This window comes from Homo sapiens, chromosome 19 (genome assembly GCF_000001405.40).
Source record: "Homo sapiens chromosome 19, GRCh38.p14 Primary Assembly".
NCBI classification, from domain to species: Eukaryota; Metazoa; Chordata; class Mammalia; order Primates; family Hominidae; genus Homo; species Homo sapiens.
The window spans coordinates 3,308,422-4,140,712 of record NC_000019.10 but is presented as its reverse complement, the minus strand read 5'-3'; the positions used below and the strand labels follow the sequence as shown (position 1 = coordinate 4,140,712).

Here is an 832,291-nt window from a genome sequence, read left to right as displayed (position 1 = left end):
CCCCTCTCCTCCAAGCCCCCAACTCTGGAAGGGTAGACAGGGCCTTCCCTGTTGCAAAGACAAAGACCACCCCTGCTGACCCCACCACTTTTCCCACCCAGGCCCATCCTGCTGGGGGATGGGGGATACGAGGAGGACTCCGGATAAGAGGCTGGACCTGCGTCCTAGCTCCCGGCTCCCTCTAGAGGATCTTATGAGAAACTCACATTCTCTACTGCAGCCGGAACTACCTAACCTCCCAGTCTTTCTTCTGCCATGGGGAAAGTTTCTTTTTTTTTTTTTTCTTTTGAGATGGAGTCTCGATCTGTTGCCCAGGCTGGAGTTCAGTGGTGCCATCTCAACTCCGCCTCCCAGGTTCGAGCAATTCTCCCACCTCTGCCTCCCGAGTAGCTGGGATGACAGGCGTCCGCCACCACGCCCACCTATTTTTTTTCTATTTTTAGTAGAGAAGGGGTTTCACCATGTTGGCTAGGCTGGTCTCGAACTCTTGACCTCTGGTGATCTGCCCACCTCGGCCTCCCGAAGTGCTGGGATTACAGGTGTGAGCCATCGCGCCTGGTCTGTCGTTCCCATTTTACAAACAGAAGCACCATCCTTCCAGAGGGGTCAGGTCCAAATTTCTTATCCCTGAGTTTTTCTCTCATACCTGCAAAACTCTACACCAGGAAAGTCTTGTCTGCTCCATGTTCAAAATGCATCCTTCTACCTGGCGCAGCCTCTCCTTAGCCGGCCTGGACCAGCCCACTCTCCTCCACCCTGGTTTCTCAGCTCCCATTCTCGTCCTGCAAACTTGTCTTCCCTGCAGCAGACACCAGAGGGCGCCCGTGAGCACCGGAGTCAGAGCCTGTCCCTCCTCTGCCGGAAATCTTCTATGGCTCCCACCTCCTTGGAGGTCAATGCCCAAGTCCTCCCTATGGTCCACAATGTGCTGCATGATCTGCCCTGTCCTCTACCCCTACCCCCTCCCCATCTTCCCCTCCTCCTTCTCTCCCCCTTGCTCACTCTGCTATAGCTACACAGGCCTCCTTACTGCTCCTCCAACACCAAGCGTGCTCCTGCCTCAGGGCCTTTGCATGGGCTGTGCCCTCTGCTTCAAAACCTTTCCCTGATATCTGTGGGGTACACTCCCGCCTCTGCCCAAATGTCACCTTTTCAATGAGACTCACCCCAACAGACTTCTTAAAACTGCAACCTTGGCCAGGCACAGTGGCTCACGCCTCCCATCCCAGCACTTTAGGAGGCTGAGGTGGGCAGACTGCTTGAGCTCATGAGTTCGAGACCAGCCTTGGCAACATGATGAAACCCTGTCTCTACTAAAAATACAAAAATTAGCTGGGCGTGGTGGTGCACACCTGTAGTCCCAGCTACTCGGGAGGCTGAGGCAGGAGAATCACTTGAGCCCAGGAGGTGGAGGTTGCAGTGAGCCGAGATCGAGCCACTACACTCCAGCCTAAGTGACAGAGTAAGATTGTCTCAAAAAAAACAAAACAAAAACTAAAACTCCAACCTTTCCTCAACTCTCTGCTTCCACAGTTCTATCCCCTTCCTTCCCTTTTCTTTTTTCTTTTTTCTTGAGACAGAGTTTCGCTCTTGTCGCCCAGGCAGGAGTCCAGTGGTGCGATCTTGGCTCACTGCAACCTCCGCCTCCTGGGTTCAAGCAATTTTCCTGCCTCAGCCTCCCGAGTAGCTGAGATTACACGCACCTGCCACCACGCCCGGCTAATTTTTGTAACTTTTAGTAGAGACTGGGTTTCACCATGTTGGGCAGGCTGATCTCGAACTTCTGACTCAGGTGATCCGCCTGTCTTGGCCTCCCAAAGTGCTGGGATTACAGGCGTGAGCCATCATGCCCGGCCTTTATTTTTAATTTTTAGACAAGGTTTCACTATGTTGCCTTGGCTAGCCTGGAACTCCTGGACTCAAGTGATCCTCCCACCTCAGCCTCCCAAAGTGCTGGGATTACAGGCATGAACCACTGCACCTAAGCTCCTTCCCCACTTTTTTCATCTCTGTGGCTCTTCCTGGCATCTTATCTGTGGCCTATTTCTCCCCCAGACTGTAAACTCTGTGAGGGCAGGGGTTTTGTCTCATCCAATGCCTGGCACTTAGTAGGGTTTCAATAAAAATGTGTCAAATCAATGAACCTTAAGAAAAGTGACTCACAGTAGTTTGATAATAAAGAACATGGCTGGCCGGGTGCGGTGGCTCACGACTGTAATTCCAGCACTTTGGGAGGCCGAGGGGGGGCGGATCACAAGGTCAGGAGATTGAAACCATCCTGGCTAACACGGTGAAACCCCGTCTCTACTAAAAATACAAAAAAAAATTAGCCAGGCGTGGTGGCAGGTGCCTGTAGTCCCAGCTACCTGGGAGGCTGAGGCAGGAGAATGGCGTGAACCCAGGAGGCGGAGCTTGCAGTGAGCCGTGATCTCGCCACTGCACTCCAGTCTGGGTGACAGAGCGAGACTCTCTGAAAAAACAAAACAAAACAAAACAAAACAAAACAAAAAAAGAACAAGGCCAAAAGCAAAACAAAACAAAACAAACAAACATGACCATGTTTCATGTCCCAAATGCCTCCCAATATAATCACAGCCTGTATTGCGGTGGGCAAATTAGAGCCCACAGCTCACTGCCTATTGTTGTACAGCCTGAGTTAAAAACTGATTTTATGGCCGGGGCATGGTGGCTCCCGCCTGTAATCCCAGCACTTTGAGGGGCTGAGGTGAGAGGATTGCTTGAGCACAGGAGTTCAAGATCAGCCTAGGCAACACAGGGAGTCCCTGTCTCTACAAAAAATTTAAAAATTAGCCAGGCATGGTGGGAAGTGCCCGTAGTCCAGGCTACTCAGGGGCTTGAGGTGGGAGGATCACCAGAGCCAAGGAGTTGGAAGCTGCGGTGAGCTATGACTGCACCACCGCACTCCAGCCTGGGTGCCAGGTGAGATCCTGTCTCTAAAAAATTTGTTTTAAATTATTTTATTGCCAGCATAATAGGTCACGCCTATAACCTCAGCACTTTAGGAGGCCAAGGTGACAAGATAGCTTGAGCCCAGGAGTTTGAGATCAGCCTGGGAAACAAAGTGAAACCTGTCTCTACAAAAAGTTTAAAAATTAGCAGGGCATGGTGGCACATGCCTGTGGTCTCAGCTACTTGGGAGGCTAAGGTGAGAGGATCACTTAAGCCCAGGAATTAGAGGCCGTGGTGAGCTATGATCATGCCACTGCACTCCAATTTGAGTGACAGACACCCTGTCTTTCTAAAAAAAGAAAAGTGAAGGCCGGGCGCGGTGGCTCATGCCTGTAATCCCAGCACTTGGGAGGCCGAGGTGGGCAGATCACGAGGTCAGGAGATCGAGACCATCCTGGTTAACATGGTGAAACCCCGTCTCTACTAAAAACACAAAAAATTAGCCGGGCGTGGTGGCGGATGCCTGTAGTCCCAGCTACTCGGGAGGCTGAGGCAGAAGAATGGCGTGAACCCGGGAGGCGGAGCTTGCAGTGAGCCGAGATTGCACCACTGCACTCCAGCCTGGGTGACAGAGTGAGACTCCGTCTCAAAAAAAAAAAAAAAAAGAAAAGAAAAGAAAAAAAGAAAAGTGGAAACTGAGGCTCAGAGGGTTGAAATGAGTTTCTCAAGACCCCATGTTTCTGCGAGATTCCCTATTTACCAAATTCTCCAAACAGGACCTCAAATTCCTCACAGGAAGTGCAGAGATCACATTGACAAATCAATAATTCCATAAATTGCATGTCAGAGAGAGCGCTGCACACACCCATTTGATCTTGCTAAGCCTGGGAAATTTTTAATTGCCCCTGTTTAAAAAAAAAAAAGTCATTGCACTTTCTAGAACCTTGGGTTTGGAACTTTGCTCAGAGTGATTTCGACATGTTGTGAAAACCTCATTTTAACTTTATCTTTCTTCCAGGCATTTCACTTCAATCAGAACTTGGTAAGGCCGGGCGCGGTGGCTCACGCCTGTAATCCTAGCAATTTGGGAGGTGGAGGTGGGCGGATCACCTGAGGTCAGGAGTTTGAGACCAGCCTGGCCAACATGGCGAAACCCCATCTCTACTAAAAATACAAAGATTAGCCGGGTTTGGTGGCACATGCCTGTAATCTCAGCTGCTCGGGAGGCTGAGGCAGGAGAATCGCTTGAACCCAGGAGGCAGAGGTTGCAATGAGCCGAGATCATGCCACTGCACTCCAGCCTGGGCAACAGAGCGAGACTCTATCTCAAAATATAATAATAATAAAAATAAATAAATAAATCATGGGAAAGCGAAAAAATACATTTTATGTGTTTTCCTTCCCTCCCGCAATTAAACCCCTTTCATTTTCCCATGTTCTCTCGCAGTTCCCATTCATCTGCACAAATCTTTGATTGCAGAGCGATAAAATAAATGTCATCATGAGCATCCATCGGCCAGGACGTGGCACAAAGTCATAAAACAACTCTAGGCTGGGCACAGTGGCTCACTCCTGTAATCCCAGCACTTTAGGAGGCCGAGGCAGGTGCATCACAAGGTCAAGAGATCAAGACCATCCTGGCCAACATGGTGAAACCCTGTCTCTACTAAAAATACAAAAAATTAGCCAGGCGTGGTGGCATGTGCCTGTAGTCCCAGCTACTCGGGAGGCTGAGGCAGGAGAATCACTTGAACCCAGGAGGCGGAGGTTGCAGTGAGCCGAGATTGCGCCACTGCACTCCAGCCTGGCGACAGAGTGAGACTCCATCTCAAAAAAAAAAAAAAAAAGAAAGAAACTCTAGAAACCAGCTGGGTGTGGTGGCTCATGCCTGTCATCCCAGCACTTTGGGAGGCCAAGGCGGGCAGATCACCTGAGGTCAGGAGTTCGAGACAAGCCTGGCCAACATGGTGAAACCCCGTCTCTACTAAAAAAAAAATACAAAAATTAACCGGTTGTGATGGCAGGTGCCTGTAATCCCAGCTACTTGGGAGGCTGAGGCAGGGAGAATCACTCGAACCTGGGAGGCAGAAGTTGCAGTGAGCCGAGATGGCACCACTGCGCTCCAGCCTGAGAGACAGAGTGAGACTCCATCTCAAATTAAAAAAAAAAAAAAAAAGAACTTCACTTGGTCATCAAAAATGTGGATGACTTCTGTGATGAATCACATAATCATTTCTGAATACTGGAAAATATTTCCTTATTCCTTTTTTTTTTTTTTTAAGAGTTTCACTCTTGTTGCCCAGGCTGGAGTGCAATGGCGCTAACTCCGCTCACTGTAACCTCCGCCTCCCGGGTTCAAACCATCCTCCCGTCTCAGCCTCCCGAGTAGCTGGGATTACAGGTGCCCAACACCACTCCCAGCTAATTTTTCTATTTTTAGTAGAGACGAGGTTTCACCATGTTGACCAGGCTGGTCTCAAACTCCTAACCTCAAATGATCCTCCCGCCTCGGCCTCCCAAAGTGCTGGGATTACAGGGGCGAGCCACTGCTCCTGGCCTAATTTTTGCTTGTTTGTTTGTTTGAGACAGAGTCCCGGTCTGTCCCAGGCTGGAGTACAGTGGTGCAATCTCGGCTCACTGCAACCTCCACCTCTCGGGTTCAAGGAACTCCTCTGCCTCAGCCTTCCCAGTAGCTGGGATTACAGGCACCTGCCACCACGCCTAGCTAAATTTTGTATTTTTAGTAGAGACGGGATTTCACCATGTTGCCCAGGCTGGTCTCAAACTCCTGACCTTGTGATCTGCCTGCCTCAACCTCCCAAAGCGCCGGGATTACAGGCGTGAGCCACTGCGCCTGGCCTAATTTGAAATCGTAGCTATTAACCAGCAGTTCCCAAATTTCCCAAAACTTGAACAAATCGGCTCTTGCCCACCAGAAGGAGCTGGCTTTGGCACAGCACTGCTAAGCTTCTCTCAGAGCATCCTGTTTTCCTCCTTGAACACTGCACCCCAGGTTGTTAAGTTAATCAGCTGCAGCTCTGGAAGAAAGCTCAGATTGGTTTCTTCCAAAGTTTCAGATTAGAACTACCCTGGGAGCTCCACCACAGGCTGAGAGCAAGAGAGGTTTCATCGGGAACTCACTGGAATAGGATGAGAACATCCAGTGATCCAAGGCACCAGGCTTTGAGCCAGGTATGTTTGCCCCAAACCCCTGCAGGTTGCACACTGCCACCATGCCACGAGGTCCCCAAGGCAGCCACATTCATTGCTCACATCTGTGCTCACCAAACACCTCCCGTGTGTCAGGCTTGGTGCTGGCAGCCAGGGATGCCAAGATGGATGAGTTCCCGGCATTCCAGGAACTCACAGACTTCACGAAATTCAATTAATCATGTGTTCATATCCCTAAACGTTATAAGGTGCACTTTTCCTTTTCTATAATTTATGTATAATCTTTCTTTTCTTTTTTCTTTTTTTTTTTTTGAGACGGAATCTCTATTGCCCAGGCTGGAGCGCAGTGGCGCAATCTTGGCTGACTGCAACCTCCGCCTCCTGAGTTCAAGCGATTCTCCTGCCTCTGCCTCTCGAGTGTCTGGAACTACAGGCATGAGCCACCATGCCTAGCTAGTTTTTGTATTTTTAGTAGAGATGGGGATTCACCGTATTGGCCAGGCTGGTCTTGAACTCCCGACCTCGTGATTCCCCCACCTCGGCCTCCCAAAGTGGTAGAATTACAGGCGTGAGCCACCGCGCCCAGCCCTAATCTTTTTAAAATTGTGGTAAATACATGTATATCAAAAAATTTACCATCTTAATCTTTTCGTTGCTGGTTTTTTTTTGTTTTTGTTTTTTCTCTTTGAGATAGGGTTTTGCTCTCCTGCTCAGGCTGGAGTACAGTGGTGTCATTATAGCTCTCTGCAGCCTTGACCTCACAGGCTTAAGTGATCCTCCTGCCTCAGCCTCCTGAGTAGCTGAGACAACAGGCATGCACCACCACACACAAATAATTTTTTTTTTCTAGAGACGGGTTTTTGTTGTTGTTGTTGTTTTTTGAGATGGAGTCTCACTCTGTCACCCAGGCTGGAGTGTAGTGGCGCGATCTCGGCTCACTGCAACCTCCACCTCCTGGGGTCATGCCATTCTCCTGCCTCAGCCTCCCAAGTAGCTGGGACTACAGGCGCCCGCCACCACGCCCGGCTAATTTTTTGTATTTTTAGTAGAGACGGGGTTTCACCGTGTTAGCCAGGATGGGCTCGATTTCCTGACCTTGTGATCCACCCTCCTTGGCCTCCCAAACTGTTGGGATTACAGGCGTGAGCCACCGCGCCCGGCTGAGACGGGGTTTTGCCATGTTGCCCAGGCTGGTCTCCAACTCCCGAGCTCAAGCGATCTGCCTACTTGTGCTCCCAAAATGTTGGGATTACAGGTGCAAGCCACTGTGCCCGGCCAAATTTTGTTTTTGTTTTTGAGACGGAGTTTTGTTCTTGTCGTCCAGGCTGGGGTGCAGTGGCACAATCTCGGCTCACTGCAACCTCTGCCTACTGGGTTCAAGAGATTTTCCTGTCTCAGCCTCCCGAGTAGCTCTGATTGCGGGCGTTTGGCACCACACCTGGCTAATTTTGTATTTTTGGTAGAGATGGGGTTTCACCATGTTGGCCAGGCTGGTCTCGAACTCCTGACCTCAGGTGATCCACCCACCTCAGCCTCCCAAAGTGCTGGGATTACAGGCGTGAGCCACCTCACACAGCCTCTTTTGCCTTTTGAGACAGGGTCTTGCTCTGTCACCCAGGCTGGAGTGCAGTGGCACTATCATAGCTCATTGCAGCCTTGAATTCCTGGGCCTAAGCGATCCTCTCACCTCAGCCTCCCAAGTAGCTGGGACTACAGGTGTGCACCTAGCTAAGTTTTTTTTTGTTTGTTTTCATAGAAACAAGGATCTCACTATGTTGCCCAGGCTGGTCTGGAACTCCTGACCTCAAGCCATCTTCCCGCCTCAGCCTACCATAGTGTTGGGATTATAGGCAAGAGCTACTATGCCTGGTCAGTATTTTTATTTTAGCCATTCTAATAGGCGTATGGAAGTATCTCATCATGGTTTTAATTTGCATTTCTCTAATGGCTAATAACACTGAGCCATTTTCATTTTATAAAAATGGTGTCATAAGGCCAGGCGTGGTGGCTCACTTGATTACACTTGTAATCCCAGCCCTTTTGGAGGCCGAGGCGGGCAGATCACTTGAGGCCAGGAGTTCAAGACCAGTCTGGCCAACATGGTGAAACCCCATCTCTACTAAAAATACAAAAACATTAGCTGGGCGTGGTGGCACATGCCTGTAATCCCAGCTACTCAGGAGGCTGAGGCATGAGAATCGCTTGAACCCAGGAGGCGGAGGTTGCAGTGAGCCGAGATTGCACCACTGCACTCCAGCCTGGGCAAAAGAGCAAGACTCCATCTCAAAAATAAATAAATTAATTTAAAAAAAAAAGGTTGTCATAAGGCCAGGTGGGGTGGCTCATGCCTGTAATCCCAGCATTCTGGAAGGTCCCGGTGGGAGGATGGCTTGAGGCTTGGAGGTCAAGCTTATACTGGCCAACACAGCAAGACTCTGTCTCTTTAAAAAAAATTAATTAAAAAATAAAAATGGCATTATAGTCTTTTATAACCTTTCTTTTTCTTTTTTTTTTAAATTGAGTCTCACTGTGTCTCCCAGGCTGGAGTGGTGCTATCTTGGCTCACTGCAACCTCCGCCTCCCCAGTTTAAGCAATTCTCCTGCCTCAGCCTTCTGAGTAGCTGGGACTGCAAATGTGCATCACCACACCTGGCTAATTTTTGTATTTTTAGTAGAGACAGGGTTTTACCATGTTGCCCAGGCTTGTCACGAACTCTTGACCTCAGGCGATCTGCCTGCCTCGCCCTCCCAAAGTGCTAGAATTAGAGGCGTGAGCTACCACATCCAGCCTTTTTCTTTCTTTCTTTTTTTTTTTTTTTTCTTGAGACGGAGTCTCGCTCTGTCACCCAGGCTGGAGTGCAGTGGCGTGATCTTGGCTCACTGCAAGCTCCGCCTCCTGGGTTCATGCCATTCTCCTGCCTCAGCCTCCTGAGTAGCTGGGACTACAGGCGCCCACCACCACCCACGACTAATTTTTTTATTATTTTATTTTATTTTATTTTATTTTTTCAGTAGAGACGGGGTTTCACTGTGTTAGCCAGAATGGTCTCAATCTCCTGACCTGGTGATCCGCCCATCTCAGCCTCCCAAAGTCTTGGGATTACAGGCGTGAGCCACCGCGCCCAGCCCGCCTTTTTCTTTTCTTTAGAGAAGGGGGGTCTCCCTATGTTGCCCAGGTCTTCCTGGAACCCCTGGGCTCAAATAATCCTCAAGCCTCAGCCTTCCAAGTAGCTGAGACTAACTAAGATTCTTTTATGCTGTTGTCACTTAGGAATTTTCTGCTGTATCATATTTCTCTGTGGGACTGCACTAGGACGTATTTTTCCATTCTCCCATCAATGGACTCTGTGTACTTTCCAAATTTTTGCCATTGAGAACATTATTGTGTGAGTCTCCCGTTTGCACACAGGCAAGAGTCTCTCTAAGTCACATGCCCACGATCCCAACTGCTGAGTCACAGCGCGCTCACGATAGGGTTAAATTGCTTTCCAAAGGGTTCAGTTCGCTGTTCTGTCAGTTAATCCATTGCACAGGTGACAGAGATAAAGTTCACAGGACATTGCTAGTTGGAAACAATGTACACATGTGATATTAACACCAGCATATGCCTCTACAAGATAAATGTCACCTTGGATTGAATCTATCAAGAAAGCTATTAGAAATTTATTTCCTGGGAGGAGCAATTTAGGAGACACCCACGTCTCTGGGACCAAGAGACAGATGTACTCAGAAAAAGTGTTATTGGAAGCAATGATAAGTAGAAAATATATCACAGAGAGAGGTCACAGGGCAAACTATGCTTGGTAGTAAAGATAGAGAATGGGTGGAGGGGGTGAGGCTGCACTGTAACCTCAGCAATTAAAGCTCCTGTTTTATCATAAGTGCTGCGAATGGTTGCCTTGTAATAAGGCAACCTGTCTCCTTGAGAACAAGAACACCCAGGACATTCCTTCAAGTAACACATATGTATCCAGCATCCATTATGTCCGGGGAGGTAAAGTGGGAGAGAAGGAGATACATCCAACATCTTCTTTGGCCTCAAAAAATTCATAACAGACCCGGCACAGTGGCTCACGCCTGTAATCCCAGCACTTTGGGAGGCTGAGGCAGGCAGGTCACGAGGTCAAGGGTTCGAGACCAGCCTGACCAAAACAGTGAAACCCCATCTCTACAAAAAATACAAAAATTAGCCGGGGGTGGTGGCACGCGCACCTGTAATCCCAGCTACTCAGGAGGCTGAGGCAGGAGAATCGCTTGAACCCAGGAGGCGGAGGTTGCAGTGAGCCGAGATTGCGCCACTGCACTCCAGCCCAGGTGACAGAGCAAGACTCCCTGTCAAAAAAAAAAAAAAAGTTCATAACAGGCTGGGCTTGGTGGCTCACACTTGTAATCCCAGCACTTTGGGAGGCTGAGGCAGGAGGATCGCTTGAGCCCATGGGTTTGAGACCAGCCTGGGTAAGATGGTGAGACTCCCCTTGCCCATTTCTACAAAAAATAAAAAATTAGCTGGGCATGGTGGTGTGCACCTGTCATCCCGGCTACTCAGGAGGCTGAGGCAGGAGGATCACCTGATCCCGGGAGGTAGAGGCTGCAGTGAGCAGTGATTACACCACTGCACTCCAGCCTGGGTAACAGAGTGAGATCGTCTCCAAAAAAAAGAAGGAGAATTTATATATTTATTTATTTACTTACTTACTTATTGAGACAGACCGTCTTGCTCAATCACCCAGGCTGGAGTGCAGTGGCGCGATCTCGGCTCACTGCAAGCTCCGCCTCCTGGGTTCACGGCATTCTCCTGCCTCAGCCTCCCAAGTAGCTGGGACTACAGGCGCCTGCCCCCACGCCCTGCTAATTTTTTTTGTATTTTTAGTAGAGACGGGGTTTCACCATGTTAGTCAGGATGGTCTTGATCTCCTGACCTCGTGATCCACCCGCCTCGGCTTCCCAAAGTGCTGGGATTAGAGGCGTGAGCCACCGCGCCCGGCCAGAAGGATGATTCATTTACTGTTCTATGTCAAGGGCAATGCCCACAGTACATACAATGGGATATCATCTAGCAAGGAAACCGAACTAATTATCGTTATGTGAAATAATATAAATGAATCTCAAAAATATTGTCTCAGGACCTGGTACAGTGACTGACGCCTGTAATCCCAGCACTTTGGGAGGCCAAGTCACTGGGGTCATTTGAGCCTAGGAGTTTGAGACCAGCATGGGCAACATGATGAGACCCCCCCATCTCCACAAAAAATATAAAATTAGTTGGGCATGGCGGTGGGAGCCTGTAGTCCCAGCTACTCCGGAGGCTGAGGTGGGAGGATGGCTTGAGCCCAGAAAGTGGAGGCTGTAGTGAGCTGAGATCACACCACTACACTCCAGCCTGTGCAATAAAGGAAAATCCTGTCTAAAACAAAACCAAAACCAAAAACAAAACATTGTCCTAAAGCAGAAAGAGCTGACACCAGGCCGGGTGCGGTGGCTCACGCCTGTAATCCCAGCCTATAATTCCAGCACTCTGGGAGGCCGAGGCAGGTGGATCACGAGATCAGGAGTTCAAGACCAGCCTGGCCAATATGGTGAAACCCCATCTCTACTAAAAATACAAAAATTAGCTGGGTGTGGTAGCACACGCCTATAATCCCAGCTACTCCGGAGGCTGAGGCACGGGAATCGCTTGAACCTCGGAGGTGGAAGTTGCAGTGAGCCGAGATCGTGCCACTGCACTCCAGCCTGGGTGACAGAGTGAGACTCTGTCTCAAAAAAAAAAAAAAAAAAAAAGAACTGACACCATGAGTGCAATTCCATTTACATGAAACTCTTGAACAGGCAAAAACTAATCTATGGGGATAGAACGCAGAATCTGGGGGGGTTTTGGGAGTAGTAGTGGACTGCAGCTGGCTTACAGCCACTCGTAAGCATCTTTGATACCATTGTCAACTTTATTTTTTTTGAGACTGACTTTCACTCTCGTTGCCCAGGCTGGAGTACAGTGGCACCATCTCGGCTCACCACAACCTCCACCTCCTGGGTTCAAGCGATTCTCCTGCCTCAGCCTCCCTCGTAGCTGGGATTACAGGCATGTGCCACCACACCTGGCTAGTTTTGTATTTTTATTTTTATTTATTTATTTTTTTAGACAGAGTCTTGCTCTCTTGCCCAGGCTGGAGTGCAGTGGCGAAATCTCAGCTCACTGCAAGCTCCACCTCCCGGGTTCACACCATTCTCCTGCCTCAGCCTCCTGAGTAGCTGGAACTACAGGTGCCCGCCACCACGCCTGGCTAATTTTTTTGTATTTTTAGTAGAGACAGGGTTTCACTGTGTTAGCCAGGATGGTCTCTGGTCTCGATCTCCTGACCTCGTGATCTGCCTGCCTCAGCCTCCCAAAGTGCTGGGATTACAGGCGTGAGCCACCGCGCCCGGCCTTGTATTTTTAGTAGAGACAGGGTTTGTCCATGTTGGTCAGGCTGGTATCGAACTCCCGACCTCAGGTGATCCACCCGCCTCGGCCTCCCAAAGTGCAGGGATTATAGGCATGAGCCACCACATCTGGTCTTCTTCTTTTTTTTTTTTTTTTTGAGACAGAGTCTCCCTCAGGCTGGAGTGCGGTGGCACGATCTTGGCTCACTGCAACCTCCACCTCTCAGGTTCAAGTAATTCTCGTGCCTCAGCCTCCCAAGTAGCTGAGACTACAGGCACCTGCCACCATGCCCAGCTAATTTTTTTTTTTTTTCCGAGATGGAGCCTTACTCTGTTGCCCAGGCTGGAGTGCAGGGGCACAATCTTGGCTCACTGCAACCTCCACCTCCGGGGTTCAAGCAGTTCTCCTGCCTCAGCCTCCCGAGTAGCTGGGATTACAGGTGCCCACCACCATGCCCGGCTAATTTTTGTGTGTTTTTAGTAGAGACGGGGTTTCACCATGTTGGTCAGGCTGGTCTTGAACTCTTGACCTCAGGTGATCTGCCCACCTCGGCTTGCCAAAGTGCTGTGATTACACCCGTGACCAGCCTAATTTTTGTATATTTAGTAGAGATGGGGTTTCACCATGTTGGCCAGGCTGGACTCGAACTCCTGACCTCAAGTGATCACCTGCTTTGGCCTCCCAAAGTGCTGGGATTGCAGGTGTGAGCCACCACACCCGGCCTCTCCTTATTTTAATGGCTCATTGTTAAACATTTACCAGCTCACTACTGCTGGGTGCAGAGGAAGAGAATGAACTAAAAAGGCAGTGAACAGACTTTCTGGAGTAAGGGGAAGTGTTACATGGATGTATAGAGTTGTAATAATCCAAGAAATTGAACTTCAGAAACTTGTGCATTAATAGGTGAGTGCAGTGGCTCACGGCTCTAGTCCCAGCACTGCTGAGGACGAGGCAGGAGGATCGCTTGAGCCTAGGAGTGTGAGACCAGCCTGAGTGACATGGAGAAACCCTGTCTGGACAAAAAATACAAAAATTAGCCGAGTGTGGTGGCGTATGTTTGTAGCCAGGGCTACTAGGGAGGCTGAGGTGGGAGAATCGCTTGAGCCAGGGAGGTGGAGGCTGCAGAGAGTTATGATCGTGCCACTGCACTCCAGCCTGAGGCCTGGGTGACAGAGTCAGAACTTGTCTTAAAAAGAAAAAAAAAGCCTAAAATAGGATAAAATGGGAGAAAGATTGCTAGGCAAAACAGAAGGAACATGGAAATAGCCCTGTCTCTGAAAGGGCCTGTCCTTATTTGAGGCCACATATGCATCCATCTGAATTTTGGACAAGCGGGTGGGAGCGATGAGAAGTAAAACTGAAAGGCCCAGATTGTAAAAACCCAGGAGCAGGCTTCCCCAGGAGCAGTGTTTTGTTTGTTGTTTTGTTTTGTTTTGTTTTTTTCGAGATGGAGTCTCGGTCGGTCGCCCAGGCTGGAGTGCAATGGCGTGATCTCGGCTCACTGCAACCTCCACCTCCCGGGTTTAAGCGATTCTCCTGCCTCAGCCTCCCGAGTAGCTGGGACTACAGGCACGCATCACCACACCCAGTTAATTTTTGTATTTTTAGTAGAGACGGGGTTTCACCATGTTGGCCAGGATAGTCTCAATCTCTTGACCTCATGATCCACCTGCCTTGGCTTCCCAAAGTGCTGGGATTACAGGCGTGAGCCACCGCGCCCGGCCAGTTGGTTGGTTTTGTTTTTTGAGCGTGAGTCTGGCTCTGTCGCCCAGGCTGGAATGCGATGGCACAATCTCGGCTCACTGCAACCTCCGCCTCCGGGGTTCAGTTATCCCACCTCAGCCTCCCTAGTAGCTGGAATTACAGCCACCCGCCACCACACCTGTGTAATTTTTGTATTTTTAGTAGAGACGAGGTTTCACCATGTTGGCCAGGTTGGTCTCGAACTCCTGACCTCAAGTGATCAGCCCACCTCAGCTTCCCAGGGTCCTGGGATTACAGGTGTGAGCCACGGCACCTGGCAAAAAATTAAATTTTTTTTTGTTCTGTTTTATTGGAGACGGAGTCTTACTTTGTCGCCCAGGCTGGAGGGCAGTGGTGCAATCTTGGCTCACTGCAACGTCTGCCCCCCGGGTTCAAGCGATTCTCCTGCCTCAGCCGCCTGAGTAGCTGAGACTATAGGCACACACCGCCAGGCCTGGCTAATTTTTGTATTTTATTTATTTATTTGTTTGTTTGTTTGTTTGTTTGATTTTTTTGAGACGAAGTCTCGCTCTTGTCTCCCAAGCTGGAGTGCAATGGCGTGATCTTGGCTCACTGCAACCTCTGCCTCCCGGGTTCAAGCAATTCTTCTGCCTCAACCTCGCGAGTAGCTGGGATTACAGGCACGCGCCACCATGCCCGGCTAATTTTTGTATTTTTTTGTTTTAGTAGAGACGGGGTTTCACCATGTTGGCCAGACTCGTCTTCAACTCCTGACCTCAGGTGATCCACCCGCCTCGACCTCCCAAAGTGCTGGGATTACAGGCGTGAGCCACCGCGCCCAGCCTATGACCTTTCTTATAAAGTGGTACGGCTATTGTATTAAATAGTAAGGTGGTGCTTCAAAAAGTTCAACATAGAATTACCATATAATCCAGTAATTCCTCTTCAGAACATATACCCAAAAGAACTCAAGGCAAGGACTCAAACAGATATTTGTACATCTGTGTTCATAGCGGCACGATTCACCGAAGTGTCTAGTGGCAGATAAATGGATAAGCAAAATATAGTCCATGCACACAATAGAATATTATTCAGCCTTAAAAAGGAGGAAAATCCTGACTGGGTGCGGTGGCTCACGCCTGTAATCCCAGCACTTTGGGAGATCGAGGCGGGTGGATCACGAGGTCAGGAGATGGAGACCATCCTGGCTAACACGGTGAAACCCCGTCTCTACTAAAAATACAAAAAAATTAGCCGGGCATGGTGGTGGGCACCTGTAGTCCCAGCTACTCGGGAGGCTGAGGCAGGAGAATGGCGTGAACCCGGGAGGCAGAGTTTGCAGTGGGCCGAGATCGCACCACTGCACTCCAGCCTGGGTGACAGAGCGAGACTCCGTCTCAAAAAAAAAAAAAGGGAAATTTTTCTTTTTTTTTTTTTTTCTGCTCTTTTTTGGAGCAGGGCTACCCGATTGGAAGTATGCCCGGAGTAGTCAAGTGGGTAAATTCTAACACAGGTTACAACGTGGATCTAACACAGCTACAACAGGCACCTTGAGGACGTGGCCCTCAGTGAAATATGCCAGCCACAAAGGGACAAAACCTGTGTGATCCTACTCATATGAAGTCCCTAGAATCATCAGATTCACAGGAAGTACGACGTTGGGTTCCAGGGGCTGGGGAGGGGGATAGGGAGTGAGGTTTCATAGGGGACAGTGTTTCAGTTTCGGAAGATGAGAAAATTCTGGAGATGGTGGTGGTGGTGGTTGCTTAATGCCGCTGAGCTGTGCATTTAGAAATGGTTAAAATGACAAGTTTTATGTTATGTGTATTTTATAATAAAAATGTTTCAACATGCGCATAGTAATATATGCAATTTTATTTGTCAATTAAAATAAATTTTAAAAATGTTTTAGAGTGGCCTTGTTCTGATGAAGGAGGGGGAGTAACTGACACTCTAAGGCGGTGGGGGCTAGGGGCGTGTGTCCACGCTTGCCAAAAAGATTAAATGGACTCTGGGTGGGTCTCGTCCACTGTTCTGGGGTCTTACGGGTTCTCTCAGCCCCAGCCTGGGGCACCACAGGCTCTCAGGAGTCTGGCTACCCTGCCCACCTGTGCACGACCATCACCCCAGCCTTCATCCCTCCGTCTCCTCCCCTGCTCCCGCGCCTCATGCCCCAAGCGCTTGGGCACACGCGCCGTGGTAAGGCAAGCGAGGGCGCCCGGTCCCGGCACCGCCTCGCGTCGGTCTCCGCCCCTTTCCCCTCCGAAAGGCGGCCTTGTGCTGCTGCGCAGGCGCGGCGGCTGGGGGTGGGGTCCATCGCGGCTCCCGATCCCGTTATCGCGAGAAGCCGGTCCGCGATCTTGTGGCCGCCCCTCCCCTCCCCCTGCCTCTCGGACTCGGGCTGCGGCGTCAGCCTTCTTCGGGCCTCGGCAGCGGTAGCGGCTCGCTCGCCTCAGCCCCAGCGCCCCTCGGCTACCCTCGGCCCAGGCCCGCAGCGCCGCCCGCCCTCGGCCGCCCCGACGCCGGCCTGGGCCGCGGCCGCAGCCCCGGGCTCGCGTAGGCGCCGACCGCTCCCGGCCCGCCCCCTATGGGCCCCGGCTAGAGGCGCCGCCGCCGCCGGCCCGCGGAGCCCCGATGCTGGCCCGGAGGAAGCCGGTGCTGCCGGCGCTCACCATCAACCCTACCATCGCCGAGGGCCCATCCCCTACCAGCGAGGGCGCCTCCGAGTGAGTGGGCAGGGGTCAGCCGGAGGCTTGGGGTGCACGGGGCAGGGAGCCCTCGGGGAAGGACGGGGCGAGGGGACGGGGGTTCGCGAGGAGTGCACGAGGCAGGGGGGTCACGGGGGAGGACGGGGTGAGTGGTGCACGGGGCAGGGGGTTCTCGAGGGGAGGACAGGGCAGGGGACCCTCGGGGGAGGACGGGGCAGGGGGCCCTCGGGGGAGGACGGGGCAGGGGGCCCTCGGAGGACGGGGCGAAGGGTGCACGGGGCAGGGGGGTCTTTGAGCAGTGAGATTGGGCGAGGGGAGGTCCTTGTGGTGGAAAAGATGGGGTGTGGGGTTCCTGAAGAGTGGAATTGGGATAACGGGAGTCTCTGAGTAGTGAAGTTGGGGTGAAGGATGTCTCTAAGAGGAGAGGATGGGGACAGGGGTCCCTGAGCAGCGAGGTTGAGTGAGGGGAGGTCCCTGCAGTGCAGAAGATGGGGTGTGGGGCTTCTGAAAAGTGAAGCTGGGGTGAGGGGAGTCCCTCAGTAGGAAAATCGGAATGAGGGGTGTCCCCAAGGAGAGAACAGGATGAGGCTCCCCAAGCAGTGAGATCGGGGTGAGGGGTATCTCTAAGAGGAGAGAACACAGTGTGGGGTCCTTGAGTAGTGAAATGAGGGTGAAGAGTTCCTAAGAGGAAAGGACGGAGTAAAGGTTGCCGTAGTCATGAGATGAGGGTGAGGGGAGACCCTGAGTAGGGAAATCGGGGTGCAGGGCATTCCTGAGAGGAGAGGATGGGGTGTGGGGAGGTCAGGCAGCCCCTGAGGAGGAAATCTGGGCAAGGGGGCTCCAGAGGGGAGAGGATGGGGTGAGGGGTCCCTGAGTAATGAGACTGAGATGGGGTAGGGTCCCTGGTAGGAAAAGACGGGGTAAGGGTCCCTCAATAATGAGATAGGGCCAAGGGAGGTCCCTGTGGGAAAAGACAGGGCATGGAGTCACTGAGTAGCAGAATGGTGGTAGGTCTCTGAGTAGTGAAATGGGGTGAACGGTCCCTGAATAGTGAAATCGGGGAGATGGTGGGGTCCCTGAGTAATGAGATTGGAGTGAGGGGAGATCCCTTTGGGGAAAAGATGGGGTTTGGAATCCCTAAGTCGTGAGATCAGGCCAAGGAGATGTCCTTGCAGAGAGAAGATGGGGTGCAGGGCCCCTGAATTGTGAGATGGGGTTGAGGGGGTCCCTGGGAGGAGAGGATGTGTCGGTGGGGGCCTGTGGGGGAAGGATAGGCAAGGGGTGTTCTGCATATTGAAATGATAGTGAAGCGAGTCCCTTGGGGGAGAGATGGGGTGAGGGGGTCCCTATGGGGGAAAGATGGGGTGGGAGGGTTCCTATGGGGGAGAGATGGGGTGAGGGGGTCCCTATGGGGGAGAGATGGGGTGGGAGGGTCCCTATGGGGGAGAGATGGGGTGAGGGGGTCCCTATGGGGGAGAGATGGGGTGAGGGGGTCCCTGTGGGGGAGAGATGGGGTGGGAGGGTCCCTATGGGGGAGAGATGGGGTGGGAGGGTCCCTATGGGGGAGAGATGGGGTGGGAGGGTCCCTATGGGGGAGAGATGGGGTGGGAGGGTTCCTATGGGGGAGAGATGGGGTGGGAGGGTGCCTGAGCCACAGGTTGAGAGTGCAGCACCTGGGTGGGGAGGACAGGCTGAGAGGTCTTGGGGGGGCGGGGAGCGGTCCTTTTGGGGAATGAGTCCCTGAGTAATGAGGTTGGCATGGGATGAAGAGGGCACCTAGGGTGCCAAGGTGGGGCAGGGGGGTCCCTTAGGGGAGAGGATGGGGTGAGGAGGTCCATAGACAACCAGGGAAAAGGGAAGAGAGGGGAGGACAGGGGGCTCCCAGAAGGGTCAGGATGTGGGAGAGGGGTGTCCTAGGGGGTCACGATGGGGTGGGAGACCCTAGAAAGGTCAGGATCGGGGGACTTTGGGGGGGTCAGGGTGGGAGTTCTGGGGTATCTGAGGACAAGGGGGTGTCTTAGGGGTGTCAGGACATGGGGGGGCTTTAGCGGGGTCAGGATGGGAGTTCTAGCGGGTTCCAGATGGAGGGGTTTCTGCTGGGGGAGGTCTAGTGGGATCAGGACAGGGGTTCCAGGGGGTTCATGTTGTGGGGGGGGTCAGGTTGGGTCCTCGGGGGTCATGTTGGGGGATTCTGGGGGGGTCAGGTTAGGGGGTCCTCGGGGGGTCATGTTGTGGGGGTTCTGGGAGGGCAGAGCAGGGGGTCCTAGGGGTCTCATGTTGGGGTTCTGAGGGGGTCAGGATGGGGTCCCAGGGAGGTCAAGATGTCAAGATGGGCATCTCTGAGAGGGCATCTCCTGCTTGTGGCGGTGCCCAGTGTGTGGAGTCCCTGAAGCTGGAAGTGTGAGGAGACAGGGAAGCCAGAGTGTGAGGAACGAGGAGGCGTGGGGATCAGGGGACCCTGCTGGCCCCTGAAAGCAGAGGTGCAGATTCTGAAGTGAGTGGACCGGAAAACCCTTGTGAGGGGCTGACCCAGTGCAGAAGCTTTGAGGAGGTGGAGGGCGACCAGAGGCCTGGGTGAAGGGATCTGAGAAAGGGGTATGCTGGGGTCCGGGTGGCGTGCTGGCAGAATCGCACTGCTCCAGGACGAGGGAGGGGACTGGGTGTTGGGGGCACACACTGGTGGGGTCATGCCAGGGTGATCTCTGCACTCCCGTTCTGCAGGCCGAGGCAGGGCAGGGCGATCCCCGGGGCCCTTGGCTGGGGTCCGGGTGCCGTGCCTGCGGTGTGACCCCTCAAGAACCAGGTGTCAGGGACTGTGGCATGTCTGGTGGCCTCTCCCGCTTGGGGGTCGGCCTTCTGTGACCCAGATGAAGACTCTTGATGCCAATGTGTGCAAGTCAACACGGGCACAGCCAGACACGGGGACCCGTTCCTCATTCTCTGCACAGAACTCGCCCTTCACATTTCTCTTCCGTGTGGGGTTTGATTCCCATCTCTTGAAGGATTCCCCCAGGAGAGGAAGCTGGCTGTAGGGACGCCAAGGTTTTGTTTTGTTTTGTTTAATAACCACAGTTGGGTTGCCAGTAAATTTAAGATGGATTAGTCAGCTGACTCCAGAATGCATTTTCAATGTTTTGAGCAGTACTTGAGACCTTCCAAGTCTGCCATCAGAAGTGTTCATTCATGGCTGGGTGTGGTGGCTCACGCCTGTAATCCCAGCCCTTTGGGAGGCCAAGGTGGGTGGATTACTTGAGGCCCAGAGTTCAAGACCAACCTGGCCAACATGGCAAAACCCCGTCTCTATTAAAAATGCCAAAAAAATTAGCTGAGCGCGGTGATGCACACCTGTAATCCCAGCTACTCAGGAGGCTGAGGCAGGAGAATCGCTTGGACCCAGGAGGCAGAGGTTGCAGTGAGCTGAGATCGTGCCAGTGCACTCCAGCCTGGGCGACAGAGCAAGACTGTCTCAAAAAAAATAAATATTCATTTATTCATTGATGTTATTCATTCATTCATTCATGTTCCCCTCCTTACCTTCTGTCCCACTCCCAGGGTCTCGCCATTTCTGCTTCTTCTGGGTCCTTGTTCAGCAGCTCCTCAGTGAGCACCTACTAGGGCCCTGTTTCCCCTCATGGGGGACACTAAGATGAGCAGGGGTTGTCCTGACCTCAGGCAGGTGTTGTTACCTCGGGCAGGTTCCCCCACCCCTGTGAGTCTGTTCCCTCCTGCCTGGGCCTCCGGGGACGATGGTGAGAATGGAATGAGATGGTGTTTGTCCAGCCCAGGAAGCGGTGCCCAGGCCCCTGCCTTCCAGCGAGCTCTTTGCAGCACCAGCTCCAGCGCCATCGCCTCGGTTCTGGCCTGTGTGCCCCGTGGCTTACGCCACTTCCAGCTGTAGGCGAACAGTGGTCGAACTTTGGGATTGGAAATTTCCAGATGGAAGGAGCAGTCCACGCCTTCATTCCCTGCTTCAGTCCCCTCTCTGGCTGTCCACCTTGGCTTTAGCTCCTTCCTGAATTGGGACCTCTGGAGGTGGCCTGTTCTTCCAGAGAGCCATTTAAAGCTGCACTGCCTGGTTGAGTAGCCCCTGGCTACAGGCAACACATAAAACAAGAATTGCCCAAACCCACGAGAGCATAGGCGCAATAATGCCATTGTAGATTTCAAAGGCTTAAGACGGAAACAGTGTGAAACATTCATTCATTTTTCATACTGGTTGTACGTTGAAAATGATAACATTTTTGATGGGTTAAATCAAATGTGTTATTAAAATTAATTTCAGCCAGGTGCAGTGGCTTATGTCTGTAATCCCAGCACTTTGGGAGGCCAAGGTGGGCAGGTGGCTTGAACCCAGGAATTCAAGAGCAGCCTGACCAACATGGCGAAACCTTGTCTCTACTAAAAATACAAAAATTAGCTGGGCGTGGTGGCGGGTGCTTGTAATTCCAGCTACTTCGGAGGCTGAGGCAGGAGAATTGCTTGAACCCGTGAGGTGGAGGTTGCAGTGAGCCAAGATCACACCACTGTACTCCAGCCTGGGCGACAGAATGAGACTTTGTCTCAGAAAATAATAATAATAATAAAAATTAATTAATTAAAAAGAGCCAGACATGATGGCTCACACCTGTGATCCTAGCTACTAGGAAGGCTGAGGTGGGAGGATCACTTGAGGACAGGAGTTGGAGGCTGCAGTGAGCTGTAATCGTGCCGCTGCACCCCAGCTTGGGAGGTAGAGCAGGACCCTGTCTCTAAATAAATGAAGTGAGTTCACCTGTTCTTTTTAAACATGGGTACTAGAAGATTTTAATTTGTGCGCATGGTTTACATTCCATTGCTTGTGCACAGCAATGGGTTCCTGTGTGCATTGCGCTTAGTTGTCTGTTACTCCAGGATCTGGTTCTGAGTCAAGGCATTTGTGAAAATAGCTTACTGTCGAAATTTCCTCTGAAGATTCCTTGAATCACCCAATAAAGTGCAATGTACTTGCTTGTTTAAATTGTTAGAAATTTTTTATTGTGTAGAAACAAGGTCTTGCTCTGTCACCCAGGCTGGAGTACATTGTCACGATCATGGCTCACTGCAGTCTCGACCTCCTGGGCTCAGCCTCCTGAGTAACTAGAACTACAGGCATGAGCCACTGTGCTCGGCTATAGGTCTCACTTTGTTGCCCAGGCTGGTCATGCTTATTTTTTGTTTTTTTTGTTTTTTGGTTTGTTTTGTTTTGAGACAGAGCCTCCCTCTGCTGCCCAGGCTGGAGTGCAGTGGCAAGATCTCAGTTCACTGCAATCTCCCCCTCCCGGGTTCAAGCAGTTCTCGTGTCTCAGCCTCCCAAGTAGCTGGGACTGCAAACGTGCACCACCGTGCCTACCTGATGCAGCTTTTGTGCTGAGCCTTCTGCCCTCTACTCTTGGTTCTCATTCTGTGCTCTGAGGCTGCTCAGAACGCTTGTTCCTCTATCTCCTGCAAAGACAGACATCTTGGCCCGGGCTCCGTTCACCCGATCCCAGCTTCCTCGTCTCCTCCCGACATGGTCCGGAGCTCGTGCGTTAGGAAGGAGGTCTCCCGGCCGCGTGCAATGGCTCACGCCTATAATCCCAGCACTTTGAGAGGCTGAGGCAGGCGGATCACTCAATGTCAGGAGTTGGAGACCAGCCTGACCAACATGGCGAAACCCTGTCTCTACTGAAAATACAAAAATTAGCCGGGCATGGTGGCGGGAGCCTGTAATCTCAGCTACTTGGGAGGCTGAGGCAGGAGAATCTCTTGAACCCGGGAGGCCAAGGTTGCAGGGAGCCGAGATCGCGCCACTGCATTCCAGCCTGAGCAACAGAGGGAGACTCCGTCTCAAAAAAAAAAGAAAAAGAAAAGAAAAAGACGGAGGCTTCCTGGGTCCTTTGAGCTGCAGCTTATCCTTGAGGTCCTGAGGTCTGCTAGACTTGTTGAGACAGGATCAAGGCAGCGTCCTCAGTTCCCGGGGAGCCGCCCTGGATTCTGGTCATTGGTGTGTCTATGGGGGTACACAGCATGGATCCTTTCCTTCTACACCATGAACCCCTCAAGTGCAGGAATCCAGTCTGTGTCCTCCTGGGGGCCGATGCACCACGGCCACATAGCAAACGGCCAGATGGAGTCTCCCTAGGTAGCTAACCCCTACCCTGGGGGGTCTCTGCAGGGCAAACCTGGTGGACCTGCAGAAGAAGCTGGAGGAGCTGGAACTTGACGAGCAGCAGAAGAAGCGGCTGGAAGCCTTTCTCACCCAGAAAGCCAAGGTCGGCGAACTCAAAGACGATGACTTCGAAAGGATCTCAGAGCTGGGCGCGGGCAACGGCGGGGTGGTCACCAAAGTCCAGCACAGACCCTCGGGCCTCATCATGGCCAGGAAGGTGAGCACTGCGGGGTCGGGGAGGTCGGGGAGTGGTGGGGAAGGTCCCCCTGGAAACAGGAGGCAGGTTGGGAAGGCAGCCGGGTCTCTGCATTCTGATTAGCTCCAGGCTCTGTCCCTCATCCCCACCAGGGACTCTAGGTCCTGAGAAAGGGCCCAGCTTCTGGGCAGATGGGAGCCGTGCCAGCCACACCAGCCACACACAGCTGTGCCCTCCAGTGACTACTTTCTGCCCTGGAGGGCACTTGAAATCCATATTCCCAGAAAGCTAGCACGTGGGGGTTTCAGAAATGCGAGTGTGTTATGGTTCTCCAGAGAAACAAGCGATGAAGACGAAGCGTGTGTGTGTTTGCGCCTATGTGTACAGCCACCTCAGGGCGATGGCTCAGCCAGTGACAGACCGCCTACGCAGCGGTGGCGACGTAAGATGATCAGGCCATGTTTTTGCTGTGCCTTCTGTATGTTTATTTTTATTTTTATTTTTACTTTTTGAGACGGGGTCTTGCTCTGTTGCCCAGGCTGGAGTGCAGTGGCATGATCTTGGCTCACTTCAACCTCCGCCTCCTGGGTTCAAGGATTCTCTTGCCTCAGCCTCCCGAGTAGCTGGGATTACAGGCACACACCACCAGGCCCAGCTCATTTTTTTGTGTTTTTAGTAGAGGCAGGGTTTCGCCATGTTGGCCAGGCTGGTCTGGAACTCTTGACCCCAGGTGATCCGCCTGCCTCGGTTCTCTATATTTAAATAAACAGACAGCAGCTCAGCACTGCGCTGTACAGAGCATGGGAGCCTGGGTGTGGAATGGGCTTTCCAGTGTTTGCACAGTGACGACATCGCCCAGAGAGGGATTTCTCAGTGTATCCCTGTCCTTAATGATACTTGAGTGTATGTGTAGAGAGAGATTTATTCTAAGGAATTGGCTGGAGTGCAGTGGTGCGATCTTGGCTCACTGCAACCTCTACCTCCTGGGTTCAAGGGATTCTCCTGCCTCAGCCTCCCGAGTAGCTGGGATTACAGGTGCATGCCACCACACCCAGTTAATTTTTGTTTTTTTAGTAGAGATGGGGTTCACCGTGTTGGCCAGGCTGGTCTCGAACTCCTGACCTCAAGTGATCCTCTTGCCTCGGCCTCCCAAAGTGCTAGGATTACAGGCATGAGCCACCGCGCCTGGGCAGGCTTTTCCCTGAAGGCCTTCAGCTGATTGGCTGAGACTCACCCACCCTGGGGTGGAGTAATCTGCTTTGCTCAGAGTCTGCCAATTTAAAGGTTAATCACATCTTAAAAACATACCTTCCCAGCAACCTCTAGACTGGCGTTTGACAACTGGGCACCGTGGTCTCACCGAGGAGACACACAAAGCTGACTGTCACCCACCCTTTGAAAGTCTGCAAGCCCTGGTGCTGACGGCCCCCGTGCTTAGTCATCCCGGGCTCCTGGGCCATGATGCAGCCTCTGTGCTCTGTGTTTGAGAATAGTGCCCAGGGGATACAGGGAGGATGTGACCACTTGGGGACAGTGGCTCTTAAACACAGAAGTAGGGGACTTAGTGTTGACAGGGTGTTCAGCTCCTCACCGGTGTTCTTTCAGACCTAGAACGCTGCCTCTTCCTGGAAGCCCACCATCCTGTAGTTCCCCAAACTGGGGGAACGTGACTGCACCTAGTCCCGTGGGTCTGCGCAGGTGGCAGCAGTGCTTGAGGGCCCTGCCTTCCTCGGGAGCAGCGGCTCAACTCCTGCGGGGATTTAGCTCTGCAGCTCTGTCTTCTGGCCTCTAGAGTGCTGCCCTCCCTCCCTCCTGAAGTGTGCAGCCGCGGACTTGCTATTTCTGTCCCCGTACTGCAGGCAGCCTCTTCCAAACCGGAGCAGCCTTGGAAAGCTCAGGTCCGCCTCCGCCCGAAGCACTGGGTGGAAAAAGGCAAGCGTGTGGTTCACACAGCCACAGCAGGGCCTTGAGACAGTGCCAGTCCTCGTGTGTGCCAGGGACCCTCAGGCTTCTGGGGGAGCCTCCAGTGGTCCCTGATGGGCTGGGCAGTGGACATGAACCCAATGCTTGCTGTATCAGCAGCTCCTGCTCCTGCTGACAGGCGCAGGTGAAGCCGGGCCCACCTGCAGCTTTACTGTAGCGGGGAAAGGGAGATCGGGGCCTTTGAACCTGAGGGCAGGCGTGGCTGGGCAGGTTCTGTGGTCTGGTGGGTGGAGATGTCCCAGCATCAGCTCTGGGTGTCAGTACTGTCCTTCCGTCATGTAAGATGTCAGTCATCTTGGGGGAGGCGGGGAAAGGGCGCACGGGACTCTCGTTACTATTTTTGCAACTTCCTGTGCTTCTATAATTCTTTCAAAATTAGGTTTTCTTTAAAGTGCCCGAAAACTCGGGTGGGAGAGGATGCATTGAGCTCGTGGGCTCAGCGGCTCTGGCTGCTATGCAGGTAGGGCTGCAAGGGCTCCTTTCATTTCATCTTATTTATTTACTTATTTTTATTTATTTATTTTTTTGAGACAGAGTCTCGCTCTGTCACCCAGACTGGAGTGCAGTGGCACAATCTCGGCTCACTGCAACCTCCACCTCACAGGTTCAAGCGATTCTCCTCCCTTAGCCTCCTGAGTGGCTGGCATGCCTGGCTAATGTTTGTATTTTTAGTAGAGACGGGGTTTCACCATGTTGGCCAGGCTGGTCTCAAACATCTGACCTCAAGGAATCCATGCATCTTGGCCTCCCAGATTGCTGGGATTACAGGCGTGAGCCACCGCGCCTGGCCCAGTCTCGGTATTTGAGGTCATGCTGGTTTGTAAATGTCTTTTTGGCTTGACCGTGGCCTCTGACCCCTCTCCCATTGGAGCAGCGTCCCCGCGTTACCTGGGCCAGGGAGATAGGTGAAGAACTTGCTGCTTGTTACGCGTGTGGGGCTTCTTTGAATTGTCCATGCTCATAGCAGAGATGAGAGTGTTTGTTCTCGCCTCTGAGTTCCTCCACTCCGCTGTAGCTTACTTCCAGGGTGGCGGTCACACGGCCTGCCCAAGGCCACCTCACAGTACCAGCTGCTGTCTCACAAGTGACGACCTGAGTCGAAGCCGCTGCCAACACCTTTGACGCGTGTTCTCATTAAAATTGAACAGCAGCCTCGTTTTACAGTTGAAGAAACCGAGGCTGTGTGGGGTCAGTGCCTGAATCGGATTCGAACCCTCTTGGATCTGCTCGGACTTGGGAGCAGCTGCCGGGGCTGAGCCTCCAGATCCACTGCACTGCGGTCCCCTAGCTGGCCACCGCTCCCAGCCTGTGTGTTAATTTTTAAAATCTCTTGTAGAGATGAAGGCTTGCTACGCTGCCCAGTGTTGAACTCCTGGCCTGAAGCGATCCTCCCGCCTCAGCCTCCCAAAGCACTGGAATTACAGATGTGAGCCACTGCCCCGGCTCTCTTCCAATTTTTGACAACACCTAATTCAGGATGTTTGGAAGCGCAGTGTGGGCTGCACGTGACTCTTGGCTACATCCAGCTTGGGAGCTGTCAGTTTCTGATCCATGATTTACGAGGTTGCTGAGATCATTCCAGGCCTGCGGGGTGGCGGCCGGGGGGCGGCTCGGTCCTCCTCTTCCCCTCCTGCTCTCGCTGACACTCAGTGAAGCTCTTTCCTCTCTTTTCCTACTCCGAATCCCCCAACCCCACCCCTGGCTCAAATTCCTCATTCTTCTGTAGCAACCGTCTCCACCTCCGAGCCAGGTCTGGCATTTAGTTTTAACACCCTGACACCATCCACATTTAATCAGCTATTAGAGCTGGCACGGCCTGGGCTGTGGTGTCCTGGAAAGAATACGGGCTCCAGTGTTCCCCGAGGCAGCCCCAGTCCTGACTTAGCAGCTAATGCCACTGGGAACATGGCTCCGAGGCTCCGAACCTGAGCTTGCTCAGTCAGCACCAGTGGGGCAGTACACCCATCCCCCGGGCTTGTCAGGGTGAACTTTAGAGGGTGCAGGTGCTCAGGAACGCCCCCTCCCCTCCTGTCCATCTGTCTGTCTGTCTGCCTTTCCCCTTGCACACCCTCAGTGGTGGCTGCCCGTTTATCTGGAATGCTCGCTCGACAGGCCCCAGGTATTACAGAACCATTAAAACTGAGATCACGCCGCAGCCGCCCTGTGCAGACTGGCCTCCCTCGCCTCTGCTATTTACTACAGCCTTCCAGAAGGCCTCTCGCTTCCGACGGCCTCATTTCACGTTCGGAGCTCCTGGGTTCCAAGGCCTCTGGGATTCCTCCCAGTAGCCCATCCGCCACTTCCTCTCCTAAATTACGACTTGCGACGGCCAGCCGAACGCGCGCTCTTTCCTGCTTCTTGTCACCCATCTGTGGCTCCTTTGAAGTTTTTGGTCAGGAACTGAGCCGTCCAAGACAGCAGCCCCCGTTCAGATGTGGCTACCGGGCTCTTAAAATGCGGTCAGTCCGGACGTGCTGAACATGGAAAACACGCACCAAGCTTCAAGGGCTCGGTGTGAAAACAAATGTGGCCTTTTCCAGTAAATCTCCCAACCTCCACGTGAACATCCAAGCTTCAGTACCAGGCCCTTGTGCAACGGGAGTGAGCACCAGCACCTCTCAGTTACAGCCTGGCTGGAGGGGAGAGCATCCTGGGGTGCTGGGGTGGCCCTGGGGCCTGTGGGGTCACCATGAGGGAGTGGAGTAGCCCAGGGGCCACCGTCTGGAGCTGGATTCTGCAGGCTGGCCTGAGGGGAGAAGCCAGCGCTACAGGGGCAGGCAGGGGCGGGCAGGCAGGGGCAGGCAGCGCCAGGGCTGCGGTCAAGGTGGGAGACGCTTAGCCTGAGGAGCGGCCGGGCGGGGGGAGGTGGGCACCGTGCCCCGGGCCCTGCCATGCTTCTCAAGGTCACAGGCCTAGAGCAGGGGCCACTCCCCACACACGCCCTGTGCTGTGGCCACGGTCAGCCTCCTGCTGCCCTGAACACAGCGAGGGCTCCTTCATGCCTCCGTGCCCGCTGACAGGCGGCTCTTTGTCCCTCTGCCTGGAACACCCTCCCCCATCTCCTCCTCATGGTGACTCTGTCCTTCCTCAAGGCCCGGCCCCAGTGTCACCTCCTTGTTGCTGCTCCCCAGGCACCTGGGTTGATTCTCCTTGGTGGACTTTTTGCCACATTGAGGTGGTCTTACCCATTCCTGTTCCCGTCCTGACCCCAGGTCTCCTCCAGGAAGGAGCTGTCTCCGTGCTTGGCCGCCCCTTCACTGACTGCACCTGGGCCTGGCTTTGCCTCTGTGGCGGATGAGTGGAAACCATGTCTTTTTCTTGTCTTATTGCAGTGGCTGGAGCGGGATGCTGTGATTCTCCAGGGTGCCGTCCCAAAGCCTCAGGCTGCTCCTTGCCATGCTGGGGGTCCTGGCTCTTCTGGGGCTTGTCCATGGGGTTAGGGGTTGCCCGTGGTGTTTTTGTTGTTGTTGTTGTTGTTGTTTTGTTTTTTTGGGGGTTTTTTTGAGACAAAGTCTCGCTCTTGTCCCCCAGGCTGGAGTGCAATGGTGCGATCTCGGCTCACTGCAACCTCTGCCTCCTGGGTTCAAGTGATTCTCCTGCCTCAGCCTCCCGAGTAGCTGGGATTACAGGCGCCTGCCACCACACCCGGCTAAATTTGTATTTTTAGTAGAGACGGGGTTTCACCATGTTGGTCCGGCTGGTCTTGAACTCCTGACCTCAAGCAGTCCGCCCACCTCAGCCTCCCGGAGTGCGGGATTACAGGCGTGAGCCACACACCAGGCCTCCTTTCTGCATCTCTTGAGCGGATCTTTGGCTTCTTGCCTTTTTAAAGTGGCACCGGGGTCAACTTGATGAAAATTTCCCCTGCCGTCTTGAACTTGGGTTGAAGGAGAGGGAGAATTCTCAGGGGCGCCCGCGGCTCTGTGTGGCTAACGTCTCCACGGGGTGTCTCCAGCTTGAGGGTGGGAAGGGGCTCGGGATAGACCCACCCCAAGTGGAGAGAGGCCTGGAGGGGAGCCATTGCCCTGCCTCCCTCCTGGGAAAGGCAAGCACTTTGTCAAAGTCTGATTTGATGGGGAAAAATGCTTTCACACAGCTCCCACTACAACTGAGTGGGAATTAAGTGTTTGCTTAATTGGTCTTTTTTGAAAACAGGTTTATTGAGGTGTAATTCACATACCTTACAGTGTCCCCTTTGAAAGTATGTGACTCAGTGGATTGTAGGATATTCACGGCATCGTCCTCATCACCACAGTCAATTTTACAGTATTCCATCACCCCAAAAAGAACCCTGTCCACATCAGCAGTCACCCCCATCCCCTCCTCCAGCCCCCGGCACCCACACATCCCCTTCCTGTCTCTGGATCAGCCTGTCCTGGACATTTCACAGAAATGGGATCACATATTATGTGGCCTTTTGTGTCTGGCATCTCGCACTAAGCATGACATCCTCAGGGTTCACCCACGCTGTGGCCGGGGTCTTGGCCTGGTTCCTCTTTACGGCTGAGTCCTGTTTCAGTGAGGGGTGGGCTGCGCTGGGTTGGCCTGTTCTGCCCTGGGTGGACGCCTGGGTTCTTTCCACCCTTGCCTGCTGTGAGTCGTGCTGCTGTGAGCACTTGGGACACGTTTCTGTGTGGACGTATGTGTCCACTTCTAGGCAGACACCTAGGGGTGGAATTGCGGAGGGGGTACTGAGTTGGTCTTGACCACTGTTGGGAACGCCTGCAGAGCAGAGGCCCCAAATGCCTTCATCCCGTTTTCGGGCACCCCCCAAGCCAGTCTCGCCCCTCTCCCCTTGCAGCTGATCCACCTTGAGATCAAGCCGGCCATCCGGAACCAGATCATCCGCGAGCTGCAGGTCCTGCACGAATGCAACTCGCCGTACATCGTGGGCTTCTACGGGGCCTTCTACAGTGACGGGGAGATCAGCATTTGCATGGAACACATGGTGAGTGCGTCCGGGGCAGGGGCAGGGGCAGGGCCTCCACGGAACAGAGCATGTTGGGGAGAAGGAAGACCCCCTCACGGCCCCTTTCCTCAGAGGCAACAGTGCGCTGGCTTCCAGGGGATCCTTCTCAAGGCAGTCGATGCCATACAAGTATGTATATGTAGATGCCTTTGGTTTTGTTTTGTTTTCTTTTTGTTTTTTTGAGAGGCAGTCTCACTCTGTCACTCAGGCTAGAATCTAGTAGTGGCACAATCTCGGCTCACTGCAACCTCCACCTCCCAGATTCAAGTGATACTTCTGACTCAGCCTCCCGAGTAGCTGGGATTACAGGCGCCCGCCACCACTCCTGGCTAATTTTTGTATTTTTAGTAGAGACAGGGTTTCACCATCTTGGCCAGGCTGGTCTCAAACTCCTGACCTCAGGTGATCCACCTGCCTCGACTTCCCAAAGTGCTGGGATTACAGGTGTGAGCCACCGCGCCCAGCCAATGATTTTGTTTTTTAAGCACTCATGTCTTCCTCCCAGCTTTGCTTTTTCTCTTGCTGTATCCCGGGCGTCCTTATGACAGCAGAGAGGGAAAACACTCCCGTTTTGGGGGGTACGTAGGTTGTTTCCAGTCTCTGCCCTATCTCAAATAACATGGCACTGACTCGCAGGCACACCTGTGAGGTAAGCTGTGTGAGGGAATTGCTGGGTTCCAGGGTAGATGCAATTAAAAACTGATCCCTATTAGGCCGGGCACGGTGGCTCATGCCTGTAATCCTACCATTTTGGGAGGCTGAGGTGGGAGGATCATTTAAGCCCAGGAGTTCGATACCAGGCTGGGCAACATAGTGAGAAACCATCTCTATAATTTAAAATATTAGGTGAGTGTGGTGGCACGTGCCTGTTTTAAAATTGTTAACAACATTTAAAAATGGGGATAAAAATAGCACCAGCTACATGAGAGGCTGAGGTGGGAAGATCACTTGAGCCCAGGAGGTTGAGGCTACAGTGAGCTTTGGTCACGCCACTGCACTCCAGCCCGGGCAGCAGAGCGAGATGCTGTCTCAAAACATAACAAAGCTGATGACTGTTTTTAAATGGCCTTCTCAGGAAAGTGTGGCAGTCTGAGCTTGTCAAGGCAGGCCTGTGCCTCCCCCAGCTCAGATCTGTGGGACCACAGTCTCTAGGGTGGGGTACAGGCACCCCCTTCATTGACTCTGACGTGCCCCCTTGTTAAGACACTCTGGCCTCGAAGCCCAGAAGTGGGTGAGATTGGGTGGAACAAAAGGAGAAGTGGCCAGAGCTCAAAACCCCGGAGGAAATGCTGCCGACCCCGCCACACCGAGCTCATCAGGTATCAGACCGCCTGCCGCACAGCGTCGTTTGCAAAACCAGAATGCTTGGGTGACACCCTGCAAACGTGCGATCCCCTTTGACAGTTTTGTAATGAAGGCAGGAAGTGAATTTGAGCAAGGCCCCCACGTAGCCATGTGACCCGAGCAAGGCAGCACCCGCCTTGGAGCCCCTTTCCCGCCTGCGAGGGAGACCTGGCGTCTGCCCCGCTGCTCGCAGAGTCACGTTGCCGGCGGCATCAAAGGGCGAGGAAAGGATGAGGAAGCGCTTTGTGGTCTGAGGCAGCCCCTCTGTCATGTGGTGCTCCCTATTCCTCCTCCTCGTCTTCCTCGTCTTCCCCCTCCTCCTCGCGCCCGGCAGGCACCCTCGCTACTCAGGAGTTCTGTCCATCCTCGTTTTGTGTGGCTGACTCAGTTCTCGAGCCCCCTTCCTCCCATGCAGAAAGGGGACAGTGTGGCAACCCGCCCCCAACCTCTATTCTTGGTGAATTTAAAATGGGGGTTCCCAGAGTGGGTGCTGGCACCCCAGGGGACACCACACAGACCACCAGGCTGCAGGAGGGAGACACAGGCCGTGCTGTCTGTGTTATGGAGTGCACCCTTTAAAAGTTCCGAGGTGGTCTAGCCAGGGGCGGTGGCTCACACCTGTAATCCCAGCACTTTGGGAGGCCGAGGCGAGTTCAGGAGATCGAGACTATTCTGGCTTGGCTAACGTGGTGAAACCCCGTCTCTACTAAAAAAAAAAAAAAAAATACAAAAAAAATTAGCCAGGCATGGTGGCGGGTGCCTGTAGTCCCAGCTACTTGGGAGGCTGAGGCAGGGGAATGGCGTGAACCCTGGAGGCAGAGCTTTCAGTGAGCTGAGATCGTGCCACTGCACTCCAGCCTGGGCCACAGAGCGAGACTCCATCTCAAAACAAACAAACAAACAAAAACAACGTGGAGCACGTTGATTTTTAAAGCATTGGGTGAGCCCTGACAGGGCAGCATCCGTGGAAGTAAAGTCATCCAAGGGGGCCATCCCTGCCATCCTCGCCGGCCCTGTGAATTCTCTCCATGCTGAACGATGCTCTCGGAATTCACCTGAGTGCCCATAGGTTTCCATGGAAGGGCCTGCCCAGCACCTGATTCATTCCCTCCCAGGCCACCCCAGTGAGGCAAAGGGGCAGCTTAGCACCGGGGCTGAGGATGGGCGTCCGGGTCAGGTCTCGGCCCCACCGCTCACCCTTACCACGGGTTCGGGACAGGACTCTTGCCGCTTCTGCTGTGAAGCTGAGGGAGGTCGTAGTCCCTGCTGGGGTGAGGACTGTGTGAGCTCCTCCCAGGATGGCACCCGGCACGCACAGGTGTTGCATCCATGTCCTGGCTGCTGCAGCCATTTCCCTGTATTTCTACGCTGTTTCCTCATATTTCTATGTCATCTTTATTTTGCATTTTTTTCCTTCTTTTTTTGTGGGGGGTAGGGGGTACAAGGTCTCTCTCTGTCACCCAGGTTGGAGTGCAGTGGCATGATCCTAGCTCACTGCAGCCTCCACCTCTTGGGCTCAAACGATCCTCCTGCCTCAACCTTCCAGGTAGCCGGGACTACAGGTGCACCAGCACGCTTGAGTAGCTTTTTAAGTTTGTTTTTTTTTTTTTTTTTTTTTTTGAGACGGAGTCTAGCTCTGTCGCCCAGGCTGGAGTGCAGTGGCACAATCTTGGCTCACTGCAAGCTCCACCTCCCAGGTTCACGCCATTCTCCCGCCTCAGCCTCCCGAGTAGCTGGGACTACAGGCGCCCGCCACCACAGCCGGCTAATTTTTTGTATTTTTAGTAGAGACGGGGTTTCGCTGTGTTAGCCAGGATGGTCTCGATCTCCTGACCTCGTGATCCGCCTGCCTCTGCCTCCCAAAAGTGCTGGGATTACAGGCGTGAGCCACCGCGCCCGGCAAGTTTTTTTGTAGATATGGGATGGCACTATGTTTCCCAGGCTAATCTTGAACTCCTGGGCTCAAACGATTCTCCCGCCTCAGCCTCCCAAAGTGCTGGGATTACAGGGGTGAGCCACCGTGCCCAGTGATGTATTTATATAAAATGGCAAGCACTTGTTGGTGACTGGAACTTAGGAACAGTGGGGCTGGCTGCTTCCCTGGGGTCTGAACCTATTACTGGATAACTCGGGGCAAGAACCCAGTGGACAGTGGGGCCTCATGGGATGGGGAAAGGAGAGCCAGTGGCTTACGGACCTCGTAGAGGTGCCCCTTGGCCTTTCTGGGGGTCTCGTCCTATCTGCTGAAGAATGCCCGTCTTGTTCTACTGTAATGGAAACTGGACATGTCCATCAGTAAGGGAGTGATTAAAGAATGATATTTGGCTGCTTTGCAGTGGCAAAGTGAAATCCACAATGGTGTACTGAATGGGAGTATCCCCACAGTACAACACTATTCATGTAGTGGAGGGGTGGTTGTAGAAAATAAACATAGCATGGGCTGGGTGCAGTGGCTCACGTTTGTAATCCTAGCACTTTGGGAGGCCAAGGCAGGCGGATCACGAGGTCAAGAGTTCAAGACCATCCTGGCCAACATGGTGAAACCCCATCTATACTAAAAATACAAAATTAGCTGGGCATGGTGGCGCACGCCTGTAGTCCCAGCTCCTCAGGAGGCTGAGGCAGGAGAATCACATGCACCCGGGAGGCGGAGGTTGCAGTGAGCCGAGATCATGCCACTGCACTCCAGCCTGGCGACAGCAAGACTCCATTTCAAAATAAAAGAAAAATAAAATAAACATAGCATTGGCCCATTCATTTGTTTATTGTATTTTCAAGTCAGGGTCTTGCTCAGTTGTCCAGCCTGGAGTGTACTGGTGCTGTCCTCCCACGTCAGCCTCCCGAGTAGTTGAGACCACAGGCGTGAGCCACCATGCACAGCTAATTTATTTGCTTATTTGTGTAGAGATAGGGTCTCTCCATATTGCCCAGACTGGTCTTGAACTCCTGGCCACAAGTGACCCTCCTGCCTCGGCCTCCCAAAGTGCTGGGATTACAGACATGAGCCCATTTCGATGTTGTTTTAAACTCTGGCTGGGCAAGCATGCTTTAATCCCAGTGCTTTGGGAGAATCCCATGAGCCCAGTAGGTCGAGGCTGCAGTGAGCTATGATTGAGCCACTGCTCTACAGCCTGGGCAAGAGAGTGAGTCCCGAGTCTGTGTTTCCAAATACACAGCAAGATGCGGGGGCCAGGTGCTCACTCCTGTGATCCCAGCACTTTGGGAGGCTGAAGTGGGAGGACCTCTTCAGCCAGGACTTCGAGAGCAGCCTGGGCAACATGAGGAACCCCCGTCTCTACAAAAAATTAGCAGGACATGGTGGCGCGCCTGTACTCCCAGCTACTTGGGAAGCTGAGGTGGGAGGACTGCCTGAACCAAGGAGGTGGAGGCTGCAGTGAGCCAAGATCACAGCACTATGCTGCAGTCTGGGCGACCCCTGCCTGAAAGAAAGAAAGAGAGAGATGAAGAAAGATCTGGAACAATATAAGTCACACTTGAGGGGGGAATGGTGGAAGTGATGCGGCGTCCAGGTTATTTATCCTCATTTGAATTTTTTATAAGAAAAATGTGTTTGCCGGGTGCGGTGGCTCAAGCCTGTAATCCCAGCACTTTGGGAGGCCGAGGCGGGCGGATCACGAGGTCAGGAGATCGAGACCATCCTGGCTAACACCAGTAGTGAAACCCCATCTCTACTAAAAATACAAAAAATTAGCCGAGTGTGGTGGCGGGCACCTGTAGTCCCAGCTACTCAGGAGGCTGAGGCAGGAGAATGGCGTGAACCCGGGAGGCGGAGCTTGCAGTGAGCCGAGATGGTGCCACTGCACCCCCGCCTGGGCAACAGAGCGAGACTCCGCCTCAGGAAAAAAAAAAAAAGAAAGAAAAATGTGTTCACCTACTACCTACGTAACAAAATTACAGTTACAAGACCATTTTAAACATCACACACACACACACACACACACACACACACACACACACACACACACACGGTAGACGTGTATGGTCATGCACAGAGTGAGATTTGGGGTCAGCAGTACACAGCTGCAATACCCCCTGCACCACATCCTGTCTCTGTGACTCAGACAAATTGCTTACCCTGCCAGACTTTGGTCTTTATAGCTGGAGATCAGCCCTTCTCAACCAGGGGCAGTTCTCCCTCCCAGGAGACACCTGGCACTGTCTGGGGATGTGTGTGGTTGTCACAACTGGGGGATGCTCCTGGCGTGGAGTGGATGGAGGCCAGGGACGCTACTCAGCGCCCTGCAGTGCCCAGGTCGGCCCCACCCCAGAGAGTGACCTGGCCCCGATGTCACAGTGGAGAAAGGCGGCTGCAGAGAGAGCGATGCTCCTGTGAGGCGTCTTCCACCAGCTCCTGAGGCTGCAGCACAGCGCTCCGCCCGCCCTCATCTCCGGGGAGAGGCTCTTTGAATTTTCTCACTAAACAAACATTGATTGCGGCCCCAGGAGAAACGAAGACGGAAGGAGCTGTGCTGGGGAGCAGGGGTTTTAGGGTTGCGTTTGGTGCGTCTGTTTGGTTTTCGCCACCCTGCCTCTTTCGAGTCGTTGGTCTCTTTCTGGTTTTTGTTTTTTTGAGACAGGGTCTTGCTCTGTCACCCAGGCTGGAGTGCAGTGGTGTGATCTCGGCTCACTGCAACCTTGACCTCCCAGGTTCAAGGGATCCTCCCACCTCAGCCTTCTGAGTAGCTGGGACTACAGGCGTGCACCACCACGCCCGGCTGATTTTGGTATGGGGTCTCACTGTGTGGCTCGGGATGGTCTCAAACTCCTCAGCTCAAGCATTCTTTTTGCTTTGGCCTCCCAAAGTGGTAGGATTATAGGTGTGCGCCACCACGTGCGGCTTTTTTTTTTTTTTTTTTTAATTGAGGAGTCTTGCTCTCTCGCCCAGGCGAGAGAGAAGTGGCACGATCTCGACTCACAGCAACCTCTGCCTCCCAGGTTCAAGTGATCTTCCTGCCTCAGCCTCCCGAGTAGCTGAGATTACAGGCATCCACCACCACGCCCAGCTAATTTTTTTTATTTTTAGTGGAGATGGGGTTTTACCATATTGGCCAGGCTGGTCTCAAACTCCTGACCTCAAGTGATCCGCCTGCCTCAGCCTCCCAAAGTCCTGGCATTACAGGCGTGAGTCACCGCTCCCAGCCCATGTCCGGCCTCATTTTAAGTAATTCTTTTAAGGTAGATTGATAAAAACTGAGAATAGAAGCAGCTTCCACCTGGCCCTGGCTCACTGGAGCTCCCGTCCTGGCACCTCCTCCTGGGCTGTCTGAGCCCTGGCCATACCTGCCCTCTCACCCTGTGTGTCTGCGTCTTCAGCCTGGAGCTGGTGGATGGAGTCACGTGTATGCTTTAGAGGTCTCAAAGCGTGTTGGGTTTTCTAGAACTGCCTTCGGCCTTTCTCTCCAAGCCTAGCTGGGCAGAAGTGGCCAGAGAGCGGCAACCCGGGCACCCCTGAGTCCCAGGATTTCTCCCCCGGCTCCTCCCACCCATGTGAATGAAAGCCATCCCAGGGAAGGCTGGGCTTTTGCAGGAGTCCTGGAGCAGCATGGTGGGGAAATCCAGGCTCCCCAGCCAGCCTCTCCAGGCTCCTCCAGCCCGCCCTCTCTAGCCTCAGTTCCACTTTCCTCTCTGCTGAGCACAGAAGAGACGCACGCCAGACGGTGGCAGTGGGAACTTGGCCTGTCACCCCTGCTGTCCTGGGGGTGGCCTGGCAGGTGTGTCCGGAGCCTCTGCCTCTGAAGAGGCACCTTGGGTGGCTCCCAGTGCCTGGGGTTTTGGCATTTGGGGGTTTTGGTCCCCAGGTTTGTTGCCAGGCAGCCTTGGGCAAGACATGGAATTTCTGTTTCATCATTTATGACATGGATGTGGGGCCACACCCGGGGACCAGCCTACCCATGATGACTCGTTTCCAGGCCCTCCGCAGGATGCCCGGCACAGTGGCGAGGAGACCACAGGCTGTGGGGAGGGGCCGAGGTTACCGTCACCTGGGCTGGCGTCACTGGGATCCCTCCTGCAGTCCATGCACCCCCTGGCCCCTGGTCCTACTCGGCCTGGCCTTTCTGCCCTAGGTGGCAGGGACAGGCGCAGGGCAGACGCCCAGCAGTGGAGCCGCAGGGCTTGGCGAGGGAGCCCCCTGGGGGTCTGGACGGGCACACAGCGACCCGCCGCCTCCTCCCACGCGGGGCAGCACCCGCGTCTCCTCCGCGCCCTCACCCTCCCCTTCCCTTCGTGTGCTGGGAAGAGGACGCAGGCCCAAGACGCTGGTCTCCAGCCTGGCCGCCTCCCGTGGCGCACAGACAAGCCCACCACGTAGGCTGCAGGGAGTGCGGGCCCCACAGCTGCCTGAGCCCCCGGCCGCGGCTTGGGCTGGCCCGGAGCAGAGCCTCTGCCGTGGCGACCTCAGGAGGGCCGAGTCACGCAACTGATTCGAGGATGGGACGGGAGGCGGGGGAACCCTGGGCCCTGTTCCTTCCCCACCTTGTGGGTGGGTGTTCAGACCCAAAGGCAGAACTGTCAGAAGACGCCCTGCCCTTGGCCCGTGGGTGGAGTTGGGCTCCGGCCCCTGCTTCCCGTCAGGAGGCAGACCACCCCCTCGCCGGGAGTGGGGGGACGCATCCGTGGCTTCCCGGCCACCTGCGCAGAGCCTGCACTCACTCCTTGTGTGCCCTCTAGGACGGCGGCTCCCTGGACCAGGTGCTGAAAGAGGCCAAGAGGATTCCCGAGGAGATCCTGGGGAAAGTCAGCATCGCGGTGAGTCCACCGCAGACCCACATCGCGCCCCCACCGCACTCTGCACGGACCTCTTCCACACGGCCAGGGTTCCGGGAGCCACTCACAGTGTGGTGGGGGTTAGGGTGGCCCCTGCAGAAAGAGAGTGGCCAAGGCTGTGCCCACCTGCTGTGGAGCTTGAACAAGTGACGTCCCTTTTGGGGCCTGAGGTCACCATCTGCCAAGTGAAGACGTTATAGGTCCCTCTTCACTCTTAGTATCCTCTGTTTGCCACACTGGTCCCCTCTGCCCCTCGTGGCAGGGGGATGTTGGCAGCTGGCACGTTGCAGGGGACAGGAGCTTGTTGAAAGGGAGACTCTGGGGTGGGATGTGGGACGCCAGGACCTCCAGACACACTCACCATTGCTGTTAGAAATGTCACCGGGGCCAAGGGCGTCTCTGCTGCCCGGTCTCCAGCACAGCTGCTCCGTAGAGCCGTGTGGTTTCAGCAGACCGTGCGTGTTGCTTCTTGGAGCTTGCACCTTGTCCATAGCAGGGGCCGAGTCCCGCCTGCCCATACCAGTGTTGGATTAAGACACAGGACGCATGCTGCCAGACACGCGTTTCCGAGTTGAAAGCTGCCGTCACACTGCCTGTGCTGCTTGCTTCACTTCTCGGGATGCTGCTTCCAGGGCGGGCCTGGGGGAAACATCGTCCTTCCCAGGCACCCTTAGCCCGTCCCATCTGGGGGCCCTTAGCACAGTCCCTGGGACCCCAGATGCTGCCTTTCAGGCTGATGTGGGCAAACTCGGCAGCCCAGCCTACTCCCGGGCCATGGGCCACCATCTCAGCTTCCCTGGGGCTAAGCCGTGTGCTCTGAATCAAAGGCAGTAGTGGCATCGGCGGCACTGCGGCCATGGGAACCGGGGTTGACTTGCACACGCCAGCACAGGGCTGTCAGCACTGTCTCGTCTCTGGCCTCGCTTGCTCCACCCCAGCGAGCTCCTCACAGCCTGAAATGGTTCCTGCCGCAGCTCCCTCGCTCCAGCTCTGACTGCTCAGCTCTGACCCCCGGGCTCGGTCAGGAGCTAAGCCCTGGTGGCCTTGTCCCGTGACTCCCTCCGCGCTCCCCTGCAGGTTCTCCGGGGCTTGGCGTACCTCCGAGAGAAGCACCAGATCATGCACCGAGGTAAGGCCCAGCCCGCCCTCCCCAGAGCCCCGGGGGCCGGCAGGCAACTGTTGGGCGCCCCTCACCCGCAGCCTGCCGCCTCCAGATGTGAAGCCCTCCAACATCCTCGTGAACTCTAGAGGGGAGATCAAGCTGTGTGACTTCGGGGTGAGCGGCCAGCTCATCGACTCCATGGCCAACTCCTTCGTGGGCACGCGCTCCTACATGGCTGTGAGTCCCCGCTGGCTCTCCCCTCCAGCTCTCCTCCCTGCTGCTCTCCCCCAAGCTCTCCCCACCCAGCTCTGCCAGCCAGCTCTCCCCCTCAGCTCTCACCCCCATGTCTCCTGCGCAGCTGTCCCTCCCAGTTCTCCTGCGCAGCTCTCCCCGCCTCCCACGAGGCTTTCCCAACTATTTCGTGGGCACACACTCCTACATGGCTGTTAGCACCCCCGGGACAGTCCCACCCCAGCTGCACCCTCCCCTTCATCAGCTCTCCCCACTTGCCACAAGGCACGTCTAAAGCTGGTGCCTCCTGGGAGCCTGCTTTTCGGATTCCCCTTGCTCTTTATTTTTTATTTGTTAATTTACTAATCTTTTGTAGACACGGGGTCTCGCTGTATTGCCCAGGCTGCTCATGAACTCCTGGACTCAAGTGACCTTCTTTCCTCAGCCTCCCAAAGTGCTGGGATTCCACTAGCAGTGAGCCTGAGCCACCACGCCCGGCCAGATCTCCCCTTCCTGTTGGAATTCTCTCTTAGGTTTTTGTCTCTAGCAGTGCCTACCAGGTTTCTTTCTTTTTTTTTTTTTTTTTTTTTTTTTTGAGACAGAGTCTTGCTCTGTCACCCAGGCTGGAGTGCAATGGCACAATCTTGGCTCATTGCAACCTCCGCCTCCCACCCGGGAGCAATTCTCCTGCCTCAGCCTTCCAAGCAGCTGGGGCTACAGGCATGTGCCACCACAGCTGGGTAATTTGGTTTTTGTTTTTGTTGTTGTTGTTGTTTTTTGAGACACAGTCTCACACTCTCACCCAGGCTGGAGTGCAGTGGCGCCATCTCCGCTCACTGCAAGCTCCGCCTCCCGGATTCACACCATTCTCCTGCCTCAGCCTCCCGAGTAGCTGGGACTACAGGCGCTCGCCACCACGCCCGGCTAATTTTTTGTGTTTTTAGTAGAGACAGGGTTTCACCATGTCAGCCAGGATGGTCTCAATCTGACCTTGTGATCCGCCCGCCTCGGCCTCCCAAAGTGCTGGGATTACAGGCGTGAGCCACCGTGCCCGGCAGCCTTGGCTAACTTTTAAAAAAATGTTTTTAGTAGAGATGGGGTCTCGCCATATTGGCTAGCCTAGTCTTAACTCCTGGGCTTCCACCTCAACCTCCCAAAGTGCTGGGATTACAGGCATGGGCCACTGCACCCGGCCCTTAGTTAATTTCTGGACCAAGGAATTGGAATCTGGGGTCTTTCAGGAAACGACTGGGGATTCAGCAACCTGCCAAATTGAGCCTTGGAGCAGCCTCTGAGATGTTAGCTGTGGAGGAGGAGGCCCCTGCTTCCTGGGGCCCATCATCCATTCCCAAAAGTGCTGAGCATTGCAGGCTCTTCAAGAGCTGCGGTCAACACCAGCTCCAGGCCTCGGGCTGGAAGCCTCTTCAGCAAGTGCCGCAGGGAGGCCCTGGGTGGGTGAGCCGGGAGGTAGAATTGCGTAACAGCTCTCTATCCATTGCTGCGGTCATTAGCCATGGAGAGGGTGACGGGGGCTGTAACGGGGCAAGCCTCCCGGGTTCCAGCTGCCATCCTCGCCCCTCTGGGCTCTTTCCTCCCTGGCTCTGCTGCAGCCGGAGCGGTTGCAGGGCACACATTACTCGGTGCAGTCGGACATCTGGAGCATGGGCCTGTCCCTGGTGGAGCTGGCCGTCGGAAGGTACCCCATCCCCCCGCCCGACGCCAAAGAGCTGGAGGCCATCTTTGGCCGGCCCGTGGTCGACGGGGAAGAAGGAGAGCCTCACAGCATCTCGCCTCGGCCGAGGCCCCCCGGGCGCCCCGTCAGCGGTACGGCCTGAATCTGCAACTTCCGGTCTGGACGCGCAGTGCCCTGCGCGGGGCCTGCTGTGCCAGGGTCAGCAGCTGCCTCCCCTCTGCCCCTGGCGCACCACCTGTCCCCCTGGATGGTGCCGACTGTGGTCAGCAGTCCTCCCATGGTCCTGGGGTTTCCGGGGACAGAGCTGGAAGCAGTGAGCACCCCAAACCTGTTCTGTCCGGGGCAGCTGCACCTGTTGTTGCCAGCTGGAGGGATCTGGGAGCGCAGCTTTGCCACCAAGCCCCTGGGCAGTTGGATTTTCCAACATTTTATCCCGAAAGCATTCAAACGCACAGAAAAGTGGAAGGAATTGGCCGCCACAGAGCCTGCATTCTGCAGGTGACACGCTCCTGTGCTGCGGGCCAAGCCTTCCAGGGAGTCCTGAAGTGGAGATTGGACTTGGCATGGCCCTCAGTGGCCTGTTGGCTCCGGCCCCAACACACACAGGAGGGGACACAGCCCGGGAGGGGGCGGGAGGGCTCAGGCCCCAGGGACAGCTGGGCTCGCAGAGGACAATCCGGCACTTAGGGCGGGCACCTCGGGAGCGGGAGCTCCCTGACGCCAGTCAGAGAGGGCCGAGCGGACACTTCCACCGCCTGAGGGAAGAGCCGGGGGCGGACCCTGCTTGGTGCAGAATCACAGGAGGGTCCTGTGATTTTTTTTAAAGTCAGACATCAGGGAGAGTTGGTGGCGTCAGACCCCAAAGGACCCTGTAGCGGACTGTGGTTGGTTTTAAAACCATGTTTCCGAACTACAAAGCACACACCCCACAACTCATTTCAGGTGAGCAGTTCAGTGGTTTTCAGTCACAGTGCTGCGCCCCATCACCTCTAATTCCAGAACCTTCTCAGCTCCCCAAGAGGAAACCCTGTCCCCATCAGCTGTCACTCTCCATCCCCTTCCTGCCTCTGGACTGGCCTGTCCTGGGCATTTCACAGAAATGGGGTCACACACTTGTGTGGCCTTCTGTGTTTTGTGTGTGGCTTCTCTCCTGGAGCGCAGTGTCCTCAAGGGTCATCCACGCCATGGTGCGTGTCAGAGCCTGGGTCCTTTTGAAAGGCTGAGTAGTATTTTATGACACGAACAGGCCACGTTTTGTGGTCCTACCCGGATGGATTGGGGCTGTGAGAAGGAGATTTTCATAGCACTGGCAAGCCCACCTCCTCCTCTCCAGCCAGACTGCTGGGATGTCTTGATCTCATCCCAGGGAGAGGCCCCCAAGTCCTTATCCTCAGGCCTAGCCTCAGCCTCTCCCAGTCCCAACTCTCAGGTGGTATACCATCCCCAGCCCAGGGCCCCAGCCCACCTGCCCATTTCAGGACGGGCAGAAGGCGAAAGTCCAGCTGCCAAGCCCAGGCCTGGCCAGCTGGTTCTCAGACAGGGGTCAGCCACCCCTAGCCAGTCTCCCGTCCTGAGTGGCACTTGGGGCCTGCCCCCATCACCGCCAGCAGCTCCATGCAAGGTCACGCGGCTGTCCTTGCCTGCGGTCAGCACCGTCCCTCCCCCTGCCCTCCAGAGAGGAGGGGTGATGACTTTGGCACGTCCGGCAAGCCTCACCGAGCCAAATGTGTGACTTCTCAAAAAATGTTCTTGTTCCTTTTGCCTTTTTTTTAATTCACTAGAGGCTCAGGCAAGGAGTAGCTGTCCCAGGGAATGGAACCCAGAGTCAGGCAGGGGAGCTTTGTCCAGTGCCTCTGCACACCCGCCTCCAATTTAGGCTGGCATGTGGAGGAGGGCGCCTGGTGGTGATCAGCCCCCTGGGAGCCCAACCCCCAGCAGAAGTGAGGTGGCCATCGGCCCATCTCACCTCCATCTCTCTCCCTGTGCAGGTCACGGGATGGATAGCCGGCCTGCCATGGCCATCTTTGAACTCCTGGACTATATTGTGAACGAGGTTTGTGCTTGATGCCTTTTGGCTTTTCTTTTCCTTTTCTTTCTTCTTTCTTTTTTTTTTTTTTTTTTTTTTTAGGCAGAGTCTCTCTCTGACCAGAGCAAGAGTCACCAAGGCTGGAGTACAGTGGTGCCTTCTCGGCTCACTGAAACCTCCACTTTCCAAGCTCATGTGATTCTCGTGCCTCAGCCTCCCGAGTAGCTGGGATTACAGGTGCGCACCACCACACCCAGCTAATTTTTTTTTTTTTTTTTGAGACATTGTCTAGCTTTGTAGTGCAGTGGCTTGATCTCAGCTCACTGCAACCTCCGCCTCCCAGGTTCAAGCAATTCTTGAACCAATTCCACGTGTGTCGCGTCTCCCATCTTCTACTGTGCTGCACAAGCCCAGCTCCTTCCCAAGGGCATTGTTTTTTTATGAAGACGAACCCAGAATTCCCACCGCAGCCTCTCACCCTGAGTCCAGAGGGAGGTGTGTGCCAGCAGCCCTGGGCTCAGGCCGAGGAGCCAGCCTGCCCCTTGAGCAGTGGCCCAGTGTCTCTGCATCAGAGCGTCCTGGCGCCCGTGGGCGTGGACTCATAAATCACCCCGCTTCCACGGAGAAAGGTACAGGAATGGCCCTTGCCTCTTGGAAGGAGGCCCAGAGAGCCTAGAAGGACCTGTAGGTCCCGGGGTGGCTCCTGCTCCGTCAGTCCCCATAACAACCCAGTGAGCCACAGTATGAGGGTTTCCACCGCCCAGATGAGTAAAACAAGGCACAAGGAGGGACGCGGCCTCCTTCCAGGCCTGCAGCTGTCAGGGAGGCACAGGACTGCACCCCAAGGTCCTGTTGGCCACGTGACCAGGCCGGGCCACCTCCCTGGGCCTTCTGTGGGTTTCTGTGTCTTTGGTGGCCCTTTGGAGCTGGGGCAGAGAAACGGGCATTTGAGCTGCCTGCAGACTGGGCTAGGCCTGGGGTTGGGTGGCGAGATGATGACGGAGCCAGGTGGGGTGGCCCTGGTGACCCAGCTCTCCCTGCACCTAGCAGCCACACCCATGCCCAGTGAGCACATCCCCCGACCTCTCCCCCGCCTCTTCCCGCCCCTGCCCCTGCGCGGGAAAGGCCTGCCCCTGCCCTGCTGGCACCGCTTACACGGCCACTCCCGCTCCGGGGACGTGTGTCAGGCCAGGCTCCCCAGTGCTTGGGCTTAAAACTGTGGACCCAGTTTGGCCGGGCACGGTGGCTCAGGTGTGTAATTCCAGCACTTTGGGAGGCCACAGTGGGTGGATCACCTGAGGTCAGGAGTTCGAGACCAGCCTGGCCAACCTGGTGAAATACCGTCTCTACTAAAAATATAAAAATTAGCCAGGCGCAGTGGTGGGCACCTGTCATCCCAGCTACTCAGGAGGCTGAGGCTGGAGAATCCCTTGAACCCCGGAGGTGGAGGCTGCAGTGAGCCAAGATCACGCCATTGCACTCCAGCCTGGGCAACAGAGCGAGACTGTCTCAAAACAAAATAACTTTGGATCCAGATGTCCCTCTGTGGGGCCCAGTCCCAAAGCTCATCCTTCAGCCAGTGACACTGGGGAAGGAAGCAAGTGACGACACTCGAGAGGTTGTCCTGTTGATAAAAGGGGGACGCACCCCACTCTTTCCCTCTAAGCAGCCGTGACTCTCAAACGAGAGCTTTCGGGAGAAGGCCACCTCTGACAGGGTGCAGCCCAGTTGGCATGTGGTGTCGGCCAGGCCTGCAGGGTGGGTGACCGGACAGGACAGTGAGGGGTAGAGAGGGCTGCAGCCGAGGGTCCCTGACGATGCCCAGGGCTGACCCCACCCTCTGTTCTCCTCCACAGCCACCTCCTAAGCTGCCCAACGGTGTGTTCACCCCCGACTTCCAGGAGTTTGTCAATAAATGGTAGGTGGAGCCGGGCTGCCCACACCCCTGGCCGGGACCCAGATGTGCCACTCCTTCCGGGTCCTGGGTGGGGCCCGTGGCCCAGCCTGCCCATCCAGAATCCCAGTGCAGCGTTAGGCAGGACTCAGCCCAACGGGAAGCCAGATTCCTTTTCCCAGAGCTGTGGGGCTGCAGCTCCCGGCTGCCATGCCATCCTGTCCGTGAGCCCAGGGGTGAAGCAGGATTGCAGGCCCTGTGCACATGACGGTGTCCCCAGCTCACTGTCTGCAGCAGGAGAAGCCTCTGTCTGGTCCCCGGACCCCTGGTGTGCTGACTGTGGGCTCCCCGGGATCCGCCCGCAGGTTCTGGGAGGGTCGCCAGCCCCACTCCATTCTCCTGCCCCCAAGCACCCAGCAGCACCTGTGGCGTGGGCTTCACAGGCATGTGCCGCAGACCACGGGGAAGGAGCTGCGGACACCCCGCTGCCCACAGGGCCGGTCCATGTGTGTGAGCTCGGGACGCCGTGGAACGGCACCGCACTCCTGGTGCCGGAGTTGCCCCGGGCCCTTGGCGTGCGCTCCGGCGATGTTGCCCCGGGCCTGGGGTTTTATTAGACAGTTAGCTGGGGTTGCGTCCAGGCTTCTGACCCACCAGGCGGGGTTTCCCACCCTCTTTCCCTCTCACCCTCCCGCTGGGGGGTGTCCTGCCCCTGGCACCAAAGTGCAGAGGTGGATCCCTCGTCCTCTGCCAGGAGGCAGAACAGAGCAGCCACTCTGTGCCACTCTCTCTGGTCGGAGAGATCCAGGCCCCCTCCGACCACGGCCCACACGCGGGTGCCCCGGGGCCACCAGCTGACTGCCCTGTCTTGTCTCCTCCACCGCCTCCCGGTCCTGCCTCTTGGAACCCCCAGCCTCATCAAGAACCCAGCGGAGCGGGCGGACCTGAAGATGCTCACAGTGAGTGATGCCAGCGGGTTCTGGGACCGGGAGGGTGCAGGCTGCCACCCAGGCCCCAGGAAATAAGGCTGCTGGGCCTGGCCCTGCCCGGGGAGCCAGCACCTGCGACCAGGATGTGGGCAGGCCGGGTGTGCCAGGCCACGCCGAGGACCCTCTGTGGGTCTCTCTCATCCATGAGAGAAGCCATCCTGGGCTGGCTGCGGGGAGCAGAGGGTGTGTGCGTGGGAACAGCTCTGGGCTCTGAGCTCCGCCGCTCCTGCCTGGTGCTGGTCCCGCACCCACAGGATGAGACCCCGGGCTTCTTTGCCCTCATGAGAGGCTGGAGGCAGCTCTCAGCCCCCCAGGCTCCTTTCCCTGCAAACTAGAGGGTGACCATCCCTGTTCTGCACACTGGCAAGCAGGTCCCCCGAGGCCGTGCGTACTTCGGTGTCCCCTTAAACCCCCATCCTCTGATATCCTCGGAAGCCCAGCTGTTCACCAAAACTCGCCTCCCCAGCGGGGACTACACCCTCAGAGGAGGGCCCCGGGCATCATCCTCCTGCCCTCAGCCCAGCCTGCATCCCGAGTGCTTTCCCATACCACAGCCACCGTCAGCGACCTTCAAACCCCTCGACAGCTGATTGGCGGATTGGAGATGCCACCCCCCTAGACAGCCCGTTACTTTCTGTGCCTGTAAGAAAAGAAGAGATGCCAGCTACAGACACCCAACCGGGTGCCTTCTAATACTGGAATGTGGCTTTCAGTTTTGTTTTTTTCTTGAGAGTCGGACAGAGTCTCACTCTGTCGCCCAGACTGGAGTGCAGTGAAGCAATCTCAGCTCACTGCAGTCTCAGCCTCCCAGGCTCACACAATTCTCCAGTCAGCCTCCCAGGTAGCTACGATTACAGGCACCCGCCACCACACCCGGCTAATTTTTGTATTTTTAGTAGAAACAGGCTTTCACCATGTTGTCCAGGCTGGCCTCAAACTCCTGACCTCAGGTGATCCACCTGCCTCAGCCTCCCAAAGTGCAGAGATTACAGATGTGAGCCACCGCACCTGGTCAAAAAAATTTTTGAGATACAGCCTTGCTCTGTCCCCCAGGCTGGAATGCAGTGGTGCGATTGTAGCTCACTGTAGCCCCAACTCCCGTGCTCAAGTGATCCTCCCACTCAGCCTCCTGAGCAGCTGGGGCTACCGATGTGTGCCACCAAGCCCAGCTAGTTTTTGTGTGTGGGTTTTGTTTTTCCCCGCAAAGATGAAGTCTCACTCTTGTCACCCAGGTTGGAGTGCAGTGGTACGATCTCGGCTCACTGCAACCTCCGCCTCCCAGGTTCAGGGAATTCTCCTGTCTTAGCCTCCTCAGCCTCCTAAGTAGCTGGGATTACAGGTGGCTGCCACCACGCCCAGCTAATTTTTGTATTTTTAGTAGAGATGGGGTTTCCCCGTGTTGGCCAGGCTGGTCTCGAACTCCTGACCTCAGGTGATCTGCCTGCCTCAGCCTCGCAAAGTGCTGGGATTACAGGCGTGAGCCACCGTGCCCGACCTGCCCAGCTAGTTTTTTTTATAGAGACAGGGTCTTGCTAATTGTCCAGGCTGGTCTCAAACTCCTGGGCTCAAATGATTCTCCCACCTTGGCCTCCCAGAGGGCTGGGATTACAGGTGTGAGCCACTGCACCTGGCATGTGTGACTTTTTTTCTTTTTTAATGAGGCAGGCTGGGCATTGTGGTGGGCACTTGGAATCCTAGTGCCATAGGGGGATGGCTCTCTGAGGCCAGGAGTTCAAGGCCAGCCTGGGCAACATGGTGAGACTGTGCCTCTCCAAAATAAATAAATAACTAAAAAGAGAGGGGTACTAATGTTGAAATAACTTTTTTTTTCCCTCAGACGGAGTCTTGCTCTGTTGCCCAGGCTGGAGTGCAGTGGCGCAATCTCGGCTCACTGCAAACTCCATCTTCCAGGTTCAAGCGGTTCTCCTGCCTCAGCCTCTCGAGTAGCTGGGATTACAGGCTCGTGCCACCACACCCGGCTAATTTTTGTGTTTTTAGTAGAGATGGGGTTTCACCATGTTGACCAGGCCAGTCTCGAACTTGTGATCCACCCACCTAGGTCTCCCAGAGTGCTGAGATTATAAGCATGAGCCACTGGGCCTGGCTGAAATAGCCATTTTTGAACCAGCTTCTTAAAAATGCTCCCCTGTTGGGTATCCTGGACCTAGCCAAGATGTGTCCTATCAAGTTGGTTGGTTTTTCACCCATACCTACACCGACTTTTAGGAAGATAGGCACCTTGGCCTGCCTCCAGCTGCAAAAGAGGCAGCATTCAGGGGCCCAAGGTCCTGGACACCACCCTCCTGGGAACCCCAAAGGCCTCTACTCACCCACTGTGGGGTGGCCCAGCACAGCCTCTTCCCCAAGGGCACCCGCCCTCCTCCCCCAGCCCTTCCAACCAAGAGGCTTCTCATGTTGTGCTGTCCTGTACAGGAACCGCTGGTCACACGTGGCTGTTGAAGTGTGTTCAGTGGGGCCGGGCACAGTGGCTCACACCTGTAATCCCGGTACTTTGGGAGGCCGAGGTGAGCGGATCATTTGAGGACAGGATTTCGAGACCAGCCTGGGCAACATGGAAAAACCCGGTCTCAACTAAAAATACAAAAATTAGCTGGGCATGGTAGCACGCACCTGTAATCCCAGCTACTTGGGAGGCTGAGGCGGGAGAATTGCTTGAACCTGGGAGGCAGAGGTTACAGTGAGCTGAGATCATACCACTGCACTCCAGCCTGTGCGACAGAGCAAGACTGTCTCAAAAAATAAAAATTAAGGCCAGTTGCGGTGGCTCACACCTATAATCCCAGCACTTCGGGAAGCTGAGGCAGGAGGATCATTTGAGTTCAGGAGTTCGAGACCAACCTGGCCAACATGGTGAATCCCCGTCTCTACTAAAAATACAAAAATTAGCTGGGTGTGGTGGCACATGCCTGTAATCCCAGCTACTGGGGAGGGTGAGGCAGGAGAATCGCTTGAACCCGGGAGGCGGAGGTTGCAGTGAGCTAAGATCACACCACTGCACTCCAGCCTGGGCAACAAGAGTGAAACTCCATCTAAAAAAAAAAAAAATTAAAGTAAAAGTATTTAATTAATTTGTTAAACTGAAATAAAATTGAGGCTTTTGTTCTCAAGCCATGGGAGCCACAGTCCAGGGGCTCTGGAGCCTCATGTGCTGGCGAGTGGGACGGTGCCTGTACAATGCTCTTCGCGGAGTTCTGTGGAACAGCCCGTTCTTGCCTGGGCTGTCCTGCTCCGGGGGACCCTGGCAATGGCTGAGGACATTGTGGTGTCACGACTTGGGGAAGCCCCTGGCATGGAGTGGGTGGAGGCCAGGGACGCTGCTCAGTACCCTGCAGTACCCAGGATGGCCCCACGCCAGAGAATGATCCGGCCCCGGTGTCCACAGCGGCCGGAGGACCCTGGGCTTGCGCGAGCGTAGACCCTCCCCTGGGAGCGCAGGCTGCCGTGCTGGTGGTGTCCCCGCCCCAGGTGGAGTGCAGCATCCTGAGACCCCTCCCAGGCCTGGCACACGCCGCTGCCCCTTTCTGGGTTTCTTTCCCTCTCCTACCCCGAGTGCGTCTTCCTGTGGGGAAGGGAGGGTCTCCTCTGTTTTTTGCTTTCTGTCCCGTACCATCTGCCAGGGCTGGGCAGACGCTGGCCCTCCCCGTCCTACTGTGACTCCAGGCCCGGGTGCTCACGGCTCCCCTTTCCTTGCAGAACCACACCTTCATCAAGCGGTCCGAGGTGGAAGAAGTGGATTTTGCCGGCTGGTTGTGTAAAACCCTGCGGCTGAACCAGCCCGGCACACCCACGCGCACCGCCGTGTGACAGTGGCCGGGCTCCCTGCGTCCCGCTGGTGACCTGCCCACCGTCCCTGTCCATGCCCCGCCCTTCCAGCTGAGGACAGGCTGGCGCCTCCACCCACCCTCCTGCCTCACCCCTGCGGAGAGCACCGTGGCGGGGCGACAGCGCATGCAGGAACGGGGGTCTCCTCTCCTGCCCGTCCTGGCCGGGGTGCCTCTGGGGACGGGCGACGCTGCTGTGTGTGGTCTCAGAGGCTCTGCTTCCTTAGGTTACAAAACAAAACAGGGAGAGAAAAAGCAAACCGCGCCATCCTGCTTCTTTCTTCCGTTCGGCGTTGGGTGCTGGGCTTTGCTTCAGCCCAGCACGGAGAGGACATCCCTGAGCTGACCCGCATCGCCGGGCGCCGAGGCTGGAGGGCGCAGGGCCCTCCCTTAGGGAGAGCTCGCCTCTCCCTTTGGGTCAAGGGATGAAGACCTGCAGTGAGCCCCCAGGCGATGGCGGCTCTCACCAAAAGGAAGGAGAGTGAGGCTGGGGGCGGCGGCTCATGCCTGTCATTCCAGTGCTTTGGGAGCCTAAGGCGGGAGGATCGCTTGAACCCAGGGGATTGAGGCTGCAGTGAACCTCGATGGTGCCAGTGCGCTCCGGCATGGGTGACAGAGCAAGGCTACTGAAAAAAAAGAAGGGAAATGCCACCTGGTTTCCCTCTGTGTCCTCCCCGCCACCATCTCTGCCCCTGTGGAAGGCAGAGCTTCGGCCTTCCGTGATGGAAACCACTTCCTCTACACTGCTCCTGTCACGTAGCCTCCGCGGGAAGGCCGCCCCTGCCTCTTCCCCAGCGTGGCACCATCCTCTCCCTGTCCCCCCGCTTCAGGGAGTGGGGGCTCCCAGCAGTGGCAGCTGAGCTGAGACTCAGCCCCACAGAAAGGAAGCGCTGGCTTTCCAAGCTGTCGGTTTGGTTGGAAACCCCAGCAGGTCCCGAGACACGCCCTGCACTCCCCCTGCGTCCGCAGCAGGCCCAGCCCAGGGCGGGTGGTTCTGTCACCTCTCCTCGCCCAACAAATCAGAAGTGACCACCAGGGCATGTGACACTTTCGGGCCTTTGAACTGTTCCGCCGCAGTGGGCTGCAGATGAAACGGTGAGGGCTTGTCCTGGGGTCTTCGGGGTTCCCGGAGGCCCATCGCCTGCTTCTCCGGTTGTCCGAGATCCAAAGCCCAGCCTTTCTACCTTCGGGACTGTGTGCTCGGATAGAGGAGGCCACCTCTGGGCTAGGTGTGGTGGGCAGCTGGGCTGTTCTAGGGTCCCTCTGAGCTCTCTAAAGCTCTTGAGGCTGTGAGCCTCCCCCTTCAGTACTTCCTGGAGACTACCAGCAAGCTGATATTATCTGCGGGCGAATTGTAGGGGAAGGGTGGCTGGCAACTGTGTTTCTGGAGGAAACAAAGCAGAAGGTGGGGGCTTGTGGTTCTGTGGGAACTGCTGGATTGTCCTTTTCTTCTTAGGGTGACCCTTCTAGTCTTGTGTGGCTTTTTTTTTTTTTTTTTTTCTGCAGACACCAAAGAAGAGATGAGTTGACACCTCCTGCAAACAGCTCCCCAGGCTGCTCTCCTTTATGTTTTGCCCTAAAGTCTCACATGACTTAAAAAAAAAAAAAAAAAAGCCAGGCTTGGTGGCTTACACCTGTAATCTAAACACTTCGGGAGTCCGAGGCAAGAAGATCACTTGAGCCCAGGAGTTCAAGACCAGCCCGAGCAACATAGTAAAACCCTATCTCTACAAAAAAAAAAAAAAAAAAAAAAAAAAATTGGCCGGGCATGGTAGTGCACAACTGTAGTCCCAGCTACTCAGGAGGCTGAGGCAGGAGAATCACCTGAGCCTGGGGAGGTGGAGGTTGCAGTGAGCCAAGATCTCACCATCACACTCCAGCCTGGGCGACGGAGTGTGGCCCCAAAAAATAAAAAATAGGAGAAAAAAAAAAGTGTTGAAGGTGCCGCCCTGTGGGTAACCAGGACCCTCAGGATTGCCGGGAGGGCCGGGGGGAATGTGTTGGCTGCCTGTGCTCCAAACCGGCGGGACCTCGGCCGGTCCTGGAAACCCCAGGGTCCCGGCCACCCCCTGCCATTGGCAAGGAATGAAAGGACACGGAGTCCCAGGGGAGCAGGGGCAGTCTGGGCTAGGTGGGGATGGACCCCGCGCCAGGATCCCTGCGGTGTGCGCAGCCATCCTGCAGCTTCATTGGAGCCCCACGGCACCCCAGAGGGAAGGACGGGAGAGAAGCCGTGGTCTTGCCTATCTTCCCTGCCTCGCTTCAGGGTCAGACTTCTAGAAACTACTTTGTAGATGTGGCAAGAGTGCGTCCACCCTGGCGGTTTCTAGATCTCTCAACTCCTGCTCCCCCAAGAAACCTCCCAGACCCAGCCGCCGCCTCATCCGAGATCCCCCTCCTGCCTGCTGTCCTTTGGACTCGTTGCCTCATTTTCTCCACTGTGGAGGCCTGGGAAGGGATCCCGGGTGCTCCCAAAGGTGGCTACACACCTGGGGATGCCCCTTTTTGCCCTGGCCACGGACATGCTGCAGTCCAGGGGGTAGGATTTCCCTGCCTCCCGGGGCCAGACCCTTTCCTGTAAAACATGCAGCATTTTAAAATTTGCAGGGCATGGGCTGGGTGGCTCACGCCTATAATCCCAGGACTTTGAGACCAAGGTGGGCAGATCACCTGAGGTCAGGAGTTCAAGACCAGCCCGGCCAACACGGCGAAACCCTGTCTCTACTAAAAATACAAAAAAAAGTTAGTCGAGCTTGGTGGTGGATGCCAGTAGTCCCAGCTACTGGGGAGGGTGAGGCAGGAGAATGGCGTGAACCTGGGAGGCGGAGCTTACAGTGAGCTGAGACTGTGTCAGTGCACTCCAGGCTGGGCGAGACAGCGAGACTCCGTCTCAAAAAAATAATAAAAAATAAATAATAAATAACGTTTGCGGGGCTTTAGGGTGAAGGGAGTGTCACTGAAAGCCAGGCCTTGGGGGGCCCTGGGGCAGCTCACTCCTTGACATTGGAAGGTTTTACACAGACGTGTTGAGGTTTTCTGTGGTTATTAAAAACCTCCAGATAGGCCGGAAGCGGTGGCTTATGCCTGTAATCCCAGCACTTTGGGAGGCCAAGAGGGGCGGATCACGAGGTCAGAAGTTCGAGACCAGCCTGGCCAACATGGTGAAACCCTGTCTCTACTAAAAATACAAAAATTAGCCAGGCATGGTAGCACGCCTGTGGTCCCAGCTACTCAGGATGCTGAGGCAGGAGAATCGCTTGAACCCGGGAGGCGGAGGTTGCAGTGAGCCGAGATCGCGCCACTGCACTCCAGCCTGGGCGACAGAGCAAGACTCTGTCTCAAAAAAAAAAAAAAAAACTTCTCGACAACATGATAGCCCTGCCCCCATGTCTGAGGCCCACGTGGACCTGGGGCACACCACCTGTGGCCCCAAGAAGACTCCTACAGTGTTTTGTCGGCTGTTTTCCCAGCTCGGTATTTTTTTTTCCAGACAGAGTATTGCTCTGTCGCCCAGCCTGGAGTGCAGTGGCATAATCTCAGCTCACTGCAACCTTCACCTCCCGGTTCAACTGATTCTTGTGTGTCAGCCTCCCGAGTAGCTGGGACTACAGGTGCCCACCACACCCAGCTAATTTTTGTGTTTTAGTAGAGACAGGGTTTCACCATGTTGCCCAGGCTGGTCTCAAACTCCTGACCTCAAGCCGTCCACCCGCCTCGGCCTCCCAAAGTGCTGAGGTTACAGGCGTGAGCCACCACGCCCACCCCCCAGCTTGGTATTTTCATCGTAAATAAACAGCGCTTGACTTGCTCATATGTGCTGGCTTCTGCCTCCGGAGAGCATGGGCAGCCCTGACATCCCTCTCCATAGTGCAGTCTGTCCCCGGACACACCAAAAAGTCACTGGCTCCATGCAAGTGCCCCAGGCTGTGTGCCGGGCAGGATTTGCTAACATATTTGATTTATGAAGCTGGGGTCACAGGCGACTGCCTGCTCGCTTCATCCTGTGGAATTCTCCCCAGGTGGGACCCAGGCCGGCCCTGGGACAGGCACATACTTCCTTCTCCTCCTGCAACAACCGCCTCGGGGTGGGGCAAGTGGAAAGGTCATCAAATGAAATGAGGCCGGAGAAGCAACCAGCCGCCCAGAGGGTGAGATTCCACGCGGGGCACCACGCCATAGCGTCCCCGTCCTGTCCCCATCCCTGCCACCCCAACCCAATGTGCACATTGCACCCCAGACGAAATGTACATTTCCCAGTTTTAGCAGGATTTCCCTGTTAAAACATTTTAAATAGAAAGGGCTGGGCACAGTGGCCCACGCCTATAATCCCAGCACATTGGGAGGCCAAGGCGGGAGGATCACTTGAGGTCAGGAGTTCGAGACCAGCCTGGGCAACATGGTGAAATCCCATCTCTACTAAAAATACAAAAATTAGCCAGGCATGGTGGCGGGCGCCTGTAATCCCAGCTACTAGGGAGGCTGAGGCAGGAGAATCCCTTGAACCTGGGAGGTGGAGCTTGCAGTGAGCTGAGATCATGCCACTGCACTCCAGCCTGGGCAACAGAGCGAGACTCCATCTCAAGCAAACATAAATTAGCCAGCGTGTTCACTTAAACCCAGGAGAGGAAGGCTGCAGTGAGCCAAGATCGTGCCACTGCCCTCCAGCTTGGGCGACAGAGCAACACTCTGTCTCAAAACAAACAAACAAACAAAAATTAGCCGGCCTGTTCACTTAAACCCAGGAGACGGAGGCTGCAGTGAGCCAATATCATGCCACTGCCCTCCAGCCTGGGTGACAGAGCGAGACTCTGTCTCAAAAAAAATAAATACCGTTCTGGTGCAGGGGCTCATGCCTGTAATCCCAGCACTTTGGGAGGCCAAGGTGGGTGATCACCTGAGGTTAAGAGTTCAAGACCAGCCTGGCCAACATGATGAAAGCCCATCTCTACAAAAAATACAAAAATTAGCTGGGCATGGTTGTGGGCACCTGTAATCCCAACTACTTGGGAGGCTGAGGCAGGGGCGCAGGAGTTACCTGTTCCACCCCGCGCCCCTGCATTCCAGCCTGGCAACAGAGGGAGACAGACTCCATCTCAATAAATAAATAAATAAATAAATATTAATAAACAAAATAGAGGAAAAGAACAGATGATTTGATAGTATATTTCACCCAGCAGAGCCAAAATATTCCCGTTTCACCTTGGAATCAATATGAAATATTTAGGTTTTTCTCTCTTTTTTTTTTTTTTTTTGAGATGGAGTCTCGCTTTGCTGCCCAGGCTGGAGTGCAGTGGCGTGATCTCGGCTCACCACAACCTCCACCTCCCGGGTTCAAGCGATTCTCCTGCCTCAGTCTCCCGAGTAGCTGGGATTACAGGCATGTGCCACCACACCCGGCTAATTTTTGTATTTTTAGTAGAGACAGGGTTTCACCATGTTGGCCAGGCTGGTCTCGAACCCCTGACTTCAATGATCTGACCGCCTTGGCCTCCCAAAGTGCTAGGATGACAGGTGTGAGCCACCACGCTGGGTGGTTTTGTTTTGTTTTGTTTTGTTTTGTTTTTTTGGATGCAAATACTTGGGAATTTTGTCTGCCAGGGACTGCCTGACCGGCCGGCACAAAACTCAGTCATTTCTGTCCCCTCACAGATGTCTTTTAATCCACTGGATCTTAGCAGGAACAATTCTGTCCCCCCACCCAGGGGAGGCTTGGAAACTCCCAGACGTCTGTGGTTGTCGAGACAGGGGGTGCCCCTGCCATGGAATGGATGGAGGCCAGAGATGTCACCCAGCACCCTGCAGTGCCCAAGGCAGCCCCACCTCCCGAGGACCATCCAGCCCAGATGTCCCCAGTGCAGGTTGGAGGCGGGGGTCTCAGGCAGCCCTCCCTGGGGCCAGGGCGGTTTCCTGTGTGCAGAGTCTGGGACACAGGGTGGAGGGGGTGCAGGCAGGGGACAGCTGCACCCGGGGTGGGGACATGATGGGGCAGCACATAAAGAAGCTTCTAGAAGGTGGGCGGTCTAGGGCCACGTGGCCAGGGGTGGAGGTGTGTGACCTGCAGGAAGCCTCAGGTCCCGCAGGCGGAACTCAGCCTCCTGGAGGCCCTGGGCTCCAGGGCAGGTTAAGGAGAGTTCAGAGGAAGTTGTCACAGCCTTTCCCAGAATGCAGGGGTCTGGCGAGGAGTGGGAGGGAGGGAGGAAGAAGGGGCCCGGCTCAAAACGAAACCAGCAGCGGCCGGCGGCCCCACCCCTCCCTCCGCTCCTCTTCCTGGCCTCTGAGCTGACCAGGTGTGCAGGCCCCGGGGCCTCCAGGCCGCACCTGGAGCAACAGGCCAGGTGGGTTTAGGGTGGCGCAGGAGTTACCTGTTCCGCAGTCCCTGGCAGGCGGACAGGAGAGGCCTGGGCCCAGTGGCGACCTGGAACTGGAGGCCCAGTCTCAGGTTTCTGCCAGGCTTCCCAGGGGAGGGACAGAGGCCTGGAGAGAGGCCCCCTGGAGGGTAGCACAGGTGAGGACCCACCCCCCCAGCTGGGACCCTGACCCCAGCTCTCTCCCATCTACCAGTGACTCACCACCAGCCCCTCAGGAGAGCAGGGCCTCCTGTTTTGTTTACGTTTTTGTTTGAGGCAGGGTCTCACTCTGTTGCCCAGGCTGGAGGGCAGTGGCGCGCCATCATAGCTCACTTCAGCCTCCGCCTCCCAGGTTCCAGCGATCCTCCTGCCTCAGCCTCCTGAGTAACTGGGACTGCAGGCGCGCGCCACCATGCCCAGCTCATTTTTTGAAACTTTCTCGTAGAGATGGGGTCTCACCGTATTGCCCAGGCTGGCCTGAAACTCCTGGAACTCCTGGCCCCAAGCAATCCTTCTGATCCCAGTGTGCTGGGATTATAGGCGTGAGTCGCTGCGGCCAGCCAGGGCCTCCTGTTTGAACATCAGGACCACAGGCCTGACGATATTTCTGCTGTCCTTGGGCCTGTGACCTTGGGGAAGATAGAATCCCCTCTGAGAGCCTCAGTTTCCCTATTTGCAAAGGAACTCATCACAGGCTCAAGAAAAGAGAGAAGCGTCCACGGAGGAGCGAATCCTCTCTGCAGACTTCCGAGGAGGCCCACATCCCTTCTGTTTGCACCCCACAAAATAGGCTGACCAGGTTTGCCTCTCCCCACACAACCTCTGCGGCAGCGGAGTCCCTGCAAGTTAGGTGACCTTCTGAAGGTGACTCGAACCTCCCCCAGGGAAGACATGGACGATCCTGTGGTCCCACCATCCTGCTGTCTCCCCTGACAGGACACTGCCTTCGTGACCCACAAATATTTGGGGCTTTTCTGCAGTGCTCTGTGGGATCCTAAAAGATAAGAGCCCCTGTCCATCGCTGGGGAGCCTGCAGCCTCCCCACGGCGCTCGCTCGGGCCCAGAAATTAGAATTTATAGCCGCCCTAAGGGCTAAAGGCAAATTTAGCCAGCACCTAGAGGAGAAGTCCTGGGAAGGAGGGGAATCCACAGCTGAGGGCTGGAGAGGACATTCCCAACAGTGGCGGGGCCAACATGGGCAACGGTGTCAGCAAAGGCTGGGTGGCAGGACTGGGTGACAGGGGCCCTTGGAGAGGCCCAGCCTGGCTGGGGGCGCGGGCTGGGAGCAACGAGGTTCAAAATATGGCCATGAAGCTGAGATCCCTTCCTCCCTCCAGGCAAGAAAGGGGGGCAGCTTTTTTTTTTTTTTTTTTTTTTTTTTGAGATGGAGTCTCGCTCTGTCACCCAGGCTGGAGTGCAGTGGCGCAATCTCGGCTCACTGCAAGCTCTGCCTCCCAGGTTCATGCCAATCTCCTGCCTCAGCCTCCCCAGTAGGTGGGACTACAAGTGCCTGCCGCCACACCCGGCTAATTTTTTTGTATTTTTTAGTAGAGACGGGTTTTCACCGTGTTAGCCAGGATGGTCTCGATCTCCTGACCTCGTGATCCGCCCGCCTCGGCCTCCCAAAGTGCTGGGATTACTGGCGTGAGCCACTGCTCCTGGCCAAGGGGGGCAGCTTTGAAAGCCCCTGGCACAACCTCCTGAGCTGTGGCATCGCTGCCAAGATGGCACTGAGGGCCCTCCAAGGCACGGGGTCCCTACTGGGCCCCCTGAGTGTGGCTGGTGGCTGGTGGCTGGTTGCCTCTTGGAGTAAGGCTCACTGCACACAAAGGTTAAAGGCTGGAGGTCACCAGGCCTGGAGCAGTGGCAGGTTCAAATGCAGATGTTGCCGCAACTTCCGTCAGTATCTAGAACTATCTGGAACTCGCACTCCCAGGAACACCGCCGTCCAGGTCGCCTTCCCTTCCTCCCTCAAGCCAGTTTGAGCTCTGTGCAGAGACAAAGGCTGGGCCCTGAGTGGCTGTCCTGGGTCCCCCTTCCTCCCGGAATACCAAGCTCACACCGTTTCTCAGGCCTCGGGAGACCCTTCCTGTCAGGCCTTTGCAGCTCTGTCCCCACGGACACTGGGCTCCCTGGGCTCTTGGAGGAGGAAGGAGGGAGGAGGGGCATGGAGGAGGAGGGAGGAGGGGCAGAGAGGAGGAAGGAGGAGGAACAGGGAAGAGTAGGGGGAGGGAGGAGGAGTAGGGAAGAGGAGAGAGGAGGAGCAGGGGTGAGTAGGGAGGAAGAAGGAGCAAGAAGGAGGAGGAGGGAGGAAGGAAGAGCAGGGAGGAGGGGCAGGGAGGAGGGAGCAGAGGCAAAGAGGAGGAGGGAGGAGTAGGAGGGAGGAAGGAGGAGCAGGGGGGAGGAGGGAGGAGAGGAAAGGAGGAGGGAGGAGAGGCAAAGAGGAGAAGGGGGAGTAGGAGGGAGGAAGGAGGAGCAGAGAAGAGCAGGGAGGAGGGAGGAGAGGCAAGGAGGAGGAGGGGGGAGTAGGAGGGAGGAAGGAAGAGCAGGGAGGAGGGAGGAGGGGCAGGGAGGAGGAGGGAGGAGGGGCAAGAAGGAGGCGGGAGGGAGGAGGAGGAGCATCTAGGAGGAGGGAGAAGGGAGGAGGAGCATCAAGGAGAAGGGAGGAGGAGCAATGATCACAGACACAGGAGGGAGCTCCCTGGGATTTCATAAGATCCTAGTGCCAGAGCCAGGTGGGCTGAGGAAAGAGGAGATCCTGAATGTGGAACCCTGCAAGGGAGATTAGACTGGAGTCCTAGCTGACACTTGCAGGTATCCACTCTACACTCCCCATACCTTTTTTTTTTTTTTTTTTTCTGAGACAGAGTCTAGCTTTGTCACCCAGGCTGGAGTGCAGTGGCACAATCTCAGCTCACTAAAACCTCCACCTCCCAGGTTCAAGCGATTCTTCCGCCTCAGCCTCCCGAGTAGCTGGGATTACAGGTGCGCACCACCACGCCCAGCTAACTTTTGTACTTTTAGTAGAGACGGGGTTTCACTGTGTTAGCCAGGATGGTCTCGATCTCCTGACCTTGTGATCTGCCTGCCTCAGCCTCCCAAAGTGCTGGGATTACAGGCGTGAGCCACCATGCCCGGCCCCCTCCTCCCCTCTTTTCCCTTTCCCCTTCCCGTCCCCACCCCTCCCTCTCTCCCTCCCCTTCCCTTCATCTCCCCTCCCTGTCTTCCCCTCCCTACTCTTTCCCTCCCACCTCTTCCCCTCCCCCTCTCCTTTCCTCCTGCCCTCCCCATCCCCTCCCCCTTCTCCTCCTCCTCTCTTCCCCCTCCCCCTTCCCCTCCCCACCCCTCCCTCTCTCCCTCCACCTCCTCCCTCCTTTCCCCTCCCCATCCCCTCTCCCTTTCCCCTTCTCTCCCCATAATTTGTTTGTTTGTTTTTTTGAGACAGGATCTCACTCTGTCACCCAGGCTGGAGGGCAGTGGCGGCACGATCACCTCTCACTGCAGCCTCCTGCTCAGGTGAACCTCCTGTCTCAGCCTCCTGAGTAGCTGGGATGACAGGCACACACCACCATGCCTGACTAGTTTTTTTTTTTTTTTTGTAGAGTCAGGGTTTCGTCATGTGGCCAGGCTGGTCTCCAAGTCCTGGGCTCAAGGTATCCTCCATCCTCCTGCCTCGGTCTCCCAAAGTGCTGGGGTTACAAGTGTCAGTCACCGCGCCATGCCCCCTCTCCCCATCATTAAAGGGGAGGGGCCATTGTGTACCCAGCCCACTTGTCTCTGTACCTCTCTGGGCCTCCGCAGGGCGCCACCTGTAAATGCTAACGTGGGTTTCCCTTTTTATTTATTTATTTTTTGTTTTTGAGACAAGAGTCTCTGTTGCCCAGGCTGGAGTGCAGTGGCGCAATCTCGGCTCGCTGCAAGCTCCGCCTCCCGGTTTCACGCCATTCTCCTGCCTCAGCCTCCCGAGTAGCTGGGACTACAGGCGCCTGCCACCACGCCCGGCTAATTTTTGTATTTTCAGTAGAGCTGGGGTTGCACCATGTTGGCCAGGCTAGTCTTGAACTCCTGACCTCATGATCCACCTGCCTCGGCCTCCCAAATTGCTGGGATGACAGGTGTGAGCCACTGCACTGGACTGCTAATGTGGGTTTCTAAGGTTCCAGCAGCCTCCCTAAGCCTCCTGTTTGGAAGTCCTGGGTTCCTGCCCTGTGTGGGGTGGAGAAGGGGCTTTTCCAGGAGCACAGAGCTGCCAGCCCAGGTGGATCCCCTCAGCACCTCAGCCAGCTGGTGCTGCCTTTCTATCCATTTTTTTATTATTATTATTATTATTTTAGACGGGGTCTCAGTCTGTTGCCCAGGCTGGAGTGCAGTGGTGTGATCTCAGCTCACTGCAACCTCCACTTCCCAGATTCAAGTGATTCTCCTGCCTCAGCCTCCCAACTAGCTGGAATTACAGGCGCCTGCCACCACGGCTGGTTAATATTTATTTATTTATTTTCTCTCTTTTTATTATTCCCGTTTTACAATGAAGAGGCTAATTTTTATTTTTCTTAATTTTTAATGTTTATATTTTGAGATGGAGTCTGGCTCTCTTGCCCAGGCTGGAGTGCAGTGGCACGATCTTGGCTCACTGCAACCTCTGCCTCCCGGATTCAAGCAATTCTCCCACCTCAGCCTCCAGAGTAGCTGGGATTACAGGTGCAAGCCACCATGCCTGGCTAAGTTTTATATTTTTAGTAGAGACGGAGTTTCACCACGTTGGCCAGGCTGGTCTTGAACTCCTGACCTCAAGTGATCTGCCCCTCTTCGCCTCCTAAGGTGCTGCAATTATAGGTGTGAGCCATCCAGCCCAGCCAAGTGACTATACTAAAAACCACTGAGGCTGGGTGAGGTGACTCATGCCTGTAATCCCAGCACTTTGGGAGGCCGAGGCGGGCAGACTGCCTGAACGCAGGAGTTCAAGACCAGCCTGGGCAACATGGTGAAACACTGTCTCTACTAAAATGCAAAAATTAGCCGGGCATGGTGGTGGGCGCCTGTAGTCCCAGCTACTCTGGAGGCTGAGACACGAGAATCAGTTGAACCTGGGAGGTGGAGGCTGCAGTGAGCCGAGACTGCTCTGCTGTACTCCAGAGTGAGACTGTGTCTCCAAAAAAAGAAAAAAGAAAAACAAAAAACCACTGAACTCTATACTCTAAATGGGTGAATTGCATGGCATGTGAATTATATCTCAATAAAGCTGTTAAAAAAAAAAAAAAAGAAAACTACCGCCCTCTCACATTTTGACACAGACTAACCGCCTATCTCTACCGAGATATGTTATTGATATTGACATGCAAATGGTCACTCCCCTATCCTGTCTGACCAGCACCAAGCACCTGCCCCACCTTGACTGGGCCCTGTGGGGGTGCTGGGGACAGGGAGGTCAGTGGGTCCCAGTCCCTGCTCTTGAGTGAGTGGCTCAAGCCCCAGGCCCCCACCAAGCAGGAAGGACCTGAGGGTGGGGTGGGGATGGAGGTGGGGTGGGACAAGGCCATGCCCAACTGAATTTCCAGCCTGGATCTGCTAGCGGACAGAGCTCCAGCCTCCGCTGGGGGTTCTGGGGGACAGTGGCTCATCCCGGGCTCGGGACTCGGGCAGCCCGGAGCCTCCTTCCCGGTGGTTTCTGGGCCAAGGGTCTCTCCCTGGCCAAAGGAGCGGCCGACATCCTGTTCTGCCTGGGAGTTGGCCCCGCCCCCTCCCACGGGGACATTATGGGATGGTCCGCGGTGCTGGAGGAATCTTTGAACTTCCCAGCGCCGGGTGGGGTGTACGTGATTCTTAGCCCCACTTTTGGGTAACTGAGGGGTTCAGGAAAGGAGGCTCAGGGATAGTGGGAAGTTGCTTCTCCCACCCAAGGTCACACAGGGAGAACTTGACCTTGACCCCATGACCTTGACTTCCAGGACCCCCCCCCCCCCCCCCGCCCCGGCCAGGCCAGAAGAAGGTCAGGAAGGTCAGGAAAAGGAGCGGCAGGTGGTGGACCCCTCCCCGGCCCCCGACTTAACAAGGCCACCCTCCCCGGCTCTGTCCATCTCTCTGTCCCTCTTCTCCTCTCTCTGTCCCCAGCCCTGAAAGTGAAACCGGTGATACCAAAGTGAAACGGAAGCTCCGGCCCCCGCAGCCCAAGCCCGGCAGGCAGAGACGGAGAGAAGGAGAGGGGAACAGGGGCCAGCCCACGTGGCAGGTGGGCTGCAGGGAGGGAGGACTCCGCTCTTTAAATTGCGGTGGTTCTTAAAAAAAGAACAAACCCAGGAGGTCTGGCTGGACCAGAACCGCAGCCATGATCTCCCCTCCCACAGCCCCGCCCCCACCCCTGAAGTCTGGAGTCTTCAGCTCCACACTGGGGGTGCCATGTTGAGGATTCTGCACAACTGGGGGCTGGGGGAGAGGACAGACTGGCCTTGTCCATTGTTGGGAGGTCCCGTGGGGTGAGGGTGACCCTTGGGGTCCATCTCCAGGGTCCAGGAATCACCCCAAAGTGGGTAAAGCCTGGGGCCAGGGTCCCCCCCTTATCCCAGAGTAGAGACTGTCTGCTTTGGACAAGGGGGTGCCCAGGGGTGGTGGTGGAGGGCAGTGGATGGCTGAAGTCCTGCCTTGTCCAGGGGTCACTGGCCAGTGGCTTTTCTTCTCTGCAGAGCACAGAGAGGAGAGAAGTGTGTGGGTGCCTTCTACAGCGAGCAAGACTGAAGTTAGACCCAGGCTAGAATTTCAGCCCCTCGGTGTGGTGGACACTATGGGACCTGATCAACCTCTGGGGTGGGTCCGTCCTGGGCACTGCAGGGTGCTGAGCTGTGTCCCTGGCCTCCACCCACCCCCTCCCCAATCACAACACCTAAAAATGTCTCCAGATATCACCCAGTATCGCCTGGAAGGAGGCAGAGTCACTCCAGATGAGACCTCCTGAGCTAAAGGGTACTGGGCCACAGAGAGAGGTAGAGACTGGGCCCTGAGCCATGACCCAAAAGGCAGCAGGCCCTGGGCTTTGGAGCTCTGTGGCCAGGTCCTGAGAGGTGCCTGGGAGGCAGCCATCCAGTCTGGAAGAGAGGGGGTGGGGCAAGAGGCTGCCTCTCAGTTGCAGAGAGGGAACTGGGCTTGGTAAAAACGGGGCAGAAGGGACCCATTGCAGATGGGAATTCTGAGTGGTGTGGTGGACACGGATCCAGTCCCAGCATAGCTACCAAGGCTTCTGTCTTCTGGAACAAATAGAAGTCACCTCTTAGCAGCTGCCCAGGTGAAAATACCCAGGCACCATCTCCCCAACCGCTATGAATTCAGAAGCCATGGAGAAATCAGCAGCTCAGAAAGTATTTCTCCCAGGCCGGGCACGGTGGCTCACGCCTGTGATCTCAGCACTTTGGGAGGCCGAAGCGGGTGGATCACCTGAGCTCAGGAGTTCGAAACCAGTATGGTCAACACGGTAAGACCACATCTGTAGTAAAAATACAAAAGTTAGCCAGGTGTGGTGGCACACACCTGTAATGCCAGTTACTCAGGAGGCTGAGGCAGGAGAATCACCTGAACCCGGGAGGTGGAGGTTGCAGTGAGCCGAGATCACACCACTGCACTCCAGCCTGGGTGACAGAATGAGACTCAGTCTCAAAAAATAAAATAATAAATAAATAAATAAATTGAGATATAATTCACATACCAGAATATGTACCTTTTATTATTTATTTATTTATTTATTTATTTATTATTTTTTTGAAACAGAGTTTTGCTCTTGTTGCCCAGGCTGGAGTGCAATGGCACGATCTTGGCTCACTCCAACCTCTGCCTCCCAGGTTCAAGTGATTCTCCTGCCTCAGCCTCCCAAGTAGCTGGGATTACAGGCACCCACCACCATGCCTGGCTGATTTTTGTATTTTTAGTGGAGATGGGGTGTCGTCATGTTGGTCAGGCTGGTCTTGAACTCCTGACGTCAGGTGATCTGGCTGCCTCGACTTCCCAAAGTGCTGGGATTCCAGGCATGAGCCACCATGCCCGGCTAATTTTGTATTTTTAGTGGAGATGGGTGTCGTCATGTTGGCCAGGCTGGTCTTGAACTTCTGACCTCAGGTGATCCAGCCGCCTCGGCTTCCCAAAGTGCTGGGGTTCCAGGCATGAGTTTGTCCTTTTTTTTTTTTTTTTTTTTTGAGACAGAGTCTCACTCTGTTGCCCAGGCTGGAGTGCAGTGGCGCAATCTCGGCTCACTGCAACCTCCGCCTCCCAGGTTCAAGCCATTCTCCTGCCTCAGCCTCCTGAGTAGCTGGGATTACAGGCCCACGTCACCACACCCGGCTAATTTTTTTTTTGTATTTTTAGTAGAGATGGGGTTTCATGATGTTGGTCAGGCTGATCTCGAACTCCTGACCTCATGATCCGCCCGCCTCAGCCTCCCAAAGTGCTGGGATTACAGGCGTGAGCCACCGCGCCCAGCCTTGAGCCTGCCCTTTTTAAAGGGTGCGATTCAGTCATTCTCAATACATTCACAGACTTGTGCAACTATCACCACTATCTAGTTGCAGAACCTATCACCCCAGAAAGGAAGCCCCATCCCCATCGGCAGTCACTACCCATGCCCCTCCCGACCCCGGCACCCACGCATCCCCTTCCTGCCTCTGTGGCTTGGCCTGTCCTGGACATTTCATAGAAATGGGATCACACGCTGTGTGGCTTTTTGTGTCTGACTTCCCTCACTGAGTGTGAGGTCCTCAGGGTTCATCCACGCGGTGGCCTGAGTCAGAGCCTCCTTCCTTTTCATGGCTGAATTCAGAACACTTTAAATAAAGTCCACAGCCTGCACCACGGCCACAAGTCCCCACTGGGTGCCCTCTGGCTCCCAACTGCAGCCACTCTGGGCACCTTGGCTGTTCCTCTCACCTAGGAAACATACGGAGGTCTTCAGCTAATTCTATCTTCATTAAGATGTCTGCTCATGGCCGGGCGCAGTGGCTCACCCCTGTAATCCTAGCACTTTGGGAGGCCAACATGGGTGGATCACATGAGGTCAGGAGTTCGAGACCAGCCTGACCAACATGGTGAAACCCTGTCTCTACTAAAAATACAAAGAGTAGCCAGGCGTGGTGGCAGGAGCCTGCAATCCCAGCTACTCGGGAGGCTGAGGCAAGAGAATCTCTTGAACCCAGGAGGCGGAGGTTGGAGTGAGCTGAGATCGTGCCACTGCCCTCCAGCCTGGTGACAGAGCAAGACTCTGTCTCCAAAATAAAAGAAAGAAAGAAAGAAAGAAAGAAAGAAAGAAAGAAAGAAAGAAAGAAAGAAAGAAAGAAAGAAAGAAAGAAAGGAGAGAAAAGATCTCTGCTCAAACATCACTTCCTTTGAAGAAATCATCTTCATGATCTTTTTTTTTTTTTTTGGTAGAGACAGGGTCTCACTATGTTGCCCAGGCTGATCTTGACCTCCTGGGCTCAAGCGATCCTTTAGCTTTGGCCTCCCAAGATGCTGGGATTACAGACGTGAGCCACCGTGTAGGCCCTTCAGGACTATTTAAAAAATGAAATAGCCTCTAGGCACAAGTCGGTTTTGTCTGATTCTGTGGGATCTCTGTGTCTTTTGCTATCTTTGAGTTATTTCACAACCCCGTAAGTTGTAGAAAACTGATAATAATTGCAACGATTCCTGTCCACAAGAAAACAAATTCATTGTGTATCGTCACGTCGTCTTCCTTCTATTTGTAGATCCATTCTAGCATTTCTTTTTTTTGAGACGGAGTCTCGCTCTGTCGCCCAGGCTGGAGTGCGGTGGGGTGATCTTGGCTTACTGCAAGCTCCGCCCCCTGGGTTCACACCATTCTCCTGCCTCAGCCTCCTGAGTAGCTGGGACTACAGGCACCCACCACTATGTGTAGCTAATTTTTTGTATATTTAGTAGAGACGGGGTTTCACCGTGTTAGCCAGGATGGTCTCGATCTCCTGACCTCGTGATCCACCCGCCTCGGCCTCCCAAAGTGCTGGGATTACAGGCTTGAGCCACCGTGCCCGGCCCTTTTTTTTTTTTTTTTTTTTTTTTGAGACAGAGTTTTGCTCTTGTTGCCCAGGCTGGAGTGCAATGGCACGATCATGGCTCACCACCTCCCGGGTTCAAGTGATTCTCCTGCCCCAGCCTCCTGAGTAGCTGGGATTACAGGCGTGCGCCACCACGTTCGGCTAATTTTGTGTTTTTAGTAGAAATGGGGTTTCACCATGTTGGTCAGGCTGGTCTCAAACTCCTGACCTCAGGTGATCCACCCGCCTCAGCCTCCCAAAATGCTGGGATTACAGGTGGGAGCCAGCATGCCCGGCCTATTATTATTATTTTAAATTTTAGAGATGGAGTCTTGCTCTGTTGCCCAGGCTGGAGTGCAGAGGATACTGACGGACACAATCATAGCTCACTGCAGCCACCAATTCCTGGGCTCAAGTGATCCTCCTGCCTCAGCCTCCCACATAGCTGGGACTATAGGCATGCACCACTGCGCTTGGTTCCTAATTATGCAAAAAAAAAAAAAAAAGAAATTCCCTGGCTAGGTATGGTGGCTCACGCTTGTAATCCCAGCACTCTGGGAGGCCAAGGCAGTGGATCACCTGAGGTCAAAAGTTCGAGACCAGCATGGCCAACATGGTGAAACCCCGTCTCTACGAAAAATACAAAAATTTGCTGGGGGTGGTGGCATGCACCTGTAATCCCAGCTACTCAGAGGCTGAGACAGGAGAATCACTTGAACCCGGGAGGTGGAGGTTGCAGTGAGCTGAGATAAGGTTGCACCATTGCACTCCAGGCTGGGCGACAGAGCGAGACTCCGTCTCAAAAACAAACAAACAAACAAAAAACAATTCTCCAGGACTGGTCCTGGTATTTCCATTCCTATGGCTTGCTTTTCTCATTGCACTCATGATGTCTGGAATCCTTGTATTCATTTGTCTTCTTTCTTACTATCTTTAGCCTCCTCTAGCCTGTACGCTGGAGAGCAGGGACTTGGCCCATGGAAAGCACATGGTCCATTTTTGTCCAGTGAATAAATGAGACAGGAAGGCATGGCCGGGCACGGTGGCTCATGCCTACAATCCCAGCACATTGGGAGGCCAAGGCTGGTGGATCACTTGAGCCCAGGAGTTTGAGACCAGCCTAGGCAACATAGCCAGACTCTGTCTCTATCTACAAAATAAAAAGAAAAGTAATTAGGTCGGGCACGGTGGCTCACGCCTGTAATCCCAGCACTTTGAGAGGCTGAGGTAGGTGGAACATCTGTGGTCAGAAGTTCGAGACTAGCCTGACCAACAGGGAGAAACCCCGTCTCTACTAAAAATACAAAATGAGCCCGGTGTAGTGGTGGGTGCCTGTAATCCCAGCTACTCGGAGGTTGAGGCAGGAGAATGGCTTGAACCCGGGAGGTGGAGGTTGCGGTGAGCCAAGATCGCGCCATTGTACTCTAGCCTGGGTGACAAAATCAAAACTCTGTCTCTAAATAAATAAGTAAATAATAGGTCAGGCGCGGCAGCTCACACTTGTAATCCTAGCACTTTGGAAGGCCAAGGCGGATGGATCACAAGGTCAGAAGTTCAAGACCAGCCTGACCAACATGGTAATACCTCATCTCTACTAAAAATACAAAAATTAGCCGGGCATGATGGTGTGTGCCTGTAGTCCCAGCTACTTGGGAGGCTGAGGCAGAATTGCTTGAACCTGGGAGGCAGAGGTTGCAGTGAGCCAAGATTGCGCCACTGCACTCCAGCCTGGGAGACAGAGTCATACTCTGTCTCTAAATAAATAAATAAATAAATAAAGCACAAGGCCGGGCACGGTGGCTCACGCCTGTAATCCCAGCACTTTGGGAAGCCGAGGTGGGCGGTTCCCAAGGTCAAGAGTTCGAGACCAGTCTGGCCAATATAGTGAAATCTCGTCTCTACTAAAAATACAAAAAATTAGTGGGACGTTGTGGCGGGCACCCGTAATCCCAGCTACTCAGGACGCTGAGGCAGGAGAATTGCTTGAACCCGGGAGGCGGAGGTTGCGGTGAGCCAAGATCGTGCCATTGCACTCCAGCCCAGGCAACAGTGCGAGACTCCGTCAGAAAGAAAATAAATAAAAATAAAAATGAAAAATAAAAAGCACAGTTGTTTCTAGAATATTGAAAGAGTTATGGAACCATTACTTCTATATAACTTCAGAACATTCTCATCATCACCAAAATAAACCTCATGTCCAATAGCAGTCACCCCCATTCCCCTCCCCAGCCTCTGACAACCACGCATCCACTTTGTATCTCCATGGATTGGCCTGTTCAGCACATTTCAGAGAAATGGGATCACACAGTTTGGACTTTTGTGTCTTGCTTCTCTCACTGAGTATGATGTCCTCAAGGTGCATCCACACTGTGGCCTGCATCAGAGCTTTGCTCCTCTTCATGGCTGAGTCATATTCCGCTGTGTGGATGTCCTATGCTGTGTTTATCCATTGATCTAATAATGGAAGCTGGGCGCAGTGGCTCATGCCTGTAGTCCTAGCACTTAGGGAAGCTGAGATGGGTGGATCACCTGAGGTCAGGAGTTTGAGACCAGCCTGGCCAACATGGTGAAACCTCTTCTGTACTAAAAATACAAAAATTAGCCAGGCATGGTGGCAGGTGCCTGTAATCCCAGCCACTTGGGAGGCTGAGGCAGGAGAATCGCTTGAACCTGGGAGATGGAGGTTGCAGTGAGCTGAGATTGTGCCACTGCACTTCAGCCTGGGTGACACAGGAGACTCTGTCTCAAAAAAAAAAAAAAAGAAAGAAAGAAAAGAATAATAGCAATGGACACTGGAATTGTTTCCACCTTTTGGCTGTTGTGAATTATGCTGTTATAAACATTCTATTTCGGCCGGGCGCGATGGCTCACGCCTGTAATCCCAGCACTTTGGGAGGCCGAGGTGGGTGGATCACGAGGTCAGGAGATCGAGACCATCCTGGCTAACACAGTGAAACCCCGTCTCTACTAAAAATACAAAAAAAATTAGCCGGGCGTGGTGGCGGATGCCTGTAGTCCCAGCTACACGGGAGGCTGAGGCAGGAGAATGGCGTGAACCCTGGAGGCGGAGCTTGCAGTGAGCCGAGATCGCGCCACTGCACTCCAGCCTGGGCGACAGAGCGAGACTCCACCTCAAAAAAATAAAATAAAATAAAATAAACATTCTATTTCATTATTATTATTATTCATTTATTTTTAAAAAATGGAGATGGGGCCAGGCGCGGTGGCTCATGCCTGTAATCCCAGCAATTTGGGAGGCCAAGGTGGGTGGATCACAAGGTCAGGGATTTGAGACCAGCTTGGCCAATATGGTGAAACTCCATCTCCAGTAAAAATACAAAAATTAGCTGTGCATGGTGGCGTGCACCTGTAGTCCCAGCTACTTGGGAGGCTGAGGCACAAGAATTGCTTGAACCCGGGAGGTGAAGGTTGCAGTGAGCTGAGATCGCGGCACTGCACTCCAGCCTGGGCAACAGAGGGAGACTCCGTATCAAAATAAATAAATAAATAAAAATAAAATAAAATATTACATGACTTCACAGCACAGTCTAGTCAACGTAACTGAAACTCAAGTCCCCCCAGCCACTCCCTTTGTGTCTTTGCTAAGTTACTCCTCCTCCCTGGTCCCCTGTCTACATCTATCCACCAAGGATAATAACCCTGGCTACGGCCGGGCCCGGTGGCTCACGCCTGTAATCCCAGCACTTTGGGAGGCCGAGGTGGGCGGATCATCTGAGGTCGGGAGTTCAAGACCAGCCTGAATAACATGGAGAAACCCCGTCTCTACTAAAAATACAAAATTAGAGGCCGGGCACGGTGGCTTATGCCTGTAATCCCAGCACTTTGGGAGGCCGAGGCGGGCGGATCATGAGGTCAGGAGTTTGAGACTAGCCTTGCCCACATAGTGAAACCCCATCTCTATAAAAACGCAAAATTAGCTGGGCATGGTGGTGCGCGGCTGTAATCCCAGCTACTCAGGAGGCTGAGGCAGGAGAATCGCTTGAACCAGGGAGGCGGAGGTTGCAGTGAGCCGAGATCGTGCCATTGCACTCCAGCCTGGGCAATAGTGTGAGACTTGTCTCAAAAAAAAAAAAAAAAAAAATTAGCCGGATGTGGTGGCGTATGCCTGTAATCCCAGCTACTTGGGAGGTTGAGGCAGGAAAATCGCTTGAACCTGAGAGGCAGAGGTTGTGGTGAGCCGAGATCGTGCCATTACACTCCAGCCTGGGCAATAAGAGTGAACCTCTGTCTCACAAACAAATAAACAAACAAACAAACAGACAAACAGAAAACCCCTGGCTACACAGAGACAAAAATAATAGGCGTGACTCAAACATTAATAATATAATCACACCTATCATGTAATGAAGACCTCCCTGGTGCAGGGGTTGTGCTGTCTCAGCGTTCCATGCACCGTCTCATTTCTCCCTTGTCACAACACTAGGAAGTTGCATCGATTCTTCTCTCCAAAGGAGTCTGAGGATCAGAGAGGTTAAGCAACCTGCCCAAGATCACACAGCAACCCAATCTTTTATACTTTATTAGGTTTTCAATAGTATCAACTCGGGTTTTTTTTTTTTTTTTTTTTTTTTGGTTGGGGGAGGAAAAAGGAAGTGAAGGGCAGAGGTCAGGAGGAAGCTTTGGGTCCCCTTCGTTCTGTTTTCATGACAGGGGCGGGGGGCGTGGTTTGGGGTGTGCCACATCCTGGCACTTCCTGAAGGACCTCCCTTTGGTCCCCCTGGCAGCGTCCAGAGACACGCGAATGCTGGACTTAACATCCTTGCTCCTTGTCCATCTCTGGGCCTCAGTTTCCCCAACTGTATGGTGGAAATTGTAGTCTCTGCTTCTTCTCAGGGCTGCGATGAGGATTAGGGTCCATGCCCGTCTCACAGAGGAGCCCCTGCCCCTCTGAGTCAGGTTCTCACCATGGAGAATCCGAGTGGGGCTTTCTCGATCCTTTTCCTGCAGGATCGGATCTGAGGCTGGTGGTACAAGAGGGGAAACTGAGTCACCTGCTGCTCCTGGTGTGGGGGAAGTTAGACCATGTAGAGCTTAGAGCCTGGGCGTCTCGCTGGCACGATGGTTCATTCCTGTCATCTCAGCACTGTGGGAGGCTCAGGTGGGAGGAACACTGAAGCCCAGGAGTTTGAGACCTGGGAAACATAGCAAGACCCCCCCACGGCCCCACCAAATCTCTATTAAAAAAACAAAAAACAAAACAAACAAACAAAAAAAACCAAGGCCAGCCACGGTGGCTCACGCCTGTAATCCCAGCCCTTTGGGAGGCCAAGGTGGTTGGATCACCTGAAGTCAAGAGTTTGAGACCAGGCTTGCCAACATGGCAAAACTCTGTATCTACTAAAAATACAAAAAAAAAAAAAAAAATTAGCCGGGCGTGGTGGCAGGTGCCTGTAATCCCAGCTACTCAGGAGGCTGAGGCAGGGGAATCGCTTGAACCCGGGAGGCGGAGATTGCAGTAAGCCAAGATCGTGCCATTGCACTCCAGGCTGGGCGACAGAGCAAGTCTGTCTAAAACAAAAAACAAAAAAACAAAACAAAAAAAAACGTCTGGGCATCATTTGCAGAAATCCAAACACAACAGTGGGATCTGGGAAGAATCGTGCTTCAGCGTGGCCTCCTGGTCCCGAGGCTGATGGCCGGTGGTTGAAGGAAGAAGGATTTCTATCCCAGGCAGGGTCCTTGGAGCAAAGTCCCTGGATGACACCCTCGCCCTAGATCCACGCGGCCCCTCCCTGGGTCCCTTCCCACCTACCCGGCTGGTTTCAGGCTGCGAGTCCTGAGACAGTCCACTTCCCCTCCGGGGGGCCCTCCCGGGTTTCCCCTCGTAGCCAGATTATTATTACAAAAGCCAATCCAACCCGTTTGGGTGTTGAAAGGCGCTTTTAATAAATTGTGCGAAGAAGCCATAAACTGTGTCTCTCGCAGGAGAGGCTTTGAAGTCAGAGGACAGGCTGGGTACACTACACCCAGGCCGGTGGTGGTTCCCGCTGTCAGGTGGTGTTGGTACTAAGAATGCCAGATAATAATAAAACATAATAATGACCCTGGGATTAGGTGTTAGAATGAAGGCACAGTGAGCCCCGGAACAGGGTCACCCACTGGATAAGCGCTCACTAAACGGCAGCTAAAGCAGCTGTCAGTACTCTCTCTGTCTGGAGGAATGAGGAAGGGGAAACTGAGTCCTGGAGCCCTCCCCCCCCCCCCCAGGCGCGCGGTCGCACCAGCCAGCCCTCCCCGGGCCGGGCCAGGACGTTCTCACCACTCGTGCCCTGCTCCCCCTTCCCTGTCCCCCGCCGGACCTCTCCCACGACCGGGGAGGAAGTGGGAGAAACGGACAGGGGAAAAAAAAAAGTCGCGCTGAACCAACGCCTCCCCACTCCCCACCTCCGCCCCTCGCGAGCCATGCAGACCCCCTTGTGCCAAGGAGCGGCCCGCGCGGACCAGGCGTCCAGGGCCCGGTCCCCGTCCCGCCCCGCGGCCCGCAGCCGGGTGGGGGAACTCGCGAAGCCGGGAAAACAACCGCCCTCCCCGCCCCTCGCCAACCCCTTCCCCCGCTGACGCCCCTAGCGCAGCGGGGTGGAGGCGACTCCTTTATATAATCGCGGGAGGGCAGGTTGGTGGTTTCATTTAGGGACCCGGGAGCCCCGCGGACCCGGGCTGTCCTTGGCAAGGCCACCCCCCGGGGTCCCTGGCGCGGCAAGTCCCACTGAGGCCCGGGGAGGCCCAGGGCCTGGCCTTGCGGGGGGATCCCCACCGCCTCACCCCCAACCCACCCCCGGCAGCCCAGGCCGCGCGACCCACACGCCCGCGTCGCTCCTCGCTGTGCGCACCGCGCTCCCCGCCCCCGCTGCCATCCTGCCACGCCCCGGGCGTCGGGGGCACAGCCCGCGCCCCCCCGCACCCCGCCCCTGCGCAGAGGCTGGGGGCCTGTTTATCTGGAGGCCCCCACCCCCCCTCCACCCCGGGGGGCCCGCTCCCCCCGCGCCCCGGGGAGCTCTGGGGCCAGATAAGCTGGCAAGCTGGCACGGCGCCGCGCGGCGGGGCGGAGAGGTCAGAGGCGGGGGGGCGCGCCGGGGCGGGCCGGACCCCCCCCCCCGACTTGACAAAACCTAATAACAGCCCGGTCTCCCCGGCGCAGCGGGCGAAGCCCCACGGGAGGGCAGAGACGTGGCAAGAGGGGACCTGCCGAGCCTGTTCTGGCCTCCGAGGCCAGGCTGGGGGGGGCGGGCTGGGCGTGGGGGGGCCGGCGGCTGCGGCACCTTTAAGACAAGGGAGGACCCCTCTTGCCCTCGGAGAAACCAGGAAGGGAGTCGCGAGCATCATACGGGGCTTTGGCTGTACTGTACAGTTACTGTAGGGGCAGTGACGCCGCCGCCGCCGCGCGAGGGAGCGACCAGGGCAGCGCGACGCGGGCAGAGCGAGCGCCGCGGACCCCGGAGGCGAGCGGCCGAGGGAGCCCAGTCCCAACTTCGGGCCCCGGCCCCGCGCGCCCCGGCCCGGCCCCGCGAGGTAAGTCAGCGCCCGGCGCGGCCCCCGGCACGGGGTGCAGGGCGGGGACGGGCGGGGGTCGCTGCGGCCACCGCTGCCCCCTCGGGAAGGGGAGATCCGGGGAGCCGGGGACGTTCCCCCAAGTTTCAGAGGAAGGGGTGGTTGGCAGCTGCCCGGAGGCTGGAGGCGCCCTGGATCCCGAGCGCGGGGAGGGGGCGCCGCCCGGGAAGGGGGGATTGGGGGCTAAGTGCATGAGCTTGTGCGCCAGCCCCCCCCAACCCGGGTGCATGGCTTTTCGGGGCTCCCAGGCGCGCGGGGAGCGGGGGAGGGGAAGCAGGGCTGCATTGAGGGTGGGGGGAGCCGGCGTGGGGAGATAGGGGGGCGCGTCGCCTGCTAAGTTTCCAGCTGAAGACGAGGGGCGCTCTCGCCCCCCGGGGGCCTATTCGGTGCTGCGTGCATACGTTGGAGTTGGCCAGGATTGAGCTCCATGGGGGATGGGGGGGAGGGGGCTGAAAAAACAGGGAGGGGGGCTTCGGAAAGGAGGGGGAAGGGGTGGGGTGTCCGGGTGGGCGGGCAGGGCCGCAGGGACCTCTGGGCTTCGTAGTCCCTCCGCCGTTTGCAGCCGGCAGGTGGCAAGCGGCTTGGACTACAAGTCCCAGGGTGCCCCGCGCCGACAGCCCGCCGCGGCCTGCGGGTAGGGGCGGTGCGGAGGAGGGGCGGTGAGCGGCGGGCCGGAGAGCCAATGGGCGCGGGCCGATCGCGCGGCGCGGCGCGGGGGCGGGGCCAGCCCGCCAGGGGGCGGGGCCTGGAGCCGGGCTCCCCTCGCCGGGGGCCGGTGGCGGTCCCGGCTTCCGGCTGCGCGGCCCGCGGGCCGGCCCCCTCCCCGCCCCGGGGCCCCTCCCCGCCTGGTTGTGTAACCGTCCCCAGCCCCCCTCCCCTCGGCCCCCCGCCCGTGGGGGGGGGGTCACCCTCCCCGCGCTCCCCGGGGAGGGCGGCGGCCCGGGCGGCCGCGCGGTGCAGGCGAGCCCGGGGATGCGCGGCCTAGCGCAGGCCGGGCCCGGGCGTGGGGGAGGCGGGCGGGCGGACCCAGATCCGGGGTAATTTGCATCGCCCTCCCCCCAGCCCGGGTGGGGATTGGCCGCCGGCGGCGGGGGGTGGCGCGGGGCCAGGCTCACTGCCGCCTCCCGGCCCCTCGGAGGGAGCCAGCCCAGCCGCAGCCGCCGCCACCGCCGCCGCCGGGGCCGGGCCCCCTCGCCGCTGCCCCGGGAAGGAGGTAGGAGCCCCCCGCGCGGGCGAGGCGGCGGGGGACCGCGGGCCGGGCGGGGGCCGCGCGCTGCGGCCGGGGCGGGGGAGGGGGCCGCTTCCTGCCCCCGCCCGGGCCTGACTCAGCCCCGGGTGGGGGGCCTGGCCTGGCCCCTCGCCCTGCCCGGACGGCCGTCCGGCTCCGACCCGCGGGAGGGGGCGGAGAGAGCACCCCAGTCCCCGCCGTCCGCGCCCCCAAAGCGCGTGACCCCGTCTCCTCTGGCCCGGACCCCCCCTCCTTTCCCTTGACGCCACCACCACGTGCGAAGCCTGAGCCCGGGCAGGGGAGGGGGGAGCTGGTGGGATCCAGCCCCCTCCCTCCCGCTCCCTACCTCCCGGGCGGGAGACCCAGCCCCCCCGGCCTGGGAGCCTGGCTGGGGGCTGAGCGGAGCGGAGGAGCGGGTGCCCCCCCAGGGACCGGGCCTCTGCGGGTTCTGGGAGGCGCTGCCCGGGCTGGCTGGCGGGGGCGCACGGTGGGCCGCGGCGGGAGGTTGCTGTCCACCCGGGCCCGGACACCCAGTCGGCGCCCACTAAATGTTGGCGGAATGCAGCCAGGAGTTGGCGGCGAGGCGGGGGGAGGCAGCAACTCCTCTCCCCCCAGTCAGGCGGCGGAAGTCACAGAGGTGCTGGTGCCCCTGCCACCCGCGGCACCCACCTGGCTCACCCATGGGTGGCGGGCTCGGTGGGCCCCCCCACCTCCCTGCCAGCTGCCTCCGGAGAGGGCGTGGGGATTCCGTGTCAGTGCCCCCCGCCCCAACCTCAGAACTGGACCAGGGCGTAACCCTGAGCGTGCCGCTCCCACACTGGGGGTGCCTCCCCACCACCGGCCGATCACTTCCTATTGGCAAACTGGTCTGGGAGAGGTCCCGGGGAGGCCAGGCTGGGGCAGGGGCCCAGGCCAGGCCAGGCCTAAGCCCAGCCCTGCTGCTGCCAGGGCCTGAGGGCTTCAGGCCGGGGGCGTTTGTCCGCGAGGGCCACCCGCCATGGGGCCCCGAGAGCACCTATCGGCGGGGCCGGGGCCTCTGTTTACCACCAGCCATCGCTGTGGAGACAGAGCTTGGGGGAGAAGGGGGGGCAGGAGCCGGCCGCTGGAAAAGCGAAGTCTAAGGAAGGAAAGAAGAGCCAACCGGGACACTGAAATTTTAATTCGTGGGTCAGTCCGGGGGGTATTTATTATTCAGTTCCGATTGGCTGCGTGGCGGCCAGTCAGCACCTGGGCCCGGGCGGGCAGCCACGCATCGGCAGAGGCCCGCGGGCGGCCGCAGGCAGTGGATGGGTCCTTTGCTCTGTGCGGGAGACTGAGGCGCGGCCGAGGCAGAGCCCAGCCTGGGGCCTGGTCGGAAAGGTTCCTGGGGCGATCACAAATCCCTGCTGGGTGTTTGTTTGTTTGTTTGTTTTTTCCTTTTCTTTCCTTGAGTCCCTCTGACCTATAGCTGGGTCCACCTGGTGGCAGATCCCCGTTGCCATATGAGGAGGAAACCAAGGCCGGGAGGGGAGGTCAAATGTGAGCCTGGAAACTCCGGAGGTTAGAGCAAGCCTCGGAGCAGGTGCCGGTACTAGGCAGGGGAGACTGAAGCGTAGGGGGAAGCAGAGAGCGGCCCAAGGTCACTCAGGTGGGGTCAGAGCTGCCCCCTGTGCTCCATCCTTCCAGCTCGGGGCCTGTCCAAAGTCCCCTCCCACTGTGTGGTGGCCCAGGGGCGCCTGCCCACCTGTCTTTAAGCAGGGCCGGAGGTTGGCAGTAGAGGCTCAACTGCAGGCACCTGCCTGCAAATGGAGTGTCACCGAGGCTTATTAAACCCTGTGTCCGAAGATGACATTGAGGCTCAGAGAGGGCCAGCATGGCTCCCAAGGTCACACAGCACGAGCCACAGCCCTCTCGCCTCCCTGCCTCACCGGGCAGGCCCTGGCTGGCGCACGTGCATACGAGGCCCCTCTGCAATCCTGCCGAGCCACAAACTCGTCTCACCTTGGTCCTCAGAGGCGGGCAGGGCTCTGGGTTTTATGACCAGAGGAGACCGAGGTCACCTCCCCAGAGCCAGCCCACTGCAGCCCAGATGCTCCAAGGAGGGCTCCTCAAGGGTTGGAATGCTGGCACGCTTGCTCTGCGACCTTGGATGAGCCCCGTGACCCCTGCAGCCGGGGCGCGCTGTGTTCCTGGGGCTGTGGAGGGTCCCCCAGCTGCTGCCTGCAAAGCCACCCGTGGTGTCTTTTCTCCTCCGCGGCGGAAACTCCCAGGTCAGCTCAGGGCATGGCAGAGACCTGAGTGTGGGGTGTGGGTCAGAACTGCGTGAGACACCTGCACCCCCACCTGTCACCTGCCAGACCATAAACTGCCCTGCAGTAGCCCTGGGCAACAAGGACAAGAGGAACGAGCTTGGGTGGGGGTGAGCCTTGGGTGGGGGTGAGCATGGTCCAGTCCTAGCCCAGCCCTTGGGTCCACCCCAGCAGTCACTCCCCCTCTGCCAGCCTCAGTCTTCCCATCCAGACAGTGGGGAGATGGTCATCAGCCCTAGAGTGTTGTCTCGAGGGTTCGCTCAGCGGCTCATTGGGAATGCTTGTTGAGCGACTACTGTGCACTGTGTCAGGCCCCTGCGGAGCTGTCTTGAGAGCTGGAGGGGCAGAGGCCCCTCCCTGAGCCACCCATGTCAGCTGGACTCCAGCCCTGCCCCAGGCTCCTGTGTGAGAGCTCCCTTGCAAGGCAGCTCTGAGGGTATGAGGATAAGCCGTCCTTCCTCTCAGCCCCCAGGGTAGGGGGATTTCATCTCCTGCTGGTATCCGGGGGCCAGGAAAGGGGATGGAAGGAGCCGTGGGAGGACTAGTTAGGCAGGCCAGAGCCAGACAGACGGCCCGTGCTCAAATTCCAGTTCTGCTGCGCGACCCTGGCCAAGCTGCTCCCCCTCTCTGATCCCGTTCCCCGTTTGCAAAATGGGGCACAGACACAGATCCTGCCTTCCAGCGCTGTGGGTGCCGTCACGTACCGTGGGTCTCTGGGGCGATTATCAAGGCCCAGCCTCCCCCAGCTGCTCCGAGGAGCGGCTCTGGCCCTTGGGCCCCGAGCGCCGAGTCCAGAGCCCCAAAGCGCAGAAGGCGCCCCTCAGAGAATCCGGCGCTCGGGAGGAGCGTGGCCAAAGGACCAGCCCCTCCATCTGTCCCCCCAGCAGGCTGTGGACGGCCACTCGGTGGAAGTGTCGCCACCCACGCCTTTCTGGTTTGACTGGAAAACAAGGCCCATCCCACCTATCAGGATGCCTGAGAGAAGGATCTGGCCGGATTCTGCAGGCCGCCAGGCTCCCAGGCTGAGCCTTCCACCTGCTCAGGCGAGAGTGGGGGTGGGGCAGGTATCTCCAGGTGACAAGCAGGCCTCCCTCAGGGGAGGGAGAGAGAGGTCACCTCGGCCTCTCACAGGCATCTCAGCTAAGCAGGTGCAGCCTGGGCTGATGGCAGGGTGGACAAGGATGGGCTTCCGAGAGTCTGGCCTTGCTTGCCCCCAGTGACGGGAAGCTCAGCCCCTCCACTGTCGTCATGAAGCTTCCTCTTGGAACCTGGGCTCGGGCTGTAGTCTGGGCTTCCTGGCCCATGACATCTCAGAGTGTGGGAACAGGGTGGGCCTCAGTCCCGCCCATGAGTTGGGCGTCAGATGGGATCCCCCTGGCCTCCTCATCGCTGCCCCCATCCCCGCTGTCACACTTCCCACTGGGTCCCCACGGCCTTCCTGCCTCTGGCCCTTTAAGGCCCAGGCAGGAAGCCCCTCCCCATTTAGGGCAATAAATGGACACGTAAAATGGCCGAGGGCCTGTTTGCTCCATGTCTGGCCCAGAGGGAGGCCTGCGGGCGAGGGCAGGCGGGCAGGGGGCGGGCTGGCAGCTGGCAGCCACCCCAGGCCGTTGGTGCCCCCCGATCGGGACACTGCATTCCTGTCCCATTAAACCCAGGCCGAGGACTGGGCCAGGCGGGGCTTGGCACCAGGTCAGGGCGGGGTTACCCGTCGGGACCAACCTTGCAACACAGGCCGCTGGGCGGGGAGGGGGCGGGGGCTGCCGGGTGCGGGCCTGGCAGCCGCACCTGCACACCAGGCTTACAGTGTGACCTTGGGCCGGCCGCCCACCCTCTCTGGGCCTGATCTCCCCTTCCAGCTTCCTCCTCAGGCCCCACCACTCACTCCCTTGGTAGGTGAGGAGGGGACTGAATTCCCGGAATAGCATTCAGGAGCAAAGTTCCCATCCGTGAGGGGTGGTGAACAGCCTGGCAATGTGTTTTGGGGACTGGCTCTGGCGCACATTAGGTCCCTGGGCTAAGTTTGCTGAATGGATGTGAGCGGGACCCTGACCACAGTGGGGGGCCCCTTTCCACTGTTACGACCCCCATCCCCCAGGAGACAGAGGCTCAGAGAGGTCTCGCATCTTGCCCAAGGTCACACAGCTTGGAGGTGGGGGAGCCGAGGCTTGAACCCGAGCTGCTCTGCACAGCACATGAGGGGTGAGAGGTCCCTTTGGCCTCCTTCCCTGCTCTCCCTGGGCAGAGGGTTGGGTGGGGGCCCTGATCCCCTCATTAGACGGCCCCCTGCTCCAGGAAGTGACCTTCGGGAAGGTGGCGGGTGGCAGTTACCTGCCCAGCCCTCACCTTGTCGTGTGACCTTGGGGAGGCCCCTGGCTCCCACACCCTGCACTAGCGATGCAGCCTCCTCTCTGCCGGTCCCCCTTCCCCGGTCGCCCACCTCCAGGCCTCAGTTCCTGATGCTCCCCGTGCTGGGGTGCCCTTCTTGGGATGCCGGGGTCCTTCCTAGGCGACATCTGCTGCTCCCTGAGCCACGTCAGGGTGCTTCCGAGCTCACGACACATCCCCCGCAGCTGGGAAGTGGCAGCTGCCCAGATCAGAGGGCTGCTGTGTGACCTCGACTGGGCCGCCTCACCTCTCTGAGCCTCTCAGGGACCTGGGGAAGACGAAGTGAAGGTGCCCAGTTAGTTTGGGAGCACAGAGGGGGCCGAAATGCGGCCCGGGTGCCGTGGCTCTCGACAAACACTACAGCAAGTGACCCTTAGGTTAGATGGGAGGTGGGACCGGCAGGCTGCACAGCCCCCTGCTTCTGGGTATGCCTGGCAGCCAGCTGGGTGGGCCGGGGCGTGGGCTGTCTCTGGTTTATCCGGCGGTTTGCTGCGCCCCTACTATGCGCCACCCTGGGAGGGTTGGGCTTAGGGGCCTGGGAGTGGCCCGGGGGGAGGAGGGCGCCCCACCTCCAGCCCAGGAGGGGCCTGCCAGGGCCTGCCCCTCGGCCGCCGAGTCAGCACCAAGCAGCCCCGGAAATCCCACGGAGGCCAGCGCGGGGGAGGAGCTGTGATGAAAGATGGGGCCCCGGGTGGGTGTGGGCCGAGCCCAGGGGACCCTGGCCGGCAGGGGTGGGGACCTGGCTGGCGTGGGGCCGGGGCTTCCTGGAGGAGGGGAACGAAACCGCCACCTCCGGAGGCGTGTACCGTGTGTCGGGCGCACAGTGGGGCTTCAGCACTCGGGGACTTTTTATTGCCAAGACTTTGTGGCCCCCGCCGGGGGTGCTCTGGCTGGGCCCGGCCTCCCCTCTCCCACCTCGGAGGCAGGGTCTTCGGCCCTTTCCTTAGGGGAGGCCTCCAGGAGGCCTAGGTGGGGGCATTGGCGCAGGGCGTGGCCGGCAGGTGGCTTGTGTTCCTGGAGTGAGGGCGTGGGTCAGTTGTCTCAGAGCGAGTTTAGTTTCCAGGGCGAGGGCAGGGCCTTGCCCTGGGTGGGTGGGGGGACCGGCCCCTCCATCATTTCCTGGCCCCCAGCCCCTGGGAGTCAGCCCTGCCGGGCATCCTTAGGCCAGGACTGCAGCCCTCTCTGGGCCCCGGCATTCTCATCTGTAAAACGCGGCCACAGTCCTCTCACGGGGGCTTTCCTTGGCTGACATCACCCCGGGCCTCGCTGCTTTGAGGGAGGGCCTCAGTGATATTTAGGGGGGAACAGGGGCCCAAGAGAGGGTCCCAGGCTGGAGAGGGCAGAGACTGGGACCCCCGGACCCAACCTGGAACTGGGATCTTCACACTGGCGGGGACCTGCAGGAGGTCGCTGAGCCACCTGGATTATTTTGGGCCCATCCTCCAGGCCCCAGGAAAGACACCTCCCAGCCACTCCAGAGCGGGGACCCTGGTCACCCGAGGGGAGGAACGGCCCAGCAGGCCAGGGATAGCCATCTTGGGGCGTTGGTGGCCTGGGTCAGAGGTCTCCCCCCATGCTGGGGTGGGTAGGAGGGCCCGGGCCCGTCTGATCCGGAGCTCCATCTGCTCACACGCTCCCCGCGGCCCAGGGCCAGACGGCAGATGGTGGCAGGGGGTGGACACCACCAAAGGGGACTCCTCGGAGGCTTCCCAGGGCCGAGCCTTGGGTGGGGTCGCTCCCCTCCTACCCTCCCTGCTCCCAGCAGCCACATCTGAGCCCACCGCCCCACCACAGGCCTTAGAGTAGACGGGGGTGCTGAGCAGCTGGGCCCTGGGCCGAGGCTGGAAGGAGGGAAGGAAGGCGGGTGGAGGGGCCTGGGGAGCGTGGTGGCACTGAGCAAGCTCACAAAGGCCTCTGTGTCGCCTGGCAGCTCAGGCCCCGCGCTGAGGGCCCTGGGCTTTGGGTCCGGCTGGACCGACACCATGCCTCCCTTGTGGGGCCTGGCTCAAGCCCGTCGGCGTCAGAGCCTGCCTGAGCTGCTGGGCTGGGGGACAGGAGGGTCTGGTGGCCCGGAGGAGGCCATGAAAGGCCCAGCTCAGGCCCTCTCCCCAGGGGCCTTGCCCAGGGGCTCTGGCCCGAGAGCCACCGGCCGGCCTGGAGGAATGTGAGCTGTGCTGGGTGACTCGGGGCCGCCAGGGGCTCCCAGGAGAGGGCGGAGGGGTGGGGACAGGGGCCAGAGGGTTGCACAAGCTCCGAGTGGGTGGATGAGTCACAGCCGAGGGGAAGGCGGAAAAAAGGGAGGGGGAGAAAGGGGTGGGACAGACACAGTCCCCCCAGGGCCCGGCGCTGCCCGAAACCTCTGCCCATTTGACAGATAGGGAGACTGAGGCCCAGAGAGGGCCAAGGCCTTGGCTGGGGCTGAACAGCTCAGCTGGGGTGGCTGAGAGTTGGGGAGGGGCTGCCAGGCAGTCCTGTGGGCAGGCAGGAGGTGGACAGGGGTTCCCCCGGCTCCCTGCTCCTCCTGGGCTGTAGCCCGGTCTCTGTTACTCACAGCCAGGGCTGAGCCCTATGCTGGGGGCTCTGAGGGGCAGGAAGGGGTTTAGCCTGCGGAGTCACTGGCCCTGTCCGGACGGGGCACACCCACGGTGGCCTTGACCTCAGCTGGGTTTCGGCACTGGGTCCCCGTGCCTGGGCTGCCACACCCCTTCCTGCTGACTCAGAGCCCCCCTGAAAAGAACCAGGCCTGACCAGGAGGCAGGAGTCAGGGTTGGGGAGGCCAAGGGGTCGGCTCTTAGGTCCACTCTGGGTTTGAGTTTGGACGCAACTGTGTCCTCATGGTGGGGCCTCGGGCAAGTGGCCTCAGCTCACGACGGAGTGGGTGCTGCCGGTGGGGTTCGGGTGGAACTGGCGGGAAGTAGGTGTTATGTGTTGTTGTTATTGTTTTTTTTTTTTTTTTTGGAGACGAGTCTCGCTCTGTCACCAGACTGGAGTGCTGTGGCGTGATCTAGGTGGCTCACTGCAGCCTCCACCTCCTGGTTCAAGTGATTCTCCTGCCTCAGCCTCCCGAGTAGCTGGGACTATAGGCCCGCGCCACCAGGCCCAGCTAATTTTTTGTTAGAAATGGGGTTTCACCATGTTGCCCAGGATGGTCTCAATCTCTTGACCTCATGATCCACCCACCTTGGCCTCTCAAAGTGCTGGGATTACCGGCGTGAGCCACCGCGTCTGGCCATAGTAGGTGTTTTGTAAAGGTCACTGCGTGGCCTCCCCTCTGTATCGGCCGAAGCCCGTGCTCAGATCAACAGGAAAATGGCTCAGATCAGGGCACTTCTCTCGAGCTACTGCGTCCTCCTGTAGCGCCTCAGAGTGCCCTTTCCTTATTTATTTATTTTTCCAACACGGAGTTTCGCTCTTGTTGCCCAGGCTGGAGTACAATGGCGCAATCTCACCGCAACCCCCGCCTCCCGGGTTCAAGCGATTCTCCTGCCTCAGCCTCCCGAGTAGCTGGGATTACAGGCACGCGCCACCACACCTGGCTAATTTTGTATTTTTAGTAGAGACGAGATTTCACCATGTTGGTCAGGCTGGTCTTGAACTCCAGACCTTAGGTGATCCGCCTGCCTTGGCTTCCCAAAGTGCTGGGATTATAGATGTGAGCCACAGTGCCCAGCCCTTTTTTTTTTTCTTTTTCTTTTTCTTTTTTTTTTTTTTTCAGACCGAGTCTCGCTGTGTTGCCCAGGCTGGAGTACGGTGGCTCCATCCAGGTTCACCACAACCTTCGCCTCCCGGGTTCAAGCGATTCTTCTGCCTCAGCGTCCTGAGTAGCTGGGATTACAGGCACGCGCCACCACGCCTGGCTGATTTTTTTTTTTAAGACGGAGTCTCGCTCTGTGGCCCAGGCAGGAGTGCAGTGGTGCAATCTCGGCTCACTGCAACCTCCACCCCCCAGGTTCAAGCGATTCTCCCGCCTCAGCCTCCCGAGTAGCTGGGATTACAGGCACGTGCCATCACGCCCATCTATTTTTGTATTTTTAGTAGAGACAGAGTTTCACTGTGTCAGCCAGGATGGTCTCGATCTCCTGACCTGGTGATCTGCCCGCCTCGGCCTCCCAAAGTGCTGGGATTACAGGTGTGAGCCACCACACCCAGCCTAATTTTTGTATTTTTAGTAGAGACAGGGTTTCACCATGTTGGCCAGGCTGGTCGCTGGTCTTGAACTCCTGACCTCAAGTGATCTGCCCACCTCAGCCTCCCCAAAATGCTAGAATTACAGGCGTGAGCACCGAGCCGGGCCTCAAAGTGCCCTTTCAACAGGCATTCCCGGGGGCCCTCCTCGGAGGGGTGGTGCCAGTGTGCTTGTGAAATTTAAGCGTCCAGTGTGGGTTTTGCCAGCCTCATCTCACGCTGATGAGACAGAACAGGGCATCTGACTGCTCTTGGGCACAGCTAGGGAAACTGAGGCTGATGGGGGGCAGGAAACCTGACTGTCCTCATGCACAGCTGGGGAAATTGAGGCTGGGGGCAGGACAGCTGGCCGCCCTTGTGTACAGATGGGAAACAGGTTGGGAGTGGGACACCTGATTGCCTTCCTGTACAGCTGGGGAAACTGAGGCTGGGGACATGACGTCTGATTGCTTTTGTGTACAGCTGGGGAAACAGGCTGGGGGAGGCAGGACATCTGACCATTCTCATGCACAGCTGGGGAAACTGAGGCTAGAGGATAGGACATTTGACTGCACTTGGGAACAGCTGGGGAAACTGAGGCTGGGGAGCCGGGACATCTGGCTATCCTCATGCACAGATGGAAAACAGTCTTGGCCGGGTGCCGTGGTTCATGCCTGTAATCTTAGCACCTTGGGAGGCAGGGGCGGTTGGATCATTTGAGGCCAGGGTTTTTTGATTTGTTTTGTTTTTTTGAGATGGAGTCTTGCTCTGTTGCCCAGGCTGGAGTGCAGTGGCGTGATCTCAGCTCACTGCAAGCTCTGCCTCCTGGGTTCATGCCATTCTCCTGCCTCAGCCTCCCGAGTAGCTGGAACTACAGGCCCCCGCCAACACGCCCGGCTAATTTTTTGTATTTTTTAGTAGAGACGGGGTTTCACTGTGTTAGCCAGGATGGTCTCCATCCCCTGACCTCATGATCTGCCTGTCTCGGCCTCCCAAAGTGCTGGGATTACAGGCGTGAGCCACCGCGCCAGGCCGAGGCCAGGGGTTTGAGACCAGCCTGGCCAACATGGTGATAGCCTGTCTCTGTATTAAAGACACACAAAAAAGAAAAGAGGCTGGAGGCAGGGCATGTATCGCTTTGGTGCACAGCTGGGGAAGCTGGGGCTGGAAAGGCGCGACATCTGACCGCCTTCACGTGCAGGTGGGAATGTGAGGCTGGGGGAGCAGGGTGGAACGCTGCTTCTCAAGGGCCTCGGGCCCTTGTCAGTGGGCACAGGAACCCCCGCACCCCCACTCACGAGCGCCCTCTCCTTCCCCACTGCTGCAGGTCTCGGCGCGGAAGATGGCCGGCGGCGTGGACGGCCCCATCGGGATCCCGTTCCCCGACCACAGCAGCGACATCCTGAGTGGGCTGAACGAGCAGCGGACGCAGGGCCTGCTGTGCGACGTGGTGATCCTGGTGGAGGGCCGCGAGTTCCCCACGCACCGCTCGGTGCTGGCCGCCTGCAGCCAGTACTTCAAGAAGCTGTTCACGTCGGGCGCCGTGGTGGACCAGCAGAACGTGTACGAGATCGACTTCGTCAGCGCCGAGGCGCTCACCGCGCTCATGGACTTCGCCTACACGGCCACGCTCACCGTCAGCACAGCCAACGTGGGTGACATCCTCAGCGCCGCCCGCCTGCTGGAGATCCCCGCCGTGAGCCACGTGTGCGCCGACCTCCTGGACCGGCAGATCCTGGCGGCCGACGCGGGCGCCGACGCCGGGCAGCTGGACCTTGTAGATCAAATTGATCAGCGCAACCTCCTCCGCGCCAAGGAGTACCTCGAGTTCTTCCAGAGCAACCCCATGAACAGCCTGCCCCCCGCGGCCGCCGCCGCCGCTGCCAGCTTCCCGTGGTCCGCCTTTGGGGCGTCCGATGATGACCTGGATGCCACCAAGGAGGCCGTGGCCGCCGCTGTGGCCGCCGTGGCCGCGGGCGACTGCAACGGCTTAGACTTCTATGGGCCGGGCCCCCCGGCCGAGCGGCCCCCGACGGGGGACGGGGACGAGGGCGACAGCAACCCGGGTCTGTGGCCAGAGCGGGATGAGGACGCCCCCACCGGGGGTCTCTTTCCGCCGCCGGTGGCCCCGCCGGCCGCCACGCAGAACGGCCACTACGGCCGCGGCGGAGAGGAGGAGGCCGCCTCGCTGTCGGAGGCGGCCCCCGAGCCGGGCGACTCTCCGGGCTTCCTGTCGGGAGCGGCCGAGGGCGAGGACGGGGACGGGCCCGACGTGGACGGGCTGGCGGCCAGCACGCTGCTGCAGCAGATGATGTCATCGGTGGGCCGGGCGGGGGCCGCGGCGGGGGACAGCGACGAGGAGTCGCGGGCCGACGACAAGGGCGTCATGGACTACTACCTGAAGTACTTCAGCGGCGCCCACGACGGCGACGTCTACCCGGCCTGGTCGCAGAAGGTGGAGAAGAAGATCCGAGCCAAGGCCTTCCAGAAGTGCCCCATCTGCGAGAAGGTCATCCAGGGCGCCGGCAAGCTGCCGCGACACATCCGCACCCACACGGGCGAGAAGCCCTACGAGTGCAACATCTGCAAGGTCCGCTTCACCAGGTGAGCTGCCCGCCGCGGGGGAGGCGCCGTCCTGCTCTCTGCCCCAGCATCCGCCGCTCACGACCCCTCCCGCCTCTCTCCCTGCACCGCACGCACACATGCACGCAGACGCACACATACACGCACGTGCACACAGACACGTACACGCACAGACACATGCACGTCACCTACACATCCACACACACGCAGACACACATACACGCACTTGCACATATATACGCACATGCACACACATGCACAGACGCGTATGCCACGTACACATGCACACACACAGACGCACACACGCACACGCACACCACATACACATACAGACATGCTACACAGACACATGCAGACACAGATGCACACCACATACACATCACATACACATGCACGCACACACACGCACACCGACATGCGCGCACACACACGCACACCACATACACATCACATACACATGCACGCACGCACGCACGCACACACGCACACCCAGGCACGCACACAGATGCACACGCACCCCCAGACATGCATGCAGGCACATGCACACAGACACGTACATGCGCACACATACATGCACATGCATGCAAACATGCACCCACAGACACACATATATGCACACACACGCAAACAGACACACCCCACCTCTTGGGCCCAAAGCCAACGAACGCTTCCCTGACCCACGTGGCTGTTAAGAACAGCCTAGACCAGGCCCTGCCCTTGTGGGTGGACATCCCGGTGGGTGACAGCACAGGCCAGACATAAGATGACAGCCACATCATATGCAAAGCGTGCCGGACAGGGTTGAGCTGCGGGAGGTGGGCGGGAAGGCACAGTCGTTCTTCCTTCCTGGAGGGCTGGTTCTTCTCTTCTGCACTTTTGGATTTTTTTCTTTTTCTGCTTTGGGAGAGGGTGACAGGCCCTCAGGCTTAGGGAGGGACAGCCCAGGCCGTGGAGCGGCTTCTGAGTTTCCCGTGAGCCTGGGTCATTTGCTTCAATCAGCCAACATTTATGAAGCGTCTGCTGGTGCCAGGCCTGTTCTAGGCGCCGGGGACAGGCCTTGCCGGAACCTGAAGGAGGGGAGGAGCAGCTGTGGGAAAGGGCGTTCCAGGCAGAGGGAACAGCCAGTGCAGAGGCCCTGAGGCCAGCTCAGCTTGAGAGATCACTGTGCCCCCCTGGGAGCCACAGGACTTGGTCCCTAAACAGCAGGAGTTCAAGGCCAGGCCCGGGCAGTTTGCAATTCGGTCTCAGGAGTCCAGAGGTGGCTGGCTGGGCCTCGTAGATCCGGGGCGGGCTGTAGCGGTGGGGGCAGGGGGCTGGCAGGCAGGGACCTGGCCAGGCTGGGTGACTCAGCACCACCCCCTGCCCCCCGCCCGCCCTGGGGTTCCCCCAGCCACGCCCACCGAGGCTGAAGAAAGAGGCCATTGTCCCAGCTTCCCAACCCCACCCCGTGGGGACAGGAACTGGGACTGACCCCTCCCCAGCACCCCGGCCCCCTCCCCAGCAGGCCAGGAGAGGAAGGTGCGGCCTGGACTCCGGCGCCCAGGAGTGCCAGGCAGGGGGCAAAGGGCACTTTGGGAGGCAGGCAGTGTAGCTGGTGGTTTGTCCCTCCTTGGTGAGGTTGGGGTACTGGAGGTCTTGGGGGGCTCCTCTTCCTCCAGGCAGGGGTCACTGTGGGTTCGTCTCTGAGCTCAGGAAGAGCAGCTTGGTGGGGTGCAGAGAACTGGGGTCTGCAGAGGGGACCAGGCTGAGCGAAGGTGGTGACCCCCACCCTGCCTCCCTGGCCGCAGGCCACAGGCCCGGTTTCATTCTGACTCGGGCACTGCTGGCTATCCCACCCGACCCGGGGCTGATCCCCTCAGTCAGAGAAACTGAGGCTTAGAGAGGGACAATTGTGGAGACCTCTTCCTCCCACCCCAATTTAGACCCACCTGCTTCCTCTTTTCCCCCACCCCGTGCTCTGGTCCCCCCTCCCCAGGACACCAGCACCTCCACCCTCCAAAAGCCTGGGAGCCCGAGGCCCCTCTGAGTCACAGCAGGGCGTTGAGTAAGTGGGGCCTGTGGTGGCCGGGGCTATAATTACCCAGGCTGGGGCTCGGGGTGATGAAACTAGGGATACCTCCGCCCCCACCCCGCCTCTGCGTGGCCCTCTGGCCTGCTGTGCAGCTCCAGGCAAGTCCCTTCCTCTCTCTGGGCCTCCCAGGCTCATCTGGGGAGTCTCTGCACGGTTCTAGAAAAACCTAGTGGCTGCCATCCCCTCTGTGACCCCGGCCCTGTGCCAGATCTGGGCAAGGCAGCCCGGAGACCTTGCCGTGGGCTTTGCAGAAGGTGATCAGTAAACCAGAGGCCTGGAGGCTGGTAACAGACCTGGTTAGGCCAGGGTTCTGTTAGCAAGTTACCACGTTCTGTTGGCTTCAGTGGGGCAGCAAGGCTAGAGATAAGGTAGGGGTCTGGTTGCCAAGGGCCAGGCCTTGACCCTCAGGGCAACAGAGCCAAGGAGGGGTTAAAGTTAGGGACACCAGCTCTGTAGCTGGTGCCAGAGGGAGGGACTTAGGGCTGGAGGAACCCAGAGGGGAGCCAGGTCTTTGGGAATTAGGAAAGGTAGAGGGGCATTCAAGGTAGGGCTTTGAGGGATGAGTAGGAGTTTGCCAGTCCCCACACTAAAGAAGTCTTCAGTCTATTGAGTGTGAGAAGGAAGAAACCCGAGGTGGCTCAGATGTGGGGCACAACAGGCAGCAGCAAGGAGTAGGTCAGGTTCTAGCCAGGGCTCTTGAGACCCAGGGCTCCCTCCTGCCCTCCGGATCCCAGGAAGGAGTACACTTTATTACTATAGATTGGCATCACTCAATGGGAATAGGCAAGACACCTACTTTTTTTTTTTTTTTTTTTTTTTTTTTTGAGACGAGTCTTGCTCTGTCGCCCAGGCTGGAGTGCAGTGGCACGATCTCAGCTCACTGCAACCTCCACCTCCCAGGTTCAAGCGATTCTCCTGCCTCAGCTTCCCAAGTAGCTGGGATTATAGGCGCCCACCACCATGCCGGCTAATTTTTGTATTTTTAGTAGAGACGGGGTTTCACCACGTTGGCCAGGCTGGTCTCGAACTCCTGACCTCAGGTGATCTGCCCGCCTTAGCCTCCCAAAGCGCTGGGGTTACAGGTGTGAGCCACCATGCCCGGCCAGCAAGCCACTTACATATTTTTACATTTTCTGACAGCCCCGTTCAAAAAAAGTCAAAGAGAGTTGGTGAAAGTGACTTGAAACATTTTACCTAACCCAGTAGATGCATTTCCATGTGTAGTCAATGTGCACGATCCTCATTGAGCCATTTTACATCACCTTTTGCATATCAAGTCTTCAAAAGCTGGGGTACCTTTTGCACTTCCAGCGCACATCAGTTCAGAGTGGCCACATTCCAAGGGTTCAGGAGCCACCTAGGCCACAGGCACCCCACTGATATGGTGACCGGCTTTGTAGGCTAGAGGCTCCAGGCTAAGCTGGGTCCACGCTGCCCCCATGGGGCGAGACAGGCAGGGAGGGGCCCTCAAGTCACACCCAACCCCTGCCTTCTCGGGGCTCACAATCCAATCAGGGAGACAGAGGAGAAACAAGGAAATCAACAGAAACAAGAGAGACCGGCCGGGCGCGGTGGCTCACGCCTGTAATCCCAGCACTTTGGGAGGCCGAGGCAGGCGGATCACTTGAGGTCAGGAGTTCAAGACCAGCCCAGCCAACATGGTGAAAACCCTGTCTCCATTAAAAATACAAAAATCAGCCAGGTGTGGTGGCGCACGCCTGTAATCCCAGCGTTTGGGGAGGCCGAGGCGGGTGGATCACCTGAGGTCAGGAGTCCGAGACCAGCCCGGCCAACATGGTGAAACCCCGTCTCTACTAAAAATACAAAAATGAGCCAGGTGTGGTGGCAGAGGGCCTGTAATCCCAGCTACTTGGGAGGCTGAGGCAGAAGAATTGCTTGAACCCGGGAGACGGAAGTTGCAGTGAGCGGAGACCACACCACTGCGCTCAAGCCTGGAAGATAGAGCGAGACTCGGTCTCAGAAAAAAAAACAATAGAAGAGTCAGGTGGTGATGACAGGAGGATGGAGACAGGGCTGGGGAAGGAGGTGACATTTGAGCCCAAATTTGACTGTGAAGATCCAGGAGGAAAAAAGAAAGTACCCCGGACTGCGGGAGCAGCACATGCAAAGGCCCCAGCGTAGCTTGTGCTTTGCACCTTTGCACGTCAGGGTGGAGCCCAGATAGGGGAGTGACGCTGAAGTGAGGGGAGAGTGGGCAGTCCTGGGTGTCGTGGGGTGGGGACTTGGTTACTAGGGTGACCAACTGCCCCACTTTGTCCCGGACAGAGGGGTTTCCCAGGATGCAGGACTTTCAGTGCTAAAACCAGAACAGTTGGTCACCCTATCTGTCACCAAACACCTCGGCCGCCGCCAGCCTCGAGAGGGCAGGGATGTTTGCCTGTCTTGTTCCTTGCGGTATTTTCAGCACCTGGAACAGGGCCTGGCCCTCAGCGGGCGCTCGGCAAAGGTCTGTGGCATGAATGAAGGCACCAGGCACTGGCTGGCCTCATCCTACCCCAGGGGTAGGGGCAGGATGGAGTGGCAGAAGCCCACTGTCTCCTTCTGTGGTAGGGAAAGGGGTTCATGGCGGGCGCAGTGGCTCACACCTGTAATCCTAGAGCTTTGAGAGGCCGAGGCAAGAGGATCACTTGAGCCCAGGAGTTTGAGATTAGCCTGGGTAACGTAGCTCAACCCCCATCTCTCAAACTTACATATATATATATATATATATATATATATATATATATATATACACACACACACACACACACATATAGTTTAATAGCTATTTAATAGGGTGTGGTGGTGCGTGTGCTACTCTGGAGGATGAGGCAGGACGATGGCTTGAGCCCAGGAGTTCGAGGCTGCAGGGAACCGTGATCACGCCACTGCCCTCCAGCCTGGGGGACAAAGCCAGACCCTGCCTCTCTTTTTTTTTTTTTTTGGAGACAGTCTCATTCTGTCACCGAGGTTGGAGGGCAGTGGCGTGATCTGGGCTCACTGCAACCTCCACCTCCCAAGTAGCTGGGATTATAGGCCTGCGCCACCACGCCTGGCAGATTTGTTTTTTGAGACGGAGTTTCGCTCTTAAAAAGTGAAATTTTTTTTTTTGAGACGGAGTTTCACTGCAACCTCCACCTCCCAGATACAAGTGATCCTCCTGCCTCAGCCTTCCTAATAGCTGGCATTACGGGCGCCTGCTACCATGCCCGGCTGATTTTTGTTTTTTGTTTTTTTGTTTTTTGTTTTTTTAGTAGAGACAGGGTTTCACCGTGTCGATCAGGCTGGTCTCGAACTCCTGGCCTCAAGTGATCCGCCCGCCTCGGCCTCCCAAAGTGCTGGGATTTCAGGCCTGAGCCTCCGCGCCTGGCCTAGACTTTGTCTCTTAAAAAGTTAAAAAAGGAAAGGAAACGGGGTTCAGAGAGGCATAGCGTTTTCCCAAGGCCACACAGCACTCAGGGTCCGAGGCCCTCTTTAGATGTTCAGAATGCGAAATCGCCCCCACTCGTCTCGTTTTTCGAGGGACCGTCCCCATCGGGGCACCGAAACCTCTGGTGCACGGTCCGTGTTCTGCAAGGGTGATGATCCAGGGCCTGCCGTGTCCGTGAGGGTCCCTGGGCGGGGATCGGGGGTCCCCGGCCCCACTGACCGTGCCCGCCCCGTGCCCCGTCCACAGGCAGGACAAGCTGAAGGTGCACATGCGGAAGCACACGGGCGAGAAGCCGTACCTGTGCCAGCAGTGCGGCGCCGCCTTTGCCCACAACTACGACCTGAAGAACCACATGCGCGTGCACACGGGCCTGCGCCCCTACCAGTGCGACAGCTGCTGCAAGACCTTCGTCCGCTCCGACCACCTGCACAGACACCTCAAGAAAGACGGCTGCAACGGCGTCCCCTCGCGCCGCGGCCGCAAGCCCCGCGTCCGGGGCGGGGCGCCCGACCCCAGCCCGGGGGCCACCGCGACCCCCGGCGCCCCCGCCCAGCCCAGCTCCCCCGACGCCCGGCGCAACGGCCAGGAGAAGCACTTTAAGGACGAGGACGAGGACGAGGACGTGGCCAGCCCCGACGGCTTGGGCCGGTTGAATGTAGCGGGCGCCGGTGGAGGAGGTGACAGCGGAGGTGGCCCCGGGGCCGCCACCGACGGTAACTTCACAGCCGGACTCGCCTAAAAACCAAAAAGAGAAAACAGAAACCCGAGAAAGAGAGAGACAGAGAGAGAGAAAAAAAATCACCCACCACCCCCCCAAAAACACAAAAAAAGAAAATCTATCTATATACAGATATCTATATCTATATATATATATACAGATATATATATATGACGCGTCACAGAATCTAGGGTAGCGCTTTCTCAGATTTCCCTCCTTTCTGACGTTTTTCTCCCTCCGCAGGGGCCCCGGCCCTCCCTGGCTCCCCTTCCCCCCACCACCCCATCGCTGGGTTTCGGGGCTTGGTTTGGGGTTTTTTGTAGGACACAAGGAATCCGAGACCCCGCACAGCCCCCTGGGCACCCGGCATGGGGCCTGGGGCCCGATCCGAGGCCCTGGGCTGGGGGGAGGGTAGACGTGGGGGCGCTGGGGGGGGACTGGGGTGGGCTTTTAATTTCCTCCCCTCGCTGGTTTCTATGAGTCTTTCAGACAAGACCTTAAATGATTTCTGTCTGCTCTGAGCGGACGTTAAAATGGGCCCCCGTCCCCCGACCCGCACCCTCCTTCCTCAGGGCACTTACTAAGGGAGGGGTCTCCCTCTCCATCTCCCCAGTGGCCTCCCCGCCTCCAACCCTGCCTGCGGCCTCCCCCCGTCGCCCACCCCACGTCTCCTGGCCACTGAGACACAAACCTATTTATTTCTAGGCCTGGAGAAAGGAGATCGGACTGGGGTTCCCGGTGGGGCGCCAGGATGGCTCCTGGGGGTGCTCCTGCCGCCTTCCTTCACGGCACTTACAACCGGCGGGACCCCCAGGGACCACCCCTCAGGGCGCCCCCCCACCCCCGCCCGGTCCACCTAGACCCCCACGTTTGGAGATTCAAAACTTCTGTCTTCGTCCTCTCCCCCGAGCCCCCTCTCCCAAATTTTTAAAGCACTTTTTAGATTTTTTTTTCTCTTTCCTCCTTAAAAACAAAATTTATATATAGATATATATATATATATAAATAATATACTTTTCCTCAGAGGAGCAGGCAACAGTGTGGGATAAACAGAGTCACGATCAGAGGAACCCCAGGGTCTGGTGATGGCAGGGATGGGGGGAGAGAGAGAAAATCCACAAATTCCAATGTCACAAAAGCAATAAAACAAACTAGAAAAAAAAAAGGTTTTACAAAATGAAAGGAAGGAAAAAAAAAAAGGCAACCAACCACATTAGAAGTCTTGGCACTTTGTAACGGAACGGGTACTACACTTTATCTTAATTCTTAATTTAAAAACATGTTTACAAGTTACAACCAACTTCTATGAAAAGTTGAAAAGACAAAAAAAAAAAAAAAAAGCGAGCGAGAGAGAGAGCGAGAGAGAGAGCGAGAGCAGAAGAAATTCCTAAAAGTCGATTTATTTTTGTACAAAATAATAAAAAAAAAAACCCACCACAAACGTAGAATCCACTTCTGTTCCCCAAAAAGCGAGAAGGGGGGTTCAGGAGGAAGCCATCGCAGGGGACCTGGGAGACGCCCCGAGGTGTTTGTGCTTCACCCCCAGACGTCAGCCTCGAAGGCAGGACTGTGGGGTGTTCGTGCTGTGTTCCCCCCGCTCCCCCTTTCTGTCCCCTTTTTTGGTTCTGACGTGAAGAGGTCTTAGCGCCCGCTTCTGTCCACGGGGTCTCTCCTTCCTCCTCCCTAGCTCAGGGATGGGCCTTCCAGCCGGAGCACCCCGATCCCCATCCGGCACCCCCCAATCCCCCAACACGCCTGTCCCTCCCGCATGGCCACCAAGGAGCTGGACCTTGGATGCGCCTACCCTGCTGAGGTGGGTGACAGGGGCCCCCCACCTCCAGGGCCTTAGAACCACCGCCCCTCTCCCCACCCCAGGCACCCCTCTTTTTACTCAAAGGCACTGACTGTAATCCAGGGGGACTGGGACCTGCCTCCCCCCAACCTCTGGCTCCCACAAGGCCCGGTGTTGACCGAGCCACAGGCCACGGACAGGGGCCGGGGTTGGGGAGACTATGTCGCCAGATGCCAGGACGCCCTCACCCCGTTTGCATATGCAATGCTAGCATGGGACCCCGAAAATAGACGCTCTGCTGCACTGAGACTTCTTGTCAATGCCCAACCGGCGGGGGGGTGTCTCCCTGCCCCCGACCCCCCCATACCCCCTTCTCTGTGACACACACATCTTCTCGTCTCTTTTTCTTTCATTGTTAAAGGGAAGCTTTTTAAGAAGGCAATTTTCATATTGTTTCTACAGGATGGTTTTGGTTCCCTTCCCTTCCCACCCCCCCTTAAGCCTGTCAGCCCCCTCCAAATGTCTCAGGATCCCCCCTCTCCCCTGGGGCTGGGTGACAGCACCCCGGCTGCGTTCACACCCCAGTGTCACAGGGCGAGCTGTTCTGGAGAGAAAACCATCTGTCGTGGCTGAGCGGGGAGCTTGAACACCCAGGCCAGGGACACCCCTCCCCAGCTCCCAGAGAGGCCCCCTGAGGGGTGAGCCCTCTTTCCACCTTCCCCTATCCATGCACCCCCTCGCAATAAAACCAACTCTAAAATCACAGCTGTCGTCCTAGCCAGTGGGGGCGACCGGACTTGGGGGGTGGAGCCCTCTGGGACTTCCGTAGGAACAAGGGCTGCGGCCCACCGCGACACTTACACAGACCTCGGGGATTGCACTAAACCCTCGTTCCTAGCTCCGCACTCAGCTTCGCCTGTCCTGCCCGCCCACTTTGCCTTAACTACCCGCCCGTCCTGGGGGCCACAGCCTCTGCATGGGCCCAGAGCCGGGACCCCCCCAGCCCAGCCCCGCCCTCCCCAGACTCCGCGCAATCACATACTGTATATAGACGTGAATCGATTTTATTTTTATTCTTTAAATTAAGGTCGTGATAAAGTGTTGCCAAAGATACCTGCTGAATTCTCGCGTTTCAGGAAACAAACAAACAAAAAAAAATGATATTTGAGGAGGGTCGTGTTGACTCCATATGAAAGGACACAGCTCAAAGCTTTTTTGTTTGGTTGTTTGGGGTTTTTTGTGTTTTCTTTTTTTGGGGTGTTTTTTTTTTAACTGCCTGGTACAAAAAAAAAAAGAGAAAAAAAAAAAAGAAAAACAATGCGAAATTGTTATTTCCATTCTCATGGTGAAGTTGCGTGGACGCGTGTGTGCGTGTGTGCAAGAGAGCGGGAGTGAGGTCCAGGCTGGGGTTGGGGGGCTTCAGGCGGGGGCGCCCGGGGGCCGGGGAGGTGGCCGGGCCGGAGCCCCCGTCTGCAGTGCCCCCCAGCCTGCCGGGCCCAGGAGAGAGAGAGAAGCATCTTTGCTACTAGCTGTTGCTGCTACCTGCCTCTGCCCCCCGACGCCCCCCGCCTTTTGAGATTAAGGAAAAAAAAAAAAAGTCAAAAAAGTTTTTAAAAATGAAAAAAAAAAATTATAAACCAGTGAATGTAAAATGCCGGAGCAGGCCCGGCCTGGCATGGGTGTGGACCTGCAGCCAGGCAGGCTCGAGCGGGCGATACCAAAGTCTGCCCCCCCACCATTGTGGCCATGCAGTCCTGTCACTGTCTTTTTGCTTCCTTCCGAGGGGGGTCCCCCAGCCTCTTCCAGGGTCTTCCCCTGGAAGTGGGCGGCTGCAGGGAAGGTGGGGGACAGGGGTCTTTGCACGATTCAGACCCCGGGGCCGTGGCAGGAGCGGTCACCTCACAGGTGGTGACACTGAGGCAGGGGCCTCGGGGTGCCCCCTCCCGCCCGGCAACCAGAATGGTTGGAGGCAAGACAGAGAGAATGAAAGGAAAAACAGAAGAAAAAAAAATATTAAAAACCAACAAAAAAAGCAAAAATCCTATTTTTTGAGAAAGAAAGATATTTATATTTGCAGTTTTATTTTAAAAAGTTATTTAAGTTGAAGCAGCCTTCCTGGAGGTGGGGGGGGGGGGGTGGTGGGTGGCTGGCGCAGGACGGGTCAGGGGCCTGGAGGCTGGGGGTGCCCCAGGAGCTACAACCTCAGAGTTAAGACTAGCTCGCATTAAATACATAGATTTACGGGGGGGGGGGGGGGGGGCCGGGCCCAGGGGGTGGAGGGGGCCAGGGAGACCCCCATCCCTCGCCGGGGCTGCCTGGAGGCTGTGGACCAGGATCCGATGCCCAGGTCCCGCCCCCCACCCCACCCCAGGCCCAGAATCGAGGTGCCTTGGACTTTGGAGGGGCCAGGCCTGGTGAATGGGGGGCGGGGCGGCGCCCTCAGGGTACAGAGCACAGACAGATAGACATTCCAGAGACTGTATTGAGAGTCTTTATAAAGTGTGGGAGATTTAAAAAAAAAAAAAACTGATAAAAATGCACTTTTTGGGAGTGGGGAGGGAGAAGCTTTAAAAGTAATAAAAAACAAACAAAAACACAAAAGATGAAAAAACAAAAAAATTCATTTTTCTTGTACATAAAAAAAAAAAAAGAACCACTAAACGCAGCCTGTTACGACCGCTGCCGCCTCAGTCGCCTCATTTGATGTTCTCTGTGTTTTGTTCGGGGGAGGCTGGGGAGCGGGGATGGGGGGCTTGGGGGGGGTCCCCCTTTTCCCCTTTTGGCCCTGAAGAGACTGGGTGGGTTGAGCACCTCGTCCACACCACACCTTTGGGCCCAGGGTGACCGGATCCTGGGTCCCAAGGAGAGAAGCCCCAGGTCCCCGACCCTTCCTGCTCTTCCTGCCCGGCCTTGGAAGCCAGGCCCATCTCTCTGGGGTCCGTCTGTCGCGTGGCAGAGAGGCTGGGTGTGGATGGTGACCCAGAGCACCGGGGTGGGGGTGAGTGTCCGAGGAGTACCCAGGTCCAGAGGCCCCTCTTGCGGGGAAGGTGACCCATAGCCCCTGGCGCGGGCAGGCAGCTGGCACAGGATAAGGCCAGAGGGGCAGCAGGGAGAACCGGCCGGGCGAGTTGTCAGCAGAATCCAGGGCTGGGCCCTGGGCACCACTGGCTCCAGGCTTTCCCGAGGCCCCAGGCGGGGTAGCCTCACCTGGGGGCCACCTGACTCTGCTAGAGGACCCCAGGGTGCTGCCCCATGCCAGGCCCCAGGGACATGAGCCAGGATCTGGAGCCGGAAGCCTCAGCTAGCTGCAGCCCCTACCTCTGGGTAGGGTCTCTGAGGGAGGGCCTCCTCCTTCCTCCTGTCCTCCAACCAGACTCGGCCCATGTCCAAGGAATCTGTCCAGGCCAGCAAAGGTGGGGATGGGGCCAGCCCCAAGGGATGGATGAGGCACTCATGGAAGCAGATGGCACAGTGAGGCAGCAATGGCTGCACTGAGCCGGGCACTGGGTCCACTCAGAACCCCAGCTCCTCCTCTGTGGATTGGGCTCTTCCTAGTAGCCACAGGAAGTCAACAAAGCCTGGCCCAGCCCTTGCCAGGAAACACCACAGAGGCCACACCACGAAGTCTGAGGGCCTCCGGGTCCTTGTGTGGACCCCATGCTAAAGCACCATACCTGTGCGAGGCCACCCATGAACCTGCTGCAGCCAGGATTCGTGCCCAAGTCCCCGACACGCGCTGGAGCAGGGTTGGGGGTCAGCGGTTCTACAGCCGTGTCCTGAGCCCCCTGCACCGTGGACCCTCAGGGCACACTGAGGCCTCTGCTCAGAGGTCCCACATGGGGAAGCTGAAGGAGCCGCAGCCTCAGGACCACAAGCCAGGGTTAGGTGCTTCCTAACCTCTGTGCTTCAGAGAGGGCCGGGAGTGGTGGCTCATGCCTGTAATCCCAGCACATTGGGAGGCTGAGGAGGGAGGATTGCTTGAGCCCAGGAGTTCGAGACCAGCCAGAAAAACAAGGTGAAACCACGTCTCTGCAAAAAATACAAAAATTAGCCAGGTGTGGTGGTGCACGCCTGTGGTCTCAGCTACTCTGGAGGCTGAGGCAGAAGGATTGCTTGAGCCCAGGAGGTCGAGGCTGCAGTGAGCTATGATTACACCACTGCACTCCAGCCTGGGCGATAGAGTGAGACCCTGTCTCAAAAATAAAAATACAAAAATATAATTCACATACCATACAATTTCCCTTCAAGGCCAGGCGCGGTGGCTCATGCCTGAAATCCCAGCACTTTGGGAGGCCAAGAAGGGAGGATCACTTAAGCCCAGGAGTTCAAGACCAGCCAGAAAAACAAGGTGAAGCCACGTCTATGCAAGAAATACAAAAATTAGCCGAGTGTGATGGTGCACACCTGTGGTCCCAGCTACTCTGGAGGCTGAGGTGGAAGTATTGCTTGAGCCCAGGAGGTCGAGGCTGCCGTGAGCTATGATTGCACCACTGCACTCCAGCCTGGGTGACAGAGTGAGACCCTTTCTCAGAAATGAAAATAAATGTAATTCACACACCATATAATTGCTCTTCAAAGCCAGGTGCGGCAGCTCATGCCTGTAATGCTCCCAGCATTTTGGGAGGCCAAGGCAGGTGGATCACGAGGTCAAGAGATTGAGACCATCCTGGCCAACATGGTGACTAGTAAAAATACAAAAATTAGCTGGGCGTGGTGGTGCACGCCTATAGTCCCAGCTACTCAGGAAGCTGTAGCAGGAGAATCACTTAAACCTGGGGGGAGGTGAAGGTTGCAGTAAGCCGAGATGGTGCCACTGCACTCCAGCCTGGGCAACAGGGCAAGACTCCATGTCAAAAGAAAAAAAAAAAAAAAAAGGCTGGGCACGGTGGCTCATGCCTGTAATCCCAACACTTTGGGAGGCCGAGGTGGGCAGATCAGGAGGTCAGGAGATTGAGACCATCCTGGCTAACACGGTGAAACCCCCGTCTCTCCTAAAAACACAAAAAATTAGCCGGGCGTGGTGGCGGGCGCCTGTAGTCCCAGCTACTTGGGAGGCTGAGGCAGGAGAATGGCGTGAACCCGGGAGGCAGAGCTTGCAGTGAGCTGAGATCACGCCACTGCACTCCAGCCTGGGCGACAGAGCGAGACTGTCTCAAACAAACAAACAAAAAATTCCCTTAAAAAAATTATGCACCTGTCACCACTAATTCCAGAACATTCTATCCAGCCCAAAGGATGCCCCATATCCATTTGTGATCACTCTCAATCCCCTTCTCCACTCTCCAGCACCCGTGAATCCCCTTCCTGTCTCTGTGGATTGGCCTGTTCTGGACATTTCACAGAAATGGGATCACACGCCTCGTGGCCTTTGGTGTCTGATGTCTCTCACTAAGCATGGCATCCTCAGAGTTCGTCTGGGCTGGGGGCCTGTGTTAGAGCCTCGCTCCTTTCCATGGCTGTCATTCTGCAGTGTGGATGGCCACACTGCACTGATTCACTCCCCGGCTGGACATGGGTCATTGCCACATTTGGCTGCTGTGCACGTCCGTGAGCACATTTGTGTGGACGGACGTGTTCACTTACCTTGGGGACACGTCTAGGGCTGGCATTGCAGGTCCCACGCTAACTCCACATTTAGCCTCAACTGTTTCCAAGGGGCTGCACCACGTTATCTTCCCCAGCCATGTGGACTGCAGCTTCCCTGACCCTCGCTGCTGTTTTTGATGCTAGCTGTCCTGGTGGGGGTGACAGGTATCTCACCGTGCATTTGACTCACATCCCTAACATCTCTTCATGTGCTCATTGGTTGTCTGTATATATATTTTTTTGAGACGGAGTCTCGCTCTGTCGCCCAGGCTGGAGTGCAGTGGCGTGATCTCAGCTCACTGCAACCTCCGCCTCCTGGGTTCAAGCAATTCTCCTGCCTCAGCCTCCCGAGTAGCTGGGACTACAGGCGCCCGCCACCACGCCCAGCTTTTTGTATTTTTAGTAGAGATGGGGTTTCACTGTGTTAGCCAGGATGGTCTCGATCTCCTGACCTCAGGTGATCCACCCGCCTCGGCCTCCCAAAGTGCTGGGATTACAAGCGTGAGCCACTGCACCCGGCCCTTTTTTTTCACCTTACAAAAGCAAAACATTTGTGTATCGTCTTGGCCACCCAGAGACATGGACGATCCTGGGACCTGAATTCCATGTACAGCCCAAGTCCCTTCTCCCATTCTCCCAGCGTGGTGGACACCAGGCCCAGGCAGTACAGTACACAGTAAAACTGGCCTCATTCAGGTCGGGCATGGTGGCTCATGCCTGTAATCCTAGCACTTTGGGAGGCTGAGGCAGGAGGATCACTTGAGGCCCAGAGTTCAAGACCAGCTTGGGCAACACAGCAAGACTCCCTGTCTCTATTAAAAATAAGTAAATAAATAAAAATCTGCCTCATTTGACCACGAGCAGCACCTTTTGAATTCTGAAGCTGAGGCAATAACCAAGAAAGAGAGATGTGGGTGAGGCTGAGTTTCTGTCCTTCCCCCAACTCCGCCCCCCGACTACAGGGTACACACTTAAGAGACACAGGGCACAGAAAAGCGGACGCCTGGATGGCTTCACCTCGACCTTTTTTATTTGCATTTTTTAAAAACAATTAAATTAGAATACAAATATTAGAAAACAGCGGCCTTCAGCTGCCCGTGCGGGCGGGAGGGGCCGAGCTGCGCAGCGGGCTGCGGGCTCTGCAGTGAGACTGAACTGCCCTCGGCCAGATGCACGTCCCTTTCTTTAGACCTGAAATGATATTGCTTCCTGACTAGGAGTTCTGTTTATACAAAGGAAAATTCTGGGCTGGGGAGGACAAAAGCAAAACAGACCGCAGGCAGCGGTGTTGGAGAACCAGGTGAGGCCGGTGCCCCGCCTGCGCCCCGGTCTCCTGCGGGGCAAGGGGGGTGCCCAGCTGTGGGCTCCTGAAGGCAGAGCCCTGGTAGCTCCCCCAGTTGTTGGACCCTGAGGCCAAGGGCATGGGTGGGGCCTGCGAGGGGCCGGGAACGCCTGGGGACAGGAAGGAGGCCCCTGGTCTGGTCCTGCTGGAAGAGTGAGGCTCCCGGGGGACAGGGTGCCGGGCCAGCCTCGTACCCGTCGGAAAACCAAGAGCAAAAAGGAGAGGAATCAACCCAAACCGAGAGCCGGGGTGGCCGGGGTCCCTGCTGCCCCTTGGGAAGCGACCGCAACCCATGCCCCAAGGACCGGGGTATGGTGGCGGCGGCGGCGGCGGCAGCTGTGGACATCTGTGGACATCTGTGCTGTTCCGTAGGGAAGTTAACCTGAATTGGAATTACCGAGGTAGCTGGCTAGAAAACTGAGACCCCCCCACGCCACACGGTGCCGCACCCTGGGCCCCCGCCTTCCCCGGGGGTTCCTGACCACACGCCGGGTCTTCAAAATACCAAATTATTGCACTTTCAAAAAATACAACACATCTGTGGCTAAACCCTCCCCAGCCGCCCACTGTACCCCCATCCTGCCCACCCATCCCCCCACCCTACTGCCCCTCCCCGCCCCAACCCACTCCATGGCTTCTCGGCTAAAACGCTCGCTGCTCGGCGCGTGAGGGTCTCTGGGCGAGGATGCATTTGCAGAGAAAAAGCAAAGGAAGAGACAAACGTCAAAGTGGTCGCCAGAGAGGGGCTGCGCCCCACCGCCCGCCGCCCGGGTCCCCGCGCACTGGCTGGAATGGTCGTGGGCAGAGGGCGGCGGGCGGCGGGGCATCCGGAGGGGAGGGCGCGGGGCGGCGTCCTGGTCCCTCCCGCCCACTACCCCTTCCCGGCTCGGACTCCAGCCGGGGAGGCGGCTGTGTGGGTGGCCGGCCTTGTTTTTAAGAGTTTGACTTTTTTGTTTCATTTTTCTTTTTTGTATCTTTTTTTGTCATTTTACTTTTTTTTTTAATCCCCCGATAGGAGAGTCCAGAGGTACAGGTGCCAGGAGCCAGGCAAAAGGGTGGAAAAACAAAACGAACGACAATAAAAAGAAAAAGAAAGGTCACTCCTCCCTCTGCGCCCGAGGCTGGCCCGTGCCCCTCTGCGTGGTGAGCACCAGGAAAGTCGAGTGTGCGGCCGGGGTCAGCAGGCCGGCACCAGGCCCTTCTGGAAGGGGCAGCGGCGCTTGGGCCGGGGCCCCTCTTCGTCCTCGTCTTCCTCCTCCTCTTCCTCCTCCTCCTCATCCTCCGAGGACGATGAGCTGTCCAGCGTGAGGTCCACCACATCGGCGCCCGGCTTCCCATTCTCCATGCTGCCCACCGGGCCGCCGCCACCCGTGCTGCCCAGGGCACCGCTCCCGTTGACGCTGGGGGCGGGCAGGAGCCCATTGGCGTCCGAGGGGCCTACGGGCAACAGGGACAGGGTGCAGGTACTTAGGATGCAACCACTGATAAATGGGGAAACTGAGGCGGCCCTGGCTGCGGACTGCGCGGCTGGTGGGGTGAGGCACTCACCCAGCACGAGGATGGCGCCCTGCGGGCTGCAGCTGCGCTCCTTTTCGGCGCGGATCGGGCACCACGAGCCGTCCACCAGGTACTCGATCTCGTCGGCGTCCTCACACTCGCTCAGGATCTTCGAGAGGAGCCTGGGGCGAGGCGGACAGCTGACGCCGGGGCTGGAGGTGCCCCACCCCCCCAACTCCCCAGCCCTCCATCCCTCCCGGATGCAGCCAGGCACTCCCCACTTCTCTCTGCAAGAGCAGCCTCACCACCCCGACCGCAGGGGTCCAGGGACCCCGCATTCCCTCCCCCGCCCTCAGGCCCCTGCAGGTGCTGAGCCCCAGGCAGGTCTGCAGTGCACGGCACTGCCGGGGGGACGGGGCATGGACACACATACCCAGTGGCCCCCAACTACCCACAAGAGCAGGGAGTGTGGCAGCTGCAGGGGTCCTCCCCACCCTGCCCCTCTGGGCACCTCCGGGTGTGCACGCATGTTTGAGCGTGTGTGGACGTGAGTGTATCTGTGCATGTGTGCGAGCATGTGCGTGTGTGTGCACGTGTGCATGTGTGGAGTCTATGAATGTGTGTGTGTGAGCATGTGTACACACGTGTGAATGGATGCATATGGGCATACGTGAATGTGGACTGTATGGATGTGTGGCATGCGGGTGTGGGCGTGTGTGTGTGACGGTGTGGACTGTACAGATATGTGACGGTGTGGACTGTATAGATGTGTGTGTGTGTGTGACGGTGTAGACCATATAGATGTGTGTGTGCATGTGATGGTGTGGACTGTAGAGATGTGTGTGTGTATGATGGTGTGGACTATATGGATGTGTGACGGTGTGGACTGTATAGATGTGTGTGTATGACAGTGTGGACTGTATAGATGTGAGACGGTGTGGACTGTATAGATGTGTGTGTGTATGACGGTGTGGACTGTATGGATGTGTGACGGTGTGGACTGTATAGATGTGTGCATGTAACAGGTGTGGACTGTATAGATGTGTGTGTGTTTGTATGACGGTGTGGACTGTATGGATGTGTGACGGTGTGGACCGTATAGATGTGTGTGTGTTTGTATGACAGTGTGGACTGTACGGATGTGTGACAGTGTGGACTGTATAGACGTGTGTGTGTATGACGGTGTGGACTGTATAGATGTGTGACGGTGTGGACTGTATAGATGTGTGCATGTAACAGGTGTGGACTGTATAGATGTGTGTGTGTGTGACGGTGTAGACCATATAGATGTGTGTGCATGTGATGGTGTGGACTGTATAGATGTGTGTGTGTATGACAGTGTGGACTGTATGGATGTGTGACGGTGTGGACTGTATAGATGTGTGTGTGTTTGTATGACGGTGTGGACTGTACGGATGTGTGACGGTGTGGACTGTATAGATGTGTGTGTGTTTGTATGACGGTGTGGACTGTACGGATGTGTGACAGTGTGGACTGTATAGATGTGTGTGTGTATGACGGTGTGGACTGTATGGATGTGTGAAGGTGTGGACTGTACAGATGTGTGTGTGTGTGTATGACGGTGTGGACTGTATGTGTGTGTTATGGTGTGGACTGTATGGATGTGTGCAGGTGTGTGTGTGAGACGGTGTGGACTGTATGGATGTGTGCGGGTGTGTGTGTGAGACGGTGTGGACTGTATGGATGTGTGCGGGTGTGTGTGTGATGGTGTGGACTGTATGGATGTGTGCGGGTGTGTGTGATGGTATGGACTGTATGGATGTGTGTGGGTGTGTGTGTGTGATGGTGTGGACTGTATGGATGTGTGGGCATGCGGGTGTGGGTGTGCACGCACACCTGCTTTCACATTGCACTGTGTGCCCGCCAGATCAGGAAACAGGCTGGAGTGAAGGTGCTGGCTGCTCAAAGCCCCTGCAGAGGCTGTGAGGGTAGCAATGGGAGCAGAGTGCGGGCTCCCCACGCCCATGCCAGCCACAGCCTCTCCAGAGCACCCCCACTGTGTCCGGCCTTTTTACTCGGAGGTCCTACCAGCCCCATTTTACAAATGCAGAAACAGAGGCTCGGGAAGGGAACGAGTTCCCTGAGGCCACAAGGCCAACTGGAGGCAGGCCCTGGTTCTGCTCCCCAACCCGTCTTAGCCAAAGGGCCTCAGTCTCCCCACCCGCAGGAAGGGAAAGGTGCAGTGGCTGGGGGGCGTCTGAGGAGAGGCCCCCTGCCCCACGGGTCCATGCAGGGCCCAGGCTGGCCTGTTACTGTCAAGGCTACAGCTGCTCCCAGGCACCCGCAGTGGCATCGTTCTCATCACACAGGAGAGCCCTCGTCCCACTCTGGGCCACCCTTTCTGAGGCTCTCACCCAGGCCAGCCCCTCCGCCCCGCCGAGCTCTCTCTGAGGCGATGCTCGGAGCCCACCGTGCCAGGGCCGCCCCAGGCGTAGCACAGCCCTGCCTGCCCACTTCCCTGCTTGCAAAACTGCTTTTCACCCTCCAAAGCCCCACCCCACAGCTTCTCTTCCTCCTCCCCAAGACACACACAGCAACGGGAACGTTTATGTCTGGCTCTGCTCCTCTATCCGCTCCCCTGGCCAAGAACAAGACTCTGAAGGCAGGGTCTGGGACGGGGCTCTTTTGGGGACCCTGGGGTCACCCAGCTCAGAGCCAGGGACAGAGAGGTGATAGGGCTCATGGAACAAAGTATGAACCAAGGACCCCTCCTCCAGGAAGCCTCCCTGGCTACACCGAGTCCCATGGGCTGCTGAGGCCAAGGCCTGCATGGGACACAGCTGCCTGCCCCAGCCCTGGTGGCCCTGGAGCTGTGAGAGCTGCCGCCACCCCAAGCCCAAGCCCCACTCCGGGCCTGTGGGGGAAGGCGGGCACCCGGCTGCACAGCTGTCAGGCTGGGAACAGAGCAGCCATTCAGGCAGCCCACGTGCCCGGCCCAAAGGACTCCTCTCTCTACCCGAAGCTGGGATGCAAGGGGGTGGCCACCCAGCCCTCCACAGAGGGGACCCAGACTCAGGCTGGGTTCAAGTCTCAGCCTGGCCCCGTGAGCCGGGGTAGCTCCAGCTGCTGGTTGCCTCCTCTGAGCCTGTTTCCTCGTCTGTAAACTGAGGACGCTCACAGGTCTGTCTCCTGGGATGGGGACAAGTGCATGAACCGGAGGTCCACCTGGGGATGAAATCTACAACCCCAGAGGCAGGCCAGCCCTGCCTTCACCTGCACAGTCCGCTGAGGCCATGCCTGAGGGCTGGGGACCCGGCCCACCCCCACAGGCAGGGCCTGCTCCCGCCTGTGAGGGCGCCAGCTTGTGCCGCTGTGGCCTCGCGCCCTGCCGGCGGCTCTGGGGACGAGGTGGGCGCGGTCGGCGCCGGGCAGGAGCCGCATCAGGCACCACAGACAACGGGGCTCAGTTTCTGGAAACTTAAGCCCTGGGCAGAGCCTTCCACCAGGGAGAAAGGTCTTGTCCTCCTGTCCCCTGTGGCCTGGGGAATGCCTGGCCACAGCTGTGCCACCTAGGAAGGGAAGGGCATGGCGTAGCCAGAGTGCTCCAGGAGGCGCCACCTCCTTTGCCTTTCTGTGAGGAGGTCACCCCCAAGGCTGCGCGTCCTGGGGTGAACGCCGTGTGAAAGCACGACCTGGCTCAGTTTTTTGTGGCACAAACCACACTCCTGGAGCTCAGGGTCACACTTGCCTGAGGTCACGTGGGAGCGGGGTGGACCGGAGCCCACCTTCTGCAACCTAAGCTACGTGGCTGTCACCTGCATAGCAAAGGCTCTGAGAAGTTCCGCGAGAAAGAAACCGGCTCTTTTCGCAGCCCGGGGTTTCCAAAGCTCCAGGACCATGTGCCCCCACTGCTGTGTCTTGCTGGGGCACCATGTGGTCTGCAGGAAGCGGGGTGCCACCGAGACCTCCACGGATGTCCGGCTCCGGCCGCCCTCCCCGGGGCCCCGGGCTCACCCGTCGATGATGAGCTGGTCGTAGGGGGCTGGCTTGTCGCACACGGGGCACATCCAGGTGGGCTTCTTCTCGTTCATCTGCAGGTAGAAGACGGCGTCGAAGCACTGCAGGTGGGCACAGGTCTCTGCCCGGCAGGGCACGGAGAGCCGCATCTTCACCAGCTGTGGGGGAGGGGCTGCGTGAGCAGGGCACCCCTCCTGTTGTGCCCGCCTGCCCGGTGCCCCTCACCCCCAGCTCCATCCTGTGGCTCGCTCCAATCACTCATGCCTCAGGAACACGGAGGGGACGAAGACCAGCCTCGCCCCCGCAGGCTCACGGCCCAGCCAAGCCGCCCCGGGCCCAGGGCCGCCAGGGGGGAAGGCCGGCCGCAGGAGAGGCCTCGAGGAGGGGACCGCGCCCCGACTCACCGGACAGATGAGGGACACCCGCACACCGGTGGTGGCGATCTCGCTGTCAGGATCAAGGCGCAGCTTCTCCTTGACTGTGGGGAGGGAACGGAAGACACCGTCAGGAGGGTGGGAACAGCAGGGCGCGGGGCTGTGATTCGAGTTCTCTCCGGCACTGACGTCCACCTCCCAGAACAGGCCCCTGACGATGAGTCCCAAGCTTCGCTGTGTGGCTCGGGGCCGTGAGGGATTGGAGAAAGCCGGGTGGCAACCACCATTAGATTTGACCACAACCTGGGCACAGCACAGACCCAGCCGAAGCCCCCACACGGAGGTGGCCTATGTGGCCTCCCCCACCCTGCGTGGACTATGACCCATGGGACTTTTCTGGCAAGTTTCATGCAACACAGCCACCGAAAGAGTCATTGCTGTGACTTCATTCTGTCACCGAAGCACCATCCCCAAGGCCACAGCGGGGAATGAGGCAGGGACTCTTTGGGAGACGGATCCTGGGGCTTCCTGGCTGTGAGCCAGCAAGCGGCTGCCGCCCAGCCCCAGCACCGCCCCAAGGCAGCCTGCAGACAGGAGTGTAGCTGCTTCTTTAAAGGAAAAGACGGTGCCCGCCAGCAAGCTGCACGGAACATGGGGAAACATATGTGAAACATGAAGTCTTGGAGGCAGGCGCCGCCCTCCCCTCGACGGGCAGCAGGCCCACAGCCAGAAGGAAACTCACGCAGGGACCCTGGCTGCCCTCCTGAGGCTTCTGGGATGTGGCTCCATCCCAGGGTAAACTCCATCCATGGGTAGCTCAGGAGAGACCCCAGCCCTGGGCCATGGGGGGCAGGCCACCCTGGCCCACAACCCACAGGGCCTCTCCATCCACCACCTGGCCCTCAGCTGCCTGGTGGACCAGTGTTGCTTCCTCCAGGAAGCCACCTGCCCAAGTGACTTGGGGTCCAGAGTGATGGTGCCAGCCTGCCCCCCCACTCCCCCCAGCTGTCCTGACGTTCCTCCGCCTGGAAATGCCCCTACCACCCCTTATTGGCCTGAAACACCACTTATCTCTGCCCGCTTGGGAGCCACTTCCTCCTTCCTGACCCCCACCCAGACCCCCAGCCGGGGTGTGGAGCAGTGGGCTCTTCCTTCTCCCGTGGGGACGTGGTGGCAGCCACGTGCTGGCTCCCAGCAGCTCCCCTGCTTGAGCCAAGGCTGCCCCAGCCGCTCACTCCTCAGCTGAGTTTCCATCCTTGGATCCCAGCTCTGGCTACCCGGTGCCCGGGTGGACCCTCAAGCCTGGCAAAGGGGCAGCTAGGAGGGGATGCAGGTGCCCATCTGATTTTAAAGCAAACTCTCCCTCCTTTGTGTATGGAGAGACGTGCGCAGCAGGAAGGGTTCAAGTGAGGCAAAGGTGAGGACTTCCTAGGTGCAGCAAGAAAGAAATCCAGTGACAGAGAGGCTGAGCCTGGGGCCGGCTGTGGGAAGCAGCAGGAGACCCCTTCGGAGAGGAAGCCTGACCCCACAGCCCCCAGCACTGCGGGCTCTGGTCACTGAGGAGTTAAGCCCGGCCCCCACCCCGTGGGCCTAGAAGAGGCCTGCCCGGCCCCAGCCTCCTCCCTCAAGTTGGCCATGTCCCCACAGGCAGGGAAGGTCGGGGGCGGTTGAAAAAAGGGCCCTTTGAGGGAAGAGGGAGGTGGGGCGGGGTAACCCAGGACACAGAACCCTAACTTTGCCACTCTGTGCCTCAGTGTCCCCACTGGTCACACGGGTACATAGCCAGGCCCTCCATCCCCGAGCCTGGAGGAGGCTGGCCAAGGATGCCGGACTCCGTGGAGGGACCCCTCACCCTCCACGTCCTGCTCTGCAGAGGGGGTGCTGCCGGCTATCTTTCCTGACTTGGGGGGCTGGAGTGCACAGGAGGCTTCAACACGATGGGGCTCGCAGGCCCCTGGCAGTGCCAGCACTGCTCCAGGCTTCTGGACACCCAGGCAAGGAGGTGCCCTTTGGTGGTCAGGAACAGGGACCAGAGGCCTGGGCCTGGCTGTGCCAGGAGGGCAGTGCTCATGGGGAACTCTCTGGCCTGGGCACAGGGGCCTGGGCAGCTAGGAGGGGCAGCTGGAAGACCCTCTGGCCCACATTCTGCCAAGGGGCTGGGGTGGTGCCCAGATTCCACCTGAAAACAGCCACCATTCGGGAAGGGGGTGCGAGCAAACCCGGCTGGCCCAGAACCGCCCTCTCGTCAGCCTGGCAGGTGGTCCCAGTCCTCACCCACCTGCCTGACTCCCACTCCCAGCTCCAAATGACTCCAGGTTAGGCCTAGCCTCTCCATAAGACAGGCCTGCAGAGCCCACTGAGGCCTGGGCCCCAAGCATGTGGGGTCCAGAGAGATGTCCAGGTGCCCTCAAGATGGCTCAGATCTATTCTCCTGAAGACAGTGGCCACCAGAGAAGGCCAGCGACTTTCTGAGGCCACACAGCCGCCAGGCAGGGCTAACTGCTGTACGCTGGCTTTGTGCTGCGTGGCTGCTTGGGGTGAGGACTGATTTGCCTACCAGGCTTGGCAGGCTTTTTTTTTTTTTTGAGATGGAGTCTCACACTCTCACCCAGGCTGGAGTGCAGTGGCACGATCTCCGCTCACTGCAAGCTCTGCCTCCTGGGTTCACGCCATTCTCCTGCCTCAGCCTCCCGAGTAGCTGGGACTACAGGTGCCTGCCACCACGCCTGGCTAATTTTTTGTATTTTTAGTAGAGATGGGGTTTCACCATATTAGCCAGGATGGTGTTGCTCTCCTGACCCCATGATCTGCCCGCCTCGGCCTCCCAAAGTGCTGGGATTACAGGTGTGAGCCACTGCGCCTTGCCGGCAGGCTTTCTTTTAAAATTGCTCTGCGTGTCACTTAAAAAAAATTGTTTTCATTGTTACAAGGACAAAAGAGACCAGGTGCGAAAGTGGCCAAGACTGTAATCCCAGCACTTTGGGAGATTGAGGCAGGTGCACTGCTTGAGCTCAGGAGTTTACGACCAGCCTGGGCAACACAGCAAGATTCCATCTCTACGAAACATTAAAAAATTAGTTGGGGCCGGGCGTGGTGGCTCACGCCTGTAATCCCAGCACTTTGGGAGGCCGAGGCAAGCGGATCACGAGGTCAGGAGCTTAAGACCATCCTGGCTAACAAGGTGAAACCCCGTCTCTACTGAAAATACAAAAAATTAGCCGGGCATGGTGGCACATGCCTGTAGTCCCAGCTACTCAGGAGGCTGAGGCAGAAGAATCGCTTGAACCCAGGAGGTAGAGGTTTCAGTGAGCCGAGATCGTGCCATTGCACTCCAGCCTGGGCAACAGAGTGAGACTCTGTCTCAAAAAAAAAAAAAAAAAAAAAAAAAAAAATTAGTTGGGTGTGGTGGTGAACACATGTGGTCCCAAGCTACTCAGGAGGCTGAGGCAGGAGGATGGCTTGAGCCCGAGTTAGAGGCTACAGTGAGCCACGATCCCACCACTGCACTGTAGCCTGGGCGATACACCGAGACACTTTTTTTTTTGAGGTGGAGTCTCGCTCTGCAGCCCAGGCTGGAGTGCAGCGATGCAGTCTCAGCTCACTGCAACCTCTACCTCCCAGAGACCCTGACTCTCTAAAAAAAAAAGAAAAAGAAAAAGAAAAAAGATTAAACGGGGCCTCACCAACGTGAGGTCAGACCGCCGCCGCCCGTCTTCCTCCCACAGCAACTGCCTCCACGACCCTGGCCGTCCGTGACCCGCCAGGTCCCGCAGCACCCTCGGCCCCGCTGAGGCAACGAGAAGGGGCTGCTTAGACCACAGCTCCCTCTGTGCTCCTCTCACCCCTCCCGGCCTCTGTGCTGTCCCGGAATGAGGCTCCAGCTCTTCTGCTGCTTAGACCCCTGTGGGCTGGAGCACCTGGGGCCAGCAACACGAGGTGTGACCCCACAGGCCTCCGCACAGCAGCTCCCACTGCCAAGTGCCCCCTCTGCCATCCGTATCCTCCAGAGACCTCCCCAGCCACAGCCGGGGGGCCATGGACCCCCAGAGTGACAGGCGGCCCCTGATCGATCTCCTCCGGGTGCAGGGCCCCCCGCTTCACCCAGCACAGGGCGGGTTTCCAGGGTGGACTTGGCACCCCTCGGCCGAGGTGGCCTGAGCTGCTCACCCAGTGCCTTGCACAGCTCCGGGTGCTTTACCCCAATGGTCTTCAGCCTCTGCAGCAGCTCCGATGAGGTCAGCTGCCGCACCAGGTACAGGGCCACCGAGTAGCTCTGGGGACAGAAGGAAGGGGTCAGGGCTGGCAGGACGGGGCCGGGGTTGGGGGGCAGGGTGGGCACCCGGGCACGCACTCACCTTGCCGTAGTTCCCCCAGGTGACAGTGATGCGGTTGGTGGCCGAGGACAGGTACATGAGGTGGGTGAGGTTGATGGGGCGGCACGGCCTCTTGGGCTCCACCCCGGGCTTATTGGAGGGGTAGTAGCCCTGCAAGCAGATGGGCCGCTCAGCCTCGAGCCAAGAGCGGCTGGGAAATCCGACGGCCCCCACCCTCCCTCCACGCCCCCCAAACCCGTGCAGCCGACGCGGGGGCGGGGCATGCTCACCGGGACGGAGCAGTAGCTGTGGTTGACCTTCACAGCGATGTTGGGCGGGTACTGGTCCTCCTGAGGGCAGCTGGTGTCTGAGTAACAGATTCTGCAACGACAACAGGGACCATGGGGCGGGGAGGGGGCGCACAGGAGGGACTAGGCTGCTGCGGGGGTACACGAGTGGTAGCCAGGCGGCAGTGATGGGGGCACCGGAGAATGTGACACGGGGGGTATCAGGGCCCCCGGGTGTGGCCTGAGTGGGGGTCGGATGGTGATGTATCCCCAGACAGGGATAGACAGCAGGTGAGGAGAGCTGGGCTCTGCTGTTAGCAGGGGAGACTGAGAAGGGCCTGGGCCAGGACTGGGGGGCGGGGAGGGGCGGGTGGCTGGGGGTCCAGCCCTGGGGTCGCGGGCACACCTGGGCATACCTCAGGACGACCTGCACGGCTTTAACTCCGGGCTGCAGTTCCCTGTGGGTGTGGAGCAAACCAGAGGAAAGGAAAGGAGAGCTGAGTGAGGAGGGCGTGACCCCAGCCCACCCGACAAGGTGGAGACCGCCACACCACAAGGCTCCCTCCCCCAGAGCTGGGAAACTGAGGCCCAGGACTCTTTTGTACGGGCTGGGTGAGAGGAGTGGCTGTGAGGTCAGGAGAGGGGCTGGCCTCCCTGGAAAATGCAACAGAATCCACAGCAAAACCCTGAACCAGAGAGGGCAGCCAGGTGCCTCTCCCTGCGAAGAAACATAGCTAAAACGTGCATGCGGGAATCTAGCAGCTGGCTCACAATGGCAAGAAAACACCCAGTTTGGGAGGTCAAGGCTGGCGGAGCTCTTGAGCCCAGGAATTTGAGACGAGCCTGCGCAACATGGTGAAACTGTCTCCACAAAAAATTACCCAGGCGTGGTGGTGCACACCTGTGGTCCCAGCTGCTTGGAGGCTGAGGCAGGGGGATCGTCTGAACCCATGGAGGCACAGGCTGCAAGCTATGATTGCACCACTGCACTCCAGCCTGGGTAACAAAGAGAAACACTCTCCAAAAAAAAAAAAACAAAAACCAGTAACACCTGAGGATAAACTTTAACAAGAAACGCCCCCAGAAGAAGAGGAAAAAGTCTATCTACCCAAAGACGCATCCGTGGATGTTCACAGCAGAACTGACCACAACAGCCACAAACTAGCAGCATCCTGAGTGTCCTTCCGTAGACCGAAGGACCAACACGCACGGGACGCGACCCAGCCATGGAAAGGAGCCAGGCTCAGACCCAGGCCTCAGCACAGGTGCACCGTGAGGATGTCCCACCCAGTGAGAGACGCCAGACACGAAAGGACACACAAGGCAGGTGGCTCACGCCAGTAACCCTGGCACTTTGGGAGGCGGAGGTGGGTGGGTCACTTGAGGTCAGGAGTTCGAGACAAGCCTGGGCAATATGGTGAAACCTCGTCTCTACTAAAAATACAAAAATTAGGCCAGGTGCAGTGGCTCACGCCTGTAATCCCAGCACTTTGGGAGGCCGAGGCGGGCGGATAACAAGGTCAGGAGATCGAGACCCTCCTGGCTATCATGGTGAAACCCCGTCTCTACTAAAAATACAAAAAAAAAAATCAGCCAGGCGTGGTGGCGGGTGCCTGTAGTCCCAGCTACTTGGGAGGCTGAGGCAGGAGAATGGCGTGAACCCAGGAGGCAGAGCTTGCAGTGAGCCAAGATCGTGCCACTGCACTCCAGCCTGGGCCTCGGAGTGTGACTCTGTCTCAAAAAAAATACAAATATTAGCTGAGTGTGGTGGTGCACGCCTGTAATCCTAGCTAGTCAGAAGTCTGGGGCAAGAGAATCACTTGAACCTGGGAGGCGGAGATTGCAGTGAACTGAGATCGCGACACTGCACTCCAGCCTGGGCGACAGAGTGAGATTCTGTCTTAAATAATAATAATAAACGAAAGCCACATAGTATGTGATTCCACTTCTATGAAATGTCCAGGACAGACCCATTTACAGACAGGAGGGGATGCGTGGGGGCCAGTGGATGAAGGGTGGCAGCTGCTGGGGATGGACATGACTGCCCTGAGACTAGGCAGTGGTGGGAGCTGCGATACCTACTGATCCACGAGAACCCACTCGATGACACCCTTAAAAACTGTATATTCTATGGTATGCAAATCATATCTCGACATAAGAAAAAGAAATGTGGGATGGGCAGGGTGGCTCACGCCTGTAATCCCAGCACTTTGGGAGGCAGATGTGGGGTGGATCACGAGGTCAAGAGATTGAGATCATCTTGGCCAACATGGTGAAACCCTGTCTCTACTAAAAATACAAAAATTAGCCAGGCGTGGTGGTGCGCACCTGTAGTCCCAGCTACTCGGGAGGCTGAGTCAGGAGAATCGCTTGAACCTGGGAGGCAGAAGTTGCAGTGAGCCGACATCACGCCACTGCACTCCAGCCTGGCGACAGAGCGACTTCATTTCAAAAAAAAAAAAGAAAAAGAAAAAGAAATGTCCAGAAGCTTTCTGAGGAGAAAACCAAACTTTTTTTTTTTTTTTTTTTTGAGACGGAGTCTCCCTTTGTTGCCCAGGCTGGAGTGCAGTGGCAGGATCTCGGCTCACTGCAAGCTCCGCCTCCCGGGTTCACGCCATTCTCCTGCCTCAGCCTCCCGAGTAGCTGGGACTACAGGCGCCCGTCACCACACCCGGCTAATTTTTTTGTATGTTTGGTAGAGACGGGGTTTCACTGTGTTAGCCAAGATGGTCTCGATCTTCTGACCTCGTGATCCACCTGCCTTGGCCTCCCAAAGGGCTGCGATTACAGTTGTGAGCCACCGTGCCCAGCCCAAACTGATTTTTTTATACTGTGTGGCTGGCTCTGAGCACTCTGCAGCAGGGACCCAGTGCAGGTGGAGGCTGTGCTGACCCAGGTACATAGACAAGGAAGACGAGGCTGAGAAAGACGAGGTCGCCACCTTGGGTCACCCAGGCAGAGAGGCCTCCATGGCCAAGCCTGGCTCGGCTGGATCTGAACCCTTACTAGGTGTGAGGGCCAGGCTGGGAGGCCCCAGGAACCTGGCCCCACAGCAGGTGGGGGCGGTGGGTCTGAAGCGGCTGGGCACGAGAAGCTAGGCATTAAATGGGGGCGCCCGGCCCAGCCCTGCCATGGACTCAGGGGTGACCTGGGCAAATGGCCTCCCCTGTCCTAAGGGCCCAGCACCTACCATTAGCCTGCCCAGCAGGAATCTGTCTCAGCTGGAGGCAGTACAGCCTCGGAGAGACTGAGGGAGGAGCAGAGCGCAGGGCAGCCACACTGGCCCCTCACCTGCCACAGTTCAACCGTCCTCATCTGAGGACGACCCTGCCCCAGGCGACACCGAGCTGTGTCTGGGGACATCTGTGGTTGTCAGAGTTAGGGGTGTTCCTGGCACAGAGCAGGTGGAGGCCAGGGATGCTGCTCAGCAGCCTGCAGTGCCCAGGACGGCCCCACCGAGGGAACCATCCCACCTCACTATCCACGGTATGGAGGGGGAAACCCCGTATTCATTATATAACTGGGAAAAAACCTGACTTCCGCCAGGCGCAGTGGCTCACGCCTGTAATCCCAGCATTCTGGGAGGCTGAGGTGGGTGAATCACCTGAGTCAGGAATTCGAGACCAGCCTGATCAACATGGCAAAACCCTATCTCTACTAAAAATACAAGATTAGCCGGGCGTGGTAGTGAGCGCCTGTAATCCCAGCTACTTGGGAGGCTGAGGCAGGAGAATTGCTTGAATCCAGCAGGTGGAGGTTGCAGGAAGCCAAAATCGCGCCACTGCACTCCAGCCTGGAAGCCTGGATAACAAGAGCTACACTCAGTCTCAAAAAAAAAAAACAAAAAAACACCTGACTTAACTTCCTGCTCATGCTGGACACCAGAATAAATTCCTAAGGCGGGCGGTGTAAACCGGGGACCCCCAGCTCCTGGGATTCACCTACTTTCTCCCCCTCCAATTCAGGGTGTGGATTTCAATGTATGCAGCCTTCTGGGACCTCAGCAGGGCAGAGGATCATGGGACACAGAGTCTCTTGGGGATACGTGGAATCCCCTAACCCAGGGAGGTCTCGCCCGGGTTATCCTGCCCTAGGGGACACTGGACAATGTCTGGGGACATCTGTGGTTGTCACAACAGGGGTGTGTTCTTGTCATGGCGTGGGTGGAGGCGAGGAATGCTCCTCCGCTCCCTGCAATGCCCAGGATGGGCCCAGGAGGGCAAGACCGTGTTAAAAGGGCACAGTCAGTCCGCCTCTCTCTAGCAGGCTGCAGGGCACAGGCAGTGGGCACACAGGCCAGCACCTGAGACCCAGGATGGGGTTTTCTGGAAGGAAGCAAACCCGGCCACTGCCTTGCAGCACGGTTCTGGACTGAGCCCGAGCGAGGCCTGCAGTGGACGTGGCTGCCGGCTCTCCCCAGTGAGCCCAGGAGAAAGTGGGTGGGCGGGCGGTGGGGTGCTGGGCTGGGGGAGGTGCCGCACACCTGGAGTTCCGGATCAACTCCACCTGTCTTGGCGTCAATGCGAAGATGCACGGGCTCTCCTGAAGCTTCTCGTTGTTCTGTGGGACTGAAGACAAACACGGGGTCAGGGGCATGTCTGGTCCCTGGCAGGTCCCCCGAGCCCAGTCGCTTTTCCCAGCCTGCGCCTCTTCAGACCAGGAAACAGGAAATGGGAAGTTGGCTGGACAGATATGTGGGGCAGAGGTGGGGGCCGCCCAGGAAGGAGGATGAGGGAGGACTCCCGCCCATCCCCTTCTCGGGGCCGCTCACCATGGCCTGTGTCCTGTTGACGGCCACTCAGATTGCTGGGTGACCTTCGCAGCCTGTGGGATGCAGGCGTCTACTTAGGAAACCGAAAAGTGCCGAGCTGCCTGGCGGGGAGAGCTGGACCCAGCCAGGCCAGCAGGACACTGCCATACCTCCTCTCTCCTGAGCACAAACCGGACCCGGCCCTTGCTCTCCTCCTGCCTGCAGGGTGGCCACGTCACCCGGACAGAGGTGGTGCGGGGGGTACTGACGGGATGAAGGCCATGGTGCTCACAAGCCTGGGCCCTACCCTCTTACTTACAACTGGACTGACAGGCAGAGGCGCAGTCAGAAAACATTGGTTTTTGTTTGTTTTGTTTTGTTTTGTTTTGTTTTGGAGATGGAGTTTTACCCTGTCGCCCAGGCTGGAGTGCAATGGCACGATCTCGGCTGACTGCAACCTCCGTCTCCCGGGTTTAAGCGATTCTCCTGCCTCAACCTCCCGAATAGCCACCAAGCCTGGCTAATTTTTGTATTTTTAGTAGAGATGGGATTTCGCCATGTTGGCCAGGCTGGTTTCGAACTCGTGACCTCAGGTGATCCGCCCATCTCAAACTCTCAAAATGCTGGGATTACAGGCGTGAGCCACTGTGCCCAGCCAGCCCCATTTTTTTTTTTTTTTTTGAGACTTTGTTTCACTCTTGTTGCCCAGGCTGGACTGCAATAGCACAATCTCAGCTCACTGCAACCTCCACCTCCTGGGTTCAAGTGATCCTCCTGCCTCAGCCTCCCAAAACAGCTGGGATTACAGGCATGAGCCACCACGCCCGGCTAATTTTCTATTTTTAGTAGAGGTAGGGTTTCTCCATGTTGGCCAGGCTGCTCTCGAACTCCCGACCTCAGGTGATCTGCCCACCTCGGCCTCCCAATGTGCTGGAATTACAGGCATGAGCTACGGCGCCTGGCTGCCGCATCTCTTAAAAAAACAGCAGGGTGTGGTGTCTCAAAAAAAAAAAAAATAGCCAGGCCTGGTTCGGGCGCCTGTAATCCCAGCTACTTGGGAGGCTGAGGCAGGAGAATTGTCTGAAGCTGAGAGGCAAAGGTTGCAGTGAGTGGAGATCACACCACTGCCTGGGCGACAGAGTGAGACTGTTTCCAAAAAAACCCAAAAAAACAAAAACAAAAACAAACGGCCAGGCGCGGTGGCTCACGCCTGTAATCCCAGCATTTTGGGAGGCCGAGGGGGGTGGATCACGAGGTCAGGAGATCGAGACCATCCTGGCTAACACGGTGAAACCCCATCTCTACTAAAAATACAAAAAATTAGCTGGGTGTAGTGGCAGGCGCCTGCAGTCCCAGCTACTAGGGAGGCTGAGGCAGGAGAATGGCGCGAACCTGGGAGGCGGAGCTTGCAGGGAGGCGAAGCTTGCAGTGAGCCAAGATCGTGCCACTGCACTCCAGCCTGGGCTACAGAGCGAGACTCTGTCTCAAAAAAAACCACCAAAAACAACAACAACAACAAAAAAAACAAAACTCTAGCTGAACAACAAAAAGACAGTGAGAACACAAACTACCAATATCAGAAATGAAAGAACAATAGTACAGACCCTACAGCTTTTCGGTTCAATAGGGGAATAAAAGGTGAAACTTTATGCCAATGAATCTGACAACTTAGTGACATGGACAAATCCTCCCAAAGATGCAAATTACCAAAACGGGTACCAAAAGATACAGGAAGTTTGAAAAGCTCTTTACCTGTTAAGGAAGTTGGATCCATAATTAAAACCTTTTCTGAAAACTGCAGGTCCAGATTGGGCATGGTGGCTCATGCCTGTAATCCCAGCACTTTGGGGGCTGAGGTGGGTGGATTGCTTGAGCCCAGGAGTTTGAGGCCAGCCTGGGCAACAAAGTGAGACCTTGTCTCTACAAAAAATTTTTAAATTAGCCAGGTGTGGAGGTGCACACCACCTGTAGTCCCAGCTACTTTGGAGGCTGAGGCAGGAGGATTGCTTGAACCCAGGAAGTGGAGGCTGCAGTGAGCCATGATCGTACCACTGCACTCCAGCCTGGGCAACAGAATCAGACCCCATCTCAAAAAAAAAAAAAAAAAAAAAGAAAAAGAAAATGCAGGTCCATATCGGTGAATTCTATAAAACATTTTGGAAAGAAACCACATAAACCGTACATAAACTCTTTCAAAAAACAGAGAAGGAAAGCATACTTCTTATTTTACAAGGCCAGCATAACTCTGATACCAAAACCTCACAACTCAGCATCAAGGAAGGAAAATTCCCGATGAATACCCCTCATGAACACAGATGTAAAATCCTCCACAAAATATCAGCCAGTATTTCAGGCCCCTGCGATTTGTGTAGAAATCCAAGACCGGTTTAAATCCTCTCTACACACCCAGGCCAGGTGCGGTGGCTCATGCCTGGAATCCCAGCACTGTGGAGGCGAGGCAGGTGGATCACTTGAGGTCAGGAGTTCAAGACCAGCCTGGACAATATGGTAACCCCATCTCTACTAAAAATACAAAAATTAGCCAGGCATGGTGACACACGCCTCTAATCCCAGCTACTCGGGAGGCTGAGGAGAATCGCTTAAACCCAGAAGGCGGAGGTTGCAGTGAGCCGAGATTGTGTAACTGCACTCCAGCCTGGGTGACAGAGTGAGGCTCTGTATCAATAATATAAAATGAGGTAAAATAAAATAAAATACCTCTCTACACACCCACTAGCATGGCTAAAATGAAAGGACTGGCAACTCTAAGAGATGGCAAAGGTGTAGAGCAATCAGAACTCTCTGCTGGTGGGGTTATAAGACAGTACCATCACTCTGGGAAACTACCCTTATAAAGGTAAGCACAGACCTACCCTATCACCCAGGAATCAGGAATCCCACTCCAAAGTATTTTCCCTCAATACATGGAAACATGCGTTCAAAGAAACTTGCAGGCTGGGCACAGCGGCTCATGCCTGTAACCCCAACCCTTCAGGAGGCCAAGGTGGGAGGATCGCTGTAGCACAGGAGTTGGAGCCCAGCCCAGGCAACACAGTGAGACCTTGTCTCTAAAAAAAGTTTTTAAATAAGCCTGAGCCAGGTGTGCTGGTGTGCAGCTGTCATTCCCGCTACTCAGGAGGCTGAGGTGAGAGGACTGCTTGGGCTCAGAAGTTCGAGACCAGCCTGGGCAACATAGCAAGACTGTGTCTACATTAAAAAATATATTTAGATACAAAGCAAAAACGCTGAGCAGCGTGCACGTCCTGCTATCACTTGTGTAATGAAAATGGAGAGAAGGCATCTGAGTAAACACCTATTTGTTTATAAGTGTAAAAAATATCGGAAGAGCGTGGGGGAGCGAGAATCTGGCCACAATGGCAGCCTTGCAGTGGCCGGGAGACGAGACAACGAGATGACAGGCAAGCCCTTTAGAACAGGGATGGCGAACTGCCCCTGGTAAAGGCTGGAGCTCATCAGCTTCGCAGGCTATGTCTGTGCTCCCAGGTGCTCCCAGGACGGCAGTGCACACAGTGGTGTGGCCTGCACCCACGACAGGGCCTTTACAAGAACCGGAGCCATGGGATCGCACCTCAACTACCAGCACTGTCTTGGAACTTTCTCAATTAAAACCCACGAGAAGCCGGGTGCAGTGGCTCACGCCTGTAATCCCAGCACTTTGGGAGGCCGAGGCAGTCGGATCATGAGGTCAGGAGATAGAGACCATCCTGGCTAACATGGTGAAACCCCGTCTCTACTAAAAATACAAAAAATTAGCCGGGCGTGGTGGCAGGCGCCTGTGGTCCCAGCTACTCGGGAGGCTGAGGCAGGAGAATGGCGTGAACCTGGGAGGCGGAGCTTGCAGTGAGCTGAGATCCTGCCGCTGCACTCCAGCCCGGGCGACAGCGAGACTCCATTTCAAAAAAAAAAAAAAGAAAAAAGCCAGACTCCCTGGGCTCGGCTCCCAGCCCTGCCAGGGCCTCTGTGGCCTCAGCCTGCACGTCCCGCCCATGTTGACCTGTTTCTTCGGGGACCGGTGCCGGGTCTGTGGCTGGCCCTCAGGAAGAGGGGGCTGCCACAGCCGGTTCCCGTTTATATGCTCAGGGCACAGCCAGTCTCTGCAGAGGTGATGGGCTGTGGAGTCCCGGCTGGGCCCTTGAGGAAGGCCGCCTAATTGGGAGGGGGGCACACAGGCCACCTGCAGACGCGCCCAGGTCTGCCCTGAGTGCCAGGGGAGCAATGGTTCAGGGGCAGGGAGGCTGCACGGGAGCCTACACCTGAGCTGGGCCTTGAGCTTCCAGGCTGGGTCGGAGGTGAAAACACAGACACCCCACCCCTCAGTGTCTCAGAAGGAGGTAGGGGAGAAGGGTGGGTCCCCAGCAGGCAGCAAGGGAGCCACCCAGCTGGCCAGGGATTGTTGCCAGCCCATGCCTGGGGCAGACAGGGCCCAGTCATTGAAGAACAAGACTCTGGGGTCCCTGCCCTGGGAGGGCTCCTCCCTCTGGGGGAGACCGGGCTGTGCTTCTCTGCTGGGGGCCTGGGAGGTGCCCTGTGCTCTCACTGCTGTGCCACTGGCCCCGGGCCGCTGACGGTTCCCCCCAAACACCCGGCCCCCCTATGCTGGGGAAGGGGCTGTGGGGTCTCCCTCAAACCTGCCCTTCTGCCCTCGGGGTCAGCTGTTTGGGGCCAGAAACCCAGGTGGCATCCATGAAGCCCCCGTCTCTGCTGTCCTGCAAACATCCACTCCCTCAGCCAGTCCTGTCAGCTCTGTTTTCAAATCCCGCCCGGTGCAGACGACTGCCCCCAGCTCTGCCGGTCTCAGCAGCCAGAGCCCGCCCCCTGGGATGGCTCCGCAGGAGACCCCTGACCCTCAGTACCCCTGCTCAGGGCCACACACACCCCGGCGCACACACGGCCACCACCCTGGCCTCCTGCTTGGGCCCCACCAGCCATGCTGCATCAGGGCCTCCGCACCTGCCATTCCCTCTTCTGGAACCTTCCTCCCCCGACCAGCCTCATGGCCCTATATTTGTCTTTGTACAAATGTCACCAGAAGGAAAGCCTTCGCTGAGCACCCCATTTAAAAACCGCACCCCCCGCCACCTCACTTTTCTCCAAACCTTCTCCTCCTAAGGAGCGACTCAGTTTCCCTACATCACTCTGCTGCTCCTTCTTGTTGGGCCACTGAAGCATGAAGTTCCCCAAGGGGGAGATGGTTTCGTGGGCTGCCCAGCATCCAAGGCCACGGGACCAAGGCAAGGGCACCACTGAACCAGATGCACCTTTGGGGCCAGGTGCAAGATCAGGTGACCACGGGGGCCCTGCCAGGCAGAGCCGGTTCTGGGGTGAGGTGCTCAGCCAGGCCCTCCGGCCCGGGCACGAAAAGCAGCCCCTGGGCCCGATCCGAGAGCCCAACAAGAAGGGCCCAGCCGTTGGCTCCACCCAAGGCTGCCAGGGAGCCTCACGAGATGCTGCTGACGATGAATATTTAACGCTGTGAGCAGATGCTCACAGTATGGGGGGTGGTTATAAAATAGCAGCCAGGACACAGCCACACATTCCTACAATCACACATGCAAAGGGAGAAGGCGGCAAGCACCGGCCCGGTGTACCGAGGCGGCCCACTCGGGCAGCAGGGCGCCGGCCGGACTGCTCTGCTGTTGACTCCAGTTTTCTAGGACAAGCGCATAATTGTACAAGTTTAAATAGAAATGAAACACAGGGAGTTTTTAAAAGGCTGACTGGGGCCGGGCCTGGTGGCTCACGCCTATAATCCCAGCACTTTGGGAGGCCGAGGCAGGTGGATCACTTGAGGTTAGGAATTCAAGACAAGCCTGGTCAACATGACGAAACCCCGTCTCCATTAAAAATACAAAAAATGAGACTGGGCGCAGTGGCTCACGCCTGTAACCCCAGCACTTTGGGAGGCCAAGGTAGGTGGATCACCTGAAGTCAGGAGTTCAAGACTAGCCTGGTCAAGATGGTGAAACCTCGTCTCTACTAAAAGTACATAAAATTAGCTGGGTGTGGTGGTGCGTGCCTGTAATCTCAGTTACTTGGGAGGCTGAGGCAGGAGAATCGCTTGAAGCCAGGAGGCTGTAGTAAGCCAAGATCGCGCCACTGCACTCCAGCACGGGCGACAGTCAGACTCCATCTCAAAAAAAAAAAAAAAAAAAGCTGATCGGATGGGACCATTCCCCCTCCAGCTGGCCCATGTGCTGGCCCCCTCCCCAGGCTGTCCCCTCCCCGGCACATACAAGTTCTCTAACTCCCGGACCCACCCTGTCCAGCTAAGAGCTACCAGCACTGATTCCCCAACCCAGGTCCCCCAGATCAAGAGTAGAGGCAGCACAGTCAGGTATGAGGGACACAGGGGGCACTGTCCTGGAGGGGCGGGGAACAGGTGCCCCTGGCTAGGCACAGGGGTGATGCCGACCACTCTACCCATCAGTGAAAACATTCACAGGCTGCCATGGGAGGGGGACCAGTGGGCAGGAAGCAGAGCAGGAGGCTGCAGCCAGCGGGCAGGTTGGGGAGCTGGGCTGGGCAGGGCAGGGGGCCACAGGGGATGGGAGAAGGACTAGCGGGACATGGGGGTGGCTGCTGGCAGCCCCCCATCTGGTAGCAGTGGGCCCATCCCTCCTCTTCAACCTGAAGGCCAAGACCTGGGGCAGAGCTGGCGGAGTCCCCCTGTTCCCCAACCACAGGTATGGGAAGTGCCAGCGGGCTGAGTGGGTCAGACTACCCCACATGTGGGACAGTGACACAGGACGCTCCGTGCCCATCCAGGCCCCCAGTGTGCAGACGGACAGATGGTGGGCCTGGGCGGGCAGCAGGCCTGGCTGTGGAAGGCAGACGGCCACTTGCCTCCTGCACTTCAGTTTCCTCACTGACCCCAAAAATCATACCAGAACCTCAGGGGCGCTGAAGCCCTCGGGGCAAGCAGGGTAGCCCCCAGCCTTCCCCGGGCCCACCATTCTCGGGTTCCAGCCTCTGCCGCCCGCGCCCAGGCTACTGCGTCCCTCCTCCTGGGCGCACCATGTTCTGGCCACAATGAACTCCATTCAGCCCCATGAATGAGCCCTCTCTGGCCATCGGCCTCTGCCCTCACTGCCCTCTGCCTGGAATACGCTCCCCTGCCCCCTCCTCTCTGCCTGGCTTCTTGAGAGTCACCCTCGGGTCTGGACTGAAACGCTGCTGCCTCCAGGAGGCCTTCCTGACTGCTACCTCCTCACAAATGTAGAGTAAATGGCTCCTGCTACTGACAGCTGCCCCTGAAAGCCCTCCGTGTGCCATGAGACTTATCACCTGGCACTTCTGTGCTGCACCTGAGCAGGGACCACGCTACCTTGCTGTGGCCTGGGCAATGCTGGCCCAAGGGCTTCAGAGGCTGAAGGGCACAGGTGCCTACACACAGCACAGCACATGCCAGACCGGCGGCTCTTGGCTGGTACCAGGGCTATCTGCCTCTGGGGGCATCTGGAGTCGTGGTGACAGGGGCTCCACTCTGCACAGCAGGCGGGTGGGCAGGCAGATTCCTCGGGGTGCCCGCTGCGGGCCAAGACCCTGGAGGAGCAGCTCTGTGCCCGGCCAGCATGTATCCTTCCTTCTGCCCCACATTTCCTGACAGCCTCTCTTCCCAAGTACCCTGACAGGAGGGTCAGGCTCCCTAGCCGGACTCCCCAGGTGGCGCAGGCTGGAAAGGGGTGGCGCCGGCTTCCTTGCCGACAGGCAGGACAGGGTTCCCAGCCTGCAGAGGTCCAGGCCAGAGCCTCTGCTCAGGAGCAGGAGCCAGTCGGCTCGGGAGGAGGGAAGGCAGGCCGCTGTGCGACCTTGGGCCGTTCTCCGCACTGTTCTGGGTGCCAGCCCCGTCCCCACACACGGCACCTCCCACTGGAGCCGATCACCTACAGCCTGAGGCCCCTGCAGCCTGCTCTGTGGCTCTGTCACCCCCTCCCCCAGCCCAGCATTCCGCACCGCGTGATTTATGGCTCCTGTCCGCCTGGCGCGGTCTCCATCCTGGAGCCGGCCGGCGGCTATTCCGGGGAAACAGACCAGAGCGGTGGGCCTCACGCTGGACGGTGGGTCACAGCCAGAGGAGGGAGTGAGGGAGAAGCCGGTGGAACTGGGTCCTCCGGAGGCGGCCCCCGGGCAAGGCCAGCACCACAGAGTGCACCCTGGGGAGGGACACAGCCCAGGGTCAGGGCGGACAGATGGCATCTCAGGTCCTAAAACCATGGGGACCACTGCTTCGGGGCCAGGGGCTATGCTCCAGGAAACTTCTGAGGACCGAGGTGGCCCCCAGGGAGTCCCCCAAGAGCACGGAATCCAGGAAAGGAGGTTCACCTGGCGGCCTGAGATGGAGAGAGAGCCAGTGGGAGAGAGAGGCAGGGTGGGGATGGCCTCTTTGTTCTGAGCCGCCAGCACAGGCACACTGGTGTAGACAGGGGAGCAGGCTCTCCCGGAGATCAGGTGACCGGGGTCCCTGGTGGCTCAGGGCACAGCGATGTATTGTGGGACGGAGCTACTGGTCCCCGTGCAGGAAGGAAGCTGGTCAGCCCCGTCCCCCGCCCTGGACCAAGCCTGCCCTGCCGCTCCCAGGAAAGCCCAGCCTCCCTGTGATGCAGGTCCTTCCCAAGGCCCAACCTTCAGAGACAGCCAGCTCTGCCCAAGAACCTGGCAGGGGGAACAGCTTCCCTCATGAGAGAGCAAAGGCTGGGAAAGTCAGTCCGATGGAACTCAGGCCAAGACCCTGAGTCCCCCAGGACAGGTGCCACTGGGCCAACCTGCTCCCCAGGAGGCTGCTGCTAGACACCTCCTGCAAGAGAAAAAAGGTGGAGGCGGAGCCTCACTTGGAAGGCGGAGCCTCAGGCTGGAGGGAGGAGCCTCGGCTGCCGCAGGAACCACCGACAGCACCTTCCTCCCTCCTCCACTTCCTCCATCCTCACCTGGAAGCACAGCCCCTCCAGCCTAACCTCACTAAGTCCCAGGGCTGCAGATGGGAGGGGAAAAGCAGCCAGTTCCCCTTCCCCCTACCCCCATCAACGCTGCCTCCCTGGGCAGGGGAGCGGGGGCCAGCTGGCACCCAATGGACTGAAGCGTGCCAGAGAAGGGCCCTCAGGCCACAGCAGGGGCCAGGCAGGTTGCTGGGTCAGCAGGGTGGGAGGGGGCATGCACAGGGTTCTGAACCTCGTGGCCTTGGTCCTGTTCCCTGCTGCGTGCCCACGCCTGGTGCCCATCACGCACCCACCCAGCAGGCGCTCCGATGTTTACTGTGCGAAGGAAAGAGTGGGGGCAGGGGAGGGGAGGCAGGAAGAAGAGACGGAGAGACCTCCAGGCACACAGAGGACTTGGTGAAATCTGAGCGCCTCAAGGCACAGGTCCGCAAAGGCCCAGGACGTTCCGCTCCCTATCTGGGAGTCCCAGAGGCTGCACACTCTCTCTGCCCTGGGGGCTGGGGCTGCGGAGGCCTCCCTGGCCCTGAGCTCAGGGCTATGGCTGAGGCAGAGACTGGGCTCAATGCCCACCTGCAGCCTGAATGGCCACGGCTGCTGGGGAGGCACCAGGGGCCTGTCCACACTGCTGTGGGCTATGAGGTCCTGACACACAGTTCCTGCTCAGTCAGTGCTTGCAGACAAAGACACGAGAGAGAGAAGCGTGGAGCCCAGCACCTCTCCTCCGCCTGGGATCGCCCTGAACCCCCAGCACGCCCGGTGCACACAGCCTGGCAGTGACCTGAGCCCACTGACCAAGGACACTCCTGCAGGCTGCCAGCGAGGAACCAGAGCCCGGGGGAAGGATGCCACTGGCCAGCCCCCTTTCCAAGGGGAATAAGCAGGGAAACCAGGCTCCCAGGTGGCCCTGGTCACCCCTGGCCCTGGCAGTCACAGCCTGGTGTGGTCCCTGCATGCGCCACAGAGTCTGTGTGAGCAACGGACTCTGTGGGGGAGATGGCGAGGCGTGTCCGAGGTTGGGTTATAAAAAGGGCTCCAGCTCCCAGCTTGGAGGTGCACACTCGCTACCCTAGGGTGAGGGAGCCACCAGGCTGAGGACGCCCAGGCAATCCGTGCAGGAGTCCGCACCATGAGGACCTGGGGACTGTGGCCAAGAGCTGGCGAGGAGCTGAGGCCTGCCAGCCACCACACAAGGATGTGCCTGCTCCAGCCCTGGTCGAGCCTCCAGATGAGGTGGCTCCAGCCTGACTGAGCCTCATGAGAGCCCCCAAGCCCCAATGCCCCGCAACACAGCTCACAGGTTCCTGAGAGCTAACAGACGCCCCCTGCTTCCAGTGGCTCCATTTCGGGGTAACTTGTAACACAGCAAGGGGTGACCAATATCAAAGATGGTCCCTTTGCTTCCGAGGAAGGACACCCCTGGCCACTGTGGCTCCCCGCCCTGGCTGCGCCACAGAGAACATCACTCGAAGTCGGCTGTGTGGCTGGGCTGGGCTGGGCGACGGGGCCTAGGTGAAGCCTCCAGTCGCAGCCTCCCCAGGGTGACCACTCACCTAATTCGGTGGGCTTCAGCAGCTCATCCAGCATATTAAAGAACGGCAGCTTCACCAGGCGGACTTCTGGCTTGAGGGTCTTGGCGGGCAACCGTCCCAGTCCGTTTAAGTACTTTCCGTAGAGCACGGGGTAGTCAATATTGGGGCCTGCCAGCGGAGTCCTGGGCACAGCGCCGGCCCGGTCGTAGGTGGAGTGCATGGTCAGGGGGTCCAGGGGCCGGTGCGGCTGTGGGGCAGGCTCCGAGTTCTTCTTGGCGTAGCGGGTCTCGTACAGCTCCTTGATCTTCTTGAACAGCTCAGGGCTACAGTCAAACTGCACCAGCTGGAGGGCCCTGGTGACGAGCTCGTGCTTCAGTCCACTCTTACTCCGGCCCACGAAACCCAGGAGCATCTGAAGGTCGGAGACTCGAAAACTCATCACCATGTTCTGAGGAGGAGCAAGCACACACACACTCAGAGGACACAGCTGCGAGGCAGGGGACTCCATGGAGGCCAGGCCCCGATGTGGGGGCCGTGAAAGACACCCACTCGCCAGGAAGCGCCAGCCTTGGCTGGGGCTGGTGGAGTGCCCTGCCCCTACGGTGCCCCCTCCCAGCAAAGCCCTGCCCCCTCCCTCCTCCTCATCAAACTTTCCCCAGCATCGCCAACGCAGCAAAAGCGCCTCTGACTAGGCCCCCCCTTCTATTTTAGGTTCTCTTTCCCTGTCTTCAGCCTGAAAGCATCCCCAGGGCAGGAACTGACAATTGTGCTTTACTTGTAAACAGCCTCTGCCAGTGCCTTACCGGCAAACACCAAATGCCTCTCTGACCCTCAGTCTCTACGTCGGGAGGATAATGACATAAAGCACTGGCTGGGCGGGCGCTCAACCCATGTCAGCCACAGATATGTTTTCCCTTCGGTCTCGCCAACGGTAGCCACAGTTTACTTAGTACTAATCACCTGCCGGGAACCAAGCCGGTCATGTGATTATATATTTAACTCTGATCCTTAAAACACCCCTGCTAGGCTGGTGTGTGAGCTCTGTCACAAATGAGGAACTGTCGGCTCAGAGGTGGCAGCGCCAAGATTCGAACCCAGGCCTGGCTCTGAAGCCAGGGGCGGTTCTTGCTGCCACACTACCCTCTGGATGTCAACACAGGGCTGGGCCTGTGGGGGCCTCCGAAACATCTGCTGATCATCCCAGGCAGGGTTTCTCCTCCTTGGCCCTGTGGACACTGGGGCCATCCTGGGCTCTGTGTGGTGCTAAATACCCACAGCTCACGACAACCAAACACACCTCCACACCCCACACACCTCCACACCCCACACACCTCCACACCCCACACACCTCCACACCCCACACACCTCCACACCCCACACACCTCCACACCCCACACACCTCCACACCCCACACACCTCCACACCCCACACACCTCCACACCCCACACACCTCCACACCCCACACACCTCCACACCCCCCACACCTCCACACCCCACAGCTCCACACCAAACACACCTCCACACCCCACACACCTCCACACCCCACACACCTCCACACCCCACACACCTCCACACCCCACACACCTCCACACCCCACACACCTCCACACCCCACACACCTCCACACCCCACACACCTCCACACCCCACACACCTCCACACCCCACACACCTCCACACCCCACACACCTCCACACCCCCCACACCTCCACACCAAACACACCTCCACACCAAACACACCTCCACACGTTGCCCTGAGTCCCTGGGGGACCGGTCCAAGGGGAAGATAGCAGCCACAGGGGCTGTTGCAGGACCTGGGTCAAAGCGACAAATGAGGCTTGGCAGGACCTGGCCCTCATCGCCTGGCCGGGCCTCTCCAGCGAAATAAAAACCAAACAGCAGAGCCCAGCTGACCCTGGTGTTTGAGGTGGGGTAGACTGGCAGTGGCCTGACCTCCATGAGGGGTAGGACCCTGAAGGGGAAGGAAGGCTCCTCAACAGGCTGCAGAAGCCAGGTGTCCTCGAGGGATGGGCTGGCAGGGTTTCAGGGCCACCCACCCTTAGCCCTGAAGCTGGCCTGGGATGAATGAGATGTGGTGGGAAACAGTAGCTTCCAGGAGGAATGGGGAGAAAGCTCAAGCGTCAAGGGTGTTAAGGAAAGCTGGCGGGTACCCGAAGAAACCAATAAACCATTCAAACTCCACTCGAAAGACCCTGAGGGTCGAAGCCAGAGGCAGTCCCAGTGGGGTATGTAAACTGCAGCCTCCGTGCCAGGAGGCGCTGAGGTTTCCGGCTCCTGGCTGCCCCAGGGTGAGACCAGGAGCCTAGCCGCACATTTCAGCACCAAAGCTGCAGCAGCCGGGGCCCACTGTCGGGTCCTCATCTGTCAGCTCTGATTTCTTCCAGCTGTATCGGGCCAGGGTCCTGTTGGAGACGGAGAGGCTGTCCAGGCTCAAAATGACAGGGACACACGTGCAGGCGGCCCAGCCCTGCCCAAAGAGCCTCGGGAGAAGCCTCTTCCCATATCAGGGCTGCGGGGCCCCGTGACTGTAAAGAATCGGGATGCCAGCGTCTTGCTCCCTACCAGGCACCAGCAAGGCCTGTGTCGCTAATTTCACAATGAGGACACCCATCGTGTAGGTGAGGAAACCGAGGCTCACAGAGGGAAGAGGCTGGCCCAGAGCCTCCCTAGTACATGCGTGGGACTGGCATCGGCCCCTCGGCCTCTGGCCTCCCAAGGGTGTTCCCGTCTGCTGCCCGGGGGACCCTCACTCACCAGCACACTGGCTATGGGGACCTGCATGGTCTGCTGGGCCTGAGAGTCAGGGATGCTTTGAAAACAAAAATGCCTCATCTCCCTTGGCCTGACTTCCTACCTTGTGCAGAAAACAAAAAGGCTTGCAGACAAGATGTTTCTTCTGGAAGTGGCCCAAAGCCTTAGCAGGGAGAGACGATGTCATGTGGACACTTCACACTGGCAGACTGGCCGAAGGCAGGTGGGCTGGGGAACCTGCTGACATCCTCGCACCCCGGGAGCCCCTGCCCCACCCAGGCTGGACAGTGGAGCCGCAGCTCCCGCTTCCCGGAGCACACCCCTTAGGTGGCCATATGTTCACGACTCAGATTTCCCAGCAGCTGCCACCTCGGAGGAGCCTGCCCTTGACACTGGAGGGAGTGCGGGGGGGACAAGCATTCAGGAAGAAGCCCCAAATGCCCCAAGATCACTTCCTGCCCTGGCTTCAAGCTGACCTGCTTGCCGTCAGAGCTGTGTTTATAAACAGTGCCAGGCCCCGGCAGCTTCCAGAGTTTCAACTCCAGGCTTGCCTGGAAGTCGCATGGGGAGACATCAGCCGAGACACAGCAGCTGCGCTGAACCTTTCCTCCAGCATAGGCCCCTCAGAGCACCGGGGGTAGCTCAGGAAGGCGCCTCTCTCCAGGAAAGCGGAGATCTGTGCGAAACGCTGTGGACTATTTCAGGGAGCTCACAGACACCCCTGCCCCAAACCCGCCTGCAGGCCTCAAGCTGAGAGTCTCAGATTTCAAAGTTCACCAACAAACCCCCAACATTCGCCCCTCCGAGCAGTCTGTGATGCACCCCAAAAGACAGAATCTGCAGCCATGAATATGACAGGCTGGGGAAGGCCCCTGTAAAGAAGGGGATGTTTCAATGACATTTAAGGTACTTGGAGAGGTAGCAACAGACTCAAGGAGAAAGAAGGTTCCCCAGGGTCCAGGCCCCCTTGAATGGAGGCTCACGGTTTAGAGAACCTGAAAGAAGGGTCAACTTGATTTAATTGGGGTGGGGGGGGGCCCAGCCACCAGAGGGTTAAGGAAAGTTCATCAGATCATATTTCAAGGCCTGGATGGTACAAAAGAGTGCAGACCCTGCCCTCAGCCAGGGTGGGGGTTGGGGTCCAGGGTCACAGCTCCAAGCCCCGAAACGGGAGGTTACATTTCAGGACTCCAGGACACTTCAAGCCCAGAGCCTGCCACTTTGGGTTTACAGAGTTCAGGCCTCCACATCTCCAGGGCGAGTCTCCACTTTTCAAAACTCTAGAGAGGAGCAGAAGTGTGCGCAGGGGTGTAGGGTTGGGAGGCGAAGAGAGGTATATGCTATAATCACAGAGCCCTGAGTGCTGTGTTTTCAGATCCCAGGGGGTAATGTGAGAGGACCGAGAAGAAGATACGTACAGGTCAGGACCGTGGGGAGGGAAGATGTGAAAGGGGATGGGGGAGGGAGAGGTCCCCTAACCTCCCCGGAAGCCGTGGCCTTGCGGGCACTTCTAAGGGTTTTAGACCCTCAGCTCTAGGTAGGCACCTACAAGAAGGTACATCCCCTGGAATGGGGATACTCTGAGCTCAATCCCAGGATGATTAAAAGTGGTTCCAAGCTAGGAGATGGTATCTATGGGACATGGGACCTGGACAGGACCCAAAGTATAATAGAGCAGCAGCAACAGTTGTTCTAAAGAGGCCAGCCTTGGACCCAGTGGGGACCCTCCAGAGATCAACAAAAGAGAATAGGCAGAAAGAGAGGGGACCTTAGAAACCAAAGTTGGGGTGCATAAAAGTTCTGGGGGCTGTGTAGGGGGAGGGTGGGTGTCTGACCTAAGAAGTAGACTCGCTCAAGAGCAGAAAATAGGAGAAGCAGCCAAGGTTTGAGGACAGTATCTGATGCTGCACAGGTGAGGTTTAGAGCCCCCTGAAGCAGAATCAGTAGCCTCAGATTCTGTCCCGAGAGGAACGAGGTAGGACCAAAGCACAGTCCAGGATTTAAGATTAAAAAAAGGAGAATAAAGAAGGTCTGTGACCAAGAAGAGTGGTCCGAACTCCATCCTATGGGGAGGGAAAGGGAGGGCCCAGCCTTCCCCCAAGCGCCCACTCCGGCGTGTGAGAGACGGTGTCGGGAAGGGGGCGGGGTTCTGGGACCAATGCAGGAGCTGAAGAGGGGCTCAAGACCGAGCCTGAACTCCAGACCCCAAGAGGACGTGCCGTGTCTTGGGGGTGGTCTCAGGGCCCTGACTCCTCCACCTGGACGGTGGCAGGACACTATCCAGGACTCGGGGGACCCTTCCGAGCAGGAGACTCGCAAACCCCAGCCTGGCCTGTTGGGCGGGGACGAGACCCAGATAGCAGTCCTGGGAGCCCTGTGGGCGGGGAGGCGCAGACACTCCCCCCAACACACCAGCCAAAAAGCAAGGACCCCGGCTCGGAACCAAGAGGGCAACGAGTAGCTCAACACGTCCCGCATCCCGGCGGGACGGTGCCTCAACCGGGAGGCGCGGCCCTGGCCTGGCGCTCAGGGACCGGGACCCTAAGGGCTCGGGCTGGGTGGGGGGACCCTGCCTGAAGCCGGGGGAGCGACCCCCGGCGCGAAGACCTGGGTGAGGCAGGAGGGCCCCGCCCCCGGCCTCCCCGCCCCCCGCCCTCACCCTGAGACCGGGGGTCGGGGTCTGGGGGCCGGGACGGCGAGCCGCGGGCCGGCCGCGCTGTGGGGCCCCGGACAGAAGGCGCAGACCTCGACCTGCGGCCCGGCCCCCGCCCTCTCGCCCACTTGCCCCGGCCGGCGCCGCCACCGCTCACTCACTTTGGCCTCCACCAGCTCCGCCGCCATCTTGGTCACCAGCGTCCCCCGCGCCGGGAGCCCCCAGCCGTCGCGTCACGTGACCGCTCACCACTCGCGGGCGGGGCCGCCGCCCGGGCCAATTAGCACCCGCGCGCGCTCCTCCCGCCGCCGGTGCGCGCTGCTGCCTCCTGCGCAGGCGCGCGCGGCCACCGCCCGGGCCTCCGGCCAATCAGGTCCGTCCTACACCAGCGCCCCCCCCCCCGCTCGCGGCGACCACGCCTACCCCGGCGGCGCCTGACTCCTTAAAGTGGTACTAGCCCTGCGCAGGTGGGGACGGGTGCTCGGTTTCCTCTAGGGAGGGAAGGCGAGAGGGGGCGGTGGCAGCGACAACAATGCAGCTAGGTGCCGTGGCTTCCTGCGCGCGGCGGCCGCCAGGTGCGTCTCCAGACTCCCGGCGGCGTCGGGCAGGGGATGGTTGCTCCGCCGCAACGGCCGCCAGTGCGTACAGTGAGGCGCCTTGCAGCGCAGCGCGGTGCAGGCTCCACGGGCCCAGACACCCCGCGCGCTGCACATCCGGGTCCTGGTGTGCAGATGGGGCGTGGGCTCGGCAACCAGCTGGCTGGGGGCGCCCGGCGGAGAAAAGCGGGACCCCTGCTCCCAAATTCCTTGGAGATCGTACAGCCCTCACCTCTTTGCAGGCGCCCCCCCCATCCTGCCTCCCCACCCATGGGAAACCTTGGATCTGCACCAGTTGGGACCTCTTCTCCAAAGCGCTCCTTGGCTTTGGAGCTAAGTGGCTTCGTGCCCGTAGAAGTGGATTTCAAACTTCAATAATCAAGTATTTTAGTGCAATTTATTTTTTATTTTTATTTTTGTAGAGACGAGGATCTCATTATGTTATCCAGGGTGGTCTCGAATGTCTGGGCTTAAATGATCCTTCTGTCTGGGCCTCCCACAGTGCTGGGATTACAGGCGCGAGTCACCACACCTGGCTAGTCCAACACTTTAAACATAAAAAAATCAGTGCAAAAGAGTCCATGATGGATGAAATACCAAATTGTTATTTATTTATTTATTTTCGAGACGGAGTTTTACTCTTGTTGCCCAGGCTGGAGTGCAATGGCGCGATCTCAGCTCACTGCAACCTCCATCTCCCGGGTTCAAGGGATTCTCCTGCCTCAGCCTCCCAAGTAGGTGGGATTACAGGCGACTGCCACCACGCCCAGCTAATTTTTTTTTTGGCCAGGCTTTTCTGCAACCCCTGACCTCAAGTGATCTGCCCGCTTCAACCTCCCAAAGTACTAGGATTACAGGCATGAGCCATCATGCCCAGCCTTTTTTTTTTTTTTTTTTGAGAGCCTTGCTGTGTTGCCCAGGCTGGAGTGCAATGGAGCGATCTCCACTCACTGCAACCTCTGCCTCCTGGGTTCAAGCGATTCCCCTGCCTCAGCCTCCCGAGTAGCTGGGATTACAGGTATGCACCACCATACCCAGCTAATTTTTTTTTTTTTAGACGGAGTCTTGCTTTGTCACCAGGCTGGAGTGCAGTGGCGCCAGGCTGGAGTGCAGTGGCGCAATTTCGGCTCAGTGCATCCTCTGCCTCCCGGGTTCAAGTGATTCTCCTGCCTCAGCCTCCCGAGTAGCTGGGACTACAGGTGGGCACCACCACGCTCAGCTGATTTTTGTATTTTTAGTAGAGATGGAGTTTCACTGTGTTGGTCAGGTTGGTCTATGAACTCCTGACCTCAGGTGATCCACCGGCCTCGGCCTCGCAAAGTGCTGGGATCATGGGTGTTAGCCACCGCACCCGGCCTGAAATACCAAAATTTTAAGTAAAGAGCCAGACGTAGGAGTGTGCGCCTGTGGTCCCAGCTACTTAGGAGGCTGAGGCAGGAGGATCGCTTGAGCCCAGGAGTTGGAGGCTGCAGTGAGCTTTGATCATGCCACTACACTCCAGCCTGGGCGACAAAATTATAGGAGGCGGTTGTTTTAGACTAAACTCTTGTGCTAGGCACCAAGACACAGGAATAAACAAAATGCAGCTAGTCACACTCAGATTCTAAGTCACAATGACGAAGCTAAGTTGTTATCTGACCTTTGGGAAAACCAGGAGGGAGCCCTATCAGCCCATTTTCTCTTTTATTTTATTTTCTCTCTTTCTTTCTCTCTCTCTCTCTCTCTCTCTCTCCCTTTCTTTCCAGGAGGAGTCTCACATTTGTCGCCTAGGCTGGAATGCAATGGCGCAATCTCGGCTCACTGCAACCTCTGCCTTCCAGGTTCAAGCGATTCTCCTGCCTCAGCCTCCTGAGTAGCTGGAATTACAGGTGCCCGCCACCACACCCGGCTAATTTTTTTGTATTTTTAGTAGAGACGGGGTTTCGCCATGTTGGCCAGACTAGTCGAGAACTACTGACCTTAGATGATCCGGCCAACCAATTTTCCAAACAGGCCAGTTTCAGCCTTCAGTGGCCAATGTCCTAAAATTCCCTCTGCTTAATTTCTTTAATCCTTACACAAAAAAACTAGCCTGGCCGGGTGTGGTGGCTCACGCCTGTAATCCCAGCACTTTGGGAGGCCAGGGCGGGTGGATCACGAGGTCAGGAGATCGAGACCACCCTGGCTAACACGGTGAAACCCCGTCTCTACTAAAAATACAAAAAATTAGCCGGGCTTGGTGGCGGGCGCCTCTAGTCCCAGCTACTTGGGAGGCTGAGGCAGGAGAATGGCATGAACACGGAAGTCGGAGCTTGCAGTGAGCCGAGATCGCGCCACTGCACTCCAGCCTAGGCGACAGAGGGAGACTCCGTCTCAAAAAAAAAAAAAAAAAAAAAAACTAGCCTGAAACAACCTGATGGTAACACTAATGAGTTAACACATTCTTTGCTGTTGGGTTTTTGTTGTTGTTGTTGCTGTTGGTTTTGAGATAGGTTTCTGTCTCCCAGGTTGTTGTGCAGTGGCTCAGTCATGGCTCACTACAGCCTCAACCGCCCGGGCTCAGGTGATCTTCCCACCTCAGCCTCCTGAGTAGCTGGGACTACAGGTGCACACCACCACGCCTGGCTAATTCTTGTATTTTTTGTCGAGATGGGGTTTTGCCAAGTTGCCCAGGCTGCTCTCAAACTTCCGAGTTCGGGGATCCTCCCAAAGTGCTGGGATTACAGACATGAGCCACCCCGCCCAGCCTGTTCTTTGATTTTGCTCTCTACAACCCCTCTCTTCCTGTAGAGCCAACCTCCTCTGCCCAACTGATTGGAACAGTTATCCTATTTTATGGAATGAAGTGTAGCAAATTGCAATGAAGCCGGTTAAGGTCCTTAGATTTGTTGAAATGTTGTCCATTGACAGCAAAACCCCAGCTCTGCCATTGCACGTATGAGTCTTACCTTCATTCCGGCCCTGCTGATTCTGCGGGGGATTGGGTTTTTTTGTTTTTGTTTTGTTTTGTTTTGTTTTAGACAGGGTCTTGCTCTGTCACCCAGGCTGGAGTGTGGTGGTGCCAATCTCGACTCACCGCAACCTCGGCCTCTCAGGTTCAACTGATTCTTGTGCTTCAGCCTCCCGAATAGCTGGGATTACAGGTGTGTGCCACCATACCTGGCTCATTTTTGTAATTTTATTTAATTTATTAATTTTCTTGAGACAGGGTCTCTCTCTGTCACTCAGGCTGGAGTGCAGTGGTGGGATCTTGGCTCACTTCAACCTCCACCTATCAGGATCAAGTGATTCTCCTGCCTCAGCCTCCCGGGCAGTGGGGACTACAGGTGCACATCATCACACCGGCTAATTTTTGGTATTTTTAGTAGAGACGAGGTTTGACCGTGTTGGCCAGGCTGGTCTCGAACTCCTGACCTTAAGGGATCTGCCAGCCTCAGCCTCCCAAAGTGCTGGGATTACAGGTGTGAGCCACCACACCTGGCCAGGTTTTGTTTTTAAGTATAATTTGTATTTGTTTTGGTGAAGATTCAGATTCACAAGAAGTTGCAAAAATAGTACAGAGAGATTTGTGCACCTTTCTCCCAGCTTTCCCCAGTGATAGTATTTTTATAACTGGCTGGGCTCCATGGCTCACACCTGTAATCCCTGCACTTTGGGAGGCCAAGGCGGGCGGGTCAACTGAGGTCAGGAGTTTGAGACCAGCCTGGCCAACATGGTGAAACTCCTGTCTCTACTAAAAATACAAAAATTAGCTGGGCATGGTGGCGGGAGCCTGTAAGCTCAGCTACTCAGGAGGCTGAGGCAGGAGAATCGCTTGACCCCAGGAGACAGAGGTTGCAATGAGCCGAGATTGTGCCATCACACTCCAGCCCAGACAACAAGAGCAACGCTCCATGTAAAACAAACAAACAAACAAAAAGCTTGAACCCAGGAGGCGGAGGTTGCAGTTAACTGAGATTGCGCCATTGCACTCCAGCCTGGGTGACAGAGCGAGACTCCATCTCAAAAAAAAAAAAAAAAAAAAGATTCAAAAAAAGTTTTACATAGCCATGTTATGTTGTCAAAACCTGGGCGTTGATGTTAGTATAATGGAATCAACTCGAGTGCAGACATTATTTCGATTGCACCCGTTTTTACATGTACCTTCCTCTGTGTGTGTTTGGTTCTATTATTTATTATTATTATTTTTTGAGACAGAGTCTCTATTGCCGAGTTTGGAGTGCAGTGGCGCGATCTCAGCTCACTACAACCTCCGCTTCCCAGGTTCAAGCAATTCTCGTGCCTCAGCCTCCTGAGTAGCTGCGATTACAGGCGGGCGCCACCACACTCAGCTAATTTTGGTATTTTTAGTAGAGACGGGGTGTCGCCATGTTGCCCAGGCTGGTCTTGAACTCCTGACCTTAAATGATCCACCTGCCTCAATCTCCCAAAAGTGCTGAGATTACAGGCATGAGACAGCGTGCTTGGCAGTTGAGAGAAATTTTGTCTCACTTGTAGATTCCTGCAACCCTTGTGGTTTGAAGGTTCTGTGTAATCATGGTACTGTGTCTGTGTTTTAAAATATGTTTTGGGCTGGGTGCCTGCTTCAAGCCTATAATCCCAGCCCTTTAGGAGGCTGAGGCAGGAGGATTGCTTAAGCCCAAGAGTTTGAGACCAGCCAGGGCAAAATAACACGAGATCCCCATCTCTACAAAAAAATTATTATTATTTTTTTGAGATGGAGTCTGGCTCTGTCACCCAGGCTGCAGTGCAATGGCGTGATCTCGGCTCACTGCAACCTCCGTCTCCTTGGTTCCAGCAATTCTTCTGCCTCAGCCTCCCAACTAACTGAGACTACAGCCGCGTGCTACCACACCCGGCTAATTTTTGTATTTTTAGCAGAAACGGGGTTTCACCATGTTGGCCAGGCTGGTCTCCAACTCTGGACCTCAGGTGATCTGCCTTCCTCGGCCTCCCAAAGTGCTGGGATTACAGGTGTGAGCCACTGCGCCCAGCTCCCCCCCCATTTTTTTTTTTTTTTGAGAGAGTCTTGCCCTGTTGCCCAGGCTGGGTGGCACGATCTCGGCTCACTGCAAGCTCCACTTCCAGGGTTCACGCCATTCTCCTGCCTCAGCCACCTGAGTAGCTGGGACTACAGGCACCTGCCAGCACGCCTGGCTAATTTTTTATATTTTTAGTAGAGAAGGGGTTTCACTGTGTTAGCCAGGATGGTCTTGATCTCCTGACCTCGTGATCCGCCCGCCTCGGCCTCCCAAAGTGCTGGGATTACAGGCGTGAGCCACCGCGCCTGACCCCAAATTTTTTCTTAAATTAGCTGGCCATGGAGGCACATACCTTTAGTGCCACCTACTCCAGAGACTGAGGCAGGAGGATCACTGGAGCCCAGGACTTTGAGGCTGCAGTGAGCTATGATAGCACCACTGTACTCTGGCCTGAGTGATAGCTAGACCCTGTCTCTAAAATAATTATAATAAATCAATGAAGAGTCCTTATCAGTTACAAATAACTGCCAAGCATATTTACAGAAGAAATGGTATAGGATTTGCATTGAAATAACAGGAAGAGGCTGGCCACTGTGGCTCACGCCTGTAATCCCAGCACTTTGGGAGCCCGAGACGGGCGAATCACCTGAAGTCAGGAGTTTGAGACCAGCCTGACCAACGTGGAGAAACCCTGTCTCTACTAAAAATACAAAATTAGCTGGGCGTAGTGGCACATGCCTGTAATCCCAGCTACTCGGGAGGCAGAGGCAGGAGAATCGCTTGAACCCGGGAGGCAGAGGTTGTGGTGAGCCGAGATTGCACTCTAGCCTGGGCAACAAGAGCGAAACTCTGTCTCAAAAAAAAAAAAAGAAAAGAAATAATGGGGAGAGTATTGAGGGAGAAAAATAAAACAAAATGGAATATATGTGTTGCCAATTGTTGAACCTGAAGGGTGGATCAGGAGGGACTCAGGATGCTCTCTACCTAAAATTGCTGAGCCGTGGCCTGGTGCAGTGGCTCATACCTGTAATCCCAGCACTTTGGGAGGCTGAGGCAGGCGGATTGCTAGAGGCCAGGAGTTTGAGACCAGCCTGGCCAACATGGTGAAACCCCGTCTCTACTAAAAATACAAAAATTAGCTGGGTGTGATGGTGGGCACCTGTAATCCCAGCTACTCAGGAGGCTGAGGCGGGAGAATTGCTTGAACCCTGAAGGCAGAGGTTATAGTGAGCTGAGATCGCACCACTGCACTCCAGCCTGGGCAACAGAGCAAGACTCCATCTCAACAACAACAAAAAAATTGCTGAGCCCTGTCCTAGAAACTGTCAGAATAAGGTGTTTCCATGTTAGCTGCGTCTGTATCAGCCCCCATTCTGTGATGATGAAAGCCAGTATCAGATGGGAACACCTGCCCAGGCATTGGCTAAGCCACTATCTTTTTTTTTTTTTTTTTTTTTTTTTTTTGGATTCAGAGTCTCACTCCGTCACCCAGGCTGGGTGCAATCTTGGCTGACTGCAACCTCCGCCTCCTGGGTTCAAGCTGTTCTCCTGCCTCAGCCTCCTGAGTAGCTGGGATTAGAGGTTCGTGCCAACACACCCAGCTAATTTTTGTATTTCTAATAGAGACGGGGTTTTGCCATGTTGGCCAGGCTGGTCTCGAACTCTTGACCTCAAGTGATCTACCTGCCTTGGCCTCCCAAAATGTTGAGATTATAGGCATGAGCCACCACATCTGGCCTTTTTTTGTTTTGTTTTGTTTTTTTGTTTGTTTGTTTGTAGATTTGGGAGGGGGAGTTTTACTCTGCTGCCTAGGCTGGTCTCAAACTCCTGGCCTCAAACCATCTTCCTACATTGACCTCCCAAACTGCTGAGATTACGGGCTTGAGCTGCCATGCCCAGCCTAAACCACTGTCTTAATCTGCATCCAGCTGTCTCCAAAGGCTAAAACACCTCCCCTTCTTACATCAGATATACAAGTAATGACCAGGCACAGTAGCTTAACGCTCATAATCTCAGCACTTTGGGAGGCCAAGGCAGGAGGATTGCTTGAGCCCAGGAGGTCGAGGCTGCAGTGAGTTGTGATAGTGGCACTGCACTCCAGCCAGGGCAACAGAGCAAGACCTTGTCTCAAAAATAAAAAATTAAAAAGACATGCAAACAATAATCTTTCTGTATTATCAAGCACCTACTGTATACAAGGCACTGTTTTGGTTCAGGGATCTGCAAACGTTTTCTGTAGAGATCCAGGAAATAACTATTTTCTGCTTTTGGACCACATATAATGTCTAGAGCAATTACTCAACTCTGCCATCTAAGGGCAAAAGAAACCGTAGACTATAAATAAACAAATCAGCATGGCTGGCCGGGAGCGGTGGCTCACGCCTGTAATCCCAGCACTTTGAGAGGCCGAGGCAGGCGGACCATGAGGTCAGGAGTTTGAGACCAGCCTGGCCAATATGGTGAAACCCCATCTCTACTAAAAATACGAAAATTAGCAGGGCGTGGTGGTGCACACCTATAGTCCCAGCTACTTGGGAGGCTGAGGCAGGAGAATCGCCTGAACCGGGAGGCGGAGGTTGTGGTGAGCCGAGATCACACCACTGCACTCCAGCCTGGCCGACAGAACGAGGCTCCGTCTCAAAAAAGAAAAGAAAAGAAAAAAGAAAAACAAATGAGCATGGCTGTGTGCTAGTAAAACTTTATTTTATTTTATTTATTTATTTATGACAAAGTCTTGCTCTGTTGCCCAAGCTGGAGTGCAGGGGCCTGATCTCGGTGCACTGCAACCTCCGCCTCCCAGGTAAAAAAGATTTTCCTGCCTCAGCCTCCTGAGTAGCTGAGTCTACAGGCGCACGCCACCAGGCCCAGCTAATTTTTGTATTTTTAGCAGAGACGGGGTTTCACCATGTTGGCCAGGCTGGTCTTTTTTTTTTTTTTTTTTTAGTATTCATTGATCATTCTTGGGTGTTTCTCGGAGAGGGGGATTTGGCAGGGTCATAGGACACTAGTGGAGGGAAGGTCAGCAGATAAACATGTGAACAAGGGTCTCTGGTTTTCCTAGGCAGCGGACCCTGCGGCCTTCCGCAGTGTTTATGTCCCTGGGTACTTGAGATTAGGGAGTGGTGATGACTCTTAACGAGCATGCTGCCTTCTAGCATCTGTTTAACAAAGCACATCTTGCACCGCCCTTAATCCATTTAACCCTGAGTGGACACAGCACATGTTTCAGCACGGGGTTGGGGGTAAGGTTATAGATTAACAGCATCCCAAGGCAGAAGAATTTTTCTCAGTACAGAACAAAATGGAGTCTCCTATGTCCACTTCTTTCCACACAGACAGCGTAACAATCTGACCTCTCTTTCTTTTCCCCACATTTCCCCCTTTTTCTATTCGACAAAACCGCCATCGTCATCATGGTCTGCTCTCAATGAGCTGCTGGGTACACCTCCCAGACGGGGTGGCGGCCGGGCAGAGGGGCTCCTCACTTCCCAGACGGGGCGGCCGGGCAGAGACGCCCCCCACCTCTCGGACGGGGCGGCTGGCCGGGCGGGGGCTGCCCCCCACCTCCCTTCCGGACGGGGCAGCTGGCCGGGCGGGGGCTGCCCCCGGCCAGGCTGGTCTTGAACTCCTGACCTCGAGTGATCTGCCCTCCTGGACCTCCCAAAATGCTGGGATTACGGGTGTGAACCACTGAGCCAGGCCTGTATGCTAGTAGAACTTCATAAACACAGAAATTTCAATCTTACGTATTTTCACATGTCATGTTATTATTATGCTTTTGTTTGAACATTTAAAAGAGAAAGAAGGCCGGGTGCTGTGGGTCGGGTGTGTAATCCCAGAACTTTTGGAGATCCAGGCAGGAGGACTGCTTGAACACAGGATTTCTACACCAGACTGAGCAACATAATGAGATCCTCTCTCTGCAAAAAATAAAAAATTAAGTAGGCATGGTGGTGCACGCCTACAGTCTTACCTACTCAGGTGGATGGCTTGAGCCCAGGAGTTCCAGGCAGCAGTGAACCGTGATTGTGTCACTGCACTCCAGCCTGGGTGACAGAGAGAGACTCTGTCTCAAAAGTAATAATAATAATAATAATAATAATAATACGCTGGGCGCAGTGGCTCATGCCTGTAATCCCAGCACTTTGGGAGGCCGAGGCGGGCAGATCACGAGATCAGGAGATCGAGACCATCCTGGCTAACACGGTGAAACCCCGTCTCTACTAAAAATACAAAAAATTAGCCGGGCATGGTGGCGGGCGCCTGTAGTCCCAGCTACTCGGGAGGCTGAGGCAGGAAAACGGCGTGAACCCGGGAGGCGGAGCTTGCAGTGAGCCGAGATTGTGCCACTGAACTCCAGCCTGGTTACAGAGCGAGACTCAAAAAAAAAAAAAAAAAAAGATTAGGGCTGAGGGCTGTAGCTTGCTAGTCTTTGTTAGAGATGCTCAGACACAGTGGTGACCACAACAGGCAAAATTCCCTGTCCTCGTGGAACTGGCATTCCAGGAGGGAGATCAACAACAAACAAAATCAAAAGCTAATTAAAGGTCCCGGCGTGGTGGGTCACGCCTGTAATCCCAGCACTTTGGGAGGCTGACATGGGCGGATCACCTGAGGCCCAGAGTTCGAGACCAGCCTGGCCAAGATGGTGAAAACCCATCTCTACCAAAAATAAAAATTTAGCTGGGCGTGGTGGCACACGCCTGTAGTCCCAGCTACTTGGGAGGCTGAGGCAGGAGAGTCACTTGAACCCGGAAGGTGGAGCTTGCAGTGAGCCGAGATGGCACCACTGTACTCCAGCCTGGGCAACAGAGGGAGACTCCATCTCAAAAAAAAAAAAAAAGGCTAAATACAGAACATGTTCAGACACTGATGGGAGGTAGACAGACAAGAAAGAGGAGAGGGAGGCTATGGAAAATCCCCACACGACCAATTTAAAGCTTTACAGCCTGTTTTAGGACAGAATTCATCAGTTCTAAATCAGATCCTTTGCAATTCTGACAAAATTCACAAACCACCTCCACTGTTATGTAAGATACATAGAGATAGATGGAGAGAGGTAGATATAGATACAGATAGTTACTCCCGTTTTGCACTTAAGTAAATGGAGTTGTTTCCTGGGCAAAAATACCTATGAGCTGGGCGCGGTAGCTCAAGCTTGTAATCCCAGCACTTTAGGAGGCCGAGGCGGGTGGATCATGAGGTCAGGAGTTTGAGACCAGCCTGGCCAACATGGTGAAACCCTGTCTCTACTAGAAATACAAAAAAAATTACTGGGGCGTGGTGGCACGCACCTGTAATCCCAGCTACTCAGGATGCTGAGGCAGGAGAATCTCTTGAACCTGGGAGACAGAGGTTGCAGTGAGCCGAGATGAGGACACTGCACTCCAGCCTCGGTGACAGAAGGAGACTCCATCTTTACCAAAAAAAAAAAGTATCAAATTGTGAATTTGGTGTTAGCTGAATATTAAAAGCATCTTAAATTTAAATAAAGTTGTGTGCACGTTTGTATATATGTATTTCAAAACATAGCAATGTATTATCACAATTGATTGCATTTTCTGGCTCTAAAACAGATTGTAGGCCAGGCACAGTGGCTCACTCCTGTAATCCCAGCATTTTGGGAGGCCGAGGCAGGAGGATCACCTGAGGTCAGAAGTTTGAGACCAGCCCACGCAACATGGTGAAACCCCTGTCTCCACTAAAAATACAAAAATTAGCCGGGCATAGTGGCACACACCTGTAATTCCAGCTACTCAGGAGGCTGAGACAGGAGAATCGCTTTAACCCGAGAGGCAGAGGTTGCAGTGAGCTGAGATCATGCTGCTGCACTCCAGCCTGGGCAACACGCGAGACTCCATCTCAAAAAAATAAAATAAATAAGTAAATAAATAAATAAAACAGATTGTATAAACAAATATAATCTAATTGGGGGACAGGTTGGGCGCCGGGGCTTAGGCCTAGAATCCCAGCACTTTGGGAGGCTGAGGCAGGAGGATTGCTTGAGCTCAGGAGTTCAAGACCAGCCTGGGCAACATAGACCCCATCTCTTCAACAATCTTAAAAATACCCAGGTATGGCCGGGCGTGGTGACTCACACCTGTAATCCCAGCACTTTGGGAGGCCGAGGCGGGCAGATCACAAGGTCAGGAGATTGAGACCATCCTGGCTAACACGGTGAAACCCTGTCTCTACTAAAAATACAGAAAAATTAGCCGGGTGTCGTGGCATGCGCCTGTAGTCCCAGATGCTGGGGAGGCTGTGGCAGGAGAATGGTGTGAACCCGGGAGGCGGAGCTTGCAGTGAGCCGAGATGGCGCCACTGCACTCCAGCCTGGGCGACAGAGCGAGACTCCATCTCAATTTAAAAAAAAACAACAAAAAACCCAGGTATGGTGGCGTGAACTTGTAGTCCCAGCTAATCGGGAGGCTGAGGTGAGAGAACTGCTTGAGCCTGGGAGGTCGAGGCTGCAGTGAGCTATGATCACACCAGTGCACTCCAGCCTGCGTAACAGTGAGATGCTGTCTAAAGATAAATAAGTAAATAATTGAATTGGGAGTTAAGGAATTTGTTCTCTCTCCCACCACCCCACCCTCAGGGCATTTTCTCAGGGACACAGAAGTCTCTTTCATAGGAATAACCACCCGCCTACTATTTTTTTTTCTTTTTGAGACTGAGTCTCACTCTATCACCCAGGCTGGAGTGCAGTGGCAATATCTTGGCTCTCTGCAACCTCCGCCTCCTAGGCTCAAGCAATCCTCCCACCTCAGCCTCCTGAGTAGCTGGTTTTATAGCCACACGCCACCATGCCCAGCTAATTTTTTTGCAGTTTTTGTAGAGATGAGGAGAATTGCTTTAACCCAGAAGGTGGAGGGTTGCAGTCAGCTGAGATTGTGCCACTGCACTCCAGCCTGGCGACAGCGAGACTCCGTCTCAAAAAAAAAAAAACAAAAAAGTCCTGGGCTCAGGTGACCCTCCTGCCTCAGCATCCCAAGTAGTTGAGACTACACGGGTGCACCATCATGCCCAGCTTATTAAAAAAGGTTTCTGGAGGGCCAGGCGCGGTGGCTCACGCCTGTAATCCCACCACTTTGGGAGGCTGAGGCGGGTGGATCACGAGGTCAAGACATCGAGACCATCCTGGCCAACATGGCGAAACCCCATCTCTACTAAAAATACAAAAAAAAATAGCTGGGCATGGTTCTGGTCACCAGTAGTCCCAGCTACTCGGGAGGCTGAGGCAAGAGAATCACTTGAACCTGGGAGGCAGAGGTTGCAGTGAGCCGAGATTGTGCCACTGCACTCCAGCCTGGCTGCAGAGTGAGACACTGTCTCAAAAAAAAAAAAAAAAGATTTTTTGGTAGATACGGGGTCTCCCTATGTTGCCAAATCTGGTCTTGAACTGCTAGCCTCGAGCAATCCTCCCCTTTTCCAAAAGGCTGGGATTACGATGTGAGCTACTGGGACCTGCCACGATGTCTTGTATAGCCTAACCTGAAACAGCACGCTCCCATTTTCTTTTTTTTTTTTTTTTTTTTTTTTTTTTTGAGACGGAGTCTCGCTCTGTCGCCCAGGCTGGAGTGCAGTGGCGGGATCTCGGCTCACTGCAAGCTCCGCCTCCCGGGTTCACGCCATTCTCCTGCCTCAGCCTCCCAAGTAGCTGGGACTACAGGCGCCTGCCACTACGCCCGGCTAATTTTTTGTATTTTTAGTAGAGACGGGGTTTCACCGTTTTAGCCGGGATGGTCTCGATCTCCTGACCTCGTGATCCGCCCGCCTCGGCCTCCCAAAGTGCTGGGATTACAGGCGTGAGCCACCGCGCCCGGCCTGCACGCTCCCATTTTCAAAACATCCTATAAAGCTCAGCCCTGTTCAATGTGAGCAGGTCATACCCGGATGTCAGGAGGGCAGATTCGTTGGGACAATCGTGCAGGCTGGGCACCACAAATTGTATCTATTTTACAGGGTGATTGTAGGGCCATAAAGCATTTAGCTCAGTGTCTGGTACACAGTAAGCCCTCAGGAATTGTGAAATATTATTATATTGCCATTAATTTAGAAAGGACAAGAGGGTCTCAAGGGCATTCTGCTGAGTGGGGGGCAAAAGCCAATCTGGGCTGGGCACTGTGGCTCACGCCTGTAATCTCAGCACTTTGGGAGGCCAAGGCGGGTGGATCACTCGAGGCTAGGAGTTCAAAACTAGCCTGGCCAACATGATGAAAGCCTGTCTCTACTAAATATACAAAAATTAGCTGGATGTGGTGGCGGGTATCTGTAATTTCAGTTACTCGGGAGGCTGAGGCAGGAGAATCACTTGAACCCGGGAGGCAGACGTTGCAGTGAGTTGAGATTGCACCACTGCACTCCAGCTGGGCGACAGAGTGAGACTCCGTCTCGAAACAATGACAACAAGAACAACAACAAAAAGGTTATTGAAATGACAGAATTATAGAGCTGGAACACAGGTCAGTTGTTTCCAGGGATCAGGGCAGGGCCATGGGGAGGGGAATAGTTGTGACAATAGGGAGGTAACAGAAGAGTGATCTTTGTGGTGATGAAATAGTTCTGTATGTTTTTGTTTTATTTATTTATACATACGTTTTGAGACAAACTTTTGCTCTGGTTGCCCAGGCTGGAGTGCAGTGGCGTGATCTCGGCTCACTGCAACTTCCGCCTCCCGGGTTCAAGCGATTCTCCTGCCTCAGCCTCCCGTGTAGCTGGGATTACGGGTGCTCACCACCACGCGTGGCCAATTTTTGTATTTTTAGTAGAGACAGGGTTTCACCATGTTGGCCAGGCTGGTCTCAAACTCCTGACCTCAGGTGATCCACCCGCCTCAGCCTCCCAAAGTGCTGGGACTACAGGCGTGAGCCACTGCGCCCAGCCTTTGTTTTTGTTTTCACAGAGTCACATTCTGTCGCCCAGGCTGGAGTGCAGTGACATGATCATAGCTCATTGCAGCCCTGACCTCCTGGGCTCAAGCCTCCCTAGGAGGTGAGACTGCAGGCATGTGCCACCACCCCCAGCTAATTTTTTTTTTTTTTTTTAGAGATAGGGTCTCAGTATGTTGCCCAGGCTGGTCTCAAACTCCTGGTTTTAAGGGATCCTCCTTCCTTGGCCTCCCAAAGTGCTGGGTTCCAGGTATGAGCCACAGTGTCCAGCTACAATAACTTGGAAATGTATACACACATTGTACTAATGTCATATTTCTTGTTCGGATGTTGTACATAAGATGTGACCACTGAGGGAAGCTTGGTGACAGGCACGTAGGACCTGTTTGTCCTATATGTGCAGCTCCCTTTGAATCTATAATTATTTCAGAATAAGAAATGTTGGCCAGGCCCAGTGGCTCACACCTGTATACCCTTACTTTGGGCAGCTAAGGCTGGAGGATTGCTTAAGTCCAGGAGTTTAAGACTAACCCGGGCAACGTAGGGAGGCCCTGTCTCTACAAAAAATAAAAAATTGGCCGGGCGCGGTGGCTCCTGCCTGTAATCCCAGCACTTTGGGAGACCAAAGTGGGTGGATCAAGAGGTCAGGAGATCGAGACCATCCTGGCTAACACGGTGAAACCCCGTCTCTACTAAAAATATAAAAAATTAGCCAGGTGTGGTGGTGGGCGCCTGTCGTCCCAGCTGCTCGGGAGGCTGAGGGAGGAGAATGGCGTGAACCCAGGAGGCGGAGCTTGCAGTGAGCTGAGATGGCGCCACTGCACTCCAGCCTGGGCGACAGAGCAAGACTCCTTCTCAAAAAAAAAAAAAAAAAAAAATTTAGGACGTGGGGGTGGGGGGCGGGGAGAGCATCAGGATGAATAGTTAAGGGATGTGGGGCTTAATACCTAGGTGATGGGTTGATCTGTGCAGCAAACAATCATGGCACACATTTACCTGTATGACAAACCTGCACATCCTGCACATGTACCCCAGATCTTAAAATAAGTTGAAAGAAGAAAAAAAGTTTAAAAATGAAAACAGGCCAGGTGCGGTGGCTTACGCCTGTAATCCCAGCACTTTGGGAGGCCGAGGCAGGCGGATCACCTGAGGTTAGGAGTTCGAGACTAGCCTGGCCAACATGATAAAACCCTGTCCTTACTAAAAATACAAAAATTAGCTGGGTGTGGTGGCAGGCGCCTGTAATCCCAGCTACTCGGGAGGCTGAGGCAGGAGAATCATTTGATTCTGGGAGACAGAGGTTGCAGTGAGCCGAGATCATGCCATTACACCCCAGCCTGGGGTACAAGAGTGAGACTTCATCTCAAAAAAAAAAAAAAAAAAAAAAGGCTGGGTATGGTGGCTGACATCTGTAATCCCAACACATTGGGAGGCCAAGGTGGGCCCATCTCCTGAAGTCAGGAGTTCGAGGCCAGCCTGGCTGACATGGCGAAACCACATCTCTACTAAAAATACAAAAATTAGCCAGGCGTGGTGGCGGCCACCTGTAATTCCAGCTACTCAACAGGCTGAGGCAGGAGAATTGCTTGAGCCTGGGAAAGGGAGGTTGCAGTGAGCTGAGATTGCGCTATCTCAATTAAAAAAAAAAAAAAAGGCCGGGCGCAGTGGCTCACGCCTGTAATCCCAGCACTTTGGGAGGCCAAGGCAGGCGAATCACAAGGTCAAGAGATTGAGACCATCCTGGCCAACATGGTGAAACCCCGTCTCTACTAAAAATACAAAAATTAGACCGGGTGCATTGGCTCACGCCTGTATTCCCAGCACTTAGGGAGGCCAAGGCGGGTGGATCACCTGAGGTCCGGAGTTTGAGACCAGCCTGATCAACATGGAAAAACCCCGTTTCTACAAAAAATACAAAATTAGCCGGGCGTGGTAATCTCAGCTACTTGGGAGGCTGAGGCAGGAGAATCGCTTGAACCCAGGAAGAAGTTGTGGTGAGCCGAGATCGCGCCATTGCACCCCAGCCTGGGCAGCAAGAGCAAAACCCCATCTCAAAAAAACCCAAAAACCCCCAAACAAACAAAAAAACAACAAACAACACAACTGTGCTTCTTCTTTGGTGCTTTGTGAAAAGGAAAACAAAAAAACTGGCTGAGTGTAATGGTTCATGCCTGTCATCCGGCACCTTGGGAAGCTGAAGTAGGAGGATCCCTTGGACCCAGGAGTTCAAGACCAGCTTGGGCAACACAGCAAGACCCTGTCTCTACAAAAAATAAAATAAAAGAAATCGATAGAGGCAGGAGGGTTCCTGGAGGTTAGGAGCTCAAAACCAGCCTCGGGGACATAGTGAGATTCTAACTCTAAAAAAATTTAAAAATTACCTGGATGTGGTGGTGCGTGCCTGCCAATATGGAGGCTGAAACAGAAGGATTGCTTGAACGCAGGAGTTCAAGACTAGAATGAGCTATGAATGCACCACTGCACCCTGCAGCTTGGGCAACACAGCAAGACTCTGTCTCAGAAAAACAAAAAAGAAAAGAAAAAAGAAACAACAAGTAAGGAAAGAAAAAAAAGAAGGAAGAAAGGAGAGAAGGAACAAAAAAAGGAAGGAAGGATGGAACGAAGGAAGAAAGGAAGAGAAGGAAGGAAGGAAGGAAGGAGGGAAGGAGGGAAGGAAGGAAGGAAAGAAAAAGGCTGGGCGTGGTGGCTCACGCTGGTAATCCCTGAACTTTGGGAGGCCGAGGCAGGTGGATCATCTGAGGTCAGGAGTTCGATACCAGCCTGGCTAAAATGATGAAACCCCGTCTCTACTAAAAATACAAAAAATTAGCTGGGCGTGGTGGTGTGCGCCTGTAATCCCAGCTACTCAGGAGGCTGAGGCAGGAGAATCGCTTGAACCCGGGAGTCGGAGGTTGCAGTGAGCCTAGATCGCGTCACTGTACTCCAGCCTGGGCAACAAGAGCAAAACTCCGTCTAAAAAAAAGAAAGAAAAGAAAAAAGAAATAAAGAAAAAGAAAAAAAGACAATTTTAAGCCGAACACATGGCCTCCCAGAAAAAAAGACTACATTTCCCACCAACCCTTGCAGCTGAGTATGGTCACGTGACACATTCTGACCAATAGCAGGAGTGGCATGTAAACTCTTTTCCTGTTTTTCTCTTTCCTTCTTCCTATTGGCTGAAACGTGAATGTGATGGTGGACACTTTGAACTATGAGGATGAAGGCAATACTTTGGAGACAGCAAGGCAAAGCGTTAAAAAGAGCTTGAGCTCTCAACACCGCTGCTGAACAGATGCACCCCATCAGCAGGGACTTTCTACCTGGGAGGGTAATTGTTTCAATTATCTTCTTTTTCTTTTTTTTTTTTTTTTGAGATGGAGTCTCGCTCTGTCGTCCAGGTTGGAGTGCAGTGGCGCGATCTAGGCGCATTGCAACCTCTGCCTCCCGGGGACAAGCGATTCTCCTACCTTAGCCTCCCGAGTAGCTGGGACTACAGGCGCGCCACCATGCCCAGCTAATTTGTGTATTTTTAGTAGAGACGGGGCTTCACCATGCTGGCCAGGCTGTTGTCTTAACTCCTGACATTGTGATCCGCCCTCCTCGGTCTCCCAAAGTGCTGAGATTACAGGCATGAGCCACTGCGCCCGGCCTTTTTTCTTTCTTTTCAGGGTGTGGAGTCTCCCACTATCACCCAGGCTGGAGTGCAGTGTCGTGATCTCTGCCCACTGGAACCTCGGCCTCCTGAGTTCAAGCAATTCTCCTGCCTCAGCCTCTTGAGTAGCTGGGGCCACAGGCGCCTGCCACCATGCCCGGCTAATTTTTGTATTTTTAGTAGAGATGGGGTTTCGTCATGTTGGCCAGGCTGGTCTCCAACTCCTGACCTCAAGTGATTCACGCACCTCCGCCTCCCAAAGTGCTGGGACTACAGGCGTGAGCCATTGCGCCTGTTCTTACTACACAGACTCACCAGGCCTCCCTGAACCCATTTGTTTAATCATCTAAAAGACAAAATCCACTTTTTTTTTTTTTTTTTTTGAGACAGAGTCTTGGTCTGTTGCCCAGGCTAGAGTGCAATGGTGCCATCTCAGCTCACTGCAACCTCCACCTCCCGGGTTCCAGCAATTCTCCTGCCTCAGTCTCTCGAGTAGCTGGAACTACAGGTGTCTGCCACCATGCCCAGCTAATTTTTGTATTTTTAGTAGAGATGGGGTTTCATCATATTGGCCAGGCTGGTCTCGAACTCCTGACCTCATGATCTGCCCGCCTTGGCCTCCCATAGTGCTGGGATTACAGGCGTGAGCCACCACGTTTTTTGTTTTTTTTTTTTTTTTTTGAGATGGAGTCTCGCTCTGTCGCCCAGGCTGGAGTGCAGTGGCGCGATCTCGGCTCACTGCAAGCTCCGCCTCCCAGGTTCACGCCATTCTCCTGCCTCAGCCTCCCGAGTAGCTGGGACTACAGGCGCCTGCCACCATGCCCGGTTAATTTTTTGTATTTTTAGTAGAGACGGGGTTTCACCATGTTAGCCAGGATGGTCTTGATCTCCTGACCCCATGATCTGCCCGCCTCGGCCTCCCAAAGTGCTGGGATTACAGGCGTGACCCACCGCGCCCGGCCTTTTTTTTTTTTTTTTTTTTTGAGACGGAGTCTCTCTCTGTCACCCAGGCTGGAGTGCAGTGGCACAATCTCAGCTCGCTGCAACCTCCACCTCCTAGGTTCAAGCGATTCTCGTGCCTCAGCCTCCCGAGTAGCTGGGATTACAGGCACGTGCCACCACACCCAGCTAATTTTTTTGTATTTTTAGTAGAGACAAGGTTTCGCCATGTTGGCCAGGATGGTCTCAATCTCCTGAGCTCATGATCCGCCTGCCTCTGCCTCCCAAAGTGCTGGGATTACAGGCATAAACCACCGTGCCCGGCCCGTTTTCCCAAATCTGAAATGCATCTAGACAACGGTTGCAGGACCGGGCTCCTTCCCGATTAAACCACTACTTGAGTCGGATTTGGCTGCACCTTTACTAGCTCTGTGAACGTGGGCAAATGACTTAACTTATCTGAGTCTCCATTTTCTCAGGCGTAAAGGAGGCCACCCGAAGCCCAGGGTGTGGGTAGGTTAGCTGAAGTATTTGATTTAAAGGACCGTGAGGTCAGGTCCTAGTAAACGCTCAATAAACTGTTAAAAGACAGTGTTGGCCGGGCGCGGTGGCTCACGCCTGTAATCCCAGCGCTTTAGGAGGCCAAGGCGGGCAGATCACGAGGTCAGGGGTTCAAGACCAGCCCGGCCAACATGGTGAAACCCCTGTCTCTACTAAAAACACAAAAAAATTACCCGGGTGTGGTGGCAGGCGCCTGTAATCCCAGCTAATCGGGAGGCTGAGGCAGGTGAATCGCTTGAATCGGGTGGCGGAGGCTGCAGTGAGCTGAGACCGCACCACTGCACTCCAGCGTGGCAACAGAGCGAGACTTGGTCTTAAAAAAAAAAAAAAAAAAAAAAAAAAAGGCAGTGTCGAGAGGCCTGCACTGGCGACTGTCGGTCAGCAGGGGCCGCTACTGCGGTCTCTGAGCTCTCCTGGCGCCGCAGCAGGCGCATGCGCAGCGGAGCTTCTCTGCAGAGGTGAATTTTTTTATTGGTCCCCACCCTAAAAGACCCAGCGTATATTTATTATTGTACTTATTACAGCTGACCTGGTTGTGGCTGCTTGTGGTACTCCAGGATTCTGCTCTTCATGGATGTGGGGATGACAGTGGGAGAGATCCTTCCCTGCCAACACCTGGCTCCATCCCTGCAGTTATGGGGTTGAAAATTCCCCTTTTTCCCTTAAGCTCTCCCCCTAGTTCTTTAAATTACATGATGTTAGAATTTTTCAATAAGCAACCCATGCACTTGAGAAGAAATTCAACCCCTCTTTTATTAAGTTCCGGGATACCTGTGAACAGCCCCCCCTCCTTTTTTTTTTTTTTTTTTTTTGAGACAGAGTCTTACTCTCAGTCGCACAGGCTGGAGTGCATGCAGTGCCGTGATCTCGGCTCACTGCAACCTCTGCCTCTCGGGTTCAAGCGGTTCTCCTGCCTCAGCCTCCAAAGTAGCTGGGATTTCAGGCGTTCACTACCACGCCGGGCTAATTTTTTTATTTTTAGTAAAGACGGGGTTTCTCCATATTGGGTAGGCTGGTCTCGAACTCCTGACTTCAGGTGATTTGCCTGCCTCGGCCTCCCAAAGTGCTGGGATTACAGGCGTGATCCACCGCAAGCAGCCTAACCCCTCTTTAATTTTTAAAATTTTTAAAAATTTTTTTGAGACGGAATCTCGCTCTGTCGCCAGGCTGGAGAGCAGTGGCGCGATCTCGGCTAACTGCAACCTCCGCCTCTCGCCTGACACCTCTTTTAATGAAAACCTTTCCATTACATCTCTGAAATGCTCCCACTTTGCACGGAAAAAACGGCTGCGAAGCCCCCAATAGGAAACGCAACACGTAGCAGGTGCTCAGTGCATTTAAAAATTTTGAAGAATTTTATTATTAATAATGCGAAACTGACTACCCCTCTGCTAAAAACTCATGCCCCAAATGGCGCATGCGCTTGACTTGCAACTTAACTAAACGCGTCACAGGTACAGGTGTAGGTGGTTAGGGACCCCGGGCGCTCCCATCTGCTCCCTGCCGCGCCCTCTGCCTTTCAGAGCCTCAATCCTTTCGGAAGATACTTTTCAGTTTTCCACTGGGTTAAATGGTGATAGGAAGAGCAATCATCCGTTAAATGAAACCCAAGGTTGAGACAGCGCTTTGTAAAGCAAAGTGCCCGAAGCATTCGTGAGGGGGAGGAGTGTACAGGTTTATTTTAGAGTCCAGGCTGGAATTTGCATTGCTTTTTGTGGATCCACACCTCCCCCTCTCCCAGCCCAGGAAAAGCACTGCAGTGGCTCTCCTGTTTCACAAAGTGAGTTTAAGGAAAGATGTACCGCAGGGGGTTCATTTGCACTGTGAGAACATCATTCATGCAAGAAATGCTGAGTACCTACTATGTGCTAAACAGCGGGTTGGGCTTTTCATAAGGGATAGAGTTACACAATTGAATGCCAATTCATGAGATATGAAATACATTCAACTGTTTCTTAGGGTCAGATTAGGACACAAATGCTAAACAGTCTTCCTGCGCCTCCCCCTGGAGAGGAAATGAAATAGAAAATGAAATTGTGCCAGTAAACCGCTTAGCCGGGTGCCTGGGACATGGCAAACCAGTCCTGAAATAAATAACTGTTTTATTAATAGCAATCTTAGCTAATTAAAATAGATAGCGTTTATTGAGCGTTGGGTATCAGGCACGGTCCTAATTCTTTTAGATGTCTTTAGTTCGTTTCACTCTCCCCCAAACAATAGGGTGGTATTGATCACCTCCGAGCAGGTGAAATTGAGGCACAGAGAAATCCTAGTAGCTGGTAGAAGAACACGCAGTGTGGTCAAGCTAGCAAGGTGTTTGGTCCACTGCTATATCTACAAAACCCCTAACAATGCCTGGTGTATAGATGCTCAGTATGCATTTGTGGGATCAGTGATTCCGATGCCTGCTTCTTATAAAGTTTTTATTTAGAAATAATTACAGGTAAGGAGTTGCAAAAACAGTATAGTGGTCGCGAGTGTCCTTTTTCCCTCGGCTTCTCCCAGGGGTATCGTCTTACGTAACAATGTCCAAACAGGGAAATTGACTTGGGTATAATCCACAGACTCTATTCACCTTGTAAATTGGTTTTAATAGAAGTACTGGACAACTTGTAAGCTAATATCGTTGCTATGGTTCTCGTTCTCAGCTAAAACGGCGCTCTTTACTTTGTGCACCTGAACACTGCACACCGAGGGCGACCACCGCCCCCGAGATGCCCAGCTTCTATTCTAGAGCGCCGCGCCGGCGCCGAATGGGTTAACGGGCGGGGGGACACGCCTCCGTGCGCTTGCGCGGCGTCCCTTCGCCCCGCCTTCGCAGCGCAGTCACATGACCCGCCCAACCGGCGTCCGCCTATAAAAAGCTGAGTGTTGACGTCAGCGTTCTCTTCCGCCGTCGTCGCCGCCATCCTCGGCGCGACTCGCTTCTTTCGGTTCTACCTGGGAGAATCCACCGCCATCCGCCACCATGGTGAGTAACCCTGCCTCGCTGGTGCCCCGGAGCGGCGGCGGGGCCTCCGCGGGGCCTACGCTGCCTAGCCTGGGACGCTGGGGCCCCCCGTGCCAGGAGGAGACGTAGCGGCGGCGGGGCCGGAGGACCCGGGGCTGGGGAAGCGGCCGCCGCCATGTCTGTGCGCCGCGCTGTTCACCGAGCCCTTTCTCCGTTTCCGAGGGCGCCATAACCTTGCCCAGACCTGGTTGGAGCTGGGTTGTTAGCGGGGATGGGGGTGGGGAATGATGATGTGGCAGGCGTAGTAATGGCGGGCACCGCGGTGGAAGCGGGGAGACAGGGAGGCGCCTTATGTAACCCGCGGGCCGCGAGTTTGAGATCGATTTTCTGCCGGGGGACTAGGGGCGGCAGGGAATGGCAGAACGAGCAAAGCGACACCTGAAAGGCTCCCCTTTTCCTTCCAAATACCTTCTCCTGATGCTGTTAATCGTCGACCTTAGGCACTTGTCCTTCCTATGACTCCCAGATGTACAAAGACTCTTATTGAGACACGAGGTGTAGGCTTGTGGCAGTTAGGGCCGTTCCGGCTCCCCGTTATTTCCTGGGGTGGGTGGCCTTGTCTGATCCCGTTTGCCAAGGGGTGACCTTGCATTTTATGATGAAGCTTCTTGCTCGGGGAAGTTTGGGTGGCCCGGTGACAACGTGGAGGGGGCTTTAGGAGAGGATTCATCCCTTACGTGTTTGGCCCCAAATGAGACTTTAGTATTTGTACCTGGTATCAAGGAAATCTGTTGACACTCAGTTTTATTCCTGAGCACTTTTATTTCTGGGTTGTCAATCATGAATGACACCTATTAACGGTGGTTCCTTGGAGATTGCGGGGTGGCTCTTAAGGGGTGTTAGGCTGGCAAGATTCGGTGGGCTTGGGGCACCCCAGCACCAACCCCCTCCTGGCCTTGGGCATGCTGGTTCGTTTGGACTGAACGCTCCGTGCCATGCTGTGTTCCTGGAAATCACGAGCTGGTCTGAGCCTCCTTGTCTTGCCCAGGTGAACTTCACGGTAGACCAGATCCGCGCCATCATGGACAAGAAGGCCAACATCCGCAACATGTCTGTCATCGCCCACGTGGACCATGGCAAGTCCACGCTGACAGACTCCCTGGTGTGCAAGGCGGGCATCATCGCCTCGGCCCGGGCCGGGGAGACACGCTTCACTGATACCCGGAAGGACGAGCAGGAGCGTTGCATCACCATCAAGTCAACGTGAGCTCCCTGTGCCCTCTGTACCCAGGCAGGGAGGTGCTGGCCTGGCAGCTGGAGGCCACTGGGCCAGGGTGCGCGGGGAGAGACTTGGCAACGTCTCTTTCCCCTGGTTTCTTAATTCATGGGAGAATGAGTGAGGTTCAGTCCAGCGAGACAGGATGGAGAGGCACAGGGATTCGGGGTACTGCGAGCTGGAAGGTTTTCTTGAGGAGGGGGCTTAACTCCGTGGTTCTCCCTCCCTGGGGGACTTGCCCCCACTCCTACAATATCTGGAGAGGTTTGGCTGTCACACCTGGGAGGGGAGGGTGTTCTAGTGCTTGGGACGCTGGGAAGCTCCTGTGTTGCACTGGATGATGTTCATTCCATGTCAGTTTCTGGCCCCGATATGAGTAGGGGGAGCGCAGAGTACGGTGACCCCAACTGCTTTTTGTCCTGGGTTGGTACATTGGTGAGGGACTCTGGCTAAGGCTCTTCATTTCCCCTGGAGCAGGGGCAGAAGTGAGGAGGGGAGGGTCGGAGTCTCTGGAGGCTTTTGCCGTCCTGCTGGGTCTTTTAGTTGCTACTTTGAGTCAGGTGTGATGAATCTTGGGACCAAGTCGGTGGGGCAGGATGTCTGGTCAGGAGGGCTCTGAGGATCTGGCTATGGGGCTGGTACCAGGAGTTCCCTGTCATGGGGGTGGCATGTCTCGGACAGAGGCAAAGGACAAGGGTGGGTTGGCTCTTGTGGGAGCCTCTCCAGGGATGAGTCATGGAGGGAGGAGCAGCCTGGCTTCTGACAGCATCCCAGACTCCCTGGGCCAGGTGTGTGGCTCCTGTCCCCCTGACGAGTCCCTCCCTCCATCAGTGCCATCTCCCTCTTCTACGAGCTCTCGGAGAATGACTTGAACTTCATCAAGCAGAGCAAGGACGGTGCCGGCTTCCTCATCAACCTCATTGACTCCCCCGGGCATGTCGACTTCTCCTCGGAGGTGACTGCTGCCCTCCGAGTCACCGATGGCGCATTGGTGGTGGTGGACTGCGTGTCAGGTAAGCAGTGGGTCCCCCTGAGGCACGGCCTGGAACCGGGGGCCATCCTTGCTTGAGGATGACAGCGCCGCCCTGTCCCCCGTGTCCCCAGGCGTGTGCGTGCAGACGGAGACAGTGCTGCGGCAGGCCATTGCCGAGCGCATCAAGCCTGTGCTGATGATGAACAAGATGGACCGCGCCCTGCTGGAGCTGCAGCTGGAGCCCGAGGAGCTCTACCAGACTTTCCAGCGCATCGTGGAGAACGTGAACGTCATCATCTCCACCTACGGCGAGGGCGAGAGCGGCCCCATGGGCAACATCATGGTACGGCCCTCCCTAGCTGGGTGGTGGGCTTGCCGCAGCGGGATCTGCAGGAGCCGGTGGGGAGTGGAGTTGAGCTGAGGGGGACTGGAAGTGTGTTTTTGCCAGGAATGTTGGGTGACAGAGAAGGGGGCTGGAATGTTTTCATCCGACTTGACCCAGCCCTTGATCTTTGGGCAGCTGGAAGAGACGAGCTCAGGGAACGCTGCCCTGGGTGGTGGAGGGGCTGGCCCCCCTATTCGTGATGACTGATCATTTCTTCACTTTGACCAGATGTCTACTGAAGAAAGCCTGCGTCTGAGGCCCATGCCCAAGGCGCCCAGCCCGTAGCTTCAGGCTCTGCGCAGGGGCCCTCACGGCTGCTTCTCGTTTCTCACACTTCCAGATCGATCCTGTCCTCGGTACCGTGGGCTTTGGGTCTGGCCTCCACGGGTGGGCCTTCACCCTGAAGCAGTTTGCCGAGATGTATGTGGCCAAGTTCGCCGCCAAGGGGGAGGGCCAGTTGGGGCCTGCCGAGCGGGCCAAGAAAGTAGAGGACATGATGAAGAAGCTGTGGGGTGACAGGTGAGCCCCGCGGGATATGGTGGGGGATTCCTGACACCTGGGGGTAGTGGCAGCGACGTAGGGGCGTGGTGTGCTATTCACAGCGTGGCTCAAGCCCACCAGGTCTTGCCCAAGCATGTCCCCTTGGCGACCACCCTCCCCAAGTCATCCCCTGGAGACCCTAACTTGATTTGGCTTGGCCTCTCCTTGCCAGGTACTTTGACCCAGCCAACGGCAAGTTCAGCAAGTCAGCCACCAGCCCCGAAGGGAAGAAGCTGCCACGCACCTTCTGCCAGCTGATCCTGGACCCCATCTTCAAGGTGAGTGAGGGCTGCGCCAGGCACCCCGCCGATGCGACTATTGGCCCTCGGCCCTGTGGGCTCCGGCCGGTAGCCTGTCGGCTGACTGGGCCCGTCTCCTTGTGGGGCAGATGCGAGATGGGAGGAGGCACAGCTCCTAACTGAGGTGGAGTCAGGGCTCCTCTCTTAAGATCTGGACTGCATAGCCAGAGCCTTGGGACCTCTCCTGCATTGAGGGGGTTGAATAACTTGTGGCTTTGGCGGTTCAGTGCTTGTAAGTCAGAACTTGGGTCCTTGTCTGAGTCAGAGTGGGCTTTTTCCTCTGCTCCACCACGAGGTTTCCTCCAGCTCCCGATCCGCTCAGCTGGCTGGGCCCGTGGTAGGCAGGCCAGGCCTGCTCCTGCTCCCGTGCTGCGTCCCCCTGCGCTGACCTGAGTCTTCCAAGCAGGAAGCAGTGCCAGGCTTCCTCCTGCTGTTCCCAAATGGGCTTTCTTGTTTCTTGGTGGGGAATGTAGGTGTTTGATGCGATCATGAATTTCAAGAAAGAGGAGACAGCAAAACTGATAGAGAAACTGGACATCAAACTGGACAGCGAGGACAAGGACAAAGAAGGCAAACCCCTGCTGAAGGTGCGGCCTGGGCCCAGCCCTCGGGGTGGAGGGAACACAGGCTGCTGTTTCCGGATGCTCTGACAGCCCAGGCCTGGGGGCTGAAGTCCTCAGCTGGGCAGGGACAGCTGCTGCCCCTTTCGCTTTAGACTCTGGGTGCTGCTGGAGACACATCCCAGCAGCCAGCCCCATCCGGGACAGGTGTGGGTGAGGGCCTTGGCAGGAGTGTGCATGGCCTTTGCCGCCTTCCAGAAGGGACTGTGCTTTGGAGAACGTTAGTCCTGACTTTGGCTTCCTTGGCTTCAAGAGAGGAAGCGTGTACGGGGTGGGGCCATCCTGGGCTCCCCAGGTGTCTCATGCACCGCTCTCTGCCCCCGCAGGCTGTGATGCGCCGCTGGCTGCCTGCCGGAGACGCCTTGTTGCAGATGATCACCATCCACCTGCCCTCCCCTGTGACGGCCCAGAAGTACCGCTGCGAGCTCCTGTACGAGGGGCCCCCGGACGACGAGGCTGCCATGGGTACGTGGTCCCGGTGGCCGGGCCCTGAGATGCAGCCGGATGACTTCCTGTTGCCCAAGGTTGTGGGTTGCAGGGTTCCAGAAGGCTGAGCTGCACTGGAATAAAGCTTGCGGGTTTTCTCTGTCCCTCAGGCATTAAAAGCTGTGACCCCAAAGGCCCTCTTATGATGTATATTTCCAAAATGGTGCCAACCTCCGACAAAGGTCGGTTCTACGCCTTTGGACGAGTCTTCTCGGGGCTGGTCTCCACTGGCCTGAAGGTCAGGATCATGGGGCCCAACTATACCCCTGGGAAGAAGGAGGACCTCTACCTGAAGCCAATCCAGAGGTGAGCAGCTGGGTGATGTGCAGGCCCCTTGGCACTGTTGCGGGCCCTGCCCTGCTCCAAGTCTTGGGCTCCTCAGTCGGGAGCTAGAAGTAAGGAGCATAGAAGGAATATAGGGTGATACTTGTGCCAGCCACAACTTTTGTTCTTAGCCCAGTGAGGGCATTTCTGGAGAAGCTCCAAGCCCCAGGGCACAGCACACCCCTGCTCATCTGTGTCCCTGGGCACAGGTGGGTGGCGGCCGTCGACCCATACCCAGGGAGGAGGGCAGTGATTCTGAAGAGGATGTTTCCTGACAGCCCCGACGCAGCAGTCAGGGCCTTGTGGAAGCCACCAGTCTGCCCTGGGACCTGGCAGGAGGGCCACCAACTCCGGGAGGGACCTGCCCTGGCCCTCCAGGGTCCAGCACAACCATCCCTGCGGCCTGCTGCCGCCTTCTGCTTCTTCCAGAACAATCTTGATGATGGGCCGCTACGTGGAGCCCATCGAGGATGTGCCTTGTGGGAACATTGTGGGCCTCGTGGGCGTGGACCAGTTCCTGGTGAAGACGGGCACCATCACCACCTTCGAGCACGCGCACAACATGCGGGTGATGAAGTTCAGCGTCAGCCCTGTTGTCAGAGTGGCCGTGGAGGCCAAGAACCCGGCTGACCTGCCCAAGCTGGTGGAGGGGCTGAAGCGGCTGGCCAAGTCCGACCCCATGGTGCAGGTGGGCACGGAGTGCACCTGCTGGGAGCAGACACCCTGAGGGGGGACGGCTTGTGTCCTGAGTTGTGGCTGTGTGGGTTGCTGTGGTTGGTGGATTGGGGTGACTGGTCATGAAAGGAGGGGTTCTTGGCTGTGGCTGTAAATGGAGACTCCTGCCCAGGCAGCCACCACCCTCTCCTAGGCTGCTCTGCGCGTGTTCACTGTAGCTTGTGGGACTTAACATTTCTTCAGGAGTTTGTGCTGGTCCCAGTTTCCCAGCACCTTCCCTGAAATCTTGTTCTGGCGGGGTCCCTAGCTAAAGGGAAGCTGGGAGCCTGGTCCCGCCTGTTCCGAGCCGCCTACCCCTTTGGTGCTGACCCGCATCCCTTTCAGTGCATCATCGAGGAGTCGGGAGAGCATATCATCGCGGGCGCCGGCGAGCTGCACCTGGAGATCTGCCTGAAGGACCTGGAGGAGGACCACGCCTGCATCCCCATCAAGGTGAGGCGCCAGTGACCAGCCTTCCCCACGCCCCACCCCGGACACCTGCCCTCTGCTTTAAAGCTGAGCTGAGCTAGGCTCTGCAGACGCCTAGACTTGATCTCGGTCTTGGTCTCAGCTTCTTAAGTTCCTCAAGTTTCTTCTTTGCAGTCTTCCACAGGCATGTGGGGCTGTTTTTGTTGTTGTTGTTGTTTTTTTTGAGATAGTCTCGCTGTGTCATCCAGGCTGGAGTGCAGTGGCGTGATCTTGGCTCGCTAGAACCTCCACCTCCCGGGTTCAAGCGATTCTCTTGCCTCACTCAGCTTCCTGAGTAACTGGGACTACAGGCGCGTGCTACCACGCCCGGCTAATTTTTTTTTGTATTTTTAGTAGAGGCGGGGTTTCACTGTGTTAGTAAGTCAAGATGGTCTCGATCTCCTGACCTCGTGATCCCCCTGCCTCGGCCTCCCAAAGTGCTGGGATTACAGGTGTGAGCCACCATGCCTGGCCCAGGGCTATTTTTTTTTTTTTTTTTTTTTTTTTTTTGAGACAAGAGTCTTGCTCTGTTGCTTAGGCTGGAGTGCAATGGCGTGATCTTGGCTCACTGCAAGCTCTGCTTCCCAGGTTCACGCCATTCTCCTGCCTCAGCCTCCTGTAGCTGGGACTTCAGGCGCCTGCCATCATGCCCGGCTAATTTTTTGCATTTTTAGTAGAGACGGGGTTTCACCGTGTTAGCCAGGATGGTCTGGATCTCCTGACCTCGTGATCCACCCGCCTCGGCCTCCCAAAGTGCTGGGATTACAGGCGTGAGCCACCACGCCCGGCCTCCGGGGCAGTTTTTGAGTTACATCCTGCTGTCTTCTGTCCACAAACAACACAAATGCTCTGGAGGGGTTGGGACAGGCCTGCTCCAGACCTCGTTTCTTCCCTGTTAATGCTTAAAATTCCACAAGCCCGTGGTTTCTGCGCCGGAGAGCTCAGTGGAGCCCCTGCTCCTTGTCCTTGTCTGGAGTGAGATGCGCTTGGCACTGCAACACTGACTCCGCTTCGTTCTGATTGACGTGGCTCTACCAGGCTGTATGAGGTCCGCCTTGCTAGGAAAAGCTTTTAAGGATGCGTCTGTGTGTAAGGTCACCTCTTTCTCCAGGCAAGAGTGGGACTTAACCTCTTTTTGCAGAAATCTGACCCGGTCGTCTCGTACCGCGAGACGGTCAGTGAAGAGTCGAACGTGCTCTGCCTCTCCAAGTCCCCCAACAAGCACAACCGGCTGTACATGAAGGCGCGGCCCTTCCCCGACGGCCTGGCCGAGGACATCGATAAAGGCGAGGTGTCCGCCCGTCAGGAGCTCAAGCAGCGGGCGCGCTACCTGGCCGAGAAGTACGAGTGGGACGTGGCTGAGGCCCGCAAGATCTGGTGCTTTGGGCCCGACGGCACCGGCCCCAACATCCTCACCGACATCACCAAGGGTGTGCAGTACCTCAACGAGATCAAGGACAGTGTGGTGGCCGGCTTCCAGTGGGCCACCAAGGAGGTGAGGCACGGCTCAGCATGTGCAGACCACACCCGTTTCCAGGCTCTAGAGGGACCTCATGGTCCTGCCTCCCGAGACAGAGACCCTAATGGGGCCAAGGCGGGCAAGGCCCCAGGTCCCCCTGGTGGAGACCTGCAGGACTTGGCAGGTGGAGGGCAAGCAGCCGAGGTGTGTCCGGCCCTTGACGGTGGCTCTCCCCCTCCCCCAGGGCGCACTGTGTGAGGAGAACATGCGGGGTGTGCGCTTCGACGTCCACGACGTCACCCTGCACGCCGACGCCATCCACCGCGGAGGGGGCCAGATCATCCCCACAGCACGGCGCTGCCTCTATGCCAGTGTGCTGACCGCCCAGCCACGCCTCATGGAGCCCATCTACCTTGTGGAGATCCAGGTGAGGTCTACCCGCCCACCGCTGACCCTGCCACCGTCCTGCCCAGCGGCCACTGACAGGTTTTCTTTCCCTTCTGGCAGTGTCCAGAGCAGGTGGTCGGTGGCATCTACGGGGTTTTGAACAGGAAGCGGGGCCACGTGTTCGAGGAGTCCCAGGTGGCCGGCACCCCCATGTTTGTGGTCAAGGCCTATCTGCCCGTCAACGAGTCCTTTGGTGAGTGCCTGCCCGGTGTGGCCTGCAGAGCCTGGCAGGCTGGTTTGGGGGACAGAAGCCCAGTTAAGCTTAGCAAGGTGTTAAAGGAGGCGTCCTGATGGGAGCAGGTGATGGATGGAGCAGGTGGTCCAGTTTCTGACAGCTTGTGGACCCCCTAAATCACTGAATTCCCAGGGGAGGGGCTCTCCTATCCCCAGTGTGAGAAGGGCTCTGGGCCTGGAGCTCTGAAGGCCTACGCCCTGGGCCGGTAGAGCAGCCGAGCTGTAGCACAGGGTTGTCCCAAACGAGCAGCGGCATGAGGCCCATGAGTGGCCTGCTAGGCCCTTCGTGAAGTGCTGGGCACCAGGCCGAGTGTCTGGTCTGCAGGGTGACTCAGGCTGAGGAACTAGCCTGAGCTCCTGACAGGACTTTCCTTCTGCCCTGCCACCTTCTCGATGGCCCAGTGAGCCTCTCGCTTCCCTCTGCAGGCTTCACCGCTGACCTGAGGTCCAACACGGGCGGCCAGGCGTTCCCCCAGTGTGTGTTTGACCACTGGCAGATCCTGCCCGGAGACCCCTTCGACAACAGCAGCCGCCCCAGCCAGGTGGTGGCGGAGACCCGCAAGCGCAAGGGCCTGAAAGAAGGCATCCCTGCCCTGGACAACTTCCTGGACAAATTGTAGGCGGCCCTTCCTGCAGCGCCTGCCGCCCCGGGGACTCGCAGCACCCACAGCACCACGTCCTCGAATTCTCAGACGACACCTGGAGACTGTCCCGACACAGCGACGCTCCCCTGAGAGGTTTCTGGGGCCCGCTGCGTGCCATCACTCAACCATAACACTTGATGCCGTTTCTTTCAATATTTATTTCCAGAGTCCGGAGGCAGCAGACACGCCCTCTTAGTAGGGACTTAATGGGCCGGTCGGGGAGGGGGAGGCGGGATGGGACACCCAACACTTTTTCCATTTCTTCAGAGGGAAACTCAGATGTCCAAACTAATTTTAACAAACGCATTAAGAGGTTTATTTGGGTACATGGCCCGCAGTGGCTTTTGCCCCAGAAAGGGGAAAGGAACACGCGGGTAGATGATTTCTAGCAGGCAGGAAGTCCTGTGCGGTGTCACCATGAGCACCTCCAGCTGTACTAGTGCCATTGGAATAATAAATTTGATAAGGTGGTGACTCTGTTCTGCATTTTTCACGGTGTCTTCGCAGGGGAGCGGGGCTGCCCAGTACTGGGCTCCCTGGAGCCTAGAAGGGGACCCGGGCCCTAGTTAGGTGCAGCCTGGGGCTGCCTCAGTGTTAGGTGGAACGTTCTGGAATGGTGGGAATGCCCTACCCCTGTGTCATTCAGAGAAGCAGCTGCCAGCTGCGCGGGTCTGCTGAGCATTTGAAGTAGGATCAGTGCGGCAAGGAATTACGAGATGTCACTTTGAACGCATTTGGATGGCCCTGTGGAGCGAGGGGCTCTGGATTGAACTTCGCAGGTTTCAGCAACTTTCCGAATTGCTGACGAGCTCACAAGTTCTATCTGCCATCAGGATTTTCTGTGGTCACCCCAGTCCTGACTAGTTTATTAGAAACCCATTTTTTTTTTTTTTTTTTTTGAGATGGAGTCTCACCGTTTGCTAGGCTGGAGTGGAATGGCACCATCTCTGCTCACTGCAACCTCCACCTCCCGGGTTCAAGCAATTCTGCCTCGGGCTCCTGGGTAGCTGGGATTACATGCGTGTGCTACCACGCCCAGCCAATTTTTATATTTTTAGTAGAGATGAGGTTTCACCATGTTGGCCTGGATGATCTTGATCACTCGACCTTGTGATCCACCCGCCTTGGCCTCCCAAAGCGTTGGGATTGTACCACTGTGCCCGGCCTTGTAAACACTTTTTTAGAGGCAGAGTCTTGCTGTCTCCCAGATGAGTATAGTGGTGCAGTCAGCTCACTGCATCCTCCACCTCCTGGACTCTCCTGCCTCAGCCTGCCAGGTAGCTGGGACTCCAGGCATGTGCCACCATGCCCAGCTAATTTTTATTTATTTTGAGACAGAATTTTGCTTGGCCTGGTTGGTCTCGAACTCCTGACCTCAAGTGATCTGCCCGCCTCGGCCTCCCAAAGTGCTGGGAATTATAGGCGTGAGCCACTGTGCTGACCTAATTTTTACTTTTTTTGTAGTAATGGGGTCTCACTATGTTGCTCAGGCTGGTCTCCTTCCCGGGCTCAAGCGATCCTTCTGCCTCAGCCTCCCAAAGTGCTGGGATTTCAGGTGTGAGCGCCAATAGCTTAGAAAACTATTTGTTTTTCTAAATAGTGCCTAAGATGTGAGGAGGCCTAATCTTGTCAGTGCTGATAAGGTTAACATGATCATTTTCCGCCTTTTACTCTGTCCTCAGGAAGGCAGGTGGGGACTGTGAAGTAGGGCTGTGGGGTTCTCGGCAAAGGCGGGGGCAGCTCTGGCCCTGCATTGTCAAGGCCAAGCCTCAGCTGAGGTTTTGCCCACATGTAGGTATGCCTGAGGTTTGGTTTGGCTGTCGCATTTGAATTGGGGCTGTAACTGACGCTGTTTCCAGCAGTCAGGGTAACGGATTACTGTGTTTCGAGAATCTCACTCTATCGCCCAGGATGGAGTGCAGTGTTGTGATCTTGGCTCACTATAGCCTCTGCCTCCGGATTCAAGTGCTCAAGCAATTCTTGTGCTTCAGCCTCCCGAGTAGCTGGAATTACAGGCGCCTATCACCAGGTCTGTGTAATTTTTGTATATTTAGGTGAGATGGGGTTTCACCATGTTGGCCAGGCTGGTCTCAAGCTCGACCGTAAGAGATCAGCCCGCCTCAGCCTCCCAAAGTGCTGGGGTTACAGGTGTGAGCCACCATACCGGGTCCTATTCTTTTTTAGTAGTGCAAACGTTAAGATGGTATGTGGAAGCTGAATTTTTTTTTTTTTTTGAGACAGTCTTTGCTCTGTCACCCAGGCTGGAGTGCAGTGGCTCAATCTTGGCTCACTGCAAGCTCCGCCTCCCGGGTTCACGCCATTCTCCTGCCTCAGCCTCCCGAGTAGCCGGGACTACAGGCGCCCGCCACCATGCCCGGCTAATTTTTTGTATTTATTAGTAGAGACAGGGTTTCACCGTGTTAGCCAGGATAGTCTCGATCTCCTGACCTCGTGATCCACCCGCCTCGGCCTCCCAAAGTGCTGGGAATTATAGGCGTGAGCCACTGTGCTGACCTAATTTTTACTTTTTTTGTAGTAATGGGGTCTCACTATGTTGCTCAGGCTGGTCTCCTTCCCGGGCTCAAGCGATCCTTCTGCCTCAGCCTCCCAAAGTGCTGGGATTTCAGGTGTGAGCGCCAATAGCTTAGAAAACTATTTGTTTTTCTAAATAGTGCCTAAGATGTGAGGAGGCCTAATCTTGTCAGTGCTGATAAGGTTAACATGATCATTTTCCGCCTTTTACTCTGTCCTCAGGAAGGCAGGTGGGGACTGTGAAGTAGGGCTGTGGGGTTCTCGGCAAAGGCGGGGGCAGCTCTGGCCCTGCATTGTCAAGGCCAAGCCTCAGCTGAGGTTTTGCCCACATGTAGGTATGCCTGAGGTTTGGTTTGGCTGTCGCATTTGAATTGGGGCTGTAACTGACGCTGTTTCCAGCAGTCAGGGTAACGGATTACTGTGTTTCGAGAATCTCACTCTATCGCCCAGGATGGAGTGCAGTGTTGTGATCTTGGCTCACTATAGCCTCTGCCTCCGGATTCAAGTGCTCAAGCAATTCTTGTGCTTCAGCCTCCCGAGTAGCTGGAATTACAGGCGCCTATCACCAGGTCTGTGTAATTTTTGTATATTTAGGTGAGATGGGGTTTCACCATGTTGGCCAGGCTGGTCTCAAGCTCGACCGTAAGAGATCAGCCCGCCTCAGCCTCCCAAAGTGCTGGGGTTACAGGTGTGAGCCACCATACCGGGTCCTATTCTTTTTTAGTAGTGCAAACGTTAAGATGGTATGTGGAAGCTGAATTTTTTTTTTTTTTTGAGACAGTCTTTGCTCTGTCACCCAGGCTGGAGTGCAGTGGCTCAATCTTGGCTCACTGCAAGCTCCGCCTCCCGGGTTCACGCCATTCTCCTGCCTCAGCCTCCCGAGTAGCCGGGACTACAGGCACCCGCCACCATGCCCGGCTAATTTTTTGTATTTATTAGTAGAGACAGGGTTTCACCGTGTTAGCCAGGATGGTCTTGATGTCCTGACTTCGTGATCTGCCCACCGTGGCCTCCCAAAATGCTGGAATTACAGGCGTTAGCCACCATGCCCTGCCACTTTTTTTTCTTTGAGATGGAGTCTCCCTCCGTCACCCAGGCTGTAGTATAGTGGCATGATCTCGGCTCGCTGCAACCTCCACCTCCTGGGTTCAAGCAATTCTCCTGCGCTAGCCTCCCGAGTAGCTGGGATTACAGGCATGTGCCACCAGGCCTGGCTAACTTTTGTATTTTTAGTAGAGACAGGGTTTCACCATGTTGAGCAGGCTGGTCTTGAACTCCTACTTCAAGTGACCTGCCCGCCTTGGCTGCCCAAGCTGTTGGGATTACGGGCGTGAGCCACCACACCTGGCCAACCCATTGTACGTTGAAAATGTAAATAAAAAATATAAAGGCCGGCTTGTGGCTCACGTCTGTAATCGCAGCACTTTGAGAGGCCGAGGCCGGCGGATCACAGATATTGAGACCATCCTGGCCAACATGGTGAAACCCTGCGTCTACTAAAAATACAAAAATCAGCTGGGAGTGGTGGCGTGCACCTGTAGTCCCAGCTACTCGGGAGGCTGAGGCAGGAGAATCGCTTGAACCCAGGAGGCAGAGATTGCAGTGAGCCCAGATCTCACCACTGCGTTCCAGCCTGGACGATAGAAGGAGACTGTCTCAAAAAAAAAAAAAAAAAAAAAAAAAGGCTGGGCAAGGTGGCTCATGCCTGTAATTCCTGCACTTTGGGAGGCCGAGGCGGGCGGATCAGGAGGTCAGGAGATCGAGACCATCCTGGCTAACACGGTGAAACCCTGTCTCTACTAATAAATACAAAAAATTAGCTGGGCGTGGTGACGGGCGCCTGTAGTCCCAGCTATTCGGGAGGCTGAGGCAGGAGAATGGCGTGAACCTGGGAGGTGGAGCTTGCAGTGAGCCGAGATTGTGCCAGTGTACTCCAGCCTGGGTGACAGAGCGAGACTCCGTCTCAAAATAATAATAAAAAATGAATTTAGGCCGGGCGCAATGGCTCACGCCTGTAATCTCAGCACTTTGGAAAGCTGAGGTGCCGGATCACCTGAGCTTAGGAGTTCGAGACCAGCCTGGGCAACATGGTGAAACCCCGTCTCTACTAAAAATACAAAAATTAGCCGGGCGTGGTGATGGGCACCTGTAATCCCAGCTACTTGGGAGGCTGAGGCACGAGAATCGTTTGAACCCGGGAGGTGGAGGTTGCAGTGAGCTGGATACCGCCGCTGCACTCCTGCCTGGGTGACAGAGTGAGACCCTGTCTCAAAAAATAAAATTAAAAAAAAAACAAACCTGATACCTCCCAGTGTTGTCAGTTGGCACATACTATGTCTCAATAAAATGCTTGCTGTTACCCTCTATTTTGAGACGAAGAGGGACCCTGTGTATGACAACCCCAGATTGACCTCATTTGCATTTTAAGTATTTAGAATGTGGGTAACAGTTTTCAGTGGAGGAAACTGCCACATAGGGACTAAAGCAGTCCCAGGGTCCACTCCAGGAGCTGCCAGGCGCGCTCGGCCACAGGTGAGCCATCCATTCGCCCAACCGGTGCTCCAGGAAGGCAGGAAGCGGGATGCAGGGCTTCAGCCTCACTTCTCGCAGCTTCAGCACCTGGGTCAGAGGAGAGGCGGGCGGGGCGATGAAGGGACCGGAAGTCGGCCTTTTTTCCGTCCGCTTGACCAGCGTCGACTGCAGCCAATGAAATCAGGGATGGCGAGTGTTCAGCCAGTGGTGAGGCTGCATCCGGGTGTGGGTGCCGAAAAGGCAGCTGGGGGCGGGACGTCGAGGTGCGGCACGAGCGGCGGGCGCACCGGCCAATAGGCGGCGGGGTTCGTTTCCCGGGGGTGGGCACTGGCGGGTGCGGTGACGTCGGCGCAGGCGCGTCGCGGCGGCAGGGGCGCGGGGCTTCTGGAGGCGGCGGCGGTGGCCAGCGCGGCGGCGCCGGCCGTATTCTCCGGGCTGCGGAGGGTAAAGAGCGGGCTCGGGCCGAGGCTGGAGGGCTGGGTGGGGCCAGAGCGGCGCTTCGGGGGCCCGCGGAGGACGAGGGAGGGAGAGAATCTGAGGAGCTGGTAGGTTTGGGGACCCATCTGGGTGACCGGGCCGGGGAAAGGGCTCGGCCGGGCGTGCGAGGGGCGTAGCGGCCCCAGGGATGCTGGAGCGGAGCCTTAGGGATGGGCAAGGCCTTGGGGGCGGGGGGAGGTTCTGCAAAGGGAGCCACTGGGGTCTGCCTAGGGGCTTGTGCGGAGATTGCGGGCGAGAAGGGGCAGAGGACGGTGGAGGAGACTCAGATGGGGCCCTTTTTGGCGGCCCGTTTTGGGGGGTAGGGGAGACGGCGGTTGGGGGACTTTGATACATGGAGCGTGGAGGAAGAGGTTAATCTTGCGAGGACAGTGGAGGTCAGCGGGGGAGGGAGGCAAAGTGGGCTTTCAGGAGCGTGGAAGGCGTCGTCCGGTTCTTGGAAAATTCAGAATTGGAGGGAGTCAGAGATGGTTGGGGGTGGGCGGGGGTGTTCCATCGATGAGGGTCTTAAGAGACCTGCCGAGGGCAAGGACCAGGAGGGGTTAAGGTAGTAACTTGGGAATTTTGATCGGAATGGCAGCACTTTGGGAGGCCTGGGACGATCGCTTGAGCCTTGGAGTTCCAGGCTGCAGTGAGCCATGATTGCACCACTGCACTCCAGCCAGGGCGACAGAGCGAGACTCCTTCTCAAAAAACAACAACACCAACAACAAAAGAAGTAGACTTGAGAACTTCGTTAAGACATTGGCCAGGGAGTAAGGTAGCCCTGGGATTTGAGGTTGAGGAGAACGTGCAGGAATGGTGGGGGATTTTGGCTGAGCAGGTTGAGAGAAGTCTAGGAGTGAGAGGCAAAAAAAGACGCAGGCAGCGTCGGGGAAATCAGAATTATGTGTCTGGAGAGAGTTTTGCGGGGTGAAGGTGGCCCAGTGGGGCTGTTACCAAACTTTTGAGTGGTTATGGGGCTCTAAGAGGTGACATGACAGGACCCAGCCCAGTAAACACAGCACCTCTTTTTGTCGAGTTTGGAGCTTCAGAGTGGAGAGGTGGGAGGCTTGTGTTTGCTGGACAGGTCTGTCCATTAATCTAGGAGAAAAGGGTGGTGTCTCAGTTCCTCACTTCTGTCTTTCCCTGTCTTCTCCAGGGTTGCCATTAGGGGACTCCTGAGGTCCTATCTCCAGGCTGCGGTGACTGCACTTTCCCTGGAGTGGAAGCTGCTGGAAGGCGGACCGGCCGCCATGTCCACGTTCAGGCAGGAGGACGTGGAGGACCATTATGAGATGGGGGAGGAGCTGGGCAGGTGAGCTGTCTGCCCGCACGGCTGGGCTCCAGGGATAGGAGAGAGGCGCTGTGGGGTTTTCTGAACAGCAGCTCTCCTTTCCTGTTCTTTATCCTGTATGCTGAGAAGGAATGAGTCAGTATCATGCGGTGGGGGAACGAATTTGGGCCGTGGAGTCAGACAGCCCCGGCTGTGAATTCCTGCTTGGGAATCCTCTGTGTGTTTCCTGTGGGGAGAAAAGTAATTGAGCCGTTACAGCAGCCAAGACCGTGCCTGGCATGGGGCACCAGAGCAACAGATGCCAGCTGCTTTTGTTATTAAAAGATGTGTCTTCTGCCTGGGCAACATAGCAAGACTCCATCCCTACAAAAAATAAAAATGAAAAAAAATTAACCAGGTGTGGTAGCTCATGCCTGTAGTCCCAGCTACTAGGGAAGCTGAGACGGGAGGATGGCTTGAGCCCAGGAGTTGGAGGAGGCTGCAGTGAGCTATGATCGTGCCACTGCACTGTAGCCTGGGCAACAGAGTGAAACCCCATTTATTTAAAAAAAAAAAAATCTCCCTGTGTTAATCCTCTTTTGTGGGAGGCACTTTAGTTTTTTTGCCCAGCTCTTGGATGTTTAAAGTGGGGGGAGGGAGGGGCGTGTCTCCCAGCTGGGCCCAAACCTCGGTCAATTGTTTAACATGCTTGTGGGAAAAAGCAGAGGTTTCCTCTTCCAGGGAGGCAGCTGATTTCCTGCCTGTCTGGGCCTTGGAGGGTCCCCCTGGGGCCCCACCCCCTCCAGACTAGCCAGGCACCACTAGGCCCTGCCTCCTTTTGTAGAGCCTCCAGCCTTATTTGGTGAGTTTGCTACTGGCCAGCCTCCCTGGAGCCTCCCCATGATGTCACCAGAAGGGAATGTAAATAAGTGAGCTCTGTGTCAGGCTAGGGAGAGTGCTGCAGGCTCTTTTGGGATCCTGAGGTCCCTCCTTCAGGAATTTCCTCGTTAGTGGCAGAGAAAGCATGCTCCCTCCTCCCCCTTCTCATGCTTCAGTGTTGACCCCTCCTGCTAGGGGTCGTTTGGCAAAAGTCAGCAAAATTCAGCCAAATTTCTTTTAACTCGCCGATTTCACCTCTAGGAATTAATTCATTGGAAAACTGTACATACATGGATGGAATGACTTAAGACTGGGGTAGTTGCTAGAACGTTTACCAGAATAACAGCCTTTTTTTTTTTTCCTTGACACTATCTCATTCTGTCGCCCAGGCTGGAGTGCAGTGATGCGATCTCGACTCATTGCAGCCTCGGCCTCCAGCCTAGCCTCCCGAGTAGCTGGGATTACAGGAGCCCGCCACCACCCCTGGCTAATTTTTGTATTTTTAGTAGAGACAGGATTTCACCATGTTGGCCAGGCTGGTCTCGAACTACTGACCTCAGGTGATTCACCTGCCTCGGCCTCCCAAAGTGCTGGGATCACAGGCGTGAGCCACCGCACCCCGCTGGGAACAGCAGCCTCTTAAATGGCCTTCCCCAAACCACTGCATCAGGGCTGGAATAGGATGCAGCTTGTAAAAAGAACCAGGCAGGGCCAGGTGCGGCGGCTTCCGCCTGTAATTCTAGCGCTTTGGGAGGCCAAGGCGGGAGGATCGCTTGAGCCCAGGACTTCAAGACTAGCCTGGGCAACATAAGTTGACCCCCATCTCTCAAACAAACAGAAATTCATAATTTTAAAAAAAGTATTTAGCCTTCTGTTTTTGCCGTGAAGCCTTGGAGGTCTGGTGTGTATTTCATGTCGCAGTTTTTCTCGGGACTGGCCACACCTCACGGGTTTGACAGCTCTGGGTGGCCAGTGTCTGCTGTTCTGACGGCACTGCTTCAGGTAGTGGTCTGGAACATTCTCAGAGATACATGAAGTGCAAGATGAAGGCCCAGAATGTAGCAATTTTTGTTTGTTTGTTTGAGACGGTGTCTGGCTCTGTTGCCGAGACTGGAGTGCAGTGGTGCCATCTTGGCTCACTGCAATCTTCGCCTCCCGGGTTCAAGTGATTCTCCTGCTTCAGCCTTCCAAGTAGCTGGAATTACAGGCGCCCACCAACGTGCTCAGCTAATTTTTGTATTTTTAGTAGAGACGGGGTTTTGCCATGTTGGCCAGGCTGGTCTTGAACTCCTGACCTCAAATGATCTGCCCGCCTCTGCCTCCCAAAGTGCTGGGATTACAGGTGTGAGCCACTGTGCCTGGCCCCAGCCCACACTTTTTTTTTGAGACGGAGTCTTGCAGTGTCGCCCGGGCTGGAGTGCAATGCCGCAATCTCAGCTCACTGCAACCTCCGTCTCCCAGGTTCAAGCGATTCTCCTTGCCTCAGCCTCCCGAGTAGCTGGGATTATAGATGCCTGCCAGCACGCCCGGCTAATGTTTTTGTATTTTTAGTAGAGACGTGGCTTTCACTATGTTGGTCAGGCTAGTCTTGAACTCCTGACATCGTGATCTGCACGCTTTTGCCTCCCAAAGTGCTGGGATTACAGGCGTGAGCCACTGTGCCCGGCTTCCCAGCCCGCATTTTTAAACATCATGAACTCTATCAGTAGAAATTGTCGGTGTGTAGGCCACGCTTGGGTCGTGTCTGGGTTGTGGCAGGCACTTAGGAAGTGGGTTGGGAGTGACACCTGAGACCATCACTGAGGAGGGCTTGCTGTGCCCCCACCTGCGCTGGGGGCTGGGGAAGTTACAGAGAAGCGAAGAGGGTGGGCTCAGCTCTTGGGGAGTTTCTTTCCCGGCTGGGGAGATGAGGCACGTTTCACATTCCGTAGAGGAACTGAGAGCCTGCCAGTGGCCTTGCCTCTAAGGAGCAAGTCTGTGGCCAGTGAGACCGGGGGCTGTCTGGAGGTGGGCGGCTGTGGTCTGCTGTTGCTGTAGGAGGACTCAGTGGCAGAACCTGAAATCTGGTTGGCAATAGCAAAACAGGGAAAGGCGTGGTTTACAGAACCAGGTTGTCCAGGTGTGCAGCGGCCGCAGGTGTGACTGGGTGCTGGTGCATATGGTGCCCTGTGTCCCCGGGGCCGAAGTCCACTCCAGCATGGAGGAGGCGCCCTGGCAGAGTGAATGACGGGGCTTATGTGCCACCCGCAGTGCCTGGTGGCTCCCCTCTCCTGGCCTGGTCTGTTCTTAGGCAGGCTTCTTAGGTAGCCTTCTACGTGGTGGCCCCTGCCGCGAGCCTGGATCCAAGCCCAGCAGAGGGAGAGAGAGATCCTCTCTTCCCAGCAGGCGTTCAGAGCCCTGTGGACTGGACCGGTCTCTTTGGGCTGGAAGGCGTGGTTTTCTGCTTGCCCAGGTCCAGTCGTGTCCCCTTCCACCCCTTTCCTGGGCCACTGAGTCCCACAGACTGAGAGTGAGCGGCAAAGGCTGCCCTGGGACAGCTGGGTCTGTTAGCAGGAGACAGCGTGGAGCCGGGAGGTAGGCACGCAGGAACCCGGTACCCAGCAGCAGCTGTCTGCTTCCTGTTAGAGCACCTGGGCTCTGGAGCCTGCAGCACCTGGTTTGAAGGTTTGAATCCTCCCGCCACTGACTGACTGCATGACCTTGGGCTAGTTGCTTTCCTTTTCTCAGCCTTGGTTTCTTTAAAATGCGGATACTGGCCAGATGTAGCGGCTCCACCTGTACTGCCAACACTTGGGGTGGGGGAGTGGGAGGATCTCTTGAGGCCAGGAGTTCCAAAGCAGCCTGGGCAATACGGCAAGACCCTGTCTCTACAAAAAATAAATAAATCAGGTGTGGTAGTGTGTTCCTGTAGTCCCACCTACTTGGGAGGGATCACTTGAGCCCAGGAGTTCGAGACCAGCGTGGGCAACATAGTGAGACCTCATCCTTACAAAAAGAAAAAAAAATTAATTGGGTGTGGTGGTATGTGCCTGTAGTCCCAGCTGCTTGAGAGGCTGAGGCAGGAGGATTGCCCGAGCCCAGGAGGTCAAGGCTGCAGTGAGCCATGACTGAACCACTGCATTCCAGCCTGAGCAACAGGGCCAGACCCTGTCTCAAGACAAAACAAAACAAAAACAAAAAAAGCGGATCTGGCACTTGCCTTGCACTTTTTATTTTTTTGAGGCAGGATCTTGCTACGTTGCCCAGGCTGGAGTACAGTGGCACAATCTCAGTTCACTGCAACCTCTGCCTCCCAGGTTCAAGCGATTCTCCTGCCTCAGCCTCCCAAGTAGCTGGGATTACAGGCACCCGCCACCACACCCAGCTAATTTTTTGTATTTTTGGTAGAGACAGGGTTTCACCATGTTGGCCAGGCTGCTCTTGAACTCCTCAGCTCAAGTTATCTGCCCTCCTCGAACTCCCAAAGTGCTGGGATTACAGGCGTGAGCCACCGCGCCTGGCCCCCTCAGTTCCCTCTTGATATGCATTGAACTGTTCATTCTTTCACTTTTCAAAAATACGCCGGTGCCATGGTGTTAACGTGTGGCTCTGCACTCCCCTCCACACACCTGCTGGGCATAGCCCTGGGAGGGGTGGGAACGCCGCGTCTGATGGTGTGGGGCGCTAAGGAATTGCTCTCTGAGAAGGCGCAGAGTCTGCACCCCCGCAGTGGCCAGCTCATGTCCTTCAAGTGCCTGGTGCAGGGCCGCGCCCAAGAGGAGCAAGTGGAGGTGACGGGGAGCCAGCCACCCCCACTTACTCCCTCCGCCTCCTCCACCCCCACTCACTCCCTCCCCCTCCTCCAGCGGCCAGTTTGCGATCGTGCGGAAGTGCCGGCAGAAGGGCACGGGCAAGGAGTACGCAGCCAAGTTCATCAAGAAGCGCCGCCTGTCATCCAGCCGGCGTGGGGTGAGCCGGGAGGAGATCGAGCGGGAGGTGAACATCCTGCGGGAGATCCGGCACCCCAACATCATCACCCTGCACGACATCTTCGAGAACAAGACGGACGTGGTCCTCATCCTGGAGCTGGTCTCTGGCGGGGAGCTCTTTGACTTCCTGGCGGAGAAGGAGTCGCTGACGGAGGACGAGGCCACCCAGTTCCTCAAGCAGATCCTGGACGGCGTTCACTACCTGCACTCTAAGCGCATCGCACACTTTGACCTGAAGGTGAGCCCTGTAGGGCCCTGTGGGGCCGGCCTGGCCAGTGTGGGGGTGGGGATGGGGCGGGGAAGAGCCTGGAAGGCACCTCCTGCGCGTGGGGGTGAGGTGTGGGGAGCGTGGGGGTGAGGTTTGGGGAGCGTGGGGGTGAGGTTGGGGGAGCGTGGGGGTGAGGTTGCGGGGAGCGTGAGGGTGAGGTTTGGGGAGCGTGGGGGTGAGGGTGGGGGAGGCCCGTGCTTTCCCTGCTGAGCCTCCTCCCACCCCAGCCGGAAAACATCATGCTGCTGGACAAGAACGTGCCCAACCCACGAATCAAGCTCATCGACTTCGGCATCGCGCACAAGATCGAGGCGGGGAACGAGTTCAAGAACATCTTCGGCACCCCGGAGTTTGTGGGTGAGGCCCTGCCCAGTGGGCAGCCCCGGCCTGGGGAGGGTGGTCTGGGGCTGCCTGCTGTGCGTGGGGTGGGTCATGCCCGGTGCTGGGTGCCGCGTCCTCGGCCCTGAAGCCACCCCTCTTGGGCCCGGCTTTGCGGGAGGTCTGGGCCTCCATTTGGTGCAGCCCCGCTGTCCTACCCGTCAGGCCCTGAGGGCCAGCTCTGCCGCATTCATGCCCCCAAGGGCTGCGACATGTGAGAACCTTGACCCCATGCCTGTGTCTTGAGCCTCTTCCTTGGCCAGCATGTCCCCAGTGCCTGACCCACATCTCCCTGTTCTGCAGCCCCAGAGATTGTGAACTATGAGCCGCTGGGCCTGGAGGCGGACATGTGGTGAGTGTACCACCTGCTCCCACCGGGCCTCCCTGCATTCCTGGAGCGCAGGCCAGTGCTGCAGCTGGGGATGAAGCGGGGCCTTGCTGCTGTTGGGGTATGGGGGGACCGTTGCCCTAGAACAGGGGCGCTGGACGCCACGGTCCTGGGAGGGTGGGCGGCCCCACGCTGCGCTGACCCTTGCCTCTTGTCTGTCCCCAGGAGCATCGGTGTCATCACCTATATCCTGTGAGTACCTGGCGGGGGCCCCCTCGGCTGTGCAACACAGCTGGCATGGGTCCCCGGCTCCGTGTGTCTCATGTGGACGCCAGGGGTCCCCAGCCTGGCTGTGACCCATCGCGGGTACTCAGGGGATACCGGGTGAACGGATGAGTGATTCTCTGTGGCTGCTGTCACAGAGGCTTCTGGAGAGTTCTGAAGGCAGGACACTCACAGAGCGGCTGAGCAGGCTCCGGGTTGGGGGTCGTGTGTGCTCCTGTCCCTCTGGCTGCTAGGGAGCCCAGCCTCCTCTCGAAGTGCAAGGAAGGGGTCCGACCCCACGCTGGGTTTTGGCTCCTGTCCCTGGGCCACACGTGGGCCTGCTGTTGTTTATTATTTTTATTTGTTGAGACGGGGTCTTACTCTCTTGCCCAGGCTGGAGTGCTGTCCTAGCTCACTGCAGCCTCCACCTCCCAGACTTAAGCAATCCTCCCACCTCAGCCTCCTGAGTACCTGGGACTACATGTGCACACAACCATGCTCCCATGCTCGGACTTTTTTTTTTTTTTGATGGAGTTTTGCTCTTGTTGTCCAGGTTGGAGTGCAGTGGTGCGATCTCAGCTGCTCACTGCAACCCCCACCTCCCAGGTTCAAGCGATTCTCCTGCCTCAGTCTCCTGAGTAGCTGGGATTACAGGCGCCCACCACCATGCCCAGCTAATTTTTGTATTTTTAGAAGAGACGGGGTTTCACCATGTTGATCAAGGCTGGTTTTGAACTCCTGACCTCAGGTGATCTGCCTGCCTCGGCTTCCCAAAGTGCTGGGATTACAGGCGTGGGCCGCTGCACCCAGCTGGCTAATTTTTTTTTTTTTTTTTTTTTTTTTGAGACAGAGTTTCGCTCTTGTTGCCCAGGCTGGATGAAGTGCCAAGGCCCCGTCTCAGCTCAGGCTTACTGCAACCTCTGCCTCCCGGGTTCAAGTGATTCCCATGCCTCAGCCTCCCAAGTAGCTGGGATTACAGGTGCCTGCCACCATGCCTGGCTAATTATTTGTATTTTTAGTAGAGACGATGTTTCACCATTTCGGTCAGGCTGGTCTTGAACTCCAGACCTCAAGTGATCCGGCCGCCTTGGCCTCCCAGAATGCTGGGATGACAGGTGTGAGCCACCGTGCCCAGCTGGCTAATTTTTAAAAGTTTTTGTAGAGGTGGAGTTTCACTGTGTTGCCCAGCCATATTGAATGGGCATAGCTCATTCAGTAAGCAAGGAAATAAACAATGGCGTGGGCCCAGCCCGCTGTAGTGCGTGAGCGGACCCAAAGGCTTCAGGAGATGGGCTAGACCGTTTGTATTCTTTTTAAATGTTCAGATAATTCAGACTTACAAAGGAGCAACAGAAACAGCACAGACGCCCCCTGCAGCTTCCTCCTCCTTCAGTTTACATTTTTCATGAACACGAACGTTATGAACACCAAGACGTTAGCCTTGGTGCTACGCTAATCACAAAAGTGCTAGATGGGCCGGGTGCGATGGCTCACGCCTGTAATCTCAGCACTTTGGGAGGCTGAGGAGGGCAGATCACGAGGTCAGGGCATTGAGACCATCCTGGCTAACACGATGAAACCATGTCTCTACTAAAAATACAAAAATTAGCTGGGTGTGGCAGCGGGTGCCTGTAGTCCCAGCTACTCAGGAGGCTGAGGCAGGAGAATGGCATGAACCCAGGAGATGGAGTTTGCAGTGAGCCGAGATCGCGCTACTGCACTCCAGCCTGGGTGACAGAGCGAGACTCCGTCTCTAAAAAATTTAAAAAATTTAAAGTGCCAGAGGTGGTTAGACACCCCCGTTTTCCACTCCTGTCCTCTCTGAGGTCCCCACACGGCATTTAGCCATTCAGCTCCTTCGCCGCCTCCAGTCTGAGGCTGTTCCTCTGTCTGGCTTTCATGACCTTGACCCTGACTTGTGCTCACGGGTCAGGTGTTTTGCAGAAGGCGTCTGAGTCCACGTTTAGTCTCGTGCGCTGTCACGATCAGACGATCAGACGGGGCTTCAGTGTCTCTGCTCAAAACCCCAGGGATGATGCTGTGTCACCCTCCCAGCGTCAGGCTGGGAGGCAGACGCTGTTGGGGCCTCTCACTGCCGGGCTGTTGACCTTGATCCTTTGGCTAAGGTGTTGGCTCGGGCTCCCCACTGCAGTTACCCTCCCCTCGGCGTTACTGAGCACTGGGGGCTTTCGGGCTCTGCGTCTGCACAGATACTTCGAGTCTCCAAGGAGACTTCTGCCTGTTCATTTCTGCTGCTGTCAGTGGCGGGGTGGGGGGGTGGATTTTGAATGCCTCTTGGGTGGTGTCTGGGATCGTTGCAGGAAGGTTCTAAGGGCTCAGGAGTGTGAGTGGCCCAGGCACCTGCCGTCAGCCTGTCTTCTGTGCTCCGCCTGTCGTGGGCAGCCGGAGAGGCGGCGCGGCCGTGGTGGGAGCCCAGGACCCCACTGAGCCCCCACGCCTGTCTCGCAGCCTGAGCGGTGCATCCCCGTTCCTGGGCGAGACCAAGCAGGAGACGCTCACCAACATCTCAGCCGTGAACTACGACTTCGACGAGGAGTACTTCAGCAACACCAGCGAGCTGGCCAAGGACTTCATTCGCCGGCTGCTCGTCAAAGATCCCAAGTACGAGGGGCCGGCAGGGGGCACGGGGTGGGACATGGGACACAGGCCCACTCCACCCACGGAGGCTCCAGAGGACTCTCCTCCCAGCGCCACCTCCCTGCGGCTGGGGATCAGACATTGCTTACCCCTTGGGCTGGAGAGAGTAAACTGATAAACTGGTGGCCCAAGCTGGCCATTGCCATGGTTTTTTTTTTTTTTTTTTTTTGAGACGGAGTCTTTTTTTTTGAGACGGAGTCTTGCTCTGTCTCCCAGGCTGGAGTGCAGTGCAGTGGCGTGATCTCGGCTCACTGCAGCCTCTGCCTCCCGGGTTCAGGCTATTCTCCTGCGTTAGCCTCCCAAGTAGCTGGGATTATAGACGCCCGCCACCACGCCTGGCTAATTTTTGTATTTTTAGTAGAGACAGGGCTTCACCATGTTGCCCAGGCTTGTCTTGAACTCCTGACCTCCTTGGTTTGTGATTTGCCTGCCTTGGTCTCCCAAAGTGCTGGGATTGCGGGCGTGAGACACCGTGTCTGGCTGCTTGCTGTGTTTTTAGCAAACTTTTAATTAGTTGCCGGTGTGTAAAGTAAGGATCCATGTAAAATTCCAGGTCACTTGTTTTCCTGTAAACACTTAGAATTCTGGCAGTGCTGAGCCCTCACTCGTAGGCCTCCCCGGGCCTCCATGGCCGCCCAGTCCCTCTCTCGGGCGCCTGGGTTTGCGACTCCAGCCTGAGGTCTCAGCTCTCTCCACCACCCCCCAGAAAACCCCACGCTCCCTGCAGTACCCTTGTTCAGCTTCTGTGGTTGGCTGAGCAGAGGCTGGGGGGCGACTTTAGGGCTTTTGGGGGTCCCGGGAGTCAGTTGTTCACGGGAGGACGGGACAGATGGTGCAGGTGTACCTAACCAGAGCGGGGGTCTTCCAGGCGGAGAATGACCATTGCCCAGAGCCTGGAACATTCCTGGATTAAGGTAAGTGGGGAGGTGGGGGAGCTCCCTGGGCTTCCCGCCTTGGCCTTCTCGCTGGGGTCCCGGGGGGCCTTCAGCATTTAAGGCTTGTGGATGTGACAACCCCCAGTGGCTGGGGAGGGTCCCCAGAGGAGTGAGCCTGTGTGGCGGGGGTTGGGTCCTGGGCGTGGGATGTCCAGCACCCGACAGACCTGGTGGCATCCTTGGCTGGTGTGTGTCCAACGGGGCTGACTCCTGGGGCCAGGGCCGCAGCGTTTTTCTCGAGAGAGCACTCTCGGCTTTGCGTCGGGCTGGGCAGTCTCCGTCACGAGGCGTTGACTCTGCTGCCGGATGAGCCCCTGAACCTCAGTTCACACTGGCAGGTGGGGGCTGGCGGGGCTGGGTGGCATCGCGGGGACCCCGCTCAGGCTTCCCTCCTTCCTAGGCGATCCGGCGGCGGAACGTGCGTGGTGAGGACAGCGGCCGCAAGCCCGAGCGGCGGCGCCTGAAGACCACGCGTCTGAAGGAGTACACCATCAAGTCGCACTCCAGCTTGCCGCCCAACAACAGCTACGCCGACTTCGAGCGCTTCTCCAAGGTGCTGGAGGAGGCGGCGGCCGCCGAGGAGGGCCTGCGCGAGCTGCAGCGCAGCCGGCGGCTCTGCCACGAGGACGTGGAGGCGCTGGCCGCCATCTACGAGGAGAAGGAGGCCTGGTACCGCGAGGAGAGCGACAGCCTGGGCCAGGACCTGCGGAGGCTACGGCAGGAGCTGCTCAAGACCGAGGCGCTCAAGCGGCAGGCGCAGGAGGAGGCCAAGGGCGCGCTGCTGGGGACCAGCGGCCTCAAGCGCCGCTTCAGCCGCCTGGAGAACCGCTACGAGGCGCTGGCCAAGCAAGTAGCCTCCGAGATGCGCTTCGTGCAGGACCTCGTGCGCGCCCTGGAGCAGGAGAAGCTGCAGGGCGTGGAGTGCGGGCTGCGCTAGGCGCAGTGGGGTGGGCCAGGCCCCAGGACAGCCGGAGCTCGGCCTGCGGTGGGGGCGCTTCCTGTGGACGCTGCGCCTCCCATCGCCCGGGTGCCTGTCCTTGCCCAGCGCCACCAGGCTGGAGGCGGAGTGGGAGGAGCTGGAGCCAGGCCCGTAAGTTCGCAGGCAGGGGTGGGTGTGGGACGGGGCTGCTTCTCTACACAGCCTCCACGCTGGCCTTCACCTTCACCCCTGCATCGTCGGTGACCCTGGGACCCTCCAGGCAGCGTGGCCTGTGGCACCGTGAGGGTTGGGACCCACCGAGGCGCAGAGGCGGCCCGAATGCAGCCCTGGTTCAGGCCCGGAGGAGGGTTTGCGGGTAGTTGCACGGACAATTCGGCGGGGTGCTGCCTGTTGCTGCCATTAGCCCAGGAGGAGGTCGTGGGACGGGGAGGGTGGGATGGACGGCGGACAGGCAGTCCCCACGCTGCTGGGTGGCGCCGGGCTTGGTGGGGTCTTCCACTGTGTGCCCTTCTCGCCGAGGCCGGTCCCCCGGGTGTGGGGTGCCCTGCTGCGGACTCCTCCGCGAGCCCCATCGTCGCGCCTGTGGACGCCTAGGCAAGAGCGGCCCTCTGCAGCCAAGAGAAATAAAATACTGGCTTCCAGATACGCGGGTGTTGTGTGCCTCAGGCCTTGGCAGGGGACAGCCAGCCCTTGGCCACTGGGGATATGCCCTCCGCGGCGTTCATGTTTCTCTCTGTGTTCCATGCCTGCCGCTGTGCTCAGGAAGGAGGGGACAAACCGGGGGTCCTCGCAGACCTTCACGGTGTCCTGGGAGCTGCCGGATCTTGGTCTCAGCTGCCCCGAGTGTTTTGATTGCAATGAGGTGGAAGCTCTGGGCAGCTGAGGTGGATCAGAAGCGTTTCCTGTCCCTTTGCGCCTTACGGGATGCTGCTGTGTCCCACGTGGGAGCCCCTGCCCCGTCTGGAGCCACATGCAGGTGGCCCTGGAGGGGGAGCGGCTCAGCTCAGCTGCTAGGGCTCACAGGTGGTTTCAGAGAGGGGCCCCGACCCTGTCCATCCTCCCTGGAGGAAGTTTTTTTGCTTTTTTTTTTTTTTTTTTTTTTGAGAGCGAGTCTGGCCCTGTTGCCCAGGCTGGAGTGCAGTGGTGCGATCTTGGCTCACTGTAACCTCGGTCTCCTGGACTCAAGCGGGTCTCCTGTCTCAGCCTCCCAGGTGTCTGGGATTACAGGCATACACCACCACACGTGGCTAATTTTTTTTTTTTTTTTTTTGAGGTGGAGTTTTGCTCTTGTTGCCCAGGCTGGAGTGCAGTGGTGTGGTCTTGGCTCACCGCAACCTCCGTCTCCCATGTTCAAGCGATTCTTCTGCCCCAACCTCGCGAGTAGCTGGGTTTACAGGCATGTACCACCACACCGGGCTAATTTTGTATTTTTAGTAGAGGCAGGGTTTCACCATGTTGGTCAGGCTAGTCATGAACTCCCGACCTCAGGTGATCCGCCCGCCTCAGCCTCCCAAAGTGCTGGGATTACAGGCGTGAGCCACCATGCCTGGCCGTAATTTTTGTATTTTTAACAGAGATGGGGTTTCACCATGTTGGCTAGGCTGGTCTCGAACTTCTGACCTCAATTGATCTGCCCTTCTTGTGCTCCCAAAGTGCTGGGATTACAGGCGTGAGTCACCGCATCTGGCCATTTTTTTTTTTAACTTTTTTTTTTCTTTCATTGAGCTATGATTCACACACCCTAAAATCTTTCTTTTAAAGTGTGCAATTCAGTGGTTTTATACATTCACAGAGGCAGGAAAAGGTACATCCACACAAAAATTGTATGTGAGCCAGGTGTAGTGGGGTTGCCTGTGGTCCCAGCTACTCAGGAGGCTGAGACGGGAGGATCACTTGAGCTCTGGAGGTGGAGGCTGCAGTGAGCTGTGATCCCGCCACTGCACTCCAGCCTTGGTGACAGAGCAACACCTTGTCTCATAAATGCACGGTACACCGGGCACGGTGGCTCACGCCTGTAATCTCAGCACTTTGGGAGGCTGAGGTGGGCGGATCACGAGGTCAGGAGATCGAGACCATCCTGGCTAACACGGTGAAACCCCATCCCTACTAAAAATACGAAAAAAAAAATTAGCTGGGTGTGGTGGCACCTGTAGTCCCAGCTACTCGGGAGGCTGAGGCAGGAGAATGGCGTGAACCTGGGAGGTGGAACTTGCAGTGAGCCGAGATCGCACCACTGTACTCCAGCCTGGGCGACAGAGCGAGACTCCGTCTCAAAAAAAAAAAAAAAAAAAGGAAAAAGGGTGAAAGTGGTGCATTGTATGTTATGTGTATTTTATTTATTTATTTTTTGAGATGGAGTCTGCCTCTGTCACCCAGGCTGGAGTGTAGTGGCGCGATCTAAACTCACTACAACCTCTGCCTCCCAGGTTCAAGCGATTCTCCTCCCTCAGCCTCCCGAGTAGCTGGAATTACAGGCACCTGCCACCACACCCAGCTAATTTTTTGTATTTTTAGTAGAGACGGGGTTTCGCCACGTTGGCCAGGCTGGTCTCGAACTCCTGACCTCAGGTGATCCACCCGTCTCGGCCACCGAAAGTGTTGGGATTACAGGCGTGAGCCACCGCACCTGGCCTGCTATGTGTACTTTAACCATAATAAAAACATATTTCAAGCTGGGCATGGTGGCTCATGCCTGTAATCCCAGTGCTTTGGGAGGTGGAGGCAGAGGATCACTTGAGCCCAGGAGTTCGAGACCAGCCTGGCAAACATGGTGAGACCTTATCTCTACAAATAACAATAATTAATAATAATAATAATACATCTAGTACATCCAATCTGGTTAATCGTCACAGCCTTCAGCACTCCCTACCAGACCCCCTAGGGCTTCTCATCCCCTAGTACACAAAGCATCAAGCCTTGGCCTCTCGGAGGCCTCTGGGACCCCACCGGAGGCCAGGACCATCACCCCCTCAGCCCCCAGAAGACCAGGAGGCCTCTCAGGTCAGCCCCTCTGGTCAGTCAAGGAAATTGAGGTCCACGGAAGCACAGCAGGGCCCAAACTCATACTCCCAGCCCTTTTCCTGGAACCAGCAGAACATGAACCCTGCTGGGGAGGGGCGGACCAGCTACACCAGGAGACCAGGACCCCCGGGGGCTCCCATTGCTGGGAGCATGCAACCACACTCTGGCCCAGCCTTCCTCAGTGGGGTGACCCCGAGCCCCGAGTCCCCAGCCCCGTCTCTGGCCTTCCTCTGGGCACCTGAGATGGGGCTGGTACCCGTGGAGTGCTCAGTCTTGTCAAGGACACCCCAGAATCCACGTTGGGTGGCAGTGGCGTGCAGCAGCTTCAGGGGCTCACAATTCTACGGGATTCCCACTCCACAGCAGTGTGAGGCTGAGTTCCACTGGCAGAGGGTCAGATGGGGCACCCTGTCCCCCACTCAGGGTGTCCGGTGAGAGCTCAATTGGTGTCCTCCACAAAAATACTGAATTCCTAAATAGGCCCTTATTTGGAAATAGGGTAGATGTAATTTGTTAGGATGCGGATGTGGAGGTAGTTAGAATGACATCATGCTGAAGTAGGGTGGGCCCTAGTCCTTATGACTGCATGGGGGCTGGGTATGTACGGTGGCTCACGGCTATAATCGCAGCACTTTGGGAGGCCGAAGTAGGCGGATCACCTGAGGTCAGGAGTTCGAGACCAGCCTCGCCAATATAGTGAAACCCCGTCACTACTAAAAATACAAAAATTAGCTGGGCGTGGTGGCAGGTGCTTGTAATCCCAGCTACTCGGGAGGCCGAGGCAGGAGAATTGCTTGAACCTGGGAGGGGGAGGTTGCAGTGATCCGAGATCATGCCACTGCACTCCAGCCTGGGCGACAGTGAGACTCTGTCTCAAAAAAGAAAGAAAAGACTACGTGGGGGCTGGGCGCGGTATGTTGACTCACAGCTGTAATCCCAGCACTTTGGGAGACTGAGACAGAAAGATCGCTTGAGCCCGGGAGTTCAAGACCAGCCTGGGTAATAGTGAGACCCCCGTTTCTACAAAAAATACAAAAATTAGCTGGGCGTGGTGGCACACGTCTGTAGTCCCAGTTATTTGGGAAGCTGAGGTGGGAGGATCGCTTGAGCCTGGGAGGTTGAGGCTGCTGTGAGCTATGATCGTGCCACTGCCCTCCAGCCTGGACAACAAAGTGAATCCCTGTCCCCCCTACCCACCGAGAAAGGCCATGTGAAGATGGAGGTAGAGGCCGGGCATGGTGGCTCACACCTGTAATCCCAGCATTTTGGGAGGCCAAGCTGGGTGGATCACAAGGTCAGGAGTTCGAGACCAGCCTGGCCAATATGGCGAAACCTCGTCCCTACTAAAAATACAAAAATTAGCCGGGTGTGATGGCAGGCTACTTGGGAGGCTGAGGCAGGAGAATCACTTGAACCCGGGAGGTTGGAGGTTGCAGTGAGTTGAGATCGTGCCACTGCACTCCAGCCTGGGTGACAAAGCGAGCCTCTGTCTCAAAAAAAAAAAAAAAAAAAAAGATGGAGGCAGAGATTGGAGCGGTGCGGCCAAGGAGCCAAGGACCACTGGCCACCACCGGAATCTGGAGGGGTAGGAGGGAGCCTGGCTCTGCTGGCACCTTCCTTCTGGCCTCCTGACCTCTGGAGCTCTGAGAGCCTCTTGAGTAGCGTGGTGTCTGGCTCACACGGGCATATCATGACCTGCCCTGTGACTATACCTGGCACTGGCAGGTCCCTGGCAGTTTCCAGCCCTCAGCTCCCACAGGCTGGGACGGTCACTGGTCTGATTTCTAGGTCAAGAAAACACCCATGGCCCGCCCTGGGGCGAGCCGTGGTCTCACCGCCCCTGCAGAATCTGGCCTGTCGAATTCGGCTTTCAGGAGGGGCGGCAGCTGGAGGCCCTGCCGGGAGGCTCCATGTATGGGCAGACAACCTCTTGGTCATGCCAGTAGCCAAGGAGTGGCTGGGATGGAGTGAGGCAGAGAGGAGTGGGGGGGGCTCAGGGTCTGTCTGGTGGGAGCGAGTTTTCTTTTTTTTTTTTTGAGACAGAACTAGTCTCCTGCCTCAGCCTCCTGAGTAGCGCTGGGATTACAGGCGCCCGCCATGACGCCCGGCTAATTTTTGTATTTTTAGTAGAGACGGGGTTTCACCATGTTGGCCAGGCTGGTCTCGAACTCCTGACCTCAGGTGATCTGCCCGCCTCAGCCTCCTAAAGTGCTGGGATTACAGGCGTGAGCCACTGCGTCCAGCCAGTGGGAGCAAGTTTTCAAAGACATCCCTGGGACAGGGCTCAGCGCCAGGGAGAGCCAGTGAGGGCTTGGTGTGTTTCTTGCCTGGTGCCCATCCCTGTGCATCCAGCGATGACTGCAGCTGCCTGCGTCCTGGGCGTCCGTGCTGCTGCTCTTGGGCAGGGTTGTCGCGTGCGGGTCCCCCCCCCCGCCCCCCTGCAGCTGCTGGGCCAGGCGTGACCTCCAGGACAAGGCAAGCTGGGTTCAGGCCATAGCTTGGCTGTGACTCAACCCTGGGGCATCAGAGAAAGGTCATGGGGCTGGTTGAACACAGGACCTCAGGTGCTGGACAGATAAGATAGACGTCGCGGGGGAGGGAACACCCCACACCACGCAGGGTCCCCCCCAACTCTGGGCTGCGCTCAGGAACACAGCACACAGCCAGGGACCGTGGGAGGCAGGCTTTGCAGTAATGAGAGGGTGAGGGGGCCTCCGCTTCCCCAGAGAAGAGATGATCGGCCTGTTGAGAAAATTTCAGGCCGGGTGCGGTGGCTCACGCCTGTCATCTCAGCACTGTGGGAGGCTGAGGCGGGAGGATTGCTTGGGCCCGAGAGTTGCAGGCCAGACTGGGCAACCTGGGGAGACCCTGTGTCTACAAAAAATTAGAACATTAGCTGGGTGTGGTGGCTCATGCCTGCAATCCCAGCTACTCAGGAAGCTGAGGCGGGAGGATCACTTGAGCCCAGGCGGTCAAGGCTGCAGTGAGCTGTGATTATATCACTGCACTGCAGCCTGGGTGACAGAGTGAGACCCTGTCAGAAAAGAAAAGAAAAGAAAAAAGAAAAAAAGAGAAGAGAAGAGAAAAAGAAGAGAGAAGGCAAGGGGAAGAGAGGGGAGGAGAGGGCAAGGGAGGGGTGGAAGAAAAGAAAAGAAAAAAGCAGGCCGGCCACAGTGCCTCACGCCTATAATCCCAACACTTTGGGAGGCCGAGGTGGGCAGATCACCTGAGGTCGGGAGTTTGAGACCAGCCTGACCAACATGGAGAAACCTTGTCTCTAGTAAAAATAAAAAATTTAGCTGGGCGTGGTGGTGCATGCCTGTAACCCCAGCTATTCGGGAGGCTGAGGCAGGAGAATTGCTTGAACCCGGGAAGTGGAGGTTGTGGTAAGCTGCGATCGCACCACTGCGCTATAGCCTGGGCAACAAGAGCAAAACTCTGTCTCAAAAAAAAAAAAAAAAAAAAGAACAGAACCGGCACTTTGGGAGGCCGAGGCGGGTGGATCACCTGAGGTCAGAAGTTCGAGACCAGCCTGAACCACATGGTGAAATTCTTGTCTCTAATAAAAATACAAAAAATTAGCCAGGTGTGGTGGCGGGCGCCTATAATCCCAGCTACTCCAGAGGCTGAGGCAGGAGAATCACTTGAACCCAGGAGGCGGAGGTTGTAGTGAGCCGAGGTTGCACCACTGCACTCTAGCCTGGGCGACAGAGCGAGACTCCGTCTAAAAAAAAAGAGGCCGGGTGCGGTGGCTCACGCCTGCAATCCAAGAACATTGGGAGGCCGAGGCGGGTGGATCACAAGGTCAGGAGATTGAGACCGACCTGGCTAACAGGGTGAAATCCCGTCTCTACTAAAAATACAAAAAATTAGCCAGGCGTGGTGGTGGGCACCTGAAGTCCCAGCTACTCAGGAGGCTGAGGTAGGAGAATCATTCTGAACCCGGGAGGCGGAGGTTGCAGTGAGCCACGGTTGTGCTGCTGCACTCCAGCCTGGGCAACAGAGTGAGACTCTCTCAAAAAGAAAAGAAGAGGAGAAGGGGAGAAGAGGAAAGCAGAAGAGTTCCAGGGCTAGCAGGGAACAGAAGTGACTCAAGGAGAAGCAGGACCCTGCCCAGCCCCCTCTGAGGATGGAGGGCTCTTTGCCTAGGGGACGCACCTGCAGGAGCAGAGGAGGCCATCGGGGCCCTCCCGGTTTCCCCAGGCTGAGCAAAGGCAGCACAGGACACAGAACACGCATTTGAGGCTTTGCGCCGCAGCTTGGATTTAGTTACACACTGTCTGCAAAATGTGTCCTGGGTTGAAGCACATCCTGGCTCTGCTCCTGGTAAACGGTGCTGCCTCTCTGCCATTTCCCCCTCCCCAGGGGACAGCGATTCCATCTGCCTCCCAAGATGGTGGTGAGGGCGGAAGGAAGGGCTGCAGCGGGGCCTGGCACCCTCTGGAGGGCCCCCAACTATGAGTCTTGTTTGATTCTAGGGTCTCAGACTTAGTCATTGCCAAGTCGCGTTGGGTGGGGCGAGCGCTGCCTGGCGCCTCCAGGTCAGGGCCTGGAGCAGGTGTTGGGAGGAGGCCTGAGTCCAGCAGAGCCCGCAGCTGCCGTGGCCTTGACCATACACGGGCATGAAACTGCGGTCACTATTAATAACCACGGTGCCTTTGCCCAGGTCCAGGGTGACAGCCGCTATAAAGCCAGGCCTGCCAGCCCCAAGCGGCTCCTTCAGCCCCCGAGAACCTTAACCCCCCTGTTGTGAGACAAAAAGAAAAGTAAGTACCAAAACCATCTCTCCCCCCGTCCCCCTGGTCAGCCTCGTGCAGAACACGGGCCCCCGCTCGGCGGCCGGAAGTCAGACACAGAACAGTGGTGAAATGAGATCCCCCCTCAAAGGACGTCCGAAGCACAGATCCGGGGTGGTACCTACTTGTCCCAGGCGGTTCGGTGGCCTCCAGGACAGCCCAGGCCCAGCCCTGCCTAAGGAGCAGGGAAGATGGCTGTGGGGAGGAGGAGGAAGAGGAGGAGGAGGCAGCGGCTGAGCTGTTTGGGGGCTGGGCCTGCTCACTGCTTCTCCTTATCTAAGGGGACAGAGCCGGGGATCCCGCCGCAGGCCGGGTGACCCCAACAATGCATGTGTGTCTTGCGATGATGTGGCCACAGCTGTGGCTCCCTCAGTGGGGGGAGGCGAATGGCGAGGACGGAGGTGGGGGCTCCCTCCCTCCGGCCCCCTCCCCACCCCAACCCCTGGCTGTCCTGGGGTCTCCCGCCCCTCTCTGGGGTTTCATAGTTTGAAGGTCCCTTTAGGGGAGAACTTACAGGCCATGTCCTCAATGAGCCCTGTTTGGATTGACTGCACCTCACGGGTTCCCTGCTTGGAGAGCCGCTGGACCCCCACCTTGTCACCCCCTCCCCTACCTTGGAGGGGGCTGGGCCCTCGTCCTCCCGGAAGCTCAGTGGTTTCTCGACCTCGTTGAATGCTGCAGAAGCTTAACGGGGGCAGAGAGGAGACAAGGCCATTTCTCGGGAGCCCGCAGCTCCCCCAGAATGTGCAGGGTGGATCCTGTCTGGCCTCTTCAGCCTGCTTCTCCCCCAGGCCCTAGCTGGGCCCACAGCTGGCCCCAAGGACACCCCCTTAAGGCCCTGGCAGCAGGGAGTCTGGGGCACCCAAGCTCGGTGGCCTTGGAGGTGACAGCTTTGGCCCTGGTAGGGCCCTGGGGTGGGGGGCGGGGGGCGGCGCCAGCGGAGTAACTGCTGATTAAGGGGCCGGCTGACTACTACTTGATGTGAGTGGCAGATGGTTGGGGGTGGGGTGGGGGTGCCTGAAATAGAGTTGGGGGGAGGCCGGCACTAAAACCTCATCCCCCCCACCTCCCAGGGCCTCTCTGCTTCCATCCGGGTGGGTCTCAGCCTCTCTCTTCCCATGGCCAGCAGGACTTCTGGGGAAGGGCCTGAGGGCAGAGTCCCAGGGCTGGGTGGTCCCAGGGGAGCGGGCAGGGCAGGGCAGGGAGTTCAGGTTCTCCATGGAAGGGACTGTCCATCTGTCTGCGCACACACCCTCCAGTGCCTCCCAGGCAGGGAGGGGGCTGCAGACTGGCTTCCTGATGACCCAGGTGGTTCACGCCTATAATCGCAGCACTTTGGAAGGCTGAGTTGGGAGGCTTCCTTGAGCCCAGGAGTTCGAGACTGGCCTGGGAAACAGATCCCATCTCTACATAAAATAAAAAAATTAGCTGGGCACGGTGGCACGCCCTGTAGTCCCAGCTACTTGGGAGGCTGAAGCAGGAGGATTGCTTGAGCTCAAGAGGTTGAGGCTGCAGTGAGCGATGAGGGTGCCTCTGCACTCCAGCCTGGGTGACAGAGTGAGACCCTGCCTCAAAAAAACCCCCCAAAGATTGCCTTCCCAGCTGGAGAAGCCACTGAGCCAGGGGCACAGCGGGGTCCTGCCTGTCTGTCCCAGGCCCCGGGAACCCTGAGACACCCCTCCCCAACCCCTCACAGGGAAAGGCTTCAGAAGCTGCAAACCAAGGACCCCACTGTGGGCACGAGAATCCCGCCCTCGCACGGGAGCTCGGAAGGCCAGCTTCCAACGAGGTCCTCTGCCCTCCACAGACTCCATGGGCTGCCTGTCACCTGGGGTCCTGCAAGGGTCAAGGAGGGAGGCCCCCAGGCAGGGGACTTTCAGTAGAGCCAGGCTACCCTCAGCCAAGTTCCTCAAGCTCCGGGAATGACTTGGCCCAGAGAAGTGTCAGCCACGCGACAACATGGGGGCCTCTGTGTGATGGTTGGTGCCTGCCCTGGACTCTCAGTCCCTTCCTGGGCCCACGATAGGTACCTCAAGGGAGCGGGGCAGGATTTTTTGTTTGTTTGTTTTTGAGACAGGGTCTGGCTCTGTCGCCCAGGCTGGAGTGCAGTGGTGTGATCTCGGCTCACCGCAACCTCTGCCTCCCAGGTTCAAGCAATTCTCCTGCCTCAGCCTCCTGAGTGGCTGGGATTACAGGTGTGCACCATCATGCCCGGCTAATTTTTGTATTTTTAGTAGAGATGGGGTTTCACCATGTTGGCCAGACTGGTCTCGAACTCCTGACCGCAAGTGATCTGCCCGCCTCAGCCTCCCAAAGTGCTGGGATGACAGGTGTGAGCCACCATGCCCAGCCCAGGGTAGGATTGGAGCCCATTCTCTGCCCTTAGAAGAAGTTTCTTCCCTGGGACACTGTGTATATTTGGGGTTGGACTGTTCTCTGGGGTGGGGCTGTCCTGGGCACTGCAGGGGTCGAGCAGCATCCCTGGCCTCCGCTCACCCCTTCCCAAGGCGTCAGGACCACAAATGTCTCCAGACATTGTCCAGTGTTCCCTGGTTGGCGGGAGCAGAATCACCCCCAGGTGAGAACTATTGGCCTGAGATTGCTCTTGGCCGGGAGCATTTCAGGAAGGTGAAGGCAAGGATGATTTTAGATGATATGAATTCTGTGGCTTTTTGCATTGTTTTTGAGACAGGGTCTTGCTCTGTTGTCCAGGTGGGAGTGCAGTGGTGTGATCATAGCTCACTGCAGCTTCCACGTCCTGGGCTCAAGAAATCCTCACACCAGCTGGGCACGGTGGTGCACGCCTGTAATCCCAGCACTTTGGGAGGCCAAGGCGGGCAGATCACGAGGTCAGGAGATCGAGACCATCCTGGCTAACAGGGTGAAACCCCGTCTATACTAAAAATACAAAAAATTAGCCGGGCGTTGTGGCGGCCGCCTGTAGTCCCAGCTACTCGGGAGGCTGAGGCAGGAGAATAGCGTGAACCCGGGAGGCGGAGCTTGCAGTGACCCGAGATTGTGCCGCTGCACTCCAGCCTGGGCGACAGAGCGAGACTCCGTCTCAAAAAAAAAAAAAAAAAAAAAAAAGTCCTCACACCTCAGCTTCCCCAGTAGCTGGGACCATAGGCATGCACCCCAAAGCCCAGCTAATTTTTAATATTTTTTGTAGAGACAGGGTCTTGCTATGTTGCCCAGGCTGGTCTTGAACTTCTGGGCTCAAGTGATCCTCCGGCTTCGACCTCCCAAAGTGCTGGGATTCCATGCATGAGCCACCCGAGCCGCTCTGTGGTTTAACATGTATCAGAAAATCCAGGTTTCCTCATGTTGTGTCAGAAAGGTTCCTCTTCAGAGGAATTTAGTTAAAAATCAATAAAATAAGTGGGACTTGTAAAGTAAACACAGGCCGGGCGCAGTGGCTCACGCCTGTAATCCCAGCACTGTGGGAGGCCGAGGCGGGAGGATCACCTGAGGTCAAGTGTTTGAGACCAGCCTGGCCAACATGGTGAAACCCCCATCTCTACTAAAAAATACAAAAATTAGCCGGGCGTGGTGGTGCACGCCTGTGATCCCAGCTACTCGGGAGGCTGAGGCAGGAGAATCACTTGAACCCAGGAGGCGGCGGTTGCAGGCAGGGAGCCGGGATTGCGCAACTGTACTCCAGCCTGGGCAACAGAGCAAGACTCTGTCAAGAAAGAAAGAAAGAAAGAGAGAAAGAGAGAAAGAGAGAGAGAAAGAGAGAAAAGAGAGGAAGGAAGGAGGGAAGAAAAGAGAGAGAAAGAACACAAGCTTGTGTGTGGGGGTGTCTGTGGCCCCCATTGTGAGTGCAGGAGGAGAATGAGGGACTTCAGAAGCATCCAGCCAAGGGGGTGGTTGCTGGGGACTAGGGCCTCCGCTGAGGGGACCAGAAAGCCCTGGGGGACTGGCGGGACCCTGAGGGGATTCCAGGAAGTTGGAGGTGATGGAGGGGGGTCCCACACAGGAGCAGGAGGGGTCTCCTCTGGGGGAACGAGGATTCCCGAGGTGATGGTACCCTGACACTGGGCCCAGGCATGGGACAGTGGACCTGGCTCAGGTTCCCAGGCTCGGCCACCTGGACTCGTATCCTTATTCCCCCTTTTTTCCTTTTTCTTCTTTTTTTTTTTTTTTTTGAGATGGAGTTTCGGTCATGGTGCCCAGGCTGGAGTGCAATGGAGAGATCTCGGCTCACTGCAACCTCCGCCTCCCAGGTTCAAGCGATTCTCCTGCCTCAGCCTCCCGAGTAGCTGGGATTACAGGCATGCACCACCATACCTGGCTAATTTTTGTGTTTTTAGTAGAGACGGGGTTTCACCATGTTGGCCAGGCTGGTCTCGATCTCCTGGCCTCAGGTGATCCACCCACCTTGGCCCCACAGAGTGCTGGGATTACAGGCGTGAGCCACCTCACCTGGCCCTGATTCCACCTTTCATGTGTGGTCTTGGGTAAGCAAATCCACTTCCCGAGCCTCAGTTTCCCCATCTGCAAAAAGGAGTCAGTTGCACGCATCTCTCTCGGGGTGCTGGGGAGAATTCCAAGCCCTGCTAGACACCTGGCAGGTGGATCCCGCTCACTGTGCCCATCGGGCTGGCCTGTGGGTCGGGGCCTGCCTCGGTTTGTCACTGTGGTGCATAGCGACACCAGCCATCAACCCAGCAGCTGTGATAACTCCAAGCGCCTGGTGCTACGCTGAGCACACGAGGGAGGGAACTGAGGCACAGAGACGGCGTTTTACCTGCCTGGGGACAGTGGGCCAGGAAGTGGCAGAGGCTGCCTGGGTTTGGGCCGAGCAGGCTGGGTCCTGGAGCTGCCCACCTGCACCCGGGGCTGCCTGGTCTCGGGGTGCCCTGTCCCTGTCGCTGATGGACGGGTACTCCTAGGGGGACAAATTACAGGTGCATCTGCTTTGCATTTGGGGAGAATGAGTCACTGGTTCTGTTTGTGGAGGGCAGGAGCCGCGAGACAGGCAGAGGTTAACCGACACCATCACTGCACCCAGAATCCAGCTGTACTCGGGCAATGTTGGGGTGGGATTCTCTGGGCCCCTTAGATGGCTCTGGGAGGGGAGAGGGGGTCTTCCCAGCAGGCGAGTGTGAAGATGGAAGGCCACATGGGGCTGGAGAAGGTCAGGGGGTTGGCATTCAACAGAGCTGAGTTCAAATATCAGCTCTGCTGGGTGACCTTGGGCAAGTTTCTTTCCCTCTCTGAGCCCTATAAGAATGGGTCATGGAGTAATCTGACTTCTCAAGCTGATTGGCTCCCATAAGGGTGACTCATCCTCCTGTTTCTCCTGGGAACACAGGACTTTGAGTGGTAACACCAGGAACGTTCTGGGCCAACTGGGATGAGCTAGCTACCCTAGTGCTCCTGTTCCTATTTTTTTAACTTTTAGCAAAACACACAAAGCAAAATTTGCCATCTTAATCATTATTATTTTTTTCCCCAAGACAGAGTCTTGCTCTGTCGCCCAGGATGGAGTGCAGTGGCGTGATCTCAGCTCACTGCAACCTCTGCCTCCCTGGCTCAAGCTAGTCTCCTGCTTCAGCCTCCGAAGTAGCTAGGATTACAGGCGTGTGCCACCATGCCCGGCTAATTTTTGTATTTTTAGTAGAGATGGGGTTTCACCATGTTGGCCAGGCTGGTCTCAAACTCCTGACCTCATGATCTGCCTGCCTCAGCCACCCAAAGTCCTGGGATTACAGGAGTGAGCCACCGCGCCTGGCCAAAAAAGTTGTTTTAATTAAAAATATTTTATTTTACTTTTTAAATTTAAATTTATTTTTTTGAGATGGAATCTCCCTCTGTCACCCCAGCTGGAGAGCAGTGGTGCAATCTTGGCTCACTGCAATCTCCGCCTCCTGGGTTCAAGTGATTCTCCTGTCTCAGCCTCCCAAATAGCTGGGATTACAGGTGTGCACCACCACACCCAGCTAATTTTTGTATTTTTAGCAGAGACGGGGTTTCACCATGTTGGCCAGGTTGGTCTCGAACTCCTAACCTCAAGTGATCTGGGTGCCTTGGTCTCCCAAAGTGCTGAGATTACAGGCATGAGCCACTGTGCCCGGCCAAGAATAACATTTTAAATTAAAAAAAGAAACAGGGTCTCACTATGTTGCCTAGTCTGGTCTCAGACTCCTGGGCTCAAGCGATCCTCCTGCCTTGGCTTCTCAAAGTGCTGGGATTATAGGCGTGAGCCACTGCTCTAGCCCCCCAGTATTTTTTTTAAAAGTAGAGACAGGGTCTTGCTATATTGTCCAGGCTGATCTCAAACTCCTTGGCTCCTCCAGTCTCAGCCTCCCAAAGTGCTGGGATTCACAGGTGTGAGCGACTACGCCCAGCTTCCTCCCTCCCTCCCTCCCTCCCTTCCTTCCCTTTTTTTTTTTTTTTTTTTGAGATGGAGTCTTGTTCTGTTGCCCAGGCTGGAGTGCAATGGCGCAATCTTGGCTCACTGCAACCTTTACTTCCTGGGTTCAAGTGATTCTCCTGCCTCAGCCTCTCAAGTAGCTGGGACTACAGGCACGCCACCGCCATGCCCAGCTAATTTTTGTATTTTTAGTAGAGACGGGGTTTTGCCATGTTGACCAGGCTGGTCTTGAACTCCTGACCACAGGTGATCCACCCCTCTCCGCTTCCCAAAGTGTTGGGATTACAAGGGTGAGCCACCATGCCCGGCCTTGGCTTATTTCACGGAGCGTGACATCTTCAAGGATCATCCTGTTGTGCCCTGTGTCCAGATTCCCTTCCTTTTCATGGCTCAGTAATATTCATGTACGGATGGAGTACATTGTGTTCATTCATTCATCTGTCTGTGGACACTTGGGTTGCCTCTACCTTTTGGCTGTTGTGGGCTGTGCCCCCATGAACATGGCTGTGCAAGGATCTCTTTGAGTCCCTGCTGTGAATTCCTTGGGGCCTTGCCCAGGAGCAGGATTGCTAGGCCCTATGGTAATTCCATGTTTAATTCTGAGAAACGGCCAGACTGTTTCTCGTCAGGCTCACTGTGTTCCATTTCCCACCTCAGAGCATAAGGGTTTTGCTCTCTCCACATCCTGGCCAACCCTTATCATCTTCCGTTTTTTGGTTGGTTACCCTGTGGCTACTGTTCCCCTTCTTGTTTTGTTTTTTTTTTTTTTTTTTTTTGAGATAGGGTCTTGCTCTGTCGCCCAGCCTGGAGTGTAGTCATGCAATCATAACTCATTGCAGCCTCAACTTTCTGGGCTCAAGGGATCCTCCCACCTCAGCCTCCCGAGTAGCTGAGACTACAGACATGTGTCATCATGCCTGGCTAATTTTTTGTAGAAACGGGGTCTCACAGCCGGGCATGGTGTTTCACGTCTGTAATCCCAGCATTTTGGGGGGCCTAGGCGGGTGGATCACCTGAAGTCAGGAGTTCGAGACCAGCCTGGCCAACATGGCGAAACCCCGTCTTTACTAAACATACAAAAATTAGCTGGGCGTGGTGGTGCATGCCTGTGATCCCAGCTACTTGGGAGGCTGAGGCAGGAGAATTGCTTGAACCTGGGAGGTGGAGATTGCCGTGAGCCGAGATCACGCCACTGCACTCCAGCCTGGGCGACAGACCGAGACTCCATCTCAAAAATAAATAACTAAGTAAAAATAAATACAGAAAAATAAAAACAGAAACGGGGTCTCACTCTGTTGCCCAGGCTGGTTTCAAACTCCTGGGCTCAAGCAATTCACCTCCTTGGCCTCCCAAAGTGCTGGGATTACAGGCATGGGCTACCACGCCTTGCTAATATTTTATCATTTTTTGTAGAGATGGGGGTCTCACTATCTTGCCCAGGCTGGACTGGAACTCCGGGGCTTAAGTGATCCTCCCCCCTCAACCTCCCAAAGTGCTGGGATTACAGGCATGAACCTTTCTTTTTTTTTTAAAAGAACAATAATGCCCAAGGTATCTGGGCTGCCAGGCAGGGCTTCTGCTGTCCTGGAACCACCTCCCTCATGTCTCTGTCCTGTCCTGGACTATTTTGGGCACAGTGACCGGCAGATCATCCTTACCACACTCTGTGCTTATGGGGAAGGAGAAGCCTTGGCAAGCCACCTCTTCCACGTCATCCTCCCATTCCATATCCACTCCTGCTTCCCCTCCAGCACGGAGACCTCAGACCCTCCCTGTGGCCCTGGACTCGACCTGGCATACACCACACCGTTCAGCACACATTTTGCACAGAGGGGCAAATAGTAAATATTTTTGGCTTTGCAGACAGACCTTCTCTGTCAGGGTGACTCAACATGCTATTGTAGTACTAAAGCAGCCACAGGGCTGACACGTACAAATGGCAGGGGCCGGGTGCCAATAAAACTTTATTTATAGGCATTGAGAAAAAAAATTTTTTTGAGACAGGTTATCGCATTGTCACCCAGGCTGGAGTGCAGTGGCCTGATCATAGCTCACTGCAGCCTCAACCTCTTGGGCTCAAGCAATCCTCCTGTCTCAGCCTCCTGTGTAGCTGAGGCTACACAGGTATACCACCATGCCCAGCTAATTTTTAATTTTTTTTTTTTTTGAGACGGATCTTGCTCTGTCACCCAGGCTGGAGTGCAGTAGTGCGATCTCGGCTCCCTGCAACCTCTGCCTCCCGGGTTCAAGCGATTCTCCTGCCTCGGCCTCCCAAGTAGCTGGGATTACAGGCATGCACCACCATGCCTGGCTAATTTTTGTATTTTTAGTAGAGACAGGGTTTTGCCATCCTGGCCTGGCTGGTCTTGAACTCCTGACCTCAGGCAATCCGCCCTCCTCGGCCTCCCAAACTGCTGGGATTACAGGCGTGAGCCACTGCACCTGGCCTGACGGATCTTAGACAGAACACGGTAGACACCAACAGTTAAAAAAACAGGACCCAGTTTACTACTGAAGCTGCAGCGAGGTTACAGAGGCGTCTTGGGGCTCAGTCCCTGAGCTCCGGGACGCCCAACTGGGAGTGGGGCCTCCACTCTCCTACGTACAGACACCCCCATAGGGAAACGCTCACATGCTGTCCTGCTGGGACGCTGCAGGCCTGGCCGTTCTGTGGCCGCATCCGCGTCCGGGTCCCTGTGTCCTGGCTGGGCGAGCCGGGGAGGGGGCTGATTCCTGGGAGCGGTTCAGCAGCGAGTTCTGAATGTCTTCCAGGACTTCACGGAAGAGCTCCTCTCGGGACTTCATGCCGTCCAGGTAGACTGAAATCAGAAAGGCTGCGTCAGGGCTGCCGGGAGGAAGGGGGCCAGAGCACGGGGGGACGAGTGGACGGCTGGGTCAGGAGCAAGGAGATCTGCAGAGTCGGGCTGCTGGAGTCAGTTTCCTGGACCAACAGCAAGAGGGGGCCGGGCGCGGTGGCTCACACCTGTAATCCTAGCACTTTGGGAGGCCGAGGCAGGCGGATCACGAGGTCAGGAGTTCGAAACCAGCCTGGCCAACAGGGTGAAACCCCATCTCTACTAAAAATACAAAAATTAGATGGGTGTGGTGACGCGCGCCTGTAATCCCAGCTATTCAGGAGGCTGAGGCAGGGGAAAGGCTTGAACCCGGGAGGCGGAGATTGCCGTGAGCCAAGATCGCGCCACTGCACTCCAGCCTGGGCGACAGAACAAGACTCCGTCTAAACAACAACAACAAAAATAGCAAGAGGGACTGGGGGCGAGGCTCACGGAGGAATGTCCAGGTTTCCAAAGGTCCTGAGTGGGGAGTACTGAAGGGCGTTTAGAATGGTGGCCAGCTGCAGTGGTTCACGCCTGTAATCCCAGCACGTTGGGAGACCAAGGAGGGCAGATCACCTAAGGTCAGGAGTTCGAGACCAGCCTGGCCAACATGGTGAAACCCTGTCTCTATTAATAATACACAAATTAGGGGCCGAGTGTGGTGGCTCACGCCTGTAATCCCAGCTACTTGGGAGGCTGAGGCAGGAGAATGGCTTGAACCTGGGAGGCGGAGGTTGCAGTGAGCCAAGATCGTGCCACTGTACTCCAGCCTGGGTGACAGAGTGAGACTCTGTCTTGAAAAAAAAAAAAAAAAAGATGGAGAGGGGCTGGGCCCAGGGTCCCCCCCGCCCGCCCGGGGCAAGGCCTGGTCATGCTCAGGGGCTTACCCACTTCCACACCGTTGGCCTCCATCTCCTGCCTATACTTCTGGTACATGGGCCACACGTGGCCATCGAAGAGGCCGGGGGGATCAGGGACTGTGTAGTTGCGGGTACTGCAGAGGGAGAAGGCAAGGATGGCTTAGAGCACAGAAGGGTGATGCTAAGAATATACCCCCGGTGGGGGGCCTGAAAGCTGTCATAGTCAGGGACAGAACCTCTGAGCAAGGGGACCCTCGGTCAGAAGCCCTGGGCTAGAGGCTCCAACCTCCGGCATGTTCACCCTGTGGGTCCGGGAGATGCCCTGGACAGGGTTGGGGTGGGCCGTGCTATCCAGGCCTCAGGCTCTGGGCACCTGGCACAGAGCTCCAGCCAGCTAAGTGGCCAGTGCCTGTGGCGTTGGGATGTGGCCCGTGTCCAGTGGCGTTTTCTCTTTTTTTTTTTTTTTTTTTGAGATGGAATCTCGCTCTGTTGCCCAGGTTGGAGTACAGTAGCCTGATCTTGGCTCACTGCAACCTCCACCTCCCGGGTTCAAGCCATTCTCTTGCCTCAGCCTCCTGAGTAGCTGGGATTACAGGAGCCCGCCACCATGCCTGGCTAATTTTTCAATTTTTAGTAGAGATAGGTTTCACCATGTTGGCCAGGCTGGTCTCAAACTCCTGACCTCAGGTGATCCGCCCATCTCGGCCTCCCTAATTTTTGTATTTTTTGGTAGAGATGGGGCTTCACCATGTTGGCCAGGCTGGTCTCGAACTGACTTCAGGTGATCCGCCCAAGCCTCCCAAAGTGCTGGGATTACAGGCGTGAGCCACCGCGCCTGGCCGCCTTTTTTTTTTTTTTTTTTTTTTTTTGAGACAGAGTCTCCCTCTGTCACCCAGTCTAAAGTGCAGTGTCCCAGTCTCAGCTCTGCCTCCCAGGTTCAAGCGATTCTCCTGCCTCAGCCTCCCAAGTAGCTGGAATTACAGGTGCACGCCACTACGCCCGACTAATTTTTGTATTTTTAGTAGAGACGGGGTTTCACCATGTTGGCCAGGCTGGTCTCGAACTCCTGACCTCAGGTGATCCACCTGCCTCAGCCTCCGGAAGTGCTGGGATTACAGCCCAGAGACACTGTGCCCAGCCCCCAGTGGCATTTTCTAGGTTACCGCTGGTTCCACCCAGTAATTCAAGACAGGGCCCTCAGGAGCCCACCGCACCCCCAGACACCAAGTGCACCTTCTCCTCCACTTGCACTCTTCATACGGGACGGTCAGGAAGTACCGGCGGCTGTACAAGTCCACCAGGGGCCTGGGCGGAGTGGGGGAGACACGGTCAGCACCTGTGAGCTTTCCTTCAACCGCAGTCAAAATATCCAACCCCCCAGCCTTGGCTTTCAGAGGGTGGCGAGCACATGGGGTGGTCTGGGCCAGTGAGTTTAGGGGTCAGGGAGGGAAGCTGAATTGGCCAACATCCCTGCAGCAGCCCCCCACAAAATTGAATCACGCTTCTTCTCCAACTTGGACGGGCACAGACAGACAGAATGTCTTGCTCAGGGCCACACAGTGAAGCCAGAGGGCGCAGCCTAGGTTACTGGTCTGCCCGAGAAGTCTGAGGTTCCAGAAGAAAGACTCAGTCTCCCCAAGAAGGGTGGCTGTTTGTCCCAGACTTGAGTTTTTAGTTTTAATTTTTTTTTTGAGATGGAGTCTCTCTCTGTCGCCCAGGCTGGAGTGCAGTGGTGCGATCTCGGCTTACTGCAACCTCCACTTCCCGGGTTCAAGCGATTCTCTTGCCTCAGCCTCCTGAGTAGCTGGGATTACAGGCACACGCCACCACACCTGGCTAATTTTTTGTATTTTTAGTAGAGACAGGGTTTCGCCATGTTGGCCAGGCTGGTCTCGAACTCCTGACCTCAGGTGATCCATCCATCTTGGCCTCCCAAAGTGCTGGTGAGCCACCACGCCTGGCTCCAGACTTGGGTTGATCCCAGCTCTGCCCCCAACTCCTGACTTCCCGTGGTGGCTCTGCTCCTGGGTCTCCTGACTATTAAAATGGAGATGTGAGCCAGGCGTGGTGGCTCACGCCTGTAATCCCAGCACTTTGGGAGTCCGAGGCGGGCGGATGGCTTGAGGTCAGGAGTTTGAGAACATCCTGGTCCAATAGGGTGAAACCCAGTCTCTACTAAAAATACAAAAATTAGCCGGGTGTGATGGCGCAGGCCTGTAATCCCAGCTACTTGGGAGGCTGAGGCAGGAAAATTGCTTGGACTGGGAGGCAGAGGTTGCAGTGAGTCAGGATCTCACCACTGCACTCCAGCCTGGGCAACAAGAGCAAAACTCTTGTCTCAAAAAAAAAAAAAAACAAAACAAAAAAAAAAAAAAAAAAAAACAAGAGATGGCTATACCCGCCCAGAGAGGGCCATGCCTGGGGCCAGAGCCTGCAGATGTTTACTTGTAGCTGTAGAGCAGGAAGCCTTCCAGGAGGAGGATGTGGGTGTCCGAGGCCTCTGGCTGGACGCTGACCCCGTGGGCACGGGCAAACTTCTGCGGGCTGCTCAGCCAGGCCTGCACGGTGTCCAGCATGGCCTCCATGTCCAGAGACTCCAGCACTGGGGAAAGGGGAGCAGGCATTGCAGGAGGGCAGACCCTGGGGGATAGTGGACGGGGAGCGGGCATTGCAGGAGGGCGGACCCCAGGGGACGGTGGATGGGGAGCGGGCATTGCAGGAGGGTGGACCCCGGGGGGACAGTGGACGGGGAGCAGGTATTGCAGGAGGGTGGACCCCGGGGGAACAGTGGACGGGGAGCGGGCATTGCAGGAGGGCGGACCCTGGGGGATAGTGGACGGGGAGCAGGTATTGCAGGAGGGTGGACCCCGGGGGAACAGTGGACGGGGAGCGGGCATTGCAGGAGGGCGGACCCCGGGGTATAGTGGAGGGGGAGCGGGTATTGCAGGAGGGTGGACCCCGGGGGGACAGTGGACGGGGAGCAGGTATTGCAGGAGGGCGGACCCTGGGGGAACAGTGGACGGGTAGCGGGCATTGCAGGAGGGTGGACCCCGGGGGGACAGTGGACGGGGAGCAGGTATTGCAGGAGGGCGGACCCCAGGGGAACAGTGGACGGGGAGCAGGTATTGCAGGAGGGTGGACCCCGGGGGGACAGTGGACGGGGAGCAGGTATTGCAGGAGGGCAGACCCCGGGGGGACAGTGGAGGGGGAGCGGGCATTGCAGGAGGGTGGACCCCGGGGGGACAGTGGACGGGGAGCGGGTATTGCAGGAGGGTGGACCCCGGGGGAACAGTGGACGGGGAGCGGGCATTGCAGGAGGGTGGACCCCGGGGGAACAGTGGACGGGGAGCGGGCATTGCAGGAGGGCGGACCCCGGGGGGACAGTGGACGGGGAGCGGGTATTGCAGGAGGGCGGACCCCGGGGGGACAGTGGACGGGGAGCGGGTATTGCAGGAGGGCGGACCCCGGGGGATAGTGGAGGGGGAGCGGGCATTGCAGGAGGGCGGACCCCGGGGGAATAGTGGAGGGGGAGTGGGCATTGCAGGAGGGCGGACCCCGGGGGATAGTGGAGGGGGAGCGGGCATTGCAGGAGGGCGGACCCCGGGGGAATAGTGGAGGGGGAGCGGGCATTGCAGGAGGGCGGACCCCGGGGGAATAGTGGAGGGGGAGCGGGCATTGCAGGAGGGCGGACCCTGGGGGAATAGTGGAGGGGGAGCGGGCATTGCAGGAGGGCGGACCCCGGGGGAATAGTGGAGGGGGAGCGGGCATTGCAGGAGGGCGGACCCCGGGGGAATAGTGGAGGGGGAGCGGGCATTGCAGGAGGGCGGACCCCGGGGGAATAGTGGAGGGGGAGCGGGCATTGCAGGAGGGCGGACCCCGGGGGATAGTGGGGCTTGGAGGTGATGCTTGTCCTTACCGTCCCACTGTTTGAAGCCGTCTTCCCCAACTGCTATTTGGTCTTGGGGCTGAAACAGAGGAGCCTGAACCTCGGGCTCAGTGCCCGGTCCTGCCTCACCCCCGGCCTGGGTGATGGAGTCTTAGGGGGTCCCTTGCTGGAGCTGCTGAGGTCCCTGAGGCGTGGGGGCTCTGCCTGACCCTCAGATTTTCCCCAGACCATCAATCATCTCATTAGCCCTCACCCCCACCCACACCCACACAGCGAGCTGGGCTCAGAGTCTATTTTGCAGATGGGAAAGGGGAGGTGGAGAGGAATAAAGGGTATTCACCCAGAAAGCCACAGCCGGCTGGCCCTGTGGAGGAATGGTGGCTTTCCCATCCATCTAACTGGGGTCCCCACTGTAGGGATGTCCAGTGAGAATGGGCTGCGTATGAAATAGGTGCTTAGGAAATGGGAACACGACACCCGTCCCTCACTTTCCTGGCCCAGTTTATCCCAGAGACCCCAGGAGGGGTCAGGCAGGGAGTGGAGCCAGTGCCCAGCCCACACGGGCACTGGGCAGTGGAGGGCGGGGCTGGCCGGGCCTGGCTGCCCACCCTGCATCCCCTCTCAGCTCCACCTCCCCGGGCAAGGGCGGGCACCTTGAAGAAGTCATCCTGATGGATCACGCAGCAGTTGGGCAGGGCTCTGAGCAGGCTGTTGGTCAGCGTGGTCTTGCCGCCGTTGGTCATGCTGGGGAGACAGCGTGTGCATGAGACTGCCTGGGCTCCCCCCAAGAAGGTCAGGGTGCTCAGAAGGGGGCCTGAGGTGCAGCCTGGGCTCCCCGGGGCCTGTCCATGTCTCAGGGTCTTCCTGCAAATCAGCTCCCAGGATTTTTCTGATTCTTTTTCTTTTTTTTTGAGACCAAGTCTTGCTCTGCCACCCAGGCTGGAGTGCAGTGGCGCGATCTCAGCTCACTGCAAGCTCTACCTCCCGGGTTCAAGCAATTCTCCTGCCTCAGCCTCCTGAGTAGCTGGGACTACAGGCACACGCCACCACGCCTGGCTAATTTTTGTATTTTTAGTAGAGACAGGGTTTCTTTCTTTTTTTTTTTTCCGAGACGGAGTTTCACTCTGTTGCCCAGGCTGGAGTACAATGGCGCAATCTTGGCTCACTGCAACCTCTGCCTCCCAGGTTCAAGCAATTCTTTTGCCTCAGCCTCCCAAGTAGCTGGGATTACAGGCGTGCGCCACCACACCCAACTAATTTTTGTGTTTTTAATAGCGATGGGGTTTTGCCATGTCGGCCAGGCTGGTCTCGAACTCCTAACCTCTGGTGATCCGCCTGCCTTGGCCTCCCAAAGTGCTGGGATTACAGGTGTGAGCCCGGCCCACCTATGTTTACAGATAAGGAAATTGATTTAGTCTCAGCAGGGCTTAAAAAAATAAAACAGCACCGGCCATGCACGGTGGCTCATGCCTGTAATCCCAGCACTTTGGGAGGCCGAAGCAGGTGGATCGCTTGAGCTCAGGACTAGCCTGGGCAACATAGTAAGACCCCATCTTAACAAAAAATTAAAAACTAGCCAGGTGTGGTGGTGCATGCCTGTAGTCCTAGCTACTTGGGAGGCTGAGATGGGAGGATCGCCTGAGCCTGGGAGTTCGAGGCTGCAGTGAGCTGTGATCACCTCACTGCAGTTCAGTCTGGGTGAGAGTGAAACCCTGTCTTTAAATAAATAAATAAATACATAAATAGATAATATAAACAATTTTAGCTGGTCGTGGTGGGTCATGCCTGTAATCTCAGCACTTTGGGAGGCAGAGGCAGGCAGATCACCTGAGGTCAGGAGTTTGCGATCAGACTGGCCAACCTGGTGAAACCCTGTCTCTAGTAAAAATACAAAAATTAGCTGGGCGTAGTGGTGGGTGCCTATAATCCAAGCTACTAGGGAGGCTGAGGCAAGATAATCGCTTGAACTCAGGAGTCAGAGGTTGCAGTGAGCTGAGATTGTGCCACTCCACTCCAGCCTTGGTGACAGAACGAGATTTTGTCTCAAAAAAAAAAAAAAAAAAAAAAGACTGACGGAAAAAGAGGACACCTATATCATATCCAGAAGAGGCAGGTTAGAAAAATGCCTAATGTTGCTCAGGTGTGGTGGCTCCCACCTGTAATCCCAGCATTTGGAGAGGCTGAGGCAGGAGGATTACTTGATCCTGGGAGTTTCAGACCAGCCTAGGCAACATAGTGAGACTCCCATCTGTATTATAAAATTTAAAACCCAATTTTTAAAATGTAAGCCCCCAGGTATTAATAATTTTTTAAATAAAAATAAAAAGAAAGTGCCTGACATGAATCCAAGTTATTTTGTGCCCCGGGTGGGCTGTGACATTTGCAGCGCTGAGTGCAAAATGAAAATTCGAGGCTTCTTACTCGAAAAATATTAGGGGCAGGGCACGGTGGCTCACGCCTGTAATCCCAGCACTTTGGGAGGCTGAGACAGTTGGATCACTTGAGGTCAGGAGTTCGAGACCAGCCTGGCCAACATGGTGAAACCCCCCATCTCTACTAAAAACACAAAGTTTAGACAGGCATGTGGTTCACGCCTGTAATCCCAGCTACTTGGGAGGCTGAGGCAGGAGAATTGCTTGAACCCGGGAGGCGGAGCTTGCAGTGAGCCGAGATCACACCACTGCACTCCAGCCTGGGGCAACAGAGCAAGACTCTGTCTCAAACTACGACGGCAACAACAACACCCCCCCCCCAAAAAAAAAAACCCCAAAAAACAAAAAATATGAAATTCAAGAGGGAGTCCGGCTAGCATTAGACCAAGCTCCCGTCCCTTCTGAGGCGGGGGTGTGAGCCCCACAAAGCCAGCCGTGCTGGTTACAGAGAGTTTGAATCTCTTCTAGCCTGAGGTCGCCTGAGAGAGGCTCCAAAGGCACAGTCATGTGGAATGACATTTTGGGGACCCCATCCCACCTGCCCACGTGTCAGTCCCCGATTTAGCCAGGACAGCCACGAGGCGGGAGGAGGGTTCACTGGAGCTTTAGTTAATTTTCTGTCCCTACTGATTTTTTTTTTGAGACACAGCCTCACTCTGTCGCCCAGGCTGGAGTGAAGTGGCATGATCGCACTCACTGCAACCTCCATCTCCCGGATTCAAGCGATTCTCCCACCTCAGCCTCCCCAGTAGCTGGGATTACAGGTATGCACCACCGTGCCCAGCTAATTTTTGTATTTTTAGTAGAGACGGGGTTTCACCGTGTTGGCCAGGCTGGTCTCAAATTCCTGACCTCAGGTGATCCACCCGCCTCGGCCTCCCAAAGTGCCAGGATTCCAGGCCTGAGCCACCGTGTCTGGTCTATTTTTTTTTTATGCTGAGTATAATTGGAAGGTGGCGGGAATCATTTCCATTTAAAAAATGAAACACTGGGCTCAGTGTCCAGCCCCCCTTCCCACTGGGGACACCGAGACCCCCAGGGCAGAAAATCCTCCCTGCACTCTGACCTCGGGCGGCGTGTAGGTGACCTCAGGCGCCAGGCATCCCTCCATTCATTCCCGGGCCTCCCCCTCTGCGCGCACAGGGGGCTTTGCCCCGCAGGGCCGCCCACCAGGTCCCCCGGCGCTCACCCTCCGATGCCCACGATGAGCTTCATGCCGGTGCGGAGGGGCGGCGGGGACGACTTCCAAGGCAGCCCGGGTAGGGTGCGACCACGCAGTGCGCTCCGGAGTGCGTCCCGGCTTCATTGAGAAAACCTGGCGCCTTTATAGGTCTCGGCAGCCTGGAGGCCGCCCCGGGGGAGGCGGCCCCTGGGGATGGGGCGGAGGCGCCGGCACCTGTTCCCGCCGCCGAATGGAAATAGCTCCAGGCTGCCTTTTGCCTAAATTAGTCACGAGCTGGCCGGGCAGGGGGCTGCCTCTTCCCTCCTCCCACCTCCCTGCCCTCTCTCCACTCCCTCCTCCCCTCTCCTCCCCTTCTTACCCCCTCCTCCCTCCTCTCCACCCCCACCCTCTTCCCTCCTCCTGGCCAGAGAGCTCAGATCAGCAGCCCCACACTTTTCCCTCCCTAAAAATATCCCGCTCTCTGTGTCCTATGGCCTGACCCTGACATTAAGACTGGTTCTCGTGGCGTCAAGGAAGCGAACTCACCCACCCCCGCCCGCACAGCAGCCCTAGAGGCCGGGACCCTGCGGGGAGCTTCGTTTTCCAACGAGGTCAGGGCCAAGGTGGGCTTAAGATCCTTAGCAGTGAATCACAAGATAGCCTTGCCCAGGTGACCGGGGGCCCAGCCACAGGATCTCAGCGTGACACCAGGGACCATTCATCCCGTGCCTGCCTTGTGGGTGGAGTCATTTGACTGGGGGCCGGCGGGGCGGGGAGGGGGTAATGGGGAGGAATGACACTCTGCTGCTTCTCTCTTCTACTGGTAAAGGGAAAAAGTATTCTCTTATTAAATGTTTTAATTTTTTTTTTTTAATTTCAGATGGAGCCGGGTGCAGTGGCTCACGCCTGTAATCCCAGCACTTTGGGAGGCCGAGGCGGGCGGATCACGAGGTCAGGAGTTCGAGACCAGCCTGGCCAGCATGGTGAAACCCCGTCTCTACTAAAAATACAAAAAAAATTAGCTGGGCATGGTGGCACACGCCTGTAGTCCCAGCTACTTGGGAGGCTGAGGCAGGAGAATCGTTTGAACCTGGCAGGTAGAGGTTGCAGTGAGCTGAGATTGTGCCACTGCACTCCAACCTGGGCGACAGAGCGAGACTCCGTCTCAAAAAAATAAAATAAAATAAAATAAAAATAAATAAATTTGAAACAGAGTTTTGCTCTGTCACCCAGGCTGGAGTGCAGTGGTACCATCTTGGCTTACTGTAACCTCTGCCTTCCAGGTTCAAGCAATTCTCCTTCGTCAACCTCCCCAATAGCTGGGATTACAGGCGAGCACCAACACGCCCAGATAATTTTTGTATTTTTAGTAGAGACGGGGTTTCACCATGTTGGCCAGGCTGGTCTTGAACTCCTGACCTCAGGTGATCTGCCCGCCTCAGGCCTCCCAAAGTGCTGGGATTACAGGTGTGAGCCACCATGCCCAGCCTACATTTTTGAATTTTTTGAGACAGGGTCTCGCTCTGTGGCCCAGGCTGGAGTGTGGTGATGTGATCACAGCTCACTGCAGCCTCAACTTCTCACACTGGGGCGATCTTTCTGCTTCAGCCTCCCGAGCAGCTGAGACTACAGGTTCGCACCACCACACCTAACTTTAAAATTTTTTGTAGAGATGGGGTCTTGCCATGTTGCCCAGGTTGGTCTTGAACTCCTGGCCTCACGTGATGATTCCTCCAACTCGGCCTCCCAAAGTGCTGGGATTACAGGCATGTGACGCCTCTCCCCACCAGAAAATAATTTTTCTGATGCTTCTTAAAACAGTAAGGCTGACTTTGTTGAGGCGGGTGAGGGACTACTACCATGGGGTTTTGTAGTATGGGAGGGAGATTGAATTCAATCTTCTCCCTTTCCACCAATACAAGGAAAAGTGGGAAATTATAGCCCAGGAGCAGGGGGGTGATCAGAGGATGGGAAGTGACTAGGAAGGTGGGGTGATAGGATGGCCAAGTTTGTATGTCTGTATGCAGTAAGAGATCAATACACCAAAGAGAGAGAGAATTTTTAAGAGATGAGGTCTTGTTACATTGCCTAGGCGGGTCTCTAACTCCTGGCCTCAAGTGATCCTTCCTCCTTGGCCTCCCAAAGTACTGGGATTACAGGCTTAAGCCACCACGCCCGACCAATGATGTACTTTATGAGTCCTGTTAACAGAATTGTGACCCTGGACTTCAAGAGCTTTTGCAAAATGGACTGGAAATCTTGGGGTATTCATGAGGAAAGCTCAGAAAAAGCAGTCAGCCACAGGATCTGTGGCAGTGCAGCGGGGTGGCTATGTCTGTGGCCAGAGCTCCTCCAGGTGCTCAAGCAGGCACCCAGGAAAGCCCGGCTCCTGGGCTTCACCTCTGGCCCAGTTTCGGTGGCAAGAATTTCCTGGCAGCCTCTTGGTGGGGCACGTGGCCCAGGGCCTCAGGTGACAGTGACATGCCCAGATAAAGGCCCTGGCAGGGCACCTCTGGGAGGCCTCCCTGTGCCAGCCCACCCCGGCAGGAAGGAGAGGGAGAAGCCACAGGGGCTACAAATGCCTGCCAGTCCCCAAGCAGTCCCAGGTCCCAGGGTATTGATTAGCGACCTCACTGCCCCACGGTGCAGTGATCCCATTTACATGAAATGCCCAGGACACGTCAATCCACGAGGACAGGAAGGGGACGCGTGGGTGCCAGGGGCTGGGGGAGGTGGGTGGGGATGACTGTGGCTGCTGGGGACAGATTTACTTTTGGGGTAATGGAATGTTCTGGAATTTAATAGAGGTGGTATTTGCAAAACATTGTGAAGAATGTACTCTTAAAAATGGTTAATTTTAGGCCGGGTATGCTATGGTGGCTCACGCCTGTAATCCCAGCACTTTGGGAGGCTGAGGTGGGCGGATCACGATGTCAGGAGATCGAGACCACGGTGAAACCCCGTCTCTACTAAAAATACAAAAAAAAAATTAGCTGGGCGCAGTGGCGGGCGCCTGTAGTCCCAGCTACTCGGGAGGCTGAGGCAGGAGAATGGCGTGAACCCGGGAGACGGAACTTGCAGTGAGCTGAGATCGCGCCACTGCACTCCAGCCTGGGCGACAGAGTGAGACTACATCTCAAAAAGAATGAAAAAACAAAAAAATGGTTAATTTTATATTAAGTGACTCTCATCTTGATTTATTAAAAAAGTGTCTGTTTGGCCGGGCGCGGTGGCTCACGCCTGTAACCCCAGCACTTTGGGAGGCCGAGGCAGGCGGATCACGAGGTCAGGAGATTGAGACCATCCTGGCTAACACGGTGAAACCCTGTCTCTACTAAAAATACAAAAAATTAGGTGGGCACGATGGCAGGCGCCTGTAGTCCCAGCTACTCAGGAGGCTGAGGCAGGAGAATGGCATGAACCCGGGAGGTGGAGCTTGCAGTGAGCCGAGATGGCGCCACTGCACTCCAGCCTGGGCGACAGAGCCAGACTCCGTCTCAAAAAAAGAAATGTTTGCAGTGGCTCACTACTGTAATCCCAGCATTTTAGGAGGCCAAGGTGGGAGGATCGCTTGAGGCCAGGAGTTCAAGACCAGTCTGGGCAACGTTGTGAGACCCCCGCCTCCTTGCCCCCCACCATCTCTACCAAAAAAAAAAAAAATTAGCTGGGTGTGGTGGCCTGCTTCTGTAGTACCAGCTACTTGGGAGGCTGAGGCAGAAGGATCCCTTGAGCTCAGGAGGTTGAGGCTGCAGTGAGCTGAGATTGCATCACTGCACTCTAGCCTGAGCAACAGAGGAAAACCCTGATTAAAAAAAAAAAAAAAAGCCTGGGCACGGTGGCTCACCCCTGTACTCCCAGCACTTTGGGAAGCCAAAGCAGGAGAACCACCTGCGGTCAGGAGTTCGAGACCAGCCTGGCCAACATGGCGAAACCCCATCTCTACTTAATACAAAAATTAGCCGGGCGTGGTAGCGCGCGCCTGTAATCCCAGCTACTCGGGAGGCTGAAGCAGGAGAATTGCTTGAACCCGGGAGGCAGAGGTTGCAGTGAGCTGAGATTGTGCCACTGCACTCCAGCCTGGGTGACAGAGTGAGACTCCGTCTCAAAAAAAAAAAAAAGTAATTATGATAATAAAAAGAAAGTGACCAAATGATGAAGACTTTAATTTCGTCCTGGGTTTTTCTGCAACACTGGTGGCGCCGATCCGGCCCTCAGGCCCCTCTCTGGCTGCCCCAGGCCTTGCTCCCCGTGGGTCACTCTGCCGGGGACACCCCTCCTCCTGCTGGCTTGGCTGACGGCTGCTTGTGTATTAGTTCTCTGATCAGAAAGGTCCCTTCCTCCTGGTCCCCAGGAAGGCCCCAGGTCCCTGGGTTGAGCCCACCCCTTGGGCTGGGAGTGGTGTGAGGGACTGGACCCCCTGTGCCCCGAAATGAATGAAAGAGCGAGTGAGGTTTTCTTTACTGTTGTTTTTTTTTTTTTTTGAGACGGAGTCTTGCTCTGTCACCCAGGCTGGAGTGCAGTGGCACGATCTCGGCTCACTGTAAGTTCCGCCTCCCGGGTTCACGCCATTCTCCTGCCTCAGCCTCCTGAGTAGCTGGGACTACAGGTGCCCACCACCACGCCGGGCTAATTTTTGTATTTTTAGTAGAGACGGGGTTTCACCGTGTTAACCAGGATGGTCTCGATCTTCTGACCTCGTGATCTGCCCGCCTCGGACTCCCAAAGTGCTGGGATTACAGGCGTGAGCCACCGCGCCCGGCCTTCTTTTCTGTTTTTTTTTGGTGGGGGGTTCGGAGTCTCTTTTGCCCAGGCTGGAGTGAAGTGGCGCCATCTCGGCTCAGTGCAACCTACGCCCCCTGGGTTCAAGTAATTCTCCTGGCTCAGCCTCCCGAGTAGCTGGGATTACAGGCGCGCACCACCACGCCTGGCTAATTTTAGTATTTTTAGTAGAGACGGGGTTTCACCACGTTGGCCAGGCTGGCCTCAAACTCCTGACCTCAAGTGATTCACCTGCCTCGGCCTTCCAAAGTGTTGGGATTACAGGCGTGAGCCACCGTGCCTGGCCGTGAATGGGGTTTTCAAGAAACCTCTCAGGGTAATCAGAGACCCCGTGCAGTAGGATAAAGGAGGGGGCTGTCACCTCCAAACTGGGAGCGGCTCCCCAGGATCCCAGCACCAGCTCCACCCTCTTTGTCCCCTCCATCCACCCACGAAGACCCCACCTTTTCCCCTAAAGGGCACCTGCCGGCATAAACACAACTGGAGCACAGTAGCATGACTTTGGGACCTGCTGGTGACAGAGACATCAAGGTGGGTATGACATGGCCACCGCACAGTGTCCCCACTGGGTGGATGGAGAGAACTGGCAGGCGTGATCGTGGCTCACTGCAGCCTCTGCCTCCCGGGTTCAAGTGATTCTCCTGCCTCAGCCTCCTGAGTAGCTGGGATTACAGGCGTGTGCCACCACGCCCGGCTAATTTTTGTATTTTTAGTAGAGACGGGGTTTCACCATGTTGGCCAGGTTGGTCTGGAACTCCTGACCTCAGGTGATCCTCCCGCCTCCGCATCCCAAAGTGCTGGGATGGCAGGGGTGAGCCACTGGGCCCTGCCTGTTACTAGTACTCAAAAGGAACAAACCTCCCTTCTCAGTGATAGTTTCTTTATTCCACATAAAAGTCCCCCCAAAGCTCATGGAGACGACGTCTTAACATCACGACCGTCGTCAATCGTAGTGATCATTTCTGTTCTGAAAAACCGCAAAACTCATCGTTGGAAGGATGGGCTGCTGACCAGGACTTTGGGGGAGGGTTTATGACGCATCCCATGTGTCACCAGAGGGAAACCCAACATCCTTTTACGAGGAGGGGTCGGGGTCCATTGCATTTTGGCCAAACCACACCCCCCACCCTGATACAAATCCATCTCAAAGCCCATCTGTGGACGGTGCAGGTCGTGGCCCAGCTGGGAACGGTGGCCCCGGCTGTTTGACCTCGGCATGCCTGCCGACAGGTGGCCTCGCCGGGGGCCTCTTTTGCTCTGGAGGGTCCGCTGGGGCTGAGTTGGGGTCTTCAGTTTCGCCTGCCTGTTGTCTGTGACTGCTGGTGATCCAAAGGGGCGTGGGTGGGCCACGGCATAACGGGCGGACCCCCTGGAGTTTCTGGTGGGGGCAGAATGTTTAGCCGGCAGGCACCTTCTGGGTCAGGTAGGGCCTCACTTGTCACTTGATTGCTGCTGTAGACACTCAATTATTAGGTGTCCGATTGGGTGGAATGAGTTCTTTCCTGTCCCCGTCTCCTGTCTGTGACTTGGAAGCGGCCCCAGTCTTCCATGACGGTTAAGGCCCAGCAGTTCTTGTCACTGTTGGGTTAGAACGATTCATGCTGGAGCTGCGTGCCTTTGGTCACCTGGGACAAATCGTGGCAGCTGGGCCTGGCTGGCATCTATCTGCTGGAGCCTGTCTCCTCCGGGCAGTCTGATAATCAGGCTTCTGTCATTTTTTTTCTTTTGAGTCAGTCTTGCTCTGTCTCCCAGGCTGGAGTGCAGTGGTGCAATCTCGGCTGACTGCAATCTCTGCCTCCTGGGTTCCAGCTATTCTTCTACCTCAGCCTCCTGAGTAGCTGGGACTACAGGTGCGCGCCACCACACCCAGCTAATTTTTGTATTTTTAGTAGAGATGGGGTTTCACCATGTTGGCCAGCCTGGTCTCGAACTCCTGACCTCAGGTGATCCACCTGTCTCGGTCTCCCAAAGTGCTGGGATTATAGGCGTGAGCCACCGTACCCAGCCACTTTTGTCATCTTGTGTTGGCTTTGGCAGCGACACCATTCACTGGGGTGGGAATTCGGGACAGGGTCTTGCCCCTGTGCCCGGGATTTGACATTTGGGAAACAAATGTTAAAACCCTACCATGTCCCTAAATGTCCCAGCCTCCCCAGGGCAATGCTGAGACCCAGAGGTGTCCCGTCACAGCCGGTGGCTCCACAGGAACCTGCAGGCATAAGCCTGCTCAGAAACCCCGTCTTCCTCATGGCAGGAGCTGCTGGCTTTTGGGGATGGGACTCGCGCAGGACCCTGTCCCACAGGGCAAATCTTTCTGTATCACTGCCCCTCAGCACTAAATACCACCAGTTCCCTGCCATCATCGTTGGAATAACCCCAAATGCAATTCCTTGCTGTCTCAGGTCAAGATGCACTGGACGCTTTCACTGAGGCTCAGTTAATTGTGGGTCTGGTTGGCCCAGCCTGGATAGCACTTGCTGAGAGGTCAACCACAGAGCTAGGAAGAAGGGCCTGGAGAATGTGCCCGCCCTACTCACCGTCTGCTCAGACTGATAGACATGAAGACATTTAGGATTAGAGGGAAACTCGTGAGCAACTCTCTGCAAACACTGTCCATTCTTTTCTTTTCTTTTTATTTTGAGACGGAGTTTTGCTCTTGTTGCCCAGGCTGGAGTGCAGTGGCATGATCTTGGATCACTGCAACCTCTGCCTCCTGGGTTCAAGCAGTTCTCCTGCCTCAGCCTCCCGAGTAGCTGGGATTACAGGCATGCACCACCATGCCCGGCTAATTTTTGTATTTTTATTAGAGACGGGGTTTCGCCATGTTCACCAGGCTGGTCTTGAACTCCTGACCTCAGGTGATCCACCCACCTCAGCCTCCCAGAGTGCTGGGATTACAGGCATGAGCCACTGTGCCCTGATTATTTTTTATTTTTTTTGAGACAGAGTCTTGCTCTGTCGCCCAGGCTGGAATGCAGTGGCACGATCTTGGCTCACTGTAACCTCTGCCTCTCAGGTTTAAGTGATTCTCATGCCTCAGCCTCCCAAGTAGCTGGGATTACAGGCACCTGCCACCACGCCTGGCTAATTTTTGTATTTTTAGTAGAGATGAGGTTTCACCATGTTGGCCAGGCTGTTCTCAAACTCCTCACCTCAGGTGATCCGCCTGCCTCGGCCTCCCAAAGTCTGGGATTACAGGCGTGAGCCATCGTGCCTGGCCCAGCCTTTTCTTAAATACTTCCAGAGACAGGGAGCTCAGTGCTTCTAGAGTCCATCTGACCAGTGATCCGCATTTGGACCACATTAGAAAAGTCTGTCTTCTTTTTCCTAGGGAAATTTGCCTCCCGAACAAGAACCCGCTGGTCCAAGCTTTGAATGCAGGTGGCTGCGGCCAGCGCACTGGATTTATCTTCCCGAATGACTTCTGAAACACTCAAACGCCCGATACCCTGTATCTTCCTCTTGCTAGGTCTGCCTATTTCAGAGCCAGTTTCTGAGCCTCTGCTGTTCCAACCCGGAACAGCGTTGGCGTGTCCCAGCCTGACGCTGGGTTGGGGGAGCAGTGAGGTCCACATATCTCATTCCTTGGTGGGAGGTATTGACGGGGTTTGCCCGGTGGCTTGACATCTGAGTTAAAGGGGCTTGAGAATGTTCTAGATTACTGGGGTGTCATTTTGCAATCGGAGGACAAGGATGGTTGGCAGCGGCTCTTCTTGTGCAATGGGCTCTGATCCTCTCAAAGGAGCTGGGTGTCATTATGAGCGAGAAGGGGGCGGGTCAAATGAAAAACCATGGGTGTGAAATTTGGACATAAGGTCGGAGGTCAGGAGCTACCCCAGGACGTGGCCCTCATAGGGGGGTTGAGCTTCTAGGTCTGAGGCCGCATTCTGGAGGGAAAGGCACAGGAAAGGACGCAGACCCAGCCGGGGTGGCGGTGGGTGTCTGTGGCTCCAACCTGGAGCGGGTGACAAGCAAGAGAAGGGTCTTGAATCTTGTATCCAGCTCTGACCACAGAGGCTGCGAGCAGGAGCGGAGGCCACCGACGCCACGCGGGCCACCCCCTGCGCTTCTTGCCTTCCTCGGCTGAGAGTTCGTGAGTGTGGAAGGGTGAGGGGCTCAGAGCTGGGCCCTTTTCTGGAACGCACAAATACTGCATCGTTAAAAAAAAAAAATACAATGTTTTCAAGCAGCTGAAAAGGATGCTGGGTTTCAGAGATGAACGGAGGGGCTGGCACCCTTGGAAGATTGGGACTCAGGATGAGGCAGGATGAGATCTGGGGCCAGTGGGCGTCTGACAGAGGTTTTCTGGCATCTGGAATCTTCTTCCATGTCCTTTGTTATGCTCACGTCGCCTCAGGACATGCTAGGGAGGGAAAGACACAGGCCAAGTTATTGCTGTTAATGTTAAAAGTGCAAAATGCGCTTCTACATGTATGTAATCCAAAACAATGATCCCACCCAGCGTGGGTGAACTCCCAGCAGCAAGAGTGGCACATGCCCTTCAGGGCCCGGCTCCTGCCACCCACTTTCTAAGTGTGGCTCTGAGGGCCTCCTTCCTGGTGCCTCAGCAGAACAGGCCCTGGAGACTGGCAACCTCAATCAGCCTGGAGGGAGGCTTCAACCCACCCCCCAACTAACCAACCATACAACCACCCACACATCTATCCATCCACCCATCCATCCATCCATCCATCCATCCATCCATCCATCCACACACTCACTCACCCATCCATTCACTCAATGGAGGGATCCATTCATCCCTCTGCCCACCCATCCAGCCACTCACTCATCCGTCCATCCACCCATCCACCCACCCACACATCCATCCATTCATCCATCCATCCCTCCACTCATCCATCTATTCAACCATCCATCCATCCATCCACCCACCTATCCATTGATCCATCTGCCCACCCATCCATCCACCCACTCATCCATCTGTCCATCCATCCATCCATCCATCCATCCATCCATCCACCCACCCACTCATCCATCTAGCCATCCATCCATGCATCCAACCAACCATACAACCACCCACACATCTAGCCATCCACCCATCCATGCACCCATCCATCCACCTATCTATCCATCCATCCATCCATCCATCCACCCACCCACCCATCCATTCATCCATCTGCCCACCCATCCAGTCACTCACTCATCCACCCACCCACCCACTCACCCATCCATCTACCCATCCATCCATCCACCCACCCATTCATCTACCCAACCATTCATCCAACCAACCATTCATCTACCATTTACCCATCCATATGCCTACCCATCCATCTCTCCATCAGTCCATCTTTCCATCCCTCCACCCATCCATTCATCCACTCATCCATCCACACAGTCAACCTTCACCCATCCATCCATCCATCCATTTATCCATCCATCCATCCACCTATCATCCATCTATCCTCCCATCCCTCCACTCATTCATTCATCTATCTATCCACCCATCATCCAAACATCCTTCCATCCATCCACTCATCCATCCATCCATCCATTTATCCACCTATCCATTCATCCATTCATCTATTGCTTCTTACAATTCCTTCTTTTGTGTTTTTAATTGTTAAAACATGCTTATTATATCTTATCCACCTAAGGATCTCCAGGCAAGATCTAATTCTGCTGTTTGTTGTCTCTGCTGTCTTTTGCTCATGGTGGATGATTTCCTTGTGTTTTCTGTCTGTATATGTGAACTCATCTCCAGAGAGCTTGGGTTGAGGTGGTCTTTTCAGAAATACATTGAGAACTTTTACTCAGTGCCCCTTAAGCAGCACTGGTCTAAGGCCATTTTTGATGTTTATTTCTTAGCTTGGAGCTTCCTGGGTCACATGGGTAGTAAGGCATGTGGCCAGGCCATCTTATAGATTTGTATAAAACTGTGTGGTCAGCTGGGCATGGTGGCTCACGCCTGTAATCTCAGCACTTTGGGAGGCCGAAGCGGGTGGATCACGAGGTCAGGAGATCGAGACCATCCCGGCTAACATGGTGAAACCCCGTCTCTACTAAAAAATACAAAAAATTAGCTGGGTGTGGTGGCAGACGCCTGTAGTCCCAGCTACTTGGGAGGCTGAGGCAAGAGACTGGAGTGACCCTGGGAGGCGGAGCTTGCAGTGAGCCAAGATCATGCCACTGCACTCCAGCCTGGGCGACAGAGCGAGACTCCATCTCAAAAACAACAACAACAACAAAAACAAAACAAAACAAAAAAACTGTGTGGTCAAGGATAAATCCCACACATTCTAAAGAAAAGTTTGGTCCTTCCCTGGCTCCTGGGATTAACTTCTAAACTCTTGGAGCATCCTGGCTGGAGTGTCTATGTGGGTCATGCCAGATAGTCTATGCTAACTGATATGGTTGGGCTGTGTCCCCACCCAAATCTCATCTTGAATTGTAGTTCCCATAACCCCACTTGTCGTGGGCGGTACTCAGTGGGAGGTAACTGAACCATGGGGGCGGCTACCTCCATGCTGTTCTCGTGGTAGTGAGTTCTCACGAGATCTGATGGTTTTATAAGGGGCTTTCCCCCCTTTGCTCAGCACTTCTCGCTCCTGCTGCCTGGTGAAGAGGTGGCTTCCGCCAGGATTATAAATTTCCCGGGGCCTCCCCAGCCATGCAGAACTGTGAGTCAATTAAACCTCTTTTCTTTATAATTTACCCGGTCTTGGGTATTTCTTCATAGCAGCATGAGAATGGACTAATAACACTCACAACGTGACTTAGGGTTGGAACTTGGGCCACGTGGCATCAGCTTGATCTGTGCAGGGGCTGGAGGCTAAGAAAAGCCATGCAGACAGTCAGCCAGGTGTATGTAGTTGACTCTCTATAAACACCCTGGCTAGAAAGGCTTGGGTCAGCTTCTCTAGTTGGCAGCACTTTGTGTGTTTTGCCACACATCCCTGCTGGGAGAAATAAAGGCTGTCCACACAACCCCACTGGGAGAGGACACTTGCAGGCTTCCACCCGATCTCTCCTGGATCCAGCCCTATGCACCTCTTCCTTTTGTTAAGTTTTTTGTTTTTTTGTTTTTTTTTTTTTAAACAGAGTCTTGCTCTGTTGCCCAGGCTGGAATGCAATGGTGCAATCTCAGCTCACTGCAACCTCCGCCTCCCAGGTTCAAGCAATTCTCTTGCCTCAGCCTCCTGAGTAGCTGGGACTACAGGTGTGTGCCACCACACCCAGCTAATTTTATATTTTTAGTAGAGATGGGGTTTCACCATATTGGCCAGGCTGGTCTTGAATTCCTGATTTCAAGTGATCCACCTGCCTCGGCCTCCCAAAGTGCTGGGATTACAGGCATGAGCCACCACACCCAACTCTGCTGATTTTTAACTGTACCCTTCTACTGTAATAAACCATGCCACTGTGATAAACCATAACTGTGAGTATGACAGCTTTGCTGAGCTCTGTGAGTCCTTCTGGCAAACCATTGTGCCTGAGGATACCCTTGGACATCAACACACAGGGAGGCTTTTCTTTTCTTTCCTTTTTTTTTTCTTTTTTTGAGACAAAGTCTAGCCCTATTGCCCAGGCTGTGGAGTGCAGTGGTACGATCTTGGCTCACCTGGCTAATTTTTGTATTTTTTTTAGGGACGGGGTCTTGCCATGTTGCCCAGGCTGGTCTTGAACTCCTGACCTCAAATGATCCGCCTGCCTCGGCCTCCCAAAGTGCTGGGATTACAGGCGTGAGACGCTGCGCCCGGCCACAGGGAGGCTTTTCTTGGCATCCAGAACCAGGTGGAGAATCGGAGGCAGAGCGTGGACAGTCTACCCTTTTGTGGTATCATATCCTGGGCTTCAGGGAGCTTGGCTCTGTGTGGGTTTTTCCCTGAGGGCCGCTCCACTGCATAACTCTGGGGCCTCATTTGCATCCTGGTCTAGGTAATGGTGCCCCCCTGGAGTTGTGCAAGGACGGCCTGACTGGTTAAGGGAACCACTACCTCCCTGCCTTCCCGGTGCCGTATCCCCCACTCCCGATAAGTCATGGGGCAGTTTTCCTGGGATTAGGATCCCTGCCTGCTTTATATTTGCTGGCAGCTGGTTTGATTTTCTGTCCTTCTAGAGAACCCTGACTAATACAGGTCCATGAAGGACATTTTGAAAACAGCACGAAGACCACTCTGCATCACACCCACCTTGTTTCCTGATCTTCTGAGACCAGAGCAGACCTGTGGAGGAGAGACGGAGACTGGGCGTTATTTGCTTATTTTTGGGAGCCTGGGCATTTTCCCTTTTTTTTCTTTAACTTATTTTATTTTTATTTATTTATTATTATTAAGATACAGGGTCTTGGCTGGGTGCAGTGGCTCATGCCTATAATCCCAGCACTTTGGGAGGCTGAGGTGGGTGGATCACTTGAGGTCAGGAGTTCGAGACCAGCCTGGCCAACATGGTAAAACCCTGTCTCTACTAAAAATACAAAAATTAGCCGGGTGTGGTGGTGGGTGCCTGTAATCCCAGCTACTCGGGAGGCTGAGGCAGGAGAATCGCTTGAACCCGGGAGGTGGAGGTTGCAGTGAGCCAAGATCGCACCATTGCACTCTGGCCCCTGGGCGACAAGAGTGAAAATCTGTCTTAAAAAAAAAAAAAAGATACAGGGTCTTGTTATGTTGCCCAGGCTGGAGGGCAGTGGTGCAATCATGGCTCACTGCAGCTTCCAGCTCCGGGCTCAAGTGATCCTCCCACCTCAGCCTCCCAAGTAGCTGGGACTACAAGGTATACACCATCATGCCTGGCTAACTTTTAAACTTTTTGTAGAGATGGAGTCTCAATATGTTGCCCAAGTTGGTCTCGAACTCCTGACCTCAAATGGTCCTCCTGCTTTGGCCTCCGAAAGTGCTGGGATTACAGGCGTGAGCCACAGTGCCCATTCTTGGGCATTTTCTACCTGTTCGTGGAGGCTGTAAGCCCTATGAGGACCGACACTGCTGTATCTGGTACAAAACAGATGTCAGCGTGCATCTGCTGCGTAACAAATGAGCCCAAACAGACAGTTTTGAGGAAATTGGCCAAGGCCCTTCACTAACATAAAATGAAGCCAATAATGTTGCTCAGGGTCTACTGGATTGGGGGAGTCTGAATCTACCTGCTGGGACCTGGACAAAGGTCACCTTTCATCATTATGATAACATTGAGATTGCGATAATATGAGAACATCATGATAACTTTTTTTTTTTTTTTGAGACAGGGTCTTGCTCTGTTGCCCAGGCTGGAGTGCAGTCATAGCTTGCTGTAGCCTTGACCTCCTGGGCTCCAGCCATCTGCCTGCCTCACCCTTCTGAGTAGCTGGACTAGAGGTGTACATCACCACACCTGGATGATATTTATTTATTTATTTATTTTTGAGACAGAATCTCATTCTGTCGCCAGGCTGGAGTGCAGTGGTCTGATCTCGGCTCACTGCAACCTCCGCCTCCCAGGTTCAAGTGATTCTCCTGCCTCAGCCTTCCAAGTAGGTGGGACTACAGGCACGAGCCACCATGCCCAGCTAATTTTTGTATTTTTAGAAGAGATGGGGTTTCACCATGTTGGCCAGGCTGGTCTCGATCTCTTGGCCTTGTGATCGGCCCACCTCAGCCTCCCAAACTACTGGGATTACAGGCGTGAGCCACCACACCCGGCCGATAATTTTTATTTTTATTTTATTTGTTTATTTATTTTTTTGAGATGGAGTCTCACTTTGTCGCCGAGTGCAGTGGTACTATCTCGGCTCACTGCAACCTCTGCCCCCTGGGTTCAAGCGAATCTCCTGCCTCGGCCTCCCAAGTAGCTGGGATTACAGATGTGAGCCACCATGTCCAGCTAATTTTTGTATTTTTAGTAGAGATGAGGTTTCACCATGCTGGCCAGGCTGGTCTCGAACTCCTGACCTCATGTGATCTGCCCACCTCGGCCTCCCAAAGTGCTGGGATTACAGGCGTGAGCCACCATGGCCGGCCACTTAGTTCCATTTTCTGTCCCTGAACAAGGACCCATCTTCCTCTCTAGCCTCCCCCAAGGGAGTAGGCAGCCTCCCGTGACTGTCAGCTCTCTGCCCATGGTCCCCTGCACACCTACCTGTTTTCCACTGGTGCCACCTCTGGCTTCTCTTCAGACCTGGGCAGCACAAACTCCGGCTGGGGCCTCGCGCTGTGGACAGAGAGAACGAGGTGACAAGGGTGACTAGCCCAGCCAGGCCAAGGGGTGGGCTCTCAGCTAGTACTGGCCTCTCTGGTTTTCCTGTCCCCTGGGACCTGTTTTCCAAACCAGTGAGATGTTCCCTGCCTTTGCTATTTGAGAAAACTTCTGGGACCAAGACTCTGTCTTATTTGCCTCTGTTTCCCTCAAAGCTGGCATTGGACCTGGCATGATAAAGGCTGTTTTTTTTTGTTTTTTTTTTTGAGACAGGATCTTGCTCTGTTGCCCAGGCTGGAGTGCAATGGTACAATCATGGCTCACTGCAGCCTCAACTTCCTGGGCTCAAGCAGTCGTCCCGATTCAGTCTCCCTGCAAGTAGCTGAACTACAGGCGCATGCCACCACACCTGGCTAATTTATTTTTTTTTTTTTTTGAGACAGAGTCTTGCTCTGTCACCCACGCTGGAGTGCAGTGGCATGATCTCGGCTCACTGCAACCTCCGCCTCCCAGGTTCAAGTGATTCTCCTGGCTCAGCCTCCCAAGTAGCTGGGATTACAGGCACGCACCACCACGCCTGGCTAATTTTTGTATTTTTGGTAGAGACGGAGTTACGCCATGTTGTCCAGGTTGTTCTCCAACTCCTGACCTCACACAATCCTCCTGCCTCAGCCTCCCAAAGTGCTGGGATTACAGCCTCTCAAAGTGCTGGGTGAGCCACCGCGCCCGTCTTGACTTTTATGCTTTATGGAGCGTGAAGTCTGTGCTCAACCTTTTTTGCCAAGGGTGCCTCATCTTGCACAATAACCTCCAAGGTGGTTGTTAGCTTTTTATTTGCTTAATGTTACCTTGCAGCTCAATGCGGGAGCCAGTATTTGAACCCAGGTCTGAGTTTAAAGTCCTTGCCAGAAGGGCAGCGTCTTGAGCCCTGCACAGGACAATGGTCCCTGCTGCCCAGAAGTCACCGGGTTGCCCTAACTGAGAGTTCAGCTCAGCCCCCCGCTGCCCCGACCCAGCCCCAGCAGAAACCACTCTGCACACACCTCTCCCTCCTGGCCTTCAGTCTTTCCTCTTCGTATCTGAAAGAAAGAAAAAGATGTCAGACACAACCTTCCTTTCCCCTGAGATATACTTTTTGGGGAAATCCCTTTCCTTTTCAAGCAGAGAAACAAGCTCTCTTTTTTCTTTCTTTTCTTCTTCTTCTTCTTCCTTTTTTTTTTTTTTTTTTTTTTTTTTGAGATGGAGTCTTGCACTGTCGCCCAAGCTGGAGTGCAGTGGTGCGATCTTGGCTCACTGCAACCTCCACCTCCCCGGTTTGAGTGATTCTGCTGCCTCAGCCTCCGGAGTAGCTGGGACTTACAGGCACCTGCTACCACGCCCAGCTAATTTTTTGTATTTTTAGTACAGACGGGGTTTCCCTATGTTGGCCTGGCTGGTCTCAAACTCCTGACCTCATGATCCACCCACCTCGGCCTCCCAAAGTGCTGGGATTACAGGCGCGAACCACCGCGCCCGGCCTCTTCTCTTTTTTTTAGACAGGTTCTCATTCTGTCATAGCCCAGACTGGAGTGCAGTGGCATGAACTCACTTGTAGCCTCCAACTCCTGGGCTCAAGCGATCCTCTGGCCTCAGCCTCCCAAAGTGCTGGGATTACAGGCATGAGCCACCACACCTGGCCCATAGATGCATTTTTGATTATAAATGTTTATGTGTTGGCTGAGCACGGTGGCTCACGCCTATAATCCCAGAACTTTGGGAGGCCGAGGCGGGCAGATCACTGAGTTCAGGAGACTGAGACCATCCTGGCCAACATGGTGAAACCCTATCTCTACTAAAAATACAAAAATTAGCTGGGCGTGGTGGCAGGTGCCTGTAATCCCAGCTATTCGGGAGGCTGAGGCACGAGAATCCCTTGAACGTAGAAGCTGGAGGATATGGTGAGCCGAGATTGCGCCATTGCGTTCCAGCGTAGGCAACAGAGTGAGACTCTGTCTAAAAAAAAAAACCAGAAAAACCCCAACAAAACAACAACAACAAAAAACAGGCTGGGTGCGATGGCTCACGCCTGTAATCCCAGCACTTTGGGAGGCTGAGGTGGGGAGTTTGAGACCAGCCAGGCCAACATGGTGAAACCCCATCTCTACTAAAAATACAAAAAAATTATCTGGGTGTGGTGGTGGGCGCCTGTAGTCCCAGCTACTCGGGAGGCTGAGGCAGGAGAGTTGCTTGAACCCGGGAGGTGGAGGTTGCAGCGAGCCAAGATAGCGCCACTGCACTCCAGCCTGGGTGACAGAGTGAGACTCCGTCTCAAAAAAGCAAAGCAAAGCAAAACAAAACAAAACAGTATGGTGGTTCCTCAAAAAAACAGAATTATCAGCAATTCCACTTTTGGGTATATACTCATTAGAATTGAAAGTAGGGTCTTACAGAGATATTTGTACATCTACGGTCATAGGTGAGTAGCATATAAATAACATGACTATTCACAAGAGCCAAAAGGTGGAAACAACCCAATTGTCCATTGATGGACAAATGGATTGACAAAATGTGGTCCATTCACGCAATGGAATATTATTCAGCCATGAAAAGGAAGGACATTCTGACACAGGCTACAATGTGGATGCACCTTGAGGATGTCACGCTCAGTGAGAGACGTCAGACACAAAAGGACAAATCCTGTGTGGATCCATTCCTAGGAGGTCCCTAGAGTCGTCAGACTCCCAGAGACAGAAAGTAGGATGGGGGCTGCCAGGGGTTGGGATGTGGAATGGGGAGTGAGTGTTTCATGGAGACAGAGTTTCAGTTTGGGAAGATGAGAACGTTCTGGAGAGGGCCGGGTGCAGTGGCTCATGCCTGTAATCCCAGCACTTTGTGAGGCCGAGCCAGGCAGATCAACTGAGGTCAGGAGTTCAAGACCAGCCTGGCCAACATGACAAAACTCCGTCTCTACTAAAAATACAAAAATCGGCCAGGCGTGGTGGCTCACGCCTGTAATCCCAGCACTTTGGGAGGCTGAGGTGGGCGGATCACCTGAGGTCGGGAGTTCGAGACCAGCCTGGGCAACAAGAGTTAAACTCCATCTCAAAAAAAAAAAAAAAAAAAATTAGCTGGGCATGGTGGTGGGTGCCTTAATCCCAGCTACTGGGGAGGCTGAGGCAGGAGAATCACTTGAACCCAGGAGGTGGAGGTTGCAGTGACCCGAGATCGTGCCACTGCACTCCAGCCTGGGCAACAGAGCAAGACTCCATCTCAAAAAAAAAAAAAAGAAAGGTCTGGAGAGGATGGTGGTGATGGCTGCACAAATATGCGAATGTGCTTTTAGAAATGGCTAAGATAGGCCGGGCGCAGTGGCTCACGCCTGTAATCCCAGCACTTTGGGAGGCCGAGGCCGGTAGATCATCTGAGGTCAGGGGTTTGAGACCAGCTTGACGAACATGGAGAAACCCTGTCTCTACTAAAAATACAAAAAAAAAAAAAAAAATTAGCCAGGCATGGCGGCTCATGCCTGTAATCCCAGCTAGTTGGGAGGCTGAGGCAGGAGAATCGCTTGAACCCGGGAGGCGGAGGTTGTGGTGAGCCGAGATGGCGCCATTGCACTCCAGCCTGGGCAACAAGAGTGAAACTCCTTCTCAAAAAATAAATAAATAAATAAAATTAAAAAAGGAATGGCTAAGATGGGAAGTTCTATGTTACGTGTATTTTACCACAATAAAAAAATGTACGTTTAAGGAGATTTTTGCAGCATGAACCTAGGGGAGGTGCCGATGATATGACATTCAGTGAAAAACAACAGGACTTGAAGCTGCCCATCCCTTCCCCAAGCTCCGGGGGGTCCCTGAGGGGCTCCAGGAAATAAAATGGGTGGGTTCTAGTTCCTCCCTTCCAAGTCTGCGTTTCCCCTCATTGCTGGCTCCTGGTAGCCAGGGGGACCCGGTGGGGGGGTGTTGGGGGTGACAGGGTTTGACTGTATCTCCACCCAAATCTTTTTTTTTTTTTCTTGAGACGGAGTTTCACTCTTGTTGCCCAGGCTGGAGTGCAGTGGTGCGATCTCGGCTCACCACAACCTCTGCCTCCCAGGTTCAAGCGATTCTCCTGCCTCAGCCTCCTCAGTATCTGGGATTACAGGCATGCACCACCACACCTGGCTAATTTTTGTATTTTTAGGAGAGACAGGGTTTCACCATCTTGGCCAGGCTAGTCTCGAACTCCTGACCTCAAGTGATCTGCCTGTCTCAGCCTCTCAAAATGCTGGGATTACAGTGCTGGGATTATAGGTGTGAGCCACCTTGCCTGGTCTCTTCACCCAAATCTCATCTTGAATTGTAGCTCCCATAATTCCCTCCTGTTGTGGGAGTGACCTGGTGGGAGGTCACTGAATCATGGGGGCAGGTCTTTCCTGTGCTATTCTCGCGACAGTGAGTAAGTCTCATGAGATCTGATGGTTTTATAAAGGGGAATTTGCCTGTACAAATTTCCTTCTCTTCTCTGCCGCCATGGGAGACGTGCCTTTTGCCTTCCACCGTGATTGGGAGGCGTTGCCAGCCACATGGAATTGTGAGTCCGTTAGCCCTTTTTTTTTTTTTTTGCGATGGAGTCTCGCTCTGTGGCCCAGGCTGGAGTGCAGTGGCGCGATCTCAGCTTACTGCAACCTCCGCCTCCGGGGTTCACGCCATTCTCCTGCCTCAGCCTCCTGAGTAGCTGGGACTACAGGCGCCCGCCACCACGCCCGGCTAATTTTTTGTATTTTTAGTAGAGACGGGGTTTCACCATGTTAGCCAGGATGGTCTCGATCCCCTGACCTCGTGATCCGCCCGCCTCAGCCTCCCAAAGTGCTGGGATTACAGGCAGGAGCCACCGCGCCCGGCCCCTTAAACCTCTTTTGTAAATTGCCCTGTCTCAGGTGTGTCTTTATCAGCAGCACGAAAACAGACTAATACGGCGGGGTGGACTGTGGGGCCACTCACTGCAGGACGCAGTCTGGGATCTGGACGTGTTCCATAGGGATGAGTTGCTCCAGGTCTTCCAAGCTGTGCACGTACTGGATCTTGTTGATGAACTTGACGCTGGCGGGGGGAGAAGGAGGGAGAGGTCTGAAATGCAACCCATGGGGTGGGGGTTACCTAGGTCCAGACAGAGCCATGGCGACAGGGATCCCCACAGGACCCCACTCCAGGATGCCCCAGTGCAGACGACGACACCTCCCTCCCGCCCGATGACAGCCTTAATTATCTTGCACCCCATGCATGGAGTGGAGACCCCGGGTCTGCGCCGAGGCCCTTGCAAGCAGGGCCATGCACCTGACATGGGTCCCTGCAATGAGGATCTTGTTGGAAGGAAGTCAGGAGGTGGGGAGATTGTCTTAGACTCTACAGGCTGTTTTCCCATCATCTCTAAAAGTTGCTCCTCTGTGTTAATTTTTCCCAGGGATGCTTTCTCTCCATGTCACCGCACAGGACGGCACAGCCAACACTCAGCTGGGCACAAGAAGGGGGCACACGGGGCTGCCCATTGATTCTCTGTTATTGTTATTTTTTGACACAGAGTCTTGCTCTTCACCCAGGCTGGAGTGCAGTGGTGTGATCTCGGCTCACTGCCACCTCCGCCTCCCCGGTTCAAGCGATTTTCCCTGCCTCAGCCTCCCGAGTAGCTGGGACTACAGGCATGCACCACCACTCTCGGCTAATTTTGTATTTTTAATGGAGATGGGGTTTCATCATGTTGGCCAGGCTAGTCTCCAACTCCTGACCTCATGTGATCTGCCTGCCTCTAACTCCCAAAGTGCTGGGATTACAGTCATGAGCTACCCTGCCTGGCCCAATTCTCTGTTTTTCAGGGATGAATGGTTCTTTCCCTTCTTTCCCTTCCAATCCTGAATTCTGGCCATCTGATACCATGTGGTGTTTCATCACCAGCACTTCATGGTATTTTTTTTTTAAGAGACAGAGTCTCACTCTGTCACCCAGGCTGGAGTGCAGTGGTGTAATCATGGCTCACTACAGCCTCGACCTCCTGGGCTCAAGTGATCCTCCTCCCTCAGCCTCTGAGTAGCTGGGATCACAGGTGCGCGCCACCAGGCCTGGCTAATTAAAAAAAATTTTTTTTTGTAGAGATGGAGGTCTTGCTATGTTGCCCAGACTGGTCTTCAACTCCTGGCCTCAAGCGATCCTCCTGCCTCGGTCTCCCAAAGTGCTGGGATTACAAGCCTGGGTCACCACACCTGGCCGTATTTAAAAAAAAATTTTTTTCACTTTGGGAGGCCAAGGCAGGCGGATCACGAAGTCAGGAGATCGAGACCATCCTGGCTAACACGATGAAACCCCATCTCTACTAAAAATACAAAAAGTTAGCTGGGCCTGGTGGCGGGCGCCTGTAGTCCCAGCTGCTCGGGAGGCTGAGGCAGAATAGCGTGAACCCGGGAGGCGGAGCTTGCAGTGAGCTGAGATCGCGCCACTGCACTCCAGCCTGGGCGACAGAGTGAGACTCCGTCTGAAAAAAAAAAAAATTTTTTTTTGTAGAGACAGGGTCTCGCTATGTCACCCAGGCTGGTCTCGAACTCCCGGGCTCAAGCGATCCTCTCATCTCGACCTTCCAAAGTGTTGGGATTACAGGTGTGAGCCATGGCGACCGGTGAAGAGTGACAGAATTATTGGGTTCGTGCAAGAGTGATTGCAGTTTTTGTAATGAAAATATGGCAAGAACCTCAATTATTTTTGCACCATCCTAATATCTACATTAAAGGCAAAGGTAGTCTATGTTACTGAATTCTGGAATATAGAGGAGCAAATGCAATTATCTTAGACTGAAATGCGTGTTTACCGTTTTGCCTGTTGATTCATTATTAGCTAAAATGATCCATAATTAGTGTATTCCTCATCTCATTTCGCTAATATGCAAATAAGCCCCTTCAGGGTACTTAGCAGTCCTTGAAAACAGCATGTTTAAAGAGTCTTCCTTGAAAATCGGGCCTGCTGTGAATGTGTCCTGTTGTTCAAGGGAAAGTGAAGCCCTCGTCTCTTTCGCTCATCCCAGATTTGTAACTGGGAACGTGAACATTAGGAATCTTTATTCAATTCAATGTTTTGCATTAGATTAAATTAAATTTGCATGACATTTTATTGGATTGAATAGGGCATTTAACATGCCTAATTTTATTTCACTTGATCTGTTTTACTATATGTTTAATATAGTAACTATATATGATATACATTATAGAATATATGTAGTTTTAAATTTTAAATTTATTAGTCATATTATTTATTTATTTATACATACATATATATATATTTTATTTTTAGAGACAGGGTTGTTTTGCTCTGTCTCCCAGGCTGGAGTGCAGTGGAGTGATCATAGCTCACTGCAGCCTCTACCTCCTGGGCTCAAGTGATCCTCCTGCCTCAGCCTCCTGAGTAGCTGGGACTACAGGCATGTGATGCCATGCATGACTGATTTTCTTTTGAGACAGGGTCTCACTCTGTCATCCAGGCTGGAGTACAGTGGCTCGATCACGGCTCATTGCAGCCTTGATCTCCTGGGCTCAAGCCATCCTCCCACGTGAGCCTCCCAAGTAGCTGAAACTACAGGTGTGCACCACCACGTCCTGCTAATTTTTGTATTTTTTGTAGAGATGGGGGTTTTGCTATGTTGCTCAGGCTGGCCTCAAACGATCCTCCCACCTCAGCCTTCTGAGTAGCTGGGATTACAGGTGTCAGCCACTGTGCCTGGCTGTGTGCAATTTAAAACTGTTTAAAGCAATAATATGTATTCATCATAGAGAAGCTGGAACATGCACATCAAACACACACATGGATGCACACACACACAGATGCACACACGCACACACGTGCACACATGCACACACAAATGCATGCATACACACACGCACACACGCACACTGAGGCCACTGGACTTGGGTTGCAGCCTCCCCGTCTCACCTGATGAAAGGGCGAGAGATGGCCAGCACAGTCCGAATGAACCACGAGGGGTGGACGATGATCAAGGACTTCAGGTTTTTCCGCAACCTGTGTGGGGCCGCAAAGGAAGCAAGATGGGCTCCTGGGGCGAGCCCTGGGGAGGGAGGAGCTGGGTGGGACGGGAGAGCCACAAGCAAGCATTCGTCACTCTGCTCATTCCACGTGTGGTCTCCAGGTACCTGTCAAATCCCTGCCCCCATCCAAGACATGGGGGTCCTATGGTGGGATAAAGACACACCCTTTGAGTCCCTAAGACCCTCAGGTGGATGAGGTAGGTAGAGACCCCATGGTGCAGAGCAGGTGAACCAGGTTGGTAGTTATTTGAGCAGCCAAGATTGTATTTTCACCACCTAATGCCCTAGGAGGGACCAGCCTGTCCTTGGAGCCTCCCTCCACTAACCTGGGTGCAAGGATGGATTGGCTGGCTCAATTTTAATGTCACTCTGAGGCTATTTACAATAACTCAGGGGTGGAAGCAACCCATGTCCATCAAGAGATGAATGGAATGGACAAACCAAATGTGGTATGTCCATACAGTGGAATATTATGCAGCCATGAAAAGGAAGGAGGCTCTGACACAGGCTACAATGTGGATGCACCCTGAGGACATCACACTCAGTGAGGAAAGCCAGACACAAAAGGACAAATCCTGTGTGATTCCAGTCCTAGGAGGTCCCTAGAGTCATCAGATTTACAGAGACAGAAAGTAGGATGGGGGGTGCCGGAGCCTGGGGAGAAGGAATAGGGAGTGAGTGTTTCATGGGGACAGAGTCTCGCTCTGTTGCCCAGGCTGAAGTGCAGTGGCATGATCTCGGCTCACTGCAACCTCCACCTCCTGGGTTCAAGTGATTCTCCTGCCTCAGCTTCCCAAGTAGCTGGGACTACAGGCATGCGCCACCACGCCCAGCTAATTTTTGAATTTTTTTAGTAGAGATGGGGTTTCACTATATGTTGGCCGGGCTGGTCTTGAACTCCTGACCTCAGGTGATCCACCCACCTTGGCCTCCCAAAGTGCTGGGATTAGAGGTGTGAGCCCCCTTGCCCGGCCTAAAAGTTTTTCTGTAGAGACAGCGTCTTGCTGCGTTGCCCAGGCTGGTCTCAAACTCCTGGGCTCAAGGGACCTTCCCACCTCAGCCTCCCGAAGTGCTGGGATTCCAGGTGTGAGCCACCATGTCCAGCCCCCTGTGTGATTTTCATGCCCCCACTGTGCTTCCTGAGGCATCCCCACCTCACCTCCGGTCGATCATCTGGTAGCACTTCTTCAGCCAGCCGATTCCAGGCATCCTCCGCCGGGGCGTGGCACCGTTCAGGTACACGATCATGTAGTCCTCAGCCACCAGGAGCTCTAAGCTGCTGATGACGTACCTGCTCACGGGGCACAGAAGGCAGGGACCCAACATGGAGGGGTCCAGGGTCAGGACACCTGCGGTGCCGACCCTGCCTGCCTCCACTCCTGCCGCTGGCTGGGTCAGCCCCACTGGTCCAGGTGTTGTCTGCTGTCCTGGCGGACTGCAGGGTGGGAGAGGACGTGGATGATCCCAGCACACTCCACATGAGTGTCAGCGGGCATCCTCATAGGGCAGTTACTCTTTTATTGAGTCGTTTTTTTTTTTTGAGACGGAATCTCGCTCTGTTGCCCAGGCTAGAGTGCAGTGGTGCGATCTCGGCTCACTGCAAGCTCCGCCTCCCAGGTTCACGCCATTCTCCTGCCACAGCCTCCCTAGTAGCTGGGATTACAGGCGCCTGCCACCGAGCCCAGCTAAATTGTAGTTTTAGTAGAGGCAGGATTTCACTATGTTGGCCAGGCTGGTCTCTAGGCCTTGCTTTTTTTTTTTTTTTTTTTTTTTGAGACAGGTTCTCACTCTGTCACCCAGGCTGGAGTGCAGTGGTGCCATCTCAGAGCGGGAAGAGGAGGAGGAAGGGGAAGAGGATGGGGAGGAGGAGGATGGGGAGGGGGAGGAGAGGGAAGGAGAGGAAGATGAGGGAAGGAGGAGAAGGAGGAGGAAGGGGGGAGAAAGGGGAGGAAGAGAAAGAGGATGAGGTGGAGAAAGGGGAGGAAGAGGAGGAGAAGGAAGAGGGGGGAGGAGGAGAGGGAAGGGGAAGAGGGGGAGGAGGAGAGGGAAGGGGAGGAGGAGGAGAAAAGGGAGGAGGAGGGGGGAGGAAGAAGGGGAGGAGAAGGAGGAGAAGAAAGGGGAAGGGGGAGGAAGAAGGGGAGGAGGAGGAGGACAGTGAGGAGGAGGGGAAGGAGGAGGAAGAGGAGGAGGAGGAGGACGGGGAGGAGAACAGGGTGGCCCAGAGGGAAGGCCACTGTGAGCCTCAGGGCCAGCAGGGACTCAGATCAAGGTCTGTGGCCACCACGCCCTTCCCTGGTGCCAGGCAGGCTTCCTAGGGCCACAATGCAATCCTTGCAGCCTGGTGCCCCTGTGGCCAGGGAGGCATCAGAGCTGGCCCGAGGCTGCTCGCCGCGGGCGGGGACTCACAGGAAGAGGTTCTCCATGATGTAGTGGTAGTCGGGGAGGCTGCTGTCTGGAAGGAAGCAGGCTGCGAAGACGATGATGGCGTTGAGGCCTTCGCCGTAGTACCCTGAGGAGAGGCAGCCGATCGGCAACGTCAGAGTCCTCTCCCAGCCCTGAGCTGCCTCCCGCGCACCACCCACCACGTCCCGGTGCCCACACGCTCGGGAGGGCATGGCTCCGAGCCACAGCAGCCGGCGACCCCTTAGCCAGTCTCTGCCTTCGCTGAGGAGTGACAGCGACCATCAGGGGCCCCCAGTGCGCCTCCCTGACCATGCACGCCTTGCCCACAGTCCGTCCACCCGAAGCGAGTTGACGGCTTAACATCCCCGTGCATCAGAGAGGGGCACTGACGAACCCCCTGTTGCCCAGTGGGCCGGGCTGGAGCCCCAAGGGGGCACCGGGGGGCGGGTCTCACCTCCGTGGGTGACCACTTTCATGTAAGGCCGGATCATGTGCAGGTCTATACGGTGCTCTTGCTCCCCGATGATCACTGTCCGCCACAGGCGCCCGTTGGCGGCGCTGCCGTCCTCCGTCGTGCCGTCCCCAAATAGATCCGCGCTGTCCCCGGGCATGTTCTTGGCGGTGGCCACGGGGGTGTCGTCTAGAAGCAGGTGGCGGAGAGTCGCATGGACGCCAGAGTCCGGATATCTCCTGCCCTCCTGCTCAGCCTTCCTTCCCCTCTCCCACCTCCCTCGCTGCCGGGACCCACAAGTCCTTCGCTTCTCCCCACCTGGCTGCCCTGCTGACCCATTTTCCTCTCCTACTCCCCTTTCAAGGCCTGGCTCAAATGCCGCCTCCTCCAGGAAGCCTTTCTGGACATTCCCTTTGCTGGCCTCCCAGGGCACTCTGTTGGTTAAGGACCTGTGTCCTGGAGCTTCTCAGAGCTGGTGAATGCATCTGCTTCATCAAACCACGAGGATACTCGGGGCATGCATGCTTGGTTTTTACTCTCCCAGGAGCCTGGCACACAGAGAGCAGTCCTCCTGCCTCAGCCTCCCAGATACCTGGGACTACAGTTGTGCACCACCACACCCAGCTAATTTTTATATTTTTGTAGAGATGGGGTTTCAATATGTTGCCCAGGCTGGTCTCAAACTCCTGGCCTTAAGCGATCCTCCTACCCTGGCCTCCCGAAGCTCTGGGATTACAGGAATGAGCCACTACATTGTCCTTAATTTTTTTTTTTCTTTCTTTTTTTTTTTTGAGAGAGTCTTGTTCCATCGCCCAGGCTGGAGTGGAGTGGTGCGATCTCTGCTCACTGCAGCCTCTGCCTCCAGAGTTCAAGCGATTCTCCTGCCTCAGCCTCCCGAGTAGCTGGGACTACGCACGCCACCATGCCCGGCTAATTTCTGTATTTTTAGTAGAGATGGAGCTTCACCATGTTGGCCAGGCTGGTCTCAAACTCCTGACCTCAGGTGATCTGCCCACCTCAGCCTCCCAAAGTGCTGGGATTACAGGCGTGAGTCACTGCGCCTGGCCTTTCGTGGTCTGTCTTTCTGATGATCTGTGTGTGCAGGTAGGGACCAGGACCATCTCTTCTTATCATAGCCCTGCCATATACCCCACGCCTGAATCAGGACTTGCCCTGGAGTAAATGGTCAAAAAGTATTTGTTGCATACATCGAGGGCAGTTTGTTGGGATCTTGGTCGCCTTTGAGATTCTGATGAAAGCCACGTTCTGCAGAAAAATTCACAAGCCCACAAGAAAAATATGCATCAAATTGCAGGGGCAGGCTGGGCGCCGTGGCTCACACCTGTGATCCCAGCACTTTGGGAGGCCGAGGTGGGTGTATCACTTGAAGTCAGGAGTTTGAGACCAGCCTGGGCAACATGGGAAAACCCCATCTCTACTAAAAATATAAACATCAGCCGGAAGTGGTAGTGCATGCCTGTAATCCCAGCTACTCGGGAGGCTGAGGCAAAAGAATCGCTTGAACCCGGGAGGTGGAGGATGCAGTGAGCTGAGATCACACCACTGCACTCCAGCCTGGGCAACAGAGTGAGACTCTGTCTCAAAAAAAAAAAAAAAACAGTCGCAGGAGCGGATGGACCCTCCTCCTGGCACCCCTCCTATTCTGCTATCGAACAATAGAACTTATTCCTTCTGTCTAACTGTATGTTGGTACCCATTCACCAACCTCTCTCTCTCTTTTTTTTTTTTTTTGAGACGGAGTCTCGCTCTGTCGCCCAGGCTGGAGTGCAGTGGCACAATCTTGGCTCACCGCAAGCTCGGCCTCCTGGGTTCACACCGTTCTCCTGCCTCAGCCTCCTGAGTAGCTGGGACTTCAGGTGCCCGCCACCATGCCTGGCTAATTTTTTGTATTTTAGTAGAGACGGGGTTTCACTGTGTCAGCCAGGATGGTCTCGATCTCCTGACCTCGTGATCTGCCCGCCTCGGCCTCCCAAAGTGCTAGGATTACAGGCATGAGCCACTGCGCCCAGCCACCTCTCTCTTTTTTAAAAATTTTATTTTTGAGACAGGGTCTCACTCTGTTGTCCAGGCTGGAGTGCAGTGGCATGATCACGTCTCACTGCAGTCTTGATCTCCTGGGTTTAAGGCTAGACTGCTTAGAGCCCCTGCCCCACTTGTGACTCTCTGAGCCTATGGGAATCCAGAGACGGAAAGGTGGGGTGGGGGGGGTGGGCTCCAGCAGGCCCCAGAGAGACCCTGAACTTTACCTTCCCACTCCAGTTCGTTGCCATTCCCCAGGAACTCCAGCGAGTCGGTCTCATCGGGGGTCTCGATGTCATCCACGTTAATATCCAGGTCATCAGGGGTATCCAAGAAGTCATCGGACAGCAGGGACCCCTCACTCTGATCCAGAGAAATGTTGATCTCTGGGGCCACCAGCGTCTTCCTCTTACGATGCGCTCCGTTGAAATTTAGCGTGTTGGGAGGAGCTGCAGGGAAATGAGAAAAATGGAAAACATCTTTGCTTTCTCTCTTTTACCTTCCCCCCATTTTCCTACCTGGTGGAAGCTGTTTCATCATGCAGGAATGGGAAGAGAGGGTGGGCTCCCTTCTGTATCCATGCCATTGGCGGGGGTGGGCAGAATTAAACCGACATCATCCTGACAGGGGTGAATGTTATAACCTCTGTCCTGTGGGCAAGCCTCAGAGATTAAGGGGATGGATGCTTGGACATTGGGCAGACATGAGTTCAAAGCCTGACTTTGGGCCGGGTGCGGTGGCTCACGCCTGTAATCCCAGCACTTTGGAGGCCGAGGCGGGCAGATCACCTGAGGTCAGGAGTTCGAGACCAGCCTGGCCAACATGGCGAAACCCCATCTCTACTAAAAATATAAAAATTAGCCGGGCACAGTGGTGGCGCCTGTAATCCCAGCTGCTTGGGAGTCTGAGGCAGGAGAATCACTTGAGCCCAGGAGGCGGAGGTTACAGTGAGCCAAGATCGTACCATTGCACTCCAGCCTGGGTGACAGAGTGAAACTCTATCTCAAAAATAAATAAATAAATAAATAAAGGAGAAGAGACATATCTCTTGTGCAGACAAATTGTGAAAGCAGCCCATCTTCTTCTAGGCTTTCTCTGACTCTCACCCTCCTGTCTCCACTCATGAGGATCCTGTAACGATGTCAGGCCACCTGGATAATACAGGATCCAGGATAGTCTCCTATTTTAATCAGAGTGCTCCAGGGAAACAAATCCAATAGGACGTGTGTGTGTGTGTGTGTGTGTGTATACATATTTTTTTCCTATATGTATGGAAAAAAAGAGAGAGGGAGAAATTTATTTTAAGGAATTAGCTCGTGTGATCACAGAGACTGACAAGTCCTCAATCGGCAGGGCAGGCCAGCAGGCGGGACGCCTAGGGAAGAGTTGATGTTGCAAAACCGTCCGCAGGCAGAATTGTCTCTGCCTGGGGGAACCTCAGTCTGTTTCTCTTAAAACCTTCAACTGATTAGATGAGGCCCACCCACATCACAGATGGCTGCCTGCTTTAATCCAAAGTCTGCTAATTTATTTTGTTTTATTTATGTATTTATTTTTTTGAGATGGAGTCTCACTCCGTTACCCAGGCTGGAGTACAATGGTAGGATCTCAGCTCACTGCAACCTCCGCCTCCCAGGTTCAAGTGATTCTCCCACCTCAGCCTCCCAAGTAGCTGGGATTACAGGCATGCGCCACCAAGCCCGACTAATCTTTTTTTGTTTTGTTTTGTTTAGACAGAGTCTCGCCTTGTCACCCAGGCTGGAGTGCAATGGCACAATCTCAGCTTGCTGCAACCTCCGTCTCCTGGGTTCAAGCGATCCTCATGCCTCAGCCTCCTGAGTGACTGGGATTACAGGCAAGTGCCACAATGCCCGGCTAATTTTTTTTTTTTTTTTTTTTTGTATCTTTAGTAGAGACGGGGCTTCACCATGTTGGCCAGGTTGGTCTCAAACTCCTGACCTCGTGATCTGCCCGCCTCGGCCTCCCAAAGTGCTGGGATTACAGGCGTGAGCCACGGTGACCTGCCTTTTTTTTTTTTCTTTTTAAATAGAGACAGGCGGCCGGGTGCAGTGGCTCACGCCCGTAATCCCAACACTTTGGGAGGCCAAGGTGGGAAGATGGCTTGAGCCCAGGAGTTCAAGAGCAGCCTGGGCAACATAGTGAGACCCCATCTCTACAAAAAACTACAAAAATTAACCAGCCATGGTGGTGTGTACCTGTAGTCCCAGCTACTCAGGAGGCTGAGGCAGGAGGATCTCTTGAGCCCAGGAGGTTGAGGCTGCAGTGAGCCATGATCACGCTACTGCACTCCAGCCTGGGCGATACAGTGAGGCTCTGTCTCCAAAAAAATTTTGTTTGGCCCTCACAGGTTTATTTTCCATATTCTGCTTAACTGAATGTCGTTAAGTGGGGCTGGCTGCCAGGTCCTCCCCAGACCCCACCTCTCCCCACGGTGCCAACCTGGGCCCTTTCCCTGCCTCCGGAGGCACGTTGCAATCGCCAGGTTACGGCTAAAACTCTCCTCTGGCCGCCCAGGACTCCCATCCCCGGGATCTGGGGCTTCAGAGCCTGATACATTATGATTTTTTTCCTCTGCTGAAGAAAAAACATGCCAGGCGTGGTGGCTCACGCCCGTAATCCCAGCACTTTGGGAGGCTGAGGCAAGAAGATGGCTTGAGCCCAGGAGTTCAAGAGCAGCCTGGGCAACATAGCTAGATCCCATTTCTACAAAAACTACCAAAATTAGCCAGCCATGGTGGTGTGCACCTGTAGTCCCAGCTACTCAGAAGGCTGAGGCAGGAGGATCTCTTGAGCCCTGGAGGTTGAGGCTGCAGTGAGCCATGATCACGCCACTGCACTCCAGCCTGGATGACAGAGTGTGACCCGGTCTCCCAAAAAATGTATATATTTGGGTCTAATATAAGGTATTACACATTAAAATGTATATGTTTAGAGCTCCAGATAGCAGAGCCTCCCAGTGCACCCTTGGCTGTGCTGACTTTGTGCCTCCAGGGCATTTGGCATCACCTCATTTAATCCTTACATGCCCCCTCTGCGAGAAGCTCGCTACCTACATTTAGTAGATGAGGCATTGGGGCACAGAGAGGCTGAGTGACTAGCACAGGGACACACAGCAACACAGCGTGCTGGCTTCATGAGAGCGCCATCATCCATTGTGTCTCTCACCCACCACGGCCACTTCCACCATAGACCCCAGGACAGAACATTCTACCCACGGTGTGTGGCCTCTGACATTTCTACAGTTACAGCCCCAGGCAGGGCTGAAACCCGGAAACACTGAGCCTGTTTCCGCCCTTCTGTGGACGTGGAAACTTACAGGATGTGTCTTCCACCGGGCTGCCAAGCAGTTCCACCCCCGTCTCTTCTGGGAGTGGCCTGCGGACCCATCCAGGAACAGGCATCAGTCGCCGGGCACCAGAGATTCAGGCAGAGGACAGTGGAGTGGCCCAGACAGGTCCAGCCAGGCGAGTCAGACAAGAACAAAAGCAAAACACATTTAGTTCTGGAGAATCACTGGACCTAAATATATACATTTTTTTGGAGACAGAGCCTCACTGTATCGCCCAGGCTGGAGTGCAGTAGCGTGATCATGGCTCACTGCAGCCTCAACCTCCTGGGCTCAAGAGATCCTCCTGCCTCAGCCTCCTGAGTAGCTGGGACTACAGGTGCACACCACCACGGCTGGCTAATTTTTGTAGTTTTTTGGTTTTTTGTAGAGATGGGGTCTCACTATGTTGCCCAGGTTGCTCTTGAACTCCTGGGCTCAAGCCATCTTCCCACCTCAGCCTCCCAAAGTGTTGGGATTACGGGCGTGAGCCACCACAAGCGCATGTTTTTTCTTTTTCTTTTATTTTTTTCTTTTGAGACAGAGTCTCGCTCTGTCGCCCAGGCTGGATGGAGTAGAGTGGCATGATCTCGGCTCACGGCAACCTCCGCCTCCCGGGTTCAGGCCATTCTTCTGCCTCAGCCTCCTAAGTAAACTGGGACTACAGGTGCCCGCTACCATGCCCGGCTAATTTTTGTATTTTTAGTAGAGACGGGGTTTCACCATATTGGCCAGGCTGGTCTGGAACTCCTGACCTTGTGATCTGCCCACCTCGGCCTCTCAAAGTGCTGGGATTACAGGCATGAGCCACCGCGCCCGCCCAGCATGTTTTTTCTTTAGCAGAGGAAGAAAATTATAACGCATCAGGGCTGAAGGGCTTCTTTTAGATAATCAAATTTATATTAAGCCTTTTGGAGATTTTTGCACGGCTTGAGGAGAATGAAGGTTTTTCCCCAGCATCACATGACTTCAAAAACTTTGAAATAAGTTAGTAAGTTGAATTCTCTCTAGGGCGACCCTGTGGGATTTGGTCTCTGATGAGTTGTTGACTCTCAAATGCAGCAAAAAGTATTAAAAATAAATAAATAGATAAAACCCCCACAAAAACCTGAGTCAACCAGAAGAGATCTCTATGTCAATGCTGGAACAGTTTGTGCAACCAAATAAATAATGAAATATTGAATTATAACCCAAGATGTAAAATAAATGTCTATGAGTCCATACGGATATAAATAAGTCACTGAACAAATAAACAGGAGAGAAGAGACACATTTCTTGTGCAGAAGAATTGGAAATAGTTTATGTACAGTTCTGCCCTCAAGAAGATGAAGGATAGGCCGGGTGCGGTGGCTCACGCCTGTAATCCCAGCACTTTGGGAGGCCGAGGCGTGCGGATCACGAGGTCAGGAGATCGAGACCATCCTGGCTAACATGGTGAAACCCCGTCTCTACTAAAAGTACAAAAAAAATAGCGGGGCGTGGTGGCAGGTGCCTGTAGTCCCAGCTACTCAGGAGGCTGAGGCAGGAGAATGGCATGAACCCAGGAGGCGGAGCTTGCAGTGAGCCGAGATCGTGCCACTGCACTCCAGCCTGGGCCACAGAGCAAGACTCTGTCTCAAAAAAAAAAAAAAAAAAAAAAAAGATGAAGGATAACTCTGTGTAGGCTGTGTATAGTGATGTCATTCCAAAAAATACAGGATGGGCCAGGCGCAGCAGCTCACGCCTGTAATCCCAGCACTTTGGGAGGCTGAGGCAGGAGGATCACTTGAGCTCAGGAATTCGAGACCAGCCTGGACAACATGGTGAAACGCCATCTCTACTAAAAATACAAAAATTAGGCAGGCATGGTGGAGGACACCTGTAATCCCAGCTATCAGGAGGCTGAGGCAGGAGAATCGCTTGAACCCGGGAGGCGGAGGTTGCAGTGAGCCGAGATCGTGCCACTGCTCTCCAGCCTGGGTGACAGAGTGAGACTCCATCTCAAAACAAACAAACAAACAAAACTATCAAGGGCATCAAAACAAGAAAGACAGGGAGACTGCCACAGTCCAGAGGAGTGTCAGGAGATGTGATAACTAAATGTCATCTGGGATCCTGGATGGGGTTGTGGGGCAGAAGGAAAAGGACATTAGGCCAGCCTGGGCAACATGGCGTAACTCTGTCTCTACAAAAATTACAAAGATTAGCTGGACGTGGTGGTGCCTGTAGTCCCAGCTACTCTGGAGGCTGAGGTGGGAGGACTGCTTGAGCCTGGGAGGCGGAGGCTGCAGTGAGGTATGATGGCACCACTGCACCCCAGCCTGGATGACAGAGTGAGACCCTGTCTCTTAAAAAAAAAAAGAGAGAAAAGAAAAAAAAAGAGGACATTAGGAAAAACTTTGAAAATCTAAAAAAGCATGGACTTTGGTAACTAATAACCAATATTGATCAATATTGTTATTGATCAATGTTGATTATCAATAACCAATAGTATCAATATTGATTCATCAATTGTGACAAATATAAAATATACACAGCTAATATAAGATGTTAATTATGGGAGAAACTAGGTTCCCAGTCTACAGGAATTATCTGTACTAACTTTGCAACTTTTTCTTTCTTTTTGAGACAGAAATGCTGGAATTACAGCATGAGCCACCGCACCCGGCCCCAGATCACTTCTTGAAGCCGCAGCCCGTGCTGCCCGAGTTTGACCCAGGAGCACTGGCTCCTTGGCTACCCTGGGAAATATTCCATTCCGGGCAGAACATTTTGCACGGGGCTGCCAGAGGTCCTAGCGGCAGGGCGTGCTGACTCCGGAAAGCCAGGCTACAGCTTAATTCGTCTCTGTAACTCAGCATTCCTGGCTCAGCTGCAAGGCAAGCTGTTTAGATGGAAGGGCGGTGGAATGCATGTTCCTTTCCTTTAAAAAAATGATTTATTGGCCGGGCGTGGTGGCTCATGCCTGTAATCCTGGCACTTAGGGAGGCCGAGGCGGGCGGATCACCTGAGGTCAGGAGTTCAAGACTAGCCTGGCCAAAATGGTGAAACCCAGTCTCTACTGAAAAATACAAAAATTATCTGGGCGTGGTGGTGCGTGCTTGCAGTCTCAGCTACTGGGGAGGCTGAGGCAGGAGAATCACTTGAACCCTGGAGGCGGAGGTTGCGGTGAGCCGAGATCGTGCCATTGCACTCCAGCCTGGGCAACAAAGTGAGACTCTCTCTCAAAAAAAAAAAAAAAAAAAAAAAGATTTATTCCCTCATTTCTGTTCCACTTAGGGCATGAGCTGTTAACCTTTTTGGGGCGGAATCTATTTATGCTTTTTCCCTCTCCCTTTCCCTCCCTCTCTTTTCTCTATTCATCAAATGTTTTTGCGTAACCACTGCGTCTCCAGTGCATCTATGGGGCTTGGAGGTAAAGGAGGAATCAGATGTCACCCTCCTCCTGTTCATGGCAAAGATCAAAATGGAGCGGATTCCCAAAGGAAATGAAAACATCTGTTCACACGAAAACTCATACTTGAATGAACATAATTCATAAAAACCAAAAAGTGGAAACAATTCAAGAGTCCATTGACGGCCAGGCGCGGTGGCTCACGCCTGTCATCCTGGCACTTTGGGAGGCCGAGGAGGGCACATCATGAGGCCAAGAGATTGAGACCATCCTGGCCAACACGATGAAACCCTGTCTGTACTAAAAATACAAAAATTAGCTGGACATGGTGGCGCATGCCTATAATCCTAGCTACTTGGGAGGCTGAGGCAAGAGGATCACTTGAACCTGGGAGGTGGAAGTTGCAGTGAGCTGAAGTCACGCCACTACACTCCAGCCTGGGGACAGAGTGAGACTCTGTCTCAAAAACAAACAAACAAACAAACAACACCAGTCCATTAACAGCTGACTGGATCAACAAATGTGGTATATCCATTCAATGGAATACTATTTAGCCCTGAAAAGGAACAGGGCTCTGACACAGACCACAGCATGGATGCACCTTGAGGACATCATGCTCAGTGAGAGATGCCAGACACAAAAGGCCACACAGTGTGTGATTCCAATTACATGAAATGTTGGCTGAGTGTGGTGGCTTATGCCTGTAATCCCAGCACTTTGAAAGGCTGATGCGGGCGGGTTCATTGAGCCCAGGAGTTCAAGACCAGTCGGGGCAACATGGCGAAAGCCCGTCTCTACTAAAAATACAAAACAATTAGCTGGGTGTGGTGGTACACGTCTAGTTCCAAGTACTCAGGAGGCTGAGGCAGGAGGATTGCTCTAACTTGGGAGGTCGAGGCTGCAGTGAGCTATGATTGCACCACTGCACTCCAGCCTAGGTGAAAGAGTGACACCCTGCTCAAAACAGAAAAGAAAAGAAAAAAAAAAGAGATGTTTAGAACACGTAAATTCTCACAGGAAGTAGATGTGTGGTCACTGGGGTTGGGGGAGAGGGATGAAAATGGGGCTGACTTAGTAGATAGGATTTCCTCTCACGGTGATGAAAATGTCTTCAAATTAGATAGATGTGGGGTTGCAGAACATTATGAATGGACTCTGCCACTGAATCATGAACTTTAAAATGATGAATTCATGTTATGAGAATTCCACCTCAATTTTTTATATTTTTTAAATTTTATTTTACTTATTTAATTTTTGAGACGGAGTTTCACTCTTTTGCCCAGGCTGGAGTGCAGTGGCACAATCTTGGCTCACTGCAACCTCCATCTCCCGGGTTTAGGCGATTCTTGTGCCTCAGCCTCCAGAGTAGCTGTGATTATAGGCGCCCACCACCATGCTCAGCTGATTTTTGTGTTTTTAGTAGAGATGGGGTTTCACCACGTTGGCCAGGCTGGTCTCGAACTCCTGAGCTCAGGAGATCCACCTGCCTCGGCCTCCCAAAGTGCTGAGATTACATGCGTGAGCCACTGTACTTGGCCTCACCTCAATTTTTTAAAAAGCAAGCTTTGGCTGGGCATGAGGTGGCACACGCTTGTAATCCCAGCACTTTGGGAGGCTGAGGTGGGAGGATCCCTTGAGCCCAGGAGTTTGAGATCAGCCTGGGCAACACAGCGAGACTCCATCTCTATAAAAAATAAAAAGCCAGGCATGGTGGCGTGTCCCTGTAGTCCCAGCTATTTGGGAAGCCAAGGTGGGAGGATCAGCTGAGCCCAGGAGGTCAAGGCTGCAGTGAGCCATGATCGAGCCACTGCACTCCAGCCTGGATGACAGAGCGAGGCGATATAGATAGATATAGATATAGATATAGATATAGATTTTGCTATATATATATATATATATAGCAAACTTCAAAGAAAGGACTGAAGAATGAACTGACCTGCTCATTCAGAAGGTTAACCCAAACCAGCGCTGCAAAATTGCAGGCTGATGGCTGATGCACCAAGCCTAGTTATGTCCCACCCATGCAGCATTTAAAAACATTTTCCATTTGCTGTCGAAGAAGAGATGCAAAAAGTCTAGATTTCTGGCTGGGCGTGGTGGCTCATGCCTCAGTAATCCCAGCGCTTTGGGAGGCTGAGGCGGGTGGATCATCTGAGGTCAGGAGTTCGAGACCAGCCTGGTCAGCATGGCAAAACCCTGTCTCTAATAAAAACACAAAAATTAGCCGGGCATGGTGGCGGGCGCCTGTAATCCCAGCTATTGGTGAGGCTGAGGCAGGAGAATCGCTTGAACCTGGGAGGTGGAGGTTGCAGTGAGCCGAGATCGTGACACTGCACTCCAGCCTGGGCAACAGAGCGAGACTCCGTCTCAAAACAAACAAACAAACAACCACTTGCCCAGCCAGGGTCCCTGTCCAGCCACCATCTCCTCCCGCCAGAGGAAAGCCCCATTGCTTTGCAGCCGGCACTGCCTTCGATTCTCAAGATGTGATTTAGCCTCATAACCTTGGACGGTCCACACAGACTCTACGTAGGCTGTGAACTGAGTGGACCATTGCTGGGCTGCAGCTGAAATATGAAGCTGTAGAAAGCATCTCAGGCCGGGCGCAGGGGCTCATGCCTGTAATCCCGGCACTTTGGGAGGCCGAGGCAGGTGGATCATCTGAGGCCAAGAGTTCAAGACCAGCCTGGCCAACATGGTGAAACCCCGTCTCTACTAAAAACACAAAATTAGCTGGGTGTGGTGGCACGTGCCTGTAATCTCAGCTACTCGGGAGGCTGAGGCAAGAGAATCGCTTGAACCCGGGAGGTGGAGGTTGCAGTGAGCTGAGACCGTGCCACTGCACTCCAGCCTGAGTGACAGAGTGAGACTCTGTCTCGAGAAAAAAAAAAAAAAAGGGATGTGATTCAACCTCACAACATTGGATGGTCCACACAGATTCTACATTGGCTGTGAACTAGGTGGACCACTGCTGGGCTGCAGCTGAAATGTGAAGCTGTAGAAAGCATCTCAGACTGGGCGCAGGGGCTCATGCCGGTAATCACAGCACTTTGGGAGGCTGAGGAGGGAGGATCACTTAAGCCCAAGAGTTGAAGACAAGCCTGGCCCACACAGCAAGACCCCATCACTACTAAAAATTTAAAAATTAGCCCAGCATGATGGCTCATGCCTGTGATCCCAGCTACTCAGCAGGCTGAGGTGGGAGGATCTCTTGAGACTAGGAGTTCGAGACTAGCCTGGGCAACATAGTGAGACCCCATCTCTACAAAAAATACAACATATTAGCCAGGCATGGTGGCATGCACTTGTAATCCCAGCTACTAAGGAGGCTGAGGCAGGAGGATCGTTTGAGTCCGGGAGTTTGAGGCTGCAGTGAGCTGTGATTGGCACCACTGCACTCCCGCCTGAGCAACAGAGCAAGAGTCTATCAAAAAAAAAAAAAAAAAAGAAAAGAAAAGAAAGAAAAAAAGAAAGCATCTCAGCTGCACATACTGGGAAAGTGAGGAAAGCAGGAGAAAGGGTGGGAATGCCTAAGAGAGTCTCAGAGAGTCTGAGCACAACTCCCAGCCCTGCCACTCCATCCAGCGCTACGAGTCTGGGTGGTGCCTTCTCCTCCCTGAGCCTCTGTTTTCCTCATGACTAAAATGGGGGCCAGGCGCGGTGGCTCACACCTGTAATCCCAGCACTTTGGGAGGCCGAGGCGGGCAGATCACCTGAGGTCAGGAGTTCGAGACCAGCCTGGCCAACGTGGTGAAACCCCATCTCTACTAAAAATACAAAAATTAGCTGGGTGTGGTGGTGCATGCCTGTAACCCCAGCTACTCAGGAGGCTGAGGCAAGAGAATGGCTTGAACCCAGGAAGCGGAGGTTGCAGTGAGCTGAGATCGTGCCATTGCACTCCAGCCTGGCGACAGAGTGAGACTCCGTCTCAAAAACAAAAACAAAAACTGCAGCATTAGCTCTTACCTGACAGTTTCCAGCCTGCCCTGTGGATTTTGGACTTGGTGGTTCCCAGGATTGTGCAAAGCAATTCCTGGCTTGAGACCATGTATATAAAGGAAGACAATAAGCAAATAAGTGAACAAGGCAGATAGTGATGCTTACGGCAAAGAAAATGAATGAAATAAAGGAGAGGAGAGAGAGAGAAAAAAATCTGTGGGGTGGTCAGGGAAGGCCTCATTGAGGAGGCAGCTTTTTTTTTTTTTTTTTTTTTTTGAGACAGGGTCTTGCTCTGTTGCCCAGCCTAGAGCACAGTAGTGAAATCATAGCTCACTGCAGCCTCAAATTCCTGGGCTCAAGGGATCCTCCTGTCTCAGTCTTCTGAGTAGCTGGGACCCTAGGTGTGCACCACCACACCCGGCTAATTATAAAATTTTTTGTAGAGACAGGGTCTTACTGTGGTGCCTAGGCTGGTCTTGAACTTCACATTTCAAGCAATTCTCCTGCCTCAGCTTCCTAAAGTGATGGGATTACAGGAGTGAGCTGCCACACCTGGTTAATTTTTCAGGTTTTTACAGTTTTTTTTTTTTTTTTTTTTTGCAGACACAGGGTCTCGCCATGTTGCCCAGGCTGGTCTCAAATTCTTGGGCTCAAGCAATCCTCCTACCTCAGCCTCTCAAGTAGCTGGGACTACCAGCACACACTACTATGTCCAGCTAATTTTTTTTTTTTTTTTTTTTTGAGACGGAGTCTCACTCTGTCACCCAGGCTGGAGTGCAGTGGCGCGATCTCAGGTCACTGCAAGCTCCGCCTCCCGGGTTCACGCCATTCTCCTGCCTCAGCCTCCCGAGTAGCTGGGACTACAGGCGCCTGCCACCACGCCCAGCTAATTTTTTGTATTTTTAGTAGAGACGGGGTTTCACCGTGTTAGCCAGGATGGTCTCGATCTCCTGACCTCGTGACCTGCCCGCCTCGGCCTCCCAAAGTGCTGGGATTACAGACGTGAGCCACCGCGCCCGGCCACCCAGCTAATTTTTATATTTTTCTGCAGATGGGGTCTTGCAGGCTGGTCTTGAACTCCTGGGCTCAAGTGATCCTCCCGCCTTGGCCTCCCAGAGTGCTGGGATTACAGGAGTGAGCCACTGTGCCTGGCTGGAAGCGACTTTTAAGTGTAGACTTTTAAGCATGATGTTGGCGTCCTGCAGAGACCAGGCAAGAGCACTCCAGATGGAAGGCACTGCAGAGGCCCAGGCTCCGGGACTGGAATAAGCTTGCCAAGTTCAAGGGCAGATCAGAAAGCAGACTCAGGGTGCCTGGCGCAGAGAGAGCAGTGGGGGAGGAGGGAGTGGTTGGAGGATGGAGGGTAGGGAGGGAGGGCCAGGGAGAGGCAGTGCCTCGGGGATGGGATGAGGTCCTGAGGCTGAGCTGCCAGTTGCAGTGGATGTTCAGGAAAGGTTTAAGATCATGCAGAACTGGAGAAGCCGACCTGGCAGGGCTCCAGGCTCCCTGAAGGAAGACCCACTGCTCTGGAACATGGGTGGAGCAAGCTCTCCCCGCCTGTTCATGGAGCTGCAGTTTCCAAGGTCAGGTGAGATCCTGTTACTTCCGCAAGCTCCAGGAGAACCGCAGACTCTCCAGACTTGGAGATCCCCTCCGTGGCCCTGGGGTATAATATATCCACTTAGCCCTCTGCAGAGCCGGCTCTCAAAGTCCATGATGGGCAATCCAGGTAAAAAGTGGAAATCCTAGCCGGGCATGGTGGCTCACACCTGTAATCCCAGCACTTTGCGAGGCCGAGGCAGGTGGATCATAAGGTCAAGCGATCAAGACCAGCCTGGCCAACATGGTGAAACCCCGTCTCTACTAAAAATACTAAAATTAGCCTGGCATGGTGGCACATGCCTGTGGTCCCAGCTACAGCTACTTGGGAGGCTGAGGCAGGAGAGTCGCTTGAACCCAGGAGGCGGAGGTTGCAGTGAGCTGAGATCATGCTACTGCACTCCAGCCTGGGCGACAGAGCAAGTCTCCGTCTCAAAAAAAAAAAAAAAAAAAAGTGGGGGTCCCCCCCACATGCAAGATGCACAGCGTGGCTTCGTCCTGCTGAGGTGGGTTGGATCGTGTTCCCCTAAAAGAGATAAGTTTAAGTCCCAGTGCCTGGTGAGACACATACCCCAGTAAACACACAACCCAGTATACTCAACCTGATGCAATGAGTGGTCCCAGATTGGGTCTTGGACCCAGGGTTTGGGGCAGGGGCATTAGCTAAATAGGGACATGGGACATTATCGGTACAATTGAGGGTAAATTTTTTTTTTTGGAGACAGAGTCTTGCTGTGTTGCTCAGGCTAGAGTGTGGCGGCACAATCTGGGCTCATTGCAACTTCTGCCTCCTGGGTTTAAGCAATTCTCCTGCTTCAGCCTCCCCAGTAGCTGGGATTACAGGTGCCCGCCACCACACCCAGTTGATTTTTGTATTTTTAGTAGAGACGGGGTTTCACCATGTTGGCCTAGGCTGGTCTTGAACTCCCGACCTCAGGTGATCCACCTGCCTTGGCCTCCCAAAGTGCTGGGATTACAGATGTGAGTCACCGCACCCAGCCCTGAGGGCTGACTTTGATATAAAAGGAGCAAAATGTTAACAATTGTATAATCCTACTAAAGGTATGCAGATATTCTTTATATCATTCTTGTAATTTTTTTCCAAGTTTGGAAGTATATCAAATAGGCCAGGCGCAGTGGCTCATGCCTGTAATCCCAGCATTTTGGGAGGCTGAGGTGGGAGGATCATTTGAACCCAGGAGTTTGAGACCAACCTGGGCAACACAGTGAGACCCTGTCTCTACAGAAAATAAAACATAGCTGGGTGTGGTGGCATATGCCTGTGGTCCCAGGTATTCAGGGGGCTGCAGTGGGAGGATCGCCTCAGCCTGGGATGTGGAGGCTGTAGTGAGCTATGATCGCACCACTGCACTCCAGCCTGGGTGACAGAGCAAGACCCCGTCTGGAAAAAAAAAAAAAATTAAAAAGTTACAAGCAGCTGGGCATGGTGGCTCACGCCTGTAATCCCAGCACTTTGGGAAGCTGAGGCGGGTGGATCACTTGAGGTCAGTAGTTCGAGACCAGCCTGACCAATATGGTGAAACCCCATCTCTGCTAAAAATACAAAAATTAGCTGGGCGTGGTGGTGGGCGCCTGTAAACTCAGCTATTTGGGAGGCTGAGGCAGGAGAATTGCTGGAACCTGGGAAGTGGAGGTTGCAGCGAGCCGAGGTCACGTCATTGCATTCCAGCCTGGGCGTTGCAGCGAGACTCTGTTTCAAATAAATAAATAAATAAAACCCCCCAGAAAACCCAAAACAAACAAAGAAAAAGTTACAAGCAAGCAAACAAAACTGGCAGCCACTCAGCTGTGAGGGGAAGAGAGTAGAGGGAGCTATGGGGCAGCTCACCCTGCATCTGACCCTCCTTGGCTAGGATGCCCTGGGTAAGCTCCTCCCCCAAGTCCTCAGTTTCCCCACGCAGCCTTCCCCAGTCCCTCAACCTGCTTCCACTGAGCCCAGAGCCTTTGCACATGCTGCCCTCTCTGCTTGGAATGTGGGGCCCCTACACCCCACTTCCTTCCCCGGCTCATCCCTCCTCACCCTTCACAGCCAAGAATCACAGCTCCCCTTCCCTCCCTGGCCTGGTCAGAAGTGCCATGAACCCAGCTGCCACCTTGTATTGGGTTGTGAGGCTATAAGGGACTGGTATACAGTTGGCGCATAGCATCAGAATGAATGAATGGAGAAATTGAGGCAGCAATCTCCGGGCTGCCTTCAGCTCTAGCTCCGTAGTAGGCTGCAGAAGGGTGAGAGTGAAGGAAAATGCTAGAAGGAGGCCGGGCGCGTGGCTCACACCTGTAATCCCAGCACTTTGGGAGGCCGAGGCAGGCGAATCACTTGAGGTTAGGAGTTCGAGACCAGCCTGGCCAACATGGTGAAACCCTGTCTCTAACGAAAATACAAAAATGAGCCAGGCATGGTGGTGCGTACCTGTAATCCCAGCTACTTGGGAGGCTGAGGCAAGAGAATTGCTCGAAACCAGGAAGTGGAGGTTGCAGTGAGCTGAGGTTGCACCACTGCACTCCAGCCTGGGTGATACACTGAGACTCTGTCTCCAAAAAAAAAAAAAAAAGTGCTAGAAGGGCAGAGGCCATGCAGGGCTCTGTCTGACACCCTTAAGGGCAGTACAAAGACCACTTCTGCAGTCCCCAGGGGAGGGGATGGCTGGGCTGGAAGAAACAGAATTGTGAGCTGTTTTGCGGCAGACAGAGGTGGTTATGTGTGGCCGCAGCTGGACCTGCACCGAGGAGCCGACTCAGTTCTTCCAGAGACGAGGAAGACAGAAGCCTCGTGGAGGAAGTGTCCTGTTGGCAAAGGCGTAGCTCGTGGGGGCCAGGCTGGCACAGCGAGGCCACTGTCCTGCAAACACAAAGCTGCTGCAGCGGGTGGGCGAGAAGCCTTGCAGCTGTAAGAAATCCACCAGAAACACACCCTCCTCCCGCTCCCGCTGGCCTCGCGCCTTCCAGAAAGGGCCTCCAGCTTGCATTTGCAGGTGCGCTCGGCCTTGGTTTTTGTCTCAAGAAGGCTTGGGTGAGATGAGAGCTTTTAAAATTATCGGTGGAGGCCGGGTGTGGTGGCTTGCGCCTGTAATCCCAGCACTTTGGGAGACCGAGGTAGGCGGATCACTTGAGGTTGGGAGTTCGAGACCAGCCTGGCCAACATGGTGAAACCCCGTCTCTACCAAAAATACAAAAATTAGCTGGGTGTGGTGGTGTGTGCCTGTAATCCCAGCTACTCGGGAGGCTGAGGTGGGAGAATTGCTTGAACCCGGGAGGTGGAGGTTGCAGTGAGCCGAACTCGCGCCACTGCACTCCAGCTTAGGTGACAGAGTGAGACTTTGTCTGCAAAAAAAAAAAAAAAAAAAAAAAAAAAAAAAATTATAGGTGGAGCTGGGCCCAATGGCTCACACCTGTAATCCTAGCACTTTGGGAGGTGGGCAGATCACCTGAGGTTGAGAGTTCGAGACCAGCCTGGCCAACACGGTGAAACCTCGTCTCTACTAAAAATACAAAGATGAGCTGGGCGTGGTGGCAGATGCCTGTAATCCAGCTACTTGGGAGGCTGAAGCAGGAGAATCACTTGAACCCAGGAGGTGGAGGTTGCAGTGAGCTGAGATGGCGCCACTGCACCCCAGCCTGGGTGACAGAGCGAGACTCTGTCTCAAAAAAAAAAAAAGAAAAGAAAAGTAAAGAAATAAAAAAAAATCAGTAGGGGGAAAGGGAGCTAAGCTAATAATAGTAATAACGCTGGAGATGATTATTTATTTGTGCTGCCTTCGCCATTTGCACAGCCCATCTCGGCTGTTTTATCAAAATTTCATGACCACCTGGTGCGCGAGAGATTATTGTCCTATTTTACAGATCAGAAAACAGAGGCACTGAGATGCCCAAAGAGGTAGCCCAGGTGGCAGAGCAAACCTGCTGGGGAATTGGGATTTGAACCATGGGCGTCCGATTCCAAAGCTTATGCGCCTTTGTTTATGCTGTGCTGCTTGAAATGACATTATTTTAAAATTATTATTATTTTTCTTAGATATGCAGTCTTGCTCTGTTGTCCAGGCTGGAGTGCGGTGGTGTGATCATAGCTCACTGCTGCGATGTCCCAAGTCCAAACAATCCTCCTGCCTCAGCCTCCTGAGTAGCTGAAACTACAGGTGCACACCAGCATACCTGACTAATTTTTTTTTATTTTTTATTTTTATTTATTTATTTTGAGACGGAGTCTCACTCTGTCGCCCAGGCTGGAGTTCAGTGGTGCGATCTTGGCTCACTGCAACCTCCGCCTCCCGCGTTCAAGCGATTCTCCTTCCTCAGCTTCCCGAGTAGCTGGTATTACAGGCATGGGCCACCACGCCCGGCTAATTTTGTATTTTTAGTAGAGACGGGGTTTCTCCATGTTGGTCAGGCTGGTCTCAAACTCCTGACCTCAGGTGATCTGCCAGCCTTGGCTTCCCAAAGTGCTAGGATTATAGGTGTGAGCCACTAGGCCCAGCCAGTTTTTGTTTGTTTTTTGTTTTTTTAAGAGACGAGGTCTTGCTATGTTGCCCAGGCTAATCTCAAACTCCTGGGCTCAAGCGATCCTCCCGCCTTGGCCTCCCAAAGAGCTGGGATTACAGACATCAGCCTCCGCTCCCAGCCGTGATTCTCTGATTCTCGGCTATTCTGAGAACAGGGACCTCCTGCTGCAAAGAAACACAGACAGGTGCATGGGCCTTAGAGGCCTGGCAATGACTGGATTCAGGAGAGGGCTGAAGTTCTTGAATATCAAGATGCCGTCTTCAACAGTCCTCCTTCTGCCTGGACATGAATGGGAAGGAAGCTCTCGGCCTCCCACACCAGCCTGACTCATTTTGAAGGAGACCGATTACTTCAAGGCATTCTTCTGTATCTCCTTCAAACCCCATTCTCTTTTAAGTTCGTTCTTTTGGCCTCGTTCTGCCCTCCGGAACCCTCTCAGATTGAAATTTTCCTGGAACTGGAGATTCTGTTTTTTTGAGACACTCTCACTCACTCTACTGCCCGGGCTGGAGTCCAGTGGCGCGATCTCGGCTCACTGCAACCTTCGCCTCCCGAGTTCCAGCAGTTTTCCTGCCTCAGCCTCCTGAGTAGCTGGGATTACAGGTGCCCACCACCACGCCCGACTAATTTTTGTATTTTTAGTAGAGACGGGGTTTCACCATGTTGTCCAGGCTGGCCTCGAACTCCTGACCTCAAGTGATTTGCCCGCCTCGGCCTCCCAAACTGTTGGGACTGCAGACGTGAGCCACTGTGCGCGGCCTGGAGATTCTTTTCCAATTCTCTTTTTCAGGCGGAACACACCTGGTCTTTTTGACTGAACCTCACCCAATAGTTTCTATAACTGACCCTTGGGCATTGTGTTTGGGGGATGGATGAATTCCTGGTTCTGAAAGGGAAGAGGGATGAGCAGCTATCTTTAGCCAGCAAATCAGAGTCACACGTCTCAACAGCAAATTCGCACAGCTTCCTTTCCATGTAGTATTTTTTTTTTTTTGAGACGGAGTCTCACACTGTCACCCGGGCTGGAGTGCGGTGGCACATCTCGGCTCACTGCAACCTCTGCCTCCCGGGTTCAAGTGATTCTCCTGCCTCAGCCTCCCGAGTACTGGGGATTACAGGCGTGCACCACCATGCCCAGCTAATTTTTTTTAATTTTTATTTTTAGTAGAGACAGGGTTTCACTATGTCGGCCAGGCTGGTCTCAAATTCCTGACCTTGTGATCTGCCCACCTTGGCCTCCCAAAGTGCTGGGATTACACACACCTGAGCCACAGCGACCGGCCTTTTTTTTTTTTTTCCTCTCTTTTTAAATAGAGACAGGTGGTAGGGCGCGATGGCTCACGCCTGTAATCCCAGCACTTTGGGAGGCCGAGGTGGGCGGATCACGAGGTCAGACGATCGAGACCATCCTGGCTAACATGGTGAAACCCCGTCTCTACTAAAAATACAAAAAATTAGCCGGGCGTGGTGGCGGGTGCCCGTAGTCCCAGCTACTCGGGAGGCTGAGGCAGGAGAATGGCGTGAACCCGGGAGGCGGAGCTTGCAGTGAGCCAAGATCGCGCCACTGCACTCCAGCCTGGGCGACAAAGCGACACTCTGTCTCAAAAATAAATAAATAAATAAATAAAATAAAAAAAATAAAATAAAATAGAGACAGAGTCTCGCTCTGTCACCCAGACTGGAGTGCAGGGCTGCAATCATGGCTCGCTGCAACCTCTGCCTTCTGGGCTCAAGGGATCCTCCTGTCTCAGCCTGCCAAGTAGCTAAGACTGCAGGTGCACACCACCATGCCCAGCTAATTTTTTTTTTTTTGGTAGAAATGGGGTCTCACTATCTTGCCCAGGCTGGTTTCGAACTCTTGAGCTCTATCAATCCCCCCAGCCTGAGCCTCTGTAAGTGCTGGGATCATAGGCGTGAGCCACCGTGCCCAGCCCCTGTGATTTCTTATTCTGACCAGTGATCAGCACCTGTCACCCAATATTTGTTAAGCGCCGACTGTATGCCAGGCACTATCCTTAGGTTGGGATACAGCAGTGAGCTAAACAAAGACCCCTGCTCTTGTGGCGCTCCGTGTGGTGGGGAGACAGAGTGTAGACAAGATGTCCCTGCAAAATGTTCAGCGTAGGGGCCGGGCGCGGTGGCTCTTGCCTGGAATCCAAGCACTTTCGGAGTTCGAGACTGGCCTGGCCAACATGGTGAAATCCGGTCTCTACTAAAAATAGAAAAATCAGCCAGATGTGGTGGCGGGTGCCTGTAATCCAAGCTACTCGGGGGCATGAGGAAGGAGAATCACTGGAACCCAGGACCTGGAGGTTGCAGTGACCTGAGATCGTGCCACTGCACTCCAGCCTGTGGGACAGAGTGAGACTCAAAAAAAAAAAAAAAAAAGTTCAGCATGTTAGGGGAGGTAAGTGTCTCCTAAAGGCTGCTAATAAATCACCATGGTGCCTCAGCCTCCCGAGTAGCTGGAATTATAGGCGCATGACACCATACCCAGCTAATTTTTTTTTTTTTCTTTTGAGATGGAGTCTCACCTGTCGCCCAGGCTGGAGTGCAGTGGCGCGATCTCGGCTCACTGCAAGCTCCGCCTCCTGGGTTCACGCCATTCTCCTGCCTCAGCCTCCCGAGTAGCTGGGACTACAGGCGCCTGCCACACACCCGGCTAATTTTTGTATTTTTAGTAGAGATGGAGTTTCACCATGTTAGCCAGGATAGTTTCCATCTGCTGACCTCATGATCCGCCCGCCTCGGCCTCCCAAAGTGCTGGGATTACAGGCATGAGTCACTGCGCCCGGCATGCCCAGCTAATTTTTGTAGTTTTAGTAGAGACGCGGTTTTGCCATGTTGGCCAGGCTGGTCTCGAACTCCTGACCTCAAGTGATCCGCCCACCTCGGCCTCCCAAAGTGCTGGGATTACAGGCGTGAACCGCCGCGCCCAGCCAGAATGTTAAGAACTCTTAAAATGGTGTAGGGGTGGGGGGTCCTTTGGAGCTTTGGGGCAGGGAAGACAGAAATGAATCTTAAATCATTGAGCAAATACCCATTATGTGCCTGGCCAGGACTACCCCACTGTGAGGCCACAGAGAAGACTCGCACACAGGGCCTCAGGCCTCCCAGAGTGTGCGGGAGAGGAGGACGCGGAGATGGAACCAGGCCAGCCCCGGGCGGTTCCCACTTAGAGAGAGACCCGGGCCGCTCCTGTGTCCCACCTGGGAGAGACACCTGCTCCCCCAACGGTTGACTCAGGGATGTGGAAGTCCTACCTGGGAAGATCTTCGTCCTGCCATTCCTCCTTCACGTCCACGTTTTCCATCCGGAGCGTGGCTTCGGTGGTCCCCATGGGAGCTGGGAAGAGGCACTGGCTTGAAGCAGGGATGACCCCTGAAAGGAAGCCGCAGAGGAATGGGTTTTACTGGACAATAGTCCTAATGACAATCGTCTACCCCATGCAGCTCTTCCCCCTCCCACTCCCCCTCCGTCTCCCCCTCCCCCTTCCCCTCCCCCTCTCTCCTTTCTCCTCTCCTCTCTCCTTCTCCTTCTTCTTCTTCTTTTTTGAGACGGAGTCTTGCTCTGTTGCCCAGGCTGTAGTGCAATGGTGCCATCTCAGCTCACTGCAACATCCACCTTCCAGGCTCAAGCGATTCTCCCGCCTCAGCCTCCCAAGTAGCTGGGGTTACAGGCACCCATCACCACGCCTGGTTAATTCTTGTATTTTTAGTAGAGACAGGGTTTCGCCATGTTGGCCAGGCTGGTCTCGAACTCCTGACCTCAGGTGATCCTCCTGCCTTGGCCTCCCAAAGTGCTGGGATTACAGGCTTGAGCCATCACACCCGGCTAATTTTTGTATTTTTAATAGAGACGGGGTTTCACTGTGTTGGCCAGGCTGGTCTCAAACTCCTGAGCTCAAGCGGTCTACCCGCCTCAGCCTCCCAAAGTGCTGGGATTACAGGGGTGAGCCACTGAGCTTGGCTGTTTTTTTTTTTTTTTTTTTTTTTTTTAAAAAAAAAAACATGATCTTGCTCTGTTGCCTGGGCTGGAGTGCAGGGGCACAATCATGGCTCATGGCAGCCTTGAACTCCTGGGCTTAAGCAATCCTCCTGCCTCAGCCCCCCACCAGTAGCTGTGACCACAGGTGTGTACCATCATGCCTGGGTAATTTTTTAAAATCTTTTTTTAAGAGATTGGGTCTTGCTATGTTGGCCAGGGTGGTCTCAAACTCTTGGGCTCAAGCAATCCTCCTGCCTCGGCCTCTCTAAGCGCTGAGATTACAAGGGTAAACCACTGTGCCCGGCCAGCACTTCTTATTGAACCATCACCGAGCCCCATGAGGTTCCCCTGTTTTACAGATGAGAAAACAGAGGCACAGAGAGCTTAGGATGCACAGTGGGGTTCAGAGTTTGAACGTGGGCGAGAGGCTGAGCCTTCAGATACAAGTCCTGCTCCCTTGGAAACTTCGAAATCTACCTTCTCCAGGGTGAGCCATGACCCAGATAGACTTACCCTCCCTCTTGTGCCTTGGACCTCAACTAGAAAGCAAGAAATCCAAACAGTCATTCATACTAAAGTGTGAATGGCTGATATACTTCAGCTTCCGTGCTGGGAATGCCAAGTTCAAAGAGAATCCAGTAGGCTCTAACCCATCGCTATCTGCCATATGTACCAGGCCACCTGTCCTGCCTCTCTGTCCTCCCTCAAGCAAGTCCTAGTGACTTTCTGACTCCAGGGCTCACTAAGGCAGTGTGGAAAGAGACTGGGGTTAGAAAGGAGACCCTCATCTTTACTACCACAAAATGCCACTTTATTTATTTATTTATTTATTTAGAGACGGGGTCTTGCTCTGTCGCCCAGGCTGGAGTGCAGTGGTGTGATCCCAGCTCACTACAGCCTCCAACTCCTGGGCTCAAGCGATCCTCCTGCCTCAGCCTCCCAAGTATCTGGGACCACGAGTGTGTGCCATCATGCCTGGCTAATTTCTCTGATCTTGGTATGTCACCCAGGCTGGTCTTGAACTTTCGGGCTCAGGTGATCCTCTTGCCTCAGCCTCCCAGAGCGCTGGGATTACAGGTGTGAGCCACTGTGCCGCCCCACCCCCCACACCAGTTTTGTTTTTCTTGTTCTGAGGAGCTCACTGGGGGCAGGGGCAGGGGCAGGGCAGGGGGGAGCAGTCTGGGTGGGGGCCAGGATCAGAGCTGCCAGGTGAGACTGAGTTGTGGTCTGCTCTGGGGCATGGCAGACTCTCAGACCATCTCCCTCTCTGGGTCTCAGTTTCCCTTTCTGTAAACAAAAGAGTTGAATTAGAGATGACCTCTAAGATACCTTTTGGACATAACATACCAGCATCTTATGACTCAACCAACCCCATCTGTTTTGGGCTTTGAAACCAGTGCTTTGCACCTGTGGACAATTCTGCCTCCCCTGCTGCAAGGGGACACTTGGCATTGTCTAGAGGCACTTTTGTCACAACTGAGGGGAAGGAGTGCCCCCTGGGCAGGCCAGGGGTGCTGCTCAGCACCTTACAGTGCCCAGGATGGCCGCCCATGACCAAGAATGACTGGGTCCCAAATATCCATAGATCCAAGGTGGAGAAACCTTGTCTTAAAGGCAATAGTCATTTCTGTGTGCATTCCCGTGTTTGCGAAAGGATTTCAGGCCTGTGTCCGGCAGTCATTATAGAGTATTGTACACTCTGTCCTTCCATTACCTCTGTCTGTCTCTCAACAGCTTCCGAGTAGCTAGATCCACTTTTTTTGTTGTCATTTTTTTTTTGAGACAGAGTCTCGCTCTGTCGCCCAGGCTAGAGTGCAGTGGTGCGATCTCGGCTCACTGCAACCTCCACCTCTTGAGTAGCTTGGACTACAGGCGCGTGCCACCACGTCCAGCTAATTTTTGTATTTTTAGTAGAGATGGGGTTTCACTATATTGGCCAGGCTGGTCTCGAACTCCTGACCTCATGATCCACCTGCCTCCCAAAGTGCTGGGATTACAGGTGTGAGCCACCCTGCCGGGCCACTAGATCCACTTTTTAAAGCGTCTAGGGGCTGGGTGCAGTGGTGCATGCCTGGAATTCCAGCACTTTGGGCAGATCACTTGAGACCAGGGGTTCGAGACCAGCCTGGGCAACACAGCAAGACCCCATCTCTCAAAAAAAAAATACAAAAACTAACCAAGCACAATGGTGGGTGCCTGAGGTCTTAGCTATTCAGGAGGCTGAGGTGGGAGGATTGAGCCCAGAAGGTCAAGACCAGCCTGGGCAACATAGCAAGACACCATCTCTACGAAAAGCAAAAACAAAAACAAAAATTAATTAAATTTGGTGGGTGCCTGAAGTCACAGCTGTTCAGGAGGCTGAGGTGGGAGGATTGCCTGAGCCCAGGAGGTGGAGGCTGCAGTGAGGTATGATTGTGCCACCACATTCCAGCCTGAGCAACAGAGTGAGGTTCTATTTCAGAAAATAAAATAAAATAAAATAAGGCATCTGGCTGGTGCGGTGGCTCACACCTGTAATCCCCAGCACTTTGGGAGGCTGAGATAGGAGGATCGCTTGAGCCTGGAAGGTCAAGACCAGCCTGGGCAACATAGCAAGTCCCCATCTCTTAAAAAAAAAAAAATACAAAAATTAACCAAACATGGTGATGGGTGCCTGGTGCCTGAAGTCCCAGCTATTCAGGAGGCTGAAGTTGGAGGATCGCTTGAGACCAGGAGGTCGAGACTGCAGTGAGCTATGATCATGCCACTGCTTTCCAGCCTGAGCAACAGAGACCCTACTTCAAAAAATAAAATAAAAGATAAAGCATCTGGCTGGGGGCAGTGGCTCACACGTGTAATCCCAGCACTTTGCGAGGATCGCCTGAGCACAGGAGGTTAAGACCAGCCCGGGCAAGATAGCAAGACCCTGTCTCAAAAAAACCAAATACATGAAGCATCTAAGGCCCCCAACTCTCATGGCATCCAGGCTGCCTCTCTGTGGAGTAGGTTACCTGCAGCCCCCCAGCATAGATATCGGGTTTGCATCGGGGACAGGGGACTGTGGCTTAGCAAGGAAGGACCCAGAGGCAGCCTCAGCCAGATGAGGAAGTGGGGGGAGGGGACGGCTAAAACTAGACCCTCCCCCGTACAGGGTGAGCGTTTCTCACTCGATTCTCTGTCCTCAATGTCGTCATTCATGCTTGGAGGAGGGACAGTAACACGCAGCATGGAAAAAAAAAAAATCCCTCCTGGATGCTATGGGGTCGGGGGGGGGGCGGTGGCAGCAGCCAGCCAGGCCCTTCCCGCGAGGGTAAGTTCTCCTCGGCAGTAGAAACGCATTTGCTCTCCGGAGGAAGGGGTCTTCGCCTCTCCCTTCCTTATACTGAGCTGGGTGTGACCTCAGCCCCCAGGAACACTCCCACCAGCCCCGCCCCCGACCCCCACCCCCTGCCAGCTGCAGCCACAGGCGTTGACTCCACAGTCTTCTAAGGATGGGGTGGGGTGGGTCCTCAGTGGGCCCCGGACACTCCTGCACTCAGATCCTGGCTTCGCATTTGGGGACGGCCAAAAGAAGACAGTGACATCAAGGAACGGGAGTGAAGCGCTCATTTGAGCCCTGATGTCTGATTATTAACAAATCACATACGAGTTCCAATAAGGAGGAGGCATCTGTGTCTTAAACCATAAACCACCCCCTTCCTCCCCACCCCACAGGACAGCCTTTATCGACACACTTAGATTTTTTTTTTTTTTTTTTCCCGAAATCGTCGGCTGGTGGCCTTCCTAGCGTTATAAATAGGAAATACATAGGGCTAGGATGGGTCTATTTCAGCGTCCCAGAGAGAAGCTGAGGTTTTCATCCGCCCGAGCTCTCAGCGTGTCCTGAAAATGGTGCACTTAGAGGGGAACGGTGCGCGCGGAAGGTAAACTGTGTTGCTGGGCGCAGCTCAGGGAACGGTTTTCCCTGGTACCGGGAACAGGGATGTGAGGGCCTTCACGGAGTCACAAGACCGTGGCTCTCTGCTCCCACCCGCCCCATCTGCTGGAAAGGGATTTAGAGGCGGCAAAGGCTGCCGGATAAACCTTCCAGGGAGACGGTTTATCCTGGGAGAAGGGGAGATGCGCGCACTCACCTCTGCAGCTGAGACAGCCTCTCCTCCTTACTGGCAAACAAAGGCGAGCCCTGCCCGGGTGCAGCTGGGCATCGCTCACGCTCCCCGGGCCTTCAGAGCCTAGGAGGAAGAGGATGCTCGCAGGGGCGGATTCTGCATCCGAGGAAGGTCACCCAGGGCGACGTGGCCAGCGCCCGCCAGCTCTTTTGTGCAGGGGTGGGTGGGGTGCAGGGTTAGCGGTGGGCTCCCCAGCGCGGGGCTGCGGCTGCGCCCCCTCTCATCGCCGCCCGCCTGCGCGCCCTGCCTCCGAGGTAGCTGCTTCTTCCCAGCTCAGGGCTGGCAGAGGCTCGGCTTCCCGAAGACGGTTAATTTATGCTGCTTTTGTGTGCAGGGAGGAGGGGGTGGGGGGTGGCGGCCTGACGGAAAAGCACAGCCCCCTGCCAGAATCCGATCCTCCCCATTGGCTGACAGACAAGCATCTCCGAAAGCCACGCCAGGGGCAGAGGCAGAAATAATTTTCTGATGGCGCATCAGAGATTTAAAAACAAAACAACGGACAAATAAATAAATAAATGGCAAGATGGCCTCATTCCTTAGAGAATGGGGGGTGGGGGAGTTGGGAAAGGTCTTCTTGGCACTTCTCCTTGCAAAGGGAGCAGGGGTGAGGGGTGGCATCCCCCAAAAAGTCTGTGCAGGCAAAGAAATGACTGTCCCCAGGTCGGATGCCATGGCTCACGCCTGTAATCCCAGCACTTTCGGAGGCCGAGGAGGGAGGATCACCTGAAGTCAGGAGTTCGATACCAGCCTGGCCAACATGGTGAAACCCCGTTTCTACTGAAAATACAAAAATTAGCCAGGCGTGGTGGCGTGCGCCTGTAATCCCAGCTACTCGGGAGGCTGAGGCAGGAGAATCGCTTGAACCTGGGAGGCGGAGGTTGCAGTGAGCCGAGATGGCGCCACTGCACTGCAGCCTGGGCGGCAGAGGGAGACTCTGTCTCAAAGAAAAAAAAAAAAAAAGAAAGAAATGACTGTCCCCAGGTCACCGTGTTGTGGGTCCATTAGATGGTCACTTACCATTGATTCAGCCTCGTGCCCTAAACAGGGCTGGGTGCAGGGGAGGCGGAAGTTTCTCAGGCACACTCACTTTGCAGGGCTGCTGTGGGAACGGCGCCCCCTGCAGTTGTGCGCTGGCGTGGCCTCGCCCTGGAGGAATTCAAGGAGACTGTGGAAGATGGTAGGGTGGAGAGTGCAGGCCGTGCAGTCGGACTGGAAGTGGGTTTGAACTCTAGCCCAGCCACTCCCCAGCTGGCAGACCAGTGGGCATGAGTGATCTCACCTGCGGGCCTCAGTTTTTCTCATCTGTGAAATGGAGCCGCTATGGCTTTTCCACATTATGAGATAATGCATAGACAGCACTAAACACAGTGCTGGGGCACAAGAAAAGCTCCCTATGTGTTTCTTTCTCTTTCTTTCTTTCTTTCTTTCTTTCTTTCTTTCTTTCTTTCTTTCTTTCTTTCTTTCTTTTTTTTTTTTTTTTAGGTGGAGTCTCGCTCTGTTGCCAGGCTGGAGTACAGTGGTGCGATCTTGGCTCACTGCAACCTCCGACTCCCAGGTTCAAGTGGTTCTCCTCCCTCAGCCTCCCAAGTAGCTGGGATTACAGGCACACACCACCACACCTGGCTAATTTTTTTTTTGTATTTTTAGTAGAGGCGGGGTTTCAACATGTTGGCCAGGCTGGTCTCGAACTCCTGACTTCAGGTGATCCGCCCACCTTGGCCTCCCAAAGTGCTGGGATTAGAGGTGCGAATCACTGTGCTCGGCCTATATGTATTTCTTGCTATTGCTGTTTTTAATGTTTATTTTATTTACTTATTTTTTTAAGAAACAGGAGTTTTCCCTGTCATCCAGGCTGGAGTGCAATGGCACAATCACAGCTCGCTGCAGTCTTGAACTCCCGGGCTCAGGTGATCCTTACACCTCTTTCTCTCCAGTGGTTGAGACTACAGGCTCCTACCACCACGCCCTGCTAATCTGTGTAATTTTTGTAGAAATAGGGTATCTCTCTATTGCCCAGGCTGGTCTTGAATTCTTGGGCTCAAGTGAGCCTCTCATCTCAGCCTCGAAAAATGTTGGGATTATAGGTGTGAGCCACCGTGCCTGACCCACAGCACTTACTATTAATTGAAATTATTTACACTTTTTTGTTGTTGTTGTTGATTCTCTGCTCCTCCTTATTAGAATATACTGGGTTTTGTTTTGTTTTGTTTTGTTTTGAGACAGAGACTTGCTCTGTTTCCCAGGCTGGAGTGCAGTGGTGTGATCTCAGCTCACCGCAACCTCCTCCTCCTCTCAGGTTCAAGCGATTCTCATGCCTCAGCCTCCCAAGCATCTGGGACTACAGGCATGCACCACCACACCCAGCTATTTTTTTTATTTTTGGTAGAAACGGGGTTTCACCATGTTGGCCAGGCTGGTCTTAAACTCCTGACCTCAGGCAACCTGCCCACCTTGGCCTCCCAAAGTGTTGGGATTACAGGCGTGAGCCACCGCACCTGGCCAGAATATACATTTTCGAAGAGCAGAGGCTCGGTTGTTCTTATGCACCACACGTTCTCCGCACAAGGTAGCAACTCCTGGTCCAAAGCTGTTCAGGAGACGCAGGCAGAGTGCATGAAGGCTGGCTCCCTTCATGACATTCAATGACACCCCACCTAGGCTGGCAGCCTCACCCGCTGCATGGAGGTCTGCACTCTTCCGAGGCATAAAGGTAACCTGCCCACAGCAGAGGCAGAAAGCCCTGATGGGGAAGCAGAGGCCCCAGAGACTTTAGCACAAGGTTGGGACTTCCCATCTCCTGGCTGGAGAAAATGGAGGTCTTGTAAGAGACACTTGTGTTAACTGAGGGGTGGATTCGATGAGTCCCTGTGCTGGGCACTGGGCACAAGATATGAGTAATTCCCATTACTGGCAAACAAAGGCGAGCCCTGCCTGGGTGCAGCGGGCATCTCTCAGGCTCCCCAGGCCTTCAGAGCATTGGAGGAAGAGGATGCCTGAAGGAGTGGATTCTGCATCCGAGGAAGGTTGCAAGGCGATATGGCTAGTGCCCACCAGCTCTTTTGTGCAGGGGTGGGGGTGCAGGGTTAGTGGTGGGCTCCCCTGCGTGGGGCTGCGGCTGTGGCCCCTCTCATCATCACCCGCCTGCGCTCCCTGCCTCTGAGGTATCTGCTTCTTCCCAGCTCACGGCTGGCAGAGGCGTGGCTTCCCTAATTCAGTTAATTTATGCTGTTTTTGTGTGCAGGATTGGGAATTCTCTTAGAATGACCATTCAGTTGAGGCCAGGCATGTAATCCCAGCACTTTGGGAGGCCGCTCACACCTGTAATCTCAGCACTTTGGGAGGCTGAGGCGGGCAGATAACTTGAGGTTGGGGGTTTGAGACCAGCCTGGACAACATGGTGAAACCCCGCCTCTACTAAAAATACAAAAATTGGTCAGACGTGGCGGTGGGCGCCTGTAATTCCAGCTACTCGGGAGACTGAGGCAGGAGAATCGCTTGAACCCGGGAGGTGGAGGTTGCAGTGAGCCCAGATTGAGCCACTGCATTCCAGGTGGGGTGACAGAGTGAGACTCCATCTCAAAAAAAAAAAAAATAAATAATTCCCATTCAGTTGAGAGAAACAGGTGGACAACAGAGTCTGGGCTGATCTAGAGACATCTTTGGAGTGGTGCAGGTTGGGGGACCGTTGGGGAGGTTTCCTGGTGGGGCACAGAGGTGGCGACTGCATGAGTGAGACCCCTGAGGAGTGAGTGGAGTTAGATGAATAAAAAAGAGGGAGGAAGGCATATTCTGGACAGACAGGCCTGCCCAGACTGGCATTTAAAGAGCAACAGCTTCTCCCCAGTCCACCAAAGCCTGGGAGCTGTCCATGGTGCTACAGCCACCACCGAGGAGCCACAGCGTGTGACCTAAGCTTGGTTCCCTGTTTTTTTTTCCCTTTGAGACAGAGGCTTGCTCTGTCACCCAGGCTGGTGCGATCTCGGCTCACTGCAACCTCTACCTCCCAGGTTCAGGCGATTTTTCTGCCTCAGCCTCCCGAGTAGCTGGGATTACAGGCACCCACCACCACGCCAGGCTAATTTTTGTATTTTTAGTAGAGACGGGGTTTCACCATGTTGGCCAGGCTGGTCTCAAACTCCTGACCTCAGGTGATCCGCTTACCTTGGCCTCCCAAAGTGCTGTGATCACAGGTGTGAGCCACTGCAGCTGGCCTCTGTCTGTTTTCATTTCGTTTTATTTTAATTTTAAAATGGAAAAATTTTAATTTAATTTAATTTTTTTGAGACAGGTTCTTGCTCTGTAGCCCAGGCTGGAGTGCGGGGGTGTGATCATGGCTCACTGCAGCCTCAACCTCCTGGGCTCAAGTGATCCTCCTATCTCAGCCTCCCTGGCAGCTGGGACTACAGGTGTATGCCATCACACTTGGTTAATTTGACAATTTTTTGTAGAGATGGGGTCTCACTATTTTTCCCAGGCAAACATACCACACCCAGTGGGTGTGGATATCTTTAGGGGCCATTATTCTGCCGGCCATCCCTGAGGAATTCGTTTGGAAATGCACAAAAGGGCTAGATTTTGTAGGATCTTGAAACTTTTCTGAAGGTGAGCTTGTAGAAAATTTTCTTGTGGGCTGGGTGCAGTGGCTCACACCTGTAATCCCAGCACTTTGGGAGTCTGAGGCGGGTGGATCACTTGAGGCCAGGAGTGCTGGGCTCAGTGCTGGGATTACAGGTGTAATCCCGGCCTGTCACCCTGTATCTTTAACCCCTACACCAGTGGCTGTCACCTGGGGGGGTGGTGATCCTGCCCGCAGCGGACACCGGACGATTTCTGGGGACACTTGTGTTTGTTGCGACTGGGGGATACTCCTGTTATGGAGTGGATGGGGGCCAGGGACGCTGCTCAGCACCCTGCAGTGCCCAGGATGGCTCCGCCCCAGAGAATAATCTGGTCCCAATGTCCACGGTACTGAGCAAGAAAAATTCTGCCCTAAAAGAATGCTTGATACAGGCCAGGCAATGTGGCTCACGCGTATAATCCCAGCACTTTGGGAGGCCAAAGTGGGTGGTCAGGAGGTCAGAAGTTCAAGACCAGCCTGGCCAACATGGTGAAACCCCGTCTGTACTAAAAATACAAAAATTAGCCGGGCGTGGTGGCACGCGCCTGCAATCCCAGCTATTCAGGAGGCTGAGGCAGGAGAATTGCTTGAACCAGGGAGGCGGAGGTTGCAGTGAGCTGAGACTGCGCCACTGCACTCCAGCCTGGGTGAAAGAGCAAGACTCTGTCTCAAAAATAAATAAATAAATCCATAAAATAAAATGACTTCCAAGCTTCATGCTGAAGCACTGTCTAGTCTTCCTAAGTGCAAGAAAGCTCCAAGGAGAGGCCGGGCGCGGTGGCTCACGCCTGTAATCCCAGCACTTTGGGAGGCTGAGGTGGGCGGATCACAAGGTCAGGACATCGAGACCAGCCTGGCTAACACGGCAATACCCCGTCTCTACTAAAAATACAAAAAATTAGCCGGGCGTGGTGGCGGGCGCCTGTGGTCCCAGCTACTCGGGAGGCTGAGGCAGGAGAATGGCGTGAACCCGGGAGGCGGAGCTTGCAGTGAGCCAAGATCGCGCCACTTCAGTCTGGCCTGGGCAACAGAGCAAGACTCCATCTCAAAAAAAAAAAAAAAGAAAGCTCCAAGAAGAAAAGCAGTGTGTTAGAGAACTTCAGATATGAGTAAAAGTGCTATGAGTTCAATGTGAATGAATCAACCATGTCTATTTGTTGGGAATAACGCTCAAAATCCTAAGAAGATTGAATACACAAACAAAGGGATTTTAGCAAAGCAATTTTACTTCTGCGCAGAGAGGTGTTTTTCTTTGTCCAGTCGTCATGAGAGCGCACCTGAACAAAGGGGCATGAGAGCCTTTATTCCTGAGGCAAGTCCTGCCCCTGTGCCCTTTCCCCATTGGCCGGGGTCGGGTCACACAATCTGAACTAATCCCGGTTGGCTAGACATTTGAACTTTCTTTTTTTTCTTTTTTTTTTTTTTTGAGACGGAGTTTCGCTCTTATTGCCCAGGTTGGAGTGCAATGACGCAATCTCAGCTCACTGCAACCTCCACGTCCTGGGTTAAAGTGATTCTCCTGCCTCAGCCTCCTGAGTAGCTGAGATTACAGGCATGCACCACCACTCCTGGCGAATTTTGTATTTTTAGTAGAGATGTTGGTCAGGCGGGTCTCGAACTCCTGACCTCAGTTGATCCGCCCTCCTCATCCTCTCAAAGTGCTGGGATTACAGGCGTGAGCCACTGCACTGGCCGAGGTCGTGTATTGATGGTTGATGCAAACACTGTGACTAGAGGCTCACAGGAACTCAACCTCGTGTTTCTCTTAGGAGCGATGGTCAGTATTAGTGAGCTTGGTATTGACTTTAGAGAACAGAATTAATGAGAATCGACTGTGTCTACTTCTTTTTTTTTTTTTTTTGGGGGACGGAGTCTTGCTGTGTCGCCCAGGCTGGAGTGCAGTGGTGCAATCTCGGCTCACTGCAAGCTCCGCCTCCCGGGTTCATGCCATTCTTCTGCCTCAGCCTCCCGAGTAGCTGGGACTACAGGTGCCACCATGCCTTGCTAATTTTTTTGTATTTTTAGTAGAGACGGGGTTTCACTGTGTTAGCCAGGATGGTCTCCATCTCCTGACCTCATGATCTGCCTGCCTTGGCCTCCCAAAGTGCTGGGATTATAGGTGTGAGCCACCACGCCTGGCCTCTTTTTTCTTTTCTTTTCTTTCTTTCTTTTTTTTTAGACTGGGTCTTGCTGTGTCACCCAGACTGGAATGCAGTGGTACACTTATGGCTCACTGCAGCCTCCACCTCCTGGGCTCAAGCGATCCTCCCACCTCAGCCTCCTAAGTGGCTAGGACTACAGGCACACACAACCACATCCAGCTAATTTTTGTATTTTGTAGAGATGGGGTCTCCCTATGTTGCCCAGACTGGTCTCAAACTCCTGGGCTCAAGCAATCCTCCTGCCTTGGCCTCCGAAGTAGCTGGGGTTACTGGTATGAGCCACTATGCCTGTTTCTACTTCTGAAGGCTGTTTTTTTTTTTTTTGGTTTTTTTTTTGTTTTGAGACAGAGTTTCACTCTTTCACCCAGGCTGGAGTGCAGTGGTGTGATCTCAACTCACTGCAACCTCTGCCCTCCAGGTTCAAGCAGTTCTCCTGCCTCAGCCTCCTGAGTAGCTGGGATTATAGGCAACTACCACCACGCCCAGCTAATTTTTTTGTATTTTTAATAGAGACAGGGTTTCACTATGTTAGCCAGGCTGGTCTTGAACTCCCAACCTCGGCCTCCCAAAGTGCTGGGATTACAGGTGTAAGCCACCATGCCCGGCCTTCTGAAGGCTGTTGTGGGAACTAGATCACATTTTGCATGTAAAGCATTTAGCACAATCCTTGCAGTAAATAATAGAAAAAATGCAACCCAGAGAAAACACTACAACAGATCCTTTGTAAAGAGACACAGCCTTCATTACCTAATTAGAACGGCAGGGACTTGGAGAGAGGCCGTGTGCAATTAATTACCTTGTTGGACTTTAGCCAGGGCATGGCAGGGAGAGCTGCACTGGCCAGACCCACCAGACCATTCCTGGTGGCCACACATGGTCATGGAGTTACAGATGGAAGAGTGCCATCCGCTAAATCACCAAATGTGGCTTCCCTCAGCACCCTGGGCTCTCCATGGAGCCTGTCCAAGAATTAGTAGCCCTGTATCTGCTGAATGCACTTCTTACTTTAATGCTCTCGTAATACTCCATTGTCAAAAAGCCAACTGATTTGAAAGACTTCAGCAAAGCAAAAGTTCATAGATGCCCAAGACCCAAGACTTCCTTTTTTGTTTGTTTTGTTTTGTTTTGAGACTGAGTCTCACTCCGTCACCTGGGCTGGAGTGCAGTGGCGCGATCTCGGCTCACTGCAACATCTGCCTCCCAGGTTCAAGCAATTCTCCTGCCTTGGCCTCCCGAGTAGCTGGGACTACAGTCACCCGCCACCTTGCCTGGCTAATTTTTGTATTTTTTAGTAGAGACAGGGTTTCACCATGTTGACCAGGCTCGTCTTGAACTCGTGACCTCAGGTGATCCGCCCGCCTCAGCCTCCCAAAGTGCTGGGATTACAGGCATGAGCCACTGCGCCAGGCCCCTTTTATGTTTTTTGTTTGTTTGTTTGTTTTGAGACGGGGGTCTGGCTCTGTCACCCAGGCTGGAGTGCAGTGGTGAGATCTTGGCTCACTGTAACCTCTGCCTCCTGGGCTCAAGTGATCCTCCCGCCTCAGCCTCCTGAGTAGCTGGGACCACAGGCACCTGCCACCATGCCTATCTAACAGAAGCCCAAGACTTCTATGATGCTTTTTGGAATCTAGTGTTCAAAGTGGGCGTCTTAGTCTGTTCAGGGTGCTATAACAAAGCCAGGCGCAGTGGCTCACGCCTATAATCCCAGCACTTTGGGAGACCGAGGCGGGTGGATCACCTGAGCTCAGGAGTTTGATACCAGCCTGGCCAACATGGTGAAACCCCGTCTCTACTAAAAATACAAAAATTAGCCGGGTGTGGTGGCGCATGCCAGTAATCCCAGCTACTCGGGAGGCTGAGGTTGGAGGATCGCCAAAGCCTGGGAGGCGGAGGTTGCAGTGAGCTGAAATTGTGCTATTGCACTCCAGCGACAGAGCGAGATTCCTTCTCAAAACAAAACAAAACAAACCAACAAACAAATAAACAAAAAAGCTGCCTAGTGAATGGAGGGAAAGGCTTAGGCAGAAGCCCCGTTACTTTACGTGGGGCCCTTCAGAAGTCGCTGGGCTCAGTAGGTTCCTAGCCGTGTTTGAGAGTCGGCTTTTCTAAGAGATACTCATGCAGCCCAGCCTCTGGGCCCCCCAGCTTCCGGGCCGGCCAGCCTGTGGAGGTTGGTCAGGTGGTCACCCATCTTCTTCTTCTTTTTTTTTTGGAGAGCCTCACTCTATTCCCCAGGCTGGAGTGCAGTAGCGTGATCTCGGCTCACTGCATCCCCTGCCTCTTGGGTTCAAGCGATTCTCATGCCTCAGCCTCTTGAGTAGCTCACCACGCCCGGCTAATTTTTGTATTTTTAGAAGAACTGGAGTTTCGCCATGTTGGCCAGGCTGGTCTCAAACTCCTGACCTCAGGTGATCTGCCTGCCTCGGTCTCCCAAAGTGCAGGGATTACAGGTGTGAGCCACCGCGTGCAGCCCACTTCCTCATCTCGGAAGTGACTCTCCAGGAAGTCACAGAGATGGGGGTCTGTAGGGGCGGAACCCAGTGCATGAAGATCCAAAAGACTCTGGTTGAGATTTTTCCCCGGGGCCATGGCGGCTTCCATGGCTTCCAGGGTTTTACCCCACTCATCTTGACCTGGCTTCAGGATGTCCTGGAAGACAGCAGGGCCACCACGCTGGTTTTGCATCTTCAGGAGACGCTCAACACCCTTGCGCTTCTCCTTGGCCAATTCATGGAAGAAGTAAGCCCCGCATTCCGGAGCCACATCTTGGTGATCGAAATAGAAGCGCAGACGATGGCTCACGCCTGTAATCCCAGCACTTTGGGAGGCCGAGGCAGGCGGATCATGAGGTCGGGAGATCGAGACCATCCTGGCTAACACGGTGAAACCCCGTCTCTACTAAAAATACAAAAAAATTAGCCAGGCGTGGTGGTGGGCGCCTGTAGTCCCAGCTACTCGGGAGGCTGAGGCGGGAGAATGGCGTGAACCTAGGAGGCGGAGCTTGCAGTGAGCAGAGATCGCACCACTGCACTCCAGCCTGGGCGACAGAGCCAGACTCCGTCTCAAAAAAAAAACAAGCAAAAAAAAAAAAAAAAAAACCCGCAGAGGGAGGAGGTGTAGGAGGCCCGCAGGTGCAAACTGACCAGGCGGTTGACGGCTGCCTCCACCGCGGTGGAATAATTCTGACGAATCTGGGAGCTCATGGTTGGTCGGCAAGAAGGAGCTAACCAAAAAAACGGCGTTGGTTGGTCCGAGAAGCAGGAGATGGCTGAGCCGATGCTCCTGGAGGTTGCAAGAAGAGAGGAAATCAGCGGGTGGTCGGAGGCTGGAAGTGAGTTCCCGGATCTGTTCCATCCAAACACTGTGGAAGCAAGAGACGGATCCGCGGGACCGCCAAACACGCTGCTGCTTGTCAGGTTTCAATACTGTCAAGTGACTCTCCCTCCCCCTCCTTCCAGGCTGCAGTCTTGGGAAGGAAGTCACTATGCACAACCCACACTCAAGAGGTGTAGAGTTACTCTCTATCTCCTTAAGCGCAGTGTAGCTACACAAATTAGGAATTCTTCTGCATAAGAGATTTGTCTGTTTGCCTCCATTTATTTGTTTATTCATTCAATTCTTTCTCTCTCTCTCTCTCTCTCTCTTCTTTCCTTCCCTTCCCTCCCTCCCTGCTCCTCTCCCTCTCCTCTTTTATTATTTATTTATTTATTTTTTTATTTTTTATTTTTTTATTTTTTTGAGACGGTGTATTGCTCTGTTGCCCAGGCTGGAGTACAGTGGTGTGATCTCGGCTCGCTGCATCCTCCACCTCCTGGGTTAGGTAATTCTCCTGCCTCAGCCTCCCGAGTAGCTGGGATTACAGGTGTGCCCCACCACGCCTGGCTAATTTTTTTTTTTGTATTTTTAGTAGAGACAGGGTTTTGCCATGTTGGCTAGGCTGCTCTTGAACTCCTGACCTTGGGTGAGCTGCCCACCTCGCCTTCCCAAAGTGCTGGGATTACAGGCGTGAGCCACCACGCCCAGCCCTTTCTTTCTTTTCTCTTTTTTGAGACAGGGTCTCACTCTGGAGTGCAGTGGTACAGTCACAGATCACTGCAGCCTTGACAGCCCAGGCTCAAGTGATCCTCCCACCTTAGCCTCCTGAGTAGCTGGGACCACAGGCATGTACCACCATGACCAGCTAATTAAAAAAAAATTGTAGAAACAGGGTCTTGCTATGTTGCCCAGGCTAGTCTCAAAGTCCTAGGGCTCAAGATCCTCCTGCCTCCGCCTCTCAAAATGTTGGGATTACAGACGTGAGCCACTGTGCCCGGCCTATCATTTATTTATATCACGTTGTGAACACAGGAGGCAGAGACCATGGGGGCCTTCTGAAGAGTCATTCTGAGGCTAGATGCAGTGGCTCACGTCTGTAATCCCAGCACTTTTGGAGGCCAAGGCAAGATTATTTGAGGCCAGGAGTTCAACATCAGCCTGGGCAACATAGCAAGACACTGTCTCTACAAAAAATTTAAAAATTAGCTGGCTGTGGTGGTGGTGGGGCTTGAGCAGAGACCTCCACATCTGAGTGGTTAAAGAGAAGGTGGGGCTCGGAGACAGAGGTAGGGCTTGTGCAGAGACCATATCTGAGCAGGTAAAGGGAAGGCGGGGCTCCGAGAAAGAGGCGGGGCTTGTGGCATGGGTGGGGCTTGAGCAGAGACCTCCACACCTGAATGGTTAAAGGGAAGGTACGGTTCCAAAAAAAGGCGGGGCTTGTGGCATGGGTGGGGGTTGAGCAGAGATCACATCTGAGTGGGTAAAGGGAAGGCAGGGCTCTGAGTAAGAGGCGGGGCTTGTAGCATGGGCGGGACTTGATCAGATACCACCACATCTGAGTGGTTAAAGGGAATGTGGGGCTCCGAGAAAGAGGCAGGGCTTCTAGCATGGGCGGGGCTTGAGCAGAGACCTCCACATTTGAGTGGTTAAGAGGAGGGCGGGGCTCTGCGTAGGAGGCGGGGCCTCGGGGCAGGTGTGGTCGCGGGGCGGTGTCTCCCTAGCCTAAGAGAAGGAAGCGAGAAGGTGAGGGCTTCGCGCAGGGGGCGGAGCTTGGGGCGCGTGGCCAGGCGCGAGCGGCACGCGGCTCGGGGGCGGGGCGGGTGACGTCGCGGGTCCGCCAGGCTCGGGGAAGACGCCAAGATGGCGACGAGTCAGTATTTCGACTTCGCGCAGGGCGGCGGCCCGCAGTACAGGTAACTGCCCCGCCGCGCCAGCCCCCGCCAGTCCCGGCCCCTGCAGCCTGGCCGGGACCCCGCCTACCCCTTCTCCCGCCGCGTGCGCCCGGCCCGGCCCCAGTCCCAGCCCCAACCTGGAACCCCGGCCTGAGGGAAGCCGCGGCGCCGGGAGAAGCAGGCGGGGCGGCCTCAGGTTAGGCACCGGGCGGGATGCGGGCTCCGGGGCTCCGGCTGAGACGTCTCTGCAGCCAACGGTGTCTGTCGGCGGGAGCGGGAGGGGGCTCCTGAAGTGGGAGGGGGCCTGGGTTTGGGCCTGGGCCTGTGCGGGGTCGGGGGGGTCAGCCCCTGATGGGGGCGCCACGAGGAGGGCAGCGAGAGGGGACAGACCCGGGCGGGGGGTGGGTGGTCTGACCGAGGAGGGGAGGGGACGGAACTGACCCAATGCAGGGAGGAGACCTGGGAGGTGCCTGGCCGGGGAGTGGGTGGGGATGGGCAGAGGGGAGCTGACCCCTGATTGCTGGTAGGGGAAGAGAAGACACAGACCTAGGAGGGTGTCTGGCTGGGCAGGAGGAGGGGAAGGGCAGAGGGGCATTGACCCCCGATTGCGGGGGGAGGAGAAGACACAGACCTGGGAGGGTGCCTGGCCGGGCAGGGGGATGGACAGAGGGTAGCTGACCCCCGATTACTTGTAGGGGAGGAGAAAACAGAGATCAGCGAGGGTTCCTGGCTGGGCAGGAGGAAGCCACAGTCGAGGGGTGAGGAATTGGCCCCTGATGGGGGTAAGAGAGAAGACAGAAACCTGGGAGGGTGTCTGGCTGGACAGGGGGAGAGCTAGAGCGGAGCTGACCCCGATTGCTGGTAGGGGGAGAGAATTCAGACCTGGGAGGGTGTCTGGCTGGGCAGGAGGAGGGGAAGGGCAGAGGGGCGTTAATCCCCGATTGCTGGAGGAGGAGAAGGCAGAGACCTGGGAAGTTTCCCGACTGGGCAGGGGGCAGCAACATTCGAGTGTGGAGGGCACTGACCCCTGATGGTGGGGGTAGGAGAGAAGGCAGAGACCTGGGAGGGTACCTAGCAGGCAGGGGCAGAGACCTGGGGTGGGGTGTGGAGTAGGGGTGGGAACCTGACCCCTGATGTGGGGTGGAGGAGAGAAGACAGAGACCTGGGAGGTTACCCCAGGGAGGGGCGGAAACCGAGGTTGGTGGGGAACTGAGGCCTGACTGGGGAAGGGGGACAGAGACTTGGCGGGAAGCCAGTATTATGTGGGAGGAGGTCCTGAGGTCAAATAAGAGGGTGGGCACCTGGGTTTCCAGGGAACTGGGACCCTGCTGGGACAGTGAGGAGGGAGAAAGGGCCCTGAGTGTTGTGATATTTAAGATCCTTTTCTAGGTCTTAAATATGTGGTCGTTTGGGAGGGGAGGGAGAGAAAGGATCCTGGAGGAGAGATGGCAGGGGATGGGGACACACTGGGAACTGGCCAGGGGCAGAAGGGCTCAGAGGGTAGGGACACACACGGGGTAAGTTTGTGCCCCAAGTGTACAAACACACACTCTACACTGTTCTCCCAGGCCTGCTCCTCGGAGCATCTCTGCTATCTTCAGCCCGTCCATCTGCCCCCAAGACTGGAGTCCCAGTCCGGGAGCCAGGGCTGGCATCTCTGAGGGGACCAGATTCCCCCCCCAACAGTTGATCATTTCCGCGTGTCACCCTTGTGTTAGTTTCCAGCTGGTAGCTTGCTATAACCTTGTTTCTCACAGTCCCTGCTGAGCCCCCACAGATACAAACCACCCCTTGGGCACCTCATAGAGGGGCCTCTGCTGAGCTCAGGGGGGTCTTTGCCCCCCGCGGTGTTCCTACTGCATTTCAGCACATGGAAGAGAGATCCAGGCTGGTGTTTCAGCTTCCCGCGGTGGAGCGGCAGTGCCGACCCTTCCACCAGTGCTGTGATATTGCTGTGCCCTTTCTAATGGAATCACAAAGAGAAACCACCCAGGGCTTGGAAACCAGGGCTGTGGGAATGAGGAGTGCATCTGTTTCCTGCACTCGGAGTGGTTTCTCTGGTGGAGTATTTGACTAGTAATGGATTTCCTATTAGGGAAAGAATCTATGACCTGCTGATTTCCCAGAATGGAGCATTTAATTTTTATTTGATCTTTTCTTTTGCTTCCTTCATCCTCAGTGGTGTTTTGATTGCCAGGGCTCAGTTAAAGCGGCTGGACTTGGCTAGCGATCCAGGCTAGTACAAACTTCTGGACACACTCCACCCCTCTGCCTGCTAGCTCTTCCTTCTTTTCTCTTTCTCTTCTTTCTTTCTCCATTGTATTCTTCCATCAGACGTGGAAAATCACTTGAATATTATGCTTGCTATTAAAATTACCTTCCAGAGGAGAAATTGAATGTTTATGTTGTTCAAATAGGTGATTGCTAAGCTTCAGTAGAGGCTTCTGTCATTGATTTGAATTAACGTGCTTATACATTTTAGCACAGCTACCTTCTGTGTTCTGATGGCTTAGGTGATACAGTATACACGCAACCCATTTTAGCACAGCTACCTTCTGTGTTCTGATGGCTTAGGTGATACAGTATACACGCAACCCGGTGTTGAGTTGTTGAGTTAGTCCGTCCTTAGAATTGCCGCAGAGAGAATGTGTTCTTCCTTAAGAAAATAGTAAGCTATTAACTAAAAATAACACAGGAATCATAGCAAAATACATTTCATTCTCACAAAACCTTGAAACAAGATGATAGGCATTATTTGAATGACTTTAGGTTAACTAGACATTCTTTCTTGTGGGAAATGACTTTTGTTTGGAAACTTTGGCTGCTTTTAAAGTACGTATGTTTTGGCCAGGCGCGGTGACTCAGCCTGTAAACCCAGCACTTTGGGAGGCCGAGGCAAGCGGATCGCTTGAGGTCAGGAGTTCGAGACCAGCCTGGCCAACATGGTGAAACCCTGTCTCTCCTAAAAATACAAAAATTAGCCGGGCGTGGTGTCGCGCGCCTGTAATCCCAGTTACTCGGGAGGCTGAGGCAGGAGAATCTCTTGAACGCGGGAGGTGGAGGTTGCTGTGAGCTGAGATCATCACGTTACTGCACTCCAGCCTGGGCGACAGGGTGAGACTGTCTCAAACAAACAAAAAAGTACCTATGGTTTATATAACCTGCCATGAGAAAACTGATGAGATACCAGATTTTGTGTACCAATTTTATGGCAGCATTTGGACAGCAGTATTTACAACACCTGTTTCAAGAATTGCCAAAACAAAGGCAGCAATTCATTTTTTAGGAGTTTTGGGTAGGTTTTCTTAGCTTATAAAATTGATAACCAGGCCAGGCATGGTGGCTCATGCCTGTCGCTCCAGCACTTTCGAAGGCCAAGACAGGAGGATCACTTGAGCCCAGGAGTTTGACATTAGCCTGGGCAAAATGATGAGACCTTTCCCCCCATCTCTATAAAAAAATTAACAATTAGCTAGATGTGGTGGTGTGCACCTATAGTCCCCAGCTGCTTGGGAGGCTGAGGTAGGAGGATCACCTGAGCCCAGGAGTTTGAGGCTGTAGTGAGTTGGGATTGCAACACTGGACTCCAGCCTGGGCAACAGAGCAAGACACTGTCTCTAAAACAAATGAACAAAAAAATGATAACCGTAGCCCTGGGTAGGAATTTCCTTAACATTTTCATCCATAAATAGGGTTGGTATCTGAACTGCTTAATTGTTGGTCAGTAAGAATTGGACCCACATTCACTCTTGAAGGCATAAGAAAAGTTTACAGTTAGCTGTTGATAATGTTGATTATCTTTATTTTATTTTATATGGTCTTATGAATCTCATATTTTTTTTTAGAAGTTGAATTAGTGCTGCAGGTCTTCAGAATGAAACATTAATCCCATGTGGAAAACTGAATGCAGCAGTGCTTTTAATTAGCACTGAGCGCAGGCCGGGCACGGTGGCTCACACCTGTAATCCCAGCACTTTGGGAGGCCGAGGCGGGTAGATCACCTGAGGTCAGGAGTTCGAGACCAGCCTGGCCAACATGGTGAAACCCAATCTCTACTAAACATACAAAAAAATAGCCAGCTGTGGTGACGCATGCCTGTAATCCTAGCTACTTGGGAGGCTGAGGCAGGAGAATTGCTTGAACCCGGGAGGTGGAGGTCACAGTGAGCTGAGATGGCACCACTGCACTTCAGCCTGGGTGACAGAGCGGGAGTCTGTCTCAAGAAAAAGAGAGAAAAAAAGAAAAGAGAAGAGAAGAGAGAAAAGAAAAGAAAGATTAGCATTGAGCACAGTTTTTTAGCTGAGAATAGCTGAGGAGCTCCAACAGGGTCTGTACATGTTAAGTCACACTAGTCATGAAAGTATGTAGAGCTCAAAGTGGTGTGTTGGAAGTGCAGAGTAGTGGGAAGCGACAGGCCAGAGGCCTCTGCCGTTACCTTTCTCTTTGTTTAGCAGTTTGTCACAGTTCCACCAGTATTACGCAGTCGGCTAGCTGTGCCTTTGCATTCTTGTTAAATCTGAGTTAGAAGACTACTGGATTTTGGTGTAATACTTGATGTCCTGTCCAGAGAACCTCTGTTTGTTTGTTTGTTTGTTTGTTTGTTTGTTTGTGAGACAGGATCTCACTCTGTTGCCCAGGCTGGAGTGCCGTAGCAGTCTTGGCTCACTGCAGCCTCTAACTTCTGGGCTCAGGCAGTCTTCCCCCCTCAGCTTCCTGGAGTGGCTGGGACGACAGGTGCGCACCACCATGCCTGGCGATATTTATTTTTGTAGAGATAGGGTCTTGCTATTTTGCCCAGGCTGGTCTTGAACCGGCCTCAAGAGATCTCCTGCCTTTCCCTCCTAAAGTGCTGGGATTACAGGCACTTCCTCCCTGCAATTAGATTCTGACACTATTAGCATACATTATAAGCTGAGCTCCTTCCCCTGGAGAGTTTCAGGAAGTGGGAGGCGGGGTTGGAACGCCATCACACTCTGTTAGTGATGGGCAGGATGCTCGTTGCTGGTTATTGATTCTCTGTGTGAGGTGAGTCCCGGGCACCTGATACTGACTGAGCCCTCACGTGATCCTTGGGGTAGGTGTTGTGAAGCCCATTTTGCTGATGAGGAAAGTGAGGCTTGGGGGCAGTCACTGGACTGACGTGGGGGCCCAGTGGTCGGCCCGGCTAGGAATGGGCCCAGGCCAGTGCCTCACTCACAGTCAGGGCTGCTGGAGCCTAGAGAGGCAGCCGTGGTGTGGAACCCAGCCCTGACCACGTCAGCTTAGAGGTTGCGCCTGTGGTAGAGACTGTGTTATTGCCATCCTTTACGCTGTCACCTGCCCCTGCCCTGCTAGTTCAGGGCCCGGTCAGATAGTGGTTTAGGGCTACATCCTTTAGACATTAAAAAACACATGGCCAGGCATGGCAGTGCACACCTGCAGTCCCAGCACTTTGGGAGGCCGAGGAGGGAGGATTGCTTGAGGCCAGGAAGTTGAAGCTACATTGAGCTATGATCGCACCACTGCACTGCAGCCTGGGCGACAGCGAGAGACCCTGTCTCAAAAAACAATAAAAAAACAAGAGCCCCTCCCCGGAGTGGGGACATTGAGACAGCACATGGCCCCGTGTCACTGGGAAAGTAACGGTGACCCAACCCGTATCTCTCAAAAATGTCTCCCGGGCAACAGGTAGCTTGAAAAAGGCCCGGAGCCCATGCTGACCATGAGAACAGGCTCGGCAGCCCCAGTGCCAGTGACAGAACCTGTTAATACCCCTGATGGGAGCCCCTGCCTGCCAGGTGTGGCTGCAACCGGCTTCAGAACCGACCTGGTCATACCCAGCCCAGACGCCACGCTCGCCCTCCGGCAGGCCTCCAGGTCCTTCCAGTGGAAACCCCACCCACCAAGGCCAACCCCGTCCTTTGAGCTTAGGTCCAAGGAACACAGGCTGCCCTGGAGAGTCCGATGTCGCCACCTTGGGGGCCAGGGCGCATACCTGTAAATGGACTCCTACCACCAGGTCCAAAAAGCCCCAGGAAAGTGAGACCGTGGGCCCCTCCAGCTGTTTGCACATCCTAATAAGTAACTGTGCCTCTGCTGCACCCATTCTTTCCAGGGAGCACGACCCTGGAGGAGCGAGGGGGGAACTTGCCCCTCCCATGTTGCTGCGGTCTTTTTCACGCCCTTCTCAGCAAGGCTGAAATACGTGTTAGGGGCTGAACTCCTTAGAAGAGAATCCGAGAGGCAGCTGCCGGCTGCACGTGAAAATGGGTTGAAGTGTACTTTCAGGAAACCTTTTCAAATGACAGGACTTGCGGTCTGAGCTCCTATACAAGGAATTAGGTAGATTGGATGTTTTTGAAGTGTGGATTTTGATTTTTCATCTTACTTGTTTTAGAACCAAAAGTTAGGCCAGGCACGGTGGCTCACACTTGTAATCCCAGCATTTGGGGAGGCTGAGGCAGTCAGATCACCTGAGGTCAAGAGTTCCAGACCAGCCTGGCCAACATGGTGAAACCCCATCTCAATTGAAAATCCAAAAATTACCTGGGTGTGGTGGCACGTGCCTGTGGTCCCAGCTACTCGGGAGGCTGAGGCAGGAGAATCGCTTGAATCCGGGAGGTGGAGGTTGCAGTGAGCTGAGATTGCGCCATTGCACTCCAGCCTGGGCAACCGAGTGAGACTCCATCTCAAAAGAAAAGAACCAAAAGTTAGTTCATACATACTGGGGCAGAAGTAAATTCCTAGGAGACTTTTTTCTCTCCTAAACATATTCTCTGTTTCTGGATTTTTAATAGTTTTATTTTGTATTTGTCTCTTGTGTGGGTCTACCAACGTGTGTATTTAGAATGATCAGAACAAATACATCAGATTTAAAAGCATTTTCAAATGGCCCTGGAAAACAGTCTTTTCACCTGAGGGTAATGAATATTGGTGTTCTTTCCTGGGGTTCTGGGGGTCATGGGACAAAGGCCCTGATCAGATAAATAACTAGGCAGCCCTAGAAAAATAAGGAAAACACGTAGAAAGGGACTTGTAAACCCTGTGTTCATTGTCTTTGTATTTTATTATTATTATTTTTGAGACAGGGTCTCACTCTGTTGCCCAGGCTGGAGTGCAATGGCGCGATCTCGGCTCACTGCAACGTCTGGCTCACGAGTTTAAGCAATCCTCCTGCCTCAGCCTCCCTAGCAGCTGGGACTACAGGCATGCACCACCACGCCCAGCCAATTTTTGTATTTTTAATAGAGACGAGGTTTCACCATGTTGGCCGGGCTGGTCTCAAACCCCTGATCTCAGGTGATCCACCTGCCTTGGCCTCCCAAAGTGCTGGGATTACAGGCGTGAGCCACCGTGCCCAGCCCTATTTCAATTATTTTTTGAGATAGGGTCTCACTCTGTCACCCAGGCTGGAGCACAGTGGTGTGGTCATAACTTAATGCAGCCTCAACCTCCTGGCCTCAAGCAGTCCTCCCTCCTCGGCCTCCTAAGTAGTTGGGATTTCAGGTAAACACCACCACACCAGGCTAAATGTTGTATTTTTTTGTAGAGACGGGGTTTTGCCATCGGCCAGGCTGGTCTCAAACTCCTGAGCTTAAGTGATCCACCTGCCTCGGCCTCCCAAAGTGCTGGGATTACAGATGTGAGCCACCGCGCTCTGCTCAACTTTAATTTTAAAGTTGCCAGATTTCTTTTAGCTAGAAAGTTAATTTGTACATATTTGGGGGAATGACACTTCTTTTTTTGGTGGATATGTTCCTTTTGCTTTGGGCAGGTTTTTTTCCCCTAAGGTAAGTTCCATTTGCCTTTTTAAATGGACCTATTGTGAGTCGTTTACTTGTCGCGGTTGGCGGAGAGTGGAGAGGCGGCATGGCTCTGCTTCCGCGGCATTGTGGATCTGGGAAGGCCAGTCCTGCCGCAGGAGGTGAAGTCTGTGGTGAGCTCTGCCCCTTGGGAGCAGAGTGACCTGTAATGTCCCCAGGCCCTTGCCATGGATGTATAAAGAGCCGGTGGTGTCTGTTGTTTTGAGTGTCGTTGGTTGAGTCCAGGTTGGTGGTTCGAGGCCGGTTGTGGTTGCTCATGAGAACCTGGGGTTTGCCATCTTGTCCTGCCCTTGACACGAGCGGCTCATGAGCCAGCACAGACAGGGCTCTGCAGGTCGTTCCGTTTCTTAAAGCAGCAGGAGAGGGCTGGAACAGGAGATGACCCCTCCTTGTTCCTGAGATGTCGGCCAGTTTGGTGCACAAGAGTAAAAAGGTGTTGCCGTAGTGAGCCGATGCTGTTGGAAATTCTGTCGCTTGTCCTGCGTCTGGGAGGGCACGTAGCTAATGCCTTCTCTAGCGTGATCAGCATGGTATCGTCAAGTTGGTGTTCTCAAGCACCTGCCTGGTGGGGCTCACCATGCAGCCAGCTCCACGTGGGACCATGTTCCTTCTCAGCAGGGCAGAGGACAAGCCCATCAGTCCCACTGCCGCATAACCTGGCTCGCCCCCGAGGCTCGGGAAACTCGACGCCCAGGCTCTGGAATCCAATTCCCACCTCAAGAACCTGCCGCCCTATGGTGGCTCCATCCTGAGGAACCAGGCGGGTCCTGGTTTGGAGCTGGCCTCTTGACTCCATTCAAAAGAAGACGGTTTGAAAGTGAGCCTGGGGTGATAAAATCCTTTCGGGCCGGGTGCAGTGGCTCACGCCTGTTATCCCAGCACTTTGGGAGGCCGAGGCAGGAGGATCACTTGAGCCCAGGAGTTCGAGACCAGCCTGAGCAACATAGTGAGACCCCCCCCATCTCTGAAAAAAAAAAAAAAAAAAATTAGCCAGGCATGGTGGTGCACACCTGTAGTTCCAGCTACTTGGGAGGATGAGGCGGGAGGGTCACTTGAACCCAGGAGTTTGAGGCCACAGTGAACTATGATTGTGCTACTGCACTCCAGCCTGGGCGACAGAGCAAGACCCTGACTCAAAAAGCAAAAAAGTCCTTTTGGTATCTTCCCGAGGATTGAGTTAACAGAACTCCTTTCCAATACGTTGGGACATTTTGGGGGTTTCTGGATCTGAAATGGGCATTTCACATGGAGACTGCACCTAAGGGTTTCATGGTCAGAAAAAAAGAAAAAGAAAAAAACTGGTTACAAAATCAGGACTGTTACGGGTATGAATGTGTAAGATGCATTTTGAATATAAAACCCCTGTGAACAGAAGTGCCACAAAATGAAATTCTGGGTGTGTGTGTGTTGTGTGTACACACAGCGATTGAAATGTCGTCTTACTGCTGGTAAAACAGACTTGAAAACTCTCTCCCTGATGAAGGACTTGACTGGACGCATTAGCCTCTGGTGTGGCAGGGCACGTTGTCTCTCTGGCCCCTGAGGCCCTGCGCCCTCCACCTGGGTGTGGCTCACGCTGCACGCAGTCGCAGACCCACCGCGCCAAGGTCAGAACGCGGGAGTGCAGGTGTTCTCCAGCGGTTCCCGGGGCACGGAAGTCAGTGGCTGGATGAGCCAGGGTCTCTAGAGGGACAGGACTCACAGGATAGAGGTCTCCATGAAAGGGACCTTATCCAGGAGAAGTGACTCACACGGTCACAAGGTAAAGTCCCACGATAGGCCGTCTGCAAGCTGAGGCACAAGGAAGCCAGGGGTGGATCAGTCCGAGTCCCCAAACCTCAAAAGTCGGGAAGCCGACAGCACAGCCGTCAGTCTGTGGCCAAAGGCCCGAGAGCCCCTGGCCAACTGCTGGTGTAAGCCCAAGAGTCCAAAAGCTGAAGAACTTGGAGTCTGATGTTCGAGGGCAGGAGGCACCCAGCATGGGAGAAAGATGAAGGCCTGTAGACTCAGCCAGTCCAGTCCTTCCACGTTCCTCTGCCTGCTTTTATCCTGGCCGAGCTGGCAGCTGATTAGATGGTGCCCACCCAGAGTGAGGGTGGGTCTGCCTCTCCCTGTCCACCGGCTCAAATGTCACTCTCCTTTGGCAACACCCTCACAGACACACCCAGGACAATATTTTGCATCCTTCAATCCAGTCAAGTTGACACTCAGTATTAACCATCACAGGGCCCTGTGACATTTCCATTTCCAGCTGGGTGGCCTCAGCCTTCATCTCCATCTGCCATGGGGGTGATAGAGAAATAGGTGATGAGCTGTGTTCGGGAAGAAAGAGTCCTTGTTTTTAATTATTTTAGTTTTTTCTTTTTGAGACGGAGTCTCACTCTGTCGCCCAGGCTGGAGTACAGTGGTGCAATCTCAGCTCACTGCAACCTCTGCCTCCCAGGTTCAAGTGATTCTCCTGCCTCAGCCTCCCAAGTAGCTGGGATTTCAGGCATGCACCACCATGCCCGGTTGATTTTTGTATTTTTAGTAGAGACTGGGTTTCACCATGTTGTCCAGGCTGGTCTTGAACTCCTGACCTCAGGTGATCCGCCTGCCTTGGCCTCCCAAAGCACTGGGATTATAGGCGTGAGCCACTGCACCTGACTGAGTCCTTGTTTTTAGAAAGAATGATGACATTTCTCAGCCTGTGATTCCAGGAAAATCTTTATTTCCACTTGAGTTTTTCCTTGGACTCTAAATGTTTTGGGGGGTTTTGTGTGTGTGTGTTCCCATTGAGTTATTCAATGCAGTGTTCAGCAGAAATTAGCATTATATGCAAATAGAGAATGACCCATCTTCCTGGCTGTCCCTAAGACATTTCGCCACCTGCCTCTATCTGCAGATCCCACCCGTGTCCCTCTGAAGTGTGGACCACACCTAAGCCTGCTCCGTCTCTTCGGAGCAAGCAAGAGCATGGCCCTACAGAAAGAGCTCTGGGCCAGGTGACGTGGGCAGCTCAGATGGGCCCATTCCATCCCCTAGGCCTTGACGTCCCCTTGAGTTTGGTGGCCGTGTGAACAAAATGAGATCAGTGGGGCTCGCTAGCTTTGCATCCCAAAATTCAGTTTAGAAGGATGCACCTGAAAAAGCTTGACTTCCCAAAACAAATTCTCCGACCAAAAAGCCATCAAAAGACATTAGCCTGGGGCCTGAAGGTGGGAGTGCCGGGCAGGACTTGTAGACGTGTGTCACCACTGTTTGTAAGTCCATGTTAGCCTGGGCTCCCCGTTTCCCACCTGTGCTCTTCTCCCCTCCCAGGCAGGCAGCACCAGCGCGTGCTTGTTGTCATGGAGATGGCAGCTGTCTCTGGTGTAGTACAGTGGCACAGTTCCTTCCAGCAACAGGTGACTCCAAACAGCAGCAGCAGCAGCAAATAGCCTGGGCTCATTGGTTATGGGCAGGCTTTACTGAGAATAAATTCATGACTTTTTTTTTTTTTTTTTTTTGAGACAGGGTCTCGCTTCATTGCCCAGGCTGCAGTGCAGTGGCGCAATCTCGGCTCACAGCAACCTCCGCCTCCTGGGTTCAAGTGATTCTCATACCTCAGTGCCTCCTGAGTAGCTGGGACTACAGGCATGCACCACCATGCCCGGCTTTTTTTTTTTTTTTTGTATACACCATGTTGGCCAGGCTGGTCTCGAACTGCTGGCCTCAAGTGATCCGCCCACCTCAGCCTCCCAAAGTGCTGGGATCACAGGTGTGAGCCACCACACCCGGCCAGTTTGTGACTTTTTATACCTGTTTCTCAACTATCGCTCTCACCTCCTCAGTGTGGGTCAGACTTTGAAAATTGACAGCCTGCAGGCCGTGTTTGGTTCTCACGCCTGTGCAGTGAGCTTTTTGCTTGCTTTATTTGAATTAGTTGCCAGCATTTAAAAGTGGGAGATTCCGCTGGGCGTGGTGGGGTGCGCCTGTAGTCCCAGGTACTCGGGAGGCTGAGGCAGGAGAATCGCTTGAGCCCAGGAGGCAGAGGTTGCAGTGAGTCGAGACTGTGCCACTGCACTCCAGCCTGGGCGATAGAGTGAGACTCCGTCTCAAAAAAAAAAAAAAAAAAAAAAAAGAAGATTTCACAAAACCTCTGGTTCCTAGCATCGCTTAAAATTGGAAACTCTGGGGCCAGGTGCAGTGACTCCTGCCTGTAATCCAGCACTTTGGAAGGCCGAGGTGGACGGATCACTTGAGGTGAGGAGTTCGAGCCAGCCTGGCCAACATGGTGAAACCCCATCTCCACTAAAAATACAAAATTAGCCAGGCGTGGTGGCAGGTGCCTATATTCCCAGCTACTGGGGAGGCTGAGGCAGGAGAATCGCTTGAACCAGGGAGGTGGAGGTTGCAGTGAGCCGAGATGGCGCCATTGCACTCCAGCCTGGGCGACAGAGCAAGACTCCGTCTCCAAAAATAAAGGAAACTCTGGCTACCCTGGGCTACATCGTAAGCTCCTGCCACATGCTGGGCCCTGTAGCCTGTGAGTTCTTGTTTAATCATCACACCATCACCATACCAAATTAGGTGTTCCCATTTTACAGGTGAATCCATAGAGACAGGAAATGGATTAGTGGTTCCGGGGGCTGGGGAGGGATGGAGAGAATGTTGATGGGGACAGGTTTCTTTTTGGGGTGGTGGAAACATTCTGAAATTAGGTAGAGGTGATGTTTGCACAGCCTTGTAAATGTACTAGATGCCACCGAACCGTGCACTTTAAAGGGGGGATGTTACAGTGTGGACTATATCTCAATCTTAAAAAAATATTAACTATCGATGACACCCAGTTTCTGACTCCAGCGCAGGCCTCTCCCTGGAGCTCTAGTCTCGGCCCCTGCATACAGCGGCCCATGCAGCATGCTCTGTGGATGTCTGACTGGCATCTCAGGCTGATCATATCCAAGTCCAAGCGCCTGCACGCTTCTCCAAAACCCCTTCATCCTGCTGGCTTCCCCGCGGCAGGCAGGGCCGCCGGCAGTCCTTCGTGCAGATCCCAAAATGGGAAGCCAGGCTGGCCTCCTTTCCTTCTTCTGACCTTGAGCGCACGCCCCTGCACGCGCACCGCCTCCACCGCGCACCAGCCTGCCTCGTCTGTATTTTGGACCTTCACGCTTCCTTCTGCTCTCGCCCCCATTTCCATCCGCGCACAGCGCCAAAGAGGCCCCATCACAACGTAGCCCATGTCCCTCCTCCGCTGGAAACCCCCGTGGGGTCTCAGGGGACAAGCTGGAGCCCCTACGATGGCCTGTGACATCCATCATGGTGTCCTCTGCCCCCTGTTCCACACCCTTTATTCTCTGACCCCATCTCCCCTCATTCCTTCCGCTCTAGTCACGCTGCCTTCTGGACCAATCCAGGTTCCGGGCACTTCACCCTCAGGCCCTTCCCATGCAATTCCCTCTGCTCAAATGCGCTGCCCTGTTTCCCCAACTTTGTGTCTTCACCCTCCTCCTCACCCACCAGGCCCGCCATGACCAGCCCGTGAGAAAGTGCAACCCCCTGCTCACACCCCCTTGCCGCGTCCTTCCCGGCGGCATGAGAACCATCAGATCGCGTTGAATTATTTTGCTGACCCCGTGTCTCCCTGGACTATCGCGCAGCACCCTCCTGGAGGACGGGACTTTGGTCTGGTTATTCCCCGCTGCTGTGACAGCGCCCATGACAGCAGCTGGTCCCCACTAGCACCCAGGAAGTATTTATCCAATGACTCAATGAATCTGCCGCCGGATCGCCCGGGACTGCTTTCACTTTCTGTCAGGTATTTTGTACACACAGAATTTCTCATAGTGCAACCCGCAAAAGCAATATCATCTTTAAAATGGTGCCTCAGAAGGCCTCTAATGACTTTTTTTTTCAGCTTAGCCAGAAGATGGCCTCCTTTGTTCTGAAAATGCAAATGATTTTCCATGCTAAGTTGGGATTTAAAGTAGAAGTAAAAAATTCACATTAAAAAAAGAAAAACTTGGCTGGGCACGTTGGCTTATGCCAGTAATCCCAGCACTTTGGGAGGCCAAGGGTGGAGGATTGCTTGAGCCCAGGAGTTCGAGACCAGCCTGGGCGACATAGTGAGACCCCATCTCTACCAAAAATTTAAAAAATTAGCTGGGCACAGTGGCTCACATCTGTAATCCCAGCACTTTGGGAGGCTGAGGCAGGAAGATTGCTTGAGGCCAGCAGTTCAAGACCAGCCTGGGCAACAAAGCAAGGCCCTGACTTTACAAAAAATTTAAAAATTATCTGGGTGTGGTGGTGCACACCTGTAGTCTCAGCTACTTGGGATGCTGAGGTGGATCACTTGAGCCCAGGAGTTAGAGGCTGCAGTGAGCTATGATTGCATCACTGTACTCTAGCCAGGGTGACAGAGCGAGACCCTGTCTCTTAAAACAAAAAACCTCTTAATGATGTAGTTTAGAAGAACTCTTGTTTTCTGCCCAACTCTTTTTCTCTGCAAGAATGTAAAAGGGCTACTTCCTGTCCTGTGAGTTTATTGCAGAGTTTACGGGCACATGCTCTACATCAAGACCCCTGCCCTAACCATCTAGTGTCATCTATGTCAGCCTCTGAGTGGTTTCTCTCTGGGATGTAGGAATCTGAGCTCTGACCATGTTTGGAATAATCGACTTTTGGTTTTGGTCCGGAGATGATGTGTTCACATGATCGCTGGTCTCAGCTACCACAGGTGTCTCTGAATCAGACTCTGCAGATGGCTGTGAAGCGCCTGTTATGTGGTAGTTGCTAGAAAAGCCTAGAAAGAACAAGACTTTTTTTTTAGACAGTCTCGCTCTGTCACCCAGCCTGGAGTGCAGTGGTGCGATCTCAACTCACTGCAGCTTCCGCCTCCTAGGTTCAAGCAATTCTCCTACCTCAGCCTCCGGAGTAGCTGGGGATTATACAAGCCTGCTACCATGCCTGGCTCATTTTTTTTGTATTTTTATAGAGATGGGGTTTCACCATGTTGGCCAGGCTGGTCTTGAACCCTGACCTCAAGTGATCTGCCCACCTCGGCCTCCCAAAGTGCTGGGATTACAGGCGTAGGCCACTGTGCCCTGCCTGTGTCAGGGCACAGTGGTTTTTTTGAGACAGGGTCTCGCTCTGTTGCCCAGGCTGGAGTGCAGTGGTGTGATCAAAGCTCACTGCAGCCTCAAACTCCAGGGCTTAAGCAATCCTCCCACCTCTGCCTCCCAAGTAGCTGGGACTACAGGCACACACCACTGTGCCTGGCCAATTTTTGTAGTTTGTAGAGACTTTGTAGAGGCGGGGGTCTCACTGTGTTGCCCAGGCTGGTCTTGAACTGTGCTCCTGGGCTCAAGCTATCCTCCTGCCTTGGCCTCCCAAAGTGCTGGGATTAACAGGTGTGAGCCACCACACCCAGCCTGGTTTTTAGTATATTAACAGAATTGTGTGACTGTTACCTCAAATTCCAGAACATTCCTATCGGCCCAAAAGGAAACTCCATCTCCATTAGCCATTACTTTTAACCCCTCCTTCAGGGCCTGGCACCCACAAATCCCCTTCCTGCCTCTGTGGATTGGCCTCTCCTGGACATTCTGTAGAAATGGAATTACATATTGTATGGCCTTTTGTGTCTGGCTTCTCTCACGGGGTGTGATGTCCTCAAGGTTCATCCATGCAGCATGTGCTAGAGTGTAATTTTTTTTTTTGGTGGCAAAATATATATAATACAAAATTTTCCATTTAACCTCAACAAATGCTTTTTGATCCACCTGTGACAGCAGGGATTCTCAACCCGGGGTCTGGGAAACCTAAGGTAACTACAGGCACACCTGTCTTTGTCATTTTCAGGGGATCAGGGCAGGGCGGGAGGCCACAGCTTTCATCTGACTCTAAACTGTGAGAAGGCAAGGGGGAGTCAGCGTGACCGCCCACGCTGGGAACCCGGGGAGGGCTGTGGGCCTCTCCCTGTCGCATCTGAGACCTGGCAGAAGCAGCAATGTTGGCTGCCGACCATCTGCAGAGCTAGGCTCTAATCCCTAGTCCCCAGCCCCAGGGACCCCAGCCTGTCCTTCCCAGATCTGAGTTTCTCAACAGCAGCAGTTTTTAAGAGATGGGGTCTCACTGTATTGCCCAGGCTGGTCTCCAACTCCTGGGCTCAAGTGATCCTCCCGAAGTGCTGGGATTACAGGTGAGCCACTGCACCTGGCCAACAGCAGCACTTTTGACATTTGAGGCTGGATTATTCTCTGCAGTGAAGTCATTCTGGGCACTGCAGGGTGCTGAACAGCGTCCCTGGCCTCCACCCACTCCATGCCAGGAGCTCCCCCAAGTGGTGACAACCACAGATGTCCTCAGACATCACCCAGTGTCTCCTGGGGGCAAAACCTGCCCTCTTTGAGAACCACTGCCCTGGGCTGCCTTGGTTTTGGTGTCTGGATGAGTCATGCTGTGGGGTGTTCTTCCCAGGAGCTGTGTTTTTGCTGGCTCAGCTCCTGAAACCACAATGTGGCAGATTGTTGCCAAAATGCCTTCATCCTTCATCCACCCTTATATCCATGCCCTTCCCACCATGTCCTTGCTACTCTTCCAGTCCAGAAGTGGAGACCACTCCCCCGGCCCTTGCATCTGGGCTTCCTTGTGCCCTGCCTTGGACAGTTGGCTGCAGTGGAAGTGACGCTGTGACTGCCCTGTGCCCAAGCTTAAGAGGCCTTGCCTGCATCTGCTCCATCTTATGGGACCCTGCCTGGTGAAGGACCCAAGGCTGGCCTGCTGGAGGAGGAGATATAAGGAGAAGAGTCACAGTGCCCCATCCAACAGGTAGCTGCCCTCCAGGGGCAGAGAAGCCCAGCCATGGTCAGGAGAGCCACCCAGCTGAGGCCCACCTCCACCAGGATTGCCACCCAGCTGAACCCCACCTCAGCCAGGAGAGCCACCCAGCTGAGCCCCATCTGGCCAGGAGAGCCATCCAGCTGAGCCCCACCTCTGCCAGGATTGCCACCCAGCTGAGCCCCGCCTTGGCCAGGAGAGCCACCCAGCTGAGCCCCGCCTGGGCCAGAAGAGCCACCCAGCTGAGCCCCGCCTTGGCCAGAAGAGCCACCCAGCTGAGCACCGCCTTGGCCAGAAGAGGCACCCAGCTGAGCCCCGCCTGGCCAGGAGAGCTGCCCAGCTGATCCCCGCCTGCAGAATCACAAGTGAAATAAATGATTGTTGCTTTGAGTCAGAGGTCAGCGGACCTTTTCTGTAAAAAGCCACATAGTAAATATCTTTGGCTTTGTGAGCCACACCATGTCTGTCACATTAGTGAACCCTGCTATTGTATTGCAAGATGAGCCGTGGACAATGTGTCATCCAGTGGGCTTGGCTGTGTGCCAATAAAACTTTATTTTTTTGGACACTGAAATGTGAATTTCATGTAATTTTGCACATGCCATGAAGTATTATTACCCTTTTAACTTTTTCCAGTCACTTAAAATTATAAAAACCATTCTTAGCTTGGGACTGTACAAAAACAGGCAGGCCGCATTTGGCCATACATAGCTGACTCCATCTTAAAAACCCTTCTGTCCCCTCCCTTCCTCCCCTAAATTCTGGGCTCTGCCAGGCCATGGTCTCCCCTGAGAGTGGGTGTGAGACCCATGAAGATGTGGGCTGCCCCATTGGAGACAAAGCCCATGCTCTACTTCCTCGTGTAAGCATGCTTAGTGGAATGGAACAGCAGTGTGTGCATGCACGTGTGTGTGCATGCATTTGCATGTTTTGGTGGCTTCTGGGGTCACAAGCAATGACTTGAGATGAGGCAGGCCAAGTGTTCCCTTCCTGAGTCATGGTCACTGTGTGGTCACAGTCACCAAACACATATTACTCTTGGCTGTTCCCAGGCCCTGTTTTAGGTGTTTGTAAAGCCCTACACTGCTGAGAGCTGGCTTTGACTGTGCTTTCCTGCCGGTGACATGATGGCGCATGTGTTCTGTCCCCCTGTCCATCACCCCCTCTAGTTCTGGCCCCTGTGTGTCTCGTGTCCTTAATGGGCCTTCCCTCTAACTGCTCCCCTCTCTAACCGTCTCCACCTGTCTTGGTCGGCTGGGGCTTCCCTAACAATACCACAGACTGAGGCTTAAACAAAATGTATTTTTTCCCTGTTCTGGAGGCCAGAAGTGTGAGATCTAGGTGCCAGCAGGGGGTGGTTTCTGGTGAGGGCTCTCTCCTTGGCTTTCAGATGGCCACCTCCTCACAGTGTCCTCCTGTGGCTTTTTCTCTGTCCATGTGCACTGCTGGTGTCTCTTTTTTTTTTTTTTTTTTTTTTTGAAAAGACTGCCCTGTCATCCAGGTTGCAGTGCAGTGGTGAGATCACAGCTCACTGCAGCCTCAATCTCCTGAGCTTAATCGAGCCTCCCACCTCAGCCTCCCAAGGATCCACAGGCGCAAAGTGTGGTTTTTTTGTGTGTGTTTGTTTTGTTGTTGTTGTTGTTGTTGTTGTTGTTTTTCTGTAGAGATGGGATCCCAGTATCTTGCCCAGGCTGATGTCTAACTCCTGGGCTCAAGTGATCCTCCTGCCTCAGCCTCCCAAAGTGCTGGGATTAGAGGTGTGAGCCACTGTGCCCGGCCTCTTCCTTTTCTTATAAGGACCCCAGTTCTGCTCAGATCAGTCCCCACCTGATGACGTCATATAACCTTCATTCCCTCCCTGAAGGCCTCATCTCCAAATACAGTCACATGGGGGTTAGGGCTTCAACATAAGAATTGGGGGCAGGGGGACGTAATTCAGGCCAAAGCTTGTCATGAGATGCCCAGGTGGCTCCTCATGGCTGAGGATAAATCCCAGGTTCTACCTGGCACTGGAGAGCCCTGAGCTGCCTCCCGTCACCCCTCACCCTGATAACCTCTGTCCCTCAGCACCCAGGACAGTCGCCCCACCAGCACTCCTCATTTCTCCCACGCTCCTCTCAGCGAGCCCCTCCTCTTTGAAATCCCAGGCACCCTTCCCCGGGGCTTTTCCAGCCTCTGGGGGAGCCTCCTGGGTCTTCAGAGCAGTTGGCATGCCCCTCCTTCTCCCAGAGGGTGCCTGGGTTTCGCTGCCTCTGCCCCCGCGTCTCTGTTATCTGTGTAGGAGAGGCACTCCATTCCTGCCATCAGACAGCAGAGTGGCGGGACAGGGTGGGGACCTGCGGCGAGGTCAAGGGTATCTTGCCTGATGTCACCCTGACCCTGTATCCCTCACAGGTCCTCAGTCTGCTCACAGCTGTGACGTTCACAGGGTGTAACACTGAAACCAGTGGGAGTTGCCCTGCAGGCCAGCAGGGATGCTGAGACCTGCCCTCAGCCAGCGGACGTCCAGCCATCTGCATGTTGGTCGCACATCCATTTTCCCTGCGCCCTGGCTCAGTGGATTCCAAACTGTAGCGTGCCTGAGCATTGCTGTTCAGGGTTGTCTACAAGAAGAGCGTGTTCTTTTTCATTCACTGTCTTCATGGTGCTGACTCAAGCCTGACTCCAAGTCAGAGGCCAGCCTACAACATCCTGGGGATCCTTCCAGAGTATGGGCTGAACCAGGCAGGAAGCAGCCTTTGGCTCTGTCCACCTGCACAAGGCTACGCCCTGGCATTGAGCTTGTCCTAGACCATCAGTTCTTAACTGGTCAAGGTCTGGGAACATTTGTCATTGTCACGATTTGGGGGAGCTCCTGGCATGGAGTGGGTGGAGGCTGGGGACGCTGCTCAGCACGCTGCAGGGCCCAGAACGGCCCCACCCCAGAGAACAATGTTGTCCCAAATGTCAGAAGGGCCTGAGTTGGAAAGCTCTGCCCTCTGCTGCATGGGCTGTCTGATCTCTGCCATGGAGCCAGTTCACCAACCAGCCGCCTCCACTGTCCTCTTAGGTGGGGTGTCCACCAGGTGGAGACAAAGCTGTGTGCGGAGGCACAGCAGGAGCAGATAGAGAAAGCCCCACAGGTTCCTGCTCCTTCCTTGGGGTCCTGGGCTGAAGGACTCTGCTCAGCCTTCCACCTGAGGTTCACTTGCCCCCACAGCCCTCTGCTGGTGCTGCTCAGCACGCCTGGGCCTCCAGGTTGGAGGGGCAAGGTCTCAGGACCCAGGGAAGCCAGAGAAGAATGGAGCTTCCTCCCCAGAAAGCTACTCACGATTTACTATCTAGTACTGAACGCTTTGTGTTTTTGTTTGTTTGGTTTTTGTTTTGTTTTGTTTTGTTTTGTTTTGAGACGGAGTCTCGCTTTGTTGTCCAGGCTGGAGTGCAGTGGTGTGATCTCGGCTCACTGCAAGCTCCGCCTCCGGGGTTCATGCCATTCTCCTGCCTCAGCCTCCTGAGTAGCTGGGACTACAGGTGCCCGCCACCACACCTGGCTAATTTTTTTTTGTATTTTTAGTGGAGACGGGGTTTCACCGTGTTAGCCAGGATGGTCTCGATCTCCTGACCTCGTGATCCGCCCACCTCAGCCTCCCAAAGTGCTGGGATTACAGGCGTGAGCCACCGCGCCCAGCCTAACACTTTGTGTTTTTAAGAGATGGGGTCTTGCTCTGTTGCCCAGGCTGGAGTGCAGTGGTGTGATCTCAACCTACTAGGTTCAAGAAATCCTCCTGCCTCAGCCTCCTGAGGAGCTGGGACTGCAGGTGCACCACCATGCCTGGCTAATTTTTCTGTTTTGTAGAGATGGGATCTTGCTATGTTGCCCAGGCTGGTCTTAAACTCTTGGGCTCAAGAGATCCTCCCATCTTGGCCTCCCAGAGTGCTGGGATTACAGGTGTGAGACACCACACCTGGCCATGAAAGCTTTTTTCCGAGATGGAGTTTCGCTCTTATTGCCCAGCCTGGAGTGCAATGGCACAGTCTTGGGTCACTGCAACCTCCACCTCCCCCATTCAAGCGATCCTCCTGCCTCAGCCTCCCAAGTAGCTGGGATTACGGGCGCCCGCCACCATGCCTGGCTAATTTTTGCATTTTTAGCAGAGACGGGGTTTCACCATGTTGGCCAGGCTGGTCTCGAACTCCTGACATCAGGTGATCCACCTGCCTCGGCCTCCCAAAGTACTGGGATTACAGGCGTGAGCCACTGTGCCCAGCCATGAAAGCTTTTTATACAAAAGAGGCAGCAGGTCTCAGTCCAAAGGGCTCTAGAGCTGCAACCGTACTTGGATTTCCCTGCCCCTGCACTATATCTTGGGCCGATCATACCCTCTTGTTGAGCTCTGTAGATTGTACAAAACCAAAGAGAGGGCCTGTGGGTGTCCTCCCAGTCTCCATCCTGTCCTGTCTTCTGGCCAGCTTGGTTTGGACTCCGCCCCTCTCCTGTATGTCTCAGGAGAGGGTGGTCCCGGCTCCAGGAGTGGAGCCTGATGATTCTAAATCAGCTCTCCCGGCCTCTTTGCCGTTGACTCTTAGTGCCTTGTGGGTGGTGTAGGGCTCAGGCAGGACAAGAAGCCACTCTAGAATAAGCCTTGGAGCATTGCTTTAATGGCGAAAGATTGGAAACAACGTGAGGCAGTCTAGAAATACGTCTGCAAATTGTTCCCTATGCCTTCCTTCAAAAGGTGAGGCCTGAGCCTCTCCCCGTGTGTGCAGGTCGGATTCGGTGATTCGCTTCTAATTAATGGAATGTGGCAGAAGTTATGCTATATGATTCTTTTTTACAAATATTCTTATTTTCAAAAAATACTTTTTTTTTTCTTTTGAGAAGGAGTCTCGCTCTGTTGCCCAGGCTGGAGTGCAGTAGTGCAATCTCAGCTCACTGCAACCTCTGCCTCCCGGGTTCAAGTGATTCTACTGCTTCAGCCTCCTGAGTAGCTGGGATTACAGGCACGTGCCACCACACCTAGCTAATTTTTGTGTTTTTAGTAGAGATGGGCTTTCACCATGTTGGCCAGGCTAGTCTAGAACCCCTGGGCTTAAGCGATCCTCCTGCCTCTGCCTCCCGAGTAGTTGGGATTACAGGTGTGAGCCACCCCCCTGCCCCCGGCTCTATGAAATGATTCCTGAAGCTGCATCATAACAAGGGCAACTTTCACCTGCTGTGTGTGCCGCCCTCTCCCCTGCTCTCCCTCATATCCCTTGCTCTGGAGGAAGCTGGCCGCCATGTTGTGAGGACACTCAAGCCGTGTGAGGAAAGGCCTGCCTGGGAGGAACAAGGACTGCCACCAACAGTCAGCACCAACTTGCCAACCCTGGCAGGAAGGCATCTTGGAAGCAGATCCTGCTGCCCGCCGCTGACCTCTCATTGGCAACCTCATAAAAGACCCCAAGCCAGAAGCCCGAAGCCCGTCCCAAATTCCTGATCCACAGACACAGTGTTTAAAGCCTCGTTGTTTTGCAAGGTTAATCTATTACTTAGCAGGAGATAACTAACACATAGTATAAATGTCCACCAATCGGATAATAGGTGAATGAATCATGATGTTTTCAAAGTAAACAGTCTTTTCTGTAGAAGTATATTCTGCTTATGTAATTAAGGAAAACAGGTGAATGAATTGTGATATTTTCAAACAAGTAAACAATTATTCTTCTTTTAGAAGCACATTCCGCTTATGTAGTAAGGAAAATGGGAAAAAGGTGAATGAATCGGGACAGTTTCAAACAAGTAAACAGTCTTTTTTTAAAGATGCGTGTTCTGCTTATGTAACTAATCAGTCTTTACATTTGGGAGGCCCAGGGCAGAAGTACAGATGGAAGCCTGCCTACCATATGTCTACATATTTTAACATTACCAACCAAGCTCGCTAAAGTTAAATACAGTATGTTCTGTCCCGCTCACCATGACAAACATACCTTTCTAACAACATACACAAAAACTGTGTGGTGCTGTGGCTTTTCGAGTCGGCAAAACATCAAAGATGGCTGGATTTAATTAGCCCACCCTCCCTATCCATGGGTTCTGCCTCTGTGGATTCAACCAACTGCCGATCAAAAATATTTGGAAAAATGGGCCAGGTGCAGTGGCTCACGCCTGTAATCCCAGCACTGTGGGAGGCTGAGGCGGGTGGATCACCTAAGGTCAGGCGTTCAAGAACAGCCTGGCCAACATGGTGAAACCCCGTCTTTATTAAAAATACAAAAATTAGCCAGGCGTGGTGGCACACGCCTTTAGTCCCAGCTACTTGGGAGACTGAAGCTGGAGAATCACTTGAACCTGGGGGGCAGAGGTTGCAGTGAGCCAAGATTGTGCCATTGCACTCCAGCCTTGGCGACAGAGCAAGACTCCGTTTCAGAAAACAAAAAAGAAAAAGATTTCCATATCATTTCAGTGTATTATGGACATGACCTGAAGCAGCCATCAGGGGCTGAATCCGCGCCCTTTTCCCACACCTTCCTGTGTTGAAGTCCTAACCCTCAGTACCTCTGAATATGCCCGGATTTGGAGACAGGGTCTTGACTTATTTTTAGTTTTTTTCTTTCCTCTTCTTTTTTTGAGACAGGATCTCACTGTTTCCCAGGCTGGAGTGCAGTGGTGTGATCATGGCTCACTGCAGCCTTGACCTCCTGGGCTCCAGTGACCCTCCTTCCTCAGCCTCCTGAGTAGCTGGAACTACAGGTGCACACCACCACGCCTGGCTAATTTTTTTTTTTTTTTTTGTAAAGATGGGGTTTTGTCATGTTGCCCAGGCTGGCCTCAAACTCCTGGGCTCAAGCAGTCCTCCTGCCTCAGCCTCCCAAAGTGCTGGGATTACAAAAGTGTGACCTTGTAGGGACCATGTTGCAGTTTTACCTTTTTTTTTTTTCTTTTTTTGAAATTTTCTTCTTTAATAGAGATAGGGTAGCACTATGTTGCCCAGGCTGGCCTCAAACTCCTGGGTTCAAGCCATCTTCCTGCCTCGGCCTCCCAAAGTGCTGGGATTACAGGTGTGAGGCACCATGACTGGCCCCCCTTTATACTTCTGTAATAAAAAAAAAATTTTGTAGAGACAGGGTCTGACTATGCTGCCCAGTCTAGGGTGCAGTTGGAGAGCCAGGGTCTTTGAAGAGAGAATTAAGTTGAAATGAATTAAACTTAATCAATTTAGCCCAATGCAGAATGGGCCCTAATCCAATCCGACTGGATCCCTGTAAGAAGAGATTAGAACACAGACACGCACAGAGGGACAACCACGTGAGGACACAGGGCAAAGACTGCCGTCTGCAAGCCACAGAGGGACCGGCCCTGCTGACACCTGGATCTAGGACATCCACGCTCCAGAACTGTGAGAATAAATAAGTCTGTGTTGCTGAAGCCACCCAGCTGTGGTACTTGGCCATGACCACCTGGGGCAACCCTGCAGCCCCCTTTCCCAATCAGGGTTCTGCCTGGAAACTGCAGAGCACAGACACTAGCTGCAGAGACTGAGTCCCCCGGGAGTGGGCCACGGGGAGCTCCATTCCAGACTCCAGGGAGGGAGAGGAATTCCTTCCCACGTGGAGGCCTCAGAGTACCAGGCCTCGTTCTCTGCTGGAACCCTGACTCATCTAAAGGATTCAACCACAAGATGCCATTAAACCACAAATGTGCAAAAATTAAATATGTCTTCATTATAAATGCAATTTAAATGTAAAACATTGGGCCAGGCGCAGTGGCTCACACATGTAATCCCAGTACTTTTGGAGGCTGAGGCAGGTGGATCACTTGAGGTCAGGGGTTCAAGATCAGCCTGGCCAACATGGTGGAAACCCCGTCTCTACCAAAAATACAAAAATTAGCCAGGTATGGTGGCAGATGCCTGTAATCCCAGATACTCCGGAGGCCGAGACAGGAGAATCACTTGAACCCAGGAGGTGGAGGTTGCAGTGAGCCGAGATCGCACCACTGCACTCCAGTGTGGGTGACAGAGCAAGATTCTGTCTCAAAAAAAAAAAAGTAAAACATTGAAAAGTTAACTTCATTTGTATGTTTTTTTAAAAGTTACTTTCCTATAATATTCAGAAATTTCTATTAACATTAAAAAGCAAGATAGATGGGTGGAGAGGGGAAGTGATTGGTAGTGGATATGAGGTTTCTTTGCTTTTTATTATGATAAAGTCTAGATAACATAAAATTGACCAGTTTTACCGTTTTATTAATAAGTGCATAGTTCAGTGGCATTAAGCACATTCACGTGGTTGGGGAGCCGTCACCACCATCCATCTCCAGAACTTTCTCATCTTCCCAAACTGAAGCTCTGTCCCCGTGAAACACTCACTCCCCTTCCCCTCCCCGGTCCCTGGCACCCCCCCCCCCACATCCTACTTTCTGTCTCTGTGAATCTGACACCTCTAGGGACCTCCTAGGACTGGAACCACACAGGATTTGTCCTTCTGTGCCTGGCTTCTCTCACTGAGCCTGATGTCCTCACGGTTCATCCACCTTGTAGCCTATGTCAGGACTTGTTTTTTTTCTTTCTTTCTTTTTTGTTTTTTGAGACAGAGTCTTGCTCTGACACCCAGGCTGGAGTGCAGTGGTGTGATCTCTGCTCACTGCAAGCTCCGCCTCCCAGGTTCACGCCATTCTCCTGCCTCAGCCTCCCTAGTAGCTGGGACTACAGGCGCCCGCCACCACGCCCAGCTAATTTCTTTTTGTATTTTTAGTAGAGACAGGGTTTCACCATGTTAGCCAGGATGGTCTCGATCTCCTGACCTCGTGATCTGCCTGCCTCGGCCTCCCAAAGTGCTGGGATTACAGGCGTGAGCCACCGCGCCCGGCCAGGACTTGTTTTCTTTTTAAGGCCGAATCATATTTCACTGTGTGGATGGACCACGTTATGTTCATTCATCCAATTTTTTTGAGACAGAGTCTTGCTCTGTCTCCCAGGCTGGAGTGCAGTGGCGCGATCTCAACTCACTGCAACCTCCACCTCCTGGGTTCAAGCAATCCTCCCAGCTCAGCCTCTTGAGTAGCTGGGATTACAGGCACGCCCCACCAGGCCCAGTTATTTTTTGTATTTTTAGTAGAGACAGGGTTTCACCATGTTGGCCAGGCTGGTCCCGACCTCCTGACCTCAAGTGATCCGCCCGCCTCGGCCACCCGAAGTGCTGGGATCCCAGGCGTGAGCCACCGCGCCCAGCCCATTTATCCACTGATGGACGGTTGGGTTGCTCCTACCTTTTAGCCACTGTGAACAGTGCTGCTGTGAACATTGGTGTAAAATACCTTCTTGAGCCTCTGCTTTCTTTTCCTTTGAGTAGGAACCTAGGAGTGGAATTGCTGAGTCATGAGATAATTCTAGATTTAACTTTCGAGCAACTGCCAGACTGTTTCCACAATGGCTGCACCATTACATTTTCCCTTCTGCTGGGGTTTCATTGTGGGGTCATGAAATGTTCTGAAATGGGCCAGGCACGGTGGCTTACACCTGTAATCCCAGCACTTTGGGAGGCCAAGGCAGGTGGAGCACCTGCAGTCAGGAGTTCGAGACCAGCGTGACCAACATGGTGAAACCCCATCTCTACTAAAAATACAAAAAATTAGTTGGGCTTGGTGGCGTGCACCTGCAATCCCAGCTACTCGACAGGCTGAGGCAGGAGAATCACTTGGACCCTGGGGGCAGAGGTTGCAGTGAGCTGAGATCATGCCCCTGCACTCCAGCCAGGACCACAAGAGCAAAACTCCGTCTCAAAAAAAAAAAAAGAAAAAAGAAAAAAAAGTTCTGAAATGCATTGAAGTGACAATTGTACATCTCTGTGAATATACTGAAAACCACTACATTTTATACTTTAAATGGTTGAATTCTATAGGAAATGAATTATATCTCAATAAAGCTGTCATTTTTTCAGACAAAATGGAAAAGATAATGTAATGACTCAAGTTTTTAGATCAAAATTATATACAGCTACAGGGTTTCTTTGCTTTAAAAATTGAATTGCATGCTGTCTAACATTTTCCAAACATCAATGTGCAATTCTAATGCTCAGGGTCTCTCGTTGCTATGGTAGAGTTACTCTGGCCGGGCACAGTGACTCACGCCTGTAATTCCTGTGCTTTGGGAAGCCGAGGCGGGCAGATCACTTGAACTCATGAGTTCAAGACCAGCCTGGCCAACACAGCAAGACCCCCATCTCTACAAAAAATAAAAAAATTAGCTAGGCATGGTGGTGCACGCCTGTAGTCCCAGCTACTCAGGAGGTTGAGGTGGAAGGATCTCTTGAGCCCAGGAGTTGGAGGCTGCAGTGAGGTATGATCATGCCACTGCACTACAGCCTGGGTGACAGAGCCAGACCCTATCTCAAAAAAATAAAAAAAAAAAAGTCACTCTGCTTTACCTGTGACACATCAGACCTACAAGTTTAAGAGTATTATGGATTTTGGCCAGGTACAGTGGCTCACGCTTGTAATCCTAGCTACTTGGGAGGCTGAGGCACGAGAATTGCTTGAAACTGGGAGGTGGAGGTTGCAGTGAGCCAAGATTGTGACACTGCACTCCAGCCTGGGCGACAGAGTGAGACTCTGTCTCAATACAGTGTCCAGCTCTGTGGCCCAGGCTGGAGTACGCTGGTGCAATCATGGCTCACTGCAGCCTCAAACTCCTGGGCTCAAGCGATCCTCCCGCCTCAAGTCCTGAGTAGCTGGGACTACAGGTGCCCCACCACACCCAGCTAATTTTTTTAATTTTTTGTGGTGACAGGGTCTGGCTATGTCTCAAATTCCTGGGCTCAAGTGACCCTCCCACCTCAGCCTCCCGAGTAGCTGGGACTACAGGTGCTCCACCACACCCGGCTAATTTTTTTTTATTTTTTGTAGGGACAGGGTCTGGCTATGTTGCCCAGGCTGGTCTCGAACTCCTGGGCTCCAGCAGTCCTCTCGCCTTAGCCTCCCAAGGCGCTGGGATTACAGGGGTGAGCCACCGCACCTGCATATTACAAAATGCTCCTCAGTTGCCAGAACCATGCTTTGAACACACAGATCCATGGGTGCATCTGAGACCACAAATCAGACCCACAGAAGAGGAAGGCCACGGCCCCATGGCCCTGCCGAGGAGTGAGGCCTCCTCTCCAAGACCCGTTGCCGGCCGTGTTCCCAACAGGAGGGTTTGCGAAGGGGGTGGTCTTTCCTCCACCCTCCTTGCACTCTGAAACCACGTTGGAGCTCTCTCTGTAGCTGGGAGGCAGAATCCTCAAACTTTGCAAGCATTCTGACGTGGTCGCCTTTTGCCTTCATGGTGTAGAGCCAGAGATGGGGCCTGGGTCTCCCGGGCCCTGAACCGTGGCCAACCTAGAGCGAACAAGGCACCGAGTCACCATGTGCTTCTTCACTCATGCACATGTGTGTGTGTATGTGTGTGATCTGTGCAGTGACCGGCGTGACCTAGATCCATGCTGGCCCCCGGTCACCACCAGCCATGCATGGCCATCAAAATCTAAATTAACTGAAATGAAACAAATTTTAAAATTTAACATTCTGTTCCTCAGCTGCACAAGCCATATTTTAAGTGCTCAGCCTAGCTTAGGCCTGTAATCCCAGCACTTTGGGAGGCTGAAGCAGGAGGATCGCATAAGGCCAGGAGTTGGAGGTCATCCTGGGCAACATAGCAAGACCCCATCTCTACCCCAAAAAAACAAAATTAGCCTTGTGTGATGGTGCATGCCTGTGGTCCCAGCTTCTTGGGAAGCTGAGGCAGGAGGATCACTTGAGCCTGGGAGTTTCGAGGCTACAGTGAGCTATGATCACGTCACTACACTCCAGCCTGAGCGACAGAGCAAGACCTCATATCTAAAACAATCAGGCCAGGCACAGTGGCTCATGCCTGTAATCCCAACACTTTGGGAGGCTGAGACGGGTGGATCACCTGAGGTTGGGAGTTCAAGACCAGCCTGGCCAACATGGTGAAACCTCGTCTCTACAAAAATACAAAAATTAGCCCGGCATGATGGTAGGTGCCTATAATCCCAGCTACTTGGGAGGCTGAGGTGGGAGAATTGCTTGAACCCGAGGGGCAGAGGTTGCTGTGAGCCGAGATCACACCATTTCACTCCAGCCTGGGCGACAGAGCAAGACTGTCTCAAAAAAAAAAAAGTAAAACAAGCAAACAAAAAAGAGCTCAGCCACGTGTGGCTGCTGCTTCTGTACTGGGCGATGAAACTCTAAGATGCAGGGCCTGGGCAGAGGATCCTTTGTCCAGGTAGGAGGACAGCGTAGGGAAGAAGGAGTTAAAATCAGTGAACCGTGTGGACTCGTATCAGTACATTTCAGACAAGGTTTGCCGGGCATTGGAGAAGCGAGTTGCGGGGTGACATACACAATAAGAACATCATTTTGCACACATGTAACTGAAAAACACAACACCGTGTTGTATACAGATTCATACGGAGCCCAGGAGTTAGAGGCTGCAGTGAACTGTGATCGCGCCATTGCACTCCATCCAGCCTGGGCAACAAAGCGAGCCCCGTCTCTGAAACAAACAAACAAAACCTTCATACATATGTAGTTAAAAGTCTAAGAATCATGATTAGACAAGACAGCCACCAACCCTAGGGAGGAAGAAAAAGGAATAGGATCCAGGTGGTGCTTCAATTCTCTGTATTTAAACAATAAGCTCTGACACAAATACAGCCAAACATTAGCACTTACCCATCTCAGTGATATGTGTTTGTTAAGTGGTTTTATGTTTGAAATATTTTGTCATAAAAAAGAAGTGTCATCCCCAAGGAGATTAAGAGAGCTACTGATCACTGCTTTCTGCTTTTTTTTTTTTTTTTTTTTTTTTTTTTTTTTTTTTTTTTTTGACAGAATCCCGCTCTGTCACCCAGGCTGGAGTGGAATGGAGCGGTCTCGGCTCACTGCAGCCTCCGCCTCCGCCTCCTGGGTTCCAGCGATTCTCGTGCCTCAGCCTCCTGAGTAGCTGGGACTACAGGCACCCACCACCACACTGGGCTAGTTTTTGTATTTTTAATAGAGACGGGGTTTCACCATGTTGGCCAGGCTGGTCTCGAACTCCTGACCTCGGGTAATCTGCCTGCCGTGGCCTCCCAAAGTACTGGGATGACAGGTGTGAGCCATGTGCCCGGCCTGGACCACTTTCCTAATCGACTTTTTGGCCAATAAAGTCTCTGAGACTTCCAGAAGAGAAACACAAATCTCACAGTGGCCGATCTGTGGAATCTGAATGTTTCTTCTTTATGGATAGGGCCCTTCTGCTTTTCCTGGGAGAGATGAAAACACCCCACGATGGTGCAGATCAGAGCGTGTGCGGTCCCAGGGGACATGTCCATCCTTCTGTAGAGCTGCCGATTTCTGGTCCTTCAGGAGAATCTTGGAGAAACAGGCTGAGGTGTCTGACAGAGCCCTCCCCAACACAAGCGCCGTTCAGCACATGTGCCTGACCTCCCTAGATGTGCATGGAGCCCCTGCTGCATGCCACGTGCCGCGGCCCCGGGAGACAGCTGGGCAGCTGCAGCTGGTCCTGCATCTCAGGGCATCGGGACCAGGGAGGAGACGGCCTGTGGACAGACGTGCAGTGTATACTGGGTGGTGCCAGGAAGAAGAAAAAGCAGGACCAGGGGACAGAGGCTGATCAGCATCAGGCCACAGGGGCTCCAGGAGGGCTCGTCCCAGGGTGTCACTGAGCAGCCACTTGCAGGCAGCGGGGACGGGAGCCATAGACACGGGGGGATGGGATCGGTGGGATGTGGCTGTGGCAGGGCCTTGGGAGGGCTTTGAGCAGGAGATGGCATGGTTAGGGCTGTACTTTGAAAAGACCCCTCTCTGGCTGCCAGGAGGACAAAGAAATGCTGGCGAGGAGGGAGGAGAGTGAGGGGCTGGGGTGGTCTCCAGCAAGGGCTGTACAGCTGAGGCCAGCTCTGCTCTGCCCCAGCTCCCGTATGGAACCTTCCACCTTCCTCTCTTTGGCTCATCGGTCGGTGCTCAGTGCAGCCTGGATAGCACTCACTCTGTAGTTCTGTTTTCTTCATAGCCACCTACGGGAGGGAGTGTGGGAACAGGAGTACTGCCACTGTCATAGTGTTCATCAGGTGTCTGTAGTCATGCTGTTCATTCAGTGTCCATAGTCACAGTGTTCATCAAATGTCAGTAGTCACGGTGTTCATCGAATGTATTGTCGGGATGTTCATCGGGTGTCACGGTCATGGTGTTCATCGAGTGTCACAGTCACGGTGTTCATTGTGTGTCACAGTCACGGTGTTCATCGAGTGTCACGGTCACGGTGTTCATCGCGTGTCACGGTCATGGTGTTCATCACGTGTCACGGTCATGGTGTTCATCGTGTGTCACAGTCACGGTGTTCATCAAGTGTCACAGTCACATTCATCGTGTGTTACAGTCATGGTGTCCATTGATTGTCACAGTCATAGTGTTCATCAAGTGTCATAGTCATGTTCATCGTGTGTCACAGTCATGGTGTTCACCAGGTGTCTGTAGTCATGGTGTTCAAATGTCACAATCATGGTGTTCATTGAGTGTCACAGTCATGGTGTTCATCGAGTGTCCATAGTCATGGTGTTTGAGTGTCACAGTCAAGGTGTCCATCGGGTGTCCCATAGTCATGGTGTTCATCAAGTTCCACAGTCACAGCATTCATCAAGTGTCATGGTCACGGTGTTCATTGAGTGTCACGGTCACAGTGTTCATCGAGTGTCACGGTCATGGTGTTCATCGGGTGTCCCATAGTCATGGTGTTCATCAAGTTCCACAGTCACAGCATTCATCAAGTGTCATGGTCACGGTGTTCATTGGGTGTCACGGTCACGGTGTTCATCGAGTGTCACGGTCATGGTGTTCATCGAGTGTCACGGTCACGGTGTTCATTGAGTGTCATGGTCATGGTGTTTGAGTGTCCCATAGTCATGGTGTTCATCAAGTTCCACAGTCATGGTGTTCATCAAGTTCCACAGTCACGGTGTTCATCGAGTGTCACAGTCATGGTGTTCATCGAGTGTCATGGTCATGGTGTTCATCGGGTGTCTGTGTCATGGTGTCCATCAAGTGTCCACAGTCATGGTGTTCATGAATGTCCAGCATGTGGACACTCAGGACAAGTGTGTGAAAATGCTAGAGGAATGAATGCTTGAAGCCAGGAGGCAAAGGTTGCAGTGAGCCGAGATTGCACCACTGCACTCCAACCTGGGTGACAGAGTGAGACTCTGTCTCAAAAAATAAAAAAAAGCTGTAACTTTCATGAGGTTTTCCTGTGCCGCAGAGAATGTCTCCTTGTCCCCGGCCCTGACACTGCGGATGACTCACCTGGCTGGCAGGAGTCTACAGCAGGGCCCGGTTGGGGGCCAGGTGGTGTAGAGCCTCTTTGCCTTCTAATCCATTTTCCCCAAAATGACCCTCATACCTTGCTCCTTCCCCTATGGGGTTGGAGGTTCACTTTTTAATATATATCCATAGCGGTATTGGGCTAAAATCTTTACTGATACTTTTCCCTGGCAAATGGGCTTTTAGACTCCAGAACTGTCTACTGGGTAGCTGATATTTAGCTGAACAAGGGGCATTGGGGTCAGAAAGATCTGGGTCTGAACCCTCCCCTGCACTTGACATGAGCCCCTGGTCCTCCTTGGAGGTTTTCTCGTCTAGACCGTGGGGAGCGATGGTGCCGCATGTCCTCTGAAGGGTGAATGAGGCCATGTGGACAAAGGCCTCGGCACTGTGCAAACCCTACAAAGACTCATTCTTTTTAGTGAAGAGTTATTAGTTTAGTGCTAACTAAAGTAATTATTTTAATACTCAGGTGGACTGACTTGTTCTGTTAAAAAAAATACAGTCAGAGCCTGGGCAACATAGTGAGACCCCACCTCTACCAAAATTTTTTAAAGAATTAACTGGGCATGGTTTCACACTTGTGTTCTCAGCTACTGAGAGGCTGAGGCAGGGTTGCTTGAGCTTGGGAAGTTGAGGCTGCAGTGGGCTGTGATCGTAGCACTGAACTTCAACCTGGGTGACAGAGCGAGACCCTTTCTCAAAAACAAATTTTTTTTTTAAAGAGAAAATACGGTTGGCCTTCCGCATTCATAGGCACTGCATCCATGGATTCAACCAGCCAAGGGTGGAAAATATTTGGGAAAAAAATGCATCTGTACTGAACATGTATGGGGTTTTTCCTTCTCATTGTTCCCTAAACAATGGAATGTAACAGCCATCGGCATAGTGCTTACATTGTATTAGGTATTATAAGTAATCCAGAGATGATTTACAGTATATGGGATGATATGTTTAGGTTATATGCAAACACTATATCGTTCTATGTCAGGGACTCAAGCATCCATGGATTTTGGCATCTGAGGGGGTCCTGGAACTCAACCCTTGCAGATAGTGAGGGACAGCTGTACTGTTTTTTGTTTTGTTTGTTTTGAGACAGAGTCTTACTCTGTTGCTCAGGCTGGAGTTCAGTGGTGAGATCATAGCTCACTGCAGCCTCTACTTCCTGGGCTCAAGCCATCCTCCCACCTCAGCCTCCTGAGTAGCTGGCACTGCAGGCGTGTACTATCACACTCGCTAATTGTTTGTTTTTTTTTAATTTTGGTGGAGACAAGGTCTCATTATGTTGTCCAGGTTGGTCTCAAACACCTGAGCTCAAGCAATCCTCCCGCCTTGGCCTCCCAAGGTGCTGGGATTACAGGCATGAGCTACCACACCCGGCCAGACACTGTGCTGTTAAAGTTCAATTTTCTGGCCGGGCGTGGTGGCTCACACCTGTAATCTCAGCACTTTGGGAGGCCGAGGCGGCCAGATCATGAGGTCAGGAGGTTGAGACCATCCTAGTTAACACGGTGAAATCCTGTCTCTACTAAAAATACAAAAAAAAAAAAAAAAGGCTGGGCGTGGTGGTGGGCGCCTGTAGTCCCAGCTACTCGGGAGGCTGAGGCAGGAGAATTGCTTGAACCTGGGAGGCGGAGGTTGCAGTGAGCTAAGATCGTGCCACTGCACTCCATCCTGGGCAACAGAGCGAGACCCTGTCTCAAAAAATAAAAAAGTTCAATTTTCTTTGAAGAATCTTGACATGGAGAAAAAGCCCTGCCACACAAGTAGATCATCTGCAAAGCGGAAGTCAGATGGGTTCGAGTCCCAGCTCTGCCACTGACAGTGCCTCAGTTTCTTCATCTGTAAATTGGGTGCAGTGATAGGCCCAGCATTACAGCGTTGTTGTGAGACGGTGTTAATTTGTGTAAAGTGCTTCCGGCCGTGCCTGGGCTCCTAGGAGGGTCTCCACCAAGCAGGGCAGCTCAGGTCCAGTGGTGGCTGGAATTGACACCGTCAACTCAGTGCACCTGAGAACTCGCTCTAACCTGGTGGGGCTTTGGTGTGTGTTTGTGGTTCTAGCGCCCAGCCTCCGACCCTTCCCCTGCCCACTGTGGGGGCCAGCTATACTGCACAACCCACTCCTGGGATGGACCCTGCCGTGAACCCGGCCTTTCCCCCAGCTGCCCCGGCAGGGTACGGTGGATACCAGCCCCACTCCGGCCAGGACTTCGCCTACGGCAGCCGACCCCAGGAGCCCGTCCCCACGGCCACCACCATGGCTACCTACCAGGTATCCAGTCCTTTCTTTGACCAGCGTTGCCGGGAAACGTGGGTCGCCTTGCATGGGTGAGAGCGGTGGGCTTCCCACAGCTACTCCTTCTCCCAGGCCTCTTAACCGTGATCCTTCCTTCGGGACCCTTCTGCTGGCATTGCGTACCCGTGGTGGGGAGAAATCAGGGCAGAGTCGCTTCCGAAAGAATCCACTGCTCTCGGGGACAGGCCGCATGCGTACCTCCACGTCGGGGCAGTGGGGACAGTGACGGCGCACAGAGCTTTGTCCCAGCTTCAGCAGTGACTATGAAGGAGGAGGAGGGTCGCCTGGGTTACAGGACCCCTCCCTGGTCAGGGCAGATGGCCTCGGCCACCTGGGCCCAGAGAGACCAGGACTCACCCCACCTTCCCCACGCTCCAGATTCCTACCTTCTAAGAGGGAGTCTGTGGTGTGTGGGGTGCACCTGGGTGCTGACGACCTCACCTTCCCAACCGAGGCACTCAGGCTGCAGATCCAGCCACCGTGTTCCCACTTGGTGTCGCAAAGATGTCCCCCGTGACCATGCTCCAATTTCCCAGCTCTGCCACCCGCACCTCGTCCCCAGATTGTGTCGGTCAACGGCATCAGAGGCCACCCTGTCACTCAAGCTCAGCACCCACCTGACCCCACCCTCTTCCTCCCCTCTCCATTTCCTTGCCAAGGCCTCGGGGGCTTCTCCCTGCAAACCCGCCCTCTCCTGCCGCACCAAGCGTCCTCTTGTAAATTGCAGTCGAACTCTTGGAAATTAGTGTCGGCTCCATGACAGCTGCTGTGTCAACCACGCCCCCTGCCCCCTGCCCCCTGCCCCCTGCCCCCTGCCTCCGGGCCAGGGCCTGGTCCTGGGCAGACGCTTAGGAGCCAGCGCTGCAGGAAGGACTAAGTGCAGAGTGCAGTGTGGCAGGGCGCGTCGCACCCACCGCCTGAGCTGCTCTCCTCCGTTCTCTGTCTCTCTCCTGCCGAAACCCCCACATAGGACAGTTACAGCTACGGACAGTCAGCAGCTGCCAGGAGCTATGAGGACAGGCCGTACTTCCAGTCTGCTGCCCTCCAGTCTGGGCGCATGACAGCCGCAGACTCCGGCCAGCCAGGTGAGCCATCTGCAGGGTCGGGGCTGGGAACGAGGAGACGCTCCCCGCAGCACAGGGAAACCTTGGGAAACTTACTTTTTTTTTTTTTTAGACAGAGTCTCGCTCTGTTGCCCAGGCTGGAGTGCAGTGGTGCGATCTCGGCTCACTGCAAGCTTCGCCTCCCAGGTTAAAGCCATTCTCCTGCCTCAGCCTCCCGAGTAGCTGGGACTACAAGTGCCTGCAACCACGCCCGGCTAATTTTTTGTATTTTTAGTAGAGACGGGGTTTCACAGTATTAGCCAGGATGGTCTCCATCTCCTGACCTCGTGATCCGCCCGCCTTGGCCTCCCAAAGTGCTGCGATTACAGGCGTGAGCCACCATGCCCGGCCTGAAAGTTACATCTTTTCTTTTCTTTTCTTTTTTTTTTTTTTTTTTGAGACGGAGTCTCACTCTGTTGCCCAGGCTGGAGTGCAGTGGTGCGATCTCAGCTCACTGCACCCTCTGCCTCCCAGGTTCAAACAATCCTCCTGCCTCAGCCTCCCAAGTAGCTGGGACTGCAGGCACGCGCCACCATGCCTGGCTAATTTTTTTCTATTTTTAGTAGAAACGGGGTTTCACTATGTTAGCCAGGCTGGTCTTGAACTCCTGACATCAGGTGATCCACCTGCCTCGGCCTCCCAAAGTGCTGGGATTACAGGCGTGAGCCACTGCACCCCGTGAAAGTTACATGTTAACCATCCTAGAGGCCGGGCACGGTGGCTCACGCCTGTAATCCCAACACTTTGGGAGGCCCGAGGTGGGAGAATTGCTTGAACCTAGGAGTTCGAGACCAGCCTGGGCAACATAGTAAGACCCCCGTCTCTACAAAAAATGCAAAAAAATTAGCCAGGCATGGTGGTGTGCACCTGTAGTCCCAGCTACCCAGGAGGCTGAGGTAGGAGGTTCGCCTGAGCCCAGGAACTGAGCTGCAGTGAGCTGTGATCGCACCACTGCACTCCAGCCTGGGCAGCAGAGCAAGACCCTGTCTCTAAAAAATAAAAAATAAAAAAAAAAAACAAAATAAAGGCCGGGTGCAGCAGCTCACGCCTGTAATCCCAGCACTTTGCGAGGCAGAGGCGGGTGGATCACAAGGTCAAGCGATCGAGACCATCCTGGCCAACATGGTGAAACCCCATCTCTACTAAAAATAGAAAAATTAGCCGGGCAGGGTGGCGCATGCTTGTAATCCCAGCTATTCGGGAGGCTGAGGCAGGAGAATCACTTGAACCTGGAAGGTGGAGGTTGCAGTGAGCCGAGATCATGCCACTGCATTCCAACCTGGTGACAAAGCAAGACTCCGACTCAAAAAAAAAAAAATAATAATAATGATAATAAAAACATCCTAGATTTGCAGGTGAGCCTCAGAGCTGGCTGCTCAGATGGGCCCTGGGATCTCTGCCAGGTGTGGGCCTATGAATGAAGGAAAGTGAGGACTGAAAATGCAGCTAACATTTTTTCCAAGGAAGCTTTCCCGGGGTGGCAGGAGGTGAGCTCTGTGGGTGATGGAGCTGGAGATGCAGAGGAGCTTGTCTAGGGCACCCACAGCCCTCCTCCCCCATGGCAGGAGAGAGAAGCCGGGCTCTGGAAAGGAGAGGTGGGCACAAGGTAACCTGCGAGTCGCTGCCAGCACCTGGCCCAAGGCTCTGGCCTCTGGTCCTGGCTTAAGCATCTAGCGTGTTCCAGCCAGTTGAGTCCAGGGCCCATCTGCAGGTGAGGGACAGTGGGGTGGGGGTTGGCTCTGCAGAGGGCCTGTCCCTGTCCCCTAGGGACCCAAGAAGCCTGCGGGCAGCCCAGCCCCCATGGCAGTCACAGCCACGCTCAGCCCCCACAGCAGGCGCCCATAGTGGAGTCCGGACAGCCAGCGAGCACCTTGTCCTCGGGATACACCTACCCCACGGCGACAGGCGTCCAGCCCGAGTCGTCAGCTTCCATCGTGACCTCCTACCCCCCGCCCTCCTACAACCCCACCTGCACCGCCTACACGGGTAAGACCAGCGTTCCTTGCCCAGGTGGTCTGCCCGTCGGTCCCCACTTCAACTCAGTGGAATCAGCATCTCCCCCCGACTCATTGTTTTCTCTGCTGCTCAGCACCAAGCTACCCGAACTATGACGCGTCGGTGTACTCCGCTGCCAGCCCTTTCTATCCTCCAGCGCAGCCCCCGCCTCCCCCGGGACCCCCGCAGCAGCTGCCCCCGCCGCCCGCGCCTGCAGGCTCAGGAAGCAGCCCCAGGGCCGACTCGAAGCCACCGCTTCCCAGCAAGCTGCCGAGACCCAAGGCGGGGCCCAGGCAGCTCCAGCTTCACTACTGCGACATCTGCAAGATCAGCTGCGCTGGCCCCCAGGTCAGTCGCCCTCCTGCCATGGGCAGGCCCCAGGGACCTCTCTGTCCCCAACGTCTGAACCCGAATGTGGGCGCCGGTGGGGTGGTCAGGGTCGCTGCCTGCTGAAAGAAGGTCTGGTGTTAACTTGCATGTTGTATGCATGGCCTGTGTGTGCAAGCGCTTGTGTGTGTGTGCAAGTGTGAGTGTGTATGTGTGCGTGTGTTTATGCATGTGTATATGTGTGCATATGTGTGTGCAAACGTGAGTGTGCATGTATGTGTGCTTGCACGTATGTGTGCGCATGTGTGCCTGCATGTGCCTGTGTGTGCAAGCGTGTGTGTATGTGTGTGCATGTGTGTGCGTGTGTGTATGTGTGCGCATGTATGCCTGCATGTGTATGTGTGTGCATGCGCCCGTGTGTGTGTGTGCATGCGTGCTTGTGCTTGGCAGTGCTTGTTTGGGACATACGTGAAAGAATCTTTACCAAACACACGAGCTTGAGATTTTAAAGCTTGCAAATCACCCAGCTGAGATCGTGGGCTCAATTCCTGGAAAGATAATTAGACCCTAGAGCTCTGTCTTTGCAAAACACACACCCTGATCTTCTTTTGTTTTTAATACTCTGAAAGGAAGCTCTGGACCGCGGAGAGACACGGAGTCTGCAATCGCAGACTCTGGAGAGGTGTGAGAAGGCTCAGGACACCGTTATCAGGACCCCTGACCCAGCTGGGGATGGGGGGCCGGTCCCTGCTCAGGACCCCTCCCGCCCCAGATCACCCTTTCCCTGTCTCAGACTCTTTCCTCCAGCAGCTCTCCACTGTGTCTCATGCTGGGAGAGACCCCGGCCTTCTTTGCAGAGTGCTCGCATAGAAGTTTGAGTTTCTTTTGGAGACAAAGTCTCGCTCTGTTGCTCAGGCTAGGGTGCAGTGGTACAATCACAGCTCGCTACAGCCTCCACCTCCTGGGTTCAAGTGATCCTCCCCTCAGCCTTCCAAGTAGCTGAGACAGGTACGAACCACCATGCCCAGCTAATTTTTTAAATTTTCAATAGAGATGGGGTCTCACTATGTCGCCCAGGTCCAGTCTCGAACTCCTGGGCCCAAGCGATCCTCCTACCTCAGCCTCCTGAGTAGCTGGGATTACAGGTGCACACCACCATGCCTGGCTATTTAAAAAAAAATTTTTTTGTAGATACAGGGTCTCACTATGTTGCCCAGGCTGGTCTCGAACTCCTAAGCTCAAGGAATTCTTCTGCCTCAGCCTCCCATAGTGCCAGGATGACAAGCTGAGTCCCTGCGCCAGGCCCGTGTGGGTTATTTAATCCTTATATCTGCCTTGTGGCTACCATCTCTGTGTGGCAGATAAAATCCCAGAGGCTCAGAAAGGGTCAGTACTTTGAGGAACTCAGAGTCAGTTTTAGTGACCCAGGCAGAAATCAAACCAAGATGTGTTGAAGCCCACGTGGCTAATTACTGCAGTATACGCCAAAAGTGCACAAAGACAGCCTACTGGCTGGGTGCAGTGCCTCATGCCTGTAATCCCAGCACCTTGGGAGGCCGAAGCCGGTAGATCGCTTGAGCCCAGGAGTTCGAGACCAGCCTGGGCAACATGGGTGAAACCCTGTCTCTAAAAAAAATTTAAAAATTAGCTGGGCATGGTGGTACGCACCTATAGTCCTGGCCACTTTGAAGGCTGAGGTGGGAGGATCGTTTGAGCCCAGGAGTCCAAGGCTGCAGTGAGCTATGATCACGCTACTGCACCCCAGCCTGGGCGACAGGGCGAGACCCTTTGTCCACAAAAAAACAAAACCCCCCAAAAACCAACAACAACAACAACAACAAAACACACACACACACACACACACACACAAACCTACCTATAGTCCCCCATAATCCCTCCACCCTGAAATGATTTAGCGGTAGCATCTTGGTGTGTATCCTTCCAGAGTCTTCTCTATTCCACAGGCAGTCTCTCTTTCTAAGTTAGTATGTGTGCACAGGGATGCGTATTTATTCTATTGCTTAGGTAATATATTTATGAGGTTCAAGACTGCTAAATTCCAGGCTGGGCGTGGTAGCTCACACCTGTAATCCCAGCACTTTGGGAGGCTGAGGTGGGAGGATCGCCTGAGGTCAGGAGTTCAACACCAGCCTGGCCAACATGGTGAAACCCCGTCTCTACTAAAAATACAAAAATTAGCCAGGCGTGGTGGCAGACGCCTGTAGTCCCAGCTACTTGGGAGGCTGAGGCAGGAGAATGGCGTGAACCTGGGAGGCGGCGGCTGCAGTGAGCTGAGATCGCGCCACTGCACTCCAGCCTGGGCAACAGAGCAAGACTCCGTCTTAAAAAAAAAAAAAAAAAGATTCCTAAGTTCCAGAGAGCATGCATACAGTAAAATGTATGCCTCTCCCACGTCCTATTTTTCTTCCCTAAAACCAGACAATGTCTCTGAGTTCTTGTGTGCCAAGCCGGTGGCCTGCAGGTGACGGGGCAGTGCCCACTGTGCCCCAGTATTTTCAGGGGCATTTTTCAGTCTGCAGAATGTTTATTCTTGGCATTGTCAGGGCGTGTTGGTTTCGTGGCCCTCCTGCCACGTCTTGTCTGTGGCCGGCTTCATTTGAGGATTTCAAGCAGCACACCCAGGATTCTGCCTAAGGGCTTGGCTGTCGCTTCCCCAGACGCAATCAGATATTTTGGGCCCAGTAGTACCGGATGCGTAGGCCTGTGACTCACGGTGGCTTCCCCCGGGTGGAGCCCCTGTGTCTATTAGCAGTTTCCTAAGATGGAAGTGTACGTGACTATCCTTCGGGCAGCAGGTGCCCTTGCTTGGTTTCTGACGTTGAATTCTGAAGTCAGAATTTTCTGTATACAGCAGCCCCCAAAAGGAATGTGTGATGCATGGAGCATGCTTTCCAAAGAAACTCCTTGAATTCCAGAAGAAGGAAGAAACCTTATGTCTAGCAGTCTGAGCCTGTGGGTTTGTTACGTGGGCTTCATAAAGGGACACTTGAATTAGCTACGCGTGGTGGTGTGCACCTGTAGTCCCAGCTACTTGGGAGGCTGAGGCGGGAGAATCGCTTGAACCCAGGAGGTGGAGGTTGCAGTGAGCTGAGATCACGCCACTGCACTCCAGCCTGGGTGACAGAGTGAGACCCTGTCTCGAAAAAAAAAAAAAAAATTTGAGACGTCTATAGTAAGAAGATAGGCTGGGCGCGGTGGTGCGCTCCTGTCATCCCAGCACTTTGGGAGGCCAAAGCAGGTAGATACTTGAGGTCAGGAGTTCGAGACCAGCTTGGCCAACAGAGTGAAACCCCGTCTCTACTAAAAATACAAAAATTAGCCGGGTGTGGTGGCACCCGCCTGTAGTCCCAGGTACTTAGGAGGCTGAGGCGGGAGAATCACTTGAACCCAGGAGGCAGAGGTTGCAGTGAGCTGAGATCGTGCCACTGCACTCCAGCCTGGGCAACAGAGCGAGACTCCATCTCAAAAAATAAAAATAAGAAAAATAAAGGGACACTGGAACCTCCATGGCACCAGGGAATGGAGGGTTGGGGACAGCGGGCCTCTGTTACCACCGAGTTCCCTCGCGCTAAGCCGGGGGCCTGCAGGGGAGGGGACAGTGGCCAGTGTGCAAACCCCCGCCCAGGCTGCCTCTCACCCCTTGCCGCAGACCTACCGGGAACATCTGGGAGGGCAGAAGCACAGAAAGAAGGAGGCGGCCCAGAAGACAGGCGTGCAGCCCAACGGGAGCCCGCGCGGGGTGCAGGCGCAGCTGCATTGCGACCTGTGCGCCGTGTCCTGCACCGGGGCGGACGCCTACGCGGCCCACATCCGGGGATCCAAGCACCAGAAGGTACGGCCCCGCCCGGCCCAGGCTCTGCCACCCTGGGGAGAAGGCCCCCAGGTCAGCACTTGGGACCCACAGAGGTACCTGGGGAGATCAGAGGGAGCTGGGAGAAGCCTCCCCAAGTGGAGCGCGCCCCAAGGGCCAGCCGCCCAGGCCCATGCGTCCTCATCTTCAAGGATCCAAACTCCTTTCCAGTTATTTTATTTTAGTTTTCATTTTATTATTTTTTTTAATGGGGACAAAGTCTCGTCCTGTTCCCCAGGCTGGGATGCAGGGGCACAATCTCGGCTCACTGCAACCTCTGCCTCCTGGGTTCAAGCAATTCTCATGCCTCAGCCTCCTGAGTAGCTGGGATCACAGGCATCCGCCACCGCACCCGGCTAATTTTTGTGTTTTCAGTAGAGACGGGGTTTCACCATGTTGGCCAGGCTGGTCTCGAACTCCTGACCTCAAGTGATCTGCCCGCCTCAGCCTCCCAAAGTGCCGGGATTACAGGCGTGAGCCACCGTGCGGGGACTCCTTTCCACTTATAAAAAGGGTTCCTGCTCATTGCACAAAAACATGAAGTGGCCGAGACACTCACACCCGGACTTCCAAGAAAGCTTGGCATTCGGGCGTGGTGACAGACAGGGCTTGCCCTGTGATGAGACCCAATGCTGTGTTCCCTTTGAGGTCTTGCTCTTCACACTCCCTGCTGTAGTATCACTGTTCTCCTGAGGCCTTAGTAAGGTCTGGGTCAGGCCGGGCGTGGTGCCTCACGCCTGTAATCCCGGCACTTTGGGAGGCCGAGGCGAGTGGATCGCATGAGGTTGGGAGCCTGAGACCAGCCTGGCCAACATGGTGAAACCCCGTCTCTACTGAAAAATACAAAAATTAGCCGGGCGTGGTGGGTGCGTGCCTGTAATCTCAGCTACTCAGGAGGCTAAGGCAGGAGAATTGCTTGAACCCGGTAGGTGGAGGTTGCAGTGAGCTGAGATCTCGCCACCGCACTCCAGCCTGGGCGACAGAGCAAGGCTCTGTCGCCAAAAGAAAAAAAAAAGAGGCCTGGGTTTCGTCATGTTCGGCGGGGAGGGGATGGAGTCCCCACCTGAGAGCAGGGAGGGGACAGCTGGCTTGTGCTGTAGCCCGGGCTGTCAGGCTGAGCCACCCTGAGAGGCCTGGCTGAGGACCTGGCTTCTCTCCCCCAGCTGCCTGGAGGCTCATCCAGGGCCTCATTCCCTGGCTCGGCTCAGGACAGCTTGCTGAGGGCCCGTGTGAACCCACAGGGGAAAGAGGAATGAGCAGGGAGGCATGGAGGAGGGAAGGAGCGGGGCAGAGAAACGGGGGAAGGAGACTTGGCCTGGGGACCGGAGAGCTAGGGGCCGGTGGGGCAGAGCTGCAGGTGTCACCCCCACAGGCTGGGGCTCAGTCTGGGGGTCAGGCAGGCCCTGCTGCCCGTTGTGGGGTTGGGGGGTACAGGGCAGGTCTTGTACCAGGGTACAGCGTGTCAGAGACAGAGCTGGGAAGTGTGTCTGAGATGGTCCCCAGCACACACACAGTGGCCCTGTGCACACGGAACCTTTGCCAGAAACACCTTGTACCTAGAGGTGCTGAGAATGGGGCACGGCCAGAATACGGACGTGACCATGTGCACACGTGCGTGCAGAACGTGGGTGTCCGTCCAGGGACACGTGCACACCCACCATCCATCCACACATGCTGAGTCCCGGGCAGTCAGGGAGCACTAGGCTGGGGCTTGGGAGGCTGAGAAACGGCCCCACCTGGCAGCCCACGTGGTGGAGGAGGAGGAAGAGCGTCCGTGTGAGCCGGTGAGCCACGTGCTCACACACTAGAGGAGTGTCACCGTGCTAGAGAAGTCACAAGCACGTGTGCAAGGCAGGAGGCCACCTGGGAAGGGCCTTCTGGAGTGGGTGTTATCCAGAGAGCAGGAGGAGAGAAGAGAGGGGGGTCCCTGGGACCGGCCAGCCCACACTCGCGCTGCACGCCCGTGGAGGCCCTTCCTGCCTCTTGAAAAAGGCCATCAGGCTGGGAGCGGCCCTCACGCGGGAGCCCGGCTCTGTCTGTTGCAGGTCTTCAAGCTGCACGCCAAACTGGGGAAGCCCATTCCCACCCTCGAGCCTGCACTGGCCACAGAGAGCCCCCCCGGGGCAGAGGCCAAGCCCACGTCCCCCACTGGCCCCAGCGTGTGTGCCTCGAGCAGGCCAGCGCTGGCCAAGAGACCCGTGGCCTCGAAGGCCTTATGCGAGGGTACGTGTGTCTGTATGCGTGTTCGTGTACCCACCAGAGCCCTGGCCGCCTAGTGAAAGTTTCGTGAGAAAATCTACCATCCAGTCGATTTTCGTCATGTCTTCCCGGGGGGTGGTGAGGGGCTGGCTGGTGCCGTCTCTCCCTTATTCCTGCAGAGCAAGATGGCCTCCCACTGGCCCACACCGCCCTGAACCTTGGAGACCCTTTGAGACCATTTCCAGAGAGTGCTGGCAGAACCAATAAAATGGTAATGCCATTTCTTCCTGTAGAGTTTTTTTGTTTTGTTTTGGTTTGAGATGGAGCCTCGCTCTGTCCTCCAGGCTGGAGTGCAGTGGTGCGATCTCAGCTCACTGCAACCTCTGCCTCCTGGGTTCAAGCGATTCTCCTGCCTCAGCCTCCTGAGTAGCTGGGACTATAGGCATGCACCACCACGCCCGGCTAATTTTTGTATTTTTCGTAGAGACAGGGTTTCACCATGTTGGCCAGGCTGGTCTCGAACTCCTGACCTCAAGTGATCCACCAGCCTCGGCATTCCAAAGTGCTGGGATCACAGGCGTAAGCCACTGCGCCCGGCCTCTTCTGGTAGAATCTGGCCTGGTGCCGGGTGCTGGGGTTCTCTGGAAGCCCTCACCCTGCACCTACAGGGTTCCCTGGGCTGCCACCTCCACTGTGCTCCCCTGCATGCCCTGGTGCTCACGGTGAACAAATTGGGCTCAGAATCAGAGTTATATGGGTACCAGGAAATGAAGGTGGAATCCTCACACCCCTCTGCCTGTGACCCTACCTTCCCTGCGTGCAAAGCCCCAGCTGTCAGAGCTGACCCGCGTTAACTAGGATTACATGCCAGGCGTCTGCTCACTGCTTTGTGTGCATTGCTTCGCTTTACCTCCACGACAACTCTTTTTTCGTGGTTTGTTTTGTTTTGTTTTTGAGACAGAGTCTCACTGTGTCACCCGGGCTGGAGTGCAGAGGTGCAATCATAGCTCACTGCAGCCTCCACCTCCTGGGCTCAAGCGATCCTCCCAGCTCAGCCTCCTGAGTAACTGGGACTACAGGTGTGCACCACCACATCCCACTACTTTTTGTATTTTTTTTTGTAGAGGTGGGGTTCTGCTATGTTGCTGGGGCTGGTCGGAAACTCCTAGGCTTAAGCGATCCTCCCAACTCGGCCTCCCGCAGCACTGGGTTTACAGGCATGAGCCACTGTGCCCAGCCCACAACTCATTTGAGTCAATGTTGTCACCAGTCCCAATGTGTAGATGGAAAAGCCGTAAACGGTGGAGGTGGAATTGGAACCCGGGTCTGTCTAAGAGTCTCTGCCCTGGACCACCGTGCTGTGCGTGGGCAGGGGTCGAGGGAGCCACATTCTATTTTTAGCCTCAGCAGCGTTGATTCTTGAATAGCAACATGATTTTGAAGATCAAACCATCAAGTCATTCTTATAACAAAGATATTTGTCTCCCCCCGAGGCTCCATCATTTCGCCTAACGGGGGTAGGTTAAGTGCGAGCCTTGGTCCGCCTGATACTTCATGGTCTATTAACTGTGGATTTTGTGCTGTCGGTGGGTTCCTCAAGCGAGGGCCTAAAACCAGGGCTTCTCCCCGGATGGATTGAAATTGGCCTCGGTTTCTTGGCTGGGTCACACGCAGGCATGAAAGGGAGAGCGAGGTTGCTGTCCGGGGCCATTCCCCCTGACATCACAGGAGGGAGGGGGATGGCACAGCCTGCAGTCTGGGTGGCTCTCCACCCCATGCCGCCTGGCGGGTCTGCAGCTGCAGTGCTTTCTCCTGGAACAGGGTATAAGTGACATGGTTTTTCCCCTCAGGGCCTCCTGAGCCACAGGCAGCAGGCTGCAGACCCCAGTGGGGGAAACCAGCCCAACCTAAATTAGAGGGTCCCGGAGCACCTACCCAAGGAGGCTCAAAGGAAGCTCCCGCGGGCTGCTCTGATGCGCAGCCGGTGGGCCCGGAATATGTGGAGGAGGTAAGTCGAGGCTGTCAAGTCCTGGTGCCCCGGTCAGGGAAGGACCTTCCCATGGATCAGGCTTCGAGACCTCACCCGGCTTCTCCCAGCGAGATTTACAGACCCATCCCCGTTCCTGAGCTGCACAGGCCAGACCTCCATGGACCAAAACCCCGTGCAGACCCGCTTGACACTTTGGGTGCCGGATTTTGGTATCAGCAGGAAATGAATATGGCCCCGTGAGGGCCAGAGACAGGCCGAGGCATTCCCAACAGGGGACCCTGCGGAGCCGTCTGTCTGGAAGGTGGAAGGGATCTGGGCAGTAGAAAGCTCCCCGGGAGGTTGGAAGCCCTTCTGTCTAGCCCCTTTCCTGGGCCTGCGGGACCCTGGGACCTGCCAAGGTCAGGCTGGTGAGCAGTGGAGCCGAGCTCCTGGGCCAGGTCTGCCAGCTCCCAGGCCAGCGGCAGTTCAGACCCCGGTTGGCCTTGTGCGTGCCAAAGAGGCAGGGCTGGGTTTCCTCTGCCTTGCCTGTAGGCCTGGGATTCTTTTAAGAGAAAGGGTCTTGCTGTGTCACCGAGGCTGGAGCACAGTGGTGCCATCATGGCTCACTGCAACCTCAAACTTCTGGGCTCAATCAATCCTCCCACCTCAGTCTCCTGAGTAGCTGGGACTACAGGCATGAGCCACCACTCCCAGCTAATTTTTGTATTTTTTATTTTTTTTGTAGAGATGGGGGTCTCGCTATGTTGACCAGGCTGGTCTTGAACTCTTGGGCTCAAGCAATCCTCCAGCCTCCCATGGTGGCGTGTGCCTGTGGTCCCAGCTACTCGGGAGGCTGAGGTGGGAGGATCGCTTGAGCCCAGGAGTTTGAGGCTGCAGTGAGCCAAGACCGAGCCACTGTACTCCACTCCAGCTTGGGTGACACAGCAAGACGCTGTCTCTAAAAAGACATACATAAATAAAATGAGCAGCAAGGAGGAAGGCTCCGCCGCGACCTGGCAGCGGTAGCATCTCACATCCCACCCCGCCTCGTGCCTGGTGCGCGTGCGGCTGTTCTGTGTCTCAGGTGTTCAGCGACGAAGGGCGAGTGCTTCGCTTCCACTGCAAGCTGTGCGAGTGCAGTTTCAACGACCTTAACGCGAAGGACCTGCACGTGAGGGGGCGGCGGCACCGGCTGCAGTACCGGGTGCGTCCAGCAGGGGGAGCTCCGACACCCGTCCGGGCTGTGCTAGGGCCCGGCGGGCGCTGGGAGGCCTGTGGTCGGGCCTCTTCCGCGCGTGTGATCCGACGAACTTAAGAGGGAGGGGTGATTTTCTGGGTTTTCAACGTCTTGGTCCTCGTCTCAAAAGTGTATCTTCGGCCGGGCGCGGTGTCTCACGTCTATCATCCCAGCACTTTGGGAGGCCAAGTTGGGTGGATCATTTGAGGTCAGGAGTTCGAGACCAGCCTGGCCAACATAGTGAAATCTTTACTAAAAATACAAAAATTAGCCAGGTGTGGTGGTGCGCACCTGTAATCCCAGCTACTCGGGAGGCTGAGGCAGGAGAATCGCTTGAACCCGGGAGGCGGAGGTTGCAGTGAGCCGAGGTCACACCATTGCACTCCAGCCTGGGAGACAAGAGCAAGACTCTGTCTCGAAAAAAAAAAAAAAAAAAAAAAAAAGGCTTTGGGAGATTTTTCAGCCCAACAGTTCTAGTCTCTGGGCCTCTCCCTGCACCCCAAGATCCTCCTGGCATCCCTGTCTAAAGCAAGGTCCCTACTCTCAGAGCCTTGCCTGTCCTTTCCAGAAGAAAGTGAACCCGGACCTTCCCATTGCCACGGAGCCCAGCAGCCGGGCTCGGAAGGTCCTGGAGGAGCGCATGAGGAAGCAGCGGCACCTGGCGGAGGAGCGGCTGGAGCAGCTGCGGCGCTGGCACGCGGAGAGGAGGTGCCCGGCTGCGGGTCTTGGCAAGGGGGCCTGGTGAGGGAGGGCAGGTCCAGCGTGGAACCTAGACGCCCACTGCTGCAGATTACGGAGCTCCTCCGTGTGAGCTCTCGAGCAGTGGGGGGAGACGGGTGCCCGGGCAGTGGGCACGTCCTGGTGTGGGAGCGTGAGAGGGTTCCAGAGCAGACGGGCAAGGGCACAGTGGCGTGCGGACCTGACACGTGGGCTCCAGGGCCTCCGTAGACGCAGGGACACTGCCGGCCAACTCGCTGGACCACACGGCTGCAGAGGTGCCTTGTGACCTGTGTCCCCCGACCCCCGGTGTCCCTGTGTCCCCGACCTCTAGTGTCCCTGTGTCCCCCGACCTCTAGTGTCCCTGTGTCCACCGACCTCTAGTGTCCCTGTGTCCCCCGACCCCCGGTGTCCCTGTGTCCCCCGACCTCTAGTGTCCCTGTGTCCCCCGACCTCTAGTGTCCCTGTGTCCCCCGACCCCCGGTGTCCCTGTGTCCCCCGACCTCTAGTGTGCCATGTGACCCCTGACCCCTGGAGTCCCCCTGACCCCTGGTGTCCCTCTGTCCCCTGGTGTTCCTGTGTCTCCTGACCCCTGATGACCCTGTGTCCCCTTACCCTTGGTATCCCCTGAGTCCCCTTGACCCCTGGAGTCTCCTGTGTCCCCCTGATCCCCTAGCGTCCCCTCATTCCCAGTGTCCCCTGTGTCCATCCTAGAGCATTTTCTGATGTAACATCTGACTCTGGTGTGTCCAGCAGCAGCAGGTCTGCATTGGGAAGGGAACCAGGACCTCCTGAAGGCCATGGCTGCCCGGGCTGGGCCTCATTTGCCTAAGGGGTGTCTTTGGCTGCCCCCCACACCAGCCTTCCCAGCCTCAGTCTTCTGTGCATACAGCAGGCACCCATGCAGTGCAGTGGAGCCCCAGCAAGAGCTTTGGCCCTTCCTTCCTTGCTGGGAGCATAAGGCCCCAGTGTTTCTGACTTGCCCCCAGCTTAGGGCCACTGCTGGCCTGACCATGCTCTGTCACGTCTCGGTCCTGCAGGCGGCTGGAGGAGGAGCCACCCCAGGACGTGCCGCCCCACGCGCCGCCCGACTGGGCCCAGCCTCTGCTCATGGGCAGGCCGGAGTCACCCGCCAGCGCCCCACTCCAGGTAGGTACAGTTTCCTCTGTGTGCAAACGCGGGCGACCTCACACTCCCCGGAGCAGCGGACACCTCCTCGGGAGGACCCGGCCTCCCCCCAACTCCCACATAGTACTCAGGGGATGGGGCTCCATGGCCCAGGCCTCCTCACTCCACAGATGGGAGCCCCAGCACCCCAGCCCCTGCCACTGGCCACAGAGATCCCTTCTGCTTCCTGGAGCCCCGGGTGGTCGCCTCCCTTGGGGAGCCTCATGCCTCTGTGGCTACTACTGTCTCTTCTCAGAAGCACCTGTCCCCGCAGCCCGAGCCCCCAGGTTCGATGGGAACTATTTTTTTTTGAGACAGAGTCTCACTCTGTCGCCCAGGCTGGAGTGTAGCGGTGCAATCGTGGCCTCACTGCAACCTCTGCCTCCAGGGTTTAAGCGATTCTCATGCCTCAGCCTCCTGAGTAGCCAGGACTATGGGCGCCCGCCACCACGCCGGGCTCTCTTGTGTTTTTAGTAGAGGCAGGGTTTCACCATGTTGGCCAGGCTGGCCTGGAACTCCTGACCTCAGGTGATCCGCCCGCCTCGGCCTCCCTAAGTGCTGGGATTACAGGCGTGAGCCACCGCGCCCGGCCTCAATGGGAACCTCGGATTTGCACCTTGCTGTGAGAAAGGGTTCCCAGGCTGACTCAAAAGCCTCTGGTCTGGAAATTTAAGAATATGGCCAAAGGTGGCGGAGTTTCCCCCCATTCCTTCACTCAGACCCGAGCTTCCTGCAGCCATCGGGGCAGCCCGAGGTACTTCCCTGTTCCCCACCCCGGGGCTCTCTGTGTGCACTGGATTCTCACCTGGCCACGCTGCCGCCTCGTAACCTGGCTGGCCACGGCCACCTGCCCCCACCTGCCCGCCTGCCCAGCACTCCCCAAGGGTCCCCACAGACCACCCTTGACACGTGCGGCCTCTCCCCACAGCCCGGGCGGCGGCCGGCGTCCAGCGACGACCGGCACGTCATGTGCAAGCACGCCACCATCTACCCCACGGAGCAGGAGCTCCTGGCCGTGCAGAGGGCCGTGTCCCACGCAGAGCGGGCCCTCAAGCTGGTGTCCGACACACTGGCCGAGGAGGACCGGGGCCGCCGAGAGGAAGAGGGTGACAAGCGCAGGTCATTGGAGATCCCCTTCCCCAGGGCCCGGCTCTCAGCCAGGACAGAGGTCAGCTCCTCGGGACGAGACCCTGCAGGAACCCCTAGCTCTGATGGGCCTGGAGCCGTCGGTGGCCCGCGGCAGCTTTCCAGCCCCAGGAGTAGGAAGTTCCCCAGGTCTCAGAGCTGGAGCTTCTCGGCACTGAACGAGGCTGGTTTGCAGCGGGTGATCCGTGCTGTTCTAATGCCTTAGCATTCCCTTTTGCTATTGAAGGCGCATCTAAAAATAGTTCACAAGGGACTGACAGTCTCTGTAAACCTCAGTTTCCTCATTGGCAAAAGGAAAAGCTGAGCGTGATTCTGACGGACTTCTCCGCCTTGGGGAGTGACTGAGTAATCAGAGTAGTTCATGTCACTGAGTGCCCGTGTGAATCAGCTCCCAACCCCTGTGATTCTTAGGAAGTGAGAAAGTCCCCACGTCGTCTAAGTAATTGCCATGGAGATAACTCATCTGAGCGGGAGTTACCTTTTTTCAAAGTCCTTTCCTGCTCTGGCAGCTGCTGTTTGTTGTTGTTGTTTTTTTGTTTGTTTTGTTTTTTAAGAAACAGATCTCACTCTGTTACCCAGGCTGGAGGGCAATGGCGCGATCAGAGCTCACTGACCCTCAGACCCCCGGGCTCAAGCTGTCCTCCCGCCTCAGCCTCCCGAGTAGCTGGGACTGCAGGCGCCCACCACCACACCCAGCTAATTGTTAACTCTTTGTAGCAGGGAGAGGTCTCGCTATGTTAGCCAGGCTGGTCTTGAACTCCCGGGCTCAAGCGATCCTCCCACCTCGGCCTCCCAAAGTGCCGGGATTACGGGTTCACTTTCCTCTTTGAATGCTTCTCTATTGTGGTAAAATCCACATCACACAACACTGAGCATTTTAACCTGTCTAAGTGCACAGTTCAGGGGCATGAAGCACGTTCACACGTGCAAACTACACCCCTGTCCATCTCCACAGCTGTCTCATCTTCCCAAACAGAAGCTCTGTCCCAATTAAGCAAACTCCTCTTTTTGTTTCGTGCACCCATGCGTGCCCGCCCTGTCTCTGTGGATTGGCCTGTGCTGGACAGTTCATAGAAATGGGGTCGCACACCGTGTGGCCTTTTGTGTCTGGCTGATCCACTTGGCCTGAGGGCTTCCTTTTGCTGGAGCACAGAGCTCCATATAGGAAATGTGAGCCTTGCACCTGTGGGTTGCAAAGTGTCCCAATACAAGGAGCGCCCAGGAAGCTGCCCTCTCCTTTTTTTTTTTTTTTTTTCTTTTTTGAGACTGAGTCTTGCTCTGTTGCCCAGGCTGGAGTGCAGTGGTGCGATCTCGGCTCACAGCAACCTCTGCCTCCCAGGTTCAAGTGATTCTCCTGCCTCAGCCTTCCAAGTACTGGAACTACAGGAATGTACCACCACACCCAGCTAATTATTATTATTATTATTATTATTATTATTATTATTATTATCATTATTTTGAGATGGAGTCTTGCTCTGTCTCCCAAACTGGAGTTCAGTGACACAATCTCGGCTCACTGCAACCTCCATCTCCTGGGTTCAAGCGATTCTCCTGCCTCAGCCTCCCAAGTAGCTGAGATTACAGGCACCCGCCACCATGCCTGGCTAATTCTTATATTTTTATTAGAGATGGGTTTTCGCCATGTTGGTCAGGCTGGTCTCAAACTCCTGACCTCAAGTGATCTGCCCACCTCGGCCTCCCAAAGTGCTGGGATTACAGGCGTGAGCCACTGCGCCCGGCCTAGGTTTGTGAATTTTCTTAACCCCCGTGAAGCAAGAGCAGAAAGCAGCCTTGCTTTCTGTCCTCTCTGGAACCCATGTGGAGCCGAAACAACAGGGTGACAGAGTCCGTGAACGCGGGAGCCACCAGACCTCGCGGGGCGGGCCTGGGGCTTAGCGTTTGCTCACAAGGAAGGAAAATGTGGGTTTGGCCACGCGTCCCGGCTACTCCGAGGCATGCCCGGTGACAGCACCTCCGAGATCGATCTCACGGTGTCTCATTTCATCCCGCAAGCGCCTCCGACAGAGCGGCCTGGTCCCATTTCATGGATGAGGATGCCGAGGCACAGAGAGGCTCTGTAACTTGCAGGGTCCCCGTAGCTCAGGAGGGAGGCAGCTGGGGTACCCCGCGTCTCTCCGCTGATGGCGCACGTCTGTGGCTTTGTCCCCACAGCAGCGTTGCCCCCCAGACTCGGGTCCTGAAAGGCGTCATGCGAGTAGGCATCCTGGCGAAAGGCCTCCTCCTGCGTGGGGACAGGAACGTGCGCCTCGCTCTGCTCTGCTCCGAGAAGCCCACGCACAGCCTGCTGCGGAGGATCGCCCAGCAGCTGCCCCGGCAGCTCCAGGTAAGGTCAGGGCCCTGCTCATCGCTGCTTCTGGCGTCTGGCTGCCAGCCCTCTCCCCGCAGCCCCTTGCGCTCCTAGATGGCAGGGGACCTTTGTTACTACACAACTTTAAGGTACAAGAAGCATTAAGCCAGGCGCAGTGGCTCACGTCCGTAATCCCAGCACTTAGGGAGGCTGAGGCAGGTGGATCGCTTGAGGTCAGGAGTTTGAAACCAGCCTGGCCAACATGGTGAAACACCGTCTCTACTAAAAATACAGAAATTAGCCAGGCCTGGTGACATGTGCCTGTAATTCCAGCTATGTGGGAGGCTGAAGTGGGAGAATCACTTAAATCCCGGAGGCAGAGGTTGCACTGAGCTGAGATTGCACTGCTGCCCTCCAGCCTGGGCGACAGAGCGAGACTGGGTCTCAAAAAAAAAAAAAAAAAAAAGATACAAGAAGAAGCATCGCTGTTAGAAACCAACCAGTTTGTTAGCCAGGCATGGTGGCTCACACCTGAAATCCCAGCACTTTGAGAGGCTGAGGCAGGAGGATCACTCGAGTCCAGGAGTTTGAGACCAGCCTGGGCAACATAGTGAGAACCTGTATCTGCAAAAAACTTAAAAATTAGCTGAGCATGGGCCAGCCGGGGTGGCTCACACCTGTAATCCCAGCACTTTGGGAGGCTGAGATGGGCAGATCACGAGGTCAGCAGATCGAGACCATCCTGGCTAACACGGTGAAACCCCGTCTCTACTAAAAATACAAAAAAAAAATTAGCCAGGCGTGGTGGCGGGCGCCTGTAGTCTCAGCTACTCGGGAGGCTGAGGCAGGAGAATGGCATGAACCCGGGAGGCAGAGGTTGCAGTGAGCCGAGATCGCGCCACTGCACTCCAGCCTGGGCGACAGAGCGAGACTCCGTCTAAAAAAAAAAAAAAAAAAAATTAGCTGAGCATGGCGGCATGTACCTGTGGTCCCAGCTACTCAGGGAGCTGAAGCGGGAGAATCCCTTGAGCCCAAGAGTTCGAGGCTTCAGTGAGCTGTGATTCACTACTGCACTCCAGCCCGGGCAACAGAGCAAAACTCAGTCTCAAAAGAAATTCAAAAAGAGTAAATGATGATGAAAGCTGCACAGAAAACATTCGCAGCAATGGCGACTAGGAAGCCGTAAGAAAAGCAAAAACCCAATTTCAATTTTAGGGCTGTGAAATGTCAACTGAATTTTTTTCCTCTAGAGAATTTTCATATACTCTTCTCATACTGAAGAATTTACATTGATCATCTTAGGTTTAAAAAGAAAAATCGGGCCTGGCGTGGTGGCTCATGCCTGTAATCCCAACACTTTGGGAGGCCAAGGCAGGTGGATCACCTGAGGTCCGGAGTTCGAGACCAGCTTGGCCATCATAGTAAAACCCCATCTGTACTAAAAATACAAAAATTAGCCGGGCATGGTGGTGGGCGCCTGTAATCCCAGCTACTCAGGAGGCTGAGGGAGGGGAACCATTTGAGCCCTGGAGGCAGAGGTTGCAGTGAGCAGAGATAGTGCCACTGCACTCTAGCCTGGGCCACAGAGTAAGACTCTGTCTTAAAAAAAAAGAAAGAAAGAAAAATGAAAAATCAGTCCCCAGAGTCGTTCCTTCTTCCTGAGCGTCTGTCACCATCCCTGGGAAAACTCAGCCTTACTCCTTTGACTTTTCCAGTGGGCACTGGATGCCCAGTGGATGGGCAGTGCCTGGTCGGGGAGACAGTGTTCCCCATAGAATGACCAGCACCTGCAGAGGCCAAAAAGCAGGAGGCCCAGAGCAAGGAGGGGTGGGCACGAGGGAATGAGGGGGCACCTAGATCAAGCCAGGCCTGAAGGCCGTACCAGGAGGTAGGATTGCATTCTTAGGGAAGTGGGGAGGCTGGAGGGTTTTGAGCAGGGGAGTGACATGCTCTGACTTCAATAATTGCATCTCACATTTCCTGCACACCTACAACATGACAGTGGCCACAACATGATAGATACAGCCCCTGCTTTCTGGAAAACTTGCAGCCTGGTGGCAAAGACAATAACTGAGCCCCATGAGAATGTATAAGGCTGTGGGGAAGCTGACAACATCCACCCCAGTAATGTCAACGGAGCCCCCTGGGGGCTGCCTTGCAGCAGGGAGGCCCTGAGAAGGGAAGGGATGGAGGATGGGGAGAGAGGTGCGTTTCAGGTGGGAGGCCAGGCTCAGGTGTGAGCACAGGCCTCATGGAGGGTGATGACCATGGACAGGAAGACCAGACTGTGACACAGACCTCTTGAGCTATGTCCTGCTCACAGGAGATGGTGGCGTCTCATTATGGTTTTAGTTTACTCCTCCCTGACTATGGGGTAATGTGTGTCACTGTGTAAAAAGGGCCATTTGTGTTTCTTTTTCTGCCAGGTATCTGTTATTTCACTCACCAATTTTTTTATTGGATTGCTGGTCTTCTTGTTATTGAATTACAGGTATTCTTTACATATGGAGGCTCCTTGCATCACATGATCTGTTGTCTGTACATATCTCTACATGTGTGCACTCCTGGAGGGCTGCGGCTGTGTCTTGGTCACTTGGAGGTTCCAGACACAGGGCACAGGGCCCGGCACCCAGGCAGCAAGTGTGGGAGGCCCGACGGGATTAATTTACACACACCAACCACATCCTGGCTGATTTACACATGAATCTGGGCTGCAGTAAGGTGGCCTTGTGTTGTATTTACCCCTCCCAGATGGTGACCGAGGATGAGTATGAGGTCTCCTCCGACCCTGAAGCCAACATTGTCATCTCCTCCTGTGAGGAGCCCAGGATGCAGGTCACCATATCTGTCACCTCACCTCTGATGCGGGAGGACCCCTCCACAGACCCAGGTGCGGCCCAGCCCTTCCTTCCAACCACTGTCCCCCTCACGCTTCCCCAGGGCGCTCCCCACACCCAGGCCTGGGGCAGCGTCCGCCTCTGCCCTGAGCAGGAAATGCCACAGCAGCCACGCTCCAGCACTGCTGTCCCCCTGAGGATTCCATGGGTCACACAAGAGCTGGGTCTCCGGGCAGCAGAGGCGGCGAGTCGGTGACAGCATCAGATGGGCTCAGAGCCTGGCTGCAGGGGCCTTGCTCGGGCAAGCGACACCGTGTCACCTCCCTTGCCCTTACCCAGGGCTGGCACCTGCTTCTCAGGCCCTGGTGACACCAGCCCTGGCGGCAAAGGACAGGTCTGAGCCATTTCCCCTGGGTCACGGCAGAAGCTCAGTTTGACTCTGTCCATCAGTCACCACAGTCCCAGTGCCACTGATTAGGAATGTAGGGAATCGGGGGTCTTAAAGCCAGACCTGCCAGGCCTGGGAGGGTGGGTGAGGGGCCGGGCCAGGCTAGGGGCAGCGAGGGTCTTGGCCAGCGGCCACAGCGAAGACAGGCATCAGTAACACACTGCACGTCTGTGCTCCCGAAGTCTCAGCCAGCTGTGGAATCTTCCAGAACAGTCTCTAGGGCAGTTTTCCAAACTCCTATCATCTTTTACCCCCTTCGTAATCTTTTTTGGTCATAACTGAGGGCCATGACCTACTGATGTTTCTCTTTCAATCGATTTGGTATTTTTTGTTTGTTTGTTTTTTGAGACAGAGTCTCGCTCTGTTGCCCAGGCTGGAGTGCAATGGCGCAATCTCAGCTCACTGCAACTTCCGCCGCCTGGGTTCAAGCGATTCTCCTGCCTCAGCCTCCGAGTAGCTGGGACTACAGGTGTGCGCCACTATACCCAGTTAATTTTTTTGTATTTTTAGTAGAGACAGGGTTTTACCAGGTTGGCCAGGTTGGTCTCGAACTCCTGACTTCAGGTGATCCACCCACCTCGGCCTCCCAAAGTGCTGGGATTACAGGCATGAGCCACCATGCCTGGCCCAATTTGTTTTTTAAAGCTTAAGTGTTTTGTTTTGTTTTTTAATAAGAGCCTTGAATCATTAAATGGAAAGTCACGATCAGTCCTCACAAATAGTCATCTAAAAACTAAGTACAGTGTGGGGAAGAGAGTGGCTTTTGGCGCTAGCTGAAGGCTGTGACACAAATGCGGAGGAGGCTGGGGAGTGGCGCGGTTGTGGGGGCGGGTTAAGGGTTGGCGGCCACTAGACAGTGGCTCTTTCCTGGCTCGGGTGGGTGATGAAGTGAGCGGAAATCCTTCTGTGAGGACAGATCAGTGACAGAAGAGCCCCGTGAGCCGCCCCCCAGGAAAGTGCACTTCCTGTCGGCCTTTTCCTGCCCCCGCTTCCTCTCCCCAGGCCCAGCGTGGTGGGGAGGTGAGCTTCTAAAACTCCCTTTTTAGGTCGGGCACAGCGGCCCACCTCTCTAATCCCAGCACTTTTGGAGGTCCAAGTGGGAGGATTGCTTGAGCCCAGAAATTCGAGACCAGCCTGGGCAAGGTAGTGAGACCCCATTTATAAAAAAAACAAAAAAATTTGGCCAGGCGCGGTGGCTCACGCCTGTAATCCTAGCACTTTGGGAGGCCAAGGCCGGCGGATCACCTGAGGTGAGGGGTTCGAGATCAGCCTGGCCAACACGGTGAAACGCTGTCTCTACTAAAAATATAAAAATTAGCTGGGCGTGGTGGCGTGCGCCGGTAATCCCAGCTACTCAGGAGGTTGAGGCAGGAAAATCACTTGAACCCGAGAGGCGGAGGTTGCAGTGAGCCAAGATTGCGCCACTGCATTCTAGCCTGGGCAACAGAGTGAGACTCCATCTCAACACAAACAAACAAATAAATAAATAAATAAATATTAGCTGGGTGTGGTGGTGCACGCCTGCAGTCCCAGCTACTCAGGAGGCTGAGGCAGGAGGATCACGTGAGCCCAGGAGTTCGAGGTTGCAGTGAGCTCCAGTCACACCACTGCACTCCAGCCTGGGCCACAGAGCGAGACCCTGTCTCTAAATACGTAAAAAATAAAATCCCCACCGGGCACGGTGGCTCACGCCTGTAATCCCAGCACTTTGGGAGGCTGAGGTGGGAGGATCACCTGAGGTCAAGAGTTCAAGACCAGCCTGGCCAACATGGGGAAACCCCGTCTCTACTAAAAATACAAAAATTAGCCAGATGTGGTGGCGGGCACCTGTAATCCCAGCTACTTGGAAGGCTGAGGCAGGAGAATCACTTGAACCCCGGAGACAGAGGTTGCAGTGAGCCAAGATCATGCCACTGCACTCCAGCCTGGGTGACACAGTGAAACTGTGTCTCAAAAAAAAAAAAGCGTCGAGGGGCCCAAACTGAGCCCCTCACCCCGTCGGCAGCAGAGCGGGACGAGGCACCTTCCCCGCACACCTCGAGGTTTTTCTTCTAGAAGGTGTGGAGGAGCCTCAGGCTGATGCAGGTGATGTCCTGAGCCCCAAGAAGTGCCTCGAGTCCCTGGCCGCCCTCCGTCATGCCAGGTGGTTTCAGGTCAGGGGGGCAGGGGTGGAGCAGGGGGAGAGGGGTGACTTTGAGGAACGTAGCTCAGAGGCACCAGGTCAACCCGGCGCGGCCGCCTCAGCCCCGTGGGCTCCCAGCGCAGACCGGGACGCCTGCCATCAGCTTCCTGGCCGAGTGCTGACTTGACAACCAACGCTGGCTCCTGGCTGATGGGGTCGGGAAGTGTGGAAGGAGTGGGTGCTGCCCTGGGGGTGGGGACGCTGCCGTCTCGTGGCCACTCAACAGCCTGGTGGCACCGGGCTCATGTGGGAGTGGACTCTGTTTCCACCCGCCACCTTCGAGGCCCGCCAGGCTCCCTATTATCCTCCCTGGGGTTCACGCTCACGACAGAGCCCGGCGCCATGCCGTGTGGCCACGTGAGCCCCTGAAAGCTAACCGTGTGCTTCTCCCCCGAAGGCTCGAGCCAGCGGCCTGCAGCCATGCGTGATCGTCATCAGGGTCCTGAGGGACCTCTGCCGGCGTGTGCCCACCTGGGGGGCCCTGCCAGCCTGGGTAAGGCAGTGCCTGGCGGCCCGGCCCTCCACTGGGACCCCCAAGGGCCTCCATGGCCCTGACAGGCCCAGGCTGAGAGACAGACCTTTTCCCTCGAAGGAGCCGGCGGGAGACCTAGTACTCAGGAGAGGCCGTGGGAGTCCCTGAGGTCCCCTTGCGGGGGAGACGGCCCTCTCCACAGCCTCATTTGACTGCCACTATTCAAAACCCAGAACCTCACATGCAAATGTGGGACTGGCCAGGGAAATGTGAGGTGTCTGCCCGACTTCGTGGCACCGGGGCAGAGGGGCCCAGGCAGAGGGGCGGAAGCCGGACTCCCCATCCTGGCTGCACACCGGCCTCTGGGTGACCCAGCCCAGACCCACCTGCTCTGGAGGGGAGACCCCCTGTGGCTCAAACACCACCCCCCAGCCCATCCTGGTAGAAAGGGGAGGGAAGAGAAGAAACAGAATCCCCTCACCACAAGGTTCACAGAGCACGCCCCATGCCCACGCTCCCCACGGAGACCCCGGGAACCCACCCAGTCCCCACACCTTCTCCACCAGCCACAAGCCAGCCATCCACACCCGGCCTCCCCCCCGCCCTGCGGGCGTCCCCCATCTCATGCTGGAGTGGCGTCCCCCATCCCGTGCTGGAGTGGTGTCTTGCCCGTGGTCCCTCCCACTGGGCCTGTGTGCCTCATCCACACCCACCCACTGCCCAGTGTCCAGAATGCAGCATGGTACAGAGGCGTTTGTTTGTTTTGTTCTGTTTGGTTTGGTAGAGATTAAGTCTCTTTTTTACTTTTTTTTAAAATCATTTTTTTGAGATGGAGTCTCGCTCTTGTTGCCCAGGCTGGAGTGCAGTGGCGAAATCTTAGCTCACTGCAACTTCTGCCTCCTGGGCTCAAGCGATTCTCCTGCCTCAGCCTCCCGAGTAGCTGGGATTACAGGCACGCACCACCACGCCTGGCTAATTTTTGTATTTTTAGTAGAGATGGGGTTTCGCCATGTTGGCCAGGATGGTCTCGAACTCCTGACCTCAAGTGATCTGCCCGCCTCAGCCTCCCAAAGTGCTGGGATTACAGGCATGAGCCACCGCGCCGGACCTTTCACACTCATTGTTTAGGGGAAACGTCCTCTCCTCTCCTGGGAGGAGGTCACAGTAGCCTCCGTGCTGGGTGACCGGTGTGCGGCTGTCCTGACGTGGAGAAAGCCTGTGTTCCCTGAGACCTGTTTTCCTGCTGTGACTGTAGAGGCACCCACACAGTGCTGTGGGAGGCCAGCAATGCCCCTGTCCCCTCGTGCCCTCGGGAACTGGCCACAGGGGGGACGTGGTGGGATAGGGTGGCTCCTTCCCCTCAGCTGAGGCGGGCCCCACGTGGTGGACAGTGCACCTGACACTGGCATGTGATGTCACTGTGGACCGGCCGGGGAAACTGAGGCTCAGAGGGGTGAAGAAACCAGCCAGTATGGGAGGCTGAGGCAGGAGAATCGCTTGAACCGGGGAAGCAGAGGTTGCAGTGAGCTGAGATCGTGCCACTGCACTCCAGCCTGGGCAATAGAGCGAGACTCCGCTCTCAGAAAAGAAAGAAACCAGCCTGTGGCCGTGCCAGGAGGTGGCAGAGCCCTGCCACGGGCAGCCCTCCTCGGCGGAAGTTCAGTGGGTGGTGGGAGTTAGAGAAAGAGCTGAGGGGGGCCTCCTGTCCCAGGGACCCCAGGACCTCCCGGGCAGGCAGGGGCTGCCGCGCGCCCAAAACACAGCAACTGCTCTTCTGTCCCCACCAGGCCATGGAGCTGCTGGTGGAGAAGGCTGTGAGCAGTGCGGCTGGGCCCCTGGGCCCCGGGGATGCAGTCAGGCGAGTCCTGGAGTGCGTGGCCACAGGGACGCTCCTGACAGGTCAGTCGCTGGGCCGGAGGGCCCAGGAGGTGGGCGGCAAATCGCAGAGACCAGGGCCCGTGGCCATGGCACAGAGAGCTGGGGTCACAGACACAGAGGAAGTGTCCAGCCCAGGCAGGAGTGCGGCCCACAACACACACATGCTCCCAGCAGGAAGGCAGACAGGGCCGCGGTCATGGAGGACACCACCCTGCACGCAGGGCACAGACACGCAGGTCCCGGAAGGGAGGGCTCAGCCCCCACCCAGGAGACAACAGTTATGTTCTCTGGTGGCCACGCCCACCGGCGGCGGCACAGAGCCACCCCGGCACAGAGCCACTCTGGCACAAATCCACCCCGGTGCCTGTCCTCCAAAGATTATCCAGAGGGAACAGCCAGGAGCTCAGAGGACAGAGGGCGCAGAGCTGCCCAGCACAATGCGTTCTACACCAGCAGAGGGAAGAGAACGCGCCAGGACACACATGTGAGAGGGTGGCGGCCAGATACGGAAAAGGGTGTTTTCGAGTCATTTTTAGTGACATAGGATGATAGCAAGTGAAAAGGGAGCATGAAGCTTTCGGCCCATTGCCTGGGCCATCATGTAAAGCACACGTGTAGGCATGCACACGCACACACGCACATACTTGCACACACGGGCACACGCACGCACTCGCACGGGCACACACGCACATACACAGGCACGTGCATGCACACGCACAGGCACACACATGGACATACTTGCACACACGGGCACACATACGCACGGGCACACATATGGATATGAGCACACATACAGGCACACATGGATGTACTTGCACACACGGGCACACATGCACGCACACGCACGGGCACACAAGGACATGAGTGCACATACAGGTGCACACATGGATGTACCTGCACACACGGGCACACAAGCACGCACGGGCACACACAGACATGAGTGCATGCACACACAGACATGCATGCACACATGGGCATATACACATACATGAGTGCACACGGGCACACATGCACACACACAGGCACATGCATGCACACACACGGGCACACACATGGAATGAGTGCACATACAGGCACACGTGGACATGCTTGCACACACAGGCGCACATGCATACGCATGGGCACACACATGGACATGCATGCACAGGCACACATGCACACACACACGGGCACACCGTGCATGCATGGACACACATGGGTGCATGCACAAGCACACACCGACATGGGTGCACACACGGGCACACATGCACACACAGGCACACATGCACATACGCCAATGAGCACACACGTGCACACACGGACACACACGTGCACATGGGCACGCATGGACACACACGTCAGCGTATGTGTATATGCATGGGTGCACACAGGCACGAACACACACACAACGCCCAGGAGATGCTGGCAGCCCAACAGGCTTTGAGGGGCCAGGAGGACTCCCCCATGTGCCCGGGTGAGACCCTGAACCTGCTGAGAGAGGCCTGAGGGTCAGAGGTGCCACGGCTGCAAGTATAGCCCCATGCACGGGCCCCTGAGGCCCCACGGTGTCGAGGGACGGCCCTGTCACCGTCTTTCACGAGGGCATTCTCGCCTTCTTTGCTGTTCCCACTCCCCGTCACAAAGACGGGCCCGGGCTCCAGGATCCCTGCGAGAGAGACCAGACAGATGCCCTCGAGCCCATGACCCTCCAAGAGCGGGAAGACGTGACCGCCAGCGCCCAGGTAGGAGGGTCAAGTCACGGCAAGGGTGACACCCAGGCCCCAGCTCCGGCTTGCAGCTGTGCAGTGTTCCCCGAAATGGCCTGGGTTTCCCCTTCTCTCCCTCCCACTGAGATGTACAGGAACAGGAGGGCGGCCCGTGGGTGGCAGGACCACGCACAGGGACAGGGCCAGCCTGGCATGGTGGCGTGGGGCCAGCAGCTGAGAGCCAAAGCCACCACCGTTAATGACGCCCAGACCTCAGGTCTCATTGGCAGGGACCGTCCTCCCCCACACCACTGACCATGGTCCTAGAAGCCCAGCCGTGGCCGACAGCTCCGCCTGCCCAGCCCTCACCTGTGGTTACCTTGTTTGCAAATTTGTTTATAAGAAAAATCTCCTAGCAGCACCAAAACCAAACCGCATCGGGTCTGACGTTTCTGAATTTTGCCTTGAATGGGATCACTGGAATGGCTTGCAGTGCAGGATGTGGGGTCCCTCCAGTGAGGCGGAAAGAGCTGGTGGTCAGTGGAGCGGGGGGGCCTCCTGGGACAGTCCTTGTGGTCAGCCGGCACCACGCGAAAATTCCTCAGGCCCTGCAGTGACCCAAGCTCCGCAGTCGTAAGAAGCGGTGTCGGCCGGGCCGGGTGGCTCACGCCTGTCATCCCAGCACTTTGGGAAGCCGAGGCGGGCGGATCACAAGGTCAGGAGTTCGAGACCAGCCTGGCCAACATGGTGAAACCCTGTCTCTACTAAAAATACAAAATTAGCTGGGCGTGGTGGCACACGCCTGTAATCCCAGCTACTTGGGAGGCTGAGGCAGGAGAATCACTTGAACCTGGGAGGCGGTGGTTGCAATGAGCTGAGATCGCGCCACTGCACTCCAGCCTGGGTGACAGAGCGAGACTGTGTCTCAAAAAAGAAAGCGGCGGGGGGCCGGGGGCTATCTCGAGGGATACAGGATAGGCCTGGCCCATCTGCTGGTGGCCACAGACACCAGCCCCTCTGTGTCCCCAGCACTCGGGGAGCAGAGCGGGCGGGGGTCCTGACAGGCTGTGTGTGCCCCGCAGCACGCCCTGCGAATGCTGGCCTTCCGGCAGACCCACAAGGTCCTGGGCATGGATCTCCTGCCGCCCAGACACCGGCTGGGGGCCCGCTTCCGGAAGAGGCAACGGGGACCTGGCGAGGGAGAGGAGGGCGCAGGGGAGAAGAAGCGGGGCCGGCGGGGCGGAGAGGGGCTCGTGTGAGCCGCCTACCTCCCCCACCTGCGGGCCTTTGCATCCCTGCACTCCTGGACGTGTGCGCGCCGACCAATGGCTGCTTCATCCCCGACGTTGGACAATGGTCATTTCCTTTTGAGTAACGCTCTGTAGGTTTCCTTTAAAACACCTGTGCTTCAGACCGGGCACTGTGGCTCATGCCTTTAATCCCAGCACTTTGGGAGGCTGAGTTGCTTGAGCCTGAGAGTTCAAGGCCAGCCCAGACAACAGAGTGAGACCCCCATCTCTCCAAAATATTTTTAAAAATCAGCTTGGCATGGTTGGTGGCCAGGCGCGGTGATTCACGCCTGTAATCCCAGCACTTTGAGAGGCCGAGGTGGGCAGATCGCCTGAGGTCAGGAGTTCGAGACCGGCCTGGTCAACATGGTGAAACCCTGTCTCTAGTAAAAAACACAACAATTAGCCTGGCGTGGTGGTGTGCACCTGTAGTCCCAGCTACTTGGGAGGCTGAGTCCGGAGCCTTGAGGCCAGGAGGGCAGTGAGCTGTGATTGCACCGTGACACTCCAGCCTGGGCAACAGAAGAAGACTTTGTCACTTAAAAGAAATGTTTTTTAACATTTGTGCTTAAATTGTTACAGAAATGACACCATCCAGCCCTGGGAGTGGCACCCCTTCCTCGAGGGCCCCATCCCCCACAGCCAGGGGGGCCAGCAGTACAGCAAGCAGATTCTAAACTCGGGGGCATCTTGCTGGCTCTAAACTCACCTCGTGGTACAGGAAGGGGTTTTAAAATACTTCCTCTGGGCTGCGCATGGTGGCTCACACCTATAATCCCAGCACTTTGGGAGGCCAAGCTTGGTGGATCGCTTGAGCCCAGCGGTTTAAGATCAGTCTGGGCAATATGGTGACACCCCATCTCTACAAAAAATTAGCCAGTTGTGGTGGCCCAAGCCTGTAGTCCCAGCTACTCGGGAGGCTGAGGCCGTAGGATCCCTTGAGCCCAGGAGTTCGAGGCTGCAGCGAGCCGAGATTGCGCTACTGAACTCCAGCCTGGGTTACAGAGCGAGACCCTGTCTCAAAGAAACAAACAAACAAACAAACAAACAAACAAAACTTTCTTTGGATGCGGCTGCGGCATGGATTTGAAATCACGTGGGCAGGCCCTGTTCTGGGGCCCCACCACATGTGCAGGACAAGCCCAGGGGAGCTCCCAGCCGGCATCCCCACGCCCCCAGCCCAGCCTGCTCCAAACAGACCCCCCACCCACCTCCACAGCCAGGATGTCAGCAGGGCCTGAGCCAGGCTCGTCCCCTGTGGGGAGAGCCACAGGGCCAGGTGGACACGCCGACGGGCGATGAGGATCCTGGCTGGGCCTCCCCCGGGAACAGCTGTGCTGGACAGTCAGACCCGGAGCCCAGAGGCACCCCCACCCACCCCCCGCCCCGAGCCCTGTACCACTGAGTGCCTTTCACAGAGAAAACCCACTCTGCCATGTGTCACTGAGGCCTGGATTTGAGCTTCCGTCCTTCCTTCCTCCCTCTCTCCCTGATGTAGGCCTTGGCTGGCCCTGAGGCAGGGGGTCCCCAATCCCCCCTTGTGGTAGCAGGGCCCGGGACCCGTGCCTGGGGGACCCGGGGAGGGGCCGCCGTCTTGTGGATGCTGGCCATGGTGGGCAGGCGCCTCCTGGCACTGATGGATGTGGGGGCACCCCCTTCTGAGTCCCCACCCCAACCTGTTCAAACCTTCCGCTTGGTCAGTTTTTTTTTCTTTGGCCAGCTGCCCAGTGGCATTGAATGAGAAAAGTCCACCTTTGGGCAGATGTGATCTCCAGCCAGTGGCTCAGTTTTGTTTCTCTGTGTTTGAAGGACAGCCTGCATGTGGCTCTGTCTGAATGTCTTTGTAGAGCTACCTGGAAATTGGGAGGCAGGGGGAATAAAGGAAATCATTTGTCTTTTGTGTGAGCCGTGCCGTCCTTCCTGCGGGGTGCAGGTGACCCCAAATGCTGGGCTCTTCACCTCCTTCTCAGGGTCCCGGGTGGGGGTCTCCCAGAAACCCTGCAGCCCAAATGTGGACTGGGAGGGGCCCAAGGGGCTGGCACTGCTCAGTGGCTGCTCCCCAAGGTGTGGGCATCCTCAGGCTGTCCCCTCACAAGGGTCCCCTGGGAACACAGACACACCGGCTGAGAATCATTCATCTCAACGCCTCCCATAACCCAGCTCTCTGCCTCGGTCCTTGAGGGTTCCCCTGGCCCCATCCTAGAGACACACAGTGAGATGCTCTGGAGGCTCCCCGAGGGCTTCCTGGAGGAGGAGGCAACTACGCTGAGTTTGGGAGAGATGCCTCTGCCCACAGAGTGCTTCCCCCGCCACATTCCCAAACCCTCAGAAGGCGGGCGGAGGGTGTTCAGATGCTGAGACCTGGTCACAGTGGAAGAGTTTCGTGACAGTTTCCAGCCCACAGGGCTTCCCTGGCAGTGTTTGGGACGGGGGGCAGGCGGGGAGCAGAGTGGGGAGGAGGCAGATGCAGGGTGGGGGAGGAGGCAGATGCAGGGTGGGGGCGGCGGGACGGGAGTGGCAGGGGCTGGGTGTGCAGGGACCGCTGTTTCAGGCCCAGGCCAAAGGAGGGGGGTGGGGAGCCACCGAGGGGTCCCCTTCTAGCAGGGATTATCTGTCAGCAACAGGAATTGCTGGTTAAGCCTCCCCGGAGGGCAGGCGGCCTCTAGGCCACCGTCCTCCTCCACCTCACACCCTCTCTCCTGCTTTCCACTCTATCCCAGATTTCTTGGGAACTTCACTCCCTTGCTACACACTCCGTCCACACACAGCCCCTCTCTCCGTCAGCATCGCGGCAGCAGCACCGCCATTTGCCCAGGGCTCAAGGTGACAGCCAGCACAACCAGGGAGGCCTCCTGGATTCCTCTGTGCTCCCGGCCAATCCATGAGGATGTCTTGTCAATTCCAGTTCCACCTTTTTTTTTTTTTTTTTTTTTTGAGACAGGGTCTCTGTCTCCCAGGCTGGAGTGCAGCAGCTCGATCTCAGCTCACTGCAACCTCGCCTCCTGAGTTCCAGTGATTATTCCACCTCAGCCACCCGAGTAGCTGGGACTACAGGCCTACATCACCACGCCCAGCTAATTTTTTGTATTTTTAGTAGAGACGGGGTTTCACCATGTTGGCCAGGCTGGTCTCAAACTCCTGACCTCAGGTGATCCGCCCACCTCAGCCTCCCAAAGTGCTGGGATTATAGGCGTGAGCCACCGCGCCTGGCCTATTCCTTGACTTTAAACCATGCATCTTTGAAACGATTTGGTATCTGTCTTCCCCTTGAGAATGTGAACTCTCTGCCTGTCAGGAAGCCTCTCACCATCAATTGGATCACCACTGTATTCCCAGATCTCGGGCAGGCCAGGTGGACGCTAGCAACTGAGTCGGTCTCAGTGCTCAGAGCCACGCTCTGACACCAGAGGACGTGTCTCTTTCTGGTGGTTATGAGAATACCATTTGTCGGCCGGGTGCAGTGGCATGTGCCTGTAATCCCAGCACTTTGGGAGGCCAAGGCGAGCGGATCACTTGAGGTCAGGAGTTCGAGACCAGCCTGGCCCACGTGGTGAAACCCTGTCTCTACTAAAAATACCAAAAATTAGTTGGGTGTGGTGGCGGGCACCTGTAATCCCAGCTACTTGGAAGGCTGAGGCAGGAGAATCGCTTGAACCCGGGAGGCAGAAGTTGTGGTGAACTGAGATCACGCCATTGCACTCCAGCCTGGGCAACAGGAGCAAAACTCTGTCTCAGAAAGACAGAGAACACCATTTGTCTCTGTCTCGTTACCGGTGAGGGACTCCAGCCAAGGCTGTGGGGACAGAGGGAAGGGACAGGGGAAGGGGCACACCCTGGCAGGCCTGGCGATCACAGCAGCCCCTGGTGGGAGGCACCTCGTCCCCTGCTGTGAACCCCAGGCGGTACCTGCAGCCCCGCTTCCTTCCTTATGCCCCGGGAGAGGCGGCTCTCGGAAGCCTCCCACCCACAGTTCCCGTTCCCATCCCTGGCTCCCGGGGAAGGCAAACAGGATTCCTGCCACCAGGTGGGTGAAAACCAGCCCGGCTGACAAAGAGTTAAGTCGGCCCTCCTAGCAACTCCAAAAAACCAAGTTTAGGCGGCGCGACAGCAAAATCAAGCAGTTGGTTAGCGAAGGGATTCGGTGCAGATGGATGGACCGTCTGGGCTGCGGAGTCCACGGGCCTGAAACGCGGTCGCTCCTGACCCGTCCTCCGCAACCCTCGTCCCACCAGGCCGCGGTTCCCGGAGCAGGCCGGCGGGTGGCAGGAAGACACCAGGCTGCAGGGGGCTGGAGAAGCAACACCCCTCTCCCTCCCCGCCAGAGAACTGGAGCGCGGGGACCTCGGTTGCGGATGCTAGCTGCGAGCCGGGTTGCTAGGCGACATCGGTGAGTGTAGGCGGGATGTACCGGGCGTGTGGGCAGGGCTGGAACCCAATCCGGCAGGCGGGACTGGAAAGACAAAAACGGAAGGGCAGGCTGTCACCTGCATCTGCAAGGTCACGGACAGGAGCGAGAGGCGGCCGCTAAGATGCCCTGAGTCCCCCGGCCCAGTCACAGTCAGCCTTGCAGGCAGCATCTCCCTGGCCAGGCTCGGGGGTCGTTTGGGAAAAGATTGTTGCCCGTCTTGTCCCGGGATGCCTCCCTAGTTTAGCTTCTGGGACTGAGAAGGTGTCTCAGGTGATCGGATTAAGACCCGCTTTCCTGGTTAAGGTGGAGAAGCCACCTCTGGGTAGAAAACGGTCACTCCCAAATTTTGCAAACGAAATGCATTAGGAAGCATCGGCCGGGCGCGGTGGCTCACGCCTGTCATCCCAACACTTTGAGAGGCCGAGGCGGGCGGATTACTTGAGGTCAGGAGTTCGAAACCCCGTCTGTACTAAAAATACAAAAATCAGCCGGGCGTGGTGGTGGGCACCTGTAATCCCAGCTACTCAGGAGGCTGAGGCAGGAGAATCGCTTGAACCTGGAGACCAAGGTTGTAGTGAGCCGAGATTGCGCCACTGCACTCCAGCGTGGATGACAGAGCGACACTCTGTCTCAAAAATACATAAATAAATAAAAATAAAAAATGATTAAGATGGCAAATTTTGTTACATGTGTTTTTCCACATAAATGTTTTTACTCATGAATTGGGTTTTTCCCATTATGAAAAACTTGGACAATCCAGAAAAATGGAAGAAGGAAAACAAAACAATCACAAAACAACCACAAAATTATCAGCTACTGTGAACACTCCATTTCCCTTCTGCTTTCTTTTCCTTTTTTTTTCTGAAGACGGAGTTTTGCTCCCGTTGCCCAGGCTGGAGTGCAGTGGCGCAATCTCGGCTCACCACAACCTCCGCCTCCTGGGTTCAGGCGATTCTCCTGCCTCAGCCTCCTGAGTAGCTGGGATTACAGGCACCTGCCACCACGCCCAGCTAATTTTTGCATTTTTAGTAGAGATGGGGTTTCACCACGTTGGTCAGGCTGGTCTCAAACTCCTGACCTCAGATGATTCGCCCTCCTCGGCCTCCCAAAGTGCTTGGCCTCCCAAAGTGCTGGGACTACAGGGCTGAGCCACCACGCCCGGCCATCCTGCTCTCTATTCTTTAATGCCCTGTTGTTTATGGGTGGGTCATTTTTACCATCTTGCTTCCTGCTTTTCTTCACTTGGTATTATAACGACATTGATTCATCACCTATTTACTGTGTGCTTATTATCTAATTTAATTCTTCTCATGACCCTACAAGACACATTTTATTTTTCTTTTTTCCTTTTTTTCTTTTTTTTTTTTTTGAGACGGAGTCTCGCTCTGTTGCCCAGGCTGGAGCGCAGTGGCACAATCTCGGCTCACTGCAGGCTCCGCCTCCCGGGTTCACGCCATTCTCCTGCCTCAGCCTCCCGAGTAGCTGGGACTACAGGCGCCTGCAACCACACCCAGCTAATTTTTTGTATTTTTAGTAGAGACGGGGTTTCACCGTGTCAGCCAGGATGGTCTCGATCTCTTGACCTCGTGATCCTCCCGCCTCAGCCTCCCAAAGTGCTGGGATTACAGGCGTGAGCCACCGCGCCCGGCTGACACATCTTATTTTTCTTTGAGACAAGGTCTCGCTCTGTCACCCAGGCTCAAGTGCAATGGTGTGATCTCAGCTCACTGCAACCTCTGCCTCCTGGGTTCAAGTGATTCTCCTGCCTCAGCCTCCCAAGTAGCTGGGACCACAGGCGCCCACCACCACACCCAGCTAATTTTTTTGTATTTTAGCAGAGATGGGGTTTCACTGCGTTGCCCAGACTGGTCTCGAACTCCTGACCCCAGGTGATCCACCTGCCTCAGCCTCCCAAAGTGCTGGGATTACAGGCGTGAGCCACCACACCCGGCCTCAACTCCTGTTCTTTCAGTTGCTCATTAATTCCGTCTGTGTGTTGAACACCTGTGATGTGTGCTGGGCCTTCATTCATGTGGTTTCCCTATTTCTCCCATTGAGGATGTTGACATTTATTCCATAGACAATCAGCAAACACTCACTGCCTTCCTTGGGACACCCAAGGATGAGCCAGAAGCCGTCACTTCACGCAGTGAGGGTGACTCTGGGCTCTAGTCACAGCGTGGCCCTTTAACTTATCAGCTATGGAGTGTGGGGACAGCTCATGTTACCGCCTTAAGCTTCCATAAAATTGGGGTCAAACTGGTAGTCCCCAACTGTGCAGAGAGCTGTGAGGAGAATTCAGTAAGAAAATGCATTTTAAAATGCTTGCTGCACAGAAAGGTTCAGGCACAGGGACCCAGGCGCCATGGAGGGCAGGGATGAGGGGCTGTGCAAATGGGCTATTAAGGCCAAGTGCAGTGGCTCATGCTTGTAATCCCAGCACTTTGGGAGACTAAGGCGGGAGGATCACTTGAGCCCAGGAGTTTGAGACCAGCCTGGGCAACATACCAAGACCCCATCTCTGAAAAAAAAAAAAAAATAGCCAGGTATGATGATGCATGCCTATAGTCCCAGCTACTTGAGAGGCTGAGGCAGGAGGATCACTTGAGCCCTGGAGGTTGAGGCTGCAGTGACCTATGATCACGCCACTGCACTCCATCCTGTACGACAGAGTGAGACCCTGCCTTAAAAAAAAAACAGGCCGGGCACGGTGGCTCACGCCTGTAATCCCAGCACTTTGGGAGGCTGAGGCAGGTGCATCACCTGAGGTCAGGAGTTCAGGACCAGCCTGACCAACATGGTGAAATCCCGTCTCTACCAAAAAAAAAAAAAATTAGCCAGGCTTGGTGGCACATGCCTGTAATCCCAGCCTTGGGAGGCTGAGGCAGGAGAATCACTTGAACCTGGGAAGCAGAGATTGCAGTGAACTGACACTGTGCCATTGCACTCCAGCCTGGGCAATAAGAGCAAAACTCTGTCTCAAAAAAATAAAAAAAATAAAAAATCCAGGCCATTAAAGTCACAACCCCAGATGTCTAACCTCTTGTGGCTTCTAGAACGCTGGATGCCAGGCTATGAGAAAAGCCTTCCAGATGCTGCCAATGTTTCGGGATTCCTGCCCAGTGACCCCCACCCCCACCCGCCAACCACCCCACAGTGAGGCCGCCCTGTGGTGAGGAGGCTTCCGTCAGCTCTGTAGCACTCCATCATAATTGTTAGTCAACAGAGAGACCAAAACCCACAAAGAGAAAAGAAAAGTAACCTGAAGGAGAGACAAAGAGGGCAGAAGAAAACAGTTCTAGAAAAATCCTTATGTTCCTGATTCAAACACAGAACAGAAAAAAACAAAACCTGTATGCATCTTATCCTCGGAGAGCTCATAGAGGATATAACAGCCAGGAAACAAGTATAAGTTTGCCTTTATTTATTTACTTATTTATTTATTATTTATTTTTATTTTTTATTTTTTGAGATGGAGTCTCCCTCTGTCACCCAGGCTGGAGTACAGTGATGTGTTCTTGGCTCACTGCAAACTTCACCTCCCAGGTTCAAGCGATTCTCCTCCTTTAGCCTCCCAAGTAGCTGGGATTATAGGCATGAGCCACCATGCCCGGCTAATTTTTGTATATTTAGTAGAGATGGGGTTTCACCATGTTGGCCAGCCTGGTCTCGAACTCCTGACCTCTGGTGACCCATCAGCCTCAGACTCCTAAAGTGCTGGGATTACAGGTGTGAGCCACTGCACTGGGCCAAGAAATTCTTTTATTTATTTACATATTATTTGGAGATTGGGGTCTCACTATGTTGCCCAGGCTGGTCTCAAACTCCTGAGCTCCGTGAGCCACCACACACAGCCAAGTTTGTCCTTTAAAGAGGAACGGTAAAAGAACCAGAAAGAGCTCTTGGAAATTAAAACTCTGACAGTCACTGGGTGTGGTGGTGCATGCCTGTAATCCCAACACTCCAGGAGGCTGAGGCAGGCAGATTGTTTGAGCTCAGGAGTTTGAAACCAGCCTGGGAAACATAGTGAGACTAAAAATCAAAAAAATTAGCCAGCATGGTGGCAGGCACCTGTAGTCCCAGCTACTTGGGAGGCTGAGGCAGGAGGATCACTTGAGCCCAGGAGGTCGAGGCTGCAGTGGGCTGTGATTGCACCACTGCACTCCAGCCTGAGCAACAGAGTGAGACCCTGTCTCAAAAAAAAAAAAAAATTAATAGTCAAAATTAAAATGTCAATAGAAGGGTTGGAAGAAAAAGTAGAAAGTGGGGGGGTGGGGGGGAAGGTAGGCAAGAAAATGAAAACATCAATCCAAGAAGTCCACCCTATGACAATAACGTGTTCCACAAACACGCCAGAGAAACCAAAGTGGAAGAAATCACCAATGATATCATTCAAGAAAGTTTGCCAGGAAGAGAACACAGGAAAGAGCCCACCAAGTACTCAGCACAATGGTTGAAAACAGACCCACACCAAACCCACCACTGTGAAAGTGCAGGATGTAGGGAACAAGAAGATTCTACAAGCTTCCAGAAAGAGAGAGAGAGAGACAGAAATTAACCATGGGACAGGCAAAGTATGAGGAAACAGGACAACTTCTGATCATTCAGCTGCCCAAGACTAGAAGCTGGAAAACATTGGGCAAAAGAAAAGTATCCACCTACAATACTGTCAGCCAAACCTCTAATTACCCAGGAGAGTAGGAGGAAAACACTTTCTCTGGAAACCCTAGGGGGAGCACATTCCTAAAACAAGGGACCAAACCAAGAAACAGGGAGACCCACACCCAAGAAACAGGAGCTATATCTAAGAATCCCCTTGTGCCGAAGAAGAGAGGGGCCAGGATCACAGCTGGGCAGTAGGAGAAAGTCCTGAGTGGAGATGTCAGTTCTGGTGGAGAGGCTGGGGGAAAGAGTCACAGACACATAAAACCAAGGCGATGACTAACTCCAGGGAAATAAAAAAGCAGGTCCCAGAAAATAATGTTCTTAGTATACATTGCTCCACTGTCAATAATATTTATATTAATATATATACTATAAGCACTGAATTTTCATTTAAGCAAAAATTGTGATTTAACTGTTGGGGGAGCAGAATGCCTAAGAGAGCTAAATCTTGACCTTCTGGAATAGGAAGTCAATGGACAACATCCAACTGATAAATCAAGGGATGTGTAAAACACATTACTTGGAACTATGGAGGTAAATACCTGAAAACAGCAACAGCAACCCCTGAGGAGTGGGACATTATATTGCTTTGTCTTCAGCACACAGTAAAACACCCTATAAATATCAGCTGCTATTCATACCAACAAGAATATACTTACCCTTGAGAGGCTCATTGCTGAGTTGAGGAGCTTTATTTATATATTTTGAGTTTTATTTTTTTAAACACTTCTTGAGAGCTTATTACATGCCATGAGTATCAGCACATTTAATTTAACAGATTGAAAAATACAGCTGGTGGCTCACACGTGTAATCCCAGCACTTTGGGAGGCCGAGGCAAGCAGATCACTTGAGGTCAGGAGTTCGAGACCAGCCTGGCCAACATGGTGAAACCTCATCTCTACTAAAAATACAAAAATTAGCCAGGCGTGATGGCGCGTGCCTGTAATCCTAGCTATTCAAGAGGCTGAGGCAGGAGAATAGCTTGAACCTGGGAGGCGGAGGATGCAGTGAGCCAAGATCACGCCTCTGCACTCCAGCCTGGACGAAACAGTGAGATTCCATCTCAAAAAAAAAAAAAAAAAAAAAAAAAAAAGCACCTACTTATGAGAAAATAAAGACTGTGAGAAGGCAGCGGAGAGCAAACTACAGTCTGAGGGCCAAGTCCAACCTGCCATCTGTATCCGCACAACTCCTCCAGCTAAAATCGTTTTTTTACATTTGTAAATAGTTGGAGGAAAATGGAATCAATATTATATGACATATGAAAAGTCATATGAGGCCGGGCATGGTGGCTCATATCTGTAATCCCAGCACTTTGGGAGGCCAAAGTGGGCAGATCATCTAAGGTCAGGAGTTCAAGACCAGCCTGGCCAACATGAAACCCATCTCTACTAAAATACAAAAATTAGCCGGGTGTGGTGGCACATGCCTGTAATCCCAGCTACTTGGGAGGTTGAGACATGAGAATTGCTTGAACCCAGGAGGCAGAAGTTGCAGTGAGCCGAGATCACGTTAATGCATTCCAGCCTGGGTAACAGAGTGAGACTCTGTCTCAAAAAAAAAAAAAAGGCCAGGCTTGGTGGCTCACGCCCATAATCCTAGCACTTTGGGAGGCCGAGGTGGGCGGATCACGAGGTCAGGAGATCGAGACCATCCTGGCTAACACGATGAAATCCCTTCTCTACTAAAAATGCAAAAAATTAGGCGGGTGTGGTGGCGGGCGCCTGTAGTCCCAGCTACATGGGAGACTGAGGCAGGACAATGGTGTGAACCTGGGAGGTGGAGCGTGCAGTGAGCCAAGATCACGCCACTGCACTCCAGCCTGGGCAACAGAGCGAGACTCCAGCTCAAAAAAAAAAAAAAAAAAAAGCAAAAGAAAAGAAAAGTAATATGAAAGTCAAATGTCCATGTCCATAAATAAAGTTTTATTGGAATGCAGCCACGGTCTTTGGCTTCTGTGTTATCTATGGTGTCCCTGAAATGGCAGAGCTGAGTAGTTGGGACAGAGACCAGCATGCCCTTTAGAGAGACAGTTTGCTGGGCCCTGAGTTAGAGCATGAGGTCATGAGAGGATGAAGAGGGATCCTGGAGGAGAGACTTAGGGGCTGCTCTTGAGTAGACATGACTGGTTTATTCCGGAATAATGTGTATCTCCTGTTCTCCTTACTTGATCTTTTCTTTTCTTTTTTTGAGACAGGGTCTTGCTCTGTTGCCCAGGCTGGAGTGCAGTAGCATAATCATAGCTGACTGCAGCCTCAACCTCCTGGGCTCAAGTGATCCTCCTGCCTCAGCTTCCTGAGTGGCTGGGACTACAGGCATACACCACCACACCCAGCTAGTTTATTTTATTTTTTGTAGAGACAGGGTCTCACTATGTTGGCCAGACTGGTCTCCAATGGCAGGGCTCAAGCAATCCTCCCACCTCAGCCTCCCAAAGTGCTGGGATTGCAAGCGTGAGCCTTCATGCCTGGCCTCCTTCCTCAGACTTTACCCTCTCATCTGCTTCTGTAAGGGCCTTTTATGTGCCAGGCTCCAGACCTAAATGGTTGCCGGGCCCAGGGCTGGTCGTTACCCTCATTAGGAAGATATATTCTGTCGTGGGAAGCAAGGATGGAGGGAGATTGACAATGACGAGTGAGACAGGATAACAGGTGGGGATTCCGGCTTTGACAATAGAGAGTAACTAAGGGTGACCACTGTGGGGTGGCCAGGGAGGGTCTCTTGGAGAAGCTGAAAGTGCAGAGAAGTAGCTGGCCTTGAGAAGAGCTGGGGGAAGGATGTAGTACTAGGAGATAGGAAGAGCATGTGCAAAGGTCCTGTGGCTGCCCCATGCCTGAGCTTTTGGGAGACAAGGGAGAAGCTGGGAGCAGAGAGGTGACAGCCACTGGACCGCAGAGGTGACAAAGCACCGGGAGGCACACTGAGCTTAGTGGGAACCATGGGAAGCTTTTATTTTATTTATTTTTTATTTATTTATTTTGACAGTCTCACTCTATCACCCAGGCTGGAATGCAGTGGCCTGATCTCAGCTCATTGCAACCTCCACCTCCCAGGTTTAAGTGATTCTCCTGCCTCAGCTTCCCGAGTAGCTGGGATTATAGGCACATGCCACCACGCCCAGCTAATTTTTTTTTTTTTTCTTGAGATGGAGTCTCCACTCTGTCGCCCAGGCTGGAGTGCAGTGGCGTGATCTCCGCTCAGTGCAAGCTCTGCCTCCCGGGTTCACGCCATTCTCCTGCCTCAGCCTCCCGAGTAGCTGGGACTACAGGCACCCGCCACCACACCTGGCTAATTTTTATATTTTTAGTAGAGACGGGGTTTCACCATGTTAGCCAGAATGATCTCGATCTCCTGACCTCGTGATCCACCCTCCTCAGCCTCCCAAAGTGCTGGGATTATAGGCATGAGCCACCGCACCTGGCCTAATTTTTGTATTTTTTTAGTAGAGACGGGATTTCACCATGTTGGTCAGACTGGTCTCGAACTCCTGACCTCAGATGATCCACCAGCCTCGGCCTCCCAAAGAGCTGGGATTACAGGCGTGAGCCACCACGCCCAGCCGGGAAGCTTTTAAGGCCGGATGTGACACAGACCCAGTTTCCACGGATGAAACCTGCAAGTGTGGCTGGAAAACAACCTGTCCGGCTGCGTCTTAAGGACGAGGAAGACGGGGCAAGGGTTTTCCAGCAAAGACGCCCAAAGCAGCTCGCCCCAAGAGGCCCTTCGTTCAAGGAATCGAGAATGGCCGGGCAGACAGCGACTGGTTGCAGAATGAGTGATGCAGCGTTCTTCCTCGAAAGAGCCAGCGTTCCTCCCCTCAATCCCGGAGTCCCCTGGCTGGGGGGAGGAAGCTAAATTTAAAGGTTTGCTAACTGGGGCAGTGTGATCTAACTGCAGATTCCAGCCGAGGACGGCTAGGCCGGGGACGGCTTCCATGGAGGCCATGGCGGCTCAGGTGTCCCCATGTCTGGCTGCAGTGGCCTCCCCACCCCGGCCTGTCCTCCAGGTTCAGAAAGTTCAATTGTGAGGCTGGAAACGGTGGCTCACGCCTGTAATCCCAGCACTTTGGGAGGCCGAGGTGGGTGGATCACCTGAGGTCAGGAGTTCAAGACCAGCCTGGCCAACATGGTGAAACCCCATCTCTACTAAAAATACAAAAATTAGCCGGGCATGGTGGCTGGCAGGTACCTGTAATACCACCTACTCGGGAGGCTGAGGCAGGAGAATCGCTTGAACCCAGGAGGCAGAGGTTGCAGTGAGCTGAGATCGCACCACTGCACTCCAGCCTGGGTGACAGAGCGAGACTCCATCTCAAAAAAAAAAAAAAAAAAAAAGAGTTGGAAATTCATGTGCTGAAAAAGGCTGAACAAGAGGCAGGAGCCCAGTCCCTAACACTGCCCAGCATTGCCTGCCTCAGTCACGATGCCTTTCTATCAATTTCAAGCCTCTAGCGTTTGAAGTTCTCCATCCCAGCCAGCCAATCCCAACCCTGACTGATAAATTTTGTAAAGTATCTGTCATATGACTCATCACCTACTATGTTTATTGCCTACTATGATTTCCAACAGTATTTGTAGAGAAGAATAAGAATCGTGCCCTGCCTTAGAGAAGTTTGCAATCCAATCAGGGGAGTCTACAGGCCTGAGGTTTAGCCCCCAGCCAGCTGTGTGATCAAGGATGAGTAGTCTTGCCTCTCTGGGTCTCAGCTGTTCCACTTTACACTTTTTTTTTTTTTTTTAAGATGGAGTCTCACTCTGTTGCCAGACTGGTCTATAGTGGTGCGATCTTGGCTCACTGCAACCTCAGCCTCCTGGATTCAAGCGATTCTCCTACCTCAGCCTCCTGAGTACTTGGGATTATAGGCACCCGCCGCCACGCCCAGCTAATTTTTGTATTTTTAGTAGAGACGGGGTTTTGCCATGTTGGCCAGGCTGGTCTTGAACTCCTGACCTCAGGTGAACCACCCACCTCGGCCTCCCAAAGTGCTGGGATTACAGGTGTGAGCCACCGTGCCTGGCCTCAGCTGTTCTACTTCTCAAATGAGAAGACTGGTCTCAGTGATCTCTAGGAATTTGGAGAGTAGTGGGTTAGGCAGATTATGACAGCCAGAGGGGGGTCTATGGGAGGAGAGTGATATGTGAAGAACTGTGAGATTTGGATAGGAAAGAAATAGAAAAACACTCAAGAAGGGGAGGAGGTGGAGGCTGGGTGCGGTGGCTCACGCCTGTAATCCCAATACTTTGGGATGCCGAGGCGGGCAGATCGCCTGAGGTCAGGAGTTCGAGACCAGCCTGGCCAACATGGTGAAACCCCGTCTCTACTAAAAATACAAAAATTAGCCAGGCATGGTGGTGGGCACCTGTAATCCCAGCTACTTGGGAGGCTGAGGCAGGAGAATCACTTAAACCCGGGAGGCAGAGTTTGCAGTGAGCCGAAATCGTGCCACTGGACTCGTCTTGGAACAGAGCAATACTCTGTTTCAAAAAAAAAAAAGTGGGGGGAGGTGGAGAGATGACTGTGTCCACTGGGCTGCTGCATTGCAAAGGACAGAAGCCTGGTGCCGCCTGACTCAGGGAATGGAAGGCAGGTTTATGGACTCTCGGAAAGAGAAGCTCGAGGCATCCCTCTTCCCAGCTGGGATCAGGGAATCTAATTTGACTCAGCAATTCCACATTAGTCTGTTAATTTTAACTCCCCACTTCTGGTACTATTTTGAGTATTAAGAATCCCTTTGATTGTAAGCAGCAGAACCCCCTCGGGAAGAAATCAAAAAAGAAAGACTGGCTGCTAAAACTAGGTGTCACGTGAATTCCAGGCATCGCTGGTTCTAAGGATACGGAACCAGTCTTTCCCTTGGGATTCAGTGTCTCTCCCTGCTTCTTGGCTCTGTTTCCTCCAGGCTGGCCTCCTTCTCAGGCAGGCTAATGGGCTCAGTCACCAAGACCAAGGAGAGACGGCCAGGCTCACACCTATCACACAGTGAGACAAGAGAGCTAGTGCCTCTAGCAAGGGGCCCTTTCAGGGAGACCTTGCTCTAGGAAGTATGGGGATGTCCTTGAGGAAGGCTTTCCCCAAATGGTGCCACATGAGTTGTGTGTGGGAGAGTGAGCTTGGAGAGGCCAGCTGGACACGGCGGGGAAGGGCATTCCAGGGGAGAGGGAACAGCCAGTGCAAAGGCGTGGAAACTTCTGCAGTTCGGACTCACTAGAATATTAGGTTCTTGGAGGGAGGAGGAGAAAATGGGACCTGGGAGATCAGCTGGAGGCCAAACATGAAGAGCCCTGGATGCCAGGCTGAGCATTTTAGGCTCTCTCCTGCAGGCAGTGGGGAGCTATGGAAGGATTTAGAGTGAGGGAGGACACAGTCACGTTTCTTTCCCTTGGCTTTGCAGTGAAAGGTGAAAACCTGGAGGCAGCCAGGACGCCAGAAAGGGGACTGCTCTGTCACCAGCCTGCACCAGGAGGGTGACCTGCAGATCAGAGAACTTCTGAAATCAAGTTGACAGGGGGTCACCAAGGATGAGAGGTGGAGGGTGGGGAGTTCAGGACTGGGGGAATCTGGGTGTCCAGTCTACCCACTCAGGCTGGTATAAGGAAGGGGTGAGTCCCCCAGCTCCTTGGCAGGAAGCATTAGAAACTGGTGCGGCCACCTCTGGGGCCTGAAAGAGCCCTAGAGTCTTTGTGATTCAAAGTGGCTAATTCTTGGTCAGGAGGTCAGGAGTTCCAGGCCAGCCTGGCCAACATGGCGAAACCCTGTCTCTACTAAAAATACAAAAATTAGCTGGGCATGGTGGCGGGCACCTGTAATCCCAGCTACTCAGGAGGCTGAGGAAGGCGAATCACTTGAACCCGGGAGATGGAGGTTGCAGTGAGCTGAGATCGCGCCACTGCACTCCAGCCTGCGTGACAGGAGTGAGACCCTATCTCAAAAAAATACAAATACAAATACAAAAGTTAGCAGGGCGTGGTGGCACGCACCTGTAATCCCAGCTACTCAGGAGGCTGAGGAAGGAGAATCGCTTGAACCTGGGAGATGGAGGTTGCAGTGAGCCGAGATCAGGCCACTGCACTCTAGCCCGGGTAACAGAGCAAGACTCCATCTCAAAAAAAAAAAAAAAAAAAAAGCAAAGTTGCCAATTCTTGGATGCCTCACCCCCTCCTGAGGCTACCCCTTCTGTGGCTCTGATTCAAATAAACCGCAGGCTCAAATCTATCCCCCTAGAGTCAGGCACAGCTCAGTGTCTATGTCTCCACCCAGTCAGGGGAGCTCCCTGCCCCAGCCAGCCCTTGACAATTTGCGAACCCAACACCAGCTCCTTAAGTCCGCCCTTCTCTGGGCTCAAGACCTTGGTTCCCCTTATTATTTCTTCTGGGGTGAGGCCTCCTGCCCGGAGCCCTGGGGCTCCTCGGGAGGACTGACACTAATATCATTGATTTGCAGAGAGAGGAAGAGGAGAAAGTCTTCATGGGGTGCTAGAGCATCTTAAATGTCCCTCTCATGCAGGGACATTTCCCTGCTGAACGAAGAGAAGGCAGACCTCGGCGAGGGACCCGTGGTCAGCAGCAGCTTCTGGTGAGAATCAAATTAGGCGGCTGGGTTTTCCGCTGCAGATATTTTGACTTAACACTTCTAGTTCAGGCAAGTGATGGTGGTTTGCCATATATGGTGGGCCCGCAGTGACTGTGACAGAAGGACAGCTGCAGCGTCCCCAGCCCTTTCTGGGGAGCCACACCCCAGACTATCCCACAGCCAGATCCACGAAGCTGTGGGTGCTAAAATTGTAGACACGGGCATCCTCCCAGAAGATCTTCTAATAGTAAATTACAACCCCATGAAAGAAAGTTGAGGCCGGTAAACCATGCGCCGTGGCTCACGCCTATAATCCCAGCACTTTGGGAGGCCAACATTGGTAGATCACCTGAGGTCAGGAGTTTGAAACCAGCTGACCAATATGGTGAAACCCTGTTTCTACTAAAAGTACAAAAATTAGCTGGGTGTGGTGGCATGTGCCTGTAATCCCAGCTACTCAGGAGGCTGAAACAGGAGAATTGCTTGAATCCAGGAGGCAGAGGTTGCAGTGAGCTGAGATAGTGCAGTGGCTCATATCTGGAATCCCAGCACTTTGGGAGGCCAAGGTTGGAGGATCGTTTGAGTGCAGAAATTTGAGACCAGCCTGGGCAACATAGCCAGATCCCATCTCTATTTTTTTTTTTTTTTTTTTTTTTGGAGACAGAGTCTCACTCTGTTGCCCAGGCTGGGGTGCAGTGGCGCGATCTTGGCTCTCTGCAACCTCCGCCTCCCAGGTTCAAGCAATTCTCTACCTTGGCCTCCCGAGTAGCTGGGATTACAGGCATCCACCACCACACCAGACTAATTTTTGTATTTTTAGTAGACAGGGTTTCACCATCTTGGCCAGGCTGGTCTCGAACTCCTGACCTCGTGATCCACCCGCCTCGGCCTCCCAAAGTGCTGGGATTACAGGCATGTGCCACCACGCCCAGCTAATTTTTGTAGTTTTAGTAGAGACGGGGTATCACCACGTTGGCTAGGCTGGTCTAGAACTCCTGACCTCAGGTGATCTGCCCGCCTTGGCCTCCCAAAGTGCTGGGATTACAGGCGTGAGCCACTGGGCCCAGCCTACAGATGGGATTAAGTTGATGCTATTGAGATGAGAGAGCATCCTGGATGCCCCAGGTATATAATATAATATAATATAATATAATATAATATAATATAATATAATATAAATATTAATAATATAATATATATAATAGTATGGTTTAACCAGGCACCATGGTGTGCACGTGTAGTCCCAGCTACTCAGGAGGCTGAGGCAGGAGGTTCGCTTGAGCCCAGGCATTTGAGGCCAGCCTGGGCAACACAGAGAGACCCCCAGCTCTAATAATGATAATAATAATAATATAGTTTCCTAGTCTGCTGCATAATGTTCCTTAATATAGCTGTTCTGTAATTCTCTTGTAACTGGGCCTCTGCTCCCCGCAAAATCATGTGATGCCCCCAAGTCCAGACACACAGCCTTTTGGGGTAACAGAAGATTAAATATGGGCGCAGGCCACCTGGGCATCTCGGTTCATTGCCCTCCTAAGATGAACTTCATCTTTGTTTCAGAGGACTCATCCCTTAGAAAGGATGATAAGGTGCAAGGCGTGGTGGCTCACGCCTGTAATCCCAGCACTTTGGGAGGCCGAAATGGGAGGATCGCTTGATCCCAGGAGTCCAAGACCAGCCTGGGCAACAAAGTGAGACTTCATCTCAAAAAAATAAAAATAAAAATACAAAAGTTAGCAGGGCGTGGTGGCACGCACCTGTAATCCCAGCTACTCAGGAGGGTGAGGAAGGAGAATTGCTTGAACCCGGGAGGTGGAGGTTGCAGTGAGCCAAGATAGCGCCACTGCACTCCAGCCCGGGTAACAGAGCAAGACTCCATCTCAAAAAAAAAAAAAGGCAAAGTGGCCAATTCTTGGATTCCTCCCAGGACAGGGAACTCACCCCCTCCTGAGGCTACCCCTTCTATGGCTCTATGAAAATTTGGGAAAAAAAAAATTACCCTGTGGTCCCAGCTACACGGGAGGCTGAGGCGGGAGGCTGGCTTGAGCCCAGGTGGTCAAGGCTGTAGTGAGCTATGATCACGCCACTGCACTCCAGCCCAGGGGATAGAGTGAGACCCTGTCTCAAAAAATAAATGAATAAAAATAAAGATAAAGGCCTGCATTGGGTGAAAGCAGATTGGGCGTTTTGGTCACCCCAACCACAAAGCCATCGCTGGGGGCCAGGGCCCTGTCCACCAAGACCAAGTGAGATCAAACTGTTCTGTGAGGTGAAAGCGGGTGGGGCCCCCACCCTCCATATGGGGGAGGAAATCCCGGCTGGAAAAGGGGTACCTCCTACCTACGGGCAGAGCCAGGTCCCTCCAACTCCCAGGCCCCCCTTTTACCCTCCAAGGAGGGCAGCTCTAAGAAGTTTGCATCCGGATGATTACAGTTCCCGATGATTCTGTTACTCCAATTTTCCCTTAATGTTGATGATTATGATAATGATATTGATAGCGGCTGACATTTTGAAAGCTTTTTTTTTGTCAACCACCAATAGCCCTCTGAGACGGTGGGTGCTCAAATGGGCGACACTGAGGGAGTTGGAATTGCAGAGTACGAAGTGTCCTCTGGGAGTCCGGGCTTGGCGCCTTGCTTATCTCCCCGGACGGGCAGCTCACTCTCCCTCACCCCCGGTCCCCGCCGCGCGCACTGGCGGCGCCCGTTCCACGCTCCAAGAACCCCGCTTCCCAGGGTGGGTGGGGGGTGCACGCCCGACAGGGCCAGGTCAGGGCCAGGCGTGGAGCCCGCGTGCGCCCCGGGACCCCGCCCGGGGCGCGCGGGAGGCGCCGGGGGCCGCGGAGGCGGGGCGGGGAGGGGCCGGCGGCGGCGGCGGCGCGCGGAGGAGACCGCAGTGCGGCCGGCGCTAGGACCCGCGGGGGCCTCCCAGGCCGCGGCGCCTCCCGCTTTCCCCCACTCCCCGACCCTTCTTCGCCCCCAAAATGAGGAAACGGAGCAACTCGCTCCAAGTTGTGCAGCCGGGACCGCCTCGGGGTGTGCAGCCGGCTCGCGGAGGCCCTCCTGGGGGCGGGCGCGGGGCGCGGCTCGGGGGCGCCCCCTGAGCAGGTGAGCACGTCGGCGGGGAGACGTGGAGAGACCCCGAGGCCGGGGTGGGGGGAAACCCCGAGGGCTCTAGGCGGGGGTGGGCCCGGGACGTGCGCAGGAAGGGCCGGTGTGTGCGCGAGTGTGCGCGTCCCGGGCGCGCAGCGGGTGCGCGGCTGGGGCGGAGGGTGCTCAGAGGCGATCGGACCCCGCGTGGTGGTGGCTGGGGTTTCCTGGGTGCGGGTGTGCGCGGCTACGAGCCCCGGGCGTGTGTACCCGCGCGTCCACGTGGAGGGCTGTGCGCGTGTGGCCGAAAAGCGTGTGCGCGGCCCTGCGTAGCGCCCTGCGTGCCCGAGTGGCCCGGCGCTGGCGCCCAGGTGTTCCAGTGTGGGGCGGCTGTGTGTGTGCCGGGGGCGGGGGACAGGTGCGCACGTTCCCAGGTGTGGAGCGCTTGTGCGCGCGGATGCGCGGGGACGTGTGCGCACACCTGTTTCCACGTGGACGTGGTCCTTTGCTTGTCTGCGCGCAGCTGTGTCCGAGCCCTGTGTGTTTCTGTGCGTGTGCATGCATCCGTATGCGTGTGAGTACACGTGGGACTGGAGGATTTCATGGGAGGCGCATCTTGGAGGGGCCGAGACTCACCCCCCAGCACCGCCCACTTCCCAGCCACTAGCGGTCGGGGAGATGGGGGAGGCAGGGAGGCTCCCCCACCCCTGCAGCAATGAGTGACTTTGTGTGTCTGTCCTGGGTTTGGGGGGGGATCAGAGAGGCTCAGCGGGTGGCCGGAGGAGCCCAGCAGGGCTACAGGACCCGCCCCTGCCCCCAGCTCCACCCCACGGTCAGAGATTCTTGGGAATGACCTTGACTCATCCCTATTTCCCCACCCTGCCCCTGCCTACCAACCAGAAAACAGGAAGAACCAGGCTCGGTCCAGTGGCACCCAGCTCCCTACCTCCTGTGCCAGCCGACTGGCCTGTGGCAGGCCATTCCCAGCGTCCCCGACTGTGACCACTTGCTCAGTGTGCCTCTCACCTGCCTCAGTTTCCCTCTGGGGGCGATGGCGGGGCGAGGCTCTCTGGTTTCCTGGCGGGCATTTCACGGCTGTGATTCTGCTGAGGAACTTCCCCGGGTAAAGATCACTTCCCCACAGGGGCTTGGGGAGCCAGTTCTGGGTCCCATCCAGGATGCCTCTGGGGAGGCTCTCTCTGCCTGCCCAGCCATCGCCCCCACCTGACCTGGGCTGGAAGTGGTAGGAACTGGACCGTGGGTCCCAGCCCAGCTCCCACCTGGACTCTGTCCCCTCCCCAGGTGAGCCCCCGCTTCCTCCGAGCCTGGCACCCCCCTCCCGTCTCAGCCAGGATGCCAACGGTGAGTGTGTCTAGCCTGCTTCCTCTGCTCCCCGGGTCCTTCTTCAACTCCGTCCACACCCTGAGACCCCTTCCTGAAGGGCTGTACTCTCTGCCCCCTACCCCCTTCTGCTGGCCTCGGCCTGGCCTTTCTCAGTCATCTTGGCTTCCTGACCTTCTGTCCCAGGCCGCCTCTCTTTGTGACTCTACGATTTCTCTCTGAGCACCCCACTCCCCCTTTCTTTCCCCCGATGTCTGCGTCTGTTTTCTCTGCCTCTCCGCTCTTTTCCAATCTCTATACCTTTCTCCCTCCTGTCCTCTTTCCCCTCCCGTGCCTCTGCTCCCCACATCTCCGTGATGTCCTCCCTTTGCCCCTCTCCCGGCCCCCTCTGCAGAGGCGCTGGGCCCCGGGCACCCAGTGTATCACCAAATGCGAGCACACCCGCCCCAAGCCAGGGGAGCTGGCCTTCCGCAAGGGCGACGTGGTCACCATCCTGGAGGCCTGCGAGGTGAGAGGTGGCCGGCGGGTGTGGGTGCTTGGGGCTGGGGGCTCCACCAGGACCACCCCCACACCCCCCACACTAACCCCGTGCTTCCTCCCTGGCAGAACAAGAGCTGGTACCGCGTCAAGCACCACACCAGTGGACAGGAGGGGCTGCTGGCAGCTGGGGCGCTGCGGGAGCGGGAGGCCCTCTCCGCAGACCCCAAGCTCAGCCTCATGCCGTGAGTGGGCAGGACAGGGGCCTGGGGTAGGGGACAGCAAGTGACCCCCCCTCCACAGCCCAGTCTGACCCACCCCTTCCGTGGCCGCAGGTGGTTCCACGGGAAGATCTCGGGCCAGGAGGCTGTCCAGCAGCTGCAGCCTCCCGAGGATGGGCTGTTCCTGGTGCGGGAGTCCGCGCGCCACCCCGGCGACTACGTCCTGTGCGTGAGCTTTGGCCGCGACGTCATCCACTACCGCGTGCTGCACCGCGACGGCCACCTCACAATCGATGAGGCCGTGTTCTTCTGCAACCTCATGGACATGGTGGAGGTGCTGCCACCCAGAGGCCCCACCCCGTCCCTGCAGTGGGGCAGCCCAGGGACTCCGGAGACTCCCCTACGTAGAGATAGAGGGGCGGGTCACCTGACCTCCATCCCTTCCCCAGCAGCTGGGCAGACACCATCCCTACCTCCTGTGCTGATCACCCGGGACCCCCTGAGCTCTGTGCTTCCCCAATGTGGAGATGAAGGGGGTATTCCCCAGGGCCCCCCAGGCACCCCCAGGCCCCCATCCCATCTCAGATGGGCAGACAGGAGGACCCCCACAGTAGGATTCCCCTTAATGCAGAAATAGGGGGGCTGATCCCTATGGACTGCCCAATCTACAGGTGGCCTGAGTCAGCCTGGTTCTACCTCCAGGGACTAGAGTGACTCCTCTGGGGACCCCCCAGGACCCCCCAAGTTGATACCAATCCAGAGGACTCCCCCTCCTTTTGGCTTGCCTCCTTTCCCGTTCCTATGGAAACCAGCCTTTCTCCTCCTCCCCGGTCCCACCCACCCCACCCAGAGGCCACCCGGGAACGGAACAGGATGCTGGGGTTCCCCTCCCTGGGGCTGGGCTCATGGCTGTCCCACCATCCTGCAGCATTACAGCAAGGACAAGGGCGCTATCTGCACCAAGCTGGTGAGACCAAAGCGGAAACACGGGACCAAGTCGGCCGAGGAGGAGCTGGCCAGGGGTAGGGGACGCCCAGGAGGGCAGACCCCCTTCCCTACCCACGTTAGCCCAGTCCGGGAGGAAGGGCCCTGGGGCCCCGCACCTCTGAGGCCAGATCACCCAAGCCTGTCTCCATGCCCAGCTATGGGATAGAAGACCTGGGCTGCCTCGGGGGTGCCCACAGACACAGATCAGTCCTTTATTCAATAGGTCCCCAGCTTCGCCACTCATCTGTCACCATCATCCACCATCTGAGCCAGAAACCTGGCCCCGAACCTCCACCCACCCCATCCTCCAGCATTCCCTCCTTGGCCAGGTTCCCAAGACCTGGTGAATCTTCTCCCCTCCCCTCCCCACAGCCCAGCCTCAGGCCCTCCCATCAGACCGCCTCCTTCCCAGAGGGCGAGTCCCCCTTCCAGCCCAGGCCTTGAGTGCAGCCTCAAGGTTATCTTTCTATCATGAAACCATGCCTCCAGGGAGAGAGGCCCAGCAGCTCCACCACCTTCCAGAACCTGCCTGCATGGCCTGAGCCACCTTTCCAGCCTCATCTGCAAAGCCCTTCCTCCACACATCCACCCCCTCCCAGGTCAACTGTGATCATCGTTTTCTTCATGCCTCTGAGCCATTGTATATTCTGTTCCCTTCACCTGAAATGCTTTTCCAGCCCCTAAGTAGTGAAATCCTCAATATTTAAGGTCAAAAGCAAATGCCTCCTCTGACCCCATGTCTGTCTCCTTGAAAGTATCTCTCTGCTGGGGAAGTCTGTACCCATCAGGGATGGCATCCAGGTGGAGACTAGCATCACCCTGGCCAATGATCTCTTAAGACCGTGGCATTTGGAGGGGGCACTTTCTGGAGGGAGAAGAGAACGTCTGCAGAACCGACCAGAGGGCAGTGGAGGGGACAACACAGGAGTGCTTGGGAGAAGGGTCAGGGAGGCTAGAGCCCTGGAATATTCTGGAACCTTTATGGGTCTCCATGTTGTGTTTTTTTGCTCTGTGTGTGTTTCTGGGGTGGTCAGAGGTAAAGAACTGTGTAGGGAAGAGCCCAGAGGGTATTTGGAGGGACAAGAGAGCCAAAGAGAAAAGGGCAGCTCTTATCTCTGAGAACTGAAGTGTTTCCTGGCACTACCCCTTGGGCCTGACTGGGAGTTCCTGGAGGGCAAGTGTGGGGTCTGAGGGTCTCAGCCAGGCAGGCCCCCAGCTTTGACTATTCACACCACTATCCCTCCTGTAAGCCCCTTTTTGTTCAGGTCAACCTGAGATAGTTCTGTTGCTTGCAACAACAATAATTGGTACCAGGAGTGGGGTGTCTCTGATATGTCCTAGGGGCATTGCCAGGCCCAGCAGCCACTCAAATGTGTATCCACAGCTGCAGCACTGTGAGAGACATCACCTAGTCTCTCACCAAGTAGAACCCCCAATGGGAGGATTTAGGGGGCCCATTACCCCTCTGACTGGGTCTTCACTCCACAGCGGGCTGGTTACTGAACCTGCAGCATTTGACATTGGGAGCACAGATCGGAGAGGGAGAGTTTGGAGGTGAGTGGCGGACTGGGTTGGGGGTGCTGAAGGAAGATGGGAGGTGCGTATTGAGGCTTTGGAGTCACAGAGCTGAATTCAAACCCATACTTAACCACCTACTAGTTGTGCAGCTGAAGACGTGCAAATCCTCTGAGCCTCAGTTTCCCCCTCTGGAACAGGGGGTAATGGCAGCTGTCATGAGGAGTAAGTGAACTCAAGCAGGCGCTCAGTCAACGTTAGTGACTTCTTCACACTGCCAGGGTCTTGTATGGTCAGTCCCACTGTTTGGAATGTTTGAAACACCATTCCCTGAAATTATTATTCTGGAAGGCTCTGGGGTTTAGATCAGGGGTCGGCAGACTCTCTGTAAAAGGCCAGATTGTAAATATTTCCTGCTTTGTGGGCCAGGTAGCTGCTGTCACCACTACTGAATCCTGCCCTTGTGGAGTGAAAGCGACCACAGACAATATGTAAACATATGGGCGTGGCCATGAAAACTATGACCCAGAAATTTGAATTTTGTGTAATGCTCACATGTCCTGAAACAGCACTCATCTTTTGATTTGTTTTTACAACCATTTAAACATGCAAAAACCAGCCAGGCACGGTGGCTCATGCCTGGAATCCCAGCACTTTGGTAGGTCGGGGCAGGAGGATCCCTTGAGCTCAGGAGTTCAGGTGCAGCCTGGACAACGTAGCGAGACCCCCATCTGTACAAAAAAAAAGCCAGGCACAGTGGAGCATGCCTGTAGTCCCAGCTACTCAGGAGGCCGGGATGGGAGGATCCCTTGAACCCAGGAATTTGAACCTGCAGTGAGCTGTGATCACGCCACTGCACTCTACCTGGGTGAGAGAGTGAGACCCTGTATCAATATTTTAAAAATAAAAATGTTGGCCGGGCACAGTGGCTCATGCCTGTAATCCCAGCACTTTGGGAGGCTGAGGCGGGCGGATCACGAGGTCATGAGATCGAGACCATCCTGGCTAACATGGTGAAACCCCATCTCTACTAAAAAAAAAAAAAAAAAAAATTAGCCGGGCGTGGTGGTGGGCGCCTGTAGTCCCAGCTACTTGGGAGGCTGAGGCAGGAGAATGGCGTGACCTGGGAGGCAGAGCTTGCAGTGAGCAGAGATGGCGCCACTGCACTCCAGCCTGGGCGACAGAGCAAGACTCCGTCTCAAATAAATAATTAATTAATTAAAAATAAAAATGCAAAAAACATTTTGAGCTGAAGGGTCTTGCAAAAAGAGGTGATAGGTAGATTTGGCCCCGAGGGGGTGGGGGTTCACAGACCCCTGGCTTAGATGGTTCTCTCTTTGTTTTTGTTTTTTGTGGGGTTTTTTTTGAGATGGAGTTTCGCTCTGTCACCCAGGCTGGAGTGCAATGGCACAATCTTGGCTCACTGCAACCTCTGCCTCCCGGGTTCAAGTGATTCTCCTGCCTCAGCCTCCCGAGTAGCTGGGATTACAGGCATGTGCCACCACACCTGGCTAGTTTTGTATTTTCATTAGAGACAGGGTTTCTCCATGTTAGTCGGGCTGGTCTTGAACTCCTGACCTCAGGTGATCCGCCTGCCTCAGCCTCCCAAAGTGCTGGGATTACAGGCGTGAGCCACCGCGCCAGAGCCAGATGGTTCTCTGATCTTGGGTCTGGAGCTTGCAAGGGCGGCAGGGGTGAGGAGCATGGGGTCTGTGTTTCAAGGTCTGGGGACCCGCAGCTGTGTGAATGTTACATGGGCACCGGTGTGAGCGGGCCTGTCCGTCTGTCTCTCTGTCCCTGTTTGTTGGGGGTCCTGATCTCACCCCGTTCCCCACCCCCACCCCCCAGCTGTCCTGCAGGGTGAGTACCTGGGGCAAAAGGTGGCCGTGAAGAATATCAAGTGTGATGTGACAGCCCAGGCCTTCCTGGACGAGACGGCCGTCATGACGTGAGTCCCAGGGTGGGGCTGGGGACCGTGGGACGGGGGGGGTCCCAGCCCTGCCCTCACGCCCACCCCACCGCCCCCAGGAAGATGCAACACGAGAACCTGGTGCGTCTCCTGGGCGTGATCCTGCACCAGGGGCTGTACATTGTCATGGAGCACGTGAGCAAGGTGGGGCGGGGCCCAGGCGGGGAGGGGGCCCACGCAGCGGAGCAGCCCCAACATCCCGCGGCCATCTCCCACCCCCAACAGGGCAACCTGGTGAACTTTCTGCGGACCCGGGGTCGAGCCCTCGTGAACACCGCTCAGCTCCTGCAGTTTTCTCTGTAAGTGGGACTCTCAGGGTGCTGCGGCACTGGGGTCGTCGGGGCGCAGATTCCAAGATCCATCAAGGGGAAACTGAGGCACGGGGCAGGGAGGCTTTGTGAGCTTGTGGCCCCAGGCACCCCGAGCTTTCTGAGCCCTGAATGTGGGCATCCTGGCACCTGAGCCCCCACTGCCCCCTACTACCCCCAGGCACGTGGCCGAGGGCATGGAGTACCTGGAGAGCAAGAAGCTTGTGCACCGCGACCTGGCCGCCCGCAACATCCTGGTCTCAGAGGACCTGGTGGCCAAGGTCAGCGACTTTGGCCTGGCCAAAGCCGAGCGGAAGGGGCTAGACTCAAGCCGGCTGCCCGTCAAGTGGACGGCGCCCGAGGCTCTCAAACACGGGGTGAGCCCTGCCTTCACATACCCCTGGGGCTTTGGGGTCCCCCCAGCTCTGCTGTATGACCCTGGGTATGTCCCTTGGCCTCTCTGAAACTCCAAGGGCAATGGCTATGCCTCCCCAGGAAGCTCTTGGCCCATAATTGTTCCTCGTAGCCCCCCTCTGGGCCTCAGTTTCTCCAGCTCTGAAAAAGGCGTGGGCTCAGGACTGAAGGGAAGAATAACCAGGCTTCCTTCATGCACTAAGGCTGAGCTAGACTCAACTGCGGGCGGCGTTGGGGGAGGACTCAATTAGGAGAAGACCAGAGAGTGAGGGTCAACCCAGGAGGGCTTCCTGGAGGAAGCAGGGGCTGGAGCAGAAAACCTGAGGGGTCCCTCCTCACCCCCGTCTCGGGCCCCACAGAAGTTCACCAGCAAGTCGGATGTCTGGAGTTTTGGGGTGCTGCTCTGGGAGGTCTTCTCATATGGACGGGCTCCGTACCCTAAAATGGTGAGCGGGGGTCCCAGGGAGGCACTGGGTTCCGGGCAGGTCCAGAGGCTGTGGCCCTGACCCCTGCCCACGCCTGCTGTCCGCAGTCACTGAAAGAGGTGTCGGAGGCCGTGGAGAAGGGGTACCGCATGGAACCCCCCGAGGGCTGTCCAGGCCCCGTGCACGTCCTCATGAGCAGCTGCTGGGAGGCAGAGCCCGCCCGCCGGCCACCCTTCCGCAAACTGGCCGAGAAGCTGGCCCGGGAGCTACGCAGTGCAGGTGCCCCAGCCTCCGTCTCAGGGCAGGACGCCGACGGCTCCACCTCGCCCCGAAGCCAGGAGCCCTGACCCCACCCGGTGGGGCCCTTGGCCCCAGAGGACCGAGAGAGTGGAGAGTGCGGCGTGGGGGCACTGACCAGGCCCAAGGAGGGTCCAGGCGGGCAAGTCATCCTCCTGGTGCCCACAGCAGGGGCTGGCCCACGTAGGGGGCTCTGGGCGGCCCGTGGACACCCCAGACCTGCGAAGGATGATCGCCCGATAAAGACGGATTCTAAGGACTCTAGGCGCCTGTGTGTCTCTGTGTCCCCGTGCCCTCTTCCCCGGGGGCCACCTTTGGTGATCTGCTCTCGGACACCCCCAGGCGCCAGGCATCCTGGGTCCTCCCTTAGAGGTCCACCCCCCCTAGATGCCCTGTGTGCCCCAGCCCCAGTGGTCACCTTCCTACTCTGTGGAACCCACTGCAGCCCACATGATGGGATCAATTAATTGGGACCCCACTGATCCTTGGCCGAGTCTTGGGCACCCACCGGCCCCAAGCCCCTGCCTCCTGTGGCCACATGCCTGCACACGGGGGCCTCCCCATCTTGGCCCATGGAGGATCTGCCCAGCTGGCACCTGCCTGCTGGCCACTGTGGGGACACCGTTCCCTGGGGGATTCTGGGCAGGGGACCCACTTGCCATTACCCACGGGTTCCCCACTGCAGTCCCCCAGGGCATGTGGTATTCAGTGGTGGGCACCCTTTCCCAACCCATGGGGTCCCAGGCTTAAAGGATCTTGGGAGGCTGCCAACAGCCCTCAAGGTCCAAGTCTCCCCTCCCACCACAGCCCTTTCTCAGGCCCCAGCCATCCATATCCCTATGGGAGCCCCCATGATGGGAGCCCCAGGAGGGTCTGCATGTGTGGCAGCAGCCCCATTTAGGGATGGCCTGGGGAGGCCACCCTCCTCCTCCTGCCTCCCCCATTCATGGCCAGGCCCCATGTTGAGTGCTTTCAGGTCAGACCCCCAAAATGCCACTGGAGGTGAGTGCCAGGATTACACCCATTTCACAGACGTGGACGCTGAAGCCCAGAGAGGGCAGGTTGCTCACACTGGGTTGCCCCAAGAAAATATGGTAGAGCCTGGATTTGAATCTGGGCCTGTCTGGGTCCACAGCCCAGGCTTCGTTCCCCTCTCTTCCTGCTCCTGCCTCTCCCACTTCTGCATGTCTCTCACTTCTGCTTCTTTCATGATGGCCTGAACCAATCATGAAAATCTCACCCATCATCCACCCATCCATCCACACCCACCCAATCACCATCCACCCATCCATCCATCCACCCACCCAATCACCATCCACCCATCTATCCACCCACCCAATCACCATCCACCCATCTATCCACCCACCCAATCACCATCCACCCATCCATTCACCCACCCAATCACCATCCACTCATCCATCCACCCATCCATCCATCCATCCACCCACCCACTATCCACTCATCCATCCACCCACTCACTATCCACTCATCCATCCATCTACCCACTATCCACTCATCCATCCACCCACCCACCTATCCATCCACCCACCATCCACTCATCCACCTACCCACCATCCACTCATCCATCCATCCACCCAATCATCCATCCATCCATCCATCCGTCCACCCATGCATCCATCCACCTGTCCACCCATCCATCCATCCACCTACCATCCACTCACACATCTGTCCACCCATTTATCTACCCATCATCCATCCACATACCCATCCATCCTTTCATCCATCCATCCATCCATCCTTCCATCCATCCACCCACCCACCCATCCCCCTGTCCCCACCCATCCATGCATGCATCCATCCACCAACCCATCCACTTATCTATCCATCTCCCCACCCATCCATCCCCCACCCATTCCCATGTCCATCCATGTACCCATCCATTCATTCACCCACCCATCCACTCTATTCATCCATCCCTCCATCCACTGTTCCATTGATCTACCCACCCATTCATCCATCCCTCCATCCACCTACCCACCCACCATCCATTCACACATCCATCCACCTCTCCTCTTAACAAAGCCAGGCTGAAGGAGGTGTCAGAGGCTGTGGAGAAGGGGTACCACATGGAGCCCCCAAGGGCTGTCCAGGCCCCATGCATGTCCTCATGAGCAGCTGCTGGGAGGTAGAGCCCGCCCGCTGGGCACCCTTCTGCAAGTTGGCTGAGAAGCTGGCCCGGGAGTTGTGCAGCATGGGCGTCCCGGCCTCTGTCTCAGGCTGACTGTGTGCTGGCCCTCTGGGCACTGAGTATCACCACAGCTTCTGCAGTGACAGCTCTCAGGTGACACTGTCCTTGGACAGAGGCAGTCCAAATGTCCAGGGACCTAGCAGGCTGACCCATTGACTCTGGGGGGCAGAATGGCAGGGAAACACTGGCCCTCCTGTCCTCTCTGGCACAGCGGGCCGGGGATCCACTTTGCACACACAGGTTCAATCCTGACTCGCCCCCCAGCTGTGTGACGCTGGCCCTGGGGTGACCACCCTGGTGTGACCACCCTGGTTTGCTCAGGGCTGAGGGCTGTTCCAGGGTGTCAGACTTCAGTGCTAAAACAGGGAAAGTCCTGGGCAAACAGGGGAGAGGTGGTCCCTACTGGGAAAGCTTTTACCCTCTCTGGGCCTCAGCAGCCTCCTCCAGCCAATGGACACCTTTTCCCAGAGGGGTGTGAGCAGTGAAGGGAGGGGCACCTAGAAGGCAGGCATACAGCTGGTGCTCCATTATTGCTGGGACGGTCCAACACCTGCTCTCAGCTGAGTCCCATGGAGCCAGCCTTTAGGATACACGGAGAGGGGTCTCTGGCCAGGCTGGGTATGGCCCCCACCCCAGGACTCCCAGCCCACCCTCCCATCCTGGCCAAGCAGAGCCTGAGCTGAGACACGGAAATGTCCCAAGGTCACGCCGACCTCCTGTGTGGCCCCCTTAAAGCCCTGCACACCCTCGGGCCTCACTCTCCCCACCAGCACCTGAGGCAGGTTAGTGGTTCTTTCTTGGGGAAAATTGAAAGGTGGAGGCTGGAAAGGCCCGGAGTGGCCTGGCCTCTGCCTAATCCACTGCAGGGGGCCACCTGTCCCCTTGGCCCTGCCCACCCAGCCCGCGCTCCTAATCCGGCCCTCTAAGCTGACACAGCGTCTGCAGCTTCTGCCTGTCCGGCTAAGTCGCCCAAAGCCCCCCCCGCCGCGCCTCACGCCACGATCCTTCCTGGGGCCTCTTAACCCACACTGGCCAATTAGCTAATTGCGGCCTGAGACCTGAAGCAGCTCGTTAGTGCTCTAAAGTGATGAAGCGATCAGGGGAGTTCTCTCTCCCCAGCCCACAGCCCTGTCCCTCGATGGGTGACAGGCCTGGCTCCACCTTGGACACAGAGCCTGGTGGGCCCACCTTGCCGACGGGCAGCTGAGGCCAGGGGAGGCACCTGGAGCCTCAGAAGCTGCAGCCACCCCTCTGGCCAGGGATTGAACCCCTGTTTGCCTCTGCACCTTGCCCACCTGAACTTGGCCCCTGGGATGGGGGAGCTACACCCAGATCCTGGGCCGAAGCCACCTGCCCCCTGGGATCCGACCGGGACTACTCTGGGGCCTGGGCACCTGGTTTCTCGTGTGTGTGTGTGTCACGCCTTTCTCTGTCTCTGTCTCTGTCTCTCTTTCTTTGTGTGTCTCTCCCTTCAAAGCCAACATGCCAACATTCTGGAAGGATCTCTAGTTCACTTTGCACTGGCCCCTTCGCCCATCCACAGGCCTGGGTCTCCCCCTCACTCCACCGCAGTCACCTCCCCCCTGTCCTCCATGTCACTAAATCAGGCCTCCCCTCCTCTCCCCTTCCCATTGTCCCTGGAGTACCCTCTCCTTTCCATCTCTAGGGCACTCCCCTGCCTGAGCCCCCTGGCTCCTTGGACTTGGGGGGCACTCGTCTCTGGGGCTTCCCCTGGAGCCCGCTCCACCTCTCAGGCCTCTGCCTCTGAAACAGTCCCACCTCACAGCCCAGAATGGGCCTGGGCAACGCCCTTGCACCTCCATACCCACACCCTGCCCCTCTCCAGCTTCCTTCCTCTGGAATTGCTACCCCCACCCTTCTGTCCTCCCCATCTCCCCCGGCCCTTGGCCTGACTAGACCCTGTAGCCTCACCTGCCTGGCACCTGCCCCTGGTTTCTCAGCTGCTCATCATTGATGTTTGTATAAAATGCCACTGTGTCCCTGCTCCACAACCTCCCATGGTTCCCCAGCACTCCATCCTTCACACCCCATGTGTCCAGAACTTGCGGCTTTGCACTCCATCTTCCATTCTCACCACCTTCCTTAACATAGCAACCCGACTGGTCGCGGTGGCTCACGCCTGGAACTCCTGCACTATGGGAGGCCGAGGCAAGTGGATCACCTGAGGTCAGGAGTTCAAGAGCAACCTGGCCAACACGGTGAAACCCCATCTTCAGTAAAAATACAAAAATTAGCTGGGCGTGGTGGCGCACCTGTAATCCGAGCTACTCAGGAGGCTGAGGCAGGAGAATCACTTGAACCTGGGAGGCGGAGGTTGCAGTGAGCCGAGATCTCACCACTGCACTCCAGCCTAGGCAACAGAGTGAGACTCCTTCTCAAAAAAACAAAAATAGGCCAGGCGGGGTAGCTCACACCTGTAATGCCAGCACTTTGGGAGGCCAAGGCAGGCGGATCACGAGGTCAGGAGTTCAAGACCAGCCTGGCCAAGGTGGCGAAACCGTGTCTCTACTAAAAAATACAAAAATTAGCCAGGCGTGGTTGCAGGTGTCTGTAATCCCAGCTACTCAGGAGGCTGAGGCAGGAGAATTGCTTGAACCCAGGAGGCGGAGGTTGCAGTGAGCTGAGATCGTGCCACTGCACTCCAGCCTGGGCGACAGAGTAGGACTCTGTCTCAAAAAAAAACCCAAAAACTAAATGAAATATCAACCCACCTTGCCCCCACAGGCCCCCCTCCGTGGGTTTTCTCCCTAGGCTCGTGGCCACTGGCCACGCTCTGCATTTTAACACAGTGGTTGGTTGTCTGTCTGCCCTGCTAGAAAGTCAGCCCCGTGACTTCTGTCTGTTTTGGTCACTACTGCTGTGAGCAGTACCTGGTACACAGTAAGTGCTCAATAAATGTTTATTGAATGGTGAACTTCTGTTTTTCTTTTTTGTTGGTGGTGGTTTTGGTTTTTTGTTTTTTTTTTTTTTTGAGATGGAGTTTCACTCTGTTGCCCAGGCTGGAGTGCAATGGCATGACCTTGGCTCACTGCAAGCTCCACCCCACCAGGTTCAAGCAATTCTCCTGCCTCAGCCTCCCGAGTAGCTGGGAGTTATAGGCACCCACCACCACGCCTGGCTAATTTTTGTATTTTTAGTAGACAGGGTTTTGCCATGTTGGCCAGGCTGGTCTCAAACTCATGATCTCAGGTGATCCGCCCGCCTCAGCCTCCCAAAGTGCTGGGGTTACAGGCGTGAGCCACTGCGCCCGGCTGTGAATGGTGAACGTCTATTCATACCTCCAGACCCAGCTAAAAGGGTCCCTACCCCTTGTGTCCAGAGGAACCAACTGCAGTGCCTTCACCTCTGGACCTCAGCTTCCCCAACTGCCTCTGACATCTGTGAGTTCTAAGACACCTTTTTCTGCCCCCAGCAGATAAAAATATTAACAGTGAGCATTCATTAAGTGCCCCCTGTATGCCAATTTCTGTGCGATGCTCTGAGAAGCTGAAATCCCCCCAGGGTAGGTCCTAGTGTGGCAGTTTTACAGCCAGGGAAACTGAGGCCCAGAGAGGGAGAGGCCCTTGCCGTCTTATGGCAAGGGGCCGTGGAGCCTGTAAGACTATCCCCCCAGCCACCCACTTAGAGCCCCAGCCCTCCATCCACCCTGCCCTCCCTCCTGGCTCAGAACAGCCCAGGACCAAGTGGGAGGGGCCGCCTCAATTAATCACCTTGAGCTAATCCTCCCCCACGCAGCCCCGACCTGGCTCGGCTCCGGCAGGGCCAGGCCACAGCAGACGCAGCGCCAGGCCCGCTGGGGCAGGTGTCCCGTGGAAATCGACGGAGGGGCTGCCGTGGGCGGTGAGTGCGGGGTGGGCACTGGTGGGCCTGGGTAGGAGGTGGTGGGGGCAGAGATCCCCTCAGGGTGGAGGGCTTAGGGCGTGAGAAGGGATCCTGCCTTCCTTGACGGGGGGGCATCCTTGACCCCCCCCCGCCGACACACACACACACAGGCCGTGACAGTCACAGAGAGGGGAAGAGAAAACAGGGACGGTGACACACACAGAGAGAAGGAAGAGCAGACAGAGGCACAGCAGGAGACCCCCCCAAGCCCGAGGAGGACAGCCTGGGGATGCAGAGCGCATGCCGGCCCCAGTGGAGGGAACCGATTTCCCCGGAGCCGGGAGGCAAGCCTGGGGCTCCCCTGCCCTGTCCCTGCCGGTAGCCCCCCCAGCCGTCTCCCCACCATCTGTCCCGCTGCCGTCCCACCAGGTGGGAGCCATGTTCCTGAGCCCGGGCGAGGGGCCGGCAACCGAGGGTGGGGGTCTGGGGCCGGGCGAGGAGGCCCCCAAGAAGAAGCACCGGAGGAACCGCACCACCTTCACCACCTACCAGCTGCACCAGCTGGAGCGGGCGTTCGAGGCCTCTCACTACCCGGATGTGTACAGCCGTGAGGAGCTGGCAGCCAAGGTGCACCTACCTGAGGTGCGCGTGCAGGTGAGGGCACCCCCCAACACACACATCTTTTGCAACCTGGGGAGGGAGGCAAAGCAAGATCCTGACCCTCCCGGAGCAACAGCAGAAGAGAAGCTAGGAAGGCTTCCTGGAGGAGGGGGTGTGGGAGCTGAGGTTTTGACATTTGAGTAGGAGTGTGCCAGCTGGGAAGGAAAAGGGGAGTTTTTCTAGGCATCCTGAACAGTGTGTGCAAAGACATGGAGGGGTTAAGTTGGAGGCGTTTCCCTTGAGCCAGGGGTGAAGGAGGAGGCAGAGAATGGTGTGGGTAACAACGCTTTTGAAGGCCTTGAATGCCACGTTAGGCAGCTCAGGTTACTTGCTAAGGGCCAAGGGAGGCCAAGGAGGGGAGTGAGGAGTTGGAGGGGAGCCTGGGCTTAGGGAACGCTTGGGAGATCCTCATCTTCTTGGGGCAGAACAGCGAAGCAGCAGGTAGGAGTCGGGTCAGACGGGAGTCAGAACCCCCAGGGCTGGGGTGTGCAGAGGGGGTCCGAGGATTGGCGGGGAGCGGCTGAGCTCACAGCAACCCCCCTTCCCTCTCGCACCCTCCAGGTGTGGTTCCAGAACCGCCGGGCCAAGTGGCGCCGCCAGGAGCGGCTGGAGTCAGGCTCGGGTGCCGTGGCAGCTCCGAGACTCCCCGAGGCCCCAGCGCTGCCGTTCGCCCGCCCCCCGGCCATGTCGCTGCCCCTGGAGCCCTGGTTGGGCCCCGGACCGCCGGCCGTGCCAGGCCTCCCCCGCCTCCTGGGCCCGGGCCCGGGGCTGCAAGCGTCCTTCGGGCCTCATGCCTTTGCTCCCACCTTCGCAGATGGCTTCGCCCTGGAGGAGGCGTCCCTGCGGCTGCTGGCCAAGGAACATGCACAGGCTCTGGACAGGGCCTGGCCGCCAGCCTGAGCCTGCCGCCCTCCCGGGCCCCCTCCTCGGCCCAACCCGAGAACCGGGGACGTGCCCTGGTGACAGCCACCACGCCTTGGCCTAGGCCGAGGTCATGGAGCAACCGTGGTCAGGCCAGGCCACCACCACTGGGGAGCGGGACCAGAGAGACAGGCTGCTGGGTTCCCTGCCCCCATCCCGTCTCCCACCCCATCGCCACCCGTCCTGCTGGCAGCGGACTGGCCCCCAGTGTCAGGCAGGAGGTGACCCAAGTATTCTCAGGCCAGGTGCGGGGACCTCCTCCCCTCCTGGGGCCTCAGTCTCCTGTCTGTTAATTGGGCGTGGGGGCCTCCGAGGTTCGAGGGCTGCGAGGCTGTGGGTGGCGGGACCGCTGACTCTGTAAGATGAGTGTAAATCTCTCTGCTTCTCCTAATCCCCATCAGCAGAGCTGCCCACTCTCCAGGCTCCCAGTCCCCTGGAAATAACAAATAGCAGCAGCTCCCGCGAGCCTGGTCTCCTCTCACCGTGTGCTCGCCATGTGAGCACTCCCCTCTCCGTTGTGCCCTGGACCTCGGGCACAGCTGTCAGCCCATTCTATAGAGAGGGAAACCGGGGCTTAGGCAGGAAGCCAGGTCCCCAAAGTCGCACGGCCAGGAGTGGATGGAGCTGCCTTTCAGACCCATCACCGGTCCTACCGTCCGGGGCACAGCGACAGGTTCTGGAGAGAGGGTGGGTCCCGGGCCAGGTGCTGGTGGGCCTCCAGGTGGAGGCGGGCTGATGCTGGGTGTGTCGTCATCGTCAGACCGTTCCTCACGTCCCCACAGACCCCAGGCCCTGTGCATGTCCCCAGTGGAGGCATGGCCAGCATCTGCTCTGTCCAACCCAGCCGCATCGCCCAAGAGCTCTGAGCAAGGAGGCTGTCGCGGGGCCGAGAACCCGCTGGGACTGGCAAGCACGGCTGGCCCAGTGCAGCAGGAGGGGGCCCTGAGGCATGGGATGGGACAGTCTGGGCCAGCGCCACCTCCCGGGACAGAAGTGCGGCACCAGGGCAGGAGCTGCAGTAGCTACCCTCCCCGTCTCCAGCCTGGGCTCCCCAGATCACTCCCAGATCACCAGGTCACCCCATCTCTAGGCGGCACCTCACACACCAGTCCTGTGGTCCAACGCCCCGCCATCACCCAATGTCACCGCACACCAGGCAGTGGGGACACGGCAGTAAGCACAAGAAAGATTTTTTTTTTTAAAGCTAAACCAGGCCAGGTGCGGTGGCTCATGCCTGTAATCCCAGTGCTTTGGGAGGCTGAGGTGGGAGGATTGCTTGAGACCAGCCTGGGTGACACAGCAAGACCCCATCTCCACAAACGTTTTTAAAATGTGCCGGGTGTACTGGTGCACACCTGTCATCCCAGCTACCCAAGAAGCTGAGGCAAGAGGATCACTTGAGCCCAGAAGGTCGAGGCTGCAGGGAGCTGTGATCACACTGCTGCACTCCAGCCTGTGCAACAGAGCCAGACCCTGACTCAATACAAATAAAAAACAAATCTAAAACAAAAGACTTCAGACAGTGATAAGTGATAGGGAGAAAAAAAAACCAGGAAAGTCAGATGTGGAGTGTGGCAGGGGCTGCAATTTTAATAGGGAGTTCTGGAGGAGGGGAGGCTGGCGTGAAGGTAGAGACCGGGGGCGGGAGGGAGAAGGTCTAGGGAAGGAGGGAGCTGGGCAGAGGCACAGGCTGTGCAAAGGCCCTGGGGCAGGACCACGCCTCGTGCATTGAAAGAATAGCGAGGAGGCCCATGCGGCTGGAGCAGAGTGAGGAGGGGGAGGAGGGAGGTGATGGGGAGGCCAGGCAGGGCCAGTGGCTGTTATAACTTTGATTTTTACCCTCAGAACCTTGGGGAACAACAGGAGGGTGGGAACGGCTGGCACCACCTGCAGTGAGCGCGAGAGAAGGCGCGCTCACACCCCCGCCTGCCCAGGGAGGCCGCCGGGGACAGCAGGTGCGCAGTAATCCCCTCCACTCCAGAGTCCCCTAAGAGGATGAAGGTTAGGGTTTCCCTGAGACGGGCCCCGCCCCGCCCATCCAGCTTGTGGACAGAGGAAGCCGGAGGGTGGGTGAGCCCAGTCCAAATCCCCCAGGGCACCCACCTAGGCATGGGTGGGGCTGCTGTGGCAAGGGTGGGGCCGAGGGCATGACCCTTGGGGGTTCTGCAGGACGTGGGGTCCATGAGGTGATCTACCCCCAGCAAGAGGCCCCATCACTCCCTAACTACGTGTCACCCTCAGCCTCCTCTAATCTGGTGGACTCCAGCCCTCGTGATCCCGCCCCATCACAGCCAGGCAGGGCAGGAGTTGTTGGGACTGCAGGGAGGCCAGTCCTCACTCAGGCCTAGGGTCAGACCCTGGGTCAGGGTCAGGGTGCCGAAAGCCGACTCCAGAGGGTGGACTGGGGGCGGAGGTTGAGACCTGGGCTCCAGTGGAGTGGACAGAGGACTTGGGGGTGGGGAAGGAAGGCCCAAGCCCCTGGGCTCCAGGGATAGGCCAGTGAGGACCACGCTGTGACTGCAGCAGGAAGGAAGGGGCAGTCCCTTCCCTCTGATTCTACTTGCTGCGCTGGTGGGGACGTCGGCCAGGAGCCCTCGGGCTACCCTGCCCATGAGTGCCAGCCCCTGGGGGATCCAAGGACCCTGAGATGGAGAGAGCCTTGGGTCTGAATACCGAAGCACCTGGATCCAGCCACACCTAAAGCCACACCACTACCCGCTCCGGACATCTCCTTTCTTGAAGCTCATAAAGCCTCTTTTCTGACTCTGATGGCTTGAGATAGTTAGGTTTGAGTCCCTTGCAACCAAGAGTGGCTTAGCTAGGACAACCCCCTCACCCAGCAACTTGAGATTTGGGGCCGGGGCCTCGTGAGCAGTGTCAGGAATTCCAGGAGTTGGGGAGAGAAGCCCACCAAGGGCCGGAGGCACAGGGGACCTGCAGACGGCCCACCACTGGCTGGGGTGGAGGCTGGGATCCCTGGGGTCTGAGGGACCCACTTCCCGCCAGGCCGACACCAGACAATACCAAGGGGAAATAGGGTCTACCCAGAAAGCTCTTTATTGGCCTCCAGGGCCCTGGTCCAGCCCCACTGTGGGGTCACATGGAAACCCAGGCTGGGGAGCCGCCTCTTGTCTCACAAAAGTCCACGTCCTCCGGGAAAACGGCAAGCCCTCGGCGTGGGGGTCAGCGATGCCGGGCCCTCCATGCTACAACCTCTTGTTCTTGCTCAGCCGGTTGTGGCGCCAGATGTTCTGTTTCCGCAGCCGCCGCCAGTACTCCCGGCTCTCGGGGTCCAGCTCCTCCAGGGTCTTTGGGGGACCCAAGTTCATCTCGAACAGCCTGACGGGGGTGCGGGCAGGAATCAGAGCTACACGGTGACCCCTGGGCTCCCTGGTGTCCCGGGCACCTCGGGCAGAGGCGGCGACGGGGCTGGGTGCCAGGCCCACTGGTTGGCTGCATGATCTCAGGGTGGTCCCTCCCCGACCCTGGGCTGGGTGGGTCCCTGGCCATGCAGCAATGGAGCCAACCCCATCCCAGTGGCACATCTGAGGCTGGCACACGCCAAGCCCTCTCCTGCCTCCTAGCACTGTCCACATCATGCCACCTGCCCCCACTTGCTCAGCCTTCCTGACCCTCCCCAGCCTTCAGATCAGCTTGGGGCCACAGCAGAACCCTTCCTGCAGCCCACAGGTCCTGCCCTCACCTCCTCCCTCTCTCGCCCTCCTCACTGTGCTCCAGCCACACAGGCCTCCCCGCTGTTCCTCCAGCACACCAGGTGCGGTCCTGCCCCGGGGCCTTTGCACAGGCTGTGCCCACTGCCTGGAAAGCCCCTTCCACCCACTCCCGTCTTGGCTTCTGTGTCCCCCAAACCTCAAACTAGAGCAGCCAAACACCCCGGCTCTGTCCCTCATTCTCCTGCCCCCTTCCTGGAAGTGTCACCACCACAGCTGCCTGACTTCCTCCTTCCTGTCTGCCTCCCCAGCTAGCTCCGCCAGGGTGGGGACTTGTGTCTGTTTTGAGCCCTTCTGTATCCCTCAAGCCTAGAGCAGGGCCTGGCATGCAGTCAGTGGTCAATAAGTATTTGCAGGACGGGTGCGGCGGCTCACGCCTGTACTCCCAGCACTTTGGGAGGCCGAGGTGGGCGGATCACCTGAGGTCAGGAGTTCAAGACCAGCCTGGCCAACATGGAGAAACCCTGTCTCTACTAAAAATACAAAATTAGGCCAGGCGTGGTGGCTCACGCCTGTAATCCCAGCACTTTGGGAGGCCAGGGCAGGCGGATCACGAGGTTATCAGGAGTTCGAGACTAGCCTGGCAAACATGGTGAAACCCTGTCTCTACTAAAAATACAAAAATTAGCTGGGTGTGACGGCGGGCACCTGTAATCCCAGCTACTCGGGAGGCTGAGGCAGGAGAATCATTGGAACACTGGGAGGTGGAGGTTGCAGTGAGCCAAGATCACACCACTGCACTCCAGCCTGGGCGACAAGAGCAAAACTCCATCTCAAAAAAAAAAAAAAATTAGCCAGGCATGGTGGCGCATGCCTGTAATCCCAGCTACTCTGAAGGCTGAGGCAGGAGAACCGCTTGAACCCAGGAGGCAGAGGTTGCAGTGAGCCAAGACCACATGACTGCATTCCACACTGGGTGACAGAGCAAGACTCCATATAGAAGAAAAAAAAAAATTTTTTTTTTTTTTTTTGAGACCAAGTCTCACTCTGTTGCCCAGGCTGGAGTACAATGGCGTGATCTCAGCTCACTGCAACCTCTGCCTCCCAGGCTCAAGCAATTCTCGTGCCTCAGCCTCCCAAGTAACTGGGACTACAGGAATGTGCCACCACACCCGGCTAATTTTTATATTTTTAGTAGAGACGAGGTTTCACCATGTTGGCCAGGCTGGTCTCGAACTCCTGACCTCAGGTGATCCAAACGCCTTGCCTCCCAAAGTGCTGGGATTACAGGTGTGAGCCACGGCGCCCAGCCTGAAAAAAAATTTTTTTTAAGTATTTGCTTAAGATAAAGCATTGTTTTAGGTACTTGACATGTGTTCTAATCTCATGAATTCCTCACAGCCCTCTGAGGGAGGGATGGGTCCCATCACCCCATTACAGATGGGCAGAGCCCTGAAGCCCCCTGCCCTAAAGCCAGGATGGGTAGGTGTGACTATTAGGCTCCGGCTGGAGTGGCGATCCGCCTCTCCGGGAAGGGGTCCTCCTGGGGCGGAGGAAGGAATAGTCATTGCAGGATGACACAGCCTGGCCTACTCACCATTCAGGGTACTCAGCATCCGGTTTCAGGGGTACATCCTGCCCTTCCTTGTAGATGTTGACGCCCATGGCATATGTGGTGAGCTGGACAGGATCTGTGCATACGTCGGGGTCCTTGAGGGCCTCGCTGGTCACTGCACCTTTTCCCGATTTGGCCCCCTTCATAACTGGGGAGACGAGAGGGAGAGTCATTTCAGCCCAGCCCCTCCTCTGGAAGCCAAACTTCTCTCACAGAACCCTGTCTCAGGTGGCCTCTGCCCCTGGCTGGACTCTGCTACACTCAAAACTTTCTTTTTTTTTTTTTTTGAGACGGAGTCTCGCTCTGTTGCCCAGGTGGAGTGCAGTGGCGCAGTCTCAGCTCACTGCAAGCTCCGCCTCCCGGGTTCAAGCCATTCTCCTGCCTCAGCCTCCCAAGTAGCTGGGACTACAGGCGCCCACCACCACGCCCAGCTAATTTTTTGTATTTTTAGTAGAGACGGGGTTTCACCGTGTTAGCCAGGATGGTCTCGATCTCCTGACCTCGTGATCTGCCCACCTTGGCCTCCCAAAGTGTTGGGATTACAGGCGTGAGCCACCGCGCCCGGCCACTCAAAACTTTTTTTTAAAGACAGGGTCTCAGCCAGGCATAGTGGCTCATGCCTGTAATCCCAGCACTCTGGGAGGCCGAGGTGGGAAGATCACCTGAGGTCAGGTGAGTTTAAGACCAGCCTGGCCAACATGGTGAAAACTTGTCTCTACTAAAAATACAAAAAAAAAAATTAGCTGGGCATGGTGGCATATGCCTGTGATCCCAGCTACTCGGGAGGCTGAGGCAGGAGAATCACTTGAACCCGGGAGGCGGAGGTTGCAGTGAGCTGAGATCGCATCGCTGCACTCCAGCCTAGGTTACAGAGCAAGATTCCATCTCAAAAAAATAAAAAATCTAAAAAATTAAAAAATAAAGACAGCCCGGCCGGGCGCGGCGGCTCACGCCTGTAATCCCAGCTCTTTGGGAGGCCAAGGTGGGCGGATCACGAGGTCAGGAGGTTGAGACCATCCTGGCTAACATGGTGAAATTCCATCTCTACTAAAAATACAAAAACATTAGCCGGGCATGGTGGTGGGCACCTGTGGTCCCAGCTACTTGGGAGGCTGAGGCAGGAGAATGGCGTGAACCCAGGAGGCGGAGCTTGCAGTGAGCCAAGATTGCGCCACTGCACACTCCAGCCTGGGCGACAGAGCGAGACTCCGTCTGAAGAAAATAAAAAAATAAAAAATAAAAGCCCAGGCTGGAGGGCAGGGGCACAATCATGGCTCACTGCAGCCTCAAACTCCCAGGCTCAAGTGATCCTTCTGCCTCAGCCTCCCAAGTAGCTGAGATCACAGTTGTGAGCCACCATGCCCCGCTTATTTTTATTTTTATTTATTTATTTATTTATTTTGAGACAGAGTCTCACTGTGTCGCCCAGGCTGGAGTGCAGTGGCGTGATCTCGGCTCACTGCAACCTCCGCCTCCTGGGTTCAAGCAGTTCTCCTGCCTCAGCCTCCTGAGTAGCTGGGATTACAGACATGTGCCACCATGCCCCACTAATTTTTGTATTTTTAGTAGAGCTAGGGTTTCACCATGTTGGTCAGGCTGATCTTGAATTCCTGACCTTGTGATCCACCTGCATCAGCCTCCCAAAGTGCTGGGATTACAGGCGTGAGCTACCGCGCCAGGCAATTTTTTTTTTTTTTTATACAAACAGGGTCCTGCTATGTTGCCCAGGCTGGTCTCGAACTCCTGGGTTCAAGCAATCGATCCTCCCTCCTTGGCTTCCCAAAGTGCCGGGAATAAAGGTGTGAGCCATCATGCCTGGCCTCGAAATCACTTTAAGTGGGATTTGGACACAGCATTAAGTAACTTTAAGTGGGATTTGGACATAGCATTAAGTAACACCGATGCTTGGAATGACCAAGTCATTCAAGTTATATTTTGTCTGCTATGTGTCTGTCTTTAAGGCCGAACATTGGACAATTTCCCCCTTTCAACAAAGGAGATCAGGCAAGGCTGTATCCAGCTAAACCTTAATAACCTTGTTTTGTTCTTGCTGAAGTGGCCAATTAAACGGGCTCCATAATTTCTTTGAATGTTTGGTAACGTCTTGGCCAAGGTTACCCAGCGATTTGGAGGCAGGCAGAGAAACAGAACTGGAACCCAAGTTCATGACCTCCCCAGACTCCCTTCAAATCCTTTCCAACCCGCGCCTGCGCAGTGAAACGCGTGGTCTCCACGTAACCACATCCTCCTCCCAGGCCGCTCCGCCCCAAGCTGGCGCCTGCGCCCTGGGTCCAATCGCTACAGTATCTCCGAGCCAGACGCCCGAGCTCCAAGCGGCGCTGGGTCCCTCAAACTGCGCCTGCGCATACAGCCTGGCATCCGCCTCTCTGCGCTTGCGCATCAGTTCTAGCACCACCTCCCCAACCACCGCCTGCGCACTGTCAATTCCTCAGTGCACCCACCGTCCCCATTTGGTTCCTCTTAACCCAGCTCACCTGGTTTCTTGGCATAATCCCGGGCCAGGAGTCTTCCGGAAGTGGCGGGGTTTAGGAGCTCCCAGGCCCCCCAGCCGGCCCACGTCCGGGTAGCCCCGAAAAGGCGTTTGGTCGCCATGACGTATTGCGGGCAGCTTGCAAGTGCACGTTTCCGGAAGACGTCAGTGGCCCAAGGGTGTTTGGGAGTTGTAGGCCCCGTGGAAGTGTAGGCCCCGTGGAGGTGTCTGGGAAATGCGGTCTCCCAAGCTTTCATAATCTATGGTGATTTCTTCAGACTTTTGTAGACATACACAGTTACTATAGGAGGAGGCGTTCAAGGGATATTTCATTGACTTCTTGCCCTTCTTCAATTACATAACATTTACTAAAAATATCACACTTTATATGTTCCTGATTCCATCCAATGAGTAATTATTCAAAGCTTTAAAGTTAAAAAAAGAAGATTAACAATGAGTCTAATATACTCCAGTAGGGCTGGAGTCTAATCACTGTTAATTTTTATAACATTATATTTTTAAAATTATATATAACATATATAATACATATAATATATAGTATGTTTTATATATAATATATAAATTAATAATATATATTTTATATATTCTTTTCCAGCTCTACTACTGCTAAATCCTTAACCCGCTTGATCTAATTTAATCCTCACAATTGAGAGGTAGGTACTATTTTTTCCCCAGCTTATAATGAGGAAACTGAGTTCTCAGGGAGGTAAAGTTCCCAGGCCGACCCCAAATCCATGGTGCACCTATGTGTCTCCCTACTGTGAGCCAAACCGAAAGTCCGTCTTTAACAGGGTCTCCACGACGCTTCCGGTGCCTCAAGGTCCCAAGGAAACCACCTCTCACACTTCTTTAATATTTCCCAACCCCACTTCTCCCCATCTGCCATCCTTTGGAATAATGAACACAGCCCCCAGAGCCAGGCAGTGATTATTAACCCTATTTTGCAGGAGAACAAACAGGTCCTGGGGCCAGCCGGGGCAGTCTGCGGGCCGGGAAGCCTGGGATTCGAACTCCCCTCCAACATCTGCAGTTGTCCCAGCGCCCCCGCGTGGCGAGGCTGGGTGGGAGAACTACATTTCCCAGCAGGCCTCGCGAGGCCGCGCATGCTCAATGGGCCAGGGCTCTGCGCGGATAGAGGAGCGGGCGCCGGGACCGGGAATCCCCGAGCTGCGCCTTCTGGGGACGCGGCCCGGGCTACGTCGGGGCCGTCCGTGGGGAGCGGGGTCCTGGAGGCTGCGCGGGGCTGAGGCGGCCTCGATTTGGGAAGTGAGTGTCCTCGAGGTGCAGAGCGCAGTCTGAGTCGGCGCTTGAGGTCTTCGGTCTGAGGGGGGACTAGGGTCTGGGCTTGGGGCTGGGTCCTGAAGTCGGGGTCTGAGTCTGGAGTCGATCTTGGGGTAGCATTGGAGGTTTGGAGACTGGGGTCCGCCTTATGGCGTCTTGGGTCTCTGGTATTAAGTCCAGGGTCCTGGGTCTAAAGTTCTGGATGGAGGTATTGGGGGTTGAGGTCATGGGACTGGGGTCTTGGGTCTGGGGTCTTGGGGAACTGCCTCTGACCAGTCGGTAGAGTCAGGGTGTGAGGTCTGGGTCTCCAGCCTGGGTTCCGCGTCTTGAGGGAGGAGGACCTGGAAGAACCAGGGCTGGAGTGAACAGACTCCATTAGTTGAGAGAGGTCTGGGATGACACAGGGGCTCGGGAAGCCACTGCCTCACACCTCCCCATTCTGTGGCTCAGTTTCTTCATCTGTAAAATGGGAATCCTAACTTCCTTGCAAGGGTTAGTGGGTATTAAATTATGTGCCCTGTATGAACAGTACCCAGCTAGAGCCTAGCACCGGATAGGCAGCCGGGAAACCTCAAGTTTTTTGTTTTTCGGGTTTGTTTGTTTTTTTTAAGACAGGGCCTCACTCTGTCACCCAGGCTGGAGTGCAGTGGCACAATCAAGGCTCACTGCAGCCTCTGCCTCCCCTGGTTCAGGTGATCCTCCCACCTCAGCCTCCCAAGTAGCTGGGACTACAGCCTACACCACCACCCCTAGCTAGTTTTTTTTTTTTTTTTTGGAGATAGTCTCGTCTGTCGCCCACCTTGGAGTGCAATGGCGCGATCTCAGCTCACTGCAACCTCCGCCTCCCGGGTTCAGGCGATTCTCCTGCCTCAGCCTCTTGCGTAGCTGGGATTACAGGTGCCTGCCACCACACCTGGCTAATTTTTTGTATTTTTAGTAGAGACGGAATTTCACCATGTTAGTCAGGCTGGTCTCAAACTCCTGACCCCATGATCTGCCCGCCTCGGCCTCACAAAGTGCTGGGAATTACAGGCGTGAGCCACTGTGCCCGGCCTTAATTTTTTGTATTTTTTGTAGAGAGAGGGTCTTGCTCTGTTGCCCAGGCTGATCTTGAACTCCTGGGTTCAGTCAGCCCTTCTGGGCCTCCCAAAATTCTGGGATTACAGGCATGAGCCACTGCACCCGGGCGAAACCTCAGTGCTGACTCTCTCTCTTTCAGCTGCCTGAAGATGCCGGCCTAAGCCTGGAGTCCAGGCATGGACTTCCCCACAATTTCCCGATCCCCTTCGGGGCCTCCAGCCATGGACTTGGAGGGGCCCAGGGACATTCTTGTGCCTTCGGAGGACCTCACCCCTGACAGCCAGTGGGACCCTATGCCAGGAGGCCCCGGCAGCCTCAGTCGGATGGAACTTGATGAGTCAAGCCTTCAGGAGCTGGTGCAGCAGTTTGAAGCTCTGCCAGGCGATCTGGTGGGCCCATCCCCAGGTGGAGCCCCCTGTCCCCTACACATTGCCACAGGCCATGGCCTGGCCTCCCAGGAGATTGCTGATGCCCACGGGCTCCTGTCTGCCGAAGCTGGCCGGGATGACCTGCTGGGCCTCTTGCACTGCGAGGAATGCCCGCCTTCCCAGACTGGTCCTGAAGAGCCTCTAGAGCCTGCCCCCCGACTGTTGCAGCCCCCTGAGGACCCAGATGAGGATTCTGACTCCCCAGAATGGGTGGAGGGGGCCTCTGCTGAGCAGGAGGGCAGCAGGAGCTCAAGCAGTTCCCCGGAACCCTGGCTGGAGACGGTGCCTCTAGTCACACCTGAAGAGCCACCCGCTGGTGCCCAGGTAGTGCCCGCCCCGCCCTCCAGGCATCCTGGACTGCCTGGAACCAAGCAGGGAGACTCAGTCCTGCCCCTCCTCTATCTTCTTCCAGAGCCCCGAGACCCTGGCTTCCTACCCTGCCCCCCAGGAGGGTGAGTGTCCCGCCCACCCTAGCCTCAGGCACTGAAGGCCCCTAGACAGCCAGAATCAGGCTCACCAGCCTGGCAACAGCTTGCCAGTAAGGACGAGGTTCTCGGGAGCCTCTGAGGGTGGTTTCGAGCAGATTCCGGCTGGCCAGGGAGAGGAGAGCCAGCCTTGAGAACGGGGTAGAGTGAGAAGGGGACTGTGGGGCAGCTCCGGCCATTGGCAGCACTGGGTTCTAGAACCGGGCTTGGCAAATCATCGTCGTCGGGCCAGACCCAACTCACTGCCTGCTCACGTAGGTCTCGAGTTAAAGATGGTTTTTGCGTTTGGGGCTTCTTTACTTTTTTTGATGACTTCTGTTATCCAGGCTGGAGTGCAGTGGCTTGATCTCAGCTCACTGCAACCTCCATCTCCCAGGTTCAAGCGATCCTCCCACCTCAGTTTCCCAAATAGCTGAGACTACAGGTGCGTGCCACCACGCCCAGCTAATTTTATTTCGTATTTATTTGGGTAGAGATGGGGTTTCACCATGTTGCCCAAGCTGGTTTCAAACTCCTGAGCTCAAGCGATCTGCCTGCCTCAGCCTCCCAGAGTACTGAGATTACAGGCGTGAGCCACCATGCCCGGGTGTCCTTTGCATTTTTAATTGACTTTTTTTTTCATTGAAAGAAGAATACTATTTCTTTCTTTCTTTTTGAGACAGAGTCTGTCACCCAGGCTTGGAGTGCAGTGGCGTGATCCCGGCTCACTGCAACTTCCGCCTCCCGGGTTCAAGTGATTCTCCTGCCTCAGCCTCCCAAGTAGCTGGGATTACAGGTGCTCGCCACCACGCCCAGCTAATTTTTGTATTTTTAGTAGAGATGGGGTTTCACTGTGTTGGCCAGGCTGGTGTTGAACTCCTGACCTTGTGATCCGCCCGCCTTGGCCTCCTAAAGTGCTAGGATTACAAGCGTGAGCCACCACGCCTGGCCAAAGAATACTATTTCTTGACATGTGAAAATGATATGCTAGGCTGGATATGGTGGCTCACACGTGTAATCCCAGCTCTTTGGGAGGCTGAGGCAGGAGGATCGCTTGAGCCGGGAGTTGGAGACCAGCCTGGGCAACGTAGCAAGACCCCATCTCTACAAAAAATGTTTAAAGTTAGCCAGGTGTGGCGGTGCATGCCTGTAGTCCCAGCTACTCAGGAGGTTGAGGCGGGAGAAGTTCTTGAGCCCAGGAGGTCGAGACTGCGGTGAGCTGAGATCACCCCACGCCACTGCACTACAGCCTAGGCAACAGAGCGAGACTCTGTCTCAAAAATAAAAAAATGCAATTCAAATTTCAGTGTGCATAAGCTGGGCGCGGTGGCTCACGCCTATAATCCCAGCACTTTGGGAGGCCAAGGTGGGCAGATCACTAGGTCAGGAGTTCGAGACCAGCCTGGCCAACATTGGTGAAACCCCGTCTCTACTAAACATACAAAAATTAGCCGGGCATGGTAGTGCACGCCTGTAATCCCAGCTACTCAGGAGGCTGAGGCAGGAGAATCACATGAACCCGGGAGGCGGAGGTTGCGGTGAGCTGAGATCACGCCATTGCACTCCAGCCTGGGCAATAGAGTGAGACTCTGTCTCTAAAAAAAGAAAAACAAATTTCAGTGTACATAAATAAAGTTTTATTGGTACACATCATGCTTGGTTATTCATGTGTTGTCCATGGCTGCTCTGATGTTCGAATGGCAGAGGTGAGTAGCTGCAGCAGATACCTTGTGACCTACAAGGCTGAAAATATTTACTCTTTGGCCCTTTACAGAAAATGTTTGCCAAGCCCTGCCCTAAAAGCATGGGAAGAACAATTTCTGGCCCTCTGGAATGTTCTAGACTTTTTTTTTCAGTGGTGCAATCTCAGCTCACTTCAACCTCTGCCGCCCGGATTCAAGTGATTCTCCTGCTTCAGCCTCCTGAGTAGCTGAGATTACAAGCGTCCGCCACCGTGCCCAGCTAATTTTTATATTTTTAGTAGAGACGGCGTTTCACCGTCTTGGTCAGGCTGGTCTCAAACTCCTGACCTTGTGATCCACCCGCCTCGGCCTCCCAAAATGCTGGGATTACAGGTGTGAGCCACCGCGGCCAGCCTCTGTTCTACACTTCGCTAAGGATATAGGTCAGATAGTAAGTTCTGGCCGGGAAGGGTGGCTCACATCTGTAATCCCAACACTTTGAAAGGCTGATGTGGGAGGATCGCTTGAGCCCAGGAGTTCGAGACCAGCCTGGGCCACACAGCAAAACCCTGTCTCCACAAAAATAAAATCCCCCCCCAAAATTAGCCAGGCACGTGGCATGGGTCTATAATCCCAGCTACTTGGGAGGCTGAGGTGGGAGGATCACTTGAGGCTGCAGTGAGCTAAGATTGTGCCACTGCACTCCAGCCTGGGTGACAGTGAGACCATGTCTCAAAAAAAAGAAAAAAAAAAACAGTTCTGTGGTTGCAGAGAGAAAAACTGGTTTGAACCTATAGCTCTAAGAAGGTTCTAGAATCGAGCAGAGCTGTGACACCTAGGGAGTTCCAGGGCTTGGCATTTTGTCTGTTTCTAGGGTAAAGGAATCTGGGCTGATGAGAATGCTCAGAATTGGTGAACAGAGGCATCTGGTTCTACTCAGACTGGAGAATTCTAGAACCATGGAGGGAATAGTTATCTAGTGTTCTATAACCCTGGGCAGAGCTGTCCAATTATAGTGTAATCAGAAAGTTCTAGATGGAACTACAATAGAAATACAACGTGAGCCATATGTGATTTAAAATTTTGTAGTTATCCACGTTAAAAAATTAAAAACAGGTGAAATAACTTTTTTTTTTTTTAAACTGAGACGGAGTCTCGCTCTGTCGCCCAGGCTGCAGTGCAGTGGCACGATCTCAGCTCACCGCAACCTCCGCCTCCCAGCTTCAAGCGATTCTCTCGCCTCAGCCTCCTGAGTAACTGGAACTATAGGCATACGCCACCATACCTGGCTAAGAAATTAACTTTAATAACATTTTAATTAAGCTAACATATTTAAAATATTATTTCAACATACAATCAATATTTTTAATTTACTTTTTTATTTTTTTGAGACACAGTCTCACCTTGTTGCCCAGGCTGGAGTGCAATGGCGCAATCTTGGCTCACTGCAACCTCTGCCTCCTGGGTTCAAGTGATTCTCCTTCCTTAGCCTCCCGAGTAGCTGGGATTACAGGCGCCTGCCACCATGCCCAGCTAATTTTGGTATTTTTAGTAGAGACGGGGTTTCACCATGTTGGCCAGGCTGGTCTCAAACTCCTGACCTCAGGTGATCCGCCCGCCTCTGCCTCCCAAAGTGCTGGGATTACAGGCGTGAACCACCATGCCTGACCTTAAATTACTTTTTTTCATACCAAATCTTCAATATCTAGTGTGTATTTTCTATTTACATCTCTATTCAGTCGAGCCACATTTCAAGTCTGTGATAGATACATGTGCCTGGTGGCTACCACAGTGAATGACGTATCTCTCTAGAACCCCAGAGTGGAGCTCTTGTTCCAGAATGCTTAGATCCTGAAGGATAGTGGGCAGAACCGACTGTGGTGTAGGGTGAATTTCACTTAGTGGTGTCCAGAACGGGGCCCTACACCCGTGGTTCTAAACCAAAGAGCCGTAGTTACTGGTTAGAATGTTCTAGGGCCACTGGCAGAGCTGTCTGGCTCTGGGTAGCTCAGGGAATTCTAGAACCATGAGAGTAAAGCTTTTTTTTTTTTTTCCTTTTTGTTTTTGGAGATGGAATCTTGCTCTGTCACCCAGGCTGGTGTGCAGTGGTGCGATCTCTCTCGGCTCACTGCAACCTCCACCTCCTGGGTTCAAGTGATTCTCCCGCCTCAGCTTTCAAGTAGCTGGGATTATAGGCACGCGCCACCACGCCCAGCTAATTTTGTATTTTTAGTAGAGACGGGGTTTCGCCATGTTGGCCAGGCAGGTCTCGAACTCCTGACCTCAGGTGATCCACCCCCCCCCCCCGGCCTCCTAAAGTGCTGGGGTTACAGACGTGAGCCACCGCACCCAGCCAGGAGTAAAGCTTTATGTAGTTCTGGGCTGGGTTGGGAGTATTCTGGAACTGTCTAGAATTCTCCTGGAACAGAATTGTTTGTTCCTTGACTGGTCAGGTAATTCTTAGAATCCCTGGTGTAGCCAAAGGTGTGAACTACTGAAGGAGATTCTAGAACCACAGGAAGAGCTGCCTGACGCGATTGTGATTAAGATGTTCTGGAATCACGGAGCAGAGAAGTCTGATTCTAGAGTGATAATAAGATTCTAAAACTCCTGACAGAATTGCTATGAGACCTGTCAGAGAGTTCTGGAATCAAGGGTCAGAACCAGCTGGGGTTCTGGAGAGTATGGGAATTTTAGACAGGCAGCAGGGTCTGTCTCTGTTCTGAGTGGTTCTACAACCCGGGAACAGAGCTGCCTGCTATCCTGGGCTGACTGCAGACGGTTCTAGAACAGTGGGCAGAGCTGGCCAGTTCTAGATTGATGGAGGGAATTCCAGAACCAAGAAGCAGGGGTCCACTGTGGTTCTAGAATGTTGTGGAGGTTTCGAAATTGGAGTGGGGGGTGGAGCGTCGTGGCTCACGCCTGTCATCCCAGTACTTTAGGAGGCCAAGGCGGGTGGATCACTTGAGGTCGGGAGTTTGAGACCAGCCTGGCCAACGTGGCGAAACCCCGTCTCTACTAAAAATACAAAAACTAGCCAGGCGTGGTGGTGGGCGCCTGTAATCCCAGCTACTCATGAGACTGAGGCAGGAGAATCGTTTGAACCCAGGAAGCGGAGGTTGCAGTGAGCTGAGATCACACCACCGAGCTCCAGCCTGGGCGACAGAGCGAGACCGTGTCTCAAAAAAGCAGGAGTGGGACTGTCTGGTTCCGGCCTGATCATGGAATTCTGGGGACACGGGGTGAAGGTATCTGTGGGTGCTAGATCTGGCTTTGAATCCAGCCATGGCCTGGACTCACTGGTTTCCCACCTGCGAGTCCTTGAGGGATGGACAGAAGGTTCTAGACCTGTGAGGGCCAGGCTGCTTGGATGGTTCTAGAACAGTGGGCTGTGCTTCCTGGCTGGAGAGTGCTAAGCCACCAGCTAGAACACTGTGTCTCCCGGCCATCTCGGAGAGCGTAGCCCTGGGGCAGAGCCTGTGGGAGTGGGCCCCTGGGGGCCGACCCTCTTCGCTGTCGCCCTCAGTGCCTGGTCCCTGTGACCATGAAGACCTCCTGGACGGTGTCATATTTGGGGCCAGGTACCTGGGGTCCACCCAGCTGGTGTCGGAACGGAACCCGCCCACCAGCACGCGCATGGCCCAGGCCCGGGAGGCCATGGACCGCGTCAAGGTGAGGGGGCGGCCGGGGCCGGGCGGGCAGGCGGGTGGGCTGCAGGCTGGGTCTGTGGGGGCCTCCACCTCCCACGCCGCCACCCACAGGCCCCCGATGGGGAGACCCAGCCCATGACGGAGGTGGACCTGTTCGTCTCCACCAAGAGGATCAAGGTCTTGACAGCGGACTCCCAGGTACGGGGCAGGGACCCGCCCCAGGGATGCGGGTGGGGTGATCGAGCCTGGCACGGCCCCCCAACCCACCCAGGCTGCCTCTCCCGCCCCAGGAGGCCATGATGGACCACGCCCTGCATACCATCTCCTACACAGCCGACATCGGCTGCGTGCTGGTGCTGATGGCGCGGCGGCGGCTGGCACGGAGGCCGGCACCCCAGGACCACGGCCGCCGCCTCTACAAGATGCTCTGCCACGTATTCTACGCGGAGGACGTGAGCAGCCAGGGCGCGGGGCCACCCTCCTGAGGCCCTCCTCACTGCAACTGTCGCCTCCCTCAGTGGGCCGTGCATTTAACCTCCCTCCCATAAGCTTATTTTTAAATTCTTTTTTTGGGACAAGGTCTCCTTCTGTCACCCAGGCTGGAGTGCAGTGGCGCAATCATAGTTCACTGCAGCCTCAACCTTCCAGGCTCAAGCGATCCTCCCACTTCAGCCTCTCTAGTAGCTGGGACCACCGGGGTATCACCATGCCTGGCTAATTTTTGTATTTTTTATAGAGACACGGTCTCGCTCTGTTGCCCAGGTGAACACGGTCTCAAACTCCTGGGCTCAAGCGATCCACCCACCTCAGCCTCCCAAAGTGCTGCAATTACAGGCGTGAGCCACCGCGTCCAGCCTCCTATAAGACTCCAAGACTCTCGGCCGACTCCCCGAAACCTTGCCCGCTCCTGGGCTGTCCCTGCCACCCATGAGGCCCCAGGCCCCCTGGCTGGGTCTTTGATAGCTTTTCCCACAGCCCATGCGCAGGGAGCTGCCTCCCTCATCGTCCCCCCAGCCCAGGGCTGCCCCTCCCCTTCCTTCTCCCCGTAGATTCCCCAAGATGCGGCTGTCTCTCCACCTCCCCCAAAGCCCCAGGGCAGAAGGCTGTGTCCTGGGACTCTCACCCCAGGTGGGGACAGGAGGGCTCAGCTCTGAGGACCCTGGGGACTTTGGGGACCTGGAGGAGGTGGGTGGGACACCCCAGGGACGCGCCACTCCTCCCCGCAGGCCCAGCTCATCGCCCAGGCCATTGGCCAGGCCTTCGCCGCCGCCTACAGCCAGTTCCTACGGGAAAGCGGTATTGACCCCAGCCAGGTGGGCGTGCACCCGAGCCCAGGCGCCTGCCACCTCCATAATGGGGACCTGGACCACTTCTCCAACAGTGACAACTGCCGGGAGGTGAGTGAGGTGCTGGGCAGCCCCCACCTGGTGCCCCCCACACCCGTGCACCTGCACCGGGCCCTGCTGAGCAGCCTCCGCGCCCCCTGTGTGTCCCAGGTGCACCTCGAGAAGCGGCGAGGGGAGGGCCTGGGCGTGGCCCTGGTGGAGTCGGGCTGGGGCTCCCTGCTGCCCACAGCCGTCATCGCCAACCTGCTGCACGGGGGGCCTGCTGAGCGCTCGGGGGCCCTCAGCATCGGGGACCGCCTGACCGCCATCAACGGGACCAGCCTGGTGGGGCTGCCCCTGGCTGCGTGCCAGGCCGCTGTCCGCGTGAGTTTCCTGGTGTGGCAGGGCCCCCACACTCCCAGGAAGGGGAGCTGAGTCCCAGAGAGGTCTCCTCCCTGGCCAGGTCTCTCCAGCCCAGCCAGGAGGGACAAAGTCGAACTTTTAAGTCCTGCCCACTGGTGTGCCCTTGGGGAAACTGAGGCCTGGAGAAGGGAGGCCACTTGTCCAGGGCACCTCCCTAGTACCAGAGCCAGGATGGAAATGCGGGTGGCCCAGCTCCAGGGCTGGGCCACTCTCTCTCTCTAACAAGAAACAGCTAATTTCTGGGGGGGTTTGTTTGTTTGAGACAAGGTCTCACTCTTGCCCAGGCTGGAGTGCAGCGGTGCACCTGGCTCATTGCAGCCTTGACCTTCTGGGCTCAAGCAAATCTCCTTCCTCAGCCTCCCGAGTAGCTGGGACCACAGGTGTGCACCACCACGCCCAGTTTATTGTTTTATTTTTTGTAGAGATGGAGTCTCACTATGTTGGTTGGCCAGGCTGGTCTTGAGCTCCTGGCCTCAAGTGATCCACCTGCCTCGGCCTCCCACAGTGCTGGGATTACAGGTGTGAGCCACTGCACCTGGCCATGTTTTTGAGTCTCAACCTTTGTTGCTCAGATGGGGAAACTGAGGCCCAGAGATAGGGAGGGACCTGCCCCCGTCAGAGGAATGAGGCCACAGTCCGTGCAGCCTCTTACAGATGTTTGCAGCCTGCCTGGAGAGCCCGGCTGTCGGCTTGGCTTTTGGCCATAAGGAAGCGATATGGCTCGGGTCAGACAGCTTCGACCCCATGCCCACCGGGCCCGAGTCTGTTCTCTATCACATCTGAGGGGGTCTTCCAGAATTGAGCCCCTGGACTCCAGGTCTCTGGTTTATGAGAGGGTAAACTGAGGCCCAGAGGGGGCTACAACCTGCCAGGCTGTCCGGCAGCTGAGTGAGGCCAACGGCCCCCGCCCCACAGGAGACGAAGTCGCAGACGTCGGTGACACTCAGCATCGTCCACTGCCCTCCCGTCACCACCGCCATCATCCACCGGCCCCACGCCCGCGAGCAGCTGGGCTTCTGCGTGGAGGACGGCATCGTGAGGCCCCGGCCCCTGGCCCCGGGGTGGGGGGGTAGGGCGGCCCTGAGCACGGCCCCTGAGCAGCCCCCACCTCTTTCCCGTCCCCCTCTTTTCTCCCCCAGATCTGCAGCCTCCTCCGTGGTGGCATCGCCGAGCGTGGGGGCATCCGCGTCGGCCACCGCATCATTGAGATCAATGGGCAGAGTGTGGTGGCCACGCCACACGCCCGCATCATCGAGCTGCTCACCGAGGCCTATGGCGAGGTGTGCGGGTGGTGGGTGGTGGCCAGGGGCGCCCCCACGTCCCCCACGAGCCCAGGCCTGCCCTGAGCCCCGTTCCGCCTCCACTCCCCAGGTGCATATCAAGACGATGCCAGCTGCCACATATCGCCTCCTTACAGGCCAGGAGCAGCCCGTGTACCTGTGACCACCTCATCCCTTGCCTGCCACTGTGCCTTCGCCTCCATGGCCCCGGAGCCCCATCCTGGGCCTGCCCTGGCTGGCCAGGACCCCAGCGGTTCTTGGTCCTGTATGATTTCCTAATATAAAAACAGTAAAAGCTTATGCATTTGGCAAAGTCTCGGATCAGGGTCTACGGGACCGAGGACCTTGTCCTTCCTGGAAGCCACTAGAAGCCGGTGCTGTGAAAATACTCTGTTTATTAAAGACCAGGCGGAGGGAGGTAAGGTTGTGGGTTCTGTATGGGAAACTGAGTCCCAGCCCCAGGGAGGGAGAAGGAGGACGGACCAGCTGGCAGCCTTCGAGAGGTCACAGGTCAGTGGCCGGACCCCAGTCATAGCCGTCTTCATCGGAGGACTCCGCATCATGTACTCGCATAAACTTTTTCTTCAGGGCTTCCCGTTCATAGGTTCTGGGGATCAGGAAATAGAATAGATGCTGTGGGTGGGAAGGGTGTGAGCTTTCTCACCATAAACTGAGGCTGGCTGTGCTAGGCACAGTGGGTGTGGGCAGAGATAAGCACATCTGGGCATTCATGGGTAGGGCCTTGTTAACAAACTCCTATGCATCCCTCAAAGCCCCAGCTGCAATATCCTGCCCTTCAAGAAGCCTTCCTAGGCCTCCCAGGAAGTGGATTCCTACTCCCTTGGCCCTGATTATATGGGGCTTAGAGAGGCTCTGGCAGGCTCTGTCTTCCCCACTAGGCTAGGGGCACCATGAAGGCATAGCTTGGATCTAGATCTGAGTCCGCAGAGTCTGAGTCCCAAGGGAAGGGTTGAGGGCCCCAATCTGGAATATGGGGTTCTTACCGCATGCTGTCCTGTCGCCACTGTCCCTGGGGGTGGCGGCTGTCCACCTTGGAGGAGAGGGAGAGAGGAGCTTCAAAACTCCCCCCAGAGCATGGTGAGTCGAGATCAATAACCACCTCCATCCCATCCCCCACCTTGGCCCGGGCCATGCTGCCCACTTGCTAACCCCGTGACAAGTCTGCAGGTCATCCCCAAATCTAAATGAGAAAACTGAGGCTGGGATAGGGGAAGGCCTTAGCTGAGACCTCCTAGCCTGTCAGCAAAAGGGGAATTGGGTTTCTCATCTGTGCAAGTCCTCACAGGGCCACAGCCATGAGTTCATGTACGTAAAGGACTTAGTACAGTGGCTGCTCCGTATGCAGCCTGCCATGGACAGTTGAGCAGGTTGGGTACTGCACAACCCCAGGAAAATCACTCTAATCAGAGATGTCATTGATTCATAGATTTTTACATTGACCTAGAGAGGGTGTGGAAGAAGATGCTGAGGCATATACACTAAGAGCTACATACACATTTGTTACTGTTAAACACCCAACTACAGCTGGGCGCTGTGGTTCACGCCTGTACTCCCAGCACTTTGAGATGCCAAGGCAGGAGGATCACTTGAGCCCAGGAGTTAGAGACCAGCCTGGGCAACATAGCAAGACCACATCTCTGCAAAAAATGAAAAAAAATTAGCTGGGTGTGGGTGGTGGTGCGCGCCTGTGGTCCCAGCTACTCCGGAGGCTGAGATGAGAGGCTCCCTTTAGCTCAGGAGTTGGAGGCCGCAACGAACTATGATTGTACTACTGCACTCCAGCCTGGGCAGCAGGGCAAGACCCTATCTCTAAAATTTAAAAAATAAAATATATAAATTAGATAGGTCAAGTTCAAAAAGACACGCAACTACTATGTGCCAAAACTTGGGCTGAGCACATTGAGTGCTCACCACCGCCCTGTGCCACCAAGTCTGATACCATCCACCCTGTGTCCTAGATGAGGAAACAGGTGCACAGAGAGGTTAAAATGTTGGCTGGAGGCCAGGTGCGGTGGCTCACGCCTCTAATCCCAACACTCTGAGAGGCCGACGTGGATCACCTGAGGTCAGGAATCGGAGACCAGCCTGGCCAGCGTGGTGAAACCCTGTCTCTACTAAGAATACCTTAAAAAAAAAAAAAAATTAGCTGGGCATGGTGGTGCTCACCTGTAATCCCAGCTACCTGGGAGTCTGAGGGAGGAGAAACGCTTGAACACAGGAGGCCGAGGTTGCAGTGAGCCCAGATCGTGCCACTGCACTCCAGCCTGGGTGACAGAGCGAGACTCTAACTCAAAAAAAAAAAAAAAAAAAAAAAAAAAAGGCCGGGTGCAGTGGCTCACACCTGTAATCCCAGCACTTTGGGAGGCCGAGGCTGGAGTTCCAGACCAGCCTGACCAACATGGAGAAACCCTGTCTGTACTAAAAATACAAAATCAGCCAGGCATGGTGGTGCACGCCTGTAATCCTAGCTACTCAGGAGGCTGAGACAGGAGAATCGTTTGAACCTGGGAGGCGGAGGTTGTGGTGAGCCGAGATCACGCCATCGCACTCCAGCCTGGGCAACAAAAGCGAAACTCCATCTCAAAAAAAAAAAAAAAAAAGCCTGGGTGCAGTGGCTCATGCCTGTAATCCCAGCACTTTGGGAGGCCAAGGCGGGTGGATTACAAGGTCAGGAGTTCAAGACCAGCCTGACCAATGGTGAAACCCCGTCTCTACTAAAAATACAAAAATTAGCCGGGCATGGTGGCAGGTGCCTGTAATCCCAACTACTCAGGAGGCTGAGGCAGGAGAATCGCTTGAACCTGGGAGGTGGAGGTTGCAGTGAGCCAAGATTGCGCCATTGCACTCCAGCCTAGGCGACAGAGCAAGACTGCGTCTCAAAAAAAAAAAAAAAAAAAAAATGCTGCAAGTTACTCAGTGCCACGTGGGTCTCAGCTACCCCAGGTCTGAGTCCCAGAAACCAGTCTGACCAGGGAAGCCGTGTTTGTTGACGTCCTGGTAGAAAACAGGCTCCCAGTGTGTGTCTGCTCTGTGCTGGCATCCCCTCCGGAGACCCTTCCCAGGCCTGCCCCCCATGTCCGACGCACCTGGGCCCCCTGATGAGCCGAGATTCTCCCACGATCCCTCGGGCTCTGGGACTCATCTGCCTGCACGGGCTCCGAGGACCGGGCCAGGGCTGGAGCCGGGGGCTCATCATCCACATCCGTGTAGGGCCCCCCCTCGCCGTCTGTGTAGCCCTCGCCATCCGTGTACGCGCCGCCCTCGCCGTCCGTCTCGTAGTCGCTGTTAACGCGGCTGTCGCAGCTGAGGTCAGCGGAGCTGTCGGCCAGGCCGTGGTGAGGGAGGTCTAGGTTGTCCTCCAAGGAGCCATCCAGCTGTGGGGTGGGTGTGGATGCTGCGGCTGGCCCTGGCCAGGACCCCAGCTGCCACCCACGACATCCCCCCACCTTCAAACTCTGGTCCCAAATCAAGGCGAGGAGCCTGGAGCCTGGAGCCTCAGTGGAGGCTTCTCTGTTGACTCCAGGATGGGTTGTATCCATTGACCCTTCACCTGAGAGGCTCAGCCCCCAAATCCAAGCTGAGCCCCAAACCTTGACTCCAGCCCCAAGAGAAGACTCCATTCTCTCTCTCTTTTTTATGAGAAGGAGTCTCTGTTGCCAGGCTGGAGTGCTGTGGCGCAATCTCTGCTCACTGCAACCTCTGCCTCCCGGGTTCAAGTGATTCTCCTGCCTCAGCCTCCTGAGTAGCTGGGACCATGGGCGTGAGCTCCCGTGCCCCACTGACTCCATTCTCAAAACAGCTCCTCCAGGCTGGGCGCGGTGGCTCAGGCCTGTAATCCCAGCACTTTGGGAAGCTGAGGCAGGTGGATCGCCTGAGGTCAGGAGTTTGAGCCCAGCCTGGCCAACATGGTGAAACCTCGTCTCTGCTAAAAATACAAAAATTAGCTGGGCCTGGTAGCGCTCGCCTGTAGTCCCAGCTACTCGGGAGGCTGAGGCAGGAGAATCACTTGAACCCGGGAGGCGGAGGTTGCAGCAAGCTGAGATCACACCACTGTACTCCAGCCTGGGTGACATGAGACTCCATCTCAAATCAAACAACAAAAAACAGCTCCTCCAATCTCATCTCACCCAAGTTCCAGTCCAACACCCTTGTCTCAGGTCCCATCTTGACTCTGGCCACAGTCCTGATCCCTGACCAAGCCCTAACTCCCGACAGAGGCCCCAAACCCCAGCTGGGCCTGCACAGCGTCTGTGGGGCCTCCCTGCCCGACCCACCCACACCGCGGCAGTACCTGATCTTCCGCCGTCCAGATGGGCCGCGTCTGCTGCTCTCGAATGATGGCCTTGAGCTCCTGGTACCAGGTGTCACTCGTGCCATTCAGAGGGATGGTGGCTGCAGGGAGGGGACGTCAGTGTGTGCAGGAGACTCAGGCTGGGGCCCACCCGCCTACCCTGGGACACCCACCCCCCAACCTGTGAAGAGGTGGCTGCTGTGTTTTCGCAGCTTCTGGGCTTGTGCGTAGAGGCGACGGGTGCTGCGGCGGGAGGCAGGCGCCAGCCACTGGCGCAGTGCCTTGAGGGCCGGCCGGCTCTCGGGGATGAAGAAGACCACAATGGGGTAGTACTGCACATAGTTGAGGCGCTCGATGGCGGAGGGGGTCACATCCAGGAGCGCATGCTTGTCCTGGGCCAGGCCGGCGGACGTTGGGGTGAGGGGGATTGCAGCAGGGTAAACAGAGAGAGAAAGATAGAAAGATGAAGAGTCTGAGGTCAGAGTGGACCCCAGCCTCTCACATCCACAGGCTAGCAAGTTGGGGATGGGGGTGGTAACAGCCCAGGTCGCAGCATCTTGGGCATCAAAACCTCAACTTGAGTCTCTCTGCCTTTGCCCAGGGCTGGCTGCTGTTTGACTCCGAGAAGCCCTTGTCTGTCTCGGGCCTCCTGCCTCACAAAGCCTCCAAAAGGGGCTCTATGGAAGACTGCACTTGTGGGGTGTGGGCTGAGAACAGGTCAGGACATTCAGTTGGATGCCCAGGCCTCGGTTTCCCCCATCCATGAAATGGGACCCGTAGCAGGACCCGGCTTACTTTTTCTGCAATCACCCGCACGGTGTCTAGTTTGATGATCTTGGAGGGGCTGTCGGTCCTGGACACAGTCTCTGTGGACGGCAGAGAGGACCAGCAGCTTCAGGAGGGCAGCCCCCGTCCCCTCAAATTCATGCCTACCTGCCCCTCCCCTGCTCAAGAAGCCACCATGGCTCCCCATTGCCCTGGAGAGAAATCCTAACAGCAGCAGAAACTCATGTTGGCCAAGTGCCAGGCACTGCACTCACATCCCCTCCTGACCTCAGCCCCCTCCTCCTCCTGAGGAGTGGGTGGCTGGTACTGGCCTATGTGGCAGGTGGGGAAACTGAGGCTCAGAGACAACAGGCCACTTGCTCAGGGTTGCAGGGTCAGAGGCCTGATGCTGAGCCTGAGCTGCAGCCCCTGGCTCTCCCAGACTCAGTTCCAACTCCAGGGCTCTGCTCAGGCTACGACCCCACAGGAAACTCCACTCTTGCCCCTATCTGTCTTCTAGGACCTGAGAGGAGCACTGCTTCCTCCAGGAAGCCCTCCTGGATCGTGCAAAGTTTCAGGAAGGAGACATAGCCTGGCATGGAGGGGTTCAAGGAGGGAGACGTGATCTCATCCCCCCTTTTTGTTTTTGTGGTTAAAAACGTAAAATTGGCCGGGCACAGTGGCTCATGCCTGTAGTCCCAGCACTTTGGGAGGCTGAGGCAGGTAGATCACCTGAGGTCAGAAGTTTGAGACCAGCCTGGCCAAACGGCGAAACCTGTCTCCACTAAAAATACAAAAATTAGCCGGGCATGGTGGCGCGTGCCTGTAATCCCAGCTACCAGGGTGGCTAAGGCAGGAGGATCACTTGAACCTGGGAGGCAGAGGTTGCGGTGAGTCGAGATCCTGCCACTGTACTCCAGCCTGGGCAACAGAGCAAGACTCTGATGCAAAAAAAAAAAAAAAAAAAAAAAAAAAAAAGACATAAAATTTGCATCTTTTTTTAATTAAAAAAATTCTTTTTTCTTTTATAGAAACGTGATTTTGCTGTGTTGCCCAGGCTGGTCTCAAACTCCTAGGCTCAAGTCATCCTCACACCTTGGCCTCTCAAAGTGCTGAGATTTTACATGTGAGCCACCACACCCAGCCAAAATTTGCAATCTTAACTATTTTTTGTTTTTTATTTCGAGACAGGGTCTCCCTCTGTCACCCAGGCTGGAGCGCAGTGGCGTGATCTCTGCTCACTGCACCCTCCGCCTCCTGGGATCAAGCAATTCTCCTGCCTCAGCTTCCTGAGTAGCTGGGATTACAGGCATGCGCCACCATGTCCAGCTAATTTTTTGTGTTTTTAGTAGAGATGTGGTTTCACCATGTTGGCCAGGCTGGTCTCGAACTCCTGACCACTGCGCCCGGCCTCCTAGTCTATCTTAATTGTTTTTGTTTTTTTTTTTTTTGACAGAGTCTCATTCCGTCGTCAGGCTGGAGTGCAGTGGCATGACCTCGGCTCACTGCAACCTCTGCCTCACGGGTTCAAGCAATTCTCCTGCCTCAGCCTCCCGAGTAGCTGGGACTACAGGTACGCGCCACCACACCTAGCTAATTTTTGTATTTTTAGTAGAGACGGGGTTTCACCATGTTAGCCAGGATGGTCTCAATCTCTTGACCTCGTGATCCACCCGCCTCGGACTCCCAAAGTGCTGGGATTACAGGCATGAGCCACCGCACCCGGCCATTGTTTCTACAGTTGTTAATTTGGAGTCTTCTCCAAGGGACCTTGCCTGTCGTGTTCACTGCTGTCTCAGAAGATCAATAAATTTCTCTTAAACAAATAACAGGTGGCACTTTGCCTCAATTGGCAATGGCTACCTGGTGAACTGTGTTAAGAAGGATTTGGAGGTTCTATCCAGACAAACGGTGCCAAGATGGATTGAGGATGTCTGGCTTGGGTATTGGGGGGGGCACTGGTGGCCCATCTGCTTCATGTTTGCCATCATTATTCTAACTCTCCCCCGACCCCCCACAAAAAAACAGTTGTGAAACTATTTCACCAACGAGGTTTCCAGAGGATCTGGCTTCTCACCTGCGATTTCAAACTGGTCAGGCATCTCAGCAGTCAACTTCTGCATAGCAATGTCGGCCACGGGTCCCAGGATCACTACCGGGCGCTTGAAACTGGCTGAGGGGTAGAGACACAGTGAAAGAATCAGGGTCCCATTTGCGATCAAAGACTGCTAGTGTGTTGTACAAACCCCTCCACTTCCTTATAGTAAACAGCCTATTTAACCAGGACCATAGCTACCCAGCCAAATACTACATCTCCCAGTGTCCTTTGCAGCTAGGTTAGCCTTATGACCAAATAATGGCCAATGGAACACTAGCAGAATTGATGTGTACATTTCTGGGTTCCGCCTTCAAGGGCAGGAATAAGCCCCTCTCCTGCCTTCATTCCCTTTCTTCCTGGCTGTAGGGTCTCTTTTTAGCAGTTGAACCTAGCTAACTCATAGGTCAGCAGACTACAACCTGAGGGCCACATCTGGCCCACTGCATGTGTTCGTCAATAAAGTTTTATCAAAACACAGTCACAACCATTTCTTTATGTCCTGTCTATGGCTACCTTTGAGCAGAGCTGAGTAGTTCTGCCAGAGACTAGCCCACAAAGCCTAAAATAGTTACTATGTGATCCTTTGCAGGAAAAGTATGTTGACACCTGGCCTACCAGATACACCATTTTACCACTGAAGAAACAGTCACAGAAGCGTCTTGAGGGGAGAAAAGTGGTAGCCCAGGGTCTTTGCAACTTAATCCTTCTCTTTCTCCCTTTCTTTCTTTTATTTTATTTACTTTTTTTTTTGAGATGGAGTCTAGCTCTGTGGCCCAGGCTGGAGTGCAGTGGCGCAATCTTGGCTCACTGCAACCTTCACCTTCCAGGTTCATGCAGTTCTCCTGCCTTAGCCTCCTGAGTAGCTGGGATTACAGGCGTGCGCCACCATGCCTGGCTAATTTTTGTATTTTTAGTAGAAACTGGGTTTCACCATGTTGGTCAAGCTGATCTCGAACTCCTGACCTCGTGATCCGCCCGCCTCGGCCTCCCAAAGTGCTGGGATTACAGGCGTGAGCCACCGCACGTGGCCTATTTACTTATTTTTTTGAGACAGAGTCTTGCTGTGTCACCGAGGCTGGCGGTGCAGTGGCTTAATCTTGGCTCACTGCAACCTCCATCTCCCAGGTCCAAGTGATTCTCCTGCCTCAGCTTCCTGAGTAGCTGGGATTAGAGGCGCCCACCACCACGCCCGGCTAATTTTTGTATTTTCAGTAGAGACGGGGTTTCACCACGTTGGCCAGGCTGGTCTCGAACTCCCGAACTCAGGTGATCCACCCACCTCCCAAAGTGCTGGGATTACACCTCGGCCTCCCAAAGTGCTGGGATTACAGGCGTGAGCCACCACGCCTGGCCGTGGCCTTGTATTTCTAGGACGTTTTCATCTGGATGTTGGAGCAGCGCGATGACAGTGTCAAAGGCTTTTCTCAAGGTCCATCCACCCACCCCTGTCCCGGGCAATTTGCTCTTCCCACCCCTTTTGTGGTTTTATTTGGAAAATCGCTGCACCTGGGTTTTTAACCCCCTGTCCTCTGATAAGAGCTTAATCTCTTCCCTTCCTGAAATCAGGATGAGGCATTTTTCCCCCCAGAGTCTGGCTTTGTTGCCCAGGCTAGAGTGCAGCAGCATGATCATAGCTCTCCGCAGCCTCGACCTCCTGGGCTCAAGGGATCCTCCCACCTCAGCCTGCCAAGTAGCTGGGACTACTGGCGTACCACCACACCTGGCTAATTTATTTTTTATTTTGTAGAGACAGAGTCTCACTTTGCTGTCCAGGCTGGTCCCAGACTCCTGGGCTCAAGTGACCCACCCATCTTGGCCTCCCAAAGTGCTGGGATTACAAGCGTGAGCCACCACGCCCGGTCAAAGAAGATAAATTATTAAAATTATTATTATTGCTATTTCTTTTTCCTTTTGTAAGGCTATCTACATGCCTTGCACCATATTTCTGTTGGAGACACAAATAGATTTTTAAGGAATGAACCCCCTTCCTGTCCTTCTGTCCCCTAAAATAACCCAAAATTTTTTTGTTTTTTTGTTTTTTTTGAGACGGAGTTTTGCTCTTGTTGCCCAGGCTGGAGTGCAGTGGTGTGATCTCCGCTCACTGCAACCTCTGCCTCCCGGGTTCAAGTGATTCTCCTGCCTCAGCCTCCCAAGTAGCTGGGATTATAGGCACCTGCCACCATGCCCAGCTAATTTTTTGTACTTTTAGTAGAGATGGGATTTCACCATGTGGGCCAGGCTGGTCTAGAGCTCCTGACCTCAGGTGATCCACCTGCCTCAGCCTCCCAAACCATTGAGATTACGGGCGTGAGCCACCGCACCCAGGCCCAAAAGTATTTTTGATAGAAGGAGAGTGGTTAGAAACATGCTTTTTTTTTTTTTTCTTTTGAAGACAGTGTCAATCTGTGGCCCAGGGTGGAGTGCAGTGGTGCGATCATAGCTCACTGCAACCTCTGCCTCCCGGGTTCAAGTGATTCTCCTGCCTCAGCCTCCCAAGTAGCTGGGATTACAGGCGCCTGCCACCATGCCCAGCTAATTTTTTGTACTTTTAGTAGAGATGGGATTTCACCATGTGGGCCAGGCTGGTGCGATCATAGCTCACTGCAACCTCGACCTCCCAAGCTCAAGCAATCTTCCTGCCTCAGCTTCCCAAGCAGCGGGGACTATAGGTATGCACCACCATGCCCAGCTATCTTTTTAAATTTGATGTAGAGGCCGGGCGTGGTGGCTCACGCCTGTAATCTCAGCATTTTGGGAGGCTGAAGCGGGTGGATCGTGAGGTCACGAGTTCAAGACCAGCCTGGCCAACATGGTGAAACCCCGTCTTTACTAAAAATACAAAAATTAGCTGGGGGCGGGGTGATGGGCGCCTGTAATCCCGGTTACTTGGGAGGCTGAGGCAAGAGAATCGCTTGAATCAGGGAGGCAGGGGTTGCAGTGAGCTCAGATCACGCTATTGCACTCCAGCCTAAGACAGAGCAAGACTCTGTCTAAAAATAAAAATAAAAACAAAAATAAATAAATAAATAAATTTGAGGTAGAGATGTAGTCTTGCTTTACCGCCCAGGTTGATCTGGAACTCCTGGCCTCAGCGATCCTCCTACCTCGGCCTCCCAAAGTGTTGGGATTATAGGCGTGAGCCACCACGCCGGGCCAAGACTGTGCCTTTTAGAGGCTGAATGTTAGTGAACAGGTGCACCAGGAGCTGTGTGTGAGGCCTCCCCAGGGCCCCTCCAGCTCCGGGCCCCACCTTCTCGCAACACCACTCGTTCGTAGGGCGGGTAGCGGCCCTGTCGGGTCAGAGCTGAGAGGTCCTCACGGCTCCGCTGAGTGGTCTTCTTGGCTCCTCGACGAAGACCCCGCAGCCGCCAGAACTCGGCCCGAGCATTGGAGCCCGCGGAGGAGCCGGGCCCGACTCCCACGGCCCTCTGGGCAGCTTCCAGGCTGGCCAGCTGCTCCGCCCTGGGGAGAAGAGGGGACAGTACTGAGCACTGGGGTCAGCAGCATGGTGGCCCCAAAGACGTCCTCGTCCTACCCCTCGGAGCCTGTGGACAGGCCACTTTGTATGGCAAAAGGGACTCTGCAGATGGGATTATTATTACTATTATTATTATTTTGGGTTTTTTGAGACAAAGTCTTGCTCTGTCACTCAGGCTGGACTCGTTACAACCTCTGCCTCCTGGGTTCAGGCGATTCTCCTGCCTCACTTTCCCAAATAGCTGGGATTACAGGTGCCCGCCACCACGCCCAGCTAATCTTTATTATTTATTTATTTACTTTTTTGAGATAGAGTCTCGCTCCGTCGCCAGGTTGGAGTGCAGCGGTGCAATCTCTGCTCACTGCAACCTCCGCCTCCCAGGTTCAAGCGATTCTCATGCCTCAGCCTCCCAAGTAGCTGGGATTACAGGTATGCACCACCACGCCCAGCTAATTTTTGTATTTTTAGTAGGGATGGGGTTTCACCATGTTGGCCAGGATAGTCTCAATCTCTTGACCTCGTGATCTGCCCGCCTCAGCCTCCCAAAGTGCTGGGATTACAGGCGTGAGCCACCGTGCCTGGCCTGCAGATGGGATTAAACTGATGCTATTGAGGTGGATGATGATCCTGGGTGACCCAGGGGACCCGATGTCCTCACAGGGTCCTCACAAGAAGAGGCGGGAGGGTGAGAGTCAGAGAGAGACTAGAAGAGGCTGTGCTGTGGCTATGAAGGGGGAGGAAGGGGCCCCGAGCTGAGGGATGCGGCCCCTCTAGACTCTGGGAAAGGTGGAAAATTGGTTTTCTCCTGGAGCCTCTGGGAGGGCCCAGGCCTGCCCATACCTTGACTTTAGTACTTTTGCTCTCCAGAACTGTAAGAGGATGTGTGTGTTGTTTAAAGCCACTAAGTTTCTGGGCATCTGTTACAGCAACAACAGGAAGCTCATACCAGCACCAAATGGGGCCCGCCCAGAGCCTTTTGTGGACCTCCTCAGATTGAACCACCAACACTGCTAAGCAGTGATATCATGCCTATTTATTTATTTATTGAGACAAGAGTCTCACTCTGTTGCCAGGCTGGAGTGCAGTGGCGTGATCTCGGCTCACTGTAACCTCTGCCTCCCAGGTTCAAGCGATTCTCCTGCCTCAGCCTCCCAAGAAGCTGGGATTATAGGCATGTGCCACCACGCCCAGCTAATTTTTGTATTTTTAGTAGAGACGAGGTTTCACCATGTTGCCCAGGATGGTCTCGATCTCTTGACCTCATGATCTGCCCACTTCAGCCTCCCAAAGTGCCAGGATTACAGGCCTGAGCCACCGCGTCCAGCCCAATCGAGCCCATTTCTAACGGGGAGACTGAGGCTGAAGCAGAAGTGCCCCACTGCAGGAGCACACAGTCCCCACCTGCTCTGGTTGGGAATGATGCCCCGCTCTTGCTCCCGCAGGTCACGACCCATGCGCACCGCCAGCCAGTGGCCTCCTCGTGCGTGGCTCTGCCCGGGGCCGGGGTGCAGCGTGTCCAGCACGTGGAAGACGTCGCCACGGGTGAAGCCCAGGCCAGACGGTGGACTGGGCTCCAGCTCAAAGTGAGTGCGGATGTAGAAGGAGTCACCCACGCGGGACTGCACCATTTTCCAGAAAACTGGGGAGAGCGGGAGGCCACATGAGCTGCCTGGGCTGCTGCCTGATCTGAGCCCTCCCCACCCGAGAGTGGGCCTGGCTGGAGATTTGGGGCACTCTCCCTGTAGGGGCCAGGGAGAGGGATGGAGGGTGCAGAGATGCAGATTCAACCACATCCCTGCACTCACCACCAGGCCACACAGCCAGGTCCTCCCCCCGCAACACACAGGCACACCCATATCCACGCGCACTCACTGTCCTGCTTCCTCTGCGTCACCAGCTCCATCTCCTCGCCTGGTGGCAGCCCCAGCAGGAACTGCACTGCCTCCTCCCGTGTCAGGTTCTGGAATGGCACGTCATTCACCTGCCAGAAAGCAAGTGCAGCTATAGAAAAAGCTCTGGTACCTCTTGGGCGTGCATGAGATCCTGGACCTTCCTCTGGGCAAAACTCAGCCCCAGCTGCTTCCAGAGCTGCTGCCAAGGGACCCGGCAGTTCCCCGAGGGCTTTCCGACTGGGGTATCACCCTATGGCTGTGTGATGTGTGACACAGACAGCTGGTGGCATTGTAAGGATACAAGAGTTTTGACACAGAAACGGGCACAGGCACTGCACTTGTCCTCAGATAACCAAATCATGGTGGGTTGTCAATATCAAAACATGGGAACAGAGGTCATGGCATGGAGCTCGATGGAAACTGTGTGAAATGCTCAAAAGAACTCAGACGTAGTCACAGTAGTCACAGGGTCGTGACAGGGACAACGATATATGGACACACAGTGGGTCACAGATGCCTACCACCAGGGTCATGACAGGGACAACAATATATGGACACAGCCATCTGCTCTCCGGGTCATGACATGGACAGCAATATACAGACACAGCCACCTGCTCTCAGGGTCATGACATGGACAGCAATATACAGCCACCTGCTCTCCGGGTCATGACATGGACAGCAATATACAGCCACCTGCTCTCAGGGTCACGACATGGACAGCAATATACAGACACAGCCACCTGCTCTCAGGGTCATAACAGGGACAGCAATATACTTGCACAGCTTGTGGGCACAGACACCTACTCTCGGGGTCATGACGTGGATGTCAAGGTTAGAATCCCACAAGCAAAATGAGTAGAAATACAGTAAAAAATACCATGACCCTCAGGCAATTTGGCATCAAGTTTTCACCCAGCCAGTGGGCTTATGACATGGAAAGTGGGGAGCTGTGACTCCATCATGAATCACAACTCACACTGCAAGGTCAAGACACAAGCAAGGTCATGAGAGCAAAGTGGGGGTGAGACTTGGTGAGTGAACTCGCGCAAGGGACAGGGGAGACAGCCTGGGGATGAGATGAGGCAAGGACAGAGATGGGGGGATGATGAGGGGCTGTGGATCCTGGAGGTAGTTATGACACTGTCATGAAGGCAGGACACAGGCAAGGTCACAACACAGACACAGGGGATGGTGGCACAGAAAATGACTATAAGTGGACATGGAGATCATGAGAGAATGATCTGTGACCTGACCACACGATTAGGACATACAAGACGGTCATGACACGGTCAACACAGCCAATGTCAGGAACAAGAGGATTGCGACCCAGACAAGGTCATGACATAGGCAATGAGGCTGTGACCCAAAGTCCTGACATTGATAACAAGGAGATTGTGACATTGATAACAAGAATGTCACATGAACAATGTCATATGACATGAACAACAAGATTGTTGTTCCCAATCTTGAGCACAGTGTCTCAAGCTTATAATCTCAGCACTTTGGGAGGCTGAGGCGGGTGCATCACTTGAGGCCAGGAGTTCAAGACCAGCCTGGCCAACATGGTGAAACCCTGTCTCTACTAAAAACACAAAAATTAGCTGGGCATGGTGGCGGCCACCTGTGATCCCAGCTACTTGGGAGGCTGAGTCAGGATGATCCCTTGAACCCGGGAGGCGGAGGTTGCAGTGAGCCAAGATCACACCCCCGCACTCCAGCCTGGGTGACAGAGCAAGACTCTATCTCAAAAAAAAAAAAAAAAAAAGTTAGCCAGGCGCAGTGGCTCATGCCTGTAATCTCAGCTACTTGGGAAGCCGAGGCAGGTGGATCACCTGAGGTCAGGAGTTTGAGACCAGCCTGGCCAACATGGCGAAACCCTCATCTCTACTAAAAATATAAAAATTAGCCGGGCGTGGTGGTGGACAACTGTAATCCCAGCTACTCAGGAGGTGAGGCAGAAGAATTGCTTGAACCTGGGAGGCAGAGGTTGCGGTGAGCCAAGATCACACCATTGCACTCCAGCCTGGGCAACAAGACCAAAACTCCATCTCAAAAACAACAACAACAAAAAATGAACCCAGATAAGGTCAAGGCACAGAAAAGGAGGTTGTAACTGGACGATGAGGTCATGACCTGGAAGATAAGGTCGTGACATCAGCAAAATCATGACACAGCCAAGGAGACACTGAAATGTTCAAATACCCATCTGGGGTCTCGACAGTCCCCAGGTGGACCCAAGGGGAGGACTGGAACAGACAAGGGCAGGACCTAGCACACTGCACGCCCATGATCAGTGGGGCTGGCCAGCCGCCCCCGGAGCACCTGCAGAATCTGATCTCCCTCCTGGATGCCCTGCCCGTCGGCCGGGCTGCCCGCCTGCACCCCGGACACGAAGATGCCCACGTCATTGCCCCCTGCCAGCCGCAGCCCGATGCTCTTGCCCTTGAGGAAGCGGACCACACGCGTGTCGGGGCTGTACCTGCAAGGGGAGGCAGAGATGGGGTCAGAGCAGAGTGGGCGGACAAAGGGAGGGCTCAGCATTGTCCTTGGGAAAGCCCCCACCCCCTCCAGGCCTCAGTTTCCCCAAAACCCCCACTTAATGGTCCCACTCAACACAATGGATACAAGCAGGCAGGATTGCGCTGATGAGGGAGGCAGCCTGGGATGTAGGAGTTTTGAGCGGGTTTGCTTTCTTCTGGGGTACATACCCACGATCCTCCATGCTCTGACTGCTGGGCACTCTGTAGATGTCATAGCTGCTTTCCCTGGGCAACTCTGAAAGGGAAAAGCCAGTCTCTTTCCCAAGCACACTGGCTCAGTCCAGCCTCCAAACCTTTGCTTTATGTCCTCATCCTGGAAGGACTGTCACCCACCTCGAGTCCTTCTCAGGAAACCATGTCTCACCACTTAGGCTCAGGCCAACCTCCCCCAGCTCTGCCTGGCACAGCCTTGCTGTCAGGGATCAGAAATGTCAGGGACAGGGGTGCTCAGAGTCACCACCCACCTGACCGTTGCTCATCTGGTTCCGAGATGGTTCTGGAATCTACTGAACTTTCCCGCCGAAGCCGGGGACTCTCCCTGGTGGGGAACAGATTGGGAGTGAGGCAGGGATGGATTTCAAGGGGCCATTTTAAAAAGAATTTTAGGCCGGGCACGGTGGTTCATGCCTGTAATCCTAGCATTTTGGGAGGTCGAGGTGGGCAGATCACCTGAGGTCAGGATTTCAAGACCAGCCTGGCCAACGAGGTTAAACCCCGTCTCTCCAAAAATACAAAAATTAGCCGGGCATGATGGTGGGCGCCTGTAATCCCAGCTACTCAGGAGGCTAAGGCAGGAGAATTGCTTGAACCCGGGAGGCAGAGGTTGCAGTGAGCCAAGATCATGCCACTGCACTCCAGCCTGGGCGACAGAGTGAGACCTTGTCTCCAAAAAAATAAATAAATAAATAAACAAAATAAAAATAATTTTAATTTATCTGGGCTGGGCGTGGTGGCTCACGCCTGTAATACCAGCACTTTGGGAGGCTGAGGCAGGCCAAATGCTTGAGCCCAGGAGTTCAAGACCAGCCTGGGCAACATAGCTGGGCAATACAGACCCCATCTCTACCAAAAATATGAAAATTAGCCAGTCTCACATGACTCAGTCTCAAAACAAATAAATAAATAGAGGAAAAAGAAATTTTTTTTTTTAAGACAGAGTTTTGCTCTGGTTGCCTAGGCTGCAGTGTAATGACACGATCTCGGCTCACTGCAACCTCCATTTCCTGGGTTCAAGTGATTCTCCTGCCTCAGCCTCCCAAGTAGCTGAGCTTACAGGCACCCGGCACCACGCCGGGCTAATTTTGGTATCTTAGTAGAGACAGGGTTTCACCACGTTGGCCAGGCTGTTCTCGAACTCCTAACCTCAGATGATCCACCCTCCTCGGCCTCCCAAAGTGCTGAGATTACAGGCGTGAGCCACCGCACCTGGCCTAAGGCAGAGTTTGATACTAAGAAGTGGGGTGCTGCTGTAACCAACACCTACAAATGCGGACACGGCTTTGGAACTGGGTAATGGGTAGAGGCTGGAGGTATTTTGAGGCACATGCTAGAAATACAGGACTGCGTCCTCAAGGTTACCCCCAGTTGGAAAGCTACGCCCGCGTTCCCCTCTCCCTCCCACCTCCCTCTCCCTCCCTATCACCATTCTGGCCGATGGGTGATACTTACACGGGAGAGTCGGTCTGGCTGGCCTCGGGGCTCCGCTGAGCATGCCGGGGTGGTGGTGGGATGTGGGATGGTGGTGCCTGCGATAGCTCCGAGGCGAGGTCCGAGATGTCTGCAGGGGGAGAGGACATCTCATCAGCCATGGTCACGCCTTCTGGACTGGACCCATTTTACAGAGGGGTATATCAACACCCCTCTAAACAAAGGGCCCTAGACCAAAGTCAGAAGCTCAGTTAGAAGATTCGGCTCTGGAGCTGGGCACGGTGGCTCACGCCTATAATCCCAGCTACTCAGGAGGCCAAGGCACGAGAATCGCTCGAACCCAGGAGGCAGAGAATCGCTTGAACCCAGTGAGCCGAGATCGCCCCCCTGAACTCTTGACTTGCTGTGTGGCCTTCAGCAAGTTCCTGTCACTCTCTGAGCCTCTAGGGACCAGGCTCATTGATTCCTTGGCCCTGCCTGGGGCTTCCCACCTTCCCTGCCATCCATTCAACCCCCTCCCAGGTCCTAACCTCTAGGTCCTCACCCTCCAATGGCGAGCTGTCGCTGTCACTGACAGCAGGCGGAATGTTCACCAGGAACTGCCCACGATCTCTCAGCACCAGCAGGCTTAGCTTCCCTTCTGACTTCTCAATCAGTCGCCGGGTGTCGTTCAGTGACAGGTTCTGGCTAGACACCCCGTTGATCTGAAAGGGACCAGGAATGAAAGAGCGGAAGTGAGTTAATGAGAGATGGGAGACAGTAGAAACAGCCTGGTGTGGGGGAACTTGAAACAGACAATTCCCCCAGAGGTTGCTAAAAACAGCCACTCCCTAAGGAAAGTGTTGAATTGGATTCCTGCTGTGAGTGGAGACCACACCAAGAACTGAGCACCGAATTCTAGAAACAGAAAATGTTCTAAGAGGGGTGGGAGACACTGGGGAAAATGAGAAACAGGTTGACTCTCCTTTCTTACCAAAAGTGGAAATGTCTCAGGGGATACTAGGAACAGATGTGAGGGTGACATTATAAACAACTCTAACTGGAGAAGAGGGAGTATCAGATACTTAAAAGATACTAGAAACACACAATCTTCTGGGAGATAACTAGAAACAGATATCTAGAGTGGGGCGCGGTGGCTCACGCCTGTAATGCCAGCACTTTGGGAGGCAGAGGCAGACAGATCAGTTGAGGTCAGGAGTTCAAGACCAGCCTGGCCATCATGGTGAAACCCTGTCTCTACTAAAAATACAAAAATTAGCAGGGCGTGGTGGTGGGCGCCTGTGGTCCCAGCTACTCAGGAGACTGAGACAGGAGAATCACTTGAACCCGGGAGGTGGAGGTTGCAGTGAGCCAAGATCCCGCCACTGCACTCCAGCCTGGGTGACAGAGCGACACTCCATATCAAAAAGAAAGAAAAGAAAAGAAAAAAGAGAAGAGAAAAGAAAAGAGAAAAGAAAACAGTCATCTAGAGGTAGATTAGAAACACACAATTCCTAGAAAGAACTTAATGTCGGCCGGGTGTGGTGGCTCATGCCTGTAATCCCAGCACTTTGGGAGGCCGAGGCGGATGGATCACCTGAGGTCGGGAGTTCGAGACCAGCCTGACCAAGATGGAGAAACCCCGTCTCTACTAAAAATACAAAAAATTAGCAAGGTGTGGTGGTGCACGCCTGTAATCCCAGCACGTTGGGAGGCCGAGCGGGGGGGATCACCTGAGGTCAGGAGTTCGAGACCAGCCTGGCCAACATGGAGAAACCCGTCTTTTCTAAAAATACAAACATTAGCTGGGTGTGGTGGCGGGCACCTGTAATCCCAGCTACTCGGGAGGCTAAGGCAGGAGAATCACCTGAACCTGGGAGGCGGAGGTTGCAGTGAGCCGAGATTGCGCCACTGCACTCCAGCCTGGGTGACAGAGCGAGACTCTGTCTGAAAAAAAAAAAAAGAAACAGATAACTTTTTGAAGACACTGGAAATAATCAGCTGAAAGCAATTTGGAAATCAAACACTAGGAGTCACTAGAAACAGACTTTCAGGGGAAGAATCCAGAAAGATACCATCCTTTAGGGCAGGGCAGCTCCCCTAAACCTGGTGACTGGGTCATTAGCATCCAGTCACCTAGGGTAGGTCCAGGAGTCAGCTGCCCACATGAGTCTCTGATGCACATCAAAGCTAGAGGGTATTAGAAACAGACAACCCCATGGGGATACTAGAAACCGACATTTGGCTGTGGATTAGTAGTAGCTGGGGAAAAAGGGGGTTTTATGCCTGGCCATCTGCAACCTTTGAGATACAAGCAACAACACTGAAGGTAAATGCTTTGGGGCCCAGTTCTGCTGTCCTTGCTGTATGACTCCGTGGGACTGCCCGCCCCAACCCTGCCTTGTCTCCCTGCTCTCAGGACAAGAAGCCCGGCCTCACCTGTAGAATGAGATCTCCTTCCTGCAGCCCACGGTGCCGGGCAGCCAGGCCCGAATCTGTAATGTGCTTGATGAAGATCTGACTGCCCAGCTTGACGCCAAACTCTGTAAGGGGGGAGGAGGGAAACTGAGGCAGGACTCTGGAGACGGGTGCCTGGGAGCATTCTCCTGCTGTAAGCAGTCCAGGTGCGGGCCCTCCCATCCTAACACCTTGATGGCATCATAAGGAGAACAGTGATGTCGCCCGTAGGACCCGAGATCTGATTGTGTCAATGACATCTCCACGGGGCGGGGACACCAGGTCACCGTGCCACTCGTGATGTTGCCATGCACAGGCTAAGGGCATTCTATTGCTCATAACATCATCATTGTTTCAATTTTTATTTTTTATTTTTTAATTTTTTTCGAGAAGGAGTCTCACTCCTATCGCCGGGGCTGGAGTGCAGTGGCAAAATCTCAGGTCACTGCAACCTCTACCTCCCGGGTTTAAGCAATTCTCGTGCCTCAGCCTCCCAGGTAGCTGGGATTACAGGTGCACACCACCACGCCTGGCTAATTTTTGTATTTCTAGTAGAGATGGGGTTTCATCATAGTGGTCAGGCTGGTCTAGAACTACTGGCCTCAAGTGATCTGCCTGCCTTGGCCTCCCAAAGTGCTGGGATTACAGGCATCAGCCACCACACTCAGCCAGGCCTCCTCTTATAAGGACCCTGTGGTGACACTGGGCCCCCCAGATCATCCAGGATCACCTCTGAGCTCAGGGTCCTTCACTCCATCCCATCTGCTGAGTCCCTCTTGCTAAGTGAGGTGGCCTAAACAGAGGTCCCGGGGATCAGCGCGGGGACATGTTGATAAAATGGTTCTGGGCCCCAAGTGGCTGACAGGTGATATGGCTCAACCTAGCCCAGAATTAGGGACCACCAGGTTCAGAGAGAAAGAGCTAGAGAGAATATATGAAATACAGACAGGCAGAAAGGGACAGAAAAGCAGAAAGTGGGGATTTGTGGTGGGGGGAGCGAGGAGCAAGAAGATGCCAGGTGTAGTTGTAGCTTCCAGGCTGGGCGCGGTGGCTCACGCCCACAATCCCAGCAAGCACTATGGGAGGCCGAGGTGGGTGAATCACCTGAGGTCAAGAATTCGAAACCATCCTTGCCAACATGGTGAAGCCCCATCTCTACCAAAAGTACAAAAATTAGCCAGGCATGGTGGCGGGCGCCTGGAGTCCCAGCCACCAGGGAGGCTGAGGCAGGAGAATCACTTGAAACCGTCGCCCATCCGACCACGGTGCCCTGTGTCCAGTACTGATCGTGTCCGACCTCCCGCCTCTTCTGACCTTCGCTGTCTCTCCTCTTCACCAGCACTGACTTCACAGGCTTCATCTGCACGTCCTGCCGTGGCAGCCGCTTAAAGCCGGACACCAGGGCCAGCCCGTTGGCCTCAGAGCCACCACCTGGGCTCCTACGCCCATGGCTGCCGGCCCGGCCCCGGCGACCAGGCCTCGGCCGGCGGGAGCGCTCGTCCCAGGAGCGGCCGGAGCCACTGGATGAGTCGCCGTCATAGCCCCGGCCCTGGTCCACCTCCTCCACCCGCTGGGGCCCATCGTCTTCATCCGAGTCCTGGCGCCCTGGGCTGGAGGGGCTGGCTTTGGTGGCGGGCAGGTGGATCCTCCGGGGACGTTTCACTGTCTGTTAGAGGAGGGGACAGGAAGGGTCAGCTACAGGCAAGGGCTGGGGGAGGCTCTGCTCAGCCCCCGGGTGGCCCTGGGGGACACCAGTCTCTCTCTGGGCCTCAATGTCCAAACTGTAAGATGAGAAGATGACTCCTTGCTCTCAGAAGCTTACAACCCCCACAGCGGCACGACCCAGGCTGGGGTCAGAGATGCTGGCCATGCCAGGGGCTGCCTACTCACGATGTTGGCCATCTTGGTGCAGGTCTTGAGTATCTGAATGGCAAACGCGGAGGTGGCATTCTCCATGGAAACCCCGTTCACCATGACGATGTGGTCGCCTGTCCTGAGAGAGGAGGGCGGGTCTTACGGAGGAGGCTTTGCAGGGGAGACCCTCGTAACAAGCCCTCCCTGGGGAGGGGGTGCCCCTGGAACCTCCAGATCTACAAGGCCTGGTTCTAATTCATTGGTGTCCCTAGGTTCACAAAGACATTTATCCTTCTGGGCCTCCGTTTTCTCACCTGTAAAATGGAGCCAATTGTAGAACCTACTATAATCATAGAGTGGAAGCTACATTTTTTTTTTTTTTTTTGAGACAGAGTCTCACTCTGTTGCCCAGGCTGGATTGCAGTAGCATGATCTCAACTCACTGCAACCTCCACCTCCTCGTTTCAAACGATCCTTCTGCCTCAGCCTCCCTAGTAGCTGGGACTACAGGTGCCCGCCACCACACCCGTCTAATTTTTGTATTTGTTAGTAGAGATGGGGTTTCACCATGTTGGCCAGGCTGGTTTTGAACTCCTGACCTCAGGTAATCCGCCCACCTCGGCCTCCCAAAGTGCTGGGATTGCAGGTGTGAGCCACTGCACCCGGCCTTGAAGCTACAGCTACACCTGGCATCTTCTCACTCCTCGCTCCCCACACCACAAATCCCCACTTTCTGCTTTTCTTTCCCTCTCTTCCTGTCTGTATTTCATATTTTCTTTCTAGCTCTTTCTCTCTGAACCTGGTGGTCCCTAATTCTGGGCTGGGCTGAGCCATATCACCTGTCAGCCACTTGGGGCCCAGAACCATTTTAACAACATAATTCCAAGAAGCATCAAACCCTCAAACACTCGATGGTTTCCAGGACTTTATGTTCCAAAAGGGCTCTGGGGCCACTATGACCCCAAGAATTCCTGTGAAGGACCAGGAAGTACCTTAGGGAAGTGAGGCCCAAGTCTCTGACACTGTCCTACTGCCAAGTCCGAGCCCTGTGTTGACAGAGCTGGAAAGTGCCAGGCTCACAAAGGTTTCTCCTCACCTCACTTACTTTCTTTTTGAGACAGAGTCTCACTCTGTCACCCAGGCTGGAGTGCAGTGGCGCAATCTTGGCTCACCGCAACCTCTGCCTCCCGGGTTCAAGCAAGTCTCCTGCCTCAGCCTCCCGAGTAGCTGGGATTACAGGAACACGCTACCACATCCCGCTAATTTTTGTAATTTTAGTAGAGACGGGGTTTCACCATGTTGGCCAGGCTGGTCTCAAACTCCTGAACTCAGGTGATCCGCCCACTTCAGCCTCGCAAAGTGCTGGGATGACGGGTGTGAGTCACTGTGCCTGGCCTGGTTTCTCCTCTCCACGTGCCCTCCCCCGCCAGAACCCAGCTGCCTGGATACTCACTGTAGCCTGCCCTCCGCCGGCCCTCCAGGTACCACGTCAGATACAACCATGGATCCACCGGGCCGGTCTCGGCCTCCAGAGATCGCAATGCCAAAGCCCCGGCGGGGGTCCTGAGAGAGGATGAGGGGAAGGAAGAGCTGCTGTTTCCCCCAGGGTAAAGGGTCTCCCCTCTATTGAGCTGGGCCTAAGCCGCCATACTCTCTGGCACCCAGACAGGGAGAGGGAGGCCTCACCTTGGACAGTGTGGCCGTGTGCTGTTCCCAGATGGTCAGCTCCTCCATGTCAGCCACCTGGTCGAGGGGAGCGGGGAAGATGGGCATGAGGCCACACAGGTTCATCTGAGCACTTGGGGGTCCCCAGCTCAGGGTGGGGAGTCCAGCTCTGACAGGCCTGTGTTTGGAGCCTGTGACAAGTTACTACCTCTCTCAGGGCCTCAGGTTTTTTTGTTTGTTTTTTTGTTTTGTTTCATTTTTTGAGACAGAGTCTGGCTCTGTCGCCCAGGCTGGAGTGCAGTGGCACGATCTCAGCTCACTGCAACCTCCACCTCCCGGGTTCAAGCGATTCTCCTGCCTCAGCCTCCCAGGTAGCTGGGATTACAGGGGTGCACCACCACACCTGGCTAATCTTTATATTTTTAATAGAGATAGGGTTTCACCACATTGGCCAGACTGGCCTTTAACTTCTGGCCTCAAGTGATCCACCCACCTCGGCCTCCCAAAGTGCTGGGATTACAGGGGTGAGTCACTGTGCCCAGCCTTGTTTTGTTTTTTTTGAGGCGGAGTCTCATTCTGTTGCCCAGGCTGGAGTGCAGTGGCACAATCTCTGCTCACTGCAGTCTCTGCCTCCCAAGTTCAAGTGATTCTCCTGCCTCAGCCTCCTGAGTAGCTGGCTGCCTACTGGCCTCCTGAGTAGCTGGGCTCCTGAGTAGCTGGGCACCTACAGGTGCCCACCACCACGCCAGGCTAATTTTTCTATTTTTAGTAGAGACGGGATTTCACCATGTTGGCCAGGCTGGTCTCAAACTCCTGACCTCAACTGATCCACCCACAGAGGGCAGAGATTTTTGTCTTTGTCCAAAACTGAGCCCTCAGTTCCCTGCCTAGAACAGCGCCTGAGTTGCAGCAGGGATTCAAGAAGGATTTGCTGAATGAATTAATGAGTGAATGAATGAAACACTTCCTTTGTGCCAGGTGCTTTACATGTACTATCTCTTTTTTTTTTTTTTTTTTTGAGACAGAGTTTCGCTCTTGTTGCCCAGGCTGGAGTGCAATGGCGTGATCTTGGCTCACTGCAACCTCCGCCTTCCAGGTTCAAGTGATTCTCCTGCCTCAGCATCCCAAGTATCTGGGACTACAGGCATGTGCCACCATGCCCAGCTAATTTTTTTGAATTTTTAGTAGAGACGGGGTTTCACTATGTTGGCCAGGCTGGTCTCGAACTCCTGATCTTGTGATCCACCCCCTTGGCCTTCCAAAGTGCTGGGATTACAGGCATGAGCCACCGCGCCCAGCCTTACATGTACTATCTCATTTAATACATTCATCAAAGGTGCATTCAATTATCCCCATGTTACAGATGAGGAAACTGAGGCACAGAGCCATGAAGTCCCCCCTCCCACACTTTTTTTTTTTTAGACAGGGTCTCTGTCACTCAGGCTGGAGTGCAGTGGTGTGATCACGGTTCAATGCAGCCTCGAACTCCCAGGCTCAAGTGATCCTCCCACCTCTGCCTCCCAAGTAACTGGGACCACAGGCACACATCACGATGCCCGGCTAATTTTTTTTATTGTTTGTAGAGATGGAGTCTCTCTGTGTTGCCAAGGCTGGTCTCAAACTCCTAGGCTCAAGTGATTCTCCAGCCTTGGCCTCCCAAAGTGCTGGGATTACAAGTGTGAGCCATTATGGCTCACTGCAGCCTCGAACTCCTGGCTTCAAGCAATCCTCCTGCCCCAGCCTCCTGAGTAACTGGGACTATAGGTGCATACCATCATGCCCAGCTAATTTTTTAACTTCTATTTTTATAGAGACAGGAGGGTCTTGCTGTGTTGCCCAGACTCTTCTTGAACTCCTGGGCTCAAATGATCCTCCCACCTGGGCTTTCCCACTTAGAAAAAAAAAAAACAAAAAAAACTCTGTTGCTGAGGCTGGAGTGCAATGGTGCCAACTTGGCTCACTGCAACCTCTGCCTCCTAGTTTCAAGCGATTCTCCTGCCTCAGCCTCCCAAGTAGCTGGGATCACAGGTGTCTACCACCATGCCCAGCTAATTTTTGTATTTTTAATAGAGACGGGGGTCTCACCATGTTGGCCAGGCTGATCTTGAACTCCTGACTTCAAGTGATCCGCCCGCCTTGGCCTCCCAAAGTGCTGGGATTACAGGCGTGAGCCTCCACACCAGGCAGATTCTGTTATTTTCATGTCCATGGCATGAATGAGAACACCAGACTCAGGTGCAAGGTCACCTGGCCACGCCTCCACCCTCCCTTCCCTCCTGCCAGCACGCACCATGCCCTGCTCCCCAGGCAGGGGACAGGTGGAGGGAGTGGGGAGGGAGTTTGTAGAAGTGACTCCTCCTCCTCCCCGGGGCGGGTTTTCTAGGCTTGGCACAGCGGGTGTGTGATTCCCTCTGCCCAGGCACCCCCCATTGGTGCGCTCCAGTGCCTTTTCTTATAAGCTCCAGCGTCTCTAGCGAGGCCAGCATTCCTGATCTCCAGGAGTGGGAAGGCGGGTGGAGGGGAGAGAAACAGAGCAGAGGGCAGGGCTCTGCAGTTCTGAAGGAGCCAGGGCAGCGCTCAGGACTGGACTCAAATCCCAAGTCTGCCCACCCGTGCTAGCTATGGCGGGGCCTCTCCCAGCCTCAGTCTCCCCATCTGTGAAATGGCACTGCTGCCCTGTCTTGCAGGGATGTGGTTTGGGAAAAGGGTACAGATTCAATGCCTGAAAAGCAAAAAGCAGAAGGAGCCTTGGGGAGGTGGTGGCCAAATAATGACTTTCTCCTTGTGTAGTTTTTTTTTTTTTTTTTGAGATGGGGTTTTTTGCTCTTGTTGCCCAGGCTGGAGTGCAATGGCGTAGTCTCGGCTCACTGCAACCTCCACCTCCTGGGTTCAAGTTATTCTCCTGACTCAGCCTCCCGAGTAGCTGGGATTATAGGCACCCACAACCACAGCCAGCTACTTTTTGTATTTTTAGTAGAGACGGGGTTTCACCATGTTGGTCAGGCTGTCTTGAACCTGGCTGCAAGCAGGCGCTTGATGTGGACCCATTCATTTCATCCTCAGAGTGACCTTAGGAAGTGGCACAGTTATTATTCCTACTTTAGAGGTGAGATTAAAAGGGGCCTAGAGAGGTTCAGTAACTTGCCTGAGGTCACGCAGCACAGTGGTGAACTTGGCAGCCTGCCCTGTTCTCTGGCTCTTTTTTGGTTGGTTGGTTGGTTGATTGGTTGTTTGGTTTTTGAGACGGGGTTTCACTCTGTTGCCCAGGCTGGAGTGCAGTGGCTCAATCACAGCTCACTGCAGCCTTGAACTCCCAGGCCCAAGGGATCCTCCTGCTTCAGCCTCCCAGGTAGCTGGGACCACAGGCATGCACCACCACACACAGCATATTTTTTTGTTTTTTTGTAGAGATGGGGTTTTGCTATGTTGACCAAGCTGGTCTCAAATTCCTGGGCCCAAGCGATCCTCCCACCTCAGCCTCCTAAAGTGTTGGAATTACAGGCGTGAGCCACCGCACCCAGCCTCACTCTTGCTCTTAACCACCAGGCTACAGTGGCTTTCTGATTATTTACTCTTTTTCTTCTGAGCTTATTTTTCAAAACTGCATCTTTTTTTTTTTTAACCTGCTTTGATGTTATACTTTGTGTCATTAAATGGCCCCAGGGCCGGGCACGGTGGATTCTGCCTATAATCTCAGCACTTTGGGAGACCGAGGCAAGAGGATTGCTTGAGCCCAGGAGTTCAAGACCAACCTGAGCAACATAGTGAGACCCTCATCTCTACAAAAAAATACAAAAATTAGCCGGGCATGGTGGCATGCACCTGTGGTCCCAGCTCCTCGAGAGGCTGAGGCAGAAGGATCACCTGAGCCCAGGAGGTCGAGGCTGCAGTGAATTGTGATCGTGCCTCTGCACTCCAGCCTGGGCGACAGAGCAAGACCCTGTCTCAAAAAAAATTTTTAAATGGCCCCAAGGAATTTGTATTTCCTGACTTTAAGAGACAGCCCTGCCCGGGCACAGTGGCTCATGCCTGTAATCCCAGCACTTTGGGAGGCTGAGGCAGGCAGACCACAAGGTCAGGAGATCGAGACTATCCTGGCTAACATGGTGAAACCCCGTCTCTACTAAAAATACAAAAAATTAGCAGGGCGTGGTGGCCGGCGCCTGTAGTCCCAGCTACTCAGGAGGCTGAGGCAGGAGAATGGCGTGAACCTGGGAGGCGGAGCTTGCAGTGAGCCAAGATTGTGCCACTGCACTCCAGCCTGGGCGACAGAGGGAAACTCCGTCTCAAAAAAAAAAAAGAGACAGCCCCAGGGAACCAGGGCCCCCGAACCCAGAGTGGGAGAGGGGCGAGGGAGTCCAGGTGGTCCAGGCTTGTCCCAGCTTGTGCGGGTTCGTCTCCATGGAAACCAGAAGCTTTGTCTAAACCCTCCAGAGCTCCACAGTGCCTGAGGGATTAAGCCTAACCTCACAGCCCACCTCATCTTAGTTCACCTCCAAACCTTTACCCCATCTGTCCCCTGAATCTGGGACATGTTTCACGGGATTCCTGCCTGGCTGGCCCCTGCCACTGAGGTCTAGGCTCAAATGCCACCTCCTCAGGAAGTCCTCCCTGACCACCTAGCTAACCAGTCTTCTCTGATCCCCTATCACTCCTGCCTATTTTATTATTTTATATATATATATATATATATTTTTTTTTTTTCTTTTGAGACAGAGTGTCACTCTGTCACCCAGGCTGGAGTGTAGTGACACAATCTCAGCTCACTGCAACCTCCGCCTCCTGGGTTCCAGCAATTCTCGTGCCTCAGCCTCCCAAGTAGCTAGAATTACAGGCGTCCAACCACCACGCCCGGCTAATTTTTGTATTTTTAGTAGAGGTGGGGGTTCACCATGTTGGCCAGGCTGGGCTCAAACTGCTGACCTCAGGTGATCCACCTCCCTCAGCCTCCCAAAGTGCTGGGATTACAGGAGTGAGCCACCACGCCCAGCCTGTTTTATTATTTTTTATTCAAGGCATCTAAAAATCATCTTTATTCTCTTTAACCATCGGTTAGTATGTTTCTGGTCTTTCCTCTTAGGCTGTGAAAGGAGACATGTCTGTCTCTCTGGCTACTTAAGGCCCAGGTGATTGGCCATCAGCCTCCTTTCCAGGCCTTGAGTGCTGGTACTGGACTCCCTGGCAAACTCCTATTCATCCTTCACAGCCCCAGCCTCTTCCTCCGTACGCATATCATACATCCTTCCCTCTGGCCCAAATGTGATGATTGGGGTGTGGGATGTCAGAGTGGATTTGTCCACCTTACACCTTCCCCCTCAGTCTGAGCGCTCCCGATGGGCAGGGATGGGCCCCTGGGACCCCATAGGACCAGGCCCCCTTAGGGAAGAGTTTGAGGAATGAGTGAATGGTTGAGTAAAACACACTGTGGCCAGGTGCTCAACAGGTGTGTCCTGAGTTCCCAGCCCTGCCCCTGTCCAGGTGAACTCTGAGAGGGTGGGGCTTGGGTCTTTGTCCCCGCCCCCCGCCCAGGGCTGGACACAAACACCGAACAAGAGGCCCGCCCAGAGGGGACGGGGCCGGTACCAAGTCACACCGCCCCCGGGTACGGGGCTCCCGGGCCGCCGTCCCCTGTGCCCCCCCCCCCCGCCACCCCATCTCCAGGAACAATGGCAGAGAGGGCGGTTTCAGCGAACAAATACACCGATTGGGGAGGGGATTCTGAGAGCTGTGCCTGGAGGCAAGGAAGAAGTCAGCGGGAACCAGAAGTGCCGGGTCCTGAAGCTTGGGGCGGAGTGGCCTGGGTCTGGCCGCATACCGCTGCAGTCCCAGTCTACCCTGGCTGGTGGGTCTGAAGAAACCAGCCCAGGCTCCATGCCTGGAGGGTGAAATCCCTCCGGAGACAAGGATCGCCCCCCGCCCCGCCCCCGCCACGGCGCACCCCAGCCGGCTTGCTCACCCCACCCCTGCCTCTGCCTGGTAATGCCTGTTAATAGCTTTGTACACAGTAGGCACCCAATAAATGCTGGTGCTCCCTCGTGCAGCCTTGTAGGAGGTGAATGTTCACCAAAGCCACCCCAGCCCCCAAATGAAGTCACTGCCCACCGTGCCACCGCGGGCGCCCAAGCTCAGCCGGCTGCACGCCCCCAGCAAAGGGGGATGAACATCTTTTCTGCCCACCTACGATGCGCCAAGCTCTTAAAACACATTTTTCTCTCTGTTTAAAATGCCGATCACCCATTTTTCGGATGAGGGAAGGAGAGGGTTCACTCACTGGCCCCACGTTACACACAGCATAGTGGACAGAAAATTCGGGATTTGAACCCAGCCCTGCGGTATTAAAGGAGGCCGGTCCTGGGGCAGAGGAGGCTCCAGAAGAGATGGTCTTTGGAGGCAGGGAGGGGGGCGCGGACGCGCGGACGCATCTCGAAGTGCAACCTCCAGCTAGCCACTTCATCCCTCTGGGACTCAGTTTCCCTGCCTGTTATGTAGGTAGGCGTTCTGGGGTCCTGGGTCCGACTCCCAAACCCTGCTTTCCCCCCACCCCACCTCAGCCCGAGCCCCTCCCCCTGCCACCCTTGGAGGGTTACTCGCCTGGAATCTCACCGCCATGGTCCACCTGGGGGCTCTCCAGCCCCCCTACCCGAGGGGGTCCTGGAAACAGTCAATCGGCCCCCACCCCGGGCTGGGGGAGGGGGCTGAGGAGAGTCACAGCGGGCTGAGGGCCGGGCTCTCGTCCTCCTCCCTCCAGCTCCGCAGCTCCCGGCTGCACCTGCCCCTCTTCCTCCTCCAGGTCTCGGGTCAGCCCCGCCCCTGCCCAGACACGCCCCCTGGACGCGGCGGAGGTTTCTCTCCCCACCTCCCATCACAGGAGCCAGGTCCTGAGGCGGAAACTCCAGGCCGGGTTATCCACGCAGCCGAGAGGGGGCCGGCGGCCGCGGCCAGAGCCCGGCCCGACAAGGCTGCCAGCAAGACCCGGCAGGAATAACCCCCGCGCTTGGAACGGAGCCTACTATTTGGAAGGTGTTTCCGTCCGCGAAATGGGCACATTTTGAGGTGCATCTGGGAGGCCTCTTGGATTAGAAGCTTGTCGAAGGCCAGAGACCTCCTTAGCATAGCGCTGGTCCCTGGGTCACCTTATCTCTGGAAGGTTTGCCCCATTCCACAGAGGGGAACCGGAGGCCCCAGAGGCCAGAGGCGTGGACTCTGAAGATACAACAGCGGCTGCGTGCCTTTTTCCTGCGGTCTTGGCCTGCGGGCTCTGTCTTCACACCCAGCATCCAGAAAAGAAAGGGGGCAGGGCAGGGCCGGGCGCGGTGGCTCATGCCTGTAATCCCCAAATTTTGGGAGGCCGAGGCGAGCGGATCACGAGGTCAGCAGTTCGAGACCAGCCTGACCAACATGGTGAAACGTCTGTCTCTACTAAAAGTACAAAAATTAGCCGGGCGTGGTGGCGCATGCTTCAGCTACTCGGGAGGCTGAGGAAGGAGAATCGGTTGAACCCGGGAGGCGGAGGTTGCGGTGAGCTGATATCACGCCACTGCACTCCAGTCTGGGCGACAGAGTAGAGTGAGACCCTGTCTCAAAAAAAAAAAAAAAAAAAGAAAAGGAAGGAAGGAAAGAAGGGAAGGAAGGAAGGAACGAAGGAAAAGAAAGGGGCAGAGTGCAAGGCAGGAGGAAATTCTTCAGGCTCTGGGAGGGAGTAAAGGTCGTTTCCTTCTTCTCACCCAGCCCAGCCCAGCCTCCCGCTCAGGGGCCTGGGATTCCGGGATTCCTAAGGTTAGACCTAGGAGGGACTGGACCAGGGTAGGAAACCTTCAAGTCACCTGGGTGGGCGGGGCTGGTCGTGGCTGCACCCCCACATTCCTTACTATAAAAAAAAAAACCTGCGCCCAGCTGTGCCTGGGCCCCACCCCAAGGTTAAAAGGGTAAAAGGGCAAAGCTACACATAAACACCCCTTCCCAGCCTTATCCAGTCAGGGCTGGGCAGGGACAGGAGTCCCAGGTTGTGGCTAGGGGTGAAGAGCATAGAGAAAACTCTAGCGGTAAAAGAAAGGCTGCCTGGAGGAGGGGGCATCGTAGCTGGGGATTTGAAGGTTGGTTAAGAGTTTGCTTAGTAAACAAGGCCAACAATATCAAAGTCTTAGAGGGTCCCCGAAGATGACATCTCACCTCCTCCACTGCAATTGTACCCAAAACACTAGTCCAGAGACCCAAGTCAGCTACAGTCAGCCCCTCAAGGGTCTCCAAGGGCCCGAATAAAGCATTGCCAAAGCCTCTTGTGGGGACCCACTTGGAACTTCAGAGCTAGGAGAGTTCTAAAACCAGCTCTCACCTATTTGCTGTGTGACCTCAGACAACTTACTGCCCCTCTCTGTTCCTCAGTTTCCACATCTGTAATTGGGGAAAATAATAGCCCCTACATCACAGGGTTGTCAGGAGGATTAAAAGGGGCGTAGAGGCCAGGCACAATGGCTCACTCCTGTAATTCCAGAACTTTGAAGAGTCAGGTGGGAGGATCACTTGAGGCCAGGAGTTTGAGACCAGGCTGGGCAATATAGCGAGACCCAATCTCCATACAAAATAAATAAAAAGGAGCATGTAGTTCTCTTCCCTTTTGCGGCCATCACAGAAGTGGGAGCAGCCAAAATGAAGTTCAATCCCTTTGTGACTTCCGACCGAAGCAAGAATTGTAGAAGGCATTTCAACGCACCTTCTCACATCGCATGAAGGTTATATGTCTTCCCTTCTTTTTTTTTTTTTTTTTTTTTTGAGACGGAGTCTCGCTCTGTCGCCCAGCTGGACTGCAGGCACGATCTCGGCTCACTGCAAGCTCCGCCTCCCGGGTTCCCGTCATTCTCCTGCCTCAGCCTCCCGAGTAGCTGGGACTACAGGCACCCGCCACCACGCCTGGCTAATTTTTGTATTTTTAGTAGAGATGGGGTTTCCCCATGTTGGCCAGGCTGGTCTCGAACTCCTGGCCTCAAGTGATTAGCCCACCTCGGCCACCCAAAATGTTAGGATTATGGGCATGAGCCACTACTCCCAGCCACACACACACACATATTTTATAGATGAAGGTTCAGAAAGGGCCCCAGACTCACTGAAGGTTGCACAGCATGGGTTCCTGGAGCCCCAAACTCTTTCCAAGACCCCATGCTGAGCCAATGTAGAAACACCATTAACCAAAACTAAGGCTTACTGAACACCTACTGTATACCTACAGGCAACTCAGCCCTTCCCTGTGTGACACTCCGCCACCAGCAGGTGGCGCAAAAAATCATTTTAGATGATTAAGGTCCAGCGATGTCCACCACCCCCCAAGACGGACACTCATTCTGTCACCCAGGTTGGAGTGCCGGGCGCAGTCTCGGCTCACTGCAAGCTCCGCCTGCGGGGTTCACACCATTCTCATGCCTCAGCCTCCTGAGTAGCTGGGACTACAGGCGCCGGCCACCACGCGTGGCTAATTTTTGTATTTTTAGTAGAGACGGGGTTTCACCATGTTGGCCAGGCTGGTCTCGAACTCCTGACCTCAGGTGATCCACCCACCTCGGCCTCTGAAAGTGTTGGGATTACAGGCGTGAGCCACCACGCCCGGCCAGTCCAGCGATCTTTAAATAGCCGTGTATTTGTTTTAATGAGTCGTGAGAAAAACACATCATTCCCTACCGGCCCGCACACGTCAAGGTTCGTGGCTGCCATTGCTCAAAGCAGTCTCTGCTTAGGTCTGGCAAAATCGGACAGGGGTTCTGCAGGGGACTGGAGCTGGTAGAAAATCCTGCATTCGGGCAGATCACCTGAGGTCAGGAGTTCGAGACCAGCCTGGCCAACATTGTGAAACCCTGTCTCTACTGAAAATACAAAAATTAGCTGGGCGTGGTGGCGCACGTCTGTAGTCCCAGCTACTAGGGAGGCTGAGGCAGGAGAATTACTTAAACCTGGGAGGCAGAGGTTGCAGTCAGCCAAGATTGCGCCACTGCACTCCAGCCTGGGCCACAGAGTGAGGCCCTGTCCACCCCGCCCCCCACCACCCCAAAAAAAAAAAACCGCAAGAAAAGAAAATGCTGCATTCCTGTCCTACAGGCTTTCTGACTTCAGCGTCTTTAAAATAAGAGGCTTGGCCAGGAACAGTGGCTCACGCTTGTAGTCCCAGCACTTTGGAAGGCCGAGGCGGGAGGATCTCTTGAGGCCAGGAGAGACCAGCCTGAGTAACAGAGTGAGACTTCCATCTCTACACACACACAGACACACACACACACACACACACACACACACACACACACACACACTTTTTTTTTTTTTTTTTTTTTGAGTTGGAGTCTCGCCCTGTTGCCCAGGCGCAATCTCAGCTCACTGCAAGCTCTGCTTCCCGGGTTCACGCCATTCTCCTGCCTCAGCCTCCCGAGTAGCTGGGACTACAGGCACATGCCCGGCTGATTTTTGTACTTTTAGTAGAGATGGGGTTTCACCGTGTTAGCCAGGATGGTCTCAAACTCCTGACCTTGTGATCCGCCCCCCTCGGCCTCCCTAAGTGCTGGGATTATAGGCGTGAGCCATCGTGCCCGGCCTTTTTTTTTTTTTTTAATTAGCCAGTCTTGGTGGCACTTGCCTGTACTCCCAGCTACTTGGGAAGCTGAGCTGGGAGGATTGCTTGAGCCCAGGCGGTGGAGGCTGCAGTAAGTCATGGTCACACCACTGTACTCTCATTCCTGGGCAACACAGTGAGACCCCCATCTCCACATCCACAAAAATTTTTAAAAATATCTTAGGCAGGGTGCAGTGGCTCATGCCTGTCATCCCAGCACTCTGGGAGGCCAAGGCAGGAGGATCACTTGAGTCAGGAGTTGGAGGCCAGCCTGGCCCACAGGGCAAAACCCATCTCTACAAAAATACGAAAAATTAGCCAAGGATGGTGGCAGGCGCCTGTAATCCCAGCTACTCAGGAGGCTGAGGCAAGAGAATCACTTGACCCTGGGAGGCGGCGGTTGCAGTGAGCTGAGATCACGCCACTGCACTCCAGCCTGGGTGACAGGGCAGACAGCACAACACTATGTTTCAAAAAAAAATAAAATTATATATATATATATATATATATAAGCTATGGCTGGGCACAGTGGCTCACGCCTGTAATCCCACTTTGGATGGCCAAGGCGGCCGAATCACTTGAGGTCAGGAGTTTGAGACCAGCCTGGCCAACATGGTGAAACTCTGTCTGTACTAAAAATATAACAGTCATGGGCCAGGCGTGGTGGCTCGTGCCTGTAATCCCAGCACTTTGGGAGGTCGAGGCGGGCGGATCACCTGAGGTTGGGAGTTCGAGACCAGCCTGACCAACATGGAGAAACCTCGTCTCTACTAAAAATACAAAATTAGCTGGGTGTGGTGGCACATGCCTGTAATCCCAGCTACTAGAGAGGCTGAGGCAAGAGAATTGCTTGAGCCCGGGAGGCGGAGGTTGCAGTGAGCCGAAATCGGGCCATTGCACTCCAGCCTGGGCAACAAGAGCGAAACTCCGTCTCAAAAAAAAAAAAAAAAGTCACCTGGGCGTGTTGGCACCCGCCTGTAATCCCAGGTACTCGGGAGGCTGAGGCAGGAGAATCACTTGAACCTGGGAGGCAGAGGGTGCAGTGAGCCGAGATCGTGCCACTGTCTCCAACCTGGGCGACAGACTGAGACTCTGTTTCAAAAAAAAAAAAAAAATATATATATATATATATATATGTATGAGCTGGGTGTGGTAGCAGGCACCTCTAGGCGCTGAAGTGGGAGGATCATTTGAGCCCAGGAGGTCGAGGCTGCAGTGATCCATGATCTTGCCCTTGCACTCCAGCCTGGGTGACAGAGCTAGACGCTGTCTCAAAAATAAATAAAGAAATAAGTGGGTTAAAGTCCTAGCAGTGAATGGGGCTCCCGGGCCATGTTTACTGGCATATGCTTGGCTGCAGCCCCAGTTACACACAACACTCGTGCGCCCACTTTGCAGCTGAGAAAACTGAGGCCAGATGGTGAGCTGGCCTGAGGGATTTGGCTGCAGCTCTGTTTGCCCCTGCACCTCGAACTCCAAGCCAGTGCCTCTCACCAGAGGGGGACCCTTGGCAACGTCTTGAGACATTTTGGTGTTCAATACCAGGCCGAGCGCGGTGACTCACACCTGTAATTCCAGCACTTTGAGAGGCTGAGATGGGCGGATCACTTGAGGTCAATAGTTCGAGAGCAGCCTGGCCAACAGGGTGAAACCCCGTCTCTACTCAAAATACAGAAATTAGCTGGGCGTAGTGACAGGCACCTGTAATCCCTGCTACTCGGGAGGCTGAGGCAGGAGAATCACTTGAACCCGGGAGGCAGAGGTCGCAGTGATCTGAGATGGCGCCACTGCACTCCAGCCTGGGCAATGGAGCAAGACTCCATCTCAAAAATAAAACAAGTCGGGCGTGGTGGCTCACGCCTGTAATCCCAGCACTTCGGGAGGCTGAGGTGGGTGGATCACGTGAGGTCAGGAGTTCGAGACCAGCCTGGCCAACATGGGGAAACCCCATCTCTACTAAAAATACAAAAATTAGCCGAGTGTGGTGGTGGGTGCCTGTAATCCCAGCTACTCGGGAGGCCGAGGCAGGAGAGTTGCTTGAACCCAGGAGGCAGAGGCTGTAGTGAGCCGAGATTGCGCCATTGCACTCCAGCCTGGATGACAAGAGCGAGACTCCAACTCAAAAAAATAAAATAAAATGAAACAATAAAAAAATAAACCTGGAAGGTTCTCCTGGCATGAGTGAGTGGAGGCCAGGGATACTGCTAAGCACCCTGCATTGCCCAGAATGGCCCCATCCCAGAGAAGGATCTGGCCCCAAATGTCAATGGGCAACGCAGAGAAATCCCACTGTCAACCCCTCTAAGAGAGGAAGCTGGATAACTGCACCAGGACACATTGTCTTCCTCCAACCACCCACCGTCTGCTCTCATATCCATGCCCTGCTCAAGAACACTCGATGGCTCCCTAGTACCATCCTCCAAACCTGGGTTCAAATCCAAGGCTTTGGAGATGGGCATAGCCTTAAGCCCCTTATTCCCACCACCCCTGACCTTCGGATCACCTTAATGAATTAAAAACCTGCTTTTGGCCGGGCGCGGTGGCTCACACCTGTAATCCCAGCACTTTGGGAGGCCGAGGCGGGCGGATCACGAGGTCAGGAGATCGAGACCATCCTGGATAACACGGTGAAACCCCATCTCTACTAAAAATACAAAAATATAGCTGGGTGTGGTGGCGGGCGCCTGTAGTCCCAGCTACTCGGGAGGCTGAGGCAGGAGAATGGCGTGAACCCGGGAGGCGGAGGTTGCAGTGAGCCGAGATTGCGCCACTGCGCTCCAGCCTGGGCGACAGAGCGAGACTCCATCTCAAAAAAAAAAAAAACCAACCAACCAAACAAACAAACAAAAAACCTGGTTTTCTACTGTTGCCTCACGAAGTAAAAATAATAATAGCAAAAAGAAAAGGAAAAAAAGAGAAAATCTGCTTTTCAGCAATCTACTTCATTTGTGCCTTAATTCTTCTGTGCATTCAGTCACTCAGTCAACAAAACTGTTGCAAGCCAAGTATATGACGTGTGATTGGGAACCAGCGTTCAGGGCCAGTGTGATCTGAGCAGGGTGAGGGACAGGAGGACCCAGGGAAGGTGGAGTTCTGGAGGCCTCCCTGGGATGAGCCAGCTCAACCCCTTCTGAGTGCTTGTGGGAAAACTGAGGCCCAGAGATAGCAGGGGCTGGGCTGAGGTCCCCCAGTGGATCAGGGCCAGGATGGTCTCGAACTCTGACCTCGTGATCCGCCCGCCTTGGCCTCCCAAAGTGCTGGGATTACAGGTGTGTGCCACTGCGCCTGGCCTAATTGTACTTTTTAGTTACATATGCGATTATTCAATTATTGTCTGTCTCCCCTAAAGACTGTGGGCTTCCACTGTGTCTGTCAATCAGTTCTTCTGCAGCCCCATCACTGTGTATGCAGTACGTGCTCAATAAATACTAAAAGAACGGGCTGGGCGCGGTGGCTCACATCTGTAATCCCAGCACTTTGGGAGGCCAACGCGGGTGGATCACGAGGTCGGGAGTTTGAGACCAGCCTGGCCAAGATGGTGAAACCCTGTCTCTACTAAAAATACTAAAATTAGCCAAGCGTAGTGGCACGTGCCTGTAATCCCAGCTACTCAGGGGGCTGAGGCAGGATCATGAGGTCAGGAGTTTGAGACCAACCAGGCCAAGATGATGAAACCCTGTCTCTACTAAAAATACAAAAATTAGCCGGGTGTGGCGGCGGGCTGCTGTAATCCCTGCTACTCAGGAGGCTGAGGCAGGAGAATCTCTTGAACCGGGAGGCAGAGGTTGCAGTGAGCCAAGATTGCGCCACTGCACTCCAGCCAGCCTGGGTGACAGAGAGAGACTCTGTCTCAAAACAACAACAAAGAAATTAAATAATAGTAATAATAATAGGCCGGGCGTGGTGGTTCACCCCTGTAATCCCAGCACTTTGGGAGGCCGAGACAGGTGGATCACGAGGTCAAGAGATGGAGACCATCCTGGCCAACACGGTGAAACTCCGTCTCTACTAAAAATACAAAAAAAAAAAAAAAATTAGCTGGGCATGTTGGCGGGCGCCTGTAGTCCCAGCTACTCGGGAGGCTGAGGCAGGAGAATCACTTCAACCTGGGAGGCGGAGGTTGCAGTGAGCCGAGATCGTGCCACTGCACTCCAGAGCCTGGGCGACAGAGCGAGACTCTGTCTCAAAAAAAGAAATAAATAAATAATAATAATAATTTTAAAGTTACAGAAAAGTAAATACACAGAGAATTCCTTTATACACCCAACTGATTTCCACTAACATTAACATTATTACACGGGTACATATGTCAAAACCAAGAAGTCAACATCAGTACAACCTTGTTCACTGAACTCCACACTTTATTCACGTCTCTCCGCAGGCCCTTTGCCGCCCCAGGGCCCCATCCAGGATCCCACCTGGTAGTTGGCTGTCACGTCTCCTTAGACACCGCTGGGCTGTGACCGATTCTGTCTTTCCTGTTCTGTGACCTGTTAGTCTGTGCTGGGCAGGTCTTTTGCAGAATAACTCTCAATGTGGGGACATTGGGGACCAGCTGTTTCCCTCATGACTAGACTGGCGTCATGGGTTTTGGGGGACCCTGGGAGGTTTTAAGGAAGCCGTGTGGAGAGGACGGGGCAGGAGCAGAGACAGAGAGCAGAGATGGAGGGCAGCCAGGTGGGAGGAGACGCCCCGGTCTGTGGGTTGCCAAGATCCAAACGACCTTTGAGGAAGGGCAGATTCTAGGTGTGGCCGGCTCAGCCCTAAGGCACTGGAGGGCTGAAGAACGTCTCAGGGTTTGGCGTCCTGGGGAGGCTGGAGGACCTCATGGGGGGCACTTTGAAGTAGGACTCATGGGGGGCACTTTGAAGTAGGAGGAGTGTGGAACCTGCTAGAAGCTTGGAGTATGGAATGCAGCTCAGGGTGTTCAACAGGGGACTTTCTTTTCTTTTCTTTTTTTTTTTTTTGAGACAGAGTCTTGCTCTGTCACCTAGGCTGGAGTGCAGTGGTGCAATCATAGCTCACTGCAGCCTCCACTTTCCTGGGCTCAAGCGATCCTCCCACCCCAGCCTCCTGTGTAGCTGGGGCCACAGGTGCACGCCACCCTGCCCAGCAGATTTTTGTATATTTTGTAGAGACGGTATCTCGCTATGTTGCCCGGACCTGTCTTGAACTGCTGGGCTCATGCGATCCTCCCACCTCGGCCTCCCAAAATGTTGGGATTCCAGGCGGGAGCCACCAAGCCATGCCAAAGATGCCATTTCCCCCAAAAGGGAGGACGGCTGAGCTCTAGAAGGAAGTTCCACAGCAGAGAGAGAAAAGCAGAGCCCATGTGAATTCCAGCCCCTGCCTCAGCTTCCTCATCTGTAAAACGGGGATCCCGGTTTTGACCCTGAGCAGTATTTCAGGGAAGGCTCAAAGGTTTAAGCATCTGCCACTAAGGATCCCCTGGGCTGCCTCTCCATGCTTCTAACTCCACTCGGGCCCCCAGTGGGAAAGCCAAAGGTGAATTACAGTGTCCCAGGGCTAGAGGGGGCCCCCTGCCCCATGGAAACCATCTACGCTAAGGTGCTGTCATTCTGGGCACGGAATGACATTTTTGAGATGGAGTCTTGCTCTGTCTCTGGGGCTGGAGTGCAGTGGTGCGATCCCGGCTCACTGCAACCTCTGCCTCCCAGGTTCAAGCAATTCTCCTGCCTCAGCCTCCCAAGTAGCTGGAATTATAGGCACACGCCAACACACCTGGCTAATTTTTGTATTTTTAGTAGAGACAGAGTTTCACCACGTTTGCCAGGCTGGTCTCAAACTCCTGGGCTCAAGTGACCCACCTGCCTTGGCCTCCCAAAATGCTGGGATTACAGGCGTGAGCCACCGTGTCTGGTCCAGAGGAGAACTGAAAGAACACACACACACAGGCAATCAAGAATGCTGAGGCCGGGTCGGTGGCTCTCGCTTGAAATCCCAGCACTTTGAGTGGCTGAGGCTGGCAGATCACTTGAGCCCAGAAGCTCGAGACCAGGCCGGCCAACACAGCAAAACCCCATTTCTATTTTCAATTTTTAAAAAAAAGAAAGAAAGGAAACAAATTAATTCCCCTCTGTATAGGCTATAAAGTCTTACCGGTTCCCATATTAATTAATGAATTAAGCAGACACATAAAGCACCTTTTTTTTTTTTTTTGTACTTTTAGTAGAGACAGGGTTTCACCATGTTAGCCAGGCTGGTCTTGAACTCCTGACCTCGTGATCCACCCGTCTCGGCCTCCCAAAGTGCTGGGATTACAGGCGTGAGCCACCGCATCCGGCCTCATTTTGTATTTGTATGAGAGTAATGATTTTACTATTTTGGGAAAAAATATCCTTTAATATCATAAAGCCAAATGTCTTCAGGCCAGCATTTAAAGCTCTCCCTTCATTTTGGCCGGACGCGGTGGCTCACGCCTGTAATCCCAGCACTTTGGGAGGCCGAGGCGAGCGAATCACCTGAGATCAGGAGTTCGAGACCAGCCTGACCAATACGGTGAAACCCTGTCTCTACTAAAAATACAAAAATTAGCTGGGCGTGGTGGTGGGCGCCTGTAATCCCAGCTACTTGGGAGGCTGAGACAGGAGAATCGCTTTGAACCCAGGAGGTGGAGGTTGCAGCGAGCGGAGATCGTTCCACTGCACTCCAGCCTGGGCAACAGAGCGAGACTCCATCTCAAAAAAAAATAAAATAAGGCCGGGCATGGTGGCTCACGCCTGTAATCCCAGCACTTTGGGAGGCTGAGGTGGGCGGATCACAAGGTCAGGAGAGACCATCTTGGCTACCACGGTGAAACCCCGTCTGTACTAAAAATACAAAAAATTAGCCGGGTGTGGTGGCGGGCGCCTGTAGTCCCAGCTACTCGGGAGGCTGAGGCAGGAGTATGGCGTGAACCCGGGAGGCGGAGCTTGCAGTGAGCCGAGATCGCGCCACCGCACTCCAGCCTGGGCGACAGAGCGAGACTCCGTTTCAAAAAAATATAAAAAGTAAAATAAAGTTACAAAGCGCCTCTCACGCATGTTACCCTCTGTGCAGCCATTGGCTCCATTACTGCGCTCTTGTTTCATGTCTGTCTTTCCCCACCAAAATATGCGCCCCACGAGAGCAGGAAGCTTGGCCTGCCTTGCTCACTGCTGAATCTCCAAGGCCTGGTGACCCCACACTCGCGCATACAGTAAGTGCACAATAAATGCCCGTTCGCTCCCTGGGCGACCCCTCCCCCCAGCCTAGGCTTCCGCTAACCTCAATCCATTCCAAAGGGTGTCAGGTTCCACCCTGAGCAAACACAGCTCCCCTGGCCCCTGGCCAGCCCTAAAGAGGAAGAACAAGTACCCATACTCCCTGCCCTGGACTTTCCCCGGGACTCAGGGCCACGAGGAAGCACCAAGCCAGGGGGCAGGACTTTCTCGAGATGCTGAGCCTGAGGCATCAGCTGGGGGCAGGGCCAGCCTCCAGAGCACCACCCCCGCCACCAGCTCCCTGTCCTCTGCGTCTTGACTCTTGGCCGCCTGACATTTCTACTTGGCTGTGCGGCCCGGGGTAAGCGGCTGTCCTTCTCTGAGCCAGGGTTCATCCTCTACAAACCAGGAAGCTGATGAGACCAGACTCCGATTCGGACCGGGATAGCTCGTCTTGACCCCAGAATGACCGAGAATCTGTTACCCGCTTTATTACATCCGGCACTCAACAGCCCTGTGCCTTGGTGACTCCATATCCCCCCACCCCTTTTTTTTTTTTTTTTTTTGAGACAGAGTCTCACTCTGTTGTCCAGGCTGGAGTGCAGTGGCACAATCTCGGCTCACTGCAACCTCCACCTCCTGGGTTCAAGCAATTCTCCTGCCTCAGCCTCCGGAGTAGCTGGGATTACAAGTGCTTGCCACCATATTCGGCTCATTTTTTGTATTTTTAGTAGAGACAGGGTTCCACCATGTTGGCCAGGCTGGTCTCGAACTCCTGACCTTGTGATCCACTCGCCTCGACCTCCCAAAGTGCTGGGATTACAGGCGTGAGCCACCGCGCCCGGCCCTCAATATCCCCATTTTACAGAGCAGGAAACAGAGGCCCGGAGAGAAGGGAGGTGTGGAAGCCAGATCTAACTGAGTCCACGGGTTTGCTCTCAAAACCCAGGCAAGGTGGGATCCATGTCGCCCACCCCCACGGACTCCCGAATCTCAAGCAAGCCTGCTCCCTGGGAGCTCTGCAGCCACACAGCCACAAGGTGACCCCAAATGCCGGGCCGCTCTGTCCCCCACTATGCGATCATCCATGCCTCCTCGGCCCCGGGGGACCCTCTTGGTTCTGGAGAGAGACTTGAGATGCAATCGGACACTTGGCTCACGAGGAAGCTCCCTTGGTCTTCCCATTTGGGAGCAAATGACCCAGAAAAACACTTTTGCTGCCGACCCCTCCCCTCTCTGGCTCTGAGCGCTCCTTCCTCCTTCCCCTCTGCCCCATCCCACAGAGATTTTGCTCGGAGGAGTAAAGATTAGAAAAAGAAGTCTGGGCGCAGTGGCTTGCGCCTGTAATCCCAGCACTTTGGGAGGCCGAGGGGGTTGGATCACCTGAGGTCAGGAGTTCGAGACCAGCCTGGCCAACATGGTGAAACCCCATCTCTACTAAAAATACAAAAATTAGCTGGGCATAGTGGTGGGCGCTTGTAATCCCAGCTACTCGGGAGGCAGAGGTGGAGGCAGAGGTTGCAGTGAGCCAAGATCGCACCACTGCACTCCAGCCTGGGCAACAAGAGCAAAACTCCGTCTCAAAAAAAAAATTAGCAAAAGAAAGGCCACCCCAATCCCTCCCTGCAAAGCTCCTGGAGGTTCCAGCGGTGAGAACAGGGTGAGGGGTTGGGGGGCGGGAGACGCAGTTGTTTCAAAACTTGGGAGCCTTTTAAGAAGTTCCAGGAGGCTCAGAGATGAGTGAGGTCGCAGCCTTTCCCACCTGTCACCTCCTAGCCTCGGGCTGCAGGAGGTAAACCCAGGCTCCGTCTGGACTGATATCCCCTCCCCTCCTCAGTTAGGGGGATCAGAGACCAACCTGTGCCCCTTTGCCGCCTCCCCGGTCCCTGCGCCACCTAGGTAACAATGACCCTTTTAAGTTTCCAGCTCAGCGTCCTGGGCAGGCCGCCAGGTGCAGTAACTGCCGGTCAGATAATCCCTACGAAACTATGTCAGATGCCCACGCAGGAGTGTCAGTTTCCTGCTTTCCGAGGAGCCGGGGAGACAGCTCGTGGTGGGGGAGGTTGGGGGGGAGTCTAAGGACCCTCAGCTGGGGAAGGCCAGCTCAGACAATGCACACTGGGTGGAAAAGCACAGTGGGGCGGGGGACTTACCTGTCTAGGAGGCTGGGTGGCCTCTGGGCAGGCAGCAGGTGCCAGGGCCCGGGTGCCTGCCTGGCACGGGTGGTGGGGAGGGAACCCGAGGCTTGTAGCTCTGGCCTCCCCACCTGTTTGACCAACTTTTCCTCTCTTGTGGTGGCAACAGGGAGGCAGGTCCCCTGCCAGTGGAACTGACGACCACAGACACAGGGAGACGGACCAGGGTGAGGGGCGGGCCAGCAGGAGGACTGGGTGTGTGGCTCTGTCGCAAGGTGCCCTCACGTGGGAGCAACTGGCCTTAACCCCTGCTTGCCCAGAGGTGAGCTTGCTCCTGCCTGTGCCCTCACCGCCGAGGCCCTGGTATCAAGCGTCCGCACATGGTAGGTGCTTAGGAAACCCTCGTTGGCTACATTCAGACATGAATGGACCGCACTCCCGGAGTCCCCCTCCCTCCTGCTTCTTGCATCTGGAGCTGCCCAGTCTCTGTGCTTGCTGAGCCTCCTGCCAGGCACGCCGGCCCATCAGGCTGTGGCTTGGCGCACTCCCTTCCCCACGCAGATCTGTGCGCAGTCTGCCTCTCTGCTACGAAGTGACTGGGTTCCTACGTACAGAAGCTTCTGCCACTTCCCCGCTGTGTGGCTTTGGGCAAATTACAGGGGCTTCTTGCTGTCCTCATCTAAAAAACAAGAAAGGGTCAGGTGTGGTGGCTCACACCTGTAATTCCAGCACTTTGGGAGGCCGAGGTGGGAGGATCACTTGAGCCTGGGAATTTGAGACCAGCCTGGGTAACACGGTGAAACCCATCTCTAGAAAAATTTTTATATATCTTTTGTTTGTTGTTTGTTTTGAGATGGAGTCTCCCTCTGTCACCCAGGCTGGAGTGCAGTGGCGCGATCTCGGCTCACTGCAACCTCCGCCTCCTGGGTTCAAGTGATTCTTCTGCCTCAGCCTCCCAAGTAGCTGGGATTACAGGCGTGCACCACCACGCCCAGCTAATTTTTTTTTTTTTTTTCAGTAGAGACGGGGTTTTCCTATGTTGGCCAGGCTGGTCTCAAACTCCTGACCTCAAGTGATCTGCCCGCCTCGGCCTCCCAAAGTGTTGGGATTACAGGCGTGAGCCACCGAGCCTGGCCTAGAAAAGTTTTTTTGTTGTTGCTGCTGGCTGTTGTTGGTTTTGTTTTGTTTTTTGTTTTTATTTTATTTTTTTTTTATTTTTTTGAGACAGAGTCTTGCTATGTTGCCCAGGCTGGAGTGCAATGGCTTGATCTCGGCCCACTGCAACCTTTGCCTCCCGGTTTCAAGTGATTCTCCTGCCTCAGCCTCCCGAGTAGCTGGGATTGCATTACAGGCACCAGCCATCATGCCCAGCTAATTTTTGTATTTTTGTAGAGACGGAGTTTCACCATATTGGCCAAGCTGGTCTTGAACTCCTGGCCTCAGGTGATCCGCCTGCCTTGGCCTCTCAAAGTGCTGAGATTACAGGCGTGAGCCACCACGCCCAGCCCAGAAAACTTTTTTAAAAATTAGCCAGATGTGGTGGTACACACCTGTAGTCCCAGAAACTCAGGAGGCTGAGGTGGGAGGATCAATTGACCCTGGGAGGTTGAGGCTGCAGAGAGCTATGACTGTGCCACTGCACTCCAACCTGGGTGACAGAGCAAGATCCTATCTCAATAAAATAAAATTAACCAGGAAGGGTTGGGCATGATGGCTCACACCTATAATCTCAGTACTTTGGAGGCCAAGGTGGCAGGATCACTTGAGGCCAGGAATTCGAGACCAGTCTGGGCAACATAGTGAGACACCCCCCCATCTTTACCAGTACATTAAAATTAAAATTTAAAAAATTAAGTCTGGGCTCAATGGCTCACCCCTGTAATCCCAGCACTTTGGGAGGTTGAGGTGGGAGAATTGCTTGAGTTAGGAGTTCGAGACCAGCCTGGCCAACATGGTGAAACCCCATCTCTACTAAAAATACAAAAATTAGCCGGGCAAGGTGGCATGCGTCTGTAATCCCAGCTACTCAGGAGGCTGAGACGGGAGAATCGCTTGAGCCCCAGAGGCAGAGGTTGCAGTGAGCCGAGATCGCGCCACTGCACTCCAGCTTGGGAGACAGAGCAAGACGCTGGCTGAAAAATAAATAAATAAATATTAAAATGCCACCTCACAGAGGTCATGGACTTTGTCGTGCTCATCCCTGCCGTGTCCTATGGCCTAGCACAGTGCCTGGTACACAGTAGGTGCTCAATACATGTTTTTGGAATGAATGGACTAGGGTCCCTCCAGCCTGCAGTACCTCCTGCTGACGGTAGTAGCCACTATGGCCACCAGGCGGCGCCAGAAACCACGCAACCGGCCCCCGCCGGGCAGCCTCGGTTTTCCACCCTGCGTAATGGGGACAGCCAACCAGGGGCGTGGGGGGATGCGGGGAAGGCACAGAAGGCTGGTGGCTCTCCCGGACCCCAGCCCCTCCTCTCTGTCCCTTGCCTCTCCCCTCCTGTCACCCCATCCCTGCCCTAGTTTTCTTTTTTTTAAGTTTTTTGTTTGTTTGTTTGTTTTTGTGTTTTGAGACGGAGTCTCACTCTGTCTCCCGGGCTGGAGTGCAGTGGCGCCATCTCGGCTCACTGCAACCTCTGCCTCCCGGGTTCAAGCGATTCTCCTGCCTCAGCCTCCCGAGTAGCTGGAATTACAGGCATGTGCCACTACGCCTGGCTACTTTTTTGGTATTTTCAGTAGAGGTGGGGTTTCATCATGTTGGCCAGGCTGGTCTCAAACTCCTGACCTCAGGTGATCCACCCACCTCTGCCTCCCAAAGTGCTGGGATTACAGGCGTGACCCACCGCGCCCGGCCAAGAGGCTGCTTTTAACTGCTTGTTTTGATGTTGACTTTTGCGTCTGTAAGTCATGACTGTTCAGCCAGTTTTAGTAATTTTTTTTAAGTATATTTCCTCTTCATTATCCTCATCAATGATCTAACCTCCAGCACTTCCTCCACTTTATCTGGCATCCAAATTGCCTGGAAGGGGGAAGTCATGAACACCCAGATTTTACCACCCCCACCACCCCGCCCAGTTTCTGGTGTGTGAAGTCTGCGTTGGAGCCTGGGAAACTGCATTTCTTTTCCTTTTCTTTGGTTTGAGACAGAGTCTCGCTCTGTCGCCCAGGCTGGAGTGCAGTGGTGCAATCTCGGCTCACTGCAACCTCTGCCTCCTGAGTTCAGGTGATTCTCCTGCCTCAGCCTCCCAAGTAGCTGGGACTACAGGCGCATGCCACCACGCCTGGCTAATTTTTATACTTTTAGTAGAGATGGGGTTTCTCCATGTTGGCCAGGCTGGTCTCGAACTCCTGACCTCAAGTGATCCGCCCACCTTGGCCTCTCAAAGTGCTGGGATTACAGGTATGAGCCACCGTGGCTGGCCCCTTCCCCCAAACTTTATCTGGCACCCAGTTTGCCTGGAAGGGAGGAGTCATGAACACCCAGATTGTGCCCTCCCACCACCCTACTCTGCCCAGTTTCTGGTGTGTGAAGTCTGGGTGGGGGCCTAGGAACCTGCATTTCTTTTACTTTTCATTGTTTGTTTTGAGACCAGGTCTCGCTCTGTTGCCCAGGCTGGACTGTAGTGGTGTGATCATAGCTCACTGCAGCTTCAAACTTCTGGGCTCAAGCGATCCTCCCACCTCAGCCTCCCAAGTAGCTGGGACTACAGGTGTGCACCACCATGCCAGGCTATTTTTGTTTTTTTGAGAGGAGTTTCGCTCTTGCTGCCCAGGCTGGAGCGCAATGGCGAGATCTTGACTCACTGCAACCTCTGCCTCCCGGGTTCAAGCAATTCTCCTGCCTCAGCCTCCTAAGTAGCTGGGATTACAGGCATGCGCCACCATGCCCGACTAATTTTTGTATTTTTAGTAGAGACAGGGTTTCTCCGTGATGGTCAGGCTGGTCTCGAACTCCTGACCTCAGGCGATCCACCTGCCTCAACCTCCCAAAGTGCTGGGATTACAGGCGTGAGCCACTGCATCTGGCCACGCCAGACTAATTTTTAATTTGTTTTGTAGAGATGGGATCTTGCTATGTTGCCCAGGCTGGTCTTGAACTCCTGGGCTAAAGTGATTCTCCTGCCTCAGCCTCAATCCCAAAGCACTGGGATTACAGGCATGAACCACTGCACCTGGCTTTGGAACCTGCATTTCTAACAAGCTCCCAGGGTGAGGCTGATGTGGCTGGCCCAGGGACCACACCTTGAGAGCCAGTGGTCTAAATCTTTTTTCAAAACAGATTCTGGGTGAATCAGGAGCTCTGTCCATGACCTGCGTCCAAAGAACTCTTCCTGGAGCCTTAAAATGGTCAAGGCCGCCTGCAGTGGCTGACGCCTGTAATCCTCACACTTTGGGAGGCCGAGGTGGGCAGATCACCTGACACCAGCCTGGCCAACACAGTGAAATCCCATTTCTACTGAAATTACAAAAATTAGCCAGGTATGGTAGCACACACCTGTGGTCTCAGCTACTTGGGAGGCTGAGGTGGGAGGATCGCTTGAACCTGGGAGGCAGAGGCTGCAGTAAGCCGAGATCACGCCACTGCACTCCAGCCTGGGTAACAGAGCAAGACTCATCTCAAAAAAGAAAAAACAAAAAATGGTAGTAAAATACGCACAACATACAATTCACAATTTTCACCATTTCTTTTTTTTCGAGTCTTGCTCTGTTGCCCAGGCTGGAGTGCAGTGGTGCCATGTTGGCTCACTGCAACCTCTGCCTCTCAGGTTCAAGTGATTCTCCTGCCTCAGCCTCCCGAGTAGCTGGGATTATAGGCCTGTGCCACTATGCCCAGCTAATTTTTTGGTATTTTTAGTAGAGACAGGGTTTCACCACATTGACCAGGCTGGTCTTGAACTCCTGACCTTAGGTGATCTGCCAGCCTCGGCCTCCCAAAGTGCTGGGATGACAGGCGTGAGCCACCGCACCCGGCCCATTTTCACCATTTCTTTCTTCTTCTTCTTCTTCTTTTTTTTTTTTTTTTTTTTTTGGAGACAGAGTCTTGCTCTGTCGCCCAGGCTGGAGTGCAGTGGTGCCATGTTGGCTCACTGCAACCTCTGCCTTTCGGGTTCAAGTGATTCTCCTGCCTCAGCCTCCCGAGTAGCTGGGATTACAGGCACGCGCCACCACGCCTGGCTAATTTTGTATTTTTAGTAGAGACGGGGTTTCTCCATGTTAGTCAGGCTGGTCTTGAACTCCCGACCTCAGGTAATCCGCCCACCTCGGCCTCCCAAAGTGCTGGGATTGCAGGTGTGAGCCCCCGCGCCCGGCCCATTTTCACCATGTCTAAGAGCACAGCTCCGTGGCCTTAAGCACATTCCCATGGCTGTGCAAACATCACCGCCATCATCTCCAGAATGTTCTCATCTTCTGAGACTGGAAGTCTGCCCCTGTGAAACACTCACTCCTCGTCTCCCCCCAAGCCCCTGGCACCCCCCATCCTACTTTCTGTCTCTGTGAATGTGACAACTCTAGGGACCTCCTAGGAGTGGAACCACACAGAATTTGTCTTTTTGTTTTTTTTGTTTGTTTTTTTTTTTTGCGGGGACAGACGGGGTCTTTCTCTGTTGCCCAGGCCAGAGTGCAGTGGTGCGATCATAGCTCACTGCAGCCTTGAGTTCCCGGGCTCAAGCAGTCCTCCCACCTTAGCCTACTAAGTAGCTGGCTAATTAAAAAACAATTTTTTTTGTAAAGATGAGGGGTCTCACTACACCTAGCTAATTAAAAAAATTTTTTTTGTAGAGATGAGAGGGCTCACTATGTTACCCAGGCTGGTCTAGAACTCCTGAGCTCAAGTAATCCTCCTGCCTTGGCCTCCCAAAGTGCTGGAATTACAGGCGGGAGCCTCTGTGCCCACCCCAAACATTATTTATGTGCATAGGTAATATAATCATTATGATTTACATTTATGTAAATAATATAAACGTTATTACTTAAATTAACATAAACAACATAAGCCTTATTATGTGCTTATATAAAGAACATAAATATGGCCGGGCGCAGTGGCTCACACCTGTAATCCCAGCACTTTGGGAAGCTGAGGCGGGAAGATCACGAGGTCAGGCGTTCAAGACCAGCCTGGCCAACATGGCGAAACCTCATCTCTACTAAAAATACAAAAATTAGCCGGGCGTGGTGGCACGTACCTGTAGTCCTAGTTACTTGGGAGGGTGAGGCAGGAGAATCACTTGAACCCTGGAGGCAGAGGTTGCAGTGAGCTCAGATCGCCCCCCTGCACTCCAGCCTGGGCAACAACAGCAAGACTCCATCTCAAAAAAAAAAAAGAAGGATATAAATATTGCTACTTACATTTGCATAAATATATATAATTTATTATGTATTTCTATAATTATATGTTTCTTATAATAGCAAACTGTATTATTATTGATAAAATAATATAAAGAAAACAATAACATATCTATACTTACGTAATACAAACGATGGAATATAAATATTATTTGCAATATGATAATAAACAGGTAGTTAATTGCAAATGTTATTGATATGTATTGCGTAGATCAATGTTAATAACATGTATTGTGTAGATCTATATATATATATATTTTTTTTTGATATGGAGTCTCGCTCTGTTGCCCAGGCTGGAGTGCAGTGACACGATCTCAGCTCACTGCAAGCTCTGCCTCCCAGGTTCACCCTATTCTCCTGCCTTAGCCTCCCAAGTAGCTGGGACTACAGGCGCCCGCCACCACGCCTGGCTAATTTTTTGTATTTTTAGTAGAGACGGGGTTTCACCATGTTAACCAGGATGGTCTCAATCTCCTGACCTCGTGATCCGCCCGCCTCGGCCTCCCAAAGTCTTGGGATTACAGGCATGAGCCACCGCGCCCGGCCCTGTGTAGATCAATATTATTTACATGTACTGTGTATATCACTGTTATTGGTATATTTTGTGCATATCAATGTTATTGACATGTAGTGTGTATATCAATGTTATTGACATGTAGTGTGTACATTAATGTTATTGGCATGTAGTGTGTATATCAATGTTATTGGCATGTAGTGTGTATATCCATGTTATTGGCATGTAGTGTGTATATCAATGTTATTGACATGTAGTGTGTGTATCAATGTTAGTTACATGTATTGTGTAGATCAATGTTATTGGTATTCATTGTGTATAGCAATGTGATTGGCATGTATTGCATATAGCAATGCTATTTGTATGTTTTATGTAGATCCATGTCAATGATATAGTATAGATTCATGTTATTGGCATGTATTGTGTATATCCATGTTATTGGCATGTATTGTGCATATCCGTGTTATTGGCATGTATTGTGTATATCCATGTTATTGGCATGCATTGGGTAACTCCATGTTATTGGCATGTGCTGTGTAGGTCCATGTGTGGTTTTTTTTGGGACAGAGTCTCACTCTGTGGCCCAGGCTGGAGGGCAATGGTGCGATCTCAGCTCACTGCAACCTCTCCCTCCTGGGTTCCAGCGATTCTCCTGCCTCAGCCTCCCGAGTAGCCGCGATTACAGGCATGTGCCACCACGCCCAGCTATTTTTTGTATTTTTAGTAGAGACAGGATTTCACCATGTTGGTCAGGATGGTCTTGAACTCCTGACCTCAGGTGATCCGCCCTCTTCGGCCTCCCAAAGTGCCGGGAATATAGGCGTGAGTCACCGCGCCCGGCCAGATCCATGTTATTGTCATGCGCTGTGCAGGTCCCTGTTATTGGCATGTGCTGTTTAGATCCATGTTATTGGCATGTGCTGTGTACATCCATATTATTGGCACGTGCTGTATAGATCCATATTATTGTCATGTGTTGTGTAGATCCATGTTATTGGTATGTGTTGTGCACAGCAATGTTATTGATACGTATCGTGCCTGTCAATCTTACTGACCTAATACGATGGAATGGCGAGCCTGGCTCTGTACTCCCACCCCTGGGCGCGAGGGGGCACTCGAGGCGCTCCTGGCTGCGGGTCGCAAGCAGGCCCCGCCCCCGAGCCCCGATTGGCCGCGCGCCGTCCGCGGCGTCGCACGCACGCAGGCCCCGCCCCGTCCGCCCCGCGCCGGCCCGGCGCGCCCTCCCTTGGCCGGCGGCGCTTGTTGTTCGGCGGCGGCGGTCGCAGCTCGGGTCCCCCTCGGGCGCCCCCGCCGCCGTCCGCGCGCGGCCATGGAGCTGGAGGTACCGGACGAGGCGGAGAGCGCTGAGGCGGGGGCCGTGCCCTCGGAGGCGGCGTGGGCGGCAGAGAGCGGGGCGGCGGCAGGTAACGGCCCGGCCTCCCGGGGCTGCGGCCCGCTGGGCTCGTCCGAGCGCCGAGAGTCGCGGGGCTGCGGGGCCGGGGCGGGGGCTGCACGGTCGCTGCGGGGGCGCCGCCGGTTCCAGGAGCCTGGGGCGGGGCAGTCCCCTGGAGCCGCGGGGAGGACGGGGCTGAAGCCGCGCCGGGAAGCGGGAGGCCTGCGAGGGGCTACCTCCCACCGCTCCCGGGCCGGGGGCGACTCGGCGTGGGCGCCGCTGGGGATCCCCGTTCTGCCTGACCCGCTCCCAGGGGCTGCCCGTCGTGTGAGTGGCGGCTGCTTGGGTGGAGGCGGGGGTCTCTGAGGCCGTGCGTGCCCACCTCCTGATGTCACCTCCCTTTCTGTAAGTCCCCAGACCTGAGTCCGGGTGCGCGACCTTTCCTCACCTTCCTGGGCCTCAGTTTACCTCCCTGCTAAAATGAGGGGAGGAAAAGGGTTACATCTCAAGATGCCTCCACCGCCCCGGCTGTGCACACAGGGTGCCCTGTCGCCCCCTTTTCCTCTCCCCGAGCCTTCCCCCAGGACACACTGGTGGGGCTGCGGGCTGGGCGGGGGGCACGGCTGTCTCATGCCCCCTTTAGCTGCTTCCTGGACCTCCAGCCGGGTAGGTGGCGGCAGCTGGGCCTTCCCTTCTGTGGGGACGGTGTGCAGAGCCCAGAGGAAGGGAACAGTTCCTTCTCAGTCGAGGTCACAAGCTCCCAAATCGGAAGTTTCCGGATTCACAAAATCCTCTGCTCCTCCCAGGCAGCCAGCAGCAGCGTCTCTGTAGACACCCACACGGGCATCCGTCCTCCTTCTCCCCCCAGGCCTCCCGAAGCTTCCTTGGTTGGCAGGCGGGCAAGCGGGCGGGCGGGCGATGCGTGCTGCCTGGGAGTTGGGGAGATGTCTGGAGAGAGAGAGAGTGTGGAAGTCATCAAGTCCCCCCCCCACCCCCCGCCTTGAAAGACACTCGTGGCTTCCCTCCCGGCGGCCATCTGGAACCGCTTGGTAGGTGACCCGGTTCCTTCCCCAGAGCCAGTGGCCTCGCCCCTTTCTTTGCGGGCAGCCGGTGTCCTGGCCTGGCCAGCAAGAGACATGGTGGAGGAACCCAGGCAGGGCACCAGGCCCCAGCCCGGGTTCCTTTCTTGGGCCCCCCAACTTCCGCTGTCAGCCCTCTGACCCCAGCTGGTCAGAGACAAAGTAGCCCAGGACTCGCTGACCAAAAGAAAACCACACCGCGACCATTCATCTTATCAGGGGCTCTGGGAGCACCGGGGACAGATAAAGTTGCCAGCTCCAGACTGAGCATGGTGGTGGGGTGGGAGAGCGGGGGAGTGGGGGGGTGGGGGTGGGGGGCCGGGGAGGGCTGGAAGGTCAGGGTCTGGCATCTCTGCCCATCCCTGAAATCCACAGAAATCTGACCCCAGCTGGCCATATACTGCTTCTGAATGTTTAAAATTCAGAGTTGCCTCACTCCTCCAACGCCATCCCTCCTGATGTTAGCGCTGGTGAGTTTAGGTTGTGCCTGGCTGGGCCACAGAGACGTGAGCACATAAAGGGGCCTGCTTGTTCTTCACCGAGATGGTTTCATGCCTCACTGGGGCTTCTGTGCCTTGGCAGAGGTATTTTGAGTCAGGAAATTAGGGGTGCTGAGCAACGCCCCTGGCTTCTGCCCACTCCATGCCAGGAGCACCTGCCAGTTGTGACAGCCACAAGTGACCCAGACACCGTTCAGTGTCCCCTGGGGGCAGGACGGCCCTGGTGAGAAATGCCACACGTTTATGACTCTGTGAACTGCTTGCTTTTTATCTCTGGTCATCTGGAGTCTCCCCACCCTATGTTGGTATCGGTTTGTAGAGAGGGCGAGCGCCAGGCAGTGGTTAAGGGGGAGCCCCAGAGTTGGTCCCGCCGATGTCCCCCTCCCAGCTCCGCGCTTCAGGTGCTGTGTGGCCGTCACTTCCCCGGGCTTCAGCGTCCCGTCTGTGAAGTGGGGTGATGACCGTGTGTGCTAGGGGCTGAGCCTGGGATGAGTTGGCGCTCGTGCTTGGTGATTGTCGTGCCGGTTGGCCACCCCTTTCCGGCCTCTCCACCATCGGTGCCTCCAGGCCCCTGCTGAGGCCCATGCCCGTGGTTTCTGGAGTCACCGCTCACTGTTAGAAGCGATGGCGACACCTTCCAGAAAGCTCAGCTACAGCGGGAGCCTTGTCCGACAGGGGCCGAGGGAGGCTGCCCGTTTCCCACGGCACTGCCAGCTCCCAGTGTCATCGTCCTTGGCGATTTCGGCTGATCCGATGGGAGGCAAAGCAATGTCTCGTTGGTGTTTAGAATTTGGTTCCTCTAATTGCCTGGGCTCCTGGCTCCCGAGGCGTGGCCTGAATGGCGTCTCCATGGGCCGTGGCCGTGGGGCACGTGGGGGCGGTCTCGGGAAGGCCGGGGCTTGGGATGCGGCTGTGCCCACTGTGTGGGCCGATGGCCTGTGGTGGAGTTTGGTCTGAGCTGTGGCCTGGGCGTGTCTGAGCCTCTCCCAGGCTGTCCTGTCTCTGTGATGCCCCAGAACGGTCAGCTCCATCCCTGCCCCTGCCCCACTCCCACGGCTGATCTGTCTCTGTGATGCCCTGGAAAGGTCAGCTGCATCCCTGCCCCTGCCCCACTTCCACGGCTGATCTGGCAGCAAATGATGGCAGCTTCACCTTCAGAACTGGCCCAGAACCCACTGACTCCTTCCCTGTCCTCTGCCTCTCCCGGGTCCAGCTTGGTCCTCCCGGGTCCAGCTTGGTCCTCCCTGGTCCAGCTCGGTCCTCCCCGGTCCAGCTCGGTCCTCCTCGGTCCAGCTCGGTCCTCCTCCGTACAGCTCGGTCCTCCTCCGTCTGGCTGAGTACTCCCCGGTCCAGCTCAGTCCTCCTCCGTCTGGCTCAGTCCTCCTCTGTCTGGCTCGGTCCTCCCCGGTCCAGCTCGGTCCTCCTCCGTCCGGCCCAGTCCTCCTCCATCCGGCTCGGTCCTCTATCCGGCTTGGTCCTCCTCCATCTGGCTCGGTCCTCCCGGGTCCAGCTCGGTCCTCCCCGGTCCAGCTTAGTCCTCCTCCATCCGGCTCAGTCCTCCCCAGTCCAGCTTGGTCCTCCTCTGTCCGGCTCGGTTCTCCTTCGTCCGGCTCAGTCCTCCTTCGTCTGGCTCGGTCCTCCTTGGTCCTCCTCGGTCCAGCTCGGTCCTCCTTGGTCCAGCTCGGTCCTCCCCGGTCCAGCTCAGTCCTCCTTTGTCCAGCTCGGTCCTCCTCGGTCCAGCTCGATCCTCCTCCGTCCAGCTCAGTCCTCCTCGGTCCAGCTCAGTCCTCCTTTGCCCCCTGAGCCAGGCCTGGCGCCCCTGCTCTTCCTCTGCTCCCTGTCCCACATTCCAGGAGGACCCCATTAAAAACCAGCGGCCCGAGTCCCGACCCTCCTCTGCTCGCAGCCCTCCATGGCTCCCACCTCCCTTGGGGTCAAAGACATAGTCCTCTTTGAAGCCCATCAGGCCCTGCACAGCCTGCCCCGGGCCCTCCCTGCCCTCCCTGCCCTCCCCTCCGCACTCTGCCCTCCCTGCCCTCCCGTCTGCACTCTGCTGTAGGCCCATGGGCCCCTTGCTGTTCCTCCAGCATGCAGGGCATGGTCCTGCCCCGGGGCCTTTGCACGGCTGCCCCCCACCCCCACCCCGGAATGCCCCTCCTCCCATCTGTGTCCTTTGCTCCCTTAGCGCTTTCCAGGTTTTGTGGGAGCATCTCCTCTCCGTGAGGCCTCCCTGCCCTGCTGTCACCACACAGCGGTCTCCCCTTCTCCGTCCCCTGCCCTCCCGGTTCCTCTTCCCTGATTGTGCCACCATAGCGTTTGTCACCACCTGAAACATATGGCTCTGCTGACGTGTTTTCTGACCATCTCCTCCTGAGCGAGAGCTCCACGAGGGCCAAGACCGTCTGTGCCACTCCTGCGGCATCCCCTGCGCCCGGAAGAGCTCAGCACAGTGCAGATCCTGGTGAACATCAGGTGCATGAGGCCAGCAGTGCCAGGGAGGAAGGGTAAGGTAGAATGGGGTGGCTGGGAAGGCCTTGCCAAGAAGGTGGCATCCGAGGGAGACCTGTGGGCATTGGGCAGGAAGAGGGCATGGCCCCAGCAGAGGCCCCGCCTGCCTGGAGCACAGTGTAGTGTGGTCACAGGGCGGCCGGGCAGGGAGTCAGCACCGCCACCAGGGCCTCCCTGTAGCTGTGGTGGTCTGTGTAAAAAGGTCAGGGAGGCCGGGCACGGTGGCTCACACCTGTAATCCCAGCATTTTGGGAGGCTGAAGCAGGAGGATCACTTGATCTCAGGAGTTTGAGACCAGCCTGGAGCAACATAGCAAGACCCCTGTCTCTACTAAAAAAAAATTAAAAGAAGTAGCTAGACGTAATGGTATGTACCTGTAGTTCCAGCTACTCAGGAGGCTGAGGCAGGAGGATCACCTGAGCCTGGGAGGCTGAGGCTGCACTGAGCTGTGATCGTGCCACTGCATGCCTGGGTGACAGCAGAATCGTATCTCAAAAAAAAAAAAAAAAAAGGGTCAGTGGGATTGTGGTGTCTCTTGTTGCAAGTCAGCAGGGCCCAGGCGGAGGCTGAGGACACTGGGGACGGAAAGTTCCCCATTCTCTCCCGCCCTGGCCGCCTCCCGGGATGCAGGTCAGGCACTGTGACCACCACAGCCTGGGTGTCCCAGTGGAGAGGCCTCGGGGGCCGGCCCTCCTGGGTTCACACCCAGCGCCATTGCATGCCAGCCGGGGATGTGCAGCCTCGGTGTACCTGTCTGTAAAGTGGGCGTGATGGCTGCCTTTCTCCTGGGCTGCATGGAGAATCATGGGGTAAAGCCCTTAGAAGGCACGGGACAGGCAGCCGGCCCCGTGAGAAAGCTGGGTGCCCCCTCCGTCCCAGGTTGCTGTTGGAGGAGAGGGAGTCCCCTTCGTGTGCTGCTTCCGGGGCCCAGGTGCCAAGCGAGCTCACCTGGGCGCTGGGGTCCGCCATGGGAGTCGGCTCGTGAAAGTGTGAGTTCCACTCCTGGGCTCCAGACCTTTGTTGAGCACCTCGTGTGGGCCAGGTGGGGCTCAGGGTGCCCAGTCTTCTGGTGCTAACGGGACTGCCTCGCTGACCCCTTGGAGCCCTCAGGTTGCTGGGCGTCAGGCTGCAGATGGGAACAAGTGGCCACGTGAGACCCCACCCGAATCTGTCCATGCCGCTTCTTGTCAACAAAGTTTTATTGGCAACGGCCACACCATTTGTTCCGTTGCCGGCCTTGGTGGCCCCCACGCTGCAGCGGCAGAGCTGGGAGCTGAGTGGCCATGCTTGGGGCTACGTGTCCCACGAAGCCGAAAACACTTGCTGCCCGGTCCTTTACGGAAGATGTTTGCCCAGCCCAGAGCCGGGCTGCGTTGGGCGGTGATGAGTGTGGTGAGGGCACCTGGGAGGTCAAGTGGCCAGGCCTGCGGCAGCTGAGGACTCGGAGGGAGGTGACTGTCCCCACGAGCTGAATAAGGGTGGGCTGTGGCTCAGGCGATGTAGGCAGCGGAATAGTCGCGCCGAGGCCGTGGGGTGGGAACTTGCTGCACCCACTTGAGCCGCAGAAGTGAAGTCAACGTGGTGGGAGAGGGTCGCGTGGGGTCGGACCTGAGGACAGCGGGTGGCACGGGCATCTGAGTGGGGCGGCGAGCCCGATTCACAGCGCCTGGTGGGGGATGGTCCGTGGGCAGTGCTCTGTGGGGTTGGGGCAGGTGTCCAGGTGAGTGCCACCGGTGCCTGGAGGCAGACGAGGGGCCTGGAAGGATTTTGGCCTGGGCCCTGGAGCTGGTGGCTGGGGTGGCGAGGACTGAGGACAGAGCAGGACTGGGAGCCCAGGCACTGTGGCAGGTGTGTGCCGATGTGGGGTGAGCAGGCAGTGGGGACCCCCAAAGCAGGTGGAGGCTCCGGGAGCCTGGGCAGGGTGGTCCCAGGGCCTGGTGTGGGCTGAGCCTGCCTTGGCCGCTTAGACCCGTGTGCCTCTGAGCAAGTGACTTCCCTTTGTTTTAAATTTTTTTTTTTTTTTTTTTTTGAGATGGAGTCTCGCTGTCTCGCCCGGGCTGGAGTGCAGTGGCGCGTTCTCGGCTCACTGCAAGCTCCACCTCCCGGGTTCACGCCATTCTCCTGCCTCAGCCTCCTGAGTAGCTGGGACTACAGGCGTCCGCCACTACGCCCGGCTAATGTTTTGTATTTTTAGTAGAGACAGGGTTTCACCGTGTTAGCCAGGAGGGTGTTGATCTCCTGACCTGGTGATCCGCCCGCCTCAGCCTCCCAAAGTGCTGGGATTACAGGTGTGAGCCACCGCGCCCAGCCTCTTTTAAATTTTTAAAACTTTTTTGTAGAGGTGAGGTCTCACTATGTTGTCCAGGGTGCGAGGGTCTCGAACCCTTGGTCCCAAGCAGCCCTCCTGCCTCCACCTCCCAAAGTGCTGGGGTTACAGGCATGCGCCCCCATGGTGGCCCCTTCTTTCCCTTTTGGAACAAGAGCTGCGGGTGTCCTGAGTGCCTGGCAGGACAGGGATGGGTGAGGCCCTAGCCCCTGGGAAGCTGCACGACCTGGGTCTTTGTTTACAGATGGGGAAACCGAGGCTCCAGGAGGGCTGGAGAGTCCACACAGGGTGGGGCTGTGAACGAGGAGCGGGGCCCAGGCCTCCCTGCCGCCTGCCGCCTGCCGCCTGGCCCCGGCAGCATGTCCCTTCACGCAGGACCAGGCCGGTCAAGACCCTGCAAGGATTTGCCAGCAGGCGCCAGCTGGACGGGGCCCGTGGTGGTGCCAGTACTCATGGGGATTACAGCCTGAGGGGATTAGCTCGGAGCCCCTGCACCTGCCTCCCCGCCACCCTGAGAGGCCAGCTTGGGAGGGGCTGGAGTCGAGCATGAGGGCCCCCAGGTGCCTGAGCTGGCATGGGGGTGCGAGGGGACCCGGCCTCTGGCTGAGTGAAGAGAGGACCCCAGCACCCTGCCCGGCCGCTCTCCTCCACTGAAATGCCTCATGCCTCCACTTTGCAGGCAGGGCTGCTGCTGAAGGTTTCCGGGAGTGGGGTGTGGTTCGGGCATCGTCTACGTGTGCTTTCCTGCGTGTGCTGTGGCCGGGTGCTGGGAGCCTGGGGGAACGAGAGGGCCAGGCCCCCTAAGGAACTCTGGGAGTGGGGCCAGGACATACAGACAGCAAAGAAAAGCAAAACACGCAACGCAGTGGACAAGTGCCACGGAGAAGAGCCGAGCAGAGGAGGGGAGAGAGTGGCGGCGGAGGTGCCCTCAAGGCTGGGGACTCGGGGGCCACACTTGAACAGAGATCCAGGGGAAGTGAGGGGGTTGTGGAAGTGTGGAGGGAGCTGTCTGGCAGAGGCACTGTGCAAAGGCTCTGGGGCAGGACCACGCCTGGTGTTTTAGAGGAACAGTGAGGAGGGGAGGGCAGGGAGGGGACGGGGCAGGGTGTGCAGGGCCTTGTGGGCTGCAGGGAGGACTTGGGCTTTGACCCCAAGGGAGGTGGGAGCCATGGAGGGCTGCGGGCAGAGGAGGGATGGGCGAGACTCAGGAGCTCACAGGCACCCCCTGGTGGCTGCTGTGGGGAGGACAGATGGGGTGAGGGCGGGACGTGGGCTAGGGGAACCAGGGCAGAGGGGACTGCACTGGCCCAGGTGGGCGAAGCTGGGGCTGGGCCAGGTGGGGACCATGAGCAGTGCGCCATCTGGGATGGATTTTGGAAGCAGAGCCAGCAGGACCTTTTGAAGGTTGAGTGTGGGGCTGAGGGGGGATTGAGTTTGAAATCAAGATTTTAGCCTGAGCCCTGGAAGGACAGAGCTGCCCTCAGCCAAGATGGATGCAGGAAGGGCAGCATGGGGGCCGCCGGGGCCCAGCATGGCCGAGCTGCGAGGGAGGCCCCAGGAGCCCCTGTAGGGAGCGTTGGGGGCCGTGGTGGGAGCCGGCAGTGGGACTGGGTGGGGCCGTCGGGACCCTGGTGGTGGCTGTGCTCAGTGGACGGTGTCTCTGTTCCATTGTGCTGTTGGCAGGAGGACAGCTGAGATGATTGGGTTCGGTTGCCCAGCCGCTCCGTGCCTCAGTTTCCTCATTTGGAAAGCAATGTCCCTTGAGGATTAGATGAGTCAATGCACACAAAAGGCTCAGAGCCGGCCCTGCCCATGGTGGGCGCCCAGGGAGTGGGGACAGGGACGTGAGCGGGCAGCTCCCACTGTGCACCCTTCCCGTGCGGTGCTTGGACTGGCCACGGTGCATGCGCTGACATGGGCGGGGCTGCTGGGGCAGGGAAAAGAGCCTGGGGTGGGAGCAGCTGCCTCGGGGCCTGTGCCTGTGGGCGCGTATGAGCCAGCCTGGCTTGGCGTCTGCTGCTAAAACAAACATCCCCACTCTCCCGGCCATCCCAGAGGCTCATTTCTCGCTTGTGTTGGGGGCTTTGGTGGTTTTGCTCCCCGATCTCTCAGATCCCAGGTTGACGGAGGTGCTGTCACCCCCAGTGCAGTAAAGGCTCTATGCTTCTGTAACCCAGAAAGGTGGTACGTGTATTCAGATGCACTCTGATTGGTTTAAATCAGGCCTGGTGAGGCCAAGAGAGCAGGAGGTGACTGCTATTGAAAAGCTCTTGTGTTACAGTTCCCGAGGCTTTGGTTGGAAGGGACGGGCCAGGCGGGGTAGATGGGCTGGGTGTGCCTAGGATGGGCTGGTTTGACTCCCGACTGTTTGCGGCTCTTGGCTGTTGGGGTGGTCCCTGTTCTGGGAGCTGGCCCTGGGGTGATTCAGGGCAGGGAACCTGGGCGTGGCGCGTGAGAGTTTGATCAGGTGCGTGGGCTCGCGGTTGGTTGCTCTGCACGTCACAGTGTGCTCGCAGGCGGGCCGTTTGCAACGTTTAGGAATCCGCTTACCCTGGAAGGGGCCGTCATCCCCAGATTAGCGAGGCCCCCAAGATGTCGTAAAATCCAGAAAACAAAACGCAGCATCAGCACTGTACCAGACCGGGCGCTCCGTGTTCCGGCAGCGGAGGACGCGTCCATCTCTCCCATCCTCAGCAGCCATATGGGTGCAAGGCGACTTCTTCCCTCACTGCGTCATTGCAGCGTATATTCGTCTTCTTGTGACTCAGAGAAAAAGTCCTTGTGGCTCTTCGCAGCATTTCCTCTTTGTTTTCTTGGAACTGCGTTTCCACAAGGGGAGCAGAGACCACTAGAGGCGAAGGGACTCGCCACACAGGAGCTCCCTCCCACTCCTCCCGACGGTCACCTGTGTTTCTATCAAGAGCTGGAAAATGGAGTGTCCCCACCAGGGAGACGGGGTCACCACCGAGGCTGGCTCTGAGCTGCCTCAGCTCCTGCAAGCTCCGTGGCCCCGACCTCCACCCTCCCCGGCCCATTTTCCTTGCACAGTTCCTTCTTGTAAGCACACACGTCAGGTTGAACTCTGACCTCATTTTCTGGGACCTGTATGATTGTGTCTTTCCCAGTCTACAGTTATCTGTCACCATTTTGTTGATTCGTAGGAGCTCTTTATTTGTTATGGCAGCTACTCATTTATTGGTGACACAAGTGCAGGTACTTCTTTGCCCATCTTCTCCTACGATGATTGTTAACGTCTGGCAGGTATTTTGGGGTTTATGTGGTCAAACTTATCACTCTTTCCTTTTCTGGTTTCCTAGTTTGGTGTCATGAATGGGAAAGTCTTCCTGTTCTGAGGTTATGATTAAATTCTGCTAAGACTTTTATAACTTAGCTTCTTTTTTGTTCACATTTCAATTCTTTTTTTTTTTTTTTAAGACAGGGTCTCGCTGTATCACCCAGGCTAGAGTTCAGTGACACGATTGTAGCTCACCGCAGCCTCGACCTCCTGGGTTCAAACCAGCCTCCCAACTAGCTGGGACTGCAGGTGTGCGCCACCATGCATAGCTAATTTTTCATCTTTTATGGAGACAGGGTCTTCCCATGTTGCCTGGGCTGGTCTCGAGCTCCTGGCCTCAAGTGATCCTCTTGCCTTGGCTTCTCGATGTGCTGGGGTTACAGGTGTGAGCCAGTGCGCCCAGCCTATTTCTGGACTTTTTATTCTGCTCCACTCCTCTGCCTTTACCTTCATGCTACAGCCATGTCTCGTCTTGAACAAATGATAACATGTTCACAGTTAAAAAAAAAAAAAGTAATCAGACTTGCAGTGAGTAAAAAGTGAGTCCCACCTCACCCTCTCCATCTCTGTGGAGATAATGACTGTCACCCCAGGTGTTTCTCTGGCCCATACACTTGGGGCTCAGATTATATTAGGCTATTAAAAATAGTTTATTTGGAAAGCTTTCCAGCCTATAGAAGGGGCAAGAATGCTACAGTGAAGACCTGTACAGCCCGCACAGAGATCCACCAGCTGCTAACGTTTTGCCATGTCTTTATCATTCTGTGTGTGGGGGGGGAGTGTACGTTAGTGTGTGCAAGTTTGTGTGTGTGAGAGTGCATGTGAGTTAGTGTGTGTGTGTTAGCGTGTGCGTGTGTGATTATGTCAGGCCATTTGCGTGTTGATTGCTGGCATGGTACCTCTCTGCCTGAAGCAGCCAGTTCCATTATTTGTGGTAGTTCTTTATTTTATTTTAATTATTTTATTTTTTTGAGACGGAGTTTTGCCCTCTCGTCCAGGCTGGAGTGCAGTGGCGCGATCTCAGCTCACCGAAACCTCTGTCTTCCGGTTTCAAGCAATTCTGCTGCCTCAGCCTCCCAAGTAGCTGGGATTACAGGCGCCCGCCACCACACCCGGCTAATTTTTGTATTTTTAGTAGAGACAGGGTTTCACCATGTTGGCCAGGTGGGTCTCGAACTCCTGACCTTGTGATCCAGCCACCTCAGCCTCCCAAAGTGCTGGGGTTACAGGCATGAGCCACTGCGCCAGGCCTGTTTGTGGTAGTTCCTTTGTGAAGCTGCTGCAGACACTTCAGGCGCACACTGAGCCCTGGCTCCAGGGGAAACCCAAGGTCGGGTTCCTGTGAGCCTCTGGGCATGATGTTTCCATCAGCCAGTCGATACGTGACCTTGTTGTATGTTCGTTTTTATTTCAAGGCGTGTTATTTTAGGGCTGGGTGCGGTGGCTCACACCTGTAATCCCAGCACTTTGGGAGGCTGAGGTGGGAGAATAACTGGATTACTGAGCCCAGGAGTTTGAGGCTGCAGTGAGCCGTGATTGCACCACTGCACTCCAGCCTGGGCGACAGAGTGAGATCCTAAGAAAATTTTAAAGACACCCGTGTTGTTGATTTATCCACAGGGAGCTCACAGACCATAGGCCGCGTGCGCCAAGCCCCCCCCACCCCCCAGCCCCATCCCGGGCACTCTCCCAGGCCCCCGCCCATTTGCAGGCTGTGTTGGGGACAAGGCTGGAAGGGGGACCGGGGGCATGTATTCGGCTGTGTGGGGGCTCAAAAACGGGGTGGGGGGCCATGGCGACGTGGGTGTGGGTCCCCCTCCCCCGGCCCACCAGCTCGGTGTGTCTCTCGCTCTCGTTCTCCCCCCACTCTCCTCTCTCTCTCTCTCTTTCCGCTCTCAGTCCTGTTTGAGCAAAGCTTCTCTCACTACGGGTTTCTCCATGGGGCTCATCCGGGTCTCTAGCCCTGAGGGACACGAAACCACCTGAGGACAATGCCTGGGGGGGCAATTTCAGCAGCAGAATCACCAGCAAAACCGCAAAAAACACACGCGGCTCTCAGTGGACCAGGGAAAGGCCAGGTGCTCACAGCAGGAGTTGAAACCAGGGGGCGAGGGTGGCCTCACCGGAGCTGCCTGGGGACGTGTGTGCCCCAGAGTCCTGGGGGTGCTGCCCTGGAAATAGCCTTCCGGTCTTCTAGATCCCTCCCCGCCCACAGCAGGGGGCCAGAGGCCGTCCCCCCCTCGCAGGTGAGGAACAGGAGCTCCTGCGGGCTCCCCTGCGGCACCCCGCTCTGTTTCCCACCACGGCCTAACCTCAGGCTCTGGAAGGAATTCCCTTCAGGGACACTGTACTCCCCGGAGGGACGCTGCGCCCCTGGAGGACAGGGACGCTGGGGAGCCAGCCGCGAGGGGCGTCCACCTCTGCTGTGCTGGAGACGGAGCGCGCAAGGAGGTGGGGACCACGCGCAGACCCTGGCTGCGGGAGCCTCAGCTCGGGGCCCATCAGGATCTCCCGCAGCCCGCACGGGCCGGGCTTCCCCCAGGGGCTGGCGTGTGCTCTGTGCACCCTGACCCATCCCGTCGGCCCCGCCACCTGCGGGCTGGCCACGCCCCACAGCCTCCTGCCCCGGCCCGCCCGGGAGCTTGGTGCTGAGAGTGGAGCCTCTTTCTCCCTGGACATTGGGGCCCTGGGAAACGACCCAACACCTCAGGGCCTGCGGAGTTCTGGATGCTCCGCCCGCCTGCGCAGAGCTTCCTGTTTACCGGCCTGGCTCCTGCCCGCCCACCTGCTGCGGGGAAAGCGATCACTCTATGCCCTGCGGGGAGCACCCGGCAGGGAGAAGGGAGAAGGGGCAAGGAAGAGGGGCGGCCTACTACTCGGGTGGACCCCAGGCTGTCCCTCCACCGTGCTGGGGTCCCCCAGGTGTACCCTCCCCTCCAGCCACCTCACCCCTTCCTTGCTGTGTCCCGCAGGTGTTCTGTGGTGTCCTCTGAGGGCCTGTGCGTGTGTGTGCGTGTATGCATGTGTGTATCTGCATGTGTGTGCGTGTGCATGTGTGTGCGTGTGCATGTGTGCATGTATGTGTGTGCGTGTGCATGTGTGCATGTATGTGCATGTGTGCGTGTATGTGCGTCTGTGTCCCCTTCCCACAGGCCCTCACCGCTCCCTGCACCTGTGGGTCCTTTCTTCCTTTCCTGCCCTGTTGGGACATATTCCTTATTGCACACTTGGACTTCTTTCTTAAATTCTTTTCTTTTTGAGACTGAGTCTCAGTCTGCCACCCAGGCTGGAGTGCAGTGGCGCAGTCTCGGCTCACTGCAACCTCCGCCTCCCAGGTTCAAGCAATTCTCCTATCTCAGCCTCCTGAGTAGCTGGGACTACAGGCATGTGCCACCATGCCTGGCTAATTTTTTTTGTTTTTGTTTTGAGTCGGAGTCTCACTCTTTTCACCCAGGCTGGAGTGCAGTGGCATGATCTCAGCCCACTGCAACGTCTGCCTCCCGGGTTCAAGCCAATCTTCTTCTTCAGCTTCCAGAGTAGCTGGGATTATAGGTGTGCACCACTATGCCCGGCTAATTTTTGTGTTTTTAGTAGGGACAGGGTTTTACCATGTTGGCCAGGCTGCTCTCGAACTGCCGACCTTAGGCTATCCACCTGCCTCGGCCTCCCAAAGTGCTGGGATTACCGGTGTGAGCCACTGCACCTGGCCTTGATCTGTTTTTTTCTTTGCTTGCTTATGCTTTTGGTGTTTATTTAAGAAATTGTTGCCTAATCCAAGGTCACAAAGATTTATTACCCCATTTTCTTAAGTAGTTTTATAGTTTTAGCTATTACATTCATTCCAGTTTGTAATTATTTTATTTTATTTTATTTTATTTTATTTTATTTATTTATTTATTTTGAGACGGAGTTTCGCTCCTGTTGCCCAGGCTGGAGTGCAATGGTGCGATCTCGGTTCACCACAAGCTCCACCTCCTGGGTTCAAGTGATTCTCCTGCCTCAGCCTCCTGAGTAGCTGGGATTACAGGCGCCCGCCATCACGTCTGGCTAATTTTGTATTTTTAGTAGAGACGGGGTTTCTCCATGTTGGTCAGACTGGTCTCAAACTCCCGACCTCAGGTGATCTGCCCGCCTTGGCCTCCCAGAGTGCTAGGATTACACACGTGAGCCACTGCACCCAGCCTTTATTTTTATTTTTTTGAGACAGAGTCTCACTCTGTCGCCCAGGCTGGAGTGCAGTGGCGTGATCTCAGCTCACTGCAAGCTCTGCCTCCCTGGTTCATGCCATTCTCCTGCCTCAGCCTCCTGAGTAGCTGGGACTACAGGCGCCCGCCACCACGCCCGGCTAATTTTTGTATTTGTATTTGGGAGGATCGGCCTCCCAAAGTGCTAGGATTACCGGTGTCAGTCACTGTGCCTGGCTAGGAAACTCTGTAAAGGGCTGAGTAGTAAATTTTTTAGCTTTTAGTCTAAGTACGGTGGCTCACGCCTGTAATCCCAGTGCTTCGGGAGGCCAGGGTAGGAGGATCAGTTGAGCCCAGGAGTTTGAGACCAGCCTCGGCAACAACGCGAGACCCCCGTTTCTGAAAAAAGAATTAGCCAGGTGTGGTGGCGCCTGTAGTCCCAGCTACTCAGGAGGCTGAGGCAGGACGGTCGCTTGAGCCCAGGAGTTGGAGGCTGCAGAGCTATGGTGGCACCACTGTGTTCCAGCCTGGGTGACAGTGCAAGACCCCGTCTCTACAAAAAAATCAAGATGAACATTTTAGGGTTTGTGGTCCAGATGGTCTCTGTCACAACTCCTCCACACTGCGGTTGTAGCACTTAAGGAGCCAGACAATTCGTGAACACATGGGTGTGGCCATGTTCCAATAAAACTTTTTTTTTTTTTTTGAGACGGAGTCTCGCTCTGTCACCCAGGCTGGAGTGCAGTGGCATGATCTCAGCTCACTGCAAGCTCCGCCTCCCGGGTTCACGCCATTCTCCTGCCTCAGCCTCCCGAGTAGCTGGGACTACAGGCGCCCGCCACCACACCCGGCTAATTTTTTGTATTTTTAGTAGAGACGGGGTTTCACCGTGTTAGCCAGGATGGTCTCGATCTCCTGACCTCGTGATCCGCCCGCCTCGGCCTCCCAAAGTGCTGGGATTACAGGCATGAGCCACCGTGCCTGGCCCAATAAAACTTTCTTTAGTGGGCTGTGTTCGGCCCCTGGACTGTGGTATACCAGCCCCTGCTTTAGACAGTCTTTGTAGGACCTTATGAGTTCCATATAATCAGCGAGACTCCTGTCTTTTTACCTGTGCCGAAGTTGTCTAGGAGAAAGTTCTAGAATTGAAGTTGCTGCCAAGGGCACACACATTAGAAATGCTGCCAGGCTGCCCCCTAGGGGAGAATCTATTGACACGGGCATCACCCCCAGCCGTGTGAGGACCCCCTGAGTCCCCAACCCATTGCTGGCAGGCTGGTTTCATATCATGTCTTTTATCATTAGAGGGGTCTGGGCGTCTTTTTCAGATGTTCACACTGTTTGTTTTCTTTTCCTCTGCCTGTTTTACAAGTTGAGTGAGTTAATGCTTTGAGAAAAGCCTCATTTCTATAAATAAAAATGACAAAATATGTATTTCAGACGGCACCAAAGGATGGAAGTTGCAAATTAAGAGACCCTCCCCCATCCCACACCCAGAAATAACTTGGAACCTTCTAAGATTCACGTGTCTGGCCCTGACTGCTGAGTGACGTGTCTACAGTGGTGGAAGCCATGTGGCACTAAGAGCTTGAGTTCTCCTGGTGGGTCACAGGGAACCAGATCCTGGTGCTCAGAGGGAGAGAGCCGCCCGGGGCTTTGCTGCCTGGGCCCTACGTGCCGGGTGACCTTCAGCAGGTGGTGGTCCCGCTCTGGGTGCGTCTGTGGTGGGATTCGTGGATTATGCAACAAACCACTGCCACACTGAGAGGCTTCACGCTGCAGTGCTTTTGCTGTCAGTTTCCCAGTATTGGCTGGGCTTGGCTGGGCTCAGCAGGTCGGTTCTGCTGCGGCATCTGGCTTGTGCCAGCACACCCTGGTGGCCTCCTGTCCCAGGCCTCTCTCCGCATTGCTGCCACCCTCCAGCCTGGCCCCAGCATCGTACTGGAGGGATTCCAAGAGAGCAGAGGCTGATGGAAGAATTCCCCCCATGTCACTTCTGCATCATGTGATTGGCCAAAGCAGGGCTTGAGACCCGCCCACTTTCAAGGGGAAGGAATTCGGCCCTGTCCCCGGGATGGAAGGGACCCTGGCAGGCAGCAGGTGTCCCCATCTGTGTGTGAGTGCTGTGAGATTGTGCGCTGGATGATGTGTGTGGGGTGAGGGGGCGGCAATGAGCTCATCTTGATGCCTCTAATTATAAGGCAAAGAAATGCTCATGCGTGACTGGTGTGGTTACCACTGCAGCGCTGTGAGCGGGAGGCTCTTCTTATCGTTCCGTCTTTATTTTGAGGAATCCTGAGGTCCAGTGGGTGACACAGAGGCCACTTCCCAGCCAGGAGGCTGTGGGTGCTGCTCCAGGCACCGAAGCATCTGCTCTGCCTCTCCTGTGCTGGGGGCCGGGCCTGCTGCAGAGACAGAGTCAGCACTGGTCGGGGTGGTGGGGGCTCCAACATGGGGGAGGTGTGGGACTGCCCGGGAGAGGAAGCGGGGGCTCCAGCGTGGGGGGGGTGTGGGACTGCCCGGGAGGGGAAGCAGGGGCTCCAGTGTGGGGGAGGTGTGGGACTGCCCGGGAGGGGAAGCGGGGGCTGGCTGTGCTCTGCACAGGATGTTCCTGCTGTGCCCGGGCTGATCCCAGCTCTCCAGACACGGTCCTGCCCCGGGGCCTCCGTACTGGCTGTGCCTCTGCCTGGGAGGCCCCTCTGCCCTTCCCCCGCCTGGCTCCTCCTCACTCTCCTCCCGTCCCTGCTGTGGTGACGCAGACTGGGGCCTGACATCCTGGAATCAGGTGCGTCCACCCCTACATTTTTGCTGCATGATCAGGCAAGCGATCTGACCTCTCTGAGCCTCAGTTTCCGCCTCTGCATAATGGGAGCAGTAATAGTGCCTACGTCACAGGGTTGTTGGGACAATTGCGTGACTAAGCCATGGGGTTCTCATATGGTGCGGGCCCCGCCACACACACGGCGAAGGTGGGCTAGCTCGTCTCTGGCCAGCTCCTGCCTGCGCTCCAGCTGTTCCAGGGTGGCTCAGTGGTTAGAGACGGGAAGCAGCCTGCGCCCCTGGGCTCTTGACCCCATCCAACCCCGTTTCCCTCCTGAGCCAAGCCCACTGTGCCCTGGACCCAGATCTCCGTGGAACTCCTGGGAGGAGGACACTGTCGCAGGCAGCCTTACCCACGTGCCAGGCTCGTGCTGTCTGCACTGTTGCAGAGGGGAAAGATGAAGTCGCTGCCCTGGCCGGGCTCATGGCCTCAGAGGGAACAAATGTGGAGGATCCAAGGAGTAGAGAGAAGTAAACCCAGCGGGGGCAGGGTGACCAGGGAGGGGACTCTCTGAGGAGGTGACATTTGATCTAGACCTGAACAAGGTTGGGTGGGAGAGAGAGTTCCAGGCAGAGGCGCAGCCTGTGCGGAGGCCCTAGGGCAGGACCAAGCCTGGTGTGGGGAGGGAGGGGGAGGAGAGGAGGGAGGGGAAGGACAGGAGGGGAGGGGAGGGGGAGGAGGGGAGGTGTTCTCCATCTGGGCCTCTGTCCAGCAAACGTTCATTGAGGCAACATCTGTGACCTCACACAGTTTCTGAGTCAGGAGTCTGGGAGCGGCGTAGCTGGGTGGTCCTGGCTCGGGGTCTCTCATGAGGCTGTGGTGAAGCTGTCAGCCGGGACTGCCTCCTCTGAAGGCTCAACTGGGGCTGGAGGAGCCGCTTCCAAGAGAGCTTCTGCTCTTTATTTTTTATTTTTTTAATTTTTTTATAGGGACAGTCTTGCTCTGTCACCCAGGCTGAAATGGAGTGTCACCATCATAGCTCACTGCAGCCTCCAACTCTGGGGCTCAAGCAGTCTTCCCACCGCAGCCTCCCGAGTAGCCGGGACTACAGGCACACGTCACCACGCCAGATAATTTTTTTGTTTTTTGAAGAGGTGGGGTCTTGCTATGTCTTGCTATGTTGCTCGGTCTGGTCTGGAATTCCTGGGCTCAAGCAATCCTCCCACCTCGGCCTCCAAGTGTGCTGGGATGACAGGTATGAGAACTGCGCCTGGCCCACAATGCCTTTTTTTTTTTTTTTTTAGATGGAGTCTTGCTCTGTTGTCCAGGCTGGAATGCAGTGGTGCGATCTCAGCTCACTGCAACCTCTGCCTCCTGGGTTTGAGCGATTCTCCTGCCTCAGCCTCCTGAGTAGCCGGGATTACAGGCGCGCACCCCCATGCCTGGCTAATGTTTGTATTTTTAGTAGAGACGGGGCCTCACCATGTTGGCCAGACTGGTCTCAAACTCCTGATCTCAGGTGATCCACCCGCCTCAGCCTCCCAAAGTGCTGGGTTTATAAGAGTGAGCCACTGTGCCTGGCCCACGATGCCTTTTCTAAGAAATGTTAGGCACCTTCTCTTTGTCTCCCTCTGTGCTATTGGTGGGGGTGGTGACGGGGTCAGACCAGCATGCAGCGTGCAGCAGGCTCTGCAATCTGGGCTCGTGGAAGCATATTCCTACACGCCAGGCTGACGGGGAAGGAGTTCGCTTTGGATCCTGGTGGGCCTGAGGGGCCAGAGGACCAAACGCAGGCCCCAGGGCTCGTTTGGCTAAGTGACCCCCTGGAGTTTATCTGAAGAATGTGCCTTAAGTTTGCTCCTCCCCCAGGGGCTGCCCTGGGGCTGCTGTTTGCCCTCCCCCAGGGGCTGCCCTGGGGCTGCCGTTTGCCCTTCAAGTCCAGGCTGGAGCGAATGTTGCTGCCTTTGACTAGCAGAGACCTCTGAGCCTCAGTTTACATAGCTGTAAAATAGGTCCAATGCCAGTCACCTCATGGAGCATTGAGAGGGTCAGAGACGCAGCTTGCAGAGCACCAGCCCGCGGGGGGATGTGTGTACGAGCTGCAGCTTTTATTACAGGGAACTTCAAACAAAAGACAAAAGTGGGCCAGGCGCGGTGGCTCATGCCTGTAATCCCAGCACTTTGGGAGGCCGAGGTGGGTGGATCACCTGAGGTCAGGAGTTCGAGATCAGCCTGGCCAACATGGCAAAATTCCGTCGCTACTAGAAATACAAAAATTAGCCAGGTGGTAGTGGTGAACGCCTGTAATCCCAGCTACTTGGGAGACTGAGGCAGGAGAATCGCTTGAACCCAGGAGGCAGAGGTTGCAGTGAGCCAAAATCATGCCACTGCACTCCAGCCTGGGCGACAGAACGAGACTCTATCTCAAAAAAAAAAAAAAAAGTGGACAGGGTGGTACAGGTACGGGTGTTCTTTTCCTGAAACATTGTACACACCCGGAGAATAGTGTCAGGAACACCCTGCCCGCCCCCACTCCCATCCCACATACCTCCATACTGTGTTGACTCCGGGTTCTTGTGTGTGCAGATGCGGGGGGCGAACAGGGGCGAGATTCTACCATCCCAGTCTCTAAAACAGGGTCTCTGCCTCTCAGCACTGCCGACCTGTGGGACCTGATCTTTCTCTGGGGTAGGGCCATCCTGGGCACTGCAGGGGGCTGAGCAGTGTCGCTGGCCTCCGCCTACTTTATGCCAGGAGCACCCTTAGTCATGACAATCACAAATGGCCCCAGACATCAACCAGTGTGCCCTGGAGGGCAGAGTCTCCCCTGGTGAGACCTCCATTTCGGTCACTCCCTCCACCCCCAGGGCCACGCTCAAAGCCTGTCCCAGAGGAGATCCTGGCCTCCGCCTGATCTCCTCTGACCCTTTACAAAAGTTTGCTGACCCCTGACTTAAGGGATAAACAGAAAAGATGTTTTTTGACCTATGTAGTAATAGATGGGTGTCTTTTATGTGATTCTGTGCTTTCCAGGTGCTTAAAACCTTTTCTTATTAGACATTGTATTTAGACAGTCCGGGCGCGGTGGCTCACGCCTGTCATCCCAGCACTTTGGGAGGCCAAAGTGAGTGGATCACCTGAGGTCAGGAGCGAGACCAGCCTGGCCAACATGGTGAAACGCCATCTCTATAAAAATAGAAAAATTAGCTGAGAATAGTGGCGGATCCCTTTAATCCCAGCTACTCGGGAGGCTGAGACGGGAGAATCGTATGAACCTGGGAGGCGGAGGTTGCAGTGAGTCAGGATGGTGCCGTTGCACTCCAGCCTGGGCGACAGAGCAGGACTCCGTCTCAAAAGAAAAAAGAAAAGACAGTTGCATTTAGACAGAGAGCCGGCCGCCTCAGTGGTGTGTCATCCCCCAAACCCAAGAGATGCTTGCTGATTTTGGTTTGGATGGATGGATGGATGGATGGATGAACGGATGAACGAGCCAACAGACAATCACCTGACACCATTCACCACGCTGGGAGTCTCAGAATCAGAAGAGAGTGCATCTTCAGGGTAAGAACTAGCCTGTAGTCACTTCAGGGCCATTGTTCCAGGCTTGATTGTGGGGCTTCAGGCCTTTGCCACGTCCCCCCGAGGGGGCTGTAGCCAGGGTGTTCTCACAGGGCCAGAGGGCAGGAGCTGGGATCCCCCAAACCCCACCATAGCCCGGGCAGTGTCTCCCACAGCATCTGCCTCTTCGTTTGCTGCAGAAAGTTTCTTGAGCGTCTGCAACATGCCGGGCACGTTCTAGGCTCCAGTTGCCTGCTCCACCACTCCGTCCACCATGCGTGCCCAGCGCAGCACGTCAAGCCACATCCAGGGCGCCCCTTGGGCCCCTCCAACCCTGCAGGTCCTGACTGCTCAGCACATCTGACCCAAGCCTGTGCTTCTTCCTGATGCCCCATCTTGGTAGCCAACTCACTGTGTGCCTGAGCCCAGGTCCCAGGTCACGTCCTCTCCAGTGCTCCCCCTCCACAGCTGAGGACCCCTCTGGATCTCCCAGATCCAGCCCAGCCCGCCTGCCCCAGCTCCATTCACCGGTGCTGCTGCGCCCCTACTGAGTAGCGAGTAGGTCTGGGAGAGCAACCGTGAACGAGACGCCAGGTCTGTGCTCCCACAGGAAGGAGCAAGATCAGTCCCAACTGATGTGCAGTGTGAGGAAATAGAATGGGATGCAAGGCGGGTAGGAAGGTGGCTGTGAGGACGGTCTCCCTGGGGAGGTGAGAGGCTGAGACCCAAACGGGAGGACAGGAGCCGGCCAAGCAGGGACACAGGCGCAGCACGCGCAAGGCCCCTGAGGCAGGAACATGCCCCTCAAAGGTGTGGTGCTGGGTGGGGAGCCTGGGCACAGGGCCCGGCCCACTGGAGCTTGGGGGCATCCTCTGTGACCCGTGTCCCCACTCAGGTTCCTCAAGCAGAGTTCCCTCAAAAACCGTGTTTCTTCAGAGCTTGAAAACACCTGTGTCCAAGGTAAAGACTCACCTTTCCCCTGGGGGAAAGGGATTTTTAAAGAGAATTTTCAAAAGTGCTGAAAAGTTGAAAGAATTGGGCAGTAGACCCACGACTTACCGCCTGGGTCTTGCAATTGGCAGTTGGCTGTGTTCACGCCATCCCTCCATCCCACCATCCCTCCATCCCTCCCTCCATCTTGCCATCCCTTCATCCTCCATCCCTCCATTCTCCATCCCTCCCTCCACTCCTCCATCCCTCCATCCCTTCCTCCGTCCTGCCATCCCGCCATCCCTCCCTCCATCCTGCCATCCCGCCATCCCTCCATCCCTCCCTCCATCCATCTTGCCATCCCTTCATCCTCCATCCCTCCATTCTCCATCCCTCCCTCCATCCCTCCCTCCGTCCTGCCATCCCGCCATCCCTCTGTCCCTCCCTCCATCCTGCCATCCCGCCATCCCTCCATCCCTCCCGCCCTCCATCTCGCCATCCCTCCATCTCGCCATCCCTCCATCTCGCCATCTCTCCATCTCTCCCTCCATCCTTCCATCTCTCCATCCCTCCTTCCACCCCTCCATCCCTCCATCCCTTTATCCCTCCATCCCTCCCTCCATCCCTCCTTCCATCTCTCCATCCCTCCCTCCATCCATCCCTCCCTCCATCCCACCATCCTTCCATCCTCCTTGCCTCCATCCCTCCTCCATCCCTCCATCCTCCATCCCTCCATCCTCCATCTCTCCATCCTCCATCCCTCCATCCTTCATCACTCCATCTCTATCCCTCCATCCATCTATTCTCCATCCCTCCATCCTCCATTCCTCCATCCCTCCATGCCTCTGTCCCTGCATCCCTCCGTCCCTCCATCCCTCCGTCCCTCCATCCCTCCATCCCTCCACCCCTCCATTCTCCATTCCTCCACCCCTCCATTCTCCATTCCTCCATCCTCCATCCCTCCGTCCCTCCATCTCTCCATCCCTTCATCCTCCATTCTCCATCCTCCATCCCTCCATCTCTCCATCCCTCCATTTTCTATCCTGCCATCTCTCCATCCCTCCATCTCTCCATCCCTCCATTCTCCCTCCCTCCTCCATCCTCCATTCTCCTTCCATCTCTCCATCCCTCCATTCTCCATCCCTCCATTCTCCATCCCTCCGTCTCTCCATCCCTCCATCTGTCCATCCCTCCATCCTCCTTCCCTCTATTCCTCCATCCTCCATCCATCCATCCCTCCCTCCATCCCTCCATTCTCCATCCCTCCCTTTATCCCTCCATCCCTCCTCCATCCCTCCCTCCCTCCCCTCCCTCCCTCCCTCTCTCTATCCCTCTCCCACCCCTCCATCCCTCCCTCCCTCCATCCCTCCATCTATCCCTCCCTCCCTCCCTGCATCCCTCCCTCCATCCCTCCATCCTCCATCCTCCATCCCTCCCTCCATCCCACCATCCTTCCATCCCTCCATCCCACCATCCCTCCATTCCGCCATCCCTCTCAGCTTGTTTTTTGGAAGCCTTTCAAAGTTGCAGACCTCAGCACCCCCACCTGTCAACACTTAACACGATTCAGCATCTTGAACTGGACTCACTGTCTCTTTTTTTTTGAGAGGGAGTCTCACTCTGTTGCCCAGGCTGGAGTGCAGTGGCATGATCTTGGCTCACTGCAACCTCCGCCTCCCAGGTTTAAGCGATTCTCCTGCCTCCGCCTCCCAAGTAGCTGGGATTACAGGCACTGGCCACCACACCCGCCTAATTTTTGTATTTTCAGTAGAGACGGGGTTTCACCATGTTGGCCAGGCTGGTCTCTAACTCCTGGGCTCAAGTGACCCGCCTGCCTCGGCCTCCCAAAGTGCTGGGATGACAGGCGTGAGCCACCGTAAAGCCTGGCCTAAAACTTTCTCTTTTTCTTTTCAGTCTTCATTCCTTTCTCTTTTTCTAGTCTTATTGCTCCAGCCAGCACTTCCGCTGCAGTGGCGGCTCTCACAGCCACACCCCTGGTCTTGTGGTTGACATTAAGGCATTTCCCATAACTTTTTGCTTTATACTTCTTTCATTTTATATTTTATTTTATTTTATTTTAATTTTAAGACAGGATCTTGCTCTGTTGCCCAGGCTAGAGTGCAGTGGTGCAGTCATAGCTCACTGCAGCCTCAAACTTCTGGGTTCAAGTGATCCTCCCGCCTCAGCCTCCCAAGTAGCTAGAAATACAGGTGTGCACCACCACTCCTGGCTAATATTTAAATTTTTTTGTAGAGATGGGGGTCTCACGATGTTGCCCAGGCAAGTCTCAAACTTCTGGGCTCAAGCCGTCCTCCTGCCTCAGCCTCCCAAAGTGCTAGAGCCACCTCGCCTGGTCTTATATTTCTTTTTAAAGTAAAAGCAGTCTCCCTTTCTCTCCTTTTTTTCTTTCTTGGTAGTATTTTGGGGGGACGTGAAATTCATGTTGAATTTCGTTGAAGGTTTTTCTGGATTCGGAGATGGGATCACAGCGTTTTTCACCGTTGACTTTGGGTAACTTCCTAAATTTCCCCAAATCCCCATTTCCCGGCCTGTCAAACGGTGATCATGAATTAGGTGGCAGCTGGATCAGGTGCTCACAGGCGCCTCCTGGCCACGCGCCGTCGGGGAGTGGGCCGTGGGGGGCGAAGGCAGAGGCGAGTGTGCCAGGCGGGGGGCCGAGTGATGGTGCAGCCTTTTATTTCTAGATCTGCCTGTTTTTCGAGAAACCCAGGTTTTTCTCCAAAACATTGTGATTTCTAGAGTTGACCGAACCCAAACACCGCAGGGCTCAGAACCAAGCCCGGGCGGGCCACTCACCAGGGTGTGCTGGGAGTGGTGGGTGCCGGGGACCGCGGATGTACCGGGTGACAGTTTACGGCGACTCGCTGGGCTTGGGGCTGCAGGGCCGGGCAGGTACCTGAGTTCACATCTCTCATCACTTCCCGGTGGGGACCATCAGTCGGGTGCTGCCTGTCCCCAAACAGGGACCCCATTGCCTACCATGCCAGGCCTGTATGGGTTAGAGACGGTCACGCGGGAGGCCTGGCCACATGGGTTCTCCCCAGCGGTGTCAGAATCCTTCCACCTCTCCCAGCCTCGGTTTCCCCATGTGTCAAATGAAGCCGTGAGGAGTGGCTGCCTGGTCAGGCTGGGTGGGATCCTGTGTGGGGAGAGCTTGGTCGGCACCTGGTGCAGATATTTGCTGTTGCAGCCGTGTTGAACATCTCACCCAAGGGTTTAACCTCAGGGGCTACTGAAGCGGGGCATCACCTGGGGTCATCCTGCCCCCCTGGGGACACGGGGCCATGTCTGGAGACATCTGTGGTTGTTACAGCTGGGGGGTGCCCCTGGCATGGAGTGGGTGGAGGCCAGGGATGCTGCTCGGCACCCTGCAGTGCCCAGGACGGCCCCAGTGACCAGCCCAGAGAACAATCCAGCCCTAAGTGCTGAGGGGGGAGATCCTGGTTTGCATGGGCTTTGGGGGGTGCCTGGAGGCCCCCAAGCCGTTTGCATGTGGGTACACTCATATCAAGAGAGAAGAGGCCTGAGGCAGGGCCGTTTGATGTCACCATGGACGAGACTGTCCATCCCGGTCCATACCAGAGAGGAGCAGAAGCTGAGGGTCGGCACCAGCCTTTCAGACCTCGGTAGTTGCTGTTTACTGCGTTTCACAAAAGCCTTGGTCCATGATGGAGAGAAAAGAAAGGTTGAACTCAGTTCTACAGCACAGACAGTGTGAGAAGCTCCAGCCTGCAGCAGACTGGCTGCCCTTCTGGTCAAGCCTTGACCAAGTCCCCCAACCTCCTTTAGAGACAAGCAAACTGAGGCCCTGGGGGATGACCGAGTTTGGAGAAGGTTCCAGATGGTGTATGTCACTGGGCAATGCTTTTGCAACTAAAGGGATCTGCATCTTCATTTTGCTTTTCTGGGACACAAAATTCACTCTTTGAAAGTGTCTTACTGCTTACTTATTGCAACTGAGTAAATTCTTCTCGGCGTATTCACAGAGTTGTTCAGTCACTGCCACTAATTCTAGTACATTTCCATCACCCCGAAAGCAAACCCTGCGCCTGGCGGCTGTCACTCTCCATCCCTCCCCAGCCCCAGCACCCATGCATCCCCTCCCTGTCTCTCTGGATCAGCCTGTCCTGGACATTTCATAGAAATGGGGTCACACACTGCATGGCCTCTTGTGTCTGGTATCTCTCACTGAGTGTGACGTCTTCAAGGTGCATCCGTGCTGTGGCCTGCGTCAGAGCCTCACTCCTTTTCATGGCTGAATAATCCATGTACAGATTATTAATGCTTCTTTGAATGTAAGAAGTCCAAGTAAGACAAAGGAATTAAAAACTGTAACTCCTCCTGTTCCAAAGAAGTCCACAGATAGGCCGGGCACGGTGGCTCATGTCTGTCATCGCAGCACGCTGGGAGGCCAAGGCGGGCAGATCACGAGGTCAAGAGATTGAGACCATCCTGGGTAACACGGTGAAACCCCATCTCTACTAAAAATACAAAAAAGCTGGGCATGGTGGTGCGTGCCTGTAGTCCCAGCTACTCGGGGGAGGCTGAGGCAGGAGAATCGCTTGAACCCGGGAGGCGGAGGCTGTAGTGAGCCGAGATCTGCAGCTACTCGGGGGAGGCTGAGGCAGGAGAATCGCTTGAACCCGGGAGGCGGAGGCTGTAGTGAGCCGAGATCTGCAGCTACTCGGGGGAGGCTGAGGCAGGAGAATCGCTTGAACCCGAGTGGCGGAGGCTGTAGTGAGCCAAGATCTGCAGCTACTCGGGGGAGGCTGAGACAGGAGAATCACTTAAACCCAAGAGGCAGAGGTTGTAGTGAGCCGAGATCTGTTTCAGTCAGCTATTGTATAACAAACCACCCCCAGACAGAAGCTTCAAACAACTGTGTATTTGCTTGCGATTCTGTTATTTGGGTTGGGTTCAGTTGGGTGGTTCTTCTGTAGGTCATACCTGGGGTTAGTTCCATGGCTGTGGTCGGCAGTGGCAGGAAATTCAAGCTCGTCCTACACTTGCCTGTCCAACCCTCAGCCAGGATGGCAGGAACAGCTGGGGCCGCCCGGTCTTTTTGCAGGGAGCTGGCCTCTGAGTGTCGTGGCCCAGGTTCCCAGAGGCACAGTGAGAAGTGCCAGCCTTCCTCACGCCCACACCATCCCTTGCATCACATTCTGTTGGTCAGAGCAAGTCACACTACTGCCAAGCGTCGCAGCCATCTGTGGACAGCCACAGAAGGCCTTTCTGCAGTTTAGCAGGAGAAGATTCTTGCACGGCCTACCCTTGTCCGCCGGGTCCTGGTCTGAGCCTCACCAGAGCTGAGGGTCGGCCCTGCCGCCTCCGGGTCCCCACCCCAGCCTGTGTCGTGGAGTGCCGCTGCCCAGCCTGGCCGTCCTGGCAGGTCCTCAGAGGGGCCTGTGGTCCCCATGGTCGGAGGCCTGCACGGCGGGAGGCCAGAGGATGGGTTGTTCCAGCGAATGAGGGAGGTGACCGTGAGCTCTGGCCCGGGGTTGCTTCCTGCTTGTGGGATCGCAGGACCCCGTGCCTGGGCCGTCCTCACACACCCGGGTTGCTGTGTCACGGCGAGCCTGCACCTGTCCTGGGGTGCCCAGCAGTTGCCCTCTGGGCAGCGGCCCCACCCAGGGGTGCAGGCCCCCTGTGCTACTCTGACACACCTGGGTCCCACTGCCGCCCCTTTCTCACTGGCCTTCCCTTGCTGCCCTCAGAGCTTTGCCAGAGTCTGTGAGCAGGTGACAGAGCAGGCCTGGGACCCCTGTTGTGGGGATGACAACAGCCATGTATCAGGTGGTGCCGTGTGCCGGGCAGTGAGGAGGGGATCGTTTGGTGCAGGTTGGCTGGAGGAGGCCTCTGAGGGGTGATGTTCAAGCCAGGTCTGGGGTGAAACAGGAACAAACCGTGAGGGAATCTTGGGACTGGCAGGCCAGGCAGAGGCACCGCTCGTGCAAAGGCCATGACACAGGGTGGCGCTGGCGTGCTGGAGGGACAGCGAGGGCCCGTGTGGCTGGAGCAGAGGGAGGAGCAGAGGGCAGGGAGGGGGCCACACAGGGTCTGGTGGGGTGACAGGGCCTGGTCTTCACCCTGCAGGGTTGCAGTGAGGCCTGGGGAGACCCTTGTCTGCGGTGGGGGCGGGGTGGGTGGGCCCCCTTTCGCAGAATCCCTCCCCTGCCGTGGGCTCTCCCCGGCCCCCCAGTCCCCAGCCCCCCAGTCCCCAGCTTCATCATCCTGGGCCTTCCAGGGCCCTGCCCACTCTCCCCCCGCCCCCACCGCCTCCAGGGCTGGGGCTTTCTCCTCCCAGCCATGGGGGTCTGGACCTTGGTTCTACAGGGATGAGGCCACCACTGTTCCTGTCCTGCCTGCTGTCACAGTGCCCTGCAGGTGCCCACAGGGGCTGAGGCACCTTCCACCCACCCTCGAGCTTGCCTCGCTGGGCCCTCTGCCCCACGGCGCCCTGTCGGTGAGCCCAGAATGTGCCCTGTTTCCTCTCACTGTGATGCCTCCCTCCCTCTGGCCACCTGTCCAGACCTCTCCGTCCCCATTCTTACTTTGGGTCTCACTGCAGAGCCAGCCTGACAATCTGCCTCCTCCCCCAGTTTAGTCATTCCCTGCCTCAGTGTCCATGTCAGACAGATGTGGAGAGGAAGCTCTGGCGGAGGCCTGTTGTGCAGAGAAAAGAGGAACGGGTATCTGTCAGTCCATGGGTCAGTCAACAAACACGCCCATGCTGTCAGCCCAGGGCAGGCCCCGTCCTGAGGGAGCCCCCAGGCTCAGCAGGAGGGACCAGGCTGGTCTGCAGGATGGGGCGGTGTCAGTGGGGTGGCAAAGGTGGCTGGTGTGGGACACAGTGTCCAGGGAGCACTGGCAGGGCCAGGGCGGAGACCAGGCGCAGGCCAGGGAACAGCTGGGTGCAGAGGCGGCCATGTGGCCCCGTGGAGAATGGCAGTGCCTCTAGGGCTCGAGCTGGCTTCAGCCGCACTTTATAGAGAGAGACTGAGGCTCAGAGAGAAGCCCTGGGCACACAGGGAGGTGGGGTGGCCGATGAGGTCACCGTGCAGCCAGCGATCAGAGCCGTGCACCGCAGGCCCGGGTCGCCACCACGTCCTGTGATGGGGCCAGGAGAGAGGGGCCCCAGCGGCAGAGCCCCCGCCTCGGGCCTGGCCAGCGGAAACTGCTCAGAGGGGCCACCTCCCGGCTCCGCAGCGCGGCTCGCCTTTCCTCCCCCGACTATTTTTAAAACCTAATTTCCTCGAAAACGGGGTGGCTCATTCAGCAGATAATTAGTCACGTCTCAGGCTGAGCAGAGCTCACCGTCATGACAGCCCCCTATGGGGGTCACGGCAGGCTCTGTGCCCTGAGCGGGCCTCATGGGGAGCGAGGATTGAGTGAAGATGGCGCTCACCTGCCCCCACCCCCTGGGCAGGCGGTGGCAGCAAGGCTGTGCTTTCTCCCCGTCCCCTCTCCTCCACAGGACACTCGGCTCTGGTCTCCCCTTGCTGCCCGTTCCTGCCTGCCCTGGGAGCCCCACATTTTCCCTGGGGTCCCCCAACCGAGTGCCTCCCCTCTCCGTCCTGCTCCACCTCCACCTCAGTGCTTCGGCCCCGGCCAGTCCCTTAACCCTACAGGCCCCCAGTGCAGGGACGTTCCCAGCAGGGCCCGAGCCGCCTGCCCCTCTCCTCTCCTCTCCCCGTTAGCCAGCTCAGGTGAGTCGGGCAGGTGAAGACGTGGAACCACAGAGGGAAACTGAGGCAGGGGGCCTACACCCAACACGGGTGACCCCGAGGTGCCTGGTGAGGTCAGCAGAGCTGGGTCTGGAGGGCCTCACTGCATCCACTGGGTCCCGGGGCCGTAGGGAGCCTGGGAGAGTCCGGGCAGGGGTGGACCCAAGCGCTGTGACCTCTCAGCATCGGGGCCACTGAGGAAAACAGCTGAGTCACCCAAGTGGGTGTGGGGGGGCCCCAGAGGGGTGGTTTCGCGAGTAGAGTCAGGACTGTGGGCAGGGAGGCCCCAGACAGGCCGAGCAGGGGGACGCCCGGGCCCCCGATGAGGTCTGGAACGTCCCGCCCCGGCCCACCGCTGGCTTCCTGCCCTCTCTTCTTTTCCTTCCCCCACACCCTGGACGTAAAACCGTGAATTGTTCTGCTCCCGGGCCGCCAACCCAAACATCACGTCAGCGTCCAGCACCTTCCGCCCCGCCGCGGCCCAGAGCAGGCCCTTTGTGGCCTGTCAGAGACCTGGGGGCGACTGGCCCTGTCCTCTGGAAGGACAGAGAAGCAGCCCGTCTTTCCCTTCACCGTGGCAGCCGGAATCCTGAGTCACCCCACTCCCTCCGTCCCCGTCCCCGCCCCTGCAGTGAGCACCATGGGTCTGTCCCCCAGATCCCTCCAGGGCCCACCCGCTGCCCACCCAGCCCTGCAGGGCATCCAGGTGGCCCGAGGGGAGGACCCTTCAGCTGTTCTTGCTGCCTTGAGAAGTACGCCCCCTCCCACCCAGGGCTGGGGTCCTCACTGGAGGGCTCCGTGTGAGGTCCTGGGCTGCCCAGACAAAGTCCCCGGGACTGGGGGGCTTGGAGCAGCAGGCCTTGAACAGGCGTTTGTTCTGGCTCAGCTCTGGAGGCCAGGAGCCTGAGGTCCAGGAGTGGGCAGGGCTCTGCCCTCCCGACCGACCTCGGAGAAGCTCCACACCCCTCTGCTCCTGGTGCCTCCGGGCATCCTTGGCGTTTCAGGGCCTGGAGGAGTGGTGCCCTCCCCGCCTCCACCCCACACGGCATCTTGGCCTCCCTGAGCGGCTTCTCTTATAAGGACAGCGGTGGATCCAGGGCCCACCCCACTCCGGCATGACCTCATCTTACCCAATGACATCAGCAAAGACTCTCTTTCCAAATACGGTTGCAGGCTGAGGTTCTTGGAAGGACGTGAATGTCGGAGGGACACCGTCCAACCCCGCACCCTCAGGCAGGCGTGGGGACTGACCACGACTGCAGGGGCCCACCAGCGTCTCGAATGCGGCCCCCTCCCCACCTGCCGCCTGCAGAGGCTCCTGACCCCAGCCCCCTCCCCACCTGCCGCCTGCCCCAGGTTCCTGACCGCAGTCCCCTCCCCACCTGCCGCCTGCAGAGGCTTCTGGCCCCAGCCCCCTCCATACCTGCTGCCTGCCCCGAGGCTCCTGACCCCAGGCCCCTCCCCGGCCTGCCCCTGCCCCGAGGCTCCTGACCCCAGCAAAGTTTTCCACCTCGTGCCTTCGTCTTGTCTCCGGCAGTTCTGACCCGGCAGCAGAGCAAAGCTATGGGCTGCTCCACCAAGTCGCATTCAGTTGCCTTCAGTGCCCGCGGTGGACGTGTTTTCAGACGGCAGGGCGGTCACCGGGGTGCAGCCTCTGGATGGGACACACGTGGGTCTCCCGTGCACCCACCGAGAGCAGCACAGTGCCCATGGGGGCCGAGGGGCGCTGGCAGGGCTGATAGGGTGGGGCATCGCCGACCCAGGCCCAGGTTTGACTTTCCTTCTCCTTCTGTGTGACCTCGGGTGGGTTCACCCCTCCCTCTGAGCATCTCTTTCCGCGTCATAAAACAGAAGGGCTCCCGCCTTCTCTGCACTCTTTGCTGGCTTTGTAAGGCCTTGGTCCAGAAAGACTTTTTGTCTCTCGGGGAAATTCTCCTCTGTCCCCTCTCCCGAGTCCACACCCAGCCGGGTCCCCACCCCTGACGGCCCCCGTCTGCACCGCGGACTCCGCACCCACCTCCTCACCTGTCTGCACCTCCCTGAACCTCGCCCAGTTGGCCCCTCACATGTCCTGGCCTCCCCTGCTCACCTCAGCCGGCCTGGAAGCCAGGGCCAGACCAGTTCCAACGCACTGCTGCCCAGCCCAGAGCAGGGAGGCAGCCAGAGGGCCGAGCCCTACGGAGCAGGGCACCTGCCGCACCCTCCTGCACACACTCCGGCGCAGCCTGAGTGTCTCCACGGGCTCATAATAATCCCCTTTGAGGGCCTGCCCCAGCACCCCCAGCTGCCAGACCTCAGCCAGCCCTCCCTTCCCCAACCCTCAGCCTCTTCCTCTAGGAAGGGGGAATGGAGTGAGAAGATGCTGGCAGAGCTGGGGTGGAGTCAGCCCTGACCCACAGCCCCTGTGATTGAAAAGAAGCATTTGTCTCCATGCCCCTGGGCCCTGGGTGGTGCCAGCATCGGAATCCAACAGGGAGGCACTCCCCTTCGGTACCCGCCTCTGCATGAGCCTGGAGGACGCTGCTGTTATCCGTGCAGCGTGGCTGCCTCAGCCACCTTGTGACCTTTGTGCTGCCGTTCCCTCCGCCTGGAACTCCCTCCGGCTCCCACGGCATCCTTGTTCGGCACTGAGCTCAGACAGGACCAGCCCAGGGAAGCCCCCCCTTGCTGATCCGCACCCCGCCTGTCACCCCACATCAAACACCCAGCCCTGCGCCCACCCCTGTTGACCGTGAGCCCCTTGAGGGCGAGACCAGGTCTTCCCCAGGCCTGCATGGTGGACGCCAGCACGTGCGATCCCTGCAGTCGCTGACATCGCTTCCCACCTCAGGGCTCCGAGGCCAGGAGTCCAGCCCCAGAACGGGGCCTCACCAGGCTAAAGTCAAGCTGTGGGCAGGGCTGGGCCCAGCACAAGCTGCAGAGGAGAATCCGTTTCCCCCTTTTCCCAGCATCTAGAGGCGCCCGCATCTGTCGGCTCAGGTCCCTTCCTCCCTCTTCACAGCCACAGCGCAGCCTCTTCCAGTCTCTGTCTGACTCACCCTCTCGCCCCCGCTCGTGAGGACCCTGTGAGGACATCGGGCTCCCAGGTCCCCCAGGATCATCTCCCGTCGGTCTCAGGGCCTGTAATCACAGCTGTAGAGTCTGTTCCCGTTCTCCAGATGAGGACCCCAGGGCCCTGCTGCTGGGAGCCAGGGCTGGGGATGTGGTCCTGGGTCCTAGGAGCTGAGTCTCGCCTGCTCCCCTCGTCCCAGCCTCCTTGCATGGAGGAAGGTGCTCCCGGCTCAGCCCAGGCCTGGGCTCGTTGGCTCAATCCTGCAGGCCTCTGTTGTCCTCTCTGGAGCTGCGGCCCAGGCCCTGCTGCGCTGACCGGAGGCTGCGGGCCCAGGAGCCAGGGCAGGGCTGGGGGTCCCCTCGCAGCCTCTCTTACCCTTCCACAAACCTCACTCTGGAGAGGGGCAGGGAGGGCGGCAGCCCTGGGGACCCCTGGCCAGTTCCCACTGACCGCAGCTGCCCAGGTGCTGGGCGCTCCCTGCAACTCCAGCCTGCCCTCGCCCCAGCGGGGGCCTGCCCCCCCTCACTCCCCACGCTGGCACCTGATTTCCCCATGCCCGAGCCTCTCCTGGCGCCTGCCTCCGAGGAAGCGGGGCTTGGTCAGTTCAGACCTGCTCAGTTGTTGACTGCCCAGAACCTCATGTCTGGGTGTGAAGGGGGTCAGAGCCGGGGGAGGTTTGCTCCCTATTTCCCCTCCCCTCCTCCAGGCAGGTCCAAGCCCCAGGCCCTCCGTGGTGGGTGCCAAGCCTAGGCGTCACCAGCTGCCCATCTCCCTGAGGCTGCAAAGCCTCTCCCCTGCTCTAGGCCCCAGTGGCTGCCAACCAGGGTGACCATGGCAGGCCCCAGTGGCCCCCACCCTCATCACATCCTCCCAGCGCACTCAGTCCATGTCTTCACTTGTGTGTAGCCTTGAGACCAGCCCCACGCGGAGTTACACACGCCAGGCCTGGGGCGCCAGAAGGTGGGCCGGGGGCTGGGCCCAGGACTCCCAGAGGTCACCGGTTTCCTGTCTGATACCCAGCTTGTCTCTTCTGCAGGTTTGGCTCAGAAGAAGGCGGCCCCAACAGAGGTGAGTGTCTGGAGCGGACGAAGGGCCTGGGGTCCCCACCCTGACCTGCTGCCTCCCTACTCGCGGAGAAGCTGTGTGGCCTGGGGCAGCTCACTACACCTCTCTGGGCCCCAAATGCCGTCCAGTGTCCACAAGCAGGATGAACGTGAGGTCTACACCAACTGCGTCTTGAGAGGTCGGGGTGAAATTCCGTGATGGAGGAGGGGGCCCTGCATCTGAGGGGCCACACCCTCAGTGGCAGGGGTGCCTGGTCAGGGCTGCAGGGGCAGGAAGGGCTTCTCTGGGTTCCAGGCCACGTGGAGCCTGGATTCTGGGGGGTGGGCGGTGGGGAGAGAGCAGCTCTCGCCGGGGGACTGGGGGCAGGAATGGAAGACCTGGCTGGAGGGTTAGACGCTGCCCAGAGGGCGATGCCCGAGGCTACCAGCTGCACCCACGCCCTCAGTGTCTGTGAGCCACACAGGCGTAGTGCACAGTGAGGCTGTGTGCAGCCTATGTGTGCATGTTTGCCTGCGTGCGTGTGTGCACGTTTGTGTGTGTGCATGTTTGCCTGCGTGCGTGTGTGCACGTTTGTGTGTGTGCATGTTTGCCTGCGTGCGTGTGTGCATCTATTTTTGCTTGTGTGGATGTTTGCCTGTGTGTGTGCACGTTTGTGTGTGTGCATGTTTGCGTGCATGTGTGCACGTGTTTGCCTGTGTTCATTTGCCTACGTGCGTGTGTGCACGTGTTTGCCTGTGTTCATGTTTGCCTGAGTGCATGTGTGTTTGCCTGTGTGCCTGTTTGCCTGCGTGCGTATGTACACGTTTGCCTGTGTGCACGTCTGCACGTGTGTTTGCCTGTGTGCATATTTGTCTGTGTGTGTGCACATCTGCATGTACATGGGTCCTGTCATTGCTGCCCGTCTCCTCCCGAGAGCTTTCTCTGCACGTTGGCCCTGCCTTTGCAGCTTCTGCCAGCCCCGTGGCGCCGAGTGGCCTTCTTCCCAGCCCCAGTGGGCGCAGTGGGGTGGGCCGTCCTCTGAGGGCACCCGAGCTGCTGCATCTCCCGTCTTCCCGCATGCAGTCCTCAGGGCACCTGTCCATGAGCCCCATTCACAGGAGCAGTCCCCAAGGCACCTGTCCCACCTGGGCCACCCTTGGCCCTGCGTCCGTAGCCAGAGCTTGGAGGGCTTTGTCCACCAGGCCTGGGACCCTGGGATCCTTCCTCAGAGTCCCCCGGCGTGGGGGCAGTGTGGAGGGTGGCGCGGGTGGAGGGTGGCCCGGGTGGCGGGGTGAATTCCTGGGGAGAGCCTGCCCCCTGGCGGCCACCTGGGAGAATGCAGGGAACATGGCTGAGCAGCGTCGGCTGTGGAGGGAGGGCAGGGGCAGGGGTCAGGGCTGCAGGCGTGTCCCTGGGGCTGATAGCGGTGGGATGGGGTCTGGCCAGTGGAGGGTCCATGGGGTCTCCTAGCAAACGCAGTGGCGCTCCTTAAATGACGGTGCCAGGCGGGGCTGTTCTCCTTGGTTGGCCTCTGTGTCCCTTCAGGCTCCCAAGGCCCCTCCTCACATCCTCCCTCGAGGGCAACAAGCTGAGGCCCCCTGGGGTCGGCGGTCCCATCTGCTGGGACACCCGCGCTGCCCGACAGCTTGCAGGAGCCGGGCCTGACCCTGGCCAGTGAGACCATCTCCCTCAGGGACAAGGTGGTCTTTTCAATCCTTCCATCCCAGCGGTCTCACAGTTAGGGGCCCTGGTGAGGGAGAGGAGTTACGACTCCCACCACCACCTCAGGCGGTGGGTGAGATGCTCTGAGGCTGGCCTGGCTCACACCGTGTTGGCAGGAAGCCTGACCCCCGCTCTGTTCCCACCCCCACCTCAGTCCTGTTTTTTTAAAAAATACCCACTTTACTGAGATGTGATTTGCATACTGTACTCTCTGAAGTGTGCAGTGAGTGACTTTTAGTACATTTGCAGAGTTGTGTGGGGACATCTGTGGTTGCCACAACTGGGAGGTGCTCCTGGCATGGAGTGGGTGGAGGCCAGGAATGCTGCTCAGCACCCTGCTGTGCCCAGGGTGGCCCCACCCCAAAGAACGGTCCAGCCCCAGTGTCCACAGCACCTGGGGGAGACCCTGGAATTAGAGGGCTGGAGCTGCCCAATCCTCTTGCCCTTCCTGAGGAGGCAGAGGTCTCCACCTTGGAGTGAGCGCTTCTGGGTGTCCAGTGTGGGACACTGAGGGGCCCCAGCCAGCCCGCCAGGCGCCCACGGGTGAGGGGCCTCCTGCTGCACCCCGGAGTCGCCTGGACCTGCCCCCTGCCCTGTGCACCCCTGCTGGGCCCAACGACTAAACCTTTCTTCCCAGGGTTTCAGAGCGTGCCCTGTCCCGGTGGGCGTGCTCCTTAGGGAGTTAACGCTTCCTGCTTCCTCTTCCCAGGTTCTGTCCATGACGGCACAGCCGGGCCCTGGCCATGGGAAGAAGTTGGGCCATCGAGGTGTGGACGCATCCGGCGAAACCACCTACAAGAAGGTTCCTCGGCTCCCCTTAGCTGGCTGGAGGGAGCGGGACAGAGCAGAGGGGAGGGGGATCCCACTGGTAGCATGGATGGGGCCTATCGCCCCCGACACAAACCAGGGTCTGCCCAGGGACAGGTGTGGGCTGTGTGGAGGCAGAGGCTGGAGTCCTCAGTCCTGCATGAGGCCCCACTGTTTGCTGTCCTTGCCGGGCGGCCGGGCAGCATGTTCTGTGGCTCAGCCTGGCTGCAACGCCTGCCCGGCTCTGAGTCCCTGAAACCTCGGGCAGAGCCTGGGCTCTCGGCCCTGGTGAGGGAGAGGGGTTATGGACCCCACCACCACCTCGGGCAGTGGATGGGACACTCTGAGGCTGGCCTGGCTCACACCGTGTTGGTAGGAAGCCTGACCCCCACTCTGTTCCCACCCCCACCTAGGGCCTGTTTTTTCAAAAGTAACCGTTTTACTGAGATGTGATTCATATACTGTACAATTCAGCCTTTAAAGTGTGCAGTAAATGACTTTTAGTACATATGCAGAGTTGTGCAGCCGTCACCTCTAATTCCAGAACATTGCATCAGCTCAAATAGCAACTCTGTCCCTGTTAGCAGTCACCCCCATCCCGACTCCCAGCCCTGGCACCCACATCCCTTTCCTGCGTCTGTGGATCAGCCTGTCCTGGACGTGTCATAGAAGTGGAATCACACACTGTGTGGCTTTCTGTGTCTGGCGTCTCTCACTGAGTGTAGCGTCCTCAGGGTTCATTCGCACTGGGGCCCGTGTCAGAGCCTTGCTCCTGTTCATGGCTGAGTCGTGTTCTGGTGCGTGGGGCGCCCGTGCTGCACTTGTCCTTTGCTGCGTCATGGACGCTCGGGTGCTTCACACTCCTGGCCATTGTGAATTGTGCTGCTGAGGACACGTGTGTGTGAGTCTGTGTGGATACATGTGTTCGTTTGTCTCGGGCAGACACCCAGGAGTGGAATTGCCAAGTCACGTGTAACTCGGTGTCATCTTTTGAGAAACTCGCAAACTGTTCTCCATAGCAGCGGTACCGTTTTCACACCCAGCAACAGTGAATGAGGCCCAGCGTCCCCGTGTCCTCACCAGCACTCGTGATTGTTGTCTCTGATTCTGGCGTCCTCATGGGTGTGAGGTGGTGTCTCTTCGAGGTGTCTTTTTGTTTGTTTTGGTAGAGACAGGGGTTTCACCATGTTGCCCAGGCTGGTCTTGAACTCCCAGGCTCAGGGGATCCTCCCACCCCGGCCTCCCGACTGGCCGGGATTCCAGGTGCGTGGCCCCCCTGTGGTTTGATGTGCTTTCCCTTGGTGCCCAGTGGCATGGAGCGTCTTTGCGGGCTTCAGGGCCGTTTGTATGTTATCTTTGGGCACATGTCTGTTCTGTCCGTGGCATCTCGGGGAGGTGAACATACAGGCCAGACCCCCCACCACCCAGAGTGTGGCTTAGGAGGGAGACAGGCCGAAACTGGGCAGTGGCAGAAACCAACTCCCAACTCCCGACCTCCCTCCCTGCCACCTCGCACCTGCGACAGGAGCACTGGAGACCGGAATTAGAGAGCGGAGGTATGAGCCGGCTTCCCAGGGCTAAAGTGAACATGGCGCGAGAGCACACAGTGAGAATAATGCAAACGATGCCAATGGCAAAAATAACAGCAGCCGGCCGGGCGCGGAGGCTCACTCCTGGAATCCTAGCACTTTGGGAGGCCGAGGCGGGAGGATCACCAGAGGTCAGGAGTTGGAGACCAGCCTGGGCAACATGGCGCAACCTTGTCTGTACTAAAAATACAAAAAAATAATTAGCCGGGTGTGCTGGTGCGTGCCTGTAATCCCAGCTCTTGGGAGGCTGAGGCGGGAGAATAGCTTGAACCCAGGAGGCGGAGGTTGCAGTGATCCAAGATCGCACCACTGCATTCCAGCCTGGGCAGTAGAGCAAGACTCTGTCTCAAAAAATAATAACGGGGCCGGCGTGCTGGCTCACACGTGCAATCGCAGCATTTTGGGAGGCCCAGGCAGGTGGATTAGCTGAGGTCAGGAGTTCGAGACCAGCCTGGCCAACATGGTGAAACCCCGTCTCTACTAAAAATACAAAAATTAGCCAGGCGTGACGGCGCGCACCTATAATCCCAGCTACTCAGGAAGCTGAGGCAGGAGAATCACTTGAACCTGGGAGGTGGAGGTTGCAGTGAGCTGAGATTGCGCCACTGCACTCCAGCCTGGGCGACAGAGCAAGACTCTGTCTCAAAAAATAAACAAATAAAAATAATAACAGCAGCTGACACCACGTCCGCAAGAGGGCCAGAACCATTGTGCCCATCCCTGTCTACAGGCAGGGAAACTGAGGCACATAGCGGCCATGTGGGTTGCCCAGTGTGACCACGTGCGTTACATAGAAAGCAGCTAACGGGAACCTGCGTCTGCAGATGTGAAAGTGATCTGGGCATCTCGCTGTAAATGGTACCCCCTAAAAACAAACTCTTGACAGTGAATCGACCCTTTTGCTAAGTTGGAGCTGTTTCAAAATGGGAGAACCTTTAGAACCTAGCTAGCCAACAGGACTGGGAGGGCTGAGTGACGTGGTGCGGCAGTTGCAGCCGAGCCCTGTCCTGGCTGTGTGGCCCGAGGGAGGGTGGCTTCATCCCCCGGCCTGATGTCGACAGCTCAGCAGCCGCAGGACAGGCAGCCCCGGGGACCACCAGGAGGGGGTTGGCAGGTGCCGGGTCCCAAGCTGCAGCTGGTCACGATCTCCACCCCCCGGTGCACACAGGGGGTGCAGGGCAGCGTGGGGAGCAGCCGGGGGCCCTGACACTCTGGTCTCCCTGCAGACCACCTCCTCCACCCTGAAGGGTGCCATCCAGCTGGGCATCGGCTACACCGTGGGCCACCTGAGCTCCAAGCCCGAACGCGACGTGCTCATGCAGGACTTCTACGTGGTGGAGAGCATCTTCTTCCCCAGGTGGGCCGGGCCCCCGGAGCCTCAGGGCTCACCCAGCACACACGTGGCTCTGAGGCGGAGTGGCCTGTCCTGAGCGCCCTTCTCTGCTGAAAGCAGCACCTGGCCCCTCCTGGCGCCTCCTTGGCCTTGAGCTCTGGCCCTCTGTCCGTCAGGACGTTTGTTTGCTGCTGAATCAGAGACCCAATGTAAAGGCAGTTTAAGAACAGGAAAAAGAAAAGATAGAAGTTAGCTCTTTTCTAATCTACAAATAACCAGTGGGCAGTGCAGGGCTGGTCAGGAGGTTCCATGGTGTTGGGGTCCTGGGATCCTTCTGGTCACCCCACACCGCCATCCTCAATATACAGCTCTGTGACCAGTGGTCCCAGGTGGCTGCCAAAGCTCCTGCCATCACGGCTGCATTCCAGCCACAGGAGGCAACAGAAGGAGAACAACAGCCCTTCCCTTTCGGACATGACCAGTGTTTCTGCTCCACTCGTGTCATTGGCTGAGTGCAGTCACGTGAGCACACCTAGCTGCAAGAGGCTGGGGCGGCATGGTCCTGTTCTTGGCGGCCATGTGCCTGGCCAACACTGTGGGCCCCGTTGTTAATGAAAGAAGAGAGGGTGGTTACTGGGGGACAGTCCCATCGGGAGCCCCCTGTTGCTTGTGGGATTGGGCCGTTTCAAGGAAGTCTTGGAGCTGAGCCGCTAGAGGCTCAGCTGCTAGAGGCACTAGGAGGGACCATGGCGGGGGTGGGGGAGAGGTGCCCACCACCCCTCACAGGTTTCCTCCCGTCCTTCCTCCACAGCGAAGGCAGCAACCTCACCCCCGCCCACCACTTCCAGGACTTCCGCTTCAAGACCTATGCACCTGTCGCCTTCCGCTACTTCCGGGAGCTCTTTGGGATCCGGCCAGATGATTACTTGGTAAGCATATTTGCTGTTACGGGCTTCCAGGCTTGAAACAGAACATGTTCAGGGTCTCGGAGGGTCTGTGGGTCAGGCATTTGGGGGCAGCCTCCCTGGGTTCCTCGTGTAGGGTTATGGTCAGGTTCAGGGCCGGAGTCTCCTGTGAGACTCACCGGGAAAGCAGGAGAGATCGGCCTCCAAGCTCACATCACTGGCAGCTGCAGGACTCCGTCCTGGCTGGCGTTGGCTGGGAGCCTCCATTCCTCACCATGTGGGCCTTGTCATCAGAGCAGGCGAGGGTGTCCACTCACCAAACAGTTGGTATAGTCTTCTGCAGCCTGGTGCCAAAGTGACTGACCCATTTTCAGACTTAAGGGTTAGAACAAGGCACTGGGACGTGGGTGCCACTGGGGACCAGCGTAGAGTCGGACCTCCTAGCTCTAGCCATGGCTTTATTGTTTCAGGTTAGCAAAGTCAAAATCTAGGCCAACCCCTTTGACCTAGCAGCCCATTATCCGGGCTCCTAAAAGAGGTGTTTGGAGGGTGGTGCTCCCCACAGTGGCCCTGGAGCTCATCAGCGCCAGCACCCCCTTTTTTTTTTTTCGAGACAGAGTCTCGCTCTGTCGCCCAGGCTGGAGTGCAGTGGTGCGATCTCGGCTCACTGTAAGCTCCGCCTCCTGGGTTCACGCCATTCTCCTGCCTCAGCTTCCCGAGTAGCTGGGACTACAGGTGCCTGCCACCACGCCCGGCTAATTTTTTGTATTTTTAGTAGAGACGGGGTTTCACCGTGTCAGCCAGGATGGTCTCGATCTCCTGACCTCGTGATCTGCCTGTCTCAGCCTCCCGTAGTGCTGGGATTAGAGGCGTGAGCTACCGCCTCAGCCTCCCGAAGTGCTGGGATTCCAGGCGTGAGCCCCGGCATCCAACCTGCGCCATCACCACTTCTAAAAGCTCCGGGTGGCCTTTTCCCAAGCCTGCCTGGTCATCCCGAGAACTTTGTATCAGGGAAGACTGGAACTCTGTAGACAAGTGCGGTTGGCGTTCTGGTTGTCACGACAGCACGGTCCCCGGGGCCGGGAGCCTGTGGTTCTCCGATCCTGCCCTCACCCGCGGTGGTCGGTTCCTTGTGCCTTTCTTTGGTGGTTGCTGACTGTGCGTGCGTTTGGTTTATCTCAGTCTGTAGGAAGCGCCCGAGGCTGCGCTCTTCCAGGGAGAACTAGCATGTGCTCCAGCCAGGGGTACGTGTGACACCCCCCCCTCCCCCGCCCCGAGAACTCCAGCCTGTTCAGGTGCCCGGGAGTCACCATGCTCCGGGTCGTGTCGCCAAGGCCCAGCCTCCGGACTTCAGTGTCCCAGCGTTTGCCTGAGCTTGGCAGGGCAGTGGGGAGTGAAAACACAGCTGGGGTTTTTGCCTAGAAATGGCCCTCGGGTGACCTGGACGCTACCGTGTGAGGCGGCCAGGAACAGAAGGCAGCAGCCTGGCTCGTAGCAGAGAGACAGCACCCGTGTCCATTAGCAGGAGTGGACGGATAAAAGCCGATCTGGGGCCATCTGGGTCTCACCTAGAACCCGATAAGATCGCATTCCAGGGCCTTAGGCCAGGTGTGCACCCACAGCATCTGGGGAGCCAGCCCGGTGTTGGTGACCCCCGAATCCTTCTGCTCATCTCAGGAGTGTGAGAATTCTCTTGGGGGCCTCCGGTGCTGAGCAGGCGGCAGCCCCCTAGCCTCTGTCCAGGCTGTGGTGTGAGTGTGGCCGTGTGCCACAGCGGGAGGACGGGCTAGTGTGCGTGTTGCTGTCCACAGGGCCCCTGAGCTTGAGTGGGGACAGGTAGGGTTCGGAGGGGACTCGAGGTTGCCGGTGCTTCTCTGATTGGACAGCTGAGGTCACAGTCCCCCCTGGTAAGGGGGGTAGCTCCAGGAAGGCCCACAGCTCAGGACAGCCAGGAAGGAGAAGGCGGAGGTGGGATGCAGGGTGGGGCTCAGCCCTGCCCAGTGGTCAGCAGAGGGTGGAGAGGAGGCCAAGGTCAGCGGCGCAGCTGCCGAGAGCCCCAGCACCGACGAAGGAGGCTGTGGGGGGTTGTCCTGGCACTGCCTGGCTCAGAAATCCACGCATGGGGCCTGCTTCCCCGTAGCAGCTGAGGCCCATGGAGGCCATAGCCCTGCAACTGCCATTAGTCATGTGGCTTCAGAATTTCCCTGTCATCGGTGTTCTTTGTACAAAGCCGAACGTGCCCTTTCCACAGTGTTTTCCGCTCTGCAGGTGAGATCGGCCTCCCCCTCCTGCCACCGTGGACAGGCAGCAGTGATTTGTGTCTCGGAGGGACACTCCGGCTGCTTGGGGTGTCCCCTGCTCCGGGTGACCTGAGGACAGCGGCCCAGGGCTTGGCGGGGTCCCCTGGCCTCCCAGGGAGGGCGCCAGCCCCAGGAGAGACCCGCCTTCGCTCTGCGCTGCTGCGCCTGTGTCTGGGAGGCTGGAGGGCGTCCTGCCGTGGCGGGGAAGGCGGAGGAGCCGCGTGGGCTCTGTGTTTCCTGTGGATATTTGTGGCTCGTGGCTGTGGGCAGAAAAAGGCAGGCAGATGGCTGGGCTGGGCGACAGCAGTGGCCTGGACAGATCTCCCTCCAGCCTCAGAGTCCACCCCACACGGCTCTCTCACCCTGCACCATCACTCCCAGCCAGGCCATGGCAGAAGCAGCGCATGCAGGAGGAAGGACCCTCGCTGTTCTGAGCTGCCAAGGTTGGCAGGGCTGTTGCTGACTCCGCAAAATCCAGCCTGTGTTGACCGACGTGTGATAACTGATGGCGCCGTTCCCTGGCCCGAGAGCACCTCGGGCAGTGCAGGGCGGGGGTGGTGACTTGAGCCCAAGGAGGGACTGGGGCATTCCCAGGCCCTGGGCCTGATGTGACCTCATGTTTCCGGCGTCCTCTGGTCCCCAAACATATTCACAGATCAGAGTGTGTGTGGCGCTGGGGACCCAACTCACGCCTCAAGCCCCTGGCTCTTCCAGCATTTTCCAAAGGTGGTTCCCCTCACTTGTTGGGGTGTTTTTTTAAACACTCTTGCTCTGTTGCCCAGGTTGGAGGGCAGTGGCGCTGTCACAGCTCACAGCAGCCTTGACCTCCTGGGCTCAAGTGATCCTCCCACCTCAGCCTCCCAAGTAGCTGGGACCACAGATGGGCATCACCATGCCTGTTTTTGTTTTCTTTCTTTTTTTTTTTTAGTACAGATGAGGCCTCGCTCTGTTGCCCAGGCTGGTCTTGAACTCCTGGGCTCAAATGATCCTCCTCAGCCTCCCAAGGTGTTGGGATTACAGAGTGCTGGGTGAGCCGCCGTGCCTGGCCTCCCCTCGCTTCTGCTCGCCACCACTCCTGACTCTCGTGGACACCCCCCACCTGTTTATCACAGCAGCATTGGAGGCGGCACGCAGCACTCGGAGACCACCCTTCTGTCGTCCAGCAGATACGGACCCAGCGTTGACCCTGGGGGGCCTGGCTTGCTCCGCTGATGGGGAGCTGGCTCTGACCTCATCCGTGTACACCAATGGCGACCAGTTAGGATTTTAAAGGGCGTGACACAGATGGCCTTAGCCCCATGCACACTTCATTGGTTCCATACCCGGAAGACGCAGGGTAGCACCCGTGGGTCTCATCTTCATTCTAGTCCTTAGCAAATCGAGCACCTGTCGAGTCAGTGACACAAAAAAACTTCCACCTGCACGGACCTTCTGCCTAATGTCCAGGAGAGGGCGTGGGGGCAGAGAGACAGCGAGCACATCATGAAACAAACAGCAGGGGCTGAGAAAAAGGGGCAGAGAAGTGGGGAGGAAGGGCTTGGACTGTGGGGTGCCAGGGGCCAGAGTGGGGCCTGCCCATCAGAGATGCAGCTTCCATCCCAGAGCTTACCTTCTAGTCCAGTGTGGCTGCTGAGGTTCCAGCCATCACATCAGCATCTCAGGAGGGAAATAGGTGGGAAGGAGAGAAGGGCAAATACGCAGGTATGCCAGCTGCCTGTCGCCCATCTGTGGAGCCTTCCCTGAGTTCCACCTGACAGCTTCTGCTTATGACTCATGGGGCAGAGCTGGCGTTGTGGCCCCACCCAGCTTCAGGGGTGCTGGGAGCACCTTTTAGCCACGCGCGTCAGCACCCCGGTGCGATCAGGTGTCCGCTCCTAAGGAGAGCAGCAGGCAGCCTGGGGAGTGCGCCCTAGCAGACCAGCCCTCGGGCTGCAGAGTCAGCTCGGCCTCAGGCTCCAGTCCTTGCTGGCTAGCCTCAGGCAAGTCTCTCGCCCTCTCTGAGCCTCTCTTTCCGCATCTGTAAAATGCAGCGACCCGTCATCAGTTCCTGGGGCTGTTGGGCAGACCGGAAGCCAGTGCTGTCTGTGTGTCCGGCAGCTTGGGGCCCGCTGACCCGCCTCCTCTGCTTCCAGTACTCCCTGTGCAATGAGCCGCTGATCGAGCTGTCCAACCCGGGCGCCAGTGGCTCCCTCTTCTACGTCACCAGCGACGACGAGTTCATCATCAAGACCGTCATGCACAAGGAGGCCGAGTTCCTGCAGAAGCTGCTCCCTGGCTACTACATGGTGCGTGGCCCGCCCTGCGGGGCAGATGGCTCCTCGGTCAACCCCCTTCTCCCGGCTGGCGGGAGCAGATGTCTGCAAGGCTTGGGCAAGCAGGCATCCTTGGGGCGTGGTGAGAGGCATCTTGGGTCCCGGGGACTCACCCTCGGGGGTCCCCCGTCAGGCTTCACCAGCACCAGTGTTCAGGAGCCGCCCTCTCTTCCTCCTGTGGCCACACGCCTTGGGGGCCGTCCCCGGGCAGGGCTGGGTGGGCACCGGCCCCTGCCTGGCTCCCCATCCCCACCTTGCCAACACCCCCTATGAGCCGTGGGCCCCAGAACCAGCAGCCTGCGGGCAGCGTCTGTCAGCTGCCACGGAGGCCCAAGGGGCCCAAGGGTGACTCAGAGGGTTCCAGAGAGGAGGGGGATGGGCCACCAGATGGTACCCCACAAAAGACCAGCTGCTCAGGCAGGCGTGAGGCAGCTCCATCCGGCCCACCCCTCATCCCGCATGACTCACAGAAAGGGTGCGTCAGGCCCCGGGAGGGGGGAGTAGGAGTAGGAGCCGGCGGCTGCCACAGTGTTCCTGGGCCTGGGATTCCGGTACTCGCCCAGACGAGGTGGGCGCCTTCCATGTTGCCAGGCCCAAGCTGCTGCCCGGCCCTGGGCAGCACAGCACAGCCTGTGACTCAGTTTCCCTTGAGGCCTCCTCCATCCACTCTCTGTGATGCTTAGCGAGGGGCCCGGGCTCCTTAGATCAGGCTCAGCAAACTCAGTCTTTAAAGGCCCAGAGAGAGTGTTTTTGGCTCTGCGAGCCAGTGTGCTGTGTCTCCAGGACTGAGCTCTGCCTGGATGGCAGCGAGCTGCTGTGACCACATGAGAATGGATGGGCGCGGCCATGTGCCCATACGCATTATTTATGGACCAAGAAATGCGAATTCCATATCACTTTCACGTGTCATCAAAGACTATTTTCTATTTCTCCACTTTTTTATTTATTTATTTATGTTTTGAGACGGAGTCTCGCTCTGTCACCCAGGCTGGAGTGCAGTGGTGCCATCTTGGCTCACTGCAGCCTCCCCCTCCTGGGTTCAAGCCATTCTCCTGCCTCAGCCTCCCGAGTAGCTGGGACTACAGGCGCCCGCCACCACGCCTGGCTATTTTTTTATATTTTTAGTAGAGACATGGTTTCACCGTGTTAGCCAGGATGGTCTCGATTTCCTGATGTCGTGATCTGCCTGTCTCGGCCTCCTGGAGTGTTGGAATTATAGGCGTGAGCCACCGCGCCTGGCCTCTTCATTTTTTTTTTTTTTTTTTTTTTTGAGATGGAGTCTCGCTCTGTCACCCAGGCTGGAGTGCATTGGCGTGATCTTGGCTTACTGCAAGCTCCGCCTCCTGGGTTCAAGCGATTCTGCTGCCTCAGCCTCCTGAGTAGTTGTGATTCCAGGCACCTACCACCACGCCTGGCTAATTTTTGTATTTTTAGTAGAGATGGGGTTTCACCGTGTTGGTCAAGCTGGTCTCCTGACTTCATGATCTGCCTGCCTTGGCCTCCCAAAGTGCTAGGATTATAGATGTGAGCCACTGTGCTTGGCCTTTTTTTTTTTTTTTCTTTTGAGATGGAGTCTGGCTCTGTTGCCCAGGCTGGAATGCAATGGCACAATCTCGGCTCACTGCAACCTCCATCTCCTAGGTTCAAGTGATTCTCCTGCCTCAGCCTCCCAAGCAGCTGGGATTACAGGCATGCGCCACCACTCCCAGCTAATTTTTATTTTTAATAGAGACGGGGTTTCACCATGTTGGCCAGGCTGGTCTCAAACTCCTGACCTCAGGTGATCCGCCCGCCTCGGCCTCCCACAGTGCTAGGATTACAGGCATGAGCCATCGCACTGGGCCCTTTCCACTTTTTAAAAATGGAAAAACCATTCTTAGCTCACAGCCCTACAAAAATAGGTGGTGGCCGGATTCGGCCCAGGGGCTGGAGTTCACCTAGCCTGCCCAGGCTGGTGCCTGAGTCCGCGCCCCTCACTCCTCTCCCTGTGGGTCTGTCTCAGCCCCGACACCTGGGCAGCTTCCCACTGGGTTCGTCATTGAGAGGCTCTGGGCAGGGGGCGCTGTTGCTTCACTTGGGTGCCCCTGAGTCACCCAGTGCCTGCTTGGGGTCTACAGGGTACAGCAGGACCCAGACTCGTCACTGCGCCTGGGGACCCAGATTTGGAGTGAAAGTCTGAGTTGATCAGTTCAACACAGGCAAAGCATAACCAACATAGAGGCTGGGCTCACGCCTGGAGTCCTGGCACTTTCGGAGGCTGAGGTGGGAGGATGGTTTGAGCCCTGGAGGTGGAGGCTGCAGTGAGCTGTGATCGCACCGTTGCACTCCAGCCTGGGCGACAGAGCGAGACCCTGTCTCAAGAAAATACATGTGTGTGTGCGTGTGTGTGTATGTGTTTGTGTGTGCATATACATACATGTATGTATTTTAGGATACAGCATTGCGTTTCCGGCCTCCAGACCTCCCAACAGGCGAGCCCAGCCAGGGCGATGTCTGTGGGCAGGCAGGGAGTGTGGAAGCTTCTGCTGGAACAGAAGCGCCTGCCTTGGGGCCTGGCTCTGTAGAAACAGACCCTCCTGGAGCTCACAGTTGTGGCCCATGAGAGTCAGGGTGCCGTGGGAAGGCCAGCTGGGTGCCTGCATAGGAACGGGGTCCCCGAGGGCTTCTGGGGAGAGAGGGGGGCTGGCCAGGGGCATCCATGAGCCCCCTGAGGCAGAGGCCTGCTTTGCCCGCCCCCGTGAGTCTGTGGCCCAGCCGCCCTCCACGACTTGCCCTCTTCCCCCGGCAGAACCTCAACCAGAACCCGCGGACGCTGCTGCCCAAGTTCTATGGGCTGTACTGCGTGCAGTCGGGGGGCAAGAACATCCGCGTCGTGGTCATGAACAACATCCTGCCCCGCGTGGTCAAGATGCACCTCAAGTTCGACCTCAAGGGCTCCACCTACAAGCGGCGCGCCAGCAAGAAGGAGAAGGAGAAGAGCTTCCCCACCTACAAGGACCTGGACTTCATGCAGGACATGCCCGAGGGGCTCCTGCTGGACGCCGACACCTTCAGCGCCCTGGTCAAGACGCTGCAGCGGGACTGCCTGGTGAGGGCTCGGCCCCGGCCGGGGAGGGAGGGTGGCAGGTGGGACTGCGTGGTGAGGGCTCGGCCTGGGCAGGCAGGGCCAGGGAGGGTGCCAGGCCGAGGCCCACCTGCCCTGCAGCCTACAGCAGGCCCCACCCCAGTGTGGGATCCAGAAGCGCTCAAGCTTTTATGGCCTTAACCTAAAATGTGGCCGGACACAGTGGCTCACGCCTGGGATCCCAGCTCTTTGGGAGGCAGGCAGATGGCTTGAGCCCAGGGTTTCAAGACCAGCAGGGGCAACATTGTGAGACCCCATCTCACAAAGAAAACAAAACACTTATAACATGTCCCCAGACCCAGCCCTTGGGGGTCGGGAGTGTCTGCACTGCTGAGAAGTGGTTCCTCTGGAGGTTACACGATGACAGTGGTAGAGTCCCCCCACCCCCCAGAGAAGAGCCCAGCCTTCAGATGCTGTGGTCACAAGCCCAGAGCTCCCAGCCAGCCATGAGAGCTTGCTGTGCCTCAGTTTCCTCACCCATCAAATGGGATGACTGCTTGCTCTGCAGGCCACAGTGAGGGCCCATGTGCGTCCAGTGAGGGTCTGGCTCCTGTCCCCGTGGAGCCTGCGTTGGCTCCGTGTTAGCGAAAGAATGATATGCACGGCTCTTCCTCTGCCTGGGTTAGCTCCGTCGTCCCCGTCCCACCCCGGCAGCTTCGAGGCATGGAGCCAAGGAGGGGAGGCCCCAGCCTGTCAGGAGCAGAGCCTGGGACCTCCCAGCTCCCCAACTCCACCCAGGCCCCGCTGCTGACCATCCCCAGCTCCCCGACCCCTTTGAGAACTTGACCCATACCCCCAGAAAACCGCCCAGACCACTCAGGGGCCTTGAGGCTACCCTGGGCATCCACCCACCTGGGTGTCACCTGTCAGGCCGGGCACGTCCTTGCCCATGGGCCTGGGCTGGTCAGAGCATAGGCCCGGCTCCCTGTCTCTCAGGAAGGAGTAAAGCCAGGAAGGGAAGTCCCTGTCTCAGTGCCCGGGGCAGCCTGCTGTGAGGCTGGAAGCCCCCATTCTCTGGCCTGCTCTGATGCCGCTGTGTGACCGCAGCCCCTCTGTTCCTCAGGATAACACTAGAACCCCCACTCCTGCCTGGCCGTGGGACTCCATCTCTCACACCCGAGCCCACGGGGCCATCCGTGCTGGGAACCCCATAGGGTCCGGGAGCCGTTGTGGGGGATAGAGACGGCTGACGGCGTGGCGTGTTCCTGCCCGATCCCGCCAGGTCCTGGAAAGTTTCAAGATCATGGACTACAGCCTGCTGCTGGGCGTGCACAACATCGACCAGCACGAGCGCGAGCGGCAGGCGCAGGGCGCCCAGAGCACCTCAGATGAGAAGCGGCCTGTGGGCCAGAAGGCGCTCTACTCCACGGCCATGGAGTCCATCCAGGGTGGCGCCGCGCGCGGGGAGGCCATCGAATCGGATGACACGTAGGTGGGCGGGGGGCCGCCGGACCCGTCCCGCTTCCCTTCCCCACAGGCTCCAGTTCCCCATCCCCGTCCCAAGTGTGAAAACAGGCAGGGAGGGCTGGCGAGGGCATGCGTGGGTGACAGACAGAGTCTGGGAGCCTTGTGCCAGCGCCTCAGAGCGAAGCCAGGCCGTAGTGCGGGCCGCAGGCTGAGTGCAGGGTTCCGGGCCTTGGCTTGCAATGGTGGGGGCGTTTCCCATTCACCCGTGACTGGGCCGAGGCCACTGGCCATCCACAGGAATGAGAGAGAGATAGCGTTTCCCGGTGGCACTCAGAGGGGTCTACACGCCACCCGTGCAGAGAGGGGCCACAAAGGTGTGGAAGGCGCATGGGAGGCCAGAGGGATCGGGCGAGGCAGGGCTCACAGCAGGACACAGCCCACGAAGCAGAGGGACTGCAAAATCCGATTCCACACAGATCAAAGCAGCTGCTGGCTGGGCGCAGTGTCTCATGCCTGTACTCCCAGCACCTTGGGAGACCAAGGTGGGAGGATTGCCTCAGCCCCGGAGTTCAGTACCAGCCTGGGCAACATGGCAAGACCCCATCTCTACAAAAAATATAAAATGTAGCTGGACGTGGTGGCACGTGCACCTGTAGTCCCAACTACTTGGGAGGCTGAAGGCGTGGCAGGCGTGAGCGTGGCAGGCGGAGGTTGCAGTGAGCCAAGATCACACCACTGCACTCCAGCTTGGGCAACAGAGTGAGACCCTGTCTTAAAAAAAAAAAAAAAAACGCTGGGCGCGGTGGCTCACACCTGTAATCCCAGCACTTTGGGAGGCTGAGGCAGGTGGATCATCTGAGGTCAGGAGTTCCAGACCAGCCTGGCCAACATGGTGAAACCCCATCTCTGCTTAATACAAAATATTAGCTGGGCGTGGTGGTGCACGCCTGTAATCCCAGCTACTTGGGAGGCTGAGGCAGGAGAATCGCTTGAACCCAGGAGGTGGAGGTTGCAGTGAGCTGAGATTGAGCTATTGCACTCCAGCCTGGGCAACAAGAGCTAAACTCTGTCCAAAAAGAAAAAAAAAGTGGCTGCCACAGAAGATAGGAACGGTGGTGGAGAGAGGAGGCCACATCTCAGTGGCCTGCAGTCATGTCTGCTGGACACCAGGGGCAGAGGGACCAGGCAGGCCCTGCCCTCACAGGGCTCAGGGTTTGGCTGGGGAGATACTCACAGAGCTCTCCTGGGACACTGGATGTGAGGGCTGGGTCATTCTCTGGGGTGGGGCTGTCCTGGGCACTGCAGGGTGCTGAGCAGCGTCCCGGGCCTCCACCCACTCCGGGCCAGGAGCACCCCCCAGTTGTGACAACCACAGATGTCCCCAGACATGGCCCCGGATGCGGGATAGACAGGTGTCGTATAGCAGTGCTGAGATTGTGCCCTGGTCACAGCAGCACCCTGACAGTGGGGGCAGGCCCGAGCCTTCACTTTGGTACCTGTTCAGTCTTCACAGCGGCCTTGGAGGAGGGAGGTGGGCTTCCCCTGTTTCCAGCTGAGGAAATAGGCTCCTAGGTTGGGGGGCAGCCTTCCCCAGTGCAGCCACGAAGGTGTGGAGCCAAGTTCCACCTGGCCTGGCCCCAGGGACGGTGCTGGCTGGCACTGGCTGGCACTAGGCCACCAGCTGGGCTTTGGTTTGCAGCGGTGGTGGTATTTCCCATGGATGGCAGAGGAGGAGCCGGGGCCCCAACCAGGGTGTAGCTGCGGGGGGGTGCGGGAGCCAAGGCCAGGCACAGCTCCCCCTCAGACCATCCTGGCGTTTGTAGGGTCTTCGCTGGCCTGGCGGGGGAGCAGGTGAGCGTACCAGCCTGTGGCGTGAGCAGAGCGTGCAGGGCGCCAGCCCAGCGGGTCTGGGTCCCAGTGGCTTCAGGATGACTGCTGCACGTGTGGCCTCACTAACCGCGCTGGGCAGGGGACGTGTGGGCACGGTGCCGGGTGACAGTTAACTCCCGCGCTGGGCAGGGGACGTGTGGGCACGGTGCCGGGTGACAGTTAACTCCCGCGCTGGGCAGGGGACGTGTGGGCACGGTGCCGGGTGACAGTTAACTCCCGCGCTGGGCAGGGGACGTGTGGGCACGGTGCCGGGTGACAGTTAACTCCCGCGCTGGGCAGGGGACGTGTGGGCACGGTGCCGGGTGACAGTTAACTCCCGCGCTGGGCAGGGGACGTGTGGGCACGGTGCCGGGTGACAGTTAACTCCCGCGCTGGGCAGGGGACGTGTGGGCACGGTGCCGGGTGACAGTTAACTCCCGCGCTGGGCAGGGGACGTGTGGGCATGGTGCCGGGTGACAGTTAACTCCCGCGCTGGGCAGGGGACGTGTGGGCACGGTGCCGGGTGACAGTTAACTCCCGCGCTGGGCAGGGGACGTGTGGGCACGGTGCCGGGTGACAGTTAACTCCCGCGCTGGGCAGGGGACGTGTGGGCACGGTGCCGGGTGACAGTTAACTCCCGCGCTGGGCAGGGGACGTGTGGGCACGGTGCCGGGTGACAGTTAACTCCCGCGCTGGGCAGGGGACGTGTGGGCATGGTGCCGGGTGACAGTTAACTCCCGCGCTGGGCAGGGGACGTGTGGGCATGGTGCCGGGTGACAGTTAACTCCCGCGCTGGGCAGGGGACGTGTGGGCATGGTGCCGGGTGACAGTTAACTCCCGCGCTGGGCAGGGGACGTGTGGGCATGGTGCCGGGTGACAGTTAACTCCCGCGCTGGGCAGGGGACGTGTGGGCATGGTGCCGGGTGACAATTAACTCCCCAGTCTGTACCTGAGACCCCGTGGCCCTACCTGGGCATGCAGTGTGCGTGTGTGTGCATGTGTGTGTCCAGGCACACGTGTGTGTAGGGGGTATGTGCCCAGGCCTCCTAGCTGGGACTCCTCAGCAGTGCCTGGGCCTGGGTTTGAGGCTGGGGGTGATGGAGGGATGTCAGGACAGAGGTTCCCGGGTGCCAGGCCCCACTCCGAGAGCTTGGCCAAGTTGCCACCCACAGGAGCAGATGGACTCCCTAGCCCTGGAGTCCCCAGCCCCGCCTGCCCCGAGTCCCAGCTCTGCGGGATGCTGATGGTACCCTCGGCCTCTCTCCCCAGGATGGGCGGGATCCCCGCTGTGAACGGCCGCGGGGAGCGGCTGCTGCTGCACATTGGCATCATCGACATCCTGCAGTCCTACAGGTGGGTGCCCGGGTCTGCAGTCCTACAGGTGGACGCCCCGGGTCTGCAGTCCCACAGGTGGGCGCCCGGGTCTGCAGCCCCACAGGTGGGCGCCCGGGTCTGCAGCCCCACAGGTGGGCGCCTGGGTCTGCAGTCCCACAGGTGGATGGGCGCCCCCAGGACACCCATGCACAGAGGCGCTTGCCCGTGGAAACAGCCGCACCAGCAGCTCTCGGGGCTTCCTCAACCTGGAAAGCTCTTGCTTGGCTGCCCCTTCTTGAGCCCTAAAGGGAAGGTGTTTGGTCGCCTTGAAAATCTAGAGTGAGTTGGGCGTAGTGGTCCACACCTGTAATCTAGCACTGTGGGAGGCCGAGGCGGGAGGATTGCTTGAGCCCAGGAGTTTGAGACCAGCCTGGGCAACATAGCAAGACCCCATCTCTACAAAATATCAAAAAATTAGCTGAGCGTGGTGGTGCTCCTGCAGTCCCAGCTACTTGGGAGGCCGAGGCAGGAGGATTCCTTGGGCCCAGGAGTCTGGGGCTGCAGCAGTGAGCTATGATGGCCGTACTGCACCCCAGGCTGGGTGACAGAGCAAGACCCTGTCCCAAAAAAAAAGAAAAAAGAAAATCCAAGGAGTGGGTTTGAGGCCTCACTTTGGGGCTCGAATATTTGTTTTTTGGTTTTTCATTTGTTTGTTTTAAGACAAAGTCTCGCTCTGTCACTCAGGCCGAAGAGCATTGGTGCGATCTTGGCTCACTGCAACCTCTGCCTTCTGAGTCGACCCTATTCTCCTGCCCCAGCCTCCCCAGTAGCTGGGATTACTGGCACGCGCCAGCACGCCCGGCTAATTTTTGTATTTTTAGTAGAGATGGGGTTTCACCATGTTGGCCAGGCTGGTCTTGAACTCCTGATCTCAGGTGATCTGCCTGCCTTGGCCTCCCAAAGTGCTGGGATTACAGGTGTGAGCCACCGTGCTCAGCTGGGGCTCTAGAATGTTTAAAAACAGTCACCCCCTCGGTACTATGGACATTGGGACCAGATGGTTCTCTGGGGTGGGGCCGTCCTGGGCCCTGCAGGGTACTGAGCAGAGAGCCTCCACCCACTCCCTGCCAGGAGCACCTGCCACCCTGAGTTTTGACAGCCACGACTGCTTGAGGCCATGGCCCAGTGTCCTGGGGGGTGCACAGTGGCCCCTGAGTGAGGTGGCCTGGCATGGGCTTGGCTGATGTCAGCTGCCACTCCGGGTGCTCTCTCCACAGGTTCATCAAGAAACTGGAGCACACCTGGAAGGCCCTCGTCCACGATGGGGTGAGCGCCTGCACCCTCCTCCCATTCCTCCTCCCATCCCTCCTCCTCCTGTGAGTGCCTGCACCCTCCTCCCATCCCTCCTCCCTCTGTGAGTGCCTGCACCCTCCTCCCATCCCTCCTCCCATCCCTCCTCCTCCTGTGAGTGCCTGCACCCTCCTCCCATCCCTCCTCTGTGAGTGCCTGCACCCTCCTCCCATCCCTCCTCTGTGAGTGCCTGCACCCTCCCCCCATCCCTCCTCCCTCTGTGAGCGCCTGCACCCTCCTCCCATCCCTCCTCCCTCTGTGAGCACCTGCACCCCTCCTCCCATCCCTCCTCCCTCTGTGAGCGCCTGCACCCTCCTCCCATCCTTCCTCCCTGTGAGCGCCTGCACCCCTCCTCCCATCCCTCCTCCCTCTGTGAGTGCCTGCACCCCTCCTCCCATCCTTCCTCCCTCTGTCCTCCTGTCTGTCGTCCCAGCCTTCCTCCCATCCGTCACTCCACAAACGCAGAGTACCGCCTGGGGCCAGGCACTGAGGACTAACGTCTGTGTGACCACAGCCTGTAGAATCCAAGATCCCAACAGGCACCCCCATTTTTCAAAAGAGCGTGTAGAAGGTCCAGGCAGGAGCTTCCAGAATAAGCCTTGAGCGGGTCAGGATGGCAGCTGGCAGAGGCCTCTGGGGATGTCTTAAACCTTGCCAAGGCCCGGAACCTGCTGCCCAGGGCAGATAGGAGCGCTGTCTCGGCTCTGACGAGGCTGGCCAGGGTGTCCTGTGCTGCCGCCGCATGTCCCTGGGGTTGTCCTTGTCCCCTGGCCCAGAGTGGCCGGGCACCACCTCCCACTGCAGCCTGCGGGGGTGGAGTCGTTCACAGTCCTGGTACGTGGCCACTCCTCACCCAAGGAGGCTGGGAAAGGAGGTTGCATTCTGGGAGGCCGAGATCACATCCCAGCAGGGCCCCAGCCAGGCCATCCTGCCTCAGCCTCCCCTACAAGTCCACGTGGGCCACTGTGCCTGGCCGGAATACTTTATTCAGCTGGTTTAAAAAGTCAAAAATGCTAACAGGTCTCTAGTGGAAAAGCCTCCACCCATTCCCTGGCACCCAGTCTCCCTCCCCAGAGGGAGCCACTGTTCCCTGTTCCGTGAGCCCCTCCCAGGAAGCCATGGCGCCATGGACCCATCTCGAGCCTTTTCACACAGAAGGTGCCCCCCACACACATACAGCGTCTGTCTGGGGCTGTCCCCAGCTGTTGATTGATGCACCCTCTGCCCCCGGGCACCCCCCCCAACTCTCTTCCAGGACACGGTGTCCGTCCACCGCCCCAGCTTCTATGCCGAGCGCTTTTTCAAGTTCATGAGCAACACGGTCTTTCGGAAGAACTCCTGTAAGCCACCTGAGCCCCGCAAGGCGGGAGGGACCCTGGGGAAGGCCCAGAGCGCCGTGGGGCAGGAGGGACTCTGCGGGAGGCCGAGAGCCCCCTGGGCAGGGCAGTAAACTCAGAGCCCCTGTGCCCCCCTCAGACCGGGCCTCATCCGGAGGTAGGGTAGTCGGGATATTTGCTCTGCACAGCGGTAGAGCACGGGTCTGGAGCCACCGCCAGAGCCTGAATCCTAGCCTGGCCTCGTCCTGCCCATGTGGCCTTGAGCAGGCACCTGCCTCTGTGCCTTGGTTTCCCCATTGGCACAGCACTGTGAGGGTACAGTGTTTATATATGGGATGGGTGGGCCTGACTCAGCAGATAGCTCACAGTGTGTGGGGCTGCCCACAGCATCACCATCGCCAAGGAAACGCACCCCGGGCAGGGGAACGCAGGAGGCTAGCCCAGCAGGGCATGGTCGGGAAGGTCCCAGGGCAAACAGTGGTGGGGAAGGTGGGGACTCGGGATTCACCCACAGGGTGCCCGGGGGAGGTCCCCATCTCTCAGGGCTCAGCTTCCCCTCATGGGCCACTGTAGCATCTGGACGCAGACTCTGGGTTCCAGGCCCCTGTGCAGACCTCAGCCCGTGGCCAACCTGCTGCCAGATGGATTCCCCCCTGGGGTCTGTTTCTCAGCCACCCTCCCCACCAGAAGGCTCCCGGGCTCCCCAGCATCCTGCACAGGCCTGGCCCACAGAGATGCTTGGGAAGTGTCTGGTGGGGGGCATGAATGATCTGCGGGTCCGCACCCACGGGGGTTGCAGGGAGGTGGCAGGGACAGGCACGCCAGTGCCCAGCGCTTGCAGGCAGGCTGCTCTTCCCGGCCTGCACACTTGCTCACGGCCTCGAGGTCAGGGACCCCCTCTCATCAACACCGTGGGAATTGGCAGACACCACGTGTCAGGATCTGTCTCCAGAGAGCCAGCCGTTGAGCCTGTCCCCACACCCCACTCTCTGGGACCGATGCCACAGGATCATTCCGTCATCCAGGGCTGTTTGCCAGCCTTTGGTGATTGTAGGAAGCTGCACAAGGCAAACTGAGCACCTACTGTTTACCAGGAGCTGTGTGGGTCATTCTGGGGGCAGAGGTCACAAGAGCTTGGTGAGGAGGCAGAGCTCACACAGCACTGAGGACAGGCCTGGCCCTGTGCGGGACATCACCTGCCCCACCTCACCCCACCGCTAAGGTCGGCCCCCAGGGCCCAGAGAGACCGAGCCGCACAGCCAGCGGGTGAGCCTGGATCTGCGCTCAGGCCCTACATGCTGAGCCACAGGCTTCTCTAACCACAACACCTGGTGCTCCCCAAGGCTGTCAGTGTCCATCTGAAAGTGGGGGCCCTGCCCGGGCTGGGCCGCACATAGAAGGGGTTGAAGCCTGCAGGCATCCCTGGCCAGCTCATTAGATGGGAGTCACTGGTCTGCAGGATCCCAGGAGGGGCAGGCACTGTGCCAGGTCCCAGTGTGTCTCATAGAGACAGTCGGGTGGGCAGGACAGGGAACTCGGGCTCGCAGTCCCTCCCCAGGCAGACCCCGGTTTTCCACCAAGAGGTTGTGGTGCTTCCTGGCCTCAGGGACCGGTAGGGGTCTGGTGGGCCACAGGGACGTGGGGTATATGTGGGCGGCGGCCCTGTCTGGGCTTTGCTATGAGCCCCCAGCAACCCCAAGCACCAACCCCCACCCTTCCCTGCAGCCCTGAAGTCCTCGCCCTCCAAGAAGGGGCGCGGCGGAGCCTTGCTAGCTGTGAAACCGCTGGGGCCCACCGCTGCCTTCTCGGCCAGCCAGATCCCTAGCGAGCGGGAGGAGGCCCAGTACGACCTGCGGGGGGCCCGCAGCTACCCCACGCTGGAGGACGAAGGTGAGGGGCAGAGGGCAGAGTGCGCTTGTGGGCGCTACAGGGGGTGCCAGCAGCAGCCCCGTGGGTGGGGTGCCGCCTCATCCTGAGTGCCCATCGCTCAGCCACCCCCTCCGGATCTGCAGGGCCGCCTGCCCAGGGAGTGGGGGCTGCTGGGACCGCCCCAGGGAAGAGCCCAGGGGGAGCTGAGTATAGAAGGCTCCACCAGGTGGGGTGGTGACAGCTCCCGCCTTCTCTCACGGCCACTGTCATCTGAGGTGCACCAGGATGCCATCGAAGGCATGCAGCCCCCAGGCTAGGGAATGAAGGAAGGGACATAGCCATGCAAGGGCCCTGGGGCAGGACCACACCTGCTGAGGGAACAGCAAGGAGCCCGTGTGGCCAAGCAGCGCGGAGGGGAAGGGAGGGGGGGTGGGGAGGGGAAGAGAGCAGTGGAGGGGAAGACAGCGGGGAGGGAGAGTGGAGAGGGGACGGGGCCAGGCTGCACAGGGCCCTCTGGGCTGTCTGGATTCTATTTTGAGAGCGGTCAGAAGCCTTTGTGTGAGGGGGAACGTCGTCCTTCCCTGCCGTGTGGGGAGGTGGGAGTGTCTGGGAGGCGGGCGGGCACTGGGCTGTGGGTTCCCAGGGTGAGCCAAGCCTCAGGGAGAATCGACTGTGTGTTTGGGGGCTCGGAGGCTCCGCAAGGTGCCCACAGTCCTCTCCCCTCAGGCCGGCCCGACCTCCTGCCCTGCACGCCACCTTCTTTCGAAGAAGCCACTACAGCCTCCATTGCCACGACTCTGTCATCCACATCCCTCTCCATTCCTGAGCGGTCCCCCTCGGAGACGTCGGAGCAGCCGCGGTACAGGTGGGCGAGGCATCCGCAGTGCATGTGGGCGGGGCATCCGCTGTGCGTGGGGGCGGGGCATTCACTGCATGTGGGCGGGGCATCCGCTGTGCATGTGGGTGGAGCATCGTATGTACGGTGGATGTACATACACTGCATGTGGGTGCGCGGGGGCGGAGCATCCAATGTGTGGGAGGGAGGAGCATATGTACAGGTGGGCAGGGCTGCCAGGGGGCAGGTAGGCAGGCGGGTAGGCAAGGCAGGTAGACTGAGCAGGCGGGCCACTCTCTTTCTGGGTGTCACGTGTTTGCTGTATCTCTGCAGGCGGCGCACACAGTCGTCTGGACAGGATGGCAGGTGAGACCCAACCCCCTTCCTTCCCTGGGTCTCACCAGCTCCTCCTGCACAGCTCCCAGCTCCGTTTCCCGCCCCCCAGCCCCTCTGCTCTCTGCCCATTCTCTCCTGGGGACAGATTTAAGATTGTAGCACTCGGCCCTAGCACCGCACACAATCTTCCAGCCACTTTGTTTTTCTTACAGCCAGAGCCAGGGCAGCTCTGGTCTGTGGATCCTTCCTTATTTCTTCTTCTATTAAGTTTTTTTTTTAACTTAAAACAAGATACAAGAGGGAATATCGTGAAATGCGCCCCCTCCTGCCCACGGCCTGTCCCCTCCCCAGGAGCAACCACTGGGACTGTGGGTTTTGTCTCTTGGAAGATACTTTCTGGGAACACAGCAGACGTGCACCAGGCTTGTGGTTCCCTTTTATTTTGACACAAATGGGCACACCCGTGCACGCCGCCCACACCTTGCTGTTGTCACTCGACTGACGGGGATCTCAGGGGTGGGTGCGCGCCGTTCCTGTCACGCCTGCGTGCCGTCCTTCCATCCCATGGACTGCACCTGGCTTTAAGTGCCCAGCCCTCGGGGACATTTGCGAGGTCCCTGGGGTCTCACTCTTGTGAACACTGGGGCAGTGGCGCGGTGTTGCTTTTCTTAACCGTGTTTTAATCGCTGCCGCCTGGTGAAAGAAACCCCTTGGTGCCCTGGGTGGGATGTGACCCTCCCTGCAGTCTAGCGTGCCATTTGGAGAGACATGTTACATGGCCAGGCCCGGCGGCCGGGACACTGAGTCACTTGTGTCAGGGCCTCGGCTGCCAGGTGCAGGCACTGCCTGGAGGGTGGGCAGGGTCTGTGGCACCCACACCGGTCGGGGCTGCCATTTGCTCATATGCCCCCAGAGCCCGCTACACCCCAGGCCCTGCTGGCACCACAGTCACCAAGGGACCCAGGTGGACAGTCCCCGGGCTGGGAGTGACAGCCAGAAAGAACAGACCCAATCAGGAGGCTCCCAACTCCCCTCTGGGACTGGCCCTGGAGTTCACTGGGCACTCCTGGGGGTAGGATGGGGGAAGTGAGGAGGGAAACCGAGGCACAACCTCCCATTGCCTGCAGGCCGCAGGAGGAGCCACCCGCGGAAGAGGATCTGCAGCAGATTACAGTGCAGGTGGAGCCTGCGTGCAGCGTGGAGATTGTGGTCCCCAAAGAGGAGGACGCAGGGTGAGCACGGCCTCGGCGGGAGGTCGGGGCGCCCACCTGCTGCGGGCCCAGAGGAGCCAAGAGCACCCCGAGGTTTCATCATGAAGCAGTTCTTTCTTACTAGGTTGTATTCACAGATGGTGGATTTTCCCATAAGTTTATTTTTTGATTGAAGGGAGTGGTTCTCGACTAGCCGGGGTGATCCTAGCCCCCAGGGGACACTGGGCGATGCCTGGGGACATTTGTGACTGTTAGAACTGGGGGGTGCTCCTGGCATGGAGTGGGTGGAGGCCAGGGACGCTGCTCAGCATCAGCCTGCAGTGCCCGGGATGGCCCCACCCCAGAGAAGGACCTGGTTCCAGTGTCCACAGGGCCCAGGCAAGAGACCCTGGGCTAAGGGTTGTGTAAGAGCATCTCTGAACTTCCAAGTATTTAACTAATTTTTTTTTAACCTTTTTAGTATTTATTAATTTAATTTTATTTTATTTTTAATTTTTTAAATTTTTTTTGTGAGACAGGATATTGCTCTCTTGCCCAGGCTGGAGAGCAGTGGCTCAATCTTGGCTCACTGCAGCCTCCGTCTCCCAGGTTCAAGTGATTCTCCTGCCTCAGCCTCCTGAGTAGCTGGGACTACAGGCACCCACCACCACGCATGGCTAATTTTTGTGTGTGTTTTCAGTAAAGACAGGGTTTCTCCCATCAGCCAGCTGGGCAGGCTTGGTCTCAAACTCCTGACCTTGGCCAGGCACGGTGGCTCATGCCTGTAATCCCAGCACTTTGGGAGGCTGAGGCAGGCGGATCACGAGGTCAGGAGATCGAGACCATCCTGGCTAACATGGTGAAACCCCATCTCTACTAAAAAATAGCAAAAATTAGCCGGGCGTGGTGGTGGACACCTGTCGGCCCAGCTACTTAGGAGGCTGAGGCAGGAGAATGGCGTGAACCCGGGAGGCAGAGTTTGCAGTGAGCTGAGATCGCACCACTGCACTCCATCCTAAGCGACAGAGCAAGACTCCACCTAAAAAAAAAAAAACTGACCTCGAGTGATCTGCCCACCTTGGCCTCCCAAAGTACTGGGATTAATTTTATTGATTTTTGTATTGAAGAAAAAGGCTTAAAAGAAATATCTGTTTTTTTAAAAAACACAGGACACAATAGTTCTGGCCCTTTTGGGGATATGGTGTCAGCTGCTGTTATTATTATTTTCTTTGAGACAGAATCTCGCTCTGTTGCCCAGGCTGGAGTGCAGTGGCACGATTTCGGCTCACTGCAACCTCCACCTCCTGGGTTCAAGTGATTCTCTTGCCTCAGCCTCCCGAGTAGCTGGGATTACAGGCATGCACCACCACGCCCGGCTAATTTTTTTGTATTTTTAGTAGAGATGGGGTTTCACCATGTTGACCAGGCTGGTCTCGAACTCCTGACCTCAGGTGATCCTCCCGCCTCGGCCTCCCACAGTGCTAGGATGACAGGCGTGAGCCCCGTGGCGGCCCCTGTATGTTTTTACTTTTCTGTCATCTGTCTGGTGTGTATAATCCCATGCTTGCACTGTTACCAAATTCTTCTTGCCTTTGTAATGATTTTTGCCTGAGATGCTTTTGTATTTTTGTTCCAAGAGAGCTTTTTTAGCGCTCACAGCAGCGTAGACCCAAAACTAAAGCCCTGGGGGTTTATCTTCCACCCAGTGCTCCTGCCACTGTCAACTCTTTGCCATTGCCAAACCTTGCACCGTGAAATTTCAGGTTTTGCTGAAAGGAACTGTACCTCCGACATGGCAGGAGGGCATGTTTAGCCTCATTCCTGGGATGAACACGATGCACCGTGTGGCCATAGCCAAGGCCAAGGCCGTTCCTCACCTCCTCTCCGTGCCTCCGTTTCCGCAAATGCAACACAGGGGCAGTAGCCGCACCCTCTCCATCCCCCATGATAGACTCAGTGGGTTAATCACGGGAGCCAGCCCTGGCATGTAGTAAGTGCTCAGTGAAAAGAACAAAGAGGCTGGGCTCGGAGGCTTCCGTCTGTGATCCCTCCTAAAGGAGGCTGAGGCAGGAGGATCGCTTGACCCCATGAGTTGGAGACCAGCCTGGGCAACATAGTGAGACCCCATCTCTAAAAAAAAAAAAAAAATTAGTTGGGTGTAGCAGTGCACACCTATAGTCTCAGCTACTTGGGAGGCCAAGGTTGGAGGATCGCTTGAGCCCGGGCGGTGGAGGCTGTAGTGAGCCGTGATGACAGCACTGCACGCCAGCCTGGCTGATGGAGCCAGGGCCTGTCTGAAAAAACAAATCAATGAAAGAAGGAAGAAGCTCTGATCCCAGCGGCTAGGTGCCATCTCTCCCCACTTGACAGATGAGGAAACTGAGGCTCAGAGGAGGAACAGGCCCTCCCAGGGTGGCACAGCCGGTGAGGGTGAGGCCAGCACGTGCCCACAGGTGTGTGTGTCTGAGCTGGGAGTGGCAGGGCCGAGCTGTCAGCGGGCTGGCGGGTCACTCCAGGTCACTCCTGGGGCCAGCATGAGGGGCTTCTTGGGGAGGTTTGTTCTGATTTGCGATAAATGGCAGCGCAGGAGCGCGCGGCCTGTGGTCAGCTGCCTGGCTTTTCATCTCCGTGATGACCGTATGAAGCCCCTGCCTGGGTCCTGAGTGGGGGCGCGGGGAGTCTCCGTGTGGGGCCTGAGGGTCAAGACCCTCTGTCTACTCCTGTCCCCAGGGTGGAGGCTTCCCCGGCCGGTGCCTCTGCTGCTGTTGAAGTAGAAACTGCCAGCCAGGCCTCAGACGAGGAGGGCGCACCTGCCAGCCAGGCCTCGGACGAGGAGGACGCGCCCGCCACCGACATCTACTTTGTAAGTGCCCCGGGCTCCTCCTGCCGCCGGCTCGTCAACCGGACTCTCTCTCACACACGCTCCACCGTGTGCACACCGCATACACACACCTGCACACAGGCACGTGAGTGTGCCCTGTCGACCCACCCACATGCTCTCTCACCAGCCAGCACTCTCACGACACGCCCACACGCACCCACCAGCCACGTTCACACCCACCTTCTCTTCCTGGTCTAACCCCATGGGGTGGGAAGCTCCTCCAAACCAGGCCTTTCTGAGGCCCCAGAGCCACCCCTGTCCCCTTCCCCGGCCTTGTGCCCACGGCACCTTCTGTGCCACCCGTCTCCCTGGAAGTCGTCCGGAGTCCTCAGACTCTTGGCCCCTCGGGAGGCCCTGGCACAGGCTGAGGTCCTGTGTCCTTGACAGCCTAGACGTCCAGACAGGGCTGTGGCGGCAGGACCTTCTCCCTGTTGCCGTGGGCGTGGCCAGGTGGGCTTATCCTTGAGGAGGGCCGGGGGACCGGGCAGTGGCAGGAGGGCTTCACGCTCCCACGCCGTGGGCTGGGGACTCGTGGCTGCTACTGGGCAGGGCAGGGTCTGCCCGGCCCTGGGGACCTGGGATCCCTGCTCTCCCTTGCCAGGGTCTGGGTGAGGTGGCTGCCGGGCGGCCAGCGAGGCCTGGAATGTCCAGGCAGCGTCTCCACTCCCCAGTGGTCCCACTCAGATCAGGCAGCCCCAGGTCACAGGGAGGGCCGGAGGCTGCAGCCCACTTCCCAGATGGTTTGTTCTCACCCTGCACCCCCTGGGAAGGAGGGCTGGGCACGGGCACCAGGCCTTAGGGCCTGTTGTGGGGGCACCTCCTCGCTGCTTCATAACTAACTCCCCTGCTCTGTCTCCAGTGGCGCCTCTGGGGTCCCCATGCACCCACCTGGCCCTGGAGAAGGGAGGGACGGGCCGCGTGCCTGTGCCCCTACCCACCGCACGTCGTCACCCCTTTTCCTGGGACTGGTTTGTGCGCGTCCTGGTCTCCGGATGGTACGGGGGGCCTGGGGGCCATGTCGTGCTGTGTGTCTGTGTCCTGATGCCCTGCCAGGTGGGCAGCAGAGAAGGGAGAAGGGTCCTCGGTCCTGCCCCTGCCCCGGCACCCCCCACCTTCTGCTTGGCAGTCAGCTGTCCCCACCTGCTCCCCGCCACCTCCCTCCGCCTCTCCCACCCGACCACGGGGGTGGCCGCCTCATCCGCTGTCCTCTGTTTTCCTTCCTCCTCCGGCCCACCCGGCCCGCCCCGTCCAGTTCACGGATGGGAGGTACTGGATTTACTCTCCCCGCCATCGCCGACTGCGGGCCGTGACGCTGAGCGCCTCGGGGACTGTAAGTGACCGCAGCCGGCCACCCTGGGGAGAAGGGGCAGTGCCCCTCGGGCAGCAGGGAGCCGCAGGTCCCCGGCCGGAAGCTCAGTGTCTGACGTCAGTTGTTTTCCAGAAGGGCTTTGGGTAAATCACGGCTGCAATTGAGGTCAGCCACGCTGGCCCCGGACCAGGCGCTGGGCTGCATGCGTCACTGGGAATGTCATTCGGTCCCACGTCGAACCGGGCGCTCCATAGGGCAGCACCATCACCAGGTGCACAGCTGAGGCCCAGGGTCTGCTTCGGACCCCGGCCAGACCCCAGCGAGCCCCTCTCTGCCCCTGGACCCAGCCCTCTCGTGTCAGGGTGTCTTGGGTGGACGCTTCTCACTCGTGCAGACCTGGCTGCCCGTGGCCCCGCTGGCTGCACAGGGGAGGTTGCACAGGTCAGCAGAGTGGCTGCAGGGCCGGGCTCTGAACCGCAGGGCCATGGAGACGGGGAGGAGATGGTCTCTCCACACCCACCTCACAGATGGAGGCGCTGAGGCCTCGGCTCCCCTGGGAGCCTGGGAGACCACACGGTTTAGTCAAAATCCAGATCCCCAAGCTCTCAAGGAGGTCCCCCTGGGACGCCACATGGGCCCCACGTAGCTGTGAGATCCTCAGGGCCTGCTGTTGTCATTATGACCAATAAGCAAGGGGCCCAGAGAGCCTAAGAGACCTGCCCAGCACCGCACAGCCAGAACGGGGCGCAGACCCAAAGCAGGAGTGTCCCCTCGAGACAAAGCCTCCGCCGAGGCCGCCGTGACTCCCCGCCCATCAGCAAACCTCTCCGAGCACCTCTGTGTGCCAGGCACTGTGGAGTGACCCCAAGAGGTGGAGACCACTTCCCCGGCTGCTCTAGGCAGCTCCGTCCCACGGAGCCAGCGGGAAGCCAGCCACCGCGAAGCCGTGCCCCGGAGATCGTCCAGGAGCTGCCCAGAGGGGCCTGCTGGGAGGAGGAGCACTGGAGAGACCCAGCGGCCCTGCTGGCCACCCCACCATAGGCAGGGAGCAGTTCGCAGAGGCCGCCTACGGAGGGGGGTGCTTGGACTTTGAAAAACACCTGACTTGAAGGGGCAGACGTGGGGAGGGTGGTCTCGGCAGCAGGCACAGCAGAAGCGGAAGTGTGGGGGCCAGAAGGGAGGCAGGGCAGCCATTGAAAGCACCCCAAGGCCTGAGTGCTGAAGAGGCTGTGCCCTTGGTTCTGGTCTTCCTGGGGTCACCCGGTTCTGGGTCCCAGCTGCTACTGCCCCCCACTTCCCCTGTCTGCCCAGCTGCTGGCTGAGGGTGTCCCTCTCTGTCCCCCCAACTCCTGCAGGACAAGGAAGCCACCTGTCCTGCCCTTTCTTTTTTTTCATTTTTTGAGACGGAGTCTTGCTCTGTCGCCCAGGCTGGAGTGCAATGGCATGATCTCAGCTCACTGCAACCTCCACCCCCCAGGTACAAGCAATTATCCTGCCTCAGCCTCCTGAGTAGCTGAGATTACAGGCGCCTGCCACCATGCCTGGCTAATTTTGAGTTTTTTGTTTGTTTGTTTTTTGAGACAGAGTCTCGTTCTGTCGCCCAGGCTGGAGTGCAGTGGCACAATCTCGGCTCGCTGCAAGTTCCGCCTCCCGGGTTCACGCCATTCTCCTGCCTCAGCCTCCCGAGTAGCTGGGACTACAGGCGCCCGCCATCATGCCTGGCTAATTTTTTTGTATTTTTAGTAGAGACGAGGTTTCACCGTGTTCACCAGGATGGTCTCAATCTCCTGACCTCGTGATCTGCCCGCCTCAGCCTCCCAAAGTGCTGGGATTACAGGCGTAAGCCACCGCGCCCAGCCTTGTTTGTTTTTTTTGAGATGGAGTCTCACTCTGTCACCCAGGCTGGAATGCAGTGGCTCAATTTCAGCTCACTGCAACCTCTGGCCTGGGTTCAAGCGATTCTTCTGCCTCAGCCTCCCGAGTTGCTGGGATTACAGGCTCCTGCCACCATGCCCCAATAATTTTTTGTATTTTTAGTAAGAGATGGGGTTTTACCATGTTGGCCAGGCTGGTCTCGAACTCCTGACCTCAGGTATCTGCCCACCTCGGCCTCCCAAAGTTCTGGGATTACAGGCGTGAGCCACCACGCCCGGCCTTAATCTTTGTATTTTTAGTAGAGATAGGGTTTCGCCATATTGGCCAGGCTGGTCTTGAACTCCTGACCTCAAGTGATCCACCTGCCTTGGCCTCCCAAAGTGCTGGGATGACAGGCGTGAGCTCCTGCACCTGGCCTGTATCCCCGTTTCTAATGCTGTAGCAGAAGGATACTGTCATCCCTGCCCACGTGCTGTGTGTGCCCGGGATGCCCCTCCCAGAGAGCGGCTCTGAGGTGGCTGCTGCCACCCTCCTCCCTGCGGGCCAGTTCTTTCAGGGCTCAGGTGGGGACCCTGTTTTGGCCCCACATTTTCAAGTCCCCATGGGATCCATCAGTGCAGCCACCAAATCAGTACTGAGCACCCACATAGGCTCCCCATGCCGGGCTCTCAAGGGACGTTGGGTGGACCTGACCTGCCATTCCCACGTCAGGGATTCCAGGCTGCATTTGCTACCCTGGAGGAACAGGCAAGGCCTGCGCTGGGGTCCTGGCCCCTCAGTGCAGGAGTCAGTCCTCCGCGATGCGGCCTCGCAGGGCAGGAGTGCGCTGCCCTCGGTGCCCAGGGCCCGGGAACAGGGGTCTTGTGGAAGCTGTAGGATCGGGCAGGGTGGAGTGAGCACAGAGGTGGGCCCTTTAGAGGGAGCATGGAGGCAGAGCCCGAGGCAGGGAGAGGCAGTGCTCCTGCAGGTGAGGTCTGGGCTCACCTGGAGCACAAGGGAGGCCCCTGCTGGCCCAGGCTGGGCAACTGGGAGCTGGCAGAGGCATGGGTTGGCCTGGGCAGCAGGTGGGCAGCGTCATCCTGACTGGAAGGACGAGCAGTGGGTCTTGGGGTGATGGACTGGGTTGTGACTGTGGCGAGTTTAGGGGCCGAGGGCCGCCAGGTGGACGTGGCCAGGCAGGTGTGTATTCAGGCCTGGCACTTCAGGCCGAGGCCAGGCCTGGTGGAAATTCGCAGGTCATCTGTGCCGGGAGGGGCGTTGAAGGCTGGGTTGGTGACAGAGGCCCGAGAGAGAGGAGGACACAACAAGGAAGACAGGGCGGCCAGGCTGGAGCCCTGAGAAAGCAGAGCAGCCTAGGGGCAGGAGAAGCAGGGGGAGCTTGAGGGGGTGGGGGCTCCTCAGGAGGCGGGACGGAGGTGTTGGAGGAACGCACCCTCCCTCCCTCCCCAGATCCCACCCAGACCTGGGACCCCTCACGCAGGCACAGCTGGGAAGAGCTGTCCGTGTCCCTGCACACGGCCCTGCCTGTGCCTAGCCCTGAACTTGGCCCTCACTCTGCCCTGCTGCTCAGGAAGGCGTCTCCTGGCTCTTGCAGGGTGGGTGGTCCGAGCCTCAGTCTCTCCTAGCACGTCTGTGCTGGCAGAGGGGACTGGCCCTGCCCGCAGGCAGCCATATATTCAGGTCCCAAAAGGCTTCTGGGTTGGGAAGTAGGTCCGGCACCCCGACCTCCCAGGACCCCCATAGAGAGCTTCCAGGAGCCTGTGCGCTGGTGCCCGTGGCACAGGCAGGATTGGGGGCTGTGGTGGGGCCGGGCTGTGGAGGAGGAGGAGGAGGAGGAACACTCGGTGCTCCAGGTCGCGACCCCCACCCGCTTCCGCCGGCTCTGTCACCTGCTATCTCAGGCCCTGCCTCGACTGAACTAACTGCTTTCTGCCGCCCGCCGTGCCCCGCCCCGCCAAGCTGAGCTGAGGCCCCAGGCCCGTCCAGGTTGGGAGCAAGTCCACCGGGTCAGAGAGGGCAGCTGGGCTGAGCCACCCCTCGTCTTCCATGGGGGATTCGCCTCTTTTATGTTCTCCTGTCTCTTCCTTCCTCCCTCTGCCTCTCTTGCACCTCCTCGCACCCTGCTCTTCCGCGCCCTCCTGCACGCGCGCCCACCTGCCAGCCCACCGATGAGAGGAGCTGGGTGTACTCCCCGCTCCACTATAGCGCCCAGGCCCCCCCGGCCTCCGACGGCGAGAGCGACACAGTAAGTGCAGCCCAGGTGCACCCGCCGGTCCCGTGGGCTCCAAGGTTCTACTGAGCGTGGTCCCCAGCTACTGGGATAGGCAGGGACTGAGGCCCGGGGCGGGAGGGCACAGGTGGCCCAGAGCTCCACCCTGGGCTCTCTGGCTCTGAGGTGGCCGTGGGCTAAGTGTCTCAGGGCCTGTGTTGGCCCAAGGAAGCCAGTCCCTGGCAGGGGGCCTGGGGTGGGCCCTCGCCCCGCCCACCTTCACCTGTCCTCTTGCTCTTGCAGTAATTTCTATGCAGCCCCCGACCCAGAGCCGAGCTCCACTTCTGCTCCGGCTGCCCCCGAAGGCGCTGCCCACCCCGCTGAGGCCCAGAGCTCGGGAGATGCCCGCCTCGCCGCCCCACCGGACCTCGTCCTCCCCCTGCACGGATGCCGACGGCCGGGCCCCTCCCCGACAAGCCTCCCAGGGCCCCGGCACCCCGGTCGGCAGCCTGCCCCTGTGAGACCCACCCTCCCGAGCGGCCAATCGCATTTGAGTCCTTATTTGGCACAGAGACGGAAGCACGTGTGTGCCGTTTTAGGAAAAGAACAAAAAAGACACAAACAAACCAACCAGAGGGAGAAGAGCCCCTGCCCACTGCACTCTTTGGTTCTCTGCTGTGCCTGCCTGTGTCCTGAGGAAGAAGCCAGGCTGTTCGCGGTGGCCTCTGGGGACCTGAGCCCCGGGGGCCCCATCGGCCTGCAGAGGGGACGGCTGGGGTCCCGAGCAACTCTGCCTCCATCCACGTGGGAAGCGGACCCTCCTGCCCTCAGCTTGGGTTTGGGGGCCTCAGTGCAGGACATCTGGCCTGAACATCGACTGTGGGGACAGCCCTCGCCCTGCCAAGCACTGCGGCCACTCAGCAGCTATGTTCCCGCCGCAGTGGGGCCCTGACGCCCACCTCCCAGGTGCCCCTCGAGCAAAAACCTCTGGCGCCTCCAATCCAGACCCACCACAGCTGGAGGGCCAGGCCTCCTCTTCCCCAGGCTGCCACCCACGCTGGCGGAGCTCAGGGCTGGGGACTTGTCCTTCTCTTCCAACGTAGGCCACTCAGCAACTGGCATGGAGGGCCCAGGCAACGGAGACGTTTTCTCCATGGCAGGACAGAGCGGGAGGCCGGGCCTTGGGCCACAGGAGACCAGCTCAGGGCGGAAGGTCAGGCTCCCCGCCCCCTCCACGTGGAGACATGGCCTAGGGGGCCAGGCCCGGCTCCACAGGAGTCTCCTTCAGGACTGGTGTGGATGTCCGCCGCCTCTTTCTTGTTTAAGTGATGTGATGTCTCCGAGGAGGGGAGAGAAGACTTTGTTTCCGACTCATCACCCTCCAAGAGGGCAGCGCTCCCAGTGGTGGGACTCAGCCCAGACTGCCCTGGGGCAGCTTCCTGGGCCCGCTGCGCTCAGAGGGTGCTGGTTGGAGGCCAGAGCTCGGCAGAGTCACCCACCCTGCCCTTCCCCAGGACCCCTGAGAGGGGCTTATTGGTGATGGCTGTGGGAATCCCCCACTTCCAAGATGTGCCCAGGATGTGAGGAGCTGGAGTGGAAGCTGCACCTTTGGGAAGAATTCCTCTCCAGACCTGGCAGAGCCTGGTGTGGGGTCTGAGACGGCCGGAGAACCTCCCAGGCAGGGCTCTGTGTTTTGTCTGTTACAACCTCCGTATGACGCCACGCCACCCGCTGTTCACGTCCCGTCGGCCTCCTGCACAGCCCACACGCTGCGCCCGGAAGGCCCCTGCTGTGGAGAAGCCGGACCCATCCCCGAGGTCCCCAGCGAGGACACACACTCCACGAGAGCAGCCCCTCCACTCTGCCCAGGAGAGGGGCCGACCCTCCTCGGGAACCGGCCAGCCGCGTGGCTCCCAGCATCCATCAGGACAAGCCCACGTGGGGTCCTCCCTGCGTGCTCAGAGGGTCTGTCCAGCCCTGGGAAGCGACCTTGGCCTCAGTTCACAGCCTGGTGCTCATCTGCTGGCACCGGGCATCCACCCATCAGCCCCCGCCCTGTCCCTCCGAAGGACACCCAGCAGGCACCCCCCGGGGAGGCAGGGGCAGAGGTCAGAAGGGGTGTCTGGGACCTGGATGGCCAGCAGGGACAGGGGCATTGTCATCTCAAAGGCCCAACCCCCAGAGGCCACACCAGTCCTCCCAGGGAGTCCTCGAGTCGCCCTGCCCAGAGCCCTGGCACCAGAGACGCCAAGAGCCTGTGGGGTGACTCGGAGCAGCAGGTGTGGCCCCGGGCGGGCGGCACCGCGTCCAGGGCAGCCTCCCTCCGCTGAGTGACACGGGACACCAGTGCCCGGCCGACGCGCCTTTGCAGGAGAAATGTGCAAACCTCTGTGGATACCATTTCATTTCCATTCTTGTGTTGTCTCCAAGGCCCTTTTGGAGATATACTTGGTGTTGGTTGTGTTTTTTGGTTCCTTTTCAGAGAACTGTAAACCGAGGCTGACGTGCTCCACTGACTGTGCCGAGGGGCGGGGGCAGGAGGACGGCAAGACCTATTTATAATATTTAGCGAACTCGGTCTCCCTCAGATCCCCCGCGAGGGAGGCTGCTGGACCCACCCCGCTGTCCCCCATGATAGAAGTCTGTAAATACCTTGGTGACCAATGCCCACTTCCCCTCCTGGGTCACCTCTGATGGCTGCTGTCCACTGAGAACGTGGGCAGTGTCCAAATTCCTGTACTGTAAAGACTAAAAGGCGTTTGCTCTGAGACTGACAAGGCGGAAACTTCCATGTGTCTCCTGCCAGGCTCTGTCCCCCTACGCCATCCCGACACGTCCCCGTTCCCCCGAAACCTGGCTCAGTGCAATACTCCCATTGCCATGGGGTCCTTCACCATGGTACTGTCTCCACAGCCCTCAGTCCCCACCCCAGGAGAGGCGCCTGCCACCTCCTCCTCATCTCCGGTGGTTCAATCGCTCCGCCTGTCCCCAACCCAGTCCCATTTTTATGGCCAAACTGATTCTGAAACAAAATGAAACTGCAAACCTCGTGTGTCTTAACTCCCCCCAGGGATGCCACTCCATTCCTCCGCCCCGTGGTCTGGTGCGTGACAATCCAAAGCGCCGAGACGAGGGTGCTGTGTCCCTCAAACCCAGAGTGGTGGGCGCCTCTGAAACCATACAGCCACTCCTGGCCCCAAACACTGGTTTGCATCCCAGGTTCCTCGCCCACCTACCCCCGCCACACCCCGTCTTTTTAGAGATCTCTCTAATAAATCGGGTAATAAGCATCCGCCTGTTTGCCTTTCTGTGGGTTCCGGAGGTCTGGTTGGGAGTCTGAGGAGTGACTTTGTTCTGTGTTTTTTGTTTTCTGTTTTTGTTTGTTTGTTTGTTTTCTTTTTAAGAGATGGAGTCTCGCTCTCCACCCAGGCTGGAGTGCAGTGGCGCAATCTCAGCTCACTGCAAGCTCCGTCTCCTGGGTTCACACCATTCTCCTGCCTCAGCCTCCTGAGTAGCTGGGACTACAGGCGCCCGCCACCACGCCCAGCTAATTTTTTATTTTTAGTAGAGGCAGGGTTTCACCATGTTAGCCAGGATGGTCTCGATCTCCTGACCTCGTGATCCGCCCACCTCGGCCTCCCAAAGTGCTGGGATTACAGGTGTGAGCCACCGCACCCAGCCTGTGTTTTGTTTTTTTTTTTTTTGAGATGGAGTCTCGTTCTGTTGCCCAGGCTGGAGCGCAGTGGAGTGATCTCAGCTCACTGCAACCTCTGCCTCCCGGGTTCAAGCCATTCTCCTGCCTCAGCCTCCCGAGTAGCTGGGACCACAGGCGCCCGCCACCACACCTGGCTAATTTTTTTGTATTTTTAGTAGAGACGGGGTTTCACCACATTGGCCAGGCTGGTCTCAAACTCCTGACCTCAAAGGACCCACCCGCCTCATCCCAAAGTGCTGAGATTACAGGCGTAAGCCACCGTGCCTGGCCTGAGGACTGACTTTGAATCTTAGAGAAGAGAGAAACCTTTGTGAGATTGATGCTGATACCAGTAATAGGACCCAAACACCTTACCAGCTGTGAACCTTCTTCAGGTCCCAGTTCAGCTCAGAAAACATTTTATTGTTTCCAACATCTTTGCAGCCCCCCAAAGTTTGTATTTGTTCTGCTAGAGCGGTTCCAATTCAGTCACGTTTGGACCCCTTGAAGGGAACACATTTATCTTGGACTCCCAGGTTGAGAAACTACATTGAAAACAAGATCCTGGCCAGGCGTGATGGCTCACACCTGTAATCCCAGCTACTCGGGAGGCTGAGGCCAGAGAATTGCTCCAACCTGGGAGGCAGAGTTTGCAGTGAGCTGAGATCATGCCCCTGCACTCCAGCCTGGGCGACAGAGCAAGAAAATGTCTCAAAAAAAAAAAAAAAAAAAAAGTAAGATCCTGTCTGTAAGGGAGCCGTTGGAACGTTTCAGCACAGCTGTTTTATAAACTGAACATGGAGGTGATCTCGTTGTTTTAAGTTTGTTTTTTGTTTTTTTGTTTTTTTTTTTTGAGATGGAGTCTCGCTCTGTCACCCAGGCTGGAATGCAATGGTACGATCTCAGCTCACTGCAACCTCCGCCTCCCAGGTTCAAGCAATTCTTCCTCGGCCTCCTGAGTAGCTGGGACTACAGGTGCCTGGCACTACACCCGGCTAAATTTTGTATTTTTAGTAGAGGTGGGGTTTCACCATGTTGACAAGGCTGGTCTCGAACTCCTGAACTCAGGTGATCCACCCACCTTGGCCTCTCAAAGTGCTGGGATTACAGGACTGAGCCACCGCGCCCGGCCCATGCAAGTGATCTCTTAATGTGCTGCAAGGATGCATCTGAATTTTGGGAAGCACAGGGTCAGGCCTTCGCTTTGTTTTGGGCCATCCCATCAGCATGACAACCCACATCTCAGGACCGGCAAGGTCATCATCTAGAGCGGCAGGAGATGGTCTCTTCTTCCTCTGTAAGGTTCCATCCTTGCCTTAACACCAAGCAAAGCATACAAAGCCAGCGTTTACGGGGATGTTATGAAGTTGTATTCCAAGATAAACGTTTTATTTATTTATTTATTTATTTATTTATTTATTTGAGACGGGGACTTGCTCTGTCGCCCAGGTTGGAGTGCAATGATGCGATCTCAACTCACAGGAACCTCTGCCTCCTGGGTTCAAGCGATTCTTCTGCCTCAGCCTCCCGAGTAGCTGGAATTACAAGCATGCCACCATGCCCAGCTAATTTTTGTATTTTTAGTAGAGACGGGGTTTCGCCATGTTGGACAGGCTGGTCTCGAACTCCTGACCTCAAGATCCACCTGCCACGGCCTCCCAAAGTGTTGGGATTACAGGCATGAGCCACTGCACCCCACTCAAGATAAACATTTTAATTTTCTTTTTTTTTTTGAGACGGAGTCTTGCTCTATCGCCGAGGCCATAGCGCAGTGGCACGATCTCGGCTCACTGCGACCTCCGCCTCCCAGGTTCAAGCAATTCTCCCTGCCTCAACCTCCCAAGTAGCTGGGATCACAGGTGCATGCCACCACACCCGGCTAATTTTTGTATTATTTAGTAGAGATAGGGTTTCACCATATTGGCCAGGCTGGTCTTGAACTCCCGACCTCAGGTGATCCGCCCGCCTCGGCCTCTCAAAGTGCTGGGGTTACAGGCGTGAGCCACCGTGCCCGGCCAAGATAAATATTTTAAAAGTTAGCTTAAATTACTATCATCCTCCATAAACAGGCCTTCCCAGCCCCGAGTGGTTAGAACTGCACGGGGTGGTGGTAGCAGCCACCATGGGCTAGGGGAGCTCAGGATGGGACATCAGCGTCTTCTAGGTCTCTGGCCTCCAGCCTTGCCCCTGAAGTCCGTCCTCCCACGCCAAACTTGTTTCAACAGCAAGTCCCCCAAACCCTGCTCACAACCCTCCCACGGGTCCCCAGCACCCACACCACAAAGCTGGGCAGCCTGGGTTGAGAAGGCAAGTGTTAAGAGTGACTTTCCCTCTCTGAGCCTCAGTTTCCCCGTCTCTAAAATGGGTTGATGGGGGAATACAGGGAGTTATCAAAGTTTTTGTTTTTTTTTAAAGCTTAACTCCCAAAATACATAGGTGTTCATTGGCAGGTGGTGGAGCATAACGATGACTCTCATAAGAAGGCTTTTCAGTTTCTGTCCCCGCGCCCGCCCTCTGCCCTCTGGAGCTGCCTGGCACCTAACACCTTCCCGGTTCCTCGCCTTTCGGGGACCTCGCTCCCCGGACACGCCTCTCCTCGGCCACGCCCCTGGCCACGCCAATGAAGCGCTACTTCCGACCTAGACCCGCTTCTTATTGGTCTCGCCTCGGCAGGCCCCTCCCTGCACAAGGTTCCTAGTTTGCCCTTGCCCCGCCCACAGTTTCTCAGGCCCCCTGAGGCGTGGGGACCCGCCTAGGGCTGCCTCCAGCACTGCCTGAAAGGAGACTCCGCCACCCTGGAGGCAACAATCCCACTGGAGTCAATCACGCGGTCCACATTTGCAGACGTAGTGGAAAGTCTGGGGTGTCGGAGTCCTTGCGGGCTGGGGCGACGGGATGGGTTGCTCTTTCCCGGCTCAGGCGCAAACGGGGCAGCCTGGAGAGCGCCGTGGGCGAGGAAGGCCCCCAGCGCAGGCTTCGGCTATTGGTGTTGGTGCCGCGGCCACTGGCCCAGCCGATGGGTCGGGACACACGCTCGCGCTCGCGGTCCGCGGGTCGCCGGGGCCGAAGGCGGCAGAGTCAGAGCGGGAGCCGAAGTCGGAGCAGGAGCCATGGGCGGCGAAACCGACGGCGCCGGGAGGACGAGGGACGGCGCAGACGGAGGCGGCGGAGCCGGGAGCGCAGGTGGGGTCGCTGCGGGAGCAGCGCTGGGGATCCGGCTCCTACCTCAGGAGCGCCCGACCGAGGGTTGGAGATCCCGGGGAACCGGGAAACCCCCGACTTACTCGGGGAGGGCTTCCTAGAGAAGGGGACAATTGACCACCGGTTGGAATTAACCTGGCAGCGGAAGGAAGGCGAGAGGCGTTCCAGGCAGGGGACCGGGCGGTTGGAGGGACAGCCCGGAGCCGGGTGAGCGAGGCGGCGGGGAGGTAACGAGAGATCAGATCATATCATATCGAGCCCTGTGTGCTCAGCACATTAGATCTTGGCTATTAGTCGGAGGGAAATGGAGAGTCTTGAGAGGAGTTTGGGTAGGGGAGTGACGTGGACTGACTTAACTCTGCATACTTTCTGGCTTTGAGGTGGAGAAGGGATGGAGCGGGGTAGGCAGGAGCGGCATCAGAGTAGGACGGCACAATTGTCCAGACAGTAGATGATGGCAGTCTCGATGGGAGGGAGGCTGTAGTCAACCACAGCGGGCAAAGTGCGTAGATTTCAGAGGGATTCTGGAAGTAGAGGAGACAACATTTGCTAATGGAGGTGGGCTGTGGGAGGGAAAAAGACTCGGTGTCAGCTGGCAGGACTCACAGCTGATTCCTAGTGCCTGAATCTCAGCTTCCCCATGGTCCTTTTCTTCTGGAGATGGGGCACTTGGTCGGATTTGCCTTGAGCCGGCTCCAGTACAGAGAAACCAAAATGGGGACAGGGACTGATTCCCAGACCGGGGCCCCAGTGCTGGCTCAGCCCCTTCGTGGCTGACACTCAGGCCAGTCTTGCCCCGCTCTGGGCCAAGTTCACTCATCGGTTGTTGGTTTTTTTGTTTGTTTGTTTTTGAGACGGAGTCTTGCTCTGTCGCCCAGGCTGGGGTGCAGTGGCACGATCTCGGCTGTTACCTCTGCCTCCTGGGTTCAAGCGATTCTTCAGCCTCAGCCTCCCCGGTAGCTGGGGTTACAGGTGCTTGTTGCCACACCCAGCTAATTTTTGAATTTTTTCGTAGAGCTGGGATTTCTCCATATTGGCCAGGCAGGTCTTGAACTCCTGGCCTCAAGTGATCTGCCCGCCTCGGCCTCCCAAAGTGCTGGGATTACAGGCGTGAGCCACCGCGCCTGCCCATAAGTCTTGTTAATGTCATCTTTGTGTTTTTTCGCCTACCATTTTCTGGTATTGGAATTATTCACAATAATTTGCCACTCTAGATATGTAATTAGAATTAATGTTCACGAAAATTCAGTTGAACTTGTGGCCAATATTTAAGGGCTCTGCAATGATTGGTTTCAACATAGTTTAGATTTTTTTGACATGAGCTTAATGGGTAGAGCATTTAACAAAATATTTGGCAGTTCTCTGTGTACAAAGACCCCTAAACGTGACTGAGCGCAGTGGCTCACATCTGTAATCCCAACACTTTGGGAGGCTGAGACAGGAGGCTTGCCTGAGCCCAGGAGTTCAAGACCAGCCTGGGCAACATAGCAAGACCCCTCTGTACAAAAAAATGTAAAGAGTTACCTGGGCGTGGTGGTGTGTGCCTGTAGTCCCCGCTACTCAGGAGGCTGAGGCGAGAGGATGGCTTGAGCCCAGGAGGTCAAGGCTGCAGTGAGCTCTGATCATGCACTCCAGCCTGTGTGACAGAGGGAGACTCTGTCTCTAATAAATAAAAATATAGACCTTGTCTCTAGTAGACTCTGTGTCTAGTAGACCTTGTCTCTAATAAATAAAATTAAAGGCCCCTGAACCACCCCTGAGGTTGTGCATCTTCCATTCCCTGCGCTCTACTCTGTTAACTCCTGTCCATCCTGTGGGACTAGTTCAAATACCACTTCCATCTAGGAAGCCCTCCCTTGACAGCCTAAATGTGTTCGGGTCCCCTGGTTCGTACCCTTATAATTCCTGCGCCACCAGCCCCAGCCACCTCCCTGCCCGCGCCTCCTCCCTCTCCCCCACACTCTGTCTCAGCCATACAGCCTCCTTGTTGTTCTTAGAATGTGGCAGGTCAGTGCCTGCCTCTAGGCCCTCGCTCTTGCTCTGCCTCGAGCACTCTCCCTCCGAATCCACCCATCGCTGCCTCCCCACTCCCTCCAGACCTTGGCTCAGTGTCAGCTCCTGAGAGAGCCCCTCTCTGACCTCGGCCCTGCAGCCCCAGCCCCTGTGCTCGGCATTGCTACTCTTTGTGGCTTCTGCCTCTGCCTAGTGTTGCGTGGTGTGTTTATTTGTTGATGTCTTCCTTGTTGGGGCCCACCAGAGGGTGAGCCCAGGAAGGCAGAAGCCATCGGTATTTGGGTCACTGCTGTGTCCCCAGAACCTAGAACAGTGCCTGCTCCCCCACGGGCACCCAGTAAGCATCTGTGGAGCAGATGACAGCTGCAGGCACTGAGCAGGCATCCATGGTCCTCTCCGCAGGTCAGATTCAGAGGAAGAGCGGTGGCAGCGCTCAGGGATGCGAAGCCGGAGCCCCCCGCGGCCCAAGTGGCACTCAAGAGATGGGTCCTCTCAGTCGGACTCAGGAGAGGAGCAGTCACGGGGCCAGTGGGCTCGCCGGCGACGGCGCGCACGCTCGTGGTCTCCTAGCTCCTCAGCATCCAGCTCCGCGTCTCCAGGGCGATCCCAGAGCCCCCGGGCGGCCGCGGCTGCCCTGAGCCAGCAGCAGAGCCTGCAGGAGCGGCTGCGGCTGCGGGAGGAGCGGAAGCAGCAGGAGGAGCTGATGAAGGCCTTCGAGACGCCCGAGGAGAAGCGCGCACGGCGGCTGGCCAAGAAGGAGGCCAAGGAGCGCAAGAAGCGGGAGAAGATGGGCTGGGGTGAGGAGTACATGGGCTACACCAACACCGACAACCCCTTCGGAGACAACAACCTGCTGGGCACCTTCATCTGGAATAAGGTGGGCCCCGCCGGGTGGTGGCCTCTGTCCCTGTAGCATTTCCACTGTTTCTGGAGACCCCAACACTTGAGACACTCCCAGCCTGCCCTTGATCGTGCAAGAGTTGGTTTTACACACACACGCATAAGCAAGCTTCTGCCGCTATCAGCTTTCTTTTTTGACACAGGGTCTCGCTCTGTCGCCCAGGCTGGAGTGAAGTGGTGTGATCTCGGCTCACTGCAAGCTCCACCTCCCGGGTTCATGCCATTCTCCTGCCTCAGCCTCCTGAGTAGCTGGGGCTACAGGCGCCCGCTACCACGCCCGGCTAATTTTTTGTATTTTTAGTAGAGACAGGGTTTCACCATGTTAGCCAGGATGGTCTCGATCTCCTGACCTTGTGATCCACCCGCCTTGGCCTCCCAAAGTGCTGGGATTACAGGCGTGAGCCACCACGCCCGGCCAGCTTTCTTTTTTGACTCAGGGTCTCGCTCTGTCACCCAGGCTGGAGTGCAGTGGCGTGATCGTGGCTAACTGCAGCCTTGACCTCCTGGCCTCAAGCGATCCTCCTACCTCAGCGTTTTGACTTGCTGGGACTACAGGCACCACCACCATGCCCGGCTAATTTTTTATTTTTTTGTAAAGATGGAGTCTCACTATGTTGGCCAGGCTGGTCTCGAACTCCTAAGCTCAAGTGATTTTCCCACCTCGGCCTCCCAGAGTTCTGGGATTACAGGCATGAGCCACTGCGCCCAGCCCACCGTCATTTTCTTGCCATTAACTGTGTCTCTTGCGGTGTAAGCTTCAGCCATTCTTTGCCCCGAACACCAGCCCAACCTGAAACCTATCTAGAGAGCCAGCTCTTGGCATCATGTACCCAGGACAGGGTTCCACAGTTCCAGGCGCTCTGTCGTCTGAGCTGGTTCTTTCGTTCTGCGCCTGCCATTTAGCCACCAGTCACACCAGTGGCATAAGACAACAGAACTTATCATCTCTTCGTTCTGGAGTCCAGAAGTCCAAAATCAAGGCGTGGGCAGGTGTGGGCAGGACCCCACTCCCTCTGGGGGCCGAGGGGAGGCCCCTCCTGCCTCTCCCAGCTCCAGTCATGGCCGGTGATTCCTGGGCCCTCCCTGGCTTGCAGCCGCAGAACCCGGCCTGTTCCTGTGTTGTGTGGCGGTCTGCCTTCCCGTCTCTGTCTCCATACGGCCTTCTGCTCTGTGTGTCTGTGTGTAAATGTTCCTCTTCCCATGAGGACACCAGGCATTGGATGAGGGCCCGCCACCTCCAGGATGACCTCATCTTACCTACGTCTGCAAGACCTCATCACTTTTTTTTTTTTTTTTTTTTTGAGATGGAGTCTCACTCTGTTGCCCAGACTAGAATGCAAAGGCGCAATCTCGGCTCACTGCAACCTCCGCTTCCTGGGTTCAAGTGATTCCCCTGCCCCAGCCTCCCAAGTAGCTGGAATTACAGGCGGGTGCCACCACACTCAGCTAATTTTTGTATTTTTAGTAGACAGAGTTTAACCATGTTGGTCAGGCTGGTCTCGAACTCCTGACCTCAAGTGATCTGCCCGCCTTGGCCTCCCAATATGCTGGGATTACAGGTGTCAGCCACCATACCTGGCCAAGACCTCATTTCACATGGGGTCATGATTACAGCTGCAGGGGTTCAGACGGGGATGTGCCTGTGGGGGACACAGCTCATCTGAAGCAGCATCCACTTGTGGAGGGGGTGGAGCAGGCAACGTGTGGGCTGGGCCGACTGCACCTGCTCGCCGGTTGCGCAGTTGGGAGCTGTGGGGTCTCCAGGTGGCTTCTGCCCGATGTCGTCTGAGAACACAACGAGCTCCTTCCGCCTCGGGGCCCTCACACTGCCGCGCCCCTGCCTGGACATGCTCTGCCCCTTCCCCGGCTGTTCTCTTCCGTCAGGCCTCAACTGACACATCCCCTCTTGAGAGACCCCTTCCTGGCCCCTTGCTCCCCAGACCCCCCAGAGTTCTTTATTGAGGCACACACTGCTGCCTGGCACTTCATCGCCACCATGTGCTGTGCACCTGCGGTGTGCTGGGCACCACCGTGAGCTCTGGGCGGGCAGCCATGGAGGAGGAAGATGTGGTCATCGTTGACGCCTGTGGAAGCGGCCCCAGGCTGGGTTGGATAGACCACAGAGTGGCCCGGGTGTCTGGGGGTGGTCCCCAGCCAGGCAGCCTGTGTCCCTGGAGGCAAGTTCTGGGCGGCAGGGGTTCCTGGAACCCCCTCATGGCGACGGGGCACCGGGAGCCTGAGGAAGGTGGTCGGGAAGTGGGGGCTCCGCGCCAGGCTCTCAGACAGCTGCTGGAAGAAGCCAGCTTTGAGGGTCTCCAGGCTGGGACAAGCCCATCAGTGGCCACCCCTGTGCCCCGCTGTGTGGGCGGGGCCCCATGACCCCACAGGTTTGCTTTCAGAGCTGCTGCTGCCCCCACTCACTGTTCCTGCCCTGTCCCACGTGCAGTGGGGGACCCTGACTTGCTGAGGGCGTGGCCTTCACGTCCGAAGCACTCAGACTCCCGGGTAAAGCGAGTCAGCAGGCCCCGAGCAAGGCTCTTCTGTTGGGGGCTGGGGTGGCCCCGAGCAAGGCCCTCCTGTTGGGAGTTGGGGCGGCCCCGAGTGAGGCCCTCCTGTTGAGAGTTGGGGTAGCCCCTTCTTACCCTTTGCATACATCTCACTCCCAGTGGGGGCTCCATGTCTGCACTGAATTGGATGCACTGGGTTTCAGGAGTGTTAAGGAGGGGGTGGAAGACGTGCAGTGCTGGCAGGTCACCTCTCTCTGCAAAACAAGGGCCCTGGTCAATCTCTTGGACGAAGGAGCTGAGGAGGGGGGCGAGGGGGCGGGTCTGTGCTCAGGGCAGGTGTGCCTGGTGCTTCCAGGCCCTGGAGAAGAAGGGGATCAGCCACCTGGAGGAGAAGGAGCTGAAGGAGCGGAACAAGAGGATCCAGGAGGACAACCGGCTGGAGCTGCAGAAGGTAGGCACCCTGCCAGCCCACTGGGCAGGGCCCTCCCTTTCCAGGGCCTGGAGGCCCGCCCCCTTTGGCAGGACTTGAGGGGCTTAAGTGGGAAGTCCTGGGGGCTGGCTTCAGGTAAGGCTGGATCCAGGGGCTCAGACCATGGCCCCAGGAAACTGTTTCCCTCCACCTCTCGGCTCTGCTGGCCTCGGGCCTTCACTCCCACATGCTCCCTTCAGGGTGGCCGAGAGGGCCCCAGCTGATCTGAGCTGCTGAGTCTCGGGCAGGAGGGCCCTCTCCCTTCCCAAGGTCTGTCCACCAGCCCAGGCATCTCCGGACCAATCCCTGTGCCCAGGGCAGCTGGGTGAAGGCTGGGCCCCCATCATCACAGCCCCTCCCCCCGCAGCCCTGCAGACCGCACGGTCCCCGCTGCCCTCAGCCTCCTGTGCCTGCAGGTGAAGCAGCTGCGGCTGGAGCGGGAGCGGGAGAAGGCCATGCGCGAGCAGGAGCTGGAGATGCTGCAGCGCGAGAAGGAGGCAGAGCACTTCAAGACATGGGAGGAGCAGGAGGACAACTTCCACCTCCAGCAGGCCAAGCTGCGGTGCGCTGGGGCCTCCCCCTCCCTCCGACCCAGACTTGGAGCCAGGGCCGGGCACTGGCTGTCACTCTGGAAGCCACTGCTCTCCCACCCTTCAGGGTCCCACACGGCACTTCCTGGGACCTTCCCTTCCTGACCCCTTCCCGGGCGGCAAGGCTTCTGTCTCCTGCCCTCCCCTGCTGGGCAGGGTGCAGAGGAGACGGGCCCAGGTGAACGGCACCCCACGCATGCTGGACGCCAGTCCTGCACTGACTGCAGTTGTCCCTCCCACACTCCACCCAGGAGGGTGGCACCCCCATCCGCCTGGTTTACAGACAAGCTGAGGCTCCGGGGTGTCCCTGCTTGCCTTGGGCCCCGTGGCGGGTGACATCAGGCTCCTCCCAGCTCGGGCCTCCCTGGTGACGGGTTCCCTTGGGTTGGACCAGGGCCCGCCTGCAACGCGTACCCCCCTGCAGGCCCAGAACAGAAACCCGGCTCTCTGCCCCGAGTGGTCTGCCTGGGGGAGGAGGTGGTTGCAAGGCAGTGACTACTCTGGTCCCCCAGCCTGCCTCTGCTTCAGCTCCTCCACTCTTCCCCATCACAGCCCACATAGAAGCCGCCATCCTGGGCACATCCCAGAGGCCCTCCAGGAAGCCCCTCCCACCTGGCCCACCTCCGGGTCCACGCTGCTTGCACTTTGTCTGCACTGCTGGCCTGCGCCCTTTGGCTGACCCGGCTCACTCTACCTTATGCCTCCTCCTCCTCCTCCTCCAGGAAGCCTTCCCTGACCACCCCCAACGGGTCAGGCCCCTCCTCGGCTCCCACTGGTGTGGTCACCCCAAGGGCAGGGTCTTTAGCATGGAGGGCACAGCCCAGGCTCTGATGCCACCTTCCCCTGCTCCCCACAGTTCCAAGATCCGCATCCGGGACGGGCGGGCCAAGCCCATCGACCTGCTGGCCAAGTACATCAGCGCTGAGGATGACGATCTGGCCGTGGAGATGCATGAGCCCTACACGTTCCTCAACGGCCTCACCGTGGCCGACATGGAGGACCTGCTGGAGGATATCCAGGTACCCAGCCCCACCCGATGCTCCTCTGACCTGCACCCTCACCCCCACCCCAGCCACACCCGTGTCCTGACCCCTGCCCCCTGCCCCCAGGTCTACATGGAGCTGGAGCAGGGCAAGAACGCCGACTTCTGGCGGGACATGACCACCATCACCGAGGACGAGATCTCCAAGCTCCGCAAGCTGGAGGCCTCGGGCAAGGGGCCAGGTAACGGCGGGCATGGGCCTGGGCTCCAGGGGAGCTGCGGGGGCTACAGTGTTCACCCAGAAGCCTCAGACTTGCTGTGGGGCCTGGTGCTCTCTGCAGGCCTCGGTTTCCCCAACTGGGGCCTCCCCTTCTGGGCCGAGCCACCAGGGGGCAGCAGCGGGCAGTAGGCCCTGGGAGGGATGAGTGGGGCGGGCCTCTGTCTGGGGTGCAGGGCCAGCAGCGTCCAGACCCAGCGTCCCGTTAACGCTGACTCGGCGGTGCCGGCCTTATGGGAGCCACGGGGCTTTCCGCTCAGGTTTCAGTGCTCTCAGTGGCTCTGCCTGTTTGACAGCAAGTCTCGCTCCACCTGGCCTGAAGGCCGTGCAGCCCAGCTTCAGGGCGCTACCTGTCCCGTGCGTCAGTTCGTGCCCCTCCAACCTGATGGGCTTTTAAAATCACGTTTCCCCCCCCTCCGTGTGGTTGCACACACATGGTCACCGGGGATGCTCTAAAGCGTCTACCCTGAGCACTGCGGACATGCGGGCTGGGCCGTTCCCTAGGGTGGGGCCGTCCTGGACACTGCTGGGTGCTGAGCAACGTCCCTGGCCTCCACCCAGGGTCAGGAGCACCCCTAGTCCTGACAACCGCAGATGTCCCCAGACGTTGCCCAGAGTCCCCTGGGGGCAGAATTGCCCTAGATGAGACCCCCCCCCCCCCCGGTCTAAAAGCCAACCACAGCAGCCCTGCCCCCTCCCCGCCAAAATCCACGCCCCAGCGGCTGCTGTAACAGTGCCTGGCTCTCATGGGCCACGCATCCCTGTCGATAGACCCGGTCCTTCCCCTGCCCTCCCTCTCAGGCCTTGGGTGCCATCATGGTGGCCGAGGATCCCAGGAGGCTGGGTCAGTGTCATTTGCAGCCCTCAGCGTGGTCTGTGGCAGGTCCTTCCTAGGAAAGAGCCTGTGGCTTTCCTCTTTTTCAGTGGAGCTTTGTGTTCCCCGGAGGTGGAGTTCACTCAGCCATCCTGTCCCTCCAGTGGTCTCCTCCGTGGGGCACATTCTCCCGTAACCTCAGAGAGGCAGGGCAGTTCTCCAGCATCAGAGGTGTGTCCGTTAAGGGTCTTGGTGTGCTCCTGCTGGTGGCAGCGGGGCTGGGCAAAGACTTCTGGGTGCAGTACATTTTCCTTCAGAAGCCGCAGACCCTACCCACCGGCTGCAGGAAGCCTGGGAGGCGTTTCCAGCGTTGCCCTAGGCCCCGCCCTCTCCTGTAAGACTGGGAGGCGTTTCCAGCGTTGCCCTGGGCCCGGCCTCTCCTATAAGCCTGGGAGGCGTTTCCAGCGTGCCCCACTGCCCTAGGCCCCGGCCTCTCCCATCCCTTCCATGGCCTTCTGCCTCCACCACGTCGCTCAGCCCTCCTTTCCCCTCACGCGTTACAGTTGGGGACCCCAGGTGGCTTTGGTGTCTTCCGAGGGAGTTTGTTTCTGATTCTCCTTTCAACATGGTTTCCAGGAGTAGGGAACCGAGGGGTCTTGACTTTGCTGTCCCCCTGGAGACCCACAGAGCCCCTGTCCTGGATCTTCTTAAATTAATTGGGGTTTTCCTTTTACTTTTCATTTTTCAGAGACAAGGTCTCGCTCTGTCGCCCAGGCGAGAGTTGAGTGGCGCGATCAAGGCTCACTGTAGCCTCGACTTCCTGGGTTCAGGTGATCCTCCCACCTCAGCCTCCCTAGAAGCTGGGACTACAGGCGCTCACCATCACACCCAGCTATTTTATTTTTTGAGAAGGAGTCTCACTCTGTCACCAGGCTGGAGTGCAGTGGTGCGATCTCTGCTCACTGTGACCTCTGCCTCCCAGATTCAAGCGATTCTCCTGCCTCAGCTGCCCAAGTAGCTGGGATTACAGACGCGCGCCATCACGCCCAGCTAATTTTTGTATTTTTAAGGAGACAGGGTTTCACCATGTTGGCCAGGATGGTCTCAATCTCTTGACCTCATGATCCTCCCACCTCAGCCTCCCAAAGTGCTGGGATTACAGAAGTGAGCCACTGTGCCCAGCCACTTCTGAAAATTTTTTGTAGAGATGGGGTCTCACTGTGTTGCCCAGGCTAGTCTTGAACTCCTGGCCTCAAGCAATCCTCCTGCCTCACCTCCAGAAGGGCTAGGATTAAAGGCATGAGTGACTGCATGCTTTTTCTTTTTAATTTTTACAAAATTAAAGTTTTTTTATTATTTCTGTAGGTTATTGGGGAACAGGTGGTGTTTGGTTACATGAATAAGTTTTTTTGTTTTTTGAGACGGTGTCTTGCTCTCTTGCCAGGCTGGAGTGCAGTGGTGTGTTCTCAGGTCACTGCAACCTCTGCCTCCTGGGTTCAAGCAATTCCCCTGCCTCAGCCTCCCAAGTAGCTGGGATTACAGGCACCTACCACCACACCTGGCTAATTTTTTGTATTTTAGTAGAGACAGGGTTTCACGATGTTGGCCAAGATGGTCTTGATCTCCTGACCTCGTGATCCACCCACCTCAGCCTCCAAAAGTGCTGGGATTACAGGCGTGAGCCATCGTGCCCGGCCGTTTACATGAATAAGTTCTTTAGTGGTGACTTGTGAGATTTTGGTGCACCTAGCTTTTTCTAGGAAGTTCTAACCCTACAGGAGGTTGTGCAGTAGAAAACGGGTGTCATCCCAGCTCAGCTTCATTAGCCTCCCACCCTGTGTAGGGCCTGGCCTTTCCCCCACGCAGCCCCAGGGCCCTTGGCCTGCACCCCCAGCCTCTAGCAGCTGCTGGGACCCCCTAAACCCCCGGGCCCCCTTGTGGGCATTCGGGAGGCATCCAGACATGCAGCAGCATGTCCAGACCCGGCTTTCTATAGACGCTGACCTGGCGGCACCTGGCCTGGCTTCCTGGGAGCCTCGCGGCTGGGCTCTTCTGCTTGGGTTTCAGTGTTCGTGGTAGCCCCGCCTGTCTGGGCACGGCCGCGCTGTGCTTGGCTGGGGCTGCCACGGATTCCAGTGCCACTTAGCGCCCAGCAAAGGGGCTGCAGCTCTGGGTGCCGATTCCAGGGTCCCAGGTGATTGGCTGGAGGGGACTCGGGTCCGTCTAGACTCTATCCAGTCCCCTGTGGTGTAGGTGTGGGCCTCTTGACCCTCTGTCCGCCAGCGGGGACTGGAGAAGGCAGGTCTCGAGCAGGGTGCCTGCACTGGTCACCCCCGCCCAGTGTGTCACCAGCAGCTATGCACCAAGCTCCCTGTGGGCCCAGCATGGCACAGGGAACAGCAGCAGCCAGCCCCATTGCCCGCCTCGGGAAGCTGCCATCGCTGGATGGTCAGGGAGGGCTTCCTGGCGGAAGGGATGTTCTCACTGAGCATGGAGGATGCGAGGAATTCAGGAAGCGAATGGGACAGAGAAGGATGGGTAGCTGGCAGGAAGCACAGTGCGTGCAAAGGCCCAGAGGTGGCAGGGGTTCGGCATGGGCAGCAAGGGGCAGGGTTGCGAGGTGAGGCCAGACCCAGCGGGGTGGGTGGAAGTGGCCTGAGAGCAGCACTGAGGCCGCCGGGATGCCACGTGGTGTGGGGCAGAGCACGCGGAGTCAGGCTAGGCTCCAGCCTCCCAGCACCCCACTCCCGCCCTCAGCAGCCTCCCCGTCTATCGAGGAGGGACTTGAGCCTCGGGCCCCTGGGCCAGTGGTAGATGCCAGACAGACTCCATGTAGGATGGGGGGCGGCGGTGGGGAGCTGTTTGTCCTGGGGCGGGCCCAGGACTTCCCCAGGGGCCAGCAGGGTGGCCTTCTTTGCTAGGCTTCACAGAGGGAAACTAAGGCCCAGAAAGGGCAGGCCACTTGCCCACAGTCACACAGCCCAGGCTGGCAGAGAAGATCTGAATTCCAGAGAGCCTGGCTACCGAGCACACCCCCCAACCCCCTCATGGACTGCCCAAGGCCAGGGCAGAGTTGGGCCAGGTTGGTGGGCCGGGCCCACAACTAGGGTTCCCAGACCCACATATCAGACTCACCTGGGGAGGGGCATTCTCAGGGCCAGTCCTGGCCTCCCCCACGCTGGGGGCCTGGGCCTCCAGGTCAAGGCCTCAGCAACTGCATCTTAACGTGGCTCCCAACCTCCGCCCACCCCCTCCCCTCCGCTGTGGCCAGGGTGGGGACAACCTGAGACCAGGGAGGTGGCGGGACTGGATGGGACCCCTGTGGGGGAAGAGGAGGGGAGGGGGACCCCCCCATGGCAGGGGAGGAGGCCCTGATGGGGTGGAGGAGCACGTAGGAAATGTGGAACCGCCCCCCCATGCCCCCACCCCGCTGCAGGTGAGCGCCGCGAGGGGGTCAACGCCTCCGTCAGCTCTGATGTGCAGTCGGTGTTCAAGGGGAAGACATACAACCAGCTGCAGGTCATCTTCCAGGGCATCGAGGGCAAAATCCGCGCTGGTGGCCCCAACCTGGACATGGGCTACTGGGAGAGCCTCCTGCAGCAGCTTCGTGCCCACATGGCACGGGCCCGGTGAGCACTAGGTGCGGGTACCAGGGTTGGTGCCGTCCGGGTGGGATGGGTTTCGCCCCCTCCTGAGTCCTGGGTGGGGTGGGTCTCGCCTCCTCCTGGGACCATGTGGGGTGGAGAGGGGCAGGAAAGTGCCGACTGGCCGGGGCCAGCCTGTGAGTGACGAAGGGGGGCCGGGGGGCGCGTAGTCCCGTGCCCTAGCGGGAAGGCCCCAGGATGCTCCAGTGCCCTCACCTGGAGTCAGCCCTGTTGGTCTCACAGGGCTCCCCAGGAGCTTCCGCCCTTTAACGAGTACCTGGCGCGCTCCAGCAGCCATGGCATCACAGGAAGCCCCCAGGCGGCCTGCCTGTCCCCACTGCCTTGCGCCCAGGCCTGCGCCCTCCCAGCGCTGCTGCCTCCCGGCCTCTGGCTGTGTACAGATTTCTGGAGTGTTTTTGGCACCGCTGTGTAAATACATGTCTCCTCTGCTAATTTGTAAATGTCTCTAAATTTATCATGCTTGTTGGCTGGTGTCCTGCTGGGCCCCTTCTCCTGGCCAGCCCCAGCCACAAGACACTGAGACTGCAGCGTGAGACAGAGACCCACCTCTCCCTGCCATGGGATGGTTCACCAGGGTACCTGCGTCCTCTCGTCCTCTCTCCCATAAGCCTTGACCCTGAACTGACCAAGCCTGGGCAAAGGTCCCAGCCAGAGCCGTGGCTGCTCGCCACCTTCTCAGGGTCCTTGCAGCAATAAGGGGCGTGAGAATCTCGGTGGGGGTGGGGCGCGGAGCCCCTTCGCCTCCATGCGGGTGACCCCGGCTCTGCGTCCCAGGCTGCGTGAGCGCCACCAGGACGTGCTGCGGCAGAAGCTGTACAAACTGAAGCAGGAGCAGGGCGTGGAGAGCGAGCCGCTGTTCCCCATCCTCAAGCAGGAGCCCCAGTCCCCCAGCCGCAGGTAGGCCCGGCCGGCACCCCGGGGACGCCGATGCAGACGCGGAGCAGGATGGAGGGGCCGTGGGCAGCCTCCGCGCCTCCAACGCTCTCTCCTCCCAGCCTGGAGCCTGAGGACGCGGCGCCCACCCCGCCCGGGCCCTCCTCGGAGGGCGGCCCCGCGGAGGCCGAGGTGGACGGCGCGACCCCGACAGAGGGCGACGGCGACGGGGACGGTGAGGGCGAGGGCGAGGGCGAGGCGGTGCTCATGGAGGAGGACCTGATCCAGCAGAGCCTGGACGACTACGACGCCGGCAGGTACAGCCCGCGGCTGCTCACGGCGCACGAGCTGCCACTGGACGCGCACGTGCTGGAACCGGATGAGGACCTGCAGCGCCTGCAGCTCTCGCGCCAGCAGCTCCAGGTCACGGGTAAGGGCGGGGCTGGAGGCCAGGGGGTGGGGCCAGTGGGGCGAGCTGGGGGCGGGGCTTCTCCAGCCTCATTTCCCGGCCGAAGCCGCTGGCGTCAGTGGGGAGCTGCTTGCTGCTTCTCCCCCGGGTCTCTGAGCGTGCATTCCGTCACCTGCACGCGCACTGGGGCGTTCCTTCATTCATCCTGGGCTTGCTGGCCCACTGGCCTTGGGGCCACAGGTGGTGGAAGCTTTTACCGGCCGCTGTCCGAGCACTCCCTGGGCAGCCTCCGTCCTAAGACAGAGGAGAAAATACTGGCTTCAGAAAACCCCTGGGCCAGGACCCCCTCGGGGGTCATGCGTGGGGCTGGATCCCGCAGCCAGGCCCTAACCACCAGGTTCTCCTGTCGCTCGGCGGGGAAGCGCGCTGCGCTTGGTCCCCACCCAGGAGGACGATAGACATGAAGACCAAGGTCCGGGGCTCGGGGCGGATGGTGTGGGTCTCCGGGTCGCCCAGGCCCTGTCCCCTCCCCATGTGCCTTAGCTCGCCCCAGCCTGTTTTCCTTTTGCGGGAGGCACCAGCGGCCGCCCCTGCCAGAGAGGCTAGGAGGGAGGCCAGGACCCAGGGGGAGGCCGAGGCCCGGGTGAACGCCGTCCCGCCCGCAGGAGACGCCAGCGAGAGCGCCGAGGACATCTTCTTCCGGCGGGCCAAGGAGGGCATGGGCCAGGACGAGGCGCAGTTCAGCGTGGAGATGCCACTCACCGGCAAGGCCTACCTGTGGGCCGACAAGTACCGGCCACGCAAGCCGCGCTTCTTCAACCGCGTGCACACGGGCTTCGAGTGGAACAAGTACAACCAGACGCACTACGACTTTGACAACCCACCGCCCAAGATCGTGCAGGGATACAAGTTCAACATCTTCTACCCCGACCTCATCGACAAGCGCTCCACGCCCGAGTACTTCCTGGAGGCCTGCGCCGACAACAAGGATTTCGCCATCCTGCGCTTCCACGCGGGGCCGCCCTACGAGGACATCGCTTTCAAGATCGTCAACCGCGAGTGGGAATACTCGCACCGCCACGGCTTCCGCTGCCAGTTTGCCAACGGCATCTTCCAGCTGTGGTTTCACTTCAAGCGCTACCGCTATCGGCGGTGACGGCCCTGGGGAACGGCAGGCAGGTGTCCTCGGGGGCACAGTAAAGGGGCTTCGGTGAAGCTGGTGGTCACTCCGGGGCCGCTGTCTGGGCTGCAGGGCCGCGGGTTCACGTCCCACCTCAGGCCGCATCTTTCTTTCGCCAGGCCTCAGTTTCCTCCTATATAAAAGGGGGGTCACCATTGAGCCTGCCATGGTGAGCTGAGGAGACACTGGGACAGGCTGGCCTAGGGTCCTGATGCAACGGAGGGGGCGCTAGGGGCATCTTTCGAGCACGAGGGTGGCCAGCAGCCGCCAGCTGACCTCACCGTCCAGGCGGACACTCTCCACCGCCCCTCAGCCAGGCTGGGTGGGGCCCACAGGGCCTGCCCCAAGTGGCGGCCACACAGGGTGTTGTGGAGATGGGCCAGAGGGGCCTGGGCTTGGCGGTGCCAGGCTCGTGAGAAGCAGGAAACTCAAGGCCAGCCCTGCCACATCACGGGGCACCCACTGGGCGTGAGGCAGAGCCCGCGGCTGTGGGGCAGCTCCAGCCCTGCCCACAGGCCACCCTCGCCCGCACAGGCAGCACTGAGGCCGGGACCCTGCTGGCGCCCGATCCGCCACTGCAGAAGAGACCCTCTGTGGACACCCACACTCTGCAGGGACTGGCCCCCAACTCACCCCGTGCTGGCTGGTGGGGTCCATTTCCCCGCAGCGGGTATGGAGGATGCGTCGAGGTCCCTGTCTCTGTCAAGGTCGTGGGAACCAAAAGTCACTGAGCCGTCCTCCCCCCACCTCTGAGCACAGGGCCTGGAGGGCAGGGGCTCCCCGAAGGCTGGGGGTTGGAGAAGGGTGAGGGGCTTCCCCCAGGGATCCCCCCACCTGGCCTGCTCACGGGGCCTTGGAGCATGAGACCAGTGACCCCGAGTTTTGCCCATATCAGGACAGTGGCTCCTTCTCACTCCCCTTTCTCAGGCCAGGAGGGCCGAGGGCCACACGGGTGCCACAGCCCAGGTCGGAGTGGCCCAGCCGGCAGGCTTGTTCTTCAGCATCCGACGGGAACATCTCCAACAGAAGCAAAACGGAAAGTGCCTCCCGGACCCCCAGAGGGCCACCCAACCTCACCAGTCACCAGCCCCAGACCACCCACAGCCCCTCCCAGACACCCCGCCTCATCTGGAAATAGTTCCGTTTGTTTCTCTAAAAAGACTTGTAGGTGGGAAAAAAAATCTTTTGTTCTCATGGAATTGGCCTATTGGCAAGATCGCATGTTTTTTTAATAAACGTTGTATTTTAGAATAATCTTAGGTTTGCAGAAATGCAGAGAGTGTAACGTGTCCGACGCCCCACACCCGCTGCCCTAGTTGCTGCTGGCATTTGTGACACAGCGCATTTGTCCCAAGGGAAGAGCCTGGGAAACAACACGGCACCCAACTGGGGCCCGGTGGTCCCTTGGGAGCTGTGTTAGTGCCCGGATCTGTCTTTGCCCCCCACCCCTCTGCCTTGCCTCCCACAGTGGGGGTGACAGTCCATTTCCCAGACGACAGGAGGGAGGGTACAAGGGTGGACACAGCTGCTGGCCTGGGCCCAGGCTCTCATGGGGGCAGCGCTTGGCCATGCCTGGGGGCATTCGTGGTGGTCCCACCTTGGGGCTGCTCCTGGCGTGGAGTGAGTGGAGGCCAGGGATGCTGCCCAATGTGCTTCAGTGCCCAGGATGAGCCTCCCCAAATGTCCTCACTGCAGTAGGCAGAGGTGCAAGGCAGATCCTGCACTCCCCTGGGGCACTGGTCACCTCCCAGCCCCCACCTCTAACAGGATCCCGGAAGTCTGTGGCACAGGGCTTGGGAACTGGCCAGGGAAGTGCATCTGATCAGCGTCCGCTCTCCACACCGCAGACCCTGGCCCACCCTGACCAGCCTACTCCAGAATCCCAAATCGCATTGCAGCACACACAACACTGCCATCCCCAGCCCAGCCTTCAGCAGACATCACAAGTTGATGGCAGATGGCCAGAGCCATCTTAGAATCCTCTGGGCAGCCTCTTGCCTGGGTTCCTGGCCAGCTCCACCGCCGATCAGGACAGGCTGCTGGGGCAGGGCTGAGTCCGGGCTGGACTCGGGGGGCACTTTTTATTTTTTTGAGACAGGCTGGAGTGCAGTGGGCGTGATCACAGCTTTCTACATCCTCAACACCAGAAGGCACTTTTGAGCCCAGAGTGGTGTTTGGGACAGGCCGGGTTCTGTAGTCACAGCCCAGGTTGTGTGTGCGTGGCTGGCGCAGCCCAGCCTGTACTGGGCCTAACCCAGACCTCCCACCAGCTCTATGTGACAGTATTTACTTCCATTTGGCTGCTCGGGAAACTGAGGCTCACAAAAGCCCACGTTGTTGAGCCCAGAAAGTGGCAGGGCCAGTATTAGAAGCTGGGTTTCTCTACCCTGGAGAATCCCAATCCCAGACCACCACCCCGTCCCTGCCTCAGTTTCCCCACCTGCCCCTGCAGAGATTCCCCCAGCCCCAGCATCCTGCTTCCTCCTCCTCACGTTCCTTTTGCACCCCAAGGGAGATGGCTGTCCTCCAACTGGCAAGACACATGGTTTGCCAGGGGCCCCAGTCTGGAGGGAGCAGAGCTGGGGCCCTGGGACCCCTGAAGGGTCACGGGCACTGAGCCTGGGAAGACGGGCTGCTGGCCGAGAAGGGTGACGGCTGCCTTGCAGAGGACAGGGCAGCAGGTGTGCCCAGGGCAGGGGGCACACAGGGCTCAGGCCAAGCTAAGGAGCCAGATCCTAGGGGAGCTGGGCACCAGGGAGCTACGGAGGGCGCGTGAGCTGGGGAGGGCCTCCGAGCTGGGTGTCGAGACCCTGCAGGCAGACTGGAGGTGGGGGCCAGGGGTAGGCTCTGCACACCACCCCCCCATCTACCCCATGACTCTCCACCATGGCCCGAGGTCCACCTGGTGTCCTGGAAGCTGCCCCCGCCCCCACCCAGCTTCCTGACTTTGGCTGTGTCCAGAGCTAAGAATAGACGCTCCCTGCCCGGCCCCCGCCGGAAACCGCAGCCACGGGGGTACATCCTGAGCCTGGCCTCTGTTCCCACCATCTGCCCCCCAGCCCCTCACAACTCCTCCCACCAGAGCCTCCTGTGCTCCCATTGAACCCGAAGTGCTGGCGGGGGGTGGGGGGCGGGGGGCGGGCCAAGACCGGGAGACCAGCAACCAGCCCCAGATGACAGGGAAGCCCAGTGCTCATGTTCCAATCCCACACATGGGCGTGGCATTGTTCCCCCTTTGTGCCTCAGTTTCCCCATCTCTAAAATTTAAGAGTATCTTTACCCCCTGCCTTGCAGAGATGTGGTGAGGCTTAAGCTAAATGCAAGTGTCCTTCTCTGAACTCTGCCCAGGCTGTTTCCCAGAAGAGTCATTGTCCTTGTTATCTCAGGGCCGAGGACAGAGGAAGTGGGGACAGGACAGCCTTCCTCCGTCTCTCACTGCCCCCTCATCTGGAGCCCCAGCCCCACATCCTCCTCCCCCAACATCTGCCCTCCTTGCAGTTAGTGTAGCAAGGGCCTCATGCTCTCTCTTGCCTCCAAAGCTTTATACATGCAATTCCTGTCACTGCCACGTAGCCCAGACCTGGGGAGCTCCTATTCATCCTACAAAACCCCACTTCCCATGCCCTCTCCTCACAAGATGTCTTCCTAGCTCACCTCTGGGCTTCCCTAGGCCCTGTCTCTTCCTTTGGCCCAGCCCTGACCCCAGGGGGCTGGAACAGCCTGTGTCCAGTTCATTCTCCAGCCTAGGGCATCCTGAAGGGCAGGCCTGGTTTCAGGTCTCACTTGGAGCTCATAATTGTCCCACTGTATAAGCTGAACACAGAGAGGGGTTGGGGAGAGTAAGACTTGGAGATTAGGTCGGCTTCACGGGAAAGCAGCCTTGGAGCCAGGGTTTTGCCACATCCATAGGAGTTGGATAGCCTCCTTGCCAGGAAAGAGAGAAGTTGTGTTAAATGGCTGGTGACTTAATGGGATAGAGCTTTGGGAGGGAGGTTGGGTGTGGCCGAAGGCCAGGAGGAGGAAGGATAGTGGGCGGGGTAGCCGGGGAAGGGGCTTCCGGACTGGGCTGACGAGAGGGCCGGGCCAGGCTGGGAATACCCCTCACTCACAGCCTGGACTAGCAGCCCTCCCGGGCCCAGGGGACGGGGTGGGGTGCAGTCAGGGCAAGGTCAGCTTGTCCGGTCCCACTCCAGGTCCCTAACTCAAGGTTCTGTCCGGCTCGGGTGTACAAACAAGGCCAAGGAAGCCCAAGGTCCCCCCTCTGCAAAGAGACGGTCCCAGTCCCTGCGTCCGGCACCTTCTCAGCCATTCCTGTTGGGCTCCATCCCTCCTTCCCCAGCCCGAGCTGGGGGGTGGCCAGGAAAGAGTGCCCATCCCCCACTGCAGCCTCCCGGCTCCAGACTGTTCCTCCTCTGGCTCCAAAGCCACCTCCGAGCCTCCTCAAGAGACCCTCCCATGCGATGCCATCACCCCAGCCCTCCCGGCTCACCTGCTCTGGGACCACCTTTCTCAGTCTGGCTGTGTCGTCTGGTGCACCCCCCATCCCTCTGTCCTCCCACCCCACCCCTGGAAGGGGCCTCAAATATGTCCTGTATGTATTAAGCAGGGCATACTACTACTGTGTGCCGCGTTCCAGCGCACCCAGTGAATTTGGAGCCCTGGAGTCTGGGCGACCCCCGGGAGCCGATCCGCCTGGACCTGCCCCGCCCCCTCCAGGCCTTGGGTGCTGCCCAGATGGTGAATAATGCGGGCCTGGCGGCGGGAGCGCCGGGAAGAGGCCTGGCAGGGCGCTGGGCGGCTGGAGGGGCTGAGGCTCCCGAGGAAGCGCCCCTGCCACCCCTACGCGGGCCATTGCATCCCTGCCACCGGTGGCCTGGGGGTCCCAAGGGCGCCGCCTTCCCCAGAAGGCTGTAGGGTGTCCCGGCGTGCGGGGGGCACCCACTGACTCCAAGTCAGCCAGGCCCGGGCCCGAGGGGCGTGGCCAGCGCAGGGTGGGCGGGGCTGATGAGAGACAGCGGGAGACAGAGACTGGACGGAGAGAGCGAGCCGCGGGCTGCCAGCGGCCCCCACCCGTCCCAGCTCGGCTTAGCCCCCGCGGACCCCTCCAGGCCGCGACCCCAGGGCGTCCTGTGCCGCCACGCCCTCCATCTGTGTGGGTCCTCTGCTGGGCCCGCCCCTGGTCACAGCCAGACTGACTCAGTTTCCCTGGGAGGTCCCGCTCGAGCCCGTCCTTCCCCTCCCTCTGCCCGCCCCCAGCCCTCGCCCCACCCTCGGCGCCCGCACATCTGCCTGCTCAGCTCCAGACGGCGCCCGGACCCCCGGGCGCGGGATCCAGCCAGGTGGGAGCCCCGCAGATGAGGTCTCTGAAGGTGAGGTCGCCCCGCTGGCTTAGGGCGGGATGCACTGCTCTGGTGTGAGCCCGGGCTGCTGGGCGCATCCGGCGCTGGCCCTGCCCTGCTGTGGGTGTGTCGCAAAGCCCGCGGTGACAGCGGCCAGGTGCCAGGTGTCCCCTGTGTGGCCCGGCGGGTGGCATGGTGCCCTGAGGCCTGCCCTGGGCGCCCAGGCGGCTGGGTCTGGGTGCGGCCCAGGCTGATTCTGTCCGGGGGGCTCTCTGGTCTCTGTGGGGCCACATGGCTGTGAATGGGGGTCCCAGACTCAGGGGGCTGCAGCCGGGGAGGGGGCCCAGGCCCTGGGTGTGGCAGGGATCGAGTGTGGTTGTGCGGCTGTGTGTGTGATCTTGTCTCTGGGAGTGAACCATGCATGGCCCTGGTTGTGTGTCTGTGTCTGTGCGTGTGTGGTGGTTTTGTGTGTGTGACCGTGTGTTTGTTTCTGCCGAGAGTCTGTGACTGTTAAATACTGTGTGTTCTTCTGTGTGTCTTTCTGTGTCTGTCTGTATCTATGTACCTGTTGTGTTTCTGCCTGTGTGTCTGTGTTTTTCTGTCTGTGTCTGTCACATTTCTGCCTGTGTGCCTATGTGTGTATCTGTGTGTGTCTATGTCTGTCGTGTTTCTGCCTGTATGTGTCTGTGTGTGGCTGTGTGTCTGTTGTGTTTCTGCTTGTGTGTGTCTATCTGCGTGTGTCTGTGTGTCTGTTGTGTTTCTGCTTGTGTGTGTCTGTGTCTGTCATGTTTCCATCTGTGTGTGTCTATCTGTATGTGTCTATGTATTTGCCATGTTTCTGTATGTGTGTCTGTGCATGCCTGTGCGTCTGTCTACTGTGTTTCTGTCTGTCACATTTCTGCCTGTGTGTCTGTCATGTTTCTGTCTGGGTGTGTCTGTGGTGTTTCTGTGTGTGTCTATCTGTGTGTGTCTGTGTATCTGCCATGTTTCTGTATGTGTGTCTGTGCATGTCTGTGCATCTGTCTGCTGTGTTTCTGTCACATTTCTGCCTGTGTGTCTGTCATGTTTCTATCTGTGTGTGTGTCTGTGTGTCTGCCATGTTTCTGTGTGTGTGTCTGTGCACGTCTGTGCGTCTGCCTGCTGTGTTTCTGTCTGTCACATTTCTGCCTGTGTGTCTGCTGTGTTTCTGCCTGTGTGTGTCTGGCTGTGTCTGTGTGTCTCGAGTGTGCACACACGGTGGTGGCCTGAGGTGCATGTTGGTGGAATCACTGTAACTTGTGGTCCACCATTAACCACCAGCTGCACCTCCCGGGTCCCGCCCCCTGGTCCCTGCTGGCCCCTGTGTGACGGAGCTCCGTACATGCTCCCTGGGGAGCCCCCACTAGAGAGATGGGGAAAGCGAGGCTCACAGGGGGCCATGTGACTTAGGGCCCCAACAAGGCTGGCCGGAGTCTGGCTGGCTGGGGGAGTCCCCGCCCTGCACTGTGTGGGCTGGGGACCCTGTTGGTGTCACAAACAGGAAATGTTCTCGGAAATGGAGCTTTGCGATGAGGGGAGGTGGGCCCATCAGGGTGTGGAGTGTGTCTGCCTCCGCTACCATGTGGGGGTCCACGCCCATGAGCGTTCAGATCTACAGCAGGCATGGGAGGGTCTGGCCGGTCCCTGAAGTTTCAGTCCCAAAAGGGCCCTGTGGGTCCAAGGTCCAAGGCCGACAGGGGTGACACGGAGCCTCAGGGCTCCCTGCTGGCTGCCCGGGCACCTTGTAGGGAGTTGAGCTGTGAGTACAGCCAGGAGCCCTGCAGAGGTGAGAGCCAGGGAGGCCTGAGCTTAGCACCCGCAGGCATGGAGATCAGAAGCTCACCCCCATTGCACAGAGCGGGGAAACTGAGGCTCGGCAAGGTGGAGCCCCAGCCTGGCCACGGCAGATCAGGGACTAGAGCCTCCAAGCCTGTCTGGGGGAGGTGGGGTGGGCTCAGGCCGTGACAGGCAGGCGGGGCGGGCAGGGTGGGGTGCTGAGGAGAGGGGACTTGTTGAGAAATGGATGGATGATGAGGTGACGTGCTCCAGGGAGTGGGGGAGGGGGCACGAGGATGGAACATGGGGCGGAGGAGAGGCCTGCTGTTTGGGAACCAAGGATCACATTCCACTGGCAACCAGGCTTGGGGCAGCCAGGCCTGGTGCCCACGCCCAGCCCAGCGCCCGGGCCTCTGGAAACAGCGCCGGACAGAGCCCTCCGAGTCACACGACCTGCAAGCCGGATACCCTGTCAGGGGTGGCATCGGATGAGGGAGAACTCACTGTCCGCCTTCCAGAAAGAAGCCAGGAATTAAGACAGAGATTTCTGGAACCCGGGACCCAGGCAGATTCCCATCAAAGTTGCAGGACCTCAGCCTCTTGGGAGTTGCAGGACCTCAGCCTCTTGGGATTCTAGAATTGTGAGGCCTTCTGCGTCCCAGGACTGGAAGCGTGTTAGAATTCCACAACCCTGAACCCGCTGAGGGCAAACGTCTGCTCTCAGACTGCAAAATTCTGGAGTTATTCAACATCGAAAAGCGATCTTGGGTCCACACCTCTCCCCAGACACAGGGAGGGACAGTAATTTTCCCAAGAGCCGCAGTGCTGCTCTACTGCCCCACCGCGTGGGGGCCCCTGCTACCCCTCCTGGCCAATGCAGGAGGGAAGGGAGGCCCTGCCCGGTCCCCCCATTGGCATCCTTGCCTGGAGAACTTGAGATGGCTGCCATCGCCTGAAGCCAGGGTGGGGAGTGGAGGTGGGGGGATTGGAAACAGCCAGCTGTGGCCAGAAGGACTCAGTGCCAGTTTCCAGGCTCCCCTGGGCCAAGGGCTCTGGGCCATGCATTTGCTCCCAGCCACCGGAGGTGTGAGGGAGTTCCGGGTGTGTGACCCCCGGTGAGTGGAGTGGAGTGTGGTCGAGGAGACCCTGAGACCCAGGAGGGACTGGAAGTTGCTCCAGGCAGAGGTCGGGTCAGTGGCCGCAGGGACAGCCGAGTCCCAAGGAATGTCCAGAAACAGCACATACCAGCTCTCGAGGGAGGAACGCCTTGTCCCAGGGGAAATCCCAGTGCAGGAATCCAAACCCCAGGCGCCAAAGCAGCCCGGAGTGGAGGGCAACGATCGCCAGAGGCCGCGAGGAACCCCCCACCGCATCTGCTCTCCAGGCCTCAGTTTCTCCTCTGGAAGCCCTGCCTCCCACCACGGTGGCAGTGGCCTTAGCTGTCTTCCCAGGAAGGGAGTTCAGTGCCGCTGTCAGGAGCTGGATAATTTATGAGGCTGGATACAGCGTAGCCAAGGCCAGAAGCCAGGCCAAAGCGTCACAAGTGAGATGGGGAGTGAGGGCCACAGTCACCCATTTGACCGCCCTGGAATGCGTTAGCTGCTGCGACCCCACAGCCCAGGCCCTGCCTCAGGGCCAGCATGCATTGAGTGCCCGCTGTGCTGTGCTGAGTGCTGCGCGTGGATCCCTTCACTCCCGTCATCAGCAACCCCGACTTTTTTTTTTTTTTTGAGATGGAGTCTCGCTCTGTCGCCCAGGCTGGAGGGCAGTGGCGCGATCTCAGCTCACTGCAAGCTCCACCTCCCGGGTTCACACCATTCTCCTGCCTCAGCCTCCCAAGTAGCTGGGACTACGGGCGCCCGCCACCACGCCTGGCTAATTTTTTGTATTTTTAGTAGAGACGGGGTTTCACCGTGTTAGCCAGGATGGTCTCGATCTCCTGACCTCGTGATCCGCCCACCTGGGCCTCCCTCTTTTCTTTTCTTTTTCTTTTTTTTTTTTTTTTGAGACGGAGTTTTGCTCTTGTTGCTCAGGTTGGTTCAGTGGCACGATCTTGGCTCTGGGGCCCTGTTTCCGGCCCACAAACATCACTTCCCCTGTCGGGTTCAAGCGATTCTCCTGCCTCAGCCTCCCGAGTAGCTGGGATTACAGGTATGCACCACCACACCCGGCTAATTTTTGTATTTTTATTAGTTGAGATGCGGTTTCACCATGTTGGTCCGGCTGGTCTCAAACTCCTGACTTCAGGTGATCCGCCCTCCTTGGCTTCCCAAAGTGCTGGGATTACAGGCGTGAGCCACCACGCCTGACCGTAATAGGACCTTTTGAGCCTTAACTGCCTGGCACCTCCATCTCGCACACAGTCCCATTCGCCCACCTTTGCCCACCCAGTCCCTCCAGGTGACTTGGGGGTGTGTCAGGGCAAGAGGCAGGAGACCCGGGTTCCATCCTAGCCTCCTGGGTGACTTTACAACCAGCCACAACCCTCTGGACTTTGACATGACCCATGGGGTATGGGGAGCTGGTTTTGTTTTGTTTTGTTTTTTAGACGGAGTCTCGCTCTGTCACCCAGGCTGCAGTGCAGTGGCACGATCTCAGCTCACTGCAAGCTCCTCCTCCCAGGTTCACGCTATTCTCCTGCCTCAGCCTCCCGAGTAGCTGGGACTACAGGCTCCCGCCACCACGCCCGGCTAATTTTTTGTATTTTTAGTAGAGACAGGGTTTCACTGTGTTAGCCAGGATGGTCTCGATCTCCTGACCTCGTGATCCGCCCGCCTCGGCCTCCCAAAGTGCTGGGATTACAGGCGTGAGCCACCGCACCTGGCCGTTTTGTTTTCTTGAGATGGAGTCTCGCTCTGTTGTCCAGGCTGGAGTGCAGTAGTGCGATCTCGGCTCACTGCAACCTCTGCCTCCCGGGTTCAAGCATTTCTTCTGCCTCAGTCTCTTGAGTAGCTGGGATTACAGGCGCCCGCCACCATGCCTGGCTACTTTTTGTATTTTTAGTGAAGATGGGGTTTCACCATGTTGGCTAGGCTGGTTTCGAACTCCTGACCTCAGATGATCCACCCACCTCAACCTCCCAAAGTGCTGGGATTACAGGCATTAGCCACTGCACCCAGCCAGAAGCTGGTTTTTGAACCATCTCATTTTATTTTTACTTCACTCATCACACCTGGCCCCATTTTTTTGTTTTTTGGGGTTTTTAGCGTTTTTGTTTGTTGGTTGGTTGGTTTTTTTTTTTTTGAGACAGGGTCTCACTGTTGCCCAGGCCGGAGTGCAGTGGCACAATTGTAGCTCACTGCAGCCTCAACATCTGGGGCTCAAGCAATCCTCCAACCTCAGCCTCCCAAGTAGCAGGGATTACAGGTGCATACCACTACACCCAGATATATATATATTTTAAGAGATAGGGTCTCGCTATGTTGGCCAGGATGGTCTTGAACTCCTGACCTCAAGTGATCCGCCCACTTTGGCCTCCCAAAGTGCTGGGATAAGAGGCGTGAGCCACTGCGCCTGGCTTGGCTCCGATTTTGTTGTGCATTGTGGCTGAGCGTTAGCCCCACACAGAGTAACAGGTCCCCGCCTGCTGCTCTCTACCAACCATCCCTGGGGAACCTGCCATTCCGAAGAAGTGTTTTTTGTTCCCAAAATAGAACTGGATTTCAGGGTTTATTTCTTATTATAAAACCGACACCATGAAAATGGAGGAAAAGGCCGGGCACGGTGGCTCACGCCTGTAATCCCAGCACTTTGGGAGGCCGAGGCGGGAGGACTACTTACTACAGGGTATGTGCCTGTAGTCCCAGCTATTTGGGAGGCTGAGATGGGGGGATCACTTGGGTCCAGAAGGTCGAGGCTGCAGTGAGCCTTGATTGCATCACTGCACTCCAGCCTGGGTGACAGAGCAAGACTCTGTCTCAAAAAAAAAAAAAAAAAAAACCGGAGAGGATATTTGAGCTGGGGCATTGAAGGTTGTGTAGGAGTTCACCAGAGCTACTTACACTGAAATGCAGAATTAATCACAAGCAAATCTTCTCTCGCCTCCCAGGTGTGCCTGAACCAGTGCCAGCCTGCCCTGTCTGCAGCATCGGCCTGATGGGGTGGTGACTGATCCCTCAGGGCTCCGGAGCCATGTGGCCCAACGGCAGTTCCCTGGGGCCCTGTTTCCGGCCCACAAACATTACCCTGGAGGAGAGACGGCTGATCGCCTCGCCCTGGTTCGCCGCCTCCTTCTGCGTGGTGGGCCTGGCCTCCAACCTGCTGGCCCTGAGCGTGCTGGCGGGCGCGCGGCAGGGGGGTTCGCACACGCGCTCCTCCTTCCTCACCTTCCTCTGCGGCCTCGTCCTCACCGACTTCCTGGGGCTGCTGGTGACCGGTACCATCGTGGTGTCCCAGCACGCCGCGCTCTTCGAGTGGCACGCCGTGGACCCTGGCTGCCGTCTCTGTCGCTTCATGGGCGTCGTCATGATCTTCTTCGGCCTGTCCCCGCTGCTGCTGGGGGCCGCCATGGCCTCAGAGCGCTACCTGGGTATCACCCGGCCCTTCTCGCGCCCGGCGGTCGCCTCGCAGCGCCGCGCCTGGGCCACCGTGGGGCTGGTGTGGGCGGCCGCGCTGGCGCTGGGCCTGCTGCCCCTGCTGGGCGTGGGTCGCTACACCGTGCAATACCCGGGGTCCTGGTGCTTCCTGACGCTGGGCGCCGAGTCCGGGGACGTGGCCTTCGGGCTGCTCTTCTCCATGCTGGGCGGCCTCTCGGTCGGGCTGTCCTTCCTGCTGAACACGGTCAGCGTGGCCACCCTGTGCCACGTCTACCACGGGCAGGAGGCGGCCCAGCAGCGTCCCCGGGACTCCGAGGTGGAGATGATGGCTCAGCTCCTGGGGATCATGGTGGTGGCCAGCGTGTGTTGGCTGCCCCTTCTGGTGAGTAGGGGCTCTGCGGGGTCCTGCTACCCTCCTGACTGGACCTCTGGTCACCCAGGGTGGATTTAGATCCTGATGGTGGGACCGGGCGCGGTGGCTCACGCCGGTAATCCCAGAACTCTGGGAGGCTGAGGCGGGAGGATCGCTTGAGGCCAGGAGTCCGAGACCAGCCTGGCCAACATGGTGAAACCCTGTCTCTACTAAAAATACAAAAATTAAGGCCAGGCGTGGTGGCTCACGCCTGTAATCCCAGCACTTTGGGAGGCCGAGGCGGGCGGATCATGAGGTCAGGAGATCGAGACCATTCTGGCCAACACGGTGAAACACTGTCTCTACTAAAAATGCAAAAAAATTAGCCAGGCGTGGTGGCAGGCACCTGTAGTCCCAGCTACTCTGGAGGCTGAGGCAGGAGAATGGCATGAACCCAGGAGGCGGAGCTTGCAGTGAGCAGAGATTGCGCCACTGCACTCCAGCCTGGGCGACAGAGCGAGACTCCGTCTCAAAAAAAAAAATAAAAAATAAAAAAATTAGCCAGACATGGTGGCATGTGCCTGCAATCCCAGCACTTTGAGAGGTCAAGGCAGGAGGATTGCTGGAGCCTGGGAGGTTGAGGCTGCAGTGAGCTATGATTGCACCACTGCACTCCAGCCTAGGTGACAGAGTGAGACCCTGCCTCCAAATTAAAAAAAAAGAAAAAAAATAGAAAGCAGCCGTAGAAAACACATAAATGAGTAGGCGTGGCTGTGGCCAATAAAACTACTGATGGATAGATGATGAAATTTGAATTTCATGTCATTTTTATGTCACTCAATTTTTGCCTCTATTTTGTTTTCCTCTAACCATTTAAACATGGAAAGAAATTCTTAGTAAAAAACAAAACAGGCCGGGCGTAGTGGCTCATGCCTGAAATCCCAGCACTTTGTGAGGCAGAGGCGGGCAGATCATGAGGTCAAGAGATGGAGACCATGCTGGCCAACATGGTGAAACCCCGTCTCTACTAAAAATACAAAAAATTAGCCGGGCGTGGTGGCGCACGCCTGTAGTCCCAGCTACTTGGGAGGCTGAGGCAAGAGAATCGCTTGAACCCAGGAGGCGGAAGTTGCAGTGAGCCGAGATCACGTCACTGCACTCCAGCCTGGGTGACAGAGCGAGACTCCGCCTCAAACAAAAACAAAAACAAACAAACAAACAAAAACAGGCCAGCCACGGTGGCTCATGTCTGTAATCCCAGCGCTTTGAGAGGCCGAGACAGGCGGATCACCTGAGGTCAGGAGTTCAAGACCAGCCTGGCCTACATGTTGAAACCCCATCTCTACTAAAACTAAAAAAAATTAACTAACCATGATGGCACACTCCTGTAGTCCCAGCTACTCAGGAGGCTGAGGCATGAGAATTGCTTGAGCCCAGGAGGTGGAGGTTGCAGTGAGCCAAGATTGTGCCACTGCACTCCAGCCTGGGTGACAGAGCAAGACTCTGTCTCAAAAAAAAAAAAAAAAAAGAAAAGAAAAGAAAGAAAGAAAGAAAAGAAAAGAAAAAAAACCCAAAGCAAGTGGCAGGCCAGATTTGGCCCATGGGTCAACCCTTGCTCTAAACCCTCCCATGGCTCCCTGTTGCCCTCAGAAGAAAGTTCTCACAGGCACTTCCTGCAGACGCACCTTGCCCACTCCCATTTGCCCTTCAGTGACTTCCCTAGGCCAGGTCAGGCACCTCTTCTGGGCTCTGACATTGCTTCCTCCTCACAGCTTTGCCCACCCCATGCTGTAACTCCCCGGACCCAGTTTCCGTCTCCCGACTGGACTGTGAGCCTATGAGGGTGCGCCCTGGGAGTTCCTCAGCTGCTGTTGCTGCTTCATTCAGCCTACAGGACCTACTGCTCAGGAAATGATTTGATTGATTGATTGATTTAATTTATTTAGAGATGGAGTCTCGCACTGTTGCCCGGGCTGGAGTGCAGTGGTGCGATCTCAGCTCACTGCAAGCTCCGCCTCCCAGGTTCAAGCGATTCACCTGCCTCAGCCTCCCGAGTAGCTGGGATTACAGGCGCCCGCCACCATGCCCGGCTAATTTTTTTTGTATTTTTAGTAGAGACGGGGTTTCATCGTGTTAGCCAGGATGGTCTCAATCTCCTGACCTCGTGATCTGCCCGCTTCAGCCTCCCAAAGTGCTGGGAGTATAGGTGTGAGCCACCGCACCCGGCCAAATTATTTTATTTTATTTTAAGATGGAGTTTCGATGTGTCACCCAGGCTGGAGTGCAGTGGCACAATTTTAGCTCACTGCAACCTCTGCCTCCTGGGTTCAAGGGATCCTCCCACTTCAGCCTCCGGAGTAGCTGGGACTACAGGTGTGCACCACCACACCCGGCTAATTTTGTATGTTTTAGTAGAGATGGTGTTTGACCATGTTGGTCAGGCTGATCTCAAACAAAGTATTTTAATATAATGTAACATTTAATTATAATATAATTGTATGATATATGATATATATCAATTATAGGCCACATTATAATTATGAATAATTATCATATAATTGATTATTATATATTATATACTAATTTGTAGATAACATTCTTATTTTAAATATTTTTAAATATAGTTTAAAAATTTCCTGCCAGGCGCGGTGGCTCATGCCTGTAATCCCAGCACTTTGGGAAGCTAAGGCGGGTGGATCACCTCAGGTCGGGAGTTCAAGGCTAGCCTGACCAACATGGAGAAACCCCGTCTCTACTAAAAATACAAAAAAATCAGCCAGATGTGGTGGTGCATGCCTGTAATCCCAGCTACTCGGGAGGCTGAGGCAGGAGAATCGCTTGAACCCAGGAGGCGGAGGTTGTGGTAAGCCGAGAACCTGCCATTTCACTCCAGCCTGGGCAACAAGAGTGAAACTCCGTCTCAAAAAAAAAAAAAAATTTCCCATCAATCCTGACCTATAGATAAATATAATTTTTATTATTTAAATATTTTATTTATGGCCAGGTGTGGTGGCTCACACCTGTAATCCCAGCACTTTGGGAGGCCGAGGAGGGCAGATCACAAGGTCAGGAGATCGAGACCATCCTGGCTGACACAGTGAAACCCTGTCTCTACTAAAAATACAAAAAATTAGCCGGATGTGGTGGTGGGCGCCTGTAGTCCCAGCTACTCGGGAGGCTGAGGCAGGAGAATGGCGTAAACCCAGGAGGCGGAGACTCCGTCTCAAAAAAAAAAAAAAGGTATTTATTTATTTATTTTGAGACAGGATCTTGCTCTGTCACCCAGGCTGGAGTGCAACCATGCCTGGGTAACTTTTCTATTTATTTTAACTTTTTGTAGACATGAGGTCTCACTATGTTCCCCAGGCTGGTCTTGAACTCCTGGGCTCAAGTGATTCTCTCCTATTTACCTCCCAAAGTGCTGAGATCACAGGCGTGAGCCACTGCCTGGCTAAGAGTGCGCTAATTTATGAACCCATCAAAAGGAGCTCAGAGCGGTTAGTCAACTCTCCTGAGGTCACCCAGCAATGCAGTAACAGAGTGGACACTGGCCGGGCGCAGTGGCTCACTCCTGTAATTCCAGCACTCTGGGAGGCTGAGGCTGGTGGATCACCTGAGGTCAGGAGTTCGAGACCAGCCTGGCCAACATGGTGAAACCCCCATCTCTACGAAAAATACAAAAATTAGCCAGGTGTGGTGGCAGCCACCTGTAATCCCAGCTACTTGGAAGGCTGAGGGAGGAGAATTGCTTGAACCCGGGAGGCAGAGGTTGCAATGAGCTGAGATCGCACCACTGCACTCCAGCCTGGACGACAGAGTGAGACCCTGTCTCAAAAATAAAATTAAAAAACGGAGTGGACCCTGGATCTCAAGGGACCCCGGGCAGGGACCGGGGCGGGCGGGGCTGGAGGCGGGGGCCCAGGCTGACAGCTCTCCCCTTTGCAGGTCTTCATCGCCCAGACAGTGCTGCGAAACCCGCCTGCCATGAGCCCCGCCGGGCAGCTGTCCCGCACCACGGAGAAGGAGCTGCTCATCTACTTGCGCGTGGCCACCTGGAACCAGATCCTGGACCCCTGGGTGTATATCCTGTTCCGCCGCGCCGTGCTCCGGCGTCTCCAGCCTCGCCTCAGCACCCGGCCCAGGTCGCTGTCCCTCCAGCCCCAGCTCACGCAGCGCTCCGGGCTGCAGTAGGAAGTGGACAGAGCGCCCCTCCCGCGCCTTTCCGCGGAGCCCTTGGCCCCTCGGACAGCCCATCTGCCTGTTCTGAGGATTCAGGGGCTGGGGGTGCTGGATGGACAGTGGGCATCAGCAGCAGGGTTTTGGGTTGACCCCAATCCAACCCGGGGACCCCCAACTCCTCCCTGATCCTTTTACCAAGCACTCTCCCTTCCTCGGCCCCTTTTTCCCATCCAGAGCTCCCACCCCTTCTCTGCGTCCCTCCCAACCCCAGGAAGGGCATGCAGACATTGGAAGAGGGTCTTGCATTGCTATTTTTTTTTTTAGACGGAGTCTTGCTCTGTCCCCCAGGCTGGAGTGCAGTGGCGCAATCTCAGCTCACTGCAACCTCCACCTCCCGGGTTCAAGCGATTCTCCTGCCTCAGCCTCCTGAGTAGCTGGGACTATAGGCGCGCGCCACCACGCCCGGCTAATTTTTGTATTTTTAGTAGAGACGGGGTTTCACCGTGTTGGCCAGGCTGGTCTTGAACTCCTGACCTCAGGTGATTCACCAGCCTCAGCCTCCCAAAGTGCTGGGATCACAGGCATGAACCACCACACCTGGCCATTTTTTTTTTTTTTTTTAGACGGAGTCTCACTCTGTGGCCCAGCCTGGAGTACAGTGGCACGATCTCGGCTCACTGCAACCTCCGCCTCCCGGGTTCAAGCGATTCTCGTGCCTCAGCCTCCCGAGCAGCTGGGATTACAGGCGTAAGCCACTGCGCCCGGCCTTGCATGCTCTTTGACCCTGAATTTGACCTACTTGCTGGGGTACAGTTGCTTCCTTTTGAACCTCCAACAGGGAAGGCTCTGTCCAGAAAGGATTGAATGTGAACGGGGGCACCCCCTTTTCTTGCCAAAATATATCTCTGCCTTTGGTTTTATTTTCCTTTGGGTCCAGAAGTTTTCAATCTCTGGAGTTTGTGCATTGGGCCTCACCCGGAGCAGACGAGGGCAGGGCTGGGAAGGATGGGGAGGGACATAGAGGATTCGGTTCCTCCCCCACCTTGTTTCTTGAGTGTTTCCTAATCACTTGATGGGTGGTACCACCTAGAATTCTTCCAGCAGCCTGTAATGGGAGGGCTACAGGTTAGCCCTGGAACCTGCAATCAAACCACCTTTGAATCTGTGTGTCATTAAAAGTAGATATAAATGGGCCGGGCGCGATTGTTCATGCCTGTAATCCCAGCATTTTGGGAGGCCGAAGCGGGAGGGTCACTTGAGGCCAGAAGTTCGAGACCAGCCTGGCCAACATGGTGAACCCCTGTCTCTACTAAAAATACAAAAATTGCAGGGCGCGGTGGCTCACGCCTGTAGTCTCAGCACTTTGGGAGGTCGAGACGGGCAGATCACCTGAGGTCGGGAGTTAGAGACCAGCCTGACCAACATGGAGAAACCCCGTCTCTACTAAAAATACACAAAAAAATTAGCCGGGCGTGGTGGCGCATGTCTGTAATCCCAGCTACGCGGGAGGCTGAAGCAAGAGAATAGCTTGAACCCGGGAGGTGGAGGTTGCAGTGAGCCGAGATCACGTCATTGCACTCCAGCCTGGGCAACAAGAGCAAAACTCTGTCTCAAAAAACAAACAAACAAACAAACAAACAAACAAAAAATTAGCCAGGCATGGTGGCGGGCGCCTGTAATGCCAGCTACTCAGAAGGCTGAGGCAGGAGAATTGGTTGAACCCAGGAGGCAGAGGTTGCAGTGAGCCGAGATCATGCCACTGCACTCCAGCCTGGGCGACAGAGTAAGACTCCATCTGTAAATAAGTAAATAAATAAAACAGAGAAAGAGAGAGAGAGATGCAAAAGCGTGGAGTGATGCCCGTTTCCTCCACTGTTCACTTGTTCACCCAGCAACCTTTCAAACACCACAGTGTTCTGTACAGCACCTTGCACATAGTACGTGCTCAATAAATATTGGTAGAAAGGACCAGTGGCTGGGTCTTCGTGGAGCACCTGTCGCCTGCAGGCACGTAAGCTCATGCCTGTGCGGTGCTTAATGAAGTGCCTGGTACACAGTAGGTGCTCAAGAGGTATTCAGTGTTGCCACAGTTTCAGCCAGCCCCCCAGCCCCACATCTCTGCATTCCCCCAAACTTCCCCCAAAATGACACACCAGGCTGCAGAGATGGAAGGTGCCTTTATTCACCATGAGCCCTCAGGGTACATGCGGTGCAACCCGTCTCCTGCCCTCCTTTTCCCTCCAAGGACCTGGATCTGAGCCAGGACCGGTGAAGCCCCTGTTTTCACCACCGCACACTCCCTACCACCGCCTGCTGGAGAAATAAGGTCACTTGCTGCTTCTGGGGGCCCCAGGCTGGAAGGGACAGGAGAGGACGAGAACCACATGAACCAGGGCTAAGTCACAGCCAAGCTACGGCCCCCCGCGGTAAGGGCGGGCTCCTGGCTCCCCCAGAGTGGGGCAAAGGGCTGGCGCCAAAGCTGGGGACTCAGACAGCTGGGAACTCAGGAGGGCTGCCCTAGGGGCAGGACTAGGAGTGACAGATATGGTGGGTGGGGTGGACTTCTGGGGTCCCACCCGGGGCTTGGGAGAGACGGCTGGCTTCTGGGGGGTTGAGGAGACCTGTGACTGTGGGGCCAGGTAGGAGGCTTGGGGTAAGCCTGGGATGGGGCCAAGGCTGGCCTGGATGCCACATACCTGATCATGGGGCTGAGGCAGAGGCTGGGGGTCTTTGCTAGGGGCTGGGGTGGGGTCTCTGGGGGATGGGCCTGGGGGCTGAGGTTGGGCTGGGGCAGGGGCCTCAAGCTGGATTCTAGGGTCAAGGCCAGGGGTCTGTGGGCAGATTCCATTTCCAGGGCTCAGCCAGATTCTTGAACTGGTGTGAGTTCTGGAACTGGATTGGGTTCCAGAAACAGGCTGGGTTCCAGAACTAAGGTGGGCTCCAGGGCTGGGCTGAATTCTTGAGCCGGTCTGGGTTTCAGAGCTGAGCCCGGTCTCAGAGCTGGACTGGGTTCTGGAACTAAGTTGGGCTCCAGAGTCGGGCTGAATTCTTGAGCCGGTCTGGGTTTCAGAGCCAAACTGAATCCCAGAACTGAACTGGGTTCCAGAGCTGGACTGAGCCTCAGAGCTGAGCCTGGTCTCAGGACTGGACTGGGTTCTGGAGCTAAGATGAGCTCCAGGGCTGAGCTGAATTCTTGCAGTGGTCTGGGTCCCGGAGCTGAGCTGGTTTCCAGAACTAGTCTGAGTTCTGGAGCTGGGTTGGGCTCCGGAAATCAGCTGGGTTCCCGAACTAAGCTGACTTCCAGAGCTGGCTTGAATTCTTGAGCTTATCTGGGTCCCAGAGCTGGGCTGAGTTCCAAAGCTAAGCTGACTTTCAGAACTGCTCTGCTTCCCAAAGTCCAGTTGAATACCAGAGCTGTCTGGGGCTGTGGTCTGGAGCTGGTATCTAGAACCTGGCAGGGTTTTAGAGGCGAATTGAGTCCCAGAGGCTGGTCGAGCTCCTGGGCAGCGCTGGGTCCTGGAGCTGGACCTGCTGTCGGAACTAGACAGGGCTGTGGAGCTTAATTCTATTGCTGCGATGGCCTGGGTCCCAGGACTAGATTGGACTCCAGAGCTTAGCTGGATTCTGGAACTTGGCTGGGTCTCAGCTGCTGTCTGTGTTTTGGAGCTGGCTGGGATTTCAGAACCAGCCTGTGCTCCAGAACTGAGCTGAGTTCCAGAGCTGGGTGCGGTGCTTGGGCTGGATTGAGCTCTGGAGCTTGGCCAGGCCTTGAAATTGGTCTGGGTCCTGGAAGTAAACTGCATTCTAGAGCTGAGCTGCATTGTGCAAGGAGAGTGGGGCTTGGCACCAAGCTGTGTGCTGGAGCTGGGTCTTGCTTCCAAGATGGATGGGGTTCCAGAGCTGGTCTGAATCCTGGAGTTGGGCCTGGTTGTAGCACTAGGCGAGGTTCTAGAGCTGGGCTCAGTCTCAGAGCTGGAATCATCACTGGAGCTGGACTGGGCTGCAGGATGGGGATGGGCACTTGGATGCAACTGGGGTTGGGATCTGGACTGGGCAGCCGTGTGGACCTGGGTTTCTGAGCTGGTCTGAGTTCTTGAATAGGATTTGATTTGGGAGCTGTCTCTGAATCCTGAGCTGACTGGGGTTCCAGAGCTGGGCTGCTTCATGAATCTCACATGGGTTCCAAAATTAACTGGGGTTCCGGAGCTAGACCGAGTGTCCAGGTGTGGCTGCATCGTGGAGCTGTCCAGAGTTCCAGAGTCAGCTTGAGTTTTCCAGCAGGGCTTGGTCTCCGAGCTAGCCTGGATTCTGGAACTGGGATTGGTCTCCAAGCTGGTCTGGGTCTTAAAATGTGTCTGGGTTCCAGAGTTTGGCTTGTTGTCAGGGCTCAGCTGGATTCTAGAGATGTGCTTCGTCTCAGAGCTGGCCTGGGCTTCAGAGCAGGGCTTGGTCTCAGATCTTATCTGGGTTCTAGAGCTGGGTTTGGCCTCAGAGGTGGCCTGAGTTCTAGAACAGGGCTTGGTCTCAATGCTGGGATTGGTTTCAGAGCTTATCTGGGTTCTAGAGCTGGGCTTGGTCTCAGGGCTGACCTGAGTTCTAGAGCTGGGCTTGGCTTCAGATGTGGCCTGAATTCTAGAACACGGCTTGGTCTCTATGCTGGGCTTGGTTTCAGAGCTTATCTGGGTTCTAGAGCTGGGCTTGGTCTCGGAGCTGGCCTGGACTCTAGAACAGGGCTTGGTCTCAATACTGGGCTCTGTCTCAGAGCTCATCTGAGTTCTAGAGCTGGGCATGGTCTCAGAGCTCATCTGGGTTCTAGAGCTGGGCTTGGTCTCGGAGCCCATCTGAGTTCTAGAGCTGGGCATGGTCTCAGAGCCCATCTGAGTTCTAGAGCTGGGCTCGGTCTCAGAGCCCATCTGAGTTCTAGAGCTGGGCTCGGTCTCAGAGCCCATCTGAGTTCTAGAGCTGGGCATGGTCTCAGAGCCCATCTGAGTTTTAGAGCTGGGCTCGGTCTCAGAGCCCATCTGAGTTCTAGAGCTGGGCTCGGTCTCAGAGCCCATCTGAGTTCTAGAGCTGGGCATGGTCTCAGAGCCCATCTGAGTTCTAGAGCTGGGCATGGTCTCAGAGCTCATCTGGGTTCTAGAGCTGGGCTTGGCCTCAGAGCAGGCCTGAGTTCTAGAACAGGGCTTGGTCTCAGTGCTGGGCATGGTCTCAAAGCTCATCTGAGTTCTAGAGCTGGGCTTGGTCTCAGGGCTGGCCTGAGTTTTAGAACAGAGCTTATTCTCAATGCTGGGCTTGGTCTCAGAGCTGGCCTGGGCTCTAGCACATAGCTTGGCCTCAGATCTGGGCTGGATTCTAGAGAAGGGTTGGGTTCTGGAGTTGGGCTGGGGCTCCAAATTGGATTGGGTTCTAGAGAGGAACTTGTCCTCCGATCTGGGCTGGGTTCTGGAGCAGGGCCGGGGCAGGGGGCTGGGCTCCGGGCTGGGGCTGTGCTGGGCCCCCCCAGGGCAAACTAGCCACAGGCCTCTCTGGCCTCGCCGATGGCGGCCCACACTTCCACCACAAACTCGTCGGGGAAGGCGAACTCGCCCAAGACGGAGTCTAAACAGCGTGCAAACTCCTGGGCGCTCGCTGTCTTCTTGGACGTCTCCACCATGGTGGACGCTGCGGGCCGTGCCAGAGGGGATGTCAGTGAGGGCACTCCCCGCGCCCAACTTCCCGCTGGGACCCCTGCCTCCTCCCGTAGGCTTCCCTCCCCCCAGGGCCCCCTGGCTTACCCTGGCCCCTTACCCAGCTCGGGGTCCCGAATGCCCATGTAGCTTTCCAGCAGGTCATCAACCTTCCGAGATGCCTCCTCCTCAAACTCACTGGGCTGGGGGCACACGGGAGGGAAGTCAGGGGTGAAAAGCTTTGGAGCCCTCCAGCCCAGCCCCCTCCCGACCCCCACCCCTAAGGGAAGAGTAGACTGGACCCTCACACGAGTCAGTAGTGCTGGTACCAACATCATTGCCCCACTTTTCAATGAGGACCCATTTTGCAGGCAGAGAAACTGAGGCTCCGAGGAGAAGTTCTTACCCAAGACCGCACTGACTCAGTGGAGGAGCTGAAGGTGCAGAAGCCTGGGGAGAGCCCCTCCCCTTCACTCACCGCTTCCTCCACTGTGGCAGCCCCCCCAGAACGAAGCCGCAGGGTCTCCCTCCCGCTGGTCACTTTCGCCTCTACTGGACATTTGCTGGACCGACTTCTCTGGCCAATCATATCTGGAGGGAACAGAGTGAGGGATGGCCATGGGTTCTGGGTGGAGCCACATCTTTGTAAACCCTGGGAGGCCAACAGCCGAGCCTTTCTAGAATCTTCCTCCCCTTCAAAGTCCTCCTTACATCTGTACGGCAAGTCTCCAGAGACCTATTCGAGATTCCACACTTCGCATCCCCAGCAAACTAAATCACAAGTCCAGAATGAGGTGTTGTAATGGAGCAGGTTTAGAACTAACATCCCAGTTCCATGCCCTCACTCTCCCTCTTCTAGCGACTTTCTCTAGAAGGGACTGCTTGGGACCCTCCTTGTGGTAGGATCCTCAATCTAGATATGTTCTTGTCTGGGTTCCAGAACCCGGCTTAGTGTCAGGACTGAGGTGCTAGAAACACACTTAGTCTCAGAGCTGGCCTGGGCTTAAGAGCAGGGCTTGGTCTGAGAGCTGGCCTGGGCTCTAGAGCTGGGTTTAGTCTCAGACTAAGCTTGATTTTTTTTTTTTTTTTTGAGATGTTGTCTTGCTCTGTCACCCAGGCTAGAGTGCAATGGCACGATCTCGGCTTACTGCAGCCTCCACCTCCCAGGTTCAAGCGATTCTCCTGCCTCAGCCTCTCGAGTAGCTGGGATTACAGGCACCTGCCACCATGCCCAGCTAATTTTTTGTATTTTTAGTAGAGACAGGGTTTCACCATATTGGCCAGGCTGGTCTCGAACTCCTGACCTCGTGATGCACCCGCCTTGGCCTTCCAAAGTACTGGGATTACAGGCTTGAGCCACTGCACCCAGCCAGGTTTTTTTTTTTTTTTTTTTGATACGATGGATCACCTGACCTCAGGTGATCCACCTGCCTTGGCCTCTCAAAGTGCTGGGATTACAGGTGTGAGCCACCACGCCCGGCCTAAACTCTATTTTTAGGCATGGCTTTTGGAGTTCACAGCCACGGCAGGGCAGATTCTAGAACCCCATACAGCTCACTCTCCCTGGGACGTCTCTCCATGTGTGCTGGGGCACTTCTAGAATCTCTGTCTCTGTTCTATAGAACAACGCTATCCAAAGGGCCAACCCATGGCTACATGAGGAGAATGTGCTAGTGTGTAAATCAATACACTGTTTTCTTCATTGAGAAAGTCTAGTTATGAAAAAAAATGGGCAGGGTGCAGTGGCTCATGCCTGTAATTCCAGCACTTTCGGAGGCCGAGGCGGGCAGATCACCTGAGGTCGGGAGTTCGAGACCAGCCTGCCAACATGGAGAAACCCCATCTCTACTAAAAATACAAAATTAGCCAGGCATGGTGGCACATGCCTGTAATCCCAGCTAGTTGGGAGGCTGAGGCAGGAGAATCACTTGAACCTGGGAGGCAGAGGTTGTGGTGAGCCGAGATCACACCATTGCACTCCAGCCTGGGCAACAAGAGCAAAACTCCGTCTCAAAAAAAGAAAAAAATTAAAAATTAGCTGGCACGGCCAGGCGCGGTGGCTCACACCTGTAATCGCAGCACTTTGGGAGGCCGAGGTGGGCGGATCACGAGGTCAGGAGATCGAGACCGTCCTGGCTAACACGGTAAAACCTCATCTCTACTAAAATACAAAAAATTAGCCGGGTGTGGTGGCGGGCGCCTGTAGTCCCAGCTACTCGGGAGGCTGAGGCAGGAGAATGGTGTGAACCCGGGAGGCGGAGCTTGCAGTGAGCTGAAATCTAGCCACTGCACTGCAGTCTGGGCGACAGAGCTAGACTCCGTCTCAAAAAAAAAAAAAGAAAAGAAAAGAAAAAAGAAAGGAAAAAAAAAAGAAAAGAAAGAAAACTTTTTTCTCATATTCTCATTCTCTACAATCCACCATGACCTCAAAGCACTGCTTTAAAAGTTCCCAGGCTGCGCGCGGTGGCTCACGCCTATAATCCTAGCATTTTGGGAGACTGAGGCGGGTGGAGCACTTGAGGTCAGAAGTTCGAGACCAGACTGGTCAAGATGGTGAAACCCCGTCTCTACTAAAAATACAAAAATTAGCCAGGCGCAATGGTGGGTGCCTGTAGTCCCAGCTACTCGGGAGGCTGAGGCAGGAGAATCGCTTGAACCCGGGAGGTGGAGATTGCAGTGAGCTGAGATCGCGCCATTGCACTCCAGCCCAGGCAACAGAGTGAGACTCCGTCTCAAAAACAAACAAACAAACAAACAAACAAAAACAAGTCTCCCAGCCTGGCTCCAAAGTGGTTCTGGACGCGTCCTCCTCCAACTCCACTTTACCCAGTCTCTCCCCCACCCCTCCCCCACAGGCTGACTCCATAACAATCTATTAATAGAAACTACCTACGAGTTTCTGATACCCTGCCAGGAGCTCCTTGGCACGCAGCGGGTGCACCTAGAACCTTCCAGCCCGTCCCATCCCCGACCCTCCTCCACCCCAGGCATCCGTAGAACGCACTTCGGGAAGAGCTCCCGCCAGCCCACCCGCCTCACCGAAGGCCCTCTTGGGCTGCACCAGGCGCAGGGTGAAGGGCTGGGACTTGGGCAGCTCCCGGAGCATCTTGGCCACCTCGTAGTGGCGGCAGCCCACAATGGAGTGGTCGTTGATGGCTTCGATGCTGTCACCCACGCACACTGCCTCGATCCGGTTGATGATACTGCCTTCCTTGATTCTCTGCAGGGATCCAGCGTCGCTGGCAGGGCAACCCCAGCCACCCGCCTCCAATCCGCAGAACCCACGTCGACCCAGAGTGGGGGGGGCAGTTGCTGGACCCCAGGAAGCCACCCGCCCACCCCCTCCCGGGCACCTTGATGAAGGCGTAGCCAGCCCCGTTGTCCGTGATGGTCAGCCCCAGAGCATCCTCTGTCTTAGTGACCTCCACCTCCTTGGTCTCGCCTCGCACGTGGGCAAAGATGAAGTCCTCCAGGCCTATCTGACCCCCCAGGAGCTTCTGCATGTCCACTTTGTGGCTGTTGAGGGTGCAGAATAAAATCTTCCCGGGGGAGAAGGAGCCTAGAGTTAGCCAGGGCATGCATCCCCCCACGCAGCCACCCTGTCTGCGCAGGCCCCTGCCCCCAGCGACCAGGATCCCAGCCCATGGGAAAGGGCAGGGCGTGGGACCCCCAGAACAGAGAGAGGAGGGAGAAGGAGACTTCCAGCAGGTGGAGACCCCTCTCCATACCCCGGGACCTCCAGCCCCCAGACCTCCAGGTTTAATCTGCTGGCGCCCCCTGGGGGCTGCAAACCAAACGAACCCGGATTGGAAAAACGCCCAGGAACCCCCCAACCCCACGGCGGCCTCAAACTTCCCATCCCTAAGGGGGCCATCTGGAACCCCAGACCCCAGCTACGCCCAGGAAGCACAGAGGCGCTTCCCCGAGGGCTGGGGTCCGCTCCAAGCTAGGTCTGCGCAGAGGATTTTCTGGAATATCTAGGGGTCCGCTAGTCCTAAGACCTGCCCATCTTTTGCGCAGAGCGTGCAAAGGGGGCCCCTGGGAGTGTGGCACCCCGGGATCTGAGGGCTGGGTCTCTGAGATCCGGCGATTAGGCGGCCACCCCGACGTCTGGGATCCGGGGATCTGGGGTCTCCCGTCCAGGGTCCAAGCTCCCTACCCCTCACCCCATCAGGCGGGTGGTCTTGGGCGCCGGTGTCCGGGCTCCTTACCTCGGTGGGCGCGATCCCGAAGGCTTCGGCGATCTTGGCGTACAGCTCGCGGACGTTGGTGAAGCCCTCGATCTTGCCCGTGGGGCTCCCGTGCGCCAGCTGCGTGCGGAAGACGAGGCGCGGGCGGGCGCGGGGCGCGGCCGGGGGCTCCGAGGGCGCGGGCGGGGGCGCAGACGCGCGCGGGGTCTCGGTCCCCCGGGCCTCCCGGGCCGCTGCTCCCTCCATGGCGGGAGAAGTTCGGCCACCCACCCGGGCCCTCGCCGCCGCCGCCGGATCCGCCGCTTCCTGCAGCCTCCCCTCCCCCGGCCCAGGGCGCGACAGCCGAGACGCCCGGGTAAGGGGATCTGGGAACCCGAGCCTCCCGGGAAGGCGACACCGCGGGGTGCGCAGGGGTGGGTCGGGCCCCAGGTGTCCGGGCCCTGCCAGGGCCAGCTGTGCCCTCCCCGGGGATACCCGCAGTCCGGGGGGGCCTGAGCTCAGGACCCTGGAAGAACAGGGACCACAAATAAGGACAGGGACAGGCCTGGAGCGGTGGCTCACGTCTGTAATTCCAGCACTTTGGGAGGCCGAAGCGGGCAGATGACCTGAGGTCAGGAGTTCAAGACTAGCCTGGCCAACATGGTGAAACCCCGTCTCTACCAAAAATACAAAAATCAGCCGGACGTGGTGGCGGGCGCCTGTAATCCCAGCTACTCGGGAGGCTGAGATCTCTTGAACCCGGGAGGCGGAGGTGGCAGTGAGCTGAGATGGCGCCATTACACTCCAGCCTGGGCAACAAAGCGAGACTCCGTCGCAAAAAAAAAAAAAAAAAAAAAAAAAAGGACAGGGACAGCTGAGGGTGCTGGAGCACTCACCCTCTGCTAGGCGAGGTCATTGTTTTATTTTATTTTATTATTTTTATTTATTTATTTATTTTGAGCTGGAGTCTCGCTCTGTCACCCAGTTTGGAGTTCAGTGGCACGATCTCAGCTCACTGCAACCTCTGCCCACCAGGTTCAAGCAATTCTCATGCCTCGGCCTCCCCAGTAGCTGGGATTACAGGCATATACCACCATGCCCGGCTAATTTTTTTGTATTTTTAATAGAGATGAGGTTTCACCATGTTGGCCAGGATGGTCTTGAACTCCTGACCTCAGGAATCCACCCACCTTAGCCTCCAAAAAAGCTGGGATTACAGGCATGAGCCACCACGCCCAGCCTTTGGTTTGTTTGTTTGATTTTGGAGACGGAGTCTAGCTCTGTCGCCCAGGCTGGAGTGCAATGGCGTGATCTCGGCTCACTGCAACCTCCACCTCCTGGGTTCAAGCGATTCTCCTGCCTCAGCCCCCCTAGTAGCTGGGATTATAGGCGCACACCACCATGCCTGGCTAATTTTTGTATTTTTTAGTAGAGACAGGGTTTCACCATGTTGGTCAGGCTTGTCTCGAACCCCTGACCTCAGGTGATCCACCTGCCTTGGCCTCCCAAAGTGCTGGGATTACAGGCGTGAACCACCGCACCCGGCCGCATTCAGTTTTTTAAAATTTAATTTAGAAACATGATTAATTTTTTGTACAGTTGGGATCTCACTGTGTTGCCCAGGCTGGTCTCAAACTCAAGACCAGGAGGTTCAGGCCATCCTTCAGCCTTGGCCTCCCAAAGTGCTAGGATTACAGATGTGAGCCACTGTGCCCAGCTTCTCTTCAGCATTTAAAGCTACCATCTGACATATCAGATATTTTATTTTATTTTATTTTTTGAGACGGAGTCTCTCTCTCTTGCCAAGGCTGGAGTGCAGTGGCACGATCTCGGCTCACTGCAACCTCTGCCTCCCGGGTTCAAGCGATTCTTCTGCCTCAGCCTCCTGATTAGTTGGGATTACAGGCACCTGCCACCATGCCCAGCTAATTTTTTTTGTATTTTTAGTAGAGACGGGGGTTTCACCATGTTGGCCAGGATGGTCTCGAACTCCTGACCTCAAGGAATCCTCCCGCCTCAGCCTCCCAAAATGTTGGGATTACAGGCTTGAGCCCCAGCCCCCTGCTGATATTTCATTTCATCTTTTGTCCTGTTTGTCCCCAGGACTGGAGGAATGTCAGCTCCAGGAGGGTGGGGGCTGTTCCCCTGCTCTGTCCCCATGCCCAGTGTCCAGGGCACAGTGCCTGGCATACAGCAGGTGCCCAGTGATCTTTGGTGAGGAATGAACGGATGTCCAGGTCACAGATGAAGGAGGAGACCCCAGGCACCAGGAGGCGTTGGTAAAAATCCGCTGGAGTGCAATGTCAGAAACACCTACGTATCCATCAGATTCCTACCCAGGAATGTCGGCTCAATAAACAGCCATCCTGCCTGCAGTGGCGGGCCCTACAGCAGAGCCAGTCACAGCCTCCGCCCAGGAGGAGCCTCACAAACTGAACATGGGGAGAGAAAAGAAAGTGGCAGGAGGGTTTGGACGAGGTAAGAAATTTTATGTAAGGCCGGGCACGGTGGCTCATGCCTGTAATCCAGCACTTTGGGAGGCTGAGGCAGGCGGATTGCTTGAGGTCAGGAGTTCGAGACCAGCCTGGACAACGCAGTGAAACCCCATCTCTACTAAAAACACAAAAATTAGCCAGGTGTGGTGGCGCACACCTGTAGTCCCAGTTACTCGGGAGGCTGAGGCAGAATTGCTCCAACCTGGGAGGCGGAGGTTGCAGTGAGCCAAGATCATGCCACTGCACTCCAGCCTGGACAACAGAGTGAGACTGTCTCAAAAAAAAAAAAAAAAAAAAAAGGCCAGGTCTGGTGGCTCACCCCTGTAATCCCAGCACTTGGGGAGGCCAAGGAAGGCAGATCACAAGGTCAAGAGATCAAGACCATCCTGGCCAACATGATGAAACCCCATCTCTACTAAAAATACAAAAATTAAATTAGCTGAGTATGGTGTCATGTGCCTGTAATCCCAGCTACTTGGAAGGCTGAGACAGGAGAATCACTTGAACCCGGGAGGCGGAGGTTGCAGTGAGCCAAGATCGCGCCACTGCACTCCAGCCTGGGACAGACAAGAGCGTGACTCCGCCTCAAAAAAAAAAAAAGAGAGAGAGAGAGGGATTCACCTGCCTCAGTCTCCCAAGTAGCTGGAATTACAGGCATGCACCACCATCCCTGGCTATTTTTGTATTTTTAGTAGAGACCGGGTTTCACTATGTTGGCCAGGCTGGTCTGGAACTCTTGGTCTCAAGTGATCTGCCTGCCTCGGTCTCCCAAACTGCTGGAATTACAGGCGTGAGCCACTGTGCCCAGCCCACACAGCTTTTTGAATGTACCAAAACCTACTGAATTGTATACTGAAATTTTTTTTAATAAAAAACTGCTGCAAAATGCTATTTTCCAGGCCTGCCTAGAAATGAGAAACTCTAAATTTAAGGTGGTGGTACCTGTGCCAGGACAGGGTGAAACTGGGGTGGGGAGTGAGGGGGGTTGGCAGTATCAGGTTGTCTGACTCGCCCATGATGGCTGTAACAAAGCACCAAAAACTGGGTGTGGTGAGGTGGCTCTTGACTGTGATCCCAGCACTTTGGGAGGCCGAGGCGGGAGGATCACTTGAGCCCAGGAGTTTGAGACCAGCCTGAGGAATAAGGTGAGACCCCATCTCTACAAAAAATACAAAATTAGCGGGGTGTGGTGGCACACACCTGTAGTCCCAGCTACTTGGGAAGCTGAGATGGGAAGATTGCTTGAACCCAGGAGGTATAGGCTGCAGTGAGCTGTGATGGCATCTCTGCACTTCAGCCTGGGTGACAGAGCAAGATCCTGTCTCAACCACAAAGAAACAGCTGGGTGCAGTGGCTTATGCCTGTAATCCTAGCGTTTTGAGAGGCTGGCCCAGATGGATCGCTTGAACCCGGTAGTTCAAGACCAGTCTGGGCAACATAGTGAGACCCCATCTCACAAATACCAATAAATTGACTGGGTATGGTGGCTCATGCCTGTAATTCCAGCACTTTGGGAGGCTGAGGTGGGTTGATCACTTGAGGTCAGGAGTTTGAGATCAGCCTGGGCAACATGGTGAAGCCCCATCTCTACTCAAAATACAAAAATTAGCCAGGCTTGATGGTGAGTGCCTGTAATCCCAGCTACGTGGGAGAATCGCTTCAACCCGGGAGGTGGAGGTTGCAGTGACCTGAGATCCAGCCATTGCACTCCAGCCTAGGCAATAGAGCGAGACTCTGTCTCACAGAAAAATAAATAAATAAATAAATTAAATAAATAATTAGGCAGGAGTGATGGCAGGCACCTGTGGTCCCAGCTACTCACGAGAACCAGGTGGGAGGATCACCTGAGCCCAGGAGGTCGAGGCTGCAGTGAGCTATGATTGCGACACTGCACTCCAGCCTAGGTAACATAGTGGGACCCTGTCTCAAAAAAAAAAAAAAAGCTGTCGGGCACGGTGGCTCACGCCTGTAATCCCAGCCCTTTGGGAGGCTGGGGCAGGTGGATCACCTGAGGTCAGGAGTTCGAGACCATCCTGGCTGACATGGTGAAATCACATCTCTACTAAAATATAAAAAATTAGCCAGACATGGTGGTGGGCGCCTGTAATCCCAGCTACTCAGGAGGCTGGGGCAGGAGAATCGCTTGAACCTGGATGGTGGAGGTTGCAGTGAGCCGAGATCGTGCCATTGCACTCCGGCCTGGGTGACATGAGTGAAACTCTGTCTGAAAAAAAAAAGAAAAAGAAGAAGAAGAAGCAGTGTGGGATGGAGGTGGGCGGGCACAATGGCTCACGCCTGTAATCCCAGCACTTTGGGAGGCCCAGGCAGCAGGACACTTGAGCCAGGAGTTCAAGATCATCCTGGGCAACATAGTGAGACCCCCCCCCAACCCCTAAAAAATAAAAAATAAACAAAAACAAAGCATCACAAACAGGGAGACATAACACAGCAGAAACTTATCCTCTCACAGCTCCAGAGGCCAGAATCCCACAATGAAGGTGTTGGCAGGGCCCTCGGAGCCCCTGGGAAGAATCCTTCCTGGCATCCACAGCTTCTGGCTGTGGGTGGCCTTCCTTAACGTTTCTTGGCTTCTAGATACATCACTCCAGTCTCGGCCTCTGTTGTCACTTGGCTGTCTCTTCTCTGTGTCTGTGTCCAGATTTTATCTTCTTATAAGGAGAGCAGTCATCTTGGACTTAGGGCCTATGCTACTCCAGTAATGACTTAATCTTAACTAATTATATCTGCAGTGACCCTATTTCCAAATAAGGTCACGTTCAGAGGTTCTGGGGTTCAGATTATTCTCCGAATTTTTTAGGATGTCTTATGTATGCCATTAAACGCAGAAGTCCCTGGAAAGGTTTCTCAATAAGCAACACACACACACACACACACGTACACAAAACAAGCCAAATGCAGAACTCCCAGCAATCTGTATCTCCAAAAGAATGGAAAATGTGCATTCTAACAAAAACATGTACATGAATGTTCACAGCAGCATGACTCACAAGTGGTAGAAATAGCCAAGTGTCCTTTGACAGATAGATGGGGTCAATACAGCGGATTCATCCACACACTGGACAATGACTCAGCCACCAAAAGGAATGAGGCTCTGACACAGGCCACAGCGTGGATAAATCTGGAGGACAATCACACTCAGTGAGAGAAGCCAGATACAAAAGGACATATAGTCCGGGTGCGGTGGCTCATACCTGTAATCCCAGCACTTTGGGAGGCGGAGGCGGGCAGATCACCTAGGTCAGGAGTTCGAAACCAGCCTGGCTAACACGGTGAAACCCCATCTCTACTAAAAATACAAAAAATTAGCTGAGTGTGGTGGTACACGCCTGTAGTCCTAGCTACTCAGGAGGTTGAGGCAGGAGAATCACTCGAGCCAGGGAGGCGGAGGTTGCATTGAGCCGAGATCGTGCCACTGCACTCCAGCCTGGGTGACGGAGCAAGACTCTGTCTCAAAAAAAAAAAAAAAAAAAAGGCCACACAGTGTGTGGTCCCATATCCAGGACACGTCAATCCACAGAGGCAGGAAGGGGATTTGTGGGTGCCAGGAGCTGGGGAGGGGATGAGAGTGACTGTTGATGAGGACAGGACTTCCTCTGGGGGTGATGAGAATGCGTTGAGATTAGATAAAGGTGATGACTGCACAAAATTGTGATGTACTAAATGCCACTGAATTGTGCATTTTAAAATGGCTAAAATGGCCAGGCGCGGTGGCTCACGCCTGTAATCCCAGGGTTTGGGAGGCTGAAGCAGGAGGATTGCTTGAGCCCAGGAGTTCAAGGCTGCAGTGAGCTATGATCGGGCCACTGCGCTCCAGCCTGGGTGGCAGAGTGAGACCGCGTCTCCAATAAATAAACAAAATGGCTATGATGGTAAGGTTCATGTTGCGTATTTTACACAATAAACAAAACCGTGGCCCACCCAAAGTCACTGTGCTACAAAGTGGACTTGAACCCCCGTGCGGACACAAGTTGAAGGATGAACTGAGCAGCCGTGACTGTCCCCTGTGCTTCAAGTCCCCCACGTGTGCTGAGCCCACAATGCCCAACTTTAGGTAGGGGAGGGATGGAGACACCTGCCCAGCCATTGACTTGCTCTGTGAACCCCGGCAAGTTTGGGCTCCCGTCTCCCTATCTGAGAAACTCTGAGGCTCTGCTAGAGGTAAAGAGAGCAGGCCTGGCGCCCCCAGCAGGGAATGTCATGGGGGGCCCAGGCTGCACCTTCTGAACCCTCCACACCACCCCAAACAAGCTTACACACTCACAAGCTTAAAACACAAATTTTACTTGTTTTTATTTAAAAAGTCCGGATCCAGCAGTGAGAAGGAGCCACCCCCACCAGGGTCCCTCGGCTGGAGGAGAGCAGGATGGGCAAAGCCGGCCCCCACCCATCTGGGGTACAGGCATGCGGGGGACACCCCAGGTAAGTCCCCACAAGGCAGCTTCCTGTGTGGCCTATGGCACAGCCCCCCGTAGTGAGTAATTTGGGGGGTCCTGCCGTGTGCTGGGGGTGGGTTTCGTCTGCCCTGTGTCCTGGGGGTGGCCCGGAGAGCCAGTGTAGCGCGTGGCTGTCCTCCGAGGAGGGGCACCCTCGGCTGTGAGGTTCTTCTGGGTGTATCGCGCAGCGAGTGCTTTTTCCGGGTTCAGGGGGCTGGGGAGATTGAAAGCTAAAGGGATGCTGCAGAAATTTAATTTTAGGGGGGCTGGAGCCCCCAAGGTGCAGGATGGGACCAGGCCCCAAAGGGTGGACCCCCAGCCTCTCGTCCACGGGGTGGGGTGTGGCAGGGCCGCGCCCACAGCTTCTCCTCTGCATCGTGGGCCCGCCCACTCCTCACAGGTGCTCGCTGAAACGAGAGAGGAGGGCCCGGGATGAGGCCCTCATCATCTCTGGCCCCCACCCCGGCCCTGGGGAACCCCAGAGACCATGGCCCATCAGCTGCTCCAACAGATGCCAGGGTTGGGGGACAGGCGTTGAACCTATCTAACCCGGGCGCTGGGATCCACCCTGAGAAGCTTTAGGGAAGTTCTGGTGCCCCCGAGTGGGTCCCGCCGGCCCGGGGTTCTCCATGGCCATCCTAGCACTGGTGCATCAGGGGCGACCGCAGGTAGGCCCCTCCGGGAGGTGATCTCTAGTAAGCTGCGGAGTCCCACCCAGCAGCCCTCGCGGACCTGGGGAACCCCAGGGCGGGCACATCCGGGCCTTGAACCCCGGCCCCGCCCCGCCTCGCCCGGCACACACCTGGCGACCTGGGCCAGGATTTCCTTGATGCGGACGATGAGCTTCTCGTGCTGGGCGGGGTCGCGCTCGATGGCTCCGTGAAGCCGGGCCATGTAGAAGTCCAGAGTGCCCAGCGTGGGCGTTTCGCCCGTGCCTGGGGGACAGGCGGGAAGGTCAGGCGAGGGTGCCGGGGAGTCGCGGGGCGGGGGCTCCAGGGGCAGCGGTAGGGGGTGACTCAGGGCGGGTCGCGCGGGCGCTCAGAGGTCCGGACACCGCCAGCGCAGGAGCGGCGCAGGGTGGGCTAAGGTAAGCCGGGGCAGGAGGATGGCGAGGACGGGGACAGGGTGGGGACGCGGGGCTAGAGCGGCGGGCGTCCAGGGTCCGCTGAGGACAGTCACGGACGGAGGGAACGAGGTCGGGGAGGTGGGGATGACACCGGGGGGCTGGGGTCGCGTGGGACGTGACTGGGGTGGTGGAGGGGGCTCAGGCGTCAGCGGGGCGTGGGGAGGGATGGGTGACGGGGGCGTGGGGAGGTGGGGTGAATGGGAACGTGGCGTGGCGAGCGGGGAGGCTGGGTCAGTGCTCAGGCTGGTCGGGGGCTGGCGAGGGAGAGGGGCCAGCGACGGTGGGGCCGGTAGGGAGCGGTGGGGGCGCGAAGGGTGGGGGCACAAAGGGGCTGCGGGAGGAAGCGAGTAAGCGGGGACGCGTCGGGAGAGGTCGTGGCCGGGAGGCGCGGTCGGTGGGGGCGAGGTCAGGGAGCCGGCCGAGTAACGGGGCGCGGAGCGGAGCTCGGGTGTGGTCTGGGAAGAACCAGACGGAGCTATGGGGTAGGGGTGCGGGGGTCGGGGAGGAGGCGGAGCTGGGGGTGATGAGGGCGGGGCGATAGGCGGGGCCGGGTGACTGGGGAAGAGGGGACGGGGCGATGGGCGGCGCCGGGCGACAGGGGAAGGGGGGAAGGGAGGAGGGGGGGGGAGGCGGGCGGGGCCGGGTGACCGGGGCGGGACTGGGAGATGGGCGTGGCCCGCACCCGGCACCGGCAGTGAGGCGAAGCTGGCGGTGAGCGCCTGGCGCACGGCCTGGAGCTGCTGCTGCAGCGCCAGCGTCCTCCGCTCCTCCAGCGCCAGCTCCTGCTCCAGACGCTCGCGCGCGCTGCTCATGCTCTGCGTGTGCCTCTGCAGTACCGCGTTCTGCTCCTCGAAGGCCACATTCATCTTCCGCAAGCGCCGAAGCTCCGCCTCACGCGCTGCGCCGGGGGGAGCGGGGTCAAAGCCTGCGCCTCCCCTTTCCCCTACCTCCGGGCTTTTGCCCGGGACGTGCCCCTGCCCAGGTTTCCCTCACTGCGCCCTCTGCCTCCTGCTCCACATCAGCCTCTGGAGCGACAGCGTGCGCCTGGACGCTCATAGGGAACCTCCCGATCCGCCTCCTGCAGTCTTGGGGCCCTCCTGGCCCACGCCCCCCTCTACCACCCAGTTTCACGGAGTTCGCATCAGGAGCGCAGTTACCGCTCACCTTTGTTTTGGTCCAAGAACTCTTCAGTGAAGATGGGAACATCGAAGGTGGAGAAGCCATCGCAGTCCCCACCCTAAGACGAAGGGACAAGGTGGCAATTTACTGGTGGTAGGAGGCAGCCACGCTCTCTGGGTGTGCCCCAAGCCTAGGAGGGTCTCCTGGGACACCCCGGTGGGAGTACAATCAACAGCGATCCCACGGTGCAGTGGCACCGCCCCTGCTTGCACACATCTGGGCGAGCACTGGCTCTGACTCAGGGTTCTAGAAGCCTCCAGACCTTTCTCCCCCAGGTGCTTTGAGAGGAAGAAGGTCGCTTACCTTGTGTCCATTCAGGAGAGTGTTCATGAGCCCAGAGCTCGAGTCTTCTGGCGGGGGAGGGGAAGGGCAGGGTCAGCCTCCCAGGCCTCCAGGGACCACGCCCTGCACCCTAGGTCAGCGCTGCTCAGCCGGCTCCAGCTCCCCACTTGAGTGCCCCGCGTCTGGGCATCCCCCATCGCTGTACCGAGTGAGCCCCCTTCACTCCTGTCTGGCTATGTATCTTTCCCCCGCCCAACCCACGGGACTGTGCCCCACGGAGGGAGGCCCTGCCTGGGCTGAGGTCGCACCCCACAGAGCAGGACCCCAACTGCTCGCACCGGCCCCTCCCACCTTTCATTTTTCTTTTTCTTTTTTTTTTTTTTTTGAGACGGAGTCTCGCCCTGTCGCCCTGGCTAGAGTGCAATGGCGCAATCTTGGCTCACTGCAACCTCCACCTCCCGGGTTCAAGCAATTCTCCTGCCTCAGCCTCCCGAGTAGCTGGGATTACAGGCACCCGCCACCACGCCCAGGTAATTTTTGTATTTTTAGTAGAGGGGGAGGGTTTCACTATGTTGGCCAGGCTGGTCTGACCTCAGGTGATACACCCGCCTCGGCCTCCCAAAGTGCTGGGATGACAGGCGTGAGCCACCGCGCCCGACCCCTCCCACCTTTCTTGATCTTCTTCTCCTGGATCTTCTCCGTGCACATCTTATAGGCTTCAGACTGCTGGTACGCCCGCAGCTCCTTCATGTACTGCTGCTTCTCTCTCTCGGCCTCATCCAGGTACCGCTGGGGGGCAGCACCAGAAGGCTTGAAGCAGGGGAAGCCTCCAACGCCAGGATCCAGTCTTTATCACTCTGCTTTCACAGCACCCTCCCCTCTCCTGAACCTTCTATAGCTCCCTATTCCCTCCAGGCAGACAGAACCGGCTCCTCAGCCTGTTGCTCAGGGACCTCCGAGCTCCCACCTCACTTCCCATGCCCCGGACTCTTCCCCACCTCCAGCCCTGACAAACCACTCCCGGACGCCAGAGTCATGGGCAGGAACCCAACCTCCAGCGTATGCGGATGCCTGGACTCCCTCCCGCACCCGTTTCTCTCTTTGAAATCTCACTTACAGGGATGCAAAGCAGTGATGGCTTTTGTTACATTTCCGTGATGTTTTTGCAATTTTTAAACTAACAGGATATGAAAATCGGGTTTCGCAAAAAATCCAGGCCCCATCCTGACTTCTTAGACATATCTTTGTTGGTCATCCAGTTTTCAATCTGTCTTGCCTCTTGCTAGCCGCGCCCCCAAAAGCTGGTCATGGGCTGGCCACGGTGGCTAACGCCTTTAATATCAATACTTTGGGAGGCTGAGGTGGGCGGATCATTTGAGGTCAAGAGTTCGAGACCAGCCTGGCCAACATGGCGAAACCCCATTTCTACTAAAAATACAAAAATTAGCAGGGCATGGTAGCACGCGCCTGTAATCCCAGCTACCTGAGAGGCTGAGACAGGAGAATTGCTTGAAGCCGGGAGGCGGAGGTTGCAGTGAGCTGAGATCACGCCACTGCACTCCAGCCTGGGCAACAGAGCAAGACTCCATCTCACAAAAAAAAAAAAAAAAAAAGTTGGTTATGGGTGGGCATTTCTCCAGGAAGAAGGAAAAACCCTGCACGTGGAATCCTTTGGGGGTCGGGGCTACTGGGGGGTAGTCCGTGGACCCCGCCAGCCCTGCTCGGCGCCCCGCCCCGCCCACCTGCTTTTCCGTTGGCTGCAGCTTGCTCCACTCGGCGCCCAGCATCTTGGTGATCTCGGGAAAGGGCAGATCCGGGTGGCGCGTGCGGATCTGCTCGCGCCGCTCGTTCAGGAAGCGCACGTAGCCCGTGACCGGTGCCTTGGGCCCATTCGGCAGAATCTTCTTCCGCTTCTTGCCCTTGGGCCAGCCGCGTTTCTTCACCGGCTGCAGAACCGGGCTGCGTCGTTGGGAGGGGGGCCTGGCGTACTGGGGCAGGGCTCAGAGGGGCATGGGCGGGGCCTAACGCGTATGGGCGGGGATGGGGGCGGGGCCTAGCTGGGAGGAAGAACCCGGAAAAGATGGAGGTAGGGCCCGGTCAGCAGTCGGGACACGGTGGGTTAGAGGGATCCCTGGCCAGGGGTGAGGGGATCTGAGGAACTATGGGCCGAGGTTTGAGTACAGGGTTGGCGTTGACTTCGGTTGTGGGCGTGGCCTCTGCTTGGTGGGCGTGGTTTTCTGCTGGAGAACGGGCCCACAGGACCAAGGGGAGGGTGCCGCCCCCAAGGAGTGGAAGTGGGCGGGACCTTAGAGTGGGCAGAGCTGGCATTGTGCGGTGGGCGGGGCCTGGACTTAGAGTGGCAGAGGACCTGTCAGGGGCGTGGCAGCTGGCACGGGGCGGGGTCTCAGCTTCCAGAGGAAAATGGGCTGTGGGCGGAGCCACAAGCAATTCAAATCCAGCCTGGGGCGGGGCTTCGAGGCTGGGGCGGGAGCCCGGGGCCTCCCCCAGCTCAGCGCAGGGACTCTCACCTCCTCCTCGTGGGACCCCTTCTCGCCCGCGCGTGGACCCTCGCCGCGCTCTTGCTTGACAGTCACCACGAAGCCCCCATGCTGGCCCGGAGCCTTGCCGCCCGCCGGCCTGGAGCCAAGGATACCGCGGTCAGCCCCGTCCCAAGAATCTCCCCTCCCCCAAAAGCCCACCCCAGGGCGTTTTGACCCCCGACGGCGGGGCTGCAGCGAGAGTGCATGAGCCCGAGGAGGCAGGGTCTGATGGGGTCAGTATCCGGGGAAGGTGGGACAAGCGGGGCTCCTGGGAGGGACTGGAGGCCGAGGTGGGGGGTGCAGAATTGGGTGGAGGGAGAAGCCCCCTGACCCAGGTGGGGGAGTCAAGACTCCGGCGGGAGGGACTGGGTCAGGGGTTCAGGAGCTAGGGCTGCAGCCGGGAAAGTAGCGAGGGCGTGGGGAGGGGATCAGTGCACTCACGCGGCGGCCGCGCCGGGCTGCTTGGGGCCGTGGGACATGGCCGCTCCGGGCCGGACCTGGAACACGGACGCGGGCGGAGGTGAGTAGCGCCCGGGCTGCCCGATGGCAGACCGCGAACTGGGGTACCCCGCGATGGAGAGCCCCGGGATGCCGGGCCCGGAGCGCTGGGGGGGCCGGATCCAGGGGCAGGGAAGTCCTCGAGGGCGGGCGCCCCAAGAATCCTTTGTTGGGCGATTGCCCCCCCCGGGAGGCCTGGGCCGGTTTCCCCCGGGCCAGGAAAGACCCCGGCCCGGCCCTGGGACCCCTGCACCCCCGCCCCCTCTCAGGGCCCGGAGTTCCGCGGCTGTTTTCACCTCCAAAGAAACTTTCCCGGACCTCCCGACTGCGCGACGCTCCAACCAACCGCCCGCAGCCCGCCCCCGTCGGCCGCCCCGCCCCTCCCCGCCCCCGGCATGCTAATGAAGGCCTCGGCGAACGGTCCCATTGGGTGAGACCTTCCCCCCGGGCGAGCCCATGCAGATACCGATCGGCGCGCCGGCCGGCGATTGGTTGGGGAGGTTGCTGAGTCGCGTGGGAGGTTGGTAAGGAAGGCTGCGGGCGGTGCGTCAAGTTCGGCTGCGCTCGGCCGCGCTCGGGACCAATCGGGAGCGAGTGGCGGACTTGCCGGGCGGAGCCTCTTAAAGGGCCAGTAGGAGAGGCGCGGACTCCTCCTCCCTCTCTGAAGGCAAGACTCCCAGCCGCTGCCGGATGGGGCGACCGGCGGATCCGGGTCGGGCCCCGCCCCGGTTGCCATGGGGACGGAGGTGGGTTGCTAGGGTTAAGGTCCTGCGAGGCAGTCCCCAGCCCTAGGCAAGGTGGGACCTGTTCTTAACATCCTGCAAAACCTAGCGGAGAAGTTTCCTATGTATTTACTCAGTTTAGAGCCCCCGACGTCCGGATCCGAGGGCTTCTGGCCATAGGGGCTGCTCTCCCTCTGGGGTCTCGGCTTTCCCCCCTGTGCAACGGGGACATCACACGATATCCAGGACAGAGAGACTGGGATGCTGGGAAGCTGAGAACTGGGTGTGGGTCAGGCAGGGGGTGGGGTTGGGAGCTGGGCTGGAAGTGTTTGGGGAAAGATGGTGGTGAAGGGAGATGGCAAGGACTTCGTGAGGATGGGTCAGGAGGCTCCGCTCTGGTGGATCAGGGACCTCCCAGCAGCAGTCTAGGCTTCTGGCCCAAGTTGGGGCTGCTCACCTCCTCTTTTGTTTTTGAGACGGAGTCTCACCCTGTCGTCCAGGGTGGAGTGCAGTGGCTGGATCTCGGCTCACTGCAACCTCTGCCTCCCGGGTTCAAGCAATTCTCTGCCTCACCCTCCCGAGTAGCTGGGATTACACGCGCCTGCCACCACGCCCGGCTAATTTTTGTATTTTTAGTAGAGACAGGGTTTCACCATCTTGGCCAGGCTGGTCTTGAACTCCTGACCTCGTGATCCACCCGCCTCGGCCTCCCAAAGTGGTGGGATTACAGACGTGAGCCCCCACGCCCGGCCCACTTCCTCTTCCTCAAGTCCGCTTAAATGTCACTTGCTCAGCCAGGCCTTCTCTGATTTTTTTTTTGCCTCCATAAGTCGGCTTCTCCCTGTGGCCTGCCTGTTTGGTTCACAGCATTGCCCATGGTGGATGCTCAATACACATTCATTGAATCCTTCAGATGTCTAGGAGGCAGATGCAGCTGCTTTGGAAAACAGACTGGCATTTCCTCAAAGGGTTAAATAAATGTGGAATCACCATGCAATTCAGCAGTTCACTCCTAGGAATATACTCCAGACAACTGAAAACAGGTGTTCAAACAAAAGCGTGTACACAAGCGTCGGTAGCAGCGTGATTCATAATAGCCAAAAAGTGAAAACAACTCAAACGTCTGCTAATGATGCATGGATCGATGACGGGATATATCCTTACAACAGAATATTATCCGCCATGGGCCGGGCGCAGTGGCTCACGCCTGTAATCCCAGCACTTTGGGAGGCAGGCGGATCACTTGAGGTCAGGAGTTCGAGACCAGCCTGGCCAACATGGTGAAACTCCAGTTCTATTAAAAATACAAAAACTAGCCAGGCGTGGTGGTGCACGCCTGTAATCCCAGCTACATGGGAGGCTGAGGCAGGAGGATCCCATGAACTGGGAGGCAGAGGTTGCAGTGAGCCAAGATTGTGCCACTGCACTCCAGCCTGGGCAACAGAGCAAGACTACGTCTCAAAAAAAAAAAAAAAGAATATTATCAGCCATAAAAAAAAGGAGCGAGTCTCTGACACAAGTCACAGCATGGATGTACCTAGAAGACATCACACTCAGTGAGAGACGCCAGACACAAAGGTCACACAGTGTGTGATCAGAATGTTCAGGAAAGGCCCATCCACAGAGACAGGAGGGGGACGTGTGGGTGCCAGTGGGTGGGGAATGACCACTGAGAGGGATGCGGTTTTCATTTGGGTGATGAAAGTATTTTACAATTTGATTTCAGTGATGGCTGCGTGACTCTGGAAATATATTACAAACCATGGAATTGTATGCTCTAAATGGGTGCATTATATGTGAGTTAAGTCTCAATAAGCCCATTGTCCTAAGATGCAGCCCGGGGCTGAGGAAGAGGAGCTGGCCCTGGAATCTGGACGGTTCCACACGCCAGACCTGGCTCTGTTGCTTAATCAGCTCTCTGACCTCCCAGGCCTCCCCTGTGTCTCTCTGCTCACTTAAAAATAGTCTAGGTGAGGCTGGGTGTGGAGCCACCCCTCCCGGCCATAGTCAATAACAATTTAATTGAACATTTATTTTATTTTGTTTATTTATTTTATTTTATTTTATTTTATTTTTTTGAGATGGAGTCTTGCTCTGCCGCCCAGGCTGGAGTGCAGTGGCACCATCTCGGCTCACTGCAACCTCTGCTTCCCGGGTTCAAACGATTCTCCTGCCTCAGCCTCCCAAGTAGCTAGGATTACAGACATCCGCCACCACGCTCGGCTAATTTTTTTTTTTTTTTTTTTTTTAGTAGAGACAGGGTTTCACCATGTTGGCTAGGCTGGTCTTGAACTCCTGACCTCAGGTGGCCGCCCGTCTCGGCCTCCCAAGGTGCTAGATTGCAGGGGTGGGCCACTGCGCCCGGCCTTTTTGTTTGTTTTTTGTCATTTATTACTATGATTTATTTGCCAGTTTTTATAGCATGAAGCCAGGAACAGTATACCAATTTATAATCCTAGAGGTGGAAGCTCTCCATTAAGGATGACTTGCCTTATAATTCTTTGGTTTTCTAATTAATTTTTATTATGCAAATCATGTTCACATCCATTTCACTTGTACAGAATTAAGGAAGTGCAGCTCAGACCTCTTTAATTTCATTACATTTCCTATCGTCAGCTTATTGCTTTTTTTTTTTTTTTTTTTTTTTTTTTGAGACAGAGTCTCGCTCTGTCGTCCAGGCTAGTGTGCAGTGGCGCGATCTCGGCTCACTGCAAGCTTCACCTCCCGGGTTTACACCATTCTCCTGCCTCAGCCTCCCAAGTAGCTGGGACTACAGGTACACGCTGCCACGCCCGGCTAATTTTTTTGTATTTTTTAGTAGAGATGGGGTTTCACCGTGTTAGCCAGGATGGTCTCGATCTCCTGACATTGTGATCCACCCGCCTTGGCCTCCCAAAGTGCTGGGATTACAGTCGTGAGCCACTGTGCCAGGCCTTTTTTTTTTCTTTTTTTTTTTTTTGAGATAGAGTTTCATTCGCCCAGGCTGGAGTGCAGTGGCGTGATCTTTGCTCACTGCAACCTCCGCCTCCCAGGTTCAAGTGATTCTCCTGCCTCAGCCTCCTGAGTAGCCGGGATTACAGGCACGTGCCACCAAACCCAGCTAATGTTTGTATTTTTAGTAGAGACGGGGTTTTGCCATGTTGGCCAGGCAGGTCTTGAACTCCTGACCTCAGATGATCCGCCCACCTTGGCCTCCCAAAGTGCTGAGATTACAGGCGTGAGCCACTGTACCCGGCCGCATCTCTTTTTAAAATTTTTCCTAGCCACACTCACACACACACACACACACACACACACACACACGCACACCACACTGCATTGGTTTGCTAGGTAATAATTACGACAAACTGAGGGGCTTAAACAAGAGAAATTTATTGTTTCACAGTTCTGGAGGCCAGAAGTCCAAGAGGAAGGTGTGGGTAGGGCTGGGGCCTTCTGAGGGCGGGGAGAGAATCTGTCCCTGGCGTCTCCCAGTTTCTGGCATTGGCCAGCAATCCTGGGCTTTTCTTGTCTTGTAGGAGTGACACCCCGATGTCTGCCTGCATCTTCATGTGGGGTTCTCCCTATGTGCGTGTCTGCACCCAAATTTCCTCTTTTGATAAGGACAGCAGTCATACTGCGTCACGGCCCACCCTAATGATGTCATCTTAACTCATTATATCTGCAATGACCTTTTTCCAAATACGGTCACATTCTGAGGCCTTGGGGATTAGGACAGGAACCTGTGCATTCTGTGGGGACATGACTCCACCCACAGCACATGCCTACACACGTACACATGTGCGTATTCCTAATAAAGACGTGGGCTGGGCGCGGTGGCTCACGCCTGTAATGCCAGCACTGTGGGAGGCCGAGGTGGGTGGATCGCTGGAGGTCAGGAATTTGACACCAGCCTGGCCAACATGGAGAAACCCTGTCCCTACTAAAAACACAAAAATTGCCAGGCACGGTGGCTCACACCTGTAATCCCAGCACTTTGGGAGGCTGAGGTGGGAGGATCACGAGGTCCACAGTTCGAGACCAGCCTGGTCAACATGGTGAAACCCCATCTCTACTAAAAATACAAAAATTAGCCGGGCGTGGTGGCGGGCACCTGTAATCCCAGCTACTTGGGAGGCTGAGGTAGGAGAATAGCTTGAACACGGGAGGCAAAGGTTGCAGTGAGCGGAGATCCCGCCACGGCACTCCAGCCTGGGACAGAGCGAGACTCCGTCTCAAAAAAAAAAAAAAAATTTTTTTAACGTGAATATATATTTTTTATTTAGTCATTTTTGCTTACAGTTGAAACTCTAGAGAATCTGCGTGAAACTAGATGGCAGCCGGCTCATAAAGGTTCATTTGGACAAGGCACAGCAGAACAATATGGAACACAAGGTTGAAACTTTTTCTGGTGTCTATAAGAAGCTCATGGGCAAGGATGTTAATTTTGAATTCCCAGAGTTTCAATTGTAAGCAAAAATGACCAAATAAAAAATGTGTATTCACAGTTAAAAAAAAAATTCTACAAAAAAGTAAAACCACAAAAATTAGCTGGGCATGGGGGTGCACGCCTGTAGTCCCAGCTACTCAGAAGGCTGAGGCAGGAGAATCACTTGAACCTAGAGGCGGAGGTTGCAGTGAGCTGAGATCGTGCCACTGCACTCCAGCCTGGGTGACAGAGCGAGACTCCCTCTCAAAAAATAGTAAATAAATAAATAAAAATATAGGCTGGGCGTGGTGGCTCCCGCCTGTAATCTCAGCACTTTGAGAAGCCAAAGTGGGCCGATCACCTGAGGTCAGGATTTCAAGAACAGCCTGGCCAACATGGCAAAACCCTGTCTGTACTAAAAATACAAAAAGTAGCCACGCATGGTGGTGCACACCTGTAGCTCCAGCTACTCAGGAAGCTGCGGCACAAGAATTGCTTGAACCTGGGAGGCAGAGGTTTCAGTGAGTCAAGATCGAGCCACTACACTCCAGCCTGGGCGACATGGCGAGACTTTGTCTCAAAAAAATAAATAAATAAATAAAGTGAGGTCCTGGCCAGGTGCAGTAGCTCACACCTGTAATCCCAGCACTATGGGAGGCTGAGGCAGGAGGATTGCTTGAACCCAGGAATTTGAGGCCAGCCTGGACAACATAGTGAGACCCTGTCTCTACAAAAAAAAATAATAATAAAAGTAAGCAAACAAATGTGAGGTCCTATTCTGCTGTGTATTATACCAGTGCCTTCATGCTGTAAGCTTCAACTGCAACCAGTTCTGTTTACTCAATAATATCGCTCAGATAAAGGGTATTTTTTACTATTATTATTTTTTGAGACATGGTGTCTCGCTGTGTCACCCAGGCTGGAGTGTAGTCATCGGATCTCAGCTCACTGCAACCTCGAACTCCTGGGCTCAAGTGATTCTCCTGCTTCAGCCTCTCGAGCAGTTGGGACCACAGGTATGCACCACCACATCTGGCTGATTATTTTAATTTTCGTACAGATGGGGTCTTGCTTTGTTGCCCAGCTCCCAGGCTAGAGTGCAGTGGCTCAGTCTCAGCTCCCTGCAACCTCCACCTCCCTGCAACCTCCACCTCCCGTGTTCAAGTGATTCACGTGCCTCAGCCTTCAGAGTAGCCAGGGTTACAGGCACACATCGCCATGCGAGACTAATTTTTGTACTTTTAGTGGAGATGAGGTTTTGCCATGTTGGCCAGGCTGGTCTCAAACTCCTGGCCTCGTGATCCTCCTGCCTCAGCCTCCCACAGTACCACAGTACCACAGTACTGGGATTACATGCCCCCATTAATTTTTTTTTTTTTTTTTTGAGATGGAGTCTCTCTCTGTCGCCCAGGCTGGAGTGCAGTGGCGCCATCTCTGCTCACTGCAAGCTCCGTCTCCCGGGTTCATGCCATTCTCCTGCCTCAGCCTCCCGGGTAGCTGGGACTACAGGCGCCCGCCACCACACCCGGCTAAGTTTTTGTATTTTTAGTAGAGACGGGGTTTCACTGTGTTAGCCAGGATGGTCTCAATCTCCTGACCTCGCGATCCGCCCGCCTCGGCCTCCCAAAGTGCTGGGATTACAGGCATGAGCCACCGCGCCTGACCTTAAATTTTTAATAGATATTAATCAACATGGATGTGTGGACTTTTCTCCACCACCCAGGGAGAGTCAGGGTGTGGTTGGTTCTCCCAGGCCACGGACAATCTCAAGCCTCCTGGGGCTTTTTATAGAGGCAACTTCATACAGGCATTGCTTAAACAGATGCTGGAGAGCTGAGAAGGCGACAGGGAAGCGGAAAGAGAGCTACTGCCCCTAGCATCCCCTGGCCCCGGGGCTGGCAGAACACAGGGCTGGTGGGACAGGGATCTCAGGCCTCTGAGGAGGGGCACCCCACTGCTGCTGGGCCCTCAGGAACTCAGGGAAGCAATCTGAGCCTCAACTGTGGGACTTGGGCAATTTACTCAACTTCTGTGCCTCAGTTTCTCCATCTGTTAAGTGGGATAATTGCTTTGTCTACCTTTATGACGTTGCTGGCTGGGATTGTCCAGGGAGAATCAAACACCTGTTACAGAAAACGCTCTAGCTCAGTGGTTCTCATCCGGGGCCAACTCTGTCACGCCAGGAAATACCTAGTAATGTCTAGAGAGATTTTTCATTGTCGGACTAGGGGGGTGCTACTGGCATCTACACGGTTGAGGCCAGAGATCCTACACGGCCCCCACCACAAAAAATGATGTCCCAAACGTCAGGAGTACCGAGGTTGGTCAGGCACAGTGGCTTACGCCTGGAATCCCAGCACTTCGGGAGGCCGAGGCGGGCGGATCACCTGAGGTCAGGGGTTCGAGACCAGCCTGGCCAACATGGCGAAACCCCATCTCCACTAAAAAGACAAAAAACTTAGCCGGATGTGGTGGCACACGCCTATACTCCCAGCTACTCGGGAGGCTGAGGCAGGAGAACTGCTTGAACCCAGGAGGCGGAGGTTGCAGTGAGCTGAGATCGCACCGGTGCACTCCTGCCTGGGCGACAGAGCGACTCTCCGTCTCAAAACACAACACAACAACAAAAAGCTCCGAGTTCCAGGCCCTGCCGTGCCAGGAGGTCACCGCGCTTCGTTACAGCTCCTCCCCGTTTTGCTCTCAGCGCAAGGACTGACCAGCATCAACGTTAAAACGTAAATCACAAGACTCACAGAATGCGCTCCTTCTGGCAATGGTAGACCAGATACTGAACAGGACCTGAGGCCAGGAGGGTCCTGGCAAAGACTGAGTCACGCAAAGACTGACTGAAGAGGCCGGGCGCAGTGACTCACGCCTGTCATCCCAGCACTTTGGGAGCCCGAGGCGGGCAGATCATGAGGTCAGGAGTTAGAGAGCAGCCTGACCAACGTGGAGAAACCCCCGTCTCTACTAAAAATACAAAAACTTAGCCAGGCGTGGTGGCAGGCACCTGTAATCCCAGCTACTCAGGAGGCTGAGACAGGAGAATCGCTTGAACCTGGGAGGAGGAGGTTGTGGTGAGCTGAGATCGTGCCACTGCATTCCATCCTGGGCAATAGAGCAAGACTCCGTCTCAAAAAAAAAAAAAAAAAAAAAAAGAGTTCGTCCTTCCTTCCCTCCCTCCCCATCCTTTTTTTTTTTTTTTTTTTGAGACTGGGTCTCACTCTGTCGCCCAGGCTGGAGTGCAATGGCGCGATCTCAGGTCACCACAACCTCTGCCTCCCAGGTTCAAGCAATTCTCCTGCCTCAGCCTCCCGAGTAGCTGGGATTATAGGTGGCCACCACCATGCCCAGCTAATGTTTTTTTTGAGATGGAGTCTCACTCTGTCGCCGAGGCTGGAGTGCAATGGCCAGACCTCGGCTCACTGCAACCTCTGCCTCCCGGGCTCAAGTGATTCTCCTGCCTCAGCCTCCCGAGTAGCTGGGATTACAGGCATGCACCACCAGGCCTAGATAATTTTTTGTATTTTTAGTAGAGATGAGGTTTCACCATATTGGCGAGGATGGTCTCAGACTCCTCATCTCAGGTGACCCACCTGCCTCGGCCTCCCTAAGTGCTGGGATTACAGGTGTGAGCCACCGCGCCCGGCCAAGTTGTGTGGTTGAAGCCTCCTGGTATTCTGTTTGGTTCGGTTACTCTCACCTCACCCCCATTTTACAGAGAGGGCAACTGAAGCTTGGTGGCTTGTCAGGGACTGCCCAGATTTGATCCTGGCTTTGCTCCCCTGCTCCCCCGCCTCCACCGTGGCCACCCTCAGATATAAGGAAGTTTCAGTGCAGCCTCAGGAACCCTCACTGCCCACCCCCCCACCTCTGTCACCCCAGGCCTGGGTCACAGAAGATCAAGGAAGCCTCTAGTACTTGACATTCCCCACCCCACCCCGAGGCTGGACTGCGGCCATCAGGACATCCGATGTCCGGCCAGGGGAGGGGGAACGCAGGCTTGGCGTCAGGGGGCTGCTGGTGATGGGCTGGGGACATCAGACTGTGAGGATCTCTCCTGACTCCTCTGTCCTACCCCGAGGGCCTGAGCTTTCATCATGCCTTCCTGACATCTCTAGACAGGGCCTTCTCTGATCTTTACCCTCACGTCCAACCCCCACTCTTGTTGGGGCACATGTCCTCTCCTGTGGCTTCCCCACGCACGCAGCTGAGGCCTTCATTTGGAAGAAGCCCTTCCTCATCTCCCACTGGACTTTTTAATCTGACTCAGTCCCACCCTCCCTCTAACCCCTACCATGGCTCCCTAGTGACCTCAGGGTAATGTCCCAACTCCTCACCTACCTTGTAACCGCCCTTCTTGGTCTGACTCCTCCAGTCCTGTCCCTGATGAGGGGAACTGGGAGGGGTCATCCCTGTCTCCCCTCAAAAGCAGGGGCTTCAGAATCTTTGGGGCTCCTCAGCAAGAGGTCAGACCTAGTTCCTGCTCACCCCACAAAGTCAGGGCTAGGAAATATTAGCTGGCTTCAAAGGGACAAAAACAGAGGCCAGGTGCCGAGGCTCATGCCTATAATCCCAACACTCTGGGAGGCTGAGCCGGGAGGACCACTTGAAGCCAGGTGGTCGGGACCAGCCTAGGCAAAATGATGAGGCCTCATCTCTACAAAAAATTTAAAAATACTTTGGGTGGCCAGGCGCAGTGCCTCACACCTGTAATCCCAGCACTTTGGGAGGCCGAGGCAGGGGGATCATGAGGTCAGGAGATCGAGACCCTCCTGGCTAACACAGTGAAACCCCATCTCTACTAAAAATACAAAAAATTAGCCGGGCGTGGTCGTGGGCGCCCGTAGTCCCAGCTACTCAGGAGGCTGAGGCAGGAGAATGGCGTGAACCTGGGAGGTGGAGCTTGCAGTGAGTGGAGATGGCGCCACTGCACTCCAGCCTGGGCGACAGGCGAGACTCCGTCACAAACAAACAAACAAAAATACTTTGGGTGGCCAGGCGCGGTGGCTCACGCCTGTAATCCCAGCACTTTGGGAGGCTGTGGCAGGCGGATCACTTGAGGTCAGGAGTTCGAAAGCAGCCTGGCCAACATGGTGAAAACCATCTCTACTAAATATACAAAAATTATCTGGGGGTGGTGGCGCTCGCCTGTAGTCCCAGCTACTCGGGAGGCTGATACAGAACTGCTTGAACCCAGGAGGCAGAGGTTGCAGTGAGCGGAGACTGCGCCATTGCACTCCAGCCTAGGTGACAAAGCAAGACTCTGTCTTCAAAAACAAAAACAAAAAAACTACGTTGGGTATGGTGATTCATGCCTGTGATCTCAGCACTTTGGGAGGTCAGGAATTTCGAGAACCGACCCACAACATGGCGAAACAGCAACATGGCGAAACCCCGTCTCTACTAAAAAATACAAAAAATTAGCCGAGCGTGGTGGCAGGTGCCTGTAAGCCCAGTTACTTGGGAGGCTGAGGCAGGAGAATCGCTTGAACCCGGGAGGTGGAGGTTGCGGTGAGCCGAGATCGTGCTACTCCACCCCAGCCTGGGCGACAGAGCAAGACTCAGTCTCAAACAACAACCACCACAACAGCAAAAGGACAAGAATGCAGAGATGTGTTGGCGCTTTAACCACACCCTGCCTCCTCCGCTGGATCTTCTCCAAAGGGAGGCGGGATTGTGCCTGATTCTCGACCTACAAAGGAGGCTGAAAAAGCAGTGGACAGTGAGGCACCTGTTCCTCCACACTCAGGTGGCATTCCGCAGCCAGCACATAAAGAGGTCACGTGGAGCTGAGTTCAAATCCCACATCTGCCTCTTGTTAGTCCCATGCCCGCCACAGTCCCATGCCCATGCCCGTCTTTGTGAAACTCAGTTTCCTTATCTGTAAAAGAGGCATGAAGGGCTGGGCGCAGTGGCTCGCACCTGTAATCCCAGCACTTTGGGAGGCCGAGGCGGGCGGGTCACCTGAAGTCAGGAGTTTGAGACCAGCCTGGCCAAGATGGTGAAATCCCGTCTCTACTACAAATACAAAAATAAGCTGGGCGTGGTGGCGGGCGCCTGTAATCCCAGCTACTCGGGAGGCTGAGGCAGGAGAATCGCTTGAACCCGGGAGGTGGAGGTTGCAGTGAGCCGAGATCGTACCATTGCACGCCAGCCTGGCGACAAAGTGAGACTCCATCTCAAAAAAAACAAGAAAAGGCAGTGGAGGGGGTCATGAAGGCTGCACACTGTGCCTCACGTCTGTAATCCCATCTCTTTGGGACCAGTCAGGGCAACATAGCAAGACTTCCATCTCTGAAAAAATTAGCCAGGTGTGGTGGCAGGCACCTGTAGTCCCAGCTACTCAAGAGGCTGAGGCAGGAGGATCTCTTCAGCCCGGGAGGCCAAGGCTACAGTGAGCTGTGGTCACACCACTGCACTCCAGCCTAGGTGACAGAGCAAGACCCTGTCTCTAAAAATAAAAATTAATAATAAAATAAAATAATAGAGCATGAAGTGGTGTAAGACCTCCTAGGGATCTTGTGGGATGAAAGGAGATGAGGAATGGGAAAAACATTAGTTTTTTTGTTTTTGTTTTGAGACTGAGTCTCACTGTGTCACCCAGGCTGGAGCACAGTGGTGCGATCATAGCTCACTGCAGCCTTCGTTTCCTGGGCTTCAGTGATCCTCCCACAGCAACCTCCGGAGTAGCCAGGACTCCAGGTGTGCACCACCACACCTGGCTAATTTTGTTGTTGTTGTTGAGACAGGGTCTTCCTCCGTCGCCCAGGCTGGAGTGCAGTGGCGCGATCTTGGCTCACTGCAACCTCCACTTTCTGGGTTCAAGCGATTCTCCTGCCTCAGCCTCCGGAGTAGCTGGGTTACAGGCACCCACCACCACGCCTGGCTAATTACTGTAATTTTTTTTTTTTTTTGAGATGGGGTCTTGGTCTGTCCCCCAGGCTAGAGTGCAGCGGCACGATCTCAGCTCACTGCAACCTCCACCTCCCGGATTCAAGCCGTTCTCCTGCCTCAGCCTCCCGAGTAGCTGGGATTATCTGCGCCCGCCACCACGCCCAGCTAATTTTTGTATTTTTAGTAGAGACAGGGTTTCACCATCGTGGCCAGGCTGGTTTCGAACTCCTGACCTCGTGATCCACCCGCCTTGGCCTCCCAAAGCGCTGGGATTACAGGCGTGAGCCACCGCGCCTGGCCCAATTTTTGTATTTTTAGTAGAGACGGGGGTCTCACCATGTTGGCCAGGCTGGTCTCGAACTGCTGACCTCAAGTGACCCCTTCACCTTGGCCTCCCAAAGTGCTGGGATTACAGGCGGGAGCCAGGATCCCTGGTCCCTAGGCTAATATTTCAAAAAGTCATCTTTCATTTCCCTCAGAGGACTCTAAAGGGGAACGTGCCAGGAGGACTCTAAGTGGGAACGTGCCAAACAGAGAGGAAGGAATTGAGGTTCTTATCTCTCCTCAACCCTTTATCTCCCCGAGTCGTCTGCCCCTTATCTCTCCTCCTTCCTTTCTAGGTTCTGTGTCTTGACCTCTTTTACCCCTCCCGCCCATTTTCAGTCTAGTTTTCATAAAACAGTGTGTGACCTGCATCACCGTGGGCAGCCGGGGCCGTGGACCCCTTGGCTGTTTGAGCCTTGGGTTTTGTTTTGTTCTGGTTTTTGAGACGGATCTTCGCTCTGTCGCCCAGGCTGGAGTGCAGTGGTGCGATCTCAGCTCACTGCAACCTCAGCCCTCCCAGGTTCAAGAGATTCTCCTGCCTCAGCCTCCCAAGTAGCTGGGATTACAGGCACAGCCACCACGCCCAGCTATTTTTGTATTTTTAGTAGAGATGGGTTTTCACCATGTTGGGCAGGCTGGTCTCGAACTCCTGAGCTCAAGTGATCTGCCCACCTTGGCCTCCTAAAATGTTGGGATTACAGGCTTGAGCCACCGCACCTGGCCTAATTTTTAAAATTTTTTATAGAGATAGGGTTTCAGCACATTGCCCAGGCTGGTCTTGGACTCCTGGGATCAAACAATCCTCTCACCTCGGCCTCCCAAAGTGCTGGGATTACAGGCATGAGCCACCATGGCAGGCCAATTATATAACTCCTGTACCCGTTCTAGATCAGGGGAGACCCAAGCTCCAAGAGGTTAAAAGACTTGTCCCAGGCTGGGCGCAGTGGCTCACGCCTGTAATCCCGGCACTTTGGGAGGCCGAGGCGGGCAGATCACAAGGTCAGGAGATCGAGACCATCCTGGCTCACACGGTGAAACCCCCGTCTCTACTAAGAATACAAAAAATTAGCCGGGCACGATGGCGGGCGCCTGTAGTCCCAACTGCTCCGGAGGCTGAGGCAGGAGAATGGCGTGAACCCGGGAGGTGGAGCTTGCAGTGAGTTGAGATCGCGCCAGGGCACTCCAGCCTGGGCGAGAGAGCCAGACTCCGTCTCAAAAAAAAAAAAAAATAAAATAAAAATAAAATTACAAAAATTAGCCGGGCGTGTTGGCGGGCACCTGTAATCCCAGCTACTCAGCAGGCTGAGGAAGGAGAATCTCTTGAACCCAGGAGGCGGAGGTTGCAGTGTTCTGAGATCGTGCCACCGCACTCCAGCCTGGGCGACAGAGCCAGACTCCGTCTCAAAAAAAAAAAGACTTGTCCCAAGTGGAGCAGCAGAGAATCAGTGGAACCAAGTCTGGATCCAACGATTCTCCTTCCATACTGCAAGGACCTTTTGTTTTGTTTTGTTTTGTTTTAGAGCTGGGGTCTTGCTGTTGCCCAGGTTGGAGTGCAGTGGTGCAATCATACCTCACTGCAGACTGCAAGGCCAAATATACTGCTGTAGGCCGGGCGCGGTGGCTCGTGACTGTAATCCCAACACTTTGGGAGGCCAAGGCGGGTGGGTCACTTCAGTTCAGGAGTTTGAGACCAGCCTGGCCAATATGGGGAAACCCCGTCTCTACTAAAAATACAAAAATTAGCTGGGCGTGGTGGTGGGTGCTCGTAGTCCCAGCTACTCGGGAGGCTGAGGCAGGAGAATCGCTGGAACTCGGGAGGCAGAGGCTGCAGTGAGCTGAGATTGCAACACAGCACTCCAGCCTGGGTGACAGACGGAGACTCCATCTCAAAAAGAGAGAGAGAGAGAGAAAGAAAGAAAGAAAACTGCTGGAGACCCGCCCGATGCAGAGGCTCATGTTTGTAATCCCAGAGCTTCTGGAGGCCAGGGTGGGAGGCTTGCTTGAGACCAGGAGTTTGAGGTCAACCTAAGCATCATAGTGAGACCCTGTCTCTCCAAAATTAAAAATACAAAAGTTAGCCACATGTGGTGATGCGTGCCTGTAGTCCCAGCTACCTGGGAGGCTGAGACAGGAGGATTACTTGAGCCCTGAAGATTGAGGCTGTAGTGAGCCATGATTGCACCAATGCACTGCAGCCTGGGCCACAGAGCAAGACCGTTTCTTTCTTTCTTTCTTTCTTTTTTGAGGCGGCGTTTCACTCTTGTTATCCAGGCTGGAGTGCAATGGCGCGGTCTTGGCTCACTGCAACCTCTGCCTCCTGGGTCAAGCGATTCTCCTGCCTCAGCCTCCAAAGTAGCTGGGATTACAGGCACCTGTCACCACGCTCGGCTAATTTTTGTATTTTTAATAGAGACGGGTTTCACCTTGTTGGCCAGGCTGGTCTCAAACTCCTGACCTCAGGTGATCCGCCCGCCTCGGCCTCCCAAAGTGCTGGGATTACAGGCGTGAGTCACCGCGCCCGTCTCAAGACCCTGTTTCTGAAATAAATAAAAAGAGGAAAGAAGAGAAAATGCTGCTGGAAGGAGTAGGGCCTGAGTTAGGGGGAACCGCACACACCCCCTGGAGGAACTTGAAACCCTCAGTCCGGTGACCCGTTTGTGGGAGGACGTTGGTTGGACGGGGAGGGTCGCGCGCACAGGCCTGGGAGTCACAGACGCCTGACTCACTGCGAGCCTCGGGCAACTCTGTTCCTCGCCTGTAAAATGAGAGTGAAATTTGCGTCACCACGTGGGGCTCTTTGCAGGCAACGCTCGTTAAAGGCCAGCTGGTACTATTATGTTGATTACCCCCATCATTACCGTTAGTAACCAATTAATTAGTGTTGTTGCGTCCTCTCCGCGCCCGATCGCGTCTCTCTAGGCCGGGGAGTCAGCGGACCCCGAGGCCAGCTCGGGCTCAGACCTCCCCCCAACCCCAAATCCAGAGCCCGTCCCACTCGCTCCACCCCGGCCCGCAGTGGGCTGTCCAGCTCCGGGTGGACTGGGGTGGTGCGGGCCTGGAGGCCGGGTCTGGGTGGGAGCCGGCGGTGCCCTCTGGTCCATTTCCTTCCCCAGTCTATGGGGGTGCCGGCCACTCCTGCGGCGCGCTCGGGGTTCGCCCTCATACCCGGCGGGCGCTAGGACCGCGTGGGCGCCCGTCGTAGAGGCGGAACGAGCCCTGCGGCCACGCCCCTCTCCTCTCTCCTTGGCGATTGGCTGCGGTTCCCCGGGGCGCGGCTCCGATTGGCTCAGGCACCGGAACCTCCCCGCCCTGCCCCGCCCGGCGCAGTCGCCCGGCTCTGGGGCCCGGCGGCTGCAGAGTCGAGCGTGGGGCGGACGCGGCGGACGTGGGTGAGGGCGCGGCCGTAAGAGAGCGGGACGCGGGGTGCCCGGCGCGTGGTGGGGGTCCCCGGCGCCTGCCCCCACGGCACCCAAGAAGGCCTGGCCAGGGTACCCTCCGCGGAGCCCGGGGGTGGGGGGCGCGGGCCCGGCGCCGCGATGGGCCCGGGACCCCCAGCGGCCGGAGCGGCGCCGTCCCCGCGGCCGCTGTCCCTGGTGGCGCGGCTGAGCTACGCCGTGGGCCACTTCCTCAACGACCTGTGCGCGTCCATGTGGTTCACCTACCTGCTGCTCTACCTGCACTCGGTGCGCGCCTACAGCTCCCGCGGCGCGGGGCTGCTGCTGCTGCTGGGCCAGGTGGCCGACGGGCTGTGCACACCGCTCGTGGGCTACGAGGCCGACCGCGCCGCCAGCTGCTGCGCCCGCTACGGCCCGCGCAAGGCCTGGCACCTGGTCGGTAAGCGTCCCGGCCCCGCCACCTGTCGGGCAGCCCCTCCGAGACTCCGCGACCCGGGCGCCTCCTCCCTCTGACTCACCACCCGCCGTCTGCCTGCCTCAGGATCGGAGTCTCCCCTCGGTCTGTCTGTCCCGTGGCCCGAGCTTCCCTGCACTGTCTGTCCACGGCCTTAACCTCCCCTATGTATCTGTCTGCCCTATGAGCTGAGTTTTCACCCCTCTGTCTGTCCCCTGGCCCGAACCTCCCCTGTCTGTCTGTCTGTGCCCATGGCCTGAGCTTCCTCCATCAGTCCCACCACCCAGCCCCCTCTCTCTGCCTGCCTGGGACCTAAGTCTCCCCTGTTTGTCTGCCCCATGAGCTGAGTTTTCACCCCTCTGGCTGTTCCGTGGCCTGAGCCTCCCCCGTCTGTCTGACTACCCAGTGGCCCCTCTGTGGTGTCACTCCTGAGCCTCCCCTGCCTGTCCCACCATCCAGCATCCCCCGTCTTTCTGCCCCATGGCCTGAGCCTCCCCCGTCTGACTGTGCTGTGCCTCCCCCATCTGTCTGACTGTGCAGTGCCTCCCCCATCTGTCCAACTGTGCAGGGCTTCTCTATCTGCCTGAGCCATGAGCCTCCCCCATCTGTCTGTTTAACTGCCCCGTATCCCCTCTGTCTGTCCCTTGGTCCAGCCTCCCCTGTCTGCCTCAGAGCTGCTGTCTGACCTGCGGGGCCCTCACCATCTGACTACATGACTTTCTAGTGGGAATGCCTTTGTTTGTCTGAGCCCCCGGGCCACCCTGAACCCTCTGGAGGGTTGGTGGTGACTGCTCAGCGCCTCCTTTGTCAGTCTGTCTAGCCTGAGCTCGTCTATTAGGGTGACCAACTGGGACAGCTATGGCTGAGGGACAGTCAGGCCCCCTAGAGCCTCCTCTCTCTCTGTGTGTTCTGCCAGGGCAACCTGGTGCGTCAGCAGTTTGAGGGTGCTGCTCCGGGAGTTGAGAGTTGGGAGCCGCCTGGGTGGGACTGGAGGGTCAGGGGTCTCTGCCCTGTTCTTGCATTGCCTCTATCTGTCTGGCCAGGGTCAGGGACCCCCTAGGTCTGGGGGAGCTGCCCTGATTAGAGAGGGCTGTTGGGAGGGCAGGAGGCTGGCGTCATGGGCTGGGTCACCCTGCCCCAGTGCCCATCGATAAGACTGCAGGGCTGCCTCCCAGCGGCCCTCCTCTCCCCTCCCGGACCCTGGGCCTGAAGATTAGCCGGCCTCCTTCCCTGCTCTTCTTGCCCTCACAGAAGTGCCGGCTGCGTCCTGGCATTTGGGACACATGTGGCATTTCAGCAGGCAGGGCCAGGAATCCTGCTCAGTTCTTGGAATTCCAGGTGGCAGGAGGGGCAGGCGGGTGCCTCCTCACCCTTGGGAACAATGACTGGGATGGGTGGTTGGACCCAGGATCTGGGTGATGACATTTTTTGCAAGAGGCAGTGGATCTCCAGTGGTCTGAGGGTGGCAGGCTCCGCAGCAGGCACAGCTTGGGGACTGGAGTTTCATGTTTCCTATGTCCAGGCTATTCCTGGGGTACCTGAGGCGGCGGCAGACAGGGAGGGGACCGGCTGTCCCTTCCTTTGTGGTTACGTTGGGATTGGTTGCTGAGCGGAGCCCAGGGCCCCAAATGCCTCTTTGATCATAATAGTTGGATAAGCTCTTTGACAGTCGCGTAAGATAATTTCTGGGCGGGCCGGGCACGGTGGCTCACCCCTGTCATCCCAGCACTTTGGGAGGCCTCCTCACCTGAGGTCAGGAGTTTGAGACCAACCTGGCCAACATGGCAAAACCCCGTCTCTACTAAAGTACAAAAATTAGCCGAGCGTGGTGGCGCACGCCTGTAATCCCAGCTACTTGGGAGGCTGAGGTGGGAGAATCGTTTGAACCCGGGAGGCAGAGGCTGTAGTCAGCCAAGATCGCGCCACTGCACTCCAGACACAGCGAGAGTCTGTCTAAAAAAACAAAAAACAACAACAACAAACCAAAACAAGAAAACAAACAGAAACAGCAACCGAAGGCTTTATGTTTTTCCAAAGCAGACCTCAGGGAACCAGGTGGTCCAACCGGACACCAAGGCGTCCACCGTCACCCCTCTTCCCCGCCTCGGGGAGGGCACCTGCCCTGGGAGCTGAGAGGTGGGGGCCACCTGGGTGGGCCTGGAGGGTCAGGAGGGTCTGTTGGGAGCAGAAGCCCAGGCAGCCGCTCTTGATGCCTGAGCAGGTGACTTGAGTGAAGGTTACCCTGGCAATGGCACCCACTTCTGTATTTCACCCCCAAGTCTGGGGCTGGTGGCTAAGGACTCACTTTGCCCTTTAACAAGTCCTGGGGAGCTCCCCCACAATCCCGAGACGACCCTCAGAATCAGACACAAACACTCCTGTGAGTGGGCAGATGGCACAAATGGGCTTCAGAAGGAAGGACATTAACTTTGAGGTTTTGACGGATGGGTAGCAGTGTGTGGAGGGGCGCATTCCAAGTAGCAGAAACAGCTGTGGAAAAGGTAGGAACAGTCCTCACTTTGAAGCTGCGGAAGCAGGAAGTGGTTCAGAATAGACGGAGCTTTTGCTGGTGCCACACATGAACTCTATCCTCACAGCAGCCTGTGAGGCAGGAACTTTCTTTCTTTTTTTTTTTTTTTTGTTTTGTTGTTGTTGAGACAGAGTCTCACTCTGTCGCTCAGGCTGGAGTGCAGTAGCGGGATCTCGGCTCACTGCAACCTTCGCCTCCTGAGTTCAAAGGATTCTCGTGCGTCAGCCTCCTGAGTAGCTGGGATTACAGGCACGTGCCACCAAAGCCGGCTAATTTTTAAATTTTTAGTAGAGGCAAGGTTTCACCATATTGTCCAGGCTGGGCTTGAACCGCTGACCTCAAGTGATCTGCCTGTCTCAGCCCCCCACAGTGCTGGGATTACAGGTGTGAGCAACCACGCCTGGCCATGGGCAGGAACTTTCACTACCCTTCTTTCTCTTCTTTTTTTAATTTTTTATTTATTTTTATTTTTTATTTTTGAGACGGAGTCTTGCTTTGTCACCCGGGCTGGAAGGCAGTGGCGTGATCTCAGCTCACTGCAACCTCAACCTCCTGGGTTTAAGTGATTCTCCTGCCTCAGCCTCCCGAGTAGCTGGGACTACAGGCTCGTGCCACCATGCCCGGCTAATTTTTGTATTTTTAGTAGAGACAGGGTTTCACCATGTTGGTCAGGCTGGTCTCGAACTCCTGACCTCAGGTGATCCATCCGCTGCAGCCTCCCAAAGTGCTGGGATTACAAGCATGAGCCACCGCACCCAGCCTCTTCTTTTCTTTTCCTTTCTTTCTCTGTTTCATTTCTTTTCATTGTTTTTTTTTTTTTTTTTTTTTTTTTGAGAGATGGAGTCTCACTGCAAGCTCTGCCTCCCGGATTCACACCATTCTCCTGCCTCAGCCTCTCGAGTAGCTGGGACTACAGGCGCCCGCCGCCACGCCCGGCTAATTTTTTTTGCATTTTTAGTAGAGACAGGGTTTCATCATGTTAGCCAGGATGGTCTCGATCTCCTGACCTCATGATCCACCCGCCTCGGTCTCCCAAAGTGCTGGGATTACAGGCGTGAGCCACCGCGCCCGGCCTTTTTTTTTTTTTCTTGACAGGGTCTCGCTCTGTCGCCCAGGCTGGAGCGCAGTGGCACGATCACGACTCACTGCAGCCTCGACCTCCTGGGTTCAAGCAGTCCTCCCACCTCAGCCTCCCAAAGTGCTGGGATTGATTACATGATCCACCACTCCTGGCCACTATCCCTGTTTTCTGAAAACTGAGGCCTAGAGAGGCACAGTCACTTGCCCGAGGTCCCCAGGCCAGGCAGCCTGGCCCCAACAATGGTTAACCCAGACTGGCCAGCAGGAACAGGGAGTCCAGCCAGGAAGGGACCTTCTCACTGGAGTCCACAGTTCATGCTCTGCCCCCGGATGACCTCCCCAAGGACCCCAGGAATCTGCGCAAACCCTCCCAGGCCCTAGTTCCAGAGAAACCAGCAGGAGAGGCTGGTTTTGGTTTCACTTCCCAATTCCAGTTCTCTGGGGGCGGGCCCAGGGTCTGGGGATGAGGTCACCTCCGGAGGGAGGAAGGAGGTCCAGCCACCAGGCTTGGTACAGGGGCCCTTCCAGGTGCCCCAGGCTGGGAGGAGAGGAGTGCAGGGCTGCAGGGAAGGAGCCTGGCTCCGACTCACTCTAGGGGCCTCAATTTTCCCATCTGGAAAATGAGGATAATGACACCCACGCTTACAGGCTGTGTCAGGGCCACTATTGTTACTCACTCAGAAGATACTGAAGTAACAGCCGGTATGGTGGCTCAAGTCTGTAATCCGAGCACTTTGGGAGGCCGAGGCAGGAGGATCACTTGAGGCTAGGAGTTCGACTTCAGCCTGGCCAACGTGGTGAAACCCCATCCCTACCAAAAATACAAACATTAGCTGGATGTGGTGGGATGTGGCGGCAGGTACCTGTAATCCCAGCTACACGGGAGGCTGAGGTGGGAGAATGGCTTGAGCTAGGGAGGCAGAGGCTGCAATGAGCTGAGATCGCACCACTGCACTCCAGCCTGGGCAACAGAGCGAGACTCTGTCTCAAAAAAAAAAAAAAAAAAAAAAAAAGGCGGGGCGCGGTGGCTCACGCCTGTAATCCCAGCACTTTGAGAGGCCGAGGCGGGTGGATCACCTGAGGTCAGGCATTGGAGACCAGCCTGGCCAACGTGGTGAAACCCTGTCTCTACTAAAAATACAAAAATTAGCTGGGTATGGTGGCATGGGCCTGTAGTCCCAGCTACTCGGGAGGCTGAGGCAGGAGAATGGCTTGAATCCAGGGGGCGGAGGTTGCAGCGAGCCGAGATCTCGCCACTGCACTCCAGCCTGGGCGACAGAGCAAGACTCTGTCTAAAAAAAAAAAAAAAATAGATATTGAAATGCCCGAGTTCCATGCTGGGTCTCCCCAGGCCCCTTGGAGGCTGCTGTCTGCAGAGGAAAGCCGGCAGGAAGCCGGCAGACAGAGAATTCCCGGGTGCTCCGAAGGGTGAGGTAGAGGCAGCAGGGGCCAGGAGAGAGGTGTTCGAGGAGGTGACATTCCCGTTGAGCCCAGAGGTGAAAAGGAGCCAGTCTTGCTAAGATGTGAGAGAGAGCTCTAGGCAGAGGCACGCCCATGCAAAGGCCCGGGGGCAGGACCGCCTGGCATGTTGAAGAGGTCCTGCAGTGAGGAGACCTGCATGGCTGGAGCAGAGAGAGAAGGGGGAGAGAGGGAAGGGCAGGGCAGGGCACGGAGGGGACAGGGCAGGTCGCAAAGGGCTCCGTGGGCTGCGGGGAGGATCTTACATTTGTTCCAGGGTATCTTAGGGGTTTTCTTCTGAGGATGTGAAGAGCCAGGCCTTGCCACCGCAGATCTCAGGTGGGGGCGGGTGCTATTTCCTGACTGTCCCTGGAGGCCAGGACGCCCCAGCATTCCAGGGAGTGGTCACCTTAGGAGCTGATGAGGATGGCGGAGCTTAAGGAGGGGTCCAGCCCAGGCCCACCTGGGCCTCCCGCTCCCCGAGGCCCTATGGGAGGCTTGATAGTGGCCGAGGGGGAGGAGCTGGGGGAGGCTGCGGCTGTAACCGGGGCACCTGTGGGGGGCAGGTTTCCGGGGGACCCCCTGCGCCTGGCTTCTTCTGACTTGCAGGCTGAGCCCAGGCACCTGGTGTCAGATTCCCCTTTTGTCACCAGGGGCCATAAGCCTGGGGGACCCCGACTGCAGACCCTCGCTCCTGCGTGACTGTGTGCATGCGGGGGGCGTCTCCATCTGTGCCTCAGTTTCCCTCTCTCCTCCCTCCATGTCCTCACCCTGGGAGCCCTGGCTGGTGCGGGACAGCCCCGCGACTGACCACTCTGCCTTCCACAGGCACCGTCTGCGTCCTGCTGTCCTTCCCCTTCATCTTCAGCCCCTGCCTGGGCTGTGGGGCGGCCACGCCCGAGTGGGCTGCCCTCCTCTACTACGGCCCGTTCATCGTGATCTTCCAGTTTGGCTGGGCCTCCACACAGATCTCCCACCTCAGCCTCATCCCGGAGCTCGTCACCAACGACCATGAGAAGGTGGAGCTCACGGCACTCAGGTGGGAGCCTGGGCACCCTCCCCCACGGGCAGGGTGGGCCCCGGCTCGGTGTATCAGTCAGTGGCACTGCATAATGAGCGGCCACAGACTCGGCAGCTCGAGACCAGGCAGTCTTTCATGTTTATTTTTTTGAAAGGGGGTCTCACTCTGTTGCCCAGGCTGGAGTGCAGTGGGGTGATCTCGGCTGACTGCAGCCTCAACCTCCTGGGCTCAAGTGATACTCTTGCCTCAGCCTCCTGAGTAGCTGGGACTACAGGAGTATGTCACTACACCCAGCTGTTTTTTAAAGTTTTTGTAGGCTGGGCATGGCTCACACCTGTAATCCCAGCACTTTGGGAGGCCGAGGTGGGCAGATCACGAGGTCAGGAGATCGAGACCATCCTCGCTAACACGTGAAACCTCGTCTCTACTAAAAATACAAAAAATTAGCCGGGCGCGGTGGTGGGCGCCTGTAGTCCCAGCTACTCGGGAGGCTGAGGCAGGAGAATGGTGTGAACCCGGGAGGTGGAGCTTGCAGTGAGCCAAGATAGCGCCACTGCACTCCAGCCTGGGCGACAGAGCGAGATTCCGTCTCAAAAAAAAAAAACAAAAAGTTTTTGTAGAGACAGGGTCTCACTATATTGCCCAGGCTGGTCTGGAACTCTTGGGCTCAAGCGATCCTCCTGCCTTGGCCTCCCAAAGTGCTGCGATTACAGGCATGAGCCACCACACTCAGCCATCACACATTTCTCCTCTCACAGTTTCTGGGGGTCAGGAGTCCAGCATGGCTGAGCTAGGGGGAGAGGGCTGTTGGGCTTCAGGGTCTGTCTTGAGCCTGCATTCAAGGGGTTGCCCAGGGCTAGCGTCTTATGGAAGGCTGGGGGCGGTCCCTCCTCTATGCTCACGTGGTTGGTGGCAGAAGTTGTAGTCTTGCACCTGTGGAGATCACGGTGGCTGCTGCTTCTGAGGCCAGCAGGGAGAATCTCTGATCCCAGGAAGCCCTAAGCCCTCTCTCCCAAAGGATTGCCTGACTTGGCCAGGCTCACACACCGTAGTCTCCCTTGACAGGATCTCGCTCTGTCAGCCAGGCTGGAGTGCAGTGGCACGATCTCGGCTAATTTTTTTTTTGTATTTTTAGTAGACACGGGGTTTCACCATGTACCATGTTGGCCAGGCTGGTCTTGAACGCCTGACCTCAGGTGATCTGCCCGCCTTGGCCTCCCAAAGTGCTGGGATTACAGGCGTGAGCCACTGTGCCTGGCTTTTTTTTTTTTTTTTTTTGAGACAAGAGTCTCACTCTGTCACCCAGGCTGGAGTGCAGTGGCGCCATCTCGGCTCACTGCAACCTCTGCCTCCTGGGTTCAAGCGGTTCTCCTGCCTCAGCCTCCCGAGTAGCTGGGACTACAGGCACCCGCCACCACCCCCGGCTAATTTTTGTATTTTTAGTAGAGATGGGATTTCACCGTCTTGGCCAGGCTGGTCTCGAACTCCTGACCTCAGTGATCTGCCTGCCTCAGCCTCCCAAAGTGCTGAGATTACAGGCGTGAGCCACCGCGCCTGGCCAGTAATCTCCCTGTGGACACACCCGAGCTGACCAAGGTCCTTGGTTATAACACACTGCGAAGTCCCTTTCCCTCTGCTATAGAATGCCACTTAGCCCTGGCTACATCCTGGGAGTAACATCCATGGTGGACTTACAGCTGCTGCTGCCACGGGGAGGGGATGGGATGGGCAGGCCTCTCTGGGGCTGCCTTAGAATTCTTTCTATTACACCTGGGTACAGCGGGTGCCCGGCTTATCCACTAACTTGCTAGAGGCGCTGGAAGAGGTTCTTCTGGTTACGAGGATGATGCATTGAGCACCTGCCGTGTGCCTGGCATAGTTATAGGCCCTTAACATGAATCTCAGCTTCTTTAATCCTCCCCGTGAGCTGGGAGGTGGGAACTCTTCTCTCCCGCGTATTTCAGAGGAGGACTCGGCCCCAGCTGGTGCCCAAAGCCAGGGTCCTCACAGCGCCTTCGTGTCGGGGGAGTCCGCTGTCTCCACATCTGCCTGTGTATCACCAGCTCCTCCCCACCCCCAGATTTGAGTTCCCCATTATGGCCATGTGACAGAGGTGCAGGCGCTAACGACACAGGTTGCCCAATGCCCAGGGCCCCTGAGGGCCCCATCTGACCGGGGCCAGACCCCAGGCACTTCCTACGTGCCATTGCTTTGCCAGCTGACCTCCTGCTGTGCTCACGTGGCCTCTGGAGGTGGCATGGTTCCCGCTTTCAGAAAGAGAGACTGATTCATGGTAGGATTCTGAGGCCCCCCGGGGGACTCTGTGCCTGGCCGGGCTGTGGGCAGGGGCTGGCCTGGATGGTTCTAGACCAGGGAGCCCTCGCCCTTTAGCCGCCCAGCATCTGGGGAAGAAGAATTCTCGAATTCTGGCTTCTGAGTCTCTGGGTTCTCAGACTTTTGGGTTGTAGCCTGGACTCCGCTTGGCCGAGTCACTGTACCCTGGTCCTGGGCACGAAGGGTGGAGCTGCAGGTCACAGCTTTCCCGCGTTAGGTAATGTGCGGGCTGGGGAAACTGAGGCCAGCACGGGCTTCCTGGAGGCCACCCAGTGTGGCAGTGGTTGGAATCACCTGTCAGTCAGGGGTTCCCCAGGCCTCTCTGACGGCGTAGCCACGTGGGGAGGAAGTGACCCAGGTTCCTGGCGTCTTGTTGAGTCCCTGCCCGCCTGCCCGCCAGGTATGCGTTCACCGTGGTGGCCAACATCACCGTCTACGGCGCCGCCTGGCTCCTGCTGCACCTGCAGGGCTCGTCGCGGGTGGAGCCCACCCAAGACATCAGCATCAGCGACCAGCTGGGGGGCCAGGACGTGCCCGTGTTCCGGGTGAGCTGGAGTCCGGGTGGGTCGCCTGAAGTCCTCGAGCCAGGGGCGGGGGCTGGGCCCGCCACCACTGACTGCTTCTGCTGCATCCCCAGAACCTGTCCCTGCTGGTGGTGGGTGTCGGCGCCGTGTTCTCACTGCTATTCCACCTGGGCACCCGGGAGAGGCGCCGGCCGCATGCGGAGGAGCCAGGCGAGCACACCCCCCTGTTGGCCCCTGCCACGGCCCAGCCCCTGCTGCTCTGGAAGCACTGGCTCCGGGAGCCGGCTTTCTACCAGGTGCGTGCTGGGGACGGTGGGGCTGGCGTGGGCCTTCTCTCCCACCCACAGGGCCTTTGCTCTGTGGGGCAGCTGCGTCCAGACGCAGAGCACACGTGGCCCCTGGTGCAGCCCACACCCAGGGCAAACGTCACTCATCAAGTGCTGCTCTCCTCTTCCTGGCCCACCCCACTGGGCAGTCACTACCAATGGATCAAATGCCAGCTGCAGGGCGCCCACCCTGGCCCCGGTGCCCCCTGCTGGTGGGAGTGGAGAAGGCCCTCCTGACCCCTGCCAGTCCCTCTGTCGGTCTGCCCACAGGTGGGCATACTGTACATGACCACCAGGCTCATCGTGAACCTGTCCCAGACCTACATGGCCATGTACCTCACCTACTCGCTCCACCTGCCCAAGGTGAGCAGATTGGGGCGGGGACGCTGGGATGGGACGGCCCCAGCCTGGCGAGCCATGACTGACACGGCATGCCTGGCTCTGCCTCCGCAGAAGTTCATCGCGACCATTCCCCTGGTGATGTACCTCAGCGGCTTCTTGTCCTCCTTCCTCATGAAGCCCATCAACAAGTGCATTGGGAGGAACGTGAGTGGGCGGGGACCGGGGACAGCTGGGGCGGAGGATGGGGTGCCCTGCAGCCGAGATCCCACCCGCTCCGGGTTCCATCCTCGGATGCTCTCAGGCCTCCGAGTTCCCGCCTTGTAGAAGCCCCAGATCTAGGCCGGGCACGGTGGCTCACGCCTGTAATCCCAGCACTTTGGGAGGCCGAGGCGGGCGGATCACGAGGTCAGGAGATCGAGACCATCCTGGCTAACACGGTGAAACCCCGTCTCTACTAAAGATACAAAAACAAAATTAGCCGGGCGTTGGTGGCGGGTGCCTGTAGTCCCAGCTATTCGGGAGGCTGAGGCAGGAGAATGGCGTGAACCCGGGAGGCGGAGCTTGCAGTGAGATGAGATCACACCACTGCACTCCAGCCTGGGCGACACAGCGAGACTCTTGTCTCCAGAAAAAAAAAGCCCCAGATCTGGGAACAAGGAATTCTAGGATCCTGGCTTCTCTGTGTCTCGAGTTTATACACTCGCAGCCATGGAGCTCTGGCGCTTTCTGTCCACCCTGTGCAGCTACTGAGGGCTTGAAATGTGGCCGTGGGGACTGAGCCGAGTCCGTCGTTTGCTTTCGTTGTAACTGACCTGCGCTCAGGCAGAATAGCCACACGTCTCCAGCCGCTACGGCGTGGACAGAGAGCACAGCTCTGGCATGGAGGATCTGCAGAGCCTCGGTGTTGTGTCCAGGGCCAGAGCCAGGGCTCCTTAGGGACCATCCAGCTCATGCCTTGTTTGCTGGGGTTGGGGGTAGGGGTGGCGGATTGAAGCGCCAGGCTTGGGGGCACCCAGTGGTGTGGGCCTGACCCCGGGGCTGTCCCTGCAGATGACCTACTTCTCAGGCCTCCTGGTGATCCTGGCCTTTGCCGCCTGGGTGGCGCTGGCGGAGGGACTGGGTGTGGCCGTGTACGCAGCGGCTGTGCTGCTGGGTGCTGGCTGTGCCACCATCCTCGTCACCTCGCTGGCCATGACGGCCGACCTCATCGGTCCCCACACGGTAGGGCTGGTAGCCAGGCTGGGGTGGGGGAGGCCGGGTCCTAGATCTCGGGGTGCACGCTGACCACCTCGCCTGTGTCTCCACAGAACAGCGGAGCGTTCGTGTACGGCTCCATGAGCTTCTTGGATAAGGTGGCCAATGGGCTGGCAGTCATGGCCATCCAGAGCCTGCACCCTTGCCCGTGAGTGCCGCTGTTCGTTCATTCATTCTTTTGTTCAGTAAGAGGGGATTAAGCGCCTGCTGTGTGTCCAGCAGTGTTCTGGGTCTGGGCATCCAGCTGTGGACCAAAGACACCTGCCCCAATGGGAGTCATAGGCAGGGGAGACCTTTCCTTTCTTCCACTGAGCACTTCGTTTATTCACTCAACAAACGTTGGGTCCATGTGTGCAGTGCTGAAGACACCGTACAGAAATATATCGGGGGTGGGCCCAGCTGGAAGGGAGCCCCGAGTCCGTGTAACCCAGACCCACAGAACTCAGGGTTCAGACATGGATGGTTCTAGACCACAGCATCACAGCATTCACGCCTGTAGAGGCCCAGGGCCTGGAAACCACAGCCGGTCTGGGCCTGGGGCAGAGCCAGCCGTGTTAATAGTCACAGAGGTGAACATGTGGTTGGTACCGGCGTGGGTGGTGTGTAAAGGTGAACGCTCAGAGAAACCTGGACAGCCAGGGCAGGAAGCCAGGGAGGGCTTCTTGGAGGAGGTGACGTGGCCCTGACACCTGCAGGATGTCAGAGCATTCCAGGCCAATGGGGAGGGACAAGTAGTGCCAAAGCCCTGGGGCAGGACCACACCTGGCATGTTGTGTTGGAAGAACAGGGAGGAGGCCTGTGTGGCTGGAGTAGAGGGAGGAGGGGAGGGCAGGTCGTGCAGGGCCTGGTGGGCCATGGGGAGGACTTAGGGGATTTGACCCTGAGGACAGTGGGACTCACAGAGAGCTGTGGGCAGAAGAGGGACAGGCCCTGACCCAGGCGCTCACAGACGCCCTCTGGTGGTTGCTGCCGGGAGGACAGCTGCTGGGGGAGAAGTTGCAGCCTGGGACCGGGGCGGGTGCAGGCGGGCCATGCTGGGGCTGGACCATGAGGAGACAGGGAAGGGGAGACATGGTGGATTTGGCATGGATGCTGGAAGCAGGGCCCACAGGACTGGCCGAGCTGTTGGGTGTGGGACAGGAGGGAGGGAGTGGCAGGGCCCCCAGCTCCTGGATTGGACAGGACGGAGCCGCTGTCGGGGGTGAGGGGAGGCACAGGTTCAGCTTGGGTGGCGGGGGGGTGGTACCCGCGGTGCCTACTCATCCCCCGCCTCCTCCCACAGCTCAGAGCTCTGCTGCAGGGCCTGCGTGAGCTTTTACCACTGGGCGATGGTGGCTGTGACGGGCGGCGTGGGCGTGGCCGCTGCCCTGTGTCTCTGTAGCCTCCTGCTGTGGCCGACCCGCCTGCGACGCTGTGAGTCCTGGCCCACCCCTCCCTCCCCAGACACTGACCCACACTCTCTAATGCCATTTCCACCCCTCCCTTGCAGGGGACCGTGATGCCCGGCCCTGACTCCTGACAGCCTCCTGCACCTGTGCAAGGGAACTGTGGGGACGCACGAGGATGCCCCCCAGGGCCTTGGGGAAAAGCCCCCACTGCCCCTCACTCTTCTCTGGACCCCCACCCTCCATCCTCACCCAGCTCCCGGGGGTGGGGTCGGGTGAGGGCAGCAGGGATGCCCGCCAGGGACTTGCAAGGACCCCCTGGGTTTTGAGGGTGTCCCATTCTCAACTCTAATCCATCCCAGCCCTCTGGAGGATTTGGGGTGCCCCTCTCGGCAGGGAACAGGAAGTAGGAATCCCAGAAGGGTCTGGGGGAACCCTAACCCTGAGCTCAGTCCAGTTCACCCCTCACCTCCAGCCTGGGGGTCTCCAGACACTGCCAGGGCCCCCTCAGGACGGCTGGAGCCTGGAGGAGACAGCCACGGGGTGGTGGGCTGGGCCTGGACCCCACCGTGGTGGGCAGCAGGGCTGCCCGGCAGGCTTGGTGGACTCTGCTGGCAGCAAATAAAGAGATGACGGCAGCCTGGCTCCTGTCTGCCTGCGGGGGGGCTCTGGGCAGGGGTAGCCTGGGCATCTCAGCCCTGCCCTGGTTGTGGGCGGCCAGCGAGCCCAGTGTCTGCCTCTGTCCCGAGCCTCTGGTCCCCTGGGACTAGGTTAGTGCCCCCTCATCTGGGTGCAGAGACAGTGGGTGCATCCTGGTAGCATGCCTTTATCGGGGAGTGGGTGTGAGGGAAGGCGGGGACCGCTGGCAGGTGGAGGGGCAGTATGGTTCCAGGACCCACTCCCGGTAGTTCTGGGTGGTGCCGGGCGGGCGCTGGGGTGCCGACAGGGAGGGCACGTAGTCTGATGCCCTCCACAGTGGCTCCACCCCGTACCGGTTCCTGTTGAGCACTGTAGGTGGGACTCGGGTCACCATGTGCCCCCACCTCCTCGCCGTTGGCCAGCAAGGGGCTCCTGGATCGCCCCGGGCAGTTTCACCCTGGCCTAGGTGGCCTTGTCCCCCTGGCCTCCCAAGGACCCACCCTGCACCTAGCCTCACCGTATTCCTTGCCCCGGATTGGCCTGTCTTTCCACAGCGCGCTCCCCCACCGGGTGCTGGGGGCCTGGTACTGGGCAGGGACGATGGGGTCATGCCAGGCGGTCTCCCGCAGGTGCTGGGTGTAGGCTGCGGTGGGGCGGGGGCTGGCGGTCATTCCTGTCCCCCTCTGGCAGGCCCGCTGCCCAGGGCGGGGGGGGGGGCACTCACCCGATGGCATGCTGCACTCACGGTGTTGGTAGCAGCTGTGCCAGCGGTTGTAGGCCTCGCGGAAGGGGCTGGCCGGGGCCCGTGGCAGGTTGTACCAGGCTTCCCAGGCGTCCGAGTTGGTCAGGCCTGTGTACCACAGCTGGCCGGCTGCGTCCCGTCCCATGGGCGTGTACTTCCAGCGTGTGGCCTGCCTGATGGCTGGTGGCCAGCGGGAACCCTCCAGGGACAGGTAGTCATCGCTGAGGGTGGGCAGGGGGCAGAGACTGAGCCCATGTCTACAGCGAGTGCTTTGACCCCTTTGCGATGTCTGCCAGGGTGGATGATGTAGAGGCCTGGCCCACGGCGTGGGGTCTCCCTCCCTCGCCACTTGGAGTCTGTCCTTCAGCCCTGTACCCCTCACCCCAGAGTGGGTGCTTGAGGAGAGAGGCTGACTCCCCCTCTCCCCACACATCGCACCCCAAGCACCCAAGTCAGCACTAAACCTTTCTGTTCTCAGCTTTTCTTGCCTGGAGAAGAGGGAGGGGAGAGGACAAGGGCCCTGGCTACTCCTGGATTCCTACAGTCCTTGTCCAGCCTCCAAGACCCACAAGTCCCTTCCTCTGGGAAGCCCCCCTGGCCTGGAGGTGCACCAGGAAGAAGTGGTCTGGGGCTGGCACTAAGCCATGGCCCAGGGAAGACTGGGGGACCCACTAGGCCAGGTGTGTGGCTCACGCTTGTAAACCCAGCACTTTGGGAGGCTGAGGCAGGTGGATCACTTGAGGTCAGGAGTTCGAGACCAGCCTGGCCAGCATGGTAAAACCCCATCTCTACTAAAAATACGAAAATTAAGCCAGGCATGGTGTGGGGGCGGGGGGCACCTGTAATCCCAGCTACTCAGGAGGCTGAGGCAGGAGAATCGCTTGAACCCAGGAAGTGGAGTTTGCAGTAAGCTGAGATCGTGCCCTTGCACTCCAGCCTGGGCAACAGAGTGAGACTCTGTCTCAAAAACAAAAAGACAAGAGACTCAAAGATGTTTTATGCTTTGACCTTGCTCTTGGGAATATGTCCCAAGGAAGTCATCCCAGAAAACAAGGTTGCTGGCCCCAAGACAGTCTAGCAGGGTTCAAAACAATCTCATCTGCCCTGCACGGAAAGCCCGGTTCCAGCTCTCATGGCAGGAACTCTGCTTAAATCCTGACTAGACTCCCAGGTGCCCACAGAACATGGGAGTAGCCTGGTCAGTTACAGAGCCTGTTTGAGGGACCCCACATAGACTCGGCTTTTCCACTAGAAAGGCAATTTCAAGATCAGGAGAACCTCACCCTTTTGAAATGAATTGCAAGACACATGTAGCTTTTAAAACACAATTAAAACAGCACAAAATTGTCTGGGCGCAGTGGCTCATGCCTGTAATCCCAGCACTTTGGGAGGCCAAGGTGGGTAGATCACCTGAGGTCAGGAGTTCGAGACCAGCCTGACCAACATGGTGAAACCCCGTCTCTACTAAAAATACAAAAATTAGTCAGGTGTGGTGATGGACACCTGTGGTCCCAGCTACTCGGGAAGCTGAGGCAGGAGAATTAGCTTGAACCCGGGAGGCGGAGGTTGCAGTGAGCCGAGATTGCGTCACTGCACTCCAGCCTGGGTGAGAGAGCGAGACTCTGTCTCAACACAAACAAAACAGCACAGAATAATATTCAATGAGAAATGAGCCCCTCACCCCTGCTGTCGGCCCCGTACCCACCTGCCACTCACTACTTTCTGGTGTTTCCTCCCAGGAGCAGGTGGTACATGCACTCACCCCCGTTATTACACACTTGCGGGAGCCCATTCACTGCATCTCCATTTTTTTAAAAAATAGAAATAGGGTCTTGCACTGGGTGCGGTGGCTCATGCCTGTAATCCCAGCACTGTGGGAGGCCGAGGCAGGCGGATCATGAGGTCAGGAGTTTGAGACCAGCCTGGCCAACATGGTGAAACACTGTCTCTACTAAAAATACAAAAATTAGCCGGGCGTGGTGGTGGGTGCCTGTAATCCCAGCTACTCAGGAGGCTGAGGCAGGAGAATCGCTAGAACCCAGGAGGCAGAGGTTGCAGTGAGCTGAGATCATTCCACTGCACTCCAGCCTGGGCAACCGAGCGAGACCCTCTTTTTTTTTTTGAGACAGTCTTGCTTTGTCACCTAGGCTGGAATGCAGTGGCACGATTTCGGCTCACTGCAGCCTTGACCTCCTAGGCTCAAGCGATCCTCCTACCTCAGCCTCCCAAGTAGCTGGCATTACAGGCACGTGCCGCCATGCCTGGTTGATTTTTTTTTTTTTTTTTTGAGACAGAGTCTTGCTCTGTCACCCAGGCTGGAGTGCAGTGGCCTGATCTCGGCTCACTGCAACCTCTGCCTCCCAGGTTCAAGCGATTCTCCTGCCTCAGCCTCCCGAGTAGCTGGGATTGCAGGCGCCCGCCACCACAACCAGCTAATTTTTGTACTTTTAGTACAGATGGGGTTTCACTACCTTGGCCAGGTTGGTCTTGATCTCCTGACCTCGTGATCCACCCGCCTCGGCCTCCCAAAATGTGGGGATTACAGGCGTGAGCCACTGCGCCTGGATTTTTTTTTTTTTTTTTTGAGATGGAGTTTCGCTCTGGGCTGAAGTCCAGTGGCACGATCTCGGCTCACTGCAACCTCTGCCTCCGAGGTTCAAGTGATTCTCCTGCCTCAGCCTCCCAAGTAGCTGGGATTACAGGCATGAGCCACCATTCCCGGCTAATTTTGTATTTTTAGTAGAGACGGGGTTTCACCATGTTGGTCAGGCTGGTCTCGAACTCCTGACTTCAGGTGATCCGCCTGCCTCGGCCTCCGAAAGTGCTGGAATTACAGGCGTGAGCCACTGCGCCTGGCTGCCTGGCTGATTTTTAAATTTTTTATAGAGATGGGGTCTCACAGCTAGGCGCGGTGCCTCACGCCTGTAATCCCAGCACTTTGGGAGGCCAAGGAGGGCAGATCATGAGGTCAGGAGATCGAGACCATCCTGGCCAACATGGTGAAACCCCGTCTCTACTAAAAATACAAAAATTAGCTGGGCATGGTAGCGCATGCCTGTAATCCCAGCTACTTGGGAGGCTGAGGCAGGAGAATCGCTCGAACCAGGGAGTTGGAGGTTGCAGTGAGCCAAGATTGCACCATTGCGTTCCAGTCTTGCGACAAGAGTGAGACTCCGTCCAAAAAAAAAAACAAAAATTAGCTGGGCATGTGGCACAAACCTGTAGTCCTAGCTACTCAGAAGGCTTGAGATGGAAGAATCCTAGAACCTGGGAGGCAGAAGTTGCAGTGAGCCAAGATTGCGCCACTGCACCCTAGCCTGGGCAACAGTATGAGACTGTCTCAAAAAAAAAAAAAAAAAAAAAAAAGAAAAGAGATGGGTCTCACTATGTTGCTCAGGCTGGTCTTGAACTCCTGGGCTCAAGTGATCCTCCTGTCTTAGCCTTCCAAAGTGCTGGGATTACAGGTGTGGGCCACCATGCCCAGCCACCATCTTGGTTTAATTTCTTTCCTTGGAAATGGAGCAAAGGGCTTTCACTCTTCTTTTTCATGGCTGCATAGTATTCCATAATTGTTTAAACAATTGATAATAGACACTGTATCGGGGTGACTGGTATACCCCCAAAATCACATCTGCCCAGAGCCTCAGGACATGGCCTTGTTTGGAAATGGTTTTAGCAGATGCAGCTAAGATGAGGTCACCCCGTGTTAGGATGGCCCCGAATCCAGTGCCTGGCACCCTTATAAGGAGAGGGAAACTTGGACGCAGACAGGAAGGCCGGGTGAAGACAGAAGCAGAGACCGGGGGCCAAGGAGTGCCTGGGGTTGCCCAGAGCCACCACGGGCTGCAAGAGGTGTGGGACAGACTCTCTCAGCCACAGAAGGGCCCAGCCCCGCACAGGCCTGGATTTCAGAGGGCGAACATTTCTGTGGCCGAAGCTCCCAGTGCGTTTGCAGTCCTTGGAGACGGCCGCAGACACATTTGTTCTTGGCCTGTCTCCAGGTCTGTAGCCCCCACAGTGAGCGGCCACTGGCCGGAGGGGAACAGGAAGAGCTGGAGGGGACGTCACACACATGAGCCTTTTAGGAATAACGAGTGACACGTGCAAGACCCCAAACCAAACACCATGTAACCTGACACCCAGGGAGGGAGGGAGGGAGGGGCTGGGAGGGGCTCACCTGTAGGGAGGGGCTCACCTGTACAGCGGTGCTGGGAAGCTGGCCTCGAGGGTCCCCGAGGGGATACAGGGCCGTGCAGCCTCTTGCCTGAGGGTTTGCATGTCTGCCTGGATCCCCCGGGCTCCTGCCAGAAGGCCTCTGAGGCCACCGTTGACAGCATAAAGGCCACCCAGTGTCTCGGCAACCACGCTGACCACTCCCTCCTCCCAGCTGCGGGGTGAGGTGGCCTCGAGGGAAGGGCTGGAGAGTCGTTCTGAGTATTTAACAACTGGGGGTGACACAGTGTGGGTGGGCAAGGCCAGGGCCACTGCCAGGTGGGGTCCGTGGCCCTGAGCCCCCAGCTCTATGCACCCCCCACCTGGGGTCTGGCTTCTCCATCTCCACACCCCCTTGAGGGGCTTCTGTCTCCCCCTGCCCCTTCGATCGCAGGAGGCAGTGCCTGGCCGGGGTCGCAGGCACCTGTCACCCCAGCTCCTCACTCCTCACCCACTCACATCCAGTCCGTTTGTAAAATACACCCAGGATGAGACCTGCACGCAGTGGCTCACAGCAGCACGATTTGTGACAGCCCGAGGCGGAGAACACCGAACACCCAGTGAAGGTGAGGGGATCAGCACGGCGCCGCCACCGTGCTGGAACGAGACTCAGCCACAAGGAGGTGCGAAGCTCTGACCCAGGCCACAGTGCGGATGCACCTTGAGGATGTCACGCTCAGTGAGAGACACCAGACACAGAAGGGTACGCTGTGATCCCACTTCTATGAAATGTCCAGGACAGACCAATCCACAGAATCAGGGAGAGGATTCGTGGGTGCCGGGACTGGGGAGGGGGACCTGGGGGTGACTAGGTGACATAATGGGGACAGGGCTGCCTTCTGGGTGATGAGAATGTTCTGGAATCAGATGGGATGGCTGCACGGCGTGGTGAAGGTACTGAACGCCACCTCACTGTAAGACGGTAGATTTTGTATTTTACCACAATAAACAAAACAAAACAAAACCAAACCAAACCCAACAAACATCCAGAAACCTCCTGCCCTGCCCTGCCCCTCCTCTGGCTGGGCCCGGCCTTGGGTGGGGGCGGAGCCTGCACCCTGGTCTCCGCTTCCCCTGCCCTTGTCAGGTCCCCACAGATACGACCCTGCCTTTCCCATCTGGACACGCACCCAGGAGCTCCACTCCCTCGGCGTAGGTGCCCAAGTCCTCCCTGAGGCCCACAAGGCCCTGCACGCCCTGCCCTCCTCTCCTCACTCTGTTCCTCCCGCATACCAGGTGCCGTCCTGCCCCAGGGCCTTTGCATGGCTGTGCCCTTTGCCTCTCACCCAGGCGTCCCTGCCTTCTCCAGCCCTGGCTGAAATGCCAGGCTTGTGGTGAGCCTCTGATCCAAGGCCGCCCTTCCCCAAGGCCCCCTCCCCACCCTTGTGACGCCACCTCCTCACTTCCTCATAAGCTTCTCTGTCTCTGGGCTGTGTCCCCCATGCCAGCTCCACATGGGCCAGGTCTGCTCGGTTTCATCATCTCCAATGCCCAGGATGGGGCCTGCCCCAGCTCCTTCACCCTCTTCTCAGGCACCGCGCAAGAGCGAGCCTCAAAACCACCTGGGGCCTCCTGGCTGCCAGGACCCCCACAGCCTCCCCTGCAGCCCCCGGCCCCCCGGCCTCCTGGCTCCCTCAGCCACTTCCCAGCCATTCCTCCTGTTCTCTCCGCCCAGACCCCGGGGAGGCACCAGCACCCCCTGGGCCAGGCTCCTGCCTCCTGCACCTCTCATCGCAGAACCTATGGCAGCCTGAGTTTTTCAATTCTCTTTCCCTCTCACTGCACCAGCTACATTCCAGGATCAACAGAAAAGTTGCAGCCCGCCCTGCGGGGCCCTTGGTCAGCCTCCCCCTCCATCTGGGCGTCTCCCAACCACTGCCAGGGTCGCCCCAGGAAGCGATGGCCCCACTGGCCTTCGTCTGCCTGTCGGGTGGAGCTGACAGCAGAGGCACCTGCCCCAGCGCTGCTGAGTGGCCCCCGTGCCCCGCAAAGCCTGACGTACACTCCCCTGGGGCCCCTCCACCTCCTCTCAGCTGTCCTGGGCCATGGGGAACCAATTCCCCCATTTCTACACGAGCCCTGGCCCATCATCATGGGACCCTCCCACCACGGCCTTCACCCCCCTTGCTCTGTCCCTCCTGGCCCCATCTGGCCAGCCCTGGGGGTGAACTCAGCCCAGCAGTGCCCACCCTCCCTCCCTGATGGTGTCAACCGAGCACCTCCTCCCTGGAACAGGGCCGTCCAGCTGGAGCGCAGGGACTTGCCTGGAGTCCAGTCCTTGGCCCTGCAGGATTGTGGCCGGCGCCCTGGCAGACGGGCCTGGGAGGCGTCTCTGCGGCCTTCGAGGGCTGAGCTCCCCATCTGTGAAATGCAGGCCTGGGAAGCCCCTCAGAAGCTGCTTCTGCAGCTCCAGGGCCAGATGGGGACTCTAGGGCAGGACCGTGTGACCCCACCCGAGCCGGGGACCTAGAGCCAGCCAGTCCCGGCCACACATGAATCCACGTGTTTAATGACAGCGTCACTGCATTACATGAGAAACAAGGCTGGTCTGTCCTGGGAGCTCCCCCACCCCCTAGCATGGGCAGAACCAGCCCCAACACAAACCTCACGCCGTCCGCCTGGCCCTGCGGCGGTTCCCAGTCCCAGGAGGAGCCTCTGAAGGCCACTGTGGGTTGTGCACTGAGCCAGCCAAGCCCTGACGCCCACAGCGACAAGGCGGCTCTTTGGCAACTGCGGGCAGGGGCGGGCATGGGCGAAGGCAGGGTTGGTTTTCTTATTTAAAAACCTTGAAACAGTAAGACCGTGACCACTGGAAATCCACACTGCCACGTGCACCAGCACCCCCTGCACAGGCGCACAGTGAGGGGTCCGCGCCCCACCCAGACAGAGGTGGGGAGAGTCTCTCCAGTGAATGTGGAAGATCGACCCGCTTGAAATGACGGGGCTTTAAAACCAGGACCTCATCCCCCAGGAGCAGTGGGTGGGTCCTGGCCCCTCCCCGTCTAGCCTCAAACATTTCCAGGACTAGTCAACAAAAACACAAAACAAATCCAAAGAAAAGTCACAAATACATATGTACACATGCACGCCAACCCCACTGGGGACAGACACCAGGATGTTGGGATGTGGGGAGTGGGGAGTGGGGGTTCCCAAGCACAGCAGGGTGGTGGGTGGGACCCTCCAACCCCAGCCCGCCCCACCCTCTCCACGTCCCCACCGATGAAATGGGAAGGGGTGGTGGGGGGGTGAGGGGGCAGTGCTCAGCTCAGGCCCCACTCCCCTGCCTTGCCTCCCTCCCTGCCTGCTGTGCAGCCTGGGAGCATGAGACAGAGAAGCAGAGGAGCCTGGGAAGCTTCTCGAAGGATGGAGGGCGCCCACCTCCTGGACCCCTTGGGTCTCCTTGGCTTCCCCACGGCTGTTGGCGCTGGTGGACAGGACAGGTGAAGACACAGGCAGCCTGGGGGCGGGGGCCACACCGCTGCTGGCCTCCACAGGACCCAGCCACCCAGCAGGCATGGGGGACGCAAGTCTTGCGCAGGGAAGGAGGACGCTGGCCCTGTGAGGGCACGTGTTGGCGAATGCACGAAGACGTGGCATCTGTTGTGCTCCTCTCCAGCCAGGGCAGTGAGCAGGTCCGGGTTCAGTTCTCCTGGGGTGATAAGTCCAGAGCAGACATCCTCCTCCAGTGTGAGGGTGACGCTTGGCCAGGATGCACAGGCCCATCTGAAGCCCACTGACCGCCGGGCGATGGCCATGACACAGATGCTTCCAGAGAGACTGCTGCTTCGAGCAGTGACAGCAGAGGTGGCTGCAAGGATGCCGTGAAGCCCAGGTGGGGACTGTCTCTTGGATCCACAGGCTGGCTCCGCCAGTGGCCCCGAGCCACCTGCCCAGGCCTACATGCCTTGGTCTGGCCTTGGGGCTGGTCTTGGGTTTGACATGGTGGGGTGCAGCCATGAATGGGCAACCGGGGTCTCAGGCCCCCACCAATCAGCCCTGGCGTCTGGTGGTCTGTTCTGTGCAGACGTGGGCAGTTCCAGGAAGAGCATGCGGCTCCGGTGGGCAGGTGATGAACAGACGGAGGCAGTGAGGGTCCCAGGGGGCATCCGTCGCTCTGAGTACAGACGGTCTGAGCCGGGACCGTCCAATGTGGTTCTCGCCCTTTGGGAAGGGAGACAGAGCCCCTGCTGCTGAGGGTCCCCGACCACGTGCCCACCCCAGATACTGGTGGACATGGTTCACAATCAGGCATTTAATGAGACTCCAGGATCCTCCAGGCCCAGCTCCCCGCCCGCCCAGCCGCCTTCCTCGGGGGACAAGCGCTGGGAAGGCAGAGTCCATGCAAGCTGAGGAGCTGGGGTCCTCCGACTCTGGACAGCTGGTGTGGCACGGTCCTGCCCGGCAGGTTTACCGGATCCTGGTGAAGAGGTTGAGCACAGACACAGACTCCTGCAGACACATGGGGATGGCAGATGCGCTGAGCCGCAGGCCCAGGGAGGAAGCTGCCTGGAGGGTCCCCAAGGCTTTGGGGCTTGGTCCTGAGGGGCTGGGAGGTGCCAGTTCAGCCTCGGCCTGCCACACTGCCCCGACACATGACCCAGAATTTGAGGTGAGGGAAGCTCGGAAGTGGGGGAACCCAGAGGAGGGTACGCCCGAGGACAGTGGGGACAGGGACGACCCTGGGACAGGCTGGGGCGGGGGCGAGTGGCGCTGATACCGACCCACTTTACCTTTGTCGAACGGGTTTTGCTAAAGACGTTCCAGAACCTCAGGGTCTCGTCTCCAGCACCAGTGACGATGGCCTCCCCATCAGGGGACATTGCCTGTGGACAGGAGGGAAGCACCCCATGTCTCTGGGCCTCTAGGTGCCTCGGGACAGTGCTGGGGGACTGAAGGAGAGGGGAGCAAGGTGTCGGGTGGCTGGGCCCCCCAGACTCTGGAGCCAGGAGGGAGGGGCAGGCTGGGGCCACCACAAGCAGAAACCAAGGTTGGAGCCTTTTTTTTTTTTTTTTTTTTAATTTTAAGACGGGGTCTGGCTCTGTCACCCAGGCTGGAGTGTGCAGTGGGGCAATCCTGGCTTACTGCAGCCTTGACCTCCTGGGCTCAGGTGATCCTCCCATCTCAGCCTCCTGAGTAGCTGGGACTACAGGTGCACACCACCACACCTCATTTAAAAAAAGTTTTGTAGAGATGGGGTCTTGCTATGTTGCCCAGGCTGGTCTTGAACTCCTGGGCTCAAGCGATCCTCCCACCCTGGCTTCCTGAAGTGCAGGGATTACAGGCGTGAGCCACCGCACCTAGCCAAGGTTGGAGCATTTTTGCAAAAACACAAAGGACGCCCCCTTGCAAGAGGGGCTCATCAACTCTGCACAGATGAGGGACTGTCAGATGCGCGGATGAAAGCACAGAACATGTTTTTCAGGGAAGAAACAAAATCTTGGCAAGTGAGGGCACGTGGGGCCAAGGACGCCTCCTGGCCCCCATCCAGCCACGTGCATACAGTTACTGTGTAGGACGTTCACAGGGTCATCTGAGTGGTCAGCTGTGAGTTGGTTTTGGCTTTCCTCTTCACCCCTCTTTATGGGGAAAATAAACAAATGAAGAAGCTAAGGTCCTCCAGGAGGACAGGGCCTGCACCTGCAGGGCTGGGGAGTTCGGTAGAGCCCATTCCAACGCTGGCAACACAACCAGCACCAGATGCCCTGCCGGCCCCTGCTGCTGGGTCCCACGGGGTTTTAGATCTGCACACCATCCTCCCTAAGAACACAGGACAGGGTGCTCTGGGGTGGCCATGGCAGTTTGTCCAGAATCCCGGGGCACCTTGAAGTGCCTGGCGTGAACTCACCAGGTACAGCACGCGGTAGGAGTGCCCGGTCAGCTTGGCCACCTGGGTCAGGGAGGGGTACTTCCAGACAAGGATCTGGTTCTGTGAGTAGCCGTGCGTGCTCACCTGGAGGGCGGAGGGGGCGCTGCGGTCGGTGAGGGGCAACGAGGCCGGGTGCTATGCCTGCTGCCTCACATGCACCCGCCTGAGCCCATGTGAGAGCTCAGAGCCGCCAGCCAGCCCAGGAGGAGCAGGGGATGCTGGGATGTGGCTCTGCCACCTGAGTCTGTCTAGGAGGTGTGGAGGCCACAGGTGGACCCCTCCACCCACCGCCAAAGGCTGGAGCCCAACAAGGACCCAAACGGGGCCCACAGCCCCTCTGCCCCACCTGCAAGTCACCCCCGAGACTGTCCTGGTGACACGCCCGGAGTGGCTGGAGCAGGCCAGGGTGCTCAGTGGAGCCCGCTTCATCCTGGGCCTCCCCTCTAAGCAGAGGCAGCCATAGGAGCTCCCCGGCTCCTCACAGAGCCGCCAGGTGTGGCTGCGATGGGGGCCCAGAGGCCCCAAGTCTTGCCCCAGGTGAGGCCCTGATGAGGCCCAGGGGCCTTGCCCCCCACAACTCCCTGCCTCCCCGCTCGGCCTCCCTCGCCCATCTCCCTTCAGAGCGACTCTGACCCATCTCCCCACAGGCTGCTCTCAGGTGGCAGGTAAGGGGCCAGCAGGACGCACATCCTGAGGCCTGGTGGGAGGCCGGGCCGCCCGTGCTCACCAGCTCGTTGGCGTGCTTGGACCAGGCCAGATTGCACACTTGGGAGCCCGTGTCGATACACTGCAGTGGTTGTCCTGTCAGCGTGTTCCAGAAGCGGATACAGCGGTCAGCTGTGCCGCCCCCCGAGGCCAGCAGCCCGTGCTGATGTGGGGACCAGGCGATGGCCTTCACGGCCGCCAGGTGCTCCGTGTACTGCTGCACGGGGCTCAGGCTCGAGTGATTCCAGACCAGCAGCTGGGGGACAGGGGCTGTGAGGCCGGGGCTGTCCCAGCCCTGTGGTCCCATAGGCCGGTCCTCACAGGTGTGACGACCTGCCCTGGCACCCCACCCCACACTCCTCCTGCTGCTCCCTCAAGGACCCCTGGGGGCACACACTCGTCACCCTGTGCCACAGGGCAGGACTGGCTGAGCAGGAAGGACAAGCCTGGTGCCCTGCTGATGGCTGTGGAGTGGGCCCCGCGCCCGCGCCCGCCCCAGCCCAGGCTCTTCCGTTCCTGCCAGTGTGAGGGGTGCGGCTTCTGGTGAAGGGGAAGCCCAGGCTCTGGGCGGGGGTACCTTGTTGTCGTTGCCCCCCGAGGCGAGGAGCTGGTGGTCTGTGGACCACTTGAGCCCGCACACCTCCTGCCGGTGGCCCTGCAGCCGCCGCTCCGACTGCAGTGGCGGGGTGCGGATGTCCCTCTGCAGGATCATGCGGTCGCGGCTCCCGGACGACAGCTGCTCAGCATTCCAGGCCAGCGCCCCTGGAGGCCAGGTGGAAGCGGGGGTGAGCCTCTCCTGCCCTCGCGGAGCTGGGGCCTCAGGGAGCTCACCAGCCATGGGACCCGGGCTCCTCACCGACGCGTGCCGTGTGGCCCTCCAACATGGACAGCTTCTTCCCTGCGGCTGCGTCCCAGATCTGCACGAAGCCCTTGTGTGTGCCCACCGCCACCAGGTTCCCCTAGGATGGAAGGCATGGGCAGAGCACCGGTGTCAGGTCTGGCCCGGGGACTGTGCCCGTCCTGGCGTTGGTCGCGCCAGGCTCTCTCCTCACCAGGGCTCTGGGACGGTTTCCCTAACGACTCTCGAATGCACGTCCCTTCGGAAGAAGCATAAACCCCCCTCAGTGCATGCTGGGGTGGCGGGCACACCCCGCACACACTGCGCCTGGGTTTCTCAGAGTCCAGCCAAGACTCGGTACGTGGACCTTCCCACATGGACATTTCACACAGAGGGAAGGAGAAACTGCAGACACTGAGCTCCAGGTTCCACACAGGCCCAGGAGCTGGGCAACATGCGTTGCTGTCTGCAACTGACTTTGAGGCACATGAAAACCTAAGATGGATGGAGGGAGGGTGAGCGCACACGCCTGGACACAGTGAGCGGTTACGAGTGCTAGGGGCAGCCCTGGGCAGCTCTGGGTGAGGGGCACAGACCCTCCCCATGATATGCTTCAAAGCTGCTGCTGAGATGTTTTCATCATAATCTAAAATGGAACTAAAGCCCACTCGACCCTGAGTGGAAAATGGAACTCCAGGGGAGCGAGTCCCAGGTGGGCAGGTCCCATGGAAGGAACTGGGGCGTTATTTCCCCACTGGACCTGCCATCCTTTCTAGGGGCCTGGTGGGTGCCTGCTCATCCCTGTTACTCCCTCTACCAGGACCACACTAAGGCCGGGGACAGTGGGGGACACAGACCTATGCTTGGACACAGGCGACCTCAGGCCACGCACTAGACCCTCTGGGTCTTCAAGGCCCCCAACACTGTCAAGAGCCCCATCAGATCTCCCAGGTGGGGGCCAAGCCCTCTGCACTCACCCGCTCAGACCAGCCCACGGAGGTCACTGAGTCCCCTTCCACTGAGAGGTCACAGAGCCGCGTCACCTGGAGGCAGAGGTCAGTGTGAGCTTTGCCGCTGGTCTCGAAGCCCCAGTCTATCCATGGGTACATTCATCCCTCCACTGTCTCACCCATCCACTCTCATCCACTCTCCCATCCAATCTCATCCACTCTCCCATCCACAGTCCCATCCACTTTTCCATCCACTCACCCATCTGCTCTCCCATCCACTCCCTCAACCACTCTCATCCGCTTTCCCATCCACTCTCATCCACTCTCCCATCTGCTCTCCCATCTACTCAACCATCCACTCCCTCAACCACTCTCATCCACTCTTGCATCCGCTCACCCATGCGCTCTCCCATGCGCTCATCCATGCGCTCTCCCATGCGCTCTCCCATCCGCTCTCCCATGCGCTCTCCCATGCGCTCTCCCATCCGCTCACCCATCTGCTCACCCATCCGCTCTCCCATCCGCTCTCCCTTCTGCTCAACCATCCACTCCCTCAACCACTCTCCTCCGCTCTCTCCTCCGCTCTCCCCTGCGCTCTCCCATCCGCTCTCCCATCCGCTCTCCCATCCGCTCACCCATCTGCTCTCCCATCCGCTCACCCATCCACTCTCCCATCTGCTCTCCCATCCGCTCAACCATCCACTCCCTCAACCACTCTCATCCACTCTTGCATCTGCTCACCCATGCGCTCTCCCATCCGCTCACCCATCCGCTCCCTCAACCACTCTCATCCACTCTCCCATCCGCTCTCCCATCCGCTCACCCATCTGCTCTCCCATCCGCTCACCCATCCACTCTCCCATCCACTCACCCATCTGCTCTCCCATCCACTCAACCATCCACTCCCTCAACCACTCTCATCCACTCTTGCATCTGCTCACCCATGCGCTCTCCCATCCGCTCACCCATCCGCTCCCTCAACCACTCTCCCATCCGCTCTCCCACCCGCTCACCCACCCGCTCACCCACCCGCTCACCCACCCGCTCACCCATCCGCTCACCCATCCACTCAACCATCCACTCCCTCAACCACTCTCATCCACTCTCGCATCCGCTCACCCATGCGCTCCCATGCGCTCACCCATCCACTCTCCCATCCACTCTCCCATCCGCTCTCCCATCCGCTCAACCATCCACTCCCTCAACCACTCTCATCCACTCACCCATCCGCTCTCCCATCTGCTCACCCATCCGCTCTCCCATCTGCTCAACCATCCACTCCCTCAACCACTCTCATCCACTCACCCATCCGCTCTCCCATCCACTCAACCAGCCACTCCCTCAACCACTCTCATCCACTCTCCCATCTGCTCTCCCATCCGCTCACCCATCTGCTCTCCCATCTGCTCTCCCATCTGCTCTCCCATCCACTCAACCAGCCACTCCCTCAACCACTCTCATCCACTCTCCCATCTGCTCTCCCATCCGCTCACCCATCTGCTCTCCCATCTGCTCTCCCATCCGCTCTCCCATCCACTCCCTCAACCACTCTCATCCACTCTCCCATCCGCTCTCCCATCCACTCAACCATCCACTTCCTCAACCACTCTCATCCACTCTCCCATCCACTCCCTCAACCACTCTCATCCGCTCTCCCATCCGCTCAACCATCCACTCTCTCATCCGCTCTCCCATCCGCTCTCCCAACCGCTCTCCCAACCGCTCTCCCATCCGCTCTCCCATCCGCTCTCCCATCCGCTCTCCCATCCGCTCTCCCATCCGCTCAACCGTCTGCTCTCCCATCCGCTCTCCCATCCGCTCAAGCATCCGCACTCCCATCCTCTCACCCATCCACTTCCTCAACTACTCTCATCCACTCTCCCATCTGCTCATCCATCCGCTCAACCATCTGCTCTCCCATCCACTCACCCATCCGCTCTCCCATCCACTCCCATACACTCTCCCATCCACTCAAACATCCACTCCCCTCAACCACTCTCATCCACTTTCCCATCCACTCTCTCATCCACTCACCCATCCACTCTCTCATCCATTCTCCCATCCACTCACCCATCCACGTACCCATCCACTCTCCCATCCACGCACCCATCCACGCACCCATCCACACACCCACCCACTCTCCCATCCACTCACCCATCCACTCCCTAATCTGCTCACCCATCCACTCTCTCATCCGCTCACCCATCCACTCTCTCATCCATTCTCCCATCCACTCTCCCATCCACTCTCCCATCCACTCATTCACTCTCTCATCACTCCAGGCCCATGGGGTCGCTGGGTTGGTCACTGCTGGGACCTGGCAAGCTCAAGCCTGCCACACACATACAGGGGAGACACACACACACAGGGGAGAGCCTGCATGGGACGAGCAGAGGATGGGAGGAAGCTGCCCAGAGCTACACGGCTCCTGCTGCCGGGAGAGGACGCTCAAATGGTGAGGGCAGGGCCTAGAAGGGTGTGGGACACTGCCAGCGGGAGCAGCTCATAGGCTGCAGGGAGGGCGCCAACCCTCGCTCTCCCGAAACTACTCGCATGGCGTTATCCCTGAAACCCCCACCCCAGCGGGCAGTGTCTGCTGCTGCCCTGCACCAGCAACCCAGTCTCCCTGTAGGGACTAGCAGGCTCCATGCGCCCAGAGGCCACTCCAGGACAGCGGCCACTCGGTGGTCATAGTGGCCCCTGGGCTCAGCCAGGCTGGGACACCTGTCTCTTCTTCTCTATAGAGCTGAACAGAGATTGTGGCTCCAGTGGGGACCCCATGCTGCCGCAGATGCCACTGCTGGCTGGGAGGGCAGTGGCTGGGAGGGCCATGGCTGGGAGGGTTGGGAGGGCCGTGGCTGGGAGGCCCTGACTGGGAGGGCCATGGCTGGGAGGGCTGGGAGGGTAGTGGCTGGGAGGGCTGTGGCTGGGAGGCTGGGAGGCCCCAGCTAGGAGGGCCATGGCAGGCGCCTGGCTCGTACTGATGCTCCCTGGATCCCGGTGGGTACATTGAGGTCTGCTGGGAGCTGGGGAGGCCCCCATGCACATGCACACCCCACGCAGCACCCACCTGGCTGGTACAGGCACTCCACAGGTACACGCAGGTGCCTAGCCCCACGCTGAGCACATTGAGGGACGACCAGTCCACCAGATTGAGGTAGAAGTCGTCCTGCAGCTCGGGCGCGTCCAGCACCTTGAAGGGGATCTTGGAGATCTTGCGGGTGGGTTTCCGGGGGGACCGGAGCAGCTTCTGGCTGCAGAGGCGGCCACGTGGCATCCGTGAGCCACGGCACTTGGGTCACCTCTTGCAAACGCTTGGGAAGTGTCTCCTTCCCTGCCAGCCCCAGGAGCCCAGTCCGGCCCCTCCAATCACCACCGCCACCATGTGATCCTAAACCCAGGGACAGCCCCACAGGCCTTCACCCTCGGGTGTCTGGCTGCCCTGGCCTCCCTTCCACAGCTGTGCTGGCTCTGCTCCCCACACCTCCTCCAGGCAGCCCTTCCTGACTACCCTGCCCCTTGTCTGAGGCCAACACTGCCAGGCCATGGTGTGCCCTCAGCAAGGGGATCTCTGGGCTGCTCTAGGCCTGGACTACACTTCTATTACTGACCATGGCCTCATGGGGGGCTGGGGCCCCTCCACTCTAAGGACTCTGGGGGAGGACACAGTCACAGCTCCAGGCCACTATGCCCTGGGAAGCCCCCTTCAGCCTCGCCCACCAGGACCCGCAGGGACAGGGCTGCGGAGGAAGCTGGGACCCACCTCTTGCTGCTGACGGGAGACAGGGAGTAGGGAGGGCTGCGGAGGAAGCTGGGACCCACCTCTTGTTGCTGACGGGAGACAGGGAGTAGGGAGACACATCGTTGCCGTCATCGGGGCTGGAGCGCTTGGTGCTAAGGGAATACTGTGGAGCGGGGGACATGCCAGCTGAGCGCACGCCCAGGCCGCAGGACCCTCAGAGCCCCCCAGCAGCCCACGCTCCCGGTACAGCTCATAGCCCTAAGGCAGGTGCTGAGACCCTGTGTGGAGCAGCTGTAAAAAGGCAGGCGCCTTCCTGGCGGGGACTGCGGACCCCCCACCCCTCCCGCCCTCTCTCGAGGGACCCAAGCCAGGCTCCGTGTGATCCTGCCTTTGAGCTCCCGGATCATGTGGACAGAGTGGGGCCCTGTGGGAGGACCCAGTACTGCCCCCTACGGGCAGGACCCCCACCGGCTTGGGTGTTCGGGACCCCAGGTAGCATTGGTGTGGGGAGAAAAAGCCCAACAGGCTGAGCCTGGATTCCTCCCGCACCCCCACATCCCAGTTTACCTGCTAGACCTCCAGCCTCAGATCCCAGGGCCCCTGACCTGGCTAAGGAACAGGGTCAGGGCGGGGGTGCTGAGCCGTGGCTGGGCCCGAGAACCGGGCTCGGGGAGGCAGAGCTGGTGCCTGGGAGGTGGGGGGCCGGGGAGGCTGCACTGGGAGCCAGCTCCCGGGTGGGGGGTGCCGCAGGCTTACCGTGAACAGACCCTTCTTCTCAGGCGTGGAGGGCTGCAGCCTGCGGTCCTCAGTCTGCGGGTCCTGCACCTTCTCGATGCCGGCACCCAGCAGCTCATTCTTGAGCAGGGCAGAGTAGGCCAGGCCGTCTGCGGGCACCAAGCACAGTGAGGCGGGGCAAGGCAGGGTGGGGGCCTGCAGGGCGGATGGGCTGGGACCCTAACCTTTGCCGTTGTCTGAGGTGGCGTCCTTGGCTTTCCGGTTCTGACTGGGAGACTTCTCATTCTCCTGCAGGCAGGAGAGCAGAGAGGGAGGGGTCGAGGAGCCCGCTTGTTCCCGGCCCTAGAGCAAGGAGGCTGGGAGGGGCCCTGGGCTTCCCGGGGGGTCCCATCTCCTGCCCAGCCAGCCCCTCACGTTAATCCTGTGGAAGTTCACGCTCCAGTTGGCTCCGGCTCTGGAGGGGATGAAGCGGTCTCCGTGCTTGCTGGGCGAGGACACTGGGGAGCTGGCAGGCGTCAGGGTCCGCCGCATCTCTGTGACCTGAAGGGCATCAGCAGAGGGCTTGCTCTCAGCACCGAGAGCCCCCCGAGAGTGCCCCCAGGCCAGCCTCTCTCAGCCTCTGGCCACTGAGCAAAGGGGGCTTTGATCTTGAAAACCCAAGGGGTGGGCCAGGCGCGGTGGCTCACGCCCGTAATCCCAGCACTTTGGGAGGCCGAGGCGGGCGGATCACGAGGTCAGGAGATCAAGACCATCCTGGCTAACACTGTGAAACCTCGTCTCTACTAAAAATACAAAAAATCAGCCGGGCGTGGTGGCAGGCGCCTGTAGTCCCAGCTACTCGGGAGGCTGAGGCAGGAGAATGGCATGAACCTGGGAGGCGGAGCTTGCAGTGAGCCAAGATTGTGCCACTGCACTCCAGCCTGGGCGACAGAGCGAGACTCCGTCTCAAAAAAAAAAAAAAAAAAAAAAAAAAAAGAAAACCCAAGGAGGGGAGCCACACAGTCACTCGTGGTCACTCATGGTCAGGGATTTCTGTGCCAGAAGCCTCCGGGAGATGCCAGGCCCACGGGCAGGCTCAGCCTCCCAACGCTGCCAGGCAGGAGGGTGGTGAGGGCAGGGCCACGGGACGGGGTGGAGTGGCAGGAATGGGGGCCATGGCGGAGGGGACAGAGCCAGGGAGCACAAGACCCCAACTGCCCTCCCAACGCTGCGCAGGTGCCATGCATTCACCGTCTCTAGATGATCACAGACGCAGGCCTTGACGGCACAAGACACGCAACAGCTGTACCCAGAGCCACCTGGGAGTGTGGCCCTCATCCCCATCTCCTGCTGCCCACAACACCCGTCTAACCCTCCAACCCCATCTGACTGTCCCCGCGCCGTCTTTTTTCTATGAGGGGTCTGTTATCAGCTGACCGGTGTCCCTAAAAGGATACTGTGAAGTCCTGAGCCCCGCAACCTGGGAATGGGACTCTGATTGGACACGAGTTTCTTGCAGATGTGATTATACTCAAGAGGAAGCCATTAGGGTGAGCCCTGATTTGATGACAAGCATCCTCATAAGAAGAGGAAAACACGGACACAGAGACACAAGCAGATGGTTCCAGGACAGATGCAGAGGCCAGAGGGACGTGGTCACAGCCACGGATAGCAGGAGCCCCCAGAAGCTGGGAGAGGCAGGAAGGGTCCTCCCCTGGAGCCTCGAGAGGAAGCGTGGCCCTGCCCACACCGTGACCTCCGACTCCGGACCCCCAGGACTGGGAGAGGTTCTGCGAGTGCTGCGTGGGCCCCGTCTGCGGCCTCTCTGGTGGAGCCCCAGGAAACACAGGCTTGCGTAGGGTCATATTCCGTCTGCTGTCACATCTCCCTGCCCCCAGCCTGTGACGCAGTCATGGCCTTGACACTTTGGAGGGTTCCAGGGCTGTCTCTCCACAGCCTGGCGCTCCGTCTGGGTCTGAAGGTGGTTCTGTGTCATAAAGTCCAGGCTGTGCTGGGTGACTGCGGGGCAGGACGGGTATGTGGGGAGCTCTCCCAAAACTGCCAATGCCCGCTCCTCCCCCATCTCCCGTTCACACCCCGGCCTGGCTGCATCCGGGAGACTTCGAAGTGCACTGGATGGAGGGTGCTGGATCCTCGCACTGCGCCCCGCCCTCCCACGCACTGCTGGGCCTGCAGGCTCCCACTGTCCTCCTGGCAGCCCCGAGAGTGCTCTGGAGACCGAGGGTCGGCACTAGGGCTGCTCCTGCTGCTGGGCGCCGTGGTGCCCAGATCCTCTCTGTGCACACAGATGCCCCTGTATTTATGCCTCTCTCTCTCTGAAATCCCTGAGATTGCAAAGACACCTCTAATTCTACGCCACTTTTCTTCTGCAGTGGCCCTGTCCCTTTACCAATGGGGACCCTGCTACATCACGCACGATCCTGGATCTGCCTCCCTGGCTCTGCCCTGTGGGGGCCGCACCGCACAGGGGGAGAAGGCGGCTGTGGTGGGCTCCCGCAGGTCCCGGGACCCAGGCTTTGGGGTCTGAAGCTGAACAAAGCCTTGAAGGTGAGCCTGCCCCAGGCCTAGCCCAATGCCTGGGCACAGAGGTTGCTGGCACTGAGGGAGCTGCGATGGGACAGCCCCTCCCCAAAGGCCCATGCCCCTCAGACCCGTCTATGCAGGCCAGCCCATGGGGGAGGGACTCGGGACAATGGCAACTTCGTCTTCGAGAATGATGGCTTGGGCGTCTATCACAGGGCAGGGACTGGTGGCCGTCCAGGCTAAGCCTGATGCTATTCCGACCCAGGCTTCATGTTGTGTAGACAGCAACAGGAGTTTGGCCCCTCAGCCCCCCGCAGGAGTCGGGTGGGGAAGCAGGTGAGGGATGTGGCTGTCACACAGCAGCCACCAGCCCCGAGACCCTGTGTGGCCAGTGGCCTGCCTGGAGCCCAGGGCAAGGCAAACACGGCTGGGCTGGGGAGGCAGGGTGGAGCGCAAGGAAGGACAAAGCCAGGGCCCCCCAAATCCCACAGGGTTCCAGATGTGCCTGGGGCTTGGAGACAGGAACGGGTCTCCCTAAAGGCTCTGCAGGCCACCCTGTGCCTCTGCCCATGCGGCCGCCCCAGCTCCACCACTCTGGGCCTTTTGCCTCCTCATCCATCCAAGCCCCGCTGGGCTCTGACTATGGCCCTGGGGGTGGCGGCAACCCTGACAGCCCAGGAGGCGGAGGCCCCGTGTGACCTGGGGGACTGGGACCTGAGTGGTCCGTGGGGCTTTAGTGACAGTGGGGACACCTGAGGCTGCTGGCCAGGGCAGAGGCAGCTGGGGGAGGGGGAGCCACAGTGGTGGGCAGGGCGGGGGCACTCACGCGTGGCATCGTGTTCTCATTCTGGATGACGATCTGGCGAAGCAGGCGCCGCTCATAGTCCTGGTCCATGGCGAGGCAGGGCTCGGCCCGCGGCAAGGTTAGCCTGCAGCGGGAAGGGCAGGAGAGGTGAGTGGGGCAGGGCCGGCTGCCCGGAGACCACGGGGCTCGCCTGCACCTCCAGGCCCTGGGAGCTAGAGTGACTGTGGGGTCCTCCTGGCTCCTCTGTGGGGATCTTCTGCCAGCCCTAGCCTCATCCTAGGTGAGGCTCCCCCAACCTGGGCCTCGGCTGCTGCCCACAGACCCTCCCAGCCTGTATATCCACACCCTGTCCTCCTGCCCGGGAAAGGGGCTTTCTGCCCTGGAGGCCCCAGGAGGGAGGCGGGGGCTGGGAAGAGTCCTGGAGGTCCCGACAAGGACTCTTCCCTGAGCGTGGGCAGCCTCCATGTCCCGAGGAGCCATGGGGACCCACGTGCGTGTGCGTCTGCAACGGGGTTCAACAAGCCACACCAGCTCTAAGGCAGTGTGCAAGAGCTGGCCACGCACAGGCCCCGGGCCGGCCACGTGGGTCCAGGCCCAGGTAGACCAAGTCACAGCTCCAGGGACATCAGCCTCCTGTGGACAAGCCACATCCGCACTCAGCTACAACCAAGGTAACATCCAGGGGCCCATGCAGAGCCCACATGGGACCAGGCTCAGCCAAACCAGGAAGGCCCCTCCAAGGGGGTGGCATTTATGTTGAGGTGTGAAGAAAAGTGGCGGTGAGGAGACCGCAAAGAACGTTCCAGAGAGAGATGCACAGCCCGAGGCAGGAAGGGGGTTTGTACAAGAATAAAGTGAAGGTCCGTGCAGGCCATGGAGACAGAAGGTAGCCTAGGAAAAACGCTCTTCCCACCAGGGCCAGCAAACCACAGCCCAAGGCCATGTACAGGCTGCCGGTCTGTAAATACAGCGGTTCTTTTTGTAGACAGGTCTCCCTGTGTCACCCAGGCTGTAGTGCCATGGCACAATCACGGATCACTGCAGCCTCAACCTCCTGGGCTCAAGTGTGGTGGCGCGCACCTGTGGTCCCAGCTACTTGGGAGGCTGAGGTGGGAGGATCGCCTGAGGCTGGGAGTTTGAGGCTGCAGTAAGCTATGATCATGCCACTACACTCCAGCCTGGGTGACAGAGCAAGACTCTGTCTCAAGAAAAAAAAAAAAAAAAAGTGAAAAAATTTACCTAAAGTTTACCATCTCGAACACGTTTAAGTGTGCAGTTCTGGCCAGGCACGGTGGCTCACGCCTGTAATCCCAACAGTTCGGGAGGCCGAGGCGGGTGGATCACGAGGTCAGGAATTTGAGACCAGCCTGGCCAACGTGGTGAAACCCCGTCTCTACTAAAAATACAAAAATTAGCTGGGTGTGATGGCACATGCCTGTAATCCCAGCTACTCAGGAGGCTGAGGCAGGAGGAGCGCTTGAACCCGGGAGGTGAAGGCTGCAGTGAGCTGAGATCGTGCCGCTGCACTCCTGCCTGGGTGACAGAGCGGGACTCTGTCTCAAAAAAAAAAAAAGCGTACAGTTCAGTGGTGTTAATCACATTCCCGTGGTTGTGTAGCCACCACCACGGTCATCTCTAGAACTTTCTCATCTTCCCAAACTGAAACTCTGTCGCCATGGAACACTCACTCCCCATCCCTCTCCCCAGTCCCTGGTGACTTCTTTGGCAGGTAAGTTCCTCAATCGTTAAACACAGAGTCTGTCAGTGATGAAAGCTTAGTCCCGTTCTGCTACTAATGTTAAGTGATGATAAAGTTATGTCTACGCAAGAGAAACCCACAGTCACCACATGACCCAGCACTTCCTAGATACACACCCAGGAGAATGGGAAAGGCACAGGAACTGGTACACAAATGCTCACAGACGCACAATTCACAACAGCCAAAAGACGGCAAAATCCTACATACGCATCAACAGGTGAGGGACGAACCAGCGCGGCCCTCCACACGCCAGAACACGACCCAGCCATGAAAGGAGCAAGGCTCTACCCAGGCCACAGCGCGGACACGCCCTGAGGACGTTGCACCCTGTGAGAGACACCAGACACAAAAGACCTGGGAGGGCCCTGGAGGAGGCTGACTCACGGAGACCAGAAGGGCCGAGGCGACACCTGCCTTTTTAGGAAACAGACACCTGAGGCATGCACTGGCTTGCGTCACCAGGTAGGGACAGACCCATGCGGGTTTGGTGCTGCTCCTGTCATCCCGAGCACCACTCTGTCCTGAGATACTGAGGCGGTTGGCCTGATTGCCACCTCCACAGCTCCAGGTGGCCTCTGACGAGCTCCCGGCCTGGGGTTGGAGATAGGATCAACCGCAGGGCTGTTTCTTCTGCAAGAGCCCGCAGGCAGCGCTGACTGGGCCCGCAGTCAAGGGACGCATGTGGTCCCTGGCTCGGCCACATGGGGCCAGTCAGGCTCTGAGGGACAAGAGCATGCAGCCCACAGTCCTGTGGTAGTGGGTTTTCGTGGCTTATCTCGTGTCCCCTCTGCAAGGCCTCATGGACGGGTGCCAGCGCCCACCGCCTGTGCAGATGAGGACACGAAGGCAGAGTGCAGGGCAGCAATGCCCACGACCACATAGAAGGCCCAGGGTTCTCTACATGGCTCAGCCCAAAGCACATGGGCCCAAAGGGTGGCCCACGCGGCCACAGAGCAATGGCCAGCAGCTCTCCCTCCTTCCAGCCTGCCCCCTACTGGGGCCAGGTCATGTCACCAGCCTCCTCCCCATCCCCTTCTCCCTCGCCCAGAATGGCCTCTCCCCACCCACAGTCCCCACCGGTTCTCCACAGGGCACAGCTGCCTCCCGCAGCCCCAAAGGCCCATGTGTCCCCACCACACCCGACCACTCCTGGGCCAGCACTGGCCATCCCAGGACGAGGAGAGGCCTAAGCATCTGTCCCCAGTGAAGACAGCCTCTGGGGGACAATTTCCCGAGCCTGGAGCCAGAGGGTCTATAGAGACCTGAGCCCCAGGAAAGGTGTGGGTGTGGGGCCCCCCGGGACTGATTTGCAGATGAACAGGGAATCTACGCAGATCCTGAGCCCCACGAGAGCTGTGGGTGTGGGGCCCCCCGGGACTGATCTGCAGATGAACAGGGAATCTATGCAGATCCTGAGCCCCAGGAGAGCTGTGGGTGTGGGGCCCCCCGGGACCGATTCACAGATGAAGGGGGATCTACACAGATCCTCCAGCACTTACAGAAAGGAAACCGCGGAGCAGAGACCACTTGCAAAGGCAGTACTGTGGCATGAAAACCCCACCCTGGGGGCAGGGGCTCCTGGGGGAGTCTCCGTCGGAAGTGCAGTGCTCAGTCCAGGCTGTGCAGAGGTGGTGCGTGCAGCCACAGAGGACGTCAGCTGTGGCCATGGTTGGGGAGGACAGCTGGAAACATCGGCTTCACAGGCAGCATTGCCCAGACAGTAGCTTGTACCCCTTGGCACACCAAAAACCAGGCAGGACCCGAACACTGAGCTTCAGAGCAGGGGTGAGGGAGCCCCTGCTCAGACTCCAAGAGTCCCAGAGCCAAGCGGCGAGGAACTTGTTCAAGTCCAGCAAATCTGAGACCAGAGGGAGGCCAGCCCTCCGCCCTCCTTGGGGTAGATCAGCCACCACCGTCGGCTCCATGCAGGTCGCCCAGCACTGGCGGCTTCACAAGCCCCATGCAGCCAGCAGGCGACTCACCACGTAGACGCGGCTGCCGCAGGGCAGAGACGATCCGGACTGCCAGGGGCGTAGGGTCCTGACCCCAGGACCTGTGCCTAGGCCACCTTGCAGGGCAGCAGGGACTCTGCAGGTGTGACTGAATGTTTCAGAGGGTGGCAGGTGTGGACGGGGCTTCCCCAGACACTTATGCTCCCCACGGTCCTGGAGGCCCTCTCTCTGCCCAGCCTCGCATGGGGGGCCCTGCCCTCTCTCTTTCCTCTCTGTGCCCCCACGGCCCCTGACTTCTGACAGCCCCATCCTGTGTTGGATGTGGTGGGGAGGGTCATTCATTGACCAACACACATGAACAGAGCCCTCCCAATGACAGGGCCACAGCCCCACCCACCCACTGGAGTGAGCTCCCTACCAGAGGAGGTAGTGGGAGAAAATCAAGCTGGTGGAGAAGCATTCCAGGTGGTGGCATGTGCTGCCAGGAAACACTTTTTTTTATGGAGACAGGGTCTCTCGCTCTGTCGCCCAGGCTGGAATGCAGTAGTTTGATCATGGTTCACTGCAGCCTCCACCTCCTGGGCTCCAGCTATCTTCCTACCTCAGCCTTCTGAGTAGCTAGGACCAGAGACATGCACCACCATGCCTGCTAAAGGAAGTACATTTGTAAAAGTGGCCCCCAACAACTAGCTGCCAAAGTAAAAGCAAGATGGACAACGGCACCAGCAGACTTCAAATCCCAGCACAGGACAGTCTCCCCAAGACCTGGCACCTCGCAGAGGGACCCATGGGCACAGGAGCGCGGGCACAAGCGGAACGGCTCCAGGACTGTATTCCATGCCAGCACTGCCCCTGCTCCAGATCTGACTTTGCAGGTGGGGCCCAGCCCTTCCCGTGTCCTGGTGGGAGCCTTTGTGGCTTCTGTACTTTCAGCACCCTTGGCTAGGCCTTCTCCAACAATGGAAAAACTTTGTAATGCAAATCTTACTCGTTAAAGAACTTAGCTGCCAGGTACAGCAGGAGGATACCAGGAGTTTGAGATCAGCCAACATGGCGAGACCCCGTTTCTACAAAAAATACAAACAGAGGCACTGTGGGGGGCTGAGGTGGACAGATCACCTGAGCTCAGGAGTTCGACACCAGCCTGGCCAACATGGTGAAACCTCGTCTCTACTAAAAAATAAAAATTAGCTGGGCATGGTGGCATATGCTTGTAATCCTAGCTACTAGGGAGGCTGAGGCAGGTGAATCACTTGAACCTGGAAGGCGGAGGTTGCAGTGAGCAGAGATCGTGCCACTGCACTCCAGCCTGGGTGACACAGTGAGACTCTGTCTCAAAAAAAAAAAAAAAAAAAAAGAAAGAAACAGTTAGCTGGGTGTGGTGGCATACATCTGTAGTCCCAGGACTCAGGAGGCTGAGGTGGAGGCTGCAGTGAGCTGAGATCGCACCACTGCACTCCAGCCTGGGCAACAGTGCAAGACACTGTCTCAGGAAGGAAAAAAAAAAAAAAAGAACTTTGTTTAGTTACAAATCACAGCATTTCAGATGACCCTTTTTTGTTTATCTTGTTTCACACAGAGACCTTGGTGATGCAATTCATTTCCAGAGACCTAAGTGTGGACAAACAGGAGCGCCCTGGAGTTTTTATCTTTTTAAAATTTTTATTCATTTATTTTTCTGAGATAGAGTCTCACTCTTTTTGCCCAGGCTGGAGTGCAGTGGTGCAATCTCGGCACACTGCAACCTCTGCCTCCCGGGTTCAAGCAATTCTCCTGCCTCAGCTTCTCAAGTAGCTGGGATTACAGGCACTCACCACCACACCCAGCTATTTTTTTGTATTTTTAGTAGAGAGGGGGTTTCATCATGTTGGTCAGGCTAGTCTTGAACTCCTGACCTCAGGTGATCCACACGCCTCAGCTTCCCAAAGTGCTGGGATTACAGGTGTGAGCCACAGCGCCCAGCCAGGATTTTTATTTTTGAGACCGGGTCTCACTCTGTCACCTAGGCTGGAGAGCAGTGGTGCAATTATGGCTTACTGCAGCCTTTGCCTCCTAGACTCAAGTGATCCTCCTGCCTCAGCCTCTGGAGGAGCTGCGACCACAGGTGTACTCCACCAGACCCAGCCACTTTTTGTATTTTTTGTAGAGATGGAGGCTTCCCATGTTGCCCAGGCTGGTCTCGAACTTCTGGGCTCAAGCAATCTGCCTGCCTCTGCCTCCCAGAGTGCTGGGGTTACAGGTGTGAGCCACCGCGCCCAGCTGGCATTTTTCCAGAATGAGAGAATGTAAACAAGTGTCACTGGCAGCAGCGGTGGTAACCGCGTGCACTGAGGCACTTGCTGGCAGAGTCTGGTTGTGATTGGCTAAAATATCATCCCCCACTTCCCCAGAACACTGATGCTGCCCTGAAGTCAGCACTGAAAGCAAATACACCGGGCGCCAGCTGCAGCTGCACACGGCCCCTGGCACACATCGCTGCCCAGCAGCACATGGCTGCACCTGACAAGCCCTCCGGGGCAACAGAGACGCCGTGAGCCAATGGCCCAAACGTTGCCAGGTGGGCAGCAGCTGTCAGTCTACTGGCCACACAACTCACTCAACGCTGCCCAAGGCTGGTGGGCAAAACCACAGGGCCCAGGCCTGCCCAGCAGCCTGAGACCCAGCTCCTGTCTGTCCCTGCAGTGAGGGCAGGGGTGCACAAGACGGGTGTGCAGACTGTCTTCCCACCTCCGAGATCTGGAGGGTCCTGTATCCCGGGCCTGGGGCCTCCCGGGGCACCTCACCTGGACACTTGCCCGGTGCTGCTAGCGGTGCTCAGCTCAGCTCCGGGACCCCCAGCGACCCCTCTAAGCCCCTCGCTCAGCTGCGCTGCAGGAAGAACAAAATCCAGGAGCCATAAGAGGCATGGCTGTGGAATTCAACACCGGGAAAATTGGGAGTCCGCAGGGCAGACACACCACCAACACAGTTAAAAAACAGATGACAAACTGAGGGAAGCACCTGCCACCCACAGGAGAGCCCAAAGTAGCAAAGGACACCAACAAACCGCACTGGGAAAGGACCAGTCCTCCCTCGCAGTCAGGAGCTGCCAATCCAACCGAGGACACCACCCTCCCGCCCGTCAGACGGTGGGGGAGGCTGTGGGCTGGGGGACTCGGCCTCACCATCCCAGGCGTGGGGAGAGACAGCCACACGCACTCATGGTTGGCAGAAGCTGCAAACTGCTACGGCTTCAAAGGAAGGCAATTTGGCAACTGCTTCCAAAATTTAAAAAATGCACATCCTCTGTGATGCGGTATTTCTACTTCTAAGAATTTATCCTTAGAAACTCAGCATGCATGTGTGCAGAGATGGAGTCACTGCGGCAGCTAGTCAGAGTGGAAGACGCAAGAGGCCATCAGACAGGGAGCGGAAGAGGCTGTGAGACCCACTGCACAGAAAAATGGCCATGCAGAGCACACTGCTCCCAGAAGGTTCGAAAAGCGGCTGGTCATGGGGTGGGTGGGGAGAGGAAGGAGAGGACGAGGATTGGGGAGGAAAGAAGCCTTATTTCTCCTGGCACCTCGTTTTGTACTTCTTGAATTCCTTTTTTTTTTTTTTTTAGAGACGGAGTCTGGCTCTGTCACCCAGGCTGGACTGCAGTGGTGCGATCTCTGCTCACTGCAAGCTCCGCCTCCTGGTTCACACCATTCTCCTGCCTCAGCCTCCCGAGTAGCTGGGACTACAGGGGCCCGCCACTGTAGTGCCTAATTTTTTGTATTTTTAGTAGAGACGGGGTTTCACAGTATTAGCCAGGATGGTTTCGATCTCCTGACCTTGTGATCCGCCCGCCTCGGCCTCCCAAAGTGCTGGGATTACAAGCGTGAGCCACCGCGCCCGGCCTGTACTTCTAGAATTCTGTATCACGTGAACTGTGAGGTATTCAAAAAAACAAACCACGGTCAGAGATGGGCCAGGCAGGCTCCGGATGAGACCGGGCACCACCGCATTCTCCCTCCTTTGCTGGATGCTCGGAAGGTTTCATCGTAAAAGGTTAGAGTAGAGAGAAATCAGGATCTTAAGCTGCTGTTAAGTAATTCCTGAGCACAGACAACGTGTGTGGCCGTGTGGAAAGGCTCAGACCGGGTCGAGGGAGTTTAGCAGCAACCCGGACCCTCGCTGCACATCAGCAGTGAATCAGTGAGTGACTCGTGCTCCGCCAGGCCCTGCAGAGGTTCTTGTCCCTGGCCCGGGGGTGCCTAGTGGGGATGCTGCTGTGGCTCTGCCTGTGTGGCCGACACCTGCAGCTTGGTTGCCCTGGTCTGGGTGGTGGACCCGGGCCCTGGGCCACCGGGCTTCCTGCTGCCCCATCCCCTTGGCAGGGCACTGCCCTGTGGGTCCTGCAAACCCCCTGGGCCAGCTCATAGGGAAGGTCCACCTTTCACCCCCTGGGCCCCAGAATGAAGAGCCAGGAGGCCTCCTTCTGCCACTGCCCCGGGCAAGCCTTCAGTCTCGAGCTTCTTCCTGTTCCCCTGGGAAATGGGCATGACCCAGTCACCTGACAAAACAGTGACAGGGCCCCCGTACAGAGGGAGACGCCCTGGGATAAATATGTGGAAAAAAATGGAGTCGGCCCCTGCTCACACCAGACACCAGAATAAGCCTCCGATGGGGCAGACAGCACAAACCAGGGGGACTCCAGCTCCTGAGATTCACCTCCTCTCTCCCTCCCACTCAGGGTATGGATTTCAATGTGTGCAGCCTCCTGGGACCTCAGCAGGGCAGAGGATCATGGGACGCAGAGTCTCTTGGGGGTCCATGGAATCCCATAACCCAGGGGGTCTTAACCAGGGTGATTCTGCCCCCAGGGTATGATATATGGTGATGTCTGGGGACATCTGTGGTTGTCATGACTGGGGGTGCCCCTGGCGTGGAGTGGGTGGAGGCCAGGGACGCTGCTCAGCACCCTGTAGTGCCCAGGACGGCCGCACCCCAGAGAACGATCCGGCCCCAATGTCCACAGGGTGCAAGGGCAGAGACCCTGCTCTCGGGCAAAACCAGGGAAGTGACTTGAATGAGCGAGACCTGCAGAGTGTGGCCAGGCATCCCCAGCCCCATCCCCACTGCACCAGTGGGGAGAGGAGGAAAGGGAGCCGATGAGGCACTGTTTGTGGGGGCCAATGGCACGGCACGATTTGTCTCCAGGCTCGACTTTGAGGTGTCCCTGAGTGGGGACGCAAAGCGTGAGGGGCTGTCTGCCGTGTAGACAGGGCCTGGGAACAGCACCAATGCAAAGCCCCCAAGGTCTCCCCTGGTGCGGGATCTTCCTCAGGAACACAGCACTCTGGTTCCTGGAGGCTCAGCCAAGCTCCTACTCCTGCAACGCCTTGCTTGGCTGGGAAAACTGGTCCCCACTGTTTTCATATTTTTTTCAGGCTCTTTAACGGACAAAAGGAATTGAAACATCCCAATGACGGATCTTTTATGACTCATGTGTTGAGGCTGACTATGGTCTGGATGTGCCACCTATGGTATACACCAGGGCATCCCCCCACCCTGGCCCAGTGGACACTGGGGCAGGACCGCCTTGGGTAAGGGTAACTCCAGCCTGCAGGTGAGGCGGCACTTGCTACCCACAGGGGACGTGGAGCAGGTAAGGGAGGAGGGAACACCGACCAGAGCCTCATGGGTGCCGCCACATCCCGTGCGGGCTCCTGGCCCAGGGGCAGAGCATCAGAACACACATGGGGCTAGGACAGAGGCAAACCTTGCCCGTGCCTACCAGCTGGCACAGCTGGAAGCACTCAGTGTGCTTGACTGAATGTCCTTGGGACAGCAGGTGGGCAGGCGCCATTGCATCTTGGGGCCTGGGACAGCACCCTCTGCTCAAGGTCCCCATGCAGTTGGTGAGGGTAGAGCTGGGACGTGAATCCAGCCAGTCTGGGTCTGGCTCTGTGCCCACTCCCTGGCCCTTGCCCCAGGAGGCGAAGTGTCCTAGACTCAGCACTCGGCCCAGCCCTGCCCACGGGGAAGCTGCAAGGCACTGCCTCCTGCTGGAGTCTCCGCAGAGTGGTTCCAGCAGGAGGCCTCCGACTAAGGATCACTGGATGGTGGTGACAGAGCTCGGGGGTGGGCCGGGACACAGCCCCTCACAGGTCCCGACCCCTGCAAAGTTGCTGGATGGCGGTGACAGAGCCAGGGGGTGGGCTGGCTAACAGCCCTCACAGGTCCCAACCCCTGCAAAGTTGCAAAGTGCTCCTGCCTGAGGGGTCCCAGGTGTCCCCAGACCACCTGTGAGGCCCTGGCCCAGGTGCCCTCCCAGAGAGCCCCCTCCTCATGTGAAAGGCAAGGGACTGCGCTGGGTGCCTGGGCGTGATGTCCAGCCATCCTCTGCGGGGCTAGGGAGAAGCACCAGATAAGAAAGACCCCCCACAAAAAAATGGGGGGTCACCCAGCTATCCGCTGTCTGCTCTCACTGGATCTGGGAGTTTCTGGGGAGGTTTGCCTCCTGCCCTGCGCCCAGGAGTGTCATTTATGAAGCACGGCTTCACAAGCGTCACCTCATCCCACTAATCTCATTCCCAGCCACTCCTCAGAGGAGGACTCTAGATGGCTCTCTCGGGTCACATTTGGATGTCCTCGGTGTCATGATGTGATTAAGGGGGCAGCCGTGCCAGCTGCATAGATGGCCTTGTCAGAGCACGTGAGCCCCCCACCAGCACCACCCCACCCAGCACACGCGGCCCTCAGCCCTGCAGCTCCAGGGACCCAAGGCGGGCGAAGCACCCAGACACCCTTATCGCTAACCCTCCTTGTGCCCTCCCATGAAAGTAAACCAAGTCCCATGAAAAGGTTCTAGCAGGGTCCATCAGAAAGAGTGTGGGCTTTCGACGGGATCAGCCCAGGCTGAGTCCCAGCTTCAACCCTTCCTGGCCACGAAGCTTTGGGCAGCTTCACCTCTTGGGACATCAGTTTCTTCATCAGTTAAGCAGGGACAACACTGCCTGCCTAGGAAGCTGTGAAATCAGGCATGAGGTCTACGAGGCAGCAGGCACCCGGCATGACCCAGAGAAGATGCTTGGTGAGAGCTGGCTGGGCCCAGGACTCATGACAGGTGCACACACGGCCCCAGAGGTGCTCAGTGGATGCTGGCTGGGCCCGGGACTCATGACAGGGGTACGCAGGTCCCCAGACTGCTCCCTGCTCCTTCGTCCTTGGGCATGGCGGTGCCTTGGCAGCCAGGATGCTGCCCCAGTGACCTCCTGTCCACAGACCATGACACTTATCTCCTCCCATGCTGCCCCCATCAGTCTCAGAGAGGAGGGAGGACGTCAGAGAAATGGGGCTCCCGGGGCAGGTGGCCGTGGTTGCAGGGGTGGACTGACACAGGGGAGAGGTGGACTCTGGACCAGAACCAGAGCCGGGGCCTAGCGGAGAGACCACTGAGGCACAGAGATCTCTGCAGGGAGCAACCCCCACCTGCAGAAGAACAAGCTGAGCTGGCGGCCTCTGACCTCTACAAACGCAAAGACACAGCCAAGAGTAGCCAAGTAAAAAAGGGTGGGGCCCAGACCCTTGGCAGGGGACAGCGTGCCTTCCAGGGTGCCCGTGTGAGCCATGGCGAGGCGAGTTACTGTTGGAGGCCGGTGCCTGGGCCCCGGGAATACACCCCGTGCACGTCATTCATTCATTTACTCACGCCGCCACCTGCCAGCCGACGCCTCCCCACCAACCAGCCATGTGCCATGTGGGTTCTAGGTGCTGACCCAGGCGCCGCAAAGCAGAGCCAAGCTGCTGCCCCCACTGGGTGTGCAGCCTATTTTTCTCTTCTTGTTTTTAAAATATAGAGATGGGGGTCAGGGTCTCCCTATGTTGCCCGGGCTGGTTTCAAACTCCTGGGCTCAAGCAATCCTCCTGCTGAGGCCTCCCAAAGTGCTGCGATTCCAGGCGTGAGCCTCTGTACCCAGCCGGCAGGCAGTCTAGAGTGAATAGCAGTCTAGAGTGGATGAGAAGCATCCCCAGGGTCTACTCGGCCAGCAGCTCTCACCCTCTTCCCTGTGTGGGGGGCAGCTCCCACCTCCAGCCCACTCCCGTGAGAACTGCTCTCCACACTTCCAAATGGTGCCTGCAGATAAAAGACCCGAGGTTGCTCATCTCCAGCCTCCTGGTACCACCGAGTACCCACAGCCCTGTCTGACTTGATGACACCTTCAGACCTAAAAGACACCTGGGTCTGCGGCAGCACAAAAGGCTGCAGTGCCCCACGTGAGGAGGAAGGCAGCGTGGCACCACGCCTGTGGTCTCTCAGGATCGGATGGAGCGCCATCAGGTTCCCGAGGCCCGCACATCTCTGCATCTCTGTCTGTGTCATGCAGCTCCCACCCACGGGTCCCAGGCGAGGTGAGGCGGTAGCAATAGAAACCCAGTCCGGGGAGTTCATGGCGAGGGCCCCAACCTCAGCGCTGCGGACATTTGGGCCGGAACGCTGTCTATGGCGGGGAGTCCTGGGCTCTGCGGGGCGCTGAGCAGCATCACTGGCCTCCACTCACTCCATGCCAGGAGCGCCCCCCAGTTGTGACAATGCACAGATGTCCCGAGGTGTTGCCCAGTGCCTGTGGGGGCGGAGTCACCCAGGTGGGGAATGCATGGATGAGGGGGATCCTGAGGGGGATCCTTAAGTGGAAGAGTTGCTCTCCAGGGCAAACAGACCAGCACTGGCCTCCCACACTCCTCAGCCCTCCGGTGAAAGCAGACAGATGCCCACTGCCCACCCTCTCTCTGCTCCCATCATCCTTCCACCACCGACCCAGTGGCCTGCAGGCTGGTGGGGATGAGAATATAGAGGTTCCCAGGCCAAATCTGATCTGGGAGAGAGGAAGATTCACAACAGAAGGGAATGTGTGCAAAACAGCACAGGAATCTGAACGGCCTGCCGCTCTCCAGAACCCAGCAGTGTGGCCGGGCATGCTGGCTCCGCCAGTAATCCCAGAGCTTTGGGAGGCCAGGGCAGGAGGATCACTTGAGCCCAGGACTTCAAGGCCAGCCTGAGCAACATGGTAAAACCCCGTCTCTACAGAAAATACAAACATTAGCCAGGTATGGTGGCGCGCCTGGAGTCCCAGCTACTCGGGAGACTGAGGTGGGCAGATTACCTGAGGCTGGAAGGTCGAGGCTGCAGTGAGTTGTGATTGCGCCACTGCACTCCAGCCTAGGTAACAAAGTGAGACTCCATCTCAAAAAGGAAAAAGAAAAAAGAAAAAAATCAGAACCGTGCAGCAATTTGGGAAGGCTGGGGTGGAAGGGACATGCTGGGGGCAGGAGGACAAGGTGGAAAGGTTGGAAGGCAGGTCTCTAGAGCTGGGCTCACGGTGGTTGCATGGGGTTGACACCATCAGACACGATCAGCCGGCGAGTGGAGGCACCAGCGCCTCAGTCACAGAGCAACAAGGACGGTCGCCACACAACCACCAGCGCCTGCCTCTTCGCAGCAGCTCAACTCACAACAGGCAGACACTGGAAACAGCACCAACGTCCACTGAATAAGGAGACGCACAAAACCCGGTGCCTCCACATCACGGAACATGACTCAGCCACGACAAAGAGCAGGGCTCTGACTCAGGCCACAGCCTAGACGCACCTTGAGGACATCACACTCAGTGAGAGATGCCAGACACAAAAGGCCACACAATGTGGGATTCCATTTCTATGAAATGTCCGGGACAGGCCCAGCCACAGAGGCAGGGGAGACAGGTGGTGGCGGCTGATGGGGTCAAGGCTGGTTTCTTCCTGAGGGAATGAGAATGCTCCAGAATTGGGCAGAGGTGATGGCGGCCCGAGCCTGTGAACATATAAAAACCAGGGAACTGCACGCTCTAAAGCAGTGAATCGTGCGGCAGGAGAAGTGTATCCAAATAAAGCTACTACGAGCAAAAATTAAATAAAGAAAGAAGGGCCAGTGAAGAAGCCTGAAGGAAGAACCAGACGGAGTAGGAAGCCAAGAGAGAGTGGGGGTGTTCACCGTTGTGGGGGCGGTGTGTCATTCGTGGTCAGTGGCGGCTGAGTGACTGAATGAGGCGCGGCCAGGCAGGCTGCTTGTGTGCCCCTCATCCCATCCATGAATGAGGACACTGAGGCAGAGGAAGGCAGTCACCTGCCAACGCACACAGGGACCTGGGGCCACTGGGGACATGAACGTCCCTGGACGAGAACATAAGTGGCCCAGGAAGGGGCTCTGGCTCTGTGCTGAGTCCAGTGGCTGGGAAGAACAGTGACATGTGGGCAAGGCAGTGACAAGCGGAGTTGACGAGCAGGTCACTGGTGACCACAGGGAGGTGTCGGGGGCAGAAGAGAGATGAGGTCAAACACTCCCTTTCCTGCTGGTAGGTGCCCAGGTCCCTGTGGCAGTGCCAACAGGGGGCCCGCTGTGGGCAAGCACACAGCCCAGGGCACTGAGCAGGCCGGAGGCGGAGCGGGGACCAGGCAGGCACACTCACTGCCCTCACGGGGCTCACAGTCCAGACATTGGGGACAGGCTGCTTTCTGTACTGGGCCGTTCTGGGCACAGTGGGGGCACTGAGCAGCATGCCTGGCTCAAATACTGCCAAATGTCCCCTGGGGACAGAATTGGGCAGTGGAGAGCTTTGCGCCAGGAGAAAGGAGTGACAGCGCTGAGTTCCTAGAAGACCAAGCCCCTGGATCTTCACCTCTGCCTGGAGTCCCCGGGAGCGGCCCTACACACACAGACTTTCCATCCTCTCCCCTCTAAATGACACCAAGCAAAAGGTCCTCAGAACCAATTCCATTCTGGGACTCCCAAACCCAGAAGTTCTCAGTCTACAAAACCCCTCTACCAGAAACCCCATTAAACAGTAAGTGGTTTGAAAATCAACGTAAGGCCGAGCGCGGTGGCGCACGCCTGTAATCACAGCACTTTGGGAGGCCTCGAGGCGGGCAGATCGCCTGAGGTCAGGAGTTGGAGACCAGCCTGGCCAACATGGTGAAAACCTGTCTCTACTTAAAATACAAAAATAGCCGGGCGTGGTGCGCACACCTGTAATCCCAGCTACTCAGGAGGCTGAGGCAGGAGAATCACTTGAACCTGGGAGGCAGAGGTTGCGGTGAGCCGAGATCGCGCCACTGGACTTCAGCCCAGAGCGAAACTCCATCTCAAAAAAAAAAAAAAAAAAAAAGAAAATCAATGTAGCCCCACCTTGAAGACCAATCCGGCTTGTCTGTTTCTAGAAACTCCTCCTCCAAACCCCAAAGCCCCACCCCAACCCCTACCCCCACCACTGCCTGCAGCCAGGGCACAGGTTCTGAAATTTGACCTGGGAAGCAAGTCACAGGGGCAAACTGGCGGGTACCACCTTGCCAAGATACCCCTCCCCAGTAAAGCACCGGGCTTGCCTTTGAGTAAGTGTCTGCTCCCTTAGCAAAACCCTCTGCAACCCAACTCCGCTCGCTGCTCAAGGCGCCGGGCAGCGGCCAGTGGCCAGCACACCTGCCTCCACTTGGGATTCCGAAGGAAATGACAATCGGGTGTCGCCAAAACACACGGGCCCCTGACACAGGAGGAGGCCCACGCGGAATTCCGCATGACAGACGGCCCCCGACACATCCACTCCGGGGACCAAACCTAGGTGATGCCGTCAGCTTCTATCCCCACCCCCACCCCGAGAGAGACCACTCCGCCTTCACTTCAAAGTCCCCGCAGGCTGCCCTCATGCTGGTGGTGTGTGTCCTTGGTGGATGGTTTTCCCTTAGGTAAATCACCCTCCTTCAAAGCACATAGGTTGGGGTGGGGGCCTCACCACGGAGAGGCATGAGGTCATCGCCCGGTAGACTGGGGCGGGGCGGGGGAATCGGAACCAGAGAGACGCCCTGAACCAGAGGATGAGTTTGGGGTGGAGAAAACAGGGGAAAAGACAAAACAGATTTAGGCTGAACATCTGCATATCGGGGGTCTCAGGACGTGGGGTGGAGACAGGTCTGGACGGTGGAAGAGGGGGAGGGGGTGTCACAGGTTTGAGTAGGGGTAAAACGGCTCTGAATGGGGGGCACACTCCATATTCTGGGGATCCGAGATGGCCAGGCTTGCGTTTGGAGAAGACACGGGGCAGGACGCAGGACGGAGGTTCAGTTCGGAGGAGGGAGGGGCTTGTGCACGGATAGCTCGTCTGAGGCTTTGGTGGGAGAGCTGGATTTCGGGGGAATGGGGGCTGGTAGGGGGCACGCTGGGAGGGTGGGGGAGCAGAAATCAGCGAGATGAGGTGAGACGGGGACATCCATGCACTCAACCCGTGCCTGCGGGGACTGGTGGACACAACAGTGACCACAGACACAGGTTTCCGGGTGTCCCGGGCTGGGACTGCATTTTACTGGGGCGAGGGGCTGGTTGCGGCCTGGGCGAGCCATCGCACACCACAGGCTCAGCGATGGGGGGCGGCTTCGTGTGGGCAGGACCCAAGCTGGGAGGGTCTGAACTGGGAAGTCCCGGGGATGACAGGCCAGGGAGAAATCACCCGGGTTAGGAGGCGGGGTCTGCTGTTCTAGGGGTGCGCAGTGGGGTCCCCTGGTTGGGGGTGCAGGGCTCAGCCTATTTTAAAAAGAATGGTGGACGCTGACGGCGGCTGCGGGGAGGTCACGACTTACAGGTGGCTCGGGGTGGGGGTCACGGCAGGCCCCGACGTGGGGGGGACGCTGGGATTTGGGTGTTAACTCGGGAGACGCGGATGCTGAGGTCACCCGGGCCTAGTTCGGCCTGGGAGGCGGCATTCGAGGGGACTGGGGGCTCCTGGAGGGGCCTGAGCTGGGGTGGGGGTCGCAGCCCGCCCCGCCGTCCCGGTTTTGGGGGGTCGCAGTCAAGCTCCGCCGCCTAGGGCCCGGGGGGCGGGTCCCCGACCCCGGCCGCCTCACCTGGCTCGCTCCCGTGGCTCGCTGGCTCCCGCCGACCCCGCCTCTCCTGGCACCGCACAGCGCCCGCCTCCGGCCTCCGCAGCTCCCGCAGGCCCGGCCGCGGCCGCCGCTGACGGGATCCCGGGCTCCGCGGTCCCTAATATGGCGGCGGTCGCTCCTCCGCTGCCTCCCGGCTCCCTCCCTCCGCCGCGCGCGCCCGGCCGGCCGCGCGCACCCCCGCAACCCGACCACGCCCCCACGCCGCGCGCGGCTAATCGCGGCCACGCCCCCCGCCTACCCCACACACCGCCAGGCCCTGCCCAACACCCAGCCAGGCCCTGCCCACTCCGAGTGGCTGCGCCTGCGCGCGTTGGGCATCTCGGGAGGACGTGACGTCTCCCGCGATTCAAATCAATACAGGAAGCGCGGCTCCACGCGTTGCCCAGGGCAACCGCGGCCGGAAGAGGACCCGCGGGGTGCTAGACGTTGCAGAAATGGCTCTGGTAGATGGAGGGCGTGGTTCCCACTGGGGACAGTCGCGGAATGGGGCGCCCCAGGGCAGACCCTTCCTAGGGTAGATCGAAGCCAGGCACACCTCAGTGCGGCATTGACGTCGCGCCTAATGAGCGCAGATGGGACCCAACACCAGGTGCGTGTCCCGAACGTACAAACGTCACTGCTGAGAGTCATTAATTTATTCAACAAACCTGCATTGCGCTCCTAAGTGCTGCTCCTCCAGGCCCCAGTGAGACAGCAGGGAACAAAACAGGTTTTTAGGCCAGGTGCGGTGGCTCAAGCCTGTAATCCCGGCACTTTGGGAGGCCGAGGCGGGCGGATCACCTGAGGTACGGAGTTAATCCCAGCTACTCGGGAGGTTGAGGCAGAAGAATCCCTTGAACCCAGGAGGCAGAGGTTGCAATGAGCCGAGATTGCGCCACTGCACTTCAGCCAGGGTGACAGAGCAACACTACGTCTTGAAAAAAAAAACAAAAAACAGGTTTTTAAAAAAATTATGGGCCGGGCGCGGTGGCTCACGCCTGTAATCACAGCACTTTGGGAGGTGGAGGTGGGTGGATCACCTGAGGTCAGGAGTTCGAGACCAGCCTGGCCAACATAGTGAAACCCCGTCTCTACTAAAAATACGAAAAATTAGCCAAGCATCGTGGCAGGCGCCTGTAATCCCAGCTACTGGGGAGACTGAGGCAGGAGAATTGCTTGAACCCGGGAGGCAAAGGTTGCAGTGAGCCAAGATCGCACCATTGTACTCCAGCCTAGGCAACAGGGCAAGACTCAGTCTCAAAAAAAAAAAAAAAAAAAAAAAGGTTAAACATAGAATTGCCACATGACACAGCAGTAACACTCCTAGGTATCTACCCAAGAGAAACAAACATGTAACATCCACGCAAAAACTCACACACCTATGTGCATAGCAGCTTTATTCATAACATCCACAAAGTGCACACAACCCAAATGTACATCCACAGATGAAGGGAAAATGCTCCATTCATACAATGACACGGTGTTTTGCAATATGAGGCAATGAGGCTCGGACACAGGCTACAGATTGGATGAACCTCGAAAGCATCATGCCCAGTGAAAGAAGCCAGATACAAAAGACCACATAGTGAGTGATTCCATTGATACGAAATGTCCAGATAAGCAAATCCATAGAGACAGGAAGTGGATTAGTGGTTGCCAAGGGCTGGGAGAGGGGGATCAGGAGTGACTGGAATGGACTTTATTTTGGGGGGTTGATGGATATGTTCTAAAATTGATGTGATGGCCGTGAGCTGTGGCTCACACCTGTAATCCCAGCACTTTGGGAGGCTGAGGCGGGCAGATCACTTGAGGTCAGGAGTTCAAGATCAGCCTGGCCAATCTGGTGAAACCCCATCTCTACTAAAAATACAAAAATGAGCCGGGTGTGCTGGCGCGCACCTGTAGTCCCAGCTACTCGGGAGGCTGAAGCAGGGGAATCACTTGAACCCGGGAAGTGTAGGTTGCAGTGAGCCCAGATCATGCCACCACACTCCACCTTGGGTGTCAAAGCAAGACTCCGTCTCGGAAAAAAAAAAAAAAAATTTATGTGATGATGGCTGCCCGACTCTGAATATACTAAACACCACTGAATTATCACTTTACACAGATGAATTGTACAGTATGTAAACTATATCTCAATACAGCTGTTATTTAAAAAGTTCTTGCCCGGCGCAGTGGCTTGCGCCTATAATCCCAGTGCTTTGGGAGGCCAAGGAGGGCGGATTATGAAGTCAAGAGATCGAGACCATCCTGGTCAACATGGCGAAACCTCATCTCTACTAAAAATACAAAAATTAGCTGAGCGTGGTAGCACGCGCCTGTAATCCCAGCTTCTCGGGAGGCTGAGGCAGGAGAATCCCTTGAACCCGGGAGGCGGTGGTTGAAGTGAACCGAGATTGCACCACTGCACTCCAGAAAAAAAAAAAAAAATCCCCTTTGGAGCTGAGTTAAGGAGAAAAGAGAACAGGGAAAAGGAGGAGGCAAGAGGTTACAGTTTCAGATGCAGTGCTCGGGGATGCTCTTATTGCAAAGATGATGTTTTAATAAAGATCTGAAAGAGGAGCTGGGCGCAGTGACTAACGGCTGTAATCCCGGCACTTTGGTAGGCCGAGGTGGGCAGATTACTTGAGGTCAGGCCTTCAAGACCAGCCTGGCCAACATGGTGAAACCTCATCTCTACTAAAAATACAAAAATTAGCCGGGCATGGTAGCAGGCCCCTGTATTCCCAGCTACTCGGGAGGCTGAGGGAGGAGAATCGTTGGAACCCGGGAGGCAGAGGTTGCGGTGAGCTGAGATCGCGCCACTGCACTCCAGCCTGGGCAACACAGCAAGACTCTGTCTCAGAAGAATAAAATAAAAGGAGAGGAGAGGGAGATTCTAACACAGAAACACAGAGACAGACACACAGGGGTCAAGGCCAGGTGATGACAGTGGCAGAGATTGGAGTGACGAAGCCACAAGCTGAGAAACACCAAGGACTGGCGGCCACCCCCAGAAGCTGGAAGAGGCAGGAAGGATCCTCCCCTGGAGCCTCCAGAGAGGCCACAGATCTGCAGATACCTGGATTCCAGACTTCCGCCCCCCAGGGACTTGCTCAATCCCAGAGGACCCACCGAACAGAAGACGCAGACTTGGTTCTTCTGTGCTATCAGTTTCTCGAAGGTCTACAGAGGCCAGATGCCAAGTTCTCTGACTTACACAGGCCTTGCTTTTGGCTGAGGCTTCGATATCTGCGTCCTGCACCCTGGGATTATCTCCTCCTGGGGAGCATCCTTGGGGCCAGTCACACCTGGCACCCTGCCCTCGTAGCCTTCCTGAGTCAGCACAGCTCCTGGTCCACGGGAAGTCCTCCGTAAACAGCCTGAGCCACAAACATGTTGAGATGACGTCCTCGCAAGGCAGCTGAGGGCTGCAGTGATGCCTGTTATCTGCAGTCAGTTTTCCAACACATAGGAAGGCAATACAATAATTTAAAAAAAAAAAGGGGGGGTGGGCCGTGCACGGTGGCTCACGCCTGTAATCCCAGCACTTTGGGAGGCCGAGGCGGGCGGATCACGAGGTCAGGAGATCGAGACCATCCTGGCTAACACGGTGAAACCCCGTCTCTACTAAAAATACAAAAAAATTAGCTGGGCTTGGTGGTGGGCACCTGTCGTCCCAGCTACTTGGGAGGCTGAGGCAGGAGAATGGCGTGAACCCAGGAGGCGGAGCTTGCAGTGAGCTGAGATCGCCCCATTGCACTCCAGCCTGGGTGACAGAGCGAGACTCTGTCTCAAAAAAATAAAAGTGGGGGTGTCAGCTCCATGAGGCCAGACACTGTGTCTGTTTTGTCCTGTGTCCTCTGTGCCCAGGACACTATCCTCTGTGCTCAGGACACTGTCCAGCACACAGTAGTTGCTCAATAAGTATTTGTGAATGTTGTCTTAAAATAGAAGTTGGCCTTCCAAAAGGATTTCTTTGCTATGCACAGCATTTTATGTTTTTTCATTAATTTTTATTTAATTATTTTTTTGAGATGGAGTCTCACTCTGTCACCCAAGCTGGAGTGCAGTGACGCGATCTTGGCTCACTGCAACTTCCGTCTCCTGGGTTCAAGTGATGCTCCTGCCTCAGACTCCTGAGTAGCTGGAATTACAGGCACCCGCCACTAGGCCAAGCTAATTTTAGTATTTTTAGTAGAGATGGGGTTTCAGCATGTTGGCCATGCTGGTCTTGAACTCCTGACCACAAGTGATCCACCTGCCTTGGCCTCCCAAAGTGCTGGAATTACAGGCGTGAGCTACAATGCCCAGCCATGTTTTTTTATTAATTGCTCATTTTTTTTTTTTTTTTGAGATGGGGTCTTGCTCTGTCACCCAGGCTGGAATCCAGTGGTGTGATTACAGCTCACTGGATCCTTGAACTCCTGGACTCAAGCTATCAAGCCACCTGAGTAGCTGGGCCTACAGGCATGAGCCACCAGGCACAGTTGATTTTTTTTTTTTTTTTTTGGAAATGGAGTCTTGCTCTGTTGCCCAGGCTGGAGTGCAGTGACAGGATCTCAACTCACTGTAACCTGTGTCTCCCAGGCTCAAGCGATTCTCCTGCCTCAGCCACCCAAGTAGCTGGGATTACAGGCTGAGCCACTGCGCCCAGCCAAATTAAAAAAAATTTTTTTTCTGTTGAGACGGGGGCTTACCACATTGCCCAGGCTGGTCTTGGAATCTTGGGCTCAATCGATCATCCTCTCACCCCACAGCCTCCCAAAGTGCCAGGATTACAGGTATGAGCCACCACTCCTGGCAGTCACCCACATTTTAAAAATAAGAGATTGCAAGCAGGGCACAGTAGCTCACGCCTGTAATCCCAGCACTTTGGGAGGCCAAGGCAGGTGGATCACCTGAGGTCAGGAGTTTGAGACCAGCCTGGCCAACATAGTGAAACCCTGTCTCTACTAAAAATACAAAAAGTTAGCTGGTGTGGTGTTGCATGCCTGTAATCCCAGCTACTCGGGAAGCTGAAGCCTTTTTGTATTTTTAGTAGAGATGGGGGTTTCACCATGTTGGCCAGGCTGGTCTCGAACTCCTGACCTCAAGTGATAACACCCACCTCGGCCTCCCAAAGTGTTGGGATTACCGGTGTGAGCCACCGTACCCGGCCTCTTTCAGGTCTTTCTTCAGATGTCACCACCTCAGATTCTGGCCACCCTTCCTGAAACTGCACACCCTATACATACACCGCCCTTGGCTACCGAATTTTTTCTCGTTAGCCTTTTTCACCATCTAATAGGTATTGCATTTACTTATCGTGTTATTTTCTGTCTCTATAACAACACTGGGAGGCGTACGAGGGTAAGGGCTGAAGGCTCTCTTGTCCTCAAGGCCATGTACTATTTATTACATACATGAATGAATGAACGACTGCATTTCTTCCTTTTTTTATTCCTCACCTACTTAAGGTTCGAGCTCCCTGAGCCCATTGGCCAACACCTCTGGAGTCTGACCACGCCTAGAAACACTGCGCATGCTCCGTTGCTAGCCAGCCCAGGCAGGGCGCTGAATCGGCACAAACCAGTCTCACTTCTTGTACCGCAGTGGGGAGGTTGGAGAGAATTTTTTCCCATGAAAGGGCATACGTTGCCCGTCCCCTTCCCCGAAGAACGCACTAGGAATACTGTTCCTGCGTTTGCATGAGCTGTGGCACCAGCACCGACTCAGCCTTCCGGGCCTCCCTCATGCACGGAGCCTCTCACTAGGTCTCACCCGCGGCTGCGTTGGTGCCGTCCGGCACGGTCACGTGGGCGAGAAAATGGCGGCCCCCAGACCGCACTGCGGGCGTCGCGGCAGGTGAAGCGGTGGTGGCAGAGGCGCCTGCGGTTACTGGCCGGGCCGACGGGTCCTGAGTCTCCAGAGCTCGGTGAGGCGTCCCGGAGGCGGCGATCACGGTGTGGGGCCCGGGTCTGGCGGGCGGTGGCACCGGGAGCGCCTCGTTAGGGAATCCGGTCTCAGGGATTCGTTGACTGTGGATGGGGCGGGTTAAGGGGTCTCGAGTCCCGGCGATCTCTTTCCTCTGGGATTTTTTACATGAAAGAGTGCCCACCTCACGTCCTGAAGCTCCTATGTCGTACGGTTGGGTCTCAATGGTCCCCAGTGCCCTGCCAGCTCGCACAGGCCTGCCCTCTGGTTTCTGATGACCCCTCTTTAAAGGTGTCACTCTCCTTTGATGGTCACCTGTGCTTAGGTGGCTACACTGCCCTCGTCAAGCCCAGGCAGCCTTGCTGACGCCACTGTTCACCAGAGAGGGCTGCCAGCATGCCATAGCCAGCCTGTCTTGAGATGAAGCATCCGCCAGGTTCTCAGCCGATCTGGAAAGAGAGGGGTCCCTTCTCCCCTTGGCTGTGTTCTTTTATCCTAAGTCATTCAACAAAGCGTTGGTGGTTTAGAGCCCGACTCTGGAGCCAGACTTCCTGGATTCCTAACTCTTCACGCTGCTCCCAAGCAAGTTCCCAAGCACAGTCCCAAACTGTGCCTCAGTTTCCTCACCTGTAAAATGGGGACAATCTTAGTAACTACCTCACAGGGTAGTGATGTAGATCGAATGAATTAATGAATGTAAAGAGCATGGAGTGCCTGGCGCGTAGCAAATGCTACATAAGTGTCAGCTGCTATTGTCACGGTTGTCGTTTTTATTTTATTTATTTATTTTGAGACAGGGTCTTGCTTTGTAGCTCAGTCTGGAATGCAATGGCACGATCTCGGCTCACTGCAACCTCCGCCTCTCGAGTTCAGGCGATTCTCCTACCTCAGCCTCCCGAGTAGCTGGGATTACAGGCGCCCACCACCACGCCCAGCTAATTTTTGTATTTTTAGTAGAGATGGGGTTTCACCATGTTGGTCAGCTGGTCTCGAACTCCTGAACTCAGATGGTCTGTCCACCTCGGCCTCCCAAAGCGCTGGGATTACAGGCGTGAGCCACCGCGCCCAGCCGGTTATTGTTTTTATTGAGGCCCTACTGCGTGCAGGTCATTGCACTAAGTGCTGGGAATACAACAGTGACCAAGATAGACTCAGTCCCAGCCTTCAGAGTTCTATTCTAATGAGGGATAAGACCAATCACAAGCAACTAAACCAATACTTTCCAATATGATATCTAGGAGTCTTAGGCGCCGTGGAGAAAAATAAAGCTGAATAAGTGAAAAGAGATGGAAGAGTAACATTGTCCATTGTGATCAGGGAAGGCTTCCATGAGGAAGTGATGTTGGAGACCCAGGAAAGCAAGAGGATGAGCACGGGTGTTCCTGGACCAAACTGAGGGTCGGGCTGCTATTTCTCATGGTCCAATAACGAGATGCAGATTAACTGGGGAGGAAGAGAGTTTTTATTTCTGTAACCGGTTACAGGGAGAAGGCCTGGAAAATATCGCCAGACCAACTCAAAATGACAAAGTTTTCCAGAGCTTATATACCCTCTAAGCTCTCCATCTACATGTAACTGAGCATCCATCTAAAGACTTAAAGTGACTAACTTCTTTTAATCTATAACTAAGATCTGAATCCTGAAGACTTTCCTTTGGAACCTCAGTAAATTTACTTAATCTAAATGGGTCCAGGTGCTGGGGTGATCACCCTTATCTCATCTCCAGTGGGTCCAGGTGCTGGGGTGATCATCCTTATCTTGTCTCCTGCTAAATCATGGAGGTTTGGGGAGTTCTTCAGACACCCAGTAAAACTTGTTTCATCCTAAACGGGTCACATTAAGAATTCCTTCGTTATTGGCTGGGTGTGGTGGCTCAAGCCTGTAATTCCAGCAGTTTGGGAGGCTGAGGCGGGTGGATCACCTGAGGTTGGGAGTTCGAGACCAGCCTGACCAACATGGAGAAACCCTGTCTCTACTAAAAATACAAAATTAGCCGGGCATGGTGGTGCATGCCTATAATCCCAGATACTCGGGAGGCTGAGGCAGGAGAATCACTTGAACCCTGGAAGCATAGGTTGTGGTGAGCCGAGATAATGCCACTACACTCCAGCCTGGGCAAAAGAGCGAAACTCTGTCTCAAAAAAAAAAAAATTCCTTCATTATCTTGTCATGCCTTAAGGCCCAGGAAAGGCCTGGGCAAAACTCTTCATGGGCTTTTGTTACATTCCAGCCTTTGTATGAGGGCACTGGCTCTTTTAGCTTTTAATGTTTAACTTAACCACTCAGTCAGTGCTGAAACAGTTATGGAGGCCTGTGTTAGTGAGGCCTGGCCTGCTACGTGGGGACATCTAGGGAAGAATGTTCCTCATGGAGATCACAGCAAATGCAAAGGCCCTAGGGCTGCACTGGGCCTGGCGTGTTGGAGGAACAGCGAGGAGGCCTGTGTGGCTGGAGTGGAGCTAGAGAGGGAAGAGGTGATGGGAGATGGTCATGAAGGGCCTTTGGGACTGTCAAGTAGTTGAGTGAGGAGGCATAGGAGGATTTTAAGCAAGGGAGTGATATGGTCCAGTTTACATATTGAAAGTACTTCTGAATCTGTTATCTAAGCTGTGTAACAAAAATCCCCATAATGGCTGGGGGTAGTGGCTGATGCCTGTAATCCTAATGCTTTGGGAGGCTGAGGCAGGATGATCACTTGAGCTTGGGAGTTGGAGACCAGCCTGGGCAACATAGAAGTGAGACCCCATCTCTACAAATAATAAAAAAAAAATTAGCTGGGCATGCTGGTGTGTGCCTGTAGACACAGCCACTAGGAAGTCTGAGGCAGGAGGATCACTTGAGACTGGGAGTTCGAGGCTACAGTGAGCCGTGATCATGCTGCCGTACTCCAGCCTGGCGACAGAACAAGATCCTGTCTCAAAAACAAACAAAAAAACATACTTGGTTACCTTCAACAACAGTAAACAGTGTCGCACACAGTTGCTCTGGGCCTGGCTTAGCTGGCTGGCTCTGGGTCTGGCCTCTGGTAAGGCCTCAGTGGAGACGCTCTGGGGCTGCATCATCTGAAGGTTCGCTTGGGGCTGGACGAGCTGCTGCCAGCCCACTTCTCTCACATGGCTGTTGGTGGGAGGGCTCAGTTTTTTGCCACGTGGGCCCCTACAAAAGACTGCTTGAGCATCCTCACAACATGGTCACTGGCTTCCCCTAGAGAGAGAACAAGGATGAGACTGTTGTGCTTTTTATGCCCTAACCTTGGAAGTCTTGCTCTGTTCCATCTTCTTGGCATTCACATGGGTCAGCCCTGTTCAGAGTGGGAGAGGACTATATAAAGCCTTGAATATTGGGTGGGGATCGCTATATAAAGCCTTGAATATTGGGTGGGGATCGCTAGGGCCATTTTGGGGGTCAGCTGTCCCTCTGGCTGCTGTGTGGAGAGCAGACAGTGGAGGTCATTTCTGATAGGCCTATAGGCGAGAGGCAGTGCAGAGACTGAGGCCCAGAGAGGGAAAGCAACTTACGGAAGGCTGCACAGCTAGTAGGGAGGTTGGAGCTGAGCTTTCAGCGTAGATGCTCAGGTTGGTCAGTGGGTAGGAATTTGCCCCACCCAGGTCCTAGGAACAGACAACGCACTGGTGAAGGGGGCTTCTAACCTGGGCTCTCATTTTTCTGCCACAGGTTCTTACATCCCCGCGTCCCCAGGTTTAGCCTGAGCAGGGTTGTGGAAGGCCGGGACCCATTGACAGCACGATGGTGACGGAGCAGGAGGTGGATGCCATCGGGCAGACGCTGGTGGACCCCAAGCAGCCCCTGCAGGCCCGCTTCCGGGCGCTGTTCACGCTGCGTGGGCTCGGCGGCCCAGGCGCCATTGCATGGATCAGCCAGGCCTTCGATGACGATTCCGCCCTGCTCAAGCACGAGCTGGCCTACTGCCTGGGCCAGATGCAGGATGCCCGCGCCATCCCCATGCTGGTGGACGTGCTGCAAGACACCCGTCAGGAGCCCATGGTGCGCCATGAGGCAGGTGAGCACCTGTCTGTGTCCCGGGCACCTGCTCCCTCCTGCCTCACTTCTTCATGACCCCACGTGTCCCCTTCCTCACTCAGGTGATAAATATCAGAGTGGTCAACTGCCCCATAGAGCACCAGATAGTAAATACCTGCAGCTCTGCAGCCAGACAGCGACTCAATAAAGCCAGCGCAGGTCATCTGTCACCAAATGGCTAAGGCTGTGTGCCCAGACAACCTCAACTGGGCAGGGGGCGGTGGCTCAGGCCTGTAATCTTAGCACTTTGGGAGGCCCAGGAAGGTGGATCGTTTGAACTCAGGAGTTCAAGACCATCCTGGGCAACATGGCAAAACCCTGTCTCTAGAAAAAATACAAAAATTAGCCAGGCATGGTGGCATGCACCTGTAGTCGCAGCCACTTGGGAGGCTGAGGCGGGAGAATCGCTGGAGCCCGGGAAGTCAAGGTTGCAGTGAGCCATGATCGTGCCACCGCACTCCAGCCTGGGCAACAGAGTGAGATCCTGTCTGTGAAAAAACAAAAAACAAACTTCATTTGTAAATGCTGAGATTTGAATTTCATATAAATTCCACCCATCAGGAAGTACTATCCCTTTGATTTTTTGTTTTAAACCATTTATTTGTTTGTTTTGAGTCAGAGTCTCACTCTGTCGCCCAGGCTGGGGTACTGTGGTGCCGTCTTGGCTCACTGCAACCTCTGCCTCCCGGGTTCAAGTGATTCTCCTGCCTTAGCCTCCCAAGTAGATAGCGTTACAGGTGTGTGCCACCACGCCTGGGTAATTTTTGTATTTTTAGTAGAGATGGGTTTTGCCATGTTGGCCAGGCTGGCCTTGAACTCCTGGCCTCAAGTGATCCACCTGCCTCGGCCTCCCAAAGTGCTGGGATTACAGGCATGAGCCATCGCACCCCGCCTTAAACCCTTAAAAGTGTTTTAAAAACCATTCTTTGCTCGTATAAAAACAAGCGACAAGCCATAGATCCCCAATCCCTAATGTATATTAGATTTACTCCACTCATTGGACACACATTTAGTGAGCACCTACTGTATGCCAGGCTCTGTCATGTAGTAAGAGACAAAACAGTGACAATACAGATACAAGCCGGGCATCGTGGCTCACGCGTGTGGTCCCAACTACTCAGGAGGCTGAGGCAGGAGGATTACTTGAGCCAGGGAGGTTGAGGCTGCAGTTAGCCATGATCATGCCACTGCACTCCAGCTTGGGCAACAGAGTGAGACCCTGTCTCAAAAAAATGGACTGTTCAGGTCGGGTGCATTGGCTCACGCCTGTAATCCCAGCACTTTGGGAGGCTGAGGCGGGTGGATCACCTGAGGTCAGGAGTTCAAGACTAGCCTGGCCAACATGGTGAAACCCCGTCTCAACTAAAAATACAAAAAAAAGTAGCTGGGCGTGGTGGCCGGCGCCTGTAATCCCAGCTACTTTGGGAGGCTGAGGCAGGAGAATCACTTGAACCCAGGAGGCGGAGTTTTCAGTGAGTGGAGATCGCGCCATTGTACTCTAGCCTGGGTCACAAGAGCGAAGCTCTAAAAAAAAAAAAAAAATGGACTGTTGTAGCGAGGGACCTAGACAGCGAAGGAGACCAGTGAGGCAGGTAGTTGGTGCGTCTGTGCCACTGGGACTGTGTTTCTGTAACCAGTGAGCTCATTTGCAATTAGCGCGTGGGAGGTGCCTGACACAGAGCCTGTGTTGGCGCATACGGGACTTTTCCCGGCAGAGGGAGCCTGCCAGGCAGGTGCACAAACGCAAACCGCAACCTTCAGGAAAGGCAAAAGCCACCAGCTCAGCTGCCTCACAGGCAGGGCCCTTGAGCTCGATTCTGAGAAAATTCAAGGAACATCTGCACCCAGGGCTCTACGGGGAGCCGCCGCCAGCCTTGCTCCGACCTGGGCTTGCGACGCCTGCACTTGCGCCTGTACCCGAACCCACCTAAGTGTAGCCCCAGTGGCCCCAAATTCTGGAGTCTCCAGCCGGCAGGCCCGGCCTGTTTTGGGAATTTTTTTTGTTTGTTTTTTTGAGACAGGGTCTCACTCTGTCGCCCATGCTGGAGTACAGTGGTGTGATCATAGCTCACTGCACCCCCGACCTCCTGGGTTCTTGGAGCTGCTTGTCAGCTGTGATCCCGAGTTGTAGGGATATACTTGTCTCCCTGTCTCATGGTACGGGCCGGGATGGGGTCCATTTTGCTCTGAGCGGCAGCCAGGTGCGGTTCCAGGCAGTGCCTTGCTCTGGGGAGGGGATGCTGATTGGTCCAGCGGGGAGCCTGTACCGACTGCTGCTCCAATCAGCCGTGGACAGAGGCGGGGCTTCCCCACAGTGGCAGAGCCCTGGGAGGGGTGTCCTCCGGTCCCAGAGGTAGCCGGGCATTTTCCACACATCCACCCCACCAACATGAGCTCTCCGGCTGCTTCTTCCCAGGGGAGGCCCTGGGGGCCATCGGGGACCCGGAAGTTCTGGAGATCCTGAAGCAGTATTCCTCGGACCCCGTCATCGAGGTAACCAGGCCCCTGCTTGTCTCCCTGCCAGTCTCGGGTCCCTGGGAAGCCCTGCCCAGCCCTGCCCCAGCCCTGACCTGGAGCAGCCTCAGACCCTCCCCATCTCTGGTTGCCAGGGCGACCACTTGGCCAAGGATGCCCCAGGGATGAGGAAGGCGAGGGCGACAATCTGGACAGACACTTGCTGCGCCCCATTTGGCAAAACGGCGACAACCAGCTTTGCTCACCCGCTTCCATCCCGGGCCTTGAGCCCCTGAGCCGGCCTGACCCCCTTTCTCTGAACCCCCACGTCCAGTCCCTCTGCCAAGACCCCTCTGAACCCACCCAGTGCCCTCTACCTCTGATACCTTGTCCTGGCCCACCAGACCTCTTCAGAGATCTCCTGCTACCTTCCAACATTTCTTCTTTTTTTTTTTTGAGACGGTGTCTCGCTCTGTCGCCCAGGCTGGAGTGCAGTGGGCGCGATCTCGGCTCACTGCAAGCTCTGCTTCCCAGGTTCATGCTATTCTCCTGCCTCAGCCTCCAGAGTAGCTGGGACTACAGGCGCCTGCCACCACGCTCAGCAAATCTTTTCGTATTTTTAGTAGAGACGGGGTTTCACCATGTTAGCCAGGATGGTCTCGATCTCCTGACCTCGTGATCCACCCGCCTTGGCCTCCAAAGTGCTGGGATTACAGGCGTGAGCCACCGCGCCTGGCCCAAAAATGAAACAAATTTTTATTTTATTAGTTTTTTCTTTATAGAGATGAAGTCCCGCTCTGTCGCCCAGGCTGGTGTTGAACTCCTGGGCTCAAGCGATCCTCCTGCCTTGGTCTCCCTAACTGCTGGGATTAGGGGCATGAGCCGCTTCGGCCGGCCCGTCATTCCTTTTTGTGGCTGAGTCACGTTCCGTGGTGTGGACGGCCCATGCTGTGTCCACTCACTGTGGCTGGATGCTTGAATTGTCTCTGCTTTTTAGCTGTTATGAGTTATGCCGCCACGGACATGCATGTTCCTTTCTCCCCTGCCACTTCTTGTCCACATCCCACCCCGACCCTCAGTCTCTCCTCCTCCGGGGCAGCCGGGGGTACGTGTGACACTCAATTCTGCTGTTCTGTTCCATGCTTAAAGCTCTCACGATATCTCATCACCTTTAGGACAAAATCCCAAGCCCTTACAGTGGCCCGCAGGCCTTACCTGGTCAGGTGGGGCCGCACATGTTCCTTTGGCCCTCACCCCTCCCGCAGGGTCCTGCCTCAGGGCCTTTCCACCGCTGCTTCCCCATCCCCGGGTCTCCACCTGATTCCCTCCCTAAGCTGGCTTAGGTCTCTGCCTCCACATCACCTCCTCCCTGAGGCCCTCCCCAGCCCTCCAGTCCCCCGGTCACTCACAAGTCAGCCACCCCTGCTGGCTTACTTCCTGCCTGGAATGATGGGTTAGTCACCCTGCCAGTGTCTCTCTCCCCTGCTAAGCTGCCATCCCGGGGGGTGGGGAAGGGCCCCTGCGACCCCCCAGGGCCAACCCGCTGCCTGATACCCCCTCCCCGCAGGTGGCCGAGACCTGCCAGCTGGCCGTGCGCAGGCTGGAGTGGCTGCAGCAGCACGGCGGGGAGCCGGCGGCGGGACCCTACCTCTCCGTGGACCCTGCCCCGCCGGCTGAGGAGCGTGACGTGGGGCGCCTGCGGGAGGCGCTGCTGGATGAGTCCCGGCCGCTCTTCGAGCGATACCGCGCCATGTTCGCCCTGCGCAACGCGGGAGGCGAGGAGGCCGCCCTGGCGCTGGCCGAGGGTGAGGAGGGGCTTCTGGGGTGGGGTCCTGGGCAGTGCCTCGCTGTGAGGTTCAGTGATGGCATCTGTGCAGTGGGGCCGCGGCCTGCCCCCGGGAACGGCATCCCGGGCCTGGCCCCAAGCATTTCCCATGGGGCCTCTTAAGAACCCGTGCAAGCGTCCCTCTTGGTCCCCATAGCTCCCAGCTTTTCCCGCCCCCATAGCTGCGGTCAGTTCCCCCGGGCATCCCTAATCACTGGGGCTGGGGGCAGGGGTGTCTTCAAGGTAGAACACCCCAGGTTGGGCGTGGTGGCTCACGCCTGTCGTCCCAGCACTTTGGGAGGCCGGGATGGGAAGATCGCCAGGACTTTGTGACCTGCCTGGGCAAGATAGCAAGACCCCATGTCTTCGAAAAGACAGAGCTCCCCTTCCCACCCCTCCTGGCCCCAGCGAGTGTCCCTCTCCCCTGCAGGTCTGCACTGTGGGAGCGCCCTCTTCCGCCACGAGGTCGGCTACGTCCTGGGACAGCTGCAGCACGAGGCGGCGGTGCCCCAGCTGGCGGCCGCCCTGGCCCGATGCACCGAGAACCCCATGGTGCGGCACGAGTGCGCGGAGGCCCTGGGCGCCATTGCCCGGCCCGCCTGCCTGGCCGCGCTGCAGGCTCACGCGGACGACCCAGAGCGCGTGGTGCGTGAGAGCTGCGAGGTGGCTCTGGACATGTATGAGCACGAGACCGGGCGGGCCTTCCAGTACGCGGACGGCCTGGAGCAGCTGCGCGGGGCCCCCTCCTAGGGCCCCACCCTCACCCGGAGCTCCCGGAGGACTCTTGAGGGCCGCTCCTCCCCCGCAGAGCTTTGGCGTCTAAACCGGGTGTGTGTAAATCGGTGTCATCGCTTGTGTCTTGCTGGGCGCATGGTTGCTGTCCCCCTCCTCCGTCTGGGACCGAGGAGCTGCCGTTGTGCTGTGACTCCCTGAGTCCCCTGACTGCTCCTCGGGGCCTGGCGCAGGGCTGTAGCGTGGAAGTTTCCAGGCTTGGGGTGGGACTCTGCGGGAGGCTCTGGGATGCCCGGCTCAGGACAGGGGAGGATTGCGAGGGAAGCCAGGGGAGGATCGCGAGGGAAGCCAGGGGAGGATCGCGAGGGAAGCCAGGGGAGGATCGCGAGGGAAGCCAGGGGAGGATCGCGAGGGAAGCCAAGGGAGGATCGCGAGGGGAGCCAGGGGAGGATCGCGAGGGAAGCCAGGGGCAGAGCTGGGGCTCTGGGAAGAGGCTGACGTTATGGTGGCTTCAGCTTCACTAGGAATGGGACACAGGGTCTGGGGGCCTCTGACTCCCCCACCCCGAGGCCTGGGTAGGGACAGGGTGGTGGTCCCTGAGTGGGTCAGGTAGGGCACAGGGGCCAGGGAGGGACAAGCAGACCTCAGAGCGCTGCCCAGATGGAATATTAAATTATTTTTGCCAAGCACTGACTCCTCTGAGTGTGTTGGGTGAGGGGAGCGTGGGAGGGAGGGAGGGGTGGGGGCTTTCAGGGAACGTTCCCCGAGAGTGTGTGGCGTCTGGGCGGGGAGACGGTTGTATCCGCAGCCATTGGCTCTAGGATCTGTCCTGCTGCTGACACTGAGCCACCACCAGCGACAGGCAGGCCTGCACCTGTTTTATGTGCGGTTACCTGGTCAGATCTGCCCAGCCAGCTCCCTCCAAGTGGGCTCTGGGGAAACAGCCCTCCAGCCTGGCCCTTCCCGGACCCCCGTCTTCCCCCAGCTCCTGTTGTGGGTGCAGTGGAAGGGGTTCTGTGGTCCAGCTGAGAGCCCAGACATGGCTTCCTCCGCCGGCTCCCGCAGCCCTTCCATGTGTGGCTGGGGACAGCCCACTTACCTCTCTGTAAAATAGGCATAGCGGTAGAATCTCAGGTGCAGAGCTCCTGGTCTGCAGCCAGAGAGGCCAAAACCAGAAGACAGGAGGCAAAACGCAACGGGAACCGACTATCCACTGAGCCATGTTCTCCACCGGAGTGCTGGATCCTGCCCCGGGGCATCAGTTTAGCTTGTCATGGGGTGGGGGGTGGGGGTGTGCAGCTGGCATCTAGTCAGGTAGTCGGGGGAGGCCAGGGATGCTGGAAGATAACCTCCAGCACTCGGTCCCCACAACAGAGAATGATCCGGCCCCAAATGAGTGCAGAGGTTGAGAAACCTGCCTGGAAGTCACATGTTTGATTATAGGTTTTTAATTTTAATTTATTTTATTATTTTTGTTGAGATGGAATTTCACTCTTATTACCCAGGCTGGAGTGCAATGGCGTGATCTCGGCTCACTGCAACCTCTGCCTGCCAGGCTCAAGCACTTCTCCTGCCTCAGCTTAACAAGTAACTGGGATTACAGGCATGCACCATCATGCCCAGCTAAATTTTTTTTTTGTTTTTTTTTTTTTTTCGAGATGGAGTCTCGCTCTGTTGCCCAGGCTGGAGTGCAGTGGCACGATCTCCACTCACTGCAAGCTCCGCCTCCCGGGTTCACGCCATTCTCCTGCCTCAGCCTCCCGAGTAGCTGGGACTACAGGCGCACGCTGCCACGCCCGGCTAATTTTTTGTATTTTTAGTAGAAACGGGGTTTCACTGTGTTAGCCAGGATGGTGGATGGTCTCGATCTCCTGCCTCGGCCTCCCAAAGTGCTGGGCTTACAGGTGTGAGCCACCGTACCTGGCCTGTTTGTATTTTTTAGTAGAGACAGGCTTTCACCATGTTGGTCAGGCTGGTCTCAAATTCCTGACCTCAGGTGATCCACCCGCCTCGGCTTCCCAAAGTGCTGAGATTACAGGCATGAGCCACCACACCCAGCCTTTTTTTTGCCTCCCCCCGAGATGGAGTCTTGCTCTGTCACCCAGGCTGGAGTGCATTGGCGTGATCTCAGCTCACTGCAACCTCTGCCTCCCGGGTTCAAGTGATTCTCTTGCCTCAGCCTCCCAAGTAGCTGGGATTACAGGCACGTGCCACCATGCACGCCCAGCTAATTTTTGTATTCTTAGTAGAGATGGGGTTTCACCATGTTGGCCAGGCTGGTCTTGAACTCTTGACCTTGTGATCAGCCCGCCTTGGCCTCCCAAAGTGCTGAGATTACAGACGTGAGCCACTGCGCTTGGCTCACTTTTTTTTTTTTTAAATGGAGAGGGTCTCCCTCTGTCTCCCAGGCTGTAGTGCAGTGGCTGATCACTGCAGCTTACTGCAGCCTCAACCTCCTGGGCTCAAGCGATCCTCCTATCTTGGCCTCCCAAGCAGTTGGGACCTCAGGTTTGCCCCACTGTGCCTGAGTAATATTTGTATTTTTTTGTAGAGACGGGGTCTCAGTATGTTTTGTTCTGTGTTGAGACAGGGTCTCACTCTGTTGCCCAGGCTGGAGTGCGGTGGTGCAATCTCAGCTCATTGCAACCTCTGCCTCCCAGGTTTAAGCAATTCTTGTGCCTCAGCCTGCTGAGTAGCTGGGACTACAGGCACATGCCTCTATGCCTGGCTGATTTTTGTATTTTTAGTAGAGACAGGGTTTCACCATGTTGGCCTGGCTGGTCTTGAACTCCTGGCCTCAAATGATCTGCCCTCCTCAGCCTCCCAAAGTGCTGGGATTATAGATATGAGCCACGTGCCTGGCCATCTTGTTTATGTTTTAGAGACAGAGTGTTGCTCTATTGCCCAGGCTGGAGAGCAGTGGCTCGATCTAAGCTCGCTGCAACTTCTGTCTCCCAGGCTCAAGTGATCCTCCCACCTCAGCCTCCTGAGCAGCCAACATCCATTCTACTATGGTTCCGTGGGGCTCTCTCTCTTGCGATCTGTTCTGTCACTTTCTTGTTGGCCTCCAACCTCCCTCATCCTCACTCAGCTGATGACCTTGCTTTCGGCTTCAGTGAAAAAATCAAGCAGACCTTCCGCACACCCCACCAACAGCTGTGCCCGCCTGCCTGTCCCTGTGCCGTGCATGCTGCCTCCCCTCCTGCCTGCTAACGCTGGCTGATGAACTGTTGGTTCTGCTAGCCAAGACTTACCTAAGATCCTTGTGGCTGTGCAACAGATTACTCCAAACTTAGCAGCTTCAAACAGCTGGACTTGGGTCAAATCGTGTCCCCCGAAAAGGCTTGTCCAGGTGGTAACCCCTGGTACCCATGAATGTGACCTGATTTGGAAATAGAGTCTTTGCAGGTGTTGTTAAGGATCTCAGCATGAGATCATCCTGGATTTAGGGTAGACCCTACATCCAATGACCAGTGTCCTTACAGAGACAGAAAAGTGGACCTGAGCACAGAGGCACATGCCTATAGTCCCAGCTACTCTAGAGGCCAAGGCAGGATCGCTTATGCCCAGGAGTTCAAGACCAGCCTGGGCACCATAGTGAGACCCCCATCTCTTTAATTAAAAAAAAAAAAAAAAAGACAAGGCCGGATGCGGTGGCTCACACCTGTAATCCCAGCACTTTGGGAAGTCAAGGCAGGTGGATCACCTGAGGTCAGGAGTTCGAGACCAGCCTGGACAACATGGTGAAACCCCATCTCTACTGAAAATACAAAAATTAGCTGGGTGTGGTGGTGCATGCCTGTAATCCCAGCTACTCAGGAGGCTGAGGCAGGAGAATCACTTGAACCCAAGAGGCAGAGGTTGCAGTGAGCCGAAATCGTGTGCCATTGCGCTCCAGCCTGGGTGACAAGAGCAAGACTCCATCTTAAATAAAGAAGACAAGAAAACCCCCAGAGACAGAGGAAAGAAGACAGATACCTTTCCTGTGGGTCACGAGTCTGGGAGCAGCAAGCGTATCTGGATGTTTCTGGCTTTGGGTGTTTCATGAAGTTGCAATCAAGCTGTCGGCCAGGGCTGCCTCATCTGAAGGCTCAACTGGGGCCGAAGGAGCCACTTCCAAGGTGGCACCTTCCAATGTGACATTGGCTGCCTGAGCCACCTCTTTTCCTCACCAACTCCTCGTCCTTCTCATCAACTCACAGCCATTACTTCAGCCCTTCCCCCTTTTCTCTCCTGCCTCCTTGGTTTCCTCTCTTTACCCATCAACACAGACCAGCTGCAATGTTTTTAAAACAACAAGAAAAAGCTGGGCACAGTGGCTCACACCTGTAATCCCGGCATTTTGTGAGGCTGAGGCAGGTAGGTCACTTGAGGTCAGGAGTTGGAGACCAGCCTGTCCAACATGGTGAAATCCTGTCTCTGCTAAAAATACAGACATTAACTGGGCATGGTGGCACATGCTTGTAGTCCCAGCTACCTGGAAGGCTGAGGTATGAGAATTGCTTAAACCTGGGAAGTGGAGGTTGCAATGAGCCGAGATGGCCCCACTGCACTCCAGCCTGGGCAACAGAGGGAGAGGGAGTCTTAAAAGAACACCACCACCACCAACAAAACAAAACCCTGGAAAGTAGTCCCAGCTATTTGGGAGGCTGAAGCAGGAGAACCACTTGAACCCGGGAGGCAGAGGTTGCAGTGAGGAGATCATACCACTGCACTCCAGTCTGGGTGACACAGCGAGACTCTGTCTCAAAAACAAACAAAAATATAAAAAGCCACCCTCACCGGGCGCAGTGGCTCACGCCTATAATCCCAGCACTTTGGGAGGCTGCGGTGGGTGGATCAAGAGGTCAGGAGATCGAGACCATCCTGGCTAACACAGTGAAACCCCGTCTCTACTAAAAGTACAAAAAAAAAAATTAGCCGGGCGTGGTGGCGGGCGCCTGTAGTCCCAGCTACTTGGGAAGCTGAAGCAGGAGAATGGCGTGAACCCGGAAGGCAGAGCTTGCAGTGAGCTGAGATCGCGCCACTGCACTCCAGTCTGGGCGACAGAGAGAGACTCTGTCTCAAAATAAAATAAAATCATAAATAAAATAAAATAAAAAGCCACCCCCTTTTTTGTAGAGACAAGATCTAGCTGTGTCACCTAGGCTGGAGTACAGTGGCACAATCTTAGCTCACTCCAGCCTCCAGCTCCTGGGCTTAAGCAATCTTCCTGCCTCAGCCTCTCAAGTCCCTGGGACTACAGACATGAGCCACCACCTGGCAAGGGTCACACTTTTTTTTGTTTGTTTGTTTTTGAGATGGAGTTTCGCTCTGTTGCCCAGGCTGGAGTGTAGTGGCGGGATCTCGGCTCACTGCAACCTCCGCCTCCCGGGTTCAAGCGATTCTCCTGCCTTAGCCTCCCGAGTAGCTGGGATTATAGGCACATGTCACCACGCCTGGCTAATTTTTGTATTTTTAGTAGAGATGGGGTTTCACCATGTTGGTCAGGCTGGTCTTGAACTCCTGACCTCATGATCAGCGTTCCTCAGCCTCCCAAAGTGCTGGGATTACAGGCGTGAGCCACCACGCCCGCCCGGGAAGGCTCACACTTCTACACATTGTTGAATTTCCTCCTCCCAACACCCCAGGAAACTTTACCCACCCCATTGTAGAGAGAAGCCAGGGAACCCTGGAGAGCCAAGGTCATGCTGTGACGGGCAGAGCTGGGATTTGAACCCAGGTCTTCCTCACCACCACCTCCTACTGCCTTGTCCTGGCTTCCCTGGCCCCTGGCTACTTGGAATTCCTTGTGTTTCTCCCCAGGTTTCTCCTCTGCAATGTTCCTAACTCAGGAAATGGCAACACCATCATTGCAGGCATTTAGTCTAAAAACAGATTTTTTTAATGAAAAATCGATCCCAAGGCTGGGTGCGGTGGCACATGCCTGTAATCCCAGCACTTTGTGAGGCTGAGGCAGGAGGATCGCTTGAGCCCAGGAGTTAAAGAGCAGCCTGGGCAACATAGTGAGACCCTGTTCCTATAAAAAAAAATACAGAAAATTAGGTAGGTGTGGGGGCACAGACCTGTAGTCCCAGCTACTCAGGAGGCTGAGGCAGGAGGATCGCTTGAGCCTGGGCAGTCAAGGCTGCAGTGAGCCAAGATCCCACCACTGCACCACTGCACTCCAGCTTGGGTGACAGAGCAAGGCCCTGTCTCAAAAAAAAAAAAAAAAAAAAAAAATGTCCATCTCAAATCTGCCTACTTTCCTTCCACTAGGACCAGCTCAGTCCCCTCCTGGCTCCTCCTCTGGCCCCCATAGTCCGTTCTCCCCAAAGCAGCCACCAGGGGGCACCTGTGAGCACCTGGGTCCGGACCCATCCCTCCTCTGCCCACAGCCCTCCATGGCTCCCACATTCCTCAGGGTCTAGGCCGAAGTCTTCCTCACAGTCTACACGGCCCTGCAGGACCTGCCCTGACAGCTCCCCATCCTCCCCTCCCCCCCACTCCCCCGGCTCACTCTGCTCCAGCCACACTGGCCTCCTCACTGTTCCTCCAACACGCCAGGCACAGTCCTGCCCCAGGGCCTTTGCAGGGGCTGTGCCCTCTGCTTGGAACTCTCTTTCCCCTGGATCTCCCATGGCTGGTTCCCTTTTTCCTCCAGGTCTTTGCTCAAATGTCACCTCCTCAGTGATGCCTTGGCAGCCCAATTTTTTTTTTTTCTTGAGATAGTCTCACTCTGTCACCCAGGTTGTAGTACAGGGGTGCAATCATAGCTCACTGCAGCCTTGAACTCCTGGGCTCAAGCAATCCTCCCACCTCAGCCTCCTGAGTAGCTGGGACTACAGGCACTCACCACGCCTGGCTAGTTTTTAAAGTTTTTGTAGAGATGCAGTCTTGCTATGTTGCCCAGAGAGATCTTGAACTTCTGGATCAAGTGATCCTCTTGCCTCAGCCTCCCAAAGTGCTGGGACTATAGGCGTGAGCCACGGCGCCCAGCCACACCTCCCTTTCTAACCTAATATATCATTTACTCTAAGGTTATGTTTCTTTCTTAGCATCCATCTCCCTCCCTGGAATGTCAGGTTTTGGTCTTTCTTTTTTTTTTTTTTTTTTGTTACGGAGTTTCGCTATGTTGCCCAGGCTGGAGTGCAGTGGGATGATCTCGGCTCACTGCAACCTCCACCTCCCAGGTTCAAGCGATTCTCCTGACTCAGCCTCCCGAGTAGCTGGGACTACAGGCGCCCGCCACCACGCCCAGCTAGGTTTTGCATTTTTAGTAGAGACAGGGTTTCACCATGTTGGCCGGGCTGGTCTCAAACTCCTGTCTCAAGTGATCCGCCCACCTCGGCCTTCCAAAGTGCTGGGATTACAGGCGTGAGCTCCTGCGCCCGGCCTGGTCTTTCTTACTCATAGCTGTGTCCCAGCACCTAAGAGAGTGCCCAGCCATAGTCGCTGCTCAATACATATTCGATGAATGAATGAAGAGCCAGGCACGGTGGCGAGGACCTGTAGTTCCTGCTACTTGGGAGACTGAGGCGGGGGGATCGCTTGAGCCCAGGAGGTTGAGGGTGCAGTGAGCTATGATCGCGTCACTGCACTCCAGCACTCAGGGCGACAGAGCGAGACCCTGTCTCAAAAATAATAATAATATTAGCCAGGCATAGTGGCGGGCACCTGTAATCCCAGCTACTCCGGAGGCTGAGGTGGGAGAATCACTTGCACCCGGGAGGCAGAGGTTGCAGTGAGCTGAGATCTCGCCTTTGCACTCCAGCCTGGGTGACAAGAGTGAAACTCCGTCTCAAGAAAAATTAAATAAATAAAATAAAATAATAAGAATTAAAAAGATGAATGAATGAAGAGAGTGAGCCGGCCATGAGGAAATCTGGGCAGGGCGTTCCTGGGAGAAGGAAGCGCAGGTGCGGAGGCCCCGAGGTGGGGACGGCTGGGCAGAGTCGTGGCTGGAGCTGAGCAGGTAGGTTGCGGGTGGGCGGAAGTGATTTACAATGTGATTAACCCAGGCAGATGGTGGCCGTGGGGCAGCCGCCCAATCCTCTTAGCTCAAAGCCCCTTAATACTTCCGCTGTGTGGGTCACCTCCGGGCCTCCCCTGTGCCGGGCGGACACCATGCCGGGGCTGGCGGCCGAGGGGGAGGCCGAGGGCTGGAGCCCGTCCCCGCCGCTGTACGAGGAGTACCGGCCGCCGCCCCTGGACAGCATCCGCCTGCCCAGGTACGTGCTGTACCTGCTGCTGGCCGCGCTGGTGGTGGTGGCCGTCGCCTACGCCATCGTCGGGCACCTCATCAAAGACCTCGCCCACGACCTGGCCGGTGAGCTGCCCCCACCGAAACCCAGCTGGGGCCGATGCTGGGTCACCCTGGGTGGGTGGTCAGGGGATCCTAGTGCTTCTCCTAGCTGAGGAGGGGACAGAGGAGGGTGGCCGGGGCCGGGGAGTTGCCTCACCAGCTCCCTTGCCGCAGACTGGGCGTTTGGCCCGAAGCCAGACCAGGAGGCCGCACCCCGGGAGCTGCGCCCCAGCCTGACCGGCGAGGACTTGGAGGGGCTGGACCTGCAGCTGGCCCTGGCCTGGCAGGGCGAGGAGGACGCCGGCGGGGGTGGGGAGGGAGCCCCCTCTGAACCCCCGCCTCCCCCGGAGCCCCGCCGCCCCTCCATTGCCTTCAAGGACCCCCCATCCCGAAGCTCCTTCTGGAAGCTGATGGCAACTTGAATCCTGAATCCGGGTTCCGGACGCTTTGGCGGTCGTGTAGACAGAACTTACGCGCGCCGGAGCCCTTTCTGCAAACCCTGAGCTGCCCGGTCGCAGCGGACGGCTTTCTCCTTCCCAGCCGGCAGGTTCCGGGGGTTGGACGCTGGCGACTTTCACATACGCAGAGCCTGCCCGGCTCAGCCTCAGCCAAGCCGTCAGCAAACTGTGAATTAGAAACACTAGGGCGATTTAAAACGTTGTAATATTATCGGCCAACCTTACCGAGTGCTTAGCGTGTACCTGCTGCTGTGCAGAGCAGGCTTTTTCTATGCAGTATCTCATTTAATCCTCCGAGGTAGGACTGATCGCCCCCACTTAACAGATGGGGAAACCGAGGCACGCAGTGATGAAGTGGCTTCGCCAAGGTCTCAGAGCACAGAGTGCTTTTCTCAGAAAAAGCCCAGACAACTGACTGACTTTGGAGGGCAGGATCTCCAAGGCGGGTCCTGCCCCCACCCCCTCTGCTGGGCTCCCCTACCTCCAAATCTTCTCCAGCCCCCGCCTCGGCTGCTGGGTTTGCTTGTCTCTGGGGGGTGGTCCTGACTTCCTAATCAGATCGAGAGCTCCCAGACAGCACCAAGGCCTCCTTCTCTTCCAAGCCCTGCACAAGACGGGATACACAGTCAGAGTTTAATAGATGCCTGCCTGGCTGGTTCAAGCAGACCTGTGGCCATCCTGGGGCTGGGATGTGTGAGCCCCATCCTGCTGAGTGGCCGGTCTGCTCAGCGGTCATCCGCAGACCTCCGGAAGAGAGGAAGTGACAGCGACTCAGCAGGCGCTCCATAAACACCTGTGCGATGACGCCGGGCCTTCCTACCACTCGTCTGGGCCATGGCTGCTCCCGTGTCAGCTGGGGCGGGGTCCCCCTTCGCCCGGGCAGGGCCCACTATCTAATCAGCCGAGGGACCAAGGTTGAGGACAGGAGAGCCTGGAGCCTGAGTCATCAACGCTCCCGGGCATCCCCACGTGAGAGCGTCCCGGTTTGCAGGTGGACCACGGGCATGTGGCCTCTGCACACCTTCCCTGTCCCTGTGTGCTCCCATGGCTGCTTGTGGGTCCTCAGGGGCCAAGAGCCTGGGCGAGGCAGGATAAGCTGGGGGCGAGGCAGACCCGGCTTCAAATCCCAGGTCAGACCTGCTGCGTGACCTTGACTTTCCTGGGCACAATGAGACCGGCACCATTTCACGGGGTGTTAAGAAAAGGAAATGCGATCTGTGAAATTGCCGAGCACGGAGCCTCATGTGTACTCTGAGAGCACAAAAGGTGACTCTCAAATTTGCTTTGAGAGACAAGGTCTTGTTCTGTTGCCCAGGCTGGAGTGCGGTGGTGCATGCAGTGGTGCAGTCGTAGCTCGCTGCAGCCTCGAACTCCTGGGCTCAAGCGATCCTCTCACCTCAGTCTCTTTGAGTAGCTGAGACTACAGGTGCAGGCCACCATGCTCAGCTAAGTTTTACATTTTTTATTTTAGAGACGGGAGGAGGTTGGTCTGGAACTCCTGGCCTCAAGCGATTCTCCCGCCTTAGCCTCCCAGAGTGCTGGGATTACAGGCGTGAGACACTGTACCCAGCCTTGGTAACTCTTTGTATTTCTAATTTTTTTTATTTCCTTTGAGACAGGGTCTTCCTCTGTCACCCAGGCTGGAGTGCGGTGGTGCGGCCATAACTGGCTGCAGCCTCAAACTCCTGGGCTCAAGTGATCCTCCCACTTCAGCACACCCTAGTAGCTGGGCCTGCAGGTGCCCGCCGCGCCTGGCTAATTTTTCTATTTTTGTAGAGGTAGGGCTTGACTAAGTTGCCCAGGTTAGGCTCAAGGATCTGCCCGCGTTGGCCTCTCAATGTAGTGGGATTACAGGTGTGAGGCACTGGGTGGGCGCACCCTTCTTAAGATATTCCAGTTGTATTTGTGAGTTCCCCCTGTGTCCAGAGTGGCACGGGGCCTGGGCCGGGACGGGAGGTCGCAGCCATCTCAGCTCAGCCCCTGCAGCAGGGATCACAAAGGGGTGGCCCTGAGGCTGATGGTCCCCAGGGCAGGGTGCAGGGAGGAGGGACTCCCTCAGTTAATTGTTACACAGGTCCAGAGTCTGGCCTCCCGGAGGGAGAGCGATGGGGCAGGAGCTGGCAGGGGAGGGGCAGGATGCCCAATCAGGTGGTGCCAGGGGCGGGCCCCGCTCCCAGGTCTCAGGCATCCCCCGCCCGGGGACCGCCTGTGCCTTATCACGGGGAGGCAGGGCCTCGCCCACACCAAACCTGTGGACGCCGACCCGGGACCGCCGCTGGCTGGCTGCTGGCTCACTCGACCGTCATGGAGACCCTGGGGGCCCTTCTGGTGCTGGAGTTTCTGCTCCTCTCCCCGGTGGAGGCCCAGCAGGGTAGGTGCAGGGGGGCGGGAGGGGGCGTCGCGGGATAGGGGAGTTGGTCAGGTGATCACCATCTCCCAATTTTCCATGGCGAGAAAAAGGAGAGGGGGCAGGAAGAAAAGGAAGAGTGGCTTGGAGGCCCTTCTCAACCCCCGCAGTACCGCCCGGCCTCCCTCTCGCTGGGCTCTGCCCTCCTCTGTAAGGGACCCCCCACCGCCCACCCGAGCCTTTCCCCTCTCCAGCCCTTCTGAGCACACCTGGCTGAACCCCCCGCCTTGAGCTCGGCCCCACTCTGAGCTCGGGCCTCCTTTACAAGCCCCTCCCCATCTGAGTCCCCGCCTCTTTTGTGAACCGCTCCTTCTCACTCCTCCTCCTTTATAAACCCCTCCCCGAGCCCCTCCTCCTCTGTAAGCCCCTCCCCTCTGGGCTCCTCCTTCTTTATAAGCCCCTCCCCCTGAGCCTCTGCCTCCTCTATAAGCCCCTCTCCCTCTGAGCCCCCTAGTTCACAAGCCTCTCCCCATCCGAGCCCCTTCCTCCTTTGTAAGCACCTCCTTCTCACTCTCCCTCCTTTATAAACCCCTCCCCGAGTCCCTCCTCCTCTGTAAGCCCCTCCCCTCTGAGCTCCTCCTTCTTTATAAGCCCCTCCCCCTGAGCCTCTGCCTCCTCTACAAGCCCCTCCCACTCTGAGCCCCCTAGTTCACAAGCCCCTCCCCATCTGAGCCTCTTCCTCCTCTGTAAGCCCCTCCTTCTCACTCATCCTTTATAGACCCCTCCCTGAGCCCCTCGTCTGTTGTAAGCCCCTCCCCTCTGAGCTCCTCCTTCTTTATAAGCCCCTCCTCCTGAGCCTCTGCCGCCTTTATAAGCCCCTCCCACTCTGAGACCCTCTCCCCTTATAAGCACCTCCCCTCTGAGCTCCTCCTTTATAAGCCCCTCCCTCTAAGCCTCTGCCTCCTTTTATAAGCTCCCCCCAACAGCTCCTCTGTTGTAAGCCCCAACCCCCCAGACTCTTCTTTATAAGCCCTCCCCATCTGAGCCACCTCCTCCTTCATAAGCCCCTCCCCTGAGCTTGTTCTCCTTTATAAACCCCACCCCTGAGCCACTCCTTTGTCATAAGCCCCGCCCTTCTGAGGTCCGCCTTTATAAGCCCCTCCCCCTGAGCCTCTGCCTGCATTATAAGCCCCGCCCCTTCTGAGCCCTCCTGATTTGTAAACTCCGTCCCCTCTAAGCCCCCCTTCTTTTATAAGCCCCTCCCCTCTCTGGGCCCCCAGGCTCCCTCCCACTCTGGTAAGGTACCCTCCCCCTCTCTAAACCCTCCCGACCCCCCTACGCCATCCAGGTCTCTGAAGCTCCGTCCCTTTCCAATACCCCCTCTGTCGGAGCACCCCCAGTGACCTTCTCTCTCTCCTTGCTAGGGTGGTGGGGGAAGGGGGTCTTCTGACCTTTTCTTCCTCTGAGTCGAACCTCCCCAACTTCCTGCAGCCACGGAGCATCGCCTGAAGCCGTGGCTGGTGGGCCTGGCTGCGGTAGTCGGCTTCCTGTTCATCGTCTATTTGGTCTTGCTGGCCAACCGCCTCTGGTGTTCCAAGGCCAGGTGGGTGCCCGCCCCCACCCCGCTGCCCCCACAGCCCTGCCCCCACCCCCAGCTTCCCAACCCTCTCTGGTACCCCCATCACCAGCCTCAAAGTCCGAAGGTCTCCCATTTCCCTGCTGCTCCTCCAACCTCTACTCTCAGAGCCCAGATCCCGGGCTTGCACCCGCCCGTCTCCCCAAGACAACGAGCCAGGCAGCCCAGCCCTTCCTTGCGTCCTGGGGTTCATGAGCCCCGGCTGGGAGGTTGGGACAGAGGCTGAGGCTGTCACACCGCTTCCTTCCCTTTACCGCCCCCTTTCTCCTCTCCCGCCCCCTTCCACCTTTCCCTTTATCTCTGCAGGGCTGAGGACGAGGAGGAGACCACGTTCAGAATGGAGTCCAACCTATACCAGGACCAGAGGTACTATGCGTGCGGATGCTGGGGGTCTGTGTGAACCCCTCCTCGGGGTGGGGGAATGGGTGTGCGCAGATGACCTTGCTGTCCTGAATCCTTCAAACACATTCCTGCCCTGGGATCTTCACCTTTCCTGTATCTTCTGGCAGCTCCTTCTCCTCCTCCAGTCCCTAGTCAGGGGTTTCCAGCCTGGCCACCAGCCTTCCTGACACTGTCCCCAGCCCCAAGTCTGATTCATGCTTATCACCAGTGGAGCTGTCTTAGTTGTTCACTAATTTTGAGACATTACGTGGTGCCTTCCAGTTGTGTAGGCAACTTAGCTTTTGTCCTGGCTGTGTCCTCATACCCAGCATTGGGCCTGGAACACAGGAGGTGCTTAATAAATACCTGTTGAAGAAGACTGTGGTGTAGGATTGTGTAGGTGTCTGTACAAGGCCTAGGTATGGGCGACCCACCTGGACTCAGTGCCTCCTATGGCTCTGACTGCCTCCCAACCTGAGGATTCCCACAGAGGACTCAGGGATGCAGACCTCCATCTTCCATCCACCCATCACCCACTCATCCACCCACTCACCCATTCATCCACTCACCCATTCACCCACTCACCCACCATCCATCCATCCATCATCCACTCATCCACCCACTCACCCATTCACCCACTCACCCATCCACCCACTCACCCATTCACCCACTCACCCATCCATCCATCACCCACCATCCATCCATCACCCACCATCCATCCATCCATCACCCACCCATCCACCCACTCACCCATCCACCCACTCACCCATTCACCCACTCACCTATCCACCCACTCACCCATCCACCCACTCACCCATCCATCACCCATTCACCCACTCACCCATCCACCCACTCACCCATCTACCCACTCACCCATCCATCCATCACCCACCATCCATCCATCCATCATCCATCCATCCATCATCCATTCATCACCCATCTGTTCACTCACCCAGCTGCCCACCCACCCATCTATTCACCTACCACTTATCCACCCACTCACCCATCCATTCATCACCCCCCATCCATTCATCACCCATCCACCCATCACCTACCCATCCACCCACCCACCATCCATCCACCCACCATCTGTCTATCATCCATCCATCCATCCATCCATCCATCCATCCATCCACTCACCCATCCCCCAACCCATCCATTCACCAACCCGTCCACCCACTCACCCATCCATTCATCACTCATCCATCCATCACCCACCCCCATCCATTCATCACCTACCCATCCACCCACCCACCATCCATCCACCGACCATCCATGATCCATCCATCCATCCATCCATCCATCCATCCATCACCCATCTATTCACTCACCCACCCCCCGACCTATCCATTCACCAATCCATCCACCCACTCACCCATCCACCCACCCACTCATCTGTTCACACACCCATCCATCTACCCACCCATCTATCCATCAGCCATCCATTCACCATCCATCCACCCACCCATCTATTCATCCACCCATCAATCCATCATCCATCCACCCACCCACCCATCCACCCATCCATCCATCCATCCATCCATCCATCACCTATCCATCCATCACCCATCTATTCACTCATTCATCCACCCACACAGCCATCCATCCACCTACCCATTTATCCATCCATCCATCCTTCCATCCATCCATCCATCCATCCATCCAGGGCTGGGGGCTCTGTCTTGGGCAAAGGCTTGGGGACAGGAGTAGGAGAGTGGGAGCTGGGAGGTGACCAGCCTGGCTGGGAGAGTCTCAGCTGAGTCCAAGATGTGCCTGAGGGAGAGGACCTGAGTGGTGGCTTTGTCTAAGACCTGGCTCAGCCCCAGTAAAATATGATTCCTACTCCCAGGATGTACTGGGGGATCTGGATCCCACCTGTGCACCTGTACCTGTAGCTTCCTTTCTGCCTTGTTCAATCCTCCATCCATCCACCCAACCATCCACTTGTACATCCATCTATCAGTCTGCCCGTGCAGTCCTCACCCTCCAACCACCCATCCATCAGTCCACCTACCCATTAGCCCATTGATCTGTCCACTCACTGATACACGCACCCACCCACCTATGCGTCCATCGAACTATGCAGTCTTCACTCTCCAACTGTCCATCCATCAGTCTATCTATCCATTAGCTCATTGATCCATCCACCCACCTACAGTCTCATTCATCCTCCATCTACCTATCCATTGGTATGTCATTCTCTTCTTCCTCCAATTCATCCATTCATCTACTTATTAATCTGTCCCTCCCTCCATGCAACCATCAATTCACCCAACTGCTTATCTACTCATCCATCCATCCACCTATACATTCATTCATTGATCTATACATCCATCTATACTCCCATCCACCCATTCTCCATTCTGCATACCCCCATCCACTGATCCATCAGTCTCTCCTTCCTGCAATGTATTCATTTATCTTCCAATTCATTTATTCAACCTCCATGCAGCAGTCCATTCATGTAACTACTTATCTACTCATCCATCCACCCACCCATCCATCCATTCATCCACCAACCCATTCATTCATCCATCCACCCATCCATCTATCATCCTTCCATCCACCATCCATCAATCACCCAGCCATCATCCGCCCACCCACACACTCACTCATCCATTCATTCGCCAACTCAGTCACCCATCTGTTCACCCACCCATTCATTAATTCATCCACCCACTCATCCATCCATTCATCCACCCATTCACTTATCCACCCACCCACCCATCAATTCACCCACCATCCATCCATCACCTATCCACCTACCATCCGTCCACCCACTCAACTATCCACTCACCCATCCACCCACCCACCCATTCATCTGTCTACTCATCCATTCATCATCCATCTATCCACCCACCCACCCATCCATCCATCCTTCCAACCACTCACCCACCTAGCCATCCACCCGTTCATCCAGTCATCCATACCCCCATCCATCATCCATCCACCCACCCACTATCCACCCACCTGTCCACTCATCTACCCATCTATTCCCTAACTTCTTTACACACCTACCCACCTATCCATCCATCCATGGAGCAGTTGAGTCTTAGTTGCAATGATGATATGCAGTGTGAACCTCCATATCATCTGTCCAGCCACTGCACCCAGCCTCAAAAGCAGCCTCCTTTGCCAGGAGTAAACTGAGTCCCAAGAGGCAACAGGGAGCCTTTGGCTTATGTCCATCCATCCATCCACCCATCCATCCCTCCATGGAGCAATTGAGTCTTAGTTGCTGTCTTTGTGAAATGGAAATCGTGAGGCCGCGTAGTTAGGGTTATTTTGAAGATTCACTGAGATACCGCTTGTAAAATACTCATCACATGGGCTGGCTCAAGTGAGTGGCCATTAAATAGGAGTGTCTCTGTTTCTTATTATGGTTTGGGGCCTTTGTATCCCTACAGTGAAGACAAGAGAGAGAAGAAAGAGGCCAAGGAGAAAGAAGAGAAGAGGAAGAAGGAGAAAAAGACAGCAAAGGAAGGAGAGAGCAACTTGGGACTGGATCTGGAGGAAAAAGAGCCCGGAGACCATGAGAGAGCAAAGAGCACAGTCATGTGAAGATTCCTGGCTGCCTCTTCCAGGCAGTCCCCCAGAGATGCCTCTTCTGCCCCCTAAAAGCAGTGCCCTGGACTTGAAGCCCGTGAAATGACTCCATCTGGGATTCAGAATACAGTGTTCTCAAGTGAAGAAGGCTTGGAACCCACCCCACCTCCCTCATTGGGGGCTCTCTGGGCAAACATGGTTTTCATGCACCCCTCTTCCTGAGCTTGGTCCCTGCCTGGTGATTCTTCTTATACTCGGAGAGCATCCCTGGTTGAGGAGACACCCGCAATCCTCCACGATCTCATGGCTCCACCTGCTTCTCCCCACTGCCTGATTTCTTTTCTCTCTGCCTGATGTCTACTGAACAGAACTTCCCCTCTCCCATGCACCCACTGCCAGCTGAGAGCTGCTTCCCAATGGCCTGCATTAAAGCATTCGTAACAGCCCTTTGGAAGGGCTCCTGTCATCTCTTGGGACTCAGTTTACCTCTGGGGAAGGAGGCTGCTTTTGGGGCTGCGGGCGATGGCTGGGCGGATGATATGGAGGCTCAGGGTGCACAGGTGCCCAGACGCCCTGAGCAGATTAAACACTCCCCCGGCAATCTGGTTTTTTGCTGTCCTGAGCCCTGGACTTTGAGCCCTGAGCGCCGTCTCCAAGCAAATCTTTGCTCCTTCCCCCACCTCACTTTGTTTTGGGGCACGTGACTTTTTTCCTGGGAGCTGTATCTTGGAGGGTGGGGGTGCCCCAGGGCCCTGCAATATCTTGGAAAGGGACTAGCACTTCCTTTTCCCAGTTTCTGTTCTCCTGCTTCCCCTCACCTTCTCCAGGCCCTGGACCTTACCCTGAACAATGACCATTTCTCTTTTATTTGAGATGGAGTCTCGCTCTGTCACCCAGGCTGGAATGCAATGCTGTGATCTTGGTTCACTGCAGCCTCTGCCTTCCAGGTTCAATCAGTTCTCCAGCCTCAGCCTGGCCACAATGACCATTTCTTAATGAGGACCTTTTTCTTTTCTTTTTTTTTCTTTAGACAAAGTCTCACTCTGTCGCCCAGGCTGGAGTGCAGTGGTGCAATCACTCTGTCACCCAGGCTGGAGTGCAGTGGTGCAATCTCTGCCTCCTGGGTTCAAGTGATTCTCCTGCCTCAGCCTCCCGAGTAGCTGGGATTACAGGCATGCACCACCATGCCTGGCTAATTTTTGCATTTTTAGTAGAGACGGGGTTTCACCATGTTGGCCAGGCTGGTCTCGAACTCCTGACCTCAGTTGATCCGCCTGCCTAGGCCTCCCAAAGTGCTGGGATTACAGGTGTGAGTCCCTGCTCCTGGCCCTTTTCTTTTCTTCTTTTCTTTCTTTCTTTCTTTCTCTTTTTTTCTTTTTTCTTTTTTTTTTTTTTTGAGATGGAGTTTTGCTCTTGTTGCCCAGGCTGGAGTGCAAGGGCCCGATATTGGCTCACCGCAACCTCCACCTTCCAGTTCAAGCGATTCTCCTGCCTCAGCCTCCCGAGTAGCTGGGATTACAGGCACCCACCACCACTTCCGGCTAATTTTTTGGGTATTTTTTAGTAGAGATGGCGTTTCACCGTATTAGCCAGGATGGTTATTATTTTTTGAGACAAGGTCTCACTCTGTTTCCCAGGCTGGAGTGCAGGGGGCAGGACTTCTCCACTAGGGGGCGTTTGGAAATCTAAAAAAAAATTAAATATTTTGTAGAGACAGGGTCTTGCTCTATTGCCCAGGCTGGAGTGCAGTGATTCCATCATAGCTCATTGCAGCCTTGACCTCCCGGGCTCAAGCGGTCCTGCTGCCTCAGCCTCCTGAGCAGCTGGGACCACAGGCACATATCACCACACTCAGCTATTTTTAAAATTTTATTTTTGAGGTGGAGTCTCCCTCTGTCGCCCAGGCTGGAGTGCAGTGGCACGATCCCACCTGACTGCAATCTCCACCTCCCAGGTTCAAGCAATTCTCATGCCTCAGCCTCCTGAGTAGCTGGGATTACAGGCGCCTGCCACCACACCTGGCTAATTTATACGTTCTTAGTAGAGACGGGGTTTCGCCGTGTTGCCCAGGCTGGTCTCGAACTCCCAGGCTCAAGCAATCCACCCTCCTTGGCCTCCAAAAGTGCTGGGATTAGAGTTGTGAGCCACCGTGCCCAGCTAATTTTATGTTTATTTTTTGATAGAGCTAGGGTCTCGCTGTATTACCCAGGCTGGTCTCTAACTCCTGACCTCAAGCAATCCTCCCATCTCTGGTATCCCAAATTGCTGGGATTACAGGCATGAGCCACTGCACTCGGCCGCATTTGGAATTTTTTTGCGGGGGCATTTTGGGTTGTCACAAGCCTTCCCCCGTTTTAGGGTGGGGAGTCAGGGGTGACCAACCCAACAGCCTGCATTACTGGGACAGCCCTCCCCTCCCAGCCAGGAATCTCATCACCCAGGGGCCAAGGGCTGGACACGACCGAGGCTTTCCGTAAGATCCAAGGGGAGGCTAAGTTTCCACCGCTGAGTTTCCACCCCAGCCCTGGCTGATCCCCTGACTCCAGCTGAGACCCCCTGACCTTGGCTCAACCCCTGCTCTACAAGAAGCCTCCTCTGGCCTGACTGGAGCCCCCGTTTCCCGCTGCAGAGAGGAACTGGGATGGGGGAGGTTGGGGGGGTGTCCCCGGCCTGCCCACAAGGGGGCGCCAAAATCTCGCTGCTGAGGGTGAGTGGGGGCGACCCAAGTTGGGAGTGGGACGTGGGAAGGGGCCTCGGACCCCCCCATCCTCGGTGTCCTCGGTGCCTGTCACCAGGAAGCAGCGTGGGGTCGTGTCAGCGAGGACGCACTGTGCCTGCTGCCCTGTCAATGCACCTTACCTCGCTTCTTTGTGCCTCAGTTTCCCCATTTGCAAAAAAGGATCGTCCCCGCCTTGTGGTCTTGTGGGTAGGATGGAAGGAGCCCATGGTGCAAAGAGAGTTTTTCTGGCCCAACCTGGGGTCTTTTGGGGTTTTGGAGTTGGGGACAGGATGGAGGGCCCCATCTCAGCCCCCCCAAGAACTAGCCTTACTCTTTTTTTGTTTTTGTTTTTTTGAGACAGGGTCTTGCTCTGTCGCCCAGGCTGGAGTGCAGTGGCGTGATCTTGGCTCACTGCAGCCTCTACCTATCAGGCTCGAGGGATCTTCCCACCTCTGCCTCCCAAGTAGCTAGGACTACAGGAATGCACTACCATGCCTGGCTATTTTTTTTTTTTTTTTTTTGAGATAGGGTCTTGCTCCATTGCCCAGGCTGGAGTGCAGTGGTGCGGTCTTTACCTCCCGGGTTCAAGCAATTCTCCCACCTCAGCTTCCTGAGTAGCTGGGATTACAGGGGCGCACCACCACACCCGGCTAATTTTTGTATTTTTAGTAGAGACAGGGTTTCACCATGTTGTCCAGGCTGGTCTCAAACTCCTGACCTCAAGTGATCCTCCCACCTCTCAAAGTGCTGGGACTGCAGGCATGAGCCACTGCACCCAGCCCCTTTCACACTCCTGATTCTCCCGGGCCCCAGCCTCCCTCCCCTCTGACCTCAGTGTGGGAGGGGCCCCCAGTCTGGAGGGGACAGAGCTGGACACGGTCATGCCCCTGAATGGTCAGGGCTGGGTCAGGAGTGATTGGGGGCAGAAGCTCTGCTGGGGCAGGTGAGGAAGGCTTCCTGGCCGAGGGTGTATTGAAACCATGTTGGGGCCCATCCTTCTGCCCCCAGCCCTCCATGGCTCCCACCTCCTTCAGGGGAAAAGTCAACATTTTCCCTGTGGCCCACAAGGCCCTGAATGACCTGCCCCGTCCCTTCCCTGCCCTCCAGTCCTCCCTCCATCCCTCTCCTCACTCTGCTCCAGCCACACAGGCCTCCTCACTGTTCCTCCAATGAAGCAGGCATGGTCCCGCCCTCGGGCCTTTGCAGGAGCTGTGACTTCTGCCAGAATTTCAGGACGCTCCTTCCCTCCCTCCCTCCAGATCTGTCTAGATGGGACCACTCCCCGCCCTTCCTCTGTTCATTGCCCTACTCATCACTTACCTCCTCTGACATCTTTTACTTCTATTTTATCGACTGATTGATTGGAGACAGGGTCTTGCTCTGTTGCACTCCAGGCTGGACAGCAATGGTGCAATCACAGCTCACTGCAGCCTCAACCTCCAGGGATCAAACAATCCTCCTATCTCAGCCTCCTGAGACTACAGGTGTGTCACCACGCGCAGCTAACTTTTTAAGTGTATCTGTAGAGATGGGTTCTATGTTGCCCAGGCTGGTCCTGAACTCTTTGACTCAAGCGATCCTCCTGCCTTGGCCTCCCAAATTGCTGGGATTACAGGTGTGAGTCGCTGCACCCGGCCACTTCTACTTGTTGTTCACTGTTCTTCCTGACCTGGAGGAAGCTGTAGGCTCCAAGACGGGATCTGAATTTGAGTGTTTTGTTCACTGCTGGGTCCTGGGGCTTGGTACTCAGGAGATGCTCAGGAAGTCTTTGCTCAATGACTGGGAGTTTGCCAGGTAGCAAGAGAAGCTATTTTGTGCATTTATTGAGCACCGACTGTGTGCCAGGCTTGGATTCCTCCAAGGCACAAGGGAAGGGATGGAATCCCCTGTGCCTGGCACAGAGTGGGTGCTCCGTAGATGCCTCATGGAATTCACCGATAGCTCTGAGACTGCTGGGGGAGGGAACCAGGCTGGAGAAAGGTGGGAAGACTTCCTGGTGGAAGAGGACACCAGTGTGAAAGGTCTGCACAGATGGGGAGGCAGGAATGAGCAAAGGCTAAGGGGTGTGAAACAGCCCATCCTACAAAGGGGAAGAGGTTACAGCCTCCAGGAGCGTTGCTGGGACAGGTCTGGCCTCAGAAGCTCATTCAAAGCCACCATCTAAAGTGGGTCTCCCCCACCCCCAGGCACTGTGGATCAGTCTCTGGGGTGGGGCCGTCCTGGGCACTGCAGGGTGCTGAGCGGCGTCCCTGGCCTCTACCCACTCCATGCCAGGAGCACTTCCCAGTCGTGACAACCGCGGATGTCTGAGACATCACCCAGTGTCCTCTGGGGGGCAGGATCGCCCTTGGGTGAGACTCCCTGGGTTAGGGGATTTCATGGACCCCCCAGTAGACTGCGTCCCATGATCCTCCACCCTGCTGAGGTCCTAGGAGGCTGCACACATTGGAATCCCACCCTGAGTGGGGAGGGGGCGAGGAGGAGAATCCTAGGAGCTGCAGGTCTCCCTGGTTTCTGTCATCCACCCCATCGGGAGCTTACCCTGGTGTCTACTGTGAGCAGGGAGCAAATCTGATTTTTTTCCCCTCCAAACAATCAAAGCAGGTCTCTCCGTGCCAGGCACTGTGGATGTCTTGTGTGGATGAATCTTGGTTCTGGGCACTGCAGAATGCTGAGCAGTGTCTCTGGCTTCCACCCACTCCACGCCAGGAGCATCCCCCAGTCGTGGCAACCACAAATGTCCCCAGATATTGTCTAATGCCCCCAGGGGACACTTGATCTGAAGCTTTCAGAATCCCAGCCTGCCCATCCACGGGGCTTGGGGGTTCCCCCCAGCTCCCTGCAGCCTCTGCCCCTCACTTTTCCAAAGGACACAGAGCAACCCACATGGGACATGGAAAAGAGGACCCGGGACAGCCAGAAAGAGTCGAAGCATAGCTTGTTTAATTTTTATACATTTTTTTCTTTTTTCTTTTTTTTTTGTTTGTCTTTTATTGAATCTTTTATGGAATCCCCCTTTTTTCATTTTCATTTTTTTTTTGCATAGGGAACAAATAAACAAAATAATGACAGCCAGAGTCACTTTCTGTAAATGGTACTTAGGTAGGCGCGTCCGCGAAAACCAAAATGACTGCGTAATATACAAGGTTATGATTGGAGTATGATGTGAGGGGCGGGGTGGGGTGGGGGGAGAGCCGGCGGGTCTGCCCAGGTGTCCCCTTGTCCCCCTCCTGTCCTCGCTGTCAAGAGGAGAAGTAGGAGGAGGAGGGGAGGGTGGGGGACCTGCTGGAACCTTCTCCGGATTGGGTTCATGAGCATTTTTGTGGGTGTGTATGTGTGTGTTATCCAGTGTGCGGTAAGCAGAAAGCTAGAAGGAGAGTAAACTATCCTGGTGATATCAGTAAAATACAAAAAGGAAACAACAACAAAAAAATCTCAAAGGGAAAAGGAAAGGAAAAGCAACACCACCCAAAGAGTAAAGGGGAGAAAAAAGAAAGAAAAAAAAAACCCAAAGGAAAATGTTTTGTTTTGTCCCTCCCTCCTCCCAGCTGCCCCCCCACCCCCCACTGTATGCCCTGCCCCATCCTGTCCCCCTGGAGCCCTTGCTTGTTCTTTCTCTGTGTGAGAATGCTCAGGGCTGGGTGGGCAGGAAGCTGGGGGCACAGGCTGGGACCCCAGGACTTGAGGGGGCTTTGGTTTTGGGGGGGCCTGGCTGGGACCCAAGATGAGAGGATGGGGTGTGGATGCAGTTGAGGGGCCGGGGCAGCCTGTGTCCCCTTTTTGGAGGGCTCTCTTCCAGCCAGGAGATGTGCGTGGAAGGCTGGGGGGTGGTGGCTTGGGGGTGCATGACTTCCCCTCCGGGGCCCATATTCCTATTGGATCCCCTTCCTCCTTCCTGTCTCAGGTGTGAGCAAAGCCTTGGGGAGGGGGCTGCCATGGACGGGGGGGTGGGGCAGGAGAATCCCAAAGCCACACCAGCAGACATGTGAGGCACTGCTTGGGAAAAGTCTGTTTTGGTATCACTGGCAACAAGTCCTGCTGGTACTGCTTTGGGTCCGCCTCCTCACCTTGCCCTGCCGGGAGGTCAAGGGTGGTGGACTGACCCCACACTCTGTACCATTGAGCAATGGATGGGCAGCGGTGTCATTTTGAAGGTGAGACTCTCAGGAAGTGTCTGACGTGGCAGAAATGGGGCAAGATGGGAGGATGCGGAGGAAGCTGGATTGAGAGATGTATGTCCCAGCGCCCTCCAAAGAGAAAGTAAAATCCGGGGTCTCAGAGAGAGAATCCAGACCAAGATACAAGGTAGCCACTATATATTCTGTATTATGAGAAACAAATTCCAAAATTATATATATATATATATATATATATATATATGTATAGTATAGCCCTACACTGGAGGTCAAAGTACCATTGGGGAGGCCAGAGTGGGTAGGGGGGCTGCTTGCTGTCTCTTCTGGAGGGCTGGACAGTTGCTCCTGGCTCCAGAACCTGTCTTGCAAGGGACAGTGGGGTGCAGCCAAGTCTGTCTGTGCCTGGAATGCTGCTGTCTCTCAAGGTCCTGGGGCAGGGAAGGTGGAATTGTCTGCTGCCTGGGGACCTGCAGGGGGACCCAGGTCTGGCCCCTAAGCGGCTCTCCCAACCGAGTCCCCTTTGGCATTCCTTTGGGATCTGATTGTCCAGCCCAGGGTGGGGCCCTGGGGTCAGAACCTGGGTTCCAGACCTGGGCATGAAGGACTCCAGATCCTCCTCTCCCCAGTCAAATAGGGCTGGGTCTTCCTACTCCTCCATGCCCCATCTCCACCCGGGTCATTGTCAGGTGCCCCCACGGAATGGGGACAATTTGCATATATTTGGGAGGCCTCCCTATTCTTTCCCACAGCATGGGCAGACCCCAGAATGAGACTGGGGTGGGGGGGGGGGCCTGGCATAGGTGTGGTGTCCATAGCAGGGGTGGGTGATGGGGGCTTCCAGAGGGGGGTGGAACAAGATTTGAGAAGATGTCAGTTTCATACATGTTAAAAAAACAAAAACAAAAAACCAACACTCCCTCCTCCACCCAGGGATGACGGCACCCCCTTTTGTGAACCCAAACTGCAGAGATGGGCACGGAATCCTGCTTCCTGGTGTTTTTGTCTTACTCTGTCTGCAGCAAGGCGCCTGGGAATTTTGCCCTACAGGGACCCTGTAGCTTTTCCAAGAAACAGGGAGGCGGGGAGAACTAAACCATCCACAACATGCTGCCTGGTATGGGCTTTTGCCTGCTGTACTCAGCCAAGGTGCCAAGTGAGCCAAGGAGGCAAGCTCGGGGTGAGAAGGGTGGCGTCCAGCCCAGGACTCTGGGCCCCCGGGTGTGGGCTGTGCAGGGACGCGATGGTCCCAATAGTGATGGGGCCACCCACTCCCTTTGCCTCCGGTTGCTCCTAGTTCCTTGGCAAGACAGATTTGCTCAGGAGTGGGGCAGAAAAAAAAAAAAAGCTAGAAATCAGCTACATGAATGCTGTGCACAGCCAGCCCGGGCTCTCTGGCCAATGCATATTACTTAAGGGCAATGTCGTGGCCAGCTGTGGTGGTCTGGGCTCTCCCTCTGTATCGCCTGGGGAGGCTGCTGAGGTGACTTTTTGGAAGAAAACACGGGATGAGTGTATGATGGTGGCTGTGGAGACCACCCAAAATCCCGGGGTTGGGGGCAATAGTGAATGAATGGGACCATCTGCGTGGGTCCCTACACGAGATGCTTGGAGGGGCTGGAGGTGGTGAGGGCTGCAGGAATGGCCTAAGGTTGGAGAATCCCAGCCCTGGGTCCTCCCTGCCTGGCTGCCCCACTAACCATCTGGCTATTGTCTTAGCTTTGGTCAAGTAAAAAGCAAAGGAAGCTGGAGTTAAAAACAAAAAGAAAAGAAAAAAAAAAAGAACAAAAGAAAATAAAATCAAGGACAAGACAACAGCATGCTCAGCCACCGGACCACAGCCTGTGACTCGGTGCCACCTGGCTGTCCCTGTGCCCTGCCGGACCCTCGGCTGGGCCTCCAATGGCTGAGCCAGGCCCATGGGTACAGACAGACAGACAGATATTGCATATATCAGGTTTTGTTTTTGTTTCATACAGGATACCCTTCATATTCACAGCTGGAAGACAGAGACAGGGGATGGGGGACAAAGGAGAAGGTGGGAGAGAATGCCACCTGGGGTGGTCTCTGGATAGGGGAAAAGAGGTCCTTTGGCAAGAAGGGTGGGGATGCACGGGGCAGGGGAGAGGGGGTGCCTCTGAGGTGGGTGTGGAACAGCATTTGACCCTGAGCCAGGGGTATGCCAGCCTGCATGAAAAGTGGGGAGCGGGGAGTCTGGCTGCGGGTGGAGTGGCCACCCCATGGTTGGAGGACAGCCTGCAGTGGGTCGGTGAATGGTGTCTGGGGGCCGGCCCGTGGCCTAGGGACCAATCAGAGAGGAGAGCCCTTTCCCAGGGCCAAGATGGGCCCCGGAGGTCTGTCCTCTGGGCAAGGGATTCAGAAATGACCCCTCTGGGTACCCAAGAGCAGGGTTGGGGGTGGTAGAGGCTGAGCACCAGGGGGCACCCCTGAATACAGCAGGAGGGGAGACAGGACCAAGGACAGCCAGGGGCTGGGTAGACCTGGGGGCAATTGTTTTCAGTGGCTTGATTTTTAGCGTGGTTTTTCTTCCTTTTTTTTTTTTTTTTTTTTTTTTAGATTCTCACTTTCTTATTTTTTATTTTATTTTTTTTACAAATAGAAATACATCCCTTTTCAATTTTTATTTTTTATTTCATGTCACTGTTTTGTCTTTTTTTTTTTAAACTACACGAGCAGAACATGCAGCTATGTGTGTGCGCTGATATTGTTTAAAGGTAATACTTATTCTCGGAAGGCAAGGCACATCTTGTGGTAGAAAATTTCGTGCAAATTAGGAAACATGGAATTTTTTTAAAGGTTTTTCTTGTATCTTTTTTTTTTTTTTTTTTTTTTTAAAGAGGAAGTGGGGGGTGGAGGGGGCGAGGAACAGGGAGATAGAGCCAGGGATAGTCTGCCATGCATGTGTGTCAGCGCCGCCAGCTGACCTCGGGAGCCAGGTCGCAGGAGTCCTTGACTAAGCACCATGCAAAGTTAGGTAAAGAGTTGGTTCTCGTCGCGCCCTGACCCCTCTGGAGCCCGGCTGGCCTCCCTCCCCCACTCCACGACCCCCACCCTGGCTGAGAAGCTTCCGGACACCCCAATGGCACAACCCGACCACCCCCTCCCCCGCCCGCCCTCCCGGAGAGCGGCCCACGCTTTGATCCCCAAGGGCCACCGGGGGAGCGGGCCCCGAGGACAGACGGACGGAGGGACCAAGGGCTCGAGGCCAGAGGATGGCGAACCTCTCTTGGGGGTGATGGGGGAGGGTCCTGGGTCTTTCTCTTTAGGAGCGAGCGGGTTCGCCAAGCTCCTGAGGCTAGTTTGGGAGGAGAGTCTGGTTTTCGGGGGCAGGGGGGTGAGGCTAGGAGCAGGTGAGACCCGGAGACCTGCCCTGGCTTTGGCCTGGGTCGGGGGAGGGGGCAGTGGTGGGGGGAGTTTTTCCCTAGGCATGGAGGTCAGTTGGGGCTGGGCTGGGTGGGCCGGGGAGGGGTCCTTGTGTTTGAGCTCGGTGGCCCTAAAACACCTAACACCCCCTCCCAGGCCTCCCCTAAAGATGGCGATCCTGGGGTGGGGGTGGAGGTGTGGATAGGGCCAGGGAGCCGGGGTGGGGGGGCACCTGGCGTCCCCAGCTTAGTGTTTTTGGAGCGGCTCAACGGAAAAACGCTTAGCAGATGGGAGGCCCCCTACACGGCTGCGGGGGGCCCCAAGGTGCGACGCCGAACCCCCCGAAAACCCTCCCCGTTCCGAGCGGGGACCGCTGGCGTCGGCCTCCTCTCTCCTCTGGGGGCCCAGCCGTGATGCACGTCCCGCAGCTGGGCCCCGCGTCGGGGTAGGCGATGAAAGTGCAAACGGCGGTCCCCCTTCGCTGGGAGGCACCAGGGAGGGGGGTCGCTCCAGAATGTAAGGCACTGGCAGCGGAGGCGTGGGGGGCGCACCGGCTTCCCCAGAGCCCACCCCCGCGCCCCGGCAGGGCAGGACGCTTGCGAAGTGACGCCCAGCTCTGCCCCTCGGGCCACGCAGGGGCCCCATCTCTCTAGCTCTGGGGGGGCACGGCGATGAGGGTTGACTGGAGGGGCTGGTGGAGAGGCTGGAGGGGAGGGGGAGGAGGCCCGCGGCCATTCCGTGTCCCAGCTGGACAAAGGGGGGGGCGGGTGGTGGTAATCAGGCACTTAAACCACTCGCTCTCACCTCCCACCGCCAGGGGCTGACGGGGGCGCTCCAGACGGGCACCCCCAACTCGGGGAGCTCTGGGTGTCCGGGCTCCCCCATCCCCTTCCTCGGAAAGTGCATTTCTTACAGTGTGTGCAATGTGGGTCCCTCCCTTTGGGGGTGTGAGCCGGGCGAGGTGGGGGGGCCTCCTATGCCGGGGGTGGGGGGTGGAGGGGCCGGGGCCAATTGCATAGAGACTTCTCCTCCCAAACGGGCGGGCGCGAGGGCTGAAAGAGTCCCCAGCGAGACAGCGAGTCGGCCGGCGCTTTGGGAGGGGCTTGTGGGGAGGCCCCGCGGCAGGCAGGGCCCCCTCGAGGGGCAGCAGGTGCCTGGGCCTCACTTCCTCCCCTGGCCAGGGCTCGCAAGCGCCACGCACCCCCGCGACACCACTCGCCTGCCCCACCCTGCCCGCCTCTGCGGTCTCCGCTGCCCGGCCGGGGTCCGCTGTGTCTCCCTTTCCCCCCAGTGGCTGCGTCCTCGGTGGGGGCTGAGGGGCCGGTCCGTGTCCGGCAGAGGCGCGGGGGCCCGGGGAGAGGTGGCCTTGCTGGGTGTCGCGCCTGTCGGCCCTGGGCACAGGCTCCAGGCTGTGCTCACCTGGTCTCCGGACAGAGCCAGGGCCTCCGGGGCGCGGGCGGGCGGCCGGCGTCTGTCCTTCCCGAGCAGCAGGCGGAGAGGAGATGAATAACTTAGGAAGACGCCCTGTCCCGGGTCTCCCGTGGGGGTGGCGGGGCCTGGCCCTCCAGTCCTGCGGCCTTGGCGTCCCGAGAGTTGGAAACGTTGCGTCTTTACCTTTTGTCTTCTTGCTTGGGTGGGTTTTTATTTCTTCTTCTTCTTCTTCTGCCTTTGTTTTTTCTTTTCCTCCTGAGTGTGTGCGTCTATGTGTTTTGTCTTTTTGGCCGGGCTGGGAGTCGGCAGGGGTGTTCTTGTTCACTCTAATTTTCCACCGAAAACGTGGGCCGGGGGCCGGCTGTGCTGCCCCCTGGGATTCCTGGGACGATGGAGAAGGGGCGAGGGAAGAAGACCTTTGCTATCCCAGATACCAGGACTGAGTGGCCCAGTGGCGACAGAAAGAGGGAGAGAGAAAAAGGGAGAGAAGTCGAGGGGTCAGACTCTGCTGCAGACATGGTTTACCTCTTCCCACGCTCACCCCCCACCTCCTGCAACCCTGTGACCTCAGTTTCCCCATCCCAGGCTCTAACAACCTGCTGGGTGACCCATGGCAAGTGACTTTGTCTCTGAGGGAGGCTTCCAGACACAGTACAGGATGCCCAGTGAAACTGGAGTTCTGGTTAACACAGAATTCTTTTAGTATAAGTCTAGCCCACGCAACATTGGGGATATACTTACACACCACACACAAAAGATCCATTTATCTGGAACTGTATTTTATATTTTATTTATTATTTTATTTTTTGAGATGGAGTTTCGCTCTTGTTGCCCAGGCTGGAGTGCAATGGCGTGATATTGGCTCACTACAACCTCTGCCTCCTGGGTTCAAGCAATTCTCCTACCTCAGCCTCCCGAGTAGCTGGGATTACAGGCGTCCACCGCCACACCTGGATAATTTTTGTATTTTTAGTAGAGATGGGGTTTCACCATGTTGGCCAGGCTGGTCTCAAACGCCTGACCTCAAGTGATCCACCTTCCTCGGCCTCCCAAAGTGCTGGAATTACAGGTGTGAGCCAGCACTCCCAGTCTGGAACTCAATCTTACTTTATTATATTATATTATTTATTTATTTATTGAGACAGAGTCTCGCTCTGTTGCCAGGCTGGAGTGCAGTGGCATGATCTCGGCTCATTGCAACCTCTGCCTCCCAGGTTCAAGTGATTCTCCTGCCTCAGCCTCCCGAGTAGCTGGGATTACAGGCGCATGCCACCACACTCAGCTAATTTTTATATTTTTAGTAGAGACAGGGTTTCACCATGTTGGCCAGGATGGTCTCACTCTCTTGACCTCGTGATCCGCCCGCCTCGGCCTCCCAAAGTGCTGGGATTACAGGCGTGAGCCACTCTGCCTGGCCTTTATTTTATATTTTAAAAATTATTTTCTTCTCTATTTATTATTTATTTATGAGACAGAGTCTTGCTCTGTTGCCCAGGCTGGAATGCAGTGGTGTGATCTTGGCTCTCTACAACCTCCGCTTCCTGGGTTCAAGTGATCCTTGTGCCTTAGCCTCCCAAGTAGCTGGGATTACAGGCCCGCCCCACCACACCCAGCTAATTTTTGTATTCTTAGTAGAGACCGGGTTTCGCCATGTTGGCCGGGCTGGTCTTGAATTCCTGGCCTCAAGTGATCCGCCCACCTTGGCCTCCCAAAGTGCTGGGATTACAGGCGTGAGCCACTGTGGCCAGCCAATTTATTATTTTATTTTGAGACAGGGTCTTGCTCCGTTGCCCAGGCTGGAGTGCAGTGGTGCCATCATAGCTCACTGCAGCCTCCATCTCCTGGGCTCAAGTGATCCTCCCACCTCAGCCTCCCGAGTAGCTGGGACCACAGGTATGTTCCACCACATCTGACTAGTTTTTTTTTTTTTTTTGTAGAGGTGGGGTTTCGCCATGTAGACCAGGCTGGCCTTGAACTCCTTCCTCCCAAAGTGCTAGGATTACAGACATGAGCCACCACATCAGCTGCCTTGTTCACTTTATAAAGAGGTTTTTTGTTGATTTTTTGAGACAGCGTCACGCTCTTGTCACCAGGCTGGAGTGCAGTGGCACGATCTTGGCTCACTGCAACCTCTGCCTCCCGGGTTCAAGTGATTTTCTTGCCTCAGCCTCCCGAGTAGCTAGGATTACACGCATGCGCCATCACACCCAGCTAATTTTTGTATTTTTGGTAGAAACGGGGTTTCTCCATGTTGGCCAGGCTGGTCTCAAACTCCTGACCTCAGCTTATTCGTTTGCTTTGGCCTCCCAAAGTGCTGGGATTATAGGCATGAGCCACTGCACATGGCCTTGAGAATGTTTTTAAAAAGTAAACAAGAGGCTGGGCTCGGTGGCTCATGCCTGTAATCCCAGTACTTTGGGAGACCAAGGTGGGTGGATCACCTGAGGTCAGGGGTTCGAGACCAGCCTGGCCAACATGGTGAAACCCTGTCTCTACTAAAAATACAAAAATTAGCCAGGCGTGGTGGCACGTGCCTGTAATCCCAGCTACTCGGGAGGCTGAGGCAGCAGAATCGTCTGAATCCAGGGGGCGGAGGTTGTAGTCAGCCAAGATCGTGCCATTGCACTCCAGCCTGGGCAGCATAAGACTCCGTCTCAAAACAAAAACCAAAAAAACCAAAAAAAAACAAAAAAAAATTCTCCTCTTTAATGATGTCCCCGGTATCCCCGTGAAGGAGGGGGTAGGTCTCCCTCCACCGCTGTTTTGTGTGAAGAAAGTGAGGCCCAGAGAAGTCAAGGAACTTGCCCGAGGTCACCAGCATGGAAGCGGCAGAGGTGGAACTTGAACTCAGGCCTGTCTGGCTCTGGCTCTCATTTCTGCTCCTGCCCAGGGCCAACCCCCTCGCCTGCCTCTCAGGAATCCCCTTGGCATCTTCTGAGCACTGTCCTGGGCGTCCAGGGCCCATCCTGTCACAGGTCCCCCGGATGGCCCCCTCTTGCTCCACAGAAGCTCACTAAGCACAGGGGGGCTGAGGATGACTCTCAACCTCCCAGAGGCGGGAGACCGAGGCTAAGGGAGGGGAGTTCTGCATGGGGCTGTACCCAAGGTCACGTCATTTGGGGACAGCTCCGGCCTCAGTCTCTGCAGAGAAGCTGCTGTCCAGACCCCTGCCCTGGAAACGCAAACTCCAACCCCAGATGGAGCATCCAGGGTGGACTGTGAGGGGAGGGCTGTGCCTCTGGAACTGGGGAGACCCCTCCACTCCCCAACTGAGGTTAGAGGTGGGGCCGCCCCCCACCGCTGCAGCAAATCATTCAACAGAGCCCCTCCAACCAGGCAGCCACTGGGCCAGCCCATGGAACTGGCGCCACAGTGGTTCCCAGCGCCCCACCTCCAGCCAAGTTCAAGTTCATCTTGGCCATTACCTCATGTCTGGTTTCTGTTGGCAACCGACAGACTCTGGGCGTGACCCTCCCCGTGGTGGACCAGCCTCCCCTCAGCCCTTCCTCCCTCCTCCCTTCCCTCCCCTCCCCTTCCTGCCTGGCTGTGGCCCCAGCAATGGGGCGGGGGTGGGGTGGGGGCACCCTCAACTCCACATCCTCCCACTCAGCTGAGGGGAGACTGAGGCAGTAGGTGTGAAGGGGGAGGTTTGGGCTCTGGTATCCTGCTGGCCTGGCTGCAGCCGCCTGTGTGGCTCCCGGCATGTGGCTCAATGCCCGCCTTGCCCCCCACCCTCGGTTTACCCAGCTGCTTACGTGGGTTCCCGTGCAGGAGAAATGTAGGGGCGTGAAGGACATCACAGAGGGGAGGGGCCAGGGCGTCAGAGCCACCCAGCCTCACAGTGGGGGGATTGATAGGGACGGACATGGGGCGATGGGTGGGTAACTGACCAGGGCGAGATCAATTAGCATAGATCACGGGGAGGGATATTGATGGGGGGAGAGTCCATGGACTGGGGGGTGTCGGGAGCCGGAGAGGCAGAGGGAAAGGCGCGCCCACCCAGGCTTTGGGGGAGGAGGGGGCAGAGGGAAGCGAATCCGCCAGGAATAGAGGAGGCGGAGGCAGAAGTGCTGACTGGCCAGAATCGGAAATGAGAGGCCTCCAAGCTCAGGGCCCTTTGAGCGGGAGCTGGGAGAGGGGAGAGCGGGATCTCACTGCTTCTTCCCTCCCTCTCTCCGGGGTCTGCAGGGAGGTGGCGGCGCCCGGCCTCAACCCAGGTGCTCTTAGTCCAGTCAGGGCAGCAGCAATGGGGTCCTCCCCAGACCTGTGCTCCCTGGATGCCCAGTTTGGGGACCTCGCCTTCCCCCTAACCCATGCTCCCCTGAGAGCCTCTTGACAATGTGTCACCTCCTTTCTGTGCTCCAGAAAGTTCTGACTCCCAGGCCTGGTGGGTGTCCACTCCCTCCCTCTAAACCCTTCTATGGCTCCCCACTACCCCAGAGCAAAGCCCGCATCATCTGTCTGGCCCCTGCCACCGGAGATCTCTCACATTCCAGCCAGCTCCCCCTCCCCCGACCCACACCATTGCCTATGCTGAGCCCCTTGCCAGTGCCCCCCCACACCCCATTCTGCCAGCCCTGGTCCCACCCTTTCTGGGTCCCCAGAGGAGTCCAGCCAGTCAAGATAGGGATGCTGAGAAAGGTGCCACCCTTGCCTGCCTCAGTTTCCCTTCCCTCCCAGGCTTGGGTGGGGTGGGGCTGGAGCCAGCACAGTCTGAGAGAAGGGTCCCGGGCCCTGGCGGGAGGGCCTGGTCAGAGAGTTTGGTCCAAGGCAGAGGCTGGGGAAGGGTTAAGCGGGCTGGGCCTCCTCCCACCGCAGCTTTTATTAGCTTTGGTTTCTGAACCACTTAAGACGTTCCCAGCCTCCCGCAGGGGCAGGGAGCGATGTGGGGTGGGGGTGGCAGAGGTAATGCCGGGCTCCATCAGCACCAGGCGGGGGAGAGGTTGGCCATAGGGGGCCCAAATCCCAAAGCGAGGAGTCCTGGACGTCTGCTCGCTGGGGGACCCTGACCAAGTTACTCCCTCTCCGGGGCTCTATGGGTGCAAGGCAGGGTACTTAATATTTACGGGGTGTGGGGAAGCCTGAACCTTTCAGTGCCCTTTCTGTCCCCCAGTGCCCTTCAAAGGCTCTTGGTGCGGGTGCCCAAGGCCAGAGGAAGAGACAGAGGTTCAGAGTGGGTGAGCCAGCACTGGGCTGGAGCCCTGGCCCCTGACCCAGGATTCCCTCCACCCATAGCACATGGATCTCCTCTGAACTCAGGAGAAGCAGCCTCCATCCCTGCTTCCTCCTCCGGCTGGTTTTGCGGAGCCTGGGAAGAGAGGGAGGGGCCGCTTACAGGCATCCTGGGCACCCAGCACAGGGAGGGAGGGGGAATGCCATGTCCCCTCCCCGCCCCCATCCGCTCAGCCAGGACAGCCCCGCAGGGTCCCGGGGAGGCCCCGTGACCCTTGCCCGTGGGCTCTGCAGCAGGAAACCTCCCTCAGTGGCTGGAAGATTTGAACACGGCCCCTGGGGACCCCATACATCTCCACGCTCTGCAGTTCCGTGGCCGCTGGGTAGCCCAGAGCTCGTTTCTCTCTGAGTCTGGACCTCCCGGGCCTGTGGCAGCCACTCCTACATCCTCCAACCCTCTCCCCAACACAAACCGGGGAGAGAGCAGAGGCTCAAAGGTCCAGCTGCTTACCCATAACCCGAAGACGCGCTCACACACTCCTGGCCTACACAGAGCCCCTTATGGGGGTGGGGGGTGAGGGACACCTGGGCCTGGGGCTAAGGCTGCCCTCCCACGCCCCCACTCCCTAGACTACTGTGCAGCCTCAGGCAATTGACTTCCCCTCTCTGAGCCTCCTCTGTCAACCTCCTGCCTGCCTGCCTGCCTTCTAGGGGTGGTGGGACCCCGGCCATGCTCACTCAGCTGCAGCCGTCTGAACATGTACGTGACTATGAACATCAACGTGAACATGAACGCTGGCCCCTGCCCCATCCTGTCTGTCCTGCTGACGAAGCCTCTCCGCCCTGACTCCTCACACTGGCTTAGATGTGGGCTGAAGCCTGGGGTGGGGGCTTGGATGCTGTCCTGGGAGGCCCCACGCCCCGCCATGGGCTGCCTCAGTTTCCCCCGGCCACCCCGCGGTCCCTCTAGGCCTCGGCGTGGATGGGGGATGGAGGCTGGAGGAGGGAGGGTGATGCACTGTGTGACCCTGGGCAGACCCCCTTGTCTCTCTGGGCCTCAGTTTTCCCATCTATACCATGGGAAGCAGGTGGTAATGACACTGGTCCCATAGCTGTACCACGATGGTCTCCAGAGACGCTCCTGGGGACCCCACAGGCTGAGTCTGGGGCCACACCCCATCCCCCCAGGACCAAGGTGGAGGGAAATTTGGCCTCAGGGAGAGGCCAGGTGGGGGCTCGAGGCCCAGGTGGGGTGTGGGAGGCTGGCGCCCCTGTGCCAGGGGTGTGGCGTGGGACCCAGCAGGCCCTCTTCGCCCTGAGCCCCCCGGGCCGGCCCCTCTGCCCTGCCCCTCCCACCCCACCAGCCGGCCTCTCGGCCCCTACCTGTGCCTGATAAATGCCCGCAGGATCCCTTGGTCCTAATCCCACAAAGGAACGGTTTGCAGGGGACGTGTCGGGCGGAGAGTAGGCTGCAGGGAGGAGAGAGACCGAGAGCCCGTTAGCGAGGGGTTGTGGGAGCCGGGGCGGCCCTGGCCCCAGAGAGGGTGGCCACCGCCAGGCGTCACACAGCCGGGCCTCTGCACCCAGTGCCTGGGGCCTCCGAGCCTGCCGCCCTACCCCCAGTTGAACCGGGCCCCCCTGAAAGGCCCAAGGTCCTTGGGAGGCGGGGATCCTGACTCGAGGGGCCCGGGGGTCACGGCTGAGATCGCCCAGGTGGGCGGGGTGTCTGCTGAGAGGGAAGGCAGGATGGCTCTGTAATTCACAAAACCGCCCGTGAATTATTCAGGGTGGGCAGCGCCCGCCCGGTCCTGCCACTGAGGGCTGCCTCCGCGCGGGGTGCATGAATTATTGAGGGCGTTTTATTTATTAATCTTCCTCCCGGAGAGGGCAGAGGGAGGGCTGGGTGTGTGCATACATACAGATGTGCGTATTTATATTTCAGCCTCAGCGATTATATTTTGTCGGCGTGTGAGTAACTCACGGCCTGGGGCTACAGCAGGGATGGGGGCCTCAGACAGGCCGGGACCCAGGTAGGGGGAGAAGAAGCTGCAACAGGCAGGGTCCCCAAGTTGTCCTGGCTGGGGTTGGGGGGAGCTGGAGGCAGCGAGGCTTATGGGGAGAAGTAGGAGTAGATTTGCAGTTAAGAGCCCCGGTGCAGGGAAAGGGGGGTGGAATCCATGCCTATCCTGCATTTATTAAGTGTGTACTGTATGCCAGGCACTGGGCATAATCCCGTTGAGCCCTGAGTGGATACTAAGCAGCATCCTGCATCTATTAAGTGTCTACTGTATACCAGGCTCTGGGCATAATCCCACCGAGCCCTGAGTGGATCCTAAGCAGCATCCTGCATCTATTAAGTGTCTACTGTAAACCAGGCTCTGGGCATAATCTCATCGAGCCCTGAGTGGATCCTAAGCAGTATCCTGCATCTATTAAGTGTCTATTGTATACCAGGCTCTGGGCATAATCCCACTGAGCCCTGAGTGGATCCTACACAGTATCCTGCACCTATTAAGTGTCTACTGTATGCCAGGCTCTGGGCATAATCCCACCGAGCCCTGAGTGGATCCTACGCAGTATCCTGCATCTATTAAGTGTCTACTGTATGCCAGGCACTGGGCATAATCCCACCGAGCCCTGAGTGGATCCTACACAGTATCCTGCATCTATTAAGTGTCTACTGTATGCCAGGCTCTGGGCATAATCCCATCGAGCCCTGAGTGGATCCCACGCAGTATCCTGCATTTATTAAGTGTCTACTGAATACCAGGCTCTGGGCATGATCCCACTGAGCCCTGACTGGATCCTATGCAGTCAACGCTCCCATTTCACAGATGAGCAGGCAGGGACAGCCGGCAAGAATGACCACAGCTGCCTGACACCACGCAGCATCAGGCGCCACATGGAATGTCCTCTCTGCCTCCCTGACCCATGTCACCGGCTTGTCCCCCACTGCCCTGTGAATTGGGCACCAAGGCAAACCCACTTTGCAGCTGAGAAAACTGAGGCTCAGAGAGGGGAAGACACCTGCCTGAGGTCACACAGTGAGAGAGCTGCAGAGGTGGGATTCCAGCCCAGGGTGGATTTGGGGCTGATCTCCTCCAGCCAGTGATCAGAAGCCGGTTTTTATGGGCAGGCAGCCTGGGTTCTGGCACGCAGTGGGGACGGGGACAGGAACGCCGGGGCAGGGAGAAGAGGAGCTGAGGGCACCTAGAAGGAACCGTGGCCACCAACTGCTTGGGTGGGGTGGGGGGTCTCATTTGGAGAGTGAGGGACAGAGATGCTCAAAAAGGGGGGTGAGGGGCAGATGGAGTCCATGGGGAGAGGTCTCTGGGTTCAGAGATGTCTGGCGCCCTGTGAGGGTGGGTGACCCACCCAAGCCTGCATGGGGGTCGTGGGGAGAGTCTGGGGGTAGAGCCACTGCGGACGAATGGGGTGGACCTCAGGACAGGGATGCCAGGACCGAGGGGCCATCCAGCAGCCACCCAGAACCACATCCAGAGAGCAGAAAAATCTAGAAGGTGCAGCAGCCGCCAACCCAGGGGCTTCCAGGTCAGGTGGACAGGCGAAGAGAGTCCCATCTAAAGGTGTGGTCCAGCCCAGGTCACCCAAAGGAACTGGGCCTGGTGTAGCTCCTTTCTCCCCAAGAAGCCAGAACTCTGGAAATGTTTATGTAAAACGTCCTGATTTTAAAATGATAACAACCGATTCTCTTTCTCCACAAACAAAAGACCAGTCTGGGGGTCGAGTCTGGCCCTCGGGCCGCCACTGTGAGATCCGTGTCCACTGTCAGCTGCCTGACATACCAGGGAGGGTTTCTGACGGCCCACGGCGGGCACCGGGGTCCCCCAGGTGACTCGGCGAAGGGGACAGACCCTGGACTCTCACCCTGGCCCGAGGCTTGGTCCGGCCAGCCCCTAAGGCTGCCTCAGCCCTACATGGGCCCAACCACGTGGCCACTGGGCTGTTTTCCGGAGACCCACCAAACTCGCCAGGCCCTGCAGGGTCGGGCCTGACCTCTGACCTGGCAGTGGGGCTGGGGAGGGGACAGGCCCCCCTGCGGACATCCGCCCCACCAGGGCACCGCTTCCCGCGTGCTTACAAGGCGAGGTCGGCGACGTGGCTCCTCCCTCGGAGGTGGTGGCGGGTTTGGTGGCAGGGGGGAGCGCCAGCCGTGGCAGCCCCGGGGGCGGAGGTGCCAGCATCTGAGCAGAAAGGCAGTGGCTGGGCATTTTGAGCTGACCACTTCCATTTAACTGGGGGAACAGAGAGACACGTGGTTAAGGGGTGGGCTCCCCCTCTACCTCGGGCTGCTGGCGCCGGCCGCCCCCGGCTCTGTGCACGGCCCGGACGGGGTGGCAGGCTGGGGGGCCAGGGCGCGGGTGTGACCATGGCGGGTTTGGTGGGTCTGAGGACGGCCGGAGGTGGAGGGGCCTGGGGACACCCGCTTGCTGGTGTCACTCAAAGCCCGGCACTACTGGGGCCACGCTCACTGCATCTCCTCTGTAAACCCCCTGCACGCCAACTCGACTGATTTCCTTCCAAACAGTGCCACCGCCTCCTAACAGCAGGTTCTCCGCGTTTTTCCTAATTCACTGCGAGCACGCCATCATCCACCATCATCCACGGCCTGGCCCGTGGTTCCAAAGTCCGAAAAGCTCTGAACATCCAAAGCTTCCTGTGGAGTCTGGCAAACGCTGTCTTGCTCGAACTGAGTTTGGTGGTTTTTTTGTAATCAATGTCTTCCTGCCCCCCGCCCCCCAACCTTTTTTTTCTTTTTGAGACAGGGTCTCGTTCTGTCACCCAGGCTGGGGTGCAGTGGCACAATCACAGCTCACAGCAGCCTCGACCTCCCAGGTTCAAGCGATCCTCCCACCTCAGCCTCCTGAGTAGCTGGGACTACAGGCGCCCGCCACCATGCGTGGCTCATTTTTAAGTATTTTTTTTGTAGAAACTGGGTCACGCTATGCTGCCCAGGTTGGTCTTGAACTCTGGGCTTATGCAATCCTCCCGCCTTGGCCTCCGAAAGCGCTGGGATCACAGGCATGAGCCGCTATGCCCAGTCCCTCCCTGCCTTGTGTTAACATGAGTACGACTCACGCAGTTGCTGGGACCTACGGGTGCTACCCAGACCCCACAGGGTGCGACATGATGCGCCCGAAACCCTGACATCCGAAAGCATCTCAATTCTGACCCAATCCAGCTGCCTCCCAGCACGACAGAGGAGGGGACTTCAGAGCCAAGTCCTCAAGACCCTTTTAAGCAGAGGTTGTGCCTTCGTGTGAGCACGTGGCCCCCGGGAGGTCACCTGGAGCCGCCAGGAGAGGCCCGAATGCGCCCCGCCCAACTCACCGGTCCAGGTTGCTGGCTGGCTGGGTCGCAGGCCAGCGAGACAAGATCTTTGAGCGGGTCCTGGGGGTTGAGATGAGGTGGGTAGCGGATGGCCGTGTGGGGGAAGTAGGTGGAGGCCGTCTGGGGTAGGATGGACGTCGTAGGGAAATGCAGAGCGGAGGACGGGTGTGGGCTCCGGGCGATCCCTGCGGAGACAGTGGGAAGCGGGGGTTACTTGGGGGCTCCAGCCGGTCTGCTCTGTGACCGTGTGACTGTGTGTCTGTGGGTGTCATTCCTGCCGGCATCTCAGTGCGTTTAGTAACAATAACCACCAAAAAAACCCAGCAGCACTGACCACATTGACACCCAAATTCCCCGACTCCCACGGCAACCCCACTGGGGCTGTGATATTATCCTTGTGTTTTAATTTAATTTTTTAGTTTTGTAGAGGTGGGGGTCTTGCTATGTTGCCCAGGCAGGTCTCGAACTCCTGGGCTCAAGCGATCCTCCCTCCTAGGCCTCCCAAAGTGCGGGGATTACAGGTGTAACCCACTGAGCCTGGTCTTTTTTTTTTTTTTTTTTTTTTGAGACAGTCACCCAGGCTGGAGTGCAGTGGTATGACCTCAGCTCACTGCAACCTCCACCTCCTGGGTTCAAGCAATTCTGCCTCAGCCTCCCGAGTAGCTGGGATTACAAGTGCACGCCGCCATGCCTGGCTAACTTTTGTATTTTTAGTAGAGATGGGGTTTCGCCATGTTGGCCAGGCTGGTCTTGAACTCCTGACCTCAGGTGATCCGCCCACTTTGGCCTCCCAAAGAGCTGGGATTGCAGGCGTGAGCCACTGCACCTGGCCCCGTCTTTTTTTTTTTTTTTTTAAACAGAGGATGACAGGGTGGCCTTCAGGGGATGTGTCACCTGCCTGGGGCCACACGGCATCAGATGGCAGACCGGGAATTTGAACCCAGCCCATCTGGCCCCACAGTCTACACTATAAATCTAGGGTTGGCAAGCTCTTTCTGCAAATGGCTGAATAGTGATCTTTTTTTTTTTTTTTTAAGAGATAGAATCTCGCTTTGTCACCCAGGCTGGAGTGCAGGGGCATGATCATGGCTCACTACAGCCTTGACCTCCTGACCTCAGGTGATCCTCCTGCCTCGGCCTGAGTAGCACGGACTGCCGGCGTGTGCCACCACGCCTGGTTAATTTTTTGTATTTTTAGTAGAGATGGGGTTTCATCATGTTGCCCAAGCTGGTCTCAAACTCCTGGACTCAAGCAATCCACCCACCTCAGCCTCCCAAAGTGCTGGGATTGCAGGCATGAGCCACTGTGCCCGGCCTAATTCCAGCACATAAAGAAATTCCGTCTCCATCAGCCGTCACTCCTCACCTCCTCCCCCAGCCCCAGCACCCATACATCCCCTTCCTGCCTCTGTGGCTGGCCCTGTCCTGGACATTTCATAGAAATGAGATCACATGCTGTGTGGCCTTTTTGTCTGGCTTCTCTTACTGAGCATGACGTCCTCAAGGTGGCCTGCGTCAGAGCCTCGTGCGTTTTCATGGCTGAGTCATATTCTATTGTGGTGCCTGCCTTTTCCTCTTTCTAAACAGTTCAGTGATTTTTAGTATTTTCACTATTTATAGCAGTCACTCCCTCATCTCCACAGCCTCTGGCCAGATAGTAAATATTTTTGGCTTTTGGCCACGTGGTCTCTGCTGTAATTACTCAGCCCTGCCAAGACAGGGTGAGAGCTGCCACAGGACATATACAAAGACGTGGTCGTGGCTGTTTGCCAATAAAACTTTATTCGTAAGAACAGGCAACCAGGGGGCCAGCGTTTGCTGACCCCTGGCCCAAATGGCTGCTTTGATTTGGGACTGCCTCTCTGTGTGCATGACTGTGTAAAGAACTAAATAGTTGATCACTAGAACATGGGGTGGTAAGCAATATTTGAGGCTTCCTACAATTCACCCCCCTTAATCCCAATGGCAACCATGGAAGGTGATTTTTTGTTTGTTCTGTTTTGTTTTTTTTTGAGATGGAGTCTTGCTCTGTTGCCCAGGCTGGAGTGCAATGGCACAATCTTGGCTCACTGCAGCCTCCGCCTCCCGGGTTCAAGAAATTCTTGTGCCTCAGCCTCCTGAGTAGCTGGGATCACAGGCATGCATCACCACACCGAGCTAATTTTTGTATTTTAGTAGAAACGAGATTTCACCATGTTGTCCAGGCTGGTCTTGAACTCCTGACCTCAGGTGATCCGCCTGCCTCGGCCTCCCAAAGTGCTGGGATTACAGGTGTGAACCACTGTGCCTGGCCGAGATGGAGATGTCTCTTTTTTTTTTTTTGAGATGGAGTCTCGCTCTGTCACCCAGGCTGGAGTGCACTGGCACGATCTTGGCTCACTGCAAGCTCCGCCTCCCGGGTTCACGCCATTCTCCTGCCTCAGCCTCCCAAGTAGCTGGGACTACAGGCGCCTGCCACCACGCCCGGATAATTTTTTGTATTTTTAGTAGAGACGGGGTTTCACCATGTTAGCCAGGATGGTCTCAATCTCCTGACCTCGTAATCCGCCCGCCTTGAAATCCCAAAGTGCTGGGATTACAGGCGTGAGCCACTTGCACTTAGCCTTTTTTTGGAGACAGGGTCTTGCTCTGTCGCCCAGGTTGGAGTGCAATGGCGTGAACTCGCCTCACCGCAACCTCTGCCTCCTGGGTTCAAGCGATTCTCCTGCCTCAGCCTCCCAAGTAGCTGGGACTACAGGCGCATACCACCACACTCGGCTAATTTTTGTATTTTTAGTAGACAAGGGGTTTCACCATGTTGGCCAGGCTGGTCTTGAACTCCTGACCTTGTGATCTGCCTGCCTCGGCCTCTCAAAGTGCTAGAATTACAGGCATGAGCCACCAAGCCTAGCTTTTTTTTTTTTTTTTGAGATGGAATCTTACTCTGTTGCCCAGGCTGGAGTGCAGTGGTGTGATCTCTGCTCACTGCAACTTCTACCTCCCGGGTTCAAGCAATTCTCCTGCCTCAGCCTCCCCAGTAGCTGGGACTACAGGTGCGTGCCACCACGCCTGGCTAATTTTTGTATTTTTAGTAGAGATGGGGTTTCACCATGTTGGCCAGGCTGGTCTCAAACTCCTGACCTCAGATGATCCACCCGCCTCAGCCTCCCAAAGTGCCGGGATTACAGGTGTGAGCCACTGTGCCTGGCCTCATTGGCAGCTTCTGATCCTGCCTGTCCATCAGTGTCTGGGGTTGGAATGGGGGGATTAGATTGAGACGGGGGTGAGGGGAGTGAGGTGAAGTTAGGTTGCAGCCTTTTGTTATACAGGGGGGAAACTGAGGCCCAAAGGGACTGAGTCCAACCTCTCAGCCGGGCTGGAACAAGGCCCTGGGCGCTCTCCACTACGGCACCTCTATGGTTTTTTGCCCACCTAGAAGGCTACAGCAATAGGACTCATGGTCAGACATCCAGTGGGACTTCCCCGGCTGTGAGAGGCCTGATAGGAGGGCCCGCCGCCCCTCCCCGCCAGGGGCCCGTGGCGCTTACCGCTGTGCACGGCGATGACGGGCCGGTGGTGCTGGGTGAAGCTGGAGAGGCGGGGAGAGTCCTGGGGGGACGGGCTGTTGAATGGTGACTTGTCCATCTCTGTCTTCTTCACCGGGGACGAGATGCCTGTGGAGGGGATGGGACGAGAGAGTCACAGGCTGGTCACACCCCATGAGCCCTGGACCTTCCCCAAAGCCAGCCTCCGAAGGGATAGGAAGCCTCATCACCCCGCCTCCTCTTACCCCAGAATCCTGAGGGGGAGAGGCTGTGAGCCCATTACACAGAGGAGTAAACGAAGGCTCAGAGCAGAGAAGGGGCTAGCCAGGGCGGCACAGCCGGGGGATGGAGAGCTGGGTATCAACACGTGCCCCTGGGCCTCGCTCCTGGCCCTTGCCTACTCTCCTTCCAGAGAAATGGGAAGGCTCAGGGCTGCCCCATCACCTGGGAGTCACCCGAGCCCTAGAGAAGGTGGCAGGGAGGGCAGAGACAGTCAGATCCGAAGTCCAGTTAGACCCTGACTGGCTAAGGGCGCACAGACAAGCCCCAGCTCAGCTCTGCCTTCCCTCGTCCACGCGGGAGGAAGGAACGGAGCCTCCCTGGGGCTGAAATGAGGTGCATCCCCCCTCTGCAGTGACTTGCTGGCATCACTCTGCAGACAGGGGCCTCACTACCTCCCAGGCTGCCTGGGACAAAAGCCCCCACAGCCCCCAACTCAGCAGCTCAGCCCCTCACACCTTCCTCAGTGAATCAATGAATGAAGAAACAGAGGCCAGGCACAGTGGCTCATGCCTGTAATCCCAGTGCTTTGGGAGGCTGAGGTGGGCAGATCACTTGAGGCCAGGAGTTCAAGACCAGCCTGGCCAACATGGTGAAACCCTGTCTCCACTAAAAATACAAAAATTAGGTGGGTGTGGTGGCGGGTGCCTGTAATCCCAGCTACTTGGGAGGCTGAGGCAGGAGAATCGCTTGAACCCAGGAGGCAGAGGTTGCAGTGAGCTGAGATCACGCCACTACACTCCAGCCAGGGCTACAGAGCAAGACTCCATCACAAACACAAAAAACAGATGGATAGTCGGGTGCAGGGGCTCACGCCTGTAATCCCAGCTACTTGGGAGGCTGAGGCAGGAGAATCGCTTGAACCCAGGCGGCAGAGGTTGCAGTGGGCCGAGATCACGCCATTGCACTCCAGCCCAGGCAACAAGAATGAAACTGTGAAACTGTCTCAAAAACAAACAAGCAAGTAAACAAACAAACAAAAAACGGATGGACTCAGGGAGGCTCACCCACCAAACATCGGCTTCCCTCCCCCTCCAGGCACCCCCTGGAAAGCCCCTGGGTGTGGGGGAAGCAGGTGGTCCAGGGTTCAAACCCCGGCTGGCCATGAGGCTGTGCGACCTGGGGTGAGCTGCCACGTCTACCCCTTTTCATAAAACAGGGGATTCTGTAAAGCTCTGGAATTTCCATCGGGAGCAGTGTGGGAGTGGCAGCTGTGAGGATTGGGCCAGGGGTGCCTGTGCAGGTGAAGCCCATGGCCGTCCCAGATCCCTGGGCATCGGGGCATTCTCTGAGGATGCCTTCAGCCCTGCTTTCCGAGGGAACGTCAGCCACCCAGCTGGAAGAATGTTAGCTACTGCAGGAGCCGCTGCTGCTGCTATTTGGGGTGAGTGGGGAGATGACACGGTGCCCCTTGACACTTTCACCCTGTCTTCAAAATGAAGTGGGAACACAGAGCCCCAAAGAGGGCCATTTTGGGTATTTCCAGGAGGCTGGGGTGGAGTCCCAGCTCTGGAGCCGAAATGCCTGGCCTTCTGGGGCTGTGTCTTTTTTTTTTTTTTTTTTTTGAGATAGAGTCTCCCTCTGTCGCCCTGGCTGGAGTGCAATGGCGTGATCTCGGCTCGCTGCAACCTCCGCCTCCCAGGTTCAAGCGATTCTACTGCCTCAGCCTCCCGAGTAGCTGGGATTACAGGCGCCCACCACCACGCCCGGGTCATTTTTGTATTTTTAGTAGAGATGGGGTTTCACCATGTTGGCCAGGCTGGTCTCAAACTCCTGGCCTCAGGTGATCCACCCACCTCGGCCTCCCAAAGTGCTGGGATTATAGGCGTGAGCCACTGCACCCAGCCGAGTTATTTGTCACCCAGGCTAGAGTGCAGAGGCACGATCATGGCTCACTGCAGCCTCAACCTCCTGGGCTTAAGTGATCCTCCCACCTCAGCCTCCCAGGTAGGTGGGACCACAGGCATGCACCATCATGTCCAGGCAATTTTTTTTTTAGAGATGGGGTCTTGCTATGTTGCCCAGGCTGGTCTCAAACTCCTGGGCTCAAGGGATCCTCTTGCCTTGGTCTCTCAAAGTGCTGGGATTACAGGCGTGAGCCACAGTGCCTGGCCCCAGAGAAGCTTTTTCAAGTGAGGGCTAAGGATCACATCTTGCCTGAGAAATGCAGTGTCCTGGGCCCTACCCTATCCCTGGAAATGGAATCTCAGGGAGGCGTGCCCTGGGGAGCCGAATTTTTAGAAAGGATTTTTACATTTCTTTTAAGGTAAAACATATCTACTGAGACCATCCAAACAGGGTGATGAGTTTAGCTTCCCTTCGACCTGGCCCTTGGAGTTCCTTACCTCCAGGGTCTCTCAGACAGGCACTGTGGACACTGGGGCTGGATCATTCTCTGGGGTGGGGCCCTCCTGGGCACTGCAGGGTGCTGAGCAGAGTCCCTGGCCACCACCCACTTCATGCCAGGAGCACCCCCGGTTGTAACAACCACAGATGTCCCCAGACATCACCAAAAGTACCCTGGGCAAGAATCACGTGTGGGTGAGACCCTCTGGGTTAGGGGATCCCATGGACCCTCCACGAGACTATGTCCCATGATCCTCTGCCCTGCTGTGGTCCCAGGAGGCTGCACACACTGAAATCCACACGGAGTGAGGAGGGAGAGAGGAGGTGAATCCCAGGAGCTGGGGTCCCCCTGGTTTCTACCGTCTGCCCTGTCAGGAGCTTCTTCTGGTGTCTGGTGTGAGCAGTGACGTAACTCAATATTTTCCAAATAATTCACGCAGGATTTCTCAGTCTCAGCACTGCTGATGTGGGGGCCAGATCGGTCTCTGTAGGGAGCTGTCCTGGGCACTGCAGGGCGCTGAGCAGCACCCCTGGCCTCCACCCACTCCGTGCCAAGAGCGCCCCTCAGTGGGGACAACCACGGATGTCCCCAGATGTGACCTGCTGTCCCCGGGTGATGCCCTGATGAGAAACGGTGAGGATGTCACCGTGTCTTGGGTCTCCTGCTGGTGGTTCCATAGGCACCTGCAGGCATCTGTGTGGTACAGGCCCTCCCCAGTCCTGTCCCCACCTCCTCCATCCTCCCAGCATCGCTGCATCCTTCCCTGAACGGGGTTACCACTCAGGGAACTTCCGTCCTCTCTGATGGCTGCAGCCCAGGGGGAGCCCAGATCCAGGACCCAGCTGTGGGGGGACATGCAGCTCTTCATCTGCTTTTGTGGTTATGGAACCAGCTGTCCCCATGGCCCTGCACACACCATGCTGTGAGGAGTGAAGGTGTCACTGGGACACACCCCAGAAGCAGGTCAGCAGTTCCCAGGGACCCGGGAACACCCGGCTCTGGAGGAGGCGGGCACCCAGGACACCCACATGGGGGGCAGGAAGGATGACACCTCCACTCATGCCCAGCCTGTGAACACTCAAGGGGGAACACTCCTGAGGCCTCGGACATCGAGGCTGAGCCACCCAGAGAGGCCCCACTGCCCAGTGGGATGCCATGAAGTCTGTGACCAAGCTGGGCCCCAGCAGCCAGGCCCGGGCTTTTCCAGGGCAGGAGGATGTGGCAGGAATGAGGGTGGCCTGGAGCCGGGGAGGCCAGGCTGGTCTTGTCGGCACGTGTGTGTGCATGTGTATGCCTGTGCACGTGTGTGTGTGCATGTGAATACATGCATGTGTGTGCGTGCATGTATGTGTGTATGCCTGCACGCATGTGCACAGCTGCATGCATGTGTGCATGTCTGTGCATGTGTGTGTACGCATGTGAGCATATGTGGACGTGTGCACGCCTGCATATGTATGCCTGTACATGCACGTTCATATCTGTGTATGTGTATGCCTGTGCACGTGTCTATGTGTGTGAATGCGCACATGCGTGTGCACGTGAATATATGCATGTATGTGTATGCCTGCACATGCATGTTCATGTCTATGTATGTGTGCTTGCACGCACACGTACAGGTCTGCAAGCATGCATGCATACATGTGTGCACGCCTGTGCACGTGCGTGCATATATGTATGAGCATGCATGCGTGTGTGCAAGCGTGTGTGTGTGTGTGCAGGGGCTGGCAGCTCCCTGCAAGCGCAGGGCCACGGCGGGAACGAGGTTAGGGTTGTCAGACGCTCATTTAGGAGGATTTCCTAGAACCGCTTGTCCTGGATGGAAATAGTCTGGCTCAGACTCCACCCCCGGCCGCCACATCCCTGCAGGCACCGCTAGAGCTTCCTGAGATGGGGCCAGCGGCAGCCAGGGCAGGGCAGGAAGGAGGGGGGAGCGCAGCTCAGGCACCGCGAGAAAGAATAAGCCGGCACGCTCCCGGCAGGCTCTACGGACACTGACTCTGCACCCCGCCTCCAAGCATCCTCTGTCTGTTCAGCAGGCATGCCTGGGACCCCTGTGGGACCTCCCTGTTCAGCCAGCGGGCATGTGCGTCCCCCGCCCATCTCAGTGGCCATCTTTCCTCTCAGGGAACACATCCATACGCCCCTCCCGGCATCCTGAATGCCCCATCTGAGAATATTGACTGTGAGGAGGACGCAGGCCCGAGGGCTCCCCCATCAGAGCTTCTTCCTGTCTGTTTAACACACACGCCCATCTGACCTCCTCTCTGTATTTGACAAAAGGCCCTCATCACCCCGACGGAGCAGCCATTTGTCACACACGCCCATCTGACCTCCTCTATTTGACAAAAGGCCCTCATCACCCCGTCGGAGCAGCCATTTGTCACACACGCCCATCTGACCTCCTCTTTGTATTTGACAAAAGGCCCTCATCACCCCGTCGGAGCAGCCATTTGTTTGCTCAACAAACAAGCCCATCTCCCACTGAAATGCCGGCTCCCCCAGGGGGCCAAGGCCCACTCTGGCTGGGTCTCTAGGGTCCGGGGTCAGGAGGGGCCCTACACAGAGTGTGTGGAGTGGACAGAGGCCCCGATGCAGGGCATGAATCTGATGAGGACAGCAGTGACCACGGGGCGTTGACAGTGCACCAAGGTCTCCTCTGGGCCCTGTGGACATTTGGGACCGGATCATTCTCTAGGGTGGGGCCATCCTGAGCACTGCAGGGTGCTAAGCGGTGTCCCTGGACCCAATCCATGCCAGGACCACCCTGCAGTCGTGACAACCACACAGGTCCCCAGATGTCACCCAGTGTCCTCTGGGGTCAGGATCACCCATAGGTAAAATCCTCTGTCTTAGAGGATTCCATGGACCCCCAAGAGACTCTGCGTCCCATGATCCTCTGCGTCCCATGATCCTCTGCCCTGCAGAGGTCCCAGGAGGCTGCACACATTGAAATCCACACCTTGAGTGGGGAGGGAGAGAGGAGGTGAGTCCCAGGAGCTGGGGGTCCCCCTGGTTTACACACCGTCTGCCACACTAGGAGTTTATTCCGTTGTGAGCAGGGGGCAGACTTTTTTCTTTTTCTTTTTTTTTTTTTGAGATAGGGTCTCACGCTGTTGCCCAGACTGGAGTGCACTGGTGCAATCATAGCTTACTGCAGCCTTGACCTCCTGGGCTCAAGCGATCCTCCCAACCTCAGCCTCTCGAGTAGCTGGGACTACAGGCACACGCCACCACATGCAGCTAATTTGGTATTTTTTTGTAGAGACAGGGTTTCCCTATGTTATCAAACTACTAGGCTCAAGCGATCCTCCAGCCTTGGCCTCCCAAAGTGCTGGGATTACAGGTGTGAGCCACCACACTCAGCCTCAATTTTTTTCTACATAATTAATACAGGTTTCTCAGCCTCAGCACTGTAGACATTGGGGCTGGCTCGTTCCCTGGGGAGGGGCTGTCCTGGGCACTGCAGGGTGCTAAGCAGCATCCCTGGCCTCGACCCACTCCATGTCAAGAGCTCTCCCAGTTGTGACAACCACAGATGTCCCTAGACACCGGCCAGTGTCCCTGGGGGTGGGGCAGCATCGCCCTGGGTGAGGACCTTCTGTGAAGGCACTAGCCTCCTCTCTTAATGTGGTCCTCACAGCTGCCCCGTGCAGAGCTTACAGGAGCTGCGCCCATTTCACAGATGTGGAGGCTGAGGCCTGATGGGGGACGTCACTCGCCTAAGGCCATAGAGCCAAGGGGGGGTGGAGGTGGAGTTGGAACCCAACTCTGTCCCTCCCCAGGCCACGTTGCACTAGCCTCCACCCTGGGGTTAAAAAAAGGGATGGGCGGGCTGGGCTCGGTGGCTCACACCTGTCATCCTAGCACTGTGGGAGGCCGAGGCGGGCGGATCACTTGAGGTCAGGAGTTTGAGACCAGCCTGGCCAACATGGTGAAACTCCATCTCTACTAAAAATACACAAATTAGCTGGTCATGGTGGCAGGCGCCTGTAGTCCCAGTCCCAGCTATTTGCGAGGCTGAAGCAGAAGAATTGCTTGAATCTGGAAGGCAGAGGCTGCAGTGAGCCGAGATCATGCCACTGCACTCCAGCCTGGGCAACAGAGTGAGATTCTGACTCAAAAAAAAAAAAAAAAAAGGGATGGGAAGCCTGGGGTGACAGAGGAGAGGAATGGATGGGGGCTGCCTGCCCCGCCCTGTGTAATAACCGCCTGTGGACGGGACCTTTGTCGCCTTCAAGGGGGAGCTACACAAGCAGCAAAAACAAAGCACAGTGGGGGCTGCTCCAAGGCACCTTCCCTCCACCCCACGCAGCCGCGTAAGCAGGGAGGCCTCGGGTGGAGGCGGCCAGGAGAAAGGGCCTGGCCCAGGCCCCAAGCGGGCAAAGCCTAGAGGCTGGAATGTGGGGCCTGGAGGTGTGGGGTGGGGGTCTTGCCTGGCATCGGGCTGGCATGATCCCCCCAGGCCTCTGTGAGCCTCAGGGTTGGGGACTGGCTGAGCACTGCCCGGGAGAAAAGGCCCCGAGTCCGCCAGAGGAAGGGAGAGCTGCTCTAATCAGCTTAACCCCCTTAATGAGTGGCTAATTGGGGGCTGTCTAGACAGGAAGCTGGAAAGGGCAGGGAAGGGTGGGGGGAGGATGCCGAGGAGGAGGAGGAGCATCCCAGGGTGGTGGCCAGGGGCCAAGGGCACCTTCGGGAGAGACCCTGCCTGCCTGGGTTCCTGTTTTGTGTCCTCCCTCTGCGGAGGCACCCGGCTTGGGACAGCCTTGCAGGCTGCAACAATAAGCCTGGCCCTCCCCGTGCCCCCAGCCCCTCCGGCCCTTCCTGTGCCCCCGGCCCCTCTGGCCCTTCCCTTGGGCCCCTCTGGCCCTTGCCTCGGTCCACCAATGAGGTTACAGCTGGGCCCCACTGGGAACCTCAGGAACCCTGCTCCAGCCCAGGGGCCAGGCCTGTTCTGAGGCGTCCCCCTTGGGACTTCAGAGGCTGCGAAATGTTTACCGATGCAGGCCACAGCGATGGGGAGAGGCCCAGGAAGCACTGGGCATAAGCTCGGGGCTCTGCCCCTTCTTTGCTGTGGGACCTTTGGGCCTCAGTTTCCCCACTTGTCAACTGATGGCCAGGGGCAGCCCTGATCTCACAGAGTGTTGCCGGGAGGGGAAATAACCCGGCTTAGGACATCACAGATGCCCCATAAAACAAAGAGAGCGAGGTACCCTGAGTGGGGCCGCTGGGAACGGCCACGTGGTTCCGTGTCCCTGTGCACCCGCTTGCCGCTGGGGTGACCTGGAGCAGGTGATGTCACCTCTTTGAGCCTCAGGGTTTCCCTCTGCAAAATGAGGTGCCTGCCAGGCACCTCCGCAGGGCTGTCTGGGACTAAAATGTTGGGAAGGGACATAGAGAAAAAGCGGCCAGCCGGGTGTGGTGGCTCACACCTGCCATCCCAACACTGTGGGAAGCAGAGGCAGGAGGATGAGCCCAGGAGTTTAAGACCAGCCTGGGCAACACAGGGAACTCTGTCTCTACAAAAAGTACAAAAAATAGCCAGGTGTGTTGGCAAGTGCCCATAGTCCCAGCTACTTGGGAGGCTGAGGAAGGAGGATGGCATGAGCCCAGTGGGCGCTGATCGCACCACTGCACTCCATCCTGGGCGACAGAGCAAGTCACTATTTGGGAAAAACAAAACAAAACAAAACAAAAAAGGCCAGGCGCAGTGGCTCACGCCTGTAATCCCAGCACTTTGGGAGGCCGAGGCGGGCGGATCACCTGAGGTCAGGAGTTCGAGAGCAGCCTGGCCAACAGGGTGAAACCCCATCATTACTAAAAACACAAAATTAGCCGGGTGTGGTGGAACTCCTGAGGTCAGGAGTTCCAGACCAGACTGGCCAACATGGTGAAAACCCGCCTCCGCTAAAAATACAAAAATTAGCCAGCCGTGGTGGCGGGCACCTGTAATCCTAGCTATTCGGGAGGCTGAGGCACGAGAATCGCTTGAACCTGGGAGGCAGAGCTTGCAGTGAGTCAAGATCGCGCATTGCACCCCAGCCTGGGCGAGCGACAGAGAGAGATTCCGTCTCAAAAAAAAAAAAAAGAGTGGCCCAGACCAGGGGTCACGCACCTTCTCCCCACTCCGTTTAGGTGCTTTGCATATGCCTCTGGCTATATTATAGGGGAGATTCTGCCCGCAAGAGACATTTGGCCAGGTCTGGGGACATTTACGGTTGTCACCACTGGGGGGTGCTCCTGACACGGAGTGGGTGGAGGCCATGAACTCTGCACAGCACCCAACAGTGCCCAAGACAGCCCCGCCCCAGAGGATGGTCTGGCCCCAAACATCCACAGTGCAACTCCTCAAACCACGATTCTCCCTGCTGGGAATGCCCTCCCATCATCTTCCCTGCGGATAAATCCACTTAAATCATCCCGGTTGTAGCTTAGCCGCGAATTAATAATAAACCCGGCTCTCACGCCCCAGGTGCGTGCTTTACGTAAAGTCCAGCCCTGGGCCACGGGTGTTAAAATTCTTCCAGTGTTTGGCCGGGCGCGGTGGCTCACGCCTGTAATCCCAGCACTTTGGGAGGCCGAGGCGGGCAGATCACGAAGTCAGGAGATCGAGACCATCCTGGCTAACACGGTGAAACCCCGTCTCTACTAAAAATACAAAAAATTAGCCGGGCATGGTGGTGGGTGCCTGTAGTCCCAGCTATTCGGGAGGCTGAGGCAGGAGAATGGCATGAACCCGGGAGGCGGAGCTTGCAGTGAGCCGAGATCACACCACTGCACTCCAGCCTGGGCGACAGAGCAAGACTCTGACAAAAAAAAAAAAAAAAAAATTCTTCCAGTGTTTTCTCTTCACTGGGATATCAAGGCAGAGTTTTTTGAGATGGAGTTTCGCTCTTGTTGCCCAGGCTGGAGTGTAATGGCACAATCTCGGCTCACTGCACCCTCCGCCTCCCAGGTTCAAGTGATTCTCCTGCCTCAGCCTCCCGAGTAGCTGGGATTACAGGTGCCCACCACCACACCCGGCTAATTTTGTGTTTTTAGTAATGATGGGGTTTCACCCTGTTGGCCAGGCTGGTCTCGAACTCCTGACCTCAGGTGATCCGCCTGCCTCGGCCTCCCAAAGTGCTGGGATTACAGGTGAGCCTTTTTTTTTTTTTTTTTTTTTTTTTTTTTTTTTTTTTTTTTTGAGACAGGGTCTTTCTCTGTTGCCCCGGATGGAGTGCAGTGGTATGATCATAGCTCAGGGCAGCTTTGACCTCCCGTCTTAAGCAATCCTCTCACCTCAGCCTCCCAAGGAGCTGGGACTACAGGTGTACACCACTATGTGATGCTATTTTTTTTTTTTTTTTAAGTAGAGATGGGGTCTTGCCATATTGCTAGGATTACAGTTGTAAGCCACTGCACCCGGCCAGCAACCTGATCGTATAGCAGAGGAAATTGAGGGGCAGAGAGGTTAAGGAACCTGCCAAATGTCACACAGCTGGAGAAGCAGAGAAGCCAGTTGCCCGAGCTCCTCACTGCTCTGTCAGCCTGATTCTCCTCCTCGGGGAGGTCCTCCCTTTTCTTCCAAGTTCTATCAGGGTCCTCTTGTTCCCCCTGACTGTCTTCTGTGCCTCCTCCTCTGGGCTGTAGTCACCTGGATAAAAACCCATCTCCCTCACTAGGCTGTTAGCCCCTGGAAGGTAGGGACAAGAGTGGGTTGGATCATCTCTGTGTCCCCAGGGCCTCAGGTAGGGCCAGCACACAGGAGGGCTTTACACTGAGGATGAAACCCTCAGGAGGAGGCCGGGTGCGGTGGCTCACGCCTGTAATCCCAGCACTTTGGGAGGCCGAGATGGGCGGATCACGAGGTCAGGAGATCGAGACCATCCTGGCTAACACGGTGAAACCCCGTCTCTACTGAAAATAGAAAAAATTAGCCGGGCGTGGTAGTGGGTGCCTGTAGTCCCAGCTACTCGGGAGGCTGAGGCAGGAGAATGGCGTGAACCCGGGAAGCGGAGCTTGCAGTGAGCTGAGATGGCGCCACTGCACTCCAGCCTGGGCGACAGAGCGAGACTCTGTCTCAAAAAGAAAAAAAAAAAAAAAAAAAAGAAACCCTCAGGAGGGAGTGAGTTTGCCATCCCCTGAGGTAATCAAGTGGAAGCTGCAGGAGCACAGACCTCCTCTGACATTCCCTGCTAGCTCTGCGATTCCCAATCACAGAGCAGAAGCTGGTGGGGGCTTCCTCTTTGTCCTCCCCCCATTGCTACCACCTCCTTCCCCAGTGGAAGGGGTTGCCAGTGAGCAGCCGGGCAGAAAAGTCAGACTGAGCTCCAGAGCTTAAAATGTTTTCTTTTTGAGTTTTCTCTGTTGAAAGCTAGATTCTTTATTTTCCACCTTTCTCCTCTCCTAATAAATAGACTTAAAGCTACAATTTTTCCTCTCAGGGTTGCTTTGGCTCATCGCAAAGGTGGTCTTTCACTTTAATTAGCGTGCAGTTTACATTCTGACAGCCTCATCAATTACAGAGTTAATGAGAAGTCACGGCTGGGTGCGGTGGCTCACACCTGTAATGCCAGCACTTTGGGAGGCTGAGATGGGCGGATCACTTGAGGTTGGCGGATCACTTGAGGTCAGGAGTTCAAGACCAGCCTGGCCAACATAGTAAAAACCGTCTCTACTAAAAATACAAAAATTAGCTGGTTGTGGTGGTGCCCGCCTGTAGTCCCAGCTACTCGGGAGGCTGAGGCAGGAGAATCACTTGAACCCAGGAGGTGGAGCCGAGATTGCACCACTGCACTCCAGCCTGGGTGATAAGAGCGAAACTCCGTCTCAAAAAAAAAACAAAAAACAAAAAACAAAAAAAACGAAACAGAAGTGACTTTTTTTTTCTTTTTTTTTTTTTGAGACATAGTCTCGTTCTGTTGCCCAGGCTGGCGTGCACTGGCGTGATCTCTCAAAACAAGCAAGACTCCATCTCAAAACAAAAACAACAAACAAACAAAAAAAGAACCTCATAAATACTGAGACAGGTCCCCTGAGGGATGGAGACCCTTTAGGAATGTTCCTGCTCTGGGAGCCCACACTGTGGAAGGGAGGGGCCTTGGCACCTGAAATGTCACAACTAGATGCGTCCGAGTGCCGGAAAGAGACAGGAATTTTTTTTTTTTTTTGAGACGGAGTCTCGCTCTGTCACCCAGGCTGGAGTGCAGTGGCGCCATCTCAGCTCACTGCAAGCTCCGCCTCCCGGGTTCATGCCATTCTCCTGCCTCAGCCTCCTGAGTAGCTGGGACTACAGGCACCCGCCGCCACGCCCGGCTATTTTTTTTGTATTTTTAGTAGAGACGGGGTTTCACTGTGTTAGCCGGGATGGTCTCGATCTCCTGACCTCGTGATCCGCCTGCCTCGGCCTCCCAAAGTGCTGGGATTACAGGCGTGAGCCACCGAGCCTGGTCAGAGACAGGAATGTTATAAAGACGTGGATGACAGTGACCTCCCGTTTCCCGGGTATGTCGCATGGGCCAGACGGTTGCTTCACGCACATCCTACCCTTCCTCCTCCTGTAGCTCCCAAAGAACATTATTCACATCACCCCCATTGTGGAGATGAAGAAACTGAGGCTTAGAGAAGTTAAGTGATGTGCCCCAGGTTACACAGCACACAGAGCTAGACACGGGCAGGGCTGGGATCTGAACCCAGGTCTCTCCAATGCCTGAATCTGACCTCTTAATCCTAATGTTATACTGCTTCTAAAAATCCTACAGGTGGCCGGGAGCAGTGGCTCACACCTGTCATCCCAGCACTTTGGGAGGCCGAGGTGGGTGGATCACCTGAGGTCAGGAGTTTGAGACCAGACTGGCCAACATGGTGAAACACTGTCTCTACTAAAAATATAAAGATTAGCCGGGTGTGGTGGTGGGTGCCTGTAATCCCAGCTACTTGGGAGGCTGAGGCAGGAGAATTGCTTGAACTCAGGAGGAAGGGTTGCAGTGAGCCAAGATCTCGCCACTGCACTCCAGCCTGGGTGACAGAGCAAGACTCCATCTCAAAAAACAAAAATTAAAAAAAAATAAGAGGGGCCCGGCATGGTGGCTCACACCTGGAATCCCAGCACTTTGGGAGGACGAGGCAGGAGGAAAGATCACACTTGAACTCAGGAGTTCAAGACCAGCTTAGGCAACATAGTGAGACCCCATCTCTACCAAAAAAAAAAAAAAAAAAAAAAAAAAAATTAACGGCGCATGGCAGTATGCACCTGCAGTCCGATACTTGGGAGGCTGAGGCAGGAGGATCACTTGAACCTGGGAGGTCGAGGCTGCAGTGAGCCAAGATTGCACCCCGGCACTCCAGCCTGGGCAGCAGACCGAGACTCCGTTTCAAAAACAAACAAACAAACAAACAAACAAAAACAGAGGCCGGGCGTGGTGGCTCACGCCTGTAATCCCAGAACTTTGGGAGGCCGAGGCGGGCGAATCACCTGAGGTCGGGAGTTTGAGACCAGCCTGACCAACATGGTGAAACCCCGTCTGTACTAAAAATAGAAAAAATTAGCCGGGCATGGTGGTGCATGCCTGTAATCCCAGTTACTTGGGAGGCTGAGGTAGGACAATTGCTTGAACCAGGGAGGTGGAGGCTGCAGTGAGCGGAGATCGCGCCATTGCACTCCAGCCTGGGCAACAAGAGCGAAACTCCATCTCAAAAAAAAGAAAGAAAGAAAGAAAGAAAGAAAGACACCCCAGAGAGGACCCTTCTGAAGACAGAAAAGCAAGAGGATAAAATCTTCCTAGAAAACGACGCCATGGGAATGGAGACCCTACAGAAAGGAGACGAGTCTCCTGCAGAACCAGAAGATCCCATGGAGATGGGAACCTGGTTAAAAAAAAAAGTAACCTCAAGAAGGACCCCAATGAGAAGGGATCCGGCATCTCAGGACCTTCTAGAGGGGAAGAGGACAAACAGGGTCCCTACAGACGAGGGATTCTATGACAGATCCCAGGAAGAGGCGCCCTGTTGATCAGAGTCACTACTGAGTCCATCCTGCAGCTCGGGGACCCCACAGAGATGTGGCATTCACGGCCGGAGGGCAGGAGAGTCAGGCAGGGGACAGTCTCTGCCCTCCTTCGCCGCAGCGGAACCAAAGAGATCCGAGAACGCGAACCCGGACCGTACTTCCAGCCAAGCGCAGCTCGGGACGACTACAATTCCCAGGAGGCCCCGCGGCTCCAGGCCGGCTTCCTGCCCCGCGGCGCCCGCGCAGTGGCTGCCGGAAGACGTAGTTCCCGCCACGGTGACTCAGACCGGAAGGCCGGCTCCGCCCCCGCCACCAGCCCTACCTCCTTCCATGTCCTCCGTCCAGTTGCGGCTGCTACTCGTGGGCGAGCTGGGCGAAGTGTAGTAATCGCCGCCAGGGCTCGTGTCCACGTCTTCCTCCATCGAGCCCGATTTGTGCCGCTTGCTCCTTATGGGCGAGGGAAGGGGAGAGGCTGGTTACCAGGGAGACGCGGGGCGGGGGGCGCGACGGCGGGCTTTGCTACTTCCGGTCCTTAAGTGAGCGGGGGCGAGGGAGGTAGTATCGCGAGACATCGCGGGAGCCGCGGGCGTTCAGCCCGTTCCCTACGAACGCCTGTTCCAACCTGTCCATTGCTTGGATGGGACACCCGGGCCAGAGGCAGGGAGGGTCTCAACACAGGTCGGACACCAAGCTAGCATGGTGGAGACCAAAACCCAGGCAGCCTGGCTAATCTCCTGGCCACCTGTAGTCCTCAGAACTGCCTGTTAGGGGTATGATCCCATTTTATGGATGGGGAAACTGGGGCACACACAGTGTGACCTGCTCGAGGTCACAAAGCATATCTCAGCAACAACCTGTGTCTGCATTCTTCTGGGTGGGGAGGGTCCTAAGGGCTGGCTGAGCCGGCAGGACTTGAGGCTGGGGGAGCCCACGGTGGGCTGTCAGGGCTAGGGGAAGAGGCACGTGGGGCTGGCTGGGTTTTGAAGGATGAGATGAGTAGGAGTTTCTCAGGCCAGGTGAATCGTGAAAAGAGGTATTCCAGGGAGAGGAATGAGTCAGCTCGGGCCAGAGGGGATGGGTTGATGAATGGGGTCATGAAATGCCCAGAGGTGGGGACCTGGGTACTTACCCACTGGAGGAGGTGCTGGGCAGCGTTCTTCTGAGGCCAGTGCTGGCTGGGTTCAGGTCGTATGCCAGGTGCCCCTGCAGCTCCCCCAGGGAGAAGTTGGGTCCTGTTCCAGTCACCACGGGTGCTGCAGAGGGTGACAGAGGAGAGTGAGGCAGGAAGCAGTGCCCAGTGCTGCGGTTTGCTTTAGAGAGGTAGGGAAAGCCACTGGGTGCAGTCCAAAGGGGGACCCCCTTCCCATATTGGCCCGGTTCCTAGGGTGGCTGAAACCAGTTTTATTCTATGGATCAGAGGACCAAGGCCATGGGGAGAGGCCAAGAGCACACTGTGAGGCAGAGGTGTAGCCAAAGCTGGAGGCCAGGCTCTGCTGATCTGGACAGGGAAGGTGTCAGTCAGGGCTAAAGAAGGACAGCGCCCAGGACTCGCTGGGGTGGGATTCAGACAGTGTGTGACGGAATGTGCTGGGTCCCCAGCAGGTCAGCAGAGAAAGCAAGGGGACAGGAGGGGCGGGGTCCTTTGGGGTCTCCTGGGACAGGACAGTGGAGGCCCCAGGGAGGAGGAGGGATGCTGGGGCAGAAGTTTCCTTAGTTGCCATCCAGCATTTAGATTCTGTTTCCTGGAGAGGTGGGAGGGAGCCCTGACCTTGGGCTCTGGGAAGGGCCTGGCCACCTCCCTTTCTAGGAACCTTGGCTTAGTGACACAGGGGGTTGTCTGGAAAGGACAAGGAGTAGGGTGAGGGGGGTGGGCTCCTTCCTCCCTGCGGCCCCCTCCCCTCTCCAAGACCCAGCTCAGGGCTGACGGGAACACTCACTCCGGGACACTTGGATGAGCTCAGTGACGCTGAACACGCCGGAGGTGACAAAGCTCTCCTGGAAGTCGGTCGTGTCTGGAACAGGAAGACAGCGGGGTCAGTAGGCTGAGCTGGGCCTGTTTCCCTTCCCCACACTCCAGGGCTGCCTGGACTCCTGGGGGCTGGCCCGAGCCTGGACGTTCCCCCTGTCCATCCTGTGCTGTGGGGGAATGACAGCTCCAGTCTGATGGGGAAGGCCCCGTGGGGGGTCCTTGTCCAGTGTGGGCCTTCACACAGCCTTCATCCGGGTTCCCCCATGCTGTGGAATGCTGCATTCAAGTGAACAGCAGGCCGGGCGCAGTGGCTCATGCCTGTAATCCCAGCACTGTGGGAGGCCGAGGCAGGAGGAACGCTTGAGCTCAGGACTTCAAGACCAGCCTGGGGAACACAGCGAGACCCCATCTCTACAAAAAGTGTTAAAATTAGCCAGGTGTTGTGGTCCGTGCCTGTAGTCCCAGCTACTCAGGAGGCTGAGGCTGGAGGATCACTTGAGCCTGGGAGGTGGAGGCCGCAATGAACCATTGTTGTGCCACTGCACTCCAGCCTGGGAAACAGGGCGACACCCTCTCTTAAAAAACGAGTGGAGCCGGGTGCGGTGGCTCACGTCTGTAATCCCAGCACTTTGGGAGGCCGAGGCGGGAGGATCACAGGTCAGGAGATGGAGACCATCCTGGCTAACACAGTGAAACCCTGTCTCCTAAAAATACAAAAATTAGCCGGGCGTGGTGGCAGGCGCCTGTAGTCCCAGCTACCTGGGAGGCTGAGGCAGGAGAATGGTGTGAACCCGAGAGGTGGAGCTTGCAGTGAGCCGAGATTGCGCCACTGCACTCCATCCAGCCTGGGCAACAGAGCAAGACTCCATCTCAAAAAAAAAAAAAAAAAAGAGCGGAAAGCGGAGGCCTGGGCTCACATCGGCTCCATCACCTGCCTCGGTGTGTGATCTGGGGCAGGTCACTTTCCCTCTCTCAGCCTCCAAGTTTCCCTAATTGCAAAAGTGAAACCATCAATCCCATCATCGGGGTTGTCGTGAGATCTGTATCCAACTGCCTGGGAGGGGCAGCTGGCTTGCTTTACACACTGTCACCCTTCGAGATACTCTGGCTTCTTGTTCTTCTCCCCTTCAGACTGGGAGGTCCGTGTGGGCAGGGATGTCTGTCTGCCCCGACCCTGCAGTGTCCTTCGTGCCTAGACCAGAGCTTGGCACCCAGCAATGGGTCAGTTAAAATGGGGGGTTGAATGGGAGGCCCACAAGCCGCAGTTAAAACCCTCAGTGTCCCCAGCATTGCTCCTACCTAATATTAAAGGAAGGGAGACTGTCCTCTCGACTGGAGTGGTTTGGACCCATTTCACAGATTTGGAAATCGAAGTTGTCCCCGAGAGGTCGGGAGCCTTGGCCAACCTCAGACAGCTTGGGGACAGCCCTGTCCTGCCCTCGGACGCCCTTGTAGGAGGGATTCATGGACTCAACAGGCGTTTACTAAGCATCCACAGTGTCTGATTCTGAGCTGGGCCCCGGCACAGCAGGAGATGATACAGGCTGAAGCAGTTGCCCCTGTGAGACTCAAAGTCCAGTGTGAGCGACAGACAGCAGCCAAGATTAATAGGTCAGCAAAAGTCCACGAATGTTCCTAGCAGCACTGTTCACCACAGCTCAAACTGGAAAGCCACCCAAATGTCCCTTCAAAAGATGAAGAGATAAACACAGCGTGGTCTAGCCACACACTGGAATAGGACTCAGCCGTGAAAAGGATGCCGGGCGTGGTGGCTCATGCCTGTAATCCCGGCACTTTGGGAAGCTGAGGTGGGTGGATCTCGTGAGCTCAGGAGTTTGAGATCAGCCCGGGCAACATGGCGAAACCCTGTGTCTACAAAAAATACGAAAATTAGCTGGGTATGGTGGCTTGTGCCTATAGTCCCAGCACTTTGGGAAGCTGAGGCAGGTGGATCACTTGAGCCCCAGAGTTTGAGACGGGACTGGGCAACATGGCGAAACCCCATCCCTACAAAAAGTACAAAAATTAGCTGGGCGTGGTGGTGCACACCTGTAGTCCCAGCTACTTGGGAGGCCGAGGCGGGAGGATAGCTCGAGCCCTGGAGGTTGAGGCTGCAGTGAGCTATGATTGCACCACTGCACTCCAGCCTCGGGGACAGAGCAAGACCCTGTCTCAAAAAAAAAAAAAAAAAAAAAAAAAAGAAGAAGGAAAAGAAAAAGAATGAGGCCTTGGGCTGGGCGCAGTAGTGGTAGCTCACACCTGTAATCCCAGCACTTTGGGAGGCTGAGGCAGGTGGATCACCTGAGCTCAGGGGTTCAAGACCAGCCTGGCCAACATGGTGAAACCCCATCTCTACTAAAAATACAAAAATTAGCCGGGCATGGTGGCGGGCACCTGTAGTCCCAGCTACAGGCCGAGATCGCGACATTGCACTCCAGCCTGGGCATCAGAGTGAGACTTCATCTCAAAACCAGTAAATAAATAAAAATAAAAGAACGAGGCTCTGACACAGGCTACAACATGGATGCACCTTGAGGACATCATTCAGTGAGGGACACCAGAGACAAAAGGCCACACAGTGTGTGATGCCATTTCTTTCTTTCTTTTTCTTTTCTTTTTTTTTTTTTTTGAGACGGAGTCTCACTCTGTCGCCCAGGCTGGAGTGCAGTGGCGCAATCTTGGCTCACTGCAACCTATGCCTCCCAGGTTCAAGCGATTCTCCTGTCTCAGCCTCCCAAGTAGCTGGGATTACAAGTACCTGCCACAGTGCCTGTCTAAATTTTGGATTTTTAATAGAGACGGGGTTTCACCATCTTGGTCCGGCTGGTCTCGAACTCCTGACCACATGATCCACCCACCTTGGCCTCCCAAAGTGCTGGGATTACAGGCATGAGCCATTTCACTGAAATGTCCAGGACAGGCCAAGCCACAGAGACAAGAAGGGGATGCGTGGGCACCAGGGCTGGGAGAGGAGACAGGGAGTGGTGGCTGATGGGGATGGGGTTTCTTTTAGGGGGGATGAAATGTTCTGGAATTAGGCCAGGCTCGGCGGCTCACATCTGTAATCCCAGCACTTTGGAAGGCTGAGGCAAGAGAATCACTTAAGGTCAAGAGTTCGAGACCAGCCTGGCCAACATGGTGAAACTCCATCTCTACTGAAAATACAAAAAATTAGCCGGGTGTGGTGGCATGTGCCTATGATCCCAGCTACTTGGGAGGCTGAGCCATGAGAATTGCTTGAACCAGGAAGGTGGAGGTTGCAGTGAGCCGAGATTGCGCCACTGCACTCCAGCCTGGGGGTAAAAAAAAAAAAAAAGAAAGGTTCTGGAATTAGATAGAGGTGAATGTACTTAGTGCACTTTGACTTGGACACTTAAAAATGGCTAAAATGATGCATTGTACATCATGCACATTTTACTACAAATTAAAAGCTCATTAAGTCAAATGCGAGGTGCATCAGCCTGTGGTAAGGCAGGCGGCTGGTGGGGAACTAGCTAGGGTGGGGAGGGAGGCTATTTTACACCCAGGGCTCAGAGAAAGCCTGACCGAGATGGTGGCATTTTACAGACCTCAAGATGAGACTGGATAAGAGGAAGGAACTTGTTAAAATCTGCAAAGCTCCGAGAACAGCGCCTGGCAACCGCCCCGTGACTGTTGGCTTCTCCGATGGGGATGATGTTTCATCACCTCCCTGAGGGCCACGATGTTCCCGGCACTGGGAACAGCCCGTGCAAAGGCCTCCGGGTAGAAATGCACTTGGCAAGTTGCAGGCCAGCAGGGTTGGAGTGGAAAGAGCCAGGGAGCCTGGTAGGTTTGGAGGTGGGACAGGCTCTTGGCTTTTGGGTGGCGGTGGGAGCAGTTCCTCTCCCGGCCCCCAGGGGGCAGCACGGACTGCAGGGAGCTCAGGGCTGTGTCCAGTTCTGCAGACCCAAACCCCCGCCAGTCCCCCTGTTACAATCTTTCTTTTTTAGAGACAGAATTTTGCTCTGTTGCCCAGGCTCGAGTGCAGCGGTGCAATCATAGCTCACTGCAGCCTCGAACTCCTGGGCTGAAGTGATGCTCCTGCCTCAGCCTCCCAAGTAGCTGGGACTACAGGCACGCATCACCACCCTTGGCTAATTTTTGTATTATTATTATTACTTTTTGTAGAGATAGGGTCTTGCTATGTTACCCAGGCTGGTCTCAAACTCCTGGGCTCAGGCGATCCTCCCACCTCAGCCTCCCAAGTAGCTGGGATTACAGGCATGCACCTCCGTGTTTGGCTAGTGTGTGTGTGTGTGTGTGTGTGTGTGTGTGTGTGTGTGTGTATATATTTTTTTTTTTTTTTTTGGGGTAGAGATAGGGTCTTGCTATATTACCCAGGCTGGTCTTGAACTCCTGGGGCTAGTGTGTGTGTGTGTGTGTGTGTGTGTGTGTGTGTGTGTATATTTTTTTTTTGGGTAGAGATAGGGTCTTGCTATATTACCCAGGCTGGTCTTGAACTCCTGGGCTCAAGCGATCCTCCCGCTTCAGCCTCCCAAAGTGCTGGGATTGCAGGCGTGAGCCACCGCACCCGGCCCCCTGTTACAGTCATTTGCTGAGTGAAGGCAATGAACCAACCCTGCCCCGCGCTGGGAGGTTCAGGGCCACGCATTCTGAAGAGGACAGAGCGGTGGCCCCCGAGTGTCCAGGAGAAGTGGCCAGAGCCGTTTCCTGCTGACCCAGCTGGCCAGCTGGTGTCAGCACGCCCCCTCCGCCTCCCCCGACCGGGGTTTCCTGTTTGTGCAGCGCCTGCTCAGCTCCATCTCTGGGGGACTCCCTGGCGAGCTGGGAGGACGTGATTTCCTCTACCAGACGCCCAAGCTCCCCAGGGGACCAGGCCAAGCGCCGCTGCCCCCACCTCCCTCCAACATCTGGCTTGGAGAGAGGCGTCTGGGGATCACAGGAGGCCGCGGAGGACCCGGGTCACAGACGGAGGAGTCACCGGGGGCCAGTGAGGAGTGGCCTCAGGCCTGTGAACCTCCGAGAACCTTCCAGCCTCCCTGTGCATGCCTGTTCCGGTCCTTCCAAGAAGGACGCCTCACCCACTCGCTTTCTCTTCCTTCCTTCTTTTCCTTTCCTTTTTTTTTTTTGAGACAGTCTCACTCTATCCCCCAGGCTGGAGTGCAGTGGCGTGATCTCGGCTCACTGCAACCTCCGCCTCCTCCTGGGTTCAAGCAATTCTCCTGCGTCAGCCTCCCGTGTCCTCCTAGTACAGATGGGGTTTCGCCATGTTGGCCAGGCTGGTCTTGAACTCCTGACCTCAGGTCATCCACCTGACTCGGCCTCCCAAAGTACTGGGATTACAGGTGTAAGCCACTGCGCCCTGGCCCCTTCCTTCTTTTTCTTTTCTTTTCTTTTTTTTTTTTTTGAGACGGAGTTTTTACTCTTGTTGCCCAGGCTAGAGTGCAATGGCGCGATCTCAGCTCACTGCAACCTCTGTCTCCCGGGTTCAAGCAATTCTCCTGCCTCAGCCTCTCGGGTAGCTGGGATTACAGGCATGTGCCTCCACGCCTGGCTAATTTTTGTATATTCAGTAGAGACAGGGTTTCTCCATGTTGATCAGGCTAGTCTCAAACTCCTGACCTCAGGTGATCCACCCACCTCAGTCCCCCAAAGTGCTGGGATTACAGGCGTAAGCCCCCGCACCCGGCCCTTCTTTTTCTCTCTCTCTTTCTTTTCTTTCTTTCTTTCCTTCTTTCTTCTTCTTCTTTTTTTTTTTTTTTTTTGACAGAGTCTCGCTGTGTCGCCCAGGGTGCACAATCTCGGCTCACCACAACCTCTGCCTCCTGGGTTCAAGCGATTCTCCTGCCTCAGCCTCCCGACTAGCTGGGATTATAGGTGTGTGCCAACATGCCCGACTAATTTTTGTATTTTTAGTAGAGACGGTTTCACCATGTTGGTCAGGCTGGTCTCGAACTCCTGACCTCAGGTGATCCACCTGCCTTGGCCTCCCAAAGTGCTGGGATTACAGGCGTGAGCCACCGCACTTGGCCCCTTCCTTCTTTTTCATCTCTCCTCCTTCCTCTCCCCATATATCCTCTCTTGTCTTCTTCTCTCTGCTTCATCCCTCCCTCTCTCCTTCTTTTCTTTCTACAAGTATTTATTGAGCACCCACTCTGCATCAGGCCCCATTCTAAGCCCTGAGGGCACAACAGAGATGTAGACAGACAAAGCCTCTGCCCTGGAGGAGGTGACATTCCACTGGGGAGATGAGCAGACACCCGTGCAGTCACTAAACAACTAAGCAAATCCATAGGCAATCACTAACTTCCTCTGAAGGAAAGAAAACAGAGGGCTGAGACTGAGGGTAGCCAGGCTGGGCGCGGTGGCTCATGCCTGTAATCCCAGCACTTTGGGAGGCCGAGGCGGGTGCATCACAGGGTCAGGAGATCGAGACCATCCTGGCTACCACGGTGAAACCCCATCTCTACTAAAAGTACAAAAAATTACCCGGGTGTGGTGGTGGGCGCCTGTAGTCCCAGCTACTCGGGAGGCTGAGGCAGGAGAATGGCGTGAACCTAGGAGGCGGGGATGGCAGTGAGCCGAGATTGCGCCATTGCACTCTAGCCTGGGCGACAGAGCCTGACTCTGTCTCAAAAAAAAAAAAAAAAAAAGATTGAGGGTAGCCAGAGGCTGCTTATGCTGAAGGGGTTTAGGGTAGACCTCTCTGAGAAGGGGGCATTTGAGCTGAGACCAGGGGAGATCTGGAGAGAACAAGCGAGCAGTTAGTTGGCTGTTTAGACAGAGGTAACAGAATGTGCAGCGGCCCTGAGGCAGGACTGGGTCTGGTGCACTGGAGGAACGGCGAGGAGGTCTGTGTGGCTGGGAGTGGACGACGGGGAGAGAGGGAGGAGGGGAGGACAGGGCAGGGATGGGACAGGTTGTGCAGGGCCTTGTGGGCCACAGGGAGGACCTGGGCTTTTACCCCAAGAGAGGTGGGAGCCGTGGATGGCTGTGCGCAGAGGAGGGACGGGCCCTGACTTGGGGGCTCACAGGTGTCCTCTGGCCATAGTGAGAAGGACAAATGGTGGGGGCCAAGGGCAGGAGCTGGGGGCTAGGATGGAAGTGACTGCTCTGGTCTAAGTGAGGTTAATTTTCCCACTTCCTATCCCTACAACATAGAATTACACTGTCCTACCCATCTATTAGACGCCCCATGAGGGCTGGGTGTGGTGGCTCACACCTATGATCCCAGCGCTTTGGGAAGCCAAGACAGGAGGATCACTTGAGCTCAGGAGTTTGAGACCAGTCTGAGCAACATAGTGAGACTCTGTCTCTACAAAAATATTTAAAAAATTAAAAAAAAAAGCCAGGCGCGGTGGCTCATGCCTGTAATCCCAGTACTTCGGGAGGCCGAGGTGGGTGGATCACGAGGTCAGGAGTTTGAGACCAGCCTGGCCAACATGGTGAAACCCCATCTCTACTAAAAATACAAAAATTAGCCAGCCGTGGTGGCACACACCTGTAATCCCAGCTACTCAGGAGGCTGAGGCAGGAGAGTTGCTTGAACCCAGGAGATGGAGGATGCAGTGAGCCGAGATCGCGCCACTGCACTCTAGCCTGGGCGACAGAGTGATACTCCATCTCAAAAAAAAAAAAAAAAAAAAAAAAAAAAAAAAAAGCCAGGCATGGTGGTGCACACCTGTAGTCCCAGCTACTTGAGAGGCTAAGGCAGGAGGATCGCTTGAGCCTAGCTGGTCCAGGCTGCAGTGAGCTAGGATGGTGTCACTGCACTCCAGCCTGGGCAGCAGCGTGAGACCGTTTCTAAGACAAACAAACAGGCCGGGCACGGTGGCTCATGCCTGTAATCCCAGCACTTTGGGAGGCCGAGGTAGGCGGATCACCTGAGGTCAGGAGTTCAAGACCGACCTGGCCAACATGGTGAAACCCCGTCTCTACTAAAAATACAAAAATTAGCCGGGTGTGGTGGCAGGTACCTGTAATCCCAGCTACTTGGGAGACTGAGGCAGGAGAATCACTTGAACCCGGGAAGCGGAGCTTGCAGTGAGCTGAGATTGTGCCACTGCACTCCAGCCTGGATGACAGAGCGAGACTCCATCTCAAAATAAATAAATGAATGAAAACAAAACAAAACAAACAAAAACCCTCAAACGTCCCATGGGACCGTAGAACCCTCTGGGGTCTCCCATGGGGTGAGCACCTCAGAGCCCAGAAGCTGGGAGCTCAGAGTCGTGGGTTCCAACCCAGCTCCCTGGTAGCCCCTGGACAGGCCCCTTAACCTCTCCGAGCCTCAGTCTGCTCATCTGTAAAACGAGTGGTGCCAAGCAAATGATTCCCAAATAAAAGACGAGGACAGGGCTGCGCCCTCCGCCCTTCACCGCCACGCTGCCCCCAGACTCACCCAGCGTGATGGGCTTGCTGTCCTCCTGGTCAGAGCCCATCCCTGTCCGGGGACTGCCGCTTTGCTCTGCATCTGCAAAGAGAGGGAAGAAACACTGGTGGCATCACAGAGACCCCACCCCAGGAGCAGATGAAGTGTCGATGCTGGTGGCCCCAGTCCTGGGCTGGGCCAGTGCTATGGAGACAAACAGTGGCCCCAAAACACACCCAGGCCCTGGGGTCTCTCTTTGGGCCCTTCCCTTGGCTGCTGCCCTAGAGGGTCACAGACATCTGGCCAGGCACCCTGCAGACACCAGCTAGGCCCTGTGAGCGCCAGTGTACCCGTATGTTGGGTAAGCCCTCCGCTTCTGCAGGGGCGGCTCAGTCGTGGGTAAGAACTTAGACACCTGGAATCTTAACAGACTGATGTTCAAATCCCAGCTGTGCCGCTTTCTTGCTGTGCGACCCTGAGCAAGTCGCTTGCCTTCTCTGAGCCTCATCTGTAAAATGAAGTTCAGGCCGGGCACGGTGGCTCACGCCTGTAATCCTAGCACTTTGGGAGGCCAAGGGAGGCAGATCACCTGAGGTCAGGGTCAGGAGTTTGAGACCAGACTGGCCAACATGGTGAAACCCCATCTCTACTAAAAGTACAAAAACTAGCCAGGTGTGGTGATGCGTACCTGTAATCCCAGCTACTTGGGAGACTGAGACAGGAGAATCGCTTTAGCCTCGGAGGCGGAGGTTGCAGTGAGCCAGGATTGCACCACTGCAGTCCAGTCTGGGCGACTGGAGTTGGAGGCCAGCCTGAGCAACATAGCAAGTCCCCATCTCAGAAAATGAAATTAAGCAACAACAAAAAAATAAAACAAAACGGCCAGGCACGGTGGCTCACACCTGTAATCCCAGCACTTTGGGAGGCCAAGGCAGGAAAATCACTTGAGGTCAGGAGTTGAAGACCAGCCTGGCTAACATGGCAAAACCCCGTCTCTACTAAAAATATAAAAATTAGCCGGGCATGGTGGCACGCTCCTGGAATCCCAGCTACTCAGGAGGCTGAGTCAGGAGAATCGCTTGAACCCGGGAGGCAGAGGTTGCAGCAAGTGGAGATCATGCCTCTGCACTCCAGTCTGGGCGACAAGAGCAAGGCTCCGTCTCAAAATAAATAAAATAAAATAAATAAAACAAAATAAATAAAATAAAATGAGGTTCAGTCATTCAGCCCCGCCTTAGCCCTATGCAGGAGGTCTATCACTATGTCCGTTTTACAGATGGGGAAACTGAGGACCAGAGAGGTGAGTCCTGGAGACGTCACGTCCCTTAGCCTCAGCCTCTGCCCCTGTAGTCCCAGGGACCCGGCTGTTAGTCCTGGGTTGCCGTTCAGGGACCCCAGAGAGAGGAGGCTGAGGGGTGGTCTCTCTGATGGCGACGACCCCACTGCCCGCCCAGCTTGGGTGCTCCCTCTGCCCCGGCGCCCGCCCCTCCATCTTATCTAAAAATAATTAGGTTCCTTGGCAGACGCGCAGGCAGACAGACGCTGAGCTCAGCGTTATCGGCTCTGGCAGCCTGGATGCAGGACGAGTCACATCCGCCCCCTCTGGAGCCCTGACCCCTCCACGGAGGGCTGAAGTTGGGGGGCAGGTGGACAAGCCCAGCCAGGCAGACGCCCCTCCCCAGCCCCACCCATGGATCACCCAGGTCAAAGACGAAGGTGGCAGCAACCAACGTCGAAAGCCGCAGGAAGAGAATCACGCCCCTCCTGCCCACCCGCCAGACCCCAAGGCCAGGACGCGATCGCTGTGTGACCTCAGGCAAGTCGCCTAACTGTCCTGAGCCTGTTTCTCATCTTCCACGTGGGCACAAACACTGCCCAGGCCTTAGCAGAGCTGGGAGGCAGTGAGGAGAGGATACTCCTGAAGCACTTGAGGGCATTTGGAGACCTCAATCACGAGAGTCCGCCCCATTATTACTTTCTTCTATTTTATTTATTTATTTTTATTTTTTTGAGACAGGGTCTCACTCTGTCTCCCAGGCTGGAATGCAGTGGTGCGATCGCGGCTTGCTGTAACCTCCACCTCTCGGGTTCAAGTGATTCTCCCGCTTCAGCCTCCAGAGTAGCTGAGATTACAGGCGCGCGTCATCACGCCTGGCTAATTTTTGTATTTTTAGTAGAGACGGGAGTTTCACCATGTTGGTCAGGCTGGTCTCGAACTCCTGACCTCAGGTGATCCGCCCGCCTCGGCCTCCCAAAGTGCTGGGATGCCAAGCGTGAGCCACCATGCCTGGCTGTATCCATTTCATAAACAAGGAAAGCTGCGGGTCAGAACCACGAGCAATGTTCTCCCTCCCAGGCCCTGTGATGGGCTTTTTCACCAGGGTTATTTTATCTACAGTTTTGTGCTGGGATCAGACACCTGAGCCAAGTACTGTCTCCAAGACCCCCCGGGTCTTTGTGCTCCTGAGAAGGTCACTTTCCTTTTTTTTTTGAGACAGAGTCTCGCTCTGTCGCCCAGGCTGGAGTGCAGTGGCATGATCTCGGCTCACTGCAAGCTCCGTCTCCTGGGTTCACGCCATTCTCCTGCCTCAGTCTCCTGAGTAGCTGGGACTACAGGCACCCGCCACCACGCCCGGCTAATTTTTTGAATTTTTAATAGAGACGGGGTTTCACCGTGTTAGCCAGGATGGTCTCGATCTCCTGACCTGGTGATCCGCCCGCCTCGGCCTCCCAAAGTGCTGGGATTACAGGCGTGAGCCACCGCGCCCGGCCTCACTTTCCTTTCAAGGCCTGAGTTTCTTCATCCGCAAAATGAGATGATGATTAAGCCAGGGGCAGTGGCACAGTGGCTCACGCCTGTAATCTCAGCACTTTGGGAGGCCGAAGCGGGAGGATCGCTTGAGGCCAGGAGTTCGAGACCAGCCAGGGCAACATAGTGAGACCCCGTTTTTACAAAAAATACAAAAAAACAGTCCAGGTGCAGTGGCTCACTCCTGTAATCCCAGCACTTTGGGAGGCCGAGGCGGGCAGATCACTTTGAGCTCAGGAGTTTGAGACCAGCCTGATCAACATGGTGAAACCCCATCTCTACCAAAAATACAAAATTAGCCGGGCATGGTGGTGCATGCCTGTAATCCCAGCTACTCGGGAGGCTGAGGCAGGAGAATCGCTCGAACCCCGGAGGCGGAGGTTGCGGTGAGCCAAGATCGCGCCATTATTGCACTCCAGCCTGGGCAACAAGAGCAAAACTCCATCTCAACAAAAAAGAAAAAAAAATTAGCCAGGCATGGTAGCAGGCACCTGTAGTCCCAGCTACTCAGGAGGATCACTTGAGCCTGGGAGGTCAAGGGTGCAGTGAGCTGTGATCATGCCACTGCACTCCAGCCTGAGTGACAGAGCAAGACCTTGTTTTAAAAAAATAAATGGAGACCATTCTCAGGGTTGCTGTGAGAATGATCAAAGCAATGATATTTCCTAGCGCACGGAGCCTCTGGAGTTAGCCTGGCGCCGTGCTAATGGCTATGCACACACCGTGTGTCCAGCACCCACTGATTGCCAAGACCAAGGATGCCATGAACAGCACAGGAGCAGGGCCCGGTGCCTCAGTTTCCTCGTCAGGAAACAGAGGAGCAGACGAGAGAAGCCCTTCCTCCAGCTAGGCTGCCCCGGCCGTGGCCATCTGGGCTGGACAGCAGCCGAGGGGAGTGTGCCCAGCTCGGCCCCAAGCCCTGCAGCCGATCCCAGGCTGGGGCTGCCAGCGGCCCCTCGGAGCTGGCCAGTTCCCTTTGGACTGTCTCAAGGCTGGGCACCGGTGGCCATGACGTTGGGAAGGACCCAGCCTGGGCAGCCGGCCGTCCGGGCGCCAGGCCGTGGGCACAGGACCCTCTTCCGGAACCAGAGCCCACACAGACTCAGCAGGCTGCAGTGCCCAGCTGGCGTCTCAGCAGGCCGCAGTGCCCAGCTGGCATCCGGGTGTTTCCCTGGGAAGGGAGAATGTTTCTTGGGCACCTACTAAGTGTCAGGCCCCACGGTGGCTCCCAGCATGAGCTTGCGAATCGGGCAGCCAGGGAGCGGGGCCTCGGATGCATCCGCGCCTCACTCTTCTCATCTGTGAAATGGACACAACTATAGCACCCCCTCTTGGAAGCTGTTTATGAGGGACAAGATGGTAATGAATGAAACATTGGCTGGGCGCGGTGGCTCACGCCTGTATTCCCAGCACTATGGGAGGCCAACGTGGGTGGATCACCTAAGGTCAGGAGTTCAAGACCATTCTGCCCCACATGGTGAAACCCCGTCTCCACTAAAAATACAAAAATTAGCTGGGCGTGGTGGTGGGCACCTGTAATCCCAGCTACTTGGGAGGCTGAGGCAGGAGAATCTCTTGAACTCGGGAGGCGGATTTTGCAGTGAGCCCAGATCGGGCCAATTGCACTCTAGTCTGGGCGACAGAGTGACTCCATCTCAAAAAAAAAAAGGTGATGAATGAATTATTAATAAAACTCCCAGAACCATGGCTGCCATAGTGAGTGCTTCACCAGGCAGAGGGCAGCTTCACTACTATTGCTATTTGATTAATATCGCTATTGGTACTGTCTTTGATGGTGTTATTTTGTATCTTTTATTTATTTATTTATTTATTTATTTATTTTTTTGAGATGGAATCTCGCTCTTGTTCTCTTGTTGCCAGGACTGGAGTGCGGTGGCACGATCCAGCTCATTGCAATCTCCGCCTCCCGGGCTCAAGCAATTCCCAGCCTCCCAAGTAGCTGGGATTACAGGCACGTGCCACCACGCCCACACGCCCAGCTAATTTTTGTTGTATTTTTAGTAGAGATAGGGTTTCACCATGATAGCCAGGCTGATCTCTTTCTCTTCTTCGTTTTTGAGACAGGATCTTGCTCTGTCACCTAGGCTGGAGTAAGGTGGCACAATCACGGCTCACTGCAGTCTTGAACTCCTGAGCTCAAGCCATCCTCCTATCTGAGCTTCCCAAGTAGCTGGGGCCCCAGGTACACGCCACCACATCTGGCTAATTTTTGTATTATTTGTAGATACGGGTTTTCGCGATGCTGCCCTAGCTGGTCTGGAACTCCTGGGCTCAAGCGATCCACTCTCTTTGGTCTCTCAAAGTGCTGGGATTACAGGTGTGAGCTACCACGTCCAGCCTCTTTTCTTGCCTTATTGGTCTGGCAGAACTTCCAGTACAATGTTCAATAGAAATGGGGAAAGTGGTGTCCTTGTCTTGTTCCTGATCTCGGGAGAAAACATCCAGCCTCTCACCACTAAGTACGGGGTTAGCTGTGGGGTTTTGTAGTTCCCTTTCTTGGGTTAAGGAAGTTTTCTTCTTTTCCTATAGTCCTAGGAATTTATGTGTTTTTTAATTAAATTAAATTTTTTTTTTTTTTTGGAACAGAGTATCGCTGTGTCGCCCAGGCTGGAGTGCAATGGTGCGATCTCAGCTCACTGCAGCCTCTGCCTCCCGGGTTCAAGTGATTCTCCTGCCTGAGCCTCCTAAGTAGCTGAGATTACAGGTGTGTGCCACCTGTAATCTAATTTTCTAATCTAATTTTAATTAGCCCAGCTAATTTTTGTATTTTTAGTAGAGATGGGGTTTCACCAAGTTGGCCAGGCTGGTCTCAAACTTCTGACCTCAAGTGATCCGCGTGCCTCAGCCTCCCAAAGTGCTGGGATTACAGGTGTGAGCCACTGTGCTCGGCCTAATTTTGTTTTTGAGACAGGGTCTTGCTCTGTCACCCAGGCTGCAGTGCAGTGGCACAATCATGGCTCACTGCAGCCTGGACCTCCTGGGCTCCAGCAATCCCCCCACCTCAGACTGTCGAGTAATTGGAACCATGGGTGAGCACCACCATGCCTGGCCAAAATTAGTTTAGTTTTAAAAATAATATGCTATAAATCTATGCCATCTCATTTTAATTTTTAATTTAATTTCTTATTGTGGTAAAATATGCATAATATTTACCATTTGAACCAACTTTCCATGCACAGCTTTAGGGACATTAAATACATTCCAATGGCCATGCAGCCATCGCCACCATCCTCTCCAGAACTTTCTACTCTTCCCAAACTGAAACTCTGTCCCCATGAAACACTCACTCCCCGTCCCCTCCCCAGCCTCCGACACCCCCTGACCCCGCCAACCTACTTTCTGTCTCTATGAATCTGACGACTCTAGGGACCTCCTAGGAGTGGACTTGCAGTATTTGTCCTTCTGTGTCCGGCTTTTCTCAATTGAGCTTAATGTCCTTAAGGTTCACCCATGTGAGTAGCCTGGTCAGAATCTCCTTCCTTTTTATTTGGCTGCCTCATCTTATGTATTTATGTATTTATTTATTTAGATGGAATCTTGCCGTGTTGCCCAGGCTGGAGTGCAGTGGCACAATCTCGGCTCACTGCAACTTCCGTCTCTTGGTTTCAACCAAATCTTCTGCCTCAGCCTCCTGAGTAGCTGGGACTACAGGCTCCTGCCACCACACCTGGCTAATTTTTGCATTTTTAGTAGAGACAGGATTTTGCCATGTTAGCCAGGCCGGTCTTGAATTCCTGACGTCAAGTGATCCTCCTGCCTCGGCCTCCCAAAGTGCTGGGATTACAGGTGTGAGCCACCACGCCCGGCCAGCCGTCTCATTTTAAATCATCTCTAAAACCTGGGAATAGTTCTCAACCACCTGCTGACCATTCTTCCATCATTTGGCTCCTGAAAACTCCTCACGTTCTACAGCCATCAGTACAAGGGTCACAGCCACATATGACTTTTTACATTTAAGTTAGCTACGCTGAAATAAAATTAGGCGGGGCGTGGTGGCACATGCCTGTAATCTCGGTACTTTGGAAAGCCAAGGCAGGAGGATCACTTGAGCCCAGGAGTTCCAGACCAGACTGGGCACCATGGCGAGACCCCGTCTCTACAAAAAATACAAAAGTTAGCTGGGTGTAGTGGCATGCCTGTAGTTCCAGCTACTCGGGGAGCTGAGGTGGGAGGACTGCTTAAGCCTGGGAGGTGGAGGTTGCAGTGAGTTATGATGGAGTCACCGCACTCCAGCTTGGGTGACAGAGCGAGACTATGTCTCAAAAAAAAAAAAAAAAAGAAAAGAAAATTAAATTTTAAGTTGCTCAGTTGAACAAATCACATTTCAAGCACCAAAGAGCCACACGTGGCTGGTGGTGACCAAGTTGGACAGCACAGAATATTCTGCCATCAGCGAGGAATATTCTAGTGCACTGTGTGGCCCTGGCTGCTTCCAGAGGTGGCCGGGCACGGTGGATCACGCCTGTAATCCCAGCACTCTGACAGGCCGAGGCGGGCGGATCATGAGGTCAGGAGATCGAGACCATCCTGGCTAACATGGTGAAACCCCATCTCTACTAAAAAAAAATACAAAAAAAAAAAAAAATTAGCCGGGCGTGGTGACGGGCGCCTGTAGTCCCAGCTACTCGGGAGGCTGAGGCAGGAGAATGGCGTGAACCCGGGAGGCAGAGGTTGCAGTGAGCCGAGATTGCGCCACTGCACTCCAGCCTGGGCGACAGAGCGAGACTCCATCTCAAAAAAAAAAAAAAAAAAAGAAAAGAAAAAGAGGCACAGATAATTCCTCCTCCTCCACCTACTTAGTACACACCCAGCCTTAAAATGGACCTTCTTTCGGTCTGAGCAGATGTGTACAAAGTGCATAATGTCGAAGGCTGGCTAACTTCCACAGCCCCAAGATTCCCCAGACCCCAGTGGGCAGCTTCCATCTGCTGAGTTTTTACTGTGCTGAATTAGCACTTCCTGACCCCATCTGATTAAATCTGCTCAATTTGTAAGGTTGGTCAACCAAGGCCCAGTGCGCACAGCGTATTTCCCAAAGCTGGTGTCAGATTCAAAGCAAAGTTGTCTGTCTAGCTCAGAAGTTCTGCTGTTGTTCTGCTTTGAGATGGGGGTCTCACTATATTGCCCAGGCCGGTCTCTAACTCCTGGGCTCAAGTGACCCTCCTGCCTAGGCCTCCAAAAGCACTGGGATTAGGCCAGGCGTGGTGGCACACGCCTGTAATCCCAGCACTTTGGGAGGCCAAGGCGGGCGGATCACGAGGTCAGGAGATCGAGACCATCCTGGCTAACATGGTGAAACCCCATCTCTACTAAAAATACAAAAAAAATTAGCTGGGCCTGGTGGCGGGCGCCTGTAGTCCCAGCTGCTCCGGAGGCTGAGGCAGGAGAATGGCGTGAACCCGGCAGGCGGAGCTTGCAGTGAGCCGAGATCGCGCCACTGCACTCCAGCCTGGGCGACGGAGCGAGACTCCATCTCAAAAAAAAAAAAAAAGCACTGGGATTACAGGCGTGAGCCACCATGTCTGGCCAGAATTTTGTGTTTTTAAAAAAATGTAGGATGGGCACGGTGGCTCACGCCTGTAATCCCAGTGCTTTGGGAGGCCGAGGCGGTGGATCACCTGAGGTCAGGAGTTCGAGAGCAGCCTGACCAACATGGAGAAACCCCGTCTCTACTAAAAATACAAAATTAGCCGGGCACGGTGGCACATGCCTGTAATCCCAGCTACTCAGGAGGCTGACGCAGGAAAATTGCTTCTTGAACCCGGGAGGCGGAGGTTGCAGTGAGCCGAGATCACGCCATTGCATTCTAGCCTGGGCAACAAGAGTGAAACTCTGTCTCAAAAATAATAATAATAATAATAATAATGTACAGACATATGTTGTTACAGTATAGAAAAAAACAAATATATTTGTATATTAAATATATATTTAATGGCGTAAGTATATTTTATATACCTATATGGCATATTTTATATACCTACAGGCCATATAGGTACATTTTATATACCTATCTATATGACATATAGTTATACTTTATATACCTATGTATAATATATATTATATATATTTGATGGCACAGGTACATTTTTAATATATATAGGTATATAAAATATACCTATGCTATTAAAATTTCACAGGAGAGTGATTAGGGAAAAAATGTTTAAAAGGGCTCTTTATGGGGGGGCAATCATGGTCTTGATTTTTTTTTTTTTTTTGAGACAGGGCCTCACTCTGTGGCCCGGGATGGAGGACAGTGGTGTCATCATAGCTCACTGCAGGCTCGACCTCCTGGGCTCAAGTGATTCTCTTGCCTTCTTTTCCCAAGTAGCCGGGGCTACAGGCTTGTGGCCCTACATCTGGCTAATTTTTAACAAACATTTTTTTGTAGAGATGAGGTCTCACTATGTTGGCCAGGCTGAACTCAAACTCCAGGGCTGAAGCGCTCCTCCTGCCTCAGCCATCCAAAGTGCTGGGATTACAGGTGTCAGTCACCTCGCCTGGCCAGGGAAGGCAATAATAGGGCAGAAAAAGGGGTGTTGAGTGGACAAGACCCTTCCACCCAACCCTATACTGGCACCAGGTATACAGTAGGTGCTCGACAAATGCACATCACTGAACAACTTCTCCCAGAGCCTCCATCAAAGATTGCTGTCTAGGGAGAGCATTTACGAAAAGGCAGCAGGGCTTCCTCGGCTCCAAACCCCTGTAATGAGGAGGCTTAAATAACAAGTTTGCAGGGGTTGGGGGGCTACAGGGGTGTAGCCTGGGAGGGAAGCAGATCTGGGTTCCCATCCTCCTCTGCTGCCCCTCTTGCTGTGTGGTCTCAGACAAACCCCTGCCCATCTCTGGGCTTCAGAGGCCAATGGGTGAAATGGGGCATGGGGTTGGGGGAGTGGAGGCAGACCTGACCTGTGTAGAACAAAATAGGATTGAGTCGAGAAAGAACCAAGCACTTGGCCGGGCGCAGTAGAGCTCACACCTGTAATCCTAGCACTCTGGGAGGCCGAGGCAGGAGGATTACTTGAGGTCAGGGGTTTGGGACCAGCCTGGACAATATGGTGAAACCCCATCTCTACTAAAAGTACCAAAAAAAAAAAATTAGCTGGGTGTGCTGGCATGCACCCATAGTCCTAGCTACTCAGGAGGCTGAGGCAGGAGAATTGTTTGAACCTGGCAGGTGGAGGCTGCAGTGAGCCGAGATCGTACCACTGCACTCCAGACTAAAGAACCAAGCACTTGGCAGGGCACGGTGGCTCACACCTGTAATCCTAGCACTTTGGGAGCCTGAGGCGGTTGGATCACATGAGATCAGCATTTCCAGACCAGCCTGGCCAACATGGAGAAACCCCGTCTCTACCAAAAATACAAAAATTAGCCGGGTGTGGCGGCAGGCACCTGTAATCCCAGCTACTTGGGAGGTTGAGGCAGGAGAATCGCTTGAACCCAGGAGGCAGAGGTTACAGTGAGCCGAGATCATGCCATTGCACTCCAGCCTGGGCCACAGAGCGAGCCTCTGTCTCAAAAAACACAAAAACAAAAAAACAAAAAACAAAAAAACAAAAAAACAAACTAAGCACTTTAGATCCCCAGCATCACAGAGTCGGGGTTTGCAGCATTTTAGATTCTCTGTGGAGGGTTTTGGAATCAGTTCGTGGGTTCTGACATTAGATGAGCAAACTAGAAGGGGTTGCCTATTCTTGCACAGTCAGCTAAGTATGGTCTTTTCCTTATTTTATTTTATTTTATTTTATTTTATTTTATTTTATTTTATTTTATTTTATTTTAGATGCAGTCTCGCCCCGTCTCCCAGACTGGAGTGCGGTGACGTGATCTCGGCTCACTGCAACCTCCACCTCCCGGGTTCAAGTGATTCTCCTGCCTCAGCCTCCAGAGTAGCTGGGACTACAGGCACGTGCCACCACGCCCAGCTAATTTTTGTATTTTTAGTAGAGACAGGGTTTTGCCATGTTGGTCAGGCTGGTCTCGAACTCTTGACCTCGTGATCCGTCCGCCTCGGACTCCCAAAGTGCTGGGATTACAATCGTGAGCCACCGCGCCCGGCCTGTCTTTTCCATTTTTAAAGGGTCGTAAACAAAAGAAAAAATAGGCAACAGAGACTGCATGTGACCTGCCTAAAAGCCTAAAATGTTTACAGTGTCACTGGCCCTTTACTAAAAGAGTTGGCGGGCTTCCGGCTGTGTGGCCCTGGGCAAGTACTTCCACATCTCTGAGCCTGGATTTCTTCATCTGTACATTGGAGCTGCACTATGTTGCCATTAGTTCTTTCCTTTGATCACTCAGCAAACAGATTGCAGAGAGCCACCCGGATGCCAGACGCCCAAGGGACACAGCGGCAACAGAGACAGACAAGAATCCCTCCTCTCGAGGCACTGATGTTCTAATGGGAACGTGACAGGAAATGAACAAGTCAGAAAATAAATCAAGAGGGTCACTTCAGGTCGTTGAAATGCTAGGGAGGTTGGGAGGCTGAGGTGGGAGGATCACCTGAGGCCTGGAGTTTGAGACCAGCCTGGCCAACATAGCGAAACCCTGTCTCTACTAAAAATACAAAAACTAGCCTGGCGTGGTGGTGCGTGCCTGTAATCCCAGCTGCTCCGGAGGCTGAGACGGGAGAATTGCTTGAACCCGGGGGATGGCTGCAGTGAGCCAAGATCGCGCCATTGTACTCCAGCCTGGGAGACAGAGCGAGACTCCATCTCAAAAAACAACAAATTAATGCGCAGTGAGTAATTCCTTTGACTAGGTTCGGCTGCAAATGTTGCCTCCATTGCCTCACAAATCTTTGTAACTCCTCTGCAGCAGACACGTGATTACCGTCCCCATATGGGGGACGGTAATCGCCAGCTGGGGAAACTGAGGCACAAAGCTAGACAGCAATGGCTTCAAACTCACAGAACACCAGCTGGTAGTGATGGGTCTAGAATCAATGATCAGCCACCCTGGCATCTCACAGTTGAGCCTTTGCTGTAATTTTGATTCTGTGACACCCTGTAAATCCTTTTAGGAGGGGTCTCGGTTCCCCTCACTCCAGGGCTCCTTCTCATTGGCGGTTTGGGATGATTCCTGGTGTTTGAATCCCATTCTCTAGCCAGTCAGATAAAGCCCCAAGGCCAGGCACGGTGACTCATGCCTGTAATTCCAGCACTTTAGGAGGCTGAGGTGAGTAGATCACCTGAGGTCGGGAGTTCAAGACCAGCCTGGCTAACACGGTGAAACCCCATCTCTACTAAAAATACAAAAATTAGCCGGGTGTGGTGGCACACACCTGTAATCCCAGCTACTCGGAAGGCTGAGGTAGGAGGATCATTTGAATCTGGAAGGCGGAGATTGCAGTGAGCCCCAGGCTGGGCCCTTCCAGCCCCTGTGTCCACTGTCAAAGGTCCCTTCTGCCATCCGTGTGGCTAACTGTGATACTGGGGACAGCTGGGACAGAACAAATCCTTCAAGGCTTCCTCCTCTGTTCTTTATTCCAGCAGAACCCCGGCCCCTCCCGCTCAGCCAGGCCAGAGAAATTTCAGAGCACCCCCACCTGGGGCCACTGAGGTGGGAGTCAGGGTGTGGAGTGACAGAATAGCATTGATAATAATTATAACGACATCTGCATGTACGGATGGTTTAATGAGCTCCAGATGTCAGGCTCTGTCCTAGGTATTGTTTAATGCCTTTTAACCATCCTTGGCTGGGGCTGACAATCTCCAGGATACCCAGAGAGGGTAAGCAAATTACCCAGCATCACACAGAGAGGGATGTGGATGCACCAACCCAGTTTTGTCTGCACCTCTCTTTAAAACGTATGAACAGGCTGGGCACAGTGGCTCACACCTGTAATCCCTGCATTTTGAGAGGATTGCCTTGGCAGGAGGATTGCTTGAGGTCAGGAGTTCAAGACCAGCCTGGTCAACATAAGGAGACACTCTCTCTAGCAAAAATAAAAATAAAAATAAATTAGCTGGGCATGGTGGCACATCCTGTAGTCGCAGCTACTTGGGAGGCTGAGGTGGGGATGGCTTGAATCCAGGAGTTTGAGTCTGCAGTGAGCTAAGATCACACCACTGCACTCCAGCCTGGGCAACAGAGCAAGACCCCATCTCTACAAAAATCTAAAAATTAGCCCAGCGTGGTGGCCTGTGCCTGCAGTCCCAGCTACTCTGGGGGCTGAGGTGGGTGGATCGTCTGAGCCCAGGAGCTCCAGGCTGCAGTGAGCTATGATCGCACCACTGCATTCCAGCCTGGGTGACAGACTGAGACCCTGTCTTAAGAAAACAAAAACAAAACATATAAATGAACATCTTTTCCAATTGTATACGATGTCGATTACAGGCTTTAAAATGTTGGCGGTTTGTGTGTTTTCTCCTGGCCCGGTAGACACCCTCTGAAATGTGCTGCTTTCTGCAGCTGAGCTCAGTCCAGTGCAAAGACATGATGTACAACAGCCGTGCATGCCGGATGGCACTGACGGCGCGGACAAACTGTTCAATGTGGCACCTGGTGCTGGTCAATATATATTCATGATTGCACAAGCAAACACGGACACGGGAGAAACTAAAGCTGGGCCAAGGACCTGGTGAATCAAAGTTCACACTCCTCACAGCCGGGCTGGGGGTTTCCTATGGGTGTGCCGCCGGATGTGAGCAGACTTTACCCAAACCTGGGGTTCACAGGTCAAAAAGGTTCAGCATCACTGAGGAGTTTTCAGGACAACGTAGGACTTTTCAGAGCCTTTAAAATGCACTGGAGGGCCGGGAGTGGTGGCTCACACCTGTAATCCCCAGAGGCCAAGGAGGGCAGATCACTGGAGGTCAGGAGTTCGAGACCAGCCTGACCGACACGGTGAAACCTGGTCTCTACTAAAAATACAAAAATTAGCCGGGCATGGTGGTGTGTGCCTGTAGTCCCAGCTACTCGGTAGGCTGAGGAAGGAGAATTGCTTGAACCCGGGAGACAGAGGTTGCAGTGAACCGAGATCGTGCCACTGCACTCTAGCCTGGGCAACAGAGCAAGACTCCGTCTCAAAAAAAAAAAAAAAAAGCACTGGAGGGCTGGGCATGGTGGCTCACACCTATAATTCCTGCACTTTGGAAGGTCAAGGAGGGAGGATTACTTGAGCTCAGGAGTTTGAGACAAGCCTGGGCAATACAGGATACCCCACCCCATCTCTACTTTAAAAAAAAAAGTTACCTGGCTGTGGTGATGCACACCTGTAGTATCAGCTACTCAAGAGGCTGAGGCAGGAGGACTGCTTGAGCCCAGGAGGTCAAGGCTGCAGTGGGTGAGCTATGATTGAGCCACTGCACTCCAGCCTGGGCAACAGAGGGAGACCCTATCTCAAAAAAAACAACAAAAACAGCACTGGGGTTTTTAAAGAAGAGGTGGCAAGTCCCAGGCTTGTCTGATTTTGGGGTATCTTATGGAAACAAGGGCTGCACCCTGAAACCTGCGTTCGATGGAGTTCCAGCCCCAGCACAACCTGGCCATGTGGCTCTGGACCAGTCACCTCCTCTGTCGGAGCCTCCAACCTCCAGCGGCTCTCCGCTCATCTATAACGCGGGCGTTTCCAATCGCTGCCTTACCTTCCCGTTCTGTTGCTATGCTCAGAGGAGCTTACGGAGGGGACGGGGATAGCTAGAGGTTCTGTGATAAAGTCTGTTTTGATGATAGCATTTTGTCAAACTCCAGGAGTTAAATGAACATTACCCCTCCTCTGCCCGCAGCCCTCCATAGCTCCCACCTTCTTTGCGGGGAAAAGCCCACCTTCTTCCCGTGGCCCACAAGGCCCTGCATGGCCCGATCAGTCCCCTCCCTGCCCTCCCCTCCTTCCTGTCTCCCCTTCCTCACTCTGCTCTAGCCACGGGGGCCTCCTCGCTGTTCCTCCAACACACCAGGCATGGTCCTGCCTCAGGGCCTTTGCACGGGCTGCGCCTCTGCCTGGAACACTGTTCCCTCAGCTATCTACATGGCTCATTCTCTCCCCTCATTCAGGACTTTCCTCAAATAGCTCCTTCTCAGAGAGACACAAATGCCTCTTTCAGCACCATTTAGCATGGATGACCACACACATGCTAGTGTTGAGAGGCTCTGGTTCTGGAAAGCAAATTGTTGTTCTCCTAGCTAACACGGTAAAACCCCGTCTCTATTAAAAATACAAAAAAAAAGCCGGGCGTGGTGGCAGGCGCCTGTAGTCCCAGCTACTCGGGAGGCTGAGGCAGGAGAATGGCGTGAACCCGGGAGGCGGAGCTTGCAGTGAGCCGAGATCGAACCACTGCACTCCAGCCTGTGCAAAGGAGCGAGACTCCGTCTCAGGAAAAAAAAAAAGTAGAGACGCAGTCTCGCTATGTTGCCCAGGCTGGACTCAAACTCCTGGGCTCAAGCAATCCTCCCACCTCTGTCTCCCAAAGTAGGGGAAACACAGGTGCGAGCCACCGCAGCCGGCCAGCAAATTGTATTTCAAATGATACCCTCATCTGGCCGGGAGCCAGGTCTCTTGACTTCCCAGGTCTGTGAGGTGTCATGGACTGCCAAGAATGTCACTGGACCCTGTAGCCTTTGCTCAAGCAAACAAATGATGCACAACAGCCACGCACGCTGGATGGCACTGACGGGGCGGACACACTGTTCTCTCCTGTCCGTGGCTGTGAGCCCAAATTCAGTCCATCCTAGCTCATGACAAAGGCATCGCCGTGGGCTCTGGCCCCACCCTTCCCGCCCGGGAGCACCCACCCCCTTTGCAAGGGACAACTCCCTGCGTCCGCTGGCTGAAGCTTCCGCCGTTGGTGACTGGGAGGTCAACGCACACCCGGCACTCACGGAACAGGTGTTTACTGACCACCTACTACTCGCCAGGCCTTGGGGGGATGGCAGAGAAGGAAGTGGGGAGGGAGACGGGCAGAACCAGTGCATGGAGGAAGCCTCAGATCATTTCACACGGTTCTAGGTTCTACGGAGGCAATGAAACTGGCGGAAGGCAGAATGGCTTTGGGGGCGGCGTTGGAGGGAGGACTCAGGCAGAACCTCTCTGAGGATGTGACGGTGGCTCTCCAGCGGGAGAAGGAGCCCAGCCATGTGGAGAGCTGGGGTGAAAGCGTTCCACAAAGGTTCGGTGACAAGGGCAAGGTCCACGGGGCAGGAATGAAGTTGGATGTGTGAAAGGCAGAGACAGACCCCAGGCTGCAGCGTGGTGGGCAAGAGAAAGAGGAACGAACGGAGAGGGGAGCGGGACCATTCGGGGCCTTGTGTGTTGCAGTGAGAGGCCTGGGTTTTATCCTGCAGTGGGAAGAGGAGTGATGTGAGCTATGATACAATCCATTTTAGACTTTCAAAAGTCTCTGGGCCGGGCACAGTGGCTCACACCTGTAATTCCAGCACTTTGGGAGGCTGAAGTGGGAGGATCACTTGAGGCAAGGAGTTCGAGACCAGCCTGGACCACATAGCAAGACCCCATCTCTACAAAATATTTTTAAAAATTAGCCGGGTGTCAGCCAGGGGCGGTGGCTCACGCCTATAATCCCAGCACTTTGGGATCACAAGGTCAGGAGTTCGAGACCAACCTGGTCAACATGGTGAAACCTTGTCTCTACTAAAAATACAAAAATTAGCCAGGTGTGGTGGCGGTCGCCTATAGTCCCAGCTACTCGGGAGGCTGAGGCAGGAGAACTGCTTGAACCCAGGAGGCGGAGGTTGTAGTGAGCCGAGTTGGCGCGACAGAGTGAGACTCCGTCTCAAAAATAAAATAAAATAAAATAAAAATTAGCTGGGTGTGGTGGTGCGTGCTGCATGTGTGGTCCCAGATGCTCAGGAGGCTGAGGTGCGAGGATTGCTTGAGCCTGGGAGTTTGAGGCTGCGATGAGCTATGACAGTGCCACTGCACTCCAGCCTGGGTGACAGAGTGAAACCCTGTCTCAAGAAAAAAAAAGTGTGTGATGTGTGTCTCACCACAGTTAAAGCAATTTTTAAAGAAACTTCTGGACTCTCAGGTGTTGGGAATCTTGGCTTCAACACAACACCCTGGCCCAGCAGGGGTGGCCCAGCATTGCACGGAGTGGCCATATTGAATTGATCTTTTGGCTGTAGGAAGGACAGGACTTGCTGAAACCATAATCACACTTATTTAAAAACCCGGCGGGCTGTCAGAAGGCCTAGAATGTCCACTTGGGCCCCAGCAGGGCATCTGCTGGACCTCACGGAGCCCAGGTTTCCAGCATCGGCCGCCACCGTGAGCTCGCCTGGTTGATTTTCCAACGTTAGCCGGCTTCCAAATGTTGCTGGCTCTGCCGGCTGCCACGTCCGCCTCCCAACCTCAGCCAGCTAAAGAGAGAACCAAAGCCAGGCCCTGGAATTCCCAGCTACTGGGTGTCACCGGCCATTTTTAAACATTACCCGGCGAAGGTTCAACTTTCTCTGTCCTGGAAGGCAATGGAATATACGAGTGACCTGGGCCTGAGTCCTCTGAGCTCCTGCTGTGCCGTCTTCCCTGCCCCTCTCCCTCCTAGGAAACCTCCAGCCATACTTTGCAGCCCAGCTCTGACATCTCCTTCTCTGGAACACCCTCCCCAGCCCTTTCTGCAAACGTTTGTTCTAGTCCCCAGCACCCTGGACTGTGTCTGGGTCTACAAATATGTGAAAGTTCACCCGGGCGCGGTGGCTCACGTCTGTAATCCCAGCACTTTGGGAGGCCAAGGCGAGCAGATCACAAGGTCAGGAGTTCCAGCTCAGCCTGACCAACATGGCGGAAACCTCGTCTCTGCTAAAAACACAAAAATTAGCCAGGCGTGGTGGTGCATGCCTGTAATCCCAGATGCTCAGGAGGCTGAGGCAGGAGAATTGCTCGAACCCGGGAGGCAGAGGGCACGGTGAACCAAGATTGCACCAGTGACTCCAGCCTGGGTGACAGAGCGAGACTCCATCTCAAAAACAACAACAACAAAGCAAAAACAAAACCAAACAATTGGGCCGGGCGCGGTGGCTCACGCCTGTAATCCCAGCACTTTGGGAGGCCGAGGCGGGTGGATCACGAGGTCAGGAGATCGAGACCATCCTGGCTAACACAGTGAAACCCCGTCTCTACTAAAAATACAAAACTATAGCCGGGCGTGGTGGCGGGCGCCTGTAGTCCCAGCTACTCGGGAGGCTGAGGCAGGAGAATGGCGTGAACCCGGGAGGCAGAGCTTGCAGTGAGCCGAGATCGCACCACTGCACTCCAGCCTGGGCGACAGAGCGAGACTCCACCTCAAAAACAAAAAACAAAAAACAGAAAACCAAATATCTAAAAGTCCAAGTTCTCCCCATCTCCCCATGGCGCTCAAGGCCCTGCACAGCCCGCCTCTGCCCCCTCCCTCCCCTCCTCCCCTCGTCCCTCTCTCCCCCTCGCTCACTCTGCTCCAGCCACACAGGCCTCCTGGCTGTTCCACCAATGCACCAGGCACGGTCCTGCCTCAGGGCCTTTGCACGGGCTGTGCACACTGCTTGGAACACCGTCCCTGCAAATGCCTGCCTGGCTCACTCTCTCGCTTTATTCAGGCTTCTGTTCAAATGTGGTTTATCGTCCACAGCTCCCGGCACAGAATCTGCACTTGAAGTGAGGGAAGTTTGAGTTTTCGCCTCCTCACATCCCTCCTGAAAAATGTGACCACAGGGTTCCCGTGTGTGTCCAGTTACGTTGCAACCTACTTTGCATTTCCTGAGCCTCTGCCCCCTTCCTGTGCCAGCATCTGTGCCAACCCCAGCCTCAGGAGAAAACTGTGATGCTTTTATCCAACACACGTCTTGAGCGCCTACTGTGTACCATGCCCTGTCCTAGGTACTGGGGACAGAGCAGTGAAAAACACACAGACATTGGCTGGACACAGTGGCTCACGCTGTAATCCCAACACTTTGGGAAGCCAAGGCAAGAGGATCACTTGAGGTCAGAAGTTCGAGACCAGCTTGAGCAACATAGTGAGACCCTATTTCTACAAAAAAAAAAAAATAGGCAGGGCACGGTGGCTCATGCCTGTAATCCCAGCACTATGGGAGGCCAAGGCAGGCGGATCACTTGAGGTCAGAAGTTCGAGACCAGCCTGGGCAACATGGCAAAACCCCATCTCTACTAAAAACACAAAAAATTAGCAGGGCATCGTGGCGGGTGCCTGTAATCCCAGCTACTTGGAAGGCTGAGGCAGGAGAATCGCTTGAACCTGGGAGGTGGAGGTTGCAGTGAGCCAAAATCGTGCCATTGCACTCCAGCCTGGGCAACAGAGTGAGACTCTGTCTCAAACAAACAAACAAAACCCAAATTTAGCTGGGCATGGTGGTACATGCCTGTGGTCCCAGCTACTCAGGAGGCTGAAGTGAGAGGATTGCTTGAGCCCAGAAGGTTGAGGCTACAGTAAGCCATGATCAAGTCACTGCACTCCAGCCTGGGTGACAGAGCAGGAGGACTCTGTTTCAAAAAAAGAAAGGAAGAAAGAAAAAGAAAAAGGGGCCGGGCGCGGTGGCTCACACGTATAATCCCAGCACTTTGGGAGGCCAAGGCAGGCAGATCACCTGAGGTCAGGAGTTCGAGACCAGCCTGGCCAACATGGTGAGACCCCTGTCTCTACTAAAAATACAAAAAAATTAGCTGGGTGTAGTGGCAGGCACCTGTAATCCCAGTTACTCAAGAGGCTGAGACAGGAGAATCGCTTGAACTCAGGAGGTGGAGGTTGCAGTGAGCCGAGATCGTGCCATTGCACTCCAGCCTAGGCAACAAGAGTGAAACTCCATCTCAAAAATAAATAAATAAATAAATAAATTAAATTAAATAAAAATAGAAAGGAATTCCAGTACGGACCCTGATCCTCCATAGAGAACTTCCTCCTCCCCAAGATGCTCTAAGGAGGGAAGCAGCTGTCAGTTTTGCCAGTGCTGTGTGACCTCACTAAAAGCACTCTCCCTCTCTGAGCCTCCACATCCTGACAGTGCAGATGACCTAAAACCCCTGCCCAGCCCTTGTCCATCGCCTGTCTGGACAAATCAAAAGAGGAAAAAACACAAGCCCATAGATGTTCTCCGCACTCCCCGCCCGCCCCAGGGACAGGGAGGAAAATCTGGATGTGACCTGGGGGGGCCCGAGAGGCAGAGGCGTGGACGGGGTGACCTCCAGGACGCTGGCCTCCATCCCGGGCCTCCCCGGCCTCGTCCTTCCTGCGTTCCTTAAGTCTGGCCCATACTTTCCATCTCCCTCTCCCCTGCCGCCGGGCCGCCTGGGCCGGAGCCAACCTGCTTCGGAATCACTTTCAAAGAAAAGTTTCTTTTTTCTTTCCACCCGGCCCCCGCCGGCTCCATGGCCTGGCTCCGGGCCCTCCCGGGCGCTGGTGGACGCCTCGGTGTCCTGCGGGTCAGGTCAGCGGCCACCACCGCCCCGGAACCGTCCCCAGCATCGGGCTGTTGGGACTGGAGGCCCAGTGCTGGCCTCGCCCTCCCCCAGGTCTCGGGCCCGCCTCTGGGGACCCCTGGGGACCCCGGTGTCACTCTTTGTGGGTGTCCGGCCTGGGCAGCGGGTCTGGAGGTCCCTGGAGGCCGCAGGGCCCCTGCTCGGAGGCCTGCGCGTAGGGACTCGCCCCGTGCTGGGGACGCTCTGGGAGGCCACGCCGCCCATGACATCATCCCTCTGGCGGCCATTTTCTCGCCTCTCCCTTCCCCTGTTCCAGATGTTTCTCCGGCCTTGGCGGCCATTTTGTAGGTCTGGGCGGCGCAGGCTGGCACCGGCCTCGGGCACCCGGCCCTGCCCTCCTGGGTGGGGTGGGGGTGGGGGGACACCAGGAGAAGGTGACAAGGGAGCCTCTGGGGCACCACTGGGCCCTGGGCCGCCTCCCCCAGCCCCTCTGCAGCCTCTGAGGGGTTAAACACGTGGTGCCAACAGCAGGGCGGCCTTGCCAAGCGCCCACCCGCGCACGGCCACCCAGGGCTCCCCACGCCTCCGCGCCCCCTCCCCATTATCTGCCACTCGGCACCAGCCACTCCAGGGATGTGAGGAGCAAGGTTAAAAATACCCGCACGCACACCCTCACCCCCACCCCCTCCCGGTCCCGCCAATGTCAAATGTGTCAACGCCACCCGGGGTGGGGGGGAGTGGACTGAAAATAACTCGCTGTTTACATTTGGAGCAAATTCTTGGCTTCCCAGCAGCCAAGCTGAGGCCTCCCCACACCCCCACCCCCAACACCTTCCTGGCAGGCCTGACTCGGCGGCTGTGACGGGGGGGGGAGAAGGGCAGGCCTCGGGGGGAGCCCTGGGAGCCACATGTGCCCACGGGCTGAACGCACACGCACGCGTCCCCATGGAGAGGTTCGGGAAGGGATGGGGGGAAAGGGGCAGGCCAGGGGCTGGGGGGGTGGAGAAGGGAGCCCCGGGAGCCACATGTGCCACTGGCTGAGCGCACACACGGGCGTCCCCATGGAGAGGCTCCGGAAGGGATCAGTGGCCACACGAAGCAGGCAGGGCCAGTCGGAAGCGCCCGAGGACACTCTCTGCCAATGTCGGGCACCGGGTGGGGGCAGCCGGGCGCGGCGGGGGGTGGCGGGAGGAGGCGGAGGCCCCTCCCGGCTTCCCCTTCCTTCTGATATTTCTTGGGGCGCGTCTCCAACTGGGCAGCCCGCGGGGAGTCCGGAGGACGGGAGGCAAGGCTGGCGGCCCAGCCAAAGGAGGCAGGAGGAAGGCGCGGGAGCCCGGGCAGGCGCCCAGGGGAGGGCTCTCCGCAATTCCGAGGCCTGCCCGGTGCTGTGTGGCTTCAGGCAAGCCCTGCCCCTCTCTGGGCCTCCAAGAAAAAACAAAATACCAAACGCCCTGGCTTTGGCGTGGGGTCAGGAGAATAGACTCCATGCCAGTCTTGCTTGGGGAGGGAGAGGTAGACACATCTCCGCCCTGCTCTGTGCCTCAGTTTCCCTTGCTGCAAAAAGTAGATGTCAAGTTGTAAACACATCAGATTGTGGAGTGTTCTGCTTTACAAAGGGGGAAACGGAAGATCCGAGAGAGGAAGGGGCTTGCCGCAGATCTCACGGCCACGCAGTTGGACAACGGAACTTGAACCCAGAGGTTTAAATGTTGCCTTGAATGTGGGAGGGGGCTGGAAACCAGAGGGCACAAACCTGAAAGGGGGTAGAAGGAAACTTTCTCCTTCCCAAGCTTTCATGTGGCCTCTCTCCCCAGAGCCTGCTACACAGGTGGTGCTCGATAAATGCTTTTACACAGCTGGCACTCAATAAATGCCTGCAGCCAAATGAGTGTGATTATTCCAGCAGAGCCTGGCACACAGTAGGCACCCAATATGAACTTGTTGCATGAATATTTGGGATTCTCCTGATAGGATCTGGTATACAGCAGGTGCAAAATAAATGCTTGTCAGGGAAAGGAATGTGAGGAACATTAAGAGATTTGGGGGAGTAGTCAAAGTGGAGGACTAGGACCACAGGCCCTGCACAACCTGTCCTGTCCGCTTTCTGCCCTCCCCTCTTCCCTCTCTCCCCCTCACTCACTCTGCTCCAGCCACAGGGGCCTCCTCGCTGTTCCTCCAATGCACCTGGCCCAGTCCTGCCTCAGGGCCTTTGCACATTCTGTTCCCTCTGTCTAAACAGCTAACTGCTTGCTCTCTCTTGAGATCTCTCCTGGTCTCAGCTCAAATGCTCCCTTCTCAGAGAGGTCTACGCTGAGCCCCTTCACCTCAAGCAGCCTCTGGCTACCCTCAATCTCAGCCTTCTGTTTTCTTTCCTTCAGAGGAAGTTAGTGATTGCCTATGGATTTGCTTAGTTGCTTAGTGACTGCACGGGTGTTTGCTCATCTCCCCAGTGGAATGTCACCTCCTTGAGGGCAGAGGCTTTGTCTGTCTAGATCTCTGTTGTGCCCTCAGTGGCTAGAATAAGGCCTGATACAGACTAGGTGCTCAATAAATATTTGTAGAAAGAAAGTTGAGAGGGAGGGATGAGCAGAGAGAAAAAGAGAGACAAGGAGACATGGTACATGGGGGAGTGGAAGGAGGAGGCATGAAAAGGAAGGACCGTCTGGGCGCAGTGGCTCCAGCCTGTAATCCCAGCACTGTGGGAGGCTGAGGCTGGGTGGATCACCTGAGGTCAGGCATTCGAGACTTGCCTGGTCGTCAACATGACAAAGCCCCATCTCTACTAAAAATACAAAAATTAGCTGGCTATAGTGGCACATGCCTGTAGTCCCAGCTACTTGGGAGGCTGAGGCAGGAGAATTGCTTGAACCCTGGAGGCGGAGGTTGCAGTCAGCTGAGATCGTGCCACTGCACTTCAGCCTGGGTGACAGAGTGAGACTTCGTCTCAAAAAAAAGAAAAAAAAATAAGAAAGAAAATAAATGAGAATAGGCTGGGTACGGTGGTTCACACCTGTAATCCTAGAACTTTGGGAGGTCGAGGCGGTTGGATCAATTGAGTTCAGGAGTTTGAGACCAGCCTGGCCAACATGGTGCAACTCCGTCTCTACTAAAAACACAAAAATTAGCTGGGTGAGGTGGTGCACACTTGTAGTCCCAGCTACTCAGGAGGCTGAGGCAGGAGAATCTCTTAAACCTGTGAGGCAGAGGTTGTAGTGAGCTGAGATCGCACCACTGCACTCCAGCCTGGGTGACAGAGCGAGACTCTGTCTAAAAAAAGAGAAAAAAAAAGAGAATAACCCTGCCATGTGGGTGGCGTACCTGGGTTAGGGCTGGGACCCTGGCAGGAGCCCAGAGCCCCACGGGCCTCCCGGGCACCAGGACCCATATCCCAGCTTGCCCGCTAACAAAGTCCTGATTGCAGGAGAGCTCCCAGGCGTGCCCAGTGCTGCGCCGCTCCCTTCCCTGCATGTGCCCAGGCAGGTGCGGCTTGCAGGCAGGAGACGGGGCAAGGAGAGCAAGGGCCAGCCTCAGATAAGGTATAAACGACCCAGGTGAGCAACTGAATCCTCACACCGTCGGAGTTGACCTGGATTCTGCCCCCTCCTCTGCCTCTGTCCCTGCTACCGCCTGCTTGCACCAGGGCGGTCCACTCTGCCCTGGTCCCCAGCTCCTGCCCTCACCCCCCACAGTCTGTCCTCCCTGCAGCAGGCAGAGGGTGCCTGTGAGCACCTGAGTCAGGGCTGGTCCCTCCTCTGCCCATAGCCCTCTATGGCTCCCACCTGCCTTGGGGTCAAAGCCCAAGTCCTTCCTACTGCCCACCAGGCCTTGCACAAACTGCCCTCCCCTCCTCCTTCTCTTCCTCTCCTCACTCTGCTGCAGCCACACAGGCCTCCTCACTGTTCCTCCAAAGTGCCAGGTGTGTCCTGCCGCAGGGCCTTTGCACGGGCTGTGCCCTCTGCCTGGAACGCCTTCCCCCAGTTCTTCATATAACTGGTTCCTCCTCACTTCTCAGGTCTCAGCTCAAATGTCAGGTCCTCAGACAGCCTTTCAGGGACCTCCCCAGCACAGCCCATCAGCCTCTTTTCCTTTGGCCTTCTTTATTTTTCTTGATAGTCCTTATCGCTAAACTGACATTTATTTCTTTTTATTTTTATTATTATTATTTTTTGAGACGGAGTCTCGCTCTGTGGCCCCAGCTGGAGTGTAGTGGTACAATCTCGGCTCACTGCAACCTCCGCCTTCCGGGTTCAAGCGATTCTCCTGCCTCAGCCCCTGCCAGTGGCTGGATTACAGGCGCATACCGCTATGCCTGGCTAATGTTTTGTATTTTTAGTAGGAACGGGGTTTCACCATGTTGGCCAGGCTGGTCTTGAACTCCTGACCTCAGGTGATCTGCCCGCCTCGGCCCCCCACAGTGCTGGGATGACAGGCGTGAGCCACCGCACTAAGCCTAAACTGACATTTATTTCTTGTTCTTTGCCCATCGCCTGAACCAAACTGTGAGTTCCACGAGGGCAGAATTTTTTTTTTTCTGAGACAGAGTCTCACTCTGTCACCCAGGCTGGAGTGCAGTGGCGTGATCTCGGCTCACTGCAAGCTCCGCCTCCCAGGTTCACACCATTCTCCTGCCTCAGCCTCCTGAGGATCTGGGACAACAGGCACCTGCCATCACGCCTGGCTAATTTTTTTTGTATTTTTAGTAGAGACGGGGTTTCACCATGTTAGCCAGGATGGTCTCGATCTCCTGACCTCATGATCCGCCCACCTCAGCCTCCCAAAGTGCTGGGATTACAGGTGTGAGCCACCGTGCCTGGCCAGGGCCGAATTTTTATCTGTCCTGTTCACTGCAGTATCCCAGCGCCTGGAGCAGTGCCTGGCATACAGTAGGAGCTTACTAAATATTTATTGGCTGCAAAGTGGTTCCACTGGATGAGTGCTGACAGTGTCTGTGCTCCGTGCTGTCCTAAACTCTTTTGTTTTCAAAAATTTTTGAGACAGAGATTTGCTATGTTGCCCAGGCTGGTCTCAAACTCCTGGGCTCAAGCGATCCTCCCGCCTCAGCCTCCCAAAGGGCTGGGATTAGAGGTGTGAGTCACTGTGCCCAGCCTATTTTTATTTTTATTTACTTATTTATTTTTTGAGATGGAGTCTTGCTCTGTCACCCAGGCTAGAGTGCAGTGGCACGATCTCGGCTCACTACAATCTCCGCCTCCCAGGTTCAAGTGATTCTTCTGCCTCAGCCTCCCCAGTAGCTGGGATTACAGGCTCCCACCACACGCCCAGCTAATTTTTGTATTTTTAGTAGAGACGGGGTTTCCCCTTGTTGGCCAGGCTGGTCTGGAACTCTTGATCTCAAGTGATCTGTCTTCCTCGGCTTCCCAAAGTGCTGGGATTATAGGCATGAGCCACCATGCCTGGCCTATTTTTATTTTTTGAGACAGGGTGTTGCTCTGTCACCCAGGCTGGAGTGCAGTGGCCCAATCACAGCTCACTGCAGCCTCAACCTCCCAGACTTGAGCAATCCTCCTGCCGCGACCTCTCGAGTGGCTGGGGCTACAGGCACACATCACCATGCCTGGCTAAGTTTTATTTTTTGTAGAGATGGGCATCTCACTATGTTGCCCAGGCTGGTCTTGAACTCCTGGCCTCAAGTGATCCTCCCGTCTCAGCCTCTCAAAGCGCTGGGATTACAGGTGTGAGCCACCATGCCTGGCGGGCATGTAAACTCTTAATATGTCTTATTGACTCTCCCTCAGCAACCCCACAGAGCAGGCGCTATTTTATAGATGGGGAAACTGAGGCCCAGAGAGGGGATGCCACCTGCCTGAGGCCACACAGTGAACAGGCAGCAGGGCCAGGACCCTCCAGGACCTCACGTCTTCCTGCATTGCCCCACTGTGCAGAAGGGGAGGCTGAGGCTCAGAGACAGGGACTTAACCAGGTGACACCCAGAGCCAGCGTCACAGCCCAAGCCTCTGCCCAAGCACTGGGCGTGGTCCTCCGCTCAGCTGAACCCCCGCCCTGGGGAAAGAATATAGTGATGATAAACAACATCCACAAAAATAATCATAACGACATTAATGGCGGCCTTGCTGAGGGCGGAGTCCGCAGCTCGCCTATGAATTCGCACCAGTGCCCGTGGAGGGAGCCGCGGGGGACGCCGGTCCCTTTAAGAGCCTCCCCCTCCCCAGCTGGGCGCTGGCCCGGCCTCCCCTTATGTAAGCGGGCCGGCTGCCCTTGCATAAACTGGTTACATAAGGCAGCGAGGCACAGGCTTGTCCATCCGGCAGCAACCTGTCCCGGGCTGTCTGTGGGGCTGGCCTGGAGCACGGGAGCGTCGTAGCCACCCGGAGCTGTCACAGGGTACAGCCCGGGTCCGAGGGCCTCTGGGTTGACTCCTGCCTGGGGGATGCCTGGGATTCCCAGAGACAGCACAACCCCCTCCCAGGCAGAAGAAGGTGATGGTTTCCAGTGTGTGAAAGGATGGGGCTGTTCCCGTTGCTCTGAAGGTGAAACTGAGGCCCAGAGAGGGCAGGGGAGCAGCCTGAAGCTGCACAACCCTGAGCAGAGGGAGGAGGCGATGACACCAGAGTGAGATCCAGGCTGGGTGGCCTTTGCCTCTCAGCTCACTGCAACCTCTGCAGTGAGGCTTCCTCAGCAAGGCCTGGTATGCAGCTGGCGCTCAATAAGTGCGCCAGTGGAGGTGACACTTGGCAGTGTTTCAGGCCCTTCTCCCTAATACCCTCTAATTCCACGAACCGACTCAATCCTTGCGTAGCTCTCTGTGAAGCTAAGACAGCCATCGCCTCATTCTGCATTTGGGGAAACTGAGGCACGGAGCAAGGTGAAGAAGGAATTGCCAAGTCTGCACGGCGGATGAATGCTGGGCTGAAACAGCAGGTGCTCTATCAATGCACAGTGGGCGCCGGAAGAGTGTCAACTGTGTGCAAAATCCTGGATAATATGCCATCTGCCCAGCAACCCACAGGGGTGGCACCAAGGAGCCCCCTGATCTAGATGGGGAAACTGAGGCACAGAGAGATGAAGGGATTTATCCAAGGTCAAACCCAAACCCTATCACATCTCCTGCTCCAGACAGGCCTCCCCCAAGCCACGAGGGTGTGTAGGTACACAGCTCCCCACCCCCGTCAGACACATGAGTGGTCCACCTTGGGGAGGGTGTGGGATTTGGGAGTGGACGCAGCCTCCCCCGCTCACATTCTTTCTGAGCACTGGCCCTTTAAGGTAGCCACGCTGCCTGGGCATGTCCCAGGGTGACCCCAAGGGGCGGGTGTGGCCAGGAACAAGAGGCCCATTCAGCTGCCCCGTTGCCGCCACCTCCGGGCAGCCCACTGGGTGGGATGGGGGGCTGGGAGGAGACTCGCAAGGCCGGGAGAGAGAGCGAGGTGGGGTGGGAATAGACAGGGACTGAGACAAGGCAGCCTGGGGAGAATCAGAGGTAGAGAGACAGAGACAGAGTCACAGAGACACCCGACCTCAGATGCAGCTCACACCTCCCTGATTCCCCAGGTCCAGGGGTTTGAGACCTGCCCAGCCCCCAGCCTGGCTGCAGCCCTGAAGCTGCTCCTTGAGCCAGCTGAACCTGCGGCCTGCTCACCGGCACCAAAGCCCTGTAGGCCCAAAGGCAGGATCCGGAACGTTCCAGGGCAGTCCCTGCCATACCCCAAACAGCCCCTTTATGTGGTGCCCACTGTGGGTCCTGGGATCTCCCAGGCTTGGATTTAAATCCTGACTGTGCTCCTTAGCTATGTGACCTTAGGCCAGTGACTTTGCCTCTCTAGGCCTCAGTTTCCCCATCTGTTAAATGCTGTTAATGATCATTCCAACCTCAGCGGGTGGTTGTGAGACGGTGAGGTAGCTGCCAACAATGTGGTTTCCTGAGGGCTCAGATGAGCCAGGCACTTGGTAAGCCCTCAATACGCCTGCAATCCCCCCACAATGCACCCCAGACACGCATGCAGACACACCCCTGCCTCCCACTAGATGACACAACCGATCATGATGGCCACTGCTTTTTTGTTTGTTTGTTTGTTTGAGATGGAGTCTCACTCTGTCACCAGGCTGGAGTGCAATGGCGCGATCTCAGCTCACCGCAACCTCTGCCTCCTGGGTTCAAGCGATTCTCCTGCCTCAGCCTCCCGAGTAGCTGAGACTACAAGCATGTGCCACCACACCCAGCTAATTTTTGTAGGTTTAGTAGAGATAGGGTTTTGCCATGTTGGCCAGACTGGTCTCGAACTCCTGATCTCAGGTGATCCACCCACCTTGGCCTCTGCAAGTGCTGGGATTACAGGTGTGAGCCGCCGTGCTCGGCCCTGGGCCATTGCCTTTGAACAAAGCTCTGCAAGCTCTGGGCTACGAGCGGCCGTGGTGTCCCTGTTGGAAGTTCTCACATAGCTCTGTTCACCAGAAGGGACGCCTGGTGGTAGACAGGCTGGGATCCAGACCCAGTGAGGGTGTGCCCGAGGCCCCATAACAGCCTCTTGGAAACACACACTTTTTTTTTTTTTTTTTTTTGAGACGGAGTCTCACTCTGTTGCCCCGGCTGGAGTGCAGTGGCACGATCTCAGCTCACTGCAAGCTCCGCCTCCCAGGTCCACACCATTCTCCTCTCTCAGCCTCCCGAGTAGCTGGGACTACAGGCGCCCACCACCACGCCTGGCTAATATTTTCATATTTTTAGTAGAGACGGGGTTTCACCACGTTAGCCAGGATGGTCTGGATCTCCTCACCTCGTGATCCGCATACCTCAGCCTCCCAAAGTGCTGGGATTATAGGCGTGAGCCGCCGCGCCCGGCCCGGAAACACACACTTACAGCCAGGCTTCCCGTGCCCAGCATCCAAAGCACAACAGACAGTAACTGGGGGTCACCACCAGTCCTCACAACTGCTCTCCTTGCGCCCAAATACCTCCCGCCACAGTGGAGTCCTGCTCCAGCCCTAACCAATATGGAAGAAAGCTCAAAGAGCCTGAAATCCCAGCATGGGCCACATAGTGAGACCTCCTGTCTACGAAAAATAAAAATAAGGCCGGGCATGGTAGTTCATGCCTGTCATCCCAGCACTTTGGGACCCGAGGTCAGGAGTTCAAGACCAGCCTGGCCAACATGGAGAAATCCCATCTCTACTAAAAATACAAAAATTAGCCGGTGTGGTGGCACGCGCCTGTAATCCCAGGTACTCGGGAGGCTGAGGCAGGAGAATCGCTTGAACCCGGGAGGTGGAGGTTGCAGTGAGCCAAGATTGCGCCACTGCACTCCAGCCTGGGTGACAAAGCAAGACTCCGTCTCAAAAAGTAAATAAATAAATAAATAAAAATAAAAAATCAGCCAGGCGTAGTGGTGCACGCCTATACTGCCAGCTACCTGGGAGGCTGAAGCAGGAGGATCCCTTGAGCCTGAGAGATTGAGGCTGCAGTGAGCTATGAGTCCACCACAGCACTCCAGCCTGGGCAACATAGTGAGACCTCATCTCTACTAAAAAAAAAAAAAAAAAATCAACCATGGTGGTATGCGCCTGTAATCCCAGCCCCAGCGACTTAGGAGGCTAAGGTGGGAGGATCACTTGAACCTGGGAGTTGAAGGCTGCAGTGAGCTGTGATTGCACCACTGAACTCCAGTCTGGGCAAAAGAGTTAGATTCTCACTCTGTTGCCCAGGCTGGAGTACAGTGGTGCGATCTCTGCTGACTGCAGCCTCTGCCTCCCGGATTGAAGTGATTCTCCTGCCTCAGCCTCCCCAGTAGCTGGGATTACAGGTGTGCACCACCACACCTGGCTGATTTTTGTATTTTTAGTAGAGATGGGGTTTCACCACGTTGGCCAGGCTGGTCTCGAACTCCTGACCTCGGGAGATCCGCCCGTCTCGGCTTCCCAAAGTGCTGGGATGACAGGTGTGAGCCACCGCGCCCAGCCTCCTTGGATTTTCAAGCAACCAGTTTGGAAGGTCTAGAACCTGCCCTCACGTTTTCGAGAACCCAACTTGGGAGACTGGAGATCTGCTTCCGAATTCTCTGGAACAGCAGCCTCCAACCTTCTTGGCCCCAGGGACCGATTTCATGGAAGACAATTTTTCCAGGGACGGGGTGAGTGGGGAGATGGTTCTGGGATGAAACTAGACATTAGACATTAGTCAGATTCTCCTAAGGAGCACGCAACCTGGATCCCTCCTATGTTCAGTTCACCATGGGGTTCATGCTCGTAGGGGCACCCAGAGCCGCCCGCTGATCTGACGGGAGGTGGAGCTCAGGTGAGAATGGTCACTTGCCCTAAGCTCAACTCCTGCTGAGTGGCCAGGTTCCTCCCAGGCACGGAACCCGTCTGTGGCCCGGGGGTCGGGAACCCCTGCTCTGGAACTCAGATGTCTTAGCACGGCCTGCCCAATACAGCAGCCCCTGGCCACGTGTGACATCCAGTGCTTGAAATGTGGTCTGTCCAAATTTCAGACTTAGTGTAAGCGGGTGGGGGGTGGGTGGGGAAAAGATCATAAAATACCTCGATAACTTTTTTTTTGAGTTGAAGTCTTGCTCTGTCACCCAGGCTGGAATGCAGTGACACAATCACAGCTCGCTGGAGCCCCACATTCCTGGGCTCAAGCGATCTTCCCACCTCAGCCTCCTGAGTAGCTGGGACCGCAGGTTCACGCCACCACGCCTGGCTAATTTTTTAATTTTTTTGTAGAGACAAGGTCTTAGTATGTTGGCCAGGCTGGTCTCAAACTCCTGACCTCAAGTGATCCTCCCACCTCAGCCTCCCAAAGGGCTGGGATTCCAGGCGTGAGCCACTGCACCCGACCAATAGACCAATAATTTTTCCTGTTGTTTATGGATTGCAATAGTATCATTCCAGATGCCCTGGGTTAAATAAAGTAATGTTAAAATTAAACATTTTAATGTTACTACTCGGGAAGCTGAGGCAGCTACTCGGGAGGCTGAGGCAGGAGAACTGCTTGAACCCAGGAGGTGGAGGTTGCAGTGAGCCGAGATTGCACCGCTGCACTCCAGCCTGGGCGACAGAGCGAGACTCTGTCTCAAGGAAAAAAAAAATTAACATTACTTAAAATAATGTTAAAATTAATTTCCCCAGTATACTTAAATTTACATTCTTAAGTGTGAGGACCAGAAAAATGTTAAATTATATGTGTGGTTGGAACTCTTTTTTTTTTTTTTTTTTTTTGAGACAGAGTCTCACTCTGTTGCCCAGGCTGGAGTGCAGTGGCACGATCCCAGCTCACTGTAGCCTCTGCCTCCTGGGTTTAAGCGATTCTCCTGTCTCAGCCTCCTGAGAGTAGCTGGGATTACAGGTTCGCGCCACCACGCCCGGCTCATTTTTGTATTTTTAGTAGAGACCGGGTTTCATCATGTTGGTCAGGCTGGTCTTGAAATCCTGACCTCAAGTGATCTGCCCTCCTCGGTCTCCCAAAGTGCTGGGATTACAGGTGTGAGCCACCACGCCCAGCCAACATTCTATTTCTCCTGGACCCCTGGGTCTGGAACTCACCTAGGAGAATTCTAGAATCACCTGTGTGGTCAGGGCCCCAGTGGAAGAAATTCTAGAACTCAGGCCTTGGGGATTTCAGGACTCATGCCCTGGAGAATCTAGAAACCACTTCAGCGTTGAGATTCTCGCGTCTTCCTCCCCTCAGAACCCCCTTCTCCCTCTCCTCCGGCAGATCTTCTGCCCTGAGACCCTAGGGTCCCTCCTTGCTGGCCCTACCTCCCCTCCAGGTGGCCGTGGAACAGCCAAGCGGACCTAAAGATGGGACTTAGTCTGGGCGCGGTGGCTCACACCTGTAATCCCAGCAATTCGGGAGGCCGAGGTGGGTGGATCACGAGGTCAGCCTGGCCAACATGGTAAAACTCCATCTCTACTAAAAATACAAAAATTAGCTGGGTGTGGTGGCGGGCACCTGTAATCCCAGCTACTCGGGAGGCTGAGGCGGGAGAATTGCTTGAACTCAGGAGGCGGAGGTTGCAGCGAGCCGAGATCGCGCCACTGTACTCCAGCCTGGGCGACAGGGCAAAACTCCGTCTCCAAAAAATAAAAAATAAAAATAAAGATGGGACTTAGAAGGGACAAGAGCCAAGGCCCTTCCTGGGCAACTCGGGGCAATGCCTCGCCCCTCTCCGGGCCTCAGTTTCCCCATCTGGACGAGACATCCGGTGTCCCCAAATGCCCTCTGCTTCACCCCTCACCAACCCTGACCATCTGTGACTTCCTGCCCTCGCCCAGCTGGAGGGAGGGGGCTGGCCTGGCAGCTGGCTGGAGGGGGCCGTGGGCACAGAGCTGTCCCTAGCTGCCCTCAGCCTCCCCTTGGCTTCCCAGGCACAGGGCCAGGGTGACAACTGCAGCCCAGCCATAACGGGGGGCATCACAGGTGCAACAAGGCGCCTCCCCCTCCCACTGGCTCTGGGAGGGCCGGGCCCCACCCGGGTGAATGAGGGCTCCCTCAGGGGCTGTCTCGGGAGTCCCCACACAAATGCATTCATGCAGAAACCAGCATTCTGCTGGGTAGGGGCGTCTGCGGGGTGGTGGGAGGACCTACTCCTCAAAGAGCCTACCAGTTCCCAGCACTCATCACATGCAAAGGGTTAGTTTTTTCATAGATATTATCTCATTTAGGCCGGGTGCGGTGGCTCACGCCTGTAGTCCCAGCACTTTGGGAGGCCAAGGCAGGTAGATCACCTGAGGTCAGAAGTTCGAGACCAGCCTGGCCAACATAGTGAAACCCCCGCTCTACTAAAAATACCACAATTAGCCGGGTGTGGTGACATGAGCTTGTAATCCCAGCTATTCGGGAGGTTGAGGCAGGAGAATCACTTGAACCCGGGAGGTGGAGGTTGCAGTGAGCCACGATCACACCACTGCACTCCTGCCTGGGAGACAGAGCAAGACTCCATCTCAAAAAAAAAAAAAAAAAAAAAAGAGCTATTATCTCATTTAAATTGCTAGGCACCCCCTATGCTCAATTCACAGATGAGGCAGTAAAGCACAGAGCTGGCAAGAAACTCACCCAGGGTTACACAGCTGTCTGCAGGGCAGAGCTGGACGAGAACCACAGTGATGACGATCATGATAACGACAATAATAACTACTGTGCTGTCACCGCAGACACTATTTTTCTTATTTATTGTTCCATGATTATATATGACATATTACTAATTATTACATTGTTACATATATAACATTTTTTTTTGAAACGGAGTCTCACTCTGTTGCCCAGGCTGGAGGGCAGTGGTGCAATCTCAGCTCACCGCAACCTCCGCCTCCCGGGTTCAAGTGATTCTCCTGCCTCAGCCTCCCAAGTAGCTGGGATTACAGGCACGCGCCACCATGCCTGGCTAATTTTTGTATTTTTAGTAGAGACGGGGTTTTGCCATATTGGCCAGGCTGGTCTCAAACTCTTGACCTCAAGTGGTCTGCCTGCCTCGGCCTCCCAAAGTGCTGGGATTACAGGTGTGAGCCACCGCGCCTGGCCTACGACTGGCTAATTTTTGTATTTTTATTAGAGACAGGGTTTTACCATGTTGGCTGGGCTGGTCTCGAATTCTTGACCTCAAGTCATCTTCCCGCCTCAGCCTCCCAAAGTGCTGAGATTACAGGCGTAAGCCACCACAGCCGGCCATAGATATAATATTATTACTTGTTATTATCATTATTCACAACCAGAACTACATTTTTAGATTGTGGTAAAATCTAGATAACATAAATTTACCATTTTTTGGTGGGGGTGGTTCTGGTTTTGAGACAAGTCTTGCTCTGTCGCCCAGGCTGGAGTGCAGTGGTGTGATCATAGCTCATTGCAGCCTCAAACTCCTGGGCTCAAGCGATCCTCCTGCCTCAGCCTCCTGAGTAGATGGGAACACAAGTGCGTGCAACCACACCCAGATAATTTTTAAATTTTTTGTACAGATGAGGTCTCGCTGTGTTGCCCAGGCTGGTCTCGAACTCCTGGCCTTAAGCAATCCTCCTGCCTCTCTTTTAACCATTTCTAAGTTCAGTGGCATTAACCCAGCATTAAGCGTATTCATAGGGTTGTACAACCATTACCACCATCCTCTCCAGAACCTTCTCATCTTCCCAAACTGAAACCCCGTCCCCATGAAACATTCTCTCCCCAGCCCCCTCCCCAGCCCCTGGCACCCCCCATCCTACTTTCTGTCTCTGTGAATCTGGCGACTCTATGGACCTCCTAGGAGTGGAATCACACAGGATTTGTCCTTCTGTGTCTGGCTTATTTTACTGAGTGTGACATCCTCAAGATGCATCCACATTGTGGCCCATGTTGGGATTCCCTCCCTTTTTTAGGCAACAAATCACTTTTGAGTGCTTACTGTATACCAGGCCCTGTCCTCATGCTTTTCATGCACTAATTGGATCCTATGCAGCCCTATTAGGTGGGCAGGATTATTATCATCCCCATTTGATGGGGGAGGAAACTGAGGCCCACAGCTGCAATGTCACTTGTCAAACATCACGCAGTTCCAGAGCAGAGGGGTGTGATCCTGGGCCTCCCGGCTGCACAACATGCCCCTCATTCTCCCTGACACTCTGTTCAGCTCCCTGGCCAGTCCTGGTGGGCTCTTGTCTGCTGTGGGAGCTGGACCCCCACCTGCCCGTCCCTCTTTACCACTGACGTATGCCCCGCGGACTCCTGCCGTTGCTATAAATACACCATCAGCTGGCGTCTGCGACTCACGCCCGGCAGCCACCTTCTCTGCACAGACAGACGGCTGGCACACCTGGCTGCCCAGCCCTGGGGGATAACAGGCTGCTGCTGCCAGGAACCCCTCACCCCTCTGCTGTCCAGACACCTGGAAAGGGTGACTTGGTCCAGCTTCTGGTGACAGCCACTCCTGGGTCACGGTGCCCCCACTGGCTCACTGGGTTGGGAAAAGGAGGTGTAGGGTTTCACGGCGGCACTGGGACCTCCCTCCTTCCCTCCTGGGGTTGGGGAGAGAATCCAGGGAGGAAATGAGCATTCTTTTTGTTTGTTTGTTTTGTTTTTGGGACAGAGTTTCACTCTTGTTGCCCAGGCTGGAGCGCAATGGCGCAATCTCGGTTCACCGCAACCTCCTTCTCCCGGGCTCAAGCAATTCTCCTGCCTTAGCCTCCTGACTAGCTGGGATTACAGGCATGCACCACCACGCCTGGCTAATTTTTGGTATTTTTAGTAGAGATGGGGTTTCTCCATGTTGGTCAGGCTGGTCTCGAACTCCCGACCTCAGGTGATCCACCCGCCTGGGCCTCCCAGAGTGCTGGGATTACAGGTGTGAGCCACTGCGCCCGGCCGGAAGTGAGCATTTATTGAGTGCCTCCTGTATGCTTCTCAGAGACCACTGACTCCAATCTTTAATGCAATGGGCACAGCTCTGATTCTCCCCATTCTACAGAGGCAAAAACTAAGGCTCAAAGAGAAGAATGCGCCCCACACTGCCTGGAGCACACAGGAACACAAATTCTGTCCACCATACAAATAAACAGGCACCGTCACCCGAGCTCATGGCCTGTCTCCCCAGTGCAGCACCCACAACCGGGATGAAGATCAATAAAGGCAGAAGAGGACGGGAGGCTTTCAGTGAAGACCCGCCTTGCTCCTGTCTGTGGCCCACAAGGCCGCCCCTTCCCACCCTCCACTCCCCTCAACCCCAGACCAGAGAGGGCAGGACTTTTCTCAAAGCCACACAGCAAGCCAGGGCAGCACTGTGGCTGACCCAGGTCCCTCACTCCCAGGTTGAGACCCTTTCTCCTGCCATCAAGCTCAGGGTGAGCTTTATGGACACCCTGGCCCCAGGCTTGGTCCCCTTCCATAGGGTTCACCTCATTCATTCATTCATTCATTCATTTACTCCCTGAGTGTGCACGGCCTGCACTGTATGATCTGTATGACTCAGAGGGTGTGGCTTCCACTAGATAACCTCAAAGGGCACTTTTAGTTTGTTTTTGAAAAGAGGTTTAAGGGGTTTCAATACCACCTCCCTTTTATTGGAGACAGGGTCTCACTCTGTCGCCCAGGCTGGAGTGCAGTGGCATGAGCTCAGCTCGCTGCAACCTCCGCCTCCTAGGTTCAAGCGACTCTCCTGCCTCAGCCTCCTGTGTAGCTGGGATTACATGTGTGAGCCACCACACCTGGCCTCAATCACCCCTTAAAAAAAACGGTTTTTAGAGATAAGGTCTTGCCTTGTCACCCAGGCTGGAGTGCAGTGGTGGGATCACAGCTCACTGCAACCTCCAACTCCTGGGCTCAAGCCATCCTCCTGCCTCAGCCTCCCGAGTAGCTGGGACTACAGGTACACACCACCACACCTGGCTCATTTTTAAAAATTTTGTTGGGGGGGGGCATGGTCGTGCTATGTTGCCCAGGCTGGTCTCGAACTCCTGGCCTCAAGTGATCCTCCTGCCTCAGCCTCCCAAAGTGTTGGGATTACAGGCAGGAGCCACCTCGCCTGGCCTCAATCCCTTTTTCAAAGGGGTTCTGGATTCTCATTCCGGCTCTGCCCCTGAGGAGCTTTGTGACCTTGGACAAGTGACTCTTGTCCAAACCTCTGGGTCTCTGCTTCCTCCACTAGAACACGAGAGAAGGCCAAAGTCCCTTCCTGCTTGGATGGGGGAGAGAATTAAACCAGTTAGGGTGAGCGGTGGCCTCGGAGCCTGGCACACAGAGGGCACGCCATGTGTGTTTGCCGCCATCATTATCGCTGTTGGGGTCCTTGCTCCCCAATTCCATCCAGGAAGCGCTGGGGAACTCCCCCTCCCATGTTTCTCCTGCCACCCTCTCCAGGGCACCCGGGGCAGCCTCTCTGGCGTGCTATGAGCTTCCCGGGCCGGGCTCTGCCCACCGCGCCATTCCCGGCGCTGGACTGCAGGAGCTTGGCACGACGCAAGGCGGGAACAGGAGGCTGGCCCATGGCGGCGTCAGCAGATGGGCACCATCTGGGCTGGCGGCTCGGGGCGGGCTGGCAGCTGCTGGGACGGGCGGGCCTGGCAGCCCCTCCCCCGCCCAGCCCTGGCACGGTGCCCGCCCGCGCCTCAGATTTCTTGGGCTGCCAGAGGGGGCGGGGAGGCCTGGCTGGGTTTAGGCCCTGGGCGGGCAGACAGCTTCCCTCTCTGGGCCCTGGTTCCTGCAGGCTCCTTCCCCAGCACGTGGCAGGTCGGAGAGCACCCGGGTCACCCTCTCCCGCCCCACCCCCGGCTGGTCACCCTCACTGGAAGGCCACAGGACGGCCCTCGCCACTCACTACCCCCTGAACATCCCAGCCAGCTCCATGTGCTGCTCCTGGGCTCCAGGCCTTCGCACTGGCTATAACCCCCTCACTGCTCCCTCCACCCAGCCTCTCCAGACTCCCTCACCCCCTTCAAGCCTCACCTCAAAGACGCCTCCTCAGAGAAGCCCTCCCCATCCAGAGTGGCCCCCAGCCCCCCTCCATGTCCCTCCCTGCTTTATTTTCCTGCAGTTCCCTGACACCCTCTTCTTATTAATTTTAATTTTTATTTTTTGAGACAGAGTCTCACTCTGTCGCTCAGGCTGGAGTGCAGTGTCGCGATCTTGGCTCACTGCAACCTCCCGGGTTCCAGCGATTCTCCTGCCTCAGCCTCCCGAGTAGCTGGTACTACAGACGCCCGCCACCACGCCCGGCTAATTTTTGTATTTTTAGTAGAGATGGGGTTTCACCATGTTGGCCAGGCTGGCCTCAAACTCCTGACCTCAGGTGATCCGCCTGCCTCGGCCTCCCGAAGTGCTGGGATTGCAGGTATGAGCCACTGTGCCCGGCCTCCTCTCTCACTTGTGACGTTGCAAGTGGTGGCTCCTTTCAGCCCCATGGCAGGTGCCCCTCCACCGCCATCCACCCTGCACCCCTCCAAGAGGCCAGCCAAGGCCCTATGCCTGATGCCCGTCCCTCCCTCTCCCTCTATCCCAGGGCCTCAGCTGCCCAGCAGGGCTGATGAAAGCCAGACACTGCACTCTGGCTGGGCCAGGACGCTCCACAGCCAAGGGGACTCTCGGTTCGGAAAAGGAAGCCGGTGGCCAGTCTTCCTGCTGTCAGGGTGACAACCACTGGGATCAGCGCTGAGGCCTGGAGGCCAGCCACAGCCTGGGGACCCTACATAAGACCTCAGCCTGTGGGGCCCTCACACAACCCTGCCAGAAGGTGACCACACCGTGCCAGCAGACTGCCCCCTCACGCACCACAACTTCCGCCCATCCCCTTCTGACAATAATGGAGGATGAGGCAGGTGTCAAGGACAGGGCAGAGGCAGAAGCTGCTTGTGGGTCCAAATCCCACCTGGCCCAGTCTCGGCTGTGTGACCACGGCAGGTCAAATCCCTCCTCTGAGCCTCTGTTTCCTCCTCTGTAAAATGCGTACAACAGGCCGGGCGCGGTGGCTCACGCCTGTCATCCCAGCACTTTGGGAGGCCGAGGAGGGCGGATCACTTGAGGCCATGAGTTCCAGACCACCCTGGCCAACATGGTGAAAGCCCGTCTCTACTAAAAATACAAAAATTGGCCAGGTGTGGTGGCGCTCGCCTGTAATCTCAGCTACTCGGGAGGCTGAGGCATGAGAATCGCTTGAACCCAGGAAGTAGAGGTTGCAGTAAGCCAAGATCGCGCCACTGCACTCCAGCCTGGGTGACAGAGTGAGACCCTATCTCAAAAAAAAAAAAAAAAAAAAAAAAAAGGCATACAGCAATGATCCTTGCCTCACAGGGCAGCTGTGAGAATGGGAAAGAATTTTCAGCCAGGCAGGTGGCTAATTTTTTGTATATTTGGTAGAGATGGGGTTTTGCCATTTTGCCCAGGCTGGTCTCGAATGCCTGAGCTCAGGAGAGTCACCTGCCTTGGCCTCCCAAAGTGCTGGGATTACAGGCATGAGCCACCACACCCAGCCGGAGTTGGGGTTTTCCATATGGGAAAGACATTCTATGTCCAGGGAATGCATAAGGAAAGGTCTGGCAGTGGGAGATTATAATCAGAATGAGGAGGATGGGCCGGGCGCAGGGGGTCACGCCTGTAATCCTGGCACTTTGGGAGGCCAAGGCGGGAGGATCACTTGAGCCCAGGAGTTCGAGAGTAGCCTGGGCAACATAGTGATACCCCATCTCTGCAAAAAACAAAAAACAAGGCCAGTTGCAGTGGCTCACGCCTGTAATCCCAGCACTTTGGGAGGCCGAGGCGGGTGGATCACCTGAAGTTAGGAGCTGGAGACCAGCCTGGCCAACATGCAAAACCCCGTCCGTATTAAAAATACAAAAATTAGCCGGGTGTGGTGGTGGGCATGTGTAGTCCCAGCTACTCGGGAGACTGAGGCAGGAGAATTGCTTGAACCCGGGAGGCAGAGGTTGCAGTGAGCCAAGATTGCGTCATTGCACTCCAGCCTGGGAGACAGAGCAAGAGTCTGTCTCAAAAAAAAAAAAAAAAACAACAACAACCAAAAAAACCCCCAAAAAACCCAAACCAATAATAACAAACAAACAAACCAATCCCGAAGAGGATAATGTTAGTAACGATAACCACCAAGGGCCCTAGCCCCCTGCCTAGTGCCTGGTCTTCACGATGCCTTGTGGGTGGTTTACTGAGCTCTCACCCTGGGCACTTGACATTTCCCACAAGGCAACCAGTTTTGAGCCCCCCAGTTTATAGACAAGGAAATGAAGCACAGAGAGGGTGAGTGACTGGCCCCACATCACCCAGCCAGTGGGCAGCTGAGCTGGGGTTGGAGTCCAGGCCCAGCTCTTACCCCCATGAGGAGCTGGAGCACCCGCAGTGGGCAGGTGGGAGGGTTGGGGGGGGGTGTGCCCTGCTGGGGCCAATTGGGGGAGGGTGTGGCCTGCTGGGGCCAATTGAAGCAGGGATTCCCTTGGGGATGAAGGGGGCAGGCTGGGGGCAAGGGAGGGTGCAGCCTTCACTCAGAGAGGCCAACCTGACCTGGGGCACAGGCCTGCCTGCTGAGCAGAGGCGGGAGGGGCAGGGTGGGGGTGGGGAGGCGCCCAGAGGTTGTGCTGACTGCAGCAGAAAAGCTCGCTTCAAAATTGTATCAGCTCAGCACGGAGGAGGTGGGGGCGGGGCCCCGGGCGAGGAAGATGTGTGGTGGCAGAGAGGTCTGGCCCTGTGTGACGATGAGAACCTCCGTCCCCACGGTGGCCCCTGCTCCCAACAGGCAGTCACCCGGCCCACCTCTCTGCCCCCACCGTCCCCAGTGCCCCCTCACAGCCAACCCCAGCAGGTTTGTTGCTCATCAGTGGGGGTGGGGGAGGAGAAAGATGCTAAGGTCAAGGTCAAAGAATCAAGATCAAGACTGGGTAACTGCCGGGCGCGGTGGCTCACGCCTGTAATCCCCGCACTTGGGGAGGCTGAGGCCAGTGGATCGTTTGAGTTCAGGAGTTCAAGACCAGCCTGGCCAACATGGTGAAACCCCGTCTCTACTAAAAATACAAAAATTAGCCAGGCGTGGTGGCAGTCACCTGTAAGCCCAGCTACTGGGGAGGCAAAGGCAGGAGAATCGCTTGAACCTGGGAGGTGGAGATTGCAGTGAGCCGAGATTGCGTCACTGGACTCCAGCCCGGGGAACAGGGCGAAACTCCATCTCCAAAAAAAGAAAGAAAAAAAAAAAAGACTGGGTAACTGGTGTGGTGCAGTGGCTCTTGCCTGCTGTACTTCTAACACTTTGGGAGGCCAAGGTGGGAGGATGGCTTGAGCCCAGGAGTTTGAGGCCAACCTGGGCAACATAGCAAGACCCTGTCTCTACAAAAAAATATATATATATATAAAATATTAGCTGGGTGTGGTGGTGTGCGCCTATAGTCCCAGCTACTTGGGAGGGTGAGGCAGGAGGATTGCTTGAGCCTGGGAGGTCGAGGCTACAGTGAGCCGAGATTGCACCACTGCACTCCAGCGTGGGTGACAGAGCGAGACCCTGTCTCCAGGAAAAAAAAAAAAAAAAAAACACTGGGTAACTCTGCCCTGCTGTCTTTCCACACACCCTAGAGCCTGGGAGCCCGTGACCCTGTCTCACCCTTGCACCAGCTCTAGAAGGTGGCATGGCTGTTACTCCCATTGCACCAAGGAGGAAACTGAGGCACAGAAAAGGGATGTGTCCATACAGCTGGGGAAAAGAAGGGCTGTGTCTGGAGCATGGGCAGTCTGGCCCCAGGGTCCTCCTGTTCGGGCAAATGCCCCTCCCTCTCAGGCTGTGCAACTGCCTGTTTCTATAGAGTGCTGCCTGGGCTGGGGCTGGGCTGGTGACCTGTGTGGGTCTGCGTCTGGCGTACACCCATCCCACATGCTCTGGCAGCCCCTGGGTGTGTGGGGGTTCACGCGTGCTCCAGACACGGCCTGGATGGGCATGGCAGGGGTGTGCTGTGCACCCACTCAGGTCTTGGGATGCAGCTGACACCTCGCACGTGGCTACACGCATGATCTTCTGGAACCTCCCATAGCCCCATCCAGCTACAGACTGATCATCTCCACCATTTGGCAGGCAAGAGAAACTGAAGTCCAAGAGGGCCACGCAGCCAAGAAGCTGCAGGACCAACCCTGCTCTTAGCACCGGGACCAGAGGCACAGGCATCAGGCCTCTCATCTCCACGCTCCTGCCAGGACCCCTGGGGCATCTCCTTGTTCACTGTGGCCTGGCCATCCTGCAGAGCTGAGCTCAGCTGCACCTCCTCCTCTGGGAAGCCGCCTTGGATTTCCTCAACCCCACAGAGCTAGCTGGTCTCAACATCAGGCATTTGACCACCGGCAAACACCCCTCTGGCAGGGCCAGGCTCATCAGGCCTCTGCTGGCATGGTCTGAGAGTCAATCAACCAACAAGCATTCACAGAAAGCGGTGCCAGGACTCTCTTGGCTCTCCTCGGAGGGCTGGGATGGCCTGTCCCTCTCCTCTCCTCACCCCTGCTCCCAGCAAGGCCGTCCGTTGTGCCCAAGACCATCTAGGACATTCTCATCCCCCTGAGACCTCAAGGGCCTTCCTGCCTCCTCCCTCAGACGTGAGGGTGAGATCCTGCCTCTACCATTGGAGCGCCACAGCCCACCTGCCTCCTCTGTCAAAAAAACCTCCTTGTACCATCTCTCACTTGAGACCTCTGCTAGGCCTGCCTCCTCCATCTGACCTCCACATCCCATCAGCAGCCACCCTGGGCCCTGCATGCACTGGCCTCCTCCCTCAGACGCTCCTTGCACCATATCACTTGCATTAGACGCTCTCCTAGGCCTGCCTCCCCCCTCAGACCACCACATCACATCTACACATGCTGGCTTCTTCCCTCAGACCCTCCTTGCCCCGTGTCACCCGGCGTCAGACGCTCTCCCAGGCCCGCCTCCCCGCTTGGACCACCACATCACATCTACACGCACCAGCCTCCTCCCTCAGACCCTCCTTGCACCATGTCACCCCCATCAGATGCTCTCCCAGGCCTGCTGCCCTGCCTGGACCACCACATCACATCTATATGCACTGGCCTCCTCTCTCAGACTCTCCTTGTGCCATATCACCTACTTTACATATTCTCCTAGACTCGCCTCCCCTCTCAGACCACCACATCACATCTATACCCACCAGCCTCCTCCCTCAGATGCTCCGTGCCCCGTGTCGCCCCCATTGGGCACTCTCCAAGGCCCACTTCCCCTCTCAGACCACCACATCATACCCACACGCACTGGCCTCCTCCCTCAGGCCCTCCTGGCCCCGTGTCACCACCATCAGACACCCTCCCCGCTGGCCGCTCCGCTCAGGCCACCACACCTCACCTCGCTCACGCACGAAGTAGGCCAGGTAGAGGTCCAGCTCCTTGACGGCCACGCCAATGTGGTGCGGCTGCACGCACAGGACCGGGTGACCGCACTGCGCAGCCTTGACCAGGCGCTCGCCGTCGGTGCTCTCCAGCGGGATGCCCTTGAACAGGATGACCATGACCAGGTCCAGCCGCCACACCTTGTCCGCCTGCCGGAGACAGTCGATGCGCCGCATCTTGCCCTTCTGGTCGGGGTTGGAGAGCACGCAGCCCGGCGCCTTCTTGCCGGTGATGCTCAGCACGAAGTCCTCGCGGCACTCGGGCCGGATGTCCTTGCGCAGCTTGGCCAGCAGCCGCGACGCCCACTTCTGCTTGACCTCGGGCTTCTCGCCCAGCAGCTCGTCCTTGACCGCACGCTCCTCGTCCTTCGACATCCGCTTCTCGTGCTTCTTGAAGTACTTGCGCTTCCGCGCCTGCAGGTTGAACCAGGTGTAGGCGAAGGCGCGGACGTGAGGCAGCAGGGCCTCGATGAACGGGTGGAACTCATCCTGCAGGCCGGAGAGGCGAGAGGTCAGGAGCGCCAGGGACGCAGAGGGCGGACCCACTGCCCGGCCCCGAAGGCTGAGGTCGGAGGGGCCCTGAACAGACCCGCAGAGTGGGAGGGGCTGGGCAGAGGTGGGCAGGGGGTCGCTGCGGACCCGTGCACGCCGCCGGAGGCACGCAAAAGGCCCGGGGGACCCAGGAGAAGTTTATCAGGGACCTGCAAGAACCCATCGCCCAGATGAGCAAACAGACTTGGACTATGTGAGAGGCACAAATCAAGGCGGAAGTTTGTGGAGGATCATTTTTTTTTTTTTTTTTTTTGAGACGGAGTCTTGCTCTTAACGCTAAGGCTGGAGTGCAGTGGCGCAATCTCGGCCCACTGCAACCTCCACCTCCCGGGTTCAAGCGATTCTCCTGCCTCAGCCTCCCGAGTAGCTAGGATTACAGATGCCCACCACCACGCCCAGCTAATTTTTGTATTTTTAGGAAAGATGGGGTTTCACCATGTTGGCCAGGATGGTCTCGATCTCCTGACCTCTGATCCGCCCGCCTCGGCTCTCGGCCTCCCCAAGTGCTGGGATGACAGGTGTGAGCCACCATGCCCAGCCGTGGAGGACCTATGTTGAACCCCAGCATGCAGATGGAGCAAGCTAAGGGGGCCAGGTGGAGGCTCATGGACAACCCATTGTACAGACGGGTAAAACTGAGGTTGGGAGAACAAAGATGTCAGGGACCTATTCTCTGCCTATTGCAGCTAGGGTTGGGCTGGGTGTAATGGCTCACACTTGTAATCCCAGCGCTTCGGGAGGCCGAGGAGGGAGGACTGCTTGAGCCCAGAAGTTTGAGACCAGTCTGAGCCATATGGTAAAACCCCATCGCTACAAAACAAATGAACAAACAAAATCAAAAAAACAAAAATTAGCCAGGTATGGTGGTTTGCAACTGTAGTCCCAGCTAGTTGGGAGGCTGGGGTGGGAGGATCATTTGAGCCCAGGAGTTTAATGCTGCAGTGAGCTGTGATGGTGCCACTGCACTCCAGCCTGGGCGACAGAGCAAGACTGTCACAAAAAAAAAAAAAAAAAAAAAAAGCCTGGGCGCAGTGGCTCACACCTGTAATCCCAGCACTTTGGGAGACCGAAGCAGGTGGATCACCTGAGGTTAGGAGCTTGAGACCAGCCCGGCCAACATGGCAAAACCCCGTCCCTACTAAAAATACAAAAAAATGTAGCCAGGCATATTGGAGCACACCTGTAATCCCAGCTACTCAGGAGGCTGAGACAGGAGAATCGCTTGAACCTGGGAGGCAGAGGTTGCAGTGAGCTCAGATTGTGCCACTGCACTCCAGCCTGGGAGCCTGGGTGCCAAGAGTGAAACACTGTCTCAAAAAAAAAAAAAAAAAAAAAAAAAGAACAAGGCTGGGCACGGTGGCTCACGCTTGTAATCCCAGCACTTTGGGAGGCCAAGGCGGGCAGATCACGAGGTCAGGAGATTGAGACCATCCTGGCTAACACAGTGAAACCCCGTCTCTACTGAAAAAAAAACAAAAAAATTAGCCGGGCGTGGTGTCGGGCGCCTGTAGTCCCAGCTACTCAGGAGGCTGAGGCAGGAGATTGGCATGAACCCGGGAGGCGGAGCTTGCAGTGAGCCGAGATTGCGCCACTGCACTCCAGCCTGGGCGACAGAGCAAGACTCCATCTCAAAAAACAAAACAAAACAAAAAAAAACTAGGGTCGGCGGCCAAGCATGGTGGCTCACACCTGTAATCCCAGCACTTTGGGAGGCCACAGTGGGTGGACTGCTTGAGCCCAGGAGTTCAAGACCAGCCTGGATGACATAGCGAGGCCCCGTTTCTACAAAATCAAAACTTAGCTAGGTGATGCATACCTGCAGTCCCAACTACTTGGGAGGCTGAGGTGGGAAGATCAATTGAGCCCAGGAGGTCAAGGCTGCAGTGAGCCAAGGTTGCGCCATTGATCTCCAGCCCGGGTGACAACGTAGTGAGACCCCTGACTCCTGACTCAAAAAAAAAAAAAAAAAAAAAAAGAAAGAAATAAAAAAAAATGAAAAATGAGGCTGGGCGCAGTGGCTCACGCCTGTAATCCCAGCACTTTGGGAGGCTGAGGCAGGTGGATCGCTTGAGGTCAAGAGCTTGACACCAGCCTGGCCAACATAGTGAAACCCCATCTTTACTAAAAATACAAAAATTAGCTGGGCATGGTGGCACACGCCTGTAGTCCCGGCTACTCAGGAGGCTGAGGCAGGAGAACCCAGGAGGCAGAGGTTGCAGTGAGCCGAGAGCTCGCCACTACATTCCAGCCTGGGCGACAGAGTGAGACTCCGTCTCAAAAAAAAAAAACCCGGCTGGGCGCGGTGGTTCATGCCTGTAATCCTAGCACTTTGGGAGACCGAGGCGGGCAGATCAAGAAGTCAGGAGTTCAAGACCAGCCTGGCTAACATGGTGAAACTCTGTCTCTACTAAAAATACAAAAATTAGCCAGGCGTGGTGGCGCATGACTGTAATCCCAGCTACTTGGGAGGCTGAGGCAGGAGAATTGCTTGAACCTGGGAGGTGGAGGTTGCAGTGAGCCAAGGTCACTCCACTGTACTCCAGCCTGGGTGACAGGGCGAGACTCCATCTTGGGAAAACAAAAAACAAAAAAACAAAAAATGACTACGAAAGCTTGTTCCTACAGAGCATATGTACAGACAGGCCTGGCTGAGATCCACAGGCAGACACTAGGCCCGCCTGGAGGTTGAGGGCTGCTGGAAGGGTGGGGGGATTTCTGCATCAAAAGATAAGAGATTCAAGTGCACCAGGATTAATCAGAGGGAGGAGAAATCCCGGGTGGAGTCCTCTCCCTCCTTTCCCCTTTCCATGAACCCACTGTGCTGATACAGAAACAGACCAGAGAAGCAGACGCTCAGCCACAAAGGTTCAGAACTGGGGAGAGGGGCCACCCCGTTCCCTGCAGACCCACCCTGGAGATGGAAAATCCGAGGGCTGGGAAGGCGCTGAGACTGGGCCAGAGCTGGGACTTCAACCTACTCCCAAATCATGACAAATTGGTGTCTGAGGGCAGTCACAACACCCATGCTACAGATGAGGAAACTGAGGCCTTGAGGGGGAACCCGGCCATGGGGGACAGAGGTGGACTGGAACCTGCACTCATCTGACTTCCCCACGAAAATAACAGCAGCCCCTTGAAGAGAAATGTGGGGCAGTGGGAGGCCCCCAGCTCCCTGTCTGGGTGTGGGGAGGCCCCTCCCATTCTTCCCATTTTCCAGCAAGGGAAACTGAGTCTGCATAGCATTTGGGATCTCAGCTGGGGACTATGGCTAACGCCTGTAATCCCAGAACTTTGGGAGGCTGAGGTGGGTGGATCACTTGAGCCCAGTTCAATCCCAGCCTGGGCAACATGGCGAAACCCCATCTCCTTTTTTTTTTTTTTTTTTTTGAGACAGAGTTTCACTCTTGTCACCCAGGCTGGAGTGCAGTGGCACAATCTCGGCTCACTGCAACCTCCGCCTCCCAGGTTCAAGAGATTCTCCTGCCTCAGCCTCCCGAGTAGCTGGGATTACAGGCACACACTATTACAGCCACACACTATCATGCCCAGCTAATTTTTGTATTTTTAGTAGAGATGGGGTTTCACCATGTTGGCCAGGCTGGTCTTGAACTCCTGACCTCAGGTGGTCCACCTGCCTCTGCCTCCCAAAGTGCTGGGATTACAGGTGTGAGCCACTGTGGCCGGCAGGCAAAACCCTATCTTTACGAAAATTACAAAAATTAGCTGGGCATAATTTTTGTGGTGCGCGTCTGTAGTCCCAGCTACTTGGGAGGCCGAGGTGGAGAGATCACTTGAGCCCAAGTGTTTGAGAGCAGCCTGACCAACATGTCGAAACCCCGTCTCTACTAAAAATTACAAAAATAATTAGTTGGGCATAGTTGCTGTGGCGCACACCTGTAGTCCTAGCTACTTAGGAGGCTGAGGTGGGAGGATCACTTGAGCCTCAGAGGTCGAGGCTGCAGTGAGCTGTGATTGTGCCACTGCACTCCAGCCTGGGGGATAGAGTAAGACCCTGTCTCTAAAAAAATAAAAAATAAAATAAAACAAATTAAAAACATCTGGGACCTAGTTTCTCAGCCTCAAGGTGGAATAAATACAAGGAACAAGAAGAGAAAGAGAAGCAAAACTGCCTTTCCATCTCCCTGCCTTGACCAGGCTGGGCTGGGCATTTCGGACAGGGGTGATCCCTTCCTAGCACAGAAAGCTGTTTTCCTCCCCCCAGCTCTCAAAGGACTACATTGTTATTAATGATGCGATGATTGTTATCATTACAACTTATATTGCTATTGGATTTTTTTTTTTTTTTTTTTTTTTTGAGACAGAGTCTCGCTCTGTCACCCAGGCTAGAGTGCAGTGATGCGATCTCAGCTCACTGCAAACTCTACCTCCCGGGTTCACGCCATTCTCCTGCCTCAGCCTCCTGAATAGCTGGGACTACAGGCACCCGCCACCATGCCCAACTAATTTTTTGTATTTTTTTTTTTAGTAGAGACGGGGGTTCACTGTGTTAGCCAGGATGGTCTCAATGTCCTGACCTCGTGATCCGCCTGCCTCGGCCTCCCAAAGTGCTGGGGCTACTGTGATTTTTATTACTTTTTTTTTTAAGAGATGGGGGTCTCAGCCTGGTGTGGTGGCTCACGCCTGTAATCCCAGCACTTTGGGAGGCCGAGGTGGGTGGATCATCTGAGGTCAGGAGTTTGAGATCAGCCTGGCCAACATGGCGAAACCCCATCTCTACTAAAAACACAAAAAATTAGCCAGGTATGGTGACAGGCGCCTGTAATCCCAGCTACTCGGGAGGCTAAGGCAGGAGAATCACTTGAACCCGGGAGGCAGAGGTTGCAGTGAGCCAAGGTCGCGCCATTGCACTCCAGCCTGGGCAACAAGAGCGAGACTCCGTCTCAAAATAAATAAATAAATAAATAAAAAAGACAGGCGTCTCACTGGAGTGCAGTGGCACGATCTTAGGTCACTTGGGCCCTGAACTCCCAGACTCAAGCGATTCTCCCACGTCAGCTTCCTGAGTAGCTGGGACTACAGGTGCAAACCACCATGTCTGGCTAATTTTTATTTTTGCAGAGATGGAGTCTCACTCACTGTGTTGCCTTGGCCGGTCTCAAACTCCTGGGCTCAAGTGATCCTCCCACCTCGGCCTCCTAAGGCACTGGGATATTTTCTATTTTCTTTCCTTTTTTTTTTTTTTTTTTTTTTTTTTTTTTTGAGACAGTGTCTCACACTGTTGCCCAGGCTGGAGGGCGGTGGCATGATCTCAGCTCACTGCAACCTCCGCCTCCTGGGTTCAGGCGATTCTCATGTCTCAGCCTCCCGAGTAGCTGGGATTCCAGGTGCGCCACCATGCCCAGCTAATTTTTGTACTTTTAGTAGAGATGGGGGTCTTGCTATGTTGCCCAGGCTGGTCTCGAATTCCTGGGCTCAAGCGATCCTCCCGCCTCGGCCCCTCTAAGATGCTGGGGTATTTTCATTACTATGGACGCGATTGCTGCGATGATCATTTTGATTGCAGACAATCTTCCAGGAAGCAGGGAACAGCCTGAGGCCCCGCTCCGTGTTCTGTGGCATGGAAACTAAGGCTCAGAGAGGGGCGGAGACCTGGCTGAGGTCCCACAGGGTCTCAGGGCCGGTGTGAGGATAAGAATCAGGGCCCTGACCCCCTGGAAGGCCACGGGTCCCTTTCTCAGAACAGCCTGTTCTCTGTAAGATTGGGGTCTCAGGAAGGTAGGGAGACGTTGACCCTGGACTCCCACTGTGTGTGCCAGCGGATGTGGCTGGACTCGGTCCCATTTCCAGGCCGGGATGGGCAGAGCAGCTGCTGCCAGATCACCCTCCCTGCTCTGTGCTCCACGTCCCCTTGGGCCACCTCCGGCCGTGGGGTGCTTCGGGGGGAGGGGCAGGACATCAGATTTCACCTATTACTGAGGCTCTGAAAATAGCCTCCCCACCCAGTGAGACCAGAGTCAGCTTGTACCAGCGAAGCTCCCCCACCCCAATGTCCCCCAAAGCGTGAGTCACCGTAACAGCTGCGGCGGGGACCGGACCTCAGGGCCCTTTTCCGCTGCCCCCGCTTCCCCAGCCAACCTGCTAAGGCAAAGGGGAGGTGGAGGGGGCCCGGCCCAGGCCCTGTCCAATCTCGTCCCTGCCCCTGACTGGATGAGACCCAGAGATGGGGAGTGGTTTGTCCAGGGTCACACAGCCGGTCAGCAGAGCTGGGACCAGAGCCCAGATGGTCTGGCCAGGGAAGCCGGGCAGTGGGGGTGGTGGGGGGCACAGTGGGACGCGGCAGAGAGGACCCATAGAGGCGCAGGACCTGCCTGTGGAGGAGATGCCAGGCGGGCAGGAGGCCCGGACAATGTTGTCCAGCTGGGGCCGTGGCTGCCACCCAAGCTCTGGCGCTTACTGGGGCTGTGATAAGAGGCTGCTGGAAGGGACAGGGGAGGCATCCATGATGGGGGCAGGGATCACTGTCCCCCCAACTCCTTCTCTCCCCAACCCCCCTCTCTCTCTGAATTCCCCCTCCCCACTTCCCCTCTCCTCTTAATTCCTTTTCTCATCTGGCCCCTCGTAGATCTGAGTTCCCTTCCTCCTCCCTAACTGTCCCTCCCTTCTCTATGTTCCTCCCCTTCTCTGTGCCCTTTCCGGGGACAGGTGCCAGGGAGGCGGGCAGGGGTGGGGGCCCACGTCAGTGGTGACCCCGGCTAGTTACAGAGGCAGGAAGACAAACAGCTTGTAACTGGGTCATGGACCTGCTGCCCCATCCTCCCTTGTCCTCCCCAGGGGATCAGACCACGTGAGAGGCAGGGCCTGGTTGGCCGGTTGTCACTCTGTTTCTCCCACATGACCTGCAATAACCAGGGCCTCTTCCCCAGGGACCTCCTACTGCCCTCAGAGGCCCAACCGGCAAAAGAGATAACCAAGACAAGCTAGATGCTGAAAATCCTCCCAAACTCCTACACATCCCTCAACGCCCTATCTCTAGTGTCCCCTCCTTCAAGCAGCCTTTCCTCCTCAACCCAGGGTTTCCCAGATCTAGCCAGGACCATCCAGTTCTATCACCTCTCCCTCTCCAATCCTGAGGCCCAGAGTTGAGGCACCCACTGTCGGAGAAGGTGGCTGGGTGACAGTAAGGTCTATTTTCACCATCTGAATGGCTGGGGAACAGATCACCTCAGATAAGCCTCAGTCTCTCATTCTGTACAATGGGCAGAAAGGAATATTGCAGCCTGCTGGAGACAGGGGAGCTTGCCTGGTGACCTTGTTCCTTGCAAGGTGATGGGGAGAAGGGGAACAAGGCTAGGTCTTTCCTGGAAACCCCAGCTTAGCCCACTGGGACTTCCTGGCCAAAGAGAGCAGCAGCAGCTGGGAGAGACATCTGGACCCAAGACCTTGCTGAACGACCACGCCATGCACTGGGTGATGCCCTCACTCACCTCCCTGTGCTCCTCCCACCCTGAAAGTCCAGGCCAGCAAACCAGGACAAGAAACTCCAATTTCCAAACCAAAAGTTTCCAGGTAAAAGTGACTCAACAATCCTTCATGAGAATCTAGCTCATTACCTACTTAGCACTTATCCCAAATTCCTACGCATCCTTCAAAGCCTTAGTTCTAATGCCTTCTTCTCCGGGTCGGATGACTTGTCCATGGTCCCACGGACAACCCCAGGCCCATCCGGCACCAGCGTCAGGCTCTAACCTTGGGCCGCTCCTTCCCCTGGCTCAGAAAATCACAGCCTGTGGACATGTGAACGGCTCCCAGAGAGGGAAGATTCATTCTGTTGCTCAGCAAACATTTAGTGAGTGCCTGCTGCATGCCGGTCCCAGGTAGGGTGCCGAGGACTTGGCAGGGACCTGGGCTCGGCCCTCACCTGGATCCAGATCTGGGGCAGGGACGGATGGTTAAAATCAGCAAAATATGTAATAAAACGTCAAGTTGGGCAAAGTGCTCTGAAGAAATTTAAGAGTTTGAGGGACCAGAGAATCTCTGGGGTGGGGGGTGTTTTTTAGCTTGGGGGGGGGGTCCAGGAAGGTCTCTTGCAGGAGGAGACACCTGAACAAAGTCTTGAGAGATGGCACTCCAGGCCAGGAGCTTTCTGATGGAGAAATGGGTCATGCAAAGGCCCTGGGGCAGGACCGCACCTGGCGTGTTAGAGGAACAGCGAGGAGGCCCATGTGGCTGGAGCAGAATGAGCAAGGGGGAAAGAGAGAGGAGGGGAGGGTTGAGGAGGGGACAAGGACAGGCTGGGCAGGGCCTTGTGGGCCACAGTGAGGAATTTGGGTAAACTGAGTCCACAGGGTTCAAACTCTCTGCCAAGGCAGTGAGTCAGCAAAATGAACCCTGGGTCCCCTACTTCCCTCTGTGCCTTGATGTTCTGGGAGGACAATGAGGGCTGAGCCAGAGGGGCCAGGAGGTGGAGGAGAGAGGCAGGGAGCGAGGCTGTGCCTCTTACAGGCTGAGCGTTTGCTGAGCTATCACGTCTACTACGAAATAGGGGCCGGGCGCGGTGGCTCACACCTGTAATCCCAGCACTTTGGGAGGCCGAGGCGGGCGGATCACCTGAGGTCAGGAGTTCAAGACCAGCCTGGCCAACATGGTGAAACCCCATCTCTACTAAAAACACCAAAATTAGCCAGGTGCGGTGACACACACCTGCAATCCCATCTACTTGGGAAGCTGAGGCGGGAAAATCGCTTGAACCCGGGAGGCGGAGGTTGCAGTGAGCCCAGATTGTGCTACTGCACTCTAGTCTGGGCGACAGAGCGAGACTCTGTTTCAAAAAAAAAAAAAGTCTACTATGAAAGTGGGGACTATCATTGCACCCACTACCTCGAGGAGGAGACTGAGGCATGAAATCTTCCACCAAAGTCACACAGTCAGGGAGGAACTGAGCTGGGACTGGTCCCTGGGCCTCCTGGCACCCCCCCACCCCACTCCTGGGCCCCTTGAGCAAACAGTCTCGGGCCAGAGCGTCCAGTGACACCTGGTCTGCACCGTGCACACTCTCCGAGTCCCACGTGGTTCCCTTCCCCTTGTTTGATCCCCGAGGTCGGTCGCACACCACATCCTCAAGGAGTCCTGGTCACCTCGTTTCCTGCCCGTCCCCGACCCGGCCTAGACTGTCGGTCCCACAAGGGCACAGCTTTGATCTGTTAGCATCTCCAGCATCCAGACCACTGAAGCAATGCTCCCATCTTCTGCCTCTGGGACCCCCCTTATCCATGCACCCCCATGTGTAAGGAAGGCTGGTACCCACACAGGGCTGGTCAAACTCAGGGAGACCCTGGACAGGGCTGGGCAGGGAGAAAAGACTAACAGAGGCCGGGCACGGTGGCTCATGCCTGTAATCCCAGCACTTTGGGAGGCCGAGGCAGGTGGATCACCTGAGGTCAGGAGTTTGAGACCAGCCTGGCCAACATGGTGAAACCCCGTCTCTACTAAAAATACAAAAGTTAGCCAGGCGTGGTGGCACGTGCCTGTAATTCCAGCTACTTGGGAGGCTGAGGTAGGAGAATCGCGTGAACCCAGGAGGCGGAGGTTGCAGTGAGCTGAGATCACGCCACTGCACTCCAGCCTGGGCGACAGTGCAAGACTCCGAGAGAGAGAGAGAGAGAGAGAGAGAGAGAGAGAGAGAGAGAGAGGGAGAGAGAGGGAGAGAGAGAGAAAGAGAAGGAAAGAAGGAAGGAGGGAGGGAGGGAGGGAAGGAAGGAAGGAAGGAAGGAAGGAAGGAAGGAAGGAAGGAAGGAAGGAAGGAAGGAGAGAGAAAGAAAAAAGAAAGAAAAGAAAAACTAACAGAAATGCCACAGTAGAGAGGGGTCTGAGCCTGGGCCTTTCCAGGTCACCACTGTCCTTGTCACCCAGCCCAAAGCTGGGCTTACGCTGCGCAAATACACACAGAGGGAAGGGAGGGAAACTGGAAAATGCCTCTGGGGTGTTCAATGCAATTACTAGTTTAGCAACAACCATAAGCACAGCAGCACTTATTTGGCACCTACTGTATACCAGGTGTCGGACTAAGGTACATCGATGTCTCTGAGGAAAGTGCCATTATGTTTTTTATTTTATGTTGGCGGAGAAATGGAGGCTCGGGAAGACCAAAGTCCCGCCTCTCAACCAAAAACATTCATTCATTCATTCATTCATTCATTCATTCGTGCAACAGGTATTTATTGGGCACCTACTGAGTACCAAGCCCTGCACTGTGGACCTCAGAAATGTCCTGCCTCCCCGGAGGCTGCAGTGAGCCAAGATCGCACCGCTGCACTCCAGCCTGGGCGACAGAGCGAGACTCTACCTCAAAAAAAAAAAAAAAAAAAAATTGTGCTGCCTCCCTGAATCTGCAGCAGCCCTGAGGAAGTGGGGGTTTCTGCTGACTTCATTTCAGGGCAAGAAACGGTCCGGGGGTGGGGGCAGGTCACCCACCAGAGTCAGGAAAGAGGAGAATTAGTTTAGCAACAATCACAAGCACAGCAACACTTATTTGGCACCACTCTATAGCAGTTATTTGGCACCTTCTCTATACCAGGTACTATATTGGGTTTGGCACCTCCTGAGCAAGATTTTCAGGCAGATGTGAGGGGCACTCTAGGTCTGTGTGTTGGTGACCCCCATCAAGGCAGATCCGAGGCAGGCAGAGCTGTGTCCTCGTCCGTATGGGTGTCAGGGAGTGTGCACGCGTGTGCGCCCAGCGTGTGCTCATGGATGTGAACTGGTCAGGACTTGGGTGCCCGCACGCTGTGTGCTCAGGGCAGATGGGCACCCAGGTGAGGTCGGCGTGGACACAGGCAGGAGAGTGGGGGGCGGGCCGTGTCCGGGGCAGGAGGCCCAGGCAGCATTTCCCATCCATTTGGTGTGAGACAGGGAGGGAGGCCAGCTCAGAGAGACAGAGAGAGAGAAAGAAGAGGAGGAACAGAGAGAGAGGAAGGGAGGGAGAAAGAAAGAGACAGACAGAGAGAAAGAAGAGGAACAGAGAGGGAGGTAGGGAGGGAGAAAGAGAGAGAGAAGAGAGAAGGAGAGAGGGAGAGAAGGGAGACGGGGAGAGAGAGAGAAAGGAAGAGGGAAAGACGGAAAGGGAGACAGAGAAGGAGAGAGGGAGAGAGGAGGAGAGAGCGAGATGGGGGGAGAAAGGGAGGGAGACAGAGAGAGAGAGAGAGAGAGAGGAGAACGCTGACTCTGCCAGAATCCCAGCTTTGGTGATTTACAGGGCGCTTGGCCCTGGCGCGCAGAGGCACCTCCGCCGCAGAGAGGGGAGGGGGAGAAACAGAGAGAGATGCACAGAGAGACCCAGAGGGAGATACAGCGGGAGAGTGGTGGAGCCTTGTAGAGAGTGAATCAGAGGCCACCAGGCCCCGGGTGGGGGGCACACGGGGAGAGAGCGCCCACCTGCCCAAGCCGCCAGATGGAAAATGGCCTGAACCCCAGCTCTGCCAGCCCCACTGTGCCACCTCGGGCAGGCCCTGGCCCTCTCTGACTCTTAGCCCCTCTCCCGGCACTGAGGGGCTGCAGGCCCCCTGCTCCTGGTAGGCACCCCCCAAGCTCCCTCTAAGAACCTACACTGGGCCTGGGCCCTGCTGCCTCCCCCACCCCCACCTATCCCCAGGGCCCAGGAGATGCTTAAGGAAGATCTAGAAAATCCAACAAAGGTCGGGGGTCTGGGGTGGGAGGACAGCCTCTCCCAGCCTCGGTTACCCTGCTGGAGAAATGGCAGCAAAGCACATTGTGCTCCGAGAGGGCATGGGACGAACGAATGAAGGAAACAACGAACGAATGAGACAGGGACCCGGTGGCGGGATGGAGGTGGCTCGGGGAATCCGCCACGCTGCGGCCAAGAGGGACTTGGCCCCAAACCCGGAATAACTAACGTGGCGGTGGCGCCAGCGGGAGGGAGGCAGGGAGGGAGGCCCAGAGCAGGCGCGGGGAGGCCGGCCTTCCCGCCGGCAGGATTTATGGGAGCCATGGGCTCCACACAGTTCCTCTTAAGAGTAAAAGTGAAAAAGCGCTTGAGTCACCGCTGAGCCCGGCCCGGGGCTCCCAGAATGCCCCAGGGCCGCCAGCACCCACTCCCCACTCGGCGGGCCGGGCCCGGGTGGCACAGAGCGGGCTGGCACCGAGATGCCCCCCACCCCCCGCCAGCCTCGGCTCCCGAGAAGGATCCGGGTCGGATCAGCTAAAAGGGAGCTATTTTCGGTTGGGCTCAGGTTGTAAAATTAGCTGGGAAAAGGGGGAGAGGGAGGCCCAGAGACAGAGAGAGACAGAGAGAGAGGAGTAAGGAGACACATGCAGAGATAGAGAGAGACAGGGAGAGAGGGGGCAAGGGGAGACACGCAGAGACAGAGGAGAAAGGGAAGGTGAGACAGAGATGAAGAGACAGACAGACATATTGGAGAGAAACAGAGACAGAGAGGAAGGGGGCAGAGAGACAGAGACAGAGAAACAGACAGAGACACATCGGACAGACACACAAAGAAGGCAAAGGGAGGGAGAGACAGAGAGACAGAGACACATCAAAGAGACATGCAGAGACAAAGAGGAGAAAGGGATGGTGAGATAGACATGAAGAGACAGAGACAGTGGGAGAGACTGAGACATCAGAGAGACAGAGGATGAGAAAGAGAGACACAAAGAGACCAACAGTGACTGGGAGTGAAACAGAGGCGGGGAGAGACAGAGATGGAGAGACAGGGAGAAACAGACACACACACACACACACACACACACACACACACAGAGTCAGAGCAAGACAGAGAGAAAGAGAGAAAGACAGACAAAAAGAGACCAAGATGAGAGAAACGGAGGGGACGTGATTCGGGAAACTGAGTCAGGCAGCCAGGACTTGGGTGGGAGGCTCCTGCATGGGGCACTCAGGGTCCTTCTGAGTCCCCCAGCCCACCCCACTGGCTACCCCAGACCAGGCTGGGCCTTGGGGGAACAGTGGGGATTACATTCAGGCTGAAGACAAACTGGAAAGGGGGTCCCCAGCTCCACTACAGGGCTGGGGTGGAGGGCGGGGCAGAGAGGAGAATCGCAGGGGAGGAGGGAGCCCCCTGCACTTGGGACTCGCTGTCCCCACTCTGGCCTGGGAGCTCTCTGCCTCTGTCTCTCTGCCTGTCTCTGTCTTCTCATCTCTGTCTCTTGCACGCAGCACCCCTGGATAGTTTTTAGTTTTTAGCCTCTCCGTTTTTTGGTTTCCACAGACAGCCCTCCTGGCTGGTCCTTGCCCTGTTCCTGGAGAAACTGAGGCCGAGTTAGCAATTCTCTGAGGCAAAGCCTGGACTGGGGTTCTTACTAACCCCCAACCCACCCCAGCAACCAGGATGTCTCCCAACCAGCCCTGATGGGGGAATTCCAGGGTGCACAGGCAGCCTTCCAACCTCCCCAGCCTGGAACAGCCTCCCCTCCGCTCAGCCCTCCCAAATGGCTCCTTCCAGCTGGTGAGGACAGAGCGGGGACACCTCAGTCACCCCACAAGCCCAGAGACTTCAAAGGCTGCCCGAGGTCACACAGCGTGCCCACTCGAACCCTAGTTGTTCTTGGAGAACTTCAAAGAGATGCCTTCTTCGGGAACCCCCCCCCCAAAGCTGCTCAGAAAGGGAAACTGAGGCTGGGACAGGGACTTACCCAAGGTCACTCAGGGGATCACAGGTAGGACAGACCTCAGACCCCCTCAGCACCAGCTCCCACATTCCCTGTCGGCTGCAGGGGGCCGGTGAGAAAGACCCTACCAAGGAGCATGCCTGGCGTGGGGGGTCCCTCACTGCACCATGCCCTGGAGCGGAAGCCGGGGACTCATATACTCCCCACACAGTGCTTCTTAAGACGGGCCTGGCCCTCGCTGGAATCGCACCCCCCACGTGCCGGGACTTTACAGTTTGCCCGCCATACTGTCCCCTCTCCAGAACCGGCCTTAGCCGCACCTCACTTCAGGGGAAACTGAGGCCAGAACCTCTCCAGCCTAAAGACACACTGCGTAAGGAGGAAAGCAGCGGTCTAGAAAACGGAACTTGCAGACCTCGGGGTCCCCGGGAGCCTGGGCTGGAAGGAGTCCCCGGGGGGAGCCGCCCCCTCCCCACACACCCCCTCGGCCATTGCACAAGGCTCGGCCCCGGGGCAGTCTGGGAGTGCGGCCAGGGGTGAGAGGCTACGGGAGGGGGAGGGGGAGGGGGAGGGGACGGGGCAGGTGCCGGGCTGGCGAGGGCGTCCGCAGCGCCGCAGTGCCCGGGCCAGACCCGGAGCGCCGGGCCTCCCGCTCCTCCCGGCGGCGGCTCCAGAATCCAGAATCCAGAATCCAGAATCGATGCAGCGAAAATACCGGGACGGTGCTGGGGGGCTTGCAAAGGAGGGGGGACCCAGCCGGGCCGCCGGAGCACCCTTCCCCCTCCTGGGCCTCCAACTTCTCCTGCCCCCTCCCCCTCCATGCACACGTGGGCCAATAACGAGGGAAAGGCGACCGAGGGCCAGGGCGGCCCGCACAACCTTGGTGGGGGGACACGGGGAAAACACATGAGAGGTCCCTTTCTCTCCAGCTGGGGAGACCCAGGGTCCAATCACGACCCCCTAGATTCCTCTCAGAGGCAGGCGGGGGGCTTCCCGCAGAGCCCTTGCTGGAGGGGGGCCAGCCCCCACCCCGACCTTTCCGAGTGTCGGGGCGGGGGTGCGGAGTGCGTCGGTGTGTGGGGGGGGGACGCAAATCTGCAGACCAAGCCCCACATCCGGGAGAGGTCCCGAGAGTCGGGGTTGGGGGTGCTGGGCGGGAGTCCCGCGTAGGGGGTCCGCGGTAGGTAAGGGTGTGGGGGGGGTACCCCAGCCTGACCCATCCCCCCACCGGACCCCAGCCCTCGGCGCGGGGGGCATCCCGGGCAGGGATGGCGGGAGGGACGCGCGCCTTTTTCGTCCCGCCTCCTCCTGCTTCAAAACTCCGGGGCTGGGATGCGGGGGGCGCGGGGGCGCCGGCGGGGGGCCGGGCGAGGACCGTACCTGGGTGAGGCAGAGCGGGGACGAATACATCCCGGGCGCGGCGGGAGGCGCAGGGCCGGCCGGAGCGGGCGCGCTGAACTTACTGAGTCATTTTTCCAAACCACCCCCCCGCCCCCCCCAACCCCCCCCCCCGCCCCGCGGCCGGCGCGCTCTCCTCGCCGCCTCCTCCCTCGGTCTCCCTCCTCCTCCCTCCTGCTCTCCCTCTCTCGCGCCGCCCGCCTCGCTCTCTGTCCCTCTCTCCCTCCGTCTCTCTCTTCCTCTCTCCCCCGTCTCTGTCTCTCTGTCTCTCTCTCTACCCTCTGACACCCTCCCCCTCCCACCCCGAACCTCCCACTTCTCAACACCCAACTTTCAAAGAAACGAGGGAAAAAAGGGCGCGAGCGAGAAAGGAGAGCCTCCCCCGACGTCTCAGGACCCCCCCGCTCCTCCCGTATTTACGCAATGCCCCAGGGCACTAGACCAGGACCCCAGGACTGCAGGGCGACCCCAATTCGGATCAAGCGGAGAGGGGGGACAGGGTTGTTTCTGGACATTGAGGGGCCAGGGGTGGATTTTTAAGGCCCCCCCTCCCCACCCCCCCATCACCCCCGAGCTGGCCGGGAAGTTGGAGGAAAGAGCCAGGGGGGAGGGAAGGAATGAAGAAGTGACGTGCGCAGAGGCCGGCCAGCGCGCCTCTTTCCCCTTAAAGATGTACGACCCTGGGTGCACGGTGAGCTGGTCCCACAGCACCCTGGCTCCCTTCTCCCCCCAGAGCCAGGCAGGGGCTGCGGGTCCCCAGCTAGAGGGGCTTGTGTGCAGCTGTCCCTTCCTTGGCCAGAAGGGCCCAGGCTAACACGGGAGGCTCCAGAATTTGCTCTCTTCACCCAGCACCCAAGGGGCAGGGGAGGGGTGGCCTCGCCTGTGTGTCTCTCCAGCACCCCAGGAGGACGGTGTCCAGGCGGGATCTCCAGCTGGCCAGATAAACCCTTGCAGCCTCCCCCTGGGTATCCAATAATTTCCACCTGCCTCAGGGGTGTGCCCTTTTCACAGATCTCAAGACTGAGGTATGGCAAGTGTGGCTTGGAGCCAGGCCATCTGGACCTGGAGCCCACATTCTGTTCTCCTTCTAGACGTAACAGGGCAGAGACCTGGCCTGCCTCCGTCTGAGCCCCCAGGGCATCTGATGACAGGGCCCCAACCCTCCCCCGGTTCACTCCCTGGATCCTCCCAGGCTAGCTCAGAGGCTGCTGTGTCTCTCATTCCCATCCCAAGGGTTCTCCCCTATAAAGTGGCTTAAAGATGCCCATCCTGTGGGATTGCTGGGGATAAGGACAATGACCTTAGCAGAGCCTTGACCTTGGGTCAAATGTTCACTAAAGACACATTCTTAGAAAGCTTGGCCATTTCACCTCATCTCTCTGAGCTTCCCAAGGACAAATGATACCCTCTCACCAAGCTGGGGCAGGTGCCCCAGGCCCAGGGGCGCAGAAGATACCAGCACCCATTATCCTCAGGCATTACAGGAGAGGAAACTGAGGCCCAGAGAACGGAAGCCACTTGCCCAGGGTCTGACAGGTAAACTAGGAGGGAGCAGAATTCCTGCAGCGTAGGTTCCCTAGGCCCCCCACAGGCTCCCCTCTGCATGACGGTGACATTATTCAAACAGTGCTTAGTACATCACGAACGGTCCATAAATGTGTGTGTCTGTGTATTTTAAACCCACTGTGCAGCTGTGGGGAGCATTTGAATTAAATGGTGAGAAGTGTATCTGGAAATCCACATACCAATATAACGTGAAGCAATTTATTTTATTAAAACACGCTAGGGACACATACAGGGTGAAATCTAAAATTCACAGATATTTAAAAGTTGCAGTTGACTTCAGACACTCCTCCTAGACTTCCAGACCCCGTGCCTTCCACCCTCCCTCCCCTGTACAGACCACCCTGCCTGCAGCCTTCATTCAGCAGCTTAGAATCCTTTGGAAGGTGAAGTTTAGAGAGCAGAGACTGCCCCTCTTGGAACCTCGGTTTCCTCATCTGTAAAATGGCTATAGTAACAGGATGCATCTTGGGAGGTGGGGAAGGTTGGAGTCTTTACATAGCATGTGGGAAGGCTGTGTGAATATTATTGGTGGCGGTAGCTGCAGGGAGAAACTTCTGCAAGTGTACGAACAGCAGCCTATATCCCAGTTTGGGTGGCAAGGGACCCCCGCAGCACACACAGTTGGTTCCCTAAATTGCCGCGTGGGCTCGCTGCTTGGGTCTATGTCTCCTCCAGTCAGCAGCTTCGTCTCTCTGCACCTCGGCTCTCCCTCTGTGAAATGGGGCGACGCCAGCTCATAACCCTCCAGGTTGTAGGCAAGTCAGCAAATACCTGCCCGTGGTTACAACAGGGAACTGTACGTCATAGTTTCTTTAAAAAGGCAATTGGTAGATTGGGACCTGCATGTGGAGGGCCCGGAAGATGGGTGCATGATTTAGCTCCTGGCACTTTCGAGCACAATCTGGCTCATTTTTTTTTTTTTTCAAAGCACTCTCTCTACAGTTATTTCACTCTTCGGCATCTCTGTAACTGTCCCAGATACAGGAGCACAAAAGAGTTGACTGCCACCTATAAAACTAATGCCCACAATTTGGAGGCAGCCATGCTGTCCATCTGTGGGGGACCGGTTTAGTAATCCCAACACAGGCTGGGACACTATGCAGCTGAGTAAAACCAGTGGCTCCCAACTGGTTATGTCCCCAAGAGACAAGTGGGGGGACAGAAAGCTGGAGAGCTCTCCCCCTTGGCACTGTGGACACTGGGGCTGGATCGCTCTCTGGGTTGGGGCCGTCCTGGGCCCTGCAGGGTGCTGAGCAGAGTCCATGGCCTCCACCCACTCCATGCCAGGGGCACCCCCCAGTCGTGACAACCACAAATGTCCTTAGACATGGCTAAGTGTCCCATGGGAACAGAATCAACCCTGGCTGAGACCCCACTGCTGTAGACCCAGCAAGGAAATTCAAGATCTCATTTAGGGTTTTAAAGAGTACACATGTATTTATACAAATATACATAGTATCCTTTACATACACACACATGCACACACACCCACACACACACATATCTCCTTTGGCCGGTTGTAGTGGCTCACGCCTGTAATCCCAACACTTTGGGAGGCCGAGGCAGGCAGATCACTTGAGGTCAGGAGTTTAAAATCAGCCTGGCCAACATGGCGAAACCCCGTCTCTACTAAAATTACAAAAATTAGCCGGGCATGGGCGAGGGTGCCTGTAATGTCAGCTACTCGGGAGGCTGAGGCTGGAGGTTCGCTTGAACTCGGGAGGTGGAGGTTGCAGTGAGCCAGGATCATGCCATTGCACTCCAGCCTGGGCAACAGAGCGAAACTCCATCTCAAAAAAAAAAAAAAAAAAAATATATATATATATATATATATATATATACACACACATACACATACATATACATATGTCTCCTTTATGGAAATACACGAGTATTTCCACAAGTACATCCTTTATGGAAATATACACATATGCACATGTATCCTCTATAAGTGTGTATTTCTCAGTCCTGCAAATGCTCCAACTATAGATGGTAACATTCTGGAGCGGGGTTCCACCCAGGAATGGGGGTGATCAGAAAGATTGGATTTTTTTTCCTCTGGATACAGTTGTATCCTCTTCATATGATCACTAATGGCTTCAGTAATTAAAGGAAAACTTAAAAAGTTGAATGCAATTCACAGAGCAGCTCAGGCAGGGTAGACAGGAACCCCCAGCCCCCCATGGTAACCCCACAGCCACCACACCCAGAGAATAAAGGACATAATCTTGCAGGCAAATGATTACACAGCAGTGCAGTGTGCAGTCAGCCTCCCCTAGCCCCGCACCTGCTCAGCAAGGGGCTCACAATGTCAGCTCCCCAGGAACCTTGCAAGGGTCCCATGTGGTCCCATTTTACAGATGAGAAACTGAGGCTGTAAGAAGGGATGTTAAAGTCAAGTGAGTTAAAGGTCAGATAGGCCGTTGAGGCTGGTACAGATAGACACACACACCACACACTACGACCTACAGAGACACACAGACACACATCGTGCAGACTCAAGCAGCTGCAGACACAGACTCCACACGACACACAGCTACATACACAAAGACACAAATACACGCACAGACTCACATAAAAACAGACCCATATATCATCACAGCCTTCCCCCCACACCTGACCTCAGATACCTCCTCAAAGAGGGGCGAGCAGAGACACACACACACACACACAGACCCACATGGCACACACACAGCCACAAACACACCCTCCCAACTCCCCACAGGACGCTTCTTGACAAGCACAACGCATGGATATAGCTGCCCCCACACAAGTGCAGACACAACCACAAACACATGGGCACTTGTCCACAATCACAGACACACTCCACACAAAAGCACACACTCTTACAAGCACACACACACCCACAAGTGGAACCCCCCGGTATTCCCATACAGGCACACACAGAGTCACATACGCACCATCACAATGACACACAGCACGCCACCTCCCTGCTCCTCCTGCACCAGCTCTGCCTGGAGCTGGGCTCTCGGCCCTGCAGAAACGCGGTGGGGACAGGGAAGGGCAGGAGGGTGAGATGTGGTTGTCTATCCCCCCGCAAGTGCGGTGTTTGTGTCCGTGAGTGTGTCTGCCCATGTGTGTCTGTGCACGCCTGTGTGTGTGACGTCTGTCTCTAGACAGGCCTGTGTGTGTCTATGTGAGTCTCTGTGTGGTTGTGTGTGCAGAGTCATGCAGACACAGGCACCGTGAGGGAGTGTCGTGTGTGTGTGTGTGTAACTATGACTGCATGCACGTGTGTCCCACTGTGCACAGAACCCAAAATGGGGACAGAGGGCCATGCCGTGTGCTGAAGGCCAGGGCATCCAACCGTCCCTCCGGGAGTGCGGAGGGAGATAGCTGTGAGTCTGAGGCTGGGAGTGGGTGTGAGGGATGGTGACAACCCGAGAATGACCTTGAGTGTTGTTGGGGGAGGCCTCTGTGTCATTGTGGGAGGGTTTTCTCTCCTTCTTGACATCCCAAACAGCCCCCCATGATGGGATGTCAAGAAGAAAGCGAGAGAGACCAGCCTGGCCTTGGGCTTTTTATATTTAGAAAATTATATCAAACGCACTGGGGGTGGGGTGGGGGTGGAGAGCGGCGGGGATTTCCCTGGAGGTGACAAAACAGCTCTCTGTGCCCACGGCCTCTGGTCCATTGGGGGCAAGTGCTGGAGGCGGGACTGCGGGACCAGTCCCGGTGCCCCTACGCTCTCCCCAGCATAGGATAATAGGGGTCTCCTTAGCCACCTCCCGGGCCCGTCCTAACCCCTGTGCTGCTGTAACCACCCACCCCTCGGGACTTCCACGGCCTCTCAGGGAGGGGGAACCCCTGCCGCCCCGCCCCTCTCGGGGCAGGTCCCCGCGCAAGCGCAACCCCTGGCGAGCGACGTCTGCGTGCCGAGTGATCGCGTCCCGGCGCCACCTCGCGCCCGAACCTCCAGCCAGGACCCCCTCGGGCCAAGCGGATGGGGGACCCCGAAGGCTGGGGGAAGTGGAGGGGACGTAGGGGAAAGATAAAGGGACAGAGTTTTGAAAAGGTGGAGGGAGCGCTCTTCCTCCGCCGCCCAGGCAGTCCCCAGTTACAGGAAAAAAGGAACTGGGGGAGGCGAGGCCGGGAGTGGAAGGCAGACCCTTCCCTAGGGGGAGGCTCAGCGCCAGTCACTCGCACACAGCAAGCGGCACCCAACTGTCCCCTGGAACGCGGCCACTCGACAGTTCTCCACTCCCTGGCGACCCCCCCCAACCGCCACACACCCACACGGGGACACCCCACGGTCACCCAGGGACACGCGGCTCCGCGGACACGCAGCCCAGCCATAGTTTCACAACACCGTCCCGCAGGGACGCGCGCACAGTCGCCCAGTTATCCAAAGACACAAGTGTCCCGCAGCCGCACAATGCGGGCGGCGCTCACAACACAACACGCGCCAGCACGTGGATGTGCAGACACACGCGGACACAGAAAGCGGCGGAGCCGACGCGCCGGGACCCGCGGCCCCAAGGCAGGTACACTACCACCCCGCCGCGCACACCCCAGACGCTCCCCCAGATGCCAATGCCGGCCCGTTACGGAGCGCAGGGGCTCCCACGCACCCCTCGAGGTGCGCACGACACCGACGCCAGTCGACCGGACACCGGAACCCCAAGTGCAGCCACCGCCGCTCCAGGGCCTGGGGCGCGCCGGGCCGAGACCCGGGGGTCCCTCCCAGCTGGGGACCCCGCGCGCGCGGCAGCGGGGCCGGGGGTCTGCCGAGGGGCGGGGCGGGGGCGGTGCGAGGGCAGGCGGGGCGGCTGCTCCTGCGCGGCGCCGAGCGCGGCCGCCCGCCCGGCTCCAAGTTCAAGGCGCCCGGCGGCGGCCGCGGCGCGCTCTCCGCCCCTCTCCGCAGCGGCCATTTTCCGCTAGCTGGCGCGCCGCGCTCGCCCGGGCCGGGGCACCCCGCGGGGGCCGCCGCGACCCCCGCCCCACGCGCCGTCCCGCCGTGCGCCCCCTCCCTGGCCCGGGCTCCCCCACGGACTGCGCGCTCGGGGGTCGTGCGCCCAGGGCCGCGCCCTCCCGCCTGGGGTCTGGCCCGGGGAGGGGGCGGGGGCCCGGCCTGGGGTTGCGGGGGCCTTCTCCGGGGAGCCCCGCCCTCCTCGCCAACTCGCGGCGCCCGCGAGGGGCCCCCCACTTGGGGTCTCCCGCGGCGCCCCGCGCGCCAGCTCCGCCCCCAGCCGGGGTGCGGGGGGGGATCGTGGGTAGGGGTCCCGTGGCGACTGGCGAGTGGGGGTCCCCGCCTCGAGCCCCTCCTCCGGGCGGCCCCCGCCCCCTGTCCCCCCAGATCTTGCAACTTTCGCCCGGAGCCCACGCACCACCCCAAAAAGTCCCCGGGCGAAAACGAAAGTGGGTGCGGCGACGTACCATGGCGCTGCTGCGAGGAGGCGAGGCCGGCGCCGGAGCGAGCGCGCTCGGTCCCCGGCGAGGGGGGGGCCGCAGGCGGCGGGAGGAGGCGGCGAGGGAGGGCGCGCGGGGGAGGGAGCGAGCGCGCCAGGGAGGGGGCGCGCCGCGCCCGCCCCCCCGGCCCGCAGGACCCTCCCCTCGGCCCGCCCTCCCCCCGGTCCCGCGCACCGCCCGCGCCTCAGGCTGCTCCGCGCCGCGGCCCCGGCTGCGGCGGCTCCGGCTGCGGCTCCATCCCCGGCCCGGCCCGCGCAAGGGGAGGCCCGGGGAGCGGCGGAGGCGGTGGCGGCGGCGGCTGCAGGTCGCGGGGCCCCGGCTGGGCTCGCTGCGGAGCGAGCGGATCCACCTTCGCCGCGGCGCGCGCGCACACACACGCGCACACACACACTCACGCGCAGGCGACTCGGGGACACCGGCGGGCCGGGCCTCCTCGACTCAGCCACGGACACACACACACCGCACACGGACACGCGCAGAGATCCCCACGCGCGGCGCCTACAGCGTGTGACGGACACACGGCCCGTGGGTGTCCGCCGGGCACACGGGGACCCATGCTCGAAGCCGGTGGGGCATCTGGGACACACACCTTCTGCAGGAGGTCAACACAGACGCACACTCGCAGCCTGTGGGGCTGGCACCCCGAGATCTCACAGACGCACAGTCCCAGAAAGACACCCAGACCTCAGAGGGACTCACGCGCCGACCCCCGGGACCCCTCCCCGAGCAGCCCTGGCCGGTGACTGCAGGTGTCCGGGGGACACGCGGCTACACACACGCACAGCAGGGAGACGGGACAGACGGGGACACAGACAGAGACTCCGACACCGAGGGCGACAGACCTGGGGCGGGGGTCCCCTGGGGGTCCCGCAGGGGCTCCAGGCAGGGGGCGGCAGGGGAGCGCTCGCAGCGGCCCCCGTAGGAAGTGGGGGGCAGCGGGCGCCCCCTCCCCCGGTCAGGATTAATGGCGAGGCCTCCGCAGCGGAGGAGGGGCCGGGCCGAGGTGGGTCAGCGCCCCCGCCCCTGCCGCGCGAGCCGCTGCGGGTTGGGACCGGCTGCCGCAGCGCCCCCCCAAGCGCTCTCCCGCAGTCCCCCTCCTCTGACAGCCGCAGAGTAGGCGCCGCCCCCTCGCCCCCACCGGCTCTGCGTCTGGCGCAGCTGGGGGAGGTTGCAGGGGGTGTGGGGGGAGTGTTGCTCCGACCTGACGGGTGAAAGGGGTTCTGCTATGGTCCTTCTGTCTTTCCCCAGTTCCACCCCCCTCCACACACACTGAGGATCCAGGATTTCAGGGACCCCTTTGGAGGAGTGGTTCCCTGCTCCCCCAGGGAGGACGCCAGGGTGAGGGTGAGAGCAGGTGGCACCCCGGGAGGAGAATCAGTTCCCGGAGCGCCCCTTCGGAGCGATGGCTGAGTCTGGGGGTTCTGGAAGTTGAGTCTGGCACTCTGGGAGCTGAGCAGTTCTAGGCGACGTTGATGCCAGCAGCTCTGCCCACATGGTAGGTGCTCAGTAAGTGTTGTCTACGCGAAGGATGTCTCAGCCAGCCCTGAGGCATTTACCCTGTGCCCTCATCTTCAGACGCTGAGGCTTTCCCATTTCATTTCTGCAGTCTTCGCCCCATAGTTCAGAAGGAACCAATGAGGCCCAGAGAGGGGTCAACCTGGGGTCAACCAGCAGGGACACTAATGCTTTCTCCAAGGGTGTGGCAGGCACCGAGGTTTTGCAGGCCCCCACCCCTCCCGCAAACCTGAGGCAGGACCGGCAAGGGAAGGGTTAGTGGGTTAGAGACCCCCCCCCTCCCTCCCCCCTCCCACCCGTCTCTAATCGGCCTCTGCTAATCCGCAGCTTGAATCCTCACCCGCTCCCCTGCCTCTGGGAATTAGGTACCTGGGGGTGAGGAGGGGAGGGGAGGGATGGGTTGATAGCAGCCAGGAAGTAATGAGGGGCGTAGAGACAGTGGAGCACTGGTGTAGCGCCTCTCACCCATTACTTTCCCTACGAACCCTGCAACTGCCTGGCATTGCGTGAAGTGCTTGACATGAAGCTACTCACCCCTCACCGCAGCCCTCTGAAGTGGCTGCTATTACCATCGAGCCCATTTCACAGATGAGGAAACTGAATCTCAGAGAGGTTTAGACACTTGCCTGAGGTCACGGAGCTGAGAAGTGGTGATGGTCGGGAGCATCTAATTTTAGCATCTTTTGTGATCTGAATGGGCTTAGAATTTCCCAGATCATCAAGTCCTGGTTCCTTTTTACTTCACACTTCTTCCCTCAATCTGTCTATTTCCTCTCACATTTTATAACAAGCAGAGAGAAGAAACCAGGCTGCGCTTTCAACACTTTGCTGGAAATTCCCCTAGGCTACATATCCAAGTGCACTGCTTGCAAATTCTGCTTTCTGCATAACTGTAGGCTACAACACAACTAAATTTCTGCCCCTCTACATGAAGGGACCCCTTTTTCCATAGGGGTCAACTTGATGTTCTGCTCTAGAACATTCCCCAGGGACAGCCTGATGAGCAAACATATTTAAAAGGTTCAGCCTTACAGAGACCAAAGAAAGGTGGAAAAACAATAAGAATCTGCCATGGTTTGGCACTCCTCGAAGTCACTGCAGATTTGTAAATGGATAAAACCCGGTACTGGTGAGGATGTAGTGAAACAGGCATTTTCATCATTGCTTGAATGGGTGTATGAATTGTAAAAGCAGTTTGGCTTGTGTGGCACAGGCCTAAGACAGGCTCAGATTTTATGGTCTAAATTTTGGGAGCTTATTCTAAACTTGAGAAAACATATATATATGGGGCCAGGCTCAGTGGCTCACCTGTAATCCCAGTGCTTTGGAAGGCAGAGGTGGGAGGGTTGCTTGAGGCCAGGAGTTTGAGACCAGCCTGGGCAACAGAGTGAGAACTCACCTCTACAAAAAAATTTTTTAAATTAGCTGGGCATGGTGGCACACACCTGTAGTCCCAGTTAGGTGGGAGACTGAGGTGGGTGGATTGCTTGAGCCTTGAGATTGAAGCTGCAGTGAGCTGTGATCACGACACTGTACTCCAGCCTGGGCAGATCACTCCAGAGTGAGATCCTGTCTCAAAAAACCAACAGAGGCCCGGTGTGGTGGCTCACGCCTGTAATCCCAGCACTTTGGGAGGCCGAGGCTGGTGGATCACTTGAGGTCAGGAGTTCAAGACCAGGCTGGCCAACATGGCTAAACCCCATCGCTACAAAAAATGCAAAAATTAGACGGGCGTAGTGGTGGGTGCCTGCAGTCCCAGCTACTCGGGAGGCTGAGGCAGGAGAATCGCTTGAATCCAGGAGGCAGAGGTTGCAGTGAGCTGAGATCACACCACTGCACTCTAGCCTGGGCAACAGAGTGAGACTGTGTCTCAAAATGAAGAAATAAGGGGCCAGGAGCAGTGGCTCATGCCTGTAATCCCAGCACTTTGGGAGGCCGAGGCAGGCAGATCATGAGGCCAGGAGATTGAGACCATCCCGGCTAACACGGTGAAACCCCGTCTCTACTAAAAATACAAAAAATTTAGCCAGGCGTGGTGGTGGGTGCCTGTAGTCCCAGCTGCTTGGGAGGCTGAGGCAGGAGAATGGCGTGAACCCGGGAGGCGGAGCTTGCAGTGAGCCAAGATCGCGCCACTGCACTCCAGCCTGGGCGACAGAGCGAGACTCTGTCTCAGAAAAAAACAAAAAACAAAAAACAAACAACAAAAAAACCTTGTTTGTCATTATCACCCCACAGATCTTTTTAGACATTTTTTTCCTAATCACCCCACATGAAAATTTAGTAACATAGATGTCCTGTATATTTGCTTATATACTATATGTATATCAGTGTTCTGCTGTGTTTTTTACATTAAAAGAGTAAGATTTTTTTCACCCCTCCCCCTGCCACAAACCAATTTTTGTCCTTGTTGAGAATGCATGCCGTAAAGAATAGGAAAACCTTCCAATGGAATCTCATACAGTCTTTTAAGAAGAATCAAGTTCCTTACTCAGAAGGGTGAGGCAAGAGGATCATTTGAGGCCAGCAGTTCGAAACCAGCCTGGGCAATATAGTGAGACCGCCCCCCCATTTCTTAAAAAAAAAATAGAATGAAGTTCCAATAAGAAAATGACAACCACTCAAAAGAAAAATGTGCAGGCCAGGTGCAGTGGCTCAGGCCTGTAATCCCAGCACTTTGGGAGGCCGAGGCAGGCGGATCATGAGGTCAGAAGGTCAAGACCATCCTGGCTAACGTGGTGAAACCCCATCTCTACTAAAAAATACAAAAAATTAGCCAGGCGTGGTGGCAGGAGCCTGTAGTCCCAGCTACTCGGGAGGCTGAGGCAGGAAAATGGCATGAACCCAGGAGGTGGAGCTTGCAGTGAGCTGAGATCGCGCCACTGCACTCTAGCCTGGGTGACAGAGCGAGACTCCATCTCAAAAAAAAATAATAATAAGTGCAAAGCCTGAGAAGGCATATTACAAAACAGGAAACACGAGCATCCGACAAATAGATGAAGAGATGTCCAACGTTGTTAGGAATCCAGGACATGTATGATAAAGTCACAGGCCCCTTTTTACTCCCCTTTCACTGCCCCCTAGTTTAAAATGTCCAATAATAGCAAGTGTCAGAAGCCATGGATACACAAAGCTCTTCCACACTGCAGTCTCTCTGGAAGACAGACTGACATCAGCCACAACGCTGAACATGCATGCACCAAGTAACATAGCCTTTGCTCTCCTAGATAAATATCCACAGGAAACATGACCCAGGATATTTATGACTGTGCTATGCAAAAGGCAAAAACGGCCGGGCACAGTGGCTCATGCCTATAATACTAGCACCTTGGGAGGCTGAGGCGGGCAGATCACTTGAGGTCAGGAGTTCGAAGTAATCCCAGCTACTTGGAAAGCTGAGGCAGGAGAACCTCTTAAACCCGGGAGGCGGAGATTGCAGTGAGCCGAGATCACGCCACTGCACTCTGCCCTGGGCGACAGAGTGAGACTCTGTCTCAAATAAATAAATAAATAAATAAAAGACCTAGTTCAGCGGCGAGGCCTGTAGTCCCAGCTATTCAGGAGGCTGAGGCAGGAGGATCACCTGAGCCCGGGAGTTCCAGGCTGTAGTGTGCTGTGATCATGGCTATGAATGCTACTGCACTCCAGCCTAGGCAACTCAGTGAGACTCCATCTCTAAAACAACATAATTTTCAAAAATCTCATATATGTATTATATATTATATGTACATATATAATAATTATTATTATTACTTTTTGAGATAGGGTCTTATTCTGTCTCCCAGGCTGGTGTGCAATGGCATGATCATGGCTCACTGCAGCCTCGACCTCCCAGGCTAAAGTGATCCTCCCACTTCAGACTCCTGAGCCATTGGGACCACAGGTGTGTCACCACTCCTGGCTAAAAAAAAAAAAAAAAAAAAAAAAAAAAGATTTGTAGGCCAGGCATGGTGGCTCACACCTGTAATCTCAGTACTTTGGGAGGCTGAGGCAGGTGGATCACCTGAGGTCAGGAGTTCAAGACCAGCCTGGCCAACATGGTGAAACCCCATCTCTACTAAAAATACAAAAATTAGCCAGGCGTGGTGGTGGTGGCAGGCGCCTGTAATCACAGCTACTTGGGAGGCTAAGGCAGGAGAATTGCTTGAACCCAGGAGGCGGAGGTTACAGAGAGCTGAGATCACCCCACTACACTCCAGCCTGGGCAACAGAGCAAGACTCTGTCTCGAAAAAATTGTAGACATAGGGTCTCCCTGTGTTGCCCAGGATGGCCTCAAAAGAACTCCTGGGCTCCAGCGACCCTCCTGCCTCAGCTTCCCAAAGCACTGGAAACACAGGCATGAGCTACCATGCCCAGCAGTCACCCCCATTTTGCAGATGCAGAAACTGAGGCCTGGAGAGTTACTAACTATCCAAAGCAACTCACTCGTCAACTCTGCCACTGCAGCTCAAAAGCAGCCACAGGCAATAAGGAAGCAGATGAGCATAGCTGGGGCCAGCAGCATTCTTAGTGTCCGGTGTCTTTCACTCGGCATCATTATCTGAGATTTGTTCATGTGATTCTGTGTATGACTGTGCATTCTTTTACTGGGGATGGGGATTGAACTGTATGGATGTATGATGCTTTGCTTGCCCATTGACCTACGATTAGATATGGCAGAGGGGGTGTTATGCTGTCCTGGACTCTCACAAAGTTGCTGGGAACCTTCCTGGAGGAGCTTTTATGTATTTTTTTGGGACAGAGTCTCACTCTGTCGCCCAGGCTGGAGTGCAATGGCCCGATCTAGGCTCACTGCAACCTCTGCCTCCCAGGTTCAAGCGATTCTCCTGCCTCAGCGTCCTGAGTAGCTGGGATTACAGGCACCCGCCATCACACCCGGCTAATTTTTGTATTTTTAGTCGAGATGGGATTTCGCCATGTTGGTCAAGCTGGTTTCAAACTCCTGACCTCAGGTGATCTGCCCGCCTCAGCCTCCCAAAGTGCTGGGATCACAGGTGTGAGCCACCACATCCGGCCTCATGGAGGAACTTTTATATGAATATTTGCTTCTGGCTAGGCGTGGTAGCTCATGCCTGTCATCCCAGCACTTTGGGAGGCCAAGGCATGAGGATTGCTTGAGGCCAGGAGTTCAAGACCAGCTGGGGTAACATGACAAGACACAAGACCACGTCTATACACAAAATACAAACATTTAGCTGGGCATGGTGGTGCACACCTGTGGTCCCAGCTACTCCAGAGGCTGAAGTGGGAGGATGGCTTGAGCCCTGAAGGCAGAGGTTGCAGCGAGCTATGATCGTGCCGTTGCACTCTAGGCTGGGCAACAGAGTGAGACCCTGTCTCAAAAATAAATAAAATAGGCTGGGTGTGGTGGCTCACGCCTGTAATCCCAGCACTTTGGGAGGCTGAGGCAGGCAGATCACCTGAGGTCAGGAGTTCGAGACCAGCCTGGCAGACATGATGAAACCCTGTGTCTACTAACAAGGCAAAAATTAGCCGGGGGTGGTGGCACATGCCTGTAATCCCAGCTACTCAGGGGGCTGAGACAGGAGAATCGCTTGAACCTGGGAGGCAGAGGTTTCAGTGAGCCGAGATCATGCCATTGCGCTCTAGCCTGGGCGACGAGGCAAAACTCTGTCTCAAAAAATTAATTAACTAATTAATTAAAATAAAATAAAAACATATGTTTCTTGGTCAAAGGCTGAGGAATGGGATGGGTCCCCTACCAAGTGCATTTCTGTAAAATTCATTGCATGGTCATTTGCTTTCTTTCTTTTCCTTCCCTTTCTTTTCTTTCCTTTCTTTCCTTTTTCTACAGGGTCTCACTGTGTTGCCCAGGCCACAGTGCAGTGGCCTCATCATGGCTCACCGCAGCCTCCAACTCCTGGGCTCAAGCAGTCCTCCCACCTCAGCCTCCTGAGCAGCTGGGACTACAGGCATGTACCACCATGCCCAGCTAATATTTGTATTTTTAGTAGAGATGGGGTTTCACCATGTTGCCCAGTCTGGTCTCAAACTCCTGGGCTCACATAACTCACCCGTCTTGGCCTCCCAAAGTGCTGGGATGACAGGTGTGAGCCACCATGTCTGGCAAGAATTTTTGTTCCCCTTTGACAGAGTGATTTAGCTCCTGGGTCTCTACCGTAGGGAAGGAAAAGGGCGTCTCAGGGCACTGACAGGACCTGTCCAGCCTGAGTTCATATCCTGGTAGTGTGACCCTGGGCAAGTCACTTCAACCTACAGAACCTCCGTTTTCCCATCTGCAAAATGGGGAGTTTATGGGAGTTGGAGTGAGCATGAAATAAGTTGATATTTGCAAAGTGCCCAGAGATAGGACTTAACACATAGTGAATGATGTAGAAGTAATTGTTACATAAAAGCAAATCTAGCTTAAAACGCGAGGCTGTCCCTGCAGCTCCGTCTTAGCAACTGGGAACAGCTTAAGTGTCCAACAGTAGGGGACTGTGGAGGACATTTCACGAGATGGCAGAGTGAGGCTTCCAAAAATTGTCAGTGGTCTGGGAGACATAATATGATGGGATGTTTATAGAGAACAACATAGGATATAATTTTTGTGTGAACCATATATATTTTTTTTTTTTTGGAGACAGAGTCTAGCTCTGTAGCCCAGGCTGGAGTGCAGTGGCACGATCTCGGCTCACTGCAAGCTCCGCCTCCTGGGTTCACACCATTCTCCTGACTCAGCCTCCCAAGTAGCTGAGACTACAGGCGCCCGCCACCACGCCTGGCTAATTTTGTTTTTGTATTTTTAGTAGAAATGGGGTTTCACCGTGTTAGCCAGGATGGTCTCGATCTCCTGATCTCATTATCCGCCTGCCTCGGCCTCCCAAAGTGTTGGGATTATAGGCGTGAGCCACCGCGCCCGGCCAACCATATATATTTTTTTAACCTTTGTACATTTCTTTTTTGACACAGGGTCTTGCTCTGTCACCCAGGCTGGAGTGCAGTGGTGCAATAATAGTTCACTGCAGCCTTGTCCTCCTGGGCTCAAGGGATCTCCTACCTCAGCCTCCTGAGCAGCTGGGGCTACACAGGAGTGCACCACCACAACTGGCTAATTTTTTAAAATTTTTTTGTGGAGGTGGTATCTGCTCTGTGGCCCAAGGTGGTCTTGAACTCCAGGGCTCAAACGATCCTCTCATCTTGGCTTCCCAAAGTGTTGGGTTTACAGTCATGAGCCACCTCGCCCAGCCTGAAACACATTTTTTTTTTTTTTTTGAGATGGAGTTTCGCTCTGTCGCCCAGGCTGGAGTGCAGCGGCACGATCTCGGCTCACTGCAACCTCTGCCTCATGGGTTCAAGTGATTCTCCTGCCTCAGCCTCCTGAGTAGCTGGGATTACAGGCACGCACCACCACACCTGGCTAATTTTTGTATTTTTAGTAGAGATTAAAATGGGTTTCACCGTGTCAGCCAGGCTGGTCTTGAACTCCTGACCTCAGGTGATCTGCCCTCTTCAGTCTCCCAAAGTGCTGGGATTACAGGCGTGAACCACCACGCCCGACCTGAAACACATTTTGAATAACAATCCCAAGCACATTTTGTGCCCAGCATTGTTCAAAGTGCTCATGATACATTAACTCAGGGGTGGGCAAACTTTTTCTGTAAAGAGCCAGAGAGTAAATATTTTCATCTTTGCAGGACATATCATCCCCATTGCACCTGCTTGGCTGTGCCCTAGTGCACAAAAGCTGCCATAGACGGCATGGTCATGAATAAACGTGGCTGTGTGCCAATCAAACTTTACACACACTGAAATGTGAATCACATGTACTTTTCACGTGTCACAAAGTATTCTTTTGACTTCTTTCTACCACTAAACAATGTAAAAAAACAAAACCGAGCAGGGTGGCTCATAGTTGTAATTTTAGCACTTTGGGAGGCTGAAGCAGGAGGATCGCTAGAGCCCAGGAGTTTGAGATCAGCCTGGGCAACCTAGAGAGATCCCATCTTTACAAAAAATTTCAAAATTAGCTGTGTGTGTGGAGCGCACCCCTAGTCCCAGCTACTCAGAAGGCTGAGGAGGGAGGATCACTTGAGCCCAGGGAGGCTGAGCCTCCAGTGAGCTGATGACACCACTGCACTCCAGCCTGGGCAACAGAGGCAGACCTCATCACTAAAAAAAAGTAAAAATTTTAAGAGGCCAAGGCGGGCAGATCACTTGAGGTCAGGAGTTCGCGACCAGCCTGGCCAACATGGTGAAACCTCGTCTCTAATAAAAATACCAAAACTAGGCCAAGGCGTTCAGATGACTTGAGGCCAGGAGTTTGAGACCAGCCTGGCCAACATGGGAAAACCCCATCTCTACCAAATAATAATTATTTATTTATTTTTTTGAGATGGAGTCTCACTCTGTTGCCCAGCCTGGAGTGCAGTGGCATGAGCTTGGCTCCCTACAACCTCCGCCTCCAGGGCTCAAGCGATTCTCCTGCCTCAGCCTCCCAAGTAGCTGGGATTATAGGCACGTGCCACCACGCTGGGCTCATTTTTGTATTTTTAGTAGAGACGGGATTTCACCATGTTGGTCTGGCTGGTCTTGAACTCCTGACCTTGTGATTCACCACCTCGGCCTCTCAAAGTGCTGGGATTACAGGCGTGAGCCACCGTGCCTGACCAAAAACTGCAATTACTTTGGCACCAACCTAACAGTATCATTCCCAGTCTACAGATGAGGAAGCTGAGGCACAGAGAACTTGAGGCACTTCCTCAATGCCACACAGCCAGTGTTAAGTCTGGGATTTGAATTTGGGCAAGTTGACTCATAAAGCCCATCTCCTTAAGCCCCAATGGCTCTACCTTCTATATCTTAGCAGCAAAAAAGAGCAGGAAAAGAAAGTGAGGGATGGCCAGGCACAGTGGCTCATGTCTGTAATCCCAGCAGTTTGGGAGGCCAAGGTGGGCAGATCACAAGGTGAAGAGATCGAGACCATCCTGGCCAATATGGTGAAACCCCGTCTCTACTAAAAATACAAAAATTAGCTGGGTGTGGTGGCGTGCACCTGTAATCCCAGCTACTCGGGAGGCTGAGGCAGGAGAATCGCTTAAACCCAGGAGGTGGAGGTTGCAGTGAGCCGAGATCATGCCATTGCACTCCAGCCTGGGCGACAGAGCAAAAGTCCATCTCAAAAAAAAAAAAAAAAAAAGAAACAAAAAAAGAAACTGAGGGGTAAGCTTCGGGGACAGGAGAAAAGAGGTTAAAATTGCAACAATGGGCTGGGCATGGTGGCTCACGCCTGTAATCCCAGCACTTTGGGAAGCCGAGGCAGTTGGACCACCTGAGGTCAGGAATTCGAGACCAGCCTGGCCAACATGGTGAAACCCTCTCTCTACTAAAAAAAAACACACGAAAATTAGCCGGGCGTGGTGGCACGCACTTGTAATCCCAGCTACTCGGGAGGCTGAGGCAAAAGAATCGCTTGAACCCGGGAGTTGGAGCTTGCAGTGAGCCGAGATCTCACCACTACACTCCAGCCTGGGCAACACAGCAAGACTCTGTCTCAAAAAAAAAAAAAAAAAAGCAACAATGGATGTGGCTGTGTTGGCTGTTTCTTGCCTGTTTGTTTGTTATATTTTTTCCTCTTTCTCCACACTTCTGCAGGGGACGTTATACAAATTGAGGGTGGGGGGCAGGCAACCTCACAAGAAAAGCCACTGAGGCCACTTTTGCAGAATTTGCTCGGCCTTCAGACGTTTCCTCTGCAAGGCATCCTCAGTGCCCCTTGATCCTCCAGAGCCCTGAGAGGTTAACAGCAGCAGGTATGATTAAGCCCATTTTATAGATGAGGAAATTGAGGCCCACAGGTAGCTCTGCAGCCTTAATAACAGCTCCGGTAGCCAGGCCGGGTTCCGGCAATTATCCCATTTCATGCACAGACAGCCCCAGGCCAGGCAGGGGAGCCCTTATTACCTCGTTTGATAGAGGAGGCGTCAGATGAAGGAAAGGGGTTATCCAAGGTCACACAATGGGACCGCTGGCGTGGCTGGATCTGCTGGGGTCATGCCCCTGAGAGCGGGCTCCGGCACTAGGAAGGAACCCAGGCAGCCATGCCTTCCCTGAAAACTCAGTGCTGAAGCTCCCGGAGCAAAGACTGATGACCAGGTTAGTGCAGCCGGCCCCACTGTGCCTGGGGCCCCTCCGTCCCTGCGCAGCTCCATGGGCTGGGACAGAGTTCAGATACGCATAGCCCTTGCCCCTCCCTGGAGTTATTTTATTTTATTTTCTCTCTCTCTTTTTTTGTTTTGTTGTTTTTTTGAGATGGAGTCTAGCTCTGTCTCCCAGGCTGGAATGCAGTGGTGCGATCTTGGCTCACTGCAACCTCCGCCTCTGGGTTCAAGCTATTCTCCTGCCCCCTGAGTAGCTGGGATTACAGGCGCCCGCCACCACACCCGGTTAATTTTTGTATTTTTAGTAGAGACGGGGTTTCGCCATGTTGGCCAGGCTGGTCTCGAACTCCTGAACTCAAGTGATCCGCCTGCCTCGGCCTCCCAAAATGGTGGGATTACAGTCATGAGTCACTGCGCCCTGCCTAATTTTTAAATTTTTGTAGAGATGGGGTCTTGCTATGTTTCCCAGGCTAGTCTTGAACTCCTGGCCTCAAGTGATCCTCCTGCCTTGGCCTCCCAAAGTGCTGGGTTGACACTGGGTGCTGGGTGGGTGGGGCCACCGTACCCAACTGATAACTCATGTTTTAACACAAACTTTCTAAGAATAAAAGTGATTGCAGAAGATCCAGAATGAATGAAGTACCAATATTTAAATAAAGATCGATTACATATTACTGCTTTTGGGGTTTATTTTGGCCTTAGGATGCAACGCGACCCTTCTTGGCCTTGTAGGTCCATGGGACTTGAAGTCCAGATCCCAGGTGGTGCCTGGGAGGAGACTGAGGTGGATGAGGAAGGCATTCCAGGAGGAGAGGACGGCCCAAGCTGAGGTCTGGAGGTAGAAAGCCTGTCAAGCCACTCGTGGGAGAGGTGGCAGCTGCCAGCTGCGGGCCGTGAAGGCCACGTCTGATGCCCTTTGAGTGGGCCACCCCCTTTCCGCCTTTGCAAAATGCTGGAAAGGGGGTGGAAGAGCCTCTGTCCTCTCTTCCCGCCCAGAGTGTGATTTTTCAGGGTGAGCCCAGCCTCGGCTTGGCTCCAATTCCTTCTTCCTGCCAACAGCTCTCTCTCTCCTCTTTTTGATTCTGTCGCGGAGTTGGTGGGGGTGAGGATGCAGGGGAGACAAAAAAAAGCACTGCCTCTCCTTCCCCCACCGCTCCCGGGAGGAATTTGACATGGCAGTGGGCCCGGTCCTCGCCCTCCCCGGAGCTGCCCTCGCCAACTATGACGTGGCCGCTCTGGGGATCTTCCGAGGATGGCACCGGTTTCCCAGCCCCAGGCACAGGGGCACGGAGGGGGCTCCCTGTCTCAGTTTCCCCACTGGGAGGGCAGCAGGACTGCTCCAGAGACCCTGGGTCCCCTCAGACTCAGCTCAGCCCCCACCCCCACCGCCTGTGACCATCTGTTCATCGTTGAAAACCTCGTGGCGTTGGGGTTTTGCTGGTGGAGTCCAGAGCTAAAGGCGGGGACCCTGGGCCAGAAATAGGGAAAGAGGGGGCTCGCCAGGGCCTTGCCTACCACCCCCACCAAGATGGTCTGAGCTGGGCTTACAGGTTGAGTGTGGGGTCGGGACCCCACGGCATTTCTGCACCCACCCACGTAGAACCATCCCCACCACCTCCAGGGAAGCCATCCCACAGGACAGCCCCTGGCCAGAACTGAGCTCAGGCAACCGTGTGGCATGAAGTTCCCCCTACACAAGCGTGGCCACTGCCGGGCTTATACCCCCTCCTCTGATTCAAGAAGAAAAGCACCAGGACTCCTGCTTGGCCGTCGGTGTGACGAGGGGCTGAAGGCTGCTGGAGGTGGCTGGTCCTACCTGCTCCTCCCTCTCCCACCCAAAGGACGTCTGGGGTTCCCCCAGGGCTGGGGAGGGTGGCTGGAGTGGGAGAAGGAGGGCAAAAAGGGGGACAGGGACTGATCTGGAACATGGAGGGGTAAGGATAATGGCAGCCGCCTTTCAGCAATTCATGCACCCGCATTTATTGAGCACCTGCTGTGTGCCAGGCCCTGTTCTTTTTTTTGAGACAGAGTCTCGTACTGTCACCCAGGCTGGAGTGCAATGGTACAATGTCAGTTCACTGCAACCTCCGCCTCCTGGGTTCAAGCAATTCTGCCTCAGCTTCCCAGTAGCTGGATTTTAGGCGCCCACCACCATGCCCAGCTAATTTTTTGTATTTTTAGTAGACATGGGGTTTCGCCATGTTGGCCAGGCTGGCCTCGAACTCCTGACCTCAGGTGATCCGTCCCCCTTGGCCTCCCAAACTGTTGAGATTACAGGCGTGAGCTACTACGCCTGGCCAAGGGTGCAATTTTAAGAAGCTGAGAATTGAAGGAGGCAAGGGAGGAGCCATGGGGAGCCGGGCGGCGGGAGGGGGGGGCGGGGGGGGGGGAAGAGCGTTTCAGGTCTGTGCAAAGGCCCTGGGGCAGGATGGCACCTGGCGTGTTGGAGGAACAGCAAGGAGGCCTGTGTGGCTGGAGCAGAGTGAGCGACAAGGAGTAAGCGGGGAGGGGAGGGCAGGGAGGGGACAGAACAGGTTGTGCAGGGCCTCGTAGGCTGCAAGGAGGACTTGGGCTTTGATCCTGAGGGAGGTGGGAGCCATGGAAGGCTGCGGGCAGAGGAGGGATGGGCCCTGACTTGGGTGCTCACAGGCACCCTCTGGCTGCTTCAGGGAGGACAGGCCGTGGAGGGGCGAGGGTGGGAGTGGGAGCATCCAGGCGGAGGGGACGGCACAGGTCCAGGCGGGCTATGACAGGGCTGGACCTTGGTGGGAGCTGTGTACCTGCCATGTGCCGGCCACTGTGCAGGGTCCTTCCCTCCCCCCTGCATCCGGCCCCCAGGTAGGCATTCTCATTCCCCCATTTGACGGATGAGGAGACTGAGGCTCAGAGAGGGAAAGGACCTGGCTCTAGTCCCACATCACATCTCTCCACTGCCTAAAGCCCTCCATGGCTCCTCACTGCCCTCCAGGCGACAGAGTCCTCCCCGAGGGCTACAAAGCCCTGCCTGACCCACCCTGTCCCTCCCTGCCCTCGCCTCCTCCCTCTCTCCCTCTCCTCCCTCCGCTGCAGCCACACGGGCCTCCTCGCTGTTCCTCCACATCAGGTGCCGTCCTGCCCCAGGCTGTTTGCATGGGCTGTTCCCTCTGCTTGGAATGCCCTTCCTCCAATGTGGCTGTTTCTCTACAGCCACCTTGTTCATCTTCACATCCTCAGTGACCAGCACATAGCAGGTGCTCAATAAATGTTTAATGAGGCCGGTCGTGGTGGCTCGCACCCATAATTCCAGCACTTTGGGAATTTGAGGCCAAGGTGGGAATTCCACCTGAGGCCAGGAGTTCGAGGCCAGCCTGGGCAACATAGCGAGACCCCTGTCTCTATTTAATAAATAAATGTATAAAGGTTTAATAAGTGACATTGAAATGTTAAGGAGAATCCTGGCTCTGGTTAAGTGGTAACAGTCTGGGGGTTACACCTCTGAGAAGGTTGCTCTCCCAGATCGACCCTCAGTGCCCACACATCAGGAAGCCTCAGCTGACCTGCGTCTGCAACCAACAGAGTGAAGAAGAAATTTTAGGACCAAAGGGACCCACCTCAAGCCCTTTCATGGGGCCAATGGGCTTCACTTGGGGGGGCGTGGCCTTCCTCACTGGGGCATTCTCATTGGCCAGGACATATGCAGCCATCTTCTGATAGGCCACACAGCAAGGCAGCTGTCTCTGATTGGGCCCTGCTTTCCGGCAGCCGTCCCACGCCTGAGGTTCCACCGGTTGTCCCGGTGCCCAGGAGTAAGTTGCATTTTTCTTTCCTGGCGGTGCCCGTGGGGCTGAGGCCGTGGCAACTGCTCAGGCTTGCCGGTATGCCGCCCTCAGATTTTGCAACAGTGGCATGGCCTGGGCCCCTGCTGGCAGTTCCTGGAACCCTGGCATGGTAGGGGTTGTTGGCCCCCACCTCGGCTCGGCTGTGCCCGGAGTCATGCCCAGCACAGAAGGTGGCTCCACCCCACTGTGCTGTGTGACCCTGCGCTAGACCTGCCCCTCTCTGAGCCTTTATTCTCTTCTGCTAAAAGGGAACTTTGAACAGTAACCGCGATGCCGGGCAGTGGTTCTCAACGGGGTAATTCTGCCCCCCAGGGGACACTTGGCAATGTCTGGGGACATTTTTGGTTGTTATGACTGGGACAGGGGTGGGTGGGTGGGTGGGGGGAGTTGCTGCTAGCATGCAGTAGGTGGAGGCAGGGATGTTGCGAAACCTCCCGCCATGCACAGCACATTCCCCAACACACACATGCCGATCTGGCCCGGATGTCCACAGTGCTGAGAAGCCAGCTGCAGAAATCTAGCAGTTTTGGAAACGGGAAGACATCATGCCCAAGGAAGGAGCTGCGTCATTATTTTTGTTATTTACTCAACAAACATTTATTGACTTGCTACGATGGGCCAGTCCTTCAGAGGGCTGGCTTTTTATTACATTTTTAACATGTTTTAATTTTAATATTTATTTATTTGAGACAGAGCCTCACTCTGTCGCCCAGGCTGGAGTGCAGTGGCGTGATCTCGGCTCGCTGCAACCTCTGCCTCCTGGGTTCAAACAATCCTCCTACCTCAGCCTCCCGAGTAGCTGGGATTACAGGCGGCCGCCAGCACACCTGGCTAATTTTTGTCTTTTTAGTAGAGATGAGGTTTCGCCATGTTGGCCAGGCTGTCTTGAACTCCTGACCTCAGGTGATCCCCTCGCCTCTGCCTCCCAAACTGCTGGGATTACAGGCGTGAGCCACCGCGCCTGGCCTTTTTTAGAGACAGGGTTTCACTCTGTTGCCCAGGCTGGAGTGCACTGGTGCAGTCACGGCTCACTGCAGCCTTGAACTCCTGGGTTCAAGAGATCCTCCCGACTCAGCCTCCCAAGTAGCTAGGAGTGCAGGAATGCACCACCATGCCTGGCTAATTTTTTAATTTTTGTAGAGACAGGGTCTTGCTCTGTCGCCTGGGCTGGATCATACGGGTGCAATCATAGCTCACTGCAGCCTGGAATTCATGGGCTCAAGTGATCCTCCCACCTCAGTCTCCTGAGTATAGGGCGGGCTTCATTTATCCTCATGGCCGGGTGTGGTGGCCATGCCAGTAATCCTAGCACTTTGGGAAGCTGAGGCAGGTGGATCACCTGATGTCAGGAGTTCGAAACCAGCCTGGCCAACATGGTGAAACCCCGTCTCTACTAAAAATACAAAAATTAGCTGGGCGCGGTGGCATGCGCCTGTAGTACCAGCTACTTGGGAGGCTGAGGCAGGAAAATGGCTTGAACCCGGGAGGCAGAGATTGCAGTGAGCCAAGATTGCGCCACTGCACTCCAGCCTGGGCAACAGAGTGAGACTCTTGTCTCGAAAATAAATAAATAAATAATAAATAAATAAATATCCTCGTTACAGTGTTGGCAGATGAGGACAATGACAGGTTTATTGTGCATGTACCATGTGCCAGGTACTTTTACAGATGAGTCCCATCTTATGACTCCTGACATAGCCACTTCTCACCCCATTTTACAGATATGTAAACTGAGGCACCAGCTCACGGTCACACATTGAGTCCGAGGCCAACTCAGGCTCCCTCTGCTTCAGTGTCTCTGTCCTGCCCCTGGGCTCTCTGTCCTCTGCCTGGTGACCCCTGTACCCACCTCTCCAGGCTGCCCTGGGTTCGACAAGAGGGCATGGTAGGCGCGTGATCAATGCGTCTGGGTTGGATGCAGGGGGAGCCTCCTTGGTTCAGCCCCCCATGGCTCGCCTGGGATTGATTGTCATTGTCACCTCTTCGCACACAGCTCCCAAAGCCAGTGTTATTCTTTTTTTTTTTTGAGATGGAGTCTCGCTCTGTCGCCCAGGCTGGAGTACAGTGGTGCAATCTCGGCTCACTGCAATCTCTGCCTCCCAGGTTCAACCGATTCTCCTGCCTCAGCCTCCCGAGTAGCTGGGATTACAGGCATGCACCACCACGCCTGGCTCATTTTTGTATTTTTAGTAGAGACGGGATTTCGCCACTTTGGCCAGGCTGGTCTCGAACTCCTGACCTCAGGTGATCCACCCGCCTCGGCCTCCAAAAGTGCTGAGATGACAGACGTGAGCCACCGCGCCTGGCCTGTCCCATTTTACAGATGGGAAAACTGAGGCTGAGAGAGGAAGGGGTCTGTCCCAGGGATCCATGGCCACATGCAACACTTAGGCTCCTAGGTCCCCTCACGGTCGCACCCAGGCCGTGCAGGGCAACATGGTGGGACTCAGATCCCAAGCGTGGAGGCCGCTGCTTGTGTTTCTGCTGAGTCAAGGCCCCAACCCCTCCTGCAGCCCTCCCAAGAGGTGAGGCTTGCTCAGGATGTGGTTCAGGGTCTGTTTGGGCTCAGCCCTAGAACCCTCCCTCCCAATCTTCCACACGGTTGGGGAGGAGAAGCCCAGCAGCAACAGGGATGAGGGATAGACAGCTGGTAGCACTTCCTGTGTTTGGCGATCCATGGAGCAGGACATCTACCCAGTGTTTCTCCCTCACTGGACACATTACTTGTTCTTCAAAGTGAAGCACTTTGGGGCCGGGCGCGGTGGCTCACGCCTATAATCCCAGCACTTTGGGAGGCCGAGGTGGGTGGATCACGAGGTCAGGAGATCGAGACCATCCTGGCTAAGACGGTGAAACCCCGTCTCTACTAAAAATACAAAAAATTAGCTGGGCGTGGTGGCGGGCGCCTGTAGTCCCAGCTACTCGGGAGGCTGAGGCAGAGAATTGCTTGAACCCAGGAGGTGGAGCTTGCAGTGAGCCGAGATCGCGCCACCGCACTCCAGCTTGGGCGACAGAGCGAGACTCCATCTTAAAAAAAAAAAAAAAAGTGAAGCACTTTGGGAGGCCGAGGCGGGCAGATCACCTGAGGTGAAGAGTTTGAGACCAGCCTGGCCAACATGGCAAAACCCTGTCTGTACTAAAAATACAAAAATTATCCGGGCGTGGTGGCGGGCGCCTATAATCCCAGCTACCTGGGAGGCTGAGGCAGGAGAATGGCATGAACCCGGGAGGCGGAGCTTGCAGTGAGCCAAGATCACGCCATTTCACTCCAGCCTGGGCGACAGAGTGAGACTCCCTCTCAAAAAAAAAAAAGACACAGAGCAATGAGCAGGTGGATGATGGCCCTTGTGGGGTAGACGGGGAAACTGAGGCTCAGGAAAATGCAGTCTTTTGCCCATGGGCCCTGGGGCTCCAGGCCAGGGAGCTAGTGTCCTGAGTTCTCTGAAACCTTCCGGACACCGTGGAAAGAGCTGGGCTTTGGAGCTGGCTGAGCTGGCCCTGCTTTTCCCGCTCACGTGCTGTGCAGCTTTGGATGAAGACGTGGAACCAAGCTTGGCCCTGCGCAGTAGGGAAAGGAGAGCACAGAGCGTGGCAGAAGAGTCAACCCCAGCCCCTCTGTCCCATAGGGCTGGCACCGTGGGTGTAGGCACAGGCATCACCTGGCTCTCCAGAGCCTGCCCACACACTCCAGGCCCTCATGCCCAGCCAGGCGGAGCCCCAGGGAGCCAGCCTCCGAGGTCGCAGTCACAGACTGCTGGCATCTATCCCTTCACAGATGGAGAAACTGAGGCCTGGGGTACTAGGACCTCACAAGGTGGGCGATATGAAGGGTGGCGATGCTGCCTGCAGGTCCTGGAGTCCTCCCAGCTGAGGGTATTTCCCTGGCCGAGCCTCTCTCACCATATCCCATGAATGAACTTGCCCAAGCTGCTTCTGTTTTCTGGGCCTCAGTTTCTCCATCTGTCTAAGAGGAACCCGCTAACATGCCTGGCAGGGGTCACGGCACGGAAGGGAACGTCACCCATGTCTATGCAGAGATATTGTGATTTCCAGCCCCACAGAGCCCACGGAGGTCCCATTCCCTGACACCTCCACCAACACCCCTGTCTTCAGAGGTTCAAATCTTGGCTCTACCACTTACAGACCACGGGACCTTGGGCAGATGGCGGCCTTGCTTCATGCCTCAGTTTCCCTATCTGTAAAATGCGGACAGTCATATGACTGTGGCTGTCACTAAGTGCTGTTTGCCCCAGAGACCTTCCCCCCAATCCCTCACTCCCTTCCAGAGCAGGGCTGGGGTCTCCTCTTTGCACCACTGGGTGGGGGGCGCCCTCTACCGCCTACCCACAGCTTTGAAAAGCCCTGAAGAACCAGAGTCTCCCTCCCTCAATGGGAGAGGCAACTCCTGCTTCTCTCGCTCTAAAAAGGAAATTCTGGGCCGGTGCGGTGGCTCATGCCTGTAATCCCAGCACTTTGGGAGGCCAAGGTGGGTGGATCACCTGAGGCCAGGAGTTCGAGACCAGCCTGGCCAACATGGTGAAACCCCGTCTCTACTAAAAATACAAAAGTTAGCCGGGCATGGTGGCGTGCACTTGCAATCTCAGTTACTCGGGAGGCTGGGGCAGGAGAATCGCTTGAACCTGGGGGACAGAGGTTGCAATGAGCCGAGATCACGCCACTGCACTCCAGCCTGGGCAACAGAGTGATACTCTGTCTCAAAATAAATAAATAAATAAATTAATAAAATAAATAAATTAAAAAAAGGAATTCCAGCCAGGTGTGGTGGCTCACACCTGTAATCCTAAGACTTTGGGAGGCCAAGGTAGGTAAATCAGTTGAGGTCGGGAGTTCAAGACCAGCCTGGCCAACATGGTGAAACCCCGTCTCTACTAAAAATACAAAAAAAAAAAAAAAAAAATTAGCCAGGGATGGTGGCACATGCCTGTAATCCCAGCTACTAGGGAGGCTGAGGCAGGAGAATTGCTTGAACCTGGGAGCTGAGGTTGCAGTGAGCCAAGATAGTGCCACTGCACTCCAGCCTGGACAACAGAGCGAGACTCTGTCACAGAAAAAAAAAAAAAAAGGGAATTCCTTGGCCTTTGCCCTTTGCCCTCTGACCTCCAGCCTCAGGTCTGGGGCAGCCAGTATGCAGTCTCCCAGCCAGTGGCCGAAAGGAGCAGGGTGACGGTCCTGGCAGCCCAGGGACACATCTGGATGGAGGAACTGAGGCCAGAGCTGGCTGGACACTGGCTCAGGGTCGCATGATGGAGCAGCCTAGGGTACGGGGGCCCTTCCTTGGGGAGGAAACCCTGGGGTCAGGGATGGGACCCCTCTGCCACTGGAGGTAGGGAGCAGGCAGCTGGTGCCCAAGGTGGGTGGGTAACGACAGGAAGTCGGTTACTGAGGAGGCAGTTGTTGGCACTTTGATTTCCTGCTGTGCCGCAGGTTATGTAAAGGGCTGGGAGTGGCCGGGCACCCCAACACCCCGCCCACCCTGTGCCACCCTGGGGCTTGTCGTACAGAGAAGGGAAGGAGAGGCTCAGAGTGGGATGTTTGGGAGCTTGCAGCCATCAGGCAGGAACGTGAGCCTGGGCCCCTTGGGACCTGGCACCATGACCTCAGTTCTCTGTCCCCTGCCCCCAGCCTCCCTCCACTGGGCTCCAGGGAGGTGTAGGGTGAGAGGTTCCCAGCTGATTTCTCAGCTCCCAGCCCTGCCTCTGACTTGCTTTGGGAACATCAACTTCAGTTTCCCATGTGTGCAATGGGCCTGGATTCTTTCTTTACTTTTTTTTTTAATTTTAATTTTTTTTTTTTTTTTGAGACTGAGTCTCACTTTGTCGCCCAGGCTGGAGTGCAGTGGTGCGATGTCAGCTCACTGCAACCTCTGCCTCCCGGGTTCAAGCAATTCTCCTGTCTCAGCCTCCCGAGTAGCTGGGACTACAGGTGCACGCCACCACACCCAGCTAATTTTTGTATTTTTAGTAGAGACGGGGTTTCACCATAGTGGTCAGGCTGGTCTCGAACTCCTGACCTTAGGTGATCCACCTGCCTCGGCCTCCCAAAGTGCTGGGATTACAGGCGTGAGCCACTGCAACTGGCCATTTCTTTACTTATTTCTGTTGCTGTTATTTTCTTTTAGTTAGCAGATACTTTCATGTTAATATACGTGAGGGCCCGTTCTAAAATGCATAGCTAGATGTGGTGGCTCATGCCTGTAATCACAGCACTTTGGGAGGCCGAGGCAGGTGGATCACGTGAGCCCAGGAGTTCCAGACCAGCTTGGGCAATATGGGAAAAGCCCATCTCTACAAAAAAAAAGTAATATAAATTAAGAATAAATGCATTATAAGGATTAACACGATTAATCCTCTTGGGGGGTCTGACTGCTATGATGATCCCCACTTTACAGATGGAGAAACTGAGGCACAGAGCAACCAAGCAGCACAGGGTGGCAGAGGTGGTAAAGGAGGGGGTCAGGATGGGAACCCAGGCCCCTCTGTGGGTGGACTGCCCTGATGGTGGGGAGGTTCGTGTTGGCCTCCCCAGGACACAGATGGAAATACTGGGTCTTGGTGAGGGCCAGGGCCAGGCTCGGGGTCAGCGGTGGGTGAGCACAAAGCCAGACACCCCTGGTTGCCCTCTCTGGGTGATGGTGCCCAGTGTTCCACATCAGAGCACCCACCAGGCATCGTGGACATCTCGGAGGCCCAATTGGCCACCACAGTCACGGTGCTCCAGGGCCAGTCTGAGGGCGAAACTGTTCCCTGGGTGTCTGTAGTGTGGGCTGGGAGCAGGCAGCGGCTCTCACCCGGCATCCACCATGGGCCATGCTCACTCCTTGCATGGGCGTGTTCTCAACAACCTGGGGGTTGGGACCACAGGGATCCCATTTTTTTGGAAGAGGAAGCTGAGTGCCAAGTGGAGAGGCCACATCCTAGGGGCCCAGCAGAGTCCGAGCCTGACTCAGTGCCCTTGGCCTTGGCCTCTCAGACTCACTCCACTGGCCAAGCCTGTCCAGCCCCACACCCCTGCCACCGGCAGGACTTGGTGTGTGTGACTGGGGGAGGAGCGGGCCTGGGTGGCTGGGAAACCAGGTAGGGGTATGACCAGAGTGGGGGGTGCTGGGTATGCAGCCCCCTCCCTCCTGGAAGAGGCCTAGCCCGGAGCACCCCACCCCCAGCCCTGTTGGCAGAGCGATTAAAGAGAGAAGGATGAGGGAAAAAGCCTGAAAGAATTAAACAAACAAAGGGAGAGGTCGGTTTATATAATCTCTGGTACAACGTGTCCTCTTGAGCCAGGATTAGGCCGTGGCGTTTCCCAGGCAGCCGTGGGGGCGGGTGGCAGACGCCCTGCTCCCTCCTTGCTCTGTGCCACTGCCTGCCCTGGCTGCCTCCCTCCCCGTGGGGGCCCTTCTGTATCCCCAGGTTGGGGAAGCTCCAAGGGGGGGCCAGGTCCAGCTGGGAGGATGCCAGCTCCCCCTGGGAGGTGGGGGCAGGTCCGGGAATCGTGCCATCTGGCAGATCCACTCCCAGGCCTGCCCTGCACAACCAGCTCACAATCTTGGACAGACCTGAGACCTTGGTTTCTCTTCTGGGAAATGATTTTGTGGGGCTATAGGTATTTGGAGCCTGGTACACAGTTGGTGCTAAATAATTGCATACCTCCAATAACTGTGGAAGCTGGAATCAGGGCTATAATCACGATCAATTGGGTATCAACAGTAACAGTCACAACAATAATAAGATCTAACGATAGTTTCATTTCTCTTTATAGCATTCATCCTTCTTGAACGTTAACATTTTAATTCACGGTTTGTGTCTCTCCCTGGAGTCCCAAACCCTCGAGAAGGACAGGTGTCAGTGTCACTTTTGTTTGCTGCTGGATCTCCTGTGTCTAGGACAGAGCTAGACCCGCAGCGGGTACCTTGAACATATTTCGAGAACTTAGGGCTGAATCGTTCATGTGTATTGAGTGCCCTCTCAGGACCACGCTTTGCACTCAGCACAACCATATTGCATTTGAGCATTGCGAAACCGGCCAGGAGGGTGCTTCATTATTCCCATTTTTCCAGAGGGGGAAACTGAGGCCCAGAGAAAAGGAGTGACCTGCTCAGTCACCTGCAAAAAAAGTGACAGAGCTGAAATTCAAATGCAGCCCTCCTCGCTGTCAAAGTCTCCTTCTGGGCCAAGTTGCTGACTTGCTCTTCCCAGGCATGGGCGTCTCTGAGACTGGGGCCAGAGGAAACATTCAGGGCTGCCAGGGATGCCCGGGACTCTTTCTCCACCCACCCATCACGCCTTCCTTGGTGTCCGGGTATGGGAGTGGGGCTGTCATTTCAGGCCCCTGCAGTGGGGGAAGTGTGGCATGGTGGGGATAGAGTGTGACGGGGAGGAGGTACCTGGTCTGGTCACACCGGTGGCTATGGTACTGTTGTATGGGACAGACAGCCCAGCCCTGGTACCCTCACTTCTAGCAGCCAGGCTGGGGACCCAAGAGGATGGGGCTGTGGCCACCCCCAGATGGCCAACTTATTTTTCCAGTAACTGTTACTCAGCTCCAGGATCTGGGAGAAAGGTCACAGCCTTGGCCAGCAGCAGTAGCTGGGACTGGATGAGAGAGTAGCTAGATTCCCCAACCCCCCAGCTCCCAGCCTGGCTGCCTGCTGTCCCCAGGCAGGTACCTGCTGCTCTGGGAGGCAGGGACGGGGCTGTGGAGGTTCCCTGAACCCAGATAGCCCCCCAAACTACCCCACAGGGTGGCCCTTGTATTGGTCCACCCCACAGTTCACTCACTCTCCCTGCAGCCACCTGTCCCCAGCACCTCGAAAGCAACTGAACCCACCAGCAGCTCCTTCTCCTGATCTCCCCGCTGACCCCACTGGCACAGAACTGGGGGGAAACAGGTGGGTAGGAGGGATCTCTGTCCCCCGTGGACCTGCCAGGCAACACACAACTCCCTCCAGCCTTTTTTTTTTTTTTTTTTTTTTTTTTTTTTTAGATAGAGTCTCATTCTGTCACCCAGGCTGGAGTGCAGTGGTACAATCTTGGCTCACTGCAGCCTCCACCTCCTGGGTTCAAGCGATTGTCCTGCCTCAGACTCCTGAGTAGCTGGGACTACAGGTACGCACCACCACGCCTGGCTAATTGTTGTATTTTTAGTATAGACAGGGTTTCACCATATTAGCCAGGCTGGTCTTCAACTCCTGACCTCAGGTGATCTGCCCGCCTTGGCATCCCAAAGTGCTGGGATTACAGATGTAAGCCACAGCGCCCAGTGCTTTTAACCTTTAATCTCTCTCTTCCCTCTGTTCTATTCCTTGTCTTCTCCAATGGGCAATTCATTGCCTGATTCCCTGAGCCAATCACAAATGATGACAGCATCTCTGTGGTCCCACTGTGTGCAGGAACTTCACCTATGTTATATGTATCCCTATTAACAATGCTTGAGCTGGGTGCAGTAGCTCACGCCTGTAACCCCAGCACTTTGGGAGGCCAAAGCTGGAGGATCACTTGAGCCCAGGAGTTCGAGACCAGCCGGGGCAACATAGGGAGACCCCATGTCTAAAAAAAGAAAAGAAAAGAGAAAGAATAGAAGAGAGGAGAAAGAAGAGAAGAGAAGAGAAAGAAGAGAAGAGAAAAAATTGGCCACGCATGGCAAGTGTCTGTAGTCCCAGCTACTCAGGAGGCTGGAGGCTGGGGTGGGAGGATTGCTTGAGCCTGGGGGGTTGAGGCTGCAGTGAGCTGTGATTGAGCCACTGCACTCCAGCCTGGGTGACAGATCGGACCCTGTCTCAAAAAAAAAAAAAAAAAAAAAAAAAAAAGAAGGAAGGGTACATCTATATAGCAAAAGATATGCATGGGAATGTTCATAGTCACTTTACTCATAAAAGCCCCAGATTGGAACCAACCTAATGAAGATCCACACGAGAATGGATGCAATGAAAAATAACCCCCCGGCTGGGTTCACGCCCGTAATACCAGCACTTTGGGAGGCCGAGGTGGGCGGATCACAAGGTCAGGAGTTTGAGACCAGCCTGGCCAACATGATGAAACCCCATCTCTACTAAAAATACAAAAATTAGCCGGGCGTGGTGGTGGGCGCCTGTAATCCCAGCTACTCAGGAGGCTGAGGCAGGAGAATTGCTTGAACCGGGTGGGCAGAGGTTGCAGTGAGCTGAGATCACGCCACTGCCCTCCAGCCTGGGCGACAGAGCGAGAATCCATCTCAAAAACAAAAAAAAAAAGAAAGAAAAAGAAAAAGAACCCCCTACATTGACAACAGGGTGGTTATGAGTTGGACTGCGCCTCCCTAAATTCATATGGTGAAGTCCTAACACCCAGGACCTCAGAAGGTGACCTTATTTGGAAGTAATGTCTTTGCAGAAGGAGTTAGTTAAGATGACATCATCCCCGAGTAGGGTGGGACCCTGGTCCAAAAACCAGTGTCCTAATGAAAAGGGGACATTTGGCTGGGTACAGTGGCTCACGCCTATAATCCTAGCACTTTCGGAGGCTGAGCCCAATGAGGGGTACTCCTTGAGCCCAGGGGTCCCAGAGCAGCCCGGGCAACATAACGAGTGAGACCCCGACTCTACAAAAAAAAGAAAAAAAATTAGCTGGGCATGGTGGCACATGCCTGTGGTCTCAGCTACTTGGAAGGCTGAGGGGAGGCTGAGGAGGGAGGATCACTTGAACCCCAGGGTTTGAGGCTACAATGAACCATGGTCATGCCACTGTACCCCAGTCTGGACAACAGAGCAAGACCCTATTTCAAAAAGAAGAAAGAGACAGAGAGAGAGAAGGAAGGAAGGGAGGAAGGAAGGAAGGAGAGAGGGAGGGAAGAAAGGGAGAGAAGGAGAGAAAAAAAGAGAAAGAAAGAAAAAGAAAAAAGAAAGAAAGAGAAAGAGAAAGAAAAGAAAGCAAGCCAGCTGGCATGATGGTTCACACCTGTAATCCCAGCACTTTGGCAGGCCAAGGTGGGAGGATCACTTGAGGTCCAGCGTTCCAGACCAGCCTGGCCAACAAGGTGAAACACCATCTCTATTAAAAATACAAAAATTAGCTGGGCATGTGCCTGTAGTCCCAGCTACTTGGGAGGTTGAGGCAGGAGAATGGCTTAAATCCGGGAGGCGGAGGTTGCAGCGAGCTGAGATTGTGCCATTGCACTCCAGGGTGGAGACAGACCAAGACTCCATCTGATTAAAAAGAAAAAAGGAAGGAAAGAAGGAAGGAAGGAGGGAGGGAGGGAGGGAAGAAGGGAGGAAGGGAGGAAGAAAGGACAGATGGAAGGAAGGAAGGAAGGAAGGAAAGGAAGGAAGAAAAGAAGGAAGGAACGAAAGAAGGAAGGAAGGAAAGGAAGGAAAGAAGAAAGGAAGGAAGGAAGGGAAGGAAGGGAAGGAAGGAGGGAAGGAAGGAAGGAGGGAAGGAAGGAAGGAGGGACGGAGGGAAGGAAGGAAGGAGGGAAGGAAGGGAAGGAAGGAGGGAAGGAAGGAAGGAGGGAAGGAAGGAAGGAGGGACGGAGGGAAGGAAGGAAGGAGGGAAGGAAGGAAGGAAAGGAAGGAAGTAGGGAAGGAAGGATGGAGGGAAGGAAGGAAGGAGGGAAGGAAGGAGGGAAGGAAGGAGGGAAGGAAGGAGGGAGGGAAGGAAGGAAGGAGGGAAGGAAGGAAGGAGGGACGGAGGGAAGGAAGGAAGGAGGGAAGGAAGGAAGGAGGGAAGGAAGGAAGGAAAGGAAGGAAGGAGGGAAGGAAGGAGGGAGGGAAGGAAGGAAAGGAAGGAAGGAGGGAAGGAAGGGAAGGAAGGAGGGAAGGAAGGAAGGAAAGAAGGAAGGAAGGAAAGGAGGAAGGAAGCAAGGAAGGAAAAAAGGAAGGAAGGAAGGAGGGAAGGAAGGAAGGAAAGAAGGAAGGAAGGAAAGGAGGAAGGAAGCAAGGAAGGAAAGAAGGAGGGAAGGAAGGAAGGAAAGAAGGTAGGAAGCAAGGAAGGAAAGAAGGAAAGAAGGAAGGACGGGAAGGAAAGAAGGAAGGAGGGAAGGAAGGAAGGAAGGGCACATGTATATACTGAAAGACATGCATGGAAATGTTCATATCGGTTTTATTTGTAAGAGCCCAGAACTGGAACTAATTGAAATGAACATCCACACTAGAATGGGTGGAAACAGGAATGAAAAAAAAGAAAACCTACATGGACAACAGGGTGATTATGCATTGAATTGTGCTGCCCCCCAAATTCATATGTTGAAGTTCTAACCCCAGGACCTCAGAAGGTGACTTTATTAGGATGCAGGGTCTTTACAGAGGTAATCAAAATAAAATGAGGCCATTAGAGGCCAGGCACGATGGCTCACGCCTGTAATCCCAGCACTTTGGGCGGCCGAGGCGGGTGGATCACGAGGTCAGGAGATCGAGACCATCCTGGCTAACACGGTGAAACCCCGTCTCTACTAAAAATACAAAAAATTAGCCGGGCATGGAGGCGGGCGCCTGTAGTCCCAGCTACTCGGGAGGCTGAGGCAGGAGAATGGTGTGAACCCGGGAGGCAGAGCTTGTAGTGAGCCGAGATCACGCCACTGCACTCCAGCCTGGGTGACAGAGCGAGACCCCGTCTAAAAAAAAAAGAAAAAAAATGAGGCCATTAGTCCAGATCCTAATCCAAACTGATTGGTGTCCTTATAAAAAGGGGGAAAATTTGGACACAGACATGCACTTAGGGACACCGTCACGTGTACATGAAGGCGTCATCTTACAGGTCAAGGACAGAGAAGGGTGGGACAGACTCTCCCTGCCAGCCCTCAGGAGGAATCAACCCTGCCAACACCTTGAATTTGAACTTCCAGCCCCCAGAACCGTCAGGAAATACATTTCTGTTGTTTGAGCCACTCAAGCTGTGCTACTTTGTTAAGGAAGGCCCAGGAAACGAAGACAGATGATTCCAACATACGTTTTTTTCTTTTTCTTTTTTTTAAAGATAGAGTCTCACTCAGTTGCCCAGGCTGGAGTGCAGCAGGGTGATCCTGGCTCACTGCAGCTTCTGCCTCTGGGGTTCAAGTGATTCTCCTGCTTCAGCCTCCTGAGTAGCCAGGATAACAGGTGTGCACCACCACACCTGGCTAATTTTTGTATTTTTAGTAGAGTCGGGGTTTCATCATGTTGGCCAGGCTGGTCTCAAACTCCTGACCTCAGGTGATTCACCTGCCTTGGCCTCCCAAAGTGCTGCAATTACAGACATGAGCCACTGTGCCCGGCCAAGATGGGGTTTTATGATGTTATTCAGGTTGCTCTTGAACTCCTGGCCTCAAGTGATCCTCCCACCTCAGCTTCCCAAAATGCTGGGAATATAGGTATGAGCCACTGCACCCAGCTTAAATGCATTTTTGAGTTATGATTTTATTTTTTTGAGATGGAGTCTCGCTCTGTCACCTGGGCTGGAGTGCAGTGGCACAATCTCGGCTCACTGTAACCTCTGCCTCCCAGGTTCAAGTGATTCTCCCACTTCAGCCTCCTGAGTAGCTGGGACTATAGGCACACACCACCACGCCCGGCTAATTTTTTGTATTTTAGTAGAGGCAGGGTTTCACCATGTTGATTGGGATGGTCTCGAACTCCTGAGCTCAGGTGATCCACCCGTCTAAGCCTCCCAGAGTGCTGAGATTACAGGCATGAGCCACCGCACCCGGCCGACTTATGATATTTTTAACTTATGAAGAGTTTATCAGGACATGGTCCCATCCTAAGCCCAGGAACACGTGAACAACACTGGAGCTGTCAAACCATGGCCCCGGATCAAATCCAGACTGTGATGTTTGATTGCATGGGGCCATGGGGCGAGACCATGCTGCCCGGTTGTTTGCTCCAACAGGCATCTGCATGTTTTGCTCTGAAGGTATTCTGCAGATGTGCTGAATGTCTAGAGTCAGCTGCCTTTAAGTGAAGGAAACGACCCTCTGTAATGTGAGTGGGCCTCGTCCAATCAGTTGAAGGATGTAAGAGCAAAATTCGGGTTTTCCCAGAGAAGAAGGAATTCTGCCTCAAGACTGGGACATAAAAATCCTCATTTCTTCAGGCACGGTGGCTCATGCCTGTAATCCCAGCACTTTGGGAAGCCGAGGCAGATGATTGCCTGAGCTCAGGAGTTCGAGACCAGCCTGGGCAACACAGTGAAACCCCGTCTTTCCTGAAATACAAAAAAATTAGCCGGGCGTGGCGGCGTGTGCCTGTAGTCCCAGCTACTCGGGAGGCTAAGCTGGAGAATCGCTTGAACCCGGGAGGTGGAGCTTGCAGTGAGCAGAGATCGCGCCACTGCACTCCAGGCTGGGTAACACAGCGAGACTCCATAAAAAAAAAAAAAGAAAAAAAAAAAGTCCTCGTTTCCAGACTGTGGGGACTGCCCTACAGTTTTTGGACCCAACACTGCAACACTGACTCTATTTCTGTTTTTTTTTTTGTTTTTGTTTTTGGTTTTCTTTTTTTTTTGGAGACGGGGACTCATTCTGTTGCCCAAGGTGGAGTTCAGTGGTGCAATCTCGGCTCACTGCAACCTCTGCCTCCTGGGTTTCAAACAATTCTTGTGCCTTGGCTGCCCGGTTAATTTTTGTATTTTTAGTAGAGACAGGGTTTCGCCATGTTGACCAGGCTGGTCTTGAACTCCTGACCTCGTGATCTGCCCGCCTTGGCCTCCCAAAGTGCTGGGATTACAGGCGTGGGCCACCGCGCCCGGCCTGCAACATTGACTCTTACCTGAATGTCTAGCCTGCTGCCCTGTTCTATAAATTTTAGACTGGCTAGCCCCCATATCAAGCAAATCAATTTTTTTTCTTTTTCTTTTCTTTTCTTTCTTTTTTTTTTTTTAGACGGGATCTTGTGCTGTCACCCAGGCTTGAGTGCAGTGGTGTGATCACAGCTCACTGCAGCCTTGAGTTCCTGGGTTCAACTCTGCCTCAGCTTCCCAACTAGCTGGGACTACAGGTGTGTACCACCACACCTGGCAAATGTATTTTATTTATTTATTAATTTGTTTGTTTGTTTGTTTTTAGAGATGAGGATACCATGCTGCCCAGGGTGGTCTCAAACTCTTGGGCTCAAGAGATCCTCCTGCCCCAGCCTCCCAAAGTGCTGGGATTATAGGCGTGAGCCACTGCACTCCACAATTCCTTAAAATCACTCTCTCTCTGTCTCTCTGTCTCTCACACACACAAACACTCCCCATTGGTTCTGTTTGAGAACCCTGACTAACACACAGCCCATCACTTATTTTTATAAATAAAGTTTTATTGGTATACACACCCACACCCACTCACTTACATATTGTCTGTGGCTGCCTATTGACTACAGGGACAGAGGTGAGTAGCTGCAATGGGGACTGCCTGGTCCACAAAGCCTAAAATATTTACGATACGGCCTTTTACAAGAAAAAATTTGCTGATATTCAACCTACAAAAACATTTAACAACACAGATGAATCTTACAAGCTTTACGTTGAGGACAAAAAGCCTGTCATTATGGGATTTAGTGTAATGTAGTTCACAGTGGGCAGTACTGATTGATTAATTTACTTTGTTATTTATGTTTGAGATAAACATATGTTCACGTTTTGGGTCTCACTGTGTTGCCCAGGCGGATCTTTAACTCCTGGCCTCAAGTGATCCTTCTGCTTCAGCCTCCGAAAGTGCTGGGGTTACAGATGTCAGCCACTGTGCCCTGTACTAATTTATGAAGACAGAAATCGGGCCAGTGCTTAACCATGGGAAAGTTAGAGACCAAGGGGGAGGATCAGGGTGACTTTGTGGGTGGTGGGGGAAGCAGAAATATTATTTTTCTTGATGAGTTCAGGGACCTGATTACACAAATCATAAATGTGTTTGGTTTGGGACAATTTTTGAGCTGTACCTTTATACTAGATATACTTTCCTATTTGTAGGTTGAATATCTATCAAAAGTTAATACAGGGCCGGGTGTGGTGGCTCACACCTGTAATCCCAGCACTTTGGGAAGCCAAGGCGGGTGGATCACTTGAGGTCAGGAGTTCGAGAACAGCCTGGGAAACATGGTGAAACCCCATCTGTACTAAAAAATATAAAAATTAGCCAGGCATGGTGGTGTGCGCATGTAGTCCCAGCTACTTGGGAGGCTGAGGCACAAGAATTGCTTGAACCTGGGAGACGGAAGTTTCAGTGAGCCGAGATTGCACCACCATACTCCAGCCTGGGTGACAGAGCCAGACTCCATCTTAAAAACAAAAAACAAAAAACAAAAAACAGTTAATATGGGCACGGTAGCTCATACCTGTAATGCCAGCACTTTGGGAGGCTGAGGCTGGGGGATCACTTGAGGTCAGGAGTTTGAGACCAGCCTGGACAACATGGCAAAATCCTGTATCTAGGCCGGGCGCGGTGGCTCACACCTGTAATCCCAGCACTTTGGGAGGCCGAGGCATGCGGATCACGAGGTCAGGAGATCGAGACCATCCTGGCTAACACGGTGAAACCCCGTCTCTACTAAATATACAAAAAATTAGCTGGGCGTGGTGGCGGGCGCCTGTGGTCCCAGCTACTCGGGAGGCTGAGGCAGGAGAATGGCGTGAACCCAGGAGGCGGAGCTTGCAGTGAGCCGAGATCGTGCCACTGCACTCCAGCCTGGGCGACAGAGGGAGACTCCGTCTAAAAAAAAAAACAAAAACAAACAAAAAAAATTAGCCGGGCGTGGTGGCAGGCACCTGTAATCCCACCTACTCCAGAGGCTGAGGCAGGAGAATCGTTTGAACCCAGGAGGTGGGGGTTGCAATGAGCCAAGATTGCACCATTGCACTCCAGCCTGGGAGACAGAGTGAGACTCCGTCTCAAAAAATAAAAAAATTTAAAAAGAAAGAAAGAAAGAGAGAGAGAGAAAGAAAAAAGAAAGAAGGAAGGAAAAGAAAGAAAGAGAAAAAGAAAAAGAAGAAAACGGATAGAAATGCATGGGGTAAATAAAAGGGAAAAGAAAGGAACCGAAGAATGAAAATCACAGGATAAACCCTTCAATAATTTGAGACGGTCATAGAAGAAGCTTTCATGGTCATGTGCTTCCCTCTAGTGACAACCACAAGCATCGCGGCCGTTCATCACTTAAATTTCAGAGGGCTGCCCATCAGAATGGCTAATAATGCTGCAGCGATTTATTGCACGGATGCATCGCTTACAAAAAAAAAGAAAAGTGCCTCTCAATGCTTATTCTGTTTATTTCCAGTCTTTTCCCGCCACAAACTAGGTGGCACTGAATATTCTTTTTTCTTTTTTTTTGATGGAGCCTGGCTCTGCCCAGGCTGGGTGGAGTGCAGTGGTGCCATCCCGGCTCACTGCAACCTCCACCTCCCAGGTTCTAGCGATTCTCCTGCCTCAGCCTCCCGAGTAGCTGGGATTACAGTCGCCTGCCACCACACCCAGATAATTTTTGTGTTTTTAGTGGAGATGGGATTTCGCCATGTTGGCCAGGCCGGTCTCAAATTCCTGGCCTCAGGTGATCCGCCCACCTTGGCCTCCCAAAGTGCTGGGATTACAGGTGTGAGCCACAGCACTCAGTCTTAATATACACACACACACACACACACACACACACACACACACACATATACATATACATATATATATTTATTTATTTATTTTATTTTGAGACAGAGTGTCACTCTTGTTGCCCAGGCTGGAGTTCAATGGCATAATCGTGGCTCACTGCAACTTCTGCCTCCCAGGTTCAAGTGATTCTCCTGCCTCAGCCTCCCGAGTAGTTGGGATTACAGGTGCCCACCACTATGCCCAGCTAATTTTTGTATCTTTAGTAGAGACAGGGTTTCACCATGTTGACCAGGCTGGTCTCGAACTCCTGACCTCAGGTGATCCACCCACCTCGGCCTCCCAAAATGCTGAGATTACAGGCATGAGCAACCGCACCCCATATTTATAGAGCCACGATCTCCCTATGTTGCCCCGGCTGGTCTTGAGCTCCTCGCCTCAAGCAGTCTTCCTGTGTCAGTCTTCCAAAGTGTTGGGATTATCGGTGTGAGCCACTACACCTAGCCTTATTGTAGTTTTAACTTGAATCTACCTTCCTATGAATCAGGGTGAACATTTTCTCATATATTTTAATTAATTTATTTATCTATTTTTTATTATTTATTTTTGAGACAGGGTCTCTCTCTGTTGCCCAACACTGGAGTGTAATAGCGTGATCTCGACTTACTGTAACCTCCGCCTCCCGGGTTTAAGTGATTCTCCTGCGTCAGCCTCCTGAGCAGCTGGGACTACAGTCATGAGCCACTATACCTGGCTAATCTCTGTATTTTTTGTGGAGACAGGGTTTCACCATGTTTCCCAGGCTGGTCTCAAACTCCTGAGCTCAAGGAATCCTCCCAACTCGGCCACCCAAAGTCCTGGGATTACAGGTGTGAGGCACTGTGCCCAGCCATTTTCTCACAGATTTAAAGTCCATTTTTATTACTTTTAGGTATTTTCTGTGGTGATGTGTTCATATCCTTTGCATATTTTTTCAGTTGATCTTTTCTTATTGATTTGTAGGAACTCTTTACATATTTGTTGCCCAGTAAAATTCTTTTGCAAGTACATTGCAAATATTTCTATAATGTTTGCTGTTGTTGAGGATATATATATAATGTGTGTGTGTGTACACATAATTGGATTAGAAACCAAAGTATAACATTAATCTGTACAAATCCATACTGATAGAGATTTTTTTTTTTTAGATGGGAGTCTCACTCTTGTCACCCAGGCTAGAGTGCAGCAGCACGATCTCGGCTCACTACAACTTTCACCTCCCAGGTTCAAGTGATTCTCCTGCTTCAGCCCCCCAAGTAGATGGGATTACACTTGCCTGCCACCACACCCAGCTAATTTTTGTATTTTTAAGCTAATTTTTGTATTTTTAGTAGAGATGGGGTTTCACCATGTTGGTCAGGCTGCTCTCAAACTCCTGACCTCAGGTGATCCACCTGCCTCGGCCTCCCAAACTGCTGGGACTACAGGTGTGAGCTACTGCGCCTGGTCCTTCAGTGCCAATTATGAGCCATGCTCTCTGATGTGGGGTGCTAGAGGCCCTGAGAAGGCTAGGACAGAAGTATCTCCCTCCCTGCAGTTGAGTGAGGAACAGAGACGCCTGCCAAGTCACATACAGCATGACTGCAGTGTGTGTGTGTGTGTGTGTGTGTGTGTGTGTGTGTGTGTGTGTGTGTGTGTCTGTTACATTCACAAGAATGGGGCTGGGTCAGACACTACAGCAGGAGGACCTCCTTTAGTTGGGGGAGGGGTGTTCTGGATGCCATTTGAGTTGAGGCCAGATGGAGGAGGCACAGCCAGTTTGTCTAAGGGGAGGTGGAAGGGCATCTTGAGCAGAAGGCACAGCCTGTGCAAAGGCCCTGGGGCAGGACCACGCCTGGCATGTTGGAGGAACAGCAAGGAGGCCCGTGTGGCTGCAGCAGAGAGAGTTAGTGGGAAGAGAGGGAAGAAGGGAGGGCAGGGAGAGGATGGGGCAGGTCATGTGGACCATGGGGAGGACTTGGGCTTTGACCCTGAGGGAGGTAGGAGCCATGGAGGGTTGTAGGTAGAGGAGGGACAGGACCTGATCCAGGTGCTCACAGGCGCCCTCTGGTGGCTGCTGTGGGGAGGACAGACTGTGAGGGGTGAGAGCAGAGGGAACTGAACTGGTCCGGGCACACAGTGACGGTATTAAGTGAATTTATCTCATTCCTAGGGGCCTCAGTGACTCTCTCCCTAAAATGGGGATGAACATCTTGCTGGCATTGATTGGCTTATTTTGAGAATTTGAGGACCAGATTCAACCCTGTGCCCAGTACATAATAAAGGCTCAGTAAATACCAGTTTACCCACAATTGTTCATTTAATCCTCCCAACAGGGGCCCAGCGAGATGGCTCATGCCTGTAATTCCGCCCTTTGGGAGGCCGAGGCGGGAGGATCACTTGAGGTCAGGAGTTCGAGACCAGCCTGGGCAACATACTGAGACCTCCCATCTCTACTAAAAAATTAGCCAAGCATGGTGGCATACACTTGTAGTCTCAGCTACTTGGGAGGCTGAGGTGGGAGGATCGCTTGAACCCAGGGAATTTGAGGCTGCAGTGAACTGTGATCGTGCCACCGCACTCCAGCCTGGATGACAGAGTCACATCCTGTCTCTAAAAAAGAAAAAAAATTCTCCTAACAGCCTTATTTTACAAATGAGGAAAACAAGCCACAGAGGGGGAAAGTGACTTCCCCAAGGACACACAGCTAATGTGGCAAAGTGAGGTTTTGCTCTCAAGGCCTCCAGGCAAATAGGATTATAGATAAGGATGGTTAGATACTTCTGAGGGGATTTGACCTAGTCCAGGAGGGCTTCCTGGAGGTGGTGACATTGGACCTGAGAACTACAAGATGAGCTGGAGCCATCTAGCCAAACTGAGAGAGAAAGGACGTCCCAGCAGGGGCCACAGGGGTGCAGGGGTCCAAGTGGGTTCATCCCCGGAGCTCAAGGTCATCCCTTTCCCTGCCTAAGCCCTTCCCAGCTTTGCCATCACTGCCAACTTCTGGCTTTGTGGGCTGCACCCCCTCTCCCAGGGACCACCCCCTACTGCTCAGATTGGGTGGCTGGTGAAGACCCCCCACCCCCCCGCCACCTCCAGCTGGTAACAATCCCCAGAAAGGGATCATTAAGTGCCCGGCTGAAGCCGCCGATCACCAGTGCACAGGCACTATTTTAATTTTCCACTGATTTGTCTGCGGTAGGCCCCCCAGAGCTGAGCCATGTGTGTGTGTGTGGTGGGGTGTGGGGCGGGGGGCGGGGATTTCAAGTCCCAAAGCCATTTCTGGGGAAGAGGGGTAGAGGAAAGGACTTGGGTGGGGAGGCCTCACAGAGAGGCAGTTACAGGGGCAACTGGCACAGTTCCTGCTTCCTCCCCAAATCTCCTCTTCCTGGCCCTGATGTGGGGGCTTCCCAGGGCTGTGCCTTTGCCTTCACACTCAGGGCAGCCACTTCTGTCTTCAGGCTCCACCTACCCATTGATCCACCCACACATGCAGCCAACCAACCATCCATCCATCTATCAACCACTCCCTTCAGCCCTTTATCCATCTATCTATCCACCTTCCCATCCATTCACCCATCCACCCATCCATCCCTCTATCCATCCATCCATCCATCTGTCCACCACTCCCTTCATCCCTTTGTCCATCTATCCATCCACCTTCCCATCCATTCACCCATCCTTCCCTCTATTCATCCATCCATCCATCCATCCATCTATCCACCACTCCCTTCATCCCTTTATCCATCTATCCATCCACCTTCCCATCCATTCACCCATCCACCCATCCATCCCTCTACTCATCCATCCATCCACCCATCCATCCATGCATTCGTTCATCCATGCATCCATGTACCCATCCATTTGCCCATTCGTCTGTCCATCCACCCATGCCTGCATCCATCCATCAGCCCATCCATTCATCTCTCCACTCATCCATTCACTCACTCAGCCATACACTCAACCATCCTTCCATTCATCCACCCATCCATCCATCCATCCATCCATCCATCCATCCACCCACCCATCCATCCATGCATTCATCCATCCATTCATCCATGCAACCATCCACCTACCCATCCGTTTGCCCATTCATCCATCCATCCGTCCATCCATCCAGCCATTGATTCATCTCTCCACTCATCCATCCACTCATCCACTCATCCATCCATCCACTCATCCATCCATCCAACCATCCAACCACTTATCAATCCATCCATCCATCCACCTCCCTCCCATCCATCCATCCATCCATCCATCCATCACTCTACTCATCTATCCATCCACCCACCCACCTGCCCACCCATCTATCCCCTCATCTAGCCATCCACTCATCCATCTGTCCACCCATCAACCCACCCACCTATCGACTCCTCCCTCCCTCCCTCCATCCAATTCACAAGCAGTTACTGATCACAGATGTTCTAGTCATTATCTTAGACTCCAGCGATCTCTCTCCCTTATTCAGCTTCTTCCAGGACTTTCCTCAAGGTCTCCAGACTCAGCGTCTTCCTCAAACCCCCTCCTCCTTCCATGTCCCCATGTCAGGGACAATTCCACCATCACTCCCCATCCCTGAGGTAGGGATCTCTGGCATCAGCCCCATCTTCTCCCTCCTCCTGGCTCCCCATAGTCTGTCCATCCCAACATCTGCTCACTCTCCCCTTAGATCCTCTCTCCCATCTGTCCCTCTGGTCCTGTTCGCTCAGACACCTCCCATGGCTCCCCATTACCCTGGAGAGAAAGCCCCACCTCCGCAGCCTCGCATTTGAGACCCACCCATCACAGCCTGGCTTTACATGTCTCTCTTACCTGCCCCCGCCTCAGGCCCCATTTTAGCTCTGTCACACGGGGGCACATTCGCACCACCACACCTTTGTCTGAGCAGTTCCTTCTGCCAGGAATGCCCTCCCTGCTACCTTCTTGTGTTGAAAGCTTTAGCATCCCTCTGGGCCTGGCTCAAATGTCACCATCTCCAGGGAGCCCCTAGCCAGTGGCTTCTCCCTGCCCAGTGGGTTTCTATCAAAGGACAAGGTGCCTCCGCCCTGCTAGGGGTTTCATGGAACCTTGCAAAGCCACCAGCTGCAAAGGTGGGCGAAACCACGTGGCCAGGCAGCTATGAGGACTTAGCGTGTGGCTGGGGTAGACACACGACACCTGGGTGATATGACCCCTGGCAGCCATGGCTTCATATCACCCCCATCACAGGTGGCAGAGTAACAAGTTGGTCCCTCTGCTCAGCTGATCCAGAGAGTGGCCACATTACCCTGGTCGCTTCCCGGCCACCTCCTGCAGCGGCTGCCCCTTGCCAAGCCTCAGTTTCCCCATCTATAAAATGGTGATAATAATGGTTCCTTCCCTATCGACTTGTTGGGAGGATTGAAGGAGATACAACATGGGAGGCTCAGCCGGCCATGACTCTAATTGGGCGTCATCTCAGGAATCGTTCAGGGCTCTGACGTTACAAGAATTTGCTGTGTGACCTTGGGGAAAGTACTGCCCCTCTCTGAGCCTCAACTGTCCCTTCCCCAGTGACTTCCAGGGTGAGCAGTGGCTGGGCTCTGCCCTTCTCCTGGAGGGACAGACTCAGCGGCTTGCAGGGGAGGGTGTGAACGCCTTGCCATTTATCTGCCCTGGAGAAGAAAAGAGTGAGGAAAGACCTAGGTCGGATACAAGGAGGGACTTCCAGATGGTAGTGGGAGTGGTGGGAACTGGAGGATGGGGGCTGGTGTGTTTCAGCATGTTCTGCTTGGTCTGTGGCTGGGGTGGGAGGCCTGGCTGGGCGGAGTGAATGAGCCTTCATTCACTCACTTACAAAACCCATTCATTCATTCATTTATTCATTCACTGAGTTCCCGCTGACCTCTTTGCTGTGGGTTAGTGGGCAAGCCCCTGAGGTCTGTGGCCAGGAAGTCTGGGTTCGAATCCCAGCGCTGCCTCTCCCAAGCCCTGTGGACATAGAAAGTCGCTTCGCCACTCCGTGCCTCAGTTTCCCCATCTGTAAAGCGGCGGCATCGTGGTGGCCCCTCTCTGGGGTTGAGGGTGACAATGATTCTGCGTCCCTCGCGTGGCGGTGCCCACCGCCCCGGCCCATCTCTCTGGGTCTCCCCACCCTTCCCCTCCTCACCGCCGACATTCCCGGCCCGGCGCTCCGGGAAACATTCCGTGGTTTGCGGCAGACTGTCCGGCTCCTAGGCGCCTCAGATGTGGGCAGAGTGGGCGGCGGCCGGGCGGGCGCGGGCCAGGGGGCTGGGGAGACGAAGCATCTCGAGGCCCCCCACCAGCGCCGGGCACACAGAGGGGGAGGTGGCGGGTGGCACTCACGGATGGGCACAGGGAACCACTCAGTGGATGGGGGAGGCCCTCTCTGCCCACAACCCTCCATGGCTCCCTAGGGTTTCTGGTCCCAAACACCACATCCACCCCGGAGGCCACAGTGCCCTGCACAACCTGCCCATCCCCTCCCTACCCTCCCCTTCTCCCTCTCTCTCCCTCCTCACTCTGCTCCAGCCACATGGGCCTCCTGGCCATTCCTCTAACGCACCAGCCCAGTCCTGCCTCGGGGCCTTTGCACGGGCCATGCCCTCTGCCCCCACCAAGACTTTAGGTCCCTTGAGATGGCTCAGGCCGCAACGTCACCTTCCCGGCCCACTGGCTGCCTCTTCTAATTTCTTCACCGTCCTCCTCTCAATTTAAAATTATCTCATGCATTATTCATTTTCTCTTTTACTGTTCTCCATGCCGGGCCAGGAGCCCAGGAAGGGCAGGGCTGGGTCTCTCTGGTTCACCGCGGACTCGTAATAGGCACTCATGGCGCATGTGGAGCCACCACGGAAGTCCTTCTGGAATCTAACCACAATCTCTCTCGCTTTATCTTTGTGACTATTACTCAGTTCCTGACCTGGGCAGGGCCCTTAACAGTTTGCAAGATACCTCCGTGGTCATCAGCATATTGGATTTCCCACAAAGACCCTACTGGGGGGAAGGGGGGCTCTGCTGTGCATACCTCCGCCTGCTTTACAGATGAGGAAACTGAGGCACAGAGAGCTGACGTGACTTGTTCTTTTTCTGTTTTTTTTTTTCTTCTTTTTTGAGATGGAGCCTCGCTCTGTCACCCAGGCTGGAGTGCAGTGGTGGGATCTCGGCTCACTGCAACCTCCGCCTCCTGGGTTCAAGCGAGTCTCCTGCCTCAGCCTCCTGAGTAGCTGGGACTACAGGCACCCACCACCACCCCCGGCTAATTTTTGTATTTTTAGTAGCGACGGGGTTTCGCCATGTTGGCCAGGCTGGTCTTGAACTCCTGACCTCATGATTCACCTGCCTCAGCCTCTGAAAGTGCTAGGATTACAGGCATGAGCCACCGTGCCTGGTCTCTGTGTGTGTGTGTGTGTGTGTGTGTGTGTTTGTCTGTTTGTTTCTAGAGACAGGGTTTCACTCCGTTGCCCAGGCTGGAGTGCAGTGGCACAATCATGGCTCACCATGGCCTCAACCTCCTGGGTTCAGGCGATCCTCCCACCTCAGCCTCCTGAGTAGCTGGGATTACATGCATGCACCATCACGCCTGACTAATTTTCATATTTTTTTGTAGAGATGGGGTTTCGTCATGTTGCCCCGGCTGGTCTTGAACTCCTGGGCTCAAAGGATCCTCCCATCTCAGCCTTCCAAAGTGTTAGGATTAAAGTTGTGAGCGACTGCCCTGCCATGACTTGTTCTTGGAATGAATGAACAGATAAATGGATGAACTTAGCTACCTTATGATTTTCCCAGGCCAGGGGAACTTTTGTTTTTGTGGGCTCTTTCCTTCACAAAAAATAGAATTGTTTAAAATGATCTTTTATGGGCTGGGTGCAGTGGCTCATGCCTGTAATCCCAGCACTTTGGGAGACTGAGGCGGGTGGATCACCTGAGGTCAGGAGTTCAAGACCAGCCTGGCCAACATGGCGAGAACCCATCTCTACTAAAAATACAAAATTTACCCAGGCGTGGTGGCGGGCGCCCGTAATCCCAGCTACTCGGGAGGCTGAGGCAGGAGAATCGCTTGAACTTGGGAGACAGAGATTACAGTGGGCCAAGATCGTGCCACTGCACTCCAGCCTGGGTGACAGAGCGAGACTCTGTCTCAGAAAGAAACAAACAAATTTATCTTTTATGGCTGCATGGGCACACAGATGAATAGAATCCAGACGGGATGCATAACCATGTATTCATTATTATCATAGTTATACGATACATTAAAATGGAAATATTTCCATGAGCCCTAAAGGTCTCAGGAGCCCTGTGCTGTGCCTCCTGTAGCTCTGGGAGATGTTAACTCTGCCTTGGGATTTAGAGGCTAAGGTTGAACGCCCGCCCAGTATCCTCTCTCTCCATCCAGCCCCACATTTTGAATCCTTCGTGGATCCTTCATTCGCCTTGGGAGCCTGGCTGCTCTGAGTGTAAAAGCATCTTTTGAAAATCACCTGGTCCACTCTATTTAAAAGAATGGAGGCTGGGGCTGGGTGCAGTGACTCACGCCTGTAATCCCAGTACTTTGGGAGGCTGAGGTGGGCGATCATCTCAGCCCACCAGGTCAGGAGTTCGACACCAGCCTGTGGTGTGCTGGCTAACATGGTGAAACCCTGTTTCTACTAAAAATACAAAAAATTAGCCGGGCGTGATGGCGTGCACCTGTAATCCCAGCTACTTGGGAGGCTGAGGCAGGAGAATTGCTTGAACCCGGGAGGCGGAGCTTGCGGTGAGCCGAGATTGTGCCATTGCACTCCAGCTTGGATGAAAAGAGCAAAACTCCGTCTCAAAAAAAAAAAAAAAAAAAAAAAGAATGGAGGCTGGGTACAGTGACTCACGCCTGCAATACCGGCACTTTGGGAGGCCAAGGGGGCAGATCACCTGAGGCCAGGAGTTCAAGACCAGCCTGGTCAACATGGTGAAACCTCGTCTCTACTAAAAATACAAAAATTCACCAGGCATGGTGGTGCATGCCTGTAATCCCAGCTACTTGGGAGGCTGAGGCAGGAGAATCGCTTGAACCCAGGAGGCGGAGGTTGCAGTGGGCCGAGATCGCGCCACTGCATTACAGCCTGGGCAACAGAGTGATACTTCATCTCAAAAAGAAAAAAAAAAGAATGGAATTTCCACCAACAGAGGCTTGCATGCCTCCTGTGACGGATGCCTCATTACCTTTCACACACTCAGGAGAAAGCACTTACAGAGGTCAAGCTGATCCCTGCAGAGGCCAGGCTCTGCCCTCTGCCCTCTTTAGCTTCTTCTGCCCTAGGGAAGCCCCGCCTAGGGAGATTTTGAGTCCTGAATCTTGGGTCCTGCTGCTTCAGCTCTTGTGTTTGGGAACCCCCTGAATGTGTGGTTGATCCTGTGGGAGGGCGCAGGTGACCCAGCTCTGAGCCAATGCCAGAGAAATGTCAGGGAGAGCTTGGAGAGCTGAACTGAATTCCACCCCTAGGCATCTTCTTTTCTTGGGCTAAAGCCCTGAGTCTCTCAGTCTTTCCCTGAAGGCTGCCCTATCCGCTTTCCCTGTCTGGACATACTCCGGTTTGATACCTCCCCTTGACTAATGAGTGGGTCCATAACCTCCCCTATACTGGGGCTTCTACCTCTATTGATAAGACCTCAAGTTTGCACTGAAATGTTCTCCTTTTCTCAAACTGCCAGTTCTGCTTGGCTCGCTAAGGACCCAGGAGATGGAGATGAGGAAGGGCTCCCCACCTCCCCCACCTCTGACCTCTGACCTCAGGCCCTTCTCCCACTCCCAGCTCTGTTCTTCACTTGCTGGGTGACTTTGAGCAAATCACTCAGCTTCTCTGGGCCTTCAGTTTAATTGCCAAGTCCCAGCCTTTTTTCATCTGAAACCTGCTCCCTTCCCTGCACCTCCAAGTCCCCATCATCCCTCGCCTAGAAGCCGCCTCAGCCTCCCCTGGTCTCTGGCTGCCACATCAGCCCCAGCCACCCTTTCTCCCCACAGAAGCCCAAGGAAGCTTTAAAAATATAAAATAGGTCCCGTCCCTCCTCTGCCCGCAGCCCTCCATGGCTCCCACCTTCCTCGGTGTCACAGCCCAAGTCCTCCCAGAGGCCATCAGGTCTGCGTGACCTGCCCCGTCCCTTCCCTGCCCTCTCCTCCTCCCTTTCTCCCCCTCCTCACTCTGGTCCAGCCACACAGGCCTCCTCGCTGTTCCTCCAACAGGCCAGATGTGGTCCTGCCCCAGGGCCTTTCCACATGCCACGACCCATGCCTGGAACTCTATTCCCATTTCTCTTATCTGAATGAATTCTGTCATCCACCAGGTCTCAGGTCAGATGTCACCTCCTCAGGAAAGCCCTCCCAGATTGCCTGGGCTCACTCAGGCCCCCAGCGCCTTCTCACTGCTTCCTCCTACAATCGTAGTTCACTCCTACTTTGTGCACAGATATTTTTATCCTCTGTCTCCCGCTCTGGGACATTTGCCCCAAGAAGGCAGGGACTTTTTTTTTCCTGTCTGGGTCACTGCTGTGTCCCCCGTATGGAGAAATGGGGCCTGGGGTACAGCGAGTACTCAAATGTTGGTTGTATGAAGAATGAAAAGTGAAACCAATGCAGGACACTCCCCAGGGCTGTGGGAAAGGTCTCTCTGTCCTTGTAAACCCCAAGACTTTGGTGCTCAGAGACTAAGGAAATGACCCCAGAGGCTCTGACCCCACCTGAAGCAGACACACCCCAGAGACAGCAGCTATGAGAGGTCACAGCAGGTCATGAGGTGCCATGTCCCACCTCGAGGCCCAACTTTCCTTGGCGACCCACAGAGCACCTGCCATGAAACCCGAGAAGTCTAGGCCGCTCATCATTTCCCTGATGGGAGAACCTGCGGGCCAGAGAGGGTGAGCCACTGTCCCAAGGTCACACAGTAAGCCCAGGTTGAAACACACATCTGCATGATGCAGACCTGTGTTGACGGGTTTTCAAGTTCCCCATGGATCACCGGCCAGCTCCCAGACAGCTGGATGGACCGACGGACTGAGAGGCGGACAGTGTGACGGTCTCGCGCGGACCCCAAGGGCCGTGGACACTGGCCCCCAGCCAGGCTCCATAACTGTGCCCTGTCTTACACACAGAGCTGCCCCGGAATTGCTTCTTACCCCATCCGGTGGGTCCCAGTTTCAAGGGACGTGGCCTTAACCACCCCCCACCACCACCACTGGAAGCTTCCGGAAGGGTGCCCAATCTTAGGGGTGATGCCATAGTCCTCCTCTGGGCCAAAGCAGGCGACAGCCCCACCCCACCTTCCCTCGGCCCTTGGCCATCATCCAGCCAGAGCGAGGAGGGTGTCCACCCCGTTTTCTGGGACCACAGGGCACAGAGGCAGGCGAGGGCTTGGCCGGGGTCACACAGCAGCCCAGTCCCTGGGCCTCACGCTCCCCAGCCCGCTGAGACCTCCCCACCCTCAGAACATCCCATCACAGGCCCTGGGCCCAGCACAAGCATCTCCAGGACCACTGATCCTCTGCAAAACCGTCCAAGGGAACGGCCACCCTGGTGCCCTCGTGGGCCACAGAAACAGGCACTTTCGGGCCCTTAGCGGTGCCTGGGCAGCCGCGGACTCGTCTCCAGGTGGAAGATGCAAGAATTATTCTGCTCTCCATGATCTGGGCTCGGTTTCACCACCTCTGACCACCTTCCCCGACTTCACAGCTCCCCAGTGGGGGGGTCACCGCCGCCCCCCAACCACGCCTGGCTGGAGAAGCCTCCTCGGCCGGCCGCCCCCTCCTGCCCCCGGCCCCGGGCCACGGCGGGCCCCGCTCCACTCACCATCCACCACATTTTAGCCGTCGTGTCGTAGCACAGTTGCCATTTGACCGAGGTCTCTCCCGGCTTGCTGGACACGGGGGGCCCGGGCACCTCCATGCTGGGGCGGACGGCGAGGGCGGCCCCGAATCGCCTTATGGGGACCGGAGTGCGGGCTGGGCCGGCCGCCTGGGAGGCAGGTCCGGGCACCCGGCTTCCATGATGCCGTCACACAAGCAGCTTTTCTCTGGGGAGTCGGAGGAGGGTGCCGGGGACACTGGGAGCTGGAGAGCATAGACGAGAGAGTGAGAGAGAGAGAGAGAGAGAGAAAGAGAGACAGAGAGAGAGGAGAGAAGAGAGAAGAGAGAGAGGCAGGAGGGCTTGGGATGCGTTAATGTGAGACACACCAGGCCACTCTCAACTAAGTGACCACCCACAGCCCGGCGAGGCTGTCACAGGCCGTGTGTGTGTGTGTGTGTGTGTGTGTGTGTGTGTGTGTGCAGCAGCCGTTGGTGCAATCAGACGGGGCCATGGATTTGTGAATGAAGCTCAAACTCTGATTGGAAAATCCCCCCTCCCGCCCCCCGGAAGGAGCGTGGCTTCTCCCGCCTGCCCACCACCTCCATCAGGGACAGACGGATGCGCAGGACCCGGCAGCCTGGGGCGGGAGGGGGAACGCCCCCCCCCACCGACCCCCCCCCCCGCAACACCCACCCACCTCCGCTTCCCAGATGCCAGCCGGGAGGGTGCCCCTGTGAGCGTGCTCCAAGGCCTCCGTTAGCTCCGGGCAGGGCTCGGCTGTCTTCATGGGACCCTGGAGGGGTAAGTCTTTTTTTTTTTTTTTTGAGACAGAGTTTCACTCTTGTTGCCCAGGCTGGAGTGCAGTGGCGCAATCTCGGCTCACTGCAACCTCCGCCTCTCAGGTTCAAGCAATTCTCCTGCCACAGCCTCCCGGGTAGCTGGGATTACAGGCACCTGGCCACCACACCTGGCTAATTTTTGTATTTTTAGTAGAGATGGAGTTTTGCCATGTTGGCCAGGCTGGTCTCAAACTCCTGACCTCAGGTGATCTGCCCGCCTCGGCCTCCCAAAGTGCTGGGACTACAGGCGCGAGCCACTGCTCCCGGCGTGACTGTCACTATTTTATCTTCTCCTTCCTTCTCCTGGCCTCCAAGCAGAGACAAGTTGGGGGGTTTGGGTGGTAGGGGGTGGGGGGGTTCCTTTTGTTTCATAATGTAACAGTCGCTGTGCATTTATGGAGCATGAAGTGTATGCCCGGGTGAGGCGAGAAGGGGCTGGTCACTGGTGTGTATGTGGGGGCTGGATGTCCTGGCCCGCAGGTAGCAGGAGGGACTGCAGATAGACTGCAGGAAGAACTTCCCTGGGGAGGGACTGCCCCTTAGCTCTGACATGGCAATGACAGGGCCCACCCGGAACTCCTCTGGCCTCTGCTTTTCTGTGTCCTCTCCGAGTGCTCGGAGGGAAGTGGAGGCTGAGCAGCTGGCGCAGGACATGAATGGGGACCAGGCGCCTCGCTGTGTCATTGGGGCTGAGGACGGGGTGGCGTGCTGGGGAACGTGGCCACCCCAGTCTCGTCTCCTCTGCTCAGTCCCCGGCACCGTGGAGGAATCTTCCTAAAGTGCAGCTGTGGCTGGTTCCCTCCTCTCTTGGCCTCCCTTCATGGTCTCCAACATAAGAACCCGACGGCGACTGGACCCGGCTTCCCACTCATCCCCCTTCTCTCACTAATGCATGTCACCGTCCCACTTCCTGATGACACCACGTTCTTCTACAGCTCCGGGCCTTTGCTTCTGCCTGGGATGCCTTTCCTCTTTGCACCGCTGAGCAACTCCTATGCATCTGTCAAAACCCAGCCCAGACATTGCCCCAACCCTTGAGGACAGAGACAAAGGCAAACAGACACAGAGACAAATGGAGGGACAGAGATGGGGAGAAGGTTGGAGAGAGACAGAGAGAGGAAGGCGAGACACCCAGCCACGCCACGCCCACTGTCTGGACCACAGGCTCTGAGTTTCCACCCTGAAAAGCCTGGATTAGCAGCCACATTCTGCTCGATAGGAAGGTTCCCACAAGACCCAGCCTTAACCCCAAGGGATTGAGATTGTCTGCATCCAGTACAGCCTCCCCCAGCCTGGGGGGCTCCTGGAGGGCAGGGCCCGGGTCTGAACCCTCACCGGGACCCCGGCATCCCCTGGGACTCAGCTGTGCACACAGTAAGCACCTATGATGCTTGACAGGGCAGGTGTATGGGAGAGACCCTATCATTTGAATCATCGATATTAATAGCAATGGCTTGGCCGGGTGCAGTGGCTCACACCTGTAATCCCAGCACTTTGGGAGGCCGAGGCGGGTGGGTCCTTTGAGGCCAGGAGTTCGAGACCAGCCTGGCCAACATGGCAAAACCCCATCTCTACTAAAAATACAAAAATTAGCCGGACGTGGTGGTGCACGCCTGTAATCCCAGCTAGTCGGGAGGCTGAGGCAGGAGGATTGTTTGAATCCAGGAGGCAGAGGTTGCAGTGAGCCAAGATCGTGCCACTGCACTCCACCCTGGGTGACAGAGCGAGACTCTGTCTCAAAATAAAAATAAAATAAAATAGCTGGGCGTGGTAACTCAAGCCTGTAATCCCAGTACTTTGGGAGGCCAAGACAGGCGGATCACGAGGTCAAGAGACAGAGACCAACCTGGCCAATATGGTGAAACCCGTGTCTACTAATAATACAAAACTTGGCTGGGTGTGGTGGCATGCATCTGTAATCCCAGCTACTCAGGAGGCTGAGGCAGGAGAATCACTTGAACCCAGGAGGCGGAGGTTGCAGGGACCCGAGATCGCGCCATTGCACTCCAGCCTAGCGACAGAGTGAGACTCCGTCTCAAATAAATAAAATAAAATAAATAAAATAAAATAAAATAAAATAACTCCCCTGGGCCCCCAAGATCACTTTCCTGCTTTTTCTTCAAAGCACTGATGACTATTCCCTATTTCTTGCCTGTCTCCCCCAGTGGGGTGTTGATTTCAGGAGGGCCGAGAATTGTGTTGGTCTCATTCACTGCTTTGGCCTCAGTGCCTGGAACAGTGCCTGGCTCAGAGTAGGCGCTCCGTAACAGATCTGTTGAATGCAGGAATGTATGCATGAATAGAAAGTCAGGGTTTTGCAAATATTGGAGTTTCCTGCTGATTTTTGCAAAAGGCATTTTCATCCTGGCACTAAAGATGGAGGCCTGGCAAAGGACTGGCTGGTGTGTGGGGAGGGGCGAGGGGAAGGGCTGGGCGTGAGCTTTCCTGACCCTAGTGGGGCCATGCCTCGGTCATCCTGCCCAGCTGAGGCCGGCAGAGCCCGGCCCAGCGGACGCAGTTCGCCCACATGGAGGCCCCCGCCCCGTAACTATAATTTGCCTCAGTACCTTGTGGTCGTAGGAGACAATTACCCCACAGATGTGCGGTTGGAGTCAGGCATTCAGACGGCGGGTCAGAGCCCGGGCCTTGGCGGAAGGCAGATGTGGGAGGCAACCTTCAAACGGGAAGGGAGAGAGAGAGAGAGAGAGAGAGAGAGAGAGAGAGAGAGAGAGAGATATGGAGAGGGAGATGGAGAGATGGAGACAGGGAGATAGAGGGAGAGATGGAGAGATGGAGAGAGAGATGGAGAGAGGGAGAGAGAGAGAGAGAGAGAGAGAGAGAGAGAGAGAGAGAGAGATATGGAGAGGGAGATGGAGAGATGGAGACAGGGAGATAGAGGGAGAGATGGAGAGATGGAGAGAGAGATGGAGAGAGGGAGAGAGAGAGATGGAGAGAGGGAGGGAGAGAGAATGACAGAGAGGGAGAGACAGAGATAAAGGGAGGGAGGGGGAGAGAGGGAGGGAGGGAAGGGGAGAGAGAGATGAAAGGAGGGAGGGAGAAGGGGGAGAGAGAATGAGAGAGTGATGGAGAGAGAGATGGAGAAATGGAGAGAGAGTGATGGAGAGAGAGATGGAGAAATGGAGAGAGAGAGATGGAAAGAGAGATGGAAAGAGGGAGAGAGAGATGGAGAGAGGGAGGGAGAGAGGGAAGGAGAGATGGAGAGAGGGAGGGAGAGAGGGAGGGAGGGAGAGATGGAGGGAGGGAGGGAGACAGAATGAGAGACAGAGAGATGGAGAGAGGGAGAGAGAGATAAAGGGAGGGAGGGGAAGAGAGAGGGAGGGAGGGAAGGGGAGAGAGAGATGAAAGGAGGGAGGGAGAAGGGGGAAAGAGAATGAGAGAGAGATGGAGAGAGATGGAGAGAGAGATTGACAGAGATGGAGAGAGATGGAGAGATGAAGACAGAGACGGAGATAGAGAGATGGAGAGATGGAGAGAGAGATGGAGAGATGGAGAGAGAGAAGAAGAGAGAGATGGAGATAGATGGAGAGATGCAGAGGCAGATAGAGAGATGGAGAGAGAGATGAAGAGAGAGATGGAGATAGAGAGATGGAGAGATAGATGGAGAAATGGAGAGATGGAGAGATGGAGAGAGATGAGACAGAGATGGAGAGAGAGATGGAAAGAGGGAGAGAGAGATGGAGGGAGGGAGGGAGAGAGAAAGAGAGGGAGATGGAGAGAGGGAGAGAGAGATAAAGAGAGGGAGGGGGAGAGAGAGGGAGGGAGGGAAGGGGAGAGAGAGATGAAAGGAGGGAGGGAGAAGGGGAGAGAGAATGAGAGATGGAGAGAGAGGAAGAGACATGGAGACAGGGAGGGAGGGAGGGAGAGAGAGAGATGGAGGGAGGGAGAGAGGGATGGAGGGAGGGAGAGAGAGAAGGGAGGAGAGAGAGATGGAGGGAGGGAGAGAGGGATGGAGGGAGGGAGGGGGAAGAAGGAAAGAGGGAGAGGGAGAAAGGGAGAGAGGGAGGAAGAGAGAGAGAGGGATAGAGAGAAGAGACAGAAAGGGAGAGAGAGGGAGGAAGAGAAAGAAACAGAGAGACATCACGGAAAAAGACAGAGATGAGAGGCAGAGAAACAGACATGAACAGAGAGGCAGGGAAAGACAGAGACACACAAAGACATGCAGAAAGAGTGAAAGAGAGAGATAGAGGGGAGAGAGACAGAGACAAAGATACAGAGACAAGGAGAGACAGCAAGATTTAGAGGGAAACAGTGATAGAGAAAGACAGAGATACAGAGATAATGAGACAGAGAGGGAGAGAGTTAGGGAGAGAGAGAGACAGTGAGAAAGACAGATGGGAAAGACAAGCCACCCAGCCGTGCACAGTCAACGGGGTGGGCTGTGGACCGTCCACTGTGTAGCACAGCCTATGCCCCCACCAGAGACACCCGATTGACCAGCCACATTTTCCACTCTGAGAACTGAGGCCCAAGAGGGTCAGCCCAGTGATCAAAACTGCAGCAGCTGCTGCGCTGGGCCAGCACCTGGATCTTCGTGAGGATCCTCCATCTGCACCACACCCCCAACCCCGGTTCCTGTCCCCCCGTACCAAGGACAGAAGGCCCAGGTCTACACGTCTTTTTTTGTTTTTTAGATGGAGTTTCACTCTTGATGCCTAGGCTGGAGTGCAATGGTGCGATCTCAGCTCACCGCACCCTCCACCTCCCAGGTTCAAACAATTCTCCTGCCTCAGCCTCCCAAGTAGCTGGGATTACAGGCACCTGCTGCCACGCCCGGCTAATTTTGTATTTTCAGTAGAGATGGGGTTTCGCCATGTTGGCCAGGCTGGTCTCAAACTCCTGACCTCAGGTGATCCACTTGCCTCGGCCTCCCAGAGTGCTGGGATTACAGGTGTGAGCCACCACACCCGGCCTGGTCTACAAGTCTTTACCCACTCCATGCCTCAGTTTCCCTAGCTGAAAAACCAACAAGCCAGATTAGGGCAGCCTCTCAATGCTGTCACTCACAGACCACCCTTCTCGTTTTATCTGTGTCCAAGTATTAGTGAAGATTTTTCTTTGGATCAAACTGTTTGTTTTAAAAGACTTAGATATATTTAAAGAGAAAAGAATAACGCCTCCCCCGCACTACAGTCTGCCGTGAATTGAGGGCAGGTCCAAAGATAAATGCAACAAAAACCTCCTCAACCTTATCATAGTCTAACCAAACATCAAGCCTGAAGCCTGCTCTGTTTGTAAAAAAAGAAAAGCAAGAATTAGAGAGGTGTTAAAGACAGGTTAAGAGCATCCAAGAGCTGCAGGTGAAGAGCAAGTGATCTAACACAGGTGTAATTGGAATCCCACAGGAGAAGGAAGACTAGGGCAGCTGATTGTTTTCAGAGAATAGCCAATAATTTTCACAGATCCATGAGGCTCAGAAAACACCAAACAGAATAAATATCCTCTAAGAGACATACCCAGACATATATTCAAAATGCAGAAAATTGGCTGGGCGTGGTGGCTCACGCCTGTAATCCCAGCACTTTGGGAGGCTGAGGCAGGCAGATCACGAGGTTAGGAGATCGAGACCATCCTGGCTAAC

The 832,291-nt window shown here is 56.0% G+C and overlaps 25 protein-coding genes, 6 long non-coding RNA genes, 2 other non-coding genes and 2 pseudogenes across 108 annotated transcripts, besides 172 other annotated features; 21 read left to right on the top strand and 14 right to left on the bottom strand.

Moving 5' to 3' along the window:
- Positions 9,387–9,681: an enhancer, noted in NCBI's record as "tiled region #2607; HepG2 Activating DNase matched - State 5:Enh, and K562 Activating DNase unmatched - State 5:Enh". NCBI's record gives its function as "activates a minimal TATA promoter and a strong SV40 promoter by Sharpr-MPRA in HepG2 and K562 cells {active_cell/tissue: HepG2 | K562}" and the evidence as "EXISTENCE:reporter gene assay evidence [ECO:0000049][PMID:27701403]".
- Positions 16,439–16,558: a silencer, noted in NCBI's record as "silent region_9882". NCBI's record gives its function as "represses an Ori minimal core promoter by ATAC-STARR-seq in GM12878 lymphoblastoid cells {active_cell/tissue: GM12878}" and the evidence as "EXISTENCE:reporter gene assay evidence [ECO:0000049][PMID:35858748]".
- On the top strand, positions 16,591–50,392 carry MAP2K2 (mitogen-activated protein kinase kinase 2). 3 transcript variants are annotated; one of them, NM_030662.4, is made up of 11 exons: positions 16,591–16,929; positions 23,084–23,294; positions 30,058–30,204; positions 38,260–38,337; positions 39,433–39,484; positions 39,570–39,694; positions 41,299–41,512; positions 43,370–43,434; positions 45,264–45,325; positions 46,215–46,260; positions 50,005–50,392. In NM_030662.4, the coding sequence occupies exons 1-11, from the start codon at positions 16,838–16,840 to the stop codon at positions 50,113–50,115; spliced, it is 1,203 nt and encodes a 400-aa protein (NP_109587.1). In that variant the 5' UTR covers positions 16,591–16,837; the 3' UTR covers positions 50,116–50,392. The 3 variants fall into 3 exon arrangements, with proteins under 3 accessions (NP_109587.1, NP_001427617.1, NP_001427618.1); NM_001440688.1 differs by lacking the exons at positions 41,299–41,512; positions 43,370–43,434; NM_001440689.1 differs by lacking the exons at positions 16,591–16,929; positions 23,084–23,294; positions 30,058–30,204 and adding an exon at positions 37,507–37,896.
- Positions 16,749–16,998: a silencer, noted in NCBI's record as "silent region_9881". NCBI's record gives its function as "represses an Ori minimal core promoter by ATAC-STARR-seq in GM12878 lymphoblastoid cells {active_cell/tissue: GM12878}" and the evidence as "EXISTENCE:reporter gene assay evidence [ECO:0000049][PMID:35858748]".
- Positions 24,420–24,606: a silencer, noted in NCBI's record as "fragment chr19:4116105-4116291 (GRCh37/hg19 assembly coordinates)". NCBI's record gives its function as "represses an EF-1alpha promoter that drives an FKBP-Casp9 reporter gene in an ReSE screen in K562 erythroleukemia cells {active_cell/tissue: K562}" and the evidence as "EXISTENCE:reporter gene assay evidence [ECO:0000049][PMID:32094911]".
- Positions 25,434–25,483: an enhancer, noted in NCBI's record as "active region_13758". NCBI's record gives its function as "activates an Ori minimal core promoter by ATAC-STARR-seq in GM12878 lymphoblastoid cells {active_cell/tissue: GM12878}" and the evidence as "EXISTENCE:reporter gene assay evidence [ECO:0000049][PMID:35858748]".
- Positions 31,238–31,367: an enhancer, noted in NCBI's record as "active region_13757". NCBI's record gives its function as "activates an Ori minimal core promoter by ATAC-STARR-seq in GM12878 lymphoblastoid cells {active_cell/tissue: GM12878}" and the evidence as "EXISTENCE:reporter gene assay evidence [ECO:0000049][PMID:35858748]".
- Positions 50,203–50,979: an enhancer, noted in NCBI's record as "H3K27ac-H3K4me1 hESC enhancer chr19:4089732-4090508 (GRCh37/hg19 assembly coordinates)". NCBI's record gives its function as "activates a minimal SCP1, AML or CMV promoter by ChIP-STARR-seq in primed H9 embryonic stem cells {active_cell/tissue: H9 hESC(primed)}" and the evidence as "EXISTENCE:reporter gene assay evidence [ECO:0000049][PMID:30033119]".
- Positions 50,768–50,847: an enhancer, noted in NCBI's record as "active region_13756". NCBI's record gives its function as "activates an Ori minimal core promoter by ATAC-STARR-seq in GM12878 lymphoblastoid cells {active_cell/tissue: GM12878}" and the evidence as "EXISTENCE:reporter gene assay evidence [ECO:0000049][PMID:35858748]".
- Positions 51,258–51,427: an enhancer, noted in NCBI's record as "active region_13755". NCBI's record gives its function as "activates an Ori minimal core promoter by ATAC-STARR-seq in GM12878 lymphoblastoid cells {active_cell/tissue: GM12878}" and the evidence as "EXISTENCE:reporter gene assay evidence [ECO:0000049][PMID:35858748]".
- Positions 55,919–56,058: an enhancer, noted in NCBI's record as "active region_13754". NCBI's record gives its function as "activates an Ori minimal core promoter by ATAC-STARR-seq in GM12878 lymphoblastoid cells {active_cell/tissue: GM12878}" and the evidence as "EXISTENCE:reporter gene assay evidence [ECO:0000049][PMID:35858748]".
- Positions 62,904–63,083: an enhancer, noted in NCBI's record as "active region_13753". NCBI's record gives its function as "activates an Ori minimal core promoter by ATAC-STARR-seq in GM12878 lymphoblastoid cells {active_cell/tissue: GM12878}" and the evidence as "EXISTENCE:reporter gene assay evidence [ECO:0000049][PMID:35858748]".
- Positions 68,795–68,995: a silencer, noted in NCBI's record as "peak3265 fragment used in MPRA reporter construct". NCBI's record gives its function as "represses an SCP1 promoter by STARR-seq MPRAs in K562 erythroleukemia cells {active_cell/tissue: K562}" and the evidence as "EXISTENCE:reporter gene assay evidence [ECO:0000049][PMID:32103011]".
- Positions 71,867–72,025: a silencer, noted in NCBI's record as "fragment chr19:4068686-4068844 (GRCh37/hg19 assembly coordinates)". NCBI's record gives its function as "represses an EF-1alpha promoter that drives an FKBP-Casp9 reporter gene in an ReSE screen in K562 erythroleukemia cells {active_cell/tissue: K562}" and the evidence as "EXISTENCE:reporter gene assay evidence [ECO:0000049][PMID:32094911]".
- Positions 72,964–73,293: a silencer, noted in NCBI's record as "silent region_9880". NCBI's record gives its function as "represses an Ori minimal core promoter by ATAC-STARR-seq in GM12878 lymphoblastoid cells {active_cell/tissue: GM12878}" and the evidence as "EXISTENCE:reporter gene assay evidence [ECO:0000049][PMID:35858748]".
- Positions 73,354–73,463: a silencer, noted in NCBI's record as "silent region_9879". NCBI's record gives its function as "represses an Ori minimal core promoter by ATAC-STARR-seq in GM12878 lymphoblastoid cells {active_cell/tissue: GM12878}" and the evidence as "EXISTENCE:reporter gene assay evidence [ECO:0000049][PMID:35858748]".
- Positions 73,674–73,733: a silencer, noted in NCBI's record as "silent region_9878". NCBI's record gives its function as "represses an Ori minimal core promoter by ATAC-STARR-seq in GM12878 lymphoblastoid cells {active_cell/tissue: GM12878}" and the evidence as "EXISTENCE:reporter gene assay evidence [ECO:0000049][PMID:35858748]".
- Positions 73,774–73,823: a silencer, noted in NCBI's record as "silent region_9877". NCBI's record gives its function as "represses an Ori minimal core promoter by ATAC-STARR-seq in GM12878 lymphoblastoid cells {active_cell/tissue: GM12878}" and the evidence as "EXISTENCE:reporter gene assay evidence [ECO:0000049][PMID:35858748]".
- ZBTB7A (zinc finger and BTB domain containing 7A) lies at positions 73,814–97,410 on the top strand. 4 transcript variants are annotated; one of them, NM_015898.4, is made up of 3 exons: positions 73,814–74,031; positions 85,466–86,742; positions 92,469–97,410. In NM_015898.4, the coding sequence occupies exons 2-3, from the start codon at positions 85,481–85,483 to the stop codon at positions 92,959–92,961; spliced, it is 1,755 nt and encodes a 584-aa protein (NP_056982.1). In that variant the 5' UTR covers positions 73,814–74,031; positions 85,466–85,480; the 3' UTR covers positions 92,962–97,410. The 4 variants fall into 4 exon arrangements, with proteins under 4 accessions (NP_056982.1, NP_001304919.1, XP_005259628.1 ...); NM_001317990.2 differs by lacking the exon at positions 73,814–74,031 and adding an exon at positions 75,184–75,283; XM_005259571.5 differs by lacking the exon at positions 73,814–74,031 and adding an exon at positions 75,432–76,465.
- Positions 73,834–74,033: a silencer, noted in NCBI's record as "silent region_9876". NCBI's record gives its function as "represses an Ori minimal core promoter by ATAC-STARR-seq in GM12878 lymphoblastoid cells {active_cell/tissue: GM12878}" and the evidence as "EXISTENCE:reporter gene assay evidence [ECO:0000049][PMID:35858748]".
- Positions 74,514–75,283: a silencer, noted in NCBI's record as "silent region_9875". NCBI's record gives its function as "represses an Ori minimal core promoter by ATAC-STARR-seq in GM12878 lymphoblastoid cells {active_cell/tissue: GM12878}" and the evidence as "EXISTENCE:reporter gene assay evidence [ECO:0000049][PMID:35858748]".
- Positions 75,484–75,673: a silencer, noted in NCBI's record as "silent region_9874". NCBI's record gives its function as "represses an Ori minimal core promoter by ATAC-STARR-seq in GM12878 lymphoblastoid cells {active_cell/tissue: GM12878}" and the evidence as "EXISTENCE:reporter gene assay evidence [ECO:0000049][PMID:35858748]".
- Positions 75,864–76,003: a silencer, noted in NCBI's record as "silent region_9873". NCBI's record gives its function as "represses an Ori minimal core promoter by ATAC-STARR-seq in GM12878 lymphoblastoid cells {active_cell/tissue: GM12878}" and the evidence as "EXISTENCE:reporter gene assay evidence [ECO:0000049][PMID:35858748]".
- Positions 76,234–76,323: a silencer, noted in NCBI's record as "silent region_9872". NCBI's record gives its function as "represses an Ori minimal core promoter by ATAC-STARR-seq in GM12878 lymphoblastoid cells {active_cell/tissue: GM12878}" and the evidence as "EXISTENCE:reporter gene assay evidence [ECO:0000049][PMID:35858748]".
- Positions 76,984–77,163: an enhancer, noted in NCBI's record as "active region_13752". NCBI's record gives its function as "activates an Ori minimal core promoter by ATAC-STARR-seq in GM12878 lymphoblastoid cells {active_cell/tissue: GM12878}" and the evidence as "EXISTENCE:reporter gene assay evidence [ECO:0000049][PMID:35858748]".
- Positions 77,658–78,165: an enhancer, noted in NCBI's record as "H3K27ac-H3K4me1 hESC enhancer chr19:4062546-4063053 (GRCh37/hg19 assembly coordinates)". NCBI's record gives its function as "activates a minimal SCP1, AML or CMV promoter by ChIP-STARR-seq in primed H9 embryonic stem cells {active_cell/tissue: H9 hESC(primed)}" and the evidence as "EXISTENCE:reporter gene assay evidence [ECO:0000049][PMID:30033119]".
- Positions 79,116–79,165: a silencer, noted in NCBI's record as "silent region_9871". NCBI's record gives its function as "represses an Ori minimal core promoter by ATAC-STARR-seq in GM12878 lymphoblastoid cells {active_cell/tissue: GM12878}" and the evidence as "EXISTENCE:reporter gene assay evidence [ECO:0000049][PMID:35858748]".
- Positions 79,196–79,435: a silencer, noted in NCBI's record as "silent region_9870". NCBI's record gives its function as "represses an Ori minimal core promoter by ATAC-STARR-seq in GM12878 lymphoblastoid cells {active_cell/tissue: GM12878}" and the evidence as "EXISTENCE:reporter gene assay evidence [ECO:0000049][PMID:35858748]".
- Positions 80,196–80,305: an enhancer, noted in NCBI's record as "active region_13751". NCBI's record gives its function as "activates an Ori minimal core promoter by ATAC-STARR-seq in GM12878 lymphoblastoid cells {active_cell/tissue: GM12878}" and the evidence as "EXISTENCE:reporter gene assay evidence [ECO:0000049][PMID:35858748]".
- Positions 80,456–80,845: a silencer, noted in NCBI's record as "silent region_9869". NCBI's record gives its function as "represses an Ori minimal core promoter by ATAC-STARR-seq in GM12878 lymphoblastoid cells {active_cell/tissue: GM12878}" and the evidence as "EXISTENCE:reporter gene assay evidence [ECO:0000049][PMID:35858748]".
- Positions 80,866–80,995: a silencer, noted in NCBI's record as "silent region_9868". NCBI's record gives its function as "represses an Ori minimal core promoter by ATAC-STARR-seq in GM12878 lymphoblastoid cells {active_cell/tissue: GM12878}" and the evidence as "EXISTENCE:reporter gene assay evidence [ECO:0000049][PMID:35858748]".
- Positions 82,394–82,453: an enhancer, noted in NCBI's record as "active region_13750". NCBI's record gives its function as "activates an Ori minimal core promoter by ATAC-STARR-seq in GM12878 lymphoblastoid cells {active_cell/tissue: GM12878}" and the evidence as "EXISTENCE:reporter gene assay evidence [ECO:0000049][PMID:35858748]".
- Positions 96,297–97,029: an enhancer, noted in NCBI's record as "H3K4me1 hESC enhancer chr19:4043682-4044414 (GRCh37/hg19 assembly coordinates)". NCBI's record gives its function as "activates a minimal SCP1, AML or CMV promoter by ChIP-STARR-seq in primed H9 embryonic stem cells {active_cell/tissue: H9 hESC(primed)}" and the evidence as "EXISTENCE:reporter gene assay evidence [ECO:0000049][PMID:30033119]".
- Positions 97,411–101,326: 3,916 nt separating the features above from the next.
- On the bottom strand, positions 101,327–132,977 carry PIAS4 (protein inhibitor of activated STAT 4). 3 transcript variants are annotated; one of them, NM_015897.4, is made up of 11 exons: positions 132,926–132,977; positions 127,364–127,790; positions 116,593–116,677; positions 112,526–112,567; positions 112,113–112,203; positions 111,865–111,993; positions 111,677–111,782; positions 107,540–107,613; positions 107,133–107,293; positions 103,209–103,339; positions 101,327–103,097 (listed from the first exon to the last, which is right to left on the bottom strand). In NM_015897.4, exons 1-11 carry the CDS (start codon positions 132,950–132,952, stop codon positions 102,838–102,840), a joined length of 1,533 nt encoding a protein of 510 aa, NP_056981.2. In that variant the 5' UTR covers positions 132,953–132,977; the 3' UTR covers positions 101,327–102,837. The 3 variants fall into 3 exon arrangements, with proteins under 3 accessions (NP_056981.2, XP_011526362.1, XP_016882357.1); XM_011528060.3 differs by lacking the exon at positions 132,926–132,977 and adding an exon at positions 130,215–130,765; XM_017026868.2 differs by lacking the exons at positions 116,593–116,677; positions 127,364–127,790; positions 132,926–132,977 and having other exon boundaries at positions 112,516–112,567.
- Positions 132,169–133,059: an enhancer, noted in NCBI's record as "H3K27ac hESC enhancer chr19:4007652-4008542 (GRCh37/hg19 assembly coordinates)". NCBI's record gives its function as "activates a minimal SCP1, AML or CMV promoter by ChIP-STARR-seq in primed H9 embryonic stem cells {active_cell/tissue: H9 hESC(primed)}" and the evidence as "EXISTENCE:reporter gene assay evidence [ECO:0000049][PMID:30033119]".
- Positions 132,169–133,951: a biological region, named in NCBI's record as "H3K27ac hESC enhancers GRCh37_chr19:4006760-4007651 and GRCh37_chr19:4007652-4008542".
- Positions 132,824–132,883: a silencer, noted in NCBI's record as "silent region_9867". NCBI's record gives its function as "represses an Ori minimal core promoter by ATAC-STARR-seq in GM12878 lymphoblastoid cells {active_cell/tissue: GM12878}" and the evidence as "EXISTENCE:reporter gene assay evidence [ECO:0000049][PMID:35858748]".
- Positions 132,914–133,213: a silencer, noted in NCBI's record as "silent region_9866". NCBI's record gives its function as "represses an Ori minimal core promoter by ATAC-STARR-seq in GM12878 lymphoblastoid cells {active_cell/tissue: GM12878}" and the evidence as "EXISTENCE:reporter gene assay evidence [ECO:0000049][PMID:35858748]".
- Positions 133,060–133,951: an enhancer, noted in NCBI's record as "H3K27ac hESC enhancer chr19:4006760-4007651 (GRCh37/hg19 assembly coordinates)". NCBI's record gives its function as "activates a minimal SCP1, AML or CMV promoter by ChIP-STARR-seq in primed H9 embryonic stem cells {active_cell/tissue: H9 hESC(primed)}" and the evidence as "EXISTENCE:reporter gene assay evidence [ECO:0000049][PMID:30033119]".
- Positions 133,414–133,543: an enhancer, noted in NCBI's record as "active region_13749". NCBI's record gives its function as "activates an Ori minimal core promoter by ATAC-STARR-seq in GM12878 lymphoblastoid cells {active_cell/tissue: GM12878}" and the evidence as "EXISTENCE:reporter gene assay evidence [ECO:0000049][PMID:35858748]".
- Positions 141,229–141,874: an enhancer, noted in NCBI's record as "NANOG-H3K27ac-H3K4me1 hESC enhancer chr19:3998837-3999482 (GRCh37/hg19 assembly coordinates)". NCBI's record gives its function as "activates a minimal SCP1, AML or CMV promoter by ChIP-STARR-seq in naive H9 embryonic stem cells {active_cell/tissue: H9 hESC(naive)}" and the evidence as "EXISTENCE:reporter gene assay evidence [ECO:0000049][PMID:30033119]".
- Positions 151,997–152,496: an enhancer, noted in NCBI's record as "H3K4me1 hESC enhancer chr19:3988215-3988714 (GRCh37/hg19 assembly coordinates)". NCBI's record gives its function as "activates a minimal SCP1, AML or CMV promoter by ChIP-STARR-seq in primed H9 embryonic stem cells {active_cell/tissue: H9 hESC(primed)}" and the evidence as "EXISTENCE:reporter gene assay evidence [ECO:0000049][PMID:30033119]".
- Positions 152,497–152,998: an enhancer, noted in NCBI's record as "H3K4me1 hESC enhancer chr19:3987713-3988214 (GRCh37/hg19 assembly coordinates)". NCBI's record gives its function as "activates a minimal SCP1, AML or CMV promoter by ChIP-STARR-seq in primed H9 embryonic stem cells {active_cell/tissue: H9 hESC(primed)}" and the evidence as "EXISTENCE:reporter gene assay evidence [ECO:0000049][PMID:30033119]".
- Positions 155,015–155,064: an enhancer, noted in NCBI's record as "active region_13748". NCBI's record gives its function as "activates an Ori minimal core promoter by ATAC-STARR-seq in GM12878 lymphoblastoid cells {active_cell/tissue: GM12878}" and the evidence as "EXISTENCE:reporter gene assay evidence [ECO:0000049][PMID:35858748]".
- On the top strand, positions 155,250–164,657 carry EEF2 (eukaryotic translation elongation factor 2). The gene is made up of 15 exons (NM_001961.4): positions 155,250–155,335; positions 156,363–156,577; positions 157,422–157,603; positions 157,695–157,906; positions 158,289–158,467; positions 158,661–158,766; positions 159,261–159,374; positions 159,734–159,872; positions 160,004–160,199; positions 160,647–160,905; positions 161,277–161,384; positions 162,541–162,894; positions 163,103–163,285; positions 163,366–163,498; positions 163,966–164,657. The coding sequence occupies exons 1-15, from the start codon at positions 155,333–155,335 to the stop codon at positions 164,157–164,159; spliced, it is 2,577 nt and encodes an 858-aa protein (NP_001952.1). The 5' UTR covers positions 155,250–155,332; the 3' UTR covers positions 164,160–164,657.
- Positions 155,345–155,454: a silencer, noted in NCBI's record as "silent region_9865". NCBI's record gives its function as "represses an Ori minimal core promoter by ATAC-STARR-seq in GM12878 lymphoblastoid cells {active_cell/tissue: GM12878}" and the evidence as "EXISTENCE:reporter gene assay evidence [ECO:0000049][PMID:35858748]".
- Positions 155,833–156,684: an enhancer, noted in NCBI's record as "NANOG-H3K27ac-H3K4me1 hESC enhancer chr19:3984027-3984878 (GRCh37/hg19 assembly coordinates)". NCBI's record gives its function as "activates a minimal SCP1, AML or CMV promoter by ChIP-STARR-seq in naive H9 embryonic stem cells {active_cell/tissue: H9 hESC(naive)}" and the evidence as "EXISTENCE:reporter gene assay evidence [ECO:0000049][PMID:30033119]".
- Positions 156,320–156,539: an enhancer, noted in NCBI's record as "active region_13747". NCBI's record gives its function as "activates an Ori minimal core promoter by ATAC-STARR-seq in GM12878 lymphoblastoid cells {active_cell/tissue: GM12878}" and the evidence as "EXISTENCE:reporter gene assay evidence [ECO:0000049][PMID:35858748]".
- On the top strand, positions 158,141–158,206 carry SNORD37 (small nucleolar RNA, C/D box 37). The gene has a single exon (NR_002602.1). It is a non-coding gene; the product is annotated as a small nucleolar RNA, C/D box 37 (small nucleolar RNA).
- Positions 158,389–159,240: an enhancer, noted in NCBI's record as "H3K4me1 hESC enhancer chr19:3981471-3982322 (GRCh37/hg19 assembly coordinates)". NCBI's record gives its function as "activates a minimal SCP1, AML or CMV promoter by ChIP-STARR-seq in naive H9 embryonic stem cells {active_cell/tissue: H9 hESC(naive)}" and the evidence as "EXISTENCE:reporter gene assay evidence [ECO:0000049][PMID:30033119]".
- Positions 163,104–163,313: an enhancer, noted in NCBI's record as "active region_13746". NCBI's record gives its function as "activates an Ori minimal core promoter by ATAC-STARR-seq in GM12878 lymphoblastoid cells {active_cell/tissue: GM12878}" and the evidence as "EXISTENCE:reporter gene assay evidence [ECO:0000049][PMID:35858748]".
- DAPK3 (death associated protein kinase 3) lies at positions 169,614–182,260 on the top strand. Of its 2 annotated transcripts, none has more exons than NM_001375658.1 (9): positions 169,614–169,691; positions 170,884–171,039; positions 175,722–176,082; positions 176,340–176,469; positions 176,794–176,842; positions 177,044–177,070; positions 179,552–179,704; positions 180,609–180,654; positions 181,076–182,260. In NM_001375658.1, the coding sequence occupies exons 2-9, from the start codon at positions 170,978–170,980 to the stop codon at positions 181,610–181,612; spliced, it is 1,365 nt and encodes a 454-aa protein (NP_001362587.1). In that variant the 5' UTR covers positions 169,614–169,691; positions 170,884–170,977; the 3' UTR covers positions 181,613–182,260. The 2 variants fall into 2 exon arrangements, with proteins under 2 accessions (NP_001362587.1, NP_001339.1); NM_001348.3 differs by having other exon boundaries at positions 169,614–169,792.
- Positions 169,630–169,759: a silencer, noted in NCBI's record as "silent region_9864". NCBI's record gives its function as "represses an Ori minimal core promoter by ATAC-STARR-seq in GM12878 lymphoblastoid cells {active_cell/tissue: GM12878}" and the evidence as "EXISTENCE:reporter gene assay evidence [ECO:0000049][PMID:35858748]".
- Positions 169,931–170,562: an enhancer, noted in NCBI's record as "NANOG-H3K27ac-H3K4me1 hESC enhancer chr19:3970149-3970780 (GRCh37/hg19 assembly coordinates)". NCBI's record gives its function as "activates a minimal SCP1, AML or CMV promoter by ChIP-STARR-seq in naive H9 embryonic stem cells {active_cell/tissue: H9 hESC(naive)}" and the evidence as "EXISTENCE:reporter gene assay evidence [ECO:0000049][PMID:30033119]".
- Positions 170,563–171,192: an enhancer, noted in NCBI's record as "H3K27ac hESC enhancer chr19:3969519-3970148 (GRCh37/hg19 assembly coordinates)". NCBI's record gives its function as "activates a minimal SCP1, AML or CMV promoter by ChIP-STARR-seq in primed H9 embryonic stem cells {active_cell/tissue: H9 hESC(primed)}" and the evidence as "EXISTENCE:reporter gene assay evidence [ECO:0000049][PMID:30033119]".
- Positions 170,748–171,042: a silencer, noted in NCBI's record as "tiled region #11828; K562 Repressive DNase matched - State 1:Tss". NCBI's record gives its function as "represses a minimal TATA promoter and a strong SV40 promoter by Sharpr-MPRA in K562 cells {active_cell/tissue: K562}" and the evidence as "EXISTENCE:reporter gene assay evidence [ECO:0000049][PMID:27701403]".
- On the top strand, positions 179,201–179,299 carry MIR637 (microRNA 637). The gene has a single exon (NR_030367.1). It is a non-coding gene; the product is annotated as a microRNA 637 (primary transcript).
- Positions 188,581–189,350: an enhancer, noted in NCBI's record as "H3K27ac-H3K4me1 hESC enhancer chr19:3951361-3952130 (GRCh37/hg19 assembly coordinates)". NCBI's record gives its function as "activates a minimal SCP1, AML or CMV promoter by ChIP-STARR-seq in primed H9 embryonic stem cells {active_cell/tissue: H9 hESC(primed)}" and the evidence as "EXISTENCE:reporter gene assay evidence [ECO:0000049][PMID:30033119]".
- NMRK2 (nicotinamide riboside kinase 2) lies at positions 198,297–207,644 on the bottom strand. 7 transcript variants are annotated; one of them, NM_001289117.2, is made up of 8 exons: positions 207,535–207,644; positions 207,016–207,255; positions 204,048–204,138; positions 203,425–203,488; positions 201,954–202,110; positions 200,742–200,813; positions 199,536–199,642; positions 198,297–198,630 (listed from the first exon to the last, which is right to left on the bottom strand). In NM_001289117.2, the coding sequence occupies exons 2-8, from the start codon at positions 207,039–207,041 to the stop codon at positions 198,440–198,442; spliced, it is 708 nt and encodes a 235-aa protein (NP_001276046.1). In that variant the 5' UTR covers positions 207,042–207,255; positions 207,535–207,644; the 3' UTR covers positions 198,297–198,439. The 7 variants fall into 7 exon arrangements, 6 of the variants coding, with proteins under 6 accessions (NP_001276046.1, NP_733778.1, XP_006722788.1 ...); NM_170678.3 differs by having other exon boundaries at positions 203,425–203,473; XM_006722725.4 differs by lacking the exons at positions 200,742–200,813; positions 207,535–207,644.
- Positions 201,623–202,382: an enhancer, noted in NCBI's record as "H3K4me1 hESC enhancer chr19:3938329-3939088 (GRCh37/hg19 assembly coordinates)". NCBI's record gives its function as "activates a minimal SCP1, AML or CMV promoter by ChIP-STARR-seq in primed H9 embryonic stem cells {active_cell/tissue: H9 hESC(primed)}" and the evidence as "EXISTENCE:reporter gene assay evidence [ECO:0000049][PMID:30033119]".
- Positions 212,631–260,028, bottom strand: ATCAY (ATCAY kinesin light chain interacting caytaxin). Of its 2 annotated transcripts, NM_033064.5 has the most exons (13): positions 259,705–260,028; positions 254,869–254,986; positions 238,168–238,226; positions 235,058–235,279; positions 232,794–232,979; positions 232,343–232,445; positions 231,096–231,227; positions 229,824–229,910; positions 226,857–226,955; positions 222,936–222,971; positions 221,836–221,907; positions 219,915–219,947; positions 212,631–216,130 (listed from the first exon to the last, which is right to left on the bottom strand). In NM_033064.5, exons 2-13 carry the CDS (start codon positions 254,943–254,945, stop codon positions 216,121–216,123), a joined length of 1,116 nt encoding a protein of 371 aa, NP_149053.1. In that variant the 5' UTR covers positions 254,946–254,986; positions 259,705–260,028; the 3' UTR covers positions 212,631–216,120. The 2 variants fall into 2 exon arrangements, with proteins under 2 accessions (NP_149053.1, XP_047295534.1); XM_047439578.1 differs by lacking the exons at positions 254,869–254,986; positions 259,705–260,028 and adding an exon at positions 246,975–247,067.
- RN7SL202P (RNA, 7SL, cytoplasmic 202, pseudogene) lies at positions 220,207–220,468 on the top strand (annotated as a pseudogene).
- Positions 228,240–228,439: a silencer, noted in NCBI's record as "fragment chr19:3912272-3912471 (GRCh37/hg19 assembly coordinates)". NCBI's record gives its function as "represses an EF-1alpha promoter that drives an FKBP-Casp9 reporter gene in an ReSE screen in K562 erythroleukemia cells {active_cell/tissue: K562}" and the evidence as "EXISTENCE:reporter gene assay evidence [ECO:0000049][PMID:32094911]".
- Positions 259,823–260,353: an enhancer, noted in NCBI's record as "H3K4me1 hESC enhancer chr19:3880358-3880888 (GRCh37/hg19 assembly coordinates)". NCBI's record gives its function as "activates a minimal SCP1, AML or CMV promoter by ChIP-STARR-seq in naive H9 embryonic stem cells {active_cell/tissue: H9 hESC(naive)}" and the evidence as "EXISTENCE:reporter gene assay evidence [ECO:0000049][PMID:30033119]".
- Positions 263,468–263,762: a silencer, noted in NCBI's record as "tiled region #13254; HepG2 Repressive DNase unmatched - State 10:DNaseD, and K562 Repressive DNase matched - State 10:DNaseD". NCBI's record gives its function as "represses a minimal TATA promoter and a strong SV40 promoter by Sharpr-MPRA in HepG2 and K562 cells {active_cell/tissue: HepG2 | K562}" and the evidence as "EXISTENCE:reporter gene assay evidence [ECO:0000049][PMID:27701403]".
- Positions 263,505–263,705: a silencer, noted in NCBI's record as "peak3259 fragment used in MPRA reporter construct". NCBI's record gives its function as "represses an SCP1 promoter by STARR-seq MPRAs in K562 erythroleukemia cells {active_cell/tissue: K562}" and the evidence as "EXISTENCE:reporter gene assay evidence [ECO:0000049][PMID:32103011]".
- FTLP5 (ferritin light chain pseudogene 5) lies at positions 268,506–269,919 on the bottom strand (annotated as a pseudogene).
- Positions 269,089–269,588: an enhancer, noted in NCBI's record as "H3K4me1 hESC enhancer chr19:3871123-3871622 (GRCh37/hg19 assembly coordinates)". NCBI's record gives its function as "activates a minimal SCP1, AML or CMV promoter by ChIP-STARR-seq in naive H9 embryonic stem cells {active_cell/tissue: H9 hESC(naive)}" and the evidence as "EXISTENCE:reporter gene assay evidence [ECO:0000049][PMID:30033119]".
- ZFR2 (zinc finger RNA binding protein 2) lies at positions 271,675–336,689 on the top strand. Of its 4 annotated transcripts, none has more exons than NM_015174.2 (19): positions 271,675–271,748; positions 305,730–305,940; positions 306,935–307,049; positions 308,835–309,053; positions 309,157–309,410; positions 313,060–313,242; positions 315,306–315,483; positions 317,310–317,467; positions 318,513–318,632; positions 319,234–319,373; positions 320,423–320,531; positions 321,478–321,668; positions 323,868–324,039; positions 326,755–326,893; positions 329,347–329,441; positions 329,868–329,963; positions 331,730–331,841; positions 333,444–333,541; positions 334,588–336,689. In NM_015174.2, the coding sequence occupies exons 1-19, from the start codon at positions 271,696–271,698 to the stop codon at positions 334,762–334,764; spliced, it is 2,820 nt and encodes a 939-aa protein (NP_055989.1). In that variant the 5' UTR covers positions 271,675–271,695; the 3' UTR covers positions 334,765–336,689. The 4 variants fall into 4 exon arrangements, 3 of the variants coding, with proteins under 3 accessions (NP_055989.1, XP_011526133.1, NP_001139112.1); XM_011527831.3 differs by having other exon boundaries at positions 329,344–329,441; NR_027149.2 differs by lacking the exons at positions 305,730–305,940; positions 306,935–307,049; positions 308,835–309,053; ... (13 more) ...; positions 333,444–333,541; positions 334,588–336,689 and adding exons at positions 285,154–285,311; positions 288,099–288,908.
- Positions 290,687–291,188: an enhancer, noted in NCBI's record as "H3K4me1 hESC enhancer chr19:3849523-3850024 (GRCh37/hg19 assembly coordinates)". NCBI's record gives its function as "activates a minimal SCP1, AML or CMV promoter by ChIP-STARR-seq in naive H9 embryonic stem cells {active_cell/tissue: H9 hESC(naive)}" and the evidence as "EXISTENCE:reporter gene assay evidence [ECO:0000049][PMID:30033119]".
- Positions 296,983–297,482: an enhancer, noted in NCBI's record as "H3K4me1 hESC enhancer chr19:3843229-3843728 (GRCh37/hg19 assembly coordinates)". NCBI's record gives its function as "activates a minimal SCP1, AML or CMV promoter by ChIP-STARR-seq in primed H9 embryonic stem cells {active_cell/tissue: H9 hESC(primed)}" and the evidence as "EXISTENCE:reporter gene assay evidence [ECO:0000049][PMID:30033119]".
- Positions 308,871–309,460: an enhancer, noted in NCBI's record as "H3K4me1 hESC enhancer chr19:3831251-3831840 (GRCh37/hg19 assembly coordinates)". NCBI's record gives its function as "activates a minimal SCP1, AML or CMV promoter by ChIP-STARR-seq in primed H9 embryonic stem cells {active_cell/tissue: H9 hESC(primed)}" and the evidence as "EXISTENCE:reporter gene assay evidence [ECO:0000049][PMID:30033119]".
- Positions 318,754–318,913: an enhancer, noted in NCBI's record as "active region_13745". NCBI's record gives its function as "activates an Ori minimal core promoter by ATAC-STARR-seq in GM12878 lymphoblastoid cells {active_cell/tissue: GM12878}" and the evidence as "EXISTENCE:reporter gene assay evidence [ECO:0000049][PMID:35858748]".
- Positions 321,751–321,951: a silencer, noted in NCBI's record as "peak3257 fragment used in MPRA reporter construct". NCBI's record gives its function as "represses an SCP1 promoter by STARR-seq MPRAs in K562 erythroleukemia cells {active_cell/tissue: K562}" and the evidence as "EXISTENCE:reporter gene assay evidence [ECO:0000049][PMID:32103011]".
- Positions 321,988–322,282: a silencer, noted in NCBI's record as "tiled region #15218; HepG2 Repressive non-DNase unmatched - State 21:Repr". NCBI's record gives its function as "represses a minimal TATA promoter and a strong SV40 promoter by Sharpr-MPRA in HepG2 cells {active_cell/tissue: HepG2}" and the evidence as "EXISTENCE:reporter gene assay evidence [ECO:0000049][PMID:27701403]".
- Positions 331,323–331,558: a silencer, noted in NCBI's record as "fragment chr19:3809153-3809388 (GRCh37/hg19 assembly coordinates)". NCBI's record gives its function as "represses an EF-1alpha promoter that drives an FKBP-Casp9 reporter gene in an ReSE screen in HepG2 liver carcinoma cells {active_cell/tissue: HepG2}" and the evidence as "EXISTENCE:reporter gene assay evidence [ECO:0000049][PMID:32094911]".
- Positions 336,690–338,913: 2,224 nt separating the features above from the next.
- Positions 338,914–362,740, top strand: MATK (megakaryocyte-associated tyrosine kinase). Of its 6 annotated transcripts, none has more exons than NM_002378.4 (14): positions 338,914–339,181; positions 351,309–351,440; positions 355,829–355,888; positions 356,262–356,375; positions 356,474–356,589; positions 356,680–356,899; positions 357,494–357,587; positions 359,041–359,106; positions 360,916–361,015; positions 361,096–361,180; positions 361,262–361,335; positions 361,526–361,721; positions 362,118–362,204; positions 362,291–362,740. In NM_002378.4, the coding sequence occupies exons 2-14, from the start codon at positions 351,366–351,368 to the stop codon at positions 362,528–362,530; spliced, it is 1,527 nt and encodes a 508-aa protein (NP_002369.2). In that variant the 5' UTR covers positions 338,914–339,181; positions 351,309–351,365; the 3' UTR covers positions 362,531–362,740. The 6 variants fall into 6 exon arrangements, with proteins under 6 accessions (NP_002369.2, NP_001427507.1, NP_647612.1 ...); NM_001440578.1 differs by lacking the exons at positions 338,914–339,181; positions 351,309–351,440 and adding exons at positions 354,332–354,544; positions 355,427–355,649 and having other exon boundaries at positions 361,096–361,171; NM_139355.3 differs by lacking the exons at positions 338,914–339,181; positions 351,309–351,440 and adding exons at positions 354,332–354,544; positions 355,427–355,649.
- Positions 351,386–351,586: a silencer, noted in NCBI's record as "peak3255 fragment used in MPRA reporter construct". NCBI's record gives its function as "represses an SCP1 promoter by STARR-seq MPRAs in K562 erythroleukemia cells {active_cell/tissue: K562}" and the evidence as "EXISTENCE:reporter gene assay evidence [ECO:0000049][PMID:32103011]".
- Positions 353,175–353,373: a silencer, noted in NCBI's record as "fragment chr19:3787338-3787536 (GRCh37/hg19 assembly coordinates)". NCBI's record gives its function as "represses an EF-1alpha promoter that drives an FKBP-Casp9 reporter gene in an ReSE screen in K562 erythroleukemia cells {active_cell/tissue: K562}" and the evidence as "EXISTENCE:reporter gene assay evidence [ECO:0000049][PMID:32094911]".
- Positions 354,904–355,899: an enhancer, noted in NCBI's record as "H3K27ac-H3K4me1 hESC enhancer chr19:3784812-3785807 (GRCh37/hg19 assembly coordinates)". NCBI's record gives its function as "activates a minimal SCP1, AML or CMV promoter by ChIP-STARR-seq in naive and primed H9 embryonic stem cells {active_cell/tissue: H9 hESC(naive and primed)}" and the evidence as "EXISTENCE:reporter gene assay evidence [ECO:0000049][PMID:30033119]".
- Positions 355,248–355,542: a silencer, noted in NCBI's record as "tiled region #208; HepG2 Repressive non-DNase unmatched - State 20:ReprD". NCBI's record gives its function as "represses a minimal TATA promoter and a strong SV40 promoter by Sharpr-MPRA in HepG2 cells {active_cell/tissue: HepG2}" and the evidence as "EXISTENCE:reporter gene assay evidence [ECO:0000049][PMID:27701403]".
- Positions 355,248–355,542: an enhancer, noted in NCBI's record as "tiled region #208; K562 Activating non-DNase unmatched - State 4:PromP". NCBI's record gives its function as "activates a minimal TATA promoter and a strong SV40 promoter by Sharpr-MPRA in K562 cells {active_cell/tissue: K562}" and the evidence as "EXISTENCE:reporter gene assay evidence [ECO:0000049][PMID:27701403]".
- Positions 358,736–358,936: a silencer, noted in NCBI's record as "peak3254 fragment used in MPRA reporter construct". NCBI's record gives its function as "represses an SCP1 promoter by STARR-seq MPRAs in K562 erythroleukemia cells {active_cell/tissue: K562}" and the evidence as "EXISTENCE:reporter gene assay evidence [ECO:0000049][PMID:32103011]".
- RAX2 (retina and anterior neural fold homeobox 2) lies at positions 368,485–371,624 on the top strand. 2 transcript variants are annotated; one of them, NM_032753.4, is made up of 3 exons: positions 368,485–368,550; positions 368,962–369,186; positions 369,754–371,624. In NM_032753.4, the coding sequence occupies exons 2-3, from the start codon at positions 368,971–368,973 to the stop codon at positions 370,090–370,092; spliced, it is 555 nt and encodes a 184-aa protein (NP_116142.1). In that variant the 5' UTR covers positions 368,485–368,550; positions 368,962–368,970; the 3' UTR covers positions 370,093–371,624. The 2 variants fall into 2 exon arrangements, with proteins under 2 accessions (NP_116142.1, NP_001306003.2); NM_001319074.4 differs by having other exon boundaries at positions 368,703–369,186.
- Positions 369,693–370,192: an enhancer, noted in NCBI's record as "H3K4me1 hESC enhancer chr19:3770519-3771018 (GRCh37/hg19 assembly coordinates)". NCBI's record gives its function as "activates a minimal SCP1, AML or CMV promoter by ChIP-STARR-seq in naive H9 embryonic stem cells {active_cell/tissue: H9 hESC(naive)}" and the evidence as "EXISTENCE:reporter gene assay evidence [ECO:0000049][PMID:30033119]".
- Positions 373,148–378,031, bottom strand: MRPL54 (mitochondrial ribosomal protein L54). The gene is made up of 3 exons (NM_172251.3): positions 377,895–378,031; positions 375,382–375,547; positions 373,148–373,452 (listed from the first exon to the last, which is right to left on the bottom strand). Exons 1-3 carry the CDS (start codon positions 378,010–378,012, stop codon positions 373,320–373,322), a joined length of 417 nt encoding a protein of 138 aa, NP_758455.1. The 5' UTR covers positions 378,013–378,031; the 3' UTR covers positions 373,148–373,319.
- Positions 377,668–378,157: an enhancer, noted in NCBI's record as "active region_13744". NCBI's record gives its function as "activates an Ori minimal core promoter by ATAC-STARR-seq in GM12878 lymphoblastoid cells {active_cell/tissue: GM12878}" and the evidence as "EXISTENCE:reporter gene assay evidence [ECO:0000049][PMID:35858748]".
- Positions 378,073–378,959, top strand: LOC105372248 (uncharacterized). The gene is made up of 3 exons (XR_936268.1): positions 378,073–378,155; positions 378,507–378,564; positions 378,859–378,959. It is a non-coding gene; the product is annotated as an uncharacterized LOC105372248 (long non-coding RNA).
- Positions 378,819–379,136: a silencer, noted in NCBI's record as "fragment chr19:3761575-3761892 (GRCh37/hg19 assembly coordinates)". NCBI's record gives its function as "represses an EF-1alpha promoter that drives an FKBP-Casp9 reporter gene in an ReSE screen in HepG2 liver carcinoma cells {active_cell/tissue: HepG2}" and the evidence as "EXISTENCE:reporter gene assay evidence [ECO:0000049][PMID:32094911]".
- APBA3 (amyloid beta precursor protein binding family A member 3) lies at positions 379,021–389,941 on the top strand. Of its 3 annotated transcripts, NM_004886.4 has the most exons (11): positions 379,021–379,177; positions 380,412–381,024; positions 381,113–381,152; positions 386,373–386,518; positions 386,608–386,694; positions 386,787–386,948; positions 387,723–387,893; positions 387,993–388,205; positions 389,160–389,279; positions 389,384–389,524; positions 389,616–389,941. In NM_004886.4, the coding sequence occupies exons 2-11, from the start codon at positions 380,449–380,451 to the stop codon at positions 389,685–389,687; spliced, it is 1,728 nt and encodes a 575-aa protein (NP_004877.1). In that variant the 5' UTR covers positions 379,021–379,177; positions 380,412–380,448; the 3' UTR covers positions 389,688–389,941. The 3 variants fall into 3 exon arrangements, with proteins under 3 accessions (NP_004877.1, XP_006723013.1, XP_006723014.1); XM_006722950.5 differs by having other exon boundaries at positions 389,160–389,524; XM_006722951.4 differs by lacking the exons at positions 379,021–379,177; positions 381,113–381,152 and having other exon boundaries at positions 380,938–381,024; positions 389,160–389,524.
- On the bottom strand, positions 389,900–432,329 carry TJP3 (tight junction protein 3). Of its 3 annotated transcripts, none has more exons than NM_001267560.2 (21): positions 432,152–432,329; positions 412,233–412,289; positions 412,000–412,109; positions 410,583–410,685; positions 410,007–410,358; positions 408,675–408,778; positions 406,801–406,960; positions 406,278–406,386; positions 405,074–405,147; positions 404,778–404,844; positions 404,392–404,548; positions 402,050–402,158; positions 401,579–401,816; positions 399,950–400,161; positions 396,679–396,774; positions 394,632–394,702; positions 394,018–394,228; positions 393,837–393,937; positions 392,632–392,919; positions 390,529–390,575; positions 389,900–390,131 (listed from the first exon to the last, which is right to left on the bottom strand). In NM_001267560.2, the coding sequence occupies exons 2-21, from the start codon at positions 412,278–412,280 to the stop codon at positions 390,029–390,031; spliced, it is 2,760 nt and encodes a 919-aa protein (NP_001254489.1). In that variant the 5' UTR covers positions 412,281–412,289; positions 432,152–432,329; the 3' UTR covers positions 389,900–390,028. The 3 variants fall into 3 exon arrangements, with proteins under 3 accessions (NP_001254489.1, XP_047294567.1, NP_001254490.1); XM_047438611.1 differs by lacking the exon at positions 432,152–432,329 and adding an exon at positions 419,345–419,975; NM_001267561.2 differs by lacking the exon at positions 432,152–432,329 and adding an exon at positions 418,803–418,976.
- Positions 403,686–403,886: a silencer, noted in NCBI's record as "peak3252 fragment used in MPRA reporter construct". NCBI's record gives its function as "represses an SCP1 promoter by STARR-seq MPRAs in K562 erythroleukemia cells {active_cell/tissue: K562}" and the evidence as "EXISTENCE:reporter gene assay evidence [ECO:0000049][PMID:32103011]".
- Positions 427,163–427,662: an enhancer, noted in NCBI's record as "H3K4me1 hESC enhancer chr19:3713049-3713548 (GRCh37/hg19 assembly coordinates)". NCBI's record gives its function as "activates a minimal SCP1, AML or CMV promoter by ChIP-STARR-seq in naive H9 embryonic stem cells {active_cell/tissue: H9 hESC(naive)}" and the evidence as "EXISTENCE:reporter gene assay evidence [ECO:0000049][PMID:30033119]".
- Positions 427,663–428,164: an enhancer, noted in NCBI's record as "H3K4me1 hESC enhancer chr19:3712547-3713048 (GRCh37/hg19 assembly coordinates)". NCBI's record gives its function as "activates a minimal SCP1, AML or CMV promoter by ChIP-STARR-seq in naive H9 embryonic stem cells {active_cell/tissue: H9 hESC(naive)}" and the evidence as "EXISTENCE:reporter gene assay evidence [ECO:0000049][PMID:30033119]".
- Positions 430,178–430,723: an enhancer, noted in NCBI's record as "H3K4me1 hESC enhancer chr19:3709988-3710533 (GRCh37/hg19 assembly coordinates)". NCBI's record gives its function as "activates a minimal SCP1, AML or CMV promoter by ChIP-STARR-seq in primed H9 embryonic stem cells {active_cell/tissue: H9 hESC(primed)}" and the evidence as "EXISTENCE:reporter gene assay evidence [ECO:0000049][PMID:30033119]".
- Positions 431,559–432,220: an enhancer, noted in NCBI's record as "H3K27ac-H3K4me1 hESC enhancer chr19:3708491-3709152 (GRCh37/hg19 assembly coordinates)". NCBI's record gives its function as "activates a minimal SCP1, AML or CMV promoter by ChIP-STARR-seq in naive H9 embryonic stem cells {active_cell/tissue: H9 hESC(naive)}" and the evidence as "EXISTENCE:reporter gene assay evidence [ECO:0000049][PMID:30033119]".
- Positions 432,221–432,884: an enhancer, noted in NCBI's record as "H3K27ac-H3K4me1 hESC enhancer chr19:3707827-3708490 (GRCh37/hg19 assembly coordinates)". NCBI's record gives its function as "activates a minimal SCP1, AML or CMV promoter by ChIP-STARR-seq in naive H9 embryonic stem cells {active_cell/tissue: H9 hESC(naive)}" and the evidence as "EXISTENCE:reporter gene assay evidence [ECO:0000049][PMID:30033119]".
- Positions 439,997–440,486: a silencer, noted in NCBI's record as "silent region_9863". NCBI's record gives its function as "represses an Ori minimal core promoter by ATAC-STARR-seq in GM12878 lymphoblastoid cells {active_cell/tissue: GM12878}" and the evidence as "EXISTENCE:reporter gene assay evidence [ECO:0000049][PMID:35858748]".
- Positions 439,997–441,188: a biological region, named in NCBI's record as "H3K27ac-H3K4me1 hESC enhancer GRCh37_chr19:3699523-3700306".
- On the top strand, positions 440,245–510,530 carry PIP5K1C (phosphatidylinositol-4-phosphate 5-kinase type 1 gamma). Of its 11 annotated transcripts, XM_011527848.2 has the most exons (19): positions 440,245–440,416; positions 473,360–473,391; positions 475,799–475,891; positions 478,712–478,842; positions 479,630–479,747; positions 484,156–484,308; positions 487,124–487,423; positions 488,682–488,887; positions 492,005–492,088; positions 493,327–493,375; positions 494,655–494,739; positions 496,462–496,626; positions 497,332–497,470; positions 497,774–497,806; positions 498,904–499,008; positions 501,697–501,829; positions 503,100–503,177; positions 506,933–507,017; positions 507,193–507,276. In XM_011527848.2, exons 1-18 carry the CDS (start codon positions 440,323–440,325, stop codon positions 506,951–506,953), a joined length of 2,019 nt encoding a protein of 672 aa, XP_011526150.1. In that variant the 5' UTR covers positions 440,245–440,322; the 3' UTR covers positions 506,954–507,017; positions 507,193–507,276. The 11 variants fall into 11 exon arrangements, with proteins under 11 accessions (XP_011526150.1, NP_036530.1, XP_011526151.1 ...); NM_012398.3 differs by lacking the exons at positions 503,100–503,177; positions 506,933–507,017 and adding an exon at positions 507,544–510,530; XM_011527849.2 differs by lacking the exon at positions 503,100–503,177.
- Positions 440,405–441,188: an enhancer, noted in NCBI's record as "H3K27ac-H3K4me1 hESC enhancer chr19:3699523-3700306 (GRCh37/hg19 assembly coordinates)". NCBI's record gives its function as "activates a minimal SCP1, AML or CMV promoter by ChIP-STARR-seq in primed H9 embryonic stem cells {active_cell/tissue: H9 hESC(primed)}" and the evidence as "EXISTENCE:reporter gene assay evidence [ECO:0000049][PMID:30033119]".
- Positions 440,567–440,706: a silencer, noted in NCBI's record as "silent region_9862". NCBI's record gives its function as "represses an Ori minimal core promoter by ATAC-STARR-seq in GM12878 lymphoblastoid cells {active_cell/tissue: GM12878}" and the evidence as "EXISTENCE:reporter gene assay evidence [ECO:0000049][PMID:35858748]".
- Positions 449,408–449,702: an enhancer, noted in NCBI's record as "tiled region #5698; K562 Activating DNase matched - State 14:Gen5'". NCBI's record gives its function as "activates a minimal TATA promoter and a strong SV40 promoter by Sharpr-MPRA in K562 cells {active_cell/tissue: K562}" and the evidence as "EXISTENCE:reporter gene assay evidence [ECO:0000049][PMID:27701403]".
- Positions 451,315–451,394: an enhancer, noted in NCBI's record as "active region_13743". NCBI's record gives its function as "activates an Ori minimal core promoter by ATAC-STARR-seq in GM12878 lymphoblastoid cells {active_cell/tissue: GM12878}" and the evidence as "EXISTENCE:reporter gene assay evidence [ECO:0000049][PMID:35858748]".
- Positions 451,405–451,474: an enhancer, noted in NCBI's record as "active region_13742". NCBI's record gives its function as "activates an Ori minimal core promoter by ATAC-STARR-seq in GM12878 lymphoblastoid cells {active_cell/tissue: GM12878}" and the evidence as "EXISTENCE:reporter gene assay evidence [ECO:0000049][PMID:35858748]".
- Positions 452,287–452,336: a silencer, noted in NCBI's record as "silent region_9861". NCBI's record gives its function as "represses an Ori minimal core promoter by ATAC-STARR-seq in GM12878 lymphoblastoid cells {active_cell/tissue: GM12878}" and the evidence as "EXISTENCE:reporter gene assay evidence [ECO:0000049][PMID:35858748]".
- Positions 452,357–452,566: a silencer, noted in NCBI's record as "silent region_9860". NCBI's record gives its function as "represses an Ori minimal core promoter by ATAC-STARR-seq in GM12878 lymphoblastoid cells {active_cell/tissue: GM12878}" and the evidence as "EXISTENCE:reporter gene assay evidence [ECO:0000049][PMID:35858748]".
- Positions 452,587–452,786: a silencer, noted in NCBI's record as "silent region_9859". NCBI's record gives its function as "represses an Ori minimal core promoter by ATAC-STARR-seq in GM12878 lymphoblastoid cells {active_cell/tissue: GM12878}" and the evidence as "EXISTENCE:reporter gene assay evidence [ECO:0000049][PMID:35858748]".
- Positions 456,828–457,122: an enhancer, noted in NCBI's record as "tiled region #323; HepG2 Activating non-DNase unmatched - State 15:Elon". NCBI's record gives its function as "activates a minimal TATA promoter and a strong SV40 promoter by Sharpr-MPRA in HepG2 cells {active_cell/tissue: HepG2}" and the evidence as "EXISTENCE:reporter gene assay evidence [ECO:0000049][PMID:27701403]".
- Positions 457,543–458,092: an enhancer, noted in NCBI's record as "H3K27ac-H3K4me1 hESC enhancer chr19:3682619-3683168 (GRCh37/hg19 assembly coordinates)". NCBI's record gives its function as "activates a minimal SCP1, AML or CMV promoter by ChIP-STARR-seq in naive H9 embryonic stem cells {active_cell/tissue: H9 hESC(naive)}" and the evidence as "EXISTENCE:reporter gene assay evidence [ECO:0000049][PMID:30033119]".
- Positions 458,093–458,640: an enhancer, noted in NCBI's record as "H3K27ac-H3K4me1 hESC enhancer chr19:3682071-3682618 (GRCh37/hg19 assembly coordinates)". NCBI's record gives its function as "activates a minimal SCP1, AML or CMV promoter by ChIP-STARR-seq in naive H9 embryonic stem cells {active_cell/tissue: H9 hESC(naive)}" and the evidence as "EXISTENCE:reporter gene assay evidence [ECO:0000049][PMID:30033119]".
- Positions 458,641–459,190: an enhancer, noted in NCBI's record as "H3K27ac-H3K4me1 hESC enhancer chr19:3681521-3682070 (GRCh37/hg19 assembly coordinates)". NCBI's record gives its function as "activates a minimal SCP1, AML or CMV promoter by ChIP-STARR-seq in naive H9 embryonic stem cells {active_cell/tissue: H9 hESC(naive)}" and the evidence as "EXISTENCE:reporter gene assay evidence [ECO:0000049][PMID:30033119]".
- Positions 460,378–460,878: an enhancer, noted in NCBI's record as "H3K4me1 hESC enhancer chr19:3679833-3680333 (GRCh37/hg19 assembly coordinates)". NCBI's record gives its function as "activates a minimal SCP1, AML or CMV promoter by ChIP-STARR-seq in primed H9 embryonic stem cells {active_cell/tissue: H9 hESC(primed)}" and the evidence as "EXISTENCE:reporter gene assay evidence [ECO:0000049][PMID:30033119]".
- Positions 464,821–465,322: an enhancer, noted in NCBI's record as "H3K4me1 hESC enhancer chr19:3675389-3675890 (GRCh37/hg19 assembly coordinates)". NCBI's record gives its function as "activates a minimal SCP1, AML or CMV promoter by ChIP-STARR-seq in primed H9 embryonic stem cells {active_cell/tissue: H9 hESC(primed)}" and the evidence as "EXISTENCE:reporter gene assay evidence [ECO:0000049][PMID:30033119]".
- Positions 466,153–466,946: an enhancer, noted in NCBI's record as "H3K4me1 hESC enhancer chr19:3673765-3674558 (GRCh37/hg19 assembly coordinates)". NCBI's record gives its function as "activates a minimal SCP1, AML or CMV promoter by ChIP-STARR-seq in naive H9 embryonic stem cells {active_cell/tissue: H9 hESC(naive)}" and the evidence as "EXISTENCE:reporter gene assay evidence [ECO:0000049][PMID:30033119]".
- Positions 467,883–468,558: an enhancer, noted in NCBI's record as "H3K27ac-H3K4me1 hESC enhancer chr19:3672153-3672828 (GRCh37/hg19 assembly coordinates)". NCBI's record gives its function as "activates a minimal SCP1, AML or CMV promoter by ChIP-STARR-seq in naive H9 embryonic stem cells {active_cell/tissue: H9 hESC(naive)}" and the evidence as "EXISTENCE:reporter gene assay evidence [ECO:0000049][PMID:30033119]".
- Positions 474,577–474,686: a silencer, noted in NCBI's record as "silent region_9858". NCBI's record gives its function as "represses an Ori minimal core promoter by ATAC-STARR-seq in GM12878 lymphoblastoid cells {active_cell/tissue: GM12878}" and the evidence as "EXISTENCE:reporter gene assay evidence [ECO:0000049][PMID:35858748]".
- Positions 474,577–475,446: a biological region, named in NCBI's record as "H3K4me1 hESC enhancer GRCh37_chr19:3665265-3666095".
- Positions 474,616–475,446: an enhancer, noted in NCBI's record as "H3K4me1 hESC enhancer chr19:3665265-3666095 (GRCh37/hg19 assembly coordinates)". NCBI's record gives its function as "activates a minimal SCP1, AML or CMV promoter by ChIP-STARR-seq in primed H9 embryonic stem cells {active_cell/tissue: H9 hESC(primed)}" and the evidence as "EXISTENCE:reporter gene assay evidence [ECO:0000049][PMID:30033119]".
- Positions 484,427–484,476: a silencer, noted in NCBI's record as "silent region_9857". NCBI's record gives its function as "represses an Ori minimal core promoter by ATAC-STARR-seq in GM12878 lymphoblastoid cells {active_cell/tissue: GM12878}" and the evidence as "EXISTENCE:reporter gene assay evidence [ECO:0000049][PMID:35858748]".
- Positions 484,497–484,606: a silencer, noted in NCBI's record as "silent region_9856". NCBI's record gives its function as "represses an Ori minimal core promoter by ATAC-STARR-seq in GM12878 lymphoblastoid cells {active_cell/tissue: GM12878}" and the evidence as "EXISTENCE:reporter gene assay evidence [ECO:0000049][PMID:35858748]".
- Positions 495,851–496,051: a silencer, noted in NCBI's record as "peak3250 fragment used in MPRA reporter construct". NCBI's record gives its function as "represses an SCP1 promoter by STARR-seq MPRAs in K562 erythroleukemia cells {active_cell/tissue: K562}" and the evidence as "EXISTENCE:reporter gene assay evidence [ECO:0000049][PMID:32103011]".
- Positions 496,065–496,602: an enhancer, noted in NCBI's record as "H3K4me1 hESC enhancer chr19:3644109-3644646 (GRCh37/hg19 assembly coordinates)". NCBI's record gives its function as "activates a minimal SCP1, AML or CMV promoter by ChIP-STARR-seq in naive H9 embryonic stem cells {active_cell/tissue: H9 hESC(naive)}" and the evidence as "EXISTENCE:reporter gene assay evidence [ECO:0000049][PMID:30033119]".
- Positions 496,603–497,142: an enhancer, noted in NCBI's record as "H3K4me1 hESC enhancer chr19:3643569-3644108 (GRCh37/hg19 assembly coordinates)". NCBI's record gives its function as "activates a minimal SCP1, AML or CMV promoter by ChIP-STARR-seq in naive H9 embryonic stem cells {active_cell/tissue: H9 hESC(naive)}" and the evidence as "EXISTENCE:reporter gene assay evidence [ECO:0000049][PMID:30033119]".
- Positions 513,590–513,959: an enhancer, noted in NCBI's record as "active region_13741". NCBI's record gives its function as "activates an Ori minimal core promoter by ATAC-STARR-seq in GM12878 lymphoblastoid cells {active_cell/tissue: GM12878}" and the evidence as "EXISTENCE:reporter gene assay evidence [ECO:0000049][PMID:35858748]".
- Positions 513,590–514,410: a biological region, named in NCBI's record as "H3K27ac hESC enhancer GRCh37_chr19:3626301-3626862".
- Positions 513,849–514,410: an enhancer, noted in NCBI's record as "H3K27ac hESC enhancer chr19:3626301-3626862 (GRCh37/hg19 assembly coordinates)". NCBI's record gives its function as "activates a minimal SCP1, AML or CMV promoter by ChIP-STARR-seq in primed H9 embryonic stem cells {active_cell/tissue: H9 hESC(primed)}" and the evidence as "EXISTENCE:reporter gene assay evidence [ECO:0000049][PMID:30033119]".
- Positions 513,923–530,068, top strand: CACTIN (cactin, spliceosome C complex subunit). 4 transcript variants are annotated; one of them, NM_021231.2, is made up of 11 exons: positions 513,923–514,117; positions 516,551–517,025; positions 519,911–520,006; positions 520,441–520,586; positions 521,471–521,633; positions 521,724–521,838; positions 526,124–526,316; positions 527,127–527,249; positions 527,348–527,655; positions 528,300–528,809; positions 529,742–530,068. In NM_021231.2, the coding sequence occupies exons 1-10, from the start codon at positions 513,951–513,953 to the stop codon at positions 528,788–528,790; spliced, it is 2,277 nt and encodes a 758-aa protein (NP_067054.1). In that variant the 5' UTR covers positions 513,923–513,950; the 3' UTR covers positions 528,791–528,809; positions 529,742–530,068. The 4 variants fall into 4 exon arrangements, with proteins under 4 accessions (NP_067054.1, NP_001074012.1, XP_011526462.1 ...); NM_001080543.2 differs by having other exon boundaries at positions 528,300–530,068; XM_011528160.3 differs by lacking the exons at positions 527,348–527,655; positions 528,300–528,809; positions 529,742–530,068 and having other exon boundaries at positions 526,124–526,327; positions 527,127–527,214.
- Positions 514,411–514,972: an enhancer, noted in NCBI's record as "H3K27ac-H3K4me1 hESC enhancer chr19:3625739-3626300 (GRCh37/hg19 assembly coordinates)". NCBI's record gives its function as "activates a minimal SCP1, AML or CMV promoter by ChIP-STARR-seq in primed H9 embryonic stem cells {active_cell/tissue: H9 hESC(primed)}" and the evidence as "EXISTENCE:reporter gene assay evidence [ECO:0000049][PMID:30033119]".
- Positions 514,973–515,534: an enhancer, noted in NCBI's record as "H3K4me1 hESC enhancer chr19:3625177-3625738 (GRCh37/hg19 assembly coordinates)". NCBI's record gives its function as "activates a minimal SCP1, AML or CMV promoter by ChIP-STARR-seq in naive H9 embryonic stem cells {active_cell/tissue: H9 hESC(naive)}" and the evidence as "EXISTENCE:reporter gene assay evidence [ECO:0000049][PMID:30033119]".
- Positions 515,761–516,260: an enhancer, noted in NCBI's record as "H3K4me1 hESC enhancer chr19:3624451-3624950 (GRCh37/hg19 assembly coordinates)". NCBI's record gives its function as "activates a minimal SCP1, AML or CMV promoter by ChIP-STARR-seq in primed H9 embryonic stem cells {active_cell/tissue: H9 hESC(primed)}" and the evidence as "EXISTENCE:reporter gene assay evidence [ECO:0000049][PMID:30033119]".
- Positions 516,261–516,762: an enhancer, noted in NCBI's record as "H3K4me1 hESC enhancer chr19:3623949-3624450 (GRCh37/hg19 assembly coordinates)". NCBI's record gives its function as "activates a minimal SCP1, AML or CMV promoter by ChIP-STARR-seq in primed H9 embryonic stem cells {active_cell/tissue: H9 hESC(primed)}" and the evidence as "EXISTENCE:reporter gene assay evidence [ECO:0000049][PMID:30033119]".
- Positions 521,796–522,668: an enhancer, noted in NCBI's record as "H3K4me1 hESC enhancer chr19:3618043-3618915 (GRCh37/hg19 assembly coordinates)". NCBI's record gives its function as "activates a minimal SCP1, AML or CMV promoter by ChIP-STARR-seq in naive and primed H9 embryonic stem cells {active_cell/tissue: H9 hESC(naive and primed)}" and the evidence as "EXISTENCE:reporter gene assay evidence [ECO:0000049][PMID:30033119]".
- On the bottom strand, positions 526,783–533,466 carry CACTIN-AS1 (CACTIN antisense RNA 1). Its single transcript, NR_038865.1, has 4 exons — positions 533,304–533,466; positions 529,448–529,513; positions 528,410–528,947; positions 526,783–527,928 (listed from the first exon to the last, which is right to left on the bottom strand). It is a non-coding gene; the product is annotated as a CACTIN antisense RNA 1 (long non-coding RNA).
- Positions 533,140–533,713: an enhancer, noted in NCBI's record as "H3K27ac-H3K4me1 hESC enhancer chr19:3606998-3607571 (GRCh37/hg19 assembly coordinates)". NCBI's record gives its function as "activates a minimal SCP1, AML or CMV promoter by ChIP-STARR-seq in primed H9 embryonic stem cells {active_cell/tissue: H9 hESC(primed)}" and the evidence as "EXISTENCE:reporter gene assay evidence [ECO:0000049][PMID:30033119]".
- Positions 533,700–533,779: a silencer, noted in NCBI's record as "silent region_9855". NCBI's record gives its function as "represses an Ori minimal core promoter by ATAC-STARR-seq in GM12878 lymphoblastoid cells {active_cell/tissue: GM12878}" and the evidence as "EXISTENCE:reporter gene assay evidence [ECO:0000049][PMID:35858748]".
- TBXA2R (thromboxane A2 receptor) lies at positions 533,838–546,206 on the top strand. 3 transcript variants are annotated; one of them, NM_201636.3, is made up of 4 exons: positions 533,838–534,183; positions 539,996–540,864; positions 544,780–544,976; positions 545,637–546,206. In NM_201636.3, exons 2-4 carry the CDS (start codon positions 540,079–540,081, stop codon positions 545,875–545,877), a joined length of 1,224 nt encoding a protein of 407 aa, NP_963998.2. In that variant the 5' UTR covers positions 533,838–534,183; positions 539,996–540,078; the 3' UTR covers positions 545,878–546,206. The 3 variants fall into 3 exon arrangements, with proteins under 3 accessions (NP_963998.2, XP_011526516.1, NP_001051.1); XM_011528214.3 differs by adding an exon at positions 537,981–538,098 and having other exon boundaries at positions 544,780–546,206; NM_001060.6 differs by having other exon boundaries at positions 544,780–546,206.
- Positions 533,890–533,939: a silencer, noted in NCBI's record as "silent region_9854". NCBI's record gives its function as "represses an Ori minimal core promoter by ATAC-STARR-seq in GM12878 lymphoblastoid cells {active_cell/tissue: GM12878}" and the evidence as "EXISTENCE:reporter gene assay evidence [ECO:0000049][PMID:35858748]".
- Positions 534,287–534,861: an enhancer, noted in NCBI's record as "H3K27ac-H3K4me1 hESC enhancer chr19:3605850-3606424 (GRCh37/hg19 assembly coordinates)". NCBI's record gives its function as "activates a minimal SCP1, AML or CMV promoter by ChIP-STARR-seq in primed H9 embryonic stem cells {active_cell/tissue: H9 hESC(primed)}" and the evidence as "EXISTENCE:reporter gene assay evidence [ECO:0000049][PMID:30033119]".
- Positions 535,971–536,020: an enhancer, noted in NCBI's record as "active region_13740". NCBI's record gives its function as "activates an Ori minimal core promoter by ATAC-STARR-seq in GM12878 lymphoblastoid cells {active_cell/tissue: GM12878}" and the evidence as "EXISTENCE:reporter gene assay evidence [ECO:0000049][PMID:35858748]".
- Positions 547,172–555,235, bottom strand: GIPC3 (GIPC PDZ domain containing family member 3). 2 transcript variants are annotated; one of them, NM_001411144.1, is made up of 6 exons: positions 554,891–555,235; positions 554,033–554,218; positions 553,719–553,899; positions 551,158–551,270; positions 550,788–550,882; positions 547,172–550,674 (listed from the first exon to the last, which is right to left on the bottom strand). In NM_001411144.1, exons 1-6 carry the CDS (start codon positions 555,113–555,115, stop codon positions 547,425–547,427), a joined length of 4,050 nt encoding a protein of 1,349 aa, NP_001398073.1. In that variant the 5' UTR covers positions 555,116–555,235; the 3' UTR covers positions 547,172–547,424. The 2 variants fall into 2 exon arrangements, with proteins under 2 accessions (NP_001398073.1, NP_573568.1); NM_133261.3 differs by having other exon boundaries at positions 550,801–550,882.
- On the bottom strand, positions 561,630–567,769 carry HMG20B (high mobility group 20B). 2 transcript variants are annotated; one of them, NM_006339.3, is made up of 10 exons: positions 567,719–567,769; positions 567,366–567,421; positions 566,913–567,021; positions 566,127–566,330; positions 565,053–565,173; positions 564,406–564,452; positions 564,088–564,160; positions 563,606–563,821; positions 562,600–562,732; positions 561,630–562,204 (listed from the first exon to the last, which is right to left on the bottom strand). In NM_006339.3, the coding sequence occupies exons 2-10, from the start codon at positions 567,401–567,403 to the stop codon at positions 562,192–562,194; spliced, it is 954 nt and encodes a 317-aa protein (NP_006330.2). In that variant the 5' UTR covers positions 567,404–567,421; positions 567,719–567,769; the 3' UTR covers positions 561,630–562,191. The 2 variants fall into 2 exon arrangements, with proteins under 2 accessions (NP_006330.2, XP_016881633.1); XM_017026144.2 differs by having other exon boundaries at positions 564,406–564,449.
- On the top strand, positions 566,896–569,926 carry LOC124904618 (uncharacterized). 2 transcript variants are annotated; one of them, XR_007067100.1, is made up of 2 exons: positions 566,896–567,852; positions 569,058–569,926. It is a non-coding gene; the product is annotated as an uncharacterized LOC124904618 (long non-coding RNA). The 2 variants fall into 2 exon arrangements; XR_007067101.1 differs by having other exon boundaries at positions 566,896–568,168.
- Positions 567,503–567,592: a silencer, noted in NCBI's record as "silent region_9853". NCBI's record gives its function as "represses an Ori minimal core promoter by ATAC-STARR-seq in GM12878 lymphoblastoid cells {active_cell/tissue: GM12878}" and the evidence as "EXISTENCE:reporter gene assay evidence [ECO:0000049][PMID:35858748]".
- Positions 567,613–567,662: a silencer, noted in NCBI's record as "silent region_9852". NCBI's record gives its function as "represses an Ori minimal core promoter by ATAC-STARR-seq in GM12878 lymphoblastoid cells {active_cell/tissue: GM12878}" and the evidence as "EXISTENCE:reporter gene assay evidence [ECO:0000049][PMID:35858748]".
- Positions 567,683–567,822: a silencer, noted in NCBI's record as "silent region_9851". NCBI's record gives its function as "represses an Ori minimal core promoter by ATAC-STARR-seq in GM12878 lymphoblastoid cells {active_cell/tissue: GM12878}" and the evidence as "EXISTENCE:reporter gene assay evidence [ECO:0000049][PMID:35858748]".
- Positions 567,987–568,554: an enhancer, noted in NCBI's record as "H3K4me1 hESC enhancer chr19:3572157-3572724 (GRCh37/hg19 assembly coordinates)". NCBI's record gives its function as "activates a minimal SCP1, AML or CMV promoter by ChIP-STARR-seq in primed H9 embryonic stem cells {active_cell/tissue: H9 hESC(primed)}" and the evidence as "EXISTENCE:reporter gene assay evidence [ECO:0000049][PMID:30033119]".
- Positions 568,003–568,092: an enhancer, noted in NCBI's record as "active region_13739". NCBI's record gives its function as "activates an Ori minimal core promoter by ATAC-STARR-seq in GM12878 lymphoblastoid cells {active_cell/tissue: GM12878}" and the evidence as "EXISTENCE:reporter gene assay evidence [ECO:0000049][PMID:35858748]".
- Positions 568,555–569,123: an enhancer, noted in NCBI's record as "H3K4me1 hESC enhancer chr19:3571588-3572156 (GRCh37/hg19 assembly coordinates)". NCBI's record gives its function as "activates a minimal SCP1, AML or CMV promoter by ChIP-STARR-seq in primed H9 embryonic stem cells {active_cell/tissue: H9 hESC(primed)}" and the evidence as "EXISTENCE:reporter gene assay evidence [ECO:0000049][PMID:30033119]".
- Positions 582,288–582,582: an enhancer, noted in NCBI's record as "tiled region #8051; HepG2 Activating DNase unmatched - State 1:Tss". NCBI's record gives its function as "activates a minimal TATA promoter and a strong SV40 promoter by Sharpr-MPRA in HepG2 cells {active_cell/tissue: HepG2}" and the evidence as "EXISTENCE:reporter gene assay evidence [ECO:0000049][PMID:27701403]".
- Positions 582,692–583,241: a silencer, noted in NCBI's record as "silent region_9850". NCBI's record gives its function as "represses an Ori minimal core promoter by ATAC-STARR-seq in GM12878 lymphoblastoid cells {active_cell/tissue: GM12878}" and the evidence as "EXISTENCE:reporter gene assay evidence [ECO:0000049][PMID:35858748]".
- Positions 583,127–602,438, top strand: MFSD12 (major facilitator superfamily domain containing 12). 7 transcript variants are annotated; one of them, XM_011527684.3, is made up of 10 exons: positions 583,127–583,607; positions 589,519–589,729; positions 592,446–592,590; positions 592,683–592,865; positions 593,166–593,258; positions 593,349–593,441; positions 594,288–594,458; positions 594,545–594,639; positions 595,774–595,904; positions 601,957–602,438. In XM_011527684.3, coding segments are annotated over exons 1-10 (1,422 nt in total). In that variant the 5' UTR covers positions 583,127–583,309; the 3' UTR covers positions 601,959–602,438. The 7 variants fall into 7 exon arrangements, with proteins under 7 accessions (XP_011525986.1, XP_047294126.1, NP_001274458.1 ...); XM_047438170.1 differs by lacking the exon at positions 601,957–602,438 and adding an exon at positions 597,736–598,018; NM_001287529.2 differs by lacking the exon at positions 601,957–602,438 and adding an exon at positions 595,981–596,514 and having other exon boundaries at positions 583,127–583,580.
- Positions 583,282–583,351: a silencer, noted in NCBI's record as "silent region_9849". NCBI's record gives its function as "represses an Ori minimal core promoter by ATAC-STARR-seq in GM12878 lymphoblastoid cells {active_cell/tissue: GM12878}" and the evidence as "EXISTENCE:reporter gene assay evidence [ECO:0000049][PMID:35858748]".
- Positions 583,532–583,701: a silencer, noted in NCBI's record as "silent region_9848". NCBI's record gives its function as "represses an Ori minimal core promoter by ATAC-STARR-seq in GM12878 lymphoblastoid cells {active_cell/tissue: GM12878}" and the evidence as "EXISTENCE:reporter gene assay evidence [ECO:0000049][PMID:35858748]".
- Positions 589,713–589,857: an enhancer, noted in NCBI's record as "145 bp 19:3550926 sequence used in MPRA reporter constructs". NCBI's record gives its function as "activates a minimal TATA-containing promoter with rs75555084 allelic activity by MPRAs in C283T melanocytes {active_cell/tissue: C283T}" and the evidence as "EXISTENCE:reporter gene assay evidence [ECO:0000049][PMID:36423637]".
- Position 589,785: a transcriptional cis regulatory region, noted in NCBI's record as "rs75555084 or 19:3550926 MPRA-significant variant associated with a GWAS melanoma risk locus at 19p13.3". NCBI's record gives its function as "allelic transcriptional activity by MPRAs in C283T melanocytes {active_cell/tissue: C283T}" and the evidence as "EXISTENCE:reporter gene assay evidence [ECO:0000049][PMID:36423637]".
- On the bottom strand, positions 596,683–601,539 carry TEKTIP1 (tektin bundle interacting protein 1). Of its 3 annotated transcripts, none has more exons than NM_001135580.2 (4): positions 601,453–601,539; positions 597,240–597,478; positions 597,033–597,158; positions 596,683–596,884 (listed from the first exon to the last, which is right to left on the bottom strand). In NM_001135580.2, the coding sequence occupies exons 1-4, from the start codon at positions 601,533–601,535 to the stop codon at positions 596,703–596,705; spliced, it is 630 nt and encodes a 209-aa protein (NP_001129052.1). In that variant the 5' UTR covers positions 601,536–601,539; the 3' UTR covers positions 596,683–596,702. The 3 variants fall into 3 exon arrangements, with proteins under 3 accessions (NP_001129052.1, XP_011525898.1, XP_047293948.1); XM_011527596.4 differs by lacking the exon at positions 601,453–601,539 and adding an exon at positions 600,643–600,675; XM_047437992.1 differs by lacking the exon at positions 601,453–601,539 and having other exon boundaries at positions 597,240–597,737.
- Positions 597,656–597,800: an enhancer, noted in NCBI's record as "145 bp 19:3542983 sequence used in MPRA reporter constructs". NCBI's record gives its function as "activates a minimal TATA-containing promoter with rs12608592 allelic activity by MPRAs in C283T melanocytes {active_cell/tissue: C283T}" and the evidence as "EXISTENCE:reporter gene assay evidence [ECO:0000049][PMID:36423637]".
- Position 597,728: a transcriptional cis regulatory region, noted in NCBI's record as "rs12608592 or 19:3542983 MPRA-significant variant associated with a GWAS melanoma risk locus at 19p13.3". NCBI's record gives its function as "allelic transcriptional activity by MPRAs in C283T melanocytes {active_cell/tissue: C283T}" and the evidence as "EXISTENCE:reporter gene assay evidence [ECO:0000049][PMID:36423637]".
- Positions 600,100–600,244: an enhancer, noted in NCBI's record as "145 bp 19:3540539 sequence used in MPRA reporter constructs". NCBI's record gives its function as "activates a minimal TATA-containing promoter with rs12984831 allelic activity by MPRAs in UACC903 melanoma cells {active_cell/tissue: UACC903}" and the evidence as "EXISTENCE:reporter gene assay evidence [ECO:0000049][PMID:36423637]".
- Position 600,172: a transcriptional cis regulatory region, noted in NCBI's record as "rs12984831 or 19:3540539 MPRA-significant variant associated with a GWAS melanoma risk locus at 19p13.3". NCBI's record gives its function as "allelic transcriptional activity by MPRAs in UACC903 melanoma cells {active_cell/tissue: UACC903}" and the evidence as "EXISTENCE:reporter gene assay evidence [ECO:0000049][PMID:36423637]".
- Positions 600,702–601,554: an enhancer, noted in NCBI's record as "H3K4me1 hESC enhancer chr19:3539157-3540009 (GRCh37/hg19 assembly coordinates)". NCBI's record gives its function as "activates a minimal SCP1, AML or CMV promoter by ChIP-STARR-seq in naive H9 embryonic stem cells {active_cell/tissue: H9 hESC(naive)}" and the evidence as "EXISTENCE:reporter gene assay evidence [ECO:0000049][PMID:30033119]".
- FZR1 (fizzy and cell division cycle 20 related 1) lies at positions 602,379–634,402 on the bottom strand. Of its 8 annotated transcripts, none has more exons than XM_005259573.6 (14): positions 634,239–634,402; positions 617,655–617,757; positions 614,720–614,845; positions 614,530–614,593; positions 614,327–614,454; positions 613,651–613,733; positions 612,899–613,082; positions 609,856–609,921; positions 608,897–608,999; positions 608,618–608,802; positions 608,063–608,296; positions 607,315–607,419; positions 606,191–606,292; positions 602,379–605,918 (listed from the first exon to the last, which is right to left on the bottom strand). In XM_005259573.6, exons 2-14 carry the CDS (start codon positions 617,721–617,723, stop codon positions 605,877–605,879), a joined length of 1,491 nt encoding a protein of 496 aa, XP_005259630.1. In that variant the 5' UTR covers positions 617,724–617,757; positions 634,239–634,402; the 3' UTR covers positions 602,379–605,876. The 8 variants fall into 8 exon arrangements, 7 of the variants coding, with proteins under 7 accessions (XP_005259630.1, NP_057347.2, XP_016882352.1 ...); NM_016263.4 differs by having other exon boundaries at positions 606,200–606,292; XM_017026863.3 differs by lacking the exon at positions 634,239–634,402 and adding an exon at positions 619,600–619,687.
- On the top strand, positions 615,685–622,550 carry LOC124904617 (uncharacterized). The gene is made up of 2 exons (XR_007067099.1): positions 615,685–616,852; positions 619,610–622,550. It is a non-coding gene; the product is annotated as an uncharacterized LOC124904617 (long non-coding RNA).
- Positions 619,461–620,261: an enhancer, noted in NCBI's record as "H3K27ac-H3K4me1 hESC enhancer chr19:3520450-3521250 (GRCh37/hg19 assembly coordinates)". NCBI's record gives its function as "activates a minimal SCP1, AML or CMV promoter by ChIP-STARR-seq in naive H9 embryonic stem cells {active_cell/tissue: H9 hESC(naive)}" and the evidence as "EXISTENCE:reporter gene assay evidence [ECO:0000049][PMID:30033119]".
- Positions 621,865–622,667: an enhancer, noted in NCBI's record as "OCT4-NANOG-H3K27ac-H3K4me1 hESC enhancer chr19:3518044-3518846 (GRCh37/hg19 assembly coordinates)". NCBI's record gives its function as "activates a minimal SCP1, AML or CMV promoter by ChIP-STARR-seq in naive H9 embryonic stem cells {active_cell/tissue: H9 hESC(naive)}" and the evidence as "EXISTENCE:reporter gene assay evidence [ECO:0000049][PMID:30033119]".
- Positions 622,948–623,772: an enhancer, noted in NCBI's record as "H3K27ac-H3K4me1 hESC enhancer chr19:3516939-3517763 (GRCh37/hg19 assembly coordinates)". NCBI's record gives its function as "activates a minimal SCP1, AML or CMV promoter by ChIP-STARR-seq in naive H9 embryonic stem cells {active_cell/tissue: H9 hESC(naive)}" and the evidence as "EXISTENCE:reporter gene assay evidence [ECO:0000049][PMID:30033119]".
- Positions 623,773–624,599: an enhancer, noted in NCBI's record as "H3K27ac-H3K4me1 hESC enhancer chr19:3516112-3516938 (GRCh37/hg19 assembly coordinates)". NCBI's record gives its function as "activates a minimal SCP1, AML or CMV promoter by ChIP-STARR-seq in naive H9 embryonic stem cells {active_cell/tissue: H9 hESC(naive)}" and the evidence as "EXISTENCE:reporter gene assay evidence [ECO:0000049][PMID:30033119]".
- Positions 633,648–633,857: an enhancer, noted in NCBI's record as "active region_13738". NCBI's record gives its function as "activates an Ori minimal core promoter by ATAC-STARR-seq in GM12878 lymphoblastoid cells {active_cell/tissue: GM12878}" and the evidence as "EXISTENCE:reporter gene assay evidence [ECO:0000049][PMID:35858748]".
- Positions 634,198–634,347: a silencer, noted in NCBI's record as "silent region_9847". NCBI's record gives its function as "represses an Ori minimal core promoter by ATAC-STARR-seq in GM12878 lymphoblastoid cells {active_cell/tissue: GM12878}" and the evidence as "EXISTENCE:reporter gene assay evidence [ECO:0000049][PMID:35858748]".
- Positions 634,668–634,927: an enhancer, noted in NCBI's record as "active region_13737". NCBI's record gives its function as "activates an Ori minimal core promoter by ATAC-STARR-seq in GM12878 lymphoblastoid cells {active_cell/tissue: GM12878}" and the evidence as "EXISTENCE:reporter gene assay evidence [ECO:0000049][PMID:35858748]".
- Positions 634,978–635,027: an enhancer, noted in NCBI's record as "active region_13736". NCBI's record gives its function as "activates an Ori minimal core promoter by ATAC-STARR-seq in GM12878 lymphoblastoid cells {active_cell/tissue: GM12878}" and the evidence as "EXISTENCE:reporter gene assay evidence [ECO:0000049][PMID:35858748]".
- Positions 639,662–644,598, bottom strand: LOC105372245 (uncharacterized). 4 transcript variants are annotated; one of them, XR_936262.3, is made up of 4 exons: positions 644,559–644,598; positions 643,670–643,762; positions 643,100–643,355; positions 639,662–640,778 (listed from the first exon to the last, which is right to left on the bottom strand). It is a non-coding gene; the product is annotated as an uncharacterized LOC105372245 (long non-coding RNA). The 4 variants fall into 4 exon arrangements; XR_936263.3 differs by lacking the exon at positions 644,559–644,598 and adding an exon at positions 644,308–644,482; XR_936260.3 differs by lacking the exon at positions 644,559–644,598 and having other exon boundaries at positions 643,670–643,827.
- Positions 639,928–640,037: an enhancer, noted in NCBI's record as "active region_13735". NCBI's record gives its function as "activates an Ori minimal core promoter by ATAC-STARR-seq in GM12878 lymphoblastoid cells {active_cell/tissue: GM12878}" and the evidence as "EXISTENCE:reporter gene assay evidence [ECO:0000049][PMID:35858748]".
- On the top strand, positions 640,039–649,889 carry DOHH (deoxyhypusine hydroxylase). 3 transcript variants are annotated; one of them, NM_001145165.2, is made up of 5 exons: positions 640,039–640,152; positions 643,827–644,172; positions 646,609–646,685; positions 648,214–648,451; positions 648,902–649,889. In NM_001145165.2, exons 2-5 carry the CDS (start codon positions 643,899–643,901, stop codon positions 649,219–649,221), a joined length of 909 nt encoding a protein of 302 aa, NP_001138637.1. In that variant the 5' UTR covers positions 640,039–640,152; positions 643,827–643,898; the 3' UTR covers positions 649,222–649,889. The 3 variants fall into 3 exon arrangements, with proteins under 3 accessions (NP_001138637.1, NP_112594.1, XP_011526643.1); NM_031304.5 differs by having other exon boundaries at positions 640,039–640,180; XM_011528341.3 differs by lacking the exons at positions 648,214–648,451; positions 648,902–649,889 and adding an exon at positions 646,802–648,198.
- Positions 646,371–646,571: a silencer, noted in NCBI's record as "peak3248 fragment used in MPRA reporter construct". NCBI's record gives its function as "represses an SCP1 promoter by STARR-seq MPRAs in K562 erythroleukemia cells {active_cell/tissue: K562}" and the evidence as "EXISTENCE:reporter gene assay evidence [ECO:0000049][PMID:32103011]".
- On the bottom strand, positions 649,352–657,735 carry LOC105372246 (uncharacterized). Of its 6 annotated transcripts, none has more exons than XR_936264.2 (5): positions 657,427–657,735; positions 652,458–652,585; positions 650,303–650,621; positions 650,097–650,191; positions 649,352–649,438 (listed from the first exon to the last, which is right to left on the bottom strand). It is a non-coding gene; the product is annotated as an uncharacterized LOC105372246 (long non-coding RNA). The 6 variants fall into 6 exon arrangements; XR_007067095.1 differs by lacking the exon at positions 657,427–657,735 and adding an exon at positions 653,182–653,559; XR_007067096.1 differs by lacking the exons at positions 652,458–652,585; positions 657,427–657,735 and adding an exon at positions 653,182–653,559.
- Positions 655,514–655,563: a silencer, noted in NCBI's record as "silent region_9846". NCBI's record gives its function as "represses an Ori minimal core promoter by ATAC-STARR-seq in GM12878 lymphoblastoid cells {active_cell/tissue: GM12878}" and the evidence as "EXISTENCE:reporter gene assay evidence [ECO:0000049][PMID:35858748]".
- Positions 655,574–655,623: a silencer, noted in NCBI's record as "silent region_9845". NCBI's record gives its function as "represses an Ori minimal core promoter by ATAC-STARR-seq in GM12878 lymphoblastoid cells {active_cell/tissue: GM12878}" and the evidence as "EXISTENCE:reporter gene assay evidence [ECO:0000049][PMID:35858748]".
- Positions 656,956–657,494: an enhancer, noted in NCBI's record as "H3K27ac-H3K4me1 hESC enhancer chr19:3483217-3483755 (GRCh37/hg19 assembly coordinates)". NCBI's record gives its function as "activates a minimal SCP1, AML or CMV promoter by ChIP-STARR-seq in naive H9 embryonic stem cells {active_cell/tissue: H9 hESC(naive)}" and the evidence as "EXISTENCE:reporter gene assay evidence [ECO:0000049][PMID:30033119]".
- Positions 657,272–658,603, top strand: SMIM44 (small integral membrane protein 44). Its single transcript, NM_001395954.1, has 2 exons — positions 657,272–657,511; positions 657,662–658,603. The coding sequence occupies exons 1-2, from the start codon at positions 657,310–657,312 to the stop codon at positions 657,907–657,909; spliced, it is 450 nt and encodes a 149-aa protein (NP_001382883.1). The 5' UTR covers positions 657,272–657,309; the 3' UTR covers positions 657,910–658,603.
- Positions 658,604–660,187: 1,584 nt separating this feature from the next.
- SMIM24 (small integral membrane protein 24) lies at positions 660,188–666,727 on the top strand. The gene is made up of 4 exons (NM_001136503.2): positions 660,188–660,316; positions 661,784–661,895; positions 662,235–662,294; positions 665,717–666,727. Exons 1-4 carry the CDS (start codon positions 660,250–660,252, stop codon positions 665,868–665,870), a joined length of 393 nt encoding a protein of 130 aa, NP_001129975.1. The 5' UTR covers positions 660,188–660,249; the 3' UTR covers positions 665,871–666,727.
- On the bottom strand, positions 671,496–781,083 carry NFIC (nuclear factor I C). Of its 5 annotated transcripts, none has more exons than NM_205843.3 (11): positions 781,028–781,083; positions 758,470–759,001; positions 715,536–715,607; positions 707,121–707,195; positions 706,313–706,436; positions 705,506–705,630; positions 691,574–691,699; positions 688,047–688,231; positions 686,797–686,950; positions 684,078–684,163; positions 671,496–677,961 (listed from the first exon to the last, which is right to left on the bottom strand). In NM_205843.3, the coding sequence occupies exons 1-11, from the start codon at positions 781,028–781,030 to the stop codon at positions 677,944–677,946; spliced, it is 1,500 nt and encodes a 499-aa protein (NP_995315.1). In that variant the 5' UTR covers positions 781,031–781,083; the 3' UTR covers positions 671,496–677,943. The 5 variants fall into 5 exon arrangements, with proteins under 5 accessions (NP_995315.1, NP_001231931.1, NP_001231934.1 ...); NM_001245002.2 differs by lacking the exon at positions 781,028–781,083 and adding an exon at positions 774,047–774,130; NM_001245005.2 differs by lacking the exon at positions 686,797–686,950.
- Positions 672,648–672,942: a silencer, noted in NCBI's record as "tiled region #13615; K562 Repressive DNase matched - State 18:Pol2". NCBI's record gives its function as "represses a minimal TATA promoter and a strong SV40 promoter by Sharpr-MPRA in K562 cells {active_cell/tissue: K562}" and the evidence as "EXISTENCE:reporter gene assay evidence [ECO:0000049][PMID:27701403]".
- Positions 674,520–675,020: an enhancer, noted in NCBI's record as "H3K4me1 hESC enhancer chr19:3465691-3466191 (GRCh37/hg19 assembly coordinates)". NCBI's record gives its function as "activates a minimal SCP1, AML or CMV promoter by ChIP-STARR-seq in primed H9 embryonic stem cells {active_cell/tissue: H9 hESC(primed)}" and the evidence as "EXISTENCE:reporter gene assay evidence [ECO:0000049][PMID:30033119]".
- Positions 675,021–675,521: an enhancer, noted in NCBI's record as "H3K4me1 hESC enhancer chr19:3465190-3465690 (GRCh37/hg19 assembly coordinates)". NCBI's record gives its function as "activates a minimal SCP1, AML or CMV promoter by ChIP-STARR-seq in primed H9 embryonic stem cells {active_cell/tissue: H9 hESC(primed)}" and the evidence as "EXISTENCE:reporter gene assay evidence [ECO:0000049][PMID:30033119]".
- Positions 676,451–676,651: a silencer, noted in NCBI's record as "peak3246 fragment used in MPRA reporter construct". NCBI's record gives its function as "represses an SCP1 promoter by STARR-seq MPRAs in K562 erythroleukemia cells {active_cell/tissue: K562}" and the evidence as "EXISTENCE:reporter gene assay evidence [ECO:0000049][PMID:32103011]".
- Positions 677,103–677,638: an enhancer, noted in NCBI's record as "H3K27ac-H3K4me1 hESC enhancer chr19:3463073-3463608 (GRCh37/hg19 assembly coordinates)". NCBI's record gives its function as "activates a minimal SCP1, AML or CMV promoter by ChIP-STARR-seq in naive H9 embryonic stem cells {active_cell/tissue: H9 hESC(naive)}" and the evidence as "EXISTENCE:reporter gene assay evidence [ECO:0000049][PMID:30033119]".
- Positions 677,639–678,174: an enhancer, noted in NCBI's record as "H3K27ac-H3K4me1 hESC enhancer chr19:3462537-3463072 (GRCh37/hg19 assembly coordinates)". NCBI's record gives its function as "activates a minimal SCP1, AML or CMV promoter by ChIP-STARR-seq in naive and primed H9 embryonic stem cells {active_cell/tissue: H9 hESC(naive and primed)}" and the evidence as "EXISTENCE:reporter gene assay evidence [ECO:0000049][PMID:30033119]".
- Positions 683,135–683,184: a silencer, noted in NCBI's record as "silent region_9844". NCBI's record gives its function as "represses an Ori minimal core promoter by ATAC-STARR-seq in GM12878 lymphoblastoid cells {active_cell/tissue: GM12878}" and the evidence as "EXISTENCE:reporter gene assay evidence [ECO:0000049][PMID:35858748]".
- Positions 694,863–695,404: an enhancer, noted in NCBI's record as "H3K4me1 hESC enhancer chr19:3445307-3445848 (GRCh37/hg19 assembly coordinates)". NCBI's record gives its function as "activates a minimal SCP1, AML or CMV promoter by ChIP-STARR-seq in naive and primed H9 embryonic stem cells {active_cell/tissue: H9 hESC(naive and primed)}" and the evidence as "EXISTENCE:reporter gene assay evidence [ECO:0000049][PMID:30033119]".
- Positions 705,053–705,830: an enhancer, noted in NCBI's record as "H3K27ac-H3K4me1 hESC enhancer chr19:3434881-3435658 (GRCh37/hg19 assembly coordinates)". NCBI's record gives its function as "activates a minimal SCP1, AML or CMV promoter by ChIP-STARR-seq in naive and primed H9 embryonic stem cells {active_cell/tissue: H9 hESC(naive and primed)}" and the evidence as "EXISTENCE:reporter gene assay evidence [ECO:0000049][PMID:30033119]".
- Positions 705,077–705,126: an enhancer, noted in NCBI's record as "active region_13734". NCBI's record gives its function as "activates an Ori minimal core promoter by ATAC-STARR-seq in GM12878 lymphoblastoid cells {active_cell/tissue: GM12878}" and the evidence as "EXISTENCE:reporter gene assay evidence [ECO:0000049][PMID:35858748]".
- Positions 705,831–706,608: an enhancer, noted in NCBI's record as "H3K27ac-H3K4me1 hESC enhancer chr19:3434103-3434880 (GRCh37/hg19 assembly coordinates)". NCBI's record gives its function as "activates a minimal SCP1, AML or CMV promoter by ChIP-STARR-seq in primed H9 embryonic stem cells {active_cell/tissue: H9 hESC(primed)}" and the evidence as "EXISTENCE:reporter gene assay evidence [ECO:0000049][PMID:30033119]".
- Positions 728,688–728,982: a silencer, noted in NCBI's record as "tiled region #10296; K562 Repressive non-DNase unmatched - State 17:Gen3'". NCBI's record gives its function as "represses a minimal TATA promoter and a strong SV40 promoter by Sharpr-MPRA in K562 cells {active_cell/tissue: K562}" and the evidence as "EXISTENCE:reporter gene assay evidence [ECO:0000049][PMID:27701403]".
- Positions 750,446–751,023: an enhancer, noted in NCBI's record as "H3K27ac-H3K4me1 hESC enhancer chr19:3389688-3390265 (GRCh37/hg19 assembly coordinates)". NCBI's record gives its function as "activates a minimal SCP1, AML or CMV promoter by ChIP-STARR-seq in primed H9 embryonic stem cells {active_cell/tissue: H9 hESC(primed)}" and the evidence as "EXISTENCE:reporter gene assay evidence [ECO:0000049][PMID:30033119]".
- Positions 764,806–765,221: an enhancer, noted in NCBI's record as "ENSG00000141905_19:3326490-3326905 (NCBI36/hg18 genome assembly) insert fragment". NCBI's record gives its function as "drives selective reporter gene expression in differentiated C2C12 myotubes {active_cell/tissue: C2C12}" and the evidence as "EXISTENCE:reporter gene assay evidence [ECO:0000049][PMID:22144875]".
- Positions 769,753–769,802: an enhancer, noted in NCBI's record as "active region_13733". NCBI's record gives its function as "activates an Ori minimal core promoter by ATAC-STARR-seq in GM12878 lymphoblastoid cells {active_cell/tissue: GM12878}" and the evidence as "EXISTENCE:reporter gene assay evidence [ECO:0000049][PMID:35858748]".
- Positions 771,071–771,350: a silencer, noted in NCBI's record as "silent region_9843". NCBI's record gives its function as "represses an Ori minimal core promoter by ATAC-STARR-seq in GM12878 lymphoblastoid cells {active_cell/tissue: GM12878}" and the evidence as "EXISTENCE:reporter gene assay evidence [ECO:0000049][PMID:35858748]".
- Positions 773,122–773,521: a silencer, noted in NCBI's record as "silent region_9842". NCBI's record gives its function as "represses an Ori minimal core promoter by ATAC-STARR-seq in GM12878 lymphoblastoid cells {active_cell/tissue: GM12878}" and the evidence as "EXISTENCE:reporter gene assay evidence [ECO:0000049][PMID:35858748]".
- Positions 773,812–773,961: a silencer, noted in NCBI's record as "silent region_9841". NCBI's record gives its function as "represses an Ori minimal core promoter by ATAC-STARR-seq in GM12878 lymphoblastoid cells {active_cell/tissue: GM12878}" and the evidence as "EXISTENCE:reporter gene assay evidence [ECO:0000049][PMID:35858748]".
- Positions 774,412–774,501: a silencer, noted in NCBI's record as "silent region_9840". NCBI's record gives its function as "represses an Ori minimal core promoter by ATAC-STARR-seq in GM12878 lymphoblastoid cells {active_cell/tissue: GM12878}" and the evidence as "EXISTENCE:reporter gene assay evidence [ECO:0000049][PMID:35858748]".
- Positions 779,441–779,570: a silencer, noted in NCBI's record as "silent region_9839". NCBI's record gives its function as "represses an Ori minimal core promoter by ATAC-STARR-seq in GM12878 lymphoblastoid cells {active_cell/tissue: GM12878}" and the evidence as "EXISTENCE:reporter gene assay evidence [ECO:0000049][PMID:35858748]".
- Positions 780,021–780,130: an enhancer, noted in NCBI's record as "active region_13732". NCBI's record gives its function as "activates an Ori minimal core promoter by ATAC-STARR-seq in GM12878 lymphoblastoid cells {active_cell/tissue: GM12878}" and the evidence as "EXISTENCE:reporter gene assay evidence [ECO:0000049][PMID:35858748]".
- Positions 780,321–780,370: a silencer, noted in NCBI's record as "silent region_9838". NCBI's record gives its function as "represses an Ori minimal core promoter by ATAC-STARR-seq in GM12878 lymphoblastoid cells {active_cell/tissue: GM12878}" and the evidence as "EXISTENCE:reporter gene assay evidence [ECO:0000049][PMID:35858748]".
- Positions 781,081–781,170: a silencer, noted in NCBI's record as "silent region_9837". NCBI's record gives its function as "represses an Ori minimal core promoter by ATAC-STARR-seq in GM12878 lymphoblastoid cells {active_cell/tissue: GM12878}" and the evidence as "EXISTENCE:reporter gene assay evidence [ECO:0000049][PMID:35858748]".
- Positions 781,331–781,460: a silencer, noted in NCBI's record as "silent region_9836". NCBI's record gives its function as "represses an Ori minimal core promoter by ATAC-STARR-seq in GM12878 lymphoblastoid cells {active_cell/tissue: GM12878}" and the evidence as "EXISTENCE:reporter gene assay evidence [ECO:0000049][PMID:35858748]".

Excerpts from the sequence above, each read along its gene's own strand:
- MAP2K2 (NM_030662.4), top strand. The coding sequence starts at position 16,838 with ATGCTGGCCCGGAGGAAGCCGGTGCTGCCGGCGCTCACCATCAACCCT. Across the intron at positions 39,485-39,569 it reads GCACCAGATCATGCACCGAG|ATGTGAAGCCCTCCAACATC; the intron begins GTAAGGCCCAGC and ends TGCCGCCTCCAG. Across the intron at positions 41,513-43,369 it reads CCCCGGGCGCCCCGTCAGCG|GTCACGGGATGGATAGCCGG; the intron begins GTACGGCCTGAA and ends CTCCCTGTGCAG.
- ZBTB7A (XM_005259570.6), top strand. The coding sequence starts at position 85,205 with ATGGTGATAGCCTGTCTCTGTATTAAAGACACACAAAAAAGAAAAGAG. Across the intron at positions 85,340-85,465 it reads CTGACCGCCTTCACGTGCAG|GTCTCGGCGCGGAAGATGGC; the intron begins GTGGGAATGTGA and ends CCACTGCTGCAG. Across the intron at positions 86,743-92,468 it reads TGCAAGGTCCGCTTCACCAG|GCAGGACAAGCTGAAGGTGC; the intron begins GTGAGCTGCCCG and ends CCCCGTCCACAG.
- PIAS4 (XM_011528060.3), bottom strand. The coding sequence starts at position 130,298 with ATGACATCGTCTCTCCCTGCTAAGGCTTTGGGCCACTTCCAGAAGAAA. Across the intron at positions 107,294-107,539 it reads GGGTGTCCCTCATCTGTCCG|CTGGTGAAGATGCGGCTCTC; the intron begins GTGAGTCGGGGC and ends CCTCCCCCACAG. Across the intron at positions 103,340-107,132 it reads GACCAGCTCATCATCGACGG|GCTCCTCTCGAAGATCCTGA; the intron begins GTGAGCCCGGGG and ends GCCTCGCCCCAG.
- EEF2 (NM_001961.4), top strand. Across the intron at positions 158,468-158,660 it reads AAGAAGCTGTGGGGTGACAG|GTACTTTGACCCAGCCAACG; the intron begins GTGAGCCCCGCG and ends TCTCCTTGCCAG. Across the intron at positions 159,375-159,733 it reads AAGGCAAACCCCTGCTGAAG|GCTGTGATGCGCCGCTGGCT; the intron begins GTGCGGCCTGGG and ends CTGCCCCCGCAG.
- DAPK3 (NM_001375658.1), top strand. The coding sequence starts at position 170,978 with ATGTCCACGTTCAGGCAGGAGGACGTGGAGGACCATTATGAGATGGGG. Across the intron at positions 176,843-177,043 it reads GGCCTGGAGGCGGACATGTG|GAGCATCGGTGTCATCACCT; the intron begins GTGAGTGTACCA and ends GTCTGTCCCCAG. Across the intron at positions 177,071-179,551 it reads GGTGTCATCACCTATATCCT|CCTGAGCGGTGCATCCCCGT; the intron begins GTGAGTACCTGG and ends CCTGTCTCGCAG.
- NMRK2 (NM_001289117.2), bottom strand. The coding sequence starts at position 207,041 with ATGAAGCTCATCGTGGGCATCGGAGG. Across the intron at positions 202,111-203,424 it reads CGGCTTCAAACAGTGGGACG|TGCTGGAGTCTCTGGACATG; the intron begins GTAAGGACAAGC and ends CCCTTTCCCCAG. Across the intron at positions 199,643-200,741 it reads GAGTGCAAGTGGAGGAGAAG|TACCCGCAACTACACAGTCC; the intron begins GTGCACTTGGTG and ends CTCCCTCTGCAG.
- ATCAY (NM_033064.5), bottom strand. The coding sequence starts at position 254,945 with ATGGGGACCACCGAAGCCACGCTCCGGATGGAAAACGTGGACGTGAAG. Across the intron at positions 235,280-238,167 it reads CCCGGTGGAAGACACATCCT|CTCCTCCCAACACGCTAAAT; the intron begins GTAAGTTTCCAC and ends ATTTCCCTGCAG. Across the intron at positions 232,446-232,793 it reads GAAAGTGGTCACCCACGGAG|GGTACTACGGCGAAGGCCTC; the intron begins GTGAGACCCGCC and ends GCCTCTCCTCAG.
- ZFR2 (XM_011527831.3), top strand. The coding sequence starts at position 271,696 with ATGGCGACGAGTCAGTATTTCGACTTCGCGCAGGGCGGCGGCCCGCAG. Across the intron at positions 307,050-308,834 it reads CGCAGACTCCGGCCAGCCAG|GGACCCAAGAAGCCTGCGGG; the intron begins GTGAGCCATCTG and ends CCTGTCCCCTAG. Across the intron at positions 309,054-309,156 it reads CACCTGCACCGCCTACACGG|CACCAAGCTACCCGAACTAT; the intron begins GTAAGACCAGCG and ends TCTGCTGCTCAG.
- MATK (NM_002378.4), top strand. The coding sequence starts at position 351,366 with ATGCAGGGACATTTCCCTGCTGAACGAAGAGAAGGCAGACCTCGGCGA. Across the intron at positions 356,590-356,679 it reads CCCAAGCTCAGCCTCATGCC|GTGGTTCCACGGGAAGATCT; the intron begins GTGAGTGGGCAG and ends CCGTGGCCGCAG. Across the intron at positions 362,205-362,290 it reads GGGCTCCGTACCCTAAAATG|TCACTGAAAGAGGTGTCGGA; the intron begins GTGAGCGGGGGT and ends TGCTGTCCGCAG.
- RAX2 (NM_032753.4), top strand. The coding sequence starts at position 368,971 with ATGTTCCTGAGCCCGGGCGAGGGGCCGGCAACCGAGGGTGGGGGTCTG. Across the intron at positions 369,187-369,753 it reads TACCTGAGGTGCGCGTGCAG|GTGTGGTTCCAGAACCGCCG; the intron begins GTGAGGGCACCC and ends CGCACCCTCCAG.
- MRPL54 (NM_172251.3), bottom strand. The coding sequence starts at position 378,012 with ATGGCGACCAAACGCCTTTTCGGGGCTACCCGGACGTGGGCCGGCTGG. Across the intron at positions 375,548-377,894 it reads GGATTATGCCAAGAAACCAG|TTATGAAGGGGGCCAAATCG; the intron begins GTGAGCTGGGTT and ends TCGTCTCCCCAG. Across the intron at positions 373,453-375,381 it reads GATGCTGAGTACCCTGAATG|GCTGTTCGAGATGAACTTGG; the intron begins GTGAGTAGGCCA and ends CACCCCCGTCAG.
- APBA3 (XM_006722950.5), top strand. The coding sequence starts at position 380,449 with ATGGACTTCCCCACAATTTCCCGATCCCCTTCGGGGCCTCCAGCCATG. Across the intron at positions 386,695-386,786 it reads TCTTGACAGCGGACTCCCAG|GAGGCCATGATGGACCACGC; the intron begins GTACGGGGCAGG and ends CTCCCGCCCCAG. Across the intron at positions 389,525-389,615 it reads TCACCGAGGCCTATGGCGAG|GTGCATATCAAGACGATGCC; the intron begins GTGTGCGGGTGG and ends TCCACTCCCCAG.
- TJP3 (XM_047438611.1), bottom strand. The coding sequence starts at position 419,533 with ATGAGCCACCGCGCCCGGCCCTGCCCTGCCCCCTTTCTTTTCTGGATG. Across the intron at positions 404,845-405,073 it reads ACCAGATGAGCAACGGTCAG|AGTTGCCCAGGGAAAGCAGC; the intron begins GTGGGTGGTGAC and ends TTTCCCTTTCAG. Across the intron at positions 402,159-404,391 it reads AGGGAGATCAGATTCTGCAG|GTGAATGACGTGCCATTCCA; the intron begins GTGCTCCGGGGG and ends GCTTTCTGGCAG.
- PIP5K1C (NM_001300849.2), top strand. The coding sequence starts at position 440,323 with ATGGAGCTGGAGGTACCGGACGAGGCGGAGAGCGCTGAGGCGGGGGCC. Across the intron at positions 478,843-479,629 it reads GAGAGCATCTTCTTCCCCAG|CGAAGGCAGCAACCTCACCC; the intron begins GTGGGCCGGGCC and ends CTTCCTCCACAG. Across the intron at positions 497,471-497,773 it reads TCGGAGCAGCCGCGGTACAG|GCGGCGCACACAGTCGTCTG; the intron begins GTGGGCGAGGCA and ends GTATCTCTGCAG.
- CACTIN (NM_021231.2), top strand. The coding sequence starts at position 513,951 with ATGGGTCGGGACACACGCTCGCGCTCGCGGTCCGCGGGTCGCCGGGGC. Across the intron at positions 521,634-521,723 it reads ACCTGCTGGAGGATATCCAG|GTCTACATGGAGCTGGAGCA; the intron begins GTACCCAGCCCC and ends CCCTGCCCCCAG. Across the intron at positions 527,250-527,347 it reads CCCCAGTCCCCCAGCCGCAG|CCTGGAGCCTGAGGACGCGG; the intron begins GTAGGCCCGGCC and ends CTCTCCTCCCAG.
- TBXA2R (NM_201636.3), top strand. The coding sequence starts at position 540,079 with ATGTGGCCCAACGGCAGTTCCCTGGGGCCCTGTTTCCGGCCCACAAAC. Across the intron at positions 540,865-544,779 it reads TGTGTTGGCTGCCCCTTCTG|GTCTTCATCGCCCAGACAGT; the intron begins GTGAGTAGGGGC and ends TCCCCTTTGCAG. Across the intron at positions 544,977-545,636 it reads CGCCTCAGCACCCGGCCCAG|ACGGAGTCTCACTCTGTGGC; the intron begins GTCGCTGTCCCT and ends TTTTTTTTTTAG.
- GIPC3 (NM_001411144.1), bottom strand. The coding sequence starts at position 555,115 with ATGGAGGGAGCAGCGGCCCGGGAGGCCCGGGGGACCGAGACCCCGCGC. Across the intron at positions 554,219-554,890 it reads TCGGGATCGCGCCCACCGAG|ATTTTATTCTGCACCCTCAA; the intron begins GTAAGGAGCCCG and ends TCCCCCGGGAAG. Across the intron at positions 550,883-551,157 it reads CTGCCACAGTGGAGGAAGCG|CCCAGTGAGTTTGAGGAGGA; the intron begins GTGAGTGAAGGG and ends GTGTGCCCCCAG.
- HMG20B (NM_006339.3), bottom strand. The coding sequence starts at position 567,403 with ATGTCCCACGGCCCCAAGCAGCCCGGCGCGGCCGCCGC. Across the intron at positions 566,331-566,912 it reads AGGGGTCCCACGAGGAGGAG|CCGGTGAAGAAACGCGGCTG; the intron begins GTGAGAGTCCCT and ends CCGGTTCTGCAG. Across the intron at positions 562,733-563,605 it reads CGCCTCACTGCCGGTGCCGG|GCACGGGCGAAACGCCCACG; the intron begins GTGCGGGCCACG and ends CCTGTCCCCCAG.
- MFSD12 (XM_047438170.1), top strand. The coding sequence starts at position 583,310 with ATGGGCCCGGGACCCCCAGCGGCCGGAGCGGCGCCGTCCCCGCGGCCG. Across the intron at positions 589,730-592,445 it reads GTGGAGCTCACGGCACTCAG|GTATGCGTTCACCGTGGTGG; the intron begins GTGGGAGCCTGG and ends CCTGCCCGCCAG. Across the intron at positions 593,259-593,348 it reads ACTCGCTCCACCTGCCCAAG|AAGTTCATCGCGACCATTCC; the intron begins GTGAGCAGATTG and ends CTGCCTCCGCAG.
- TEKTIP1 (XM_047437992.1), bottom strand. The coding sequence starts at position 597,690 with ATGTGTGGGGAGAGGGGGAGTCAGCCTCTCTCCTCAAGCACCCACTCT. Across the intron at positions 597,159-597,239 it reads TGAGTGCAGCATGCCATCGG|CCTACACCCAGCACCTGCGG; the intron begins GTGAGTGCCCCC and ends GCCCCACCGCAG. Across the intron at positions 596,885-597,032 it reads AATCCGGGGCAAGGAATACG|TGCTCAACAGGAACCGGTAC; the intron begins GTGAGGCTAGGT and ends TCCCACCTACAG.
- FZR1 (XM_017026863.3), bottom strand. The coding sequence starts at position 619,661 with ATGGCTGGGTCGTGTTCTGGCGTGTGGAGGGCCGCGCTGGTTCGTCCC. Across the intron at positions 614,594-614,719 it reads TGAACTTCCACAGGATTAAC|GAGAATGAGAAGTCTCCCAG; the intron begins GTGAGGGGCTGG and ends TCCTGCCTGCAG. Across the intron at positions 609,000-609,855 it reads CCGTGGGCTGGTCTGAGCGG|GGGAACCTGGTGGCGGTGGG; the intron begins GTGAGTGCAGAG and ends CTTCCATCCTAG.
- DOHH (NM_001145165.2), top strand. The coding sequence starts at position 643,899 with ATGGTGACGGAGCAGGAGGTGGATGCCATCGGGCAGACGCTGGTGGAC. Across the intron at positions 646,686-648,213 it reads CCTCGGACCCCGTCATCGAG|GTGGCCGAGACCTGCCAGCT; the intron begins GTAACCAGGCCC and ends CCCTCCCCGCAG. Across the intron at positions 648,452-648,901 it reads CGCCCTGGCGCTGGCCGAGG|GTCTGCACTGTGGGAGCGCC; the intron begins GTGAGGAGGGGC and ends TCTCCCCTGCAG.
- SMIM44 (NM_001395954.1), top strand. The coding sequence starts at position 657,310 with ATGCCGGGGCTGGCGGCCGAGGGGGAGGCCGAGGGCTGGAGCCCGTCC. Across the intron at positions 657,512-657,661 it reads CCTCGCCCACGACCTGGCCG|ACTGGGCGTTTGGCCCGAAG; the intron begins GTGAGCTGCCCC and ends CCCTTGCCGCAG.
- SMIM24 (NM_001136503.2), top strand. The coding sequence starts at position 660,250 with ATGGAGACCCTGGGGGCCCTTCTGGTGCTGGAGTTTCTGCTCCTCTCC. Across the intron at positions 661,896-662,234 it reads CTCTGGTGTTCCAAGGCCAG|GGCTGAGGACGAGGAGGAGA; the intron begins GTGGGTGCCCGC and ends TTATCTCTGCAG. Across the intron at positions 662,295-665,716 it reads AACCTATACCAGGACCAGAG|TGAAGACAAGAGAGAGAAGA; the intron begins GTACTATGCGTG and ends GTATCCCTACAG.
- NFIC (NM_001245002.2), bottom strand. The coding sequence starts at position 774,076 with ATGTATTCGTCCCCGCTCTGCCTCACCCAG. Across the intron at positions 707,196-715,535 it reads CAGCAAGCCCATCACGCTGG|ACACGACCGACTTCCAGGAG; the intron begins GTGAGTCTGGGG and ends TTCCTGTTCCAG. Across the intron at positions 688,232-691,573 it reads CGTCATCGCCGTGCACAGCG|GGATCGCCCGGAGCCCACAC; the intron begins GTAAGCGCCACG and ends CTGTCTCCGCAG.